At 44.8% G+C, this 827,438-nt stretch overlaps 5 protein-coding genes, 2 long non-coding RNA genes and 2 other non-coding genes across 12 annotated transcripts in view; 4 read left to right on the top strand and 5 right to left on the bottom strand.

Moving 5' to 3' along the window:
• Positions 1-8,667, bottom strand: part of OGDHL (oxoglutarate dehydrogenase like) — a 260,916-nt gene extending 252,249 nt beyond the window's left edge. Inside the window, exon 1 of the mRNA XM_030203286.1 lies at positions 8,636-8,667. The gene's annotated coding sequence lies outside the window, so the exon portion shown is untranslated. The remainder of the gene's footprint in view (positions 1-8,635) is intronic.
• A 39,678-nt stretch (positions 8,668-48,345) lies between these two features.
• Positions 48,346-72,645, top strand: LOC115470264. Its single transcript, XR_003942152.1, has 3 exons — positions 48,346-48,360; positions 59,480-59,484; positions 72,558-72,645. It is a non-coding gene; the product is annotated as an uncharacterized LOC115470264 (long non-coding RNA).
• A 332-nt stretch (positions 72,646-72,977) lies between these two features.
• Positions 72,978-569,917, bottom strand: PARG (poly(ADP-ribose) glycohydrolase). Of its 3 annotated transcripts, XM_030203287.1 has the most exons (18): positions 569,656-569,917; positions 555,765-555,831; positions 532,783-533,733; positions 471,173-471,359; positions 470,300-470,422; positions 458,260-458,343; positions 431,455-431,529; positions 359,838-359,930; positions 336,463-336,620; positions 280,137-280,216; positions 275,227-275,287; positions 252,000-252,075; positions 208,181-208,328; positions 174,686-174,764; positions 152,734-152,842; positions 131,927-132,032; positions 84,099-84,227; positions 72,978-76,137 (listed from the first exon to the last, which is right to left on the bottom strand). In XM_030203287.1, exons 1-18 carry the CDS (start codon positions 569,768-569,770, stop codon positions 75,986-75,988), a joined length of 2,793 nt encoding a protein of 930 aa, XP_030059147.1. In that variant the 5' UTR covers positions 569,771-569,917; the 3' UTR covers positions 72,978-75,985. The 3 variants fall into 3 exon arrangements, with proteins under 3 accessions (XP_030059147.1, XP_030059149.1, XP_030059148.1); XM_030203289.1 differs by lacking the exons at positions 532,783-533,733; positions 555,765-555,831; positions 569,656-569,917 and adding exons at positions 477,705-477,820; positions 497,700-497,976 and having other exon boundaries at positions 72,986-76,137; positions 471,173-471,356; XM_030203288.1 differs by lacking the exons at positions 532,783-533,733; positions 555,765-555,831; positions 569,656-569,917 and adding exons at positions 477,705-477,820; positions 497,700-497,976 and having other exon boundaries at positions 72,986-76,137.
• Positions 569,918-574,669: 4,752 nt separating this feature from the next.
• Positions 574,670-588,401, bottom strand: LOC115471230. The gene is made up of 3 exons (XR_003942302.1): positions 588,392-588,401; positions 582,822-582,826; positions 574,670-574,774 (listed from the first exon to the last, which is right to left on the bottom strand). It is a non-coding gene; the product is annotated as an uncharacterized LOC115471230 (long non-coding RNA).
• Positions 588,402-591,014: 2,613 nt separating this feature from the next.
• TIMM23B (translocase of inner mitochondrial membrane 23 homolog B) lies at positions 591,015-647,819 on the top strand. Its single transcript, XM_030203290.1, has 7 exons — positions 591,015-591,271; positions 594,059-594,117; positions 608,124-608,217; positions 608,799-608,883; positions 617,334-617,392; positions 627,996-628,106; positions 646,952-647,819. The coding sequence occupies exons 1-7, from the start codon at positions 591,175-591,177 to the stop codon at positions 647,065-647,067; spliced, it is 621 nt and encodes a 206-aa protein (XP_030059150.1). The 5' UTR covers positions 591,015-591,174; the 3' UTR covers positions 647,068-647,819.
• LOC115471466 lies at positions 614,391-614,596 on the top strand. Its single transcript, XR_003942351.1, has one exon. It is a non-coding gene; the product is annotated as a small nucleolar RNA SNORA74 (small nucleolar RNA).
• Positions 630,451-630,657, top strand: LOC115471467. Its single transcript, XR_003942352.1, has one exon. It is a non-coding gene; the product is annotated as a small nucleolar RNA SNORA74 (small nucleolar RNA).
• A 28,779-nt stretch (positions 647,820-676,598) lies between the features above and the next one.
• NCOA4 (nuclear receptor coactivator 4) lies at positions 676,599-722,308 on the bottom strand. Of its 2 annotated transcripts, XM_030203292.1 has the most exons (11): positions 722,106-722,308; positions 710,953-710,996; positions 694,720-694,883; positions 693,005-693,145; positions 692,195-692,283; positions 685,454-685,562; positions 685,200-685,307; positions 684,009-684,152; positions 682,500-683,864; positions 682,160-682,252; positions 676,599-680,322 (listed from the first exon to the last, which is right to left on the bottom strand). In XM_030203292.1, the coding sequence occupies exons 3-11, from the start codon at positions 694,858-694,860 to the stop codon at positions 680,317-680,319; spliced, it is 2,196 nt and encodes a 731-aa protein (XP_030059152.1). In that variant the 5' UTR covers positions 694,861-694,883; positions 710,953-710,996; positions 722,106-722,308; the 3' UTR covers positions 676,599-680,316. The 2 variants fall into 2 exon arrangements, with proteins under 2 accessions (XP_030059152.1, XP_030059151.1); XM_030203291.1 differs by lacking the exon at positions 710,953-710,996.
• Positions 722,309-751,058: 28,750 nt separating this feature from the next.
• LOC115471181 (GRIN2-like protein) lies at positions 751,059-786,032 on the bottom strand. Its single transcript, XM_030204883.1, has 2 exons — positions 785,800-786,032; positions 751,059-753,684 (listed from the first exon to the last, which is right to left on the bottom strand). The coding sequence occupies exon 2, from the start codon at positions 753,663-753,665 to the stop codon at positions 751,869-751,871; it is 1,797 nt and encodes a 598-aa protein (XP_030060743.1). The 5' UTR covers positions 753,666-753,684; positions 785,800-786,032; the 3' UTR covers positions 751,059-751,868.
• Positions 786,033-827,438: the final 41,406 nt, after the last annotated feature.

An 827,438-nucleotide genomic window follows, 5' to 3' on the forward strand; every position in this document is an offset into this window, starting at 1 on the left:
CTCATCTTACTAGTGAAGCATGAAGTTCAAGGTAACACTATTGTAAATAATCAATTGTCTTACAATAAAAAAAAGTTTTCAAAAGTACAAAGCAGAAATTGAACATCTTATGAATTCAGCAAAGCAAACTATTCTACAAATAATTTTGCAAATAAATCTTACTTTGCCTTTTGCAAAAATCCTTGCATTTTAATGCAAAATCTTTTGGATGAAAAGTAGCAAATCCTAATTCTAGCATTAAAAAATCAAAATTAATGGCATAAAAATAATAGGGGCCCTGTTTACTAAGTCGTGTTATAGGCGCATTAATGTTTGTAATGCGTGTTAACTGTGTACGCGCCTACTATATCCCTATAGGCGCCTACACAGTTATAACCCACGATAACTGTAGGCGCGTCAAAAACACTAAGAGGCTCATTTTCAAAGCACTTAGCCTCCCAAAGTTCCATAGAAACCTATGGAACTTAGCCTCCCAAAGTGCTTTGAAAATATGCCTCAAAGGCACCTTAGTAAACAAGGCCCTAGGATTTGAAAGACACAGAAAAATAAATACTTTCATTCTGTAAACGCTTAAAGGCACCAATGTTTGCCCTACTTGTTTTTGGTGTTAATATTTCACACATATTTTATTAAAGGAAAGCTCTTAACCCCTTAATTACCTACTGGTTTTTGACTGGTTAATGAATTACCACATAAAAAAAAACTGGCAGGCAAAGTTGCTCTGTGCACACCTCTGTATTGGCCATGTACTAAGGCAGAAGCTCTTGAAGCCTTTGACATAAAAAAGGAAGGCAACAAAACAGAAAATAGCTCAGGCTATATAATAATTCTCACCACCAACGTTCTAATAGATGCTCTCATGTACAATAGAGAATCCTCTACAATACATGAGCAAACTCCTTTCAATACGGTTGTAAAATTCTACTCAAGTATACTTAGGAATTGTACTAGCTAAGCTGGCTGACTTAATTATTACTAACTAGGATAAAAGGCCCATTTCAGAAATTAATGAAACGGGCGCTAGCAAGGTTTTCCTCGGAGTGTGTGTGTTTTACAGAGTGTGTGTGAGAGTGAGTGTGTGATAGAGAGTGAATGTGTGAGTGTGTGTGACAGAGAGTGAGAGTGGGTGCGAGAGTGTGCGTGTGTGAATGAGAGTGTGTGCCAGGGCCTCCCCTCCCCTGCCTCCCAGTTCGACGGGTTCCCCCCCCCCCCCCCCAACTTTTTAGGCATGATATATAGAATCTAGCCCTAAACGTAAAATTGTGTGCACAAGATTATAAAATGAGGGGGAAAATGTTTAAACAGTTCATTTTAGTTGGGGGGGGGGGGTAGAGAAGGAAGACACAAGCAAAGGAATACCTTTAATTCATAAATAAGACATCCTTGTTTATGAATTTACAGTATCAACTGGAGTAGTCTGAGGGTTAGAGCAGCAGGTTGAGAACCAGGAAACCCAGTTCAACCCCCACTTTGGCCCTTTGTGATCTTGGGCAAGCAACTTAACCCTCCATTGCCTCAGGTACAAACTTTGACTCCAAGCACTCTGGGGGCAGAAAAATTCCCAAGGGCCAATTCCATAAAGGCCGCTAAATATTAGGCTAAATCTAAGCTCTAAGCTAGTATTCAATAATAGCAAATTTGTGCACCTAATGTGTTATAGAGTACTAGCTAAAGTCAGCAATTTGGTGTCTAAATTTAGGCGCCAACACTTACACCTGGTCTACGGCAATAAACCATGCATTGAAATATCAGAATGTCCATGACCTGCCCATATGAACATCCCCTTTGCAGTTACATGCTAGAACACTTAAGACACTATTATATAACTGGGCGTCTAGCAGGCTTATTTTCGAAAGAGAAGGGCACCCATCTTCCAACACAAATCGGGAGATGGGCGTCCTTCTCTCAGGGTCGTCCAAATCGGCATAATCGAAAGCCGATTTTGGGTGTCCTCAACTGCTTCCGTCACGGGGACGACCAAAGATCATGGGGGCATGTTGGCACCCTAGCGAAGGCGGGACTGGAGCGTGATTACGAGATGGGCGTCCTCGGCCGATAATGGAAAAAAGAAGGGCGTCCCTGATGAGCACTTGGCCAACTTTACTTGGTGCATTTTTTCTTGCGACCAAGCCATGAAAAGGTGCCCGAACTGACCAGATGACCACCAGAGGGAATCAGGGATGACCTCCCCTTACTCCCCCAATGGTCATCAACCCCCTCCCACTCTAAAAAAAAAACTTCAAAAACATTTTTTGCCAGCCTCAAATGTCATACCCAGCTCCATCACAACAGTATGCAGGTCCCTGGAGCAGTTTTAGTGGGTACTGCAGTGCACTTCAGCCAGGCGAACACAGACCCATCCCCCCCACACCTGTTACACTTGTGGTGGTAAATGGGAGCCCTCCAAAACCCACCCAAAACCCACTGTACCCACATGTAGGTGCCCCCCTTCACCCCTTAGGGCTATGGTAGTGGTGAACAGTTGTGGGGAGTGGGTTTTGGGGGGGGGGGGGGTTAGGGAGCTCAGTACCCAAGGTAAAGGAGCTATGCACCTGGGAGCAATTTGTAAAGTCCACTGCAGTGCCTCCTAGGGTGCCCGGTTGGTGTCCTGGCATGTCAGAGGAACCAGTACACTATGAATTCTGGCTCCTCCCATGTCCAAAGGGTTTGGATTTGGTCGATTTTGAGATGGGCGTCCTCGTTTTCCATTATGGCCAAATACCAGGGACGACTATCTCTAAGGTCGACCTAAATGTTGAGATTTGGGCATCCCTGACCATATTATCGAAACGAAAGATGGATGCCCATCTTGTTTCGATAATACGGGCTTCCCCGCCCCTTCGCGTGGCCATCCTGCTAGGACGCCATCATGAAAACTTGGGCGCCCCGTTCGATTATGCTCCTCTAAGTGTACTAACTGCCATTTTTCCCTCATTTTGGCACTTAGTTACTGTTAACTTTCATTTGAGTGCCAAAAGTTATGCACCTAATTGGTGCCTAACCTTTGGCGTGCTATATAGAATTGCCCCCCTATTGTGTCTGAATGCATCTTGCCTTGAGGTACAACTGAAAAAGGCATGAGTTAAATCCATTCTCCTACCCCCCTTCCCCTTATGCATTACTGTATCTAATTACTGCAGTCATCTAAAGGGCTGCATGTAAAATACCAAATAAATCTAAATTCTATTACTGAGCCTTTTAAGCTTTCTTAAAATAGATCTGAAGGCTCCTGCCATAGCCCTTGTCCATAGTTTAGCTCCTTTAACTTTCCATTTTTTAACATCAAAATTCTCAGGTGTTTAAAGAGTATGTCATACTGGGGAACATTTTCAATAAGGCACCTAACAGCAAAGTTGCACATATACTTGAAAGCCTGCAGAGAACAAGGCAATTTGCAAACACCAGGTGCCCACAAAACGCTGCCTGTGAAAACTGGGATTTTTAGTTTATGCAGATATTTGATCACTGCCTTTTGAAATCAAACAAAACAATTTACACAGCTGTCAATCAAAAAAAACACTAAATTCAAATTACAGCAAAAAGTAACATCCACAAGCATACCCTTAAGCAAAGATGTACAGGGCTGCAAAGTCAGCCTTTTAAAAATGTACAGTACACCTACAAAGTATCACCAGAGCATCTCTTACATCATTTCTATAGCGCTACTGGACATACACAGCGCTGTATACTGAACACGTAAGAGACAGTTCCTGCTCAACAAAGCTTACAATCTAATCAAGATAGACAAACAGGACAAATAAGGGATATGGGAATTACTTAAGGTGGGAATGATAAAACAGACATTGGCACTGAACAAGTGAATAGGAATTAGGAGTTAAAAGCAGCCTAAAAAAGGTGGGCTTTTAGCCTAGATTTGAAGACAGCCAGAGCTGATGTACTGATTCAGGAAGTCTATTCCAAGCGTATGGTTCAGCAAGATAAAGGAACAGAGTCTGGAGTTGGCAGTAGAGGAGAGGGGTACAGATAAGAGAGATTTACATGGAGTTCCCAAGGAGGAGAGTAGGGAAAGATAAGAATGGAGACATACCAAGGAGCTGCAAAGTGAAAGCACTTGTAAGTCAATAAGAGGTGTTTGAAGAATTATATGTGGAAATGGATAGGGAGCCAAAGAAGTGACTTGAGGAGAGGGCTAATATGAGCATAGCAACACTGGTAGAATTTAAGTCATGCAGCAGAATTTTGAACAGATTGAAGGGGAGAGAGATGGCCTAGTGGGAGACCTGTGAGAAGAAAGCTGCAGTATTCTAAGAAAGAGGTGATAAGAGTGTGGATAAGGGTTTTCGTAGTGTGCTTAGAAAGGAAGGGCAAATTTTTGTGAGGTTATAAAGAATGAAACAACATGTATTAGCAGTCTGTTGGATATGTGCAGAGAAAGAGTGTGAATAAGGATTTTGTTTGTGTGCTTAGAAAGGAAGGTACAAATTCTGGCGACAGGGAAAGAAACGACAGGTTTTTAGCAGTCTGTTGGATATGTGCAGAGAATGAGAGAGAGGAGTCAAAGATGACCCCAAGGTTACAAGCTGATGAGACACAGAGGATGACAGTGTTATCCACAGAGAAAGGAGAAGGGGAGAGGTGGGTTTAGGGGGAAAGATAAGAAGCTCAGTCTTGGCCATGTTAAGTTTCAGATGGTGGTGAGACATCCAGGCAGCAATGTCAGACAGGCAGGCTGAGACTTGAGTCTGGATTCCTGCTGAATTTCTGGTGTGAAGAGGTAGATCTGAGAGTTATGAGCATAAAAGTGATACTAAAAACTATGGGAGGAGATCAGAGCACCAAAGGAAGAAGTATAGGTGGAGAAAAGAAGAGGTCCCAAGACAGAGCCCTGAGGTACACTGATAGTGGGATAGAAGTGGAGGAGGATCCATCAGAGCAAGTGCGAAAGGAGCGATAAGAAGAAAACCAGGAAAGAACAGAGCCCTGAAATCCAAGTCAGGATGGCGTATCAAGGAGTAAGTGGTGATCAAGTGTCAAAAGCAGCAGATAGATCGAGAAGAATGAGGATAGAATAGAGACTTTTGGATCTAGTCAGGAACAGGTCATTAGAGACTTTAGTAAGGGATGTTTCAGTTAAATGTAGAAGGCAAGCGCCAGACTGAAGTGGATCTAGAATAACTTGAGATGAAACCAAGTCAAGACAACAGCAGTGAACACATTCAAGTGTCTTGGATAGGAAAGGGACAATAGTTTGAAGGGCAGGTAGGGTCCAATGAAGGTTTTTTAAGGAGTGGTGTAACTATAGCATGTTTGAAGGCATCAGGAACAGTTGCAGTGGAACGTGAAAGATTGAGGATATGACAGATAGAAGGGATGTTGACAGTAGGAGAGGTAGTGCTGAGTAGATGGGTGGGAGGACCAGAGAGTCAGTTTGGAGGAAAGAAAATGTGCAGTTTCTTCTTCAGTAATTTCAGAAAAGGAGGCAAGGGTTGAAGGAGGATTGACAGAGTGGACTGGGAGGAGGAGAGGTGGAGGTGAATTGGTTGTGAACCTTATCATGAAAGTACTCAGCCATAGTCTGGGGAGAAAGTGAAGGAGGGGTTGGAGGTGGAGGCACATTGAGGAGGGTGTTCAGTGTGGCAAAGAGGGTTTGCGCCAAGAGAGATTGTCAAGTGGATGTAGTATTTTATGTTGCCAACTGTGCATGCATTATAAAAGTATGCATCTAAGTTGAAAATCCACATACTGCATACAGATGGCTTATGAATGTTAACTCTAGTTTGTAAAATAAAGAATCACCGCCAAAACACAGCTGGGGAAAATGGACCCCAAACTGTAAGCTCTAGGGGACGGAGACCCTCATATACTTGACTCACAAGGTATACAGAACATAGAAACATGAAAGCGGATAAGGGCCAAATGGCCCATCCAGTCTGCCCTTCCTCAGTAACCACTAACTCCTCCTTTTCCTAAGGGATCCCACATGCCTGCCCCATGCTTCCTTATATTCTGACACAGTCTTCATCTCCACTACCTCCACCGGGAGGCCATTCCACACATCCACCACCCTTTCCATGAAGAAGTATTTTCTTAGATTCCTCCTAAGCGTATTTCCTCTCAACTTCTTCCTAAGCCCTCTCATTTCAGAGTTTTCCTTCATTTGAAAAAGGCTCACCTCCTGTACATTGATGCCACTGAGGTATTTAAATGTCTCTATCATATCCCCTCTCTCCCGCCTCTCTACCAGCGTATACATGTTTTATGACAGAGACCGTTTGACAATTTTGTAGCCACCCTCTAGACCAACTCCATCCTGTTTATATCTTTCCGTAGGTGCGGTCTCCAGAATTGCACGCAGTACTCTAAATGGGGCCTCACCAGAGACTTATACTGGAGCACTATCACCTCTTTTTTTCCTGCTGGTCATCCCTCTTATGCACCAGAGCATCCTTCAGGCTTTGACCATTGCCTTTTCTACCTGTTTGGCCACCTTAAGGTCAGACACACTCACCCCCCACCAAGTCCCGCTCTTCTTTCATACACAGAAACACTTCACCCTCAATATGGTACTGTGCCCTTGGATTCTTGTAACCCAAGTGCATAACCTTGCATTTCTTAACATTAAATTGTAATTGCCAATTATCAGACCATTCTTCAAGTTTTGCCAGGTCTTTCCTCATGTCATCCACACCCTCCAGGGTGTCCACCCTATTACAGTTTGGTATCATCCGCAAAGAGACAAACCTTACCAGGCAGTCCTTCTGTAATATCACTCACAAAGATGTTAAAAAGAGCTGGCCCAAAGACAAATCCCTGCAGTATGTATGTCAACATCTTCATAATCATTGGCCTCCAAATATCATACAGTTTGATTTTCATATTTTCTTAAGCTATATTTGTTCCAATCAATCTTCAGCTCTCTGGCTCCCTTATTCCCTACCAGCTGATTCTTTCCTCTCTAACCATCCCTTCTTACTCTCACCCACTTCATTTCACTAGCCCCCCTTGCAATCTTCCATTACCTGAGGTCTGACTCCCTCACTCCCCCCTCATGATGTACCTGAAACCACCCTCCCTTGGATTAATTTTCATTTCACTCATCCCATGGTATATATCCTTCCCTGGTATCTCTCTTATACACATAACCCATTACTTTTTCAGGTTCTCACACACTGCACCACACCATTAAGTGTGCGTGTATACACGTGTTTCCTACACCCTTGACCTTCCCCATTACTTCTGGCTGGCTGTCACCCTCCATCACCACCTCTGCCCCTCCCCAGCACTATCATTGGCTTTCTTTAATCCATGTGCTTCGTTCCAATTTGCTGGTCCCTTTCCAGCAGCTCTCTTGCACCCCTTTCCCAGCTCTTGTGTTCCTGTATTTCCCTGCCACACATTTTCACATGCAATCTTGCCCCCAACATGGTTCTCACACACTCTCCCAACCCTAGCCTGTCTTCTCCCACCTGCTGCAAAACACCTGGCAATATGGACACTGGGAAGAAAAAGGTTTCATTTCTGCTACCTGGGACTTTGCAAGGACATGGTGGTCACTGTGCATTCATCCCCTCACCACTTCTCATGCACCTTTCCCCATTTACATCTTCTCCCTCCCTACAAATCACTGGCAGGAGTCAAAGCTGTTGTGGAGTTACATTCAGGTACAGTGGGTGTTTGGGTTGACACTGGAGCAGACAATGCAGAACAAAGGGAGCCCCTCTTCTTTACTGTTCCAATCCATCCTTCCAACCCAGAGGCACAATGGAGCAGAAAGGTTGAGCTCTCTGTTGCCAGCAGGGACAGGAGAAGGGGGAATGCTGTTTCTGCTGACCACAAACAGATCCTTGGTAAAAGGATAAAAGGGGCTGAATCTAATAGACCATGGCAAATAAGACCTTTCCTGTTCTACCCTTACCCTGCTCCATTTTGTCTCCGGGACAGAAGGAAGAAAGGACTGGAAGAAAAAAAAATCGCAAGGGCTCTTCTGCTGTATCTGCTCTAATGTCTACTGTATCTGAATGTAACTCAACTTCAGCTATAACTTTAAAGGCCAGAGTTAAATCCAAAATCCCTCCCCTGTCATTGAATGTTAGAAGGGCGCGTTGAACAATGTAGCAAAGCGATTTTTTTTTCTTTTTTTCTGATTCATGATCTCCTCCTCTGGTCCATCCCTCCAGCTTTGTTCTCTGCTGTCAAAGCACCGTCTCAGAGTTGGGGTAAAAAAAAACTCAATGAACCCATGCATAGTCACACACCACTGCCTAATAGAACCTAGACATAGGAAGGGATTTCCCACATCCCGGTCCTCCAGGTGAGAAAACAAAAGATGAACGTAATTACTATGACACCGTTATCTTTATCACAGAACAAGCGACTAATATTTTGCTCCACCTTTTCACGCCCACCATACCTGAAGGCCAAAAGTCAAACCTCGCAGTCAACAAAGGCAAGTAGGACGTCGCCCCTTACTTGCTGAAACCTTTAATACAGGCCAGTCAAAACAACCTCTCACCCTCGAGGCACGAAAGACACACAAGCTCAAAAAGGCAGATTGAAAATTGACGGCGCATATTAATTAACACCCTTCCCCCTCCCCTGCTGATGCTGACATTAAACAGACACTACAATAAGTGGAATATAAAAAACCGGCCACACAGCACCGGCTTTTGTTTACCTGAATCACGTGCTGGGGAGGGGGAATTGGCTACTGTCAACGGAATGAGGAAAAAACCCTCCGCCAAGGCGCATTCGCTTGGCGCTAGCGCCGTGACGTCACAAAGGGAGGCGGAGATTTTTAAAAAGGGAGAGGGGGAGTGAGAGGGATTGAGAAGGAAGCAGCTGCAGGCTTGTCATCCGTTCGATCGCTGTTCGTGGTGCTGCAGTGTAAGCGCGAGGCTGTTGAGAGGGTCAAATACAATGGTAGCTTAGTTGAGGTTGAGCTATGAGGTGTTAAAGGGGAAAGCTATTTTGTTTGGTCGGTTTTATTACTTATGTCTGTTGTATTTTAACTGAAGATATATAACGTATACAATTGTTAACGTATAAAAAATACACGTTATTTACTATTTATATGTGTAAATAAAAGTACAGGTTTAAAAAAAATGTTTTATAATTTGAAAAAATAATGGAAAAGCAATTGGTAAATACCAAACAATAAACCAATTATCTTGCTCTTAAAACTTGAGAAACAGTATGCCACAAATATAATTGTTCTTAATAATACCTCAACTGCCCCAGGATAAGTCATAGACTTTTACACATGATAACCCAATGGGGCGCACTCTCATAGGCTCACTGGCAAGTTGTAAAAACCATAGTGGAAAACTCCCCAAAAGGAGAAAAAAAGCCACTATTGTAAGAAAACAAATGTCAGTAATGTACAAGGCCCCCCTTGTTTTGTGAAGCTGCATCAGGAGGTGAAACCTTTCTCAAAATTGCAGAGGCAAAAAATGGCGAGAAGGAATTTAAAGACACTCAGAAATCTTTTTTTCTTTTCAACAAACTATATTGCACTGAACAGCTGATAACCAATCAGAAAAAGGCATCTCATTCTCTTGGTCCATTCAAACCATGTGGAATTCTCATGTCATAATGAAAAATCAAACATTGCTTTCGTTGCTGTAAAATTCTAGATAGATCTTGCCTGTGGCCATTGTCTGGTATGTGCTCAATAGCCATGCATTTCAGTTCTTCAAACTTATAAATGAACTCTACGCAGTGTTTAAACATAGGGGCTTCCAATTTTTTAGTTTTCAGGTACTGTCTGTGTTCTACTAAACACATTTTCAATTTTTGCTTGGTTTGTCCCAAATACAATAGTCCACATGGGCAATGCATAAAATATATTACCCAAGTTGTATTACAATCAGTGGGACTCAATATTGGAATCATCTTGGTTTTTTTAGCCCACCAAAATTGCCTTCTTCCATGTTTTCATACACTGAGCATTGACCACATTTTCGATGTCCCATGCCTTTAGATCTAATTGTCATATGAACATCTGAACTAGATAAAATGTCACCAGATTTTTGTTCCCTGCATAAGATATCATGCACCTAGGCTTCCAAAACTGATCATGTGTGCCCAGAACTCTCCAATGTTTTTGTATAACTTTGGCTATTTTGGGGGTAAAATCTGTGTATTTTAAAATACACACAAAATCTTTGATCTCTTTCTGGGGTTTGGAATATAACATCAATTATTAAATAGTGCTTTCTTATAGGCATTTTTTACAACTTTATGAGGAAAGGGGGAAGGAAAATGGGACTTGATATACTGCCTGTCTGAGGTTTTTGCGACTACATTCAAAGCAGTTTACATATATTCAGGTACTTATTTTGTACCAGGGCAATGGAGGGTTAAGTGACTTGCCCAGAGTCACAGGGAGCTGCAGTGGGATTTGAACTCAGTCCCCCAGGATCAAAGTCCACAGCACTAACCACTAGGCTACTCCTCCACTCTGTCCATAAATTTGTCCATTCATTTAATCACTTTTTCTTTATACCTTTCTTTTGAATCACAGATATGACGATATCTCATAAACTGAGAAACAGGAAGGCTGATTTAATGTGAATAGGATGCATACTGTTGAACATAAGCAATGCTATCCATAGGTTTTGAGTAAACGCTAGTGTTTATTTGACCCTGCTGGAACTGAATCTGCAAATCTAAAAATTTACATTCTACTGGATGATATTCATACAAAAAATGGAAAGTAGAATGTATGTTGTTCAGTTCTTTTACAAATTTTTGTAAAGACTCCTCAGTGCCATTCCACATTACAAAAACATCATCTATATACCACCACCAGGAAAATACCTTGTTGAAACTGTCCACGGTATAAATAAATGTTTCTTCTATGTGTGTAATAAACAGATTGGCTATTGAGGGCGCAAAGGATGCCCCCATTGTCACTCCACGAAGTTGCTGAAACAATTTTCCATCAAACAAAAATTATGCAGGATTTTCTTCCTATAGAAGAGTGTAGATAGTCTTGGTTTGCCTGTGAAGGATTGGTTTAGCCCAGGATCTATGGTCATTAGTCTAATTCTACTGCTATTGGTAATCTATTCTCAGGATATTATAGTTATATAATTACTCATATATATAGTCATATATCTATTGGTGGAATAATCATATTTTTTGATAGTGTACAAAGTTTTGTAACTTGCTTTGCATTTTGCCATATCGTTATTATTATATCTATAATACTACTACTACTACTTAACATTTCTAGAGCGCTACCAGGGTTACGCAGCGCTGTACAATTTAACAAAGAGAGACAGTCCCTGCTCAAAGAGCTTACAATCTAATAGACAAGTGAACGGTCGGTCCGATAGGGGCAGTCAAATTGCTCTCCCTTCCATCACCTAGAAAATAAAATTAAAATCCCTTAACCCACAGAGGATAACTGGCCTTAATTGTCAGTTCTACCAACTAAAAATAGACATTAGTGGGGGGGTTTTAACATACTGTAATCATTAATAATCTGGGGAAGGAAGTAATGTGTATGGTAGTCAAATTTGTGTATGGCACAGTTACTCAAATTACTTAAAGCATAAGCAGGCGGTTAAGCAGGAGACCTCGACAGATTGAACAACTGAGCATTAATATGCTATAAGATATTTAGGGGTCCTTTTACTAATCTGAGGTGAGTGCTAGTGCACACTTACCGCAGTTTAAAATGGCTTACCATGGGACACGCTCAGGCATCCTGTGATAAGAGTGGAGACGTGAAAAGTGGATGAGTGGCCTAGTTGTTAGAGCACCAGTCATTACATTCAGAGGTGCATATATACATAATATATTTCCATTTTGGCATATATACATAATATATTTCCATTTTGGCATTATTCCTTTCATGGGAGTCAGCCTTACATGATCCTAAGGTCCAATTAGGTACTCTCATATCCTTAGTGAATGAGTCCAGAATAATTGCTATTGGTTATTAAGGTACTTCTATATCAGATAATTGTGATTATCTGATATAGAAGTACCTTATCATACATGTCCTGGAATATCTGGATTTCAATGTTCTACCTAAGGCCCTCCCTCACACATTTTCCTCTGTCTTTGAGATCCACATATACCAAGACAGCTGACTCCTCCCCAACACAGTCTAATATCCAAGTAATGTGTGAGGTTCACCACCTTCACACCAGGCAGGCAAGTGACCAAGTGATCCTCACAAACACCAGCCATCCAGCTATCTACATGCCTAATGATCAAATTACCTACTAAAATGGCCATCCTCTCTCTTTCCTTCTGGGCAGAAGCTCCTGGAGATACATCCTCAATATGAGAGGATATTGCATCCCCATGAGGGCAAGTTCTGGCTGTGGGATTTTATCCTACTTTACCAGGGTGATGCTGTCCTTTTAGGTGACCTCCTTCCTCTAAGGTAGTACAGGGGCTGACAGACTGGATGTGGAAGTTCTCTACTATGTCCCTGTAGGTCTGTTCTAAATACCTCTCCATCTGTGTAAGCTCCTGCAAGTGTGCTACTCTAACCTCAAGGGATTGGACTCATTTAATGAGAGCACTGAGCACACACATGTAACCTCTCGCCAACTGGGAGATAATCATAGATGTGACTCTCAATGCAAAAGACCAGGTAGCACTCTTGTTTAGGGCAATCACTTCCAGATGAATACACTGTAATGACAGATGCCCCTCTTCTTTTAATTAGAAAATTTGACTATAAATTAAAACATATGCCAGGGATGGGTGGGAAAGAAGATTGAATTAGGCCCTGCTCTGCTATCCATTGTCTATCTTTTAATGCTGTAGGCTGTAACAGTTAAGTTTAAAACTCTGGCAGAAAGCTTAAGTTTAATACAATGGCAAAAAAGAGTTTTAAACTATAAATAAAGCACACCTGGAAAGAAGAGACCCAGGCAGCTGAGAGGAACTAATGGGAGCAGAGACAAATGTAAAAGAGCTATAATAAATCAGGGAAGAGAGACTGGCCACTGAGGTTTGCAAGAGAGCTATGGACAATCCTAAGGGGAAGACAGACTAGTGAAAAGCACAGCAGAGTGACCCAGGAGCTGCAGAGTCCAAGGGTCCAGCTGCACAGAGAAGCCCAAGAAGCCAGAAAGAGACCAGAGAGGTGAGAGCAGCAAGACATTATGCCAGACAGAGAGAGAGCTTGGAAGCCATGGTGTGCTGCAGAATGATAAAGAGAGTGTCTCTGATTCTATCAGGGAGAGAAAGACCTGCTGAAGGAACTGCAGTAAAATGATAGGATTATAAGTAAAAGAGAATCATTAATGTCAGACGGAAAACTCTTGGGCCAACATTTAAAATAAATTATGCAGTTGAAAAACATGTAGTTTGCTTATCAATGTATTTTTGAAAAACTATATGGATAGTATCAGCCATTTAAAATGCTAAATGGTGTGATACTATCTGTATAAAAGTGGGTCAGGTTAGGGGAGGAGTAAGAGTGGGCTAAAAAATGATCTGGATTGCTGTGATATTCAGCCGCTTTCTGGATAAGTCATCCATTTAGTTTCAACTAGTTTCCCATGTTTGAATCTTGTTCAGTAAAAGGTATAGTTGTTGATGTCAATGCTGGCTGGCTAAAGTTTTGCAGAGAATCGAAGTTGGTGGAGTCTTAAGTGCAAAACTGTGATTGAATAAACAAGAGCTACTGCTGTGCCATTAGTTTATTTAGAACAACTTGGAGAAATATGTAGAATCTAAGCTGGTAGAACTATGATGGTGTGAACCAAACATTTCCAGAGACAAAATGCAGCCTGCAGAGATTAGCTAGGTTATTTACACAGGCATGCAATTTAACGTTCAAAATATTTTTTTTAAACAATCATGATGGTTCTCATAAACACTTGAGAAAGGTGTCTTATTATTACTATTAATCTCTTACTGTGGAGTCTTTCTTTAATTATTTTTTTTTAGTCTAGCAGTTTCCTTCTGCTATTTTGCATTTTCAGCTCAGTCAGAACCAGACCCTACTGAGGCTGTAATGCCACTAAAGTAATTTGCAGCCACCTGTTTGTCCTTCTCCTCACCTCCTTCCTACCTTATAACTAGCCCAACCATTGCAGTGATAACTGTGTTGCCAGGGTGTACAAACCAAGGTTCCCTCCAAAGCAAGGTAGATATGAATCCATTTAGATGTCACTGTTGCACAATAACAAACTCCCTCTCCACAAGAGCAGGTCAGGTAATCAGTCTCTGATTTTCTAAATAGCAATGTGTAATACTACCATAGAGCTATCCAATCAACAGATTTGTTGTGGCATTTTGATGTGCTTTGAAAGTAAATACACTGATCCTTTTTTTTATTCAAATAAAAACAGAGAAACAGAGAAAAATGTAGGCAGATAAAGACCATATGGCCTATCCAGTCTGCCCATCCATGCCATCTCCTCTCCCTATCACACCCTTAGACATCCTATGTACTTGTCCCAAACTCTCTTGAATCTAGATACTGTTTTCATCTCCACCACTTCCACCGGGAGGCCGTTGAACGACTTCACCACTCTTTCCGGGAAGAAATATTTCCTCAGGTTACTTCTGAATCTATCCCCTTTCATCTTTATTCAATCAATATTTGCATATTATATTTAGCCTAGTGTGTCAAATGTCATTATTTATACAATACCAGGAATGTCTCTGAAAATCAGGGCACTGGAAGAAGGCTATCATAAATATGATCAGAAAAAAAATAAACTTTTTCTTCCCAAGGGGGGGGGGGGGGGGCTGTGTCAAGTGGCAGCCATAGGTGAAATCAGTGGAGCAACCCACACCACAAGCATGGAAGCACTGTAGAAGTTATGGGGCCAACCAGGGGAGCGCAGTGGAAGCCACAAAATTAACAAGGAGCACATAGAACAGCTGTGGCAGAATCACCTAAGCCATAAACAGGTATATCAGGCATTTTCCCTCCATAATATTGTATATCTAAACTTTCCATATTCAAGGTCTTCAGCATAAGGCCCATAGATGATGAGTGATTTGATCTATTTAAATATAATACACTTTACAGCAAATAACAATTCCAATTGAAGAAATATGCCCCCCCCCCCCACTACCAAGTCTCTCCTTTCTGCCCCTTCCCAATTTCCCAATCTGGGATCAGATGTTCGACACAGCTCCCCAACACATCTTTAACCACTGACCAAAAAGCTGTCAATTGAGGGCATTGTAAGAAGTTATGCAGGAGTACACCCTTCTCAGCATGGCATTTAACACATTCTGGAGAAGATACCAAGCCCATCTTTTAATGCTTAACATTCTATAACCTTGATGTAATAGCTTAAAATGCATTTCATGGAGAGTAGCATCCGAAACCCCTTCACTGCATCCTGAAAAAGGTATGGAACATCCAAAACCTTATTATCTAGCCTTAATACCTCTCATTTGTTGAGTCTTCCGAGTCCTATCCTGTCCTATCCCGTTATTCCCCCACCACCACCACCACCACCAGAAGGTTGAGCTATACTAGCATTATTAGTTTTAGCATCAGAAGATAATAGATTATAAGATAATTGAAAGACTTTCCTCTGGTTTACTGGTTCTTGTCCTATTAGCATAGAAAAGTAAGCTTTATTAGCTTCTATCAAAGCATGACTTGTCCAGTAATACCCCACTTGCCATACAGAGAGCTTTTCAGGAGCTGGGAGAGGGGTTAAAACCTTTGATACAAACAATAGCTTTCTCTGAAGTACTACCTACCTTTGGAAAAGGAGAGAAAAGATTGCAAAGTACTGAAAATTTCAATAGCTGGCTCAAAGCCTGGTGTCACCAAGAAGGATTTAGGTACATAGGGGGATGGGGCAATACATGGAAAAACAAAAGACTATATTGTAACGATGAGCTGCATCTCACTGTGGCAGGAAAAAAATCCTTGAGGAGAAATTCAGACAATATATTTCTAGGCATTTAAACTAGAAGGCAGGGGTGGCATATGGAGGCAGTTCACTTCAAGTGGTCACCCACAGCTAAAGCTAAAGACAAGATGCAACAGTAAAAAAGAAAGCAATGAAAACAACAGTCTTAGCAAATCACTTCTTATCAACACAGCAGGAAGTGAGACTAAACAAAAAACTAAACAGAAGATAAAATTCCACTGAAATGTAGATGGAAAGCGATGACCACAAATGCTCACAGTCTAAGCAATAAAGTTCATGACCTGCAAGCCCTGATGTTAGAGGCAGACTTAGTTGTTACAATCACGGAGATATGGCTCAATGGTTCCCATGAATGGGATGCAAACGTACCAGGCTATAATCTATTTAGGAAGGATAAAGATGGTCGTAAAAGTGGAGGAGTAGCTCTGTATGTGAGAAATGATATCGCAGCGACTGAAATGACAGGGGCCTGGGGAAAGGAAGAAGCAATATGGATCACCTTAAAAAGAGATGATAGAACCTCTGTCCATATGGGTGTTGTCTACAGACCTCCAACACAATCGGAGGAACTAGATAAAAATCTGATTACAGATATTCAAAAGTTGGGAAAGAAGAGAGAAGTGCTTTTGCTGGGAGATTTCAATCTGCCAGATGTAGATTGGAAGGTTCCATCTGCAGAATCAGAAAGAAGTAGAGAGATCGTGGATGCTTTTCAAAGTGCTCTGCTCAGACAAATGGTGACGGAACCCATGAGGGAGGGAGCGACGCTGGATCTGATGCTCACAAATGGGGATAGTGTGTCAAATGTCCGAGTGGGTGCTCACCTAGGCAGCAGTGACCATCAAACAGTTTGGTTTGATATAGCAGCTGAAGTGGAGGGCGGCCACTCAAAACACAAAGTCCTGGATCTCAAGCATGCTGACTTTAGTAAAATGGGGGAATACCTGAGGAAGGAGATGATGGGCTGGGAGGACATAAGAGAAGTGGAAGGACAATGGTCCAGGCTGAAAGAAGCTATAAATATGGCCATAAACCTTTGATGTAAGGAGAGTAAATAAAAGGAAGAGAAAAAGGAAACTGATATGGTTCTCCAAGCAAGTGGCTGATAAAATAAAGGCTAAAGAGTTGGCATTCATTAAATACAGAAAAGAAGAGGAACACAGAGAGGAATACCGGATGAAACTGAAAGAAGCCAAGAGAGAGCTACATCTGGCGAAAGAACAAGCGGAAGAACAAATGGCTAGAAATGTAAGGAGGAGCGACAAAAATTTTTTCAGGTATATTAGTAAAAGGTGGGAGATGAAAAATGGAATTGTGAGACGGAAAGATGCTGCGAACCGCTATGTAGATAATGATGAAGAAAAAGCAAATTTGCTAAACAGATACTTTTGTTCTGATTTCAATTAAGAAAATCCTGGAGAAGGACCATGATTGCCTGGCAAAAGTACATATGAGAATGGAGTGGATTTAGCACCGTTCACAGAAGAGATTGTGTATGAACAACTTGAAAATCTAAAGGTGGACAAAGCCATGGGACTGGACAGGATCCACCCCAGGATATTGAGGGAGCTCAGAGAGGTTCTGGTAGGTCCTCTTAAAGATTTGTTTAATAAATCTTTGGAGACAGGAGAGGTTCCGTGGGATTGGAGAAGAGCGGATGTGGTCCCTCTTCACAAAAGTGGTGATAGGGAAGAAGCTGGAAACTACAGGCCGGTAAGCCTCACTTCGGTTATTAGAAAAGTAATGGAAGCGATGCTGAAGGAAAGGATAGTGAATTTCCTGGAAGCCAATAAGTTGCAAGATCCGAGACAACATGGTTTTACCAAAGGTAAATCATGCCAAATGAATCTCATTGAATTCTTTGACTGGGTGACCGGAGAATTGAATCAAGGACTTGCTATAGAAGTAATCTACTTAGATTTCAGCAAAGCTTTTGACATGGTTCCCCACAGAAGACTTGAATAAACTTGACAGGCTGAAGATAGAACCTGACACGGTGAACTGGATTAGGAACTGGTTGACAGACAGACGCCAGAGGGTGGTGGTTAATGGAATTCACTCGGATGAGAGAAAGGTGAGTAGTGGAGTGTCTCAGGGATCGGTGCTGGGGCCAATTCTGTTCAATATATTTGTGAGTGACATTGCTGAAGGGTTAGAAGGTAAAGTTTGCCTTTTTGCGGATGATACTAAGATTTGTAACAGAGTGGACACCCCGGAGGGAGTGGAAAACATGAAAAAGGATCTGCAGAAGCTAGAAGAATGGTCTAAGGTTTGGCAATTAAAATTCAATGCAAAGAAATGCAAAGTGATGCACTTAGGGAGTAGAAATCCACGGGAGACCTATGTACAGATGGGGAGAGGGATCTTGGGGTGATAGTATCTGAGGATCTGAAGGCAACGAAACAGTGTGACAAGGTGGTGGCCATAGCCAGAAGGTTGCTAGGCTGTATAGAGAGAGGTGTGACCAGCAGAAGAAAGGAGGTGTTGATGCCCCTGTACAAGTCATTGGTGAGGCCCCACCTGGAGTATTGTGTTCAGTTTTGGAGGCCGTATCTTGCTAAGGATGTAAAAAGAATTGAAGGGATGCAAAGAAAAGCAACAAAATTGGTATGGGATTTGCGTTACATGACGCATGAGGAGAGACTTGCTGACCTGAACATGTATACCCTGGAGGAAAGGAGAAACAGGGGTGATATGATACAGACGTTCAAATATTTGAAAGGTATTAATCCGTAAACGAACCTTTTCCGGAGATGGGAAGGCAGTAGAACTAGAGGACATAAATTAGGTTGAAGGGGGACAGACTCAAGAAAAATGTCAGGAAGTATTTTTTCACAGAGAGAATAGTGGATGCTTGGAATGCCCTCCCGCGGGAGGTGGTGGAGATGAAAACGGTAACGGAATTCAAAAATGTGTGGGATAAACATAGAGGAATTCTGTTCAGAAGGAATGGACCCTCAGAAGCTTAGCGGAGATTGGGTAGCAGCACCGGTGGTGGGAGGTGTGGCTAGTGGTTGGGAGGTGGTGCTAGTGCTGGGCAGACTTCTACAGTCTGTGCCCTGAAAATGGCAGATACAAATCAAGGTCAGGTATACACATATGAGTTTATCTTGTTGGCAGACTGGATGGACTGTACAGGTCTTTCTTTGCCATGATCTACTATATGTTACTTTTTAATAGCTGTTTTCCAGCCCAGTTTATCATTTGGAAACCTATATTTTCACCATAATCATTCCTTACAATGACAAACCTGTTTTAACGCCAGTACATTATTTGAATACCAAGGAGAACAGGATTTTCTTGTAAGAGGTATAAAAGTTAAAGGAGCAATTTAATCTAACATGGTAGGAATAGTTTGATTTGAAGCTATGAACATATGTAAAGGGTGCAGATCAGTAATAAAAAGATGGGGGAAAAGCCAAAGAGCAGAAAAGATTTTCCTCTATTTTTCCTCTAGATAAATGTGTACCATGTCGGCCGTTCTCTAAATTCAAGATTTGCTTAGATAAAAATAATGTAAAATCTAATAAAAATGAATAGACCAAGTTACAGAGTATCATTTACAATCTAATATTAAAGATTTATCAAATTTAGAGCCTCTTTTACCAAATTGCGCTAGTGGTTCCTGGCACAGTAATGCTGACAAAGCCCATTCACTTTCAATAGCACAGGTTTGGTAAAACAGGCCCTTCTGTGGATGCAATAAATTCATACCAGTGACCCTTTTCACTTGCAGGTTGGAAAGTATATGAAACTGACTTCAGTTTACACTACTACTACTACTACTTAGCATTTCTATAGCGCTGCCAGGGTTACGCATCCACATTTCATTCTTTAGCTGCAGACCCCCCCCCCCCCAAAAAAAAAAAAAAAAAAAGAGCAGATTTGGGCACTGTATTCACCAGGGTATCTTTGAAGGCTGCAGCTCAAATCTAGCGCCCTTCAGGGCCCATTTTTATTATTGCAGGTTGTTTCCTGTAAAAAGAAAGGAGGGCTTAAATCCCTTCAAAAGATGTTGTTCCACCCTGTTTGTAGTTGTTGTTGAAGTGAACCCTTAATTGAAAAGTTCTCTGTTTGTAATTTTGGTGAACTCCTTGTCTTCAGAGAAAACAAGGTATTCTCAAATCACCAGTCACACAAATCCTCTCTTATGTTGTTCACCTCATCAGGGGGTCCTTTTACATAGGCGCACTGAAAAATGGCTTGCGGTAGTCTATGCGCAGGTTTTGGGCGTGCACAGATCCATTTTTTAGCATGCCTGTAAAAAAGACCTCTTTTCTTTTGCTGAAAATGGATGTGCGTCAAAATCAAAATTACCGCTTGTCCATTTTGGGTCTGAGACCTTACCTCCAGCCATTGACCTAGCAGTAAAGAATCTGGGTGGTAATGACCTACGCGCATCCTTTACATGCGCTAGCAAATAAAAAATATTTTTCAGACGCGCATAGCGTATGCGCACCAAAATTGAAGTTACCGCGAGGGCCACACAGTATTTGGCACATGTTTGGCACGCGTAGGCAGCTACGCGGCTTAGTAAAATCCAGATTAATTACTGGATTGAGTTGTGCCATTCAGCTGCAGGAATGCAACAACTCCCAGGAATGCTTGGAGGAGTACAAAAATCTTTACTAGAAAGCTCTTCCATGTTGAAGTCGTTGGATAATGCCACCCATTTGAGTGGCTAGTGAACAGCTGTATTCAGCAAACACATATTACAGGTAAGCAATTTTGTTTTACATAGTTATGAATCAGTGCTTTAAAGAACCAAGTCATTTGCAAAATATTCAGGAATGAAAACAAATATCACCTTATGTATTGCTTGCTTGCTATTTCTCAAACTTGCTACTTAAACAGCCCAAAATGAAGTGTCCCTTTTCATTGTTCTTTAACTTTAAAAGAATATTGTCAAAAGATGTAGAGGCTTTGATTTCTTTAGTTATTTGTAATTATGTTCTTATTTTTCATTTCAAACAGAACAGATGCTTCAGGAAAATGGAGAAAACCTTTTTGATTGGTTGGCTTATTTTGGTATTTGGACTGTTTTGAAGCTCTCTTTGGGGGGTTTTCACTAATGAAGCTTTTGAAGCTCCAGTGGTGGTGTCTGATTGCAATTATTCAAAGGTGCCCCACTCACATGTTTCTGTGCACTAATCAACATCATGTGGTGCCTCAAAGCTGAAGTTCTCTCAGATGAAATCACCCTACTGGGATATCTACAATGACTAAATGGCATTTGCTGTTTACTCTGCCACATATCAGTTGTTGTTTTTTATTAGGGAACATTTTGAAATTACCGGGGAGTTTTGACTGTTATAGTTATAAATTACATTTTAGCACATTTCTGTCATGCCACCCTCTCCCTGCCCCCCCCCCCCCCCCGAAAAAAATACTTTTAGAGGCAATTTATAACATTTTAGATGACATGTTTAATTTCATTATGATATCAAGCATATTGCATTCTTGGGTCATTTACTGTAATGTATGACAAATCATTTGTTTATTTGAGATTGTTTCTATGGTTTGATGATAGTACATACAGAAAGACAGGACTATATGGGGTCTTAAGAGGTCATGAAGTCCAGACATGATTCACTATACCTGTGTTATCCCTCATAGAGTTTGTCTAGTTTATTCCTCAAACATTACAGTGATGGAGTGCTGGAGGGTTTCATCCCAAGCTTAACTTCCCTTCCAATTTGAAAGGTCCTTGTTGGGAATAGTTCTATAGGGAACCACCTAATGTTAGGCAACAAGAACGTGCATAAATTCTGGTATGCTAGTCATTTAATTATGTATGTTGATACATATATACATAATTGCCTAGAATTGTGTTCAATTCTGGTCGCCATATCAAAAAAAACATAGCGGAATTAGAAAAGGTTCAAAGAAGAGCAACAAAAATGATAAAAGGGATTGAACTCCTCTCATATGAGGAAAGGCTAAAGAGGTTAGGGCTCTTCAGCTTGGAAAAGCGATGGCTGAGGGGAGATATGATTGAAGTCTACAAAATCCTGAATGGTGTAGAACGGGTAAAAATGAATCTATTTTTCACCCTTTCAAAAAGTACAAAGACCAGGGGATATTCTACATGGAAATAGTGTTAAAACAAATAGGAGGAATGTTTTTTCACTCAAAGAATAGTTGAGCTCTGGAACTCATTGCTGGAGGATATAGTAACAGCGGTTAGCATATCTGGGTTTTAAAAAGGTTTGGACAAGTTCTTGGAGGAAAAGTCTGTAGCCTGCTATTGAGATAGACATGGGGAAGACACTACTTGCCCCAGGATTGGTAGCATGGAATATTGCTATTTGGGTCTGTGCCAGGTACTTGTGACCTGGATTGGCTACTGTTGGAAGCAAGATACTGAGCTAGATGGATCACTGGTCTGAACCAGTATGGCTATTCTTAAATTCTTAAGTGCTACTCTGTAAATACGTGGGTATGTTCCATAGCTTGTAGTTTATGAGTGGGCATTCACATAGGCAGAATTTGGATGGTGCATTGGTGGAATGCACAGTTACACACACAAATGATAGAACATTATTATCTGCATGCATATTTTCTTGATCTAGACAAGATCATTTAAATGTTACACCAGCATTATGGCTGGTGTAAATGACTATGCCTTGAATTGGTCCTTTTTCTGTCACCTGCTCTGTTTGAGTCATTGTTGGGTCTCTTCATCTGTTTGGTCTAGTTCTATCTTGATAAGATGTAGCATATCTGGCTGAGTATTGGTATTGTTGTATAGTATTGGTATTATTTTGTTGTCTTCTTGTGTTAGAGCTCCCTTGATGGTTAATAGCATTAGGAGTGAAAGTCTTAGAAGGAGTCTTGTAATGTGCATAAGCAGTGGATTTTCCCCAAGTCCATCTTAATAATGGCTTATGGATGTCATGGAGTTAAGATGGCAACAGTTCCTCTTCACATCAGAAGCAAATGACAGATCTGTATCTTGTAACCCACTGTATTCATAGCAGGAGCAGTTTTGAATTTCCATGAAACAAGACAGGACTTCAGCTATTATAATGCTTCAGCTAAGCAAAAAGAGAAACTGACTCAGCCATCTGATAACACTGTTATGGAAAAATAATAAGAGATTGTATTGAGGCCATTGTTAGGTTGTCACAATAAATCGATTTTAAAATGCCAGAATGGAAGGTAGAAAATGTTTTTAAAAGAAAATCTACTATTTCATCTCTATTTTTATAAACATAAGGTTTATGGTCATGTGAAATGTAAAACTGCACAAGTGTCTCATTCCATCCAAGAGCAGTTACAGGTCAAGTAATTATGCAAGAAAATGCCATTCTCTTTGTGCGACACTTGTTTCATGACAGAGATGAAGTAAATAAATTCCCGTTTCTGGCATCTTATTAATACTATTTGAAGCAGAAGACCCTCAGGCAATGGCCACAGTAATGGCTTACAACTTCACCAGAATAATTACCTTACAGTACAGGCATTTAGATGATGAAGTTAGTAGCTTTTGGTAACAGAATTTGTTAGGCCTTTTTCCCTTTATAAATAGCATGTAGGACACATGATTACCTTAATTTATTTCCATGACATTCAGTTGAAAGCCAATCAATTCCCATTGCTAAAAGAAAAGCCCGAATAGAGAACTTTAGTTTATTCTCTTGCAAAAATCTGATTTTTCATAGTTTTACTAAATATTTACAGGAGAATTTTCAGAGGTATTTAACTGGATAACCCACAGATGAAAATAAGAGGGCAGTTTTAATTGGTTTAGGTAATTTTTGGGATCCAAGATTTGTTTGGATTATGGACTTGCAAACTAATTTTTAAAACATATTCCTCAGCCCTTACACACAAAGTGGATCTTTCACTAAAGTGTGCTATGTTTTTTGTACTTAGTGTGCCTTTAACAGCAAAACTTAACGCGTGCTAAGTACAAAGTCTGTGTGTTATTTGTTGGGGTATGTCCAGCATGTCCTCAGCAATTACTGTACTGAAAAGTTCATTAGTACATGTAAACATTTTCTCAATTAGTGCAAAGACACTTAGGGGTGAATTCTATAAAGCCGTACTAGCACCTGCATTTGCCACTGATGAATGCTCAAAGGGCTCTAGTAGGGGGCGGGGGGGGGGGGGGGGGGGGAGAAAGATGACAATTGCCCAGGAGCACATGGTTCAGTGTGGAGTATCCTCGAAGGATACTACTGAAACGGGATCTTTTGGGAATCCCAATAGAGAGGTTTTAATAATGGTGAAAGAAAGCCAGGTGTTTAATGGGAGAACAGAGTACAGGATGCAAATTATCCCCATCAATTTCAAAGCAACTTGTAGATGCTAGGAAAAATCACAATTTGAAGTGTCTGTATACAAATGCTAGAAGCCTTAAAAATAAGATGGGAGAGTTGGAGTATATAGCACTACATAAATAGGTACATATAATAGGCATCTCAGAGACCTGGTGGAAGGAGGACAATCAATGGGACGCTGTTATCAGCGTACAAATTATATCTCAATGATATAGTGGATCAAATTGGAGGCGGTTTGTGCTATATATTAAAGAGAGAATTGAGTTAAAAAAAATTCTACATGAAACAGATAGCAGCGTGGGATCCTTGTGGATAGAAATTCCATGTGTGAAGGGAAGGAGTATTCTTGTAGGACTATACTACCGACCACCAGGACAGAACGAATAGACAGATGAACAAATGTTTATAGAAATCAGGAAAGCTGGCAAACTGGGCAACATTATAATAAGGGGTCATTTCATTTACCCCACTATCAAAGAATCCGTGGAGACCACAATCACAATTCACAAATAATTCTCCACTCTATTATTCTGTATCTTACAAAGGGTCATGCAGCGTAAATCTATCACTCAAAAGTGGAGAAAAAAGACTTCAGACTCACTGAAATTCACATCCATTTTGAATGCATGTTTGGAGTGGAAAGTTTGATGTTTGAAAATGTGTAATGCTATGAGGATGAGGCGATCATCTTGAAAGTGGATATTTAGAGAGAACTGTGATTCCCCTGAGGCAACCGAAGTTGGTGAAACAGGGAACCCCTGTCAAAATTTAAGAGGAGTTCTCAAGATAAGTAATAACTACTTTAGTCAACTTTGAATTTAAAACATCACAGTTAATATTGGTTTTCCAAAGATAATATTCTATTCTGTATCTCAAAAAGGTTTGTGGTCAGTTTCAACAGTCAAGTGGAGTTTTTTTATGACTAATGATTGGGGGAGAGCCACCCACATATATGAAGGTTTTGCCTTATGAGTGGATGTGAATCTCAGTGAGTCTGAAGTCTTTTTTTCCACTTTTGAGTGATTTACGCTGCATGACCCTTTGTGAGATACAGAATAATAGAGTGGAGAATTATTTGTGAATTGTCATTTCATTTACCCCAATATTGACTTAGATGTAATAAATGACGGCTTCTTGGAGCAACTGGTCCAAGAATAAACAAGAGGGGGGAGCTATTTTAGATCTAGTCCTTAGTGGAATGCAGGGCATGGTACAAGAGGTAACAGTGTTGGATCCGCTAGGAAACAGTGATCATAACATGATCAAACTTGAGCTGACATCTGGAGTGAAGTCACTAACGAAATCTACTGTAGCAGTATTTAACTTTCGAAATGGTGACTATGACAAAATGAGAAAAATGGTTAATAAGAAGCTGAAAGGGTTGGCCACAAAGGTTAGGACTTTAAATCAGGCATGGACGTTGTTTAAAAATACCATCAAGGAAGCCCAGACCAGATGTATTCCATGTATTAACAAAGGTGGAAAGAAGAGAAAGCAACAGCCAACATGGTTAGAAGGTGAAGTGAAAGAGACTATTAGAGCCAAAAGAGATCTTTCAAAGAATGGAAAAATGATCTGAATGAAGTAAATAAGAAGCAGCATAAGCAGTGTCAAGCTAGATGCAAAGCATTCATAAAAAAGTCTAAAGGAGAATACAAAGGAAAAACTTGCTATGGAGACAAAAACTTTCAGTTCTTTTTCAGTAACACCTTTTTGTCTCCATCGGAAGCAGAAAGCATGTGAGGGAATCCATGGGACTGTTAGATCATGAAAGAGCAAAAGGAGCACTTGGGAGGACAAGGCCATAGTGGAGAGATAGAATGAATTCTTTGCTTCGGTCTTAATGGAAGATGTTTATGTTTTTGTTTATTGGAGAAATGATATACCACCTTTCACAAAAAATCAAAGCAGTGTACAAAAACCAAACAATGGTTTTCAAGGGTGTCGATCCAGAGGAACTGAAAGACATCTCGATTAACCTGGAAGACGTACTGAGCCAAACTGACAAATTAAAGAGTGATAAATCACCTGGACCAGATGGCATACACCCAAGGGTACTGAAAGAACTCAAACATGAAATTACTGATCTGTTGTTAGTGATCTATAACCTGTCGTCAAAACCATCCATTGTACCTGAAGATTGGAGGGTGCCCAATATAATGCTAATTTTTAAAAAGGGTTCTAGAGATGATCTGGGAAATTACAGACTGGTAAACCTGACTTCAATACCGGAAAAAATAGTGGAAACTCTTATAAGGAATAAAATTACGGAGCACAGACAAACCTGGTTTAATGGGACAGAATCAGCATGGGTTCCTCCAAGGGAAGTCTTGCCTCACTAATTTGCTTCATTTCTTTGAAGGCGTAAATAAACATGTGGATAAAGTTGAGCCAGTTGATGTAGTGTATCTAGATTTTCAGAAAGCTTTTGACAAAGTTCCTCATGAACGACTCCTGAGAAAATTAAAAAGTCATGAGATAGGAGGTAATGTGCTTCTGTGGATTAGGAATTGGTTATTGGACAGAAAACAAAGGGTAGGGTTAAATGGCCATTTTTCTCAATAGAGGAGGGTGAATAGTGGAGTGCCACAAAGATCTGTACTGGGACCAGTGCTATTTTAAATATTTATAAATTATCTGGAAGATGGAACAACGAGTAAGGTGATTAATTTGCAAATGACACAAAACTATTCAGAGTTGTCAAAACACACGTAGACTGTGAAAAATTGCAGGAAGACCTTTGGAAACTGGAAGACTGGGCATCCAAATGGCAGATGACATTTAATGTGGACAAATGCAAAGTGATGCACTTTGGGAAAAATAACCCTAATCATAGTTATCTTATGCTGGGGTCCACATTAGAAGTCAGCACTCAAGAAAAAGATCTAGGTGTCACTATAGATAATACGCTGAAATCTTCTGCCCAGTGTGTGGTAGCGGCCAAAAAAGCAAACAGGATGCTAGGAATTATTAGAAAAGGGATGCAAAATAAGACCAAGAATATTATAATGGCTCCATAGGTATGACTGCATTGATTTCTGGTCACTGTATCTCAAAAAAAAAAGATATAGCACAATTTAGACAAGGTTCAAAGAAGAGTGACCAAAATGATAAAGGGGATGGAACTCCTCCCATATGAGGAAAGGCTAAAGAGGTTAGGGCTCTTCAGTTTGGAAAAGAGACAGCTGAGGAGAGATATGATTCAGGTCTATAAAATCCTGAGTAGTGTAGAACGGATAGAAGTGAATTAATTTTTCATTCTTTCAAAAAGTACAAAGACAAGGGGACACTTAATGAAATTACATGGAAATACTTTTAAAACAAATAGGAGGAAATATTTTTTCACTCAAAGAATAGTTAAACTCTGGAACTCACTCCTGGAGGATGTGGTAACAGCAGTTAGTGTATCTGGGTTTAAAAAAGGTTTGGACAAGTTCCTGGAGAAAAAGTCCACAGTCTGTTATTGAGATGGACATGGGGGAAGCAACTGCTTGCACCAGGATTGGTAGCATGGAATGTTGCTACTAATTGGGTTTCTGCCAGGCAGTGGCAATCCTAGCCGGCATGACACCCGGGGCGGATCGCCGATGCGCCCCCCCCCCCCCGGGTGCAGCGCCCCCCCCCCCCCCCCCGGCGAAATGACCTCCCCGGGTGCACGCCGTTGGGGGGGTGCCGTGGCGCGCGCCTGTCAGCTGAGTTCGCTGACTTCGCTAACTTCGCTGCAGCTCCCTCTGCCCCGGCCGGAACAGGAAGTAACCTGTTCCGAGGCAGAGGGAGCTGCAGCGAAGTTAGCGAACTCAGCTGACAGACGCGCACTGCGGCACCCCCCCAGCGGCATGCACCCGGGGCAGACAACCCCCACCACCCCCCCTTGGTACGCCACTGCTGCCAGGTATTTGTAACCTGGATTGAACACTGCTGGAAGCAGGATACTGGGCTAGATGGACTGACCCAGTATTGTTATTCCTATGACAACATCAGAGGATACTGTAAGTTGCAAATAAATCATGCAAATCACATTTAAATGCAACCATTATAGATTCACCCTGATGCTTGAAGAACAGCATCCTGAACAAGAGCGCTGTTATCACTGGGAACCTTAAGCCAGCTCCGAGCTGGCGTTAGGTAACCCAACATGTAATGAAGCAGCCCGTCAAGCCAGCCCAGGCCAGGGAGAAGAGGCTCACCCTTGTCCTGGCTGTCTTGATGGGGTGTTCCTGGTTTGCTGGTTCCCTTTCATTTTAGTTACAGTCTGTGTGGCATTTGCAGAGATCCCAGAAACTTAATTTAAGTTTTTTTTTGACTGGCTACTGCAACAGCTCTCTTGAACCCAGTTACTCATGCCATTTCTATCATGGAGGTCTTTTTCAAAATACCTGTCTGATAAGAAGCTCCCTCTGGCGTTCTTGACATGTGCAGAAGAGCTATGCTTAATGCAGAACTCTTCAGCGCATGCGCCAGGCACCATGTTCCTCCTTTACTTCCTAATACTCGAAGGTAATAGCACGCATATCATTTGCATACTATTAGTGTCGAACACTAGGAAGTAATCCCTCAGCGCTGTTGTGGCGGTATTTGCTGGCACTGTTTTGTACAGCACCTGAGTTTTGAGCATCTGGGCCTGTGTGTAGCAGAATAGGAGTTGCAATATATGCATGTATTTTGTTTATTTATTTGTACTTAGATCACACCTTTTTGATTAGTAGATCAGGGTGAATTACATTTAGGTACACTAGGTAGTTCTGTGTCCCTGGAGAACTTACAATCTAAGGAGTTCGTTTACTATGGTGCGCTAACAGATTTAGGGTACGCTAATCATTTGCATGCACTAAATCCATTAGCACACCTTAGTAAAAGGACCCCTTAGTGTGTACCTGAGGCAATGGAGGGTTAAGTGACTTGCCCAAGATTCAAAGAGCAGCAGTGGGATTTGAGCCAGGCTTTCCTGATTGTCAGCCCAGTGTTCTAACCACTAGGCTGCTCCTCCACTTTTTTTTATAAAATACATGAGTTCATGCACACATGTACCCCCACCTTTGGGGTAGATGTAAAATGTATACATTGGCATTTGAACAGTATTGGAGCCAGCTCTACGAACCTTAAAATAAGCATCTTTGACTCCTCATATAGATGCCCTTACAAAATCAGGCCCCTAGTGTCTAACTAGAGTCACCCATCTAGGGGTGAATTCTATATATGGTGTCAAAAAAGCACTATTAAATAAGCTGTGCTTAAAGTTAGCGCTTACGCCCAAGACTCATTCCTAAATTGGGTGCCTATCCCTCATATTCTTTAAGAACACATATAAATGTTAGAAATGCCCCCATTCTGCCCATGACCCTCCCATTTCCACGTCCCTTTTTTAATTCACGTGTAAAATTTAGGCACAGATTCTGGGCCTAAATTTACTCATGTAAGTTCAATTAAATCTAATTAGTGCCAATAATAGCTTGTTAAAAAGCCAATTATTGGCACTAATTAGCTCATTATTCATTTAAATTGCACACCCATTTTGTGCATGCAATGTTTGGCAACTTTTATAGAATTAGGGCTCATCTCAACTATTAAAAGAGAGAGAAGCAGAGATTAAGTACTGATGAAATCTAAGGGTGTTACAAAGAGATGGAACCTGTCTAAGAAAAAAAAAACTAAATTCCAACAGGGAAGAGAGGGGATCCTGGGAAAGTGTGAAGGATTAGAAGCCCTATTTCAATGAATTTTTTTAAGAAGACAAATGTAAAATATCCCAAATATTTGTGTGGAAGTTTAGAAGTTCAGCAATGGGGGGGAAAAAACAGAACATCAATGCAAAACAAATGATTTTAAGACCCATACCTAAGTGTTGCTTCTTGACACTAATTTCGTGAAGATAATGCCAACATAAGGTTAGACAGCAGTGATTGATGAGAGAATGCTGCATGATAGCTTCCACAGAGAAAAACTAAAGTGATGGAAGACAATAGGATTAACACCCATGGAGACCACAGCATTTCTGCCCTGCTCCTTATTCAATTGAAAGGCTTATTTCTACCACCTGTTGGGACAATGCTGTACAGTACTTAATCATTTATCAGAAGTAGCAACCACAACATGGTTAGAATATTCAGTGTTCAAAAAACATATTAGGAATTGTACTGCATGTGTGTTTTTAATGGAACATTTTAAACTTGCATTTAGAAAATTCTGTTTAAGTCATTAATCTTAAACGGAATTTGCTTATCATCCTGTTACACCATTCCTGAAGCCCCAGGATTTTCTGGCTCTAGAGCTTGACTCAAATGGTCAATCAAGCCCTACAGCAGTAGGGCCCCTTGGGGTCTGGAAACTCCCAGAAGGCTTCGGGCTTGGGGCCTGAAAGCTGCCAGAAGTTCCCCTTGTGGGGGGCCAAATGCCACAGGGGAGATCTGGGGTTGTGGGTGTCGTGGTCAGCTCTTGGGCATAGGGGGATGACCTTGAGGTCTTTTCTGACCCTTTGTCCTTCTCAGATTTAGATGGCATTCCCCCATGGGAGGAGGAGGAAGGGCGGTCCCATGAGATCTAGCTCTTCTATCATGAGGAGCTCTCAGGATGCTCAAGTCACCTGCTGCAGATTCCTTGGAGGGGGATTCTCTCTTGGATGGCTTTGCAGGGTCCCCAAACATTTTCTGCTTCATAAGAGTGGAGGAGTGGCCTAGTGGTTAGGGTGGTGGACTTTGGTCCTGGGGAACTGAGGAACTGAGTTTGATTCCCAGCCCAGGCAGCTCCTTGTGACTTTGGGCAAGTCACTTAACCCTCCATTGCCTGCCGCATTGAGCCTGCCATGAGTGGGAAAAAGTGCGGGGTACAAATAAAAAAAAAAATAAATAAGGCGCTTGCCTGCATGATGCTGGTGAAGTGAGAGGCCCCAGAGAGGCCCTTGACCACCTTTATTCTTTAACCTCTGAGGAGATGGAGAAGTATTGGGTGTCCTCACCAAAAATAGGAAAACAACCTCTATGGAAATCCAAAGGAAGCCAAATAAGGAGTAGAGGATGGCACGACTGCCAAATGGGGAGAGCAGACTTGAGAATCCTTTACTGAAGCACCAGAAAAGGGGCCATGTTTCGGCATATGCAGATGCCCGCCTCAGGGTTCACAAAAGACACTACATAAAAATAATGCATTTCAATAAACAATCCAAACATTATATAAGCATAGGCTATATGTATAAATACAGGCGTTACAGTGTTTGAAAAAAGAATGCTAAGTATAGAAATTATAAAAGTATACAATCAAAACTGTAAAAATAATTAATTAAAAGTGGACTGCATTATAGAAAGATAAACTGCAAAATAAAAGAATGAACTACATAAATAAAAACCAGAAGATAAGGAAACACATCATCTAAAATACATTCTAAGCTTAACATCAAATGAAACTGATGAAACTTCAAGGAAACATCAAGGACATCAAATGACCAGATATCAATATTGTATTATCAGGCACATCAAAGGAAATAGGAACAAATATGAAGTACAAAAAAGCATTCAGAGACAAACTGTCCATACGTCAGCCTACCTCTAGTGGCTAAGACACTGTTTGTAATGTGTGGTGCAGCAGCAAATTGCTCCACAATAATTGTGGCAACACCGTTCACTGTATGAATAAAAGGCTAGACCCCTTTGTCTACCTGAGCTGAGGCCAAAGGGTTCCCAGCAGTACTCTGCTTCCAGAGATTGCTCTAGGGAGGTGAGCTGTTTCTAGCCAGCCCGATGTGCTCCAACTTAGGCCTCAGCTTGAGTGAGTCCCATTTGGTCAGGTTCTTTTCAGGGCCCAGGAGAGTCAGCCCTCAGGGGCGTAGCTAGACAACAGATTTTGGGTGGGCCTAGGCAAGAAGTGGGTCGCCACCAAGTGTTCTCCCCCCCACCCCAAAAAAAAAAATAGCTCAGCTGGCGAGAAAATGCTTCTTTCCTCCTTGGCAGTCTGAAGCAGGCATGACTGAAAACTGAGAATGTACACGTGCAGGTATCATGGAGAGTAGCGTTTTCATTACCATCAGGGGGAAGTCTTCAGCTGGCGGAGCTTGGGATCCCCACCAGCTACCGCTAAACGTGCTACTGTTGGGTGGGCCTGAGCCCTATGTGGTTGGGCCCTGGCCCACCCACACCCACCTGTGCCTACGCCACTGCCTTCAGCCCCTACAGGCAGAGCTCCAGTGGCTCATCCTGCTCAATGAAGATGCGCCAGGACCCTCAGTGGTGTGAGTGGGAGGCAGGTTGTTCTTCTTCTACCGCAAGTGGACCCACATCACCTAGGACCATTGAGTTCTGGAGGTGGTTAAGAAGGGATATTCCGTGGAGCTCACCTGCTCCATTCCTGATGCCTTCATGCTTTCCCCTTGTGTCTTAGAGTAAAAGTGCTGGATTGTCACACTTACTCTCAAGAACCTGTTGGAGTTCAGCGCTGATTCCTTCCCAGGCCCTGGAGTACCAGGGAGTTCACTTTAACACTGCCTGGGGGATGGTGTTTCACCAAAAGAACTGGATAGAGAAGCTTTAGGCATAGAAGCACAGACTGTGCAAGCTTCCAATTCCTACTACCTTCCAATTACTACTTGCAGCTCCCGGGCTCCATGGCAGCGACACTGGAAGAGATGCCTTGGGAGAGGGCTCACATGCAGTTCCTGCAGTGGGCCCTGTTGTCTTGGTGGGCTCCAGTATCTCAGGACTTCCAACGTCCTCTGCCTCTTTCGCCCAAGGCAAGAATCAGTCTGTCCTTGTGGGACAGCATAGTGCACTTCCTGAGGGGGGTGCCAATGGATCATCCTGAACATACCTCAACCTCCACTTCCCCACTTGCAAGGGCCTGAAATACAAGACGCTACACGCGTCAACCTTTTCCCACATGAGCACGCAGGCCTGGAATACACTACCGCGCAACCTAAGAATGATTAACGAACAAGCTTCCTTCCGAAAACTACTGAAGACTTACCTGTTTGAACAAACTTACGGAAAGAACCAAAACACATAGAGTCCATACTCACTGTTCATCAATGCAACATACATCCACTTCAGATCCCTCATCCCGTAATCAATTGTCCTACTGTCTCCTCCCAATGTTTCTATGTTGATGCCCCATTGTTATATTCCTAATGAAAATCGAATGTCTCGCACAACTCTGCACAATGTATTCCATATCCAAGTTGTTACAAATGTATCTCTACTATTCATATCTTATTGTAAGCCACACTGAGCCCGCAAAAAGGTGGGAAAATGTGGGATACAAATGCAATAAATAAATAAATAAATAAATAAATAAATAAATAAAATCCCCCCCCCCCCAGTGGAAGCTTATAACCAGGGATGTGAGTCTCTTTGGCTGGTATGCTTATTACTTGGGCCATGTGGCTCAGGGTACCTGGACCCAGTGGTGTGCTGGTAAATTTTTTGTTGGAATAATGTATTGTATTTTACATGCATTGTCTGTCACCAATTTTTCTCTGTGATTACTCTGTGACCTCTGATGTGAATTGCCTAGAGAGGTCACACCTATGCAACTTCCTGTGGGGGTTAGGCACAGCACATGGAGCTCATGATCTCTCCTAAGCTGAGGATCTATGGTGTGAGCATCCATTACCATCTAAGCACATGGAAAGAGCTGATAATCCAAATGTATAGTATTATGTATATATAAGCCTGTCTGAATATAATCTGACTACAAACTGTGAGTAAACAGATGTTTTGTTACTTCAACTTTAAAGTGACTCAGCAGTGAATTATTCTGGGGTGTATGTGAGAGAGATGAAGAAAAGAAATTAACATTTCTAAAGCTGAAGCTGTGTGTATAAAATCTGCTAATTATTTACTACAAATAATCCAACAAAAGGGTTATGGGCCCAGCCCAGGAATTGAAAAAGGGAGAAATATTACCAGGCAGTGAAAAAGCCAAATTTTTCTCTTAAGTTTTAAAAGAAAGATTCAGTCTGTCTCTCTCTCCCCCCACACACTAAACAGCAGACAGAAGGCTAAGAAATGGCTGAGGGAGGAAATTCACCATTTTTCTACTCTCTCAAGGTGCCTAAATTAACTGAATTTAATTATCAGCAGTGGGAACTAAGATTCAGATGTCTTCTTCAAGCAAAGAAATTAAGTATATGTTTAGACCAAAACAGAACAGCTGAAAATATGGCTGAATGGGACAATGCAAACTATTATGTGAAGTGCATGTTTTTGGAAGCTCTCTCAGAGAAACAAGCAATATTGCTGGAGGCAAAAGATACAGCAAGTGAAATTTTATATAAACTGAAGACTATGTATGCAACTACATATGCAAAACAGCAACCAATTTGGTTAGCAGAGTTGAATGAGACCAAATTAAGGGATAAAAGTAAATGTAATGATCACATTATGCATCTTATGTCTTTATTTCAAAAGTTAGAACTTTCTGGAATTCCCATGTGTGATGCATTGAAAAGAGCATTTCTTTTTACCTCACTATCAAAGAAGTTTGATGTTTTTAGGTCTGTAAATGAAGCCATTGAAGGGCAATCTTTTGAACAGGCAGCATCAAAACTGAGGCAGGAATGCATAATTAATGATTCTGAGGAGATGTGTTCTCAAAGCAAGTCAGAGAGAAATGAAACAAATTTCTTGGCAAAGAACAGAGGAAGGCGGAGCTATGGGAAAACTCCACCCAAGGGCAAGCTGATTTGCTATTCATGTGGAAAGGAGGGACATGTATCTAAATGGTGTAAGGAAACACAAAACACCCCCTCTAGCTCACCTAAGCCAATGGAACAAAAGAACTTTCCAAGCAGAAAATGTATGAAAGACAATGATAAACATAAGGGCTTTCTAATGGTAGAAAAATCTTTGACTATGGTAAATAATAATTCAAATGAAAGTACTTGGATTTTGGATTCGGGGAGCACATGCCATTTAACCAATTGTAAGGATTTCTTTCAGGAAGTGAGTCCAGAAGAAGGAATTCTTCATACTGCAAACGCAGGGACTACTAAGATCCAAGCAAAAGGCATTGGATTCTTAAAATGCAAAGTGTCTAATGAAGTTAAAGAAATTCCTGTAAGTGATGTCTTGTATATTCCCCAAGCAGTTTGCAATATGCTTAGTGTATCTACATTAGATAAGAAGGGATTTGTGATTCATTTTGAAAACAGTAAGTGCACAATCTCTAAAAATGATGAAGTGTATGCTGAAGCTTTTATGCATAATGATGTTTATAAACTGAGCATTTCAGGTGAAGCCTCACATATGGCGCAAGTAAGGAAGAATGATGGTAAATGTAGTCTGGAAATCTGGCACCGCCGCCTGGGACATCGTGATTTTAAGGTGATCCAGGATCTTTACAGTAAGCAACTTGCCACAGGCATTCAGATAAGTGCAGATACTGGTAAAATGGAGAAATGCATAGACTGTGTTGTGAGACCCTCATTTCCTGCATACACAGGAAATAGGAGTAATAAAGTACTGGACTTAATACACAGTGACTTATGTGGACCGTTTAATATCCCATCATTGGGAAATAACAGATTTGTGCTAATATTCTTGGATGATTTCTCTAGATATTGTGTGGCCTATTTGCTGAAAGAAAAAAGTCAAGTCACAGACATGCTGAAGAAATACGTAGCCATGGTGAGCAATAAATTTGAAAGAAAACCAAAGGTTCTTCAGACCGACAATGGTGGTGAGTTCACTTCACAAAGCATGCGCACATTTCTAGAACAAGAAGGCATTCAGCATATCACAACAGTAGCTTATACACCAGAGCAAAATTCTGTTGCAGAGAGAAAATTTAGGTCACTTGTGGAAATGACCAGATGTATGCTGTCAGATAGCAATCTCCCTAAAAGACTATGGGGGGAAGCCATTCTCACAGCAGTGTACCTACAAAACAGAATGCCAACTAAAGGCGCTGAGCGCACACCACATGAGACATGGCATGGTAGGAAGCCAAACCTGTCACACATAAGAACATTTGGAAGTACAGCATATGCTCATGTACCAAAGCAAAGAAGGCATAAGCTGGATTCCACAACAGAAAGGGGCATTTTAGTTGGCTATGCTCCAGGACACAAAGGATATAGAATTTTGAATCTGAAAACTGGCATTGTTGGCATAAGACATGTTACATATTTTGATGAAAACAAAAGGGTTGATAAAGGCTGGATTATCCCAGATGAGCCTTATCATCCAGAATATGAAACTAGAACCATAATAGACATGCCAGTGTATATAAATGCCATACCAAGGCAGATGTCTGAAAGCAACTCATCTGTATCTAATGAGGAACAGGCAGAGGAAGCAGACACAGAAAGGATCATTGAAGAAGACAGTACAGTTGGAGAAGGGGAATCAATTGGAGAAGGACTCTCAGATTTAGAGGATGCGGAAAGGTCGGACCAACCTGTTGTCAGACGCTCATCCAGGGAAAACAAAGGTGTTCCACCCCCAAGACTGTCTTACCTAACAAAGTCAGCAGAAGCTCAAGAGCCCTTAACATGGGATGAGATTGAGAAAATGCCAGCAGAAGCTGCTGCTGAATGGCGTAAAGCTGCACAAGAAGAAATTGATGCATTGCATAAAAATAAGACTTGGATTCTTACAAAATTACCTCCTGGCAAGAAAGCTATAGGATGCAAATGGGTATTCAAGTTAAAAAGGAATGCACAAGGAAAAGTAGAAAGGTATAAAGCCAGATTAGTCGCAAAGGGATATCTTCAAAAATATGGAGAAGATTTTGATGAAGTGTTTGCACCTGTAGTGAAACACACGACAATTAGGACACTTCTGAGCATTGCAGTCTCAAAAGGCATGCAAGTCAACCACATTGATGTGAAAACAGCATTTCTTCATGGAGATATAACTGAAGACTTGTACATGGAACAGCCAACAGGTTTCATAAATACAAAACAAAGACAGCTAGTGTGTAAATTAAACAAAGGTCTTTATGGATTAAAGCAAAGTGCAAAATGTTGGAATGACAAATTGCATGAAATATTGACAAATTTAGGATTTAAGCAAGGTGAAGCAGATAAATGCTTGTACACTAGGTGCAGAAATGGACAATATGCATACATTTTAGCTTTTGTTGATGATCTGCTCATTGCAAGCGAAAGTGAGCAAGAGTACAAGGACATTGTAAAATATTTAAACCTGAATGTTGAGATAAAAGAACTTGGAAATGTGTCATACTATCTTGGTATAGAAATTGAGAAACAAAATGATGGTTCTTATCTTCTAAGCCAGAAGCAGAAAATAAATGAGATTATTGAAAGTTTAGGTATGCAAGATGCCCAAGTTGTAAGCACTCCCATGATCACTGATTTTCTGAAGGATGAAACAGTAAGAGAACCTTTACCAGATAACATCCAATATAGATCAGCCATAGGTAAGCTTTTATATCTGACTACCACATACAGGGCTGATATAGCAAATGCAGTAGGAATTTTGAGCAGAAGGGTCAGCTCACCTACCAAATCAGATTGGACTGCAGTTAAAAGGATGGTAAGGTATTTAAAAGGTACCATTGATTGTAAATTAAAGATTTCAGCCAATAGTAATCCAAAACTAATATGTTACTGTGATTCAGATTGGGCAGGGGATCATTCTGATTATAAATCCACAAGTGGATATGTGTTTATGTATGGAAATGTACAAATTTCATGGGCCAGTCATAAACAAAGTATTGTGAGTCTGTCTTCTACAGACGCTGAATATGTGGCTGTATCAGAAGCATGCAGAGAACTGATGTGGATTGAAAAACTTTTGCTGGATTTTGGAATAGCTGAACAGAGACCAATCCAGATAATGGAAGATAATCAGAGCTGCATCAGACTGTCACAGAATGACAAGGTTCAGTCACGCACCAAGCACATCGCAACGAAATATCACAACGTGCGAGAGCTGGCGAAAGAAGGGGTCATCAGTCTAGACTATTGTCACACCAGTGAGATGACAGCTGACATCCTGACCAAACCGTTACCCAGAGAACGTTTTGTGAATCTGCGAATAAAGCTTGGACTCTGTATGAATTAATAATTGCATGACAGTTATGCATGAGAAGGGGTTTGTTGGAATAATGTATTGTATTTTACATGCATTGTCTGTCACCAATTTTTCTCTGTGATTACTCTGTGACCTCTGATGTGAATTGCCTAGAGAGGTCACACCTATGCAACTTCCTGTGGGAGGCACAGCACATGGAGCTCATGATCTCTCCTAAGCTGAGGATCTATGGTGTGAGCATCCATTACCATCTAAGCACATGGAAAGAGCTGATAATCCAAATGTATAGTATTATGTATATATAAGCCTGTCTGAATATAATCTGACTACAAACTGTGAGTAAACAGATGTTTTGTTACTTCAACTTTAAAGTGACTCAGCAGTGAATTATTCTGGGGTGTATGTGAGAGAGATGAAGAAAAGAAATTAACATTTCTAAAGCTGAAGCTGTGTGTATAAAATCTGCTAATTATTTACTACAAATAATCCAACATTTTTAACAACAGGCTCTCTCCCTGGTCCACCTCGGCGCCCCCCCCCCACCTCGGCGCCCCCCCACCTCGGCGCCCCCCCCCCCACCTCGGCGCCCCCACATCCACCTCTGCGCCCCCCCAAAAAAATTGCAGAGCTGGCTATACCCGGGGGGGGGGGGGGGGAACGGCGGCCAACACATTACTCTCTCCAGGAAAAAAAAATTAAATGATCCCAGCTTCCAATCTAATTCATGTTTAATATGGGATAAAATGCCATAAATAAGTAAATAAACATAAACTTTTAACGTTCAGCACCTGATTCTCAAAGTGGACATATTCCAAACACTATAATGAAAATAAAATTATTTTTTTTCTACCTTTGTTGTCTGGTGACTTTGTTTCTCTGATTCTGCTGCTCTCTATCTGTTCCCTTGACTCCGTTTCCAGGGCTTCCTTTCCATTTATTTCTTTTCGTTCCTCCTTTCTTCTTCATTTCTGATCCTCCGCATACTTGACTGTACAGTGGATCCAGCTTCTGCCTATTTTCTCCATCCATGTGCAGTTTCTCTCCTCACTTCCTTTTCCCTCATCTAATCTCCTTCCTCTATCTTCCCTCCATGTCCAGAATTTCTCTTGCTCTCCCCGCCATCCATGTCCTGAAACTCTCCTCTCTCCCCTGCCCCTCTCTTTCCATCCATACCCAGCAATTCTCTTCTCTCCCCTGCCCCCTCTGCCCATCCATGCCCAGCAATTCTCTCCTCTGCCCATCCATGCCCAGCAATTCTCTCCCCTGCTTCCCTCTGCCCATCCATGCTCAGCAATTCTCTCCCCTGCCCCCTCTGCCCATCCATGACCAGCAGTTCTCTCCCCTGCCTCCCTCTGCCCATCCTTGCCCAGCAGTTCTCTCCCCTGCCTCCCACTGCCCATCCATGCCCAGCAGTTCTCTCCCCTGCCCCCCTCTGCCCATCCTTGCCCAGCAGTTCTCTCCCCTGCCTCCCTCTGCCCATCCATGCCCAGCAGTTCTCTCCCCTGCCCCCCTCTGCCCATCCATGCCCAGCAATTCTCTCCCCTGCCCCCCTCTGCCATCCATGCCCAGCAATTCTCTCCCCTGCCTCCCTCTGCCCATCCATGCCCAGCAGTTCTCCTCCCTCCCCTGCCCTCCCGCTCCCATCCAGGTCTAGCGATGTCCTTCGCCCCCCCATCCTCCCCTGCCGCTCCCATCCGTCCGTTAATTACCTGCCTCGAAGCGCCGCATTATCTAAAGCCTGCCTGCTGCCCGTCTCCAGCTGCCTGCCTTCCCTGCTTGCTTCTCAGGAGTTGGTTCGCGCCCTTAGTCCCGCCGCGGGAAAAGGAAATGACGTCAGAAGGCGGGACTAGGGGCGCGAACCAACTCCTGAGAAGCAAGCAGGGAAGGCAGGCAGCTGGAGATGGGCAGCAGGCAGGCTTTAGATAATGCAGCGCTTCGAGGCAGGTAATTGAAACGGACGGATAGGAGCGGCAGGGGAGGATGGGGGTCGAAGGACATCGCTACACATGGATGGAAGCGGGAGGGGAGGTAAGCATGGCGCCCTCCTGCCATGTTTACCTCGTGCAGTGGAGCCAAATTTAACAAGCGGCTCTTGCGAGCCGGTGCGAGCCGGCTCCAGCACACCACTGCCTGGACCTTACAAGAGTCAGCCTGGTCCATCAATCGTCTGGAGACATGGCTCCTGAAGAATTTAGTAGGACAACAATGTGGCCATTATTCCATTCATTTATCAAGCACTACAGATTGGATGTGGCAGGCCAGAGTCCGTTTAGACTTTGGCAAGACCATCAAGCAGGGGGAAGGACTTGTCTTACCCTGCCCAGTAGCTCTGCTACAGTACAACATCCCACTTGTGCAGAACATGCTAAGGAAGGAGAAATTATGTCTTATGTCATTTATTTCTTTCCTTTCGTCGGCTACACTGTTCTGCAACCCAGTGGTGTAACCAGGGGTGGGCTTGGGTGGGCCCAGGCCCACCCAGTAGCAGCACATCTATAATGTGGCTGGCAGGGATTCCCAAGCCCCACCAGCCGAAAACTCCCAACTGTCCCTCCTGCATACCTTTTAAATAGCAGATCTTTGCCTCCAGCAAGCAGCAACTGATACATACTGTTTGCACCGGCCCTGCAGCCTTCCCTCTGATGTATTCTCGCCTTTGTGGAAACAGGAAGTTACATCAGAGGAAAGGCTGTGGGGCCAACATGAGCAGTGCGTATTAGTTGCTGCTTGCTGCCAGTGAAAATCTGCTATTTAAAAGGTATTCAGGTTATCAATAGAAATCAAACAAAATAAAACATGGAAAAGAAAATAAGATGATACCTTTTTTATTGGACATCTTAATACATTTCTTGATTAGCTTTCGAAGGTTGCCCTTCTTCATCAGATCGGAAATAAGCAAATGTGTGTGTATATATACTATCTGCTAACACATTTGCTTATTTCCGATCTGACGAAGAAGGGCAACCTTCGAAAGCTAATCAAGAAATGTATTAAGTTATGTCCAATAAAAAAGGTATCATCTTATTTTCTATTGATAACCTTTAAGAGTGGACTAACACGGCTACCACACCTCTCTATTAAAGGTATTCAGGGAAAGGCGGATGTTTGAGAGACCATATGGATGCAGGCAAGAGAGGGAGAGACGAAATCACTTGTGGGACAAGGCGGAGTACTTCTGCCCACCCATCTTGGGCCCAGGCCCACCTAAATTTGGGTGTCTGGCTACGCCCCTGCTGCAACCCGTCCTCAGAAAACTTGGGTCTGGGACTTTGGGTGTGCTTTGCAGTTTTCCTTTCAGTGTAAAAAAAAAAAGTAAAGAAAAATGTGAAGAGTCAAATCACAAGTGTTACAATTTCCAGCAATATGGGTTTCCCCTCATTTTGCTATATCCTGGAGTATGTAGGGTAGTGAACACCACTCTGTGGTGTTATGCTCACTTGATACAGGATTGCAGCTGCCACTCTGTGGTGTTATGCTCACCTGCTATTCATTGCAGCTGTATTGCTTGATGGGGCATGGGTACATTACAAATAGAGAACTTCTGCTACTTTTGGCAGATGCATACTGGATCTTTCCAGGGAGTATCACCAGCTAATACCAGTGAGAGCACTGGTAAAACTCATTTTTTTTCTCAACCTCAAGCTGCTGGTAGGAGGGGATTACACCCACATGTGTAGAACAGTGTAGCTGACTAAAGGAAAGAAAATTATCAGGGACATTTTCAAAAAAATGTTTAAGTCCAAAACATCCATCTATCTCACAGCTATAATCAAACAAGAATAACATCTAGATTTTCTGTTCACTTATGGCTGTGAAATTGATTTTATTGCATTGGAAACGTCCAAAACGAATAGCTATTTTCCAAAAAGTAACATCCAGTTTTTGAATGACAAAAAAAAAACCTGGGACGAAGTCTGTTTGGCATCATTTTCAAAAATATTGCCACACAGGTATCTCTGTAGAACAGAGGAGTAGCTTAGCGGAGTAGACTGTAAACCACGGGGCACAGGTTCAAACCCCAGTATAACTCTTTTTGTTTTTGTTTTTTTGTAAATATGATCCCTCCTGGACCTGAAAAATACCTACTGTTCCTCAATATATGCATTTCAACAGCTTTCAGGCTTGCAGGTGTCTTATATAGGAACAGTAGGTATTTTTCTGTTTCTGGAAAGTTCAGAATTCTTAGAAGAAAAGAAAGAGTTGAAATGGGACTTGAACATGTGTCTCTTAGTGCATAGTTCACTGCATTAACCACTAGGCTACTCCTCTGACCTGGTCACTATTTTGTTTATGTAACCTGCAGTTATAGTTTTTTTTTAACGGGGGGGGGGGGGGGGGGCAGGAGCATGAGTGACGAGGCATCTGGTGGCACCCGCAGGTGAGGGCTATGTGATTGGGCTCTTGTCTTGGTCCCGCCAAGGACGTATCCATTGCAAGCCCCGTGAACCCATTCCTGAGCCTTGGGGGACTCGTTTCAGGTGGGGGAGGCCAGGCAGGAGAAGCTCCGGCTCTGGGAAGCTCAGGGTTGGGCCGGGTCACCTGTCGTGCATGCATGTGATTTCACCATGCATGCGTGAGGCATCACTGGCACACGCAAGGAGGACTCATTTTTGGCCTGGCAGCTGGCCTGTTTTAAAATAAGGTTTTGGGGGTCCAGAGGTCCAATTGTAAATTTAAGATAGTGGCTCCCGGGGCAGGAATAAGCCCAGGAACAGGATCTTTGATGGTAACTCATTTTGGGTCACAATATGCGTGGTTGCACAATCACATATGTGTAGTGTGCACAAATGTTTTTGTTAGTTATGCCCCTGAGAGCACTGGGAGAGCAAAGGGGGGGCTCAGGGCAGCCCAGAGATGGCCAGAAATGGTGCAAATTTTAGCGCATGCCCAGTACTCTAAATGGAGACTAGCACTGACACTATAATTTAAAATAAATTATTTTAAAGGTTTTTACTCCTACCATGTTAATAGTGGGAGAATTCAGGTGCCCAGAGCTCCCAAAGGGGTGCTGTGACCTTCTTTGATTAAGTTTTATATGTAAAACATTACAAATTGTGAGTTTCTCATTGGGGGGTTTAAAAGAGGTTTAAAATTGCAGGTTTTCACATAAATCTAATTAAAGCATGGCTGTAAGGTGTTGTATGATGTTAAAAACTGAAAATGAAGGGTTTCTATAGGATCATTTTGACTGTTTTAATAACGTTTGAGCCTTGCAGGGCTCAGTTTGGCAAGCCATCTCCAAAAAGATTTACATAGCTTGAACCTGATTGGCTGCACAGCTCACAGAAAGAATCTGTTTTCTGGGGAGAAGAAGGTTGGACTCTGAACAGGCAGGGTGTTTGTTTGAGAGTCTGGGAGATTAAAGTGTGATCTGAAGAAATAAATAATTTATTTGATTAACAAGTGAAGAAGTTTGGTGAGTGGAAGTGAGAGCTAAAGTGTGAATCTATTTTGGATAAACTTTAACAATTTTGTGACTTTTGGTGAAAGAAAATAATGTACTAGAGTTAATATGAAAAGTTGTTTGGATGCTTATTACAGTTAACTAGTAGTGATTTACATCCAACTGAAAAGATTTGAGATCTTAACGGGAATGTAGGAGAACTAAAATAATGTAAACTTCTGTGAGAAACCTGAAAAGTGTGTACAGTTTGAGGAGCACTTTATTGTTGTATTCAATAGGGAAGAGTTATTGGAGTTAGATCTCAATTTCATACAAAAATAACTCTGAACTGTGAAAGCTTTGGGATATGCCTCAGTTACATTTTTAAATTCAGAGTGTTTGAATTTTTCTGAGAAGGATTCTAAATTGGAGGAGTGAGTTTTTTCTTCAGTGACTTAATTTCCAATGGGAACATAAATTGTAATGGATATTAGAATAGCTATTTTTTTTAAGTCATTTATCTTTTCTAAATGATTGCTACTGTGTATGTGCAGTGAATAGTATTTCTCAAGAGAGTCAACCAAGAAGACAACAGATAGTTAGTGAGGAGAAACAAAGTCTAAGATAGTTAGATAATATCAGAACAAGACAATAAATTATTTTTATTTAAGAAATAGACAAATACAGTATTTAGATTCTTAAAATAATTTATTTTTAGGAACACATCCTGAATGACAGGTTGCACACACACACTTATTAAGAAGATAGTTTTCTCTTCATTTTGTTTTGGTTTTAGTAGTAAGCAGTAGGTTTCGTTGCAGGTATTCTTTCATCATCCTATGTGGAAGGAGGAAAAAGAAAGAAGCAGGGCCCCACTGTTTTCACGCAAGAAGAAGATAGAAGATTCAAGAAAGCTTGAAAATCATCAGATAAGTCTTCAGCAACTGCACCTTTAACACCCAGAAATTAAAAATAATTTGGGTCTACATTCCTGGGGAGAGACTGACACAGAGGGTAAAAGGAAGGGAATAGGGGGTAAGACTACTTACCTGATTGATTCATAGACCTGGAGAAAGACTACTGTACAAAGAAAACCAAGACAGGGACATAAGTCAACTTCTAAATAATATGCTCATTTCTGGATATGGCTGTTATAGAAAGTGAAATACATAATTTTCTGTGGAATTCACTTATCTGATATAGTAGTAGTAAAAATTCTGATTCTGGTTACTGTAAGCACAGAAGAGTTCTGTAAAAAGTGTCCACGTAGTTTACTGTTAAGTGCGGGAGGGAAGCATCATTTGAGTTGTAAAATTCGGTTGAATTTATATCTGCATTTATTAATTAAGGTGTACATTTTTTTTCTGCTGCGCACCTCTGTTAACCAAGATTCTATAGAACTTTTATAGTTTAACTAGTCCAAATAAGTAAACCATTTCAAGTAGAATAAACGTGGAGGAACATAATCGAACGGGTTGCCCAAGTTTTCCTGAGGGCGTCCTTGCAGGACGTCCCCGCGAAGGGGAAGGAAAACCCGTATTATCGAAACAAGATGGGCGGCCATCTTTTGTTTTGATAATACGGTTAGGGATGCCCAAATCTTAACATTTAGGTCGATCTTAGAGATGGTCGTCCCTGGTTTTCGGCAATAATGGAAGCCAAGGACTCCCATCTCAAAAATGACCAAATCCAACTCATTTCGTCATGGGAGGAGCCAGCATTCGTAGTGCACTGGTCCCCCTGACATGCCAGGACACCAACTGGGCACCCTAGGGGGCACTGCAGTGGACTAACTGATGCACTAACTGAACGGAAAAAGCCCTTCCCTTACCGATCCCTTAGCGACTCAGAAAGGAATGGGCATGCAAATGAGCTGCTCGCTGTTAGTTCATTTGCACATGATTTCCTTCCTAAGGAGGGGAAGCCAGTGCAGAGCAGCCAAGCATTATGCATGGCTGCTCTGCGCATGCCAAAGACGGCTTCATACATTCAGACAAGCTGTGTGTATAATAGCCATCTACAACCTTAAAAGAACACAAGTTGAGGTGAAAATGTCCAAGTGCTTGTCAGGGACATCTTTTTTTTTTGTTTTGAGTATGGGTGAAGGACGTCCAAGTGTTAGGTGCCTTTGCTATGCCTCTGTCCCTGCAATGGGCAGTTGAGGACGTCCAAAATGTGAATGTTTCTGTGAGAAGGACATCCATGCCTTTGCTATGCCTCCGACACCACCTTTATTTATTTATTTGGATTTTGGATCACAAGTAGCAGCAGTGGGATTTGAACCGGCCACCTCTGGATTGCAAGACCAGTGCTCTAACCACTAGGCCACTCCTCCACTCCCTTGAAATTTGGCCGTCCCTGTGGGGGGGGGGGGGGCAGTTCAGGACATCCAAAATGTTTGAAAGAAGGACATTCACGCCTTCACTATGCCTCCGCTGACAAACACACATCTCCCCCCTCCCAGGGACCTGCATACTGCTGCAGTGGACCCAAGTATGATATTTGAGGCTGGCAAAAAAGTTTTTAAAGTTCTTTTTTTCAGGGTGGGAGGGCGTTAGTCACCACTGGGGGAGTCAGGGGAGGTCATCCCCGATTCCCTCCGGTGGTCATCTGGTCAGTTCGGACACCTTTTTGAGGCTTGGTTGTAAGAAAAAATGGACCAAGTAAAGTCGGCCAAGTGCTCATCAGGGACGCCCTTCTTTTTTCCATTATTGCTCGAGGACGCCCATCTGTTAGGCACGCCCCAGTCCTGCCTTCGCTAAGCCTCTGACACACCCCCGGGAACTTTGGTCGTCCCCGCAACAGGAAGCAGTTGGGGACAACCAAAATCGGCTTTCGATTATGCTGATTTGGGCGACCCTGAGAGGACGACGCCCATCTCCCGATTTGTGTCGAAAGATGGGCGCCCTTCTCTTTCGAAAATAAGCCTGATATTGTATTAAACCCTCATTGGTCATCTTTTCATTATCCTATACCTGAACTCCTTACAAATCTTCCTTTTGATTGTAACATCTTTTCTCTTTGAGAGAGTAATTTACTTATTTTTTCTCTCAAGTTTTTTTAAAGAAAAGTTGAGACGAGGTTCATATTTGGTGGTATAACAAGTTTTTAATAAACATATTCAACTATAGTCAAACCAAAAAGCTTTCCCTATCATTTTATGCCTATGACAATGATATTGAATATATTTCATAAGAACAAATATCAATTAGTTCTAAAAAAATAGTGATCTTAGTGAGTGGTTAAGGTTAAGTGTTTCTTTAATCAAGACAAACACATGGCGTTCAGCTTCCCCTACACTTTATAGTGCTTCTTGCCATATAAATCATCCTATGACATCTATTACAGGGGTGCCTTGGTGTGTTAATATCCTGTTCCTGTGTAGACCATTAAAATAATATAAGAACTTAGCTTTGCTTCTATGCGTGGGTTTGTGTAGTCAAGCAGAATCCACATCATGCAGCCCAAGGTTGTGAAAAAAGTAAATGTTAAAAGAGGTCTTCCTCTTCCACCTATAAATCTTCAGTAAAAAGCAAATGTTTCTTTTTGGAATAGCAATTTCCTTAGGTCTTACTAGTTTAGGGTCATTAGTTTTCACATTTTTTGGAAATAAATAACTATATAGAAATAACAAGCAAGACAGGAAAATTCCCAGTGGCCATAACAAATCACTTTCATCATAAAACCTTGCATTACAAATCAGAGTAACTGGAAGAAAGATTAATGCTAAATCACAGGCTACATGGCATATCTTTGGACTGAGAAGAGCAGAAATGGCAAACTCCACTCAAATTTCACAAACGAGTCTGATTTTCAGGACAGCCATGTTATGCAAATGAACCTGTTGCTTAGCTCAAATATAAGTCAAGATCGCATGAATATTCACACAATCTAAACTTTTTTTTTGTGACACTGAAAAACTGGAACTAGCCATGTGTGATGTGGGTAATGTTGGTAAAACTGCAGTTGCCCTGAATGCTCTTTGCTGCTGATTTCACAGCAATTGTTTTTCACGTACAAAGAAAATATTTCTATATATTTTATTCATCAAAATGTTACCTGCCTATTCATTTTGGTATGGTTTGATAGACAGCTCATCTAAGACTGTTCCAAAATAGTAGAGAATAGAGGGAGAGGTTAACTTGAGGGATAGTTATCAAGCTGCGGTAAAAATCAGGTTTTTACCACAGCTTGATTTCCCATGGGAGTTAGCAACCAGCAGTAGCCCAGTATCACAGGTTAATGACTCCTGTGCTAAATGAATAACATGGCTTGTTTGTCACATGCAGTGTCTTGGATTTTACATAGTAATGAACTGTTTGGCATGCATTTACATGCTTTGCATCTTATTACTATGTACTGTGTGGTGACATAAAAAAAACTGTTACAGCACAGAAACTTGCATTATAGCCCTTTAACTCACATTAAGGGGCAAAAAAGCATGATATAGCCATAATGTACCTGCTGTGCACTGTCTTGGATGAATCTCTTCATAAAGGTGGTTAATATATAAATAAATAAAATAATGGAGCTTGATAGCAACCCCCCTCCCAGACCCTATTTTTCAAAAGGGCATATTTATAAAGCCATGAATTACCATACTGTTAGTGCACGCTAATTCCAAATAAAACTGTTAACATGGGAAAACACCATTTGGGGTGTGAAATGGGAGGGGAATGAGAGAAGACTGCACCTTACAGTTAACATGAAGGTTGTTACTGCTAAATATATCACACATTAATCCATGGACACATCATTTTCTCTGCATTAACTGCAAAACAGCACTCCCAAAAATATTGGGAATACCTTTAACAGTTAACGCAGTGGTATAGCAATTACTATGCAATAATGTTAGTAATTACCACACATTAGTAAATAGGGGCCATAGAGCATCAAAGTTTTGCAGTTATCACATGGTAAATGTCAAAATTAACACACAGTACCTGCAGAATCATCACATTCTATTCTATCCTATTCTATAATTTCTATTCTGTCTGTGCCCATTGGATTCAAGGAGGATCACAAATAAGAGATTCCTGACATGCTTTGGAGAAATAACAACTAGTTAAAAAATAATTAAATAAATTGTTGAAAACAGATGCGTCTTTAAAATTTATGAAATAAATAAGAAGAAGCACATCTTACTTCTAGTGGTATTTCATTCAAAATGTTTACACTCTGGTGACCAAAAGAATGTGATTTATATTGAATCTTGTAAACTGTGGAATACTTTAATTCTAAGAAAGTGGATCTTTGAGCCAAAGAGTAGCTATTTAAGAGAAGCTGCATCTGGGAAACAGTCAGAGTTCATGTCAAATAGTGACCTGTAAATTAAAGAAGCCACTTTGACAGACATTCTAAGCTTTATAGGAAGCTAATGTAAGCTTCTCAACAGAGGGGAGGACATTTTCTCAAATTTTACCAGGCCATAAATCAGTCTAGCTGCCATATTCTGTATTAACTGGAGGCTAGATAATAATTTAGATGATATACCACTGTACAGAGCATTGTAATAAGTTGGGGAAGCAAAATAGCTTGTAATATAATGTGGTTCTTGTATCCCGCTAACTCCCACAAAACGGTGGTCCAAAGTGGGTAACAAAAGAGATGAAGAGTAAAACAGTAAAGCAAACAAATTAAACTAAGAAGTGCAGAAGAAAGGAGGTGTTGATGCCCCTCTACAAGTCATTGGTGTGGCCCCACTTGGAGTATTGTGTTCAGTTCTGGAGTTCGTATCTACAGATGTAAAAAGACTGTAAGTGGTGCAAAGAAAAGCTATAAAATGGTATGTGATTTGCGGTGCAAACCATACGAGGAGAGACTTGCCAATCTGAACATGTATATCTTGGAGGAAAGGAAAAACAAGGGTGACATGATACAGACGTTCAAATATTTGAAAGGTGTTAATCCGCAAGCAAATCTTTTCCAGAGAAGGGAAGGCGGTAGAACTAGAGGACGTGAATTAAGGTCGAAGGGGGGCAGACTCAGGAGCAATGTCAGGAAGTATTTTTTCACAGAGAGGGTGGTGAATACCAGGGGCGTATCTGAGGTTCGGCGGTAGGGGGGGCAGGGGCTAGAGTGAGGGGGCACATTATAGCCCCCCCAGTCGCCGCTGCCCCCGCCTACCGCCATCAACCCTCCCCCACCTACCGCCGTCACCTACCCACGCCGAGGTCCGCTTCCTCCTGCCGGTGCCTTTAAAAATATTACTTCAGCTGACGGGGGACCCAACCCCGCCAGCCCAGCCGAGGTCTTGCTTTAAGTTCTTCCTCGTGCTGTTGAAAGCTGCATCCCTTCCAGTTTCGGACGGAGTCTGACGTCGCAGCACGTTGACGTCCTGCACGTACAACGTGCTGCGACGTCAGACTCCGTCCGAAACTGGAAGGGATGCAGCTTTCAACAGCACGAGGAAGAAGAACTTAAACAAGACCTCGGCTGGGCTGGCGGGGGTTGGGGTCCCCCGCCAGCTGAAGTAATAATTTTAAAGGCACCAGCAGGAGGAAGCGGATCTCGGCAGGGGTAGGTGATGGCGACGGCGGGGGAGGGTTGACGGCGGTAGGAGTGTCCAGGGCGAAATCTGTGGAGGCCCAGGCCCCTGTGGCCCCACGCAGATACACCCCTGGTGGATACATGGAATGCCCTCCTGCAGGAGGAGGAGATGAAAACAGTAACAGAATTCAAACATGCATGGGATAAACACAAAGGAATCCTGTTTAGAAGGAATAGATCCAAACAAGCTTAGCATAGATTAGGTGGCAACACCGGTAATTGGGAAGCAAAGCCAGTGCTGGACAGACTTCTACGATTTGTGCCCTGATCGTAGCTGACTAGATATGGATGGGCTGGAGTGTAAATTTTTACATTAACTTCAGAAATTTTAGTACAAGAACCGTGCTGGGCAGAATTCTACGGTCTGTGCCCTGAATATGGCAAGGACAAAGCAAACTCAGGTATACATATAAAGTATTGCATACCAGTTTATCTTGTTGGGCAGACTGGATGGACCGCATTGGTCTTTATCTGTCGTCATTTACTATGTTAAATAGTGGAGGAGTGGCCTAATGGTTAGGGTGGTGGACTCTGGTCCTGGGGAACTGAGTTCGATTCCCACTTCAGGCACGGGCAGCTCCTTGTGACTCTGGGCAAGTCACTTAATCCTCCATTGCCCCAGGTACAAATAAGTACCTGTATATGTAAGCCGCATTGAACCTGCCATGAGTGGGAAAGCGCGAGGTACAAATGTAACAAAACAGATAAGTTTTCAGATTCTTGTGAAACAGATAATAGGATGATGAAGTCTGTAGATCCAAAGATAAAGAGAGCCAGAGGTGAACTGCCTGGTAGCAAAAAGAATCTTCTAAAAGTTTCTTATAGCTAACATCCAAAAATGAAGCAAAGATTAAATGGTATGGGGCTCTAATTCTTAAACTGTGGTCAGAGGGAAAAGACAGCAGTCAGTAAAGATATGCTGCAGGGCCCATCAAACATTTTAAATACCATATAGGCCAATTTAAAAAGAATATGAGCAGGAAACTAATGAAGAGAAATCAGTGCAGTAGTACTCTATCAAATTTTTTCATATGAATTATCAGTTTAGCAGCGGTGTTCTGGATTCTAACATTTTCCTCTCTCAAAGAGAATCTAATCGCAAGTAATTGTAAAGAAAATTTTCTTAGTAAGTTCTGTTAACTTTTAGGGATGTTCCCAGTATTTTGGGGAGGGCTGCCTCACGTTACCTACAAGCCAGATAACACATATTGCATTTAGCTACACCTCTTGAGGTGGCATTAACAACCTCCACATAAACTGTAGGGCCTAGTGCCTTTCCATTCCACACCCCAAAATGTTGTTGTCTGCCTTAGGTGTTTAATGCAGGAATTAGCACATGCCAACAGTTAATAAGCTGCAGTTATACTCTATACACAGATCCCAACATATTTATCTTCTCTGATTATTTCTTATTGTCAGATATGTTCTTCACACTCATCAATTCAGAATCAACTAGCTACCCCTGTCGTTGCTCATACCAGACTCCAATCTACCTGTCATTCAGCTTTCTTCTCGTTAAATCTGACTCTGTGGAATGCTTTACCCTTTGTGCTTGGCAATGAACAGTCCTATTCATGATTTAAGGTTGCTTTAAAGACCCACTTATTTACTATTGCCTATTTCTCTAGCCTTGAGTAGTGATGTACTGACCCAGTAGGGTTTTTGGCAGCTATGTTTGCCCTCTGCTTTTGCTTTGCTGTTTTGACCTTCTTGACTTTTTCTTACCCTTTCCTATCTGGAGTTGTAGTTCCTTGTTCTCTTTCATTGTGATTGTTATTTTTATTGTTCTTGTCAACCGCTTTGATTTTATGAAAGGTAGTATATCAAGATTAAGTAAACTAATTCCCATGTTAAACAGATAATGCAATAAATAGGCTCCTTAATATACATTGCATATGTCTACTTCTACTCTTCTACAGAATCAACCTTGTCCCTCTTTTGTGTTTGTTGTAGGAAGACGGAAGAAAATCTGGGGAGAAAGAATGATACTGAAGAGTAAAATCTTTTTTTATTTGAATTCTGTATAGTGCTGCTGTAGGTAAGAAACTGCCCATCTGTGACAGCTCTCGCCATTCTAGTACATATTAACATTGCTGCTCCATTGGAGCCTGATAAGCATCATCATTAGGAAATGGTCATTTATGATCCTTGTGAGCAGAAAACACATTACTCTCATTTATTTGGTCAAAGGAAATTTTTTGCAACAAGCTGAATTGTCATTCTTTTGTTTTCTTACTTATGGTACAGTGATCGTAATACCATATGTTGTATATAGATAATGAAAGGCCTTTTTGCATTTTAATTGCAAAACATAAGTAGATTTACAAGAGAAATGATCATTTGATTCTTATTCAAATAAAGAACAAGGTCCAGATCCAGACCATATAGTCCACTTAGCTAGAAATTAAATCAAAGGAGTTCAGGAGGGGCTCAAGAATTGTGAGAAGGGGCTTAAGCAACTGGCAAAGATCGTATTTTTCTGGGTCTGACTCTCATAGTAACATAGTAACATAGTAGATGACGGCAGAAAAAGACCTGCACGGTCCATCCAGTCTGCCCAAGATAAACTCATGTGTATACCTTACCTTGATTTGTACCTGTCTTTCTCAGGGCACAGACCGTATAAGTCTGCCCAGCAGTTTTTCCTGCCTCCCAACCACCTGTCCCGCCTTCCATCACCGGCTCCGGCACAGACCGTATAAAAGTCTGCCCTCCCCTATCCTCGCCTCCCAACCACCAACCTCTCCTCCCCCCACCTGCTCTGCCACCCAATTGTAGCTAAGCTTCTGAGGATCCATTCCTTCTGCATAGGATTCCTTTATGCACATCCCACGTATGTTTGAATTCCGTTACTGTTTTCATCGCCACCACCTCCCGCGGGAGGGCATTCCAAGCATCCACCACCCTCTCCGTGAAAAAATACTTCCTGACATCTTTTCTGAGTCTGCCCCCCTTCAATCTCATTTCATGTCCTCTCGTTCTACCGCCTTCCCATCTGCGGAAAAGATTTGTTTGCGGATTAATACCTTTCAAATATTTGAACGTCTGTATCATATCACCCCTGTTCCTCCTTTCCTCCAGGGTATACATGTTCAGGTCAGCAAGTCTCTCTTCATACGTTTTGGAACGCAAATCCCATACCATCCTCGTAGCTTTTCTTTGCACCGCTTCCATTTTTTTGACATCCTTCGCAAGGTACGGCCTCCAAAACTGAACACAGTACTCCAGGTGGGGCCTCACCAACGTCTTATACAGGGGCATTAAAACCTCCCTTCTTCTGCTGGTCACACCTCTCCCTATACAGCCTAGCAATCTTCTAGCTACAGCCACCGCCTTGTCACACTGTTTCGTCGCCTTCAGGTCCTCGGATACTATCACCCCAAGATCCCTCTCCCCGTCCGTGCCAATCAGACTCTCCCCGCCTAACACATACGTCTCCCTTGGATTTCTACTCCCTAAGTGCATCACTTTGCATTTCTTCGCATTGAATTTTAATTGCCAAACGTTAGACCATTCTTCTAGCTTCTTCAGATCTTTTTTCATGTTTTCCACTCCCTCCGGGGTGTCCACTCTGTTGCAAATCTTGGTGTCATCCGCAAAAAGGCAAACTTTACCTCGTAACCCTTCGGCAATGTCACTCACAAATATATTGAACAGAATCGGCCCCAGCACCGATCCCTGAGGCACTCCACTACTCACCTTTCCCTCCTCCGAGCAAACTCCATTCACCACCACCCTCTGGCATCTGCCCGTCAACCAGTTCCTAATCCAGTTCACCACTTCGGGTCCTATCATCAGCCCATCTAGTTTATTCAAGAGCCTCCTGTGGGGAACCGTGTCGAAAGCTTTGCTGAAATCTAAATAGATTACGTCCATAGCACGTCCTTGATTTAATTCTCCGGTCACCCAGTCAAAGAATTCAATGAGATTCGTTTGGCACGATTTCCCTTTGGTGAAACCATGTTGTCTCGGATCTTGCAACTTATTTGCTTCCAGGAAATTCACTATCCTTTCCTTCAGCATCGCTTCCATTACTTTACCAATAACCGAAGTGAGGCTTACCGGCCTGTAGTTTCCAGCCTCTTCCCTATCACCACTTTTGTGAAGAGGGACCACCTCCGCCGTTCTCCAGTCCCTCGGAACCTCTCCCGTCTCCAAGGATTTATTAAACAAATCTTTAAGAGGACCCGCCAGAACCTCTCTGAGCTCCCTCAATATCCTGGGGTGGATCCCGTCCGGTCCCATGGCTTTGTCCACCTTTAGCTTTCCAAGTTGTTGATAAACACTCTCTTCCGTGAACGGTGCTCTATCCGCTCCATTCTCAGGTGTACTTTTGCCAGTCCCTAGCGGTCCTTCTCCAGGATTTTCTTCTGTGAAAACAGAGCAAAAGTATCTATTTAGCAAATTGGCTTTTTCTTCATCATTTTCTACATAGCGTTTTGTTGTATCTTTTAGTCTCACAATTCCGTTTTTAGTCTTTCTCCTTTCACTAATATACCTGAAGAAGTTTTTGTCTCCCCTTCTTACATTTCTAGCCATTTGTTCTTCCGCTTGCGCCTTCACCAGACGTACCTCTCTCTTGGCTTCTTTCAGTTTCACCCGGTATTCCTCCCCGTGTTCCTGTTCTTGAGATTTTCTATATTTCTGTAACGCCAACTCTTTAGCCTTTATTTTCTCAGCCACTTGCTTGGAGAACCATATCGGTTTCCTTTTTCTTTTGCTTTTAGTTACTCTCCTTACATAAAGGTCTGTGGCCCTATTTATTACTTCTTTCAGCCTGGACCACTGTCCTTCCACTTCTCGTACGTCCTCCCAGCCCATCAGCTCCTTTCTCAGGTATTCGCCCATTTTACTAAAGTCAGCACGCTTGAAATCCAGGACTTTGAGTTTAGAGTGTCCGCCCTGCACTTCAGCCGTCATATCAAACCAAACCGTTTGATGGTCACTGCTTTTCAGGTGTGCACCCACTCTGACATTTGACACACTATTCCCATTTGTGAGCACCAGATCCAATGTTGCTCCCTCCCTCGTGGGTTCCGTCACCATTTGTCTGAGCAGAGCACTTTGGAAAGCATCCACAATCTGTCTACTTCTTTCAGATTTGGCAGATGGAACCTTCCAATCTACATCTGGCAGATTAAAATCTCCCAACAGCACCTCTCTTTTCTTCGCCAACTTATGAATATCAGCGATCAGATCTTTATCTAGTTCCTCCAATTATGTCGGGGGTCTATAGAAAACGCCCACGTGGACAGAGGTTCCATCCTCTCTTTTTAAGGTGATCCATATCGCTTCTTCCTTTCCCCAATTTCCTGTCATTTCAGTCGCTGCGATATCATTTCTCACATACAGAGCTACTCCTCCACCTTTACGCCCCTCTCTGTCCTTCCTAAAAAGATTATAGCCTGGTATGTTTACATCCCATTCATGGAAACCATTGAGCCATGTCTCTGTGACTGCAACTATGTCCAAGTCTGCCTCCAACATCAGGGCTTGAAGGTCATGAATTTTATTGCTTAGACTATGAGCATTTGTGGTCATCGCTTTCCATCTACATTTCCTAGTATGTGTTTTGGTTTTAGTGATTTGGGGGTGTCTTTTCTCTTTGGGTACCTTCTTATCTTTTTGTTCCACCTTCCTTGGTTTTTGTTCTGCCTCAGTTTTATTTTCAGGAACATCGCAATGCTGTAGTGGAGCAAAAGAATTTTGTAGTGGCAACACTTGTGCTGGTGGATGCTTTTGTGTCACATGATGAAGTCTGCCTGAGCCTACTGTGAACCATCTGTTCTTATGTGGTTTTATTCTTTGAGGCAGTGGTGAGAAGTTATGATTCTGCACAGTCCTATAAGTTGCTTTAATTGCATCTAATTCTTGCATTACTTTACAGAGCTCTTGTTTTAAAGTAGATAGCTGAAGACAGATAGGACAAGCTTTCAGTCTCCAGATGATTTGCCTTGAAACTAAAGCACCACAATTATTGCAGAGAATAAAAGTCATCCTGATTGGTTGAAATGGGTATGAACAGGTGTACTATGTTGGAGTTAACAGGCTGCAAGATTGCCTGTGTATGATTGAGGAGTAAAGTTAATGAGGTTTGGTTTGGCTATAAATGAGTGGAAAACCCTGGGGTGGGTGGGATTATAAGTCCCCAAGTGTCAGCTAACTGCTGTTTTATCAAGGGAATTCTCTAACTGGGTGGGACCAGGACCAAAGAATTTCCAATTGAATTAACCTTTAAAATTGTCTAAGAATTATAACTTTTTAATCTAAATATTCCCAATAATTACAGCTGTGTAAAATGTTACTTTTGAGTCTCAAATGAATTCAATGCTGTTTTAACAGCCTCTCCTCTCTCTTCCTATCAATCAGAGCTTGGTAGGACAAGATAGAAAGAAAGAAAAGGTTTCACAGGGCTAATTAATTAATTAAGCAATAAGCATTAAATTTAAGAGAAGAATCAGGTATCTCACCTCTAGCCTGAAAGTTGAGAAGTTTGGACTTTATTTTAAAGTCAGAATTTACTTTAGTGTGCAGGGGTCCAAATAACCTGGAAAAATTTCAAACACAATTGGTTTGTCTCCCCCTTCAAGGCCAATCTATCTCCTGTTGTGCAGTGAAATGGTCCCCAAGTGTCAGCTAACTGCTGTTTTATCAAGGGAATTCTCTAGCTGGGTGAGACCAGGACCAAAGAATTTCCAATAGCACTCCTGGGACTCAGTTTATGAGCTAGATATTTTCTCTTAAGAGTGTTCAACTGCTCTACCATTGGCCCCATCTCTTCTACATGAGAGAAAAACGTTCCCACCAGAAGAGCTTTTATTCATTGATTTTATAAGGGAAATGGCTGATGCCATTCCATTAAAATTACAAGCAAAGGAGAAATTCAGGGCAGAAACACTGGACAGCCTTCATTTCCTTGACCCTTCCCCCAAGGAAGCTGTGACAGTGCCCATTCACAGAATCACAGCTGAGAGTGTGGGAGACCACCCCTCTAAGTTAATACTATGTATAGAGTCCAAAAGGCTACCAAATTTGAGAAGTAGCAGCTTCATCACCATTCCATGGTGATCTTATTCACACTCAAAAGAGCCAATACTTATTTCTTGGTGCCCCCAGGAACAGAAGCTCAAGCATTGGAGTCTTTTGTGAGAAGGTTCTTGTAGAATGCTATGCTCGCTTTCTGCATAGTTTCTTACCAGCTCTTCATGGGCATGTATTAGGGAGTTTGCAAACACTCTCTCGTGGGAAAAGGATAAGTCACTCCATTATCTAGTGGAAAAGGGGAAGGGTGTGGAAAATACATAGTTTAGGTAACCTATGAATCTTTGAATATGGCATTGAAGCATCTGCTTTGGGTAATGGCACCAGGAGACCCACCTGACCCCGAACATCTGACCTCAGATATGATGCATGAAAATCTTCTGACATGCTGTGCCATGGAGACAGTCTCTTTAGAGATAAAGTGAAGGAACCCGCTATCCTGATCAAGCATCTGAATAACACTCTTAAAAGCCTCTCCAAATACACTTTCAACCCAGCCTCCTCGTCAAGGAGGTACCAGAGTACAGGCCAAAGGAGATGCTGCTATTCTGAAAGGCAAGTACTCGGGGCCATTTCCTTTAAGGACCTTGAAGATCAGACAGAGTTTTAAATTTAGCCCTATATTGTACTGGTAGCCAACTAAGTTTTTGCATAAATGGTTTGATGTGGTCACATTGCTTGCAACCTTCTATGAGTCTTGCTGCAGCATTCTGAATCAATTGGTGCTGGTGCAGACTTTTTGTACTCAGACCATTGTAGAGTGCATTACAGTAATCCAGTCTTGATGTTATCATGGCACGCACAAGCGGAATAAGATTTTCCATCTCGATGTAAGGAGAGAGGCAGCATAGTTGTCGCAAATAGTAGAAACAGCTCTTGAAGGTTGCTTGGATTTGAGGAATCAGAATAAGTGTTGAATCTATCTGTATTCCAAGGTTCCTGACTTGTGATTTGAGGGGGAGTTCGTACTTCCCAAAAGAGATTTTAATGTCTTGTACATGTCCACTTGTGTTAGGGACCCGTCCCAGAGAAGCTTGGTTTTACTTGGGTTCAGGCAAAGTTTGTTGTGCTTAGCCCATTCTTGAATTGATGTTAGGCAGGTAATCAGTTTATTCAAGGCTGTAGGTAAGTCAGGTTCAATGGGTATGAGTAGCTGCATATCATCTGCATAGATGTAGAACTGAGTGTCCATTGACCGAATCTGCTTGGCTAGTGGCTTGAGGTAGGCATTGAACAGAATGGGTGACAGCAGGGCCACTGAGAGGGGGGGACAAAACTCCCCGGGCCCGGGCCTCCGGGGGGGGGGGGGGCCCGGCACCGCAGTCCAGCCCGTCCACCCTCCGTCGCTCCCTGGCATTGAATTTAAGCGCCTCACCTTCGAAAGCGCAGCAAGCAGCAGCAGACCACTCCTTCCTTCCGTGTCCCGCCCTCGCCTGACGTAACCCGCGAGGGCGGGACACGGAAGGAAGGAGTGGTCTGCCACTGCTTGCTGCGCTTTCGAAGGTGAGGCGCTTAAGGTCTGCAGAGGGCCCGGTGGCGGGTGGAGAGGGGGCCCGGCGACCTCAGGTGGGGGGGGGGGGGCCCAGGGGCAGCCTTGTCCCTGGCCTGGCCCAGTCTCTCAGCGGCCCTGGGTGACAGTATCAATCCCTGTGGTACCCCCACAGGTCAGTGCCCATGGTGGCGATGAGGAGCTGCCAAACATTATGGATTGTTGCCTATCTGATAGATAGGAACTAAACCACGAAAGTACTGTTCCGTTGATACCTGTTTCTGCCAGTCGTGCTAGCATGATATCATGATCCACAGTGTCAAAAGCTGCTGATAATCTAGCAGTACTAACACAGAGGCAAACCCACTGTCTCGGTTTCTGTGAAGATCTAGTAGGGATACGAGGACCATTTCTGTTCCATAACTGGATCTGAATCCAGATTGACATAGATTGAGTCAGTTTCTCTCTTCTAGCCAATCATTGAATTGGACACAGACTGTTTGTTCTATAAGTTTTCCTAGAAATGGGATGTTAGATACTGGTCAGTAACTTTCAAGTTTGTCATGGTCAAGGTTGATTTTCTTTAGCAAAGGGTGAACCACTGCTCTTTTTAATGCTGTTGGTAGTTGCCCATTAGAAAAAAAGAGGAGTTCACAATTTTAGTGGCAACTCCTATGAGGCCCATACTTGCCTGCTGCACTGTCTTTTATGGACAGGGGTCGAGAGAGCAGGTAGTTGGTCAAAGGTCTCTTTGGATTTTGTCAAGGCTCTCCTCTGTTATTGGGTTAAACGTGTCCCATATGTCTCTGTCAGGAGGAGGTGAGTTTGTGCACTCTTCTTGTTAAACTGTACAGCATTGCGTAACCCTAGTAGCGCTCTAGAAATGTTAAGTAGTAGTAGTAGTATTGGAGGCTGGGTAGGATTGCCTGTAAATCCTGGAGGAAACTTTTAATTTTGTTAGCAAAGTAATCAGCAAAATCATTGCAGTTCAGTTTTGAGTTGCAGGCTGGTTCTGTTGTGGGGGTTGCAGTAGGCTGCTTACTATACTGAACAGCTGCTTGGTTGAATTGGCAGCCTGTGCAATGCATTGAGAGAAATATTGCTTTTTTTTGGCTGCTGTTAAGGCTTGGCAATTTGACCATGATAGGGGTGTTATTTCAATACTGCTATCCCAGAATTCTGGGATGTCAACCCCTTTGTAGAATACCAAATCTAGCATGTGACCCTTTTTGTGGGTTGGAGCATTGATCACCTGTGTGAATCCTAGTGCTGTAATCATGACCAGAAAGGCAGCTGTGGTGGTATCTGGGGATTTGATGTATAGATTGAAATCTCCATGATCACCATCCTAGGGTAATTCAGAGTCACTTGAGTAATCAGGTCTAGGTTGCTTGCACAGATAATGTGTTGTTACGAGGTGCTCAGTATACCATAAGTAGCCAGATTGGTTTCTCCTCTTCACGCTGGATTAAAATAGATTCTGATTCATTTAGCTGGGAGATGCGGATTCTGTGCAGTTTGATTGTATCCCAAATTAAGACTGCTACCCCTCCACCCCATCTTCCTGGTCTTAGTTCTTGTTGGATATTGAAACCTGTTGCACATAGCTCAACCAGTGGTAAACCCCCACTTTCATCTAGTTTTTCACTTATTCCTAGGATGTCAAGATTCTGTTTGTGTATGACATCATGGATCACTGAGGATTTCTTTGCAGCTGATCCAGCATTCACCAGCCCTATAGTTCCCAAGAGTGGTCTGAGGGTGCTGGTGGTAGCTTTGGTGTGGCATTGAGGTGATTGTACTGTTATGTAGGTGTTTGACCTCTTCCACTTTTGCCTTCTCTTTGGTCGATAGGAATTGTAGTTTCTTTTCCCACATACCACTGGGATCCCCCATGTCTCTTGGTCTGCCAAACCAAGGCAGTGGTTATTAAAGTATGCCCTACACGGATGTGTTTTGCCTTACATGGGCTGCTTCAGAGGCAAAACAATACCTTATGGTGTTTATGGTTTACTCAGTGCTTTATATACCACCTGTCATACAATGTATATCCAAGTGGTTTGCAAATCAGTTAAAAATAATAATAAAACTATAAAATAAAAAAATAACTCCATAATAAAAAAATAGAAAATTATAGATAGAAAGTATAAACACTCATTAAAAATAATAAACAATCCAATATTCACTTCATCAAAAGGGAATACAGGACCTCCGGACTCTAAAATTTAACCACTAATAAAGTACTTTTCTTCTATTGACTGTGTCCGCTTCCACAAATTCAGAAAAGTATACATTTGAGCTTACTGTAAGACTGATGGCTATATTTATAAATTCTGGCTACTCTGAGTGCAAAATGCCTTTCACATGTAATCGAGAAGGTTTCGAACAAGTTGTTTGCGATGAAGCTTTGTGTGACTATTTTGAATCAGTGGTGTAGCCAGACAGCCAATTTTGGGTGGGCCTGAGCCCAAAGTTGGTGGGCACAAAATTTTCTCTCTGCCCCGCCCCTTCCTCCCCCTACTCTCCACCTCTCCCAACTCAAAATAGAAACAGAAACACTTTAGCTCATGAGGATCCCCAAGCTCTATCAGCTGAAGATTTTCTCTGAAGACAGCCAGAACTCCATTTTACCAAGCTTGGCAGGCAGCAACTCCTTGAGCTACTGATGCCAGCCCCACAGGCATGCTTAGTTATCAGTGACTCAAGGATATTGCTGCCATCTGCTAAGCTTAATAGAAGGAAGGTTTGACTGCTGTCAGAGGAGGTCCTTTGTTATGGGGCTTAGGGATCCCCTCCATCTACAGCAAGGGTCAAGGCTGGTGTTTGACATGCTAGGGCCCAGGGCAGAAAATAAAGAAGGTTCTCCCCCCCCCCCATTCCCTCTCCTCCATTTCTCCCCTCCAATCTCCCCACCTGCCATTGCAATCACAACATACCCTCACCAAATACAGAACAAGTGATCACAAATTAGAAATAAAAATATGTAGGCAAAAATTGAACTGGGAACCTTGGCATATACTGCAGGTTCTAGGTCAGCTCCCACTCACCAATTCCCATCTGGAAAATTGCCACCTAGGACAATTACTATCTAACCAATTTCCACTGCTCCAGGGAGGACAATTCCCATCCTTAACAATCATGAAATATCACAGTCTGAAATTTATCTCCTTCCCTTCTCACATGGAATTTCTATCCATAATGATTCCATGCAGCTATGTTTCATGTGGAATGTTTATTTTATTTGACTCAATTCCCATTTTAACATATAGTGCAACTCCCCCCTCCAATTTTATCCTATCATTGCTATACAAGTTGTACCCTAACAGTGTCCCATTAACTGTCCTCTTTCCACCAAGTCTCTGAGATGCCTATTATATCTACCTCATCATTACTGCTATATACTCTAACTCTCCCTTCTTATTTTTTAGGCTTCTAGCATTTGTATACAGGCACTTCAAATTGCATTTTTTCCTTGCATCTACAAGCTGCTTAGAAGTTGAAGGGAATAATGTGCATTCTTTATGCTGCTCTCTCCTTAAGCACACCTGTCTTTCTTTCAGTATTGTTGAAATCTCTGTACTTGGATTCTCTGAATATCCTGTTTCAATAGAATCTTTCAAGGATACTCCACACTGAACTATGTGCTCCTGGGTGACTGTCAGCTCCCCCCCCCCCACCCCCCATTCTAGTTTAAAAGCTGCTCTATCTCCTTTTGAAAAGTTAGTGCCAGCAGCCTGGTTCTATCCATGCACTGCGACTTCAGAGCTCTGTCTGCCCCTTGGGTAATGTGCGTGGAACATTTCTGAAAATACTACCCTGGAGGATCTGGACTTCAGCTTTTTACCTAAAAGCCTAAATTTGGCATCCAGAACCTCCCTCCCACATTTTCCTATGTCATTGGTACCCACGTGTTATCGACAGCTGGCTCCTCCCCAGCACTAAGATCCTATCTAGGTGATGCGTGAGGTCTGCCACCTTCACACCAGGCAGGCAAGTGACCAGGCGATCCTCACGTCCACCAGTCACCCAGCTATCTACATGCCTAATGATGTATTACCAATCACAACTGTCCTAACCCTTCCTGCCTGGGCAGAAGTTCTTGGAGACATATCCTCAGTGCGAAAAGATAGTGCATCCCCTGGTGGGCAGGTCCTGGCTAAAGGAATTCATTGTAGTGCTGTAACAGACTATCTATACGTATATATTATGTAATCCTTTATTACACAAAAGAAGTATTTTTGTAAGCTTGCTTTCCTTATTTAATTATAATTATTACCCCATAATAAATAATGTATATGTTTCCACATTAGCATTTTCCTTCTTGTCTACAAACAACACCCAAACTTCTAGGGCCAAACATACATGCATATCATATTCTAGCAGATGAGACCAGAATAATTACTAATCTCACCCTATATGTGTCTACAACACACATGTACATGCATTGTCACTTTTCAGACACATTCACTCTGTGTAGTGCTATCCTGCTGCTCATCTGCTCAATGCCACTCTCACTCCTTACCGTGATGGCCCACCATCAAGTAAAGTTCTTACATTCAGTACTAGCTCTCTTCCTCAGGCTGCAGCAGAACCCCATACCCTATTCCTCCTCTCTTTGAACAATGCCCTTCCCTCAGGAAATTCACTAGTTTCAATGGCTTTCTCTAAGGCCCCTGCAGATGTCAGTTCCTCATTCCTGTGGCTAGAGCATCTTACCAATTAGCTGGATCTTACCACAGCCTCTGCTCTGGAAGAGGGGAGAATCGGAGAGCTGTAAAGAGCTAAACTCTGAAAAATATCCAGACACTTTAAGCCATTATTCTGGCTTCAAGATAGTTAATTTAAATATCTGTAGGATCCTGAAAAAAAAAAAATCCAGTTAGCAATCCTAGCCTTCTGAGTCCTCCTCAGCACATCTGACTAGGCCCCCCCCCCCCCTAAACCTTTGGGCCCTAGGCATGTGCCTTAATCTGGCTCTGTATTCACTATTTGTTCTAGATGGATGGATGAGAAAATACATTCAGAATAACAGTGGTAAGAGACAGCTATTTTAGGTGGTTTACTGGCTTTTGGGTTATTCCTCAGAGAGATCTCCCACACAGCAGCAAGATCTCAGTCACCCTGAACAGCTCATTAATTAATACAGCTTCACTATTTACATTCAGTCTTTGAAAACTATATCCAATGATCTTCACCTTCCAACCGTTTTTTTTCCTGGCAATTTAGAAATGTTTATTACAACAAAAATGGGAAATAATCTGTGCAAGCATAGTTTTATCATGAAAGGATAAAAGCACCACTCAGGCTCTCCTGTTCAGGCAAGAAAAAAGAATTACACTGGGCTGAGCAAATAATCGACACTGTACTTACCAATGGGGAGAGCTCAAGCTACTTGTAAACTCTGCAGGACAACAAAAAAGTTCTGCGTATTGAAAGTTATAAAAATCAAGATGAAAATCAGTACAAACTGAACAATATGTTTTCCAAAAACTAAGACAATTTTTAATTTGGTTTAAACTCAAAATGAAGGGCTGTAAATATATATAAGGTTTAATAAATATGTTAACAAAACTTTCAGCTGGCTGGCATCCTTCCCTTGCCTTTCTCTCCAGCTTTGTTCTCCCTGTTCTGGAGATGTGAGGAATAATAACTGAGTAGAAGAAAAGGGTGATAAGAATATCTGGGGAGGGGCTGAGATATAACAGAAGGGAGAAGAGTATTGAGAGGGCATAAGGTAATGCAAAGTAGCAGAAATTGTGGGGCATGGCAAGGTGCCTTTGGTGATGCTAGGTGGTACTGTCCTTCCTGCTCCAGAATCGAATCCGATTCATTCCCTGAAATAACACTCATTACACAGTTGTTACGAGTAACAATATTTCTTTATTCTTTCCCTAAAAAAGTCATGTAAACAGCATACAATTCCAAAAGAACATGTAAATGGACATCATGATGCATAAATGTGTAAACACTTTTCAGAAATATCTGACAATATTTAAAGTAATGGCAAATTTTTAAAACAATCTTAGTTTGATGGTGCATTATTATGAACAGCTCAGTTCTTGGCCTGAATAGACAAAGAATGATAATTTCCTACATTCATGAAACCTTCTTGCCTATTTTTGGTAGCTGTTCCCCTTTTATGTGCTCATACCTTAAATATTGTAAGAAGCTAACTCAAAGTGCTCTGGACATATTACTTCCCTTATAAAAACTCTTTATAAAATATAACTAGATTATATCAAATAAGGACTTTGCACACTTAATGTATATCAATTGAAAATGCTATTTTTATATTTGGAAATAGATGAAAAACCAGGTACTGTGGAACCTTTACCATGCCAATCCACTTTTGAAGTTCAAAAATGAAATGAATATAATAAAGACATATAATCTTTGGTTGTAAATAGTTTTACCAAAGTTGATTCCCTTTCTTTTTTTTTTATTTTATTTTATTATTTATTCATTTTCATCAAACATTCAAGAAAACATCTTGGTCGGAAAAGAACATAAAGAGTAAAAAAAAAACATATAACAATAAAGATTAACAATCTATAAAGAAATCATTACTACTCAAGTCCATAAAGTGAGAATCCAAGATTCAGGAATACAAGGAGAGTCTAATTAAATTTGAAAATTAACAGGATTAAGCAAGTACCATTGAGGTGTATTACTTATTTATTAAGCGTTATCCTTTTTTCTCGAAGTTATAAGAGCTGATGCATGCGTAGGCTCTGTAAACACATATTTCTTTCCATCAAGTCTAACTATACACTTGCAGGGGTATCTTAAAAAAAAGGTACCCCCCAACTGCACTATTCCAGACTTAAGGAGCAAAAATTGTTTCCTCCGTTTTCTTGTCTCCTTAGAGACATCAGGAAATAGTAATATCTTATAACCCAAAAAGGGTTTTTCTCTATTACGAAAGAAAAGACGGAAGATCCAACCCTTATCTGGCAGTAAAGCAACGGTAGCAACCAAAGTTGCGGCCGTTGCTAATTCAGAATCAGAAGTCTCAAGCAAAAGAGATACATCTATTGGAGTTTCAGGAATTAGATTCAGTTCTTTTCCTGGGACATAATAAACAGAGGTAAATGGTGGCAAGTTCTGGTCTGTTACATTCCCTTTCTTGATATCCCTAAATTCAGTTAATCTACATAATCTGGCTCTTACTTATACTAAGCCTTAAGCATGCTTTCTGCTAGGCAGAAGCAGCAGTAGTCTGAAATAAAAATTAAAATATACATGATCATCAATATCACTAGCAAAGGGTATGGTGATCTCCATTGCACCTAGGCTGCAAAACAAAACCTAACATGAAACTGGAAAAAAAAACAAAAGCTGGTTTTAATTCTTAAGGGAATATGTCTTTCAGACAAATTGTTACTATTACGCCACACTTCTTTTCTTTGTAAAGGATGTCTTATGGTGTACCAAATATTATAACTTTCTTTAGAACCAAATTGACAGAGCAGGGTTTATTCCCAAATATTTCACTTCAGAATAAGCCAGACTTGCATACCACCCCGCAGATGTTAAATAGTCAAAATGTCAGTTTACCTATATTAGCTGTTGCAATCAGAAAACAATGTGGACAAAAGATAACATTAATTGAAAGAGGACAGTTTAAAAAAAACCCTTTTGATCATACCTATATGTAGGAACTGAAATAGGATAAGTTCAAAACAGCACGGAAGATATGATCCTTTAATAGTATGAACTATTCTAGAAAGTTTTATGATTGTCTTTCATAAAGTCCTAAATTAGGGAAACATTACCACCTCTTGAAACATGTCTTTGCGAAAAGCATACCAGGTACCAAAAGTCCACTCTTCTATATAAAAAAATGAAAACTTTGATGCTCCTCTTTTTACCCAGATAGTCTAGAAACTACCACATTTTTCTTTACTGTCATGCAACTTTACATACATCAAAATACCTAAAAGGCAGCGCTTCCCAAACTTTTGTCCAGGATGACACCATCTTAACACTTAAAAATTAATGTGAGCCCAGATGGTGATGAAAACAAAATAGACCTCCACTCCCTCCTCTTTCACTTATCCAAAGGACCAAGACAGTAACAATAGCAGCAGTCAGCACAGAGTACTGTGTTTCATAGTGTGCTCAAAACCCCCAATACTGTGCATGAGTTTCAAACAGGAAGCCTACACAAGAGGAAGAGGCAGTGCCTGTGAATATTTATTGACTCAAGTCCCTTGCTGTCTGCCACTACTGGGCAGGGGTCACAGTGCAAGTCCAGAGGGAGGGGAAAGTAGTCTTGTTTCTGTAACCCTATCCACTGATATGATCCCATTTGGGGTCCCGATTATATAAATGATGGAATCCAATTAAAGCTAAACTTAAATGACCTCTGGAGTGAGCTCCAACAGCAGCTTCAGAGGTTACTATGACCCACAGTTTGGGAACCACTAAATTACTAAAATTACAAAAGGGTTTATTTACTAAGCTGCATTAACTGTTGACATGGCAGTTAGCATGCACTAACAGTTAACACAGTGCCTTAGCAGTCAGCACTAGCTAATTTCTGCATTAGCTAATGTGGAAGGGCTAATGTGGAAGGGGGTGGGGAATGCGCTTTATAGTTAACATGGAGGTAGTTACCACATTAGTTAATGCCATCTGAATAGATGTAGCTCACCATTCCATATTATGTCATTCAGTTAACAAAGGTAAAGAACTTTTCTCCGACTTAACTAAATGGAAACATGATGGGAATGGCCCCAACAGTTAACACAGGGGTGTTGCCATTAAATGCCCATTAATTTTGTTGTTAAACTGTTCTAACTGCAAAATCTTACTGCATTTTAGTAGAGAGAGCCCCAAAACTGGGAAATGTGAATTTGGGAAGAGCTATGAGGTGTTGTGACTTGGGTGCATAAAATGCTATTCAGCATGCTCAAGTAAGCACTCATAAAATTGTCTGAGGATATACATGCATAATAGTAGGTGCTCAGAAAACATAGTACCTTTATTTATGCAAAATGGGTCTGATATATTGCTCAAGTTAACTGGCTGGGAACAGCCACCAACCTGTTAACTCATGGCTCGGCAGATAACCGGTCATTCTTACGGGCATTTAACTGGCTATTGTTGCTGAAAATTACCGGGTAGCACCAAAAATAAAGCCAGTAATGTTGGGGGTGATCTGGGGGTATGACCAGTTAAGACCTGATATTTGGAACTTAACTGGCCAGGCTTAACAGCCAAATAAGGCTGAAAAAAAAGCAGGCCATGGCCGGTTAAGCAGCCATTGAAATACCCGGATATTCAATGCTGGTCGCCGGAAATGGCCTGCCACTGAATATCCAGGTTGAATATCGGCTATCAAAGCACTGCCTGCCTCCAGCTGAATATCGGGGGGGGGGGGGGGGGGGGGGGGGAGAGAATGTGTCTATATGCTTTTGGGGGCATAGAACAGGCAGTTGAAAATGAGTGGGATCAGCATGCACACATATATTTTATAAAATATGCATATATATGTTATAATGTCTTTGTATCACTCAATGGTGTGACTGTACCTCGAATACTGCGTGCGATTCTGGTCACCGCATCAGAAAAAGATATAGTGGAATTAGAAAAGGTACAGAGAAGGGCCACGAAAATGATAAAGGAAAATGGGACAACTTCCCTATGGGAAAGGCTACAGTGCTTAGGGCTCTTCCAGCTTGGAAAAGAGAGGCTGAGGGGAGATAAGACAGAGGTATATAAAATAGTGGATGTGAATTGCTTGTTTACCCTTTGCAAAAAATACTAGGAATAGGGGACAAGCAAAGAAGTTATTAAGTAGTAAATTTAAAACAAATTGGAAAAATATTTCTTCACTCAATGTGTAATTAACTCTGGAATTCGTTGCAGAGAATGTGGTAAAAGCAGTTAGTTTAGCAGGGTTTTAAAAAAGTTTTGATAACTTCCTAAATGAAAAGTCCATAAACCATTATTAAGATGGACTCAGGGCTGGCGCAACCCGGTAAGCATGGTAGGTGGGGCACTGACCTCTGTATGGCGCCACAAGCCATGCTAACCGCCACTGGCGGCTCACAGTTCCAGTCTCTGGTCTCCACCTGACCACCCTTAGCTCCTGCAACAGCCCCCTTTTTGTTCCTGCCGCCCTGCGTTTAAATCTTCTACCTCAAAGTCAAAGCGGCAGCAGACAGTGAAAGAAGCAGACTTGCCTCGAGCCTTCCCTTCCCTGTGTCCTGCCTTCCTCTGATGTAATTTCCCATTTCTGCGAGGGCGGGACACTGTGAGGGAAGGGAAAGCTTGAGGCAAGCCTACTTTTTTCACTGTCTGCTGCTGCCACTTTGACTTTGAGGTAAAAGATCTAAATGCAGGGCAGCAGGAACAAAAAGGGGGCTGTTGCGGGAGAAGAGGGTGGGTAGGTGGAGGGCTGGGGTTGGAACTGGAGCTAGTAGCAGCTAAGAAGGGGGCTAAGGCAGGAACTCGGGGGATGAAAAGGGGGGCAGGTGGAGGTGGGGGCAAATTGCTGGACTCGGATGGGAGGATAGGAGGCAAAGGAGAATCACCGGACATGGATGGGAGGGGAAAACAGGGGAGAGGAGAATCGCTGGACATGGATGGATGGAGGGGAGAATCGAGCTGGACATGGATGGAGTGGAGGGCAGGGGAGAGGGAACTGCACTGGACATGGATGGAGTGGAGGGCAGGGGAGAGGGAACTGCACTGGACATGGATGGATAGAGGGGAGGGCAGGGGAGAGAGAATTGCTGGATATGGATGGATGCAGGGCAGAGAGGAGAATTACTGGACATGGATGAGGAGAGAAGGGGAGGATGGGGTGAGAGGAGAATCGCTGGTCATGGATGAAGGGGATGGCAGGGGTGAGAGGAGAAAATTGCTGGACATGGATGGAGAGGGAAGATGCACATGGATGGAGGGGAGTGAGGAGAAATGCTGGACATGGATGGAAGGAAGGGAAGACAGAGGAAGTAGATGCACATGGATGGAGATAAGGGAAAGGGAAGAGGAGAAAAACTGCACATGGATGGAGAAAATAGGCAAAAGCTGGATCCACTCTATGTATACCTCCTTCAGTCAAGTTCGTGGAGGACCCAGCCTTTATTTATGGATCTAGGACAAGAAATGAAGAAGAGGAAAGTAAAGAAATAAATGGAAAGGAAGCCCTGGAAATAGATTTAAGAGAACAGATAAGAGAGCAGCAGAATCAGAGACTAGGACCAACATGACCAGAAAAACAAAGTCACCAGACAACAAAGGTAGAAAAAATCATTTTATTTTCATTTTAGTGTTTGCAATATATCCAATTTGAGAATTTACACCTGCTGTCTTATTTTGCGCTGTATAGGCTGCAGGGGAGTGTCAGAAACCCTAGACTGGCCCTGGATGGACTTGGGGAAAATCCATGGCTTATTTCTAGGATAAGCAGCATAAAATCAACTTTACTGTTTTGGGAACTTGCAAAGTACTTCTAATTTGGATTGGCCACTGTTGGAAACAGGATTCTGGGCTTGATGGATCTTCAGTCTGTCCCAGTATGGCAACACGTATGTTCTTATGCCCATTCCTACAGCAAAAAGTTCATATTGCTTCTGAACAGGTATAATTCTGTGTGGGTGCTTTCAGGGATTTTATATTTTGTTAAGAGTGTGGAAGAAATCAACATACACTTGTGAATTTAAAATGTAATCTTTTCAACCGTTTTTTTCTACACTATTAGCAGATTTTAAAAAGTATCTTTTAAGATTAGTGATCTATTGTTATATGTTACAGTAAGTTTGTAACATTATGAGCATACACCTTAATTTTAATGATGGTCTCCTATACCCGTAATTTTTTTTAGGGGAAGGGGGATTAGGGCACGACTATTTTATTATTATACTAGTAAAAAAGGCCCGTTTCTGTAGGCAAGGAAACGGGCCTTAGGCAGGCAATTCCCTCCCCCCCCCTTGCTACGGCCCCCTCGAACCCCCCCTTCCGCAAACCTGTCATTTCCCCCCCCCCCCCGGAACACCGAAAATTGCCGCCAACGCCGCCGTTGTTGTGCTACCTTCCCTTCCCGTAGGTTCTTCAATCATCTTCTTAGAAAGTTTAACTCCGTGCGTCTGACGTCAGACGCACGGAGTTAAAACTTTCTAAGAAGATGATTGAAGAACCTAAGGGAAGGGAAGGTAGCACAACAATGGCGGCGGCGGTAGTTTTCGGCGTTCCGGGGGAGGGGGATCGACAGGTTCGCGGGAGGGGGGTGGGTTTCGAGGGGGCCATAGCGCGGGGGGGGGGGGGGTGACAGCTGATTCCGAGGCAGGAGGAGTAGGCTGCGCGTGTTTCCCTACTCCTCCCCTTGCCTTGGAATCAGCTGTGTTGACGTCAGTGATGTCCGTGCGTGTCTGCCTCGCAGACCACTTGCAGCCAGGGAGCCACGGTCCCAAGCATAGAACGTTGGAGGTGAGAATTATTATATAGGATTGTTCTCTGCAGTGCATAGCATTAAGTACTTTTTTTTGCTGTGATTTTCAGTATAATTATGATATATAGTGTCATCTGCATGTCAACTTATATTTCATTTATTAAAACTTTGATTTTTTTTTTTTTTTTAGCTGATTACAAGTTTCTCAGGAGATAACAACAAAACACAGACATTTCAGACACTTTCTGTGATTCACTATGTCACATGTTTTCAAAAGATCACTAAGTGCCTCTTATCAAGCCATGCTAGTGGTTTCAGTGCGGCAATGTTGACAAAACCCATTCAAAGTGAATGGGCTTTGTCGGCATTGCTGCACCAGGGACTGTAAGCAGTTCGATGAAAGAAGCCCTAAAGCAGCGTTCCCAAATCTGGTACTAGAGGCACCCCAGCCAGTCAGGTTTTTAGTATGTCCAAAATGAATGATTCACAAGATAGATTTGCATGTAGTGGAGGCAGTGCATGCAAATCTCTCTCCTGAATATTCATTGTGGGCATCCTGAAAACCTGGCTGGGGTGCCTCCAGGACCAGGTTTGGGAACCACTGCCCTAAAGGATTAAAGATAGGCACAATATAAGGGAAATTAAACATAAAACTATGGCATAATGAAATATTTGAAATAAATCTTTGTATGTAATACTACACAAGATCATTTTTGAAGTATTTTGAAGAATAAAGTAGTAGTTGATTCTTGGTGAACTTTTAGAATTGTTCTTTATTGGTTAATATGAACTTCAGGATGGAAAATACTGATGTGTAGCATGTTTTTTCCTGGTGGTATCAGAAGGATTTTAATGACAATAAAATGCACTCAAATAGAATTATTGGTCTTGAATCTGCATTTTATTGTTCCCATTTCTGGCTGCTTCTACAAGTGAGAGAACTCTATTCCTAATATCACGACGCAACTCTCATATAAAGCTAGGCAGTCTATCACACAGAATATAAGGGACAAGGGAAAATAGTAATTCTTTTAACAGTTCAGGATAAATCATTTCCCATTAAAACATTCTCCGTCCATCTCAAAGCATATACTTAGGCATACTAACAGAAAACATTTTGGTTACCAGCTACAAAGGTGAGCAGCTGAAAAAATGCCAGACAACTCCCATGCCCATATTTAATTTTCAGCCATTTTACCTCCTTAGGTGAGGGCGTGTGAAAAGCTTTTTCCAGGTGCACCTGATAAGACAGCAAGTATACTTTTATCTGTGCCACACTGCCAGAAACTCCTAGGATCTAATGTAGCCCATATCTGGGTATAAATCCCCTCCTAGAGGAGTAGCCTAGTGGTTAGAATAGCAGACTGTGAACCAGAGAGACCAGGGTTCAAATCCTCCATTGCTTAGGTACAAACTTAGGGGTCCTATGCCGTGTGCCTAACACAGCTTAAAAATGGCATACCTTGGGACACACTCAGGCATCCCACGGTAAGTGCCAAATTAGTGCACGCTAACCATATGCTAAAAATATAAATTTTTTGAGGAGGTACGTCCGGGGGGTGGAACGTGGGCATTCCTGCACTAATCAGTTAGCACAGCTACATTACCACACGAGCCTTTACAGCCTACAAAAAATGGGTGGCAGTAAGTGTTCACATGGTAATTTTTTTTAATGGCTGCACACTAAAGGCAACATTAGCACATGGTCATTAATACAAAAAATAGAAAATTGGCCATTTTATGGCTGCAATAAAGATGGCCTTAGCATATAGGAAAAACATGAACAAGGGCACACTAAGGCCACTTTTTGCCACAGCTTAGCAAAAGGACCCCCTAAACTGTAAAAACTCTGGGGACAGGAAAATACCTACTGTAATTGAATGCAATTTATGTTGAGCTATCACTGGAAAAAAGTGTGAGCTAAATGCTAAATCATTAACCCCCCTGTTCACTAAGCCGCGCGGCAATTCCAACACAGCCCATTCAAAGTGAATGGGCTGTGTCAGCATTAGCGTGTGGCTTAATAAACAGGGGGGTAACTGGCTAGCACAGTAAATACAACCATGCTCAGATACACTAAACTTCAAAAGACCAATTTCAAATGGATGCATCGATGATCTATTTACTTCTACTTGATCATTATCATTTGGGAGTTAGGAAAGGTTATTAACAAGAGGACACATTGTAAGCTCAGTGATAGTCTGTTTATACAAATATCAGTTATTTGTTTTGGATCTATCTCCAAATCTCTTCTTCCTTTTTATCCTAATTTCTTATACGTTCAGGAGAGGTAATCAGCAGATCTACAATAGAAGTGATACACTTTTCATTAAAGTCACCTATGTTGTAGAAGTCTCCTTGAATCTGTTATGTTTTTTTTCTTATCCGAACCAGAATGTCAATATTCTCTTTTGATAAAGGTCATGAGAACAGCAGTGCGATCATGGTCATAGGAACAACTAAAAATGAATAACTTCAAAACACTTTAAATACCAATGACATCTCATGACAATGAAAAAGAACTTTATATTCTTTTCTTTGGCTGATAACATAATATCAAACATTTTAAACTACAAATGTGATATCTAGTGAGTGGTGGCAACTATAGATATGCCTGGACTACCCTAGTCTAGCTCCCTTGAAAAGAATGCCTACCTGTTTTTTTTGGTTTGTTGTTGTTGGTGGGTTTTGTTTTATTTTTTTTCATAGTCCCTGCTGTACAGAGAGGCAAAAAGCAGAATCAGCCAAGAAGAAAAATGTGGGATTATTGAAATACCGATCTGACATGGCTGTGTTTCAGCGCATTATGCCAGTGACAGAGGTCCAACATCTAGTAGGAAGATTAGGATCATTTATGCACGTCCTTAGTGTCAAAGGGACACTTATCAATTTCTGAAGGTCACAAATTTGTGATAACAGCAATAAAACTACAACCTGCCAGTTCCATTTTTGCCTCTCTACTTCCATCTGTGGAATTTTTCCCTTCTTGATTGTGTCCCAGCTGTATACACATCTTTCGCTCATGTGTAATATTTCTGACCAACTACTTTGCATGATCACACCACGTATAAATCAAATGCAAATCACATATAACCCTTACATTTACATACACACAAATATACAATAGGTATGCATAAGCTATCTGTACATACAAAGATACCAACACAAGAGTTTTCTGATTATGGCCAAAGGCCATCCCCAGATTGAAAAACAATATTCAAACCACACATTTTAAATATTTATAAGTGATGTGGTAGCTCTCAGTAATCAAGGGGCTTGCCTGCCTTCTCTGAATAAGAGCATTGTTTTGAACGATACAGCTATAATACTGCTCTCATTCCGCTCCATTGACACATCCTTGAACTTACCACTAATAAATGTAAATGTAAAATTACACTGTCTGTATGGAGTACTGTGACAATAAATCAGAGTGCAAGTGACAATTCCCAAGATCACAACCATACAAATAAATAAATAATCCAATCGTTATATAAGGTTTTCAATCAGGATCCATGTGATTACTTGTCCCTGTGGGACAGCTTATGTGGGACAACCATATGAGTAGCAAGAACACAACTGATAGAACACAGAAGCTGTATCAACAATCAGATATTGAATGCTCCTATGGTGTTACATTGTGCTGCAGCAAATCATATGTTTTCTGAATTAAAATGGGTAATTATTGAACAGATTAAAACCAATGCTGCGGACTGCAGATTTTGTTTGCAGTTGAGGGAACAATTTTGGATTTTCGAACTCCAAACAGTCCAGCCTAAAGTAATGAACAAACTCATTGAATGGAATACCATTGTGTGAGTTTTGTGTATCTACATAAAGTTTGTTTAATGTTTCTAGGTATATCTGGTTTATGGGGTTGGTGTTCTCTTCTCAGTGCCGCCATTTTACCAGCTATGTTTCAATGACCTCTGTCATCGTGACAAGAGTATTGGCTAGGGAGTTCCTGAGGAAGGTGGTCATCCAAAATGGAGCTCTGTAGAATCCTGCAGCATGGACAGAGACTTTACTGGGATTATTATTTGAATTTTTGAAGATAAGTGGACATTTGATTTTGGATTATTTATTTGCATGGTTTTGATTTTGGGAACTGTCATTTGGACTCTTTTCAATTAATTGCCACAACACGCCATACACACAGTGTGATTTTACACTTACATTTATTAGTGGTAAGTTCAAGCATGTGTCAAAGGAATGGAATGAGAGCAATATAAAGTTCAAAATAATGCTACTATTCAGAGAGGGCAGGCAAGCCCCTTGATTACTGTAAGCTACCACATCGCTTATAAATATTTAAAATTTGTGGTTTGAATATTGTTTTTCAATCTTGTATGGTGTCCTTTGGCCATAATCAGAAAACTCTTTTGTAGGTATGATATTATTGTATTCTGTTGCTGGTTTCTGTATATTTTGCACATACAAAGATGGCACATAAGCTTGGCAAAACAAATTACTCAATATGCAAATTTCTGTTTCAGGGAATTCTAATGTACACGGTAAGAATTAGATTACTACACCTAAAATTCATGCAATAGGAATTTTTAGCATTGCACAATTTTCTTACAACTTGCTTACATTTATTTAAAGGTCCTGTTCTATTGTCAAATATTTCAATTTATTATAAAAAGTATTCTTACAGTGTTCATTTAAAGAAGGCCTTACTGTACAAGAATTAAAATGTGAGGGAATGGAGAGGGCTCAATCAATAAATGTATTTGGAAGAATTTCTTCTTTACAGACATGCTATGCAGATTGCACACCTTTTAACTGAGAAAGAAAGCTTTACAATTTCCTGAAGAAATGTAAAAAATAAAGTATAAGCTAAAAGCTAAAAAAGGTTTATTTTAGGTGAATGCTGTTTTGAAGGGCAGAAAGTCCAGCCTCTGGGAAAATATGACGCTATATTGGCATAGCATACCGCACTAAGTGTGCAGTGTTGCATACATTTCTACTGCTATGCCATTTCACAGGAATAGCACCCCAAATTGAAGCTATCATTTTCCTAGTCTCCGAGGTCATCTTCCTCATCTGTGGAACTGGAGTAGGATTCAATGGTGTTGTAAATGAAATGGTACAGCTTGTCATCAGGCCTTTGAGAAGGACAGTCTTTACATATTTCAGTGTAGTACCGTAGCAACAATCTGTAAATATCCGCTTAGAAAAGAAGAGATAGAGAAAATAAATGCATAGAAACATGTAAAATAAAAACTAGCACATTATTAAGGGAGAAAGTTACTAATCTTATTTATTTAATAGTATTTGAGTGCTTGGTTTGTGTGACATTTTTTGATTCGTTATGCTATTTCCTAGTTACTTGCTACCTTCTTTATTACTTTGTTGCCCTCTTTGAACCCTCTAAGGGATTTGGGAACTCTTTTACTAAACTGCACTAGTGCTTCTTGGTGTGGCAAATGTGCTGCAACCCATTCAAAACGAATGGGCTGCGTCGCATTTGCCGCGCAGGAATTGCTAGCTCGGTTTAGAAAAAGAGGCCCTTGGTGAGCTGTAAGTCTGTTGGCAGTGCCCAAAAAAGCAGACAGAATGTTAGGAACTGTTGGGAAAGGAGTAGAAAATGAGACAAAGAATATTATAATGGTTCTTTATTGCTCCACGGTGCAACCTCACCTTCAGTATTGTGAGCAATTCTGGTCACAGAGTCTTTAAAAACAGTGGAATCAGAAAAGGTTCAAAGAAGGGCGACCAAAATGATTAAGGGGATGGACTCCTCTCATATGAGAAAAGGCTTAAGAGGATAGGACTCTTCAGCTTGGAGAAAAGACAGATGAGGGGGACATAGCGAAAGCTACATACCTGTAGAAGGTATTCTCCGAGGACAGCAGGCAGATTGTTCTATCTGATGGGTGACGTCCACGGCAGCCCCTTGAATCAGAGATCTTCATTAGCAAAAGTGTTTGTTAGCCCTCGCATGCGCGCGCACACTGCGCATGCGTGACCGTCTTCCCGCCCGAACGCGCTCGTGTTCGTCAGTCCAGTACATAGCAAAGACAAAGATAAGGGAAGACACAACTCCAAAGGGGAGGCGGGCGGGTTGATGAGAACAATCAGCCTGCTGTCCTCGGAGAATACCTTCTACAGGTATGTAGCTTTCGCTTTCTCCGAGGACAAGCAGGCTGCTTGTTCTCACTGATGGGGTATCCCTAGCCCCCTGGTTCACTCAAAACAATAAACATTGGTCAATTGGGCCTCGCAACGGCGAGGACATAACTGAGATTGACCTAAACTAAACCAACTAACTGAGAGTGCAGCCTGGAACAGAATAAAAAAGGGCCTAGGGGAGTACAGTTGGATTCTAAACCCCAAACAGATTCTGTAGCACCGACCGCCCGAACCGACTGTCGCGTCTGGTATCCTGCTGTAGGCAGTAATGCGATGTGAATGTGTGGACAGATGACCACGTCGCAGCCTTGCAAATCTCTTCGATAGTGGCTGACTTCAAGTGGGCCACTGACACTGCCATGGCTCTGACACTATGAGCCATGACATGACCCTCAAGGGTCAGCCCAGCCTGGGCGTAAGTGAAGGAAATGCAATCTGCTAGCCAATTGGAGATGGTGCGTTTCCCGACAGCCACTCCCCTTCTGTTGGGATCAAAAGAAACAAACATTTGGGCAGACTGTCTGTGGGGCTGTGTCCGCTCCAGATAGAAGGCCAACGCTTGCTTGCAGTCCAATTTGTGCAGTTGACGTTCAGCAGGGCGGGTATGCGGACGGGGAAAGAATGTTGGCAAGACAATTGACTGGTTCAGATGGAACTCCGACACCACCTTCGGCAAGAACTTAGGGTGAGTGCGGAGGACTACTCTGTTATGATGAAATTTGGTATAAGGAGCATGAGCTACCACGGCTTGAAGCTCACTGACTCTACGAGCTGAAATGACTGCCACCAAGAAAATGACCTTCCAGGTCAAGTACTTCAGATGGCAGGAATCCAGTGGCTCAAAAGGAGGTTTCATCAGCTGGGTGAAAACAACATTGAGATCCCATGACACTGTAGGAGGTTTGATGGGGGGCTTTGACAAAAGCAAACCTCTCATGAAGCAAACCACTAAAGGCTGTCCAGAAATCGGCTTACCTTCCACACGGTAATGGTGTGCACTAATAGCACTAAGATGAACCCTTACAGAATTGGTTTTAAGACCAGACTCCGACAAGTGCAGAAGGTATTCAAGCAGGGTCTGTGTAGGACACGAGCGAGGATCTGGGGCCTTGCTGTCACACCAGACGGCAAATCTCCGCCATAGAAAGAAGTAACTCTTTTTGTTGTGGAATCTTTCCTGGAAGCAATCAAGACTTGGGAGACACCCTCTGAGAGACCCAAGGAGGCAAAATCTACGCTCTCAGCATCCAGGCCATGAGAGCCAGGGACCGGAGGTTGGAATGCAGAAGCGCACCCTTGCTCTGCGTAATGAGGGTCGGAAAACACTTCAGAGGACAACGCCAGAAGGAGAGGGAACCAGATCTGACGCGGCCAAAAGGGAGCGATCAGGACCATGGTGCCTTGATCTTGCTTGAGTTTCAACAAAGTCTTCCCCACCAAAGGTATGGGAGGATAAGCATACAGGAGGCCCTCTCCCCAATGCAGGAGAAAGGCATCCGATGCTAGTCTGCCATGGGCCTGAAGTCTGGAACAGAACTGAGGGACTTTGTGATTGGCTCGAGTAGCAAAAAGATTCACCAAGGGGGTGCCCCACGCTTGGAAGATCTGGCGTACCACTCGAACTGAGCGACCACTCGTGAGGTTGCATAATCCTGCTCAACCTGTCGGCCAGACTGTTGTTTATGCCTGCCAGATATGTGGCCTGAAGAAACATGCTGTACCGGCGAGCCCAAAGCCACATTCTGACGGCCTCCTGACACAGAGGGTGAGATCCGGTGCCCCCACTGCTTGTTGATGTAATACATGACAACCTGATTGTCTGTCTGAATTTGAATAATTTGTTTGGACAGCCGATCCTTGAAAGCCTTTAGAGCGTTCCAGACTGCTCGCAACTCCAGGAGATTGATCTGTAGACCTTGTTCCTGGAGGGACCAACTCCCTTGGGTGTGAAGCCCATCGACATGAGCTCCCCACCCCAGGAAAGACGCATCCATGGTCAGCACTCTTTGTGGCTGAGGAATTTGGAAGGGATGTCCCAGAGTCAGATTGGACCAAATTGTCCACCAATGCAGGGATTGAAGAAAACTCGTGGACAGCAGGACTACATCCTCTAGATCCCCAGCGGCCTGGTACCACTGGGAAGCTAGGTTCCATTGAGCTGATCTCATGTGAAGGGGAGCCATTGGAGTCATATGCACTGTGGAGGCCATATGGCCGAGCAACCTCAACATCTCCCCAGCTGTGATCTGCTGAGACGCCCGTACCCAGGAAACGAGAGACAGAAGATTGTCGGCCCTCGCTTCCGGAAGGTAGGCACGAGCCGTCTGAGAGTTCAGCAGAGCTCCTATGAATTCGAGTTTCTGAACTGGAAGAAGGTGGGACTTTGGATAATTTATCACAAACCCTAGCAGCTCCAGGAGTCGAATAGTCATCTGCATGGACTGTAGCGCTTCTGCCTCGGAGGCGTTCTTCACCAGCCAATCATCGAGATAAGGGAACATGTGCACTCCCAGTCTGCGTAGAGATGCCGCTACGACAGCCATGCATTTGGTGAATACCCTGGGCGCGGAGGCAAGACCAAAGGGTAGCACACAGTACTGAAAGTGCCGTGTTCCCAGGCGGAATCGAAGATACTGTGAGCTGGCAGTATCGGGATGTGAGTGTAAGCATCCTTTAAGTCCAGAGTGCATAGCCAATCGTTCGCCTGAATCATGGGAACAAGGGTGCCCAGGGAAAGCATCCTGAACTTTTCTCGGACCAGATATTTGTTCAGGGCCCTTAGGTCTAGGATGGGATGCATCCCCCCTGTTTTCTTTTCCACAAGGAAGTACCTGGAATAGAATCCCAGCCCTTCTTCCCTGGTGGCACGGGCTCGACCGCATTGGCGCTGAGAAGGGCGGAGAGTTCCTCTGCAAGTACCTGCTTGTCCTGGAAGCTGAAGGACTGAGCTCCCGGTGGGGAACTTGGAGGCTTTGTGATCAAATTGAGGGAGTATCCCAACCAGACTATTTGAAGAACCCACTGGTCGGAGGTTATGAGAGGCCACCTTTGGTAAAAAAAATTTTAACCTCCCCCCGACCGGTAGATCGTCCGGCACAGACACTTTGATTTCGGCTATGCTCTGCTGGAGCCAGTCAAAAGCCTGTCCCTGGCTTTTGTTGGGGAGCCGCAGGGGCCTGCTGGGTCGCACGCTATTGACGGGAACGAGCGTGCTGGGGTTTTGCCTGGGCAGCAGGCTGGCGAGAGGGAGGATTGTACCTACGCTTACTCGAATAGGGAACAGTCCTCCTTCCTCCATAAAAACGTGTACCAGTTGAGGTAGAAGCTGAAGGTGTCCGGCGGGAGAATTTGTCGAAAGCGGTGTCCCGCTGGTGTAGCTGCTCTACCACCACCTGTTCGACCTTTTCTCCAAAAATATTATCCCCCCAGCAAGAAGAATCCGCAATCCGCTGCTGAAGTCTATTCTCCAGGTCGAAGGCACACAGCCATGAGAGTCTGCGCATCACCACACCTTCAGCAGCGGCCCTGGACGCGACATCAAAAGTATCGTAAACATCCCTGGCCAGGAATTTACGACACGCCTTCAGCTGCCTGACCACCTTCTGAAAAAGCTTGGCTTGCTCAGAAGGGGGCTTATCCACCAAGTCCGCCAACTGCCGCACATTATTCCGCATATGAATGCTCGTGTAGAGCTGGTAGGATTGGATTTTGGAGATGAGCATTGAAGAATGGTAGGCCTTCCTCCCAAAAGAATCCAAGGTTTTAGAGTCTCTGCCCGGGGGTGCCGAAGCATGCTCCCTAGAACTCTTGACCTTCTTAAGGGCCAGATCCACAACTCCAGAGTCGTGAGGCACCTGAGTCCGCATCAACTCTGGGTCCCCATGGATCTGGACTCCATCTTCTTGGGAATGTGGGGATTAGTTAGCGGCTTCGCCCAGTTTGCCAGCAATGACTTCTTGAAGACATGATGCAGGGGTACTGTGGACGATTCCTTAGATGGCAAAGGATAGTCCAAAAGCTCAAACATTTCAGCTTTCGAGAAGAAGACTCCCGTACCGGCGGCGATGAAGCTCCCTTCATCGATGTCGTCAGGGAGTCCGCCTGGGAGGCAGCCGATGTAGGTACCACAAGCGGTACCGGTATTGGAAACCTCACCACGGGCAAAGGGCCAGCCATCGCCTCACTCGACGGATCCCCAGAAGAATGGCCCGGAGGCTCTCGTTCAGAGCGGCTGTCGAGGAAGGCAGGGAGTCCGGCACCGGCGACGATCTCAGAATCTGTCCGGGACGCGGAGGTGGTACCGGGCTGTCCAGAGTAGAGTGCATCGACACCTCCTGAATGGAGGGTGAGCGGTCCTCCCGGCATCGATGCTTAGTGGGTGTCAATTCCCTCGGCAATCCAGAGCTCTCGGTACCACGTCTGGAAGGTGACCGGTGCCGATGCTTCTTCGCCTTCACGTGAAGAATGTCACCGGAACTTCCCAATACCGAAGAGGAGGACGTCAAATCCAAACGCCTCCTTAGGGCCGGGTCTGAAGAAGGTCAATCCCGGGGGGGGGGGGGGGGGGGGGGGGGGCTGTACCGCAGGAGCCCTGGAGGCAGGCGGAGACCTACTCAAGGGCTCACCGCCACCAGCAGGGGAATGGACAGCCCTCACCTGCGCTCCTGAAGTAAAGGCACCCTCCGACGACATCAGTACCAACGATGATCCCGGTACTGTAGACGTTGAAGCACCGGTCGATGACCTCGGTACCGCAGACATCAATGCACCAGCCGATGACCTCGACACTGTAGATGTCGATACACTGGGTGAGGCCCCGAACAAAGCGTTCCACTGGGCCAAGCTCGCTACCTGAGTTCTCTTCTTCAACAGAAGACACAGATTGCAGGCCTGAGGACGATGCCCAGCCCCCAGACACTGAAGGCACGAAACGTGCCTATCAGTGAGCCAGATAACCCGGCTGCACTGGGTGCACTTTTTGAAGCTGCTGGGAGGCTTCGATGACATGGGAGGAAAAATCACGCCGGCGAAGTCAAAATTCGGGCTTCCGAAAGCGAAAGGAAACTTAACGGGAAAAAAACTCGAAAATAAGGCTTTTTTTTTTTTACTCAAACAACATGACGCAAGGCTTCCGAACGGAAGAACGCGGCGAAAGGCGCGAGGGTCTCCTCAGGGCACAGACCGACCGAAAAAACAGCCATCCTGAGCCGCGGAAAAAAGAGGACTGACGAACATGAGCGCGTTCGGGCGGGAAGACGGTCGTGCATGCGCAGTGTGCATGCGTGCGCGAGGGCTAGCAAATGCTTTTGCTAGTGAAGATCTCCGATTCAAGGGGCTGCTGTGGACGTCACCCATCAGTGAGAACAAGCAGCCTGCTTGTCCTCGGAGAACACAGAGGTCGACAAAATCCTAAGTGGAGTAATACAGGTAAATGTGAATCAATCATTTACTCTTTCAAAAAGTACAAGGACTAGGGGACACTCCATGAAGTCACATGGTAAAAATGTTTAAATAAATGGGAAAAATGTGTTTTCATTCAACCACTAGTTAAGCTCTGGTACTTGCTGCCAGAGGATATGGTAGAAGCAGCTAGAATGTCTGGTTTTAAAAAAGGTTTGGACAAGTTCCTGGAAGAAAGTCCATAAATTATTAAAGCAGACATGGAATCTTGCTACTCTTTGGGATTCTGCCAGGTACTTATAACCTGGATTGGCCACTGTTGGAAGCAGAATACTGGCTTAGATGGTTCTTTGGTCTGATTTGGTATTGCAATTCTTATGTTCCTATGTAAATTAGATTAGATTATATTACTGCAGGACTCATTAACCTGTGGCACCATGGTACAGGAATACTGCAACTTGTGATATACTTTGCAAGCTACATTGTTCCACTCCTGGGAGCATCGAAATGCCAATGCATGGCCTGATGACCCTGGGGAGCATTTATTAAAGGGACCAGTGTAAGTATAACTGGAATTGGCTCCCCTACTCCCCAGGGCAAGGCAGGCCAGGCACAAATGATCCTCAGTCAATCCTGCCCATGCCAGTGCCAGATTCTAAATGGAGGCCACAACCTCTATTGCTAGAGGTTAGGCAGCCATATTTCCCTTCTATGGCAGCCTGATCTCTAGAAGTAGTACTGCATGACTCCTGCTAGAGACAGCAGCCTCCATTTTGAACCAGGTGCTGTATGGACAGGAGCGATGGGTAATGCTCCTAATTGGTCTACCCAAGACCACTATGGATGTCTTAAGGTAGGCTGGGGGTGGGGCTACTACAGGATGTGGATGGTTTGTGGTTATCTTGGGGGGGGGGGGGGGGGGGAGAGGAGGGGCAGGGAGCCACCTCCACTGTTCCCTTGTTGGCCCCTTTAAGAATGCTCCCCAGAAGCACCAGGCAACTAGTGTTAGTGGCCTGATGCTCCCAGGTTGGAAAAATAATGTCAGCTTTGAGCTTGCATTATTTTTCCAGAAATAACACAGCTTGCAAAATTCACAAGACCCAGTGGCGGTTTGATCTCCTAGTTGGGTTTTTCACTCCCCGAATTGAATGGGGATGATATAGAAGCAATATTCCCAGCACCTGGGAGTTGAGGGTGCCATGGTCATTGCTTAAGGATGACAACTAGTTGCTAGGTTCAAGTCCATGATTGCAGATTTCTGGAAGGAGTCTTGAAAGTACCAACAAAGGCTCATGGAGCCAAGTTCCCAATTCTGGTTCCGACTGAGCTGAAGGCCCAGAGCAAGAGGAAGAAACTCCAACTCAAAAATGCCTTTGGAGGTGAAATACCTATTCAGTCACTTCCAGGTTACTTTTGCTTCAGCAGGACAAAAAGCAAAATTTTTATTTTTTTTCTATTATTAACTCTGTGAATCAAAATATATTCAGTTCAAAATATGATTCATTCCAAACAAAGCATTAGAAGGGTACAGGAATTGCTAGATTTGATATCTATGAGATCCTTATATTTCAAAGTGAAAAAAAATTGCATTTCCTTACCAATAGTTTGGCCCCTCTCTGTGAGAAATGTATGCATGTTGTAAATCTCTCTCATTAACTCACTATCCCCAAAGGTGAAATATACAACATCACGTCCAGCCTCTGCAGCTGCCATCATCTGTAGAAGGGCTGAATTATAAAAAGAGGGAGAAACACTGAAGATCACAGGTCAACAGGGGTCACAACAGCAGTACTGAATATGAATCACCATATCTATCTATCTATCTATCTATCTATCTATATATATATATATATATATATATATCAGGCTCGATAATCAAAGCAATTTAAATAGCCAGGAGAGGCTCTTGGCCATTTAAATCACTTGCTTCAGACTAACCAGCAATATTCAGTGGCACTTAACCAGACAGTGCCGCTGAATACTGCCGCTAAACGAGCAACCTCTAATCGGTGAGGTTAGAGGTGGGTCAGGGGCAGAGATTGGGCAGGGCCACTGCCCTATCTGGTTAGCGAAGATATTCAGACTGCTAACCGGCTAGGCGAGCACATACAGTTAGGATAGAAAAAAGGCTGTTCTAACTTTATGCACAAAGTTTAACCAGGCTCCTGGTCTATCAAGTAAGTGCTCAGTTAAACTCACCTCAGATCTTGTGGGGGCCCCCCCCCCCGATCCTCGAAGAAAATAGAAAGCTGCCCCAGCTCCCCCCTTACCTCTGTAGTGCCCCCTGAGCCTATCTGGCTCATCTCCTCTTGAAAACGGCTGCCATGACCTCTAGTGGCAGACTCACAGTACTTCAAATACTGTGAGGCTGCTGCTAGAGGTTGTGGCAGCCATTTTCAAGAGGAGACGGTGCCAGGCAGGAGCAAGTAGGCATTGCTCCTGCTTGATTTTCCCCCAGACCATCAGGGACATCTCCAGGCAGGCCTGGGGGGACGCCTATGGTGGTAAAGGGGGAGGAGACGCTTTCTATTTTATTTGGGAGGGGTACGGGAATTGGTGCTGGGGTTATCAAACCTGTGGGTTTTTAAAAAATGTATATGGGTCCTGGCCGATATTCAGCTGGGGCCCGTATTTCCTGTCTCATGCGGGCCTCAGCTAAATATCAGTCTGGACTCGCATAAACCCTGGTGAACACCACAGGGACAATTAGGGGAATCGAGCTGTTTGTAACCACCCTGCGGTGGGTTTGCCCATTTACACAATACTTGTGAAACCTATACAATGAAAGCCACAGGATAATGTGGCGGTTTGTAAACAGCAGTGCTGATAATTTCTGTGTGCAATAGTTCCTACGTGCCAACGAGAAGCAATGTAATCAGCTGCTGAAGATTGACTAATAAAAGGCCACACAGTGGACGTAGTTGACGGTTTTACAGCATATTACAGCAGTGGACATGATTGAGTACCATGAACTGTCTGCCTCATCAATGTTATGAAGCAGGACTTTTTTCATGTATAATGGTTTGATATTTAAACTTCTAAAGATATTTTAGATAACTAGTATATAGGGTAAGTGGTGGTTGAAAGGTGATGAATGAGTGGTTTAATGTTTAAAGTTAATAGCTGGTATAAGGCATAAGTATTTATGTTTGAATCTGTTTTATTAACAATAACGGTGAAGTATTTATAATAAAGAGAAATTTGCATATAAAAGTTGGAGTTTAGTGTGGTGTAATGCTGGATATTCAGTGCCAGTGGCCGGACATGGCCCAGAACTGAATATCTGGGAATAATTTAACCAGTGACAGTCACTGTTTAAAAAAATGCTGACCCTGGCCGGCTGAATATTGACCAGCACATATCTAGGACAACAGCACAGTGGAATATATTTCCCATGTAAAACTAATCAGTGGAATATTCTACAAATGCATTCATAGATCTTCACAAAGTTACACCTATGAAAGTGGCCATTATTAACATGCAGTGACAATCATTTAGTCATGTGGAGTAGCTCACCATAAACACATTCTCCACAAGCTTGGAAAACTGATGTTCATCAGATAAAAAATTGAAATCCTGAACATTCCTCTCATAGAAGGGAAAAGTGCTCACCAAAAAAAAAAAAAAATCACACTCACCAAAGTTACTACCTTTCTAATTCAAGAACTGCACTCACAAAAGCAGGTCAATGGAGCCAGTTTCCAGTTTCAAAAGAAAAGAAATAGAAACAGTGCAACTCATATGTTATTTCCTTGCATAGCAAATTTAGAGAGTAAACAAAACATTTGTATAGTGTCAGCAGAAGCTTTGTTTGGAGACTACTTTAGGAGCAGATAAAATATTATTCAAAAGCAACGAAAGTCACCCAATGGAGCCATCAGAACTTTGCCAAGTTCCTTCAATATATATCTTGTCTGCCCCCTCAACCTATCAACTTTTAAGTTGGCTAATTCCTCACGGTCTTCTGAAAATCACTTCCACTCCTATTTCTGTTAATTTTCTGTGGTCCTACTCTTGGCCCTTCATCTGTGAACATAGAAATATTTGTTAAGCAATTCTGCTTTATCAGCATCAGCTTCCACATATTCCTCCCCTTCCTCACAATGCCACTTCTGGACTTCCCTTGTCACTAACGCATATATACATAAAAAAAAGTCTTGCCCCTTATTTTTACTATATTGGCTATTTTTTTTTCTTCCATTTGCATCTTTGCTTTACTGACTGCTTTTCCAGCTATTGTTGCAGTTTTTTGTACTTTATGCCTAACCTTTTTTTTCTTATCTTTTCTGCTACTTCTTTTGAAAACCATAATGACCTCTTTTTCTTTTTATCTACTTTCTTAACAAAAGGTTTTGGTGCCTTTAAAATCTCTTGTTTAGATTTAACTGCTTCTCTGCTTCCTCCAGATGGTATTCCCCCATTTTGACAAAGTTAGTTTTCCTGACCCTTGTTTTTTGAATGAACCATTACTTTTGGTGTCCTTATTTATTTAAAATGTTTACATTCTGCCATTCACTATGTTTCAAAGTGGATTACATAGCAATATAAGAAATACAAAAACATACAAAACATATACCAAAACAAAATTCACACTTAAAAAAATGTCCATCCATCCCAAACCCTCCCAACTGCAACTCAAACCACCCTCTTAGCCACTCACACACACCATCAGCACCAAAAGCTAAACTAACTAAATAGGTCTTCAATTTCCTCCAAAACATTAACAAATCATGCTCACTTATTAAGTGATGCCTTTCAACCTAACAGATGAAATGGCTGACATTATAAGGAAATCAAATATCCAGGAGTAACAGTACTAGGTCAATTAAAGGAGATGTATGGTCTGAATTACTCACCATTGGAGTGTTTTAGGGAAGATGTGGGTAGATGGAAACCTCTCTGTGCAACATTAAAGAACTATTGATTTTTTGAGCAGACTGGATGGACCACGTCGATCTTTTTTTTTTTTTTTTTTTTTTTTTTTTTTTTTTTTTTTTTTTCCTTTTATTTTCAATTTGTTTATTAAGTTTTTCAAATATATTACAACATATCATTTGAAAATCGAAAAGATGATTTTAAGTCAAAATACATCATAAAGGAAAAATAATTAAATTAAACTTTATCTTCTCTTAAGGAATGAACTATTACTCATCTTTAGTCCAACAATTGGAGGCAATTCACAATACTCAGGAAATCAAATATTTAAGGTAGATTAACAACATCTATCACTTAAAGAAAAAAAAATAGACATCTGAGGAGAGTAACCGGATATACATACTATTACGGAGTCGATGTTATTACCATGCTTGGCTGTGTCACCAGCAGAGCAGCCAGTTTAGTTTCCAGAAAAGAATTTAATTGTTTTGATTCAAAGAAAACATATTTAACAGCATTAAGTTTTAAAACACATTTGCAGGGAAAGTTCAACCAGAATAATGCACCTAGTTGAACTGCCTTCGAACGCAGTTTCAAGAACTCTTGTCTTTTCTTCTGAGTTGTTCTGGATATATCTGGGTAAACTCTTATTTTACAATCAAGGAAAAGTTGGTCTTTATTTAGAAAATATTGTTTTAGTACCCAGTCTCGATCCGGTTGTAAAATAAAAACAACTTTAAGAGTAGCAGTTGTCATTCCTATTTTATCGTCTTGTAATATTTGTGTTAAATTCAAGTCTAAATTCACTGAGTGTTGATCAGGTCTTTCTCCATTTTCTTGTACTTGTTTCTTAAAAAAGGGTTGAATGTAATATATTTTTGAAATTGGAGGGTGTGATCCTTCTGGGATTTTTAGTATCTCTGTAAGATACTTCCGAAAAGTTATTAATGGTGAGATTGACAATTGCTTTGGAAAATTTGTCAATCTAAGGGTATTAGACCGTTGAGCATTTTCTAAAATTTCAATTTTATTATGTAGAAAAAGATTTTCTTTAATAAGCTCAGCTTGTATCTTTTGAGTGTTTTGTATTAATTGTGAGTTCTTTTCTACTTCTTTTCCAATTTTTATCATTGTATTGTCCATCATTTTTATTTTCTCTAATTCAGAATCATGTTGTTGATTCAGAAGTAAAAACTTCTGCGAAAAGGAAGCTTCAAGACCAACCAGAGCTTCCCATATGTTTTCTAAGGATATCACTATAGGTTTTTTAGGCAAAAAGGACTTACTTAGTAGGCCCAGGTCTGTAGTGGAAGTTTCCCCTGTCTGTCTCTGGTGTGATCCACGATCTTCCCCAAGATTAGGATATCCTCCTACTACACCCGCACTCTCCATTGCGGGGGAAGTCGGCGTTTCTCTCGAGTCGGCACCCGTGCCAAGAAGCCCCGTAGATTCTTCCTCTGGGGTTTCCTGGTCCGTCCTCGGGTTTCCTGCCGGCATAGGAGGTGGTGCTCTCTGCTCGGGGCTAAGTGATGTTTCAAGCTCAAGTTGCAGAGCTGGCAACCCTCTCCCCAAACTCTGCAACAGCGAGGTAGCTCCCGATATTCCACCCGGGGTAAGGAATCGATCCATCGTTCCAGCAACCGGTAAGACTGGCGTCGCGGGGCTGGCGCGTCGTCTTCCTCTCCTTTTGGGCATTAGAGTTAGGAAATATATTTCTCGTACAAAAGATAGGAGCTGGGACCGGAGCTACTTCCTTAACGTCTCACTCAGACGCCATCTTGCCTCCCGACCACGTCGATCTTTATCTTCCATTGTTTACTCTATTACCTCAATGCTGACCAGAACTAACGTTATAAAAGTGAACACACTCCAAGACTAATTTTTTCGTTCTCATTGCAGCCTTGTTTGGTATCTGATTGTTTCTTTAGAGATCTGAACAGGATCATCACAATCTTTGTGAACAGAGGGTGCCCTAGTGTGTTCCTGACTATGGTTTTCATTCCTTGGGAGGTAGATGGGCTGTTCCCACAAAATTCTAAATGGTATTTTCAGGTCTAATAGTTACGAATGGCAGGCAGCAAACTAGAACGGAGCCAATCTGGACCAAAATCAGGTAGAACTAAGAAACTAGGCTGATGAAATTTAGGTCAACAGAGGACAAACCTATAAGCTCATTCTATGTTAGATCAGGTGTTTCAGGTTTGGAGTGTAATTTTTAATAAGCTGAAGAAGCGGCCCAAGCAATCTCCTTTGGTGTAGATATATGATAAAGCAAAGATACTTACCTGTAGTAGGTATTCTCAGAGGACAGCAGGCCTTATATTCTCAAATATGGGTAAAGCAATCCCGCGTTGCCCAATCCAGAGTTATGACAAGCTGAAAAGAGCTCTGTGGAGCGCAAGACACCCGGAGCAAGTGCTTTCCTGCCCGCCGCAGGAGTGCGGTTACCGCAGTACAATACTATAGTATAGCTGACCAAAAGACAAAAGAGGAGAAAACTCCAAAGGGGTGATGGGAGGGTTGTGAGAATATAAGGCCTGCTGTCCTCGGAGAATACATGCTATAGGCAAGTATCTTCGCTTTCTCAGAGGACAAGTCGGCCTATGTATTCTCACACATGGGGAATCCCTAGCTACCAGGCTCACAGAAAAACAACAACCACTGTCAAATGGGCCTCGCAAAGGCCTGAACATAACAGAGACCAACCTGAACCATATACAACCATGTCAGAGTGCAGCCTGGAACAGAAGAAAACAGGTCTAGGGTGGTGGATTTGGATTCTAGACCCCATACAGATTCTGCAATACTGTCTGTCCAAACCGATTGTCGCATCGGGTATCCTGCTCAAGGCAGTAGTGCGATGTGAATGTGTGGACCGAAGAACAAGTTGCAGCCTTGGAGGCTGACCACAATTGGACTACCGATGCAGCCATGGCTCTGACATCGTGAGCCTTGACGTGACCCTCCAGGGTCAGCCCAGCCTGGGCACAAGTGAAAGAAATGCAATCTGCCAGCCAATTAGAGATTGTGCGTTTCCTGATGGCAACCCCCATTCTGTTGGGATTAAAAGAAACAAAAAGATGGGTTGACTGTCTGTGGTGCTTAGTCTGCTCCAAGTAAAAGGCCACTGCTCGCTTTCAGTCCAAGGTGTGCAAGGCGCTCTAGTCAGGATGGGCATGAGGTCAGGGAAAGAATGTTAGCAAAACAAACTGACTGGTTCAGATGGAACTCCAATACCACCTTAGGCAGGAACTTAGGGTGTGTGTGGAGGACTACTCTGTTGTGATGAAACTTAATGTAAGGTGCATCCACCAATACGGCCTGAAGTTCACTGACCCTGCAAGCTGAAATAACAGCCACCAAAACAATCAAGTACTTCAGGTAACAGAATCCAGTGGCTCGAAAGGAGCTTCCATCAGCTGGGTGAGAACAACGTTCAGGTCCCATGACACTGGCAGAGGTCTGACAGGGGGGTTGACAAGAGCAAACCTCTCATGAAGAGAACAAGAGGCTGTCCAGAGATAGGCTTACCATCTACACGTTGATGGTAAGCACTAACTGCACAGAGGTGAATCCTTGTGGAGTTGGTTTTGAGACCAGACTCAGAGGTGCAGGGTGTGCGTAAGACATGAAATGGGATACAGTGCCTTGCCTTCACATCAGACGGCAAACCTCCTCCATTTGAAAGAGTAACACCTTTTGGTGGAATCTTTCTTGGAAGCCAGTAAGACTCGGGAGACACTCTCTGACACACCAAAGGAAGCAAATTCTAGGCTCTCAACATTCAGGCTGTGAGGGCCAGAGACTGGAAGGGTTGGAGGGTTGGAAAACACTGCAATCTCCACAGTTCCATGGAAGATAAATCCAGAAGAAGAGGGAACCAAATCTGTTGAGGCAAGTAAGAAGCGATCAGGACCATCATCCTGCAGTCTTGCTTGAGTTTCAACGAAGTCTTTCCCACAAGAGGTATGGGAGGATACCCATACACAAGTCCTGTCCCCTACTGGAGGAAGGCATCTGATGCTAGTCTGTCGTGGGCCTGGAGACTGGAACAGGACCTTGTGATTGATTTGAGTGGCAAAAGGGGTGCCCCATGCTCAGAAAATTTTGGGGGCAAAGCTCATGTTGAGAGACCACTTGTGGGAACGCATGATCCTGCTCAGTCTGTCAGCCAGGCTGTTGTTTTTGCCCACCAGATAAGTGGCACGAAGAGGCATTCCATGCCAGACAGACAAACGCCAAACAGCCTCTTGACACAGTGGGCATGATCTGGTGCCCCCCCAGTGCCTGTTGGTGTAATACATGGCAACCTGATTGTCCGTTTGAATGAGTACAGTTTGGTGAAACAGCTGATCTCTGAAAGACTTTACAGCGTTCCAAATAGCCCAAAGCTCCAGGAGATTGATCTGGAGATCTGTTTCCTGGGCGAACAAAGCACCTTGAGTGTGAAGCCTGTCTACATGGACTCCGCAGTCATCAGCACTTTCTGTGGTTGAAGAATTTGGAATGGGAGTCCCACAGTCAAATTGGATCAAATGGTCCACCACAACAGGGAGCGAGTCCGCTTCGGGGACACTCGGATGACATCTTACAGGTTCCCTGTGACCTGATACCACTCAGAAGCTAGGGTTTACTGAGCAGTTCTCTGTTCTGTTGACAAATCTCTCGTCTGTCCCCTTCTCCTCTACTGCTAATTCCAGACTCCGTTACTTTTATCTCACTGCACCTTACGCCTGGAATAGACTTCCCGAGCATGTACGTCTAACCCCGTCTTTGGCCGTTTTCAAGTCCAAGCTAAAAGCCCACCTCTTTGACACTGCTTTTGACTCCTAACCACTGCTCACTTGCCCTGTACCTTTCATCCCGTCCTCTTTAATTCCTTTACCTCTTAGTTGTTCTGTCTGTTACCTGTCTTATTTAGACTGTAAGCTCTTTGCGCAGGGACTGTCTTTTATGTATGGTGTACAGCACTGCGTATGCCTTGTAGCGCTATAGAAATGATAAGTAGTAGTAGTAGTTCTCATGTGAAAATGTGTCATGAGCATCACAAAATGTGGATAAGTGGAGGGGCATAATCGAAAGGGACACCCAAGTTTTGCTGAGGACGTCCTTGCAAAACGTCCTGGTGGTGGGGCAGGAAACCCGTATTATCAAAATGATGGATGTCCATCTTTCGTTTCAATAATACGGTCGGGGACGCCCAAATCTTGACATTTAGGTCATCCTTAGAGATGGTCGTCCCTAGACTTGGTCATTTCTGATTTTCGGCCATAATGGAATCCAAGGACACCCATCTCAAAAACGACCAAATGCAAGCCCTTTGGTCGTGGGAGGAGCCAGCATTCATAGTGCACTGGTCTCCCTGACATGCCAGGACACCAACCGAGCACCCTAGGGGGCACTGAAGTGGACTTCATAAATTGCTCCCATGTACATAGCTCCCTTACCTTGTGTGCTGAGCCCCCCCCCCCAAAACCCACTACCCACAACTGTACACCACTACCCCTTACGGGTGAAGGGGGCACCTAGATGTGGGTACAGTGGGTCTTGTGGTGGGTTTTGGAGGGCTCACATTTACGGAAAGCAGTTGGGGATGCCCAAAATCGGCTTTCGATTATGCCAATTTGGGCGACCCTGTGAGAAGGACGCCCACCTTCCTATATGTGTCGAAAGATGGGCATCCTTCTCTTTCGAAAACGAGCCTGCATGTGTTCCAACAACCTCAACATCTGCCGAGCTGTGACCTGCTAAGGGGTGCAAACCTGAGAAGCCAGTGCGATTAGAGTGTCCACTCTTGCACTCTTGGCCCCGGGAGGAAGGCTTGAACCTTCTGCGTATTGAGCAGGGCTTCAATGAACTCCAACTGTAGGGCAGGGTGTAGAAGGGACTTGGGATAGTTTAAAATGAACTCTAGTAGCTCAAACACCTGAATAGTCCTCCACATAGACTCCCACGCACCGTCTTCACACATGTTCTTCACCATCCAATCACTGTGATAAGGGAACACATGGACTCCCAGTCTGCAGAGTGATGCTGTGACTACTGCTAGACATTTGGTAAATACCCTTGGAGCTGACACGAGGCCAAATGGCAACACGCAGTACTGGAAGTGCTGTGCTCCCAACAAAAAACGTAGATACTTCCGGTGGGCTGGAAGTATCAGGATGTCCATATATGCATCCTTTAAGTCCAGAGAGCATAGTCAATTGTGTTCCTGAATCATGCTGAGAAGGGTGTCAAGGGAAACCATTCTGAACTTTTCTTTAACCAGGAATTTGTTCTGGGCCCTTAGGACTATGATGGGACACATCCCCCCTGTCTTCTTTTGTACAAGGAAGTACCTGGAATAGAATCCCCGCCCATCCTCCCCTGGTGGAACAGGCTTGACCACATGAGCCTTCAGGAGGACTGAAATTTCCTGTGCAAGTAAGTACCTGCTTGTGTTGAGAGCTGAAGGAATGAGCTCTCAGTGGGCAATTTGGAGGTTTCTGATGCCAATAGAGGGCATATCGTAGCCGGACTATTTGAAGAACCATCAATTGAAGGTTAGAAGGAGCCACCTTTCATGAAAATAATTCAGCCTCCTCTGACCAGTAAGTCATCCTGCAAGGTCACTGGGACAGTGGCTATGCTCCACTAGAGCCAGGCAAAAGCTCATCCCTTGCTTTGACTGGGGAGCAGTAGGGGTCTCAGGCGAACGATGCTGACATGAGCGAGCACGCTGGGGCTGAGCCTGAGAAGGCAGGTAAGAGAAGATGGTGTACCTACGCCTCTGCAAGTAATAGGTTCCCCTTCTTGACTTGCCAAAAATTCTCCTAGAGGAGGAGGCAAATGCAGAAGGTGCCCAGCGGTAGACAGAAGAGACAGTATCAGTATGTTTCTTGATTTGGTCAGTGACCTCTTCAACCTTCTCTCCAAAAAGATTATCCCCCTGGCACAGGGCATCCACCAACCTCTGATGAAACGCAAGTTCTAAGTCAGAGACATGCAGCCATGAGAGTTTGCACATCGTTTTACCTTGGGCAGATATCCTGGATATCACATCAAAAGTATCGTAAGCACCCCTGGACATGAACTTACCACACACCTTCTGCTGCCTGGCCAACTTGTGAAGTGACTTGGCCTGCTCCGGAGGGAGAGAATCAGCCAAATCCAACAAATCCCGTAAGTAAACATTTGTGAAGAGCTGGTATGATTGTACACGAGCATAAATGCCTGAAACATCTTCCTTTCAAAAGAGTCCAAGGTTCTAGCTTCTTTGCCTGGGGGCGCCGAATCACAGTCCCTAGAACTCTTTGCCCTTTTGAGGGTGGATTCAACCACAAGGGAGTGATGAGGCAACTGAGGTTATCAAATCCAGGGGTGCTGTGAATCCGGTACATGGTATCGATCTTCTTGGGCAGTACTGGGACAAACAGAGGAGACTCCCAGCTCCATACAAGAACATCCTGCAGGATCTCATGCAGCGGTACAGTCACAGCCTCTCTAGGAGGACACTCGTAGTCCAGGACCTCGAACATCTTGGCCTTGGGCTCGTCCTCCACCTCCAAAGGAAATGGAATGGCTGCTGCCATTTTCTTGACAAACAAGGGAAAGGAAAGGCTCTCAGGAGACTTTCACCTTTCCTGTGGAGGGTGAGGTCGGAGGGGATGCCATAGAACTCATCCACCGAGAAGTACCATGGATCCTCCTCAGACTCACATGAGCTGTGTCAGTCAAAACCTCCTCATGGGAGGGCTGAGACCGAGGCTGCCTCAACGTAGAAGAACAATGTCCTCGAGAGGGGCATCAAAATTGTTGGCTCCATCGACGTTGAGGGGGTACCTGTCTGGATGGCAGTCAACACTGGGGCCACACATGACACAGATGTAGAAGGCCGCAATTGAGGCTGAGGGCCAAGCTGTGCTGCAACAGGAGGCATGGTAGGTGCAAGCAGCCCTGATGACTACGAAGGAAGCCAGCCAGCAGTTGAGGAAGCAAGGCCCGGATGTGCTCATCGAGGGCCGACACCAGGAAAGGCTGTGATGTTGGTTCATAGACAGATTGCAGAACTGTTGGAGTCGAGGCAGGAGGCTAGTGCTGTCTGCTCAGAGACCTCCACACTGGCACCTCTTGTATGGAGAGGGAGCAGCCCTCCCGTGCCTATGCTTCTCGGTTGCTGATTACCTCGGCACCCCGGAGCTTCTGGCACCATGCATTGAGGGGGATTGATGCCGATGCTTCTCGGCCTTCACTCAAAGCCAGTTATCAAGGCTCCTTGGTGCCGAAGAGGATGACTTTGAATCTTCACGTCTTCTTGGGCTCAGATCCGAAGCAGGCCAATCCCAGGGGCCCTGCACAGCTGTCGGCGTTGAGGCAGGTGGAGACCCACTTGACACACAACTGCTCCCGGTGTCCACAGGTCTAGCAGCCATATTGTACTGATGCTCCCCTATACTGATGATTCGGATTGGGTTCCAAAAATTTGTTCCCGCTGAGCCTCTCTGGCCAAATGAGTCCTTTTCTTCATACGAAGACACAGGACACAGTTAGAAGGATTATGATCAAGCCCTAGGCACTTAAGACACCAAGAATGGGTACAGAACTTGAAGCCACTGGGAACTTGAGTGGACATGGAAGGAAAAAACTCCACAGCCAAATCAAAATGAAGCAATGGTGCCACAAAAAGGGGCAAGGAACCAGAAAGAAAGAATTGGAGAACTTGGCCGATGTCAAGGCCTAAAAACGGCCTGATGCAGAAAACAAAGGAAACATAAAAGCAGGAAAAATAGAAAACTAACACAATAAAGGGAAGGGGAAAAAAAGGACCTGAACATAAAAGCTCCAGACTGGAAAATGTGAGATTGCATTACCCATGTGTGAGAATACATAGTTTCCCACTGGTTGTTAGAGTTCAATGATGTTTTGCTAGGCAGTAACCCTTGGCCCCACAAGGATAATTGTCTTTATTATCACTTCTAGGAGTAGACACAGAAACAGTTTGCTGGAAGTGTTGATCCTTCTTTTAACTTGGATGTGTCATCAACATTTCTTCCAAATTCATAAAACTAATTTTCTTCAGCTCCTTCACAAGTTAAAAAGAAATTATTTGGTGGTCAAAAGAAAGTAAAGGTTTGATTTCTACATTTTATTAGTGCCTGGCTTAGTACAGTGTGCAAACGAAATACTTCTATTAGTACAAATGAAAAAGGGACCTTGATGGAATTCCTGTGGGGTGAGATCTGAGGCAATGTTAGGATAACTTCCATCTGCATAAACACATTTGCATTCAGAGTGTAGGATTCTATTTCAGATTTACATAACATGCTCAAGGGTGGCTAGACAAGTGTTCTTTCAAACACATGTGGTAGGACTGTCCATGGGTGCAAGTGTTTTGGCAGTAGGTATTTAGTATTAAACCAGATATTACAGAGTGTAAGCTTCCCAAAGACCATATGTTCATGATGCTGACTTAGTAAACCTTCGTACTCTTGGCAGCCCGCACAACTATAGCAGTCAATTAGAAGAATGTAGACCTACTATCTAGTTTGCACGAGTATTTCAGAAAAATACAGTAGTTTTATAAGATAGAAAGGAAGATGGAAACAAATTGCATTAAAAAATTCTTTATCATTTAAGCAAATTAAACAAGCATTTATTCTTAAGGAAATACAGAACTAATATTTTAAGGAAAATTTACATATTTCAAAAATAAAAGGGAAAAAGTATTCAATCGTCCTTCTTAGACCACAAACGTTAAAGGGGCTGGAACAGAAAAATAGGAGTTATAAAAAATAAAAGGAAAAAGAAACAAAGGTACAACTTAACATGTAAATCCTCTGCACTTTACATTATTCAACCTATTATCAAGATTCTCTAGTTGTGATCTTAAGTCAATGAAAGTCTTCAAAATGTTCAAGGAGGAAGAAAGTATACTTTATCCCAAGATATTTAAACTAAACATTTGCAGAAATATGTCAACAAAAAAGAAGCACCTAAAGCTAATACATCCTGTTTCAAAGCCAAAAACAATTTTTTATGTTCCTGAATGGACTTAATCATATCCAGATAAATCCATATCCTCCTACCACAGAAGAGAGATTGTGAGTTCCTAAAAACGACCTTATTACTGCATTTAAGTCCTGCTCAAATACAAATTAAATCAACAGAATAGCTCTTTCTGAATATTCTAAGGATGCTTCCAAAATTTCCGCGACATTTAATGCTTCAGATCTCATACCGTTACAACTACAGCCGAATCCATACTTCCCCAACTTGAAATTGCCTCAGTTAGAATCAATCATCCAACCCTGCAAGACCACCTAAATGTAGTCCTGTTTTACAGACCACCAGGCAACTGGCAGGATTGTCAAATACACTTTATGGACTTTATATCGAACACATATGTCTCTACCTCCAACCTTCTTATAGTAGGGGATATCAACCTTCACCTTGAAGATCCTAACTCCTGAAACGTATGTGAATGTAAGGATTTCTTCCGATTGTGGAACCTTCACTGGCCAAATATGCAGTCAACCCACACTAAAGGACACACACTAGACATCATTACATACAAATTCTCCTCAGACCTAAATCTTGTGCCAACAGATATAAAATGGACAGCCACATCATGGTCCGACCACTACAAAGCAAACCTGTCCCTTCAATGGCGTATAAAAAATCTACACCAGAAACAAGAAAGACTAACTTATACCACGAGAGGTAAAATAGATCCATTAATATTCTGGCAACAATTCTACAATAACGAATGGACAGCACTAACGGATTCATACCAATTTATTCAAGAATGGGACAACAGATGTAGAAGTATACTAGACAACACTGCACCACTTCAAACCAGAACCTCACAAAGGAGAAACACAATACCTTGGTTCAGTGAAGAACTGAAAATACAAAAAACACAAGTTAGAAGATTAGAACGAGCATGGAATAAAAGGAAAGACGACACCGCATTCAACGCCTGGAAGCAACTACAAAGAAAATACAAATACACCATCAGACAAACTAAAAGATCATACTATAAAACTAAAATTGGACCAGACTACAAGGATACACATAAACTTTTCCAACTAATCAACAAATTATTAAATACTACACCGGTTACCTCTAACAGTATAGACACCCCATCAGCAGATAACCTTGCGAAATACTTCAAAGAGAAAATTGTAAAGTTACGACTCACGATACCTACCAACTCCATCGACTTTGTAAAACTCCTTGACTGTCTACACCCAATCCCTGGTGAATTCCCAGCTGACCGAACATGGACCAACTTTGACAGACTCTCGGATGATATCATCTCCCAAATGATTGGAAGATTCGCCAAGTCCCACTGCAAACTAGACATATGCCCTAACAACCTTGTAAAACTCGCCCCTCAACAATTCATATCAGATCTCACTATGCATCTGAACTACACGTTACAGAACGGACTCTTCCCAAAGGACAAAGGAAATATTCTTTCTACTCACCCCTATACCTAAAGATGCAAAGAAAAGTACAAGTGACTTAACCAACTATCGCCCAGTAGCATCCATCCCGCTGAAACCAAACTAACGGCATAGGTTTTTTTTGTTACATTTGTACCCCGCACTTTCCCACTCATGGCAGGCTCAATGCGGCTTACATATTATATACAGGTACTTATTTGTACCTGGGGCAATGGAGGGTTAAGTGACTTGCCCAGAGTCACAAGGAGCTGCCTGTGCCTGAAGTGGGAATTGAACTCAGTTCCCCAGGACCAAAGTCCACCACCCTAACCACTCAAAGCAGCTCAACAACTACCTAAATAAATTCGCAATTCTTCACGACTCTCAATCAGGATTTCGAGCTAACCACAGCACCGAAACAGTACTAGTTACTCTCCTGACTAAATTTAAACAAACAATCGCAACTGGCAACATACTTCTCTTACAATTTGACATGTCCAGTGCCTTCGACATGGTCAACCATGAAATACTACATCCTAGAATATTTCGGAGTTGGAGATAATGTTCTTAATTGGTTTAGAGATTTCCTGACCACGAGGTCATACCAAGTGATATCTAACGCGATCACATCAGCCCCATGGATACCTGAATGTGGAGTCCCTCAAGGATCTCCCCTCTCTCCGACCCTCTTCAACCTAATGATGACACCCTTGGCCAAGTTACTATCCAATCAGAACCTCAATCCATACATATATGCAGATGACATCACGATCTACATCCCATTCAGACATGATCTAAAGGAAATCACCAGTGACATCAACAATAGCTTCCAAATCATGCATTCATGGGTGGATGCATTCCAATTGAAACTTAATGCAGAAAAAACACAATGTCTCATACTTACTTCACAACATAACACAAGTAAATTCACCACTATAACCACACCAAACTTTTCCCTTCCCGTGTCAGACACCCTGAAAATTCTCGGAGTTACCATCGATCGAAATCTTACACTTGAAAGTCACGTGAAGACTACAACAAAGAAGATGTTCCACTCAATGTGGAAACTTAAAAGAGTAAAACCTTTCTTCCCGAGGGTCATCTTTCGCAACCTGGTACAATCAATGATGCTAAGTCACCTTGACTACTGCAATGCACTCTATGCTGGCTGCAAAGAACAAATCATCCAAAAACTTCAAACAGCCCAGAACACTGCAGCCAGACTCATATTTGGAAAAACAAAATACGAAAGTGCAAAACCCCTAAGAGAAAAGCTAAACTGGCTGCCACTTAAGGAACGTATCACGTTCAAGATCTGCACATTAGTTCATAAAATCATTCACGGAGATGCCCCGGCCTACATGCTAGACCTTGTTGACTTACCATCCAGGAATGCTAAACGGTCAGCACGCACATTCCTTAATCTACACTTTCCAAGCTGTAAAAAACTGAAATACAGACTAACACACGTGTCCAGCTTTTCATACACTAGCACACAGATAAAGAATGCACTACCGCGTAATTTAAAAACAATCTATGAACTAACTAACTTTCGTAAATCTCTGAAGACATATCTTTTCAACAAGGCATATCACAACGTTCAATAATTGTGACTGCAGCACATCACCACTCTACCTTTATTTTGACTGGTTTCTTTCTATAACTGTCTGCTTATTTTTATCATGTCAACCTATTCTCTATTTAACACCAACTGTAACTTCTACTCTGAAATGGCGAATGCCATAACAGAACATTGTAAGCCACATTGAGCCTGCAAATAGGTGGGAAATGTGGGAAACAAATGCAACCAATAATAATAATAATAATAATAATTCCTTGAGTCAAAATTTCAGTCCCTTGTCCCATAATGCTAGGTGCCCCACTCACAACTTTAGGGGAAATATAATAAAATCTATTTAATCGGTGGTATTGAATCAGAAGAAAATTTCAAAATCTCAATAAATAGCACTGTGTGCAGAGATCTGGTTCCCCTTTAAGAATTACCTATTTGGGGAGCACATGACACCTATTTAGTCTTGAGACATTTTTCTCTTTTCCTATTAACATTAAAACCTAGAGGGTTTGGGAAGATGAAAATCTAAGTACCTGAATGGACATCTCTATGAAATGGCTGGAATGATGGTGGTATTAAGTTACTTATTGGTACAGCAATGCAAATGTAAGCTAATATGCTGAGGACATGAAAACAAAGAAAGAAAGAAAAGAAACCAAACGGGAAAAAAGTAGTCCAAATGCTTTTACTTCCCTTTTAATTATTATACTGTTAAAAATATTTTAATATCAGAACATGAAGCATACATAAGCTATAAGATACGCCAAATTAGTATACTTCACTTTATAATACAAGTGGAAGCCATTTTTCCCTATACAAAGCAAAACATAAAGGATTTTTTGCAAGGTGTGTTTCGTACTTGTAAGGTTTTTTTTTTCCTCTTGCTTTTCTTACTTCATCCTAATCTTGCAATTGTTCACTGTTTCTTGAATGTGAGCTTTTGTTTTGCCATGTATTGTATATTGTTACATGATGCTATGTTGTGAGCTCTTACTTACCTCTGTACTGAAAATCAATAAAAGAAATTAAACTAAAAAATATTTTAATACGAGTTATGTTGATCCCTAGATGTGTTTTGAGCTGACATTATACATGTAAACCTTCAATTTTATTATATTCTCTAATCAGTGCTTTTCAACCTTTTTCATCCCAGAAATGTTCAAGGCACACCATCAGTTTTTTTAAGGATATATTTTATCAAACAAGTATTCACTGAAATAATCCAGCTCTCAGATAGCATTTCTAACACAACTGTTTCTGTACTGAAGCCAACATAAATAACACAGTATTCTCTCTGTTTTATCCCTCTTCCTAATACCCTTTACTCAGCTCCCTTACTTTCTCAACAATTCAGGGTGCCATATTCCACTTGCCCCCTCCCCTCACACATATTCCTTACAATTCCTCTAGCTCTCCAGCACACACTCCTGGAAATAAACCAAAGACGGTGTAGCTCTTTGTGCTTCTTCCCTTGTAAAGCAACCTGGGTCCATGTATACTGCATTTGGCTTGGTTCTTTTGACCCCTTGCATCAATGTCTACTGATTTCACAGTACTACCATTAGACTCAGAAATCAAAAGGAGAGGAAAAGAATGTTCATATATCTCACAATCTGTCACCTGAAACAACCCGACAAGGAACTACAGCTTTGAGAATGCAATGAATCAAGTGACTCAACGAAGCCCCCTTATTCCATTCTTCTCAGTAGCAAATGAGGGTACAATAACAAATGAAACCTCAAAATAAAATTGCTTTCACTTGTCTCGTATTATGACCGGCTCTCATCCTTTCCAAATCAGAGAGACAAGCATGGAGACAGGCATTTTTGTAGGGCACTGGGTTAGAGCATCATGGTTTTTGTTTGATAATGCTGGATTTTGTTTGAATGTGGAGAAGAGAAATGTAAGATTAAGATCTCAAGAGCATGTGAGGAAGTAACCTACTTCTTTTCCTCTTACACCAGCACAGATGGATAGCGCCAGTATGCTGTTTGTTTCAAGAGACAAGATTAAATCAAACTACGGCAGCCTTTCTTTCTTCTCTTTTTTGTGCTGTTGGCCACCCCGCAGCAAAGCAAGAGGACGGGCTGAGCTGGTGCCACTGAATACCAAATCGTACAACAACCAGGATCAAGAAATTTAGTTCCCAGCTAAGGTTGTGGGAGACACTTAAGAAGAATCCTGTCAGGGTTGGCGTTAGGGGGTGGCAAACAGGGCAATTGCCCTGGGTCCCCATACTACAGAGGGCCCCCAAACCTGTCTCAAGTTGAAGAAAGAATAGGCTAAAGACCAGATTTTGGGGGCCCCTCCTCAGTTTCCGCCCTGGGCCCATGAATATCTAACATCAGCCCTGATGCTGCTGACGGGAAGTATAAAAACAAAAAATCCAAGAAACAGTGGGAGGGAAGCAAAAGAGCCGGAGAAGACAGAACTGTGATCATGGAGCGTAGCAAGATTGCCAGACCAATATAAGGCCAGAAGCTAAAAGTAGTATACAGAACCTGAGAGAGAGAGAGAGAGAGAGAGAGAGAGAGAGAGAGAGAGAGAGAGACCTGTTCTAAAAATGCTGGGTCACTTGCTGGGGCTCCCAAGACACACCAGATGAAAAATGCTGCTCTAAATGGATTATATCTAATTAAGAATACTAAGAACATAGTTATAGAGTCAGACTGAATGTTAAAGGCAACAAGATAGAATTATGGGGCTCATAATGGAAACCACTTTACATATGATTTGCTAGCATTATCTCATTTTTAGCTCAACTAGAAGTGAAGTGTTAATAAACAGCTCTCTGCCCTTCACCCCCAGGAGAAATCAATCACCAGGGTACATTTAATAGAAATAATTAATGCTGATTTGACAAAGCTTTCCATCTTAAAAATACTACTTGCATGCCTGCTTTTGATATGCAGATTTATTACCACCCAAAGGCTTTCATCTAAGCTTAAGTGTTAACTAATCTTGTATCCAAATAAAATCCAAAGTAGACAACCCTGACATATGGGTGGCTCTGAAAGCTATTCCATGATGTGGCATGGCTGAGTGACTTTCAACATTAAAATAGCACCCCCCCCCCCACCCAAAAAAAAAAAAAAAAGTTAAACCTAGAGCTTAGTTAGACAATTGTACTGGAGACTCAGTTTCAGGTCTTCTGTCCGAGAAGTTCAATGGGATTGATTACAACACAGAATTGACACACACAAGCTTTAGAAGCAGAGAAATGTCAAGATGCTAACCTTTGGTGGCTCAAGAATGGATTTAATTCAGAGAATTACCCCTCTAGTTCTTGCAACTCGAAGGGATAGGGTATGATACATACCTGTAGCAGTTGTTCTCCGAGGACAGCAGGCTGATTGTTCTCACGACTGGGGTTGACGTCCGCGGCAGCCCCCACCAACCGGAAGAAGCTTCGCGGGACGGTCGGCACGCAGGCCACGCCCACCGCGCATGCGCGGCCGCCTTCCCGCCCGTGCGCGACCGCTCCCGCCAGTTGAATGACAAGCAATAAAATATGAAACACACAACTCCAAAGGGGAGGAGGGAGGGTAGGTGAGAACAATCAGCCTGCTGTCCTCGGAGAACAACTGCTACAGGTATGTATCATACCCTTTCTCCGAGGACAAGCAGGCTGCTTGTTCTCACGACTGGGGTATCCCTAGCTCTCAGGCTCACTCAAAACAATAACCCAGGTCAATTGAACCTCGCAACGGCGAGGGTACAACAGAAATTGACCTACGAAGAACAACTAACTGAGAGTGCAGCCTGACCAGAATAAATTCGGGTCCTGGAGGGTGGAGTTGGATTTACACCCCAAACAGATTCTGCAACACCGACTGCCCGAACCGACTGTCGCGTCGGGTATCCTGCTGGAGGCAGTAATGAGATGTGAATGTGTGGACAGATGACCACGTCGCAGCCTTGCAGATCTCTTCAATAGTGGCTGACTTCAAGTGGGCCACCGACGCTGCCATGGCTCTGACACTATGAGCCGTGACATGACCCTCAAGAGCCAGCCCAGCCTGGGCGTAAGTGAAGGAAATGCAATCTGCTAGCCAATTGGAGATGGTGCGTTTCCCGACAGCGACCCCTAGCCTGTTAGGGTCGAAAGAAATAAACAATTGGGCGGACTGTCTGTTGGGCTGTGTCCGCTCCAAGTAGAAGGCCAATGCTCTCTTGCAGTCCAATGTGTGCAACTGACGTTCAGCAGGGCGGGTATGCGGCCTGGGGAAGAATGTTGGCAAGACAATTGACTGGTTAAGATGGAACTCCGACACCACCTTCGGCAGGAACTTTGGGTGAGTGCGGAGCACTACTCTGTTGTGATGAAATTTAGTATATGGAGCATGAGCTACTAGGGCTTGAAGCTCACTGACCCTACGAGCTGAAGTAACTGCCACCAAGAAAATGACCTTCCAGGTCAAGTACTTCAGATGGCAGGTATGCAGTGGCTCAAAAGGAGGTTTCATCAGCTGGGTGAGGACGACGTTGAGATCCCATGACACAGTAGGAGGCTTGATAGGGGGCTTTGACAAAAGCAAGCCTCTCATGAATCGAACGACTAAAGGCTCTCCAGAGATGGCTTTACCTTCCACACGATAATGGTAAGCACTAATCGCACTAAGGTGATTCCTTACTGAGTTGGTCTTGAGGCCAGACTCTGATAAGTGCAGAAGGTATTCAAGCAGGTTCTGTGCAGGGCAAGAACGAGGTTCTAGGGCCTTGCTCTCACACCAAACGACAAACCTCCTCCACTTGAAAAAGTAACTCTTTTTAGTGGAATCCTTCCTAGAGGCAAGCAAGACCCGGGAGACACCCTCAGACAGACCCAACGCAGCGAAGTCTACGCCCTCAACATCCAGGCCGTGAGAGCCAGGGATTGAAGGTTGGGGTGCAGCAACGCTCCGTCGTTCTGCGAAATAAGAGTCGGAAAACACTCCAATCTCCACGGTTCTTCGGAGGACAACTCCAGAAGAAGAGGGAACCAGATCTGACGGGGCCAAAAGGGCGCTATCAGAATCATGGTGCCGCGGTCTTGCTTGAGCTTCAGTAAGGTCTTCCCCACCAAAGGTATGGGAGGATAAGCATACAGGAGGCCGGTCCCCCAATGAAGGAGAAAGGCATCTGACGCTAGCCTGCCGTGTGTCTGAAGTCTGGAACAGAACAGAGGCAGCTTGTGGTTGGTCTGAGAGGCGAAAAGATCCACCGAGGGGGTGCCCCACTCTCGGAAGATCTTGCGTACCACTCTGGAATGGAGCGACCACTCGTGCGGTTGCATGACTCTGCTCAGTCTGTCGGCCAGACTGTTGTTTACGCCTGCCAGGTACGTGGCTTGGAGAAGCATGCCGAACCGACACGCCCAACGCCACATACCGACGGCTTCCTGACACAGGGGGCGAGATCCGGTGCCCCCCTGCTTGTTGACGTAATACATTGCAACCTGATTGTCTGTCCGAATTTGGATAATTTGGCAGGACAGCCGATCTCTGAAAGCCTTCAGTGCGTTCCAGATCGCTCGGAGCTCCAGGAGGTTGATCTGCAGATCCTTTTCCTGGAGGGACCACAGACCCTGGGTGTGAAGCCCATCGACATGGGCTCCCCACCCCAGGCGAGATGCATCCGTCGTCAGCACTTTCGTGGGCTGCGGAATTTGGAATGGATGTCCCAGGGTCAAATTGGTCCGTATGGTCCACCAGAGCAGTGAAGTGCGGCAACTGGTGGAGAGGCGGATGACATCCTCTAGATTCCCGGTGGCTTGGAACCACTGGGAAGCTAGGGTCCATTGAGCAGATCTCATGTGAAGACGAGCCATGGGAGTCACATGAACTGTGGAGGCCATATGACCCAGAAGTCTCAACATCTGCCGAGCTGTGATCTGCTGAGACGCTCTGGTCTGCGAAGCCAGGGCCAAGAGATTGGTGGCCCTCGCTTCGGGAAGGTAGGCCTGAGCCGTCTGGGAATTCAGCAGCGCTCCTATGAATTCCAGAGACTGAGTTGGCTGGAGATGGGACTTTGGGTAATTTATCACAAACCCCAGCAGCTCCAGAAGTTGAATAGTGCACTGCATGGACCGGAGGGCTCCGGCCTCCGAGGTGTTCTTGACCAGCCAATCGTCGAGATATGGGAACACGTGCACTCCCAGCTTGCGTAGGTAGGCCGCTACCACCACGAGGCACTTTGTAAACACTCGTGGGGCAGAGGCGAGCCCAAAGGGCAGCACACAATACTGAAAGTGCCGTGCGCCCAGGCGGAATCTGAGATACTGTCTGTGAGCTGGCAGTATCGGGATGTGAGTGTATGCGTCCTTTAAATCCAGGGAACATAGCCAATCGTTTTTCTGAATCATTGGCAGAAGGGTGCCCAAGGAAAGCATCCTGAACTTTTCTTTGACCAGGAATTTGTTCAGGCCTCTCAGGTCTAGGATGGGACGCATCCCCCCTGTTTTCTTTTCCACAAGGAAGTACCTGGAATAGAATCCCTGCCCTTCCTGCCCGGGTGGTACGGGCTCGACCGCATTGGCGCTGAGAAGGGCGGAGAGTTCCTCTGCAAGTACCTGCTTGTGATGGGAGCTGAAAGACTGAGCTCCCGGAGGACAATTTGGAGGCAGGGAGGCCAAATTCAGGGCGTATCCGTACCGCACTATTTGGAGAACCCACTGGTCGGAGGTTATGAGAGGCCACCTTTGGTGAAAGAATTTTAACCTCCCTCCGACCGGCAGGTCGTCCGGTACGGACACTTGTAGGGCGGCTATGTTCCCATGGATCCAGTCAAAAGCCCGTCCCCGGCTTTTGCTGTGGAGGCGCAGGGGGCTGCTTAGGCGCACGCTGTTGACGGGAACGAGCGCGCTGGGGCTGTCCCTGTGCCTGACGAGGCCTTCGGGCCGGCTGGTTGTACCTACGCTTCGCAAAAGAATAGGGTGCAGCCTGCCGAGCCCGGGAAAAACGCCCGCCCGCGGGGGCGGGTGCTGAAGGCGCCCGGTGGGAGAGCTTGTCGAGAGCGGTTTCCCGCTGATGCAGTTGGTCAACCATCTGCTCGACCTTCTCGCCAAAAATATTATCCCCCCGGCAAGGGACGTCAGCCAGTCTCTGCTGGGTGCGGTTGTCCAGGTCAGAGGCACGCAGCCATGAGAGCCTGCGCATCACTATACCTTGGGCCGCAGCACGAGATGCCACGTCACAGGTGTCAAAAATCCCCCTGGACAGGAACTTTCTGCACGCCTTCAGCTGCCTGACCACCTCCTGATAAGGCCTGGACTGCTCCGGCGGGAGCTTATCGACTAGGTCCGCCAGCTGTTGCACATTGGTCCGCATGTGGATGCTCATATAGAGCAGGTAAGATTGGATGCGGGTCACGAGCATGGAGGATTGGTAGGCCTTCCTCCCAAATGAGTCCAGAGTGCGAGACTCCCGCCCCGGGGGCGCCGAGGCGGTATCCCTCGAACTCCGTGCCCTCTTGAGAGCAGAATCCACGACCGCTGAGTCATGGGGCAACTGGGGCCGCATGAGCTCTGGGTCAGAGTGGATCCTGTACTGGGACTCTGCTTTCTTGGGAATGGTGGGGTTAGTTAGTGGTCGCACCCAGTTCCGAAGCAGCGTCTCCTTCAGGACATTGTGCAGCGGTACCGTGGAGGACTCTCTAGGTGGTGATGGATAGTCGAGGACCTCGAGCATCTCGGCCCTCGGCTCTTCCACAGAGACCACGGGAAAGGGAATGCTTATAGACATATCCCGCACAAAGGAGGCAAAGGAGAGACTCTCAGGAGGTGAGAGCTTCCTCTCCGGTGACGGCGTGGGGTCCGAGGGAAGGCCCGTAGACTCCTCTGAGGAGAAATATCTCGGGTCCTCCTCTTCCCCCCACGAGTCCTCATCCTCGGTATCGGACATTAGCTCATGTAGCTGAGTCCGGTACCGGGCCCGGCTCGACGTCGAGGCACCAAGGTCTCGGTGTCGTCGAGCGGTGGACTCCCGCGCCGGCGGGGACGGAGCTCCCTCCATCGACGTCGACGGAGACTCCACCTGCGTGGCGGTCGAGACCGGCACCGCAAGCGGCGGCGGTGTCGACAGCCCCGGCGCCGGGCTAGAGCTCGCCGGCGCCACAGTCATCGGCGCCGGGGGCGCAAGCACCCCCGACGCCGGCACAGCCTGGCGCATCAGCCCTTCCAGGATCCCCGGAAGGATGGCTCTGAGGCACTCGTCCAGGCCCGCTGCCGGGAAAGGCGGTGGGGCCGGTAAGGGTGTCGGTGCCAGAAGCTGCTGGGGGCCAGGAGACGGCACCGAGGTGCCGGAACCCCGACGCGTCGGTACCTCCACCACCGACAGAGATCTCTCCTCTCTGCGATGACGCTTCGGCGTCGACTCCTCTTCAGGGTGCACCGAGGGCTCCCGGTGACGGCGCTTCTTATCTTTTTTCCGGTGCACGTCACCGGCGCCGGAGGGCATGGAGGAGGAGGAGGTCGATCCCCCTCGGTCTCGAGGTACCGGGTCCGACAGGGTTCGGTCCCGTGGCTCACGAGTTGAGGGAGTGACCGGGGCCGACTGCCCACGCGGCCTCTCAACCCCACTCTCACCGGCGGACCGGCGGGCCAACGGGACCTGTTCTCCTGGGGTCGCTGCCATCGGTGCCGATGTCTCGGGCATCGATACCGGTACTGAAGAACCGGCCTTCGATACCGATGCCGTCGAGGTCGACGTCGAGGGGCCGGCGCAAGTTCCAAAAAGACGGTCCCGCAGAACTTGCCTCGCAACCTGAGTCCGTTTCCGGAGACCGAGACACAAAGCGCACGACTTGAGATTGTGCTCCGGCCCGTGGCACTGGAGGCACCAAGCGTGGGTGTCGGTCTGCGAGATCGGCCGGCCGCAGCGACCACACTTCTTAAATCCACTCGGGACCTTCGAGGACATCGACGGAAAAATCGTGTCGGCGAAGTCAAAGTCGGCAATGGTGGCTAAAATCACACCACGAAAAAATCAACCGACCGAGCGGCCACTAGGCCGCAACGTGGCGTCCCCGCTAGAAAGCGAGGGAAAAAAGGGGAGCGCGTGCTCCACACGCGCAAAAAATTTCTTTTTTTTTTTTTTTTTTTTTTTTAAAACAATACAAACAAAAACAGAGGGAACCGAACGGTCCAAGCGACGATCCGCGTAAACGCGGTCGAAAATCCGGCGGCTGAACAGAGAGAGAGGCAAACGCACCACTCTCTCAGTCGCGGAAAAAAAGTAACTGGCGGGAGCGGTCGCGCACGGGCGGGAAGGCGGCCGCGCATGCGCGGTGGGCGTGGCCTGCGTGCCGACCGTCCCGCGAAGCTTCTTCCGGTTGGTGGGGGCTGCCGCGGACGTCAACCCCAGTCGTGAGAACAAGCAGCCTGCTTGTCCTCGGAGAATGTGTTTTACACAGCACACTGACTAGAGTTATAAAAGTGGGGAAAACTGAAATTTCTGAAATGCATAAGAGGAACTAAACACAAAAAACTTTAGCTTACAAAATACACTAGAAGACGGAAGTCTAGCTTGGCTCTCAAAGATAATCATCCTGTTTCAGAAGGCTGGTAACCAAACATGCCGCAATTTTGATTTAACAGAGAACTGAAGAGAAAAACACTTAATTGCAGAGATAAACAGGAAAGGCCTGTTGTTGGTTCTATTTCAACCACATCAACAAAAAATGGTTGCCTGAACAAGGATCAACAAACCGAAAAGCAAAGTCAGTTACTTTTTAACTAATCACACATGTGGATTATAGAACCCCAAGTCTGAGCAGAACAAACTAGGCTTTTACTGTGCATACGTTCTTGTGCTGCTGATGACTCATGACCCTCAGTAATTTACTAATACAGCTTTGACTGGTGAAAAAGAAATCCAAATAGGGAAGTTGGAGGGTCTCTGTGATAGGTGATCTGCTTTCTTCAGGTAACATTACAGGTGAATGACATTGCTTTCATTTAAGTCAAAAAATACGGAATTCCTCAGCTAAGGGCTGTCTTGTACAAGGAGGTTTAATAGACGGGAGTGGAAGTGAGCCTATCTAGTCCACTGTAAGCAAGGGAGCCAATTTGGTTAAGCTCTGTTTCCACTCCCCCGCGCAGCCATCATTGCTATACACTCAAAACAAAGCAAGCAAACCTATGAGCTACTGCATCCACGTTGTTGTTCTTTATTGTTGGTCCATCTATAATAAGTCTAAAGCTGTTTCAGTTGGATAGGCAGTGCCTTAAAAGGTGGAGGAGAAAAGAAATAACAATTGAATCTCACTAAAACAGCTTCAAAAATTATTGCAGCTGGTAGAAACTGTGATTATAAACTGTTTCCTAATGGGTTCATCTTAACTGTTGTGATCTGCCCTGGGAAGCCTGGTGTTATAAACATGATTGAATGAATACACTGAAATTAAATGGAAGTAGAATTAAGCTCTCCTTTCAATGGGGCACATGGAATCACATCTTCATCCATTAAGTTTACCTTTTAGATACACAAATGGATTATTCTGTTATGAACATGTTTCAGGGGCAAGTGGTTTTATAAGTCAAAATAAAAATAAATATTTTATTTCATGCAGATCTCTGTTTAAACATAAATGGGCTATAAGCCCCTAATGCAGCCCATTGGCTTTCTTATATTTTGCTCTTGTGATAACTTATACTGTGCCAAAACTGAAAATTCTTATCCCTATCTGGTCCATAATAAAAGGAGTTCACTGTGAACACTATCCACCCTAACAAGTTATTTTGTGGCTGTACATGAGGAATTATGATATTGAATAAATAAGTACATGTTTGTGTCCCCTAGTCATGCATCCTAAGTTTATATAATCCTTTCAAGAAATCCAGTTAATCGTTTAACTTATTAGTGGAACATAACCACAGAGGCATGGTATGGTCGCATTTTCAATATGGTAATACTAGGGCCCAGCTAAGGAACAGGTTTTTTTTACTTTGTCTTCACTGGACCAAACTTGCTTTCCTTGTGCCAGGCAGTGTCTTAAAAGGTGAAGGATAAAGGATTTTTTTTTCATTTGTATCACACATTATCCCAAGCAAAGTTGGGTTCAATAAGTACATAAGTAATGCCATACTGGGAAAAGACCAAAGGTCCATCGAGCCCAGCATCCTGTCCCCGACAGAGGGCCAATCCAGGGGACCTGCAAGCTTCCCAAACAATACAAGTTATCCCCGAAATTGTGGATTTTTTCCCAGTCCATTTAGTAGCGGTCTATGGACTTGTCCTTTAGGAAACCATCTAACCCCTTTTTAAACTCTGCCAAGCTAACCGCCTTCACTACGTTCTCCGGCAACGAATTCCAGAGTTTAACTATGCGTTGGGTGAAGAAACATTTTCTCCGATTTGTTTTAAATTTGCTACACTGTAGTTTCATCGCATGCCCCCTAGTCCTAGTATTTTTGGAAAGCGTGAACAGACGCTTCACATCCACCTGTTCCACTCCACTCATTATTTTATATACCTCTATCATGTCTCCCCTCAGCCATCTCTTCTCCAAGCTGAAAAGCTCTAGCCTCCTTAGTCTTTCCTCATAGGAAAGTCGTCCCATCCCCGCTATAATTTTTGTCACCCTTCGCTGCACCTTTTCCAGTTCTACTATGCCTTTCTTGAGATGCGGCGACCAGAATTGAACACAATACTCAAGGTGCGGTCGCACCAAGGAGTGAAACAATGGCATTGTAACATCCTCACATCTGTTCTCCATACCTTTCCTAATAATACCCAACATTCTATTCGCTTTCCTAGACGCAGCAGCACACTGAGCAGAAGGTTTCAGTGTATTATCAACGATGACACCCAGATCCCTTTCTTGGTCCGTAACTCCTAACGTGGAACCTTGCATGACGTAGCTATAATTCGGGTTCCTCTTTCCCACATGCATCACTTTGCACTTGCTCACATTAAACGTCATCTGCCATTTAGCTGCCCAGTCTTGTAAGGTCCTTCTGTAATTTTTCACAATCCTCATCTACACTGAAATCTTCTGCCCAGCGAGCAGCGGCGGCCAAAAATGCAAACAGAATGTTAGGAAATATTAGAAAAGGGATGGTAAATAAGACCGAAAATACTATAATGCCTCTATATCACTCCATGGTGCTACCTCACCTTGAGCACTGTGTTCAGCTATGGTTGTCGTATCTCAAAAAAGATATAGCAGAATTAGAAAAGGTTCAAAGAAGAGCAACCAAAACATAAGTACATAAGTAATGCCACACTGGGAAAAGACCAAGGGTCCATCGAGCCCAGCATCCTGTCCACGACAGCGGCCAATCCAGGCCAAGGGCACCTGGCAAGCTTCCCAAACATACAAACATTCTATACATGTTATTCCTGGAATTGTGAATTTTTCCTAAGTCCATTTAGTAGCGGTTTATGGACTTGTCCTTTAGGAAACCGTCTAACCTCTTTTTAAACTCTGCCAAGCTAACCGCCTTCACCACGTTCTCCGGCAACGAATTCCAGAGTTTAATTACGTGTTGGGTGAAGAAAATGTTTCTCAGATTTGTTTTAAATTTACTACACTGTAGTTTCATCGCATGCCCCCTAGTCCTAGTATTGGTGGAAAGCGTGAACAGACGCTTCACATCCACTTGTTCCACTACAATTATTTTATATACCTCTATCATGTCTCCCCCTCAGCCGTCTCTTCTCCAAGCTGAAAAGCCCTAGCCTCCTTAGTCTTTCTTCATAGGGAAGTCGTCCCATCCCCGCTATCATTTTAGTCGCCCTTCGCTGCACCTTTTCCAATTCCACTATATCTTTCTTGAGATGCGGCGACCAGAAACGATAAAGGGGATTGAATTCCTCTCATATGAGGAAAGGTTAAAGAGGTTAGGACTCTTTAGCTTGGAAAAGCGACGGATTAGGGGAGATACGATTGAGATCTACAAAATCCTAAGTGGTGTAGAACGAGTAGCAGTGAATCGATTTTTTACTCCTTCCAAAAGTACAAAAACTAGGGGGCACTCAAGGAAGTTACATGGAAATACTTTAAAAACAAACAGAAGGAAATATTTTTTCACTCAATGAATAGTTAAAGATCTGTAACTCTTTGCTGGAGGAAGTAGTAACAGCGGTTAGTATATCTGGCTTTAAAAAATGTTTGGACAAGTTCTTGGAGGAAAACTACTGCTTGCCCTGGGATTGATAGCATGGAATGTTGCCACTATTTGGGTTCTGCCAGGTACTTCTGACCTGGATTGGCCACTGTTAGAAACTGGATACTGGGCTAGATGGACAATTGGTCTGACCCAGTAAGGCTATTCTTATTTTCTTATGCACTAATCTGTGTTAGAACACTGCGCTAAGCTCTAGCACACAGGGTTCTAACACATGCACTAAAAAAGTGCTCCGCCTAATGTAGAAACTACTGGCATGAAAATTACTGCTGGATTAAACACTGTGCACTGTCAGAAAAAAACAGTTCACACTGCAGTGGAAATGTGCAGCTGTTTGCTCTATTGTGTAGAGTGAGAGTGGGAACTGACTCACACACTGAAAGGACGATATTTAAAAAAACAAAACAAACAAAAAAAATACCCTCAACAGTCCAGACTCTATAACGCTCATCCCTTAACCACACCTTGAAAAAATGCCTTAGTGGCCAAGAGTGCCCAGACTTTCTTAATCCCCTGGGATAAGCAGCATAAAATCTATTTTACTCTTTTAGGATCCTGCTAGGTACTTTTGACCTGCTTTGACCACTGATGAAAAATAGGATACTGGGAGCTTGATAGACCTTTGGTCTGCCCCAGTATAGTGATGCTAATTTACATATGACCCCCTCCTCATGGTCCCAAAAAATTCCTGATGGCTCAGGCGGCCTCTAGGCCCCCAATCCCCCATATCTCCCTTGGGTGGATTCCAAACGCCTCACCCAGAAGATATCCCTGATGTCACAAATGGCCCCTTACATCTCCAATCCCCCTCCTCCAATCCCACAAAAAAAAAAAAAAACCCGGAACCCAAGAGTAGCCCCATAGCCCACCTGAAGAGGTAGGTGGTAGGAGCCATCCAATCCCACAAAAAAAACAAAACCCCGGAACCCAAGAGTAGCCCCACAGCCCACCTGAAGAGGTAGGTGGTAGGAGCCATTACCCACTTGAGTCTGCCTACATGCTATAGCATGGAGCAAGGCCCAGCAATTTTCCAAGATGGCATTACTCCTGCTTCCGAAAGGTGGGCTTGTGGGGGCGGGGAAGGGTTAAGGGGGTATCAGGGGATTATGTCTGTGGGATTGGAGGAAGAAGATGGTAAGTGCAAGGGAGTCACCATAGTGATCTTCGGGGTTGGGGTCCAGGGGTCAACTTAGCTACCAATGATTTTTTTTGTGGGGTCAGAGGCTCCAGGGACCTACTTGGGCCACCAGGTATCTCAGATTGTTTAAAGTGAAGGGCTGCAATTCACCTCACATGAATCCTTTCTTCTCACATTGTATCTTTACTTCTGGCCATAAGTTGGAATAAAGGTTCAGCATTAAAGGAACAGTAAAAAAAAAACCAACAATAATAATAATAAAAAAATAAAAAAGGGCTGAGTTTCAGCAGTTTTTTGTTTTTTTTTTTACATTGAGAGCAATTTCCTTTCTGCATTGGTACAGAAACAGCTTAATAGAAAAGCTAGTGAGGAACCAGCTCAGAGTGCACTAACTAAAGGTTGCCAAAATGTCCTGTTGATGTAACTGCTTCAAAATGGACTGACCATTCGGATAACTAGGTCGTGCATAGGGGACTAGTGCCTCCCCCTTCCCCATATGTCCCGCATCTCTCCCTCCCTTCTCATCTGCTCCCAGGGTCCAGCATCTTTCCTTATCACCTGGCATCTCCCTCTCTTGCTCAACCCCTCATCCCCTCCCCCACTAGGGCATACAGAACTGGTTGTATTTTGTACTCTCTGAATATATTAACAGGGTGGATTAGGGTTCATTGGGGTAGTAGAAGTCATCTATTACTGGGGTTTAGAAGGGTGGAGGGTAATGGTGGGGGGTTATTATAGTTGCTAGTTATTGTTTTCTATTTGTGATTTATTAACAACAGCTGCACAGAATATTGTTCCTTTTTATAGTTTAATAAAAAATGTAAATATAAAATCATAAATGTTCAAGGGTTTTGCAGATGAAGACAGAGACTGCGGGGATGGGGTGGGGGGCAGGGCCTGCAGAGACGAGGCAGAAATTTGAGTGGACAGAGGAAGAAAATAAAGGGAAGAGTGAGACAAAAAGAAAAGATCAGTTCTGTCAGAGACAGATGTAGTGACAGAATGGAACAAGATGGAAGAGAGGCCAAATGACAAATAGAGAGCAGCTACTGGAAAGAGTTAGCAGAAAAAAGAAACTGGGACCAATATGATGGAGAAATAAAACATCCAGATCAACAAAGGTAGAAGAGTGTTTTATTTAGAATTTATTAACCAGAATATGTTAATTTTTGGAAATGTGCACAGCACATGTATTTGTATTGTATTCTGCAGAGGAAGATGTGCATTTCTGTTTTTATTTCTCCAGTGTTGAAAGTCATGCAGAGTTTGATTTCTTGGGATTCATATTTCTAATTTGTGATCCCTTGTTCTGTATTTGGTAAAGGTCTGTCTATGTTTTGTGAATGACTGAGATATGATATCCTGTTTGCATGTAGTTTGTGTAGAGATATTTAGCAATCCCACTTGTTCTCTCTTACCCGTAGTACAGTGGTGGAAATAAGTATTTGATCCCTTGCTGATTTTGTAAGTTTGCCCACTGACAAAGACATGAGCAGCCCATAATTGAAGGGTAGGTTATTGGTAACAGTGAGAGATAGCACATCACAAATTAAATCCGGAAAATCACATTGTGGAAAGTATATGAATTTATTTGCATTCTGCAGAGGGAAATAAGTATTTGATCCCCCACCAACCAGTAAGAGATCTGGCCCCTACAGACCAGGTAGATGCTCCAAATCAACTCGTTACCTGCATGACAGACAGCTGTCGGCAATGGTCACCTGTATGAAAGACACCTGTCCACAGACTCAGTGAATCAGTCAGACTCTAACCTCTACAAAATGGCCAAGAGCAAGGAGCTGTCTAAGGATGTCAGGGACAAGATCATACACCTGCACAAGGCTGGAATGGGCTACAAAACCATCAGTAAGACGCTGGGCGAGAAGGAGACAACTGTTGGTGCCATAGTAAGAAAATGGAAGAAGTACAAAATGACTGTCAATCAACAAAGATCTGGGGCTCCACGCAAAATCTCACCGTGGGGTATCCTTGATCATGAGGAAGGTTAGAAATCAGCCTACAACTACAAGGGGGGAACTTGTCAATGATCTCAAGGCAGCTGGGACCACTGTCACCACGAAAACCATTGGTAACACATTACGACATAACGGATTGCAATCCTGCAGTGCCCGCAAGGTCCCCCTGCTCCGGAAGGCACATGTGACGGCCCGTCTGAAGTTTGCCAGTGAACACCTGGATGATGCCGAGAGTGATTGGGAGAAGGTGCTGTGGTCAGATGAGACAAAAATTGAGCTCTTTGGCATGAACTCAACTCGCCGTGTTTGGAGGAAGAGAAATGCTGCCTATGACCCAAAGAACACCGTCCCCACTGTCAAGCATGGAGGTGGAAATGTTATGTTTTGGGGGTGTTTCTCTGCTAAGGGCACAGGACTACTTCACCGCATCAATGGGAGAATGGATGGGGCCATGTACCGTACAATTCTGAGTGACAACCTCCTTCCCTCCGCCAGGGCCTTAAAAATGGGTCGTGGCTGGGTCTTCCAGCACGACAATGACCCAAAACATACAGCCAAGGCAACAAAGGAGTGGCTCAGGAAGAAGCACATTAGGGTCATGGAGTGGCCTAGCCAGTCACCAGACCTTAATCCCATTGAAAACTTATGGAGGGAGCTGAAGCTGCGAGTTGCCAAGCGACAGCCCAGAACTCTTAATGATTTAGAGATGATCTGCAAAGAGGAGTGGACCAAAATTCCTCCTGACATGTGTGCAAACCTCATCATCAACTACAGAAGACGTCTGACCGCTGTGCTTGCCAACAAGGGTTTTGCCACCAAGTATTAGGTCTTGTTTGCCAGAGGGATTAAATACTTATTTCCCTCTGCAGAATGCAAATAAATTCATATACTTTCCACAATGTGATTTTCCGGATTTAATTTGTGATGTGCTATCTCTCACTGTTACCAATAACCTACCCTTCAATTATGGGCTGCTCATGTCTTTGTCAGTGGGCAAACTTACAAAATCAGCAAGGGATCAAATACTTATTTCCACCACTGTAAGTGTAATGAGTGTTTTAGGGCCCAGTGTAATATTTGTAGTGCTGCCTATTCATAGGTAGAGTTCTTGCTGTTTGGGAAGCATATTGGGGCATTTGTGGTACATAAAGTCCCTCTTCTGGGTTAAATAAAAGATATAAACTAGGATTTAAAGATTTTTCACACTGGTAAAAGGTTGAGAGGAGATGCTTACTGACTGTATGACATTATGCATTAGCAAAAATGATTACTATTTGAATAGTACCATCACTGTATTAGGGCTGAACAAAGAAATTCAGAGTTACAAAGAACTGTCTCCAAACAGTTTACAATTCATATAGTGGGACATATTGTGCTAAAATTCATACTGCACAACTAGAATGGGGCAGAATAAGTGCTCCAGGGTCAGCCCTGAACATGAGTAGCAAACCTGCTGCTATCAGAGTTTCTGCACTAATCAATACACTGTTTTATCATTTTAATGTGGTAATTATGTATGTATGCACATGGTATACAAATATACCATGACTTGTTCCATGTATGTTACCATGTATGTATGCACCTTAACGTTATACTACTTATTACTCAGGAACCTTTATGCAATACTATAATGTATTCTTCTTCACCATGTACGGCACATGGTATATAAACATACCATGATCTGTTCCATGAATTTCATCATGAACGTATGTACCTTAACGCTATACTATTTGTAACTCTGTTACCCGGAAATGGCAATTGCCATTACAACAAATGTAAGCCACATTGAGCCTGCAAATTGGTGGGAAAATGTGAGGTACAAATGCTACAAATAAATAGAAAAACCTTTACAGAACAAAACTGAAACTCTATGTATGCTGGGTGAAATCCACAGAAAGGAGCCAGCTAAAGAGCCACATTGTGAATCTTTAACCAAAAAATTCCTTCTGGAAGTAAGCTGGGCTTAACATCTCAAAATGGATCATATGCTAATTAAAATATTTGTAATTTCTTGACTTGACCTGCCCATCAACTATGATCCCACACCATGTCAGATTTCTCTCTTAGTATTGATGATCCAAACCTAATAATCTGTTTTATTTAATAGCAACCCAGGAAAAAAAAACAGATGTTGTGAAATCAATAACCAAGCAGTGAAAAATAGGTTCTCTTTGAATAAAAAAGCAAGTGAAAAGGCTAATGAACCTACAGTGATAAATCACATGTTTTAAAAACTGTTTGGTAAGAAATGGGTCTCTCTTTTTTATACTTAAATATAAGAGAAAGTGGAATGAGGGATCACCTTCATGAATACAATTTATTTTAAACCTAGAAACCAATGTTGTTAAGATTGCTCTTCCACAGCTACAGCTCACTGGGGACACACTGCCATCCTTTCCCATTTCTTCTGCTTAATGCAGCTGCTGTTCAAACTCAGTACTGGGGGGAGGGGGGGGGGAAGGTATATGAATTACTGGACAACTTAATGAAGTAATATGATGGGGAGAGAGGAGTCATGCAATGGTGACACCTAGTGACTAGATTTATGCCCCATAATTATGGAGGTCTGGAAGGAGCCCTGGTGTATGGCCTTGGCCAAAACCTGTGGCTGTGATAATTTGGCTGAGTTGGGAAAATAGGTGAGTTTTGAAATAGGGGCTTAAAAACAGTAGTTGTACAAGCCTCAGATCCAGTGTCTACCCTCCTTGACTACCATCCTTCATCCAATGTCTACCCTCCTTCACTCCCCCCCCCCCCTCCATCCAGTGTCCATCCTCCTCCCACTGACCACCATCTCTCTCTCTCTCCCCTTCCCTTGTGCCCCAGGTCCAACATCTCATGCAGCATCTCTCCCTTCCACCCCTCCTCTATCATGTCCAACATTTCTCCCTCTCTCCCCCCTGCATCATCTCTCCCTCCCCCCTATGTCCAACATTTCTCCCACTCTCACCTCCATGCAGCATCTCTCCCTCCCCTCACCCCCCATCTTTCCTAGTTATTTTAGCATTTGATCCTCTCCGCCTTACAAGGGCAGACCATGTCCTGTTTAAAAGTAGTATCATGTAACTTCCTTGAGTGTCCCCTAGTCTTTTTACTTATTGAGTAAGTAAAAACATCGATTTACATTTACCCGTTCTACACTACTCAGTATTTTGTAGACCTCTATCATACCTCCTAAGGCTTTCCTCACATGAGAGGAACTCCATCCCTTTAATCATTTTGGTCGCCCTTCTTTGAACCTTTTCTAATTCTGCTATACCTTTTTTTATTTCAATTCTTTGAAAAAGTAAACAAACATGTGGATAAAGGGGAGCCGGTTGACATAGGCGCCGACTCCGTGGGTGCTGTGGGTGCTTGAGCACCCCCAATATTTTACGGACCGGAAGTTCCCTTCCAGCCCAGCCAGAATTTTAAAACTACTACTACCCTCCGAGTTCTAAGACCACCCCTCCCTCTGAGTCCGAGTTCCAAGGCCCCCCTCCCTCCGTCCGTCCGAATTTTAAAAGCCCTATTCTTACCTCGTGTCAGTGAAAAGCGTGCAATACAGGCTCGTCGGCGCTTCAGCCTTCCCTTCTGTCTCTCGGCTCTGGTCCCGCCTTGCGGAAACAGGAAATGAGGGTGGGACCAGAGCCGAGAGACAGAAGGGAAGGCTGAAGCGCCGACGAGCCTGCAGTGCACGCTTTTCACTGACGCGAGGTAAGAAGAGGGTTTTTAAAATTTGGACGGACGGACGGAGGGAGGGAGGGGGGCCTTGGAACTTGGAGGGAGGGAGAGAAAGGGGAGAGAGAGAGAGGGTGGGGGGCCTTGGAACTTGGAGGGAGGGGGCCTGGAACTCTGAGGGAGGGAAAGGAGGGAGGGAGGGAGAGAGAGAGAGGGAGGGCGGGCGGGCCTGGAACTCTGAGGGAGGGAGAGGGAGGGCTGGAATGCGGAGGGAGGGAGAGGAGGGCTGGAATGCGGAGGGAGGGGAGGGGGTAGAGGGGGGCGGGGAATGCACCACGTGTAAAAAAAAAATTCAGCACCCCCAATCATTTTGAAAAGTTGGCTCCTATGCCGGTTGATATTGTGTATCTGGATTTTCAAAAGGCGTTTGACAAGGTACCTCATGAAAGGCTGCAGAGGAAATTGGAGGGTCATGGGATAGGAGGAAATGTCCTATTGTGGATTAAAAACTGGTTGAAGGGTAGAAAACAGAGAGTGGGGTTAAATGGGTAGTATTCATAATGGAGAAGAGTAGTTAGTGGGGTTCCTCAGGGGTCTGTGCTAGGACGCTGCTTTTTAATATATTTATAAATGATTTAGAGATGGGAGTAACTAGCGAGGTAATTAAATTTGCTGATGACACAAAGTTATTCAAAGTCGTTAACTCGCGAGAGGATTGTGAAAAATTACAGAAGGACCTTACGAGACTGGGAGACTAGGCGGCTAAATGGCAGATGACGTTTAATGTGAACAAGTACAAGGTGATGCATGTGGGGAAAAAAGAACCCGAATTATAGCTACGTCATGCAAGGTTCCACATTATTTATTTATTTATTTGTAGCATTTGTACCCCACATTTTCCCACCAATTTGCAGGCTCAATGTGGCTTACATTTGCCGTAATGGCGATTGCCATTTCCGGGTAACAGAGTTACAAATGGTATAGCGTTAAGGTACATACATACATGATGAAATTCATGGAACAGATCATGGTATGTTTATATACCATGTGCCATACATGGTGAAGAAGAATACATTATAGTATTGCATAAAGGTTCCTGAGTAATAAGTGGTATAACGTTAAGGTGCATACATACATGGTAACATACATGGAACAGGTCATGGTATATTTGTATACCATATGCATACAAACATGGTAAAAAAGAATACATTATGGTATTGCATAAAGGTTCCTGAGTAATAAATTGGATTGTGACATACATTAGGTCATCTACTATAGAGAGATCCTACTCGACATAAGGTTTAAAGAGGTAGTGCTCAAATATAGGTAGCAAGGAGGGTAATCAATCTTGTGATAGGCTTTCGGTTTTGTATAGATCTTGTATAGTGTTATTATTTAGTGTTTAAGATGGATGATTATGGTATGCCTTCTTGAAAAGATCTGTTTTCAGTAGCCTTCGGAAGATGGTTAGATCTTGCATTGTTTTTATGGCCTTCGGTAGTGCGTTCCATAGCTGTGTGCAGATGTATGAGAAACTGGTCGCGTATGTGGATTTATATTTTAGCCCCTTACAGTTAGGATAGTGGAGATTGAGGAATGTTCGTGATGACCTTTTTGCGTTCCTGGTAGGCAAGTCTATAAGGTCTGACATATAGGTCGGGGCTTCACCGTAAATGATTTTGTGGACCAGGGTGCACACTTTGAACGCAATTCGTTCTTTTAGTGGAAGCCAGTGCAATTTTTCTCTTAGGGGTTTGGCGCTTTCGTATTTTGCTTTCCCAAATAAGAGTCTGGCTGTTATGTTTTGAGCGGTTTGAAGTTTCTTAATGATTTGTTCTTTGCATCCGGCATAAATGGCGTTGCAGTAGTCTAGGTCAGGGGTAGGCAACTCCGGTCCTCAAGAGCTGCAGGCAGGTCAGGTTTTCAGGATATCCACAATGAGTATGCATGAACTTGATTTGCATACACTGCCTCCATGGTATGCAACTCTATCTCCTGCATATTCATTGTGGATATCCTGAAAACCTGACCTGCCTGCGGCTCTCGAGGACCGGAGTTGCCTACCCCTGGTCTAGGTGACTTAGCACCATTGATTGTACTAGGCTGCGGAATACTTCCCTTGGGAAGAAAGGTTTGATTCTTTTAAGTTTCCACATTGAGTAGAACATTTTCTTTGCTGTATTTTTCGCATGGTCTTCAAGTGTGAGATTTCGGTCAATTGTGACTCCCAGAATTTTTAGGATGTCTGATACCGGTAGGGTGTATTCTGGGGTGTTTATGGTGTTGGGTTTGTTTGTGTTGTATTGTGAGGACAGGATGAGGCATTGTATTTTTTCTACATTTAGTTTTAGTTGGAATGCATCCGCCCATGAGTTCATTATTTGGAGGCTGTGTGTGATTTCATTTGTGATTTCAGTTAGGAGTTATGGACCAAGAAAGGGATCTGGATGTCGTCGATAATACACTGAAACCTTCTACTCAGTGTGCTGCTGTGGCTAGGAAAGCGAATAGAATGTTGGGTATTATTAGGAAAGGTATGGAAAACAGGTGTGAGGATGTTATAATGCTGTTGTATCGCTCCATGGTGCGACCGCACCTTGAGTATTGTGTTCAATTCTGGTCGCCGCATCTCAAGAAAGATCTAGTAGAATTGGAAAAGGCGATGCTGTTAAAAAGCCAGCTTTCGATTATATGCTTTTAGCCGCTTTTGCAAAATCGCCGGCGATCTCCCGATTTGTGTTGGAAGATTGCCGGCGAAAAGTTTCGATTATAAGCTGGCTAGTCTTTTTACTTTTTGAGTAAGTAAAAACATCGATTTACATTTACCCGTTCTACACTAATCAGTATTTTGTAGACCTCTAATCTATCTCCCCTCAACTATCTCTTTTCCAAGCTGAAGAGTCCTAACCTCTTAAGCCTTTCCTCACATGAGAGGAGTTCCATTCCTTTAATCATTTTGGTCACCCTTCTTTGAACCTTTTCTAATTCTCCTATACTTTTTTTTTTAAGATATGGCAACCAGAACTGCACATAATACTCAAGGTGTGGTCCCACCATGGTGCGATACAGAGGCATTATAATATTCGTCGTCGTATTTTCTAGCCCTTTCCTAATAATTCCTAGCATTCTGTTTGCTTTTTTGGCCACTGCCAGATACTGGGCAGAAGATTTCAGCATACTGTCCACGATGACACCTAGATCTTTTTGCGGGACTGTCTCTTCATGTTCAAGTGTACAGCGCTGCGTACGTCTAGTAGCGCTATAGAAATGATAAGTAGTAGTAGTATTTCTCAGGTGCTGACTCCTAGAGTGGAACCTAGCATTAAATAAACATGATTTGGATTATTCTTCCCAATGTGCATCACTCTGCACTTGTATTCATTAAATCTCATCTCCTATTTGGATGCCTGGTCTTCCAACTTCCTAAGCTCTTCCTGCAATGTCTCACAATCCGCAAGCTTTTTTTACAACTTTGAATAGTTTTGTGTCGTCTGCAAATTTAATCACCCCACTTGTGGTTCCCATTTCTAGATTATCAATAAATAAGTTTACATAACACCAGTTCCACTCAGATCCCTATAACCTACCTTGTGGGATTCCCTCAAGACTCTACTTGCCTCTGTATTGTTTAATATTTTCCTATTTCCACTTCTCATTCTCATACATTCACTTGAGCATACTTCTTTTGTGTATGCAGATGACATCCAAATACTAGCCACTCCTTCAGAAATTGATCCTCTAGAAATTAATATCCTTAATCCCAAACTTAATCAAATCGCAGATTGGCTCTTATATTGTAAATTAAAACTTAAACCCGAAATATCCAAAGTGTTGCTTATAGGACATATAACTGTCTTGTTGTCCCTTCCATTTGACATGTTTTGACACCCTTCATTCAAAACTTTTAGTGTCGATGGTCCCCTCCCTATGGAATGATCTCCCTTTACATCTTTGCCTTGAATACTCCTTAGATAGATTCAGATCTGAATTGAAGTCTTTCCTATTCAAATACCTTCCGTATTTCATCTACTTAATCTTTTATTAGTACATTACTACTACTTAACATTTCTAGAGCGCTACTAGGGTTACGCAGCGCTGTACAGATTAACGAATAAGGACGGTCCCTGCTCAGAAGAGCTTACAATCTAAAAGACGAAATGCCAAGCTGGGGTAGATGAGATTTCCTGAGAAGAGATGAAGTGATTAGGTGCCGAAGGCGACACTGAAGAGGTGGGCTTTGAGCAATGATTTGAAGATGGGTAGGGAGGGGGCCCGGCGTATGGGCTCAGGGAGTTTGTTCCAAGCATGGGGTGAGGCGAGGCAGAAAGGGCGAAGCCTAGAGTTGGCGGTGGTGGAGAAGGGTACTGAAAGGAGGGATTTGTCTTGAGAGCGGAGGTTACGGGTAGGGACGTAAGGGGAGATGAGTTGGCGGAAGTAGTCGGCCAGAGATTGGGGAGAGAGTGAGGGGGGGGGGGGGGTGGGAGCGGAGGGCACTTTGAGGGTGGCGAAGAGACGACATTAAGACAGTTCAGTGCTTTGCAGCTGATGAATGTGCTACAAATCCCCCTTCTCCCCATCTTTCCTAAATCTCCATCCCTGTCCTATGTAATACTGTATTTCATTTCTACTTTTGTTTTCCTTATTTTACATTTACGATCATTGTGAATCGCCCCAAAAGGCTACTATAGGTGCAATATATCAAATCTGAATAAACTTAATTCTGACTCAATCGCAAACCATTGAAATTGCTGGTGATCTGCATGAATTGAGGTGTGCAGATAAGTTTTCATCAAATCCAGTAAGGTGAGAAACTTTCCTTGTTGAACCACTATTATTACTGATTGCAGTTTCCATATGGAACCTTCAAATATTTAAATACCTGTTGACTCTATTGAGATCTAGAATGGGCTGAAAGGTTCCGCCTTTTTGGGGAATTACAAAGTAAATGTTATACTGACCTAACCCTTGTCCGTCCTGTGGCAAATCAACCAGCCTCTCTAGAATGAACTTAATCGTCATTGCCTTTACAGGAGATGAAAGGAGATTCCAAAAAACTGTCAGGAATGGGATGAGCAAACTAGTGAGTAGCTGTTTCAGATAAGCTCCAGAACACACCCATCTGAAGTTATTTGGGCCCACCTCTAGGCAAGCAATTCCTCAGGAAACTGCCCACCCAAATAATCAGAATATAGGCCCCTAAAACCTCATTCTGAGGTCCTAACACTGCCTGTCCCTCCCAATGGGGCATCACGACCTCCTCCTCAAGCTCTGTGAACGGCCTGACTCCTGGAAAGCAAACCTGCCATGTAGAAAGCCTCAAATTCTTCCAGGCCTATATCATCTAGCCTCCCAAAAACAACCCCGCACTGACTGGTTACGCAATGCCCTGGGCCAATCATCTGGAAGTTGTGGCATGTTGGAATCTGACAAATTTTTCACTAAACACTCTGGGTCCTTTAAAAAAACAATTCCCTTAAAAGGTAACTTACTAAGGCAGTTCTTGGAAGATATGTCAGCTGCCCAATTTCTTAACCATAAAGCGAATGCTACATACCTGTAGAAGGTATTCTCCGAGGACAGCAGGCTGATTGTTCTCACTGATGGGTGACGTCTGCGGCAGCCCCTCCAATCGGAATCTTCACTAGCAAAAGCCTTTGCTAGCCCTCGCGCGCCGATGCGCACCGCGCATGCGCGGCCGTCTTCCCGCCCGAAACCGGCTTGGGCCGGCCAGTCTCATGTGTAGCAAAACAAAGACAAGGGAAGACACAACTCCAAAGGGGAGGCGGGCGGGTTTGTCAGAACAATCAGCCTGCTGTCCTCGGAGAATACCTTCTACAAGGTATGTAGCATTCGCTTTCTCCGAGGACAAGCAGGCTGCTTGTTCTCACTGATGGGGTATCCCTAGCCCCCAGGCTCACTCAAAACAACAACCATGGTCAATTGGGCCTCGCAACGGCGAGGACATAACTGAGATTGACCTAAAAAATTTACCAACTAACTGAGAGTAGAGCCTGGAACAGAACAAACAGGGCCCTCGGGGGGTGGAGTTGGATCCTAAAGCCCAAACAGGTTCTGAAGAACTGACTGCCCGAACCGACTGTCGCGTCGGGTATCCTGCTGCAGGCAGTAATGGGATGTGAATGTGTGGACAGATGACCACGTCGCAGCTTTGCAAATTTCTTCAATAGAGGCTGACTTCAAGTGGGCTACCGACGCTGCCATGGCTCTAACATTATGAGCCGTGACATGACCCTCAAGAACCAGCCCCGCCTGGGCGTAAGTGAAGGAAATGCAATCTGCTAGCCAATTGGATATGGTGCGTTTCCCCACAGCCACTCCCCTCCTATTGGGATCAAAAGAAACAAACAATTGGGCGGACTGTCTGTTGGGCTGTGTCCGCTCCAGATAGAAGGCCAAAGCTCTCTTGCAGTCCAATGTGTGCAGCTGACGTTCAGCAGGGCAGGAATGAGGACGGGGAAAGAATGTTGGCAAGACAATTGACTGGTTCAGATGGAACTCCGACACAACCTTTGGCAAGAACTTAGGGTGAGTGCGGAGGACTACTCTGTTATGATGAAATTTGGTGTAAGGTGCTTGGGCTACCAGGGCCTGAAGCTCACTGACTCTACGAGCTGAAGTAACTGCCACCAAGAAAATGACCTTCCAGGTCAAGTACTTCAGATGGCAGGAATTCAGTGGCTCAAAAGGAGGTTTCATCAGCTGGGTGAGAACGACATTGAGATCCCATGACACTGTAGGAGGTTTGATAGGGGGCTTTGACAAAAGCAAACCTCTCATGAAGCGAACAACTAAAGGCTGTCCTGAGATCGGCTTACCTTCCACACGGTAATGGTATGCACTGATTGCACTAAGGTGAACCCTTACAGAGTTGGTCTTGAGACCAGACTCAGACAGGTGCAGAAGGTATTCAAGCAGGGTCTGTGTAGGACAAGAGCGAGGATCTAGAGCCTTGCTGTCACACCATATGGCAAACCTCCTCCATAAAAAGAAGTAACTCCTCTTAGTGGAATCTTTCCTGGAAGCAAGCAAGATGCGGGAGACACCCTCTGACAGACCCAAAGAGGCAAAGTCTACGCTCTCAACATCCAGGCCGTGAGAGCCAGGGACCGGAGGTTGGGATGCAGAAGCGCCCCTTCGTCCTGCGTGATGAGGGTCGGAAAACACTCCAATCTCCACGGTTCTTCGGAGGACAACTCCAGAAGAAGAGGGAATCAGATCTGACGAGGCCAAACAGGAGCAATCAGAATCATGGTGCCTCGGTCTTGCTTGAGTTTCAACAAAGTCTTCCCCACCAGAGGAATGGGAGGATAAGCATACAGCAGACCCTCCCCCCAATCCAGGAGGAAGGCATCCGATGCCAGTCTGCCTTGGGCCTGAAGCCTGGAACAGAACTGAGGGACTTTGTGGTTGGCTCGAGATGCGAAAAGATCCACCAAGGGGGTGCCCCACGCTTGGAAGATCTGGCGCACCACTCGGGAGTTGAGCGACCACTCGTGAGGTTGCATAATCCTGCTCAACCTGTCGGCCAGACTGTTGTTTACGCCTGCCAGATATGTGGCTTAGAGCACCATGCCGTGCCGGCGAGCCCAGAGCCACATGCTGACGGCTTCCTGACACAGGGGGCGAGATCCGGTGCCCCCCTGCTTGTTGACGTAGTACATGGCAACCTGGTTGTCTGTCTGAATTTGGATAATTTGGTGGGACAGCCGATCTCTGAAAGCCTTCAGAGCGTTCCAGATCGCTCGTAACTCCAGAAGATTGATCTGTAGATCGCGTTCCTGGAGGGATCAGCTTCCTTGGGTGTGAAGCCCATCGACATGAGCTCCCCATCCCAGGAGAGACGCATCCGTGGTCAGCACTTTTTGTGGCTGAGGAATTTGGAAAGGACGTCCCAGAGTCAAATTGGATCAAATCGTCCACCAATACAGGGATGCGAGAAAACTCGTGGACAGGTGGATCATGTCCTCTAGATCCCCAGCAGCCTGAAACCACTGGGAAGCTAGGGTCCATTGAGCAGATCTCATGTGAAGGCGGGCCATGGGAGTCACATGGACTGTGGAGGCCATGTGGCCTAGCAATCTCAACATCTGCCGAGCTGTGATCTGCTGGGACGCTCGCACCCGCGAGACGAGGGACAACAAGTTGTTGGCCCTCGTCTCTGGGAGATAGGCGCGAGCCGTCCGAGAATCCAGCAGAGCTCCTATGAATTCGAGTCTCTGCACTGGGAGAAGATAGGACTTTGGATAATTTATCACAAACCCCAGTAGCTCCAGGAGGCGAATAGTCATCTGCATGGACTGCAGGGCTCCTGCCTCGGATGTGTTCTTCACTAGCCAATCGTCGAGATATGGGAACACGTGCACCCCCAGCCTGCGAAGTGCCGCTGCTACTACAGCCAAGCACTTTGTGAACACCCTGGGCGCAGAGGCGAGCCCAAAGGGTAGCACACAGTACTGGAAGTGACGTGTGCCCAGCTGAAATCGCAGATACTGTCTGTGAGCTGGCAGTATCGGGATGTGTGTGTAGGCATCCTTCAAGTCCAGAGAGCATAGCCAATCGTTTTCCTGAATCATGGGAAGTAGGGTGCCCAGGGAAAGCATCCTGAACTTTTCTTTGACCAGATATTTGATCAGGGCCCTTAGGTCTAGGATGGGACGCATCCCCCCTGTTTTCTTTTCCACAAGGAAGTACCTGGAATAGAATCCCAGCCCTTCTTGCCCGGATGGCACGGGCTCGACCGCATTGGCGCTGAGAAGGGCGGAGAGTTCCTCTGCAAGTACCTGCTTGTGCTGGAAGCTGTAAGACTGAGCTCCCGGTGGACAATTTGGAGGTTTTGAGGCCAAATTGAGGGTGTATCCTTGCCGGACTATTTGGAGAACCCACTGATCGGAGGTTATGAGAGGCCACCTTTGGTGAAAAGCTTTCAACCTCCCTCCGACTGGCAGGTCGCCCGGCACTGACACTTGGATGGCGGCTATGCTCTGCTGGAGCCAGTCAAAAGCTCGCCCCTTGCTTTTGCTGGGGAGCCGAGGGGCCTTGCTGGGTCGCACGCTGCTGACGAGAGCGAGCGCGCTGGGGCTTAGCCTGGGCCGCAGGCTGTCGAGAAGGAGGATTGTACCTACGCTTGCCAGAAGAGTAGGGAACAGTCTTCCTTCCCCAAAAAAATCTTCTACCTGTAGAGGTAGAGGCTGAAGGCTGCCGGCGGGAGAACTTGTCGAATGCGGTGTCCCGCTGGTGGAGCTGCTCTACCACCTGTTCGACTTTCTCTCCAAAAATGTTATCCGCACGGCAAGGCGAGTCCGCAATCCGCTGCTGGATTCTATTCTCCAGGTCGGAGGCACGCAGCCATGAGAGCCTGCGCATCACCACACCTTGAGCAGCGGCCCTGGACGCAACATCAAAGGTGTCATACACCCCTCTGGCCAGGAATTTCCTGCACGCCTTCAGCTGCCTGACCACCTCCTGAAACGGCTTGGCTTGCTCAGGGGGGAGCGCATCAACCAAGCCCGCCAACTGCCGCACATTGTTCCGCATGTGTATGCTCGTGTAGAGCTGGTAAGACTGGATTTTGGCCACGAGCATAGAAGAATGGTAGGCCTTCCTCCCAAAGGAGTCTAAGGTTCTAGAGTCCTTGCCCGGGGGCGCCGAAGCATGCTCCCTAGAACTCTTAGCCTTCTTTAGGGCCAGATCCACAACTCCAGAATCATGAGGCAACTGAGTGCGCATCAGATCTGGGTCCCCATGGATCCGGTACTGGGACTCGATCTTCTTGGGGATGTGGGGATTAGTTAAAGGTTTGGTCCAGTTTGCAAGCAATGTCTTTTTGAGGACATGATGCAAGGGAACAGTGGACTGGCCGGCCCAAGCCGGTTTCGGGCGGGAAGACGGCCGCGCATGTGCGGTGCGCATCGGCGCGCGAGTGCTAGCAAAGGCTTTTGCTAGTGAAGATTCCGATTGGAGGGGCTGCCGCGGACGTCACCCATCAGTGAGAACAAGCAGCCTGCTTGTCCTCGGAGAAAAATCTTTTGTGCATACTTTTGGCAGATATCTGAGGAAGATCGAAAATCAAGTCTGCTAATAAGGCTATACTCATCTCCATTTGAGCAAGTGGAAACAGCTCTCCTGGCAAAAGGTTTAGCCAATGAAAACAAGCTCATACTACTAAACCACAGAAGACATTTTGAAAGCCTGGAGCTAAATTTGCAGGTGTCAACATTTAATTTTGTTGGGGGCTGGCTGCCAATGCTTGCTTATTTATTAAAAAAATGTATTGCCTGCACTATCTTGCAATTCTAGGTGGTTTCCAAATGACACAATAAAATTCTTGACAAAAGTAAAACAAACATTTACAAACCAACACTTATCATAAAAACATAAAAGTCCTGGGATTCATAAGCAGCATGTGTAGTAAATTCACACCCACATCAGCTATCTTTACATATTGGCAAAAGCTTGAGTAAATATGTGTGCCTTCAACTTTTTTCTGAATTGCACAATAGAACAGATTTTGCGCAGAGCTTCAGGCAATGCATTCTATAAAACAGTCCATTCAATATAGAATACAGAAGATCGAAAAACATCCAACCTAACTTGCCGAAAGGATGGGACATCAAGCAGTAATTTATCATTTGATCTCAATGATCTCATAGGCTTATAGATTTTAAGAGCATGCCATTATCAAGGGACCATTGTCATTCAAAGCTTTGTGAATTAAGGTCAAAATATTCAGCAGGGGTCAACCAGCATAACTTGTTTTTTATGCCCCCCTCCTCAAGTCTCTAAAAAAGCACCCCCTTGCTCTCTTCCCCCTCCACCTGAGTCAGCAACCCCTCCAATCTCCACACCCACGTGGTCCAGTTAGACTCCCCTAGTGCCTACCTTTCCTTCCTGATAGTGCAGTGGATTAGGACCAAAGCCTCCTCACTCCTGCCCCTTGTCACTGCATAGAAAAAAATGACTGCTGTGACTTCTTGCGGCAGCTTGCAGTACTTGTGTAGTACTGACAGCCTGCCAGGAGAGGTGGTGGGCAACCATTTTATCTTAGCAACGGCAAGGGGCAGGAGTAAGGGGACTCTGCTCCTACCCCCAACTGGACCAACAGGAAGGAAAGGTATACTCAAGGGGAGCCTACCGTAACTGTGGGAGGGGGAAGAGAGAGGGTTTGGGGGGGGGGGGGGGATCGAGGGGCAAAACCTCTCCCCAAAACAGAAGTTAAGCAGCTCCCGGCCGATATTTTGAGCTGTCCTAAATTCATCCGCTTAGCTATGTGGGTCCCAGCACAGAATATCAGCCGGGACCCACAAACCAAGATCCTCCTGCCACCCCTGTCTTGACCACTTTTTATGGGGCCAATCAAAGGCAATATTCAGCGACACTGCCCGCTTTAGTGCTGCTGAATATTGGAGGTTAGGCAGTGGTAAGCAATATAAGTAGGCAGGAGCCTCTCTAGCCCGCTTGAATCATGCTGAATAAAGGCCTATGTGTTCTTAAGAAAAAAATTGAAACATGTCTTAGTTTAAAGAAGAAAAGAAATGTTTTCTTCAATTTTGTTATGTTTCTTGAATAAAACGTCTAGGACTACACAATTGTAAGAGGAAGGTCTCCATATACTTGATTCACTTTATCTTATAAGGTTCCTGCACTCACCTTTTAACCTAGAATCTCCTCCAAAGGCACCACAGCCCCAGTTTCCTGTGGCCACTGCTGAGAGATGCTGAGAAGGAATACCAGGCCGAGCGAAACCACAATATGCCTGCAGCATTAAAACAGAAAACAGAAACTTAAATTGTATTTCATAGTATTTCTGACTGAAGTAATAAGTTGGAAGAGGAAACAAGAAAAAAAAAAGCATTATGAGGGTAATTTTATAACAGGTCACCTACGTGTGAAGGGCAAATGGGCACCTATTTTAGACCTATTTTATAAAGGCACAGGGAGAAAGTTATCAACATGGGCTGCTGTTGAGATCAAGGACGTTTGATTGAGAACAGGAGACGGTACGAGGCTATTGAAAGCAATAGTAAAACATTATTATAAATAATGGACTGCCTATGCGTGGTCCATCTGTAAAAAGTCAAAAGCTGTTCCAGTTGGATAGGCAGTGCCTTTAACATTATTGTAGCTGGTGGAAACAGCACTAATACAGGCTGTATTTTGTGCTCATTTTTCTACACTGTTCTATATAATACAGTAATACATGTCCAAATTTCAGTGAGGATATCCTGTTTACTGATGGGTTCATCTTAACTGTTGTAATCTGCCTTGGGAAGCCTGGTGTTATAAAGACTGGACATAAAATTACACTCTCCTTTCATTGGGGCACATTACTACTACTACTTATCATTTCTCAGACAGACAGGACACATAGGGATAAGGGACTATTGAAGTGAGGAAGATAAGATAAGAGTTACGAACAACTGAAAAAGTTAGGAGTTAAAAGCAGCGTTAAACAGGTGGGCTTTTAATCCCACACCAAAATCTGCAGAAGCTTTGTGCATTGCCTCCAAAAGCAGAATTTTTCACTACAAGGCCCCAGGGCCATGGAATCACATCTTCACCTAATCTCTCGTGTACAAATGGATTATACTGTTTTGAGCATGTTTTGGGGAAAAGTGGTTTTCATAAGTCAAAATAATAAAAATAAATATTTTATTTCATGCAGATCTCTCATTTGTTTAAACATAACTAAATGGGCTATAAGCCCCTAAAGCAGTCTATTGATTTTCTTATATTTTGTCCTTGTGATGACTTATATTGTGCCAAAACTGGAAATAAGGTGAGAGAGAATAATAGAATTCAGTAACATCCAAAACATGTTAATTAACATTATTGTGTTCGCATTGAAGAACTTGAAGAAGAAATAAATATATATCACAGAACTAGAAAATGTTAGCACATTTAGACCTACTCTGGACTTCTGCATGAAGGTAGCTCTGTCCTCATTATTTAATATCTTTCTTTTAAATAGTAGTAATAAACAATATTAAGTGCAATTTTATAATATTCCACTGCATTTCACAAAACAAAAGGAACAACCCCACAAACCATCTTTCTCTTTTGATCTAGGCACAGGGAAAAAAAAAGATTTTAAATGCTCCTAGGTTTCAACCTAATTCATGTCTAATGTGGGATATAAGTGCCATAAATAAATAAGTAAGTAAGTAAATAAATAAATAAATAGATAAATAGAAAACTTTGAATGTTGAGCACCTGATTCTCACAACATGATGTCTGTTTTAGTGGCCCTTTACCAGGAGAAAATAAATACCTGCACGAACATAAATAACACATGCTAGGGTGTCCCTATAACCAGCCCCTCCAAATGACACACTGATTACAATTTATAACAAATTAGTACTCTACCTATGAAAAGTTATTCTGTTATAAAACATCTTTCTCTTTTGATCTAGGCACAGGAAAAAAGAAAATATTTTAAATGCTCCCAGGTTTCAACCTAATTCATGTTTAATGTGGAATATAACTGCCATAAATAAATAGATAGATAGAAACTCTGAATGTTGAGAACCTGGTTCTCATAACATGATGTCTGTTTTAGTGGTCCTTTACCAAGAGAAAAAATTCTCTGCACAAACACATCACATGCTAGGGTGTCTCTATAACCAGCCCGTCCAAATTACACATTGATTACGATTTATAACAAATTACTACCCCTACCTATAAAAGTTATTCCGTTATTATACTTCCTCTGCATACATCCATATGCTGCACAAGCTGGCATGTTTGAAAATATAAGTGAGATTAAATAAAAATGCTACCAACAATAAAGAACAACAATGTGGACGAAGCAGCTCATAGGTTTGTTTGTTTGTTTTGTTTTGAGTGTACGCAGAACGACAGCTCCGCGGGGATGGCTTCAACTTTTTGACATCATACCATCTCCTGTTCTCTAACCTCATTTTACCAATAACTTATGCTGTTTTAGCACAGGTCTCATTTTATGCAATGAGACCTAGTTACTAATAACTGGGGTTAACAGTAAAATAATACATCTTAACTGGCGCACTTCTTTGATAACTTCCCCCCTCCCTGCACAAATCATCTACATGTTTTTATACAATTACCCTGAAAAAGCTGCAGAGATCACGGCTAAAAAAGTCACTGACATGTACACAAGCTTAGGAGAATGTGTACATTTTCACACACATTCTTAAAATATGCATGTAAACTAACTGCACCTACTCTCGTCCCCTTTTTTCTGGATACCAGAGCCCTGAGGATTCTTCTCCATGCATTAGTTCTGAATTACCTAGAGTACCTGTCTTCCCTTTGCCATGTTCTGCCCACAGGAAATTGCATCGGAAGAGGCAGGATGTTGCAGAAGGAAAACCCAGGGGCTGTCTCAAGGCAGCCTGCCATGCTGCTGCCACCGATGACTAACAAACTTTACAGGACTGCAGGGGAGTAAGAGAGAGGTGAGGGAGCTGTGTTGGACCCGCGGGGAGGGAGGGGGAGGAAGAGAGAAGAGGAGAGACCGGACCAGGGAGAGGGGTGGAGTACGAAAAGGCTTAACCTGAACACAATGTGAAGTCAGAGGGTGTTTTGGAGCTCTAAATTGCCAGCGCCCTAGGCCACAGCCTCACCTGGTCCAACGGTTAAGCTGGCCATGGGCTCTCCTGTTTATTTGATAATCTGCTTAATCCTGTTTCAACCTGTTCAGACTCTTCAATCTTCTAACACAAATTTATTTGTGATCCCTGCCCCAGTAAACTTAGACTGGATACATTTCTCAATGTGGCTTTTAGCCGCCATGATCCTACTATTTGGAATTCTTTTCCAAAAGGGCTCCGAGTAGAAACCTGCATCAAATCAATTTAAGGTCCACAGTAAGGTTATCTAAAAGGGTATTATCAATGAGTGTTTGGATCAGGCACAGTAATTATCTTTCTCACTCCTACTGAACCTAGCTCCTATGCATCTTTGTCTCAGGTATATAATTGTTGTGCTATACCCTTCCCAGCCTTTCATATCTTTGTTAATACTTCAAGTTCTGTAAGCCTTCCTGATGTTAGTGATAAAGGGACGTATAACAAATTGACAAATAAAACAAAAAATTTTAAAATATGCCTACATCTAAGTCCTCTAAAACTACATACTTTTACAAAGGGGATGATTTATAAGCAGCATTTTATATATGTACAGGGGAATAGTTTCAAAGCACTTAGACTTACAAAATTACATAGTAACCTATGGAACTTTGTAAATCTTAGGGGTATGTTTACTAAGGTGTGTTAGCGTTTTTAATGCGCCTGTAAATTTAAGGCACATTAAACTCTAACGCGCCTGTACATTTCTATGGGCACATTAGCGTTTAACACGCGTAAACCATTTACGAGCATTAAAAACGCTAACGCGCCCATAGCACCGCTTAGTAAACCTAGCCCTAAGTGCTTTGAAAATGAGCCCTTTAGTGTCATATACATGCAAAATGTGTTTATAAAATTACTTCCTATGCAACACATTAGGCAACTGCAACTGAGTCATTTATTTTGGGGAAAAAACTGGCTTCGTGATACTCCAAGTTTACAAAAAGCCTGAAAATATATTGATCATATTTCCAATATGTATTAATAAACAATGTTTTCTGAGCCATAAATGCTGACAGGCATTTCTCAGAATCTGGAAGTCTATCATTAATCAAATTTTTAGGTGGAGAACTTACAGAAGCAGGCACAAATTACTTGTTCCGTCAGATGCATGTGGCTTTTAAAATTTTCCTTTCAAAACAAGAAATATTGGTGTGCTGCATGTCTGGAATAGACCTGTGAGAAATGAGAGTTTGTACTAAGCCATTACACCAATGGAGCTGGATAACAAACCGCCTTTGGGTATCTTCTGGAATGGAAAAGCATGAGTCCATTTTGTTTGCTGTCAAATTTTGTATATTTTTTTCCACTCCACAACTTGCTTCATTTATTTCAAGAAGGAAAGAAACAAATAAAGGAAGCCGTATGTCAAACTTCAACAGTGAGTCAGTCTAAAATTAGGAATTTAGCTGCAGAAAAGCAATGCTGTATCATATTAACACAGTGTATTTTTTAACCAAAGGGTTCCATAACGCTACTGCTCCAACCCCCAAAACACCTGTTCCTTTCAGATAACAGAAGAGTTTCAACGAGTATGAACCACACAATACCCACATTCTGCACTGGTCTCATAGTACTGTGACAAGAGTTTGGGCACCACAGGCTCAAACAGCCAATAATGCTGAAAAGGAAAGTCTGTTCACATGCACCAGTAGGTGAAGGATGGGGGAATAACAGACTACAGAGGAGAGATGAATTTGGACTGGTGGGGGTAGAAACAAGCTATTTGAAGCTGATTGGTGGATGACTGAGATGGGATGACTGAAGCTGGAGGGGATTGAGGTGAGATAATTTGAAGCAGGTGAGGGTGCATTAAGGAGGATCATTGAAGATGGCAGAAGATGCTGAGAGGGCTCCAGGGAGGCTTGACAGACTGAGGGAATTGACACTAAGTGAGAAAGGAAGCAGCTTTATATAGACATTTCATCCTGGTTAGTGCAGTAGTCTGAGAACCAGGGAACTGGGTTCGATTCCCAACTGCAGCTCCTTGTGACTCTGTGCAAGTCAATTAACCTTCCACTGCCCCAGGTAAAAATAACTACCTGCATATATGTAAACCACTTTGATTGTAACTACAGAAAAGCAGTATATCAAATCCCATCCCATTTCCCTTTCCCCTTGGGAAGCCTAATCCTCTCTCCTTGTGAAGGTACCATGGGGCACGCTGCTCCCTCCCTCTCAGAGACTGCATGGAATGTTATTACTATTTGGGTTTCTGTCAGGTACTTGGACCTGGATTGGCCACTGTTGGAAGCAGGATACTGGACTAGATGGACCATTGGTCTGACCCAGTATGGCTATTCAAAAAAAGAGATAGAGCAGCTTTTAAACTAGATATGAGGGAAAGGCCGACAGTTGCACAACAGCACATGGTTCGGGATAAGGTATCTTGTAAGGATACCTCACAAACAGGAAAGATTTCTGGATAGTGAGGTTGCACAACAGACCGTGGTAGGCCAGGTGACCTTAAACACAACTAAAGATCAGACAAAAGATGGCAAATCATAAGCATCATGCAAATAGGAACAACAAACATACTCTGAACTGTCTATATGCAAATGTTAGGAGTCTAAGAAATAAGATGGGAGAGTTGGAATATATTACACTGAATGAAAAATTGGACATAATAGGCATTACTGAGACCTGGTGGAAGGAGAAAAACCAGTGGGAAACTGTCATACTGGAGTACAATGTATATCGTAGTGATAGGCTGAACCGGACTGGTGGAGGGGTAGCATTGTATATTAATGAGAGCCTTGACTCATATAGATTACAAATTCAGCAGGACACAAATCACACCTTTGAATCATTGTGGGTTGAAATTCCATGTATAAAAGGGAAAAGGACGGTGATAGGAGTGTACTACCGTCCGCCTCGCCAGGATGAGCAGGTAGACACAGAAATGATAAAAGACTCAGAGGCGCAAACAAAATGGGCAATGCGATAATAATGGGTGACTTCAATTACCCAAATATAGACTGGGTAAATGTAACATCGGGACACGCTAGAGAGGTACAATTCCTTGATGAAATCAAGGACAGCTTTATGAAGCAGTTGGTGCAGTAGCCGACGAGAGAAGGAAAAATGCTAGACTTGGTCCTTAGTGGAGCGTCTGATCTAGTGAGGGACGTTATGGTACTGGGGCCACTTGATAACAGTGATCATAATAAGTGAATGATACATACCTGTAGCAGGTGTTCTCCGAGGACAGCAGGCTGATTGTTCTCACGACTGGGTGACGTCCGCGGCAGCCCCCACCAACCGGAAGAAGCTTTGCGGGTGGTCCGCACGCAGGGCACGCCCACCGCGCATGCGCGGCCGTCTTCCCGCCTGTGCGCGACCGTTCCCACCAGTTGAATGACAAGCAAAAAGATGAAAACGCAACTCCAAAGGGGAGGAGGGAGGGTAGGTGAGAACAATCAGCCTGCTGTCCTCGGAGAACACCTGCTACAGGTATGTATCATTCACTTTCTCCGAGGACAAGCAGGCTGCTTGTTCTCACGACTGGGGTATCCCTAGCTCTCAGGCTCACTCAAAACAAGAACCCAGGCCAATTGAACCTCGCAACGGCAAGGATACAACAGAAAATTGACCTACGAAGAACAACTAACTGAGAGTGCAGCCTGACCAGAATAAATTCGGGTCCTGGTGGGTGGAGTTGGATTTACACCCCAAACAGATTCTGCAGCACCAACTGCCCGAACCGACTGTCGCGTCGGGTATCCTGCTGGAGGCAGTAATGTGATGTGAATGTGTGGACAGATGACCACGTCGCAGCCTTGCAGATCTCTTCAATAGTGGCTGACTTCAAGTGGGCCACTGACGCTGCCATGGCTCTAACACTATGAGCCGTGACATGACCCTCAAGAGCCAGCTCAGCCTGGGCGTAAGTGAAGGAAATGCAATCTGCTAGCCAATTGGAGATGGTGCGTTTCCCGACAGCGACCCCTAGCCTGTTAGGGTCGAAAGAAACAAACAATTGGGCGGACTGTCTGTGGGGCTGTGTCCGCTCCAAGTAGAAGGCCAATGCTCTCTTGCAGTCCAATGTGTGCAACTGACGTTCAGCAGGGCGGGTATGCGGCCTGGGGAAGAATGTTGGCAAGACAATTGACTAGTTAAGATGGAACTCCAACACCACCTTCGGCAGGAACTTTGGGTGGGTGCGGAGCACTACTCTGTTGTGATGAAATTTGGTATATGGAGCATGAGCTACTAGGGCTTGAAGCTCACTGACCCTACGAGCTGAAGTAACTGCCACCAAGAAAATGACCTTCCAGGTCAAGTACTTCAGATGGCAGGTATTCAGTGGCTCAAAAGGAGGTTTCATCAGCTGGGCGAGGACGACGTTGAGATCCCATGACACTGGAGGAGGCTTGATAGGGGGCTTTGACAAGAGCAAGCCTCTCATGAATCGAACTACTAAAGGCTCTCCAGAGATGGCTTTACCTTCCACACGATAATGGTAAGCACTAATCGCACTAAGGTGATTCCTTACTGAGTTGGTCTTGAGGCCAGACTCTGATAAGTGCAGAAGGTATTCAAGCAGGTTCTGTGCAGGGCAAGAACGAGGTTCTAGGGCCTTGCTCTCACACCAAACGACAAACCTCCTCCACTTAAAAAAGTAACTCTTTTTAGTGGAATCCTTCCTAGAGGCAAGCAAGACACGGGAGACACCCTCAGACAGACCCAACGCAGTGAAGTCTACGCCCTCAACATCCAGGCCGTGAGAGCCAGGGACTGAAGGTTGGGGTGCAGCAACGCTCCGTCATTCTGCGAGATGAGTGTCGGAAAACACTCCAATCTCCACGGTTCTTCTGAGGACAACTCCAGAAGAAGAGGGAACCAGATCTGACGGGGCCAAAAGGGCGCTATCAGAATCATGGTGCCGTGGTCTTGCTTGAGCTTCAGTAAGGTCTTCCCCACCAGAGGTATGGGAGGATAAGCATACAGGAGGCCGGTCCCCCAATGGAGGAGAAAGGCATCTGACGCCAGTCTGCCGTGGGCCTGTAGTCTGGAACAGAACAGAGGCAGCTTGTGGTTGGTCTGAGAGGCGAAAGGTCCACCGAGGGGGTGCCCCACTCTCGGAAGATCTTGCGTACCACCTCTGGAATGAAGCGACCACTCGTGCGGTTGCATGACTCTGCTCAGTCTGTCGGCCAGACTGTTGTTTACACCTGCCAGGTATGTGGCTTGGAGGAGCATGCCGAACTGGCAAGCCCAACGCCACATGCCGACGGCTTCCTGACACAAGGGGCGAGATCCGGTGCCCCCCTGCTTGTTGGTGTAATACATTGCAACCTGATTGTCTGTCCGAATTTGAACAATTTGGTAGGACAGCCGATCTCTGAAAGCCTTCAGTGCGTTCCAGATCGCTCGGAGCTCCAGGAGGTTGATCTGCAGATCCTTTTCCTGGAGGGACCACAGACCCTGAGTGTGAAGCCCATCGACATGAGCTCCCCACCCCAGGCGAGATGCATCCGTCGTCAGCACTTTCGTGGGCTGCGGAATTTGGAATGGACGTCCCAGGGTCAAATTGGTCCGGATGGTCCACCAGAGCAGTGATGTGCGGCAACTGGTGGAGAGGCGGATGACATCTTCTAGATTCCTGGTGGCTTGAAACCACTGGGAAGCTAGGGTCCATTGAGCAGATCTCATGTGAAGACGAGCCATGGGAGTCACATGAACTGTGGAGGCCATATGACCCAGAAGTCTCAACATCTGCCGAGCTGTGACCTGCTGAGACGCTCTGGTCTGCGAAGCCAGGGACAGGAGGTTGTTGGCCCTCGCTTCGGGAAGGAAGGCCTGAGCCGTCTGGGTATTCAGCAGAGCTCCTATGAATTCCAGAGATTGGACTGGTTGGAGATGGGACTTTGGGTAATTTATCACAAACCCCAGCAGCTCCAGGAGGTGAATAGTGCACTGCATGGACCGGATAGCTTCTGCCTCCGAGGTGTTCTTGACCAGCCAATCGTCGAGATATGGGAACATGTGCACTCCCAGCTTGCGTAGATACGCCGCGACCACCACGAGGCACTTCGTAAACACCCGTGGGGCAGAGGCGAGCCCAAAGGGCAGCACACAATACTGAAAGTGCCGTGTCCCCAGGCGGAATCTGAGATACTGTCTGTGAGCTGGCAGTATCGGGATGTGAGTGTATGCGTCCTTTAAATCCAGGGAACATAGCCAATCGTTTTTCTGAATCATTGGCAGAAGGGTGCCCAAGGAAAGCATCCTGAACTTTTCTTTGACCAGGAATTTGTTTAGGCCTCTCAGGTCTAGGATGGGACGCATCCCCCCCTGTTTTCTTTTCCACAAGGAAGTACCTGGAATAGAATCCCTGCCCTTCTTGCCCGGGTGGTACGGGCTCGATCGCATTGGCGCTGAGAAGGGCGGAGAGTTCCTCTGCAAGTACCTGCTTGTGATGGGAGCTGAAGGATTGAGCTCCCGGAGGACAATTTGGTGGCAGGGAGGCCAAATTCAGGGCGTATCCGCACCGCACTATTTGGAGAACCCACTGGTCGGAGGTTATGAGAGGCCACCTTTGGTGAAAAAATTTTAACCTCCCTCCGACCGGCAGAACGTCCGGTACAGACACTTTGAGGGCGGCTATGTTCCCGTGGATCCAGTCAAAAGCCCGTCCCCGGCTTTTGCTGTGGAGGCGCAGGGGGCTGCTTAGGCGCACGCTGTTGACGAGAACGAGCGCGCTGGGGCTGTCCCTGTGCCTGACGAGGCCTTCGGGCCGGCTGGGTGTACCTACGCTTTGCAAAAGAATAGGGCACAGCCTGCCGGGCCCGGGAAAAACGTCCACCTGCTGAGGTGGATGCTGAAGGCGCCCGGTGGGAGAGCTTGTCGAGGGCGGTTTCCCGCTGATGCAGTTGGTCCACCAGCTGCTCGACCTTCTCACCAAAAATATTATCCCCCCGGCAAGGGACGTCGGCCAGTCTCTGCTGGGTGCGGTTGTCCAGGTCAGAGGCACGCAGCCATGAGAGCCTGCGCATCACTATACTTGGACGGCAGCACGAGATGCCACGTCACAGGTGTCATAGATACCCCTGGACAGGAACTTTCTGCACGCCTTCAGCTGCCTGACCACCTCCTGATAAGGCCTGGACTGCTCCGGCGGGAGCTTATCGACCAGGTCCGCCAGTTGCTTCACATTGTTCCGCATGTGGATGCTCGTATAGAGCTGGTATGACTGGATGCGGGTCACGAGCATGGAGGATTGATAGGCCTTCCTCCCAAACGAGTCCAGAGTGCGAGACTCCCGCCCCGGGGGCGCCGAGGCGGTATCCCTCGAACTCCGTGCCCTCTTGAGAGCAGAATCCACGACCGCCGAGTCATGGGGCAATTGGGGCCGCATTAACTCTGGGTCCGAGTGGATTCTGTACTGGGACTCTGCTTTCTTGGGAATGATGGGATTAGATAGCGGTCTCATCCAGTTCCGAAGCAGTGTCTCCTTGAGGACATTGTGCAACGGCACCGTGGAGGACTCTCTAGGTGGTGATGGATAGTCGAGGACCTCGAGCATCTCAGCCCTCGGCTCATCCACAGAGACCACGGGGAAGGGAATGCAAATAGACATATCCCTTACAAAGGAGGCAAAAGAGAGACTCTCAGGAGGCGAGAGCTTCCTCTCTGGTAAAGGCGTGGGGTCCGAGGGAAGACCCGCAGACTCCTCTGAGGAGAAATATCTGGGGTCCTCCTCTTCCCCCCACGAGTCCTCTTCCTCGGTATCGGACATAAGCTCATGTAGCTGAGTCCTTAACCGGGCCCGGCTCGACGTCGAGGCACCAAGGCCTCGGTGTCGTCGAGCGGTGGACTCCCGCGCCGGCGGGGACGAAGCTCCCTCCATCGACGTCGACGGGGACTCCACTTGCGTGGCGGTCGAGACCGGCGCCGCAAGCGGCGGCGGTGTTGACGGCCTCGGCACCGGGCTAGAGCTCGCCGGCGCCACAGTCAACGGCGCCCAGGGCGCAAGCACCCCCGGCGCCGGCACAGCCTGGCGCATCAGCCCTTCCAGGATCCCCGGAAGGATGGCTCGGAGGCACTCGTCCAGGCCCGCTGCCGGGAAAGACGGGGGGGCCGGTAGAGGTGTCGGTGCCGGAAGCTGCTCGGGTCCAGGAGACTGCACCGAAGTGCTGGGACCCTGACGTGTCGGTACCTCCACAACCGAAGGGGATCTCTCCTCTCGACGCGGACGCTTCGGCGTCGACTCCTCAGCGGTACCGAGCACCGAAGGCGACCGATGACGGTGCTTTTTGGATTTCTTGCGGTGCCCATCATTGGTGCCAGGTGGAATAGAGGAGGAGGAGGTCGATCCCCCTCGGTCCCGAGTCAGACAGGGTTCGGTCCCGAGGGCCACGGGCCGAGGGAGTGACCGGGGCCGATTGCCCACGCGGCCTCTCACCCCTACCCTCACCGGAGGACCGGCGGGCCGACGGGACCTGTGCTCCTGGGGTCGATGCCATCGGTGCCGATTTCTCGGGCCTCGATACCGGTACCGAAGAACCGGCCGTCGATACCGATGCCGTCGACGTCGAGGGGCCGGCGCAAGTTCGAAAAAGACGGTCCCGAAGAACTTGCCTCGCAACTTGAGTCCGTTTCCGGAGACCAAGACACAGCAAACACGACTTGATATTGTGCTCCGGCCCGAGGAACTGGAGGCACCAAGCGTGGGTGTCGGTCTGCGAGATAGGCCGGCCGCACCGACCACACTTCTTAAATCCACTCGGGACCTTCGAGGACATCGACGGAAAAATCGCGTCGGCGAAGTTAAAATCGTCGATGGTGGCGGTAAATCACACCTCGAAAAATAATCGACCGCGCGGCCACAAGGCCGCAACGCGACGCCCCCGCTAGAAACGAGGGAAAAATCAAGCGCGTGCTCTCTTTCTTTTTTTTTTTAAATAGAAGAAAACTGGAGCGCGCGGCAACAGAAACAAAATAAACGAAAAATAAACAAATTCGCGATGAACGCGATCGGTTTTCCGGGGCTGACGAAGCGAGAGCGGCAACAGCACGACTCTCTCCAGGCGCGGAAAAGAAAGGACTGGCGGGAACGGTCGCGCACGGGCGGGAAGACGGCCATGCATGCGCGGTGGGCGTGCCCTGCGTGCGGATCGCCTGCGAAGCTTCTTCCGGTTGGTGGGGGCTGCCGCGGATGTCACCCAGTCGTGAGAACAAGCAGCCTGCTTGTCCTCGGAAAATGATCAGTTTTGATATCAACCTTGAAGTAACTATACATAGGAAGTCAAATACGTTAAGGTTTAACTTTAAAAAAGGAGACTATGATAAAATGAGAATGGTAAAAAAAAAAAAAAAAACTTAAGAGGGGCAACTGAGAGGGTAAAAACTGTACAACAGGCGTGGATTCTGTTCAAAAGTACCATCCTAGAGGCCCAGGCCAAACATATTCCGCGAATTACAAAAGGAAGACGGAAGTCCAAAAGACAGTCGGCTTGGTTGAAAAGTGAGGTGAAGGAAGCTACTAGGGCTAAAAGAAACGCCTTCAGAAAATGGAAGAAAGAACAGTCTGAAAATAACAAGAAGCAACATAAGGAGTGTCAAAGCAAATGCAAGGCGCAGATAAAGAAGGCCAAGAGGGATTATGAAAAAAAAATAGCATTAGAGGCAAAAAAAACCATAGTAAAAATTTTTTGCGGTATATTAAAAGCAGGAAGCCGGCAAGAGAATCGGTTGGGCTGCTGGACGACCGAGGGGTAAAAGGGGCGATCAAGGATGACAAAGATGAAGCAGAGAGATTGAATGAATTCTTTGCTTCAGTCTTCACTGAGGAAGATTTGGGTGGGATACCGGTGTCGGAAATGGTATTTTGAAGCGGACGAGTCTGAGAAACTTACTGAATTCACAGTAAACCTGGAGGACGTAACGGGGCAGTTCAGCAAACTGAAGAGTAGCAAATCTCCTTGACCGGATGGTATACATCCTAGAGTACTGATAGAACTTAAAAATGAGCTTGCGGAGCTTCTGTTAGTGATATGCAATTTATCCTTAAAATCGGGCGTGGTACTGGAAGATTGGAGGGTGGCCAATGTAACACCCATTTTTAAAAAATGTTCCAGGGGAGATCCATGAAATTATGGACCAGTGAGTCTGATGTCGGTGCCAGGGAAAATGGTAGAGGCTATTATTAAAAACAAAATTACAGAGCACATCCAAGGACATGGATTACTGAGACCTAGTCAGCACGGCTTTAGTGTGCGGAAATCTTGCCTGACCAATTTACTTCAATTCTTTGAAGGAGTAAACAAACATGTGGACAAAGGGGAGCCGGTTCATATTGTGTATCTGGATTTTCAAAAGGCATTTGATAAGGTACCTCATGAAAGGCTACAGAGGAAACTGGAGGGTCATGAGATAGGAGGAAATGTTCTATTGTGGATTAAAAACTGGCTGAAGGATAGGAAAGAGAGAGTGGGGTTAAATGGGCAGTAGTTACAATGGAGAAGGGTAGTTAGTGGAGTTCCTCAGGGGTCAGTGCTAGGACTGCTGCTTTTTAAAATATTTATAAATGATTTAGAGATGGGAGTAACTAGCGAGGTAATTAAATTTGCTGATGACACAAAGATATTCAAAGTTGTTAACTTGCGAGAGGATTGTGAAAAATTACAGAAGGACCTTAAGAAACTGGGAGACTGGGCGGCTAAATGGCAGATGACGTTTAATGTGAACAAGTGCAAGGTGATGCATGTGGGAAAAAAGAACCCGAATTATAGCTACGTCATGCAAGGTTCCACGTTAGGAGTTACGGACTAAGAAATGGATCTGGGTGTCGTTGTTGATAATACACTGAAACCTTCTGCTCAGTGTGCTGCTGCGGCTAGGAAAGTGAATAGAATGTTGGGTATTATTAGGAAAGATATGGAAAACAGATGTGAGGATGTTATAATGCCGTTGTATCGCTCCATGGTGCAACCGCACCTTGAGTATTGTGTTAAATTCTGGTCGCCGCATCTCAAGAAAGATATAGTAGAATTGGAAAAGGTGCAGCAAAGGGCGACAAAAATGAAAGCGGGGATGGGACGACTTCCCTATGAAGAAAGATTAAGGAGGCTAGGGCTTTTCAGTTTGGAGAAGAGATGGCTGAGGGGAGACATGATAGAGGTATATAAAATAATGAGTGGAGTGGAACAGGTGGATGTGAAGCGTCTGTTCACGCTTTCCAAAAATACTAGGATTAGGGGGCATGCGATGAAACTACAGTGTAGCAAATTTAAAACAAATCAGAGAAAATATTTCTTCACCCATCGCATAATTAAACTCTGGAATTCGTTGCCGGACAACGTAGTGAAGGCGGTTAGCTTGGCAGAGTTTAAAAAGGGGTTGCATGGTTTCCTAAAGGACAAGTCCATAGACCACTACTAAATGGACTTGGGGAAAAATCCACAATTTCGAGAGTAACTTGTATAAAATGTTTGTACGTTTGGGTAGCTTGCCAGGTGCCCTTGACCTGGACTGGCCGCTGTTGGGGACAGGATGCTGGGCTCGATGGACCTTTGGTCTTTTCCCAGTATAGCATTACTTATGTTCTTATGCTTAACAAAAAAGGGTTGAATGTGACTGTATTATAGGAAGGTCTCATTCTCATTGCCAAATCTTTTACTTTAACAATGCACACTGCCAAGTTACAACAAAATAATTAAATAAAAGTGATTAGTAAGATAAGTCACATGATACAATTCACATTTCAGACTGCAGGTTGATAATCAATGGAGGTAGTCAATAGACAATATCCTGCGTGGCTTCTAAATGACCAAGGAACACTGTGAGCAAATGGCAATACCTGATCTACATGATTTAAAAAAAAACAAAACAAAAGACAATTGTAAAAAGCTTGCTTTCTGTATAACTCTGTCAAACCCTTACACATTTCAATAAAATTTGATATATATCATCCCGAATAAATTTGCAATAAGCCTACACTCACGCCTGCCACCTCGCCTTAACGACGTCACCACCACCTAGTGATTCTCATCATAATACACACAGATGCCATTTTGCTTTAAACATAAAACAGTTACCATAATTTCAGTCAGGAGGCTCTGATCCTTATTAACAATTTGTATCTGGAGGAAGGTTATGGTTCTCAGGCTGGTGCAAGTGTTTCCAGAAAAGAGACGGAAGGAAGTAAATATAGAATGTTTTGAAGAAATTGCAAGAAAAAGACTCAATTGATCACCAATCGGGATACAGCAAGGCCCAAATCAGTTTGCATTCTTCTGATCTACTTAAGTGGAAGACCAGAGTATAATGAACTGCAATAACCGAGCTTTGTGATTACAAGAGCAAGGATTAGTATTCTAAGTGAAGGAAGATCTAACAGAGGCTGGAGGGAGTGAATTTGTAATAGGGTATAGAAACTTTTACTGATCATGTTTGAAACTTATTTATGAAAGTAGTGCCATTAATACTAGGGGAGAGTAGAATCTGAGTAGGAGAGACAGAAGGGTGCAGAGAAAACACTACAGCTTCGGATATAGATGGGCTGAGCTTCATCTGATTTGCAGCCAATCAGCCAGCAATTTTGCCCAAATCTGATGAGATGGAAGATATATTGTCAGAAGCATGAGAGTCTAGGGGGCGTTAAAACTGAATATCATCAGAATCCCAATACTGTGGGTGCTGCTATCATCTGCACACAGTATTCAGGGTGTGGGAGCAAGCTCCACCCACTTCAGAAACATCAGACGCCGTCCTCTTTTTGAGGCTGCACCTAGCGGCGCAAGCACAGCCAGAACATCGCATAAGGTGCACTCCTTTGCACAGCAATAATTTACAATCACTGGCATTTGACTTGGTTTTATTTTGCTATGTCTAAGGTACTTTTAAATGAATATGCTTGTGATGTTCTTATTCTGATTGAGCTAATAGCAAGCTTTTTTTTATTTGCAGAATTACAATGGGGAAATTTAATTTTTATCTGTGTCTTTTTAATATATCTACTGGAATGGTGTGGTTATATTCAAACCTTTTCCCATAGCTATTTGACTCTTATTACCCTCTTCTCAATATTTTTACTAGCAAGTACTGTATCTGTTCCTAACTCTCTACATGACTCTAAGATCAATTCATAATCCAACAGAGGTAATTGTAAACCCTTGCCATAGACAAATGCCAGAATAAAGGTCAAAATTCTACTCTAAAAATAATTTAAAATATGTTGAATTAAGTCAATGTTTACAAGGAAAGTGTTCCAATTCCTTGCTACTATGTAAATGCCTGTTCAGTTTGTAATAAGGCTTATGTCATTAAGGAATGGTTAGAGGAGAATGAACTGGGTTGCTTGTTTATAACTAAGACATGGTTGCATTCCTTAGCTGACCCAGTTAACAATATCTGCCTGCCAGGTTATAAATTTATTTCATTAACTCAAGAAGAAAAATGTGGGGGAGGTATCATTATTATTTTTAAAGATATTTTTATAGTTCCTTTATTAGAATATTCCATCTCCCCTGATTTCGAAATTTTTGCCTGCCAATTTGCTGATACTTTAAAAGATGATTTTACATCTCCCCTGGACATTCAGGAAAGGCTAAAGATTATTTTTATGAATGCATATTTAGTAGGGCTGTACAACATATTAACGCATTAAATATTTAACGTGTGTTAAGAATTTTAAAGCATGTTAACGTCTCGCTACCTCATTGCTCCCTTTGTGGGCTTACCTGGGCTGCAAAGACCGGCTGCTGGGTCCCGGTCTGGGTCAACCCTGCTTTGGTGCTTCAAAGGCTGCCAGGGAAGGTGGAGCCATGCACCCATGACCCAGAAGTAACCACAGAGGTATGAGACTGCAGCACTTCGGGTCTGCAGAAAGGCTGGAGAGGCTGTAGGCAGCATGACTGGCTCTCTCTCTAGGCCCATCGACTCTGCCTTCACAGCACTGCAGCGCTACTTCCTTCAGACACCTGAAGCCTCTGTAGTGTCCTGCCTCCTCTGACAGAGCTTTCTGTTTCCAGGTGGGACGCTACTGCTGCAGGCTTCGGGCACCTGAAAGGAGCAGTATGCCTTCAGCGATAAAGGCAAAGTTGGAGGGCTGAGAGGAGCAGGTATAAGGAAAGAGAGAACATGGACCAGAGGAGGTGGGGTTGAGGATTCAGAAGAGAGAAAGAGAGAGAGAGAATGGGGACTACAGAGGGGAGGGTTTCAGGTGTGCAAACAACCTGATAGTATGTATAGTGCGATTGTACCTGGACACCCAGCCTCGCCCGGATAGCCTACGGGAGCAAATGTCAGGGAATATAAGTAGAGTGAAAAGGCCCCCTAAGAGTGGTGTAAAGCATTGCATCCCATGTAAACGACAGGCACCAGCATCATTTATCATTCAAAGTGAAACAAAAACTAACCAGAAAGAATCCCTTTATCATTAAAACATACGTTTGGTTACTGAATCCCCTTAAATCCACAACTTCATCTCTCCCCTAATACCTCATCCCCAGACCCAACTCCAATACACCCCACAGTATTCCTATTCTTACCCACCAGATCTGTATGTAGTGGGTTGAGGTGCACAACTGATGTAGGGTCTCTCCTCCCCCCCAATGAATTCAGGTACACTAGTTACAAGTTCAATATCCCGTTGAGAACTGTACAAACTATACAATACTATTATGTCCATAAAACAGTTTACAGAATGCCATTGTATCATAATGTTTGATTAATTTGCCTTGCAATTGCTTAGCATCAAACCTGTCCAGAGTTAGCAATGTCATGTCTTGGCTAGCTGGGAGGTCTGTGTTTTGTGCTAACACTCCTGGGTTGCTTGCGGGGTTGAATATGTCTGCCATGATCCTCGATGGAATACTTTGAGTTGTGCAGGGTAAATGAGATTAAAGCGAACCTGAGATTTTTGTAGTGCTGAATAGATGTTAATTGCCTCTCTTGGTCCAGCAGGGAGGCCAAGTAATCTTGGAATATTTTTACTGGTGATCCTTCATAAACCAGCGTGTTTCGTTATTGTCTAAATCCTCTCAGGATCTCTACTTCATGCACGTAGTTGTGGAGTTTTATTATCACCGAACATGGCCACCGATCGCCTTCATGCCTCCATCCTACTCTGTGTGCTCTTTCCAAAGAGAAAGGGCCCAGCATTATCTCATAAGGCAAATTCTGTTATCCACCAGTGCTCCAGTAGTGTTGGTAAAAGCTGTTCAGGTACTGATTCTGGTACACCGATGATCCGGAGGGAGTTCCTCTGGGATCTGTTTTCTAAGTTGTCAATCTTTTCGGCTTGCTTGCGTGTTTGTTTCTGGAGCACTGCCATTAATGCTGATGTCACAGGTTCTTTATCCTCCAGTGTGGATACTCGTTGCTCTAGGTCTCCTGTATGCCTCATAGTTTTTGCAAGTAATGCCTCTACATTTGAAAGCTGACCAGACAGCTGAGCCAGTCGTGGTTCCAGGGCGCATTCCAAGGCCTCCATTAGTTGGGTAAGTTGCAGGGAAATGAACATGGTCGGCCCCGTACTCACTGAAGGCACCATGTTAGAGTTGCTGCTGCCTTGTGACTGCTCAGTGGCTTTTTTTAGAAGATTTTCCAGTCTTCACTATGTTGCCCCGAGTCACAAAGTTGTTCATATAGTAAGGTAGGCAAGGCGTATAAAATTATTTGAAAATAGCTGTACTCCTTGCAGTGTTACACTGAGAAGGGGGGAGGGCCGAGATCCCAGAGAGGATCAGCAACACATCCTATCCGCTCAGAACATCATGTGACCTCCCAATCCCGTTATATATTATGCTGGAAAAAATCTCTCGATATTTTATGCATACATTTGCATACATAGTCTGGCTAGATAATCTTTGTGTTAAGACTTTTCATATTCCTTTTCTCAGTTGCACATATTTCATTTCTACAACTTAATCTTTCCAGTCAATGTAATCAGGCTACCCTGGGTTAGTAAGTGAATTTCTGAGGATCACTTTTAAATTTGACTCCTACAAGTCCTTCTGATGCTACTGAGCTTTTACTGACTAGGTTTGTTCTTGGTAAACTACATTGCATCAAATAAAATAGCCTTTCTAATTATTTAACTAAGAATGATTCCATCAAATTATTCTAGTAGAAGGGTAAGCCACTTACATTTACAGACCTCATAGTATAATTTTTTTTTTCAGACACTGAAAAGGACCTACTTTTTCATTTATTTTCCCCTTTGGGAGGACAGTTTTACACTACTACAGTACTTTCTAGAACTAATCAGGTCCTACCTATTCCCCAATTCATCTACTTTAAGGATAAGGTCCAGGTCCCAAGGGCCACCACTAACAACTTTGAAGGTTTTCTAATTCCTTATAAATAGTCTCACTTAAATTATTGCACAAATCAAGCCATAATTCCTAAAGAGTAAAACATATGTTACAGGAACTAATTCAACAGTATGTAGTATGCTTTTACTACAGGTTTATTTTTCTGCTGGTGCATGTCTAAACATGGGCCTATTCAGCAGTAATACACAGGTAAAGTGATGCTAAGCAAACTAGAAATTTATTTCTAAATGAGCTGTACAAAGTAAAGGAACACAACCCCAAAGATGTGCCTGTACAAGTACTTTGTCCTACCAAATATATGCAATGGTGATTGACAAGCAGTATCTAAACAACTGTTTGTCATTTAACAGGTTTGGTTGCTTTGCTATGTGAAAAACAAATTTCTGCATCCAAGTTGTACACATGCTATAGTCTAATCTCTGTTCTTTCAGGTGGTAAGTGAACGCCACCCTATTCTCCAGGTTCAAGCTCTTTAATATCACAGATGAAGAACATGAACTGACATGATAATTACCAAGATGGCTTCCTCATAGCACAGTGACATATCAAGAATTATTGAAACATATGTGAAGTGACAAATTAATTAATTTTTGACTTATGTGTTTCAATAATTTTTGAACTGCTGTAAATAAATGTTTTTAATAACCCCTCTCTCGACCCCCCCCTGAACCTTTGTCCACGGGGGTGAAGAGGGAGTTCCAGAAGGCTTTGATTAAGTCCCTTAAACATGACCTCTGTTTTCTGACTCCTGACATCTTAGAGCATCTTTGTGCATCTGCTCTCCCACATGATGTCTTAATGAGTAGGAGTATACTTGCTTGTGTGGATATTATCAAGAATAAGGTATCTGGGTAGGTGTATTAGGAGAAATAGGTTTGTAGCCAAGAAACAGATCCAGACAAGGGAGGTAAGTGTTAATATTGAATTTATTCTTACCCAAGTGATATATCAATCAGGCACGCTCATCAGTCAGAGTTTCAGGACAACTGACCTGTTCTGCACCTCTGGGTAAAGTTGTGGAATTCTCCAAACTCCATCCAGATTCACATTTCTTAAATACCCTTTTCACTCATTAAAACTGTATATCTTATTATGCAAATCTTGTTTTTCTTACAGTTGCTAACCAAAAGCTAGATCGGAAGCCCAAAACCCCCCTTCTTACAATTTCTCAATACCTGCAACATCCTTTGTGATAAACAACTTTTCTCTAACTTTCTGACTCCAAATGCAGGGACAGGTATCCATTTTATGAAAAGGACTCCATTTTAAATTCAATTACTTGACCTAACTCCTTGCTATTCCAGCCATTTATTCCTTCACCTAGGCTTTAAAACTGTATTTGGATGTTACACCAGATCCTGATTTGGCTTGTCAGCTAGGCCCTGCTTCAGCAAGTACCCAGTTTCACGCCATCATCAGATTTTCTGGCCCGGTCAGTGCTTCTTAGCAGCCTAGGCTCTATGGCTCTGCCCACCACTATTCCAGTGGAGGGGTCTCTGGCTGTAACATAATTATACATAAATTACATATCAAGATGGCAAAATAGATTAAGAGATAAGTTACTAGCCTTGTTGAGCTCTCTCCTAATTTTTTCTGGTGCAAATTGATCAAGGTAGCGTCGAAAGTGGATTGCATCAATAGCAACGATTTCTGTGGTGCGCCTCTGCCATTCATCCCTACATTGTAACAAGACAAAGATAGTGAAATGAAACAATGCTTGTACAATCAAGATCTCAAATGAGCTCCTATCTCTGGGGTATCACTAATGCTAAGAGAGCAGACTTCATGTTAAAAAGTCACAATGATTTGATGTATACACTAAAGCACAGGGAGAAAGCAGACCATACATAAGGTGTAATGAGCTAGATGAACAATTTTTAATGTTTAAAAATTCCAACACAAAAGAAAAGTTGTATTCAAATAGTTAAATTAAAAAAAAAAATAAATGTATCAGTGGAGGAGTGGCCTAGTGGTTAGGATGGTGGACTTTGGTCCTGGGGAACTGAGTTCGATTCCCACTTCAGGCACAGGCAGCTCCTTGTGACTCTGGGCAAGTCACTTAACCCTCCATTGCTCCAGGTACAAATAAGTATCTGTATACAATATGTAAGCCGCATTGAGCCTGCCATGAGTGGGAAAGCGCGGGGTACAAACGTAACAAAAAAAAAAAAAATCAAAGAAAACAGTTCATGCCCTCTGCTTGCAATATTTTATTGTGCAGTAATAATTTGACACAACATAGCATATTGCTAAGGAAGTGATTCTGAAAAATGTTTCTTAATACCTATAACAGTGTAGCATGTTCATATAGCTCCTAAAGCTCCCAACAACTGAAGCAGGCAGCGCTCATGTTAAACTATCACCTCTATAACATTTGCCTGATGGCTAACGCCAATTGTATTAATTCAAATTCTAATTGATTTGCCACAAGAGGATCTCTCTTACTGGATAAAAATGGTATTTTGCTTTGGAATCAGGGAACTATGAAGCACAGCAGGCACCTAACTGCTGCAAAATATACACCAAAAGCCCTGTAAAATGTGGCTGAGACCCTAAATATTTTCATCTTAGAAGGAGACACAATAGAGGGAGATACAATAAAAAATATTAAAATACATTACAGGTATAAGGCTCAGCCTGGAAACAGCATTACAAAATATTTCTTCACAGGAGAGGAGGTGGAAGCAAAAATAGTAACAGAATTCAAGAAAGCATAAGTGCAATATGTAGGATCATTATTTGAGAAGGAGTGAGTTAGAACCATAACAACCAATGAATGACTTTTATTCTACATTTACAAGAAGATAAAAAGAAACAGAGAAAAATGAAGGCACATAGGGCTTCTTTTACAAAGCAGTACTAATGATTCCCACATGGCAAATTAAGAGGAAGTAAAAAATGAACTAAACCAAAAAATGTCTTGCTGCCTGTGTCCGTGGCTTTCTTCGGAGTTGGTCTGCTAGGCTCCATAGATCAGGCTGACGTCACACGCAGCACTGACCAACCGCATGATAGCAGCACGAGACCCTGCCCATGCCGCTCCCCCCTCCACCCCCCTGAAGTCGCCACCGCTCCCCCCTCCACCCCCCTGAGGTCGCCCCTCCCCCGCCCCCCCTCCAGTCACCCATGTCCAGCGACCCTCCTCTCTCCCATGCCACCCCTCTAGCCACCTATGTCCAGTGACTCTCCTCTCTCCCCTGCCGCCCCTCCAGCCACCCATGTCCAGCGACCCTCCACTCCCCCTGCCCCCTCCAGCCACCCATGTCCAGTGACCCTCTTCTCTCCCCTGCCCCCTCCTCCAGCCACCCATGTCCAGTGACTTCTCTCTACCCTGCCCCCCCTCCAGCCACCCAGGTTGTCCAGCGTATTCTTCGGGGCATTCTCCCCCGTTGCCGGATCGCTCTTCAAAATGGCCGCCAAGACTTCAGCAGAAGTCTCGGCAGCCATTTTGAAGAGTGATCCGGCAACGGGGGAGGGTCAGCGCCGGCAGCAGGCAGGCAAGACTGGGGATCTTTCCTGCCTGCCCCGAAGACTTCGCTGGACAACCTGGGTGGCTGGAGGGGGGCGGGGAGAGAGGAGAGTCGCTGGACATGGGTGGCTGGAGGGGGGGCAGGGGAGAGAGGAGGGTGGCTGGAGGGGGCAGAGAGGAGGGTCGCTGGACATGGGTGGCTGGAGGGGGGGCAGGGGGAGAGGAGGGTCGCTGGACATGGGTGGCTGGAGGGGGCAGGGGAGAGAGGAGAGTCATTGGACATGGGTGGCTGGAGGGGGGCAGGGGAAAGAAGAGGGTCGCTGGACATGGGTGGCTGGAGGGGGGTCAGGGGATAGAGGAGAGTTGCTGGACATGGGTGGCTGGAGGGGGGCAGGGGAGAGAGGAGGATCACTGGACATGGGTGGCTGCTCACCGAGAGTCTGTGTATCGCACACATACTCACTCACACTCTGTCTCACACACACTCTCTCTCTCTCTCACTGTGTCTCAGATACGCAGTCGCACACACTCTCATTCTCACACACACACTCGCACTCAGTCTCACTTTCTCTGTCACACACACACTCGCACATTCACTCTCTCTCACACACACACTCTCAAACATACGCACTCCGAGGAAAACCTTGCTAGCGCCCGTTTCATTTGTGTCAGAAATGGGCCTTTTTTACTAGTATATATGTATAAATAGATTTCAAGAGTTCTCTCATGGTCTAACTTACTCAACCAGTAATTACTACAAGAGGAAAAAGCCTCACGAAGCTCAAAGTTGCAGTAAGCAACGAGAGCTGGGCTGCTTCATCATTGGCTTTGAAAAAATGGCATTAAAAAACCTCCTGATAAACTTGAACTATATTCCTCAACAATGTGGGAAAGTACTTAGCTACAGAACTGCAAAAATATTCCACAAAGTTATAGTCCACAGTAGTAATATAAAAAAGTACTTAGCTTCAAACCGGTCTTCCTTGTTCCTTGCCTGCTTCAGGGTTCAACGGTCAAAATTTATCGAGAGAGCTTGATAAATTTTGACCATTGAACCCTGAAGCAGGCAACGGGTCACGGTCCCTCAGTTTGAGTAAGAGGAGAGCAAGGAAGACCGGTTTGAATAGTAATATGAACATTACTATTGTAGAATATAACTTTGTGGAATATTTTTGCAGTTCAGTAGCTAAGTACTTTCCCACATTGTTGAAGAATTCCGCCCTTTCTACCTCGCCTCTCCCTATGCTTGGAATAAACTTCCTGAGCCCATACGCCAAGCCCCCTCCCTGCCCATCTTCAAATCCTTGCTCAAAGCCCACCTCTTCAATGTCGCCTTTGGCACCTAACCATTATACCTCTATTCAGAAAATCTAGACTGCCCCAATCTGAATGACTGCACATTTTGTCCATTAGATTGTAAGCTCCTCTGAGCAGGGACTGTACTTCTTTGTTAAACTGTACAGCGCTGCGTAACCCTAGTAGCGCTTTAGAAGTGTTAAGTAGTAGTAGTAGTAGTAGATACAGTCTTCATCTCCACCACCGGAAAGCCGTTCCACACATTCACCACCCTTTCTGAGAAGAAATATTTCTTCAGGTTATGCCTGACTCTGTCCCCTTTCACCTTCATCCTATGCTCCCTCATTCTAGAGCTTTCTTTCAACTGAAAGAGACTTGCCTCCTGTGCATTTATGCTGAAAGTAAGCAAGGTATGCTTAATGAGAGAGCAGGATAAAGGATGCACATTATCTCCTTCAACTTCTAAGCAGCTTGTAGATCAAAGGAAAAAACACAATTTGAAGTGCCTGTATACAAATGCTAGAAGCCTAAAAATTAAGAGTTAGAATATAGAGCACTAAATAATGAGTTAGATATAATAGGCATCTCAGAGACTTGGTGTAAAGAGGACAATCAATGGGACACTGTGTTAGCAGGGTACAAACTGTATTGCAATGATAGAGTGCATCAAATTGGGGGGAGGGTGGGGGGGGGATGCGCTATATGTTAAAGAGAGAATTGAGTCAAATAAAATAAACATTCCACATGCTGGCCATTCCTCTCCCTATGAACCCAAGCACCTTTCCAGCTTTTGCCATTGACTTTTCTACCTGTTTGGCTATCTTAAAATCATCACATACAGATCAAACCCAATTCCTGCTCCTCATTCATGCATAAAAGTACTTTATCCCCTAAACTGTTCTGCTACCTTGGACTTTTGTAGCCCAAATGCATAACCCTGCATTTTTTAGCATTAAATACTAGCTGCCAAATTGTGAATCACTCTTCAAGCTTAACTAGGTCCCTCCTCATGTTATCCACACCATTAGGGATGTCTATCCCAGGGGTAGGCAACTCCGGTCCTCGAGAGCCGCAGGCAGGTCAGGTTTTCAGGATATCCACAATGAATATGCAGGAGATAGATTTGCAAGCACTGCCTCCATGGTATGCAAATCTATCTCCTGCATATTCATTGTGGATATCCTGAAAACCTGACCTGCCTGTGGCTCTCGAGGACCGGAGTTGCCTACACATGGTCTTTCCTATTGCAGATTTTGGTACCATCTGCAGAGAGGTAAACCTTACCAGACAATCCTTTAGCAATATTGCTTATGTTTATATTTATTGAAACATGATGCTCACACGAGGCCAAAGCAGTGTACAATATTCAAATTTAAAAAATGGCAGGGAGAGGTAGGGGTAAAGGGTCTCTGCTTTTCCCACAAGAGCCAGTAAATAAGGGGCAAAGCCAAAGGCCTCTTGGAAAAACTGGGTTTTGAGTTTAATTTTAATCAATGAAAGTTTCGATCTAACATCTGCTGGTAAGCTGTTCCAAAGTAAAGGGGCTAAGAAAAAGAATGCAGAATGACCGGCAGTTTTCACAGTGGGCTTTCTTGGGGGAGGGGACCACTAACCGATTAGCGTCCAGGGATCTAAGGGAACAAGAAGGGGTATATGGGATGATCAATGAGGACAGGTAATCAAAGTGAAGGGTCTTACGGGCTAACAGTAAAATCTTGAATTGAATGTGATAGGACAGGGAAAGCCAGTATAGTTTTGCTAGTAGAGGCGTGATTGGGTCAAATCGCTTCACTCTACAAAGTAAATGAATAGCAGAATTTTGTACAGTCTGAAGTTGGCGGAGTTGGCATTTAGGAAGACTAGCAAAGACCACATTGCAGTAGTCCAGACAGGATATAATGAATGAATGAATGAAAGTGATCAATGAAGAAAAATCCAAAAACTGTCTAATTGAGCATAGTCTCCTAAGCCAGAAAAATCCTGATTTCGTAACCATAGAGATCTGTTGGTTGAATGTGATCTCAGAGTCTAATGATAAACTCCAAGATACCTAAAGGAGTTAACCGGAGCAGTAGGTAAAAGAGGGGTACTGTGGGTTTGGAAGAGAGGTCAGAGATCCAACAAATAATAGTTTTGGAAGGGTTTAGGACAAGTCTATGGGACGATAACCAAAGAGATAGAGTCTTTAATGCAGCTTGGAGTGGGAGTAAGTTCAAGTTTAGAGGAGAAGTGGGGTAGATCAGTAATATATCATTGGCATGGATGAAAAAATGGATATTGTGGTCCTGCAACAGAGATGCAAGGGGACTAATGACAATGCTAAATAAGAGTGGGGCGAGAACTGATCCCTGGTGTACTCCAGAACTGAAAGAGATATCAGTAGACAATCCAGATGGGGTAGAAACAATAACAGAAAAAGGTGGAACCAGCTAAGAGTGGATTTGTTTAAGCCGATAGATTTAAAATAGGATACGAGCATGGAATGGTCTACAAGGTCAAATCCTGCAGAAAGGTCAACAAAAATGAGAAGTGCAATTCGTCTGCAACCCAGAATAGAGTGGAGTTCGCTGTGTAAGACTGTAATGGTGGCCTCTGCACTGTGGTGGGCTCTGAATCCGGTTTGTCTGGGGTGTAAGATCCTTTGCTGGTCCGTGTGTTTTACAAGTTGGTCAAAAACAACTTTTTCTGTGATTTTTGAAGCTATACAAAGATTAGAAATTGGGTGGTAATTTGAAGGACTTGATTGGTCTAAAGTGATGTAATAGTTGGTCAAACACAACTTTTTCTGTGATTTTCGAAGCTATATAAAGATTAGAAATTAAGTGGTAATTTGAAGGACTTGATTGGTCTAAAGACGGATTTTTAAGTGCTAGTTTAACAATGGCGTGCATCCAACATCAGGGTACAGTTCCAGTTGTAAGACTGCAAGTAATTATATGAAGGAGAACTGGTGAAAGACCATGATGCTGGAACTGAAGCCAGATGGAAATGGATCCAACAATAATACTGTAAGACAAATGTGCTTAATGATGTTCTCTATTCCAAGAACTGGCAAGCATGGGTACAAAAGGAGCCGATGGACTGGGTGATGGGGAAAACACAGGGTTACTAGAACAAGGGGGAAGTTCCTACAAAAGGGTCTAAATTTTACCCTGAAAGAAAAGAGCCAAGGAATTTACCCTGGGTATAAAGTACAGTCTTGTAGTGAGTAAGATTGGAAACAACACGGAAGAGGGTCTTTGAAGAGTTAGATGAATTACTAATGGCTCCAGTATAATAATTCTTCTTGGCGCTTTTCACTGTACTATTGTAATGGTTTGCCAAAGAATGGTATTTACAAATTGCTGAAATGTCATTTGAGTACTTCCGCCAGAAGTGCTCTGCTCTTCGTAGCTGGTGCATCAGTAACAAAAGGCAGTGGTGGAACCATGGGGACCTTTTCATAGAGGCTGTTTTTTTTTAGTAGTACTATGGGGCAACAATGCTTTCAAAGTGAGAAATAGGGGAGAAAGGGAAGAATTCCAACATTCAGCAGCTTCATCAAGGGTCAGGTCAAGGAAACTAGCCAGCAAATAGGAGAATAAAGGCTGGAACGTCATGGGATCATGTTTAAGAAATTGGGCTAGTGAAGGCGGAACGTGAGAAGGTTGAGAGGAACAGGGAAAGAATGTTAGAAAAAACTGGCCCAAGAACTGTACCCTTGTAGCACACCACTGGTAACAGCCCTTTCCTCAGAGTGAGCTCCATTTACTACTAATGTCTGTCGCCTTCTACTCAAATAGTTCTTAACCCAGTCACTTTGTACGGGCAGTCAGTTGCTCTGGCGATGGCTTCTCTTTAATGAACTTGATGCCCCGGGTGACATTATGTTGGGGGGCAGGGGCAGAGCTGAAGATAGTCAATGACTATTTACTAAAAATTAACAGAAAAATCATCCCGAAAAGGGAAGGCACCAAAAAGGCAAAGTTTGATGCTCTGAGGAGAAATTAGAAACCCAACCTTACTGCTCTGTGAATAACGCTAGATTGCTGGTCCCACGCTGTAGAATCAGGTGGGAAGGCACAAAATATCATCATCAGTCTATAAGTGTGATCACTCCTTTTGTGTTCAATCCAAAAATCAGTTTCTTCAAAATATGAGTATCCAAAATTCAAACCACTTAACTTCTTGTGAAGATGATTTTTCTCTAGACCAGCTTCCGTCATCTTACTAGTATCATCTTCCAGTCTTCTGCTTTTGGGGATAGCCAAGAAGACTGAAGGGTGATAGCAGTAAGATGGTAGAAATTGGTCTGTAGAAAAATAATCTTCACAAGATGTTAACTGGTTTAGATATTACTCTATTTTGAAGAGCCTGATTACCAGGGAAGAAGTGAACTTATACCCACACACACAATACTTCATTTATGGATAAAAAGGAATCTGTTATGTAAATACTAGTAAAAAAGGCCCGTTTCTGTTAGAAATGAAACGGGCGCTAGCAAGGTTTTCCTTGGAGTGTATGTTTCAGAAAGAGCGTGTGTGAGAGATGGAGCGTGTGTGTCAGACAGAGAATGTGTGAGAGAGAGAGAGAGAGAGAGAGAGAGAGAGAGACAGAGTGTATGTGTTTGTGCGAGAGAGAGAGTGTTTGAGAGACAGTGTTTGTGTTTCTGTGTGACACTGTGTAAAAGAGAGAGGGACAAAGACAGTGAGTGAGAGTGTATGTGGCAGACAAAGAATGAGTGACTGCGTGTGTGGTGTGAGGAACCTCCTCCCTCTCCCCTGCCCCCTTGCAGCCAGGCATGTGCAGCGACCCTCCTCTCCCCATGTTCCCCCTGCAGCCACCCATGTCCAGCATCCCCCTGCAGCCACCCATGCCCATCAACCCTCCTGTCCCCCTGCTGTGTCCTTCCTGTCTCCCCTGCTCCCCCTGCAGCCACCCATGTGGTCTCAGGCCCCCCCCCCCCTCAGCATCCCTCCTGTCTCCCTGCAGGCACACATGTGCAGCGTCCCTCCTCTCTCCCCTGTCCCCCCTGCAGCCAGCCATGTCCAGCGACCCTTCTGTCCCCCTGCCCCCCCTGCAGCTACCCATGTCCAGCGACCCTCCTCTCCTGTGCAGCCACCCATGTCTGAGGACACTCCTCTCCTTTTTCCCTGTTCCTCCCCTGTGGCCAGCTATGTCCATCGACCCACCTGTCCCCCCTGATGACCACCAACCCTTCTGTACCCCTGCCCGCCCTGCAGTGTCCGTCCTGTATCCCCTGTCCCCCTTGCAGGCACCCATGTGGTGTGTGGAGCCCCCTCCCCCTGCTTCCTTCCAGCCACCCATGTCCAGCGAGACCCCCCCTTCCCCCCCCAGCCGGCGCAACACCCAAAGAAAGCCCCTTGTCCCCCCCTTCGCGTATCACCCGACCCTCCCACCGTGGCACATCAAGCCCCTCCCCCCTCATCAACCCCCTTGCCACCCGCAACCGCTAATACAAATTGTGTCCGGCGGCTGCTGCTTCTGCTATTCAGCAGCAGCAGCCCGTACATAAAGAAAACAACAACAAAAAAATCCTCCTAAAACGCACCTCCGTGGAGAACCATCTCACATTGGCTGAAGTCTCAGCATGCGCTCCTCCTCTCCCCTCTGACATCTCGGCGTTTCTCCGCGGTCTTCCGGCAGGGGCACTGACGTTGAGGGGAGAGGAGGAGCGGCTGCAGAGACGTCAGCCAATGTGAGATGGTTCTCCACGGAGGTGCGTTTTAGGAGGTTGTTTTTTTGTTTGTTTGTTTTCTTTATGTACGGGCTGCTGCTGCATCACCCAACCCCTCCCCCGCCACTTCACCAAGCCCCTCCCCCCCACATCGACCGCCTCGCCACCCACGACCGCTAATACAAACTCTGTCCGGCGGCTGCTGAATAGAAGCAGCAGCAGCCGCCGGACAGAGTTTGTATTAGCGGTCGTGGGTGGCGAGGCAGTCGATGTGGGGGGGAGGGGCTTGGTGAAGCGGCGGGGGAGGGGTTGGGTGATGCGGCGAGGAGGGAAGGGGGTAGGGGCTTTCTGATGCCCCGTTGCAAGGGTTGTTGTGGCGATGCGGCGGGGGGCACTTAGAGGTGCACCGTCAAGGCTGTTTGTGAGTGTGTGTTTGTGTGTGTGTGCGTGTTTCTGTGTGTTTGTGTTTCTGTGTGTTTGTGTTTCTGTGTTTGTGTGTGTGTGTTTCTGTGTTTGCGTGTGCATTTGCGTGTGTGTTTGCGTGTGTCTGTGTTTGCGTGTGTGTGTGTTTGTTTCTGTGTGTGTTTCTGTGTTTGTGTTTCTGTGTGTTTCTGTGTTTGTGTGTTTCTGTTTGTGTGTGTTTCTGTGTTTGCATGTGTGCGTGTGTGTTCTGTGTGTGCGTTTGTGTGTGCGTTTGCATTTGCGTGTGTGTGTGTTTGCGTGTGTGCGTTTGCGTGTGTGCGTTTGCGTGTGTGTGTGCATTTGTGTGTGTGTTTGCATTTGCGTGTGGGTGTGTGTTTGTGTGTGTTTTTGCGTGTGTGTGTGTGTTTGCGTGTGTGTGTTTCTGTGTTTGTGTGTGTGGGGGGGGGGGGGGTTGCAGGTGGCTCTTGTGGTCGTGTGGTTGGGGAGTTTGCCAGCAGTCTGTAGCGATTCCTAGGCAGGGGGAGGAGTACGGAAACACTCCCCCTGCCTGGGTCACTTGTTGGAGGGGGTTGCCAGTTGGTAGGGGTGCCTTTATGGATCCCTTTACTCTCTGTGTTCCGCCCTCGAGGGCGGGGCAGAGAGATATGGTGAGTTGGATGGCTTCACCACCATGAACTTACGAACTGTTTAGGGATTTTGCAGATGGCTTCAGCAGGTTGTCTTCAGAATGTTGAGGTAGCGTTTTATGTACAGACTAGTAAATAAGGCCCGTTTCCGACACAAATGAAACGGGCGCTAGCAAGGTTTTCCTCGGAGTGTGTATGTTTGAGAGAGTGTGTGTGTGAGAGTGACTTTGTGAGAGAGACAGATTGAATGTGTGTGGCTGCAAGTGTGTCTGTTAGAGAGTGTGTGTGTGAGATTGACAGTGTGTTTGAGTGGGTATGTGAGCGAGAGCGAGAGTGTATGAGAGTGATAGAGTGTTTGACAGTGACTGTGTGACACATAGAGAGTGAATGTGATCGAGTGTGAGACATAGCGTGTGTTGTAGACAGTGTTAGAGAGTGAGAGAGACAGTCAGTGTGTGAGAGAGAGAGAGAGAGTGTGTGTGAGAGATAGTGTGTGTGACGGAGATACATCCCCCCCTCCCTATGTTGGCTGGAAGGACCCCCCTCCGTCTGCATCTGCCACTGTGTTGTCGCAGGACCCCTCATCTCCTTGTCTGGTCAGTCTCCCCCCCTCCTTTCAGGTCTCCCTACAGCCCTTCTCTCAGGACTGTGGGTCGCCCCTCCCCCCTTCACCTGTGCTGTCAGGACCCCCTCCTCCGCCTCCATCTGTGGTCTGTGTACCTGTTCTGGCCCTCATCCTCCCCTCCTTGTGCCTGAACTGTTGCTTAGCCTGTGGCAACAGTGGAGAGAGCTGTGCAGGACCTCCTGTTCCAACCCCCTTGTCATGTTTGTAGAGAAAGAAAAGAGGGAAAAAGAGGAAAAGTGGCATAATGTTTGTAAAAAGGAAGAGGGGCACGGCAGGCAGCGACCAGCTATCAGCTGTGCAAGTGTAAACAAAAGAAAAGAAAAAGGAGTTTTGTGCTGCCTGTTCAGTCCCAGCTCGTATTCTCTCGTATTCGCTGCTTGAAAGGACAGGAGGGGAGGGTGCACAGCAGAAGCTGACTTACTTTGCCAGATGTGAAGCAAAAGCTCTTGCCCTTGTTAAACAAAACAAAACAAAAAGGAGTTTTGTGCTGCCTGTTCAGTCCCAGCTCGTATTCTCTCGTATTCGCTGCTTGAAAGGACAGGAGGGGAGGGTGCACAGCAGAAGCTGACTTACTTTGCCAGATGCGAAGCAAAAGCTCCTGCCCTTGTTAAACAAAACAAAACAAAAAGGAGTTTTGTGCTGCCTGTTCAGTCCCAGCTCGTATTCTCTCGTATTCGCTGCTTGAAAGGACAGGAGGGGAGGGTGCACAGCAGAAGCTGACTTACTTTGCCAGATGCGAAGCAAAAGTTCCTGCCCTCGTTAGTTCTACATTCAGCTGCCAAGGCCACCGGAGAAAACAGAGGGAGGAGAAACGGGTGCAGAACTCCTCCAGCACATGTGCACAGCAAAGCGAGTGACGCTCCTCCCGAGTGACCCCTTCGCCTCTGACGCTCCTCCCTTCTTCTATTTGACTTCCCTGATAGGTCCCTCATTGGTGTGATGCTCCTCCCTTTTCCTGTTTCAGTTCCCTTTGATAGGTCAGAGCGGTGCAGCTGTGACGCTCCTCCCTTCTCTGATAGGTCAGGGCAGGGCAGAGATGTACTCTGATAGGTCAGGGCGGGGCAGATTCAGATCATGGCGGCGCACAGATGGACTGTGGTTAAAAGTGGTTACAGAGCTTCGAACATACGAACTTTTGAAGCCTCAAAGTGTGGTTCAGAACGTTCATGGTGCTTTTTATGTCCAGTTGGGGCGTGGCGTAGGTCGCAGATGGGGCGTGGCTGAGGGCGGTGGTGAGTAGTCCGAATAGCCAGGAGGACTACAGCAGTTCAGGACTTCACTGCCACAGTTGGAGGGAGCTTCAGAACGTTCAAGGTGGGATTTATTTATATAGATGGGGCGTGGCTGAGGGCGGGTCTATGAGTGAGGGTGACTGGTCCTAGCCTATGAAGACTACAGGATTTTTGTGCTTCTCTGCCTTGGAGTGAGCTTCAGAACGTTCAAGGTGGGATTTATTAATATAGATATTTGGACAATTCATATATTTACTAAAAACTTATTTTAAAGAATTTATCACCAACAGTGGTACAAATTTACATTATAAAGAATATTTTGGACTAACTGTTCTCAACATTTACACATTTGATAGTAGTATTCTCCTTAGAAAGTTTTGCCAGCTAGGTGGGGGCAGAGGAGAATTTCATAATATTAAAAATGTTTCTGTGATATATAAATGAAACTCTATCTCTGCAAATATGTAGGCATTTAAAGTAAAAGCATAAATCCTGGGCAAAAGCTGAATAATAGGGCCCTGTTTACTAAGCCGCACTGTAGCAGTGGCGTAGCCAGACAGCCAATTTTAGGTGGGCCTGAGCCTAAAGTGGGTGAGCACAAAATTATCTCTGCCCTGCCATACCTCCACCTCAAAATATAAATACTTTAGCTAATGAGGATCCTCAAGCTCTGTTAGTTGAAGACTTTCTCCGAATGCAGCCAGAACTCCCCTCCACCAAGCTCGGCAGGCAGCAGCAATGTCCCTAAGCCACTAATGCCAGCACCACATGCGAACTTAGTAGTCGGTGGCTCAAGGATGCTGTCACTGACTGGAGAGTCTGGCAGAAGGGAATTCTGGCTGCCCTCGGAGGAGGTTCCCAGCTGGGGATGCTTGGGGTTCCCACCAGTTATAAAGCAAGGGTCAGGGCCAGTGTTAGACATGCTATGGCCCAGGTCAGAAAATAAAGGAGGGCACTTTCTCTGATCCCCTCTCCTCCCTGCCTCCCCTCCAATTTCCCCACCTGCCAATACTAATCACACCGACAGACCTTCACCAAATACAGACCAAGGGATCACAAATTAGAAATTAAAATATTTACACAAAAATTGAATTGAGAACCCCAAGAAGTTAAACTTAACATATACTACAACACTGGAGAAATAACAACAGAAATGCATTTCCTTTCTATTGAACACAATGCAAAGACAATTGCTATGCACATTTCCGAAAGCTAATATATTCCATTTAAAACATTCAAAATAAAATGCTTTTTTCTACCTTTGTTGTCTGGATGTTTTATTTTTCCATTATGTTGGTTCCAATTTCCTGTCTGTCATCTACTAATTCTCCTTCAAGCGACTGCTGTACATTTGTCTTCTCTCTGCTGTCTATTCCCACACTACAACTACCTCTGATATAATGGTCATTCCTTTTTAGTTCTGTCCTCTCATTTTTTTCTTTTCTGCCTCTGTCAACTCAAATTTCACCCTCTTTCTCCTCCTTTTTACTTTTCAGCTACCTATCAAATTTCTATCTTCTTCTTTCACCCACTAGCTCTCTTATTCCCCATCTCACTCCTTCCCCAGGCTTCCATTTCCTTCCATCTTTAATCTATTCTCCATGACCATATTTCTACCCTCTGTAATCACTATGCTGTCATCCATTTTCTTGCCATCCTTCTTGGATCTATGGGACGACAAGGTGGGAGTGGAGGGAAGGGATCATGGGTGGCTGGGGTGCACCATTCCTGGGTGGGCCTGTGCCCACCCAGGCCCACCCGTGGCTACACCCCTGCACTGTAGGCACGATAATTGTTTAGTGCGTGCTAATAGAGACACCCATTATATTCCTATGGGTGTCACTAGCATTAGTGCATGCTAATTTTTAACGCACGCTAAAACGTTTGTGCACCTACAGCATGACTTAGTAAACAGGGCCCTTAATGATAATTTGTGCAAGAAAACAAATTACTACACACAGCTTTTTCCTAACAAATACTAAAAACAAAAATTCCATATTGGCCAATGTTAAAACAATAAATAAAAAAAACATTGATAGATATAAACGTGAAAAATACAATATGAAATAGTACTAATAAAGTAAATATAACAAATGCTTCAAGGACCTTTGGTCTGGCATAGTATAGCTGCTTTTATGTATCAAATGTTAACATGCTCTGCATCCACAAAAACCTAACCTCCACCAACAGCAGGTACAGATCAGAACTAGGACATTTCTCCATACAAAAAATACTCCGATACTTATGTCATAGGAACATAGTAGATGACTGCAGAAAAAGACCTGTGAAATCCATCCAGTCTGCCCAAGATATGCTCAAAGCATAAGGTATGATGTGACACTACATATGCATACTAGATCTTGATTTGTCCTTGCCATTTTCAGCGCACAAACCATACAAGTCTGCCCAGCACTAACCTTGTTCCCCAACTACTGAAGCTGTCATCGAAGCTCCACTCCAGCCCATCCAAATCTGTCCAGCCTTGACCAGGGCACACAGACTACAGAAGTCTGCCCAGCGCTGGCTTTGCTTCCCAATTACTGGAGTTGCCATTCATGTCCTCCAGTTCTACTGCCTTCTTGTTTCTACAAAAGGTTTGTATATCAGTACCTTTCAAATATTTGAATGACTGTATCATTACCCATGTTTCTCCTTTTCTCCAGGATACACATCTTCAGGTCATCAAGTCTCTCCTCAAATGTCTTGTGGCACAAACCCCATAACATTTTTGTTGCTTTTCTCCGAACTGCTTCAAGTCTTTTTTTTATTGTCCTTAGCAAGATATGGCCTCCAAAACTGAACACAATATTTCAAGTGGGGCCTCACCAACGACTTGTACAGGGGCATCAACACCTCCTTTCTTCTGCTGGTTATATCACTCTCTATGCAGCCTAGCATCCTTCTGGTATTGGCCACCACCTTGTCACATTGTTTCGTCACCTTGAGATCCTCAGACACCATTACCACAAGGTCCCTCTCCTGAGTTGTGCTCATCAATCTCTTGCCTTCTATCTCGTACATGTCCTCTGGATTTCTGCACTTCTTCCCATTAAATTTATCAGACCTTTTGAGCATTCTTCTAATTTTTGGAGACCTCTTCTCATGGTCTCTACTTCCTTCAGGGTATCCACTCTATTGACTATCTTTGTGTCATCCACAAAAAGGCAAACTTTTCTGTCTAAACTTCAGCAATCTCTCTTACAAATACAGTGCAATCCGCTTAAGTGCAAGGGTCTGGGACCAAAGAAATGCATGCAGTTAACCGGAGCGTGCACTTAACCGTTGTGACCCAAAGAAGCTTGACATCTGATAAACATATACAGTACTGTTTATTATTATACGTACGGTATACAGTCTCTGTTAACTGATGTTAGGCTTACTTGAAGTAATCAGTTATAGTCCTCTGTACACTATTGGGTCTGTGAGTTCCATAGACCGTCTGCCAGATGGTAAAAACTGTCATAGCACTGACATCCAGTGGCCTCCAGATAGGCCCGCACGATGTTGAGACTCTCCAGCACTCTTGCAAAAGTGACAGGAGGAGGTTGTTGAATTTCGTCAGCATGTGCCTCGCTGCTCATTTCATCCTCTGTTTCATCACCAGCCGTTGTTGCCTGCGTGTAGGCGCATATCTCCACATCAGTGCTGTTGTCAGCTGTTTATCGATCGTAATCAACAGCTACGTAGCGATGAAACTCCTCTTCAGTAACACCGGCTGAGATGTCAATAATCTGTTCATCTGATGTGTTTGCAACAGCTGCATCTGTTTCGTCCCTCTCCACATCCTTATCAAAGCTTGCCCGCTTCTTTCTGCATATGTAGGGAATCCAACAGTTCAACCACACTTTTATCCTTGCCAGTCTGGTCATCCATAACGCTCATCAGACGACATAGCACAAGAGCCCGATAATGTTGTTTGAAATTGGCTATTATGCCCTGGATCCATAGGTTGGATCAGAGAGGTAGTGTTTGGTGGCAGGAAGACCACCTTGACGTTAGACAGTCTGACATCATCCCTGTGTGCAGCACAATCATCATAAAGCAACAAACTCTGACGCTTTTGTGCTCACATTTGTGCTCACATTTAGCCACTGCTTCCAAATTTCCCCAGTCATCCATGAATTTGCGTTAGCCTTGTATAACACAGGAAGTCGCTTAACTTTCTTGAAGCAACGGGGCTGTTTGCTCTTTCCAATGACGAGGGGTTCCAACTTCTCACTCCCATCCATATTGTAGCAAAGGAGGATCGTCAGTCGGTCCTTCGACGTTTTACCTCCAGTAGTTTCAGTATGTTTGAATGCAAATGTTCCATCAGGAATCGCTCGCCAGTAGAGACAGTTTTCGTCAGCATTGAAAATGTCACGAGGTGCAAACTCGTTCAAGATGGTAGGAAGAACTGAAACAACCCAATATTCAGCACCAAAGTCATCAGCGTCTTGTTTCTCACCATGCTGTTTCTTGAATTTTATGTTGTTCCTCTCCTTCCATCTTTCCAACCATCCAACAGTGGCTTTGAATTCAGTTAGTCCAAGACTTTCAGCTAACTGATCAGCTTTCTCCATAAGCAGTGGACCACTGACAGGAAACTGTCTGCTCCTGACTCGAGAAAACCACCGAAGAAGAGCATCTTCTACCTCCTCAGCTTTTCCTGCCCGTTTTTGTTTCCGTTGTGGATTTGTATTGTTTTGCCAGTCTTCCAGAAGCTGGTCTTTCTGCTTCAAGACACGTAAAATTTGACTGGGATTGACACCATATTCTTTAGCAATAGATGCTTTACTTTGTTTTCTAATTTTTTAAAAACTTCTATTCGTTCAGCCAGTGTTAAAGTCTTACAGTTTTGCCACGACGACCCCAGTGTACACTCTAACATTCTTTCACTTATTCTGCTTGTGGCAGTTAAAGGGGCGGTAAATTTGAAATCTCGTTGTTTGTCACACACCAATCGGCTTCCATATTCCATGCACGCGCTTATGAGGAGTCTTCCCTGCAGAGGAGCAGTCTTAAACCATGCACATAAACAAATCTTGCAATTATCAGTGGTGCGCTAAACCAAAGTTTGTCCCCATAGAAATTGATGGCGCCAAAAATGGGACCGAAATACGGCATGCAATTAAGCAGAGCATGTGCTTATCCAACGTGCACTTAAATGGAGTGCACTGTATATTAAAACAGAATCTGCCTCATTACCGACCCGAGACACTCCAGTACTCACCTTCCTTTCCTCTGAGCAAAATTCCATTTATCACCAATCTCTGTAACCTGATTGTCAACCAGTTTCCAATCCAGTCCACCACTTTGGGTCCTAAGTTCAGCCCTCTCAGCTCATTCACAAGTCTTCAGTGAAGATTTGTAACAAAGGTTTTCCTAAAATCCAAGTAGATTGCATCTAGCGCATGTCCCTTATCCATTTTTTGGTAAAAAGAAGTCAATCAGATTCGTTTGGTAGGATTTTCCTTGGTTAAAGGCATGCTGACTCAGATCCTGCAACCTGTTGGGATTCTAGAAAGTTAGCTATCTTTCCTTCAGCAGTGACTCTATTATTTTTCCTGCCACAGATTTGAGGCTTACCAGCCTCTAGTTTCCCACATCTTCTCTGTCCATGCTTTTGTGAAGAGGGACCACATATGCTCGTCTCCAATCCTGAGGAATCTGTTCTCTCTCTAAAGATTTATTAAATAAATCCTTAAGAAGTCCTGCCAGGATTTCTCTGAGCTCCCTCAGTATTTTGGGATGTATCCCATCTGGCCCTATAGCTTCGTCTTCTTTCAGATTTTCAAGTTGTTTATAAACGCTTTCTATCGTGAACGGTGCAATATCCACTCCACTCCACTTCCAGATATACCCTCAGCAGCCAACAGTGGTCCTTTAGGATTTTCTTCCATTAACACCTAGGAAAAGTATTTGGTTAGCCCATTTGCTTTTTGCTTATCACTCTACACATAGCTGTTCTCAGCATCTTTCAGTCTTACAATGCCATTCCTAGTCTTTTCCTTTTCCCCAATATACCTGATGGTCTTCTAACCTCTCTATACATCTTTAGACATTTTTTTCTTCCACCTGTGCTTTCGCTAACCATATTTCCCTCTTTGCTTCTTTGAGTTAAATCCGTTAATCTTTTCCTCATGTTGAGTTCTTCTATATTTCTTGAACACACCCTCCTCTGCCCTTATTTTTTCATTCACTTGTTTGGAGAACCAAATAGGTTTCCTGTTTCTCTTGTTTATGTTTACTTTCCTTGCATAAAGATCTGTTGCCATATTTATAGCAGCTTTCAGCTTGGACCACCTGTCATCTGAGTAGCAGCATCATAAATCTCTCCACTACCAGGCACACTGTGAAATTCAAAACCTGAAAAAAAAAATCCTAACTGAACATACATGTAGCAGACCTACCATACAACAGTAGCACTAACTCCTCCAATTCAAAGAGCAAAAACCCATCTATGAATAGGCAGCACTACAAATATACTGGTATAACAGAATAAGTGACACTGCTATAGCTCTCTATACAAACTACATGCAAAGTAGAAACTGCATCTTAACACAGCCATATATGAGCCAGCTCTGTGGATCCAGTGGGTCTTAACAGCCCCAAATTTTAGCAAGCCCCTTCACTGAGACCAGGGAGAGGTAATTCATATTTTGTCTAGTACTAGCACCTATGCACAAATAGACCCTCACCAAATACAGATCACATATTAGAAATTGAAATATGAAAAGAAATATTTAACTAGGATTCCCAGGAAGTCAAGCTTGTCATGTACCGCAACACTGGAGAAATAAAAACAGAAGAAGGAGGTAGAGTGTGAAGGGGAGCGGGAGAAAAGTCGAACCACAAGCGGGGATTGGGGGGAAATTTCATCAGCCAGGGAGAACACAAGGGGCAGTCATGACATCACTTCCTCAGTTGGAAGAAATACTACAGAAAATAGAAATTGCATGGATTGATGATTATATTTTGTGAGCCTATTAAGTGAATAATACAAGCAAAGTAGCTATGCCTCCAGTACGATGGTCCATCACATTTATTAAAATTGAAATAAAAAACTTTTAGGCAACTAGAAGAAGTATGCTCTTGTTGTGGTATTTTATAAGGGAAACATAGGCACCTATGCATCTTTATAAAACAGGCCTCAAGAACTACTTGAGGCCAGTAGTGCAGAGATGCTCTCATTTTCAATTTATTCCTGTTTTAAGGCATATGCAAAAAATATGCTTGTCCAAGTATATCTTAAGAAGTATGATCACAAACCCCAACTCTGGCCCTGCTCTACCAAAACTATGCTCCCAGGAATGCCTATATGCAGTTCATGTAAAAATGTGTGTATTTACCCACATCTAATATAATAAAACGCACCGTGAACGTTCTGAAGCCAACGTTCTGTGAAGCCGGAAACTTGAAGCCGGAAGCCTGAGTTCTGTGAAGCCGGAAACTTGAAGCCGGAAGCCTGAAGCCTTGAAGTCTGAAGCCTTGAAGCCATCTGACGTCACTCCCAGGCTGAGGCTGAAGGGTTCAGCCTGCCGTCTCTGCCCCGCCCTCGCGACAAAACAAACAAATCCGGAAGCGAAACGTCAGGGAAGGAGGCGGCGCTCCCGACGTCTAGCCTTCCCTTCGCTGTGTTCCGCCTTCAAAACAAGGCGGAACACAGCGAAGGGAAAGCTAGACGTCGGGAGCGCCGCCTCCTTCCCTGACGCTTCGCTGCACGAACCGCCACGGAGGTAAAGTTAAAAAGAATAAAAAAAAAAAAAAGGATGCATGGATGCGAAGGGGGGGGGGGGGGGGGGGGGGGAGAAGAGGGCGGGCCAGGCTGGGACATGGGAGAGAGCGTAGCATGGATGCGAGGGGGTGGGGGGGAACATGGAAGGGCGAGAGGGGACTTGCTGGAAAAGGATGAATGGAGGCGGCAGGGGACAGAGGAGCATGGATGGGCATGGATTGGGAGGGCAGGACTCAGGGAGAGAGGGAAATTGCTGGATAGGGAAAAATGGAGGGGCCAGGTGACAGATGAGCATGGATGGGCATGGATTGCAAGGGCAGGACTCAGGGAGAGGGGAATTGCTGGATAGGGATGAATGGAGGGGACAGATGGGCATGGATGGATATGGATTGCAGAGCAGGCCTCAGGCAGAGAGGGGAAATGCTGGATAGGGAAAAATGGAGGGACCAGGTGACAGAGGAGCATGGATGGGCATGGATTGGAAGGGCAGGACTCAGGGAGAGGGGAATTGCTGGATAGGGATGAATGGAGGGGACAGATGGGCATGGATGGATATGGATTGCAGAGCAGGCCTCAGGCAGAGAGGGGAAATGCTGGATAGGGAAAAATGGAGGGACCAGGTGACAGAGGAGCATGGATGGGCATGGATGGAAGGGCAGGACTCAGGGAGAGGGGAATTGCTGGATAGGGATGAATGGAGGGGACAGATGGGCATGGATGGATATGGATTGCAGAGCAGGCCTCAGGCAGAGAGGGGAAATGCTGGATAGGGAAAAATGGAGGGGCCAGGTGACAGAGGAGCATGGATGGGCATGGATTGGAAGGGCAGGACTCAGGGAGAGGGGAATTGCTGGATAGGGATGAATGGAGGGGACAGATGGGCATGGATGGATATGGATTGCACAGCAGGCCTCAGGCAGAGAGGGAAAATGCTGGATAGGGAAAAATGGAGGGGCCAGGTGACAGAGGAGCATGGATGGGCATGGATTGGAAGGGCAGGACTCAGGGAGAGGGGAATTGCTGGATAGGGATGAATGGAGGGGACAGATGGGCATGGATGGATATGGATTGCAGAGCAGGCCTCAGGCAGAGAGGGGAAATGCTGGATAGGGAAAAATGGAGGGGCCAGGTGACAGAGGAGCATGGATGGTAATGGATTGGAAGGGCAGGACTCAGGGAGAGGGGAATTGCTGCATAGGGATGAATGGAGGGGACAGATGGGCATGGATGGATATGGATTGCAGGGCAGGCCTCAGGCAGAGAGGGGAAATGCTGGATAGGGATGAATGGAGGGGGCAGGTGACAGACAAACATGGATGGCCATGGATTGGGAGGGCAGGGCTCAGGGACAGAGGGGAATTGCTGGAAAAGGATGAATGGAGGGGGCAGGGGACAGATGGCCATGGATTGGGAGGGCACGGCTCACACTCTCTCTCTCATATACAATGTCTTTCTGACTCTCACTCTCACACACTCTGTCTCACACTGTATCACATTCACTCTCTATGTGCCACACAGTCACTCACACACTCGCTTGGTCTCATACACTCACTCAAACAGAGAATCTGTGTCTCACACACACTCTCTCTCTCGCCCACACACACACACTCTCACTCACACTGTGTCTCACATACACACTTGCACACACTCTCATTCTCACACACACACTCTCTCACAAACACACTCACACCCAGACTCACGCTCTCTCTCACACAATCACACTTTCACTCTGACTCTCAAACAGTCACTCTCACATACACTCTCCCAAACATACACACTCCGAGGAAAACCTTGCTAGCGCCCGTTTCATTTGTGTCAGAAACGGGCCTTTTTTACTAGTAATTTTATAATAGCAACCTTCTGCATGTGAAACATGTTTTATGTGTGAAAAATGCTCTATAAAATTACTCCCAAAGATTATAACTGTGCAGGTACATACTCTGAATGTACAGATTTTTTCCTATACTGGTAATGCTGAATTTTCTTTTTTTAATTTTTAGTTGTAGTTTTATTGAAATATCTGCATTGAAATATAACAACATTGGAACCATCCACAATCAGTTTCAAATGATATACATAAAAGTATCAAACATTGTTAACTTTTCTTATCATCGTAATTTCCCCTCCACCCTTCCCCATCCTCTCTTCTTTCCCCCTCTAGCAGTAATGCTGAATTTTCAAAGCAAAATCATTACACATACCATTTCTTTGAAAATTGGATGAAATATATGGGCACATATTTATACCTGCTCCTTGGCGGGTGCAAATTTTATCAATTAATGCATGTGTGTAATGCAAATCTTCCTCAACCCCATCCTGGGAACGCCTCTTCTCAGTTAATGCATGTAGGTTTAACCACATATCAGGAGGGCAAGTTTATTAAAGCCTATTTCTGAACATAGAACTCTCTAATTCATAGAAATTTCTTACAATTATCCTCAAAATGTGGCTCACCTTGAAGTCTCATCTTCATGACTTCGTTTCCATCTGTATGTTTCGGCATAGCCTGTGTACTCGCTGTATTGCTCAGTACCTTAAAAAAAACAAAACACAAAAAACACATTTCTCATTAAAAATCCTTAACAAATTTATACCTGTCACATGAAAAGATTTACAAAACCCCATTACTACAAATAGTGATGTACAAAACATACGGTATATATGCGCTTTTGTTTTACTGAGCACGGCCAGATAAAAAGGACAACGTTTCTGCTATATATACTAAGATTAGGCATTGTTTCAACGTAGGCTACAATTAAGACATGTTATTTTACCACTAACTCGTGCTATTTTCACACAGATCTTATTTTATGCAGTTACTAATAACTGGAGTTAACGGTAAAATAACACATCTTAATGGTAGCCCACATTAATAACTACGCCCCTAAGAGTATTTGCAGGGATTTGGGGATAGATTACACAATGCTAACGTACTGCTTGTAGCCTTAAACGGTCCATTACAAAATGCCTCTAAATGCAGGATTCTCTATATATAGTTTTAACGAGAAGTACTGTACCACTGAGCCACACCTCCCTTTTATGAAGTATTCTAGTCTTTTAGAGTTATCAAGAGTGCTTTCCACTCATTGGTCAAAATGGCTGGCTTTGCCATTATCGATGTAATTCTATATATGGTGCTAAAAATTGCGTGCAGAAATATAAGCGCACACTGAATTTCCGCATGCAAATTTAACTGAACAAGCCAATTAGCGCCTATAATTGGGTGCTATTATCAATGCTAACTGGCATTAATTAAAGTTTTACGCATGCATTTTTTAGGTGCTGGGATCCATGCAAATTCTGAAAAGGGGGCATGGCCATGGGAGGGTCATAGACGGATCAGGGGTGTTCCTACAATTTATGCTCACTGTTCTAGAATATGGGGGATCTGTGCTTAATTTAGGTGTGAGGATTTACGCCAGAGTTTAGTTGGTGTGAATCCTCACACCTAAAGTTAGGTGTGGATCCTGGCGCTAAGCACTATTGCACATTCACAGAAATAAGAGGTGGTGATCCACCTCTGCTTTGCTAATAGCTGACACTGGATCTGCCCTCACTTAGCCAAACCTTTTTTTTTTTTTTTTTTTTTTTTTTAAAGCCAGCAAGAGTACCACTTTTGACCATATCACCTGGCAACAAACTGCAAAGCTTAAATGGGGTTCTCTGTACCTTTTCTAGTTTTACTGTATCTTTTTTGTGATGAAGAAATCAGAACTACATATATTATTCCTAGATCTATTCAGAGGCATTATAATAGTCTCAGTTATTTTTCTTTCCACTCATTCCAATATAGATTTTTGAAGCACTCCATTACAACTCTCTTCGCTGGGAAAATTAACCATTTAGTCCTCCTCGTTGTATTCAATTGTTTAACCAGTCATCAGTGCAAAAATAGAACAGTGCATCCTATTCCATGACTATTCAGTTTTGTCAGAAACATCTCATATGAGACTTTATCAAATGTTTTCTAAAGATGCAAATACACTCGACTGACTTACCTATATCCACATATATATATTCGCAAGTTCACAATGGGCTGAGAACCTGGGGAACTGGGCTCAATTCCCACAGTGGCTCCTTGTCATCCTGAGAAAGTCACTTAACCCTTCACTGCCCCAAATAGAAAAATCCCCCCCTTTAAAAAGCCGCACTAGCAGCTGCCACTCAGCAATGGCGACAAAGCCCATTCAACGAGGATGGACTGTGTGTTGGCAGTACCACAGCACCAACCACTAGCTTGGCTTTGTAAACAAGACTGTTAGCCCACTAGGGTTAGAGAAAGTACCTGCATATAATAAATGTAAACCGTTCTGGTTGTACCACAGTGTGGTAACGTGACTAGCAGGCCTGGGCTTTTGATATATACAGCCACACAGGGGTTAAAGGTGAAAGGAAAGGTAAAATTATGTCTTACCTGATAATTTTCTTTCCTTTAACGCAGCAGATGAATTCAGGAACTAGTGGGTTAAGTCCGCCTACCAGCAGGTGGAGATAGAGATAAACAAACTAAAGGCAGTGATGCCAGACGGCCAGCTCCTTCCTCAGTTAGTATGTCATTCGTAAGCATTTGCCAAGGCCAAAAATATGAAACCAATAAGAACCAGAAACCATCCTCACTATGAAAAACAGAGAACCAAATCAGAACTCTGAAATAACTGCAACTTGATCCAGAAATCTGAATCCCTTCCGTGTTCCCATATCTGTCTGAACTCTGCAAAAGAGAACCCGGAAGGAAAAAATAGCCAGACTGCGCGGAAAATGAAAAAAAAAAACATATCTGTCTGAACTCTGCAAAAGAGAACCTGGAAGGAAAAAATAGCCAGACTGCGCGGAAAATGAAAAAACCATTGGCTGAACTAGGGAGGGATCCTGGATTCATCTGCTGCGTTAAAGGAAAGAACATTATCAGGTAAGATATAATTTTACCTTCCTCGTCACTTGCAGCAGATGACTTCAGGAACTAGTGGGATGTACCAAAGCATTCCTTAAGTAGGGTGGGAAGCCGATGCTCCCCGCGCCAACACTCCCGCCCCAAAACTCGCATCCTCCCGAGAAGACACGTCTGCCTCTAATGCTTCGCAAAAGTAAGACGGGACGCCCAAGTAGCCGCCCGACAAATCTCTTCCAGAGATAAGGCCGACGCCTCCGCCCAAGAAGCCGCCTGTGCCCGAGTAGAATGCGTCTTAAGGGCCACTGGAGACACCCGCCCTTGTAGCAGATATGCCACTCCAATGACTTCCCTAATCCAGCGAGCAATGTAAGCCTTAGAAGCCGCCTCACCTCTTTTCGATCCCGACAAGAGCACAAAGAGATGATCCGAGCGTCGAAACTCGTTAGAGATCTGCAAGTACCGAAACAAGGCTCTCCGCATGTCCAGGAAACGTAGCGAGGCAAACTTCCCCGGATAATCCTCTCTTTGAAAAGGCAGAAGATAAACCGCCTGAGTGACATGGAATGCCGAAACCACTTTAGGTAGAAACGACGGCACCGTCCGGATCGACACCCCTGCTTCAGAAAACTGCAAAAAAGGATCTCTGCAAGACAAAGCCTGAATTTCAGAAATCCTCCTAGCTGAAGCAATAGCTACCAAAAACACTGTCTTAAGTGTTAGATCCTTCTCAGAAACCTTATTCAACGGCTCAAACGGTGGGGCCTGGAGGGCTCGCAGTACCACATTCAAATGCCACGCCAGGCACGGCTGCCACAGAGGAGGCCGAAGACGAAGAGCCCTGCATAGGAAACAGACCACATCAGAGTGAGCTGCTAAAGAGGAACCGTCCAGTTTGCCACCTAAAACAAGCTAGCGCGGCCACCTGCACTCGAAGGGAATTATATGCCAATCCCTTTTGAAGACCATCCTAAAGGAACTCCAGAATAACCGGAATGTGCGCCCAAAAAGGCGATTCAGCACACGAAGCACACCACGCTGAGAAAGCTTTCCACACTCGCGTGTACGCTGCTGAAGTAGACTGCTTCCATGCCCTCAAAAGAGTGGCAATGACTGGTCCTGAAAATCCCTTCTTCCTAAACTACTGCCTCTCAATAGCCAAGCCATAAAACCAAAGCAGGAGGGATTTTCCATCTGAACTGGCCCTTGATACAGCAGATCGGGAGTCACCAGAAGTCGCAATGGTGGCTCTGAGAGTGCTCGAATGAGATCCGCATACCACGGCCGTCAGGGCCAGTCTGGGGCCACTAGAACGACCGGCCCCCAATGCCGCCCTATGCGGCAAAGAATTCTCCCTATCAGAGGCCACGGAGGAAAAACACAGTAGCTGTTGTTCCGGCCATGGCTGGAGAAGAGCGTCCAATCCTGCGGATCCTGGCTGCCGTTTGTGGCTGAAGAATTGGGGAACTTTGGCATTGCAAGCCATGGCCATGAGATCCATTACTGGTTTTCCCCAACGTTGACAGATCAGCCGAAAAGTCCAAAAGAGTCTGGCTGTGAAAATCCGCTTGAACATTGTCTTGACCCGCAATGTGCGCTACCGACAGACTCTGAACATGCGCTTCTGCCCATACTAGAAGACGAGATGCTTCCACTGCCAAGGGAAGACTGCGAGTGCCCCCCTGCTGACTGATGTAGGCCACCGTCATGGTGTTCTCCGAGAATACACGAACCACCTGCCCCTGCAGAAGGTCTTGAAAGCTCCGCAGCGCATTCACGACTGCTCGCAACTCCAGATGATTTATCGGCCAAGTCGCTTCAAGAGGGGTCCACGATCCCTGGGCTACTCGATGAAGACAATGGGCTCCCCAGCCTGCAAGGCTGGCATCCGTCACGACTACCACCCAATTGGGAAATGCCAGAGAAACACCTTTCTGCAAATTGGCTGACCGGAGCCACCACGCAAGACTGTCCCTGGCCCAGCTCGACTAAGGAAGGCGTCGTTGATAATCCAGCAACGTCGGTGACCATCTGCTCAAAAGGAAATTCTGAAGAGGCCGCATGTGAGCCCCTGCACATGGAATGACCTCCAAGGTCGCTGTCATGGAACCGAGGAGCTGAACATAGTCCCACACTCGGAAAGTGCTACGACTCAATAAGGTCCGTACCTGAGAAAGCAATTTGATCCTTTCCCCACTTCGTATCGAATTGCACTCCAAGATACTCCAGACTGAGTAGGAACCAGATGACTTGTCCATACTGACCACCCAACCTAAGGATTGCAACACCGCAATCACTCGGTCGGTGACCACTCGACTCTCCTCTGCTGTCGTCGCCCGAATCAGCCAGTCGTTGAGATATGGATGCACTCGAATCCCCTCCTTCCGCAGGAACGCCGCCGCCACCACCACCATGACCTTGGAAAAAGTGCGTGGGGCACTGACCATTCCGAAAGGAAGGGCCTGAAACTGGAAGTGCTGACCCAGCACCGCAAATCTGAGAAATCTCTGATGGGGCTGCCAAATGGGAATGTGCAGGTAAGCTTCCCTCAAATCGAGAGCAGTCAAAAACTCGCCTGGTTGAACAGCAGCAATAGCTGCCCTTAATGTCTCCATGCGGAAGTGACGAACCCGCAAAAACTGGTTTACTTTTCTGAAATCGAGAATAGGTCGAAAAGCCCCTCCCTTCTTTGGAACCACAAAGAAGATGGAGTACTGACCTGTGCGCCTTTCGAGAGGAGGAAAAGGCACGATAGTCCCTATCCTTAGCAGGTCTCGCAAACACTGCAAAACCGCTATCATCTTGGCCCGCAATACATAGCGGGACTCCAGAAAAAATGTGACGAGAGAGAAGAATTCTAGCTTGTAACCTTCTTGCACCACATCGAGGACCCACTGGTCCGAAGTAATTCTGGCCCACTCTGGAAGAAACAGAGAAAGCCGACCACTGATCTGCTCTCCTCCCGAGTGGACCTGCGCCCCATCATTGGGAGGCCGGAGAAGGAGCCCCCTGACGAGACGGGGGTCCAGCCGGACGCTTCTCGTTGTGAAAGGAAGAACGCTGCCCAAAACGAGGACGCTGAAAGGCTGCGTTGGACCGCCCCGGGCAATACCGTCACGTCTCTCTGAAACGTGACCTCGAGGCTCGCTGCCTGGAAGTAGACTTGGGTCTATCCTCCGGAAGACGCTGAGATTTGGAATCCCCCAAATCTTTAACAATCTTTTCTAGGTCTTCCCCAAAAGCAATTTCCCTCGGAAAGGCAATTTAATGAGCCGTTGCTAGAGGCCATATCTGCAACCCAATGACGGAGCCACAGAAGACACCGAGAGGAAACGGTCAAGGCCATGAATTTAGCCGAAGCACGGACCAAATCATACAAGGCATCCGCCAAGTACGCCAGCCCAATATCCATCAGCGACATCTGAGGAGTTCCCGGTATATCAGACTCCGAAATCGAATCTATGACAGAATGTAGCCAACTGAAACAAGCTCTAGCCACATAAGAGCTACAAACAGAAGCTTGAAGTGTCAAAGCGGCCACATGAAAGGCATAGGCGGTCGGTGGCCCAACTGTTTGGGGACGCTAAAGGTGGCGGGGTTAGGGGTGGAGCTTAAATCCATAATTGTCTGATAACACACAGAAAAAATAGTCACAATTAATACCTTTTATTAAATTTAGATATTAGATATGTATCATATGTCAAAGAATAAAGTGGTTGCTCAAAGCATATACTAACCACAATCGTAACTACAAAACACTATGCACAACTTTGTCCAAAAACACACTCAGAACCTTACTGTATCATACATATTACACTGGGCAGAACCTAATACACCAATATACCACCCATATGGAAAATGCAGACCGTCAACAATATGAAACAAGGATCATAATATCACAATTCTCATGTAGAGCCACAAAACATCCTAATTCATGTCTAATGTGGGATAAAATGCCATACACAAGTAAATAAATATAAACATTTAATGTTGAGCACCTGATTCTCAAAGTGGACATATTCCAAACACTATAATGAAAATAAAATTATCTTTTCTACCTTTGTTGTGTGGTGACTTTGGTTTTCTGATCATGCTGGCCCAGTATCCGATTCTGCTGCTATCTGTCCTCTTAACTCCGTTTCCAGGGCTTCCTTTCCATTTATTTCTTTCCTTTCCTCCTTTCTTCTTCATTTCTGGTCCTCAGCTTCTGCCTATTTTCTTCCTCCATGTGATTTTCTTCCTCCATGTGCAGTTTTACTCTCTTCCTTTTCCCTCGTCTCATATCCTTCCTCACTCTTCCCTCCCCTCCATCCACCCATGTCCAGCAACTCTCCTCTCCCCTGCACTCCCCTCCATCCTCCCATGTCCAGCAACCCTCCTCTCCCCCTGCCCTCCATCCACCATGTCCAGCAACCCTCCTCTCCCCTCCATCCACCCATGTCCATCAACCCTCCTCTCCCCTCCCCTCCATTCACCCATGTCCAGCACCAGCAACCCTCCTCTCCCCTCCATCCTCCCATGTCCAGCAACCCTCCTCTCCCCCCTGCCCTCCCCTCCATCAGCCCATCTCCCTTCTGCCAGCCATTTCCTGCCTTCTTCCAGCTCCCTCCCCACCGATCCCCCGTTGCCGTCATCAATCATCTGACGTCTGCCCGATAGCCCTTGTTCCCGTCCTGCCCTCGCCCTACCTTAAAATAGTGTAGTTCTCCTTGAGCGGGCGGCACCGGCATTGCAAGCAGCAGCAGGCTCCAGCATTCCCTCGCATGACTCCGCCCTCTTCTGACGTGTTTCCGCAAGGGCGGAGCCATGCAAGGGAACGCTGGAGCCTGCTGCTGCTTGCAATGCCAGCGCCGCCCGCTCGAGGAGAATTAAACTATTTTAAGGTAGGGCGAGGGCAGGACAGGAACGAGGGCCATCGGGCTGACGTCAGATGACTGACGCCGCCGACGGGGGGAGTGGGGGTCGGGGATCGGTGGGGCTGGAAGAAGGCAGGAAATGGCAGCTGAGGGCAGACGGGGAAGTCTGCAGCTCGTGGGGTGGGGGCAACGGTTGGGCTAGCCTCCCCAAGCCTCTTATACCGGGTGCCTATGATGAAAGGCACGTTTTAAAGAGGCCTCTAGCCGTCTGTCTTGCATATCCTTAAGTGCCACACCACCTTCCACTGGAAGAGTAGTCTTCCTAGTGACCGCCATCACCAGGGCATCCACCCTAGGTAGAGCAAACTGCTCTAAACGGTCCACTGAAACCACATACAGCCTGGCCATAGCCCTGGCTACTTTCAGTCCCCCGATCGGATCCGCCCACTGGGCCGAAATCAACTCTTCATGTACCAGAAAGGCCTTAGAAGGTCATCTGGTACTAGCCATCTTGGGGTTGACCGCCTGAGAAGCCGCAACCTCAGGGTCCTCTATATTCAGGGCTTCCAGCGCCTGAGAGATAAAGGAGGACAACTCCTCCTTATGGAAAATCCTCACGGCGGAACAGTCCTCCAGTTGGTCAGCGAGGACACCGTCCTCCATGTCCTCTACACCCGTCTGCTCCGAGAGAGCCACCACGGAGGGAGCTGCAGGCGACTGTATGAAGGACCCCTCCTCACACCCCAAAAAAAGCCTAGGCTTTTTAAGAGAGGAGAAATCCTCTGGGGAAAAACCCAAAATCTCTTGGTTACCCCCAGACCCCCTGAGAGGATCGAAGGCCAAAGCTGTCACAGCTGCGTGAGGGGGGGGGGGGGCAAGGCCCTTTTCAACAAAAACACCTGATGGAGTAGCAAAAACAAACTCTGGCGAAAACCCCTCCCCCACAACGGAGGTCGCAGCCATGGCACCTGCACCACTGCCCACAGTGCCTGACTCCCCTACCAGTGGAGAAGAAGCTTTGCCCAAAACCGCTACCGGAGCCGGCTCCGCGACCGATCACAAAATGGCACGAGAATCGCCAGGCTCCGGGCGGGAAAGCACGCTCTCGGGGGGGGGGGGGCGCCATTGCTCCGTCGAGTCCCACCAAATCAGTGCACCCCGTGCTGCAAAGGCCTGCCGCCGAACGCCGTTTCCCACATCAGGAACAGCGTTTTACCGCCTCCGCTGCCATCATCCGCTCCCGAACAGGAACCCAGCAGGACTTACCCCAGACCGGGAAAGCGTGAGAACTGACAGCTGAGCCAAAGAAAAAAAAACTCTCCGACTCCACTTCGAGGCAGGCTCAGACAAGCAGGCAACAGAAAACAGGAGTCTGACAGCAGTAACACAAAACTGCTCGCAGCAAAAACACACTTCCCTGTGCTTAAATTCTATGGGTCTCTCTCTTTTTTTTTTTTTTTTTTACTGAGGAGGCAGAAACAAACAGGGAAGGAAAGGAACAGCAAAAGCCTGTTCAGAGGGAATTTGAGGTGCAGCAGGGACCCAGCACCTTTGTATGCTGCCAAAGGGGACACCACCAGTCCGCCACCCCCGGCTCAAACTGGCCACTGGCCCAGGAGCACCCTCAGAGGCCTTGGGCCCAGGGGAGCTGGAGAAAAAAAGCCATCCACCACCTGCTGAAATAAAGACATACTAACTGAGGAAGGAGCTGGTCGTCTCGCATCACTGCCTTTAAGTTTGTTTATCTCTATCTCCACCTGCTGGTAGGCGGACTTAACCCACTAGTTCCTGGATTCATCTACTGCAAGTGACAACGAAATATTTATTTACATGCACAGAAATGTGTAACCTATTATATCAACAGGTCAGAGATAACTAAATGTACAAAGTCGCTTCTTACAACCTCTCTCTCCCGTGGCCTGCTCTGTAGACCCATGGCACACGCTTGGCCACCCTTCTACCAGGCAACCCAACTATCTTGTCTCTTCCTGGAATTTCCACTATTCCATTTTCATTGTCCATACAGGGCACTGCTTGCTCGTGACTTCCCAAGTCACACGGTCTACCAAGTTAAGACAAACTTCTTCAACCTCAGTCCGTTCTGTTCTGTCATTTAGGGTAGAACTCCTTACTAAGGCTACTCTTCTTCCCCAGGCTCTTCTCAGATACTGCAGCCCTGCTTGCCACAGCATTGGAGTCCTCTACACTTGGGGCCTCTTTGATCTGTTCAACCTCAGAGCATTTACCTCCAGTCTGGTCTGGAGTCACCCCTGTGATTCAATCTCAGCCTTGGGAGACATCCACCTCCTGCTGTAAGGTGGCTGAACTGCACTGTTAGTGACAGTGCTCTTCATTATACTATCCACTCCCTCACACACAGAAAAGCAGTATATCAAATCTAAGACTCTTTCCTTTAAAAAAAATAAATTTCTAGACACAACCTTCTTGTGCTAAATCTATGATTTATGGCTTATTTAATTTGATATACCGCCTTTTGTAGGCATACATCAAAGTGGTTTGCAATAAATATAATGCTGGCTCTTCTCCATTCATATAGCTGAGTAGCAGCATAGTGGTTAGAGCAGCAGACTGAGAAGAAGAAAGTCATGTTTGAAGACTTATTCAATTGATTATTAGTTACTTATTCTTAATTACTTTTTGAATATTTCTTTTTATTTCAATGTAAATCAGTGAAACAAACTCCTACTTTAATGCATTATGAATTGCAAGTTTAGACAGCTGAATGTTGAAAAATATAAAAGGGTGTGAAGACTTTTATAAGACACTATGTATACATAGGAAACAAAGTTTGATATTTAAAAGCACAATATTCAATTATTCATTTTTATAGGATCATGCTGAGAGGGGTGGGGTTGGAGTGATTTTGTAAATTTAATCATCAGAATCTCAGTGAGTGAGTATGACCAGGGGCCTCAAAGGTACTCAAAAAGGCAGAAGGCTAAAGTTTCACCTACGGCAACTAAGACCTTTGCACCATTCCTACCATCATGGGACCTCCTCACCATTATATCTTTTCTCGGGTACTCCATTCCTTCAATATAACCTTTCTGTTCTTGATATACTCTTTCTTTCCTCCTGAACTAATAATGCAGGTCAGTGGCTACCCCTGCTCTGGATCTCCACCACAGCTGATGCACACCAGCTAGGTATAAAAAGTAGGGACAGCTATAGAAGAAAAAACTGCCAAGAACGGCTTAGTGCTGAAGAGGAAGGTATAGACACACAGAACATATTGTAATGTAGGCTAGATGATGCAGCTTCTCAAAATTCTCTGCAAGTCTCTTCAGACAGGCAGGCTCAGTCAACAACAACCCTTCAGCATGCTCTGCTGCATCACTCCTCCTCCTGTTGACCTCAGTGCAACTGGAAGCATACAGCAGGTTAACTGGTTCAGACTAACTGCCATTTCTGCCTACTCCTGCTATGCCCAGCTGTAGGTCTGAACTCCTATTTTGTGTGCGCTTACCTTTTTCTGCATCTTAAGGACTTAGAAAGTCTTAGAAATATATTCCACGTATTAGAAAAAAGGGAAAAAAAGACTAAACGTCAGCCGGCGTGGCTAAACAGTAAGATAAAGGAAATCATTAGAGCCAAAAAACAATCCTTCAGAAAGTGGAGAAGAGAACCAACTGAAAGTAACAGGATAGATCATAAGGAATGCCAAGCCAAATGCAAAGCGGAGATAAGGAGGGCAAAAAAGGACTTTGAGAAGAAATTAGCGTTGGAAGCAAAAATACATAGTAAAAACTTTTTTAGATACATTAAAAGCAGGAAACCGGCCAAAGAGTCGGTTGGGCCGCTGGACGAAAATGGTGTTAAAGGGGCGATCAAGGAGGACAAAGCCGTAGCGGAGAAATTAAACGAATTCTTTGCTTCGGTCTTCACCGAGGAGGATTTGGGGGGGACACCGGTGCCGGAAAGAATATTTGAAGCGGGGGAATCGGAGAAACTAAACAAATTCTCTGTAACCTTGGAGGATGTAATGGGTCAGTTCAGCAAGCTGAAGAGTAGTAAATCACCGGGACCTGATGGTATTCATCCCAGAGTATTAATAGAACTAAAAAATGAACTTGCGGAGCTACTGTTAGAAATATGCAATCTGTCCCTAAAATCGAGTGTAATACCGGAAGACTGGAGGGTAGCCAATGTTACTCCGATTTTTAAGAAGGGTTCCAGAGGAGATCCGGGAAATTATAGACCGGTGAGTCTGACGTCGGTGCCGGGCAAGATGGTGGAGGCTATTATTAAGAATAAAATTGCAGAGCATATACAAAAACATGGACTGATGAGACAAAGTCAGCACGGATTTAGTGAAGGGAAGTCTTGCCTCACCAATCTAATGCATTTTTTTGAGGGGGTAAGCAAACATGTGGACAATGGGGAGCCGGTTGATATTGTATATCTGGATTTTCAGAAGGCGTTTGACAAAGTGCCGCACGAAAGACTCCTGAAGAAATTGCAGAGTCATGGAATCGGAGGTAGGGTATTATTATGGATTAAGAACTGGTTGAAAGATAGGAAGCAGAGAGTAGGATTGCGTGGCCAGTATTCTCAGTGGAGGAGGGTAGTTAGTGGGGTCCCGCAGGGGTCTGTGCTGGGTCCGTTGCTTTTTAATGTATTTATAAATGACCTAGAGATGGGAATAACTAGTGAGGTAATTAAATTCGCCGATGACACAAAATTATTCAGGGTCGTCAAGTCGCAGGAGGAATGTGAACGATTACAGGAGGACCTTGCGAGACTGGGAGAATGGGCGTGCAAGTGGCAGATGAAGTTCAATGTTGACAAGTGCAAAGTGATGCATGTGGGTAAGAGGAACCCGAATTATAGCTACGTCTTGCAAGGTTCCGCGTTAGGAGTTACGGATCAAGAAAGGGATCTGGGTGTCGTCGTCGATGATACGCTGAAACCTTCTGCTCAGTGTGCTGCTGCGGCTAGGAAAGCGAATAGAATGTTGGGTGTTATTAAGAAGGGTATGGAGTCCAGGTGTGCGGATGTTATAATGCCGTTGTATCGCTCCATGGTGCGACCGCACCTGGAGTATTGTGTTCAGTACTGGTCTCCGTATCTCAAAAAAGATATAGTAGAATTGGAAAAGGTACAGCGAAGGGCGACGAAAATGATAGTGGGGATGGGACGACTTTCCTATGAAGAGAGGCTGAGAAGGCTAGGGCTTTTCAGCTTGGAGAAGAGACGGCTGAGGGGAGATATGATAGAAGTGTATAAAATAATGAGTGGAATGGATCGGGTGGATGTGAAGCGACTGTTCACGCTATCCAAAAATACTAGGACTAGAGGGCATGAGTTGAAGCTACAGTGTGGTAAATTTAAAACGAATCGGAGAAAATTTTTCTTCACCCAACGTGTAATTAGACTCTGGAATTCATTGCCGGAGAACGTGGTACGGGCGGTTAGCTTGACGGAGTTTAAAAAGGGGTTAGATAGATTCCTAAAGGACAAGTCCATAGACCGCTATTAAATGGACTGGAAAAATTCCTCATTTTTAGGTACAACTTGTCTGGAATGTTTTTACGTTTGGGGAGCGTGCCAGGTGCCCTTGACCTGGATTGGCCACTGTCGGTGACAGGATGCTGGGCTAGATGGACCTTTGGTCTTTCCCAGTATGGCACTACTTATGTACTTATGTACTTATCTGCATATAATGTGTACAGCTCTGCGTACATCTAGTAGGTGGGTGGCCTTCAGGTTTTACGTTACAGCTCCTCAACAATAAAAATCACCATATATACCCAACTATAAGTTGAGACATTATGGTTAAAAAATGCATTAAAAAAAAAAAACAGGATCGGCTTATCTCCGAGGCTCAAAAAATTAAGCACCCTCAACACCATCAGCAGCACGACCTCTTCCCCACCAGCCTGTACATTCAGCATTTCAACTCCCCACCCCTCTTCTTTGTGCATCTTCCAAATTATCTTCTTCAGAGCCACAGCAGTGCAGCGATACTCCTAGGCTGGCCAGCTTCCTACTCCAGAGCACTCTCTCCGATTCATCCTACCAAACAGGAAGTTGAGTCAGAGGGGGCAGGATGGATCAGAGAACGTGCTCTGGGGCAGAAAGCAGGCAGCCTAGAAGAACTGCTACACTGCCGCAGCTCCAAAGAAGATACTTTGGAAGATACATAACAAGGGGAGGGGGAGGAATTTGAAACACTGATACTGATGGGGAGGGAGCAATTTTGGACCCCAGAGGTGGGAGGGAGGGAGAAAAAGGTGCTGGCTCAGGTTGCAAAACTGCCCTTGACTTATGCATGATGTCAACTTGTGGTCAAATATATATGGTATATAGGAAGTAATAGAAGCTGTGTGGCTAATCAGTGCTCCAGTATGGAGCTGCACCTGCCTAAGGCAAGAGTGATTATATTTTCATATGAATCCTTCCAAGAGTGAGTAAGGCAGTCATATTTTGACTGCTAAGTTATATACAAGCTGGACTGTAGCAGAAGATAGGGTATTAGTACAAAACCAATGAGAATCAGATAAAAGTAGCTAACGTATTCCCAAATAACTTTACTCAGGTTATTGCAAAAACTTTTTGGTGTTGATTATTTAGTATCTCCATTTACAACACTTGTTATTTGGCTAACAAATACTCCCCTTTGTTACATTTCAGAGGACAAGAGATCAGAATATACACAAAAAAATAGGTGGAGAAAATAAAAATAAAGCACAAATATGACTACGTTTCATACATGATATAATTTTCATACAGACTGCAAAAATTCAATGTCACCACATCCTGATGTCCTTAGAATTTGGATTCACTGATAAGCATGAATAAGATGCCTGGGCATAAAGTAACAAAGGCAAGTGAAGGAAATGAACTTGATGACCTTTCTGACAGATCTCTCTGGGGGCAGCTTAGAAACCTTCAGCCTTGATGAGGCATCCTTGTCCTGGGGTAGCTGTCAAGATTTTTATTATCATTATTTCAGCAAACCAAATGGTTCTCTATCTTGCAATGCCATTCAATGAATTTTGCATTAGGTTTATTTTAAGAGGGGTGGGGGTGGGGTAGCAGGGGACATACACTCATTTTCATTGGGTGATTATCACAAAGAATTATATAAAGATAAACCATAGATTTGAGGAAAAAAACATGTTAATCTGCAATAGAGTCCAAGTAAGCCGTAAGCAAGGGATTGTTTCCCCAGAAATAAAACTAATATAGACAACAGAACTGTAGCAGTTAGAAAACTAAAGTAGAAAGTTACTCTAAACATTCTTGGTTAAAACTAGGATATTGGTTGACTTCTGCAGAAGCACTTTGGATTTATATATTGCAAGAAAGTAGTGGGGACATAGTCTCTTCTGACAGAATAACACACGGGTCTCTTGATAAAATCTGGCATGGTTTCATTAAATTACAAAAAATCAGGAAGATCAAATCCAACCAACCAAGTTAAACCTTAAACTCACTATAGTAAACTTGGGTTCAGAATAATTTATCTTTTTTTATATATATATGTATGCACTTTAAAAAAATGCTAAAGTGTTTTAAATTGTTTTAAATGTGCTCAGACCATACTGTTTACACCCATTATATCCCCAAGAGGAATATGTGGTGGTGTCACAATGGAACCATCATTGCACATATGATGTTCCACCTCCTAATATTTGTGTATGTACATACAGCTGCGCCCAAGTAGATCTTACTCACCGATGTATGCGTATATCTATAATACATATGTATAAGTCATGGACTATTCACATTAAATATTGTTAAGACTTGAGCTCAAACCTCCGCCCATAAATTATGGTACATTCCATATTACCTTCTGATACATGGATAATAAAACATACAGTTCAACGTTTGTTTAAACCTAAAGGAGGAATATGTTAATTCATGACACCCTGATTTCTCTTCCCCCACATATCTTACACAAACCAACCCACAATGCGATATACACACATATTCACATAATTATTTCACTTCTCTTGGGGTATATTGTGCTCGTGCTTCATTAAAATCACATATCATTCATCCATTCCAATCTTGCCATCAAAATAACTGCTCCCTTTAAAGGAGCACAATATACCCCAAGGGAAGTGAAATAATTATGTGAATATGTGTGTATATCGCATTGTGGGTTGGTTTGTGTAAGATATGTGGGGGAAGAGAAATCAGGGTGTCATGAATTAACATATTCCTCCTTTAGGTTTAAAACATACAGTTCAACGTTTGTTTATTATCCATGTATCAGAAGGTAATATCATAATTTATGGGCGGAGGTTTGAGCTCAAGTCTAACAATATTTAATGTGAATAGTCCATGACTTATACATATGTATTATAGATATACGCATACATCGGTGAGTAAGATCTACTTGGGCGCAGCTGTATGTACATACACAAATATTAGGAGGTGGAACATCATATGTGCAATGATGGTTCCATTGTGACACCACCACATATTCCTCTTGGGGATATCAATATATATAAACGGCGAGTGACCGTACTCACCGCAAATGCGCAGTAGAGACTTCCCTCTCTGTCCCGCCCCCGCGTCAATACGTGATGACGGGGGGGGGGGGGGGGCGAGACAGAGAGGGAAACTGCGTCGCCGACGTTCCTACCGCTCCCTCCCCCTACTCGGAGTCGCCGCCGCCACCCCTCCACCCGGCCCGGGCCCTCCCTTCCCTTCCCTTCTGAACTTACAGATCCATTCGCCGAACGCAGCAACGCACATCAGCTGAGCTGCAGTGAGCCCTTCCTTCTTTGCCTGTGGCCCCGCCCTCCTGTGACGTAACGTCAGCGAGGGCGGGACACACACAGGCAGAGAAGGAAGGGGCAGCTCAGCTGATGTGCGTTGCCTGCGTTCGGCGAATGGATCCGTAAGTTCAGAAGTGAAGAGAGGGCCCGGACCAGGTGGAGGGGTGGCGGCGGCGGCGACGACTTCGAGGGGGGGGGGAGCGGTGGCGACTTCGCGGGGGGGGGGGAGGGGAGCGGTGGTGACCGCGGGGGGAGGAAAACCTCTATACCAGCCCGTTTTTACGGGCTCAACGGCTAGTAATGGGTGTAAACGGTATGGTCTGAGCACATTTAAAACAATTTAAAACACTATGGTTTCATTAAAACCAAGATTCAAACTGCTTAAAGTAACATATAGGAGAAATGTAATCTATGTAATCTATGCAATATTGTGTGCTACACAGAGCAAGACTCAAAATTTCTCTGCTCCTCTGCTGAATGATTTCTTATAAATATTTTTTATTAATTAAAAAAATGACAATTAAACAAAGCTTATGCTGGATTTTAGTCTGCTTATAGCATTTCCTAACTGCAAACAGGAAAGAAGTAGACAAAATACAGTGCAAAAAAGATATAATTTAGAATTATGATGATTATTGCTATTTCTCGGTCGGCACTAAGCACACACAGCACTTTATAGACACACACAATAAACAGTCTCTGCTTCTTGACACAAACAGATTTTAAAAAACCCACATACGAAACATAACTGGAAACCACTTTGCAGCCTTTGCTGGAACAGATGATTTTATATATGAGAATAAAAGAAAATATAAAAATGGGAGATGAGTTAAAACAGCAAAGCCAGCAGCAAGGAGTGAGAAATCTGGGGAAGCAGTGTGTGGCTAATTTAAGTAGAGAGGTGTGGTAGCCGTGTTAGTCCACTCTTAAAGGTTATCAATAGAAATCAAACAAAATGAAACATGGAAAAGAAAATAAGCTAATCAGAAGTAAACTCCCAACACAGACTGAAAAAGAAAAGGGCACGTTTCCCTGTAACAGATCCAGCTGCAAGCTATGCCAAAACATTTCACAGGACCCCACAGTCATTCACAAAGGAAAAACATTCAACATAAAGGAATCTTTCACATGTTCATCTTCCAATGTGGTATATATCATTCAGTGTAAAAAATGTAACGAAGGATGCTATATTGGAGAAACAGGCCAGATGCTTAAGACAAGATTCAATTTACATAGACACAACATGAAGAAAGCTGGTGCCAGTCAGATTCCCACCCCTGTGGGCCAACACTTTACAGGACCAGGACACTGCACCAGTGATTTCATAGTAAGAATCCTGAAAGGTAACTTTAAAACAATACTGGAATGTAAGACCTTTGAAGTCAGAATGATTGAATATTTTGACACCCAACAGACAGGACTTAACAAGGATCTGGGTTTTCTACTCCTTTATAAACCATAAAGTTGTATTTCTCTGTTTATCACTCTCCTCTCAACTACCCACACCCATCCTGTTAGACTATCAATGAAATGAAATGCTTTGATGTACCCAGGCATACCTCCTACCCACCCCCACCTTGCTAGACTGTCATTGAAATGCTTTGAAGCTTCACTTATATATACTATCAACTAACACATTTGCTTATTTCCGATCTCACGAAGAAGGGCAACCTTCGAAAGCTAATCAAGAAATTTATTAAGTCTGGCTAATTTAAGGAAGTTATGTGCAGGAACAAACAGGTTCATATTTTAAGTGGCTTTAAAAAGGTCTTGGGGGTCAATATTTAGTGGCATTTAAATTACTGCCACTCACCAGTGCCAATTACTGATTTTCAACATCTTTATCCAAATAATGCTGCTGAAAATCTTTACTGACCTTTCAGGCACTTTTGAGATAATGTTGGCGTGGTTTATAAATGGAGCCAGCAGTTTTCTGTGTGCCACCGATGTTCACTGCTGGTACCTGTATAACTACACAGACAAGTTTGGACAGATTTTTTTATGCAACTCCTGGTATATCCCAGGAATAACTTTTCATGAATTCTTTGGGAATAACTTTTCATGAATTCTTTGACCATTTGTTGTAGAAACAAGACAGGGAGTTCTGACAGAGGCAATGACATGGAAGAGAAGGATTCATCCACCACTGTGACCAAGATCAGTCTCAGTTTTATCAGAAAACTGCACCTGTGGATCTGCTTGTGCAGTTCCTGTGCCAAGGAGAGGATGAAACTGAGGTTTGAACAAGCAACAGAAGAACAATTATACACTTAATCTGAACCAGAAAGGGGACTTGAAATACCGCCTTTCTGTGGTTTTTGCAACTACATTCAAAGCGGTTTATATAGTATATACAGGTACTTATTTGTATCTGGGACAATGGAGGGTTAAGTGACTTGCTCACAGTCACAAGAAGCTGCAGTGGGAATCAAACCTCATTGCTCGGGATCAAGGTCCATTGCACTAACCACTAGGCTACTCCTCCACTCCAAGAATCCCTGCATTGAGTCATCCACTGCACAGATGTACTGAAAGTATGTATGTGGGCACAAAGCTGCACCAAAATTGGTGCAAGAACTTGTTTTGCATTAGTATGACAATGGAGGGCAACTCAGGTGCAAAAGAATCAGCACAGGATTTACGTGGTATGAGATACTTTATATGTATACCCGAGTTTGATTTGTCCTTGCCATTCTCAGAGCACAGAATGTAGAAGTCTGCCCAGCACTATTCTCGTACTAAAAGTTCTGAAGCTAACATCGAAGCCCCTTAAAATTTACACTCCAAACCATCCCTATCTATTCAGTCACAATCAGGGCGTAGACCGTAGAAGTCTGCCCAGCACCGGTTTTATTTCCCAATTACTGGCGTTGCCACCTAATCTCCACTATGATTTCGCGGATCCATTCAGAGGCAGCTTGTGGTTGGTCTGAGAGGCGAAAAGGTCCACCGAGGGAGTGCCCCACTCTCGGAAGATCTTGCGTACCACTCTGGAATGGAGCGACCACTCGTGCGGTTGCATGACTCTGCTCAGTCTGTCGGCCAGACTGTTGTTTACAACTGCCAGGTATGTGGCTTGAAGAAGCATGCCGAACTGGCAGGCCCAACGCCACATCCCGACGGCTTCCAAACACAGGGGGCAAGATCCGGTGCCCCCCTGCTTGTTGATGTAATACATTGCAACCTGATTGTCTGTCCGAATTTGGATAATTTGATAGGACAGCCAATCTCTGAAGGCCTTCAGTGCGTTCCAGACTGCTCGGAGCTCCAGGAGGTTGATCTGAAGATCTTGTTCCTGGAGGGACCACAGTCCCTGGGTGTGAAGCCCATCGACATGAGCTCCCCACCCCAGGCGAGATGCATCCGTCGTCAGCACTTTCGTGGGCTGCGGAATTTGGAATGGACGTCCCAGGGTCAAATTGGTCCGAAGTGTCCACCACTGCAGCGAATTGCGGCAACTGAGGGACAGGCGGATGACATCTTCTAGATTCCCGGTGGCCTGGCACCACTGGGAAGCTAGGGTCCATTGAGCAGATCTCATGTGAAGACGAGCCATGGGAGTCACATAAACTGTGGAAGCCATAAGACCTAGGAGTCTCAACATCTGCCGAGCTGTGACCTGCTGAGACGCTCTGGTCTGGGAAGCGAGGGACAGGAGGTTGTGGGCCCTCGCTTCGGGAAGAAAGGCCTGAGCCGTCTGTGAATTCAGCAGAGCTCCTATGAATTCCAGAGATTGGACTGGTTGGAGATGGGACTTTGGGTAATTTATCACAAACCCCAGCAGCTCCAGGAGGTGAATAGTGCACTGCATGGACCGGAGAGCTTCTGCCTCCGAGGTGTTCTTGACCAGCCAATCGTCGAGATATGGGAACATGTGCACTCCCAGCTTGCGTAGATACGCCGCGACCACCACGAGGCACTTCGTAAACACCCGTGGGGCAGAGGCGAGCCCAAAGGGCAGCACACAATACTGAAAGTGCCGTGTCCCCAGGCGGAATCTGAGATACTGTCTGTGAGCTGGCAGTATCGGGATGTGAGTGTATGCGTCCTTTAAATCCAGGGAACATAGCCAATCGTTTTTCTGAATCATTGGTAGAAGGGTGCCCAAGGAAAGCATCCTGAACTTCTCTTTGACCAGGTATTTGTTCAGGCCTCTCAGGTCTAGGATGGGGCGCATCCCCCCTGTTTTCTTTTCCACAAGGAAGTACCTGAAATAGAATCCCTGCCCTTCCTGCCCGGGTGGCACGGGCTCGACCATATTGGCGCTGAGAAGGGCGGAGAGTTCCTCTGCAAGTACCTGCATGTGATGGGAGCTGAAGGATTGGGCTCCCGGAGGACAATTTGGTGGAGGGGAGGCCAAATTCAGGGCGTATCCGCACCGCACTATTTGGAGAACCCACTGGTCGGAGGTTATTAGAGGCCACCTTTGGTGAAAAAGTTTTAACCTCCCCCCGACTGGCAGATCGTCCGTCCCCGGTTTTTGCTGTGGAGGCGCCGGGGGCTGCTTAGGCGCACGCTGTTGACGGGAACGAGCGTGCTGGGACTGTCCCTGTGCCTGACGAGGCCTTCGGGCCGGCTGGGTGTACCTACGCTTGTTGTAGGTGTAGGGCGCAGCCTGCCTGGCCCGGGAAAAACGTCCACCTGCTGAGGTGGATGCTGAAGGCGCCCGGTGGGAGAGCTTGTCGAGGGCGGTTTCCCGCTGGTGTAGTTGGTCCACCAACTGCTCGACCTTCTCACCAAAAATATTATCCCCCCGGCAAGGGACATCGGCCAGCCGCTGCTGGGTGCGGTTGTCCAGGTCAGAGGCACGCAACAATGAGAGTCTGCGCATCACTATACCTTGGGCCGCAGCTCGAGATGCCACATCACAGGTGTCATAAATACCCCTGGACAGGAACTTTCTGCACGCCTTCAGCTGCCTGACCACCTCCTGAAAAGGCCTGGACTGCTCCGGGGGGAGCTTGTCGACCAGGTCCGCCAGTTGCTTCACATTATTCCGCATGTGTATGCTCGTGTAGAGCTGGTAGGATTGGATGCGGGTCACGACCATTGAAGATTGGTAGGCCTTCCTCCCAAACGAGTCCAGAGTGCGAGACTCCCGCCCCGGGGGCGCCGAAGTGGTATCCCTCAAACTCCGTGCCCTCTTGAGAGCAGAGTCCACGACCGCTGAGTCATGAGGCAATTGAGGCCGCATTAACTCCGGGTCTGAGTGGATCCTGTATTGGGACTCCGCTTTCTTGGGGATGGTGGGATTAGATAAAGGTCTCAACCAGTTCCGAAGCAGTGTCTCTTTGAGGACATTGTGCAGCGGTACCATGGAGGACTCTCTAGGTGGTGATGGATAGTCGAGGACCTCCAGCATCTCAGCCCTCGGCTCATCCACAGAGACCACGGGAAAGGGAATGCAGATAGACATATCCTTGATGAAGGAGGCAAAGGAGAGGCTCTCAGGTGGCGAGAGCTTCCTCTCCGGTGAGGGAGTGGGGTTGGAGGGAAGGCCCACAGACTCCTCTGAGGAGAAATATCTGGGGTCCTCCTCCTCCCCCCACGAGGTCTCTTCCTCGGTATCGGACATGAGCTCCTGTAGCTCAGACCTCAACCGGGCCCGGCTCGACTTTGAGGCACCGAGTCCTCGGTGGCGTCGTCGAGCGGTGGACCTCCCGCGCTGGCGGGATGAAGCTCCCTCCATCGACGTCGACTCCACCTACGTGGCGGTCGAGACCGGCGCCGCAAGCGGCGTCGAAGGCCTCGGCTCCGGGCTAGAGCACGCCGGCACCTCCATCAACGGCGCTGGGGGCGCAAGCACCCCCGGCGCCGGCACAGTCTGGCGCATCAGCCCTTCCAGGATCCCCGGAAGGATGGCTCGGAGGCACTCGTCAAGGCCCGTTGTCGAGAAAGGCGAGGGGGCCGGTGGAGGTGCCGGTGCCAGAATCTGCTCGGGTCCAGGAGACGGCACCGAAGTGCCCGTGCCCTGACGCAGCGATACCTCTACCACCGAGGGGGAACGCTCCTCCCGGCGCTGTCACTTCCTCGGCGTCGAGTCATCCTTGGAGCCGGAGCTGGTAGCCACATGCGCCGTGGGCGACCGATGACGGTGCTTTTTGGCTTTCTTCCGGTGCCCGTCATCGGCACTACCGAAGAGGAGGCGGTAGATCCCCCTCGGCCTCGAGGGATTGGGTCCGACAGGGTTCGGTCCTGATGGCCCTGGGTAGAGGGAGTGACCGGGGCCGATTGCCCACGCGGCCGCTCACCCCTGCCATCTCCGGAAGACCGGCGGGCCAACGGAACCTGTGCTCCTGGGGTCGGTGCCGTCGGTGCCGATTTCGTCGACATTGGTATCGGTACCGAAGATCCGGCCGTCGACGTCGAAGGGCCGGCGCAAGTTCCAAAAAGACGGTCCCGTACAACTTGCCTCGCCACCTGTGTCCGTTTCCGTAAACCGAGACACAAGGTGCACGTCTTGGTATCGTGCTCCGGCCCGAGGCACTGGAGGCACCAAGCGTGAGTGTCGGTCTGCGAGATATGCCGACCGCACCGACCACACTTCTTAAATCCACTCGGGACCTTTGAGGACATCGACGGAAAAATCGCGTCGGTGAAGTCAAAGTCGTTGATGGTGGCGGTAAAAAGCACACCCGAAAAATAAATCGACCGCGCGGCCACAAGGCCGCAACGAGGCGCCTCCCGCTAGACGGACGAGGGGAGAAAAACAAAGTTTTTTTTTGTTTTTTTAAAAAGGAAAACAAAACTAAAGAAACAACGAATAAGAAAAAATTTGCGTCGAAAACGCGATCCGGTTTCCGGGACTGACAGAGAGAGAGACGAACACGGCTCTCTTCAGCGCGGAAAAGAAAAGATTGAGCGGGAACAGTCGCACACGGGCGGGAAGACAGCCGCGCATGCGCAGTGGGCGTGCCCTGCGTGTGGGACCGCCCGCAAAGTTTTTGTTCCGGTTGGTGGGGGCTGCCATGGACGTCAACCCAGTCGTGAGAACAAGCAGCCTGCTTGTCCTCGGAGAACAATGTTAATACCTTTCAAACTGCTCGCTGCTGCTTGCCCTCGGGACTACCATGCAAGACCGGGTTACCGGATATAATGTCAAAACGTTATAACGTGCTGAACTAAGCACGGTTCAAATATCCTAAACACTCCACCCCTTCAGTGTCGTCACACATTATTATAACCACTCAACCTCCAGATTTAAACCCCTAGGGGCAACGGTATTCCACTGGAAAATATACCGTTGCTCCAAATTAAATAGTTGAGTGCTGACATCTCCTCCCCCTTGTGGGGGTGCGATTTGTATTAATGCCAAACATCTAAGGTCATCAATAGTATGATTGCAACTTATCCAATGCGAAACAAGAGGATTATCTCTTTTCTGGTTCCTCAGATTACTAACATGTTCCGCTAACCTATTCTTCAATTTTCTTTTGTATGCCCAATATAATGCTTCAAACAGGGAGATATAATACAGTATAGCACTCTCTCGCTGTTGCAAGTGGTGGTAGACTGGATATAAAAATACCGGTTAGACCCAGGAATCTTAATACTGTTTGTAATAACCGCATATTTACAATATATGCACCTACCACAAGGGGAGTGATTACCCTCATATCTGTAAGTAGTTGATTTTTTTAATAGTTCACCTAGATTTGCTTTGCGGCAATAAGCTACTTTGGGGTGCTCTTGGAACTCAGAATGGACTGACAGCACATGCCAGAATTTATGAATCAATTGTCCAATTCTGGGAGCTTGGTGAGAAAAAGGTAGAACACATGCTAAAAGGTCTGGCTACCAATGCACTTTTGGGGGACAATAGCCAGGCACGATGGGCATACCGTGCTCTTTTATATGCCTTTTTAATGATCCTAGTTGGATACCCACGTTGCTGAAACCTTCTACTCATGTCATCAGCTTGAATTTTAAACTCCTCACATAAGGAGCACAGACGTCTCAGTCTCAAAAATTGACCGACAGGAACACCCTTTCTCAATGCTTCATGATGATGGCTAGTATAGTCTAATAGGGTGTTCCTGTCGGTGGGTTTTCTAAATATCGTAGTTGACAAAACTCCTGCTTGTGTTCTATGAATTTTGATGTCTAAAAATTCAATTTCATTAACAGAAATCAGTGATGTAAACGTCACATTGAGGGTAGTGATAAATGAATTTAATTGCATTTTAGACCCACGCCACAACAGAATCACATCATCTATAAACCTCCTCCACATCACTAACTTATTGTAATGGGAGGAGGTATATACACGTTTGGTTTCAAAGTCTGTCATATAAAGGCAGGTCAACAAGGGTGTGACCGTAGCACCCATTGCTACCCCGCCTTTCTGAACTCAAAATAATTTTTACATATAACCCATGTTAACAACTGTTCTGTGAATAACCTAAACACTCCACTCCTTCAGTGTCGTCACACATTATTATAACCACTCAACCTCCAGATTTAAACCCCTAGGGGCAACGGTATTCCACTGGAAAATATAACGTTGCTCCAAATTAAATAGTTGAGTGCTGAGTGGTTAGTGCAGCAGACTTTGATCCTGGGGAACTGGGTTCAATTCCCACTGCAGCTCCTTGTGACTGTGGGCAAGTCACTTAACCCTCCATTGCCCCAGGTACAAAATAAGTACCTGTATATATGTAAACTGCTTTGAATGTAGTTGCAAAATACCACAGAAAGACAGTATATCAAGTCTCATTTCCCCTGTTGAAAAGCCCTGACTTTCGATTTACTCTCAGTTGTACGGTCCAAATATTCACATGCTACCTGTATGACTCTGTCTTGTGGTAACAGAGTTGTACAGGTAGCGTGCGAGTATTTGGACCGTTTATGATTTTATTCATTTTGTCCCAAGTCTCTGGTTCTGCTTCCCTCTCTCTGTGTACTTAACTATTTTCTGTCCATTCGTATTTTTTTCTTGCCTCCTTTCTTCTTCACTTCCTACCTTACAACCATCTTTAGCACTGATCTTTCAAATTCACATTTCTTCCATTTTTCTGCCTCCTTCTCAAATCTAACTAGTTTTCCATCCATGTGCAGTATTTCCTGTCTCTCCCTTTCCTTCCATCCATGTGAGGCATTCCCCTCCTTCTCTTCTCTTCTCTTCTCTTCTTTTCCTTTCCTTCCATGTGCAGCTTCTCCCCTCCCCTGTTCCCTCCTGCAGGTCCTGCATCTCATCTTATTTCTCTCTCCTACCCTTCTGTTCACTCCTGCAGGTCTGGCATTGCTTCTGTCCCTTTCCCACCTCCCTCTCCCATGGGCCTCTGTCTCTTTTTTTTTTTTTATATGTACAGTATTCTCACAACTATGTATAATCTTCAAACATGTGTGCATTATAAAATATATTAAAATCTCATAACCACAGAAGTATCATTATAGTGCTGGCTTCTTCAAATGTACATTAAGCACAGAACTTTATTAAAGACATATAGCCCCCGCACCCTACTGCTCAGAATTATGACTCGCTCCTAACACACAGTAGTATCCATAAGCCACATCACAATAAAGTGTGGCTTGTCCAGTCTTCAAATGATGTTCCATAAATCACATGACAATATATTGTCCAGCCATCATTCTAACACTGTATGAACCAAATCCGTCAGATGAGCAAATCAATATTCTTCCACACTTCCAAAATCTCAGGTGTGGTCCAAAACAAACTATAAATCCTGAAGTTGCAATGCATAATCACGAAGTTGCTAGAGCCCATTTCATAGACACAGACTACGATTCCGAACAGCCCACTGCCACATCTGACGGCCTCCTGAAACAGAGGGCATGATCCAGTACCCCCCCCCCCCCTTGCTGATGTAATACATTACAACCTGATTGTCCGTTTGAATGAGCACAATTTGGTTGACCAACAAATCTCTGAAAGCCCTTAGAGCATTCCACATGGCCCATAGCTCCAGAATATTGACTTGAAGATCTGCTTCCTGAGCTCACCAAGCACCTTGAGTGTGAGACTGAGGAATTTGAAAGGGTCGTCCCATGGTCAAATTGAATCAATCGCCTACCAGAGGAGGGACTGAACCAACTCTGGTGACACCCGGATGACATCCACTAAATTTCCCGAGGCCTGGGACCACTTGGAATTTAGGATCCACCAGGCAAGTTCTCATGCAAAGACATGCCATGGGTGCAACGTGCACCATGGAGGCCATGTAGCCTAGCAACCTCAACATTTGCTGAGCTGTGATATGTGGCAGGCTGAAACCCGAGTGGCGAGTGTGACTAGAGCATCTGCGCTCAGCACAGGGAGAAAGGCTCGTACCTGATGCATCTCTAACAGGGCTCCAATAAACTTGTTGCTGACTGGGAGTAGATGGGACTTAGTGTGGTTTAAAATTAACCCTAGTAGCTCCAGCACCTGAATAGTGGACTCCTCAGCACTGTCCTTCAACGTGCTTTTCACCAGAAAATCATCCACGTAGGGAAACACATGGACTCTCAGTCTGTGTAGAGATATTGCGACTACTGCTAGACACTTGGTGAAAACTCTGGAAGTTGATGCGAGACCAAAAGGCAACATGCGGTACTGGAAGTGATGTGCTCTCACTCAAAATCTGAGTACTTCCTGTGACCTGGAAGCATTAGGATGTGAGTATAGGAATTCTTGAGTCCAGAGACTATAGCCAATCTTGAGCCTGAATCATTGGAAGAAGGATGTCCAGTGAAACCATCCTGAGCTTTTCTTTGACCAGGAATTTGTTCAGGGCAGCTAGGTCTAGGATGGAAAGCATCCCCCATGTTTTCTTTGGAACAAGGAAGAACTTGGAATAGAATCCCTTCCCTCCTTCCGCTGGTGGAACAGGTTCGACTGCATGGGCCTTCAGAAGAACAGAGAGTTCCTCTGCAAGTACTTCCTTGTGATGAGCGGTGTAATGAGACAGTCTTGGTGGGCAATTTGGAGGCCCTTTGAGCCAATGCAGGGTATAACCAACCTGGACTACTTGAAGAACCCTCCGGTTGGAGGTTAGAAGGGCTACCTTTCTTGGAAAAAAATGATCCCCCTCTATACTGGTCCGGAACAGCTACTGTGAAGTCAACTATGCTCTGCTGGAACCAGTGAAAAACTCGTCCCACATTTTGACTGGGGAGCCAGCTGAGCCTTAGGTGCACGCTGTTGATGAGAACAAGCATGCTGGGGCTGAACCTGCTGAGAAGGAATGTACCTACACCTCTGATAGAAGTAATGACCAGTGTTCCCTCCAGGGGCGTATCTGAGTTTCGGCGGTAAGGGGGCAGGGGCTAGAGTGAGGGGGCACATTATAGCCCCCCCCGGCCGCCGCCCCCCCTACCGCCGTTAACCCTCCCTCCCCCACCTACCGCCGTCACCTACCCCCGAGGTCTGCTTCCTCCTGCCGGCTTTTTAAAATATTGCTTCAGCTGGCGGGGGACCCCAACCCCCCGCCAGCCCAGCCGCGGTCTTCTTTAACTTCTTCATCCTCGTCGTGCTGTGAAAGCTGCATGCATCCTTAGTTCCAGTTGGATGGAGTCTGACGTCGCAGCACGTTGACATTACAACGTGCTGCGACGTCAGACTCCATCCAACTGGAACTAAGGATGCATCGCATGCAGCTTTCACAGCATGTTACAACGTGCTGCGATGTCAGACTCCGTCCAACTGGAACTAAGGATGCATCGCATGCAGCTTTCACAGCACGACGAGGATGAAGAAGTTAAAGAAGACCGCGGCTGGGCTGGCGGGGGGTTGGGGTCCCCCGCCAGCTGAAGCAATATTTTAAAAAGCCGGCAGGAGGAAGCGGACCTCGGGGGTAGGTGACGGCGGTAGGTGGGGGAGGGAGGGAGGGTTAACGGCGGTAGGGGGGTCCGGGGCGAAATCTGCGGGGGCCCAGGCCCCTGTGGCCTCACGCAGATACGCCCCTGGTTCCCTCTAAGGTGAGTGCATAAGTGATTGCTCATACAAACCAGGAGCGTTACGTTAAGTAACGCTGTCAGGAAACACTTTGAGAAGCACCCCTTGTTTCACATTGTGAATTGCAGAACCATCATTTTGATATGTTGCAACGCACTGTTTTGGAATCTAAGCGTAGGGGTGACTTTGGACATTTGTTACGTCAATCTGAACAGAATGGATCTTTTTTTCAACTCTGAAGAACCATATGGTTTGAATGTTACGGTAGAATGGTCTGCCTTTTTTTGGGCAGTCCTTATGGTGTTTTTTGATGTGTTTCACAGAGATTGGTTGTCCTCTGTAATAGTAGGTGGAGCTCTATCTATTTGAAATACTGCTGGTGTTCTTTTGTCAGTTACCGTGCCTGAGAGCTAGAAGCAGTAGTCAAGACACAGGACTATTACCCTGACACAGTTTTGGCGAAACTGGGAATCCCTGTCTGGTACTGTGGATCTTTGGATATGCTAGTGTACTTCCACATTCAATAAGAAGACAGCATGAGATAAATGGATTACAAAATAATCAATTTTGGATTGCAATGTTTATAATCAAAGTTTTTGTTCCTGTGGATGAACATGTGGTTTTTTACTCTGCTTGAGATTTGAAAAGGCTTTCTTTACACATTGATAGAGTGGAGTTTTTTTTAGACCTGTGATGCTGAGCTGTGCTTAAGTCTTAAAACTTGGTTGGCTTGAGTAGCTTTACTGAGGTCTTTTTTCTCCACGTTTTGTGAGTGTAAAGATTTTTTTATTTCTTATTCAGTGTTATTTCACATGTGCTATTGTTTTTGTTGGATTTTAGGATCAATACATGCCAGAATTTCTGAATACTAATACTTGGAAAATACATCTGCTATTTGAATCTATAACATTCATTCCAGATTCTCAGTGGGAAGCCAGTGCTGCCAGTTTCAAAGAACTTGCTTGCATGTATGACCAGTTCCATACTCATTACCATGATGATGCTAAGCAGACGCTACAAAATTGCAACAAATTTGATTTCTTTCCAATTTCTCAGACTTCTGCAAAATTTAAGCAGCATAGCTATGTCCATTAAGCCTTTAAATCAAGCAGCATCATGAAGAATGTAATTTATCAGAAAGATAGTGGCACATAGTGGAGACTAGCCTAAGAACAAGGGTGGAAGACAGCCAGTGATCTAATAGAAATGATGAAATAGCTATATCCATTAAGGGCACAGAACATCATATCACAGATATTCATTAGGAAACAGTAATTAAGTAAAGTGAGTTTGGAGTAAAAAAAATGAAGAAAGAAACTGAGAAATAAAAATATTCTGCTCATCCTTGTGGACTATAGAAGGTGAATGTGTCATCGGCCCCAATTAGTCACAATAACCATATGTGATATACACAGTTAATCAGCTTGTATAATCTTCAAAAACTAGATACAACATATTGAATAACAAAAACCATGCCAGTTATTTCAGGCTTCTGACAATCTACAGATTTCCCACAAATCCATCAGCTACACTAAAATTAGTGGACTCAGTAGGTAGTGGTTACGATACAGCTTGCTGAGGTTATACTAGTACTGTAATAGAGACACTGCTGTGTAAATACTTCTATGACTGCTTAATTAGAAACTTAAACTAGACTAGCATTTAAAGCAAGTACTAGCAAAACTTTGCTCTAGATAATGATCTTGGTGGGGGTCATATACAAACCAGACTTTTCTATTAACCTAAGTAATGCTTCTGTGCTCTTCTGACAAACAGCTAATGGATTTTTGTGCCTCTGCCACACCATTGCGGGGTGAGTCCAGCTACTAGGCAGATTAAGCATCCATCTAGAGGGGCAGCATTTAGGGGTTGGCAGGACAGCAGCATCTCCTACTACTTCACTACACAACCCAACCCCTGTGTCCTGAGTTAACCATTGTCTACCCCATTTATTGCTGCCCCCATCACCCTACTACTTATTGGATCCAGCCTAAGACAGCAAACATTCAGTGTCAGCATGGAACCTTTAAATGATGGTCCGTGATCAAACACTACAGTGAAGATACTTACCTGTAGCAGGTATTCTCCAAGGACAGCAGGCTGATTGTTCTCACAAGTGGGTTGATGTCCGCGGCGGCCCAGGAATCGGGAAAAATTTTGCAAGCCAAATAATGAAGTCTTTCCAGAGAGTTCCGTCATGCAAACAATGCGAGCCGCGCATGCGCGAACGATTACCCGCCCGCCGCGAGAGCGTGTCTCTTTAGTTTAACCAAAAAGCATAAAAACACGAAATCCTCCTCCAAAGGGAAGGAGGGCAGATTTGTGAGAACAATCAGCCTGCTGTCTTCGGAGAATACCTGCTACAGGTAAATATCTTCGCTTTCTCCGAGGACAAGCATGCAGCAACGGCGAGGACATAACATAGATTGACCTGAAACCAAAATCAACTAACTGAGAGTGCAGCCTGGAACAGAATCAAAATGGGTCTAGGGGGGTGGAGTTGGATTCTAAACTCCAAACAGATTCTGCAGCACCGACTGCCCAAACCGACTGTCGCGTCGGGTATCTTGCTGAAGGCAGTAGTGAGATGTGAATGTGTGGACTGATGACCACGTTGCAACCTTGCAAATCTCTTCAGTGGAAGCTGACTTTAAGTGGGCCACTGACGCAGCCATGGCTCTAACATTATGATGGCTTACTGACACAGAGGGCGAGATCTAGTGCCCCCCTGCTTGTTGGTGTAGTACATGGCAATCTGATTGTCTGTCTGAATTAAAATCACTTGATTGGACAGCCAATCTCTGAAAACTTTGAGAGCGTTTCAGATCGCTCGTAATTCCAGGAAGTTGATCTGAAAATCCTTCTCCTTAAAAGACCAAGCTCCCTGAGTGTGAAGCCCATCTACATGAACTCCCCACCCCAGGAGGGATGTATCCGTAGTCAGCAGTTTTTGTGGCTGAGAAATTTGGAATTGACGTCCCAAGGTCAGATTGGATCGAATGGTCCACCATTGAAGGGAACTGCAAAAGTTGGTGGAGAGATGGATGACATCCTCATATGTAGGCGTGCCATGGGAGTCACATGAACTGTGGAGGCCATGTGCCCTAAAAGTCTCAACATCTGCCAAGCTGAGATCTGTTGAGACGCCCGAGCCAAGGATACTAAGGCCAGAAGATTGTCTGCCCTTGTCTGAGGGAGATAGGCTCGAGACGTCAGTGTATCCAACAGAGCTCCGATGAACTCCAATTTCTGCACTGGAACAAGATGGGACTTGGGATAATTTATTACAAACCCCAATAGCTCCAGCAGTCGAATAGTCATCCGCATGAACCGCAGAGTCCCTGCTTCCGTAGTGTTCTTCACCAGCCAATCGTTGAGATAAGGGAACACATGCACTCCCAGTCTGCGTAGCGATGCTGCGACGACAACTGCCAAGCACTTTGTGAAGACTCTGGGCGCAGATGCTAGGCCAAAGGGCAGTACACAGTACTGAAAGTGCTGAGTTCCCAGCCGAAATTGAAGATGCTTCCTGTGAGCTGGGAGTACCGAGATGTAAGTATAGGCATCTTTTAAGTCCAGAGAGCATAGCTAATCGTTTTCCTGAATCATGGGAAGAAGGGAGCCCAGGGAAACCATCCTGAACTTTTCTCAGACTAGGAATTTGTTCAGGGCCCTTAGGTCTAGGATGGGACACATCCCCCGGTTTCTTTTGCATAAGGAAGTATCTGGAATAGAATCCCAGCCCTTCTTCCCCTGGTGGAACGGGTTCGACCGCATTGGCCTTTAGAAGGGCGGAGAGTTCCTCTGCAAGTACCTGCTTGTGCAGGGAGCTGAAGGGTTGAGCTCCCAGTGGGCAATTTGGAGGCTTGGATGCCAGATTGAGTGTGTATCCTAACCGGACTATTTGAAGAACCCACTTGTTGGAGGTTCTAAGAGGCCAACATTGGTGAAAAATTATTAACTTCCCCCCGACAGGCAAGTCGCCCGGTACGGACACTTTTACTGTGGCTATGCTGCACTGGAGCCAGTCAAAAGCCAGTCCCTTGCTTTTGCTGGGGAGCCCTAGGGGCCTTAGGTGTACAGCGTTGACGAGAACGCGCATGCTGGGGCTGAGCCTGAACCGGCTGCCGAGAGGCCGGAGTGTACCTACGCCTATTATAGGAATAGGGAGCACTCCTCTTCCCTCCAAAAAACTTTCTGGATGAGGAGGCAGTAGCAGAAGACATCCGGCGGGAGAGAGAATGCATGGCATCATGATGCTTTTTCATCTGATCAATCATATCCTCAACTTTTTCTCCGAAGAGATTATCCCCCTGGCAAGGAACATCCGCCATTCGCTGCTGGGTCTTCTGATCCAGGTCAGAGACACGCAACCATGAGAGTCTGCGCATCACTATACCTTGAGCAGCTAACTCAGGATGCCACATCAAATGTGTTGTAAGACCCCCTAGCCAGGAATTTGGGACACGCCTTCTGCTGCCTGAACACCTGGTGAAAAGGTTCAGCAAGCTCCGGAGGAAGCGCTTCAACTAAACTAGACAGTTGCCTCACCGAGTTCCGTAAGTGAATGCTCATGTAGAGCTGGTATGTTTGGATCTTGGCGGCGAGCATTGCAGCCTGATACGTTCTCCTCCCAAAAGAATCCAAGGTCCTAGACTCTCTGCCTGGGGGCGCTGAAGCATAGTCTCTAGTACTCTTGGCTCTTCTGAGAGCAGAGTCCACCACCATGGACTCATAAGGAAGTTGGGCCTTCACCATTACAGGATCTCCATGGACTCTGTACTGGGACTCGGACTTCTTGGGGACCACTGGATTAGAGAGAGGGCAAGACCAATTCCGCATCATCACTTCCCTGAGTGTATTGTGCAGGGGGGCCGTTGCAACCTCTGCAGGTGGAGAAGGATAATCCAGGATCTCGAGCATCTCAGCCCTGGGCTCATCCACAACCTCTACAGGGAATGGAATGTCCTTAGACATTTCCCATACAAAGGATGAGAAAGTAAGACTCTCAGGTGGAGACATCCTTACTTCAATCCGCCCACAGGACTCTTCCTCTGAAAAATACCTGGGGTCTTCCTCTTCTCCCCATGAGCGCTCCTCTTCGGTAACGGACAGAAGCTCCTTACGAGCAGACCGAACCCGAGCCTGCCTCGACTTCGAGGATCGACAACCTCGTGGGGGATGTCGAGAAGTCGACCCCTGCCTGGACTCCGGTGAAGTTTCCTCCACCAACGTCGAGGGGGAGTCGATCTGGATGGCAAGCGGCACCGAGGGCGAGGACCTCCTCACAGGCGATGGCCCAGATGCGTCCTTTACAGTCGGTACGGGAGGCGCAAGCACCCCCGACACCGAGGCAGACTGACGAAGCAACCCTTCCAGAAGCCCTGGAAGAAGGGCCTGAAGACGCTCATCGAGAGCTTCCATCGGAAAAGGCTTCCCTGCATATACTTATCAAATGTAACCCGGTTACTGAAATCTTACAAGACCAACATTTTTATCTTCTATACAAGACTTTCCCTGCAAGAGTACAAAGAAAGAACTGTGGGTCAGGCTGACCTGTGATAATAAGACATTCATTGTTATCCAGGACTTCAGTGAAAAGACGAGATATAATCAATTCAGGATTGATTAGGAAATGTATTTCTTCCTGTACCAGCCCTGCACTGGTGACCCCACCACCAACGAACCGGTTTGCAAAATCCACCTGAAAAACAGGAAATAATGCACAAATTATTAGACAATAATGGAAAGTAGAGCAGGAAACTTTTTTCAGCAGTTATTTATTTGTATTTAGTTCATGCCTTTTTCAGTAACAGCTCACAATTTTTTACTTCTCTCTCTATGAATGTCCAAACATTTCATTAACAAAAATATTCAAATGCACCCTTTCCTCCAAAATAAAGCTATGTAACACTTTATAATTATCGCCATTTCAAAAATCCTCACAACAGTGGCTCCCATCTCCAATATACAGAGAGGGGCATTTTCGATATGCCGTCTAAGTCCGACTTTGGACGTTTTACAAAAAACGTCCACAATCTGAATAGGAAAGAAGGTCATTTTCAAAAATAAAAATGTCTATCTTTTGTTTTCGAAAATATTGTTTTGAACAAGGTTTTGCGATTTGGACATTTTGGGGATTTTTTTTCGTTTTCAAACAAAAACATCCAAGTGCAAAACAAACAAAATCAAGCCATTGGGATGTAGGAGGAGCCAGCATTTTTAGTAGACTGGTCCCCCAGACATCCCAGGAAAGCAATAGGGCACCCTAGGGAGCACTGCAGTGGACTTCATAAAATGCACCCAAAACCCACTACCCCCAACTGTACACCACTACCATAGCCCTTATGGGTGAAGGGGCACCTATAAGTGGGTACAGAGGGTTTGTGGTGGATTTTGGAGGGCTTGCTGTTTCCTCCACAAATGTAACAGGTAGGGAAAGGTATGGGCCTGGGTCCACCTGTCTGCAGTACACTGCACCCACCACTAGACTATTCTAGGGACCTGCATGCTGTTCTAATGGACCTGAATATAACATCTGAGGTTGGAAGAGACTGGCAAGTAATGTTTTTAATCACATTCTTGGGGAGTGGGAGGGAGTTAGTGACCACTGGGGGAGTAAGGGGAAGTTACCCTTGATTCCCTCCAGTGGTCATCTGGTTATTTAGGGCACCTTTTTGTGCCTTATTCGTTATAAAAACCCATTTAGCTCAAAATATCTTAGTGTTAGTCTTGGACGGTTTTGTTCTGTTCTATTATGGCTGAAAAACGTTTAAGTGTTAGGAATGCCCAAATCCCACCCTTAACACGCCCCCTTGTGATTTGAACGCACTTCTGATGGACTTCACAGAAAAACGTCTAAAAATTGGTTTTGAAAATACCAATTTGGATGCTTTTGTGGGAAAAACGTCCAAATGCAGATTTATGCCACTTTTTGGATGTTTTTTTCCTTTGAAAATGAGCCCAAGAGTCTCCGGAAAAAATGGGACCCCCGACTGTTTTCAAACAGCCCAAAAATGAATGTACTATTATTAATAAATTACTACTATTATTGACAGGTGTTACTGCAAGATACTGTAAAAACTGACTCATTCAGGAAGTGACCATTAAGGTTCATTTTAGCAAAATGGCATTTAGCAAAGAAGATAAAGTTGCAATTCAATTTTTGTGATAAAATAAGGCATACAGCGCAAAGCGCTTTGCAAAGGGAGTTTCCTAATAAGGCTGCACTAACGCATTTGCAAAAGGTCATACTAAATGTTAAAGCAATTGCAAAGTATTTTGAAACTAAGAAAGGGGTTCCGTTTTTCCAGATACTGTATATATTTTGATATTTTTCACTGACACCGTCATTCAGATCGAGTATTCCTTGGCTGAGAGGATATATAGTTTTCATCAGAGTTACTTCTAAAGTTGCTTTTTGCTGGTCACTAGAAATAGTATTTAGCCCTCAGTTCCACAATCGGACCTTGAACACTTTTCCCAATCCAGGACAAGACTATGTAACAGAAGCTGAAGCCAGTTATTCTTGGCAAATCAGAGAACTAATCATGTTAATAATTAAAGCCCCAATCTACTAATGCTCTTCTGTTCCCCATGTAGGGAAAAAAATAGGATATCAGGACTTAGAGAAGTAAATTATGCCTTATAATGCTGTTACTCATGGGTACTTCATTTGGGCTGCAAACCCCAAGGCAGCAGCATAGTATAAGGGAGAAAAAGTATGTTAAGGACATAAAAAGACTTGAAGCGGTTCAGAGAAGTGACAAAAGTAGTATGGGATTTATGTCACAAGATGTATGAGGAGAGACTTGAGGACCTGAACATGAACACCCTGGAGGAAAGAAGAGATAGGGGTGATACGATACAGACATTCAAATAGTTTAAAGGTATTAATCTGCAAACAAACCTTTTCCAGAGACAGGAAGGTGGTAAAACTAAAGAATATGAACTGAGGTTGTAGGGGGGCCGACTCAGGAATAACGTCAGGAAGTGCTCTTTCATATACCTGGATACCCTCCCATGGGAGGTGGCAGACATGAAAACGTAAGTACATAAGTATTGCCATACTGGGACAGACCGAAGGTCCATCAAGCCCAGAATCCTGTTTCCAACAGTGGCCAATCCAGATCACAAGTACCTGGCAAGATCCCAAAACAGTACATTATATGCTGCTTATTCTAGAAATAAGCAGTGGATTTTCCCCAAGCCCATTTTAATAACGGTCTATGGACTTTTCCTTAAGAAAGCTGTCCAAACCTTTTATATACCCCATTAAGCTAACTGCTTTTACTACATTCTCTGGCAACAAATTCCAGAGTTTAATTACACATTGAGTGAAGAAATATTTTCTCCGATTAGTTTTAAATTTACTACTTTTGTAGCTTCATTGCGTGCCCCCTAGTCCTAGTATTTTTGGAAAGAGTAAACAAAATATTCACGCCTACCCAATTCCACTCCACTCATTATTTTATCTACCTGTATCATATCTCCCCTCAGACGTCTTTTCTCCAAGCTGAAGAGCCCTAGAGGGGCATAATCGAACAGCGCCGACCATCTATATGGCCAGCGCCGTAAAGCGGCGCTGCAACTGTATTATCGAAAAAAGATAGCCAGCTATCTTTCATTTTGATAATACGGTAGGAGCTGGCCAAATCTCAGCATTTGGGCCGGCTTTAGAGATGGCTGGCATTGGTTTCCATGGCGACAATGGAAACTAATGCCGATGATCTCAAACCTGGCCAAATCCAGGTCATGGGAGGAGCCAGCATTTGTAGTGCACTGGTCCCCCCTGACATGCCAGGACACCAACCGGGCACCCTAGGGGGCACTGCAGTGGACTTCAAAAATTGGTCCCAGATGTATAGCTCCCTTATCTTAGGTGCTGAGCCCCCCAAATCTCCCCCGAAACCCACTCTCCACAACTCTACACCACTACCATAAGCCCTAAGGGGTGAAAGGGGGGCACCTACATGTGGGTACAGTGGGTTTTAGGTGGGTTTTGGAGGGCTCGCATTTACCACAAGTGTAACAGGTGGGGGTGGGGGGATGGGCCTGGGTCCACCTGCCTGAAGTGCGCTACACCCACAAAAAACAGCTCCAGGGACCTGCATACTGCTGTCAGGGAGCTGGGTATGACATTTCAGATTGGCATAGAGGCTGGCAAAAAAATATTTTAAAAAAAATTGGGGTGGGGGTGGGAAGGGGTTTGTGACCACTGGGGGAGTAAGGGGAGGTGATCCCCGATTCCCTCCGGTGGTCACCTGGTCAATTGGGGCACTTTTTTGAGGCTTGGTCCTAAAAATAAATGGATCAAGTGAAGCCGGTGATAGCTATTGAATCGCTTTAATGAACATTTATACATTCAACTGGCCAACAAAGGGAGTACAGACATTTTTTTCGACAAGACTCAATATCCAGAATAAGCTTACAGACAAATTGGGGATTCATAACTATCACATTGGATTGTGATCCCACACATCAACTGATGATTGACAATGACAATGTAGTGTTGTTGGCTTTTGACAGACACATAACAATTAAGAGAGATGGAAATTTTGAGAGTCATCCTCATATCACAGATATATTTTCTAACCAAAATACATAAGTTTGACTCAACCACTGGAGAGACCAATAGTATTTTTGTAAGGAATGGATCAGTGTTGGAACGCATCTCTCAGTTTTTGGACATACTTTTGAAACCTAAGTGAAGTTACTGAGATCTTTCATTCAAGATTCCTTAGATATGTTACACTTATTAATAGAGATCATAAGAACATAAGAGTAGCCATACTAGGTCAGACCAGTGGTCCATCTTGCCCAGTATCCTGTTTTCCAAACAGTGGCCAAGTCAGGTGACAAGTACCTGGCAGAAACCCAATTAGCAGCAACATTCCACACTACCAATCCCAGGGCAGACAGTTGTTTCCCCATGTCTGTCTCAATAGCAGACTATGGATTTTTCCTCCAGGAATTTGTCTAAATCTTTTTTAAACCCAGATACACTAACCACTGTTACCACATCCTCCGACAAAAAGTTCTAGAGTTTAACTATGCATTGAGTGAAAAAATATTTCCTCCTATTTGTTTTAAAAGTATTTCCATGTAACTTCCTCGAGTGTTCCCTAGTCTTTGTACTTTTCAAATGAGTAAAAAAAATCAATTTACTTCTACTCGTTCTACACCACTCAGGATTTTGCAGACCTCAATCTTATCTCCTCTCATCCATCTCTTTTCCAAGCTGAAGAGCCATAACCTCTTTAGTCTTTCCTCATACGAGAGGAGTTCCATCCCCTTTATCATTTTGGTCGCTCTTCTTTGAACCTTTTCTAATTCCACTATGTCTTTTTTGAGATACGGCGACCTAAACTGAATGCAATACTCAAGTTGCAGTCACACCATGGAATGATACAAAGGCATTATAGTATTTTCAGTCTTATTCACTATCCCTTTCCTAATAATTCCTAGCATACTGTTTGCTTTTATGGCTGCCACTGTATACTGAGCAAAGATTTCAGCGTATTATCTACGACACCAAGATCTTTTTCTTGAGTGCTGACTCCCTAGGTGGACCCTAGCATCAGGTAACTATGATTTGGATTACTCTTTCTAATGTGCATCACTTTGCATTCATCCACATTAAATTTCATCTGCCATTTGGATGCCCAGTCTTCCAATTTCCTAAGGTCTTCCTGCAATATTTTACAGTCCACTCGTGTTTTAACAACCTTGAATAGTTTTGTATCATCGGCAGATTTAATCACCTCATTTGTTCTGATTTCCAAATCATCTATAAATATGTTAAATAGCACTGGGCCCAATACAGATCCCTGTGGAACTTCACTGTTCACCCTCCTCCACTGAAAGATCAAGAATATCACAGCTGAATCTTGGTTAGTAATAATACTCAGTCAAAACAGCAAGCAGCATTGCAATTACTTGAACAAATGTTTTTTTAAGAGAACATTTACAGTGAATTTTCTTTTGGAACTGGCTGATTTTGTTTTTATTTGCAAACACCCCAACTGACAATGGGTGTTGCACTGGCCTCCTCACTAGCCACCTTTTATGTAGCCGAATTTGAAATCTATGTGTTTGCGTTGCAAGAATTAAATTATGTATCTCTGTAGAGATATGTTTTAGATGATCCTTTTTCATTTGGAATGAATCAAGAGAGATGTTGAACCAGTTTTTTTTTTTTTAATTAAACTTGAGAAACCCTATGGCCTTGTTTACTAAGGTGCACCAGCATTTTTAGCTCATGCCAAACACTAGAGACACCCATATATTCCTATGAGCATCTCTAGTGTTAGTGCACGCTAAAAACATTACTGCGCCTCTAGCGCAGCTTAGTAAACAGGGCCCCCCTAATTTGGTGTTTACTATATGCAATGACATCAATATTCTGTGGATTTTTTTGGATATCCAGATCACTAAAGAGGATGATGTGTTACACACCACACTGTATAAAAAAGGAAAAAGCTAAGAATAAATGTATTTGGATATGGTAGTTTTCATCCGTATAAGCTTAAAACAAATTTACTTTTTAGTCAACTATTATGTGTAAGTTGGCTCTGTTCTTTCTCTGATTTCAAGGATAAGGCTAAGGTGCTGGTGGAGCAGTTTGAGCAGCAGGGGTACCCCAAGAACAAACTTAATATTGCTTATAAATGAGCTAGATATGCTCACCTGCCAGAAGTCAGACAATAAATGATTGCCATGTGTGAATGGCAAGTGTTTCTCACATGCTCAAATAAATAAAATGTGCCAATATTTGTAAACTAGTAAAAAAGGCCCGTTTCTCACAGAAATGAAACGGGAGCTAGCAAGGTTTTCTTCAGAGTGTATATGTTTGAGAGAGAGTGTGTATGTGAGAGAGAGAGTGTGTGTGAGAGATGGAGAATGAGTGAGAGAGTGTGTGTGTGTTTGTGTGAGAGAGACAGAGTGTATTTGTGTGAGAGAGAAAGAGAGACTGTGTGTGTGTGACAGATAGAGTGTGATAGAGAGAGTGTCAGAGAGAGTGTATGTGAGAGACAGAGTGAGTGTGTGTGAGTGTGTCTGTGACAGAGAGAGTGTGTGTGAGACAGGGAGAGAGTGTGTGTGTGTGTGTGTGTGTGTGTGTGTGTGTGTGTGTGTGTGAGAGAGACAGTATGTGTTATAGTGTGTGTGTGTAGTGAGACACAGAGAGAGTGTGTATGTGAGAGATAGAGTGTGTGAGTGAGAGCGTGTGTGTGTGTGTGAGCAACAGCGTGTGTATGAGTGAGAGAGAGAGAGAGAGAGTGTGAGACCCCTATTTTTCAGTTGATAGAATCTGAGAAACTATATCAGAACATGACTGCAGCCTGTCAACATCTCTTCAATAGTCTTGTAAACCCTGCCAGCTCTATCGGGACATCAGCGGTGAGTTGTCTTGTGAGATCAGCGCTTGCCCGATGTATTTTTTTAAAGTTTTTGTTACGTTTGTACCCCGCGCTTTCCCACTCATGGCAGGCTCAATGCGGCTTACATGGGGCAATGGAGGGTTAAGTGACTTGCCCAGAGTCACAAGGAGCTGCCTGTGCCTGAAGCGGGAATCGAACTCAGTTCCTCAGTTCCCCAGGACCAGAGTCCACCACCCTAACCACTAGGCCACTCCTCCATTTAGAGCAGCACAGTATTCGGAACATCAATGGCTAGTTGTGACGCGAGTTGCTGCCTCACGGCCACTCTCAGTTTGACTAAGCGCTCATTATCACGTAGGGCTCTGAGTTCCATGACCCCCTCCTTCCCTCCCCTCCGAGTTCCAGGCCCCCCTTCAGTCCGATTTCCATGCCCCTTCCCTCCCTCCCTCCCTCTCCTCAGAGTTCCATGTCCCCCTCTCTCCCCTCCCCTGCGAGTTTCATGCCCCCGTGTCTTCAGAGTTCCAGACACCCGCGCCTCCCTCTCTCTCTCTCTGTGGCAGCCCGACCTGCGTTGGCTGCCCTCTTCTCGCAGTCCTGCGCCTGCCCCTTGCCTTCGTGCGTGCCGGCTGTAATTTAAAAGTTGTTACCTCATGGTCCGGCTGCAGCAGTGTAAGTCGAGCAGGCACGGCGCTTCAGCCTGCCTTCCCTTCTATCTCGGCTGTGCCTCTGGTCCTGCCCTCATTTCCTGTTTCCGGAAGGGCGGGACCAGAGGCAGAGCTGAGACAGAAGAGAAGGCAGGCTGAAGCGCCATGCCTGCTCGACTTTCACTGCTGCCGGCGTACACCTCCAACGTTCTTTTGGTGGCTGGTGCTGGTTTCGTTTTCCTCTCATTGATCCACCGCCCTCTGGCATCATCACATTCTGATACAAAGGCGGACCAATGGGAATTGTGTTACGATCCCAGGCATCCAGACGTAGAACGTTGGAGGTGCAAATTATTATGTAGGATTATCTCCACTTATTCTGTTTCATGAATTATCACCAACTGGATATCATCATGGTAAAAATGTTAGGGAGCTGACATTCAAGATGGTGTGAATATATGATCAATTTAATCACAACTTATGTGAGAAATATGTTTGGTGCACTTCCACTATTGAAGGGGATACTCTGTTCTAATTACCAATTTCATTTTGAAAACTCAATTTGACACTACCTGCACAACTCTTTACACAGTATATGCAATTATATGTCTGCTGTCTTTCAAATGTGAGAAACACAAAAAGAATCATGTGTCTCCATTTGAATGCGCACAAGAGCAGACTGCAGGTTGGCGTACTGACAATACCATTAATTGCTCACTGGAATTAATTGAAAATCTTCAATGGAGAATCATGGATCATGTAACTGAGGCAGCTTAAAATGGAGATTGAGATGCCTGTTTAAACTACCAACATTTTTAGATTCTTATGTTACAGTGCTTCACTCTGAAAGAGCTCAATGGTGATCTTGATTGGATGACTTTAATTTAGCTGTGACTGGCTGTTTAAATCACATGATGATTTTTCTATAAGAATGTGCCGACGCCATCTTTGTTTTATAGCTCAGAGAAGTACGTATATGAAATGTTGTGAAGAGTGATACATTTCTGTATACTGACTTCTTGAAGCAGAGCAGCGGTTTAAAATGCAGTACTCTGTAGGAACAATCAAAGAACGATCAAGGACTTGGAATGACCGGATCGGAATATCAAACATTACTGAGACCAAGCCCCTCAGATTAATCAAAGCAAGAGGATTTCACAGTTATATTTATTTTGTGAAAATTTTGGGACCAATACTTTAAACATAAGAGTGCTTGTGTAAAGCCTTTTTTAAAATAGACATAAAATAATACTTTTTTTTTAGTTCACATGGTTCCCTCTTTATGAAATTATTTCTTGCATGTTTTTATGAGTACACACGGCGTTTAACATATTGCTGTGTCATAATTCATCAAAGTGCCATTTAAAGAAGAGAAATACAATCCTTCCACCATTCAATCATCCAACAAATCAATGATTAAGGAATAAACTGTCAAAAATAGTATTTAATACATGTACACTGGGATTTCTGCTCTCTTCTTCTCTGTCAGCTCTCTTGCTTTTATCGTAAACCACTGCACTATACCTGTTTATCATCAATAGTGGTATATCAAAGTCAGTGTAAATAAATACGTATATATCTCTCCAAGAGTTTCTGTTATCATTTTTGTTACTTAGTTCTTAAGGCAGTGTTCCTAAACCTTTCCTGAAGGAACCTCAGCTAGCCAGGTTTTCAGGATATCCAAAGTGAATATTCACAAGATCAAGTTGCATACGCTAGTTTTCTCACAATCCTTATTCAGGATCTGGTCAGTGCATTCTATTACACTGACGATATTCTTCAGGTACACTACACAGACTCTTTTCTTCCAGACCTTTTTCAATTCCAGCCTGGACTATGCCTTCTGTGCATGGCTACAACAGAGCTGCCTCATTCTTAATTCTTCAAAGACAGTTGCTTGTTGGATCACTGGGCACTCCCAATCTCCTTCATTGCCCCACTGATTCAGGGCACACCAATTAAGCTGGTCACACACTAAGTATTTAGGTGTTTTTACTGATCAGGCCCTTAGTTTCAAACAAGTGTTAGCACTGGTTAAATCTTGCATTTTGCCCTTAGACAATTCCATTCTATTTGCTTTATTCTTGACCCTTCCTCACAAGTGATATTAGTGTATGCTCTATCTCATGAACAGACTATTGTAACATTATCTATTCTGGTTTACCTCAAGTCCTTCTATACCGGATGCAATCTATACAATCTACACTAAGAATTCTTGCCCATGCCCACAAATCAGATCATATAACCCCCCTTTTCATCAAATATCACTGGTTTCTGGTATCCAATGTATCCAATGTAAAATCCTCATTTTGACCCATAAGGTTTTATATACAGGTGTTCCATCATACTTATCCTAATCGGTCACCCCTTATCCCCCACCTAGATTACTCCAGTCTCTCAATGATCGATAGCTACATAGACTGTCAGTATTTATGGCTAGACTAGACTCTAAAAACTGTGCTTTCTACTGCACTGTCCCATCTTTGTGGAATATGTTACCCACTTCTTTACGCCTCAAATTATCATTCCCTAAATTTAAGTCAACCTTAAAAACCTATTTATTCCAACCTGCCTTCAATGATTGCCTATGAAGTGCCACTGATCCCAGGGGTATGTACAACTATTTTGAATGAAACAGAGCAGTGAATTTCGGCTGCGGATTCAGCTCTCTCCTTGTGTCCTGACTTTACAGCAGTGGCGTGCCCATATGACTCTCCTTCGGATAGAACTCCTGGCCATACAGCATATAACTTCCCCCAAGAGCTTATGCTTTCAACATGTCTGGACTCCTTTTTGGAATACATTCTCCACGGTTGCTCGTAGCAGATTACTTAATATGTAACCCAATTCTGCACTGTGATAATTGTAGGTGGTGGGTGGGTGGGGGTTTTCTTTTCTTTGGGGTGGGGGGGGGGAAGAGGGTGAATATGGGGGGGGGGGGGGTTATGGATTAAGATTGTTGTTTCAACTTTCACTTGATATTGTACCTTTTTCACTGTCATTAATAAATAGATATGAAACAAACCCACTGGTTTTAGGTGTCCTCTACCACCTCTGACTGGAAAATGGTCTTTCGGTATAGTAAGCAAGATATCCTTTAAACAATCACAGTGTTTGGGGATGTCCTGTATTAAGGCAAGGGATCTCTAAATAACTGAGCCCTATGTCAAAACCTCTCGCATCTGTAATATGGCATATACGGTGTTCCACACTTTTTGCCAATATTTCTGAAGCATCAGGCAATTGAACAGTATGTGACTTTGTTCCTGCTTTGGTCTTGTAAAACAAGCACCTGATTACATCTTGTAGCATTTAAGTTTGCTAGCCTAACTGGAGTCCACACAGCCCTATGAGCAATGAAATATAGAATGTGTCAATGAAGCAGAGTGGGTATACATATTGATTTGCTCCAGCATTGAGCCCATTCATTCTGTTCTAAACTATTAAGATCCTTTTTCCACACCTTGACAATTCCTTCACTTCTACTATATTCAGTTTGTTAAATGCATTTGTACCATGTTGATGCAACACCTTGAGTCCCGAGCATGATTTTTGGGTCGCAAAACCTATGGAGGGGGAGGATATACAGTATCTTAACCACATTCAACTAAATACCAGGTAACTATACTTGGTCTGAAAGAAAGATACCATTAACAGTCTGTTACCTCCCAATAGTTGTTCCAGGGTCCACACTCCTTTGTCTGCTACCCTTGGTCATACAATAAGCTGCACCTCTGTTCTTAATTCCTCATTATGCCATCTTAGTCTGATGCGACTAGGCTATGTGCATACTTCAGCTGTGTATATTTACACCAACTACCAAGCAGGGGTAAACCTAAGCAGCTACACTCCAGTCATTTCTGCAGCATCAGTGAGGCCATTTTATTAAGACATATAGGCAAATGTGCACCTTCATAAAATAGGTACCTACCTGGCCTCCCTACCTAAGGAGCCATTATACAAAGCAGCGGTAAGCACTAATGCGTGCTTACTGCAAGTTAGAAATGCCTACCACGGGATGCGTGGAGGTGTCCCATCCCAGAGTTGCCAATTGGGCGGGTTTCCCGCACAATTGGGCAGGTTTTGCGTGCCTGCCACGGGATTTCTTTTAAAGTCGCAGGTTGTGTGACATTGTGCGGTTTTTCCCGTTGCGGGTTGGGAGGTTTTTCTGCAGGGCTTCTACTGGTCCAATTTAAGCCCCGCGGAGGCGGGCTGCAGGCTTCAAAATGCTTGCAGCGCGCTCCACGGCGTGTCTTTTTGACTCACTGACGGTGACCTGTGTGTGTTCCTACTACTGTGTAACTGTTAACGGTTACAGCCTTACGGTCCAGACGCCGGTTCATCAACATATCAATCAATCTCATCTATCTACTTCTACTAGCTTATTCAATCAACGCCGAGAGACAACTCAGTGTGGCTAGAGCCACAGTCTACTACCAGTCCCAGAGGAGTGGTCTGGTGACTGTGGTCACCAGCCACCCAGGCCGGCCCGGCTCGCCACCACCGGAGTGGAGTGGATGACGAGGAGAGACTGTAGCACTGCACGTGAGCAGCACCGACCACCGAGGAGCACCGAGGCAGCAACAGTCCACCAGCGAAGCATAATTAATAAGCAGCAAATGTGAGAAATTTAATTTAAATAAAAGGGAGGGTGAGGGGGTCCAACGGTAGTTTTGGCATGTACGTGCTAAAGTTTTTATTTTTTAGACCTGTAGGCATGTTTGGGAGCAGAGAATGGGCGTGTTCAGTGCTAATGGGTTAGTGGGTGGGCATTGATAGCGTGTGATCCCTTACCACCTAGAAAACAGGTGTAGTTAAAGGCCCACGCACTAATAACCACACGATAATGGTAAAAATGAGTGTATGGTCATTATTGCCGATATACAAAAATTGGCCATTTTACCCTATCTTTAAAAGGTGGCCTCAGCGCAGGAAACCCATGCCCTAGTAACAGCATATGCCACCTTTTAGTACAACTTTCTAAAAGGGCCTCTAAAAGATCTATTATTACAGTATCCACATGTTTTTGGCACTGATTGAATTTAGCATGTCATACAATTATCTAGATTTACGGGCTCTCTCACAATGGTTTATGTCAGTAAGTAACATAAAACCTTTTGGTGCTCTTTTGAAATCTTCTAATAAAGACTGCAAAACAGTTCTAGTGAGCTTGCTTTAATGTGAACCATTCTGATGTTTCAATTACAAATTAGGATGTAAAGTGTTCGAATAAACAAACATTTATTCAGAAATCTTGTTAGACGTTAAGCACAGCCCCTCAAAAGACCTGGATCGTTTTACAGACCCAATTCACATAACACATCTTAGGGCTCCTTTAAAAGACCGCACTAGTGATTCCGGTGAGGCAAATGTGATGAAGTCCATAGGAATTGAATGGGCTTCTTTGCATGCTATGCTGGAATTGCTAGCGCAGTTTTGTAAAAGGAGCCCTTAATGATTTGACTATTTTTATGGATGACTTATTTTATATGCTTCATCATGGATTTATCTTTTGGTGGTGGTGTCTCAGGTACAAAAACACTCAAAATAAACTACACTCGGGTAAAAGGACAATAAAACATTTGACATTTTAAAATGTACACACAAGGTCCTAATCATTGAGGCTATTAAGTCAATCTTTGCACAGCTTTACTCTGTAGCGCATAGTGGAACTTATTTAAATAGGTCAAAGATCAAACTAAAGTAACTTACTATACTCATATACTCACCTTTTATAATCTGCATTGGGGAACCTCAGTGACCATTCTGGTTGGCATAGACTTTTCTGGGTTTGTTGCACTGCATTTGGCATGCTATGTTTTGGTTTATCATGACCAGAGTTTGGGTGGAAAGATGGGCTATCAAATCCTCATATGGAACATGGGCATTTGAAAGTTAAATAAATTCAGCTATGATGATATCTGTCACTGTGAAAAGTGTTCTTGCAAATATCTAAGCTAACAGACAGCACTCTAATAAACCTATGACATATTTACAGTGAGGAAATCTTATATTCATACCACACAAATACTGTATGTTAAAGACTTGAACATACTGAAATTTGATCGATGTGTAAGAGGAGAACTGCAAAATGTAGAATTTGTTCACCAATTGAGTGTTGGAATGGATAAGCAGGCTATAAATTTCAGAACTAAATTATATATAGTACAGGAAGACATAAATTAAAATAGAGTCACTAACTATCCATATGTCCAAATAACAAAAGATGTGAGGGATTTACCATAAGGAAGAGTATTTCTTCTGAAGAAGCAATGCTTTAATGACTCCTGCTCCATTATTCATCACCATATAAACAAAACAAGTAAAAAGGAATGGGAAATTCAGTCTCCAGGGATTGTTTTTTCTTTGCCTTTCATCACTTTACCCATGACATATGAAGTATGTACAAATTTAAGTATAAATTTCTCCTTTTCCATATCTCACGGGGAGAAAGAAAAATATCAGTTGATATCTCTGGGCTTTCATTCCAGCACTTTTTAATTTACAATCTAGTTAAAGCAGATTTTGATTTTTCACCAACATACTTTGCAAAAAAATATTCAGAACATAACAAAATGTTAGCTAATTCTTTTTAAAGTGCCATGCATTGTAAAGTTAACTACAGCATGCTCTATCGCTTTCTTTATGGTTTATTACTGACAATAGAAACTATCTTACATTATAAACACAACACTATGCCATTACCTCTCCCTCCCATTTCTCAATCTTTTCAATCTTACATGATTAAGATTTTTGTGACTGAATGGTTCTTGTTAACAAAGTTATCACCTTTCTCAGAGGCAGGCTTATTCAAACTATGCTACCTATCCACTTACTTTCTAAATGAGGATGGGGAAACCAGATATGATTGCTCTATAACTGTTATGCTTAAAAGAGATGTAGCAATTAGGGAACGAGTCTCACAGTGTCGCGTCCCTTACCTGTGCCGCTCTGCCTGCAGGGAGGCCTCCCTCCACGAGCAGGAGAGAGCGGGGTATCGCTGGCTACGGGCGGCATGGTAGGGGAGTCTTGTCTGCCTCCTGGACGGCTCCGGTCCGCCGCTATGGTGCTGTAGCGGCTGGAGAGCGCCGGCGCTGCCAAAATGGCCGGCGCTCACTAGCTGGAGAGTCTCTACCGGGTGCGGGACCCAGGAGCATGGGGAACGCCTCTTCTGGGCTCGGATTAGCTGGTCGCGGCTAGGCTCCGCCCGCTCTTTGTGACCAGCCTATCCAGAGCTCTTGGGCTGGTTGTTGGCCACGCCTTCCGGGCAGCTGATGGTTGTTTCCCTGATGGAGGGGGCTACTTAAGTCAGACACTGGCAGAACTCTTTGCTTCGGCTTCTGCTAGTGTGGATTCCTGAGTTCTGTGTTTTTGGATTGCGTACCTGCCTTGAACCCTGACTGGACCTGGACTTTGCTTTTGCCTGCCGCCCGCCTTGAACCTCTGTTTGGACCTGGACTTTGCCTTTGCCTGCCGCCCGCCTTGAACCTCTGTTTGGACCTGGACTTTGCTTTTGCCTGCCGCCTGCCTTGAACCTCTGTTTGGACCTGGACCTTGCTTTTGCCTGCCGCCTGCCTTGAACCTCTGTTTGGACCTGGACTTTGCTTTTGCCTGCCGCCCGCCTTGAACCTCTGTTTGGACCTGGACTTTGCTTTTGCCTGCCGCCGGCCTTGAACCTCTGTTTGGACCTGGACTTTGCTTTTGCCTGCCGCCCGCCTTGAACCTCTGTTTGGACCTGGACTTTGCTTTTGCCTGCCGCCCGCCTTGAACCTCTGTTTGGACCTGGACTTTGCTTTTGCCTGCCGCCTGCCTTGCACCTCTGTTTGGACCTGGACTTGCCTTTGCCTGCCGCCCGCCTTGAACCTCTGTTTGGACCTGGACTTTGCTTTTGCCAGCCGCCTGCCTTGAACCTCTGTTTGGACCTGGACTTTGCTTTTGCCTTCCGCCCGTCTTGAACCCTGCTTGGACCTGGACTCTGCTACCTGCCGCGAGCCTTTGGTTGGCCCTGGGATTTGCCTGTTGTCATCTGCCTGCTGCACATCCTGCGTCCAGCCCTGTCCTCCTTGGAGGTTCCAGTCCTGATTCTTCAGGTAAGATCAGAACTGTCTGGCTGCCAGACGTTGTTTGGCACAGGGGCTCACAGATCGTGGGATAAGCCTGAAAGAAAGCCGAAGCCATGAGCTCGCCAGATAAGCCTGATCTAACTGACTTGGCCCAAGCCCTGCAACAACAGCAGGCTCAGCTTAACAAATTGTCTGGGGTACTACAAGATGTGTGCTCACAGATGTCAGCGCAGCGAGGACCGTCTTCCGGGGCAAGTAGGTCATCTCCCTCTCAACCTGCCTTTCGTCTGCCCGAACCTCCCCGGTTTGACGGGACGCCTTCCGCATGCCGCAGATTCTTGAACCAATGTCAAATGCTCTTTGACATGCAACCTGCTTCTTTCCCTACGGACAAATTAAAGATTACCTACATCATCTCGTTACTCTCTGGTCCTGCCCTGGCATGGGCATCACCACTCTGGGAACAACAGGATCCTCTCCTCTCAGACCTTGGAGAATTCCTGCGTCGGTTCCGCATGGTTTTTGATGTTCCGGGACGCCCCTCCTCTGCTGCAGGGGAGCTACTACGGATTCAGCAAGGTAACAGCTCGGTAGGAGCCTATGCTATTCGATTCCGCACCTTGGCTGCAGAACTTAAATGGAATCAAGAGGCTCTTACGGCCATTTTCTGGCAAGGCTTGAGTGGGCGTATTAAGGACGAGTTAGCCGGCCGTGAAATTCCTAGTACTCTGGACGCTCTAATCTCTCTATGTATCCGGATTGATGTCCGCTTCCAGGAACGGGCACGAGAACTGGGTGCCTCTCGTCCGTCTCGAAGGATCTCCCCTCAGAGACAACGTACTGTCTCTCCTCAGGGAGCTGCGGGTCCGGCTGCGGAGGGATCTGAGGAACCTATGGTGATTGGCAGGCACCGACTATCAGCCGTTGAGCGGGCCCACCGGAGGGACAATAAATTATGCATGTATTGTGGCAAACCTGGCCATTTTGTGAAGAGGTGTCCCAACAAGCCGGGAAATGCTTAGACCCTAGCCTTGTGGAGGGGGTGGTTTTGGGTCAGTCAGGAGCCCTTCCGGATAATTTAATGACAGTACCGATTATCTTACTTTGGCGAGAATTCAGAATAAATACCCTAGCCTTGTTGGATTCAGGAGCAGGGGGCAACTTTATTGATGCTAGCCTACTTCAGGGACTAGGAAGGCCGGTTATTCCCTGTAAACCAGCTCTGCAGGTGACTTCCATTCATGGTTCTACTCTTCCACAGCCGATTACTCATCTCACCCTTCCGCTTCAAATGCAGGTGGGTCTTCTTCATCATGAGGAGATACAGTTTCTTATATTACCTCAAGCCATTCATCCTGTAATTTTAGGTATACCCTGGTTGCGGCTGCATGCTCCCTGCATAGACTGGCCTTTGGGTGAGATCAGTCAATGGAGTACGCGTTGTTTTGAGACCTGTCTGACACCAGTGCACCCTCCTCCTACTAAAGTGCCAGCTCTACCTGGAGTCCTTCATCCCTGTGAGGCCTGTCTTCCGAAGGAGTATGAGGATTTTTCTGATGTCTTTGATGCCCGGGAGGCGGATTCCCTCCCACCCCATCGCCCTTTTGATTGTCCCATTGATTTGTTGCCAGACACGATGCCTCCTAGAGGAAGATTATATGCCCTGTCCCGGGACGAATCGGCAGCCATGCGGGACTACATTCGGGAGAACCTTCGTAAAGGGTTCATTCGATCTTCTTCTTCTCCTGCCGGAGCAGGTTTTTTTTTTGTCTCCAAGAAGGATGGGTCCTTGCGACCCTGCATTGACTATCGAGGGCTTAACAACATCACAGTCAAGAACCGTTACCCTCTTCCGCTTATCCCGGAGCTTTTTGACCGGCTCCAGGGAGCTGTGATTTTCACTAAACTGGATCTCCGAGGGGCCTACAACTTGATTCGTATCCGCCAGGGGGACGAGTGGAAGACTGCGTTTAATACTCATGAAGGCCATTTTGAGTATCGTGTCATGCCTTTTGGTCTGTGTAACGCCCCTGCGGTGTTTCAAGATTTTATCAACTTCATTTTTCGAGATCTCCTTTATGCTTCAGTCATTGTTTACTTGGGACGATATTCTGATCTTCTCTGCTTCTCCTCAGGATCATCCCAGACATGTGCGCACAGTACTTCAACGACTCCGGGATCACCGACTGTTTGCCAAATTGGAAAAATGTGCTTTTCATCAATCCACTATTCCTTTTTTGGGACATATTATCTCTGCTGTTGGATTACAAATGGATCCTGCTAAACTACAGGCTATCAGTGACTGGCCTCGTCCTCAAGGTCTCCGGGCTCTGCAGCGTTTCCTTGGATTTGCTAATTACTACAGACAATTCATTCCCCATTATTCTCTCATCACGGCTCCTTTGACAGCCCTTACTCGGAAGGGTGCGGATGTTCGGCACTGGTCTCCAGCTGCTCTGGAGGCTTTTTCTACCTTGAAGACGGCTTTCCTGTCTGCTTCTGTACTCCGTAGTCCTGATGTCACGAAGCCTTTCATTGTGGAGGTGGATGCCTCTGCTTTGGGGGTTGGGGCTGTGCTGTCTCAGACGACTCCTTCTGGTAAGAGACATCCTTGGTTTTTTTTTTCTAAAAAGTTTTCTCCGGCAGAGCGTAATTATACCATCGGTGACAGAGAGCTGCTGGCTCTGAAGCTCGCCTTTCAGGAGTGGCGATACCTGCTGGAGGGGGCTGCTCATCCTATTACTGTCATTACTGATCACAAGAACCTGCTTTATTTGCAAGATGCCAAACGCCTGAATCCCCGGCAGGCCCGATGGTCACTGTTTTTTGCTCGTTTTACCTTTCACTTGGTGTTCCGTCCCGCGGAGAAGAATGTACAGGCGGATGCTCTCTCCCGAGCCTTTGATGTACCAGAGGAGCCTGAAAAGCTCTATCCTATGCTCAATCCTGCTTGCCTTTCCCCTACGGTGGGGGCGTCCGCCTGCCTTAAGACTCCTGTTCCTGCCCGGTCTCGTCGCAAGGTTCTTCAATGGGGTCATTCTGCTGCTTTTTCGGGACATTTTGGGTTTCGTAAGACTTATCATCTGATTTCCCGCTATTTTTGGTGGCCGCACATGGCTCAGGAGATTCGGCAGTTTGTCTCTACATGTCCTACTTGTGCCCGCACCAAGTCTTTGCCAGGCAAGCCGTGGGGTCTTCTTCAACCGTTGCCTGTACCCCAGCTACCTTGGCAGGAGGTCTCCATGGACTTTATAACTGATCTTCCTTGCTCCAAGGGCAACACGATCATCTGGGTGGTGGTGGATCGTTTTTCCCGCATGGCGCACTTCGTCCCCATGCGGTCTCTGCCATCTGCGGCGGCTCTTGCCTCCCAGTTTATCCTGCACATTTTTCGGTTACATGGACTACCGCAACGCATCATCAGTGATAGAGGTTCTCAATTCACCTCTAGATTTTGGAGATCTTTATGCTCAGCCTTTGGGGTTGCCACACATTTTTCTTCTGCTTATCATCCACAGACCAACGGCATGGCAGAACGTACGAACCAGACCCTTAAACCCTTTCTCAGGGCCTTCACTAATGCTCGTCAAGATAATTGGACTGATCTTCTGCCCTGAGCTGAGTTTGCCTACAACAATAGCTTTCATTCTGCTTCTCGGACATCACCCTTCTTTGCTGTTTTTGGACGTCATCCTCGTCTTCCGCCTCCGATTCCTGTGACTGAGGTCTCTCCACTGATCCGGTCTACCCTCACCACCATTCATGCCACTTGGAGAACGGTTCGTCAGCAGTTGGGAAGGGCTGCCGCACGGTATAAACAGTTTGCTGACCGGCTTCGATGTGCCGCTCCCGTATTCCAGCCGGGACAGAGAGTATGGCTCAGCACCAAGTATCTCAAACTTCGTCTTCCCTCTCTTAAGTTTGCTCCTCGCTTCATTGGTCCATTTTCTGTGCAATCTAGAGTGGGGACGGTGGTCTATCGTCTTCACTTACCTGGTAATCTTCGCATTCACAATGCTTTCCATGTATCTCTGCTTAAGCCTTTTCGGACTTCCCGCTGGCATCCTGCATCAAAGAAGATTCTGGTTCCAGACTCTGACCCGGACCCTGAGTTTGAGGTAAAGGAGATTCTTGATTCTAGACTCCAGAGAGGACGATTGTTTTACTTGATCTCATGGAAAAACTTTGGTCCTGAGGATAACTCCTGGGAGCCAGTTGGTAATATCCATGCCCCTGAGTTATTGCACGAGTTCCACTCTCGTTACCCTAAAAAACCAGGGCCGAGACGGAGGGGGGGGGGGGGGGGGGGGTACTGTCGCGTCCCTTACCTGTGCCGCTCTGCCTGCAGGGAGGCCTCGCTCCACGAGCAGGAGAGAGCGGGGTATCGCTGGCTACGGGCGGCATGGTAGGGGAGTCTTGTCTGCCTCCTGGACGGCTCCGGTCCGCCGCTATGGTGCTATAGCGGCTGGAGAGCGCCAGCGCTGCCAAAATGGCCGGCGCTCACTAGCTGGAGAGTCTCTTCCGGGTGCGGGACCCAGGAGCATGGGGAACGCCTCTTCTGGGCTCGGATTGGCTGGTCGCAGCTAGGCTCTGCCCGCTCTTTGTGACCAGCCTATCCAGAGCTCTTGGGCTGGTTGTTGGCCACGCCTTCCGGGCAGCTGATGGTTGTTTCCCTGATGGAGGGGGCTACTTAAGTCAGACACTGGCAGAACTCTTTGCTTCGGCTTCTGCTAGTGTGGATTCCTGAGTTCTGTGTTTTTGGATTGCGTACCTGCCTTGAACCCTGACTGGACCTGGACTTTGCTTTTGCCTGCCGCCCGCCTTGAACCTCTGTTTGGACCTGGACTTTGCCTTTGCCTGCCGCCCGCCTTGAACCTCTGTTTGGACCTGGACTTTGCTTTTGCCTGCCGCCTGCCTTGAACCTCTGTTTGGACCTGGACCTTGCTTTTGCCTGCCGCCTGCCTTGAACCTCTGTTTGGACCTGGACTTTGCTTTTGCCTGCCGCCCGCCTTGAACCTCTGTTTGGACCTGGACTTTGCTTTTGCCTGCCGCCGGCCTTGAACCTCTGTTTGGACCTGGACTTTGCTTTTGCCTGCCGCCCGCCTTGAACCTCTGTTTGGACCTGGACTTTGCTTTTGCCTGCCGCCTGCCTTGCACCTCTGTTTGGACCTGGACTTTGCTTTTGCCTTCCGCCCGTCTTGAACCCTGCTTGGACCTGGACTCTGCTACCTGCCGCGAGCCTTTGGTTGGCCATGGGATTTGCCTGTTGTCATCTGCCTGCTGCACATCCTGCGTCCAGCCCTGTCCTCCTTGGAGGTTCCAGTCCTGATTCTTCAGGTAAGATCAGAACTGTCTGGCTGCCAGACGTTGTTTGGCACAGGGGCTCACAGATCGTGGGATAAGCCTGAAACACAGTTAGGATAGTCTCTGACTTGCTGTATTCTAATAGTTATGGTCAAACCAAATAATATCACCCTCCAACTCTACATCCTTTATTTGCAATGATAACATTGTTAGTCCAACTAAAAGGTTATCGTGTTATTTTATTTTTTATTTCTATTTATTACCTTTAAAGTGAACTATCATGGCAACCATACTACTATATTTGCAATGGCATTGTTGGAAATCACCGTACTATACAGGCCCCTGCGAAATGTGAGAACAGGGGCCCTCTACCACCACTAATCCCATACAGAACATACTCAGACATAGGAGAGTGATCCATTCCTGGTATGTATAAAATTAGCCTGTTTGAAGACAATACCCTGAGAGAAACCACTACCCCTAATCAGGAAGAGTCTCACTGTCATAATCCACATCTCGAAGAAACCCTACAGAACCATTTTGTCTACCCCTGACAATGTAAGGAGATATGACCGAAGATTACAAGAACATAAGAAAATAATAATTCCCATACTAGGTTAGACCAAAAGTCTATCAAGCCCAGTATCCTGCTTCCCAACAGCAGCCAAGCCAATTCACAAGTACCTGACAGAATCCAAAATAGCAGAAACATTCTATGCTACCAAACCCAGGGATAAGTAGTGATTTCCATGGATCTACCTTAACAATTTACAGACTTTACTTTTAGGACCTTATCCAAACCTTTTTTAAATCCAGCTACACTAACTGCTTTTATCACATCCTCCAGCAACACGTTCCAGAGCTTAAATATGGGGTCCTTTTACTAAGCTGCACAGACACGTATGCGTCCCACGCACGTCAATTTGGAGTTACCACCTGAGTACCGTATGGCCCGGCGGTAATTTAGCTTTTTACGCATGTCAGCTACACGCGCCGGAAAATAATATTTACTTTCCTGTGTGTGGTGGAAACCGGACGGTAATCGTCATTCTACAAGTGTAGACCATTACTGCATGGTTACCATGTGAGACCTTACCACCAAGTTGTGGCTGTCAGGTCTCAGACCCAAAATGGACACACTCCAATTTTTATTTTGCCACATGCCCATTTTCGGCAAAACCTTTAAAAAAGGTCTTTTTTATAGGTGCAATGAAAAATGGATCTGCGCACGCCCACAACATGCGCTGATACTAGCACAGCCCATTTTTCAGGACCCCTAAAGTGTTGAGTGAAAAAAATATTTCATCCTCTTTTAGAAGTATTACTATGTAACTTCATGAAGTGTCCCCTACAGTTTGCATTTTCTGAAAGAATAAACTGATTCACATTTACCTGTTCCATTCCATCCCTTCTCCAAGCTAAAAGATCCTCAACCTTTTTAGCCTTTCCTCTATGAGAGGAGTTCCTTTCCCTTAATTTGGTCACCATTCATTGTACTTTTTCTAATTCTGCTATATCTTTTTTTGAGATGCAGCAACCAGAATTGAACACAATACTCAAGGTGAGGTCACACCATAGAACGTTAGAGACATTATGATACTGTATTTTATGTTCTATTTTTTCCTAATAATTCTTAACATTCTGCTTGCATTTTAAGCTGACAGTGCACAAAAGATTTTAACATACTGTCCATAATGACAACCAGACCTTTTTCTTGGATGGTGATTCCTAATGTGGAACCTAGCAACAAGTGGCTATAATTTGGGTCATTCTTCCTAGCATGCATCACTTTGCACTTGACCACATTCAATTTCATCTGCCATTTGGATGCAATTTCTCACCATCCACATGCGATTTAACAGTTTTTAATAGTTTCGTCTCATCTGCAAATCTGATCATCTCATTTGTTGCCCCCTATTTCCAGATCATTTATAAATATGGTTAAAAGCACTGGCCCTAGCATGGATCCCTGTGGTACTTCACTGTTCTCCTTCCTCCACTAATAAACTGGGCAATTAACCGTACTCTCAGTTTTCTAGCATTTCCTGATATGGTATTTATACAGTCAATAATGGGGTAATATTTAATTGAAGTACATAAGTACTGCCATACTGGGAAAGACCAAAGGTCCATCAAGCCCAGCATCTTGTTTCCAACAGTGGCCAATCCAGGTCACAAATACCTGGCAAGATCCCAAAAAAGTACAAAACATTTTATACTGCTTATCCCAGAAATAGTGGATTTTCAAGAAGCTGCTGAAAACTCACCTATTTGGATTAACCTACTCTCCCCCATAGCCTTACCGAATAATGACTCCATTTGCTTATCCCTGGGTTCTGATATGCCCTTTCCATGCTTATTGTCTCTTCACATAACTCTTACTGTATTGCATTGTTATTTTAATTAATCCTATGTAAGCCACATTGTGCCTGCATGTGTGGGAAAACGTGGGGTAGAAATGTACTATAAATAAACAAATCCCAGAAATAGTGGATTTTCCCCAACTCCATTTAATAATGGTCTATGGACTTTTCCTTTAGAAAGCCGTCTAAACCTTTTTAAAACTCTGCTAAGCTAACCGCCTTTACCACATTCTCTGGCAACGAATTCCAGAGTTTAACTACACGTTGAGTGAAGAAAAGATTTCTCCGATTCGTTTTAAATTTACTACATTGTAGCTTCATCGCATGCCCCCTGGTTCTAGTACTTTTGGAAAACGTAAACAGACGCTTCACATCTACCCGTTCAACTCCACTCATTATTTTATAGATCTCTATCATATTTCCCCTCAGCAACCTTTTCTCCAAGCTGAAGAGCCCTAGCCGCTTTAGCCTTTCCTCATAGGGAAGTTGTCCCATCCCCTTTATCATTTTCGTCGCCCTTCTCTGCACCTTTTCTAATTCCACTATATCTTTTTTGAGATGCGGCGACTAGAAATAAACACAATATTTGAGGTACTGTCGCACCATGGAGTGATACAAAGGCATTATAACATCCTCATTTTTGTTTTCCATTCCTTTCCTAATAATACCTAACATTCTATTTGCTTTCTTAGCCACAGCAGCACACTGAGCAGAAGGTTTCAACATATTATCAACGACACCTAGATCCCTTTCTTGGTCCGTGACTCCTAACGTGGAACCTTGCATGACGTACCTATAATTCGGGATCCTCTTTCCCACATGCATCACTTTGCACTTGCTCACATTAAATGTCATCTGCCATTTAGACGCCCAGTCTCCCAGTCTCGTAAGGTCCTCTTGTAATTTTTCACAATCCTCCCGTGATTTAACCACTTTGAATAACTTTGTGTCATCGGCAAATTTAAATTACCTCACTAGTTACTCCCATTTCTAGGTCATTTATAAATATGTTAAAAAGCAGCGGTCCCAGCACAGACCCCTGGGGAACCCCACTAACCAGTTTTTAATCCACAATAGAATACTACCTCCTATCCCATGACTCTCCAATTTCCTCTGGAGTCTTTCATGAGGTACTTTGTCAAACGCCTTCTGAAAATCCAGATACACAATATCAAACGGCTTACCTTTATCCACGTTTGTTCACCCCTTCAAAGAAACATAGTAGATTGGTGAGGCAAGATTTCCCTTCATTAAATCCATGTTGACTTTGTCTCATTAATCCATGCTTTTGAAAATGATCTGTAATTTTGTTCTTAATAATAGTCTCTACCATTTTGCCCGGCACCGACGTCAGACTCACCGGTCTATAATTTCCAGGATCTCCTCTGGAACCTTTTTTAAAAAAATCGGCGTTACATTGGCCACCCTCCAATCTTCCGGTACCACGCTCGATTTTAAGGATAAATTACATATTTTTAACAATGGCACCGCAAGCTCATTTTTCAGTTCTATCAGTACTCTGTGATGAATACAAACTGGTCCAGGAGATTTGCTACTCTTTAGTTTGTAGAACTGCCCCATTACATTCTCCAGGTTTACAGCGAATTCATTAAGTTTCTCCGACTCACCAGCTTCGAATACCATTTCCGGCACCGGTATCCCTCCCGAATCTTCCTTGGTGATGAAGACCGAAGCAAATAATTCATTTAATCTCTCCGCTACGGCTTTGTCTTCCCTGATCGCCCATTTTACTCCTTGGTGATCTAGCGGTCCAACTGATTCTTTTGCCGGCTTCCTGCTTTTAATATATCTAAAAAAAAAAACGTTACTATGTGTTTTTGCCTACAATGCAATCTTTTTTCGAAGTCCCTCTTAGCCTTCCTTATCAGCGCTTTGCATTTGACTTGACATTCCTTATGCCATTTCTTATTATTTTGCTATACTGTACTGTATTTTGGTTTGAGCCGGATTGGCTGGCTTGCCTTGATTTGGTATCAGAAATCACCCCTAATTTCTTTAACATTTCATCATCTATCTGTTTTGGCCAGGCAGACGGTAGTATTGCCCTACCAGTACTTTCTTTCCCTTCATACCTGGAATTTCTATTTGTAAGGATTTTATTTATTTAGATTTGTTCACACCTTTTTCAGTAGTAGATCAAGGTGAGCTACATTCAGGTACATTGGATATTTCCCTGTCCCTGGAAGGTTCACAGTCTAAGTTTGTACCTGAGTAAATGGGGAGTTAAGTGACTTGCCCAAGATCAAAAGGAACAGCAATGGGATTTGAACCGGCCACCTCTGGATGTCAAGACCAGTGCTCTAATCACTAGGCCACTCCTGCTGAACTTTTTATTCTGTTTGACTGAATTCCTTCTTTAACATATAGTACGCTCCCCCCTTCACAATTCGATCTATTCTCTCATTGCAATATAATTCATAGTTTCACATTGTTGTCTTCCTTCATCCAGGTCTCTGAAATGCTCACTAAAATATAATAAAGCGAATGATACATACCTCTAGCAGGTGTTCTCCGAGGACAGCAGGCTGATTGTTCTCACGACTGGGTTGACATCCACGGCAGCCCCCACCAACCGGAAGAAAAATTCGCGGGCGGTCCCACACGCGGGGCATGCCCACCGCGCATGCGCGGCCGCCTTCCCGCCTGTGCGCGACCGTTCCCGCTCAGTTGAATGACAAGCAAAGGAATGAGTAAACGCAACTCCAAAGGGGAGGAGGGAGGGTAGGTGAGAACAATCAGCCTGCTGTCCTCGGAGAACACCTGCTACAGGTATGTATCATTCGCTTTCTCAGAGGACAAGCAGGCTGCTTGTTCTCACGACTGGGGTATCCCTAGCTCTCAGGCTCACTCAAAACAAGAACCCAGGTCAATTTAACCTCGCAACAGCGAGGGCATAACAGAAATTGACCTACGAAGAACAAATAACTGAGAGTGCAACCTGAACAGAATAAAATCGGGTCCTGGAGGGTGGAGTTGGATTTAAACCCCAAACAGATTCTGCAGCACCGATTGCCCGAACCGACTGTGGCGTCGGGTATCCTGCTGGAGGCAGTAATGTGATGTGAATGTGTGGACCGAAGACCACGTCGCAGCCTTGCAAATCTCTTCAATAATGGCTGACTTCAAGTGGGCCACTAACGCTGCCATGGCTCTAACACTATGAGCCGTGACATGACCCTCAAGAGTCAGCCCAGCCTGGGCGTAAGTGAAGGAAATGCAATCTGCTAGCCAATTGGAGATGGTGCGTTTCCCAACAGCGACCCCCTTCCTATTGGGGTCGAAAGAAATAAACAATTGGGCGGACTGTCTGTGGGGCTGTGTCCGCTCCAGATAGAAGGCCAACGCTCGCTTGCAGTCCAATGTGTGCAACTGACGTTCAGCAGGGCGGGTATGCGGTCTGGGAAAGAATGTTGGCAAGACGATTGACTGGTTAAGATGGAACTCTGACACCACCTTTGGCAGGAACTTAGGGTGAGTGTGGAGTACTACTCTGTTATGATGAAACTTGGTATAAGGAGCATGAGCTACCAGGGCCTGCAGCTCACTGACTCTACGAGCTGAAGTAACTGCCACCAAGAAAATGACCTTTCAGGTCAAGTACTTCAGATGGCAAGAATTCAGTGGGTCAAAAGGAGGCTTCATCAGCTGGGTGAGGACGACGTTGAGATCCCATGACACTTCAGGAGGCTTGACTGGGGGCCTTGACAAAAGCAAGCCTCTCATATAGCGAATGACTAAAGGCTCTCCAGAGATGGCTTTACCCTCTACACGATAATGGTAAGCACTAATCGCACTAAGGTGATTCCTTACGGAGTTGGTCTTAAGACCAGACTCTGATAAGTGCAGAAGGTATTCAAGCAGGTTCTGTGCAGGACAAGAACGAGTTTCTAGGGCCTTGCTCTCACACCAGACGACAAACCTCCTCCACTTGAAAAAGTAACTCTTCTTAGCGGAATCTTTCCTGGAGGCAAGCAAGATGCGGGAGACACCTTCAGACAGACCCAACAAAGCAAAATCTACGCCCTTAACATCCAGGCCGTGAGAGCCAGAGACTGAAGGTTGGGGTGCAGAAGCGCTCCGTCGTTCTGCAATATGAGGGTCGGAAAACACGGTTCTTCAGAGGACAACTCCAGAAGTAGAGGGAACCAGAACTGACGGGGCCAAAAAGGTGCTATCAGAATCATGGTGCTGTGGTCTTGCTTGAGCTTCAGCAAGGTCTTCCCCACCAAAGGTATGAGAGGATAAGCATACAGGAGGCTGTTCCCCCAATGGAGGAGAAAGGCATCCGACGCCAGTCTGCCATGTGCCTGTAGTCTGTAACAGAACAGAGGCAGCTTGTGGTTAGTCTGAGAGGCGAAAAGGTTCACCGAGGGGGTGCTCCACTCTCGGAAGATCTTGCGTACCACTCTGGAATGGAGCGACCACTCGTGCGGTTGCATGACTCTGCTCAGCCTGTTGGCCAGACTGTTGTTTACGCCTGCCAGGTATGTTGCTTGGAGAAGCATGCCAAACTGGCAAGCCCAACGCCACATCCTGACGGCTTCCTGACACAGGGGGCGAGATCCGGTGCCCCCCTGCTTGTTAATGTAATACATTGCAACCTGATTGTCCGTCCGAATTTGGATGATTTGGTAGGCCGATCCAGACCGCTCGGACCTCCAGGAGGTTGATCTGAAGATCTTGCTCCATCGACATGAGCTCCCCACCCCAGGCGAGATGCATCCGTTGTCAGCACCTTCGTGGGCTGCGGAATTTGGAATGGATGTCACAGGGTCAAATTGGTCCGAATTGCCCACCAGTGCAGCGAATTGCGGCAACTGACGGACAGGCGGATGACATCTACTAGATTTCCGGTGGCTTGGCACCATTGGGAAGCTAGGGTCCATTGAGCAGATCTCATGTGAAGACGAGCCATGGGGGTCACATGGACCGTAGAGGCCATATGGCCCAGGAGTCTCAACATCTGCCGAGCTGTGATCTGCTGAGACGCTCTGGTCTTGGAAGCGAGGGAGAGGAGATTCTGCGCCCTCGCCTCGGGAAGAAAGGCCTGAGCCGTCTGAGAATTCAGCAGAGCTCCTATGAATTCCAGAGATTGGACTGGCTGGAGATGGGACTTCGGGTAATTTATGACAAACCCCAGCAGCTCCAGAAGGTGAATAGTGCACTGCATGGACCAAAGAGCTCCTGCCTCTGAGGTGCTCTTGACCAGCCAATCGTCGAGATACGGGAACACGTTCACTCCCAGCTTGCGTAGATACGCCGCAACCACCAAGAGACACTTCGTGAACACCCATGGTGCAGAGGCGAACCCAAAGGGCAGCACACAATACTGAAAATGCCGTGTCCCCAGACGGAATCGGAGATACTGTCTGTGAGCTGGTAGTATCGGGATGCGAGTGTAAGCGTCCTTTAAATCCAGGGAACATAGCCAGTCGTCTTTCTGAATCATGGGTAGAAGGGTGCCCAAGGAAAGCATCCCGAACTTTTCTCGGATCAGATATTTGTTCAGGCCTCTCAGGTCTAGGATGGGGCGCATCCCCCCTGTTTTCTTTTCCACAAGGAAGTACCTGGAATAGAATCCCTGCCCTTCCTGCCCGGGTGGTACGGGCTCGACTGCATTGGCGCTGAGAAGGGCGGAGAGTTCCTCTGCAAGTACCTGCTTGTGATGGGAACTGAAGGATTGGGCTCCCGGTGGGCAATTTGGTGGAGTGGAGGCCAAATTCAGGGTGTATCTGCACCACACTATTTGGAGAACCCACTGGTCGGAAGTTATAAGAGGTCACCCTTGGTGAAAAAATTTCAACCTCCCCCCGACCGGCAGGTCGTCCGGCACGGCTACTTTGATGGCGGCTATGTTCCCATGGATCCAGTCAAAAGCCCGTCCCCTGCTTTTGCTGTGGAAGCGCAGGGGGCTGCTTAGGCGCACGCTGTTGACGGGAACGAGCGCGCTGGGACTGTCCCTGTGCCTGAGGAGGCCTTCGGGCCGGCTGGGAGTACCTACGCTTGCTGTAGGCTTAGGGAGCAGCCTGCCGGGCCCGGGAAAAACGTCCACCTGCAGAGGTGGATGCTGAAGGCGCCCGGTGGGAGAGCTTGTCGAGAGCGGTTTTCCGCTGGTGTAGTTGGTCCACCAACTGCTCGACCTTCTCACCGAAAATGTTATCCCCCTGGCAAGGGACATCCGCCAGCCGCTGCTGGGTGCGGTTGTCCAGGTCAGAGGCACGAAGCCAGGACAGTCTGCGCATCACTATACCTTGGGCCGCAGCTCGAGATGCCACATCACAGGTGTCATAGATACCCTTGGACAGAAACTTTCTGCACGCCTTCAAGCTGCCTGACCACCTCCTGAAAAGGCCTGGACTGCTCCGGAGGGAGCTTGTCGACCAGGTCCGCCAGTTGCCGCACATTATTCCACATGTGAGTGCTCGTGTAGAGCTGGTATGATTGGATGCGGGTCACGAGCATGGAAGATTGGTAGGCCTTCCTCCCAAAAGAGTCCAGAGTGCGAGACTCCCGCCCAGGGGGCACCGAGGCGGTATCCCTCGAACTCCGTGCTCTCTTGAAAGCAGAGTCTATGACCGCCGAGTCATGAGGCAATTGAGACCGCATGAACTCTGGGTCTGAGTGGATCCTGTATTGGGACTCCGCTTTCTTGGGAACGGTGGGATTAGATAGTGGCTTCAGCCAGTTCCGAAGCAGTGTCTCCTTAAGGACATTGTGCAACGGCACCGTGGAAGACTCTCTAGGTGGTGATGGATAGTCGAGGACTTCGAGCATCTCCGCCCTCGGCTCATCCACGGTAACCACGGGGAAGGGAATGCTGATAGACATATCCCTGACAAAAGAGGCAAAGGAGAGGCTCTCAGGAGGCGAGAGCTTCCTCTCTGGTGAAGGAGTGGGGTCAGAGGGAAGGCCCAGAGACTCCTCTGAGGAGAAATATCTGGGGTCCTCCTCCTCCCCCCATGAGGCCTCCTCCTCGGGGTCGGACATGAGCTCTCTCAGCTCAGACCTCAACCGGGCCCGTCTCGACTGCGAGGAACCACGTAGCAGTGTCTCCTTAAGGACATTGTGCAACGGCACTGTGGAAGACTCTCTAGGTGGTGATGGATAGTAGAGGACTTCGAGCATCTCCGCCCTCGGCTCATCCACGGTCTCTTCCTCGGTGTCGGATATGAGCTCGTGCAGCTCAGTCCTCAACCGGGCCCGGCTCGACGTTGAGGCACCGAGGCCTCGGTGGCGTCGTCGAGCGGTGGACTCCCGCGCCGGCGGGGATGAAGCTCCCTCCATCGACATCAATGGGGACTCCACCTGAGTGGCGATCGACACAGGTGCCGCAAGCGGCGTCGGCGTCCTCAGCATCGGGCCAGAACCCACCGGTGCCTCTATCAATGGCGCCGGGGGCGCAAACACCCCCGGTGCCGGCAGAGCCTGGCGCATCAGCCCTTCCAGGATCCCGGGAAGGATGGCTCGGAGGCACTCGTCAAGGCCCGCTGTTGGGAAAGGCGGGGGGTCGGTGTGGAAGCTGTTCGGGTCCAGGAGACGGTACCGAGATACCCGCGAACCCACGCAGCGACACCTCTTCGACTGAGGGGAACGCTCCTCCCGGCACTGCCGCTTCCTGGGCGTCGAGTCGTCCCTCGATGTCCTGGAGCTGGCCGTCCCGTGCGCCATGGGCGACCGATGATGGTGTTTCTTGGCTTTCTTGCGATGTCCGTCATTGGCGCTCCGCGGAAGAGACAAGGAGGAGGTGGAGCCCCCCCCCCCCCCCGGCCTCGAGGTATCGGATCCGACAGGTTCGGTCCCGATGGCCCTGAGCAGCGGGAGTGGCCGGGGCAGACTGCCCGCGCGGCCGCTCACCACCGGCGGGCCAAAGGTACCTGTGCTCCTGGGGTTGATGCCATAGTCGGCGCCGACGTTGTCATCGGTACCGAAGACCCGGCCGTCGACACCGATGTCGAAGGGCCGGCGCAAGTTCCAAAAAGACGGTCCCGTAGAACTTACCTCGCCACCTGTGTCCGCTTTCTTAAGCCAAGACACAAGGTGCACGCCTTGGAATTAGGCTCTGGGCCGAGGCACTGGAGGCACCAAGCGTGAGTATCGGTCTGCGAGATCTGCCGGCCGCACCGACCACACTTCTTGAATCCGCTCGGGACCTTCCAGGACATCGATGGAAAAATCGCGTCGGCGAAGTGAAAATCGTCGATGGTGGCGGTGAAAAGCACACCCGAAAAAGAAGAAACGATCGCGGCTAAGAACGACGAGGAAAACTCTTTTTTTTTTTTTTTTTTTTTTTTTGAAAGAAACGTAAACCGGTTTCCGGGGCTGACTAAGAGAGAGACGGGAACACGTCTCTCTCCAGCGCGGAACAGAAAAAAACTGAGCGGGAACGGTCGCGCACAGGCGGGAAGACGGCCGCAGTGGGCGTGCCCTGCGTGCGGGACCGCCCGCGAAGTTTTCTTCCGGTTGGTGGGGGCTGCCGTGGACGTAAACCCAATCGTGAGAACAAGCAGCCTGCTTGTTCTCGGAGAAGAGCGAGTTACTGTATATTTATCATACAGGTATCCATCTACAAGAGAATTCAAATATAGTACTCCTGATGAGAGGGAAGGCAAGTGACTAAATCCATGTCACTATTAAATGCCACACCAAGATCAGCCAGCACAAAGCACAGGAGCAGCCATCAAAATAAAAAAGGATAAAATAACTGCATTTAAACAAAAGTGTGAAAGGAACTCTGGCTGAGTTCATGCATACATCATACATACAAGAATGCATGCAATTACAGCAAAGAAGTTTAAAAAGAGAAAAATACAGTGACAACAAAAATTGTTGATTGCCTTTCTTCTGACCCATTCAATGCCCCTCCAACTCCTTTAAGCACTGTTCAGAAAGCCTGACTTGTTAGTTAGTGGATGGGATTTGGTATATCACCTTTCTGTGGTTAAAATCAGAGTAGTTTAAATATTATATAAAAGTATTTATTTTGTACCTGGGACAATGGAGAGTCACAAAGAGCTGTAGTGGGAATCAAACTGGGTTCCCCTGGCTCTCAGGTCACTGCACTAACCATTAGGCTACTCCTCCACTCTGAAGAACATCAAAACTGTAAATTCTAATAGACATCTTTGCTCCCCTGGAATATTCTTCTCCAGGGACAAAGGGTCTGCACTTCTACTATCTGTTGGGCTGCCTGGCTACATTGTTTTGATATTGCATCCCTGTAATATTTCTGTTGATTGGGCACCAGAAGGCGTAATATCAAGATAATGGCCATGACCATGGTCTTGTGTCTATCAAGATGTAAATGAATTCTTGGTTATCTATGTACCCAAATGTCTTAACAGTATTTTATACACAGAATGAGTGATAGGTGTGAATATAGCTTAATTTGTAGAATAAGTGGGAAATGAAGAATGGATGGAAATTAAGACAAACATAGTTTTAGGAAGATAAGTACATTTTATTTCTTACCCAAAGACAAGTCTTCAAGTTGGTACAAATTACAGATTTAGTCTGACAGCTCACCCCAAGTAGGGTCTTCAGTTCGGTACAGAATCTGGAGGTAACCGGACAGAGCTTCGCTGCTTCCAAGGTGTCGACGAAGGACTCCCAAATTAAGCCAAATTCTCCCTTCTTTTATACCCTCACATCTCAATACAAGTCTATGGCAGGACCTATTTTGGACCTATTTTTTTCAAATATTTCTCAATTTCTTAGATCATACTTTCATATCCGGCCACCTGTTGTTCTGTACCCAACTCTTTTCCGCTCTAGCTATTTCTAGAGTTGCCACACTTTCCGGCAATGTCAACATGTTTTTGGAACAAGTTGTTTTTTCTCGTTTAAAATATCTTTATCAGTTTCACATCTTCCTTTTGCAATACCTTTAACCTCTGATGATCTCTATCCCATCTTATACAAAAAATAAGCTCCATTTTAAATACCACATTTTATCCTTTTTATCCATCATTCTTTTATTATAGGTGCTATATTCTATTACCAAGTTGTACCTGTTTGTGTCAAGACTCATTGTTCTGATCTGCTTTCTGCAGATTCTCAAATATAAAATCATTTGCTTGTTATCTGGCCTAGTCAGTACTTTTTCAGTTGTTTTAGGCCGTGTGGCTTTGCCCATCTCTATTTCAGTGGTGGGTCTGAAGCCAGGCCATATATTAACAAAACCTAGGAGTGCAATAATTTACCTCAAGTCCCTCTTGTCTTGAAAGGAGACAGAGTTCTGATTTAACAGACCAAAGTTGTGAAATGTGCAAAAACTGCTTCAGTCGACATCACATACCTGACTTACAAGAATGGCTCCCTGGCCACCCAAGTCTTTTTTTAGAACAGAACTAGCCTGTTAAACCACTGAACTTATCAGTATTGTTTATACTGGTGTCTTACCATAATTAAAGCTAAACAAAGAAATCCTGACAGCTCTATGAGATTAGAGAGTTGTACGGGGACAGAAATCTAGCCAGTCCCCGCAGTAAGTAATCTCCTCCATTCGGACCCCTGGTCTACCCAGCCCTGCTGCAATCACTTTGACTTCCCTCACAAGAAAACCAGATTCTATACAGATAAAAGTAACAAATGCATTTTCTTCCATACTCGGCTAAATAAAATTTTTTTAAAAAGATGCACATTTCCAAAAAAAAATCAAACATCCATGAACAGAATGTCCCCCTTTCCTTCCCTCCATGAGCAGTATGTCCCCATCTCCTCTCTATCCCATGTGCTCTATTTCCCCTTTTCCCTTCCCCCATCTCCATGTCCCCCTTACCAAAATTTTTACAGCCCCCTCCCTCCCACCCCATGCATGACTCCATCCATCCACCTCCTATCCCCACTCTTTCCTGCCTGCTGCCGCTGATCTCGTTGCCACTGTTTCTTTAAAATGGTTGCGGAGACTTCAAGCGGTGTCCTCGCAAGACTTCCTGCCCGTAAGAGGCCACTAGACCACCAGGATATACTGAGGCACATTCGGGGAGGGCTGCAGGGGAGTGGAGGCAAGACTGGACTTACCTACACTTCCGGGGATCCCCACAGGACCTAGTCCATCCCCACAGTAACAGAAGGATTCCTGCTAACCCCATTCCTGTGCAGCTCTCTATATGAGATTCGCCCCTTGGAAAGCTTTTACTACACAAGTCATTAATGTCTCAACCAAAAGGCTTAGTCTACAAGCTGATTTATTAAGCTTTTTCCCCCCACTGACACAGGATGGGAGAAAAGCTTTAGTAAATCAGGCCCCATGGCTATGGAGTTTCTGTCAAACCCTTTCTGAAAGGGCCACCAATGTGGTAAACATAGGCAGAGTCAGGCACATAGACACTGATAAATCTGTCCAAACAATTCATACTGTTGGAACTTATATACCGGTTTAAAGCAGCCCAAGAGATTCATCAGACTTTGCTGTTTTGAAAGATCCACAAGAAACATTTTGTTTTTATAGATTTAACAGTGGAGGAAAAAGAGTGAACAGAAAAAGAGACTGAGCCATGAATGATCCTGGGATTTGTAGCACTAGACGTGACTCTGTCAACCAAGCATTTATGTGATCTAAGAAAAAAAAATCTTCCTGAGGTCTTCTCTTCTGTAAATGGGAAATAAACCTGCATATTCTGCCCAGAGTACATAAACAAGTTTTCCTTCCAAGAAAGTTAACACTTGTTTTAAGTTCTTGTACATCTTTTATTTATTAAGTGCAGACCTGTTTCCTGTTTCCATACTGGCCAATAATTTAGAGTTATTAGAGATCCTACTAAAGATTATTACATCAGAGAATCCCTTTGTAATACACAATACCTAAAATATACGTGTCTCCCAAAAATAAGGGACAACATCACCATTGAGAAACAGCCATGGCAGGATTTTATCTCTGAATCATTTTAGTAGTATTGCCTTAGGTGGATTTCTGCAAAACGGTAAACAAAGCTCAATAAATAAATAATGTATCTATTACTTTTCACATATAGCTGTATCACTAAGTCGCAAACAGAGCAGACACACATAGGTGCCACTTGCACCCTCTTTCACTCTCACAGTATCTAAAAGGGAGACATCACAAGATGGCATACTGTTTCAGTTCAGCAGACATGACAAGTTTTGAATGGTCACACAGAACAAGCTATGCTCTCCTCTGTAAAGGTGAGGAAAGGTTGTTTCACAGTGACACAGAAGCCTGCAATGCTACTGCCCATGCCATGTCTCTTTGCAGATAGATGCTCCTGAGCTGTCAACCTACCTTTCAAGCACTTTGAATTCTCTATATTAAAAATACAGACGTCATAAACAGCTTCCACTGCTGTTTTAAAATTTAGACCATATCCATCTGAATAGGTTAGTTTTTACAATACATGTCATTTATGCTTAGACGTATTCTTTATTCTAGAACTTTCTGTTCATATCACAAACAATGGATAACCTCTTTTTAAACAGATTTTTTTTAAATTTGCATTTAATTTCAGAATATAAGAATATAACAAAATTCTCGAGAAGAAAAAGTAACCAAAAATGAAAGCTATACAAGCACAGTAAGAAATATAGTCAAAGATATTTTGCTATGCATGGATGCTGAAAAGACCAAATAAACAAACTTTATAATGATTTAAAAGGAATAATCAAGATGACATCAGTTATATGCAGAAGTAATATAGAATCAAGTTACTACTATCACAGGCTTGGATTAACCCCATGTTTCAAAAACAAATTCTACCAGTTAGGCTTACAAAAAGCATTTTTTATCCCATGTAAACTCATTTCACATTTACATGGAAACCTTAAAAACAAATGATACACCCAAAGAAAAATGTCCTGTATTTTTTTTAAAGAAAGAAATAGTTTCTGCCTCAATTGAGTGGGGATGTGAAGCATCAGGAAATATGGAAATAACATGGTAAAGGCTTACTTTGCTTTGAATGATTAAAAAAAATGTTCAAGGTTCACTTCTTATCTGGATCCAGGGCAAAGGTCTTCAACAATCACAGCTCTGGTGGAGACCTCAGACTGAGAATCTTGTAAAAACTTTGTTAAATCTAAACTATCCGCATAGAGCTCACCTTCCCCCAAAATGTATATCTTGGGATGGATTATGTTCTTACCCTTGAGGCAGCCTGGACAGAGAAATCATATTAATTTGTTAATTCTGTTTAAGTTTGGTTCAGTCCTGCAAGTGGTAGAATGCCATCTGGTTTTAATTACTCAAACGTCTAGCTTTTGCTAGACTAGAGGTGTCCCGTCCGTAGCCGTGACAACCCTCAGACTTACCCTGTTTCTGGGAGCCAGTGTCTGTGCTGGCTGCTGCTTGTCTCTGTGTCTGTCTTAGGTTCTCTCTGGCTCTGTGTGCTGATTGCCCTACTGAACCTCACCTGTGTGGGCTATGCCTCTTCCAAGATGGCTGCCGCCTCTTCCTCTTTGCCAGTATCCAAGATGGCTCCCGCTGTTCCTTCCTATGGGATGACTGCTCTGTGTGTCAAGCCTCTGTTTGGTTGCAAGGTGATTCCTGCAGCTGTGGCTCTGGTGTTGAAGGGCTTTATTAATCACTTGAAGACTACAGTCCGGGCCTTTGCATCTCATCTAAAGGTCCTGGTGTATAGAGTGCTCTGTACACAGTTTCAGTGTTTGCTCTGTGTGAGTTTCTATGTTTGTTTAGACTAGTTAGCTTAGGCACCGTCTGGCTTGTAGCCTGTGCATAGCTCTGCTAGTGCTCTGTGTTTGTTTCCAGTGCATGACTAGTTAGCTTAGGCACCGTCTGGCTTGTAGCCTGTGTATAGCTTTGCTAGTGCTCTGTGTTTGTTTAGACTAGTTAGCTTAGGCACCGTCTGGCTTGTAGCCTGTGCATAGCTCTGCTAGTTCTCTGTGTTTGTTTCCAGTGCATGACTAGTTAGCTTAGGCACCGTCTGGCTTGTAGCCTGTGTATAGCTTTGCTAGTGCTCTGTGTTTGTTTAGACTAGTTAGCTTAGGCACCGTCTGGCTTGTAGCCTGTGCATAGCTCTGCTAGTGCTCTGTGTTTGTTTCCAGTGCATGACTAGTTAGCTTACGCACCGTCTGGCTTGTAGCCTGTGCATAGCTCTGCTAGTTCTCTGTGTTTGTTCCTAGTGTTAGACTAGCCGCCCTTGCTAGCCACTATCCCGAGACTGTGATTGTTCCTAGTGTTAGACTAGCCGCCCTTGCTAGCCACTATCCCAAGACTGTGATTGTTCCTAGTGTAGACTAGCCAGCTTAGGCACCGTCTGGCTTGTAGCCTGTGCATAGCTCTGCTAGTTCTCTGCGTTTGTTCCTAGTGTAGACTAGCCAGCTTAGGCACCGTCTGGCTTGTAGCCTGTGCATAGCTCTGCTAGTTCTGTGTTTGTTCGTAGGGTAGACTAGCCAGCTTAGGCACCGTCTGGCTTGTTAACCTGTGCTTAGCTTTGCTAGTTCCCTGTGTTTGTTCCTTATACTTGACTAGCCAGCTTAGGCACCGTGTGGCTTGTAGCCTGTGTATAGCTTTGCTAGTGTTCTGTGTATGTTTTCAGTGCATGACTTGTTAGCTTGGGCACAGCTTTGTGGTTAGCTGGTGTATAGCTTCCTAAGTCTCCTGAGTTTGCTCTGTGTATGACTGGTTTGCCTGGGTATAGCGTTCCTATTAGCCTGGGTACAGTTTACTGGTCATTGTGTGAAACCTGCCGACTGCCAGAACCCGGACAGTCCCTGCCTGTCTGCCTTGCCTCCGCCTAGGTGCCAGGGGGCACTCCTGGATCTTCATTCCTGCTGTTCCTGCTTGCAAGTTCCAGTTCCGGGTTTTCCTGTAAGTCCTACCGGCTGCCAGAACCTGAGGGCTCAACCCTCGGGGAAAGGCGGTCAAGTGTAGGTGAAGCCTAGGTCCAGTGTGTTCCAGTCCAGCGGGTTTCACTCCTGTATGTTCCAGTCCAGTGGGGCCACTCCAGTGTGTCCAGGCTAGCGGGCCCCACTCCAGTGCGCACCCGTCCGGTGCATTCCAGTTCCGAGTATTCCTGTGTAGAACTCCAGTCCGGGGTTCCGGTCCAGGGTTGTCTCATCTCCACCTGGAAGGTGATCTTGCCTGCCACTGCCGCTCCACGGTAGTGGCCTATGGACTCACAAACCCCGTGCTCCCGGGGAAGAAGCCTGAAAGGATGCCAAGGTCCCCGAGAGCGCGGCAAGCGCGAGAGACGCGACAAGAGGTTAGAAAGGTCAGAGAGAAATGAAACTTTCTTTGTCCCTTTTTGAGTGATGGATTGTTAATGCTAGTTCAAAGGCATAATAAACCACATCTGGATGCCATTCTAAGTAAGGCATACTGGACAGTCTTGAGGGGATTAGCAAGCAGGCATTTTTAAAAGATTAGGCTGAATGCTGTTTAGAAGGAGATAGTTTAGATTTAAATAATTCTAGATAATTTAGATTTTGTCTTATAAGGAATTCTGATTTCTGCTTATTTTAAAATATGTTTATTCTGTTTAATTAATAAGTTCTATTTCTCTATGTAAAATATCTTTTCAATTCAGTGTCTGACTTTCAAGTGAGATTTGTCTGCAGTTTAAGAGGTCATCATCTGGTTTGAATTATCCACAGTCCTAGCTAGGTGAAAGAGGTCAGGAAAAGTCAACTCTTCTTGATGGATTATAGCTAAGTGTAGGACTGGTCTCCTGAAAGTAATAACAAACCATGTCTGTGTGCCATTAAGCAAGATTGGCCCCTTAATGAATGCCAGAGTCCGGTTAGTATTTTAAGTTAACTGGGAATCTGAGAATTTAATAATAATAAAATGCAGGAGATAGGTGCCACATTGTCTAGTTTGAGAGGCCCCAGGTCATAGGTCAGTTTAGGAAATATCTCAAACCTATGTAACTGATATTTTGAGTAAATGTGTAGAGATAATTAGTTCAAGACAGGGTAATCAATCTATTCCTTACCATCTGGAGAGAAAGGGGGGCTAGAGGGGTTTAGGACAATATATAAATGAGAACAGAAGCAGCTTACGTTAGAGAAGGAGCTGAGACGAGAGAGACAAGACACAGAGAGCTGAAGATAAGGAGAGAGCTAGCGCTGATGTCCTACTTTGTTTGCTGGCAAATAAAGAAGATTTCTCTCTCATTCTGGTGTGTGGTGTTTGACTCCTGAAGTACCACAGATTCTGCTACCAATAGTGGTAATTCCTGCATCACCCTTAACAAAGAATTACAAGACTGGAGATCTTTAATTTGGTATTAAAATTTCTCCAACTTGCCACCACCAGTGACTGAATCACAGCTTATTTAGACCCGACAAACCTGTTAAACAGACTATCAAATCTATCTGTAAATGCCTTCTCCAAGCTACTTATGGCAGTCCATAAGTCCATGACATCACATGAGTTTAGCCAAGGATAAAATCTCCCCTTGGATAGGGGGTCATCGACTCTTACAAGAGAGAACCCTTCCCCTTCTGGGGAAACCAGAAGTCTAACTCCATCTTTGGACACTGAGGGGACAGAGACATTGGAACTATTCTCTCAACCCAGAGGGCCTGAACTGGCATTACTTGGAAATCAATATGGACTCTGGCAGTCCAAGCATAGCGAGCCCTCAGTCTCACTTAAAGCAGGAGCGCCATTCTCTTGTACACAATACCTTGAAAAGATGAAGTCATGAACTTGGTTAAAGGCTCTGATAGAAGAATCTGCATCTTCCCTGTCCTGTTGCCCCTGAGGTCAAACAGACAAATAAAATCCAACCAAGTACCGTTTAATCTTCCCATTAAAATCAAAGTCTGTGATTAACTGGTGGGGGGGTCCAGTCCCAATCAATCCTGAAGGGACTTCCAAAGGAGCATGCCCCTCTGGCATGTGTCTGCATGCTGCAGTTACAGCTCTTTTAAAGCCAAAATCTAGCCAATATTGATGGGCAAAAACTGAAAGCAGGAACATACAGGGCAAACATCAGTTGCCGCATAGTCAGTTGTAACAGCCCACTTGCTCTCCTCTGCTCACACAAGATTTCCAAAACAGCTTAATTTGTAGACAAAAAAGAAAGTGAAACTGTGTAGCTTGGGAAGAAAGCATAGGAGAAAAGGGGCTGGACTAGGGAGTAGTAGACTGCTCTCTCCTCTGCTTTACTGCAGGCTTATCCCCTTCTCCTCTTGTCCCTGCAGGCTGCCTGGAAGTGAAGGGCTACAGCAGAATACTGCTGGTATTCAGTCACCTGGATTAAATTTTTCAATATCTAAATCAAATAATCAGAATCAGTTTAACCCAATACACTTGAAACAAATGAGCCAAATTTCAGCAAAATTTGTGCTAATTATACACAGGAAAGAAAAAATGACTTGCATCTTAGAATAGGTAAACACCCTTAAATTAGCCTTATGCATTATATGATAGATGTTTTAATGATACACATTTCATTGTTTATCCTATAGTGCAAAGACCTCAGTGAGCTGAAGAAGTGGCTAATATGCCATATGTATATACATATAAACCAGGGGCATAGCCATGGGTGGGCCTGGGTGGGCTCAGGCCATCCTACCAACTTTTGCCCGAGGCCCACCCTAACAAACCCCAATCTAACATCCCTTGCCAACTTCCCTCCCACAGGTCCGGCCAGTCAGGATCATTGCCTCTTCCTGCTCTGCCCTGCTTCTGCCATGGTGCCTGCAGCTTTCATTTTTGTGCCATTGCTGTCAGCGATTCACACAGGCACTCCAGGGACTTCCCTCTGCCGCATCCGGCACTCGCATAAACAGGAAGTTGCGTCAGAGAAGGCTGGATGTGGCAGAGGGAAGGCCGCCCTGAAATGCCTGTGTGAATCACTGCTAGTGACAGCCAAAAATGAAAGCTGAAGCAGGCACTGCGGCAGCAGTGGGGCAGACAGGCAGGGGCAACGATCCTGGATACCCGGACCTGCGGGAGGAAAGGCAGCAAGGGGTTGGAGGAAAAGGAGAGAGCTGCAGCACGTGGGACGAGGAGGAGGAGGGGGTTGGAGGGAAGGGAGAGAGCTGCTGGACTTCTGGGAGGAAGAGAAGGAGAGGGCTGGATTGAAGACAGAGAGCTCTTGTACGTGGGAGGAAGACGAGGAGTGGGCTGGAGGGAAGGCAGAGAACTGCTGGATGTAGGAAGAAGAGGAGGAGGCAAGAGGGAAGGGAGATAGGTGCTGGATGTGGAAAAGGAGGAGGAGAGGGCTGGAAGGGAGAGAGCTCCTGAAATAGCACAAGGGGGGAGGGAAGGGAAACAGAGATGCCAGACCTCACAGCGGGAAAGGGGGTGGGCAGACAGGCAGGCAAAAAGCAAGCAAACCAGATGCTGGAGGGGGGGAAGAGAGGCAGAGAAGCTGAATGGGGTAGGGTTGGAGAGAAGAGAGATATATTGGGAAGGGGGAGGAAGAGAGGGGAGAAGTTGGACAGGGAAATATAGGGACAAAGAGAAAGGGAGATATTGAACATGGATGAAGATAGAGGCACAGAGATGGAAGAAGATGGATAGTGGACATGGAGATGGCAGAAATGTCAAATGGACAAAAGACCTTGGTGAGTGAGTTAAGAGAAGACAGAGGGAAGCAGGGATCAGAGCCTGGGGCCAACATGATTTGAAAAATAAAATGACCAGACATCAAAAAGTAGAAAAAATAATTTTATTTTTCCATTTTGTGATTAGAATATGTCAGATTTGAAATGTACATCCTGTCAGAGCTGGTGTTAGATATGGCTGGGGCCCAGGGCAGAAATTTGGGAGAGGACCCCAAAGCTTACTAGGAGGCTGCACCTTCTTCAGCTTCCGGCTGACCTGTGGTTCTCTCTAACCAGCAGGCCAAGGACAGTTGCCCTAGCTGTAACCCCTAACACCATCTGTGGCATGTGCTATCATTATATTTTGCACAGTGTAGGAGAAAATGCATCTCTCAATTTATCTGGTGCTGTACTACGTGAAAGGTCGGGCCTCTTGGAATTTCAATTTAATTTGTTTATGGTTTGCGTCACTTATTCTGTATTTGCCAATTATGACATAGTAACACAGTAGATGACGGCAGATAAAGACCTGTACAGACCATCCAGTCTGCCCAACAAGATAAACTCATTGTATGTGCTACTTTATATGTAGACCTTGATCTGTCCTTGCCATTTTCAGGGAACAGACAGTAGAAGTCTGCCCAGCACTAGCTTTGCTTACCAATTACCGGTGTTGCCAACAATCTCCGCTAAAGCTTCTGTGGATCCATTCCTTCTGAACAGGATTCCTTTGTGTTTATCGCAAGCATTTTTTAATTCCGTTACCGCTTTCATCTCCACCACCTCCTGCGGGAGGGCATTCCAAATATCCACTACCCTCGCCGTGAAAAAATACTTCCTGACATTTTTCTTGAGTCTGCCCCCCTTCAACTTCAATTCATTTCCTACTGCTGTCCCGTCTCTGGAAATGGTTTATTTGCAGATTAATACCTTTCAAATATCTTAACATGTGTATCATATCACTCCTGTTTCTCCTTTCCTCCAGGCTATACATGTTCAGGTCAATAAGTCTCTCCCTGTACATCATGTAACGCAAATCCCATACTATTTTTGTAGCTTTTCTTTGCACCGCTTCAAGTCTTTTTACATCTTTAGCAAGATATGACCTCCAAAACTGAATACAATACTCCAGGTGGTGCATCAATACATTCTGTAGTAATTTGGCTTGTTCAGTTTTCTCGATAGAGCTCCACTGAAATATTTAGGGCCCTAAAATATCATAGGTAGGATCCTTGTTTTGGATGTTAGTGCTGGCACGATAGATTTGCTCTAGGTTCTGAGTGACTTTTTGTTTCATAGATTTTTGCACTATACAATATGCCTTGTTACTGAGATAACATTAGAAACAAATATTTTTGTATGTTGAGTTTTATAGGGAAATGTTCTAGCTCTGCATTCACTGTTGGAGGAGGCCCAGGGGGTTCTGTGGATGCAGAATATTTGGAGGAAGCATATGTGTGTTGGAGGACAATGGCTCAATAGAAAATGAAGAGTGCACCCTCTTGTACTTCCACTAGCCCTCAACGTGGCCTGAAGCCACTGAAGCCAGCACTGCTACACCCTCACTGAAGTTATTGGGAGTGGGGCAGGTGTGTGGTAGGGGCAGGGCATAGGTGCATCATCAGGTGGTAGATGTTTCTCTAGTGCCCACCCATCCAACCTATTGGCCCACCTAAAAATTGCCTTCTGTTACGCCACTAATATAAACATTATTTTGAAATTCTCTCTGAAAAACATGAATAATGGCATTAAGGACTGATTTATTTGATCCAATTCAATTGTGTTCAGTTAAACTGGCATTTGGCCTTAAAGAATGTTTTGAAACCGCTTAGATTATCTCACATGAGATTATCTCATATGTGACCATCTCTGGGGAAAGGTGACTAAAGTCACCAGAAACAAAAATGAGGTTTTAATTAATTCTATTAGAACAAACAATTTGTAATACAACAGCCCAAACTCTATCCTTTTAAGTCAAAAAGTTACAAGTTCGAAAGCATAACTATTTCAAACTGCTTATGGACCCATGACATGAAAAATTGGCTATTCTCAACATTTTGAATCTGCTACTTTAGTCACTTTTTCCCAAAGACAGTCACATATGTGTCTTATGTTAGGGCACTTACTTGCAGCATGCCAAGTCCATTGTCTTCAATAGTGCCTTCATATGTCACATGTATCCTTGTCAATTTCTTATGTGATCTACAGGTAAAAACAAACGTATACATGATTCCTTTTATTTCCATCCAAACCAACAAAATTATCTGAATTGAAACGACCAGGAAAAAAAAAAAGATGTCTGTGAAGCCTCTCTCTTTAAAACACACCCTGCAATAGTCCCATTAGCAGCACAACTATGACAGCCTCCACTATGTTCTGTGTGTGCATGGATAATCTTCATCTCATCTGCAGTTCTTTTCATACAGTGTACCTGCTTGTGTTTCTATCAGAATTTGTAGTGTAGCATCTCTCTTCTTCATTATCAGAGTGCTAAGAGATCAAGATCATTAGATGAATTGTTTCTGCACTATCTTCAGATAATAGTAGAAAGCAATATTTCTCACCTGTAACACATGTTCAATCAGGCACATAAGTGGGTGACATCAACTGATAGCACCAGAACCAACAGCTCTGCCAGAGCTCAGAACTAAGTGTAAAGTTCTAAGCAACGACAACAGAGAAGTAGACGAGCATTAAATACCAGGATGGATAAAGCAAAGGTAGTTTATTCTTCCAAAAATATATATGTTTTAGTTGGCAGGTAAGCCTGCAGTTTGAATATCAAAGTTCTCTCCAGTATTGACTTTAAGTCATTATTACCATTTTTTATTGTGAAGAATCAGTTTTTCAGAAGACTTGGCAGTATTCTCCTTTTTATGCCGAAACACAACCTGTGTTGAGGACACCCAGCTGGGACTTTTATATATTTTTTTGAAGAATAAACAACCTTTCCTTTATCCATCCTGGTATTTAGTACGGGAAAATTAGGTTCTTACCTTGATAATTTTCTTTCCTTTAGTCACAGCAAATGAATCCATTAACTGATGGGTTGTATCCGCCTACCAGCATATGGAGATAAGAGAACACTGAAAGCACATGGTGCTCCTGGACGCCCAGCCCCCTCTGCCTTCAGTATATGAAATTTCCAAAGCAGAGTGAATAAGAAAGGCAAAATAACAATCTTTCCTCACAGAGAACAAACGCCCCTGAACCGGAGCAATAACCAAACAAAGGAGGGATGTTATCAACCTCCTGCAATAAAAAAAAAAACATGTAGTAGCTCTTCAAGTACTCCTGATGAGACACAATGTTTGTATGCAACATCTGTACAAAAACTAAGGTCAGAAAGGGAGGGAACATGGATTCATCTGCTGTGACTAAAGGAAAGAAAATTATCAAGGTAAGAACCTAATTTTCCCTTCCTTGTCATCAACAGCAGATGAATCCATTAACTGATGGGATGTACCAAAGCACTCCCTAAATAGGGTGGGAACAGGCAACTCCGTGACCAAGCCTTGCGCTCCAAAATGCGCATCCTGGCACGCTGCCACATCCAGCCTGTAACGCCGCACAAAAGAGAGCTGAGAAGCCCTGGTAGCCGCACCACAGATCTCTTGAAGAAAAAAGACACCCGTTTCAGCCCACGAAGAGGACATTGCCCTCGTAGAATGCGCTTTAAACGCTTAAGGCGGCGACTGCCCTGAAAGCAAGTAAGCAGAAAAAAATGAGATCCTTAAGCCAGCGGGCTACAGTGGCCTTAGTTGGCGGAAACCCCTGTCGGGGACCTGCTAACAGAACAAATAAATGATCAGAATTCCTAAACTCATTTGACATCTGCAGATACTGCCACAGAGCCCTGCGGACATCCAAAAGGCGCAATTGCCCAAAGGAGTAAGGAAACTCCTCCTTACAAAAGGAAGGAAGAAAAATGGGCTGGTTCAGGTGAAAAGCTGAAACCACCTTAGGCAGAAAGGAAGGCACCGTACGAACAGTTACCCCGGATTCCGAGAACTGTAGAAAATGATCCAGACAGGAAAGAGCCTGAAGCTCACTCTTCTTGCCAACGTCATTGCCACTAAAAAAAACTGTCTTAAGTACATAAGTACATAAGTACATAAGTAGTGCCATACTGGGAAAGACCAAAGGTCCATCTAGCCCAGCATCCTGTCACCGACAGTGGCCAATCCAGGTCAAGGGCACCTGGCACGCTTCTCAGAAGCCCGCTTAAGAGGCTCAAACGGAGACCGCTGGAGTGCCCTCAACACGAGCACCAGGTTCCAAGCCGGACAGGGTGACCGCAAAGGAGGACGGAGACGAAGCGCTCCTCTGAGAAGTCGGATAATATCCGGATGAGCAGCAAGGGACAAGCCGGAGACTCTCCCCTGGAAGCAGGCCAATGCTGCCACTTGAACTCAAAGGGAATTGTAGGCCAGGCCATTTTGTAGCCCTCAGCAAAAGCGAGACTGACGCCAGAGTTGGCGAGATAGCCTTTGGAGTACAAGCCTCAAAAGTGTGCCAGATCCGAGCAGAAGTCGCAGAGGTAGACCACGTGCAAGCCTGCAAGAGCATGGCAATAACCTTATTAGAATAGCCCTTGTCCATCAATTGCGCCCTCTCAAGAGCCAGGCCGTAAGACCAAAGCGGTAAGGATCTTCCATACTCACCGGACCCTGAACTAACAAGTTCGGAACCTGAGGCAAAGGAAGAGGCGCGTCCACCAGCATCCGTCGGAGATCCGCGTACCACGGACACCTTGGCCAATCTGGGGCGATGAGAATCACCAATCCTTGGTGCAGACGAATCCGTAGAACTCGCCCTATCAGGGGACACATACCGCAGGCCCGAGGGCCAAGGTTGAGCCAGAGCATCCAACCCCGCCGAGTAAGGATCTCTCCTTCTGCTGAAGAAGCGAGGGACTTGGCGTTTACGCTTGACGCCATGAGGTCCAAGTCTGGAGTCCCCCATTTGGCACAAATCTGCAGAAAAACTTCTTTCGCCAGGTCGATTTGATGTCTGCTGAGGAAATCGGCTTGTACGTTGCTCTGACCGGCTATGTGAGCCGTGGACAGCAGCTCTAGGTGGCACTCGGCCCAGTCGCAAATCTGAGATACCTCCGCAGCCAGGGCCCTGCACTGAGTGCCACCCTGACGATTGATGTAGGCCACTGCTGTCGTGTTGTCCGACAGAACTCGGACAGGAAGACCCTTCAGTGTCCTGTGGAAGGCCAGAAGAGCCTGGAATATCGCTCTCAGTTCCAAGCGATTGATGGACCATCCCGCTTCTGCGGTGGGCCACAGACCCTGAGCATAGCGTCATCGGCAATGAGCTCCCCAGCCTGAAAGGCTGGCATCCATTATCACCTGACACGAAAACGGAAGAGCAAGTGGCATCCCCTGCCGCAGCATGCTGTCGGAAAGCCACCAATCCATACTGTGCTGGGCCGCAGGAAGCCACCTTAGTCTGCGCGTTGGTATTCCTGGGAAATCGGAGACCATTGCTGAAGCAGAGCAAGTTGCAGGAGCCTCATGTGAGCTCTCGCCCAGGAAACCACCTCTATGATGGCCATCATCGATCCCAGGAGCTGAACAAAGTCCCAAGCTCGAGGGCGAGGCATCCGCAGGAGCAGACAGACCTGATTCTGAAGCTTGAGACGCCTGTTGTCGGGAAGAAAAACAAACCCTGAAGCTGTGTCGAACCGGACCCCCAAATACTCGAGAGACTGAGAGGGGGTCAGGTGACTTTTGGGCATATTGACTACCCAGCCCAGAGTCTGAAGAACTTTAACAACTCTGGTTGTGTCAAGGCGGCTTTCGTCTGCCGAATCCGCTCTGATGAGTCAGTCGTCGAGAAAAGGGTGAACTCTGATACCCTCTCGCCTAAGAAAGGCAGCCACCACTATCATCACCTTGGAAAAAGTCCGAGGGGCAGTTGCCAGGCCAAAAGGCAAGGCGCGCAAACTGAAAATGTTGGCTCAATACTGCAAACTGGAGAAACTGCTGATGAGGCGGCCTGATGGGAATATGCAAGTACGCTTCCTTGAGGTTCAGAGACGTGAGAAACTCTCCTGGCTGTACCGCCGCAATGACGGAGCGCAGGGTTTCCACGCGGAACTGTCACACTCATAAGGCCTCGTTGACTCTGCATAAGTTGAGGATAGGTCTGAATGACCCGCCTTTTCGAGGCACCACAAAATAGATGGAGTAGCGACCATAGCTGCGTTCTGCGGGAGGAACCGGAACCACCGCTTCGAGCTTAAGCAACACCTGCAAGGTCTCGTTTACCGCCGCCCGCTTGATGCCAGTGCCGCATCAGGACTTCAAAAACACGTCTCCCACCGGGGCAACGAATTCTAGTCGGTAACCTTCTCTGATCAGGTCCAGGACCCACCGATCCGAAGTAATCTTGGTCTACTCCTCGAGAAAGAGGGAGAAACGACCCCCTACTGCGGGAACCGACGAGTGGACCAGCACCTCATTGTGGCGGATGCCCCTGAACTCCTGTACGTTGCCCGGACGCCGCAGCGCGTTTGTCCGAACGAAAGGAGTTCCTCTGCTGGAAACGGGTACACTGACCAAACCTCGCAGATCGCCCCGGGCGATACCTGAGAGCTTCGAGAAAACGTGGCCTGGAAGAGGAGGGAAAAGAAGGACTTTTGGAAGAAGGCCTCGGCCTATCCTCAGGCAACCGTTGGGACTTAGAGTCCCCTAGGTCCTTAACAATCTTCTCCAAATCCTCCCCAAATAAAAGAAGACCCCGAAAGGGTAACCTCACCAGCCTTTGTTTAGACGCCATGTCAGCCGCCCAATGCTGGAGCCAAAGAAGGCGGTGGGCAGCAACCGCTACCGACATCTGCTTAGCCGAAGCTCTGACCAGATCATAAAGAGCATCAGCCGAAAATGACAGTGCAGACTCCATACGTGGGCCGACCTCAGCGAGGGAACCCGCTCCATCGGCGGGCTGCTCAACCGCCTGCTGCAACCAGGAAAGGCAGGCCCGGGCCGCATAGGAACTGCAAACAGACGCCCGTAAGGAAAGGCCCGAGATTTCAAAGGACCGCTTCAGCACGGATTCCAGCCGCCGGTCCTGCATATCTTTCAAAGCGACTCCTCCCTCCACCGGGAGAGTAGTCTTTTTAGTCACAGCCATGACTAACACATCCACTTTAGGCATCCCAAAGAGGGCCAACTGACTTTCACTCAGAGGGTAAAAGTGACACATAGCCCTGGCCACCTTCAAGGGACCATCAGGGTCAGACCATTGAGCTGAAATAAGCTCTTGGATGGACGCATGCACGAGAAAAGCCCGGGAAGGCTTCTTAGTATTAGCCATCCTAGGATTAATAGAAGAGGCAGCGCCCTCGTCAGGATCTTCAATACAAAGGGCCTGTAAGGCATCAGAAATGAGAGCTGGCAGCTCGTCGCGGTGGAAAATCCGAACCGCTTCAGGGTCATCCAACTCCTGTGGCAAGCAGCCACCCTCGTCTGGATCATCAGTCCGTGATGGCCTGCCAGACCCCTCAGACTCCCTGAAACTAGACCACGGGGGAGAACAGAGTGAAGAGTCCCCCCCTCAGATGGGGTATTCACTCGTCTACGCTTAGTGTCAGCCAAAAGCTCGGGGGAAGAAATAAAGTCTCCAGCAGACGCTGGGCTATCAAGAACTGGAGGCAACCCAGTCCAAAAGGAATTGTCAGGAGCCTTAGGCAGTGCTCTCTTTAACATAAAAGCCTTATGCATCAGCAGCACAAATTAAGGGGAGAAAAACTCACCCTTTATCTCCGTTCTCACATTGGGGGAAGCGGAGGCAACAGCTCCTCTAGAAACCTCAAAACGAGGCATCCACCTGCACTCAGACCCCTCCGCAACCGCGAGGGTCGAGTCACGCAGCGCCTCCAAGATGGCACCCGCTGCCAACTCCATCTTGCAGGAAGACTCACCGCCCGCCATGCTCGTGCCAGCATTAGCATCTAGGCAGCATGAGCTGCAAAGCCCAGCTGCTGATCTGCGTTTCCCACAGTGGGAGCAGCGCTTAACCCCTTCAGCAGCCATCAAATACAGAAAACAAAATGGCGCCTTTGCGCCAAAACTTACCCTGCACAGAGCGCTGTCAGCGGGAACCTCCCCGGAGGAGATGGGCACCACTCTCACCTGAGGAGACCGAGTCAAATGAGCTTCGGTCAAGCTGCACCGAACAAGGAGCTCTGGAGAAAGCCTCAGAAATCGCCACGCTGAGAAAGCGAGCCTCTCTTTTTTTTTTTTTTTTTTACTGTGAGGAAAGTTAGAGGTAGGCAGCCACAGAGGAACTCTGGGAGGAGGGGGAATGGGGTAAGGCAAGGACAGGGAAAACCAAGTATGCCTTTAAAGTGGGCACCACCAGCCACAACACCCCCCTGCTCTACTGGCAAAGCACAGAAGCCACTCCAGGCAGAAATCCAGGAGCTGAGAAAGTGACGTCCACACCTGCTGGGAGATAGAGATATTGTCGCGTTCTTGAGGGCCTTAGCATTCTATCAGGTTCTCGAGGCGGAACTGAAGTTCGTGAGCCCTTGGGCCACTGCCGAGGAGCGGCAGCGGCAGGCAAGACCACCCTGGAGTTGGGCATACGGAAGGACCGGACTGGAACTCTGGATTGGAAGTAGGCAACTGGAACCGGCAGGACAGGATCCGCTTCACCTGCGCTTGGCCACCATTCCGCTAGAGTTGAGCTCTAGCGTGCAGGTGGCCGGCAGGACTTGTAGGACAGGGCCGGAACTGGAGAACCAGAGGACCCACCCTGGGTCTAGGAAACACGAGGAAGACTAGACTAGGAACTACACTCAGACAATGTGCTGCTGCACAGCCACTAGCAAGACCCAGAAGACAGACCAAGGAACACAAGGCATACAGAAGCTTAGCAGGAGCAAGGACTAGGGCAGCATACACACTAGGCAGAACGGGAATCCGGGAATACCCACAGGGTAAACTCTCTAGCTAGGTGGAGACAGGATACAGGAATAATCACCCAGGACATACACACTAGCTAGACAGATACAGGATTCAGGATATACAAGCAGGGAAGGCACACAGGCTAGGCAAGGCAGGACTCAGGGTAAAGAGAGCAAACCAGGAATAACAGGCCAAGGGTCTTGGGCAGGCAGCAGAGCAAACAGAGTAACCAGGAATATCAGGCCAAGGGTCTTTGGCAGGCAGCAGAGCAAACAGAGTAAACCAGGAATATCAAGCCAAGGGTCTGAAGCCACAGCCGTTTCACACACTGACTGGGGAACTCACAAAGGCTGAGGCTTCGCATACAGACAGAGAACAAACCTGGACAAAGGCTTCACCCCAACCCAGGGTAAGCCAGGGACAGAGGCTTCACCCCAACACAGGGTAAGCCTGGAGCAGAGGCTTCACCCCAAACACAGGGTAAGCCAGGAAGGACCCGCAGTCCACAGACAGACAGTGGCAGGGAATACCCCCCACGGAAGGACAACAGACACAGAAAGAAGCTGGGCTGGAACCCAGAGAGAGGCTAAGCAGTAGTGCAGCAGACACTTACTAACCTGACCTGGCCTAAGAGCATAACACCTATGCAAAGGCCCTGACTGCAAGCACAGCACTTCCTTATGAAGGCTCTCACTGATGAGTCACCAGCAGCAGGACAGAAGCAGGAAGTACACTGACCCCAAAGAGACGCTTGACACACATAGGAAGTGAGCCCACAGGAAAGACAAGCAGGAGCCATCTTGGAAGCTGGCACAGAAGCCATCTTAGAAACTGGCCAGGCAGGGAGGCATAGCCCACACAGGTGAGGACTAGTGAGATAATCAGCGCAGAGACTAGAGACAAGACTAACACAAACACAGACAGAAGCCAGCAGAGCTGCTGACCCCCAGAAAGAAGGTAAGGCTGAGGGTGGTCACGGCCACAGATGTGACAGATATACATATACCGAAGGCAGAGGGGGCTGGGCGTCCAGGAACACCATGTGCTTTCAGTGTTCTCTCTCTCTACCTGCTGGTAGGTGGATACAACCCATCAGTTAATGGATTCATCTGCTGTTGATGACAAGGAATCTTCCATTTCTACATTGCCCTTGTTGGTTTTTCCTGTGGAAGATCTCTGTTTTCTTGCATTTTGGAACTTAAGTTCTAAGCATGCATAGCCCTTCTAGTGTGCAATGCTTTCCTCAGTCCTCTCGATCATGAAGGAATGCACCTCTCAGGAAGGTGAGAGGAACTGTGTGCTTGATCAAGCCTCCTGTCTACGGAAAACATCTGTTATAGGTGAAAAATGATGCTTTTCTATCAACAAGCAGACTGAGTCAGGCATAAAAGTGGTTGACTCCCAAACTCAGGGCCATTCAATTTAAAGCAGAGCTTGCCAAACCATAGGTTATGACCCCAAATGGGATCACTAAACCTGCTTTTGGGGTCATGATTTAGGTGGGCTCTCCACAGGTATGTCATTATTCTGCACCTCTGGGGAGGGGGGAAGGGGGGAGGAGGAGAGAGTGTCACACAATTTTATTTGGATGCAATCATGGAATCACAGGCACAAAGAGACTGCAAAGCACTGATATAGAGATTCTCTGTCCATTGTGATGGAGCAGGCTGGTTACAGTTAAAATTGCAAGGACTGCTGATTTCACAAAGATATTTTGATAATCTAATCTGTTGCTTTTATTCTGCCAATTCTTCAAAGAGGCTCAAGGCAGATTACAGTTTAAAAAAAAATAAGACTGGCCATAGTCCAGGAACTACAAATAACATAGTATCACATGTACATTTTGTAAAATATATTTAAAAACAGATTTAATAATCAAACATTTAAAATTATACATCACAAATTAAATAAAACTTTTCAAAGAATGGCAAAAAAAAATCAGATAGATCTTTGAAGTCTGATTTCATCAGATAGGGAAGACCAAACTAATGCAGCACTATTTTCAGCACAGCATAGTTCAATTGAATGCATGGTCTCTGACCAAAGACAGATCTAAGTAGTAGTGTAAAATGAAGGTATGGAGTGAGGACCAAACGTTATTTGTATGTGTTGACCAGTGAGACAGATTTCATGAGAACTAGAATGGCTGCAGTAGCTCTAATTTGGTGAGAGTTCTGACTTTACTGGTTAGAAGAGTGCCAGCTTGTAAAAGAAATCAATACATGATGCTAACCAGTTGGCTAAGGTTCATTTGACTGCTGGCATACCAATTGTGTTGGAAAGAGACAAACAACTGTGTAGACTTTTTAATTCATTCAGTTCCTTTAAGACAGCACTTTTATAAGTCCAGAGTGTAACAGGACTTGTTGCATGAATGCTTATGTGACTTAGGGCAAAATGTGGGAACCAATATGCATTCATTTCACATGGAAAGTGTGATCACCTTTGGTAAAAAAACAAAACATGTAGAACTCCTTGTGATGAAGTACAGTATACTGTTCAAATGTGATAAGGGGTAACGTTCACTTATCCTAGCTCAGTGGTTCTTAACCTGTGGTGCTCGCACCTCCCCCCCTCCCCCCCACCCACCCACCCAAGGGGTGCAGGAAGGTGCAAGGGTCTTAATCTGGGGCAATTTATTGAAAACATCCTAGACAGAGTAAAGGTAGTTATTAGTAGTATAATTTTAGTGACATGTTAGCAGTTAACACGGTTAATGGCTAACAGTGACATATGTAGCTGTCAGTTGACATTAATAGACACATGGCTTAGGGAGTGATCAGTTAAATGGGTATGGGAACCAAGAAATGTTAAGAACCCCTGACTTAGCTGAAGCAACTACTACTAGAAGGGACTCTTTCCAGGTGAGATCCTTCAGGGATTTAGATTCAATCATCTCAAAGGATAGTTTCATGAGAGATGTAAGGACAAAACTGAAGTCCTATGGTACAGAAGATTTCTGAAATAGTGGTTTCTCATGAGTCTTGATGTAATCGAAATTGTAAAGCTGAAAATGTGTCAACAAGAACATGACAGACTGAGAATGCACTGAGGTATATGCAGAGTAAGGGATGTTTGCAGCTCCAGATGGCAATATAGTAAAGGTAGTAGAATATATTTGGAGGACACTGAATTGGATCATGATCATTTGTGACACACCAGGTGGGAAATCTATTCCACTTAAAGTGTAGATATAAATGGTAAAAGGTTTCCTCGCTTCAACCAAGACATCATGAATGGAATTTGTAGACCCAGAAAGCGAAGATACTTACCTGTAAGCAGGCGTTCTCAGAGGACAGCAGGCTAATTATTCTCACAAGTGGGTCAACATTTGCGTCAGCCCGGGAACCGGCATTTGCAATAGCAAATTTTTAAAAACTTTGCCAGAGCCTTCTGGCGCGCATGTAGCGCGCACCATGCATGCACGGACTGACTTCCCGCCCGGCGCGCAAGTGCGAGCACGTACCTCAGTTAAGTCTATAGCATAAACAAAGAAACAAATAACTCCAAGGGGAGGTGGGTGGGATTATGAGAATAATCAGCCTGCTGTCCTCGAAGAATACCTGCTATAGGTAAGTATCTTCGCTTTCTCCGAGGACAAGCAGGCTGCATTATCCTCACAAGTGGGATATCCCTAGCATCCAGGTTCACCCAAAACAATACACATTGGTCAATTGGGTCTCATAATGGCGAGGACTTAATATAGAATAACCTGAAACTATATACATCTAGCTGAGAGTGCAGCATGGAACAGAATAAAAACAGGCATAGGTGTGTGGAGTTGGATTCTAAACGCCAAACAGATTCTGCAGCACTGACTGCCCAAACCGATTGTCATGTCGGGTATCCTGCTCAAGGCAGTAGTGAGATGTGAATGTGTGGACTGAAGATCATGTCGCAGCCTTGCAAATCTCTTCAATAGAGGCTGACTTTAAATGAGCCACTGATGCAGCCATGGCTCTGACATTATGAGCCGTGACATGGCCCTCCAGAGTCAGCCCAGCTTGGGCATAAGTGAAGGATATGCAGTTTGCTAACCAACTGGAGATTGTGCGTTTTCCGATGGCAACTCCCCTCCTGTTGGGATCAAAAGCGACAAATAACTGGGTGGACTGTCTGAAGGGCTTTGTCTGCTCCACGTAAAAGGCCAGTGCTCTCTTGCAGTCCAAGGTGTGCAAGTTGCTTTCACCAGGGTGGGCATGGGAACGGGGAAAAATATTGGTAAGACAATTGACTGATTCAGATGGAACTCCAACACCATCTTCGGCAGGAACTTAGGGTGCATGCAGAAGACTACTCTGTTGTGATGAAACTTAGTATAAGGTGCATCCACTACTAGGGCCTGAAGCTCACTGACCCTACGAGCTGAAGTAACTGCCACCAACAAGAAAATGACCTTCCAAGTCAAGTACTTCAGATGGCAGGAATTCAGTGGCTCAAAAGAAGCTTTCATCAGCTGGGTGAGAATGACGTTGAGATCCCATGACACTGGTGGAGGTTTGACTGGGGGCTTTGACAAAAGCAAACCTCTCATGAGACGAACAACTAAAGGCTGTCCAGAGATAGGCTTACTTTCTACACGGCGATAAGCACTAATCGCACTAAGGTGAAGTTGGTCTTGAGACCAGACTCTGACAAGTGTAGAAGGTATTCAAGAAGGGTCTGTGTAGGACGAGAGAGAGGATCTAGGGGCCTGCTGTCACACCAGATGGCAAACCTCCTCCATTTCAAAGAGTAACACCTCTTCGTGGAATCTTTTCTGGAAGCATTCAAGACTCGGGAGACACCCTCTGCAAGACCCAAGGAGGCGAATTCTAAGTTCTCAACATCCAGGCAGTCAGAGCCAGAGACTGAAGGTTGGGATGTAGAAATGACCCCTCGTTCTGAGTGATGAGGGTTGGAAAACACTCCAATCTCCACGGTTCTTCAGAGGACAACTCCAAAAGAAGAGGGAACCAAATCTGACGCGGGACTCCACTTCCAGCTGGGAGTTATGACACCCGTCTTGTGTTGAAGACCTCTGTTGCCACTTGAGGCATGCTCTTGCCACAAAACCGAGCTGCACACTGTCACAAAGGCTCAAAGAGGCCACTATAAAGGCCTGTTTCAGTGAGCCAACTAGCTTCCTATTCTGCAAGTGTTTTAGGGCAATACTCCCATCCACCAGCAAGGTGGTCTTCTCAGTCACCATTGTAACCAGGGGGCCACCCTGGGAAGCTGCAATTTATCTTCCTCCTCCAGAACCAACGGACAGAGGTGAGCCATGGCTCTTCCCACTCTAAGCCCCATGTCCAATAAGACCCATTCTGCTCTAAGAAGTGTCCCGAATCTCTGGATGCATCGGGAAGGCCATAAGAAGGACCTCTAAGTCCCCTCATGATAGACGAATATCGAACTCCTGACACCAAAACAGAAGTACCACCAGCGCCTCAGAAATAAGAGTACCGAGCTCCTCAGTACTTTTGGATCATCCCCCTCCTCAGGAGGGAGCTTTCCCTCCTCTAATGGCTCCTTCAACTATGGCTCCTCTGAACAGACCAAGGCCACATCAGAGGAGGGAGGTCTAAACAAAATCTCTTAGGAGCCAGAGAGGCAGCAGGCAAGAAACTACAGCAGCTTGCAGCAATTCTGACTGTTTCTGCTTCAGCAAATAGGCCTGGTGTAAGAGCAATATAAACTCCAAAGAAAACAAAGATCCCGATGCAGCTGAATGCTCTGTCGAGCCCTGGGGCTGTAAAATGGTGACTATGTTCGTACGTGATCAGCCAGAGCCTGCTCTTCACTGCCAGTCGACCCTGATAAAATGTCGCCCATCCCCGCCCTATCCTACGTCAAACTGTAAACCAGCCCTGCAGGAGAGCCTGAAGACCCTAGCGTATTCGGATGCTGAAGATGTGGTGCTGTGGACCGTTTCCCTCCGTGTCCAGGAGGATTCCCGGTTTGATTGCAGTGCTACGCCTCGAAGCTCGCCGGTGGGTCACAAAGCGGGAACACAGCTTAACTGCCTCTGCAGGAGTCATCATTCACCCTGTCCCCAGCACAGCACAATGTATCCCATGCAGTGAGTCAGGATTCTTCCACAACCAGCTGCTCTCCCCAAGCTCACAGTCTCCACAAGTTTTACCACAGATTAGAAAGCCTCAGGACTGATACTCTGTCCCATGCTCTCCGGCAAATCTGTTTCCTTCTCCTATCTTTTTCAAGGTTGTTGGGCTGGAAAAGGAGCACTCCACAGGAAACAGGTGAGAGGTAAAGGAAGGGAAGAAGTAAATTCGTGGGATATTCAGGTAGTAATAAAATGTATAGATGGTTTTATAATTAATCCTATTTCAGCTGTGTTTTCCCCATCTGTTTTATAGGTCACTGTTCAATATTTTTATGACAATAAACCTCTTTTAGTTTACTGCTTCTGCTTGTCTGGACTGACTAATAATCCTGGTAGTTTGTGTGTTGGGTCTGTGAGTGCTTTCTAGCAACTGTGGGACTCCTGGGAGTGTGGCCCCAGTGTCCTAGAAATCACTGGGGAATAATTTGAGAGCGGCTGACTCGCTGAGAGGCAGTTGGGACCCAGTCGGTGGGAGGAGAGTGCTAGTGTACAACACAAGCAGCAGATGCAGGTGGACCTGAGCTGTGCTGAGGTCAGACCCTCCAGGTGGCCTCAGGCAGGTGGCTAGGTGTTTTGTGACAGAAGCCAACTGCTGCTCTTCACCCCAAGCCTCAAATATATGCCAGACCCACACAAAGGTCAAGGAGGTGGACCAACTGTGTGACTTGAGCATAGTCAAAACCTTATGTTTAGCTGCACCCTTTCAAGAGTCACACCATAAGAAAAAATGGAGATGGTCTGGCATCTACATAGGCTGACTGCCTGACTGTGGAAAAAGAAAGGGATTTCCAGCCACTAGTCACATGAGATCGCTGTACTACAGTCTTCTTAGCTAGTCCGGGGTCACCATCAGACCCTCATGACATTCTGTTTTCTGAAGGACCTGACCTATTAACGGCCAGGGAGGAATCATGTAGAGGCCGTTCAGAGACCAGTTCTGAACAAGGGCATCAACAGCTTCCGCCCTTGAGTTCCAATGACGACTGAAGAACCTGGGCACTTTTGAATTCTCCGAGGCAGCTATCAAATCCATCACCTGATGACCCCAAGTCCATTCTATAAGGCTGAAGGAGTTCAGACCCAGGCTCCACTCTCCTGGGTCCAGCACATGCCTGCTCAGGTAACTGGCTTGTATGTTCTACATGCCAGCCACATGAACCACAAAGAAGTGTGACATCATGAACAGAGTTTGCTTCTCTTGCCACCGAGCGACTCTTGGTTCTGCCTTGACAAGTCACATACGCTACTGCAGTTGCTCTGTCACACATCAGATGTACTGTCCTGCCATCCAACAAGGTTTGAAAGGAGAGCAGGACCAGATGAACTGCTCTGGTTTCCAGCCGATTGATGGACCACTGAGTTTCCTCCTTCAACCACTGTCCCTGAGCTACTTGCCCCAAATAATGTACCTCCCAGGTGCTGAGGCTCGTGTCCAATGTCAGAGGCTTCAAACTTATTCCTTTTTCCAGGTTGTATGTGCAAAGCAACCAGCGTAGATGGCTGCCCACCTGGTAACAAAGTGGAAGCTGCAATTCCAAGTTGTGGAGCTGCAAAGACCAGTGGGACAACAGGGCTTCCTGAAGAGATCTCATATGAACTTGCACTCATTGTACCACTTCCAGCATTATAGCCATGGAGCCTAATACCTGCATGTAAGCCTTCGCATGTGGGGATATGGACGCCAGAAGAGCCTGTATTTGATCCTGAAGTTTCCAAGCTGTCAAGTTCTCAGGTTCAGAGTCCGCTGGGACGGGCTCTGGAGCAAACGTGAGCTCTTGGGCTGCTGACGAGGAGCGACAGCAGCAGGCAAAACCCACCAACCAACACTGGGCTAGCACACCGGCACAGGCAAGGGCTGCAGGCGACGCCCAGCGAGCCGGAACACACGGACTGGAACCCCCTAGACTGGAGGACACCGGACTGGTCCTCACTGGACTGGAACACACTGAACTGGCACACATTGGGCTGGAGTACACCGGACTGGTCCGCACTGGACTGCAACACACCGGACCGGAACACACTGGACTGGAGTACACCGGACTGGTCCGCACTGGACTGCAACACACCGGACCGGAACACACTGGACTGGAGTACACCGGACTGGTCCGCACTGGACTGCAACACACCGGACTGGTCTGCACTGCTTCACCTGCACTTAGCCACTGTTCCCCAGGAGTTGAGCCCCTGGGTTCAAGCGGCCGGCAGGACTTACCGGATACATGATAACACAGGGGCTGGGATACTAGAACAAGCTTGACAGTACCAGGACCAGGAATGGGACTAGGGCTGAGGGACCACCTCTGACCCTGGAATACCACGCAAGCTTGCACAAACCAGGAACACAGGGCCAAGACAAGACGGAAGTGCTCCCAAGCACCAAAAGGAAAGGCAGGAAAGCCCCCAGGGGAAAGCTGGGAAACCCAGCAACTCAGAAGTGTTCCTATAGCGTAACCAGACTGAAGTGCTCCTAAGCACCTAACCACAGAAATGCTCCACAGCACTAAACTAGAGAGGTGCTCCTAAGCACCAAACTAACAAAAGAATTCCTAAGCACCAAACTAACAGAAGTGCTCCTAAGCACTAAACTAACAGAAGTGCTCCTAAGCACCAAGCTATAGCAGTGCTCCACAGCACTAAACTAACCAAGGGGAAGCAGGGGAGCCACAAGGAGAAAGCAGGGAAGCTAAACACATAAACTAACAAAGGTGCTCCTAAGCACCAAGCTACAGCAGTGCTCTACAGCACTAAACTAACCAAGGGGAAGCAGGGGAGCCACAAGGAGAAAGCAGAGAAGCTAAACACACAAACAAAGGTGCTTCTAAGCACCAAACTAACAGAAGTGCTTCTAACAGCACCACAACCAAAAGTACCTCTAACTGCAGAAAGCAGAAGTGCTTCCAACAGCACCAAAACCAGAAGTACCTCTAACAGCAAAAACAGAAGTGCTTCTAACAGCACCAAAAGGGAAAGCAGAGGAGCCACAACGAAAAAGCAGGGAAGCTAAACACATAAGTCAAAAGTGCACACTGCACCAACACTAACCTGGACCCAAAGCAAAACGTTGCAAAGGCCAAGGCAGCAAGTTCCCAGGTGGCTAATAAGCTCATCACAGCTGCGCTCAGATGCAACAATCACAAGGCAGCTACAGGTGAGGCTAGCTGCCAAACTTCCACACAAGACTGGAAGGCTAAAATATCTGGATCGGAATGAAAAAAGTCTGGAAAGCCTATGGCAGTCACCGGTTCTGGCCACCATAGGGCGAGAGGAGCACAACCCAAGGGAAAAAAGTCACGAACATGACACAAGCTCTGGCTGCAGGAAGGAAAACATGACCTTGCAGAGTGAGTTGAACCAAACACAAGGGCTTGAGGGTGCTCTTGGACAGGTTCACCACCCATCCCAATGACTCCAAGAATTATATCACTCGAGTAGCAGCCCTGTTGCACTCCCGGCTGGACTTTGTCCTGATCAACCAATTGTGCAGATACAGATTAACTAAGAGGCCTTTCTTCCTGAGAGCAGCCACCATAACACCCATCACTTTGGGAAATGTATGTGGTACCATCACCAAGACAAAAGGGAGTGCAAAAAACAAAGTGTTGAGCCAAAACAGTGAAATGAAAGAATCTCTGATGCCCTTGCCAGATGGGAATATGAAGATAAGCCTCTGTGAGATCCAGTGGCATGAAGAACGTATTGCCACAATTACTGACCGCTGCATTTCCATACAAAAACTGGGCACCTTTAAGGTCCAGTTTCCCCTCTTGAGATCCCCCAAGAAAGCAGGGACCCCTAAAGGCCTACATGACCTGACCAGACCAGATTGCACAGGTCATGCATATCTATCATCTGCTGGAGACTGAAAATTCTGGCTCTCTGGCATCCACACAGGCTAGATATAGGATCTCTGAGGTTTGAAGTTCTCAGTCACCCCATGCTGGTAGACATACATAACCCATCTGTCTGGACCTGTCCAGAGGGGACGCTATGGAATTTCCTATTAACTTAAAAAAAAAAAAAAAAATTTAAAAAAACATCTACAACAGTTCATTCCTTTTCACAAATACTTCTTTCATGTCTCTTCTCAAAAGCTATGTCATTCACTATCTTCTACATGTCTGCCCTCTAGCCATCCCACTAACTTGAGTTCATTTCCTTTACAATTCACAGTACCATCATAACTGCCAGAAATCGATCTCTTTCTGCAAAATCAAATTACTGAAGCTGCAACTGCCAAGGGAATGGAACATCAGTTCCTCACCCCAAGTGACTACTTAAACGGATTGCCTTCTAAAATGCCTTCTGTTGAATGCCCTCCAGGTCTCGGCATCCATTTATCAAGCACTAACTGCACTACAGATAAAAGAAAGACAACCATGAAAATGTTTAGAGGTATTACCAGCACCACTGTTATTCTGTGACTTTTTTTTATAGGATATGTTTTTGCCACAATACATTACAGAAATAAACATGTCTCATATATAACATATATAGGGGAATATTTTCAGTAAGAAGTCTGAGAAGCTACATGTTCATTTGAAAGCCTGTATAGAACAAAGCAATCTCCAAACTGAATTTTTTTTGAGTAGGTGAAGGTGGATAGATTTCTGTGAAGTAAATGGGACAGAGTGGAAAGTTACTTGTGACAAAGATAAATTATCTACATACATACTTTTTGAAAATCTAATAATTTCTGTACCACTATTAAATACACAACAGTGCTATACAAATACATATGAGACAGTATCTTCTCTACAGAGCTTATAATCTAGTCAACTAGTACTACTACTTATCATTTCTAAAGCGCTACTAGACATACGCAGCGCTGTACACTTGAACATGAAGAGACAGTCCCTGCTCGACAGAGCTTACAATCTAATTAGGACAGACAAAGAGGATAAACAAGAGATAAGGGAATATTAAAGTGAGGATGATAAAATAAGGGTTCTGAACAAGTGAATAAGGGTTAGGAGTTAAAAGCAGCATCAAAAAGGTGGGCTTTTAGCTTAGATTTGAAGACAGCCAGAGATGGAGCTTGACGAACTGGCTCAGAAGTCTATTCCAGGCATATGGTGCAGCAAGATAAAAGGAACGGAGCCTGGAGTTAGCAGTGGAGGAAAAGGGTGCCGATAAGAGGGATTTACCCAGTGAACGGAGTTCCCGGGGAGGAATGTAGGGAGAGATGAGAGCGGAGAGGTACTGAGGAGCTGCAGAGTGAATGCACTTATAGGTCAATAAGAGGAGTTTGAACTGTATGTGGAAACGGACAAGAAGCCAGTGAAGTAACTTGAGGAGAGGGCTAATATGAGCATAACGACACTGGTGGAATATTTGTTGTGCAGCAGAATTTTGAACAGATTGAAGAGGAGAGAGATGGCTTAGTGGGAGACCTGTGAGAAGCAAGTTGCAAGAGGTGATAAGAGTGTGGATGAGGGTTCTGGTAGTGTGCTCAGAAAGGAAAGGGCGAATTTTGCTGATATTATAGAGAAAGAAACGACGGGTTTTAGCAGTCTGCTGAATATGTGGAGAGAAGGAGAGGGAGGAGTCGAAGATGACCCAAGGTTACGAGCTGATGAGACAGGAAGGATGAGAGTGTTATCCACAGAAATAGAGAATGGGGGAGGAGGAGAGGTTGGTATAGGGGGAAAGATAAGAAGCGCAGTCTTGGTCATGTTTAGTTTCAGATGGCGCTTTGACATCCAAGCAGCAATGTCAGACAGGCAGGCTGATACTTTGGCCTGGATTTCGGCTGAGATTTCTGGTGTGGAGAGGTAGATCTGAGAGTCATCAGCGTAAAGATGATACTGAAAACCATGGGATGAGATCAGAGTACCAAGGGAAGAAGTATAGATGGAGAAAAGAAGAGGTCCCAGGACAGATCCCTGAGGTACACCAGCTGACAGTGGGATAGAAGTAGAGGAGGATCCACTAGGGTATACACCAAAGGTACACTGGGAGAGATAAGAAGAAACCCAGGAAAGAACAGAGCCCTGAAATCCAAGTGAGGACAGCGTATCAAGGAGTAGGCTGTGATCAACAGTGTCAAAAGCAGCAGATAGATCGAGAAGGATGAGGATAGAATAGAGACCTTTGGATCTGGCCAGGAACAGATCCATTGGCGACTTCAGCAAGCGCTGTTTCAGTTGCATGAAGGGGGTGAAAGCCAAATTTAAGTGGATCAAGAATAGCATGTTCAAGTATCTTGGATAGGAAAGGGAGGAGGGAGATGGGGCGATAAGTGGAAGGACAGGTAGGGTCCAATGAAGGTTTTTTAAGGAGTCAAGACAAATGTCAGCCAAATATATAAACCCAGATCATCTTTATTTAAGTGGCCAAGTTTGCACATATTATGTTAGCCATACACATTGTTTTAAGCAGCTGAAAGACTGGGGCCCTGATATTCACAGACATTTATCCAGATAAATGGTGGATTTTCAGTGGCACTATCCAAATAGTCTCTGAAAATTTACCTCACAAGAAAAACAGAGGATACACATACATCTAGGATAAATCTCCTTACAAAAGGTTAGCCATCTGTATTACTGGATACGCTGCATCTGCTTATTTCACATACCCCCCAATGCAACTTAACAGTTAGGAGGACAAAAAAAATTGCATGTAAAGTATCTTGAAAATGACATATTCTAAGTGGGACTGAGTTTCACAACATAGGTACATCTAGGATAAATCCGCTTACAAAAGGTTAGCCACCTGTATTACTGGATAAGCTGCATCTGCTTATTTCACATACCCCCCCAATGCAACTTAACAGTTAGGAGGACAAAAAAAAATTACATGTAAAGTATCTTGAAAATGACATATTCTAAGTGGGACTGAGTTTCACAACATAGGCCTTCTAATTTCAAAAGTGGCTGTCATTAGACAAGAGAGCTAAAAACTCCCACACAATTTTTCAAACTTTGTGTTTCAGAATACTATAAATATGCTTTCTAATTTCAAATGTTAAAGGCATGCTACAGTTAAAATAGCACAAATCTGTTTTATTGTACAGTATGTGTTAAAACCTTCATGAGATTCTCTTTAACACAAATGGTCTTGGGTGTTTTATGAGAATTAGAAAGTACATAAGTAATGCCACACTGGGAAAAGACCAAGGGTCCATCGAGCCCAGCATCCTGTCCACGACAGCGGCCAATCCAGGCCAAGGGCACCTGGCAAGCTTCCCAAACATATAAACATTCTATACATGTTATTCCTGGAATTGTGGATTTTTCCCAAGTCCATTTAGTAGTGGTTTATGGACTTGTCCTTTAGGAAACCATCTAACCCCTTTTTAAACTCTGCTAAGCTAACCGCCTTCACCACGTTCTCCGGCAACGAATTCCTGAGTTTAATTATGCGTTGGGTGAAGAAATATTTTCTCTGATTTGTTTTAAATTTACTACACTGTAGTTTCATCGCATGCCCCCTAGTCCTAGTATTTTTGGAAAGCGTGAACAGACGCTTCACATCCACCTGTTCCATTCCACTCATTATTTTATATACCTCTATCATGTCTCCCCTCAGCCTTCTCTTCTCCAAGCTGAAAAGCCCTAGCCTCCTTAGTCTTTCTTCATAGGGAAGTCGTCCCATCCCCGCTATCATTTTAGTCGCCCTTCGCTGCACCTTTTCCAATTCTACTATATCTTTCTTGAGATGCGGCGACCAGAATTGAACACAATACTCAAGGTGCAGTCGCACCATGGAGCGATACAACGACATTATAACATCCTCACACCTGTTTTCCATACCTTTCCTAATAATACCCAACATCCTATTCGCTTTCCTAGCCGCAGCAGCACACTCAGCAGAAGGTTTCAGCGTATTATCAACGATGACACCCAGATCCATTTCTTGGTCTGTAACTCCTAACGTGGAACCTTGCATGACGTAGCTATAATTCGGGTTCTTTTTTCCCCACATGCATCACCTTGCACTTGCTCACATTAAACGTCATCTGCCATTTAGCCGCCCAGTCTCCCAGTCTCGGAAGGTCCTTCTGTAATTTTTCACAATCCTGTCGCGAGTTAACGACTTTGATAACTTTGTGTCATCAGCAAATTTAATTACCTCGCTAGTTACTCCCATCTCTAAATCATTTATAAATATATTAAAAAGCAGCGGTCCTAGCACAGACCCCTGAGGAACCCCACTAACTACCCTTCTCCACTGTGAATACTGCCCATTTAACCCCACTCTCTGTTTCCTATCCTTCAACCAGTTTTTAATCCACAATAGGACATTTCCTCCTATCCCATGACCCTCCAATTTCCTCTGTAGCCTTTCATGAGGTAGCTTGTCAAACGCCTTTTGAAAATCCAGATACACAATATGAACCGGCTCCTCTTTGTCCACATGTTTGTTTACTCCTTCAAAGAATTGAAGTAAATTGGTCAGGCAAGATTTCCCCCCACAAAAGCCGTGCTGACTTGGTCTCAGTAATACATGTCCTTGGATGTGCTCTGTAATTTTGTTTTTAATAATAGCCTCTACCATTTTCCCCGGCACCGACGTCAGACTCACCAGTCTATAATTTCCCAGATCTCCCCTGGAACCTTTTTTGAAAATTGTCGTTACATTGGCCACCCCCTCCAATCTTCCAGTACCACGCTCGATTTTAAGGATAAATTGCATATCACTAGCAGTAGCTCCGCAAGCTCATTTTTCAGTTCTATCAGTACTCTAGGATGAATACCATCCGGTCCAGGAGATTTGCTACTCTTCAGTTTGCTGAACTGCCCCATTACATCCTCCAGGTCTACCGTGACGTAAGTTTCTCAGACTCGTCCGCTTGAAATACCATTTCTGACACCGGTATCCCACCCAAATTTTCCTCGGTGAAGACCGAAACAAAGAATTCATTCAATCTCTCCGCTACGTCTTTGTCTTCCTTGATTGCCCCTTTTAACCCTGGGTCATCCAGCGGCCCAACCGATTCTTTTGCCGGCTTCCTGCTTTTAATATACCAAAAAATTTTTACACTATGTTTTTTGCCTCTAATGCTATCTTTTTTTTCGTAATCCCTCTTGGCCTTCTTTATCTGTGCCTTGCATTTGCTTTGACACTCCTTATGCTTCTTCTTGTTATTTTCAGACGGTTCCTTCTTCCATTTTCTGAAGGCGTTTCTTTTAGCGCTAATAGCTTCCTGCACCTCACTTTTCAACCACGCCGGCTTTTGGACTTCTGTCTTTCTTTTCTAATTTGTGGAATATGTTTGGCCTGGGCCTCCAGGATGGTATTTTTGAACAGCGTCCATGCCTGTTGTACAGTTTTTACCCTCTCAGTTGCCCCCATAAGTTTTTTTTTCACTGTTCTCCTCATTTTATCATAGTCTCCTTCTTTAAAGTTAAATGCTAATGTATTTCACTTCCTGTGTATAGTTACTTCAAGGTTGATATCAAAACTGATCATATTATGATCACTGTTATTAAGCAGCCCCAGTACCATAACGTCCCTTACCAGATCATGCGCTCCACTAAGGACCAAGTCTAGAATTTTTCCTTCTCTCGTCGGCTCCTGCACCAGCTGCTCCATGAAGCTGTCCTTGATTTCATCAAGGAATTGTACCTCTCTAGCATGTCCCGATGCTACATTTACCCAGTCTATATTTGGATAATTGAGGTCACCCATTATTATCACATTGCCCATTTTGTTTGCATCTCTGATTTCTTTTATCATTTCTGTGTCTACCTGCTCATCCTGGCCAGGCAGACGGTAGTACACTCCAATCACCGTCCTTTTCCCTTTTATGCATGGAATTTCAACCCACAATGATTCAAGGGTGTGATTTGTGTCCTGCTGAATTTGTAATCTATCTGAGTCAAGGCTCTTGTTAATATACAATGCTACCCCTCCACCAGACCAGGTCCACCCTATCACTACGATATATTTCATACCCCGGTATGACAGTGTCCCACTGATTATCCTCCTTCCACCAGGTCTCAGTAATGCCTATTACATCCAATTTTTCATTAACTGCTTCAGACATCACAAGGAAGATGAATGTGAAGTAGGGAAGTTTTTTTTTTTTTTTTAATATTCTAAAATGTACCTCACAAGATAAAAAAAAAGAACTTATATTGCTTTGGTTTGAGGTAAGTCAAATTTTGTGGCAAGTTTGTGGTTTAGATGTTGGCTATATATCTAGTTTAATAGGTAACTTCTAGCACTATACAGAGACAGTCCTGGCAGTTATACATGCATCAAACCCTTCTAGTCACTGGTGTATGAATCTCCCATAAAGTTCAGGAACGAGTGACAGAACAAATAAATGATATGCTCAACCACCGACACTGTTAAATTAATATAAATTGTACATCTTACCTCTCCCATTCAGGAAACACTTGAAAGCTCTGTCTTGTGAAGGTCACCAGGCCAGTAGGTTCTGGAGGAAGTATTGAAATCACAGTTTAAAACAAAATTGTAATATGATATGATGAAGGTAAAATGAAATCCATAGTTATGAGCCTCAACTGACAGAAATATCAAGACCTGACACTATAAATTACTGGTTAGAAAACAAAGTTAATAGAAAGCAAAACATACAGATTAGGCTACACTCAAAAATGAGTGAGTGACATGGTGGACCTGATATTCAGCCAGTGGTGTTGAATGTTTTGCTGACAGTCACCAGTGTTTTGCCCAGAAATTCAATGCCAGGCCACGTCTGGGCTTCAGCATTGAATTTCTGGGTTTGCAGAGCCGACTAAAGCATAGCTGGTAAGTGTGATATTCAGAACTTAACCAGCTATGGAGCACAACATAAAAAGAGGACTTTTATGCAGTCCTATTTATGCAGTTATTTTGGCTGGTTAAGTGCTGAATATTGGCACTTAATTGGCCAGATGCTGACTTCGCCCCCGGAATGCTCCCAAAATAGCCAGTTTTGAGACAGGCGCTAACTGAACATTTTCAGTGGCACTGACTGGTTAAGTGCCGCTGAAAATGACTGGGTAGCCCCGAACAAGCGATTTAAGTCGCCAGAAGCCATTAAATCGCTTTGAATATTGATCCAGAAGATTCTAATGACATTACCAGTATAACAGGTGGTGAGGCCAGGATGCTGTCAGTATGTTTATGCCAAATATCAGAAACAGTTAAAATACTTGAGAAAAAAAATGCCCTTCTGGGACACTTCTACAGAATGTGAAACTATTTACAAATCAGTGACAGGCAAATAATCCAAGGATATTTATTTATTTGCTGCATTTGTATCCCACATTTTCCCACCTCTTTGCAGGCTCAATGTGGCTTACATTATGCAGCAATGACAATCGTCATTAAAGGTATGAGAAGAACAGGGTAGATTCTCTGTAAGCTGTTTGCTCAAATGTTGATTAGTTTTCTCCCCAGCAGAAACACCAGCCACACCCAGTGGCTTAGGAAGGGGGGGGGAGGGGCGGTCCGCCCCGGGTGCACGCGCTCGGGAGGTGCCAGCCCTGCTGGTTCCCTGCTCTCTGCTCCGGAAGAGGTTACTTCCTGTTCCGGGGCAGAGAGAGCAGGGAACCAGCGGGGCCGACGCAGCGCCGAGTGACGTGCACTCAGGGCGGATCGGCCCTCCCGCAGGTAAGAATGCGGTCCGGGGGGGGGGGGGGGGGGGGGGGTCACGCCGTGCTGCACCCGGGGGGGGGGGGGGGTGCGCAGCGGCAACCCGCCCCGGGTGCCATTAGCCCTCGCTATGGCACTGGCCACACCCACTAAGTTTCAAACTGCTTGGGGGGGGGAAGGGAGGAATTAGCAATGTTTGATGGAAAAAAGAGAAATCTGATGGCATATAAGCTAATCAATATAGTGCTGAGAACAACAGATCCCAATAGCAGCTAGGCAAAGCCTAAAGCAGGAGGCCAGGTTGATGTTTCAGATGGACCAACAATAAAAAAAAAACGACAATGTGGATGCAGCAGACTAAACAGGGATGACGGCTGCGCTGGGAAGGGGAAACTCAAGACTGTCCAAATTGGCTTCCTTGCTTACAATGGACTAGATAGGCTCACTTCTACTCCTGTTTATTAAACCTCCTTGCTAAAAACAGCCGCTACTTCAAGTAGCTTTCCCTAATGCAGCAAGAGGGCCGAGCAACTTCCTGGTTCTTTTTTGGGCTGACACAGCACTGCCCTGCAATGGAAGAAAGGAGTCAGTCCACTTATGCGCAAAAAAAAAAAATAAGTGCTTATTTGTAATCCAGGAAGTATGTCCCATCATAATGTATACTGGACTTCAGCATAGCCCCTATAGGATCTCCAATATTTCAGAGGCAAAAGGCAGTAGGTTCACTACAGAAATACCATTTCCCCACAAATCAACCTTTGCAGGACAATAAAATATCTGCCTAATACACTTTAAACAGTAGTTTAAAAGCAAAAATACCTCTGACTCCTGGCAAAATAATTTCCACAAAGCATATACTTTTTAAAAATTTTTAACTGAAGAAAATTCCCCTCCGAAGGGACACCACCTTGTTAGTGGTGGAGGGGCTTCCGTGTTTCAATGACTCAGAGGGCTATGCTGAAGGGTTACCCATATCAGACAGGCCTCTGAGGAGAAACCAGAGAAAGAGTGTCCCAATTAGGGAGAGTGAAAAGATGGCGACCTGAAGCTCGTACACTCAACGGCCCAGCTGACCTCTGAAGTTTTGTCTTTGTTTACTTGAAATTTCCTCTCTGCAATTGCAGTTACCTTAACTGAGAGGAAGGGGACAATCGGGGGGTCAGCCGCCAATGGCCAGCGCTTTGTCCCCTGTGCAGCAAGTGTGGGACCACTGTGTGACGAGCTGCCCACAGATGACTGGGTTGGTGAGACCTTTGATTAGCGCCGGCGAAGCAGCGGCGACACTCTTGGACCTGGAAACAACTTCATCGCTCCCGAATCATTTAACCACCATGTCCAAAGGAGTGGAGGAGTGAGTTAGGAGTGTATGCTGAAACGGAAGTCATTTATAGCTGAACTCGTGTCAGCGGTGCCACTCCTAAACCCGCAAGAGCTATCAGCTTGGAGGTTTTGGCTCCCGTGGAGGTTACATTGAATATCATCTGGAAGGCACTCCAGGACCTAACGGTGGTAGTAAATAAGTTTGCTTCCGATATAATCTTATTAGTGAGCCACATGGATAATCTAATTGAATCCTTTGAGAATGAAAAACTGATACGGCAAATTAAGTTCTACAGGAATAGGAAATGGTTAAGATTTTGAAGATGATAATAGACCAGAAAAATTTGAACAAAATGAATATTATTACAGATGATTAATATCGAGATTGTTGTTTTCCCAGAGTTCCGGGTATGACTCCTAAATTTTTTTCCTCTGAAATGATTCCTCTTAGTATATTTATTCAAAAGGAGTGAAGCCTGTGAAACTGGGATTACCTTAATCAGTGGGAATTGGATTAGAGACTCAAGTGTTTGTATTGTTAAATAATTTCTGGTTTTAAAAGAGAAAAAATGAAATCAGTTGTATTATTTCCACTAATATTGGACAATAAATATGTTGCCAACAAAATAAATTGACTATACATCATTTTAGGTTTGAAGAAGCCAACCAGATGATCAATGTGGAATAATGATTCAGATAATAAATAACTGGGGATAATCAGGTTAATACCACATTTTCTTTGTTTATTGTTGTTTAATTGATCTCCTTGTCTTGTTTCACTCTCCCTATTTTGTGGTCTAAGGAAGAGTTTATAATTACCTGATTTTGTCTGTATTTCTGGCAAATTAGTGCTTGTAAAATTAAATTCTTATAAATAAAATTTAAAAAAAAAATGTTAACTGACGAGAGGGAAAATGGTCTGTGAAGTATATCTTTCACGTGTCATTCTTCCTCCAACTTTTGATCTCATGTGCATGGTCATTAATTAGACTTTGCTTCACTAGCACCTAATTCAGAAGCTATGAAAGGCAGCCCTCTGGAGGTGGGGGAAAGAAAAGCAGAGATGCAAATGGCTCAGGTTTTTGAGAATACCCTTAATTGATATGTATAAAAAAATTTGTATGCCAATTTCTCATGCATATTCATCATAGAAATACTGAAAATCTGACTTGTCTATGCCCCTGCAGACTGGCTTAACCCATGATCGGAGACAGGGGGTAAGAAAGAATATTGGGACTCTGCAATTCATTTTCTTAGCTTCCGATTAAATTAAACAAACACACACAAGGCTACAGGGTGGAAATACTAAAATGTGGGCCCACAGAAATAATGTACTGTAGTACATCACTTATAGCGTTGGCTGCAAATAGAAGGATGCATTGGGATAGGAGTTGGACTCTTATGACCAGCCAAAAATTGTGTTACAACACATCCCCATACTCAATGCAAGTTTTCAGTCTGCAGCAAGTGGGAGGTACTTCTGGCTGAAGATCAGTTAAAGGGAGAGAGACAAACTGACTGAGAAATATAGGGACGGGGGAAGGAGAACACTGCTTTTAAATGACAAAGCAATTGGTTCAATCAGTTATAAGTTGAACACAATAAATGTAATACACACCACCAGAGACAAGCATTAGCAAAGAAAACAGTGTTTTAAAGCCAACAAGTTATCACCTAGACACTACTACAATGTAACTGATTCCATCTCTCTGGAAGATTTTATAGACCCCTTTCCTCTTCATAATGACATTTTGTTTTAAGAGAAGTATGGCACCACCTTCTCACAGTTAGTGTCCAGTATGGAAAATGACATAAAGCCAAGTAGTAAATTAGCATATTGTTTTTACAGGTCTTCTCAGAGTGAACCTCTAATGACAAAAGCTCAGCTCAGTTCTTTCAGAAGAGGACACCAGACTACAGTAGGATCAATATCTAATGGTTTCATATTAGGCAAGGTCTATAGCTTAAAAAAAAAACTGCTGTAAGTGAATCTGTAATTCAAGAGATGTAGAAAATTCAATAAATACAGGACCCAAATATCTCATTTTTAAATTGCAATTTATCACTGTATTGTCATCTTAATACTAATTTTTGACTACGTTCTACCATACATATTTGATAGAAACCATAACTTAAAATCATACATTTTTTTTTAACTTGTTTCAACAAGTTAAAAAAATGTATTCAGGGTGAGGAAGTCCACTGAGGTGGAAGAACGCCAAAATCCCACAAGAAGGAAAGTGGGAAGTGGGCCAATGACTCAAGAGACCAGGACAACTGACTCTAATTCACAATGTAGATTCGACACAGTTTTAATTTCATGGTACAAAAACAGGCTCGTCATTGCATAATTAAGGATGACTTACTTTTCTCTGTGACTCTCCTAAAGTAGCAGAAAAGAGTTTTCAGTTTTTCTGCCTTCCTTGGATTTCTTCCTTCAAATAACCTGGTATAAAAAAAAACACATTAAAAACAAAGAACCACTGATATTAAGCAGCTAACACATCACATTCTTGCTGTAACTAGGAATGCATCAAACAAGGAATTGAAATAGACTGCCCCTTAGAGAATGACATGGGGACTCGCAGTAACCGCGGGGATGGGGGCGGGGCAGGGACAGGGTGGGGACAGAGCCCTTGAGGACTGGGACAAACTTTGTCCCCGTGTCACTTTCTACTTTGAAGCCTGTTAATGAACTGGACTGTTATTTATGTTTGATTGATTCAGATGACAATATTTTTATTGTTTTGGAAAAACAAGCAAACATGCTGGCCACAGCTAGCAAAATTTGCATGGGGATCCTGTACATCCTGCTACCAGCACACCTTCTAAGAAGACAATGTCTATTGCAGGACGGACTGTGGAAGACAGGAGAGCTAGACTGAATTCTGAGATTGTTGATGACTTCTTATTCATCCACAGATTAAAAATTCATAACAGTGCTTCATAGGGCTTATTTCTCCCCTCTGGGGCATACAGAACGGGTTGTATTTGTACCCCTGGACATTTAACAGGGTGGATTAGGATTCCTTGGGGTAGTAGAAGTCAGCTATTGTTGGGGTTGGAAGGGTAGAGGGTGGTGGTGGGAGGGTTTATTATAGCTGCTCATTGTTATTATTGTTTTTTATTTGTAATTTATACATAACAGTTGCACAGCATATTGTATCTTTTTATACTATAATAAAAAGATTTAAATATAAAATCATAAGTGTTCGAGGCTTCTGCAGATGAGGACAGAGCCCACAGGGACAGGGCAGGGACGGGGACAGAACCCGCGGGGACAGGGCGGGGATGGAGACAGGGCCTGCAGAGACAGGACGGGGATGGAGATGGGGACGCGATGGAGACAGAACCCACAGGGATGGGGCGGGGACAAATTTTATCCCCGTGTCATTCTCTACTGCCCCTCACACACTGTGTAGGCTGTATCAGATAGAGTATAATTAAGAATTATCAATGTACACCTTGGATGGATAGTGTCTTTAGCTCCAATCCAGACTCGTACTTTTTTTTTTTTTGTTAGCTCAACTGAAACACCCAATAATGATCTACGATAGCCTGAACTGTCATTTGTAAATGTCCTGGGTTCTCCCCTATTTTCATGACAATACCAATGACAATCCTTCAACAGGTCTACAGATCATAGCTCTAGGACTGCCAGCTCATGAAAATGCCAGTAACAAGATAGACTGCAATTATATACATGCAGTTGTAAATACATGTCCAGTCCATCTGTATATCTGAGGCAAAATAATTTTCTGGAAACTTAATGGAACAGGACCAAATTTGATATGAGAGTGAAGTCATATGGAGTTCAAAAGTGGGTCAAATCAGACCACTAGTTCCAGAGAAATAGTCCTCAATAAATGGCTTAGTGCATTTTAATAGGAGAAGAAGTTACAGCCGCTGAGGCACAGCAACAATGATACACAAACATTACATTACATTGAAAGACTATGTATATCCTCTCTGGATAATTTTTATGCTGCTTCAGGGAAGGCAACTTAATAAAACTTAAGTTTTCACCACAAAGAACAGATTTCAAAAGTTCAACAGAAACCGGATTCAATTACTCTATTGTACAGATAAAGGCTAATTTACAAACATAAAACAGAGAGGGATAAAGTACACAACACAAAGCAGGAAAAAAAAAAAACCCAAAAACAAACAAACAAAAAAAACAGCCAAAAGGGCAGAATTGATGGTGGGCTGGGGGGGGAGGGGGTAGAGAAGGGCAGTATTGATGCACGGACCTTGAGTGGGGAGGGGGTAAAGAAGGGCAGAGTTGATGCCAGGCTCCTGGGGGGGGCACATTGGTGGAAGCTGGGTGTATGTGAGGGGCACAGGCTGGCAAGTTTTGGGCGGCATATTGTGGGGATCCACTGGAGGTGTGTCTTCAAAGTGGGAATGTGTATGCAGAGCATGGAACATGGCCTGGAAGAAGTCTACGCTACTTCACAATGCAGATTTTGCGCAGAATTCCCCAACTCCACAACCTGCACAGAATTCTGCCTTTCCCGCACAGAATTTTGTGCAATCTGTTTTTGCAATGTAAAGAGGCACTTTCTGGCTGCCTCTCCCTCCCTCCCGGCACACAGCACAGCAAGAGGAGGAGGGGAAGCTGCACAGTTGAGGGGTTGGGCTGTTTCCTCCTCTGCCATCTTGGTTCCTGGTAGTTCCTTTAAGCAGTATGGCTGTAAAGAGGCCCATGTATCTCAAAGGAACAGTAGGGCTCGGGATGGCTGAGGACCAGGAAGCAGCTCAATGTGTGGCTGTGCAGCAACTCCTCCTAATGCACTGGGGCAGCGAGTGTGCAGGGACAGGGAGGGAGCGCTTTTTTAAATCTGTTACTGTTTTGCTCACCATCTTGATGTGGTATATCAAATATCAAACATTTTTCCTTTAGCCAACATGATCTGACAGAAATCACCAACGAAATCAACCTCAGCTTGGAAACCATGAACTCATGGGCAAATGCATTCCAACTAAAACTCAATACAGAAAAAATACACTCCCTGTCATGCTTGTCAGGAAAAGTGAGCCCTTGGGCCACTGCCGAGGAGTGGCAGGAGAATCACCCAAACAGGAGACAAGGCAGAACACAGACACAACCCGGACTAGAGCGGCTGAGCTGGAACAGAAGCAAAAGCAGCAAGCAGGAGAATAGTCCACGAAACAAACAGAGTCTTACTGGCAGGCAGCAAAGCAGCAGGGAAACCAGGAACCACACAGAGTCAGTAGGCTGGCGGCAATCAACAGGAACCCAGGAATCAAGCAGGGTCTTGGGCAGGCAGCAATCAGAAGAACTGGGAAGCAAGCAGAGTCTTGGGCAGCAGCAATCAGAAGGGCAAACCAGGAAACCAGTCTAGCAGGAACAGAAAGTAGCAAGGAAAGCACAGCAACAAACACTCACAGAAGACGACTCTTCTGAGGACCTCTGTTGCAAGGCAAACTAGAAAGCTTCCAGGTGGTTAATAAAGGCAACCTACAAGAGAGTTCACCAGGTACAGGTACTGCTTAGTTCCAAAAAACTCCCAAAACAGTCTGGAAGGCTGGAAGATCCAGACCGGACCGGAATACCTTCTGGAACATGGGAAACAGCCAGCAGGTCTAACCACCAGGGGGTGAGGTGAATGAGAGCATGAAACATGGGCACAATCGTAACAGTACCTCCCCCTCAAAGCCTCCCCGGACTTCTCGGGAGGTCTGGGTTTCCATGGATATTTTTGGTGGAATCTGCTGGTGAGTTTAGGCATGTAATCTACGCCCATAGCACTAGGCGCGGGTCGTGAGGTGGTCGTGGAGGGCAAGGCTGGGCTTTGTCAACAGAGCTGGATCGAGTGCCTAGTGCTAGAGTAGGGCTACAGGCCATGGTTTGCTGTGAGCTATACTTAAGATCCTTAGATTTCCGAATCTCAGGACTGTCCTGAACCTTAGGACCTGGGACCTGTCTTCTAGGTAAGGTGCGAGACAACCAGCCTTGAGGAGTTTTCTTATATCTCCCGTTGGCTGGAATTTGGGAGATGGGCACACTGCGGGCTCCAGCTTGGAACTGACTGATCTGGAGTAAAACACAAGCGCAGGTCAGACCAACTGCAGAAGCATTAGAGTCCAGGGAGTCACTAATATCCGTCCAAGAATCTGAGTCTTGGTCCTGCTGTTCGCTGCCAGTACTATCGGTGTCAGGGATAAGACAAAGTTTTCTGCAAGACTCACCCCAGTTCAAAATCTCACCCCTTCTCCAAACTACTATCGGATTATGTCTCTGGAGCCAAGGTAGGCCCAATACAATGGGTAGCACTGCTGACTGAAGGACGTAGAGAGAGATTTCCTCCCGGTGATCACCAATGCACAAGCTCACCGGAACCGTTTGGGTGCTTACATATCCCTGGACGCACCCAAAAACTGAAAAGAGCATAATAGTCTTAGATAATTCTTGTGTAGGAATGTTAAGTTGTTGAACAAGAGACTCGGCTATAAAATTCCCATCAGCCCCGGAGTCCAGAAAAATCTCGGTAGCCTCCTTTCTGTGCCCTTGATTGAGCACCGCTGGTATTAGAAGTTGGGTACGCAGAAAGTCAGAAGGTCGGCTGGTTATAGTGCCTGCAATCAGACCCTGATCCAAAGGCCTAGGTTTAAGTGGACACTTGGCCACATAATGACCAGTCTCACCGCAATACAGGCAAAGGTTAAGGGTCCGATGCCTTTGTTTCTCGTGCATTGTGAGTGAAGTATGGCCAAGTTGCATGGGTTCAATGGGTGGCTGGGGAGAAATCTCTGAAGTACTAGGCGTCTGTGGCTCATACCGATGACTAGGTGTCTTCATAACTATCCTCCCGGAGGAGCGCCACTCACGGCTACGCTCCTGAAATCGAATATCAATCATAGTACACAGTCCAAGCAATCTAATCTAATCTAATCTGGTAGGAAGTTCAATTCCGGCCAAGTCATCTTTAATTTGGGGTGCCAATCTCTGCCAGAATGTTGCGACCAGACTCTCGTTATTCCAGGCCAACTCAGAAGCCAGAGTGCGGAACTTAATAGCATAGTCACCCAGGGTCTGTGTTCCCTGCTTTAAACTCAACAGTGCAGAAGTAAGCAGATGTCACCTTCCCGGGCTCTTCAAAAACTCGTCTAAACTGATCCAGGAACCCTTGGAGATCATGAAGTATGGGATCCCCCTTCTCCCAGAGAGGGGATGCCCAGGCTAGCGCCTGCCTGGACAGTAGTGACATAAGCTAAGCTATCCGGGTTCTTTCAGTAGGAAAGTCTTGAGCTTGAAGTTCAAAAATTATTGCACACTGGTTGAAAAAGCCCCTACAATCTTTAGGATTACCATCATATCTCAGGGGTGACTTAAGATAGATCCCTGACGTGACAGCAGCTCTTGCCGGTGTTGCATCTGGACTCAAAACTTGAGAAGGGGCTGTTCTCATAGACGCCGTCATAAGGTTCTCCAGCTGGCTTATCCAGGCCTCCAAAGTATGGAGGGCATTGCTCACCTGTGAGAGCTGCCGAGTGTGCTCCTGGAGCGCCTGCAGGGCGGGTGATCCCTCCGAGCTCATGGCCTTGCAATCTGTCATGCTTGTCAGGAAAAGTGAGCCCTTGGGCCACTGCCGAGGAGCGGCAGAGGCAGGAGAATCACCCAAACAGGAGACAAGGCAGAACACAGACAGACAGGTACAACCCGGACTGGAGCGGCTGGGCTGGAACAGAAGCAAAAGCAGCAAGCAGGAGAATAGTCCACGAAACAAGCAGAGTCTTACTGGCAGGCAGCAAAGCAGCAGGGAAACCAGGAACCACACAGAGTCAGTAGGCTGGCGGCAATCAACAGGAACCCAGGAATCAAGCAGGGTCTTGGGCAGGCAGCAATCAGAAGAATAAGCCAGGAAGCAAGAAGAGTCTTGGGCAGGCAGCAATCAGAAGGGCAAACCAGGAAACCAGCAGAGTCTAGCAGGAACAGAAAGTAGCAAGGAAAGCACAGCAACAAACACTCACAGAAAAAGACTCTTCTGAGGACCTCTGTTGCAAGGCAAACTAGAAAGCTTCCAGGTGGTTAATAAAGGCAACCTACAAGGAGGTTCACCAGGTACGGGTAGTGCTTAGTTCCAAAAAACTTCCAAAACAGTCTGGAAGGCTGGAAGATCCGGACCAGACTACCTTCTGGAACATGGGAAACAGCCAGCAGTCAGTCCACAGCAGCCACCAGGTCTAACTACCAGGGGGCGAGGTGAATAAGAGCATGAAACATGGGCACAATCGTAACACTCCCTCATCCTCTCATCCCAATACAACACAAACATACCCACAAACTTAGTCACCCCAGACCACACCCTCCCTATTTCAGATAGCTTGAAAATCCTCCGTGTCATAATCGACCGAAACTTTACACTCGAGAGCCAAGTTAACTCCATAATTAAGAAAATGTTCCAGTCAATGTGGAAACTCAAACGCGTGAAACCATTCTTCCCGAGGGCAACATTCCGTAACCTAATACAATCAATGGTACTAAGCCATGCAGACTACTGCAATGGAATTTACGCAGGATGCAAAGAGCAACTCATAAAGAAACTACAGACCGCTCAAAACACAGCAGCCAGGCTTATATTTGGAAAATCACGATTCGAAAGCGCCAAACCCCTCCGAGAAAAACTGCATTGGCTCCCAATCAAGGAACGTATAACTTTCAAAGTCTGCACCCTGGTCCACAAAATTATCTATGGCGAAGCCCCAGGATATATGACCGACCGACATAGACCTGCCAACCAGAAACACAATCGGACCATCACGAACATACTTAAATCTTCACTACCCTAGCTGCAAAGGACTCAAGTACAAATCAATTTACGGATCCAGCTTCTCCTATATAAGCACGCAACTGTGGAATGCACTACCAAAAGCCATAAAAACAACGTACAACCACCTTAGCATCTGGAAATCACTAAAGACCAACCTGTTCGAAAAGGCATACCCTACTGACCCAACTTAGGTGCCTGAACCCAGCAACACAACGAAACCAAAGTCATAATGAACACTTTATAACTCTTCTTCTCTACAATTCTCCTAATGTGTTTGTAACACATGAACCTCTTTGATAATAACATCACTTTGTATTTGTTTCATCACTGGAGGCGACTAACGCCTCACGGTACTATGTAAGCCACATTGAGCCTGCAAATAGGTGGGAAAATGTGGGGTACAAATGTAACAAATAATAATAATAATTTATTCCCCTCAATGTTAACTTGAATTGAATCATTTCTGGTTATTTTCATTGCTTAATACTAGGTTTCCTACGATAGCATTTGAATCAGTTTTTCTGTATGTTTTGCTTGATTTTTTATTTGAAATTAAAAAAAAAAAGAAAAAATACCCGTCTTGTAAATTGGGGTTGGAGGCCACCAAACTGGTTTGCGCAGGGCCCCACAATTGCTATGACTGGCCCCGCATCCAACAAGCCTATTTTAGAACGGACATCCAGAAGCAAAATATCAAATATTCCTCTGATCTATTTTTTCAACTCAGTGACTTTCTGATGGGGGAAAGGAAGAGACGAGATAATGTAACACTGTCCTTCAGACACTTCACAGTACACAATGTTATGGTTAGCAGCCATCTATACTTTTCAGTAGAATTAAAACAAAAACCCCACCACCTTCATGAGTCTTTTTTTCTAAAATACCACAGTCTAATTTTGTGATTTAAAATTTGCTATACCATTAAACTTAAAAAAAAAAATCAAAATGGTTTACAATAAATATAATAAAAGGATATAAAGAAAGGAACTCCAATAATAAAAGAAAAAACCACACACATTCAAGACCAAACATGCTCAATAAAATAAAGCCCTTCTATCTTTAGCCATTAAACAAATGTATTTAATTGTGATGTAGTCTAACATGCTATCTAGCTTCCAGAAGGGTGCTTTTGCACTCTAACTGCATTCCTTAAAAATAAACTATTGTGACTGTTTACAAGCAATATATTTGCTTGGAGGGGTATATGGAAGAAAGCTTTTGAAACTTCTTGTACAAAAGTCGCTAAAATAAGTTTGATACAGAAGGGAAAAAAAGCCCTATGGGTTTAAGGTTTAAGGTCTAATTTTTGAAAGACTCTACTGAAGTATAGCAAAGTGGGGCTTGAAATGAAAAGTGTGCAAACTAGAGAGTTGCACAGGGACAGAAATGCGACCCATCCCTGCCGGAATCAAACCCATCCCCGCCAGAATCTAACCCGTCCCCACCCGTCCTCGTGAGTAATCTCCTCCGTCCCCGCCCGTCCCCATAAAAAAAGGAAGTATAAAGTACTGAGTGGAGTGGACAGGGGGCACACAATGCACAGTAATACATTTAAAATGAATCAGAGAAAATATTTCTTCACTCATTAATATACTGAATCTTAGAAAAAGGGCAATAAATATATAAAACAAACTGAAGTTTTTTCCACACTAAAATAGAGAGAATTATTGGTCACCCAAACAGCACAATGCCCTCAACAAAAGAAACAAGTGGGTATGCTAATGCTTTAGCTGCAGTAAAACAGCTCACAAACAGCCAGTTCCCACCATGAGAGAAATAAACTACTACTACTACCTATACACATATAAAAAATAAAAGTAATCAGCTGAGCTCACCTCTGTGCAGTTCTCTTCTGTGGATACGGAGGTCTGGCAGTGCCTGGAAGACTCACTACATACAACTTGAGCAAATCTCCTGCACGTGTTGGACTTGAGTTGCGACAGAGAGAGACCTGGGTGAAAACGTGCAAGTGCTCGTCAGGGACATCCTTTTTTTTTTTTTTTAAATTATGGATGAAGGACGTCTAAGTGCTAGGTGCTCAAGTCCCACCTTTGCTATGCCTCCAACACCCTGTTGAAATTTGGCCGTCCCTGCAATGGAGCAGTTAAGGACGCCGAAAATGGACGTTTCTTTGAGAAGGACATCCACGCGCTTTTGCTATGCCCGGCACCCCCTGAAATATTTGGCTGTCCCTGCGACAGAGCAGTTGAGGACGCCCAAAATGGACGTTTCTTTGAGAAGGACATCCACGCGCCTTTGCTATGCCCGACACCCCCCCCCCCTTGAAATTTGGCCGTCCCTGCGACGGGGCAGTTGAGGGCGTCCTTCTTTTCCCACTGGAAGAGAGCTTGGTGTCTCTGCCCACTAAAAGAAGGGGCGATTGGCGAACCAGCACTGCAGCATGATTGATGCGATAGGGGCACAGATCAGCAGAAAAGCAGCAGGCTCTCACAAAGGTATGTGCGCGGCACATCCCCACGGGAATCCCGCCAGAACATCCTCCATCCCCACGGGATTCCTGCATGTCTGTTTCCGTCTCCGCAGCACTCCCGCTGACCCGGAGGGGATTCCCGCAAACCCCATTCCCGTGCAGACCTCTAGTGCAAACCACAGAAGCAGATGAATAATGTGTCAGACAGGTTGCTTTTAACAACTGAAGGCCTCGAGGTGAAATCAGGCTGTTAGCCTATTTCCATTCTCTGGGTTTTTTTTCTCTTGCATTTCAGAAAGCAGATACTGAATAAAAGACAACTTTGTAGCTTTTTCTGTGAAATTTCTTTTATTTCATACCTTTGGTAAAAACAAAACAAAAAACGCAAAGAAAAGAAATTAAGCTGAAAAAAAAAAACTAAAACAATAGTCTCTCTTATGTTGCTGTTACCATTCTATAACTTGAATACTTTAAACACTGGAGTGGGGTTTAAATAAACGAGAGAAAATTGGAACAATAAATATTTTTAAAAAGATTAAGAAATGACAGCCAATAATATAAACAAAGGAGCATTGAAGAAAAAACAAGCACTTGATATGTTAATGTTAGTAGAAAGACGGCACTATAAAATGATTATCAATTCAAAGAGGAAATGACATCACTGGACCTGATGCCAGCCTGAGATGAGAGCTCTGCTGTACTCACCCCAAAAACAGCATGAAATAGTAAATTTTCTACAACCTCCCTGCAAAAATCAATCTTTAAAATAATTCCAGTGCTTTGTCTGGATAGTTCTGAACACAAGATCTCTCCTTTTTTAGAGGGGTGGGGGGTGGTGTTAGAAAGCTGAAGTAAAATCTCACATATCACTGCAGCTTAGTTTACTGCAAGTAACTCAGTACCCCAGTTATTGACTCTCAGAATAAAGGAATATCGCAACTTACTACTACTACTATTTAGCATTTCTATAGTGCTACAAGGCGTACGCAGCGCTGCACAAACATAGAAGAAAGACAGTCCCTGCTCAAAGAGCTTACAATCTAATAGACAAAAAATAAAGTAAGCAGGGATCAACCTTGCAAGCTCTGTTGTCTGATCATCAGGTCATTATCACATGGACCAATTCTCCCAGGATGACAGCTTAAGGGGAGAAGAGATGTAATAATAGAAAGAGTGGGACCTCTCCCACCAAAATTACTTTAAATATTTCCAGTCCAAGCTTCCTCCACCCTTGGACCCTCAAATCAATGATCTCATCTCCTGAACACCCCTCTTATCCCTCATAAGCCCCCCCCTCCCCAGCCTACTTCAGCCAATCCCTAGTGATCTAGTACAATAATGTAAGAGAGAACCCCAGTCACTCATACCCTGTGCCGCTCCAGGTTCAAAATGGTACCTCTTGGAATGTGAAGCAGCACAGACTAGGAGTGACTGGGGATTCAATTGGAACAATTTAAAAGTATATTTGGGACCTGATGTCTGCTGTTATTACATCTCCAGTCCCTTTAGAACGTCATCCAGAAGCACTGAGACACGTATTAGTAGAATGATTTTCCTGGACTCAGAAGTAACCTGAGGAAATATTTCTTCACAGAAAGGGTGGTGGAATTTGTCGAACGGCCTCCCGGTGGAAGTGGTGGATACAAAAACAGTGCCTGAATTCAAAGAGAGCTTGGGACAAGTACATAGGCTCTCTAAGGGAGTGATAGGGAAAATAGATGGCATGGATGGATAGGCTGGATAGCCCATATGGTCTTTATCTGCCTACAGATCAAAGCTGGCATTATATTGCCACAAATTTAGCTTGCGAAAATCATTTTATACTGCATTATTCAATTTGCATAATACTGAGGTGCTTTGCATCTTAATATTATGCAGCCTGTAGTAAATTTAACATGGGTTATAGTAAGGTAACACATGACATTTGCCATTTAACACAGAATAAGAGGCAAATATTGGGTGTTATTCCCTTAACACACATTAGTAACCAGCCTCCTTAATAATCTTTACTAGCAGATGGTCTGCTTCTAATCCTGTCATCTTTAGATCTCACTGTGTTACTAATCTGTTTCCACAATATAAAAAGAGGGATAAGAGGATCATGCACCTTTTAATCTCTTCCTTTTTACTGTGGCGTCTTCTTAAAATAACGGAGTGATTTACACAAAGCCAGCAGGCCAGATTTTAATGGGATATTTTAAAATTTCTGCCTAATCTATTTATTATTTAGAACTTTTAAAATAAAGTTACATTTATTCTATAAATATCTGAACTGCTGAAGCACTAAAAGTGGCTAACACCTTACAAGCGTAAAAACTTCAATTTCACATTAGTTTTCTGAAGTCTTCATGCACTGTCCATGCACAACTGAAGCATCTATATTACGAATGTTAACACTTATAAAATACATTGACTTATTACTATTTATCCAGGTCAGAATATGGAGACTTCCCAATGTATTTTGCAAGAGGCACTGCCAAATAGAGTATCTTGTAAAATGTGCAAGGACGTTCCAGCACTAGGACAGTGAGACCTGCAGGACTGGTGACTGATTCTATAATTTGAAGGTTCCCATGGACTGAATCCACTGTGTAGATAAAGTCCATTAGGCGTGCTTCAAATGAAGGTATGCCAAGGGTATTATGCAGATGCCATGCTGACTGCTTATTTCTTTCAACAATTAATATCAACATCAGGATTCTTTGTTGAGGAACAAAGGCATTTTGATCAAGCCCTGTGTTTGGCTTATGGTTTTAATGTACTTGCTAGGCTGTGTCTTGTACCGGACAGAGGATGTTTACATATAAAATTCTAATAAATATAAAAATAAGAATAGAAAAGAACTATAAGTATGAGAGAACAGAGAAAATTAAAGGTTGGAAAGCTTGGAGCAGGATATTGTCAGAGATGAGGTAGACTAACATGCTGGTTAAAGAAATGTGTTTTAAGCAGAGACTTGGCATAGTGGAGCGAGTTCCATAGGATGGAGTAGAAAGTGCTCTGACAGGTAGAATCTAATCAAACACATGAAACTAGAGGAATGGACGGCCATCATGAAGTGAATGGAGAACCTGTGCAGGGGTGCGGGGGATAAGTGATGACAGTGGTTTTCACGACCTCTGATGCCTCTCCTTGATATATGCAAACAGTGTTTACAAGAACTGGAATCATAATCGGGTCCCAGGCACTACAGGCGCCAATTATGAATGTCCATGATGGCGTTGGTCCTGCTGTACCGGGTACACTTCTTGAAGCTGCTGGAAGCTTTCTGGGACTTGTTGGGAAAAACAGCCAAAGCAAAATCAAATTGCTCGAATTTGAACACACTTATCTGGCCAGCTGCCCAAGGCTAAGAGGACCAAGTAGGCTGCAGAAAAGAAAATAAAAGCCGAAAACCCTAATTAAGGGAAAACTACTGGGGAAAAATGTTGCGCAGCAGTGACAGTACTTACAAACTTGCAGGAAACAAATTTTGAGAGAAACGGTGACAAAAAAGGCTCAAAAGTATGTCTGTACTACTCCATGGAAAACAAAGATTGACAGGGTCTCACACAACAGTGACAGGCAACGCTCCCTCTAAGCAGAGCACATAAGCGATTGCTCTTAGGTTTCAGGAGCATTGCTCACAGATTTTACATGGTTGCTCACAAAAATGTGTTCTTTTGTGCTATATACAGAAATGCATTCATAATACTGGTGCTCAAAAATTGTTGAATTTTAAAACTTGTTGCTCACATGAAATAAAATTCGCACACACCAGGCCACTCCTTAGAGAAAACATTGGTGGCAGGCAGGAAAAAGCTCTTGCAACCATTGGGTTTTCTTTTTAACCAGTTTAAGAGGTCCTTTTACTAAGGTGTGCTAATGGATTTAACACATGCTAACAAATTAGTGTGCATAAAGTACCATGCAGCCATTGGTATACAATAGGCTGTGCAGCATTTAGTGTGCACTAATTGCTAGTACATGCTACATCTATTAGCGCACCTTAGTAAAAGGACCCCTAAATGCTTCAAGAGGGGAAAATTTTAAAATCTCAAAAACTAATAAGGAATTATACATACACAGATGCCAAAGGGGTATAAAATAAGGTGTAATTTTAGTATTTTAAAGCTAAAATTAAATACATCTTTTTAATTTACCATTATATACATAGACAAGAATCACAAAATAATTACTTTTCTTACAGATTTGCATCTTCTAAAATAAAAAGTTAAAACCATGCCACCTATTTCAAGAAAAATAATTTCTGTGTACATCTGAGGGATGGAAATTAAGAATGGCTTCTGCAACCTGATTCTATTTACCCAGTTATTTTCAAGTAGACTTATGATTTTATTTTTATTTTTAAGAAAGATCAATATGGGCATGACGCACAGTCAAAAGAAAAAGAAAAATTCAATTCCCTGAGTGGAATGGAGGCAATCCACTAACTGACAAAAGAGCCCAAACCAAAAACATGATTTCCTAGTTTGAAATTCAGCCTATTTAAGTGTGCTGTAAATCAAATACAAAAGCACAGCTATCATTGTTCTAAAGTAATTGATAAATTACATACAACTGCAGATTTTCATCTAAGTCACTTTTGCTTTTTTTCTGTCAGCCTGTCTTAATCTGAACTTCAATTTAGTAGAAAGACAAATGCAAAGGCTTACAAACCTGACCATTGAGGCAACCTACGATTTATCTTTGACCTTGTCTTTCCAGCAAGCATCAATGCTAATCAAATTGAAAATCTTTACAGAGATACTCTGGCATTCCAGAGTAGCACACAATTCAAGCACAACAGAAGGTTAAGGGATATCTAATGTAAGTAGACACAAAGCCCCATAAAGAGTTATTCAATTACTCAAATATCAGCTTCCAAACATTTCCCAAGTTGCAGCTCATACAATATTCTTTAAACGGACACTCTATTCTGTACATAAACTAGGATAAAATCTGCAGAATTTACATTAAAAAACATTTATTCAAATAAAAATTAAACAAAATGAACAGAACTCTCTTTTAAAAATTATTAGGAATTATTTGAAATTTTGATTAATAAGAGTTTCAAAGTCTCCTACTTTGTCATGCCCACAGATTTAATTATAAGAGTGTCGAGGTGCTGCTGTCTTACTCTTCATCGGAAACCCAAGCAGATCACACTTACAAGTAAAAAGTAACAAGAACAGAAAGTAGATTCAGGGGAGGGAATGCATAAAAACAGAGTGGATGTGATGAAAAATATAGGAACTACAGATAGGTGTGACAAAAATATTTGATATGATTCAGTTTACATTCAGTTCAATTATCCATTGATTTGTTGGATCATTTGGGTCCATTAAAGTCAACAAAGCAATCAATTTTGAACTCCAACAGTGGGGTTTTCTATTCATTTTTAATCAAACTTCTATAAAACTTGTTGGCATGTTCCTGCCATAAGGCAACAGAACTGCAAGGCATCAAGAATAGCATAAAGAAGCTACAGCACAAACAGTGGCAGGAATGTTCCCAGGCGCCAGGCAATGGGCAAAGCAACAACACATTGCACGGAAATCCTAAGGCAGTAGAAGAGAAGTAATGCAGAACAGAATTTGGCATTAAGACCCCAAGGCATTGAGACAGGGGTAAAGAAGAATCGACACTGGCAGAAGAACCCAAGGCAAGAAAGATGAAGAATCAGTGCATGAGAGTTTAGGTGGGGGGACAGGGGTGAAGACATTTCCCCAAAGATTTTTCATTCGGGTTGAGAGAGAAGGCCAGCATTCTAAATGCCATCAATATTCAAGGTCTTCTAAGGAAGGACATTTCATAATGGATAGCTAAGAAGTACAGCAATCATTCTCTCTATGTTCTATGAAGAGAACAAAGAACTATCGACAGGGTAAACAGTACCAGTAACAGTGGAATGAAGATGCAAGAGACCAAGAAGGGTGCAAAGTAGGCAGAGAAGGAAGACTAGCTTCTAGGTACAAAAACACTGAATGCAGAGGATGTAAACTGACAGCACAGCTGGAAGGATCAGACTGGCAGCTCACTATTTCAAGACTAAGCTATGTTAGGAAAAAAACAGAGAAGTCAGATAATGAAAAAAGGCACAGTAGAAGCTTTATGCCAGGACCCTCTCCAGTAACATTAGAAAGAGAGAGCATAAAAACCAGTTCTCCAAGTACAGCTAAAACCATTCCCCCAAATATTCAAAGCTATTCAACCCATTAGTGCCCACTGTTCCCATATGGCAACAAATCAATTTGTTCCCATGTGGCTTCTAATAGGAACATTGGGCACTAGTGGGTTAAACGGCCAGACACAGCTGCTGACCAGTTAAATAGAATACTGGCATCTAACCGCTAATATTCAGCAGGAGATAAAGCAAAGATACTTACCTGTAGCTGGTGTTCTCCAAGGACAGCAGGCCGACTATTCTCACACGTGGGCAAATTCATCACAATGGAGCCCGGTGCGGATGCTGACTAGCTTACAGCTTAGGGTTTTCCAGCAGCATCCCACCACGCATGCACTGGTGCCATCCCGCCCGACGCAGGAACATGGCTCCTCCAGTCAGGAGAAAAAGCAAAAAGACTAAAGACTCCTAGAAGAGGTGGGAGGGTATGTGAGGATAGTCGGCCTGCTGTCCTTGGGGAACACCTGCTACAGATAAGTATCTTTGCTTTCTCCGAGGACAAGCAAGCTTTCCTATTCTCACATGTGGAAATCCCTAGCTATCAGGCTCACCGAAAATAGAACAGCTAGGATAATTGAGTCTTCAAACATCGAGACTAACAATCTACCTGAAACTATATACATTCTAGCTCAGTAGGTGCATCCTAGAACAGAATAAAACAGGGCCTAGGCGGGTGGAGTTGGATTCTAGACACTGAACAGATTCTGAAGAACTGCCTGTCAGAACTGTCGCATAAGGTATCCTCATCCAGCCAATAGTGGGATGTGAACGTGTGAACTGAAGACCATGTCACAGCCTTGCAAATCTCCTCTATGGAGGCTGATCTCAAGTGGGCTACCGACTACACCATGGCTCTGACATTTGAGGGGCATGTCACTGCTCACAGAGTCAGCCCAGCTTGGGTAGAAGCAAAGCAGATATAGTCTGCTATCCAATTTGAAAATGTGCGTTTGCCAGTGGCCACCCCCAACCTGTAGGAGTCAAAAGAAACAGAAAGCTGGGTGGACTGTCTACGGGCTTTAGTCCGCTCCAGATAGAAGGCTAAGGCTTGCTTGTAGTCTAAGGTTATGCAGTACACTTTCACCAGGATGAGCATGAGGTCTTGGAAAAATTATGGCTAAACAACTGACTGTTAAGACAAAACTCCGACATTACCTTAGGAAGAAACTTAGGGTGCATGAAGAGGACTGCTCTGTTGTGATGATACACTTACTATACGGTGGCTGAGCTACCAGAGTCTGGAGCTCACAGACTCTGTGAGCTGAAGTGACCACTACCAGAAACACAACTTTCCAGGACAAAAACTTCAGATGGCAGATATCCAGCAGCTCAAAAGAAGCTTTCATCAACTGGGTAAGGATTACATTGAGATCCCATGACACAACAGGAGATTTGGTAGAGGGCTTTGTCAACAACAAATCTCTCATGAAGTGACCACTAAGGCTGTAGAGAGGTGGACTCACCTCCCACACAGTGATAAGTTCCAACTGCACCGAGATGAACCCTTACAGAATTGTTTTTTAAACCAGACTCAGAAAGGTGCAGGAGGTACTCGAGCAGTTTTTGTGTAGGATAAGGAAAGAGATCTAAGGCATTGTCCTCACACCAGACGGCAAACCTTCTCCATTTAAAATAGTAACCTCTCTTAGTGGAATCTTTCCTGGAGGCCAGCACTCTTAAGAAGATATTCCAGGCTACGCCCATGTTGAGAGACCACTCGTGTGGTTACAGTATTCTGCTCAATCCAATGCACCAATTCTGCACGTACATGACAGAAATCACGTGCCTACACTTGGAGCACCCCTTGAAGCCACTGGGGGTATTCTTGGACATCGAAAAAAATAATCTCAGCTAAATTAAACTCCTCAATCTTGAACCACGAAAAAAGGGAAGTGTTCAAATTGAGGTCAGGGCTGCAGCCTAACAATGCAGCCACTCATGATAAAGGAAACTTAAAAATGCAGAAAAAGAACTACAAAAGAAAAAAAAAGGGAAGAGAGAACTTCAAACTAAAAGAAAAAATGAGAGACAAAAAGAAAAAAAAAAAAGACCAGCACGAGAAGGTACTCACTAAATGAACAGTGCAGCATGAGGGAGAGAACACAAGCACATCCTCTCAGCTGCACAAAAAAAAAAAAAAGACTGGAGGGCCTCCGCTCCCACGGACGGGAAAGCACGAGCACATGCATGGTGGGACACTGCTAGAAAATTCTAAACTGTAAGCTAGTCAGCATCCACACCTAGCTGTATCAGGATGACATCACCCACATGAGGATAGGAAGGCCTGCTAGTCCTCGGAGAACTAATTATCTCAGCTGAATATTGTTGATTAGCACCTAGCACATAACTGGCTATATCACATGACTTAACCGGTTAGGTGCCGATATTCAGTGGCTAACTGGATAATTTTAGTGGTCAAATAGGACCACATAAATAGCTATCCTATCTTTAACCACTAAAATGTTAACCAGTTAGCACTAAATATCAGCATAGCTGGTTAACTTTTAGTGTTTATAAAAAACCTGGATATTCAATGCCAGTTGCTGGAAACAGTCTGGCCCTGAATAACCAGATTTAATACCGATGGTGGACAGCATAAGCGCTGCCCGCTGAATATCGGGCCCCTTGTTTTTAAAGGTTTGCCCATGACATCCCTTTCAAATTATTTTTTAACAACTTCTGCAACATTAACATGGGTAACAAAGAATATTTTACAGCTTGCAATGGTAAATAAAGAACATAAGCATTGCCATACTGGGATAGACCAAAGTTCCATCAAACCCAGTATCCTGTTTCCAACAGTAGCCAATCCAGGTTACAAGTACCCAGCAAGATCCCAAAGCAGTACAATACATTTTATGTTGCTTATCCTAGAAATAAGCAGAGGATTTTCCCAAGTACATCTTATGTTTCAATGATTTTTATTGACAACAAATGTAAATAAACCATAACAACCAGAAAACTTATTCCACATTTCTTTTGCTGTCAAAACATTATGTATTATTATCCCCATTCCTACCCCCTATCCCCCTCCCTTTCCAGAGTCCAAAAGGTCCACCATTCCTCTCTTATGATGGAACCTCATTTCTTCTTTCCCATCCCCCCTCAATCCCCTGTAAATCTATTACAACTTATTACTATCTTTAATAAAGTGGACGCTAGGTATTGTGATAAAGTCACATCCAGGATAGTTGGGTTAAGGCAGTGTCAGTTTGAAATACAAGTCCCAGAAGGCATTGCAGGCAAGGAGCCAGGGGGTGAGATGAAGAACCCGGACTGGACTCCTAGCTGCAATAGGGGAAGACAAGGGTGTAAGCTGGCAGGATGTTTAGATTGGCTGCCACTAGGGGAAAAGAGATAGGAAACTCTGTGTGCAGGAGCTCATCGTTAGTCTAATGCTCAACTCAGCTGGTATGGGTGTGGTGGAAGCTAATGGAAGGGGAATGATTGGTTGTGAGAGGAGAAGCCAGGGATTGATTAGGCAGGGGGAAGAAACCTCAATGGAAGGGGTGCTTGACAGCACTGAGGAGCACAGCACCTGAAGGTTTGCAAGTCTACATTGTTTGGAATTTATTTTGGTTTAAACCCTGCTTAAATAGAGAAGCCTGCTTTCTTTTGTGGGACCTGTTTGCTTTGGGAGAAACCTTGACTGTTGGAAAATTTGCTGGGGAGAATTACAAACCTGTTTCCCAAACTGAAACCTGATTATTTGAGAAACTCTGTTGAATTTGAAAGGCTTGTTTATGAAGGGGGGGAAATCCTGCTTGGGGGCAGGTACTGTTTGCTACTGATTTTGACAACAAGGAGGGATTTCAAAAGGACTATTGCCTCCCCCTCAGGGAAGGGGGCACAGACTTTGTGTTTAGTGGGCTGATGTACTAAGCAAGGCAGAACAGCCCTGCCTGAGAAGCCCTAACCTAGGGCTCTGGAGTGAAGTTTTGGTCATTAACCTGAAAAATAAAGGAATGTTTTGAAGTATCCCCTGGTGGCAGTTTGTGAAGATCTGGCTAGTTGCGGTAGGCGGCTTCCTCCCCCATACTGGAGCAGCGGGCCCGTTTACAGTATTAAGAATTTGTCTTTTTGATGGCGGTTGCAGCGTATTGCAAAATCTACTCCAGGTCTGCTGCAGACGTCTCCCTTCTGCGGAATCTAGCTCATGGACCCACTCCGCTCCAGCTTCAACAGGTCTATCATAAGTGTTCTCCATTGGGTAAAGGTCAGCCCCTGTTGTTCTCTCCAACAGAGTAAAATCACTCTCTTCCCAATCAGCACCGTTCGCTGCAGGAACCGCCGGAGTCCCGGCAACTCCGGTTTAGCATACTGGTACATATCAAACAACATCTGCGTCTGCAACATGATCTTTCTGTTCCAATATATCCAGACCGCCTCAAGTACTTGCGACCAAAAACTCTGTACTCTCAGGCAGGCCCAGAACATATGCCCCAGTGTAGCCCGAGCAGTTGCACACTTAGGGCATGCTCCAGTTGCTCCATAGCCAGCTCGATGTGCTCTATGCGGCGACACATACAATCGCAGTGCAAACTTGTACTGTAGTTCCTAGTGTTGTAGCAAACCAAGACAGCAGTTTGAGCAGTGCTAAGGTTTGGAGTTAGAAGGGCAGGCAATAATGCAGGTTGCAGCAGCACTAGAAACAGAGAGGGGTAGGGCAACAATGTTTTTCTCTCTCTTTCTGCGTTATGTGAGGTTTAGGGATCTCGAAAGGGAGGCCCTGGTGGGGGGGTTTCATGGACTGACTGTGTCATGATTGACAGAAGAGCAGCTTAAGGCCTTTAACGCTCCGCTAATTAAGGAAGAGATCCTGGAGACTATTAAGCAGTTGATGCTTACGAAGGCTCCTGCCCCAGATGGGCTCGGCCCTGAATATTATCGTATTCTACAGGAAGTGGTTGCGGTCCTCTGGGATCCATGTGTAATGCTTTGGCCACTGACAGTAATCAAGTCGAGGAGAATCTGGCGCATATTGTGCTCCTCCCAAAGTCAGGGAAAGATCCAGGGCAGGTGAGCTCCTATAGGCCTAAATCCCGCTTGAATCAGGACACTAAAATCATGGCAGCCATGTTGGCACGGTGCTTCAATGTCTATTTGCCTTCCTTGGTACACTCGGACAAGATGGGCTTTGTTCCTGGCCGTATGAGTCTGAGTTTACTGAAAGTTTTGGCGGTGATTCACAATCATAGGGAGAAAGTAGGTATGGCCACAGTCATGGGTCTTGATATGGAGAAGGCCTTCAATAGCATTTTATAGGACTATCTGTATTGGGCTTTAGGACAGTACGGTTTGAGTGGCAGGTTTGTTGACTGGATCCATGCTCTATATACTAATCCGCTTGCACGACTACTGGTGAATGATAGCCTTTCAATCCCTTTTGCCTTACAGCAGGGAACTCACCAGTGGTGCCTATTGTCCCCCTTTTTGTTTCTCTTAGCAACAGAACCCCTGGCCGTTAAGATCCACTCAGCAGTTGCTGTTCATGGGATAGTGATTGGAGGGGTGGAATGCAAAATTAGTTTATTTGTGGATGATATCTTACTATACTTAGTGCAAGTCACTAAACATCTTGATCCCGCCATTGCAATAGTTAAGAATTTGACAAACTTTCTGGGTTGCAGGTTAACTGTGCTAAGTCAGAATTACTGCTGTTGGCATCAGGCTCTTGCAATCCCCCACACACTAACACCTATGAGATATCTGGGCATTTATCCAAGTACAAACCCCACGGTTCTTTATAGTAGCAACATTATACGTCATCGTGACACCATTAAAAAGCTTTGTCAAAAATGGCAGGGCCTCCCCATCTCTCTGCTGGGATGGGTGGCTTTGGTCAAGATAATGATGGTGCCTAAAATCCTGTATCTACCACAGACAATGTAATTTGGCTGATCTGTGGGGATGAAGGTAAATTCCAAACAATCATCTGGCAGCTCTGCTTCGTTGTGTGCATGAGGCTCTTACTGGGGTGGAGAAATTCTACCCTCTTGGTTGGGTTTCTGGGTGGAGTGCTCCTTTTGGCTTATTAACTTGCTTCATGAGCAGGACAGCGAGTACCCTGACCTCAAGCAGGTTAGGTTTTTAGCTCTGCTTCGCTGGGCATGGAAGTGGTAGAGGACAAAGCAGGGCAAGAGCTCGGAAGCTTTCCCTCTTCTTACTCTGGAAGGCAATGCAAATTTTCCTGTGGGGTGATTCTGCATAAGCACATTTTCTCTGATCACATTTTCTGTTTTTGATGCCATCAGCAGCTTCTCTATTTTTCAAATACCTAAGTCTTGTGTCCTTTTCTCTTAGTGTTTGTCATTTGGACTGCGTGAGTGGGAAGTTATGATCTAATCCCAGAGTGCTAAATTACCATTATTTGTTTTATTTGTATTTCCCTCTCTTTGCAGCCCTCTAACAAGGCCTGGTACTTGTGTTTATTCCCCCACAATCCATTACCACCACAATTTAGGTGATGTTAAGGGCTCCCACGCTAGCGGTAACCAGGCAGCCTGTGGCGCTTCCCCATTACTGCCAGGTAAACCCCAGCACTACAAAAATAAAATATTTTTGTCGCGCCGGAAATGGCGTGCACTGGGGTGGGAACTACCCTTGGCCCCTACAGTAGTCCCCCATTTGGCGCGTGACAAAGTGGCGATATGTGTAAAAGGGTTTTTTTTTTATTATATCCATAACAATAATCAAATAAAATAAGGAACACACTTAAGAGTTCAAGCTAATAGTCTCAAATACCAAACAATACAATTTATTTAAGACATAAATAGGTTGTGGTGGTTCTTTTTGCTCCCAGACTCTCGTTTACTTCTCCTAACATACAGTAATAAACACTACAACTCCCAGAGTGCTGTGGGGCAGAGGCATGGAGCTGTTGTCCCTTTAAAGGTGTGGAGCAAAACCTTTGCTTCTGATTAACTGATCCCTTGCTAGGATTCCAGTTCAGGTTTAAGGTTTAAACTTTTTTTTATTGACGATATGCACACTACAAGTCAACTTGGAGTATTCATACAGCATGGATCAGTATACAAATCAACATTCCAGCAACATATTCAACACCGTCAAACACTTTTTCCATTTTTCCTCCCCCTCCCCTCTTTACAACTTTTATTTCCAGCGAATGTTAACATTAAATTTCAATTGTTCATTGACATCACAAGCTTTAAAATAACTCGTTAGATGAAATAGTACATAACATAAAACACCAATAGTATCTGAACATCAAAGCTCTGGAGCAATGCCAAGCTTTTATTGATATTCACCTCACTCGACCCCTCCAGCCCCCCCCCCCCCCCCATGCTTCTATGCCTGTACGGAGGCGTGTTGATGGTACACAAAACGAACGGATTCATGTGTCCATTCTCTTGCCTCCACGTGTCTGGAGTGCCCCCCTTCTCCACATCGTCCATTCTCCAGCAAATTGAATGGTCCCGTAAGCTAAGGGCACCAAGATCCATGTGAAGCTGCATTGCGACAATAATTTGTACAGAATCCTATTCTCGCTAGTACTCAATAACCTCCGTTCCCTCCACCCGCCTCCCTAATCCTACCCCCAGACTACCCCCCTCCCCCCTCCTTCTCCCCTCTTCCCCTGCAAGCAGTATACGGCTCTAGTCTAAATCTACAACTCCAGGCTACCTTCACTCCCCCACTGTTCCCCTTGATTTATCAGGCATTAATAAGCAAACTACGTCCCCTAGGGCTAAGGATTTGCAGGTATGGCGTCCAAATCTGAAGAAAACGTACTCTACGTTTAGGTGATTGTTTTGAGTCCCTAGCATCCCAGGAGGCCAAAAGATGCACCTGGTTGCGCCAGTGCCAGTATGCTGGCCCCTCCGATGAGATCCAATATTGCATAATGCATTTCCGAGCTACCAAACTCAGCTTCCTGCATAGCATTATAGCGGGGGCGCGCAATGGAGCAAACGCTCTTGGTTGATCTAACAGAAACTGCCTCTCCGTTCCTTGAATTTTATTCCCCAATCGAATCAAAAACCCTCTTACCCTCTGCCAGAACATGCGCACCTTGGGGCATTGCCATAGTGCATGATATAATGAGCTGGGACCCCCCTCCGCATTTAGAGCACTCCGAACTGTCTGGCCCCAGCATATGAGCCAGTTGTGCTTTACACATATAACCCCGAAGGACCACTCTATAGCCACATTCTCTGAGTCTTTCGTCCGTTACTAACGTCCGGATGCCCTTCAAAGTAGCTGACACATCCCATGATGCTAGTGAGGTCCCGAGATCTTGTTCCCATTTCCGCTTAAGGTCAGCATATTGCATCCTGGGCCTACGCCTAACCAGGGCCCCGTACAATGCAGAGACCGACTGTCTCTCTGTCTGCAGCTCTTCAAAGAAGCCTCGAAGTGTTTCCCCCATCCGCCCCTTCAAGGTTGCCTGGTTCAGGGATTTCATGTAATGGCGGACCTGTGCGTAGGCAAACCTATTACCCCAAGCTGATCCCACTTTATCCTGAAGAGCATCAAATGTCATCATTTCCCCATTTTCCAATAGCAGATGCTCCAATCTTGTGATGCCCAGCCCTTGCCATCTACCAAAGGTCGGGTTGTCTATCCCCGCCTCAAATACTGGGTTACCTACAATTGGGATTTGATCCGTAACGTGCGGTTGACTCCCCCATCTGCCGCATCCACCACTGCCTAGCCTCCCGAAGAGGCTGTAGGTATTATGCTTTTTTTTTTAATTTAGAAGGGAGTTGGCTACAAGGCAAATGAATCAGTGCTAATACATCATAGGGAGCAAAAAAGGCTTTCTCTAAGTCTGTAGGTGTGTAGTATTGCGTGGCATTAAACACATCTCCCAGGTGGCGTAACAAGCACGCCTGATTATATAGGAACACGTCCGGAATGCCCATTCCCCCCTGCCTCCAGCTCCCGCTTCTTACCTGTCCAACAGAACCGACTAAAAAGTCGCATCATCCGTTTCAAATCAGTCTGCGACAGGCGCATGGGCAAGGTTTGTAGGACGTACAACCAGCGTGGGAATAGCACCATTTGGACTAAATGTATCCGTCCCATCAATGACAACGGGAGGCTCATCCAAGAGTCTAATTTGTCCTTAGTATGCTCCATTAAAATCTTAACATTTAACTGATATAAGTCAGAAGTATTCATTGTGAGCCGAATTCCTAAATATTTGAAGGACTCTCTGGCCCATATCTTTTTTTACTCTAGTATTTTACCCTGATCCCTTTTGTTTTTGAGGCTGTTTTGATATACATCTGCTGGCTAGGGGAAACACTGCTTTTACCTCGGTTAGGTATGTGTCCCTTTAGATTACGTATGGTTTTGCACATAATCACTACATTGTCAACACTGTTCATCACAGTCTATGGTTTATATTATGTACACATGATCATATTTCTTTTATTTGGAATATATATCATTTTTAATATACATTTTAAGTATCTTTTCACTGGTTTCACACTTTCATGTCTTTTTACACTGATTCAAATATACTGGTTTCAACAGAGGTTCAATATATTCTCAAGATTATGTTTGTAAGCCCACATTTATGTTTTTACTTTGCATGATGTATGTATGCATTTATGATTCATTCACCACAATTGTGATTTCTATATTTTTAAAAATGTACTTCTACATATTTTATTGATTTTAATTTGTACGTTTATTTATTAGTGTTAAACCCCTGATGCAGCCACTTCAGCAAAATGAGGCCACCAAGTGTCTTTCAATAAAGAACTGTTTTTGGACTGCTGGTCTGCTCTGTTCTTTGCTTCCCCATTACTGCTTGGTAAGCCCCTGCGCTACAAAAATAAAAAGCATTTTTGCTGTGCTGGAAATGGTGTGGTAGTCCCAAAAAGAGAAACAGGCAAGCATGTGGTAGTCCCGATTTGGCGTTCAGCTAAGTGGCAGTATGTGTATCACTGCTTTGTAAAAGGGGTTCTAAAATTAAAATGGGAAAAAACAAAAAACTAAAATTAAATTAAAATGTACACAATTAAAATTGGGGATGAGATGGCCTCAATGAGAAGAAAGGAGTGGAGTCATCATCATCATCATCATTATGCCATGGTGAAACCTAGTGCAAAGTTTAAGTGAACCCTGGTGCGCAGCTCCCACTCAAAGACTTACAAAACAGCAACTAGATTAAACAAAATTAAGAAGCAATATAAAATTGGGATAAGCATGTAGCAGGGTTGTGGAGTTAGTACACCAAACCTTAGAATCCGACTCCTCTATTTTTCTACTGTCTGCCTCTGACTTCTGATATTAGGCTTTAAATATTTTTGTTCTGGTTCCATTTATTGTAAGCCGCACTGAACCTGCTATCGAGCGGGAAAGAGCGGGGTATAAATGCTACAAATAAATAAATAAAGTACTGGTGCAAACATTGAACACTTGAGGCTTTATCACGGGTGTAAACTTCAACAGCATTTTTATACATCTTAATTGAAAAGGACTAAGACAAATTATTTTTCAAAAAGGACACAGGATTCTACCAATTCTACTAAAAAGTTATTCTCAGTTTTCTCAAACCTCACCCAGTATCAACAGATAATGGAGATTTCTGCAGCAACCTCTGGAGACAAAGTCTCCACTTTGTATTCATCTTGTTCTTCTGTAGTATCTTCTTCAGAAATCACAGGGCAAGCTTGTTCACCTAGTTCACTCTGGTCATCATTTAATGTAACATCACTTGAAGCTATTTCAAAACTTCTAGTTGGTATGAACTAGGGCTATAACGAATATTGGTATTTGATTCGATTTGACCCTGAATATATTATTCGTATTTGAACGTTATTTACATTTGAATATGAATAATCTGGGGCTCTACTGTACTAAATCCTACTGAGAACCCCCCCCCCCCCTATCTCAGATTTTGTGTTGTTACTTTTATTATTTGTTATGTTAAAGCTCAATGCCCGTTATTTGTATATGGTATTCGTATTCAGCCGAACAATATTTTTCATTATTCATATTTGGCTGAATAGTGAAATATGTTATTCAGTACAGCTTTAGTACGAACATTATCACATGTACTCTTGATCCCATACCATCGTCTTGGCTTAAAATTCCTTCCCTTACTCTGTTACTTTGTGATCATCAGTTTGTTGCTCGTAGCTTGACTGAGGGCATCATTCCTGATTACTTTTCAAGTGGCTATTATTCAGACAACTTTTAAAAGGTATCCTTCTGATCCTTCAAACTACCATCTCATTTCTAATCTTCCTTTTTTGGCAAAGATGGTTGAGAATACTGTATTCTCCCTACTTCAATCTCATTCCGAATCTGTTCTGGCACCAATCTGGTTTTAAAGCAGGATTTAGTACCAAGACTATACTGGCCTCTCTCTCAGATGGTTTGCCTTCTTTCTTCAAGGTCATACTTTTCAAGTATCAATGGGATTCTCAGTCTGATTCTTATCCCCTGTTTTTCTGGAGTCCCTCAGGGACCTAGACTTTTTCCGATTCTGTTTAATCTTTTTTCCTTTTTGAGTCCCCTTGCTTTTCATATTCAATCTCATGGTCTAAGTATATACTTTTATGCTGACAATATCCTTTTAATCTATTATACTACAAATAAGAGCCCAGACCTGAGTCCATTGCAAACTTATTTAGACAGTGTAGCCACTTGGCTATCAGATCATTATCTGGTATTAAACTCTTAAAAGATAACGTGCTGGATAGCTGGCCATTCTATCCCTCTGACCATCACTCCTATTCTATTTGGTCTCCTTGTGCAACCTGTTGAGCAGTTTAAATATTTGGGTGTCGTTATCGATTCGAAACTGAGCTTTTCCCCTCAAATTTCTTCAGTCCTCAAATCAAGTTTTTTAGCACTGCGTAAACTTAGATCTGTATACAGCTTCTTAGACTTTTCTGACAGTCGCCAAAAACCAGTCTAAAAAGATTAGACTCTACAGAATACAGCAGCCCCTGTTCCATGTTGTGCAAAGAGAAGAGACCATGAGGCATATTTGCAAAGCACTTAGCCTTCCAAAGTTCCATAGGTTTCTATGGAACTTTGGAAGGCTAAGTGCTTTGAAAATATGCCTCTATGTCACCTTTTTTGACAACTGCATTGGCTCCTGGTTGAATACAGGATCTCTTTCAAAATTCTTACTTTAACTCACAAAGCCCTATTTACTGGTCTTCCTATCTTGCCCAGCTTACTATTCCTTATGCCTCTACCGAAGTTTACTCCATTCTATAATTACCATAGACTTGTACTTCCTAATGCGTCTATGGCCTACTGGGAAGCCACTCGCAAGAGTGCCTTCTATTTTCTGGCTCTATTTTTATAGAACAACTTACCATTAGATTTGCATGCAGAGGTTTCATATAGGAATTTTAAAATTAGTTTAGAAACTCATTTTTTCTTTCAGGCTTTCAACTGATTCACTGCACCTGATATTTGGTTAGAGGCAGATGTCGAGCCTGCAGTCAATAGAGAAATTTGATGTTGCGTATGTGGTGTATGCAATGATGACTGCTGCATTGATCTTGTGAAAGTGTGCAATCATGACTTGTGAAAGTTTGATTGCATGCTTATTTTTCTTTTTTCTATTTTTGATGTTCTTTTCTGACTTTCATAATTATTGTACATTGCTTTGATTTATACTGTGGAAAAACCACCAATTTTAACAAATACAATAAACCATAAATATAACTTTAGATCAGGACAAACATATGTATATACAATACATAAAATGATCAAAAATGTTTTTTAAAAATTATAATATATGGTAAATGGAAGCTGGAGTCAGAGTTGGTACATTTTTTTTTTACTCTGACTCTACGACTGACTCCACAGCCCTGGGGTAGGGTGGAATTCCCGGGCACGTGTAAATGAAAGCTCATGGTACCAAAATTTCAGCCCTTTGTTCTGATTGGGCTGGAAGCACAAAAGAGCAGGAAGAAAACTGCCATATTACAAAAAAAGAAAACCAAAAAAAGGAAGGCTTTTTCATGTTGTTGCTTATTTCTCACCTTTAATCTATTCCTTAATAGTCATAGCTTCCAACATGTTTGCACACATGAAAAATCACAGAGATACTTATTGGCAATCACTGATTTGGACAAAACAAAGGAACAACAAAATAAAGGAAACCACTTGGTGAAAATGTAAAAAATTGCTGAGCATTCTTTGGAATGCAGGTATATAAAACATAGCTGAAGTTGATGTATTTTGGTTTTACCTTATTAATTCAGTACTGTCTTATATTTAAGTTTCAACTTTCTATTTCTAAGACTCCTCAAAGAAAATCCTCTAGGTGCTGTTTGAATCAAAGATGGTAGTCTCAGACTTTGTCAATCATAACAGTGCAAGCCAACCAACTAAGTCTCTAATCTCTGGTACAAAACAGGATAAGCAAAGACCTTTTAAATCTAGACTTTTCTTGGTTTCACTGATTTGCATATCCAGAATTAGCTCAATTCTATCATTTAAGAGGTTTAAAATTCAGAGCAGAAAGATATTTCAGTGACCCAAAGCTCATGATTTTAAATCTACTATTAAAGCAATACATCTTTTGTATTTAGTATAATTACCTTGTTTACCCCTTGATGGCCAAATCACCCTGTACAAAAATACAGTTAACTACAATCTGAGTTAAAACTAAAATCTTAATTAAACATCAGCCTTTATTATATTTGGCATTTGTGATAGCTAAATGTCTGCAATAAACTAGAGAATAAACTGTCTGTGAACTTAAACAGAATAACATAGAGCTTCTTTCCTTTGTTGCTAAGGGAATCTTAAACCTCTAAGCTGCTTTCTATGTAAACAGGAAAAACAGAAAACAGGTTTTAACTTATAAAGCTGACATTTACTTAATTTAGCTTGAGAAGACATACAGTAACACTAGCTATACTACAAATTTCTAATCCAGAAAAACATAGGCTGTAAACTGATGAAATCATGTTTATTACATATAGTTACCTGCCTTACAAATAAGCTAAGGAACAAATAAATATTTTTTTCTTTTGTATACCTATATAAACATGAAAGATCTAAATAATACCAATTACTGACAACAGAAAATAGAAGACTGCACCACAAGGATGGTGAACAAGCCATACTTACAACCACCATCATTGTGCATATGTATTGCAGATAGCAGGAGCAGGCAGTCGGGAATTTATTTCTAAAGTGATTTCAGGTATAAGCAACACTCTATAAACACGTAAAAGAGTAAATTCTATGGAACAAGGACATTTTTTCTATCTAATAAACTTTAACCACAATGCTTAGAAGGGATACGCATAGAAATGGTGGTAGAGGCAGAGGGAAGATAGTCCCAAGAGATCTTTTCCAACAAAAACACTAGTTGAGAGGAACAGAGAGGATGGTCTCCTATCTCCTGTGATCTACCAGCCAAGCTAGAGAGAGATTTCTTTTAAAGGAAAGTAGCAGTGCTTTTTTTGTGCGGTCTGGCTCACCTGTCCGCTTCCCTTCCGTTCGCGCACCCGGCTGTGCTCCCTGCGCTGCAAAACTTTTGTTTACCCGAAGTCGCGGTGAACCGGCAGTGAAAGCAGCAAGCAGGCAGGCTCGCCTCCTCATTGCTCGCTTCGCTTCCCTCTCAGCACTTCCCGCCCTCCTCTGATTTAATTTCCTTTCCGCGAGGGTGGGACGCGCTGAGAGGGAAGGGAGGCAAGCCTGCCTGCCTACTGCTTTCACTGCCAGTTCGCCACGACTTCAGTAAACAAAAGTTTTGCAACGCAGGGAGCACAGCCGGGTGAATGAACAGAAGGGAGCAGGCAGGTGGGAGCGGGCAGGTGAGGCTGGAGTTTGAATGATCTCGGGGACAGGTGGAGGCTAGGGCGAGTCAGTGGACATGGAAGGGAGGGGGAGGATAGGGGGCAAAAGAGAATCGCTGGACATGGAGGGGAGGGGAGGGGCAAGAGGAGAGGAGAATCGCTGGACATGGATGGGATGGGATAGGAGGGCAGGGGAGAGAGGAGAATCGCTGGACATGGATGGGATGGGAGGGCAGGGGAGAGAGGAGATCACTGGACATGGATGGGATGGCAGAGGAGAGAGGAGACATGCTGGACATGGATGGGAGGGGAAGGCAGGGAAGCGAGAATCGCTGGACATGGATGGGGAGGGCAGGGGAGAGAGAAGAATCGCTGGACATGGATGGCAGGAGAGGTCAGGGGAGGGCAGAGAAGAGAGGAGAATCGCTGGACATGGATGGCAGGGGAGGACAGGGGGCAGAGGAGAATCGCTGGATATGGATGAGAGGGGAGGGCAGGGGAGAGAGAATTGCTGGACATGGATGGGAGGGGAAGGGGAGGGCAGGGGAGAGAGGAGAATCGCTGGACATGGATGGGAGGGGAGGGCAGGGGAGAGAGGAGAATCGCTAACATGGGTGGGAGGGGAGGGAAGACAGGAAGGATAGGCACATGGGTTGGAGGGGAGGGCAGGCGAGAGAGGAGAAATGCTGGAAATGGATGGAGAGGAGAGCAGGAGATAGAGGAGAATTGCTGGACATGGATGGAGGGTTTGGCGGGGAGAGAGGAGAAATGCTGGAATTGGATGGAGGAGAGGGGAGAGAGAAATATTGCTTTATATGGATACATGGGAGGGAAGAGAGAGGAGAAATGCTGGATATGGATGGATGGGGGGGGGGGGAGACAGGAGAAATGCTGGACATTGATGGAGGGGTGGAAAGAAAAAGGAAGATGCACATGAATGGAGATGAAGGAAAAGGAAAGAGAAGAGAAAAACTGCACATGGATGGAGAAAAAAAGGCAAAAGCTGGATCCACGTTATACCAGGGGCGTAGCCAGACTTTGGCGGGAGGGGGGGTCCAGAGCCCGAGGTGAGGGGGCACATTCTAGCCCCCCCCCCCCAAGGTCCTCTTCTTCCCGCGCAAGGCTTCCTTCTGTTTCTGATGTCCTGCACATTGTACGTGTAGGACGTCAGAAACAGAAGGAAGCCTTTTGCGAGAAGAAGAGGACCTTGGCTGGTGGGGGTTGGGGTCCCCCGCCAGCAAAGGCAGGTGACGGCGAGAAGGGGGGGGGTCGAGAGGGTTGTCGGCAGGGGGGTCCAGGGCCAAATCTAAGGGGGCCCAGGCCCCTCTGCGTTATACCTCCTCCAGTCAATTCCACGGAGGAGGACACAGCTTTTACTTATGGATGTAGGGCAAGAAATGAAGAAGAAAGGAGGAAAGTAAAGAAATAAATGGAAAGGAAGCCCTGGAAATGGAGTTAAGAGAACAGATAGAGAGCAGCAGAATCAGAGACTGGGACCAATATGGATAGAAAAACAAAGTCAACAGACAACAAAATCATTTTATTTTCATTTTAGTGTTTGGAAAATGTCCAATTTGAGAATTTACATCTGCTGTCTTATTTTGCACTGGCTATACTAGAGCTGTAACAGCTTACAGAAATGATTTATAATGAAAAAAAAATCACATTATTTTTTCTCCTATACTAGTATAATATTTTCAATGATGTCTGTTTATATGCGCCATGGCTGGTGTAAGGGGTGAGGCTAATGTGGGTGTGGCTATCTTAGGGGCAGAGCCATATGTGGTGACCCCGCCCATAATGAGTACTGGCACCTTTTTTTCTAAAAAAAAAAAAAAAAAAGCACTGGAAAGTAGTAACAGCTTCAGCAGGCAGTGAAAATGTGAAAGACCAATTTTCTGTTCCCAACTCCACAGAGGGGCAACCTGGAGCAGAGGCATGCAGGAAAGCAGGCAAAAAGCCATTGCCAAAAGAACAAACACGTATGCTCTGCTCCCTGCTGAGAAGTACATGGCGTGGTCAAATACTAAATAATATGAATCATCATTTGAAGGATTTCCAGAACCAAATACTGAAAGTTTAATAGCTCAGCAGAGTCTGGAAAATCTAGTAGTCATCATAATAGATGATAAAGATGAAAGAAGTGATACTGCCAAGGCTAAGAACATGCCACAAGTAGAGAACGTAATGGAGAATGCAAAGGATGCCCCTAGCCTTTCATCTTCAGCTCAACAATCAGTCTAAGTTCCAGCAGAAGTATCAAGCCCCAAGGAAGCAGAAGAAGTACCACAAAAACATCAGGGCCACAGGCATTTGAGAGCACTTAAGGAGCCACAGAATGCACAAAACATGTACAGTTGGGAAGGCCATTACTAAAGGAGAGGTAATGGGCATTCTTTTCAACAGTGGCATCCTGCATCATCTGCAGAACCACCCCCCGTTTCAGCTCAATGGGCAGGCTGATACTATGCTGAAAACAACATCCTATACTGTAAGTAGCAATGACAGGAAAGATACAAAAAAAAAAAGTCTGTCTTATAAGCCCCAATATCTATCGAAACAAAAGGCTACTGAGGAGATAGGGTGGTGTTTTGCATCACTGTTCCAGAGCAAGTGGAAGGCAGCATCAAAAGTGACAAGTCAGTGCACTGAGGAAATGGATTGCCCTGGATTACCATCCTCTCCAGGATAGTTTGGAAACATGGGTTTAAATGGCTACTGCATAACATATTCTCCAATTACTAAGTGCCTTTCAGGGCTAATTTTATTAGATGAGGGACAGCCAGACAATATAAATCAGCATCATGCCCAGTTACAAGCATATCTGACCAAGGCATGGGAAGTAGTATGTATTTCACTAGCAAAAGCTGGCCTACCCTGAATATTACTTAGGCCTACATCTCACTGACAGTAACAGGATGAGGAAGAGACCAACTGTACATATAGTGGGAGTGGACCAGCAACAGGTGGGTTGTGTTGCACACCCAGGGAATGTTCACACTTCAACCCACACCTTAGAAGAGACAAGCACAGTGATGGAGTGCTGACAGGGATAACCACTGTTCCTTGCTATTTTGTAACAGAGCAGGGTGAACACAGTTGCAACAGCAAAAGAGGGGAAGCATTTATGGTATCCAATGATTATCACATTTGCTACACCCAGTAATAAGCCCAAGGAGCAAGGGAAGTGATAGCTCTGTCCTGAAGGTACTGATAAGTACCTAAAATTAGTGGGGTATTTCCACAGAGGCAATTGTGAAAATGGGTCTCCTTCTATTGCCATTATATTAATGTCAATGTTTGAGGAAAACAGGATATTTTCTTCCCCTCTGTTTCAACACGTGGCTTCTTGCTGATGGTATATCAACAATATTTTCTTGATTTGGAGAAGTACTAAGACCAGTTTATCACATACGTATTGCCAAAATGGGACAGACCGAAGGTCCATCAAGCCCAGCATCCTGGTTCCAACAGTGGCCAATCCAGGCCACAAGTCATCCTACAATTAAATTTGATTTCTAATTTCATACTTCAGAAAAACGAAGTTACTCACCTGTAGCAGGTGTTCTCTGAGGACAGCAGGCCAAGCATTCTCACAGCTGGGTAATGTCATCCAACTGAGCCAAGTACGAATGCCGACTAGCGAGAATAATGTAGAATTTTCTAGCAGCATCCCACCATGCATGTGCACAGGTCTCTCAATCATATAAAATAGCTAAAGAATACAAATCCAAGGAGAAAGTGAGATGATATGTGAGAATGCTTGGCCTGCTGTCCTCAGAGAACACCTGCTACAGGTGAGTAACTTCACTTTCTCCAAGAACAAGCAGGCTATTATTCTCACACCTGGGAATCCCGAGCTACCATGCTTACCAAAAACAAAGCTATGATAATAGGGACTCAAAACATCGAAGCCTCAAAGTCAATTAACCTGAAACTATTTACATACTAGTTGTGAAGGTGTAGCCTAGGGCCTAGGGAGGTGCAGATGAACTCTAGAAACTGAACAAATTCTACAGGACTGCCTGTCTGAACTGGCTGTCATGTCAGGTACTCTGTTCAAGGCAGTATTGAGATATAATGTGTGGACAGATGACCACATCACAGCTTTGCAAATCTTCTCTATGGAAGCTGACCTCAAGTGGATTACCAATGTAGATATGACCCTCTAGGGTCAGCCCAGCTTGGGCATAAGTAAAAGAGATGCAATCTACTAGCTTGGTGGACTGTCTATGGGCTTGAAGAAAATCCTGGAGAAGGACCGCGAGGGATTGGCAAAAGTACACCTGAGAATGGAATGGATAGAGCACCGTTCATGGAAGAGAGTGTGTATCAACAACTTGGAAAGCTAAAGGTGGACAAAGCCATGGGACCGGACGGGATCCAACCCAGAATATTGAAGGAGCGCAGAGAGGTTCTGGTGGGTCCTCTTAAAGATTTGTTTAATAAATCCTTGGAGACGGGAGAGGTTCCGAGGGACTGGAGAACGGTGGAGGTGGTCCCTCTTCACAAAAGTGGTGATAGGGAAGAAGCTGGAAACTACAGGCCGGTAAGCCTCACTTCGGTTACTGGAAAAGAAATGGAAGCCATGCTGAAGGAAAGGATAGTGAATTTCCTGGAAGCCAATAAGTTGCAAGATCCGAGACAACATGGTTTTACCAGAGGGAAATCGTGCCAAACGAATCTCATTGAATTCTTTGATTGGGTAACTGGAGAACTGAATCATCGACGTGCTATAGACATAATCTACTTAGATTTTAGCAAAGCTTTTGACACGGTTCCCCACAGGAGGCTCTTAAATAAACTAGATGGGCTGAAGATAGGTCCCGAAGTGGTGAACTGGATTAGGAACTGGTTGACGGACAGACGACAGAGGGTGGTGGTAAATGGAGTTCGCTTGGAGGAGGGAAAGGTGAGTAGTGGAGTGCTTCAGGGATCGGTGCTGGGGCAGATTCTGTTCAATATATTTGTGAGTGACATTGCCGAAGGGTTAGAAGGTAAAGTTTGCCTATTTGCGGATGATACTAAGATTTGCAACAGAGTGGACACCCGGGAGGGAGTGGAAAGCATGAAAAGGGATCTGAGGAAGCTAGAAGAATGGTCTAAGGTTTGGCAATTAAAATTCAATGTGAAGAAATGCAAAGTGATGCATTTAGGGAGTAGAAACCCATGAGAGACTTATGTGTTAGGCGGGGAGAGTCTGATAGGTACTGAGGGGGAGAGGGATCTTGGGGTGATAGTATCCGAGGATCTGAAGGCGACGAAACAGTGTGACAAGGTGGTGGCCGTAGCGAGAAGGTTGCTAGGCTGTATAGAGAGAGGTGTGATCAGCAGAAGAAAGGAAGTGTTAATGCCCCTGTACAAGTCATTGGTGAGGCCCCACCTGGAGTATTGTGTTCAGTTTTGGAGGCTGTACTTTGCGAAGGATGTTAAAAAAATGGAAGCGGTGCAAAGAAAAGCTACGAAAATGGTATGGGATTTGCGTTCCAAGACGTATGAGCAGAGACTTGCTGACCTGAACATGTATACCCTGGAGGAAAGGAGGAACAGGGGTAGTGAATGATACATACCTGTAGCAGGTGTTCTCCGAGGACAGCAGGCTGATTGTTCTCACGACTGGGTGACGTCCGCGGCAGCCCCCACCAACCGGAAAAAAACTTTGCGGGACGGTCGGCACGCAGGGCACGCCCACCGCGCATGCGTGGCCGTCTTCCCGCCCGTGCGCGACCGCTCCCGCCAGTTGAATGACTAGCAAAAAATGAAACACACAACTCCAAAGGGGAGGAGGGAGGGTAGGTGAGAACAATCAGCCTGCTGTCCTCGGAGAACACCTGCTACAGGTATGTATCATTCACTTTCTCCGAGGACAAGCAGGCTGCTTGTTCTCACGACTGGGGTATCCCTAGCTCTCAGGCTCACTCAAAACAAGAACCCAGGTCAATTGAACCTCGCAACGGCGAGGGTACAACAGAAAATTGACCTACGAAGAACAACTAACTGAGAGTGCAGCCTGACCAGAATAAATTCGGGTCCTGGAGGGTGGAGTTGGATTTACACCCCAAACAGATTCTGCAGCACCGACTGCCCGAACCGACTGTCGCGTCGGGTATCCTGCTGGAGGCAGTAATGTGATGTGAATGTGTGGACAGATGACCATGTCGCAGCCTTGCAAATCTCTTCAATAGTGGCTGACTTCAAGTGGGCCACCGACGCTGCCATGGCTCTGACACTATGAGCCGTGACATGACCCTCAAGAGTCAGCCCAGCCTGGGCGTAAGTGAAGGAAATGCAATCTGCTAGCCAATTGGAGATGGTGCGTTTCCCGACAGCGACCCCTAGCCTGTTAGGGTCGAAAGAAATAAACAATTGGGCGGACTGTCTGTGGGGCTGTGTCCGCTCCAAGTAGAAGGCCAATGCTCTCTTGCAGTCCAATGTGTGCAACTGACGTTCAGCAGGGCGGGTATGCGGCCTGGGGAAGAATGTTGGCAAGACAATTGACTGGTTAAGATGGAACTCCGACACCACCTTCGGCAGGAACTTTGGGTGGGTACGGAGCACTACTCTGTTGTGATGAAATTTGGTATATGGAGCATGAGCTACCAGGGCTTGAAGCTCACTGACCCTACGAGCTGAAGTAACTGCCACCAAGAAAATGACCTTCCAGGTCAAGTACTTCAGATGGCATGAATTCAGTGGCTCAAAAGGAGGTTTCATCAGCTGGGTGAGAACGACATTGAGATCCCATGACACTGTAGGAGGCTTGATAGGGGGCTTTGACAGAAGCAAGCCTCTCATGAATCGAACGACTAAAGGCTCTCCAGAGATGGCTTTACCTTCCACACGATAATGGTAAGCACTAATCGCACTAAGGTGATTCCTTACTGAGTTGGTCTTGAGGCCAGACTCTGATAAGTGCAGAAGGTATTCAAGCAGGTTCTGTGCAGGGCAAGAACGAGATTCTAGGGCCTTGCTCTCACACCAAACGACAAACCTCCTCCACTTGAAAAAGTAACTCTTCTTAGTGGAATCCTTCCTAGAGGCAAGCAAGACCCGGGAGACACCCTCAGACAGACCCAACGTAGCGAAGTCTATGCCCTCAACATCCAGGCCGTGAGAGCCAGGGATTGAAGGTTGGGGTGCAGCAACGCTCCGTCGTTCTGCGAAATGAGAGTCGGAAAACACTCCAATCTCCACGGTTCTTCTGAGGACAACTCCAGAAGAAGAGGGAACCAGATCTGACGGGGCCAAAAGGGCGCTATCAGAATCATGGTGCAGCGGTCTTGCTTGAGCTTCAGTAAGGTCTTCCCCACCAAAGGTATGGGAGGATAAGCATACAGGAGGCCGGTCCCCCAATGAAGGAGAAAGGCATCTGACGCTAGCCTGCCGTGTGTCTGAAGTCTGGAACAGAACAGAGGCAGCTTGTGGTTGGTCTGAGAGGCGAAAAGATCCACCGAGGGGGTGCCCCACTCTCGGAAGATCTTGCGTACCACTCTGGAATGGAGCGACCACTCGTGCGGTTGCATGACTCTGCTCAGTCTGTCGGCCAGACTGTTGTTTACGCCTGCCAGGTACGTGGCTTGGAGAAGCATGCCGAACCGGCACGCCCAACGCCACATCCCGACGGCTTCCTGACACAGGGGGCGAGATCCGGTGCCCCCCTGCTTGTTGACGTAATACATTGCAACCTGATTGTCTGTCCGAATTTGGATAATTTGGTAGGACAGCCGATCTCTGAAAGCCTTCAGTGCGTTCCAGATCGCTCGGAGCTCCAGGAGGTTGATTTGCAGATCCTTTTCCTGGAGGGACCACAGACCCTGGGTGTGAAGCCCATCGACATGAGCTCCCCACCCCAGGCGAGATGCATCCGTCGTCAGCACTTTCGTGGGCTGCGGAATTTGGAATGGACGTCCCAGGGTCAAATTGGTCCGGATGGTCCACCAGAGCAGTGAAGTGCGGCAACTGGTGGAGAGGCGGATGACATCTTCTAGATTCCCGGTGGCTTGGAACCACTGGGAAGCTAGGGTCCATTGAGCAGATCTCATGTGAAGACGAGCCATGGGAGTCACATGAACTGTGGAGGCCATATGACCCAGAAGTCTCAACATCTGCCGAGCTGTGATCTGCTGAGACGCTCTGGTCTGCGAAGCCAGGGCCAGGAGATTGGTGGCCCTCGCTTCGGGAAGGTAGGCCTGAGCCGTCTGGGTATTCAGCAGCGCTCCTATGAATTCCAGAGACTGGGTTGGCTGGAGATGGGACTTTGGGTAATTTATCACAAACCCCAGCAGCTCCAGAAGTTGAATAGTGCACTGCATGGACCGGAGGGCTCGTGCCTCCGAGGTGTTCTTGACCAGCCAATCGTCGAGATATGGGAACACGTGCACTCCCAGCTTGCGTAGGTAGGCCGCTACCACCACGAGGCACTTGGTAAACACTCGTGGGGCAGAGGCGAGCCCAAAGGGCAGCACACAATACTGAAAGTGCCGTGCGCCCAGGCGGAATCTGAGATACTGTCTGTGAGCTGGCAGTATCGGGATGTGAGTATATGCGTCCTTTAAATCCAGGGAACATAGCCAATCGTTTTTCTGAATCATTGGCAGAAGGGTGCCCAAGGAAAGCATCCTGAACTTTTCTTTGACCAGGAATTTGTTCAGGCCTCTCAGGTCTGGGATGGGACGCATCCCCCCTGTTTTGTTTTCCACAAGGAAGTACCTGGAATAGAATCCCTGCCCTTCCTGCCCGGGTGGTACGGGCTCGACCGCATTGGCGCTGAGAAGGGCGGAGAGTTCCTCTGCAAGTACCTGCTTGTGATGGGAGCTGAAAGACTGAGCTCCCGGAGGACAATTTGGAGGCAGGGAGGCCAAATTCAGGGCGTATCCGCACCGCACTATTTGGAGAACCCACTGGTCGGAGGTTATGAGAGGCCACCTTTGGTGAAAAAATTTTAACCTCCCTCCGACCGGCAGATCGTCCGGTACGGACACTTGTAGGGCGGCTATGTTCCCGTGGATCCAGTCAAAAGCCCGTCCCCGGCTTTTGCTGTGGAGGCGCAGGGGGCTGCTTAGGCGCACGCTGTTGACGAGAACGAGCGCGCTGGGGCTGTCCCTGTGCCTGACGAGGCCTTCGGGCCGGCTGGTTGTACCTACGCTTCGCAAAAGAATAGGGTGCAGCCTGCCGGGCCCGGGAAAAACATCCACCTGTGGAGGTGGATGCTGAAGGCGCCCGGTGGGAGAGCTTGTCGAGAGCGGTTTCCCGCTGATGCAGTTGGTCCACCATCTGCTCGACCTTCTCACCAAAAATGTTATCCCCCCCGGCAAGGGACGTCGGCCAGTCTCTGCTGGGTGCGGTTGTCCAGGTCAGAGGCACGCAGCCATGAGAGCCTGCGCATCACTATACCTTGGGCCGCAGCACGAGATGCCACGTCACAGGTGTCATAGATACCCCTGGACAGGAACTTTCTGCACGCCTTCAGCTGCCTGACCACCTCCTGATAAGGCCTGGACTGCTCCGGCGGGAGCTTCTCGACCAGGTCCGCCAGTTGTTGCACATAGGTCCGCATGTGAATGCTCATATAGAGCAGGTATGATTGGATGCGGGTCACGAGCATGGAGGATTGGTAGGCCTTCCTCCCAAACGAGTCCAGAGTGCGAGACTCCCGCCCCGGGGGCGCCGAGGCGGTATCCCTCGAACTCCGTGCCCTCTTGAGAGCAGAATCCACGACCGCTGAGTCATGGGGCAATTGTGGCCGCATTAACTCTGGGTCAGAGTGGATCCTGTACTGGGACTCTGCTTTCTTGGGAATGGTGGGGTTAGTTAATGGTCGCACCCAGTTCCGAAGCAGTGTCTCCTTGAGGACATTGTGCAGCGGTACCGTGGAGGACTCTCTAGGTGGTGATGGATAGTCGAGGACCTCGAGCATCTCGGCCCTCGGCTCTTCCACAGAGACCACGGGAAAGGGAATGCTGATAGACATATCCCGCACAAAGGAGGCAAAGGAGAGACTCTCAGGAGGTGAGAGCTTCCTCTCCGGTGAAGGCGTGGGGTCCGAGGGAAGGCCCGTAGACTCCTCTGAGGAGAAATATCTAGGGTCCTCCTCTTCCCCCCACGAGTCCTCATCCTCGGTATCGGACATAAGCTCATGTAGCTGAGTCCTGAACCGGGCCCGGCTCGACGTCGAGGCACCAGGGTCTCGGTGTCGTCGAGCGGTGGGCTCCCGCGTCGGCGGGGACGGAGCTCCCTCCATCGACGTCGACGGGGACTCCACCTGCGTGGCGGTCGAGACCGGCACCGCAAGCGGCGGCGGTGTCGACTGCCCCGGCGCCGGGCTAGAGCTCGCCGGCGCCACAGTCATCGGCGCCGAGGGCGCAAGCACCCCCGGCGCCGGCACAGCCTGGCGCATCAGCCCTTCCAGGATCCCCGGAAGGATGGCTCTGAGGCACTCGTCCAGGCCCGCTGCCGGGAAAGGCGGTGGGGCCGGTAGGGGTGTCGGTGCCAGAATCTGGTGGGAGCCAGGAGACGACACCGAGGTGCCGGGACCCTGTTGTGTAGGCACCTCTATCACCGACGGGGATCTCTCCTCTCGATGGAGACGCTTCGGCGTCGACTCCTCTCCGATGTGCATCGAGGGCGACCGGTGACGGCGCTTCTTATCCTTCTTCCGATGCCCGTCACCGGCGCCGGGAGGCATGGAGGAGGAGGATGACGATCCCCCTCGGTCTCGAGGAGCCGGGTCAGACAGGGTTCGGTCCCGTGGGCCATGGGCTGAGGGAGTGACCGGGGCCGACTGCCCACGCGGCCTCTCACCTCTACCCTCACCGGCGGACCGGCGGGCCGACGGGACCTGTTCTCCTGGGGTCGATGCCATCGGTGCCGATGTCTCGGGCATCGATACCGGTACCGAAGGACCGGGCGTCGATACCGATGCCGTCGAGGTCGACGTCGAGGGGCCGGCGCAAGTTCCAAAAATACGGTCCCGTTGAACTTGCCTCGCAACCTGAGTCCGTTTCCGGAGACCGAGACACAGGGGACACGACTTGAAATTGTGCTCCGGCCCGAGGCACTGGAGGCACCAAGCGTGGGTGTCGGTCTGTGAGATGGGCCGGCCGCACCGACCACACTTTTTAAATCCACTCGGGACCTTCGAGGACATCGACGGAAAAATCGCGTCGGCGAAATTAAAGTCGTCGATGGTGGCGGAAATCACACCTCGAAAAGAAAAACGACCGTGCGGCCACCAGGCCGCAACGCAACGTCCCCGCTGGAAGCGAGGGAAAATGGGAGCGCGTGCTCCTTTTTTTTTTTTTTTAAGAAAGAAAAAGTGGAGCGCGCGGCAATTCAATAAAAAAGAAGAAATAAAAGAAATCCGCGTAAACGCGACGGTTTTTCCGGGGCTGAAACAGAGAGAGCGGCACAGGCACGACTCTCTCCAGGCGCGGAAAAAAAGGAACTGGCGGGAGCGGTCGCGCACGGGCGGGAAGACGGCCGCGCATGCGCGGTGGGCGTGCCCTGCGTGCCGACCGTCCCGCGAAGTTTTTTTCCGGTTGGTGGGGGCTGCCGCGGACGTCACCCAGTCGTGAGAACAAGCAGCCTGCTTGTCCTCGTAGAAGATATGATACAGACGTTCAAATACTTGATAGGTATTAATCCGCAAAAAAATCTTTTCCGGAGATGGGAAGGCGGTAGAACAAGAGGACATGAAATGAGATTGAAGGGGGGCAGACTCAAAAAAGATGTCAGGAAGTATTTTTTCACGGAGAGGGTGGTGGATGCTTGGAATGCCCTCCTGCGGGAGGTGGTGGAGATGAAAACGGTAACGGAATTCAAACATGCGTGGGATGTGCATAAAGGAATCCTGTGCAATAGGAATGGATCCTCAGAAGCTTAGCCAAAATTGGGTGGCGGAGCAGGTGGGGGAAGAGAGGTTGGTAGTTGGGAGGCGAGGATAGTGGAGGGCAGACTTATACGGTCTGTGCCAGAGCCGGAGATGGGAGGCGGGACTGGTGGTTGGGAGGCGGGAAATACTGCTGGGCAGACTTGTACGGTCTGTGCCCTGAAAAAGGCAGGTACAAATCAAGGTAAGGTATACACATATGAGTTTATCTTGTTGGGCAGACTGGATGGACCATGCAGGTCTTTTTCTGCCGTCATCTACTATGTTACTATGTTTAGTCTGCTCTAAATAGAAGGCTAAGGCTTGCTTGCAATCTAAGGAATGCAGTACACTCTCACCAGGATGGGCATGTAATTTCCGGAAAACTGTTGATAGAACTCCTGACAGATTAAGATAGAACTCCGACAGTACATCAGGAAACAACTTAGGGTGTGTGCAGAGAACTACTCTATTATGGTGAAACTTAATGTAAGGTGGGTCAGCTACTAGGGCTTGAAGTTCACTCTGTCAGCTGAAGAAACTGCCACCAAAAACACAACTTTCCAGGTCAAATATTTCAGGTGATAGGAATCAAGCAGCTCAAAAGGATCTTTTGAGCTGGGATCAGCTGGGAAAGGACAACGTTGAGATCCCATGACACAGTTGGAAGTTTGACAGGGGCTTTGTCAATAGCAAAACTCTTATGAAGCGAACAAGAGGCTGTACAGAGACGGGCTTACCTCCTACACAGTGATAAGCACTAATTGTACTTATATGAACCCTTACCGAGTTGGTTTTCAAACCAGACACAGAGAGGTGCAGGAGGTATTCAAGCAAGCGAGGGGATCCAAGGCAGCGGCGTACCAAGGGCAGGGCGGTGGGGGCGGTCCGCCCCAGGTGCACACTGCTGGAGGGGTGCACAGAGCAGCCGCACGCCTGTCGGCTCCGCTGGTTCCCTGTTCCCTCTGCCCCGAAACAGGTTACTTCCTGTTCCGGGGCACAGGGAGCAGGAAGCCAGCAGAGCTGAGAGCCGCACGGCTGCTCCCAGCAGCTAAGAATGCACCCGGGGGGGAGGGGGGGTATCGGCGATTCACCCCGGGTGGCAGCCGACCTAGGATCGCCACTTATCTAAGGTCGTGCCCTCACACCAGACAGCCCCAGTTTGACGACCCCTACTTGTCTGACTGTACATTTGTCCTTTAGATTGTAAGCTCTTTGAGCAGGGACTGTCCTATGTTAAATTGTACAGCGCTGCGTAACCCTAGTAGCGCTTTAGAAATGTTAAATAGTAGTAGTAGACAGCAAACCTCCTCCACTTAAATGAGTAACACCTCTTAGTGAAGTCTTTCCTGAAATCCAGCAAGATGTGGGAGACTCCCTTCGGAAAATCTAAGTATTCAAATTCTATGCTTTCAATGTACCAGCCATGAGGGCCAGGGATTGGAAGTTGGTATACAGAAGGGATCCCTCGTCCTGCATGGTGAGGGTCAGAAAATATTCTGATCTCCATAGATCTTCTAAGGACAACTCCAGACGAGGAGGAAACCAGATCCGCTTCAGCCAGTAAGGAGTAATTAGGATCATAGTTACCTGGTCTTGTTTGAGTTTCAGCAAAGTCTTCTCTACCAGATGCATTGGAGGATACGCATATAGAAAACCTCCCCGTCCCCCTTCCAAATGTAAAAGAAAGGCATCCGACGCTAGTTTGCCATGTGATCCGAATCTGGAACAGAACTGAGAGACTTTGATGTTGAGATGAGTGGTAAAAGATTCACCAAGGAGGTGCATAACAAAGTACTCTTTCAATCTCTCCTCAGCATGTCAAACTTTATACTTTTTGGTGCCTTCCCTTTTTCAGGACATTTTTTCTTCATAATCTTCTTTTTTTTCAGTGTTACGTTACACGAATTATACAATTTTTCAAATATTTTCAATTTTCAGTCTTTTTGGGTCTCCGAGCCCTTCTTGTGTCCGGGCAGCATCGACCCTTTTTGAATATTTGACTACATGAGCTTCCCAGGCCATAGAGCTCTTTGACCTAGTGTTGGCCATCTTTCTCTCCATGTCATTGACTGACTATTAAGAATTTTTTCCAGCAGCGACACCTTAAGAGACTGTTGCAATATTTCAAGGTCTTTTCTCTTCTTTTGAAGTATCCTGTCTTCCAGCCCTGGTTTAAAAGACAGTAATAACTAATAATTATTTGAGAAAAAAACTACTTTTGATATTTACAGGTCTGGTGGAGTATTTTATTTAAGACCAATAACTAGGATAGTTATTACCCATAACAGAGCATCACCCTGGTGAAGTAGGAAGTACTCCTGTAGCCAGGACCTGCCCAGCAGGGGATGTACTATCCTCTCGCACCGAGGATATGTCTCCAAGTGCTGCCCTGGAGAGAAAGGTTAGGACAGCTGTTGTAGTTGGTGATTCGATCATTAGGCATATAGATAGCTGGGTGGCTGGTGGACGTGAGGATCGCCCGGTGCGAAAGTGGCGGACCTCACAAGTCACACCTAGATAGGATTTTAGATACTGCTGGGGAGGAGTCGGCTGTCTTGGTACATGTGGGTACCAATGACATAGGAAAATGTGGGAGAGAGGTTCTGGAAGCCAAATTTAGGCTCTTAGGTAGAAAGCTCAAATCCAGATCCTCTAGGGTAGCATTTTCTGAAATGCTACCTGTTCCACGCGCAGGGCCCAAGAGACAGGCAGGGCTCCGGAGTCTCAATGGTTAGATAAGACGATGGTGCAGGGAGAGGGTTTTAGATCTGTTAGAAACTGGGCAACATTCTGGGGAAGGGGGAGCCTATTCTGAAAGGATGGGCTCCATCTTAACCAGGGTGGGACCAGGCTGCTGGCATCAGCATTTAAAAAGGAGATAGAGTAGCTTTTAAACTAGAAATGGGGGGAAGGCCGACAGTCGCTCAAAAGCGCATGGTTCGGTATAAGGTATCTTTCAAAGGTTTATTCAAAACAGGAAAGATAGGGTATCCTGATAGTGAGGTTGCAAAAGAGACCGTAGTAGATCAGGTGTCACTAAATAAAAATAAGAATCAGACAAAAGAGTGCAAATTAGTACTGTCAAGTACTAAGCATGATGTAAATAGGAGCAGCAAACACAGTTTGAAATGTTTATATGCGAATGCCAGGATCCTAAGAAATAAGATGGGAGATTTAGAATATATTGCACTAAATGAAAAATTAGATATAATAGGAATCTCTGAGAGCTGGTGGAAGGAGGCTAACCAGTGGGACACTGTCATACCGGGGTACAAATTATATCGTAGTGATAGGGTGGATCGAATTGGTGGAGGGGTAGCATTGTATATTAAAGAGAGCCTTGAATCAAATAGATTGAAAATTCTGCAGGAAACAAAACACTTCTTGGAATCACTGTGGATTGAAATTCCATGTGTAAAGGGGAAAAGGATAATGATAGGAGTGTACTACCGTCCGCCTGGCCAGGATGAACAGACAGATGCAGAAATGTTAAAGAAAATTAGGGACGCAAACAAACTGGGCTACACAATAATACTGGGTGATTTCAATTACCCTGATATTGACTGGGTAAATGTAACATCGGGACACGCTAGGGAGGTAAAATTCCTTGATGAAATCAAGGACAGCTTTATGGAGCAGCTGGTACAGGAACCGACGAGAGAAGGAAAAATTCTAGACCTAGTCCTTAGTGGAGCGAATGATCTGGTGCGGGAGGTAATGGTGCTGGGACAGCTTCATAACAGTGATCATAATATGATCGGATTTGATATTAGCTTTGAAGTATACATAGGAATCAAATACGTTCGTGTTTAACTTTAAAAAAGGAGACTATGATAAAATGAGAAGAACGGTGAAAAGAAAACTTAGAGCAGCGACTGCGAGGGTCAAAAATTTACATCAGGCTTGGATGCTGTTCAAAAACACCATCCTGGAAGCCCAGGCCTGCTTATTAAAAAAGGAGGGCGGAAGACCAAACGACAGCCGGCGTGGTTAAATAGTGAGGTGAAGGAAGCTATTAGAGCTAAAAGAAAATCCTTCAGAAAATGGAAGAAGGAACCAACTGAAAATAATAAGAAATGGCATAAGGAATGTCAAGTCAAATGCAAAGCGCTGATAAGGAAAGCTAAGAGGGACTTCGAAAAAAAAAGATTGCTTTGGAGGCAAAACACATAGTAAAATTTTTTTTAGGTATATTAAAAGCAGGAAGCCGGCAAAAGAATCAGTTGGACCACTAGATGACCGAGGAATAAAAGAGCGACCAGGGAAGACAAAGCCGTAGCGGAGAGATTAAATGAATTCTTTGCTTCGGTCTTCACCGAGGAAGATTTGGGTGGGAAATCGGTGCTGGAAATGGTATTCGAAGCTGACGTCGGAGAAACTTAATGAATTTTCTGTAAACTTGGAGGATGTAATGGGGCAGTTCTACAAACTGAAGAGCAGCAAATCTCCTGGACCGGATGGTATTCATCACAGAGTACTGATAGAATTGAAAAATGAGATTGCGGAGCTATTGTTAAAAATATGTAATTTATCCTTAAAATCGAGCATGGTACCGGAAGATTGGAGGGTGGCCAATGTAACGCCAATTTTTTAAAAAGGTTCCAGAGGAGATCCGGGAAATTATAGACCGGTGAGTCTGACGTCAGTGCCGGGCAAAATGGTAGACACTATTAGTAAGAACAAAATTACAGAGCATATTCAAAAGCATGGATTAATGAGACAAAGTCAACATGGATTTAGTGAAGGGAAATCTTGCCTCACCAATCTACTACATTTCTTTGAAGGGGTGAACAAACATGTGGATAAAGGTGAGCCGGTTGATATTGTGTATCTGGATTTTCAGAAAGCGTTTGACAAAGTACCTCATGAAAGACTCCAGAGGAAACTGGAGAGTCATGGGATAGGAGGTAGTGTTCTATTGTGGATTAAAAACCTGGTTAAAAGATAGAAAACAGAGTTTAAATGGTTAAATGGTCAGTATTCTCAATGGGGAAGGGTTAGTGGGATTCCCCAGGGCTCTGTGCTGGGACCGCTGCTTTTTAACATTTATAAATGACCTAGAGATGGGAGTAACTAGTGAAGTAATTAAATTTGCTGATGACACAAAGTTATTCAAAGTCATTAAATCGCGGGAGGATTGTGAAACATTACAAGAGGACCTTATGAGACCTGGAGACTGGGCGTCTAAATGGCAGATGACGTTTAATGTGAGCAAGTGCAAAGCGATGCATGTGGGAAAGAGGAACCTGAATTATAACTACGTCATGCAAGGTTCCACGTTAGGAGTCACAGACCAAGAAAGGGATCTAGGTGTCGTTGTTGATGATGCGTTGAAACCTTCTGCTCAGTGCGCTGCTGCGGCTAAGAAAGCAAATAGAATGTTAGGTATTATTAGAAAAGGAATGGAAAACAAAAATGAGGATGTTGTAATGCCTTTGTATCGCTCCATGGTGCGACCGCACCTCGAATATTGCGTTCAATTCTGGTCGCCGCATCTCAAAAAAAGATATAGTGGAATTAGAAAAGGTGCAGAGAAGGGCGACGAAAATGATAAAGGGGATGGGACGACTTCCCTATGAGGAAAGGCTAAAGCGGCTAGGGCTCTTCAGCTTGGAGAAAAGGCAGCTGGGGGGAGATATGATCGAGGTCTATAAAATAATGACTGGAGTTGAACGGGTAGATGTGAAGCGTCTGTTCATGCTTTCCAAAAATACTAGGACTAGGGGGCATGAGATGAAGCTACAATATAGTAAATTTAAAACGAATCGGAGAAAAGTTTTCTTCACTCAACGTGTAATTAAACTCTGGAATTTGTTGCCAGAGAATGTGGTTAAGGTGGTTAGCTTAGCAGAGTTTAAAAAAGATTTGTACGGCTTCCTAAAGCAGAAGTCCATAGACTGTTATTAAATGAACTTGGGGAAAATCCACTATTTCTGGAATAAGCAGTATAAAATGTTTTGTACATTTTTGGGATCTTGCCGTGTATTTGTGACCTGGATTGGCCACTGTTGGAAACACTTTTTATCTAGTTTCCATTGCCACACAACATTTTTCTATTATGCCAATGCTTTGTGCCTTTTCACCACTCCACTACATTCCTAATTGGGTGATTCAGAATACTTTGGTTTGCGCCAATGAAGGCACCCGATATTTTGATTCTCAGATTTTGTCACAAAACATTAGATATTGGTGCTCCTGAGTCATTTTTCATACATACTTTCTTATCACTCTATCCCAACACTTTTGTTTTACAATGGTTATACATATATCTCATTGTACAACTTTTGGGAACTACCAAAAAGATTTTAAACCCTTTATTTGAAAATGTTCTGTTTAACCTTGTTTAGACTATTGTATACAACTTAATTTTATGTTTGTTTTTATAGTTAAAGGCTCTAGGAGTGCTTTGTATATTATTTTCACACAATGTTACATGATTAAAGCTACTTTTTTTTCTTCAAAATATTTAGTGACACCTTACAGAGTGATGTTTGCAATTGTTTATTATTATTTGTTATTAATTACTCTTACTGTTGAAATACATTATTTTTAATTATACATGCTCTTTACTGCTCCATTGCATATTTATACGTAGTCTTATGCTTTTTTAAAATTCTAAATATAATTTTATTGTATTTTCTTGGTCTTGGTCTGATCCTTACTGTATTTTTAAGCCAGTTTTAATTTTTATTTGTATTTTTAGTTCTTTATAGTTAATGTACTCCTGATGCAGGCAATCAAACCAAAACATGGCTCGTTGAGTCCTTTTTAAACCCGATGATGTTGAATTCAGCGTTTTAATCCAATAAGATGCCTTTGTTCAACTGGTTTCCTATTCACTTTTTTTTGGTCATCTCTACTGGAACTTTTCAGGTTTCTATTAGCATATACATGCACAAAGTTACTCTTGCCTTGTATAACTTTTTTTGCAAGAACTTCAAGAAGGCTATTTTATAAAGGCATGTATGTGAATTTTACGTATTTAATATTTTTTACGATTTAGTTTATGCCTTTTCTTTTCTTATCAAATTTTAAATTTAACAACCATGCAATATACTTGTACAGTAAAGTGAAATACAACAAGGAAAAATGGCATCATAACTTATGGCATCATTTAAGTCCATATCAAGGAAAATAATACAAGTCCACAACAACAGATCCAAGACTACAAAAGAGGAGTAAAAAGGAAATCAATAATATAGGCACCTTATACCTGAAGTGCACACGGATAAACAGATATTCCTTTATGAAGAGCTAACATGTAAGCAGCACCTTGGCTGCCCACAATATATTTCACCACTAAAAAGGCAGAAAAGTGAGAAGGCTCAAAAATCAAACACCACATTTACATGAATATCTAAAGAAAGAAAGAAAGCACTTTCTTTTTTTGGGTATCCCTAGATATATCAGGGAAAATCTGAACTTTAAGAATAGAGACAAAATCTTTTTAGGTCTTAAAGTGCTGCCTTCAAATCTGAAGATTCCAAGTTCGCATAAACATCAAGGGGAGCTCCACTTAGCTCCAAATTATTCTCTCTCTCCAGAGATCTTTTCAATGACAAATAATAAACGAGAAAAAGGTGGTATATTCTCTTCAGAGATCCCCAGGACCTCCTTGAGGTATCTCTTAAGAATATCTCTGGATGTGACAGCAATTCAGCACACACTCATGGAAAGTTCAAGAAGCACAAATTATTTATCCAGAAGCCTCAGACTTGCTTCTTAAACTTGAGATTTTTAATAATCGAGGTTTGAGTCTCAGCCAAATCTTTCTCCAATTTTTCAACACAGGTTGACAAAAAAAAGTTTCTGTCCCTAATATATACTGGGCAAGTCACTTAACCCTCCATTGCCCCTGGTACAAAAATAAGTACCTGAATATATGTAAACCGCTTTGAATGTAGTTGCAGTATATCAAGTCCCATTTCCCTTGTCTACTTTTACTTCAATTTTTTTTATACTTTTTGTTCCAATAACAGAACTTGAAGACAAAATATCTCTCCCAGGTCTATTAAATTCCAAAAACTGTCCAAGGTCATCTCAGACAGTTTAACCAATAAAGAAACTGGAAGCTGTGGTGCAGGTATCTTAGGGGTTACAGCGATTCCTTCTGAACCTTCATGGATGGCTTCCAAATCTCTACTTGATATTAAAACCGGCACCATCTCTATCAGGGGGCTCAGGGAAACCAAAGACCCTTTTCCGGTCATACTTGTTGGGTATATAGGAGCTTCACACAATACACAATGGCAAACTGCTATTGCACAGTCGTGGGGAGGAGCTCTTCGGACGGGGCTAAGCGTGTCTCCTGGGCTCCTCTTAGTCTGGGTGTTTCAAGTGGGCTGTCCTCCAACCTTGCTGTATGTCCAGTGCACTGCATAAACATGTCCAGCTGCAGGGGTAACAGGTCACTGGGATGGTCTAGCAGCAGGCCTTCCCCATCGCTTCAGCATGGCAAGAAGAAACAAACAAGGAAAAATGTGGTGCTTCTGACAGTGTTTCAGGTAAATTTGTCCATCTTAGATCTGTTTTGTTGTTCAGCTTACGCCTTTTCAATGGTAGAGTAAGGAGAGTTACAATGAGGTACAATACACGCCTCCCTGTCTCCAGAATGCTTACAATCCAAGTTTGACCTTGAGATAACAGAGGGTAAATGTTGATTTTACATAAAAGATATCTAGATGCCTTTCCTACCTAGATAAAAATTTATATGTAAGGTGCACTTCATTTAAGTGCACGTCAGATAAGCGCATACTCTGTTTAACTGCATGCCATACTTCGGTCCCGTTTTTCGCACCATCAATTTCTATGGGGAAAAACTTTGGTTTAGTGCACCACTGATAAGTGCAAGATTCGCTTTTTATGCATGGTTCAAGACCGCTCCTCTGCAGGAAAGACTCTGCATAAGTGAGCGCATGGAATATGGACGCCAATTGGCACGTGACAACCAACGAGATTTCAAATTTACTGCCTCTAACTGCCACAGGCAGAATAAGTGAAAGAATGCTGTTAGAGCGTGCACCGGGGTCGTCGTCATCATCGCGGCGGAACTGTAAGACTTTAACACTGGTTGAATGAATAGAAGTTCTTAAAAAATTAGAAAATAAACAAAGTCAAGCATCTATTGGTAAAGAATATGGTGTCAATCCCAGTCAAATTTCACGTGTCTTGAAGCAGAAAGATCAGCTTCTGGAAGACTGGCAAGACAATACAAATCCACAACGGAAACGAAAATGGGCGGGAAAAGATGAGGCGGTAAAAGATTCTCTTCTTCAGTGGTTTTCTCGAGTCAGGAGCAGACAGTTTCCTGTCAGTGGTCCACTGCTTATGGAGAAAGCTAACAAGCTAGCTGAAAGTCTTGGACTAATTGAATTCAAAGTCGCTGTTGGATGGTTGGAAAGATGGAAGGAGAGGAACAACATAAAATTCAAGAAACAGCATGGTGAGAAACAAGACGCTGATGACTTTGGTGCTGAAAATTGGGTTGTTTCAGTTCTTCCTACCATCTTGAACGAGTTTGCACCTCGTGACATTTTCAATGCTGACGAAAATGGTCTCTACTGGCGAGCGATTCCTGATGGAACACTTGCATTCAAACATGCCGAAACTACTGGAAGTAAAACATTGAAGGACCGACTGACGATCCTCCTTTGGTGCAATATGGATGGGAGCGAGAAGTTGGAACCGCTCGTCATTGGAAAGAGCAAACAGCCCCGTTGCTTCAAGAACGTTAAGCGACTTCCTGTGTCATATGAGACTAACGCAAATTCATGGATGACTGGGGAAATTTGGAAGCAGTGGCTAAAGAAGTTAGACACTAGAATGCAGGCACAAAAGCGTCAGATTTTGCTGCTTTGTGATAATTGTGCTGCACACAGGGATGATGTCAGGCTGTCTAATGTCAAGGTGGTCTTCCTGCCACCAAACACTACCTCTCTGATCCAACTTATGGATCAGGGCATAATAGCCAATTTCAAACAACATTATCGGCTCTTGTGCTACGTCGTCTGATGAGCGTTATGGATGACCAGAATGGCAAGGATAAACATGCTGTTGAACTGGCTCGTAATCTATCACTGTTGGATTTCCTATATTTGCAGAAAGAAGCCTGGAATCATGTTACACAGGCAACCATTGTGAACTGCAACAAGCGGGCAAGCCTTGTTAAGGATGTGGAGGGGGATGCAGCTGTTGCAAACGTGTCAGATGACGAGGTTATTGACATACCAGCCGCTGTTACTGAAGAGGAGTTCCATCGCTACGTAGCTGTTGATTACGATCTACAAACAGCTGAAGACAGCACTGATGTCGAGATATGCGCCTACACACAGGCAACAACAGCTGATGATGGAACAGATGAAGAAATGAGCAGCGAGGTACATGCTGATGAAATTCAACAACCTCCTCCTGTCACTTTTGCAAGAGCACTGGAGAGTCTCAACACCGTGCAGGCCTATCTGGAGGCCACTGGATGTCAGTGCTATGACAGTTTTTACCGTCTGGCAGAGATAGTCTATGGAACTCACAGACCCAAGAGTGTACAGAGAACTATAACTGATTACTTCAAGTAAAGCCTAATGTCAGTTATCTGGGACTGTATACTGTACGTATAATAATAAACAGTACTGTACATATGTTTATCAGATGTCAAGCTTCTTTGGGTCACAACAGTTAAGTGCACGCTCTGGCTAACTGCATGCATTTCTTTGGTCCCAGACCCTTACACTTAAGCGGATTGCACTGTACTAGACCCTTACACTTAAGCGGATTGCACTGTACTTATTTTTAATGTCCCATGTTTACACAAATCCACTTTTTAACATTTTTGTAAGTGATAATGCAGAAGGGCTGTCTAGTAAGGTTTGCCTCTTTGCAGGTACCACCAAAAAAAGGGCTGACACCTTTGATGGTGTAGATAACATGAGGAGGGATCTAGTGACGCTTGAAGAATGATCTAGAATTTGGCAGCTAAGATTTAATGATAAAAAATGTAGTGTCATGCATTTGAGCTGCATAAGGGGTGAAATATTTCTTTGCATGAAAGAAAAGTGGGACTTGAAGGTGATTATATCAGATGATCTTGCCAGACAGGTAGAAAAAGCGATAACAAAAGCCAGAAACATGTTCTAATGCATAGGGAGAGAAATGCCAGTAGGAAAAAGGAGATAATAATGCCTCTATATTATAGTCTTTGGTGAGACCCCCATTCAGAGTACAATTCTGGAGACCACACCTTCAAAAAGTTACCAACAGGATGGAATCAGTCTAGAGGGTGGCTATTAAAACAGCCAGTAGTCTTAGTTATAAAGCATATGGGGACAAAGATCTCAATATATATAATCTGGACTAAAGCTAGGAAAGGAGAAATATGACAGAGGTATTTAAATATCTCTATGGCAGAAATGAACAGAAGGAAAGTCTCTTAATTGAAAGGAAGCTTTGGAATAAGGGAGTACAGTACGAAGGTGAAATCAGATAGACTCAAGAGTAATTTAAGGAAACACTACTTTCCAAAAGTGTGCAAGCTGCAATTCGGCCTCCCGCTGGAAGTGGTAGAGACAAAGACTATCTCAATTCAAGAAAACATGGAACAAGCACACAGTACCTCTAAGGGAGGGTAAGGGATAGTAAATGGTGTGGATGGGCAAACTGGATAGGCCATATGGCCTTATCTGCTGTTATTTTCTCTATTAAGGACTGATGTTATGATGTCAACATTTACAAAATAAGCTGCAACTAAAAACAAAGCAAGTCAGTATAGCAATTTATACATTTTATAAAATAAACATAGTGCAGGTTCTAGAAAGAAATGCAGGGAAGTTCATTCACACGGTTATGCTACTGCTAAGCTTCGCAAGAGCAGTATGGCTCTTCTAAAATCATCTAATTCATTCTAATTCTCTCTCTACCCCAAAATAAGTACATATGTATTGCCATACTGGGACATACCAAAGGTCCATCAAGCCCAGCATCCTGTTTCCAACAGTGGCCAATCCAGGTCACAAATACCTGGCAAGATCCTGAAACAGTACAAAACATTTATGCTGCTTATCCCAGAAATAAGCAGTGGATTTTCCATAAGTCCATTTTAATAATGGTCTATGGACTTTTCCTTAAAGAAGCCATACAAATCTTTTTTTAACTCTGCTAAGCTAACCGCCTTTACCACATTCTCTGGCAACGAATTCCAGAGTTTGATTCGTTTTAAATTTACTACTTTGTAGCTTCATTGCGTGCCCCCTAGTCCTAGTATTATTGGAAAGTGTAAACAGACGCTCCATGTCTACCTGTTTCACTCCACTCATTATTTTATAGACCTCTATCATATCTCCCCTCAGCCGTCTTTTCTCCAAGCTGAAGAGCCCTAGCCGCTTTAGCCTTTCCTCATAGGGAAGTCGTCCTACCCCCTTTATCATTTTCGTCGCCCTTCTCTGCACCTTTTCTAATTCCACTATATCTTTTTTGCGATGCGGTGACCAGAATTGAACACAATATTTGAGGTGAGATCGCACCATGGAGCGATACAAAGGCATTACAACATCCTCATTTTTGTTTTCCATTCCTTTCCTAATAATACCTAACATTCCATTTGCTTTCTTAGCCAACGCAGCACTCTAAGAAGAAGGTTTCAATGCATCATCAACGATGACACCTAGATCCTTTTTTGGTCGGTGACACCCACCGTGGAACCTTGCATTTCGTAGCTATAATTCGGGTTCCTCTTTCCCACATGCATCACTTTGCACTTGCTCACATTAAACGTCGTCTACCATTTAGACGCCCAATCTCCCAGTTTCGTAAGGTCCTCGTAATTTTTCACAACCCTTTTGTGATTTAACAACTTTGAATAACTTTGTGTCGCTAGCAAATTTAAATTACCTCACTAGTTACTCCCATCTCTAGGTCATTTATAAATATGTTAAAAAGCAGCAGTCCCAGCACAGAGCCCTGGGGAACCCCACTAACTGCCCTTCTCCATTGAGAATACTGACAATTTAACCCTACACTCTGTTTTCTATCTTTTAACCAGTTTTTAATCCACAATAGAATACTACCTCCTATCCCATGACTCTCCAATTTCCTCTGGAGTATTTCATGAGGTACTTTGTCAAACGCCTTCTGACAATCCAGATACACAATATCAACCGGCTCGCCTTTATCCACGTTTGTTCACTCCTTCAAAGAAATGTAATAGATTGGTGAAGCAAGATTTCCCTTCACTAAATACATGTCGGCTTTGTCTCATTAATCCATGCTTTTGAATATGCTCTGTAATTTTGTTCTTAATAATAGTCTCTACCATTTTGCCTGGCAATGACGTCAGGCTCGCTGGTCTATAATTTCCAGGATCTCCTCTGGAACCTTTTTTAAAAATCGGCATTAGATTGGCCACCCTCCAATCTTCCAGTACCACGCTCGATTTTAAAGATAAACCACATATTACTAACAATAGTTCTGCAAGTTCATTTTTCAATTCTATCAGTACTCTGGGATGAATACCATCAGTTTCAGGAGATTTGCTACTCTTCAATTTGTCAAATTGCCCCATTACATCCTCCAGGTTTATAGAGATTTCATTTCGTTTCTCCAATTCGTCAGCTTTGAATATCATTTCTGGCACCGGTATCTCTCCCAAATCTTTCTCGGTGAAGACCAAAGCAAAGAATTAATTTAATCTCTCTGCTATGGCTTTGTCTTCCCTGATTGCCCCTTTTACCCCTCGGTCATCTAGCGGTCCAACTGATTCTTTTGCCAGCTTCCTGCTTTTAATATACCTAAAAATATATTATTGCTAAATCCAACAAGATATTTAAAAAACGTTCCATCTACAGCGCACAAATATGGATGACCTTGATGATTAGGAAACTGAGTTATCATTCTCTAACAATGTTTCTTTAAACACACTTGATGATTTACCCCACAGAGAAGATTACCAGCCAACCAATACAGTTGTAGTAAGCAGAATCACATTAATGCTCAATTAGATTTCAAGTCCTCTGTCAGGTGCAGTATGTCTGCCTATATGAAAATAAAAATATTCCAAAAGGATGGAAAATTGTTAACTACAATATACTCAGCTTTACTGAGTGGCAATGGGTATGATATAGGGATTAGCACTCTCTGCTCCTCTTTTTAATTTGTATATGCTGCTTTGGGCAAGGTTTTTGAAGAACTGGGTGTTAGCTATCAGATGTATGACAATGACTGACATCATCCAAATTTATTCACTCCTACCCTAGCTAACGTTTAATCATCTCTCTGAACTCACGTGCGACTTTTTTTTAGTCACCTTATTTTCTAACTCCTCTTACCTATCTATATGTTCCATCTTTGCTTATATCCTATGCTGTCTATTAAAATGTTCTATTATGTATTCTGTCAACCTTGTATTGTTATTTGAATATTTTTACTGCTGTAATTGTCTATTGCTCATGTTTGATTTATTCTTACTGTACATCGCCTTGAGTGAACTCCTTCGAAAAGGTGGTAAATAAATCCTAATAACACAAATAAATAAAATAACTGATACACACTGGTTTGTTTCATTAAACTGAAGAAAACCTACCATCAAATTAGCAATAACTATTTTCCTTATTATGCGAAGGGCATTGCCTTCATGCATTCATTTTACAATCACAAACAGGATTACCATGTGGGTATTTATCATCACATACCTGTTAAAATTAATGTCTGGGTAGCTGGAATACTCTGCCTTTATCTTGGCATTGCGCCGTGGAAATGTGCAGAAGAAGGCATTGGCCAGAAGAGATGCAATTTGCTCTTGCGACATTGTGATGGAGTGATTCATTTTTTGCTTCAGCAGTGGTATTGGCTGGCATAAAGGAAAAGAAAAAAATATGAGACTGAGGTAATTAGTTTAGTAATTTTCTGAAACACTAACAGAATTATATTTGCCAGATTACAGTATGGGTAATTTAGGATTGCTAGTACGTCCTTAAATCAACAGCACCATTAAAGTCAAGAGCCATTAATCCAACATGATTAGGAAACTGCTCTTGTTTGACAATCTGCAGATTTCTAATTAATAAGGAAAAAGCCAACATAGCATAGTTTACCAGGGAAAAATGTTGTAGCTTATCTATGCAGCACAGGATGGAACTTAAAAACACAGCAACTCCAAAATCAAAACCAGCAGAGATTGTTATTTAACTTTAAAGACCTGTGGTCATGTGTAAGCTCAAGGGAATTAATTACAACAGGATGCTTGTAAGATAAAAGAGAACCTGAGATAACTGCAACATCCATTAAAAAAAAATAAAAAAGATGCAATGAGTTTGCCCTCAGATACCCTTTTCACAATAATCCTTGACCCCCGATTTATGTGGCTAAAAAAAAAAAAAAAAAAAGCATAGTTGCTTACCTATAGCAGTTTTTCTCCCAAGGACAGCAGACATATATTCTTATGTGGGCGATGTCATCCATGGAGCTAGTGCGGACATTATGAAGAGTAGTATCACTTTAAAACCTTTAAGGCAGTGCCCCCACTGTGCATGCATGGGTGCCTTCCTGCTGAATGTTCGAGAGTGGGACCAGCAGTACAGTACGAAGCTAAGAAGACAACTCCATGGGGAGGCAGAAAGAATGTGAGAATATGCACCTGCTGTCCATGGAGAAAACCCACTACAAGTAATTATGCTTTCTCTGAGGACAAGCAGGCAAAATAAGCTCACAAGTGGGACCCACTAGCTGGCAGGCTCACAATGTTAGTAATTTGTTTGATAACTGAAGGAGAATGTGAGCCTGGTGGAAAAAAAGGGGCCGGAGGGCAGAGTTGACATTCAAGTAGTAAAAAGATTTTGCAGGAGTGCTCGTCCAAACCAGCTACCCCAATTGGAACTGTTCTAAATAGTAATGATCAGTAGAAGTGTAGACCTGAGCATACGTGTAGGAGATACAGTCAGCTAACCACGTGGAGATAGTATGTTTGGTGATGGGAATCCCTAATCTGTTAGGATCAAAAGATACAAAACGCTGGGAGTACTTCCTATGAGGTTTAATACAGTCCAGATAAAAATGCAAAAGCATGCATGCAGTCCAAGATATGCAGTGCTGCTTCTCCAGGGTGAGAGTGAGGCCTCAGGGAAAACAAAAACAGCAAGCACAATAGATTGATTGAGATGGCACTCTGATACAATTTTAGGAAGGAATATGGGGCGAGTTCAGAGAACAAACCTATCATGGTAAAACCAGGTGTAAAGCAGGTTTGCCATGAGAGCTTTTAAGTTCACTTAATAGTTCTTGCTTCTGCCAGATGAGTAAGAAAATGACTTTCCATGTAAGGAATTTTAGAGAACAGGAATTGAGCATTTCAAATAGAGGTTTCATGAGAGCTCTAAGGATTACATTAAGATCCCATGCTACCGGCGGTGGTTTGATAGGTGGTTTTGCATGAAACAAACCCTTCATGAATCGAACTATCAAGGGATGAACAGATACTGACTCTTGAGTGAAAAGCACTAACAGCATTCTGATGGAGTTAGTTTTGAGTCCAGAATTGGAGAGATGGAGTAGGTATTCCATAAAGGATGGAATCAAACAGGTATGAGAGTCAAAAACTCTGGGTAGACACCACAGAGAAAATCTCTTCCATTTGAAAGGGTAAAATTTGTGTGCAGAGGGTTTCCTAGAAGCTTGAATTATTCTAGAAATGTCTTCTGAGAGGTTTAAAGAAGTAAATGCTATGTCATCAATAACCATGCTGTCAGGGCTAGAGATCAAAGATCTGGATGAAGGAGGGACCCTTCATTCTGTGTTATCAGGGCTGGACAGAGTTCTAAACTTCAATGGTTCCTTGGACAATAATTCAAAAAGAGGGAACCATATTTGTTGTAGCCAGTGGAGAACAATAAGGATCATGGTTCTCTGGTCTCAACAAAGCTTGAAAAGAGTTTTCCCTATGAGGGGCAGTAGTGGAAAAGAGTAGTTCCGTCCCCCAATGAAGTAGAAAAGCATCCGGTGCTATCTGATTGGGAGCATGGAGTCTGGAAAAGAAGCAGGGAAGTTTGTTGTTCTGAGAGGAGAAGCTTAGAGATCTAACGCTGGGGTTCCCCAGAGTTGGAAAACTTGTTGAGTTGCTGACATACTGAGAGACCACTCGTGAGGCTCAATCTATCTGCCAGATAGGTAAACTGCTCCGATTGTGATATGAGATGAACTTGCACGGGTCCATATTTGGATTGCCTGTTGACAAAGGAGATAGGAATCTGTTCCGCCTTGCTTGTTTAGGTAATACGTAGCCACTTGGTTGTCTGTTTGAACCAGAATTATCTGTTTGAGAAGGCGAACCTGGAAAGTGTTGCGGGCATTCCAGACTAATTGTAATTCCAGAAGACTGATGTGATATGATTGTTCTGGTGGGGTCCCTGAACCTTGCATATGAAGGCCCTCGAGGTGAGCTCCTCAACCTACCATGGAGGCATCCGTGTTGAGAATTTTCTGATGTGGTGAGGGCTGAAATGGAAGCCCCTTGAGTAAGATTTTATGAAGTCATCCACCACTGCAGAAAATGGTGCAGTGCAGGAGTGATCTGAATTTTTGCTGAGAGGGACTCTGTGGCTTGAGACTACTGGGAGAAGAGAAAGCCCATTGAGGGACTCTGAAATGAAATTGAGGTAATGTTGTTACATGGACTGTTGAAGCCATATGACCTAGAAGGCAGAGACTCTGACTGGCTGTAGAGATCTGGGTGAAGAGATGAACTAGAGTGTCCACCCTTAGTTGCAGCAGAAAAGCCCAACCTTAAGTTGTGTCCAGAAAAGCTCCAATAAACTCCAAGGTTTGGACCGGTTGAAGATGTGATTTGGGGTAATTTATCACAAAATTCCAGGAGTTCTAGAAGATGGATAGTGGTCTGTACAGTCATCTATGCTGCTTGTTGAAAGACTGCTTTGATTAACTAGTTGTCCAAGAAGGGGAAGACGTGTAGGCACCATCTACAGTGCGTTGCAACAACTATCAGGCATTTATTGACCACCCAAAGCTCCAAGGCCATGCCAAACGACAAGACTTTGTACTGACAATGGTGAGTGCCGTAACAGAATCATAAGAACTTCTGGTCAGCATGGAGAATTGATATATATGGGTGTATGCTTCCTTGAGGTCTATAGAGCAAAGCCAGTCATTGTGTTGGATCATGGAAAGGAGAGATCACAGGGAAAACATGCAAATTTTTTCTTTTTGAGTAAATATCCCTCCCCCCCCTCTTTTTGGGGATAATGAAATATTTGGACTAGAACACTCAAACCCTCTCTGGCAGAGGAACTGCTTCTATCGCATTCTGCTGGAGAAGGACAGAGAGCACCTTACTCAGTAAGTTCTTCTAGAGGGTGCTTCTTCCCCAACACAGCTGTTGAATGATTCATACTACTCAATGGTCAGAAATTATTAATGACCAATAAGATGAGTTTGCCTCTGACTGGTAAATTAGGTGAGATGGAAAGTGCAAAGAGTGACTACGCTCTCTAGGTAGCAATTAAAAATGTTGCTGTTTAGGCAGGGATTGGGTTTGAGATCTTTGTGGGCACTGTTGCCTTGTGCAGGAATGTTGGGTTTTATTTTTGTCTGGAGGAGGAGTAGTAGGAGTAAAATGGCGCTTGGTATGATAATACTAAGAATGTCTGTATCCTCCAGTCAATCTTCTAGATGAAGAAGAAGTGGTTGAGGGTTGTGGCCTAAACAAAGTTTTAATGATGTCTGTATGTTTTTTTTTAATTAGATACACTACCTCCTCAATTTTATCTCCAAGCCCAGAACACTTTTGAATTCTATACATGGTATCTATTTTCTTTGGAGCTACCTGAACTGTCAAAGGAGACTCTCAGATTTTGAAAAGAGCAACCTCCATGATCTTATGGCGAGGAACTGCAATTCCCTACCCATCTTCAAAATCCTTGCTCAAAGCCCACCTCTTCAATGTTGCTTTCGGCACCTAACCTTTATACCTTTCAGGAAATCTAGACTGCCCCTATTTGACTGACTGTACATTTGTCCTTTAGATTGTAAGCTCCTTTGAGCAGGGACTGGCCTTCTATGTTAAATTGTACAGCGCTGCGTAACCCTAGTAGCGCTTTAGAAATGTCAAGTAGTAGTAGTAGTAAGTAGTTGGAGGTGAATCACAATCTAGAACCTCTAAAAGCTCTGAGTGAGGTTCTTCCTCTGTCTCCAATTTGAAAGGTATGGCCTCAGCCATCTCACATGTAAATCCTGGAAGCTATATTTTCTAGTGGAGCTTTACGCCATTCAGGTTGTGGAGATGGATTTGAAGGAATGCTGTAGGACTTCTCAGCTGAGAAGTCCTAGTCCGACTGCCAGGAAAGGTCAGAGTTTGACTGCTGAAAGCACTCCTCATGAGCAGTACATCAAGGAGTGCGTCGACTCTTCATGATGAGAATCGAGGTAAATGTGTCTCTGAACCAGGAAACAGTTCCTCTGCCAATGCATGCATCGGTTGGGTTTGTGCTGCCCCCAACAATCCACGTTGAGACGGTGTACAGGACCTCTCCTGTGACTATCGCTCCAATGTATCCTCGGGCTGAATCATTCTGTAAGCCTGTTGAGACTCTGTACGCAGAAGCCCTGAAAGCTCTTCTTTGAGCATAGCCCAGATCTCCTCCTGCAGAGAAGGCACCGGTACCGGCTGGAACACCAGTGTGGTATTGCCTGTCTAGATGTGGGAGACCTGAAGGAAATAGAAATTTCCCTTTGTGTTGATACCAACTGTATCGAAGGAGAGCCATCACTACGGCATCAACACTTCAATGACATTGATGCTGAGGAACTTCTGGCATCATGCCTAGAGGGAGAACGATGGCAATGTTTCTTAGGTTTTTTATGCTGCTGATCCTGATGCTCATGGTACCAATGAGAACGTGGTGTTCTTTTGTGAGCGTGGTACCAACACAGGCGCCTAAACATCCCGATGCATGGACGGTGCCACTCAATGTTGATGCAGGGACCAATGCACATTACGCGTCCAGTGCTGAACCCCCTGCCATACTTGATGGCAATGCAGAACTAAAAAAAGTCTGTTTTGTTGGGCTCTGAAGGCTTTAAAAAACATTTCCTGCGTACACAAACATAGGGAACACTGGATGCCTCAGTGCTCAGGACCCAAACACTGAACGCACCAGTTATGGGGGGTCAATGTCCAACATTTTCCTATTGCACAAAGTTCATTTTTTAAAGCCACTCGGCACCCTCTTGGACATGGAGGGAAAGACAACTGAAGCAAAGTCAAAAGGCTCAATGGCTCCAAGGGCTTGAGTAGATACACGTCTGAAAAGGTTCAATGCTCTCCGGCTAACAAAAGACTTCTGAAGGCCCAGAGGTCAAAAATTTAAAAAAAAAAATTTAAAAAGTCGAAAATATTAGTATGATTTTAAACAAAAAGGAAAAAGGAAAGAAACAAAGAAAAAAAATGTTATGAAAAAGGGAAGGTACCAAAAAAGTGACATTTGATGCACCAAGGACAGATTATAAACACAATCTCTCTGCTCCACAGTAAACAAGAGAGACTGCTGGTCCTACACTTGAGCATCAGGCAGGAAGACACCTATGCATTTGCGGTGGGAGCACTGCCTCAAAGGTTTTTAAGTGATATTACACTTGGCAGCATCCGCACTGGGTTCAATGGAGTTGTCACCTACATGTGAGTTTACAATGCCTGCTTGTCCTCAGAGAAATATCTATATCTGTATCTATATCTATACTGTGATGAGGAAGTAAGAGCAGAAGTGAGGAAAACTCCCCAGAAAGCTAAAAAGCAACATAAAATGAAAGCCCTCTTGAAAACCCAGGGGGTAGGTTCCAAAATATTACCTAGGCAATAGATACCTGTGTTGCTAGAACATTACCTTTAAAAGAAAACCAAATCAGCCTGGAGGAGGGAGAGGCGAGTCAGTTCCCTTTGAGTCATGTAAGTCTGCCTCCCACTCCTAGAGGGGGTGAAGTTCCATCACCACCAAACTAATGTGATTGAGACTGCTGAGGAGGCTGGACCAGAATCCATGGAGCTAGAGACAATGGGAGATTATCAGGAACCCTTGGGAGAGGAAGAAATGGGAGAATCGAGTACTGGCAGAGTGCTACATAAATAGTCTGGACCTATCATAAGTAAACCCAGATACATATTGCTTTTACAGAGCCATGTGGGTAAGTAGATAGCCGATTTGCTCCGAATAAGAAGCTATCCTCTTGGTGGGGTTGTAGCAAAATGAACTGGCCAACTGAGAAAGGTAAAATTATGTATAATCATACCTGATAATTTTCTTTCCATTAATCATAGCTGATCAATCCATAGACTGGTGGGTTGTGTCCATCTACCAGCAGGTGGAGATAGAGAGCAAACTTTTGCCTCCCTATATGTGGTCATGTGCTGCCGGAAACTCCTCAGTATGTCGATATCAAAGCTCCATCCGCAGGACTCAGCACTTAGAGAATTACACCCACGAAGGGACACTCTGCCCAGCTCACCACCGCCGAAACGGGGGAGGGGAATTAACCCAGCTCATCCCCACACAAGTGGGGGAGGGGAATCCGTCCAGCTCATCCCCGCGGAGCGGGGGAGGGACACCACACCCGCCGATGCGGGGGGATCTGGCTTATCCTGCAACCGCAACCGCGGGAGGAGCTGACTGACCCTAACACCGCCGAAGCGGGAGGGGTACAAAGCTGCCCTACAGCCGCACGAAGCGGGAGGGAGTGCCGGCAGAATTTATGTCTCAATCCAGCCCCGTAAAACGGAGGGGAGAGGAATGCAGCAGCTCACTGTAACACAAACTCGTCTCAACTCTTGAAGAATCCAAGTGAAAGAACTTGAACACGAAGTCTTTCTGAAATAACTGAAGACTAAACTTGAACCTGAAATGCAACCAGAATAAAAACAGAACAGATATCTGGGAGGGGCTATGGATTGATCAGCTATGATTAATGGAAAGAAAATTATCAGGTATGATTATACATAATTTTACCTTCCATATCATCAAGCTGATCAATCCATAGACTGGTGGGATGTACCGAAGCAGTACTCACCCAGGGCGGGACATTGAAATCCCTGACCTCAACACTGAAGCTCCAAACCGGGCCTCCGCCCGTGCAGCCACAGTCAAACGGTAATGCTTGGAGAATGTATGAGCCGAAGCCCAAGTTGCCGCCTTGCATATCTCTTCCAAGGAGACGGATCCGGCCTCTGCCATCGAGGCCGCCTGAGCTCTCGTGGAGTGAGCCTTCAGCTGGATAGGTGGCACCTTCCCCGCGGCCACATAAGCCGCTGCAATGGCTTCCTTGACCCATCTTGCCACTGTAGGCTTAGCAGCCTGCAGACCCTTACGAGGACCTGCAAACAGGACAAACAGATGATCCGATTTCCGGAAATCATTGGTCACTTCCAAGTATCTGAAGATGACTCGTCTCACATCCAGATATTTAAGAGCAGAGTACTCCTCTGGGTAGTCCTCCCTACGAAAGGAAGGGAGACAGAGCTGCTGATTCACATGTGTTTTGTTACTTGTTTTGTTTGACCTCGTTTTAGTCCTCTTTGAGCTATTCCATATGGAGGATTGAACGTATTAAGTTCATCCAGAAGATTCTGAATTGTTTTTCTTACTTCCACTGTCACCCAGTCCCAGGGGGGTTTGTTCTGCTGAGGCATTACCAATCTCAATTCAAAACTGCATCCCATAACTGTTGCTTTCTGTCTTTCTGGTTCTAGGTGTATTCTGGGCCAGTTATGTTCCCACATATGGTCTGTTAGAATCTATCAGTATTTTATGCACCAAATGAGTGTCTGGTGTGCGTTTAGTTTTGTTTAGTTAGTAAAATAAGGAATACTTGAAAATAAAGACAGAAATAGATTTCAGATAGAAAGATATTTATTCTTACCAAAGTTTCAATTCAGTACAGACATCGGACAGATTCTGGGTTCAATAGCACAGCGTTCCGCCGTCTGAGAAGTGCTGAGGACGACTTCTTCTATTAAGCCAAAATCTCTCTTCTTTTATACCCTTACCTCTCCATAGAAGTCTATGGTGAGGTACAATTTTTTTCAGTTATTTCTCAATTTCTGCGGTTATACTTTCGCGTCCTGCCATCTGTGCATTTGTACCCAGCTCCTTCCGTTCCATCTATTTCAACAGGTTGCCACATTTTCCGGTTATGTCAACATGTTTTTGGAACAAACTGTTTTTTGCGGTTACTAACATATTTTTCTGTTGAGATACCAGTTTCACATAATGTTTTTGCAACACCTCTCATCACATCTTCTGATCTCTGTATCATTTTATACATTAATATACAAAAATAAACCCCATTTTGAGAGCCACAATTTTTTTTCCATTTTATCCATCATTCTTTCATTACAGGTGCTATATTTTATTTGATTATTGTACCTGTTTGTGTTAAGACTCATTGTTCAGACCTGCTTTCTGCAGATTCTCAAATATTAATTCATTTGTTACTTATTTGGCCTAGTCAGTACTTTTTCAGATGTTTTTGGCTCTGTGGCTTTGTCCACCACAATTCCAGTGGTAGATCTAAAACCAGGCCATATATTAACATTCCCCTCTTCACCCTATCCCATAGGGTGACACCAGGGTTAATGTACCATGGTACCATCCATTCCAGAAGGTATCCTACAAGGCCATCAAATTTTCTGTGTCTCAATGCAAACCGGTACAGTCTGAATTATTTGGTTTCAGATTACCATCCTGGCACCACTTCAATTCTTTCTATCCTTCCTACTTATCTATATCTATGGTTATACAAAAAAACTTATAGTTACTATACTTCTACCCTTTAATATGCAGATTCTATCTTATTCTTACCTATTTTATCATTAATTCTTTGGTTATATACTGATTATATCTTATCTTATAAAGCTTTATATGGTTATATTGTATCCCTGTGTGTGCTATTACCTGATTATACAGATGCAGACATCTCTCTAGTGTCTCTAGCAGTTGCATAGCGATTGGTCCTTCTCAGAGGGAGATAGTCCAATGTGTCATCTCCTGTGGTGTTGGGAAGGAGATTTTCGTACAGGACATATTGTCCTGCTGTTGTCTTTTTCGTGATTGCAGTTTCAATTAAGCGTTCTACTAAGCCTCTAGCACAAGGGATTATGCAACACCCTACTAGCACAAAAATTGTGACAGTGAGGTTAAGCCTTCCAAAGCTCTGGTGATTGATCCATCTGGAGCTGTATTGTTGGGGATAAAGGTGCAACACTGATGAGTTCAAAGCCAGAAACCAAATAGCTGCAGGATTCGAATCAGTTTTCTTTTGGTGGTCTACTATAAATAAGAACGTAGACTGGATTAATTATATATATTACAACCAGCAGAGATTTGTGAACTACACTAGGGACGCAGTTAAAGGAATTGCAACACAATTAGACGCCACCAGCAGGATGACGTTGGAAAATAGATTAGTTCTTGACCAACTTCTAGCAGCGGATGGCGGGGTGTGCCAAAAGATAGGTACACAGTGTTGCACCTTTATCCCCAACAATACAGCTCCAGATGGATCAATCACCAGAGCTTTGGAAGGCTTAACCTCACTGTCACAAGAATTGGCAGAAAACTCTGGCGTTGATACATCCTGGACTGGTTGGATGGATAAAGCTTTTGGTAAATGGAAGACATTTATCATTTCAGCAACCACAACTATAATCATAGTGGTAGCAATTTTTGTGCTAGTAGGGTGTTGCATAATCCCTTGTGCTAGAGGCTTAGTAGAACGCTTAATTGAAACTGCAATCACGAAAAAGACAACAGCAGGACAATATGTCCTGTACGAAAATCTCCTTCCCAACACCACAGGAGATGACACATTGGACTATCTCCCTCTGAGAAGGACCAATCGCTATGCAACTGCTAGAGACACTAGAGAGATGTCTGCATCTGTATAATCAGGTAATAGCACACACAGGGATACAATATAACCATATAAAGCTTTATAAGATAAGATATAATCAGTATATAACCAAAGAATTAATGATAAAATAGGTAAGAATAAGATAGAATCTGCATATTAAAGGGTAGAAGTATAGTAACTATAAGTTTTTTTGTATAACCATAGATATAGATAAGTAGGAAGGATAGAAAGAATTGAAGTGGTGCCAGGATGGTAATCTGAAACCAAATAATTCAGACTGTACCGGTTTGCATTGAGACACAGAAAATTTGATGGCCTTGTAGGATACCTTCTGGAATGGATGGTACCATGGTACATTAACCCTGGTGTCACCCTATGGGATAGGGTGAAGAGGGGAATGTTAATATATGGCCTGGTTTTAGATCTACCACTGGAATTGTGGTGGACAAAGCCACAGAGCCAAAAACATCTGAAAAAGTACTGACTAGGCCAAATAAGTAACAAATGAATTAATATTTGAGAATCTGCAGAAAGCAGGTCTGAACAATGAGTCTTAACACAAACAGGTACAATAATCAAATAAAATATAGCACCTGTAATGAAAGAATGATGGATAAAATGGAAAAAAAAATTGTGGCTCTCAAAATGGGGTTTATTTTTGTATATTAATGTATAAAATGATACAGAGATCAGAAGATGTGATGAGAGGTGTTGCAAAAACATTATGTGAAACTGGTATCTCAACAGAAAAATATGTTAGTAACCGCAAAAACAGTTTGTTCCAAAAACATGTTGACATAACCGGAAAATGTGGCAACCTGTTGAAATAGATGGAACGGAAGGAGCTGGGTACAAATGCACAGATGGCAGGACGCGAAAGTATAACCGCAGAAATTGAGAAATAACTGAAAAAAATTGTACCTCACCATAGACTTCTATGGAGAGGTAAGGGTATAAAAGAAGAGAGATTTTGGCTTAATAGAAGAAGTCGTCCTCAGCACTTCTCAGACGGCGGAACGCTGTGCTATTGAACCCAGAATCTGTCCGATGTCTGTACTGAATTGAAACTTTGGTAAGAATAAATATCTTTCTATCTGAAATCTATTTCTGTCTTTATTTTCAAGTATTCCTTATTTTACTAACTAAACAAAACTAAACGCACACCAGACACTCATTTGGTGCATAAAATACTGATAGATTCTAACAGACCATATGTGGGAACATAACTGGCCCAGAATACACCTAGAACCAGAAAGACAGAAAGCAACAGTTATGGGATGCAGTTTTGAATTGAGATTGGTAATGCCTCAGCAGAACAAACCCCCCTGGGACTGGGTGACAGTGGAAGTAAGAAAAACAATTCAGAATCTTCTGGATGAACTTAATACGTTCAATCCTCCATATGGAATAGCTCAAAGAGGACTAAAACGAGGTCAAACAAAACAAGTAACAAAACACATGGAAGCGAGAAACAATCTTGGGCAGGAAGGAAGGCACTGTGCGAATAGTCACTCCTGCCTCAGTGAACTGCAGAAAAGGCTCTCGACATGAGAGCGCCTGGAGCTCGGAAACTCTTCTGGCTGAAGTGATAGCCACCAAAAAGACTGCTTTCAACGTCAGGTCTTTCAGAGATGCCCTCGACAAGGGTTCAAAAGGCGGCTTCTGCAATGCTCTTAGCACCAGGTTGAGATTCCACGCAGGCCCCACTGAGTGCAGAGGAGGGCGCAGGTGATTAACTCCCTTGAGAAAGCGCACCACATCTGGCTGCGAAGCCAGGGAAGCACCCTTCAGGCGGCCCCTGAAGCAAGCCAGAGCCGCTACCTGGACTTTAAGGGAACTGAGCGACAGGCCTTTCTCCAGACCTTCTTGCAGGAACGCCAACACTGAAGAAATTGGAGCAGTGAAGGGAGAAAGAGAGCCTGCTTCACACCATGCTGCAAAGATACGCCAAACCCTGGCGTAAGTAGTAGAAGTAGAGCGTTTCCTCGCTCTCAGCATAGTGGCGATGACCTTGTCTGAGAAGCCCTTCTTCCTCAGACGCTGCCGCTCAATAGCCAGGCCGTAAGACCAAAGGGAGAGGGATCCTCCATCACCACGGGACCCTGATGTAACCGGCCCTGCTCCACTGACAGCCGCAGAGGATCGTCGACTGAGAGCCTGATCAAGTCCGCATACCAGGGACGTCTGGGCCAATCCGGACCCACCAGGATTACCCTGCCGGGATGCTTTGCCACCCGGTCTAGCACCCTGCCCAACATGGGCCAGGGCGGGAACACATAGAGGAGCTCTTGTGTCGGCCACTGTTGGAGAAGAGCATCTACTCCCAGGGATCGAGGGTCCCGTCCTCTGCTGAAAAAGCGCGGCACTTGGCAATTGGCCGATGACGCCATCAGATCTAGGCTCGGCTGGCCCCAGCGCTTCGTGATGTCCAAGAACGCCTGAGCAGATAGTTGCCACTCTCCGGGCTCCAAGGTATGGCGACTGAGAAAGTCCGCCTTGACATTCATGACTCCGGCAATGTGGGCCGCTGAAAGCTGCTCCAGGTTCGCTTCCGCCCACTGGCAAAGACTCATAGCCTCCTTGGCTAGAGGGGCGCTCTTGGTACCTCCCTGGCGGTTGATATAGGCCACAGCCGTGGCATTGTCCGACAGGACCCGTACAGGCTACAACACCAGTACCGGGATGAACTCCAATAACACCAACCGAATGGCTCTGAGTTCCAGGAGGTTGATAGACCACTTGCCTCTGCAGGAGACTAGAGCCCCTGCGCTGTCCTTCCCAAGCAGAGGGCTCCCCAGCCCATCAAAGAGGCGTCTGTCGTGACGACAATCCACTCCGGGGTCACCAGAGGCAATCGTGCAGACAACTTGTCTGTCTGCGTCCACCAGCTCAGCGCCTTGCGCACTGCTGGGTCCACGGGAAGGCGCACAGCATAATCCTCCGACATCGGAGTCCAGCGCAGCAGCAGAGATAGCTGTAGTGGTCTCATATGAGCCCTGGCCCAGGGCACTACTTCCATCGTGGCCGTCATAGAGCCCAACAGCTGCACGTAGTCCCAAGCCCGAATAGGAGAGGCTACTAGGAACTAGTCCACCTGAGCCTGAAGCTTGACAATCCGATTGTCTGGCAGGAACACTCTGCCCACTTGGGTGTCGAATCGAACTCCCAGATACTCCAGGGACTGAGTCGGGCGCAGCTGGCTCTTCTTCAGTTGATGATCCATCCCAGGGAGCTCACAAGAGCAACTACCCGGTCCATAGCTTTGCCGCACTCTGCATAAGAGGGGGCTCGGATCAACCAGTCGTCCAGATAAGGATGGACTTGTACTCCTTCCTTTAGCAGGAAGGCCGCTATGACCCCCATTACTTTGGAAAAGGTCCGCGGAGCAGTAGCCAACCCGAAAGGGAGGGCTCTGAACTGGAAGTGTCGACTCAGGACTGTAAAACGCAGAAAGCGTTGGAGAGGAGGCCAGATGGGAAAATGCAGGTACGCTTCCTTGATGTCCAAGGAAGCCAAGAACTCTCCTGCCTTCACTGCCGCTATAACAGAGCGGAGAGTCTCCATGCGAAAGTGCCTCACTTTCCAGGCCCGATTGACCCCTTTGAGGTCGAGGATAGGCCGAACAGAACCTCCTTTCTTTGGAACCACAAAGTAAATGGAGTAACGTCCCTTGCCAATCTGAGTTTTTGGCACCGGAACGACCGCACCCAGGCGGATCAGGTTGTCCAAGGTCTGCTGCACTGCCACAGCTTGACCGGAGACTTGCAGGGAGAGAGTACAAACCCGTCTCTTAAGGGTTGGCAGAACTCTAGCTTGTAGCCGTCTCTGATGACTTCCAGCACCCACGCGTCTGAAGTTATAGTGGTCCACTCGCCCAGAAACGAGGACAGCCGTCCTCCAATCTGCACTGGGGCGTGGACCAAGGCCCCGTCATTGGGTACGAGACCCTGGGGGAGGACCGGAGGGAGCACCTCCGGGACGGCGGTCTCTGCGAAAGGAATGCTGCTTGGGGGAGAAATTCCTCCTGAAGGAAGAGGGGGCAGAGGAACCCGACTTGCCCGGGCGGAACCGACGGGCTTCCAGCAACCGTCCTCTGGAGGTACCGGGACGAGTACTAGCCCGAGCCCTGAGCTCTGGGAATTTCTTGCCCTTAGACGTGCCGAGATCGGTCACGATTTTGTCCAGCTCGACCCCAAAGAGCAGCTTGCCTTTAAAAGGCAATCTAGCCAGGCGGGATTTATAGGCGTGGTCAGCAGACCAATGTTTCAGCCAAAGCCACCGCCGCGCAGAGACTGTCTGAGCCATGCCTTTAGCTGAGGCTCTCAAGACATCATACAGCAAGTCTGCCAAATAGGCTAAGCCCGATTCCAGGGCCGGCCAATCAGCCCTCAAGGAAAGATCCGAGGGGGAAGCCCGCTGCACCATAGTCAGGCACGCCCTGGCCACATAGGAGCCGCAAACTGAGGCCTGCAAACTTAAAGCAGCTGCCTCAAAGGACGACCTTAAGGCCGCCTCCAATCTTCTGTCTTGGGCGTCCTTTAGGGCCGTGCCACCTTCCACCGGCAACGCCGTTTTCTTAGTCACCGCAGTGATTAAAGAATCCACGGTAGGCCACAGATAGGCCTCACGTTCACTCACAGCCAAAGGATAGAGGCGGGACATAGCCCTAGCCACTTTAAGGCTCGTTTCCGGGACATCCCATTGAGCCGCAATTAAGGTGTGCATGGCATCATGCACGTGGAAGGATCTAGGCGGGCGCTTCGTCCCCAGCATAATGGCAGAGCCAACAGGGGCTGAGGGAGAGACGTCCTCCGGAGAGGAAATCTTCAAAGTGTCCATGGCCTGTAAAAACAGGTTGGGCAAATCCTCTGGGCTAAAAAGGCGCGCTGCAGAGGGGTCATCCGCTCCATCCGAGCGGGGATCTATCTCCTCCAAGGAATCCGCAAAGGACCGTTGGGAGACCTCAGACACGCTGCCCTCATCTACATCGGAGGAGACAAAGTCCTCCAAGGCCTGGAAATCAACCCGAGGGCGTTTACCTCTGGGAACCTCAACCTCTTTATCAGAAGAGGGAGCAGGGACAGCGTTTTGCATGAGGAAAGCCTGATGCAGCAGCAAAACAAACTCGGGGGAGAAACCCCCCAGACTGTGCACTTCCGCAGCCTGGGCAACAGCCCTAGACGCACTCTCAACCGGCGCTCGCAATAGCGGGGGAGAGACATGCTGCGCATCCAAAATGGCGTCCGGCGCGAAACTCCGCGAAGGAGCCGCGCGGGAAGAACGGCGCTTAACTTTAGCCGCTTGTGCCGTCGCCCAAATTAAGGGCGTTCATGGCATTAATGTCTCCAACCTCAAGGGCGGCCCACGAAGAAGCCGTCCGAGCCGCGTGGCCGGCCAAGATGGCGGAGGCGAGGAGCGGGGGATGGGCGTTTATGGCGGGAAAAAAACCGCCACGCCGGAGGAACGACCGGGACATTCATCGGTCACTAAACTGTCACCCATCAAGGGCGAATCAGGTTGTAAAACCCCCGCATCCCCTCTAGAAGCGCTCCAGCGATCCGGGGAGCGACCCTTTGCGCCCTCGCCCTCCGACGCCATATGCCACGAGGAGAAGAATCGGGGAACCCCCTGCCCACTATAAAAAGGTAAAATTACCTGCTTGCCGCTTCGAGCTGTAACGAACTGGTGTCCCAGTGAGTAGCTGCAATGAACGTTTAAAGAAACGTCGAATTAAACGCCTTTAAAGACGTTTAATTTTTTTTTTTTTTTTTTTTTTTTTTTTTAAACGGAGCCAGCGGGAGGGGGGAGAAAAGGAGGGACCTGGCACCACCAGGTTTACACTTGCTCAAAAGAGCCCTCAACCCCAGGCCTCAACAAAACCTAAGGATTAGGCTTGGAGGCCTAGCCAGAGCTGCTGCTGTGTGTGACCACCACCTGCTGAGATAGAGAACATACTGAGGAGTTTCCGGCAGCACATGACCACATATAGGGAGGCAAAAGTTTGCTCTCTATCTCCACCTGCTGGTAGATGGACACAACCCACCAGTCTATGGATTGATCAGCTTGATGATATGGAAAGAATGTTTGGTAATATGCTAGTCAGTCTGTGAACCTGGGAATGGAAAAAAAATGAAAAGGAGTATTTCCAGACTGTGATATTATTTGCCTCATTTGGACAATTAAGCTGAGAGAATTATTGCCTTTGAAAGACTTTGGAAGGATACGAGGTGGAACCTGAATGGTTTGAGTCAAGAAACTGAAAAGAAACCACTGCAGGACTCTTGGGAACTAATTTCTATAAAGAACTTTGCATATGGAAGCAAGAACTGTTTTCCTTTGTTGGACACTTTTCTCCTCTTGAATTAAAAACAAGGCTAAACATTTAAAGAGTCTTTGTATCTGTGAAGATCTTCTGCTGTGTTGATTTTGAGAAAGATTAATTTATCTGTTATTGAGAAGTTTCTCCATAAGTTAGCACCAAGAAGGATTCCTGCTGCGTTGGTGCTACACCAACACTAAGCTAAATAAATACTAAGGAAGACATTACAATATTAAATACAATAGGTTGCAAGGGAGACCCTTGGGGGACACCACAATCTGGGCCCCAAGGGGAGAAAGTTCACTCCTCATTCTAACCTTGTATGTCCTCAATAACAAAAAACCCTCAAATCATTTTAAAACAGGACCCACAATAACAGTCTCATCTAGCATCCACAAAAGTATCTCATGGTCAAAAATGTCAAATGCTGCAGATAGATCGAACTGAACTGGCAGTTGGCACCCTTTACCAAGTCGGTATTTCATTTCCGCTATCAAAGTGCACAGAACTGTCTCTCTGCTAAAATTCTTCCTAAAACCAGATTTAAGATAGAGTATCATGTTTTTCTAGATACTCCACAAGCTGTTTCTTAACTACTGCCTCTAAAATCTTTGCAAATATGGGGATGGATGCCACTGGTCTATAATTACATAGAAACAGAGAAACATGACGGCAGATAAGGGCCATATGGCCTATCTAGTCTTCCCATTCTCAGTAACTCCTTTTCCAATGAGATTCCACGTGTCTGTCCCACGCCTTCTTAAACTCTGACACAGTCTTCACAGACTTCGTCTCGACAACCTCCACTGGGAGGCCATTTCACGCATCCACCACCCTTTCCGTAAAAGAGTATTTCCTCAGATTCATCCTAAGCCTATTTCCTCTTAATTTCATCTTATGCCCTTTGTTCCAGAGGTTTCCTTCATTTTAAAAAGGCTCACCTCCTGTACATTAATGCCACCGAAGTATTTAAACATCTCTATCATATCCCCTCTTTCCCGCCTCTCTTCCAGAGTATACATATTGAGGTTCATGAGCCTGTCACTATATGTTTTATAACCGAGACCGCAGACCAACTTTGTAGCCGCCTTCTGGACCGACTCCATCCTGTTTATATCTTTCCATAAGTGCAGTCTCCAGAATTGCACACAGTATTCTAAATGGGGCCTTACCAGAGACTTGTACAAGGGCACTATCACCTCTTTTTCATGTTGTTCATTCCTCTCCTTATGCACCCAACCATCCTTCTGACTTAAGCGTCATCTTTTCTACCCAGGGATTTGGTTTGTTCTTTAAGATTGGTGTAAGGATAATATGGCCAAAATAACCAGGGTAGTCACCCAGTTCCAAACACAGGTTCAACCATGACATCAACAATCTTTAAAAGTTGCTGATGGAGATTTAAAAAGTAGAACACATATCCAAATTACAATGAGACGAAGAATATTTCTACAGCAGCTTGCCTGTCTCTTCAAAGTTAACTGACTTAAAGGAGCTCCAACCTCTATCGCCAGGAATATTAAATTCCGTTAATATTGAGTGGGAAGAACAGTTTAGTATTCTTTCTGGAGATGTAGCTGATAACATTAAAAATACCTTATCAAAAGCAGGAAAGGAGAGATTCTCTGATGGAGACTTTCGCCTCTCCTCTGGTGGGGAGTCTGACGGAATGCCATAGGACTCCTCCGAGAAGTACCAAGGATCATCACCAGATACCCATGAGCGGTCCATATCAGAATGAGCAAGAAACTCCTCATGGGAATGCTGAGACTGTGCCTGCCTCAGATAGGAGGAACCAGGCATCAATATGCAATGTCTAGACCCCGGTGAAGCTTCCTCCACCGACCTCAAAGGGGTACCAACATGGGCATGTGTGACACCGATACTGCATGCAGCACTGACATCAGTGACCTCACCACAGGCTGAGGATCCCGCACAAGCACCCCTATGTCAATGAACTCTGCTGTAAAAGCCTCGCCAAGTGCTCTTGGAGCATGGCCCGGATCTGTTCATTGAGGGTCAACATTGGGAAAGGCTGGGGCGTCGGGTCAGAGACAGCCTGCTGAATCATCGGTGCCAACTCGGGTACCGGGTCCTGGCTACATGGAAACCTGCATACAAGCACCTTTTATAGAGGGGGAGCACTCCTCCTGGATCTAATACTTCTCAGGTACCGAATCCCTCAGTGCCCCTGGCACCATGCGTTGAGAAGGATCAATGTTTATTCTTCTTTGCCTTCACCTGATGCTGAACAATCAACACCCCTCGGTGCTGACGAGGATGACGTCAAATCCTCCCATCTCCTCGGTGTTGAGTCTAATACTGACCAATCCCAGGGGCCCTGTACAGCGGCAGCATAGAGGCAGGTGGAGACCTACTCAATGCATGTCCACTCCCACTGTCTGAGAAATATCTAGTAGCCACAGGGACTGATGTACCCAATGTCTGTGCAAGCGCTGTTGATAATGATTCTGATGTCGACAATTCGGACAGGGCTCAAAAAAAGAATACAGTTGGTAGAGCTATGGTCTGACCCCAAACACTGGATACACCAGGAATGGATATCAGCCCCAGAGATGGTCCAATTGAACCCAAGCACAGTGCTTAAAGTCTCTAGAAACCTTCAATAACATGGAAGAGAAAACAGCAGTGGCTAAAGTTTGCACATTAGTCCATAAAATCATTCATGGACATGCTCCGGCATACATGTCAGACCTTATTGATTTACCTCCCAGGAACGCTAAAAAATCAGCACGTACATTCTTGGGACTCCACTTCCCTAGTTGTAAAGGTTTAAAATACAAACTAGTTCATGCATCCTGCTTTTCTTACATTGGAACGCAACTGTGGAATACACTACCACTTAACGTAAAAAATATTCATGACCTTATCAACTTCCGAAAATCACTAAAGACCTACCTTTTTAACAAGACTTACCATAATAATCAATAACAGGAACTCCAACACATCATTACTTACTAGAGAATCTGTCTGTTTTTTGATTTATCGAATTGTTTAATCAGTCTGTTTTCTGATTTATTGAATTGATTTTATCCATTATATTACACTTGTTCTTTATGTAACCAATGGTTTTATCTACTCTTGATTGACGATTGATAGGATGTATTACTGTAAGCCACATTGAGTCTGCAAATAGGTGGGAAAATGTGGGATACAAATGCAACAAATAAATAAATAAATAAATAAATCAAACGACTATGGTGATATAAAAAGGGGGTGGGGGGGAATCACCAAAAATTGTAAAAGAGTACCCGGTCAATGTTCAGGTCTAAAAGGCCGAGAAAAAGAAAGAAAACTTAAGACAGAGCAAAAATGACTAGAAAAATATGGGAAAGACAGGGAACAAAACCTGTAGAGGGAATACAAAACAATATTAACTAACCCCATGAAGGAAGGCACCAGAACATGAAGTGAAAAATGATGATGCTTTGAGCCGCAAAAAAAAAAAAAAAGCATAGTCTCCTCACCACAGAATGAAATGTTGGTCCCACACTAGCGCATCAGGCGGGAAGGCACCCATGCATGCATGGTAGAATCACTGCTTCGAAGCTCTTAAAGTTACAGTATACTGGGCAGCATTTCCGCACCAGGTGCCATACATGACGTCACCCACATATGAAAATTAGCTGGCCTGCTTGTCCTCAGAGAAAGGTAATTTACCCAAGTGAAATCTAGCTCTAAAAAAGGTCGCAAGCATAAAAATGTGTGGCGTTGAGTAACATTAAAACCAGCTGATATCCATACTCAAATTATGCAAAACTATATATTTACTACATGAAAGCAAACTACGAAACTGTCACAGGTATGAAACTGTGTATTGTAAAAATCATATAAAACCTGCATCACAAAGCGAGCCATATGTATAAATCCATGCAACAATGTGCTAGGTGGATTGTAATGGTTGATTTGTTTTAGGAGTCTGACCCCTGATGACGCCAAAAAGCGAAACACAGACTATGTTGGGTGCGGGAACGTAAGGAGGAACAGATGAACTTGATCCGGGGATGATTTGCATTTCTACATCTAAACATTCCAGCGAATTACCCTGCATTTGAAAGTGATGCCCAAGGTTGCCCAGCCTTTAGTCAGTCACTGTTCATTCCAGTATATTCCCAGTGAAGGGATACGTGTACACCATCTTTGTTGGAATTATGTGAGTGATATTATGGGACAAATTAGAGGATGTTATTCATAGAAGAACCAGTATGATTTGGGACTGGGGGGGTGTCACATGTATGTTATTGAACAAGTGCAAAATGTTATGTTGATAGATTAGGCATTTTGCTGTATTAGCTGTGAGGAGCTGAAATGTTTGGATAATTGTGGTAATTTTAATCTGTTTTACCTATAACCCCAAGTGTTTTTAGAGTTTCTTCAGTGTTGATAGTTGCTGGAAAATATTTATTTTTATAAGTGTTACAACTATATTGATATTATACCCAGTGTTGAAGTGTATTATGCTTATGTATTTGAGAATAGAAGAGTTACACGGGGAAAGAAATCAAACCCGCCCCTGTAAGTAATCTTCTCTATCCCCACCTGTACCCATAACCTTCAGAAGTATTTTTTTTAACTGAGTTTTCAGCGAGTGTTAATGAAAATACAACACAAACGTGCTAAAACAGACATAAAACCAATATTCTCCCTAATTCCCCAACCTCAAACCAAACTCCAATTTCTCTGCCCATCCTGCATAAGATCTCATCTCCTCTTCCATATCTCTTCTTATTTACTATTCCCCTCCTCCATTTCAAGCACCAATGGCCAAAATCTTTTCCCCTAAAGAGAGTAAATAAACTGGGCACATAAATACTAGAAAATAATATTTCTATAAAATTTGAAAAGTACATAATATGCAAATATATCTAAAACTATAGAAATTATCTTCCAGGTGTAAGCACAGTAACTTTCAATGTTTTTGGATAAGCTTTTGGGACACACCCATCCCTCCTATACACCATGGCAAAAAAAAAAAATCTACTTATATGCAAATTTTCAATAAAGATACTTCAACTTTAAAAAATCCATTTTTTTTAAACTATGAAAAATCTCACATGTCCAGCATCCTGCACAGAGACGTTCAGTGCAGGGAAGAATTCCACACAAACCACCACAATCATCACTATTATCTACGGTCAGTGCTCCCTGCCCTTCTCACCCAACACTTCACACTTCTCTCACCTTTCTGTGAAGAAGCGCAGTTCAGGAGTTGGAAGTCCCAAGTCAGGACTATGCAGCACTGCCAGCCACTCCTGGCAGAGCCGCATGAAGGCCTGCTGTTCCTGCAACTGCCGGGTTCCATGCTGCCTGCTGCCGCACAAGATACACTGTCTCTGTTTTGCCTCGCTGCTCTACTTCCCTGCATGCGCCTGCAGGGCGCATGGGATTGGGGCGGGGCAGGGGAGCCCGATAATGTGTCCGCGCTGCAGTCTTGGAAATGGAGGTTGAGCTGTGTTGCGGCGGGGGGCAGGACTGAGAGGCCATCCAATCACCAGTCACCACACGCACACCCTTACAGATCAGGTGACCCAATGCTGCTGGCCCATGCGTGCACGCTGATCATGGAGGAAAAGAAGGTGCCAGTGACCATGGAGCAAGGTGTTGGGACCAAGGTGCTGCACACCACAGAAATCCCGCAGAAGACACATGTATCCCCACGTGAGTCCTGCGGACCTGGTGGGGATTCCCACAGGAGTCCTGTGGACCTGGGGGGATTCAAACGAACCTCATTCCCGTGTAACTCTATATTTGAGAGCAGAGTTTACAATGAGAAGACTTACGATCAAGCCAGAGGCCCAGAAGGCACTAGTTGTGAGAGACCAGGCCCTACAGCACCTGGAATGCTTCTAAAAGCCACTGGGAGGGAAACACAGCAAAGGGGAAATCAAACGGCTAAATGGTATAAATACTTTTTTTTTTAATACAATATCGGGCCAGTAGTTCAGGCCTAAGGAGACCCCGAATTGTGGAAAAAGAAATTAAAAAAAAAAAAAAAAAAACTTTAAAAGGTGAAAACACTACAAAAAATACGGGGAACAAAGAAAAATGAAAAAGGAAGCAAGTCCTGAACTATTCACAGTGAAAAAAGCAGGAAGGCAAGAGAAATATCTCTGAAGAAAAAAGCCACATGTCTGAGGAAAAACAGAAGTGTCTTCACTGCTGTGCGGAAAAAAGCAAAACTTGGATGCCATTTGTCCTCGGAGAAAGAAAGATTATATATTGCCTTTCTGGTAAGAAAAATATTTCCATATTAGATTATTTTAATACTAAGTTTACTGTCTGAGTGCGCATGAGATCAAGCTCTTGCATGTAGGGAACTATGATGAGAATAATTTAAGTGGGATATTTAACTGTTACTGATAATTTAGATCCACTATTACTCGCCAACTGTTAATCTTGTTCCTGCACCCCATCAGTCCACCAGGGAAGCTTCTACGTATAGACTGTGCTACTGGAAAATTTATTTCACTGAGTCCACTACATTGGAGGCCTTCTGTCCCTGACTCATGCCAAACTAGAAAGGAAAAGGATAGATAGATAGATAGATAGATAGATAGATAGATAGATAGATAGATAGATAGATAGATAGATAGATAGATAGATAGATAGATAGATAGATAGATAGATAGATAGATAGATAGATAGATAGATAGAGATAGGAAAGCAAGCTTCAAACCTTACTATAAGTGACAGAACAATCGTAACCTTTAATCAGGAAAATGGAGTCTGGCCTTGGCACTTGTACCCTGGCCATTTTACATGAAATTAATTCACCCTGACTGATGATGCAGAAGAGTTCACTGAACTGCATCTGTTTACCTGAGTGCAGAGTTCTGGCAGGCGACACGATAGCTTTACCATGTCAGGCAGGATGGACTGGAACAGATGGTCAGCCTCAGCATCGTCAAGCACCTAACACCAAACCCCCAGAAAAAAAGAATGTATTTGATGAATGTGTTTCTATTTGATGCAACTACCTAGTCAATCTAATTCATGCTATTTTCATAAATTAAATTTTCAGTTCAAATCTATTATATTTTTGTATTAACAAATGCAAAGAACAGTGCAAGACACAATTACATCAGGATGCTAACATTGATCAATTCATCCATCAGCAACAAGAGTCCAACTTGCCCCAGTAATTTTTACATGTGGTGTATTTATCCATAATTACCTCCTCATACCTTTGGTACAAACAGCATTCCACCATTGCTGCATTGTAAAGTCCTTCCAACGAAAAAGGATAAGCTTCACAGCAACAAATACTAAGAGATCAAACAACCTGACATCAACCTCAGGTAAAGCGAATGCTACATACCTGTAGAAGGTATTCTCCGAGGACAGCAGGCTGATTGTTCTCACTGATGGGTGACGTCCACGGCAGCCCCTCCAATCGGAATCTTCACTAGCAAAAGCCTTTGCTAGCCCTCGCGCGCCGATGCGCACCGCGCATGCGCGGCCGTCTTCCCGCCCGAAACCGGCTCGTGCCGGCCAGTCTCATATGTAGCAAGACAAAGACTAGGGAAGACACAACTCCAAAGGGGAGGCGGGCGGGTTTGTGAGAACAATCAGCCTGCTGTCCTCGGAGAATACCTTCTACAGGTATGTAGCATTCGCTTTCTCCGAGGACAAGCAGGCTGCTTGTTCTCACTGATGGGGTATCCCTAGCCCCCAGGCTCACTCAAAACAACAACCATGGTCAATTGGGCCTCGCAACGGCGAGGACATAACTGAGATTGACCTAAAAAATTTACCAACTAACTGAGAGTGCACCCTGGAACAGAACAAACATGGGCCTAGGGGGGGGGGAGTTGGATTCTAAACCCCGAACAGATTCTGAAGCACTGACTGCCCGAACCGACTGTAGCGTCGGGTATCCTGCTGCAGGCAGTAATGAGATGTGAATGTGTGGACAGATGACCACGTTGCAGCTTTGCAAATCTCTTCAATAGTGGCTGACTTCAAGTGGGCTACCGACGCTGCCATAGCTCTAACATTATGAGCCGTGACATGACCCTCAAGAGCCAGCCCAGCTTGGGCATAAGTGAAGGAAATGCAATCTGCTAGCCAATTGGATATGGTGCATTTTCCCACAGCCACTCCCCTCCTGTTGGGATCAAAAGAAACAAACAATTGGGCGGACTGTCTGTTGGGCTGTGTCCGCTCCAGATAGAAGGCCAATGTTCTCTTGCAGTCCAATGTGTGCAGCTGACGTTCAGCAGGGCAGGAATGAGGACGGGGAAAGAATGTTGGCAAGACAATTGACTGGTTCAGATGGAACTCCGACACAACCTTTGGCAAGAACTTAGGGTGAGTGCGGAGGACTACTCTGTTATGATGAAATTTGGTGTAAGGGGCCTGGGCTACCAGGGCCTGAAGCTCACTGACTCTACGAGCTGAAGTAACTGCCACCAAGAAAATGACCTTCCAGGTCAAGTACTTCAGATGGCAGGAATTCAGTGGCTCAAAAGGAGGTTTCATCAGCTGGGTGAGAACGACATTGAGATCCCATGACACTGTAGGAGGCTTGACAGGGGGCTTTGACAAAAGCAAACCTCTCATGAAGCGAACAACTAAAGGCTGTCCTGAGATCGGCTTACCTTCCACACGGTAATGGTATGCACTGATTGCACTAAGGTGAACCCTTACAGAGTTGGTCTTCAGACCAGAATCAGACAAGTGCAGAAGGTATTCAAGCAGGGTCTGTGTAGGACAAGAGTGAGGATCTAGGGCCTTGCTGTCACACCAGACGGCAAACCTCCTCCACAGAAAGAAGTAACTCCTCTTAGTGGAATCTTTCCTGGAAGCAAGCAAGATGCTGACAGACCCAAAGAGGCAAAGTCTACGCTCTCAACATCCAAGCCATGAGAGCCAGGGACCGGAGGTTGGGATGCAGAAGCGCCCCTTCGTCCTGTGTGATGAGGGTCGGAAAACACTCCAATCTCCACGGTTCTTCGGAGGACAACTCCAGAAGAAGAGGGAACCAGATCTGACGCGGCCAAAAAGGAGCAATCAGAATCATGGTGCCGCGGTCTTGCTTGAGTTTCAACAAAGTCTTCCCCACCAGAGGTATGGGAGGATAAGCATACAGCAGACCCTCCCCCCCAGTCCAGGAGGAAGGCATCCGATGCCAGTCTGCCGTGGGCCTGAAGCCTGGAACAAAACTGAGGGACTTTGTGGTTGGCTCGAGATGCGAAGAGGTCTACCAAGGGGGTGCCCCACACCTGGAAGATCTGTCGCACTACACGGGAATTGAGCGACCACTCGTGAGGTTGCATAATCCTGCTCAACCTGTCGGCCAGACTGTTGTTTACGCCTGCCAAATATGTGGCTTGGAGCACCATGCCGTGACGGCGAGCCCAGAGCCACATGCTGACGGCTTCCTGACACAGGAGGCGAGATCCGGTGCCCCCCTGCTTGTTGACGTAATACATGGCAACCTGGTTGTCTGTCTGAATTTGGATAATTTGGTGGGACAGCCGATCTCTGAAAGCCTTCAGAGCGTTCCAGATCGCTCGTAACTCCAGAAGATTGATCTGCAGATCGCGTTCCTGGAGGGACCAGCTTCCTTGGGTGTGAAGCCCATCGACATGAGCTCCCCATCCCAGTAGAGATGCATCCGTGGTCAGCACTTTTTGCGGCTGAGGAATTTGGAAAGGACGTCCCAGAGTCAAATTGGACCAAATCGTCCACCAATACAGGGAGTTGAGAACACTCGTGGACAGGTGGATCACGTCTTCTAGATCCCCAGCAGTCTGAAACCACTGGGAAGCTAGGGTCCATTGAGCAGATCTCATGTGAAGGCGGGCCATGGGAGTCACATGGACTGTGGAGGCCATGTGGCCCAGCAATCTCAACATCTGCCGAGCTGTGATCTGCTGTGACGCTCGCACCCGCGAGACGAGGGACAACAAGTTGTTGGCTCTCGCCTCTGGGAGATAGGCGCGAGCCGTCCGAGAATCCAGCAGAGCTCCAATGAATTCGAGTTTCTGCACTGGGAGAAGATGGGACTTTGGATAATTTATCACAAACCCCAGTAGCTCCAGGAGGCGAATAGTAATCTGCATGGACTGCAGGGCTCCTGCCTCGGATGTGTTCTTCACCAGCCAATCGTCGAGATATGGGAACACGTGCACCCCCAGCCTGCGAAGTGCCGCTGCTACTGCAGCCAATCACTTTGTGAACACTCTGGGCGCAGAGGCGAGCCCAAAGGGTAGCACACAGTACTGGAAGTGACGTGTGCCCAGCTGAAATCGCAGATACTGTCTGTGAGCTGGCAGTATAGGGATGTGAGTGTAGGCGTCCTACAAGTCCAGAGAGCATAGCCAATCATTTTCCTGAATCATGGGAAGAAGGGTGCCCAGGGAAAGCATCCTGAACTTTTCTTTGACCAGATATTTGTTCAGGGCCCTTAGGTCTAGGATGGGACGCATTCCCCCTGTTTTCTTTTCCACAAGGAAGTACCTGGAATAGAATCCCAGCCCTTCTTGCCCGGATGGCACGGGCTCGACCGCATTGGCGCTGAGAAGGGCGGAGAGTTCCTCTGCAAGTACCTGCTTGTGCTGGAAGCTGTAAGACTGAGCTCCCGGTGGACAATTTGGAGGTTTTGAGGCCAAATTGAGGGTGTATCCTTGCCGGACTATTTGGAGAACCCACTGATCGGAGGTTATGAGAGGCCACCTTTGGTGAAAAGCTTTCAACCTCCCTCCGACTGGCAGGTCGCCCGGCACTGACACTTGGATGGCGGCTATGCTCTGCTGGAGCCAGTGAAAAGCTCGTCCCTTGCTTTTGCTGGGGAGCCGAGGGGCCTTGCTGAGGCGCACGCTGCTGACGAGAGCGAGCGCGCTGGGGCTTAGCCTGGGCCGCAGGCTGTCGAGAAGGAGGATTGTACCTACGCTTACCAGAAGAGTAGGGAACAGTCTTCCTTCCCCCGAAAAATCTTCTACCTGTAGAGGTAGAGGCTGAAGGCTGCCGGCGGGAGAACTTGTCGAATGCGGTGTCCCGCTGGTGGAGCTGCTCTACCACCTGCTCGACTTTTTCTCCAAAAATGTTATCCACATGGCAAGGCGAGTCCGCAATCCGCTGCTGGATTCTATTCTCCAGGTCGGAGGCACGCAGCCATGAGAGTCTGCGCATCACCACACCTTGAGCAGCGGCCCTGGACGCAACATCAAAGGTGTCATACACCCCTCTGGCCAGGAATTTTCTGCACGCCTTCAGCTGCCTGACCACCTCCTGAAATGGCTTGGCTTGCTCAGGGGGGAGCGCATCCACCAAGCCCGCCAACTGCCGCACATTGTTCCGCATGTGTATGCTCGTGTAGAGCTGGTAAGACTGAATTTTGGCCACGAGCATAGAAGAATGGTAGGCCTTCCTCCCAAAGGAGTCCAAGGTTCTAGAGTCCTTGCCCGGGGGCGCCGAAGCATGCTCCCTAGAACTCTTGGCCTTCTTTAGGGCCAAATCCACAACGCCAGAGTCGTGAGGCAACTGAGTGCGCATCAGCTCTGGGTCCCCATGGATCCGGTACTGGGACTCGATCTTCTTGGGAATGTGGGGGTTAGTTAAAGGCTTGGTCCAGTTCGCCAGCAATGTCTTTTTTAGGACATAATGCATGGGTACTGTGGACGCTTCCTTAGGTGGAGAAGGATAGTCCAGGAGCTCAAACATTTCAGCCCTGGGCTCGTCCTCCACAACCACCGGGAAGGGGATGGCCGTAGACATCTCCCGGACAAAGGAAGCGAAAGACAGACTCTCGGGAGGAGAAAGCTGTCTTTCAGGAGAGGGAGTGGGATCAGAAGGAAGACCCTCAGACTCCTCGTCAGAGAAATATCTGATGTCTCCTTCGTCTTCCCACGAGGCCTCACCCTCAGTGTCAGACACAAGTTCACGAACCTGTGTCTGCAACCGTGCCCGGCTTGACTCCGTGGAACCACGGCCACGGTGGGGGCGTCGAGAGGTAGACTCCCTCGCCGGCACCGGCGAAGCTCCCTCCGCCGACGTAGTCGGGGAGCCTTCCTGGGAGGCGACCGCAGTCGGTACCGCACGCGGCACCGATGCCGGAGACCTCACCCCGGGCGATGGACCAGCCGGCGCCACGCTCGACGGTACCGGTGGCGCAAGCACCCCCGGTACCTGAGGGGAAGGGCGCAACAGCTCTCCCAGGATCTCTGGGAGAACGGCCCGGAGGCTCTCGTTCAGAGCGGCTGCAGAAAAAGGCATGGAGGTCGATGCAGGCGTCGATGTCAGAGTCTGTTCCGGGCGTGGAGGCTGTTCCGGGCTGTCCAGATTGGAGCGCATCGACACCTCTTGGACAGAGGGTGAGCGGTCCTCTCGGTGCCGATGCCTGCTGGGTGCTGACTCCCTCGGCGACCCAGAGCTCTCAGTGCCGACACGGGAAGGGGACCGGTGTCGATGCTTCTTCGACTTCTTGCGAAGCATGTCACCGGAGCTTCCCGGCACCGACGAGGAGGACGTAGAATCCAGCCGTCTCTTCCTCGGGGCCGAGGCCGAAGAAGGTCGGTCTCGGGGGGGCTGTACCGCAGGAGCCCTCAGGGTAGGGGGAGACCCACCCGAAGGCTCACCGCCACCAGCAGGGGAATGGACAGCCCTCACCTGCACTCCAGACGAAGCACCACCGTCCGACGACATCAGCAGACGAGGTCCCGGTACCACCGACGTCAATACAGTCGTCCGATGTCTCAGCGCCGATGCAGAGGGCCGATGCCTCGATGCACTGGCAGCCGAGGATGAATGTCTGGACGCTGAAGACGTCGATGCACTCGATACCCCCGGTGCCGATGCCAACGAAGAGCCCGAGAACAAAATGTTCCACTGGGCTAACCTCGCTACCTGAGTACGCTTTTGTAAAAGGGAACACAGACTACAGGCCTGAGGGCGGTGCCCAGCCCCCAGACACTGAAGACACGACGCGTGCCTGTCAGTGAGCGAGATTACCCGGGCGCACTGGGTGCGCTTCTTGAAGCCGCTGGAAGGCTTCGATGTCATGGGCGGAAAAATCACGCCGGCGAGATCAAAACTCGAAATGACGAAAATTGGCACCACAAAAATAGGGAGAAGAAAATTTTGACCGAGGCCTAACTAAGGCCTACCCGACGACGAAAGAAAACTTACCGGGGCGAAAAGCTCGAAATACGGGAAGGAAAAAACCAAAAAGGCTCTTCCCGAACACTTTTTAAACTTTCTGAGAAGAAACGAGTCGAAAAGGACCCGCGAGGTCAACTTTCCGGGGCACGAACGGCGAAACACGACCGTACCGAGCGCGGACAAAAGAAGACTGGCCGGCACGAGCCGGTTTCGGGCGGGAAGACGGCCGCGCATGCGCGGTGCGCATCAGCACGCGAGGGCTAGCAAAGGCTTTTGCTAGTGAAGATTCCGATTGGAGGGGCTGCCGTGGACGTCACCCATCAGTGAGAACAAGCAGCCTGCTTGTCCTCGGAGAAAGGGGTATTCAATCTCCATAACTTCTAAGCAATAATCTAATATGTAAGAGCTGTGATTTTCAACCTTTTCCATTTCGTGGCACACTGACAAGGTGCAAAAACTGTCAAGGTACACCATCAATTTTTTAAAGGATATATATGTTATCAATTAACAAACGAATATTAAGACTGTGTTTAAAGTTTGATAATTACATTTTTAATCACTGTGTGGAGGAGTAGCCTAGTGGTTAGTGCAGCGGATTCTGATCCTGGGGAACTGGGTTTGATTCCCACTGCAGCTCCTTGTGACTCTGGGCAAGTCACTTATCCCCCTGTTTACTAAAGCTCAGCTCAAGTTATTTGCAGTAGGGCCCATTTTATTCCTATGGGCCCTGCTGCAGATAACTCGAGCTAAGCTTTAGTAAACAACCTCTTAAACCCACTATTGCCCCAGGTACAAATAAGTGCCTTTAGATACTATGTAAACCACTTTGAATGTAGTTGCAAAAAACCCCACAGAAAAGTGGTATATTAAGTCCCATTCCCTTTATAGCTAAATATTAAAGACACAAGTTGGCAAAAGGGCAACAAAAGATAATGAAATTAGCCACATATAACATGCATTCAAAAATATGGAAGGCACCATTCAAAAAAATATTCCGATTCTCATGTCATCTGAGCCACAGCAAAACAAAACTCTCCACTAAGTGCACTGTGAAAAAATACAAACCTGAAACAAATCCTAACATACATGTACAAATAAGTCATACAACAGTAGCACTAATTCCTATGATTCAAATAGCAAGAACCCTTCATATGAATAGGCAGCACTACAAATATTACACTGGACCCAAAACCACCAGTACACTACACCTCCTCCTACTGGTAAAACAGAACAATGTGAGACAGATACAGATCTCTACACAGAAGCTACATGCCCACAGAAAACCGTACCTAAATCATACGGAAAACACAGACAGACCTTCATCAAATAAAAGAGCGGGATTACAAATTAGAGAGATATAAAGACAAAAATTGAACTGGGAACCCCAAAACGTCAAACTAGGCATGTACCACAACATGGGAGAAACAAAAACAGAAATGCATTTCCTTTTATACTGAACATAATACAAAGACATCCATGATGTACATTTCCTAAACTAACATAGTTAATAATTCAAATAAAACACTTTTCTGCTTTCTGGATATTTTCCCATCATGTTGATCCTAATTTTTCTTTTCCGCTTTCCTGTTTGTCTTCTGCTCTCTTTCCAGCGGCTGCTGTCCATTTCTCTTTTCTCTTCTGTCTTGTTCCATTCCCTTATTACTTCTGTCTCCGATGTAATCAGCCACTGCTTGCTCCGGGATTGGTAACATGGAATGTAGCTACTAATTGGGTTTCTGTTGGGTACTTGTGACCTGGATTGGCCACTTTTGGAAGCAAAATACTGGGATGAATGAATAAACTTTGGGAAGCACCCATGCTTCCTATACCCCTGTATGGCTATTCTTATGTTCTTATATTGATCTCTCTTTTAGCTCTTTCCTCCCTTTCTTTTCTGCCTGTCAACTGCTTTCTCACCCACCAGTCCTCTATCTACTTCTTTTCACTTTTCAACTATCTACCAACTTTCCAACTCCTTCTCACACCCTAGCTCTCCCAGTTCCCGTCTCATTCCTTCCCCTACCCTCCTAATCTTTTCTATCTTTCCTCTGCTCCCCATTACTATTTTTTACCTCCTCATTTCTCTCCTTGCAGCTCCTTGTGACTGTGGGCAAGTCACTTAACCCTCCATTGCCCCAGGTACAAAATAAGTACCTGTATATATGTAAACCAATTTGAATGTAGTTGCAAAATACCAAAGAAAGGCAGTATATCAAGTCCCATTTCCCTTCCCCTTGACAATCCCCCATGACCTCCTACCTATGGCTTCCCCATTCTCAGTTTATTCTCCGTTCTCCACCCCCTCTTCCATTTTGTGGCCGCATCCCCCTCCTCTCTTCCCTCCCTGCCCCTGTGGTCTAACTGCTCTTCCCCCTCTCCTCCCTGTGGTCCAATAGCTTTCTCCCTTCCCTCTACCTTCAGGCCTATCATTTCTTTCTTCCCCCTTCCACTCATTCGATCCATCAATCTTCCCGTCCTTTCCCCTCAGGTCCATAGCTGGTTTCTCCCCTCCCTCCAGTCCATGGCTTTTCTCTCCCCTCTCCAGTCCAAGGTTTTTCTCTCTTTCTTCTCTAACTCCCCTCCACAGGCCAGTATTTTCTCTTTCTTTCCTACCCCTCCCACAGGTATGCATTTTTTTCTTCTCTCTACCTCACGTTACAGGCTTCTTTCTGTTTCTTCATTCTCCCCCCCTCCAGGTCAACCTCTCTCTCTTTCTCTCTCCCCCCCCCACCCAGGGTCTACTTAACACCGTTGCTTGCGACCTTGCCCCTTCTGATGCAACTTCCTGTTTATACAAGGGTGTGGACCAAGGCAGAAAAGACCACTTTGCAAGCAGTGGCTGTGATTACTGCTGCTGCAGGGAATTCCTTCCAAGAAGTGGTTTAAGGTGGGCCGCGGGCGGTGAGGGAGGAAAGTCAAATGTAGAGAAATGCGGCACTGTGGACCCCCCCACCCTCCCCGCTCTGGGTTCTCGGCTGTCAACGGTCCGTCTGCTCCTGCCTGCGGCACACCTGGGGAGCAGCTAGTAGCACACCGGTTGAAAAATGGTGTGTATGAGGTTATCAGATCCCTAGTACCACAGAAACATAAGGACACACGGAGTCCCAGTATTCAACAAGAAATTTATATTGAAATACCATATGAGGTAGAGTACCTATCTGGGATTTTACATGACCAACAGATGCTCCCTGTAGCAGCCCAGCATTTGTGAACAACAACAGTAGGTACATTGGGGTAAGGGTGGGGTAAGGGATACAGATCAGGGTATAAGCCAGACACCCAATTTTGGGTGAGCCCCAAGACGGTGGGCACAGTAATCCCTCCTCCCACCGGGCATCTTCCCCCAGGCATCTGGCATCTCAACTTCACTCTCCTCTAACCCAGTACCTTTTAAATCCATCAGTGCTAGGCCGCAGCAAACAGCGACTCATACTAGCTGCTCGTGCTAGCGCTGAACCTTCCCCTCTGACATACCTTCCTGGTCCCGCAAACAGGAATTTGAATAAGAATGAAGGCTCAGGGCCAGTGGGAGTAGCTGATATGAGTTTCTGCTCGCTGGAAGGATTTAAACAGTACTGGGGGTGGGGGGGGGTGGGGTGTTGGGGGAAGAAGTTAAGAGACACCGGATCACTGGGAGTCTTCAGATGGAGGGGCTTGGGGATCTTCGTCAGCCACAAAACAACAGTTGTGCTGTTGGGTGAGCCTGAACTCAAGGTGTGTGGGCCTGTGCCCACCCATGGCTATACGACTGATGCAGATCTAGGGATTTTGAAAACAAATTTCCAGAGCTTGCCCCAATAGGAGGCATCAGTGTGGCCCAGTTCCATTTCCCATAAGCTCTCTAGGCCAATCAGATAAGGCTTTCTGGGATAATATAGGTATGCTGGAGGATACTTTAGTAAGGGCAATACATATGGGCCAGGCTTCTTGTAACTCCTGCAAGACTAACTCAGAACGGAGCAATGAATGTCACACTTTGAATCCAACGAAAATTGAGTGGAAGGGAGATGGAAAGTTTCCTGAACTACTGGGAAAGGGAGTATGGCTCCATACTAGAGGATCTGGGAGAGATACCAAATTCCACATCCCTGTCAAATACTCCAGTTTACAACTTTAAAACAGTGCTGCTTCATTAACGTCATCATTAACCTGTAATTGTGTCTCAGGTGGCCACTTACATCAAGACATGAGGCAATCCTGAATAACAGTGTACATTAAACTAACCTCATTCTCTCTATTCAAAATAGAGAGAAGGAAAGAAATTAAAGGATTGTGAGTCAAGAACAGCAGCAGATCTGATTTATTTCTAAATAACCCGGAGTTATTTGGTTGCCCAAATTAACAGTTTTCTTGAAATATTTTTACACTCATTTTTAACACTTCTTCTACAGGTGCAGTTGAACTATTCCTAACAAAAATCATGCAGTAAATCAGAGAGATTGCTTGTTCTTTTAAGAAATGACTCTCTGAGCTGATCAATATTGTGTATCTGAATTTTCAAAAGGCATGACAAGTACCTCAGGTAAGACTTCAGAGGAAATTGGAAAGTCCTGGGATAGGAGGTAGTGTTCTATTGTGGATTAAAAACTGGGTAAGATAGAAAACAAAGGATTGTGAAAAATTACAAGAGGACCTTACAAGACTGGGTATCCAAAAGGCAGATGACATTTAATGTAAGCAAGTATAAAGTGATGAATGTGGGAAAGAGGAACCCGAACTATAATTACATAACACAAGGTTCCACATCAGGATTCACTGACCAGGAAAGAGATCTAGTAATCGTCGTTGATGATACATTAAAAGGCCTCTGCTCAGTGTGCGACGGTGACTAGAAAGCAAATAGCATGTTACATATTATTAGGAAAGGAAAAGAAAAAAAAATGAGGACATTATAATGCCTTTGTATTGCTCCATGGTGAGACCGCACCTCAAATATTGTGTGCAATTCTGACCATCACATCTCAAAAAAAGATGTAGTGGAAGTACAGAGGAGGGTGATGAAAATGATAAACAGGAGGGGACAACTTCTCTATGAGGAAAGGCTAAAGCGGCTAAGGCTCTTCAGCTTGGAGAAAAAGATGGCTGAGGGGAGATATTATAGAGATCTATAAAATAATGAGTGGAACAGGTAAACTTGAATCGTTTGATTACTCTTTCCAAAAATACTAGGACTAGGGGGCACACAACGAAGCTACAAAGTAGTACATTTAAAACGAATCAGAGAAAATATTTCTTCATTCAATGTGTAATTAAACTCTGGAATTCGTTGCCAGAGAATGCAACAAAAGCAGTTAGCTTAGTGGGGTTTAGAAAAGGGCTGGATAGCTTTCCTAAAAGAAAAGTCCATAAGCCATTATTAAAATGGACTTGGGGTAAATCCACTGTTCATTTCTAGGACAAGTAGCATAAAATGTATTGTACTGCTTGGGGATCATGCCAGGTACTTGTAACTTGGATTGCCTACTGTTGGAAACAGGATGCTGGGCTTGATGGAACTTTGGTATATAAAGTAAATAAAACAATCAAATCAACTTCAGGAACTCAAGAGTTCTTGCCTCTTTATAATTTTCCTTTGGGCACAGAAATCTTCAGCTCAACACTGTCACTGGATGTGTACCTTTGTCTCAAAGTTACATTCTCACTGATGACTCCTTTCCAGTGGTTCATTCAGAGTAACACTCCCTAGCTATTCTGAAGAAAATAATCGATCTTAAATACTCATGGGCATTATCACATCTAGACTACTACTTCTGGGAGACAAAGTTTGCACAATAAGGGCCTTAGTTTCTGCCACTCAGTCAGCACTTATATGCATAGTCAGATGGTACTTACCGATGTTATAGTGCAAGATTATGGATGGTCTTCTTGTAGTCTTAGCTCAAAATGTGACAACCTCACCTGCCCTTTCTATACAGCCTCAAAGTCAGCTCGTTTCTGTATTAGCAAGGCTGACAAATACAATATGCACCCTATCATAGCAGCTTATGAAGCCCTCAACATCTCAGCCAGGGTCTATACTTCACAACAGTAGCCAGATGCAGGTCTGGATTTTGGCTGGATTCTGAAGTTCTATCAGGATCAGTGTTTCCAACTTCCCTCCTGTACAACCACAGAGAGAATGCCACCTCATCCTGGATCACCAGTGCAAAACCTAATAAATAACCTAGATACACTTTTCAATCCATCTGAGGAATATGAAATTCAAATTCAAGCATGACCTGAGAGCGTTAGAAGAGGTTGTTTTTTTTTTTTTAAAGGAAACTCCCCCTGAAAGTACATATCAAAAAGAGACCCCCAACAGACTGGAATACAATTTTAAACAAAAGACGGGCAAAACAATAAAATTAGACAATTGCACAGAGAGTTTCAGACCAAGGTGAAATCACAACTTCCCGGCACATAGCCCTCAAACAGTACATACTGTACTATTGGAAACTGACTGGGGAACCCACACAGGATTATACAAAACAATTAAGAGTCTTATCAAGGTATTTTCAAAGCAAGTATAGCCAAATCCCAAAAAAACCTCAAAAAGCTTCCCTACCAAGCCATCCATGTGTGGGCACATTCTATATGCTACTTAAGAAACAGCACCTAGAGTACTAGACTGGGGTCCCACAAAAGGAAGGAAGAACATAGTGGAGGGTACAGATGAGCTACCCTCTTCAGGGACCAAGACACCTCTCTATGCAAAGCCAGAGATATACCCTTCAGTTTCACATGAAAACTGGCAAGTGCCACCACCTGGACCTCAGAGAGCTCAGAACCAGCCCCCTGATCCAGGCCTAGCAGCAGAAACCCCAAAATATTGGTAATCTGAGCCCTCCAAGGAGATCAAAACCACTCCCTGCACCAGGATTCAAGAACTAACCAGATGACCTAGAGGCCTTCCGGGAGTGCAGCAGTGAGGGAGAACCCATATCTTCAACGTCTCCTCCCCAATGACCAACCATAGGCCATAAGGAATCTGGATCATCCATGTCTACCGGCCCTTGCTACAGCAGATCCCGGCCGTGGCAGTGGAAGAGGAGGTGCCGGAAAACCACATACCACGGCCTGGTGTGAAGCCAATGAGATACTTACTGAGTTAAGGCAGGAGGATCTTGGGTAGTCAAGAAAGTATAATAACATCTATAACGAAATATGAGAAGTGGGCATGCAGGGGTTAGACCCCTGGCTATATAGTAAAATACAGAGCTTAACACCTCCTGTCATTGTCAATAGATTGTGCCTTAAATTAGAGTGAACTTAGCCTGAATTTGCATCTTAGCTTGCGACTACACAGCTAATGTGCTTTCTGACTACTACTGCACCAGAAACTTCTTGCCAAGAACATATATTGAGGGTAAGAGAACTTTCAGCCACTGTGAAGCCAGGGCCCCTGAGTTCCTCGAGTGAGGTAATAAAACTTTCGGAGTCGGGGTCCCCAGAACTGCAACATGGATAATGTAAATTGATATTCTTGGAATGACCCAAGTCAGGATGCTCAGAACAGAGTGAAGCTGTCACCTTATCTCTAGAGATAAGGCCTCTGTCTGAGTGGTATAAAGGAAGCAAACTCTAGGAATCATCAGGCTACCACCACCCTGTCAGATCTGAGAGCGGCTAGTTCCAGTGTTATCTATTCTATTCAGGGTATTTATGTCCCGCTAAAATCATAGGGAAGTCTAAGCGTGTTACATAATTATAAAACATAAATTAAGTTAGGAAAGCTTACAAAAATGAGTCAGTCAAGTATTTATTGAAAAAGATACGTTTTCAGTCCCTTGTGGATTTGTAAATAACTAGAAATCACACAAACATGAACTTATACAGGTATAGAATAGAGAGCTGCATGGGAGCAGGGATAGAGGGGTTCCTGCAGGGATCCCCTCCATGTCTGTAAGGGATCCCGCAGGATCCCTGCGGAAGTGCCTTCCCTTCCCTGAACACAGGGTGCCCTCCCAGCACTACCTCAAGGTACCCTGGTGGTCTAGTGGATTCTTCGGGGCAGGAAAGATCCCCACTCTTTCCTGCCCTCTGCCATTGGCGCTGGATCCTCTCCTCTCTGTTCTTTTAAAATGGATGCCAAGACTTCCAACATATTCTCATGATAAATAGTCATTCTCTGCTTTACAGCTTGAAAACATTTGTAATTTTAAATAGGTGTATGTCTATACTTTGCTACTCCCTGCTATCTTCATAGTTTTAAATGTATTTAATACTACAGAAACATACATACAAAAAGACATACAAAAAATGATAGGAAATCAGAATATACAATAAAGATATTTACAAGACAAACAAAAAATGTGATACAGCTCTGAAACTGTTAGCAATAGCTGCATATTTTAATGCTTGCTATCAGAGCTACTTCCATCTTCAGACCAGAGAGATCTTAAAACCTAAAGTAAACCAATGCTCAGTTAAGAGATCAATAAAAACACTAGGAAATGGAAATGGAGCTGGCTGCTGCAATGGATGCATCTTTTCCTCTGAAATCTGTATAGACAAAATGCTCCAGCATACAGCTATAAAGCAGTTTGCCACTGAGGATTTCAGCTGAAGGAGTCTCTGTGGATGCTCAAGATCCCACGGGACCTTTTGCCCGATGCAAAGAGCTCCTTGCTCTCAGAGAACAGGTCTCTTCTCTTGAGGCTAGAGTAGAAGACTCGGTAGAGCTAAGGGAAACAGTGATACATACAAGAGACCTACAGCGATGTTGTAGAGAAGTCCCACGTCCAATCTGCCAGCCCCTGTGCTGCCTTGGAGGAGGGAGGAAAGCATCACCCTGGTGAAGAAGGACCAGCCTACCAGGGGATGTACTATCCTCTCGCACAGAAGATATGTCTCCAAGAACTTCTGCCAAGGAAGGATGGGTTAGGACAGCTGTTGTAGTTGGCGATTCGATCATTAGGCATATAGATAGCTGTGTGGCTGGTGGACAAGAGGATCGCCTGGTGACTTGCCTACCCAGTGCGAAGGTGACACACCTCACGCATTACCTAGACATGATCTTAGTGCTGGGGAGGAGCCGGCTTTTTTGGTACATGTGGGTACCAATGACATAGGAAAATGTGGAAGGGAGGTTCTGGAAGCCAAATTTAGGCTCTTAGATAGAACGCTGAAGTCCAGATCCTCCAGGGCAGCATTTTCAGAGATGCTCCCCGTTCCACACGCAGGAGCCAAAAGGCAGGGTGAGCTCCGAAGTCTCAATGTGTGGTTGAGACGATGGTGCATGGATGAGGGATTTAGATTTGTTAGGAACTGGGCAACATTCTGGGAAAGAAGGAGAATGTTCCAATTTAACCGGGATGGAACCAGGCTACTAGAACTAACTTTTAAAAAGGAGATAGAGCAGCTTTTAAACTAGAATGGGGGGGGGGGGGGGGGGGGGAGCCGACAGTCACCCAGGAGTGCATGGTTCGGTGTTGAGTATCCTGGAAGGATACTATTGAAACAGGACATTTAGGGAATCCAGTTAGAGAGGTTTCAACAATGCTGAATGAAAGACAGGTGTGCTTAATGAGAGAGCAGGATAAAGGATGCACATTATCCCTTTCAACTTCTAAGTAGCTTGTAGATCAAAGGGGAAAACACAATTTGAAGTGCCTGTATACAAATGCTAGAAGCCTAAAAATTAAGATGGGAGAGTTACAATATATAGCATTAAATGATGAGGTAGATATAATAGGCATCTCAGAGACTTGGTGGAAAGAGGACAATCAATGGGACACTGTGTTAACAGGGTACAAATTGTATTGCAATGATAGAGAGGATCAAATTGGAGGGGAGTGCGCTATATGTTAAAGAGGGAATTCAGTCAAATAAAATAAACATTCTACATGACACAGATAGCAGTGTGGAATCATTATGGATAGAAATTCCATGTGTGAAGGGATGGAGTATTCTTTTAGGGCTGTACTAGCGTCCGCCGGAACAGAACGAATAGACGGATAAAGAAATGTTTACAGAGATTAGGAAAGCTGGTAAACTGGACAATGCTATGATAATAATTAGGGTAATTTCAATTACCCTGATATTGACTGGATAAATGTTACATCAGGAAGTGCCAGGGAGATAAAATTTCTAGATGTTATTAATGGCTGCCTCTTGGAGCAGCTAGTCCAGGAACTGACAAGAGGGGAAGCCATTTGGATCTGGTCCTTGGTGGCATGCAGGGCATAGTGCGAGAACTGGTGGTGTTGGGTCCCCTGGGAAACAGTGATCATAACATGATCCAGTTTGAGCTACTATCTGGGATGAACCTGCAAAGGAAATCTACTGCAGCTGCATTTAATTTTCGAAAGGGCGATTATAATAAAATTAGGAAAATGGTTAAAAATTAACTAAAAGGATCGGCTGCAAAGGTTAGGACACTAAATCAGGCGTGGACGTTACCATCTTGGAATACCAGTCCAGATGCATTCCACACAAGTGCAAAGGTGGAAAGAAAGAAAATGTCACCGAGTGTGGTTAAAAGGTGAAGTAAGAGAGGCCATTACAGCCTATTGTCCTTCAAAGAATGGAAAAAGGACCCAAATGAAGAAAATAAGAAGCAGCATAAGCACTGGCAAGTCAGATGCAAAGCATTAATAAAGAAGTCTAAAAGAGAACATGAAGGAGAAAACTCGCCGCAGAGGCTAAAACTCACAGTAACAACTTTTTCAGGTACATCAGAAACAGAAAGCCTACAATGGAATCCGTGGGACGTTTAGATCACAAAGGAGCAAAAGAGTGCTCAGGCGGACAAGGCCATAGCGGAGAACCCAAATGAATTCTTCGCTTCTGTCTTACGGAAGAAGATATAAGAGATCTGCCTCTACCGGAAATGGTTTTCAAGGGTGATGATGCGGAGGAACTGAAAGAAATCTTGGTGAACGTGGAAGATGTACTGAGCCAAATTGACAAATTAAAGACTAGTAATCATCTGGTCCAGATGGCATACATCCGAGGGTACTCAAAGAACTCAAACATGAAATGCTGTTAGTAATACGTAACCTGTCATTAAAATGTCCGTAGTACCTGAAGATTGGAGGGTGGCCAATGTGACGCAGATTTTTAAAAGGGGTTCTAGGGATGATCCAGGAAATTATAGACTGGTAAGCCTGACGTCGGTGCCAGGCAAAATAGTGGTAGCTATTATAAAGAATAAAATTAGAGCACATACACAAACATGATTTAATGGAGAGAGAGTCAGAACAGGTTCAGCCGAGGGAAGTCTTGCTCCACCAATTTGCTTCATTCTTTGAAGGCTTGAATAAACATGTGGATAAAGGTGAGCCAAGTTGATGTAGTTGTATCTAGATTTTCAGAAAGGTTTTGATAAGGTTATTCATGAGAGGCTCCTAAGAAATAAAAGAGTCATGGATAGGAGACAAGGTTCTGGTGTAGATTAGGAATTGATTATTGGACAGGGTTTAAATGGTCATTTCTCTCAATGGAGGAGGGTGGAGTGCCGCAGGGATCTGTACTGGGGACCGGTGCTATTTAACGTATTTATAAATGATATGGAAATCGGAAAGACGAGTGAGAGTGAAACAAATCTGTCGATGATACAAAACTATTCAAGGCTGTTAAAACATATGTGGACTGTGAAATATTGCAGGAAGATCTTAGGAAATTGGAAAACTGGGCATCCAATGGCAGATGAAATTTAATGTGGACGAACGCAGGGTGATGCACATTGGAAAGAATAATCCGAATCAGTTATCTGATGCTAGGTCCACCTTGGGGGTCAGTGCTCAAGAAAAAGATCTGGGTGTTGTAAATAATACACTGAAATCTTCTGCTCAGTGTGCGGTGCGGCTAAAAAAAACAAAACATGATGCTAGGAATAATTAGGAAAGGGATGGTAAATAAGACCAAAAATACTTTGTATCGCTCTATGATGCGTTCCCCACCTTGAATATTGTATTCAGTTCTGGTCGTCGTATCTCAAAAAAGATAGCAGAATTAGAAAAGGTTCAAAGAACAGCGACCAAAAGGAATAAACAGGATGGAACTCCTCTCGTATGAGAAAAGGCTAAAGAGATTGGGGCTCTTCCGCTTAGAAAAAAGACAGATGAGGGGAGAGTATGATTCAGATCTACAAAATCCTAAGTAGTATATAATGAGTAGAAGTAAATCCATTTTTTACTTCTTCAAAAGTACAAGACTAGGGGACACTCAAGGAAGTTACATGGAAATACTTTTAAACAAATAAGAGGAAATATTTTTTCACTCAACGAATAGCTAAGTTCTGGAATCTTTGCCTGAGAATGTGGTGACAGCGGTTAGCATATCTGGGTTTAATAAAGGATTGGACAAATTCCTGGAGGAAAAGTCCATAGTCTGCTATTGAGACAGATATGGGTAGCAACTGCTTGCCATGGATTTGTAGTATGGAGTGTTGCCACAATTTGGGTTTCTGTCAGGTACCTGTGAGCTGGCTTGGACACTGTTTGGAAAACAGGATACTGGGCTAGATGGACCACTGGTCTGACCCAGTATAGCTACTCTTATGTTCTTATGAAGATTCCAAAATAAACCATCATGAGTGAAGTTCAATGCTGAGTTCAGTAATGTGGGTTGTGGAACTACTTTAAACAAAATATTTAATTTCAGCTCAAACAATAACCAATAAACTCGTAAGTTCATCAAAGCATTTTCTGAAGAAGTTACAGAAAGCATTTAAAATAATAAATCAACTGTTTCACTGTGGTTCAGCACCAGAGTACAGACAATTCCAGGTGAAAACCTTGATACCAATCAACTTTTTTTTTTTTAATTTATTTATAACTTTTAAATTACATACCAAAGCAAAGCTTTGTGAAGAAATAACACAATAATGTCAACAACAGTAATCATTATTTGGGAAAATCCTATAGGAAACTATTAATCTTCATAGTCCTCTATTTCGGGAGACTGAAATGAAACCTTACAAGAGGATAATGATATTTAACAAAGAAATATAAATTATAATACAAGTATGGCATCAGGTTGTCCACTAATAAACACATACAGTCCGCTCTGTTGGATCCTTATGGCGGGTTAGGCAGCTTTGCATTCAAAAATGAACGAAGTTGCAAAGGCTCAAAGAAATGATAAGTCTTATTTTCATAAGAGACTACACATTTGCAAGGAAATCGAAGCTGGAACTTAGCTCCTATCTGTACTGTCTCTTGTCTCATCATCAGGAATTTTTTCCTCCGTTCCTGTGTGGTTCTTGATACATCTGGAAATAGTTGGAATCGTTCCCCCAGAAAAACCATAGAAGAGGTTTGTCTCAGATATTGCCTCAAGATAGCTTCCTTATCGGCCAAAAAAACAAAAGATACCAACAAAGTGGATCTATACTCAACCACTTCTTGTGATTGCTCGAGCAGCACGGATACATCTAAATGTTCCAAAACTTTTTCAGTAAACTCATTATCTTTTTCCTTAAGTGCTCGAGCAGGAATCATATAAAGTTTTTGTATTGGGGGGAAGTTTGTATCAGAATAATTGAAAGTTTCCTTCAGCAACTTATGAAACATGTCTCTTAATGGGGTGTATTTTACAAAGTGAAAGTTCAAAAACCTCAAATTTAAATTTCTAGCCCCATTTTCTAGATTTTCAATCTTCCTGTTCATCAAGTCCACATTTTGGAACAGTTTACATTCTTGTTCTTTCAATGAAGAGATGGTAGTCTCACATTGCTTTAAATTACTAGCTTGAGAAGCCAAATTGTTCTGTAAAGATTCTATCTTTAAGTGTTAGCTTGAGAGCTAGAAACAAAAGTTAAACATATTTTATGCAAAGATTCCATCGCCCCCCACAAAGACTCCAACGTCACCTTAGATGGCTTCTCTAGGGGTAGGAGTTGCAATGCAGGTCCCAGCTGTCGATCCGCCATCTCCTGTGCGGTTCGGGCTTCCACCTGGATGTTATCCATGTTGCCCCTACTCATAGGGGTGGATGTTTGGCTCGGGTCTTCGCCGGAAAAAACTCGGCGGGAACAGCGTAGCGTCGAGAGAGTGCTCCTTCCCCAAGACCGCAGCTTCGAGTTCGGACTGCTGGACGGGACTTCCTCCGGCGTCACTTCCTGCTACACGGGGCAAACACGGGCTTCTTGGGCTAAGTGATAATTCACTTTCCTGGCCAAGGTTCCTCTCTGCCTCGGCTAGCGGGGCGCCCAAATTAGCGACGGAGACAGTGAAATCCGTAATCGGAATTTGCCCTCGAGGAGGTGTCGTGGAGGGTAAGGAGCTTTTACCTCCCCTCGTCTTTCCCTTCCTTTTGGGCATAGTTTAAGGAGGAAAAAAGAAAAATTTAAGGTAAGACCATCCGAGGTAGGATTATCACGTCTTAATCTGACGCCATCTTGGATCAGTCTCCTACTTGATACCAATCAACTTTAACAGAACACTTCATATTTTTGAAAGAACTAAAAAGGGTACAGCATTTTCTAACATGTGACCTTTACAAAAAAAAAAAACCCTCTAAAGTTTACACCACATACATACATCATGTTTACTGCAGACTTATCCCTAACTTTAAAAATGGTTTGTTGTGAAAAATATAAATAAATTTTGTTAAAATTTAAAAAGCTTGGTTTAAACAACTGAGGCAAAAGGAAGAATTCTATGTAGGGTCAGCCCAAGGGCATACAATGCCCTAGGCAAATCTTCAAGTTGTGCACCCCTCCCTCCAGGACAACAAAAGGCCCCATCCCTCACTTCCTCTGGTTCCAGGTGACCAGCATCTTCCATTCCCATCTAGTTCCCCCTCTCTAGTGGCCAGCATTTCTCCTTCCCCTCTCTATCCCTCTAAAGTGGCCTGCTTCTCATATCCTCTTTCCTACTCCACGCCTCTTTCTGCATCCCCCCCCCCAACCTGGCCGCTGCCACCCTAGTGCTACCTAGTAGGTGGGATACGGCAATGATTTCACATGGGCCCTGCGCTTACAGGGTTTGCACAGCACTCAGGGCCAGATGCATTAAAGTTAACGAGCCACCTGTTTCTTGTAAAAAAATTGGAATTTCTGGAGAACCAATTAAGGAAAAATAACTTGAATGATAAATTTTCCTAAAATATCCTATATACAGAGTTATATTATTAGTGACTTTCGTCTTTGATTTAGATAGGAACAATGTTTTGAAACTGCATTTCCGACACATGGTTGATAGTTTTTTGGGTTCAAAGATAAATATATTTCCTGACTTATCAAGGGAATCGCAGACTGGGAGGTGTGAATTCTTGGCTTTTAAGTCAAGAATCATTGCCCTAGGTGGGACCTTCCTAGAGCGATTCCCTTGTAAGTGTTTTATTTCCTTATTACTTATTTGTTGAACCAAACAAATTACAAGAGTTGTGGAGTTAAAAGAACAGATGAAGAATCCTCAGCAGCAACTTCCTTTAGTATCACTGTACCAGCTGCAATTACCGATTAACTCCCTCAAATATGAATTGTAAGATTAACCATTTTGTGTTTTTCATATTTTCTTTGAGATTGTTTTCCTGATCTTGGATCCCCCAATTGTGGACAATTATAATAATATTGATGAGAGAAAATGTTTTCTTTTTCCTTTATATTAATTTCTGTATTTCCTTACATTTACGTGATAAATGTGAATATAATTAAGTAAAATGATAAATAAAAACATTTAAAAAATAAAAATAAAGTTAACGAGCCACCAACATCGGTTTTAAACTGGTTCTAGCCAGTTCAACGAGCAAGTAGTAAACCTGTGACATGCACAAAAGGGTTCTACGAGCCAGTTTCCTGTCACGGTAGCAGCTAACGAAAACGGTCTGCACCTCTCGTTGGGGCTGCTGTGAGGCAATCAGAAGGAAAAAAAAAAGAAAAATTCTTGCAGAGCTGTATAGTGAGCTCCAAAAACGTCTAGGACGACAATCTGGAAAAGAAAAGTGCTCATCAGGGACGTCCTTCACTCACAAAAACAAAAAAAAGGACATCCCTGACGAGCATTTGGACGTTTGCAGCTTTCAGTGAAGGGCTACTGCTCTGCCTTCTCTCAACACTCACGGGAAGCAGCGATCAGACGGGGCTACGAGGATGCTCTCTTCTTGCGCTGCAAGACCCACTATCCAGAGACTTGTTTCCTTGATCCAGACCATGAGATTTACTCCTAACCCAGACACATTTTCCTGTTGAGATGTCCTTCTAAAGTGCCTAACATGGACGTCCTTCACTCACAAAAACAAAAAAGGACGTCCCTGATGAGCATTTGGAAGTTTGCAGCTTTCAGTGAAGGGCTTCTGCTCTGCCTTCTCTCAATACTCACGGGAAGCACCTCTCGTTGCAAGAAAATAAACATGGAAATCCCAGCAGCATGGAAAACAGCATTATCAACTGTGCACTCTTGGCTATCCTGAGGCCCCCCCCCCCTCGGCCTCTCAGCCAATCACAGCACGTTTAGCTGACACCAGTGGGCAGGATGCTGGGCTCGATGGACCCTTCGTCTTTTCCCAGTGTGGCATTACTTATGTACTTATGAGAGAGACCTGGAGGAGAGAGCTGTGCCTTCTTCTTGGCATCAGCTCCTTGGTCGTAGAAACTCACAAGAAAAATAAAAACCCAAGCTCAGCCTCCTTCTGCCTGCAAAAATATTAACACATAGGAACAGAGTGGAGCGAATATTAGCTTTAGCTGTTTGTCTGCAACGATTATGGGGATGACTTGTTTTTTTTTTTTTGGTTTTTTTTTGAGTGAAGGACGTCCATAAAGGACGTCCTTGGCATGCACAGAGCAGCCAGCATAATGCATGACTGCTCTGCCCATGCTCAGCTGGCCGACTGGCTTGGAAGGAAATCCCATGCAAATGAGCTAGCAGCGACCAGCTCATTTGCATGCGATTTCCTTGATGCATGCCCATTGCTTACCGATTCGCTAAGGAATCGGTAAGGGAAGGGCTTCAACGATTTTTTTAGTGCACCTACCCCTCAGTCTTGCTTAAGATTGGGGCTGGCCCCAGAGGAGGTAAGGTGGGCAGCAGCGGCAGGCCCAGTGTGGCAAGAGAAGCGGGGAAGATTTTCTTTCATGCCAGTACCACGCTGTCCTTTAGTTTCAAATGTAACTATGTCAGTAAGAAATATCCACAGCCATAAAAAATGATCTCACTAGAAGGATTTCAACTAATTTGTAGAGGGGGAAATCCCAGCACTGGATCAAACAAAGACATTTTATTTGGAAAAAAAGTAGTTTTGACATTTATCAAAATGAAAAGCTAACACTTAGAACCACAGACGGCTTACATCATCAAAACTAATTCATGTTTTTGTTTAATATTTTATGTTTTGAAGATCTGTGCATGTTGTGATAACAAGATGTCAGAATTATTCTGGAGGCGTATTACCTCAGAGAACTGCAGCCTCATTTTTAAATGTTATCAACATTCTAAGTCCCAAGTGTTCACCAGAACTATCACAAAAAAGGTATATTCAATATTTGGTTAGTGATGTTTTACTCATATATTCTTATCATCATCATAAAATGGCAAACAATATAATGCAGGCATCTTCTCAAATCAGAGCAATTTATACCAGCAGTCAGCAATGGTCTTCAGAGAGACTTGAAACAAAGACAGGGTAACCATCACATAAAGCAACTAGAGAGCAATGATAATAAAACATGAAATAAATCTAAGGCGGTGGGGGGGGGGGGATTAGGGGGTGGAGAGGAAAGATATCTATGACTGTAAAGTTAACACAAAACTGGCAATTATCATGTTTGCTAGGTTTTACTTATTTATTCCAATACAAATTATTTTTGAACCATAAAATCTCAGGTAGGCCTCTTATTTTGAGCAGAAGTTTAACTAAAATTGATATAACAGAGCAAAATGAAGGTCTCATAAGCTGCCAAATTATCACAACATCCTTTAATAGAATGATTTCTACACATAAAGAGAGCAAAGGACTGACACTTAAATAAGGACAGGACAAGTGGGACACATACTTGCTCCTGATAGCACCTGCTAAGCCCTCTGATGAACTCACAAACACTTTTTCAATGAATGCAATTTCTTTTTTTTAATTTATTTATGCAATTTTTTTTTATACATCCAAAGCAAAGCTTTGTCAAAAAGCATCAATTATTAACAAGAGAAATCAAATAATGGGAATACTCCCAGGAAATAAATTTCTATAATCACATAGTCCTCAATATAGGAGGAGACTGTACATATAAACCTAATAAGAGGTTAGGTAATATATAGGCAACAAGAAAAAGAAAATGAAAAAGAAGGCGTCTAGGTATGTAACATCAAACATCAAACAATATAAGTCCGTAATAGAAACTCTCATGGTGGTTTAGGATTTCTTGCATTTAAAAATGATCGGAGCTGAACCGGATCAAAAAAGTGGTATGTCTCAGTCTCATAGAAGACTACACATTTACAAGGAAAACTTAGCTGAAATTTTGCTCCCAATTGAACAGTCTCTTGTCTCATTATCAGAATTTCTTTCGTCTTTCTTGTGTGGCCCTTGACACATCCGGAAAGATTTGAATCCTTTTACCGATAAAGGTAACCATTGAAGTTTGCCTCAAATATAGCCTTAGCAAGGATTCTTTATCAGCAAAAAACACAAATGATACCAATAGTGTAGATCTAAATTCAGCTTCTTCCTGTGATTGCTCTAATAGAGCTGACACATCAAGACTCCCAGAGGGTTGAATTTTCTGCGGTGTAGTTTTCACAGGAAGGAAATAGATCTTTTGCACAGGAGGAAGATTATTTTCTGAATATTTAAATACTTCTATCAGAAACTTATGAAACAAATCTCTTGGTGAGGTGTATTTAAGAGAGGGAAAATTTAACAATCTCAAATTTGAACACCTACTTCGATTTTCTAGATTCTCAATCTTTCTTTGCATCAGGTCCACATCTCTCTATATAAAAGGCAACACCAACGTTCTATGAAGCCTCCAGCCGGAAGTGTGAAGGGGGCGAGATATCCGGTTTCCCTATGAGTGTCTGCCCTGCCCTCACTGTAACACAGTCAGTGAAGGAAAACAGCAGAGCACGAAATCAAATCGCTGGCTCTGTAACAGTGAAGGACTCAGAGGGGGGAGGGGAGAGAGGCCAGAGGGCAGGGACACACACACTCCCACATGCACACAGAAGAAAACATTGCTAGCCCCCGTTTCATTTGCATCAGAAACAGGGCTTTTTTTACTAGTTTTGAAATATTTTAGTCTCTTGATCTTTTATCTGAGTTATCGAAAGATCACATTGTTGTAAGTTCTTCTTTTGAGTAGACAATTCAGTTTGAAGATTTTCAATTTTCAAAGAGTTAGTATTCGAATTAGTTAAAAAATTTAAGCATACCTTATGCAGAGATTCTATAGCACACCATAGAGATTCTAATGTAACATTCGGTGGCTTCTCCAAAGATTGCAGAGTCACGGGTGGGATAGGCTAATCAGCAAAACTTTGCTGAGCCGCAGACATTTGCTCCATGGAGTTGTCTGTAATTCTGCTTTCCTTGGAAGTACTTTCAGATTCGATCTTTCGCGGGGGGTCCCCGCTATTGGCAGCGCCGTTGCTCCAGAGGAGTTCTCCCTCCCCAACTCTGCAGCCGCTTTTTCAGGCCGAAGGGCGGGACTTCCTCCGGGATTGCTTCCTGCCACTCGAATCTGCAATGGACTACGAGGGCTTAGCGAACGTTCGCTATCCAGGCCCAGACTCCTCTCGGTCTCGGGCAGCGGAGCGCCCGATGATGATACTGGAACAGTGAAGGCAGTTATTGGAGGTTGCCTACGGGTCAGGTCAGTGGAGGCTAGGGAGATTCCTCCTCGCACTTTCCCTTTAGGCATAGCAATAAAAAAGAAAAAACGATTCAAAGGAAAAAACTCTCCAGCTCCGACTTCAGCGTCCTATCCAGAAGCCATCTTGAAACAGTCTCCTAATGAATGCAATTTCAAGTGTCAATTTTTATTTGAATATACAATATAGTTAGAATGAAAACTGAAGACATTGCTCCTCATCACTGCGCTTTTCCAAGTGTTCTCAGAGGACAGAAGGATATTAGTCCCCAAGAATGGGTGACTTTCTCTGTCCTGGACTCCACTGGATAACAAGATACACAAAGCTTTAACAACTTTGTAGAGCTTTGATCTGTGCAGGTGGAGGGCTTTCCACGTCGTTATTCAGAGCCACCTTATTTATGCTTATGCTTATCTAGAAGTCTAAATGGATTATAAATTTCAACATAAAACCAAATTTAAAAATATTAAACACAGCACACAATTTTAAGAAGGAAAAGCTAACTTCCAAGGGAGAAAGGCGCCCAGGAAATCATCTCAAATTTTGACTAGGAATTTGTTCAAGGACTTCAGATACAATCAGGAAACACTGAGTAAAGTCCTTTCCTTCTTTCCCCAGTGTTGCCCCAGGATGCAGAACTGACTGTGGAATGCCTGTATCTCAATGTAAGAATATACTTCTACCAGGTCCAAGGTGAGAAACTCTCCTAGCCTCAAAGAAGCCATTCACCAGCCTGCCTGAGGAGATAACCAACCTGAGTCTCCATGTAGAACCACTGGAAGAGATCCAGCTCTATGATTCCCAGATTAATCAACTGCTGCAAGGTAACCTCTACCACCTCTCTTTTGAAGAGAGATCGACAGGGGGGATGTGATAAGGATGTCAGAAATGATTTTGGCAAACTCAAGGGCATACCCTAACCCATCATCTCTAAAACCCACTGGTCAGATGTGATGAGGGCCCATTTGTGGTACAGGAGGCAGAGCCTGCTGCCCACCAGAACCTCCGAGGGGCCCCACTGATCTTCACTGGAGACAGCTGCTGAGAAGTAGGAGGATTCAGGATACCATACCCTCCAAGCTCATAGAAAGACAGTCCTTTGGAGATTTTAAGGATGGTGGGGTGCCTACAGGCTAAGTGGTACAGCCCCCCCCCCCTATTTTTAACCAAGCTCTACCTCCAGAGGGGTGAGATGCTGTGTGAGGACGAACCTGTGGAAGCCGCTGCAGTCTGGTCTCCCCCAGATCCTTCTCCAAATCCTCAAATATAAGACAGCCCCTAAAAGGCAGTTTGCTCAAACACACCTTTGAGGCTGCATTGGCCACCCACTATAGCAGCTAAAGCCATCTACAGGCTACTACTACAGATGCCATAGACTAAGAACAAATATGGACAAGGTCATATAGCACATTGGCTAGGAAAGATGCCCCCAACTTTAACTGTGCCATCTCTAGGGACCCCAGCAACTGTTGCGCTCAGAGTAAGAGGGTGCAAACCACATAGACCCTGCAGATAGAAATCTGAACCCCAAGGGCCGAGAAGGCAAAGGACTGCTCAAGAAGTTGCTCCACCTTCCTGTTGTGAGTGCCCTCTTCAACCAGAATAGTTATTGCCTCAGCATCAAGACTAGAGCATCTGCTTTCAAAAGGTAGAACAACCTGTACAGTAGAAGAGTAGTCTAATGAATAGTGCAGTGACCTGATAACCAAGGGAACCAGGTTCAATTCCCACTGCAGCTCCTTGTGACTCTGGGCAAGTCACTTAACCCTCCATTGCCCCGATACAAAATAAAGTATCCATATATAATATATAAATCACTTTGACTGTAACCACAGAAAGGTGGTATCTCAAATCCCATCCTCTTTCCCTTCTTGTGCAGAACTGGGTAGAGATAGCCTAGAAGTTTTGTGCCCTGGAGGATCTCCTCCAGTGCCTCCCATTCAACAGTACAACTGGGACAATACCCTATGAAGTGGGAAGGCCTCAGGAGGACTTCAGAAGCCATCTTGGATGGTATCTCCATCCAAAGGTTCCACTTGGGCCAAAGCTTGCACGCCATCAGCCACCAAATTATGTGCTGATCCAGCTCTTCATGCATGAACAAGCATATAACTGAAGACTCTTCCACCTATTCGGGCAAAAGGTCCCCTTCTGCAGGGACCTTCAAACAGTTCGTGATCCACCTCCTTTGCACTCCTCAAGGGGGCTCAAATGGAAGAACTACCTGAACTTTTGCTGCACCACCGCAGCCTCTTGGAGCCACGGGCTGGGCCAGAACCTGGAAACTGGCAGAAAGCAAACACATGGGGGTGGAGGTGCCAGCACCTGATTCACACACTCCATGATGGCAGATAAATCAGTCCAGTTACAGGGTCCCCCTCCCCAACATGGTTACCTCAGTCTCCAGACCCCCGACTACCAAAACATCATTCCCATCATGCCAATGCTGCCAAAGATGGGAAAGCTGTGACTGGCATGGTCACCTAACGAGAAGGTAGCCAGCACCACCATGATCCTTCCAGCTCTGGAAAGGTCTCTGCTAACAGGGGGAATGGGGGGCTGAAACTGCACTTACTCTATCACAGCTGATGCAGAAGGAGCCGATGGCAGTTCTCAGCCACTAGCTCTTGCAGGCCCCACTTGCACCAATCCAGTACCACCATCACTATGGGCCAAACCAATGACTTGCCCTTTGACTCCAGACCCTGAAAATTACCTTGCTAGCAGGGTCCCGGGTCTGCCTTTTGCTTCACTCAGCCACCCAGTTAGTGCTGCTCCCTGTTGTGCAGTTTCCACTCAGTTCACTTAAGCTGTCTTCCCCCTCCCCCCCCCCAAATGTATACCCTCCAACAACGGTTAAAGGAATAAAAGTTGGATAACCAATTGGAATTTTAAAAAAAACATTTTTCTTCTAGCTGCTGAAGAAGTGCACTAGTGGGTGTAGGAGGAAACTGCACCCCCTCCCCCTTTGCTGGCAGTGGCCTTGTTGGTATCTTTGCCAGCAAGCCTCACTGAGTAAGTCCATGGGCTCAGATTCATGAATATGGAATAAAACCCTCCGGGCTCAACCGGGGTAAGGACCATGGTCTGAACCCTAGGAGCGACACTGGCCCAAGGAATCGACCTCGAAGAATGCAGGTGTGGATTGCACAAGTCTGGCATGTACCTAGGAAACCTGCTGCACCAATCCGGGGGTACAGAAATACTGAAGGATTTTTGGCTGCATCAGCCTAGTAATGTCAGTGGTAGAGGTTAGTATCTCTACCTCCAGTCTCTGTTAGGGGAATACAATCCAATGGTCTGAACTAGTGTAGAAGGAGGTTAAGAAAACATATTGAAGTCCTTGTGAGCAGGGAACCCACTGCTGATATCTAAAATTAGGTCTAGGCGTTATATAAATACTGAAAGTAAATAAATAAAAATTAAACTCGCCTTTAGTTTTACTTTAGAAAAGTGAGTAATCAAATTAATCTCTAACTGAACAACCTCCATTTTATAATATTGCTTACATATCTGAAAAGAATATGGCAGCTCTCTAGACAAATCTAACCTTTCTTCACCTTTTACATAGTTTTTTCTTGAATGGAGGAGTTGCACAGTGATTAGAGTTGCAGACAGTGAAGGGATCCCATGATTCACATTCTGGTTCTCCAATTGATCTTGGGCAAGTTGCTCCACCTTTCACTGCCTCAGATATAAAATTGACTGTAAGCCCTCTTAGGCAATGAAATCCCTCCTGTATTTAAATTATATTGATCTCATATTTGGAAAAGAAATCAAAACCTAAAATCCAAATATGTTTTAATAAAAACATCTCAGAAGGAAGAGGGATTGTAAATTTTTCAACATTTTTAACTATTTAGAAAAAGAATAATTTACATACAAAAAGCAATATATTAAAAGGGTGGAGCTGATAAGCTACCATTACAAAATCCAATATAAAAACATTTATATCTCCCATAAAAATACAAGATTAAAAAGGCAGAAATTACCATTTTTTGTAATTTTCAATATATTCTAAAATCATATTTCCCCTTTACTACTAGGTTAAAAAAAAAGTCATACCCATGAAAAGAGTGATTTAACCAGATAAATTAGCCTACCTGAAAACAGCCCCTCCATTTACCAGCTAAAATTATACATGGGCTTCCACAGTTGGCTGAGAGACTGGTGGCAGAAACCTAAGAAAGCAGAGCATTCAAGAGACACAAATTGGTGGAGATGGATATCGATACACATTGGCTGGTGTTATGGCCCCCTGCGGGAAGATATCTGTCAGCTCCCCTTCAGCTCTTCTGGACACAAAGTGGTCCAGACTTACAAATTAGTGAAGGCCGCCAATTAGTAGATAATTATACATATGGCACTTGATGCAAAACACTGGAGAATCTCTAATTTCCTACTGGACTGCTATCTGATCTCAAAGCTTTTGAGATGTTTTACAGTCTTAAAGAATGGGGTTTGCCTAGTTAAATTTAAAGTCCATTAAATTTATTTTATATAGCTTGTGTTGGACTACAATTAATCTAACACTAAAGGATACAGTAATTCACTTGTAAATCCCTTATTGACTTTTCTTCTGATAAATTTCCTCCTAACTTCATAACTAACATAAGTTTATTCAGCAGAGAATAAGCCTGAGATAGGTAACAGTTTGGAGATGGGAGATGGATGGGAATACAACACCACAGCTCTCTCAAACCTTCTAACAGGCAAACAATACCCATTTGCAATCTTTTTTCTCTAAGTACTATTTTGCCCAGCAAAACAATCACTCAAAGATGAGGGGGTCAATATTCAAAAGTGTTTAACTGAGCTGGCCAGCCGACAATAGTCAGCGGCACTTAACCAAGTAGTACCGTAAATATCGTTGCTAACCAGCCATCCCATAACCAGTTAGGCTACGGGAGGGCTGGGGACAGAGTTAGGGTGGAGTGCCAATTTAGCTGGTTAGCGGCGATATTTAGTTTGCTAACTAGCCAAGTAAGAACATGAAGTTAGGACAGCTGGTGCCTGGTTAACTTCCAGGTCAGTGCACATAACCAGATATTCAATACCAGTCAGCCTGGCAGCGCTGAATAATGGGCCCATAGATTTTATCTGTAAAATCCCTACATACCGTATAAAATGAAGGCTCTTGCTTTAATAAGAGACCTGCTCAGTGTGCAGCAGCGGCCAAAAAAGCAAACAGGATGCTAGTAGGAAAGGGATGGTGAATAAGACCAAAAATACTATAATGCCTCTGTATTGTTCCATGGTGCATCCACACCTTGAGTATTGTGTTCAGTTCTGGCCACCATATCTCCAAAAAGATATAGCGGAATTAGAAAAGGTTCTAAGAGCGATCAAAATGATAAAGGGGATGGAACTCCTCTCGTATGAGGCTAAAGAGGCTAGGGTTCTTCATTTTAGAAAAGAGATAGATGAGGGGAGATCCGCATGAACTGCTTCTGTCCCCACGGGATCCCCGCAGAACTGCTTCCATCCCTGCGGGTTCCACAGGATTCCCGCGAACCCCATTCCTGTGCAAGTCTTTAATCCAAACCCCAGACACAACAATAAAGTGAAAAAAATAGCAACAATGGTGACCTTATAACAAACCATACAGTGATAGCACAGCTAAAGCATATTGTCCAATACCGCCACACTAGGGAAGTTGCAAAAAGAAAACAGCAAGCATCCACACAAAAGCAGTATCAACAAAGCTGCTACCAGCCAATTCAAGTATTCGTAGAGGTTGTGTCTGAAGAATCCTGGGCATTCAATGAAGACAGAAAGGAACGAGCATCAGCAATCGTGTCAAAAATAGTGAGGTTGTACATTAAATACCACTCGCAATCATGCTGGGTATAACAAGGCAAATTTAACGCACTTCACAAAACGTGTAGAGCATATTGATGCAAACTTCCGGTGCCCCCACAGAGTAATCCTGGAAACCAAGAATTGTTTTATTCTCATATATTAAGGAATTTCCAGAGCACGAGGATTGCAGAATATTGAGTTTGTTTTAAGACTTTCAATATCACCGCTCTAGGGCGAGTGCCTGCTGGGCTTTAGGACCAAGTCTGTGAGCCCTTTCCACTCTAAGGTGTCCAGATGGGTGCCCAACTGCAAAGCTTGAGGAAACCAGTTTACCAGTTCTCCATCTACGATTCTCTCTGGCAGCCCAACCAACAGGAGATTATTTCTCCAGGCTCTTCTCAAGATCATCCACTTTTTGTAAAAGTGCCCGATTCTGTCATTCACTGCAGCCCTGCTTAGTTTCCAGAGTCACCATCTTATCCTCAACGGCACTAACCCACCATTGTGTGATCTAATTCCAGCCCCACACTATCAAGCCTCTCATGAGCTGAGTCTATTTTATCAAAAAATTGTTGTAATTTGCAGTCTATTGTTGTTTCCACCACTGCAGAGACCTCAGCGATAATCTCGGCTGTTCATTCTGAACTGACTGACGGACTGGGAGGGCAAGAAACCGCTGCCATCTAGGTATCTACCAGTTTGGTGTGCTCCCAATCTTTCTGCACTGTTCTTGTGGCTATGAGAAAATGTCAACAGCTTCCAAACCAGGCACAACTGCCTTGAACAATCAGCTGGACAAAAGGAGCAGCGCAAAGACGATTTCAAAGCAGGTAAACCACAACAATTAGGGCATTAGCAGAGCAGGGAGAGGAACAGATCTGCTCAACATCTGCTCAAGAGCACAGCGTCACCGGAAGTCCTTGCATGGTCATTTATAAAATGAGTTGGTGATTCCAATCTAGTCTTTGGCAGACAGGAATTCATAACACTACAATCAGTGTGACAATTGAATTCATCACAAAGAGGCTCAGCAGAGGTGCCAAAGAGGTTGACAGTATCATTTGAGAAGAAAAGAAGCATTGGAGCAGAGAGAACTGCTCATGCAGCTACAGCCTGTCTTATCCCCCAACTGTTCTGTCATAAACAAAAACCTAATTTTCAATACTGTGAACTAGGCATCTACCCAGCACTAGATGCACAGGAAGTTTATATTTTTGGCAAATGTTCTCTGTCATACCCAAATGACAATATGTTATTACATACTAATTTCCATAACCAAAAAAAAAAGGAAAACTAATTATACAGTCTCGCAATAAATTTAAAAGAAAACAATCCCAAGCTAGTATTTGTTGTTTATTCTTCTACCAACTGAAATTGTTTAAATCAACTTCAAAATATGTATCTGAACAAAAAACAAGCACCATAAGTTTAATTCTATGCACGTCTGTACTATCTTTAATTTTAGAACATTCTGAAATAAAACCTTATGAATATCAAGAGAAGTATTTATGCTAGCATAGTCTTTTAACTATAATGCAGCATTGTACTTGAACACCTATCAGGACCCAATAATTTTGAGAGTTTGTTCAATTTGTTGTGGCATAAAAGGAAAAATCATTAAAGCTGAAAACAGTCACAGAATAGTACAACAGTGCCCTCACTCAACAGCTTTCTGATAGAAACTCAATTCTTTTCCATTTCTTTAAAGTGAATTCAAGTGAAGACTCAAATGCTTCCTGGGTGGTAAAACCACTTTGGAAAGCTTAAATTCAAGTTAAATTTTAACTACTGATTACAAAAGAATGATATACACATCATAGTCTGTTTTTGAGATAGACATGAAGCCACTGCTTGCTCCATAATTAGTAGAATGGAATGTTGCTACTGACTGGGTTTCTGCTAGGTACTTGTGACCTGGATTAGCTACTTTTGGAGGCAGGATACTGGGATAGATGGACCATTTGTCTGACCCAGTATGGCTATTCTTATGTTCTTATTTCATCATTACATCCATTTTTCTTGTTACAATCTAAACCCTTATCATTCTATATTCTGCTTCAATGCCTTCAGTCTTGGATTTTAGAATATTCCTAATGACTATGAATGAAATAAATCTGCATGCCTACTATCTTTGATATATGTTAATCTCCCTCATGCATGTTCATTAGGGATATCCTGAAATCTTGACCCATTGGAGGCCCTCAATGACCGAGGATGAAGACCAGGGGCCTATACAGTGGGGGAAATAAGTATTTGATCCCTTGCTGATTTTGTAAGTTTGCCCACTGACAAAGACATGAGCAGCCCATAATTGAAGGGTAGGTTATTGGTAACAGTGAGAGATAGCACATCACAAATTAAATCCGGAAAATCACATTGTGGAAAGTATATGAATTTATTTGCATTCTGCAGAGGGAAATAAGTATTTGATCCCTCTGGCAAACAAGACCTAATACTTGGTGGCAAAACCCTTGTTGGCAAGCACAGCGGTCAGACGTCTTCTGTAGTTGATGATGAGGTTTGCACACATGTCAGGAGGAATTTTGGTCCACTCCTCTTTGCAGATCATCTCTAAATCATTAAGAGTTCTGGGCTGTCGCTTGGCAACTCGCAGCTTCAGCTCCCTCCATAAATTTTCAATGGGATTAAGGTCTGGTGACTGGCTAGGCCACTCCATGACCCTAATGTGCTTCTTCCTGAGCCACTCCTTTGTTGCCTTGGCTGTATGTTTTGGGTCATTGTCGTGCTGGAAGACCCAGCCACGACCCATTTTTAAGGCCCTGGCGGAGGGAAGGAGGTTGTCACTCAGAATTGTACGGTACATGGCCCCATCCATTCTCCCATTGATGCAGTGAAGTAGTCCTGTGCCCTTAGCAGAGAAACAACCCCCAAAACATAACATTTCCACCTCCATGCTTGACAGTGGGGACGGTGTTCTTTGGGTCATAGGCAGCATTTCTCTTCCTCCAAACACGGCGAGTTGAGTTCATGCCAAAGAGCTCAATTTTTGTCTCATCTGACCACAGCACCTTCTCCCAATCACTCTCGGCATCATCCAGGTGTTCACTGGCAAACTTCAGACGGGCCGTCACATGTGCCTTCCGGAGCAGGGGGACCTTGCGGGCACTGCAGGATTGCAATCCGTTATGTCGTAATGTGTTACCAATGGTTTTCGTGGTGACAGTGGTCCCAGCTGCCTTGAGATCATTGACAAGTTCCCCCCTTGTAGTTGTAGGCTGATTTCTAACCTTCCTCATGATCAAGGATACCCCACGAGGTGAGATTTTGCGTGGAGCCCCAGATCTTTGTCGATTGACAGTCATTTTGTACTTCTTCCATTTTCTTACTATGGCACCAACAGTTGTCTCCTTCTCGCCCAGCGTCTTACTGATGGTTTTGTAGCCCATTCCAGCCTTGTGCAGGTGTATGATCTTGTCCCTGACATCCTTAGACAGCTCCTTGCTCTTGGCCATTTTGTAGAGGTTAGAGTCTGACTGATTCACTGAGTCTGTGGACAGGTGTCTTTCATACAGGTGACCATTGCCGACAGCTGTCTGTCATGCAGGTAACGAGTTGATTTGGAGCATCTACCTGGTCTGTAGGGGCCAGATCTCTTACTGGTTGGTGGGGGATCAAATACTTATTTCCCTCTGCAGAATGCAAATAAATTCATATACTTTCCACAATGTGATTTTCCGGATTTAATTTGTGATGTGCTATCTCTCACTGTTACCAATAACCTACCCTTCAATTATGGGCTGCTCATGTCTTTGTCAGTGGGCAAACTTACAAAATCAGCAAGGGATCAAATACTTATTTCCCCCACTGTAACTTAGTCAGCTTTTAACTGTCTGTGGTTTAAAGCAAACACCTAGTCTTATGACTAAAAGTCTTATAACTGTCAATATGCCAACCTAACATGTTATTGATCAGCTGAATATTGAACAGATAAAATTCATTATTTCTGCATGGTTAGATTTTTTTCTGCATTTATAAGATATGTACAAATACAACAAACTAAAAAGATTAATATTTCCATAATTTTATTTGTTTGAGATTATTTAAAGAACACATGTTAATCTATTCTTTAAACTACAAATTCATTCATTTATGGAAAAGAGAATAATAAGGAATATAAGTGACTGAATAACATTTTAACTTTCAATTTAAAAATATAGAAAAATAACCATTTTGGATTTCTTTTCCAGATTGGGGCTCATGTTTACAAGAGTTAAAAAAAAAACCCCACACAAACCAGCAGCCTGATTGCTTTTAATATTCAGAAGAAGGGCTCAGAATACAGGTTTACAGACTAGTAAATATAAATGTGCCACAGTGAATAAGCATAATACTGATCAGAATGGTTTTCTTCATCTACACAATAACCACAAAGATGTCATGAAGGGAGGAGAACAACTCTTGAAACATAGTCACAAAGGTGTTGTTAGTTCAATATAAGTTGTTTCTTACATAGTAACATAGTAGATGATGGCAGAGAAAGACCTGTACAGTCCATCCAGTCTGCCCACAAGATAAACTCATATATGCTACTTTATGTGTATACCTGACCTTGATTTGTATCTGCCATTTTCAGCGCACAGACTGTAGAAGTCTGCCCAGCACTAGCCCCACCTCCCACCACCAGCTCTGCCACCCAATCTCCGCTAAGCTTCTGAGGATCCATTCCTTCTAAACAGGATTCCTTTATGTTTATCCCACGTATTTTTGAATTCTGTTACCATTTTCATCTCCACCACCTCCTGTGGGAGGGCATTCCAAGTATCCACCACTCTCTCCGTGAAAAAATACTTCCTGACATTTTTCTTCAGTCTGCCCCCCTTCAATCTCATTTCATATCCTCTAGTTCTACCGCCTTCCCATCTACGGAAAAGGTTCGTTTGTGGATTAATACCTTTCAAATATTTGAACGTCTATATCATATCACTCCTGTTTCTCCTTTCCTCCAGGGTATACATGTTCAGGTCAGCAAGTCTCACCTCATACATCTTGTAACACAAATCCCATACCATTTTTGTAGCTTTTATTTGCACCGCTTCAATTCTTTTTACATCCTTAGCAAGATACAGCATCCAAAACTGAACACAATACTCCAGGTGGGGCCTCACCAACGACTTATACAGGGGCATCAACACATCCTTTCTTCTGCTGGACACACCTCTCTCTATACAGCATAGCAACCTTCTAGCTACAGCCACCGCCTTGTCACACTGTTTCATCACCTTCAGATCCTCAGATACTATCACTCCAAGATCCCTCTCCCCATCTGTACATATCAGATTCTCACCGCCTAACACATACGTCTCCTGTGGATTTCTACTCCCTAAGTGCATCACTTTGCATTTCTTCGCATTGAATTTTAATTGCCAACCCTTAGACCATTCTTCTAGCTTCTGCAGATTCTTTTTCATGTTTTCCACTCCCTCCGGGGTGTCCATTCTGTTACAAATCTTGGGCATCATCCGCAAAAAGGCAAACTTTACCTTCTAACCCTTCGGCAATATTGCTCACAAATATATTGAACAGAATCGGCCCCAGCACAGATCCCTGAGGCACTCCACTACTCACCTTTCCCTCATCCGAGCGAATTCCATTAACCACCACCCTCTGGCGTCTTTCCGTCAACCAGTTCACCACGTCGGGTCCTATCTTCAGCCTGTCAAGTTTATTCAAGAGCCTCCTGTGGGGAACCGTGTCAAAAGCTTTGCAGAAATCTAAGTAGATTATGTCTATAGCACGTCCATGATTCAATTCTCCGGTCAGCCAGTCAAAGAATTCAAAGAGATTTGTTTCACATGATTTAACTAAAACCACGTTGTCTCGGATCTTGCAACTTATTGGCTTCCAGGAAATTCACTATCCTTTCCTTCAGCATCGCTTCCATTACTTTTCCAATAACCGAAGTGAGGCTTACCGGCCTGTAGTTTCCAGCTTCTTCCCTTTCACCACTTTTGTGAAGAGGGACAATGTCCGCTCTTCTCCAATCCCACGGAACCTCTCCCATCTCCAAGGATTTATTAAACAAATCTTTAAGAGGACCCGCCAGAACCTCTCTGCGCTCCCTCAATATCCTGGGGTGGATCCCGTCCAGTCCCATGGCTTTGTCCACCTTTAGATTTTCAAGTTGTTCATACACACTTTCTTCCATGAACTGTGCTATATTCACTTCATTCTCATATGTACTTTTGCCAGTCAATCGCGGTCCTTCTCCAGGATTTTCTTCTGTGATTTTTATTTCTGCTTAATACCAAGGAACTATTAAAGTTCTGTTAGCTAGATTTTCACTTGGATCTGTGGACTCATAGGAGGAGAAATCTCTCTCCATCACTTAAAATTTCTATATTAAATGGGAGAAAACAGAAGCTAAGAGGTTGCATCTTCTTGGAGATGCTGTACACAGTTTTCTGTTAAAAAGGGGAGAGGCAAGAAAGAAGTAATGCTAAGCTCATTTTCACAGTGTTATACAGATATACACATAAAAAGAGTCTCTAAACAATGGCGCTTACAATCTAGGCAAAATACACTAATAAGTCAAAAAGAAATGTTTTAGAGAAACAAAGCTATGATCAGGGAGAAGAACCAGACTGTATGATTCCAAATTCCAGGCATATGATACAGCGAGATGTAAAGCATGGAGCTGGCAATGGAAACTAAGGGCACGGGCGGCAGTATAAATTCCACCCAAGATGCCTTGCAGAAAAGGGAATCCAGGGAAGGAAAGGGCTCACTTCTAGCCACTCTAGTATCAGAGGTGATTTCCCCTGCTACAGAGCCCCTACCAATATTTTGCTTGGGAGTCCTTAATTTAAACTTCTGCCACCGAACACAGATTCAAGCACCAAAAATGTTCATGATGAGAGGCAAAAGAAGAAATAAGAAAGGAGAAGTGAGGAGAACTTACGGTACCCTATGATGTTCTTTCTTCTAGCAACATTTTTTCTTCTCAAAGCATTTCACAGAAATAAATCAGGACCTTAGGTAGTAAACCACCCATAGAGAAGAGTGAGAATTCTCAGGTGTCACTAAAAGAAGGCTTAAGTCTGTGAAATAAAGAGCTATACATTATGTGGGTAATTCTATAAGGGGGAACCTCTTTTTATTTTATTTTTTGGGGCACCATAATGCAGTGCAGGGAGCACAGGGTCTTTAACAGAATCAGGGAGCCCAGATTCCTTGATAGTGCAAACCCTCACCAGCACGCCCAAAAAGAAGAAACACCCATTTACGCTAAGTCAATGAGAATCATAAGAAGAACCACCTAAATGTGTCACTCAAAGCAGCATCTAATAGTATTCTGTAAGATGCACCCATTGATGATTGACCTGCCCATGCCCTGCCCACTTACATGCCCCACCTGCAGGTACTGCCCATGCCCTGCCCACTTATATGCCCCATTTGCAGGTATGCGCTAAAGCATTTACTTGCTACCCTACAGAATAGTACATAGTGCAATAGCGTGCATAACTGCCAATGCAAGCACCCCCTTGTGCATACCTGCTGCCTACTATTTCTAAAATTGCGTCATATGGATCCTCAGTTATTACTATTAGCAAACAGCTTACAAATCAGGGCTGATTAACCCCCTCCCCCCCCCCCCCAAAAAAAAAAACAGCATCAATGAGATCTGGAAACCTCTCCCTTCACACTAGACACATTAAGCATTTCTCCCATAGACCAAAAACCCCATTTACTAACCCCACCTTTCACAAAGCCACTCTAGCCGCTGCCGGTGTGGTAATACCAACACAGCCCATTCAAACTGAATTGGTCGACACGGCACTGCCACGTGGAACTGTAAAAAGAGGGAGGGGGTAAAATTTGCTATAGTTGTGCGCCTAACACTCAAAAGCTAAATTTAAAATCTGTTGGATGCAAAATATCTGTAGCAACTGTTGGGATTGTTCAGAGCATTTATGGAAGAGTTACTGAGCAGTTAACATAGAGCATAATTTGTTACCACACACTAACTGCACAGTAGGTAGTTACTGCAATTAGTTACACTTCCCTGTGGTATATATATTTATTTCAAAACACTTGATATACAGCAAATCAAGCCTATACAGGCAACTAAGCAGTTTACAACAATTAATAAAATTCTTTCTTTAACTACTGGTGAGGGAAGGAGGAGAGGAAAGAGTCTTGAATTAGGAGAAGAAGAAGAAAATCTATGAAACAGATGAAAAGACATTAGAGAAAAGGAAGGTTTTTAAAAGAGCTCTGGATGATGGAAGGGACATATCAGCTCTGAGCGATGGAGGGAGATCATTCCAATATCTGGGGCCTAAACAGCTAAAGGAGATCTCACTGGAAAGGGATAAATGCAAAGCTGTTGGTGAAGGGACACAGAGTAAATTTCCTGAAGACGATAGGAGGGTACGAGAAGCTGAATAAGGGATCAGGAATCTCTGCAGGTATGTTGGAGCAGAGGGGTTCTGACACTTAAAGGACAACATAAGAAGTTTATTTATTTATTTGTTACATTTGTATCCCACATTTTCCCACCTATTTGCAGGCTCAATGTGGCTTACATAGTACGGTAAAGGCGTTCACCAAGTCCGGTAGAGAAACAAATACTTGGTGATGTTGTGGTCGATTAAGGTTCAGGCACAATGGGGATCAAAGAGAGGAGAGGTTATATAGTGTCCATTACGAGCTTTGGTTTTGCTGTGTTGCAGAGTGTAGGCATTTATGTTGGGATGGTAGGGTATGCCTTTTTGAACAGGTTGGCTTTTAGTAATTTCCTGAAGTTTTGATAGCCGTAGGTTGTTTTCACAGCTTTTGGTAGTGAGTTCCATAGTTGTGTGCTTATATAGGAGAAGTTGGATGCGTAGGTGCTTTGTATTTGAGTCCTTTGCAGTTTGGGTAGTGGAGGTTTAGGTATATTCGTGATGATCTAGTTGTGTTTCTGGTTGGTAGATCTATGAGGTCTGTATGTAGCCTGGGACGTCGCCATAGATAATTTTGTGGACCAGGGTGCAGATTTTGAAGATAATACGTTCTTTGATTGGGAGCCAATGCAGTTTTTCTCGGATGGATTTGGCACTTTCGAATCGTGTTTTACCAAATATCAGCCTGGCTGCTGTGTTTTGAGCGGTCTGGAGTTTCTTTGTGAGTTGTTCTTTACATCCCGCATAGATTCTGTTGCAATAGTCTGCATGGCTTAGTACCATTGATTGTATTAGGTTACGGACTATTTCTCTCGGGAAGAAAGGTTTTACGTGTTTAAGTTTCCACATTGAGTGGAACGTTTTCTTTGTTGTGGAGTTCACTTGGCTCTCAAGCGTAAGGTTGCGGTCGATTGCAATGCCGATTATTTTCAGGCTATCTGAAATAGGGAGGTTGTGGTCTGGGGTGTTTATGGTTGTGGGTTGTACGTATTATGTTGAGATGAGAGGAAGAGGCAGTGTGTTTTGTCAGTGTTCAGTTGAAATGAGTTTGCCCACGAGTCCATAGTGTTCAGACCGAGCTTGATTTCACTGGTGATTTCTGTCAGATCATGTCTGAAGGGAATGTATATTGTGACATCGTCTGCGTAGATGAATGGGTTGAGACCTTGATTGGATAAGGATTGGATATCTGATGCGATAAGAGACTGGGAGTCAATGTTCAAGATACAGAGAGGGGTAACAGTCGAAATGGTGGGCACAATGAATAAGTTCTACTGAGGTAGATTGTATCAGTTGGAGCCATTTAAGAAAGTGGAGCTGAAGACCAGCATATAGGGAATTGCACTAATCGAGCCTTGAAATTACCAGTGCAAGAATATGAGAACGAATAGATGTTCGAGATAAAAACGGCCAAACTGAACGGATACGTGCAAGTGCAAAAAATGAGGATTTAGTTATGTTATCAATCTGATTTTAAAAGTCAATTTAGAATCGAAAATTACATCTAAAATTCTAATAGACTTCTTGTAGACAACTGGAGCATTATCCAAGGTGGGTGAAGGGGGAAATAGTAAATTCAGATTAGAAAATACAATTGTTTTCACATTTTGTATTGTTCAAAAAGAGTCCGTTATCCTTTAGCTAGGTTGACACAGAAGTGAGAAAAGAGTTTAAAGTTGCTAGTACTGAAAAGGAATATCCTGGGACATGGAAGAGAATCTGCATATCGTCTGCATAACAATATGGTTGGCAGCCTTGCTCCTGAATGAGAATCAAGATGGGAGATAGAAAAATACTGAAGAGGGTAGGTGAGAGAATCAAACCTTAAGGTACCCCAGAGAGAACAGGATAGGTAGAAGAGAAAGAATCACAGTAACTAAGTTGATAAGTGCAATTTGAAAGGCAGCTCTTTTTTATTGCACTAACTTAATACATTTTTTGATTAGCTTTCAAAGGTAGCCCTTCTTTGTCAGATCAGAAATAATCAAATATTGAAAAGTAAAACAACTAAGCATTTCAAAGACCAGACACTATCTATCTCAAAGAACCTGAGACTTCTTGGTGTTGAGCTGGACCCTCATCTGTAACTAGACCTGCATGTGCGAGCAGTCACCAAAAGGATGTTCTATGCAATGTGGAGGCTGCGGCATATTAGATTCTGTCTCACTAGAGAGCTTTTCCGCACTCTTGTTCATTGGCTAGTTCTGTCTCACCTAGATTATTGCAGTGGGATATATGCCGGCTGTCAAGAGCACTTACTGAAAAAGTTCCAGACTGCCCAGAACACTGCAGCAAGACTCATCTTGGGAAAATCGCGTATGGTACATGGGAAGCCGCTGCATCTCAATCTACACTGGCTACCAGTAAAAGAACGAATCGCCTTCAAGCTCTGCACGCTAACACATAAAATACTTTACGGATTAGCTCCGGAATACATGATTCCTTTAATTTATCTTCCACCAAGAAATGCTGTAAACACAGCTCGCTCCTACCTCCAACTACACTACCCATCTTGTAGGGGTGTCAAATACAAGCTTCTCTTTGCCTCATCTTTCCACTACACCAGCCCGAAGATTTGGAATGCTTTACCCTTGTTCTTAAAACACAAGCTGATCACCACCTCTTCAAGAAGTTGCTGAAAACATTCCTTTTCGAAAAAACTTACTCCACCAACAGCTCTGCTATCTAGTCATTGTTATTGTGGTTAGCGTTTCCTCAGTTTTCTTCTGTAACATCCATGGAGTGGAGGAGTGGCCTAGTGGTTAGGGTGGTGGACTTTGGTCCTGGGGAACTGAGGAACTGAGTTCGATTCCCACTTCAGACACAGGCAGTTCCTTGTGACTCTGGGCAAGTCACTTAACCCTCCATTGCCCCATGTAAGTCGCATTGAGCCTGCCATGAGTGGGAAAGCGCGGGGTACAAATGTAACAAAAATAAAAATAAATGTATTGTACGTTTTATAATTCATGTAAGCCACATTGTGCCTGCATTTGTGGGAAAATGTGGGGTAGAAATGAACCTTAAATAAATAAATTTAAGTGATAATCTAACATGACGAGGGTGGGGTGGATGAGGGACAGGGAGATATGCTGAAAGAGATATTCCCATCCCCACCAGTGCGGGCCTTCCGACAGCCACCCAACTTAAAGCATAAGCTAGTGAAAAGTAAGCTCCCAACACAGACTCAAAAAGAAGAGTGGCACACATCCTTGCAATATATCCAGCTGCAAACTATGCCAAACCTTTCACAGAATCCCACAGTCATTCAGAAAGGAAAAATATTCAACATAAAGAAATCCTTCACATGCTCATCTTCCAATGTGGTATACATCATTCAGTGTAAAAAATATGATGAAGAGTATTATATTGGAGAAACAAGCCAGATGCTAAAGAAGAGACTGAATTTACGTAGACATCATATTAAAAATGCCAGTACTAACCAGGATGCCACCTCTGTGGGGCAGCACTTTACAAAACCAGAACACTGTACCAATGATTTTATGGTGAGACTACTACAATACAGGAACGTAAGACCTTTGAAGTCAGAATGATTAAATATTTTGATACCCACCAGACAGGACTTAAAGATTTGGGTTTTCTAGATTATAAACCATAAAATTCTACTCCTTTGTCACCATTTTATCAACATGTCGCTCATCTACCTGGCCCTCCCTGTCTCTCACCTAACCCACCCCACCCTCATCCTGTTAACTGTCACTGAAATGCTTTGATGTTCACTTATATATACTGTTATTTATCAACATTTGCTTATTTCTGATCTGAAGAAGAGATACCTTTGAAAGCTAATCAAAAAATGTATTGTTAGTCCAATAAAAAAGGTATAATCTTATTTTCTTTTCTATGTTTTATTTTATTCTATTGAGTACCCTTAAAAGTAAATTAACATGGCTACTACATCTCTCTACCCAAAGGTAGCTCTAAAACCAAGAATAAACTGAACCCGAGTTCCCAATAGAAGAAAGACGTAAAAGGAGGTGATGATCAACTAAACCAAATGCCAAGGAGAGATTAAGAGACCACAACAGTGAAGTGTTGGTCTAATGATACCCAAATATTATCATAAAGGGAGATGAGAAGAGTTTCAGTACTGTGAAAAATTAGAAAACCAGATTGGAAAGGATGGAGGACATCAGTTAGGACATTAGTTAGTTAGAAAAAATAAGTCAACTGATGCAACACTAGTTTATCTAAATTTTTTCCAAAAAACAGGAGATTAGGAATAGGGCAGAAATTAGATTTTTGAGAAGGATCTAAGTGGGGTTCTTAAGAACTAGAGTGACTAAAACATGCTTCAATATAGATAGTACTATTTCTGTAGAAAGAGAGGAATGAATCAAAGGGAGAAAAGGGAGAAGCAGTTGAGCAAGCCACTTAACCTAATAAGCAGGCTGGGGATCAGCAGAAGAGAAGGATGGATTGAGTGAAACAATTGCCTTGTAAACCACAGTGGCTGGAGGCAGGTTAAACACCGACCATGTAGAAATTGGTGTTGAAGATGTTATCTGAGAGCGAGATGGGGAAGTTGATGCTAAACTGAATGAAGAACGTAGTAAAAAAAAAAAAAAAAAATCTTGCCCTGGAAACTATCAGCTAAAATGGAGAGGGAGGAGTATTTGTCAATATAGGATGACGGAAGAGTATCAGTAGGGGAGATTTTGTTGAAGATGCGAAAAAGCATGAGGCCGATTAGCCGCTTGGGAAATAAGTTTATCAAAATAGTTGTGTTTAGAATTTTTAATGGTAAGACGATATTGCTGAAGATATACCAAAAGAAAAGAAGGGGCATGTGATTTCTGCCATTGACATTCAGTTCCGCAAAGTTGTGCACAAATTAAAAGTCAAGAGAGAACTTGGTATAGACCACCTCTGTGGACTTCAGCAGGGTTGGCATGGGAAAATTAGTCAATAATACCAGAGAGTGTATTATTCAGGTCTGTTAAAATTACAGGAGCAGGGGCAGATGATGGTGAAGGGTCAAAAGAGGAGAGGGAGACAAACTGTTATGGCATCGGAATCTGTTAGGAGTTACAAGGGCGGGGAAATCAGTTGTGACGGTCGGGTGGGTTGAGGGATAAGGTGAAGGAATGTGAGGAGAAAGTGATCCATCCAGGGATGCAAATGGTGGAGGACAATGTTGTGAGAAATACACCAAGTCTAGAATATCACCAACAGTTTTGGTGGGGAAAGTGATATGTGGGATAAGGTCAAGATTGTTGGTAATAGCCTTGAAAGCATCTACTGCAGGGGAAGGAGGAAGGTTAAAATCGCCGAGAAGTAGCAATGGGGAAAATAGTGCAGAGGACTCAGCAGTAAAAGTAGAGCGCTCCTCCAGATTCTGAGAAAAAAAAATGGGAGGTGGTAAAGGAGTACTATGAACATACTGAAAGAAGTTACCGAGAGACACAAAACCATCAGAGAAAGCAAGGGGAATGGAAGTACATTGCTGCGCCATCTTGACAGGAGGGGCAGGGGTTAAGAATTGAAAGAAACCTTGGGGGACAGTCTTCAAGTAAGTGGACGTGTCACGAGGCCTGAGTCATGTTTCTGTAACACAAAGTACGTCCAATGAGTGACCCTGAATCAAATCGATAATCAGCATACTTTTGTGATGCAGGGAGCACATGTTAAGCAGCCCAATCTGTACTGGGGACAAAGAAGGGGGTGTTGGAGGAGGATGTGTGGTAGATGGAGAGGCACCAGATAGCGAGAAGGAGGGGGGCCAAAAAGGGCATGCAAAATGGGGTCAGATAAGAGTGGGAATAGAGTGATTTGACAAAAACTTGAAAAGGACAAAGGGGACTGCAAAAAGCTGGCAGACAAGAAAGGTGCCCCAAGGAGCACACACAGAGAAGGACCTGCTCCTTGGTCAAGCACCTTTGGAGTGCGCCCCTGGTGCGAGTGCCTAGAGTCTTGTTTGAAGTTATAGATGCTGGAGTCCGACATCACCTTCAGTGGGAACCTGGAACAGCGCGGGGGTTTCAGAGATGCAAGCAGAAAAATCACCAGAGAAAGCAGGCAAGGTAGGCACAGTGAGCATCCTTCAGGACTGCTTTATCTGCCACATTAACCATTCATGGAGCAGTGACAACTTCCATGTTAATTGCAAGATGCAGTCCCTGTCCCAGAATTGCATTTTCTACATTAGCTGCGTAAGGTAGCAATTAGTGTGCATCAACAGTTAACACTGCGCTACAATATTAGCATATGGTAATTCCTGTGTTAAACAGCTAACAATTTAGTCAATAGGGGCCAAAATGGGGAAGCCCTTCAGTACATCTGGTCTAAATCTCTCAGTGCTCAAGTTTAGATTGCAAACTCCTTGGGCAGGTAATCAGAAATTATGTGCATAATGATCTGGATTTTGAGAGCATTAAAAAAAGTAATCCATGAATCAAATATATTTCCGAGTTAAACAAATCTATGAGAAACCATGTCACATATTTAAGCTCTAGTATCAACAGTGTTAGCAAATCATATCAACTCAATTTCAAGAATTTAAATTTTCAGGAAATTCTACCCTACTTCTCATCTCTGATTTGCGATAGGGACACCAGGTGAAAAAGAATAAAAGTTCATGTAGGGATAAGAAAACTCAATAAGCATTGCACAGTTTTGATTTTCTAATCATAACTCCTGCACAGCTATAAAACTTTCCTCCAATATACTTCACCTGGTTTTGAACTACTTAGAAAGTAGAATGAGCTATGCTTCATTAGCCTTAGCTAATTGTTTTGCCCAATAGCACTAATGAATTCACTCCTGGTTTAAACAAGCTTCTTTAACAAAACTGGATGGAGCTTTAAAATAATAGACTATTAACCCACATGAACTTTGCTTCAGCCCAAAAACTGGGGTAAGAGTTTCCACTGGCTTTCAAACCAGCAGTGCTAGTAAGGGAAGGGGAAAAAAATATGAGACAATCTTGTAAACACTTCCTTTGCCAACGAGTGGGGAAAGCATGTACAGCATGGCTCATGGAATTCTTTCCAACCTCTCTGCATGCAAATGCATGAGAGGAGACAGGGTGGTTGGTATATGTGTCACGTGTGTATGCATATGCACACTTGCTTCTGTGTTAAAATGCATACTTGCTTGCTTGTGTGTGTGTGCACATAAGCATGCTTGCTTCGAGAAGATGCAAAGCCACCACCAAACTAAACCAGAAAGTGCAGAAATAACAGAGCTTCCCTACAACACAAAAGCATAGGTAATTCACCCGTGCAAACAGAGGTAGCGATCAAACGCAGGGTTTCCATCCTGAGCCATGACACCTGGAGCACCACAATGGCACATAAGAGTTGCTATACTGGGTCAGACCAAAGGTCCATCTAGCCCAGTAACCTGTTTCCAAGAGTGGCCAGTTCAGGTCACAAGCACCTGGCAGAGTCCCAAAACTTTATCAAGATTCCATGCTTCTTAGGCTCAGGGGTACACAGTGACTTTCCCTAGGTCTACCTTAGTAACAGTTTATGGACTTTTCCTCCAGGAATTTGTTCAAACCTTTTTCAAACCCATCTGCATTAACTGTTTTTACCACTTGCTCTGGCAATGAATTCCAGACCTTAACTATAAGTTGAATGAAAAAAATATTTTCTACTTTGATGTTAAGAATGGATCTTGCCTTCCTCCTTTAGCACCATGAAATATATAGCATAGTTGCCCCTGCCCTCCTCTAAGGGTGGCACTGACTCCACCACACCCACACTTTGCAGTTGAGCCACAGGGGGAGATCATGAAGGTGTTTGGTACTGGACCAGACACTGGTCAGAAGTAATATGGGCCCACTCATGGTGAAAGAGGGACAGTCTGCTTTTCACCTGAACCAATGAAGGGACCACTGCAACCTCTCTTGGTTCCTCTGGTATCACCTACTGTCTCTGAGGAACCCTGGTCCCCAGGCTTTCTTGGCCCCCAAAAGTGCCCACCCTTGGCCTCTGTATCTAGACCAGAGGGGGCTCCTGGAGAGCGCTTGGATGGCCAAACTCAGCCACCTCCCCCCCACCCTTAGGAATGGGCCTTGCCAGTTCCCAACTGCCCAGGTCCTCTTTGGCACACCAATGAAAGGTCAAAGAGGACGGGCCTCCCCCAAGTCACTGACCAACTTTTCTAGGTCCTCTTCAAACAGCAAGTGCCCCCAAAAGGGTAGAATGCTCAAAGCACGTCTTGGAGGATGCTTCATTACTGGGCAGTAGACACAACAGCCAGCTCCTGACCACAACCATTGAGGCCACTGACCAAAAAAAAAAAAAAACAAATGTGGACCAAGTCATACAAGAAGTCCACCAAGAAGACTGCACCTGACTAAGCGAGTCCTCAGAGGAGTCAGCAATTTGCTGCAACCAACGTAGCATAGCTCTGGGCACACAGCCCTCAGACAGCAGTCTGAACCCCTGCTGAAATCAAAGAGAAGGCCCGCTTCAGAAAATGCTCCACCTTCCTCTTGTGGGTCTCCTTCAGAGCAGACCACTCCCTCCACTGGAACAGCAATCTTCTTGGTTAAGGCCAACATGAGGACATCCACCATGAGAAATCCAAGTACTGGCGAATCCCCAAGAGGCATGGGATTGCAATATACTTCTATACTGCTGATATTTTCAGGTTCTTAGTGGTTTACAATAATTAAAAAAAAAAAAAAAAAAAAAAAAGTCTCTCTCTTGGGAAGCAAAAAACAGAATCTTATTCAAGAACTAATTTTAACAAAACTTTAAAAGATAGGTTTTTACATTTTTCTTGAATAAGAAAAAAGATAACTGAGCAGCAAAACAAATATTAAAATCACTCCAGGACCTCGATGCTTGAACTGCACGAAGTCTATCAAACATGTAAAAGCTCTTTACTCCTTTCATAAAAAGTTAAATGTTAAATATCTTCCATCCCTCCTATTGGAAATAAATTCCATATAATCCATTATATAACTTAGGCATTCATCATTTAAGATCTTATATAGAAAGCAAAAGAATCTGAACACAATCTTCACCTCTATAGGCAACCAATGTAATTCAACAAAATATAAAGTAACTAGTGGAACCAAGCCCATTTCCTCAACAATGAAACAGGCCCTAGGAAGGCTGTCTTGTAAGCAATTTTTTCTATCCCCCCTTCCCTCCCCTCCATGTCCAGCGATTCTTCCCTCCCTTCCCTTCCCATCCCCTCCATGTCCAGCGATTCTCCTCTTCCCTGCCCTCCCATCCGTGTGCCGTGATTCTCTCCTCTCCTCCCCTCCCATCGATTCTCCTCTGCTCTAGATGTCCCGCGATTCTGCTCTTTGTACCTGAACATTCTCTGGCTGTCCTTGTTCCATTTGTAACATCCCGACATCAGCTTGCCTCCTGCGTTCCTTTCCCTCTCATTGTTCCGCCATCTGACATCATTACATCTTGACGCGAGGGCGGGACAGTGAGGGGGAATGGAATGCTGGAGGCTGGCTGACGTCAGGAGATGTTACGAACCCAGACAGACAGCCAGCCATGGAATGTTGGAGGTACAGCGAATGATACATACCTGTAGCAGGTGTTCTCCGAGGACAGCAGGCTGATTGTTCTCACGACTGGGTTGATGTCCACGGCAGCCCCCACCAACCGGAACAAAACTTCGCGGGCGGTCCCGCACGCAGGGCACGCCCACCGCGCATGCGCGGCCGTCTTCCCGCCTGTGCGAGACCGTTCCCGCTCAGTTGAATGACAAGCAAAAAGGATCAAAAACGCAACTCCAAAGGGGAGGAGGGAGGGTAGGTGAGAACAATCAGCCTGCTGTCCTCGGAGAACACCTGCTACAGGTATGTATCATTTGCTTTCTCCGAGGACAAGCAGGCTGCTTGTTCTCACGACTGGGGTATCCCTAGCTCTCAGGCTCACTCAAAACAAGAACCCAGGTCAATTGAACTTCGCAACGGCGAGGGTATAACAGAAATTGACCTACAAAGAACAACTAACTGAGAGTGCAGCCTGACCAGAATAAATTCGGGTCCTGGAGGGTGGAGTTGGATTTAAACCCTAAACAGATTCTGCAGCACTGACTGCCCGAACCGACTGTCGCGTCGGGTATCCTGCTGGAGGCAGTAATGTGATGTGAATGTGTGGACAGATGACCACGTCGCAGCCTTGCAAATCTCTTCAATAGTGGCTGACTTCAAGTGAGCCACCGACGCTGCCATGGCTCTGACACTATGAGCCGTGACATGACCCTCAAGAGTCAGCCCAGCCTGGGCGTAAGTGAAGGAAATGCAATCTGCTAGCCAATTGGAGATGGTGCGTTTCCCGACAGCGACCCCTATCCTGTTAGGGTCGAAAGAAACAAACAATTGGGCGGATTGTCTATGGGGCTGTGTCCGCTCCAAATAGAAGGCCAATGCTCTCTTGCAGTCCAATGTGTGCAACTGACGTTCAGCAGGGCGGGTATGCGGTCTGGGAAAGAATGTTGGCAAGACAATTGACTGGTTAAGATGGAACTCCGACACCACCGTTGGCAGGAACTTGGGTGAGTGCGGAACACTACTCTGTTGTGATGAAATTTAGTATACGGAGCATGAGCTACCAGGGCTTGAAGCTCACTGACCCTACGAGCTGAAGTAACTGCCACCAAGAAAATGACCTTCCAGGTCAAGTACTTCAGATGGCAGGAATTCAGTGGCTCAAAAGGAGGTTTCATCAGCTGGGTGAGGACGACGTTGAGATCCCATGACACTGCAGGAGGCTTGACAGGGGGCTTTGACAAAAGCAAGCCTCTCATGAATCGAACGACTAAAGGCTCTCCAGAGATGGCTTTACCCTCTACACGATAATGGTAAGCACTAATCGCACTAAGGTGATTCCTTACGGAGTTGGTCTTAAGGCCAGACTCTGATAAGTGCAGAAGGTACTCAAGCAGGTTCTGTGCAGGACAAGAACGAGGTTCTAGGGCCTTGCTCTCACACCAAACGACAAACCTCCTCCACTTGAAAAAGTAACTCTTTTTAGTGGAATCCTTTCTAGAGGCAAGCAAGACACGGGAGACACCCTCAGACAAACCCAACGAAGCGAAATCTACGCCCTCAACATCCAGGCCGTGAGAGCCAGAGACTGGAGGTTGGGGTGCAGAAGCACTCCGTCGCTCTGCGAAATGAGGGTTGGAAAACACTCCAATCTCCACGGTTCTTCGGAGGACAGCTCCAGAAGTAGAGGGAAACAGATCTGACGGGGCCAAAAGGGCGCTATCAGAATCATGGTGCCGTGGTCTTGCTTGAGCTACAGTAAGGTCTTCCCCACCAAGGGTATGGGAGGATAAGCATACAGGAGGCCGGTCCCCCAATGGAGGAGAAAGGCATCCGACGCTAGTCTGCCATGTGCCTGTAGTCTGGAACAGAACAGAGGCAGCTTGTGGTTGGCCTGAGAGGCGAAAAGGTCCACCGAGGGGGTGCCCCACTCTCGGAAGATCTTGCGTACCACTCTGGAATGGAGCGACCACTCGTGCGGTTGCATGACTCTGCTCAGTCTGTCGGCCAGACTGTTGTTTACGCCAGCCAGGTAAGTGGCTTGGAGAAGCATGCCGAACTGGCAGGCCCAACGCCACATCCCGACAGCTTCCTGACACAGGGGGCGAGATCCGGTGCCCCCCTGCTTGTTGATGTAATACATTGCAACCTGGTTGTCCGAATTTGGATAATTTGACAGGACAGCCGATCTCTGAAAGCCTTCAGTGCGTTCCAGACCGCTCGGAGCTCCAGGAGGTTGATCTGAAGATCCTTTTCCTGAAGGGACCACAGTCCTTGGGTGTGAAGCCCATCGACATGAGCCCCCCAGCCCAGGAGAGACGCATCCGTCGTTAGCACCTTCGTAGGCTGCGGAATTTGGAATGGGCGCCCCAAGGTCAAATTGGTCCGAATGGTCCACCAGTGCAGTGAATTGCGGCAGCTGGTGGAGAGGCGGATGACATCTTCTAGATTCCCAGTGGCTTGAAACCACTGGGAAGCTAGGGTCCATTGAGCAGATCTCATGTGAAGACGAGCCATGGGAGTCACATGAACTGTGGAGGCCATATGACCCAGAAGTCTCAACATCTGCCGAGCTGTGATCTGCTGAGACGCTCTGGTCTGGGAAGCCAGGGACAGGAGGTTGCTGGCCCTCGCTTCTGGAAGGAAGGCCTGAGCCGTCTGAGTATTCAGCAGAGCTCCTATGAATTCCAGAGATTGGGCAGGTTGGAGATGGGACTTTGGGTAGTTTATCACAAACCCCAGCAGCTCCAGGAGGCGAATAGTGCATTGCATGGACCGGAGAGCCCCCACCTCCGATGTGTTCTTGACCAGCCAATCGTCGAGATATGGGAACACGTGCACTCCCAGCTTGCGTAGATACGCCACTACCACCACGAGGCACTTTGTAAACACCCGTGGGGCAGAGGCGAGCCCAAAGGGCAGCACACAATACTGAAAGTGCCGTGCGCCCAGGCGGAATCTGAGATACTGTCTGTGAGCTGGCAGTATCGGGATGTGAGTGTATGCGTCCTTTAAATCCAGGGAACATAGCCAATCGTTTTTCTGAATCATTGGCAGAAGGGTGCCCAAGGAAAGCATCCTGAACTTTTCTTTGACCAGGAATTTGTTCAGGCCTCTCAGGTCTAGGATGGGGCGCATCCCCCCTGTTTTCTTTTCCACAAGGAAGTACCTGGAATAGAATCCCTGCCCTTCCTGCCCGGGTGGTACGGGCTCGACTGCATTGGCGCTGAGAAGGGCGGAGAGTTCCTCTGCAAGTACCTGCTTGTGATGGGAGCTGAAGGATTGAGCTCCCAGAGGACAATTTGGTGGAAGGGAGGCCAAATTTAGGGAGTATCCGCACCGCACTATTTGGAGAACCCACTGGTCGGAGGTTATGAGAGGCCACCTTTGGTGAAAAAATTTTAACCTCCCCCCGACCGGCAGATCGTCCGGTACGGACACTTTGAGGGCGGCTATGTTCCCATGGATCCAGTCAAAAGCCCGTCCCCGGCTTTTGCTGTGGAGGCGCAGGGGGCTGCTTAGGCGCACGCTGTTGACGAAAACGAGCGCGCTGGGACTGTCCCTATGCCTGACGAGGCCTTCGGGCCGGCTGGGTGTACCTACGCTTGTTAAAGGCGTAGGGCGCACCCTGCCGGGCCCGGGAAAAACGTCCACCTGCTGAGGTGGATGCTGAAGGCGCCCGGTGGGAGAGCTTGTCGAGGGCGGTTTCCCGCTGATGCAGTTGGTCCACCAGCTGCTCGACCTTCTCACCAAAAATATTATCCCCCCGGCAAGGGACGTCGGCCAGTCTCTGCTGGGTGCGGTTGTCCAGGTCAGAGGTACGCAGCCATGAGAGCCTGCGCATCACTATACCTTGGGCCGCAGCACGAGATGCCACGTCACAGGTGTCATAGATACCCCTGGACAGGAACTTTCTGCACGCCTTTCAGCTGCCTGACCACCTCCTGAAAGGTCCTGGACTGCTCCGGAGGGAGCTTGTCGACCAGGTCCGCCAGTTGCTTCACATTATTCCGCATGTGGATGCTCGTGTAGAGCTGGTAAGACTGGATGCGGGTCACGAGCATGGAAGATTGGTAGGCCTTCCTCCCAAACGAGTCCAGAGTGCGAGACTCCCGCCCTGCGGGCGCCGAGGCGGTATCCCTCGAACTCCGTGCCCTCTTGAGAGCAGAGTCCACGACCGCCGAGTCATGAGGCAATTTGGGCCGCATTAACTCTGGGTCCGAGTGGATTCTGTATTGGGACTCTGCTTTCTTGGGGATGGTGGGATTAGATAATGGTCTCAGCCAGTTCCGAAGCAGTGTCTCTTTGAGGACATTGTGCAACGGCACCGTGGAGGACTCTCTAGGTGGTGATGGATAGTCGAGGACCTCTAGCATCTCAGCCCTCGGCTCATCCACAGAGACCACAGGAAAGGGAATGCAAATAGACATGTCCCTGACGAAGGAGGCAAAGGAGAGGCTCTCAGGTGGGGAGAGTTTCCTCTCTTGTGAAGGAGTGGGGTCGGAGGGAAGGCCCACAGACTCCTCTGAGGAGAAATATCTGGGGTCCTCCTTCTCCCCCCACGAGGCCTCTTCCTCAGACATGAGCTCATGCAGCTCAGTCCTCAACCGGGCCCGGCTCGACGTCGAGGCACCGAGGCCTCGGTGTCGTCGTCGAGCGGTGGACTCCCGGGCCAGCGGGGATGAAGCTCCCTCCATCGACGGGGACTCCACCTGCGTGGCGGTCGAGACCGGCGCCGCAAGCGGCGTCAGCGTCAAAGGCCTCGGCACCGGGCTAGAGCACGCCGGCGCCACCATCAACAGCGCCGAGGGCGCAAGCACCCCCGGCGCCGGCACAGTCTGGTGCATCAGCCCTTCCAGGATCCCCGGAAGGATGCTCGGAGGCACTCGTCCAGGCCCGCTGTCGGGAAAGGCGAGGGGGCCGGTAGAGGTGTCGGAAGCTGTTCGGGTCCAGGAGACTGCACCGAAGTGCTGGCACCCTGCCGCGGCGGTACCTCTACTACAGAGGAAGACCTCTCCTCTTGACGCTGCCGCTTCCTCGGCGTTGACTCCTCCCTGGCGCCGGGAGCCCGATGCGTCGTGGGCGACCGATGACGGTGCTTCTTCGCCTTTTTGCGGTGCCCGTCATCGGCGCTCGGTGGGACAGACAAGGAAGAAGTCGATCCCCCTCGGCCTCGAGGGATCGGGTCCGACAGGGTTCGGTCCCGAGGGCCCTGGGTAGAGGGAGTGACCGGGGCCGATTGCCCACGCGGCCTCTCACCCCTGCCTTCACCGGAGGACCGGTGGGCCGACGGGACCTGTGCTCCTGGGGTCAATGCCGTCGGTGCCGATTTCGTGGGCATCGATACCGGTACCGAAGAACCGGCCGTCGATACCGATGCCGTCGAAGTCGAGGGGCCGGCGCAAGTTCCAAAAAGAAGGTCCCGAAGAACTTGCCTCGCTACCTGTGTCCGTTTCCGGAGACCGAGACACAAAGTACACGACTTGGTATCGTGCTCCGGCCCGAGGCACTGGAGGCACCAAGCGTGAGTGTCAGTCTGCGAGATATGCCGGCCGCACCGACCACACTTCTTAAAACCACTCGGGACCTTCGAGGACATCGATGGAAAAATCGCGTCGGCGAAGTCAAAGCCGTCGATTCACACCTCGAAAACAAATCGACCGTCAACGCGACGCCCCCGCTAAGAGACGAGGGAAAAACAAAGTTGTTTTTTTTTTAAACCAAAGGAAAAAACAACGAATCAACGAAAGAGAAGAAAATTCGCGGTGAAAGCGCGATCCGGTTTCCGGGGCTGACAGAGAGAGAGGCGACGCGGCTCTCTCCAGCGCGGAAAAAGAAAGACTGAGCGGGAACAGTCACGCACGGGCGGGAAGACGGCCGCGCATGCGCGGTGGGCGTGCCCTGCGTGCGGGACCGCCCGCGAAGTTTTGTTCCGGTTGGTGGGGGCTGCCGTGGACATCAACCCAGTCGTGAGAACAAGTAGCCTGCTTGTCCTCGGAGAAAAATTATTATATAGGATTTTATCCTGCTTCTGTAGTGAAAAATCTGATTGCAGTGTTCTGGACTGTTTGCAATTGCTGGTTAATGTGTCTAGGCGCACACAAACAGATAAGATTACAATAGTCCAACCTGGACAAAAGCAACACCTGTGCCAATAATCTAAACTGCTCAAATTCAAAATACTTTCTTATGCGTCTGAAATTCCTCAAAAGAAAGGAAGAGCTCTTAGAACATTGAGGTGGGCGTCAAGGGATAAGTTCTGGTCAACAAACCCCCAGTATCTTTATAACAGAAGAAAGTGAATACCTAGTTTGATTCACCAATATATGGACCACTAAAGGGTCAGGATTGTTATCAAAAAGTAAAAATTTGAGTCGATAGCATAACATTCAGGACCTAATCAGTGTTAGATATCTTTGAACAACTGATGATATTGAATCTATAGATGAGTAAATTGGAATTAATACTGTAATATCGGCATAACTAAGTGAATAACCCTCTCTAGTAAGTTCCAAACCCACAGAACATAAGAAGATATTAAACAGTGTAGGTGACAAATTAGATGTCTGTGGGACTCCACAAAGTTGGGGATACAGCTTCCCCCCCCCCCCCCCAACAGCTCCCTCACTCCACCAACAGCATACTTGTGAAAGCCCTGTGGAAAGGACAGCCCACCAAACCTTCCAAAAGGAGGTCCCCCTCATACAGCTCTGGCAATTAAATGACTGACACACGCAAAACCTATGAAACAGCATCTAGGCACCTAGGGAGTTTCTCCTGCCTGAAGAGACCGACTACTGGTGATCGAGCTTCCTCTTCCATCTGGGAAGAGATGAGGTGCAAACCCACAAGCAGAACTCACCAGGTTATCCTGGTCCATCACAGCCCCCCCTATTTGGGGGGTGGGCAGGGGGAGGAGATCCAAGCACTGCCTAGTGCTGCTGAAGCTGCCTTGGGGGAACTCCAAATATAGTAAGAAAAAGATGGTGGGGAAGGGGATGGGGACCCACACTCTCGCAGGCAGGACCCCATAGGAACTGAGCCTTGCTTCCACCCAGTAAGCTAGGTGCTAGCTAGGGGCTACAGAGTCTAAACTCCATGCTCTACTGCCCAAGGTTAATGGACTAAGGCCAAGAGTGAGGTTGCTATATTCAATCATATCATGTGGCCTTCACCTGCACATTGGGGAGCCAGGCCTCAGACCAGCACCAGCCTGAACAACATTATCTGTTGGAGACAGAGAAATACAGGAGACTTCCAGGGTGCATCAGCTCTTATCCCAGTGATGTCACTAGAAAACTCAGTTCTCTAACTCCATCAGCTGGTAGGAAAGGTATACAACCCACTTGTTCAGACTGATATGGCATGGACATACCGTGTTTCATTTGGCAGATCCCCTTAAGATACTAGAAAGTGACATAATATTATCCACAATACATTTTAAAATTTTGCAGATATTTATTGTAAACAGCACTGAATGTTTTTAATCAGACATGCAGTATATAAGCATTTTTACATATACACCTTTCAGATGCTTCAGTTGTATTTGAGGCAAAAGGGAAGAGAGGGCATTATCTAGAGCGATCCAGAAGTTTCTTTGGCAGGGTCGGAAACCTAGACTCCCAATTAGTGTCCTGCAGAAGCCTAAATTGCATGGAGGAATGGGCCTACTAAGTATAAGATATCTAACAATTTCAAGCTCCATGAGACACATAAGAGATTGGCTGGTAGCGTGCCAGGAGTTTTCAGCAACCTCAATAGAGTCAGCCGCCTTTCCCAAGGTATATCTCAGTTGGCTGCTGCACTCGCATAAGCATAAGCATAGTCCGGACATTAAGATCGTAACCAACCCCTTTGTGACATCCGCCAGAGCAGCTTGGAGGTGGCTATGCAGGCGGCATGGGTTCTCAGCGAGCTCAACGCCTTTTTTGTCCTTGTACCATAATCTCAACTTCCCAGTGGGCACCACCTCAGGAGTGTTTGCTCGATGGAGGCAAGCAGGTATTCACTTCTTATATCAATTAATTAATGAAGAGGGACAATTGCGGGCATTTGCAGATATACAGAGAGAGTATTCATTGCCAGCTTCAGATATGTTTGCTTATATGCAAGTGAAACATTATGCTGTATCAATAGGCTGGATTAACCTATGTGAAGATGTGCAGGAAACGCTGAGCATGGCGCTGACACTGGGATCTCAGAATGAAGTCCCATTAAAATATCATCATAGACACTTGTTAGATACTACTGAGGACATAGATTATAAAAAACGGGCACAAGACTGGTCTGCAGATCTTGGAGTTGAAGTGTCAGAGAGTGTAATACAAAGTTACTTGCTTTCTATATTACCAAGCTCCCCATTCGCAAGATATTGGGAGCTACAATATAAGTTTGTACTCCGTTTGCACGTGTCACCACACAGAGCCCACAAGGCAGGATATGGAACAACTGGACACTGCCTGCGATGTGCTTCCCCTCAGGCTACTTTGGGACACATGTATTGGACTTGTTCAAGAGCGCAAAGATTTTGGAAGCAAGTGCACGGGGCAGTCTGGACATATTGGAAAAGAAGGACTGTGTTGCAGCCACTGATGCTGTCTGATGTGTACAGATATGTCAAGCCGGCATTGCCGGGGTATAGAAGATTTTTACAACGTGCAGTGCTGATAGGAAAGAAAGTGATATTACATGGCTGGATGGACCAGAAGGACCCTAACATCACCCAATGGAGAATATTTATGATAGATTTATCAAGACTGGAGCGATGTGCAATCCGCGACTTACATTCGGCAGAAGGGAGGCGATTGCTGCAGACCTGGAGTAAATTTTGGAATACGCTACAACCATCAGCGAAGAGACAGTTGCTTGTTCCCTAATCTCTATTTCTCTAGAGTACAGATATTAATAGCATTTGTAGGGGGGAAGGGGACTCATACTTGTATACTGTTTGATGGCACTGGAAACGATATGTAAGTTTCTCATATGGACCTGATTGTAAATTTGTATTTGCTGTCAAAAATATTGAAACATAAATTACATAAAAAAAATGTACCATGTTAAGAATGTTTTGGTAATACAGTGCAATCCGTTTAAGTGCAAGAGTCTGGGACCAAAGAAATGCATGCAGTTAACCAGAGCGTGCACTTAACCGCTGTGACCCAAAGAAGCTTGACATCTGATAAACATATGCTCTGTTTAACTAACATATGCTCTGTTTAACTGCATGCCGTACTTCGGTCCCGTTTTTGGCACCATCAATTTCTATGGGGACAAACTTCGTTTTAGCGCACCACTGATAAGTGCAAGATTCGCTTATATGCATGGTTCAAGACCGCTCCTCTGCAGGAAAGACTCCGCATAAGCACACGCATGGAATATGGAAGCCGATTGGCACGTGACAACCGAGATTTCAAATTTGCTGCCTCTTTAACTGCCCCATGCAGATTAGGGGAAAGAATGTTGTTGGAGCATGCACCGGGGTCATTGCGGCGGCAGCAGAACTGTAAGACTAACATTGGCTGAACGAATAGAAGTTCTTAAAAAATTAGAAAACAAAGAAAGTCAAGCATCTATTGCTAAAAAATATGGTGTCAATCCCAGTCAAATTTCACATGTCTTGAAGCAGAAACACCAGCTTCTGGAAGACTGGCAAAACAATACAAATCCACAACGGAAACGAAAACGTGCGGGAAAAGCTGAGGAAGTAGAAGATGCTCTTATTCAGTGGTTTTCTCGAGTCAGGAGCAGATAGTTTCCTGTCAGTAGTCCACTGCTTATGCAGAAAGCTAACAAGCTAGCTGAAAGTCTTGGAATAACTGAATTCAAAGCCACTGTTGGATGGTTGGAAAGATGGAAGGAGAGGAACAGCATATAATTTAAGGAACAGCTTGGTGAGAAACAAGACCCTGATGACTTTGGTGCTGAAAATTGGGTTGTTTCAGTTCTTCCTACCATCTTGAACGAGTTTGCACCTCGTGACGTTTTCAATGCTGACGAAAATGGTCTCTACTGGCGAGCAATTCCTGATGGAACACTTGCATTCAAACATGCTGAAACTACTGGAGGTAAAACGTCGAAGGATCGACTGACTATCCTCCTTTGGTGCAATATGGATGGGAGTGAGAAGTTGGAACCCCTCGTCATTGGAAAGAGCAAACAGCTCTGTTGCTTCACGAAAGTTAAGCAACTTCCTGTGTTATGTGAGGCTAAAGCAAATTCGTGGATGACTGGGGAAATTTGGAAGCAGTGGCTAAAGAAGTCAGGCACTAGAATGCGGGCACAAAAGCGTCAGATTTTGCTGCTTTGTGATAATTGTGCTGCACACAGTGATGATGTCAGGCTGTCTAACGTCAAGGTGGTCTTCCTGCCACCAAACACTACCTCTCTGATCCAACCTATGGATCAGGGCATAATAGCCAATTTCAAACAACATTATCGGGCTCTTGTGCTACGTCGTCTGATGAGCGTTATGGATGACCAGGCTGGGAAGGATAAACGTGCTGTTGAACTGGCTCGTAATCTATCACTGTTGGATTCCCTACATATGCAGAAAGAAGCCTGGAATCATGTTACACAGGCAACCATTGTGAACCGCTACAAGCGGGCAATCTTTGTTAAGGATGTGGAGAGGGTGAAACAGGTGCAGCTGTTGCAAACGCATCAGATGAACAGGTTATTGACATCCCAGCCGGTTTTACTGAAGAGGAGTTCCATCGCTACGTAGCTGTTGATTACGATCTACAAACAGCTGAAGACAGCACTGATGTTGAGATATGCTTCTACACGCAGGCCACAACGGCTGATGATGGAACAGATGAAGAAATGAGCAGTGAAGCACATGCTGATGAAGAATATTCAACCTCCTCCTCCTGTCACTTTTGCAAGAGCGCTGAAGAGTCTCAACACCGTGCGGGCCTATCTGGAGGCCACTGGATGTCAGTGCTATGACAGTTTTTACTGTCTGGCAGTTGTAGTCTATGGGACTCACAGACCCAAGAGTGTACAGAGAACTATATCTGATTACTTCAAGCCAGCCTAATGTCAGTTAACGGAGACTGTATACTGTATGTACTCTTATCCGACGTGCACTTAAATGGAGTGCACTGTATTTATAAAATTATACTGTATTATGGATGTGTTTGTAATGTGAATCTTTAAAGTTAAGTCTCAGGTCAATGTCAGATCAGTGTCTTCTTTGGGATGTATGAATGATTTTGGTGGTTTTCAGAATTTTTTTTTTTAATTAAGGGAATGTGCATGTTTATAAGATTGTGAATCATATGGAGCAGAGTATTTATATAGTGTCTGAATTTTGGGGACTAAAAAATTTGTTGTCAGTGTGTCCTTTGACCGAGTATATTTTTGTAAATTTTCATAGATAATACAAATATAAATGTATATTACTAAATGCTCTGTAGCTCTTTGGAAAGGGAAACATTTACATATATTATCTATATTATAGTACAATATTTGAGTAATTTAGATACTTTTTTTTGAGTGACATCAATTGTCTGTCGGAAGCCAAACATGGTATCTTATCAAGCAGCTCATTAACCTCCCTCCCACCCCCCGAAAATTTGTTAGCAAAGACGACCTTCATCCAGGAAATTACTGGAGAATTGTCACATTTCCAGTGAAAAATTACAGCGTTAAGTGTATTGATTCTCTTAGAATATAAATTATAGGCAAGTGTTTTGGATTTAATTTAGTGGAACATTACACAGGAGAGCGATAAAATACAGCATATTAGTTCCTGGTGCTTACAGCATCTGGCAAGAAGAAAGAGTAAAATTTGCACTTAAAATGCAAAAGCACCAAATTCTACCACTTCAATTCCACAGTGATCTTACCCTTTAATTCTCAATACTGAATTGTACATTATCCTTAACATACTTTATTCTTTGTTGGTTTTTTTTTTTAGGCAACAACACATAGAACATCAACATGTCAATTTCCTTTACAAGTAAAAACTTCCAAAAAATAGCTGAAAACCTTACTATATATAACATAGTAAATGCCAACAGAATAAAGCCAGCTGCCCCATCCAATCTGCCTACTTATTCCTATCTATACTGCCAAGGTTATATCCCAGCTGCTGTCTATAAAATGTGACTGCCTGAAGAGATCATTCTTTATCCAAGATAGTAACTGTTATATTCCTCCACTGTCACATACCCAAGTCACAAGCAGCATCTGTGGAATCTGAATCCTGGCTTCTTTGGTTCACAGCTCACTGTTCTAACCACTAGGCTTCTCCTCTACTCTTAAGTTTCACTTAAGTTTTTTGTTTGCATTTGCAAACATTTATGAGTCTGACATTTTGTACAACTGAAACTGGCACCGATTCAAATTTTTAGTTCTGTTAAAAACGACTTTGTCTCATATTTATACTTTTGGTCTAGTATTTTCCTTTGGCTCCCTTGGGCTTTCAGCTCAAATACATTTATCAGACTGACACCAAATGGATTAGAAAACAGAGAGTAGGGTTAAATGGTAAGTATTCTCAATGGAAAGGGGTAGATAGTGAGATTTCCCCAGGGGTCTGTGCTAGGATCTTTGCTTTTTAACATATTTATAAATGATCTAGAGATGGGAGTAACTAGTAAGGTAATTAAATCTGCTGACAACACAAAGTTATTCAAAGTTGTTAAATTGCAAGAAGATTGCGAAACATTACAAGAGGACCTTACAAGACTGGAAAACTGGGCATCCAAATGTCAGATGACGTTTAAAGTGAGCAAGTGCAAAGTGATGCATGTGGGAAAGAGGAACCCGAACTATAACTATGTAATGCAAGGTTCCACATTAGGAGTCACTGACCAAGAAAGGGATCTAGGCGTCGTCGTTGATGATACGTTGAAACCCTCTGCTCAATGTGCAGCGGCGGCAGCAAAGAAAGCAAATAGAATGTTAGGTATTATCAGGAAAGGAATGGAAAATACAAATTAGGACGTTATGACGACCTTATATCGCTCCATAGTGCGACCACACTTTTCAAATACTGTGTGCAGTTCTGGTCATCGCATCTCAAAAAAATATGGTGGAATTAGAAAAGGTACAGAGAAGGGCCATGAAAATGATAGGGATGGGACAACTTCCCTATGAGGAAAGGTGAAGCAGATAGGGCTCTTCAGCTTGGAGAAAAGACTGCTGAGGGGAGATATGATAGAGGTCTATAAAATGAGTGGAATGGAACAGGTAGACATGAATCAATTGTTCACTCTTTCAAAAAAATACTAGGACTAGGGGGGACACAAAGTAGTAAATTTAAAACGAATCGGAGAAAATATTTCTTCACTGAACGTGCTAATTAAACTCTGGAATTCGTTGCCAGACATTGTGGTAAAAGAAGTTAGCTTAGAGGGGTTTAAAAAAGGTTTAGATAGCTTCATAAAAGAAAAGTCCATAAGCCATTATTAAAATGGAATTTACAGGAGGGTGAGAGTAGTAGCCCGACACCGCCTTCGCGGCCAACCGAGCGAGTAGTATGGGAAAAAAGATAAATCTCCATGACATAGGGCCGCAACTGAGGCAGAGTCCTCAGGGCAAAGCCAGGTTTCAGTTAGGGCAAGCAGATGGAGGGTACGAGAGATAAAGAGGCCATGGATGTAGGAAAGTTTGTTGCAGACAGAGCGGGCGTTCCATAGAGCACAAGAGAAGGGCAGAGAAGAAGGGGGGTGGAGAGGAACAGATATCAGATTGGAGGTATCACGGTGTGGCCTACACGAATAGGATGAGAGCTGATGTGGGGGACCAGGAATGGGATTAATGTCACCAGCAGAGAGCAGGAGAAGGAGCAGGAGAGTACGGAGAAGAGTAGGAGAGGTATGATGACAGCGACGAAGGCAAGATGTATTCAGGTAAAGAGGCGAGAGGTGAATGGAAGGAAGGAAGTGTTGAAGGTTGAGAGCTGTGAAGAAGGAGGGGGGAAAAAAGAGATGGTGAACAGAGGGGTAGTGAGATGATGACACACAGCAGGAGGACAATGTGTTCCTGCGGTGTGAAGTGGTTTCATATGGAGAAACAGATTGGGAAGGGATAGTGCCAGGAAGAGAAGGTGTACTGGAGCCATAAGAATAATAGATTTGGTACAGATATGCTCAGAATAAGCTGAAGGGAGGTGGAATACAGGCTCACAGTGAGAGTTCAGCAGTTCTGATAGAAGTATTTTTTCCATAGTCTTAGAAATGAATGAAAGATTTAATAACGGTCTATGGACTTTTCCTTTAGGAAGCCGTCCAAACCTTTTTTAAACTCCGCTAACTGCCTTTACCACATTCTCTGGCAACATATTCCAGAGTTTAATTTCACGTTGAGTGAAGAAAAACTTTCTCCGATTCGTTTTAAATTTACTTCATCGCATGCCCCCAAGTCCTATTATTTTTGGAAAGCGTAAACAGACGCTTCACTTCTACCCATTCAACTCCACTCATTATTTTATAGACCTGTATCATATCTCCCCTCAGCCGCCTTTTCTCCAAGCTGAAGAGCCCTAGCCGTGTTAGCCTTGTGACTATGGGCAAGTCACTTAACCCTCCATTGCCCCTGGTACAAAATAAGTACCTGAATATATGTAAACCGCTTTGAACGTAGTTGCAAAAACCTCAGAAAGGTGGTATATCAAGTCCCATTTCTCCTTCCTTTCCTCATATAGAAGTCGTCCCATCCCCTTTATCATTTTCGTTGCCTTTCTCTGTACCTTTTCTACTTCTACTATATCTTTTTTGAGATGCGGCGACCAAAATTGAACACAATATTTGAGGTGCGGTCGCACCATGGAGCGATACAAAGGCATTATAACATCCTCATTTTCGTTTTCCATTCCTTTCCTAATAATACCTAACATTCTATTTGCTTCCTCGAGCTACCAATGAAAGGATGTAAGCTAAACCTAACAAACGTGCCTCCATTTTGCTCCATTAACTACCCCAGCCACTGTTGTGACAGTTTTCAGCTCTCTAGAATACAGTACAAGTGCACAGTCTACCCAGTAGGTTATCATCCTGTAATGGCAAAGATGGACCCCATCACCTGGAGCAGCAAATGCTCTGCCACCATCATCCACAGCCCTGTTGGCCCAAGGTGTCAAAGTCTGATCAGGCTGCCCTTCTTACAACTATTATTTCAACAAGTACACCACGAATCATATATGAAGAACGATTAGTAAAATGCAAATATAGCTTGCAAATTACAGTCCCTATTTACAAAGCCGCATTAATTGGCAATAACACAGCTTAACACATCATAGCATATTAAAAAATGAGTTCTGAAACATGCAAATGATTACAAAGTAATTCATTATTAAATTAAATAACACAGATTGAATTAAAATTTAGAAGCTGCATTATTTATTTAAATGTAATACTTCAAATATTGCAGGATACACAGTAAAACACCACACCAAAGTGGTATTATATTGCAAGTTAAAGAAGAGGGCCCTAAATGTCTGGACCACACCAGAGATTATGCAAAATGTATCCAAATGCCCCGGACACATTCCCAACTAAATCAGCATTATAGTAGAACTGTCAAAACAAACTGACAAACTGAACAGCAAAACTGTGTAATTACGAACCTTTAAAACCCAGCATGTAACACAGATGGACATTACAAGTATAAGCTTATTTTATTTATCAACATTTATATCACACATTATCCCGAAGCAAACGCAAGTTCAATGAGGCTTGCAAAGAGTAATTAAACCAAGTGTGTGAAGTAATTCATAGTACATTATATGCAGTATATGAGATCCAGAGTATAAGCAGAAACAATACAAGGATAAGATACAAAAGAAATGTTTGTTATTAAATTCTGGAGTTAGACCTGAGATCCATTATCCGTCGATATGAGCTTATTGAAGAGAAAACATTTCAGTATTTTACAGAATTTCAAATAGTTGGATTGATTCCTAATTGCATTTGGAAGGGAAGGGAATTCCACTATTTGGTACTTTGATAGGAGAAATTGACAGAGTGAACTGATCTATATATTACTCTCTTGCAATTTGGGAGATGGAGTCTAAGGTAGTCCCTAGTTTCATGGGTTGCATTAAGAAGAGAGAGCTTAATTAGAGGCTGCACCATATAGTATTTGAAAGACAAAAGAACATAATTTGAAAATAATTCTGGTTTTAATAGGGAGCCAGTGCAATTTAAGTAATAAGTGTGGCTTTATCAGAGCATGATACTCTGAAGACAAATCTAGCTGCAGTGTTTTGCACAATTTGTAGGTTTTTTTATGATACTTTCCTTACATCCAGCATATACGGTATTACAATTGTCAAACTGAGTTAAGACCAGTGAGTTTTTTCTAGCGAAAAAGGTGCCGGTACTCAAATGCCAGGCCACCCTTCAGGGGTGGGGTGATCATTGATGGACCCACCCCATAATAGCCAACCCCCTGCAACCAGTCACAGAATCTAAGACAACGAAGAATTGGTGTGTAGGGCCTGAGCTCCTTCATTAAAACTTGGGGACCATGGGTCAATTTTAACAGACGATAGAAAAGGTGCCGGTACTCAGTACCCCTAAGTACCCCCTCAAAAAAGCCCTGGTTAAGACTAAAGATTGTAGTAATAGTCTGAAGATATTAAATGAGAAAAAGGATCTGATTTGTTTCAATTTCCATAGGGAACTTGAAGGATTTATTGACCACTGAGGACACCTGGTGTTCAAATGTAAGATAACTGTCTATGATTACACAATATTTTTAAAGTATTTTCTAGGGGGTAGTGAGTATGACCTATAATAAAACTGTTGTATGAGGTACGATCAAAATGGTTAGTTATAGTAAGGAATTTAGGACCTCTTTCAACAGGGTGCTTGGGCTACCAAGGCACACAAGAAGCACATGATATTCTTATCTTTCTGAAGCAACATATTGCCATCTTTGACTCCTCCTTTCTGGTACTAGAGTTCAGAGAGGTAACCCTGTAAGTTGTGCACAACCTTGAGATCTTGTTGGACTCCCATTTGACATTTAAGGCTCATGCTTGGTCTATTCTTTCTATAGCATTCTAGAAATTGCAATTCATGCATTGCACCCGAGACAGTTTCTTCCCACTGCGGACTTTCATATGATGTTTTAGTCACCGCTGCTGGTTTTGAATATAACATACATTATCTGGGTCTTCCAGCATACACATTGCACTCTCTTAAGCTAGTTCAGAACTCAGCTGTGTGTTTGCTGATAGGGTGCAGGTCATGGGTTTAGATCAGGGATGTCCCAACCTTGGCCCTCGCCAGATCGGGTTTTCAGGATTTCCCCAATGAATACGTATGAGATCTATCTGCATACAACGGAGGCAGTGTATGCAATTAGATCTTATGCATATTCATTGGGGAAATCGTGAAAACCCGACTGGCTTGCTGACCTCGAGGACAGAGGTTGGCCAACCCTGGTTTAGATGATCCCTGTGTTGTGTTCTCTGCATTCGCTACTATTAGGATTTCATGCTCATTTTAAAGTATGCTACTGTCTTCAAGGCCTTACATAACAGGTCTCAGTGCTACTAGTATCATATGTGCTGATCTGTTTCCTTCACTCAGAGGGATCACATTTACTATCTGTACCCTCTGCAATACCTTTCTGTTTTCAACTGCAGCCCGTAGGTTTGGAATGCTTTTGGATGCTGTTGAAGGTAAGTTTATATCTCCTGTCCAGCTGTATTATTTCACCAGTCGCACCCAACACCCGCTCGGGGTCTCACAGCATCACAAAGTCTCTTCATCTTTTAAAAATCTTATTCCAGCTTTTCTCTTATTACAATTTCTGGACCCCTTATCTTGCCTGCATGGTTATATCTAGTCTCTCTACAATAATGTTCCCATCACCTTGGAAAACAGGCGATCCATCACTCCTCTTTTAAAGGATTCTAAATCCAATCTCAGCTCAGTGAATAATTACAGGCCAATCTTTAATCTTTCATTCATTTCTAAGACTATGGAAAAAATTGTAGCAACCTAGCTCTCTGACTTTTTTCACCATACTAATACCCTTCATCCTCAAATAGGTTTAGTTCACACCACTCTACTGAACATACTCTTACTACACTAATTACACTACATCAAACTAACTCTTGATGGCAATAGAGATGTTGTATTATTTTCATTAGATATGTCCACTGCTTTTGATCTTGATCAAACCATTCTTTTGAACCGTTCAATGATCTCACTCCTACTTAACAGATCGTTCCTATATAGTTCACAATTCAGACGATTTCTTCTAAAACTACTTCTCTGGTACCCCTGAAGGATCAATCCTAGGACCTATCCTGTTGAATGTCTTTCTGGTGCCTTCTTTTGCAATCTCTTAGTTTTACTTTTTTCATTTACACAGACAATATTCGACAACTTCTTTTTTTTCTGATTCTCATTCTCCTTCTAGTTATCTGTCTGTCTCCACAAAACTGGATGTAGTTGCTCATTGTTTAGCTGTCCATAGGCTGAAATTAATATCTATAAAAACCGCTATGACGATTTTCTCCTCCCAGTCTCCTTGTCCTATTCCTCCAAACTTTACCATTAAGGGATACTCCTCTTCTTTACCATACCTTAACTAGAATTCTAGATGTTACTCTGGACAATATCTTATCCTTTCAATCTCTTCATTCTTGATCCTCAGACATATTCACTCTATTCGCTCTCTTCTTCAACCTAATTCCCTCCACATATGCTTGTTGCATTGGTTACGAACTATGTTAACTATGGGTGACTTCAGGAGTGTAGTTCAGGGCTTGGTATTGAGCAGCATAGATTACTGTAACGCTATGTATTTGGAATTTGCAAGTGTTCAATTGAAAGCATTACAGGTGATCCAAAATGCTGCAGCACGATTGACTGTAGGGTTGTCTAAGTTTGAACGTGTAACTCCAGTGTTGAGACAGCTCCACTGGTTGCTGGTGAAATGTAGGATACAGCATAAGATTGAAGCTCTCCATGGGAATGCACCAGAATATTATGTTAAGGCTCTGCAGATATATTATCTCAGGGTAGCATTGCAGTCTGAGACCACTATACGGCTGAATGTTGAAGCAATGGGTAAGGTTCATTATGTATGTATGCATGTAAGTATCAGCTTTCTTGGTGGCTGGTCTGCTGAGTTGGAACAGGTTACCAGGGTCTTTGCATTTGTGCAGAAATAGGGTACAGTTTTAAAAAATATATTTAAAACAGTGCTTTTAAAATGATATAAATGCTCTATGATTTTCCTCAGGCTTCCATTTTTCTTAACATGTCCTCTAACTTCACTCTAAACAGTGGAACAAAACAAGGCTGCCCCCTCTCCCCCCGCTATTTAATCTGGTCCTTGAGCCTCTTGCCATATCCATTCATGCTAATCATAATATATCAGGTATACAGCTATCTAAACAATATAAAACTATCAATATATGCAGACAATATCGTTTTGTATTTAACCTTAAATTCTATACATACTTATTGTCTTGCATTAATTCCTTTTCACAAATCTCGGGTTATAAAGTCAATTGGACTAAATCAACCATTATGCCCTTATCCAAATCTGTCCTCAAACACCAAGCTTCGCAATATCCATTTATATGGGAACCAAATAAATTTAACTATTTAGGCATATGGTATAGTAATCTCCATGACACTACACTTAAAATGAACAGTGATATAATTTTAAAAACTTCTACAGATCTACTAGACTCATGGTCTCCTCTCTTTCTACCCTGGTGGGGAGGCAATAAAAATGGTATAGACACCAAAAGTGAATTACTTTCTTAGTATGATTCCTCTCTCCTTTAATAATAATAAAAAAAAAAATTACAGGCTCATTTCTGAATTTATATGGAGATCCTCCACTCCTCATATTGCATTAAAGAAATTAAAATTGCCCCAAATTTTAAGAAGAGCCAACCTTCCAGATTTTAAAATTTATTATATAGCATTTCAGATTTCCCAAGCCAAATTCTGGTTTCAGTATAATGCCCCTAGATGGCTTACCTTTGAAAAAGGAGAAATTGAATATTACCTGCTACTTTTCTTATCTTTTTTTTTTTTTTTTTTTTAAACAAACCAGCACGAAAAAACTCTCGAAAATAGCAAAAAGACTGTGTTCCCGGGCCTGAATGAGGAGCTTAGAAGGAATCTGCCACACCTCGCCGTGGAAAAACACGCTCGCGTGGGAAGTCAGTCCGCATATGCGCGCTGCACAAGGAACAGAAAACTCTAACAAAACTTTTTTGTTTTTGCTATGGCAAAATGCCGGTTCCCGGGCCGACACAGATGTCGACCCACATGTGAGAATCAGTCTGCTTGTCCTCAGAGAATTTTATGTTCCTGAAGACAGCCTCAGGAAAAAAAAATTATCGAGTTACATTGGGATTTGAACCTGTGTCCTTTGGTTAACAGTCCACTGCACTCTTACCATTAGGCTGACCTGCTTGCTGCTTTGTTCACAATGGCCATTCCACCTGAAAATGGCACAACCTGGTTTTCCTTTCTGGTTTCAGGGGAGAGGGAGGGGGGACAGCAACCACTGGGGGATTAAGGAAGGGTCATGCCTTGATCTCGCCAGTGATCAGCTGCTCAATCAAAGCACCTTTTTCTAACTTTGAAGTAACTGAAACAGGTCTAGATAAAAACATCCTTTTTAGACATGAACATTTCTTTCTGTTCAAATATTCCTGCTGGCTGTCCTACGTTTGGGCCCACTCTAGTACCACCCAAAACACGCCCCCTTCCTACTTGGACGAACTGCAGAGTGAAATGTCCAAATTCTGACTTTCAAAAATCGAGATTTGGATGTTTTTTTTGCAAATTGACTTTTTTTTTTCCTTTAGGTATTTTGAGGTTATAAAATTTATCTCTGTGTGTCTGTGCACCTACTTTTGGGGCAATTTTACATAAGCTCACTTCAGCATGTAGAACTGCTGTTCTACATTCAAGTCCCTTATAAAATTACCCCACAGGTTTAATTTACTAATGCTTTTCTCCCATTCTATGCCTATGGGGTAAAAGCTTAGCAAAACCAGGCCCTTTCTTTTTCAGGAAGAAATCAAGAAAGATGTGAATACTAGTAATGATCTCAGTGGCATTTATGTTTATCAGTTCAGATCACAATCTATTTTAGGTTGGGTTTTTTTTTCTTTTTTAAAAAGCATTACAACAGAAATTTTCCTCTAATCCAATTAATATTATGACACTCAAAAAGAAAACCATTAACTGTGTCGTGTGCCATTCACTATGAGAAATCTGTAACTCCTACGTTAGAGACTGCAGCAACTCCTACTCAGTCCACTTTCCTCTGTGGGTGCTGACAAGCATAAAAGGTTAAAAATTGCATTATACAGTCTTTATACTTTCTATGTGTGTATGTTTCTGATGTATTTTAATTACAAAACAGAGAATGTCAAACAGTGATAAAAGCTCATTATTATTTTCAATGCACCTTTGATTATATTTCTTATTAAATACCCAGTGATTAACTTGTACCTTTCCGCACATAAAGGAGTAAAACTAGCATTTCAACCCAGTGAGTCACACACCGGCTAGGTTTACATCTCTGTTGGCATACAAGTCTTGTTACAGTGTTATACACTTGTCAAAGGAGAAAATAAGGTTCTCTCAACAATTCTAGCTTCTAGGTTCTAAGATGGCTTTACTTCCTCTCCTACAACAAGATATTGGGGCCCAAAGCCTCCCTCTTCCCTATCAAGAAAGTGTGGAGCTTAGAAATATATTACTGCTGACTCTACGTCAAACCTTACAGAGTGAATAACTTGAATGAAGTTATTAGAGCCTTTGAAGTGTGTGTTTATTGCAGTATTTTAAATCAAGACATTTCAGGTCAACTACAAAAGCAAAACAGTGAAGTTTATTTGTACATACTTTTCTTCAAATGTACATTTTCCAGTGGCTTTCAAGTACATAAAGAAAATTTACCTTTTCACAAAAATCAATGAGAGCTGTGAAGTCCCACTTCTTTGCATAAGCAACGTTGTATTTCAGTATAGCATTCTGAGGAGAGAGTAACAAAACCAGTCAGACATATGATTTGTGGACCCATCAACCACTGATTCCTCCAGCTGCAAGACGGGTTCAAATGAAACCTATCTTTCTCTCTCAACAAGCAGCACCATCTACTGGCTGAAAATATTGACTGCAGAACAGTATATGAATACTACTGACTCAAAACAAGTCTTTCAATTCAACAAAGTAGACATGGTTTTACGGAACCTCTAGCAAACAAAATCCTGGACTATATTCCACATCATTGGGATATCTGAAATTCAGCATTCAAAAATAAAAATGACTTAAAATGCTGTATTAAAATAACTGAAATGAATGTTCAATATTAGAATAAAGTTTGTACAACAAAAACTGCCCACATACAATCATAAGAACATAATAGCCTTATTGGGTCAGACCAATGGTCCATCTAGCCCAGTATACTGTTTCCAAAGTGGCCAAGTCAGGTCACAAGTACGTGCAAAGAATTCCTACAACTATGGGACCTTAACTTGCCTAATATGCAAGCTACACATGTTAAAGGACACACAATTGACCTCATTACATACAAACTATCACCAGATTCAACCCTTATACTAACAGATACAAAATGGACGGCCGTACCATGGTCAGACCACCATAAATTAAACATAGCCCTACAATGGTGGAAAAAAGACACACAACCCAAGCAAGAATGCACAACCTACACCACTAGAGGACAGATTGATCCTGTTACATTCTGGCAACAGATCTACAAATCTGAATGGTTAGCACAGACAAACTCTGAACACTATCTCCAAAACTGGGACGACAGATGCAGGAACGTACTAGACAAAATTGAACAACTACAAACAAGAACCACACGAAGACACAGCTCAATACCTTGGTTCAATGAAGAACTGAAAAAACTAAAAACACAAATCAGGAGACTCGAACGCGCATGGCAAAAAATAAAAAATGAACATACACTCAAAGCTTGGAAACAAATGCAAAGAAAATACAAATATACAATAAGACAAACCAAAAGAGCATACTTCAAAACCAAAATAGGACCAGAATACAAAGACGCACACAAACTCTACCAACTCGTGAATAAACTAATAGACACCACACCGATTACCACAGCCAGCACAGACACCGCATCGGCAGACCAACTTACCAAATACTTCAATGAGAAAATTATAAAACTTCGATCCACATTACCACTCAATACCATTGATCACGATAAATTTATGGATTGTCTGGACCTTACTCCTGGTGAATACCCAGCAGACCGAACCTGGATTGACTTCGATCTGCTAACCGAAGATACCATCACTCAAGCACTCAACAAATTCTCCAAAACCCACTCCAAACTGGACATTTGCCCCAGCAGCCTTATAAGGTTCGCCCCCAAACGCTTCATAACAGACCTTATGTCACACCTGAATTACATGCTACAACATGGACTTTTCCCCAAGGACAAAGGAAATATATTACTTACACCTATACCCAAAGACTTAAAGAAAAAATTTAATGACACAACCAACTACCAACCAGTAGCATCCATCCCCCCGATAGTAAAACTAATGGAAAGTATGGTAACCAAACAACTCACCAATTACCTAAACAAATTCACAATACTACATGAATCACAGTCAGGATTTCAGTCCAACCATAGTACTGAAACAGTGTTAACCACTCTCATAACCAAATGTAAACAACTAATTGCAACTGGAAACAATGTGCTACTCCTACAATTTGATATGTCCAGCGCATTCGACATGGTCAGCCACCAAATACTCCTGAACATCCTAGACTACTTTGGGATTGGAGGAAACGTACTAAGATGGTTTAAAGGCTTCCTAACAGCAAGATCTTACTAAGTGATTTCAAACTCAAAAACGTCAACACCATGGAAACCTGAATGTGGAGTACCACAAGGATCACCGCTCTCACCAACCCTTAGCCAAATCATTATCCAACCAAGGACTCAACCTGTACATCTATGCAGACAATATCACGATATACATCCCGTTCAAACAAGACATTACCGAAATCACAAATGAAATCACACACAGCCTCCAAATAATGAACCCATGGGCGGATGCATTCCAATTAAAGCTAAACGCAGAAAAAACACAATGTCTCATATCCTGTCCTCACAATACAACACAAACAAAACCAATACCATAAACATCCCAGACTACACACTTCCGGTTTCAGACAGCCTGAAAATACTGGGAGTCACAATTGACTGAAATCTCACACTCGAAGACCATGCGAAAAATACAGCAAAGAAAATGTTCTACTCAATGTGGAAACTTAAAAGAATCAAACCTTTCTTCCCAAGGGAAGTTTTCCGCAGCCTAGTACAATCAATGGTGCTAAGTCATCTAGATTATTGCAATGCCATCTATGCCAGATGCAAAGAACAAATCATTAAGAAGCTTCAAACCACTCAAAACACAGCAGCCAGACTCACATTTGGGAAAGCGAAATACAAAAGTGCAAAACCTCTAAGAGAAAACCTACACTGGCTCCCACTAAAAGAACGAATTGTGTTCAAAGTTTGCACCCTGGTCCACAAAATCATCTATGGGAAAGCCCCGACCTACATGTCAGACCTTATAGATTTGCCTATTAGGAACGCAAAAAGATCACCACACACATTCCTCAATCTCCACTATCCTAACTGTAAAGGGCTAAAATATAAATCCATATCCGTGACCAGTTTCACATAAATCTGTACGCAGCTATGGAATGCGCTACCGAAGGCCATAAAAACAACGCAAGACCTAACCATCTTCCGAAGGTTACTGAAAACAGATCTTTTCAAGAAGGCATACCACAAACATCCATCTTAAATACTAAATAACAACATTATACACGAGCTATATAAAACCGAACTCTTACCACATGATTGACTATCCTCTTTGCTATGAATGATCACGCACTATCACTAGATGACCAAATGTACGTTACAATCCAATTATTAAACAGTAACCTTCATGCAATACCTTAATGAACTCTTCCTTATCATGTATGTATGCCTATGATATATATATACCATGAACTGTTCAATATATGTTATGTTCCATGTATGTTACCATGTATGTATGCACCTGAACGCAATACCATTTGTCATTCTATTAACCGGAAATGGCAAACGCCATTACGTCAAATGTAAGCCACATTGAGCTTGCAAATTGGTGGGAAAATGTGGGATACAAATGCTACAAATAACAACAACAACACATACCAATTCAAAGTTTTCCTTTTGTAATTATTAATTCAACCCCTATTCTCCTCCCTCCCCGCCCCTTATCATAAATCATTTTACTAGTAATAAAGCAGTAAAACAGTAACTAAACAGTAATCACTGCAGTCTCATATGTCTTTAAAGCAAGCCCCCTCCCCAATCCCACCTGAACCCTTCTCCATTCCACCCCTCCCCTATCTTTCCTAAATACAGTTGGTGGAACAAGGTGATTTAGCTTTTTAAAAGAATACTCCGACCATTCAGTAGCTCACGTACAATACAAGCTTCCTCATCCTCTCCCAACTCAGACCCATCCCCCACCCCCCTATCGAACCTCAACCAAACCTACTTCCCTCTCCCCACCACCAAGCCATAAAATGCAAATTTAGACCAGTATCACCAAGTGAAGGAGAACTCAATTAAAGCCTTAACATAGTAACATAGTAAATGACGACAGATAAAGACTTGTACGGTCCATCCAGTCTGCCCAACAAGATAAACTCATTTTACATGGTATGTGTTACTTTATATGTATGCCTTACTCAGGGCACAGACCGTAGAAGTCTGCCCAGAACTGTTCTTGTACTGAAACTAACATCGAAGCCCCTTAAAATTTACACTCAAGCCCATCCCTATCTATTCAGTCACGATCAGGGTATAGACCTTAGAAGGCTGCCCAGCTTCCATTTTGTTTCCCCAATTACCGGCATCACCACCCAATCTCCACTAAGATTCCATGGAACCATTCCTTCTAAGCAGGATTCCTTTGTGTTTATCCCACACATGTTTGAATTCCATTACTGTTTTCGTCTCCACCACCTCCCACGGGAGGGCATTCCACATATCCACCACCCTCTCCGTGAAAAAATACTTCCTGACATTAGTCCTAAGTCTGCCCCCCCTTAACCTCAATTCATGTCCTCTAGTTTTACCGCCTTCCCGTCTCTGAAAAAGGTTCATTTGCGGATTAATACCTTTCAAATATTTGAACGTCTGTATCATGTCACCCCGTTTCTCCTTTCCTCCAAGGTATACATGTTCAGGTCAGCAAATCTCTCCTCGTACGGTTTGCAACACAAATCCCATACCATTTTTGTAGCTTTTCTTTGCACCGCTTCCAGTCTTTTTACATCTTTAGCAAGATACGGCCTCCAAAACTGAACACAATACTCCAAGTGGGGCCTCAACGACTTGTAGATGGGCATCAACACCTCCTTTCTTCTGCTGGTTATGCCCCTCTCTACGCAGCCTAGAATCCTTCTGGCCACGGCCATCGCCTTGTCGCATTGTTTCTTCACTTTCAGATCCTCAGACACCAACACCCCAAGGTCTCTCTCCTGAGTCGAGCTTACTAATCTCTCCCCTCCTATCCAGTATCTCTCTTTTGGGTTTCTGCACCCCAAGTGCATCACTCTACATTTCTTGGCATTAAAGTTTAACTGCCAGATCCTCGACCATTCTTCTAACATTCGGAGATCCCTTCTCGTCGTTTCTACTCCCTCCAGGGTATCCACTCTATTGGCTATTTTCGTGTCATCCACAAAAAGGCACAAGTTTCCTTCCAACCCTTCAGCAATACCTCCCACAAATATATTAAACAGAAAAGGCCCCAGCACCGACCCCTGAGGAACTCCACTACTCACCTTCCTTTCCTCTGAGCAGATTCCATTTACCACCACCCTCTGCCACCTGTCAGTCAACCAGTTTCTTATCCAGTTCACCACTTTCGGTCCTAAGTTCAACCCTTTCAGCTTATTCACGAGTCTTCTGTGGGGGACCATATCAAAGGCTTTGCCGAAGTCCAAGTAGATTACATCTAGCGCACGTCCCTCATCCAGTTCTTTGGTCACCCAGTCAAATAAGTCAATAACATTCGTTTGGCAGGATTTTCCTTTGGTAAAGCCATGTTGCTTAGGGTCCTGTAACCCGTCAGCTTCTAGAAAGCGAAAGCTACATACCTGTAGAAGGTATTCTCCAAGGACAGCAGGCTGACTGTTCTCACAAGTGGGTGACGTCCACGGCAGCCCCTCCGATCGAAGATCTTCACTAGCAACAACGTTTGCTAGCCCTCGCGTGCGCATGCTCAGTGCGCATGCGCGACCCGCGACCGTCTTCCCGCCCGAAAGCGAGCGTGTTCACCAGACCAGTAAATACCAAAGACAAGGAAAGACACAACTCCAAAGGGGAGGTGGGCGGGTAGGTGAGAACAATCAGCCTGCTGTCCTCAGAGAATACCTTCTACAGGTATGTAGCTTTCGCTTTCTCAGAGGACAAGCAGGCTGCTTGTTCTCACAAGTGGGGTATCCCTAGCCCCAGGCTCACTCAAAACAATAAACATTGGTCAACTGGGCTTCGCATGGCGAGGACATAACTGAGATTGACCTAAACTTATTCAACTAACTGAGTGCGCAGCCTGGAACAGAATAAAAATGGGCCTAGAGGGGTGGAGTTGGATTCTAAACCCCGAACAGACTCTGCAGCACCGACTGCCCGAACCGACTGTCGAGTCGAGTGTCCTGCTGTCGGCAGTAATGTGATGTGAATGTGTGGACAGATGACCACGTCGCAGCCTTGCAAATCTCTTCAATAGTGGCTGACTTCAAGTGAGCCACTGACGTTGCCATGGCTCTAACACTATGAGCCGTGACACGACCCTCAAGAGTCAGCCCAGCCTGCTAGCCAATTAGATATGGTGCATTTTCCGACAGCCACTCCCCTTCTGTTGGGATCAAAAGAAAAACATTTGGGCGGACTGTCTGTGGGGCTGTGTCCGCTCCAGATAGGCCAATGCTCGCTTCCAGTCCAATGTGTGCAGCTGACGTTCAGCAGGGCGGGTTTGAGGACGGGGAAAGAATGTTGGCAAGACAATTGACTGGTTCAGATGGAACTCCGACACCACCTTCGGCAAGAACTTAGGGTGAGTGCGGAGTACTACTCTGTTATGGTGAAATTTAGTATAAGGAGCATGAGCTACCAAGGCTTGAAGCTCACTGACTCTGCGAGCTGAAGTGACTGCCACCAAAAAAATTACTTTCCAAGTCAAGTACTTCAGATGACAGGAATTCAGTGGCTCAAAAGGAGGTTTCATCAGCTGGGTGAGAACGACATTGAGATCCCATGACACTGTAGGAGGTTTGATGGGGGGCTTCGACAAAAACAAACCTCTCAAGAAGCGAACAACTAAAGGCTGTCCCGAGATCGGCTTACCTTCCACATTGTAATGGTATGCACTAATAGCACTAAGATGAACTCTTACAGAGTTGGTCTTTAGACCAGACTCAGACAAGTGCAGAAGGTATTCAAGCAGGGTCTGTGTAAGACAGGAACGAGGATCTAGGGCCTTGCTGTCACACCAAACGGCAAACCTCCGCCAGAGAAAAAAGTAACTCTTCTTAGTGGAATCTTTCCTGGAAGCAAGCAAGACATGGGAGACACCCTCGGATAGACCCAAAGAGGCAAAATCTACGCCCTCAACATCCAAGCCGTGAGAGCCAAGGCCTGGAGGTTGGGATGCAGAAGCGCCTAATGAGGGTCGGAAAACACTCCAATCTCCACGGTTCTTTGAAGGACAACTCCAGAAGAAGAGGGAACCAGATCTTACGCGGCCAAAAGGGAGCGATCAGGATCATGGTGCCTCGATCTTGCTTGAGTTTCAGCAAAGTCTTCCCCACCAAAGGTATGGGAGGATAAGCATACAGGAGGCCTTCCCCCCCAATCCAGGAGAAAGGCATCCGACGCTAGTCTGCCGTGGGCCTGAAGTCTGGAACAGAACTGAGGGACCTTGTGATTGACTTGAGTGGCAAAAAGATCTACCAAAGGGGTGCCTCACGCTTGAAAGATCTTGCGTACTACTCTCGAGTTGAGAGACCACTCGTGAGGTTGCATTACCCTGCTCAACCTGTCGGCCAGACTGTTGTTTACACCTGCCAGATACGTGGCTTGAAGAAACATGCCGTTCTGGCGAGCCCAAAGCCACATTCTGACGGCCTCCTGACACAGGGGGCGAGATCCGGTGCCCCCCTGCTTGTTAATGTAATACATGGCAACCTGATTGTCTATCTGAATTTGGATAATTTGCTGGGACAGCCAATCCCTGAAAGCCTTTAGAGCGTTCCAGACCGCTCGCAACTCCAGGAGGTTGATCTGCAAACCTTTTTCCTGGAGGAACCAACTCCCTTGGGTGTGAAGCCCATCGACATCAGCTCCCCACCCCAGGAGAGACGCATCCATCGTCAGCACCTTTCGTGGCTGAGGAATTTGGGAAGTACGTCCCAGAGTCAAATTGGACCAAATTGTTCACCAATGGAGGGATTGGAGAAAACTCGTGGACAGCAGGACTACGTCCTCTAGGTCCCCAGCAGCTTGGTACCACTGAGAAGCTAGGGTCCACTGAGCTGATCTCATGTGAAGGCGGGCCATGGGAGTCACATGCACTGTGGAGGCCATGTGGCCGAGCAATCTCAACATCTGCCGAGCTGTGATCTGCTGAGACGCCCGTACCCAGGAAACGAGAGACAGAAGAGTGTCGGTCATCGCTTCCGGAAGGTAGGCACGAGCCATCTGAGAGTCCAGCAGAGCTCCTATGAATTCTAGCTTCTGGACTGGAAGAAGGTGGGACTTTGGATAATTTATCACAAACCCTAATAGCTCCAGGAGTCGAATAGTCATCTGCATGGACTGTAGAGCTCCTGCCTCGAAGGTGTTCTTCACCAGCCAATCGTCAAGATAAGGGAACTCGTGCATTCCCAGTCTGCATAGAGACGCCGCTACAACAGCCAGGCATTTTGTAAACACCCTAGGCGCAGAGGCGAGACCAAAGGGTAGCACACAATACTGAAAATGCTGTGTTCCCAGACGGAATCGAAGATACTGTCTGTGAGCTGGCAGTATTGGGATGTGAGTGTAAGCATCTTTAAGTCCAGAGACTTACCCTTCATGGTAAGAAGGGTGCCCAGGGAAAGCATCCTGAACTTTTCTCGGACCAGATATTTGTTCAGGGCCCTTAGATCTAGGATGGGACGCATCCTCCCAGTTTTCTTTTCCACAAGGAAGTACCTGGAATAGAATCCCAGCCCTTCCTGCCCCAGTGGCACGGGCTCGACCGCATTGGCACTGAGAAGGGCGGAGAGTTCCTCAGCAAGTACCTGCTTGTGCTGGAAGCTGAAGGATTGAGCTGCCGGTGGGCAATTTGGAGGTTTTGAAATCAAATTGAGGGCATATCGCAGCTGGACTATTTGGAGAACCCACTGGTCGGAGGTTATGAGAGGCCACCTTTGGTGAAAAAATTTTAACCTCCCCCCAACCGGCAGATCGTCCGGCATGGACACTTTGATTTCGGCTATGCTCTGCTGGAGCCAGTCAAAAAGCTCACCCCTTGCTTTTGCTGGGGAGCTGCTGGGGCCTGTTGAGGCGCACGCTGTTGACGGGAATGAGCGCGCTGGGGTTTAGCCTGGGCAGCAGTTTGGCGAGAGGGAGGATTGTACCTACGCTTAGTAGAATAGGGAACAGTCCTCCTTCCCCCATAAAAACGTCTACCTGATGAGGTAGATGCTGAAGGCAGCCAATGGGAGAATTTGTCGAAAGCGGTGTCCAGCTGGTGGAGTTGCTCTACCACCTGTTCGACCTTTTCACCAAAAATATTATCCCCCTGGCAAGGAGAGTCCGCAATCCACTGCTGGATCCTGTTTTCCAGGTCGGAGGCATGCAGCCACGAGAGTCTGCGCATCACCACACCTTGAGCAGCGGCCCTGGACGCGACATCAAAAGTATCGTAAACACCCTACTACTACTACTATTTAGCATTTCTATAGCGCTACAAGACGTAGGCAGCGCTGCACAAACATAGAAGAAAGACAGTCCCTGCTCAAAGAGCTTACAATCTAATAGACAAAAAATAAATAAAGTAAGCAAATCAAATCAATTAATGTGAACGGGAAGGAAGAGAGGAGGGTAGGTGGAGGCGAGTGGTTACGAGTCAAAAGCAATGTTAAAGAGGTGGGCTTTCAGTCTAGATTTAAAGGTGGCCAAGGATGCGGCAAGACGTAGGGGCTCAGGAAGTTTATTCCAGGCGTAGGGTGCAGCGAGACAGAAGGTGCGAAGTCTGGAGTTGGCAGTAGTGGAGAAGGGAACAGATAAGAAGGATTTATCCATGGAGCGGAGGGCACGGGAAGGGGTGTAGGGAAGGAGAGTGTGGAGAGATACTGGGGAGCAGCAGAGTGAGTACATTTATAGGTTAGTAGAAGAAGTTTGAACAGGATGCGAAAACGGATAGGGAGCCAGTGAAGGGTTTTGAGGAGAGGGGTAGTATGAGTAAAGCGACCCTGGCGGAAGACGGGACGGGCAGCAGAGTTTTGAACCGACTGGAGAGGGGAGAGGTGACTAAGTGGGAGGCCAGCAAGAAGCAGATTGCAGTAGTCTAAACGAGAGGTGAAAAGGGTGTGGATGAGGGTTTTGGTAGAGTGCTCGGAAAGAAAGGGGCGGATTTTACGGATGTTGTAAAGAAAGAAACACCTCTTGCCAGGAATTTACGACACGCCTTCAGCTGCCTGACCACCTGCTGAAAAGGCTTGGCCTGCTCAGAAGGGAGCTTGTCCACCAACTGCCACACATTGTTCTGCATATGAATGCTCGTGTAGAGCTGGTAAGATTGGATTTTGGAAATGAGCATAGCAGAATGGTAGGCCTTCCGCTCAAAAGAGTCCAAGGTTCTAGAGTCACGACCCGGGTGCGCCGAAGCGTACTCCCTAGAACTCTTGACCTTCTTAAGGGCCAGATCCACCACACCAGAGTCATGAGGCAACTGAGTCTGCATTAAGTCTGGGTCCCCATGGATCCGATACTGGGATTCTACCTTCTTGGGAATGTGGGGATTAGTTAGCGGCTTCGTCCAGTTCGCCAGCAATGTCTTCTTGAGGACATGATGCATGGGTACAGTGGACGATTCCTTAGGTGGCGAGGGATAGTCCAAAAGCTCAAACATTTCGGCTCTTGGCTCATCCTCCGTGACCACAGGGAAGGGAATGGTCGTAGACATTTCCCGGACAAAGGCCACGAAAGACAGACTCTCAGGAGGAGAAAGCTACCTTTCAGGAGAGGGAGTAGGATCAGAGGGAAGACCACAAGACTCCTCATCAGAGAAATATCTCGGGTCCTCCTCTGCTTCCCACGAGGCCTCACCCTCGGTGTCGGACACCAGTTCGTGGACTGCAGTCCGAAGCCGGGCCCGCCTTGACTCCGTGGAAACATGGCCACGTGGGTACGTCAAGAGGAAGACTCCCGCACCGGCGGCGATGAAGCTCCCTCTATCAATGTCGTCGGGGAACCAGCCTGGGAGGCCGCCGATGCAGGTACCACAAGCGGTACTGGGACCGGAGACCTCATGACGGGCGAGGAGCCAGCCATCGCCTCTCTCAACGGCACCAGCGGCGCAAGCACCCATCGATACTGCCAATTACCTCGGTACCGCAGGCGTCGAAGTACCTGACAACGCTCCGAACAAGAGGCTCCACTGAGCGTACCTCGCTGCCTGAGTCCTCTTCTTTAGCGAAAGACAGAGGCCCCCAGACGATGACCGGCCCCCAGACACTGAAGGCACGAAACGTGCCTATCAGTGAGCGCGATCGTCCGGCTGCACTGGGTGTACTTTTTGAAGCCGCTGGCAGGCTTCAAGGACATGGGCGGAAAAATCACGCCGGCGAAATCAAAATTCGCGATGGTGACAAAAAGAGGCACCAAAACAAGGGAAAAACCCATACGGGCGGCCAAAAAAGGCTGCTTCCGATGACGAAAGGAAACTTACGGGAAAAACCTCTGGAAAATAGCGGGAAAACACTTTTTTTTTTTAAACAAGATGAAGAAACGCGACGGAAGACTTTCCGGACACTTCCGAATGGAAGAACGTGGCGAAAAAGGCGCGAGGGGTCTCCTTGAGGTGCAGAACGTCCGTAAACAGCCGTCCTGAGCCGCGGAAAAAAGAAGACTGGCAAACATGTTCGCGTTTGGGAAGGAAGACGGTCGCGCATGCGCATGCGAGGGCTAGCAAATGTTGTTGCTAGTGAAGATCTCCGATTGGAGGGGCTGCCGTGGACGTCACCCACTTGTGAGAACAAGCAGCCTGCTTGTCTTCGGAGAAAGCGAATGCTACATACCTGTAGAAGGTATTCTCCGAGGACAGCAGGCTGATTGTTCTCACTGATGGGTTGACGTCCTCGGCAGCCCCCTCCATCGGAAAGTTTACTAGCAAAGGCCTTTGCTAGTCCTCGCGCGCCCATGCGCACCGCGCATGCGCGGCCGTCTTCCCGCCCGAAACCGGCTCGAGCCGGCCAGTCCAGTATGTAGCAAGACAATACACTTCAAGGGAAGACTCAACTCCAAAGGGGAGGCGGGCGGGTTTGTGAGAACAATCAGCCTGCTGTCCTCGGAGAATACCTTCTACAGGTATGTAGCATTCGCTTTCTCCAAGGACAAGCAGGCTGCTTGTTCTCACTGATGGGGTATCCCTAGCCCCCAGGCTCACTCAAAACAACAACCATGGTCAATTGGGCCTCGCAACGGCGAGGACATAACTGAGATTGACCTAAAAAATTTACCAACTAACTGAGAGTGCAGCCTGGAACAGAACAAACAGGGCCCTCGGGGGGTGGAGTTGGATCCTAAAGCCCAAACAGGTTCTGAAGAACTGACTGCCCGAACCGACTGTCGCGTCGGGTATCCTGCTGCAGGCAGTAATGAGATGTGAATGTGTGGACAGATGACCACGTCGCAGCTTTGCAAATTTCTTCAATGGAGGCTGACTTCAAGTGGGCTACCGACGCAGCCATGGCTCTAACATTATGAGCCGTGACATGACCCTCAAGAGCCAGCCCCGCCTGGGCGTAAGTGAAGGAAATGCAATCTGCTAGCCAATTGGATATGGTGCGTTTCCCTACAGCCACTCCCCTCCTATTGGGGTCAAAAGAAACAAACAATTGGGCGGACTGTCTGTTGGGCTGTGTCCGCTCCAGGTAGAAGGCCAATGCTCTCTTGCAGTCCAATGTGTGCAGCTGACGTTCAGCAGGGCAGGAATGAGGACGGGGAAAAAATGTTGGCAAGACAATTGACTGGTTCAGATGGAACTCCGACACAACCTTCGGCAGGAACTTAGGGTGAGTGCGGAGGACTACTCTGTTATGATGAAATTTGGTGTACGGGGCCTGGGCTACCAGGGCCTGAAGCTCACTGACTCTACGAGCTGAAGTAACTGCCACCAAGAAAATGACCTTCCAGGTCAAGTACTTCAGATGGCAGGAATTCAGTGGCTCAAAAGGAGGTTTCATCAGCTGGGTGAGAACGACATTGAGATCCCATGACACTGTAGGAGGTTTGACAGGGGGCTTTGACAAAAGCAAACCTCTCATGAAGCGAACAACTAAAGGCTGTCCCGAGATCGGCTTACCTTCCACACGGTAATGGTATGCACTGATTGCACTAAGGTGAACTCTTACAGAGATGGTCTTGAGACCAGACTCAGACAAGTGCAGAAGGTATTCAAGCAGGGTCTGTGTAGGACAAGAGCGAGGATCTAGGGCCTTGCTGTCACACCAGACGGCAAACCTCCTCCAATGGAAGAAGTAACTTCTCTTAGTGGAGTCTTTCCTGGAAGCAAGCAAGATGCGGGAGACACCCTCTGACAGACCCAAAGAGGCAAAGTCTACGCCCTCAACATCCAGGCCATGAGAGCCAGAGACTGGAGGTTGGGATGCAGAAGCGCCCCCTCGTCCTGTGTGATGAGGGTCGGAAAACACTCCAATCTCCACGGTTCTTCGGAGGATAACTCCAGAAGAAGGGGGAACCAGATCTGACGCGGCCAAAAGGGAGCAATCAGAATCATGGTGCCTCGGTCTTGCTTGAGTTTCAACAAAGTCCTCCCCACCAGAGGGATGGGAGGATAAGCATACAGCAGGCCCTCCCCCCAATCCAGGAGGAAGGCATCCGATGCTAGTCTGCCGGGGGCCTGAAGCCTGGAACAGAACTGAGGGACTTTGTGGTTCACTCGAGATGCGAAGAGATCCACCAAGGGGGTGCCCCACGCTTGAAAGATCTGGCGCACCACTCTGGAGTTGAGCGACCACTCGTGAGGTTGCATAATCCGGCTCAGTCTGTCGGCCAGACTGTTGTTTACGCCTGCCAGATATGTGGCTTGGAGCACCATGCCGAGACGGCGGGCCCAGAGCCACATGCTGACGGCTTCCTGACACAGGGGGCGAGATCCGGTGCCCCCCTGCTTGTTGACATAGTACATGGCAACCTGGTTGTCTGTCTGAATTTGGATAATTTGGTGGGACAGCCGATCTCTGAAAGCCTTCAGAGCGTTCCAGATCGCTCGCAACTCCAGAAGATTGATCTGTAGATCGCGTTCTTGGAGGGACCAACTTCCTTGGGTGTGAAGCCCATCTACATGAGCTCCCCATCCCAGGAGAGACGCATCCGTGGTCAGCACTTTTTGTGGCTGAGGAATTTGGAAGGGACGTCCCAGAGACAAATTGGAGCAAATCGTCCACCAATACAGGGATTTGAGAAAACTCGTGGACAAGTGGATCACGTCCTCTAGACCCCCAGCGGCCTGATACCACTGGGAGGCTAGGGTCCATTGAGCAGATCTCATGTGGAGGCGGGCCATGGGAGTCACATGAACTGTGGAGGCCATGTGGCCCAGCAATCTCAACATCTGCCGAGCTGTGATCTGCTGGGACGCACGCACCCGCGAGACGAGGGACAAGTTGTTGGCTCTCGCCTCTGGAAGATAGGCGCGAGCTGTCCGAGAATCCAGCAGGGCTCCTATGAATTCGAGTTTCTGCACTGGGAGAAGATGGGACTTTGGGTAATTTATCACAAACCCCAGTAGCTCCAGGAGGCGAATAGTCATCTGCATGGACTGCAGGGCTCCTGCCTCGGATGTGTTCTTCACCAGCCAATCGTCGAGATATGGGAACACGTGCACCCCCAGCCTGCGAAGTGCCGCTGCTACCACAGCTAGGCACTTTGTGAACACCCTGGGCGCAGAGGCGAGCCCAAAGGGTAGCACACAGTACTGGAAGTGGCGTGTGCCCAACTGAAATCGCAGATACTGTCTGTGAGCTGGCAGTATCGGGATGTGTGTGTAGGCATCCTTCAAGTCCAGAGAGCATAGCCAATCGTTTTGCTGAATCATGGGGAGAAGGGTGCCCAGGGAAAGCATCCTGAACTTTTCTTTTACGAGATATTTGTTCAGGGCCCTTAGGTCTAGGATGGGACGCATCCCCCCTGTTTTCTTTTCCACAAGGAAGTACCTGGAATAGAATCCCAGCCCTTCTTGCCCGGATGGCACGGGCTCGACCGCATTGGCGCTGAGAAGGGCGGAGAGTTCCTCTGCAAGTACCTGCTTGTGCTGGAAGCTGTAAGACTGAGCTCCCGGTGGACAATTTGGAGGTTTTGAGGCCAAATTGAGGGCGTATCCCTGCCGGACTATTTGGAGAACCCACTGATCGGAGGTTATGAGAGGCCACCTTTGGTGAAAAGCTTTCAACCTCCCCCCGACCGGCAGGTCGCCCGGCACTGACACTTGGATGTCGGCTATGCTCTGCTGGAGCCAGTCAAAAGCTCGCCCCTTGCTTTTGCTGGGGAGCCGCGGGGCCTTGCTGAGGCGCACGCTGCTGACGAGAGCGAGCGCGCTGGGGCTTAGCCTGGGCCGCAGGCTGTCGGGAAGGAGGATTGTACCTACGCTTACCAGAAGCATAGGGACCAGTCTTCCTTCCCCCGAAAAATCGTCTACCTGTAGAGGTAGAGGCTGAAGGCTGCCGGCGGGAGAACTTGTCGAATGCGGTGTCCCGCTGGTGGAGAGACTCTACCACCTGCTCGACTTTTTCTCCAAAAATGTTGTCCGCACGGCAAGGCGAGTCCGCAATCCACTGCTGGAGTCTATTCTCCAGGTCGGCGGCACGCAGCCATGAGAGCCTGCGCATCACCACACCTTGAGCAGCGGCCCTGGACGCAACATCAAAAGTGTCATAAACTCCTCTGGCCAGGAATTTTCTGCACGCCTTCAGCTGCCTGACCACCTCCTGAAAAGGCTTGGCTTGCTCAGGGGGAAGAGCATCAACCAAGCCCGCCAACTGCCGCACATTGTTCCGCATGTGTATGCTCGTGTAGAGCTGGTAAGACTGGATCTTGGCCACGAGCATAGAAGAATGGTAGGCCTTCCTCCCAAAGGAGTCTAAGGTTCTAGGGTCTTTGCCCGGGGGCGCCGAAGCATGCTCCCTAGAACTCTTAGCCTTCTTTAGGGCCAGATCCACAACTCCAGAGTCATGAGGCAACTGAGTGCGCATCAGCTCTGGGTCCCCATGGATCCGGTACTGGGACTCAATCTTCTTGGGAATGTGGGGATTACTTAGTGGCTTGGTCCAGTTCGCAAGCAATGTCTTTTTTAGGACATGGTGCAAGGGAACAGTGGACGCTTCCTTAGGTGGAGAAGGATAGTCCAGGAGCTCAAACATTTCAGCCCTGGGCTCGTCCTCCACAACCACCGGGAAGGGGATGGCCGTAGACATCTCCCGGACAAAGGAAGCAAAAGACAGACTCTCGGGAGGAGAAAGCTGTCTCTCAGGAGAGGGAGTGGGATCAGAAGGAAGACCCTCAGACTCCTCGTCAGAGAAATATCTGGGGTCCTCCTCTTCCTCCCACGAGGCCTCACCCTCGGTGTCAGACACAAGTTCACGAACCTGCGTCTGCAACCTCGCCCTACTCGACTCGGTGGAACCCCGTCCACGGTGGGAGCGTCGAGAGGTAGACTCCCTCGCCCGCATCGGCGAAGCTCCCTCCGCCGACGTAGTCGGGGAGCCCTCCTGGGAGGTGGCCGCTGTCGGCACCGCACGCGGTACCGACGTCGGGGACCTCAACCCGGGCGATGGGCCAGCCGGCGCCACGCTCGACGGTACCGGAGGCGCAAGCACCGCCGGTACCGGAGGGGTAGGGCGCAACAGCTCTCCCAGAATCTCTGGGAGAACGGCCCGGAGGCTCTCGTTTAGAGCGGCTGCAGAGAAAGGCTGAGAGGTCGATGCAGGCGTCGACGTCAGAACCTGCTCCGGGCGAGGAGGCTGTTCCAGGCTGTCCAGAGTGGAGCGCATCGACACCTCCTGAACAGAGGGTGAGCGGTCCTCTCGGTGCCGATGCCTGCTGGGTGCCGAATCCCTCGGCGACCCAGAGCTCTCGGTGCCGACATGGGGAGGACACCGGTGTCGATGCTTCTTCGACTTCTTCCGAAGCATGTCACCGGAGCTCCCCGGCACCGACGAGGAGGACGTAGAATCCATCCGTCGCTTCCTCGGGGCCGAGACCGAAGAGGGTCGATCCCGGGGGGGCTGTACCGCAGGAGCCCTCAGGGTAGGAGGAGACCCACCCGAAGGCTCACCGCCACCAGCAGGGGAATGGACAGCCCTCACCTGCACTCCTGACGATGCACCTCCGTCCGACGACATCAGCAGACGAAGTCTCGGTACCACCGACGTCGATGCAGTCGCCCGATGCCTCGGCGCCGATGCAGAGGTTCGATGCCTCGATGCAGTCGATGAAGCGGCAGCCAAGGAAGATGGTCCGGACGCTGACGACGTCGATGCACTCGATGCCTCCGGTGCCGATGCCGACGAAGAGCCCGAGAACAAAACGTTCCACTGGGCTAATCTCGCTACCTGAGTCCGCCTTTGTAACAGGGAACACAGACTGCAGTTCTGAGGGCGGTGCTGGGCCCCTAGACACTGAAGACACGCAGAGTGCCTATCAGTGAGCGAGATTACCCGGGCGCACTGGGTGCACTTCTTGAAGCCGCTGGAAGGCTTCGATGTCATGGGCGGAAAAATCACGCCGGCGAAATCAAAAGCCGAAATGGCGAAAATTGAAGCACCAAAATTTAGAGGGAGAAAAATCTCGACCGAGGCCAAAAGAGGCCTACCCCGACAACGAAAGAAAACTTACGGGGCAAAAACTGAGAAATACGGGAAGGGCAGAAAACCCGAAAGGGTCTTCCGGAACACTACCGGAGCGCTTCCCGAACTTTTTCAAGGAAAAAACAGCAAAAAACACGTCGAAAAGGACGCGCGAGGTCGACTCTCTGGGGCACGAACGGCGTAACACGACCGTACCGAGCGCGGACGAAAGAAGACTGGCCGGCTCGAGCCGGTTTTGGGCGGGAAGACGGCCGCGCATGCGCGGTGCGCATGGGCGCGCGAGGACTAGCAAAGGCCTTTGCTAGTAAACTTTCCGATGGAGGGGGCTGCCGAGGACGTCAACCCATCAGTGAGAACAAGCAGCCTGCTTGTCCTCGGAGAAAGTTAACTATCCTTTCTTTCAGCAGTGACCATTATTTTTCCTACCACCGACGTGAGACTTACCAGTCTGTAGTTTCCCCTTCCCTGTCTCCACTTTTGTGAAGAGGGACCACATCCGCTCGTCTCCAATCTCACGGAACCTCTCCCGTCTCTAAAGATCTATTAAATAAATCTTTTAAGAGGTCCCGCCAGAACCTCTCCGAGTTCCTTCAGTATCCTGGGATGTATCCCATCTGGCCCCATAGCTTTGTCCACCTTCAGATTCTCCAGCAGTTTATAGACTCTTTCTTACATAAACGGCGCAGTATCCACTCAATTCCCAGATGTTCCCTCGGCAGCCTACAGTGGTCCTTCTCCAGAATTTTCATCCATGAACACTGAAGAGAACACCGAAGCCTATGCTCAATGTGGTATGGACTAGGGTACACAAAAACTAAAACAAGCCGAATAAAAGTTTCTTTCCTGTTCCCTCTCGGAGATGAGACCCCCCACCCACCCAAATCACTAGTTCTGCAGTTTATTAATGACAGCACTTCTAATGCATTGTGGAAGAGACTGAACGTATATACCCCATACTGCCAAAAAGTGTTTGGAACACTTAAAAGTAAGATGTCTTTTGCCTCCCACAGCATAAAAGAGTAGGAAACCGATTCCTCCACTGCCAATACGTAGGTCCCTCAGGATGCATTCATTGTTTTAAAATATATTTTTCCCTATCAAGGCACCTTAACGGAAAAATGGGATCACCCCCTACCTCTCACCCCCCAATCCCCCATGGTATTCAGGATCCAGACTTCAAACGATAAATTGATGCAGTTTCCCAGCAGCTGACTTAAATAAGCAGCTCTTTCCAAAAACACAAAAATATCCGGGCAATCCCAACAAACACGAAATAGGGTACCCTCAGCTGTACTACACATTTCAGAGATATGTGACTGTAGTATATGGGCCTTATATGCCCATTTAGGAGAGAAATAAACCCCGTGCAAAATCCTAAACTGACACTCCCCTAAATCCGCTCCCTGCACAATGTGGGGAATCCTATTATCAAACCGGGGAAGTTAAGCAAGCCAAAGAATGGGCCCACCTCTCGGGTCCAGGCCTGTTGTAAGGTTCCATAATCTATCCCCAGACCTAAAGTTTGGAGTGATTTATGTAAAGCTGAAACACTACCTTGTCCTCTGGATCTCCTTGGAACAAAGATTGCAAATGCGTGCGAACAGGAAATTGTAGGTCTCTATCTAATGAACCCACATAATGAGCCAATTGGCAGTAAGCAAATTCTGCCATCCTACATTCTCGAATTGCTGCTGGCATTTATCCAAACTGCCTGAGAAGTCCCTGGTCTGTTAAAAAATGTTCTAGGGAGGAAAACCCCAGCTTGTCAACACACCACTCTCCATGCCAGGGGTAAATTCACCGAACATCCCCCCCCCCCACAAAGTTTCAGCAGATCCAACCATAGATCTCTTAATGATTACAACAGCCAGCTATAACACCCTGACTCTGGAGGCAACAGAGGGTGGGGGGCATGTAAAAAGAAGGAAAGATACCACAGTGCAAAATGGTCTCTCTCCAGAGCCACCGGAGAATATGCCAACATCTCCCAGAGCCTGACTGTAAAGTCACAGATCCAGGAGGCCCAGTCACCCCACATGCCCAACAGCCCACAGAAATGAAATCTGCATCGCAGTGCTGGAGACCAGTGCTAGATGAAGGCTTCAGCTGGTGGGGGTTGGGGACTCCCACCATCCAAGGTATTTGTGGCAGTGGTGCTTCAGTTGGTGGGGGTTGGGGAACCTCACCAGCCAAGAACAGCGGCAGGAGTGGGTAGGGAGCGGCAGGGCGGAGAGGGCAGCAAGGCAGCGGCGGAAGGCGGTGGGGTGGCGAACCAAAATGTGCTCCCCCACCTTGGGCTCTGGGCCCCTCCCACCGTGAGGTCTGGCTACGCCCCTGCCTTATAGCTTCCTGTGCTTAATTCTGTTTCTTTCTTTTGTGTATGCAGAGCATACACTAAATGAATTTCACCGTTTAATTGTCCACCTTGGACCTTACCCCTAGAAAAAGGCAAAAGACCACATGAATATAAAATAATAAAATAAAAACCAAGATAATCCTTAAGCAATGGACTATTACTCTCCTTGTAAGGAATTAGGTAGAAACACCACTGAGTAACATCCAAACCCAGCCACATTTTATTTTTTAACTAGGATTTAGCCAGGGCAACTTCTGCACTGGAGGCACACAGTGACAGCTTTCTACTTAATCTTAATGAAAAGTCAGATGTTGTAATAAATTATCTTTCAGCTGTGTATATACAATTAACAACTAACACAAGAAAGGTAAACTTTCTTTAATGCTCTCATTCCAATATAATGGAAAAACTACCACATAACCAACACCCTCATAATTTAATGCCTTTCATCCTACAATCAAAACACTGTTACAAGATACACAATACCGTGATCATTTTTTGGGAAGATGAAGGGGCAGTTTATGATGGTGGTTTTTTTTTTTTCAATAAACACAATTTCAGAATTCATAGTGGAAGGGAAGGAAAAAACAAAAGGTAAAATTATGTATAATCATACCTGATAATTTTCTTTCCATTAATCATAGCTGATCAATCCATAGACTGGTGGGTTGTGTCCATCTACCAGCAGGTGGAGATAGAGAGCAAACTTTTGCCTCCCTATATGTGGTCATGTGCTGCCGGAAACTCCTCAGTATGTCGATATCAAAGCTCCATCCGCAGGACTCAGCACTTAGAGAATTACACCCACGAAGGGACACTCTGCCCAGCTCACCACCGCCGAAACGGGGGAGGGGAATTAACCCAGCTCATCCCCACACAAGTGGGGGAGGGGAATCCGTCCAGCTCATCCCCGCGGAGCGGGGGAGGGACACCACACCCGCCGATGTGGGGGGATCTGGCTTATCCTGCAACCGCAACCGCGGGAGGAGCTGACTGACCCTAACACTGCCGAAGCGGGAGGGGTACAAAGCTGCCCTACAGCCGCACGAAGCGGGAGGGAGTGCCGGCAGAATTTAAGTCTCAATCCAGCCCCGTAAAACGGAGGGGAGAGGAATGCAGCAGCTCACTGTAACACAAACTCGTCTTAACTCTTGAAGAATCCAAGTGAAAAAAACTTGAACACGAAGTCTTTCTGAAGTAACTGAAGACTAAACTTGAACCTGAAATGCAACCAGAATAAAAACAGTACAGATATCTGGGAGGGGCTATGGATTGATCAGCTATGATTAATGGAAAGAAAATTATCAGGTATGATTATACATAATTTTACCTTCCATATCATCAAGCTGATCAATCCATAGACTGGTGGGATGTACCGAAGCAGTACTCACCCAGGGCGGGACATTGAAATCCCTGACCTCAACACTGAAGCTCCAAACCGGGCCTCCGCCCGTGCAGCCACAGTCAAACGGTAATGCTTTGAGAATGTATGAGCCGAAGCCCAAGTTGCCGCCTTGCATATCTCTTCCAAGGAGACGGATCCGGCCTCTGCCATCGAGGCCGCCTGAGCTCTCGTGGAGTGAGCCTTCAGCTGGATAGGCGGCACCTTCCCCGCGGCCACATAAGCCGCTGCAATGGCTTCCTTGACCCATCTTGCCACTGTAGGCTTAGCAGCCTGCAGACCCTTACGAGGACCTGCAAACAGGACAAACAGATGATCCGATTTCCGGAAATCATTGGTCACTTCCAAGTATCTGATGATGACTCGTCTCACATCCAGATATTTAAGAGCAGAGTACTCCTCTGGGTAGTCCTCCCTACGAAAGGAAGGGAGACAGAGCTGCTGATTCACATGGAAGCGAGAAACAATCTTGGGCAGGAAGGAAGGCACTGTGCGGATAGTCACTCCTGCCTCAGTGAACTGCAGAAAAGGCTCTCGACATGAGAGCGCCTGGAGCTCGGAAACTCTTCTGGCTGAAGTGATAGCCACCAAAAAGACTGCTTTCAACGTCAGGTCTTTCAGAGATGCCCTTGACAAGGGTTCAAAAGGCGGCTTCTGCAATGCTCTTAGTACCAGGTTGAGATTCCACGCAGGCACCACTGAGTGCAGAGGAGGGCGCAGGTGACTAACTCCCTTGAGAAAGCGCACCACATCTGGCTGCGAAGCCAGGGAAGCACCCTTCAGGCGGCCCCTGAAGCAAGCCAGAGCCGCTACCTGGACTTTAAGGGAACTGAGCGACAGGCCTTTCTCCAGACCTTCTTGCAGGAACGCCAACACTGAAGAAATTGGAGCAGTGAAGGGAGAAAGTGAGACTGCTTCACACCACGCTGCAAAGATACGCCAAACCCTGGCGTAAGCAGTAGAAGTAGAGCGCTTCCTCGCTCTCAGCATAGTGGCGATGACCTTGTCTGAGAAGCCCTTCTTCCTCAGACGCTGCCGCTCAATAGCCAGGCCGTAAGACCAAAGGGGGAGGGATCCTCCATCACCACGGGACCCTGATGTAACAGGCCCTGCTCCACTGACAGCCGCAGAGGATCGTCGACTGAGAGCCTGATCAAGTCCGCATACCAGGGACGCCTGGGCCAATCCGGACCCACCAGGATTACCCTGCCGGGATGCTTTGCCACCCGGTCTAGCACCCTGCCCAACATGGGCCAGGGCGGGAACACATAGAGAAGCTCTTGTGTCGGCCACTGTTGGAGAAGAGCATCTACTCCCAGGGATCGAGGGTCCCGTCCTCTGCTGAAAAAGCGCGGCACTTGGCAATTGGCCGATGACGCCATCAGATCTAGGCTCGGCTGGCCCCAGCGCTTCGTGATGTCCAAGAACGCCTGAGCAGATAGCTGCCACTCTCCGGGCTCCAAGGTATGGCGACTGAGAAAGTCCGCCTTGACATTCATGACTCCGGCAATGTGGGCCGCTGAAAGCTGCTCCAGGTTCACTTCCGCCCACTGGCAAAGATTCATAGCCTCCTTGGCTAGAGGGGCGCTCTTGGTACCTCCCTGGCGGTTGACATAGGCCACAGCCGTGGCATTGTCCGACAGGACCCGTACAGGCTTCAACACCAGTACCGGGATGAACTCCAAAAGCGCCAACCGAATGGCTCTGAGTTCCAGGAGGTTGATAGACCACTTTGCCTCTGCAGGAGACCAGAGACCCTGCGCTGTCCTTCCCAAGCAGTGGGCTCCCCAGCCCGACAACGAGGCGTCCGTCGTGACGACAATCCACTCTGGGGTCACCAGAGGCATTCCCGCAGACAACTTGTCTGTCTGCATCCACCAGCTCAGCGCCTTGCGCACTGCTGGGTCCAAGGGAAGGCGCACAGCATAATCCTCCGACATCGGAGTCCAGCGCTGCAGCAAAGAGTGTTGAAGCGGTCTCATATGAGCCCTGGCCCAGGGCACAACTTCCATCGTGGCCGTCATAGAGCCCAACAGCTGCACATAGTCCCAAGCCCGAAGGGGAGAGGCTACTAGGAACTGGTCCACCTGAGCCTGAAGTTTGACAATCCGATTGTCTGGCAGGAACACTCTGCCCACTTGGGTGTCGAATCGAACTCCCAGGTACTCCAGGGACTGAGTCGGGCGCAGCTGGCTTTTCTCCCAGTTGATGATCCATCCCAGGGAGCTCAAAAGAGCAACTACCCGGTCCACAGCTTTGCCGCACTCTGCATAAGAGGGGGCTCGGATAAACCAGTCGTCCAGATAAGGATGGACTTGTACCCCTTCCTTTCGTAGGAAGGCCGCGATGACCACCATTACTTTGGAAAAGGTCCGCGGAGCAGTAGCCAACCCAAAAGGGAGGGCCCTGAACTGGAAGTGTCGTCCCAGGACTGCAAAACGCAGAAAGCGTTGATGAGGAGGCCAGATGGGAATATGCAGGTACGCTTCCTTGATGTCCAAGGATGCCAGGAACTCTCCTGCCTTCACTGCCGCTATAACAGAGCGGAGAGTCTCCATGCGAAAGTGCCGCACTTTCAAGGCCCGATTGACCCCTTTGAGGTCGAGGATAGGCCGGACAGAACCTCCTTTCTTTGGTACCACAAAGTAAATGGAGTAACGTCCCTTGCCAAGCTGACTTTCTGGCACCGGAACGACCGCGCCCAGGCGGATCAGATTGTCCAAGGTCTGCTGCACTGCCACAGCTTTGACCGGAGACTTGCAGGGAGAGAGTACAAACCCGTCTTTTAAGGGTCGGCAGAACTCTAGTTTGTAGCCGTCTCTGATGACTTCCAGCACCCACGCGTCTGAAGTTATTGTGGTCCACTCGCCCAGAAACGAGGACAGCCGTCCTCCAATCTGCACTGGGGCGTGGACCAAGACCCCGTCATTGGGTACGAGATCCTGGGGGAGGACCGGAGGGAGCACCTCCGGGACGGCGGTCTCTGCGAAAGGAATGCTGCTTGGGGGAGAAATTCCTCTTGAAGGAAGAGGGGGCAGAGGAACCCGACTTGCCCGGGCGGGTACCGACGGGCTTCCTGCAACCGTCCTCTGGAGGTACCGGGACGAGTACTAGCCCGAGCCCTGACCTCTGGTAATTTCTTGCCCTTAGACGTGCCGAGATCGGTCACGATTTTGTCCAGCTCGACCCCAAAGAGCAGCTTGCCTTTAAAAGGCAACCTAGCCAGGCGGGATTTAGAGACGTGGTCAGCAGACCAATGTTTCAGCCAAAGCCACCGCCGCGCAGAGATTGTCTGAGCCATGCCTTTCGCTGAGGCCCTCAAGACATCATACAGCAAGTCTGCCAAATAGGCTAAGCCCGATTCCAGGGCCGGCCAATCAGCCCTCAAGGAATGATCCGAGGGGGAAGCCCGCTGCACCATAGTCAGGCACGCCCTGGCCACATAGGAGCCGCAAACTGAGGCCTGCAAACTTAAAGCAGCCGCCTCAAAGGACGACCTTAAGGCCGCCTCCAATCTTCTGTCTTGGGCGTCCTTTAGGGCCGTGCCACCTTCCACCGGCAACGCCGTTTTCTTAGTCACCGCAGTGATTAAAGAATCCACGGTAGGCCACAGATAGGCCTCACGTTCACTCACAGCCAAAGGATAGAGGCGGGACATAGCCCTAGCCACTTTAAGGCTCGCTTCTGGGACATCCCATTGAGCCGAAATTAAGGTGTGCATGGCATCATGCACGTGGAAGGTTCTAGGCGGGCGCTTCGTCCCCAGCATAATGGCAGAGCCAACAGGGGCTGAGGGAGAGACGTCCTCCGGAGAGGAAATCTTCAAAGTGTCCATGGCCTGTAACAACAGGTTGGGCAAATCCTCTGGGCTAAAAAGCCGCGCTGCAGAGGGGTCATCCGCTCCATCCGAGCGGGGATCCGTCTCCACCAAGGAATCCGCAAAGGACCGTTGGGAGACCTCAGACACGCTGCCCTCATCAACATCGGAGGAGACAAATTCCTCCAAGGCCTGGGAATCAACCCGAGGGCGTTTACCTCTGGGAACCTCAACCTCTTTACCAGACGAGGGAGCAGGGGCAGCGTTGTGCATGAGGAAGGCCTGATGCAGCAGCAAAACAAACTCGGAGGAGAAACCCCCCAGACTGTGCACTTCCGCAGTCTGGGCAATAGCCCTAGACGCACCCTCAACCGGCGCTCGCAACAGCGGGGGAGAGACATGCTGCGCATCCAAAATGGCGTCCGGCGCGAAACTCCGCGAAGGAGCCGCGCGGGAAGAACGGCTCTTAACTTTAGCCGCTTCTGTGCCGTCGCCCAAATTAAGGGCGTTCATGGCATTAATGTCTCCAACCTCAAGGGCGGCCCAAGAAGAAGCCGTCCGAGCCACGTGGCCGGCCAAGATGGCGGAGGCGAGGAGCGGGGGATGGGCGTTTATGGCGGGAAAAACCGCCACGCCAGAGGAAGGACCGGGACATTCATCGGTCACGAAACTGTCACCCAACAAGGGCGAATCAGGCTTGAAGACCCCCGCATCCCCTCTAGAAGCGCTCAAGCGACCCGGGGAGCGACCCTTTGCGCCCTCGCCCTCCGACGCCATATGCCACGAGGAGAAGAATCGGGGAACCCCCTGCCCGCTATAAAAAGGTAAAAATTACCTGCTGTCCGCTCCGAGTTGTAACGACCTGGTGTCCCAGTGAGTAGCTGCAATAGACGCTTAAATAAACGTCGAAATAAACGCCTTTAAGGACGTTCAAAAATTTTTTTTTTTTTTTTTTAACGGAGCCAGCGGGAGGGGGGAGAAAAGGAGGGACCTGGCACCACCAGGTTTGCACTTGCTCAAAAGAGCCCTCAACCCCAGGCACTCAACAAAACCTAAAAATTAGGCTTGAAGGCCTAGCCAGAGCTGCTGCTGTGTGTGACCACCACCTGCTGAGATAGAGAACATACTGAGGAGTTTCCGGCAGCACATGACCACATATAGGGAGGCAAAAGTTTGCTCTCTATCTCCACCTGCTGGTAGATGGACACAACCCACCAGTCTATGGATTGATCAGCTTGATGATATGGAAACCACCTTTCAAGTACTGAAAAGGAGGGAGTGTATTAACGCTCTGTCAATGAACCTCCACAGAGCTCCGGCAGCTGTCAGTCATGCTGGCATCAGATTCCTGTATGTTTTCCCCATTTCCTTCTTGTTCCAACTCTTCAGTGCCAATGGACAACAGGAAGAGAATATGAGCCATCTCAAGCCAGGACAAGCACAGCTGTGAGTTCCACGGACATTCAACCAGGAAAAGTCAAAATGTTTAAAAATGCACTGCTGGCTGATTTTAGAAGTACTGGGCAACAGAGTAGGGCCTTATAAAATGCAGAAAAAAGAATTCTCAACAAGTGCTGTGTTTTGCTGATGAAGTCTCTGGTACAGAAGGAACAGCCTAATGATGATGGAACAAGTTCAAGCTTTGCCAACAACATGAACATGGGCCAATCAATTCATCACCCAAGGACTCCAAAATCCAACAGAAGAGGCATTCCAGTAAAATCCCTTTCCCATAATACTCTCTATGTAGAGCTCTTTGCAGTTACAGGTTTTGACTACTTTCCTTTGTCTTTTTAAATGTAGCACAAAGACAAAACAAAAAAGGCATTAAAATAATGAATCTCTCAAGATTTAGATATATATAAACCAAAAATCGGAGTTGTTTTTGTTTTTTAACTACAGGTTGCCAATAAGAACCTGAATCCTGAACTGTGTAAAAGCTTTAAACAATAGCAGAGTGACCTATACCTTCAAGTCCACAGCGCTGCAGAACTCCTGCCGTAATGCAAATTGGATGACATCCCATCGGCTTCCAGCAGTCCTCTCCCCATTCTGTTAGGGGAAGAAAAAAATAATAATTTTTAATTTAAAAAAAGAGCAGCTTTTACAAATCTATTCCAGTTTTAGATATTAGATAAAGTTCTACATCAGACAGCAACTACAAGGCAACAATTTACAGCAGAGAAACAAAAGTTTCTTACCTGTAAGAGAAGCTCTCCAAAAATAGCAGTTTAGTCACAGGGAAGGCAAATTTTATAAAGCACTTTCCCTCATGTCAACTACTGTTACATTTCACTGCACAGAAGGGATCTGTAAAACTGTGTAGTTGACAAAACGATGCACACTAATACATGCACCACACAGGCATTCTTCCTAGGGCTGTAGTTTGGTTAGAGTACGGGCAGAGACATAAGGTATGCATGTATTTTATAATATACACTAGTAAAAAAGGCCCGTTTCTGGCTGAAATGAAACGGGCGCTAGCAAGGTTTTGCGCAGAGTGTTTCTGTATTCAGTAGCTGACAGGCTTGCTAGACTTACCTAAGTGGCTGCAGCTGCAATACACTGAAAAGAAAGCAAGGAAACCTATGAGACGTAGATACGGCCGTCCCCTTGGCCTCTGACGCTCCTCCCTTCTTCTATTTGACTTCCCTCTGATAGGTCCGTCATTCGGTGTGACGCTCCTCCCTTTTCCTGTTTCAGTTCCCTTTGATAGGTCAGAGCGGTGCAGCTGTGACACTCCTCCCTTCTCTGATAGGTCAGGGCGGGACAGAGATGTAGTGTGCTTAAAAATGGTTACAGAGCTTCGAACATACGAACTGTTGAAGCCTCAGTGTGCGCTTTAGAACGTTGAGGGTGCTTTTTATGTGCAGATGGGGCATGGCCTACGGCCCAGATGGGCGTGGCTGAGACTGAGGGTGAGTAGTCCGAATAGCCTAGCCTACCAGGAGGACAGGACAGATGGAGTGAGCTTCAGAACGTCTGAGGGGGGATTTTATTTATATAGATGAGAACATGCACAGCAAACATGTACACATTTACATCTTTTTTTGGAGCACATGTAAGTATGCACGCTACTGGGGATAGTTCTGGGGGCTTCTTTTATAACACACACACAGGCATCTATGCTACCTTTATAAAATAAATGCTAAAAAAATAAGCTCTCTATAGATATATTAAGTGATTCTGTTGAATAAATTATGAAATTGATGAAACTGGACTTATGATTTTTTATTCTTCCTGATTCAGTACCTCTTGAAACATGGTACCATGTCAGAGGACTGAAGTGGAGATTCTTATGTTGGATAAAAGCTAAATATGTTAAGAAGACTGAAGTGAAGATATTTATGTTGGATGTAAGCTATTATTTTAAGGGCAATTGTTTTATATTCACACACACTATAGGTTGAAACTAAAGACAGTAACAGGAGAAAAAAAAAAATCACTCAAAAAACTAACCCCCACCCCCGTTTACTAAGCCGCACCAGCAGCTGCCGTGCGCTAATGCCAACACAGCCCATTCACTTTGAATGGGCTGTGTCGGCATTGCCACATGGATTAGTAAACAGGGGGGCATGCACTCTCCTTTCTATGAAGGTCCAGTTAAAATCATGAACTGTATGCCTATGAGTAACTCAATATTTTGAAAGAAAAAAGTGATATTGTTCAGAGCCCTTTTATATGATATATATTACTCCTCTTGGAATTCTGCGCAAAAAAAAAAAAAAAGATATATACACACATATATATTCTGCACACAAAATTTTAAAACTCTGCAACTGTCACAATAATTCAATATAACCACTATCCAAGAGCCACAATTTATTAAAATGCAATGGCAAAAAAGTGGGGGGTTTTCAAATATGCAGGATTTTTAAGGACTTAGGACAGAATTCCCCTAAGAATACTCATCATATAGGTCCTGGTATCTGGGGGCTCTTACTTTACTAATCTGTAGAGACTAAGGAAAGCATGGAGTTGATTATTCTTGCATTAACAATGGAAGCACTTCTACAAAGTCAGTAGGTGAAGGTAGCTCAAATCTTCTCTCAGGCTCCATGAATTAATACATTAAAAAAAAAAAAAAAATCAGAAGCCCTAAACCCCATACTCTCTGGCCACCCCTCCCCCCCCCACCCCACACACACACACACACATCCTCTTCATGCTCAACTTGGGTCCTCACCAGTTTTTGCCAGTCAGACAGTAGGGTTGCCAAGACAGGCAGTCACCCCTACAAGCCAGCCTATTCTCCCCAACCCCTCTTCAGTCACACATCCAGAAACTAATCTGTTGATCCAAAACTAAACCAGTCATCCAGCCTCACCTCTCCTTCTTCAAATAGCCTGCCTGCTCTCCCAAGCAGTCAGTGAGTCTGGCTTCCTTCAACCACCTTCTGACAAGCAAATAACCAGTGTGCTTGTCACTGTTCTGTTTGGCTGGAGACTAGTAACCCTTCAACAAGCACAGACAACTCCACTGTTCTCATAGGCTGAATTCCCTGAACACCAAAATATAGGATGAGATGATACACTGTTTGCATGATGAGGTTTGCAAAAGCAAAATTCTGTTCCAGGTATTGTTGTTTCATTGGGTTACATAAGTACATAAGTAAATCCACACTGGGAAAAGACCAAGGGTCCATCGAGCCCAGCATCCTGTCCACGACAGTGGCCAATCCAGGACAAGGGCACCTGGCAAGCTTACCAAATGTACAAACATTCTATACATATTATTCCTGGAATTGTGGATTTTTCCCAAGTCCATTTAGTAGTGGTTTATGGACTTATCCTTTAGGAAACATCTAACCCCTTTTTAAAATCTGCTAAGCTAACCGCCTTCACCACATTCTCCAGCAATGAATTCCAGAGTTTAATTATGTGTTGAGTGAAGAAAATTTTTCTCCGATTTGTTTTAAATTTACTACACTGTAGTTTCATCGCATGCCCCCTATCCTAGTATTTTTGGAAAGCGTGAAAAGGACGCTTCACATCCACCTGTTCCACTCATTATTTTATATGCCTCTATCATATCTCTCTTCAGCCGTCTCTTCTCCAAACTGAAAAGCCCTAGCCTCCACTGGTGTACCAAGGGGGGAGGGGCCGTCCGCACCGGGTGCACGCTGCTGGGGGGAGTGCCGCGTGCCTGTCAGCAGCCAAGAAAGTACCGGGGGGGGGGGGGGGGTGTTGATGCGCCAGAGGGGGGGGGGGTGGTTCGCCTGGGGGAGGGTGTTGATGTGCCGGAAGGGGGGGTGCGCAGCGGCAATTCGCCCCGGGTGTCAGCCAACCTAGGATCGCCACTGCTAGCCTCCTTAGTCCTTCTTCATAGGGAAGTCGTCCCATCCCCGCTATCATTTTAGTCGGCCTTCGCTGCACCTTTTCCAATTGTACTATATCTTTCTTGAGATGCGACGACCAGAATTGAACACAATACTCAAGGTACAGTCGCACCATGCAGCGATACAACGGCATTATAACATCCTCACACCTGTTTTCCAAACCTTTCCTAATAATACCCAACATTCTATTAGCTTTCCTAGCCGCAGCAGCACACTGAGCAGAAGGTTTCAGTATATCATCGACGACGACACCCAGATCCCTTTCTTGGTCCGTAACTCCTAACGTGGAACCTTGCATGACATAGCTATAATTCGGGTTTTTTCCCCCACATGCATCACCTTGCACTTGCTCACATTAAATGTCATCTGCCATTTAGCCGCCCAGTCTCGTAAGGTCCTTCTGTAATTTTTCACAATCCTGTCGCGAGTTAACGACTTTGAATAACTTTGTGTCATCAGCAAATTTAATTACCTCGCTTGTTACTCCCATCTCTAAATCATTTATAAATATATTAAAAAGCAGCGGTCCTAGCACTGACCCCTGAGGAACCCCACTAGCTACCCTTCTCCATTGTGAATACTGCCCATTTAATCCCACTCTCTGTTTCCTATCCTTCAACCAGTTTTTAATCCACAATAGGACATTTCCTCCTATCCCATGACCCTCCAATTTCCTCTGTACCCTTTCATGAGGTACCTTGTCAAACACCTTTTGAAAATCCAAATACACAATATCAACCGGCTCCCCTTTGTCCACATGTTTGTTTACTCCTTCAAAGAACTGAAATTGGTCAGGCAAGATTTCCCCACACAAAAGCTGTGTTTCTTGGGCCCAGATGCATCAAACAAACGTAAAAAAATCTAAATCGTTAAAGTCCTTAACGATTTTGAAAAACCGAAGCATGCACCAAAAAAACAGGTCAAACATGTTCGTTGCGGTATCCAAAAGTACAACGTATCAATGAATCGTAATCCCCGTCGTAATCGGCCCCTAAATCATGCGCAGAGCAGCCAAGCGTTATGCTGGCTGCTCTGTGCATGACACAAACGTCCAAAAAAAAACCACAACACAAACACGTGGCTCCCCACTTCCCCCTGCACTAACCAAAACAAAAAAAAATCCAAATAGATCGTGAGGGGGCAAAGGCGCTCGTCAGGAGCATCCTGTATGGGCGCCCTTGCCCCCTCCCCCGAGATCGCCGCTGTTCCCCGCTTCAGCCGGTTTTAATAAAAACAAATCTCCAAATTTTCTCATCCCCGGTCCCCTCCCTTCCTGCGTTTCCTGTCCCTTGCTCCAGGGCTCCACCTCCCGCCATCCTCCGCCTCCGCCCCGTGCCCCGCCCCCTGGGATCGTCGCCGTTAGTTATCTACGTAGGTAACTTACGTCAATGGAGAGCGGGCCCAGGAACAACAGACTGACGTCGGAGAAGAGAGAAGCAAATGGCGATCAGATGTTTTATCCCGTGCAGCACCTTCGCATGCAGTTGAGAGGCGCTGCACGGGACGGTAATGCGGAGGGGGTTTCCGGTGGAGGGTGGGAGCGGTGGCAACGATCCCAGGGGGGCGAGGCACGGGGGCGGAGGCGGAGGATGGCGGGAGGTGGAGCCCTGGAGCAAGGGACAGAAAACACAGGAAGGGAGGGGGACTGGGGATGAGAAAATTTGGAGATTTGTTTTTATTAAAACCGGCTGAAGCGGGGAACAGCAACGATCTCGGGGGGGGGGGGGGGGGGGGCAAGGGCGCCCATACAGGACGCTCCTGACGAGCGCCTTTGCCCCCTCCCGATTTCTTTGAATTTTTTTGTTTTGTTTTGGTTAGTGCAGGTGGAAGTGGGGAGCTACCGGTTTGTGTTTTTATATAACTTTTTTTTTTTTTTACATATCAGCTTGCATTTTTAAGGTGCAGGAGGGAGCGGGGAGATGACAGCTCAGGCCTCAACGACAGGTCTGAGAGCTCGCTAAATTTGTCACGTTAAATGATTCGTTAGAATCGTCGGTATGGTTAGTGCATTGCGAATTGTCCACATTTGAATGGTAGTTTCTGGTTTGCATTCCGTTTTCGTTATCTCCTAGCGGCTTCAGAAAAAGCCCTATAATGCATGCAACAGTGGCAAATTTTGTAGTTAAAGGGTCGTTACAGTTTTGTGCATCTAGGCCTTGGTCTCAGTAATCCATGTCCTTGGATGTGCTCTGTAATTTTGTTTTTAATAATAGCCTCTATCATTTTCCCCGGCACCGACGTCAGACTCACCGGTCTATAAATTACTAAGGAATCATCATTTAGATCTCTCTTCCATTTTTAATTTTACCAGGAAGCAACAGAAGTAACTAGGTAAAAATAGTAAAACAAAAAAAAAAAACTGGTACAATTATTCAGTAAAAGTAAAACACGTTTCCTGTACTTCTTAACAAGTAAAAGTGACAAAATGTTTTTTTATAAGTACAGTAACTAGCTACATTTACTTAGTTACTCTGTCCACGTGGTGCCTGTATTCTCCAGCTGAGCTCTCCTTTCATTCTCACCAGAATAGAGAGAGACTTCAAGCACTGCAGGACTCATACAAACTGAGAGCCAAGTTATGCCTGAATCTGAGCTGCTCCCTGCTTTAAAAAAAAAAAAAAAGACGTTATAGAAAAAGGAAACTGGGGAAAGCAGAAAAATGAACTGGTGAGGAGAGCCTGGCTGCTTTTATGTACTTCGATCCTAGCAGCTGGCCAAATTCTGCGCGCAACTCCAAAATTCTGTGGAGAGGGGAAATTTTGCACAAATTCTGCACTGTGCAGTCATGCAGAATTCCACCAGGAGTAATATATCTAGCCTTTATAAAAATAAACACAAACACACATACACAAACAGTACAGAACAGATGGATTGTTCCAGAGATTTGTGGAATAGGTACAAACCTTTCCCTGGTAGCTGCACATTGCTGGGACACCACTCAGTCGTACATAAAAGCTTTAATAGGAAGGAGGAAGTATTTCTGCAACTGGTGAACTGTCTTCCAAAAACACCTAGGCCAGACAAGCTACTTTGCTTTCTTTGAAGACAAGCAGCACAGTGTTGAACATATGTTCCCTAGCTAAGGAGTTTCTTCCACAAAATCAAACAATAATCACAAATGAAGATGACTTCTTGGGAACTCCCTGCTTTCCCACACCACCCAAAGACAATTCAGACATAAAATGGGTCCCAAACAGAATAGCACTCCTCTGATACTTAGCAATGGCCGCAAAACTTCAGCTGACTAAAAACTGGCAGAAAGATGTCAAGGGTGATCTGAGAGCTTCTACTGGCCTCAAGTAGGAAACACTCTGGTATCACCCCATCCTCCAGTGAAATGTTTATTATCCCACCCAAGCCTAGCTAACCAGGCCGTTTTCTGTAAGGGTTTCCCATACCATTCACAGGACAGGCAATTGTTCAACTGGATGATATGGAGGCATATTTTCAAAGCACTTTGGGAGGCTAAGTTCCATAGGTTTCTATGGAACTTTGGGAGGCTAAGTGCTTTGAAAATAAGCCTCATAGTGGCCTACAAGTGAAAATGCAGCTCAGGCAACCAGAAGGACCGCTCTCTTGTTCATCTTTTCCTGAGATGCATCTCTCTCCACTAGCAGTTATTTAGCTCAGCAAGACTGTCAGTCAATGATTACCTTTTTGTTCCCAGGAGTACTGCTCTGCAAGATGTGCATCCTTAATTGGCACAGCCATAGCACTAATGCAGAGGATGGGGGTAAATCCCCTCATGGCTAAAGCTGACAGAGGTAGTCTTCAAGCCCCTGACAATTCACCCAGATAGTTTCCACTTGGTGGGCTTTCATTTTTGTGAAGAATACATTTTTTTCATGGGTTACGTGTCATGTGCTTATTTTAAAATGTTTAGCACCTTCCTCCACTATGTCACAGTGCAAGTGATAGGCAGACACAATGTTGTCCATTACTTGGATGATTTCTTCTTTGCCGGTTGCGAGGGATCAGATGAATGAAGATGAGTGCTAAAAGCTGCCTTGGCTGTTTCAGAAAGGTTGGAAGTCCCAATAACAAAGCTGAAAGTGATAGGGCTGGTGACAAGGATTTGTTTGCTGGGCATCAAGTTAGACTGTATAGAAAGATATTCTTGACTGCCAATTGATATAGAGAGACCTAAATCAAGTAATTATTAGAGTTAAGCATGCAAAGAACATTACTTTGAAAGATTTGTACTCCTTGATTGCTAGCCTTAACTTTACATGTAGGGTCATCCCAGCGGGGTGGGTATATGTGCAGAGAATAGTTGCAGCCACAGTGGGTGAGGAAGAGGCCCTATTTTATCGGCATGACCAGGTGAATAGGGGCGAATGTATCGTTCTCGGAAACTTTTCTGAAGCAGTTAAAAAGCATCTCCTTATGGTAGGATAAAGTTGTAACTAATGAAGACCTGGAAATACACGTAGAGGCCGCAGGGGATGGAGGATTTGGGGCATACTTTAAGGGGGAGAGGACAGCTGCTAAGTGGTCAGAAAGCTGGGTGGCAGTGGGTATTACGAAGAGTATAACCTTTCTTTAATTGTTCCAAGTAGGTGTGAAGACAGAGGTTTCAAAACAAGCAACTGCCTTTCCATAGCAACAAAATTGGAGTACTGCTTTGATGATTAGCTGGTCTAGAACATGTCAGAGAAAGGAGCAGGAGAATCAATGCCCAAAACCATTCAGGTGCTGGAGCTACTAGGGTTCATCAAAAATAATCCCAAGTCCCAGCTCGATCCATCCCAACAAGTGAGTTTATAGGAGCCCTGCTAGACATGACTCCTTGTGCTTTCTTCCGCAGCAGTAGACAGATGCTTTGACTCCACCCCCTTTCCATTCCCTGGTGCCCAGATAAGACCCAACTCTATGAAATTTTGTGAACACTCTGAATGTTGATGTGAGGCCAAACTGTAGTATGCGATGCTGGTAGAGGTGTTTTGCTACTCTGAATGTCAGATACTTCCTGTGACTTAGATGATTATGTATGTGCATATAAGCATCCTTTAAGTCCAGAAAGAATAGCCAATGTCCTTTCTGAATTGTGGGAAGAAGGATGCCCAGGAAAAACATCCTGAACTTATGCTTGACCAGTTATTTGTTCAGGGCCCTTAGGACTAGGATGGGACAATTATCTCCCCATCTTTTTTCTGACCAGGAAATGGATTAGGAGAAAATCCCTTCCCTCTTTCCCCTGGTGGAATGGATTCAACCACATTTTTCCCTCTTGAGGACCAGAGTTCCTATGCAAACAACTGCTGATGTTGAGAGCTTAATTTTGATGTTCTAGGTAGGCAATTTGGAAGACTGCTTCCCAACTGAAGACTGTAACCTGTCCAGGCTATTTTCAGAACCAACTTGCTTGCAAAAAATTCAGCCTCCTTCCTAAGAAATGTTGTCTGGGACAGTTATTCGAATTAAAGCTATGCTCTCCTGAAGCCAGTCAAAAGCCCATCCCTTCTTTTAACTAGACAGCTGCTTGGAATTTCTGGGTCCTCTGCTGTCTTGGGTGAATGCGAGACCTCTGAGTTAAGCAGGCAGGGCAGGAGGGGAAAGGATATGAACGCCTGTGAGTAATAGAATCTCCATTGCCCTCCATCAAAATACCTCCTGGATGAAGAGGCCGAGCTGAGAGTGGGCCTGGACAGTGACAGGTCTGCGGCATCATGCATTTTTTTTTCACCAAATAAAGATGGTCTCCAAGGCACAGAATATACGCCAGCTTCTACTACCCAACTGGCTCAAGATCACAGAATGCATTTAAGGCAGTCTGTACAATCCCAGTCCCCAAAGCAGAGGCCCTGGAAACCATATTGAAAGTATCACAGGTTACCTGGACCATGTCCTTTCTGCACTCCTGTTGTTTGGCTACTAACTGGGGAAGAGTGTCTGCAACCTACGCCACACTGTTCACCTCATTCCATTACAGAGCATGTTTAAAAGCATGGATTAATGAGACAAAGCCAACATGGATTTAGTGACGGGAAATCTTGCCTCACCAATCTATTACATCTCTTTGATGGGGTGAACACACATGTAGATAAAGGTGAGTCGGTCGATATTGTGTATCTGGATTTTCAAAAGGCATTTGACAAAGAACCTCATGAAAGACTCCAGAGGAAATTGGAGAGTAATGGGTTAGGAGGTAGTGTTCTATTGTGGATTAAAATAGTAGGGTTAAATGGTCAGTATTGTCAATGGAGAATGGGCATCTAAATGGCAGATAATGTTTAATGTGAGCAAGTGCAAAGTGATGCATGTGGGAAAGAGGAACCCGAATTATAGCTACGTCATGCAAGGTTCCACAGGGGCACTGACCTGGAACGGGATTTAAGTGTCATCGTTGATGGTACGTTGAAACCTTCTGCTCAGTGTGCGGCGGCAGCTAAGAAAGCAAATAGAATGTTAGGTATTATTAGGAAAGGAATGGAAAACAGAAATGAGGACGTTATAATGCCTTTGTATTGCTCCATGGTGCGATCACACCTTGAATATTGTGTTCAATTCTGGTCACCGCATCTCAAAAAAAGATATAGTGAAATTAGAAAAGGTACAGGGAAGGGCGACAAAAACGATAAACGGGATTGGACAATTCCCTATGAGGAAAGGCTAGAGCGGCTAGGGCTCTTCAAGCTTGGAGAAAAGACAGCTGAGGGGAGATACGATAGAGGTCTAGAAAATAATGAGTGGAGTGGAACAGGTAGACATGAATCACTAGGTTACTCTTTCCAAAAATACTAGGACTAGGGGGCACGTAATGAAGCCACAAAGTAGTAAACTTAAAACGAATTGGAGAAAATATTTCTTCACTTGACGTGTAATTAAACTCTGGAATTCATTGCCAGAGAATGTAGTAAAAGTGGTTAGCTTAGCGGGATTTAAAATAAGGTTTGGATGGCTTCCTAAAGGAGAAGTCCATAGACCATAGTGAAAATGGGCATGGAGAAAATCCACTGCTTATTTCTAGGATATTTTCTACTTAATAAGTGGAAATAATCGTGCATGTTTGTACTCACTAAAGGGAGAGTCTCATACAGTATTAGGGGTCCTCTTATCTCTTTACTTACCGCCAATTATGGCGTGCCCCACTTTTATGACAAATATAATCATAGACCTTCCCTACCTCCTCCCTTTTCTCTATTTTAACTTTTTTATACTTTTGTTTTTTTCTCTCTCTTAAATAAATTTCTCTTTTATATGTACATGGGAGATATTTCTAGGATAAGCAGCATAAAATGTATTGTACTGTTTTGGGACCTTGCCAGGTACTTGTGACCTGGATTGGCCACTGTTGAAAACAGGATGCTGGGCTTGATGGACCTTCAGTCTGTCCCAGTATGGCAATACTTACGTACTTATGTAAGCGCATGCTTATTAAGTGCTGGTAAGAAGCTATGTGGGTTGTTAGCATAGCATTCTTGAAAACCTTTTTCCCCAAAAGATTCCAGTGTCTTTGCCTCTCTCTCCCAGAGACATCAGGAGTGAATCTTTATACTCTTGGCTCTTTGATAGCAGATTCAACCACTATGGAATGGTGAGGAAGCTGGAACTTGTTGAATCTTGGAGCCTTTTGAACTCCATTGTTTACCTTCTTACTGACCTGTTCTACAGAGATTTAATGGGGGGGGGGGGGGGGGGGGGGGGAGGGGGTCCTCTCACATCTTCATCTGTACAAGCTTAAGGATTCAGTTTATAGGCACAGTCACAGACTCCTTTTGGGGGGAGGGGGTCATCAAACTGAAGTATGTCCAATGTCTCAGCCATGGGCTCATCCTCAGTCTAACTCAAATGGGATGGACTTGGTCATCTCCCTTACAAAATCAAAGAATGAGAGGTCCTCAAGAGGAGATTTGTGTCTTATGTGGTATGGAGGGATCTGGTGCTTCCTCAGAAATCCAGGAGCACTCAGAATCTGACTCACACAAATACCAGGAGACGTTGGCATCTCTGGCTGCCTTGATCAGTGGTGTTGAGACACCAGGGACCTCCAGTGCAATGGGGAAGCTTCCTATGCCAAAGGGTTGGAGATCAACACCGATGCAGAGTGCTCCAACTTGATGCCAGTGCATGAGCTACAGATAGAAAGGAGATGGGCCGAAATGCTTTCAGTCTCAACGTCAATACCCTCAATGCTCAACAAGAGGCTACAGCAAAGAAACACTGATTTTCTTCCTGAAACCAGCCCCATGAGCTGCTCCTCAAGGGTTGCCCTAGACAAAGGCATGGAGTCAGTAGGTTCATTTACATCTCTCAGACACACCCAGGGTGTATCAGGGGTTGAATCTCAGCTCCTCTGAATCTGATGCACCCCAATGTCCTGGAGGGTGAGCTACTCATGTAAGGGGCACTTCAAGGAAACCCATGACCGCAATGCTTTGGCTTCATGCTTTGAGGATCGATGTAGATGCTTCTTACCTCTCATCATATTGCACTAGAACCTCTCCTCCCCTGTTACAAAAGTATTTGTGGTTCATAGTGAAAATTTATAAAAAAAAAAAAAAAAAAAAGGTTATCATCTGCAGTCACAGGACTTAGCTGATAAAGGGGAGTGGACCAGAAGAATAGAATGAGTAAGTTGTGACCACATGCATCTAAAAAGGAAGGAAAGCAACTAAAAGCAACCCTTGCTTAGGGCACTGTTTCATCTAGTGACTGCCTGGGCCTTACCTCATCTTCTACAGGATAAAGGTTCTCTCTTGAACAGGGCATTTTCACATGCTTGTTGTCCCAGGCATCTTTATAAGTCGTTGGGTAAGGTTTAGGCACTTCTCCTTCTCTCAGAAGGTCTCTCTATGTACAGAAAAACAGGTAGTAATTAGCAGTGCATGGTGCTCCATATGGCTGACTGAAGACACATGAATCCACTGCTGGAGGAAAGTACAGCTAAAGCTCAGCTGAGAAGGCTGCCCATGTTTATTTTTGCTTTGCTTCTAACATCTTGAAAATTCAGTATTTTACTCATGAATATTTCATTGTGAATTTAAACTGCAATAAGTCTGATACATAGAAGGCATGGGAACTCACCTTTCACTTTGTTTTCAATTACTGAATGAGTCTCATGTATCAGACAGCGCTAAAAATATTTCAGTGCAGATTGGCCTTGTAACTAAGGCTCTCTCAGGCACAACTTGGCACAGATTGCAACACCTCAAAGAGGAAAATAGTTCATGCTCTGCCAACTGCAGCATAACTCTGAGGGATGACATGGGAAGAAGAGAGTGAAAACTTCCTTCCAGACCTCAAGAACAGCAAGGAGTGCTGAGTCACCTGGACTTTACATCTGAGGTGGAAGTGTGTGGGATATTAGGTAAAATAAAAATGTAAGGGGTACAGAGAACTTTCTGAACATCATGGATAAGCTCTGCTAAGAACTACTGCGTTTTCAGTTTCAGGACTGATATTAGCCTATTGTAAAAAACATTATAACACTTTTCTCTCCACATAGAAATATAGACACACAGCACAATGAGCATCAGCAGTGGCTGACATTACAATATGTTTGAAATAACACTGTGCACAAACTCTTGCCTAATATCTCACCCGAATGGTGACTGTATGATTAGATGATTGTCTCAGAGGCGGAAGTGGAGCACCACACATAGGCATTCTTCTCATTTCTTCAATGGGTGTCCCAAACCATTTTGCATTTGGAGGAAGAGTAGGTGGGTCATGTTTGATGACCTTCTTTGCAGGTTTATGTTGCTGAAACTCGCATTGTTCTTTTCTACTGTTGAAAAATATTTGTTGGAAAGCCAATTTATTTGCATTGCTATCACATCACTGGCAATTCTAATTTGAAAGAAATGAAACTGATGAAGTTTAACACTGTTGCTATGGGCTTCTCTTAATTCTTGACTGGTTTGACCAAGGAGGTTAAATTGACGGTAGACGGTGTCACATGACAAGGCTGAAGCCATCCACACCCAAGGAGGTTTAATTGCTTCCCTACGCAGCAGCCACCATCTTCATACACTCAAAATACATTACCTTGTATGGCAGCACGCTCTGTCTACTGGCGTCAGGCCCGTTAATGGGCCAAGCACGCTCCCACCGTCTCCTGTCAATTAAACCACCTTGGGTTTGACACTGTTTAAAATTAGCAAGGTGAAATTTATTCATACTTATTAATTTCCTTTCCTTAAGTCTTATTAGACTAGTCCAGACCAATGGGTTGTGTCCCCCTACTAGAAGATATGGGGGGGGGGGTGGACTCAACCCACTAGTTTGAACTGGTCTAGCAGTAACAATAAAGTAGTAGTAAATTCAAACAATCTTCTAAACACAGGGGTTTTCTCAACCTTGTCCTTGGATTGCAGCCTTCTAATCTGGTTTACAGGATATCTACAATTAATATGCATGATATAGATATACATATTAAAGAGGCAATGCATGCAAATCATTCTCATGCATATTTATTATGGATACCTTGAAAACCCAAATAGCAGGGTGTGTGTCCCAAAGACTTGGTTGAGAACCACTGTCTAACATGATGCATCCTCTCTAAAAAGAATATTCAACTGGGAATGAAAGAATAGCCTTCTGCAGTGGAGGTCATAGACATATAAATCATGCATATTCATTACTAAAAATCTTTACTGAGAGAAATCGCTGGACATGGAGAGGAGGGGAAGGCAGGGGGAGAGAAGAGATCGCTGGATATGGATGGGAAGTGAGGGCAGTGGAGAGAGGAGAATTGCTGGACATGGATGGATGGATGGATGGAGGTGAGGGCAGGGGAGAGGAGAATTGCTGGGCATGGATGAATGAATAGGGGCAGGGGAGAGAGGAAATTTGCAGGATATGGGTGGATGGAGGGGAGGGCAGGGGACAATGGAGAGTTCCTGGATATGGATGGAGGGAAGGGAAGGGGAGGGCACGGGAGAGAGAATTGCCGAACATGGATGGATGAATGGAGGGGGCAGGGGAGAGAGGAAATTTACTGGATATGGGTGGATGAAGGAGAGGGCAGGGGAGAATGGAGAGTTGCTGGACATGGCTGGATAGAGGGGAGGGAACATAGGAAGAGAAGCAAATGGATGGAGGGGAGGAAAGAGTGGAGAAATGCTGGACATGGATGGAGTGGAAGGCAGGGAAGAGAGGAGAAATGTTGGACAAGGATGAAGGGAAGGAAAGACAAAGGAAGGAGATGCATATGGATGGAGGGGAAGGGAGAGAGGAGAAATGCTGGACATGGATGGAGGGGGAGGGAAGACAGAGGAAGTACATGCACATGGATGGAGGGGGAGGGAAGACAGAGGAAGTACATGCACATGGATGGAGGGGAGGGGAGTGAGGAGAAATGATGGATATGGATGGAGGAGAAATTGCCGAATTTAAGGGCTGGATTGGAACACTTTGAGGGCAGATGCTGAAAATGGAAGGAAGGGCTACAGATGATCTTGTTGGGCAGACTGGATGGACCATACAGATTTGCCGTCACTATGTTACTATGAGTTCCCAAATTCCAATCTGATTACAATTTATTATCTAATTACTTAAGTAATCACTTTTGTCAATATATATTGTATCAAACTACTTTATTAGACATATACATCAAAATACATATAATTTATACCATGTAGATATTCTTTAAAATTCTAATATCCTAACCTCATCTCATTCATCCAATACATGCACTCTTTCCTACTAACTACGTTGTACTCGGTTGTCTCACTTAATGCTCTTTGTTATCCGCCTCAAGGACCCTATTGGCACCAATTACACCATCTTCATCAGTATCAAGTAATATTAAAACATATCAACTCATGACAAAATCATTGCAGTTCTGTCCTTCCTTATAAATATAATGGTCTTTAAATTCCATCAATGACAAAGGTATTGCAGTTCCATTTATTTTTTATTATTGCAAGCAATTGACTACTGACAATCGCCATATTGCCTCAGTTCTCGTGTGTTGAAATGAGCACTCAATTCAAGACTCAACTTTTTCAACTTATTTTGATTTCCACTTCCTTCAAAAATCACTTGTACATGTGTCTTATCTGTTATTCCATTTATCTTCCAGTTACACTCCTCGAGACACCTCTCCTTCACTTTTACTTCTCTCCTCCCACTTGAAGTATAAATCCAAACTCCTGCCACACCCTACACAAATGTGTTTCGCCGTAGCGGATCTTCAGGGGTAGTGACTTTAACTTGCTGATTTCTGTGTTTTAATTATACATACTGACCAGCCTGGAGGAACCCTCGCTGGGAATGGGGGAAAAAAATGGTAACCAAGCGTGACCAGTGCTTTATATCTACATGGTATAAATTATATGTATTTTGATGTATATGTCTAATAAAGTAGTTTGATACAATATATATTGACAAAAGTGATTACTTAAGTAATTAGATGCATATTCATTAGGGATATCCTGAAAACCCAACTGGCTGGTGGTCCTCCAGGACATGTTTGAGAACCACTGGTTTAGAGGTAAAAGAAGTAGGCTGATCACTCTGAGAAACAGAGAAGTCAGGGTTTGAATCCTGCTTCTTAGACTAACATGTTTTGTGGCTCTATACAAGTCACTTTATCCTCTATTGCCTCAGGTACTACTACTAATCATTTCTATTGTGCTACTAGATGTGCACAGCGCTGTACACATTATATGCAGGTACTCTCTGTCCCTAGTGGGCTCCCAATCTTAAGTTTTTGTTCCTGGGCAATGGAGGGTTAAGTGAATTGCCCAGGGTCACAAGGAACTGCAGTGGAAACTGAACTCAGCTCCCCAGGATCTCAGTCCACTGAACTAACCATTAGGCTACTCCTCCACAGACCGTTGAGCTTTCTGGGGAAAGGCCCTACCAAACTGTATCTGTACTTATAACTCATCTTGAGTTCAGGTTTAGAAATATGGGTAATTAAATCAGGGCTCAATAAATTCAAGCACCAAGGCAACTAGAATTTTTATTCCATGGTACCTAGGGTTTTCAATACATTGCCACCAAAACAGTGCTCTCTTGCAGTCACCATCACGTGGCTCTCAGCAAGTTCAAAGGGGATTAGGATATTAGCAAGGGACACCATATACCATATAGCTTAAACTGACTGACACACAGTTCAGACTACAAGAGGGGCCCTGTTTCAGCGACTAAAGCACTAGACAGCAAGAAGAGAGGTAGCAGCTAGGTAACTGAACTTTAGGAGCTAGGAGTAGTGGTTACGAAACAATGGTTAGATAGCTGAGCAGCGAGAGCTGGCAGGGTGGGGGTTCAAACTACTAGGAATGAAGTGAGATTGAAAGAAGATAACCAGTGGGAACAAGGGAAAAACAGAGCAAGGGAAATTACTGGGAACAGAATGGATATGAGAAAGACTTGGAACAGGAGGCACGTGAGAGAGAGAGAGAGAGAAGCACATGGGCCATGATGAAAAAAGTAACATGAAGGTAAAAAAAAAAAAAAAAAAACATTTCAGGTGCAGCTATCAGAAGGGCACCAGCATCTGCTAAATCTATGTGATGACACATTAAAGGCGTGACTTATTAAGCTTTATTTTTCCACAGACAGGTTTCTAAAGGCGTTGCAAACACCCTTGGAGGTGAGCAGCCTGTTTTACCAACTTTCATGAGGAAAAGAGGGAAGGAGTCGCAAGTCGCTGGCTCCTACATTTGTTAAAAAAGAGGGTTAAGGCCTAAATTAAATCCAAATTCAAAAGTAGGCTAAACTGTGAGACCCCAACCATTCCTCCCCCCAACTAGTACATGGTGCTAAAATATAGTGCTACCAACCTGCCAAGTAGTAAAAGTATCTTATTTAAAAAAAAAAAAAGTATTCTGTCTACAGCATGGTGCAGTCTTCTTTCTGCATGAGGAATACTCCACTAAAAGTGTAAAAAACTGAAAGGGAAGGACACAGCTCGGGTTTAGCAAGGCACTGGTATGCTGCTGGGTAAGAAACAAAGTTCCCTTGGGATATGCAAAGGTTTTACCAATGGGAGGACAGAAGAGACAGAAAGTGTTTTGTTTTTTTTCTTTAAACATAATGATAATTACCCCCCCCCCCCCCAACAAAAAAAAGAACATACAAAATAATTTACACAAAACTTGCAGCACTTATGAACCAAATGGCTTACACCATATCATCAGACTATTAAATGTTAGTTAAAATGACTCACCTTTTTCAAGAGTATTAGCAAATATGGCACCACTGGTCCATAAACAGAAGTGTACATGAAGGCTATTTACTAGCTAACCTGGGTATAAGTTAAGAGCATGGATCACAGCCATTTCTGGCATGAGCTACACAACTAAACTTCTAAAAGAGTCTTGCCTACAATCTGTTGCAAAAGAAAAATGGAATTCACTGTAAAAGTTTGATGGCATTATAGGGCTAAAATACTGAGCCCACTAGGAACAGAAAAAGCACCTGTATTGTAATATGTAAACTACTTTGGTTATACCACAGAAAGGCGGTATATCAAATGTATGACCCACTTAATCTTTGACCTCTTGAGAAATGATGATCCCATAGACTCAAATGTCAGTTTATTTGATATACTGCTTCTTGTATCATTCCAAAGCACTCCACGATATTTGTACAACACAAGTTAAAATTATAAATACTCTCCAACCCTCATACCTTACCCCAACCTATACATTAAAAAACATTTCAATAAAAGGATCTTCAGAAGTCCAATAGGTCAAGTCCCACAAATGATCTAGCAGGGAACGGCAGGGCACTAGGGATTTGCATCACTTCATGCTTAGATATGTTATCGTATCAACGTAGATAACATGGTAGTACTTCTCCACCACTTTAGAATGAGGCTCCAGCAGCATTTTTATGGTCACACCTGTGCGACTGTATCTTAGACACATCTATGCTTTAGGTTGAGAAGTCTCAACAGTTTCACATTATCTTGGCACCAACCCTTCATAAACTTTTGAAGTCAGTACACAAAGGAGTAAGAATGGAATCCATAAAAGAGGACCTATTTCAGCACACTGAGTCAGCCTCTCTCTCTGTGCAGAAACCAATCTTAGCTCATCTTCTCTATGTAAAAGCCTCTTTTCTGCCTCACAATGGTTATGAAGGTGGCAGAAAATCCTTTTGGGTTTTGAGGTATTCTTCTGCAGTGCTTGCATTCAGCTTGATTATGACCTCAGCCCAAACAAGTGAGACACTTGGAATGGGTGTCAAAGTTCAAGATCTTTCTTTCACACTCAGGACATGGGCAGAGCCTCAACTTCGTCTGTGCTATGCTTCACAGGGCAGACAAAAAAAATACAGAGTTAAAAAATGATTAGAGAATAATATGAATAATATGGAGGAGCTTTGCTTTTTGCATCCGTTCAGTACAAGACCAAACAGAACTAAGGGGATTAAGACTCCTGCACAAGAGAAGGGTCACACGTGCTCGGAACCTTATACTAGTTCTGAGCTCTGGGAGACCTATTCTGTCCTGGCATTAAGCAATGTCGTTCACTTCTGTGCCTGAATACAGCCTGCTCACCAATAGAAATGTCAGTAAATTCCAATTTCCTTCTGAAGTTAAAAACTGAGATTAGAAAATTCCTTTATTATCTACTTAACTTGAAATAGTACTCAGTACAAAATAGTACTTAGTACATATTACTATCAGTAACTACAGTACCCTACAGCAATTTCTCAACTCTGTCCTGGAAGTCAGGTCTTCAGGATTACCACAATGAATGTCCATAACAGAGCTTCATACAATGGGTCCCACAAAGGATGAAGATCTCTCTCATGCCTATTGATTATATGAAAGTAGCTAGGTATGCTTCCAGGACAGAGCTGGGAAACACTGCTTTACAGTACTCAGTGTCAAAACATCCCAATCCATGAATACTAAGAGATTAAAGTGATTATTTATTTGAATTTAGCTCAGATTTATTCAAAGGTCACATATACCAAGTGGTGGATAGGGGAATCGAGCTAACATCTATTTCACACCATTGTTGGCTCCAGAAGACAACAAGAGTCAAACAGGAACCACCATACAGTTGGTGAACCATCAGAGAAACACAAGAAGCTAAGGAGAAAATAGCAATGAAATACCTGTTATCAAGAAATGCATGAAAAAGGATATGCAGCATAAGAAACTTACACGTCTACTGAAGAATAGCATTCTCCCTCTGCAAAAGCACTGGGCTGCTTCTGACTTCTGCATTTTGCTTTGATGACAAATACTGCAATGCCACTGGTAAAAACATACCTTAATATCTGGTAACATAAGACACCACAGTAATTATGTAAGCACAGTGAAACAAAATGGCATGCATGTATGTATATACGTATCAAACATGCCATGCAGTGCCACAATGCCTGGCTAGCATGTCTCTAAGAATCAAATTCCTAAGCGAGCTCAATGTCAACCAAAAGAGAACCAGAAAAAACAATTCCTACAAACCCACAATAGAAGCTTTAAATAAAATACCACTTTGACCCTTTCAATGCATAACCTGAATGAGGCTTCTAATAGGAGAAAAGGGTGGCTGGGGAGAGGAGGCAGAAAAGTTTTCAAATGTAAAAGTTTGAATAATGGTTTTCATTTTACAAACTCATTTAAGCTAAGAGAAGTCAGGTTTAATCTATACACAAGGGCAGCCTGCACAGTATGGAGGGCTGTCTGCGCTGCAGATTCATTGTGGGGCCTCATTTGTAGGAGTCTGTAGGGGTGGAAAAACAGGACTATGTGTGAAAAAGTCGCTCATTGGTAGAGTTGACCCTGCCTCCACGTTAATCTAACCCACTAAAAAGGAAGAATGAATAGTTTGAAAGCTAGTCATCCAGAAAGCTAGACAGCACAATCTCGAGAGAATATCATCTAAAAAGCATCCGTGTTTCCTGCCAAAAATGTTTTTGTATAAAGTAGTGTGGTTGCTGTATTAGTCCACTTCAAAAAAATATCTTGTCCTTTTTTGTTTTGTTTTTCTTTAACAACCTTTAATTGGATTAACTTAATACTTTTTTTTTACTAGCTTGCATAGACCCCTTTTTTCAATCCCACCTATACTTTCTCATTCTCCTCACCCTTCCATCCTGGTTTCTCACCACTCCCCCTTGCTCCTTGCCTGCCCACTCACAACCCTTCCCCACCTCTCCATAAATCCCTCTTCTTTCGTCTTATTCTTGCATTTCCTCCTCTGCCTCTCTCCCATCCTTATTTATGGGTGGGCAATTAATGCATTACCACCATGATTAATGCGTTAAAATTTTAACACAAGAATAACGCTGCCCGCCCCCCCCCCCCCCCCCCCCCCACCTCATCTTCTGTTCAGTCTCAGGCAGCGGCATCAATTACTGCGCTGCCGACCTGGAAGACGTGCCTCTGCCTCATCCCGCCCCCTCTCTCCTTGTCACGTCTGTGGCCGTGACCACCCTCAGACTTACCTTATTCCTGGGGGTCAGCTTCCTAGCTGGCTCCTGTTTCTTCTGTCTGTACTTTCTGAACTAGCTCTGGCTCTCTGTGCTGGCTGCATCCAGCAGCATGACACTAATTGCCTCACTATACTGCACCTGTGGGTGTTGCCTGGGTTAGCTCTCTCTCTCTCTGTGTGCTGGCTGCTTCCAGCATGACTCTAATTGCTTCACTACACTACACCTGGGTGTGGGAAGTCTCTCTGTGTTTCACTGTGCTTTCTGCCTGCTCTGTGGTTTGTGCCAGAACAGCCTCCATAGTTGCTTAGAGATTGCTGCAGCTGTGCCTTTGGTGTTGAAGGGCTTTATTAAGCACTTAGAGACTGCAGCCTTTGCCTTGCCAATGCCTCCGCAGTGCCTTCGGTCCCGAGGTTAGTGTGCTGGTTGCACAGTTAGCTTTCCTTGTCTTTTCTTGTGGGTTTCCAGCCCTTCTGCTTTGCGAGTTACTATCACCTGTGGGCCTTGCCTTCTGGCTCAGGGTATTATTGCTCTGTGGGCTTTCAGCCCTTCTGTGTCTATTGCTCTGTGGGCTTTCAGCCCTTCTGTGTCTATTGCCCTGTGGGCTTCCAGCTCTTCTGTGTCTATTGCCCTGTGGGCTTCCAGCCCTTCTGTGTCTATTGCCCTGTGGGCTTCCAGCCCTTCTGTGTCTATTGCCCTGAGGGCCTCCAGTCTATCTGCGTATATCCCTTTACCTGTGGGCTTCCAGGCCTTCTGGGTGTATTACTGCGGCCTGGGGGTTTCCAGCCTTTCTGTGGGCTTCTAGCCTTTCTGTTATCCCTGTGCAGTGGTGCAGCAGCACACTGTCTGAGTCTAGTTCCGTGCCCTGTCGCCCTCGTGTATCCCAGACCCAGGGTGGGTCCTCTGGATCTTCAATTCCTGCCTTATCCTGCAAGTCCTGCCGGCCACCTGCACTTCAGAGCTCAACTCCGGAGGAACGGTGGCTAAGTGCAGGTGAAGCTGTTCCTGTTTCGTCTGTTCTAGTTGCCTGCCTTGTACTACTCCAGTCCAGAGTTCCAGTACTGCTCTTCTGTGTTTCCAGTCCCGAGGTGGTCTTGCCTGCCGCTGCCGCTCCTCGGCAGTGGCCCAAGGGCTCACGAACTCCAGTCCTGCCTCGAGGACCTGACAGAATGCCAAGGCCCGCGAGAATGCAACACTCCTGCAACTTCCTATGTATGCCAGCAAGGCTTCTGGGTCAGTGCTTGAGGGAAGCGTGTAGAGGAAGCGTGTAGACAATGTGCCTACTTCTCTGGACTGTCCACATCCTTCCAAGGCAAGGCCTTTTTTTTTTTTTTTTTTTTAATTTGTTTATTAAATTTATTTTACAAGTTAACATCCACTTGCAAAGGAAAAACAGATCCAACCCTGCTAAAATTACATAGCAGTAATATACATCACTATCCATTCAAAGAAACACTTTATATCTTCCTTAGACCTCAATTATGTGGTTAGAGGGGGGCGACAGGTATTTAAGTGGAGAAATTAACCTCAATATTTAAAATAAATCGGCTTAACCTGGAACCATAACTATTATTCTTTAGTTGGTAAAGTTGTTTCTATATTGCGTTTACTTAGGTTCTTCAAGTCCAAGAATGTCCGTAGCTGTGATGGGTCATAAAACACATATTTAGTTCCTTGAAAATTGATCCTACACTTACATGGATATGCTAACATATATGTCGCCCCTAAGGCTCTGGTCTCATTTCTTAAGTCCAAAAATTGTTTCCTCCTCTCTTGCGTTGCTTTCGCAACGTCAGGGTAAACCCAAACTTTTTGTCCATGAAACAATTTTGATGAATTTTTAAAATAAAGCTTCAAGACCTGATTTAAATCTTGTTCAAAAACAAATTGAACAATTAAAGTACCACGATTAGTTATTTCAACATCCGATTCGTCTAAGAATGCAGTTAAATTCTGAGGCTCCTGCTTTTCTCCTTGTACCTTCTTTACAGAGTCTTTTAAAGGCAAATAATACATCTTATTACATGGGGGCATATTAGAAGAATCTATCTGTAAAATTTCCTGAAGGTACGTTCTAAATAAATCGCTTGATTTTAATAGTGATGAAATAGGAAAATTCAGGAGCCTCAAGTTTAAACGACGATTATAGTACTCCATTTGTTCAATTTTTCGCTGAGTTATTTGTTTATCTTTTATCAATGCGTCTACTGAAGATTTTAATTCATTAGCCACAATTTGGTTTTGCTGAGCCTGTTCAGATGCATCTTTTTTAACTTTTTCAAGTGAGGCATCAATTTTTTCTAACTTACTTACAACCGTTGTAATCTCGTTAATAGACTTAGTCACTGCCACGGTCAAACCTTGAACCGCTTTCCAAACCTCCGTAAGAGTCACCTTTCCTGGGTCTTCGCTCGATATCAAATCTTCCCCGCTTAGGTCTTGGGGTGATCCGCTGATCGAAACGCCGCTAGCAGCGCCTTCCAAATCAAACGGGGTTTCCTCACCTCTGACCTTCGCTGGGCAGGGAGGCGGTACCAACTCCGGCAGGGTGAGGGAAACCTCTCGTCCAAGAAGCTCCGACGCTCCTTCGTCTCGGCTCAACAGCGGACTCGCCAAACCGGACTCCTGCATGGTTCTCTGTATAAAACGGTCGAGAGTCTGCTGGTCTGGAGTTGAAGTAAGTGCCCTCGGCAGCTGGGTCCTCACCGCTCCTTTACGTTTAGTATGTGGCATTGTAGGAAATTTTTTTCTTCCAGCGCTTCTCGGACCGGTCTCAACAGCGACGTTCAGGTCGCCATCTTGGAACGTCCCCCCGGCAAGGCCTTTTTAAAATCTTTTTCATCTTCACCTTGCAAATCCTGCTTTAATCAATCAGTTTGAAAGGTAAAATTATGTATAATCATACCTGATAATTTTCTTTCCATTAATCATAGCTGATCAATCCATAGACTGGTGGGTTGTGTCCATCTACCAGCAGGTGGAGATAGAGAGCAAACTTTTGCCTCCCTATATGTGGTCATGTGCTGCCGGAAACTCCCCAGTATGTTCTCTATCTCAGCAGGTGGTGGTCACACACAGCAGCAGCTCTGGCTAGGCCTCCAAGCCTAATCCTTAGGTTTTGTTGAGGCCTGGGGTTGAGGGCTCTTTTGAGCAAGTGCAAACCTGGTGGTGCCAGGTCCCTCCTTTTCTCCCCCCTCCCGCTGGCTCCGTTTAAAAAAAAAAAAAAAAAAAAATTTTAAACGTCTTTAAAGGCGTTTATTTTGACGTTTATTTAAACGTTCATTGCAGCTACTCACTGGGACACCAGTTCGTTACAGCTCGGAGCGGCAAGCAGGTAATTTTACCTTTTTATAGCGGGCAGGGGGTTCCCCGATTCTTCTCCTCGTGGCATATGGCGTCGGAGGGCGAGGGCGCAAAGGGTCGCTCCCCGGATCGCTGGAGCGCTTCTAGAGGGGATGCGGGGGTTTTACAGCCTGATTCGCCCTTGATGGGTGACAGTTTAGTGACCGATGAATGTCCCGGTCCTTCCTCCGGCGTGGCGGTTTTTCCCGCCATAAACACCCATCCCCCGCTCCTCGCCTCCGCCATCTTGGCCGGCCACGCGGCTCGGACGGCTTCTTCGGGGGCCGCCCTTGAGGTTGGAGACATTAATGCCATGAACGCCCTTAATTTGGGCGACGGCACAAAACCGGCTAATGTTAAGAGCCGTTCTTCCCGCGCGGCTCCTTCGCGGAGTTTCGCGCCGGACGCCATTTTGGATGCGCAGCATGTCTCTCCCCCGCTATTTCGAGCGCCGGTTGAGAGTGCGTCTAGGGCTGTTGCCCAGGCTGCGGAAGTGCACAGTCTGGGGGGGTTCTCCCCCGAGTTTGTTTTGCTGCTGCATCAGGCCTTCCTCATGCACAACGCTGCCCCTGCTCCCTCGTCTGGTAAAGAGGTTGAGGTTCCCAGAGGCAAACGCTCTCGGGTTGATTCCCAGGCCTTGGAGGAATTTGTCTCCTCCGATGTAGATGAGGGCAGCGTGTCTGAGGTCTCCCAACGGTCCTTTGCGGATTCCTTGGAGGAGACGGATCCCCGCTCGGTTGGAGCGGATGACCCCTCTGCAGCGCAGCTTTTTAGCCCAGAGGATTTGCCCAACCTGTTGTTACAGGCCATGGACACTTTGAAGATTTCCTCTCCGGAGGACGTCTCTCCCTCAGCCCCTGTTGGCTCTGCCATTATGCTGGGGACGAAGCGCCCGCCTAGAACCTTCCACGTGCATGATGCCATGCACACCTTAATTGCGGCTCAATGGGATGTCCCGGAAGCGAGCCTTAAAGTGGCTAGGGCTATGTCCCGCCTCTATCCTTTGGCTGTGAGTGAGCGTGAGGCCTATCTGTGGCCTACCGTGGATTCTTTAATCACTGCGGTGACTAAGAAAACGGCGTTGCCGGTGGAAGGTGGCACGGCCCTAAAGGACGCCCAAGACAGAAGATTGGAGGCGGCCTTAAGGTCGTCCTTTGAGGCGGCTGCTTTAAGTTTGCAGGCCTCAGTTTGCGGCTCCTATGTGGCCAGGGCGTGCCTGACTATGGTGCAGCGGGCTTCCCCCTCGGATCATTCCTTGAGGGCTGATTGGCCGGCCCTGGAATCGGGCTTAGCCTATTTGGCAGACTTGCTGTATGATGTCTTGAGAGCCTCAGCTAAAGGCATGGCTCAGACAGTCTCTGCGCGGCGGTGGCTTTGGCTGAAACATTGGTCTGCTGACCACGCCTCTAAATCCCGCCTGGCTAGATTGCCTTTTAAAGGCAAGCTGCTCTTTGGGGTCGAGCTTGACAAAATCGTGACCGATCTCGGCACGTCTAAGGGCAAGAAGTTACCAGAGGTCAGGGCTCGGGCTAGTGCTCGTCCCGGTACCTCCAGAGGACGGTTTCAGGAAGCCCGTCGGTACCGCCCGGGCAGGTCGGGTTCTTCTGCCCCCTCTTCCTTTAAGAGGAATTTCTCCCCCAAGCAGCATTCCTTTCGCAGAGACCGCCGTCCCGGAGGTGCTCCCTCCGGTCCTCCCCCAGGGTCTCGTACCCAATGACGGGGTCTTGGTCCACGCCCCAGTGCAGATTGGAGGACGGCTGTCCTCGTTTCTGGGCGAGTGGACCACAATAACTTCAGACGCTTGGGTGCTGGAAGTCATCAGAGACGGCTACAAGCTAGAGTTCTGCCGACCCTTAAGAGACGGGTTTGTACTCTCTCCCTGCAAGTCTCCGGTCAAAGCTGTGGCAGTGCAGCAGACTTTGGACAATCTGATCCGCCTGGGTGCGGTCGTTCCGGTGCCAGAAAGTCAGCTTGGCAAGGGGCGTTACTCCATTTACTTTGTGGTACCAAAGAAAGGAGGTTCTGTCCGGCCTATCCTCGACCTCAAAGGGGTCAATCGGGCCTTGAAAGTGCGGCACTTTCGCATGGAGACTCTCCGCTCTGTTATAGCGGCAGTGAAGGCAGGGGAGTACCTGGCATCCTTGGACATCAAGGAAGCATACTTGCATATTCCCATCTGGCTTTCTGCGTTTTGCAGTCCTGGGCCGACACTTCCAGTTCAGAGCCCTCCCGTTCGGGTTGGCTACTGCTCCGCGGACCTTTTCCAAAGTAATGGTGGTCATAGCGGCCTTCCTGCGAAAGGAAGGAGTACAAGTCCATCCTTATCTGGACGACTGGTTGATCCGAGCCCCCTCTTATGCAGAGTGCGGCAAAGCTGTGGACCGGGTAGTTGCTCTTTTGAGCTCCCTGGGATGGATCATCAACTGGGAGAAGAGCTAGCTGCGCCCGACTCAGTCCCTGGAGTATCTGGGATTTCGATTCGACACCCAAGTGGGCAGAGTGTTCCTGCCAGACAATCGGATTGTCAAACTTCAGGCTCAGGTGGACCAGTTCCTAGTAGCCTCTCCTCTTCGGGCTTGGGACTATGTGCAGCTGTTGGGCTCTATGACGGCCACGATGGAAGTAGTGCCCTGGGCCAGGGCTCATATGAGACCACTTCAACACTCTCTGCTGCAGCGCTGGACTCCGATGTCGGAGGATTATGCTGTGCGCCTTCCCTTGGATCCAGCAGTGCGCAAGGCACTGAGCTGGTGGATGCAGACAGACTAGTTGTCTGCGGGAATGCCTCTGGTGACCCCAGAGTGGATTGTCGTCACGACGGACGCCTCTTTGTCGGGCTGGGGAGCCCACTGTTTGGGAAGGGCAGCGCAGGGGCTCTGGTCTCCTGCAGAGGCAAAGTGGTCTATCAACCTCCTGGAACTCAGAGCCATTCGGTTGGCGCTTTTGGAGTTCATCCCGGTACTGGTGTTGAAGCCTGTACGGGTCCTGTCGGACAATGCCACGGCTGTGGCCTATGTCAACCGCCAGGGAGGTACCAAGAGCGCCCCTCTAGCCAAGGAGGCTATGAGTCTATGCCAGTGGGCAGAAGCGAACCTGGAACAGCTGTCAGCGGCCCACATTGCCGGAGTCATGAATGTCAAGGCGGACTTTCTCAGTCGCCATACCTTGGAGCCCGGAGAGTGGCAGCTATCTGCTCAGGCGTTCTTGGACATCACGAAGCGCTGGGGCCAGCCGAGCCTAGATCTGATGGCGTCATCGGCCAATTGCCAAGTGCCGCGCTTTTTCAGCAGAGGACGGGACCCTCGATCCCTGGGAGTAGATGCTCTTCTCCAACAGTGGCCGACACAAGAGCTTCTCTATGTGTTCCCGCCCTGGCCCATGTTGGGCAGGGTGCTAGACCGGGTGGCAAAACATCCCGGCAGGGTAATCCTGGTGGGTCCGGATTGGCCCAGACGTCCCTGGTATGCGGACTTGATCAGGCTTTCAGTCGACGATCCTCTGCGGCTGCCAGTGGAGCAGGGCCTGTTACATCAGGGTCCCGTGGTGATGGAGGATCCCTCCCCCTTTGGTCTTACGGCCTGGCTATTGAGCGGCAGCGTCTGAGGAAGAAGGGCTTCTCAGACAAGGTCATCGCCACTATGCTGAGAGCGAGGAAGCGCTCTACTTCTACTGCTTACGCCAGGGTTTGGCGTATCTTTGCAGCGTGGTGTGAAGCAGGCTCTCTTTCTCCTTTCACTGCTCCAATTTCTTCAGTGTTGGCGTTCCTGCAAGAAGGTCTGGACAAAGGCCTGTCGCTCAGTTCCCTTAAAGTCCAGGTAGCGGCTCTGGCTTGCTTCAGGGGCCGCCTGAAGGGTGCTTCCCTGGCTTCGCAGCCAGATGTGGTGCGCTTTCTCAAGGGAGTTAATCACCTGCGCCCTCCTCTGCACTCAGTGGTGCCTGCGTGGAATCTCAACCTGGTGCTAAGAGCATTGCAGAAGCCGCCGTTTGAACCCTTGTCAAGGGCATCTCTGAAAGACCTGACGTTGAAAGCAGTCTTTTTGGTGGCTATCACTTCAGCCAGAAGAGTTTCCGAGCTCCAGGCGCTCTCATGTCGAGAGCCTTTTCTGCAGTTCGCTGAGGCAGGAGTGACTATTCGCACAGTGCCTTCCTTTCTGCCCAAGATTGTTTCTCGCTTCCATGTGAATCAGCAGCTCTGTCTCCCTTCCTTTCGTAGGGAGGACTACCCAGAGGAGTACTCTGCTCTTAAATATCTGGATGTGAGACGAGTCATCATCAGATACTTGGAAGTGACCAATGATTTCCGGAAATCGGATCATCTGTTTGTCCTCTATGCAGGTCCTCGTAGGGGTCTGCAGGCTGCTAAGCCTACAGTGGCAAGATGGGTCAAGGAAGCCATTGCAGCGGCTTATGTGGCCGCGGGGAAGGTGCCGCCTATACAGCTGAAGGCTCACTCCACAAGAGCTCAGGCGGCCTCGATGGCAGAGGCCGGTTCCGTCTCCTTGGAAGAGATATGCAAGGCGGCAACTTGGGCTTCGGCCCATACATTCTCCAAGCATTACCGCTTGACTGTGGCTGCTCGGGCGGAGGCCCGGTTTGGAGCTTCAGTGTTGCGGTCAGGGATTTCTATGTCCCGCCCTGGGTGAGTACTGCTTCGGTACATCCCACCAGTCTATGGATTGATCAGCTTGATGATATGGAAGGTAAAATTATGTATAATCATACCTGATAATTTTCTTTCCATTAATCATAGCTGATCAATCCATAGCCCCTCCCAGATATCTGTACTGTTTTTATTCTGGTTGCATTTCAGGTTCAAGTTCAGTCTTCAGTTACTTCAGAAAGACTTCGTGTTCAAGTTTTTTTCACTTGGATTCTTCAAGAGTTAAGACGAGTTTGTGTTACAGTGAGCTGCTGCATTCCTCTCCCCTCCGTTTTACGGGGCTGGATTGAGACTTAAAATTCTGCCGGCACTCCCTCCCGCTTCGTGCGGCTGTAGGGCAGTTTTGTACCCCTCCCGCTTCGGCGGTGTTAGGGTCAGTCAGCTCCTCCCGCGGTTGCGGTTGCAGGATAAGCCAGATCCCCCCGCATCGGCGGGTGTGGTGTCCCTCCCCCGCTCCGCGGGGATGAGCTGGACGGATTCCCCTCCCCACTTGTGTGGGGATGAGCTGGGTTAATTCCCCTCCCCCGTTTCGGCGGTGGTGAGCTGGGCAGAGTGTCCCTTCGTGGGTGTAATTCTCTAAGTGCTGAGTCCTGCGGATGGAGCTTTGATATCGACATACTGAGGAGTTTCCGGCAGCACATGACCACATATAGGGAGGCAAAAGTTTGCTCTCTATCTCCACCTGCTGGTAGATGGACACAACCCACCAGTCTATGGATTGATCAGCTTGATGATATGGAACTTTGAATTTGAATCCATGTCCCAAATTATTATCGCGCTTAAATTCATCTCCTTTTAGTCTGCCTGCTTGGGGAGAAGGAAGGAGAGGGGGAAAAGCATTAAAAAAACCATACTATCCTGGCAGAGTGGGAAGGCAGACCAAGTCTTCTGTAGTATTCATTATATCTGGAGGGGGGAGGGGAGGAGGGTGATGCTGCAATTTGAAAACAAAAGGTGACAGGGAACAAGGCTGAAAGCTAAGGACATAGGTTTGCCTGTGCTTTGAAACTGAAAAAGATGCCATGAGTCTGCAGAAAATGTGTGCTGGGTTTTGATAATGCAAATGCATACTTTCCTGCCTTTTACCTGTGCTGCAAGAGAGGGAGAGGGCTGGGACAGTGATGGGAGGAGGGAAGGTAGTAGGGGTGGAGGCTGGGGCTGCACTGGGAGAGAGTGAAGGAAAGGGAAGGAGAGGGGTATGGCTGAAGCTGTGCTGGGAGAGGGGGGGAGACAGAAATGCCAGGACCTTCAGGAAAGACTTTTTTTTGTTACAGTACACCACTTATGCCCCCCCCCCCCAGCACAGCTCCAGTATTACATTTTATTGGAATTCTACTTTATAGCCCAAAATGAATGCCTTTTTTAATCGTTGCCCCCCCCACCCCCCACCACTCTGCTGTCTCCTCCTTCCTTCGCTCTCCACTTTTGTCTCTCACTACTCATCTCTCTTCTTCACCCTTCTCTTAGCTCGTTTTCCTCTCCTCTCTCCTGCCTTTACCATCTCTCACTACTCAAACCCTTCCCTCTTATCTCTTTCCTATCTTATCAACTTCCTCTCCCTGCACTGCTGCTCTCTGCCTCCTTCCTTTTGGCACACACTCTCTTCTACTCCATTCCTCCTAGAACTCACACCCTCCTCTACTCTTGGCACAATCTCAATATGCCTTTTGTTTATTTTACTTCTATTTGTAAACCACTGTGTCCTGTGTTTCAGAAACTGTGGTATAGCAAGCCCAAGTAATAAACAAACATTACCAGCACCCCCCCCCCTCAAATATAGCATCTCATTCTCCCTCCCCATGCCTAGCAGCTCTCATCTCTCTTCTTCACCCACACAACCAGGTCCCACATCTCTGCCTTCTCACCCCCCCCCCCCACCCCTTCAGCATCTCTCCCTCTTCTTCCTGTCCCCAGATCTAGCATCTTTTCTTCTCCCTCCCCCCACCATGACCAACATATTTCTTTCTTTCTTCCTCTTCTCCACCCCTCCCAATCTAGCAGCTCTCCTTCTCCCTTCTCCTACACCTGCCCTATTATTCAGTATCTCTCCCTTTCTGCTAATGCAAGGTAAAATTATGTATCATACCTGATAATTTTCTTTCCCTTAATCATAGCCGATCAATCCATAGACTGGTGGGTTGTGTCCATCTACCAGCAGGTGGAGATAGAGAGCAATCTTTTGCCTCCCTATATGTGGTCATGTGCTGCCGGAAATTCCCCAGTATGTCGATATCAGAGCTCCATCCGCAGGACTCAGCACTTAGAGAATTACACCCACAAAGGGACACTCTGCCCAGCTCACCACCGCCGAAGCGGGGGAGGGGAAATATTCCAGCGCACCACCGCCGGAATGGTGGGCGGGAAACCACACCCGCCGACACGGGGGGTACTGGCTTATCCTGCTACCGCAACCGCGGGAGGAGCTGGCTTACCCTAACACCGCCGAAGTGGGAGGGCTACAAAGCTACCCTACAGCCGCACGAAGCGGGCGGGAGCGCCGGCATAATTTAGTTATCAATCCAGCCACCGCTGAAACGGGGGGAGAGGAAGCAGCAGCTCACTGTAACACAAAATCGTCTCAACTCGAAAAGACTTCAATTGGAAGAACTTGAACACGAAGTCCTCATGAACAGGAAATGAAGACTGAACTTGAACCTGACATAACCAGAACACAAACAATACAGATATCTGGGAGGGGCTATGGATTGATCGGCTATGATTAAGGGAAAGAAAATTATCAGGTATGATACATAATTTTACCTTCCCTATCATCAAGCCGACTGGTGGGATGTACCGAAGCAGTACTCACCCAGGGCGGGACATGGCAATCCCTGAACGCAACACTGAAGCCCCAAACTGGGCCTCGGTCTGAGCAGCCACATCCAAGCGGTAATGTTGTGAGAAGGTATGAGCTGACGACCAAGTAGCCGCTCTGCAAATCTCTTCCAAGGAGACAGATCTGGACTCCGCCATCGAGGCTGCTTGTGCTCTAGTAGTGTGTGCCTTCAGCTGAAGCGGAATCTTCCCTGCCGCCACATACGCTGACGCGATCGTCTCCTTGACCCAACGTGCCACTGTAGGCTTAGATGCCTGCAGACCCTTACGAGGGCCTGCGAACAGCACGAACAGATGATCCGACTTCCGGAAATCATTGGTCACTTCCAAATATCTGATGATGACCCGTCTAACATCCAGGTACTTGAGAGCAGGGTACTCCCGTGGGTAATCCTCCCTACGAAGGGAGGGTAGGTAAAGCTGCTGATTCACGTGGAATCGAGAAACAATCTTGGGCAGGAAGGAAGGCACTGGGCGAATCAATACTCCTGCCTCAGTGAATTGCAGGAACGGGTCTCTACACGAGAGCGCCTGGAGCTCGGAAACTCTTCTGGCTGATGTGATAGCCACCAGGAAGACTGCTTTCAACGTCAGGTCCTTCAGCGATGCGCTTGGCAAGGGCTCGAATGGCAGCTTCTGCAAGGTCCGTAGCACCAGATTGAGATTCCACGTAGGCACTATCGAGTGCAGAGGGGGGCGCAGGTGATTAACTCCTTTGAGAAAGCGTACCATATCCGGCTGTGAAGCCAGGGAAGCCCCCTTCAGACGACCCCTGAAGCAAGCTAGAGCCGCCACCTGGACTTTCAGCGAACTGAGCGACAGGCCTTTCTCCAGCCCCTCTTGCAGGGACGCCAACACTGCAGATATTGGAGCAGTGAAGGGCGAAAGAGAGCCTGCCTCGCACCACGATGCAAAGGTGCGCCAAACCCTGGCGTAAGTGGTGGAAATAGAGCGCTTCCTCGCTCTCAGAATAGTGGCGATGACCTTGTCTGAGAAGCCCTTCTTCCTCAGCCGCTTCCACTCAAGAGCCAGGCCATAAGACCAAAGGGGGAGGGATCCTCCATCATCACGGGACCCTGATGTAAGAGGCCCCGCTCCGCTGGCAGCCGCAGAGGGCCGTCCACCAAGAGTCTGACTAAGTCCGCATACCAGGGACATCTGGGCCAATCCAGACTCACCAGGATCACCCGGCCCGGATGCTTTGCCACCCGGCCTAGCACCCTGCCCATCATGGGCCAGGGCGGGAACACATAGAGAAGCTCCTGTGCCGGCCACTGCTGGAGAAGAGCATCAACGCCCAGAGATCGAGGGTCCCGTCCTCTGCTGAAAAAACGCGGCACTTGGCAATTGGCCGAGGACGCCATCAGATCCAGACTCGGTCGGCCCCAGCATTTCGTGATGTCCAAGAACGCCTGAGCAGTCAGTTGCCACTCTCCGGGATCCAAGGTATGGCGACTGAGAAAGTCCGCCTTGACATTCATGACTCCCGCAATGTGGGCCGCCAACAGCTGTTCCAGATTCGCTTCTGCCCACAGGCATAGCTTCATGGCCTCCTTGGCTAGAGGGGCGTTCCTGGTACCTCCCTGGCGATTGGCATAGGCCACAGCCGTGGCATTGTCCAACAGGACCCGTACAGGCCTCAGTACCAGTACCGGGAGAAACTCTAGAAGCGCCAACCGAATGGCTCGGAGTTCCAGGAGGTTGATGGACCATTTTGTCTCTGCAGGAGACCAGAGCCCCTGCGCTGTCCGTCCCAGGCAGTGGGCTCCCCAGCCCGTCAAGCAGGCGTCCGTCGTGACGACAACCCACTCCGGGGTCGTAAGAGGCATTCCTGCGGACAGCTTGCCTGGCCTCAGCCACCAGCTCAGCGCCTTTCGCACCGCTGGATCCAAAGGAAGGCGTACGGCGTAATCCTCCGAGACTGGAGTCCACTGCCGCAGAAGAGAGTGCTGTAGTGGTCTCATATGAGCCCTGGCTCAGGGCACTACCTCCATTGTGGCCGTCATGGAGCCCAACAGCTGCACATAGTCCCAAGCTCGAAGAGTAGAGGAGACTAGGAACTGGCCTACTTGGGTCCGAAGCTTGACACTCCGGTTGTCCGGCAGGAACACTCTGCCCACTCGAGTGTCGAATCGAACTCCCAGATACTCCAGGGACTGAGTCGGGCGCAGCTGGCTTTTCTCCCAGTTAAAGATCCATCCCAGGGAGCTCAGAAGAGCAATGACCCTGTCTGTAGCTCTCCCGCACTCCGCATAGGAGGGGGCTCGGATCAGCCAGTCGTCCAGATAGGGAAGGACTTGCACTCCCTACTTGCGGAGGAAGGCCGCGATGACCACCATTACTTTGGAGAAGGTCCGCGGAGCCGTAGCCAACCCGAACGGGAGGGCTCTGAACTGGAAGTGTCGGCCCAGCACTGCAAAGCGCAGAAAGCGCTGATGAGGCGGCCAGATGGGAATATGTAGGTAAGTTTCTTTGATGTCCAGGGAGGCCAGGAATTCTCCCTTTTTCACCGCCGCTATTACGGAGCGGAGGGTCTCCATCCGGAAGTGCCGAACTTTCAAGGCCTGATTGACTCCCTTGAGGTCGAGAATAGGCTGAGCAGAGCCTTCTTTCTTTGGCACCACAAAGTAAATGGAGTAGCGCCCCTTGCCAAGCAGATGTACTGGCACCGGGACCACCGCGCCCAGGCGGATCAGGTTGTTCAAAGTCTGCTGCACGGCAGCTGCTTTGACCTGAGACTTGCAAGGAGAGTTTATAAACCCGTCTCTTAGGGGTCGGCAGAACTCTAGCTTGTAGCCGTCTCTGATGACTTCCAGAACCCAAGCGTCTGAAGTTACCCTGGTCCACTCGCCCAGAAACGAGGACAACCTTCCTCCTATCTGCACTGGGCCATGGACCAGGTCCCCGTCATTGGGTACGCAACCCTGGGGGCGGGCCGGAGGATGAACCTCCGGGACGGCGGTCCCTACGAAAGGAATGCTGCTTGGGGGAGAAGTTCCGTTTGAAGGAAGCGGAGGCAGAGGAGGCCAACTTGCCCGGGCGATACCGACGGGCTTCCTGGAATCAGCACTTAGAGTAACCAGGACGGGCATTGCCGGCCCAAGTCCTGACCTCCGGCAATCTCTTGCCCTTGGACGTGCCAAGCTCAGTCACGACCTTGTCCAGCTCGTCCCCAAAGAGCAGCTTGCCTTTAAAAGGCAACTTGGCTAGGCGAGATTTAGAGGCATGGTCAGCAGACCAGTGCTTAAGCCAGAGGCACCGCCGCGCAGACTGCCTGAGCCATACCCTTGGCCGAGGCTCTCAAAACATCCTACAGCAAGTCTGCCAAGTAGGCCAAACCCGACTCTAGGGTCGACCATTCCGCCCTCCAGGAAGGGTCCAAGGGGGAAGCCCGCTGCAAAACAGTCAGGCACGCCCTAGCCACGTAGGAGCCACAAACCGAGGCTTGCAAACTCAGAGCGGCCGCCTCAAAGGACGACTTTAAGGCCGCCTCCATTCTCCTGTCCTGGGCGTCCTTCAGGGCAGTGCCACCTTCCACCTGCAGCACCGTTTTCTTAGTCACAGCAGTGATTAAGGAACCTACAGTGGGCCAGACAAAGGCTTCCCGTTCCCCCTCAGGTAAGAGGTACAGATGGGACATAGCCCTGGCTACTTTCAGGCTCGCCTCAGGGGCATCCCATTGCGCTGAAATTAAGGTCTGCATGGCTTCATGAACGTGGAAGGTTCTAGGCGGGCGCTTCGTTCCCAGCATAATGGCGGAGCCAGTAGAGGCTGAGCCTTCCTCCAGAGAGGCAATCTTCAAAATGCTCATGGCCTGCACAAGCAGGTTGGGCAAGTCCTCTGAGCGAAAAAGCCATGCTGCAGAGGGGTCGTCCGCTCCATCCGAGTGAGGATCAGTCTCTTCCATAGAGTCCGCTAAGGATCTCTGGGAGAACTCAGACACGCTGCCGTCATCCACATCAGAGGAGACAGAGTCCCCCGAGGGTGGAAGATCCACCCGAGGGCGCTTAAACAAAGAGGCCTCATCACCCCGATCAGAGAGGTGAGCAGGGGCAGTGTTCAGCATAAGCAAGGCCTGATGCAGCAGCAAAATGAACTCAGGGGAGAAACCCCCCAGTCTGTGCATTTCTGCAGCCTGTGCCGCAGCCCTAGAGGCGCCCTCCATCTGCGCTCCCAGCAGCGGGGGAGAGGCGTCCAAAATGGCGTCCGGCGTGAAACTCCGAGAAGGAGCTGCGCGGGAAGAAGGGTGTTTTAATTTCGCCGACATCTTACTGTCGCCCGATTCGAGGGCGACCAAGCTGTTAACGTCTCCCAACTCGAGGGCGGCCCAAGAAGAAGCCGACCGAGCCGCGTGGCCGGTCACGACCGGTAGGGCGGCCAGCGGGGGTTTGGGCACCTAAGGCGGGAAAGGCCGCCGCGCCGGAGGAAAAACCGGTGAACTCTCCCGGCTCCAAAAGGGCGCCCAAAAAGGGCGACTCTACCTTCGAGCCCCCCCGCTTCCCCGCTAGGCGCGCAAACACGTTCCGGGGAGCGTCTTTTTGCGATCTTGCCATCCGACGCCATAGCCACGTGGAGACCGTTCGGGGAACCCCCTGCCCGCTATTAAAAGGTAAAAATTGCCTGCTTCTTGCTCCGAGCAGCGACGACTTGTTCCAGTGAGCAGCTGCAAATGGACGTCCTTTTTGAATGTTTAAAAAATTGTTTTATTTTTTTTAAACGGAGCCAGCGGGAGGGGGGAGAAAAGGAGGGACCTGGCACCACCAGGTTTGCACTTGCTCACGAAGAGCCCTCAACCCCAGGTACTCAACAAAACCTAAAGAATTAGGCTTGGAGACCTAGCCAGAGCTGCTGCTGTGTGACCACACACCTGGCTGAGATAGAGAACATACTGGGGAATTTCCGGCAGCACATGACCACATATAGGGAGGCAAAAGATTGCTCTCTATCTCCACCTGCTGGTAGATGGACACAACCCACCAGTCTATGGATTGATCGGCTTGATGATAGGAACAGAGACTTTAAAAGCCGTAATAATTAGTGCAGAGCCTCCACACCCCGTGCTGCTGAAGGTCCTACCATATGCTGCATGAGAAAGTACATATCAGAGGGGGTGGAACAGCACAGCCTTCAGCAGCAATCATTACAGCTTTTAAATTTGCTGTCACAGCACCAGCAGGAAGGGAGGTAGAGACTATACCATGGATCAGGCAAGGGAGGAGAGAACAGAAAACAGGTCAGCACCAGAAGCAGCAAAATGTTGACAGACTTAGGGTCCATGTGGTGAGGGAAGGTGCAAGGGTGGTAGTAGGCACCCTAGGCGAATCTTCAGCTTTAGATCCACCCCACCCCTCATTAACTTCCAAGCCCCTAGCCTGCAGCCTCCCCAAGATTTTGATAATTCAACTCAACCATGATCATTATACAAACATCCTATAAAAATGCAGGTTAAAAAGTATGTGGTGAAGGTTCTTTGAATTTGTATGGCTGTCAGGACCTACTACTTTGCCTATGGGCAGTGTTCCCTTTCCAATTAGAAAATTAGAACGTTGTGGGATAGGAGGCAATGTCCTTCTGTGGATTAGGAATTGATTGTTAGAAAGGAAACAGAGGGTAGGGTTAAATGGCCATTTTTCTCAATGGATAAGGGTGAATAGCGGAGTGCCACAGGATCTGTATTGGGACTGGTGCAGAACAGAAAACTATTCAAAGTTGTCAAAACACATATGGATTGTGAAAAATTGCAGGAAGACCTTAGGAAACTGGAAGAATGGACATCCAAATGGCAGATGAAATTTAACGTGCAGAAATGCCCAACTTGACATTTCGTTCTTTAGATTGTAAGCTCATTTGAGCAGGGACCGTCCTTCTTTGTTTATTTTGTACAGCGCTGCGTAACCCTAGTAGCGCTCTAGAAATGTTAAAGTAGTAGTAGTAGTAAATGCACATTGGAAAGAATAATCTGAATCATAGTTACCTGATGCTAGAGTCTACCTTAGGAGTCAGCACTCCGTGTTATTGTAGACAATACACTGAAATCTCCTGTCCAGTGTGCAGCAGCAGCCAAAAAAGCAAACAGAATAGGAATTATTAGGAAAGGGATGCAAAATAAGACCAAAGATATTATAATGCCATTGTATCACTCCATGGTGCGACCTCATCTTGAGTACTGCATTCAATTCTGGTCAATATATCTCAAAAAAGATATAGCGGAAGAGCGACCAAAATGATAAAAGGGATAGAACTCTTCTCATATGAGGAACGGGTAAAGAGGTTAGGGCTCTTCAGCTTGGAAAAGAGACGGCTGTGGGGGAATATGATTGAAGTCTATACAATTCTGAGTGGTGAAGAACAGGAAAAAGTGAATCGATTTTTCACTTTTTCAAAAAGTACAGAGACCAAGGGACACTCAATGAAATTACATAGAACTACTTTTTAAAATAAATAGGAAGAAATATTTTTTCACTCAAAAAGTTAAGCTCTGGAACTCGCTGCCCGAGGATGTGGTAACAGTGGTCAGTGTAACTAGGTTTAAAAAAAAAGTTTGGACAAGTTCCTGGAGGAAGTACATGGTCTGTTATTGAGATGGATATGGGGGAAGTCACTGCTTGACCCGGGATTAGTAGAATGGAATGTTGCTACTAATTGGGTTTCTGCCAAGTACTTGCGACCTGGATTGGCCACTGTTGGGAAGCAGGATACTGGGCTAGATGGACCATTGGTCTGACCCTGTATGGCTATTCTGATGTTCTTATGTTCATTGCTAGCCTGAAGCAATGGAGGGGGGGGGGGGGGGGGTTGGCGTTGCTCTCTCGTCACCCACCCCACCCCCACTCACCACCAAACTACACCCATGGATGTCACCTTCTGATTATCCAGCCATCTCTCCGTATTCCCCTTGAGATTATCAGACCTCCCAAAGCTAGTCAAAAAAAGGTATTAGCTCATTAAAAATATTTTAAGCATATCTGCAATTCAAGAATACATTTCAATCAGTTACTTTCTAAAAGTACTGTCCACTGACTGAAATGACCACCTGCCTAGGATCACGTGCTTTAGGGTCACCAATGGCCAGACGAGTTTTATTTCCTCTTTTTGCCATTTTACACACACCTAAACAAAATGCAAAACATGGACCCCTCCTCGTTACAGCTCACCAAAATGCTGTTTACATTTGTATATATAAAAACAGCTAAACAGTTCAATTTCATCGGAGTTATTTGTTGTTTCCGAAAAAAAGAAGAGGCGGGGAGCGAACCAGCCTGTGTGAACAAGTCATTACAGCTTTAACTTTTAAATCGACCACACTCTCTCTGACTCAGCGGTTTCAACAAACCGGAGCTCTTTTAGAAGGCGCATGCGCAGCCACAACCTCAGCCGAACCTTAAAGACGCCAGACTGAGTGAGAGAATGTCAAAATCTCGTTCTCGTCCCGCCCAGCCACCTTTTTTGGTCCCTCCCTAGAAGAAACCTACCAAATCTGATATACAGAAGTGCTTAACCATTCATTTTGCCCAAATTACCTCTGCCTCAAAATCCGGTAAAAATAAATAAAAAATAAAAAAAACACAAAGGAAGAAAGGCGGATGCAAGATTTAAAAATTAGACATTAAGGCAGACAAAACATATTTTAACTACTATGTTAAAACAAACAAAACAAAAAAAATCAAGATCGAGACATAACTGTTTCAACGTTAAGCTTGCAAAGCAAATGTCAAAATGGCCCCGCTATTAAAGGTAAGGAATCAAAGCCTGTATGAATTCACAATTTACAGTCAATTCTATATCAGCAAAACAAAACAAACAAAAAAACTCTCACAAGCTTAATGGATACCAAAAGACAAAAGCAGAATCCTTAAACACTTTAAGCAAAAAAAGCCTGTTACAGACCCTCATGGTAACCCATCCAACCGCTCCGCCGAACACTATGAATAAAGGATGAAGCTGCCAGTCGATAGCATCCGTGAATCCTGCTAGCCAGCTCTTGGAACCCGACTTGACACTAGGCAGCATAGAGTGCTGGCCCATTGGGCTTCTCTGCCCACCCTCAGTTTTCCAAAGTTAGGCGCACTGCGGGATTGTTGTCTCCAAACTTCTCCTTCCGCACGCAAAACAGTTTTTCAAAACTTTTATAACATCCCCTGCTTGCCCAGCTTTCCTGCTTCTCTCTTTTACTTTCAGATGCCTAAAGGTTTGGTTTCACTTTTGCAGAGAACCCGCCCACAATCTGACATCAATACAAACAGCAGCTATTTGCAAGCAAACTTCTACCCTACTGTTTCTCTCTGGCTGCAAAGTCGGTGAATTCCAGTCAAGAGATGCCAAGTTACTCAGATCAAGAAGGGAGATTTTGGCCACTCCTGGATTTCAAATCCCCATCCTGATGCATTTTGAAACCTGCAGGACCGATTTCAAATAGGAATTAAGGGAGTACAAAACTCATACTGCTTTAAAACATAAGTGCAAAATGAACAGTGACCAAAAAGTCTCCCTCCTAGAACTAAATAACTTGCAACTTTGCAAGTCTTTCCATTGTGGATTTACAACAAACCAGTTTCACTACACTCAAAGTTACTTACCAGTAACTGATGTTCTCTGAGCACAGGAGGACACAGATTACCATGAATGGGCAAGGTCACAAATGGAGCCCTGGCATGGACACTGCCCAGAGTTCAGAAGATTGTTGAAGCCTTTGGCAGACCTGATCGTGCATGCCTTCCCACCTTGCACAAGACCCAAAGTTGGGTAAAAAAAAAGCATAGAGAATTCAATTCCTAGGGGATGTGGGAGGGATGTGGTAATCATAAGAACATAAGAATAACCAAACTAGGTTAGACCAGTGGTCCATCTAACCCAGTATCCTGTTTCCAAGTGGCCAGTCCAGGTCGCAGGTGCCTGGCAGAAACCCAAATAGTAACATCCCATGCTACCAATCCCAGGGCAAGCAGTGGCTTCCCCTGTGCCTATGTCAATAGCAGACTATGGACTTCTCCTCTAGGCAGCACTGATCCATAGAGTGACCGAGAGTCGTACTCAACTGATCAGAAAAGGAAGGAAGGAAGGAAAGCATGTGTTTTAACAACTTTAAATAGATTTGTGTCATCTGTTAATTTTATCACTTGTCGTTCCGATTTCCAGATCGCTTATAAATGTTAAATAGCACCAGTCCCAATAGAGATCCCTGTGGCACTCCATTATTCACCTCCTCCATTGAGGAAAAAATGGCTATTTAACCCTACCCTCTGTTTTCTATCCAATAACCAATTCCTAATCTACAACAGAACACTGCCTCCCATCAGTGGCATAGCTAGGTGGGGCGCCAGGGGAGCGGCCGCTCCCTCAAATGGAGTTCTGCCGGCGCCTATTTTTTTCTCGTCGTGTTTCATTGAAAATGTGCGCTGGCAGAAGTCCGCTCTCACGCCACTTTTGCTCCCCCCCCCCCCCCCGCGCCATCAACCTGGCTCCGCTTCTGCCTCCTATCCCATGATTCTTTCATTTTCTCAAGAATCTCTCATGAGGAACTTGGGTCAAAAGCTTTCTGAAAATCTAGATACACTACATCAACCGGCTCACCTTTATCAACATGTTTATTCACAACTTCAAAGAAATGAAGCAAATTGGCAAGGCAAGACTCCCTTGACTGAATCCATGCTCTTTCCCATTAAACTATGTTTATATGTGTTCTGTAATTTTATTCTGTATGATAGTTTTAACTATTTGCCAGACACAGACATCAGGCTTACTGGCCTGTAATTTCCAATCACCCCTGGAACCCTTTTTAAAAATTGGCATTACATTGGCAACCCTCAGGTACTACACACAATTTTAATGACAGGTTACAGATCAGTAACAGCATATCAGCCAGCAATTTCATGTTTGAGTTCTTTCAGTACCCTAGGGTACATGCCATCCGGTCCAGGCGATTTACTACTCTTTAATTTGTCAATTTTCAGTGTGTCTGCTTGGTTCACTGAGATTTCTTTCAGTTTCTCCTTATCACCCTTCAAAACCATTTCTGGTAGCGGTAGACCTCTTACATCTCATTCCGTAAAGACTAAAGCAAAGAATTCACTCAGTCTCTCTGCTTTGGCCTTGTCCTTCCTGAATGTACCTTTTGCTCCTACATGATCTAACGGTCGCATGGATTCCCTCATAGGCTTTCTGCTGTAATCTGTGTTCTGCTGTACTCAGAGAACATTACTACTACTACTACTTAACATTTCTAGAGCGCTACTAGGGTTACGCAGCGCTGTACAAATTAACAAGGAAGGACGGTCCCTGCTCAAACGAGCTTACAATCTAAAGGACAAAATGTCAAGTTGGGGCAGTCTAGATTTCCTGAGTAGAGGTGTAGTGGTTAGGTGCCGAAGGCGACATTGAAGAGGTGGGCTTTGAGCAATGATTTGAAGATGGGCAGGGAGGGGGCCTGGCGTATGGGCTCAGGGAGTTTGATCCACGCATGGGGTGAGGCGAGGCAGAAAGGGTGGAGCCTGGAGTTGGCGGTGGTGGAGAAAGGTACTGATAGAAGGGATTTGTCTTGAGAGCGGAGGTTACAGGTAGGAATGTAAGGGGAGATGAGGGTTGAGAGGTAAGGAGGGGCTGCAGATCGAGTGCATTTGTAGGTTAGTAGCAGAAGCTTGAACTGTATGCGGTACCTGATTGGGAGCCAGTGAAGTGACTTGAGGAGAGGGGTGATATGAGTATATCGGTCCAGGCGGAAGATAAGACGTGCAGCAGAGTTCTGAACGGACTGAAGGGGGGATAGATGGCTAAGTGGGAGACCAATGAGGAGTAGGTTGCAGTAGTCAAGGCGAGAGGTAATGAGAGAGTGGATGAGAGTTTGGGTGGTGTGCTCAGAGAGGAAAGGGCGAATTTTGCTAATGTTAGAGGAAGAAGCGACAGGTCTTGGCTATCTGCTGGATATGCGCAGAGAAGGAGAGGGAGGAGTCGAAGATGACACCGAGGTTGCGGGCAGATGAGATGGGGACGATGAGGGTGTTATCAACCGAGATAGAGAGTGGAGGTAGAGGAGAAGTGGGTTTGGGTGGGAAGACAAGAAGTTCGGTCTTGGCCATGTTCAGTTTCAGGTGGCGGTTGGACATCCAGGCAGCAATGTCAAATAAACAGGCTGATACTTTGGCCTGGGTTTCCGCAGTGATGTCTGGTGTGGAGAGATAAAGCTGGGTGTCGTCAGCATAAAGATGATATTGGAAACCATGAGATGAGATCAGTGAGCCCAGGGAAGAGGTGTAGATTGAAAAAAGAAGGGGTCCAAGGACAGATCCCTGGGGAACTCCAACAGAGAGCGGGATGGGAGTGGAGGAAGATCCATGAGAATGTACTTGAAGGTATGGTGGGAGAGATAAGAGGAGAACCAGGAGAGGACAGAGCTCTGGAACCCAAATGAGGACAGTGTGGCAAGAAGTAAGTTGTGATAGACAGTGTCAAAAGCGGTGGATAGGTTGAGGAGGATAAGGATGGAGTACTGACCTTTGGATTTGGCAAGGAATAGGTCATTACAGACTTTAGATAGTGCCGTTTCTGTCGAGTGTAGTGGGCGAAAGCCAGATTGAAGCGGATCGACAATGGCATGAGAGGAGAGAAAATCAAGGCAACGGCTGTGAACGGCGCATTCAAGTAATTTGGAGAGGAAGGGTAGGAGGGAAATGGGGCGGTAGTTGGAGGGACAGGTAGGGTCAAGTGATGGTTTTTTGAAGAGTGGTGTGACTACAGCATGCTTGAAGGTGTCAGGGACAGTTGCAGTGGAGAGAGAGAGGTTGAGGATATGACAGATGGGGGGGTGATAGTAGGAGAGATGGTGTTAAGTAAGTTGGTGGGGATGGGGTCTGAGGAACAGGTGGTGCATTTCGAGGAGGAGAGAAGATGGGCGGTTTCCTCTTCGGTGATATCAGGAAAAGAGGAGAAGGAAGCCTGGGTTGGTTGGTTGAGGGAGTGGGTTATAGGATGAGGAGGAGGAGAAGGAGAAGGTTTAGTGGTGAATTCGAGGTTGATCTTCTGGACCTTGTCATGGAAGTAGTCAGCCAGTGATTGAGGAGAGAGTGAGGGGGGAGGGAGCGGAGGGCACTTTGAGGAGGGAGTTGAGGGTGGCGAAGACGACGACGAGGGTTAGAACTGAGGGAATTAGTCAATTGGGTGTAGTAGTCCTGTTTGGCAAGGAATAGGGAGGACTGGAAGGAGGATAGCATGAATTTGTAGTGAATGAAATCAGTATGGGTGCGAGATTTCCTCCATAGGCGTTCAGCCGATCGGGTGCAGGAGCGAAGATATCGGGTGCAAGGGTTTAGCCAGGGCTGGGGATTAGTGCACCTTGTGGGACGGGAAACGGACGGTGCAAGGATGTCTAGAGCAGAGGAGAGAGTGGCATTGTAAGTGGAGACAGCCTTGTCGACAGACTCGGAGGACATGATGGACGGGAGGAGGTCAGAGATACTAGAGGATAAGGTGAGGGGGGTCAACTCAGAGAACACCTGCTACAAGTGAGTAACTTCGCTTTCTCTGAGGACAAACAGGACAACTGATTACCATGTATGGGGATCCCTAGTTACTGAGTTCACCAAAAACAACAATGATCAATAGGAACTTGCAAGGCCAACCAGAATCAATAACTGCGAACAACTGAAAATTTCCTGTTGTGAAGATGCAGCCTGGAACAGAAAAGAATGGAGGGTGGAGTTGGATTCTAGACACCAAACAAATTCTGCTGAATTGTCTGACCAAACCAGCTGTCACATCAAGTATTCTACTCAAGGTAGTAATGAAATGTATATATGTGGCCTGAAGACCACGTTGCAGTCCTGCATATCTCCTCAATGAAGGCTGATCTCAAGTGGGCTACCCACTCCACCATGGCTCAGACATTGTAAGCTGTGACATGGCGTTCCAGAGTCTGCCCAACCCTGTGAACGGAAATAACCATCACCAAAAACAAGGCTTTCCAGGTCAGGTACTTCAGATGACACAAATTAAATGGCTCAAAAAGAACTTTCATAAAGCTGGGTAAGGACAACAATGAGGTCCCATAACAAAATGGGAGGTCTGATGGGGGGGGGTTTTGTCAGAAGCAAACCTCACATAAAACAAACAACTTGAGGCTGTACAGAGATGGACTACCTTCTATATGCTGATGGTAAGCACTAATCGCACTAAGGTGACCCCTTACAGACTCAGAAAGGTGTAGAAGGTACTGAAGCAGTTTTTGTGTAGGGAAAGAAAGGGGCCCTGCCCTCACACCAGACAGCAAACCTCTTTCATTTGACAGTATAACACCTCTTGGTGGAATCTTTCCTGGAGCACAGCAGGATCTTGGAAACACCCTAAACCAGCTGAAGGGATGTAAATTCTACATTCTCAATATCCAAGCCGTGAGAACCAGGGATTGAAGGTTGGGATGCAGAAAACATCCCTCGTTGTGCATGAAAAGGGTTGGAAAACATTCCAATCTCCAAGGTTCTTCGGAGAACAACATTAGAAGAGGAGGGAACCAAACTGGCCTTGGCCAATAAGGCGCAATGAGACTTCATGGTTCCTTGGTCCTGCTTGAGTTTCATTAGACTCTTCCCTATTAGAGGGATTGTAGAATACGCATACAGAAGGCTCTCCCCTACAGTTGAGAAGGAAGGTATCCGATGCTCGCCTGCCATGAGATTTGAGTCTGGAGCACTACTGAGGGACTTCGTTTTTGAGATGAGTGGCAAAGAGATGAACTAAAACAGTGCCCTACTCTCGAAAGATCTTGTGGGCAATGCTCATGTTGAGAGACCACTCTTCAATGTCGGACAGTATCTCCCTATGGGATGGCCAAGACCGAACCTGCCTTGGAGCTGAGGAACTATGTCCTCGATAGCGGCATCGAGAAGTCGACTCTCGCCTTGACTGCGGCGAAGCTTCCTCCACTGATGTCGAGGGGGTGCCGGCTTGGGTGCCAGTCGACGCCAAGACCACAAGTGGCACCAGAATCGTAGGCCGCACCGCAAGCTGAGGGCCAGGCAGGACTGCAACAGGAGGTAGGGTATGCACAAGCACCCCCGATACTAATGCACAATGTTGCATAAGGCCTTCTAGCAGCTCAGGGAGGAAGGCCTAGATGCGCTCATCAAGGGCCGACACCGGGAAAAGTTAGGGTGCTGGCTGAGGCGCAGGTTGCAGAATCGCTGGGGTCGACACAGGAGTGGGATCTCGGCTGCTCAGAGACAGGAAAATCGGCACCTCCTGTATGGAGGGGGAGCAATCCTCCCTGCGCCAACGCTTCTTTGGTGCCGAATCCTTCCGTGCCCTGGAGCTCCCGGCACCATGCGTCAAGGATGACCGATGACGATGCTTCTTGGTCTTCGCCCAAAGTGTGTCACCAAGGCTCCTTGGTGCCGACGAGGACGATGTCGAATCCTCACGCTGCCTCCAGGTTGGGTCCGATGATGGATGCTCCTGGGGGCCTGCACAGCAGGAAGCCTCAAGACAGGTGGAGACCCACTTGATGCTTGACTGCTCCCAGTGTCTAAGGGTCTAGAAGCAGCTGTGTTTAACGATGCCCCCGATCGGTGCAATGATCAACATCGATGCTGACGCCTCCCACCTCGATGTTGATGTCAAGGAACCGGATTTGGCTCCAAAAATCCTCTCTCATTGAGCTTCCCAGGAAACCTGGGTCCCCTTCTTCATGCGAAGACAGAGAGCACTGCTAGCAGGGCTATGGTTGGGCCCAATACACTGCAGACACCAAGAATGGGTGTCTTTTCGCAAAATAGTCCGATTGCACCGGGTACAGCACTTGAAAGCACAGAGAATCTTCGTGGACATGGACATAAAAATTTTGTAAGTTAAATTAAAAATGATTCGATGGTGTCTGAAAGAGGGGCAAGGCACAGAGAAAAAAAAAAAAGGGAGAGACCCGACTAAAGTCAGGGCCTAAAAACAGCCCAATGACGATGGAAAAAATAATAAAACTTAAAACTGGGCAGAACAATTTTAAAGAAAATAAAGGAAGGGTACAAAAAAAGGTTCCAATAAAAGGAGCCAAAGAGAAGATGGTAGAAAAATAGCCGGAAGGCACAAAATAGCTCTCAAGAACCGGGCGAGCGAGGAGAGGCCAAAAAAATAGCACCTTCTCCTCACACGGAAAAAAGAGAACCGAGGAGATCGCGTTTGTGCGACGGGCAGGGCAGCACTCGCACATAAGCTGTGGAGCACAGCCCACGCTCCACAAACCTCTCTTTTACTATGGCAAATGCCGGACGGGGGGGCGACGCGGATCAGCGTCACACAGTCGTGAAAAGATAGAAGCCTGCCTGTCCTCGGAGAAATAAACCCTCCTTTTGTGTAATGTGTACGCCCCTAATACTATGACAAATCCTTCTTTGCCAAGCACCATAATATCTTCAGCCTCACACTGATAAACACAATTCTTGGGGGAGATTTTAATACAGTATGTGACCCTGCAATGGATCGTTCACATCCTGCGAGATATATGCGTACTTGTCCCTCTCGGGGTATTCCTTAACTCTTCAACACATTGGGTTTGGTGGACTCCTGGAGACTTTTTCACATGAATGATAAGGATTATACTCATCTATCCAGGGCTCCCTCCTCTCAAGCATGTCTTCACTATATTCTGATTTCACAATCCTTTTTTTTTCATTTACAGGCCTCAGAGATTGGACCTTATAGCATTTCCAACCATGCAATGGTGTGGGTCTCTATGGAGCTTGCATTTGAGAAACCTAAACCCTATTGATGGAGTTCCCAGTGGATCTTTATTGGAACGCCAGTTTTCGCTCCCATTTGATTAATAAATGGAAAGAATATCTTACTCAAAATGCTGCTCACATGTCACAACCAATACTTTTCTGGGACACTGCCAAGGCTGAGCTTAGGGAGGAAATAATCACTTATATGGCACACAAAAAGAAAATGAGGGACAAAGAAATTTTATGGCTGGAAAGACAGGTGATTAGAGATCCGAAGTCAGCAGCTGCTCGCGAGACACTGTTGACCTCTCAAGCTGCTCTTAATACATTAATCCATTAGTGAGTGGTCAAATCTATAATGTACTATAAATATCAGTTACATCTCCATGGGGGAAGACTGGTAGATTGCTGGCTCATTTGGTAAAAATGCATCGTGGCTCTTTGCTTCGTTCTTCACTGAGGAGGATTTGGGAGAGATACCGGTGCCAGAAATGGTATTCAAAGCTGACGAGTCAGAAAAACTGAATGAAATCTCTATAGACCTAGAGGATGTAATAGGGCAATCTGACAAATTGAAGAAGTAGCAAATCCCCTGGACCAGATGGTATTCATCCCAGAGTACAGACAGAACTTAAAAATGAACTTGCGGAGCTATTGTTAGTAATATGTAATTTATCCTTAAAATCAAGCGTGGTACCGGAAGATTGGAGGGTGGCCAATGTAACTCCGATTTTTAAAAAAGGTTCCAGAGGAGATCCAGGAAATTATAGACCGGTGAGTCTTACATCGGTGCCAGGCAAAATGGTAGAGACTATTATAAAGAACAAAATTACAGAGCATATTCAAAAGCATGCATTAATGAGACAAAGCCAACATGGATTTAGTGAAGGGAAATCTTACCTGACCAATCTATTACATTTCTTTGAATGGGTGAACAAATATGTGGATAAAGGTGAGCTGGTTCATATTGAGGCATATTTTCAAAGCACTTAGCCTTCCAAAGTTCCATAGGTTTCTATGGAACTTTGGAAGGCTAAGTGCTTTGAAAATATGCCTCATTGTGTATCTGGATGTTCAAAAGGCATTTGACAAACTACCTCATGAAAGACTTCAGAGGAAATTGGAGAGTCATGGGATAGGAGGTAGTGTCCTATTGTGGATTAAAAAACTGGTTAAAAAATAGAAAAAAAAGAGAGTAGGGTTAAATGGCCAGCATTGTCAATGGAGAAGGGTAGTTAGTGGGGTTGCCCAGGAGTCTGTGCTGGGACCGCTGCTTTTTAACATATTTATAAATGACCTAGAGATGGGAGTAACTAGTGAAGTAATTCAATTTGCTGATGACACAAAGTTATTCAAAGTCATTAAATCACAAGAGGATTGTGAAAAATTACAAGAGGACCTTACGAGACTGGGAGACTGAGCGTCTAAATGGCAGATGACTTTTAATGTGAGCAAGTGCAAAGTGATGCATATGGGAAAGAGGAACCCGAATTATAGCCACGTCATGCAAGGTTCCACGTTAGAAGTCACCGACCAAGAAAGGGATCTAGGTGTCATCGTTGATGATACGCTGAAACCTTCTGCTCAGTGTGCTGCGACGGCTAAGAAAGCAAATAGAATATTAGATATTATTAGGAAAGGAATGGAAAACAGAAATGAGGATGTTGTAATGCCTTTGTATTGTTCCATGGTGCGATCACACCTCGAATATTGTGTTCAATTCTGGTCGCTGCATCTCAATAAAAGATATAGTGAAATTAGAAAAGGTACAGAGAAAGGTGACAAAAATGATAAACGGGATGGGACCCCTTCAGCTTGGAGAAAAGACGGCTGAGGGGAGATATGATAGAGGTCTATAAAATAATAAATGGAGTGGAAAGGGTAGATGTGAAGCGTCTGTTTACGCTTTCCAAAAATACTAGGACTAGGGGCATGCAATGAAGCTACAAAGTAGTAAATTTAAAACGAATCGGAGAAAATTTTTCTTCACTCAACATGTAATTCAACTCTGGAATTCATTGCCAGAGAATGTGGTAAAGGCAGTTAGCTTAGCAGAGTTTAAAAAAGGTTTGGACAGCTTCCTAAAGGAAAAGTCCATAGATAATTATTAAATTGGACTTGGGGAAAATATTTCTGGGATAAGCAGCATAAAATGTTTTGTACTTTTTTTCGGATCTTGCCAGGTATTTCTGACCTGGATTGACCACTGTTGGAAACAGGATGCTGGGCTTGATGGACCTTTGGTTTGTCCCAGTATGGCAATACTTATGTACTTATGAGAGTACTACAATTTAGAGGGACAGGGAAGGTAGAACATCTCTTCTGCTGAAGATATTGTAGCCCTGTTTCAGGAATTTTATACACAGTTATATAGGGTCCCAGAGGACAGACACCTTAGATGGGGCTTTATATCCCAATAATCGTCAAATGCTTAGGTTATCTCCTGCACAGGCAGAAATGCTTGATGCTCCTTTCACTGATGGTGAGTTGTTGTTGGCCCTTCAGAACAGTGCACTGTGTAAAGCACCGGGGCCCGATGGCTTTCAAGCTGAATTTTACAAAATTTTGATTGCCCAGATCCTCCACACTTTATCTTCTTATTTCACACATATGATAATTTCAAAGTTCTTCCAGACACCCCTAGTACGGCTCAGCTGATTGTTCTTCTAAAACCTGGGAAAGATCCCTGGTCCCCTAATTCTTACAGACCAATCTCACTGCTTAATTTTGAAATAAAACTGTTTGCTAAGATATTGGCCAATCATCTGGCTAAACTGCTGCCGGATTTGATAAATGGGGCTCAAGTTGGGTTCATAAAAGGAAGAAATGTTGCAAAAAATATTAATCTTATTTTGGCCTCTTTGGAGAAAGTATAGTCACATAAACTTCCTTCCCTGCTAACCTTTGATGCTGAAAAGGCGTTTAAACTATGTCTCCTGATATTTTCTCTTTCAAACACTACACACATACGGCATACCAGCAGTATTTCTTGATGCCATTCGGGTCCTATACTCTACTCCAACAGCAATGCTATGGGTCAATGGTCTACATTCACAGGCGTTTCAGATACAAAGTGGGACACACCAAGGTTGTCCTTTGTCGCCATTACTATTTATTTTAGTTTTGGACACTTTGATTAGAGATATACTAGCAAGGGGGTAACTTTCGGGACATCAGTGTTTAAGATTTCAGCTTTTGCAGATGACCTTCTAGTTCATTTGACAAATCCTCAACACTGACTGACTACTTTGATGACAGTGTTTCAGGAATAAGGTGATTTTTCGAGATGTCGCCTTAATCTCCAAAAATCTCTGGCCTTGGCCTCTTCAGAGGGGGTTCGGCAGGACTGGGATTGGCCTTTCCCTTTATAATGGGCCCACCATTCTTTTAGGTACCTAGGCATCTGGCTATCGACGAAGCCATCAGAATTATATCACCTCAATATCACCTATCCGCAAGACTCCATTATCTCTACGTTGCTTAGCTGGATGTCGCTGTCTCTGAATCTTAATGGTAGAGTTCATCTTTTTAAAATGGTGGCATTTCCTCAGGTGGCTATATACACTTCAAATGCTGCCATTTCATCTCTTGAAAATAAACCTCCATATTTTCCATCATCACCTATCTCGTTTTCTTGTGGAAAGGTAACAAGCCTAGAATGACTATGCAATACCTTTTTGGTGGCTAGAAGTTGGGAGGCCTAGGCTTCCCACATCTCTCTCAAGGCAACTTAGCATGTTTGGCTAGACATTTAGGGGATTGGTTCTTGGACTACACTCCTCTTAGTATAAAAGTCTGAACTCTTTACCCCTGGAACCCGAGTTATATTCTGTATGTTCAGTGTAGACAGTTACCATATTTTCTTAAATGACATATCTTACTGGCCTGCTTATGGAGGACTCTACTGACCTCCTAGGGGGTTTCGACCTCTGTCTCTGTTTTGCTGCCTATCCAAGGGAATGCAGCTTTTCCACCTGGCAATGATAATGTTACCTTTCGGAGGTGGAAAAAAATGGGTATTTAATACCTCAGCCATGTTTTAGATTCAGATGGTTCTATGCTCCCTCTGCAGGCTTTGGGAGGGGGAAGCCCTCACACGATTTGCTAATCACTTTGCCTATCATCAACTGCACCACTATGTGCTATCCTTAGAGAAAACAGATTTAACTGCTGGGCACGAGAGGCAGTTACGTTTATGTTTTGATCTGCAGGACAGAGACCGATTGTCGGTTATCTCTTATAAACAAGGCTCTGCATCAGCTTTCGCCCCAGAACAACTTAGCTCACCTTCAGACCAGGTGGGCAAATGACCTACACACAACACCGGAATCCCTATTAATAGCTCACTGAGTATCTCGCATTCCACAACTGACATTAGCTACTGATTTATGGGAATGTCAATTTCGGCTGTTGAATTGGACGTATTTTTCACAAACTCAATTGTTTCATGTGGGTGGCATTGATACTCATTTATGTCCAAAATGCAAGGTTTCCCATAATTCTTTTCTACATGCGTTTTGGGACTGCTCTGTAGTACAGAGATTCTGGAATCAGATAGTTTGTTTGATGAGCAGTCTCCTGGATTACACCATCCCAATGTCTGCAGTAGGCCTGTTATTAGGCCAATAAGAGAAATTATTGGTAAGGGGTGGTGCGACAGAACAGTGTGTTTTTAAACCTGTAAAACTGCCTTTATTAATTCTGAAGTGTATTTCTTCTAGTGGCCAGCAGGTGGTGCCTGTTTTATGTTAAAGCTGTGTGAATGCTCCTTCTTTTTGCTTCACTCAGTGAAGTGATCTACAGTACTGTGAGCATTACTACTACTACTACTACTTGACATTTCTAAAGCGCTACTAGGGTTACGCAGTGCTGTACAATTTAACATAGAAGGCCAGTCCCTGCTCAAAGGAGCTTACAATCTAAAGGACAAATGTACAGTCAGTCAAATAGGGGCAGTCTACATTTCCTGAAAGGTATAAAGGTTAGGTGCCGAAAGCAACACTGAAGAGGTGGGCTTTGAGCAAGGATTTGAAGATGGGTAGGGAGGGGGCTTGGCGTAAGGGCTCAGGAAGTTGATTCCAAGCATAGGGTGAGGCGAGGCAGAATGAGCGGAGCCTGGAGTTGCCGGTGGTGGAGAAGGGTACTGAGAGGAGGGATTTGTCCTGTGAGCGGCGGTTACGGGCGGGAACTTAAGGGGAAATGAGGGTAGAGAGGTAATGAGGGGCTGCAGACTGAGTGCATTTGTAGGTAAGAAGGAGAAGCTTGAACTATATGCGGTATCTGATTGGAAGCCAGTAAAGTGACCTGAGAAGAGGGGTGATATGAGTATATCGGTTCAGGCGGAATATAAGATGTGCAGCAGAGTTCTGAACAGATTGAAGGGGGGATAGATGGTTAAGTGGGAGGCCAGTAAGGAATAGGTTGCAGTAGTCAAGGCGAGAGGTAATGAGAGCATGGACGAGAGTACGGGTGGTGTGCTCAGAGAGGAAAGGGCGAATTTTGCTGATGTTAAAGAGAAAGAAGCGACAGGACTTGGCTATCTGCTGGATATGCGCAGAAAAGGAGAGGGAGGAGTCGAAGATGACTCCGAGGTTGCGGGCAGATGAAACGGGGAGGATGAGGGTGCCATCAACTGAGATAGCGAGTGGAGGAAGAGGAGAAGTGGGTATTGGTGGAAAGACGATAAGCTCGGTCTTGGACATGTTCAGTTTCAGGTGTGTTTTTAAACCTGTAAAACTGCCTTTATTAATTCTGAAGTGTATTTCTTCTAGTGGCCAGCAGGTGGTGCATGTTTTATGTTAAAGCTGTGTGAATGCGCCTTCTTTTTCTTTCACTCAGTGAAGAAGTGATCTACAGTACTGTGAGCATTGTTGCCAGGGTTGCGGTCTTCCCGCAACACTGGGCGGGTTTTCTGCGAGCAGCTGCAGAAAGTTTTCGGCGGCTGCGGGGTGCGGGTTTGGGCTTTTTTCCTGTGGCCGCTGTGCGCTTTTTTCTGGGGCTTCTATTGGTCCAATAGAAGCTTTTCCAGGGCTTCTATTGGTCCGATGTGGTCCAATAGAAGCTTTTCAGGGGCGTGGTTAACGTCAGGGGGCGGGGTTAACGACGTCAGGTTAAAAACATCAGGGGCAGGGTTAATGACGTGGAAGGCGGGGCTGGTGACGTGAGGGGCGGGGTTGGTGACGTGGGAGGCGGGGTTTGACTTTGGGCGTTTTTTGGGCGGGTTTAGGGCTGGGAAAATTTTTCCCATCTGGCAACCTTGACTGTGAGCAGTATACTTTTAAAACTAGTTCTGGCTCTGATTGGCCCAGGAGCTCATTTTCATTTGAAGTGTACTGGCTTTTGTCCAGTCTTAGCCAGGGAGAAAAGAGAGACAGATCTCTTTGCTGAGGCTCGGTAAATTATATGGCCTGATCTTCCCAGGTACTTTTTAGAAACTAAAACAAATGTTTAGTTAGTGTTACAATTGATCCATATTTCAGTTACCTGTTATTGTTTGCTGTGAAGTAACCCCAGGCGGGTGGCTAGGCGTTTTTCTTATCTGCTTAAACTGACCACAAGCACAGTTCTCTCAACAGTTCCCTTCAAGGTTATTTTCAGCTTGCGCCCCCCCCCCCCCCCCCCCCACAGGATCAGAACGTGCGAGGACGTCCAAATCAAAATCCCAGCTCATTTAGCTGATACTAGTAACAGCTAAATGCTCTGGAATTGGCTGAGAGAGACCTGGAGGGAGGGACATCCAAAAAGTTTTGATTTCGATGTCCTCGCACGTTCCTATCTTTGAGGGGGGGCGCAAGCTGAAAACAACCTTGGAGGGGACTGTTGAGAGAACTGTGCTTGTGGTTAGTTTAGGCAGGTAAGAAAAACAGGGACATCCTTTTTTTTTTCTTCTTCAGAGAAGTCCTTCCTAATTGCATATAAGAAAAACACGTCCAAGAAGGACGCCCATCACAAAAGCTGCAGGAAGACGTCCAGCTTGTGTTAGACATCCCTGATGAGAACTTGGATGTTTTTTTTTCCCTTTCGATTCCCTCGCAGCACCACCCTGTGTGGGGACAGCAAAATCAGAGGCACACAAACCCTCCAAACTACCCAGATTTCCAGGGGACAAGACAAATAAGCAGCGCAGGAAGAGAGAGCATCTTCGTAGCCCCGTCTGATCGCTGCTTCCCATGAGTGTTTTGGAGTGAGAAGGCAGAGTAGTAGCCCTTCACTTAAGCTGCAAACATCCAAGTGCTCGTCAGGGACGTCCTTTTTTGTTTTTGTGAGTGAAGGACGTCTATTTTAGGCACTTTAGAAGGACGTCCCTGATGAGCACTTTTTTTTCCTTCCGATTCCCTCACAGCAGCTCCAACGAGAGGTGCAGGTAGGAAAAACACGTCCAAGAAGGACGCCCATCACAAAAGCTGCAAGACGAGGTCCAGCTACTGTTATACGTCCCTGACGAGCACTTGGGTGTTTTTTTTCTTCACAAAAGTCCTTCCTAATTGCCTGATGTAAGCCTGCCTTTAACATACAAAGCAGTAAACAATGGAAATGTTACACAAGCGAAGAGCAGTAGTACTTAAATTAACTGGGGCTCTTTTCAGCACTCTTTCTCTTCTAAGGTTCAGGCTGCTGACAAGTTTCCTGCTCGTCTGGGACGTCCTTTTTTTTGTTGTTGTTTTTTTGAGTGAAGGACGTCCATAAAGGACGTGCTTGGCATGCGCAGAGCAGCCGGCATAACACTTGGCTGTTCTGCGCATGCTCGACCGGCCGACTGGCCGACTGTTTACCGATGGAATAGAGAATGCAAGTGAGCTACAACGAGCAGCTCACTTGCATTCCTTTTCCTTGATGCATGCCCATTCCTTACCGATTCGCTAAGGGAATCGGTAATGGAAGGGCTTTAACGATTTTTTAGTGCATCTTCCCCTCAGTTGGAAGATTCCTTCTCACTCTGATATCCTGCTTCAGAGCTTCTGATCAGTTCTGCAATAGTCACTTTAAGCTACTCTCATCTCTCAATCCTTTTTACGCTTGCTTAAAATGTTAAAATGATCATAGCTTTGCCTATACAGAACCAGTTTCTCCCTCAGACATCTCTGGCTGACTTTGATTACTGACAAGTCGGTCCAGGGGGGAGGGGCTGCTCCCGATCAGGGAGAGGCAATTGAAGGTCAACAGGAAGGTACTTGACTCAATTGCTCATTGGAATGTGGTCAGCGGGGAATGCTAACAATTGAGCACTGGTTTTAAACTTCCACATAATCCTCTGCCCTTTCACAAACAGCTCTTCCAATTAATGCACTCAAACAGTCCCAAACATTGCTTTTCTTAGCTGAAAGCTCGCTTGTGTGCAGACCAGTGAACACCCAGACCGATACAATCAGAGTCACTTGATTCACTTTCCTTTCCTGTTTGATTGACTCACCCAAATCTGCTCTCCTCACAGCTTAACTTTTCTAGTTTGATCAAATTCAGTGCAGAAGGCTCTTTCAAGGCACATTTGTCCCACTGAAAGTGTTGGCGCCACCTGCCTGTTATGTGATGGCCACTAGAACCTACACATTGAATTCTGGTATTTTCACATGTACTAGCTTGGCAATAAGAATAGGGTGGGCCTCCAGCCTGGCCAGTTTTTCTGCTAGTTCTTCATAGTCCTTCCTGCACTCAGAGTTCAAGTCCCTGCCCCCTTCCTCTCCCCCCTCAGTGGGCTTTAACTTCTACCACTGCTGTTCCTCTTGCTACATATCTGTCCGGCGGTTCTCCCCTTCCCCTTCCTGTTAACATGCCATATAGTTTACTGACCACCAGGTTAATTTCTCCAAATGAGTTAATTTTGCACACACCATTACTGGAATATCCTCACCCTTATCTCAAGGGTGGAGGGTAAGCTGGAGACAATCTCAGAACCTCAGATTCACTGTTAATGCTCATGGTGCTCCACAAACATAGTGCTATCCAGATAAAATTGATGATCAGTGAAATGCAGTGTGCGCCAACAGAAAGATAAAAGAAAAGAGGTGTGGGGTCAATCCACAGAAGTACAGCCACAATACAAGTAACAGATGAGTAAAGGAGAAGTTAAAACAAGAGAAGGAAGGAGGTTACAATTTTTGTTGGGTGGGCGGAGAAGAAAGACCAAGGAGAAGTGACTGATACCAGGCTTAAGGGAGAGGTTTTCAAGCTCATGGGAGAGTAGGTACTTGGAAGTCTAGGTGGCTGGGAGAGTGAAGCCTTGAGCATATGGGGGAGAGGAAGAACTCTGATTAATTGGGCCAGGAAGAGAGTGGAGATTTATGGGGCAAGATGCACAAAACTTTGTGCTAGGAATGTGCAATTTTGACCAGTTCTAACTGGTTTAGCGAGCACGGTATTCAGCGAGAAATGCACAAAGGGGCTCTGTGTACGTTTTACTGTTCATGGTAGCAGACAACGTGAATCATATGCAAATATATTACAACAAGCTAATTACTATTCAAATGTGCATTCCAAGCAATGCACAGAATGCAGCCCCTACCTTCTACAAGGAAATTTTAACAGGAGGTCAGGAGCTGTCATAGCATGGCGGTGGCTTCTCGGCGGAACAGTCTGCACGCCACAGAGCGCTAGCACTGTCTGTGATAAACATTTTTAAAGCAGGTCAGTGTCACAAAAGGGGGGTTGAAAACCAGTGCAATAAACCATGCTCATAGTTCTGAAAAGGGTTCTTAACCCTTGCCATCACAAACTCCCCTTCTTTTTCAAGATCATGGCTTCAGAATGGCCTTGGAGTCTAATGCCTTAGCTAGATTGTGAACCGAGGGAATGAAAAGGTGAAAGGATCATTCTCCCAGTCCCTAACCTGTATACACACATCCTGCAAGAGGTAAGGAGATCAGTGAGGCCCCCCTGCCGTGCCACCACCTTCTTTGTGGGATCCTGCCTGGTTCTTCAGTCAGATTCATCAGAGCTGTAAAGAGCAGTGCACATATGTATACAGGGGCTTCCAAACTCTACAGCTGTGGAGGTACATCCATAGCACAAACTGTTCTGTGCATGCACATAGCAGCCACGCTTAGCAATTGACTGTCCTATGCATACGCTATTTAGCAGGTGGCTGTTCTACACATGCGCTGGTGCTTTCCCTAATGAGATGTTTGTTGAAACTGCATGCAGTTCATTTGCATGCGATTTCCTTCCATCACCACTCACTATGTAGCACTCAGTAATTTTTTCCTGGGATCACAAAGCACACTTTTTTTGCAGGGGCTTTTATGCATTTGGCCCTTAGAGACTGGGTGGAAGGCAAAGAGCCTCAGAGACCCTAAGCAAGAGTTTGGGAGAAGGGATGGACCTGGAGGGTGAGTGGATAGTGTTAGATTGGCTGGGAAGTATCTTATTGGGAGTGTGAAATGGTGGGGTACAGAGATAGTATGTATGACCTGAAGGGCTAAGGAGAGTTTCAGAAGCAGTGAAAAGGATTGGAAAGGCAGTGAGAGGCAGAGTAGATTTCAGTCTGTGAAGGGATGGAAATCAAGTTGGGAAAGAAACAAAAGAGGGCATAGAAGCCCAAGTACAAAGCAAGAGACAAAGCAGCTGGGGTCTAGGGAGAGGATGAGAAACAGAAGGCACTGGGACTGGTGAGGGGATAAGAGGCAGAGGAAAGTAGATGAGGGCTGGGGAGATGATGAAAAACATATCTAGGAGTAGCTGTACAAAAGGGGAAAAACAGACTTGAGAATGTGGTTGGGGGAGAGATTAGGGAACAGGAGGACTGGAGGGGGACTGAAAAAGAGATGGGAAGCTTATTCATAGGTAGGTGAGATGCGAAAAGAGGGGAAGAAGAGGGTAAAATCTACCTAAGAATAGACAAAGGAAGAGACAGAAGAAAGGAAAAGATTAGGATTAAGATTAGGATTAAATGGGAAAAAAAAGACAGAGGAAAGGATGAAGGACAGATAGGGGCCTGCATAATCTATTTTGTTTTTGATTTAGTAATCAAAATCTATCAGCTTTGTGAATGTGCAATTCATATCTTTATACTTTGCTCAGCACAGGAGAAAATGCATTTCTGTTTGTGTTTCTCCAGCATTCCACTGCATACAGAGTCTGACCTCTTGGCGTTTCCATTTAAATATTGTCCATATATTTCTGTTTATAGTTTGTGATCACTTGTTATGTATTTGGTGTGTAGTATGTACTCTGCACTTTTAAGTGAGGCATTCTGCAAACATATAAGTGCTATGTAGGAATTTGCACCAGTTCGGCTCGTTATGTGTCCCAATAAGAGTGTACTGATGTTCTACACTCCTTTGGCATATTTACAGTGTAGTCTCTTCATAGTTAGGATTCGCTCTGAATGAAATATGGACGTTAGTGCTGTTATAATATGGTAGGTTGATTCTACAGGTCCCAAATGACTTTTTTTTCAGTATTTTATGTTACATTGCAGAATGCTGGAAGTGGAGGGAGTTTGTGTTGCTATTACTGAAGTGACACAGTGCCAATTTTTAAAACTGTCCACATAGGTCCAAAATAGATCTCAGTAACACTGAAATCCTGTGGGTTAGTTTGTTATTTTTTTTACAGGATTCTTTTCAGGATGGAAAGAGGATTTAAAGTCAGATTGTGATTGCCAAATTTAAATTATCAATCATAGGGGCAGACTACATGAGCAGCATACCCTAGCAAAGCCTCAGCCCATGTAATCTCACCACTGCCAAAATTACATGGCTCTTTGCAAGTCTAAGCTGTAGAGATGCCTGTATCATCATGCTGATCTCATGAGATAGACTGCAAGACTAGCAGAGAGCCATAAAATGCTAGCAGCAGTAGTTTCAGGAATAGCACAAGAATGAGCAAAGTTTGCAGGGCTGGCTGGTTTGCTTGCTTGGTTGAGAGGAGGGTCAAAGAGGTGGGTAGGCTGGATGGCATGCAGGGCCAAAAGCCAACCAACTTCAGGCTGATGGTTTAAGTGGGGAAGATTAGTTAGGAACAGAGGGGCCAATGCAGAAAGCCACATGACTTACCATGAAAGTACTGATCAAAAAAATACCACAGCATGCTGTAAACAATGAGCATGCAAATTACTGCCATGTTAAAAATGGCAGCAGTAATCTGAAGCTCACTGCAAAATGTCCCCATTCCTGTCAGTGCACGAGTGGTAATTGGTTCATGAACTGCCAGGCACAGAGACATTAAAAATAAATAAATAAACGGTGCCAACAAAATCCCTGAGAGTCTAGTGCCCCGCCAAAAACCCCCACCCCCACCATGGCTTTCCGCATCAGTCACCCCCGCCATGAACCCCAAAAATCCTTGGTAGTCCCAGTGATCCCCTCTCCCTCCCCCAATCCCCTGATCTGGAATTTAAATAAAAATCTATGATAGTCTAGTGGCCCCTAACTCCCAACTTAAAAAACATAATTCTCTGGCATCTAGGGACTCCCTGCCCTTACCTTTAAAAAATATATTCCCTGGTGTCTAGGTTGCCCTCCTACCCCCCATCCAAATTCTCTTGGCAGCTTGACCTCGCATGGTGCATTCCAGGATGCACTAGGCAGAGTCGGGTGCAGTCATTTTTTCAACATGGCAGTGTCAGAGGCAGGAACAAGTGGGCATCTCTCCTGCCTCTGTTAAGGTATGCCTTGGAGGAGCTTGAGGGGGGCATGATGGGATAAGGAAGGCAACCTAGAAACAAGGGAGTAGTTCTTTTAACTCGGGGGGGGGGGGGGGGGGGGGGAGGGAGCCACTGCACTACCATGGATTTATATTTTTCAGGGATAGGAGTGGAGTCAGGAGGAAGAAAGGGGGCCAGTTGGACCAATGCAGAATGCTACCAGGGGAGGCAGGTCTATTCGGGAGGAGGGAGGGTGCGCCACTAAATACCCACTCCTCTCAACCAACCCAAGCTGCCTCAGAGCTTGTGAAAATTTCCCAAGTTGTGCGCATAACAAAACCACTGTTACTTATTGTGCACTGCAACTGAGTACTTAATGGCCTCATTACTATGCATTTTAATAGAATTTGCAATCATGTCTTCTATACGAATTTACACCTGCTCTCAACTCTTTTCTGCATTGCCTGGCCGATAACATGGGCATACTACCTGTGGTATCCCCATTATTAAACTCACAGTAGCTTTCTACATCAGCCCGAGAATGACTTGAGAAGCAAGGATATTTGGTTGGGTGGAATGATGGGGAATAGTCATGCAATCTGTTGGTGAAAAGGGAAGGAAGCTGGCTCTGTATGTGGAGAGAGAAAATAAGAGAGGTTAGAAATGCAGTGGGAATTGAGGGAGTAGATTCAGGGTAGGGATGCCAACTTCCTCCCCCAAATATAGATTTCCCCCTAATGCCAGAAAACACACTGTTTCTCCCATTACAGATCCCCACCTACTTTCCTCTTCTCACCCCTAGTCATCTTAACTTATCCTGCTAGTTCTCTTCCTAATACTTGAAACTCTCATGATGCCTATTGGAGTTTGTACAGTTTATTATACACAGGCAAATTTAAGTTCTTTTTTAACAAGGCCTGTAACGCTCAAACAATTTGGATTCATTTTGAATCTTTAGATCATATTTTCATAGTCTGATCGCACTTCTTGGTACTTTATGATCTCTCTCTCTCTCTCTACACACACAGTACAGAATAGTCACTTGGTCCGGACACTTCCATTAGTAATGGCATTTTTATGGTTTTTATCCTTTACCAGTACATTTGGTGTTCTAGTATTAAGCTTTTTATTAGCTGGTTCATGTGAACGACTAACTATACTTAGGGCATCTGATTTTCAGTTATATCCAGAAACCTCAAAATCATCCTCCCCCCACAAAGATCTTATGAGATTATTCAGCAATGGATGTCATGTCCAGCTGACATCAGTGGGCCCTGTCACCACAGTGTACCTTTGCGGAGTTGGGAGCTTATATTGGGGAAAATCTTGCCAGGTACCTGTGACCTGGGTTGGCCACTGTTGGAAACAGGATGCTGGGCTTGATGGACCTTCGGTCTATCCCAGTATGGCAATACTTACGTACTTATTGTAACAGATGTACTATTGCAAAATCTTGTCACAAACTGAGGAACATTCACTTTATCCTCATCGCTCTCTACATAGCTGTTCCTCAGTATCTTTCAATCTTACAATTCTATTCCTAGCTTTTCTCCTTTCCCCATTATATCTGAAAACAGGTCTTGTAACCTGTTTACATTTTTAGCCATTTTTTCTTCCGCCTGCACTTTCACTAGCAGTATTTCCCTCTTCACTTCTTTGACTTTAATCTTATAATCTTTTTACATGTTAAAATGGGGTCATGTGAATATCTCCTTGTGTGTCACATATGAATTGGAAGGAATATATAAGCATAAAAATAAAGCTTTCCTCCTTTCCTTCCCAATAACTCAACCCCCACCCTCAACATATGTCAAGGTAGTTGATGGCTCCCTCCACCTCCAGATCTGACCCCCCTTACCTTCTATCCACAATACACAATCCCTAATCATCAAGTGGCCCCTCCCGCCCCCAGACATGACCTACTACCTCCCCACAACATACAATCCCCAAAAGGCTAGTGGTGCCCCTTGCCACGCCCAGACATGACCCTCCTCTCAGACAGAAATTAAATTCCCAGTAAGCTAGAGCTCCTCTCCCTTTCAGACCATCCCCATCCACCTTGTAAAGTTGGCAGGAGTGATGCCCACCTTCTCTTGCTTCTACACCGTCATAGTCCAAAATAGTGGCACTTAGTTTCTAGTGGTGCATTCTGATGCAGCGTTAGGACTCAGTCTACTAAATAAGGTGATATTTGTTTCAACTAGACATGAATGTCAATGCTACTAACGTTCCACATCATAAACAGCCTATTCCAGAGTCTTTTTCAACCTTTCATCTCGGGCCACACTAACAAGGTGTAAAAATTGTCAAGGCACACCACTGGAATATAACCCATCCCCTCTAAGATCCATTCCATATCCACCCATACCTGTAAAATTCAGAAGTAATTATTTAATACAATTATGTTACTGAAATACTTTAGAGCACTAATATATATTCTACTGGGTAACTGGAACAAGAAGAACTGTTACAGATTCCTACACAGACACCACATGCCAGCAGAGTCCTTCACCTCGGTTGCAGACGCCCTTTCCTTTCTGAGCACGCTACCAGAACCCTCACCCACACTCTTATCACCTCTCACTTAGACTATTGCAACTTGCTTCTCACAGGTCTCCCACTTAGCCATCTCTCTCCTACTACTATTTAGCATTTCTATAGCGCTACAAGGCATACGCAGCGCTGCACAAACATAGAAGAAAGACAGTCCCTGATCAAAGAGCTTACAATCTAATAGACAAAAAATAAAGTAAGAAAATCAATTAATGTGTACAGGAAGGAGGAGAGGAGGGTAGGTGGCGGCAAGTGGTTACGAGTCAAAAGCAATGTTAAAGAGGTGGGCTTTCAGTCTAGAATTAAAGGTGGCCAAGGATGGGGCAAGACGTATGGGCTCAGGAAGTTTATTCCAGGCGTAGGGTGCAGCGAGACAGAAGGCGCGAAGTCTGGAGTTGGCAGTAGTGGAGAAGGGAACAGATAATAAGGATTTATCCATGGAGCGGAGGGCACGGGAAGGGGTGTAGGGAAGGATGAGTGTGGAGAGATACTGGGGAGCAGCAGAGTGAGTACATTTATAGGTTAGTAGAAGAAGTTTGAACAGGATGTGAAAACGGATAGGGAGCCAGTGAAGCGACTTGAGGAGAGGGGTAGTATGAGTAAAGCGACCCTGGCGGAAGACGAGACGGGCAGCAGAGTTTTGAACCGATTGGAGAGGGGAGAGGTGACTAAGTGGGAGGCCAGCAAGATGCAGATTGCAGTAGTCTAAACGAGAGGTGACAAGAGTGTGGATGAGGGTTTTGGCAGAGTGCTCGGAAAGAAAGGGGCGGATTTTACGGCTGTTGTAAAGAAAGAAACGACAGGTCTTGGCGGTCTGCTGGATATGAGCAGAGAAGGAGAGAGAAGAGTCAAAGATGACCCCAAGGTTTCGAGCTGAGGAGACAGGGAGAATGAGAGAGCCATCAACAGAAATAGAAAACGAGGGGAGTGGGGAGGTGGGTTTGGGGGGAAAAATGAGAAGTTCTCCTCTTCAATCTGTTCAAAATTCTGCTGCATGACTAATATTCTGCCAGTGTCATTATTTATTTTATTTATTTATTTGTAGCACATTTATATCCCGCTTTTTGCCACTGAAAGCAACCTCAGAGCGGTTTACAATGAACTGGGAAAAATTACAAAGATAGGGGAAGAGAAAGAGGAAAAGGAACAGAGAAAGAAGGGAAAGGAAGGGAAGTGAAATCAATTAAAATTGCATTAGATAGGGGCGAAAAGGACAGGGAAGAAGGGAGAGAGGAAGGGAAGAGAGACAAAGACGGACGGCGGACAGCCAGACGGGATGATAGAAATCCAGGCAGAACAGAGCAGCTCCAACAGGTGCAGGCATGGTGATCCTCAAACGGGAACTGCAGAAATCCAGGCAAAACAGAGAAACTACAACAGGACCAGGCGAGACAATCCCCAAACAGAAACTGCAGTGGAACCTAAATGACAGACGTTAGCAGGAGGCAGGCAACGGAGTAGAATCCAAGATGGTGGCACAAACGGTCCTCCACCACAGCTCTAACCGTCGGGGCCCTCCAGAACAGGGACTGCGGACATAGCACCATCAGGCCGGCAACAGCCCCAACACAACGGCCAGAAGATCAGGGCAGCAGAGGCAACCGACTCCCCGTCGGATGAAATGAAGAACGGGGGAGGGGCGGCATCGGCATACGAACAGCTAACCACAGCGTCCCGGTCCCAAATAGGCTCAGATCTGTCAATGAAGAGGCAATCGACGGCCCACCGCTGGCGGATTACCCGAGGGCCCCCAAGAGCAACAGGCTCGGGCACACGAGCAGGGACATCGCGTTCGTACTGACAGCCGGCCCACCGACGCGCAGGCAACGAGCTTCGCAGGCCAGAGCAGCCCCACGAGTTTCCGCTCCCCAACTGACGCGAAAGGGTGAAATCAGGACACCGCAGCCACGATGGAAACCGGCGCATACAAAGTCTGGCCATCTGACAGGCAACAGGTAACTGAACGACGGTTAACTCCGAGATGGCATCAGGAGCTAACGGCTCGGTAACCTGTCAGTCAGCCCTCTCCTCAAGTCACTTCACTGGCTTCCTATCCATTTCCTTATACAGTTCAAAGTCCTCTTATTGACCTATAAGTGCATTCACTCTGCAGCTCCTCAGTACTTCTCCACTCTCATCTCTCCTTACATTCCTCCCCGGGAACTCCGTTCACTGGGTAAATCTCTCTTATCTGCACCCTTCATCACTGCTAACTCCAGACTCCGTTCCTTTTATCTTGCTGCACCATATGCCTGGAATAGACTTCCTGAGCCAGTACGTCAAGCTCCATCTCTGGCCATCTTCAAATTTAAGCTAAAAGCCCACCTTTTTGATGCTGCTTTTAACTCCTAACTCTTATTCACTTGTTCAGAACCCTTATTTTATCATCCTCACTTTAATATTCCCTTATCTCTTGTTTGTCCTGTTTGTCTGTCCTAATTAGATTGCAAGCTCTGTCAAGCAGGGACTGTCTCTTCATGTTCAAGTGTACAGCGCTGCATACGTCTAGTAGCGCTATAGAAATGATAAGTAGTAGTAGTAATTCCTTTATAGTACTGAAACTGTATTGGTTACCCTTATGGCCAAATTCAAGCAACTAATTGCCAGTGGCAAAAGTATACTACTTCTACAATTTGATATATCCAGCACATTCGACATGGTCAACCATGACATCCTAATACATCTTCTTGATTATTTTGGGATTGGCGGAAATGTGCTTAGTTGGATTAAGGGTTTCCTTTCATACAGATCCTACAGGGTGAAATCGAATTCAATTATCTCATCTTCTTGGAAAGCAGTTTGCGGAGTCCCTTAGGGCTCGCCACTTTCACCAACACTTTTCAACACAATGATGATTCCATTGGCTAACTCACTCGCTAAACTAGGCTTAAATCCGTTTATTTATGCTGATGATGTTACAATCTATATTCCATTCAGACAAGACGACTGAAATCACCAATTTAATCAGGTCAGGCCTGAGTACAATGGACGCAGGGGCTAATTCATTTCAATTAAAACTTAACTCTGAGAAGACTCATTGCCTTATCCTATCCTCTCAGCATAACAAGTTTAAACCTACAACTTTAAATATCCCCAACTATTCTCTCCCCATCTCGGAAAGCTTAAAACTACTTGGCGTCACAATTGATAGGAACCTGACCCTGGAAACTCAAGCAAATTGTACCACAAAGAAAATGTTCTACTTGATGTGGAAACTTAAACGTATTAAACCTTTCTTCCCCAGAGATGTTTTCTGCAAATAAATACAATCAATGGTATTGAGCCATTTAGACTATTGCAACGGAATCTATGCAGGATGCAGAGAACAGATAATCAAGAAACTTCAGACCACCCAGAACACAGCAGCAAGACTGATTTTTGGCAAATCTAAATTCGAATCAGCCAAACCCCTTCATGAAAAACTGCACTGGCTCCCCATTAAGGAATGCATTGCCTTTAAGGTCTGCACCTTGATTCACAGCATAATTTACGGTGAAGTTCCTGGATACATGCTAAATCTAATCGACCTACATTTTTGGCGCTGTGAGCAGAGGATTCCACTATGTTTAAAAGCAAGAAAGACAAAGGGGCAGCAGGTTCTGCCACAGGGAACAAAAATGCTGTGGTAAAGTAACAGAATCAATGTTTTATTCCAAGATGGAAGAACAGTGTTTTTGCTTCCCTAGCCAGGGAATGGGCAGAGAATGGGAGCTTAGCAGAAGACTGGTCTGAAGGGGTTGGAGGGGGAGATCCACGTGAATTAGTACAGTGCTTGCAAAGTGTCCCCCTACCAAAAAGAAGGAACCCGAGGCTATAGCTCGAAGGGGGTGGTGCTTGCACTCCGCTTATCGGAAACAAGTCCGGAAAAAGAGAACAGCTTGTTAAAGATCTGGTAGAAAATGAAAAAGCTTTAGCAGCCACACTGTCGCACATTACTTTGCTACAGTGTCAGAACAGACTGTTGCTTGACAAGGCAGATACCTATCAACAGGTGGCCGAACAAGCCACTGTACGAGTGGTGCAATACAAACATCGTAAGTGCCGGGGAAAGGTGAATAAGAAAAAGGTGTATGCAGGCGAGGAATCCAAGATGGCGCTGGACTAGGAGGACGTGTCTCGAGTCCCTCCAGACCCATGCTTTTTTAAAAATAATTGTGGGGACCGAATGCACTCACCCACGGAAAACGGAGTGATTGTGACTGCAGTAGAGAGTAGCTGAGAGACGCTATTTCGGGGAGGAGATCGGCAGCGGGGAGCGGCGAGGAGAGAGAGTGGCCACGACTGCACGTGGCGAGTGCAGTGCGAACCCGAGTGAGCGGAGCGGCAGGTGTGGATAGACGGGTGTGAAGAATCCTGAACGTGGAGATCCGGTGAGGGGAAGACAGCCTCTGTGGAGATTTGGAGCAAGGAAGTGTGGTGACGTCGGAGGGCAGTAGCCCATGCAGTCGGAGGGCTGGGGCACAGCGGTGTTGTCTTCTTATGGAGGTGCGGAGAAGAGGCTCAGTCTGAGCTGCAGAGCAGAGGGAGAAAAAGACTAGCTATTTTGGAGGTGCGAGAGGCTAAGATACTGCTGAGAGAGAAGGTGTGGAGTGCTGAGGGCAGTGGGTTCTTGATTAAAGGACAGCATTGAGGATAATACGACCGGGACCGGAGCTCAGTTGTGACATTGGGAGGAGTGCGTATATCATATAGAAGTCAGTGACATTTTGAACTGTGCATTGGAGAGAAAGGTCCCTGGGAATGCTGCCAAAGAAGGGACTGGACCATTTCCGTTTTTCAACGGAGCAAAGAAAAATCATTCTGGTGGCGTTGAAGGGGGCAGAGCAGAGCGCAGTAAAGATGGTGGCAAATCCGGCAGCGGTCGGGGAGGAGCATGATGGTGAGAGTTCGGAGTCAGGTGAAGCTGTGAGCAGGGAAATGGTGACTTGGTTTCAAGACCTGAAAGCTGATTTGGCAGGAGTTCAGTTGGATATACAATCTGCCCTCAGAAAATTCAGGGCTGACATTCGTGATTTGGGACTGCGAGTTGGTGAGATGGAGGAAGGGATGGAAAATTACAAGCAGGACTTGGGGAAACTGCATAAAATGGTAAATGAGGTAGCGCGGGAATTGCAACAACTCAGGGAGCAGGTGGAGGACCTGGAAAATAGGTCACGCCATAATAACTTGCGCTTTAAGGGAGTACCTGAGTTGGATAGGTCTGGCAATTGTGCAGAAGTGATTCAAGAACTGTGCGGGTTCATTTTACATTCTGAAGATGGAAGTCATGTGCCGGACTTTCGTATCCAGAGAGCACACAGGGTGGCTGGCCCGCAGCGGGTTTCTCGTCAAAGAGACACTGTGATGTGTTTTGCAGATTTCCCCTTGAAGGGGTGAATTTTGGCCAAAGCCATGCAGCAAAAAGAGATTCTTTGGAAAAATGGTAAAATTGAAATATTTCAGGATTTGGCTTGGTCTACATTGCAAAAGCGTCTGTCCTTCCGTGACGCTACAAAATTTATGAGATCAAAAGGGATTAAGTATAAGTGGCTCTTCCCATTTGGGATGTGGCTAACAGTGGATGGCAAATCGCGCAAGGTCAAGACTCCAGATGAGGCATGGTCAGCGTTGCGTTACTTGGAGTGCAGAGATGTTCCAGCTCAGATGGAGGTGCGGGAGACCGCTGGAGAACCCAGAACGGATTCGGTATGGCAGAAAGTGGTGAATAGAGGGAAGACTTCTGACAAGCAAGCTTCCTGAAGGAACGCAGAGTTGTGTGGACTAGTGGTGAATTGCTTGAATCAGTGGGGGAGCTGGGGGGGTGGAGTGTGGGAGGTTTGAATGCAAGAAATGCGGCTATAAATGGGGAGATGGGAGGGACAGGGACTAGTGTTGGAAAGGTTAAAGTTCCGGAAGAGTGTGTGGATTCCTAGGGAGATGGCTGATTTTCTGCCAGGAAGATCAGTTACAGGGGAGGAGAGGGTTGGGGAGGATGGGTAAGGGGTGGGGGTAAAAGGGAGGCAGAGGGGGGGAAGGGTTGAGACCGGGGGGGAGGGCAGAGAACGCTTGAGGGGAAGGCGAGGGGACAAGGGGTGGAGGGAGGGCTGGGAGAAAGGTGGCACGCTGTTGGTGGGAACATGGAATGTGAATGGGTTAAACAATCAGGGGAAACTTAGTAGAGTATTTAAGGAGTTGGGTAGGTTGAAGTGGGATGGTAAAATTATGTCTCACCTGATAATTTTCTTTCCTTTAACACAGAAGATGAATCCAGGAACTAGTGGGTTAAGTCCGCCTACCAGCAGGTGGAGATAGAGATAAACAAACCAAAGGCAGTGATGCCAGACAGCCAGCTCCTTCCCTAGTTAGTATGTCATTCGTAAGCATTTGCCAAGGCCAAAAATATGAAACCAATAACAACCAGAAACCATCCTCACTATGAAAAACAGAGAACCAAATAAGAACTTCGAAATAACTGCAACTTGATCCAGAAATTGGAATCCTTTCCGTGTTCCCATATGTCTGAACTCTGCAAAAGAGAACCCGGAAGGAAAAAATAGCCAGACTGCGCGGAAAATGAAAAAACCGTCGGCTGAACTAGGGAGGGATCCTGGATTCATCTTTTGCGTTAAAGGAAAGAAAATTATCAGGAGAGACATAATTTTACCTTCCTTGTCACTTGCAGCAGATGAATCCAGGAACTAGTGGGATGTAACAAAGCATTCCTTAAGTAGGGTGGGAAGCCGATGCTCCCCGCGCCAAACACTCCCGCCCCAAAACTCGCATCCTTCCGAGCAGACACATCTAGCCTGTAATGCTTCGCAAAAGTATGACGGGACGCCCAAATAGCTGCCCGACAAATCTCTTCCAGAGATAAGGTCGATGCCTCCGCCAAAGAAGCCGCCTGTGCCCGAGTAGAATGCGCCTTCAGGGCCACTGGAGACGCCTGCCCTTGTAGCAGATACGCCGCACCAATGGCTTCCCTAATCCAGCGAGCAATGGAAGCCATAGAAGCCGCCTCACCTCTTTTCGATCCTGACAAGAGCACAAAGAGATGATCAGAGCGTTGAAACTCATTAGAGATCTACAAGTACAGAAACATGGCTCTCCGCACGTCCAGGAAACGTAGCGAGGCAAACTCCCCCGAATAATCCTCTCTTCAAAAAGACAGAAGAGAAACCGCCTGATTGACATGGAAAGCCGAAACCACTTTAGGTAGAAACGACAGCACCGTCCGGATCGACACCCCTGCTTCAGAAAACTGCAAAAAAGGATCTCTGCAAGACAAAGCCTGAATTTCAGAAATCCTCCTAGCCGAAGCAATGGCCACCAAAAACACTGTCTTAAGTGTTAAATCCTTCTCAGAAACCTTATTCAACGGCTCAAACGGTGGGACCTGGAGGGCTCGCAGTTCCACATTCAAATGCCACGCTGGGCACGGCTGCCGCAGAGGAGGCCGAAGACGAAGAGCCCTGCGTAGGAAATGGACCACATCAGAGTGAGCTGCTAAAGAGGAACCGTCCAGTTTGCCCCTAAAACAAGCTAGCATGACCACCTGCACTCGAAGGGAATTATATGCCAATCCCTGTTGAAGACCATCCTGAAGGAACTCCAGAATAACCGGAATGTCCGCCCGAAAAGGCGATTCAGCATGCAAAGCACACCACGCCGAGAAAGCTTTCCACACTCGCGCGAACGCTGCTGAAGTAGACTGCTTCTGTGCCCCCAAAAGAGTGGCAATGACTGGTCCTGAAAATCCATTCTTCCTCAGCTGCCGCCTCTCAATAGCAAGGCCGTAAAACCAAAGCGGGAGAGATTTTCCATCTGAACTGGCCCTTGATGCAGCAGATCGGGAGTCACCGGAAGTCGCAATGGTGGCTCCGAGAGTGCTCAAACAAGATCCGCATACCACGGCCGTCGGGGCCAGTCTGGGACCTCTAGAACGACCGGCCCACGATGCCATCCTATGCGGCAAAGAACTCTCCCTATCAGAGGCCATGGAGGAAAAACACACAGTAGCTGTTGTTCCGGCCATGGCTAGAGAAGAGTGTCCAATCCTGTGGATCCTGGCTGCCGTTTGCGGCTGAAGAACTGGGGAACTTTGGCATTGCAAGCCATGGCCATGAGATCCATTACTGGTCTTCCCCAAACCTGGAAAAAAAAAAAAAGCAGTGCAGTGCATCTGCTTGCGTTGTGTTAAGAGTCACAGTGAGTATAGCCTCCGTTTCAAGTCATTTTAGGCATCTGCTGTATGCGCTGGTTTTTTCCAATCTATTAAACACCACAAGTTTTCCGTTTTTAGAGTTGCTCCTTTCAGAAGGTTTCAAATTAGCCCCTGACGCAGCCCTTGGTGGGCGAAACATGGCCTATGTCGGGCAGTTTGTTTACATGTGGTATCATCAATAAAATCTTTCTGATGTTATATTGATCTGCTGGCTTCTTTTTCCACATTCGGTAGGGAACGGCTCTAACGACTACTTTAGTGCATCTGGCTCTAAGTTTTGTGTGTCTGGACACCACTTTTAGCCCTTATATCAAACCACATGGTGTGATGATAACTTTTGCCCAGGGTGAGTACCCACTCAGACATTAAACAGACTTTCTCCATTTATGAGTACCAGATCTAGTTGCCTCTCCTTGATCTCTCCAATGCTTTCTAATTCTGTAGGTACGATATTCCAATCCAGATCAGGCAGACAAACTCCCTGCACTAACACCTCCTTTCTCATTCTCAACTTTTGAATATCCATGACAAGGTCTCAGTCCAATTTCTGTTTGAGTTGGAGGTCATAAACACCTAAGTGGATGAAGTTCCATCATCTTTTTCAAAGATAATCTCCAAGCCCACTTCACTACTGCCACTTTAAAACCGTTTTTCATATACACAGCTACTCCTCCATTTTTTCAGCCATCTCTATATGCAACCTTTTATAAAATTATCCTCTGTGTGAAGAGCAAGGTGCCTTATTTGTAGTCTGATTTATAATAACACTTAGATGCCTATCCTGCTTATAATCGAAAGAGAAAAACGCCTATATTGCGACCCAAATCGGGAGATGGGCGTCTTTCTCCCGTAGGCACCCAAATCGGTATAATCGAAAGCCGATTTTGGACGTTTCCAACTGCAATCCGTCGCAGAAACGGGTAAAGTTGACGGGGGCGTGTCGGAGGCGTGGTAAAGGCAGAACTGGGGCATGGTTATCGGCCGAGGAGCGATGGGCATCTTTAGCTGATAATCAAAAAAAAAAAAAAAAAAGGCGTTTTTACCGTGATTTTGGGTCACTTTTTTTGGACCCTTTTTTTTCATGAACAAGTCCCAAAAAAGTGCCCCAACTGCACAGATGACCACTGGAGGGAATCAGGGATGACCTCCCTGGACTCCCCCAGTGGGTCACTAACCCCCTCCCACCAAAAAAAAAAAAAAAAACTTTAAAAACTTTTTTTCCAACCTGTATGCCAGCCTCAAATGCCGTACCCACCTCCATGACAGCAGAATGTGTTCTATCCTGTGACAGCCTTTCCCTGGTTCTGATGTGGCTCTCGGGTGAGTGTGACACCTTTTCTGTTATGCGCACTGCAGAGTCACATCAGCAATGCATTATGGTGGGTGTAGGGTATTGGGCTCCATGATTCCACTAGCTTGTGGTAAATGCTCACGATGTTGGTAGTTGGTAGGCTCTACTCCCATGGTGCTTTTCCCTCTGGTAAATGGGAGGCCTCCAAAACCCACTGTACCCACATGTAGGTGCCCCCTTCACCCCCTAAGAGCTATGGTAGTGTTGTACATTTGTGGGTAGTGGGTTTTGGGGGAGGGGGTTGGGGGCTCAGCACCCATGGTAAGGGAGCTATGCATGTGGGAGCTGTTTCTGAAGTCCACCGCACTGACCTCTAGGGTGCCCAGTTGGTGTCCTGGCTGGGTAGTGGGTTTTGGGGGCTCAGCACCCGTAAGGGAGCTATGCATGTGGGAGCTGTTTCTGAAGTCCACCACACTGACCTCTAGGGTGCCCAGTTGGTGTCCTGGCATATCAGGGGGGCGAGTGTACTACGAATTGTGGCCCCTCCCACGACCAAATGGCGCGGATTAGGACGTTTTTGAGCTAAAAAAAAAAAAAAAAAACGCCCAGCTGAAAAACGTCCATTTTTTCGAAAATACGGTCTGTCCCGCCTCTTCACGTACCCGTTTTCGGACATAGACGCCCATGGAGATAGGCGTTCGCGTTCGATTATGCCCCTCCACGTGTCTTAAAATACAAGAACAATTCCTGCAGAAATCACACATAAAATGAACCTGTGTACATTTACACCAGCTCAAAAGCAGATGTAAATGTATATGCATATTTTAGAAAGTACATGCATAAAACCCAACTGTACCTATGCTCTGTCCAAACTCCAACCCAGGGCACGCTTACATCTATGTGTTTTTTGTCATCAAGCATACTTATATGCACAGGTTAATTTTCTAAGAGGCCTTTTATGTGTATATATTGACAATACACATGAAAAAATACTTTTATAAAAATTATCCTCATTGTGGAAGAAGCTTTTTAGAGACTTTTTATGCCCTTTACACATTATTACAGAAAAAAAGCTTACTCTTAAATCTTTGGTAGCATTTATAAACCATGCAACTTATTTTAGCCCTATCTATCCAACTTTAGCTGGAACCTGTGGGTCTCATCTTGTTTTAAATATATTTCCATATACCATCTTCTTTTTTCCACATATTTACTCCACTTATATAGTCATCTCCCATCATTTTTACCATCACAGCACAACTCTCTCTTGTCCATCTTCAAATCACCATATGTAGACACATACATTTCTTCTGAACAGGTTCCTTAATTCCAAAGAATTTCTGCAGTCTTTTATCTCACAAAATTCCATCACCTACTGCTTTATTCTTTCACTCACTGTCTCCTACTTTTGTATGCCACAATTCTTCTTCCTCACTGTGACTCTGAACCCCTCCAGAAGAGGAACAGGTCACTAACAAAGTTAACTTTAAAGCCAGAAGTTGGTTTATGGTTTACTCAGATTTGTTGAAATCGCCTTTTTTACAAAATAATTCAAGCAAAGTACAATAAAATCAAATCTTAGAAAGGAACGCCATTAAAATCACAGAAAAGCAAACCATTCATACCAGAAAACATTCTATTTTTCTTATAGAGGTCAATGGACACAAATCTGGAGGTTACTAGAACAGGAGAGACCTTTTTCTAAAAGTGGTTGCCTTGCAAAGTGGTCTGCAAATCAAAGATCTAAAAAATTACCAACCTCTTAGACCCTGTACTTTTCAAAGCAAGAATCATACTGTTATCATGCCCAATGTACAGACAGATGGTTTCTTGTTAACGCCCTTACATTATAGGCATTAACAAGAAACATATTAATAGAAGAGCTGCTCAACTATACAATAGGCATGGCAGGAATAACAAGTTTTAATACTGCACCCTCCTTTTGTGATCAGTTTGGTTCACTTCAACCAAAAACACAACAACTGGAGGGATGTTGGTCAGCTGTGAAGATCTCCTCGTCCAAGGAAGATAGTATCTGGACACTATCAGGGCCTGTCCTGCCATGTCAGATTAGGCACTTGCCTAGGGAAGCAAAATTGAGGAGGAGAAGGCCTCTGTGGCAAGAGGATGCCTCCTACTTGACAGGCCAGCAGCCACCACCTTACCCCCCCCCCCCAAGGCCCAAAGCACCAAGTGTTGCGCAGGGTGTTAAAACACAGGCCCACGCTCAAGCTGCTATTGTGTCCTATTCTCCTTCCCCTTCCCACAATGTGAGCTTCCTGTCAGAAGGGGAGGGACAAGACAATGCAGGGCTTGTATTCAAAGACCTTAAACGATGTTCAGACTTCTTACAGCTTCATGCCCAGGAGGTGGTAGGGTGGCAATGGCAGCAGGAGGCCCAGAAGGAAAGGGGGATGTAAGAAACAGAATAAAAAGGGAAGATGCTGGACTATTAGATTATAGGTGGGAGGAAGAGCTAGAGTTCTGAGCTGACCTTGGGGGAGGGGGATATGACAAAAGGTTTGCCTGGGGTATCAGACGGCCTTGGACTGGCCCCGATACTGGTACAGTACTTACCATTAACTCTATAAAAAAATAATAAAAAAGAGAGCGCAAACGTGCAATGACAGGAAGTTAATAAAATTTACCTTTTTTGCTCAGATTTGGGAGCTCCTCTGAAGAAATCTGTGATTTTTGAGTCCTTCTTCCCACAATGCCTGGCACTCTTGCATTCTGAAGAGATATCAGAAGAAACCCCAGGTCTCTCTCTCTCCTGAGGTACTATGTCCATTTCATTCTCTTGGCCAAGAACCATTGTGTCTCCACAGGTAATGCTAATTCCAGCACCTTTGGAAAAGAAACTTGATTTTGTAAACTTGGCCTTTTCAGCAGCATGTGGCAGAATTTTGGAAGATTCATTTTCAGCTACTAGAAAATCAACATCCTCCTTGCCATCAGGAATGGAACTATAGTCTTCCTTTGCCACTGAACCCTGGAAGCTATTTGAGGTATCTATATCCATTGGAGACCCAGGTTCACTATCTTTCTCCATGGTAATAGGAGATTCTGCTGAACTGCTATGGCATTTGTTCCAGTTACTATCAAAGCTAGATCCAGAATCCTCCGCAGCATCTGAAAGTGGGCTCTCTAGAACCACATCTTCCTTATCTATGCCTGAATTTACAAGGTACCCTGGGCCGCAGTTCTTAGAATGCTGTAAGCTAGCCGAAGAGACCTCTGCTACTGTTGTATTGTTCGCAGCTGGTTGTGATACAGGCAACGTATTAGTTATCCCTGAAGAGAATCTCATGGCAAATTTATCAAGATGTTCCTCACTTTTGATGATCTGTTGGTCCATTGATGAAGTTCCTTTAACTGATTTGGTATCTGAAGGTTGTTGGCTGTTCACTCCTCCTGTTTCACTTTCAGAAGGGATCTCCAACAGAGGTCCAGTTAAAAGTTTAGTACTTTGGATAGGTGATCTTATGTCAGGTTGCTGGAAAAGAGTCGATGTCTCACTCTGATTAGAGTCACAAAAACTATCTTTAACAGAACTCATCCTGGGCTCCGATTCAAAATTATTACTGCTACTCTGTAAACTGCAAAAAGAAAAAAAAAGCAGAGGTTATGACTGAAAATTTATATCAAGAACCAAACACACCAAAAGAAAATAATCTGATCTGTTATTTATGAAAGCTGAATATATAGCAGTCTCAATTACTGACATTTTTGGCAGTCAGAATTTTTATACAGATCAAAATGGGTAGATCAAATTGGACTTTTGTACTCAATTACAGGACCAAGACAATACTGCTCATTTAAACAGCAGATTTTGAGCTTGCCTTTCCCTTTGGTGCTCAAGTCACCTTTGATTTTCAACTGGTGTTTCATCAACTCTTAGTTTAGCCTGCCTTTTTTGCTGATCTGCAAGCCGTATTTCATTTTCCATTGTACTTTCAACCGCCCTTGACAGAAAAACTAGTTCGTATCTGGATCCATGACTGGCCTAAAAACTATGGTCTGCTTTAAATACATTCTACTTTAAGCAAGTCTTAAAACTGACAGTGCTGAGGAGTGTGTGAAAATGGCTGAGTGGGGGTGTACTGCTGAGAGTGAGTGTAAATGGGTATGATAGAATGGGTGAGTGTGAGTGAGGGTATGCTACTATGGCGTTGTACTGTTGAGGGGAGGTGTGAGAATGTGTGAGTGGGGGTGTACTGCTGAGGGGCAAGTGTGAGAATGAATGAGTATGAATGGGGGTGTACTGGTGAAGAGTGTCTGAGTGGGGGGGTTTCTGCTCAGACGTGTGCGAGAATGGTTGAGTGTGAGTAGGAGTGTTTTGCTGAGGGGAGTGTGAGAACTGCGAGTGTTTTGCTGAGGGGTGTGTGGGTGGGGGCGTTTTGCTGAGGTGTCTGTGAGAACGGATGAGTGGGGGTGTGCTAGTCTGTGGTGTGCGAGTGTGCAAGGAGGTGTGCTCCTCTGGGGTGTGTGATAACTATTGCTGTTGTTTTGCTGAGGGGTGTGTGAGTATGAGTGGGATGTTTTGTGGAGTTCTGCATTAAAAATCGGTAAGTGTGAGTTGGGGTGTGAGAGAACGGCCAAGTGTGACTGGGGTTTTTTGCTGACTGGTTTGTGAGAAAGGGTGACATTGACATTGAGTTTAATACACCCTTAAATCAGAAAATGTGGAGACTGGATCCCTACCTAGCACTAACTTTTTTTTTCTGACCAATTTGTTTAGGTTGATTTTCTTCTTTCAATCTAGCAAGTGCCTGCCATTGGCTTTTACCATTTTCCTGTCAAAACACAGCCTTCTTTTCAAGGGCATATTGAAATTCAGTTTCCCGCCTTTCTCGAGGAATGTTCCCCTGGTGGGTAATGAATTCATGGACACACACTTTCCAGTCTGACCCCAATACTTTCTCCCTACCCTGTTGCCACCAGTCTCTGAACCTCCCTTGTACTGAAATTATTAGGAAAGAATGTGTTAGAGAATTAGAAAGGGACAACTGCACAGCTGCTGTCAGTGTTTCTGCCCACCAGTCTCAGAGCCCTCACTTTGTCCCAAGCATTTGTCACTTAGCAACAGTAAGAAAGAACTTTCCAACCTGCAGCCTATTCATTTAATGGATGGAGGTATTGCTCCCCCTCCCCTGAGTGCCCCCTGAACTAAATCACTTCAAAACTACACAATAACCTCAGCAATGGCAGGTACAGTCTGTATGCTGGGTTTGGTGGCTGTAGCTCTTCAGGGGCTGGAGGAGTTCGGACATGGATGGACAAATAAACACGCGCGTCTTTTTTTTTTTTATATATATATATATATATTAATGAACAAAGGAGTACAGTGAGGTCATTCCCGTTAACATTAACATACAACAGAAATCCTATGCAAATGTATGCCAATTACCTGGTTCGCACTGAAACTGGTTCAAAGCACAATGTACAGCAGTTTATGGGTGATGCGCATAAAGGACCGATCACATTTAATGGACAAAATTTAACAGGTGGTCTGGAGCTGTCAGTAGCTTCAGGGAGCTGTCAAATAACATGACATGTCCACAATATGTGTGTCTTACGCTGTCAACAATACATGTTAAGACATGTTTGTGCATGCATGTCTTTGAGAAGAGATGGCTATGCAGGGTCCCTGCAAGCGTAAGCCAACCTTCTTTGATATGGATGTCCTGTGGTTAGCCCAGTTCATCTCCACCAATGTAAAGAGGTTCTTTCCAAGACCTGGATGGAGGAGAATATATAGAAGATGGATGAGGTCTGGCGGACGGAGATGGGCAGCCCCTCTCAGATGAGGATTTTGCAAGTATGGTGGGAGACTCCTGGAGTAAAAGATTTGCTATAAGACAGATAAGGCATTATGTTGCCTCCTTGATGGGAGACCCCCTGAGAACACAGATGGGGGGTAAGATACAGGAATTTTTTTAGGTCTTTGGGGGAGGGAGAGCCCACTATTTCGTCCCTCTTTAAGAAACTATCAAGATGATTTATTTTGAGGGGTCACGTGATGCTGTGAGCTAGGAAGGACGTGGAACTTTCTGCTGCTGGGAACCTTGCCCGAAAACTGAACTTTAAAGGTGTCTCCGACCCCAGAAGATTGATAATCTAGGGCACATTCGCTCCCCCAGTGTATGGACAAATATTTAACAAGATTGGCGATGGCGCAAACCGGAAGAAACACTAAGAAAAAAGAAGAGAAACCGAGACTTGGCGAATCCAAGATGGCGGCCGCCTCGCCGGCGAATTCACCCTCCCGCCCGGCCTCTGATTTCACGCTGCCAGAACTCACAGAAGCAGTGGTGGGTGCACTGGCCCCCCAATTCGATCAACTCTCTGCCCAGATAACGGGTCTGTCGGCGCTCACGACGGAACTCTCACGTCGGGCCGGGGAGCTGGAGGCTCGGGTTGCGGAGGTAGAAGATGGTCAACAAAATAACTCGGGGGAGCTAGAAAGACTACAACGCCTGGTCCAGGAGAACGTGCAGCGAGTAGAAGATTTGGAAAATCGCTCGCGCCGCGATAATCTTAGATTTGTGGGGTTTGCAGAATCTTTGGCAGATAAGGATTTAAAACGTACATTGGAGACATGGCTGCAGGCGCACTTCCCAGAGGCGGGAGAAGGCCGAGCGATCCGAATTGAACGGGCACATCGCGTAGGACCTAGACCAACAAGAGAATCGAGGCCCAGAGTGGTGATAGCAAAGTTTCACTGTTATGCTCAAAAAGCGGCAATATTGCGACAGTATAAAAACTGCAGGGAAACTACAAAGTATGATGGGACTTTAATTCGTATCTTTCAGGATTACTCTGCGGCCTTGGCAGCGCAACGACGAGCTTTTTCCACGGTTTGCACCTGCCTGGTGGAAAAAAAGTTTAAATTCACTCTGCAATATCCAGCAACGCTGAAAATCCTGGAGAACGGAACCTGGACAGCTTATACTACACCAGAAGCTGTAGCGGAGTGGTTAAATCATCATCAGACCTGATCCTGGGGGAATCCCTAATCTATTCATTAGATGGTTTGACCATGCAGTATGTGGATGGTGTACGTGGTTGGCGGTTACCGGTTGGATTCCTAATTTGATTGAGTTCCAGAAAGTTTCTGTTAGATTGTTAAAGATGACAATTGACTGTGACAAAAGAGTGAGACTGAGTTGAATGGTGAACAAGATGGCAGACCGGAGACACATGGCAGAACGGTTCAGGAATGGGCCGGACGAGGAAGATATCCACCTATCCTGTACTGTGAGCTTTGCGGTTTTCTGGGATATGTGAGACACTGTCTATGTAACATTCTTAAATTGAAAGAAGGGCGGGGTTCCTATGGCATCTAGACCTCTGCCTTCTGTACTCACTGGAACGGAGTGAAGTGGGTAAGATAGGCCAGACGGTTAGTGGGGGGCAGATGGGGGGAGGGCAGGGGGGGGCGATAAAGAGGGGTGGGGTGGGAGGGAATAGAAGTAGGGGCGAGCAGAATGATGATGGGGAACAAAGACGAGCTGTGGGTTTAGGTAAAACATGGTATATCTCTGTGTTGTTTGATATAAGGTGCCTTTGATTGGGGCTGGGCAACCGGGGCATTATGTTCGCTTTGTTATATGTTAATTTGGTAATTTTGGGGGATTGTCCTGACTGAACCTTTAAGATTAGTGACCTGGAATGTGGCTGGGATTACTTCTCCAATTAAGAGATCCAAAATTTTAGCACACCTGAAGCGCCTAAAGGCTTCCATAGTCTGCCTACAAGAGACTAAACTCTCAGATGAGGAACACCGAAAGCTGCGCCAACAATGGGTGGGGGAGTGTTATTACTCCTCTTCCGGAGCTAGGCGGGGAGGAGTGGCCATACTGATTAGGAGAGGGCTCCCATGTACTTCTAAATTAATAGGACAAGACCCAAAGGGAAGATATGTCCTGCTCCATCTTAACATTATGGGACAGGAATATGACGCAGACTTTTTCCAGACTCTGATAAATCTAGGTCTTAAATATGATACGGCCCCTTGGATTGTAGCGGGAGATTTTAACCAGGTGCTTGATCCGGACCTTGACCGCTCGACGGTTGGGGCATGGAGTGCACTACCCCGCAGCAAAGGATTGCCTTATCTTTGCAAATTAATGGACCTAGTGGACCCCTGGAGGTTACTATTCCCACAGAGGCGGGATTATACTCACCTGTCGAAGGCCCATAAAACCTGGTCCCGTATAGACTACCTTTTGGTTTCCACATCGCTTTTTTCTCGGGTAATTAATACAGACATGGCACCTATGGCGATCTCAGATCACACTCCAGTTTGGGCCGACATAGCACTGGGACACAATGTGGACAGATTTAAGTCCTGGAGGTTTCCATCCTACTTAGCTGGGGATAGAGACTTTGGCAATTTTCTAGTACAAAAATGGAACTTGTTTGAATCTGATAATGTAGCCCATAAAGATAATCCGACATTATTCTGGGAAACCTCTAAAGCAGTCATGAGAGGGGAAATTATTAGTTACTTATTAAGTGCAAGACATAAAAAGATCTCCCAAGGTATACTTTTACTAGAGCGAAAATACCAACAAGCCAAACGTGCACACATACGCTGTAGAACCCAGACAAATTACGATAGTGTGATTGCGGCACAAGTGGCTCTAGACTCACTACTCCACGAACGTGCTAAGAAGCAAGCTTTTAGTCGTAAATATCACTATTTCAAATTGGGTAACAGACCTGGGAAATTGCTAGCCAAAGTCGCAAAGGCTTGGTCAGAGAAGACATTCATCTCTACAGTGTTAGCACCTGATGGCTCCCGTAAATCTTGCCCTAAAGATATATTGACCATATTTCGAGATTATTTTTCCCGAGTGTACCAACCGGAAGCGCAGCAGGGGGGACCACAATTAGATGATTATTTGAGAGATGCAGGCCTCCCGGTGCTGCCCCCCGCAGTTAGAGATCAGTTGAATGCTCCCCTCCAGGCCCGGGAGATTCAACAAACGATCAAGGGTTTATCTTTGGGAAAATCTCCGGGCCTGGATGGGTTCTCTACAGAATATTATAAATTACTGTCGACCCAACTGAGTGTCCCCCTGACGCTTCACCTTGAGACGGCGGTGGCAGTGGGGAGGCTGCCCAGGGACTCGAATGACGCTTTAATTGTTCTTATCCCGAAGCCGGGTAAGCCAACTGACTTGCCAGGGTCTTACCGGCCAATATCCCTTCTCAACGTAGATGTAAAAATTCTAGCTAAAGTCCTTGCTGATAGGCTGGCCATACATCTTCCGGCCTTAGTGGGAGACCACCAGGTGGGGTTTGTGCGAGGGAGGCACCCAGGTCTAAACGTCCGTAGGGCCTTGATGGCGGTGGCGCACGCTGAAGCTACGGGTCACCCATTATTGTTGGCAGGCCTGGACGCTACTAAAGCATTTGACCAAGTAAATTGGGACTACCTCTTCCAGACACTTAAATACATAGGGTTGTCAGGGTGGTATTTACATGCCATAGATACATTATATACAGATCCTGGGGCCAGAGTCCTAGTGAATGGAGTGTGTACTCCACGTTTTTTGGTAAGACGGGGCACAAGACAGGGTTGTCCCCTATCCCCACTCCTGTTTTTGATTTATTTGGAGCCCCTGTTGCGCAACATCATAAAAGATCCAGAAGTGGGGGGAGTTCAGCTGCCACAGCTTCATGTTAAAGTATTGGCTTATGCGGACGACATTCTCCTAGTGTTGACACATCCTCAGACATCGCTGAAAATAGCTTTAGACCACATAGCAGAGTTTGGATACTACTCGGGGTTCCAACTCAACTCACAGAAATCTGAGGCGCTGCCGGTACCCCTCTCAGTGCGGGAACGCTGGGGGGGAAGGTTCCCGTTGAAGTGGACCACTGATCACCTGGTTTACTTGGGGATTAAATTGCCAGCATCACTTACGCAACTTTACAAAATCAACTTGGCCCCCTTGTGGAAAGAGACACAGCATACCTTAGAAATGTGGCAGCGCCTTCCCCTGTCTTTGTGGGGGCGCGTAGCGTTGTACAATATGGTCTTGGTTCCTAAATGGTTATACGTGGTCCAGGTACTGTCTCTCTTCTTCTTACACAAAGATGAGCGGAAACTACATAGGCTCTTAGCTAGATATCTATGGAACGGGAAAAGGCCCAGGGCTACATTAAAACAGACGTATCTTCCAAGACATAAGGGAGGGTTAGGTGTACACAGTATTCAACGTATGTCAGTGGCGGGCTGCATGAGACACCTTACAGATTGGTTTAGGGGCACATCCTATTTTTCTTTTCCTATTCCTGAAACTAAACTGGTGAGCAAGTATCATTTTAGCTATTGGTTGCATGCACCAACGGGCAAAGCACCTACTGCCAAAGGATATGCCCCTCTTTTTGCGCCACTGAGACGTACATGGCGATGGCTGGGCAAAACTGGAGGGTTTGAGTGCCACTCTTCCCCCTTTCTACCGATTGGTGGCAATGCGGATTTTCCAGTGGGCACGGATACTGAGACTTTTCAGACATGGAGGGAGGGGGGGACAATATTCCTGTTTCAAGTATTAACAAAAGAAGGCAAATGTAAGTCCTTCACAGACTTGTGTGAGAATGTTGGACTTCCTGCGCAGGCTGCCCTTTCCTACTTACAATTGAGTCATTACATTGCCTCCCTCCCCCGAACTTCGCTGACCTCACAGAGACGGAGACAAATCACAGACTTGCTAGATTTGGAGGCGCAGCTTTCGGTTCCTCTTAAATTTTACCATTTCAAACTCAAAGAGCTTTGCCCGGAGATACCATATGACCAGATCGCTGGGGCCTGGACTAGAGAGTTGGGCTGTCCTATTACTGGCGTGATGGTACAGGCTAATTTGGCAATTGGATATAAGACCTTTAAAGATGCGACACTACAGGAATCTCAATATAAATTTAATATGAGAATATATATTTCACCACATAGAGCGTTCAGAGCTGCCCTGAGACCTTTGGACGACTGCCCTAAGTGTGCGGGAGCTGGGGCGCATTTGGGACACATGTTCTGGTTGTGCCCTCCGGTCCGTGCCTTCTGGACACAGCTTTGTGCATTTGTCTCGACTGTCTGGGGGTTGCAGTGGTGCCCCTTACCTACTCTCTTGTTTGATAAATATAAGGTGAGAGGGAACCGAAGAAAGGGCATGTTACCATTCTTACGTAGGGCGACTGCTATGGGAAAGAAAACGATTCTATTGAATTGGATCTCATCGGAACCACCTTCGGTACCACGATGGCGATCCCTCATGATTTCCCTAGGTGCCTTAGAACGTAGGGAAATAAATGACTTAGCATCCCCAAAGGGAGATCGTCTGTTACAATGTTGGTTACTGTTTTGGGATACCCTGACCCCCATGGCTCGTAGTAGAATCTTGAATGGGTAAGCTCGCGGGGAGGAGGGCGGGTGGGAGGTGGGATGGGGGGAGGTTAGATGGGTATACTATGAAAAGTAAAATTATAGATGGCCAGTTGGACTATGTTGATGTACATCAGTTTATTGGAACACACTTGTAATGCAATGTTTTTTCTTCATCTATTGTCACTTGTATATTTTGGTCGTCAATAAAAATGATATAATAAAAAAAAAGAAACTATCAAGATGGCAACCTCCCAGGGACTACAAGCCTTTGAAGAGAGCATGGGGAAAGGAGTTGGGCTCCTCAGTGACCTCATGGGATATAACTAAATCTGTATCCAGAATACCCCTGTTAGTGTCAGATGCCCGCATGAGAGAATGTGCATATCGATGTATCTATAGAGGGTAAGTGGCCCCCTCTCAATTGGCGCACATGGGCGGGACACATAGTCCAGATTGCCTTAAATGCGGGCAGAGTCCTGGTACATTACTACATATGTTCTGGGGATTTTTGGGAGAGGCAACTGGGGATTTCCGGCTTGGGGACAGTTGAACAGTTAATTTTGGATGTGTCGGGGTCCTTTAGAGGGAGGAATCGTTATGAGACATTGACGCTTCGTAAGATGTGCCTAATAACGAGAAAATGCATTTTACAGTACTGGACGGTCAAAGACCCTCCAGCATATTGGCACTGGAGGAACCAGTTACACTTGATGGTATCCTGGGAGGCTAGAGAAGCTAGGTTTTCAAAGAGGAAGAGAACTGTTTTTTTGGCAATTTGGGGTCCTTACTTGCAAAGCCTAAGTCCTAGAGGCCGCAGTCTCCTCCTTAATAAAGGATGAAAGTACAGTCTGCTATTGAGAAGGTTTCCCCTTAGGTTCCTTGGGGGGGGGGAGGGGGTTAGGTTTAGAGCTCTTTATATGACATAACTCTATGGGGGGTGATCGTTATGTTGATCATTGAATTTTGAGGGGGTCTTGACAGAATGGGGTGGGGGTTGGGACAAAAAGTTAAAATATGTTGACTGATTATATTTTTCGACGTGCATTGAGCTTGAGATTGTTTATTTTCTTGGCTTTGTGTATGATGTTTGCACTATTTGTATACTGTTTTCAATAAAAATGTTGAAACATAGAAGATGGATGAGGGCTGGAAGTTCCTTCCTACCCACTGCCATTTGTTGCACTGCAACTATCTCCCTCCTGTCCCCATTGTCCATACATCGGGCCAACAATGACAACAGGTAGCCTCCTGTCAACATAACAAACATTCATAATGTGCATTTAGTCTGAGCATCTTATTTCTTTGTGTTTGTGGGAGGTTAAAAAAAAAACTGACGTTTTCTTGCCCTTCAGAAACGGAATGTGCACCCCCCCCCCCCCCCCCCCCCCAGGCACAAGCCTAATTTTTCTGACATTGGTAGGTTTCCCCTGGTTGTCCCTGCTGATAATCACCTGTGACAGCACTTCCAATGTTTATGGGGCTGCTGCCAGGCAGAAGCCTAATTTTTCTGATATTGGTGGGTTTCCCCTGGTTGTCCCTGCTGATTCCCACCTGTGACAGCACTTCCAATGTTTATGGGGCTGCTGCTGCACCTCCTTCCCCCTCCCCACCACACACTTTTGTCCATACAGAATATAACCCGGGGGCAATAATGACAACTGTGGGCCTCTTGTTTTCAGGTGGAAAAATTGAAGAAGCTGGGCATGGCTGGAGGAGATGCGGGCATATCTCAACAACAGCCCAGGTATTTATTGGTTGGCCATGGGGTTACTTACGATGGGCTATCTATGAATGATGGCATAAATGATCAGGGGTTGTGACAGTCTCACTCTTGTCTCTCATCAGAAGTGTCTTCAAAGGAGTCAGAGGAGGGACCTCTGGCGGGTCTTGCTCCTCCCCCTCCTGGTCCTGCCCCCAGTCCCAGTGCTAGTAGTGTGTTAGTGACTCTGAGTACACTTTGAACTTATTAGGTACAAGCGGGCTATAAATCCTAATTGTAATGTGTGTCTGTGGGCTTGATAGAGTGACCCTAAGTAGCATCATTTGAAAATTTAAAACATACCTATACAGACAATATCCAGTCTGTCTTTTAAGGATTCATTTTTAACTTATTGGCACTCTGGGAGCACAGAGGCATTGGTAGTGGAACACACGGTTTCGCAGTACCAGGAGGCAATTGAGGGCTAGTAGGAAGCATCTCTATCAAAAGTATCCTGGCCCATGACCCAGTTCCTAGACCTCACTGATGAGTAAGTGGAGAAGTGGTATAGTGGTTAGTGGTCTAGTGGTTAGAGCACCGGTCTTGCAATCCAGAGGTGGTCGGTTCAAATCCCACTGCTGCTCCTTGTGATCTTGGGCAAGTCACTTAACCCTCCATTGCCTCAGGTACAAACTTAGATTGTGAGCCCTCCTGGGACAGAGAAATATCCAGTGTACCTGAATGTAACTCACCTTGAGATACTACTAAAAAAGGTGTGAGCAAAATCTAAATAAATAAATAGCCTCACCAATGTTAAGAATCCATTTGTAATTTCAAATTGATAAAAATTACCAATTTGAAAATACAGATGGATCCCCAATGCAAATGAGCTGCTTGTTGCTCTAGATGCGATATGGAGGAAGCCGATCGGCCAGCTGAGCGTGCGCAGAGCAGCCCATCGCTAAATGTGGCTGCTCTGTGCAGGCTACAAATGGCTCTCATACATACAGACAAGCTGTGTGTATGAGAGCCGGCATAGCTTTTTTTTATTTTTTCAAAAACCAAGCCGGGAGCTTGCACTCTACTGTCCCGGGGGGGGGGGGGGGGGGGGGTAGGGAAGGGCAGGAGCCTGGAGTTAGCAATCTGCCACTCTCTTCAGCGCAAAAAGCAGGAGGAGGGAGACAGCTGAAACACCTGCAGCCCTCAGGGAGAACAGCCACTCCATCCCCCCAGGTTCTAGCTCATAGGCTCTGGGGTTCTCTTTTCTCCTCTGTCGCCCCGCTTCCTTGTCAGGGGGCAGGACAGGGCAGCAGCAGCACAAGAACTCCTGCTGCTCTTCCTCATCTCAATGGAATGTTTGCTCCAGAGTTCTGGCTTGCACTTTCACTATCTGAATGGTCCCAGATAGCTGAAGCCGGGATCCTTTCCTCTCATTGCAGGGATTCACCAGCTCCCTACAGCCTTTCAGGTTTATGTTCTGGTTAAAAGCAGCCCTGCTGTTACAGTGCATTTGCCTACAGCACTCTCTACCCTTATATTTTGTTGTGTGAAGCTCATACAAATTTAATGGGAGGTCTGGAGTTGTGAGAACCAACGGCTCCATGGTAAAACTGAGGACTGCTTCAGTGCATCGGGTAGCAAAATGACTGTGCATCACCTTGCATGCACATTTGTATAATAATTAGCTCATTATAATAGCTTTGCATTCTGTTTTCATTAGCTGCTACCATGATAGGAAAAGAGCTTGGAGAACCCTTTTGTGCATGTCTCATTTTACTCCTTGCTCGTTAAACCAGCTAGAACTGGTATAAAAACCACGTTGGTAGCTTGATATGTTTTGTGCATCTGGGCTCAAGTTCTGTTTTGATAAAACTGTCATATATCATCTGTGCCAGGAGCTACAACTACCAAACATGCAGGGATCAACCAGTACATGTTCACCATAATCACCCCCCCCCCCCCCCCCCCCCCCCCCCACAGGAAGCTTCCAGTCTGTATTGGCTGTGGATGCTGGACTCAGCCAACCATCCACATCACAATGCCTCAGCCAGTTTTGCTCTGCCTCTCTTACTTATTACAGTGCAGTCGGTGCAACAAACAAACGGCACAATTCTATAACATTTGCCAATTCCCATCTATCATAGGAATCATGGATGGGATCCATGTGGCCTTTAGGCCTCTAAGAGGGAAGGAATCCACCTACTGTAACTTCAAAGAATTCCATTCACTAAACGTGTAGGTGGTGTGCACTGCACTGGGGCCCAGATGCATCAACCATACGTAAAAAAAATCTAAAACGTTAAAGTCCTTTAATGAATTTGAAAAAACGAAGCATGCACCAAAAAAACAAGTCGCACATGTTCGGTGCGATATTGAAAAGTACAATGTATCAAAGATTCGTAATCCCCGTCGGTAATCGGCCCCTAAAGCATGAGCAGAGCAGCAAAGCATTACGCTGGCTGCTCTGCGCATGCCAGAAATGTCCAAAACAGCAACAACAACAAAAAACCACAAACACGTGGCTCCACGGTTTCCCCCTGCATCAATACAAAAATAAACATACATCAAAAAAGGATCTGGAGAGGGCAAAGGCGCTCGTCAGAAGCGTCCAGTATGGAAGGCCTTGCCCCCCCCCCCCCCCCCCCCCCCCCAGAGGTCGCCGCTGCTCCCCGCTTCTGCTGGTATAAAATAAAAAAAAAACAAAACTAAAAAAAAGTTTAGCAGCCCCGGTCCCCCTCCCTTCCTGTCTCTCTCTGTACTGCTTCTCCCATAGCTCCGCCTCCCAGCATCCTCCGCCCCGTGCCCCGCACCCCTGAGTTCGTCGCCGCCGCTCCCCCGCTCTACTGGTTCCCCCCTCCGCTTTACCGGCCCGCGCAGTGCCTCTCACCTCTGTGTGAAGGCGCTGCACGGGATGGAACAGCTGATTGGCGATCGCTTCTGCCTTCACCGACGTCTCTCTCCTTCTTCCTGTGCCCGCCCTCCTCTGACGTAAGTTACCTATGTAACTGCCTCCCCCCCCCCCCCCCCCCATGTGTCGGAGCTGCAGCTGCGGAGAGTGTGGCACTAGAAAAGGAAAAGCTTCTTCTTGCCTCACCTGCAGTCTGTCAGGTGGCTCTGTGCAGCTAGGATTTCAATGAGAGAGAGAGAGAGAGAGAGAGCGAGAGAGAGATTTACACGTACACAGCTCAGATCTGAAGCTAGGATGTGCTTTTCATGGTCTGAATAGTTGTGAGCCTTCCTCATACAAAGGGGGCGGAGGATGCCGGGAGGCAGAGCAATGGGAGAAGCCCTTGCAGAAAAGAAATTACATCAGAGGAAGGTGGGACGCGAGAGGGCAGGGAAGCGACAAAGGCGGGACGCTGAGCCTGAGCTGTGCTGAGAGGGCAGGGAAGCAACGAGGAGGCGAGTCTGCCTGCTTGCTGTCTTCACTACCGCCGGTTCGCGCTGCGACTTCGGTAAATATTAGATTTGCAGGGGGCAGAACGGAAAGTTGGTGAGCTGAGGGTCAGCAGGTGGGGATGGGGTTGGAATGATCTCAAGGGCAGGTGGAGACTGGGGCGAGTCACAGGACATGGAAGTGAGAATCGCTGGACATTGATTTAGTACTCCACTATACTGCACCTGTATGTGTTAAGCCTCTCTGTGCCTCAGTATGCTTTCTGCCTGTGTCCTGTAGTTGTGACATCATCAGTCAGAGCCTTGATAAGGAACTGGTGTTCTTCTATTCAGAGCCTTTGCATCGCCTAAGGTCTGTGGGTATGTTGGTGTGCTCTGTGCACTTCTGCCTAGTCTGTTTATTGTCTGAAATCCTTGCCTGGTTCTAGTCTAGTCTTTGTGTAGCTTAGCTTGTACTTTATTGCTTGTTTCCTGGTCTTGTTTCTTATTTGTATTTCTTTGTCTGGTCCTTGGTTAGTCTGTGTGTAGGTTAGCTTTTAGCTTTAGTTGCTAGTTCCCTTTTTAGTGGCTGCTTGGTAGCTTTCTGTTCTTGCTCTTTTGTCTGTCTGTGTTTTTTCCCCTATTGGCTGCTTGGCAGCTTTCAGTCCTTGATGTTACCTGTCTTCGTGCTCTGCTTAGTGGCTGCTTGGCAACTTTCAGTCCTGGTCCTTTAGTCTGTCCACTTTCTGTCTTGTGTTGTATTGTTTGTCTGTGAGTTCTAGCCCAGTTTCCTGCCTTGCCTCCCATGTTTGCTCCTTTCCCCGCTGACCCTCAGTCCCTGTTGGTCTGGCTTGCTTCTGAGTCCCATTCCCTGAGTTCCTGGATGCGGTAAGTCCTGCCGGCTGCCCGCACCTAGGGGCTCAACCCCTGGGGAATGGCAGTCAAGTGTAGGTGAAGGCTTGCTCCAGTCCGAGTGTGTTTAGTCCAGAGTGTTCCTGCTTATTTATCTATGTCTGCACCTAGCCTTGTTGTTGTGCTAGCCCAGTACTGGTTGGGGGGTTTTGCCTGCCACTGTCGCCCTACGGCAGTGGTCCAAGGGCTCACAAACCCAGTGTTTCCGTGAGAAGCTTAACACTCATAATTCCATCGGAGGATCTAGGGACTTCCTATTGTTTCACTACCCCAACTGTAAGAAAATTATATATAAAAATCTGTCCTTTCAGCTGACTTTTCAATGTTTTTGGGTAATGAATACCACCACTTAGTACATCAAGGTATTCCAAATTATACGAGCTTCTGGAAATCACTAAAAACCTCTCTTTTTAAAAAGTTCTTACAACAAAAAGATGATTTCTAATTCAACCTTATATGGCGTTTGAAAATTTCTGTATATCTTTAATACTAAACTGACATTTCATCATTCTGTAACATTGTGAAACAATTCATATGTTTTTCTATTTTGGTTTGTAAGATTTATTGTAAAATACATTATGTTTAATTACAGTCAACTGCACTATGCAGTAGGTATTTCTCTAAATATTTTTATCTGTATGGCACATTGAACCTAAACATTGTTTGGGAAAATACAGGATATAAATGTCTAAATAAACAAATCCAAGTATCCTGTTTGCATTTTTGGCCACCGCCACACACTGGGCAGAAGATTTCAGAATATTGTCTACAATGACAACTAGATCTTTTTCTTGAGTGCCGACTCCTAAGGTGGACCCCAGTATCAGGTAACTAGGATTTTGATTATTCTTCCCAATGTGCATCACTTTGTAGTTGTCCACATCAAATTTCATCTGCCATTTGGATGCCCAGTCTTCCAATTTCCTAAGGTCTTCCTGCAATTTTTCACAATCCACATGTGTTTTGACAACTTTGAATAGTTTTATGTCATCTGCAAATTTAGTCACCTCACTCATCTTTCCCATTTCCAGATCATTTAGAAATATGTTAAGTAGCACCAGTCCCAGTACAGAACAAATCTCTGCTCCACTCTACTATTCACCCTTCTCCAGTGAGAAAAATGGCCATTTAACCCTAACCTCTGTTTTCTGTCCAATAACCAATTCCTAATCCACAACAGAACACTGCCTCCTGTCCCATGATTCTAATTTTCTCAATTGTCTTTCATGAAGAACTTTGTCAAAAGCTTTCTGAAAATTCAGATACACTACATCAACTGGCTCACCTTTAACCACTACATCAACCAGCTCAACCTTTAGCCACGTTTATTCACGCCTTCAAAGAGATTCAGCAAATTGGTGAGGCAAAACTTCCCTTGGCTGAACCCATGCTGACTCTGTCCCATTAAACCATGTTTGTTTGTCTCTGTGTTCCAGAAGTTTATTCTTTTTTCTTTTTTTAACTTAGAATTTTTATTGAAATAACATCTCAAACATAACAACGAGCCGTTGGCTCCAGCATATGACATGGCAACAAATGAATTTTTATTTTACCATAAGTTTATTCTTTATAATGGTTTCCACTATATTTCCTAGCACTGAAGTCGGGTTTACTGGTCTGTAATTTCCCCAAATTACCTGGAACCCTTTTTAAAAATTGATGTTGCACTGGCCACCCTCCAATCTTCATGTTTCACCGAAGGAAAAAAAAAAAAAAGTCCTTTGTTGACCTCATTCCCTTCCCTGCCTTTTATTTCCTATCCAGTTCCTGTTCCCACTACTCCTCTTCCACGGTCTCCCCAACTTCAACTTCATTCCCCCCCCCCCCCCCCCCCCCCCCCCCCCCCCCCCCACAATTCCTTTTCACTAAATCTTACTTCTCTACAGCCCTCCAGGTCCTTCAGATTACCTCTTGATTCATCATCACCCTTTAGGCCCATTTTCTTATACCACCATAGCCCCATCTCAAAGTCCTCACTCATGCCCATCTAACATCCCTAACCATATCCCCACTCAGTCCCAGAAACTCTACTCTTTGCTGAAGTCATCATACTTTTCCAATCCCACCCTCAAGCTTCTGCCTCTTCCCTTCACCTCCTATATCCATGCCTTCCCTTGGTTCTGTCAGTCCAACACATCTTGGCAGCTCTTCTTTACAGTCTGCTATAATCATTGCTCCTCAAGAGGGAAATTTTTAATGTTTGCAAGTAACCATAATTGCTTTATCCTTCCTAACCCATGGGCCGTGCAAAGCTCCTTAACAACGCATCATGAAAACAGATACACTTGCCACTATAAAGAGCACAGAATGGATGCTTATTAAATATTGTCTAAATTATATAAAGTCTCTTTAAAATAGTCAGGTTTGAATGTTTTTAATTTGTGATGGAGAATGAGCAAGTAATACAAGAATAAGTAAGGTTTTAGGACTTTAATAGCAGTAATACACAGATCAATTAAATATGTACAGTTAAAAAGATTAAAAGTTTTTCAGAAATGTTCATTGCCTATCTCTACTGATGTTTAACCCTTATTATGATAACCTTCCTTTGCTACCTATTACTCCTAGCCCATCATTCAGAAGGAGCAGATTTTCCATCCAAAGTATAACTTTAACCCCTCCCACGCTAGCAGGCAAAAAAAAAAAAAAAAAAGCATAATACAGGACAAGCAGGCTATCAAAAATTAAAAACAACAACTAAGATCACGTTGTCTTGAGTAGGGCAGACCTGTTTCTGCTGTGCTCTGGAGGCTTCCCACCTTAATCATACTTTTCAGCATCCTTTTAGAAACGGGGAACGATTTTTCTTTTCCCACAGAGCCTCTAACCCATATAAGGACAAATATCTAATGGCTCCAAGAATCGGTATGTCCTCTAAACTGAGCAAAAAGGACAAAAAAAAACAAGGACTGCTGCACCAAAGATAAAATGGTGGAGACTCCTGGGCTCAGTTCAGAGGTGTTGCGGGCAGTGGAGCCCTAAAATGACCACACTTGCAGGGCAGCTCGAAAAGTCTGAGCTGTTATTGGCGGAGTCATCCTGTCAAACGGAGGAACCTGAACAGCATACATCCAGGACCAAGGTCAGCCACGTGTTCACAACTAGAACTCCTCCAAGCTTAGATGAAAGAGCAAGTGCTCAAATTAGACGATCAGGAAAACAGATTGCGGCGGAACAATATAAGATAAGATTAACTGGCTTACCAGAGACCATCCTGGAGCAAGCGCTGCCACGCTGCTTGGAACAATGGCTGGCAGAGCAGCTTTCCCTGTCCACTAGCAAAGTGCAGCTGTGTCTAGAGTGGGTCCATCATGTGGGCAGCAAACGAGAGTGTGAGAGTTGCAGCTCCTTAGCTATGCACAAAAAAGTAGAGTTGTTCCAGGCCTACAAAAGCAGTAGACTTGGCGTGGGCTACATTTGTTTGTCCTAGAGGACTACATTAACTTGATTGTGTTAGACCTTAATGCTAACGGTACTGCATGGCCCCTTTGAGGCCCACTATTTCTCTCCCTGTCTCTAGGGGTTCTTTTGACTTTGGTGAGAAGCCTGCTGGCTCAATAGAGTGATCTCCTTTCATCTTGTGTGAGAGGGAGCAGTTAGATGTTTCTCACGGGGTGTGGTGGGGGGGGGGGATTGCTGTTACAGAAGGTTGGAATTTTGGATGGGTTTTTCTAAAGCACTCAAGGGACCTTTCCTCGGTATGCTGTGTTGGAGTGTATAGGTAGGTATGATCCAGTGGTGGGTGTCGTGTGGGGTGCGGGTTGTGGGGGAATGCTGTTCCCTAAATTGCCTCCAGGTAAGAGCTAGGTGCCTCAAGGCTTTGCAAGGGGGCTGTGCAACGTTCTTCTTAGCATGTTTGATGAGGTGTCTATATGAGTAAGGCTCCTGACAAGCCTATATGCCCAATTTCTTGGAATGTGTGCGGAATTATATCCCCTGTAAAACGAATGAAAATTCTAACAACCTTTAACTGTCATAAAGCGGATATTGTGCATCTTCAACAGACTAGGTTGTCTCTGGAGAAGCATTTAAAATTGCATCAACACTGGATAGGGGTGGTTCATTGCTCCCCAGTGACAGGCTGCCAATGGGGGAGTGGCAGTTCTAATTCACAAATCTTTGGCAGTCACCTTTATTTAAGATGAGGCTAAATTTGCAGGGACGAGAGATAAGTATGGCCCTGTTCCCTCGGATAAATCATTTTCTCTTTGGTGCTCAAGGTGCGTCACCCCTATGCTGACAAAAACCTAATAGTATCGGGGGATACGAATAAGGTGATGGGCGCCCAGATGGACTAATCAGCCTTCGAGCCGACTATGACTGGGGGAGCTGACCAAACATTACAGCATATCTGCACAGCTTTGGAAATGGTTTATCCCTGGCATTTGCTCCACCCAGATGAGAAGGATGTCACACACACATGTAGGGTGCATCATACTCTATCCCATCTAGATTACATATTCTTTTAGTGCTCCTTTTCCACATGTCATATCAGCCATCATTGCCCCAGAAGAGATTTCTGACCATAACTTGGTGTGGGAGAAGCTGGATGCAGAACCCTATTTTCCCACCTATCTTTTTGCATCTCCAGCTTTTGGTACCTATTTGCAGAAGCAGTGGGAAGAGTTTTTGTCTCACAATCAGCAGCATGCAGAAAACCCAGGCTCTTTTTGGACTACTTCTAAAGCAGTGTTGAGTGAGGACATCATTGCCTATGTCAGCGCTAGAAATAAACAAATTGCTCAGGGTATTATAACTCATGAGTGGAAGCTACTGACACTTAAACAACAATATATAGCTCGCCCCACCAGGCCCCATTTGAAACACTGACTGCTACCCCTGTTGCTTTAAATAAACTGCTTCATGAACAACTACTAAAAAATTTGTTTTGTAAATATAAGTTTGGGAATCGTGCAGGCAAGCTGTTAGCACGGGCTGTGAAAACTGGGACCAGCTCACACTATATTCCCACTATTCAAACTTCAGGGGGTGGCGTTAACTGCAAAAAAATGGAACAGAGTGAAGAGGGGGATTTTTAACCCATTTTAGTCACCTGTATGCTGCTGAGGATGTTGACTCTTGGAGGGGGCGGACCGTATTGCAGGATATCTTAGGCAGTCTGGTTTAACTCAACTTAGTGCGAAGGCAGTGGAGGCTTTGAATCAACCCTTGTGAGTTAAAGAATTACAGCTAGCCATTCAGGCTTTTAAGCTTAATTCAGTTCCCGGTTCAGATGGCTTCACTGGGAAATTCTGTAAGTTGTTGCAGCTGCAGCTGATAGGCCCCCTTTTAGATTATAATAATACTGTGGTAATGAAGAGAAAATTAGGTTCTTACCTTGGTAATTTTCTTTCCTTTAGTCACAGCAGATTAATCCATTAACTGATGGATTGTATCTGCCTACCAGCAAGTGGAGATAGAGAACACTGAAAAACCATAGTGTCTCTTGGACGGCTAGCCCCAACTGCCTTCAGTATTTGAGATTTCCAAAGCAGAGTGAACCATAAAGGTATAACAACATAAACTTTCCTCACAGCGAACAAACGCCCCAGAACAGGCGCAATAACCATACAAAAGAGGGATGAACTCAACCTCCTGTAGTAGAACATCATGTAGAAATTTTGAGAACTGGTATCCAACTTCTCCCAATGATATCTATATCTGCATGAAAGATCTGAACAAAAAACAAGTCAGACAGGGAGGGATCATGGATTCATCTGCTGTGACTAAAGGAAAGAAAATTACCAGGGTAAGAACCTAATTTTCCCTTCTTTGACATTAGCAGATGAATCCATTAACTGATGGGATGTACAAAAGCAATCCCCACTTAGGGTGGGAACAGGCCACACCGCGAGCAAGCACTTGTGCTTCAAAAATAGCGTCCTGCTTCGCTGCAATATCCAGCCTATAATGCCGGACAAATGAGAGCTGAGAAGCCCAAGTAGCCGCACTACAGATCTCTTGAAGAGAGAGTGCACTCGTTTCAGCCCATGAGGAAGAAACCACTCTCGTGGAATGCGCCTTAAACTCTTCAGGCGGAGAACGACCTGAAAGCAGATATGCAGCAAAAATGACTTCCTTGAGCCAACGGGCTATAGTGGACTTAGACGCCGGACCTCCAAGCCAAGGACCTGACAACAAGACAAAAAGGTGATCAGAAGTCCTGAAGTCATTTGACATCTGTAGATACTGCAACAGCGCCCTGCAGACATCCAGAAGAGTCCGGGAACTCTTCCCTAGAAAAGGAAGGAAGAAAAGTGGGCTGGTTCAGATGAAACGCTGAAACCACCTTAGGCAGGAAGGAAGGCACTGTACGTACCGTTACTCCGGACTCCGAGAATTGCAGAAAAGGGTCCCGACAGGACCATGCCTGCAGCTCAGACACGCGTCTAGCCGATGTCATGGCCACCAAAGACTGTCTTGAGAGTCACATCCTTCTCCGAAGCTCGCTCAAGCGGCTCGAAGGGTGAACACTGAAGAGCCTTCAACACCAGCCCCAGGTTCCAGGCCGGACAGGGCAACCGGACAGGAGGACGGAGCCTAAGCACCCCTCTGAGAAATTGGGCAATGTCCGGATGAGCAGCAAGGGACAAGCCAGTGACTTTCCCTCGATAGCATGATAATGCTGCCACTTGCACCCACAGGGAATTGTAAGCAAGGCCTTTTTGTAAGCCCTCCTGCAAAAAGTCCAGCACTGTTGAGACTGTAGCCCGCATGGGTGTGATCGCCTTTGAAACACCCCATACCTCAAATTTGTGCCAGATCCGAGCATAAGCTGCGGAGGTGTACCGCTTGCGGGCCTGCAAGAGAGTGGAGATGACCTTGTTAGAGTAGCCCTTGTCTCTCAATTGCGCCCTCTCAATAGCCAGGCATCCTCCATGGACACCGGACCCTGAACCAACAGGTTCGGCACCAGGGGCAAATGCACCGGAGCGTCCACCAACATCCGGCAGACGCCTTGGCCAATCTGGAGCTATGAGAATCACCAGACCTCGGTGCTGTCGAATCCGCAGCAGGACTCACCCTATCAGGGGCCAAGGAGGGAACACATACAGGAGCTCAGAGGGCCAGAGCATCCAACCCCACCGAGTGAGGATCTCTCCTTCTGCTGAAAAACCGAGGTACTTTGGCATTTGCACTTGACGCCATTAGATCCATTCCGGGAGTCCTCCATTTGGCACAAATCTGAAGAAAAACTTCTTCTGCCAGTTCCCATTCCGCCGGGTCGGTTGATGCCTGCTGAGAAAATTGGCTTGCACGTTACTCTGACCTGCTATGTGAGCTGCCGACAGAAGCTGCAGGTGTAGCAGGGTTTAAAAGAAGAATTGTAGGATATTGATAAACACAGTTAGAATTGTAAAATAACAAAAAAAAATAAGCAAGCAAGCAAACTTTATTAGCTAGTCTCCATACCCTTTTCCCCAAAGTTTAAGTTTCTGCCACACCAATAACAGATAGCTTCTAGAAGGCACAGAAGGGCCCAGTTCAGTCCTCATTATTTATATTTTGTACTTTTATATCCTGAAATAAAGTAAAATAGTTTAAAGTAGGGAAAAAAAACAAACAAATCTGAGGGCTTGAGGAGACCACTATGCACAGGATTACCACATGAGCCCTTACTACCTACAAAATGGATGTCAGTAAGTGCTCACATGGTAATGGCCATTAGCACATGGCCATTAATACAAAAAAATAGAAAAACTGGCTTTTTTACAGTTGCGGTAAAAATGGCCTTAGCACATGGGATACAATAGTGAGATAAAGACACGTTTTGCCACAGCTTAGTAAAAGGACCCCTTATATCCTAGACAGACAACTGGAGTTATTACCAACAGACATTACTACAAATTTTTGTTGTTTTTTTTTTTTTTTTTGGGGGGGGGGGGGGGGGGGAGTTCTTTTCTAAAGGTTAGCATATTATCTGCCACAGGACCCATTTTATTCCTATAGGCCCTGCTGCTGCTAACATACGCTAATCTTTAGTTAAAAGACACCCTTAGTGCTTTGGGGTCGAAATCTGTTGTAATTATACAAAACACATTTTACTGAACAACTTCACAATTAGGTGGCATTGGGTTTTGTATATTCATTCCTATAGTGAATTTTAAAGAACTATACCAAAAACTATCCTCAAGTCACTCAGCTTTCTTTTTATTGAGAAAAGTAAATCTGAAAAATGCTCTCATTTGCAAAACCAGGTAAAATCATTATATAACACCTTTTTTGGCATTTGCAAAATGAAATGATACCTCTTTGGCCCAGTGGTCTTTTGTTCTGGAACTTCCAAATATGAGTTAATTGTCTCCTGTCTGAGAACTGAAAGAGAGAAGGCGGTAAGAACTACTTAGCATGTAATAGACCAGAGGTAAAATCGTCATACTGCTATTAGCTGAAGCAAGACTAGATCTGGTTCTAGTTCTACTGTATGCTATGAAGCATCATCCAGAGTATGATGGGCATTAAAGATGTTATGAGAGAGTCTGCTATTGCTATCTTCACTTCAACAGAAGTACCGATATTCCATTAATACAATTCTAGCCCTAACATAAAGGCAGTTAAAAACCTCATGGTTTCATCATTGTCAAGTCTGTGTTCTATGGCAAGTCTCACAAAGTGGTTCTGCTCTATATTACTTTGTTATAGGTACTACCAGAGTCTAACTACTGTCCCCCTTTTTGCAGGATTTACTATAATCCACCTCAGGTTAGGAGGTGCTCATGTTGACCCCTGGGGGACTGATAGCAATTATTCACTTTTCACTATGGCAATACAGATCTAATTGGGGAAAAGAGACCATAAACAAAGTCTTCAATCCTGATTTAGTCTGACTAGTTTTAAGACCAACAAGAAACTGTAAATATAAAATTTATCAATCTTCATTCTAGTCCTCTTTTTTTCTCCCTTCTATATACTCTCCACCCCCCACCCCCACCCACCCCCATTGTAATTCTACTAGCTTCACTAAGGCTACAGTTTACCCTTTCACACTAAAAATATAACCCTGATGGGATTATAAACCCTCAACTCAAGAACTTCAAAATAGTTAATTGAAAACAGAAAAATTAAGGCAAATAGACCATATGGCCCTGAAAATGGCAGATACAAATCAAGGTCAGGTATACACAAAGTAGCACATATGAGTTTATCTTGTTGGGCAGTCTGGATGGACCAAACAGGTCTTCCTCTGCCGTCATCTACTATGTTACTTATGTAACTCTTACGTTATCATATCCTATATAATAATTTGCACCTCCAACGTTCTATGTCTGGATGCCTGGGTTCGTAACACACTTCCCATTGGTCTGCCCTCGCGATTACGTCAGAGGGAGGATCAGTGAAAAGGAAGGAAAGCAAGCACCAGCCAGCCACAGAACGTTTGAGGTGAGTAGAGAATCACGACAGAATCGCCCCTCTCCCTCCCCCTGAGTTCCAGGCCCCCTTCCCCTTCGAGTTTCAGGACCACCCGCCCCCTCCCTCCTTCTCCTCCGAGTTCCATGCCCCCATGCCTCCCTCCCTCTCTCTCCTCCAAGTGCAAACACGACCTGTCCTCCGCCTGCCCCTCACCTTCCTGCGTGCCGGCCAGAATTTTAAAATTCTTACCTCGGGGTCCAGCATCAGCAGTGAAGGCGAGCGGCGCTTCAGCCTGCGTTCCCTTCTGTCTCAGCTCTGCCTCTGGTCCCGCCCTTCCGGAAACAGGAAATGAGGGCGGGACCAGAGGCAGAGCTGAGACAGTGTCGCGTTCTCGAGGGCCTTGGCATACTGTCAGGTCCTCAAGGCAGCACTGGGAATTGTGAGCCCTTGGGCCCCTGCCGCAGAGCGGCAGAGGCAGGCAAGACCGTCTTGGAACTGGACGTCCGGAAGGACCGGACCGGAACTCTGGACTGGAAGTAGGCAACTGAACCGGCAGAACAGGAACCGCTTCACCTGTACTTAGCCACCTTTCCGCTAGAGTTGAGCTCTAGCGTGCGGGCGGCCGACAGGACTTGTAGGGCAAGGCCGGAACTGAAGATCCAGAGGACCCACCTCGGGTCTAGGAAACACAGGGGAACAATACTAGACTGCACTAAGCGCTGCACGCAGCCGCTAAGCCAGGCACACCAGACAGACTAGACAGACAGAAGCTTATCAGGAGCAGGGACTAGGGCAGACATGCAAGCAAGGAAGAAGGGGAGACTGGGAATGCCCCCAGGGCAAACCCACTAGCTAGGTCGAGGCAGGTAACAGGATAAATCCCCCAGAAGATACACGCTAGCTAGACAGATACAGGAATCAGGATACATAAGCAGGGATCCGGATAAGCACACAGGATATACAAGCAAGGCACAAGGTAGACACACGGGACAGAAGGTAGCTAAGCAGAGCGGGAAACCGGATAACACTAGCTAGCCAAAACCAGGACTCAGGACGAACAAGCAGGGACCAGGATGTGCACACAGGATATATAAGGTTCAGGATGTGCACACAGAATATACAAGCAGGGAGTAGGGCAGGCTGCAAACACAGACGGGGAAACCAGGGCTGAACAGCAGGCTCTAAACACAGACTAAAGGCAGAAGGCTAGCAGCCAGGATATACCAGGTTCAGGATGTGCACACAGAATATACAAGCAGGGAGTAGGGCCGGCTGTAAACACAGATGGGGAAACCAGGGCTGAACAGCAGGCTCTAAACACAGACTAAAGGCAGAAGGATAGCAACCAGGATGTGCACACAGGATATACAAGGTTCAGGATGTGCACACAGAATATACAAGCAAGGAGTAGGGCAGGCTGCAAACACAGACTAAAGGCAGAAGGCTAGCAGCCCACGCAGAAGGGCAAGCAGCACACCGGTACTGGGAACCGAAGGGCACTAGCCCACACAGAAGGACAAGAAGCCCACAGGTACTAAGCAGAAGGGCAAGCCCACATCGAAGGGCAAGAAGCCCACACAGAAGACAGGCTTAGAAGCAGCGCAGCAACACACTAACTAACCTGTCGTCCTCTGGGCATGACACCAGACAATGATACCATGCGAAGGCCCTGACTGCAAGCACAGGCCTTCCTTATAAAGGAACTCACTGATGAGTCACCACCAGCAGGATAGAAGCAGGAAGTTCCTTGCCTCCAAACAGAGGCTTGACACACAGAGGAAGTGAGCCCACAGGAAGGACAAGCAGGAGCCATCTTGGATACTGGCATAGAGGAGGCGGCAGCCATCTTGGAAGAGGCATAGCCCACACAGGTGAGGTCCAGTAAGGCAATCAGCACACAGAGCCAGAGAGAAACTAAGATAGAGACAGACACAGAGACAAGCAGAAGCCAGCACAGCCACTGACTCCCAGAAACATGGTAAGTATGAGGGTGGTCACGGCCACAGACGTGACAGACAGAAGGGAAGGCAGTCTGAAGTGCCGTGCCTGCTCCACTTCACTGTTGCTGCCGGACCACGAGGTAACAAGTTTTAAATTACAGCCAGCACTTAGGAAGGCGAGGGGCAGGCCGGCGGACAGGTCGTGCTTGCACTCGGAGGGGAGAGAGGGGGGGGCATGGAACTCGGAGGAGAGAGAGAGGGAGGGAGGGAGGGAGGGGAGCATGGAACCTTGCTAGCACCCGTTTCATTTCTATCAGAAACCGGGCCTCTTTTACTAGTTTATATTATATTATTGTTCTACAATGTTATTACATAAGAACAGTCATGCTGGGTCAGACCAAGGGTCCATCTAATGCAGTATTCTGTTTCCAACAGTGGCCACGCAAGGTCACAAGCACCTGGCAGAAACTCAAACAGCATCAACTGTTTCATGTTAATCCTATTACTAGGTTTTTAATTTGCCATCTCCAAGTTCACCTCATTGATTGTATTTATGCTTATTGCTTATATTTGGGGAGGGCAGGTTTGTTTACTTTTTCTATTGTTATACTGTTAACAACATTTTAAGTTTTATGTCAAACTGTACCTGCTGTACACCCCTCTTTGGTTAATCTCTTCATAAAGGTGGTTAATAAAACCCAATCAATAAAATAAATAAAGCCTCTTTGTGCAAGGATGCTGACAACTGCCATCACCTTGGAGGTAGTCCTCAGAACCAGGTTGAATGGGGGACAACAAATTAATTTTTGATACTCCTGCAATTTGGAATATCAGAGGTAGGTCTCCACAAGGTCCAAAAACATCTAAAACTCTCCCTTTGTGACTGCTACAAATGACAGACCACCATAATCCATAAAAAAAACTGGGAATTTTGAGGGCCCTGTTCACTCACTTCAGGTCTACAATAGGACAGAAGGTAGCCTTATTCTTAGGCACTACAAATTAAATGGAGTCCTTTCCTGTGCCTCACTCAGCATTTCATGGAGTCTCCCTGACTGCTGCCAACTTTATTCTTGAACAACAGGGAAACTCTAGGAAACTGGCAAAGGCCACATGAACGCCAGGGCATAACCATCACAGTTAACCTCTAAAACCCACTGGTCTGATTTGTTAAGGGCCATCTCTGGTAGAAGTTCTTTAAACAATCTCTTATTACCAACTGGTGGATCCCTACATCTTTATTGGGAGTTCTGGATCTGACCTGGATCCTGCAGAGCCCAAGTCTCAACCACATCTCTGGACCTCTTGAAAGGGCTGCCTCTTGGGAAACAGTTGTTTCGCCAATTTCCATTAGTTTGTCTTGGTCTTAGTTCATGGCATCCCTGGAATGACTTCTAGCGGATGAGCCTCTGACTACATTCCTAGGTTTGTCCTCCGGCAAGTGTGGATCCTCAATCTCTCCCAAGTTAGTACATAAGTACATGAGTACATAAGTAATGCCATACTGGGAAAAGACCGAGGGTCCATCAAACCCAGCATCCTGTCCACGACAGCGGCCAATCCAGGCCAAGGGCACCTGGCAAGCTTCCCAAACGTACAAACATTCTATACATGTTATTCCTGGAATTGTGGATTTTTACCAAGTCCATTTAGTAGCGGTTTATGGACTTGTCCTTTAGGAAACCGTCCAACCCCTTTTTAAACTCTGCTAAGTTAACCGCCTTCACCACTTTCTCCGGCAACGAATTCCAGAGTTTAATTATACGTTGGGTGAAGAAAAACTTTTCTCAGATTTGTTTTAAATTTACTACACTGTAGTTTCATCGCATGCCCCCTAGTCCTAGTATTTTTGGAAAGCGTGAACAGACGCTTCACATCCACCTGTTCCACTCCACTCATTATTTTATATACCTCTATCACGTCTCCCCTCAGCCGTCTCATCTCCAAGCTGAATAGCCCTAGCCTCCTTAATCTTTCTTCATAGGGAAGTCGTCCCATCCCCGCTATCATTTTAGTCGCCCTTCTCTGCACCTTTTCCAATTCTACTATATCTTTCTTGAGATGCGGCGACCAGAATTGAACACAATACTCTAGGTGCGGTCGCACCATGGAGCGATACAACCAATCGTCTTGCCCCAAAGGGGAGTTTACTCAACTTTGCCTTGGACCCTATGTCTGCTGACCAACCACAGAGACCTACATGCTGCCACTAGGAGTGCTATTTCTTTCACTGATGCCTTTATCAGATCATAGTAAGCGTCAACCATAAAGGTGGCACCCATCTGAATTCTGTACACTTCTTGATCTCCTCTAAAGAACTCCTCCACCGACAAATCTAATATTGTCTCGGGCACAAACGCATGCACTCACCAAGCACTGTTCCCACCATTTTCCAAGTCTCTGCTGCCTCTGCAGGCGAGCTCCTGCTCTTGCTCTCTTCTGCAGCATGGCTATTTTCCCCCACCACCGAGATAGCCATTATAGCTCCATCCCCACATTGAATGCTACAGAACTGGGTTCATCAACCCAATGAACGACAACATCAGGGCTTCTTCGTACTCATACCTACCAGCACTACTTATCCCCCCCCCCTCCTCAACCTTGGACTGGCCAAAGATCACATCAAAGAAATAAGACAGGTAACCAGAAGGTAGTGTTCAGCCACCCTTAGACATAAACACTGTTCCCTAACCTTTTTGCTATCACCATGTGACGGGGTTTATAGATCACTGCCCCTCACCCTTAAGAACAGTCCCTCTCTAACTAGCCTGGGCCACCTTAAGAGCACTGATCCTGCCCTGGGAGGAAGTGAGCCAAAAGGAGTGGAGTCAATACCTGGGAGATTAAAAGACAGGGCCAAGCTAAGGTTAAGGAGGCCCAAGGAAGAACTGAAGCCCCAGCATACACCTTTACGGAACATGTTTAGCTACTGTGATCTGGATGAGGTAAGCCAATCTTTTATTTGAAGAATTATGAGCCTTACTCCGAGGTCTGACTGGAGCGTGACCTCAAAATAAAAGAGAGAGAAACTACAAACTGTGTTTCAGGCGCTGCTGTCACAGGACAGACTGTGTTTTGGGACCTGTAGGCCAGAGGCCCATGCAAACTTCCCCCCTCTGAAGACAAGAGATAATTTTTGTTCTAGGCCTGTGACAGGGCCACTTCATAATCCTCACCTAGGGTCTCACGTGGTGGAAGTGATGGGATCTTGAGCTTATGCTGCATGAGGAAGCTAGATCCGTGACCACCAGGCCTATTAACCAGCATTGCGCTGGGACACTGGGCTAAAGGGGATAACCCTGCCCTAGTTAAAGGGGTAAGGGGGGGATGTGTTATCTAGTGACAGACTGCGAGGCTTTTATTTTGTTTATTGGTGTACTGTGCTGGGCCGGACCCTACCACAAAAAAATTAATGAGATGCTCCAGGCCTTGGTGGACGGCCAGCAGCAGCAGGAGATCCTGCAATGGTGGCATCAGCAGCAATTTATGCAGGCGCATCTTGAACAGCTATAACAGCAACAACAGATACAGCAGCAAGAAACTGCCAAGATATAGCGGAAAATGCTATGGATGCGAATTTAATAACCACTCATTACTGCAATTTTGTGAAAGCCGCCTAGCCAGGAACTAGAACTTTGTGCATTACAAGTGGAGCTAGAAGGACACCCATATCAAGAACTAGTAGACTCTGGCAGTGTCAAGAATCTTGTGACCGGTGGAATACCTCTCTCAGAATAACTGAACTACAAGCAAACTGTGACCCTGGCCTGTGCACATGGGGAGCAGAGACAGTATCCAACAGCTCAAGTGTCCTGTAAAACACCGGTGGGGCAAGCTCATCTGGAGGTAGCAGTCTTGCCTTGGTTACCTTACCCAGTGGGTTTGGGCTGGGATTCCCCCAATTTCAGCACCAAAGAAGGAGGAGGAGTCTTTTCCTGAAATCTTCCCACTGAAAACCCCCAATTTATACATCGAAAAAAATCAGAGTTGCCTAAACCCCACCACCAACAGCAATTAGAAAAACTGTGGTGCTCTCTGAATCTAGGAGCTGCCGTAGATGGAGATTCAAAGCAGAAGGAAAATGATAGGTCAAACAACCCTGACCCTTTGGACAATCTATCCAAATGGAGTAGTGAAAGAGCTACGGAGAATTTCAAAAAGGGCACAGTCAAATGATGAGTCCTTCAGAGCAGCCCGAGCTAGGGAATCCCATGGGAATCCCATGGGCAAACAGGACCCTGCTAAGGTAGCACCCCCCTATTTTGTGATAAGGAACCCTGGATGGAGAGTAGGTAGAGCAGCAGTTAGTACACCAGCCCTACCGTAGCCAAGTTATGCAGCCAGCCCACAGTCACTTGCTAGGTGGTCACCTAAGAGAGGAGAAGACGGTGGAACGGATTTTAGCCCAGTTTTTCTGGCCAGGGGTATTTAAGCAAATGGAGCTCTTTTGCCAATCCTAACCAAACTGCTATCTGAATAGTCCCGACAGAATCCTACCTACCCCTCTCATGCCCACACCCCTTGTTGACACAGCATTTGAACAGATAGCAATGGACTTTGTGGGACCCCTGGAGTGCACTACCTGGGGCCATAAGTATATCCTGGTTATTTTGGATTACATCACCTACTATCCAGAGGCCATTGTGTTGCAGAACATGAAAATCACCACAGTGGCTAATTCTCTTAGCAGAAATATTGACTGATCAAGGTACTACCTTTATGTCCAGAGTTATGAAGCAAGTGTGTGCCTTGCTCAAAGTGAAAACTTTACAGACATCGATATACCATCCACAAACAGATGGTCTGGTGGAACATTTCAATAAGACGCTGAAACTAATGCTGAAAATGTTTGTGGCCGAAGATAAGATTCTCTATTCCCATACATATGTTTGCCATCTAGAAAGTGCCCCAGAGTTCAACAGTATTCTCTCCTCTTGAACTGGTATATGGGAGAAGGCCTAGAGGAATCCTGGATGTGGTTCAAGAAGCATGGGCAGAGGAACCCAGCCCAGGGAGGAACTTGGCTGAATATGTGCTCTCCATGCAAACGAGGCTAAAGAAAGCAGGTGAGACCACCAAGCTTTGATTGGAAAAAGTTCAAGTGGTTCAAGCCCATGCTTACAACCAGAAGTCAGTTAAATTAACCTTCCAGCCAGGAGATAGAGTCCTAATCCTTTTGCCCTCTTCCGAAAGTAAGCTGTTATACAAGTGACAAGGTCCTTATGAAGTTGTGGAAAGGACCGGATTTGTCAACCATAAGATGGAACAACCTGACAAAAGGGACAAGGCGAAGGTCTTCCATGTCAATCTGTTGACGAAATGGGTCCTCATGATGCTAACCCTTGCTCAAAGGGTTGACTTTGGACCAGAGGTCCCGATAGACTCCGAACCCTTGCAAGTCCCATTCAGCGACCAGCTCTCCAATTCAAAGAAGAGTGACCTGGAGCAGTTGGTACAGAAGAATGAAGATGTGTTTTCCGAAGTGCCAGGGCCAGGCCTGACCTACCTGGCAACTCATGATATCACTGAACCAGGGGTGGTAGTCCTGCAGTTCCTATCAAATCCCAGAAGCCCAGCAGCAAACGGTGGGGAGAGGTCACTGAAATGCTAAGTTGGGAGTTATTGAAGAGTCCACCAGTATTTGGGCATCTCCCATTGTGCTGGTACTAAAGCCGGATGGGAGTATCCAGTTTTGCATTGACTTCCAGAAGGTGAATGCCATCTCCATGCTAGAAGCTTATCCAATGCCAAGGGTGAATGATCTCATTCAGCGACTAGGAGTGGCCCGGTTCATTTCAACCCTGGACCTGACCAAGGGATATTGGCAGGTACCTCTCACTCCAGCCACCAAGGAGAAGACAGCCTTTTCAACACCCCAATATTCCAGTTCACAATGCTCCCATTCGGCCTTCAGGGAGCTCCAGCTACCTTTCAGCACCTTGTAAACTGCCTACTTAAACCCAATGGCAGCTATGCAGCTGCCTACTTTACTCCTGCCAGAATTCTGCAAGCTTATGCAATATTTTTGCACCCACAGCCATCCACCTTTCCCTGCATTCACACTTCATCCATCTTATAGATCCCCTTCCCCGTACAGATACCATCCATATTTATTTTTTCCAGTCCTCCCTCCCCCGCTTGCACCCCGGCACCCACTTTACAGCCTCCCTCCCTCTACACAGATACTGATCAGCTTTTTCCAGCCCCCACCCCCGCACTCATTGGTCCAGAGCAGGAGGAGCTCCAGAGGCACGCATCAGGAGTACCTCTTAGGACAGGAAAGTCCCCCCAATCTTTCCTGCCCGCTGTCTCTGCTCTTGCCAGTACTACCACACTTCTTCAAAATGGCCACCAAGATTTCCTATGGCAGTCTCACTAGAGGGGCGGAGTCAATACCTGGGAGTTTAAAAGAAAGGGCCGGGCTGAAGTTAAAGAAGCACAGGGAAGGAAGAACTGAAGCCCCTGCATACACCTTTACAGAATACATTTAGCTACTCTGATCAGGCCAAGGTAAGCCAATCTTTATTTTAAGGATTGTAAGCCTTCTTCTGAGGTCTGGCTGGAGCCAGGCCTGGAAGTAGAAAGAAATAAACTACAAACTGTGTTTGGTGTGTAGCTGTCACAGGCCATAGACTGTGTTTTAGGACCTGTAGGCTACAGGCCCATGCAAACTTTTTTCCCCCTCTGAAGATAACAGACTTTACTTTTTGTTCTAGGCCTGTTAAACAACAGGCCTCAGATTCAAGTTAATAAAAGCACTTACTTCATAACTACAATCTTGTCTGACTATGTTATTGACAGGGCCACCCCATAACCCTCACCTGGGGTCTCACACATCAGTTTTCTAGGTTTCTGTACTTCCTTTCTCCACCTCTCCCCCCGGGAGGTAGAGGGAGAACTGCGACATAACCCCACACCACTTGATGGTATGGAGGGGGAGAAGGGGGAAGGGGGAAATTTGGTTGGCATCTAAAATTAACTTCTTCGTTAGTATCCCTCCAGGCCAGTCCAGATGCTTGTATTTACATACTCCTATTAGGAGATGGGAGACAAGAACCACTGACTTCAGCATGAACCTATAACTGTGCTACGCAGTCCCCAGCTAGTCAATATTTCTCATTCTCTAACTAATGGTAGCTATGGATAAGACTGCAATCTTGGAGCTAGGCAAGTATGCTAATTAGTGTGAGGAAAGCTTCTTTTAGCTAAGGTCAGCCCTTTGGCTGGTTATTATATAAACAAAACAACCCTCCCTCCCCCCCCCCCTAAAAAAAAAGATAAATACATAGATAAGTTACTAAAGGCGGCAGGGGTTTCAGCAACCATTTTAATGGTGAGGACGGCAGGGGCATGTGAAACTGGGGATTATTCCTACCCCAGTTAGGCCACTAGACCACCAAAATTTTAAGATAGGCCTGGAGGCTCACGGATGGGTCCGGGAGGGGTGCTCTGTCGGGTTGCGGGGGGTGGGGGGGAGAGAAGAATGGATGTTGTTCAGAGGCGGGATCGGCCAGTTTCAGATTCAGTTTTGGCTGAAACTGAGCAGCCAATCTTGGCCACAGACTCAGTTCTGAATGAAACCGAAAAGCCTGGGTTTGGTTAGCCTCTAGTTTGATTTTTTCTTTCCTTGGCTTTGTTTCCTCTGTTTTTTCAGCTTTTAATTTTTCTAGATGTGAACCACGATATTTGCATTTCTTTTTGTAATGTAATGGACAGATTCATTTTGCTGTTCTTTTATCGATATATTGTGAACATTTTTGCTTTGTGATCTTAAGATGTCACTCTTCTAGCCAAATTGAAGCAGGAAATAGCTACAGGTAAAAGCATACTTCTCCTCCAATTCGACATGTCAAGCGCATTCGACATGGTAAACCACAATATACTAATAAGACTCCTCGCCCACTTCGGGATTGATGGTAATATACTCAATTGGATCAAGGGCTTTCTAACCTCCAGAACATACCAAGCTAAATCAAATACAAACATATCATCACCGTGGAAAGCAGTCTGCAGAGTATCTCAAGGATCACCACTGTCATCAACACTCTTCAACATAGTGATGATCCCACTGACAAAGTCCTTATCCAATCAAGGCCTCAATCCGTTCATCTATGCAGACGATGTTACAATCTACATTCCCTTCAGACATGACTTGTCAGAAATAACCAATTAAATCAAAGCATGTCTGGACACCATGGACTAACTCATTCCAACTGAAACTGAACACTGAAAAAAAAACATTGCCTCATCCTCTCATCTAAACATAAGAACAAACCCACAACCATAACCACCCCAGAACACACCTTCTCTATCTCAGACAGCCTCAAAATATTGGGCGTCACAATCAACCGCAACCGCACTGAGAGCCATATAAACTCCATAACAAACAAAATGTTCTACTCAATGTGGAAACTCAAATGCGTAAAACCTTTCTTCCCGAGGAAAATATTTTGAAACCTAATACAATCAATGGTTCTAAGCCATGCAGATTATTGCAACGGAATCTACGCGGGATGTAAAGAACTCACAAAAAAACTCCAGACCACCCAAAACACAGCGGCCAGGCTGATATTTGGTAAAACACGTTTTGAAAGTGCCAAACCCCTCCGAGAAAAGCTACACTGGCTTCCAATCAAAGAACGGATCACCTTCAAGATCTGCACCCTTGTCCACAAAATTATCTACGGTGTAGTCCCAGGATACATGATAGACCTCATAGACCTACCAACCAGAAACAGATCATCTCGCACATACCTAAACCTTCACTACCCAACTTGCAAAGGACTCAAATACAAAACAACCTATGCATCAAGTTTCTCCTATATAAGCGCACAAATAAGTACCTGTATATAATATGTAAGCCACATTGAACCTGCTATGAGTGGGAAAGCGCGGGGTACAAATGTAAGAAAATTTAAAATTAAATAAATTAAATTAATATGGAACGCACTCCCAAAAGCGGTGAAAACAATCCACAACCACCTAAACTTAAGAAAATCACTAAAAACCAACCTCTTCAAATCGGCCTACAATACAGATCCAACGTAAATCCCCACATTCGGCCACACAACTAAACCAAAGACCGTACTGGACAATATACAATCTCCCTCCTTTTGACCCTAATGGAGCTTGGAATACATCTACCTTATTCAACCACAACATAACCTTGTATCTGTTCTCTACCGGATTTGGCAAATGCCTTACGGTACTGTGTAAGCCACATTGAGCCTGCAAATAGGTGGGAAAGTGTGGGGTACAAATGCAACAAATAAATAAATCTCAACACATGGATAATGCAAAAAAAAAAAAAAAAAACACACCCTGACCCTCACTACTTTCTTCCATGCTTCAGTTAAGGGTGAACTCGAGGCTACAAGTGCCAACAGACAATCCAGATTCTCTCACTGCTACCACTTTGCAGGAAAGTATGAATGTTATAAAGTATATGTTTTCCAACACTTCTCCAGCCAGGCTCAGAGTAGGATTCCCAGTCTTACTCAATAATCCCTAACATGGTCACTCAGAAGTAACTATCTCCCAAAGCTGAAAAGCCATGGACATATAGAACATTTTTCACCACTTATAACCATGCTGTCTGTCTGCCTCTCTTTTTCTCCAAGTAGACCCCAAGTCCTTGGTCTGTGTAACCAGTCCTCCAGGGACACCAAGAGGTCAGGTTTTCAGGATACCACTAATTAATATGCACAAGATAAATTTGCCTATACCTCCACTGTATCCAAATCTCTCTCATGCATATTCATTAGGGATATCCCGAAAACCAACAAAGACAAGTCCCGAAATAAATATCAGAGCTGCAAGTTCTATGGAGAACATTTAGGTCAGCCCTGGATTTCTAACAGTTGTCTCAGAATGCAGAATATGTGCTACACAAATTTCAGTGGGTAGAACCAGAGACTACAAATATCACACTGCATTAGGACAAAAGTTCAAAGTCGGGACTGGCCAAAACCAAACTCTTCTGAACTAGGTAACTTGGGAAGCCAACAGATAACTAGGAACACAACGGTATATTATGGAGAGAGGTGTGCGGCTAGTTGATGCACATGCACTGTCTTTACTGTAGAACGGAGTTTTCCTAGTCCAGTCCTGGAGTGTCACTCAGGCTTTCAGGATATCCACAATTATGCATGAACTTGATTTACATACACTGCCTCCATTATATGCAAATCTCTTTCATGCATATTCATTTTGGATATCACGAAAACCTGACTGGCAAGAGGTATTGCAGGACTGGACTTAGGAAACACTGCTGTAGAGCACCTGTCAAAAGGTGTGCAGCAACCAAATGTATCATCCTGGAGCCCAGTCTGTTCAACCACCTTGCTTTATCCTGGGACTGTAGCCCTATGCCACCTGACCGAGACAGTGGATCCTCCCTTTGAAACACGGATAAGTTTTTAAACTCTCACAAACAAATGCTGCCGTCCCCCACTCTGGCTGCACAGGAAAACGAAAAGGAAGGAAGGAGCGAGCTGAAACTGCTCACATACTCTTCTTGTGGTGGGAAGACAAGCACAGGGACTGAGAGAGTAGACAGAACTCTTAATGGCAGAGGTGGCTCTTGTCTCGAAACTCCAGCACTTTTGTTTTACCGGCAACTGACTTTCCAGGGCAAAAGTCTACCTTGGCAGCCACTGAAACAACACGTTTGAGAAGACCCCCTCCTAGACCCCTCGACCCACATGCCTAGTTTGCCTATGCCATAACTTCATCATTCTCCGATTGTTACAATCCTTGTGCCACACAGTGCCTGTCCTCCTCAGAGAATCTCTAAGCCACAGTGTGTTTCCTAGACCAAGCCCTATGACAGCGAGTCGCTGAGACTAACCTTTGCTACTGGTACGCGGAGCCGGCGGCGTTGGCCCTTCCTTGGGCATAGAGGGCCGCACAGACCCCAGGCGCATTCTCTTCCTGACCGGCCCCCTACCAGAACCAGCGCTCATGCTGAGCAGTTAAGCGACGGGGCACTGCCACATTTTTTCTGAGTGACGGATCGGAGTCACCCCAAGGATTTAGCCAGAACCCTAGATTACAGACTTTTCCAAAACGCGGGTCCCCACCGGCTGACAGCAACGTCACTGACCAATCAGCAAAAGCTTCGGGGGTGGAGCTCAGGTTAAAGAAATCTCGTTTAACAGGAGACGAAAATAAAGCGCGTGCCAATCACATCAGGAGGAAGAAGGGGCGTGCACTACTAACTTTACCTCTCACTCACATTGTAAACATTTACAGCAAGGTTCTTGGTTGGCGGCCATCTTAGGCAAAAGGTAAAAAACGGATACGGCGGGATCTTCCCGGATTCGAGCACAAAAATTTTAAATTCATTTTTTCTTTTGGCAGTCGTTTAGATATGGAATTATTTTTTTGTTTTCTCTGTTGATGGTATTTAACGCTGGAGATTATTCTCCAGGACCCTCCTATTTGCGCACAATCTCGTCTACCTTAAAGGGGGCGAGCCCCAGTCCTGACGTAAATTTGACTGGTTCATCTCCACAGGAAGGTAACGTCACGTCACAGGGGGCGTGACTTACGCTTCTTTATTTTGACGGCCGCCTGCGCCTGCTTCTTATAGTATGCAGCGATCTCACCAGTCATAACCCCAGCGCTGCGTTTCTCTATTCCTCTTTTTCCGGGTTCTCCTTGTCCCTGTGCACTATGAAGGAGGTTTAATAGACTGGAGTGGAAGTGAGCCTATCTAGTCCACTAAAACCAAGTAAGCCATTTGGTTAATCTCTGTTTCCACTCCCTCGCGCTGTCATTGCCATACACTCCATACAAAGCAAGCAAACAAATGAGTTGCTGGATCCACATTGTCGTTCTTTATTGTTGGTCCAACTATAACAAGTCTAAAGCAGTTTCAGTTGGATAGGCAGGCCTTACAAGGTGGATGAGAAAATACATAATTGAATATCACTAAAAAAGCTTCCAAAATTATTGTAGCTGGTAGAATCAGCAATTATAATAAACTCTGCAGTCATTTTTCTTCACTGTCCTGTACATAGGGTTACCATACGTCCGGATTTACCCGGACATATCCTCTTTTTGAGGACATGCAGGGCCACCGAGACACTGGGCTGGACCCGGGGGCCCCGGCGCTGCTGCACTCGCCGCCACACCCCCCCCGAGGTCGCCGCCAACGCTCCCACCTCCACCCCAAGGTCACCACCACTCCCCCCCCTGATCGCCGCAGCTACAGTCTCCCCCCTCCACCGCCCCCCCCCCCGAGGTTGCCACCACTCCCCCCTCTGTCCGCCACCGGGCTGGGCCCCCTGTATTGAAAACACAGTCTCACCTCCATGAAAGCAGCGCTGCAGGCAGCAGAACTCCTCCCTTCGGCCCTCCTTCCCTCCTTGTAACCCGCCCTCGCGGAAGTTACATCAGACGAGGGCGGGACACAGGGAGGGATGGAGGGCCGAAGGGAGGCGTTCTGCTGCCCGCAGCGCTGCTTTCACGGAGGTGAGACTGCGATTTCAATGCAGGGGGCAGATGGTTGACGATGAAGGGCGGGTAGGACTGTGACGCCGGGCCCCTCTTGGAGGCCCAGGGAATTTTGTCCCCCCTGCCCCCCCCCCCCCTCTCGGTGGCTATGAGGACATGTCCGGGCGTCTGGCCGGATTTCTGGACAAATGGGCGGGCCTATCCTAGCCTCCCCTTACTATCTACTGCCCTGGTGGTCTAGTGACCTCTTCGGGGCAGGAAAGGGCCCCCTCTTTCCTGCCCGGAGCGCTGCCCTTGTCCTGCATCCTGTTGCTGTGTGACTGTCTCGGGATTCAAAATGGCCACCGGGAGTTGAAGTGGCCTCGCGAGACTTCAACTCTCATCGGCCATTTTGAATCCCGAGACTGTCACAGCAACAGGATGCAGGGCAAGAGCAGCGCTCCGGCCAAGAAAGAGGGGGCTCTTTCCTGCCCCGAAGTCACTAGACCACCAGGGCAGTAGATAGTAAGTAAGGGGAGGGGAGGGGAGGGGAGGGGAATATGTGATGCGGGGGAGGGGAGGTGACGGGGGGGCAGGGGAGGGGAATATGTGACCTGGGGGGAGGGGAATATTGTGACAGGGGGCGGGGTGAGGGCGAGAAAGGGGCACGACGTGTCCTCTTTTTCAGAGGACAAAATATGTTTTAACCTCATAATGAACACTATATAACTCTTCTTCTCTACGATTCCCAAATGTGTCTGTAACACATGAATCTCATTCAACCATAACATCACTTTGTATTTGTTTCATCACCGGAGTTGGGTAACGCTTCACAGTACTATGTAGGCCACATTGTGCAAATAGGTGGGAAAATGTGGGTTACAAATAAATAAATAAACCCCGTGACTTAATCTGGTGTCTGTTTTCATTAGAATTGTGTGTTGAATCTACACTGCCAGAGACTTAATTCAATCAATTTTGGTTACATAGCATCTGTTGACTCTGGAGGAGGGGCAATTTTGTTAGAACCTAAAGCTGCGCTGGGCATTTTCAGACTTGGTTTGATTGGTAACTGAGGTTACCTGTGTCCTGCTCTTAATATCTTCCTGATAAACTATTGACTCCTTTATTCTATTTCACTCCCTTTTTATTCTATCCTATTAACACAAAAAAAAAAAAAAAAAAACCTGTCCTTTCAGTTGCAGAGGGTCGTCTGACCTCTATAAGTTCCTTATCTGTCTCTATCCTGAGGTTACCTGTGTCCTAGATCTAACAGGTACAATCATTTTAATGCTGTTTTAAAATTGTATGTTATATGTTCATAGGGGAAGCTTTAAAATAAATTACATTTCTGTAAAATTAAAAAAAAAATCACACACATAGGCATTAAAATTTTTGCAAGTATTTTTATAGAGAACTATCTTTATTGTTATCATGAAGAAAAAAGCAGGCATCAAGCGCTCCAATTAAAACCACAATACAGAATTTGGAAATAACAAAGCAGCTTCTGGAGTACTGACAAATATATTTTGAAAATAACCCTCCCCCCCTCACAGACCCTTAGAAATTCCACCAGCCCCCACAACTCCTCTTAGATATTCTCCCCCCACCCACATCCATCCCATCCCCTAATAAGAGAGAAGGCAAATCTACTTTGCTATTGTTTTTGATAAATGGAGATGGCTGCTGCAGGGGGACCGGCTTCAACTTTATAGTCATACCGTCTCTTGTGAACCAGATAAGCTCATCCCATGTCCCCTCATTTAACCTCAAGGAGATAGTGATAAGAGTTTTCATTTTGGCACAGTATAAGTAATCACAAGAACAAAATATAAGAAAACCAAAGGATTGCATAAGGAGCTTATAGCCCATGTAGTTATGTTTAAACAAAAGCGATCTGCATGAAACAAAATATTTATTTTTATTTGGACTTATAAAACCACTTGCCCATGAAACATGTTCAAAACAGAATAATCCATTTGTGTATCTAAAAGGTAAACAGCTACAAAACAGATTCCATGTGCCCCAATGAAAGGAGAGTTTAATTGTACTTCCATTTAATTTCAATATATTCCATCGTCATTCTAAACACCAGGCTTCCCAAAGCAGATTACAACAACAGTTAAGATGAACCCATCAGGAAACAGGATATTCTCACTGAAATCTGGCCATCTGAATTGTATAGAACAGTGAACAAAAATGAGCACAAACTACAGAATTCATAATTTCTGTTTCTACTAGCTACAATAATGTTTGAAGTTGTTTTAGTGATATTCAATTATGCGTTTTCTCTTCCACCTTGTAAGGCACTGCCTATCCAACAAAAACATTGACAAACAATAAAGAACGACAAGCAGCTCATAGGTTTGCTTGCTGAACGACAGCTGATGTAGTTAACGCTGAGGATTATTCTCCCGGGATCTTCCTATTTCCTTACCAATCTTGTCCTGTAAGTAGCAGCGGCCGTCAAAACAAAGATGCGCTCCAGTCTTAAGGTCGTACTTGGATCCAGAAGATCCCGGGGATCCCACAGATCTGGCTTTTACACCGTCCCGCCATCTTAGATATGGACCTTGAGTGCATTGAAGTCTGTTGATTCCGAGCCATCAGTGCCTGTAGTTGTAGTATATAAGGAAATAGGTCTTGCCTTACAGTTTTTCAGTAACCAATGATTAAATAACTCGACTAGGGTCACATAAGTGAGCAATGAATCGGGAAGTAAGCGCGGTTTTCATGTTTTATATCTTAATATGTGCCACAGAACCATACTGACAAAATAGAGTCAACAAACCTCACAGACAAGATAATAAATAGAAATAAAACAAACCAAAATAATTAAAATTAAGGCCTGCACAATTAAAATATGGGTGCCAAGCGTTTTAGCTTGACCTTTACCGTCAGAGTGGGTTCTCGCCTTCTCGCGCTATTCCAACTAAGGAGGTTAGATTGAGAACTGGAGACGGTGCGAGTGGCTATCTAGCCTATTAAATGGGTTGAAGCCAGTAGGCGTAGCTTAGCTTGCTGGCAGTAGGCAGAGTCACAAATACACCCCAAAGAAAATAGCAAATGTTACTGAAAGCAATTGTAAATGATTATTAGAAATAATAGACTGCCTATGCGTGGTCCTTCTGTAAAAAGTCAAAAGCTGTTCCAGTTGGATAGGTGGTGCCTTAAAAGGTGGAAGACATTTTTTTTTACTTATTTTACAGCTTTTCAATTTATTTTAAAGCATCCCATATGTAGATATCAATATCATTAAATCAAAACTGAATATCACTAAAACAGCTTAAAAATTATTGTAGCTCATTTGTCTACACTGTTCTACACAATACAGTAAAGCATGGCCAAATTTCAGTGAGGATATCCTGCTTACTGATGGGTTCATCTTAACTGTTGTTGTAATTGCCTTGGGAAGCCTGGGGGGGAGGGGGGTCTCTTACTAAAGATTAGCTTGAGTTATCTGCAGCAGGGCCCATAGGGATAAAAATGGACCTGCTGCAGATGACTCAGGCTAACCTTTAGTAAAAGACCTCACTGGTGTTATAAAGATTGGAAGTAAACTTAAACTATCCCTTCATTGGGGCACATGGAATCACATCTTCACCTCATCTCTTTTTTACAATGGATTATTCTGTTTTCAGCAAGCATGTTTCAGGGTCAAGTGGTTTTCATAAGTCAAAATAAAAAATAAATATTTTCTTTTCTTTAATGCAGATCTCTCATTTGTTTAAACATAACTATATAAGCCCTTAATGCAGTCCATTTTTATATTTGTCCTTGTGATGACTTATACTGTTCCAAAACTTGAAACACAGAGAGACAGAATAATATAATTCAGTAACATCTCAAACTTATTAACATTATAATTGTGTTCACATTTGGTAAGAACTGAGAAAATGATGTTGACTTGAAGAAGAAATCCTATATCCTATATAATAATTCTCACCTCCAACAGGATGTGCTTGGGACCGTGCCTGCCAGAAGTGGTCTGCTAGGCAGGCACGCACTGACCTCAGTGACAGACAATTTGGCAAAGCAAAACAATCTGAGTGCTGGCCATTAGGACACAGGGTTGATAGGAGAGTTTTACAAGACTGAAGGAACCGAAAGTGTTAAATGTGGGGAGGGGGGGAGTTCTGAACGACTGAAAGACATGAACATTTGGGAAAGGAAAAAAATCTGAATGCTGGCCATTAGGACACAGGGTAGATAGGAGAGTTTTAAAAGACTGAAGGAAACGAAAGTGTTAAACTGGAGAAGGGGGGGGGGGGGGAGTTGTGAACGACTGAAAGACATGCAAATTTGGGACAGGAAAACAATCTCAATGCTGGCCATTATCACACACAGGGTACATAGCAGAGTTTTAAAAAACTGAAGGAACCAAAAGTGTTCAAGGGGGGAGGGGGCAAGTTCTGAATGAATGAAAGAAATGAAAATACAGTGGTGGAAATAAGTATTTGATCCCTTGCTGATTTTGTAAGTTTGCCCACTGACAAAGACATGAGCAGCCCATAATTGAAGGGTAGGTTATTGGTAACAGTGAGAGATAGCACATCACAAATTAAATCCGGAAAATCACATTGTGGAAAGTATATGAATTTATTTGCATTCTGCAGAGGGAAATAAGTATTTGATCCCCCACCAACCAGTAAGAGATCTGGCCCCTACAGACCAGGTAGATGCTCCAAATCAACTCGTTACCTGCATGACAGACAGCTGTCGGCAATGGTCACCTGTATGAAAGACACCTGTCCACAGACTCAGTGAATCAGTCAGACTCTAACCTCTACAAAATGGCCAAGAGCAAGGAGCTGTCTAAGGATGTCAGGGACAAGATCATACACCTGCACAAGGCTGGAATGGGCTACAAAACCATCAGTAAGACGCTGGGCGAGAAGGAGACAACTGTTGGTGCCATAGTAAGAAAATGGAAGAAGTACAAAATGACTGTCAATCGACAAAGATCTGGGGCTCCACGCAAAATCTCACCTCGTGGGGTATCCTTGATCATGAGGAAGGTTAGAAATCAGCCTACAACTACAAGGGGGGAACTTGTCAATGATCTCAAGGCAGCTGGGACCACTGTCACCACGAAAACCATTGGTAACACATTACGACATAACGGATTGCAATCCTGCAGTGCCCGCAAGGTCCCCCTGCTCCGGAAGGCACATGTGACGGCCCGTCTGAAGTTTGCCAGTGAACACCTGGATGATGCCGAGAGTGATTTGGAGAAGGTGCTGTGGTCAGATGAGACAAAAATTGAGCTCTTTGGCATGAACTCAACTCGCCGTGTTTGGAGGAAGAGAAATGCTGCCTATGACCCAAAGAACACCGTCCCCACTGTCAAGCATGGAGGTGGAAATGTTATGTTTTGGGGGTGTTTCTCTGCTAAGGGCACAGGACTACTTCACCGCATCAATGGGAGAATGGATGGGGCCATGTACCGTACAATTCTGAGTGACAACCTCCTTCCCTCCGCCAGGGCCTTAAAAATGGGTCGTGGCTGGGTCTTCCAGCACGACAATGACCCAAAACATACAGCCAAGGCAACAAAGGAGTGGCTCAGGAAGAAGCACATTAGGGTCATGGAGTGGCCTAGCCAGTCACCAGACCTTAATCCCATTGAAAACTTATGGAGGGAGCTGAAGCTGCGAGTTGCCAAGCGACAGCCCAGAACTCTTAATGATTTAGAGATGATCTGCAAAGAGGAGTGGACCAAAATTCCTCCTGACATGTGTGCAAACCTCATCATCAACTACAGAAGACGTCTGACTGCTGTGCTTGCCAACAAGGGTTTTGCCACCAAGTATTAGGTCTTGTTTGCCAGAGGGATTAAATACTTATTTCCCTCTGCAGAATGCAAATAAATTCATATACTTTCCACAATGTGATTTTCCGGATTTAATTTGTGATGTGCTATCTCTCACTGTTACCAATAACCTACCCTTCAATTATGGGCTGCTCATGTCTTTGTCAGTGGGCAAACTTACAAAATCAGCAAGGGATCAAATACTTATTTCCACCACTGTATACGAGAGGAACACAATCTGAATGCCGGGCATTTGGACACAGGGTAGATAGGACACTTTTTTTTTTTAAATGAAGTACGTGAAAGTATTACATCTTGGGGGAGGGGTGAGGAGGAAAGCGGTGGGGTATCCGGATACAGGGCGTTAGGGCCACAGGGGTACATAGACATTTGAAAGCCTTAAGGAACCCAAAGTGTGGGAAGGAGGAGGAAAAGGAGGGGAGGGAACGGGGTGAGGGGCATTAGGAACAGGGGAGGGGGCCCTGTCACACACTCTCATTCTCACACACACACTGTCACATAGACAGTCTCACTCTGTTACACACCCGCACATTCACTCTGGCTCTCTCTCTCAAACATACACACTCCCAGGAAAACCTTGCTAGCGCCCGTTTCATTCGTTCCAGAAACGGGCCTTTTTTACTAGTAAATATATATCACAGAACTTTTAAAGTAATATGTATATATTTTCTTGATTTGTAGACACTACCATCATAGTATATAACCCCATGTTGGGTTTTATGTATTTTAATAAGTTATTCAGTTTGGACCATAGGACTTACTTTCTTTAACTGGTCCTACCTTAAGAGTAGTTTATGAGCTTTAGCTCCAGAACACAGTAAATAGTGAGAACTGACCAGTCCAGGCGCCTTCCACATGAGCCCCTTGTTAACCATCCCTCAAGTCCCAGCCCTTGGAAGAGACACCATGCAGTGAGTATACAAGGAAGCCCTAGAGAAACATGACCTCCAGCATATGCATCCCCTTTTCAGACGACATCATGAACGCAAAAAGAGAAATCGAACATACACTTGAGCTGATGAAAACCTGGGCCACAACCTTTGAAACTGAAACTCAATAGAGAGATAACAAAGTTCATAGCAATAACCAACCCTTCCAAAACAATAACAACTAACAAAATTCAAATAGGCCCAATGGAATACATACTAGAAACAAATGTTAAAATACTAGGAATACTGATTGACCAACACCTGACACTAGAACCACAAGCATCCGCTTTAATGTCAAAAGTATTCAGATCCCTCTGGAAATTTTGAAGAATAAGCATATTTTTCAAAAACTGCCTTCCGAATTCTAGCCCAAAGCCTTGTCTTGTCCCAGATAGATTACTGCAATGCAGTCTATGCAGGATATAGAGAATACATACTAAAGAAAATACGAACAGCACAAACTACCACAGCACGCCTGAGTTGTGGCACATCCAAATATGACCACACCATGCCACTGCTGCAGTACCTATACTGGCTACCAATAAGAGCAAGAGAGATCTTCAAAATTTGCACCTTCATGTACCAAACAGTATACGTCACCACACCAAATTACATAATGTCACTAGTCAAACTACCACAACCTACCCTCAAGGAAAAACTGAGACTACCTCATCATACGCCACCCCAGCTGTAAAGGAGTGACCCAGGGCTGCCGAGAAACTGGGCCAGGCCCAGGGCAAGCCCGCACCCCGACCCCCCCCCCCCCCCGAGGTCACCATCCCTCCCTCCGTCCGCCATCGGGCTGGGCCCCCTGCATTGAAATCACAGGGCCTCTCACCTCCGTGTGAAAGCGCTGCAGGCAGCAGATCGCCTCCCTTTGGGCCTCCTTCCTTCCCTGTGTCCCGCCCTCGTCTGACGTAACTTCCACGAGGGCGGGACACAGGGAAGGAAGGAGGACAAAGGGAAGTGATCTGGTGAGAGGTTCTGTGATTTCAATGCAGGGGGCCCAGCCCGGTGGCAGACGGTCGACGATGGAGGGCGGGTGGGACTGCGGCGCCGGGCCCCCCTTGGAGGCCCGGGCACGGGGAATTTTGTCCCCCCCCCCCCCGCCCCCCCTCTTGGAGGCCCTGGAGTGACCTGCAAACCCCCATATAACGCCACCAGATGGTGGAACACATTGCCAAAGGACACACAACTTGACATCATCTATGAAAGTTTCCACCAAAAAATCAAAATATTTCTGTACAAAAAATTCCTGATGATCAATTCAACCTAATAACAAATGACAGACAGTACAACAAATATACCCAGACCACAATACTACACTACCTCCCATTTATATATTTTCTCCCTTTCATGTGCCCCTGACTTACAACTAGAACACCTGAATTATTTATCTGACTCTATTTGTACATCTAGCTCCTAGCTGTAAATCTGATTGACTTCTATTTGTACATCTGACTTCTATTATAATTCTGACAGAACTTAATGTAAGCCACATAGAACTGAGTCCCCAACTCGGACATATGTGGGGTATAAATCCAATAAAGTAATAAAGTAACGAACTGGAAAATGTTGGCATATTTAGACTCACTCTGGACTTCTGCATGAAGGTAGCTCTGCCCTCATGATTTCATATCTTTCTTTTAAATAGTAGTAATAAACAATATTAAGTGCATTTTTATAATATACCACTGCATTCCACAACACAAAATGACCAAGTTCCCACAAACCATATTTTTCTTTTGATCTAGGCACAGGAATAAAAAACAAAAAAGATTTTAAATGCCCCCAGGTTTTAACCTAATTCATGTTTAATGTGAGATATAACTGCCAAATAGATAGAAACTCTGAATGTTGAGCACCTGATTCTCTACTACTGCTACTACTATTTAGCATTTCTATAGCGCTACAAAGCGTACGCAGCGCTGCACAAACATAGAAGAAAGACAGTCCCTGCTCAAAGAGCTTACAATCTAATAGACAAAAATAAAGCAAGCAAATCAATTAATGTGTAGAGGAGGGTAGGTGGGGTGAGTGGTTACAAGTCAAAAGCAATGTTAAAGAGGTGGGCTTTCAATCTAGATTTAAAGATGGTCAAGAATGGGGCAAGACGTAGGGGCTCAGGAAGTCTATTCCAGGCATAGGGTGCAGCGAGACAGAAGGAGCGAAGTCTGGAGTTGGCAGTAGTGGAGAAGGGAACAGATAAGAAGGATTTATCCATGGAACGGAGTGCATGGGAAGGGGTGTATGGGAGGACGAGTGTGGAGAGATACTGGGGAGCAGCAGAGTGAGTACATTTATAGGTCAGTAGAAGAAGTTTGAACAGGATGCGAAAACGGATAGGGAGCCAGTGAACAGGATTCTCATAACATGATATTCGTATTAGTGGCCCTTTACTAGGGAAAAAACATCTCTGCACGAATATAACACATGCTAGGATGTCCCTATTACCAGCCCCTCCAAATGACACACTGATGATGATTTATAACAAATTGCTACTCTACCTATGAAAAGTGATTCCGTTATTATAATTCCTCTGTGTATATCTGTTCAAAATTCTGCCGCACGACGTATATTCCGCCAGTGTCGCTGTGCTCATATTAGCCCTCTCCTCAAGTCACTTCACTGGCAGATCTGAAGGTGAAGAAACAATGCAACAAGGTGATGGCCATGGCCAGAAGGATGCTAGGCTGCGTAGAGAGGGGCATAACCAGCAGACGAAAGGAGGTGTTGATGCCCCTTTAAAAAGTCATTGGTGAGGCCCCACTTGGAGTATTGTGTTCAGTTTTGGAGGCCGTATCTTGCTAAAGATGTAAAAAGACTGGAAGCGGTGCAAAGAAAAGCTACGAAAATGGTATGGGATTTGCGTTGCAAACCGTACGAGGTGAGACTTGCTGACCTGAACATGTATACCTTGGAGTAAAGGAGAAACAGGGGTGATATGATACAGACATTCAAATATTTGAAAGGTATTAATCCACAAACAAACCTTTTCTGGAGATGGGAAGGCAGTAGAACTAGAGGACATGAATTGAGGTTGAAGGGGGGCAGACTCAGGACTAATGTCAGGAAGTATTTTTTCACGGAGAGGGTGGTGGATATGGGGAATGCCCTCTCGTGGGAGGTGGTGGAGATGAAAACGGCAATGGAATTCAAACATGCGTGGGATAAACACAAAGGAATCCTGTTTAGAAGGAATCTTAGCAGAGATTGGGTGGCGACGCTGGTAATTGGAACAAAACGGGAACTGGGCAGACTTCTACAGTCCACGCCCTGATCGTGACTGAATAGATAAGGATGGGCTGGCGTGTAAATTTTAAGGGGCTTCGATGTTAGCTTCAGAACTTAGTACAACAGTACTGGGCAGACTTCTACGGTCTGTGCCCTGAGAAAAGCAAGGACAAATCAAACTTGGGTATACATATAAAGTATGATTCAAACTTAAACTGAAGGTAATCTCCCTCTAATGCTTTCTAACTGAAAAACCATGAAAACGTGAAGGAGATAGGTGGAGACTCAACTGGCTTGTATTCTAATAGTGATTCATTAAATAAAGAGGTGAAGCCTCGAGAAGCCCCCGGCTCAACAATTAAAGAGCTCACGGGAGGCTGGACTTCTTCATCATCGGCAAACACCCCACAGGTGGGGTAATTGTTGAGCCGGGGGCTTCTCGAGGCTTCACCTCTTTATTTAATGAATCACTATTAGAATACAAGCCAGTTGAGTCTCCACCTATCTCCTTCACGTTTTCATGGTTATACATATAAAGTATCACATACCATATAAAATGAGTTTATCTTGTTGGGCAGACTGGATGGACCGTACAGGTCGTTATCTGCCGTCATTTACTATGTTACTGTGTTATCCGTTTCTGAATACAGTTCAAACTCCTCTTATTGACTTATAAGTGCATTCACTCTGCAGCTCCTCAGTACCTCTGCACTCTCATCTCTCCCTACACTCCTCCCAGGGAACTCCATTCACTGGGTAAATCTCTCTTACTTGCACCTTTCTCCTCCACTGCTAACTCCAGACTCCGTTCCTTTTATCTTGCTGCACCATATGTCTGGAGTAAACTTCTTGAGCCGGTCCGTCAAGCTCCATCTCTGGCCATCTTCAAATCTAGGCTAAAAGCCCACCTTTTTGATGCTGCTTTTAACTCCTAACCCTTACTCACTTGTTCAGTACCCTTATTTTATCATCCCCACCTTAGTAATTCAATTTTCCTCTTATTTGCCCTGTTTGTCTGTCCTAATTAGATTGTAAGCTCTGTAGAGCAGGGGCTGGTTCTTCATGTTCAAGTGTACAGCGCTGCTTACATCTAGTAGCGCTATAGAAATGATAAGTAGTAGTATGTTGCACAAGCTGGCATGTTTGAAAATATAAGTGGGATCTGGCATTAAATTTCCAAGTATAGGAAGCCAGCTATACCATAGCTGCTTAAGGGCTCCTTTTAGAAAGGCATGCTAGCGTTTTTAGCAACCGCTAAAAATAAGCGCTCGCTAAACATTGGGGATGCCCATATATTTCTATGGGTGTCTCTAGCGTCTAGCATGTGCTAATCATTGGCATGCACTAAGAACGCTAGCGTGCCTTTGTAAAAGGACCCCTAAGTGATGACGTCGAGGGCGGAGCACTGACACTCAACGAATCAAGGAAGCCCATTGGTTAATCTCTGTTTCCACTCCACAACGCAGCCGTCATTCCCATACACTCAAAACCAAACAAAATCGCCGCTGCACCGTCCCCCCCCCCCGCTCACAGTCCCCTCACCCACCCTCCCGCAGCCGCTTGCTCACCGTTCCACCGCACCCCCTCTCCTCTCCGACTCTGGCCATCCACCAGGACTATTACAACACAGGAGTGGAAGTGACCCAATCAACTACAATGTAAACAAGGAAGCCCATTGGTTAATCTCTGTTTCCACTCCCCAAGACAGCCGTCATTCCCATCAGTGTTGCCAGGTGGGCGGTTTTCCGTGACCCGCCGCAGGAAATTTTTACCCGCGGCGGGTTGCGGTTTTTTGGGCTCCTTTTGGGTCGTTTGGCCGGTTTTAAAAGTGATTTTTTCGGCCGTGGGGGGCGGGGTTAGTGACATTTTGGGCAGGGGCGATGACGGGGGAGGTGGGGCCGGTGACGGGGGAGGCGGGGCCGGTGACGGCGGGGGCGGGGTTGATGACAGCGGGGGCGGGGGTGGGGTTTGACTTTGGGCGGGTTTTGGGCTGGATTTGGGCTCGATTGGGTGGGAAAAAATTTTTCCACCTGGCAACCATACACTCAAGCACACCTAGGAGCTGCTGATCCACATTGTCATGTTTTTTTTCTTCTTCCATCTGAAACACGTCTAAAGCTGTTTCTACTGGATAAACTGCGCCTTAACAGGTAAAAGACAAAAAGTTTTTGTTTTGGGGTTCTTACTGCACACCTTTTAAATTTATTTGAAAGCTATCCATCTGTTTATATGAATATCATGACATCTAAATTAAATATCACTAAAACAGCTTTAAAAATTATTCTACCTGGTAGAAACAGCTATTTTAAACTCTGTATTTTCAGATCATTTGTCAACAATACAAACTTTATCCAGGTAAGTGCCCGTGGCTGCGTAAGCCCCGCCGTTGGCTGCCAATGTTTGTCACTGAAAGAGTATGAGGGAGCTCCAGCTGCCTGTGGGTCAGGCCAGGACTTAGCTGCTGGACGCCAGAAGCAGTGTCTCCTTAGGTTGACAGCAAATAGCAACCCCCCCCCCCCCCCACAAAGCAGGGAGGGGACAGGACCGTGGAACTGGGAGGGAGGGGGAGGGACCCTTGAACTGGTAGGGGGACCCTGGAACAGGGAGGGGGACTATGGAACTGGGAGGGACTGGAGGGAAGCTGACCCTGGAACTGGGAGGGTGGGGACCCTGAAACTCTGAGGGAGGGTGGGGGGGACCCTGAAACTGGAAGGGACCCTGGAACTCGGAGGCAGGGGGGGAAAAGGCGGCTGAGGGGTGATATGATAGAGGTCTACAAAATTTTGAGTGGGGTGGAGCAGACAAATGTGAAGCGTTTGTTTACGCTTTCTAACAATAATAGAATAGAACTAGGAGACACAAGATAAAATTAGAATGTGGTTTAAAACAAATTGGAGAAAGTTTTTCTGTACTCAGCGCGTGGTTAGACTCTGGAACTCATTGCCGGAGAAGGTAGTGACAGCAGCTGGCCTTGCTGAGTTTAAAGGGGGTCTGGACAGATTCCTGAAGGAAAAGTCCATTGATCGTTATTAAATTTGGGGATTTTGCCAAGTTCTTGGGGCCTGGATTGGCCGCTGTCGGAGACGGAGTGCTGGGCTTGATGGACCTTTAGTCTTTACCCAGCATGGCAGTGCTTATGTACTTATGAACTCGGAGGGAGGGAGGGGGGATGACCCTGGAACTCGGAGGGACGGAGGAAGGGATGGACGGGGGACCCTGGAACTGGGAGGGAGGAGGGAGGGGCCCCTAGCACACACTCTGATTCTCACACACACACTCCCTCTCTCACGGACACACTCGCAACCAGTCTCACTCTCTCTCTCACACTTGCACATTCACTCTCTCTCACACAGTCAATCTCAGGAGGAGGAATGCTGGCTTCAGCCTAACCCCTGGTAATCCTTGCTCAGCTGAGAGGTGCCCAGCTCTACCACTGGCTGCCTTTCAGGTGCTGTGGAGGACTTGCAGCTCATCTGCATATCCTTTACAGCCTTCTCCGGGGTGACTCCCAGGTCCACTCCGATCCACTCAGGGCCTCCGCTCTTGGGGCATTTTTCTCTTTACATCTATTTTCTCCCAGTCACTACTGACCTCACCCAATTATACCTAATTCTGAATCACGCTATGGCCCCTATACACATTCTCTTCTGTCCCTTCCTAATCTTTTCCCTCACCCCCTACTTCTCTCCACTACAGGAACTCACGGCCCATCCATTGACTTCATCACCTCACCTTCTCTCCTACCCTCTTCCTCCCTCTTAGCTTTTAATCTTCATCTCTTTCTTCCTTCCATTTTGCCTGCCCCATTCCACCTAAATACCTCTTGCCTTCGACACCTTCATGGCCACACCTCTCCTATTCTCCTCCACTCTCTTTTACTCCTTCTCTTACTCTCAGCCGGTGACATCGATCCCAATCCTGACCCTCCTCACCAACTATTATCCCAACTCTACAGATCTCACCGTGACCTCTCTAACCTCATCACTATTCCTCTACTCCCCTCCTCTTCTCTGCCCTTCTCTTGCGCCCTTTGGAATGCCCGCTCTATCTGCAACAAACTCCCATATGTTCATGACCTCTTTATCTCACATCACCTCCATCTGCTCGCCATAACAGAAACCTGGCTCTGCCCTGATGACTCTGCTTCAGTCGCAACCCTCTGCCATGGCGGTTATCTTTTTTTTACATACTCCTCGCCCTGCTGGCCGCGGGGGCAGTGTTGGATTACTTTTCTCTCCCTCCTCCAGATTTCAACCCCTTCTTCCACCTCAATCTCACTGTTTTTCTTCCTTTGAAGTCCACTCTATCCGCCTTTTCTCTCCTCTGCCTCTTCGAATAGCGGTCATTTATCGTCCCCCTGATAAGTCCCTTTCATCCTTTCTCAGTGACTTTGATGCCTGGCTTGCCTTCTTCCATGATCCTTCCTCCCCCTCTCTCATCCTTGGTGACTTTAATATTCCTGCTAATGATCCTTCTAACTCTTATATTTCCAAGTTACTCGCTTTAACATCCTCCTTTAATCTCCAACTATGCTCCACCTCCCCCACTCATCAAAATGGTCACTGTCTTGATCTCATCTTCTCCTCCAACTGTTCACCCTCTAATTTCCTTGCCTCTGATCTTCCCCTCTCTGATCACCATTTTATAACTTTCACACTTAAATCTCCTCCCTCCCAGTCCCGTCTTATCTTATCTAATTTATCTAGGAATCTTCATGGTATTGACCCTTCATCTCTATCCTCCCATGTTTCAAACCTCTCGACTGTGGCACTATCCACGTCTGTCAACGAGGCTGTTTCTTCTTACAACAATATTCTATCATCTGCCTTAGACACTCTTGCACCGTTGATGACCCGCCCTATAAGGCGTACAAAACCCCAACCTTGGCTGACTTCTAATATCCGCTACCTACGTTCCTGTACCCGCTCTGCCGAACGCCTCTGGCAGAAATCTTGGGCCCTTGCTGATTTCTTACACTTTAAGTTCATGCTGACCTCCTTCCAATCTGCTCTTTTACGCGCCAAACATGATTATTATATCCAACTGACTAACTCTCTTGGCTCTAACCCTCGACTTCTCTTCACCACATTGAACTCTCTCCTCAACTCCCCCTCCCCCAACTCCCCCTTCATTATCTCCTCAGACCCTTGCTGAATTCTTTCACGACAAGGTTCAAAAGATAAACCTTGCATTCTCTACCTTGCCACCTCTCCTTCCACTAGTCCGTTCCCCTCTCTCTCCTTCCCCTCATTCCCTTTCCTCCTTTCCTGAAGTTACTATTGAGGAAACTACACTTCTCCTTTCTTCCTCAAAATGTACCACCTGTTCCTCTGATCCCATTCCCACCCACCTTCTTAATGCCATCTCTCCTGCTCTTATTCCTTTTATCTGTCACATTCTCAACCTCTCACTTTCCACTGCGACTGTCCCTGCTGCCTTTAAACATGCTGTGGTCACACCTCTCCTTAAGAAGCCTTCACTCGACCCTACTTGTCCCTCTAATTACCGACCCATCTCCCTCCTTCCCTTTTTCTCCAAATTATTTGAGCGTGCTGTTCACCACCGCTGCCTTGATTTCCTCTCCTCACATGCTATTCTTGACCCACTACAATCTGGTTTTCGCCCTCTCCACGCAACCGAAACTGCGCTTACTAAAGTCTCCAATGACCTATTACTGGCTAAATCCAGAGGTCAATATTCCATCCTCATTCTTCTTGATCTTTCCGCTGCTTTTGACACTGTTGATCACAGCATACTTCTCGATATCCTGTCCTCACTTGGATTCCAGGGCTCTGTCTTTTCCTGGTTCTCTTCCTACCTCTCCCTCCGCACCTTTAGTGTTCACTCTGGTGGATCCTCTTCTACTTCTATCCCTTTGCCTGTTGGCGTACCTCAAGGTTCTGTTCTTGGTCCCCTCCTCTTTTCTATCTACACTTCTTCCCTTGGTTCATTAATCTCATCCTATGGCTTTTCCTACCAACTCTATGCTGATGACTCCCAAATCTACCTTTCTACCCCTGATATCTCACCTTGCATCCAAACCAAAGTTTCAGCGTGCTTGTCAGACATTGCTGTCTGGATGTCTCAACGCCTGTCGTTTCTTTCTTTACAACATCCGTAAAATCCGCCCCTTTCTTTCTGACCACTCTACCAAAACCCTCATCCACACCCTTGTCACCTGTCGTTTGGACTACTGCAATCTGCTTTTTGCTGGCCTCCTACTTAGTCACCTCTGCCCTCTCCAGTCGGTTCAAAATTCTGCTGCCCGTCTCGTCTTCCGCCAGGGTCGCTTTACTCTACTACCCCTCTCCTCAAGTCGCTTCACTGGCTCCCTATCCGTTTTCGCATCCTGTTCAAACTTCTTCTACTAACCTATAAATGTACTCACTCTGCTGCTCCCCAGTATTTCTCCACACTCGTCCTTCCCTACACCCCTTCCCGTGCACTCCGTTCCCTGGATAAATCCTTCTTATTTGTTCCCTTCTCCACTACTGCCAACTCCAGACTTCGCGCCTTCTGTCTCGCTGCACCCTACGCCTGGAATAAACTTCCTGAGCCCCTACGTCTTGCCCCATCCTTGACCATCTTTAAATCTAGATTGAAAGCCCACCTCTTTAACATTGCTTTTGACTCGTAACCACTTGTATCCACTCGCCTCCACTCCTCTTTTCCTCTACACATTAATTAATTTGTTTGCTTTATTTTTTGTCTACTAGATTGTAAGCTCTTTGAGCAAGGACTGTCTTTCTTCTATGTTTGTGCAGCGCTGCGTACTCTTTGTAGCGCTATAGAAATGCTAAATAGTAGTAGTAGTCCGAGGAAAACCTTGCTAGCGCCCGTTTCATTTCTCTCAGAAACGGGCCTTTTTCACTAGTGTTGAGGCAGCTTGGGCAAAGAAGTCATATTTGTTAATTCTATTTTAACTCTTCAGTCCTGCAAGTGATGGAAGAATGCCATCTGGTTTTAATTACTCAAATGTCTAGGGAATCTGTGTGGGTAGTCTCTCCAGGTACTCCTATGTGCCCTACTACCGTACCTGCAGATTATGACCCAGGTGATTATCTGGCTCCTAAGCGCACCACTGAGAGGACTATAGTGTCCCGGCTTATTTTCTACTTTCATAAGTCCCCGGGGTATGAAGAGTTTATAACAAATGAGCAGCCTGTCACAATTGGGGATTGGCACCTATGGTGTGCAAAGTCTCCATTTCGTCTTCGTTCCCCCTGGGATAGGGGCTCGCATTATGGGCATCCTAAGTACCTTGCCCAGCCTGAGCCAACATTTATTGGGAACTTCCCTCACCTTCTCCTTGGCCATTACTGGCTCTGTGATAATGTCCTCCACATGATTCTTCCCCCCATGTATGATTTTTGTGTATTGGTAACCTTGAATTATTTTCCTAAAGTTATTCCTCTTCTCAGGTCACCATCCCCGCACCGCTCTAAGCGAGAGGCCTTGTCCTTACCCTCCTCCGTTGCCACAGAGGATGAGGCGATTGAATTAGCCCTCCAGTACATCAACTCTACTTATCCTCTGACTAAAAAGAGACTTGTGGCCCTTTCTGCCACAGCCTGGATTCCAATTGGGGGCCCGGTAGCGGGTATTACTGAACTAGGCATGGCTACCCGGCGACTTCAGTCCCTACTCCATGTTTTAGTTCATGAGCTGAACGTGGTAGTCAATGCATTGCAGGATCAAATTAATGAATTAAGTGTAGTTTCTCGGTATAACCGTATGGGCCTTGACTACCTCTTTGCAGCCCAGGGTGGCCTCTGCACAGTGCTCAATTCTTCAGAGTGCTGTACTATTGTCATAAATAGGACGCATGTAGTTAGGCATGCCATGGATAAAGTCCTACAGTTGGCTAGTCTTAATGTGGAGGATTACCGAGGAGGATTAGACCTTACCTCCTGGTGGTGGTCATTGACCTCATGGATACGTCCCTTGTTCATTTCCCTAATAGTCTTAGTTTTAGCAGGATTGTTGTTTTGCTTCCTGGCCTCATGTGCTTCGGCAGTATGCCGTCGGACCTTAACGAGTAGGGTAATGGTGATTCACAAGCCTATTCCTAGACATTATGCCCCAGGAGGTATGGAGTTGGGATCACTATAATCCCCAGAGTTTGAGTTGTGAGACTTATCTCTGCATAAGCTGATTTTAGTCTCAAAGGGGGGAATGAGGCAGCTTGGGCAAAGAAGTCATATTTGTTAATTCTATTTTAACTCTTCAGTCCTGCAAGTGATGGAAGAATGCCATCTGGTTTTAATTACTCAAATGTCTAGCTTTTGCTAGACTAAGAGGTTAGAAAGGTCAGAGAGAAGTAATTATTTACCACATCTGGATACCATTATGAGCCAGGCATACTGTAGTTTTAAAAGGATTAGATTGAATGCTGGTTAGAAGGAGATAGAGTAGATATAGATATTCTAGATGAGTTAGATTTTGTCTTATAAGGAATTCTGATTTCTGCTTATTTTAGAATATGTTTTATTCTGTGTAATTAATAAGTTCTATTTCTATATAGAATATCTTTTCAATCCAGTTGCCTGACTTTTCAAGTGAAGCTTTGGCTGCAGTTTTAAGAGGTCATCATCTGGTTTGAATTATCCACAGTCCTAGCAAGTTCTGTGTAGGAAGCTAATAGGTGAAAGAGGTCAGGGAAAGTCTTGATTAATTATAGCTAAGTGAAGGACTGGTTTTCTGAAAGTAATAATAAATGTAGGTGTGCCATTGAGCAAGATTGGCCCCTTGACCCCTTAATGAATGCCAGAACCCAGTTAGTATGAAGTTAGCTGAGAATTTAATCATAATAAAATGCAAGAGATAGGTGCCACAATGTCTAGTGTGAGAGGCCCCAGGTCATAGGTCAGTTTAGGAAATCTCAAACCTATGTAACTGATATTTTTAAGTAATGTGTAAGTAATAATTAGTTCAAGGCAGGGTAATCAATCTATTCTTTACCATCTGGTGAGAAAGGGGAGCTAGAGAGGTGTAAGACCCTATATAACTGGGAGCAGAAGCAGCTTACGTTAGAAGAAGAAGAAGAGAGACAACAGAAGAAGAGAAGGAGCTGAGACAGAAGCCATAAGATCCAGAGAGCTGAGAAAGAGAAGAAGAGACCTAGTGCTGATGTCCTACTTTGTTTGCTGGCAAATAAAGAAGATTTCTCTCTCATTCTGGTGTGTGGTGTTTGTTTGACTATTGAAGTACCACAGATTCTGCTAACAATAGTGGTAATTCCTGCAACAGTGTGATATAAATGTCATAAATAAGTTATTAAATAAGTAGATAGAAATTCAGAATGTTCAGCACCTGATTCTCATGTTTGTTTCAGTGGCCCTTTACCAGGAGAAAAAAAAATCTGCACGAATATAACAGTGCCAGGGTGTCGGCGTCCCTATAACCAGCTCCTCCAAATTACATACTGATTACGATTTATAACGAAGTACTACTCTACCCATAAAAAGTTATTCCGTTATTATACGTCCTCTGTTTACATCCGTATACTGCACAAGTCAGTACTTGAAAATATAAGTGAGATTAAAATAAAAATGCTACCAACAATAAAGAATGATAGCGTGGATGTAGCAGTTCATAGAATTGCGTGTTTTATTTTGAGTGTACGGCGATGACGGCGGCACGGGAAATGGGAAACTGAGGGTTTCCTTATTGATTTCAACGTGTTAACGTCACTTCTCGTTTCCTGTTACCCAACTTCCTGGGATCAAATAGCTGCCATTGGTCTGGGTAGAACATTGCGCTTGCGCATGAGCAGAAGGGGGGAAGGGTGGGGGGTTAAGGTCGGCGAGGAGGAAGGAAGTGGCCTTTTTCTCTTTGAATTGGTCTGTGGCGTGGATGCTGGAAGCAGCGGTTTGGTGCGAAGTCCGGGAGTTCTGGTCGCTGGGTGTCGATACTCAGCTCTGGAGGAGACGACATGGATAATAGTAGTAATCCAGGGAGAGGGTCCTTGGGCGGTTTCTTTGGTGGAGGCGCTCCCGTCTACTCGCACGCGGACTTAGCTGGAGTACCATGTGAGTGAGTGCGGGCGGCAGTGGTACTTGGGCCGGGCCAGGGCTTCCATTCGTTTTAGGTGCTGTAGTATAGCTGCTAGTGTAACTAGCCGACAGTATACAGCTATGTGTGGTATAAACTGAGCGGTTCCTCAGGTTGGTTTAGTAAATCTTTGAAGGTCACAAGTTAATGGGTTCACATAAGTTCACCTTGTACTCTTTGGATTCCCACCGACCCCAGCAGAATTTCCTTTTTTTGTTTTTGTTGTTAACTGGTGAAATAAGATGAAATACTCTGATGGGAAATCAGGAGTGAGATGTTCGGAAGTTCCTGTGTACAGCTGCTTTATTAAAGTATTTCTAATGCAAAATGTAATTAGGCTGGTAAACCTGCAAACATAACGAGATGGACATAGGACCAGATGCACTAAACTTAACGAGCCAGCAATGTGGTTTTTAAACTGGTTCTAGCCAGTTTAACGCGCAAGTAGTAAACAGGGACATGCACAAAAAGGTTAACCAAGGCATTTTCCTGTCAAGGTAGCAACTAACGAAAACGGGATGCAAATGAGCAAATTAGTATTATAATGTGTATGCAATGCACTACCGCTTTCCGATTCACTTACGTGGAAAACTTAACGGGAGGTCTGCACCTCTCCTTCGGGCTGCTGTGAGGGAATCGGAAGGAAAAAAGGGACGTCCTTCTAAAGTGCCTAACATGGACATCCTTCACTCAGAACTACTACTACTTAGCATTTCTATAGCGCTACCAGGGTTACGCAGCGCTGTACAAGTTTAACACGGGGAAGGACCGTCCCTGCTCAAAAGAGCTTACAATCTAAAGGTTACAAACTATGTAGTCAGTGTAGGTATCAAGAAAAAAGGACGTCCCTGACGAGCACCTGGACGTTTTCCTTCAGCTTTTGTAATGGGCGTCCTTCTTGGACGTGTTTTTCTTACGTGCCTGGAATGACCACAGCCATGGAGGTTCTCTTAACATTATCCTCGTCCCCTCCAAGGTTGTTTTCAGCTTGCGCTCTCCCCACGATCAGGACGTCCAAATCAAAACTTTTTGGATGTCCCTCCTTTCAGGTCTCTAAGCCAATCACAAGCGCGTTTAGCTGTCACTGGCCCAGATGTCATTGGTATGAGGACCTTCTCCGTCTTCAAATCTCTCCTCATTGACTCTTCCTACGCAGACGGGCTTATTGCACCAAGGTCCAGTACTTATGGATCCCTCCGGCTTTGGTCTTATGGCAGTTGAAGAAGAAGAGCTACGCAGGAGTAATACCACCTTGCTTCAAGCCTGAAAGTGGTCCACTTCTTATTCTAGAGTGTGGAGAACCTTTGAGAGCTGGTCTGCACAGAATGGTGTTTCTCCATTTTGTGCTTCCTCGTCTCAAATTTTATCCTTCAGGAGGGATTCAAAAAAAGTCTTGGCTTTCGATTTGCTGAAGGTTCAGGTGGCAGCGTTGCTGTTTTTTAGGGGCAAGATACAGAATGCCTCAGCTGCTCACTCTGATTTAGTGCGATCAAGGGAGTTGATCTGCTTCCCCCTCTCCAATATTTGTCCTTGGTGGAGTCAGGTAGTTCTTAAGGCTGTTCAATCAACTCCCTTTGAACCCCTTAGTTCGGCAACTGTTAAAGATATTATTTTAAAGGCGGTGTTTGTAGTTGCTTTTCATCAGCATGGAGAGTTTCAGAGCTTCGAGCTCTCTTGCAGTGATCCCTCTCTCCACTTTTCTGACTGAGGAGTTTCTATACAGACAGTTCAGTCCTTTTTGCCAAAGATTGTATCTTTTTTTCATGTTAGACTGTTTCTTCCTTCTTTTTCCAGGGAGGTCTGTTCTGCAGAATACACTTCCCTTCGACTGGATGTGAAGCGCATCCTTATTTATTTAGATTTAGATTTTGCTCACATCTTTTTCAGTAGTAGCTCAAGGTGAGTTACATTCAGGTACTCTGGATATTTATTTGTCCCAGGAGGCCTCACAATCTAAGTTTTTACCTGAGGCAATGGAGGGTTAAGTGACTTGCCCAAGATCACAAGGAGCAGCAGTGGGATTTGAACCGGCCACCTCTGGATTGCAAGACTAGTGCTCTAACCACTAGGCCACTCCTCCTCTTCCTTTAATCATATGTAGCACTATATTTTAGCTTGATGCATCCACAAGTAGCACTTTCACTAAAACAGCTTTATAGCTGACTAAATTGAATTGTTTCTCCTAATAAGTAAATGCCAAACATCCCAGAAATATCTAATTCTTGATCTATATTTATGTACCAGTCTTGATACCTTGAGATTTCACAATCCACTCATCCAAAAAAGCATTTCTGCTAAGATATGTACTGGAGAGCTTGTGTTATACATTGGAAGTACAATATGGAAAAACATCTCAATGCTACCTACCCTACACTGTAAATTAAAATGTTCTATTACGTATTGTGTTGACCTTGTAAGTAGTATACTATGCCATACTTTGTATTATTTAAATATTTTTATTGTTGTAATTGTCTATTGTTTGATTTATTCTTACTGTACATATCCTTGAGTGAATTCCTTCTAAAAGCGGTAAATATTTCCTAATGAAGAAATAATAATAAAAACTTGCATATAGTTGAGGAAAACCAGGATGCATACTTTCAATTGATATGGCTAACAAATGCATTAAGGAAAAAGAAAACTGTTAAATATTTATTAGATTCTCCAAATCAGCATTGGTAGCTAGTGAAAACCAGAGTTGGCCATTACTATATATTTTACGTCATATAATAATCTTTGATTTTTGTTTTTGTTTTTTATTTAAGTGACGGGTATGAGTCCATTGTCGCCATATTTAAATGTGGACCCTAGGTACCTAGTACAGGTAAGAAACATTTTTATTTTACTTATTCTGTGTTCTACCACAGTGGAATGCATAAAACTTCCATTTCTTGAAGTATTACCGTCATGAACTTAATGTATTCCTCTTGATGTAGTGTTTCCCAGCCCTATTAGGCATGCCTAACCAGTTGGGTCTTCAGGATTAGCACAGTATGTATTAGATGGGTCTCCAGTAGAAAATCCTATTCATATTCAGGGCCCCATGCAAAAAGCTACTGCGAGTCTAACCACACAGTTACTGTGGGGTGTGTGTACATGTTGTTGGGCATAGAACGCAGAGAGGGCTTGAGCACATGAGTTAAACTGCACAGAAGATGTGGCCATATGCTGTATTAAAATGCATGGTAATGAGCTCATTCAAGACGCAGTATTCTGACTTCTGACAAGTACACAATGTGAGAATTTGTTTGCCAGGTCTGAGACAGTTTAGAAGGTTCTGTGGAGAGGATTTGATGTAAGTTTTTTTTTTCAGATTTAGCAGTCAATTTTGTCAGCTTTTTGCAAGCATAAGGAAACCTGCAAATTTCAGAGTTACATTGGAGATTACAAACATGCTTGTTTCCCAACAAAACCGAAAGTGAAGGCATACTTTAGTGCCTGTTCTTCTGCGCCTAAATATGAGCCTTACAAAACTTTAATGTGCAAGTAGTTGTTGTGAGGCTCATATTTAGGTGCCAACATATGCGTGTTCAAACAAAAGCTGAAAATGAAAGCACACAAGAGCCACACCTATTGCCAAACCTGTCTGGCATGCTCCTCTCCCATTAGCCACAAGTATTTTGTGCATAAATTTTGTATACCATTAGCTTTTTGCATGGCACATGATTACACTTGCAGTAGAAGCCATGCACTCAAGATATTCACTTGCTGCTTTACCATGAGCCTGTCTGCATTGGCCTCTTTGTGGTTACTCTGAAAAGTTGAACAGCTGGGTGCATCTCTAGAAGAGGGTTTGAAAATACTGCACTAGTATAAGGCTTCCCAAAGCCATGTTGTAAATTGCAAATGAAAATGTGTGTGTATTGAAGTGGCGGGAGGGGGTGGCAGTTCAAATACAAAAACACAATATCCAAACACGAGTCAAAGTATTACTGAAAAGTGTATGTGAGCATAATCTGTCTTATTTTGTGCTTAGTCACCAATAATTGTTATAAATAGACAATAATAAGTTCATGAGTACTATAATAAACTTCCAATTGTCCGATGACAAACGCGTTTTCCCAAAACTTTATATATAGAAGCAGAGTGCTTGGCATCCCTCGCTCAATCTGCATTCATGCAAGCATACTGGGATTCTTATACAATAATTGGTACTCTTGTAAAATGTGTATGATGCAGCATATTATGGATCTTAGCATATATATGAAAATCCATAATAACTGTAATATTGACAACATCCCAACTATCTGCTTCTGTATAATGCCTTCTTAAGAGAAAAAAAAGACCACAAAACAATTAGTGCTCATATCAGCTGCAAACTGCAGTTTCTCTTGGTGAATGAGCATAACCAAAGGTCAAAATCTCTCATGTTAAATGATGCATTTGTAATTCATTGTAAGCCTGCTTTCAAAATATATTACAGCACTTAATTCATAGTGCTAGGCTTCATATCATCGTCTGCTGTGATCCCAGCAAAGATTACTGTTGTGCATTGTGCTGCTTCAGAGTAATGTTGATTCTTTGGGAAGAAGCAGGCCGTAGTTTCTCACATCTGGGTAACATCATCTGACAGAGCCCGGTGCGGACTGCTTCAGAGTAATGTTGATTCTTTGGGAACAAGCAGGCCATGGTTTCTCACATCTGGGTAGCATCATCTGACAGAGCCCTGTGCGGACGCTGACTAGCGAATTAAAGAATTTTCTAGCAGCGTCCCACCACTTATGCACTGGTGCCTTCCTGCCCAATGCACGAGTGCAGATCCCTCAATCTTGTTTTTTCCCACAGAGCAGGGAGGATACATTTTGTGGCCAAGACCGAGCTTCTCATCTTTCCCCCTAAACAAACCTCTCATCTCCCCCCTTTCTCTATTTCTGTGGATGGCACTCTCATTCTCCCTGTCTCATCAGCTCGTAACTTTGGGGTCATCTTCGACTCCTCTTTCTCCTTCTCTGCTCACATTCAGCAGATTGTCAAAACCTGTCGTTTCTTTCTTTATAACATCAACAAAATCCGTCCCTTCATCTCTGAGCACTCTACCAGAACCCTCAACCTCACTCTTATTACCTCTCGCCTAGACTATTGCAACCTGCTTCTCACTGGCCTTCCACTTAGCCATCTCTTTCCTCTTCAATCAGTCCAAAACTCTTCTGCACGACTCATTTTCCGCCAAAATCGCTATGCTCATATTAGCCCTCTCCTCAAGGCACTTCACTGGCTCCCTATCCGTTTCCGCATTCAATTCAAACTTCTCTTACTGACTATAAGTGTATTCACTCTACTGCTCTCCAGTACCTCTCCACTCTTCTCTCCCTACACCCCTCCTCGGGCACTCCGTTCTGTTGACAAATCTCTCATTTGTCCCCTTCTCCTCTACTGCTAATTCCAGACTCCGTTCCTTCTATCTCGCTGCACCACACGCCTGAAATAGACTTCCCGAGCATGTACGTCTAGCCCCATCTTTGGCCATTTTCAAGTCCAAGCTAAAAGGCTACCTCTTTGACGCCGCTTTTTGAGTCCTAACCACTGCTCACTTGCCTGTACCTTTTTATCCCCTCCTCTTTAATTCCCCTTACCCCTTAGTTGTTCTGTCTCTTGCCTGTCTTATTTAGATTGTGAGCTCTTTGAGCAGGGACTGTCTTTATGTGTGTGGTGTACAGCGCTGTGTATGCCTTGTAGCGCTATAGAAGTGTTAAGTAGTAGTGTTCTCTCAGTCCGTCTGTTACTTTTTTGCAGTGTCTTCCCGTGCAGGGGTGTGGGTTTTTTTTTTTTTTTTGCCAAGTTAGTAGTTTTTATTTTTCTATTTCTTTTTTTTTTTTTCCCCTTTATTTTCATTAGTTGGGGTTTTTTGTTTCAGCTCTTAAGCCTTACTTTATTTTTGTGACCGGTTAGGCTGGAGCACTGACTTCAATTTGACCACTGCCCCCTTTTCGGTCACAGTTGAGTTTAATTTAGCTGCAATTCTTTTGTCTGTCCCAGAAGACCCCCAGTGGCTTAGAGGTGTGCCCAGTGTAATTGGGTGATATCTGTAACAGGCTCACACTCTTGGTTCATTGGGTGCCTTAGGCCTGACCATGAGCCTACTTTTTTTCTTTCTGTTTAAAAATGCAGTTTAGGACACAGAGGGCACTGCAGGTCCAAGAGGAGAAACATTTTGGCTCTTCAAAGACCAGTACATCATCAACACCTGAAGAGGTGGCGATGCATTTGTTTCCGAGCAGCCAGGTCCCAGTTAACAGTTCGGCACCGGTTTTCTCAGGCTACCTTTCTCAGGTCTCCCCCACCTTTGACGATGCCTTCATTCAATGGAGCAGTTCCAGGTTGTCCTCAGGGAGGAGCTGGCACAGATGCTGCAACTGCAAACTGCTCGGGCATCAAGGGTGCTTGCGCCAGCTGCAGATCAGCCCCAGATTCTTCCTAAGGCTCAGCCTATGCCTCTGCAGAGATTATCGATGCCAGCGCCTCAAAGGATTGACATTCACACATACAGTACTGCTCTCGACATTGGGGGAGGAAGCTTCCCTGGAGTCAGAGGGTAGGGCTGTACCTTGTCACTTTAGGACGTGGATAGGGTTCCTCTGAGCCGAGGCAGGCACAGACTCATTCAGCCAGGTCTGAGTATGGTGAAGAGTTTGAGTGGGGACCGTTCATGGGACTGTGAGGAGGACTTGCACTACTTCTCAGAGAATTAGTCTTATGGGATACCCTCTGATCCCTTCCCACCTCAAGATGGACGTAAATCTCTACCAGATGACTTCTTTCACTGGTTTTATTTGGGAGATGGCTTCGGCCATTCCATTAAATTAGAGATGGAGGAGCCTAGGGCGTAAATGTTAACTGTCCTAGGCTTCAAGTCTCCTCCAAAGGAAGGGGTCACAGTATCTTTTGCTCCCTATCCTTAAGGATGCGCAGACAAAGAACTGGGAATCTTCCCTCTTAGTGCAGGTCGCATCTAAGAAGGTGGATATGCAGTATCGTATCCAGAAGGTTCTTGGATTCAAGAGGGCCCAACTGCCTCGCCACTCTCTGGTGGTCAAATCCGCCCTCAAATGAGTTAGGAGTTCCAGGACTCATGCATTGGTGTCCCCAGATTGGGAGGCTTGTACACTGGACTTGTTTGGGAGGAAAGCTTTTCAGGCCTCGATGCTTATTGTCCACATTTAGTCCAACCAGCTCTGCGTGAGCCTTTACTTGCTGTCTTTGGTCTGCAGTATGCTAAGTCTTGTGGATTCTCTCTCACAGGAGCAGGCCACAGAGCTTCACCAGCTGGCCGGTAAGCAGCTGGAGTGTTAAAAATAACTGGCCAGGGGTGCGTATGATTCTTTTGATATAGTGTTTAGACTCTCCACCATGGATGTTGGGAATGCTCGGACTCTCACGGCTGCATGTCTGACCTAGAACCAGCAGTTAGGGAGAGATTGTCAGACGTTCTGTGCCGAGGTTTGGAGTTAAGGTAGAGAAGGTTGCGGACCTCGTCAAGTAACATACAGATTACATAACATAACTGACAGCACATAGTAAGTGACAGCAAATAAAGACCTGAGTGGTCCATCCAGTCTGCCAATAGTCACACTCATTATGAATTCATACCATCCAACTTCTGTCTCAGCAACCTTGAGCTGCAGCCTCCTCTTCTAGGAGGTTTTTGAGTGGGCCTAGGCAGCAACCCTACTACTCTGAGGCACTGGTTTCCTTCTCACTCTGCCCAGATCCCCACAGGCCTAGCATGCCCACTGTTAGAAGCCTCAGCTGGCAGGATAGCCAATGTGATAGTCTGTTGGGGCAGGCAATCCTGAACTTGTTCAGTGTCTAGAATCCAACTGTTCTCTCCCCCACCCCAGGGCCAAGCCAGGCTACACCTCCGTACTTAGTATGTCTGTAGTTTCAGGGTTGATTGACTTTCAGGCCTCGATGTTTTGAGGCCCTATTGTCCTAGCATTATTTTCGGTGAGACTGGTAGCTAGGGATTCCCAAATGTGAGAATACGACAGTCTGCTTGTCCTTGGAGAAAGGAGTTATTCACCTGTAGCAAGTGTTCTCTGAGGACTGCAGGCCAAGTATTCTCACATACCCTCCCACGTCCACTTGCAGTTGAATTCTTTAGCTTTTTACAGTAAATGAGGGACCTGCGCTTGCTCATTGGGTGGGAAGACCCCAGCGCATGCACCGTGGGATATTGCTAGAAAATTCATGAACTCATTAGTCAGTATCTGAACCAGGCTCAGTCAGATGACATCCCAGAGATGTGAGAATACGTGGCTTGCTGTCTTCAGAGAACACCTGCTACAGGTGAGTAACATTTGCTTTATACAGGCAAGACACCTCACAACATAATGCACCTTTTCTATTTCATATTGGACATTTATTTGAGCCCTTTTAAATTCAAATCAGCCAACCCATGACAGAAAATTTAACATGTTGACAGCCAATTAGCATGTGTCTGCTGCATCATAGGTTTTTTTGTTGTTTTTGTTTCAAATTTTGCTTTATTAGAAGAAATAAAAGCATACAGATCCTTCATATGACAGCATATACCTCAGCAATTACAGAGCATCTATGCATAACACATTCAATAGAACATCAAACCATAATAACCTCTCCCCCACCCCACACCAATCATCCCCACCCCAAAGCCAACCATTAAGCTGTAAACAATGAGGAATCGGGACTAACAGTCCACTGTATATAAGAGTCCTAAGTCTGATGGTATTTCAGGGTAGAGCCACTGCGCATCACTGTTAACTTGGACATCAAATGACTATAATCCAATTTGCAGAGAATCATCTGAAGGCCAAGAAGAACAAGCTTGCTGGCCACCAACATATGGGTGACCAACCAGTGAACATGTTCCTTCGCTGCCGCTGATTTAAAATGAAGAAGACAATGGTTCATTCGCATAGGATACGATGTCTTAGTTACACTGTAAATAAGTTTCAAAACCATGGTCCAAAGCTTTTGAGCATGAGGACAAGACGACCAAATATGAACCATATCCCCAGTCTGACCACATTGGCGCCAGCACTGACCTGATCACAATTGGAACATCTTGGCCAGATGCTAGGGTGTATAATACCAGCAATAAAAGATTTTTATATCCATTTTCCACCAAACCACTAGATACAGACACTTTAAGCAGCCATTTAAATATTCTTTCCCACCTAACATAATGCCCTTTCCTATTTCAAAATATATTTATGTATAGGCTGAGTGCGTAAAAGAAGGTCCCTATGTATCCGAGAGACACTTCCTCTCCCCCCCCCCCCCCCCCCCCCCACTAGCCATCACGCGCTCCAAACAAGTTTTCACAAGACTCAACTCCCCCTTTGCTCTATGCAAAATAAAATTGCGAAGCTGGCCATATTGAAAAGTATTAAGAGCCGAGAGACCATATTCCTCACAGAGCTCACCGAAAGATAATAGTTCCCCTTCTTCCCATATTTGACCAAGTTTACAAAGGCCCAGACCCTACCCAGCAGGGATAACAAGAATCCACCAAACCCAGGGTAAAACGTGGAGCAAACCGAATAAACATATTTAGAAAGTACAACTGACCCGGAAAAAACTGATCCTGACATTTGCTCCAGAGAGAAAGAGGCCCGCCTAACAGAGTAGTAGTAGTAACAGAGGAGGAACATTCTTAGCACTATCCCTCAAGAGGTGGCCCGGCAGCCACGGAATAGCCCTCAGAGGATACAGATCCAGCCATGACTGCTCCAAAGATTTCCAAATCTTAGAAGAACCTTTTAGCCAATCAGCCAAAATGCGAAACTGCGCTGCTTGGTAATAAAGGGAAATGGGACTTGATATACCGCCTTTCTGAGGTTTTTGCAACCACATTCAAAGTGGTTTACTTATATTCAGGTACTTATTTTGTACTAGGGGCAATGGAGGGTTAAGTGACTTGCCCAGAGTCACAAGGAGCTGCAGTGGGAATCGAACTCAGTTTGCCAGGATCAAAGTCCACTGCACTGACCACTAGGCCACTCCTCCACAGAAAAAAGCATGGGACACCCATTCCCGCCTGCGCTTGCAGTTGATACATAAAGAAATAGGGAGAGCCAAGAACAGATAGAGTAGTTTGGGAAGCATAATCATTTTAACCGCACTAATACGCCCAAGCCAAGAAAGTGTCAAACCCTCCCACCTATCCAGTTCTAGGAACAATTCTCGCACCTTATCAGGGAAATTAGCCTCATAAAGACTATCCAAACTCCGAGTTAAATTTACCCCTAAATATCATATAAAACGTGTAGCCCATCAAAACGCATAGCTCGATTGTAAGTAAGTCACTTGAGAATTAGGAAGATTGACGTCAAGGGCTTCCGATTTGCTCATATTTATTTTAAAACCAGAAACTGCCCCACATTTCTGTAAAACCGATAGAAGTTCTGGAAATGAGACGATCGGATCTACCAAGGTAAGGAGTACATCATCAGCAAAAAGTAAAAGCTTGGTCTCAATCCCACCACATATAGGCCCCATAATTTTCGGGTGCGCACAAATAACAAGAGCGTTCAATAGTCAACGCAAATAATAAGGGGAATAAGGCACATCCCTGCCTCGTACCTCTCGGAAGAGCAAAAGACAATGAGCATTGACCCGAACCGAAGCCCGAGGAGTTGCATAAATGAGCTTAATCCAATGCAAAAACTGGCCAGACACACCAAATTTCTCCAAGACCGCAGATAAGAAAGGCCAGTGCACCCGATCAAATACCTTCTCTGCATCCAATGACAAACACAGGGGGTAACCCATGGCATGAGATTGATATATAAGATGAAGAGCTCTATGAATATTATCGAAGGTCTGACGCATTTAATGTCCTCTTGATGATAACATATTAGATTTGTATTATCTTCTTCCTTTGCATATGCAGCAGATGAATCCAGGAACTGGTGGGTTGGGATAGAGATTACAAAGCTGAAAGGCAGTGATACCAGACGGGTCAGCTCCTCCACCTCAGTATATCTCTATCTCTAGCAGGTTGTAGACGGTGCCTCTGCAGCTCCTGGATTCGTCTCTTGGGCCTGATCCTGAGCCTTTTGTCCAGTTGAGCTTAGGGGGTGTTTGGGCTCTGTGCCAACTTTAGGGGCACATCAGCCAGCCAATCCAGGGGCTGGGGGGCTTCTGACCTTCCCCCCCCCCCCCCCCCCCCCCCCGAGTTCATTCTGCTGCTCGTATGCCTATATTTTGCAGAAGTCTGGTAGAGGAGCTGACAGTTCCTTTTTAGTTCAGCCTTTGGATATTTCTGGCTTGTTCCCTGTCTGTCTCCTCTGATGGACCCTCTCCAGCTCAGCAATAGGGTCCATTGCTCCCCTGTCTCCTATTCGGAAGGAGTCTTTTCAGGGTTGTCCCTTTCTGCACAGAGGCAGCAATAATCACCTGAGCTGGAAAGCCATGTTTGCCTAAGTGGGTGCATTGATGGCAACAGGCTCGAGTAGGCCTGTCTGTGGTGAGTTAAGATTTTCTTATAGCTCCTGCGTTGGCTCAAGGCTGTTCTTGTTGTGGGAAACAGTGAACAGCATCAGAGCAGGGCTGCTTGTGTGTTGGCCCTCTGAAAGGGCCTGTTTAATATTTTTATTTACAGACTTTGTCCCCTCAGTTTTTTCTCTGAGGGCAGTTGCTTAAACACCCTGAACGTTTCCCTCTGCTTCCTTTGTGGAACTCTGTATATTGGCAGCAGGGTTGCCATATTAAAAAAAAAAATTCCCACACAAAACCGCTCAAAAACCGCACACACCCCACTCCCGACGTCATCACCCCCGCCCCTTCCGTCATCACCCCCACCCCTTCCGTCATCGCCCCCACCCCTTCCGTCATCGCCCCCGCCGTCATCAGCCCCGCCCCCACCATCATTGCCCCGTCCAAAATGTCACAAACCCTGCCTCTGTCGCCATTAGCCCCACCCCCTGCCGGCCGAAAAACCGCCCAAAACCCGCACAGAAAAAAGAAAACGAGCCCAAAAAACCGCAACCCGCTGCAGGCAAAAGTTTCCCGTGGAGGGTTGCGGAAAACCGCCCATCTGGCAACCCTGATTAGCAGTACAGGTATTGTCTATGGGTACACCATCCTGAGTGTTCCTGATCTCCTCTGAAATTGGACGCTTAGCAGGGTTGGGCCTGGTTTCTACTTGGATGGGAGACTGCCTGAGAATACAAGGTCCAAGGTTTTTTGTGTTTTGTTTTTTTTCTTTTCTGCACCTTTAGAAGGGAGTTTATAGGCTTATGCCTTTGGCGCCATGTTTCTGTGGTAAATGTTACATTTTGTTGTTTTCTGGTGCTCGTGCTCTGGTCTCCGTGGTAACTATGGAACCTCCACTGCTGCCATGGGAGCATTATCTCCAGGTGCAGTAGTTTCAGCAAATAGTTTTTTATCTGGAAGATGGCTGGCTTTCAACCTGAAGGGGTCAGGTTTAAGGCTGGTTTGTGTTTCATATTAGAAGTTGTGGCCCTCGCCTCTTGTTTGTATGGGGCATATTTTACTTCACTCTCCCATATTGCTTGCCTTGACAAGCAGTTCATTGCATAGCTGGGACAGTTTACACTATGCTACAGTGCCAAAAGTTAGCTCTGCTGCTCTTCTAGTATTGTACTCTGGCACTGGTCAAACTTGCATACCACTTCCAGCTTCCACTGTATCTGTGGCATCTCTAGCTAGTTGTATGTTGCAGTGTCTTTAATGCTTTTTTTGCACTTTTGCATTTTTTCTTTGTATTGGAGAGCTAGCTATATTGCAGAGGTACTTCAATTTAGCATTCTTCCCTGCACTTCTCCTCAAGGAAGTGTTTTTTCTCTTTCCTGTTTGTCCCCTTCATCTGCGGTTTCTCTGGTTGGCTGTTCTGGACCTGCATGTTCAGTTCCAGGCTTTGCCTTTCGGCATGGCTACAGCTGCACGCACCTTTTCCTAGGTTAGGTAGTTTTGCGGCATTCTCTGCAAGGACAGCATCAGAGTGCACCCCGCTCTAGACGAGTAGCGAGAGTTAATTTTTCACGGGTCTCGCTGATGGAATCCTTGGACTGGGTGGTCACTTCAAATGAGCCACTTTGTCTCGTCCCAGACAGCTCTGATACAATTTTTTCTTAACCGAAGACTGGAGGATCTAACTTCAGACTCGGATGCGCAGTGTGCTTGGGGCGCTGAGTCCTCAGGCCTGGCAATGTGTTCATGTCTTGAGCTCTGTGGCGGCTACTTTGGAGGTAGTGCCGTGGGCTGTTCTCACATGCGACTTCTATAGCTCTCGCTTCTCAGCAGATAGTCTTCTGTGTCCCAGAAGTGTCAGTGCCGTCTTCTGTGGCGGTTCTTGGCACAGCTGTACATGAACTGGTGGCTCCATAATTTTTCCCTGTGGAGGGGATGCTTTGGCGCCTCCGCAGTGGATGGTGGTGGTCACGGATGCAAGTCTTTTGGCTTGGAGAGCCCTTTGCCGCCTCCTTCCACCTCCAAGGCGGTGGATGATACAGGAGATGGTGTGGCCGATCTGCCTGGACCTGTTTTTGTTGCTGTTCATCTTCTAGCCTTCCAGGACTTGTTGTGGGCCAGGTGGTGCTTGTGCCGTCGGAGAACACGACAGCAGTGGCTTCTTCGACAGGGTGGGACTCCAAGGCGTGTCACCCCCATGGAGGGGGCAGAGGACCTTGTGTTCTGTTTCTCCGCGGCCCACTTTGCGGGCTTTTCTTACGGTGAGCTCTCTGCCATCTTCTGGTCTTGGCGGAATGGTTATTTCGCACCAGTAGTTCTTCAGTTTGGCCTCAGGTAGAGAGCTCCGGATGTACATCTGATAGTGTTCCAGCTGGATGCCGAGTTGCTTTCTTTCTTTTGTCATTGGAAAGAGGGTGATTCGGAAGGGTTGGTTGGTTCATCTGCTTCTTTAGCCAGAGGACGTTCTTTGATAATGTTTCCTCCGTGGCCTCTCTTAGTTCTTCTTGGATTGCTCACCACCAGGGCCGAGCCATTCTGGTAGCTCCGGATTGGCCTCGGCACCCTTGGTATGTGGATCTGGTGCGGCCCCTGGTGGTGCCTCAGTTTCGAATTCTGCTCAACTTCGGTCTCTTCCTTCAGGGTGCGTTACTGAGTGGAGGGTCCCTCATGCTTTGATCTTATGACCTAGGTTTTTTGAGAGGTTGAGGAAGAGTTCTTCGGACACAGTGATTACTGCTCTATTATGAGCTTTTATGTGATCCACTTCGACCGCGTATTCTTGGGTGTAGAAGATGTTTTGGGGCATGGTTGCTGCCCACACTTTGTCTCCTTTGCGGGTGGCTGTTCCTCAGCAATTGATTTATTTCTGCAGGGCGGATTGCAGAAGGGCCTTGTCTCTAATTTGCTTCAGGTGCAGGTGGTGGTAGCTTCTGGGAGAGTGTATCGGGCTCTTCCGCACCTGGATATGGTGCATTTCTTGTAGAGTGCTTTGCTCCTCCGCTGCTTGTTTGCCCTGAAACCTCGTTCTTGTTCTCGGAGCCTAGCTTAGGGCTCCTTGCCTACCGAGCATTGATTTGGACTCCTTTTGATCCTTTGCAGAAGGCTTTGCTTAGGAGCTTACTTGCAAGCAGTGTGCTTGGTTGCCAATTCTTCGGCACACAGAGTGTCTGAAATTTTAGCACTGCCATGCTGAGCTGCTTTTCTACAATTTGCTGACTGGAGTGACCTCCTCTTCTTACCGGCTATGATTTGGCCTTCCTTCTTGATCAGCCTCTTTTTTTTTTTTTTTTTTTTCCCCCCCCTCCTTTTGGGAGGGGGATTTTCATGAGAAGTACGCGGAGCTTGGTCTTCTGGATGTTCAGAGGGTTATCCTCCGGCATTCGCAGATGTCGCACGTTTTTCAGCATTCTAATCTTCTCTTTGTCCTTCTCACTGGTTCTTGCCGTGGGGCGACTGCCTCTGATCCGGCTATTTCTCGTTGGATTGCAGATACTTTGTTTCCGTGGATTTTATTTTTTTGAAAAGTTGCATCCCGCCGGTGGTGGTCAAGGTTGTTCCACGAGGTTGCTATCTACCTCTTGGGTGGAACTGGTTTGCTTTTGCTATTCGGATGCTGCCTTTGCAGCGGCTATTCTGTCTCGAAGAGCAGCAACTTTCCATCCTCATTAGGGATTGCTTTGGTACATCCCACCAGCTCCTGGATTCGTCTGCATATGTTAAGGAAGGTAAAATTATGCTTTACCTACTGATAATTTTCTTTCCTTTAACAGCAGCAGATGAATCCAGGATCCCGCCCTCTGTCAGCCGCGATTGTTTTGCCTGTCTGGTTTTTGTTGCTTTGAAACTGAAGACCAGGACAAGAGCGAACAAACAAAAAAAAGACCCCCCCAGAGAGAACAGAAACCACTGAAGAGGAGTCCATCGTGGTCATGGTTTCTCTTAAGTCGGACTGACAAGTTTCTGTTGTCTTTGGTTGGTGAGGAAGGCTTCCTGGTTTCTTGTCTGATACTGCTTTGTGATGAGACGTATACTGAGGTGAAGGAGGAGCTGACCCGTCTGGTATCACTGCCGTCAGCTTTGTAATCTCTATCTCCACCTGCTGGTAGATGGACACAACCACCAGTTCCTGGATTTATCTGCTGCTACTAAAGGAAAGAAAATTATCAGTAGGTAAGGCATAATTTTACCACCCCCTAGGTCTCCAAACTTCTGCCCTCAGAGTACATCGAGCCTATCGCACCCCCAATTTGATATAGCATTCTTTTTGCCTGTTGTATTCTGATTTAATTTTATAAAAGCGCTTCATGTTGAGTTGCTATTACAGAAGCCTCTGTACCTTGGGACCTTAAGGCTGTCCTTAGAGCTCTGAAGCTGCTGTTAAAGCCAATGAAATCTACTTTGCTAAAGAGTCACCTGAAACTCACTGTTTCTAGTAGCTGTTAACTCAGGTGGACAAATAAGTGAACTTCATGCTTTTGTTACCTTTGTGCTATATGTTCAATTTCATCACAACAAACTCCCTATCTAAAATGGTAACACCTTTCCATGTTACTGAGGAAATTGTTCTTCCTATGTTTTTTTTTTTTTGTCCAAAGATCCATAGACGAGGTCTCTCAACACTCTGAACTGTAAGCAGAGTCGCTTACTATCTCAAAAGAACAGTCCATCAGAAGGCCTACACGTTCATCTTCTTTGACCTTTCACGCCCCCCCCCCCCCCCCCCCACAACAGGAATGCAGTGTAGCAGCCATGTGGACTTTAGCAAATTGGCTAGCATCCTGCATGGTTATTCCCTTAACTAGTAAAGTAAAATCTCATCAGATCAGGGCCGTGGCAGCTACCATGACCCTCCCTGAAATCTGTTTTACTGGAATCTATATGCAGAGTAGTGGCTTGGTTCTCTCTTCATATCCCTCATTGTTTTTGGACAACTAGGTTACTTCTGCACAATGGGCAATTTGAGATTCAGCAGATTTGAGCATGAGTCACTGTATTGTGTGCTTACTTAATCGTGGTTGTTAATGGAAAATGCATACTTTGTCTTGTAACAAATGTTTTCCATAGAAAGGGTTGGTCAGGCACACACTCTCTCCTACAAGAATTGCATTCCTCCTTGAGCTATGGGAAGGGTTATGCATGCTGAGAACCTCCTTGAGTTATGGGAAGAGCCATGCGTGCTCAGAACTATTAAGTTTAGCACTCAGGGAGCTGTTAACTCCCAGCAGCATGCATTGACTTCACCCCACTGATATGTTTGCTTAATCTTGCTGTGTACAGAAAACACTTCTGCTTGTTTCCCTTTTCCAAAACTTAAGTTGGACAAACACACTTGAATAATGGAATAATGACATTTCAGGTACTGGGAATGTAGAGATTGGCACTAAACTTGCCTTTTTGTTTTCCTTATTACTTTAGGATACAGATGAGTTTATTTTACCCACAGGAGCTAACAAAACACGTGGCAGATTTGAACTGGCATTTTTCACGATAGGTGGATGCTGTATGACAGGTGGGTTGCACTTTGGATACAAATTGAATCCTTGAATGTTTGCATTCTGAAAGAGTACAGATGCCTAAACACAAGAGCAGGTTAGGACCAATATAATCAATTCCTAAAGTTAATTTGCAAGAACTATACTTTTTATAGTTTTTTTATATCCTGAAAAAACATAAGGTTTCACCTTAATAGAATGTTTTCTCTATAGTGCTACGGACTCTGGGGCCTTTGCAATTGCTGGGTTGCTTTCAAGAAGCCAAACAAGCTCCAGTCTCAATTTATAAACATATCTTTGTTCTCTGATTTTAGGAGTATATAACTATATTTTAGCCCCCTCTGCCTTGCTGGGGCTTTTCACCTTGGATAACTTTTTTTTAAAATTTAAAATCAGGATATAGTGTTTCTGAAAAAGCTCCATATGATTGCTTTAAAGCAGGAGCAAACTGTTCACATGCAGCTTATGGTTACTGTATCCCATACCCTCCAGTTTTCAGGTTATACATCTGTGTGTGGAACTGAGAAGAAAATGTGCCACCTTTTGAATTCCTGGTGTCTGTCTTTGGAGAGTAACCAGTGATGGTGTTTTCTCTCAGGAGCTGGGTTTGGTGCTTTAAATGGTCTACGACTGGGATTGAAGGAGACACAGAACATGGCCTGGTCCAAGCCCAGGAATGTACAGTAAGTGTACTAAATAAATCATATTTAGTGAGTCACTGCAGTGTTTTTCCCAGCATTTCAGTAATGACATTGCTTTATACTGTATTTTACCCAGCTGTTGTGAAGCTATGGGGCTCATTTTCAAAGCACTTAGCCTTCCAAAGTTCCATAGGTTCCATATCAGGTTTATCACACTATACTGCCAGGGTCCTTATAAGGTGAGATGTGACCCTGTGGGTGGAAAGACACAATTTATATCTTGGTATTCCATTACTGTTCCTATTTGTTGTTGATTCTTAACTACTTTATTTGATTTGAACTGGTCTAAATAAGCATAAGCTTCCATCATAGGCTTCCAGACACAAAGTAGGTTGTGAGTCCACTAGGGACAGAGAAAGTACTGACATGTAAACCGCTTTGGTTGTATAGTTTAGATCTGCTTTCATATTGTATTGCTGACACACAAAAAAAAAAAAACCCAACAACAACAATGTCACTTATTCAGTATAATTTAAAATGACAGACATCAATTCTTTTTCTCAGTGAAGACTGTGAGGATCACATCTACAGTATTTCCTTTCCCTGGGAAATCTCATGAGCAGGACACTGACCTAGGGATCAAACCCAGGATGTCTGTGTGGCACCAGACCAGAACATACCTTAAGGCAAGGATGGTGGTTGCATGGGAAGATGCTAAGAGGCAAAAACAGTGACACAGTTCGACAGCAACAGCATAATAATCATCAATGATCTGCCAGGTGACACCCCCCCCCCCCCCCCCCCCCCAAAAAAAAAAAAAAAAAGTTTCTTTCACTGACTTGAGAGCCTTGTTAAACTTTCTTTCCTCATTGCAGTGATGTGGAAGGTAGTACCCTACTGGCCTAAACCTGGTATTTCTTGTTTTCTTTAAAAAAAAACCCCAAAACAAAAAAAAACCCACAGATTGATCTATGGCATTGAACCGGGAAGTAAATTGGGAACACTAGATGGGCCTTGTCTGCCTTTAGGGTACAGCAATAACATAAAATGAAAATATCGTACAATCAAGGTCAAAAATATAATTCCTATCAATAAAGCCTTCAACCAGAGCCAGCTCTAGAAAAATAAGAAATATGTTTTCATTTATTATATTAATATTGCTAACACATTGACTCCTCCCCCAAAAAAAACTTATATCAAGGAGCTCTTATTTTTCCTAAATCAGTTCCAGGATGCAAGTGTGGAGAGAATTAAGGCTAGCAGAGAAAGTGATGGAAGTCTGCAGATGTGGATGATTATGATGGCTATCAGCTGCATTTGAGGGAGTATTTAGCTTTTTGTGAGTTGCAAAGGAATGAGTAGATTATGAAAGGAAAGTTCAGGGAGCATTGAATAGACCAACAGAGTTGTATGCTACTGTTCAATTTTCAGAGAGCGCATGGTGTAGAAACCTTATTGGTTTCCATCGTAAATGTGTTGAGGGAGGTGGATGCCAGGCAGTGTTTTTTGCCTGGTGTCTTTAGATGTGTCCTCTGCATTTTACTTTATTGTTGGGTAAGTTGAGGAATTGTGGGATAGGAGGACAGGTACCCCTCATGGTGGACGTTATGTGTATAGAGTGGTGGTGTGGTTTTGTCTCTGATGCCTATTAGTCGAGGAGGCCCTCAAGGATCAGCACTTTCTTCTTTTGCTTTTTAATGTGTTTATGGTTTCTCTTGGACAGGTGTTTGAAGGGTTGGGAGTTTTTTTTATAGATTTTATGCTATTGATGTGCAGATTTTTTTTTCTCCAGTTGTTGGCTGAGGGGATCAGTTGACGAAAGTGCAGGATTATATGGCAGCTGTGAGAGATTAGATGGGTAAGAATGGGATGGTTTTATGTTTAAATATGTTTTATTGAAGTCGTCAAACAAAACACAAACGGAAATAACACTCTCATAAGCAATAGACCCAGACAATACATTCCCATCAATGTGACAAGGAATTTTGTTAAATACCCCCATCGTCAATATGTACGCTCCCGATCCCACCTTGACCACTTGTATCCCACACAATCTAACTATAAAATCTGGAGTGAGCAGTCATTGTAAAATTACATTTCCAGTGTATTAAAACACTCTCATTGACAAGGTGGTCAAGTATGCATTCCACACTTCCAGAAATCTGTTTTTTAGCCCTGGGTCCTCTTACATCTACCTTATAACTCTCCATAAGCAGGAATTCATCTGATTCCTCCATTGTATTATAGTAGGGGCCTGATCCCTAATCCATTGAAGCATAATACAGTATTTGGCTATCAAGACAGCCTTATGAAGAAGAAATACTGAGACCTGGGTACCCTCCTCTGTATTAGCCATATTGTCCAAGAGGCAACCACTGTGGAGCCAATTTCTACTAATGATCTTACATATGTCCAAGCTGCTCAATCCATTTATTCAGAACAGTCAACAACTGGGTGGTGCCCAAGGGTTTCTGAAAACCATCATAGTAACTGTCCAGCAAATGTTTGTGAGTTGCTGGCTGAGGACAGTGCTCATTAAAGCTAGATTCTTCAAAATCAATTTGAGAAGTTCTAAACAGAGAATGAACATAGTGATGCAGTTGTCTGTAAGCATTCCAATCCTGAGACAAAAGTCGCTACTTCTGCTGTAGCTACTAAAAGGATAGCATCTCCTGTTCATCTTTAAGAACATGGTGAAGTGACATAATTCCCCTGTCCACCCACCACTGGAGCCCACAGAGCAAAATTGGCCCAGAAGAAAAGATGTTACCCACAATTGGCAGAAACTGAGAGCAGTGGTCATGCAAAAGAAAACGCCTTTGTGTATGACTCCATGCCCATCGCAATGGTCCCGATAGCGAATGCTTTCTCAACCAGGGAGATAAATGCCTACTATGTACATGACGTAAATATCCTAATGACCAATCTGCATGTATGTCTTTCAATCAGATTATTACAAGACTTTGAAGTGCCATAGACCCAATCTCTGATCTGTCGTAAATGACAAGCTACAGTATATGCCTTAAAGTCTGGCAAATTCATGTCCCCATCCCTGCAATGTAGCTGGAGATGGTACAAAGGTATATGAGACTTCCTGCCCCCCCCCCCCCCCCCCCACAACACACACACAAAAAGCATCTTACAATAGCATTCTAGCTGTGTGTAAATCAGCTGGTTTCAATATAAGAGGCAAATGTTGAAGAGGATATAGCCACTTTGGTAGAACATCTTGATAAGATGAATCCTCACCCACAAAGGCAAGGGAGCCCAACAGGAATACAAACTCTTAACTGCTATAAAGCTGGAACATTAGCCTCATAAACAGGCCAGATTACTAGGGATATGTAGTGCCAAACATTTCGGTGTTGTTGCCCAAAGCAAGGGGAAGGTACCCAGCCAATCCTCTAGTGTTTCAGGTGCAAACTTAATGCAAGCCCTCCAAGGACACACAAATATCTACTGTATCTGAATGTTCTAAAATAAGTGTGACCTTTTTTTAAGTCCAGGTTCTCTTGAACTGAATATTGCTCAGTCTAAGTGTGGTTTGTGTGACATTGAGGCATATTTTCAAAGCACTTAGCCTTCCAAAGTTCCATAGAAACCTATGGAACTTTGGAAGGCTAAGTGCTTTGAAAATGAGCCCCATTGTGTGTGTGTTTGTAAACGTGTAAAGCAAGGAAAAAAGTAAACCTATTTAGTTTGCCAAGGTTCTGACACAACCTAGGAGGCTTTAAAAGTCTAATCCTTTGGTAAATTCCTCCCACTGGGTTTTTTTCATGTACAGAATTCTTTGAATGGAGTATGCCACTAGATGGCGATGGAGCCATGCCAATTCTCTATTTTCCATAATGTATCCTTGAGCACTCTGAGAATATAAAGTTAGCACTGAAGGTCATTACCTTGAAACATAGCATGTGGGTTTGTTTGTTTTTTCCTAACCAAGTCAAAGGCACAATCTTTATTGTCATGATGCGTTTATCCTTTCAACAGTACAAAATTTATTGGAAGAAACCATGTAATAATTTTTGGAGTACTGTAGTGTTTCTCAACTAGTTAACTGTTACTGATCTATGATCTTAATTACTGTTTTTTTAACCCTCTTCTTATGATTGATTTATCAAGGTGTTTTCCCTTATGCAGAATGGAGGTAAAGGCCTTGGTTAATTATGTCCCTCCTTTCCTACTTGGATCTTATTTCCCCAGTAGGGCTTCTTCATCCTCGGTTTCCGCCGTACCTTCTGTTCATTTTCTGTTTTACATTAATCACAAAACAGTCAATCCCACAATGCAAAATATATCAGATGCCTAGGGACTATATTACCATATAAACTTTGTTTTTAAAGGGAACAAAGGAGAATTGAGTATAGGCTGTATCCACAGCTGAGCTTAATCTCGGTGAGTTTAGCCAAACACCTGGCTCACTCAAAAAGCTCTATACATCATTAATACTCCAAATTGTTGTTTCCCTTAATTTTATTTCTTTTTTGTATCAAACATATATTTTATATTTTTTATCAAACAAAGATTGTGAAAAGGTTCACTAGGAATCTGTATAAACAAAATAACACGATATTCATTGACTGAAAAGAGTTGTCAAAAGATTTAAATATATGCCCATACACTGACAAAATAACAGCACCGGTATTTCCAAGAACAGATAGGAGCAAACTTATCTCAGCTTTATATTCTGTTGCCATTTCACTAAATGTTTAAGACATTTCTCTTTCAAAAATCCTTCGTCGGAGACACCAGTGCTATATTAACAATGGATCATTTTTGTCTCTCCCATTGGGGTTTTTGCTTTTGTTAATGGTCTCTCAAATTAATGGCATTGTTTTTATTATACACTGTCTTATCACCAAAGGAAAGGTGATTTATTAAATAAACCATAGATGGAAACTGAGAATGTTCCGTCCTCTCTGTGTTTCCCAACCTTTTTCATGTCAGTGTACAGAGTATTGGATTCATTTTCTCATGGCACTCATCTCCCTTCCCACCTCTCTTGTCATCAACTCAGCCAGCAGCACTTTTCACCTGCTGCCAGTTGCCCTCGGAATCTGGATCCACAGTGGGCCCGTAGTCTCATGCTAACTCCCCTCTTCCCCCTTTTCTTGCATTATCCCCTTTGCTTGGCAGGGGAACAGTGCTGTTGCTCCCAGCAGTGACAGCTGTTACCTGCTTCCATTTTTCCTATATGGTGCAAATTTCATGGAAAACCTGAAGTTCCTCTGTGATACAAAGATATGAAAACTTCTGCTTTCACTCCAACAGTCTTTGTTGGCATTGACCAGTTCTTACCTCCTTGCTTTTAAACTAGTTTTTAATTATGCATGGAAAGAAGGTAAAGAATACCTATTCACTTTTGCCCAGTGAGGAGATTTGCATGGGAGACATGTTTGGTGGGGGAGGTCCAGCCATAATTTTAAATCAATGACTACAGCCTTTCCACAAAGGTGCGTGTTAGATGTAATCTACTCCCCCTAAGATCATCATACCTTGTGAAGTGAGGCTTGCGTGCATCAGGCTAAGACTTAGACTTTCTATACAATTCCAGTGGTAAGTCAGCTATCCGGTTCCTTCCTGTGGCCGCGATGGTGTTACACTGCTGGGAGAGAGAAGTGCTGTCGCCATAAGCTGGTTGTAGCTGTCACCGTTCTGGGGGCAGCTGGCACCAGTGTCAGGCAGTGCTGTGCTTCCTCGAGAGTGCGCATGGTACCTGCCTTGGCCATTTAGTGCTAGTCTGGAAGCACACAATTTCTGCTGCCATGCCTTAGTTAATACCTCGGTCTTCTGATGAAAGAACATTCTTATTTGTAGGAAGCTAGCCTGAACATTCTGAGCCCAAGAAATCCCCAGATCTGTATAGCAGGTTGTGTGCTTTTTATTTTTTGAAACCAAAATGTTGCCCTCTGAGGCTAAATACACTTAGAGGTAGGTCCTATAAAGAAACCACCACGAACAGGTATAAATTACAGATGAAATTTAACGTGCACAAGTGCAAAATGAGGCACATTGGGAAGAATAGCCCAAATTATAGCTACACAGTGCTAGGTTCCACGTTAGGAGTCACCATTCAGGAAAAAGATCTAGGTGTCGTCATGTTTATTATAAGCTACATTGAACTCAAACTTGTTTGGGATAACGTGGGATATAAATGTCACAAATAAATAAATCATGGCCAATTGACATCTTCTGTTCAATGTGTGGCATTGGCCAAAAAAAAGGAAACAAAATGTTATTATTTACAAAGGAATATATAAAAAAAGAAAGAATACCTCTGTATCCTTCCATGATGTAGCTGTACCTTCCTTGTCATCAACTGAAATAAGGGATAAAAATTGACGATAAGCGTATACTCAGTAGATGATATGCATATTCATTAGGGATATCCTGAAAACATGACTGGCTGGTGGTCTCCCAGGACAGGTTTTAGACAACATCCCTCTTCTCCCTCCTCCCCCCTCCAAAAGAAAAAAATTAGAATTTAATATTGGTTACGTTTTGATGAATACAGTGCTACCTCTTAATACAAGCATTTAGGCAGGTGTCAAAGAAAAACAAATTCTAAATCTTTTAGGTTTTGTTTAGCTTCCGCCTTTTTCAGTGTTGCTCAAGGCGAGTTAAGTTACAGCAGGTTTTTAGCTCAATTAAGGGCACAGAATACGTATGACCTTGTGTCACTGGATGCTGTACTATGTATGGCAGAAATATGAATGAAATTGGATGAGTAGTTCAAGTGTTGAGGGTTTAGGGGTATAGACTACCAGGGGCATAGCCAGACCTTGAGGTGGGAGGGGGGCAGAACCCAAAGTGAGGGGGCACATTTTGGTCTGCCACCCTCCACCCACCCACCTCCGCTGCTGCACATACCTTGGCTGGCGGGTGTCCCCAACCCCCACCAACTGAAGCACCACCACCACACATGCCTTGGCTGGCATGGGTCCCCAACCCCTGTCAGCTGAAGCATGTTTTCCAGTGTTAATCTCAGGCACCGCCACATTTCCTGCCCTGCTCTCTCTTCCCCTCATGTCATGGCCAACATGCTTGTTTTAATGAAATTGAGCATGTTTGCATGCTCAGTTTCACTAAAACGAGCATGCCAGGTGTGAGGGGAAGAGAGAGTAGGGCAGGACATGTGGTGGTGCCGGAGACCAGCGCTGTGGAAAAAACCCCGCTTCAGCTGGCGGGGGTTGTAGACCCCTGCCAGCCAAACCAGGGGCACAGATCCAGTTTTTTTGGAGGGGGGGGAGAGGGAAGGCGCCCCCCCCCCCCAATAGCTATGCCACTGGAGACCACACCCATAGACTTGATTTTATAAGGCCAGTTTCCCTGTAGGAATGTAGGTTAGAAATGGCAGCAAGAGAAACCAGAGAGATCCTATATAATAAAACGCACCTCCAACATTCTGAAACTGACTGCATGGCTAAGGCATTCCTCCTCTCTGTATTCATCTCCTGAATTGACATCACGTACTTCCGGGTTCGTCACAAGCAGAAGTGACCAACCACACGAGAGTTCTCGGCTTCAGAATGTTGGAGGTGCATTCTATTAAATAGGATTGGTCAGTTCCTTGAAGCACAGCCAGAGCTCAGCGTCCTGCACAGTAGCTCAGACACCAGAGAGGGGGGCGGGGGAGGTATCTTTGTCACACACACTCTCTCTCTCACAGTCAGTCTTTCTTTCACTCTCACACACTGTCTCACACTGTATCACATTCACTCTCTGTGTCACACAGTCACTCACATACTCTCTTGGTCTCATACACTCAGTCAACCAGAGTCTGTGTCTCACACACACTTTCTCGCACTGTGTCACACATACACATTTGCACACACTCTCATTCTTACACACACACTCTCTCTCACAGACACACTCGCACCCAGACTCACTCTCTCTCACATACAGTCACTCTCGCATACAGTCACTCTCAAACATACACACTCCGAGGAAAACCTTGCTAGTGCCCGTTTCATTTGTGTCAGAAACGGGCCTTTTTTTTACTAGTAAGAGAATAAAGTGCAGTTTGTTCTAATTTTAGGCTTTGATCTCCTAAAGATTGAATTGAGTTGTATAGATGAGGGCAGACTGTGCATTGGATGGATGTGTTAAGCACAAACTAGTATTGTGGAATCTGAGTTCTTGCTGTAGAAAACTTCCATTACCATCAGCAAGTTTGAACACAACAGTCACATTAAGGCCAGAGTTTCTAAACTAGAGCCAGCTTCTCAGTACAGTATTCTCTGAACCTTTTATGAGGAATATGTGACAAATTCTTCAGTATTGTAATAACTTTAAGACAGCTTTTGAATGAGGCCACTGCTTGGAAAGTTAGGTCTCTTCTTGGTTCCCTTATAGAATAAGTCCTGTACAATGGAGATTTCTTGCTGGGAAATCAACCAGAATATATGTTTGTGTACAGTGTATCAGTACTGTCTTTTTATACACTGTAACCATGTCTCTCTTTCTTCCCCCCCCCCCCCCCCCCTTTCCAGAATTTTGAATATGGTCACAAGGCATGGAGCACTCTGGGCAAATACATTAGGATCTCTGGGTAAGTGTCCTAATCCACTACCTAATGATCTTTTTCTCTGCAATGTTCGGTCAGGCAAAGCCAGCATTAAGTCAACTGTCCCATACTATCCTGTGGCCATGATGGTGTTACATTGTTGGGAGAGAGAGGTGTTGTCTAGAGCTGTACAGAATAGCATAGCATATTTTACTATTCATCTGAATATGAATAATGAAAAATATTATTTTACTGAATATGAATGACAGGCATTGAGCTTTAATATACCAAATAATACAAGAAGCAATGTGAAATCGGAGATGAAGTATTTATTTCGGTAGGATTTAGCACAATAGAGCCCCCAGATGCTTCATATTCAAATTTATTTATTTACTAGTACATTTATTTATTTACTAGTAAATAAGGCCCGTTTCTGAGCGAAATGAAACGGGCGCTAGCAAGGTTTTCCTGGGAGTGTGTATGTTTGAGAGAGAGTGTGTGTGGTAGTGAGTGTGTGAGAGAGAGAGAGTGAATGTGCGAGTGTGTGTGTGTGACAGTGAGTGAGTCTGGGGGCAAGTGTGTGTGAGAGAGAGAGAGATAACTTCCTCTCCTCCCTCTGTGGTGTGAGTACCCCCTCCTCTGGTGTGAAGAGCAAATAGGGATGGAAGGGCAGCTGTGAAAGGAAAAGTGAAAGTTGGTGAGGCTGTAAATCCCAGCATGGTAGAAGGCAAGTTTTGAACCTGGTGACCCTGCAGCTGTTGATGCCTGTGCACCGGGTACCTTTGCATTCATGTTCGTCATGCAGCTGTTAGAGGGGGTGGAGTTGCTTCCTGTTTGTGCGGTGTACTGTGCAGATCAGCAGTGAAGCGTCTTTCGACGAGTGAAGCCCTGTTGCCTCGGTGACCTTCCCCGTCCAGCCTTGCTGTACCAGCACCGTTGTTGTTTGAGCTCCGTTTCCCCATGTCAGTATTTCCTGCATTGGCTGTGCTGTGGGAGCACTCGCAGCATTTTCGCGTTCTGTTTCTATGTGCCGAGGGAGGGGCAGTGACAGCTGGGTGTGTGCCGGTTGAGATCGCGTTTCCTGGAGCGCCTGTGTTGTGCTGTTGTCGATGGCATTTCATGGAGTGTGAGTGCTCCGCCCTCAGCGGCATCACGTTCTGACGCGAGGGCGGGGCACACAGCAATGGGCGAAAAGTGGTCTCGACGCCTCAACTTCTGGTTGGAGGCTTCATTTAGAACGTTGGGGTAGCGAATTATGTGCGGAAGGGGCGTGGCTGAGGGCGGGTCTAGGAGTGACAGTGAGTGGTGCATATGAGTGAGAGTGTCTGACAGCCTACCCTTCAGTGTTTCCCTCTGACAGACTGAGCTTCAGAATGTTCCAGGTGAGAACTATTTATATAGATTTGTTACATTTGTATCCCACATTTTCCCACCTATTTGTAGGCTCAATGTGGCTTACATAGTACCGGAGAGGCATTTGCAGACTCTGGTGTGAACAAATACAAAGTGATGTTGTGGTAAGATAAAGTTCATGTGGCACAGCCACAGGGAATCGTACAACGGAAGAGTTGTGTTATGTCCATTACGTACTTTAGTTTTGTTGTGTTGCAGAGATCAGGCATTTATGTTGGATCGGTAGGGTATGCCTTTTTAAACAGGTTAGTTTTTTTTTTTCCTGGAAGTTTAGGTGGTCGTACGTAGTTTTCAAGGCTTTTGGTAATGCGTTCCACAGTTAAGTGCTTTTTGTTTTTTTACAATTTTACATTAATTTCAAGAATCCATCTTGATATATCAAAGATTAACAAAGGAAAGAAAAATATAATTCTATATATACTTCCATCTTTTTTTAAATTTCAACGGTTTTTATTGATGACAAGTCATAAAGCACAAATCCTCTTCAACTTAACAAGTTCCATATAAATGTACAGTTCTCAAAGTAGGATCCTAACAAAATTACAACATTACTTAGTCATCTTAAGTTTTATAAATTTCCCCCTCCCCACCTACCATCCATGCCTTGTATTAAACTTTGTTTTAAAGTCAACCTTATAACTTTACTTACACCATTGTAATATCTGTAGTCAGCTGATCATGTAGTACTTAAGCGTTGCTGTACCTTCCCTCCCCTGCTTCAGCAGCTAACTTCTCCCCATCCATATCCCACACAGTCTGAAGTCTTATGACCCCACGGGGCACTGGACGAGGAGGCTCTATATCCTATCCGTGCCTTCACCTGCAAGAGAGGTTTCATGTGAAACAATCTAAGAATCTCCCAAGTAACCACATTTCTTAGTTTATATCTTCTTCTCCCTTCCCCCCCCTTTAGTGTTATAATTCAACAGTTTTTAGTACTGATAGCATTAAAGGGATCACCAAACCACTACGACACAGCAGGTACATTGTCATGGTGTAATCCTCCTGGTAGCTCCCCAACATTCATACCCCACTGTTTACGATCACCAACTTTAACAGTTCCTCCCCCTTCTTACCACATCTACTATAGTAGGACAATACAAAAGAAGTAATCTACCTTAAGTGATACACCTACCCTTAACTTTAACCTTAAGCAAATCTGTGGTCGTACAAACAGGGATCCTAGATTTCATCCACTAACTGGTGTCGCTGTCCCCCACCCCACCTTACTTCCCCCTCCACCCTCCCAATCAGCTTCCCACTTCCTATTTTACCTGTCTACTGAGAAGAATGAACTCCCCTCCCCCCCTTACTACCCTTCTTCCCTTCGGCTCTGTGCTCCCCCCATATCCATATTTCCTAGGCTCTCCTGGTCCCCAAACTGTACCTACTGCATTCCATAATATCTATATCCACTCTAAGAAAAAGAGTTCAACACTAAACTTCTGGCTCTGTGAGATAGGGACTGGATATATGGATCCCAAACCCTTATGAAGTGTTGTTTTCGTTTGAATTTGAGTCTGGCGTATTGCGCCTCTAACAGCATCAAGTTATGCAGCCTGTTCCTCCATTGCCAATAGGAGGGAGCCAAGTCACTAGTCCACACCCCCAATATAACTCTCTTAACCAGCATCCCGGCCTTCCAGATTAAGCTTTTATATTTAAATGTTTTTATTGATGGCTTAATACAAATAAAATTTATAAACAGCCAAAACACTACATAGTACCACAAATGAGCTCCAAGAAACAATTAGCAGATTCAACATCACAGAAACCATCATAACAGTATTTTTCCCCAGATTTCTCCCCCCACCCCACCCAGCCATGATACTGAGGCAATTCCTAGCTTGGTTCTACCAACTGTGTAGAGCTCTCCCACCCTAATACACACCAACTCCTATAGCAGTGCGCCCGTACTTGAACAAACCACCGGGCGTCTGTATTCTTATGACCCCCAGCAGGCCTGTAAATGTTTCTGTCACATCCAGGCCACTACACAATTCACCACCTTACTCCTTTAGGGCAACAATACACCTGCAAAGGACATCCATTCAGACTATCCAGGAGTATCAGACCCCCACCACGAGTGGATTAAGCCCAGCCTACTTGCCAATCTAGGTACCATTCATTCAATGAATGCTACAACACCGTCTCCCCAGCCTCTACGTCCGTTAGAGGCCCTAATAACAGACCACAGGAGCTGAGTATGTAGCTTTTCCACGCCCTACACAGGCAGCCTCTCAACCCCTTGAGCCAGTATAACATATCATAAACTGTTAAACAATCAAGCAACTACTGCTCAATACTGGCTCTAGTACCTATCCACTTACTGCTAACCATGCCCCGGCTCCCCCTACCCACCCCTTCCCCCTGGGTTTCCATGGCCAACCACTCAAGCATTCAGAACTCTGCTACGCGCTACTGGGGTTAATGAATCCCAAAAAGGTGACCACCTCCGACAATAAGCATCTCCCTTGGACGAGGCCAGGTCACCCACCCCTCTGCGTTCCAGTGCGCACAAAGCAATCATCCTGGATCTCCTGGTAAGTTGGGGGTTCTGCCACTATCCATTGGTGGAGGATAACTTTCTTACCCGTGAGAACCGCTCGCTTCAACCCCACCACCCCTGGTACCGACAGCTTAAAGTGATCAAATAGTTGGGACGCGTGTGGGGTCCAGCGCACTCCCCAAAGTTCTGACACATGCCTAGACACCCGTCTCCAGAATTCCAGAACACTCGGGCATGTCCAAAACATGTGCCCCAGATCCGCCGGGGAGTGCGCACACTTGACGCAGGCATCATCCTCTCACGTGGCTGCCCTCATCGCCCTGTGCAGGGAAAAGTACATTCTCATGACAAACTTATACAAGGTTTCTCTCAGCAACACGTTCTCTGTTACCCTGGGAATGTTCACTGTATAAGGCTTTAACTGTTCTCCCCAAAGGCCCAGGGATAATTCATTGTTCCACTGAGTCCGCCAACTTATCATAATCTATCTCCCCTAGTTGCTCCCTTAGGCACGATTGATAATACTTCAGGGGGACTGCCAACTGTGCATCCAGAGCGAACAAAGCCAGCAACTTCTCCCACACCCCAGGAGTCAAAGAAACAGGTGGGATCGACCGGGCGTAGTGCTGTAGCTGGTGCCAAGCAAAAAAATCCCCCACTACATTCCCGAACTCCGACCGCCAATCGTCCAAGTCTTCTTCTCTTCGTCTTCCGTATATAACTGGTGTAGGTAACACCCCCCCCCCCACCCCCCCGGTCGCCCAAGCTGCAAAGTGAGCTGAAATCGAGCCCGGGGGAAAATCTGGGTTACCCCTCAGCGGCAACAGAGGAGAATACCTCGGCGAGATCCCAAAAAAGTGACACATCCATTTCCACGTCCACCGCAATGGTGAAAATAAGACTGCGTATGCGCCTAGTGCACGATTCCTGCGCGGGGGCGCATGCAACCAGGCACTAAAATGAGTCGATTGTAACAACAACTGTTCCTCCCCCATGCAGGTAAAATAACTCGTGCCTCTAAACCAATCAGAGATATGCCTCATATTCCCCGCTACTGATAACAACTTTACATTTAACAGTCCCCAGCCCCCTTGGCTCCTTGGTCGGTACAGCTGAGCCGCCACCATCCGTGACCTCTTACCTTCTGGATTAAGCTTTTAAAGTACTTATTTTGTGGCCAAAGTCTTGATACCTATCCAATAATAATCCCGTTGGGGTCACCTTAATTGGTCTACCTCCCAAACTTGTTAAATATCCAATTATATCCCCCCCAGTTTTTGGATCAGGGTACAGTTCCACCATGCATGCACAAAGGAATTGACTTCTGTCTTACATTTCTTACAAAGTGGGGTGTCTATGCCTCCTGCTTTGAAAAGGCGTTCCTGCGTAAAATAGGCTCTGTGCAGCAGGCAAAAATTACACTCTCTCAACTCTGCACTCACCGACCCAGACGGTATCCGTCCCACCAGTTGGTTCAGATTGATCGAATCCCCTGGAATACCCAAGTCCTGAGTCCACTTATTCTGCAATTCCCCCTTCTCCAGATGCACTTGTATGTCCTCCAATGCTCTTTTCAGGGCAGACACCGAAACTCCGCGGTCTCGGATGGGTTCAAAAAATAGAGTAGTCTCTGTCTAAGGGGGAATCTCTCATCCTTCAAATCTATAGTGCTGACATAATGTTGTGTCTGTCTGTAGGCAAACATATCCCTTCCCTCTATCTTTCCGGAGCGCAGTAGTGTCTCCCACGATGTAAGATTCCCTTCCTCATGTAAAAGATCTCCAACATATTTAATCCCATTCTTTGCCCATCGTTTAAAACTTTGATTGTCCATCCCCGGAGCAAACTCCACATTACCCACCAATGGGGGCGGTCACACAATCTTGTTTGGATGCAATCAAGGGGTCATAGCCACTAAAAGATTGGGAGGCGCTCCAGAGGGAGAAACATGTCCAATAATAGCTGATCTAGCGTTCAGAATTCCCTGTTATTACTTGCTGCTGAGCTACAAGGATCACACCTAATAACATAGGAAAAGGCTTTATTTACAAAGACACAATATGAAACAAGGTGTAAACAGAATAAAAGTTTAGAATTAGGAAGTTCCTAATACAAATATCTGTTTGTTTTATCATTCTGTATAGCAGATGAATTAATACACACTCCCTACTTCAAAGCTATCTAAAACCCAGAGAAATCAGACTTTAGAATGAAAGGTATTCTGCCTCAGTCTGATGTCGGGATGTCTCTGTAAGCAATGGCATTGCAGGCAGGTGGCAGGAATCTGCTTTGTTGATGATCTTGGTCCTCGTGACGTTGCGCTATTCTTGATAAGAGTGCTGCATTTTTACACATGATCTATCAGAAGTGTCCTTCAGTCATAACATCATATGTATTTAGTCCATGCATGATTGTTAGTGATATGGTAATCTCAAGAATGTTATTGATGTAATTTCAGATAGTCCCTGAATCGACAAATTGTCTTTCCCCAAGTTTACTGCATGCCTTTAATTTGTTCCAGATGTGTCTCTGGGCAACATTGTCAAGGTCATGGCCAAGGGTTTATTAAACATATAAACGGCAAGTGACTGTACTCACTTGCAAATGCGCAGTACAGACTTCCCTCTCTGTCCCACCCTCGCGTCATGACGTCAGAGGGCAGAACAGAGAAGGAAACGGAGTCGAATTGTCGGCCGCCGCTGCTGCCGCCTGGAAAGGAACATCGCACGAAACAACCTCCACCCTCCCTCCCCCGCCGCCGCTTCCGCCCCCCTCCGTATCGGGCCCCCTGCACTGACCTGACAGCGCCTCTCACCTCCGTGTGGAAGCGCTGCAGGCAGCAGCAGAGTGATCTGCTGCTGCCTGTAGCGCTTTCACATGGAGGTGAGAGGTGCTGTCAGGTCGGTGCAGGGGGCCCGGCATGGAGGGGGGAGGGAGCGGTGGCGATGAGGGTAGCTGGACATGGGGGGGAGGGCAGGGGGGAGAGGCCATGGTTGCTGGACTTGGGGTGAGAGCAGGGCACAGAGGAGGGTTGTTGGACATGGGGGAGGGGGGAGGCCAAGGGAAAGAGGAGGGTCGCTGGATATGGGGGGGGGGGGGGGAGGATCAGTGGACGGGGTGAGGCCAGGGGAGAGAGGAGGGCTGCAATACTCGCCAGTTTTTACGGGCTTAATGGCTAGTTAAATATAAGGCAGGCATATTGGAACAAGTCTTTTCAGTGCACAGTGCAGTCTTGACATCACAAAGCCAGCATTACAGATTGGAAATAAACTACTCCCTCCTCTTCACCCCCCTCCCACACAAATGTATCTTGGTGATTCCCCCTTTTCTTCCACTTCTCGCTGCTTGCCTAGTCCAGGGTTTACAGGGAAGCTAAGGTTCAAATGACCCTTTTGACAAGTCAGTCCACTTTCCTTTGCTTCGGGCATTAACTTAGCTTGTAACTGTCTTGTACTGTACCTGAATTCATAACTTGTCTTGAGATCACATACAGGTGCTTGATGGATGAAGGGCATTGAGTTGTAGAATGAGAGGAACTTGGCTGTCCTGGGTATAGTGTATGCATAGAACTTTTGGTGCAGTGCATTCTTGATTGTGAAGATCAACCTGTCCAGGTCAAGGAATTAAACTATTTTTGGAAAGTTCTGGCTCTCACCCCAGTAGCGATGTTGCTTCTAATTCCTCTCCAGTGAGCAACGTAGTACTTCCATGTATATATCTTTAGGGCCTACCTGGTGTGTAGCCGACCCCTGTTCAGTTTCTGAGCCTTCATCAAGTCTTTATAAGTTTCTTCTAGTTTGCTGGACTGCTCTGATGCATTGTGGTGCTCCAGTTATACCTCCTGCTTGTGTATCAGGAGAGTCAGGATAGATTACGGTGAAAGCAGGAACTATCCACCACACTACCACCTTTTTATTGGTTCTTAACGTGTTACTAATAGCAGATGTGAAAATTATATTCATATATCATCTCTTGCTGTATTTTCCTATAAAAGCTTTTCTTTATCTGAACATAGAACTTGAAAATGAAAGTAATTTGTGCATTTGGGGAGTTGGAGGAGGGCAGGGACTTTCTGAGAAGTTGCATATCTCTGCTGAGTGAAGGTTAAAGGCCTGCACACTGGAGTGACACATTAACAGATGGTTCATAGCAGTGTTTGTGGATGTGTGCAAGTCATTGTTTTTGTTAGCATTTGCTCAGGTCAGACTTGCTTGGTACTTAATCCATACGCAAGTGGGAGAATCTCAATGCACACTTTTTTGTTTAATGTTCTGATCGTTGGGACAATCTATTATGTAAGAATATTTGTCAGATTGAGCAAAGTTTAAGTTTGCTTCCAGATTTTGCTGACTAGCTCTTGATAGCCCTGACCTGAGATGCTCAGCAAATTTCCTGACTTGTCTATTAGATAATCTAGTAAGTTTTGTGTTATGGTAAACTGTTTAAATTAAACCTGTTTTCTAATTCATTCAAAATCTTTTGGGCTTTGCACTTCCACAAAAGGAGGGGTGTCAAACTGCAAGCCTTGAGGCCCACAAACTGATGTGGGTTTTGGGATCTCCATGCTAAATATGTACATGATATGCAGGCACTGTTCTAATTGTATGGAGATATCTTCCGCATATTCTTAAGTGGTATTCTTGAAAACCAGACTGGTTTTCAGCCCTTGAGGATTGCAGCTTAATAAGGATGTGCTCTCACTGGAAACAAAACAGAAAGTTTTCTGTTTTATATAAGACTTCATTTTTGAAAAATGAAAGTACACTGCCAGACTTTATTTTATTTTTTGTTTCAACAGAGTGACAACAGGAAAACCCTTCCCCCCCCCCCCTCGCCAGCATCCATTTAATCTTAATAGGCAGGAGCTAGGATGTAAAGGACAGTCTCTGAAATAGGTGTTAACATTTAATTTCTACTATCCAACAAAATGGTGCATGCTTCATTGTGTCAGTGTGATTTCATATTGCTGTACCAGCAGGGCAGGAACACCTGGGAATTGCTCCTGCCCCATGGAAGTGTCACAGATGGGGTATAATATTGTGGGGTAGAGGCAGGCAAGCCAGACCTGAGATTTTATTTATGGTTTTTCTTTTCTTGGTTTATTTTGTTTCTAATAAGTAGTAGTAGTAGAAATAATTTATCATTTCTATAGCGCTACAAGACATACGCAGCACTGTACACTTGAACATGAAGAGTCCCTGCTCGACAGAGCTTACAATCTAATTAGGACAGACAAACAGGACAAATAAAAGATAAGGTGGGAATGATAAAATATGGGTACTGAACAAGTGAGTAAGGGTTAGGAGTTAGGGGAAAAAGACTCTCATGTGTGGTTGTCATGAAGGTATTTAAAAGGTTTTTTATCTCAGTTTCCCTGTCTAGTCTTTACTCTAAAGTATACATATTGTGATCTTTATCTGTTCTCATATACATTTTGATGACCATTGACCATGTTAGTAGCCATCCTCTGGACTGAGTCCATCCTGTTTATCTCTCTTTGAAGATGGGATCTCCCAGAATTGTTCACAATATTCTGAATGAGGTCTCACTAAAGTCTTTTACAGGGGCATCATCACCTTCTTTTTCTTACTGGCCATTACTCTCCCTATGTACCCAAGCATCCTTCTAGCTTTTGCCGTCACTTTTTCTACCCTGCCTTAAGATTATCATGTAAAATCATAGCCAAGTCCTGCTCTTCTTTCATGCGCAAAAATTCTTCACACACACCCCCCTCCCAAAAAAAAAAAAAAAAAAAACCTGTACCATTCCCTTGAGTTTTCCAGCCCAAATGTTTGACCCTACATTTTTTAGAATTAAATCTTAGCTGCAAATTTAGGACCATTCCTCATGCTTTGCTAGTGATGTTGAAGTTTACATTTAACCTGATTCCATATTCCCTTACAGATTGGAAATTTTAACATAGGTTTCATTATGTTTTTCTCTGTATCTCATACCCTTGTTAATTTTATCTAGATTGTAAACTGCTTATCACTTTTTATGATTTGCAGTATTGTAAACTTCTTATCCCTTTTTATGATTTTCAGTTTAGCAAACAAAGTGAAATGTGAGTGGGGACTAGGACTATTAGAGCTGTACCATAACACCAGCCCATTTTGGTAGTGATCACTTGATGCTGCTACATGTTTCCTGGGGTTTCCAATGACTAGGCAGTGAATGAAAGATACCAGGTGCCCAATAAAAATAAATAATCCTGTAGATACCTTGTTAGCGCATGCATCTCCATCTTGACACCTTTTTTCTTTTAACAGAGAAGGAGAGGGTTTAGGGACAGAACAGTTGAAATACCCCTTAGCTGTAATGTTCTGATGCCCTCAGTAAAGCAAAATCAAAGTCCGTTGTACTGCATTATGGGATGATTTTCCTATATAGGGGTGTTTAGAAGTCATCCCAAAATGCCACAAGAACATGCTAGTCCCACTGTTATTGGCAATGGTTAGCTTTTGTGTGTGTGTGTGTGTGTGTGTTTAAACAGCAAACATAAGATCTGGTTAGGAAAGGAAGGTGTTCTCATGCTGCTGATCTCCAAAGAACATGTAGAATTAGTGAGAAGTTGGAAAGAGGAGAATATTTGGAGAGCTGTGCTGAATTATTGCTCATTACTGCTAACTTGTGACAGCAGCAGTTAACCATTTTTGTTAGACTGCTCATTCCTACATATTGTTTCCCTTTGGGATTTTATCGGTACTTAATGTACACCTTTCACAGCATTGCTTTATAGCGCCTTTGGAGTCATCATAGAGAAGACACGGGGAGCAGAAGATGACCTAAACACAGTAGCTGCCGGCACCATGACAGGGATGCTGTACAAGTCCACAGGTATATCTCGCTTTTTCAGACCTTATTAATTTCCCCAGTTCAGGGTTCACCAGTGTCATTTCAAAGAACAGAATCCTCTCCTCCTCCACCCCCCCCCCCCCCCCCAAAAAGAAAAAAAAAATTCTAAACAGGCATCTTAAGGAAGATGCTGAAATTTGTATTCTGACTTCTCCATTCCAGGAACAGAATCATTGGTGGTAGTTTAGCCTTAATAGATTTTGGTTCTTACTTGTCACTGGAAACAAGAGCCTGCGAGCCTTCAAATAGGAGATGAAATTGCTACTGGGACCACCTCCAAAACTGATATAGTAGTTCAGTTCTGTATATGATTCAGCCTTTTGCCTTAGTTGTAGCAGAGCTACCACTGTTGCTGGTTCCTGCCCATGAAGAAAAACTGTTTCTTGCCTTCTTTTCATAACTAACTTCAGTATTTGTGTTAAGTATTTACCCTGGGATTTTAAGCGCGACTTAAGTTGTGTGTGCAAATCCTGTTGAATTTCTGGTTTTGCGCACAGCTTAATTAACAAGTCGGTTGGTGCCGATTGCCACTTAATTATTGATACTAATTAACATAGTTTACATGCAGAACTGTCAAGCGTATTCTGTAACGTGAGTGTATAAATTCTAAGTTGTGTAGTTGAAAAGGGGTGGGGGGACATGGCCAGGTCATGGGCATTTCTAAAATCTATGTGCGTGGTTATAGAATACACCTGTCCATGCCTAATGTAGGTGTCTGCATTTACACCAGGTTTTATTTGGCATAATATGGGTGCTCGGAGTATTCTATAAACCACAGAGAAGTTTAGGCTTATTCTATAAAGTACACATTTTGTTTTGGCGCCAATTTTTTATAGGAGTGTTTTTGTGTGTGGGTGTATATAAATCACTTTTTTGATATTTTGTTTTTGTTATTGCTACATTTTGATACCTTAACAGGGGCCTACGCCAGCCTGGGCTGCTCCACTTTTGCCTCTTGCCTGCCAAGCAGTCAGGTGCTCTATTGTGCAGCTGGCAGGGATCCCCAAGCCCTGCCAGCTGAAGACATTCAGAGTCTGCCCTGAGTTTGAGAAGCACAGCAGTCGGCAGCAACACGAAACTGCGGACACCAACACCACAAGAATGTTCAGTTCTGAAAACAAAAACTGAGCATGTTTATGGTGCCTGTGTCAGCTCAGTGCTGTTGCACTTTTCTGGCTAAGGGTGGGCTCTGCATTTCTTGTATTTTGGTGACGGATCAAGGCAAAGGAGGGAAGAGGAAATGGGGTGCCTAGCACCTTGCAAAAAAGAAAAAAAAGGGTCTGTATTCGTGCGGAAAGACCTTGGTGAAAAACACACTTAACCAACAATGCAGCTAGTCTCTTTTCAATCACTAGTAAAAAAAAAAAAAAAAAAAACTCCTACCCAGACAGGAATCTTTTCAAGTTTTACTTAGGGCCTCTTTTATGAAGCTGCGGCAAAAGGGAGCCTGCGCTGGCGGTGCGTGTTTTTTTTTTATGTGCACAGAGGCCCCATTTTACTGCAGCAGGTAAAAGGGAGGTCTTTCTTTTTTTTTCAGGAAATAGCCATGCAGCAAGTGCTTCACTTGCCTCACGGCCTTCCCTTATCCTTATTGGTCCTCTGTTTGTCCTGATTTAGATTGTAAGCTCTTTTGAGCAGGGACTGTCTTTCTTCATGTTCAATGTAAAGCGCTGCGTACGACTGGTAGCGCTATATAAGTGATTTATAGTACTAGTAGTAGTAGAGCACTACCGCCACCCACTGAGGTGGCAGTAAGGGCTCCCATGCTAGCCCAGCAGTAACAGGGAAGCGCACGACACTGCTTGATTACTGCCGGGTATTTATGTAGTGCTGGATATGACGTGCTCTGGGGGTGGGAAGTACTTCCAGGCTGCTGCTGCGGTACTTCCCTTTTAGTGAGCTGTAAGCCTGCGTTGGGCTTATCACCGCTTTGTAAAAGGACCCCTTAGCTTGTAAACATTAAGCTCGAATGAAGTTGGTGGAGCCATCAGATATCACATTAGAGGCCTCCACATTGTTGGTTATGAGCATATTTCACTTAGATCTTTCCTTTTTATTTTATTTTTTTTATTTATTATTATTTGGGGGGGGGGGGGGGTAGGTCCACTTTTTTGTTCGTATTTTATATGTAATTTTGATTCTGTTTTACACTTGGGGGATTGTCTTTCTGCCCAAGTACAGAGCTGTTTTTTTTGCTTTTGCTTGATTTGTATTTGTGCCTAGCATCCACCCCTGTTAAATGTTGCCCACCTCTCTTGAAAAAAGCTTCATTTCTGGTTCTACTGCTGCCTTTTAAATCTGACTGTTCAGTAATTGACCCTAAAATTCCAGCAGTAAGTCAACTATCTGGTGCTTTCCTGTGCCCATGATAGTGTTACACTGCTGGGAAAGAGAAGTGCTGTTGCTGTAAACTGGTCACCACTGCCACCGTTCTGGTGGCAGCTAGCACCAGCGCTGGACAGTACTGTGCTTCCTTGAGAGTGCACATACCATTAATATGTGGCCATTTAGTGCTAGTCTGGAAGCACACATTCATTTATTGGCAAAAACACTGCAAGGTGTTCAGAAATCGGGGGGTGGGGGTAACTAACATTTAATTTATGTGGGTCTTTGAGAATGCTGTTCATACATTTTATGTTTTGTTTCTGATCCTAGAAAGTATTTTCATAAAACATACATACTGAAATTGAGACACAAGATTACTCGCCAAACTGCACTACAGTTTTGCAAGTGCAGATACGGAAGATGAATGTTTGGGGGCTTTTTGGAAAGGAAGGGTGAAGCAGTTTTGATTACATTTGTCTAGAATAGTTAAGACATTTGCTAGATTATAAGCTTTAGTGTGTTAAGGAACTAAAGAGGAAGAAAACTCTTCTCATCTGCCCATATGGTTGTCATGTTTTGGTCAGATGGGGTGCTGCATCATGGTCAGTCCCATGAGTGTGGGTTGGGTTTTTTTTTTCCTTAGGTCTCTTCAGCACTTGATGTTTTTGGAAATTTGAGGGATTTTCTCAAGCAGAGCACTCCCCCCCCCCCCCCCCCCCACCATGCTATTTATTAATAGACCTGGTTTAAAAATAAATGGTTAATGACTGTATTTCTCCCTCAGCCAATGAAGGGAAACTAAAGTTTTTAAAACTTTCCAGATATCACTACTGATATTATCTTCAAGACTCAGGGCAGTTTGAGCTAATGATTCTATAGAGAAGTGTCACAGATTAATGCCTAACTGGTTGGCTTATTAAGAAGGATTTTTAAGGTAAATACAAAAATATTGTAGCCAGAAGGTTTGGCTCTACTATTTTAAAAGGTGAGAACACGCTTTAAAGGTCCAACAAAAAGACTCCCTGCCCCCTCTCGCTCCATGAGCAAGAGGAGGGAGGGGTGAGAGAGATAGAAACAAGCACCCATATGGCACTACTCGAGCCTGAACTCCTTCCAGTTGTTCTGGCCTCGAGACCTAGAAGAACGGGGATGGGGGGGGGGAGACAATGAGGATTCTCTTTTCTATTCAGGCTAGCTGAGACTTCCAGGAGCACAACCACAGCAAGCCATCACCTGTGGGTTGATGCTTTGGGCAAGGAGGAGGGGGGGGGGGGGTCAGCCCTACATGCCCCAGGGAGGGTTAGGGCCATTCACTGATCCATGTAAGCATTCTCAAGCCAAGAGATTCTACCAAGAAGACAGAACCCATTGGCCATATCCCAGTTAGTCTGGCCTACTTCAGTCATTCTGCTGCACTACTCCATATACAGGTGATAACATCACTGAAATCTCAGCGTTCTCTGCCTCCATCTCCATCTTAATATGCCAACCAGTTAGGCATTAATGTGTGACACTTCTATATAGAATCATTAGCTCAGACTGCCCTGAGTCTTGAAGATGATGATAGTAGTGATATCTGGAAAGTTTTAAATATTTGTTTCCCTTCATTGTCTGAGGGAGGAATATGGTCATTAACCATTTATTTTTAAACCAGAAGGTCCATTAATATCATTTGGTGGGGGGGGGGGGGGGGGGGGGGAGTGCTCTGCTTGGGAAAATTCCTCAAATTTTCAAAAAATATCAAGTGCTGAAGAGAATTAAGAAAAAAAACCACTCATAACTCCACTTGTCTGGACTGGTCTAACAAGATGACAAGGAGTGGTGATGTAAAGGAGAGACAGACTGTACACACTCGAGAAATCCTAAAATGCAAGTATGAACATGCAGATTTCTATGAAACAAAGTTGTAAACAGGCATTAATATTTAGCTTTTTAAAAAGAAGTTTCCATTTTAAGAGCTTGGAACTTGGCTCTTTCTCTTGTTGGGGTTTTCTGTGTAGTGGTATGAAGAGAAATGAATCTGAAAGTTGGAAAGGGGAAGCACTGTGACATTTTTCTAGGCATGTGCTTTCAATGTGAGGAAGAATGAGTGGGCTGCATTGCTTTCCTTACTGCTTCATCATCATGAGAAATGTTGTAAGGTCAGCAGATATTAGATCTTAAAGCAAGTGTGTTCTTCCTCTGATTTTAACAAAGCAATATCTTTCAGATAAGTCCCTATTTCTCTAGCTATATATACACTTTGGATGGGTTCCAGGCACTAGTTGAACAGCACCAAAACATGATTAGTGCTTATACCCTGTTCATACAGATATCATTCTGCTATGGAACAACTGTTCTGTCCTAGGGTATAGGGACACTCCATTTGCCTCAGGTACAAATTTAGATTGTAAGTTCTCCAGGAACAAGAAAATACCTACTGTGTTTGAATGTAATTCACCTTTAGCTACAACTGAAAAAGGTGTAAAATAAATCTAAAACCCCCTCCCTTTGACATCTTGCAAAAAAACTAACTTCCAGGTATTTGTTTACCATATGTATAGCCCCCTTATTAGAAATTTAGGCAGGTCACAATATGAAAACATATTGTTGTCATGGATAGTGCGCTTCATATGTATATGTCAAAACACATCACAAAGCAGAATGCTGTGGACACAACTACACATGCTTAATCATTTCTTCTCTGCATCATATTTATTCAAAGCACGTCTGCAGTACAACTAAACAAAAGCCTGAGCAAGCATTAATGCTTTCAACTGCTTCTTAAGATGTATTGATAATGATCCTTAAAGCAATGGGCAGTTGGTTCCACTGGCAGGTCCTGCTATAGAGAAGGAACAACTCCATGTTTTAGCAAAACGCTTTTTCCTTGTTGATAGTTAAGAGCATCCAACTCCTATCTAGCAAGTACTTCTGCCTTGGCTTCTCCCTTTTTTGCTGGTTATTGGTTATTTGCATGGAATTTGTTTTCCGTTTTTTTCTTCCTAACTAGATTGGACTTTTTCATAAATCACAGATTTTACTTATCTGGGCCACCAGGCTTACTGTCCTCCTGTTACTTTGGTTGTGGACTGAGAGAATCCACTTTCATTGTTTGTACAATGCTCTATAGGGTTTTTTATATCTTAGGTTGGAAGATGGGGATCAGTACCACTGTGATCATATCTTTTCAATAAAATAAAATGAAGATCTGTATATAGGTAGTAAATAAGTTACTTAATCGGACTTTCCATTATGTACTACTACTTAACATTTCTAGAGCGCTACTAGGGTTACGCAGCGCTGTACAATTTAACAAAGAGAGACAGTCCCTGCTCAAAGAGCTTATATGTAGCTCCCACTATTCCAGAATCTATGGGATAGTTGCATCTATCAACCAGCAGGTAGAGAAAACTGAGCTAAGATATCTCTCTTGGTATCCAGATCAGCTCCTCAGTATTTTCTATCTCCAGCAGGTGGATAAACACACTTTTCAGCCTCTAGTTCTTAGTGACGTGCTCCTGGTCCAGTTGGTCAACTGGTCCCCAGGTGAACTTTGGGGGTGGCTTGAGTCTGCAGAGTCATAGCTTAGAGGTCTTCAGATTCCTGTCTCTGGTTTCCCATGAATTCTTCCCTCCCTTCACCTGTATCCTGTAGAGCATTCCTTTTCCAGCACAACAACCTTAAAAAATAATAATAATAATAATGAAAGGAGAAGGAAAGAGGTTTACTGGAGAGTGTGAGTCAAAGAATCAGGACTGGTACTTTCTCATCTGGGGTAAGCCTTGAGGAGACTGAGCTTGGGCGGAGCAGCCAGCAGTGGCAAGTCTGACTGAAGTTTGACTCGGAATCACTTGGAGGGCTGCAAGTTCTGCTGGGTGCAGGCAGGATCTTGACTCACTGCTTGAACTTGGTGAATTCTAAAGGAAAAGTCCATAGACCGTTATTAAAATAGACTTGGGGAAAATCCACTACTTATTTCTAGGATAAGCAGCATAAAACGTATTGTACTGTTTTGGGATCTTGCCAGGTACCTGTGACCTAGGTTGGCCACTGTTAGAAACAGGATGCTGGGCTTGATGGACCTTTGATCTGCCCCAGTATGGCAATACTTACGTACTTATTGTAACAGATGTACTACTGCAAAATCTTGTCACAAACTGAGGAACAGCGATAGGGAACCTCTCTCAAAAAATATTTTGTTTCCTGTTTTAGATCCTTTTCTGTCTCCTCCTCCCCCCCCCCCCCCCCCCCCCATCATTTTCCTGTATTGTTCTGTCTTGTGATCTATGTTGAATTATGTACCTCCATTTCAGATTAGAAACCTACTTTGTCCTGGATATGTGGGGTTGTTTTTTGTTTGTTTTTTGTGGTGGTGGTGGTGGTGGTGGTGTTTTACTCTTCGTTGTAGCTGAGTATATTTGGTTTCATAGCATATAGATGCATTCTTTCCCTGACTTCAGCATAGAAAATAATTTATTGTATATCGGTATTGTTACAAAGATTTCTATATTGGTCAATTGCACCAAACCAATTTTAATATCTCCATAGCTGTAATTTTGAAACGGATGTTGCTATTTAAATTTTTGTCAAACATGAATTCAGAGAAGTAATATGTGAAACCTAAGAAAAATAGTAAGGCAGAGCTTCTCAAACTTGTGAAACCTGCGTTTGGGGACACGATCTGGGTGGCTGTTCCATAGGACATTTATTAGTCCATGCCACCAAGGAGTTGCACTGTTTTTGTGGCTGTATGAATTGGGGTCACGGCCCCTGAAACATTTGTGAGCACTGTGGGAAGAACTTGTTGAGTTCGCGGTATGAAGCTTTAACTTAAATACTATTTAGAGGTGTCTCATGCAGTTTTCCTTTCAGTTGACTATTACAAGAAAATGGCTCAGTTTTTAAGTGGTGGTTGTGTTTTTACCTCTTGGATTTTGATTTAAACCTAAGGGCCCTGTTTACTAAGCAGTGCTAAGGACACATTAGCATTTTTAGCACACACTAATGATTAGTATGCGCTAAAGGCCAAACCTTCCATCGGAACATATGGGCAACTTTAGCATTTAGCGCATGCTGTAGCAACTGAAGACAAAATGGTGGCCGTGCAAGTAGGCACCTGAACTTCAGCCAGCCAGAATTCTCTGCTAACACTTTTCATTTTGCCCTTTGCCTGAGAATTGCAGTAAAGCTAGTTTTTCTTTAATTGGAAATACGTGCCACAGCCATGTGAGTAGAAATCCATAATTGAAGTGGACCTGTATTGCCTTTACAGTTCAAAGGTCCAGCACATTAAAGTGTGGAGGTTTTTATGGCTTGAAATGCAAGTTCTGCCCAATCTTATAACTTGAAACAATAACAAAATAGTTATTGCAAATCTAAGGTGTGTGTGTGTGCTTTTCTTCTTTGAGAAGATTTCCATTATGGGGTATAAGTGGTACATATTGTGTTTAAGGACACTAAGCTATAGAAATGCAGATAAAGGAAGTTTGTCCTTCTCCATGCTCCTACTTTGTGCCATGTTAAGAGGATAATGACATGTAGTTTTGATATTTTTAGGGAACTATGGCTTTTTCAGCTATTATTTGATTAGTCAGATCTTAGTCACAAAGCTAAAGGCAGCTCATCTTGTAGTGGATAGCCTAAACATCTGACTAGTTGGGGAGTCTTTTTTTTATATACAAAATACCAACTGGTGGGAAAGTACTTGGCCATGACATAACACATACTTGGTAGAGGACATATACAGGCGTGGAGTATGGACAGAACAACACGTGTAGATTCTGAAATGCCTTAATCTCTGTGCTTACCTCCATAAAGTACACACCTTTCACTTACACCAGTGCTTGAGCAGGTATAAGTGATCGTGCTTACATTCAAAGCATGTTCTCTGCCATATGCACTATGTTTTATTTATTTATTACATTTGTACCCTGCGCTTTCCCACACATGGCAGGCTCAATGCGGCTTACATAGTAACAATAAGAATTACAAGTCGTAAAAAGAATATACAATTTGTAGTAAACGTAATATTAGTGGGGTTAACGGATGAGTAAATTGAACAAAGGAGGAATTAGGTGTATAAGTAAATTGGACATAGGAGGAATGAGGTGCAGAAGGCAATGGGCGTTAGGAGGTGGGCGTAGGAAGATTGAGAGGAAAAGATTAGGGATAGCAATAAGGATAATGGTAAACATGGTCAATATGTAATAATCGTTGGTAAGAATCATGTGGGCATGATTTATATTTTATAAATACCAGCAGATTCTTGTTTGGCTTTAGGAAATAGCACTTACATTGGTACATCTCTATGTGCCCTATTATAAAATTCACCTCCATATGCCTAAATATGAGAAGTCTAGGTTGTCTTTAACTCCCTCCACTTTTCAGTGGCACTGGAATTTGTAGTGTCATCATAAGCAGAACTGCTGCTCTGCTGGTTTTATGTATTCTGTGCTTCATCTTCTCTGCCTTGAGATAATGAGTGGGAAGACGTGTGAGCTGAGGCTTTACTGTGCCTGGATTGCTATCAGTGATTGGCAGCAGTGTGATTAGAAGGGAGGAATGTGAACTCGAGGCCTCCTCCCTGTTATGTGCATCAGCTGATAGACTGCCACGTAACTAGCTTACAACATCAAAACTCTCCAGCTTTGCAGCAAGGAGCAAAATGTTAAACACTGACTGCTAACTCTTCAGAATAGAACTTTGCAAACAGGAGTTCATATGACATTAGAAAAACCGGGGGGGGGGGGGGGGGGGTGCTTGGATTTACTGGCTAAACATGGTGCTGAAAAGCACTATAAGCAGTATTCTGAAGCAGAACCATCCTTTATACCTAGTAGGGAAAAAATTATTCTAGTGTCTGTTAGTTTAAGGTTTAACGTTTTTTATTCAGGGCCAAATAAAGCCAACATCCAACAACTAAACAAAACATCTAGACAAAATCATCAATCGATTACATGACAGCAATCAAACATAACAGAATAATAAGCAAACACATCATACAGCAAAAAGCTGGATAACACATGATCCCATTTTTGTTTGTGAGAACTCCCACACCCTCTCCCCCCTCATTACCCTAGTTTCCTTTCAAATTTAATGGTTCTATGCAAGATCACCCCCCCCCCCCCAACCGTACTTTAACCCCTATCTTAAACATACACTGAGATGACCCAGCGTCTGGACTCTTTGAACCCAGGCCATCTTTGAAGAGATAACGTCCAGTATTCCCAATCCGCCCTCCCCTACCCAAGCAGAGAACACCAAAACAACCTCTTATAGAACAGTACCAACTTAGGAAACACTCTGAAGCCTGTTCAATACTGCACTTCTTACGTTGTAGGAAATAGTTTGCAAGTAACAATTCCAGATAGACATGAAAGCCCTTCTTCCCTTTGGGGAATTCCTAACAGCCCTTGCCTCCTATAACATAAAGACATGCAATCTTATTTCTCCAGTACCAAAACGAGGGAGGCTGCTCCTGCATCCAGTGCTTAAGTATGCAGTTCTTCCCCAATGCATAAGCTTTACACAGTAGCAAGTGAAAATTTTTGTTCAAAATCCCATATGCCTCCCATTTATTCAGCAAAACTCCTTTCCAGGAATAGACTACACGATGACCAAAGTATCAGTGAAGCAACCTCCAAAATGCTTGAATTCCACTACATTGACAAAAGGCATGAAAAACGGTATTGTCCCTCCACTGACATTTGGGACATAGACCAACAGGCACCCAACCTGCTCTAGCACCCCAGTATTGGTATATATATGCCCTGTGGAATACTCAGTATTGACTTTCTTGAAGTTCAGCATTTCCAACCTGCTTTGGGATAGCTTTAATCAATTTTAGAAAATCCATCCCCTTCAATTCGTACCCAAGATCCCTACTCCAAGCCTCCTTAAGAGAACCATACCCCCGGGGAGGGAGAAGAGAAATCAAAGCTGTATGTAAACCTGATACAGAAACCTGGCCATAAACATCATCTTGCAAAAAAATCACAAATTTTTCTAACGCAGTCTTGTATGCACAGCCCCGTGATCTAAGTTAGTATAATAGTGGTGCAGCTGCTGATAAGCAAAATAATCTGTGTGAGTTAGAGCCTCTGCCTTAAATCCTGAAAAGAATAAAAGAAAAAAAAAACCTTCCTCATTAAGAAAATGCTCGATCAAAACAATGCCCATGCCCGACCATCTCTTAAACTGTCCATACTCCAGCCCTGGTGAAAAATCAGCATTACCCCTACATGGCAATAAATCACTAACATTCGAATTCTGATTCCAACAATTCAAAAGAGCCCACCAAATGCCTCTCAAAGGCTGCAGCAATACACTTCTACAACAAGAGCGAGGCAATTCTTTTTGTCTGGGCATTCGAAAGAAAATTCAAATGCCAAGGTGTAAACCATTCCCTTTCCCATCTTTTAGGAGTAAACTGCTCCATATCAAACAAACAGCCCCTAAGGTGCCTCAGAAGACAAACCTGATTATAGCGTCTAAGGCAAGGTAACCCTAAAACCTCTTTGCGGCCAGGAATCATAAAGATATTCTAGACACATTTTCAGTTTAATGTCTGTTAGTTTAATTGGAGAGCTCCTGCAGCCCTCAACACCAGATGGCCATATATTTTAAAGGAAGGGTTGTCCCATGTTCTGATTGGTTACCCTAACAGGAACAGTACCACTGAAAATATAAATGGATGAGTCAATGAGGGAAATAAAACACAAGAAAAAAAATAGAGAATTCAGTTGATTTTTTTTTTCTTCCCTGAAAAGAAAAATGTATAAAGTTCAAGAGAGCTCCTCAGCCAGGCCCATAATTGTAAATGAATAGAATTTCAGATGTCTGTACTGTATAGTTTTGTATGTATCAGGGCAGTGCTACCAATGACTTGAGAAGTTTTATGAAGTTGATTCATAGTAAAAGGAAACCACTTTTAATCTAGCTCAATGGAAAATTATGCAAAATTGTCATCTTTGAGCAGCAGAGGGAAAAAATTGAATAAAAGATATAGTGTTTAGGGCAGGGGGCAACAGTTTGAGGGTTTTTGGCACTGTTGCATAGTCACTAGACCCTAGCCAATAATATAAGGGCAAAGTTAGCGATAGATCATACAAGTCAGCATCCTAGATGTGATGAATACTGACTTCAGAATGGGGAAGTACTTGAGAGGTGTGGTTCTAGCAGATAGGATGGAAAGATGTAGGTAGTGCAGGAAAGCGGTTGGTTAACTTAATGGAGCCATTTTAAAGGCAAGCACATCTTTATCTTAGAAAAGCAGAGACATTAGAGATCAGTAGGGTTATCAAAAGAAATTGATTAAAAGGACATGAGAGGTGCCAGGTGGATATGGAGCAGCAGGCCATAAACTCAGCAAATAAAATTGCTGATTCTCCAGTCCTAATCCTAAGAGTTACCTTGGCCAGTGGTAAATTGAGTGATATATAAATCTGTGACTTTCACTGCTTCTCAGAGTCAAGTCCAAACAGAACCCTCCATCACCACAGGAATTTGTTGCAGGCAAGGAAACAAACAAACTCATTTGCTGTGATCATGAAGGAGCTGCAGTCCCTTAAATTACTAATAGCAATGAATTGTGGTGCAAGCCTTCAGATAAATTCTGAAGTAGTAAACTTAGAAGCTAGTGAAGTGATGGGCAGTGTAGATTTTTCCCCAAGGAAAGGGAGATTACCATTGGCATTCCAAGGACCAATCCGGTCAAGTTCTGTTTATTTTCCTAAGCCTTTTGCTTCCAGTTTTTCATATCCTTAATGAATATTCATGAGAAATATCTGCATTTAAGGAGGTAGTAGGCATGCAAATCTTTCATGAATAATTTGTTAGGGATATCCTTTAGAACCTAGCCAGTTGGTGTTCAAGTTAGTGAAGACCAAGGAAGGGAAACAAAAAGGAAAATTTGTGCTTTTGCAGGTATCAATATCTGCAGTAGGACAGGTTCTTTAGTTGAAATAGAATAAGCTAGTTTCCTCATGTGTACAGGTATAGTTATGTGCTTTTCTTTTTCCTATACATTTTGTTTACCATTTCCTTGTTGATAAAATAACCTGGTTATACAGATTTCTCTAACCAGGATATTTTATCAACAAGGAAAAGGTAAACGTGAACAAAATGCATAGGAAAAAGACAAGCACATGTATTTTCTTTAGCTAGGTGCATTAGCCTGTTTGTCAGCTCCTGGCCTTTGCTTACACCTTTGTGATACATCTCATGAAGGTATAAGGGGTAGGTAGAACAGTATTTCCAAGTCGGCTCAGAGTCTGTAAGTATTGGGGGTAAGCCCTTTTGTGGGAACTGGAATTTGGTTCTTTTGCTTGCTTTATTTAATATGTAGATAAGTTCTACACAGTATGGTACTGTTCTTCAGTGCAAGGCCTGGGGGCCATTGGTGGTTTCTGGAGACCTCTGGAGTGGCCCTCATCATTCTGGCTCTTTTTGTGCTATGCTCTGCCTCTTTACCCAAGCAAAGAAAGGGGAAAATGGATGAGAGGAAGAGCTGCCTATTTGAAGGACAAGACACTTCTCTGTACATGAAGAGAATGTGTTTGAAAATGCCCACCTCATTGAGGATACACACAGTAAAAAGTTGGAAGGTAGGCTAGCGAGATGGATGTCAGTGACACACACACTGAGCAACAGTGTTGAGGCTTTGCATGGGAAGATAATTGGTTGCTCTCCTTCAGCTGATTTGATCCAAACTGTTCCTGACTTAAAAATTAGTGGACACTACTGTAGTATGGGGATTTTGTTTGTCTTGGAATAGAATAGGAATAAGCTACAATAAACGAATCTTGCCTTGATGAATGAAATTAGTTACATATCTTAAAACTAACACAAAAAAATGGACTGAGTATCTGTCTATCTCTTGTTTATTTATTGGCAGCAGGTAAAAATAGACAGATCTGAAAACAAAATACAAATGCTAGATTACTTAGACAAGGCTTGTCTAACCTACAGCCCAAGGGCCAAAACCTGGTCCGCCAAGTGCTTTTTTTTTTTTTTTCTGTCCCTCAGAAGCTTGGTAATTCTTGTGATACTTACAGTGGGATTTCTGCTTCCCCACCTCGACTTGGCTCTCGGTGGGGAAGCAGGCATCCTGCCATTTTCTTCTGCAACCAGAGACAGGTGAGGCAGAAGAAACTGAGTGTAGGCTGGGGGGTTTACACGAGTGAGAGCGGGTGAAAGCTAGGGAGTGGGTTGATGCACAGTCATTTGCCACTATTTGACAAAATATGCAGCAAAATATAATGGTGCGTGTTTTGGCCCTCTGAATATTACAAATTATAAAATGTGGCCCCCAATAGAAAAAGGTTTCATGAGTCTTACCTAGACTAACTGTAAAAGATGATTTGAAGTGTAAAATGTACCTAACAAATGGTGTAAGGAAAATATATACTAGTACCCTAGGCCTGATAATTAGATATGGCCACTATTTATTTTTTGTCTATTAGATTGTAAGCTCTTTGAGCAGGGACTGTCTTTCTTCTATGTTTGTGCAGCGCTGCGTATGCCTTGTAGCGCTATAGAAATGCTAAATAGTAGTAGTAGTAGTAGTAGTAGTGTCAGCCAGTTTAGACTTGCTCTCCTCTTCTCTGACCCATCTTTTTACCTATATTTCTATCCAGTATTGGAGTTTTTTCCACCCTCCCCTATTCTGTTCCTTCCTTCTCTTAAATTTAGTTTCCTCTATTTTTTATGTCTTTTAGTTTTGTAAGCCGCATAGATATATTTTGATATGCAGGATAGCAAGCCTTTAATAAACCTGAAACCTATCCTCCCAGTCCTACAGCAAGTAATGATGATGCAGGCTGGTAGAAGCAGTCCTCCCTCTGATGAAGCTGAATGAAGAGGGCTGACAGGAGCTGTAGACATAGTTCTCTCTCAGTACCTGGAACAGTTGCAGATGATTGGGTCCTTCTTGGAGATGAGGCAGGCCAGGCTGTGAGCTTAACGAGCTGTGGCTGTTGCCGACATGGCGTTCTTTGATCTGGGAGTTATCCACGCCTGGTATTGGCAGGCTTCTAATGACTTTCTCAGACAATCTCCCAAATAGCTTCTTTTCTTTACAGTAAACTTCTTATACCATTTCTTGGGTGAAATGAGCCTCAAAGTCTGAAATAACAAGTTTGAGTCCCAATGTTGTGATTTGGGAAACCAAACCACTGTGCCCACATGTCGTGTGGCCAGGTCATTTTGACCTTGAAGTGCTGGATCCGTTAACAATGTGCAGTTGTTGTTCTTGGCCACCAGCAAACTTGGAAAATGTCTTGACAGTGTCCTTCCTGTCTGCTACAGATCTGAGGCCTATGAAATTGAAGTTAGCCAGAGTCTTTTTTTTTTTTTTTTTTTTTAATTTGTATAACACTTTATTAGATTTGAGAAAGACAATACAGATTCAAACTAAATGCATCTAAATACAAAAGTGAGTTGCATTCATACGTAAACAAAACCATATCGCACGCAGCTCCAAGTCAAATTAACATTCTGTAAAAACGTTCCCAGCAAAAAGGTTTGCTAACAAGGTACTGCTAGTTTTTATAACAAGATTTTTTCCCCCTTTAACCCCCCCCTCCCCCCCCTCAGCCCATGACTCAACATGAACAATGTGACACAAAAGGATCCCAAATATCTTCCCACTTGGACAAAGTTTTGTGGCGAATGGCCGAAAGCCTCTCCATCTCACAAATGTGTACCACAGCTTATTTAACTACTGTACCAACGAAGGAACCTTAGGAGACTTCCAATGAGCTGCTAAAGTAACCGTAGCGGCAGACATAGCATGACGAACCAGTAATGATTGTGATGTAGTAAGACCAGGAGGCTTTTTAGGGAAAAGAAAAAATTCAGGCGACCACTGAATAGGCCGAGATATCCAACTCTGGAGCCTATGCTGAACAGCTTTCCAAAAAGCCTGAGCCTTAATACATGACCACCAGAGATGGCCCATAGTCCCCCTCTGTCCACACTCCCTCCAGCACAGCGGTGAAGCTGTCGGGAACATGTGATGAAGGCAAGCAGGGGTCAAATACCACCCGTATAAAACTTTAACATAATTCTCTTTAAAAGGAATGGAAATATAAATCCTCGATAGAGCAAGTTCCATGAAATTCCAATCATCATCACCCAATGTCAAATCCAACTCCCGATGCCAACACATGCGATGGTCCACCAGGGGCTGCATCTTCCTACGCTGGTAAGAACACAAACAGGTAATAAGACCCCTGGTTCCCTTAGAGTCTTCACATAAATCTTCCAAACAGGAATCTTCATGAAAAATCTTGTCCCTAATATCAGCAGTAGAGAGAAAATGCTTCACTTGTATATATGCAAAAGTATCCGCAGGTGAGATCATATATGTTCCAACTAATACATTAAAGGGGATAATCGAATCTTCATCAAAATACTGACCCCAAGTCTTCAGACCAGCCAAAAACCAGTTTATAAATGGCCCAGGTGGGAAAAGGGGGTTATTAGTTATTGGACTAAGCTTAGAAAAAACCTGATCAGGCTTACTATAGGCCATCCCAATAATGAAGAGTCGCCAAAACAGAAGGGCACATGGCCCGGCCCAAAGAACGGTTTCTCCGAGGGAGCCACATTAAGGAACGCAGACGGCATGAGCCTGCCGAACTGTGTTCCAAATCCATCTTTTTTGTGGATTAGCATGGAACCACTGCATTGCAGCCAGAGCCTGAGCCACCTTATAATACCAAAACAAATTCGGGACAACCAAACCACCCTTTTTCTGATCCCTATATAACAAATTTCTCGAGAGACGCGGCTTTTTTATTCGCCCAAATGAAACGGAGAAAGCAATCTTGAATACCCGACACAAAGTTGCATGAAAAATGAAGAGGGAGGACCTGAAAAAGATACAGCAAGCGAGGCAACACATTCATTTTCAACGAAGCAATCCGACCAAACCATGACAGATCAATAGAACTCCAAGCCTCTAAGTCCTTGTATATTTCCCACAGAAGAGAAGGGTAATTAGCCGAGAAACCAGAGTCTGTTTTTAATGTCAGGTTGGCATTGCTGCATAGTGCTATGTAGGGGTTTTATTCCACCCTTCATTCTCAGGACCAGGATCTGTTACACATTCTCTCCCTTTCAGTAGCTAAGGATGCTTTAACTAGAAATTGTGCAATATCAATTTTTGATCTGAGATTATGGAACACATTGGCACCTGACAGTTGGAAAGGGACTATAATTCAGAAAGAAAATTAAATTGTTCCTATTCTCTCAAACTTATACAATGAGAGAGAAGCAGTTGTACCATGGTATTCTGGCAAGGTGTCATAGTATTTTACTTGAAGAATTTTACATGATTGATTGTCTAGATTTTGGCTGCTGTAATGCCATTTGATGCAATTTGTCAGTGTTTGTTTTGTAAACCACTAATGATATCGTAATATTACATTTTTAATAAATATGTTCTGTATGGATCTGACTGAATCAGCTGGAATTTATGTAGGTTCCAGATTTGTACAGCACAGGTAATACTGGAGCTTATGCTTGCAATTATATTCAGCCTCTTAAAAAAAAAAATAGTACATTAACTTCCAGTTTATTACATAGCTATATTGATAAGTCTTCACTGGCTCCCTGTACAGGCCTGTATTCTTTTTAAATTTGCCTCTATAATATTCAAGTTGTTTGGTTTCACTCTGGAATATTTACTTGGTCTGTTTTCATTCCCTTCTAATCTTGGGTTCTCAAGGGCTGGAGATCCATATCTTCATTTTTCCATCATTTTTTCTGGAATTTGGTACAAGAAGGTTTAGAGAATTCTATCTGTGACCAGGCCATTTAACTTTGGCTGTCTTATGAGCTTCCACCTCTTTTATTATTCTTTTCAGAAAATTAAAAAAAAACTTACCTATTTAGAAAATTTCTGTCTTAACCATCTTTTTGTAATACTTTCCTTTGTTATCCTTTTTGAATTACTGGTTGGGAGTTAGCGGCATACACGATCTACATTACATTGATTCAAGCTTTTAATTTTCCTTTTTAAAGTATGCATGGCACAGAGTCTGAGTTCATTTTTTTTGTTGTTGTTGTTTATACTTTTAAGTGTACAAACACAACACCTAACTCTAAAGAGAAAATAAGTAATCCCAAAAGGAAATTAACCATATAGTCCTCATAAATCAGGGTGAAATCTAAACAAAACCAAGCTGGATTAACATACAATAAATTTACAATGGCCCAAAAGCCTAGGAAAAGGAGGCGTTCTTACTCCAAAACAAATCTAAAAAAAGGGAATTACGAAGCTGCAGTGTTTACTGCTCAATGTAATCCATAACTTAGTTGTAACAAATGTATTTCTATTATTCAAGTCTTATTGTAAGCCACACTGAGCCCGCAAATAGGTGGGAAAATGTGGGATACAAATGCAACAAATAAATAAATACTTTTGAAATGCCTTTTCCCTCAAGAAAAAATGTAACTTACATCTATGATTATTTTGATAGGAAATAATACATCTACAAAGAAAATAACGTTGAAATGTTCCTTCTAAAGAAAGTACAGCTTGTTGCATTGTCTACAGTTTCTTCCATCTGAGTTGCGTCCACCTGGAAAAACTGATACTTCTACACCCCACACCCCCCAACAGTGTTAACTGTATTATAATAGTCTCAGGACCACTTCTTTATTTTGCAAAAATACAAAGGCACAAAAATAAGGTGCCCCTTCTTGAAACTTCAGTTTCAGATGATTCCATGGTACAGTGGTGCCCAAACCTGGTCCTGGAGGCACCCTAGCCAGTCAGCTGCCACTGGGGGAGGAGGGACACCCCTCAGTTTTCCTCTGCACATTGACATTACCAAGATAGGAAAAGAAGAAATATATGCTTAATCAAAATTAGGAGACTAAGCACTGAGAGAGCCTCTCGCAACTCAACTCACTCTGGTGCCATCTTGGATTTCCCCTAATTCTGAGTTTAAATACATTGTATACTAATGGCTGAGATCAAATCATTGTTTCTTTGCATTAGGATAGAAGGAGTAATTTCTGCCGAGGGGAAAGAGTGGCTCTATGGATATCAATTTCTGGGGAAGGGGTTTTTTTAAATTTGTTTTTATTATAAGGGTGATATTGGTAAGACGCTAACATGTTTTGTAGCTGTGTTATGAGTCTCTGTGTGTTGTAGCTGAGAGGGAAATTTTTAATGATTTGCATTTACTATGAGGCTATGACTGGCAAGTTTTACGCTTTGTGTGCTCAGCTAAACTCAATTACTTTCACTATAACAAGTTACTGCATTGTATTATAAAATGTTCTGTTACGTAGGCAGGATGATAGTTAAAATCAGCTGGGTTGATTCCAAATGTCCTGGGGTAAATTCTGTGCAAATATATGGTTCTTTCCTTCAATAAAGATAAGTATGCTACAACTAAAATTTTATATAGGTATAAGTTATCCGTCACTTTAGCGATGTGTGCTAGGATTTTTAAATAAATATAGATATGACCGACAAATTCTAATTTTTTTGTTTTATTTTGTAGGTGGACTTCGTGGGGTGGCACGAGGAGGTCTCATAGGATTAACACTCACCAGCTTCTATGCTTTGTATAATAATTGGGAGCATTTAAAGAGCACAGCAGCACGACAGTCGCTATAGGAAGATGGCTGGAGGACACTGAATACAGAATGCATTCTTTTGCTCTATCTACCTTCCATCTGTCCCTGCTCATTTGATATTTTATTTATAGTGAATCTGAATCTCAACAGAAGGTTCTGTACCATGCCTATGAGTACTGGCACCTAGAACAACCTATTAAATTATCAGGAACACTGGGCCAGAGCATTTGCATTGTTTTGAAAGATAAGCTTTGTGGCCATTGACATCTTTCAAAGACCAGGATTTTTTTTTTTTTTTTTTGTGCTACTGCATGCTATATTGTGCTAGATCTGGCCTACTCTACAATTCAGGCTTTGTAATTGATATGCTTTCATGCCTTGTCAGTAATGTAACCTACTAAGGAATTTTTGTTTTCTGAAGTTCAGCTCTGCTGTTGTAAATAAGTGATCTTGGTAAGAGACACTCATTCTGAACCATCATCCTTTCCAAATTTTAGCTGTTCAGAGCTTGTGTCAAAGATGACAACCCAGGAACATATGCTTCCATTGAAGGTCAAACCCTAACATGGACACATTTTCTTTTTTTTTCCTGGTATTACAACAAGCTAGCCCGGAGACGGTTACTGACTCACTATCAACGTTTCTATTTGAGCTTCAGTTGCATTGGTTGATGTGTTGCAGCATCCACTTATCTTTTAAGGACAGGTTAATTTCTTTTTCATTGAAGCCAGAGTTTGCTGCTGCTCATAGTTCTCTTGCTTTTTGCAAATAAGTAAATATAGTACACCTTCAGGCTGTGGTTTTGGCATGTAACTAATGCAGTAGAACAAGTACCTCCTAATAGGAGTACCTGAGGCTTTCTGCTCTATCCATAACTGATGTGATAAGTTATGTGTGAAATTTGCTGCACAGTTTCCTCACGCTTGTTGGGCTTGGGTGGGTGGGAGAACCTCCACTAATGCAGAATCAAAAAATAGTGTGTGTGAATGGGGGAATGTATGTTGATGCTATGGAAATATGGCTGACGTGTTAGTAGCAGAATCTATATTTTGTACAGGGTGCTGGAAGAAAATGGCCATTTCCATAATTGAGCCTGTTACCCATCATTCCAGTGTCACACTATCACCCTTAGCCCTGCATTTGGTAACGTGCTCACCTCAGGTCTTCAAACCTTTGCTGTGTGTGTGCTTTTTGTTTTACTCATCCCCTTAAGTAAAACAAGAAGGTTGTGAGAATTTCATATTGTATGAAAGAAGAAAAGGTCTGATTCCTCACTAATCCTAGCTGCAGGAGAACATGCTAACTATAATGTACCCTCTGCGTATGTGCTAAAGCCCCAGTGCAAGAAAATACATTCATCCTTTGGGTCATCTGTGTGCTTCTGTCCAGTCGGGTTTAATAGTAAATGCCTCCATTACCATTTGCTCTAAATAAGTGCTTGTGCTAAAGTGTATGTGAGTGCTTGTGCATTAATTCCTTTCTGCAAAGGATGTCCAAAGTATGCAGAAGTGTAAGTAACAGAATCTCTGTTAAGCTTAGAGGCAGTTTATTACCTCAGATGTTGGTTGTGTCATTGGTGCTGGGGGAGGAAGGTCTTTGTTTATTTAAAGGTAGTTCTTTGTTTGATTTCCAATTCTAGGCAGTTTAGAACAGATGTAATAATAAATGCAACAAAACAGTATAAAAACACAATAGCAATACATTAACAATAATGATGCCATGCAAAAATACTCTCCAAGCAAACAGGAGACACTGCATGATTTTAGGAGAACACTTGCTGAAAAAGATATGCTTTTTAGAGGTTTCCTAAAGGTAAGAGAAACTGGAATAGAAACTAGTAGAGCATGTGTTAACATAAAAAGAGAATAATGGTAAATATCAAGCCAAATCTGTCTGAAAGTGGTCACGTCAAGACAGAAGGGAAAGGGAAATTGGACTTGATATACCGCCTTTGTGAGGTTTTTGCAACTACATTCAAAGCGGTTTACATATATTCAGGTACTTATTTTTTGTACCAGGGGCAATGGAGGGTTAAGTGCAGGGGCGTAGCCACGGGCGGGCCTGGGCCCACCCATTTTCATCCCAGGCCCACCCAGCAGAAAACCAGCCAGGCAGCCACTATCCCTCCTCCGTTGGTTGTTGCAGCTTCAGCAGCGAACGAAGTTGCAGCATCGGAAGATCCATGGCAGAGGAAATCAGCTGGGGATTCATTGTACTGCAGCGCGGGACCAGCCTCATATCCGCTAACAGCTTTGCAGCGTCCCGACTCCAAGTCCCGCCCCTTAAGACACAAACTTCCTGTTTCTCTGTATTGGAAGTAGGCCGTTTGTGTCTTAAGGGGCGGGACTTGGAGTTGGGATGCTGCGAAGCTGTTAGCGGATATGAGGCTGGTCCCGCGCTGCAGTACAATGAATCCCCAGCTGATTTCCTCTGCCATGGATCTTCCGATGCTGCAACTTCGTTCTCTGCTGAGCTGCTTCGTTCGCTGCTGAAGCTGTATGAGGGAAGGAATGGATGAGATCCTTGCCATGGGGAGGGATGGGTCATAGAGAGGGGGTACTGGGCATGAGGGAAGGAATGGGGGAGATCCTGACCACACTGGATCACGGGAGAGGGGGCAAGAGGAAAGAGAGAAGTGACAGGAAGATGCTGGGAGGGGGTGAAGGGTGGGGAGAAGAGAAGGAGCAGATGCTGGGCTAGAAGGGTGGAGGGAAAGAGACACTGGGAAAGGTGGAACCATGTGGGGGAGGCCAAGGGGGTGGCAAGGAAATGAACGTGAGGAGGATGGTGATTACAGGGGAAAGAAATACAAATGTTAATAATAATAATAATGGGGAATAGATTGAAGATGGAAGGGAATGGATGGCTGGGGAAGTAGAAAGATGGGGACTAGGAGAACTAGTGGGTGAAAAGGAAATGGAAATCTGACAGGTATCTGCAAAGTAAAACAAAGGAAAAGGGGTTAGGATAAAATTTGGGTGGACAGAGAGCAGAAAAGAAAAAAAAAAAAAGAGAGGAAAGAGCTAAAATGGAAAGGTCAATATGTCAGAGGCAAGTGAAGTGAGGGAATGGAACAAGGGAGGAGAAAAAGACAAATGGACAGCAGCTGCTTGAAGGAGAAATAGCAGAAAGATTGGAAAGTTCAAAAGGGAAACTGGATCAACATGATGGAAAAAGAAAATGACCAGACAACAAAGGTAGAAAAGGCATTTTATTTTGAATCTTAACTGAAATATGATAGCTTGAGAAATGTGCATAGTGGATGTCACTTTATTGTGTTCAGTAGAAAAAGACATATTTCTATTTTTATTTCTCCACTGTTGCAGTATGGTATCCGGCTAGTTGCCAGCCACCAATTCCTGCTTGGACAGTTCCCTCCTTGGACGTTTCCCCAAGGTGGAAAATTCCCTCCTAGGTCTGTTCCCTCCTGGCTAGTTCTTACTGGCATGTAGTTTTGTCTTTTTGTGTTGATGTTTTGCAGGGGGGGTTTCTTATGCATCGTATTTTTTTTATGAGGAGTGTCATTGCGTGTCGTGGATGTGTTGGAAATATTTTGTGTAAGTTTTTATATATAATATTTTATGCTCTGTATTAATTTGGATTTGGGCTTATTTTAATTTTTTTGGTGTGGCGTGTTAAAGGTAATATTTGAGTGTGTGTGGAGGGGGGGAGGGCATACCCCCCCCCCCCAAAAAAAAAAAAAAACACTATCTGGAAGAGGAAAGGGAAAGAGATAAATTTAAGACTGTGATGTTTCATGATTGTTAAGGGTGGGAATTGTACTCCCTGGAGCAGTGGGAATTGTTTAGGTAGTAATTGTCCTAGGTGCGAACTGACCTAGAACCTGCAGTATATGCCAAGGTTCCCAGTTCAATTTTTATCTACATATTTTTATTTCTAATTTGTGATCACTTGTTCTGTATTTGGTGAGGGTCTGTTGGTGTGATTGCAATGGCAGGTGGGGAGATTGGAGGGGAGAAAGGGAGAAGAGGGAATTGGGGGGGGGGGACCTTGTTTATTTTCTGCCCTGGGCCCTAGCATGTCAAACACCAGTCCTGACCTTTGCTGTGGCTGGAGGGGATCCCTAATCCCCATAAGCTGAGGTGCTCCTCTGACAGCAGCCAAAACTTCCTTCTACTAAGCTTAGCAGGCGGCGGTAACTACTACTACTATAAATTATTTCTATAGCGCTACCAGTCATACGCAGCGCTTCACATCCTCGAGTCACCAATAACTAAGCATGCCTGGGGTGCCAACATCAGTAGCTCAAGCAGCCTGCCAAGCTTGGTAAAATGGAGTTCTTCAGAGAAAATCAGCTGATAGTGCTTGGGGATCCTCATGAGCTAAAGTGTTTCTGTTTCTATTTTGAGTTGGGAGGTGCTGGGGGAGAGGTGGAGAATAGGGGGAGGAAGGAGGCGGGACAGAGAAAATTTTGTGCCCACCCACTTTGGGCTCAGGCCCACCCAAAATTGGCTGTCTGGCTACGCCACTGGTTAAGTGACTTGCCCAGAGTCACAAGGAGCTGCAGTGGGACTCGAACTCAGTTTCCCAGGATCAAAGTCCACTGCACTAACCACTAGGCTAGTGCAGTAAAAATGTAGTGCTTTATTCTGAGGACAAACAGGCCTATAATTCTCATGTGGGTAATGTGTGTCCACATTGCCAGTCTGGAGCTTGTAACAAGCTTAAACCAGGTCTTTGGGAGATGTTTCCCCACTGTGCATGCAAAAGTGCTTTCTGCCTGCCATGAAAGCGGTGAGGAGAGGATACATTTATTTCCACTCTTCACAGCTGGTTTTTTTTTTTTTTTTGGTCTTCTGTTTTAATTTTTTATGTACCTTTCTCGGGGTTTATCATTGTTATTCCTTCCCCTATTTATTTTTAAAGACTATTTTTTGTCTCTTTTTAAAGTTTTATTTTACCATGCTCTGTAGGCCACGTTTAGGCCTGAGCTCTGGTCGGGTTTTTTCTCTCTCCTTTTTCCTGGTGCTTTGCCCTCTTTAGCACCATTGAGTCATTTGATTTGGGTGCAGCTGTTTTTCCTTTCATCTCTTCACAGGCTTCCAGTGGCTTTAAGCCCTGCACTTGGTGCAACAGGACCATCTGTTGCAGAGACACCCATTCTTGGTGGCTGCAGTGTTTGGGGCCTGATAGTACCCCTGAAAACTATTCTCTGCCTTTGTATGATGAAGAGATCAAAGTGGGCCAGAGAGGCTGAAAGAGAAAAGATTTTTGGTATTGATGTGTTCAACTTTGGCATCAGGTGCGTCGGTCCATATGGCTGCAAGACCCTTACACAATGGGAGTGACTGTGCATTGAGTTGGTCTCCACCTTCCTCTGCGCCAGCCACAATGCAGGCCCCCTGGGACCGATCTGTGTCGGATCTGACCCTAGGGCGACGAGGTCGCAACAACGTTCTCTTCGGCACCGGAGACCATCTAAGCCAAGCATTGTCAAAAGCAAAGGCATTGATCCCCCTCAACGCTGGGAGCTGGGGGGCACGGAAGGTTTCACCACCAGTCCCCTACATAGAGGATGTGCTGATGTGTGGGTCTCCACATAGCCAGGACCAGGTACCACTTTGATCCCTGTAGATTCAAGAGCCTGCTTCTACACCGGCACACCAGCCTTTCCCGATGTCGGCCCTTGCTCCCTGAACTTTTGGCGGCTTTCTTGCAGAGTGGCTTGGCATGTGGAGTGCTTGCCCCAGCTTATGCCTCTTGGTTCAGTCCTGCATGGCCACCAGCTTAGGATGAGGTCTGTGCCGCTTGCAGTCTTGATGTTGACTGCGACCTGTGTTGGCACACCCTCAACATCTGTAGAGGAGTGGCCTAATGGTTAGTGTAGCAGGCTTTGATCCTGGCAACATGGGTTTGATTCCCACTGCAGTTTCTTGTGACCTTGGGTAGGTTACTTAACTCTCCATTGCGCCAGGTACAAAAACTTAGATTGTGGGCCCTCTAGGGCCAGAGAAAGTACCTGCATATAATGTGTACAGCACTGCATATATCTAGTATTGCTATAGAAATGATTAGTAGTAGTAGGTGGAGGAAGCTTTGCTGAAGTCAAGGCTGGAGCCAACACCTCAATGCCCTTCTTTGAAGGGGTGAGCAAACATGGATAAAAGTGAGCCGGTTGCTATTGTGTATCTGGATTTTCAAAAGGCATTTGACAGAGTACCTCATGAAAGACTCCAGTGGAAATTGGAGAGTCATGGGTTAGGCGGTAATGTTCTATTGTGGATTAAAAACTGCTTAAATGGTCAATATTCTCAAAGGTGAAGGGTAGATAGTGAGGTTCCGCAGGGGTCTGTGCTGGAATTGCTGCTTTTTAACATATTTATAAATGAGCCAGGGATAGGTGTAACTAGTGAGGTAATTAAATTTGCTGATGACACTAAAGTGGTTAAATCGCAAGAGGATTGTGAAAAATTACAAGAGGACCATATGAGATTGGGCATCCAAATGGCAGATGACATTTAATGTGAGCAATGGAAATGGATGCATGTGGGAAAGAGGAACCCGAACTTTATGTGATGCAAGGTTCCACATTAGGAGTCACCGACCAGGAAAGGGATCTAGCCATCATTGTTGATATATTGAAACCCTCTGCTCAGAGTGTGGTGGTGGTGGCTAAGAAAGCAAATAGAATGTTAGGTATTAGGAAAGGAATGGAAATCAAAAATGAGGACGTTATAATGCCTTTGCATCGCTTCATGGTTTGACCATACCTCAAATATTGTGTGCAGTTCTGGTCACCACGTCTCAAAAAAGATAGAGTGGAATTAGGAAAGGTACAGAGAAGGGCAATGAAAATGATAAGAGGGGATGAGACAACTTCCCTATAAGGAAAGGCTAAAGTGGCTAGGGCTGTTCAACTTGGAGAAAAGACGGCTGAGGGGCGGTATAAAAGAGGTATATAAAATGAGTGGAGTGGAACGGGTAGATGTGAATCACTTGTTTACTCGTTCCAAAAAATACTAGGACTATGGGCACACAATGAATCTACAAAGCAGTAAATTTAAAATGAATCTGAGAAAATATTTTTTTCACTCAATGTATAATTAAACCCTGGAATTTGTTGCCAGAGAATGTAGTAAAAGCTTAGTGGGGTTTAATAAAAGGTTTGGATAGCTTCCTAAAAGAAAAGTCCATAAGCCATTATTAAAATGGATTTGGGGAAATTCACTGCTTATTTCTAGGATAAGTAGTATAAAAATGTATTGTACTGTTTTTGGGATCTTACTAAGTTTGTAACTTGGCTTGTCCACTGTTGGAAACAGTATACAGGGCTTGATGGACCTTTGGTCTGTCCCAGTATGGCAATACTTACGATATTACCTCTTCATTGAAGTGGGCTCGTTCTCAGCCCTCCCACCAGGAGATCTTGGCTTGCAATGACAAGGTGTGCTCATCGGACTCGGAAGATGATTCACAGTACTTCTCGGAGTAAGAGTCCTCTGGTATCCCATCTGATCCCTTTCCTCCAACAGAAAGGAGAAAGTCTCCACCTAAGTCTTTCCATCCCCTCTTTGAAAGTGAAGGACAAGCCCAGGCTTAGCCATCCCAATTCCTTTGAAAGTGAAGGACGAGCCCAGGCCTAAGATGTTCAAGGTCCTGGACCATGCCTCTCCTCCTAAAGAAGCTGTGATGGTCCTGCTTCACGAGATCTTGGATGTTCAGGTGAAGAACTGTGAGTACACCCCTCCACCAGAAAGGAGGACATCTCCACCAGCGTCTTTCCTTCCCCACTTTTTGTGAAGGAGATGGTGACTGCCATCCCAATTGCTTTGGAAGTGAAGGATGAGCCCAGGCTGAAGATGTTCAAGGTCCTGGACTATGCCTCTCCTCCTAGAGAGGCTGCGACTGTCCCGTTTCACGAGATGTTCAAGTGAAGAAAGGGGGAAGGGGAAAGGGAAATGGGACTTGATATACCTCCTTTCTGAGGTTTTTGTAACTACATTCAAAGCAGTTTACATATATTCAGGTACTTATTTTGTACCAGGGGCAATGGAGGGTTAAGTGACTTGCCCAGAGTCACAAGGAGCTGCAGTGGGAATTGAACTCAGTTCCCCAGGATCAAAGTCCACTGCACTAACCACTAGGCTACTCTTCCCAGAACTGGGAATACCCCCTGTTGGTCCCTCTCCTCCCTAAGAAGATTGACGCCATGTACCAGATTCAGTCTTCCCCTGGGTTTGATAGGTCCCAGTTGCCTCATCTTTCCCAGGTGATGGAATCCACACTCAAAAAGACCAGGTGTTCTAGGCAAACTGTATCGGGCCTCCATGCTCATCTGATTCCAATTGTACCAGCTGTACACCAGCCTGTACTTTGTGGTCGGTCCTTGGGTTGTTGCAGTTTGTCTTGGCAGACTTTCTCCTACCAGAGCAGGCTGAATCTGTTCATCAACTGGTCGAGCAGCAGAAGGGGTTTTGTAAGTTCTTGGCCAGGGGCACCTACAACACTTTTGATGTGGCCTCTAGGATCTCTGGCCAGAGTATAGCAGTGAGAAGGCTCTCATATCTGCATGTCTATGACTTGGACCTAGCGGTCCAGCAGAGGCTGGCGCATGCCATGTGCCAGGGGAATAATCTTAGAGAGAAATTGGGGGAGGTTGCTGATCTCATCAAGAAACATACTGATACCATTGATCGATTTTCTTCCCACCCCTACCCCACACAATGCCTTCTGCACCTGCCTCCTCTAGGAGTTTTTGTTTTTTTTTGACAAGTCACATAGAAGTACTTATTATTCGTAGAGGTGTAGGTACACCCCTTCCCATCGGGCTCAGCCCCAGCATGCTTGTTCTCATCGTACACCTAAGACCCAGGCAGCTCCCCAGTCAAAGCAGGGGGCGAGCTTTTGATTGGTTGCTGTAAAAGTGACCGTCCTGGATAACTTGCCAGTTGGGGGGAGGCTGAAGCTTTTACCAAGAAAGGTGACCTGTTGTAGCATCTGATGGGTGGGTTCTTTGAATAGTCCATCTTAGTTATGCCTTGCCTTGGCTATGGAGCCCACTAGAGAATGTGTCTTATCCTAGACCTAAGGGCCTTAAACAAATTCCTAGTCAAAGACATGTTCACGATCATTTCCCTGGGCACCTTGCTTCAGGAAAACAATTGCCTATGCTCTCTGCACTTAAAGGATGCTTATACCATAGTTTGATATTTCCTGTGAGCTGGAAGTATCAGGACATGTCTTCTCCAATATCATATGTTGCATTTTGGTGGACAACTTCGGGTGTTAGAGCTACTAGCATTCATTTTAAACTACCCCATGTCCCATTTCCTTGGTCAGTGATTGGAGTTCATTGGTAGCCAATCAACTGGTTTGGGCTTTTCAACCTGTGGTGCAGCCAGATGCTCTTGTTGCCCTCGCCACTCAAGTTCAAGCAGTTTTGCAGGTGTTGAGGTTCTTGTGCCAAATGACCTCTACTGTTCTCAGGTGGAGACATGCCATGGGTGTCATGGACTTCCCAGTGGACCCTAGCTTCCCAGTGGTGTTGAGCTACTTTCTGCCAGAACTGGTTCATTCCCTGCTCTGGTGCACAATTGGATCCAGTGCGACTCTGGGGTGTCCATTCCAAATTCCACAGCCCACAAAGGTGCTAACTGATGCATCCCATCTAGGGTGGGGAGCTTACTTAGATGGGTTTCACGCTCAAGGTGCTTGGTCACCCCAGGAAATATCTCTAAATCAACCTTCTAGAGCTCTGGGTGATTAATCAACCTGCTAGAGATCTGGGCGATTTGGAACGCTGCAAAGGCTTTCAGAGATCTTCTGACAACTAAATTGTACTCATTGAAACAGACAAGCAGATTGCCATATACTCCACAAACAACCAGGGGGACACAGGATCATGCCCTCTTGGGCACACCAGCATGAGATACTCCTCCTGGCCACTTAACCTGGCTGACAGACTGAGCAGTGTCATGCAACCGCATGCGTGGGTCTGTAGTATGGGCATTGCCCATTAGATCTTCTGAGGATGAGGCACCCCCTCCTTGGATCTCTTTGCCACTCAGTCTAATTGCAGACTTCCTTAATTCTGTTCTAGGCTCCAGGTACCCAACAGGCTGCCATCGGCTTCCTTCCTCCGTCAGTGAGGAACAGGACTTCTGTATGTTAATCTTCCCATTTCTCTTGTGGGGACAACTTTGCTGCAACTGAAGTGAGACCGCAGGACCATGATGACCATGAAAACTGATTGCTCACCATGGCCCCTGGCAGATCTGGTTTCCTCCTCTTCTGGAGTTATTCGCCAAAGAACAGTGGAGCTTGGAGAGTTTTCTGACCCTCATCACGCAGGAGAGATCTTTTCTGCATTCCATCCTCCAGTCTGTGGCACGCAAGGCCTGGATGTTGAGAGCTTAGAATTTTCTTCCTTGCATCTTGCTGGCTTCCAGGAACAATTCTACTAAGAGATGCTATTCTTTCAAATAGAGGAGGTTTGCCGTCTGCTGTGAGGGCAAGGCCCTAGATCCTTTTTCCTGCCCTACACTGACCCTGCTTTCATGCCATCTGCACTTCTGAGTCTGGCCTCAAGACCAAATCCATAAGGGTTCAACTCAGTGCAATTGGTGCTTATCATTGACGTGTAGGGGGGTAAGCCCATCTGTGGACAGCCTCTAGTTTGCTTCATGAGAGGTTTGCTATTGACAGAGCCCCCCTGTCAACATCTGCCTGTGGCATGGGACCTCAACCTCATTCTCAGCTGATGAAAGCTCTTTTTGAGTCACTGGATTCCGGTTAGCTGCAGTACTTGACCTGAAAGGTCAGCTTAGTGGTGGTTATTACTTCAGCCTTCAATGTCAGTGAGCTTCAGGCCTTAGTTGTGGATGCACCTTATACAAGGGTTCTGCACCCACCCTAAGTTCCTACCTAAGGTTGTATTGGACGGGATTTCCATCTGAACCAGTTGCTTGTCTTGCCAACCTTCTTTCCCTGACCTCATGCCCATCCTGGTGAGAGTACCTTTCGCACCTTAGAGTGCAAGCAAGCTTTGGCTTATTACAGGGAGCAGACTAAGCTCCACAGCCAGTCTGCCCAACTTTTTGTTTCTTTTAATCCCAGCAGGATGAGGGTGCCAGCGGCAAACACACAATCTCTAACTGGCAGATTGTATTTCTTTCACTTAAGGGTCATGTCAGGGCTCACAATATAAGAGTTGTGACTGTGTTGATAGCCCATGATGTCAGCCTCCATTGAAGAAATTTGCAAGGTTGGGATGTGGTCTTCAATACACACATTCACATCTTATTACTGGTTGGAGCAGGATAGCCAATGCAACAGTTGGTTTGGTCAGACAGTTCTGCAGAATTTGGTTCGGGTCTAGAGTCCAACTTCATGCTTCTAGGCCCATTGTTTTCTGGTCTAGGCTGCACTCTCACTCAGATTGTATATAATTTCAGGTTAATTACTTTTTTGCCATTGTGAGGTCCAGTTGACCGTTTTGGTGAGCCCGGTAGCTAGGGCTTCCCACATGTGAGAAGTGTAGGCCTACTGGCCCTTGGAGAAAATGAAGATACTTACCTGTAGCAGGTATTCTCTGAGGACAGCAGGGCTTATAGTCTCACAACCCTCCTCCCTCCACTTGGAGTTGTCATCTTCTTTTTTTTTTTTCCCTTCTGCTTTATATTGTGCTGCTGCTCTTGTGGTGGGTGGGAAGGCGCTCGTGTGGTGGATCGCATCTCAGAGACCTGTTAAGCTCCAGACCACCAATGGAGACCTGTGTTATCTACCTGTGCGAGTATAAGGCCTGCTGTTCTGAGAGAATACTTGGTCCAGCTAAATATATTTGCTTTTTTTTGCAATTCAGAATTATTCTTTCCAACCCAGAAGCTGATGGAAAAAATTATACAATGAGCTGAACTATGGACTGAGAGAAAAAAAAATGGGGCCACAGCCATTGCATTCAAAATGGGCCAAATTGGATAGTGAAATGGTACAGTGCATTTGTAGGGATGGAGTTGTAGCTGCTGTAGCATATAACATATCTGTCAGGGTGTTGTGGCCTACCACTGTGTGTACACACACACACACACACAATACCCCAGCCCAACTAACCTATCCCTTAATAACTGCCTCTTGCAAATTTCTTACTATTTCACAAGCAGTCCCACCCTTAAAACCTATGCATCTGCAATTACCCTTCTACCTTGCCCACTGCTGCTTTCAAAAACTGTTCATGCAACTCTCTACCTACAAAAAAAAAAAATAAACCTCCACTTCTGCCACCATCTTGCAGGTTACTCCTGTTTCTAAAACCTACTGCAACTGCACTATTGCACCACAAGCTCTCCTACCACCTCCAGCTATTCTGTACAGACAGACATAAACATATATAATTACCTTGGTGTGATGTACTTCATTTTAAGTTATCTTATATTTCATTTTTGTTATTGCTATTATGAAACTTTGAATTGTATTAATTGTTGGGATTTTTGCTCAGTATACTGACAGTTATAGCTGTTGCAATGGTCAGGGTCGGATGACAAGGAGGGTAGACTGAGGATGGGAGACGGTACGAGGCTATCTAGCGGATTAGAAGGGTTGAAGCCAGTAGGCGGAGTCACACGTACACCCAAAACAATAGCAAACATTATTGAAAGCAATAGTAAAAAAACTGTACATACGAGATAGAATAACATCCAAAACTTATTAGCATAATTAGGTTCACATTTGGGTAAGAACTGAGAACATGCTGTTGAAAACTGACAAATAAAAAAAAATATATAGTGCAGAACGGGAAAATGTTGACATGTTTAGACTGACTCTGGCCTGTGTGAAAGTAGCTCTGCCCTTATTATTTAATATATTTATTTTAAAGAGTAGTAACAATATTAGTAGCAACTTCCCACAAACTATCTTTCTCTTTTGATCTAGGCACAAGGAAAAACAATGCCCCCAGGTTTCAACCTAATTCATGTTTAATGTGGGATATAACAAGCTATAACTAGAGACTCTGAAGGTTGAGCTCCTGATTCTTATAACATGTCTGTTTCAGTGGCCCTTTATGAGGAGAGAAAAATAATTGCTGCATGTGTCCCTAGAACCAGCCCCTCCAAATGACACCCATTACAATTTATAACAAATTACTACTCTACGTCTGAAAAGTTATTTTATTTTCTCTGCTGCACAAGCTGGCATATTTGAAAATATAGGTGAAATTAAATAAAAATGCTACCAACAAAGAATGACAACATGGATGCAGCAGCTCATAGGGTTGTTTGCTTTGTTTTGAGTGTATGCAGAAAAACTGCTGTGTGGGGAAGGGGAAACAGACACTAACCTAAGTGGCTTCATTTACATCATGCTGGCTCTGGTTCTCAATTAAACCTCCTTCGATGATGAAGTTGGCAAAGTAGGAACATACTGTATATACCTAGGGGCCTGAGTTTAAGGGAGCCAGATTGCCAGTTGTCTGGCCTTTTCAGGATTCTATTGCTTTTCTCAATTAAACCTCCGATGATGGAAGTTGGCAAAGTAGGAACATACTGTATGTACCTGGGGGCTTGAGTTTACGGGAGCCGGATTACCAGTTTTCTCCGAGGACAAGCAGGCTGCTTGTTCTCACGACTGGGTGACGTCCGCGGCAGCCCCCACCAACCGGAAAGAAGCTTCGCGGGACGGTCGGCACGCAGGGCACGCCCACCGCGCATGCGCGGCCATCTTCCCGCCCGTGCGCGACCGCTCCCGCCAGTTCCTTTTTTTCCGCGACTGGAGAGAGTTGTGCTTCTGCCACTCTCTCTGTTTCAGCCGCCGGATTTTTCGACCGCGTTTACGCGGATCGTCGCTTCGCTTCGGATTACCGTTCGGTTTTCCTTTTTTCTTGTTTGTTAAAAAAAAAAAAGAAAATCTCTGCGCGTGTGGAGCACGCGCTCCCCTTTTCCCTCGCTTCCAGCGGGGACGCCACATTGCAGCCTAGTGGTCGCTCGGTCGTTTATCTTTTCGTGGTGTGATTTTAGCCACCATTGACGACTTTGACTTCGCCGACGCGATTTTTCCGTCGATGTCCTCGAAGGTCCCGAGTGGATTTAAAAAGTGTGGTCGCTGCGGCCGGCCGATCTCGCAGACCGACACCCACGCTTGGTGCCTCCAGTGCCTCGGGCCGGAGCACAATCTCAAGTCGTGTGCTCTGTGTCTCGGTCTCCGGAAACGGACTCAGGTTGCGAGGCAAGTTCTGCGGGACCGTCTTTTTGGAACTTGCGCCGGCCCCTCGACGTCGACCTCGACGGCATCGGTATCGAAGGCCGGTTCTTCGGTACCGGTATCGATGCCCGAGACATCGGCACCGATGGCAGCGACCCCAGGAGAACAGGTCCCGTTGGCCCGCCGGTCCGCCGGTGAGAGTGGGGTTGAGAGGCCGCGTGGGCAGTCGGCCCCGGTCACTCCCTCAGCTCGCGAGCCACGGGACCGACCCCTGTCTGACCCGGTGCCTCGAGACCGAGGGGGATCGACCTCCTCCTCCTCCATGCCCTCCGGCGCCGGTGACGTGCATCGAAAAAAGGATAAGAAGCGTCGTCACCGGACGCCCTCGGTGCATCCCGAAGAGGAGTCGACGCCGAAGCGTCATCGTCGAGAGGAGAGGTCTCCGTCGGTTGTGGAGGTACCGACGCGTCGGGGTTCCGGCACCTCGGTGCCGTCTCCTGGCTCCCAGCAGCTTCCGGCACCGACACCCTTACCGGCCCCACCGCCTTTCCCGGCAGCGGGCCTGGACGAGTGCCTCAGAGCCATCCTTCCGGGGATCCTGGAAGGGCTGATGCGCCAGGCTGTGCCGGCGCCGGGGGTGCTTGCGCCCTCGGCGCCGATGACTGTGGCGCCGGCGAACTCTAGCCCGGCGCCGGGGCTGTCGACACCGCCGCCGCTTGCGGTGCCGGTCTCGACTGCCACGCAGGTGGAGTCCCCGTCGACGTCGATGGAGGGAGCTCCGTCCCCGCCGGCGTGGGAGTCCACCGCTCGACGACACCGAGACCTCGGTGCCTCGACGTCGAGCCGGGCCCGGTACAGGACTCAGCTACATGAGCTAATGTCCGATACCGAGGATGAGGACTCGTGGGGGGAAGAGGAGGACCCTAGATATTTCTCCTCAGAGGAGTCTACGGGCCTTCCCTCGGACCCCACGCCTTCACCAGAGAGGAAGCTCTCACCTCCTGAGAGTCTCTCCTTTGCCTCCTTTGTGCGGGATATGTCTATCAGCATTCCCTTCCCCGTGGTCTCTGTGGAAGAGCCGAGGGCCGAGATGCTCGAGGTCCTCGACTATCCATCACCACCTAGAGAGTCCTCCACGGTGCCGCTGCACAATGTCCTGAAGGAGACGCTGCTCCGGAACTGGGTGCGACCATTAACTAACCCCACCATTCCCAAGAAAGCAGAGTCCCAGTACAGGATCCACTCTGACCCAGAGCTCATGCGGCCCCAATTGCCCCATGACTCAGCGGTCGTGGATTCTGCTCTCAAGAGGGCACGGAGTTCGAGGGATACCGCCTCGGCGCCCCCGGGGCGGGAGTCTCGCACTCTGGACTCGTTTGGGAGGAAGGCCTACCAATCCTCCATGCTCGTGACCCGCATCCAGTCATACCTGCTCTATATGAGCATTCACATGCGGACCTATGTGCAACAACTGGCGGACCTGGTCGAGAAGCTCCCGCCGGAGCAGTCCAGGCCTTATCAGGAGGTGGTCAGGCAGCTGAAGGCGTGCAGAAAGTTCCTGTCCAGGGGTATTTTTGACACCTGTGACGTGGCATCTCGTGCTGCGGCCCAAGGTATAGTGATGCGCAGGCTCTCATGGCTGCGTGCCTCTGACCTGGACAACCGCACCCAGCAGAGACTGGCTGACGTTCCTTGCCGGGGGGATAACATTTTTGGTGAGAAGGTCGAGCAGATGGTGGACCAACTGCATCAGCGGGAAACCGCTCTCGACAAGCTCTCCCACCGGGCGCCTTCAGCATCCACCTCAGCAGGTGGACGTTTTTCCCGGGCCCGGCAGGCTGCACCCTATTCTTTTGCAAAGCGTAGGTACAACCAGCCGGCCCGAAGGCCTCGTCAGGCACAGGGACAGCCCCAGCGCGCTCGTTCCCGTCAACAGCGTGCGCCTAAGCAGCCCCCTGCGCCTCCACAGCAAAAGCCAGGGACGGGCTTTTGACTGGATCCACGGGAACATAGCCGCCCTCAAAGTGTCCGTACAGGACGATCTGCCGGTCGGGGGGAGGTTAAAATTTTTTCACCAAAGGTGGCCTCTCATAACCTCCGACCAGTGGGTTCTCCAAATAGTGCGGTGAGGATACGCCCTGAATTTGGCCTCCCTGCCTCCAAATTGTCCTCCGGGAGCTCAATCCTTCAGCTCCCATCACAAGCAGGTACTTGCAGAGGAACTCTCCGCCCTTCTCAGCGCCAATGCGGTCGAGCCCGTACCACCCGGGCAGGAAGGGCAGGGATTCTATTCCAGGTACTTCCTTGTGGAAAAGAAAACAGGGGGGATGCGTCCCATCCTAGACCTGAGAGGCCTGAACAAATTCCTGGTCAAAGAAAAGTTCAGGATGCTTTCCTTGGGCACCCTTCTGCCAATGATTCAGAAAAACGATTGGCTATGTTCCCTGGATTTAAAGGATGCATATACTCACATCCCGATACTGCCAGCTCACAGACAGTATCTCAGATTCCGCCTGGGCGCACGGCACTTTCAGTATTGTGTGCTGCCCTTTGGGCTCGCCTCCGCCCCACGAGTGTTTACGAAGTGCCTCGTGGTGGTGGCGGCGTACCTACGCAGGCTGGGAGTGCACGTGTTCCCATATCTCGACGATTGGCTGGTCAAGAACACCTCGGAGGCAGGAGCCCTCCGGTCCATGCAGTGCACTATTCAACTTCTGGAGCTGCTGGGGTTTGTGATAAATTACCCAAAGTCCCATCTCCAGCCATCCCAGTCTCTGGAATTCATAGGAGCGCTGCTGAATACCCAGACGGCTCAGGCCTACCTTCCCGAAGCGCGGGCCACCAATCTCCTGGCCCTGGCTTCGCAGACCAGAGCGTCTCAGCAGGTCACAGCTCGGCAGATGTTGAGACTTCTGGGTCATATGGCCTCCACAGTTCATGTGACTCCCATGGCTCGTCTTCACATGAGATCTGCTCAATGGACCCTAGCTTCCCAGTGGTTCCAAGCCACCGGGAATCTAGAAGATGTCATCCGCCTCTCCACCAGTTGCCGCACTTCACTGCTCTGGTGGACCATCCGGACCAATTTGACCCTGGGACGTCCATTCCAAATTCCGCAGCCTTCGAAAGTGCTGACGACGGATGCATCTCGCCTGGGGTGGGGAGCTCACGTCGATGGGCTTCACACCCAGGGTCTGTGGTCCCTCCAGGAAAAGGATCTACAGATCAACCTCCTGGAGCTCCGAGCGATCTGGAACGCACTGAAGGCTTTCAGAGATCGGCTGTCCTACCAAATTATCCAAATTCGGACAGACAATCAGGTTGCAATGTATTACGTCAACAAGCAGGGGGGCACCGGATCTCGCCCCCTGTGTCAGGAAGCCGTCGGGATGTGGCGTTGGGCGTGCCGGTTCGGCATGCTCCTCCAAGCCACATACCTGGCAGGCGTAAACAACAGTCTGGCCGACAGATTGAGCAGAGTCATGCAACCGCACGAGTGGTCGCTCCATTCCAGAGTGGTACGCAAGATCTTCCGAGAGTGGGGCACCCCCTCGGTGGATCTTTTCGCCTCTCAGACCAACCACAAGCTGCCTCTGTTCTGTTCCAGACTTCAGACACACGGCAGGCTAGCGTCAGATGCCTTTCTCCTTCATTGGGGCACCGGCCTCATGTATGCTTATCCTCCCATACCTTTGGTGGGGAAGACCTTACTGAAGCTCAAGCAAGACCGCGGCACCATGATTCTGATAGCGCCCTTTTGGCCCCGTCAGATCTGGTTCCCTCTTCTTCTGGAGTTGTCCTCAGAAGAACCGTGGAGATTGGAGTGTTTTCCGACTCTCATTTCGCAGAACGACGGAGCGTTGCTGCACCCCAACCTTCAATCCCTGGCTCTCACGGCCTGGATGTTGAGGGCGTAGACTTCGCTGCGTTGGGTCTGTCTGAGGGTGTCTCCCGGGTCTTGCTTGCCTCTAGGAAGGATTCCACTAAAAAGAGTTACTTTTTCAAGTGGAGGAGGTTTGTCGTTTGGTGTGAGAGCAAGGCCCTAGAACCTCGCTCTTGCCCTGCACAGAACCTGCTTGAATACCTTCTGCACTTATCAGAGTCTGGCCTCAAGACCAACTCAGTAAGGAATCACCTTAGTGCGATTAGTGCTTACCATTATCGTGTGGAAGGTAAAGCCATCTCTGGAGAGCCTTTAGTCGTTCGATTCATGAGAGGCTTGCTTTTGTCAAAGCCCCCTATCAAGCCTCCTACTGTGTCATGGGATCTCAACGTCGTCCTCACCCAGCTGATGAAACCTCCTTTTGAGCCACTGAATACCTGCCATCTGAAGTACTTGACCTGGAAGGTCATTTTCTTGGTGGCAGTTACTTCAGCTCGTAGGGTCAGTGAGCTTCAAGCCCTAGTAGCTCATGCTCCATATACCAAATTTCATCACAACAGAGTAGTGCTCCGCACCCACCCAAAGTTCCTGCCGAAGGTGGTGTCGGAGTTCCATCTTAACCAGTCAATTGTCTTGCCAACATTCTTCCCCAGGCCGCATACCCGCCCTGCTGAACGTCAGTTGCACACATTGGACTGCAAGAGAGCATTGGCCTTCTATCTGGAGCGGACACAGCCCAACAGACAGTCCGCCCAATTGTTTATTTCTTTCGACCCTAACAGGCTAGGGGTCGCTGTCGGGAAACGCACCATCTCCAATTGGCTAGCAGATTGCATTTCCTTCACTTACGCCCAGGCTGGGCTGACTCTTGAGGGTCATGTCACGGTTCATAGTGTCAGAGCCATGGCAGCGTCGGTGGCCCACTTGAAGTCAGCCACTATTGAAGAGATCTGCAAGGCTGCGACGTGGTCATCTGTCCACACATTCACATCTCATTACTGCCTCCAGCAGGATACCCGACGCGACAGTCGGTTCGGGCAGTCGGTGCTGCAGAATCTGTTTGGGGTGTAAATCCAACTCCACCCTCCAGGACCCGAATTTATTCTGGCCAGGCTGCACTCTCAGTTAGTTGTTCTTCGTAGGTCAATTTCTGTTGTACCCTCGCCGTTGCGAGGTTCAATTGACCTGGGTTATTGTTTTGAGTGAGCCTGAGAGCTAGGGATACCCCAGTCGTGAGAACAAGCAGCCTGCTTGTCCTCGGAGAAAGGGTATGATACATACCTGTAGCAGTTGTTCTCCGAGGACAGCAGGCTGATTGTTCTCACCTACCCTCCCTCCTCCCCTTTGGAGTTGTGTGTTTCATCTTTTTGCTAGTCATTCAACTGGCGGGAGCGGTCGCGCACGGGCGGGAAGACGGCCGCGCATGCGCGGTGGGCGTGCCCTGCGTGCCGACCGTACCGCGAAGCTTCTTTCTGGTTGGTGGGGGCTGCCGCGGACGTCACCCAGTCGTGAGAACAATCAGCCTGCTGTCCTCGGAGAACAACTGCTACAGGTATGTATCATACCCTATCTGGCTTTTTCAGGATTCTATTGCTTTTTCTGCTCATGGCTGGAGGGTAGGAGGAGGACTAAAACTGGACATTTTTCGGAGTTTAAAAACACTAGCTGCAACTCTCCACTACTTTCTGTTTCTAAGATAAATAGCAGTAGAGACACTGCATAAGACCCAGCCAATTTTTTTTTTTGTGGGGGGGGGGGGGGGGCACTCGAAAGCAGCTCTAGTTCCAGAAAGGGAGGAAGTGAACTCTGTCTTGTAGATATTTCTGTGTAGAGTGGGAGAGGGAAGACAAATGCAACCCCCCCCCCCCCCCAAAAAAAAAAAAAAACAGTTATAGCATACACATTGCAATTATGAAATTGCATCTTTCAAACAGTCCGTCCTTCTCCTTTCCTGACCACAGACCTAGAGAGAACCATCACAGCTTGTGTGTATACATGTATTCACATACACATGTGGCATGAACAACCCCCTCCCCCCACATATGAACATATAAGAATAGAAGACAGTACACAATGCTGAAGCCTAACAAGCAGAGGGGCTGGAAAGAATTTGATAAGCTAAGCTCTATGCCTTTCTCACATTAAAAATGATATATCCTACAGTTTATCTTTTGCTCCAGGTGGCATTTATATCTATAAAACAGAAGAAGATGACAATGGCTTCAGTGGATAAAATGATTCCAATTCAAACCTGGAACACTAAATGGGATAATATCAATGGTTTGGGTCACAGAAACGGGGCTGCTTGTGTCTGTGTACAGTACACTGGGGCATGTATATCAGTCTGCCCTTCCTGTTTAACTGGAAACCCAAGCAATATACTGGCATCAGCATGTACACGCTTAAATACGTGCTGACTGCTATCATTGCAGCTATAAGTATTTTAGCTGTCTTTATGCTTTTGAGGAATGGGGGGAGGAGGCATGGGACTGCTTATTAATTTACACATATCATTCAAAACAAAGTTCTGAGCAAAGAACCATTAAAAAATAACAGAAAAATCCAGCAGCTTAACCTTTCCTTAATGATAGCTATAACCATATATTTAACTATCATAAAATTAAAATTAATTTTAACCCGATCTAGAAGATGTTTATTTCATAGCTCTGGTCCAATTAGTCAAAAAGCTTTTTAATTAATTACAAAGGGGCAAATAACATAGAGGCCCTTTTACTAAAGGGTGGTAGGGCTACCGGCACATTGGCATGCAGCAAATCAGGCTTATTAACAAACTACCACCAACTGCAGCCCTAGAAAATGTATTCTTATTTTCTAGCACTAGGGTCTTACCCAGACCTTACTGCCAGGGTAGCTTGGGAGCTCTTAATGCCTACTAAATGGGTGGCAGTATGGGCTGTCCTGGAAAATGGTCACATGGCAAGTGGTTCACTTACCATTGGGCCATTCGCATTAAAAAAAAAAAAAAGTTTTACCCACTATGGTAAAAGGGGGCCTGCATGGTGAATCCATGCACTAATGCTACTGCAGCTTTGTAAAAGGGGCCCATACTAACATTAGATAATGGCAGATAAAGACCTGTACAGTGCATCTAGTCTACCCAGCAAGGTATAGCATAATGTTGGATGTGATACTACATATGCAAACTTGATCTTGCCATTTTCAGGGCACAGACCCTACAAGTGTGCCCTTCCCTTGTTCTCCACGTACTGCAGTCATTGAATCCCCACTCCAGCCCAGTCAAATCTATCCAGCCATGATCGGGGCACAGACAATAGAATGTTGCCCAGCATTGGCCTTGTTGTCCAACTACTAAAGCTGAATCTTTCCCACCATGATCAAGGCATAAACTGTAGCAGTCTCCCTTGAGATCCTCAGACACAGTCACTCCAAGGTCCCTCTCCTGAACTATGCTTATCAATCTCTCTCCTCGTAGCTTGTAGATCTTTAGATTTCTTCACCCCAAGTGCATCACTCTGCACTTCTTTGCATTACATTTGAACTACCAGACCTTTGACCGTTCTTCTAATTTTTGGAGATCTCTTCTCATGGTTTCTACTCCGGGGTCTCCACTCTATTGGCTATCTTTGTGTCATCTGCAAAATGGCAGACTTCCTTCTAACCCTTCAGCAATGCCTCTCACAAACATATTAAACAGATTTGGTCCTGGTATTGACCCCTGAGGCACTCCACTGCTCACCTTCCTTTCCTCTGAACAAATTCCATTTACCACCACCACCCTCTGGTTGCCTGTTGGTCAACCAGTTTCCAATCCAGTTCACCAGTCTGGGTCTTAGTTCAGCCCTCTCAGCTTATTCATGAGTCTAATGTGAAGGACTGTCAAAGGCTTTGCTGAAATCCAAGTAAATTACAGCTACCAGTGTCCTTTGTCCAGTTCTTTGGTCACCCAGTCAAAGAAATCAAATTCAGTTGGTAGGATTTTCCTTTAGTAAAGAGCCATGTTGTCTCAGTTTCTCAACCCATTGAATGCTAGAAATTTAATTTTCCAGCAACTACTCCATTATTTTTTCCTACCATTGACATGAGGCTTACTAGGCTTCTTTTCTGCCCCCACTTTTGTGAAGAGGGACCACATCCGCTGATTTCCAATCCTGCAGAACCTCTCCAGTCCCTAAAGATCTATTAAATAAATCCTTAAGAGGTCCTGCCAGGATTTCTCTGAGCGTCCTTTCTATTGTGAAATGTATCCCAGCTGGCCCCATAGTTTTGTCCACTTTCAGATTTTCAAGCTGTTTATAAACACTTTCTTTCATGAACAGTGCAGTATCCATTCCATTGCCAGATATACCCTCAGTAGCCAACCACAGTCCTCCAGGATTTTCTTCTGTTAACACTGAAGAGAAGTATTTTTTTAATTATATTTCTTTATTTCAACAAATTAAACAAGAAAAATCTTGTTATGAAATACAGCCATAAAATATAAGAACTTTAACAAGCAAAACAGTTTTTGTTTAGCACATTCACTTTATCCTCATCGCTCTCTACATAGCTGTTCCTCAGCATCTTTCAATCTTACAATTCTATTCCTAGCTTTTCCCCTTTCCCCATTATATCTGAAAACAGGTCTTGTCACCTGTTTACATCTTTAGCCATTTTTTCTTCCATCTGCACTTTCACTAGCAGTATTTCCCTCTTCACTTCTTTGACTTTAAGGAGGAGTGGCCTAGTGGTTAGGGTGGTGGACTTTGGTCCAGAGGAACTGAGTTCAACTCCCACTTCAGGCACAGGCAGCTCCTTGCGACTCTGCGCAAGTCACTTAACCCTCCATTGCCCCAGGTACAGGTAAGTGCCTGTATACAATATGTAAGCTGCATTGAGCCTGCCATGAGTGGGAAAGTGCAGGGTACGAATGTAACAAAAAAAAAAAAAAATCTTTTTACATGTTAAAATGGGGTTGTGATCTTTCCTTTTGTGTCACATATTTTATGAATTGGAAGGAATATATAAGCAAAAAAATAAAGCTTTCCTCCTTTCCTTCCCAATAACTCAACCCCCCCCCCCCCCACCCTCAAGGTAGTTGATGGCTCCCTCCACCTCCAGATCTGACCTCCCCCCTTACCTCCTATCCCCAATACACAATACCTAATCATCAAGTGGACCCTCCTGCCCCCAGACATGACCTCCTACCTCTCCCCCTCCTACCTCCCCCAACATACAATCCCCAAGGGAGAGGAGCTCTAGCTTACTGGGAATTTAATTTCTGTCTGAGAGGAGGGTCAGTGGAGGAGTAGCGGTGGACTTTGGTCCTGGGGCTAGTGCCCCTTGCAACACCCAGACATTTATTTTTTTATTTTTGTTACATTTGTACCCCGCGCTTTCCCACTCATGGCAGCCTCAATGCACGGGGTCCTGTATACAGGTACTTATCTGTACCTGGGGCAATGGAGGGTTAAGTGACTTGCCCAGAGTCACAAGGAGCTGCCTGTGCCTGAAGTGGGAATTGAACTCAGTTCCCCAGGACCAAAGTCCACCACCACTCCTCCACTGACCCTCCTCTCAGACAGAAATTAAATTCCCAGTACGCTAGAGCTCCTCTCCCTTTCAGACCATCCCCATCCACCTTGTAAAGTTGGCAGGAGTGATGCCCACTTTCTCTTGCTTCTACACCGTCATAGTCCAAAATAGTGGCACTTAGTTTCTAGTGGTGCATTCTGATGCAGCGTTAGGACTCAGTCTACTAAATAAGGTGATATTTGTTTCAACTAGACATGAATGTCAATGCTACTAACATTCCACATCATAAACAGCCTGTTCTAGAGTCTTTTTCAACCTTTCATCTCGGGCCACACTAACAAAGTGTAAAAATTGTCAAGGCACACCACTGGAATATAACCCATCCCCTCTAAGATCCATTCCATATCCACCCATACCTGTAAAATTCAGAAGTAATTATTTAACACAATTATGTTACTGAAATACTTTAGAGCACCAATATATATTCTACTGGGTAACTGTAACAAGAAGAGCTGTTACAGATTCCTACACAGACACCACATGCCAGCAGAGTCCTTCACCTCAGTTGCAGATGCCCTTTCCTTTCTGAGCCCACTATCAGAACCTTCATCCACACTCTTATCACCTCGCTTAGATTATTGCAACTTGCTTCTCACAGGTCTCCCACTTAGCCATCTCTCTCCTCTTCAATCTGTTCAAAATTCTGCTGCACGACTAATATTCTGCCAGTGTCGTTATGCTCATATTAGCCCTCTCTTCAAGTCACTTCACTGGCTTCCTATCAGTTTCCACATACAGTTCAAACTCCTCTTATTGACCTATAAGTGCATTCACTCTGTAGCTCCTCAGTACCTCTCCACTCTCATCTCTCCCTACATTCCTCCCCAGGAACTCCATTCACTGGGTAAATATCTCTTAGCTGCATCCTTCTCCCCCACTGCTAACTCCAGACTCAGCCCCTTTTATCTTGCTGCACCATATGCCTGGAATAGACTTCCTGAGCCAGTGCGTCAAGCTCCATCTCTGGCCGTCTTCAAATCTATGCTAAAAGCCCACCTTTTTGATGCTGCTTTAATTCCTAACCCATCTTCACTTTAATATTCTCTTATCTCTTGTTTGTCTGTCCTAATTAGATTGTATGCTCTGTTGAGCAGGGACTGTCTCTTCATGTTCAAGTGTACAGCGTTGCGTACATCGAGTAGCACTTTAGAAATGATAAGTAATAGTAAGTAGTGATACAGAAGGAGGAACCACAAAAAATCATGCAGACAAAAACTGAAAGAGATACCAGAGCAACAGAAAGAAATGTGTGTCCGGTACACTGCAAAAAAAGCTGAGAGATGTAAATTCTCAACATTGCCATAATTAAGCACTACACTGAAAGTAAAACTATTTTTCCTACCTTTGTAGTCTGGTGATTTTATTATTCCAGTCATCTTGTTCCCAGTGTTTGGTTCTGCTTTCCTCTCTCTCTCTGCTTTTAACTCTGTTTTTCAGGGCTTCCTTTCCATTTGCTATTTATTTTCTCACCTCCTGCCCCATGTCTGTTTGGCACTAATCTTTCATGTTCCCCTTTCTTCAATTTCTCTCCTCAAATCTCTTGTTTTCCCTCACCTTTCCCTTCATGTGTAGCCTCTCCTCTTCCCTTCTCTATATGTGCAAGGGTCCCTAGTTTCTGCCAAACAACCTCCCCATTAAGGCACCATCCCTTTATGAGGCAGCAATTTCCCCTCTGCTGAACCAGTTGTCTTCTCTTGACACAGTCAGTAGAATATTAGATCATCCCAAATAAAAATCAACCTGTGGTTCCCTCCTTACAGGGACACTACTACCTCTGCTCTCTAGCTAGGCCCTCCCTGTACCCTCCCCCACACTTCTGTCTTCGCTGGCCTTCAGCCCGGTTGTGGTAGGCCCCCCTTTAATGGGTGTGCCTGGTTCTCAACTCGGGCATTCGGCACACACTCAGACATATCAACCCCCGCCCCCTTCAATACCACACTACAAGCCAGAATTGGATTTATTTTGGCCGCAGCCAGGAACATCTAAATTGTTACAACAAACAAATTACATTACATCTTCTACTAATCATTATGCCAGCATGCATTTCTACCCGGGTACACAGCTTCTACACGTAGTTGCATATTCTGGGCCACAGGCCAAGCCATACCAAGCCCCTGTGGCCCCCTGTACTGTTTTCCAAGCACCCGACGTCACTTGGTGTCTCCCGTTGAAGGAGGCACCTACCACATTTACAAAATGACGTTCTAGGCCTCCCGGCCGCCCAAGCCAGGAGACAAGCTGTATACACGTTGTTTCCTTATAACAAGGCTGCTCACATGCAAGCCTACCATTTGCATCAACTTGATAATTTTCCACACAACTCTTTCTGCAGCAGTAGTTACCCCAAAGTTGTAACTGTTATGTGTCAAGCTGCTGTGTACCCATTGCTCGTTGCTCTTCTCCTGCTTCCAAATTCAAAAGGACTTCCTGTGCAGTTCAAATTCCTCTCTCCTCCCCTTCTTTCCTGCCCCCTCCCCTTGCTACCCCGTTTCCCTCCCACTACTACCTCTGCTCTCTAGCTAGGCCCTCCCTGTACCCTCCCCCACACTTCTGTCTTCGCTGGCCTTCAGCCCGGTTGTGGTCGGCCCCCCTTTAATAGGTGTGCCTGGTTCTTTCTACTTTGAAGCTTGTTAATGAACTGGACTGTTTGTTTGATGCAATATTTTTATTTTTTGGAAAAAAAAAACAAGCAAACATGCTGGCCATAGTTAGCAAAATTTGCATGGGGGATCCTGTACATCCTGCTACCAGCACATCTTCTAAGAAGACATCTTCTATTGCAAGACAGACTGTGGAAGACAGGAAAGCTAGACTGAATCCTGATATTAAATCTGTGGCTGAATAAAAAGTCATCAACAAACAAATCATAATGACTCATAGGGCATATTTCTCCCCTCTAGGGCATACAGAATAGGTTGTATTTTGTACCCCTGGACAATTTAACAGGGTGGATTATGATTCCTTGGGGTAGAAGAAGTCAGCTATTGTTGGGGCTGGAAAGGTAGATGGTGGTGGGAGGGTTATTATAGCTGCTACTGTTTTCTATTTGTAATTTATACACAACAGTTGCACAGCATATTGTTCTTTTATACTAAAGTTTGAAATATAAAATTTGAAATATAAAATCATGTGTTCAAGGCTTCTGCAGATGAGGACAGAGTCCATGGGGATGGGACAAATTTTGTCACCATCATTCCCTAGTTCATGCATCACCTATCAGGAAAAACAGATTGGGAATGCAGATGCTAACAGTATTACTGCCCAATGCACTGGCTTGAACTCGCCAGTTACAACAAACATTTTGGTGAAAACCAAGCACTCTTAAAATGAGAACTTCAACCTGTCAAGAATGGTGATTGAAGAATGATGGTGTGGAGCTATTTAGCAGCATCAGGCCTGAACAGCTTGCCATCAAGAGAACCATGGACTCTAGAGGAGAATGGCAGGCAACCCATGAGCCAACTCCAAGCCAAAAGTGAGTAATAATGCAGGACCAACACTAACTATTCAAATAAATCCACATATACCCCCTAATTCAAAGTCACCAAAACTTAAAATGCACAAATCTGAGTGCACCCTATTTGCACAATTGTATGAGCTAGTGCCCATAATTGTCTTTTTAACAAGAAATTACTGGCACCAATTAGATTTTTTTATTATTACACAGCATAATTTTACAAGTCAAAGGTTAAGAAAATTGGAAGGAAAAAAAACATCAAATAGTTAATCACAAAATATAAGAAAATTAGTAAATTATAAATCTTTTTTAGACCACTAGCTAGGGAGGGGGCATGATTCCAAAAGATTAATCAGGAGATATTCTAAGACGGGGGAAAAAAAAAAAAAAGAAACAGCTTGCATATCGCTTAGCACGCATACCTTATCCTTTAACCACATTTAAACTCAACTACTATGGAATTAACCTGTGGTCAACTTTTTCCAATTTAACAAACTCTCTTAAATGTTCTGGGTGATAAAAGAGATTTTGTGACATCAGGAAACATCCAAACCTTTTTCCCATAAAGTTTGTGAGTTTCTAAAGTATAAACGTTTAACTGCTTCTAAATGTTGCTCAAAAATAAATGAGACTATGTCATATTCGGATTCTTCAGAAATAGTTGCTTCAAAAAAAAAAAAAAAAAAAATCAGTTAAATTCATCTTTTTTCTGTTCCTGAGAATTCGTTTGATTGTTCCTCCCCTTCCTTCTTATTTAATATGTAGTATATCCTATTAATTGGGGGAATAGCGTCCGAAGTATAATGTAGTATTTCCAACAAATATTTCTTAAAGGCACAAGGGTCTTAGGAAAGTTCAAGAAACAAAAATTTAATCTACGGTTATAATTTTCAATCTGCTCAATTTTCTGATGTATGACCGCTTTATCTTTTATTGTAGCAGTTGAAAGTTCTTGTAGTTGTTTAACAGCCTCTTTAAGTGCATTAATTTGAGTATTAAATTCCACCTTTGTCACATCTAAAGACTTAGAGTAAACTGTACTTACTAACGCTGAAACCTCTTTCATTGAGTTGGCCACGGTTATATCCAAATGTTGGCGAGCCTCCCATATACTCTCCAACGTCACAGTCTCAGGTTTTTGTATTAGAGCTCGTGGCTCAATTTGAAGACTAAAAGGCTTCAAACCTCCATTAGATGCCGTCACCTCATGTCCTTGATCCAGAGGCCTTCCCGCTACATCTTCAGTCTCGGGAGACCTCTGCTGAGAGTGGCGTCCTTCGGGAAGAGGCGGTGGATTGAGAACTGGCGGAGAAAGAGTGACATCCAACCCCAAATCCTCAAGGTCTCCTGCCAATGAGACAACAGGGTTCCTCCCGGTATGTTGGATAGGCGTTCTCATGGCGAACCTCTCTATGGTTTGTTGCTGTGGAGAGGTGGTCTTGGCCATCAAGGAGTCGGCCTTGACCATCCCCTTTCGCTTAGTATGAGGCATCTGTTCAAGGGGAATAATGTTATTAGTTCGCAAGAATCCTTTGAGACCGCTCAGCCATGGATTTCAATGCCGCCATCTTGACACGGCCACTCCGCACCAATTAATTTAATTGGAATTTATATGAGAGAAAAGAAAAGGGGGCAAAAATGGGACAGTCATGGGCAGAATGGGGCTTCTCTAGCAGTTATTCACATTGTTATAGAATAAGGAGGATACATATCCAATTTAGGCATATACATTTGTGACGTTTCAATTGGTGCACATGACCATACCTAGAGTTAAGCAACATCCTTGGGTATAAGCATTATCGTATAAAACCACACCCAAACGTTTTTTTTGGCACCATATATAGAATTCACCCCAAAATGGCTAAAGACAACTTGTCATGTTCTGGGGACTGGAGGGTCAAAGGTTCAGCCTAAACCTCATCGCAAAGTTGTTCATGCAAGGATACCCTCACATGTAGCTCAAGTGATTCTATACAGAAAAATGGGCCAGAACAAAGCGTAGTGTGAAATATAACCAGTAATAGTAAATGTTTAGCTGCTCAAAAAGATGGCATTTATCCTACACTTGAATCTTTTTGTTGAATAGTAAAAATATATCCAAGATATGAAATTAATGCTGTTAAGTTTCTTTATCTCTTCTCCAGGTTCAAAATTAGCATCTAATCATGTTTGGAGTTTAATATAGAGATCATTCTGGAGGAGTTCAAATTCTCAGCATTGTACCTAGGTATCGATCATTTTTCATTTCTGCTCACTTCAGGCTCCAATGTAAACCTCTTACAAAGGCTTTGATACCGACTATGCTCTTGATTTGACTTGATCTTGGTTTAAAAAAAAGCAGCTCATGCATTCTGGTCTCCTCTACCAATAAGAATGCACTGTTGAAAGTCAGGATAATTTTTTTAACCTAGAAATCTGATCCTATTTTCAAATCTATCAGGTTTCTAGTCAGTGAAGCCACAGAACAAACCACAAGTACAAACGTTTGACAGGCTTTGGCTCCAATGCTTTAATGAAAACAAAATCATTACATACATAAAATGGAATACCATCTACAAATATATAGTGGTATACAAACCTAAAATGTCATTGCAAAAAGTGTACATTATGGAGTAATAATAAACCACAGTTAATATTTAAGTCTTTTACAAACTCACATTTTAACTTTTAATTGTAAATTTAATTATAAAATTCTAAAATAAGATTTGCACAATTTCCCAAATCTCCCCCGAGAAAAATTGTTTTTTTTCTTAACTCTTCACAATTGCTAATTTAAAAGCTCATTTTGGCAAAAAGTAGTATTCAACATGTAAATCTTGCTGTTTTGATACTGTGACTTAGTTGGCTGGTAAAATGTTTACTCCAAAACCTACTAAGATGCATTAGCTGTTAATGTGGCAATTAGTGTGTGTTCAGACACTATGTTATTACCACATTTAACAGCCAAATCTAGAAGTAGGTGAAGAATGAGCCCTATAGTTAATGCCACTCAAATGGATGCAGTCTGCTACACAGTTAAGACATTAAATACACCTGTGGCATATACCCCCAACAGTTAACATATAAAATTTTGTTAATTACCACATGGTAATTGAAAAGTTTTAACTTTAATACATAGGTCCCTTTCTGTACAAAATGAATAAAACTAATTAAAAATAAAAAGGAACTCGATAGACTTTAGCAACTACATAGGAATGCTCCCAAACCATCTGTTTGGAGTGCTGGATTGTGTATATGTATTCAAAAAGTTTGCAATAAGGTGGAAAAAAAATGCTCACGTCCAAACTTTTTCAAGCAATGGGAAATCAAATCATTTTGTACTTTAGACCACCAAGACAGAAAGAAAGTAAATCCAATGTTTGGGAACATTTTAAAGATTTATTGTAAATAAACTGACCATTTACCATGTGGTTAAAATTTTTGATAGATTTGGGAATTAGGAGAGCAATATGAGAACAGCGATGTTTAAAAGTTGGTTTCTTGTGTTACTGCAGGATATTATGCAGATGTCAACATTTCTGTAGTTAGCATCAACATCTGTTCTATCACACTACTTTTAAAGAAAAAAAATGTAGAGAAATGCCCAAATCACCATCTTCTATGGTAAATTTATTTTCAGTAAAAATCCATAAAATAAAAAAAAAAAGTTTCTGCTAGTCTTAAATGTCACACTGAGGATGACAAAAATTGCACCAACAAAACTAGCTACCCCTAATCTGGGTACTAGTATGCAAATATAAAAGACACCTCTAAGGCAACACCAGCTGGGTCCCAGAATGGCATATACTGAAGGGACAAGGCCTGGCAGGTATTTACAGAATTCTTTGTAGATCTGCTTTTATGTAAGTTTAATGTTAGTTAGCATGAAAATTGTATTCATAAATCTTGCTGGATAACCTGAATACTAGGTTTCAGATATCTGGGATACCACACCAACCCCACTAAAAAGGCACTCCGGCCACTGGCAGGTTAGCCTCACCATAACTGGGAGCAATCAGATACATTTTTTTCTCAATTTGTTTTCAAAACAACCTTACAAATGGAGTGAATAAGCACATTTGTTTTTAAGAGTGACTTGGGGTGGGGGGGGGGGGGGCAACCCCCTCCCCCCCCCCCAAAAAAAAAATTGTATGCAGCATCACAGCAATAAAAAACAAAAAAAAAAAAAAACTTTTCACTAGTTACAGTGCATACTTTGGTGAAAAGACTAAACAGGCAATATGATGCAAGGAAGAGACAGCTTTGACTGACTAATTTCTTGGAGATTGCAACAGAAAATGGGCATGACCTATCAGCAATTCCTAAACTTGTCCTGGGGTAACCCTAGCCACTCAGGTTTAAAGACATCCACAATGAATATTCATCCACACTGCCTCCTTGGTATGCAAATCTCTTATGCATGTTCATTGTGAATATCTTGAAAACTTGACTGGCTGGGGGTTCCCCCAGGACAAGTTTGGGAACCCATAACTGGTATAACATGCTGCTTAATTTACTGGCCCAGAATACACTGGAATTGCACAATGCAGTGGAAAGCATTCGGTTATTACAATGCTTGTGAACTATAAAGAGCACCATTCCACCACAAATATTGTTAGTTAAAAGAAAAGCCAACAAAGTCAGTGGGTAAGGAGCAGTCAACTTGTAAAACATATCCTAAGACTTTCAGAACTCAGTCAGAAGAAAGATCCTTGCTGTCTCCACAGCTTGGATCTCATTCATTAATGTTTTTACACAGCCACCTAGCCAATTTTCTCTGAACTAATAATCATCAATTATCATTTGCTAAGAAACTGTGAGCATTACATGACAGTGGTTTCCACATCATTAATTATTTTTTGCTGTGTTCCTTAATAATCTAGGGTGAAAATAAAATTTCTGAGCAAAAACAGGTTAACAGTTCAGGGATACTATATACACTCTATAGCTTAGTCTCTTGTGGAGGCCTTACGCTCAGTCTTGGAAGCGTTTTCAGAATGGTATACACAGAGCTCGGAAAAAAAGTGAGGCTTAAGTACACACTTCAGTATTTATTCACGCTTTACATTAAAAGAGTTAACAGTTACTAAATTTGCATCAAAATGTAATATCACGCTGGTTAGTCAATTTTCTTTTGGGTATATTTTATAACTGGTAGAAAGCAGTAGTATATTTTCATCCTCATGCACAAGGCAACCACTGGGAATGAAAACTGTCTATAAAATGATTTGATTCCAAGGTTTATAGCTGGCAGATCTGCTGCCCCAATTGAAATAAAGAAAAATCTATTAAAATAAATAAATTTTTGAGAGGTTAAATTATTGTATATCTGGGACACAACTAGAAACCCAGATTGTAAGTAAGTACCGAGCATCTCCCTGATGTTTGCCTACTTGGGATTTGGTTCAAAACAAGAAATACAAAATTGCCAGAAATGTCTGCTGATAAAATAGACAAGGTAAATGGAACCACAGACTTCTTTTCTAGAAGAACGTGCAACTCGTTAGGGAGCATGACCATTGAGCTCAATGTACATTAAGATGTTAGAACTCTTTAGTCACAATTCACTGGGCGTAAGATTAAAAATATTCAAAACACCATGTAAATAGAGCTTTATGGTCACAGTAGCTGCAGTTTAGTAACATCTTTCACTTGCTGTGGGCAAACATGAATAAACGAGCCAGTGACTATGCCAAGCAACTAATCCTCATGAGCACACGTGCCCTTCAGAGCAAAAGCAGTCTGGGTCCACTTTTTAAATTTCATATCTTCTATGGCCTAAAGATGTAGAAGAAAAATCAGGTCATGTCCATATCTAATCAATTTTGAAATCTGGTAACCAACTTTCTATGCACATGCTATTTTCTTTCTAGTCTTTGGAACAAGAATGTCCAAGTGTTTGAAGTCTTGTGGAGTAGATTGAAGGCAGATTAAAACTACTGTTCTTTTTACCAACATGTATACCTCATAACTTAGATGGCCAATATCTCCCATTGTAATAGTGTGGAATGGACCTGCTTAAGATCAAGGGCTCATATTAAACTCAACTTCTGTTAGAGCAACCCAGTGACATTTTCTGCAAAGTAATTTCATCCCACTGCATAGGCGTCTCCTTTCTGAAGCTCAAGTAATTTGGTTGGGAATAAGTGAGGGAGAGTAGACAGAAATCACAGAGATTCAGATCAGCAAACTCAGGAAGACCAAGGTTTGAGAGGTGCGTTAGCCAGCATAAAGACTCATTAGTTCTAAATTCTTTAGGCGCTTCACATCTAGAGAAGAAGAAAAAAAAGTCATTATAAATTTAGAGGTCAGAAGAAACTATAATTTATGTGTTGTAACAATATGGAAAGCAGCAAAGATCACTGACCCCTTTCAACTATACTTGACCAAAAATCCCTGATCAACATTTCCCAAAGGTTTTTAAATGAACTAACGTATTTTTCGTGTTTTAAGTCGCAGTTTTCTTCAGATGCGCTAGAACGAGTGCAATTTATACAAAGGTGCAACATATCAACTAATCTAAAAGTTTATTTGTCTAACAACCTTTACCTGACAAGCAGACCTCTGGGTTGTGTCTGCTTCCCATATCACTTGTTCACCGCTTACTTCTGCTCCTGCACTGAATCTGCTACTTCTCTGGATATCCAGGTAGCTGCAGTGCAAACAGGAAGCATATGGCAGGTGCAGGGACATTCCTTTGTATGTACCGCTGCTTGCTCAGCTGGTCCCAGAAGCAGAAAGTTGCAGAGCTTGTAACTTTCCCTGGGACTGAATGAGCCAGCAGCAGAATGCACAAGGGAATGTCCCCACGCATGCCTTCTGCTTGCTACTGATGTGCAGCTAGTAAGACCCACAGGAGCAGAAGTTAGTCCATGAACGAGCGGGAGAAGAAATGGAGACAGAGAAGTGTAGGATATGAGGAGAGATGGGCCAATGCTGAATGATAGTGGTGCTGTGGAACAAAGAAACTGGATTGGGGGGGGGGGGGGGGAGGAGGGGGAAAGAGGGGCGGCACATTCAATTTTGTTTTTAGAGACATGTTCAACATATTCCTTCCTGCGACTAATACTCAGCAGTGACTTATAACCTGAAAAATACAGTATACACAAATGATGTGATGTAAATACTGGGAAAGTGTGTTTACATTTATGCTATGTACTAAATTCATGCAAATATTTGCACTGAGAGGGGAAGACAAGTGTATATTTACACATTTTTAATTCCTTTATGCTATCATTATAAATGTATTTGCTGCATCATTAATGCAGAAGCTAAAAGATGTTCATGACCATTTGCCAGGTAAAGCAACTTGGATAAGAGAGATTTAGAGCTTTGCTAAAACTGTTCATCCAGAATAGTATTGCTGCTAAGCAATCAGGAAACAAGCTAATGTACAAGACAACTACATCAATTACGAGCCACTGATTTTGTAGTGAGGAGGCCTAAAGTTACAGCAAGGCCAACACTCACAGCCAGAGGTGACAAGATAAATGCCATTTATCTAACATTACCTGCTACACATTATACTAACTAACAGTAGCCTTCTCCTGCCCTCTTGACCATAAGCAGTCATTGCTGTGCTGTCAAAATTAAAATAGTGTGGGGCAGAGGGGGAGCCCTGTACGAAACAAATAGTTATCTCAATAGGGCAGTCTCAGATCACAGCAGTACATGGGCTGATTCAACAGTAGTAAAAGTGCTGGATGGGAACCTACATATATTTTAAAGAGATGGCAAACAACATTCTAAAACTACATAAAGGATAGCATTGAAAGTTACAGAATTTCTTTAAAAACAAAACAAAAATCTACATGAAAGGAAATTGTAACTGGCTTCATAAGTCTTGAGACACCATTACCAGTGAGATCTGACTCATCTCCCTCACATCTGGAAATGAACAAACAAGTACATTTTCCCTCGGTTCATCACGCCACACAAACACATATATAATTAAAATTAGACACTGCTTCTGACATCTTATAACATAACATTATCTGCACACTGCAGAACACAAATGAATATTCAAATACTCAAGAGCCAAAAAAAGAATTTAAACTTATAAAAAGCTCCTGGAGGTCTAGTTTCAGCAAATGTGGGTTTTCCTACCTGTAGAGGAGTTCGATATAACCACTGATCTCTATCAACGGTAAATTTCATGCAGGCAAAGAGGTCACAAACATCAGAAAGGCCATAATAATTCTATAAAAACAAGATAGCTTTTTTAGGATCACATATTGCATGCAAAGTATTTTTTTTTCTTTAAGCAAAACAAAAAAAAAAAAACAACATGCTCTGCTCTACTACTTAGATTATTGGTTTAAGAATGAAAAGGAGTTGAGGCTACTGTTTATCTTTAGCAAAAGAAAAGATATTGCAACTCAGAAAAATGGGATGTTTTACCATCTTTCCTGGCCACTGGTGCCAAGTGTTATCAAGGTATACTCACATGTGCTCTTTTGCGTAGCAGCCACTTATCCTCCACAGGGGGCTGTTGAGTTTTTTCAACATTATCTGCATCTTTGGAAGGTAACACCCAACTATCTATGTTTAGAGGGAGGTGGAATGGGGCCAGGAGATCCGATGTTTCACTCTTACAGCTACTCTCAGCCATCTCCTTGCTTGCTTTCTCTTCTGTATTTACAACTGTGCTTTGAGATTTGGGCAGCCAGGCTTTTAGATGAACAGAGGCCTCCGAATTCTCAAGCTGTGCTATGTCAGTTTCGTCCTCTGACATTCTTCTACAGGGGTGAAGCCAGATGCTCTGGGCAGATTTTTGTCTTTCAGACTCCACGCTTGTCTTAGGCACCTGGTTCAGTGTCATCATGTTTTTATCTTGTTCTTCTTTCTTCTGCTCCTCTGGAGTCCTTTTACAGGGGTGAAGCCAAATGCTCTGGGCAGAATTTATTTTCTCAGATTCCAGGCTGGTCTTAAGCACCTGGTTCAGCAGAATCCCATTTTTATCTTGTCCTTTATCCTGCATCTCTGGAGTTCTGCAAGGGTGAAGCCAGATGCTCTGGGCAGATTCTTCTCTCTCAGATTCCAGGTTTGTCTTATGTACCTGGTTCAGTGGCACCCCATTTTTATCTTGTCCTTTCTTCTGCTCCTCTGCAGTCCTCCTGCAGGGATGAAGCCAGATGTTCAAGGCAGAGTCTGCTTTCTCAAATTCCAGGCTTGTCTTAAGCACCTCGTTCAATGGCATCCCATTTTTGTCCTTTCCTTCTTTCTTCAGAAGCCATTTCTTAAGAGCCTCCTCCTCACAGCTTTCTCCACAGATACACTCTGAGAAGCTGGTGCATGTCTCATTAGCCTTGCATACATCCTCCACTTTAAATGACGACTGCTGATGTTGCAGAAGCCAGGTGTCACTGTTGGGCACAGCAAGAGACTTCTTCCCACTCAGATGCTCATTTAGGCATTTCAAGTTTCCAAGATTCTCAATCTCAATAGCAGCTGTTTGGCCACCACAATTGTTGCATGATTTGGCTTTTAGGAGCCAATCATTCGTGTCATAGCTCTCTTTAAAAGGCCAAAGCACACATTCCCATTTATCTGTTAAGTCACTTTCGACTTGAGCTTCAGAAGGTGTAAGCAGCCATTCAGAAACGTCCATATCTTCCTGCTCAAGGAATTCTGATTCATCAATCTTCTCAATAGAGAAGGCGGAGCTGGCAACAGAACAATTCCGATTCCGAAAAGGCCTTTCCTCAGGAACATCATTTTGCTGAGTCTGTAGGACCCAATGCTCCAAATCCTTCAGCTGTCCAAAGATCTGCTCCATATTAAAAGCACAGCTTTTTGATGTGTACAAGTCCTACATGGCAACAAAAAAATTCAATCCATTTAGTTCCAGAATTAAATGAAAAACATTGTGGGAAAAAAGTGTGCTAGAGTTCCGATGTGCAAGTGCATCCTCCTCACCCTCCCCCTCAGCACAAAAAAAAAAAAACATAAGTACCTGGCTACTCTCTGGGTGCTTCTCCACAAGCCAATCCTTAGGGTTTGAGCTAGGTAAAGAAAAAGCTTGAGGAGGAATACTGGGAGCTTTACTTTCCAAAAGCCATTCACTGAGTGACGTTTCCAGTCTTCCAGGTATCTGTGTCTGCGAAAATCACAAAACATTATTTCATAGAACAGGAGAGAAAACAAATGTTATACACAGATATAAACCTATTCTTAAAGCCTGGTACACAAAACACATCAAAGTTCTGTACAAATATAACTGGGTATAATCTTTGATGACAAGGTAACCAATCCAACCAAAGTTTGATACAATATATGGGTGATAAATAGAAATAAAGGAAAATAAAGCACTCTCTTTATTGGACTAATATATTTTTGAAAGGCTTTCAAAGGCAGAACAACTTTCAGGTCAAGTACAAGCAGAAGATAACTATCAGTATAACTGAAACATGAAAGCATTCCAATGACAGCCTTTTATATGGTCCAACTTGGCCACAAAGTTAACCAGATGGGGGCAATTCTAGTTATAGGCAGCAAGGTGGTACTTAATGGGAAACAAATTCATTTACACACATAACTGACCTCTTGTAGAAGACCAACTAACAGAAAAGCATGTGCCATGATTTGATGATATGCAACTAGCTAATGGAACACAAGAGTAGCCAAACTGGGTCAGACCAATGGTCCATCTAGCCCAGTATCCTGTTTTCCAAACAGTGGCCGTCAGGTCACAAGCACCTGGCAGAAACCCAGATCATGGCAGCATTCCATACTACAAATCCCAGGGCAAGCAGTTGCTTCCCATGTCTGTCTCAATAAGCAAACTGTGGACTTTTCTTCCAGTAATTTGTCCAAACCTTTTTTAAACCCAGATACACTAAAATGTCTGACATCAAGAGCATCTGGTAGTACTTTGGTAAGCACAGAAAAAGTTTCCTGCCTGAATGACAATGCAGTCTACAGCAACATGAAGACACATCCTCCGAGTAGGAGTGTGCATTCAAAATGTGTACAAATTGCTTGTACATGCATACATCTATGAAGTAACATGTACAAATCGATTGCGCAAAAAGAGTCTTATCAAAACATGAAAAATGTCTGAAAAAAGTTTTTAAGCATGCACTCTGCACATCAGTGCTAACAGGAGAAAAAAAAAAAAGAAAAAAAAGAAAATTGTACACTTCACCTGTTCAAGTGCTGGCATGAAGCAATTCTGCATCAACCAAGGATTCTGTAGCACAAAGTTACAGTGTGATGAGCCACCACAGGAACTTGAACTTTCAGCCTCTGAAACCTGTTTAAAAATAAAGGATTCTTATACAATCCAAATCACTTAATACTTGTGCAATAAAAGCTATATGTAAGTCACAAAAGACACTGCTTAAAACAACCTGGGATTACACAGACTAAGACATTTTAAAAAGGAATTCAGTTTTTTACCGTGGTTTTGACAGAGCCAAAAGAAGTGATTGCATGGCGAAGTGCAGAACTCTCAGCCTCAAAACTCAGGGATGAAGTCTCTTCTGGCTTGAGAGCCAGGTTGCCCAGCCTAAAAAAGGGACAATTTTCATTTCTTACAATGCTTAAACTATACCCACCTATGAAAATATTTTATCCACATTGGATATTTTTATAATGTTTATATTAGGAAACTACACATTCAGGGCCTGCAAAGATCACAATTAACCATCCCAAAAACCTTGCACTATTTACAAAAGAAAAAGAAAAGTAATTAACTGGTCTTGAATAGTTGGCAGTATATCAAAATTCTCCGAGGACAAGCAGGCTGCTTGTTCTCACTGATGGGTGACGTCCTCGGCAGCCCCTCCAATCGGAATCTTCCTAGCAAAGTCCTTTGCTAGTCCTCGCGCATGCGCGGCCGTCTTCCCGCCCGAAACCGGCTCGAGCCGGCCAGTCTTCTTTCGTCCGCACTCGGTACGGCTGTGTTTTTGTCGTGTCGAGCCCCGGAGAGTCGACCTCGCGCGTCCGTGTTTTATTGACGTGTTTTTCTTCGGAAAAGTTTGTTTATCTGTCGGGAAGTGCTCCGAAAACCCCCTTGGGTTCTATTTTTCCCTTCCCGTGTTTCCAGTTTTGCCCCGGTAAGTTTTCTTTCGTCGTCGGGGTAGGCCTCTTTTCGGCCTCGGTCGAGATTTTTCTCCCTTAAATTTTTGGTGCTCCAAATTCGTCATTTCGGATTTTGACTTCGCCGGCGTGATTTTTCCGCCCATGACATCGAAGCCTTCCAGCGGCTTCAAGAAGTGCACCCAGTGCGCCCGGGTAATCTCGCTCACTGATAGGCACTCTTCGTGTCTTCAGTGTCTGGGGGCCGAGCACCGTCCCCAGAACTGTAGTCTGTGTTCCCTGTTACAGAGGCGGACTCAAGTAGCGAGATTGGCCCAATGGAACGTTTTGTTCTCGGGCGCTTCGTCGGCATCGGCACCGGGGTCATCGTGTGCATCGACGTCATCAGCGTCCAGACCTTCATCCTTGGCTGCCAGTGCATCGAGTGCATCGAGGCATCGGCCCTCTGCATCGGCACCGAGACATCGGATAGCTGCATCGACGTCGGTGGTACCGGGACCTCGTCTCCTGATGTCGTCGGACGGTGGTGCATCGAGTGGAGTGCAGGTGAGGGCTGTCCATTCCCCTGCTGGTGGCGGTGAGCCCTCGGGTGGGTCTCCTCCTACCCTGAGGGCTCCTGCGGTACAGCCCCCCCGAGATCGACCCTCTTCGGTCTCAGCCCCGAGGAAGCGACGGATGAATTCTACGTCCTCCTCGTCGGTGCCGGGGAGCTCCGGTGACATGCTTCGGAAGAAATCGAAGAAGCATCGACACTGGTCCCCTCCCCGCGTCAGCACCGAGAGCTCTGGGTCGCCGAGGGAGTCGGCACCCAGCAGGCATCGGCACCGAGAGGACCGCTCACCCTCTGTTCAGGAGGTGTCGATGCGCTCCACTCTGGACAGCCCGGAACAGCCTCCACGCCCGGAACAGGTTCTGACGTCGACGCCTGCATCGACCTCCATGCCTTTCTCTGCAGCCGCTCTGAACGAGAGCCTCCGGGCCGTTCTCCCAGAGATTCTGGGAGAGCTGTTGCGCCCTACCCCTCCGGTACCGGCGGTGCTTGCGCCTCCGGTACCGTCGAGCATGGCGCCGGCTGGCCCATCGCCCGGGGTGAGGTCCCCGACGTCGGTACCGCGTGCGGTGCCGACTGCGGCCACCTCCCAGGAGGGCTCCCCGACTACGTCGGCGGAGGGAGCTTCGCCGATGCGGGCAAGGGAGTCTACCTCTCGACGCCCCCATCGTGGACGTGGCTCCACGGAGTCGAGCCGGGCGCGGTTGCAGACGCAGGTCCGTGAACTTGTGTCTGACACCGAGGGTGAGGCCTCGTGGGAAGAAGAAGAAGATCCCAGATATTTCTCTGACGAGGAGTCTGAGGGTCTTCCTTCTGATCCCACTCCCTCTCCTGAAAGACAGCTTTCTCCTCCCGAGAGTCTGTCTTTTGCTTCCTTTGTCCGGGAGATGTCTACGGCCATCCCCTTCCCGGTGGTTGTGGAGGACGAGCCCAGGGCTGAAATGTTTGAGCTCCTGGACTATCCTTCTCCACCTAAGGAAGCGTCCACTGTTCCCTTGCACCATGTCCTGAAAAAGACATTGCTTGCGAACTGGACCAAGCCACTAAGTAATCCCCACATCCCCAAGAAGATTGAGTCCCAGTACCGGATCCATGGGGACCCAGAGCTGATGCGCACCCAGTTGCCTCACGACTCTGGAGTTGTGGATCTGGCCCTAAAGAAGGCTAAGAGTTCTAGGGAGCATGCTTCGGCGCCCCCGGGCAAGGACTCTAGAACCTTAGACTCCTTTGGGAGGAAGGCCTACCATTCCTCTATGCTCGTGGCCAAGATCCAGTCTTACCAGTTCTACACGAGCATACACATGCGGAATAATGTGCGGCAGTTGGCGGGCTTGGTTGATGCTCTTCCCCCTGAGCAAGCCAAACCTTTTCAGGAGGTGGTCAGGCAGCTGAAGGCGTGCAGAAAATTCCTGGCCAGAGGGGTGTATGACACTTTTGATGTTGCGTCCAGGGCCGCTGCTCAAGGTGTGGTGATGCGCAGGCTCTCATGGCTGCGTGCCGCTGACCTGGAGAATAGACTCCAGCAGCGGATTGCGGACTCGCCTTGCCGTGCGGATAATATTTTTGGAGAGAAAGTCGAACAGGTGGTAGAGTCTCTCCACCAGCGGGACACCGCATTCGACAAGTTCTCCCGCCGGCAGCCTTCAGCTTCTACCTCTACAGGTAGACGATTTTTCGGGGGAAGGAAGACTGTTCCCTATACTTCTGGTAAGCGTAGGTACAATCCTCCTTCCCGACAGCCTGCGGCCCAGGCTAAGCCCCAGCGCGCTCGCTCTCGTCAGCAGCGTGCGCCTCAGCAAGGCCCCGCGGCTCCCCAGCAAAAGCAAGGGGCGAGCTTTTGACTGGCTCCAGCAGAGCATAGCCGCAGTACAAGTATCAGTGCCGGGCGACCTACCGGTCGGAGGGAGGTTGAAAGCTTTTCACCAAAGGTGGCCTCTCATAACCTCCGACCAGTGGGTTCTGCAAATAGTCCGGCAAGGATACACCCTCAATTTGACTGCAAAACCTCCAAATTGTCCACCGGGAGCTCAGTCTTACAGCTTCCAACACAAGCAGGTACTTGCAGAGGAACTCTCCGCCCTTCTCAGCGCCAATGCGGTCGAGCCCGTGCCATCCGGGCAAGAAGGGCTGGGATTCTATTCCAGGTACTTCCTTGTGGAAAAGAAAACAGGGGGGATGCGTCCCATCCTAGACCTAAGGGCCCTGAACAAATATCTCGTAAAAGAAAAGTTCAGGATGCTTTCCCTGGGCACCCTTCTCCCCATGATTCAGCAAAACGATTGGCTATGCTCTCTGGACTTGAAGGATGCCTACACTCACATCCCGATACTGCCAGCTCACAGACAGTATCTGCGATTTCAGTTGGGCACACGCCACTTCCAGTACTGTGTGCTACCCTTTGGGCTCGCCTCTGCGCCCAGGGTGTTCACAAAGTGCCTAGCTGTGGTAGCAGCGGCACTTCGCAGGCTGGGGGTGCATGTGTTCCCATATCTCGACGATTGGCTGGTGAAGAACACATCCGAGGCAGGAGCCCTGCAGTCCATGCAGATGACTATTCGCCTCCTGGAGCTACTGGGGTTTGTGATAAATTACCCAAAGTCCCATCTTCTACCAGTGCAGAAACTCGAATTCATAGGAGCTCTGCTGGATTCTCGGACGGCTCGTGCCTATCTCCCAGAGACGAGAGCCAACAACTTGCTGTCCCTCGTCTCGCGGGTGCGAGCGTCACAGCAGATCACAGCTCGGCAGATGTTGAGATTGCTGGGCCACATGGCCTCCACAGTTCATGTGACTCCCATGGCCCGTCTTCACATGAGATCTGCTCAATGGACCCTAGCCTCCCAGTGGTATCAGGCCGCTGGGGGTCTAGAAGACGTGATCCACCTGTCCACGAGTTTTCTCGAATCCCTGTATTGGTGGACGATTTGGTCCAATTTGACTCTGGGACGTCCTTTCCAAATTCCTCAGCCACAAAAAGTGCTGACCACGGATGCGTCTCTCCTGGGATGGGGAGCTCATGTCGATGGGCTTCACACCCAAGGAAGCTGGTCCCTCCAGGAACGCGGTCTACAGATCAATCTCCTGGAGTTGCGAGCGATCTGGAACGCTCTGAAGGCTTTCAGAGATCGGCTGTCCCACCAAATTATCCAAATTCAGACAGACAACCAGGTTGCCATGTACTATGTCAACAAGCAGGGGGGCACCGGATCTCGCCCCCTGTGTCAGGAAGCCGTCAGCATGTGGCTCTGGGCTCGCCGTCTCGGCATGGTGCTCCAAGCCACATATCTGGCAGGCGTAAACAACAGTCTGGCCGACAGACTGAGCAGGATTATGCAACCTCACGAGTGGTCGCTCAACTCCAGAGTGGTGCGCCAGATCTTCCAAGCGTGGGGCACCCCCTTGGTGGATCTCTTCGCATCTCGAGTGAACCACAAAGTCCCTCAGTTCTGTTCCAGGCTTCAGGCCCCCGGCAGACTGGCATCGGATGCCTTCCTCCTGGATTGGGGGGGAGGGTCTGCTGTATGCTTATCCTCCCATTCCTCTGGTGGGGAAGGCTTTGTTGAAACTCAAGCAAGACCGAGGCACCATGATCCTGATTGCTCCTTTTTGGCCGCGTCAGATCTGGTTCCCTCTTCTTCTGGAGTTGTCCTCCGAAGAACCGTGGAGATTGGAGTGTTTTCCGACCCTCATCACACAGGACGAGGGGGCGCTTCTGCATCCCAACCTCCAGTCTCTGGCTCTCACGGCCTGGATGTTGAGGGCGTAGACTTTGCCTCTTTGGGTCTGTCAGAGGGTGTCTCCCGTGTCTTGCTTGCTTCCAGGAAAGATTCCACTAAGAGGAGTTACTTCTTTCAATGGAGGAGGTTTGCCGTCTGGTGTGACAGCAAGGCCCTAGATCCTCGCTCTTGTCCTACACAGACCCTGCTTGAATACCTTCTGCACTTGTCTGAGTCTGGTCTCAAGACCAACTCTGTAAGGGTTCACCTTAGTGCGATTAGTGCATACCATTACCGTGTGGAAGGTAAGCCGATCTCAGGACAGCCTTTAGTTGTTCGCTTCATGAGAGGTTTGCTTTTGTCAAAGCCCCCTGTCAAGCCTCCTACAGTGTCATGGGATCTCAATGTCGTTCTCACCCAGCTGATGAAACCTCCTTTTGAGCCACTGAATTCCTGCCATCTGAAGTACTTGACATGGAAGGTCATTTTCTTGGTGGCAGTTACTTCAGCTCGTAGAGTCAGTGAGCTTCAGGCCCTGGTAGCCCAGGCCCCTTACACCAAATTTCATCATAACAGAGTAGTCCTCCGCACTCACCCTAAGTTTCTGCCGAAGGTTGTGTCGGAGTTCCATCTGAACCAGTCAATTGTCTTGCCAACATTCTTTCCCCGTCCTCATTCCTGCCCTGCTGAACGTCAGCTGCACACATTGGACTGCAAGAGAGCATTGGCCTTCTATCTGGAGCGGACACAGCCCCACAGACAGTCCGCCCAATTGTTTGTTTCTTTTGATCCCAACAAGAAGGGAGTGGCTGTAGGGAAACGCACCATATCCAATTGGCTAGCAGATTGCATTTCCTTCACTTACGCCCAGGCTGGGCTGGCTCTTGAGGGTCATGTCACGGCTCATAATGTTAGAGCCATGGCTGCGTCGGTAGCCCACTTGAAGTCAGCCACCATGGAGGAAATTTGCAAAGCTGCGATGTGGTCATCTGTCCACACATTCACATCTCATTACTGCCTGCAGCAGGATACCCGACGCGACAGTCGGTTCGGGCAGTCAGTTCTTCAGAACCTGTTTGGGCTTTAGGATCCAACTCCACCCCCCGAGGGCCCTGTTTGTTCTGTTCCAGGCTGCACTCTCAGTTAGTTGGTAAATTTTTTAGGTCAATCTCAGTTATGTCCTCGCCGTTGCGAGGTCCAATTGACCATGGTTGTTGTTTTGAGTGAGCCTGGGGGCTAGGGATACCCCATCAGTGAGAACAAGCAGCCTGCTTGTCCTCGGAGAAAGCGAATGCTACATACCTGTAGAGGGTATTCTCCGAGGACAGCAGGCTGATTGTTCTCACAAACCCGCCCGCCTCCCCTTTGGAGTTGTGTCTTCCCTGGAACTGTATTGTCTTGCTACATACTGGACTGGCCGGCTCGAGCCGGTTTCGGGCGGGAAGACGGCCGCGCATGCGCGGTGCGCGCGGGCGCACGAGGACTAGCAAAGGACTTTGCTAGGAAGATTCCGATTGGAGGGGCTGCCGAGGACGTCACCCATCAGTGAGAACAATCAGCCTGCTGTCCTTGGAGAATACCCTCTACAGGTATGTAGCATTCGCTTTAGACCTTCCTGAAATAATATATGATTTTACTGTGAAAACATGCTGAAATTTCAGAGGTTTTATGAGCACATTATCAGCTACCGCACAGCTTGCTTTTCAAGAATATTTTGCTATTGTTCCTCTTTGCTTTCTACCTGTGGTTCCTCCTTTCCTCTTTACACAGTCTTATTGAAAAGTCGGTTTTAACAAAATTCAAAGTAGTCAAAATATCAGAAGTATTTTTTACCTTTCTAGACAAGCGGAAATCTGATTAGCTAAGTCATTACCATGAGGATTTTCCAGCTGATGGATTAGGCAAATGAACTGTCCCAACAACTGCAGAGCAAGCAAAATATTAGGCATTACCATTCTGGCTTCCATTAAAACATATACCATTTCAGTGGAGGCAGCACAAACTTTTTTATACATACTATCCCAGTCACTGTGGGCTCTTAGATAGCCGCCATTTTTTGAACTGTTGGATTTATTGGTCCTAACCATTGTTTGGAACTAGGACCACTTGCTTCTGGTGATTTTTACTGTCAAAGGTGTTACTTCAGCCCCATTGGAAGATGGACTTAATTTTTCTTACTTTTGCTACCTTAGTTTGAAGGGGCATTCTGGCTCTCTTATGCTGTTTTTGAGGTATGGGATATGTGGGCTTTATTATATTGGATATATTTTTGAGCTGAGGTGGGTTTGACGGGGTGTTCATGTGAGAGTTCTCATACAATATGGGACAGTAATTGGGGGTATGGGTTGAGAGGGATGAGGGGGGTTGCGAGAGAAAAAAGTGAAAACCTTTTGATATTACTAGTTGTAGTTTTGTATTAGTTTTTTTTTTATATTCTCCTTTGTAGAATGTAGGATTTACCTTTGTTTGTAATTTAAACTAAACATATAACACTTTAGTACAGACACGATTACCCAATGATGTCATACAACAATGACCTGTATGCCAGACTATGCCCTTTTCAGCTGGGCAGAGGAGTTTTCTACGCTAACCACAAAAGCTGACAATTTTAATGAAGCTAAAGAAACTCAGTTCTCTTCTTACCCAGTAAAGTTGCTGTGCCTGTTGCTGCAAGGCTTCTTCTTTCAGCTGCTGGATTAGTTCCACCTGCCCTAAGAGCCAAACCTCCCGACTACGCAGGCACTCCAGCTGACGACTGATACATGCATGGATCTGGGCTTTAACCTGTAAGAACAAACGCCTGCTCATGAACACATTCATATACGCTTTCCACTGCTTCATGAACTGATGGAACTACAGAGTAACCTCAGCTCAGTCTGCTGGAATGAGTCACATTTTCTGAACACAGAACGTGAAAGTATGACTGCCACTACTTTAGCCATATCATCAAACTTTAGTATGTGGCATCCCACCCTACATAATGCAGATTAGCCAGCCACCACAATACCTTGATCTTCCTCTCAATGAAACCACTTTTCTCTGCATTATTCATGAGTTTCAAAAGCAGGGGTGTAACCAGCCCTCTGATTATTTTTGTTGAGGGGGAGGGGCATGTCATTTCCTCCCTCCCCCCCCCCCCGTAAAAAATAACTACACTGGCAGGGATACCAAAGCGTCGCCAACTAAAGACGTTCGGTGATTGAGCCACTGCTGCTGTAGTGTGGAAGATGGCAGCGTGTCTTCAGCTGCCGACTCCAGGACTACTCTGAGCAAAACTGAGCGTGCGCAAGGAAAAAAAAAAAAATCCCACTGTTGGTGGCTGGAGGCATGCCGAAAACTTCCACATTACAGCAGAAGCACAAGGAGGAAGGAGAGGACTGAGCACCAAACTTCTTTGGCTGGAGGAGCTCCAGCATTACTGCCAGCTGTTTAACTGCATGCTGCAGATTTGGAGGGGGCATGACAGCTGTAGGTGTCTCAACTGCTTATAAATCCATCTTAACAGTATGCATGTGTAGCTATCCACAACATAAAATCTCTGTCCCCTAGAAAACTGAAAAATATTTTCAAATGCAAAATGATTTTGTGAGCTGTAACAATGCAGATAATCCCTTGAAGACTCAGGGGTTTGGTCCAAGCTTGATTGCATGGTATATCCCCTATTACACAAACAAGTCTCAGAATTCACTGTATAATCTCCTTAATGAACAGATGTGCCATAACATCACCTTCAGTACTTTGCAGAGCAGGCAAAACTATTTTTACAGCTGCATAAACAATGAATCACAGAAATAGTTGCAACCTATATACTGATAATCTCAATAGGATCTAAGGCAAAATGGGACAATGCTACTGACAACAGCTCTTTCTACACCCATATAGAATTTGGAAGTTGCTTGAACTGCTTATTCCATTATTCCATTACCTAATTTACTCTGTCACTCATGAACTAACGCGATACCACTCTATTTCTCATACCGGAATTGGCGATTGCTATCACGGTACTATGTAAGCCACATTGAGTCTGCAAATAGGTGGGAAAATGTGGGATACAAATGCAACAAATAAAATACAAAAAAAATCATCCAGGCATAAATACAATCCCTGCCTTGCTACTGTGCACACAAGAGTGCCATCCTGGTACTTTTAGTTCACCTGTTTTCTAAACCCCCAAAGAATACTGGGCTACAAAAGCATATTTTACAAAGAAAAAGCATTGAGAGACTATTTCAAGAGCTATAAAACCTGGACTGGTAAAATACACTGGAATGAGGGTGGTAACCAGCTGAATACCAAATACTAAAGAGTTAGGAAGAAAACTAAAAAAAAGAGATTAGACCAAGTCAGTGGTCAAATACCTCTCTGCCATTGTCTTTAATCTGCTGCTCTGCCTTCAGGATCCCAGCAATGGCCACCTCCAGGTCCTTCTTAGCTTGGAGACACTTCATGAGGGGAGATCTACCAACAGCACCTCCATTCTGGTCCTTTGATGAACTCATTCTTATTCCTTGATATAGAACCACTGAGAAGAATTAACACAGTTGACTTGCTATGGCTAACTCACAAATAACATCCCCATTATATTGCACACAAGTTAGAAAAATCAATAGATTACTACTCTGTACTTTTCAGTACTGTCCAAATACCTATGAAGTGTGCACAGCTTTCAAAAGCTGACTGGGTTGATTGACACCCAGTGGTGTGCTGGAGCCGGCTCGCAACGGCTCGCTAGAGCCGTTTGTTATTTTTTAAAGAATTTTGGGAGCCGGTTGTTAAACTTTTAACAACCGGCTCCTAAAACTTGGGCTGGGGTGGCTCGGATCCTTTTCTGAAAACATCTGCTCCAACTGCCTATGGCTTGGAAGTCTCACTTAGTTGTTCTCCTCCTCTCCGCAGCCAGCCGGCAAAACAAAAAAAAAAACAGCTGATAAAAACCACTGCCTGGGGCCGCAGCCCTGCTGTGCCCCTGCCAGCTCCTTTCCTCCCTCTCCAAAACAGGAAGTTAGTTACAGCCTGAGGGGAGGGAGGAGGGCTATGACCCCGTGCACATTTTCATTCTGTTTTTTTTTTTTGTTTTGCCCTCCGCCAGTGTGAGGATCACAGCTCGTGGTTCCGTTCAGGATGCTGCAGTAAGGAAGCCAGCAGCAGGAGTGCAGGACTGTGGTTCAAGGTTAGATTGAGAACAGGAGATGCATGATGAAGTCAAGTAACTTCATTCCAGAGAGGTTTGTCTGTTTTCCATCCCTGTACATTCAAAACAAACAGTCCTTTGAGCTGCTGCATCCATGTTGTCGTTCTTTAATGTTGGTAGCATTTTTATTTAATCCCAATTATATGTTCAAACATGACATCTTGTGCAGCATACAGATGTACACAGAGGAGGTATAACAGTGGAATAACTTTTCATAGGTAAAGTAATAATTTGTTATAAATCGTAACTAGTTTGCCATTTGGAGGGGAGCTGGTTATAGGGACACTCTAGCATGTGTTGTATTTGTGCAGAGATTATTTTTCTCCTGGTAAAGGGTCACTAAAACAGGCATCATGTTATGAGAATCAGGTGCTCAACATCCAGAGTTTCTATCTACTTATTTACCTATTTTAAGTTATTTATGACATTTATATTATCCCACATTCAACATGAATTAGACTGAAAACTGGGAGCATTTAAAATCTTTTCTTTTTTCCTGTGCCTAGGTCAAAAGAGATAGTCGGCATCCCTGCCAGCAAAGGTATGCCTACCATGCCCGCATGGGGGAGGGGGGAGGAGAAGTGAGGAATGTGTTGCCCCCCCAAATTATACAGTTGGCTATGCCCGGAGAGAGAGCCTGTTAAAATTTTTCCAGCACACCACTGTTGACACCCCCTGCATTTACCTCACAGTCTTTGCACTGACTGCATGGTAATTATAGCATTAGCCATACATTAACTATGTTTAATTCTTTATTAAAATACACCTTATTAAAAAGAGCCCCTTAAATTTCTTCTCCTTTATGATATTGGATCTCTGTATACTGGGTACATGAACATAAGTTTATGCAGGGGCGCAGCTAGACCTCACAGTGGGAGGGGGCCAGAGCCCAAGGTTGGGGGCACATTTTGAGTGCCACCACCACCCACTGCCTCACCCCTCTCATTAACAAATACGTTTGCTGGCGGGGGTCCCTAACCCCCCCCCCCCCCCCCCCCCCCAGCCGAACCCTTCTTCAGCGCTGGTCTCCGGTGCAGCTGCGTTCGCTGCCCTGCTTTTTTCTTCTTGCTCCTCCTGTGCATGCTGACGCTCCTTTACGTGAAACTGAGGAGCGCCAGCGTACACAGGAGGAGTGAGAAGAAAGAAGAGCAGGGCAGCAAATGCGGCGACGCTGGAGACCGGCACTGAAGGCGGCTTCGGCTGACGGGGGTTGGGGACCCCCCTCAGCCAAACCGGGGGCCCAGCCCCCCCCCCCCCACCGTAGCTACGCCCCTGAGTTTATGTATTTGTTACAATAAGGTTTCTTGTTTCCATGTCTTTGAATTGTATTTTGTTTTGCTGTACTACAAGTACTGTGACTTTAGAGGCAGACTGAAACCAAACCAAAATCTGGGTTTATTTTTCTGCCAAACATGCCACCCTCCCCCCCCCCCCCCCCCCCCCCCCCAAAAAGAAAAACAAAACAGGTCACACCGCTGTCCCCCTCCCTCCAGCAGAGACCAGCCCAACCACCCTGTAGGCCCTCCCCAAGCCTAGCTTAAGCCACAGTGGTCTAGTGGTCTCATCAGGGGAAGGAATGGAGCTACTGCCCGCTGCTGGATCAAGTTAACTGCTGAGACCGTGGAAGGTCCTGGCAGCCACTGAGATTTGCACCCTGTGCTCACCAGGTATGGTACAGAGACTGTGAATCTGGGAACAGCCATTAGGCTTGATCATGCTTTGCAGCTGCGGCCAGCAGAAAAAGGAGCTAAGCCAGGGATGCCTAGCTCCTGCTGAAGGTAGAAAAAAATAATGGATTGTTCCAGGGAGCACCCCAGCTTATACCAGCAAGTAGCCTAATGGTTAGTGCAGTGGACCGAGATCCTGGGGAACTGGATTCAATTCCTACTGCAGCTCCTTGCAACCCTGGATTTCTCCCATGTAAAAAAAAAAAAAAAAACCCAAACAAAAAACCCTCAAAAAAATGCAGCCCAGTAAGTACAAGTACCTGCATATAATATTACGTCTAGTAGCGCTATAGAAATGATTAGTAGTAGTAGAATTCACTTTTCTCTTGTTCCACCTCTTGGCAGGAAGGGATAACACCCAATTGTGCAGAAAAGTGGAGCTAATGTGAAGGAATGACTTGCAGCTATCCCACAAAACAGTCCGGTTAGCAGCAAAAAACTAAATCAATTATAACCAGCCTACAAATATCAGCACGTGTTAGTCTTCTGTAGTTTCACAAATGACCTTCTCCCAGATTTAGGTAACAAGAATTATTGAGATGGTCATTCTTCCACACCAATTAATCTGCTGTCCTTACTTGGAAAAAGGAAAAAAAAAAAAAAAAAAACCTCTTCTGCTTCAGTGGTTACCATTTAAATAAGGGCCATTTGCTGTGCTGTTAAGAAGACGTCCAAGCTGATCAAAAAGAAGCCCCCCCCCCCCCAAAAAAAAAAAAAATTTCCATGGCACAGAGAAAAACATTTTTTTCTCTTGTTTAAATTTCCACAACAGCAAACTATTCCTTGACCCTCCCCCCCCCCCCAACCTTTTTACGAAGCTGCATGGCAATGTCAACACAGACCATTCAAAATGAATGGGCTGTGTCTGCATTACCACACCAGCAGCTACTAGCACGCCTTTGTTAAAAAAAAAAAAAAAGGGGGGGGGGTTAAATAGGTTTTAAAAAGGGGGGGGGGGTTAAATAGGTAAAACAAAAAAAAACCCCACACACCATGATCTTCCCAAATTACCAAGAGTCACCATGAACCTTGCCTACTCTAGAGGAAATTAAGTACACATAATTACATTAAAAATTGCATGGCAATTTTGTACAATTATATAACTCCCTGGGGTATATAATACAGTACATGCTAAAATTTCCCATCACCATTGGGTAGACATATTACAGGTCAGTAGTTTACAATACAAAAATATCAAATTAATCAGTTCTTATTCAGGTAGCAAAGTGCTATTTGTTTTATCAAGTCTTATCACATTAACCCTACCACTAACTGCTTACATTTTCAAATACATATGGGAAGCTGACCAATGCAACTTCACTGTGCACAGGAAGCTTTAGCAACATTAGAGCAGCCACAATTGTGCCTAACTGCTTGCTAATTAATGCATGTATACTGCAGTGTTATAGTAGCTGAAGCACAGCCATTCCCAAACTTGTCCCACTGACCTAATGGCTTGTAGGGATTTCAGGACACCTGCAACTGTATTTAATATAGTTACATACACTGGCAACCCAATACAGAACATGCAAAGTCTGAAATCCTAAACATTTTTATGGTTCTGGAGTTGACAGAAAAGTTTGGGAACCACTGTTGTAGCATCTTTCCCTCATTGCAATTTTTTTTATTTTAAGATTGCCCCTTTTTCAAGCAGTATCAATTCTCAAAATTAAAGAGATGTGAGCCTGGCTTAATGCAGGGTGCTTTAAATTTTCACATTTCAAGTCACAGGCAATGAACTGGAAATTTTAACCTGTGTTTAGGAAATGGGCAACAAACAGTTGCTTGTGCAGGTTGGATCCAGTCCAAATTCCCCATTTGTCCCCCCTCCCCCCCTCCCCCCCCCCCAAAAAAAAAGTGTCTAGGGATTTTTTCAGCCCATGCTAGTTGCAGATAACCAGAATTCCTTGCAAAACATTCCATGGAAATCCTGCATTCATATAAGTATGCACCACAAAAGAAAAGCCGGCTTACTGAGCAGATGCTTCAAAACTAATTTACACATCACCAATTTCAGTTTAAAACCAAAAATGCGTGCGACACCTGAACCACTTTTCAAACTAAATTTGATAAAGTATTTACCAAGTAGCTAGGTTGTGGAGTCCAATTAAAAGGGCAAAAATAAGGCGATGACAGCTTTTTGTCTTACAATGCATTTTGACTAGCTTTTAGGATCTAGAACTCCCTGAATCAGCAACAGACAATTATAGAAACTGCAAGAATTATTTAAAAAAAATGTTCTAGTAGTTTCAAGATTTCCCTCTCAACCTAACAAAGAAGCCCAACAGATAACAGATAATAAACCATTATATTCTACTACACATCCATATCTCTTCTCTGAATTTTCCCTTCAGATTATCCTTGGAAAACTTTAGAATTCACTTATATGTTCTGGTATTACCTTCTGTCATGACCCGGAGATGAGGTTTCAAGAGCTAAAACCCCAATAGAAATAAGTAGGTGGCACCCTGTAGTTCAACAGAGAATAATCTAGTTCAATCTAGTTCAGAAATGTTATTCAAGTTCACCTTCCAGACATTCTGCATGATGAAACGTAATAAATAACCTGTAGTTATGAAAGACAAGCAGAGCCTGTGGCAATAAGCATGCAACAGCAACTTTTTTTTACTTGCTTCCAACACTGCATCTTCTAAACCTAAATCTTATTCTTAAAGTGTTTGCTAGGTTCAGACAGAACAAGTCCAACATAATTCAGTGTAGCCCTGGCTCAAAGTTTAACTTAGCTAAAAAGAGAGACACCTTACACTTCGTCCTTCTAATCTACCAAACCATGAGTCAAATCGGAAATACAGTAGCATAAAAATTACAGCATAATACAAATACAGTGTATCCCCTCAGCCCACAAACAATAAAATTGATACAAACACACAGCAATTCTATACAAACAACCCACCATCCCAGCTGCTCTACAGCACCCAATAGCCACACCAACATTCACGCCAACCAGCAACCTAAACTTGCTAGCCTAAAATTAGAATGCAAACTTGAATCCTGCCATCAACTCTATAATGTCACAAACGGCCACTGTTGTCACACTCACGTAGTCAGTCGGCCGCCTCAGCTGGAGGAGAGTATTGCACGACCGCAGTGAGGGGGAAAGGGATCGAGGCTCAAAGTACTGTGCAGAATACCCCAGACATAGCTAGCACGGGAGCTGCATTTATGCAGTCACTGAGCCTGCATTATCTCAGACAGCTTCACCTAAAGTCATCAGTACGAAGGCTTTTTAGCATAGCTTGAACATTCTCAATAACGAGGATCTGGACCACAGCAAAATCATAATAGAAATAGTAATATTTTGCAGCAAAGCATAAATTTCTGTATTGTAAAACCAGGCACCTCCAACGTTCTAATTGAAGCCTCCAGCCGGAAACTTGAGGTGGCAGAGATATCCGGTTTGGCACCTGGATTGGTTACCCTGGGTGATTAACAAGGTCAGCTGGGGTGCAGAGCTCCTTGCAAGTCACACACACACACAGACTCTCACACATTCCCTCTCTCTCACACACTCTCCGAGGAAAACCATGCTAGTGCCCATTTCATTTGTCTGAAACGGGCCTTTTTTTTACTAGTAATCAATAAGAGGAACTGTAATGATGATCATCAACTAAGGACTCATGTAATATGCCAGCCTCAACATACCCACTCCAAACAAGGGCATTCACTGCGCAGCTCCTCAGTCTCTCTCCACTCTCATCTCTCCCTACATTCCTCCCCGGGAACTCCGTTCACTGGGTAAATCTCTCTTATCTGCACCCTTCTCCACTGCTAACTCCAAACTCCGTTCCTTTTATCTTGCTGCACCATATGCCTGGAATAGACTTCCTGAGCTGGTACGTCAAGCTCCATCTCTGGCAGTCTTCAAATCTAAGCTAAAAGCCTAGCTTTTAACTCCTAACCCTTATTCACAACCCATTTTATCATCCTCACTTTAATATTCCCTTATCTCTTGTTTGCCTGTCCTAATTAGATTGTAAGCTTTGTCGAGCAGGGACTGTCTCTTCATGTTCAAGTGTACAGCGCTGCGGACGTCTAGTAGCGCTTTAGAAATAATAAGTAGTAGTAGAGCCACCCAACCTATCCCCATAGCTAGCAGCAAGAAACATGGCACCCGAAGACCCACACCCATTTCAAACAGGACAAGACTGATCCTGTGAACAAATACGGCAACAGCTTCCAGGCACCTCTTAACTTTCCTTTTTACTCCACACTGAGGATGTCATATAAGCAATGGTTTGTCATTTCCTTAAGTTTCTCCTAAGTGCCACAATTCAGAACTTTAAGACTTCTGCAAAACAAACCTCAAAGCACCAAACTGTTGTGAAACAGCATGATTAAAGACCAGTTCATTATTTTCTAGAAACTTAATGCACTGAAGCCCAGCCATAAGGATTGAATAAAACTCTCCCTCAAAGACTGATGTTTAAATAACTTGCACTTTGTATAAAAAAAAAAAAAAAAAAGCAAATGACAGTACCAGATTGGAGGGTGCTGTACACCTGATTTGGTTTGACTTATGTTTCTAATTTGCTTTGTATGCTTTACCCGTTTGCAAAATGATAACAAAACAACTCTTGCACTGGTACTGTGGATCTGTGATCACTTCAATGTGAAAAGTTCATGCCTCCCGGTTTACCAAGCCATTTCCCTAAATAACTTCTTACTAAGGATGTTAACAGATGCCAAGGGTGACCCATCCCAAAGCTGGAGATTTACCACCACTATGCTGAAGAACGTTGGAGGTTTTTCTTGCAGGCCCCAGTCATGTCTAAAACTACTACTACTACTATTAAACATTTCTATAGCGCTACTCGACTTACGCAGCGCTGTACAAATGAACATGAAAAGACAGTCCCTGCTCAACAGAGCTTACAATCTAAATTGGACAGACGAACAGACAGCTAGGGGTGGGGAAATTGCAGTGGTAGGGGTGATAAGTGAGGGTGTTGAGTAAGAGAGTCATGGTTAGGAGTCAAAAGCAGTAGCAAAGAGGTGGGCTTTAAGCCTAGACTTGAAGACTGCCAGAGACTGAGCCTGACATACTGGCTCAGGGAGTCTATTCCAGGCATAGGGAGCAGCGAGATAGAAGGAACGGAGCTGGGAGTTAGCAGTGGGGGAGAAGGACGACAGGAGACATTTACCCAGCGAACGGTAAATTCTTGTAGATGTACACATTCCAAAAAAGTGTCATATTCTAACAACAAATAGAAAATAAAAATTCCTTTTTTCTACCTTTACCGTCTGTTCACTTAAAATTATGTTGGCCCCAGTCTCCGGCTTCTGCTTTCCTCAATCTTCCCAACTCTTGCCTGGGTAATTCCTGTGTCCCTGCTCCTATCCCACCATGTTGAGCATCCCCCTTCTGTGTCCTCATTCTTGCCTTGACCACAAAATCACTGTTCTGTACCCCTATCCCCTCTCTCGTGTATCATCCATGTCCTATCCCCCCCCAACCTAGCTGCATCACCCCTGTGTGCCCCATTCCTCACCATGTCCTGCATGGCCTACAGGTCTGCTGCAAAAGGTTGCAGGGCTCCAAGAGGGGGCATGAGTTTTGGGTACAAAGCATCTTAACACTACAGTTAACAATTGCCAATCAAAACAAAGGTATCAAAAACATGGCATATCTTCATTCTGATGTCTTGATAGTCCTGCATTCTGTCACTTATGTTAAGTAAACTGGGAAAGGTGCACCAAAGCCCACCTGCTGGCTATTCCCCCTTCAACTTGAGGCAGGCTTGGGGCCCCCGGGGAATGGAGACCTCTTGCTCTGTTTGCCACTCACTAATGTCAGCCCAGCTACTGGTCACTATGCACTCAGGTTGAGAACTAGATAGCACAGCTCTGTAGGTAAAGAATAATGTCACCCTAACAATGCTAATAGGACTCCATTAATCTATCAAAGCTAAAAGACCCAATCCTGGGTTTTGAGCATTTTTAGCTGAACTGAGCTAGTGTCTGATCTTGACGACCATTATCCAAAAAGCAAGCAGCTCTGTTCCAATATTTCCAAAGACTTGAGGTTTTTTTGGATCACAATCAAATATAAATAGTACCAAAAAACAATTCAAAACCACTCCTTGAAATATATCTTGGAGTTTCACCTTATTCGGTCACAGCTCAAAAATTCAGCCTAATCCTGATTTCAAGCAGCCTGGCTCTCTTTACGAAACCTTTTCCCATTAGGCAGAATGCTCTTAAAATGTTCCAGTACAAAATAAAAAAAAAAAAAAAAAAAAAAATCATATTCTTTTAGACCTACAAAGTTGGATTCTAGAAACCCATACAAGAGACTCCCACAGGTCACTGCTGTAAGTGTTATGTGTGGAAATAAGAGATGAACCAATTACAGCATAATAAAACTATTACTCGTCACTTCTGTGCACAGAAGTGAGTGATACTAATAACTGCATAAGGAGTCTGAAGATTATGAGTATAATTACCATGGACTTCAAAGTGCACATAGAGGCATATTTTACCAGCACTTAACCTATGGAACTTTGTAAGTCTAAGTGCTTTGAAAATGAGCCCCATAGGTATTATACTAGGGATCTCGTGCCTCGTTAAGATACATTTGGCACCGTGGAGCCAGCCAAGATACTAACTTCCCTAAAGAATATTAGCTATTAGGAATGAACTATTTTAAACAGTTTCTGTGGTATTGCTGCTTCAAACCTCAAAGAGTTGCAGCAATGACCAACTTTTCATGACATATCCTCCCTTAGATTTGAGCAATAAGGCTTGTGTTATTTAATGCAAAAATGTATCTTCCACTAAACAAGCAACAGCTTGATCAGAACCTATAGTTAGGATCCCCATCCCCAATATTCAGCATTTTTATTTCATTTAAACATTTTCTATCCCACATCTTACCATTCTAGGCAGGTTACAGTAAAAACATCCATAACACTAACCAAGAACAGTAAAAAGTACAAAAAAATCAGAACAAAATTAATCCAGATATTCAGCAACTACCTGGGAGTAGCTGAAAGTGAGTGCCTGGCATTATCCGCATTGCGGTGATAGTCAGCCACTATCTGGATAGTGCCACCGAACCTCTTTCGCAGCAGTATTTATCCGGGTAGCAAGTGCTGCTCTGAAAATACTTCCGAATACTGACCCCATATCATTTAAAGGGGAGAAAAGAAAAACAGATATTTGTAGGAGTTAGTCGAGTTGACTGTAAATTTTAAAGATTTTATTTACTGGGCATTTTTGTCATTGCACAAAATGGAAGAAATGCCCTAACGAGCCCAAAATACTAAAATTAATCTCAAAGAATAAGAAAGTTTCAGACTATATCCTAAAGAATGAATGCAAGTTGTAATTGCAGAGAGGTTTTGTATCATATTGTTCCAAGGGAATGGGCATTGTGCACTTATGTACCTTTCGTCTTGTATTTTATTTCACAAATGAATCGACTCAGTTGCTAGGAAAATGCCTTAAGAATTTGCTCCTACACCTGTTTAGTCCAGTCACGCCACAACAAATGATAACAATGGGCTCATCAGTTTAGTACAGACTTGAGAATACACTAAGAGAAAATTTAAAAAAATAAATAAAGTTTTTCTAACACAAGAGAAAAAATTATTTTGCCCCGACTCCTATAAAATGTTGTCTGACCCTTTCCTGCACAAGGCCAATTACCCAATCCATCTGTGTGATCAACAAGTTTCTTAAACTATCACAAACTTCACAGGTCATAACTTGCAAATGGTTCAACACCATCACTATAGGGGTCATTTACTAACTGTGCATGTTAACCTCATCAGCATGTGCTATTTGTTGCAAGGCCCATTTTATGCACTGGAACACTAAAGGGTTAATGAAAAAACAGCATTTGAACTAATTCTACAGCAGTATCTAAGCAGACAGTACAAACAGCAGCAGCGATCCAAGGAAGGATGAGACAGCAACAGTTCACTCAAATGTAACCCTTTAGTGTCCAATGTTCCCATCAATCTGTTCCCATATGGCTTATTACAGGCACATTGGACACTAAAGGGTTAATGAAAAACCAGCATTTGAACTGATCTTCAGCACAGTAATTGCAGTATATATTGGAGATATATGCATTTACCAGACAATATATTTGGAACCAGTGTGACCCCTGACGAAGGCTATCCAAAATTTGGCCAGGTTGGGTCTAGTTTCCATTAAAGTTAACTTTTGCTGTCTCATCCTTCCTTGAATCACTGCTGCTGTTTGTACTGCTTGTTAGTGAGTCTGTATATTTAGTGACTTTTATGATCTGGGTTACTGTTTCACAAACAACGAGCTGAATCACTTCATAAGATGTATTCCATTCATAGTAAGGAGAAAGTGTTATCATGAGGTTCCAAAGCCAGAGAATTAGATTGAGGATATTTGCTGGCTGTGGTTTATATATTTTCAGCAAAGCTGATACTATCCTATTGGAGCAGCTCATACATATACAGAGCAGACCACCTCATCCTGGTGCATTATAGGACTTGCAGCACAGATTTCAACAGGCAGGATCAGGCACTATAAAGCCTACACAGCTTTGGGATGCAAATTCAAAACCAGAACTAGCCAAAGTCTCCAGTCTAGACCCCCTCAGTGGGGACAGCTCTTTTGGGGCCTCAAAGGAACCCTGAAGAAGGACCTGCCCTGACAACTTTAAGATGTCGAGCGGCAGGTGGGCCGAAACCTCCCCGATCCTCTAGTGCACCCCTTAGAAGCCAAAAGCCTTTCTGCCAGAGCGGCTGTGCCTCCTCCATATCCTTCACCAGCTTCTCCAGGTCCTCTCCAAAGAGCAACTGTCCCTTAAAAGACAGCCTACTCAACAGCATTTTGGAAGCTACATCTATCACCCAGTTGAAATGCCACAACCATTGGTGTCTGACTAATGAAGTGGCCACTCAGCAACTGAGTGTTAAGGTAAGTGGACCAGATCATATACGTCTGCCAAAAAGATGGATCCCGACTCCAGGCAAGCCACTTCTGGGGACTCTGGGAGCTACTGCAACCAAAGCAGCATGGCCCTTCATAACTGCCACAAATGGCAGCCTGAATACTGCTGTCCCCACAGAAAAAAGGTCTGGCAGAGCTGTTCCAATTCAGAAATGGTTCATTGCACTGTATGCAGACAGAACCAGCAGCTGTGCTAAGTTGCTGGTTCCTGCACACAGCAGCACTTCCCAGATGGCATCCCTGGCCACGTATCAAAAAGAAAAAAAAAAAAGTTAATGTCTTATCACTTGGTCTACCAATCAATTCAGTAGTACACAGTTAGTACTATAGTAAGACAGTAGCAAGTTATGGGATCCAAATTCCATACAAACAGCTTAAAAGAGAGAAAACACCTTACATAAGGAAAAAACTTCAATCTCTCTCTCAACAAGAGCAAAGCCAAAGTTAGGCCTGACTGTGCACAACGTAGGTGTGTAGGCTCAGCTCCTATTTTCTCCAGTTAATGTTTAAGCTTCTGAAGGTTAAAGGATGAAGGGCTCAGGAAAATTAAACCCTTTGTTTATTCACTGGTCAGACACAGCCTAGGCAAGTCTCAGCTCGACCTTTCAAGAGGCTAGGTAACCCTTCCTGCACCCAAGAATAAAATTCTCAAGGATGAGATTCAGCTTCCTTCTCTCAAAAACACCAGGACTTTGCTTGTCACAGAACAGCCATGTTCATTAAAAAAAAAAAAAAAGATCACCTTGTTTAAAAAAAAAAAAACCAGCCTATGGTGCTGTATCTGTATGGCTAGGCAGCTGAAGCTGACCGGTAGGTGACAATGCTTCAGCAATGAGATCACACCAAAACACATTTTCTGGAATGTTTTTCTAGCAGAGATGGTGCTTCACAGCAGTCTTGAAAACACAAAAATAATTTTGAGCTATGAATGTGGCAAAGAGATGTAGAATAATAATATGCTGGGCTCAGACCTACATAAGGCTGCAGTTAACTAAAATGATCCAGCAAGATGAAAATGCAAAGAGAAAAATGTACTTGTTGCTTTTCTTAATCTTCTACGTTTTAAACAAGGAGCAATATATCTAAGCCTTGGTCTGAGCTAGAATATACTTCCAACTTTGCCCCCACAAGTTTGAATCCAGAACAAGAATAAGGTCCCCAATGAGCTAGCTCCATATGAAGTTGGTGGGCTAGGTGCAACCATTCAAAACTTTATTTGGGGGGGGGGGGGGGGGCAAAGAAATGGACACACAAACATCAGTAAAATCTAAGATCCTCTTGATACTGAGCCAGGACAACAAAGCCAGAAAAGAAAAAAAAATATCAATGAGACTCAGGACTCAAGTAGTTTATTTAACAGAAATGAGTAATAGAAGAGAAAGCTGTGGGGTTTCTGGAGGCTGTGTTTATCCCAATTTCTCTTGCTACTCTCTTATCAGAAAAGCACTGGGGTAGAAAATGACCTCGCCTAGCAATGTCTATGGATTCCTCTTTTCCCCCCACTAGTGGTGAAGGTACCTCTACTTGTACCTTGTTTACTGCTGGTGCTACTATTGTTGCTCTCCGTTATTGCCTGCAATTTCACTGTAACATAACATAGTAACATAGTAGATGACGGCAGAAAAAGACCTGCATGGTCCATCCAGTCTGCCAAAGATAAACTCATGTGTATACCTTACCTTGATTTGTACCTGTCTTTCTCAGGGCACAGACCGTATAAGTCTGCCCAGCAGTTTTTCCCGCCTCCCAACCACCTGTCCCGCTTCCCATCACCGGCTCTGGCACATACAAGTCTGCCCTCCCCTATTCTCGCCTCCGAACCACCAACCCCTCTTCCCCCCACCTGCTCCGCCACCCAATTTTAGCTAAGCTTCTGAGGATCCATTCCTTCTGTGCTTTGCATCTCTGTTCCAGGACTGCCGGCTCAGTTCTCCTGTGCTCCCTACACTGCCCAAGCCTCTCGCACATCCGATACAAGTGACCAATGCTGGAGACTCGCCAAGATTTTACTGCAGCAGTGGCGTCTGAATGCCGAAGGCACAGGTCTTGCTCCTTGGGGTGACGATCTAATAGGATCTGTGCCCTTTTGTGTTTTATTTTTTGGCCTGAGTCCTTCCTGCTATGGCACTGATCCCTGTGGTTTGGGCCACCACCCCTTGTTTTTCACTCCTGTGTGTTGGCTAGTTCCCCAATATCTTACCCCCACCCCCCAACCTTGTCCCTACCCTGGCCTCATTTCCTCCTGTCCAGTCACTTTCACCTCTCTCGCTCCTTTCCCTCATTTTTTCTGTTGAACTGTCGGTCACTCAGGCTGACGACAGCTGTACTCTGGGACTTTGTTGCAGATCACCGTGACTCCCTCTTTCTTCAATGAAACTTGGCTTTTGACTTAGTCACTTGATCCTCCTTGACCATTTGCCTTCCCTGGGTATCTCTGGTACAGTCCTTCAATGGTTCTCTTCCTTTCTCAGGACACTCCTTTGCTGTCCAGCTACCCCAATCGTCCTTCTCTCCTTCTTCCCTGTGGTATTCCCCAGAGCTCTTCACTTTCCCCTTCCCTATGGTATTCCCCAGTTCTTTTTTTAATGTCTTCCTTAGTCCCCTGGCCTTGCTTATTCATTCTACATTTGTAAAGTTCTATATTTACACAGATGATTTCTTACTGGTTTTGACTCAATGTCCATCCTCTATTGATCTTTCTGCTCTTCAATCCTGTCTGGATCAAACTGTCTCTTGGCTAGCCACCAACTGTTTGGTCTTAAACCCCCTCAAAAACAAATCGCACTTTGGGTTTTGGGCTGCACCTCTGCACCCTCCCTTTCTCCTTCCCAAGGCTCCAGTCCAACTAGTCCTGATTCTCAAGTACCTTGGTGTGCTTGACTTTCAGCTATCTTTTGGTCCTCATATTCCTCCACTGTGAAAGCTTTCTTCTGTTTACTCCGGTTTATCTGCTCTTTTCGCCCATACCTGGATACTTCTTGCTGTATTCTAATTGTGTTCTTTGGTCATCTCACATCTCTATTATTGTAACGTTGTTTACTCTGGTCGCCCTAAACTCACCCTTAGCATCTTCAAATGTTCAAAAGACTGTAGTCTGTCTTCTTCCTCATACACGTAGATCTGACCATGTTTCTCCCCTCTTTGCCCACCACCACTGGTTACTGTTTTTGTTCACGTACAGTTCAGGTTTGACTAGTTCACAAGGCGCTGTACACACAGGGTCCAGTCTGTTGACAATTATTTCCCCATATAACCCATCTAGGTCCCTATGTTCGGCCCTCTCCTATCACCTTTCCCTAGCTGCTGTTCATCTTTTTTTTTTTTGGTGTGACCCCTTCCCTCTGGAATGCCCTTCCCCTTTACCTCCATAAGGAACAATCATACCCGTTTTCAGGCCCTCCTCAAGGCACATCTCTTTGCAGTAGCACCTTTCTGTCCTGGAATACTTTTGCTTCTCTTTTTTTTCTCTCCTCTGTTCTGGAATTGATGGGGGTTCCTTTCCTTTCTGATTATTAGTTGTACACCACTGATATGCTCTGAAGATATCAAATTCTGAACTTCAGACACCAGTCTTACAAGTCCAGCATAACTAAAGGCCAGATGCACTAAACTTAACGAGCAAGCAACGTGATTTTTAAACTAGTTCTAGCCAGTTTAGCGCGCACGTAGTAAACCAGGACATACACAAAAGGTTTCTCAGAGTCATTTTTCTGTCACGGTAGCAGCTAACGAAAACGGAATGCAAAGCTACTATAATGAGCTAAATACTATACAAATGTGCTAGCAAGGCAATGCGCAGCCATTTTTCAACCAGATGCACACCCTACCTTCAGCGCTGAAAGCTTAACGTGAGGTCTGGAGCTCTTGTTAATGCCTCTTTAATAAATTCAGCAAAGTGCCCATGAATGAGAAGCAAACCGGCAACAACCGTGACCCTCCTCCGTCTGATTTCTGGTATTTCTAAGATCTCCCAAAGTAAGATGTGGAGGGTTGCAGAACTGTGCTGAGGATCCACATAGGAAATTAAAATGGTCGCAGTGCTATTGCCGGTGGGTTAATTTAAGAACTACTTCTTCAGGAGGCAGCAAGCTAAAGCGAGCTAGAAATATGAACCAGAAGAAAAAAGCAACACTGGGCCTTCAGAACTAGGACAACAGGAGTACTTTATCAATCAATGACCCGACACGGGCCGTGTTTCGGCGCTAACAAAGGCGCCTGCTTCAGGGGTCTAAATAAACATATAAATACATATAGAGGTTAATACAATGAAACACAATAAAAATAATGGACACATCGTGTCAATTTTAAAGCCTAGACAATGTATCAAAATAAAAATGATATCAATAATATATCATATTAAAAACAGAACCACCAGAAAAAACTGAAAATAAGATCTATAATGCAAATTATTAAAAATTTTAACATCATATAGATAGAAATAGATATGTTGGAATTCAAAGTGTACAAAAAATTTTTTCAGTAAATAGTTTGACAATTCCAAATTTAAAAATTGCCCTGGTGGGCTTATTGTATGCATATAGATAATCCCAAGGTTCTACATATATATATATCTCTCAATTCATTTATAGAAATACATATATATATCCAAAGATGTAAAAACTTATAGTGTTAATATATTATCTATAATGGATGAAGTGTGTGTGTCTTGGAAAATTATGAGGAAGTTTTAATTTTTAATAATAGGTAGGCAGTCTTACCGATGTACTGATGCAATGACGTGCAGATGACAAAACACGATTGCCTATATGATAAAAAATAGAAAAGAGATAAAACTTATGTTTGATATGATAAAATGTACAGATGGATCAATAAATACCTTTAGAGTGGCCCCCCTAGGAAAATTTTTATTGTTAATGAAAAAGAATTATATAAATAGAAAGACAGAACTAGCACTACAGAAATGTACTTGTTAGAGAACAAAAGAAGTGGACCAAACACTTTACTGAGGATATACAGGAGCCATGTTAAACTTACGAAGTGTTCGGAAAGAAGTGTGGGGGAAAAAAACGCACAAAGATCAAAATGCCATCGAGAATGAGTAAAAGCTTCTTACCTTAAGGCACTGAGAGGTTATCTACAATCTTCGCTATGGCGAAAAAAAAAAACCAAAACGCTAATAGCGCTAGCTTCAACAGAAAAACTTTCTCCTGTGTCGTAATCGATTGTTGCGCCGGAAAGCGCTGACTCCGATGGAAAGTTTATTCTCTATAGCAAAAAGAGGTAAAAAAACAGAAAAGAAACACACGGATATCCGGTCCTATATATTCAAAATGAAAAAGCGCGCCAAAAGTCGATGACGTTTGGATGCTATCGTGTAAATGTAAATTGTAGCTTAAACAGAACGCTAACGTGATGACATAATATTATGTCAATGAGGAAATTTAAAGGGCACAGAGTGCAGTTAAAAGTGATGAGTATCGGCATGTGTAGTGTTCGTGGATGTATTCAATATGATATGCATACAAAAAAAAAAAAAAAAAAGAGATTGAGAATATTGCATAGAAGGCTTAAGAATAAATTGTAAAAAAGGCATTTTAGATTGGTTGTAGAGCAGTGTAACGTTACATGTTTTTGAATATAAATCTTGAATATGAATTTAAAGGATAGTATAAATTAGTTCTTGTTTAAACAAAGAAACAGCCAATAAATTAAAATATCAAAGAAGTATTTGTTGCTTTAGAATATAGGTAAATTTTATTTAAACATGATGAAATTGGTTGCTATTTCAATAAAGTCAATTCAGAAACGTGGCTTCTGAAATCAAGCATAATTTAATGCTTATTCCTTATGTATTCATTTATCAAAAAGAAAAAGAAAATTTTAATTAGAAAATGGAAAAAAAAATTTTTTTTTCCTCTTTCGATTCATTCAATTCAATGCTCCATCAAGAACAAATATATATATAAATTAAAGATCCAAAAAATTATATTGGAAATATATGGAAATACACATATATATACACCTTTGTGTAGTCCTGACACTCCTTATTGGGGGATAACAACAGAAATGAGGAAAAAAGGAAAAGAGCCAAGAAAAAGAAAACAAAAATCAGAAGACCGCTAAATCCAATTCTGCATTAAGTCCTGCTGGGTATAGTGTATTCAGCTCAAAAATGGTTCTTTGCTCTTGTTTGAGTAAAATTGAGTCCAGGTTTCCACCTCTCCATGGTTTAGAGATTACCTTAAATACACAGAAACGAAGTTCCACAAAACTATGAGATTGCTCTATACAGTGATTTACCAATGGTGCAGAAGGATCCTTGCGCCTAATACTACTTCTGTGTTCTATCATTCTGGTTTTTACTTTGCGAATTGTTTTCCCTATGTATATTAAATGGCAAGGACACATAATTAGGTATACAACACCCTCTGTGTTGCAATCTGATGAATGATTGAGTGGATAGTGTTTCATTGTAGTTGGATGTATAAAGGTACTAGTACTCATAGAAGATGCACATACCGAGCATGCGCCACAGGGTCTGTGTCCAGTTGTGAGCTGTGGTGTTGATCTTATAATAGGTAAAGCAGAGGGAGCACTATCTCCTTAATGTTTCTGTTTCTTGTATGTGCTACGGTAAGATGTTTGTTCTTGAAGCAGTCCAAATTCTCCAGAATATGCCAATGTTTCATCAATATTCTTTGTATATCGGAAGACAAATTTGAGAATCTGAGGCTACATACTATGTCAGGGTTCTTTTTTTGTACTTGACCTTGCAACAGTGTCTCTCTATTTGCCATTCTTGCCTTAGTCAGTCCTCTATTAACGCTTTCCTCAGAATAGCCTCTTGAAAAAAACCTTTTTGCCATAGGTATTGCTTGATTCTCAAAGTCGTTATAATTACTACAAAGTTTTCTTAAACGGAGGAATTGTGAATATGGTAGGTTCTGTTTTAAACTTCTGTTGTGAAAACTCTGGAAATGCAAGAAGTGATTCTTATCAGTGGGTTTTCTATATATCGTAGTTGTGAAATGATATGTTTCTTTTTTGATGAGGATGTCTAGAAATGGTATTTCTTCTTTGTTGTGTTTCATGGAAAATTTCAAATGTGGATTAAGATTATTCAGCCATCCATGGAATTCCTCAAGTCTGGTGACACTCCCTTTCCATAGAATCAATATATCGTCAATATAGCGTTTCCAAAATTTTAGCTCCTCCTTGAAAGGGTGATCTTCTAGAAATTGGTACTCGAAAAAGGCTACATAGAGAATGGCCAAGTCAGGTGCCATGCTCGCTCCCATCGCTGTACCTTTGATTTGTTTGTAAAAGGAATTCAGGAAATTGAAAAAGTTCTCTTGCAGTGCTATAGACGCCAGTTGAATAATGAAGGCAGTGGGTACTCTTGGATTATTTTCTCTATCGTTTAGGACATCAGTAATGATATCCAAAACAGGCTGATGAGGGATATTAGTATATAACGACTCCAAATCCAGGGTGACCATAATTATTTCAGTAAGGTCACCATCATATTCTTCCAACAAATTGATGACATGTGAAGAATCCCTAATATAGGATTTTACAAGCGGAATGAAAGGTCTGAGAAAAGTGTCCACAAAAATGGAGAGAGGTTCAAGAACAGAGCCTATACCCGATACGATCGGCCTTCCTGGTGGGTCAGTCAGGGATTTATGAATCTTTGGTAAAGAGTATATAATTGGTGTTATGGGATATTTGGTGATGAGAAAATCTCTCTCTTTGCTAGTCAGGAAGCCAGATTCAAAGCCAAAATTGACCCCAAAATCAATTTCTGTCTTCAGTTCTTCTGTTGGATCGGTTTCCAATTTTTGATAATATTGAGTATTGGACAATTGGCGATTAATCTTTTTTTAATTATTTGCATTATAGATATTTTCTGTTTTTTCTGGTTGTTGTCATTCTGTTTTTAATATGATATATTATTGATATTTTATTAATATTTTTATTTTGATATATTGTCTAGGCTTTAAAATTGACACGATGCGTCCATTATTTTTATTGTGTTTCATTGTATTAACCTCTATATGTATTTATATGTTTATTTTGACCCCTGAAGCAGGCGCCTTTGTTGGCGCCGAAACACAGCCCGTGTCGGGTCATTGATTAATAAAGTACTCCTGTTGTCCTAGTTCTGAAGGCCCAGTGTTGCTTTTTTCTTCTGGTTTGTCTGACTGTATACTGTAATGCCCTCTCTGTTTGTATTCTAGAAATATGAACAAAATGAGTGCAGCTCGGAACCAGTCACCCCCAGAGTTCCCTGCTCCAGCTGGTCTCTCATCCAATCACAGGGTGTATAGCTGACACCAGTGTTAGCTAAACGCACTGCGATTGGCTGGCAGGCAGGAACTTCGAGGTAGAGGGTTGCATGCTTTTAGCGTGTAGTTAGTGCATCTAGCTGTAAGTTCTGGTATGCTGCACCAGTGAAATTCCTGTACTCTGTTGCAGACATTTCTCCTTTCTTGTTCACAGAATCTTTGACCTTGGTAAATTGCCCATGAGGAACAAATCCTGAAAGCATCCTACTTAATGATGAATACTAGTATTTATGCAGTGTCTGCTTCATCTCCTGTTGGTGGGTTCTGGCCGCCATGCCAGCAGCTTTCTTCGAAATATGCAATTGCCCCAGCCTTCTCCCTTTAGCAGGCCCCAGGGAATTCTACCAGCTTTTTTGCTGCCACAATTGGAAAAAAAAGGCACAAAGGGCCAGGTATAGCCACAATAAGGATGACCAAGCAGGCTGAGTCCAGCCCCCCAGGTTAGGGAACCCTAATTTAAGCTGCCTCTACATATATATGTATATCACTGATAAGGTCTTATAAACTGCCTAAAAGGTTAAGATAAATATATAGATTAAAAAAAAATGTGGCAAGCAGAATGTAAATAGTGTGGTCTTTTATGACAAGGTTGCTAGTGTTCTCTCTTTGCAATTATGAATCTTTTGTGTTTTCTTTCATTTTGTTAATGCCTTTGTCTTCTCCACCCTTTATATTTTCTGATGTAAAAATAAAGTTTTCTTCTATTAATACTTCTGGAAAAAACACTTGTTTTTGTGAAGCATATAATACAAAAGAAAAGAAAACAAAGGGGGCCTTTTACTAAAGGGCAGTAAAATCTAGGCTTAACGTGTTCTAAACACAGGACTTTGCCCATACACTAAGCCCAGGTTTTTATTTTCTTGTTTATTTGCAGGTTGTGCAATGTTCCCATTAGCGCCTGGTACCTACAAAACCACCACAAATTAACATGGGAGCACTTACCGCTTCCTAATCACTACATGCTACCGTAGTAACTGTGTTATCCGATTAGTACGCACTAATCAAAATGTGCTAGCTGGACAACTGAGGAACACTCCTTCTGAAAACTATGGGGCCTTTATATCAAACAGCAGTATATATAAAAAAAAAAAAAGCAGCCTTAGTGCACGGGAATGAACTGCATAAGAGTGTGCTAAGGCCATTTTTACCCATGGGGTAAAACAGCCAATTCAACATGTGAGTAGCACAAGCACTTCCCCCAAATCACTGTGGGACGCCTCAGCACACCTCACAGTAAATCATATTTTGCTGTAGTAAGCACGCATTAGTGCTTTGTGTAAAAGGGTCCCTATTTTTGAAAAATTCATAATGTGCACTAACTGTACATTAAGGTCTTAACACCCTTTAATCATTTTGGGACCCTTTTTATTAAGTCACCTTTTCCTAGAGACAGTCAGATATTGTTCCCTAAAGTCTCAAATCCAACATGTTGAGAATGGCCAATTTTTCATGTCATGGGTCCTTAAGCAGTCTAAAAGTTACATGTTAGATGCTCCTTTCCTCAGTGGCTGTAAGTATGCACATTGTTACACAGCGCACATTTTTCTCACCAGATACTCAAGCATGCACCAATTCAGCACATGCAGTTCTTTCAGCAGATATACATATGCATATTTTTACAGTGTGCATATGCTATGTACTCAAGAGCCTGCGAAATAATCTGAATGCTGGTGGAACACCAAAAGCAAAATGCATCATTAAATGGCCTAAAAATGTAGCTCCAAAGATGATTTGGAGCATGACTTGAGTGGCCAACAAATACATGTAGCAGCTTATGAAAAAAATGGTTGTCATTACATACATTTCTCAGACATTGCTGAGGTCTCCAAATGCACATGAATGAACCTTGCTAGTGAGCCTCAAGATTTAGATCATATTCAACATAATTTTTCTGCCAGCAAAATATGTGCAGTGACAGAGAGCCTCCTCCTGAAGTGCAAAGGATACAAAATGTATAACATCAAGATGCACTCAGTTCTTTTTAATCAAAGAATAGCACCCAATACAATTAGGACAATCTCTGTATTTTTCTGCTCCATTTTCTTAGAGTCCAATTATGTTTTGGGGAACTTGAAGGTCTTCTCCCCCACCTTTTGTACAAAATAGGTACTCTGTCCCAACATTTCAATTAGCAGTAATGTTTATTTACACATTCTTGATATAACGCAAAATGGTCTGAATAAGGCATCAATGAGGTTTACAATAAAATAAACTTGTGAACAGGTAACAAGGACAAGGGCAGAGGACTGAAAGAAATACTAGCAGAATCAGAGACCGGAATGTAGATTAAAGAGATGGGTTTTAAGATGTCTTGAAATTGTATTCTGAGTGAAGAGTTCCAAAGTTCGGGGGCTATACCGCTGAATGCAGTTTCACAGGAAATTTAAGTACAAAGCAGAGGATGATGGAAGATGATGCAGCAATCCATCTGAACAGCAGACAGGGCAGTTAAGTTGACATGGCATTAGGAGATAATGAAGATAGGCAGGAGCTGTGGGTAAGTGAGGGTAAGTGACCTTTTGAAAACTAGCAGCAAGACCTTGAAACAAATACATGTGGAAACAAGGAGAGAATATTCTGAACAGTGGGGGGGGGGGGGGGGGGGGGAATGACGTGATCAAAGCTGTGTGTGTTGTGGATTAATTTAATGGCTGTGGATTGGATGAGTTTGAGGCATTTAAGAGCTTAAAGAGGTAAAACAAATAGAGCACTGCAGTGATGAAACTGGCAAGATCGGGGTATCACCAAAGAAGTGATCAATGAGCTACTATAACGAGATGCCGAACAGTGCGGTTTCTATGGAGAGCGGACAGACGAGGAAATAATCAATGTGGTGCTTAAAGGATGTTCTTGCTTCCTCAATTACTACAAAATCTGGTCTTGTGTCAACCTTATCAATTGGAATGGAATAGAAACAAACATGACGACAGATAAGTCAAATGGTCCATCCAGTTGGCCCATCCACAGCAACCACTATCAACTCCTTTCCCCAAGAGATCCCATGTGCCTGTCCCACACTATCTTAAAATTAAGACACAGTCCTCGTCTCCACCACCCCCACTGGGAGACGATTCCTCACATCCACCAACCTTTCCGTGAAAAAGTATTTCCTTAGATTAATCCTGAGCATTGATAACCTCAACTTCATCCTATGCCCTCATTCCAGCGTTTTCCTTCATTTGAAAGTCTCATCTCCTGTACATTAATATTACAGAGGTATTTAAATGTATCATCTCTCTTCTCTTCTCCCTTTCTTCCAAAGTATATATATTGAAAGCCTTAAGTCTGTCCCCCATACGCTTTATTAAAGAGACCACTGACCACTTTTGTAGCCACCCTCTGGACTAACTCCATCCTGTTTATAGCTTTTCATAGCTGCGGTCTCCAGAATTGCACATAGTATTCTAAATGGGGCCTCACCAGAGACTTATACAAGTGCACTATCATCTCTTTTTTCCTGCAGGCCATTCCTCTCTATGCACCCCAGCATCCTTCTGGCTTTGACCATCACCTTTTCTACCTGTTTGGTCACCTTGAGATCATCAGACAATTACCCCCCCAAGTCTCACTCTTTTGTACACAAAAGCACTTCACCCCCTACAGTATACCTTTTCCCTTGGATTTTGGCAACCTACATGTATGACCCCTACATTTTTCAGCTTTAAATTTGAGTTGCCAATTGCTGGACCATTCTTCAAGCTTTATCAGATCCCTTCGCACGTCATCCAATTCCACACCCTCTGGGATGTCTACACTATTACAAAGTTTAAGACAAACCTTACCAGACAGTCCTTTCACAACACCACTCAGATGCTAAAAAGAGCCAGCCCGATCCCTGTGGTACACCACTAACATCCTTTTCCTCGGAGCAAACTCAGTTTATCACTGCCCTCTGTTTCCTTCTACTTAAACTAGTTTTTAGCCCAGTCACTTTAGCGTCCATACCGAAGGCACTCAGTTTACTTGTCAGTTGCCTATGTGGAACAGTGTCAAAGGCTTTGCTAAAATTCAAGTACACCACATCTAGCTCCCCTCCCATATCCAACTGTTTGGTCACCCAGTCATAGAAGATTTGCCTGACAAGACCTGCCTGTTTGATACTAGAAACCTCACAATCCTCCGCTTTAGAAGCGCTCCCATTAGTTTACTTACCACTGAGGTCAGACTAACAAGTCTAATTCCCAACCTCCTCTTTACTTCAGTTCTTGTGTGGAGGAACCACATCTGCCCTTCTCCGGGACCAGACTAAGGAAGCATCAGACAACAGAACCGCCAAAACTTACCTAAGTACCTTCAGATGCATCTCATCCGACCCCATTGCTTTGTCTATTTTTAGTTTAACTAGCTCCTCCCAAACAGTCTTCTGAGAATCGGTTCTGTTCTACCGAACATCCATTCCCATTTGTTTTCTACAGTCCTACCCCTGGCCTTTCATCCATGAACACAGAACAGAAATAACTGTTAAGCAGTTCAGCTTTATCCTTATCTTTTACATATTCCTCCCCTTCACCCTTGAGCCTCTATTCCATTTTGGCACTTCCTCCCATCACTTACATAACTAAAATATGTCTTGTCCCCCAGTTTTACTGTATTGGCTTTCAGCAAGGTGTTCTAGGTGATTTTTTTTTTTTTTTTTTTTTACTATGTACGATACCAATATTTTTCAGGTACAATGTTATAACATTTACACTCATTTACAGGTTTTTGCTAGGCTTGCTAGGAACCATCTTCTTCACTGTCCACAATTAGTTGCTGCAATTATATATCTCTCAATTTTAGGTTTAAATGTTACAAAAAATATCAAAACGGGACTGCGGATGTTCTACATTTCCCCCGGTGTGTGTTTTAGCCAGTTTTTTCCCCCTTGTTTGCTAGTCTAATTCTTTTAAGAATTTTGCTTTTTTGCAAATTCTCTTTTCTCAATATGGGATGAAAACTAGTACTGGCCATTCACATTAGAATTTTGATTATTGGATCTGTTGATGTTTGTGTAATGAGACCTCTAACAGCAACTTTACCTGGATCTTGCCAGGTATTTGTGACCTGGATTGGCCACTGTTGGAAACAGGATGCTGGGCTTGATGGCAATACTTATGTATTTATATAAATATGCAACCTATTTCTAAGGGTCATATTGCCTCTAGCACTCGAGACGTGTAATCTTGGCATATATACATTGGTTTTTATAGACTACCTGATTGGATGCAAGATTTAAAAAAAAAAAAAACACCCCTCACCTCTTCCATATCTAAGGTCTGGAATTGTAGACTAGCCCCATAAAAATCCTGAATTATACATGAACTCAGAGACTATGAACTGATAGCATATCTTGTTCTATGCTGCTAAAGCACTTTGATTATGTTTCCTCCCAGTGATTTATATTGGATTGTTGCACCTTCTGCAATTAGAGATGTTTATATAAATGCCTGTTCACTTGTGACACAATGCAACCAAAGACCGTAATGAACATTACCCGACTCTTCTTCCCCCTTTTCCTCTCTAAGTTCCCCCAACTGTACCTACCATACATGTACCTCATTCTACCACAATATCACTTTGTATTCATTCATACCATGTATTTGTTCAGACCACAATTGGCTAACGCCGTTAACGGTTATATGTTAGTCACATTGAGCCTGCAAAAGGTGGGAAAATGTGGGATACAAATATAACAAATAATAATAAGACTTCCTCCTCAAGTTCCCTCATTTTACAATCTTAAGTGAAAGGAATTTTGCTTAAGTTTCCCTTTTAAAAAAAGATCACTATAGCACGTTTGTCAGTAGGTAACCTAGTTACAGACTTTGGATTTAAAATACACTAGAAATGTGTGTTGCTGTGATGCAGCTTAATGCTTTGCTACCACTAACTGCCTTCCCATCACCCTCCAAACCCCCCGTTAATTTCAAAATGGTTAAGATATGTATCCCAAGCCTACAGAAGCAACCTGCACAAAAATTTGGATCCACTAAGTCACCTGCATTAGATTACAAAATAAGGCAATATAGATGTTTTCCAAACTTAAATGTACTTCCCCACAAGTCATTCACGTTTCCAGACTATTCACAATGAATATGCACAAAACACACAAAGGATCCTTGATGTATGCAAATCTATCTCACATAGCCATTGCGGATATCCTGATAATACAGTTGAACTAGGGAGGAGTGGCCTAGTGGTTAGGGTGGTGGACTTTGGTCCTAGGGAACTGAGTTCGATTCCCACTTCAGGCACAGGCAGCTCCTTGTGACTCTGCCCCAGGTACAAATAAATACCTGTATACAATATGTAAGCCGCATTGAGCCTGCCATGAGTGGGAAAGCGCAGGGTACAAATGTAACAAAAATAAAATAAAAACAGGCTTGAGAAAGCTTTATGGGATATCATAGTGCAAAAGTCAGGTTCAGCCTCCAGCACTCTTATTCCTTGGATCCAAAGATGTTAGCAAATGACTTGTCTCAAGGACAAGACAGAACAGATAATACTACAGTTATTTAAGATGTTCTGTGCAACAGAAGATATTTAGCAACTAAGAGGTGGCTGCAATGTTTAAAAGCAAACAGATATCCAGGGCTAAAATCACATTCCCCCCCACTAATACGCGTTGGATCTTGTGCAGATACTCCCTTGGATTGTATGTATGCTCCTTAAAGCTGGGATTTATTATATCTAAAGTCTAATAATGCCCTAAGCTGCTTTAAGGACGATACAGAAAGACAAACTAAAAATACAGCTCCAATCTAAGAAGGCTGAATTTACACCAGCTTTCTCCCCCTTTCTAACGAGGGCCCGGTTAAGCCATTTCAAGCTCTAACACCAAGGTCAAAAGTCACATTATGGATGAGGTAAACGTAAACCTTATATAGCAGGAAATGGGAAGGGGTTTTGAGCAAGGGCCCCTGACCAGAAAGGCTTTTGCACCAGGCACTATAATTTAAGCCGAGCTTGCTGCATTGCTATACAGGAAATATGAAGAGGAATTGGGGTTGGGGGGGGGGGGGACACGTTTCCTTTACAGCCCACTGGGCGCCACCCAAAAAGCTCATTGTGGGCACCACACACCGATACCACAATGCCAGACGCTACACGCGACTTGCTGCGTCGCTATACAAGAAGTGTGTGTGTGTGTGTGTGTGTGTGTGTGTGTGGGGGGGGGGGGGGGGGGTGCGTTTCCTTTTCACAGAGAGCACTCTGCGCTCAAAAAGCTCGTCCCAGCACAGCAAAACAATACACAGGTCAGGTTTTTCAGACTAACCACAAGTAATACCCGTCCTACATATTTAAGAAAAAGGGCTAGTTTTGCACAGCGTGGTTACCCTGAAAGTCAGTTCGGCATCGCGGACAGCACTGCCACGCTGCAGGTTTTAACAGGGTCACCGCACCAAGCACGACAGGCCGCACTTCTTCGAGCAAAGTAACCACCACAGTTACTTCGCCGGGCTCCTTATCGGAACTACAGCAATAAAGAGCGTTCTGGGAAGAGCGGGAGCCTTGCTCGGGGACCAGCGTCAGGTAGGAGTAGCGCGCATACCAGTCACATACGGTTCCTACACTTCACTTACCTACTCCCAGCTGAGCTCTCGGAGCAGCTGCCTAGGCGAAAAAGGACAGAACAGAGGCGAATTCTCGCGAGAGGGAAACCTCCCGGTCCCGCAACCTGCAGCGCGATACAGAGAGGAAGCGGGAATCTGCTGCCACCTGCAGGTGATCGAGCCGCAGCGCAGGTCCGGCTAACGAACAGATCTGCTGCTGCTTTCGGAATGCGACAAGCCCCCCCGAGTTGAAGTGCTTTGTCCTTTTCTTTCTAGTCCCGCCTCCTCTGACGCGCCCGCTGTTCTCTTAAAGCAGCCGCGGCAGTCAAAACACAGCCGGCGGCGCCTTGCCTTTATGTTAACAATTGACCTTGGCAACGTGGAAGGGGGAAAGAGAGGAAGCTGCTGCACGGAAGGGGAGGAAGCAGGCTAATGGCATTATTATCCAGGAAGGAAAAAAGACATGCTGGAGATTGTGTGGTGGGGGAGGGGTAGAAGATGAGATGCTGTAAGACAAGGAGGTTGTTTTAGAAAGCTTTATGGGATATCGTAATGCAAAAGTCGGGTTCAGCCTTCAGCACTCTTACTCCTTGGATCCAAAGATGTTAGCAAGCAAATGATTTGTCTCAAGGACCAGGCAGAACAGAAAATATTGCAGTTATTTGAGATAGTCTATAGCCTATAGTATTTAGCAAGTAGAAAGTGGTGGCTGCAACGTGTGGTGCTCTGATGTAGGTTAATGGAGTAGCCAAAGATTTGGGTTCGATTCCCACTGCAGCTCCTTGCGACCTTGGATAACCCTCCATTGCCTCACGTACCAAAACCTAGATTGTGAGCCCTCTAGGGGACAGAGAAAATATCTCATGTAATGTGTACAGCGCTGCGTAAGTCTAGAAGCGCTATAGAAATGTAGTAGTAGCAATGTAGCCGGCTGTAGGTAGCAGGTTAGAATCCAGATGTGGCTGGTCAGATTCTAACTGGCTACAGGTGGTCAGCTAGGTGTGGCCTGTTAGAAGTAATGTACATAAGTAATGCCATACTGGGAAAAGACCAAGGGTCCATCGAGCCCAGCATCTTGTCCACGACAGCGGCCAATCCAGGCCAAGGGCACCTGGCAAGCTTCCCAAACGTACAAACATTCTATACATGTTATTCCTGGGATTTTGGATTTTTCCAAGTCCGTTTAGTAGCGGTTTATGGACTTGTCCTTTAGGAAACCGTCCAACCCTTTTTAAAACTCTGCTAAGCTAACCGCCTTCACCACATTTTCCGGCAATGAATTCCAGAGTTTAATTACACGTTGGGTGAAGAAAAATTTTCTCAGATTTGTTTTAAATTTACTACACTGTAGTTTAATCGCATGCCCCCTAGTCCTAGTATTTTTGGAAAGCATGAACAGACGCTTCACATCCACCTGTTCCACTCCACTCATTATTTTATATACCTCTATCATGTCTCCCCTCAGCCGTCTCTTCTCCAAGCTGAATAGCCCTAGCCTCCTCAGTCTTTCTTCATAGGGAAGTCGTTGCTAACAACAAAAAATTAAAAACGACAAGGAGGATGCAGCAGCTCTTAGGTTTGCTTGTTTTGTTTTGAATGCACTGGATAACGGCTGCTCGCGGGGGGGGGGGGGGGTTGGGAGTGGATACAGATTAACCTACTTGGTTTCAACCTATTCATGTCACTTGTCTCAAACCTCCTTGGGTACAAGGCTATCTATTGAAGCCAGTAGGCAAAGTCACACATTCGCCCAAAATAATAGCAAATGCTATTGAAAGCAATAGTAAAAGATTATTAGAAAGAATGGACTGCCTGGTCTTTCAACTGTTTCAGTTGGATAGGCAGTGCCTTAAAAGGTGGAGGACAAAAGTTTTTTGTTTTTACTTATTTGACAGCTTTTTTAGTTATTTGAAAGGTTACCATTTGTAGACATAAATATCATGAAATCAAAACTGAATATCACTAAAACAGCTTCAAAAATTATTGTCGCTAGTGGAAACAGCACTAATAAAGGCTGTATGTTGTGCTAATTTTTCTACATTGTTCTTTTACAATACAGTATACATGGCCAAATTTCAGTGAGAATATCCTGTTTACTGATGGGTTCATCTTAACTGTTGGTGTAATCTGCCTTGGGAAGCCTGGTGTTACAAAGAATGGAAGTGAAATTAAACTCTCCTTTTATTGGGGCACATGGAATCACATCTTCACCTCATCTCTTGTACAAATTCTTTATTCTGTATTTTTTTTTTTAGCATGTTTCAGGGACAAGTGGTTTTCATAAGTCAAAATAATAAAAATAAATATTTTCTTTCATTCAGACCTCTCATTTGTTTAAACATAAATGGGCTATAAGCCCCTAATGCAGTCCATTGGTTCTTATATTTTGTCCTTGTGATGACTTATACTGTGCCAAAACTGGAAATACAGTGAGAATTCAGTAACATCCAAAATGTATTAATTAACATTATAATTGTGTTTGCATTTGGGTGAGAAAATGTTGAAGACTGTCTTGAAGAAATAAATATATATCACAGAACTGGAAAATGTTGGCACATTTAGACTGACTCTGGACTTCTGCATGAAGGTAGCTTTGCCTTCATTATTTAATACCTTTCTTTTAAATAGTAGTAATAAACAATATTAAGTGCATTTTTATAATATACCACTGCTTTACACAAAACAAAAGGACCAAGTTCCCACAAACTATGTTTCTCTTTTGATCTAGGCACAGGAAATGCTCCCAGGTTTCATGCTAATTCATGTTTAATGTGGGATGTAAGTAAACAAATAAATAAATAGAAACTCTGAATGTTGAGCACCTGATTCTAATAACATGATGTCTGTTTAGTGACCCTTTACCAGGAGAAAAAAATCTCTGCATGAATATAACACATTTGCTAGGGTGTCCCTATAAATTACCTATGAAAAGTTATTCCATTATTATACTTCCTCTGTGTACAGCTGTATGCTGCACAAGCCAGCATGTTTGAAAATCTAAGTGAGGTTAAATAATAATGCTACCAATAATAAAGAACGACAACATGGATGCAACAGCTCACAGGTGGGGGGGGGGGGGGGGTTTGAGTGTACTAGAGATGACGGCTGTGCTGGGGAGAGGAAACAGAAATTAACCTTATTGGTTTCAACATGTTGACATCACTTGGTCTCCTGTCTATTAAACCTCCTTGCTGTAAGATAATAGGAGGGGGGAGGGAAGGAAAGATACATTCTGTAGATGAAGGTAGGAGTACATGAAGGAGAGATATGCTAGGCATCAAGGAGGCAAGGAAGAAAGACATGCTGTAAATTAAGGGATTGTGGAATGACAAGAGAGACATGACAAGAGGAAAGGGAAAAAAAGATACTGCAGATTGGGGAGGGGACAGGAAGGAGAGAGAAGCTGGAAATGATAGTGAAGGGAGGGGGAGCTAGGGATGGGGTTCATGATGAGCTTGTGCCCCCCCAAACCAAAAAGTTATTTAGCGGACCCTAGTCACAAATGTCAAGATTTCAGAGAACAGGAAAAAAGCCAAGGAGCTGGGGTGCTCCACCCACAGTGGAACCTGCAGCGCCTCAGTTGGCCATCACTGGTGGCTCACTTGTCTATGGCCCCACTTCCCTTTTCCCCTTTATTTTTCATGTGCAACAGAAGGACTGATTCCTACTGGATTTTATTGGGGGTTGGGGGGGTAGGGGAGCTGGAGGTCCACTGGACCTCCAGCCCCCATGTTGCTGTCTAGGTGGGGGCTTGGGGGGGGGAATTAGGCCACCACAGCTGAGTGATGGTGGGGGTTCAATGGATCCCCCCCCAGGATACAGTGACAGTCCAGGCTGTCTGAATCTGATGGGGAGGGGGCGGGAGCAGATCCTTAATCCTAAATCCAGCTCTGAGCTGGCATAGGGTTAAGGGACTATTCCGCCTCTACGATGAGAGAGCTGTTCTCTGATCATAGGGGCAGAATACAAGCAGAGCTCATTTAATTCTAATTTAAATGAGCTCTGTGGTATTGAGGGGCGTAGGCACTGTTTGTCCAATGATCATGGGTGCAAAGGTAAATGTGGGTGTTAGTTTGGCGCTAGAGGCCTCTAGCTCTTGCATTTACCTTTGATCATCAGGCTATAGGTGTTCTTTAGCTGCCAATGCTGGCTCTCTTGTGCATGTTCAAATTAGCGACTGATCTAAGCATATGTGGGAGTGCCAAAGGTGGTGGCTGAAGTGTGCCACCCACTTGAGCATTGCTCAGGCACCACAAGTGGGGCACGCAGGAGACTCTTCAGCTGGTGGGGCTTGACAAACCCCGCCAGCAAAGGTTGCTTTAATATGGCAGCGGAAGGCAAAAGGGGGACAGAGGAAAGGGGAGAGAACTCCTGACTCCCTCAGTCCACCTTTGGACTCTACCCCAAAATGGACTTCTGGTTAAGCCTCAGGATCCACCTGGATCCAGCACTAATCCCCAGTAAAATGGCTCCAGATCCAATTCCCAGCAGAAGGGCTGGATCCAGCACTAATTCCCAGAAGGGTTAGATGCAGCACTGGATCCACCTGGATCTAGGTCAATTCTCACCAAGAAGGGCAGGATACACCTGGATCCAGCACCTATTCCCAGTTCATGAGCTGGATCCACTCGGATCAAGCACTTGTTCATCCAGAAGGGCTGGATCCACCCAGATCCAGATCCATTTCTCACCACAAACTGGATTCATCCGGATCTAGCCCTTACTGTGGAAATTAGTGCTGGAACGACCCAGATCCATCACTAATTTCCACCTGAAGGGCTGGAGACATCCAGATCCAGCAGAAGGTTTGGATCCACCTGGTACTCTGGTACCATGTGCAACACCCAGGCTTCTCTGGCCCCTAAATGACCTGGATCGGCCATCCCCCAGGTTTGCTATGCTTGAATCAACAAGAAATGGTGCATTTTATGTTTAAATATGTTTATTAGTGCAATGAGAAACAAACACAATACTACCCTTGGAGGGATACTCCATACATCGCTAAAGTGTTCTCATTAAGTTCAAATGCAAAACAGTGCAAATACATTTTTCTTTCTTTTCTTTACCCCCCCCCCCCACCTTGCCCCCCTTCCCTTTCTCTTGAACAGCTCAACTCCCCCCCCCCCCCCCCCAGACTCCTCCGCTTTATCGCACTCAAGAATTCAAAATCCTACTACGCGCTACTGCAGTCAATGAGTCCCAAAAAGGGGACCAGACTTGGCAAAGTCTATCTCCTGATGGCGAGGATAGGTCTTCTGTTCCCCTACGCTCCAATGCGCAGAGGTGTATCATATTAGATCTCCACTGTTGCAGTGTAGGCGGGTCACCGGTTATCCACTGTTGAAGAATCGATTTCTTTCCAACAAGACTGTTTTTTTCAAGAAGCATTTAAGGCCCCGAGGAGCAAATGGTGACACTCTGAACACCTCAAATAGTTGAGATGGAGTTGGTTTCCAAACTACCCCCCATAACCCAGACACATGCTGACTAACCTGACGCCAAAACCCCAGGATCCTCGGACACCTCCAGAACATATGTCCTAGGTCAGCTGGGGACTGTGCGCACTTCTTGCATCTATCCTCCGTCCCCATCGCTGCCCTATGTGCTCTATGGGGTGAAATATACATCCTCATTACAAATTTATAATGTGTTTCTTGCAACGTCACATTCTCCGTCAGTCGTTTGGTACCCAAAAGACAGACCTTTACCGTTTCCTTCTGGAGGTTCATCACTAGCTCTGTATTCCAGCAAGCGGTCAATTTACCATATTCCACCTCTCCCAAATGTTCCCGCAATGAGGCATGATAGTATTTGAGTGGAACCCTTAATCGTGCATCTAATCCCAATATAGTAACCAATTGCTCCCACGCCTGCGTTGTCAAAGAAGCAGCCGGCAGGGACCTCAGATAGTGACGCAACTGGAACATAGAAAAGAAATTTAGTCCCCTAACCCCATACTCCAACTGCAGATCTGCAGAAGACCTCAGAGTGCCCTCCGGGTCATATAACTGATATAAATATTGTAAGTTTTTCTCCCCCCACCTAATAAATTCCTCTGAACTGATGCCCGGCATGAAGTTTCTATTACCCTGAATTGGCAGTAACAGAGAAGACTCTGCAGACATACCGTAAAACTTACAGACCCACCTCCAAGCTTTCCTCAGGGGCATCACTATTGGTGCAAAAGCCGGCGGAGTCCGAAGACTCCCCGGCTTCTCATGCAACCAGGCACTAAAGTGGTCTGGGGCAAACAACTTCGTCTCGGCTCCCGTACATGAAAAATAAGATGATCCCCGGAACCAATCCGTGAGATGACGCATGTTACTAGCAATTGAAAAAAGTCTGATACTCAGCAGCCCCAGCCCCCCCCCTGTTCTTGGCAAAAAGAGCTGGGTGGCTCGCATACGTGACTTCTTACCCTGCCATATGAATTTTGCTACCAGCCGTGTTACCCACTGGTCATCCCTTTGTGTCAGACACAACGGCACCATTTGGAGCACATAGGTCCACTTTGGCACCAATATCATATTATATAGTGCAATTCTCCCCATGAGGGACAACGGAAGCGAGTGCCAGCCCTGCAGTGTGTGCTGTGTGCTACGCCGGAGCGGCTCTACATTCACATTATACAGATCCGACAAATCCGCTGGGATTAGTATTCCCAGATACTTTAAGGGCCCCTTGGACCAGGTAAGGGGAAATTCTCCTGCCCACCCCTCTCTAATCGAGCTCTGCACTGGGAATGCCACTGATTTCTGTAAGTTAAGGGTAAACCCCGAAAAGAAGCTAAATTCTTCAATAATATCCAGAAGGCCCGGTAGCGACCTATAAGGGTTTGTCAAAGTCAGCAATATATCGTCTGCGAATGCCAAGGTTTTTACTGAGAGGGAGGGCATCTCAACTCCCGCAACCCCCGGGTCTCTTTGAATCGTGCGCAACAAAGGTTCCAGGTAGAGCAGGAACAACAACGGCGAAAGAGGACACCCCTGTCTCGTTCCCCTCAAGATCTGAAACTTGGCTGAACGGGTCCCATTTACCAGTATAGCGGCCTGGGGGTAGAAATACAAGGCAGCAATCGCACGTGCAAACCAGCCCCTCAAGCCCACATATTCTAAGACTCCAAACAGGTAATCCCAGCGCACTTTATCGAACGCCTTCTCGGCGTCAAGACTCACCAAAAGCAATGGTTCTTGTGACATGTGGCTATAAGCTACAGCCATGCAAACTTTGCGGACATTAATAGAAGAGTGCCTTCCCTTCACAAATCCCACCTGCCCCTCTCCCACCAACGTGGCCATGTATGGACTGAGCCTCTCCGCCAACACCCTAGCTAGGATTTTAAGATCAACATTGATGAGAGAAATCGGTCTGTATGATTCCGGGCGTTCCGGGTCCTTCCCCGGCTTTGGTATCAAAGTAATCCACGCCTCGTTGGAGTTCCGTGGAACCCCTCCTTCCTCCACCGAGGCTTCAAAAAAGGAGACCAGGGCTCCACACAACTGCGGCAACATGCACTGGTAATATTCTGCCGTGTACCCATCGGGGCCCGGGTCCGTACCCCTTTTTAACGCTTTAACCACTTTCTGGATTTCTTTAGCACTCAAAGGAGAGTTCAACCGATCTCTCACCTCCGCTGTTAATTGCTCAACAGGAGAAGCAGCAGCGGCCGGAAATGGGGGCTGGCACTGCATCCGTCACGGGGCGGGGGGAGCAAAAAAAAAAAAAAAAAGGTGCCAGTACGCCGTACCGTTGCGTACCGGCACAAAAAAAGCACTGGGTAGCTAACAGGAGACAAGACAGCCTTGTCTAGCAATCTAAACTGCGGTATGCCAAAGCTGCCGAGAATTTATTGTATCCAACCCGCAGAAAAGAGCTGGGGTTGACCTACAAGGTGAAACAGTGCCCAACAGGCAAAGGTGAAAATACGCTCCACAGTCAGAGACTGAACTGTGCTCAAGGGACAGAAACGAAGCTGTGCTCATCAGACAGAGTAGGCTCCATGCTCAATGAGAACAAACGGATTTGCACTCAAAGCACACAAACTGAGCCATGAACCACGGGCAAAGAAGGAGTTGCACACCTCTGGCAAAGATAGAAATGCACTAAATAAGCAGAGAAGAAGCTGAAAGTAACAGAGGATGAGCAGTGCCCCACTGAAAGAGCTGGATGTTAGAGGTACCTGCAGAACTGAAGCTGCGGTAGCGATGGAACTGTGTATAAAACACAGACAAGGAGCTGCTTTTTATACATAAACAAGGAGCTAGCAAGCCGCTGCACTCCTGACACCGGTAAGGAGCTGTGCTCCAGACGCCGACAAGGAACTGTGCTCCAGACGCCGACAAGGAACTGTGCTCCAGACATCGGCAAGGAGCAGCGCTCCAGACACTGGCAAGGAACTACACTCCAGACACAGGCAAGGAGCTATACTTCCTACACAGACATGAAGCTGTGTAGCACCTGTAGTCACAGAGCTGTGCTCCACATACCACCCTGAAACTTCACCCAATTTGCAGAGAAGAGTTATGCTAAACACACAAAGATGGCACTACACTCAACAGGCGGTGGAGCTGCGCTCTGCACGCAGATAGAGAGCTGCATTCCATACGCATGCCACACACAAACAAGGAGCTGCATTCCACAGACAGACACAGAGCAGTGTTCTACACGCAGACACAGGACTGCACCCCACACTGAGACCTGCAGAGAAAGAACTACACTCAACATGTGACAATGGAGCTGCGTTCAATATGCAGAGTTGAAAGGTTGCAGAATAAGCAGTGAATTTACTTCACTCAACATGCCATGATAGAGCTGTCCTCAACATACAGCGATGGAGCTAAAGCCAAACTGGAACTGTGGAACTGTGCCCAACATGCAGCGATGGAGCTGTGCCCAACATGGAACGGTGGAACTGCATGGAATAATGAAGCTGTGTTCAACAGAGTGATGGAGCTGTGCTCAAATGCAGCGATGGAGCTGTGCTCAACATGTAGCGATGGAACTGTGCTCAACAAGCAAAATGCATTGATGGAGCCCCGGGGAACAGCCAGAGAAGAAGGTGCTGCCAGGAGGCCAACAGGAAAGGAGCACAACTTGTGGAAATGCAGACCTGGCGCTGCACTCCCCTGGCCCAGAGGGACTAAAACTACAAGAAGAGAAAGCCCCGTGCCCCAAGAGACACTCTCAGCCCCCAAGTGGTCTCTGAGCCACAAAGACTGCCCTCCTAGGCAACCGATACGGAGCAACAGTCAACATAGAGAAAGAACTCCCGCCAAGAGGGAGGTAAGTATCACAGATCTGGAATCCTCAGACCATAAGGAGCAAAATGCAACCATAAGGCAGTGAGGAAGAAACAAATCTTGCCAGGCCAGAAACAAAGAGGAAACTGGCCACTAACACCAAACTGAGGAAAATCCAACTAAGGGAGAGTCAAACTCCACACCTAGAACAGGACCACTTCCCTGCAGAAAAGTAGAGACAAGCGCAGAGCTAACAGGTGATAATCCAAATGCACAGCAATAGATCTGCTCAGCGGGAAAGAACTGCGCCCCTTACAGAAAAAGGAAGGAGTGCCAAATGTGCCAGGAGAGAGGCGCCTGAAAGTAGAAAAGGCAAAATCCGCCTGTGCCAGGCTAAAACTCCCGCCTGAAAGCAAGGGAAGCAAGGAAGAGCTGTGGCAAACTAGTCCTAAACTAGCAGCAGAGACTGGATGGTCTGAACTAAAAGTTGCGTAAGACTGACAGGAATGAAAAAATAGCCCTGGACTAAAAAGACCGAGCCTGCAGCCAAACGGAGCCAGCGAGAGAGTTCCCCCACTTTGGAAATGGCAGACTAAGACCTCTGAACCGCAAAGGTACAAGTTCCAGCAATGGGGCCGCCTTCTGAACCAGCCGCCGTGTAGGACAATGAAGAGGAGAAAAAAAACCCAACTGAGTTTCATGATCCAGACACGAACCGTACCCCACAAAAAAAAATCAAAGCAACTGGTACCAGCTCGGAAGGGTCCAAGATCAGAATCAGATGCCGGCCAGCCAAATTCAAAGAAACTTCGCAAGTGGGCCCCTAGAATACATTGCCAAAGGCGGGAAAATAAATCAGGTAACAGGCAAGAAAAAGAAGGATAAACACAGTTTCGTCTTCACCAGGGGCATATCTGAGGTTCGGCGGTAGGGGGGGCAGGGGCTAGAGTGAGGGGGCACATGATAGCCCCCCTGGCCGCCGCCGCCTCCCCTACCGCCGTCAACCCTACCCCCTACCGCCGTTAACCTTCCCTCCATCCCCCGCCTAACGCCGTCACCTACCCCCGAGGTCCGCTTCCTCCTGCCGGCTTTTTAAAATATTGCTTCAGCTGGCCGGGGACCCCAACCCCCCGCCAGCCCAGCCGCGGTCTTCTTTAACTTCTTCATCCTCGTCGTGCTGTGAAAGCTGCATGCATCCTTAGTTCCAGTTGGACGGAGTCTGACGTCGCAGCACGTTGTAACGTCAATGTACTGCGACGTCAGACTCCATCCAACTGGAACTAAGGATACATGCATCTTTCAGCACGACGAGGATGAAGAAGTTAAAGAAGACCGCGGCTGGGCTGGCGGGGGGTTGGGGTCCCCCGCCAGCTGAAGCAATATTTTAAAAAGCCAGCAGGAGGAAGTGGACCTCGTGGGTAGGTGACGGCGATAGGCGGGGGAGGGAGGGAGGATTAACGGCGGTAGGGGGGTCCGGGGCAAAATCTGCGGGGGCCCAGGCCCCTGTGGCCCCACGCAGATACGCCCCTGGTCTTCACTAGTGACAGGAATAAATAAAGGCTTTCCTCAGAGGCAGAAATTCAGATATACCTACCACCACAGAAGAGAAGAACCCCCACAGGGGAGACAAGTTACTCCATGCCACAATCAGCCATCACCCTGCTAGAAAGACAGGTAGGGGAGGGGAGGGAACCAGAGTCACTGGATATCACCCTAGCTGGCAGATGAGGAACTCAGGACCACTGAGTATAATCTAAAACTAGCCCCAACATAGCTACCAGCACACCCCTGGCTCCACTGTCACCAGAAGAATCTGGGACAGGAGCTACCAGCCAGCAATCCAGAGCAGCTGCATGATCTGTCCACCATCCGCTAGGTGACAGAGAAAATACTGAACATTCCAGGCTGCACGATACCTTTAAGGGGGCGGTTTACTTGGAACTATTTTCTCTGTCTCCTTCCGCTGGTAGATGGACACAACCCATGAGTCTGGACTGGTCTGATATAGATGACAAGGAATGCTATTTACAGTAATATTAGTGACAAAGCTAATAAGAATTTGGCAGTCTTCGGAGATCCATGCTAGAAGCTAAGGCCCTGATCATCCTTCTTCTGATACTGCCCTTGACAGGTGCAATAGCAGCAGCTGTGATGCTGTTTCCCTAAAGAGGGACTTGTTTTTCCACAGCACTGAACTGTTCTTCCAGAGCCAGAATGCCTATTATAGCTCAGACCTGTCAGATAATTTCCCCATAGAGGGAAGTCTGTGGAGACTTTATAATCTCTCAGAATATATTTTTCTCACCAATATTAGTGTTAACACCTCAAAGCCCAGAACAAGCTACAAATCTATGTGTAAGTCAAAGGTCATCTTTAAAAGAAATAACATTTCTCCAGTTGTGAATTCGAAAACGTTCATTTGTTAGGCTGACATAGTGCAAATATAAAGGTGCAATAAAGAATATATTCATTATTGAAACAAGGGCTACCCTTCTTGTAACCCCTAATTCCGAACAGGAGAAGATCAGGATAATGAAACTTTATTTTGTGAAGAATAAAATATTTTGTGGTCAGAATATCTTTATCTTCCCAGATGCTACTAGGGCAACACAATTGGCTAGAAGGCAATTTTTAGCTTTTAAGTCTTGTGTACTTGTCCTAGGAGTGATCGTTTTGCAGTTTCCTTGTTGATGTTGTATAGTATATGGAGAAAAAAGATATTTCCTATGATCCTCTACAATTAGAATCATTGTTAGAGAAAGAGAAGGTGATGATAAGCAAGAGTAGGCAATATTTGTTCTGGTTCTATATTTGGATGACTTTTTTCATTCTGGTTTCCGTAAAATTGATGTTTTTCTTTTGTTAATAGCTGACTGCTACCACATTAATGTGGACTGGTGTATTTTATTTTCCTTATGGCTTATAATGCAATTTAATATATCCTTTTCAAATTTGCCATTTATTTCCATCATATTATCTCAGTTTGCTCAGGGCCTCAGGAAGCTGATTGCATAGGGCACACCAATTTTGGAGGCAACACATATGTTGGGAGGCGGGGATAGTGCGGGGCAGATTTATACGGTCTGTGCCAGAGCCGGTGGTGGGAGGCGGGGATAGTGCTGGGCAGACTTATACGGTCTGTGCCAGAGCCGGTGGTTGGGAGGCGGGGCTGGTGGTTGGGAGGCGGGGCTAGTGCTGGGCAGACTTATACGGTCTGTGCCCTGAAGAGCACAGGTACAAATCAAAGTAGGGTATACACAAAAGTAGCACACATGAGTTATCTTGTTGGGTAGACTGGATGGACCGTGCAGGTCTTTTTCTGCCGTCATCTACTATGTTACTATATGTAACACAAATGTTTGCCTGCTGACCAGTGCCCATAGCAGGAGAGAACCCCCCCCCCCCTTATGTTCTGCTCCAGCCCCTTCCTTCCCCTCCCAGGCAGTGTTATGAGGAACACGAGGGGATGAAGTATGGCTAGAGTAGATGGATCAGGGAACATGCAGGTAACTCTTATGCCATGACAAACTGTAGATATGTTGCCAGAGTAATGCATGAAGTAGCTATTCTATAAGAGAAGTAATTTACAAAACATTGATAATAGTGGAAAGATAAAATTATAGGGTACAGAAAGAACAATATATAGGGGAATTCCCAGATTCTGGTGCTGGTCTGTAATATCCTTTGCCGGATTAGGTTTCTGACCTGGTGGCAAGATATTACATACCTTGTTGCTATAGCTGCCACTTCTCCTGTTTCCCCAAGGATTATACAGAGCTTTTCTGCTTTGGGAAATGTGCGTTTCTGATATCATCATATTTTGCAGAGTACAGAAGGAAATACATTTCTGTTTCTCTTCTGTTACAGAGAAGAGCCTGGCTTCTTGAGGTTTCCAGTTCAGCTTTTTGTCTGCATGTTTTAATTCTAGCCCCTTATTCACTTTTGGTGAGCATCTGTCTGTTTTGTGTCTGACCCAGGTAAGGTATTATGTTAGCTTGCAACTTCTGTGTAGGGATCCACAGCAGTCCAGCTCAATTTCTTTTCTAGTTTGCACTCTCCAGTAGGAGGTACATTGGTGGTTCCAATATTTGCAGTGCTGCCTTTTCCTAGGCCAGTTGTTGCTGAAGAGTATCTCTACTCCCCAATCTATTCCCTTCCTCTTGCCTTCTGTGATGCAGGGAAAAGGAAGGGAGGGGTGAGGCTGAAGTAATAGTTCAGTTTTTGTCTGCATGGCCCTGTTTGTTGCGTCTTATTCTGTATTTGAGGGTTTTTTATATTCACTGTGTGACTCATAAGACCAATTCCATTAACATGTAGTTTCTGTGCTCTCTAGTTTGTTCTCTTTTCCAAGAGAAGACATAATATATATAGATTAATATTTATGGATAAATAATGCACAAGGCAATTTACAACATTTTTAGACTTCAGGTGTAGAAGCCCTCTGGTTATCTATACACCTAATTCTACAGTACTCTTTTATTTTGTTTGGCTCACACTTTTTCAGTAGTGGCTCAAGGTGAGTTACAGTCAGGTACTCTGGATATTTCTCTGTCCCAGGAGGGCTCATAATCTAAGTTTGTACCTGAGGCAATGGAGGGTTAAGTGACTTGCTCAAGATCACAAGAAGAAGCAGTGGAATTTGAACTGGCTACCTCTTGATAGCAAGACTGGTGCTCTAACCACTAGGCCACTCCTCCACTCTTAAAGTATGGCACATGCAAGTATGTCATGGTAACCTTATCTTGAATGGTCTGACAGACTGTCAAATTCACTTATGAGTCTACTTAAATGGGAAGTATTCACTGAGCTTTCTTTAGAATAATTTATTTTCTATATTGTCATATTCTGGAGGATGCCTGTAACCAAGCCTATGAATCTGACCCCAAAAATCTCTACCCCACAAAGAACAGGGGTTCCTGATCCTGACACTCCAAGTACACCAAATCACAAGGAATTCCCAGGCTGGAGAGGAGGAGAGGTCACAGATGCCCAGGAGACTTTCAGGTAGAGTGTTAGCGAAGTGAGAAGCTCTGAAAAGATGAGCCTCCATGGGTCCATAGACAACATGTAATGGCTCCCAGGCAGAGGCGTAGCCATGGGTAGGCCTGGACGGGCCCAGGCCCAGCCACTTTTGCTGCAGGCCCGCCCAGCCTCTTCTGCCCACTCTCCCCGTCCACGTGGTATGCTCACTTTTACTGCCCTGAAGCGCCGTTCTTCCTCCAGCACCGACGATTCCCATAGCCAGTCTTCTGCCAGCGCGCGTCGTTGGGGCCTCTTCTCAGGCACGTCCCGCCTACTCTGCAACTTCCTGCATCCCACCTTTGTGGAAAACAGGAAGTTGCAGAGTAGGCGGGACGCGCCTGAGGAGAGGCTCCGACGACATGTGCTGGCAGAAGGCTGGCTATGGGAATCGCTGGTGCTGGAGGGTGAACGGTGCTTCAGGTCAGTAAAAATGACCAGAACTGCCCATGTGCAGGGGGCTGTCGCGGGGGGGGGGGGGGGGGGGTAGCAGGTGGAGAGGAAATGCAGCGGCGGCGGCGGGCGGTGTTACCGGGTGGACAGGAAATGCGAAGCTTATGCCCACCCAGTCCACCTCCAGGCCCATCTAAATATTAAACTCTGGCTACGCTACTGTTCCCAGGTCTAGCGGGGTGGAGTTCGTAATGGGACCAGAGAGGCTGGAGGAACCTACTCCTATGGAAGTGGAGGGGCCTGAGATACAAGGAGAGAATCAAATGTCTGAAGCAGATTGTATGAACTGCTCTGATGCAGCCAATTGGGTAGAACCCCAAAGTATGGAAATGTGAGTGAGAAAAGGGGATGCCCAAATACCTGCAACAATTTACAACTTTCTGATTGGCAGTTATGGGGCAGGGTTGTGCTTGTTATGTGAGAACTATCTGAAGGGGAGGAGCTGTCAGAGGTCCCCAGAACTCATAAAACTGGGAGAACCCAAACCAGGAAAGACTAAAAAAGGTACTGGATTTTTCCAGACCTGATTTGCATACAACTTGTGGACAATTAAAATCCCTGGATTATAAATTGCTAGGGAAGGAATCCAAGGGTTGGAGCGTATCTTGTGGACTTTACAAACTAATCTTAAAGTATACAGTATCTTGCTGGTGATTGGATTGTTTGTTCACCCGAGTGAAAGAAAGTCCCAGAATCAGGACCTGGGGAGCAGTCAGCAGGATACAGCACATATGTTGTAGACCTGAAGGGAGGAGGACCCTTTTCTTGGTTGAGCGCTATGACCTTATGTTGGACTACTGCATGGACCTTACAAGTATGTGCAGCTGAATTGCTGGTGGAGGACCCCTACCTGAGACATGGCAACAAGGATGGGATCCATGCTGAGGACTGATCAGAGGATTCTAGCCACACTTAGAGGAGCATGACTCAGAGGTCTCTTCTGCTAAAAGTAACTGGGACAGGTCGGCGGTGACAGGAGTTGGTGGTGGTGGGGGAATAAGCTCCTTGATTGAAGGAATCACACTTTTCTTTTCAGTTATCTACCACTAAGATGGAAGCAAAAGATGTGTTCCAGTGGCTGGCAGGCCGGTTCAAGCAACAGCAGGTGGAGACCCAGAAGTTGTTAAAGGATGTCCTGGAAGCCAGTCAACAGTAGCTGCCTCTTTTGGACTTGTTACAAGGACATCTTAAGGCTATGGAGAGACTGCTGGAACAAAGCATTGGACGAAGGAACCCTGCTGCCATGGAGGAAGGTCATGGTTCCCAGGTGGTAGGGATGTTCTGGTTTTAGACCCTTTTCTTTGGGGAAAATCAGTGATAATGGCAATGTGGATAATTTTATGGTGACATTTGAATGGATAGCCACTGGGGTGGGCTGGCCAAGGGAGCAATGGGCTTTTTGATTCTTTATTGATATATCTTTGGTTTGAACTGGTGACAGGGATACTTTGATGGAGTTTTTGGATTGGATTAATGGTTGGGATCTTTGACACTCAATTTACAGTTGAGGTGAATTCTACATTCATTTCCTTCTTGAATATTCAGATCATTTATTGGATGGGCAAGTTTGAAACCACTATTCATAGGAAAAAGACTGATTGTAATACTATGCTTCATTATCGTAGTTTCATCTATAACATCTTTGAAGCAATATTCCTATGGGCCAATTTCTCCAGTTAAGATGGTTATGTACCTCTAGGGGAGTTTAAAGCACAAGATATTAATGTCTCAACGATTTTTGATGCAGGAATGAATACCCATTGTCTACTATAAAGAAGGCTTATAAGTGTGTGTTGTATGCCAGATGGCAGTGGGTAGTAAGTACTTCCTAAATTGGAGAAAGAAACACAGGAAATTACCTGTGTATTACCATATTTAACTTGAGTTTTTGATGTCAATAGGATCATACAGAAACATTGGCAAGTATTACAGTATCACCCTCAATTAAATTGAATGCCCTATTTTGCATATAGTCATAGTAAGAATTTGGGTGGCCACTTACTTAACAAGTTCTACTTTATGTCAGCAAGTTTCAATGGATAATGAACAGGAGGTTGGACATTTTCCTTGTGGACACTGAACTATTGTCATCATGTTTGGAGTACAACGCAAGTCCCTATGCCAAATCAAAACAGTGTTTTAGTTGAAGCATACATTGAACTGTGAGTCATCTCAAGTTGTGTATTGTATTCGATGTCCTTTTGACAAGTACTACATTGGTCATACTAAGCACAAGATTAAATTAAGGATTGGTGAACATCTGAGCAATTTGTGATTATCTTGATTGGAAGCACCATTAGTGGACTATTGGTGTGAAATGAACCATGCAATACAGGATTTGAAATTTGTGGTGTTATTAATGTGTTGTTTTTTTTTACCAAGGGTTGGAAATACCTCTCAAATCCTATTATATAGAGATCAAAAGTTTATTTTTATGTGGAACACTATTCATCCTAATGGTTTAAATAAAGATGTTGAATGGATGATATTGAGGGGCATAATCGAACGTGAACGCCCATCTCCATGGGCGTCTATGTCCAAAAACGGGTATGTGAAGAGGAGGGACAGACCGTATTATCGAAAAAGATGGGCGTTCATCTTTTGTTTCGAAAATACGGTTTGGATGGACCAAATGCCATGTATTTGGTCCCTTCTGAGATGGGCGGGGTTTTTTTTTAGCGATAATGGAAACTAAAAACGCCCAGCTCAGAAACGTCCCAATCCAAGCCATTTGGTCGTGGGAGGGACAAATGTACAACACTACCATAGCTCTTAGAGGTGAAGGGGGCAACTACATGTGGGTACAGTGGGTTTTAGAGGCCTCCCATTTACCACCACAAGTGTTACGGGTGGTGGGGGGGTGTGGGCCTGGGTCTGCCTGCCTGAAGTGCACTGCAGTACCCACTAAAGGTGCTCCAGGGACAGGACTTGTTGCTGGTGTATAACCTTGGCACAGCAGTTCACACCTGAAGACTAATCTTGCTGAAAACGTCCTTTATTTGAATAAGCACGTTTACTCACAGTTAACTGCAGATCAGAGGTTGTGCCCCACTGGCAACGAGTCTCACTGGTACTGAGATTAGCAGTAGGTCCGAGCTGGCAGAATGGTGTACAATGCCCTCTTTCAGCAACATTCAAGGTAAGAACTAAGTTCTCTAACGTGGGTTACACATGAAAGGGATCTAAAACTGGCTTACAAAAATGGCCACTACCTCATGGACTACCGGAAACAAAACAGGGCACACTCTGACCCAGTTAGCAAGGGGAAAAGCATCATGGGAGTAGAGCCTACAAACTACCAACATCGTGAGCATTTAACACAAGCTAGTGGAATCACGGAGCCCAATACCCTACACCCACCACAATGCATTGCTGATGTGACTCTGCAGTGCCCTTAACAGAAAAGGTGTCACACTCACCCGAGACCCACATCAGAACCAGGGAAAGGCTGTCACAGGATAGAACAAATTCTGCTGTCATGGAGGTGGGTACGGCATTTGAGGCTGGCATACAGGCTGGGAAAAAAAGTTTGTAAAGTGGGTTTTTTTTGTGGGAGGGGGTTAGTGACCACTGGGGGAGTCAGGGGAGGTGATCCCCGATTCCCTCCGGTGGTCATCTGGTCAGTTGGGGCACTTTTTTGGGACTTGGACCTGAAAAAAAAGGGTCCAAATAAAGTGGACCAAATTCTCGTCAAAAACGCCCTTCTTGTTTCGATTATCAGCTAAAGATGCCCATCTCTCCTCGGCCGATAACCACGCCCCCAGTTCCACCTTCGCCACACCTCCGACACGCCCCCATGATCTCCATGACGGACTGCAGTTGAGGACGCCAAAAATCGGGTTTCGATTATACCGATTTGGGCGCCCATGGGAGAAAGCCACCCATCTCTCGATTTGGGTCGAAATATGGGCGTCTTTCTTTTTCGAAAATAAGGCGGATAGTGAATCATTCTATCACACATGCTTTCTGGGTTTAAAATGAGGCTCAGCATTTATGTTTTCCTGTATACCATTTTAGAGTGGGAAGTTTCCCACTTGCTGGTATGCCAGCATGAAGTTTTCTTGAGTAAAGTAGTAGTTATTTTCATATGAGAAGATTTGTATTTTGTTCTGTTTAAATATAGAGTAATGTGATATCCCCTGGAGAAGCCTTGACTTGCGCAACCTGGATCCAAGTCAGGATTAATGGAGGAAAAGTTCTGTTACTGTTTGATGGTGAGCGCACAAATTGAGAACAGTCACTTATGCACAGATTTATAATTGCTGATCTTGTGAATATACAGAATATGGGAGTGACATTCTGAGCAGATAAATACTGAACTTGATTTATATTGCTGTGCAATATCTGCTGTTACATCTGGGACATATAAAGTGTGATAATAGGTAGCAGTGGCAATATTGACATTGATATAGCCACAATTTGTTTTCTGAGTATAATTCACAAACAATGTAAGGGCTTTTTCTTTAGTTTTCTATCCTGCGCTTCATTTGCTCCATCTTCTGTTCCACAGTGTGTGCGTGTGTGAAGTTTACAGGTCCTATGTATTAGCAGCTTATTCTATCAAGAAATTTTCTGTTATTACCATATACATGTGTACTATGACTAAAACAGCATAGTTCAGGAAGGTGCTATGTTGTTGAAGTGTTGCGTTTGCTATTTTTTTCTTATCCTGATGCAACATTGAGTAACTGATCAGATGCTTACTTCATTAGCTGGCTGGAAGCACAGTATGGATAATCCGTCTGTACACTGGGGATACTCAGCCTTCCTTAGATTACAGTATTTGCAAGACAAATGATTTCAGAGATACCAGCATGTAACTTGAAATGGAGCTGCACTCTGAAGTAACAGAAAACAAACCAAAATAGAATATGTGCCATGAAGAACAGATGTGGGAATATTTCAAGCCTCACTTTTTTGTGTTTGGAAGGATAGGCTAGAGCAGTGGTTTTCAACCCAGTCTTAAATATGTAAGTACATAAGTATTGCAATACTGGGACAGACCGAAGGTCCATCAAGCCCAGCATCCTGTTTCTAACAGTAGCCAATCCAGGTTACAAGTACCTGGCAAGATCCCAAAACAGTACAATACATTTTATGCTGCTTAAACTAGAAATAAGCAGTGGATTTTCCCCAAGTCAATGTTAATAATGGCTTATGGACTGTTCTTATAGGAAGCGATCCAAACCTTTTTCAAACCCTGCTAAGCTAACTGCTTTTACTACATTCTGTGGCAACAAATTCCAGAGTTTAATTACATGTTGAGCGAAGAAATATTTTCTCCGATTCATTTTAAATTTACTACTTTGTAGCTTCATTGCGTGCTCCCTAGTCCCAGTATTTTAGGAAACAGTAAACAAGCGATTCATGTCCACTCGTTCCACTCCACTCATTATTTTAAATACTTCTATCATATCTCCCATCAGCCGTCTTTTCTCCAAGCCGAATAGCCCTAGCTGTTTTAGCCTTTCCTCATAGGGAAGTCATCCCATCCCCTGTATCATTTTTGTTGCCCTTCCCTGTACCTTTTCTAATTCCACTCTAGCTTTTTTGAGATGCGGTCACTAGAATTGCACACAATATTTGAGGTGCGGTCGCAGCATGGAATGATATAAAGTCTTCAGGGAGCACCTGGCCAGTTGGGTTTTCAGAACACCCACAATGAATATGCGTGAGAGATTTGTATGGAGTGGAGGAAGTGCATTCTAATACATCTCATGCATACTCATTGTGGATATCCTAGGGTTACCATATTTGCGGAGACAAAAAAAAGGACACAAAAGTAAAATGCTATTCCACCCTGCCCCACAGTCACCTTGACCCCCCAAGGGCAGCAGCATGTCCCCCTTTCCTTTCCCTCCCAATCCATGAGCAGAATCCCCTCCTTTCCATCCCCTTCTGTCCATGTGTTATATTTCCCCCTTTTCCCTTCCCCCCTCCATGTATGTCCCCATCAACACCAATCTTTTTTCTAGCCCCCCTCTCTGCACCCACACTCCACCCTTTTTTATAGCCCCCTTCCTCCTTCCACCCACCCACCCACCCACCCACATGACCCCATCCATTCATCCACCCACCTCCCCTCCCTTCCTGAATCAGTCCAGGGTGCCCTCCCCGAACCTATCATAACGTGGCTTCAAAAGGTAGCCTCATGAGGCCGCTGCTTGAAGTTTCGGCAGCCATTTTGAAGAAGTGGCGGCAGCGAGGAACTCAGCGGCAGCAGGCAGGAAAGAGTGAGGTTCTTTCCTTCCCTGAAGAGGCCACTAGACTGCCAGGGCATGTTATGGTAGGTTTGGGGAGGGCACCCTGAGGCTCTGGGAGGGGGGAAGGCAAGCCCGCCAGCCAGACCGCAAACCTGAACAAACGGTCTGGCTGGAAAAAACTGCCCAGACCCCTAACAGTCCCCTGAAAAGGAGGACATGTCCAGGGAAATCTGGAAGTATGATAACTCTAGGATATCCTGAAAAACTGATTGTCCAGGTGGTCCCTGAGGACTGAGTTGAAAACCACTGGGCTAGAACCTAGAGATTGGACTTTAAGAGGATTAAGTGCGCATAGCTGGAGGAAAATTGAGCTAGCTTTGAATTGGGGATGGCAAATGGGGCACTTGCTCTGGGCCCCCAAGCCTGTCCAAAACCGAAGGCAGCACAGTCTGCTGGCAGGCTTTAGAACTCCTTTGCAGATTTCTGGCAGCGCTGCGTATGCCTTGTAGCGCTATAGAAATGCTAAATAGTAGTAGTAGATGGCCGTTTTTTTTTGTTTGAATAATAGAAATAGTGAAGATGAATATTTTGTTTTTTACATATGCATATTTCAGATTTGTATGTCACTTCCAGCATTTTTGCAGAGGCATTTAATAAATTTGAATACAATAAATAAAATTACAAAACAAGATTGTAGTAATGCTACCTACCATAGGCTTGACTTTTATTCATTGACATTTTCAGTATTGTATGTAAGGTAATGCATACAGTGGGGGAAATAAGTATTTGATCCCTTGCTGATTTTGTAAGTTTGCCCACTGACAAAGACATGAGCAGCCCATAATTGAAGGGTAGGTTATTGGTAACAGTGAGAGATAGCACATCACAAATTAAATCCGGAAAATCACATTGTGGAAAGTATATGAATTTATTTGCATTCTGCAGAGGGAAATAAGTATTTAATCCCTCTGGCAAACAAGACCTAATACTTGGTGGCAAAACCCTTGTTGGCAAGCACAGCGGTCAGACGTCTTCTGTAGTTGATGATGAGGTTTGCACACATGTCAGGAGGAATTTTGGTCCACTCCTCTTTGCAGATCATCTCTAAATCATTAAGAGTTCTGGGCTGTCGCTTGGCAACTCGCAGCTTCAGCTCCCTCCATAAGTTTTCAATGGGATTAAGGTCTGGTGACTGGCTAGGCCACTCCATGACCCTAATGTGCTTCTTCCTGAGCCACTCCTTTGTTGCCTTGGCTGTATGTTTTGGGTCATTGTCGTGCTGGAAGACCCAGCCACGACCCATTTTTAAGGCCCTGGCGGAGGGAAGGAGGTTGTCACTCAGAATTGTACGGTACATGGCCCCATCCATTCTCCCATTGATGCGGTGAAGTAGTCCTGTGCCCTTAGCAGAGAAACACCCCCAAAACATAACATTTCCACCTCCATGCTTGACAGTGGGGACGGTGTTCTTTGGGTCATAGGCAGCATTTCTCTTCCTCCAAACACGGCGAGTTGAGTTCATGCCAAAGAGCTCAATTTTTGTCTCATCTGACCACAGCACCTTCTCCCAATCACTCTCGGCATCATCCAGGTGTTCACTGGCAAACTTCAGACGGGCCGTCACATGTGCCTTCCGGAGCAGGGGGACCTTGCGGGCACTGCAGGATTGCAATCCGTTATGTCGTAATGTGTTACCAATGGTTTTCGTGGTGACAGTGGTCCCAGCTGCCTTGAGATCATTGACAAGTTCCCCCCTTGTAGTTGTAGGCTGATTTCTAACCTTCCTCATGATCAAGGATACCCCACGAGGTGAGATTTTGCGTGGAGCCCCAGATCTTTGTCGATTGACAGTCATTTTGTACTTCTTCCATTTTCTTACTATGGCACCAACAGTTGTCTCCTTCTCGCCCAGCGTCTTACTGATGGTTTTGTAGCCCATTCCAGCCTTGTGCAGGTGTATGATCTTGTCCCTGACATCCTTAGACAGCTCCTTGCTCTTGGCCATTTTGTAGAGGTTAGAGTCTGACTGATTCACTGAGTCTGTGGACAGGTGTCTTTCATACAGGTGACCATTGCCGACAGCTGTCTGTCATGCAGGTAACGAGTTGATTTGGAGCATCTACCTGGTCTGTAGGGGCCAGATCTCTTACTGGTTGGTGGGGGATCAAATACTTATTTCCCTCTGCAGAATGCAAATAAATTCATATACTTTCCACAATGTGATTTTCCGGATTTAATTTGTGATGTGCTATCTCTCACTGTTACCAATAACCTACCCTTCAATTATGGGCTGCTCATGTCTTTGTCAGTGGGCAAACTTACAAAATCAGCAAGGGATCAAATACTTATTTCCCCCACTGTATGTTGTAGGAGGGTTAGTATGGACATATGATTGAGCCATATCTATGCTAACGTAGATGTGAGTTAAATGTATAAAAACAGGAATATTGTTTAGGGTGCAGAAAATAGTCTGTATCAATCTCACTGTACTATTCTTGCTTAGAGTGTACATGGAATGTGTGTGTTTACTTTTGGTATACATAAGGTTCAAAGATCCCTTGGAGCTTTACTATGAGTAACTAGCCACGCTGTGTGTGATCCTGACTGCAGCATGTGCATAGCTGTGTACAATGTGTATATTTGTATGAAAGGATGTGAAAGGAAGTGATATTCAGCAGGATTTAGTGGTAGGCTGGTTTTTACAGCATTATGTAGAATGATGGGTCCAGTCAGTTTCAGAAAGGTAAGTACCATGACCCCTGCTAAGAAAGCTGTAAAATCTTTTACAACAGCTTATAATTATAGCCAGTGGTTTTTACAGCATATTTGTTCTCATTTTCTTATCTTTTCCTCCATGGCAAAAATAGAAAAGTACACAATCTTCCAGGACAAAGAAGAAGGTGTTCAAGGAACATAACTGATGTTTAAAATATAACCACCATTTTCCTTTGGCAAAAGCCAAAAGACAAGGTGCAACTACTGCCCTTCATGACTAGATGGGGGGGGGGGGGTATCCCTTCGCTCACTTATGCCCCAGGGTGCCCTCTCCTTTATAGAATACTAGTGTAACAGGACCGTCACAGCTGGCCCCCCCAGGACCGCCGCTGCCACCCCCTGGACCGCTGCTTAGCCAGACCACAAAAATTGGGGAGGCCAGAGCCCAAAATGGGGGGCACATTTTGTCACACCTCCCTGACCCTGTTGCAACTTCACATACCTTGGCTGGCAGGGGTCCCCAAGTCCCACTTTCTCTACCACATTGACTGCCCTGCGGCTGCTTTGCGCGATGTGAGGGGAAAAGCAGCCACAGGGCCGGCAATACGGTGGAGAACAGCACTGGAGAAAGGTTTCTGCTGGTGGGGCTTGGGGACCCCTGCCAGCCAAACCAGAGGCCTCAAAGCCCAGTGTCTGCTCCCCCCAGCCTCTATGGGGGACCCAACGCTGGAGTTCTCTCTATCTTGTTCCTGTCAGGATATGATCAACCGGGTTCTGTCAGGAGCAGGAGAGAGACAACCCCCAGCACCAGGCCTCCCTTGGAGGCCAGGCCCAGGGGAACCTTGCCCCCTGCCCCCCTCTCAGCAGCCCTGACATAAGCACTTCTGCCAGCCATAGAGCTGGTGCAAATCTGCTTAGGTTTAGGAGCCACATGCATAATTTATAGTATTCTATAAGCAGGGGCAGCCCAAGCCAATCTGCCGCCGCCCCTGCACCCTGTCTAGCATCTCCCCCCTTCCCCATCTTTACCTTATTTTTTTTTCCAAAAGGTGGCAGTGGCGGCAGCGATTCCCATAGGCTTCCCTGCCACCAGCACCAGCCTCTTTACTACTGCGTCCCACCTCTGAGGAAACAGGAAATTATGTCAAGAGGTGGGCTGCAGTGGGAGAAGAGGCTGGTGCCAGCGGCAGGGCAGCCTATGGGAATCGCTGCCACTGCCGCAATTTGGAAAAGAAACAAATAAGGTAAAGGGTTGAGGAGGGAGGGGAGCGTGCCACCTGAGGCCCCCGCCTGTGGTGGCCTAATGTTAGGGTTGCCACTGTCTATAAGTTACATGCAAAAGTGTGAGCCCTGCATCCTCCACCCAGAATCTGCCTATGTGAATACCCATCTGCAAAGTACACACTATTGAAAATATGCACATATTTACAGAATGTAATCACAATCCTCCCAAACACTTCCAATTTGAAATATTTATATAATAGTGTCCCAATGCTTCAAATCAACACAACTTTTTCATTTTTTCTTTCAAAACGGGGATCTTCAGATTTAAACCTTCCCGCCATTCGGAACAGCTGTTTCCGTACATAGGCGTCACATACATCCTCATTGATCCACCCGTATTGAAATGTTTTTTCTATTATTTAATTCCTTTTTTTTATTATATTTATATAAGTATATGTGCTTCTGAATAATTCTATATTCTATATTCAATTCTTCCTTATAGTCAAAATTTTAAAACTTAGCTTTATAGTTGCAATTCAGCAGCATTTTTCTCCCAGAGCAAACCTCTGCCGACATGGCCAGGTTTCGATATTCTTCTTCAGGGAAGAGGTATGCTGAAAAGAAATTGCATATATTAAAAATATATTCTTCTTCTTATTTATTACTTCAGAGCCTATCGATCCATAAGCAATGGGATCCTACCAATTCAAAGTGTAACCCTTCATACCACCATAGAAAAGAAAAGAAAAAATGGCTGCGGCGTTCTAAGCAACCGCTTCAGTTTAAATAGGTCGCAGCTGATTGAACATTTCTCATTCTGATTGGGCCGTCAACATCTACGTCTTCCAATCAGATCAACGACCACCAGTCTATTTCTGAATTCAATCTGTGGGGTTGCAACGCGTGTAAATAAAAAATCCACCTTTGCTCCTTATAATTTAATAGAGATTCAGTGTTCCCACCCTCCCAACCCATCTGTATGTGGTCCAAAATACGCCATTGTATGTCCTCTATAGTATGATTCTTATCCAGCCAATGTTGTACCATAGGGGCTGATAACACTTTATTTTTAATGCGGGATTTATGTTCAGTCAGTCGAATTTTAATTGGACGACCTGAGCGTCCCACATACATTTTCTGACATGGGCATACAATCACATATACCACATTTTGAGAGTTACAGTTCGTACATGAACGTGCTACTATTGCCCGAGAGGAGTCCGGTGGGGTCCAAGTAGAGCCTTCAATAGTGTAATCACACCATTGACAGGATCCACATCTGGAGTGACCCAAATTTTCAAAGGGTTCCGCAATATAATCCAACCGCTTGTATGACAATAGTTCTCCAATCGTTTTCCCTCTCTTCAATGCACAAATAGGATGTTCTACAAAACAGGGATGGACTTGTAACATCCTCCAATTATGATGTATACTCTGATTAATACAAGAGCTTAGAAAGGAGTAGGGAATTACAAAAACCAGTTTATCCATCTCCTGTGTGTTGTGATATTGTAGTAATAGCTCTCGATTGGAATATTTTGCTCTTAGATATGATTTCTTCAACACCGCCTTAGGATATCCTCTCTGCAAAAAACGTGTCGCCATGTTCGAAGCTTGAGTATGAAATGTTATATCCTCAGAGCAAATTCTCCTAGCACGTAAGAACTGACTCGTAGGTAAACTCATTTTTAGGTGGTAAGGGTGGAAACTGGAGAAATGCAACAGGGTATTACGTGTGGATGGTTTTAAGTATAGATCAGTATGTAATTGACCACTCTTTTTATACACCCAGACATCTAAAAATTCGATGCCTAGCACATGATATTTCATAGTGAATTTTAAATTCGACTGTTGAGAATTCAACAGACCCATAAATTCTTCCACAGCCAAAACCGAACCATTCCAAATAAAGAAAATATCGTCTAAAAAACTTTTCCATAATGAAATGTTCTTAAATACCTCCAAGGTGTATATATAAAGCTCTTCAAATTTTGCCAAATAGAGCGTTGCTATTGAGGGGGCTAATGATGCCCCCATCGCAACCCCTTGGATCTGTTCAAAAAATTGGCTCTGAAAGAAAAAATAGTTCTTCTCAATAACTAGTCATGCTAGCTTCATTAGAAACCCTGTAGGTATTCGTTGCGGCGGAGGTCTTCCCTCCAGTATCTCCTCAATAATTTGTAAGGCATCCCTCTGAGGAATAATTGTATATAAAGAGGTTACATCTACAGTCACTAGTATGGAAATATCTGAGACTGAAATAGTTTGCAAGCATCGTAAAAAATCAGTCGTGTCCTGTAAATATGATGTTACTTTAACAGCCTCAGGTTTCAAAAATACATCAAGAAATTTTGATAAAGGTTCCAGAACAGTGTTACATAATGCCACTATTGGGCGACCTGGGGGGTCCTGTTCACTTTTATGTACCTTCGGTAAAAAATGAATTCTCGGTACTGTAGGATGTTCTTGAAGTAAAAAACGGGACTCCCTCAAGGTTATCAGATGTTCCTCCACTGCATCCAGTATTAATTCCTTAATATAATTTTTCAATTCCATAGTGGGGTCTGAAGTCAATTTTCTATATGTGGTTTCATCCAATAGTTGTCTCTAACCCTCCTCAAGATATTTCCCTTTATCCCATACTGTAACTGCACCTCCTTTATCAGCTCTTAATATTAGAACCTCAGATTGATTTTGTAACAAAGTCAGTGCCTCTCTCAATTGTTTTGATAAATTCTGCGGTTTGAATTCAGATATATGATGTTGTTCCAATAAGTCCAGATCTTGCAAAATGCACTTCTGAAATGCTAGGATAGATGGATCCAGATTCTCATATGGCATCCAATTAGATGTCGGTTGAACAATCGAGACGTCCAGACCCATTGAATGATCTTGGAAAAACTTCTTTTCAGCATACCTCTTCCCTGAAGAAGAATATCGAAACCTGGCCATGTCGGCAGAGGTTTGCTCTGGGAGAAAAATGCTGCTGAATTGCAACTATAAAGCTAAGTTTTAAAATTTTGACTATAAGGAAGAATTGAATATAGAATATAGAATTATTCAGAAGCACACATACTTATATAAATATAATTAAAAAAAGGAATTAAATAATAGAAAAAACATTTCAATACGGGTGGATCAATGAGGATGTATGTGACGCCGATGTACGGAAACAGCTGTTCCGAATGGCGGGAAGGTTTAAATCTGAAGATCCCCGTTTTGAAAGAAAAAATGAAAAAGTTGTGTTGATTTGAAGCATTGGGACACTATTATATAAATATTTCAAATTGGAAGTGTTTGGGAGGATTGTGATTACATTTGAATTAAGTCCCCACACTTGGAAGATACAGGTCTACTTAATTTCATATTTACAGAATAGCATGTAGCTGGAATATTTACACACTCATGTGTTCACATATGTGCATAAATGACTAGAATAATGGCATTTCTGTATGTACATGCAGCCTAACTATAGGCAACTCGTTATAGAATTACCTCCATTATGCATACACCAGTGGCCACACAGAATTGTAGAATTAATCAAAGAAGGGTTAGTAGATGACGGCAGAGAAAGACCTGTACGGTCCATCCAGTCTGCCCAACAAGATAAACTCATATGCGCTACGTTTTGTGTATACCTGACTTTGGTTTGTATCTGCCATTTTCAGGGCACAGACCGTAGAAGTCTGCCCAGCACTAGCCCCGCCTCCCAACCACTAGCCCCCCACCCCCCCCCCCGGCTCTGCCATCCAATCTCCGCTAAGCTTCTGAGGATCCATTCCTTCTGAACAGGATTCCTTTATGTTTATCCCATGCATTTTTGAATTCCATTACCGTTTTCATCTCCGCCACCTCCCGCGGGAGGGCATTCCAAGCATCCACTACTCTCTCCATGAAAAAATACTTCCTGACATTTTTCTTGAGTCTGCCCCCCTTCAATCTCATTTCATGTCCTCTAGTTCTACAGCCTTCCCATCTCCGGAAAAGGTTCGTTTGCGGATTAATACCTTTCAAATATTTGAACGTCTGTATCATACCACCCCTGTTTCTCCTTTCCTCCAGGGTTGATATTCAAAGCAATTTAACTGGGCAGGAGAGGCTCCTGGCCAGTTAAATTGCCTTTGTGGGGCTATCTGCCATTGCTTACTGGCACTTAACCAGATAGTGTTACTGAATATCCCTTCTAACTGTGCAAGCGAAAACCAGCTATGCTGTGGGCAGCCTGGGGATGGAGTTTGCACTTATGGGGTTAAGTGCCCATATTCGGCATTTAACCTAATAAGGAACTGGACAAATTGGACCACATAAAACACAGTCCTATCTTTGTCTGGTTTCACCTATTCAGTTGAAGGGCTGGATATTGGCTTTAACCAGATAAGTCATCTGTCTGCACATATCCGGATATTCAGTGCCAGTGCCTGGATGTGGCCTGGCATTGAATACTGGGGCATAAAGCTAGCAACGGCTAGAAATGCTCACCACTGTTGTCTGAATATGTAGCCCAGAATGTCTGTCTGCTTATTTCTTTCATACCTATACAATTTGCTTTCATTTACTCTATGATGTTTGATTTCCAGTATACAGCAATCATTCGAGGCTGCTTGTGTGTTTAATGTTCAGCAAAGCTAGGGTTTAGTTAGTTTGCTTCTATTTAACATGTTACAAGAACATTTAGGACAATATCAGAAAAGGCCTGATGACAGCACAGTGGCTTGCGGCTACTGTGTAAAGCAGAATGGAAGCAGAACCAACAGAGCTTTCTCAGGCTTCTAGCTTCTGGATAGCCTAATATTGTGTGTATTTGACACATTCCACTTAATTCTAAGGTGATTTACTCCTTATTAAAAGAAAATAAAATACTGGGATTTAAAGACAAAATAAGTCCTTATTCTGCTGTCCAGTGGCCTGGAACAATATTTTCACATTCATATACAGTGAGTTCAGTCAATTACTGTGCTGGAGCGGACACAACAGCTTCTGTTCTTCAGGGTAGTCAAAATTGTTCTTAATGGTCCCCTTTTTTCTTGAGGGGATTGTTTTATGATGGTTTCCTTAGGGTCTTCAGCACTGCCTGTTTGTTCTATTTGAATCTCAAGATGCTTTTGAATGGCCAAGCCAAGGACTTCAGGATCCACAGAAGCCCCATAGACTTCCCATGTCATCCCCTCTTCATCCCATCTGACTTCATGCACTGGAGATGGAGGATGCTGCAGCCTAATGTCAAAACAAACTTCTGGGAACATATGAGTACACTCTTCTGCTAGGAAATTCGGGCTAGTGACTACTGACTTGTTTTCCATGGTTGTAACTGTTTGAACCTCTGCATCTTTATGCTCCATTGGAAGCTGCAGCTCTGTGGTCATAGTCCATATGTCTTTTGTATTTGGGCCTATATCCTTGTATGACTGTTCATTCAGCATGGTATGAGAAGCTTTTATTGGTTTCTCGCTTATGTTCAGTTCAGGACTGATGCAACATGAGTCTTGTAAATGGAGCAGAGGTGACTGATTTCGTGGAACGGAGCCACATTTCATGAGCCACTTAGCATCCAGCCCTGATTCACTAACTGATGATGCTAATTTTGGAAAGGTCGTGACATTTGAACTGGGTAATGGAGGATTATATCCTGGAGTAAATTGTTCCTCTTCAGACATTGCAGCAGAGCAGACTAATCTTGGGGATAGTGGAATAGCTGAGATTGGCAACGAATGACAGTACGCTGGAACAGTGCCATCAGTCTTCAGACCATGCTCAAACCTTGTACCACCATGCACCGCACAACTATTGGAAAGCGTCACTGTTGCCGGTGAGTGCATGGCGCATGAGATGATGAGACAAGAAGCATCAAGTTGAGTAGGATCAGGCATATGATTGTTCATTTTCAAGTTATCTGGAAAGCCATTTGCAGATAACTGGTTAATTTCACTATGATGAAGTGTTTCAGGTGCTGTATAAGCATTAATGGTATGCTGAATAGCCCCATTGTTCAATCCAGTTAGAGAAATGTTTTGATCCCTAGTTGACGTAAGGAGGTTGGCCATGTTCTTCTGATAACTGGAAAAAGTCTGATCATTTCTTTTGTTATACCACTGTCCTTGAAGCAACACTGCATTTGCTACTCTGTCATCAGCGGTATTGGAAGGACATAGGATGGAATAAGTGGCACTGCTATTTATGTGTTTACGTTCCGGGCAACCACAAAATAAATCAGAATGACTTTTCTTAACCACAGCTTCTGTTTCTTTTATAGTCTCCCTGCTGTGGGCTTTACTCATTAAGCCTGGACTGGCACCTGAAGACACATTGTTAATGGTGCTTCTTTGGTCCTGAATCCTTAGATCTTTTCCCTCACCAAATGGTGTGAGTTGATCAACTGTTAAATAGCAGTTTGGTGCTACAGTTCTGCTCTGTACATTTTCCATGAGTAACTGATCACCTGGCAGTCTGACAGGCCAATAACTAGCCACACCTCTGTTTTGTGCCAGGGCCCATTCAGAATGAGGTGACCACTTGGCAGGCTTATCACTCCCCTGTGAATGGTATATAGTGCTGCTGAGGCTCTTTCGGAGCTCCTGCTGGCTGGTTTGTCTCTCCTCAAGACTCATCTGCCTGCTGAACAGCAAGTTGGAGGAACTCTTTGATAGGGGATGATGGCTGAGGTTTGGACAATGATGGCAAACAGAATCTGAGGTTTCCGGAAAGGCATGAGTTGAAAGTTGATGATGGTTCACTGCCATGACAAGTGATATACAGCACCTGCAGGAGAAGAGAAGACAGGAGGGTTAAAATATACACAATTTGTTAAATTAAACTTTTTTTAAAAATGCCTCATTTTGTGTCTGATAAAAGTTGTTGCATAAAAATAAATACTCAGACTTTTAGGTTGCATGTCTGCATCAGCTTCTTGAATTTCTAGTTCAGTTTTAATCTTTACTGCAAAGAGTGATGGAATATTTGTTTTGTATGGATGTATGATGGAGTTTATGCACCTACAAAGAAGCATCAGCCAGAACGCCAGAGAAATAAAGGTGAGAAGTCAAGCCTTACAAATGAAGATGAACAGCTGGCAATAAAATTGCACTAAGGTAAGGGACAAAAACTGGTTCCTTGGAGAGGAACCAAGCTCTACCCAAACCAACCATATCCTTCTGGATTTCTAAGAAGAAATGCACTGGCAACAAGAGAAGAAGGAAGCAACAGTCAGCATCTGCTGGGTAATTTTCAAAATTCGAGGCCAATCAGAGCCCAGGACAGTCAGGTTTAAAATAAAAACTGGTTACATCGCTACAGACACTTCCTATTATTTGTGTGCCAAATAAAGACAAGTCAGTCCTCTGTAACAGCTTTAAGCATAAATAAGCACCATCTGCTGGCCAAATAGGAGACATACACTTCAAACAAAATGCAGGAAAATATCTTCACAAATACATTTAATGGTGTGTGTGCAGGAGTTTAAGTGCACACTTATATGAGTGAGTGAGTGTGAGTGTGTGTGTTCCCCCCAGAGGCAAAGAGGCTTATGGACAAATTTCTATGCAGATCTGATGGAGAAATGGCAGCAATAATGGCAAAAAAAGAGAAAGATAAGATGAAAGTTCCAGGGCACTCAGAGTCCAAGATGGCTGACACAGCGATGGAGTAGCCTGCAATGCATGAGGACCCTATTTAAAAAACTATCTGAAGCGGTATTTGTTTTGGACCAGAAATGTACTTCTATTGATGACAATCTTTAATCACTGTCACAGTTGGTGGCAGGGTTCACTGGGCAAGTAACGGGGCTCAAGTACAAGATGGGAGAAATGGAGGACACTGTGCATACTACATAAAAGGAAATATTAAAGCTGCGCAAATTGGTCTCTGGATATAAGGATAAGTTGGACAACCTATGTCTGAAAGGAAATGGCCCTGAATACCTGAAGAATAGGATGATCCTCTACACACCACCAAGGACTCTAAGGTCCTCTCAAGGACTATCACTAACTACACCCTCTCCAAAAGACATTACACGATGTGATACCCGCAAGCAAGCCTTCTCCGGAGTAGCCCCCACACTCAGCAATGCACTGCCTGAAAGGCTCCGCTTAACACAAGACTATCTCTATTTCGGGAAGCAGGTGAAAGCTTGGCTCTTCAACTAGGCCTTTAATGGAAGAAGTAACTAACTTGTTAGTCTCACTCACACACACAAGGAGTGACATGGGCTGCACATACTGCAGCAGGACATGTTTATCCACTCCTACCCTAGCTGAGATAATATTTAACCATCTCTCTGACCTCATGTGCAACTTTCTTTAAATTAGTCACCTTACTTTCTAACTCTTCTTACTCTCTTAGCTATCTATATGGTCCATCTTTGCTTTACCCTTCACTATCAATTAAAATGTTCTATTACGTATTGTGTAGACATTATATGTAGTATATTATCCAGCTTATTTTCGAAAGAGAAAGACGCCCATATTTCGACCCAAATTGGGAGATGGGCGCCTTTCTCCCGTGTGCGACCAAATCGGTATAATCAAAAGCCAATTTTGGTCGTCTTCAACTGCACTCCATCGCAGGAACGAACAAAGTTGACGGGGGCGTGTCGGAGGCGTGGCGAAGGCGTGACTGGGGCCTGGTTATCGGCTGAGGAGAGATGGGCGTCTTTAGCTGATAATCGAAACAAGAAGGGCGTTTTGGACGAGAATTTGGTCTGCTTTATTTGAACCCTTTTTTTTCAGGTCCAAGTCCCAAAAAAGTGCCTCAACTGACCACCGGAGGGAATCGGGGATCACCTCACCTGACTCCCCCAGTGGTCACTATCCCCCTCCCACCAAAAAAACCTAGTGGATTCCTGTCAGCGAGATGAATGCCCCTGCATAAGTTTGTTTAAACTGGATTGTTCCTGATGAAACCCAGAAGTGGGAGAAACGATAAGGGCCCCGTTGAACACAATTAAGCAGTTGGAATGAGGGGTGACTAAGCCAGCTGAGAAAAGCTAAGTTATTTTATGCTATAGCTGTGCTTTTGGAAATATTTGATTCTCAGTGATAATGTTTGCACTATGAGAAAGTTTTGATTGTAAGCATGTGAGATTAATTTCCTTACCCAATGAAAGAGATCAGACCACGGACACCAAAATCTAATATAGATAACGGGTCTTGTTGGTCAGACCTTGGTCAATACCTTGGTTTCTGAGGGTAATCTTCATGTTTTCAAGTATTGTATGCCTTTTTATGACCTTTTGGGATTGAATTTGGCTGTTGTTCAGTTGTTTTGTATGTTTACCTATCTTTGATCAACAGCTCATACTGTTACTCATTTGTTAGCTTATCCCAAAAAAGTGCCCCAACTGACCAGATGACCACTGGAGGGAATCGAGGATCACCTCACCTGACTCCCCCAGTGGTCACTAACCCCCTCCCACCAAAAAAACCCCACTTTAAAACCTTTTTTTTCCAGCCTCTATGCCAGCCTCAAATGCCATACCCAACTCCATGACAAAAGAATGTGTTCTATCCTGTGACAGCCTTTCCCTGGTTCTTATGTGGCTCTCGGGTGAGTGTGACACCTTTTCTGTTATGCGCACTGCAGAGTCACATCAGCAATGCATTGTGGTGGGTGTAGGGTATTGGGCTCCGTGATTCCAGTAGCTTGTGTTAAATGCTCACGATGTTGGTAGTTGGTAGGCTCTACTCCCATGGTGCTTTTCCCCCTGCTTACTGGGTCAGAGTGTGCCCTGTTTTGTTTCCGGTAGTCCATGAGGTAGTGGCCATTTTTGTAAAACAGTTTTAGATCCCTTTCATGTGTTAGCCACGTTAGAGAACTTAGTTCTTTTCTTGAATGTTGCTGAAAGAGGGCATTGTACAGCATTCTGCCAGCTCGGACCTACTGCTAATCTCAGTACCAGGAAGACTCTTTGCCAGTGGGGCACAACCTCTGATCTGCAGTTAACTGTGAGTAAACGTGCTTATTCAAAGAAAGGACTTATTCAAAGAGATTAGTCTTCAGGTGTCAACTGGTGTGCCAAGGTTATACAGCAGCAACAAGTCCTAGAGGCCTGCGTGTATGACGGTCCCTGGAGCACTTTTAGTGGGTACCGCAGTGCACTTCAGGCAGGCGGAACCAGGCCCACCTCCCCGACCTGTAACACTTGTGCTGGTAAATGGGAGGCCTCCAAAACCCACTGTACCCACATGTAGGTGCCCCATTCACCCCTAAGAGCTATGGTAGTATTGTGCATTTGTGGGTATTGGGTTTTGGGGGAGGGGGGTTGGGGGCTCAGCACCCATGGTAAGGGAGCTATGCATGTGGGAGCATTTTCTGAAGTCCACCGCACTGACCTCTAGGGTGTCCAGTTGGTGTCCTGGCATGTCAGGGGGGTGAGTGTACTATGAATCCTGGCCCCTCCGACGACCAAATGGCTTGGATTAGGACGTTTATTTTCCATTATAGCTAAAAAAAAACAAACACCCAGCTCACAAACGACTAAATCCATGGCATTTTGGTCCGTACAAACCGTATTTTCGAAACGAAAGATGGACGCCCATTTTTTTGAAAATACGTCTGTCCCACCCCTTCACGAACCCGTTCTCGGACATAGACGCCCATGGAGATGGGCGTTCGCGTTCAATTATGCCTCTCCACGCCATACTTTGTATCGTTATTTGAATATTTTTACTGCTGTAATTGCCTATTGCTCATGTTTGATCTTTTCTTACTGTATACCGCCTTGAGTGAGTTCCTTCAAAAAGGCGGTAAATAAATCCTAACAAATAAAATAAATAAATAAACCTACAAAATAGGTTGTGATGAAATAATATTAGACTCATTGGATTCTCAGAGACCTTTAAAGAGGCAGAATTGAGAGAATTTTTAGAAACACATCTCATGGCTGAACTTTTGGTGGGTGCACTGTATGGCCAGGTGAGACTCAAAAGGGTCTACCACATAGGCTGGCCACAAGAAGGAGGGATGAGACCCCAGGTCATAATAGCTAAAATTCTTAACTATGCCTATAAAGAATGGATTTTTTGTGCTTTCCGGCAAAAAAAAAAAAAAGGAGCTGAGCTATCTGAATCATCACGTATTGATGTTGCAGGATTCCGCCAGAGTAGCAACTCTTTATAGAGGATTTGCTGTGGTTTGTAAGACATTAGCTGAGTACAATGTCCACTTCACCCTGCAATTGCAATGTCCTGCAAGGTAGACATTCCGTGTTTTCTACATGTGATCCTGCTTTCCCACTGCAACTTGGCTCTCCTTAATCATAAGCCATGCAGTGCCAGAAGTTCAGGTGAGACTAACCAAAATTTCTGGCATCATGTGGTTCAAGCTTGCAGAGATTCAAGTAGTGGTGGGGAAGCAGGAATCCCACTGTTTCTTCTGCAGCTAAAACCAGGTGAGGGAAAAAAAACCTGGGTGAAACTTAGAGGGTTTACATGAGCAAGAGAGAATGGGTGAAGAGGGTTACATGAAGCAGAGAGACTGGGTGAAGCAGGGGCATAGCCAGGCCTTACGGTGGGAGGGGGGCAGTACCGGAGGTTGGGGGCACATTTTGAGTGCTGCCCTGCTGCCACCCCCCCACCGCCACGCCTTGCTTCGCTTCGCCTCACCTCCCCCCCGCCACCGCCTTATGCCTCCTCGCACCCCCTCGCTGCGCAAATACCTTTGCTGGTAGGGGTCCCCAACCCCCGCCAGCCAAAGCCTTCTTCAGCGCCATCTCCGGTCTCAGTTTCATGTAAAGGAGCGTCAGCGTGCACAGGACAGGAAGAGCAAGAAGAGCAGGGCAGGAATGCGGCTGTGCCAGAGACGGCGCTGAAGAAGACTTCGGCTGGCAGGGGTTGGGGACCCTTGCCAGCCAAACCAGGGGCCCAGACATAATTTGCGAGGCCCAGGCCCCCGTGGCCCCCCATAGCTATGCCCCTGGGGTGAAGGTTGGGAGAGGGGGGTCATATGGGCAAGAGAGACTGGGTGAAGGCTGGGAAGGGGATAATTCACAGTTGTATTTTGCCAATATTTGATGAAACATGGGGCAAAATATGATGGTGTGTGTTTTGGCCCTCTGAATGTTACAAAAGATAAAATGTGCCCCCCCCCCTCCTATAGCAAAGGGCTGGACAAGCTTAGACTAAAGTAAAAGAAAAGATGATGGTACAGACTGGCTCCTATTATTTCCCAGTGGAAGAAAATAAAAATAAAAATGACATTTTTTCTGACATAAGAAAAAAAAATAGGAGCTATGTGGATAAAGGGAATGGCACTTGGTTTATTCCTTGTCTAATAAAGAGTCATTTTATTTGGGTGGAGGCCTCAGACTGATGAATAAAAACATACTTATATGGGTAAATAACTTTTTTGGGGATACTATAAATGAGGAAATTAGAAAAAAACTAAAAGGAGTGTGTGAAGAAACTGTGTTTTAAGCTTGTAAAATGTATTGGATATTTTCCTAACTTAAATATGGCTGAAGTGTATTTCTCCTGTTTGGCCAGCAGATGGTGCATGTTTATGCTTAAAGCTGTTACAGAGGACTGACTTCTCTTACTTTTAGTTGACACACAGGTAATAAGAAGTTCCTGTAGTGATGTAACCAGATTTTAGGTGACTTGTTGACTGGGATCTGATTGGCCCGAAGTTTGGTTGTTGCTTCAGTTTCAGCCCAGGAGAAAGAGAGAGAGAGATTTTTTTTTACTGAAGTTCTGTGAACAGATATATGTCCTGATCTCCCCAGGTACTTTCTAGGAAGTATGCAAGTGTTTAATTAGTGTTATAATTGATCCATATTTCAGTTACCTGTTATTGTTTGCCAATTGCACTATTTTGTTCCACTGTTCAATATTTTTTAAGAGAATAAACATAATTGTTTATTTGCCGTGTTTGTGTGGACTGATAAAGAATCCTGGTGGTTTGTGTGTTGGGTCTGTGAGTGCTTTCTGGGAACTGTGGGACCACTGGGAGTGTGGCTCCAGTAACCTAGAAATCACTGCGGGTAATTGGAGAGCGGGAGACTTGACCAGAGGTGGTTGTGACCCAGTCGGAGGGAGGAGGGTGCTAATGTAGCACACAAGTGGCAGGTGCAGACGGACCTGAGCTGTGCTGGAGATAGACCCTCTAAGTAGCTGCGGGGTAACCCTAGGCAGGTGGCTAGGCATTTCATGACAGAGTGGTTCCAGGATTATCTCATGCCTTAAAATAGGTTGAAAGAAGACCAAATGACTGCCAGTGTAGTTTAATGGTGAGGTGCAAGAGTGAAAGCCAAAAGGGCATCTTTCAGGAAGTGGAGAGCAGACCCAAATGAGGGAATAGACTTGAGCATAAGCAATGGCAAGTTAGACGTAAATCAGTAATAAGGCAGACCAGAGGTAAATTTGAAAAGCTTGTTGTAGAGGGAAAATTAATAAAATATTTTTCAAGTTTATTTGAAGCAAAAAGCCCATGATTGAGTCAGTTCATTTATCATGTAGCCAAATCTCACCCCTCCATCTTTATCCTTTATTTCTTCCTCTCAATCATCCATCTACTCCAGCTCTTGTGACTTTTCACTTTCACTTGTTCTCTTTTTCCCTTGTCTTCCCACATTTAACCCATTCCATCCCTTTCCTCTTATTCCCCTTTCCTCATTTAATTTTCAAGCAAGCAAAATAGTGGGAATTACCATGGCAATGAAACAAGATAAGTCTTTATTATATTCACTTCAAATTAGCACAACCAAAATAATAGACAAACATTCACTGAAGCGTGAACCCTACATGGTCCATGTTTTGGCCAAAAGCCTTCATCAGGAATCCGGACATGCAGCCAATCTTAAGACTAGCAGCAGAGGTGAATCTTGGCACAAATCCAGTATAACTGTACAGCAATCCAAATCGTGAACACACCAGATCAAGGGGTAAAAGTTCTGAGCATGTGCAGAAGTGCTGGCTTCCATGGCTGAAGTACCCCGCCAGCTTCCTCGCTGCTAAGCCAGCAAGTACGGAGGCTCAGTCAGCGAATGTCTTCAGTGGCAGAGCCTGGCCATCCCAGCCAGCAAAGGTATGAGTTGGGGGGTGGGGGGGGGGGGGGGGGGGAAAGAAGAGCTGAGAGGAAATTCTTGGTCCCTCCTGTCCATCCCTGGTCCCCTCTCAAAAAATTGAACTTCTGGCTATGCCTCTGACTTATGCCTTTCCAGTAGGAGTTCAAGACAAGTTACATTCAAGTATAATAGGTATTTTCCTGTCTCTGGAGGGCTTACAGTCTAACTGGTCTATTTTCAGCCTGTAGCAATCAGCATTCAGCAATTTTTAAACTACCGGCCACTGTGGGGTGATTTGGACACAGATATTCAATGCCAGGTCATGTCCATCAGAAGTTATCCAGGTACTGCCAATATTCAGTGCCGGTAACTATCCAGGCCGGTTAGAACTACTATTTATGTGGTCCAGTTTGCATGAATAATTATTCAAGCGCTAGCAGTGACTATCAGGAGGGCCCAGATAATTTCTAGCTCCACGTTTGCTCCACTTGACTGACCCGGCATTAACTCGATAGTGTCAGGGTGGTCTGTACAGCAATTTAGCAAGTACTGCTGAATATCTTCAGTGGACCCAGTCTACAGAGTTAACCATGCAGTAGCCACTCCATTCTGGTTAACTCCCATCAAATATTGACCAGTACGAGCCGCGGTGGGATTTGAAACTTGCATCTCTGGTTCTTAGCCCACTGCTGTACTAGGCTATTTTTCCACTTATACAACCTTAGAACTCATGGCTCTGAAAACCAGTAGAGGCCAGATTTGATTAAGCTGGAAATCCAAAGCATCATGGGGAAACTGCAGAGCCAAAAATGCAGAGATGCTTGGTTAAGTTAAGAAATACAAGTAAAGCAAACCCCACAGACTCTGGTATGTGGCACATGTGTGTACTGACACATAGTTTTAAGCATTAAGCAGAACAAGAAAGAGATGGAAAAAAGGATTGAAGAGAGGACCGGTGATGACACATGATGTGAAACACCCCTGGCAGGAGGAGGAAAAAACAAACAAACCATGCCAAGTTCAAGCATTTCCCTAGTGGTGGCACACAGCCAGAAAGACACACAGGGACTCATTTTCAAAGCTATACACAGTAATCCCATTACATGCCTGGAAGTCCTAAGTGTGAATACCCCGGGACCCTGTGCAAGAGAAAGTCATGTCCCCTATGAAATGTGAGATGCTGCAGCATTTAAACAGTTTGTCATTGCAGCCCAAAGCTGTGTTGCTGACTTAGGCAGACCAGGGGAATTGTGGAGGAAATGAAATGTTTCAGAGTTAGAAATAAAGACACATTAAACCCCGGATTCTATATAGCGCCACTTAAGTTGCACACGCAAATCCGGCCATATTCTGGATTTGCACACACAGCTTGATTAGTTAACAAGCCAATCAGTGCAGATAATTGCCACTTAACAAGCAATTTTTGATTACTGGCATTAATTAGAATTTGTGGAGGAGTGGCCTAGTGGTTAGGGTGGTGGACTTTGGTCCTGGGAAACTGAGGAACTGAGTTCGATTCCCGGCACAGGCTGCTCCTTGTGACTCTGGGCCAGTGGCGTAGCTACGTGGGGCCTGAGGGGGCCGGGGCCCCCGCAGATTCACCCCAGGACTCCCCTCCCGGCGAACCCGCCGCCGCCTACCTTTACTTTTGCTGGCGGGGGATCCCACTCCCCGCCAGCCGACGTCTTCTCAGTCCTTCCTGCTCTTCAATTTGTTTGCTGACGTCCTGCACGTAATTGTATGTGCAGGACGTCAGACTCAGAGAACAGTTCTGTTCTCTGAGTCTGACGTCCTGCACGTACAACGTGCAGGACGTCAGCAAACAAATTGAAGAGCAGGAAGCGACTGAGAAGAAGACGTCGGCTGGCGGGGAGTGGGATCCCCCGCCAGCAAAAGTAAAGGTAGGCTGCGGCGGCGGCGGGTTCGCGGCGGGAGGGGGGCGGCAATGTCGGCGGTGGGGGGGGGCGGCGCCGGGGGGAGGGCTAAAATGTGCCCCCTCCCCCACGGAAGGCTGGCTACGCCCCTGCTCTGGGCAAGTCACTTAACCCTCCATTGCCTGCCGCATTGAGCCTGCCATGAGTGGGAAAGCGCGGGGAACAAATGTAACAAAAAAAAGTGTCTAAACGTATTCTATAATGTAAGGCAAGTAAATTCTAAGTCGTAGTGTTGAAAAGGGGGTGTGGCTATGGGCATGTCATGGGCGTTTCTCAAATCTATGCGCATTATTACAGAATACATCCAATCCGTGCCTAATTTAGGTGTTGGAATTTACACCACGTTTTACTTGGCATAACTGCCCAAGACTAAATTTAGTTGCGCGGACAGGTGCTTGGCATATTCTGCAATCTGCATGGAAATTTAGTCGTATTCTATAAAGTACACCTAAAATTAGATGTACTTTATAGAATACACCTAGTTGTATTTTTTCCGGCACGCATTTTTCAGGCACCATATATAGAATCTAGCCCTAAATGCAGCTGGTGCACAGGAACCATGTTGTATTACAATTACAGATTAATGGTGACAACAAGGAAGTAGAAGAACAGATGTGATAATGAGCCATGGCCACTGTGAGTGTAGACAGGGCTTTTCTGCCTGTCTGGCTTCGGTGGGCTATTATCCAACATGGCAGGCATACTTGGTACCGTTGTAATGGTATCAGTTTAAATTATCAGGATTATTGATTATGCTGAATCAGATATACCAATATAAAAATGCAGCTTTTAAAAGATGTATTGAAACTGCATTTCAATGCCTTCTTTCCCCTTTTCCCTGGGAATTTCTGGTAGCAGGGCTAGTCAATTACAAACACTTAACAGAGACAAAAGGTAGCTTTCTTATCCTCCCATCTGAAACAAAGCATGACTAGGTGGATACCTGAAGGCTCATCAGGACATCTCCGAAAACCAAGACCCAAGAGACAGAAAGTCTGGAGAACCCATTGAAGACAAAGACTTCAGACGAAAAGCATAAACAAAACATTTGCCTGTCATCAGAGGTATACCTGCCCCCTCCCATCAGCTATCAGACAAATGGACGCCAGGACATCTGCAGAAAGGAAAGACTTATAATGTGATCATGTGAACAGACTACAATAACCACAATGCCTTGCAAGTTAACCAGTGCAAACCAGGAAGCAGGTGCTGGGACTCTGTGATCATATCCTCCTGCAAGCTTGCAAGATATAAAAGATACAAGCTGTTCTAGACAGGCAGATTCTCTCTTCAGCTGCAACTCAGATCCAATCTCTGCAGAAGCCCTGCTCCCTGCTCCTGTGACCACATGGCTCATCACTCTGCTGAACAATAGAACTTTTCCAAAAGACTTTCTCTCTCTCAGCTTCAATAATCCTACAACAAAGACTGTTCTGTAAGTTATAACTTTTGATCTAGATTTGCGACCTTATTTAAGTACAGATTATCTGTAAAGATCTCTTAAAAGAACTATCTCTCGTTTATATGATTGCATTAATCATATTGTAACTTAATAAACCTTTTGAATCTAAATATATAGTGTTCTTGTCCTTTAAACCTGGTAATGCAGGTTAATGCAATCCAATAAATACACTTAATTCCTTTTATTCTTGAATCGTTCTTACCTTATAGGTAAGTGGTGGAGAAACATTAGTGAGTGCTCTAGCTATCCCCAAGTATAAATTAATTCCTTGTAACACCGTGCTTCTAACAGGTGTGCTCACTGGCTCAGGATTCTCATCACTGCTGCTCCTTGGAGCTCCTCTTCATGCTTTGGGATGTACTGGAGCAGGAGGGCATGCTTAGTCTTTCAGTCAAGTCATGTGTGTGTGCTGTCTTTGTGGAGCTGGCTGCTCAGCCACTCACAGGCCCACATGATTTTGATGATAGAAAAGTCCTTCAACGTCTGTTGGATATGAACCTGGTGCAAACTTTAGCACATACATACCTAACTGCCAACAGTTTGTATTATCTCCTAACAATGGTTTCATATAGACTAAGTCCCCAGTATTCAACTAAGGCAAATCTCTTGCAAATATGTCATATTAACTTTTTTTTTTTATTTGTACCCCGCACTTGACACAAGAGGCAAGTTTTTCTGATGCATCTAGTATCACAGAGAACTCAAGTAGCTCGCTGGCTATTAGCAGTGATCTCTTCGGTCTCCTTGACATCAGACACCCTACGTTAGCGTAGCTTTCCATAGGTCTTCATGGCAGATTCAGTTTTGCCATTCATTTGTTGGTGTCTTGGTGATGTAGTAACATGTTTAAAACCCCACTCAACAGAAAACTGTTTACATTGTATGCAAGTAAATTGAGAACCATTATTTGAGATTACTTGATCAAGCTGGCCATAACGTGTGAACCGTTCAATGCAAAGCTTGATTGTGACTTCAATTTCCCAGAAGTCTCACTAGTGATCCATTATCAACAGGAATGCTTTCCCAGCAAAATTAATTCCATGCTGACCAACCTGCAATTTAAACAAACGAGTCCTCAAAACTCAAAGAACAATGGTCTGACCAAATGTGTCAGTCTATCCCCAAAGGGATTCCCAGATTTTATCATTGGCCCCACTAAATTATCTATCTCCAGAAAAAAAGAGAGCAAAAAAAAAAAAAAAAAAAAAAAACGCTCCAAAAATGGAGAAAAAAAGTTGCTAACTAAAAAACTGGAGAAAAATAGCCCAAACCCACACAGTCTGTTTTAGTCATCAAAAAACAAAAATATCCACATCAAATTCCCAAAGTTCCAAGACACACCACTGGTAGTTCATGACTTCTATCAAAATAAAGCCCTACAAGTACTTAGCTTGACTGAAGAGGTATCCTTTCCCGATACCAGATCCTCAAATTGCTACTGTTCCTGTGCATAAAGGACACCCACAAGTGCTGCAGTACGTGAACAAATTCCAGCTGTCCAGAACCCCTTAGCAACTTTTTTCTCCATTTTTGGAGGTTTTTTTTGGTGCTCTCTTTTTTTTCTGGAGATAGATAATCTAGGGGGGCAATGATAATATCTGTGAATCCCTTTGAGGATAGACTGACATATTTGGTCAGACCATTGTTCTTTGAGGCCTCATTTGTTTAAATTGCAGGATGGTCAGCAAGAAATTAATTTTGCTGGATGATGTGGATGTCATCTGCTCAGGGCCGGTTTTAGACATGGTGGAGCCCAGGGCAGAATTTAAGAAGGGGGCCCCCTCATCCTCCTCCCCTGATCTTCCCACCTGTGTTGCTACTAAATGGTCTGGGCAGGTGGAAACAGGAAATTGCATCAAAGGGGGGCGGATTGTAGCCGAGAGGGAAAGCTTTGAGACAGTTGCAGGCAACTTATGAGAATGGCTGCCGTGCTGGGGACCCTCTGAGAAGGGAAATACATTTTTAAAGAAGATCGGGAAGGAAGGAGAAGACGAACTGTGGTGGGGAGAAGGGGAAGAGATGTGTGGACTGTGGGGTCCCCTGGAGCTGTGGGGCCCAGAGCAGCTGCTCTGTTCCCCTCGCCCAACTCTGACCCTTCATCTGCTATTGATTCAATGCCACTGAGCCCAGCCAAAAATGTGTTCTTCCGCTCATACATCTTTGTTTCCACAGAGTTCCAAATAGTAGTTTGAGCCAACTTTTCATGTCCCCTATAAGGTCTAAGATGTGCTCATGAGACTGCTTTTGTTATTTAACTTACACTAAAGGAATGCATCACATGCATCAAAAAGTTTGAACAAGCATGCTTTGGGCAGCGTGTGTAAGACATCATTGGGTATTGACATGATATAATGAGATGTCCTCACTGCAAGGTTTAGAAACATTGGATCAACACAAATTCTCTGCTTCTTACACTTTTTTTTCTTTGCTATAACCATATTGCTGATCTAGTTAGTTGGTTTCATCACAGGTACAATATGACCATCTCTTCATGCTTTTCTAACTGGCAGATGGAGTTCAAACTAGATTTCTCCTGGAACAGACTCCTCTGGACCATGAAAGACATCGTCATAGGTACTACCTAGTTATTGTCTTGACAGCAATCTGGTGCACTGATGATTTATGCAGTTCAGCTCTGCAGGAAAGGTGAACTCAATCAACCCAAGGCACTCACATATTGAACTGGACAGCAGTAGTTTCTGACTGCTTTTACAAATTCAAGGTTATGAGTTGCATCCACCTCTGCTGCATTGTATTTGAAAATACCCCATGGATAGCAGGAGCTCCCCGAATGTAGCTTGGCTGCGCCGCTGCAGGGATGCCCTTGGTGCCAACCTCATTTTGTCTTTCAAACACATGCCATTACAAGCTGCTTCAGAGTTCAGCTGACAAGGTTGTACTATATTATTTCTTCTGAGGTTCACAAACAATTTTTGTCCTTTTGTTTTCACAGCGCCAGGGCCTTCTTTTGAGAAAATTACCTCAGTACTGAGCAAATCTGCACCATCTGACTCTAGTATCTCTTCCAACTTATGCAGACTACTTACCATGTTTTGCTTCCTGTTTGATAGGTACACCCTTGCAAAATCAATTGGGCCACTACAACGCAAACATGTTTTTTTCCATATGCTGGACAGTTTTCTTTCACTCGCCTGTGCACATTGCCACGGTGTTTACATGCTGCAGATTTGGTTGAAGGTGGGCTATTCTGATGTTATTCATTGCAATAGCCATGCACACTGCCCTGATGCTTATCTGTTGCATTAACACTGTTATCCTGCTGGATCTCAGTTGCAAATCAGTGCATTCTGTGGTACAAAATGTTTCAATGGCTGTACTCAGAGTCAAGTCTCATTCTCTTAGGAGATGCTGATGCAATGCCACGAACTATTTTATTCCAAATAAGTTCATATTTCAGTGGGCTGTACTCACATGTCGCTGCTCTCTCTCTCTACCTATCTCTCTCAAATATGTGACAAAACTGTGAACTGATTTGCCCTCCTCTAGTCTGCAGCTGCTAAACATGTATCTTTCATATACTACATCAGTGATTCTCAACCTTTCTTCTGTTGTGACACACCAGATAGCGTTCATGTATGTGACACACTGAACACTAAAATTCACAGCTGAAGAAATCACGCCTAAATATGCCATTGTTTGACTGTAAGTTTAGTATGAATTTGCCTACTCCGTATCAAAAAACTGTATGCAACACATCAGTCCTAGATGTTTTCACTTGTCATACAACAAAACAAATATATATTCAAATTCTGGTGTCACTTCAGTAACAGCATCACAAAATCCCTCCACTTCCAGATACTGTGAAGAAACATAAAAACCTGCAAATATGCTACTCAGAAACTATGTAGTAAACAGAACCTGTGGACAGCAGACCTGCAACATTTTCAGTTGGGTCTGGAGCAGCGGTTATTATTGGGTGGAGGTAGTGGGGAAGCAGAAATAGGGACCAATTACGGGAATTTTAAGAACCTGACTCTCAAGATTGCTGGTCTCCCCAGCTTGCAGGTACACACTGGTTGAAAACCACCGTACTGCATATTTGTTGTGTTTGAAATAGGCATCTAAAACATCCTGGATAACTTTTGTTATCCTTCCTCTATGAAGCTCAATTGTGCTTATAAACAGTGCAGCGTTCAGCTCCCATCACCCTTCTCAACATAGCTGTCTGCACCTCAGCTGGTTTCTCACATAAACTCTGCTCTGAAATTTTCCCAGTTGAAACTTAAGTCACCGCTAACCTTCATACTCTCTGGGGGTGGAATGCCGTGAGCAGCTGCAAAGATGATGTAATGATTATGTACAGAACTGCATCAAGGGAGAGCATGTGTAACTTAGGCTGATCAACATCACTGCAGGTCTTGCTTTGCACTCAGTTTTGTAGCCTTGCACTCTAGAAAGTCTCTCTGTCGTAGGCAGAAAAACAGTGCAGGTTCCGAGAGAGTTGCGACACCATGTTTCAGAGTCACGGCATACTAAAAGCAGCTGGTGCACAGAAACCATATTTATTGATTTAGATTTTGCTCACACCTTTTTCAGTAGTAGCTCAAAGTGAGTTACATTCTGTACTACAACTAAAGGTTAAGAGTGGCAACTACTAGAAAGCAGGAAAACAGTGAGATATAACAATAAGAGGAGGTGAGGGTATACACGTTAGCAGTATGAAAGACTGTTCCTAAAGGAACCAGCTCTACCTTGAGAAATATCAATAGGAAAGGAGAATAAAGAAGAAGACTATAGGAGGACTGCAAGTGTTACCTCTTACCATAATTATCTTTACTGGAATGTACAAGTGGTGTAAATAGTTGTTGGAGACATTACCCTTGCTATTTGGCTATCCAAGTTCAGTAAGCTCTCCACAATTTTGAGGATATTAAACTAGGCAGATTAATTTATAGACTGTGAGAAGTGTGTACAGAGAGTTGATTCTGTGCTAGCCAGTCTTCTAGCTTTGCTAGCCCTGGCCCTGACCTTCATCTAGTCCATAAAAAAATATACACTTGTGTAGGTCATCTGATGCTTACACCCAACCAAAGGATACATATGAATTAAATACTACTTCATTAGAAGCCTCCTCAAAAAAGCATCAAGGTGAGTTACAATTATCAAATTATAATAAAAACAGAATTTACAAGAAACAAAAAAGTAAAATAATAGAACCTCCCCTTCCCCAGCACCCCTAGAACCAGTGGCAAGAGGTCCTACCCCTTTCTCAAACTCCAAATGCTAGCCTAAAGTGTCATGCTTTAGGGACATTTGTAGAATGAATTCACCCCATTTTGCAGACCACGTTTGTGATATCACAAAAGCACTCTGATCCATTCTGGCAAGGTGGTGGTTACGATTAGAAGAAAAGGGCATTTCATCTCATTGAAAGCTACAGGGAGACCATGCTAGTGTTATGTTACTGGGCCTGCCTTGTGGAATGATCTACCTTTGACAGTGAGAATGATTGAAAAGCTAGACCAGTTTAAAAAAGGCCTTAAAAACTTATTTGTATCAAATTGCGATCAATATGGTCAATTGAAAGGTTAAAGTTACAGAATCATTGGAGACTGTATGTATGATTGTTAACTGCTTACAACTGTAGATTATGCAGTTTATAAGTTTTAATAATAAATAAATATTCAGATTGGATAAGAGTCTAATGAAGAACTCTGTCATGATAATATGTTGGCATCAGCAAGGAAATGTTAGGAATGTCCTTATTGAGGATCATGGCAAAATAACTACTGTATTTGATAATGAGTAATTAAAAGAGAACTAAATGTGATAGACTGCTAGCTAGATGCCAAGGGATGTAATTCATTTAGTCTTGTGCCTCTGAAAAATCACTGTTAATCTTAGTGCTGGCCAACACAGGTGACAACTCCATGACTCTGATGCTGAGTAAAAATATTTCAAGCAAAGTTAGCACGTGACATGACACATAAGCATATTTTCACTGAAATGTAATCACACAACTCTGACATGATTAAATAGCTGTAATTCTTGTCTGGAATCTGGGAGGCTGTGCTGGCATAGGTATGTTTCCCAGTACTAACAATGTTGAAGAATGTTGATTCTATGACTAAGCATTTACAGTGTACAAGAAAGATGACAAAGCAACATTCCTTTCAATGACTTCCTAGTCATCAAAGACACATTAGTGTCTGTTTGGAGTTTTCCACACTTATCTATTAGCATGTGTAAATCAATCATTTCATAATAAAAGAAGCAGTCAAGAAATCTAATGATGCATCACTGTTGGCTGAATGGTTATGAAGGACCTAGGCAAGATCTTCAAGTGCAGAAATGTATCTGTGCATATGCTTCAGCTTGTCCAGACCATGGTATTTTCAATAATGTCACAAGGATGTGAAATTTGGACAGTAAAGAAGAAGCAAGACAGGAAGAAGACTGATACCTATGAATTATGGTGCTAGAGAAGAATACTGCATATATTGTGGACTGCCCGAAGAACAAATCATTTGGTATTGGAGGATTTTAAAACTAAGCTTTCCTTGGAAGCTTGAATGATAAGAATTTGACTTTCATACTTTAGACACATCATACAAAGAGAAAGATCATTAGGCGACCTGTTATAAAATGAGGGGGTTTCAATGTAAGCCCTATAGGGAAAGAATTCAGTGTACATAGATTACATAATCTATCGTACACCATGCTTGGCAAGGTTGAAGGTCAACGCAAAAGAGGAAGACTAGCAAAGTGATGGCTTAATACAATAAGAGCTAAGGATGTCAATCTATCAATGAATAGCTGCCTCAAGACCAAACACAGTTCAAGACAACTATCCAGAGGGTCTTCATGAGTTGACACCGACTCATTGGCACTTAATAACCTCTATTAGCATGCTGGGATTTGTCATTCTGCTGTACCAAAAGAAAAATGCAGAACTACAAATCCCAGAATGCTTGGACCTGATATAGAAACCAGAATGAATTTAAAATAGGGCATCCCAAGCCTGGGGACCCCATAGTGAATCATATTTTCAGGCCACCCATGGTGAATACACATGAAAAGTTTCATACATTGGATGCCTGGTACATGCAAACTGATTTCATGCAATTTGTGGGTATCTGAAAACCTGACTGTGGGGTCCTCAGCACAAATTTTGGAAGCACTGCATTAAATTAATATTGATTTCAGTACCAGGGAGCCTTGTTGTGCAAGTCGTCATTTGCTTGCCTACTGTGCCCAGAATCTGAGTTCAAATCTCACACTGGGATTTCTGCCAGGTAGCCAGCCTCTGCCCATCTCAGCTAATCCATTCACTTTTGGTCAATTGGGAAAGGCAATGGAAAGTCACTCTGCTAATTGTCTGCCAAGAAATCATCATGCAAGTCGCACCCCCATAAGTTGTTTGCAACTTGATATTTGTATATAGGGATTACCTTTATGTTCAATACCAGGTCTAAGCATTTTGGGATTTGTAGTTCTGCACTTGAATGGGCCATTCATAGATTGAAGTTGGTTAAGAAGTGTGCTTGTAGTTCCCAGGAAAAAATGTACAACCTGTGTAGGGCCTCTCTCCCACTATACTCATGCATTTCTCTTCTCTCCCCCCCCCCCCCCCAAATAATCCCTTACCTCCCATGGGCAAGAAGAAAGTGGTACTTCTGGCTTTCCCCTGCTTTTCTGCTGACTTCAATCTTCAGGTATAGCAGTGTTTCTCAAGTCGTTCCTGGAGTAACCTCTTGCCAGTCAGGTTTTTAGGATATCCACAATGAATATGCATGAAAGAGATTTGCATACAATAGAAGCAGTGTATGCAAATCAATCTCATACATATTCATTGTGGATATCTTGAAAACCTGACTGGTAAGGGGGTACTCCAGGTGCGACTTGGAAAACAATGGCCTATGGAACAGAGAAGAGACCAATCAAGATGGCAGAATAAGGGATTTAGGGTTGGCCCCTCTCTATGCTCCTACATCCTTATCCTCAGCTCATTTCCAGAGATGCCAAGATACCCAATTCCAGGCTAAAGACATTTTGGCCAATCCTGGTTTTGAACTTAAATCCCAAAGCAGTGATAGAATTGTACAGCCTGATCCTGCCCTTTGAAATCAGTGCTGCAAGTCCAAGAATGCACTAGGATGGGGTGGTCAGAAATCCAGAATTGTCTCTCCAGCCTGGAACTGGGTAACTTGGAATCTGTGCATTTTATCCTAACTTGATGGCATGACCTTTGAGATCTAGTCACAAAAATATTGCTGGGTGCTGGCTTAGCCCATGTCTGGCATGCTCGCTAAATACAACCTTTGGAAACTCACTACAGCTTCCACTGCTTCAAATACTCACTTTGGGGGCAATTTTATAACTGTGCCACACAATTTAGGCACCCATTTTATGTAGGTTGTGAGCCTATTCTACAAGAACTTACATGTGTTAGTACTCTTATAGAACAGTGTTTCCCAAGTCAGTCCTGGAATATCCCCTTGCCAGTTAGGTTTTCGGGATATCCACAAAGAATATTCATGAAAGAGATATGCATATAATGGAGGCAGTGTACGCAAATCAAGTTTATGCATATTCAGAGATATCAAGTTACCCAATTCTGGGCTGGAGACATTTTGGCCAATCCTGGTTTTGAACTTAAATCCCAAAGCAGTGTGGGAATTGTAGAGCCTGATCCTGCCCATTAAAATCAGTGCTGTAAGTCCCAGGATAGGGTAGAGAGAAATCCAGGACTGTCTCAAAAATTTCAGCCTGGAACTGGGTAACTTGGCATCTGTGCATATTCATTGTGGATATCCTGAAAACCTGACTGGCAATAGGTACTCCAGGCCTGGACTTGGGAAACATTGTACTACAGTATATAGCTACTGAGCTTTCAAGTTACCTACTTCCAGGAGGGAGATTTTAGACCAGTCCTGGATTCTGCTAGCCTCATCCTCAAGCATTACAGGACCTGTAGCACTGATTTCAATACCACACTGATTTGGGAGGAATGTTTTAAAACCAGGACTGGTCAAAAAGTCTCCTTCCTGGAACTAGGTAGCTCTAATTTTAAAGAGCAATTAAAATTAAAACATGTACTAGGGCCCCCAATGCTCGGAATTCCCGCGATAAGCCAACAGTGCCGAACCACTGTCAGAACAGCGCAAAAAATTAGAGGAAGGAAGTGCTTGGCATATGTGAAGAAGAGTTTTGCAGTAAGCCCAGCTCCTATATGCATGAGGAACCTTCTGTTTGCTTTTATAAATTGATTTTTTTTCAGCTGCTATTTTGATTTATTTAATTTTAATCAGCAGTTTGTTCTGTGTAAACCTAGTGGCTATAGTCTCTTGCAATCCTTTCATAGAGATGACTATGAGGCATATTTTCAAAGCACTTAGCCTTCCAAAGTTCCATAGAAACCTATGGAACTTTGGAAGGCTAAGTGCTTTGAAAATATGCCTCAAATAGCTCCTGCAGTGTTGAAAGCAGTGGGAGTTTGAAAGTGTGCAGGTAATGCAGGGGGCACAAGTTCAGTCCTCAAGGGCAGCAGGTCAGGTTACATAATAAGTACAAAAGTATGTAAGTACTGCCATACTGGGACAGACCAAAGGTCCATCAAGCCCAACATCCTGTTTCTAACAGTGGGCAATCCAGGTCACAAGTACCTGAGAAGATCCCAAAACAGAACAATACATTTTATGCTGCTTATCCTAGAAATAAGCAGTGGAGTTTCCCCAAGTCCATATTATGGACTTTTCTTTTAGTGGGGGGGGGGGGGGGGGGGGTTTAAAACCTTTTTTAAACCCCGCTAAGCTAACTGCTTTTACTACATTCTCTGGCAATGAATTCCAGAGTTTAATTACACATTGAGTGAAGAAACATTTTCTCCAATTCATTTTAAATTTACTGTTTTGTAGCTTCATTGCGTGCCCCCTAGTCCTAATATTTTTGGAAAGAGTAAACAAGCGATTCACGTCTACCTGTTCCACTCCACTCATTATTTTATAGACCTCTATCATATCTCCCCTCAGCCGTCTTTTCTCCAAGCTGAAGAGCCCTAGCTGCTTTAGCCTTTCTTCATAGGTTTTCAGAATAGCCCTCATGAATATGTATGAAAGAGACTTGAATGCCTAGTAACTCCACTGTTTGCAAATCTCTCTCATTCATATTCATTAGTAATACGAAAACTTGACCCACTGGCACCCGAGGACTGAGAGTGAAGAACACTGGGATGTTGAAAGCACTGAGAGTTTGAAAGCATGTATGCCATGCAGGGCACACAAGTTCAGGCTTTGAAAGCCGCAGATCATGGTTTCTGGATATCACAAATATGAGTAACATTAAAATTGGGTTCAAAAGAAGTAATCTAAACTTCAAAAGACCATTAAATACCTAATTGTAAAAAAAAAAACTAAATTCCACCTTATTATATCACAAATTCAAATATAAAATTGTACCCTTAGCACATATACGATCAGCTCAACCTTCACCAGCAGTTACTTTTACATATTCATATTATAAACCCATAGTGGAGAAGTACTTATCTTATAGCTTTCACACAACTTGGATCACAGTTCTTTTCCAATGACCAACCACTGGTCAACATGTTCCCAAAAGAATCAATAACATTGTCCAAGTGCTTCAAAAACCAACTCTCCAGTGTTGTCTCAGATTGGAAACTCACCAAAATCTGTATCTGATTTCATTGCGATTTTGGGCTTCCTCAACTGCTTTCTGTTGCAGGGATGACCAAAGTTCATGGGGGTGTGTCGGAAGCATAGTGAAGGCGGGACTGAGGTGTGCCTAACACATGGGCGTCCTCCACCGATAATGGGAAAAAGAAGAGCGTCCCTGATGAGCACTTGGGCGACTTTACTTGGTCCATTTTTTCTTACGACCAAGCCTCAAAAAGGTGCCTGAACTGACCAGATGACCACTAAGAACTGGAGAAACTCTCTGGAGTTATGAGCTTCTGTGCCTTTTACTGCGAGTGTCTTGGTAACTATTTCATTCTTGTTGCAAACAAATTGGACATTGATGGCAAAGTAGTTCATTCTGTGGCATGTGCAGGCATCCATTTTAAGAAATACAAAGTACCCTTTTTGGTTAAGGACTTCTTCACACATGGTCACATTTAGTTTCCGAGCACATTATACTATTTTAAAAAAGGTTTATGGCGTTTATTTACAATAAAAGTCTGGTTTGATATTGTTAGAGTGAGTTGTATACCAGATGAAAATTGAATAATTATATTCCCACAAATAGTATTTAGGTCAAACAAAAAGGGTAATGAAATTCCGTATAGCACAACATTTAAGTAAACGTATGGCCATATGCCCAGAGGCCCTGTTAGTTGAACATTGGTCTAGGTTCAATCATCAGGTTAGTGACTTGCGCTTTGTGGTTTTGAGACAAGTTGAGTTAACAAAAAGGGGAGATGTTTCATCTGTACTAGCGCAAATAGAATAGAAACGAATTTACACCTGGAACACGATAGAACCAATGGGTCTTAACAAAGAAGTGGAATGGATGCACGGATAGGTCAATGTGGGATATTTAAACTAGAGAATGACACAGGGACAAAGTTTGTCCCCGTCTCCACCCCATCCCCGCAGGTTCTGTATCCATCCCTGGCCTGTCACCGTAGGCCCTGTCTCCATCCCTGCTCTGTCCCCATGGGGTCTGTCCTCATCTGCAGAAGCCTCAAACAATTATGATTTTATATTTAAATCTTTTTATTAAATTATAAAAAGGAACAATATGCTGTTCAACTGTTGTGTATAAATTACAAATAGTAAACAATAATAACAATGAGCAGCTATAATAACCCTCCTCACCACCACCCTCTACCCTTCCAACCCCAACTACCCCAAGGAATCCTAATCCACCCTGATAAAAATGTCCAGGGGTACAAAATACAACCCGTTCTGTATGCCCTAGAGGGGAGAAATATGCCCTATGAAGCACTGTTATGATTTTTTAATATGTGGATGAATAATAAACAATCTCAGGATTCAGTCTACCTCTCCTGTCTTCCAGTCCTTCCTGCAACAGAAGATGTCTTCTTAGCAGATGTGCTGGAAGCAGGATGTACAGAATCCCCCATGCAAATTTTGCTAGTTGTAGCCAGCATGTTTGATTCTTTTTCCAAAAAAATCAAAATATCGTTGTCTGCATCACTCAAACATAAATAACAGTCCAGTTCATTAACAGGCTTCAAAGTAGAAAATGACATGGGGACAAAGTTTGTCCCCATCCCCGTGGGCTCTGTCCCTGTCCCCATCCCTGCAGTTACTGCGGGTCCCCATCCCTGTGTCATTCTCTAATTTAAACCTCCGCATCGGCTGTTGTTTCCGGTTTCTGGGTGATGGAAGCTCAACGCTAAAGCTAACCCCCGGAAGATTATCCACCTTGAGGGTGGTTGGAAATATCTTTTAATGGTGTGTGTATTAATGGAATGATATCATTTCAATAATACTCTGATAGTTTGGTTGAACGGAATATTTTTTAAGCTTACTTTTACGGTCTTGACTCCTGAAGACACCAAGAGGGGCATAATCGTACGGGGCACCCAAATTTTCCTGAGGACATCCTTGCAGGACGTCCCTGCGAAGGGGCGGGGAAACCCGTATTATCGAAACAAGATGGGCGGCCATCTTTCGTTTCTCAACATTTAGGTTGACCTTAGAGATGGTCTTCCTTAGAGATGGTCATCCCCTGCTTTTGGTGATAATGGAAACCGAGGACGTCCATCTCAGAAACGATCAAATCCAAGCTATTTGGTCGTGGGAGGAGCCAGCATTCGTAGTGCACTGGTCCCCCTCACATGCCAGGACACCAACCGGGCACCCTAGGGGGCGCTGCACTGCACTTCAGAAAAAGCTCCCAGGTGCATAACTCCCTTACCTTGTGTGCTGAGCCCCCCAACCCCCCCCCAAAAAAAACCCACTCCCCACAACCGTACACCGCTACCATAGCCTTTAGGGATGAAGAGGGGCACCTACATGTGGGTACAGTGGGTTTCTGGTGGGTTTTGGAGGGCTCACATTTACCACCACAAGTGTAACAGGGGGGATGGGCCTGGGTCTGCCTGCCTGAAGTGCACTGCAGTACTCACTAAAACTGCTCCAGGGACCTGCATACTGCTGTCACGGACCTGGGTATGATATTTGAGGCTGGCATAGAGGCTGGAAAAATATTTCTAAAGTTTTTTTTTTTTTAGGGTGGGAGGAGGTTAGTGACCTCTGAGGGAGTAAGGGGAGGTCATCCCCGATTCTCTCTGGTGGTCATTTCAGGCATCGTTTTGTGCCTTAGTCGTAAGAAAAACAGGTCCAGGTGAAAACATCCAAGTGCTCATCAGAGATGTCCTTCTTTTTTTTTATTATGGGTCAAGGACGTCCAAGTGTTAGGCACGCCCAAGTCCCGCCTTCGCTACGCCTCAGACTTGCCCCCTTGATCTTTGGCTGTTCCTGCAGTTGTGGACGTCCAAAATCGGCTTTCGATTATACCAGTTTGGACGTTTCTGTGAACAGGACGTCCATCTTCCGATGTGTGTCGAAAGATGGACGTCCTTCTGTTTCGAAAATGAGCCCGCTAGGTGCCTGATACCCTTGCTTGTATTACCTAAGAAAAACAAGACTTACAAGTTCCTGCATGCACAGGGTAAACCAAGGACTTGATTCACCTGTCAAGCAAATGTGAAACCTGGGAAATTTAAAATGCTATAACTATGCATTCTCCTGGCCCCTTTGTTTTTAGAACTCAATTTGAACTAGAATGCCACACTGAAAGAAGCCGTAGTAAGTAGGAAAAGAATACTTGTTGCTGTTTTTACACAGGGAGCTGATACTCTACTGTTTTCTAAGTGTACAGTGGTTTTCCCTCTGGCACTCTTATGAAAATTATTCTATAATAGTAATTAGCTGTAATTGCTAGGTAGTCAAAGAGCAAAATAGTTAGGGTAAGTACCATCATGTAGTTATTCCATGTGCTTGAAAATAAGAGCACGTGCTTAGACCTCCTCTCCTTGGATTTGAATTAAATGACTTGACTACTTATACATCAGGTACAGGACAGTAGGTAGGACCCTGTCCAGAGAGCACAGTGAAGTATAAAGTGACTTTCCCAAGGCCCTCAGGAAAAGCAGTGGAATCTGAAATCTGGTTTCTCTGGTTCTAAACTCACTATTCTAATCATAAGAGCACTCGCCCACTCTTACCCAATTGCCTTTCAACTTTCTCTTCCCTCCAGCTTGCTCCTGAAGGAGTAGCCTAGTGGTTAGTGTAGTGGGCCTGCAAACCAGGTGAGTCAGGCTTGATTCCTACTTCAGCTCCCTGTGACTCTGGTCAAGTCACTTAACCCTCCATTTCCCCAGCTACAAAATAAAGTACCTATGTATAATATGTAAACTGCTTTGACTGTAACCACAGAAAGGTGGTTTATCAAATCCCTTTCCCTTTGGATTTTTGCTGCACGGTTTCTTTTGACCATTACTCCTGCTTTTTTACATCACTTGTTTCCATCTATACCTTCTGGAGTATCAACTTTCTCACTCCCAAAATAAAATATATATATATTATTATTCTAACCTTTATGTAAACTGCTTTGATTATAACCACAGAAGAGCAATGTATCAAATCCCATCCCTTTCCCTCCTTTCAGTTTCCTCTGTTCCTTTCCAATTCATCTCCCCTGCCTCTCCTTCCAGTTTCTTATTTTCCCCCTCCCAAAGAAATTGGTAATTTGATAGCTGCCAAGTTATCAAGTTCCAGGAGGGAAACTTTTTGGCAAGTCTTGTTTTGAACTCACATTCCTAGCGGAACATTATCTGCAGTCTCTGATTCTACCATTAAAACCAGTGCTGCGGGTCCCATAATGCATCAGATAGTGTTGTTACAAATCTAGGGGCCCTTTACAAAGGCGTGCTGAAATATGGCCAGAGGTTGTGTAGACGCATGTTTTGGGCGCACGCAGAATCATTTTTCAGCACACCTGAAAAAAAAAAAGCCTTTTTAAAAAGTTTTGCCGAAAATGGACGTGCGGCAAAATGAAAATTGCCGCACATCCATTTTGGGTCTGAGACCTTACCGCCAGCCATTGACCTAGCAGTACAGTCTCTCGTAGTAACCAGGTACTAATGACCCGCGTGCGTCAAATGTCACTTGGCACGTCCGAAAATAAAAATTATTTTTCGGACGTGCGTATTGGACACACACCAAAAATGAAATTACCACAAGAGCCACGCAACAGCTGGGCGGTAACTCCATTTTGGCACATAGGGCCCCCTAGAGTTGGCCTGAAATCTCCCTGAAACTGCAAATTGGCAGCTGTGTAAGTTCTAGAGAAGGACAAAAAGGATGAGATATATCTCTCCTTGAAATCTGACATTGAGTAGAAAAGAAAGTTCCCTCCAATGATAAACCAGAGCAAGTGGGCCTATCATCCTCTTGGTTGACTCTCGCTTACTTTGGACCTGTCCCTTTGAAGGCACATGGCACCTTATAAGCACAAACATCTTCAGGTAGCTGCTTATTCTACCTCAGGACAGGGGCGTAGCCAGACACCCAATTTTGGGTGGGCCTGGGCCCAAGATGGGTGGGCAGAAGAACCCCACCCCATCCCATAGGTGATTTGGTCTCTCCTCTCGCCTGCATGCCATATGGTCTCTCAAATATCCCTCCTCTCCTGCACACCTTTTAAATTTCAGATTTTCAGTGAGGAGCAACTAATACACACTACTCATGTAGGCCCCACATCCTTCCCACTGATGCAGCTTCCTGTTCCCGCATAGGCAGGAATACATCAGAAGGAAGGCTGTGGGGCTGGTGTAAGCAGTATGTATTAGTCGCTGCTTCCTGCAGGCAAAGATCTGCTATTTATAAGGTATGCAAGAGGGACAGTTGTTCAGAGTTTTCAGCTTGGGAATCTCTGCCGGCAACATCATAGGTGTGCTGCTACTGGTGGGCCTGAGCTCAAAGTGGGTGGGCCCGGGCCCACCCAAGCCCACCCTTGGCTACGCCACTGCCTCAGGGGTGGGTAGTCTTCGTCTTTGAGGGCCGCAACCCAGTCAGCTTTTCAGAATTTCCCCAATGAATATGCATGAGATCCAGTGGCGTACCTAGCTTGTTCATCATTCAGGGCAGGTTGCTGCTGCTGCTGCACCCCCCAGGGTGTCACCCTCCCCAAGGCCTGCCATCCCCCCACCCCCGAAGCACATCATCCCACCACCTTTCCTCCTAGCAAGGGGGTGCACGGAGCAGGTGCATGGCTATCGGGTCTGCCGGTCCCCTGCTCCGGAACAGGAAGCAATGTCAGAGGGGGCAGGGGAGCCGCGTGCCTGCTTTGTGCACCCCCTTGCTTCCTGCACCTGGAGTGGACCACCCCCACTGCTCCGCCCTTGGTACGCTACTGATGAGATCTGTTTGCATGCACTGCCTCCATTGAATGCGGATAGATTTCATCCATAATCTTGCAAACCCAACTGGGCTGCAGCCCTTGAGGACTGAGGTTGCCCACACCTGTTCTACCTCATGGGGAGCCTGGTCCTGAGGACAAGTGTAACACTGGGAACACTTGACTAATATGAGAGAGTCTGCAACCCAACAGAGAAGGCATTTTATATATATATATATATATATATATATATATATGGAAAACACAGCTATTGTAGTAAGATAAAAAATACATTTGGGCCCTGATGCTTAGAAGCAAAAGGGGCGCTAGAGACCATTAGCACCAGACTAGAACCCATATTAGTGAGCACAGAATGCTCAGAGGCTCTAGCGTGGGATGTGTCAAAGATTAGCAAAACTAGCATGCTAATGTAGTCAAATATGTGTTAATGAGGTCACTTCCCAAGCTGCAAAGGACTCAAATACAAATCAACCTACGAATCCAGTTTTTCCTACATTAGCACACAACTGTGGAACGCATTACCAAAAGCCTTGAAAACTACGTACGATCACCTAAACTTCCGGAAAACACTAAAAACTAACCTGTTTAAAAGGCATACCCTACAAGATATCGCCCCGAGCACGTAGCCAAGTGCTCAACGGGCTGCCCTGAGGATTGGGGGATACTGGATGAGCACAGATATAAGAGACACATACAGGAAGAGGGGAGGGGGAGGGATGTAGGGGGATGAAGAACACTTAGGAATGAGTATGGGTGTTAGGGAAGCGGGAGGGAAGGGTGGGGAAGGAATCTAGAAAATAAAGAAAAAGCAAATCATATGGGACATGTAACTGTCTTGGATAGATGTTATAAACATTGATTGTAACATAGCAAGCTGGGATCAGCAAACAGAAAGTTGTGTATGTTGTACATGTTTTTCGTGTAATTGCAGTTTCAATAAAAATGATTTAAACATAAAAGGCATACCCTGCTGATCCAACATAAATGCCTGAACTCTGCAATACAACAAAACTAAAGTACGTAATGGACATAACACAACTCTTCCGTTGTACGATTCCCTGGGTGTGCCACATGAACTTTATCTTACCACAACATCACTCTGTATTTGTTCACACCGGAGTCTGCAAACGCCTCTCCAGTACTATGTACGCCACAATGAGCTTACAAATAGGTGGGAAAATGTGGGATACAAATGTAACAAATAAATAAAATAAATTTTCTATTCTCTCCCAATGGTCAGTGAACAGTACACAAAACAAAGCTTCCTTTACCGCTGAAAAAATAACACCAGTTCAGAGCAGACGTTAGGGTGTTTGAAGAGGAGATTTCTCATGATTCTCTCTTTAAAATCTGCCAGTTTTTCTTTAACTTCGAAGCAGAAGGAAGCCTGGGAAAGCACCAATAGTAAGAAACAAATGTGCAAGAGGCCAAGCAAACCTGAAACTGACAGCACACAATGGTGCCTGTTTTCTGCGTTTAAATACAAGTCTTTCAAGTAAAAAGAAATGGAAAAAATTATACTGAAAGGTGCATAAAACAGACGCCAATGTCCGCACTAGGTTTGCCAACTAGATTCAGATTTGCCTGACAGGGTTGATTCAGTCCTGGGCTTATCCAATGCATGTAGGGGCTTATAGTCTTGCTTTTCTTAGGAAATCTAATGGGGAAATCAGAACCACAAGTCCCTTCATGCAATGGGGTGAGCCCAGGACTGGATCAACTCTGTCTGGCAAATCTGGATCTAGTTGGCAACCCTATGCCAAGTTACCCAGCTCCAGGCTGGAGATTTTGGACCTGTCCTGGATTTTTGTACACCCCATCCTGGTGCAGTATGGAACTTGCAGCACCGATTTTAATGGGCAGGATTGGGTACTACAAATCCCACACCACTTTGGGATATAAGTTCCAAAACTAGGACTGGCCACAAAGTGTCCAGCCTGAAACTGGGTAACTTGGCATCTCTGTACGCACTGGCCCTGCCTTCAGCCCAGAAAGCTTCAGATTTTTTCATCTCCCTTATTAATAATTCCAGGTCCTGGTTTTGAACTTACACCCCAAGCGGTGTGGTATTTGCTTCAGGTCCCATAATGCATCAGGATGGGGCTGTGCAAAATCCAGGACTGGCCTAAAATTTGTTTCCCGAAATGGAGTAACTTGGCAGCTTTCGTTTGCTCCATCTGTGTGCTGGCACGAGCAGTGTGACTAAAGTACCTCAAAAACTAGAAGCCGAAATGGAACTGGAAAATATTTGATTTTAGCTCATACCTTTTTCAATAGTAGGTCAAGGTGAGTCACGTTCGGGTACACTCAGTATTTTGCTGTCCCTGGTCTAATATTTGTACCTGAAACAATGGAGGGTTAAGTGGCTTGCCCAACTATTAGGCTAGATTAGGCGGTCACCTAGCACAGCAGCTTCTTGGGACAGCAAAGAGCAGCCTCAATCATAACAAAACAAGAGATCCTGACAGCTTTCCAATTCAAAGAAACATCAGAATCTACTTTAACCTGCATTTTTATAGGATTTGGTGTGATCACTGGGGGAGGGGGGGGGGAGGGTCATAAGGCTGAAGTTTTACCTAGAGCACCTGGTCTGATTCGTAGCCGCCAAGGGGGGGGGGGGGTAGGGGGCAAAATTCCCTGGGCCCGGGCCTCCAGGGGGGATCCAGCGCGGGGGTCTGTCTCTCTCTCCTGATCCTGATGGGACCCGGGTGATCAAGTCCCGACAGGAGCAGGACAGAGAAAACTCTGGTGCCAGGCCCCCCCTTGCATTGCCCGTCTGTCTAGCAGCTGCTGGTCCCTCAGGCCACACATGCTCAGTTTTGAGAGACTGAGCATGTGTGACCTGAGGAAAGCAGCCGAAGGCAGAGGAAGGAGCCGCTTTGCCTGCAGCTGGCAGCCAAGGTACTTCGGGTGGGTGGGCTGCATCAGCGATGACCATTTTGGGGAGGGGGCGGTGGTGGAGATTCTGCCCCGGGCCCGGTGGCCCTGGTCTGATTCTGTACTTGCCCAAGATCACAAGAAGTAGCAACAGGATGTGAACCAGAATCCTCTGGTTGTCAGCCCTCTGCTCTAACCATTAGGCTACTCCACATATGATGATTTTGTTCTACTGAAGAGGTAGATTTCAGGTCAAGTCAGTGGCAGTGTGCCTTGGTGGAAGGTGCTACCTGGTGAGGTTTGGGAGAGCCACTTTTTTTTTGTTTTGGATAAGTAATCAATAAATGTCATAAATAAATAGCAAGATGCTTTGCAGCTGATGCCTTTGAGTCTGCTGGGAGCACAGCCTTAGAGACGGCACGATAGGATTGTGCCTTGGAGATCGCTTGTTTTCCATTCTAGTTCAGTCATCTCAGAGGAAGGAGAGAAAATCAAGACTAAAATCAGTGCTCTCCCCGTTTAAAAAAAAGAAAAGAAAAGAGGAGACTATAAGAAAGCACCTGTGTGCCAAAAATCCTACCAATTAAATATCTCCTTATCATGGCTCTCCTCACATAACACATCGATAGTATCTTGGTAAACTCATATTTTAAAACCCAAATTTCAAATAACATGTCAATGAAATCTGCGCTGCACAACATATGCTGTAAACCAGGGGCGTAGCCAAACCTCGGTGGGAGGGGGGGTCCAAAGCCCGAGGTGAGGGGGCACATTTTAACTGCCCCCCCCACTTTTGACCTCCCCACCTCTGCCGCTGCCCCTCCCCCACCAGGTATCTTTGTTGGTGGGGGTCCCCAACGCCCGCCAGATGAAGTCCTCTTCAGCGCTGGTCTCCGGTGCGTTTGTTCGTCTGTTTCCATGAGTCCTGACTCCTGAAGTCCTGCAGGTGTCAAGACACAGGTGTCAAGACTCACAGAAACAGATCAGCGAACGCGCCAGAGACCGGCGCTGAAGAGGACCGGCTGGCAGGGGTTGGGGACCCCCGCCAGCAAAGGTACCTAGCGGTGATGGGGGAGAGTTGAAAGTGGTGGGGAAGGGTCGACGGCCGGGTGTGTGTGTCAAACGTAGAGGGGGCCAGGGCTAAATCTGTGGGGGCCCATGCCCCATGGCCCCACCTAGCTATGCCCCTGCTGTAAACAAATCACCAAAAAGAAATAAAATAAATCAAAACTGCACTGCCAACTCCGCGTATTTTTATTAACAATTCAAAGTCAAAGAACCTCATTTGTTTATTTCGATTGGAACAAGCACCCAATTTCTTCTACATATAATATAAAAAAACCATATGCACATCAAAAAAAGTGGGAACTGCTCTAAATTCCGAGACATAAAGCATTTATAGTCGCAACATTTACGTCCACAACGGAAAAGCAGAGGAAACCATCAAAACACAGCAGTATAGACCATCTAAACAAACCATCATAAAAACACTTCCGTTGCCTGAAATCCTTCCAAGAGAGATGCATGTCAAAGAATAAGAAAAATGCGGTGTTTGTTAACAACCTTTTTACATCATCTAGATAAACAGAAGTTTTTATTCGGCTGCCCAACGCTTTTCTATTCTTTTGCGAGGCATCCGATTGCCCGCTGTATAGGAGTGAAGGTGTTAATTGCCTATAGATCATACAAGAGCCCCGGCATTTGGTTATTCTTTGCGCGGGGGGTGGGATACAATATATTAAAGAACCGAATCCATTCATACAAACCCTTCCTCGGCTGTATTCAAGCGGAGCTAGGGGCAGCTTTACTCTAACCCACGTGAAGACTTCCCACAAAGCACACAGAATTAATAAAAACTGATACATAGTACCAATCTGGATCACTCCACTTTTACTTGTGGTGCTTAATGTCCCTGCTAAGGAAGTCAGAATCTTTAGGAAACTTTAAACACCGTATCAGAGCAGCACTGCATACTGTCCGACTTCACTCTGGAGACTTTTTCTTCTGGTTATCTATGGTACACTGGCAGGACATTAGTCCAGTTCGACAAAATAGACACACACCAGCAATCAGGTTATACTCTGACTTCTTTTCAACCTCCTTTCCTGTCGCCTTTGTAATCTTTCAAATCAAACGCACACCCAGATGCACAAAACCTAACTAGCCAGCAACGTGGTTTGTACACTGGGTCTAGCCGGTTTTGCGAGCACGGAGTACACTAGTCCGCTTACCTTGCGTTTAGAATGCACAGTTCAATCGCAGGTTGATAAGTATCTGGTCCTCTTTCCTGGCAAAAAAAACCCTCCCCTGGATGCCTGGGTGGATGGATGACAGCTACTTGAAATTAAAACGAACAAAAAGAAAATACAACTCCAGAGAACGGAGGGAAATAAAGTGAAGAATCGAGTTTATTTATTTGGGGTATCTCTGCAGGTGACTTGCCTACCCGTGCTCGAGAAAGCGAACTGGAGCTGTCAGAGAGAGAGGACAGCTCCCTCCCTCCCGTTGCTTTTCTGGAGTGATTAGTAGTCCCAGAGCAAGTGCAGGGCTCACTGCTGCCACCTTCTGGGCTCAAGGCAGGGTCCGCTCTAAAGTAGGTTGATGCAAGGTGTTCAGATCTCTCTTTACCCTTAAGTGAAGACACAGGTATTTGTTTTGTATAGTTTGGGATTTTTTTCTGTAAGGTATGTACCCCTGTGCTCATAAAGGTATTTGATCTAAACTCCTAATTGTTTCTTATACCAATATATTTACGTTTTTGCTTCAGATTGTTACATAAATTGGTCAAGGGACAAATTAAACTCTCTCTTTATCCAGCCAAGATTTAATCATTTGTCCCAATTACATAAAAAAATTCCATTGCAATAGGTCTCTTCTTTTGCATACATTAACCCTCTAAGGCACAAGGTGCTGCATTTAAGTGTGTGTATTTACACCTGCCACAGATATGCCATAAGTGGTCTCACCTGAATGTTGGTGTGTAAATGACAACGTAGGCTTGTATTCTATATCAGCAATTATGCACTGAACTGCATTTATACAATTCACGCTTACCCCCGGATTCTATATATCGCACTGAGATTTCTGCGTGAAAATCAAAGCGTATTCCATAACAATGCAAATAAGCTAATTGGTTAACAGGCTAATCAGTGCTGATAATTGGATGTTAACAACCATTTATCAGTCTCAATCCACTCCCACTCTAAATTTAACTGAGCCCTGAAAACCTCAGTGGTGCTCTTTACATATACATTGCTTTAAATGTAAAGCTCTTCTGAACCCACCTGGGGGGGGGGGGGAACATGATCATGTCAGGTGGGGGGGGGGGGGGAACATGATCATGTCAGGTGGTGGGGGGGAGAACATGATCATGTCGGGTGAGTGTCCCCTCATCTGACTTCTACTCTGCCTAAGATAAGTATGAGCTATAAGATTTGTGATGCTCAAGTTTGGTGGGAGAAGATTTGAATGAAAAATTCAGTATTGTGGGGAAATTAATAAATTCTATATAAAAATACATTTATAAGTATTGGATCAATGAACCTCTAGAGAACCGATGACGAGGTGGGTGCATAAGAGCCTTATATTTAAAATAATGTATATGTAAGGAGCACCACTCAGGTTTTCAGGGCTCAGTTAAATTTAGAGTGGGAGTGGATTGAGACTTATAATTTAATTTATTCCACTTTAATACATAGCCTTTTTGTGAGTATTTGAACAACCAATTATCAGCCATATTTGGCATTAATTAGAATTTACACAAACAACTAAACATATTCTGTAATGTGCGCGTAAATTCTAAGTTGCATAGTTGAAAAGAGGGTGTGGCCATGGAATGGGGAGGTCGTGGGAGTATCTAAAATGCATGTGGTTATAGAATACACCCATTCTGTACCTAATTTAAGCATCAAAATTTACACCAAGTTTTACTTGGCGTAACTGCCCACAACTAAATTTAGTCATGTGGACAGGTGCTCGGCGAAATATAGGTGTATTTTATTTCAGCACCAAATTTTTAGTCATGATATATAGAATCTAGTCCTTAGTGCACAAAATTGAGTCACCTAATTCTAGGCAACCTTTCTTAAATTGATCTCTAAGTGTAAAAGGGTCTCTGGACCTTTACTGAGGATTATATTGCTCTCACCAGAGGATATATATGGTTACATGTGAGGCTGTGGGTAGGATATTTTCTTGAGTTGACAACTTTTGTAAAGTTGATGCTTGTGCACCCTCGGTGGTGAAGTCATTGAAGACAATTATTGGCTTTCCTATCAATTATTGGTGTTCCTTTCCCGTCTTCATATGGTTGTAGTTTTGCAAACTGCTCTACACTGCCATGGCAGCTACAGCAGTCTAGCAAGTAAATAAACTATAACTATAAACTACAAGACAGGTGGTGACGCCATTTTTTATGACTATCCTCGGTAAATGTTTTGTGGTAGGGGTGTTACCTGCAAATTTGAAGAAAGGTGCAGTTAATCCTATTTTGAAGAGTGGAGTTATGAATGTATCTTTGGTGGCCAATTACAGGCCAATCACCTCACTGCCTTTTTTGGCAAAAGTGATGGAGAAGATAGCGTATGATCAGTTGAGAGATTTTTTGGAGCAGCACAGTATTTTGGATGTGAATGAGTTTGGATTCCATCTGAATCATGACACTGAGACTTTTCCTATCCTTATTTGATTTGATTAGAGTGGACTTTGATAAGGGTCAGAGATTTTTGCTGGTTGCTTTACATATCCTAACGGCTTTCGATACTCTTGATCATAATATCTTGATTTGGAGACTGGAATCTATTGAGGCAGGTGGCACTGTTTTAGGTTGATTTACTTCATTTGTACAAGGCAGACTATTTTGTGTCGTGCAAGCATCAGGGGAGTTAGATTTCATTAACATTACCACATGAGTACTTCAAGGTTCCTGTCTATCGACTGTGTTGTTCAATATCTTTCTTTTACCTTTATGCATGGTGCTGTGTGAGCTGGGTTTCCAATTTCGAATTTATGCAGATGACATTCAGTTTTTGGTCCCAATTGATGATGTTCCCGAGAGAGGATTTGATAAACTAAGAAGGGTATTATCTGTGATTCAGAAATGGATGTCCAGATGTCGAATAATCACTTAAAATTGAATATCGAGTTTGTTTTTGAGGGAGGTGATAATGGATACCACTCTGACAATAAAACATCATGTACTAAAAGTGATTTGAAATGTATTTTGTAAACTGAAGACAGTGCGACATTTGAGAGGTCTACTGAGTTCAGACAATTTTCGTACAGTAGTACAGAGTGTGGTTGTTCCTAGCTTAGGTTATTGCAATTGTTTGATCCTGGGTATCAGGAAATGTCAGCTTATGGTGCTGCAAGTCACCCAAAATGATGTGGCAAGGGTGTTAGGGGAGTGTAGTCACTTGAGCACATTACACCTGCGCTCAAGTGACTACATTGGCTGCCTATGGAAAATAGAATTTGATTCAAGATCCTGTACCTGATATTCAAAGGGTTATATGATAGGATTTCTACTATTCTTACTGCTAAACTGTGTGTTTATCAGCCAAAGCGATTGTTAACATTCCATGAATTCTGCTGTTCTACATGTACCCAATTATCAGGATGTTTGGTTGGAGGAATTTCGACCTCAATTTTTTATACTGCAGGGCCACAACTTTGGAATCAGCTTCCTTTATGTCTTAGAGAATCGCAGGAGATGAGTGGATTCAGGAAATTATTTAAAACATTTCTGTTTCATCAGGCATACAATGCAGACTGATGTTTACTGAGGGGGGTCTTTGTGGTGAGGTCTTAATTGTATTTACTTTATATTTTATGTTTCAACAATTGAAATTGAAAATACAACAACATATAACTCAATTGATTCACGCTTCCCATCACCCCCTCCCTTCCTTAAGCACATACCTTCCCACTCCAACAGATCGTAACATTTTACATATCATTGAAACAAGTCCTCTCTCCCCCCAACCCCCCCCCCCCTGTCTGCAGACTTTAGTAAATGAACCCCTCCAAACTTATAACCATTAGCAGTCCAAGGTCTGTACTCTTCAACTATGGACTGAAAAAACTGATGCAAAGACACCTATCCCTGTAGCCCTCCTCCTACCCCCCCCCCCCCAGAGTCTCAACATTCCTTATTAAATTGTAGCAAATAAGTATGGGAATTTATTCAGGACTTGACTTCTCGCTCAAGGGGAAATCTGTTGTAAATATGCCCTCCACACTAGAAGAAAATGTTTCTGCCATTTTGGAGATAGGTGAGATCCAACGGATTCCCATAGCATTAATGAGTGAAGCTTGTTATGCCAATACCAGATGGTGGGTGTGGTCCGACAATCAGTGATTTAGAATGCATTTTTCCCCAATACACAAGATTTACCAACAAATATTTTATCCTCGCTACTTCTTAAACCCATCTGACCCATTGATCCCAATAGTGCCCCCTGAATGGAGACCCAGGGGCAGTAACCCAAGACCCTAGACAAAAAGCAAAAGATATCATCCCAAAACACCTGTATCCTATGGCTTTGCCATATCGCATGAAAAAAAGAGTTTGTTTCTGCCTTACATTTTTGGCATGTAGGCATGTAGGTGTCTCCACACACCCACTCAAAAAAGCCTGATGTTAGGAGAAATATGCTCTATGGAGTGTATGAAATTGACAGTCCTGAAGGTCAGCTCTATGAACTAGTCATGGTATTGCCTGAATTGCATCTTGCACATATGAAGTACCTATAGTCTGTCCCAGGTCCCTCTCACATGGCACTCCCAGCTGTCTAAACTTTTTTGACGGCTCTAATCTCAATAATTCCCTGTGAAACCATGAGACCGAAACCTGCCTTAGAACATCTGCCTCTAATAAACCCCTCAGCTGCATTCCGAAGCAAATAGTAAGAGAATCCCGAGGGAGGGGGGAGATATAGCGTGAAATTTGTAGATAGGCATAACGGTCAGCCAAATCTGCCTCATATCATCATTGCAGATCTGGGAATGTGAGGTGGGAGCCGTCCTCCTTTATCAAATGTTCCAAGAGTGAGATACCCTACACTACCCTAACTGTAAAGGACTAAAATATAAATCCACATACGCGACCAGTTTCTCATACATTTGCACGCAGCTATGGAACGCACTACCGAAAGCCATAAAAACAACGCAAGACTCAACTATCTTCCGAAGACTACTGAAAACTGATCTGTTCGAAAAGGCATACCACAAACATCCATCTTAAACACTAGATAATAAGACTTAACATGTTCTAGACAAACCCAAAATCCCATCACTTGACTGATTAACTTATTTGCGATTATGAACAACCATTAATACTTTAATCCTTATGTCGAATATGATCTCTATGTTACAATCCAATTTATTATTCAGGATCTTCATGCAATACCATAATGTATTCTTCTTCTTTGCCATGTATGTATGCACATGGTATATATATATACCATAACCTGTTCCAAGTATGTTACGTTCCATGTATGGTATTACCTTGTATTGTCACTAACTGATTCCACTTGGGTAAAATTTCCCTCCATACGGCCCATAACAGTCGAAATAACAGGATCTTACAGAGCCATATAGGCAAGCGGCCAAGATCTGCATGAATAAGATAATTAAGATGCCATGGGGAGAAATATGTTCTTTCAAACTCCACATCGGTAAAAGCTGTAGAATTTAAAAGCCAGTCTCTAAGATGTCTCATCAAACAGGCTTGATTATAATGTTTCATGTCTAGAATACCCATACCTGCCTGTTTTGAAGAGTCAATCATATAAGACCATCACATCTTGGGCTTCTTACCCCCAAGCAAAACTGGGTTAGATGTTTCTGTAGGGATCTGAGGTCTCTGTGTAATTAGCAAAGAGGTAGGGCCTGAAGTAAATATAACTATCTCGGGAAGAGAGCCATACGATAGAGATTAATGTGACCTAATAAAGATAACGGCAACCCTTTCCATAGATTGTTGTTCCTCCATATGTTGCAACATATTATTAACATTTATTCGATATAGCCTACCAGGATCTAGTCATATGCAGCTCTAGATATCTAAATGAATCTTCCGCCCATCTCAGCGGAAACGAAGGACCACAATCTCTTCTACATTGTCTGTACTTGCTAGTGCTTCCAATTTATCTAAATTGAGACGGAACCCTGAAAAATCACCATATTCTGTGAAACTTTCCAATAATGTAGGAAGGGCCACATGAGTTTTGGTGAGAAACACTAATATATCATTGGCAAATGCCACTACCTTGAATTCCCTGTCACCCACCTTTACCCCTTGAATCTCCGGGTTATGAAGAATATCTCTAATCAGTGGATCAAGGGTTAGAACAAAGAGGAGCAATGATAATGGGCATCCCTGTCTGGTCCCCCTTTCTATGGTAAATGGGTCTAATAAATGACCATTGGCGTACATTTGCACCCATGGGGTTGCATACAAAGCTTGAACAGCTTTAGTGAAGAACCTATCAAGGCCATAGGCCTTCCACTCGGTCGAAAGCTTTTTCTGCATTGATGCTAACAAGCAGAGTGGGGGTTCCCTCTCTGTGTACCGACTCCAAAGCTGACACAATGCACCTCACATTTTTGGACATGGGATGTTCCCGGATAAAGCCCACCTGTGGCTCCTTTATTTCTGCCCTGAGCTCCAGCATGCTTATCACTGGCACTGGCAACCAGGTATAAGGCACTGGGGCTTGTAGTGGGAGGAAACCAGCATCCTGTCTCTAAATTCAGAGTCATGTGATTTTCCTGGTTTTACACTGTACTGTCTATTGGGGCAGGGCCAGAACTAAGTATTTTGGAGATTGATGCAAGCAGCAGGAAATATACCCTCAAATGTGGAGGCTGGGCTGGGCTAAAGCTGCTGTGATGTTGGCAATACTTTTTGCTCTCTAAAATCGGCACTGATGGCAAAGCCCCAGTTCTGGCCCTTTGTAGAAGTAATATCTTGCAAAGAGTAGTTTTGCATATACCTTGACAGGAATAAACTCCTAAACCAAAGTATGTTGGAGGTGACCTCAGTCTCTCCATGGTGTTTGGGGAGGTAAAATTGGGAGGAGCTGGGGCGGGGCTGGGACAGAGGCTGAGTCCATAATTTTCTGGGAACATATGTCAAAGAATAAAAGTGGCAAGAAAAATTAAACAGTGCAAACTTCAGCAGATTTTATTATTTATACCCTGCTTACCCCTAAGTGGCTTACAAAAAAACAATACATAAAATTCAACATAACACCAACACAGTAAAAACGAACAAACAGAAAGAAACTAGCATAACATCAACAAAAAGCTTGTAGAAACAAATGAGTTTAAAGTGCCTTTTTAAATTGCTGTAAAGTGGCACACAACCATCCTGGAAATTTATTCCACAATACAGGTCCCGCTATAGAAAAAGAAGTATAAATATGAATTATAGAGGATTGAAAAATTTGTTTGTATATGATGCTTACACCTCCCTAGAGGCCTGCTGCCGGGCTGCTTCTCTCTCTCATCCCTCCTTTCTCTCACATATCTTCTCTTCCTCCCCTTCCATCTTCAGAGATTGTTGATTTTGCTGTCCCGTGAGATTGGGAGCTACAAGATCAAAGTTTTCATGAACTTTGTTGCTCAAAATGAGAGCTCGGTGGCTGAACAGTGGAAGGAAAGTACATTTCTGCAACGTAGACAGCCAGGACTTTTGGATGACACAAACATCACCAGTACCAAGGTCTAATTTCCAGGCACCATGGCAATCTGGCCCTCAGGATTTGTCGAACCTTGACTTGAAGGACCTATATATGTCTAATGTTTCATATGAGCAATCACGTCAACCAGGGGCGTATCTGAGGTTCGGCGGTAGGGGGGGCAGGGGCTAGAGTGAGGGGGCACATTATAGCCCATCCCTACCGCCGTCAGCCGCCCCCTACCACCGTTAACACTCTCTCCCTCCCTCGCCTACCGCCGTCACCTACCCCGAGGTCCGCTTCCTCCGGCTTTTTAAAATATTGCTTCAGCTGGCGGGGGACCCCAACCCCCCGCCAGCCCAGCCGCGATCTTTAACTTTTTCATCCTCGTCATGCAGCGCACCGTGAAAGCTGCATGCATCTTTAGTTCCAGTTGGATGGAGTCTGACGTCGCAGCACGTTGTAACGTCAATGGTGGTGTTCCTAAAATTAACATGTGCATTATAGAATAAGAGAGAAACATGCCTAATTTAGGCATGAAGATTTGCACCATATTTCAGTTGGTGCACATAGCCGTGCCTAAAGTTAGTTGTGATTCCTGGGTGTAAGCCCTATTCTATAAACTGTGCCTAACTTTAAGTTTGGCTTATATAATAGTTCTTTTTCAGCACCTGTATATAGAATTCACCCCTTGGCGTATACATTTAGCATGGTCGTGAATGGTTGTGAGGCTCATGGAAGGACTGCTGACTACTCTTATTGACAAGTAATGATTTCATGTGTACATAGTAATGGATTTCTGTATAAAATTTTGTATACTTGTCTTAAAATGTTTTCAGCTAAAAATGGATTTCTGCCTCATGGGTGGCATGTTACATATTTTAAACTTAATTATTTTAAGCACTTAGTAACACTAAACTACATACATATCTATGGAATCAATTCAACTGTGTTTAAAGCAGGGGCGTAGCTACGGGTGGGCCTGGATGGGCCCAGGCCCGCCCAGTTTTGAGTCAGGCCCATCCAAGTCCCTCACCTCCGTCACGTCTCCTCACCCTCTCCCACCCCCGCCGTAGCGCTTGTATTCAACGCTATCGGCGCTGCCTCCTCCACCTCACAGTCTCCGTCTCCCACTCCCATGGCAGCGCTTACGATTTGCTACCGGCACTCACTGCCTGACAGCTGACAGACGCAGCACAACGTCCTGCTCTGGGGCCTTCCCACTGTGCGCTGATTCAACTTCCTTTTTACGCAGGGCAGAACGCACGTGGCAGAGGGAAGGTCCTGGAGCAGGTCGTCGGCTCCACATCTGTGAGTTGATGTCAGGCAGCGCCGGTAGCAAATTGCAAGCGCTGCCACGGGGGTGGGAGACGGAGACTGTGAGGTGAAGGAGGCAGCGCTGATAGTGTTGAATACAAACGCTGCGGCGGGGGTGGGAGAGGGTGAGGAAGACAGTGGTCTGCTCGCCCTGCAAGGGGAGGGGGCTGAAGGGAAGGGAGAGGTTCTGGATGTGTGTGTATGTGGGAGGGTGAGGAAGACAAAGGGGAGTGGGCTCTGCAAGGGGAGGGGGCTGAAGGGAAGGGAGAGGTGCTGGACATTTTGGGGGGTAAAGAAGATACAGAGGTGCTGGCCCTTGGAGGGGAGGGGCCTGAAGGGAAGAGAAAGGTGCTAGACTTATGAGGGGTAGGGGGGTTGGAGAGAACGGAAGGGAGAGAGGTACAGGACTTGCAGGGGGAGGTTTGAGGGAAGGGGAGAGGTGCTGGATTTGCAGGGGGCGTTGAGGGAAGGGGAGATGTGCTGGATATGCAGAGGGTTGAAATGAAGGGGAGAGGAGAGGTGCTGGACACGTAGGGGGGCTAGATAAAAGGGAGAGAGGTGCTGGACATGTGGGGGGGGGGGGCTGGAGGAGAGGTGCTGGATATGCAGGGGATGGCTGAAGGGAAAGGAGAGATGTGGACCTGCAAAGAGGGCTGGAGCAAAGAGAGAAAGGTGCTGGACCTATGGGAGGGGTTAGAGGGAAGGGAGAGAGATGCTGGACAAGGGGATAAAGGAAGAGGGAGTCAAATGCTGAACCCATAGTGGGAGAAAGAGCCAGATGCATAAGTGGAAGGAAAGAGCGAGGAAGAGAAGCTGGTTGGGGTGGGATCAGAGAGGAGAGGGACACATTTGTGTGGAGGATGGAGACAAGGGACATAGCGAGGTGTACAGATACAGAAGGGAGATGATAGGCATTAGGTGGGAGCATGGGGACAGGCACACAAATGTGAGATGCTGTATGGGGATGGCAATGGCATATGGGCACAGAGGGGCAATGCTGACAAGGGGGGGGAATGGATTAGAGATATAATGCTGGACACTGGAGAAGGGGGTATATGGACACAGAGAGGGGGGAGAGATACCAGACAAGGGGGAGAATAGGAACACAGAAGGGATATGCTGGGCATGGGGTGCATAGGTGCACAGAGGAATGATGGATGATGGACATGAAGAAAGAAGAAATGTCAAATAGGAGACACTGGCAAGTGAGTTAAGAGAAGACAGAGGGAAGCAGAAACCAGAGACTGGGACCAATATGATTTGAGAAAAAATGACCAGACAACAAAAAGGTATAAAAAATATTTTATTTTCAATGTTGTGAATATAACATGTTGGATTTGAAATGTACATCTTGCCAAAGTTGATGTTAAACATGGCTGGGGTCCAGGACAGAAATCTAGGAAAGGACCCCAAAGTCCATTACCAGGCTGCATCTTCAGCTTCCAGCAGGTGGACTTTCTCTGGCCAGGTAACCAGGTATAATTGCTCTAGTTGCAACCCCTAACACCATCCCTGGCATGTGCTGTCTTTATATTTTGCCCAGGAGGAAATGCATTTCTTTCATGTTTCTCTGGTGTTGTACTACATGCAAGGTCTGGTTTCTTGGGGGTTCTGTTTAATTTATATTTCTAGAGTTTGTGGTCACTTATTCTGTATTTGACATTTGTGTTCTCTGTGTGTGAGTGAAGTATTCTGTTAGCATGACATTTCTATGTAGCATTCTGTAGTAATTTGGCTTGTTCATCCTTCCTGATAAATGTATTTGTATTTTAGGGCCCCACTATAATATTTAATGCACTTCCTTTTCATAGGTAGAATCCTTGTTTTTGGAAGTTAGTGTTGGCATTGTAGATTTGCTGTGGGTTCTCAGTGACTTTTGTTTTATAGATTTTTAAAAAATGAATTTATAATATGTCTGTTATTGAGATTACACTAGAAACCAAAATTTCTTTGTATGATGAGTTTTATGGGGAAATGTCCTTGCTGTGCACTGTATCCATTGTTGGTGTATCCATTGTTGGTGGAGGGCCAGGAGGTCCTCTGGATGCAGAGTGTGTTTGGCTTCAATACCATATGTGTGTTGGAGGACCATGGCTCAATGGGGCTGACATGCAGTCTATTGTACTGCCCTTAGCTCTCAATTGGCCTGCAGCCACTGAAGCCTGCACTGCTACCCTCATTGAAGTTATGGGGAGCATGGTAGGGACAGAGCATGGGTGCATCAGATTTCTGTTTTTTCTCTTTCAAAAAAGTTGTAGTGCCCACCCATCCAACCTGTTGGCCCACCCAAAAATTGCCTTCTGGCTATGCCCCTGCAATGGGGTGGCACTTGCCACCCTGTAGTGATGTCTATGCCATTGTGAATGAACAACCAATTACAGGCTACAGAGCTCACATAATATCCAAAGTGAACTGTGGCTAAGCAGTAAGCCTATCTGATCTGGATGGGGCATTAACTGACAAGCACTCTGTTTGGAGATGATTAATGGCATTATCTTTTATTTCTTTTTGTAATTTCAAAAATGAATCAGATGCTGTGAGCACTCTGCAGAGGAAGGCCAGTGAAGCGCATAGGAACCGACTTAGTGGGTGCTGTGGGTGCTTGAGCACCCCCAATATTGAGAAAATTCCTTGTATGTGTTCAAGGAAGGGTTATTTTCACTGGGCTTAGCGTCCCCAATAATTTTGAAAAGTTGGCTCCTATAAGCGAGGTACTACAATTTCAACCAAGGGCATTGCTTAGGATCATAATTAAAGAAAACAAAATGGCATTGTCTTTTTCGTGTTTGTTTGTTTTCAAATGAAGTGAGTTTGTTTTGTTGCAGTTTTCATTTTGTTTCAAAGAGAATACGTGTCTGGATTTATGATTCTCTGAATTTCTCCAGGCCCTTTTGAGTCAAGTTCCTTTCACAGTCCACATCACTGCAGTTTTTTACAACATGCTATTATAATGTACTCTTTTCTATTCTTGGTGTTTAAATTCTTTCATCCAGATTGCACAAATCCAATTAAATAAATCTAGGACATAATATTTTAAAAAATAGAATGGAGGCAACAAACGATTTCCTCTGTCTGTAAGATAAGTAAGAATCAATCTCAGATTCATTACTGATCTGATGGTGACCCCCACTCACTTCATCACCTCGAGAGTGCTACAATAAAACAAGAATGAGCAGAATAAATCTGCAGGGAGAATGATTTCTGGTTTTCAGTTAGAGTGAAAAAAGGGAGCAAAGCTCAAAGCCACTAGAGGGAGCTCTAATATTACTACAGATTCTAGCCTTAGGGCAAGACTATAGCCAGTTAGTACTGAAGCAACACTGGGGAAGTTGATGGAGTGAACAGGATGTTGTTGTGGGCATCTTTGTTCTCTTATTTCCCATCCATAAGAATATTCCAAACATTGCCTCCCAAATGTATTTAAAAAGGTAAATTTTTTTTACATGATTGCAGAAGCCTATTATAAATGGCTGATGAACTTTGTATTCTTTCTGTGACATTTCACCCCTTTCTCACTGAAGCTTAGGAAACAAATTGCATGGTGGAAGGTATATGAGAATGATACACAAAAAGAGAAATTTAGTTTGGGTATCTTTATTTCTGCTGTTCATCATCTGAGGCTGAACCACCATTCAAATGGGCTTTTGGGGGAGTAGGAAAAGGAAATTGCCTTTTACTAGCATTTTCTCTGAGCAAAATGAATTGCCTTCAATATTAAATGAGGTTTTATCTGTTTTTATGTGTCACCCCCTTGTCTGCATACCTGCTGCCTGGTGGATACCTTGGATGCTGGGTGAAAAGGGCATACATCAAATTTCTTGGTTTGAGACCAGGGGCATGACCAGGATTTATCCTAGCATCAGATTTTGAGTCAGAAATCCACTCTACACACGATCTTTTCTGTCTGAACCAAACTTTACTGTCCTTTAAATGATTTATGTTATGTTATGCTATATTATGTTATAAAAGACTTATAACCCGCCAACTCCCTCATATGAGATATAAGGTGGGAATATAAGCAAATAAACACTGACACAGGCACAGTATACTTTATCTTCACTGATGAGGTAGTAACTATTTAAAGCTCTTTCCTCCTTTCTCCAGGCATAGATGAAAATACAATTAATAGTTAAACCTACTCTTCGGGTTGGTGAGGGTCTTTCAAGTGCACATTTTAGGATATCTGCTGTTCAGATATCCTAAACCCTCACCAACCCAAAGAGTAGGTTTAACATTTTAAGGGAATTAAAGTAACCAGATGTTAAACATATATTGGTGCTTATTTATTACTCATTTACAGTTTCCCTAACCTCTAGATGTTGGCAGGTGGTTCCAGTAGATAAGATGGTAATAAGTAGTAAATTAATATACCCTTCAGCCCTGTATAGATGGAAAAGGACACCTGGTTGTTGTAGCAGAAACACAAAACTGACCTCCTACTCCTTTCCTTTAGAATTTTGTAGGGTGGACAGGTTCCCCATTCCTGTCCACTAAAACAAGGCACCAACTGTTTATTGAATCCTTGCTCCTCTAGCAAGTGCCTTTAATGGCCAACCTGTGAAGGTATGAACCGGCTGATTCTTTCAGTTAGGCTGCTGTTTCAGGCATATATGAAGGGACCTCCCTGTAGTTGCAAGGTCAGATGTGGGAGATGAACCTAAGCCAAAGTGGGATAGCAGGGGGTGGGTTAAATACTCAGAGGGAACAGCTCTGCTGGCGCCAGAACCTTCTATGCCAACATGGTAAGGACCTCCCAGGCTTCTACCAACTTCCAGTACCTTCTAAATTGTAAGTTCCAGAGCTTTCCTATACTGGAGCTTTCTATAGAGTAGCTAGAGCTTTTCCTGACAGGTGCAGGATGTACAGAGTTAAGCAAGAGGTTACAATTAGAATGGACCTCAAGAATACTGCTGGAATAAAATGTAGGCATCTCTCTCTTATTGGCTAGCTGGCTTTTCCCTACTACATTCAGAAATGGGTGCACCGACACTAACATTGCCTTTAGTAAACAGCATTGAGAAAGTCAGGCAGATTTAGCCTGCTGAATCTCTCATGATGTTACACATGAATTAATTAATTCATCTATTTATTTACAAAGTTCATAGCCCGCCTAATCGCCATGGATCAAGGCAGGATACAATCAAACATTTACAACAAAGAAAAACATAATAAAGTACAAACTCAGAAAAAGCAGAATTAACAAAAGGCTAACAAAAATAAGCGCATCTAAATAAATTGGTCTTTAAAAACCTATGAAAATCAGCATCATCTGTGTTACATAATGTAACCGGGGAGGTGCATAACAAGAAAAGGCTTGTGTACAGGTTAGAATAAGCCTTCCAAAAGAGCTGTGGAGGGGCATTTTTGAAAGGGACGTCCAAGTTGTGATTTGGACGTCCTTGCAAAACGGCAAAATCCAGGGGCGGGAAAACCCATATTTTTGAAACAAGATGGACGTCCATCTTTTGTTTTGAAAATACCATCAGAGATGTCCAAAACCTTAAATTTGGACGTCCCTAGACATGGACGTTTCTGACTTTTGGCGATTTTCGAAACCAAAGACGTCCATGTCAAAAACGTCCTAATGCAAGCCATTTGGGCATAGGAGGAGCCAGGATTTGTAGTGCACTGGTCCCCCCTGACATGCCAGGACACCAACCGGGCACCATAGGGGGCACTGCAGTGGACTTCATAAAATGCTCCCAGGAACATAGCTCCCTTACCTTGTGTGCTGAGCCCCCCAAAACCCACTACCCACAACTGTACACCACTACCATAGACCTTACGGGTGAAGGGGGCACTTATATATGGGTACAGTGGGTTTGTGGTGGGTTTTGGAGAGCTTGCTGTTTCCTCCACAAATGTAACAGGTGGGGGGGGGGGGGTACGGGCCTGGGCCCGCCTGTCTGAAGTGCACTGCAGTACCCACTAAAATTGCTCCTGGGACCTGCATGCGCTGTCACGGACCTGAGTATGACATCTGAGGCTGGCACAAAATATTTTTAAAGTTTTTTTTGAGGGTGGGAGGGGGTTAGTGACCACTGGGAGAGTAACAGGAGGTCATCCCTGGTTCTGTCCGGTGGACATGTGGTCATTTCGGGTACCTTTTTCTGCCTTATTCGTAAGAAAAACAGGTCCAGGTGAAAACACCCAAGTGTTCGTCAGGGACGTCCTTGTTTTTTTCAATTATGGGTGAAAGACGTTCGTGTTAGGCACGCCCAAGTCCCACCTTCGCTACGCATCCGACACGCCCCCTTGAACTTTGGCCGTCCTTGTGATGGACTGCAGTTCGAGACGTCCAAAATCGGCTTTCAATTATACCGATTTGGACGTCCATCTTCCGATTTATGTCGAAAGATGGACATCCTTCTCTTTCGAAAATGAGCCCAAAAGTGAATAAGACTATGAATACATATGCAATGGCTGACTCACTCTGTGCAGCTGAAGAAGCAAACGTGGACAATGAAGACCTGAATACTGTTGTGATCTAAACAATAACAAGAACTTTATATTGAATATGTTGCTCAACAGGCAACCAGTGAAACTATATTAGAGTCGGGGGGTGATATGGCTGAGCAAACCATGCCCAATATAAGCAATGCAGCTGCATGCAAAACCAACCACAATGACCGAAGGGTAGAAGCAGGCCAGCAGTGCAACACTACATTCCCAAAATCCACACAGAGTCGCGTTTGGACTATAGTATGGAAATCAAAGTTCCACAAAGATAGGACACAAGCATTCACGTATCTTCAGCTTGTTGAGAGAGTTCTTGATTGAAGTGGTAACATACAGATGGAAAGCTAAATATGCATCCATCAAAACACCAAGATACCGGAATTCCGATCACGAAAAATGTCCCTGTCAGCTATGTGAACAACAGGAGGTGGAACAAAAGTCTAATCTTATGTCACAAAGAGGGCCTTAGTTTTATCATAATTTACATCAGACCATGACTGGCCAGCTAAGAAACAACAGCAGAAAAACTGTCAGAATGCTGGTCACTATAAAGACCATCCCTAGGGCAACAGGTCCATATAATAAACTGTCATCTAAATAAAAATGATTAAAAGGACCATGGGCCCTAATAACATCACATAAAGGATGTAAGTAATAAAGTAAAAAGTAATGCAGAGAGGGCTAAGCCCTGAGGTATCCCATGTTTGACAGGACACCATGAAGACACTGACATCCCTATATGAATCTACTGTTGGTAGTTGGTCAAGTAAGAATAAAACAAATGGTAAAGAGGCCCATCCAAGCCCATAGAATGAAGTTCATGTAACAACATAACATGATTAACAGAATCAAAGTTTGCAGTGACATCAAGACAGAGTAAAAGAAATGCGCTACCAGGTGGTTCCAAGACCTTAAACAAGATATTCAACAACACAATTGGTAAGGTTTTGACATCATGAAATGAATGAAAGCCATGTTGTTGAGAATCAAGACAAGAATGTTCATCACAGTAAGCATGAAGTTGGTGGAGGACCTCATGCTCAAGAAGCTTCAAAAGCAGGGAAAGGCTAGAGATTGGCTGATAAGAGGTAGAATGCAAGCTGTCCAAGGCAGAGCTTTAGGCTGGGCACTTGCCCTTTTAAGCTATTAGAGTTAAAAGAAAATCCTTCAGAAAATGGAAGGATCAGACTGAAAAAAATAGGAAACAGCATAGGGAATGGCAAGTCAAATGCAGAGCTATTGTTAGTAATATGTAATTTATCTTTAATATCTAGCATGATTCTGGAAGATTGGAGGGTGGCCAATGTAACGCCAATTTTTAAAAAGGGTTCCAGAGGTGATCTGGGAAATTAGAGACTGGTGAGCCTGACAACAGTGCCTGGTAAAATGGTATAAAGAACAAAATGAAAGAGCATATACATAAGCATAGATTAATGAGAGGTGGAGGGGCATTTTCGAAAGGGACGTCCAAGTTGCAATTTGAACGTCCTTGCAAAACGTCCAAATCCAGGGGCGGGGAAACCTGTATTTTCAAAACAAGATGGACATCCATCTTTCATTTCAAAAATAACGTCAGGGACGTCCAAATCCTTAAATTTTGCTGTCCCTAGACATGGACTTTTCTGACTTTTGGCGATTTTCAAAACCAAAGACGTCCATGTCAAAAATGACCAAATGCAAGCCATTTGGGCGTGGGAGCAGCCAGCATTTGTAGTGCACTGGTCCCCCTGACATGCCAGGACACCAATCGGGCACCATAGGGGGCACTGCAGTGGACTTTATAAATTGCTATCAGAAACATAGCTCCCTTACTTTGTGTGCTGAGCCCCCCAAAACCCACTACCCCCAACTGTACACCACTACCATAGCCCTTACGGGTGAAGGGGGGCACCTAGATGTGGGTACAGTGGGTTTGTGGTGGGTTTTGGAGGGCTCGCTGTTTCCTTCACAAATGTAACAAGTGGGGGGATGGGGATGGGTCCGCCTGTCTGAAGTGCACTGCACCCACTAAAACTGCTCCAGGGACCTGCATACTGCTGTCATGGACCCGAGTAAGACATCTAAGGCTGGCATAGAGGCTGGCACAAAATATTTTTAAAGATGTTTTTTGAGGGTGGGAGGGGATTGATGACCACTGGGGGAGTAACGGGAGGTCATCCCCAATTCTGTCCAGTGGTATGTGGTCATTTCGGACACCTTGTTGTGCCTTAGTCGTAAGAAAAACAGATCCGGGTGAAAACGTCCAAGTGTTCGTAAGGGACATCCTTGGTTTTTTCAATTATGGGTCAAGGATGTCCAAGTGTTAGGCACTCCCAAGTCCTGCCTTCGCTACGCCTCTGAAATGCCCCCTTGAATTTTGGCTGTCCTTGCGACGGAGTGCAGTTGGGGACGTCCTAAATTGGGTCTCGATTATACCGATTTGGACGTCCCTGGGAGAAGGCCGTCCATCTTCCTTTTTATGTCGAAAGATGGACACCCTTCTCTTTCGAAAATGAGGCCAAAAGCCAACATGGATTTAGTCAAGGGAAATCTTGCCTGACCAATCTATTACATTTCTTTGAAGGGGTGAACAAACATGTGGATAAAGGCGAGCCAGTTGATATTGTGTATCTGGATTTTCAAAAGGTGTTTGACAAAGTACCTAATGAAAGACTCCAGAGGAACTTGGAGAGTCATGGGATAGGAGGTACTGTCCTATTGTGGATTAAAAACTGGTTAAAAGATAAAAAACAGAGAGTAGGGTTAAATGGTCAGTATTCTCAATGGAGAAGGGTAGATATTGGGGTTCTATAGGGGTCCATGCTAGTATCTCTGCTTTTTAACATATTTATAAATGATCTAGGGTTGGGAATAACTGTGAGGTAATTACATTTGCTGATGACACAAAATTATTCAAAGTTGTTAAATTCCAAGAGGATTATGAAAAATTGCAAGAGGACTTTATGAGATTGGGCAACTGGGCATCCAAACAGATGATGACATTTAATGTGAGCAAGTGCAAAGTGATGCACGTGGGAAAGAGGGACCCAAACTATAGATACGTGATGCAAGGTTCCACATTAGGATTCACCACCCAGGAAAAGGATCTAGGTGTCACCGTTGATGATACATTGAAACCCTCTGCTCAGTGTGCAGCAAATAGCATATTAGGTATTATTAGGAAAGGAATGGAAAGCAAAAATGAGAATGTTATAATGCCTTTGTATAGCTCCATGGTAATTCTGGTTGTCGCATCTCAAAAAGATATAGTGGAATTAGAAAAGGGAAAGAAGGGTGATGAAAATGATAAAGGGGATGGGATGACTTCCCTATGAGGAAATGCTAAAGCAGCTAGGGCTCTTCAGCCTGGAGAAAAGACGGCTGAGGGGAGATATGATGGAGATCTATAAAATACTGAGTGGTGTGGAACAGATAGAAGTAAATTGCTTGTTTACTCTTTCTAAAAATACTAGGATTAGGGGGCACGCAATAAAGCTCCTAAGCAGTAAATTTAAAATAAACCAAAGAAAATATTTCTTCACTCAACATGTACTTAAACTCTGGAATTCAATGTCAGAGAATATAGTAAAAGCAGTTAGTTTAGCAGGGTTTAAAAAAAGGTTTTGATAATTTCCTAAAAGAAAAGTCCATAAACCATTATTAAGATGGACTTGGGAAAATGCACTGCTTATTTCTAGGATACCTCTCGCTACTTAGTAGAATTCTTAAACGTATGCAATCAACATCGCATTATAGAAAGTAGGGGAGTCTCATAGGTCGCTGGGGTTTAATCGCAATTCTTATGTGCCCCTATTTTGCGACAGTTGTAATCATCGACTCACCCTACCAACCTCCTTAGTTACTATTTTTTAAAAAATTTTTGTCCTTTTTATCCTTATATTGCAATATCAAGTATAGCCGTACATTAGGCATTGATAGAAGAGCAATATAAGGATAAAAAGGACAAAAATTTTTAAAAAATAGTAACTAAGGAGGTTGGTAGGGTGAGTCGATGATTACAACTGTCACAAAATAGGGGCACATAAGAATTGCGATTAAACCCCAGCGACCTATGAGACTCCCTACTTTCTATAATGCCATGTTGATTGCATACATTTAAGAATTCTACTAAGTAGCGAGAGGTATGTTTACCACATTATAGTAGAATATTGCCATTTGAGAGTAGATAGTATTTCTAGGATAAGCAGCATAAAATCTATTTTACTCTTGGGATCTTGCTAGGTACTTGTAACCTGAATTGGCCACTATTGGAAACAGGATACTGGGCTTGATGGACCTTCGGTCTGTCCCAGTATGGCAACGCTTATGTTCTTATGTACAAAGTAGGTGTAGCCGCAGAACACTGTAGCAGCCTCATCAGAGACAGCAGGTTACAAATAGTCACAGGTCACTCAGGTAAGGCAGACCATACAGGAACCAGCAAGTGTACAAGTGTTCTCACCTTTGAATTGATTTGCTCTTTTCTGACCACTGACAGGTCAGTTGTGTCCCCTGAACTGCATAGCTATAAGGCTCAAACTTTTCTATACTGAGAGCTGCATCTTTCTAAAAGCTCTGACTTCAGCATTCTGTGCATTTCTATATTTTTTGCTGAGGCTGTGTATCCGAGGTCGTGCTGACCCTACGGAGCACTCATCCCCCCTCCCCTAGTACAGAGTTGGTGCCATTACTTCTATATCGGACACAAGAATGACTACACAGTTTGAAATTGAAGATGTTTTGAGATAACATTATGATAAGACCTGGGTACTGGAATATTCCTATAATGAATGGCGTCTAAAATCTTCAGTAAAAGAACCTTGGACTTATTTTAAAATGCTGTGTTCTGTAAACATTCAGATAGTATGTTCCATTTAATGTAAACAATAATGTAAGACAGAATTTAGCTGATGTTACAATAAAAGTGGCTGACATTGCAAGTTGTAGACTGCTTGGGATGGGGATTGATGCTCCATCCACTGTATATAAGTGGCTGTTGTATTCCATCTAGTTAGAGGGGTTGAGATGACTAACAGAGAGTAAGTTTTTGCAGCTGTGGTTTCACTCCCTCTCAATAACAAATGGCTATTTGTTATTACTTCATTTTCTAATTGCTTTACTGTCTAATTGCTTTGCCTAATTACTTTGCAGATTTCTCTGCTATTTGCTACCTGCCTTATTGCTTAGTTATTGCCTCAATACTTTACCCTGATTACTCTGATTACTTTTGTCTGATTACTCTAATTACTTTGTCTGATTACTTTGCCTAACTGCTGTATTGCCATATTGCCTTGTTAGTGGTAAATAATAAAGACCTTTCCTTCTGTAGAAACATAGTCTATATCCTTTCTAATTCCCTTGTTCTATCTGTCTATTTTGATACACTTTATTTTGGGGATGGCTGGTCCAGTGTATCTTGGGTGGGTGTAAGTAGGTAGAAAAACCCTATTTGCCCCATATTTCCAAATTGTATATTTCTTATAGTAAGTAGATATATCAGAGAAATAATTCCCACATAATTACAGCCCTATCTGGGGCTAGGTTGTCAGAGGCGGCCATGTAAGAACAGACTCTGACTATAAACACCTTCCAGCACACCTAATAGATTCCAGCAAGCCATTTCCTGTTCCCTTCTCAATTTCTTCCTTACTGTATAATTAAGTTTTAGGTTTTGCAGAAAACAGGACACAATTATAGCAACATAGTGCAAAAAAAGATTATCTTTCATTCTTTCCACTATATACTCTATTGCCATCTGACAATAGTAGATTATTTTGTGATTTAATACATCTAATTCAGGCACACAATATCCACTGAACATGGAACAGGCTTTCAACAACATAGATGTTCAGAGCTCTAGAATGGTTTGGAATTGGAGAATCATTTTTAATAAATTAAAACCATCTATACTTGATGTGCAGTCTAATAATGGTAAATGGGCATCTATTGGATACCTTTTGATTGTAGAAATGTAGAAGGTAGGAATGTCCCCTTCCTCCGCTGTTTTTTAACTTAGTGATAGAGACATTGATCTTAGTTATTAAGAATTCCTCTACTACATACAATACAAAGAAACTGAAAGCAAAATAGCTGCCAACACAGTTGATTTATTATTATTTCTGGAGACTATCTGAATTCCTAATCTTTTATAATTAATTGATCAATTTAGTACATTCTCGGGATACAATGTAAACTGGACAAAGTCCAAAATTATGCCAATGAATAAATATATGCTGTGTGATCCAGGAGGTGGGGAGGCTGTTCCTAACAGCACTGACCCATTTAAAAGATTGTGGGTCAAACTTGGGGCTAAGAATGTGCCATGTTTCTGACTGCAAAAACATAAAAATAAATTCACAGCACCAGCCACTAATCTTTGATATTCACCAGCACCTGCACAGACATGGCATACTCAAGACCATAATGAGCTATAGATGTGCTGTGAGTGACTCACCCATTGGTTCCTCATCCTCACCGCACCTGCTTTGCACCACCAATGAGAGGAGACAGTGGGCTGGGAGCAATTGTTTCACTCTATGTAGCTACACCAGTTGCATTGGGTACATTTCGTTATGGTAAAACCTGCAAATTTTACTGCAACTTAGTAAGTAACTTTCTAAGGGGCCCTTTTACTAAAGCTTAGTGCGTGCTAACAGAATTAATGCTAGGAACTCCTTTTTACACCTATGTGCATCTTAGCATTTACCCCTGGATTCTATATTTGATGCTCAGATTTACACACCAAATTTATTTAATAAAATTTATACACCACTTAGTCCTAAGTGGTTTACAATTTAAAACATACAAAATCCATGATATGAACCCATATACACTTCACAATAGCAGACAAATGCAATAATAGGTCCACTCAAGTAACAACTGTGTATATAATAAACTCCATATAATCAAACTACTCAATAGGGAAAACCCAAGAAATATCAAAGGCTGATGAGATATCTAATGTTACAAAACAAAAAGATTGATTCCTATCCATCCATATCCGTCTTATTTCATCCAACATAGAAACCAACAACATTTCTACACTATATCCTCCCCTAAATCCATATTGAAATGGGTCTAAGAGCTGTCTCGACTCTACATGTTCCACCAATTGCTCAATGGTGTGAACCCAAGATGCAGGTGCAAATTAATTGAGAAATGAGCCCTTAATTACCAATAATTGGTGCTAACAACCAATTACTATTTATTTTATTTAAAATAAGCGGCTCACAATAAAATCATGCATAAAAATCACTTCTTACATTGAACAAATAAAAATGAAAAAGTCATCCCCAAACTTTCACAAAAAGGTGTGTCTTTAACAATTTATGAAATTGCATCATAGAGTTACACAACCTCAGAGTTCCAGGTAAGGTATTCCAAACATATGGACCAGGAATAGAAAACGCTGTCTTCCCAGTACAGGCATTTTTTACAGAACGCAAATCCCTTGAAACCAACAACATCGCATTCTCAGACTGCAAAGCCCTCAATGGCCGATACACAGAAATAACTTCCTTAAGGTACCATGGGGCAGAGTCTGAGTACAAAACCTGATGAATCAAACATGCGATCTTTTATGTAACCAATGTAATGACCGAAGTACAGGAGAAACATGTTGAATGGGCACCAATCAGGATTTATGTGCGCATCTGGCTATTCTATAAAACATTGCACCTAACTCTACTAGTACATAACTCAAAAGGGGGCATGGCCATGGCATGTCAGGGATATTCCAAAAACTTACGCACATACTTACGGAATACTACCTTAGTGTGGCTAACCTGGGCACCAGCATTTACACCAGGTTTCAGCAGGTGTAAGTTAGGTGCAGAAATCGGCACTAAGTGCGAGTCTATACATGGTGAGTGCCCTTTTCAGAATAGAGCTCGGCACCAATTTTTAAGCCCTATTTATAGAATTCCCCCCTTATGTCTGAACTCTACATATCGCACCTAGAGTTCCATGCTGAAATCCAAGCATATTCTTTAACAATGTGCGTAACTTCATTGGCTTAACAAGCTAATCAGCATTGATAACAGGTCTTAAAGAGTACTAATTGCCAATAATTAGAATTTATTTATTAGAATGACTCACTATCTGTAACGCACTGTGCCTAGATTCTCTAATGCGTGCAAACAAAAAGGGGCATGGTGATAGGTTGAGAAATTGGCGTTTTGTGGGCGTTCCAAGATTTATGTGCACTGTTATAGAATATGCCCCTGTGCGCCTAAATCTACGCACTGGCATTTACACCACGTTTCCCTTGGTGTAAATGGGTGCGCATAGTTTTAAGTGCTGTGATATCAACTAAGCGTATTCTATACACCACGCCTAAATATAGGTGCCGCCTACAGAATACGCTTAGGTGGAAATTTATTGCGCATGGAGTTTTCAAGCACCATATATAGAATCTGGCCTTTAGTGTGCGCTAATTCTGTTAGCACATGTTAAGCTTTAGTAAAAGGGCCCCTAAATGCACTGCAAAATATTTGCACTTCACCCTGATTTATGGACATTTTAAAAGTTTATTTCAAACGCTCTTGTCAATAACATTTTTTCATGTGCCTTCAATGGCTGTACATTTAGTATGTCATAGTTTACCATGCGTTAAATCAATGTCATGTGCACTTTTTTTAAGGCGTGGAAAGGAACCAAATGTGTGCTGAGAAATGCATATCCCTAGTTTAGATAACTCAGAGCCTCTCAGATCTTGATGTAACAAAATTTGGACAGTTCAGTGCCAGAAATGATAGAAATTCAGGCCATGATTTGCTCAGTTCCATTTAAAACTGAATACGTATAATTTTGAACTGTTATCTGGAGATTCACACTGTCTTCTAGAAAGAATTACACCCAAATCATATTTCTTTAAATATCTGAGCCAAAGTTAAAATTGACTCCAGTCATCCCAGGAAAGTCCACACATTCACAGATGCAAATCTATTGTACTTCTGAACTGGATCAGAGGAGACTCTCTCATCCCTACCAAAAGAAACCTATTAAGTGTGCTTCTGGCTACAACTTGATTGCTATCTCAGCAGCCCTGTGAAATTAATGAATTATGGCAATTTAGCTGGATTTTTTTTCTCTGCTATTAATTTGCCATTGAGTGATGTGCTGGCTGTCGTGGAACTGATGCTGAGTTTAATTGAGAGTGGCATTTCTTGCAAAGGAATAGGTAATACTTTTTTCAATTATTAATGAAATAGATGTTAGATTTTAGCCTCTTGGACTTTGCACATGATAAGCAGACCGTCAATATTGGATATGCAGAAGCTATTTCCTTTAAATGCACAAACTCGTTTAGGAAACTATGTTTTTGAAAATGATTGCTATTTCTTATGTTGTAAGGCAGCAGACTACATGAAGACAGAGCACAATTACAGTAATCATGCTGGAATCAGGAAGTATAGCTTGGACTGGCAATGCAAATGTACATAATCAAGTTTTGTCCTGAACAGATACGGCTGAGCTGGATTCAGCCAAGATTTTCAGAAGAAAACTTAAAGACAATAGATATAGAACACAATAACAGGTACTACGAGGTACACAGAAGACAAGCCAAGTTTTGAAGGATGGACCATTGAGTCAGGGATTCTCCTGGGAATGGACAATTCCGCTCTTTGTTCTACCACACTACTAGCTCGCTGATCTGTGGCAAGTTGTTTTATTGCCTGTGCCTTCATGTAACTTGGCAGTAACAGGCAATGAAAACACTATTCTTTCATTTAAATCCAGTCAAAAATAGGAAAGAGCAGTCCCAGACAGGGCATCTCAGCCACGGTGCAATGGACTGTACACATACTAGGTGATGGAGACTAGGGCAATGACCCAGATGTTTAGGGGTCAGAGGCACAAACAGGTGGCGGCCCTCCGTGGCTGGGAGATGAGGTCATGGAAGGAAAGTGAGGGGGCGGAGGAATTAGGGAAGAGCTCGTAGGCAGGCCTAAGGTAGGTTAGGGATAAGGAGGAGGAGGTAGTAAGGGGAGGGGGAGACAGAGAAAGGGGGTGGCACCTGGAGGCAGTAAAGGAGTGTTTGCAGAAGCGCAATCACCATTTAGTCTGTTTCTCCAGTGGCTCAGATTGCTCTGCTACCTCCTCTTACCATTTTCATTTTTTCACTTGGGCGTGGTGTTTTGTGATTCGAGGTTGCTGTTCCTCCAGACATGTGCACTGTGTGGACATGTGGATAGGAGGCTACTGATTCTGCTCAGAGTGACGCACTACTTGCTAGTGAGTACAGCAGTGCTCTTGGGATAGTAATGGGTGTCCTTCTTCGGGCCGTTAGAGGCAGGTGAGGGAGGTAGCACAAGCAAAAATGGAAGTGGCCTTCCCTTCGGGGCGGGCATTTAGTTGTGGTTTGGGAACATATGGGTGTTGGCTGGTTCCTGGAAAGGAGAGTAAAGTAGAGGCATGCTGGTCTACGTGCACTGTTTTTGCTGTCCAGAGCATAGGGAACAGGTGGATGCAGTACTGACCATCTGTGCTGAGAAATGGGATGGTGCTAGTTTGTGGAAGTAGGGCTGCTGGTGAGGTTGAGACATGTGCAGCATTGGTAGCTTGAACAGTCACGATTCCTCTCCAGCAGGCCCAGAGTGAGCCATGATTACCAGGAAGCAGATGCACTGCTTGTGGGTATGGTGACGGTGTCAGTGATGCTGGTTCCTGGCGCTGTTTGGGGGCTCATTGCAATCAAGTTAGCTTTATTCCTTAGTGGGCTCGTTCCAGTGGCCTTAGTTCCCATGGGGTTCTCACCCTGTGGTTTCTCATTGGGGCCCTGCGTGGCCTTCAGGTGTCAGGCAGCATCGATGGGGGAGGTGGGACTCTGATTGCTTCATGCCGGCTTGCTTGTGTTTGCGTGTAAAAAGGGGCTAAATTAGAACCTTTAAGTGGTGTTTTTATCCTCCAGGTTGGGCAGGCTGGTTTCCCCACCTTGTGTGACCTGCAGAATGTGGGCGCGCTCGGCAGCTGTGGATGGGGGAGTGTGGCTTGTGGTCATATTTAAAAGGGGGCTAAGTTCGGGCCTTTAAGTGATGTTTTTTCCTCCAGGTTGGGCAGGCTGGTTTCCCACACCTTGTGTGACCTGCAGGGTACGTTCACACATGGCAGCCTTGATCGGGGAAGCACACGGTGTGTGTTGTCGGCACTAATGGAGTAAAGTAGTGTGCACCAGGTGTGCTTGGGTGGGGTGCCCATGGTCAGCGGATGGGGTTGGGTGGCCTTGGTTGTGGCTGACGGTTCTCCCCTGCTGTGCAAGCTATGGGGAACTGGGCCAAGCTTGGTCATGGGTTGTTGAGCAGATGTGTGGCCGACCTCTGGGCCTGCTCCCCTGGAATGGCCAAAGGAATTTAAATGGGGGATGAGACATATAATAATCATATGCAAATGCTCACACTGGTCTCTACGTCCGATAATCACCGTCAATGTGGACTACTCTCTTGCTAATGTGCAGTTGCATGCTAATCGCTTGGGTTGTTTGTCTGGTCTTACAACCAGAGGAAGTGGATTGGAATTTCATGGATCAATGGACATCGGAGTTTTCCCTTCCTTGTTGTCCATGGAAATTGGGATCTCTGAAAGAGACATTGGTGTTCAAATTTGAAATGGGCAAGGGCCCAGTGAAATCCCTCTATGTGGTCAGCCATCTTGACCAGGGGATACGTGTGATAGTGCTCCGGTGCAGCTGCCATTTGGCAGCCATCCTTGTTGGGAGCAGGTTTTTTACATCAAAGATGGTTTTTCGACATCTTTGATAAACCAAAGCGGGGCAGAGTCTCGATCCAGATGATACATCATATGTGGATTGTTTATACATTATATGCAGAATAATTATTAGTTTCAGTACACACGATCATGATTGGTAGATATTGCTAATGCTCATCACAAACATCCTGATTTATTATTACTATGGATAATATTTTCTTGACTTTGTTATATTCAAAATTATTTATAACTATTATAAACTAATAACTTAAATAGTTATTAATAAATTAATAACTATTGAATAATTCTTGTATACATTGGTATTTTCATTGTAAATATGGCTAATTCACATTATTAATTACATTCAAAGTACTGCATTTCTACTCTTTAAGTGTGATTTATACCAGATTAAGAACTAACCTGTACACAGGACCAGTATTAAGCAAGATTCGCTGCTTAATTTTGTGCACTGTTAACTGTTCCTGTTTATGTCTCCATTAGATATATGCCAAGTACATTCATGACTGCTTATCAGGTGCCCAAACTCGTTAGCTTCCCTTGGTCATCACCTGTCTCTATTGAGGAGCCTGGAAGTCACAAGGGCATGGAATGGTTAATACTACGGCAAAGGGATCCAGGTGGTATTTAGTTATCTACTGGACTGTTTGATCTTCCTTCTGGTCTGCATCTTACACTTTGCCATTCTGGCTTCTGTAGACTGTCTGCCTTTCTGCTTCTTGGTACTATCCCATATTTTGCCTTCAGTATCTTGCTGGGGTTTGCCATTTGCTACTCCAGCTATTACTGCCAAGTCTCTTGATTCTAGTAGGGTGTCTTAGGCCCAAATATAAAAATAAAAGCCTTTGCTCTCTTGTTGATACTGTCTCTGCCCTACCTTTACGTAAGAACATGGGATTAGCCATACTGGGCAGACCAGTGTCCATACAGCACAGTATCCTACATACAGCAGTGGCCAATCTAGGTCACACATTCTGGCAGAAACCCAATTAATAGCAACATTCCACGCTACCAATCCCTATGTCCATCTCAACAAAAGACTACACTACTCAGGATTGTGTAGACCACGATCATATCCCCCCTCAGCCGTCCTTTTTCCAAGCTGAAGAACCCTTACCTCTTTACCTTTCCTCATAGGAGAGGAGTTCCATCCCCTTTTATCATTTTGATTGCTCTTCTTTGAACCCTTTCTTATTCCACTATATCTCTTTCGAGATATGGTGACCAAAAGGTTGCTTCACAGGAGCCAACATTTCAATGATTGCAAGGGTTAAACTCAATACAGATTACTCCTCCTGGAGCACGCTGTGAGCATATGTACAGTAGTAGGGGGTTATAGGGGGGGGGGGGGGGGTTACATGGACTCTACATATCATTTAGCAAAACACGTGGGGTTGGTTAGGGGACTTAACATTTAGATAGCTTCCAAAATGGGGATTCCATATGCCAGTATAGAGAGGACTTGCACACTGTCCCAGTGTAGGAAACTTATGCTCTAATATTCTCCTATGCTTCGGTCTATCCCTTTATGGCAACATGTGTATTATTCATTTTATAGCATTCTAATTATGGCAATGATATATGCTTCTAATGATAGACTTTCTTTATAGTGACTTGAAGAAGTTTGTGCTTGAAGGAGATGGCTATTCATCCCCTGTCATGCATAGAATTGATGGTGCACTACAAAGGTTGCAGCAGGTTTATCCCGAATTTCCCTTTCTTCTACTCCTTTTGTATTTTAACTGTGTCTGATTCCTAAGCCAACAACATACACTAGCTATGCAGTAACACAAAAGAAAATAAAAATCCACAAAGCAGTTTCTCCTTACCTATAGCTTCCTTTGCGTTTGTTCCCCTATTCTATGTCCAACTCCTGCTATGCTATCTTATCTGTCTATGTGTTCCACTTTTACTGGCTTATCATGTTGTATTTTCTGAGGTTATGCTGAGGTGGTCTAGTCTATTGATTTATATATTTTGCTCGCACCTTTCATGCAGTTAGACAAGGAGCACTGCCTTAAGCAACTAGACATGGTGTTGGAATACCAATCTCATCCACATCACTTGCGTTTTGCCACATATACAGAATATTCCTAGCATTTAGGTTTTGGTTACCTAATAATTGGATGAAGTGGTTACTTTATTCACTTTAGTATGCATTGCTTCAATTTGGTTGTCTTATTGCAGCACATGAGAACGGCAGGTTTCATCCAGCATTCATTGCTTAGATTCAAGAAAGGAATACATTGGGAAACTGTCTAGTTGCATCAACATCAGAACAGTTGGTCTCAACCTACATTCTTTTCCGAGTATCATGGAAGGAAGACACTGTGTAGTTGTCTAGTGGCATTTACTTCCTGGCATTGTTTTGTAGAGCATACTTATGGGCAGAAATGGTTAGATGTATCAGGTTGGTGTTCTTCCTCAGTTTTCGAGCACAAGCAGACTTTCAGCTTTGGTTCATTATTAAACAACTACACTTCAAAACTATATATTACACTGACTTCATGACATTCATTTCAAACTTTATGACGTTCATCTGTTCCACAATATTAAGGAACTTCAGAGCATTCAGCTGATCCACTGGGTTCAATAATTGGAGTTGGAATTTGATGCATTTATATATACAGATGGCATTCCCCTACTGGTTAGGGGCGATCCAGTGTTGCAATCAAGTATTCATTTCAAGAGATACACTTGGAATTGGGGTGGTGCTGCATCAAACAAAAAGGGGGCGCACAAGTGTCTGGTTTGAACAAATTAGACAGATTGCACAGATTCACTTAGTTAGACAGATTCACGCAGGATCTACTGATGCTCCGCCAGCCGTTCTGCAGATTGCGCAGTGATGAGAAGCTAGCAAATAAAAAATGGGGACTGGTCCACAGAATGATAAACCCTACCACCCTGGGATATCCACAAATTCAGGGGTAGTGGGTACCCATTATGGGCAAAGGCCTCCTATTTACCTAGATATATAGGTGAAAGCTGCCTATTCCAGGATATGACTACCTGGGTCTTTTAGAGTACACACCTAAATGTAAGAAGTGGCCGACACTAGGAGTAAGCTTGGTGGGGAGACTGCACAGTAGTATATCTCAGGCCAAATGAAGGTCAAATGTGAAGTAGTTTTGTCCCATGCTAGCAGTGGCATGAACGATGGCTAAGGCCAGGGGCCGTTTTCCTCTTGTATGTAGTGCCAGAGTAACAGATGATCAGTGGTGCCTATCTCAGACTTGGATGGAATGGGGAGGATGAAGGCTTCAAGAAAGAGAGTCAACAGTTGAGAAGGGTAAGATGCTTTTACGGCAATCCCCTGATCAAAGTTGTGATGTTAGCGCCTACATTGTGAGTAACGCTGAAGTAGAGGGAGCTGTGTGACTCAAAAGGCTAGACCCCTTGCCCTAAAATGCTCTAGATAGAAGATCGAGTCATATATTTAATTGCTTGTTATTGTAAATGGTTTACATGAATGAAATTGCTCACTATTATGAATGTCTTTACATATGTAAGTTGTAAAAATGCTGCAGCCATAATAATTTCCACTGTTCTTCTCAGATAACTTGTCAAGTGTTGAAATATGTAGTGTATGGTTTGGGATGAGAGTGCCAAGGTGCCGTCTGCCCAGTTTGTGTGGCTCCTGACCAAGAAGCATCACAACAATTTCTGGGCTTAATGGTGGATGTGAAATGTGGATACAGAGGTAGGTAAAATCCCCTGGAAAGTTGCAAATGAAAGGTTACAGCACCTTAGCTCACTACTAGAAGCTGGTGTCATTGAGTAAAAGGAAACTTAGGCAAAAAATACCAAAAAAAAAAAAAAAAAGGAAAAAAGGTAAGCTTCTCAGAAATGTTTGCATGCCATGTGCGTTTATGACCTGTAATAACTAAAGCATGGTGGTCTCTTGTATGGTGGACATGCTACATAAATCCAAATGATTCTGAAAGTAATATGATCATAGTTATTCTGGATAATGATACATTATTATTATTACAAAGAAACATGCACTGTTTTCCAACTTCGAGCAATGAACTTTCCCTCCTGCTGATTGCAAGCAGTCAGGCTGTTCCTGAAAAGAGTAAAGAGAAGCTTCCTGCCTTTGTGTCTTTTATCTAACAGAGGCAGCTGTAACACCCTGACCCAGCCCGGCAATCCCACTTGCTCGGTCTGCTACACCTCTTCCCCTGGACCAGGCAAGCTGTATATAATCCACAGAACACACAGTTCAATAATAACAACTTGTCTGCAGCTTTACTGAATACATAAAAAATTCACATAAATCATGGCTGAAACAGGGTACATGAGCCGAGTGGCACAAGAAAGGAACATCATCCCTCAATCCGCCGTCATACTACCAAGGCTGGTTATTTCTCAAGCGTTGTTTACAGGATGCCTTGCTTCACAGCAAGGAGTCCATCCCAAGCAGAGCTATCCCAGCTGTGCCAAACACTTATTACACATAGGTCCAGATTCAGTAAATGACATTCAAATATATAGGAGTGGAGGAGTAGCCTAGTGGTTAGAGCACCAGTCTTGACATCCAGAGGTGGCTAGTTCAAATCCCACTGCTGCTCCTTGTGACCTTGGGCAAGTCACGTAACCCTCCATTGCCTCAGGTACAAAATTAGATTGTGAGCCCTCCTGGGACAGAGAAGTATCTGAATGTAACTCACCTTGAGCTACTACTGAAAAAGGTATGAGCAAAATCAAAATAAATAAATAAATAATAAATATCAGCACTCAATGCTATTCTATAGAGGACACTCAAAGATGAGCACCCATTGCAGCAAGTGTTAAGTCCTCTGGGCACCAAGAGTACTAACCTTGGTGCCCAAAGCACTTACACCTGCTGAAACCAGGTGTAATTCCTGATTTCCAATTTGGGTGCACATCCCTGGTATTCTATAACACTACGCAACAGGGGCAGACTGAGAGTGGTCTGGGCCCCCCCACCCAGCCGCTGCCTGATACCCACCCTGCCACCCCGGTCCTACCTTGGTCTCGTGGCCTCTGCAGGGGGGCATGTTCTTTCCTGCCCGCTGCACTGCCGCTATTCTCCCACCTGCCAGCACCACCATGTTTTCAAAATGGCAGCCTAGGCTTCCTGTGTTAGTCTCGCGGGTCTTGATAGTCTCGGCCACCATTTTAAAAATATGGTGGTGCTGGGTGGGGGGGGGGGGGAATAGAGGCAGCACAGCAGGCTGAGCAGTAAAGAACGTGTTCCCCTCCCCGCAGAGACCACTAGATCACCAGCAGCGCACCTTTCAAGGTAGGACCGGGGAGGGCTGTATTTTGCGCCGGCCATCCAGGCAGTGCCTCAGGGCTCGCTAGAGCCTCTGGGCCCTCGGGCAGTGCCTGGTTGCCCGAATGGTCAGTCCATCCCTGCTACGTGCAAATTTTAGGAATGCCCCTGACCCACCCATGTTCCTCCCGTGGCTCAGCGCCTTTTGGGTTGAGTGCTATGGGATTTGGGCACACATTATTATAGAATGTGCAGCAAGCTTTCTTTGGAGTTTTTGGCTCCCGTGGAGGTTACATTGAATACCATCTGGAAGGGGTTTCAGGACCTAACGGTGGCAGTAAATAATTTTGTTTCAGATATAATTTTATTAGAGAGTTACATGGACAATTTAACTGAACCCTTTGAGAGTGAAAAATTGTTATATCAAATGATTCTACATGAGCAAGAAGTGGTTATGATTTTGAAAATGATAATAGACCAGAAACTTTGAATAATAAAATGAACATTATTATAGATGATTAATATCGAGATTATTGTTTTTCCCAGAGTTCCGAGTATGACTCCTAAAGTTTTCCTCAGAAATATTTCCTCAATTATTACTTTAAAAGGAATGAAGCCTATGAAAACTGGGATTACTTTAATCAGTGGGATTTGAATTAGAGACTTAAGTATATGTATTGTTAAATAACTTCTGGTTTTTAAAAGAGAAAGAATGTCATCAGATGTATTATTTTTAACTAATATTGGACAATAAGTATGTTTTCAATGAAATGATTTGACTATATACCGTATTGGCCTTGAAAAGCCAACCAGATGATCAATGTGGAATAATGAATTAGACAAGTAATATCTGGGGATAATCAGGTTAATACCACTTTTTTTTTCTGTTTACTGTTTAATTGATCTCCTTGTCTTGTTTCACTCTCCCTATTTAGTGGTCTAAGGAAGAGAAAAGAATTACCTGACTGAAATAATTCCTATGTATTACTTTCTCTATGTTTCCGGCAAGTTGTTTTATCGCTTGTAAAAATTTAAATGGTTATAAATAAAAAATTTAAAAAAAAAAGAATGTGCAGCAAGAAGTGTGCCCAAATTCAAATTGGTGCTGATTAGTACCAGTTAGCAGCTGATTATTGGCACTAATTGGCTCTTTAGCCTATTTAGTTGGTTGCACATCTTGGATTGGTGCCCAATTTTTGGCACCACATATAGAATCCGGGGAATAATCCATAATGCATCAATAATCCAGGAATGGGTAGTCCTGCTACCAGCCTGGGGTAGTTACTTGTAATTTGCCCCAGGCAACCCCAACCCAGCGGCCAGTTGTATTGTTATAGCAGTGCCTTTTGCAGCGCTGGCATATTTCGAGCAAATCCTTGTTGACCCAGTTAGATTTAAAGTAGACAAATGACCATCATCTTTCAAATGGACCCCCCCAAAATAATGTGAACTGCATGCCCTTGTTTGCATACATGATTACACATTATATCACATTCGTTGTCTTCTGACCAAGCCCCAAATCTTCCAATGCTTGCAAGACTACTGAGGATACAGCTGAAACATGAAGCAGATATAGGTGAGTTGTGTCCATTTCCTTCCCCAAATTAAACCTCTGGAAACACAGCCAAAATGCCAGCACTACATCCTGTTTCAACACTCCTGGCAGAGCATTTGATGAATGGATATCAGACAGGACACACCATCCTTTTTTCAAGTGCAAGTCCTGCCAAAAATAACATTACATAAGCAAAGGCAATTGCAAAACAATACAATTACATGGGTGAGGGCAATTGCAGCTGCTCTTGGGTATGATGCATGATGAATTTTCCACTACATACTGCCTACCAATGCCACTTGTCATACCAAGGGTATGTTACTTGCTAGCAGCACACACAATTAGAATGCAAACATTCCAGAACACCTTGGATTGGACCTTGCCCTGACCAAGGGCACCTCCTCAGGGCTGTAGTAAACTGAATAGATTATCGTCCACATGAAAGGTTTTAGGCCTTTGGACTATGCAGGACTGAAAAACTGGTCAATTTATGTTAAGAAACAGTAGAAAAGCACAAAGGGTCTCAAGAATTGGTATGAGGAACAATCTTTATTCACAGACCCGACACGGGCTGTGTTTCGGCAAGGATTCAGTGTCAAGGGTCAGCTTTAATATTGTTACTGCATATATAAAGCATTAGTAGTCTGTCAGGTACGGTGGTCTGAAGTATGCATTAAACTCTGGTGCTCCAAGGAGTGCATGTTAACAATGAAGCATCGCAAAAAAAACAGAAGAAACCAGTCTTTGCAAAAAACAACACTGGACAAAACAGCGAAGATGACTAAAAAAATAAAAATAAAAAATAAAATAAAAAAGCGGCCGAAACACAGCTGTGTCGAGTCCCTTTCTCCCTGCTATCTATTGATAAATAAAGCCTACTTTTTAACTTCAATAACCAAAGTGTCGCCGCTCTTTTATTTTATTTTTTATTTTTATTTATTTATTTATTTATTTTTTAGTCATCTTCGCTGTTTTGTCCAACAATGAAGCATAACACTCCTGCGGAAAGGAGGGCTCATCTTTAGCTGCCTTTTCAGCTGATATGCTTCATGGTTAACACACAATCCTTGGAGCACTGGAATTTAATGCATACTTAGGACCACCATACCTGATAAGAGTACTTTTGCTTTATATATACAGGAACAATATTAAAGCTGACCCCTGATGCAGGCTACTTGCCAAAGCATGGCCCATGTCGCATCTGTGAGTAAAGACTGTTCCTCATAACAATTTTAGAGGCCCTTTGTGCTTTTATGCTATTTGGCTGCTTTGTTGATTTTCCTCTCTTCTGGTTGGTTCAATTTGTGTTAACAATCACCTGTCCCTTTTCCCTATGGACAGTTTCAGATTCACAAGTTATCAGTAATATCCTTGACTCTTCTCCTATCTTGCTGTGGGAAAGAAGCACCTCCCAAGGTCTCCTCTATGATGCTGTGACTAATTCACAGACCCTGAGAGCACCACTGCACACAAAGAAAATGGTATATGTAAAGATTTCCTTAAGGGGAATATGCCTACCAAGGTTGGAGCCAATCATAATCCCACAAAAGATTTATGTGGGTACTGTCCCCAGGTCAACTTTTGGCCCTGCTGAGACCGCTAGATAAGTTGATCTTGACGTCCGTTGCACATGAGGCAGGGGTGATGTGTTAAATACTTTAGTTGGTGAAAACTAAAATTTTGTAATACAATGGGTATTGAACAGTGGATATGTCACACTGTAGTTGTCCTCTAAGCTGCAAGATATTGGTGGTACAACTTAGAGCTCTGCAAAACAACTCAAGGTCTCACCCAGTCACCCTGTATTTCTCTTGTTGATGTGATATTAATGAACTCTTGCTGAGACACTCATTAAATTGAGGTAGAGGAGAAGAGGAACAATCAGCGAGGGGGGGGGGGGGGAAATGACATCAGAGCAGGACATGTAGCTGAAGGCTCCTGCTTCTTTGGTGTTTAGATTGCTTCAATTATCTTATCTGATGTTTTCTTCGTGCTAAAAGAAGAGGAAAGCAGAGGGTTTCCCCTCTAGCTGTTCCTGTAACCTCTTCTCCATGTCAGACAGTAATTACTTCCTTTTTCTGTCCCTGTGGTTTTGGGTCCATCCTGGCTTGGATGGCAAGGTTTCGCTGAGACCCAGTGGACTTTCACCACTTCCTTGTCCAGGCTTATTGATGGCCTTTGGCATGTACATTGGACAGACCTGGGATTGTTCCTGGTGAGCCATGGCCAGCCCTTCAGCTTAACCTGGAAGCATCTTCAACATCAGTGCCGGCATCGGGTGATGAGCGGCACTCATCAGGAGGTGAACTATCGGCAGCCCACAATGGTGAGAGTGTGGAGCTGAAGGAGAGCTCAGAGTAGCCTGGCTCAGAGGCCATAAAGAACCTGGCTACATTACTCCCCCTCAACCCATTGGTGAAATCAACATTGGTGACTATGGACGTGCTTTGGTCTGCTATGGATCATCTCTACTCGGTATGTTCAAATTTTGTGACTGTTTCCTTGCACTCCTTGGTTAAGCTGCAAAATCTTGAGACTTTAACACAGCAGCACTCTTCTAGATTGGAGAAATCTTTTTTGGAGACAAACATTTTGATGGCACAAAAACTTGGAAATATGTCTATGTTTTTGAGAAAGATAGATAACTTGGAAAACCAGAAAAAGAATTTAAATTTCAGATTTCTTAATTTCCCTGTCTCTAAACTGCTGGGACCCCAAGAGCTCTTTAAGAACAAGTTTGAGAATACCAGCATCTAGTATCCCTACTGTTCAGAAACAATATTATTTCACACATTTAGATTCTGCAACTAAGAGTGAAGGGAAGGACTTAAATTTATCTGTCAGAGACAGAGTGCTGGGCTTGATGGACCTTTGGTCTTTTCCCAGCGTGGCAGTGCTTATGTACTTATTAATTTTTTGAATCATCAGAAGTGGAAAGAGTGACTCTATTGAATTCCTTTGTTTTTCTACAGGATCAAGAAATGGTGTTGAGACTTTCTGTGAGATAAACATCCAAATGCTGACATGTCACTTTTTGGACGTCTATCTTTTTTGAAAATGAGCCTGCATGTAAACTAAGTGGCAATATTATCATGTAGCATTTTCTGAGGTCCTTTTTCCTATACAACCCCCCCCCCCCCCAAAAAAAAAAAATCTTTGGTGGTATTGGTGTGAGTAATGATGTTAATTAGCATGTTTAATATGTCTGGAATTTCTTTTCAAAAATGTCTTTGATTTGTATATTATAAATGCAATAAATTAAAAAATGAGGTGAGGGTTGTGTCTTTTGTAGAATGATGATGTGTTTTTTTGATAGTAGGATTACAATAATCACAACTGAGGGTACAGTTACAAGCTAGGCTATCTCCACCCACAACCTTATGGAAGAAGAAACTGCTGGTACCTATAGAAAGTCCATGTGATAATCTGTTCAAGTATCAGACCAACGAAACCTGCCCTTCTCCTCCAGGAAGGTCCTTGCCCTATAAAACTCCTGTTTGCAGTGATCCCTTGCTGGTGGGCCTCAGGTTATTAATGGTGTTCTGAGACCATCAATCCCCATGCAGGTCCATCTGGGAAACTAGAACACTGACAGGTTCCAGCATTTGCCAGACAAGAATCTGGAATGGCCACTGCATTGGACCTCTTGATATGAAGTGAACTTCATATATGGATTGATACCAATAGCAAGCATAGTAGAATTGGCTCTTCTAAACAAACCCATGGCTGTATCACAATGCATGGACTGCAACTTATGAATGCCAAGGACTTACTATCCGACTCAAAAAGGATCCTCCTGATCTGTAGTCGCTAGTCTCAGTTAAAGAAAAGTGATATTCTTGGATGTCCCAGCATTTCCTATTTTTATTTTATTCTATTTATTTTTGCTAGGTTAGACTGCCATGCACCATTAAACCAATGCCCCATGCCCCTGACAGTGTACCATGAACAGATTTACTATCAGATTTTTCCACCAAGAATTCCTATGGCTGGTTACATTCTGAATATCAACTTAACCGGATATGTGTTAGCTGGTGCTGCATAAACTGGATATTCAATGCTGAAGCCAAGACATGGCCCAGCATTGAATATCCATCAATAATTCTGGTGGTGGTCATCAAAATGCTCATTGCCACCAGCTGAATATTTACCCTGACATATTCTAATCCATAAATAAAAAATAAAATGATTTTTTTTCTACCTTTATTGTCCTGTCATTTTATTTTGCTAATCATGTTGGTCCCAGATCAGATTTCTGCTTTCCTCTCTCTCTTCTTTTAACTCTCTTGCCAGGGTCTTCGTATCCATTTGGCATGTCTTCTCTCTCCAAATCCATCATCCATCTTCACTTGGTATCCCTATCTGCCCTGCCCAGCATCTTCCCTTGGTGTCTCTGCCCTTATCCTCTCACCATGTGGGCATCTCTCCGCTCTGTGTCCCTATTCTTGCCCTACTCATCATCTCCTCTCTGTGTCCATACCCTTCTTCCTCTGTCTAGCATCATCCTTATGTGTCCCTGTATCCCCCCATGTCCAGCATCACCCTTCTCTGTTTCTAATGTGCAGCATCACTGCTCTATATCCCTATACCTCCCCATGTCCAGTTTCAATCCTCACTCTTCCCTTCTTCCTGTATCACACTGTGCACACATTCCTCCCTGGGAAAAGTATATCCCCATATGTCTTCCTTCCCTCCTGTCCTGCCCCAGAGCCAGCATCTCTCCCTTTCTCTTCCTCCCTCCTGCCCCCTCCCTTCCTGGTTGTCCAACATCTCTCTCTCCCTCCCCTACACTTCCCTTCCTCCTGGCCCTTCTCTGGGAATCCAGCATATGTTCCTCTTTCTTCTTCTTCCTCCTTCCTCTGCAGGTCCCAGCATCTCTTCCTCTCCCTCCCCAGTCCCTACTACTACTATTTAGCATTTCTATAGCGCTACAAGGCGTACGCAGCGCTGCACAAACATAGAAGAAAGACAGTCCCTGCTCAAAGAGCTTACAATCTAATAAACAAGAAATAAAGTAAGCAAATCAAATCAAATCAATTAATGTGTACAGGAAGGAGGAGAGGAGAACTGGCAGTAGCAGCACTAAGTACATACTCTGTTCAGCCAGTCCAAGGCCTTCCTGCTGACATGTCCTGCCCCACCAGAACCAGGAAGATGCATCAGAGGGAAGGCCCCAGGCGAGTTGAAGAGGGTGTGTATTTAGTGATGCCACTCCCAGCTACAAAGGGAAGTTTAAATGTTTGGGGGAGGGGGAGAGACAGAGAGAGGAAGAGACACTAAAACCACGGGGGGGGGGGGGGGGCGGAGAGGACAGAAAGTAAGAGATGGCTGGAACACCACAGGAGGGGGGTGAAGGGAGGAAGAGAAGTCAGGAGTGGACCACCAGGAGTGGGGAAAGAGAGAAAGAGATGCCAGGACCAGGGATGAAGCTAGAGCTGCCAGTGCCCCCACCTACAGTTATGCAGTAGCATCCCCTCCCACTAGACCTGCTGTCATTGCTGTTGCTGCCTCTATCACAGCCTCCCCTCCCCTCCCCTCCCCCCCCCCCCCCCCCCCCCCCCCCCCCGGTCTGCTATCACCTTCCTCCCAGGTCTGCTGCAGTTGCAATGCTAACTAAGGCCTACCTCTAAAGGTTTGTGCTCCAGTGCTGCTGTATTCTACTCCCTCTGATGACTTCTATACTAGACTATACTGGAGGGTTGTATCCCACCAAATCCCTTAAAAAAAAAGAAAGATGCAAGGCAGGTGACAAAAAGACCCAAGCATAACAATCATATAGGTAGCAAAAGAAAAAGTATAACTTATATATAACTATACAAATCAATTTGTTACATTCACAAAACATACTAAGATAAGTTTTCATTTTCCTCTGAAACAACAGATAAGAGGAAGAAGAACAAATACCCCATGGAAGAAATGTCCAAATTCTAATGGCATGGTAAACTAAAGGTTAACCAAATAGTGATCTATATGTTCCACCTTTCAAAGATGGCAGCTGTAAACTAAGACAATCCACACTTCAACCCTTAAAAGAAGTACCTGACAAAAAATAATAATAAAGAAAATCATCCAAAGCATCACATAATATAATGTTTTAAAAACTAAACAACAAAGTTTAAAAACAATTTATGCTTCTATGGGGAGTCAATGACGACCAGCAAATACAGGGGATACATGATTAAATCTACTTTTCCTACAAATCAGTGTAGCAGCTGTATTCTGAGTCAGCCATAGCTTCTTCAGTAATTTCTGTGAAATACCCAGATATAATGAATTACAGTAGTCCAAAGATGATAAAATAACAGCCTGAACCAATATACTGATATGTTGAGGAAAAAATAAAGATCAAATTAAATGTAATTGCTTTAATTTAAACATAGATTTTAAAACTACAGCATTAATCTGAGGATCTATCATTAAAGATGAGTCTAAAAGCACCCCCCCCCCCCCCCCAAGATCCTGGACTTCTTATCCAGTGAAAGACATGACCCATCCAACAATATAATATGATCTGGTATAGAACTCTGATTAATAGCAAGCCACAGTAACTTAGTTTTGTCAGAATTCAATTTTAAATGATATTGTACAGGCCAGCTTTTAATCTTATCAATAGTAGATGTCAGCTTTCCCATTAACTAAAGTTCTTAATTATAGACAGCAACATAAAGATATCATCTGCATATGAAAACATCTACTCACCTAATCCCAACATAATTGTTACTCAGTGAGGTCATAAAAACATTGTAAAGCAAAGGAGAAATAGCTGATCCCTGAGGATCTCCACAGGGAGTGACCCAAAAAGGGGATGAGCAGTTGTCCTTCCTGACCATATTTTGTCTATTTCTGTTGGAAAAGTGGGACATGCAGCACTGAAGTTGGGCTCTGGCGATAAGCCAGGTAAGCATGTAACCTTCAAATGAATACATGTATCACATGCCTAATGCATGTGACTTGGTATGCCTGCATTTAGTTTCTCTGCTTTGGCCTTGTCTTTCCTCACTGCTCCTTATACTCTTTGATGATCTAGTGGTCCAACTGATTCCTTCACAGGCTTTCTGCTTCTAATGTATCTGAAAGTTTTTCCTATGACTTTTTGCCTCTGTGGCGAGCTTCTTCTCAAATTCTCTTTCAGCTTTCCTTATTAATGCTTTGCATCTAGCTTGCCAGTGCTTTCTGTTCTTTTCAATTGGATTTTTTTTACTATTTTTTGAAAGATGTTCTTTTTTTTTTTTACCTCACATTTTAACTATGCTGTCATTTGGCCTGACCTAGGCTTCCAAGATGGTGCTTTTAAACAACATCTATGCCTGACTTAGGGGTCCTTTTACTAAGCTATGGGAAAAAGGACCCTGCAGTAGCGATGGGGGCCATTTTTTCCCATGCACCAGGGCCCTTTTTAGCACAGTGGGTAAAAAGCCCCTCCCCCCAAAAAATGGCCACATGGTAAGATAACCCTTACCGCATGGTCATGCAGTGGGGAGCACTTACCGCCACCCATTGAGGTGGTAGTAAGGGCTCCCATGGTAACCCGGCGGTAACCGAGCAGCACTCGGTGATGCCCAATTATCGCTGGGTTAGCTCTGTGCTACAGAAAAACAGCCTTAACGCTGTTACTGAATTGGCACAAAGCATCTACATTTAGTTGCCACTTTATAGAATTGTTGCCATAGATTCTCTGGATAGCCCTATTTTGGCACTAAGGTCCCAGTCTAAATCTCAGGAGGATTTGTTAAAGGATATTAGTGACTGTGCTGGCACTCTGGAGGGCCAAGTGATACCTGAGCACAGCAGTTAATTATTTTCCCTTATATTCCACTAATTCTATTTGCATAGTTCATAGCAGAAAGACTGCAGACCACAAAACGCCTAGGATGTAACACATTTAAAGAAAACATAACAAAACTGACATCC

The sequence above is a fragment of the Microcaecilia unicolor genome, chromosome 5, assembly GCF_901765095.1.
Source record: "Microcaecilia unicolor chromosome 5, aMicUni1.1, whole genome shotgun sequence".
Lineage (NCBI taxonomy): Eukaryota > Metazoa > Chordata > Amphibia > Gymnophiona > Siphonopidae > Microcaecilia > Microcaecilia unicolor.

Excerpts from the sequence above, each read along its gene's own strand:
- LOC115471181 (XM_030204883.1), bottom strand. The coding sequence starts at position 753,665 with ATGGCAGTGAACCATCATCAACTTTCAACTCATGCCTTTCCGGAAACC.
- TIMM23B (XM_030203290.1), top strand. The coding sequence starts at position 591,175 with ATGGATAATAGTAGTAATCCAGGGAGAGGGTCCTTGGGCGGTTTCTTT. Across the intron at positions 608,884-617,333 it reads TCCAAGCCCAGGAATGTACA|AATTTTGAATATGGTCACAA; the intron begins GTAAGTGTACTA and ends CCCCCTTTCCAG. Across the intron at positions 628,107-646,951 it reads GATGCTGTACAAGTCCACAG|GTGGACTTCGTGGGGTGGCA; the intron begins GTATATCTCGCT and ends TTTATTTTGTAG.
- PARG (XM_030203287.1), bottom strand. The coding sequence starts at position 569,770 with ATGAGCGCTGGTTCTGGTAGGGGGCCGGTCAGGAAGAGAATGCGCCTG. Across the intron at positions 431,530-458,259 it reads GCAGCGCTGTGGACTTGAAG|AATGCTATACTGAAATACAA; the intron begins GTATAGGTCACT and ends CTCTCTCCTCAG. Across the intron at positions 76,138-84,098 it reads AGAGAGGGGCCAAACTATTG|CGGATATTTACAGATTGTTG; the intron begins GTAAGGAAATGC and ends TTCTTTTCTAAG.
- NCOA4 (XM_030203291.1), bottom strand. The coding sequence starts at position 694,860 with ATGAGTTCATCAAAGGACCAGAATGGAGGTGCTGTTGGTAGATCTCCC. Across the intron at positions 693,146-694,719 it reads TTAAAGACAATGGCAGAGAG|GTTAAAGCCCAGATCCATGC; the intron begins GTATTTGACCAC and ends TTGTTCTTACAG. Across the intron at positions 682,253-682,499 it reads TGCTACGCAAAAGAGCACAT|AATTATTATGGCCTTTCTGA; the intron begins GTGAGTATACCT and ends TTGTTTTTATAG.